This window comes from Antechinus flavipes, chromosome 3 (assembly GCF_016432865.1).
Source record: "Antechinus flavipes isolate AdamAnt ecotype Samford, QLD, Australia chromosome 3, AdamAnt_v2, whole genome shotgun sequence".
NCBI lineage: Eukaryota > Metazoa > Chordata > Mammalia > Dasyuromorphia > Dasyuridae > Antechinus > Antechinus flavipes.
In genome coordinates this window covers 435,463,296-436,616,728 of record NC_067400.1, presented here as the reverse complement: position 1 = coordinate 436,616,728, position 1,153,433 = coordinate 435,463,296, and the positions used below count along the sequence as shown (strand labels likewise).

Here is a 1,153,433-nt window from a genome sequence, read left to right as displayed (position 1 = left end):
TCAGACACTGACTATATGCCCCTGGTCAAGTCACTTAACCCTGTTTGCTTCAGTTCTTCATTTGTATAATGAACTGAAAAAGAAACTGGCAAACCATTTCAGAATCTGCCAAGAAAACCTCAAATGGGGTCACAAAGAGTTAAACATGACCAAAATAACTGAACAATAACAACTTAATCAAGTGAAAACATTTTTAAAAAATTTTAATTTATTAGTTTTGACATTTACTTTTATAAGATTTTGATTTCCATGTTTTCTCCCTCCTTTCCTCCCCAAAGCAGTAACCAATCCAAGTCATATATATACAATCATAGTAAACATATTTGTATATTAGTCATGTTGTTAAAGAAGAATCAGAGCAAAAGGGGAAAACAATGAGAAAAACAACAACAAAAATGAAAATAGTAAGCTTCAGCCTGAATCAGACTTCATAGTTCTTTCTCTGGTTATGGATAGCATTTTCCATCATGAGTCTCTAAGAATTGTCTTAGATCATTTCATTGCTGAGAAGAGCAAAATCTATCAAAGCTGTTTTACTATCCATGCAATGTGGCTGTTACTGTGTACAATACTTTCTTGGTTTTGCTCACTTCATTTAGCATTAGTTCCAGGTGGAAATAATAAATTGATCACTGATTTTACACCATCTTTAAAAATAGTTATTGGAACTAGAGTAACAGTTATGAGAGGATGGGTTTGGACTAGTTGAACAAACTTGCATGTGCTTTAGAAGATCTTCGATGTGGTTACATGGCTTTACAAGAAACCCAATAAAGAAACTACAAAATATACCTGAGGAACTTTTTAAGCATTCCAAAAATGAGAGAAAAAACTTCCATCAAACAGAGTTTATGACTTACCTGTTTGCCACATGTATTTTATAAACATAAACCCATTTTCTCCTGAACTCTGTATGTGCTTTCTAAAGAGTATGAGATTCAAAGGGTAAGGGAGATGTTTTATACCAATTGTTCTTTATCAATTTTGATTTAATAAGTACCCCTTTTTCTAAAAATTATTTAAGACTGATTCACTAGAATGATTCTTAACTAATAATTTTTTTGGGGGGGGAGTTAATCTGGGATGGGCCAGATACAGATTAGTCTCTTAGTAGTTTAGATTTCATAAAGAATACACTCATCATTTAACAATTAACAAAAAGACTTATTTATCCATAGCAGAAGGCAGATATTCAATAAATATAGATGCTGAGGACCTCTCCAGTTGCTTCCTTGCCTGAGTGACCCAATGCAATTCACTGGCCAAGTTTCTGAGTGCCTCTGGGAGCACTTCATAAGTGCCTTGTACTCAGGCAACCAGGAAATTAGATCAACCCCCTGAAATCCAACTCATTTTCTTTTACCCCCAAAACTTCTCCCTTTCCAAAAGTCTTTATTTCTGTCAAAGGTATCAGTATCCTTCCATTCTTCCTGCCTTAAAAAGCAGGTATCATTTACAACTTCTCACTCTCATCTCTCATCTCCAAACTGTTGCCAAGGAAATTTTACTTTGATAGCACTGCTTTTAAATATCACCCTTCTCTCCTTTGATACTGTCATGACCCTAGCATAGAACTACCTCATCTCATGTGTGGACTATTGTAATAGTCTCTTGCCACTCCAGTCGTCAAAGTGATCCTTCAAAAGTGCATGTCTGGCCATGTCATTCACTTGCTCAGCATTTTCAGGTGGCTTCCTGTCACCTCTAGGATCAAATATAAAATTCTCTATTTGGTATTCAAAACCCTTCATAATCTGTGCCCCCACTCTCACACTCCTACACAACTTTCTAGTTTTCTCATGCCTTAAAATTTCCCCATAATTCAGTGACATTGACCTCCTAGCTGTTCCTCCAACAAGACACTCCATCTCCTAACTCCAGACATTTTTCCTGGTGGCACCCTATGATTGGAATGCTCTCCTTACTAATCTCAGCCTCCTGGCTATCCTGGCTTCTTTCAAGTCCCAGCTAAAATCCCACTGTCTATAAGAAGCCTTTCATAATTTCCTTTAATTCTAATATATTCTCTCTATTGAATGTTTTTAATTTATATAGTTTGTTTGTACAAAGCTACTTGTATGTCTACCCCATTCAATTATGAGCTTCCAGAGAGTAGAGACTGTGTTTGTTGTTATTTTTTGTTTTGTTTTGATCTTTCTTTGTATTCCCAGTGCTTAGCATAGTGCCTGGTATATAGTAGATATCTCATTATGCTTATTGAATGATTGACATTTAGTTTCCTAAACTAATCAAAACTCTAGGAATACTTCACTACCTTTTAAGGAAAACTTAGCTTATTTGCAAGGTGAAATGGGGGTAGAAGAAGAAGGGATCAGGATACTGCTATTACCACAAGGATGCGCACACTGAGGTGATGTGTAGGGGAGCTGTTAGCACTAGAGAATCTCACCCAGACTCCTTTGAGATTCTTAAAATCCCTGAAGGAATATATAGCCTTGTTCTGGTACCCAAGACTCAGAGTTTATCAGGATAACAGATTATAAACTGTTCCAGAGCAGGAAGTATATACATTTAGCAGATTTTCTACAGTGCTCTCTCCAGAACAACAAGCATATAGACAAATATTCTTTTTTTTTAATTGATGGTTTTACTGAATTCTAGAATTCTTTTTGGACTTAACCTTTAAAACCATGAATGCCCAATGTTTATATGAGGAAGTTATGATTGAGATTTTTTCTGGCTTTAAACTAGTGGATGAGGATATAGCAAAAGACTTCAGGTAGTACAGACAATGTAAGTTACTAATCAGTATTTCTGTAGAGGTATGGGGCCAGAGCTGTACTGGAGCCTGCCCATGAAAAAGGATCAATTGTTAAATGTTCAGTGTGAGCATGTACAGATTGGGAATCAGCAAATGCTATAAATCAGGGCTGGATTTATTATGTTTTAATTTCTAGACTTAAGAAGTGATAGAGAAAATGTTAACAATTCAGATTAAAATTTCAAATATATCATATGTACTTTTTTTCTCTGTAGACCCAATTAAACATTTGCTTATATGCTCTGATATGTGTTATTGGAGAATTGACAGTATTAGGATAGGGATAACAGAGCACTGGATTAGATATCAGGGGATCTGAGTTCTAATCCCCTGCCATCACTTAACAAGCTGTATGATCTTTAAATTCTTTAATTTCCCTATAGCTAAATTTCTTTATCTGCACATTCTTGTTGGTAATCCCCACAAACCCAAATAAAGGGTTTTGGTAACAAGTGGAGATTTATTAGATGAAGTATAGGCATCCATCAAGATTTACCTGTTGATAAATTTTTGTTTTTACCATTTGTATTCTTTCATTTTCCTTTGAAAAGTAATGAGAGTCCTAAGAGACCTTACAGACTTTCTAGACCAACTCCTTCAAATTACAGATGAGGAAATGGAGACACAGAGAAGTTGAATATCACAGTCACTGTAATACCATTGGATCTTAGTACAGAATTAAAGGTTATGACTGAAAAGTAGTTGAATTTTAACTTATACAGTGAAGAAAGGAATAAGAAAAAGGCAGCAGAAAGGGAAGTGGGTAATAGATGGTATTCTAAGCATAAAGCATATAGGTCTAAGTCTGAGGGAAGACTCCAGACTCAAGTATCTAGAGAAAGGGGTTATTGAACTAGTGATAGCAACCTTGAATTGTATCTAGTTATCCACATAGACATATGTTCATGTGGGTATACATTATGATGTATGTATTTTATTATATGTGCATATCATATTGTCTTGGCAAATGAACTAAACCAGATTGAAGCTATTGACAGGTCTTAAATCCTTCAGTGATTTAGGGGAATGTCTACCCTAAACATTTTAAGAGCTAGATAAATGGGTGAATATGAACAATTTGTTTCAACAGCCATGAAGGAAGCAAATGTTGCCAAGCATTTAGATCTTGATTGGTCCATGATGAGTTAAGGTCATCCAGTGCATCCAGGGTCATTGCTAGTCATCCTAACTTTTCTCTTGCCACTGGACTAAGATGACTCTGTAAGAAGGAGTGAGTCTGAAACTTTGTGCAACTCTGCCTTACTTAAATCCAATTTATGCACATCAAGATATCACTCCATGATATCACTAGTGCTCTTCAAAATGGAGGACAAACAACAATATATGTATGTGTACAATATAATCTTTCCTCAAAGAAGTTCAAAGTCTAGATATTTTCCAAAGAAGTACCCACATCATGGGGAGAAAAGGCACTCATGACTCATATTAAAGGAAACTGAAGCACAGAAAACTCATTTAACCTGCTTGAGGCCAGGGGGAGCCCTGGAAATGGAACTAAGGTTACACAGCTCACAGGCCAATACTCTCTCCATTTTCTAGGATTTAGTCTATTCAGTCTTTCTAGGTACCATATAGCGATTTCTAAATATTCCTAAAGCTATTAAGTATTAACATTCTATATACATACCCCAACTACTCCAAACTTCTGTTGTATAAGAAATGTATAGAAGGGTAAAAACCTAGAATATTCAGGTAATAATGGCAACAATTTAGGGATAATAAGGGGGGTGACATTGACTGACTTTCTCTTTGAAATCCATCTCATTTAAACTTTTAATGTCTCTTGAATTCCAAGTAACAAAATGTGTTTCCTATTATGCAGTTCAAATAAGAACAGATGGGGGGGGGGAAGTTATGTTGGAGAAGGCTTTAGAGGGCTACTGTACAGGGAAACATGACTACTCAATGTGTCATAAACCACCTTGCAGCTGCCACCAACTCTTCCTCCCTATTTGCCAGCTATGTAACCACCACCTAGTACCCAAAAGGAATCCACAGGCTACAGAAATGGAGCAAAGTTAGAGAGCATTCATTTGAATAAAAAGCACATCAACCATGTGACCAATGAAAGAGAAATCCAAAGGCACTGATAGTTACATGAGGTAGTGTCATATGGAGGAAGAAAACTAGCTTTACAGTCAGAGGAACCCCATGTCTTCTTAATGCTTACAATCTTTGTGATCTTGGGTAAGCTTGTGGGATCCTCAGTTTCCTCATCTACAAAATTAAAAAGGGGGTTGGACTAAATGATTCTAAATCTAAATCTATGATCCTAGGATTCACTAATTGACTGAACAACTGCACTATCCTGGAAAAATGCTCACTGCTGTTTATAAGGCTGATAACATCTTCTTTAACTACAGTATACATTTATCACAAAAACTTATAGAACATCTCTGAGTCACTAGTCTGCATTTCTCAAAGTCACCAGCCCCAACCTTCTTCTAGGAGTTTTTATTCTAAAAAGGACACATTGGTGAACATATATTAGATGAGTCAACAAGTATTTACTGAGTGCTCACAGGGTACTTAACATTCAAGTGTTGAGATGTATTGTAAGATACATCAGAGTGTTTGGAAAACATGCTGCTGCTTCTGTAAGTCTTCTGTGCTGAGGTTAAGAGGAGACAAATTGCTGGGCCTGGAGTTAGAAGGACTCATTTTCCTGAGACTCATTAGTTGTGTGACCCTGGAGAAGTCACTTAACTCTGCTTCAGTTTCTTCATCTGGAAAATGAGCTGGAGAAGGATATTGAAAACCACTCCAGTATCTCTGCCAAGAAACCTCAGATTCAGACAACTGAAATGGCTGAACCATTTATTATTATGAAACCAACATTATTATGAAAATAGTTTTAAACTTTCAGGTGGTCATCTGAATTAGGTCAATATCCAAGATCCTCTTGGATAATTATAACAGTATTAATTATAAGTAGTTAATCTATTATATGCTTTATATGACTTTAAAATATATAATCTCAATTGATCCTTATAACAATCCTGTGAGGTAGGTGCTATGATTAACCCATTTATAGGTAAGGAAACAATTTCAGAGAGGTTAAGTGACTAGGCCAAGATCATGTGGCTACTAAGTTTCTGAGGCACTTCAAATTCAAATCTTCCAGGGTGCAACATTAATATTCTATTTATCTAGCAGACCCACCACCTCACAAATCAGTTAATTATATTTTGAGAAAATCCAAATAATTAAGTGTGATGACCACATATTTAAAATCAGCCAGAGTCAGGAATTCAAGTTAAGGGGAAAAATCTTCAATCTTTGTTCTCAGGAGAGAGAATTCTCAGTAGAGGTGAAAAAGGATTGCGATAGCAATATGGGCAGCTGCGACAGGAAGCCAGCTAGCAGAGGGGGATTGGAGGTGAAGGGCCATGGCGATTGCAATGCGAGCAGCTGTGTCAAGCCACCAGCCAGCAGTCTCTCTTTCCGCTTCCTTTCCACTCCCATGCCTCCACCCACCAAAATCATCATTTCCTATACAACACATCAGGACTTGCACAAAGAGTGGGCGGGACCATTCTTTCTCCAAGCTTATATATTAATAGAGTATTGTCCAATTACTATTTAGCCTCACCTGCTTGGGACCTCAGTGCATCAACTTGAGCCTCAGCCCATTACAGTTAAGTAAAAAAAAATGTCATATATTCAGCTGAAATCTTCCTTTATGTAATGAGGTAATGCAGTGGATAGAAGTCTGTAGTGAGAGACATGAAGTCAACTTCAGCCTTAGATACTCATTAACTATGTGACTTTGAGCAAACCATCTTACTTTGTTTGTCTCAGTATTTTCAACTATGAAATGGGGATAACAGCACCTACCTCCAACAGTTGTTATTAGGATAAAATGAGATAATATTTGTACAACACTTAGCAAAGTGCCTGTCGAGTAATAGGCACTTAACTAATGCTTGTTCTTTTCCACCCTCATTCTTTCTAGTTTTGCCTTCTGGAACCAACCAGAACACATCTGGCCTCACTTCAATATGACAATCCTTCAGATATTTGAGGACAGTTATTGCCCGCTTATCTTCTCTTTTTTCTGGTTACACTTACATAGTTGCTTCAACTGAACAGGCTACATAATAATGCCAATGCTGAAAAGGGTATTGCTTAGGGCTGCAGGGAGTCTGATACAGTAATGCTTACTTTGTATGACACAGTATCCAGCTCTACTACTTGTATCTTAAAGGATTTATACCATGATCATTTTTATTTTGAATGGATCCCACATTCCCTGATATTAAAAAGAAGCAACAGCTGCTGTGACAGATTACAAATTACAATGTTGTCCTCCTTCATTTCTGATGTTTCTATCCCCCCTCCCTGTATGCATCGAGGTCAGTTGAGGTTGGATTAGTTTACTCATTTCATAGTTTTTTTAAGGGATCCTTAATTTTGTTTTACCAAGGGACCTAAGGAAATGTTTTTGGAGCAGTGAAAGAAATGCTGCAGAAAAGATTTGTAGTGAACCAATGCAATGGGGAAAATAACCCCTGACTATACATGCCATGACTACAATAATATAAATGAAAACAATGCTAAAAGGCAGTTGAACTCATGATAAATGGAATAACCCTTCTTAATCCCAGAAAATACACTTCCTATTTTTCACTAGAGAAATGGTGGAAACAGGAGAGGAACACTGCAGATACTGTCAGCTATGATGCTGTCAGAAGTGGTTCCTTTGCTGATTTTACCCAATTTGCTATCTTTCAAGAAAGGGTTCAGTAAGGAAGAGGTTACACAAGAAAATGACTGTATCAAAAAAAAAAAACAAAAAACCAAAGTCATCAACAAAATTTCAAATATAGCCAATATATCATGATTCTCAAGACAAATTAATAAGAGAAGTAACTGAAAATGTAAAACATAACGAAAAATAAGAGGGCACCCAAGTCTCCTTGGATATAGAACAAAATTATTAGAGTTAACTCAAATGAAAACAAATTGGCAAAAACTATTTAGAGCAGGCAGGGTATTGTCCTCCTCATATGTCTCTTCTCCTTGCCTGACTTTTTATGACCACATTGACATAAAACCTCTTCCAAAAAGTACCAGGACTTCCAAAAAGTATGTAAGCTATAAATATCTTATAAAATTCCATTTGAATAGGAACCAAATCTAAGGGTCCAGTGTTCTTTAGAAGATTCTAGGATCTGACAAAGTTAAATGTCTTAAACTCATTTTCTGTAAGGAAATAAAGTGATCTGTTCTAGAGAGAAGCAGTAGGAGAGTGTCCCTAAGCAAAACAGCTATAGTTCATCCATCCATCCATCCATCAATTCATAAACATTTATTATTATTATTGTATTTGGGATACAAATAGAGACAAAGGACAGTTGTTGCCTTCAAGAAACTTATGATCTAATGCGGGAGACAATATACAAACAAATGCACCTTGTGTAGAGATGCAAAGTTATCTCTACGCAAGATAATTAAAAAATAACAGAGGGGAGGTGCTGGAATTAAGAAGGATTAGGGGAAGCTTCCAGTAGAGTAGGTACTAACTTAAAGGAAGCCAGGGAGATCAGTAATCAGAGCCCAGAAGGCAAACAGAATATTAGTTTATATTTACATAATGCATTACAATTTACAAAGTATTTTCCTCATAATTCTGTGAGGTTGGTTGTATAAGCATAATCATCCCCATTTTACTGATGAGGAAAATGATACTCAGGAAGGGGAAGTCATGCAGCTATAAGTGGTGAAGTCACAAACTCTTGATCTTGAGTCCTTGATCCTTTGCTCTTCTACATCATCCTGAACCTAGATCTCAATAGCAAAACAAAACCATTTCTTTTCAAAGGAAGCCCTCTCAGCTTCCGCATGGTCTACGCTATGGAAATGATGCCTCAAAGGCTCTATGTCTAGAAGAATGGAAGAATAATACTTTGAAGTCTGTTAAACCAAAGGAACTTTGGGAGTATAGACAAACACAATCTGGTTGCATTACACAGGCATTATTCATAGTAATGAATCACTTTCCTTGGCTTGCAGACAATAGAGCTAAATACGTGATATCAGTGACCTGAGTGAAGTTCCTAGCTCTATATAGGCCTACTCTTAATACCTGATTAAAAAAAAATACACCTGTGCTGGGGGTGAGGTAGGGAGGGAGTAGGAAAGTTGTCTGGGTAAGAAGTGGTAAAGAATGGCTTTGCACAAGCAAATAGATAAACTTTGCAAATGGATTTGATACCAAATACAGCAATTAAAAGGACTGGGCTGCACAGCATGCAAAGAGTTGGTAGAAGAAAGATTCCTTCAAGGCAAGCAGTTCCTGGGTGATAATTGCCAAATCTAGTCAGATTACCTTAATAAGGTACTTCTCATTCTATTTCTCCTACTATAACTATTAGCCAACTCAAATGACCTTCTTAACATGGTTACCATCTACATAGCACTTTACAATTTACAAATTGCTTTAAGCCTTTATTTAATTGATTTGGTATTCATGATAATCCTGAAAGAAAGGAAACTGAGACTGAGAGGTTAGGTGGTTTGGCCAGGGTCACATAGCTAGCAAATGTCAGAGGCAGTATTTAGATTCAGACCCTCTTAACTCCAAGTCCAGAATCCTATCCACTGAGTCACCAGGCTGCCTCACTTGGCACAATGCTGAGAGCTATGTGAAATAACCACAATAAAGGCACTGGATCCTTTGGGAGTTTGCAATGGGAAACAAGGATAGGAAAATAAATAGATTGATGGATCAATCATTCAAACTATGTAATTACATGCATCTATATATGTGTATTATATATATATGAATATAAAAACATATATCAAGCTATATAGATCAATGTATATATAGAGAGATATATAGACATTTGGATTTATATGCATGTATTTATATATATAAATGTATATAATATATATTATGTATATATAGACATATACAAGCATATATGAGTATGTGTGTATATACATATTTTATATATATATATATATGTATATATAAATATGTAAAGACTCTATTGGCATATCCAACAGCAACAATTCTACCTTTCCCATCAGTGGAACTAAACAGTATTATAGAGTTTGCAGGCAGAGCTGGAACACCCTTCAGGCATACCTGTTATATATATGTAGTCCAGACATAAAAACATTGAAGGCATATTATATATACTATTTACGGAATCAAACTAGATGATTTCCAAAGTCTTCTCCAGCACAGATTCTTTTAACTCTTTTAGTATAAGATACCTACTGTCCAAAAGGTTGGAGTACCCTCTCTTATTAATAGGTTCTAATTATGGGCTCACACAGAGAAGGTTCATGATTTAGAGTAAGTCTAGAATTAGGCTTTTATGCTTTGTAACTCATTTTACCCCTTTCCCACCATTCCAAGAGAAATCTCTTAAAGTTTAGATTTGGCTTCCTTACCCCCAGTGGCGTTAATAATGATCTTTTAAGAAAGATCTTCATTGTACAAAGTAAATCAGGTAAAGGACAGCTCTTTATTTCTTTACCACAAAGCTGATGTTTAAAACACAAAAAACTCATAAGTATACATTTATAAACATAATAGCAAGAAAAATGCAAATACAATTATCCATCATTCTAACTATACTCCATTTGAAAGTTGAGATTTAAAATATAAAAATGTGTACCACTTTGTGGCACTGCTGAAAAAGTACTACATCTACTACATTATTAGTGGAATTGTGAACTGATTCAACCATTCTGGAAAGCAATTTAAAACTATGTCCAAAGGACTATCAAACTTTGCATACCCTTTGATCTAGCAGTGTCTCTACTGGGTCTCTATCCCAAAGATTTCATTAAAAAAGGAGAAGGACCAACACATGCAAAAAATGTTTGTAGCAGTCCTTTTTGAAGTGACAAGGAACTGGAAATTGAGTAGATACTCATCAATTGGGGAATGGCTGAATAAGTTATGATATATGAATGTAGTTGAATTGTTCTATAAGAAACAATCAGCAGGATGATTTCAGAAAGGCCTGGAGAGATTTACATGAACTTATGCTAACAGAAGTCAGTAGAACCAAGAGAACATTGCACTAAGATTATGTAATGATCAATTCTGATGGATTTGGCTCTTTTCAGCAATGAAGTGATTCAGGCCAATTCCAATAGACTTGTGATAGACTTGAGAGAACCATCTGTATCCAAAAAGAGGACAATAAGGAATTAATATGAATCATAACATAGTATTTTCACCTTTTATTGTTGCTGTTATTTGCTTGCCTTTTAAATTCTTTTTTCATTCTTCATCTTTTGATCTGATTTTTCATGTGCAGCATAAATGTGGAAATACGTTCAGAAGAATTGTACATGTTTAATTTATATTGGATTATTTGCTGTCTGGTGGTAGGAGAGAGGGAGAAAAATTTGGACCAAAAGGTTTTGCAAGAGTGAATACTGGAAACTACCTTTGCATATATTTTGAAAATAAGATGCTTTTTGAAAAAATACTATTGTGCTATAAGAAATGATGTGGTCAATAATCTTACAATAACATGGAAAGACTTGTATGAACTAAGGAAGAGTGAAATAAGCCGAACCAAGAGAACATTGTGTATAGTAATAGCAATGTTGTTTTAAGAATGACAGAGTGAATAAATTATTTTCATTATTATAAATACCCAAATTAATTTATAAGGACATATGAATTTACGAAGGACATATGAACACTATCACCATCCAGAGAAAGAATTAATAGAAATATGTATAAAATCATTTTACATACATACATACATTTATACATACATATATGTATAGTTATCCTTTTTTGTCTAATGGTGGCCATCTCTAGGGCAAGGTGGGGAGAGGGTAGAAAAAAAAGGGAAAAAATAATTCTACATGATAATTTATTCTATATTTGAAAGGAATAGCAAATTGTGCATAGTAGATTTTCAGTTTCATGTACAATCATCATCTTTTTATTGTACTATGGTATGGAAATGCTTGTTTTATTCCATAAATATGCATTAGCATAATAAAAAAGAAAAAGTAAGAAATTATTGCCAAGAGAATTTCCTATTGGACAACCAAGACCTTGACCCAGGAGTTCCTAACCTTTTAAAGTGAAGGCTAGTCATATCCTTTTCAGGATTGAGGTGCTTAAGAAAGATATAAAGTGACTGAGTGAGACAGAGACTTGGAAATTCAGCCTTAAGTTTGCCTATAAGGTTTCTATGGGTGTCAGTAGATTCCGTTTCCAGGTGCAACTTTGCCCTAACCAATCATGTGACTTTGGGCAACATATTCTATCTCTGAACTTTTCTTTTCTCATCTGAAAAAATGAAGATGGACTATGGGCCATGAATATCTACAGGATTATGAATTTTATTGCAAGGGATATGAGAAACCATACATAGGAACTTAGCTAAGCTTTGGAGTTGGAGTCAGGAATTTTTAGGTTCAAATTCTACCTGTGAGATTTATCAGGCTTCGGTCTCTGAGATAGTTGCTTACATTTTCTAATCTTTATTCTCCTTCTTTGTAAAATGAAAATAACAGTATATGTGGAACCTGCCTCTGGGTTGAAGGGAGGTTCAAATGAGATAAAGTATGTAAAACGCTTTGCAAATTTTGCACAGCTATATAAATGTCAGCTACTATTATGCACACCAAAAATTATTATATATTTTACAAATAACCAAAAGCTATTTAGAGTGCATCTATATGATGAACTCAGAGTGCAGATTGAAGCATATTGTTTTTCATTTTATTTTTCTCACTTTTTTTTTTTTGCAACATAGGTGAAATGTAAATATGTCTAGCATGACTTCACATGTATAATGGATATCATTTTGCCTGCCTTCTCAATGGGTGGGAGAGGGTCTGGAGGAAGGGAGAGAATTTGGAACCAAACATTTTTTTCCTAAAAGAATTTTTAAAAAATAACAAACTGAAAAAAAATTAAGAGTACAGCTACTATTACATGGGGTCGAGGGGTTAAACTTAAAAAAAAATTTTAAGTAATTCTTGTATTGGAAAAGTTTGGGAGTCACTAAATTAGATAATGTCCAATGTCCATCTCAAATCTAGTTTTTGATGATCTTAAAAACAAGGAGAACAAAAAGATTTCACCTCCACGGGATTGAGATATTTGACGTAATAAATCTTTGACAATCAGCAAAGTGCAGTGACTAGAGAGCTGACCTTTAAGTAAAAAAAAAAAAAAAAAAATCTAAAAAAACCTGGGTTCTAGTCTTAATTCTGACCCATGTTGGCTGCGTGATCTTAGGTATAGTGTTCCCAGGACCTGGTCTTTTAAGCAATATATTATAGAGGACCTCATCTTAGTTATCACAGGTAGTGACTTAACAGGAGAATCTTACATTAGTGGAATCACACATCTGGTATGGAAAGTAAGACCTTGAGAAAGAAAAGAAAATCAGGAAAGGTAATGGGAGACAGCCTACAATCAGTTCAGTGAACTGTCTGAACTAAGGAAAGGGTAGAGAAGAAGGCCTAGGATAATTGGCAGTCATCCACTTGGCAGGCTGAAAGTCAAGAGAGCCAAAGTTGAAAACTGCCTCTGACATTTGCTAGCTGTGTAGCTCTGGGCAAGTCCTCTCTCAGCCATAATTTCCTAATCTGCAAAATGGTGTAGTTGTGACTTGGTTTAGCTATTCAGTAATGACTCTGTGCTCAAAAAGTTACTAAATTGTGTATATCCATTGATCTTAAAATACTATTACTAAGTATATATCTTAAAGAAATCAAAGAGAGAGCAAAGGATCTCTACATATGTACAAAAATATTTCTAGCAGATCTTTTTGTGGTATGAAAAAGAACTAGAAGCTAAGGGTGGTCATCAGTTTGAGAATGGCTGAATTAACTATAGCTTATGAATATAATTGAATACTATTGTGTTATAAGAAATACTGAAAAGGGCAATTTCAGAGAAACCTGGAAATATATTCATTAACTAATATGAAGTGAAATAAATAGAACTAAGAAAACAATTTATATAATAACAATACTATAAAAACAATCAATTTTGAAAAACTTAATCTCTTCAATGCAATGACAGATAATAATTCCAAAGAATCCATGATATGCTCCCTATTTCCTGAAAGAGAGGTTATGAACTCAGTATGTCTACTGAGATGTATTTTTTGGACATGGCCAGTGTGAGTATTGGTTTTGCTTGACTAATGCATATTTGTTACTATGACATTTTGTGGTGTTTTCTTCTTTCGTATAATATAATGGTTCTCTGTGAGAGCAAGTTTTTTGAGAAGGTTTCTGAAGGCAGCCTTAGTTTCAGTTCAGAGTAATAATCACCTCAAATACAACCAGCTGATAAAATTCAAAAGTTTATTTTCTCCTTCCAAGTCTCGTCTCTTTCTTTGGGCCTGGTTAGCTTTCTTAGAGGCCTCTCTCCCTCCTTGGTTCCAAGAGCTCTTGCATCTTGTCTCTTGCCTCTGTCAGCTTCTGCCTCTAGCTCAACTCTGACTCCTGGCAATCTTCCAAACTGATTGACTGACTAACTGACTGAAGCTCTAAGAGCTTCTTATATATGATCTCTTAAAGGTGTGAACCCAAAGGTTGACTCCTCCTCTGAGAGAGTGGGATTATGGGAGGTGTGAATTTGGATATCTCATAGTGAACCCTGAAATCTCCCAAAGGTGTGAACTAATGTGTGAGCCAATGTGTGAACTCTCAAAGGGTTAACTTAAGCATTGTTTCTATCAATACTAGTGACTTAACACCTTGTAAGGATTTGCTCTAATGTGTGAACCAATAAGCATTGTTTCAATTCCATTGAGTTAACACTAGGATTCTAACAACATTTACCCACAATGGCTAGGGAAAGAGAAGAGAAAGAGAAAATAGATTTTTTAAAACTGAAAAATAATAAAATTAAATTTTTTAAAGAAATAAGGTGAACGTTTTCAGGGAAACGTGGAAGACATATACAAATTGATGCTGAGTGAAAAGTACCAGAAGAACAATTCATATAACAACAAAAAGAATGTTCTAAAAAACAAACAACTTTGAAAGATTTAAGTATTCTAATCAATGCAATGACCTCCAAGGATTTCAGGACACCCTATCTCCTGACAAAGAGAGGATGAACTCAAGATACAGAATAAAACATAGATGTGGCCAATATAGAAATTTATTTTGCTTGACTAATACATATTTGTAAAAATGATTTTTTTTTCTTTCCAAGAGATGATAAGTGGAGTGGGGAAGGAGAGAGACAGAGATGAAGAGAGAATGAGAGGAGATAAAGAGGAAAAAGGTTTGTTAATTGAAAAAAATTAAAAAGAAAAAAGAAATTGATATCTTTAGCAGAATAAGACCCAAGACCAGCATATGTTTGATGTCATAGCTTCTATATCTTTTTGAGGAGTAGTAGTCAGTATTACAGGGTCTGTGCCATTGAGCTTTTCAAGCAATGATAAGGCCAAATTAAACATGTGAAAAAGAATATTCTCATCTGTCTGGGATATCTGAGCTTTGTGAGTACATAGTTGCTTTTGATGAAGAAGCCAGGGGGGATTGACGTCCATGAAATACAAACTATCTTTGCCATCCCACATAAATAGAAGAATAGCATTCTTCTTAAAAAACAAAAAAACAAAAACAAAAAAACCCCAACAGCATGGGGCTGTTTCTTTTTTTTTTCATCATGGGACTCATTTACCCAGCAGATTTTTGAAATCTAAAGTTTTTAGGGTCTGGTCAAGGTCATTGTGGAAAATGGGACTGATGGAACTTGAATAAAGACACATAACTCTCCTCTCTTCCCTTCTACACAAAGAAAGCAATAAGGAATTATCAGATCATAAATAATATTCATTATGTCAGCTTCTTGGTCAGAGCTTTGACACTCTCCCACCCTACACCCCACCCCACACACATGATATTTTTTTAGCTTTACAATTTTTTCCCTTTACATCTTGGAAATTTGGTTGAGCCCTACAATTTGCCCCTGCCTGACAAGCACTGGGGAGTGGGTGTAGTAGAAATTTGATATCCACTGAGTCAACTCCGCTTTTCAAAAACACAATATGTTATTAAACAAAATCCTTTTCTTAATGCTGAACAACAGAACTGCTGGGGTTTGGGTGGCTTTTTTTTTTGTTTAGGGTTTTTTTTTTTTTTTTTGTTTTGTTTTATTTTTTAAAGAAAATAGTGCATGTGATTAGTCCACTTCACAGGCTTAATCACCTGCCAAGGGTTATTGTGGGTTGGCTTTCTTCTCCCCCCCCCCCCTCCTTCAAATACCAATTTTTGAGTCACATAATGGCAACATTTTGCTTTAAAAATGCTAACTTCTCTTCTGTTGGTACTTCTGCTGTTATTCAAAAACAGCCAAATGGATGTTATTGAAATTGGGTCCAAAAAAAGGTTAAAATTGCTCCCCAGCTGGGCCTGAGACCCTGTGTGCCAAATTTCAGCCTAAAGAAAATTCTTATATTTGAGTCACAGTGAGCAGCTGAAAATATGAGGTTTGGGGTGGAAATGCTAACAGACTCTTAACTATCATTTTGCAAACCATGTGATTAGAGCACAATGCAACCCTCCTCTGGAGCAACTATCTGGCAAAAGATACAGAAACAAGCCGTCTCTGCCCTCAAGTTCTGCATTTACAAGCTTCTGCTATATTAGCTGCCTGCAGGGGTAAACCTGGCAACACATTTTCCATTTTTGCTGAGCTCAAAGGGAGGGTGTCACATCAGTGAAGTTCTATGAAAGGGAGGGGGAGGATGAGATTCATTGCTTTATAAAGCTCTGTGGAACACCAGGTTATGGTCACCCTTGCTTGTTCAGAGAAATGTTATTTCCAACACAGGCTCAATTCCATCCAGATGAATTGTTTGCCACTTCTAATCCTATTGGCTTGGTCACCCTTATTTTCATTCCAAGTTGGCAAAAAAGGGGGGATGCTTTCCTTGGCCACATTTATCAGACATTCAAAAAATGGACTAGATCTCTCCTTGGTAACATTTGTGGCAACAAAAATGTTTGGGCTCCAGGCATTTAGTTCATATACCAGTTGTCCAGATGCCAAACACAGGTAGAAGCTGGCCAGCCTCCTTTATCCATGACTTGTGTGGCTCAAGAGGGCATTAGCAGCATTTCTTGGGCACTGCCAAAAGTGGCTATTCTCAGAATGAGCTATTTGTGTGAGTCATTGCAGACAGCCCTGCCTGGAGGAGGAGGATAGTGTAATGGAAAAGAATACAGGTCCAGGAGGCAGAAGATCTAGGGGCTAGTTCTGGCCTGACCACTTATTTTCACTGTGATTTGGAGCTTGTCAAGCCAAGCAGCTAAAGCATGGTGGCTAGAATACTGGGTCTGGAGTCAAAGAACCAGAATTCAAATGCTAGATCTTTTACTTGTGTTTTTCAGTCCAATTCAACTCTTCTGGCCCCATTTAGGATTTTCTTAGTTAAGATACTTATTGCTTTGCCATTTCTTTCCCAAGCTGACTTTACAGTTGAGGAAACTGAGATAAACAGAATTAAATTACTTGTTCAGGGTCAACAGACAGTAAGGTCTCTGAAGTCACAGGACCAAGGGTTCAAATCCTAACTCTTCTAATTAGTATTTGCATTGCTTCATTTTCAGTTTTCTCTTCTGTAAAATAAAAAAAAAAGTTGGACTAAAAAAGTAAATCAGATTGGTATAGAAACCCTGCAGGTTACAAATTGACTTAGAAAACCATTAGTTAACATGATCTAGGTAATATTTGTATTTGTTTTGTTAAACATTTCACAAGTACATTATAATCTGGTTCAGTTCCACAAATGACCATTAGGTTGCAAGATTGACACCTCTATTACATGATCTAAGACCCTCATGTCTCCAAATCTCTCATAGTATCATAGTTAGGTCATTCTACATATTTTTACAATTTACTCCTGTGCTTCCAAGTTAAAAAAAAAAAAAGTACCCAAACCTGACCCATCATAATTAGAGAATAATTTATTTTATTCCTGAAATCATTTCTAGTTCTATTATGATCCTAAATCAGTTTCTTCATTTATAAAGTGGGGAAAAATAATATCTCCCATTCTTATTTAATAGGGTTTTGAGGATCCAATGTAATAGTATGTAAAAGATTTTTTAAAAATGAAAAGTTCCATATAATGTATGGTACTATTTCCAAGACTCAAAATTATAATTTGAGAGACAAGAAATTCATTTGAGATATTATTATAATAATGTCAGAATACTCCTAGCAAATGATATGACCAGATTTAAAGGAGAAGACATCACACTGGAATTATATGACCATCAGAGAATCAATTATATATAATCACTAGAGAATCAATTGATCAGTAACTATTTATTGATAACCTGCTACTATGTGTTCAGTGCTATAGAAGATAATTTGTAGACCCTATTTTCATGGAACTAATAGTCTAATTTGAGAGGGAATATTTAATATTTAATAAACATTTAATAATATAAAACAACATATGATCAAGTCATACATGTTTTAAAAGTTGTAGCTCTGAAAAGGAATCAGTCAAGGCTAGAACATTCTGGGAAAGTTTTTTGGAAGAGATAGATCTTGAGTTGGTCCTGAAAGACCAGCTGGATATGAATAAGTCTTGGAGAGAAGAAAAGGTATTTCAGATTCTTGTAAATAATAAGCAAAGTCTCAGGGGTGGGAATGAGCATGGCATGTAGATGGAACAGTGAAACCAAGCAGATCAGAGAAGAATATCAAAATGAATTTTAAAAATCATTAAATTTAAATTTGGAAAGGCCCTTAGACATCATCTGATCAACCATCTCAGTTTTACAAATGAGGAAATTAAATTGAGGAAGTTTAATGAGCTTACCTAAGATTGCAAAGGTGGTAAATAACATCACCAGCATCAGACCTAGATGCTCTGCCTCTAAATAGGATGGTATTCTACACAGAACAGTGTTTGCACAAGGGAATGAGTGACATCTGAAAAACTAAATCACCCAAAGAAGAGCAATTAGACCTCTTAATGCAGTGGTATAGGAAACTCCCTTTATCTGTGGAAGACAGCTTTTCAGCAATTTATCGTTTAAGAGAGTATAGGTAATTTGCCCAGAGTCACTTTGTTGACACTTATCAGGAGCAGGATTTGAACTCAGGTATTCCTGTCTCTGAAGTGAAATTCTCTATCCCTTAAGTCATTCTGCTGTTCAAACTCAAAGAAAATAGAAAAAAAAATTAAAATGAAGAGGTCAATCAGACAGATTACATATTCTATTTGGTGGTATGAAGCACTTTGTCAGATGCTATAGAGGAAGGAAGGGTTGTTAACTTGAGATCCCTGAACTGTTTTAGAAAAAAAAAGAATGATGAACTATTTCAATATAATTGATTCCTTTTATAATTTTATGTACTTAGTTTTATACATTTACAAACAATATTTTGAGAAGGGGTCTCTAGACTTTACCTGTCCAAAGAGATTCATGCCACAAAAAAGTTAAAAACTTCTGATTTGGAGAGATACAAAAGAAATAATGGGTATGGTCTCTTGTCTTGGAATGTTGTTCTACAGTAGTAGAGTGGGTCCTAGTTCTTAGAGCTAACCATTGGCAGAGTAAATGGCTCAGCCACAGTTACATAATGTGAACATATCCATATATGCCTATGTTGCCATGCAATAGACTTCCACTTCCACTAAGGGATAGAGATACCAAAAGGAGTAAGTGAGAAGGGGACCCTAAAGCTTTGCCAGAATTGGCGTGAGAATGTCTTGCTCCTTCTGCATATGTGATTGGTCCTCTAGACTAATTGTCTTCTGGTCAGTATATCTAGATTTAAAACATCAAAGTGCTGAAAAGCCTAGATCAACTATGGTGGTTTCCTTGCTTGAGAGTCTACTTTGTTAATAAAAATATAAAAGACTTCTTAGAAAAGGATGGGGATAGAGGAGATTTGATTGTGGCACTGAAAACTTTGATCAACTGCTATTCATATTAAGGGCCAATTAATGGTAAAAGCCTCTACCAGATAAAATTTAGCACTTAAGTAACTTTCTATATGTAAGACCTGTGCTAGTCTTTTTCCTCAAGAAACTTATATATTACATTAGTCTGTGAACTCCTTGAATGCAAAAATTGTTTTTTTTCTTAATTTTTTCCCCATGCTAGATATATAGTAGACACTTAATCAATGTTTATTGACTGGCTGACATTCTACTGGGGAGGCTTATTATATGTAAATAGATCAATGTGTACATGAGAATGGAGAAAGAAAAAAAAAAAAACATTAGCAGATAAGAATATAGGAAAAGGTTTCCCCATAGAAGGTGGCACCAGAACTGGACCCTGAAGGAAGCTTCTAAAAGGTGGGAATACAGGGTAGCTCATCTTGAGAGCACTTAGGACACATTAAGCAAGATGAAAGATAAGATGCCAGACTCAGGGAATGAAGATGGCCAGTTTGGTTGAATTTCAAGGGTGAATGAAGGGGAGTGATATGAAATAGAGCCTGTAAAGGTATGCTGGTTGTTGTTGGTGGTTCTTTGTTCTGGAAGAACAAAAAACAAAAAAACAAAAAAATTCCTATACCAGGAATTGATATCTTGAGTTGCAAATGAATTAGGTTTAACTGGAGCAGAGCTGTGTGGTCATGAGGCTCATTGTCTTCTCCAGACTTGGGAGTCCAGTGGCCCAGCAAAGAATGCTGGGGCCAAAGAATCAAGGGAGGGCTTTAAAAGTTAAACTGATGATGGGACAACTAGATGTTGTAGCAGATAGAACAACAGCTCTGAAATTAGGAGTACCTGAGTTCAAATCTGACCTCAGACACTTAATACTTACCAATTATGTGACTCTTGGCAAGTCACTTAACCCTAATTGCCTCATACCCCCTCCCTTCCAAAAAACTTAAAAGTCAAGCTGAAGAGTCTGTGTTTTTCCCAAAAGATAAAGGAGAGCCATGGAGATTCCAGTTTGAGAGAGTGATATACTCATACTCAGGCCTGTGTTTAGGGAAATTATTTTGAATTTAAAAGAATTATTGATTTTAAGAACATTTTTAGGCAGCTACATATATGGAGGATCAGTTAGAGAGGAGAGAAGCTAAAAGCTGAGCCTCTCCTTAGGAGTGTTTCATTAGTTTAGCTGAGAGGTGATAAGGGCCTGAACCATACTGTGTGAGTAGAAAGAAGGGGAATGAAAAGAAATTATGATTTGCTGTGTAACTAGAATTGATTAGACTGAATTCATTCCCTAGAGAGAACAAAATAAAAGGATTCTTTTGGTGTATTTCATTGAATAAGATCAGTCAGAACACTGAGTATGTTTTACATTTCAGGGTGACATGGCCTTTAGCCAGATAGTTTGGTTATACTTACCTCAATCCAAACAGAAAGTGAGCAAGCCCTGACTCCAAGTGTCTCTACTTCTCAGGCAAATGATTCATAGCAGAAAGGAAAACAAAGAAACTTGTTTCGGAGAAGAAAAAGAAGAAGAAGAAGAAGAGGAGGAGGAGGAGGAGGAAAAGAGGAGGAGGAAGAGAAGGGGAAGAAGGAGGGGAAGGGGGAGGAGGAAGATGAGGAAGAAGAAAACCCCAAGCAAATAAAACCCCATTAAAGTAAAATTAAATACTGACTAAGAAATGGTGCAATATAAAAAATGGAAATGTGGCTCTTTGTTGCTCATTGCTTGCCCTCCTAAATTTTGGGAAAGGGGCCCCATAGTACTTTTCCCCTACCTCTACCATCTATTTAATTTTATTGTTTAATCTACTCTAAAGGGAAGTAAGAAGGAAATAATCAATTATTGGGTACCTACTCTGTGTCAGGAACTGTGCTAAGCATTTTACTAATTTTATTTCATTTGATCCTCACACCATTTCTGGGAGAAGATGCCATCATTATCCCTTCTTTACACTTGAGAAAACTGCTATTTGATAGTTGAGAAAACTGAAGCAGACAGAAGTAAAGTGGCTCCCTCATGGTCTTCTGTCATGTCAGATTCTTCCTGGTCCCATTTGGAGTTTTCTTGGCCAAGATATTGGAGGGGTTTACCATTTTCTTCTTGAGTTCATTTTACAGATGAGGAAACTAAGGCACACAGGGTTAAATGACTTGCACAGAATCACACAACTAGTAATAATCTGAGGCTGAATGTCTTTCTGACTCCAGGCTCAGCTTATATTTCTATGACTATATCAGCTAGCTGCCCCAACAGTAGATCTGCATGTATATGTTTACTCTTGAACAACACACTCTAGCCAAATCTTCTATCTCATTTTTCTCCCTAACCTCTGAGTCAAAGGTTTTTCTTTTTATTTTATATTAGAAGACAGGATTTTCTTTTATATTAGAAGACAGGATTTTTTTTTCCTAAATGAAGTTGTGTCCTGCTTTGTGGTATAATTGATACTCTGACATTGACTAGTTGTGTGACCATGAGTAAATAATTTTTGTCTGGGAGCCTCAGCTTCCTCATCTATAAAATAGGAATAATAATAACACTTACCCTACCTATTTTGCAACTTATTCCAGGAAAGTACTCTATGATCCTTAAAATGTCACAAAAACATGAGCTATTATTATTAGAATTTTCTCAGTCTGAAGATAGTTTGTCTAGAAGGTGAACTATTACCTTGTCCTTAAACTAAAAAGACTTCATGTTAAATAATGTAATACACAACTTGATCTTCTAAATTCTCAAGGACACTTTCTGATTAGGGGTGGCATCATAGATGGCCATAATGAATGGAACATGGGACAAAGTCAGGAAGACCTTCATTGATATATTGTTTCAAGTTCTTAATCAGTACATGATCCTGGACAAAGCACTTTTTTAGCCTCAGTTTCTTCCTCTATAAAGTGGAAATCATAATAAATCCTAATACTGTTAATTTTTTTAGAATGCCCCATATTTGCATAACAGCATATATTGTGTCAGCAAAAGATCAGAAATAAAGTAGATTTAAACAAATTGTAGGAATGAATGTATGGAATATTCACTATGCTGTAAGAAATGATAAATGTCATGAATATGTGGAAAGATTTACATGAAATGATATAGGGTAAAGTAAGTAGAGTAAAGAAAACAATATACACAATAATTACAACCAACAAAATGGAAAGGTAACAATCATGAAAGATTAAAAAACGAATGTTACAAAATTATAAAGAACAAGTTTAACCTCAAAGAAGAGATATGAGAAAATACCTTCTATGATCTCTGGAGAAGTTTGAAGTCCATAGGTATAGGAGATTGCATGTCACATCTTGGCAATTTATTTTACCCTTTTCTTCCTCTTTACTTTTCTTAAAAAATATTTGTTATAAAGAATGGTCCTCTAGTCAAGGGATAGGAGAGATATACAGAAGGAAATTTAGTAAATGTAAAAACAAAATATATGAATAATTTTTTATTCTTAATTTCATGTAAAATAATTTTTTAAAAAATTTCAAAAATTATTTTCAAAAGACATACAAAGATAGCTTTCAACATTCACCCTTGCAAAATCTTGTGTCCCAATTTTTCTCCTTCCCTTCCCTCCATCCCTCTCCCCTAGACAACAAGTAATCCAATATAAGTCAAACATATATAATTCTTCTAAACATATTTCCATATTTATCATGCTGTACAAAAAAAATTGGATCAAAAATGAAAAAAGTGAGAAAGAAAAAAAAAACAGAAAGAACAACAAAAAGGTCAAAAATACTATGTTGTGATTCAGATTCTGACCCTATAGTCCTCTTTCCGGATGCAGATGGCTCTCTCCATCTCCATCACTTCATTGCTGAAAAGAGCCAAGTCCATCTCAGTTGACCATCACTATGTGTTCTTATTGCTGTGTACAATGAATTATCTCCTGGTTTTACTTACTTCATTTAGCATCAGTTTATGTAAGTCACTCCAACCCTTTCTGAAATCATCCTGCTGATTGTTTCTTATAGAATTATAATATTCCATTACATCCATATTCCATAATTTATTCAGCCATTTCCTAAGTGATGGGCATCCACTCAGTTTCCAATTCCTTGTCACTACAAAAAGGGCTGCTACAAACATTTTTTGCATCTGTGGGTCCTTTTCCCTTTTTAATACTCTCTTTGGGATACAAGCCCAGTAGAAACACTGCTGGATCAAAAAGTATGCACAGTTTAATAGTCCTTTGGGCATAGTTCCAAATTGCTGTCCACAATGGTTGGATCAGTTCACAACTCCAATAACAATGTATTAATGTTCCAATTTTCCCACTTTCCATCAACATTTATCATTATCTTTTCTGTCAATATGAGAGGTATATAGTGATATCTCAGAGTTGTCTTAAAATTTGTATTTTTTTTTTTAGTTTCAAATTCTCTCTCTCCCTTTCTTCTTCTCTTCCCTTCACTCTCACTGAAAAGGCAAGGGAATTGTTACAAATTATACATGTGTAGTAAGGCAAAACTTATTCCCATATTAGTCAAAATAAGCAATTTTTTTTTTAAAAAGCTATATATTTTTTAAAAAACCATCTATCTCATAGGACTATTTGGGGATCAGACATATAAAGGGTTTTGCAAACTTTAAAGTGTTATATAAATGCCAAGTATTGTTAGCATGTAAATGTTATTGCTATTACTTTAGTTGTTTCTAGAAGCAAAACCCCTTTTGTGAAAGCCCTGGGCAAAGCAGGTAGGAAGGTAAGAAGTGGGGCATGGAAGGCCAAAACCTTTTAGAGTTAGAGAAGTTTTACCTCTAGCTCCTTGTCTCAGTGGAATTTCAGGAGTAAGAGCCCTGATAGAATGAGAGATGCCTTCTCCTATTGCTTCTTCCCTTCAGTTTCTTTCCTTTCCCCATATCAGAAAAGTAGTATGAAAGAGAAGCTCCACCTCAGGCCACGTGGAGCCAAATATATAGGCAATGAAAGAGGCAGAAGGAAGGGAGTTAAAAAAATATCTTTTATATGCCAGACACTCTGCTAACCCCTTTACAAATATTATCTCATTTGATCTTCACAAAAACCCTGGAAGATAAGTGTTATTATTATTCCCATTTTAACAGTTGTAAAACTGAGATAGAAACGAACTGGTCAATAGTCACAAAGCTAGTAAGTGGTCTGAGGATAGATTTGAACTCATATTTTCTTGCACCTAAGCTCAGAGATTTATCCTCTGCACCAAATAATTACCTCCAAGAAAAGGACAATGAGTCTTTCCATACTGAAAATGGAAGATCTGTGATTATATGCAGATATGAAATCACCTATATATGTAAATATGTGCATATTTATATATATATATATGTATACATGCACATATGTATGTTTACATACACCCACAGTGTTGTGAGATTCTAGCTGATCCATGAGCTAGTCTTTTTAGTAGGTAGCAACTTAAAGAAGCTCTGGACTAACTATCACTTGTGATTCCATCATTATAGGTTCATTCCTTTGGATCTTAATGCCTTTCCTTCTCCCAAGAGTCAAATACAAATAATCTTAGAAGGAATAATACTTTAGAAGTTAACACCCAAGTTGCATTATTTTACTAATTCTAGCTAAATTGAGAGGTGATCCTCAAACTTGTTTTTTTTTTTTTTTTTTTTTCCCTTGAGGGAGAAGGGTTAGAGCTTGCCTGGAAGGAAGAGAAAAGGACAGATTCAGGTGTCCAAAAAAGTCCTCAAAAAAAATTCCAAATTCTGTCTACTTCCAGTTTTGTAGAGGCAAATATAACTTCCCTCGGTTTCAGTTTCTTCATCGGCAAGAGGAGGTGATTAGACTAGACAATCTTTGGACTGCATTCTAGCTGTGTAGCTATGATCTTCTAATCCTTATATAACAATGCAGAGGATACTCACTCATATCCTCATAATAAGACTGGAAATTCAAATCTATGCCAATTTTCCCATCTCCCAGAAGCAAGTTTCTAGCATTACTCACATGACTATCTTCATCTTAGATGAATTATGCTAACTCCATTACATTAAAATATGTTTAAAGCTGAATAAAAAATAAAGACTGAGACATGAGACAATGTACCTTGGCATATTTTTCTGTTAGGTAGCACAGTGGATAAAACATTGGGCCTGAGGTCAGGGAGACAAGTTCAAATCCAGCTCCAAAAACTAGGTATTGGTTGTAGGATGTTAAATAACTTACTTAACCTCTGCTTGCCTCAATTCCCCAACTACACAATAGGAATAATAATAGCCCCTAGCTTATAGTATCATTGTGGGGATCAAATGAGCTAATAGTACCCGGCACATAGTAAACACTTAATAAATATTTATTTCCTTTATTCTTTCCTATATCTATATATCTTTTCACCTGAAAGACTACAATATTACACAATTATGAAAACTCAGAGTTAGAAGGGTCTCAGAGGTGAACTGATTCAATTTATACCTGAGTAGGAATTCCCTTTCATAATATAATTAATAAATGTTAATTTAGCTTCCATTGGAATACTTCCAATATAGGATTCCATCAGTCAAAAACATTTATTAAGCATCTACTATGTAACAGGTACTGTACTAAGCACTGGGAATTCACAAAGAGCAAAAAATAGTTCCTACCTTCAGGGAATGCAAGAGGCAACAAAAAATGTAAAATGTACCATCAAGTTACATATGGAATAAAAAGGAAATAATGAAAAGAGGGAAGGTAAAAGAATTAAGAAGGAGTTGGAAAAAGCTTCCTATAGATCATATTTTAGTTAGGACTTGACAGAATCAAGGGAATCCATGAGACAGAGGAGAGGAAAGAATTCCAGACGTGGTGAACAGTCAGAAAAAAACATACAAACTTGGAGTCAAAAGATGGGGAATCTTATTCACAGAACAGCAAGTCTGAATCAAGGAAGAGAATAAAGTATAAGAAAACTGGAAAGATATGGGAAGGAGTGGGGATGAGAAGAGAAAGCTTTGAATGTCAAATAGCATTTTGTATTTGAATCTGGAGGTAATAGAGAGCCACAGGAGTTTATGAGAAGAGGGGCTTATATGTTAAGGACCAGAGTTTTAGGAAAGTCATTGTAGTAGCTGAATGGAGGATATACCTGAATAGGTCTAGATTTGAAGCCAGCAGACTCACCAACAGACTATTGCAACAGTACAAGCATGAGGTTATAAGGGTCTGTGTCAAATGGTAGCAGTATTGGAGGAGAGACAGGGAAGTATTTGAGAAATGTTGAAAAGGCAAAAGAATAGACATTGATAACAGATTATTTATAGAGGGAGTGAGAAATAATTAAGAGTGAAGGATGACATTCAGGTTTTGAGTCTGGGGAACTAGGAGGATAGTGGTATCCTTGACAATAATAAGACATTTTTTCAATTCTTCAGCTCCTGAAAAGAATTTTCATGTGAACATCTCTTACTACTTCCCATACATCATCTTTTCTCCAAACTAAGCTTCCATAATTCCTCCAAGAAATGCTGATATGAAATAGTATCATTTCTTACCTCAATAGTCTAGTTGCTTTTGTCTGGACACATTGCAGCTTAAATGATTTAAAGTGCAACTCATTTTATATATATTGAAACCAAGGATGCTAATTTCAAATACAACTGTAGTGGATTCTACTAATTAATTAAATTGAATTTTTTTCTTATACTTAAAGTCAGGGGCTCTTGAATATAGCATGCAAATTTATGCAGCATATGCAAATCATCCATGTTCTCAGATTAGTTGAACAAAATCTGGTAGCCTTGAGATAAAAACCTCTGCCAGTATCATTTCTCCTAATTGTTGCTTGACAGGTTTTTTTTTTTTTTTCTTCACAAGCTTATACCACAGAACTCACACTTTCAGGTCTGGCAATATTTGGAAAAAATGAAGGAAAGCTAATAATAAATGGAAGTTCCTTAAAGATGAGAGACCTTGTGTTGTATTTCTTTCATATCACCTGCTAGCTCCTAGCACAGGGCTTAGCTAATAAAGTTCACTATTTTAGCCAATCAGTCAGTGCTATTAGATCTAGCAGTAATAGAAACCTTAAGATATCATTCTAGTCTAGACTTTCTTTACCTTTTGTCATGGATCTTTCTGACAGTCTAATGAAACCTATGGACTCTTTTTCAGAATAGCACTTTTAAATTTATAAAAAATATAAATATAAAAATAAATTTCTAATAAAATATATAGGATTGTAAAAGGAACCATTAATATTGAAATATAGTTATCAAAATATTTTTAAAACTTCACAGATACTAGCTTAAAAACCACTGATCTAGCCTATCTTACCTATTTCACAGATGAGTAAACTGAGACCACAGGAGGTTAAGTCACTTGTTTAAGATCATAAATGAGATAAACTGAGTGAAGACCTCTCATAAGAATGTGCCCTTGACCCTAATCATAACTTGAGACTTTGCAAAAACAAGTTGAGCTGTAGCTAAAAGCTACAAATGTTTGATTATCTTAAATAAACAAACATTTCCTTCCTGTTCTCCCCACACACACCTTTTCATTATCATTAAGCATCTAATATAGTAAAGACTGTATTTTTTACTAGTATTCTTTGTTTCTGGGGTCCATATTAGTGTCTGGGTAAATTAGAACTCTTCAGCCAATGGGATAAAAGGTCAGAAGGGTAGGGGACTTCTGCATTAGGGTTTATATAATCTTGTGCTTTATACTCCTCTATTGACACCTTATCCATCGGGAGTTGCCCTTTCTTGCCAGATTGTAATAAATCCTTTTTTTGTTGTTTTTTACCTCAAGAGTCTCTGATTTTAATTTGAGTAAGAGTCTCTGTCCCACACAATAAATATATTTACTATCACAGTTACAATTTGAATCTAAGGTCTTCAATTACAAATCCATTGTTCTTTCTGCTGTACCATCTTTTATTCCCTCTTAAATAGCTTCCTCTCCCCTTTTTCCCCTCCCCCCCACAAGTTACACGTAAGGACAACTTTAAACACTCATTTATTTATTTTTGTTTGTTTGTTTTCAACATTTACTTTTATAAGATTTTGATTTCCATTTTTTCTCCCTCTCCTTTCTCCAAGATGGCAAGCAATTTGATATGTTATATATAACAGTCATTTTAAAGAAAAATTTTGAGTTTGAAATATTCTCCCTTCCTTCCTCAATCCTTCCCTCCCCTTCCTTTTTTTTTACTAAAATGATAGGCAATTTGGTATAAATAATATATCATATTGCCTCCTTTAAAAAAAAAAAAAGAAAGTAAGAACTTCTGATCTTATTGATTTGGGTACGCACAGCAGTGGTGCAGATTGCAACCTGTCCATGCCTTCCCATATGGTGAAACTCTTGCCATGTTCTCTCAAAAACATTTCATGGAGGGGAGTGCTTCACTCAACATGCTGGTTGCCATCCTTTAACTACTATGACATTGTATGGATAGCATTAGAGCAAACAGGCTATCTGGAGATATTTCTTGACTTTGCTAAATGACCAACTTTCTTCTTTTCTGGTCATAATTTTTTTCCTAATGATTATAATTCTTCTCCTGCATAATTCCTCATTGGTAATATCTTATAGCCTACCCATAATGTACCTCTTCATTGCCCTTTGGGTGACACACAATTTTAATCCTTCAGTGACTGCGATACTCCATGACTCTCAACTATACAACATCACTGAATGAATATTAATGTTAAAAAGATGCTAATTGTTTCCCGGACAGCCAACTCTCCTCCTCCTATTCAATTCAGCTCCACCTAGCTCATTGTTCTTTCACAGTATCTAACCAATAAGTAAGTGGCCAAAAGATATGAGGAAAGGGTTTTCAAAAGAAAAATTGCAAACTATTATCAACCATATGTAAAAATTCTCTCAATCACTAATAACAAGAGAAATTAAAAGAATCTTGAAATTTCACTACACATCCATTAAATTTGGCAAAGATGATAAGACATGCAATTGCTTCTCAGCCTTTTGGCTTAAATCAAGTGATAAGAAGTGGAAATAATATTGGAATGGTTATGGGAAGATAGACATACTAATGAACTGTTAATAATACCATGAATTGGCTCAACTGTTCTTGGAAACAATTGGAATGACTGAAACAAGTCAATGAACTGTCCCTATCCTTAGATCTAGAGATCCCACTACTGAGCTTATGTCCCAGGAAAGTCAAAGATAGAAAGGCCTATCAAAATATTCATAGCAGCACTTAAAAATTATTGATAGTGTTTCTGCATCACTTACAATTCACAATGCATCTTTCCTCCTCCTCAGATTCAGAGAGCTATCCTTTATAACAAAGAATAAGAGAAAAATAAGCAGTTCAGTAAAACAACCTAGATAGCAAGGCCCGTAGTATATGAAATATATACTTTATAGTCAGAGCCCCTCATCTCTGCAAGAGAGGAAAGGAGGCATATTATCATGTGATAAGATTGATCATTAAAGTTATTCAGCATAAGATGGCAAAAGGTAGGAATATTTGGTGTTAGTGACAATGTGGGAAGAGACGCATATTAGTGCACATACTAGTACATATCCCAAAAAGAACATTGTTAAGAAAAAAATCTCCTTTTTACTGTTGTTGTTTGCTTGGTTTTTTTTTTTTTAAAGAAAAATCAATTATTTTACCCCATTACTAGCTTCAGTTAAGAGATCTGAATGTGTGACCAGTGCTAATAATTCAGTGTTAGAGTGGTTCAGACTGAGCATTGTGTTATATTCTTGTGGAGGTTGAACAGTAGCTTAGAACCCATTCTTCCTGTTCATATTTGGCTTAAAGGTATTACCATAGGTAGTTACTTGTTACCACATTTTGCTCAGTTGTTTCATTCATGTCCAATTCTTCATGACCCAATTTGTGGTTTTATTGGTAAAGATACTGACTAAAGTGGTTTGCCATTTCCTTCTCCACTTCATTTTACAGATGACCAGTTGAAGCAAACAGGATTCACTCTGCATCAATTCATATGGATCTTTCCATGTGTCTCTATATTTATCATCTAAGTCATTCCTTATAGCCTAATAATATTTCATTATATTCGTGTACCACCATTTGTTTAGCCATTCCCCAATTGATGGGCAATGGCTCCCTCCCCTTGGTTCTCTGCTACCATAGAGAAAAATGTTGCTATAAATATTTTGGTGCATATGGAGATTTTTTCATCCTTGTGTTTTTTCCCCCTTTGATCTGATTTTCCTTGTGTAGCATGATGAATATGGAAATGTGTTTGGAAGAATTGAACATGTTTAACCTATCAGATTACTTGCTATATAAGGGAGGAAGAAGGGGAAGAAAGGGAAAAAAAATTGGAACACAAGCTTTTGGAAAGGTGAATGTTGAAAACTATCTTTTCATGTATTTGGAAAAATAAAACACTATTAAAAATAAAATAAAATGGAAAAAATTAAATTTTAAGTTTATATTAAAAACACTGATTTCAATCTATTAGTTCAGATTTGCTTTTCTTTTCAATCTACCATATTGATTCATATGCACTTATTCACCTTAAAGATATAATTATAATAGTTTCACATGTATAATCTATATCAGATTGCTTGCCCTCTTGGGAAGAAGGATGTAAGAAAGGAAAGAGAAAAAAAATGAAGTTGAATATTGAAAACTATCTTGATATGTAAATGGAAAAATAAAATACTATATACAAAAATTAAAACTTAAAATCTTATAAAGATGAATGTTAAAAATTATCTTTACATGTAAATGGAAAAAAGACTATTTCCAAAAAATATATAAATTTAAGAGGGGAGGGGAAGATAATGTCATCTGCATAATATTCTCTCTATATACTGCTGTTGTTTGCCTGACTTTCCTCAATTATAAAATTCCAAATCTCTCTATTTCTTGTTCCACAATTTATGAATCTAATTCTGTTACTTAGGTGACATTGTATGTAAACAGATTTTTTCCCCTGTCTACTTAATGGGTGTGATCAGAAAGCATTTTCTTACAAAAGACAAGGTGAGAACTTTTAGTGTATAAGCTAAGAGTCACCACACTTAAAATAGCTGACAAAAGTTAGCCATATTGCTTAGTCCAGCAAAGATGATCTGGTTTTTTTGATTATTTATCTATAATAATAACAACAATATCTAACATTTATTTATTTGTTTATTTATTATAGCTTTTTAATTACAAGATATATGCATGGGTAATTTTTCAGCATTGACAGTTGCAAATCCTTTTGTTCCAATTTTTCCCCTCCTTCCCCCCTTCCCCCTATGGCAGGTAGACCAATACATGTTAAATATGTTAAAATATAAATTAAATACAATATAAGTATATATGTACATACAGTTATTTTGCCGTACAAAAAGAATCGGACTTTGAAATAGTGTACAATTAGCCTGTGAAGGAAATAAAAAATGCAGGTGGACAAAAATAGAGGGATTGGGAAATCTATGTAGTGGTTCACATTCATTTCCCTGAGTTCTTTTTCTGGTTGTAGCTGGTTCAATTCATTACTGTTCAATTGGAATTGATTTGTTTTATCTCATTGTTGAAGAGGGCCATGTTCACCAGAATTGATCATCATATAGTATTGTTGTTGAAGTATATGATGATCTCCTGGTCCTGCTCATTTCACTCAACATCAGTTCATGTAAGTTTCTCCAGGCCTTTCTGAAATCATCCTGCTAGTCATTTCTCATAGAACAATAATATTCCATAACATTCATATACCATGATTTATTCGGCCATTCTCCAATTGATGGGCATCCACTCAATTTCCAGTTTCTGGCCATTACAAAGAGGCCTGTCACAAACATTTGTGCACATACAGATCCCTTCCCTTCTTTAAAATCTCTTTGGGCCCAGTAGAAACACTGCTGGATCAAAGAGTATGCACAGTTTGATAACTTTTTGAGCACAGTTCTAAACCGCTCTCCAGAATGGCTGCACAATACGTAACATTTAATAACTCCTATCATATGTCAGGCACTATGCTAACCATATTACAAATACTATCACCCTTGATCCTCAGGACAAACCTGGGTGTTGAGTTTTGTCATTACACTAGTTTTATAATTGAGCAAAGTCAGGCAAACAAGATCTCACAACTAGAAAATATCTAAGGGGGGGATTTGAACTGAGGTCTTTTTACCTTCAAACCCAGTGCTTGATCCATTATGCCACCTAACTGCTTCAGCCAATATTGATTTTCTAGGCAACTATATCTTAGTGGGGTAGAACTTCCTTAAAACTTCCATTGATCCTTACAATGATCTTGTCTTTTCCATCCACAACCCAAATTGAGTACTTTGGAACAACATTATCATCCTCATCTTCATCGTCAACAAGAACAAAGCCCTAGAAACAGCAGCAACAATCAAAAGCACTATGTGAAGCCCATAAGACCCATTTTGATTTTTATGTAAATTAAGTTAAACATGAACATAAATCAAATGAAAGAAAGCCCTTCATAAGGCTAATTCACATTCTTGTTTTTTTTTTTTTTGTTTTTTTTTTTTAATGTATGTTGGCTGTCAACAAAAACTCCTAGTTTTCCCCTTATATTCTAGCTAGAAAAAGGCCTTGCTATAATCTTTTATAAAGGACAGCCACAGCCCCATTCCCAATATGCTATTCAATCCTTTGGCTTTTTGAGAACTGTCATCCTATAACCCCAGGTAGCAAATAATTAAACATTCAGAGCTTTTTGTTTTTCTCTTCAATTAATTATATTGGAAATTTAGGTACATTACTTAAGGCTTCTCTGCTAGTCGCTAGTTAGTGCTGTCACCTCTAATACCACCCATTACAAATAAGCTTTTGACAGAAAGTATAGGTCTATGGTTGGCACACAGGGATATTTCAAAAATCACCTAATGGAAAGGGTTCAGTGCCTGTGAAAACCGAGATACTGAAGGCTCTCTTCACTCTCCACTTCAAAAGGATAACTAACAGATCAGTCTGGATTTATTTTGTATTATAACTCTTCTTTTTTCCCCCTCAATGTAACCTACCCACTGTCTATTCATTATAAAGAATAAAGAGCTTTTCAAGTATGATTTCAAGTATAAGTTGTGAAACCCAGAAGGGAACAGAGCTATTTTTAATAGGGTTTCAATTCTGCGATGTTGGATCAAGCTAGTCTGACAGCAGCAGAGATCTTCAAGAGAGAATGAAGTCTTTTCTCCATGGAGGGGGGATTCATATTGGAAGGTCCTAATGAGTAAGAGGTTCACCTAAAGGCTAGACAGCAATAGTGCCTCCTACAAAGGTAGAAAGGCAAAAGTATGTATGTTCTGGATTATAGGATTTTAGATCATAAGACCATAGATTTAGAACTAGAAAGGACCTTCAAGATCACCCAATCCAACTTTCTATTTATAGCCTATGCTTGTTGAAGTAGGAAGAGATTGGCTAAAGAGACATTCTAGTTAATCCTTTTACTTTGGCTCCCACCCTCATGTGCATAGAAGCCACTCTATTTCCTAATTTCGATTTTTTCTTTCAGATGGGACTCTCTAGTTATGAACTTCAGTTCGGTTTGATGATGTGGAAGGATTTATTTCAACTTTGAATGAAAAAGATGTCATTTGAATACACTGCTTCAAGTACCTTGTTATCTCCCCACCTCCCATCCAGGATCATCTAAGTTCATTTAACTTTTTTTCTTTGCTTTTCCTCTTCCCTTTTATTAACTACCTCCAGCAAAGACACAAGTAAAATTAAAGAAGTGGAAAGTCAAATTTTTTCACTGTTGCTTTCAGCTTCTCTACTAGAAGTGTGAGTAATTAGGAGTAACAGGATTGAAAGTATTAGTTAAAATATCAGTTTGGGGCATTATCAAAAGAATTAATTTTTTCTGTGATGTTCTTGTTCCTCATTACTACGGATGATTGGCAATATTACAGAGAGGATTTTGTTGTTGTTATTTCCAAAATCAACAATATAGAAAACTATGGCCCAGAATTATGTAGATTTATAACTGGTTGAGACCTGGCATTATGTTGTCCTCAGAGTTGTGTTCCACAGGGCAGATCCTAGGCCTGATTCTCCAGCATTTTATCAATGATTTACCAGATAGACTAGAAAACAAGCTCATTAAGTTAGCAGATGATAACACATTATTAGCAGATGACACCTATCATCAGCTATGATGGCCAGAATCCAAAAGGACAGGATTAGAATTCCAAATGGCCTGGCAAGATGGAGAAGGGGTGGAAGCAAATTGAAGCTCCATAAGGACTGGTACAGATTCGTTCATTTACTTACTAAGGAACAAGAATTGATTGCATAGCCAAAGGGTAATGACTGACTATTTGGGAACAGAGCTGGAAAAGAGTGAAGGGTCATAGTGAATCACAAGCTGAAAATAAACCACAAAATCAGTGCTATATCTCTTTGAAAGGTTAGTATGATGTTAGATTCTATTGACAAGAAAGAATAAATCATATAGCAATCATTCTATAACATATAACATTGGTTAAAATATTACTTTGCTATAGTACTGAACTGTAGACAGAATCAAAAAGATACAAGGAAACAAAGAAAAATCATAAAAGGTAAAGGAAATGTTTAGGGAATTGGGATAAATTAACTTGAAGATACAAATCAATTTCAAATTACCTTTTTAAAAATTATGTTGAAGTTTTTGTGAGGTCAGTATTTTATTTTTTAAAATGTTTTTTCTGGTAACTGTTTTTTTTTAAGTACAGTTATTTGTAGATAATAAATATTAATGAGCCCTGACATAAAAATTAAAAGAAAAAAATAAATAAAATCAATTGTCACATCTCTCTATCCTCAGGAACTAACCCTGGACATTATGGCTATTCAGAGGTTACTTTCCTGTTACCATTGTTTTCATTTACAATGCTATAGTCACTATGCATAATATTTTCCTGGTTCTGCTTACTTTACTGAATTTGTTCAGGTAAATTGTTCCATTTTTCTCTGAATATTTCATATTCCTGCTTTCTTACAGGACAATTATATTCCATTACAGTCATTTACTATAATTCATTCAGCCATTCTCCAAGTGAAAGGCACCGGTTTTATTTCTTGTTTTTAGATGCCATAGAAGTTCTGCTGTGAATAAATGGAATTTTGCTTTCTGTTTATGACTTATTTGGGATACACATACATATACACACATGAATACTGGAAATTGTGATTGTGATAATCAGTATTTTAAACACTAGTCAATATATGGCATAGATTGTACCACGTGATACTTAATATGTACTTATCCTTTTTTTTCTCTCCTCTTTTGTAACTCCTTTTCTCTTGGTCACCTTTACTCCCCTTTCCTTCTCTGCAACCTTCTTTCTCTTCTTTTCTTCCTTCATTTCTCCTTTTATCCCTTCCTCCTTTCCTTTTCTCCTTTTCTTCCCTCCCTCTTTCCTTGCTTCTCTCCCTACCTTCCTCCCTTCCCTTCTTCCTTTATGTTCATCTCTTTCTTTCCTCCCTTCTTCCTTCCCTTCTTTGCTTCTCTTCCTACTTTTCTTCTCTCCTTCCTTTCATTCCTTCCCTTCCTTCTTTCTGAAAAATCAGATTGATTCTAGATCATTTTAATTGATCCTATTTAAAATTGATCAGTTTTTTTTTCTCCTGTAACTGCCCAGATCATGATTCTTTGTCTCTGAACTGAATTCAGAAATTCAGTGCCTTGTAATGAGTGGTTTAGAAATTTGGCTTTCTTGTTAATCAATGTTCTATTCTTGGATCAAGGAAATCTATTACCCTTGAAGAATGCAAATGGACACCAGGGAGTCTAGTCTAGTATCTTTAGACTGTCAAGCTATCCTTCAAAGATATCTGGTTTGTTATCCAAACAAGTCTGGTCCACTATCTCTAAGCTTGCAGGTAGACTCAAACAAAGAACATTTCTTAGTCATAAGAGTGAAGGAGTGAGTTGTTGCTAGCCCCACATCAATCATACTGTCTTTCATGCCTCAATTCTATAACCAATCATTTTCATTTCACTATTTATGATATCAAACTTTTAAAAACTAATTATAACTTGATCACTACCTATGAAATCCTATTTATATATTCCTAAGATCCTATTTATTGATAAACGTACTTTACTAATAAATTGTGCTTTGAACATTGTGCCTCAGTTTACCTTATTTTCACCATAACCTTTTTTCCTTTCCTTCCCTCCCTTTTTTTCCTTTCTTTCTTCCATCTCTTTCCTTTCATTAGTAGAAATCAAGATTTAAAATCATCTTAATAGACTGTATTGCTTGGCTATAAATAATGAAAGTTAATGTAAAATATAAATATATAATTATATATAATTAGTATATTATTATAATATAATTTATTATAGTTAATATAAAATATAAATATAATATAAATAATGAAAGTTAGAGAAAAGGACTGGATCTGTGATTTCATTAGTAAAGAGAACTCTCTAATGAGGAAACTCCCTTTACCAATTCAGGTCATCACTTTCTTTGTAACATAACTTAGAGTGTTGCCTAAGCCACTGAGAGGTTAAGAGCTTTGGTGAGGGTCACAACATTTGCATGAATCAAAGACAAGAACCAGGTCTTCCTGATAAATGGAATGGAGAAGACATGAGCCATCTCCGAAAAATGACCCTTGCCAAAGTTTGGGGCTACAGTAAACCCCCCAACTTGCTTGTACCTTGCTTAATCTCATAGAAACTATGACAATAACTGACTTGCCCAATGCCATGCAGCTAATAAGAGTCTAAGGTCATATTTAAACTCAGGAAAATGAGTTTTCCTGTTTCTAAGCCCAGTGTTATCCATTATGCCACCTAGCTAACCATTTAGTTGTTAGTACTTATTCTAAGAAAAACTGACAAACTATGTGGTGGGAGTAGTATACTAAAGTTAGTCTAGTTTTTCGTTAAGAATTATTAAAACCATTTTGAAGACATTGATTCAGGATACTAAAGACTTAGGCTGTAGATCACTTGTTGATGCCTGAATACAAAACATTCACAAAGAACTCCAGGAGCTCTTTGATGTTTAGGGGATCCCAATGGGCATCTCAGACCAGGGGACTTTACTAAATTAAATTAATCCAGGATCTCCTCAATGTATATCCTTGTTGAATATTCATTTGTGGTGACTAAGTAAACCTTTTGTTAACTGTCGAATGATCTAAGTTTATTTCATTTCATTGCAACATTAATCCTAAATTGTAAATATATAGCCTGGGTTATATATATCCCAGCATAGTGTCAAAGGGGAAAGGATGGAGAAAGATATGGAAACCCCATAATTTGAAAAATTAAATGTACTTGGTGAGAAACAGTTAAAAAAAAGAGAGATGGAGACATCATAGCTGCTTTCAAGTGTTTAAAGGGCTATCTAGTAGAAGCAGAAATAGACTTATTCTGTGTTATAAAAAACAAAGCTAGGGTCAGTGGGTAGAAATTATAGGAAGCTGTTTTGGCAAAATATAAAGAAGAACTTTCTAACAATTGGACCTATCCAAAATGGAAACATAATGAATAATGAAATCATTAATTCCCTGCCACTAGAAATAAGTCAGGGATGTTGTCAAAAGAGTGCATTCAGTGGGAAGCCAGGCAAAATGGAAAGAAATTCCAGTCATAAGATTCTAAGGTTCTGAGATGAACTGAATTGGTTTGATCTCAAAGAAATTGTTTCTGTGCATACTATCTAAGAACAAGTCATAAGGGTAGGAATCACTGAGAAGACTAGTAAATGCAATAACTCATCAGGAACTAGAAAGTGTTTTAGAGAATAAGTGTTTAAATCATTGGTTGTGTTGAATAATTATCATTAGTAATAATAGTTATAGCTAACATTTTTGTAGTACTTGTCATGTGCCAGGCAGTGTGCTAAGTACTTTATAATTACCTCATTTAATTATCTCAGCAACCCTGGGAGATAGATGCTATTATTATCCCCATTTTGTAGATGAGGAAACTGAGGCAAAAAGAGATTTGCCCAGAATCACATAGCTATTAAGTATCTGAAGCCAGATGTGTTCTTGACTGATTAGCCCTCTATTCACTGAGCCACCTTTATTGTTGTTTATTCATTTTTTCAATTGAATCAGAATCCTTTTGGGGTTTTCTTGATAAAAACACTTGGAGATAGCAGGATAGCTTGAGCTTATTTTACAGAAGAGGAAACTGAAACAACCAGGGTTAAGAAACTTGCCCAGGACCATACATAAGTGTCTGAGGATAGATTTTAACTCAAGTCTTCCTGACTCCCCACACACCACTGCACCACCTAACTGTCCACCAAGCCTTTTTCAAATTTCTTGTTGCCATCTGTAGTAACATGCTCAAGATGTGAATGGAGCAAAGAAATGTTTAAAATTGACTTGGGCCTTTTTAGTTTTTGTCTTTTTGATTATAGAAATGTAAATTATTTTTATTTTTATTAAAGTTTTTTATTTTTAAATCATGTGTATAGATAATTTTCAATGTTCATCCTTGAAAAACTGTGTTCCAAAATTTTTCCCTCCCTTCGTCTCCCTCTCCTAGATGCCAAGTAATACTATTTCCTCAATTATCATGCTGCACAAGAAAAATCAGATCAAAAAGGGAAAAAATAAGAAAGAAAACAAAATGCAAGCCAATAATAACAACAACAAAAGTGAAAATACTATGTTGTGATCTATTCAGTCCCCACAGACTTCTCTCTGGGTGCAGAGGGCTGTCTTTAGCACAAGATCATTGGAACTGGCCTGAATCACTTCATTATTGAAAAGAGCCATGTCTGTCAGAATTAGTCATCGTATAATCTTGCTGTTTCTGTGTACAATGTTCTCCAGCCTCTACTCACTTCACTTAGCATCAGTTCATGTTAGTCTCTCCAGGCATCTCTGAAATCAACTTGCTGATCATTTCTTATAGAACAGATATTCCCCAACTGATGGGCATCCACTTATTTTCCAATTTCTTGCCACTGCAAAAAGGGCTTCTACAAACATTGTTGCGTATATGGGAACTTTTTTCTTTTTATGATCTCTTTGGGATACCGGGACTCTGACTTTTATGAAGACAAAAGTTATGACCAGATAGCTAGTTGCAAAAGATTCCTCTCAATCATGTAGTTTGTCTATAATTATAAAATGTCAAGATTGCCTCCACAGTATCTCCAAGACACTTCCCTTACATGTCATCATGATTAATCTGGAAAAGATGAGACCTCCTCATAGAGATTATATCACTCAAGTACCCCTGTGAAATCTGAAAAAATGTATGCTAGAACTAGCTTGAACTGACTCATGAGAACTAGGAGAGCTAATTGTTAAATTTTCAATGTGACCATTGATATCTCAGAAATCACCATATGCTACAAATCACAGCTTGATTGTTTTGTTTATTGTTTAGATTTGAGAAAGTGATGGATAAAATGTTAAAAATGTAAATTAAATTTAAAGGTGTGCTATACATTTTTTTTTATAAAGAAAGATGTTAAACAATTACCAGAATGTTGTTTATCAGCCTCAACCCCTTCATCATTGAAAATTCTTCTAAAGTATGATTTCTTTATATACTATATACTAATATTTCTTTATATACACTTGAGCGAGTGTGGACTATAGCAGTAGTACTATCTGCTCTGATCAAGAAGCATTTCAATAATTGATACTTCAATATTATTCTATTAATGAATTCTAAGATTATATTTACTTTCTCAGCAATTATGTCATTTTGGTAATTAATATTGAGCTTGTGACTCATGAAAATAATCAGGTTTTGTTTTGGTTTTTTAATCAAAATGTAGTTTACAAAATTCTTATTTTCTTTAACATTTTTTACCTGATTACTTTCTTAATATGTTTTATAATTTTTTGTCACTCTTTTAAATCTTTGATCATTTGTCCCTGTTTTCATCTTTCAGACATAGTCTATTTAAATGTGAAGATCATAAATCTCCATGTATAAAACTTTCATCTACATACATTTATTTATATGTCTTTCCCATTTCTTTGGTGGAGAGGGTTTGGTATTGTGTAGTCAGAATTAGTCAGTTACTCATCATCTCCAGGATATAATACAAAAATCCTCTTTTTGTGTTCAGGATCCCTTATAATCTAGTCCTTCCTATCTTTCCTATCTTCTTACTACTTACTCCACCTCCCTCCACCCTCCATGGTCTTTTTTATCCAATAACACACTGCCCCCCTTGGTGTTTCATGAGCAAGATACTCCAGCTCTTGTCTCCAGACATTTTTCTCAAACTGTCCTCCACGTCTAGAATGTTTTCTTTCCTTATCTCTGCCTATGCTTCCCTGGCTTCTGTTAGACTCCATCTAAAAATCCCATTTTCTACAAGTAGACTTTCCAACTGAAATTAATTCTAGTGCCTTCTCTTTCTTAATTATTTTCTTTTTATCTTGGACATTCTATTTGTACATATCTTTTGCTTTTCTCTACCCTATTAGAGTATAAGCTCTTTAAAAGTAGGGACTATATTTTGTCTTTTTTTTTTTTTAATTCTTAGAGTTTAGCATAGCACCTAGTACATAGTAGGCACTTATAAATGTTTATGATTGAATGATTGCCTGAATTACATTTCTTAGAGCCTTCTACTTACTTTCAGTTTAGGAAAACTAAAGGTTTCAGTAGAACCTTTAAGAGTTTACAAGCATGGGATCCTACTTTGTTTTCTCTGAATTTTTGAAATTTGTTTTCCTAAAGTCTAGAGTACATACCTAATGCCTACTGTTTACAATTATCCCTCCCACATTGCAACTTTCCTCATTGCTTTTTCAATATATCATGGGTCAGCATAAGAAATTAAATGGAAATTTTGGAGAGTTTTGCAGAAGCTGCAGATGATACATAAAAACCAGAACATAACACAGAAAAAAATTTAGAAACTCAGAAATGGTTAAAATTTATGTGTAGTATCATATATCAACCCAAATTTTACAATAAGGTACTGTAATCATCCTATAAAAGAAAAGAAAAAAAAAATCAGACTTTTTTCTGCTACAAAAGGAGGAACAAAAAATTTTATGGGATTTTTTTTTCTAAATTCAGGGGCCACTGCATCCCTAACTTTTGTTATATGGAAAAAAAAACCAACTATTTTCTTCTCTCTGTTATTATAACTAAATATCATAAGATGACAAGAGACATTCTCTTAAGGTTTCTTTTTTTATATTAGTAATCAAATCTTCCTTGTTAAAATCAAGTCTAAAGTAGTAGTTTCTTTTGTTGTTGCTGTTGTTTTAGACATTATTTCTTGTTCAAATAAATCCTTTCCCACCTCTCCCACCTATTAAATCTTTTGTAAAAAAAAAATTCCTTATAAAATATGTGAAATTAATACATCACATCCTAAGTTATATGTATGGATCAATTAATCACCCTACATAAATAATTACAGACATGAATAATTAAAAATATATTCATTATTCAAGGTGGGGCTGTGTCAACATTGTAAAAATAATAAAACAATCTAAATTAATTTATAAATTTAATGTCATTTATAATCAATTAAATGTCATTATGATGACATTTATAATGTCATTTTAAATTTATATATAAATGTATATTTATGATAATGTCAATTCATAATAATTATCAAAGAATTATTAAGTTATAGAATTAAACAGAAAACCAAAATTCATCTGTAAGAACAAAAATTCAAGGATATGCAGGGGTCCTCAAACTTTTTAAATAGGGGCCAGTTCACTATCCCTCAGACTGTTGGAGGGCCGGACTATAGTAAAAACAAAACCTTTGTTTTGTGGGCCTTTAAATAAAGAAACTTCATAGCCCTGGGTGAGGGGGATAAACGTCCTTAGCTGCCGCATCTAGCAGTCAGGCCATAGTTTGAGAATCCCTGAAAAGGGAATTTTTAAAAACTAGGAAAAGTGAAACATTACCAGATCTCAAACTTTATTCCAAAGTGAATGTGAAAGTGGAAGACCAGTAGGAACCTAGTCCTTGGAACATGCACATTATACTTTGTCAGATATCAGTGTACTAGGAAGTTTGATGAATTATTTCCAGAAAAGCATTTTAGAGACCTCTTCCCCCAATTCAGAACAAGTACTTGAAGAGTATTTCCTGTGCTTTTCTTCTAATCTTTGTTGTACTGGATTTGTTTGAGCAAAATCATTTTAATTTAATGTAATTAAAAATTTCCATTTTACTTTCTGTGATGCTTTCTATCTCTCTTTTTTTTTTTTGTTGTTGTTGTTGTAAAATCTTTGTTTATCCAAAGATCTGACAGATAAGATTTTTCCATGCTATCCTAATTTTCTTATTTATCCCTCTCCACTTAAAAATCATGTACCTATTTGGACCTTATCTTGGTAAATGGTGTAATATGTTAGTCTGTTCTTAATTTCTGCCAAACTATTTTCTAGTTCTCCCAGGAATTTTTGTCAAATATTAAGTTCTTGTCCCCAAAGCTTGGATCTTTGTGTTTATCAAACATTAGATTACTATGATAATTTGCTATAGTGCATTATGTACCTAATCTATTCCACCTATATACCACTCTATTTCTTAGCCAATGGTAGATTGTTTTTAATTATGAACACTTTAAAATAGAATTTAAAATCTGCTACTACTAGGCCATTTTCCTTCACATATTTTTTAATTGATTTCCTTGATATTCCTGACCAGTTGTTATTCCATATGAATTTTGTCATTTTTTTTCAAGGTCTATAGAATAATTTATTTGGTAATTTGATTGGTATGATACAGAAGAAGTAAATTAATTTAGGTAGAATTGTCATTTTTATTATATTGATTTAGCTTACCCAAGAACAATGAATTATTGTTCAATAATTAATAATAATAATTGTCTCCAATTATTTCAATCTATCTGTGTGAAAAATGTTTTGCAACTATGTTCATATAATTTATGGGTTTGTTTTAGTAGATAGACTCACAAGTATTTTATATTGTCTACAGTTATTTTAAATAGAATTTCTCTTTCTATCTCTTACTGCTGGACTTTGTTGGTAGTATATCAAAATACTGATGATTTAATGTGAATTTGTTTTTTATCTTGCAAACTTGCTAAAGTTGTTGATTTCAAATAGTTTTTTTTTTATTGATTCTCTAGAATTATCTAAGTATACCATTCTATCATCTACAAAAAGTGGTAATGTTGTTTATTCATGATCTCTTTTAATTCTTTAAATTTTGTTTCTTCTCTTATTGATCTAATATATTTCTAATAAAATATTGAATAACAGTGGTGATAAAGGATATCCTTGCTTCTTCCCTGAGCTTATTGGAAAGGCTACTAGCTTAAGCCCATTATAGACAATGCTTGCTGATTATTTTGGATAGATAATACTTATTATTTTAAGGAAAAGACCATTTATTCCTGTGCTTTTCACTATTTTAATAGAAATGTGTGTTGCATTTTGTCAAAAGTTTTTTTGAAGGATATGTTGATATAATCATATGATTTTGTTGTTTTTGTTATTAATATGGTCAATTATGCTTTTCTAATGGGCCTGGTTTCCTGGAATAAGTACTACTTGGTCATCATATATAATGCATGCAATATATTGCTGTAATCTCCTTGCTATTTTATTTAAGATTTTTTGCTTCAATATTCTTTAGGGAATGCAGTCTACAATTCTCTTTGTCTTTGTTATTGTTGGTTTAGGTTATCAGCATTATATTTCTGTCATAAAAATTTTTTTGCGTATTTTCCCTAATAGTTCATGAAGCATTAGAATTGAGTTCTTTAATGTTTAGCAGCATTCACTAGTGAATCCACTTGTTTCTGGATATTTTTTTTTCCTTAGGGAGTCCATTTATAGCTTTTAAATTTCTTTTTTTAAAAATAGGGTTATCTAAGTATTTTATTTCTTTTGTTCATCTAAGCAATTTACATTTTAAAAAATATCCACCGATTTCACTTAAATTGTCAAATTTGTTAACATGTAATTGGGCAAAAAAAAAAAAAACTAATAATTGCTTTAATTTCTTCTTCATTAATGGCAAATTCACACTTTTCAGTTTTGATACTGGGAATTTGGTGTTCCTCTTTCTTTCAAAAAAGGCAAATTAATCAATTATTTATCTATTTTATTGCGTGATTTTTCTTCCATTAAACCAGTACCTACTTTGAGCTATTAGTGTAATAGTTTTCTTGCTTTTGATTTTATTAATCTTTGCTTTGATTGTCAGGATTTTCAATTTGAGAATTAATTGGGGATTTTGAATTTGTTCTTTTCTTTGTTTTGTTTTTTTTAATTGCATACTCAATTTATTGATCTGCTCTTTCTCTATTTTATTGATAGAAACACTTAAATATATAAATGTTCCCCCAAGTCCTGCTTTGGTTGTATCTTATAAATTTTGATCTGTCTCCTAGTTTTCATTCTCTTTAATGAAATTATTGTTTGCTCTAATGATTTATTCTTTGACCCACTCATTTTTTTAGGATTAGATTATTTAGTTTCCAATTAATTTTCAATTTGTTTCTATGGCCCTTTGTTGAATATAATTTTTATTGCAATATGATCTGAAAATGATGCATTTAATATTTTTGCTTTTTGCATTTGGTTGTGAGAGTTTTGTATCCTAATACATTAGTAATTCTTGTTTAGGTACCATTTACCAATGAGAAAAAGGTATATCTCCTTTTGTCCCGTCAGTTTTCTCTAGAGATCTATCATATCTAACTTCCCTAAAATTCTATTTACCTCCTTAACTTCTTTTTTGCTTATCTTTTGTTGTTGTTGAATTTATCTGGTCCTGAGAGAAAAAAATTGAGAGTCCCCACTAATGTAGTTTTACTATTTCTTCCCTTAATTCACTGAACTTTTTCTCTAAACATTTGGATGTTATACCATTTGATCCATATGTTTAATATTAATATTACTTCCATTGTCTATGGTACCTTTGACAAAATATTTTCTTTGCTTATCTTTTAAAATTATATCTATTTTTGATTTTTGTTTTGTCTGAAATCATAATTGCTATTCCTGTCTTTTTTATTTCAGCTGAAGCAGGACAAATTCTACTCCAGTCCTTTATTTTAACTCTGTTTCAAATGTGTCTCTTATAAAAACTTTTTTTTTTTTTTGGCTGAGGCAATTGGGGTTAAGTAACTTGCCAAGGGTCACACAGTTAGGAAATTTTAAGTGTCAGAGGCCAAATTGGAACTTAGATCTTCCTGACTTAAGGGTCAGTGTTTTATCCACTGTGCCATCTAGCTGCCCCATAAAAACATATTGTTGGTTTCTAATCCATTCAGTTCTTTATTTCCATTTTATGGATGAGTTGATCCCATTCACATTTATAGTTATGATTAATGAATATATATTTCCCTTCATCCTAGTTGTTCTTCTTTTTCTCTTTTTTTACCCTTCTATTTCTCAAAAGTCTCTTTTGTTTCTAATCCTGCCTTCCCCAATATGCCCTCCTTTTTGTTATCCATCCTTATAATATTCCACTCCCCCTTACTTCCCTGAAGGACAATATAGATTTCTATTCCAAACTGAGCATGTATGTTATTCCCTCACTGAGCCAATTTCGATGAGAGTAAATTTCAAGTAGTACTTGCCACCCCTGCCCATCTTCCCCTTCTCTGTAAAAACTTTCATTTCATGCCTTTTTTACATGAACTAATTTAGTCTACTCTATCTTCCTCTCCTTCCTTCTCCCAATATACCCCTCTTTCTTACCCCTTAATTTTATTTATTTTTAAATCATCCCATTATAAATTCACATTTATGCCACCAGCCTATTTATATTCCTTCACCTTCCCTGAAAAATTATAAAATTCTTAAGAATTACAAGTATTATTATTATTATTTTTTTTTTTTTTGCTGAGGCAATTGGGGTTAAATGATTTTCAGAGGGTCACATGGATAGGAAGCATTAAGTGTCTGAGACCAGATTTGAACTCAGGTCCTCCTGTCTTCAGGACTGGTACTCTATCCACCAAGTCACCTAGCTATCCCAAGTATTATTTTTCTTTGTAGGAATATAAAACTGTTTAACTTTATTGAGTCTCTTATTCTTTCTTTTTATGGTTTATTTTTTTTTATTCTTTTTGCATCATATTTAAAAGTAACATTTTCTACTCAATTCTAATATTTTCATCAGAAATTTTTGGAAGTCCTCTATTTCATTGAACATTCAATTTCTCCCTTGTAGGGTTATAAGCAGTTTTGCTGGGTAGGTCATTTTTGCTTATAATCTTAGATTCTTTGCCCTCTGGAATATCACAGTTTCTTCTATTTTTAAAAATTCTTTTAAATTTATTTTATTATTTATTGATGTCTCATGAAGTCATTAGTTTCTAGTAACCCAATTCTAATTTTTAGGGAATTGTTTTGTTCAGTGAGTCTTTTTTCTTCCTTTTCCATTTGGTCACTTCTGTTTCTTCAGTATTTTTTGTGTCTTCTTTTACAAGCTATTGACTCTATTTTCACACTTCTCTTGCATTATTCTCATTTCTTTTCCCAATTTTCCTCTACCTTTTAAATTTGATTTTTAAAATCTTTTTTGAACTCTTCCAGGAATACTTTTTGGGCCCGTGAATGATTCACAGTTTTATTTGAAACTTTGGATGGAGCAGTTTTGTCTTCTTTTGTGCTTGTGTCTTAATCTTTACTGTCACCACAATAAGTTTCTAGGATAAGGTTTTTTGTTTTCTTCTCTTGACTATAACTTTATGTTGAAGTTGAATTTATGTTATTGGACTTATTATTAAAATTGGACTATGTTAAAATTGTTCTCAGGCTGGATTGGTCAGTGTCCCAATCTTCAGGTTTTTCAAGGTGATATTTTTCAGAGTTAGAGCTGAGTATCTATGTTTTCAGTTTTTCCAAGATAGTATGATATAAAGGAAGATGTACTTACTGCTCTCCTGGCCTATGCTCTGGTTTTCTAGGAACCCCAACCAATTTTTTTTTTTTTACCCTGGAATTGTGATTCTGCATCCCTGGGGTTGCAATCGTTAGTAAGCTACTGTTCCTCTTAGATCTGGAACTGTGACCTGGGACCATGTATAAGAAATGTGACAGAATCCTGCATCCACTGTCAGCAAAAGGTCCTTTGTAATCTCCTTCTGACCAGTTGTCTGACCCCCTTACTAGCTATGTATTAAGAATTCCCAAAGCTGTTCCAATTTCTGCTAACTGACTCTCAGGCTTTTTACTACCATCTGTATTAGGGAAAATCTGCATTTAGAAGTTTTTACTATCTCTAGATCCAATACCATTCTGCTGAAACAGAACTTTCTTGTTGACTGCCTAAGTTGTTCTAGATTAGAAAATCATTTTATCCCAACCTGTTGTTACTTTCCACTATTCTATAATTTAATTTGCATTGTTATTTTAAAAGTTGTTTCTAGAGGAATTTAGGAGAACTCAGGCTAGTCCCGGACTTTATTCTGCCATTTTGGCTATGCTTCCGCATCATCTCTTTAACAAATAGCTTTTATAAATGCTAATAGATGTTAATTGGTTCATTTACATGGAAGAGAAATTAAGTGGTCAATTGAATGCATGTTATTGGTAAGATATTAACAGGCAATCAATATGTGGGTTATATATTCACTGGAGACTTGGAGTAACAGAATAAAACTCATTCCCAAACCCCTTGGGCTTACCTTTAGACTCTAAGAGTAGAATAATAGCCTTGCTCTGGGCAGCTGATTTGCAATGTGTATTGTAGGAGTGAGTTCAGAGCCTAGATGCCTACATAGCAATCAACAAAACTATTTAATATTAATTAAAAAACCAACATTTTATCAATGAATGAAGTGGAAAAAATACAGTGGAATAGAATACAGGACTTAGTGGATTTGGGTTTGAAATGTCTACTCTAATACTTACTAACTTTATGACTTTTGGAAAGGTCATCTCTGAGCCTTGGTTCTTCATCTATAAAATGAGACCATTAGACCTATATGATCTCTAACATCTATTGCAATAATAAATCTGTTGTACTATGAAATGAAGCTATCTCAGAAGCCCAATATTTGAAATTACTGGGTTGAGAACTCCCTATTCAACAAACAGTTCTGAGAAAACTGGAAAGCAGTTTGGCAAAAATTAGGTTTGGATCAATATCCCATAAATTATAGTAAGCTTCAAATGGACGTAACAATAACATTAAAAAATCACATCATAAAAAAAAAAAAACAGAAGAGAAAGGGAAGATTGGGTTGGAACAATTATGGCTAGAGTGAGAATTCTTTTTAAAAATTTAAAACATATTGTTAATTGATGTCTTTTATTTTCATATTGAGGAAATATAATTGTCCTCTGATTTTTGTGGAGGGTGGACCACCTGGCTTGGGGAAATTCCTAAAAATGATCCTCACCCACCTGAATCTCCCTTGGGAAAGCAATCTGGCTCCCATAAGAATCTCCCACTCCCATTTGGTCTGATAACCACTTTGGTCTGAGAAACAATCACTGCCCTTTACTGATTGAAAATTAGCCTTTAATTGCTCCCTGTTCCTCGGCCATAGAAACTTACTATAATCAAAGGCTGTACCCCAAACCTTTGCGAATTCCCTATCAGGATTTGGCCCACTAGGAAATTGTTTCTCAGTATAAACTCATCTTTACCAAAAACCTACCTTTGCTAAATTTCTTTTGGAACTAGCCCTCTGGCAAGTTGTTTCTCAGTATAATAAACTTTTTTTCCCCAAAAATCTTGCCTGCAGATTGGAACTGCGAATTCTTTTGCAAAAACTTGTAACACCTATCTGGGGATTCCATTGCTGTCAGGGTATCTCTCACTTCTCATTTCTCACCTCAACATTTGGTGTTCCATATGGGGTTTCCTGAAATTTTGGCTGAGGTAAACCTTCTCTTGCCGCTATTGTCTATTCTATAGCTGAGACAATCAAATACCTGGGAAGATTTGGGCTGTCAGAAGTTCTATGCTCAGCAGACTTCCTTGACTAGGAATGCCTGGACTAGGAATTCCTATGACTTTTACCAGAAGTACCCTGAACCAAGGAAACTTCTGTCACCTGTCTCCCTCTCTAAGGATGCCTGAGAGGATGGAGTGCTATAGAATCTGGAAAAATCTAAGACTTGTGGGAAAAAAATGGGATAATCCACCTCTATCTCTATTCCTAAGGATTATCCCTTAGGAGTCAGATCCTGAGACCAGATCTTGAGACTGCCCAGCCCCCACTCTTCATTCCCTCTAATACAAGGAGTGGGACCCTTTTTTTTCTCCTCCTCAGGATCCTGATTCAGCTACCCCTTATAATCTCTGCCCCCCCTGAGAGAAGCAACAGACTCTCAGGGAGAGATACTTAGGGTAGAGGTGCCTTTTTCAATGCCAAATATCTCCCAAACCAAGGAAAAACCTAGCCATTACTTTGAGGACCCCACCAAATTTGTTGAGGGGTCTAAGGCCAATGCCCTCCAAACTGATTTTTCTGGGGAGATGTTAATATTAAACAATCTGCCCCAGATATATGGAGGAAGCTGCAGAATCCAGCTTTGGACCCTCAAACTTCTCGGGCTCAGCTATCAAAAACAACTTTTGGAGTCTCTAATAATAGAGACAGAATTACAGCAGAAGAAAAAGACTGCAGAGTTAAAGTGAGAAATGGAGAACAGCCCCACATTTTAGCTGCTGTCATATCTGGGAACCACAGGAGTTCATGCCCCAGGTGTAAGGGATGGGGCCATTGGCCTCGAAACTGTCCTCGGAGGAAACTCCTCTATTCTTGCTCCAAGTGCAACCAGGATGGGCACCGGAGGAGAGACTGCCTACAAGGGACAAGCTCCTCTCCCCCCCAATGCCCTGCTCTCCAGCAGGATTTGGGGGTTTGGTCAAGCTCCCCCTCACTCCACCAGGACAGCTGATCTCTGTGTATCTTTGGATGTGGCAGGTAAGACCATTTTTTTTTTTTTTTTTTTGCTAGGGGGACTTTCTGTCTCTCCATAGAATAATGAGGATTAAAGGGAAATTTAAGAATTGTTTTGAAACTTTCCCTCTGCCATGCCAGTTTAGTAACCTGTTATTTAAACACTCATTTCTTATTATTTCCTCCTATCCTGTTCCCTTATTGGGGTACAATTTAATGGTGAAATTGGGGACTTGATTTTCTCTTTTCAGACCTCCAGGTGATCTTTTTTGTGCTACTTTCAAAGTCCTCCCATATTCCCCCTGAAGTCTGGGAGAAAATAGATTCCTCTGTCTGGGACCAAGGAATCCCTGTATGAGCAACTTACGCCATCCCAGCCTTAGTCAGGATTGAGAAATTTCTTAAACACATACTTTTAGCACTGGCTAAAGATTTAAGAGATTTGGAGCTGCTTAACAGCAATCATATCTTGATCTGCAGCCCCACCCAAGAGCCTTCCCTAGATGCAGGCATAAAAACTCTTCATTTTCTGGCCTCTAGAAGCTACAGAGTCTCTTTATCTAAAGCTCACATTGCCTGCCAGTCTGTCAAATCTTTGGGCCATAACCTAACCCCCATTCAAGGCTTGATCAGGCAAAGACTTTAAAACCTTAAAAGCCAAACTAACCAGGCCCTAGGGGTCTTAACTCAGGCCCTTGGACCTGATCCCAGCCCAGCTGCCTACTTCTCAAAGAAACTATTCTCAGTTTCCCTAGGATGGTCCTTGTGCCTTTGAACAGTGGCCACTACAGCCCTTCTAATTGAAGAAGCCTCACAACTCACCTCAGGATAGCAATTGGAGATTTTTACCCCCCACCCCCCAATCTGGTTAAGAGCATTTTAGAAGCCAAAAGGCATCAGTGGCTTGCTAGTGGGAGGCTTACTAGATATCAGGCTTTCCTACTAGACACCCCCACACACACCTAATTCTCTGGGTGTGTCCCACTCTTAATCCTACCATCTGCTCCTGGACAACACTTAGGAGATATCATTCATAATTGTGAAGAAGCTTTAGATTCTGTCTACTCCAGCAACCTGACTTGAGGGACATTCCTCTTGACAACCCAGATGGTGAATGGTTTACAGATGGGTCGAATTTTCTTGAAAATAGGGAAAGAAAGGCAGGTTATTCTGTGGTGACCCTCAATAGCACCCTGGAAGCTAAATTACTGCCCCTTGGGACTTCTGCCTAGAAATCTGAACTCATTGCCCTAACCAGAGTTTTGGAACTGGGGAGAGTGAATGAGAGTGAAATACAGTAGACTCCAAATATGCTTTTCATATTTTGCATGCTCATAGGACTATATGGAAAGAAAGTGGACTTTTGACAGCAAAGAATTCTCCTATTAAATATGCAAGAGAAATTCTACAGTTATTGCAAGGTATCCACAAACCCAGAGAAATTTCAGCCATATTTCGTAAAAGACATCAGAAGGGAGATTCACTTCAGGCCAAGGGGAATAGGTTTGCAGATTCTGCTACTAGAGCTGCTGCCCATTCACTCCTGATTAAGGCACCTTTAATCCCCCAGCTCCCTAATTCTTATGCCCCTTCATATAGTTCACAGAAACAAGCCCTTGCAGAAGAAAGGGGACCCACCTTTTCTTCTTCAAACTGGTTTCAAACACCCTCAAGTCAACTTTTAATCCCAGAGGCAAGTCAGTGGAAATTTATTTTTGCTCTTTACTAAGCTACCCACTTGGGAATAAATGCTCTTCAATTCCTTGTGAAACACATTTTTACTGGTCACAAGTTGAGAGAAATGATCAGAGAGGTCTGCCAGAACTGCCCAGTTTGTGCCCAAGTAAATCCTGAAGGAGCTGTTAAACCTTCCTCTCCTGAAGTCCGTTCACAGACGGGGCACATACCCAGGGGAAGATAGACTTTACACATATTCCCCTTTGCAGAGGTTTCAAGTTGCTTTTGGTCTTTGTTGACACCTTTACTAATTGGGTAGAAGTTTTTCCCTGCAGGTCTGAGAAAGCTCAGGGGGTATCAAAGTGCTTGCTAAAAGAGATCATACCTTGCTTTGGCCTACCTAGTTCCTTGCAGAGCAACAATGGCCAGGCTTTTACTTTTTAGATATCTCAGAATATTCCTGTGAATTTATAAAGGACCAGATGCTACTCTTCTGCAGGACCCCTGAAAACACTCTGGAGAAAGAAAAGTGAAATTGTCTATGTCCTTCTTTCCCTCACTCTAGTCTTCTTTCTTACTTTTTCTCATTCCAAGGATGAGAACTTTGCTCCTAGCATTTTCTCTCCAGCTTTTCTTGGATGTCATTCTGTGGCCCTTACTAGTAAGGTGTTACCTCCTTCTTAGCCTTTCGGCTAGGGAGCTCCGCGGGCAGTGGGGACATTCAGGATTGTTGGGTGGGCCATCAGCATCCTCAAGACAGCCCACAGATGGGACTTGATGCTTTATTTGCAAAGGCCTCATCCCCAAATGTCTGTATTTCCACCCCAGATACCACCCCATTTTTTAACCTGCTTGTGAGATTTGTTTCCTCCAGGCTCCAAGCTACAAACTTCCAACTACTTGCTTAGTCGGAAGATCCTGGGACAATCAACATCCCCTAGATGTTGCTGCTGCCACCTTCAGATCTTGCATTTTCCCTCCTTTCCTGAACTCCTATTGAACATAGGGACCAAATTTTTCCTCCTCCCTCCCTTCTTCTCCTCTCTCCTAGATAACAAGTAATCCAATATATATTGAATCTGTGCAATTTTTCTATATATGTTTCCACATTTATCATGTTGCACAAGAAAAATCAAATCAAAAAGGAAAAAAATATAAGAAAAAAAAAGCAAGCAAACAACAACAACCACAAAAATGAAAATACTATGCTGTGATCCACATTCAGTCTCCATAGTTTTCTCTCTGGATTTGAATGCTCTTTCCATCACAAATCTATTGGAATTGCCTTGAATTACTTCATTGTTGAAAATATCCAAGTCCATCACAGTTGATCGTCACATAATTCTGTTGTTGCTGCGTACAATGTTCTCTTAATTTTACTCATTTCAGTTAGCATCAGTTCATGTAAGTCTTTCCAGGCTTTTCTGAAATCAGTTTGTTCATCATTTCTTATAGGACAATAATATTCCATTACATTCATATATCAGAAATTATTCAGTCATTTCAGTTTCCAATAAGGAGCTTACATTCTAATGGAAGATACTTCACACAGAAAAGGAGGGGTAATCTGAGAAACATTTGAGAAAGTTAGAGGAATAGTGAATGGGACTACAAGGAATTAGATCCACACTCTCTAAGAACAATGGCAAAGTTAGTTTCCATAGATCCTTTTTTATATATTTCTTTCTGGGATTTATTCCTCTCATCACTATCTACTGTTACCAGGTCACAATCTCTCCCTTAGGTCATAAATCTTAGCTTTCTTATAAATCAGATTTCATGTGATTTGCAAATAGAATAGCCCCTCTACCTTTGTGATTTAGGGTCAAATGTCATTTCAGAAAATTCTGTATCAAGAATATATACTTTGGAATTATGAAGCCAGATTGAGCATAAAGAAGAGACATTGTTGATTTGCTGTGCTTCATGACAACTTGGGATATATCCTTTTTAACAATGCATTTCTTTTTGAAGTTTCTTTTGTAATAATTATTTAATCATATGTGTGTTTAGAAATCATTTAATATTAGATTTCACTCCAGTGCCAGAAGCTACTAGTGATTATTATTTTAGATTCTTTACCACTTTGTAAAAAACCTATTAAGATTCCAGATTTTAGCACAGTCCCTCTTTTTGACCTCCTATCTCCCTTTACTCAATCCAGGGTTGTGCTGGAGGTAGAGAGGTTGATACTGTTTCATGCTTTATACTTAAGCTTTATTATCATGCTGGTATCTTAGAGATTGGAACCTATTGGGTCAGGTTTGTATTGTTTGGAAGCTTCAGCTTGGAGCCTGAGTCTGAGATTCCTTGAGAAGATCACAGCTCCACTCTAGTTCCAGAGCAAATACTAACACTCCTTTTCATCTACACAACTCCTACTCCCATCACTGGAAGATATGCTCAAATGTTGTATGTCTGTTAGATTTTGTATGTTCATATAAACAGTGAAAAGTCACTATGTATCCTAAGTAGCATCAAACACAATGCTGAATATATAGTATGGCTTTATTTAGAAAGTGCTTGATCTGGTTGTTTTTTTTTTTTTTTATTTTTCAGTTTTCTTACAGCTTGGAACATGGAACTTTGTAGTGTGGGAAGTTTTTTTCTGAAGTACAGAGCACTTTTATATTCTAGGATGTGTTTATTTTCAGATGAAGTTGTCCTCTTTGACTTTCCCCCATGTCCTTTTTGCACCATTAAAGTCACTTGTGTGGTTTCAAAGAGATGGCCTGGTTCCTCCGGAGTCCTGAATTTGACTATAGAAGGTGCTCTTGTGATTGGGAAACTCATTCTGGGACCTTAATAAAAAGTTGTTGAGTGAATGAGCATTGTTTCACATTTTCATCCAAATTCCAGGATAGCCCAAATGTCTCATTCCATCTGAAATTTCTCTGACGACTTTGATAAAATTTATGTGATGTGTATTCCAGAGAAACCAATTACAAAAATTTCAGTGATAAAATGAAAAACTTGATTTCTCCAAAAAGTTATGGGAGGTAGGAGAATGATGAGAAATAATAAAAGTATAGGAAACCTATCACAGCTGTGAATTGGTCACCACTGTTATGAATCATAATATTAAAAAAAATTTTCATTCCTTTTTAAAAATTAGCAGGAAAATAATTTTACTCTTTGCCCTCTTTTTCTTGAAAAAAGAAAATTAAAATCCTTATAATAAATATGAATAATCACGTGAAACAGATTTTTATATTGGCTATCTTCAAAAAATTTGTCTCATTCTATATTCTGAGGTCATCACTTTGCATTCAGTAGGAAGAAGCAATGTTTCATGTTAGATTTTCTGGCAGGATAGTTAGTCAATACAGTTTCTTTCAAAATTATTTGTCTTTACAATGTTGTTATTACAGTAATTGTTCTGGTTCTTCATCAGTTCATCAAGCAAGTCAGCTTATTTTATATGAAATATTTCTTGTCACCATTTCTTATAAAATAATAATATTCCATTACATGTTATCATTTGATCAGCTAATCCTGAAGATATCCTGAAACCAGTTTTAATTCCAAGAGCCAATTAAATATTCTATATGAGGTGAGAATTTAAAACTCAGAAAAAGGTTACTACAAATTAAAGCCTGGTATATCATTATTAATTGTCTAGACTTAAGAAAGTGTTAATAATATGAAGATTAAATTTTAAAGTGAGGGCATATTTCCATCACACCTAGAGCCAAGTTGTAATATTTTTACTAGCACATCCCTGGTTATTCCCTGATTATTAGCACTCTCTTAATTTTCAAGAAACCCCAAATGGGCTCACAAAGAGTAGGACTTGACTAAACTGAGTCAACAACAGCTTAATTTCCATCTTTTTGACACCATAAGAAGCACTGCAATAAATATTTTTCTAGTACTTCTAATATCTCTTTCTATGTTATCTTTGAGGTATAAACCTCAAAGGCACATCTAATCATTCTCCTTCTGCTCCTCTTCCTCCTTCTTCTATTTTCCTTTTTCTCTTTCATTCTCATTTTCTCTCTCTGTCTCTCTCTTTCTCTCTCTCTCTCTCTCTCTCTCTCTCTCTCTCTCTCTCTTCCCCCCCTTTCCCAAATGCTGATGACTGGGTTGTGACTCAGCAAAGGATAGGGAACAACTTTTGGTGTTTAATTAAAGATTTGAGGTTTAATAAAAACTTAGCTATCCAAACTCCTAAAGGAATTTCTTGGTTTGGATAATCATATCAAATGACTAGCTGTGTAGTGCAGTGGATGGAATGCTAGACCTAGAGACAAAATTAAAATTCCAATTCTGCCTCAGTCACTTACTTGACCCTGGGCAAGTCACTTAATGGCCATTTGCTTATTTCATCATATGTAAAATGAGAATAATAGTAACACCTACCTTGCAGGGTTATTGTGAGGATCAAATGAGATATTTTATTTTATTTATTTTTTTAATTATAGCTTTTTATTTACAAATTATATACATGGGTAATTTTACAGCTTTGACAATTGCCAAACCTTTTGTTTCAATCTTTTCCCTCCTTCCTCCCATCCCCTCCCCCAGATGGCAGGTTGACCAATACATGTTAAATATGTTAAAGTATAAATTAAATACAATATAAGTATACATGTCCAAACAGTTATTTTGCTGTACAAAAAAAATCGGACTTTGAAATAGTGTACAATTAGCCTGTGAAGGAAATCAAAAATGCAGGCAGACAAAAATAGAGGGATTGGGAATTCTATATAGTGTTTCATAGTCATCTCCCAGAGTTCTTTTGCTGGGTGTTGCTGGTTCAATTCATTACTGCTCTGTTGGAACTGATTTGGTTCATCTCATTGCTAGAGATGGCCACGTCCATCACAATGGATCATCATATAGTATTGTTGTTGAAGTATATAATGATCTTCTGGTCCTACTCATTTCACTCAGAATCAGTTCATGTAAGTCTCAAATGAGATATTTTATAAAGTGCTCAGAATTGAGACATAATAAGTACACACAGCTAGTAAGTTTTAAGTGTCTGAAGTTGGATTTGAACTCTGGTTCTTCTGACTTGAGGGCCTATACTACTATCTACTATATCTATCTAACTGTCCCGGCTGTTTTTTCTTTAAAAGAACCCAACAATACAGAAATAGGACATTCTTTGTTATCTTGTTAAAATCACTTTACATCCTTCTTAAAAAAAAAAAAAACTAAATAAAACATTTTACCTTTCTGGTATGATCATCTTCATTATTTGATAATTGACTTTTCATGATTCTGAGACAATTATATGTTGCCGATTTAGTGGTATGTATGATGGAAATATGAATTTTGGCTTCTTACCTTAACATAGAGGGCACTTCATATAAGGAGACCTTACTTTGTAGATAGAAAAGAGACTGAGACAGAAGTCAACTGATGCTACAGAAGAGGAATGAAAACAGAAATAAAGTGAAGAGACAATGAGCTGAGACTGCCTGTCTCCTGCTTTTAGAGAGCTGAACTTAATCAAACACAGTAAAGTTGCTGAACTGAGAGCTAAAAGAACTTAGATTCTACACCATCTCCTTTCACTCTCAACTCACCTTCACCCCTCACCACTGAGTTGACAGAAATAAAACAGGTTGTTTTTGTTTGTTTGTTTTTGCTGCTGAGAGATGACTGAAGGAAGACAAATTGTATTTGTTGCTGAGAGCTGACTGGAAGAAAACTTCTCAACAAAGATGTTGAGGAAAGAAAAGACAGGACAAACTTGCCTTTTACTGACTGACACCTAGGGCACAAGAGAAAGAAATTCCTCAGAATATAACCAAATGAATAATACATATGTATTTGTATATATATAGTGTATATCTATATGTATCTGTAGATACATATAAGTGTGTGTGTGTGTGTGTGTGTGTGTGTGTGTGTGTGTATGTGAAAGAGACATAGAGGGTGGGATGTTCCTGTGTGAGTTATCCCTAGTACCAAGAAGATGACATATAGCTAACATGGCTGGAATTTACTCTCTGAGTGCAGGTTGCTGTCAATAAAGCAGAAAAGAAAATGAAAACAGACAAGTGCCAGTTTCCATGTCCACAGCTGCTTTGCACTCAGAGAGTATAAGAAGAAAAAAAGAAACAGTCTTTGTCTTTAAGAAAATTACATTCCAAGGGGGTAGTCAATATATGTATAGATAAAGGTATGCAAGACATATACAAAGTAGCTACAAGGAAACCTTAGAGATAAAGATGCAAGCAGTTGAAGTAATTGGGAAATGTTCCCTGCAGAAGATTTCACTTGAACAGAGTCTCAAAGGAAGCCAGAGATTATGAGACAGAAGTGAGGAGAAAGAATGCTTCAAGCATGTGAACGGTAAAAAGTAGTTCATTGTGGCTAGGGCACAGAGTATAGGGGGAGTAATATGTAAGGAAATGATAAATATGGAAAGGCATCAAGTTATGAAGTGGCTGACATGTCAAACAGAGGAATTTATATTGGATCCTAGAGATCCACTAGTGTTTATTGAATAGGGCATCACTGGTGTTTATTAAACAGGACATGACATGGTCAGACTTATGCTTTTGGAAAATCACTTTGACAGTGGTGTGGTATGGAGATTAGAGCAGAGCTGTCAAATATATAACTCAACATTCCCAGCGCTCAGCACCAGATTAAAATCTAATTTTAATAAAACAAAAATTAAAAACACATTAAAATATAGATAGCCTTACATTTTTAAACTGAGTTAATATGAGCTATGCAGGTATCTTTACGCATGAATTAGTGGCCCATTTTCTATATGAGTCTGATGCTACTGGATTAAAATGAAGAGAGACTTGAAGAAAAAAAGACCCATTAAGAGGCTATTGTAATGGTCAAGGTGAAAGAGAATGAAACCTTTAACCAGAATAATGGTGATGTGAGGGAAGAGGAAGGGATATATAGAAGTAATGAAACCTCTAAATTGGATATGTGGGATGATTGTGAGAAATCAAGGATGACATGGAAGCCATGAACAGAATGACTAAAAGGATAATGGTGCTCTGGACTTCAGTAGGGGAGTTTGAAAAAAAAAAAAGGTGTGGCTTTTAAGGGAAAATATCAGTTTTGTTTTGTTTTGTACATTATGAGTTTGAGATGTCTATGAAACATAGAGATCAAAATGTCCAAAAGTAAGTTTGTGATGAAGGACTAGAGCCTGAAGAAAGGAAATACATATCTGGGAGTCATCGCCTGCACAGAGTTGATAATTGGAGCCATTGGAGCTGATGAAATCACTAAATGAAGGTGTATAAAAAGTAAAAAAAAAAAAAAAAAAAAAAGAGTAAATTTCAGTCTATGACCTTCTCTGGGCTATAAAACAAGGACTTTAGACTAGATGACTCCTTAAGTTTCATTTAACTCTAATTCTGTGAGTTTTTCTATTCCAGGAACGTCCTTTGGGAGGAAGCAGATGACAGGGCTCCATTTCTCTTGGACATTACTTCTTTCTATCTCCATAGAAAGAGTGCCACCTATTGAAACACCAATACCACTGCTGGCAGAATGCTGGGGATTCCCAGGAGACCCTTCTTTCTGTGTAGGCTCACTTGTCTCACCCACTTCCAGATGGACTAGAGGGAGTGGGTGGAATCTTCAGGCTGTTCCACTCTCACAAACTACAAGACATCTGTTCCCTGGTGAATTTTAGTGAGTGGTGGTGTCAGAAAAGTACTATTCAGGGTGAACTGGAATACCTGGATCAGAAACAGTAGGTTTTTCCATGGACCTAAGAACCAAAGATCCAGTTAGGCCATGACCTTGCCTTTAGTCAGGCTGAGCAATTCTATTTAAAAAGAAACTGTCTTTCATCTTAAAACTACTCAGAACGGTGATATTGCCAATTTTAAGAAATTCTGAAATTTTTTCTCTATACAAAAAATTTAATTTATGTAAATCTTATAGTATATTACCAAAATTTTAATCTGTACAACAGATAACTTAGTATTATGAGAATCAATAATAATCTCATCCTATGGGATAATAATATAGTACTATCTTTTAATAAGATCTACTTGATATTTTCTGTAACTAAAATCTTCAGAATTTAAAACTGGCTCACCTTATACCAAATCTTGCTGGATTTCAAATTCTTTCTTACTAAGATTCCAGTTTCTTCATATCAAATATGGACAGATAGAGTCACAGGGGGTACAAGAACTGACCCTCATTTATCTGAAATAGCAATAGAGATGGGAAGAGCTAACTTATCATCTGAATTTACTAGGATTTTTTACTTCTGTTTAGTAGCATAATTTCCGTGTCTCAACAAATCTTCCTCCTTAGGAATCTTGACTCGTATCTGATAAGGTGTCTTTCTAGGGATATTTTAAATTTCTAAGGTCTATTTCAATCTAATTCTGAATTACCCCTTTATAGCTGCACCTGGACCATTTTCTCTATTGGATTTTTGTGTACACTTTCCCATTTCTCTTATTAGACATCCAAAGAAAAGCTCTTCATAGCTAAGTCTTTGGTCTGGTGATTTATTGGTAATATTCTTGAAATTGCCTTATTAAAAGGAAATCACTTGAACAGGGGGTGGTTGAAGTAAGGTCTAAGCTTCTGTTGCCATGGTAGCCACCAACAACTACTGGGAACCCATTGCATTAAAGTGAAAGGTAAACAATTCTTGGTAGTAGGAAAAGATTAAATGTAGGAGACCAAAAAATTCTGGATTGATAAAAGACATTTTTATCCTGAAATCACATTTATTTCTCCAAATTATGAGTTTACAATAGTTTAATCAGGTAAAGCAACATGTTTTGTGGAAAGACCAGGAATCAGGATACCTGATTCTTCGCTTGCCTATTAGCTGACTAACCTTTGGCAAGATATTTTAGCTCTATGCGAACTCAGTTTCCTTATCTATAAATTGAGGGGGATAGACTAGATGATTATTCATGTATCTTCTAATTTTGATAATCTATAATTTTTTATTCTAACTATGCAAAATTATCTCTTTTTCTTTCTAGAATCTATGAAGCATTCTTGGTCTATATGTTTAGGCTGTTCCAAGAACAGATCACAGTCTGGATATTCATCTTGTCATGTTTCATCTTTGCTTGAAACATACTGGGTGGAGCCCAGACTTTGAGGAACTAATGAAATATAATCATACTTCTTCCACTGACCTTTCATTCACTCAATGTAAATAATATATATTAAGTGGCTACTCTTCTTCAGGTATTTTGTAAGGAGTGAAATGCGTTGCTTATGGTAGGTTCTTAGGATTAGATTGAGGATAAGAAAATTAAAAACAAAATGATTCCCATTTTAAGTAGTTCATAATTTATTAGGTATTTACATTGGTTTTTGTTTTTTATTTTCTTGTTTTTATAATAGCTATTCAGATAAGCAATTATAAAGTAAGAAATAAAGGGCAAGGGAGAGATCAAATAAAATGCTTTAGTTGAATTTGAGGAAGAGGAGAACTACAAAGGGGTGGGGACAGGATGGGGATATTAAGAAGGCTTTTAAAGAAAAAACAATTAAACTGAGTCTAAAAGTAAAAGTGATTTAGAAAGGTAATGACATCGAATAGAAACATTTTCAGCAAAGGAGATAGCTTGGATATAATATATGGAGATAGAAAATGGAATTCTGAGAAGAGCAAGTAATGCTATTTGACTGTACCGTTGAGTACATAGAAAGAACAGTGTGAAACAAGATTGGAAAGAGAGATTGGAACCAGATTATGGAGGACCTTAATTGGTTAGATTTTGAATTTTATCCCATAGGCAATGAGGAAACTTTAAAGGTTTCTGAACAGGATGGTTACATAGCTAAACTATGAAAGACTTTAAAAGATTATCTTGACAGTTATATTAAGGATGGATTAGAGAGGGGAGAAACTAGAGGGAGGGTGATTAATGAGGCAGCTGTTACAAGAGACCAGTCAGGCAAGTGGTGATGAAAGCTCGAAATAGGGTAGTAGCTGTATGATAGAGAGAGAGGGACACATGAAAGAGATGTTGCACTGACAGGATCTATTGTTTAGATATGGTCAGTGAGGGAGGAGAAATCAGAGATGACTCTCAGACATCTTAACAGGATGATTGTAAAGATGGTAGTGCCCTCAACAGAATTAGGATAGTTTGGAAAAGTAAATTTGAGATGGAATATCATGAATTCAGGATTTTCCTATGACTTACTCTTCCATCCCACCTTAGCCATATACAAAGATGGTCATAATCTCGCTTTGTTATCATTCACAAATATATCACCTTCATTATTCAAAAATCTGAACTTCCTTTATTTGATCACAATCTGCTAATTTTCTATTTTTCTATTCAAAATCTCCCTCTTTCTTTACCTCATGGTCTCCAATGTTCATCCCTTAAGTTTCTCCTAGGCCATTACTCTTTTTTTTAATAATGATTTTTTTTAATTTTTAAAATACACGCAAAGATATTTTTCAACATTTACCTTTTCAAAACCCTGTGTTGCAAATTTTTCTTCCTTCTTTCCCCTTCACTCTCCCTAGACAGCAAATAATCCAATATAAGTTAAATATGTACAGTTCTTCTATACATATTTCCACATTTATCATGCTGCACAAGAAAAATCAGATCAAAAAGGGAAAAAATGAGAAAGAAAAGCAAACAAGCAAACAACAATGAAAAAAGGTGAAAATACTATGTTGTGATCCATATTCAGTCTCCATAGTCTCTTTCTGAATGCAGATAACTCTCTCCATCACAAGACTATTGGGATTGGCTTGAATCACTTCATTGTTGAAAAGAGTCACTCTCAGAGTTGATCATCACATTTAGGTTGCGTACAAAGTTCCCTTGGCTATATTCACTTCACTTAGAATCAGTTCATGTAAATTGTTCCAGTCCTCAATGAAATCATCCTGCTGATTGTTTCTTAGAGAACAATAATATTCCATTACATTCATATACCATAACTTATTCAGCCATTTCCCAACTGATGGGCATCCACTCAGTTTCCAGTTTCTTGCCTGTGGTGTTTTTCTTCTTTAAAATAATAATGGTTCTCTCTGGGAGCAGATTTCTTGAGGAGGTTTTCTGGAGGTAGCCTTAGTTTCAGTTAAAACTAACAATCACCCAAATGCAGCCAGGTGCTAAAAGTTCAAATCTCTTATTGTGTCCTTCAATATAGCCTGGTTAGTTTTCTTAGAGGCCTCTCATTCTCCTTGGTTCTAAGAGCTCTTGTAGCTTTGTCCTTTGCTTCTGCCTCTGCTTTCTTCAGCTTCCAGCCAGCACAAAGGTTGAAGATGGAATGTATCTGACTCCTCTAGCTCAACTCCAAATGTCTCCAACCAGCTCCAAGGTGAAAGTTGGAAATGAATCTCTCTTGCCTCTCAGAGAGGGCTTGTGGGCTTTCTCCCAGAGTGCTCTGTGTCTGTCCCAGAGTGCTCCTCTCCAACCCCTGGCAATGTTCCGAAGTAACTAACTAATCCGAAGCTAAGAGCCTCTTTATTTATGATCTCCCAAAGGTTAACTCCTCCTTCTGGAGACAGGGTTTAAGGGAGGTGTGAATTCAGATATCTCATACTAAACCCTGAAATCTCCCAAATGTGTGAACTCCAATGAGTATTTGAATACATTAGTGAGCTAGAGGATTTGCTAAGTACCATGCTAAATTAGCACTTTGTAAGGATTCCAACACTTGCCATTACAAAAAAAGGCTGCTACAAACATTTTTGCCAATGTAGGTCCTTTTCCCTTTTTTATGATCTCATTGGGCTACAGACCCACTAAAGACACTGTTGGATCAAAGGGTATGTACAGTTTGATAGCCTTTTGGGCACAGTTCCCAATTGCTCTCCAGAATTGTTGGATCAGTTCACAATTCAACCAACAAAGTATTAGTGTCCCAGTTTTCTCACATCCCTGCCAACTTTTATCATTATCTTTTTCTGTCATCTTAGCCAATCTGAGAGATGAGTAATAGTACCTACCTCAGAGTTGTCTTAATTTGTATTTCTCAAATCAATAGTGATTTAGAATATTTTTTCATATAACTAGAAATAGGCCATCACTCTTGCATTAGCCACACTCTCTTCCTTTCCCCAGCTTGACCCCTTGGTGAGTCAATTCAATTCTACAATGTTCTCTTCTTTTGAGTCCTTTGATCTTTATTGAATCATTGATTGTGCCCTCCCCGTAATGTCTGGACTAGCTCTCTGAAGATTCTTGGTACTGGCCTGAACCCTTGATCTTAGAAGAGGAGTGAAGATGGGGGACCCACATGGAAGGTCAAACATGGAGTCCATTTATTCCAAATTGTCTCAGCCTTATACACACCCTAATAACCTTACATAACTATAGCACGCTATGCATGAAGGACCACATAAACAACTTGCTATTGTGTGTAGACGTCTCTTTGTCACTTGGTATAACTCTACTTTAATTACAACACAGGTTGTCACTGCCCCTTGACTTCTCAGGAAGGTCGGAAGCCCTTGAGGGATGTAAGGAGCCAAACCAGACACTGTCAGCAGAGTCCTTTTACTGGACCAAAGGTCTTATACTTCGCCTAAGGTTCACTACTATCTGTGACTCTCTACATTAACAAACCTCAAACTTAGGTTATTTCACCAAAGGCTGTCTTGCTTCTATTCACATGTTGATGAATGAAGTTGGAGAAAATGAATGAAGGTAGTGAAAATCTCAAAACTGTTCTGAGTTCACTAAAAATTTCTGTTACATAATTTCAATTGGCCTTCACTTCTGTTAGGCATTCTACTTCTCTCTAATCAATTCATTACACTATTCTCTAAAGCAGTGTTTCTAACACTTCCTATCCCTCCTCAAATATCCCAAATCTCTTCCTCCTACTCCTCCCCTCTCAGCTGAGAATTTTATATTTTCTGAGAAAAAAAAAATTGAGACTATTATTCAAGAGCATCTTCTTTTCTTTTCCTTTCCCTTCTCATATTTTATCACTCAGATGCCTTTTACAACTATCTCTTTTACTCCTGTACATGAAGACATGGCCTTACTCTTTGCCAAGGTAATCCCTTTTACTTGCATAAGCGATGTTTCTATCTTATCTTCTCCAGCAGATTGCTCTCTTTTATCACCCCTATATTTTCATTTATTTTAAATTTCTTCCTGTCTACAGGTTACTTCCTTACTGCTTACAGACATGCTCTTGTCTCCCCCATTCTCTAAAAACCCTCCCTTCTCTTATCTTTTCTCCTAGTGTTTCTGCCATTCCTTCTACATATCTTTTCCTTTTCTTTTCCTCTTTCTCATCCTACTTCTTTATAAGGTTAGATAAATTTCTATTCCCAACTGAATAATTAAATTTTTCCCTCTTAGAGCCAAAGCTGATGAGATAAAGCTTCAGACAATGCTCATCCCCCTCCATTCTTTCCCTTCATTGTAATAGATCTTTTGTACCTTTTCATGTGAACTAATTGTCCCATCATATCTCCCCTTTTCTCTTTTTCCAGTACAAACCTTTTTCCATTCCTTAATTTTTTTTTCTTTGATGTTATCACAGCAGAGTACATTCACAACCACACCCTTAGTCGATATGATGTCCCCTCTGTCTGCCCAATGACAGTTCTCAAGAGTTACAGATATATTTTCCCATCTAGGGATGTAAACAGTTTAACCTGTAAATAATATGTATTTTCCCCCTGTTCACTTTTCTATGCTTCTCTTGAGTCCTGTGATTGTAGATCAAATTTTCTGTTTAGTTCTGTTTTTTTTTCAATAGAAATGATTGAAAATCTCTTACTTCACTGAACCTCCACTGCCTGACCTGAGAGATGCTGCTGAATCTCATCAGGTAGTTAAATCTTGATTGTAACTCCAGGTCCTTTGCCTTCCAGAATATGGTATTCCAGGTCTTCTGATCCTTTATTTTAGAAGCTACCAGATCCTGGGTAATCCTAACAATTACTCCTTGATATTTGAATTGTTTTAGTCTAGCAGCATAGCAGTAAATTTTTTCTTGAGGTTGTAATTTTGGAATTTCACTACAATATTCCATGGGGTTTTCCTTGTGGGATCTCTTTCCACAGGTGATCCATGGATTCTTTCAATGAATATTTCTCCCTCTCTTTCTAGAATATTGGGACAGTTTCCCTTAATGACCTCTTATGGAATGCTATCCAGGCTCCTTTTTTTGGTCATGGCCTTCAGGTAGGCCAATAATTTTTCTTTTTTAAATAACTTTTTATTGAAAGAACATATGCCTGGGTAATTTTTTACAACATTATCCCTTGCACTCACTTCTGTTCTGACTTTTCCCTTCCCTCTCTCTACCCCCTCCCCTAGATGGCAAGCAGTCTTATACATGTTAAATATGTTACAGTATATCCTAGATACAATATATGTGTGCAGAACCGAATAGTTCTCTTGTTGCACAGGGAGAATTGGATTCAGAAGGTAGAAGTAACCCAGGAAGAAAAACAAAAATGCAAACAGTTTACATTCATTTTCCAGTGTTCCTTCTCTGGGTGTAGCTGCTTCTGTTCATCATTGATCATTTGGAAATGAGTTAGATCTTCTCTTTGTCGAAGATATCCACTTCCATTGGAATACATCCTCATACAATATTGTTGTTGAAGAATATAATAATCTGGTTCTGCTCATTTCACTTAGCATCAGTTCATATAAGTCTCTCCAAGCTTCTCTGTATTCATCCTGTTGGTCATTTCTTACAGAACAATAACATTCATATACCACAATTTACTCAATCATTCTCCAATTGATGTGCATTCATTCATTTTTCAGTTTCTAGACACTACAAAAAGGCTGTCACAAACATTTTGGCACATACAGATCCCTTTCCCTTCTTTAGTATCTCTTTGGGATATAAGTCCAGTAGTAGCACTGCTGGATCAAAGGGTATGCACAGTTTGATAACTTTTGGGGCATAATTCCAAATTGCTCTCCAGAATGGTTGGATTCATTCACAACTCCACCAGCAATGCATCAGTGTCCCAGTGTTTTCTCATCTCCTCCAACATTCATCATTATTTTTTCCTGTCATCTTAGTCAATTTGACAGGTGTGTAGTGGTATCTCAGAGTTGTCTTAATTTGCATTTCTCTGATCAACAGTGATTTGGAACACTTTCATATTAGTGGAAATAGTTTCAATTTCATCATCTGAAAATTGTCTGTTCATATCCTTTGACCATTTATCAATTGGAGAATGGTTTGATTTCTTATAAACTAGAGTCAATTCTCTATATATTTTGGAAATGAGGCCTTTATCAGAACCTTTAACTGTAAAAATGTTTTCCCAGTTTGTTGCTTCCCTTCTAATTTTGTTTGCATTAGTTTATGTTTATACAAAGGCTTTTTAATTTGATGTAGTCAAAATTTTCTATTTTGTGATCAATAATGATCTCTAGTTCTTTTTTGGTCACAAATTCCTTTTTCCTCCATAAGTCTGAGAGATAAACTATCCTGTGTTCCTCTAATTTATTTATGTTCTCGTTCTACATGCCTAAATCATGGACCCATTTTGATCTTATCTTGGTATATGGTGTTAAGTGTGGGTCAATTAGGCCAATAATTTTTAAATGGTCTCTTCTGGATTTGTTTTCCATTTTGTCAATGTAGTAATTCACATTTTGTTCAATTTTTTTTGGTTTATTTGATTAATTCTTGCTATCTCACAAAGTCATTAGCTTTTATTTGCCCTGTTATAGTTTTTAATGTGATTTTTTTGGTATTTTTTGTATCTCTTTTTCCATTTGATTTATTCAATTGTTTAAAGTATTGTTTTCTTCAGAAAATTTTTTCTTTCCTTTTCTAAGCTGTTGATTCTCTCATGCATGCTTTTCATTTCCTTTCTCATTTTTTTCTTCTACCTGTCTTATTTGCCTTTTAAAGTTTTTTTATGAGCACTTCCAAGAAGCCTCTTTAGGCTTGAAACCAATTTATCTCATTCTTTGAGATTTCTTCTGAGGACATTCTGTTCTTATCTGAGTTTGTGTTTTGATCTGCTCTGTCACCATAGTAGCTTTCTATGGTCAAGGTTCTTTTCAGTTTGTTACTCATGTTCTTTTCTTTTCTTTTGGTATCTCCCCCTCCCCCTTTTTTAAAAAAAATATTTTTAAGGTGGAGCTCTTGGCCTGGAGTAAAAGGTGTTGCTGTCCCAAGCTTCTTGTACAGCTCTGAGCCTTGGCTTTGAGCACAGGGACCTCTTGTGTTTGTAGGTAGTACCATTGCTTGTTCTTTTCAGGAAACAGGCTGGTTTCCCAGTTTTTGTCTTCTGAGCTGGGATTGGAAGCTGCCCCACTGACCTGCTCCTCTACTGAACTAGGAATGAGGGTCTTAGTTACTATTGTGTTGTGATTTAAGACCCTCTCACAGGCCTTCCCACAATCTATCTGAGTTGGGCTGAACACCTTTGTCACCCCAGTGAGACTGACATTTCTTGAAGTTTTTCAGTCTGTATTGAGCTGGACAGTGGTTTCATTCCATCAGACTGTGTTTAGAGACTTTATTTCATGTGATTTTTGAGGGAAACTGGGAGAATTAGAGCAGCTTCCTGACTTTATTCCACTATTTTTACTCCATTCCCAGAAGTTTAAAAATTGATTCTTCCTTCTAGATTATTATCCCTTATTTCTTCTACCTTTTATGCATAAATACCTGGAGAAAGACATTTATAATAGGTCCTTCCACTTTCTCTCCTCTCAATCTCTGTAATTCTCTATAGTTCAATTTCTGATCTCATTATTCAACCAAAATTTTGTCTCTGAATTCGCAAATGATCTTCTAATAGCCAAATTTAATTTTCTCAATCCTTATCGTTCTTGACCTTTCTGCTGTATTTGACACTGTTGGTCACTCTTTTTTCCTTCATAATCTTTCTTCTTCCTAGGATTTTGAACACTACTTTCTCCTAGTTCTTTCATATATGAATTGCTACCAAAGGCTGTTGATTTCACTTTGGAAACATTTCTCAAATATGCCTCCATCTCTTCTCTGATATTCTACCAACTTAGTGTAGGCCCTATTTCCTCATGTGTAGACTATTATCTCATTGGTTTGCTTGCCCCAGATCTCTCTTTAGTCCAAACCATTTTTCCAGTAAGCTATCAAAATGGCTTTCCTGTTTTTATTAAAGCTTTTTTATTTTTATAACATATGCATGGATAATTTTCAACATTCACCATTGCAAAACCATGTGTTCCAATTTTTTTCCCTTCCTTTATCGCCCTCCCCTCCCCTAGATGGCAAGTAATCCAATATGTTAAATGTGCAATTCTTATACATATTGCCACAATTATGCTGCACAAGAAAAATCAGATGAAAAAGCAAAAAATGAGAAAGAAAACAAACTGCAAGGAAACAACAATAAAAAGGTAAAAATACTATGTTGTTATCCATATTCAGTCCCCACAGTCCTCTCTCTGAGTGCAGCTATCTCTCTTCATTACAAGACCATTGGAACTGCCCTGAATCACCTTGCTGTTGAAAAGAGCCACATCCATCAGAATTGATCTCATATAATTTTACTATTGCTATGTACAATGTTCTCCTGTTTCCAGTCACTTCACTTAGCATCCGTTCATGAAAGTATCTCTCAAATCATCCTGCTGAACATTTCTTCTGAAATAATAATATTCCATAACATTCATATACCATAACTTATTCAATCATCCTTCAACTGATGGGCATCCACTCCGTTTCCAGTTTCTTGCCACTACAAAAAGGCTTGCAACAAACACAAAATGATTTTCCTAAAGAGTAGGTCTAACTATGCAACTTCCTTACTCAAATGCCAATAGCTTTTTATTAACTCCATGATCAAATACAAAATACTCTTTGGCCTTCAATACGTACACATGCCCTACCTTTCTAGTTTTGATATATATATTATACTCATTTCAATTTCAATTATTTCAATTCAGTAGCACTGACTTTCTTAGTGTTCATGAATAAAATACCAAAACTTGAAGATGATCAAATAAAAACAATTATTAGGAGCAATTTTCCCAGTAACGTTCCAATATTCTAAATTAAACAGATGATTCTACATAGAATTTAAATTCCTTGAAGATAGGAACCATTTTATTATTTTTGTTTTGTATCTCCAAAATCAAGTACAGGCCTAGAGTATAAGTAAATTTAATAAATGTCTGATGAATTGGATTGGAATAAATCAAACAGAATAGGTAGAACAAGTAACACCTCAATTTCACAAATGAAGAAACTGAGGCTTAGAGAAGTTAAATCTTTGCTCAACTCACAAAACTAGTAAGTTTAAGAGCCCCAATTTGGTCTGAGATGTTCTTACTCCAGGGTTAAATTTCTTGTCACTACACTATGTCAAGTTACGATGGGAGCCAAGGAACAACAAAACAAAGTGTATGTAATTGCTAGTTACAATTATATATAATTGCCAGTCCTCTGTTATGACTGTTGTTTGCTTGTTCAGCCTAAAATAAATACCCAGTACTTAAGTTTAAGTTTATTTTAATTTGCTTTCCTGCCAAACAGACAATAAGTACACAGAATGTGATCCTTGGTCAAATAGGCTTTTACATTAAGTAGAATTTTGAATCCAGTCATCTTTTTTTAATATTACTCCAAAACTATTAAAGATGAAACAATCCAGTTACAAATCATAGCACATTTGTTAGTATTGACCCTTGAGATAAAGTGAAGTCATTTCACAACTTAAATTTTGTATTTAAGAGAGTAGATGTTCTCCCTCTCTTGTTTTAACTAAGGCCACAAAATCTTCCTTATAACTGTTGAACTATCCATTGAAACTTATTTACTTCCACAAAAATCTGAATCTTCCTTCAAATCTAGAACTATTTTTATTCAGAGGATTTAAGTGAGAGAGAAGGAAAATTGATAGCTGTACACAGGAAGAGAATCTAAACATCTGGTTGTTGTTGTTGTTTTGTGTGTGTGTGTGTGTGTGTGTGTGTGTGTGTGTATGTAAATTAAATTCAAGGTAAACCACTAGCAGTATGAGAGTAAAGATAGTCTCTGGTAGAATGTGGCCCTTTATTAATTCTTTGAGTAAAACTGAAGATACTACCAAGTAGAGGTAAGGAAAGAATGTATTCTAATCATAAAAGCCAGTGAGTGAAATGGCAAATGTAATGTTTTATATATAAGGTGGTATAGTGGGTAGCATTCTGGGCCTGGAGTCAGGAAGATGAATTTTCTTGAATTCAAATCTGGCTTGAGGCACTTACTAGCTTGTGTGATCCTAAATTTGTTTGCCTTAATTTCTTCATTTTTAAAATGAACTAGAGAAGGAAATGGCTAACTATTCCAGTTATCTTTTTTTTTTTTTTTTGCTGAGGCAATTGAGGTTAAATGACTTGCCCAGGGTCACACAGCTAGGAAGTGTTGAGTGTCTGAGGCTACATTTGAACTCAAGTTCTCCAGACTTCAGGGCTGGTGCTCTATCCACTACATCAAAGAGCTGCCCCATTTCAGTTATCTTTGACAAAAATAAAATGAAATCATGAAGAGTCAGACATGACTGAACTTAACAACAATAACAATGTTATATACAGGAAACAGAAAGTAATTAGTTCAGCTGGAATGTAGAGTACATTAAGGGGAATATTGTATAAAAGCCTGGAAAGATGACCTTTTTGTGAGTAAAGGGCTTTAAATGACAAAACAGAAGCAGTTCATTGTTTACCTTAGAGTCAGAAGGCAGTCACTAGAGATTCTTAGACAGAGAAGTGATGTGATCAGAAATATGCTTTAGGAATATCATTATGGCTGCTGTGTGGAGAATGGATTGGAATCATAAAGACCAGTTACAAAGCTATTACAATATCTTATGGAAAGACATGAATTTAAAAGGTATAAGTGTAAATAGAGAGAAGGGAATACTTATAAGAGATGTTATATAGGTAGACTCAACAAGATCTGTCGACTAATTGGTATTGGAGATATGAGAGTAAAGAGTCTAAGATGATACTGAAGTTGCAAATTTGGGAAACCAAAAAGTTTGGTGGCACTTTTGACTAAAGTAAGGCCGTTCAGAAGAGGAGTGAAGGAGATGAAGAATAATGAGTTCCAGTAAAGTAAGAGGGGAAATGCTGTTAGCAATAACAACAATTTAATTGAATCGACCCTACATGCTAGAGGCCTTCTTCAAGTTCTCTTGAAATTTCAAGAATATTAATGAAGTTACAAGATGTCTATTGGTTATCTCTTGCTATCACTATGTGATTAAACCTATCTTTTTCCTCTCACACATTTATTTGATGATATATTTTACTCTTATTCACCTTCAAATGCTTTTGTTTGTAATAATTGGCACCTTGCTCATATCCATCATGCACCTGTGTTATTCTTTGGTTGATCATAAATTTCAATTTTTCAGAGAATGCATTGTTGTATAACTCAGTCATTCAACATCATCTGAAGACTATTGACATTTAAAAGATGAGTCTGTTTTAGGGAGAAGCTTGGGGTCATCAAAAGCACTTTTCATGCTGCCAAAATCAAGCCATTGTGCACTCTTTCTTCTGTTCAACTCTAGGTTTAATTTACTTTGCATTTGCAACATTTATCTAGTATATGTATGCATATACATACACAAGAATGTGTATGTATGTATATGAACATATCCACAGATGGAAGTGCTCTTTCAGTTTTTCATCAAATTGCATATTATTATTTGAGCAAAAAATGATCTGATCTTCATTCAGTAGTTCTTAGTTTTTCTTGCATGGATTGTTAGACCAAACTGTTCTGATTCATGTTGGCTTTGATTTAGAGTACTCTTCAATGTTCTGTAGATTAATGTAATAAAAACAACACCATCTATTTTTTAAAAAAGTATCTGGGGACCTCATTATCTATAGGAAATGCCTATTTAACTTGGACTTGGCTTTTTACCTTTTCTATGACAATGCTAAATATGTTTGGCAAGCTTATTTCTCCCTGTTTTATGCCTCACTAGTATTTGTGACAAGATCATCAAGTAAGGTTACCCCTTTTGCATCTTTCAAAGATTTTATATAATTTTTGACATGAATGAAAGATGTCTTGTAGGGAAGTCTTTGATGTGATATTTTATACTATCAAATAAAAAAACTTTTAAATGTAATAAAAAAAGTAAGCACAATGAGATATTATATTCTTTTTATCTTATTAACTAATTAGTGATGGTAAACTTCATCTATTGTGGAATATCACTTATGAAATTTTCACTACAAATTTCTAAGATCTTTATCAAAGATGCTCTCAATATATGTATAGATGATTTTCATTAAATAATTATATGTAGTTGGAAAAGTAGTGTAAAATGTTCTCTTGGTCAATTTTTTTTTAAAATAATGAGACCAAAGATTTTTTTTCTCACATCCTTTTTATCTTTTCCTCCTTCAGATACCTTGAGAACCAATCTCTCAACACCTTCAAAATTGTGTCTCCTTTTGCATGGACTTCTTCTGTAATCACTTGGTTTAATTTAGCTAATTTACCTGGATTTGTTTTTGATCTGCTTTCACTTCTTTTATAAGCACATCTGATATCATGATGTTTGGTTCTAAATGTGATCATTCTAATCTTCTTGATGGTAAAAAGTATTTGCTTAAAAATGTTTAAGATATTTTCCTAATTTTTTGCACCTCTTCCAGTTTATTTATTCTTTCTTTTGGGAAGGAGGGAGGGAGGCTATCAACGTAAAATGATCATATAGCTAATGCATGCTAAATGTCTGAGACCACATTTAAACTCAGATCCTCTTGACTCCAGAGCCAGTGCTCTATCCACTGTGCCATCTAGCTGTCCCACAGTTCATTCTTAAATACATCCTTAGGAAAGCTTGTGAAGCCTGTGGAACCCTTCTTAGAATGTACTTTTGCTGCTCAAATTCAGAAGCATAAGGGAATCAGCTCATGCAGGCTTGAGGAAATGAATTGTTAAATTTTCAAGTGAGTATAAATCAGAAATCAACAAATTTCACAAATCAGGGCTAATTCTTATTTTGTGAACAGCTTAAGAAAATTATGTAGGGTGGAGGTGCAGTGGGGGAGGGAAGGTAGCAGGAAAGACCAAGAAGATTAAAATAAAATAAGAGGGGAGATAAATACAGTAATTATAATTATGAATATGAATGGGATGAACTCACCCATAAAGTGGAAGCAGAATGGGTTAGATACCAAAATATAATGTTATTTATAAAAGACATACTTGAAATCGAAAGACACATACATATAGAGTTAAAATAAGAAGTTGAAGTAAAATCTATCATGTTTCAGCTAAAGTTAAAAAAAAAAAAGGAGGGATAGCAGTAATAATCTCTCTGATTTTTTTTTTTTTTGCTTAAAAGAAGTACCAGAGAAAATGAAGTAACATAAATCTTTCTGCAGCAAGTTTCTCTGATAAAGATCTCATTTCTAAAATGTATAGAGAACTGAACTGAAATTTACAAAATAAGACTTATTCCCAATTGATAGATGGTCAAAGATTACGAACTGATAGTTTTCAAAAGAAGAAACCAAAACTATAGTCATATGAAAAAAAATACTCTAAACAACTATTGACTAGAGAAACACAAATTAAAATAACTCAGAGATACTATCTTATACCTATCAGAAATAATAGTTGATATCTGAAAAGGATCAAAGAAAAAGGAAAAGGATATATACAAATGCATATATATATATATATATATATATATAATATTTATAGTATCATTCTTTCTGAATGCAAAGAATTTGAAAATGCAAGGATGCCCATCAATTGAGGAATGGCTGAACAAATTGTGACTTATGATTATGATGGAAAACTATTATGTTATAAGGAAAGAGACAAGGGAGATAGTTTCAGAAAAACTTGGGAATACCTATATTATATGATTAATGCAAAGTGAAGTGAGTAGAATCAAGAAATCATTGTTCACAATAAGAGCACTATTGTAATAGTGATCAATTGTGAAAGTTTTAAATACTTTGATCAATACAAAGATTCAAGACAATTCAGAAAGATTCATAATTTTAAAAGAAGCATTAAAAATTTAAACATGAAAGAGAAATCATAAGGGACTCAATAAAGTTAAACTGTTTATGCCTATATAAAGGAAAATGATAAGTGTAACTTCTAAGAACTTTATCATTATTAGTCCAGTTAGAAGAAACTCACATAGAGAGAGGGCATGGAAGTGAATTAATTATATTTTATGCTGTTCTCCAGAGAGAGAACAGATGAACTCTGAGTGCAAAGTGAAGTATTATTTTCACACTTATTTTTTTCTTTTATGTGTGTGATATGGCTAATATGGAAATATGTTTTACATTATTTCATATGCATAGTTGATATCATATTGCTCGCCTTCTCACTGGATAGAAAGAAGCTGGAGAAAGGGAGAGAATTTGGAACTCAAAAAATTTTTTTAAAGAATGTTTAAAATAAATAATTTTAAAATAAAGTTAGAGAAAATATTAACAATATAGATTAAAATTAAAAATATGTGCATTTGTAATTTTTTCCCAGTCAAGTTCACAGACTTCTGATATTTATGCACAGGTCCATGTAGCCCAAGTTAAGAACCCCTGCTCTAGATCCTATTTCCTGCTTTTGCCATATAGTATACAACTTGATTTCTATTAGGCCCTATTTGCTGCTTATCTAAATACTACTATTTCTATGCTGTACTAGCTTTCCTCTTTCTCTATGTCATTATGAGCCCAACAAAGATTTCCGTTACTCTACCATCTTTGACTAGTGTTTTCAACCAATCAATTAATGGTCTATGGGAACCTGATCTAATGGGAAATAGAACACTTGTTATCCTTCAGTGAATGCTCTGGGAAAAAGCACTCTGGAAAATATTATTCTTCCATACCTCATCAATACACAATTGTTGGCATTTTCAAAAATGTCTGAATTTTTTTGGCTATAACTTGACTTTATTCATGTCTAAGGGAATTTAGTGATTGGTGGGAGACCACATAGAGACAGGAAAGCCTTGGGACTTCCCATTTCTGCTGCCTGATGAGTAAGGAGTTATTCTAGGGAGTGATTTTCAGGACCTCAGTCCTGCAAAAAAATCTTATGGCAAGGAAAAGAGTTACTCACAAGTCCTTTAGGGGACCTAGGACTTTTAAGGGAAATTTAGCAGAGAGAGGAATCATAGCATTCATAATACACATGTTATATACAAAATGTAATCCTTGTCATTGTAGGGTCAAGCATGGAGGTGTGGACTTCTAAATTTTTAGCATCTGACTTTATTCTAAGATCAAATAAAATTTTCCATGCCTCTGTTGTGGCTTCAGAAAGCTTCTCCAAGTTTATCAAGTACTTTGACTATTCCTGTGCCTGGTAGAGCTGACGCGGTAGAATGAGCAATCTTTCAGTTAGAAGCAAGTTCTTTCCTTATTTCCGAAATTTTTTTATTGCTGTATTGATCATTGCCCACTCTGTGCTGAGAAGCCTTGACTTGTTAAGTTGGGATGGTTGTTGTAAAAGGGTGTTTTGTGGACAAACGCTAGTTTTAATTTCATAGCAATGTGACATATCTTTGATTGTTTAATTGCATACTAATGCAATATGATCAATCCTATTAATATCATAACTGCAATTGAATATGTTACAAGCTTTCAATTCAAGCAACATCATTTATGTCAATTGTAGTAGAATGAGAACATGATAAATCAGATGTATCTTAGTATCACAGTAGCTGCACGTAGCATATCGTGGATAGATCATGCTCCTGACTTAATTTCCCAACTTTGCTATCTCTTGGAGTATCTTTACCCTTTACTATCCACTCCCAACGCCCATTTTCAGCTCCTGTTTGTGTGGTGTCTTCCCTTAACAGAACGCACACTCCTTGAAGGCAGGGTCTGACTTTCCTTTTGCTTCTATATGTTCCAAGAACAGTGTCTGACGAATAGTTAAATTAACTGTTAAATGTTCATTGCCTTCCCTTGCTTGGAACAAGAAACTGGGAGCTCTCCTGTTGGTTCCTTGATATAGTTAACATATTTTTAGGGGGATTTCTTAAACTCTTGCTCTTTAAAATTCCTTCTCTGTGTAATTGGATAATGCATAGCTATTAACATGTGAAATCAAGTAAGGAAATATTCTAGAAAAGTTATTGCAAATAATTTTCTTTTGGGGGGGATTACATCTGTGATTTTGTTGGCATAGAAAACTTGCAGTCATTTCCTTCATGAAGGAGCTTCCTATTAAAGTCAAGCAAATCCTGCTAGCATCATGCTATAAGAAACCTGACATTGCTGGTCTTGACAAGAAACCTGGCATTGCTGGTCTTGATTTTCATACTTGTAAACTTTTATAAAGACAGCAGTAGCTAGGAAAAAGGAATTGTGGTATAAAATAGAATACAAATACAATACTAAATTGTTACATTTTATTTTGTTTAAATTTACTTTACACACATATGCAAATATATAGAGAATAGTGCGATAGTAATAGTATCTGTGAGAAAGATGGATAATTAAAAAAACAGAAAGATGTACATCTCATTTAACCTTTTCCAGAGAGATTTTAAGATAAAATTTGCATGCATAATTAGGTTATCTGATTAATTATTTTGTGTGCTTGAAAGAGTTTTATCTTCTTAACTGCTGTCTAAGAGGGTCATATAATCCAACAAGGCCAGGAGGCACCATTCTAGGGTTTCCAAAACTAATGAGAGGGGGGGAATATTAATCATGCTTTGTAAAAACTTATTTGATAAAATTATATATGTCTTCTTGAATAAATATATGTATATATAATGTGTATGTATATATATGTAGAAATTTTAACATCAAACATGTTCATAGAAATCAACATGTTTAAAAATGTAGTTGCCAACAAGCCTTCAAACGTCTATAAAAATCTAAAATGATTTTAAAACATCTCTGTAACTAAATGTTGAGGCAACTAGGAGGCAACAATGGATAGAGAGCTGGGCCTGGAGTCAGGAAGACTAATTTTTCTGATTTCAAATCTGACTTACTAGCTGTATATAGTCACTTAACCTTGTTTGCCTAAGTTTCCTCATTTGAAAAATGAGTTAGTGAAGAAAATGGCAAACCACTCCAGTATCTTTGCCAAGAAAACTCCAGATGAGGTCACAAAGAATTAGACACAACTGAAATGACTGAACAATTGTTTTGGGATTTTGGGGTTTTTTTGTTTGTTTGTTTGTTTGTTTGTTTTGCTAAGGCAATTGGGGTTATATGACTTGCCCAGGGTCTTACAGCTAGGAAGTATTAAGTGTCTGAGGCCAGATTTGAACTCAGGTTCTCCTGACTTCAGGGCTGATGCTCTATCCACTACACCACCTAGCTGTCTCCAAATGTTGGCTATTGTTTTAGAAGATTAGAGATCCATATGAACCACAGTAAATTGGGCTTGGGTCATAGCTTGATGTAATGGGAAAATATGAATGTAAGATTTTCTTATTTTCAAACTATAAGCCTGAGTTCAAATCTAAGTTTTTCCATTTACTCTCCATATGATCTTGAGTGAAGTTACTCATTCTCTCTGAACCTCAGTTTCTTCACTCATAAAATGATGGAGTTGAATTAGAGGTTCCTTCAAGTTCTGAAAATATAATCTTATGGGCGTTCTTGTTTGTTTATTTAGTATTTTATTTTCCCCCAATTACATGTAAAAACAAATTTTAATATAATTTTTAAAAATTGAGTTCCAGATTTTTACCCTTCTTCCATTACATCCCCTTCCCCATTGAGAATGCAAGCACTTCAATTTGGTTATACATGTGTAATCATGCAAAACATCACCCTGTTATGGGCAATGTTATGTTCTGTACTTGAAACAAGGATTCTTACAAGGTGTTAAGTCAGTGGAATTGATAATACAATGGTTATCTAGTTTAGCATGGTGAATAATAGTTCTCTAGTACAGTGTGATTGATTTAATCTTACAACAAATAATGGTTCCCTAGTTATATAATGATTGGTTATACTCAGTATACTGTAAATGATCTAATTATAATAGAGCTTATAAACTGGGACAAACTCAGCCAGGGCAGACTCAGAGCAGTTTCATTCCATTGTCCACCCTTGTGATGGCTGGAGGCTGAAGCACAAGCCTTTGGACTCAGAGAGATTCACTCCAATTCACACCACTGTGGTGACCTGTCCTCCTGCTTTCCCCACTGAGACCAAGGCCAGTCTGAAGGGCCTCCAGAAAGCCAGCTGAGCCCCAGGCAAGGAGACAATAAAGAATTTGGACTTTAACACCTGTCTATTCTTGTGGTGATTATCTACTGAAATGAAGGCTGCTCCAAAGACCTCCAAAAAACCAACCAGAACATTACATTTCCCTAATAGTCATATTATAAAAAATAAGTAAAAAAACCTCAAGAAAAACAAGAAAATCAAAAAAAGTGTGTTTTAATCTGCATTAAGACATTATCAGGGGATCCAAGATGGTGGAGTAAAGTCAGGATGCTGCTCCAACTCTCCCAGTTTTCCTCAAAAACTACATAAAACAAAGCCTCTGAATAGAATCTGATGGAATGAAACCACTCTTCAGCTCAAGATAGACTGACATGTCAGTTTCACTGGGGTGAAAAGGGTGTTCAGCCCAACTCAGATAGTTTGTGGGAAAACCTGTAAGAGAGTCTTAATCACAGCAAATCAGTAACTAAGACCTTCAGTCCTGGCTCAGTAGAGAGCAGTTCCATGGGACAGCTTCCAATCTCAGTTCAAAAGCAAACTCTGGGAAACCAAACTACTTCCTGAAAAGAATAAGCAAAGCTACCCTACAAACACAAGGGACCCCTGTGCTCAAAGCCAAAACTCAGAGATGCACAGGAAGCTTGGAACCATACCATTTTTATCTCAGGAGCAGAACTCAATCTTTTTTTTTTTTTTTTAAGATTTTTATTTATTTTTTATTTTTGCCTTTATTTTTTTTATTTTTTAAAATAACTTTTTATTGACAGAATCCATGCCAGGGTAATTTTTTACAACATTATCTCTTGCACTCACTTCTGTTCTGATTTTCCTCTCCCTTCTTCCACCCCCTCCCCCATATGGCAAACAGTCCTATATATATTAAATATGTCACCGTATAGATACAATATATGTGTGCAGAACTGAACAGTTCTCTTGGTGCACAGGGAGAATTGGATTCAGAAGGTAGAAATAACTTGGGAAGAAAAACAAAAATGCAAACAGTTTACATTCATTTCCCAGTGTTCTTTCTTTGGGTGTAGCTGCTTCTGTCCATCATTGATCAATTGAAACTGAGTTAGATCTTCTCTTTGTCGAGGAAATCCATTTCCATCAGAACACATCCTCATACAGTATCGTTGTTGAAGTATATAATGATCTCCTGGTTCTACTTATTTCACTTAGCATCAGTTTATGTAAGTCTCTCCAAGCTCCTCTGTATTCATCCTGTTGGTCATTCCTTACAGAGCAATAATATTCCATAACATTCATATACCACAATTTACCCAGCCATTCTCCAATTGATGGGCATCCATTCATTTTCCAGTTTCTAGCCACTACAAACAGGGCTGCCACAAACATTTTGGCACATACATATCCCTTTTCCTTCTTTAGTATCTCTTTGGGGTAGAAGCCCAGTAGTAGCACTGCTGGATCAAAGGGTATGCACAGTTTGATAACTTTTGGGGTATAATTCCAGATTGCTCTCCAGAATGGTTAGATTCGTTCACAACTCCACCAACAATGCACCAGTGTCCCAGTTTTCCCTCATCCCCTCCAACATTCATCATTATTTTTTCTTGTCATCTTAGAACTCAACCTTAAAAGTAAAAAAAAAAAAAGAGGAAATATCAAAAGAAAAGGAAAGAAAATGAGTAAAAAACAAAAGCTCCTTGGCCATAAAAAACTACTATGGTGACAGAGCAGACCAAAACACAAACTCAGATAAGGACATAATTTCCACAGAAGAAATCTCAAAGAGTGATATGAATTGGTTTCAAGCCCAAAAAGGTTTCTTGGAAATGTTCATAAAAACTTCAAAAAGCAAATAAAAGAGGTAGAAGAAAAAATGAGAAAAGAAATGAGAGGTATGCATGAGAGAGTCAACAGTTTGGAAAAGGAAGGAAATTTTTTTTTTACTTTCAATTTTATTGATCTCTCCTTTTGACAATAGCTCCTTAAACAATAGAATAAACCAAATGGAAAAAGAGATACAAAAGACAATTTAAGACAATCACACATTAAAAACTAGAACAGGACAAATGGAAGTTAATGACTTTGTGAGACAGCAAGAATCAGTCAAACTAAAAAGAATGAAAAAATGGAAGAAAATGTGAAATATCTCATTGGCAAAATAGCTGATCTGAAAAATAGATGTAGAAAAGACAATTTAAAAATTACTACCTTACCTGAAAGCTATGACCAAAAAAAAAAAAAAAAAAAAAAAAAAAAAAAAGAACCTGGATAGCATTCTATAAGAGGTCAACTTATTTGGGACTCATGGGAAACTGCCCTAATGTTCTAGAAAGAGAGGGGGATATATTCACTGAAAAAATTCATGGATCAACCTCTGAAAAGAGATATAACAAGGGTAACCTCAAGGAACAGTGTTGTGAAACTCTAAAACTAAAATCTCAAGGAAAAAAATACTGCTATCTGCTAGACAAAAACAATTCAAATATTAAGGAGCAACTGTCAGGATTATCTAGGATCTGGCACCTTTTACAATAAAGGATCAGAAGACCTGGAATATCATATTCTGGAAGGCAAAGAACCTGTAATAAAAACAAGAATTAATTACCCAGAGAGACTGAACATCATCTTTCAGGGGAAGAGATGGAGCTTCAATGAAGTAAGACTTTCAATCATTTCTATTGGAAAAAAAAAAAACTCAGAACTAAACAGAAAATTTAATCTACAAACACAGGACTTAAGAGAACCATAAAAAAGTAAACAGGGGTAAATGTATAAAGATAAAGTTGTTTATATCGCTAGATAGGAAAACAATATCTATAACTCTTGAGAATTGTATCTGCCATTGGGGTAGACAGGGGCTTCATATGGACTCAAGTTGTGGTTGTGAATGATCTCTGATGTGATGACATCAAAGAAAAAGTCATTAAGAGGATGGAAAAAGTCTCTACTGGAAAAAAAAGAGGAAAGGGGAGAAATAATGGGACAATTACTTACCAAGAAAAGGTGCAAAAAACTTATTACAAAACAGGGAAAGAATGGAGCATTGTCTGAAGCTTGATCTCATCAGTTTTGACTTTAAGAGGGAATAATATAATCATTGCATTGGGTATAAAAATTTATCTTAAAGTGGGGAAGAGGTGATAAAAGATAAAGTTGTGGGTGGGGTGGGTAAAAAACACTAGTAAGAAAAGAGAGGAGGGGTGATAGGAGATAAGGTAGTGGATGGGGTAGGTAAAAAAAACACAAGACTATGAATAGGGTGGAAAAAGAGAACAAAAATAAATATAGAGGAGAAAAGAGGATGGAGGGAAATACAGAATCATAACTGTAATCATAACTGTTAATGTGAATGGGATGAATTCTCCTATAAAAGAAAAGCAAATAGCAGAATGGATTAAAAATATGTTGCTTACAAGAAACACATTTGACACAGACACATACAAAGCAAAGGTAAAAGACAAATATAATCTATTATGCTTCAGCTGATGTAAAAAAAATAGGGGTAGCAATTCTGATTTTAGATAAATCAAAAATAAAAACAGACCTTATTAGTAGTGTGAGGGATATAGAAGACCCTTACCCAAAATGACTACTCAGAGATCACTCAGTAGAAAGCAGAAAGGTTGTTTATTAAAGCCTCCAGAGGATGAGCCATCCCATCATAAAATAAGAAAGAGAAAGCTTGTGGTGGAAGGGCTAAAGAAGTAGTAAAGATACACAGCTTTTATACAAGAGATTACATCACAAGTAAGAGAGCATTGAGAAGTGGGGAGAGGCATCTAATTGTTGTTGCTATCTGGAGAGATTGGAATGGAAGGTTTCTGTTTCCCCAAAATTGCCTGATTTTTAGGAAACAGAAAATCAGGACTTCAGGTTTCAGATATAGCTGGCCAAGGCTCAAATACATATGGGCCTGCACATATTAAACAGGTCATAGGGGAAACACAGAAATAATGAAAATAAAATACAGAAAAAGAATCCACATATTCCTGTAAGTTCTTTGTGATGACTGCGCTAGCACCCAGGACACCCCAGAATCAGCCAGAGTCAGCCTAAGCAAAAGTCCTTAGTCTTTATACTTGGTCTTTAGGGCTAGAAGTGAACAGGATAGAAGCAGAATCTCCACAACCGTCTTCTTCCTCATCTACCTAAAGTGACCCTGGCTTGTCTTACTCCACCCCCTAGTCCCTCCTACAATTCTCTGTATACAACAATCATTGAGCCAGCACAGGATAGTGGGAAGGACCATTTTCCAAGCATATGCCCATATAGTATTGTCCAATCAGTAATTAGCCCTAAGTGCTTGAACCAACCTCAGTGCAACAACTCAAGGGTTTCAGAACTCTACAATTCTTTACCTTATCTATCTATTCCACACAAAAGTGAGAAGGAGTGAAAGTACATCTTGATAAAGAGTACCATTAATATGTAATAGTAATGATGCTAAAAGTATATGCAACAAGAGGTAGAGCAGGCAAATTTCTAGAGAAGATTTTAAGCCAGTTTTAGGAAGAAATAGACAACAAAACTATTCAACCTTGCTCTTTCAAATAGATAAATCTGACCACAAAAGAAACAAGAAAGAAACTAGGGAGGTTAATAGGATCCTAGAAAACCTACCTATAATAGACCTCTGAAGAAAACTGAATAGGAACAGAAAGGAAAACACCTTTTTCTCAACCGTACATGGCACATACACAAAAACTCATCATGTATTAGAGTATAAAAACCTCACAATCATATACAAAAAGTCAGAAATAATAAATACATCCTTTTCAGACCACAAAACAATAAAAATTATATTCAATAAAGGAACAGGGAAAGATAGACTAAAAACAATTAGAAATTAAATAATCAAATTCTAAAGAATGAGTGTGTCAAACAACAAATCACAGAAACAATTTATAATTTCATCCAAGAAAACAACAATAATGAGACAACATACCAAACCTAGGAGGGGCAGACAAAGCAGTTCTTAGGGAAAATTTTATAACTCTAAATAACTACATAAATAAAATAAGAAAGTGGAGATGAATGAATTAGGCAAACAACTAAAAAAAAAACTAGAAAAAGAACAAAAACCCCTAATTAAATACCAAATTAGAAATTTGAAACTTAAAGGAGAGATTAATAAAATAGAAATTAAGAAAACTATTGAACTAATAAAACTAAGAATTGGTTTTATGAAAAAACTAACAAAATAGATAAACCTTTGGTTAATTTGATCAGGAAAAGGAAAGAGAAAAACCAAATCACCAGCATCAAAAATTAAAGGAGTGATTTTCCACCAATTAAAAATAAAACATTAATTAGGAGCTATTTTGTCCAACTCTGTGGCACCAACTCTGATAATCTAACTGAAATGGATGAATATTTACAAAAATACAAATTGCCTAGGTTAACGAAAGAGGAAATAAAGTACTTAAATAGTCCCATTTTAGAACAAGAAATTGAACAAGTCATTAATGAACTCCCTAAAGAAAAATCTCCAGGGCCAGATGGATTCACAAATGAATTCTATTAAATATTTAAAGAACAGTTGATTCCAATACTATGTAGACTATTTGGAAAAATAGGTAAAGAAGGAATACTGCCAAATTCCTTCTATGATACAAATATGGCAGTGATACCTAAACCAGGAAGGGCTAAAACAGAGAAAGCAAATTACAAACCAATTTCCGTAATGAATATTGATGCAAAAAAATTTAAATAAAATATTAGCAAAGAGATTACAGCAATTTATCAGCAGGATAATTCACTATGATTAAGTGGGATTTATACTAGGAATGCAGGGCTGGTTCAATATCAGAAAAACAATTGCCATAATAGACTATAATAATAACAAAATCAACAGAAATCATATGATAATTTCAATAGATGCAGAAAAAGCTTTTGACAAAAGACAGCACTATACTTGCTAAAACACTAGGAAGCATGGAAATAAAGGGAGCTTTCCTTGAAATAATAAACAGTATCTACCTAAAATCTATAGCAAGCATTATTTGTAATGGAGAGAAGTTGGATACATTCCCAACAAGATCAGGGGTGAAACAAGGATACCCATTATCACCACTACTACTCAGCATTGTATTACAAATGTTGATTTTAGCAATAAGAAAAGAAGAAATTAAAGAAATTAGAATACATAATGAGAAAATAAAACTATCACTCTTTGCAGATGATATGATGATATACTTGGAGAATGCTGTAAAATCATCCAAAAACCTACTAGAAACAATTCACAGCTTTAGCAAAATTTTAGGATATAAAATAAACACACCCAGATCATCAACAAAGCCCATCAACAAGAGATAGAGAAATTCCATTAAAATTACTGTAGACAAAATAAAATACCTGGGGCTTTACCTGACTACACAAACCCAAGAACTATATGAACATAATTACAAGACACTTCTCACACAAAATCAGATCTAAATAATTGTAAAGATAACAATTGTTCGTGGGTAGATTGAGCTAATATAAAAAAATGACAATTCTACCTATATTGATTACTTTTTCAGTTCCATACCAATCAAAATGCTAAAACATTATTTTATAGAACTTGAAAAAAAATAACAAAATTCATCCTGAAGACAAAAGGTCAAGAATATCAAGGGAATTAATTAAAAAATACAAAGGATGGTGATTTAGCAGTACTGAATGCAAAACTATATTATAAAGTAGTTTTTAAGAGAACCATTTGGTACTGGCTAAGTGATAGAGTGGTGGATTAGTGGAACAGAATATATATAGCAATCTAGTCTTTGATAAACCCCCAAGCTCCAACTTCTGGAATAACAGCTCACTATCTGACAAAAATTTCTGAGAATACTGGAAAATAACATGTCAGAAACTTGGCATAGACCTATCTCACACTCCATAGCAAAATAAGGTCTAAATGGAAACATGATTTGGGCATAAAAGATGGTACTACAAACAAATTAGAAAAAATTAGAGATAATTTGCCTCTCATATTTTTGGAGAATGGAGAAATTTATAACCAAAGAAGAAATAGAGAACATCATGAAAGGCAATATGGACAACTTTGATTTCATTAAATTAAAAAGGTTTTGCACCAACAAAACCAATAGAAACATGATTAAAGGGAAATAGAAAGCTGGGGAAAATATTTACAACCAATGTTTCTGATAAAGTTCTCATTTCTAAAACATAAAAAGAATGATGTCAAATGTATAAGAATACAAGTCATTCCCCAATTGATAAATGGTCAAAGAATATGAATAAATAATTTTCTGATGACAAAATTAAAGCCATTTATAGCTTTATTAAAATTGCTCTAAATCACTATTGTTTAGAGAGATGCAAATTAAAGCAACTCTAAGGTACCATCTCAGACCTCTTAGATTGGCTAAGACAACAGGAAAAAATAATGATAAATGTTGGAGGGGATGTGGGGAAAACTGGGACACTAATTCATTGTTGGTGGAGCTGTGAAATGATTCAACCATTTTGGAAAGCAATCTGGAACTATGCCTAAAAGGCTATAAAATCTTTGACTTAGCAATGTCAATTCTGAGTCTATATCCCAAGAAAATCTTTTTTTAAAATAACTTTTTATTGACAGAACCCATGCCAGAGTAATTTTTATCCCTTGCACTCACTTCTGTTCTGATTTTCCCCTTCCCTTTCTTCACCCTCCTCCCCCAGATGGCAAGCAGTCCTATATGTGTTAAATATGTCACAGTATAGATACAATATATGTGTGCAGAAGTGAACGGTTCTCTTGTTGCACAGGGAGAATTGGATTCAGAAGGTAGAAATAACTTGGGAAGAAAAACAAAAATGCAAACAGTATACATTCATTTCCCAGTGTTCTTTCTTTGAGTGTAGCTGCTTCTGTCCATCAATGATCAATTGAAACTGAGTTAGATCTTGTCTTTGTCGAAGAAATCCACTTCCATCAGAATACATCCTCATACAGTATTGTTGTTGAAGTATATATAATGATCTCCTGGTTCTGCTCATTTCACTTAGCATCAATTCATGTAAGTCTCTCCAAGCTTCTCTGTATTCATCCTGTTGGTCATTTCTTACAGAATAATAATATTCCATAACATTCATATTCATATATCACAATTTATGCAACTATTCTCCAATTGATGGGCATTCATTCATTTTCCAGTTTCTAGCCACTACAAACAGGGCTGCCACAAACATTTTGGCACATACAGATCCCTTTTCCTTCTTTAGTACCTCTTTGGGGTAGAAGCCCAGTAATAGCACTGCTGGATCAAAGGATATGCACAGTTTGATAACTTTTTGGGTGTAATTCCAGATTGTTCTCCAGAATGGTTGGATTCGTTCACAACTCCACCAACAATGCACCAGTGTCCCAGTTTTCCCTCATCCCCTCCAACATTCATCATTATTTTTTTCCTGTCATCTTAGCCAATCTGACAGGTGTGTAGTGGTATCTCAGAGTTGTCTTAATTTGCATTTCTCTGATCAATAATGATTTGGAACACTCTTTCATATGAGTGGAGATAGTTTCAATTTCATCATCTGAAAATATCCTTTGACCATTTATCAATTGGAGAATGGCTTGATTTCTTATAAATTAGAGTCAATTCTCTATGTATTTTGGAAATGAGGCCTTTATCAGAACCTTTAACTGTGAAGATCTTTTCCCTTCTAATCTTATTTGCATTAGTTTTGCTTGTACAAAGGCTTTTTAATTTGATGTAATCAAATTTTCTATTTTGTGATCAATAATGGTCTCTAATTCATCTTTGGTCACAAATCCAAAAAAATCTTAAAGAGGGAAAAGGATCCACGTGTGCAAAATGTTTGTAGCAGCTCTTTTTGTGATAGCACAAAATTGGAAAAGGAGTGGATGCCCATCAATTGGGGAATGGCTGAACAAGTTGGGCTACAAGAAAATAATGAAATATTGCCATTCTATTAAAAAATGATGAACAAGCTGATTATAGAAAGGTCTGGAAAGATTTACATGGACTGATGCTGAGCAGAACAAGCAGAACCAGAAATACATTGTACACAATAACAGCAAGAAAGTGTGATGATCAAGTATGAAAGATTGGTTTTCAAATAGTCCAATAGACTTTGGACAAAAAAAATCCATAGCATCTAGAAAAAGAACTAAGGAGACTGGATGTAAACCAACACATTATTTGTTATGTTTACTCCTTTTTTTCTATTTTTAAAATTCCTCCTATGGTTTTCCTCTTTTGCTCTTATTTTTCTCTTCCAATATAATTCATAAAGCAATGTATATTAAAAATAAATATACTTACTACAATAAAAAGAACATTATTAGTTTTTTCTGGGTATGGATAGCATTTTTATTATCTTATGAATAGCATAAGTCTTTAAAATTTGTCTTGGATCATTGTATTGTGAAAATAGTTATGTCATTCACAGCTGATCATTTTATAATGTCAGTGTTATTTTGTACATAGTATATTTCACTTTGCATCAGTTCATGTAAGTCTTTCCAGGTTTTTTTGAGAGCATCCTGCATATTATTTCTTATGTTTTTTTTTTAATTAAAACTTTTTTCTTTTCTTTTTAAAAAATATTATTAAAGATTTTTATTTTCAAAATATATTCATAGATAATTTTCAACATTTAACCTTGAAAAACCTTGGGTTCCAAATATTTTCCTTCCCTTCCACCCACCTCTCCCCTAGACAACAAGAAATCTAATATATATTAAACGTGCAATTGTTCTATACATATTTGCATAATTTTCATGCTGCATAAGAAAAATCAGATGAAAAAGGGAAAAATGAGAAAACAAAATGCAAGCAAACAACAACAAACAGTGAAAATACTATGTTGTGAACCACACTTAGTCCCCGTAGTCCTCTCTCTGAGTGCAGATGGCTCTCTTCATCAGAAGAAACTAGCCTGAATCACCTTGCTGTTGAAAAGTGCCAAGTCCATCAAAATTGATCATCATATAATTTTGCTGTTGCTGTGTACAATGTTCTCCTGATTGTACTCATCTTACTCAGCTAATTTCATGTAAATCTCTCCAGGCCTCTCCGAAATCAGCATGCTGATTGTTTCTTATAGAATAATAATATTCCATAATATTCATATACCATAATTTATTTAGCCACTCTCCAATTGATGGGCATCCACTCAATTTCCAGTTCTTTGCCACTGCAAAAAGTACTGCTACAAACATTTTCTGCACATGTGAATCCTTTCCCCTTTTTTATAATCTCTTTGGGATATAGGTCCAGTAGAGACTCTGCTGGATCAAAGAGTATGCACAGTTTGAAAGTCCTTTCAACATAGTTCCAAATAGTTCTCCAGAATGGTCTGTTCATTTTTTCTTTTGTTTTTGTTTGATTCTTGAAGTCTTATTGAGTCATTCACTTCCATTTGTTGAATTCTAATTTTTAGTGTATTATTTTCTTCAGTTATTTTTAGCCCTTTTTGCAATTGGTCAATTAAATTTTTTTATACATTGCATTCTTTTCCCATTTTTTCCCATTCTTTCATGCAATGATCTCATTTCATTTCCCCATTTTTCTTCTCTCTTTTAAGATCCTTCATGCAATCTTTACAGAAAGCTTTGTGAAATGGGAACCAGCTCATGTATCTCTTTGGGGCTTTATCTGGGGTTGCTTTGCCTTTAGGAGCCTCAGAATTTGAGGTTTGTTCTTCTATGTCTCCATAGAAGCTGTCTATGATGAGAGTGCTTTTTTTGTTTTTTATTCATTTTTTTAAGGGTTGAGGTCTGTTCAATGCAAAAGAGCAACAACTGCTTTAATTTGCCCTGGGGCAGTTATGTTGATTTGATTTCCAGTGCATCTAGGTCCTTGTTCTTCCAGGGCTCAGTTGTTTAGAATTTGTCTTTTACAAAACACAAATCTACCAAACCAACTGATTGCAACTAGGACAGAGTGGACTAAGAGGCTCACAGAAGATTCCCAGGTACATGGAGCCTCCAACACTCTGACTCTCACTCCAGCTTCTTGCCCCATCTCCCTATGCTGCAGTCTGGGTTTGGCAGAATGTCCCCCTGCCGGATTGAAACAGATCTGTTCTGAAGTTCTTCCAAGGTATCTTCTTCTAGCAATGTGTTGTTCTCCCAATATTTGTGGATTCTGTGGCTTCAAAAGCAGTTTAGAGGTTTAATCTGCTGTTGGTTTGAAAGAAGGTTAGAGGAGGTTACAGAGTTGTGTCTGCTCTCCGCCATCTTGGCTCCACCTCTGCTCATTATCTCTTAATAGTATTCCATCATAATCACATCCCACAGTTTTTTCAGCCATTCCTCAATTAAGAGTATCCCCTCATACCCCTTCAATTTCCAATTCTTTGCTTTGAGATATGAGCTGCTATAAATATTTTGGGGCATGTAGCTCCCTTTTTTGTTGTTTTGTTTTTAATCTTTTTTGGGATACAGCTTTAGTAATGGAATTGCTAAGTCATAGGGTAGTCATGATTCCATACCTCTTTGGGCATAGTTCCAAATTGTTCTCTAGAATGGTTGAAATAGTTCACAACTCTACCAACAATGCAGTAATGTCTCATTTCCCCCATGTGCCCTCCAACATTTGTTATTTTCCTTTTCTGTCTTATTAGAAAATCTAATAGGCATGTGGTAGTACTTCAGAATTGTTTCAATTTGCATTTCTCCAACCAATAGTGAGTTCCCACACTTCTTCATATGATTACAACTATGATTACTTCATCTGAAAATTGCTAATATCTTTTGATCATTTATCAATGGGGGAATGGCTCTTATTTTTATAAATTTAATTCTGTTCTCTAGGTTTGAGAAATGAGCTCTTAATCAGAAAAATTTGCTTTAATTTTTTTTCACACTTGCTCTTGCTAGCTGTGTTTTATTTATTATGTTTATTCTATTTTCTTTTCTTTTATCCTGTCCCCCCAAAAGTGTTTTGCTTCTGGTGGACCCATTCTCCAGTCTGCCCTCTCTTCTATTACTACCTTCCTTCCCCTCCTATTTTTCTGTAGAGTAAGATAGATTTCTATACTTGATTGAGAATTCTTTCAGTCTCTCTCTGAGGAGAGTAAGGTTCACTCACTCCCCTTAGTTCCATCCTTTTCCCTTCCAGAATAAAAGCATTTTCTTGCCTCTTTTATGTATAATAATTTATTCCATTCTACCTCTTCTTTTCTCTTTCTCCCAGTACATTCCTCTTTCACCTCTTAATTTTGTTTTATTTTTAGGTATTATCCCTTCACTTTAACTAACACCTGTGCGCTCTCTCTCTCTCTCTCTCTCTCTCTCTCTCTCTCTCTATATATATATATATATATATATATATATACATATGAGTTACAAGTATCATCTTCCCATGTATTAATGTAACTAGTTTAACTTTATTCAGCAAAATATTTACCTTTTTTTTTTGGCTTCTCTAGAGTTTTGTATTTGAAAATCAATTTTTCCATTCAGTGATGGTCTTTTCATTAAGAATGCTTGAAAATCCTTTATTTCATTGAATATCCATTTCCTCCCTGAAGGATCATGCTCAGTTTTTCTGGGTATATGATTCTTCCCCCACCCCCAAAGAAATTGATGTTAAATAACTCATCCAGGATCACACAGCTAATAGTCTTAAATTTCTGAGGCTAGATTTAAACTTGGGTCCTCCTGACTCCAAGGCCCATCTAGCTGTCCTGGGCAGAAGATTCTTCATTGTAACCCTAGTTCCTTTACTCTCTAGAATATTATATTCTCATATTTTCCCTTCTTGGTCCCACCTGAAGCTAAGTACCATAGCAAGTAGTCCTGGGCTTCAGATTGATGTCTTACCCATATGCTGCTATTCCCTGTCATTTTCATGATATGGTTTCTAGCTCCAACTCTGGAGATGTGAATGAAATCAACACTACTGTCTTGAAAAAAAACATATCAATCATTTTTTCCATATTTTTTTCTGATCAAAATACTCTCCAGCTACCACAACCAAATTTATGTTGTCTTCTTTATTTTTATTTTTATTGAAAGTTGTAATTTATTTTTTCCCATTCATTAAGAAGGCAAGAAAAGTATGTATTGTTGTATAAAATATTTCCACATTAGCCAAGTGGAACCAAAGGAAATAAGAGAGAAAAAAGAAGAAAAAGAAAGGAAGGATGAAGGAGGGAGGAAGGGAGAAAGAGAAGAAGAGAAGGAGGGAGGGAAGAAGAAAGGAAGATAGTAAGAGAGAAAGGGTGAGAGGAAGGGAGAATGGAAAGGAAAGAAAAGGAGGGATCTTTCAGTCTTGTCTCTGATTCAATCATTTTTCTGTTTGGAGGTAAATAGCATATTTCACTATTAGTCCTTCAGAATCATGTTAGTTTATAGAGTCGGTTGGAGTGATTAAGTCTTTTAAAGTTTGTCATTTAAAAAATATTGTTGTTATTGTATAAATTGCTCTCCTGGTTCTGTTTATTTCATCTTGCACCAGTTAATATAATTCTTCTCAGGTTTTTTATGAAACCATATGCTTCATTTTTTTAAATTAAAAAATTTAATTTTCAGTTCCAAATTCTCTTTCTCCTACTTCCTCTCCCACACGTTGAAAAGGCAAGAAATACAATACTCACTATACATATGAAGTCATGTAGAACATGTTTCCATCTTTACGCATGTTGTGGGGGGAAAGTAAGAAAAATAAAGTGAAACAATATTCTTCAGTCCTTTAAAAGTGGAAAGCATTTTTTTAAAATCAAAGTCCTTTGGAATTTCTTGAATCATATTGTTCAGAGTAGCGATGTCTTTCAAAATTGATATCTTTTTAATATTGATCTTATTGTTTACATTTTCCTGATTCTGCTCACTTCACTTTGTACCAATTTGTATAAATGTTCTCTGGTTTTCTGAAAAATCTCCTTCATCATTTCCTATAGGGCAGTATTAACCCATCACATTCATATACCACAACTTGGTTAGCCATTCCCCAATTAATTGGAACCTTTTCAGTTTACAGTTTTTGTTGCAATAAAAATAGCCATTCCATGAATTTACCTCTGGACTCTTTTTCTTTTTATTTGACCTATTTGGGGTATAGAGCAAGTATGCACAATTTTATAGATTTGTGGAATAGTTACAAATTGCTTTCCAAAATGATTAGACTACTTCATACCTCTACCAATAATGCATTAAAGTGCCTGTTTTCACATCTCCTCTCCAGACAATTTTCTTTTTCTCAATTTGGTGTTTTCTTTTATTAAAAATGTAAACTCCTTGAGGACCTTGATTTTTCTATTTGTATCCTTAGGGCTTAGCAAGAGCATAATAAATCCTTTTCTAGTCATTCATTTATCAAGTCATTAAGTGTTTCTGGATCCTGCAAATAATTATAGAATTCCTGAAGGTTCCACAAAAAGATCCAGCCAAGTTTGAGAATGGAGCTAATCAATTTCTTAGATACTTAAAGCTATATATTAACTACTGGCCATTGTTCAGAAATGATTGTAGTGTATGGATTGTATTAGTTGATTTCACAGAGATTTGCAGTTGGAAAGAACCTTGCTGACTCTCTAGATAGACCCATATCCAAGAAAGAATCCCCAGTATATCACTCTCAGTAAGTACTTATTATCTAGTCACTGCTTGAAAAGGAGAAGGAACATAAAACTTTTCAAAGTTGCACATTCCATTACAGGAAAGCTCTAGTTGTAGGGAAGTTTTTCCTGAAATTGTCTACATTTGCTTCTTTGTACCTTCTACCCATTGGTACTGATTCTATTCTTTGTAGCCAAGCAGAACAAGTCTAGTCTCTCTTCCACATGTTGTTCGGGCATTCATTCATGTCTAACTCTTCATGACCCCACGAACAATAGAGCACCAGGCTCTTCTATCCTTCACTATCTCTCAAAGTTTGTCCAAATTCATGTTCATTGTTTCCATGATACCATCTATTAAGCTCATCCTCTGCCCCCACCCTTTTTGTCACCTATTTTCTCCAACATCAGGGTCTTTTGCAATGAGTCCTGTTTTCTCATTATGTGACCAAAGTATTTAAGCTTCAGCACTTGATCTTCCATTGAATAGTCTCAATTAATTTCATTAAGTACTGACTGATTTGATTTCCTTGATGTCCAAGGGACTCTCAAAAGTCTTTTCCAGCATCACAATTTGAAAGCACTAATTTTGTGGTGCTTAGCTTTTCTTATAGCCCAACTGTTACACCTATGGATTATAATAGGAAAAACTATAGTTTAGATTCCATAGACCTTTGTCATCAAGATCACGTCTCTCTTTTTTAGTAAGCTATTCATATTTGCGTAGCTTTTTGTTCAAGAAGCAAGCATCTTTTAATTTCATAGCTACAGTCACCTTCTGCAGTGATCTTTGAGAACACAAATATAAAATCTGACACTTTTCATTTTTTCTCCCTCTATTTGCCAGTAAGTGATAGAATCAATTGCCAAGCTCTTAAGGTTTTTAAAGTTCTGCTTCACTCTTCTTTCATCTTCATCAAGAAGTTTCTTAATTATTCTGCCCATCAGAGTAGTATCATCTGCACATCTGAGATTGTTATATTTGTCATAGCAATCTTAATTCCAGATTTTGATCAGTTCAGCCTAGTTTTTTGCATAATGTATTTTGCATATATAGGTTAAATAGATGAGGTGACAATATTCGGCCTTGCCATGCTCTTTTCCCAATCTTAAACCAATCAATTTTCCATGTTTGATTCTAACTGTTTCTTCTTGTTCCACAAATAGAGTTCCTTAGGAGTCTAGTATTTGGTATTTCTACCTCTTTGAGGACTTTAAACATTATTATGATCCACACAGTTAAAGGTGTAGTCAATGAAAAACACATAGATGTTCTTCTGGAACGCTCTCATTTTCTCCACAATACAGTAAATGTTGGTCTCTAGTTTCTTTGCCTCTTAAAAAATCAGCTTGCTCTTTTTGTAATGCTCAGTCCACATATTGCTGAAACCTAGCTTACAGAATCTCAAGCACTTAAGCTTGTTAGCTTATAAAATTGGTGCAATTGTATGGTAACTGAAACATTCCTGGGTATTTTTCTCTTTAGGATTGGGAGGTAAACAGATCCTTTTCAATCCAGTGACCACTGTGAGTGCTGGTATAGAGTGCAACATTTAAATAGCATCATCTCTTAGAATTTTAAATAGCTCAGCTGGAATTCCATATCCTCCATTACCCTTAGTGTTAGCAATGCTTCCTAAAATCTATGTGACTTCATTCTCTGAGATGTTAATATCTTTCTTGTATAGTTGTTTTGTGCATTTCTGCCACGTCATCTTTTTTTTCCACTTCCATTAAGTCCCTACCATTTTTGTATTTTGTCATGCTCATTTTTGCATGAAATATTCCCTTGATAGAACTAATTTTCTTGAAGAGACCTCTTGTCTTGATCATCCTATCATTTTCCTCTATTTCTTTGCATTGCTAATTTAAGAAAACCTTTTTATCTGTTCTTGTTATTTTCTGGAATTCAACATTCATGTAGGTACATTTTTTCCTTTTTCCTTTACCTTTAATTTTCCTCCTTTCCTTGGCTATTTGTAAAGCCTTATCAAATTACCATTTTGTTTTCTTGCTCTTTTTTTTTTCCTTCAGAATGTTTTTTGTTGCTGCCTCCTATACAATACTATGAATCTCTTTCCATAGTTCTTCAGGAACTCTACCGGATCTACTTCCTTATATCTATTTATCATCTCTACTTCATAATGATAAAGAAAGTCATTTAGATCATACTGATATAGTCTGATTTTTCTTTCTGCTTTCTTCAACTTCAATCTGAATTTTGCAATAAGAAGCTCCATGATTGGAGCCACATTCAGCTCCCAATCTAGTTTTAAAAACTGTATAGAGTTTCTCCACCTTTGGTTTCAAAGTATACTCTGTAAACATATATTTCATATACCCTATGTTAGCATACATATTTTGCTTTATGGGTATCTTTTTTGTTATTGTGGTTCATATTGACATTGTTTGATTTGTGATATCATTAAAGGAGTGTATTAAAAGCTACTAAAACTGATTTTAGTTTCACCTTCTTTTACTGCCAGCATTTGACAGGCAATCAAGGGTTGAATATATTAGAATCAGAATATTGAACCTAAAGCCTTGGCTTTTATTTTTTTCCCATGAGGTCTTCTTCATGAATATAACAAATCCTAGAACACTGCTCAATAAACACCAAATGGTTAATAATGGAGCCTCAGAGTTCACTTACTGCTGCTGGGGTTGTGATTAGGGTTCTAGGGATTGCTTGGGGTTGTTGTTACTTTTTGGACATCCTGAATGAGAGATAAGTGTAATTCTAGACCATAAAAATTGTCAATCCTTCACTTAGCAAGGAGATAGATTGTGCCTTTCTTCAGGGAGGACTATAGCTAGATAGAAATCCCTTTTTAGGTCTGTGTAAAGGTGTTTCCTGTCATTATCCCGATCTGACTTCAAATTCTTGAGGATATAGGGAAACCATTTCTTTCAATGGGTCTTCCAACAGGACAAGTTTGAGCTTTTGGTTAAATAAAATAGGGCATGGGAAAGTCTCAAAGCCGTGCATACCAATATTAGACAAAGCATGAATAGTCTAGCCTGAGAGTCCATCAATGGATTAGTATCTATTGGCAGATTTCCAAATTGGCAGCAGTTGCTAAGGCCTTTAGGATCCTCTTCTCCAAGGCTTGTAGGATATCCAATGGAGAAGTGAGTGCACTGTATAGTAATAACAATAATAGCTAGTATTTACATAGTACCTACTGTTCCAACCACTAAGTGTTTTACAAATATCTCATTTGACCCTCACAATGGGCCTGGAAGGTGGGTACTATTATTATTCCTCTTTTTCAATTGAAGAAACAGAGGCAAATAGAGGTTATGTGATTGCCCAAATTTGCACAGCTAATGTGTCTGAAGTTATATTTGAGTTCAGGTCTTCCTGACTCTAGTCCCATTGCTCAATCTACTGTACTATCTAGTATCTCTTCTTTCCCTTGCTACTCTCTTAATTTTGGGGACTTTTTTTATTAGCAACATCTCCTGTTGCCAACTCTACCCAAGTTCTGAGGAAATAAAAAATAGCTTCTCAGAACCCAAAAGGTTGGGAGTTCTAAGAGACTTTTTTCTTCTTTCCTAGATTTATTCCTCTGATTCAGTAGCCTCCCACACACACACAAAAAAAAGGTTTTCTAATTCTGTCCAAACCACTAGAAAAAGTTACAATTAGGCCCAGACAAGAAGACCCTTAAATGTTGCTTTGTTTGGTGGTTAATCTGGGACTGTGAATTTGGCAATGTGGTTTAGTCTGGGATTCATTGGACTGGGACGCTGAGACTCTGGAGCAAATTAAAGCTCAAATCATTCCTAGCCTCTGGGGAAACTCCATGTGGATCATGTACAGATGGCAGACCCACTCTCCTACTTCATTGAGAAGGCTGAGCCTGTTTGATATGAAACCTTCTGTTCCCCACTTTCATATCTCAAAACTTCCTTGTATCTTCAATCTTTTTCCTCCTTATTTTTGATTATAGAAGAGCTATGCCTACTACTTCCTAAAGTTATCCCCTTTATTTTTATCTATTTTTTCATTCCTTTTTTTCTTCCTCTAAGTAATCTTGTTCCAAAAGTCATCTCTCCTCACTAATCTTTTCTTCCCTATTGATTCATCTGTCCACAAACATTTGAAAAATTTTCCAATTCCTCCCTAAAAGTAAATTTTAATGTTTATCCTTCCATCTTACCTAGTTACTTTATGATCTTTCTCCTTCCATTTATTTCTGAACTTCTTTTAAAATTGTTCACACATATTCAAAGAAACTTGAGAAGATTTGTATGAACTGTTGCAAAGAGAAATGCGTGGAACCAGGAGAACAATCTATATGGTAACACTGTTGTAAGTGTAATGGAAGCTTAATGACAGCATTGTCCCAGGATCATATACAAGTAATGCTTATGGATGCTTGATAAGTATGTTGAGTGCTTTACCTACTGTTGCTTTGCATTGTGTTGTGTCAATGCTTTCTTTTTAGATGAAGGAGTATTAGAGATTGCTCTGATCTTGTAAAATTTGAAAGGTTGAAAGTGTGTGTTATAAGAGTTACAGGAATTAGAATCCATATCAAAGATTATCAATGTCCAAGCCCAAAAAAGGAAAAATCTGAAGGATTCTGCCCAGTAATGAAGTAGGCCCAGCAATGAAATGTCCATTTTACTGTGTCAAATTTAAAAGTGAACTTGGGGGAGGGATAATGCTTTATAGCAACCACTATGAATCTACTGGACTGTGATGGGTTCCCAGGGACTAAAGTAGTCTGGGGAAAATATGCCCCCTTTTTTGGGGCAATTTTGGGGGGCATTTTCTGTTCTTGTTATATCTCCTCAGTAAGTGTCTCTTTATAAAAGCCAGTTAATATTAATTGGTTTACAATATTAACATAATAATAATAACAGGGTGCTTATCATTTAGTAAGTTAATAATACAAAGCAGATAGTAACTGTAACTGATGGTTGATTTTGGGGAGAACACACTGGAATTGGGGCTTTAGCCAATACTGCTCCTGGGGACCACTAGAATCCTGTGAAGAAGATATAACTGACTCTCTTGGGAAATAACTAATCATTGAAAGTGGGATTTGGATTTTCAAAGCTTATAAGTCTACAGAAAAAAAAGTAACTCCAAGAGCCTATTGAATGCTAATCAATATAATAAATAACTGATTTCAGAGGACTAATGCTAAAGCAAGCTACCTTTCTCACAACAGATAATGGACTTAAGGTTCAGAATAAGACATAAACTTTTGGACTCAGCTAAAATGGAAATTTGTTTTGCTTAATTATGCCTATTTATTAGAAGGAGGTTTATTGGGGGGGGGAGAGGAAGGACAGGATGCTGTATATGCAGAATTAACAAAAAGAAAAAAAGAGGGTCATTGACACATTTCTTTAAAATTCACAAAAGAAAACTGAAGGAAAAGTAGAAGGAAACATAGCTTTAAAAGTTAGGCATTGAATTATCCTGGATCCTTCTGGGAAAGGCAAACTCTCAAATTGCTGAGCCCTCCCTGCCAAGACTAAGCAACTCCTGGGCATATGGCTCAATAGGGCAGTGGGGCCCGTAGTGAAATGGGCTCCCCACATGCAGCCCAGCTTTTGCAAGCTGTAAGTTATAAATTCACTGTTTCATATATAATATTTTTCTCTGTTGTCCAATGTAAATGAACATTTTTTGGTGTTTGTTATTTTTAAAATTAAAAAACAAACAAAAATTTGTCAACATTCAATTCTTCACTATATATTCTCTCAATTCTTTAAAACTTTCTGCTCAAAAATTTTGTCTTTAGTCATTAATGATCTCCTAATTATCAAAATTAATGATCTATTTTAAAAAATTAAATTTAACAAACACCAGTAGTGAAAAAGTACTTATTATGTTTACTGTGTTCCACAAAGGGACAGATAGTTGACATAGTAGATAGAGCACTCAGCTTCAAGTCAAAAGCCTCATCTACCTGAGTCCAAAACCAGTCTCAGACATTTACTAGCTGTATGATCCTGGACAAGGGACTTAACCCTTTTTGCCTTAGATGCCTCATCAGTAAAATGAGCTGGAGAAGGAAATGGCAAACAGAGTCAGTATCTTTGCTAAGAAAACCCTAAATAGTGTCAGGAAGAGTCAAAAACTATCGATTGAACAACAAAAATGTTCTAGCCACTGTGCTAAGTTCTGTTCATGCCAAGAAAGAGAAAAACAGTTTGTACCCCCAAGGAACTCACCATCTAATGGGATTCCCATTGATGGCCTTTTTTCCCATCATTATTCTTCTTGACTTGTCTGGAATTTTTGATATTTATTAATTCTCTCCCCTGCAGAGATTCTTAATCTTGGGTCCACAGATAGATTTCAAAGAAGTGGCGAGCTTCAATGGGAAATGTTATAAATTTATTTTCACTATTCCTTCAATTGTGAATTTTTAAATGTTATTCTGAAAAGGGTTCATAGGCTTCATTGGATTGACAACAGCACCCATTACTTGAAAAGGGTTCAGAAATTCTCTCTATTTACCCTCTCTTCTTCCTGTAACATTTGAAACATCATACTTTCTGATTTCTTTAACTGTTTTGTTTTTTTGTTGGATCCTAGTCCTTTTTCCAAACTCTCTATTATGGATGTCACCACCTACCATAATAATCTCTGCACATAGTAGATAATAAATGCTTTTCAATTGATTGAATTAAAATTGACATCTGCTGTGGGGTCATGTAATACCAATAACTCACATTTACAAAGAACTTTAAGTTTTGCAAATCACTTCATAATTTACATTATATTCTTCCAATTACTCTGTGAAGTAGGTAGTGGTGTTGATTATATTTTTCAAATAAGGAAATTGAGGCTTAGAGACATTAAATAATTTTCCCAAGAATACCAAAATAATATTAATGGTAGGACTTGGACCTGGATCTTCCAGTTTTAAGTCAAGTTCTGTAACTATTATAAAAGAGTTAGCTGATTCTTGGTTTAAAGTACTAAATTTCAAAATACTCCATGGACATAAAATCTACCTACTTTTTCAAAGTCATCATGGTGGAGTAGAGGAGAATAGAGCAGGAAAAATGAAAATTAATCATAGAAATCTGAGACAGGACAAATGTATTAGAAAAAGTAGAAATGCCAATAAATATGAAGATAAGGAAATAGGTCTAAAAATAATAAAATGGAAAATGTGCAGCACTAAAGATAATCTTTCAATTGTTGCAAATAGCAGAAACCTCTGAAACTAGTAGAAAAGGAAAGGTCTTAGCCAAGCTCTGGATTTGCTAAATAGAAGCATGGATTGAGCAGATCCTGATTTACACATTTAGTGGAAATGAGACTCTGGCCTTTGAACCCATTTTTATTTGTTACCTTGTTCTTTCCTTCTTGAAACATGGTGTGAGCATCTGAGCCAATGCAGATGAGGTCAGTGAAGACCAGGGTAGCCTGAAAGAAATGCACAAAGGTGGGGGAGGGGCACCTCTTGGCTGATTTAAAATTCATAGGTGATTTAAAATATGGACCTTTGGAAATGTTCTAGACAGTGGTTTAGATATCTACTGTAAATCACCCAGTATCTCTGAAGAAAAATCACAACCCAAGTGCCCCTTGGCATTGGTGCTTATTTATTTTTACAGGATTCAGCGGGCGTTCTGAGTTCGGGGTGCTATTGATGTGTTGCTATTGCCTGGGAGGAAAAAAATAGAACCATTTTAATGTTGTTTTGTTTACATTTCTAGCTTTTGTTCTAGGCAGTTAAGAAACAGCCTGTTATTAACTGGTGATATTGTTGTGACATCAGAGGTGACTTTGTTCCTTGAGATTTAGTTCATGTGATGTTTTCTTTTTTCCCCATTACAATTTTATACTTCTAAAAACCCACTCAAATGTCTCATCCATTTCATCCACTGCGCGTATATTTGGCTACTTGAAGGTAGAGGTCACTATCTTTCTGCTAATCCCCTATACATATATAAAATATATATATTGTCTTAATATATATGAAATTATATTAAGACAATATCTTAGGACAAAACAATAGGACAAAATATTAAACATTTACAAAACTCCCAACTGATAACTAGAAGAAGCTTTCTGAGATTCATCTTGGTCAATGGCAAATATGCCTAAGTGATAATAAGATGCAGTTCTATAGCTCCTGGATGGGAGGGGACTATCTTTTCATAAAGATCCTGTTATTTACCTAGTCTCTAGATAACTCCTCCATCTAGGCATTAACTTTATTCACAGCTCCTCTTTTCTTTTTTCTTTCTTTCCTTTCTTTTTCCTCTCCTTTTTTCATTTCTCCTTTCCTATAGTCTCCTCTTTCCCTTCCCTTTCCTTTTTTCCCTTTGTGATTTTGATTTAGCCTTTCAGTTTTGTTTTCCCACCACCTCAGAAATGAATATTATTTCCCATTCTGCTATTTGGACTTCTTTTTCTATTCCCTCCCAGATACCTTGGCCTCTTAAAATTGCCCTTCCTTCTCCCTCTTCTGCTTTCAAGTCCCCTTTATATGTTGTCTTCCCCCATTAGAATATAAGCCCCTTGAAGCAAAGATGGTCTTGGTTACTTGAACACCAATGGCCACATTTTAACTAATTGTAACTTGAAATAGTGCAAATTCAAATTCATGTGATCACTCAAGGGATTCATTATCCACATTAATCAGAAAAGAACTACATTTATCTCCACCACTTAGCAAAATACCCAGCAAATAGTAAAATCATAATATATACTAATCTATCTGTTTATTGATCTCTCCATCCACTATCTAATCTATCCATATATTATCCATTTGCCTACATATTTATCTATTTATTAACTTCCCTATCTCACTATCTATCTAGTTTCTATATCACCATTCATTATATATCTCTCCATTAATCTGTTATTTTTGTTTCTTTCTCCATCCATTATTTATCTTTTCATCTATCATCTCCCTATCTAGCTACTTCCCATCTATCTCTACATTTATTATCTATTTTATTCAATATTTTGTCACAAACTCAAGGTCTATCCTCATTAACATTTCAGTGTGATTTTTCTGCAGTTCAGATTCACCTGCTTCTAAAGCTTCTTCTTACATTGATGGAAAAACAGATGGAAATCACATAGGAAGAGAAACATAGAAGGACTGAAATCTTTGCCTGTGAAAGAGCTGTACACATAGATGTTACAAATCTCCTGAAATGTTAAAGCATATTGTCCCAGAGGAGTCCCTGATCATTTTGATGACATTTGGAGTCAATTTAATGAGATGATAGAAACTGGGGCCTTAGTTGGGGGAAATTCTAGAGGCATCTTCCCACAGAGTATGGGCAAGCCCACTGATACCTAACTGAAAGGATAAAGAGAATTTTTGCTGATTTCTAATTGATTGAATATATCCTTGCGGGAGAAGTTGTTCTTTTCTTTATTTTACAAAAATTATTTACCACCAGGAGAACAATTTCTTCAATATTAATATTGTAAAGCAGAAACTTTAAAAGACTTAGGAACTGTGATTTGTGTAATGAGCAATCTTGAGCATACCTGTTTCCAGATAGAGAGGGAATGAACTTAGAGTGCAAACTCAGAGAGAGAGAGAGAGAGAGAGAGAGAGAGAGAGAAAAGAAAGTAAGAAGTATTTATTAAGCACTTACAACATATATAAGGGACTTTGCCAATTGCTTTACAAATATTTCCTTTTTATCCTCACAGTAACTTTGGGAGATAGGTTGTTATCTATCATACCATTTTAGAGTGGAAGAAATTGCAACAGGAAGATGGTAAATGATTTGACCAGGATCACACAACTAATTGCCCAAGACTGGATTTGAACTCAGATCTTTCTGATTCAGAATTCTATTACACCATATTGCTGCATTTAAAATGAAGGTTGAGAAAAAGCATTTAGACTTGGCTGTTAAGAGATCATTGGTAACTTAGGAGAGAAAGTTTCAGTTTAATGATTAGAATGGATGTTCCCATGGATTCAGTTATCATCTCTATGCAGATATTTCTCAAATCTATTTTTGCAGTCTAACCTTTCTGCTCCAGTCTTATTCTCTTTGTACACCTGTGTTCCATTTATATGATAACTGGAGCCATCTTGAACAGGATAAACTCCAATAGCTTCTTATTACTTCTGGAATCAAACATAATATTCTATTTGACATTCGAAGTCTTAAAAAACCTCTCTCCATCCCCTCAATATTTTTTAATTTTATGCTACTGCTTCCATCTGCATCTCAAAGGTTATGGCTATTTTCAGTTGCTGTCCCTCATTACTGGAATTCTGTGCTTCCCCATCTTTACTTCCTGGCTCTCCTGGCTTCCTTTAACTCCCAGATAACATTCCATCACTAGAAGATGTCTTTTCCAAGCTTTCTTAATGCTAGTTTTTTTCCCAATTCTTGATTATTTTGACTAACCTGGCTTCATAGACACTTTGTAGCTTCCATGTCATCCGAGAAAACTTCTCTGACGCCTTTCTGCCTGAAGGATAGTTTTGGTTTGATTTTAAGTGACACATTTCAGCTGGATCTGTTATTAATACTTAACTTTTTCCCTCTCTTTTACATCCTTGGTCCCTTCCCACAACACAAGTATATATTTGATACAACCTTGAAGTCTTATGTCATTAGTATTCCTTTTAATAAAATGTTGCCATTTGTTGCCAAATGTTGCCTTTTAATAAAGTGTTGCTATTGAAACAAATGAAAATGATGAATTCCAAGGCACTGGATTCACATATCAGCTAAATAACTAGAAATTAAAAGACAAACAGAAAAAAAAATTTTCTCAATGTCTTTTGAAAACCAGTGAAAACTCTTCAGAATGACAAGAAAAGATATTTCAATTTCATCTTTGGAGGCTTATTTTGACAATTAGAAAACTATTATTTAAGAAATTAATTACACTGTAACAGCCAATCAACAAGCCTTTATTAAGTTATGTCTGTATGCACTGACTATACTACACACTAGAGATATTAACAAAACAAGTTAAAAACAAACCCCCTGATTTTGAAGAGCTCAAATTCTCTTGGAGGAAGTAACATGCAAAAAATTGCACATACAAGATATATGAGGTAAATTAGATTGCAGGGATTCCTCCAGAGGTAAGGCAGTAGCAATGGCAAACACTAGTAAAGGCCTTTTTTATAGAAAGTGGGATTTGAGCTGAATTTTGAAGGATTCCAGGAAAGACAGAAATGTGTATATGAGATGGGAATTAAAGGATATGTCCCTTTAACTCTAATAGAAGCATTTTGTGGCTCCAGATATCATATAAATGGAACATAGTATAATACAGAAAATGAGCTGAATGCTCAAGGTGTGTAGTACATTACGAGAGAATATTCCTACTAGCTCTTCTCCTTGGATCCTGGCTTTGCTATTTGCTATCTATAAATGACCTTAAACAACTTTTCTCATTCTATTGGGTCTCTTTCTGTTATCTGGGAGAGGAGGTTGAGGTTGTCCTAGAATGGAAGTTCTTAACCTGAGGTCCACAAATTTTTTAAAAATATATTTTAATAGAACTATTTCCTTTGTAATCTCCTATATTTTACTTTGTGAATTTAAAAACATTGTTTTGAGAAGGGGTTTATAGGCTTCTCCAGATTGTAAAAGAATTCCATGACACATACAAAATGGTTAAGAAGCCTTGGACTAGATAATTTCTAGGGTCCTTTTCAAAGTAAATCCTATGTTAACTGGCCCTACCTACCCTCCTCCTTCATCTTTCTCTGGATTTATTGCAGCACTGACAACAAATCTGATCCAGCTTCTTTGAAAGGGGAATTGCTTGTTCAGCTTATTAAGAGTGAGTCAACAGAAGGGCATTTACTTGTTTAATTTTGCTGTCTAAGCTGAGAAACACCCAAATGGTACTCATAAGTAATATGGTATATTCTGGAAGTTAGATGATACATTTGTCTTGGCTCCTTAATGGTATTTATCCCCTAAATACACAGCTGGCCAAGTCTTCATCTGGCCAAATTTTGTTCCAGTACAATTAAAGCAAAAGAAGTAGTGTGGATAGAAGTGTGAAGTGGATAGAAGGTCATCCTTGGAGTCAAAGACCTTGATGGATGTCCAGTCTCTGATACATCCTAGTTGAATGTACATGGCACAATGCTTGGCACATAGTAGTGCTTAATAAATGCTCTATGTTCCCAAGTGTAAACAGTTTGTTACTTCAAGGTCTCAGGCAATTCTCAAAGACTTAAAATTGAAGATGAATTGCTTTTTTGTTGAGTTGTTTTTCATTCATGTCTGACTCTTTGTGGCCCCATTTAGGATTTTCTTGGCAAAGACACTGGAGTGATTTGCCATTTCTCTCTCTAGATCATTTTATAGTTTGAGGAACTGAGGCCAACAGGGCTGAGTGACTTGCCTAGAGTCACACAGCTAATAAGTGTGTGAAGCTGGATTTGAACTCATATCTTCCTGACTCTAGGCCCAGCACTCAATCCACTTCATCCAGTTGAATTGCTAATCAGCAGTAATGAAGGGAATTTCTTTCCTAGGAGTTTTTTATGTCTTTGAAGTCATTGGTCTAAAATGAAAAATAATTCATACGTATTTTAGTTTCCTGAAAAGATAAATGACCTTTTCAAAGTACTCAAATTTTTTACCCAGAAGTTCAACACAATAATTTTTAGTCCAGATATTATAAAATTCAAGCTTAAAATTATTTGCTATCATTGCTGTCTTTCACCATGTATTAGTTTTTGCTTGTATGAATAGGATCTAAAATTAGAATTTCTGAGAACTTTATTTTTAAAATTTTCATTTTTTAATTAATGAAACTCTGTCTTCTCTTCTTCTCTTCCTTACCCAACATTGAAAAAGAAAGAAAAGCAAAACTAATAAATATATATAATCAAAACAAATTCCTGCCTTGGTTATGCCATATACATATACATATACATACACATATACTGTGCCCACACATACATATATGTTCTTCAATCTTTTAAAGTTGTCTTTACAGTACAGTTGTTACTGTATAAATTGTTCTTTTGGTCTGCTCATTTCATTCATTATTGGTTTATTAAGTCTTCCCAGGTTTCTCTGAAGCAATCTCCTTTATCACTATAGTATAATCATATTCCATCATATTCACATATTAGATTTTTTTTCAGCCATTCCTTCATCAGTGGTCACCTCCTTCATTTTTAGTCCTTTGCCATCACAAAAGAGCTGCTTTAACTATTTTCCTCTTTTTTTTTATCTCTTTGACATATTGATATCTCTCACTAGGTGAGAGTGTCTATATGGATTAATAACTTGTGAAGGATAGCTCTAAATTACATTCCAGAATGGCTAGACCAGTTCCCAACTCCACTAGTAATGTAGTAATGTACCTGTACCTGTTTTCCCACAGTCTCTCTAGAACTGCCATTGTTTGTTTGTTTTTTGCCAATTCTGTCAATCTGATTATTGTTGCTCATCCTTTATTTTTGAAGAAGGTTAATGATATCATGAGGTGATGTCTTAATTTGTGTGATGTGGATTTAAATGAGGGTGAGTTGCATCAAGTCATTGGTCTCACTCTTTATTCAAGTCTTTGAAGTCCACTGGCAAGATAAAAGTCAAGGTGACTTGCAATGGCCATAACCTTGCCATCTTTGATGTTTTACCAAACTCTAAGCATTTCACAGCATCTGCTTTAGTCTCTTTCATGGCCCTTGTATTCATTGTTTTCATCTATCCATTTTACTAGGGGAAATCTTCACGTGCTAGGGATAGACATTTTCCCAACTCACCAATGGGTTTGAGGCTTGTTTTTTACCCTCAACCTAGATTAACTCATCTATAGAGACATGAGGTGTGGCTGCTAAGCATGATACATTTCTTGGAGCCACAGGTAAGAGCTTTCTTCCCTAGGAGTTTTCTATGTCTTTGAAGTCATAGGTCGGAACCAAAAAATTCATTCATCAAAAAAATTCATCAAAGATGAATGAGCAGTGCTGTCCTCACATCAGTGGTGTTATTCCTATCTGAACACCCTATATGTCACTACCAATCTGACAAAAATCTTAGAATTGCTTTAATCTGTATTTCTCTATTTCCCCCCAATAACTCAATTTTATTTTATTTCTCTTCTGAGTTCTTTCCTATCCTTTCTCATCCCTCATTCACTGAGGAGATAAATAAAATCTCTTAAAAATATGTATTCTTGAGAAACAAATTCTCTTATTAATTATTTCCAAAAATAAGTGGTGCAGTAAATAGAGGACCTGAGTTCAAAGCCCAGTGTTTTATCCACTATATCAGCTAGCTGGTCCATGAATATTGTACTTAACTCTAAAATGTGTCTGATGTTGAAATCACTGGCTTCTGTAAGCTTGAAATCATGGGATATCTAACACTTATAGTTTTGTAGCTTTAAATATAGCACTTAATGCTCCCACTCTTTTCCCTTATTGTCTTGATCTCTTCTAAAAGCATGAAGTTGGAGTATTTATTTCATTTTTCAACAAGCATATATTAAACACTCATACTCTGCCAGTTGCTATGCTGAAATGAAGATACAAAGAAAAGCAAAAACAGTCTCTGTCCTCAAAAAGCTCACATTCTAACGGAAGGGATAATGTCAACTACTGTGTAAATATTAAGGGAAGGCAATTCCAGATAAAAGGCACTTAAAGTGGGGATTGGTTAGAGTAAGGCCTCTTAAAGAAACTGGGATTTGAACTAAGCCTTGAAGGAGAACAGGAAAGTTGTGAGGAAGATATAAGGAAGGAAAGCAAAAATCCTGGAATCAGGACATCGAGGCACAAAAGATTGCAGAAGGGGTTTACATACAAGGAAGTATCTGAAAACCAGCATAGCCAAAGCATTAAATATGTGACTATAAAATACAAGAAAACTGAAATTTTAGGAAGGGGCCAGTTTGGAAGGAATTTTAAAAGCCCCAAACAGAAGATTAGATGGTATCTGCATATGAAATAAAAATGCAACTCTGTCCCAATTTTTAAGTTACAAAACTTAAAAAAAAAAAAATTTCTATTAGATATTGAGCACATGTAGCATTTATAGCTTTGTTTTTAAATGTCACTATTAATAGTACACTTTTGTCACCTTTAACATTTGAGGGAGGGAATTCAGAAATGAATCTTATGCAGATTTCTCAAGTCCACAGTAAACAGAGCCAAATCATAATGATTTTTCCAGTTGAGGAGTAGCCAGGACACTCATTTTCTAAGTGTGGTTGAGCTGAGTTAGAGAATGTATGCAGATGAAATAGGGCTTTTAAGGATGTAATCTTCATGGATGAGACTTCTCTTGTCTTAGCAAGAATTGGCACCATGCTGACTTTCAAGTCAAGGTCAAAGCTCTTTCTGAAGGTCTATTTTTAGATATTCCATTTCTCAACAGGACACTCCTAGTTGGAGTGAGTGCAATGAGGACTGTACTATCTCATGACAGGTGTGGGTGGGCATGTGACAGCTCTGTAATTCACAAGTGGTTCTCATGTTCTGCATTTTACCCTCCTTCTCCCTACCCCCACAGTGTGGGGTGGGGGTGGGAGGGGATTTAGAATTACAGCAAATTTGAGTATCCATTTGCCGATTATCTGCTTTTCACTTTGTATGTGGTGAAGTGATAATCTAGGTCCAGATATATATTGTGGCCCTTTTGTTCCTGTCTCTCTCACTGTCTCACTGACATGCAATTAGGGGATGCAAATAAACTTTTGCATTAACCTAAGCCAAGTGTAATTTGAGTTACTGATTTTTTGGATTATTTAAACTATAAGGGTCTGTCATTTCATTGTGGATAATCAAGAGTGAATAAAACTGGAAGTTGAACGCTTTTATAAAAGTCGGGGATTTTTTTTTTTTTTTTCTGTTGTAGGCAATTGATTTGCAAACAAATAAACAAAAAATTTAGGATCCTTATAAACACAAAGCAACTTTATTCATCCCTGGATTGTTTGTAAATGTATATGTATCTGTGAATTCCAGTATCTATTTTAAAATAAAATAATAATAAACAAATTAAAATAATAAATTAAGAACAGCAAATATAAAACTCTAAAGAATAAATTTTTAAATACTTCAGTTCTGTGTTTTAGCTAAGTAATAAAAATGACAAGTGAAAGTGGATAGAAGAGAAGAAGTGGTAAAGTAGAGCTACAGAGAGGAAATCTTAATGTTTGCAAATGATTTGATAGGTAAATATAGATCTAATTTACTAATAGGGAGTTTTTTTTTTTTTTAATGTTTCTGTCAGGCAAGCAATATATCACATATGCTAAGAAGTCCATTAACTGTGTTGTTTTTTAAAATCATTTTTATTTGTCATAAGGAGAGGTCATTTTGGTGGACTACGAATTTGAAAATGACTAATATAAAAATTTTAAATCAAATAAAAAATACAGCCATAAATTAAAAAAAAAACACTAAATAACTACTTTAAATTTTTTTAAAAGTCAAAATTAAATGTATTTATTCTTAAGATTTTCCCTTCTCTTCATTTTCAATTAAGAAATGAAAAGGCATATATAATTTTATTATAAATATCTATATGTTTATATATATGTATATATGTGAATTTATGTGTGTGTGTTTCATTAAGTAACATCCCCATCTTGTGGCCTTTCAGAATATTTCCACTAAAGATATTTGAAGCCATGTTGCATTTTCACAATTATAGGCATAAATAAGATCCTTTTTTAAACTTTACTCATGGGTAGATACAATTAACCTAAGTACCATATTTGTCCCAAAAGTTGGAATTTTCAAACTCAGTCTCAGGAAATATGCTACTCATTTTATTCATCTATTTATGATCTCTAAGATCCTTTCCCTCTTCCCCCTCAAAAAAACCCCTCTATTGTCTATGATTGTTGATATTCTCAACCTGACCTTTACAAATTATCTGCTTTGTTATCATCAAAGATAATTACTCCCTTGTTAGCAATATGTGTGAGTATGTAAACAGATATAAATAGAGATATATAGAGATATTTTTATTGGTTCTCCCAATATCTCCAGAAGCTGAATTCCTTCTCTTTATTTCTGCTTTTGAATTTTAAGTGATGGCCAAGAGAAGGCATCTGTGTTTGCAGTGGGTGAGACTGTCCTTGGGTTAGACTGTGAAATCAGTCAAATTTGTGGTTTGTATATTCCTTCTTAATGCTGACTTGTTTTCCTCTCCAATGGCACCATCTTAAACTAGGCACCCAAATACCTTTCTGTTCTCTTTTCTCCTGTCAAATTCCATTTTCAAAAATGGATCTGAAACTGAGTTTGAAGCAGGAGAAAGAATGCTAAATTGGAAATTAAAAGATCTGACTTTTAGTCCTCATGCTAACATAGTTCAGGCTGACACTGAACCTTGGGGAAATGATTTTGCATCTTTTTTTTTTTTTTAATGTTTGGTTCTCAGTTTTCTTCTTTGTTAAATGAAAGGATTGGGGGAAGGTCAATAACAGAAAATTTTCATACCTAACAAAATACTTTAGAAGTATGAAACTGGAAGCAAAGAGTGACCATTGATTGGAGGATGGTGGAAGAGATGGTGTTAAATGAAAGAAATACAATATTATTGTTTTATAATAAATGGCAATTATGAGAAATTCAGAGAAATACAAGAACACTTATATGAAGATATATAGAGCAAAAAAGTAAACCCAGAAGAACAATCTACAGAATTATTACAATCATGTGAATGAAAACAACACTGAAAGTCAGGCAAACTTAAATGAACTTTATTTCAGAAAAGCCATCTCTTCTCAGTAGAGAAAAGAGGGATGGTTTATACCAAATATTACTTTATTTATTAAACTTAATTGTTTTTTATTGTTGCACGGGTTAAGGGAATATAACAGATATAAAATCAATTAAAATTGATGACACCATTATAAAATTTGATGATATAAAGAAGTCAACTAAAATCGAGAAAAAATAAAAGGAAGGGGTTAGACTAGAGGATTTCTAAGTTCGCTTCTACCTAGTTATGGTGGGAAGAATATTAGATTTAGAATCTGAGGACCTGGTCAGAGAGACCTAGAGAGACTTACATGAACAATGCTAAGTAAAGTGAGCAGAGCTAGGAGAATATTGTACATGGCAATAACAAGATTATACAATGATCAGTTCTGATGGACATAATGAAGAGGGGACCCCGAAACTCTGAAAATCCTTAAAGGAGAAAATCTCCTTCAACTCTGCCTCAGTGAAGGGATTCCATTCAAAGCACCCAGTTTCATCTTTGTTATCTGGGTGGGGTCAGCTCAGTCCTGAAACCCATTAAATTCAATTCAAATTCCAGCTAGAAGCTGAAACCCATCGAGGAGCCAACTTGGGACTCCACCCATGAGCCTCCTTCAGCTTGTAGCCAAAGCCCCCATTATAAAAGAGCCAAATTAAAACCCTCTCTTTGCAGAGGTTCAAAACATGCCAGCCCTATGTTTGGCACACCAAGGGTCTCTGCCCACTGGAATACTGTTTCCAGTGCCATCTTCTCTTTACCCTCACCTATTTCCTTAACCAGACTTTAACCTTATTTCCAATCCCCATAATAAATCTCTTTTTATCAATCTAGGTTTTGGGTCTGTAAATTCCTTTACAGATAACCTATGCTTGCACTGAATCCCAAGGAGTTACAGGAGAGACAAATCCCTCCATTTGACTCCCTGAACCCCAAACCTGCCACTAGACCTCATTTAACAACCTGATCACCAGAAACCCTAATTTCATTTGGGTACCCCAAATCTAAACTTCATCAATAACTTTTTGTACAATGAAATGATTAAGGTCAGTTCTAATGGTCTTATGATGAAAAGAACCATCTGCACCCAGAGAGAACACTGAGGACTGAGAGTGGATTACAACATAGCACTTTACATTTTTGTTGTGGTTTGCTTGAATTTTATTTTCTTTCTCATTTTTTAATCTGATTTTTCTTGTGTAGCAAGATAATTGTACAAATATGTATGCCTACTTTGGATTTAACCTATATTTTACCATATTTAACATATATTGGATTACATGTCATCTAAGGAGAGGGAGTGAGGGAAAGGGAGGAAAAATTGGAACACAAGATTTTTCAAGAGTCAATGTTAAAAAAATTATCCTTGCATGTTTTGAAAATAAAAAAAAAATTCAAAAAAAAGTATTAAAAAAATCTGAGGACCTTGGTTAAATCTTGGTTCGGGAGAAGAGATGAGGAAATGTACCTCATTTCTCTCCTCTGAAAGATATGACACTGATGTGTATAGAATGCTGCATACTGTTAGATGCATTGAGTCTGCATCGTTTTATTTCTTTGTTACAAGGGAATATTGTCTGTGTGAGAGTCAAGGATGGAGAATATATCTAGTGATTCATAAAATATAAAAATAAATGGTATCAATAAAGTTTTTTTTTTCTTTAAAAGGGTCTAACTTTGAGTCCTGGATCTATTATGGCAGAACAATGATAATTCTTTGAGCTTAATTTTCCTTACATGTAAATTTGGGATAATAATACTTGTACTAGATATAATACCTCATACTTTGCAAACTGAAGAATCATTTTAAATTACTGGTAATATTTAATGTGTTACCTCGTCCAGAAGATATATGTATTACAACAGCAGCCCAAGCCTTCATGGCAATGCCGTGCACATAGTAAGCAATCAAATAAATATTGATTTGATTGAAGCAATTTCAGCCATCAGATGGATTAGGGATTGTTTTGATCAGTGGAGATTTCTTGACACTGTTGACATTATTCCACTTGGTAAGTAACAATTATATGTTTTTTTGAAAAAAAAATGTATTTTATTGATTTCTCCTCACACCTGTCATTTTTCAATCATCTTTTCCCTTACCAATAGGATCATCCCTTTTAACAAAACAGTATAATTAAGCAAATTGAGCGAACACATTTATCATGGGTTACAATTTATGCTTCATTCCACTATTTATTACCTACCAGCTCTCTTAGAAAGGAGAAAGAGATATGTTTTACCTCTAATTTTCTGGTAAAATCAAGTTAGGTCACTATATTGACTAATATCCAGGGAGATGCGTATATATCTCCCCCTCTCACCCCTACCATGTATAATTCTTAAAGTACAGAGAACTCTTACCCAAAGTTTTTAATGACTCCATATTGCCTCTTAAAGAAAATGTAGATTCCTTAGGTTGACATTTAAGGTCTTCACCCTCAATCTGAGGTCTTACCATCTTTTTCATTTTGCCTTTCCAGCCTTATTTCATGTTACTCCTGTCCATGTAAACTAATTTCTATTTAAACTGGATTAAGAGCTGTTCCCATAATTGTTATTGTCATTCAGTCCTTTCACTCCTGTCTGACTCTTTTAGACTTCATTTGGGATTTTCTTAGCAAAGATACTGAAGTATTTGTCACTGCCTTTTCTAGCTTATTTTACAGATGAGGAAACTGAGGCAAACAGTTAAAAGACTTGTCTAGGACCACATAGCAGCTAGTCTGAGATCAGATTTGAACTCAGGAAGATGTCTTCTTGATTCCAGGCCTGTTACTCTATCTACTAAACTACCTAGCTGCTTCCCAGAATACCACATTTCTTTTCCCACCTTCATGCAAAAAAGAGACTTTATTTTGGAGGAACCTGGATGGCAGTGGTAATGGTCTAGTCCCTTCACCATTGAAATCCTTTCCTTCTACCTTAGGCTTCCCAAATGAGCATATCAAGACCCAAATACCACCTAATTGTCATCAGCCAACAGTATTCTCTCCTTAGTGGGGCTGATTTTATTTTAGATCCTGGTCATAACTAACCTCCTTGACCAAGGATCAGAGAAAGAGGAGATCACGTGGGCTTTGTTTCATCCCCTGTATGAATTCCCCTGTATGACCAACTCTTTGGCAGTCCTTTCTAAGTGTGACACATCTTGGTGGTGTTCCTTCTACTGCTGAGCTGGGTGGTTGTGAATACATGCTGAATAAGCCTGCTTCTCTTACCATATTTCTGTCTCGACAGGTCTTGCTGATTCCTAAAGCAGCCTTGTGGGATTTACCCTGGCATTATGCCAGGCAGTTTCCTTTTTTCCCCAACCTCATAAGCAGAGCCATTAGGGACCAGATACATCCACATAAGCTATCCCCATGCCTAGATTAGGCTCTTATCATTTCTGCCTCTTGGAAACCTTGTCGTCTATTAGCACCCAGGTCAGATGCCAACTTTGCTGTAGACCTTCCATTTTCAAATTTCTCTCCTCAAGTTTTATTTCTATTGATAAATTTTTGAGAGAGCAGATAAATCCAGATTCCCAGACAAATCATCCACAAAAGTCATGTACCCCAAATAGTTAAACAAAACAACATGATTATGACTGATCAACTTGTAACACTTTTATAGTTTCTTGTTTGTTAAAAAGAAGGAAGGGAGACAGCTAAGTGGTTCAGTGGATAGAGCACTGGCCTTGGAGTCAGTCTTCAGACACTGAAACCTTGCTATCTGCATGACCATACCCAAGTCATTTAATCTCTATCGCCTCACAAAAATAAAATAGAAATAAAAAGAAGGAAGGGCATGTGCCAATGTTGTCTCCTTCATACAACTTAAGATGTTAACTGTTTGCTGTTCAGTAATCATCTTCTTTTGTATCATTGTAATTACTGAATATCTTGCTCTGTGGGGTAAGTTTTCTCCATTCCACATCACTTCATACAAGTCTTCTCATGTTTCTTTCAATTCTTCACCTCTGTCTTTCCTTATGAATCAGCAATATTCCATGACATTTACTTAATACTTTTTGTCCAATTATTTCCCAATTATTGGGCACATAGTTTGCTTTAATTTTTTTCTCTTTAAAGAGGCTGCCATAAATACTTTGTATAAAAGGGTCTATTCGTGTTATTATTAAGTTTATTGGAGTTATAATAGTGTGATCAAAGGATCAAAAAGTATTCCTGAAGAGGTATGGAAGTTATAACTTTGCTTCATAAAAGCTGAAATATGCGTGGAGAAAAAAAAGATGATGATGATTTCATGTATTAAAAACAAAATCCCACTAGACTGCTGCTTGTTCTGATTTCTAGATTCTCTCTCCCAAAAGCCTCCAAAAATGCCTCCAAAAACATAGTCCCAGAAATACAAGTTCAAGATAGATCAACAAGTAGCAAACTATAGAAGATTATTTGACTGAGTCCCTTATCTCCATGGCAGCACTGTTTAGAAAAGCAACACTTTGAAATTGTATCCCTAAAAAAGCACACATATCCTATAAACAGGAGAGCCTTTTAAATTGAGAGAATAACACCATAGATATATGTGTTTTACTAAACCTAATAGAGAGAAACCCTTAAGGCAAAAGCCAAACTTAGAAAATGAAGTAGGGTCTGTCCAATTCACTAACTCTTTTGATGTAAGAAGGAAGAAAACAGAATAAGCATTTATAAAATGACTACTATATTACCTGTACTGTGCTTAACATTTTACAAATATCATCTCATTTGATCCTCACAATAACACTGCTTTTATCTTCCTCATTTTTATCCCCATTTATTATCCCCATTCTACAGTTGAGGAAATTGAAGCAAAACAGAGATTAGGTTACTTGCCAGGGTCACATAGCTAGAAAATGACTAAGGTCACACACAGGAAGAAAAGCATTCCTTGCAGAAGAGGGGAACTTAAGTCTATAGTAAGAGCTTTGGTCCCTAACCCTGCTTCTCCTGGTACCCTGTTCATCAAGGTTACCATTGTATCACTTTTTAATAGGAAACAGCCCCCAAATGATGCTTGTGGGTACTATCACGTCTCTATGCGTTTCTTACACATGGATGTTCTCTCCATATGAGGTTACACTTTCAATATTATGCTTACATGCCCTTTTCTTGGAACTGTAGGAGTATTTGGAATATTGGATAAAAGAAGTATATTTAGAGGGTTTCACAAATAATTCTTTTGAATAGATAACAGAAAGTGTGAATCTGGGGTAGCTTTCATGGGGCTCATCTTTGAGGGAGATAGGCTATACAATACTGCCTGTTTTTATGAAGCCACTCAAATGTTACTAGAGAATTTTGTCCTATTTCTCTTTAAAATAATTTTATCCCTTCTCTTATATTTTATTTATCTGTAAAAGCATGCTATCAACATGTCCTTCCCTCATCTTCCCCCACTCTCAACAAAATAAGACTCCTTTTTGCTTCTGTTACCTTAGTATCTTACATATAGCAGATACTTACCGAGTATCAAATGGTATTCAAAGTAAAGGTATTGGGTCAGAGTAGGAATTGGCTGCCAAATTAAAAATGCTGAGGACAGAGGAAAGGAAGAGTATGAGCAAATTCCTCAAGACTTCAGGCAGCAGTTAGAAGGCACAGAATGAAGAAAAGCTGAGTCAGCTTATGCCTGTAGTTCAAGTTATATTTCTAACCTTTCCCAGTCTACTTTTAGCACAGTAAGAGTTTCTCAATATACATCCTTGATTACTTCCACCTTCAGCTAGATTTGTCCATAGGACTTGAAACCTTAATGTAATGCCAAGTATTTTATTTTATTTTAGATTTTTTGATGCCTTTTATTTTTCACACTGTAGTTATTCCCTCCACTACCAACCCTACTGTAATCATCCCCTTGTAACAACAATCAACAACCAAGTAAAAGCAGTCAGCACAGCAACCACATTTGCCGGCATATTTAGCTTTTCACACCTGTAAACCCCAACCTGGCTACCAAGAGGAGGGAAGTATGTTTAATCATCTGTTTTCTCTGGAATCAAGTATATCAAGTATCCTTTAAGTGCCAATTAGTAGAAGCAACAGTTCCTGAAAATTATTATTAGAATACTTCTGATTCTTAATATGACCTCCAGGAAATCCAGGAGCTTCTGGTGAACACATGAATTTAAAGCTTGAAAGCAATGGTCTATTTTGGGAGAAAGTTTCAGTTAATTAAATCTGACTTCCTTAAACATTTCACAGGGGATTAATGAGGTATTATTCCTCTTCAAATTTTTCCTGCCTTATACTATTCCCCACAACCAGCAATAAACAAGAAGGCTTATCTCCTTAGATGTCTGATATTCCATTGGCATTCTTCCTTTCTATGGCATGTGGCTGTCTATTGTCATGAGTTTAATAGAACATTAAGTAAGCTGGAACTGGAGGAAGGTATCTGTATTGTTTATATCTTTCTGTGCTTATAGCATACCCCATAAAATGAGAGAGGGTAAAAAAAGTATGGAATAAGTAAGCAGAAAGTTGTTCTCACAATGTTTAAACTGGTAAGTCAAGAATCTGAAGCAATAAAAGATATTGGAGAAGAAGCCAGAAAAAACCAGAAGCACAATCCTTAGTTTAAAGCAGATGGTCTAAATCAAATCTCTGTGTCATGGATTCTTTTGGCAGTCTGATGAATGGACCCCTTCTCAGAATGTTTTTAAATAACTAAAAGAAATGCTAAATTTCATTTAGAAGCTAGTAAAAATAAAAATACAAATTTTCCAAGTGTATAAATTCCATAAAATTCATGCACAAACCTCTGGAGTTCTGAGGACCTCAAGTTAAGAAATCCTATTTTGGAACAGGAGTTTCCAAAATTTTTGAATTATACATCTCTGTCAATAAAATAGTTTGAGTATTTACCTCCAATTTATGAATATTTGTAAAATAAATTTTATATATGCTGACATGCTGTTTGTGTTATAAAATATATAAAATAGAAATACAAAAAGATGAGATAAAAATGAAAAAGTAGTTGAGTCTAGAATCCATTATGACACAGTGGAATTTATTGATTTGAGAAATGATATGCAGACATCGGCTTTGGGGAAAATTTTTGGCAACCTTGTGGACTGAGAAAGGGAGATACTTGAGGCAAGGAAATAACTAAGAGGCCCAAGAAATAAATAACAAGGGCTTGAAATGAGGGGGTGACTATGATGGTGGAGAGAAAAGAAAGGATATCAAGATATTTTGTAAAGATAGAAAAAATTTGACAACTAATTGGATTTATATGGTGAAAGGGAGTAAGAGTCAAAAATACGGTTTACAAATCTGAGTGAATTTAACAAAAACATGGAAGTTCATAAAAGATTTTTGAGGAAAGATAAAGAGTTCTGTTTTGAACTTGTTGAGTTTGAGGTGCCTATGGGACATCAAATTTGACATGTCTAATAGTGAGGTAGTGATTATATAGCTTTGATAGCTATTTGTCATTTTCTCAATTTTTTTCAACATTTGGCATCCATAATAAAAAGTTGTATCATTCTCTTTATACATTCTAATATTGTAGTAGTTCTTTTGGCTGCAATATCATACAATTGTTCTTAGAAGCCTCTGAAACCCATAGTCTTTTTTCATACAAACTGTCTAGATAAACTTCTTGCACTTTATAATGTTTTTTTTAAACCAAATACAAACAGCTCCTCTGCTTGATTTTGACTCCGTCATCAACTTCGTCATAGAATAAACTCATCACAAGAAAACTCATCATTACAGAAATTTCTTCTAGCACTTCATCAGTACTTTCCATGACTTCTGCTTTTCTGATCAGAGTGCTGGAGCTAGAACAAAAAAATCTTTACCACAGCCTCTCTTTATAGAAGGCTCAAAATCTCAGCCATCTTTTCATTTGCTACTAGCTGTTCTGCTGGTTTAGAATTTCAATTCTATCATCTTCATCATGCTCCTGAATGGAGTACCCTCTAGTAATCCTCTCTACTCCATCTTTTCAGCTTTCTTTTATGTATTGTCTTCTCCCTTTAGAGCATAAGTTCCTTAAGGGTAGGGATGCAAAGCATTGTATCCTCAGTGCTTATTATAGTGTCTGGTATGTAGCAGTCATCTGATGAATTATTACTGCTCTATACACCAGATTAGATCACTATTAAAATTCATTTTAAATTCAGCCAGACCTCCTAACCTGGTGAAATCTTTGAAAAACTTCTCCATCATCCAATGTTTTTCTCATTTTTGCATCATTTACAAATTTGATAAGCATACAATATCTGTAATTCAAACATATCAAAGCATATATTACAACACTTTTTTTAAAGTTCCTATAAATAATTTGTATTTCAAATACTCACAACAAGCAAGAGCCACCAGGAATCATCAGTCCTGCTGAGTTTCTCTCGGTATGATCTCTGGTACATCAGCTCCACTCAAAGGCTATAACAGTTTGAAGGTCATAGATTTTGCATTTCCACCTAAGAAAAAAAGGAACCCCCTGGATTTAATCCAGGTTTATCCCACAAAAGGCTACACTTCCTTCTTGAGAAAGGAACTATCTGTTGGACAAAAACTAATAAAGATATTTTACTTAATCTCTTCCCCTTCCGACCTTATTTACCTAAATATATTCAGGAGACAAAAATCAACCAAATGAATGATGGAGGATGGATGAAGGTTAGGAAGGGGCTGCATTAAGACTATTTGACTATTTCCTATACTTTGTATCTTGGCTTCCCTAATTTTCTTAAAATCCAGCTAAAAGTCTGTCTTCTAGCTTCCTTTCTGCCTTTCCTATTCCCCCTTGATGCTGTGCCTTCCTTTTTGATTATCTCCAATTTATCCTTTATATATCTTATATGTTCATAGTTATTTTTTTCATCATCTCTTTCATTATACTGGGAACTTCTTGGAAGCAGAAGCTATCTTTTTTTTTTTAACTTTCATTTACAAAACTTTAAGTTCCAAGTTATTTCCCTCTATCCAACTCCTCCCTTACTCATTGAGGAGGCAAGCAATATGATACTCATTATACATGTGAAGTCATGCAAAACACATTTCTATATTAACCATGTTGCCAAAAAAGCAAGAAAAATAAAGGGAAAAATAATATGTTTTATTCTGCATTCAAAAGTTCATCTCTCTCTCTCTCTCTCTCTCTCTCTCTCTCTCTCTGAAGGAAGATAGAATTTTTCATCATGAGTCTTTTTGGAATTGTCTTGAATCATTATATTGATCAGAATAGTTAAGTCTCTCATAGTTATTTATTACTGCAATATTCCAGTTACTGCTATAAATATTTTTGTACAAATAGGTCTTTTTCCCTTTTTTGCTTCTTTTGGGATATACATGGAGCAGTAGTATTGCTGGATAAAAGGGTATGCACAGTTTTATAGCTTTGGGGGTATAATTACAAATTATTTTCCAGAATTATTAGACCAGGTCACAACTCTACAAACAATGTATTAGTGTATCTATTTTTCTATTTCCTCTCCAGCATCTGTCATTTTCCTTTTCTTCCCTATTAGCTAATTAGGCATGTGTGACGTAGTAGATCAGCTTAAATTTGCATTTTTCTAGTTATTAGTGATTTAGAAAATTTTCTTCATATTATTGATAGCATTAATTTTTTTTCTAAAAACTGCTCTGTATACTTGGACACTGATGCATTTTTGTTGGAGTTGTGAACAGATCCAACCATTCTGGAGAGCAATTTGGAACTATGCTCAAAAAGTTGTCAAACTGTTCATATATCTGTATCCAGCAGTGTTACAAGTGGGCTTATATCCCAAAGAGATCTTAAAGAAGGGAAAGAGATCTGTATATGCAAAAATGTTTGTGGTAGCTCTTTTTGTAGTGGCTAGAAACTAGAAATTGAATGGATGCCCAAATGGCTGTATAAAATGTGATATATGGATGTTATGGAATATTATTGTTCTGTATGAAATGACCAGCAGGATGAATACAGAGAGTGTTGGAGAGACTTATATGAACTGATGCTAAGTGAAACAAGCAGAACCAGGAGATCATTATACACTTCAACAACAATACTATATGAGGATCAGTTCTGATGGAAATGGCTATCTTCAACAATGAGCAGATCCAAATCAGTTCCAATTGATCAATGATGGACAGAACCAGCTACACCCGGTGAAAGATCACTGGAAAATGAGTGTGGACCACAAGATAACATTTATACTCTTTCTGTTATTGTTTGCTTGCATTTTTGTTTTTTCTTCCCAGGTTATTTTTACCTTCTTTCTAAATCCAGTTTTTCTCATATAGCAAGACAACTGTATAAATACATATCATATATTGTATTTAACATATACTTTAACATATTTAATATGTATGGGACTACCTGCCATCTATGGGAAGGGGTGGGGAGAAAAAGGGGAAAAGTTGGAACAGAAGTTTTTGCAAGAATACCTGTGCATATTTTGTCAATAAAAATCTATAATAAAAAAAAACCTGTCCTGTTTATATCCATTGAACATTGAACAATTGGGAATGGTTCTTAGTTGTATAAATTTGGTTCAGTTCCCTATATATTTGAGAAATGAGGTTTTTATCAGAGAAACTTGCTATAAATTTATTTTCCCAGTTTCCTAGAAGAAATAATCTTTTGCTTTCTTTGCATATCCAGCATTTAGCACAACAATTGACATACTATTATTGTTCAGTCGTATCTGATTCTTCATGATCTTATGAACCATAGCACAATAAGCCATTCTGTTCTCCAGTATCTCCCAGTCTGTCCAAGCTTATATTCATTGCCTCCACGATACTATCCATTTCATCCTGTCATCTTTTTTTTTAACCTTTAATCTGTTCTACTGTCAGAATATTTTCCAATGAGTTCTATCTTCTCATTATGTGACCAAAGTATTTAAATTTCAGCTTTAGTATTTGTCCTTCCAATGATATTTGGAATGATTGAAATATAGTAGGTGCTTAAAAATACTTGCTGATCGATCAGTTGTCTTTCTTTTCCTATATACTTTGGCCTTAATGACATTCCCCTTTAGGGACAACGTTAGTTGTTCCCTCTCTTTCTAAACTTAATTTCATTCTTTTGGTATCAGTGCTTTTATGGAAGTATTTCTCTTTTATTTTTTTCTATGCTAAATTGCAGGATTTTCAGCTAGAAGTAGGAGGTTACTTATTGTTAGAGAAAGAAGTCATGCTGCTCTTTACTTCCTTTTTTTTTTCTCTGCATGCTCTATGTTTTACTCTTAACCAGAAAATGTCTTTAATTATGTGTTCTTGGCTCTAGGGTTACTTATATAGTATGATATGAGGGTGCTCGATCAAAACTATTTCTGGGCTGGGTCTTTTAATTGGCCAAAATTCTCATACCCATTTTTTTTTGCATTAGGCTGCATGCCTAGGGCAGAGGTGGGGGCACTAGAAATCCTGGGAGAAGAAGGTTGCCAAAGAGGAAGAAAGAGATTATGAAAGAAAAAAAATTTGGGTTTGGGGGCAAATATTTCAGGCAGGATTACTTAGCCATTGCAGCATAGAGCTTCAGCAGAGAGAAGGTCCCTGTTTTAAGTTTCTCTTCCATCTTTGATCCCTGAAATTGAGAGTATTTAGAATATTGGAAAAAGAGGTAGCAAACCGATGAATTAGAGGGCAAGGAAAGTGCTAAAGAGAAGAAAAACAGTAGTCACTTGGTAAATGGCATATTGGATGCTTCTAAAGAAGTATATTGGTATGGGAAGGGATTTTCTTTCTTAAATCCTAAATTTAGCAAATCATATAAAAATTAGTGTTTTCATATACATTATGAAAAGGAGAGACAGAAAACTGAATCAGAGAGATTTTTCTCTCTTTTGGGTAATTCAGACTTCAGACCTACACAGAAAGGTCAAAGGGTAATTTAGGAGAGAGAAAATGGATTTGTTTGAGAGAGACATGCTTTCTAAAAGCCCTCTGAATACAGAGAGAGAGAGAGAGAGAGAGAGAGAGAGAGAGAGAGAGAGAGAGAGAGAGAGAGAGAGAGACAGGGAGACAGAGAGACAGAGAGAGAGAGAGTCCATTTTGTCTTAATAGTAGCTTCACTAGGCTGGACTCATACCCACAATGGTCTGGAATAGGAAACCCAACTGAAGGATAGGAATGATTGCAAACTGGACGGGCAGAAGAAAAACTGTCCCACTCCCAGTCAGGAGCATAACTTTAGTGGGTGCAGCATGCCATCTGGAAGCTCCAGAGCTGCCAGGGCTGTCTTTATCAAAGATTTGGGGATTGCTCTTAAGCAAAGATCTCAGGATTGTGTGACGCGACCAGGTGGAGGTGTGAGTAGTGGGAAGCTCTGTATAATTGAACTATAGTGACAAAATATATCACTGCAGATTGTCTGTGAGCAACTCCGGCTCAGACAATAGAAGCTAAGTCACTGACCTTCCTTTATCTTCCCTCCAATTCAACTATTGCTCTTCCCCTTTTGTGACTTTTCCCCTGCACCATTGTTCAGAATACCAGCTCTGGCAGGGCAGGGATCTTGTCAAATAGGATCCTTGTCAGTCCCAGCCCCCAATCCTGCTGCAAATACAGATGGAGAAGGAGGATTTTTGCTCTTTATTCTTCTGGTTACCCCTTGTGTTAATGGGGAAAATACCTTGAAGTAGCAGTAACAGCAATAGCTTTGAAAATGAAGTACATTATGCTGTATCCATATGTAGGAAGTTTTTATATATCGTGTTTGTATGAAAGCCAAGCCCAGGAGGTTGTATTATATTGTTTATGTAGGAAAATCAGACAGGAGCTCCCCTCGGGATCACATTATGTAGCCACTGACTGCTCTTAATAGTCACAACTGCTGCATTTTCTTCTCTGCAGCCTACAACAGGAGGGCTGCTGCAGTGTTCCCGGACTGGCTGGCAAGCAGCTAAGAAATGAGCCGCTTAACAATAACTACCCACCCACTGCTAAGTCATGTTCTACCTCTAACACAGTGTTTCCATTTAGGAGAATGTGCTGTGCACTTGGCTGCAGCATTTATTTTTTGCTTGACAAGTTGCATTCCATGTCTAATGAAGCCTAGGGCTGAACTGGCCTGATCTCAGAAAACACTATTTATTAGGGATGTGAGGATGAGGGAGGATCTGGTTCTATAGGCTTAGAGAGGAGGGGGGCTATAGAACTGGGAGAAATGGATGAAATCAATTAAGCAATTTAAGCAAGAAAGCCCGGTGAGTGGATGGTTGCTTTCTGAGATCAACCACATCAGAAGGTGGTATCAGTAGTTACTGGGGTAACGACAGACTCCTTAAAACGAGGCTTGATACCTTATTAAATGGGAGGGCAGTAAATTCTGGTTATGGGTTTCCAAGAATCCAAGTTAAAAGCCACCCACCTTCCTTAACATTTTTCAATAACACTCCTAGTCTTATTAAAAGCACAGTTAATCTGTGCAGCTTTATGGTAGAAAAGAAATGTGCTCTTGATAATAAATGATTCTCTTTAGCAGCAGGGCTATATTTCATTAGGGTCGTGGTTAGCAAATTGGTGGCTCCTGATCCAACTCAGCATAAAACTCTTTTTAAGTGTTGAACGCACAGGCCATGGTTCTTATGCAATTTGCAAATGATTAATACAAATCTTCTCTATTTTTCTAAAAAGTACATCACAGAACAAACTGACCCACCAAAACCAAAAAACAACTACAAAAATCGACCCATCCCTAAACTTCTTATTTTCAATGAAAGATCAGAACTCAAGTAATTCCACTGAAGTCACTTATTTTGAGATTAGTGCATATATTTAAAAAGTAACCTTTTTGAAAGATTGTGGATTAGAATATTTGCCAGTGTCTAGCTAACCAAAATTTATAGGAATCTTACCTGCCATTTTGATCCAGTAATCCATGCTTTAAAGTAGGGAAGGCCTAAGAGGCTGCTATATATGTATGTATGTGACACATATAGTATGTATACTTATACTATGAGTGATCAGCTGATCTAATCCCTTCCTTTTATAAGACAAGACATGAAAAAGGAGAGGCGATTTGCTCAAGAATACAAGCTTAGTTAGGAAGGTCAAGCCTAGGGACCAAAAGCTCTTTCCTAATTCTTAGTCCTCTCCTCTTTTTTCTATGCCATATTGTCCATTTCTGCTTTTTCAGTATCCTCTCCCAGCCCTTTTCTCTTGCTAGTGTACCTATGTCTTGGCTGTGAGTCTCAAATAATTCATTTTTAAGGAGGGCTTGAAAATTGAAATGATTAGACAAATAACTCTGAGGGACATAAGAAGTAGATTGAGTTGCTAATAGTACATAGATCTTGGATAGACAGTAGAGATGGATGATGAACTGGGGCTAGAGTTTTAAAAAAAGGAGGATGGATTGGGTGTTTGTGGGAAGTTGAAAAAGTTGTTAACTGCAGACTTCTGATAAAAGTAAAGGTCTAAATTTTCAGTAAAAATATTTTATTAGTAGGGGCAGCTAGGTGGCACAGTGGATAGAGCAGGAGGATCTGAGTTCAAATCCAGCCTCAAACACTTATCATTCCCTAGTTGTGTGACACTGATCAAATCACTTAACCCCAATTGCATCAGCAAAAAAAAAAATTATTAGTGTTGTTGCATGGCAATGAGTTGGGCAAAAAACTGTCTATACAAGGAAAACTGAGGCTCAAAAGATACATGGAATATGAGTAGATTGAAGCATATAATCAACGAAGAACCCCACAGAAGAGTAAGGATGTCATTAAAGAATGCTATGAAAGGAAGAGAAAATAGGGTCATCATTTGGCAAAAGCAAGGAATGATATGTAGACAAGAAGAATACTTCTCTGACACCTTCTAAAAACCAAAAGAAATAATCAAATACTTGGTCTTCCTGTAGTGAACTTTCAGGAGACTATGGAGCAGAGTCCTACAAAATCATAGTAAATATCCAATAATTTATATAATGCTTACTATATGCCAGACACTGTGCTGTGGTTTACAAATGTTATCTTACTTGATCTTCTCAACAACCCTAATTATTATCTTCATTTTACAGTTGAGTAAACTGAGGCAAATAGAGTTTAGGTGATATGCCCAGCATCACAGAGCTAGTATGTGTCTGAAGCCACACTCGAATTCAAGTCTTCCTGACTTTAAGTCTGGTACTTTCTACACTGTGGCTCCTAGCTGCCCGAGGATAGGCAGGTGTGGATGGGTTGGGTTCTGAATTGCTGGTGGGAGCTCCCATATGGTTGAAATCAAAGGTTCATTTGTGTATTTGAGTAAGAAGCAGCATGGAACACTGGACAGAAAACTGGTTTGGGGTCAAAATTCTCCCTCTGACCCATATTAACTGTGTGACTCTAAGCAAGACAATTTCCCAGTGGTCCAGGCCATTTTTTAAGACTATGGGTTACAAAACAGTTGTTAATCTGCTTTGGCACAGGGAATTCTCTAAAGAAGAGTTCGCTTCACAGATGAAATCCCAGTCTAGCCCATCCACTCTACAAATAAAAAAATAAGCTAAGTGTTGTAGTTGCCAGTAGCCAATGATCTCTTAACCATGGATACGAATATGTCTTTTCTAATTAGTTTCCTTGACTTGTCTTATGGGCAGCCAGATGGTTCAATAGATAGAGCAGCAGGCCTGGAGTCAAGAAGACTCATCTATTTGCCTTAGTTACCTCATCTGTAAAATGAGCTGGGTACTAAGAGCTATAGCATTTTTGCCAAGAAAACTCTAAATGGGATCATGTAGAGTTGAACACAACTGAAGAACAACAATAGCAAAAATGCTAATTCACTCCCTGTACAACTTTCTTTAAGTGCAGTTCTGACCATATCCAGTAGCTTTTCTTTGCCTCTAGGATAACTTGATCCCAAATTATCTTATCAATTTTAATATAATTATTTCCTATGTTGAGACAAACAGCTTCTTTCTGTTTCTCACATTTGGTACCCCACTACTCATTTCTTTACATTGGATCATTTCCCAAGCCTGAAATGCACTTATTCTGCTTTGAACAATCCTTATATTATCAATTCAAATATTACCTTTATGAAGCATTTCCTGTAGTGCCCTCCATTGAAGTTAATTGATTTTATTATATTCCATAAAATATATATTCCATATAAATGTATTCTAAATGTTTGTGTATGTGAATAGTACCCCCCCCCCTTTGAAAGAATATAAACTCCTTGAGATCAGGTCTTGTTTTATTTTTGTTTTTATGTCTCCAGCACATGTTATCCAGCAAGTGCTTAATAAGTGCTGATTGATTCTTTGTCATCTGCCCTTGAGGAGCTTACATTCTACTGACATGATAACAAAAATTATCCAAAAAATATCGTTGCTTTAAGTTTGGGAAGAAGACATTTCCAAGCCATGGAGTTTCACTTACCAAATATTTCAAAATCTATAGTATGCATTGAAAACCTTGCAGAAAAGGTTGCTCTTAAAGACTTATGTAAATGATAATAATTCAGTTGTATAAACATCACTCCCAATAAATAAGACTTCTCCAAAGATACCTGCCTTTCTTATCCATTATCATATCCAAATTTATCTCATCTTCCAAAATTTTTTTCCTTTTAAAATTAAGAAGTAGACATGAGAGAGTTTCAATAAGTGGGTATTGCAATTGTCTTCTCCTCTCCCATTCTGCCAATGGAACCCAAGTTGTTAATGCTTTCAGGACACACGTAGAAGAATCTTCATTTTGCTCTTAGAACTTTGAATTTAGAACTAAATGCAGGGCTTTAGATAAATGAGTGGATATACTTTGTGGCTATTCATTATGGGCAATCTATTCAGCTTTTTAGTATTCAGTATGTTAATAAGCCATTATATTATGGCAGTGAGTCCATAACTAATCTACCACAATAAATAACAGTAATGGTAGCAGTCCCAATGTATTTTAAGCATTTAACGTGCTGCTTGGGAAACCTGACATCTTAAATAAACTTTATTCTTAAGGTATTTAAAAAAACATAAAGGCATTAATGAAATATAGAGCACAATAGGAGTTGACACAGCAGTTCCCAACTCCCTGGTTCCTAGAGCTTAAATCTTTATCGTGGAAGATGTAGGTCCTCTATGGTTTTAAGTGAGTTATAAAACTTTTATAGAATGCTCTCTAACTTTGCTTTAAAATAGTCTCTGTGTTCTTTTTTTAAACAGCAAAGGTGACCTACAAACATCTTGGGAATAATAGAATAACCTAATTCACCTTATGACTATACCTTGCTGATCATCATAGAAGATCTGTCTGAGGCTGCACATAAGAAAGGCTTTACTGAGAAAAAAACTTCAGGGCCATAATTATTGGCATTTTGCTTGGACAGCCCAAACCCCAAATTCAAGGAAACTGGGGAAGTTTATTGTAGGAATTTACAATCTAAATTAAGAATGGATCTGCAAGCTAACTTTAGTTTTACCAATTACAGGTTACTGATACCTGATTTAAGTCATTAGTATGAGGCAATATTTCTTTAACTCTTAATGGTTCAAATGGTCCCTGTGAACAGATAGATTCATAACTCCTTAAAGTAGCTAGGTTTCCATTTTTGAAAAAAAAATTTTGGAGCCAGAAAAAAAATTTCAATGCCAAATGCTGTCTTATTTATAAGCTCTTTCAAATACTGATATGTGATAGCACATTCTGTCCTCTATCTATCTACCCTCAGTTTATCTATTCATTTATTCATTTATCTATCTTTTTGTCCATCTATTTTAATTAAACATGTATTCCTTAATGAAGTCCAAGAGCTTCATTTATTAAATCATTGTGAAAACAGATGAAATTCATAAGAACTATATTTTGTCTCCATATTATTTAGACATTATGATCTAATTTTTATTACTGGGTTAAAGAAGAAAGGAAGCAGGAAAATATATTTCTTCGTTACTCTTTTGCTTCAGTAAGGTGATGGAGAAAGTCAGATTGTAGCATTGTCAGCAAAAAAAGGATTAATAAATACTTCCTTATACCTGACATTGTGTCAAGTTTTAAATAAAATATTTTTACGAAGTTTTCAAACCTTTTCACATTCCCAGAAAATTATATATGTTAATATAGAAACAATTGTTTGCCATTAAGCAGAAACAATAATAATCTTATTGAGACGCACTTAATATTCTCTGTTTCAGACTTTGTAAAGAACAGAGACTGTGTAAAGTGATTCTCAATCCAGTAAGTTTGAGAATAAAGACTTTCATATCTTTATTCCTTTGTACCTCTCTCCTCCAAATTCTCAAACCACCACTTCTTGTTTCATTCCATGAAAAGCTTACAGCTTATTTCTAACACAGTCACCTCCAATTAGACATAGTGTAATGTATGATGCAATGCTTCCCACAAAATGAAATTAAATAGGGGTACAGAGAAGAACAAATTAATATGTAGAAGAAAGTCCTTATCTTGTATATATACATATGTAAATATATATGTATTTATTACATATGCACAATATATTTGTGATCATATATGACATGCTTAGCAAATATTTATTGAATTTTTATATATTTCTATACATGAAATATAGTCAAATAATTTTTTGTGGATTTAAAGGAGAGTTGCCTAATAACTACACATTTTGCATTTTCAGAGTTCAGTTTGTATATATAAATATAAATACATGCATATATGTACATATGTGTATATATAAAATTGTAAAATGTTTAAGGTTATATATATGTACATATATATACTACAATAAACATGTGTTTGGATATATATATATATATATATATATATATATAGTGAGCCAATAAAATTAAGCATTTACTATGAACTAAGTGCTAAGTGCTGAAGATACAAAAGAGGCAAAAGATAGACAGTCCCTGTCCTCAAGGAGCTCACAATCTAATAGGAGGGATAACAAGCAAACAAATAATTACAAACCTGTTATATATAGGATAAATAGGAAATAATGGACTGAGGGAAGCACTGAATTAAGAGAGGCTGGGCAAGGTTTCCTGCAGAAGATTTTAGTGGAGACCTAAAGGAAGCCAAGAAAGTGAGTAGACAGAGATGAGTGAGAGCATTTCAGGTAGAGAGAACAGCCAGAGAAAATGCCTGGAGCCAAGAGATGAAGTAATGTTCATGGAACAGGAAAGAGGCCAGTGTCACTAGACTGAAATGTATGTTTTAGGAAGTAAGGTAAAAAAAAGATTGGAAAAGAGGGGGTTAGGTTATGAGAGGCTTTGAATATTAGAAGATATTGTATTTAATCTTGAAACAACTGGTAATTATTGGAGCTCACTGAAGGGGAAAGGGGAGGCAGTGATATTGTCAGACCTGTGCCTTAGGAAAATAATCTTGGTAGCTGATTGGAGGATGGATTGGAATGGAGAGAGACCTGAGTCGGGCAGACTTCTGACATTTAAACAATTTGAGAGATATAATTTCTGGGTAATTAATAATTTTATTAATAATGCTAGTATTTTATTAATAAAAGGACTAGGAGAATTCTTGAATGTCAAAGGCCAATCATGATGGTGAGCTCACAATTTATATGTCTTCAGAAGAGTGGGTGTTCCTAAGAGAGGCAATCAACTCCAATTGGTTAATAAATAGTGAATGAGAATGAATATTATAATGAAAGGTTGATCTGTTCTAATGAGGGGCTAAGGGATATAGCTCTGATTATCATTTACTTCTAAATTGTCCAGCCTTGATCAATCTTATCTATGTAAAGCACAATGGGCCTCTCCACCTAGATTAAATTCCGTATAAGATTGGATGGGATCTGAACAAGACTGAGGAGAAAGTTAATTCAATTTCATTACCAATAATGTCCTTCAGAGATGGAACAACCTACTGACTTCTGAAAAAATCTTGGCCTAATTCAATAATTGATTATTAATATGAGGGAGAAACAATCATTTTTCTTAGACTATTGCTGGTAGTCCAAGTGGAAGGTGATGAGGCCTGCACCAGAATGGTAGCAGTGTCAGAGCAGAGAAGGAGGCATATTAGAGAGATTTTAAAAAGATGAAATTCACATAGCACACACACACACACACACACACACACACACACACACATATATCTTTTTTTTTTTTTTTTTTTTTTTTTTTTTTTTTGGCCAAGGTACCTTGGAAATATATTGGATGGGGTGAGGTGGGGTTAAGAAATAATGAAAAGTCCAAGATGACAAATAGGTTGTGAGCCTGAGGGACTGGAAGGATGGTTTTGCCTTCTATAGTAATGGAAAGGTAGGGCAGAGGAAAGTTTTAGAGGGAGAAGTAATGAGTTTAGATTTGGAAATACTGAATTTATTAAGTCTACTGGACATCCAGTTTGTGATGTTTAAAAGGCTACATATATATATATATATGTGTGTGTGTGTATATATATATACATATATATATATATGTATATATATGTCACATATATAAGTACTATACACACACACATAGATATAGATATAGATATAGATATAGACACATATACATTTGAGATGGAATGTTAGCAGAAAACTAGATACACATTAAATCCATAGAAGCTGATGAAGACACCAAATGAAAGAGTATAGAGGGAGAAGGCCCAAGAGAATCCTGAAGAACAAAGGGAGATCAGAATGAGAATCCAGAAAAGGAGTCAGAGAAAAGGTCACATAAGTAGAAGGAGAACCAGGAGAGAATGATGTCCCAAAAACTAGAGAGAAAAGATTATCAAAGATGACAGGGTGATCAACAGTGTCACAGGTCATAGAGACATCAAGGAGAATGAGGATTGAGAAAAAAGCCACTGAATTTGTCAATTAAGAGCTCATTGGTAAATTTAGAGACAGCAATTTCAGTAAAATGATAAGATCAGAAACTGGATTGTAAGGAATTAAGAAGTGAGTGAAAGGAAAGAAAGGAGAAACATTTGTGGCAGAGGGCCTTTTAAAGGAGTTTACACATAAAGAACAGAAGAGGTATAACACTTTAACTGGAATTGAAGGAACAAGTGAGAGTTTTTTGAGGATGGGGGAGACATGAGTGTGTTTGTAAACCATAGATAATGAGCAGAGATAATGACACAACAGAAAGTAAGCATAAATATATTATATATATGTTATATATATATGTATTTATGCATAGGTACATACATATACATGTGTGCACATGATGGATCTGACCCTAGACACATGCTTGCTTAAGAGATTGTGAGTTTACAACCTGCAGTCCAGTGCAAGTGGGATAGGGCATCCCCATGGATCCTCTGGAGTGCAAAAAGTCATCCTTATATCTCTCTGCCTGCACGAAGAAGAAGGCCATAGAAAGAATTGGCCCTTTGGCAGATGCATGGAATTCTGGCTCAGAAAGCAATTAAGTGAAATTTCAGAGGTAACAGGAAAGAAACAGGGTGTCTCTATGATTATTCTGAAGTAGGTATCTGGATAAAGGGAACAGTCTCTCCTTCACTTATTCTTCAGGTGGTACTCTGCATTACTTTGAGTAAATCCATTGTCCTATATTTGGCTGAATCTCATTTGTTAGATGAGGATGAACACATTTTTTTTTTAATCCAAGAAAGTGTTTATATTGTTGGCAAAGGTCTCTGAGAGAAAAAACAGTTTGTTCTATCAGCGCATTCCTATTAGCTAGCTGCCTCAATGGACAGAGGACTGGGTCAGGAGGAACTGAATTAAATCTGGTTTCAGACATTCACTAATTTGTGATCAGAGCTCTGTGAAGGTAGACAAATCATTTAATTTCAGTCTGCCTCAGTTTCTTCAACTGTAAAGAAGAGAATAATAATATCCCCTACCTTCCAGGGCTATTGTGAGAATCAAATGAGATATTTGTAAAGAACTGAGCACAGTACTCAATTCTTCCTTCCTTCCTTCCTTCCTTCCTTCCTTCCTTCCTTCCTTCCTTCCTTCCTTCCTGTCTTTCATCCCTTCCTCCTTGCCTCAGACACAGGATGTGAAAGGAATGAAAACACATCCTTTCTCTCCCCTAACTTCTTCCTTCAAGACCAATAAGCTCCAATTTACTAGTCTAATGACAATTTTTTTTTTTTTGCTCATAGCTGCCAAAAACCAGGTCATTTGCAAGGTCTACTCACTGCAGTTACCATAGAGACATGAAGAAAAGCCTGGATGAACATGCAAACCCTAGACATGATCTATTAAATTCCCTTCAAGAGGCATTCATTGAGTGCCTGTTATGGAGAATACAGAAAGACCTCCACTCTTGAGCAACTTACACTCTCGTATTTTCTTCTAACGTGGCTTGCTCTTATGTAGTGGAAAGACTCCAACTAGCTCTGTGACCTTGGGCACAGTCTTTTACCCTTGATTTCCTTTTGTATAAAAAGTATACAATAATGCTACCCCTGGCTACTTCACAGAATGGTGCTGGAAAGCAAATGAGATATGTACTGTCTTTGAAAGTGCTCTGAAAGCTATATGGAGCTATTAAAATGAAAATGATTATTAATACTCATTCAGTGTATTCTCAATCTCAGAAATCTTCACTGTCTAATGTACTCCAAGGCTCTGTCCTTAGCTTTGTCATCTTATCTCTATATACTCTCTCACATGGTGGCCATATCAATTCTGAAGGGTGTAATTATATATATATATATATATATATATATCTCACATCTAAATAACTAATGCCAGTTTTTCTTCTGAACTTCGGGCCTGGATCATCTCTGGGGACCTGAATGTGTCTCATGCTTGGCAGACTGGATGTCTTTTAGGCCTCCCCAACTCAATAAGTCCATAATATTGTGTTTCTGTCTAAATTCATACCAATTATGAACTTCCCTGTTTTTTTTAAATCTTATTTATGTTATTCTGAACTTAAGAAATAAAAGAAGAATTTCCATATCAAAATAGAATAAAACATGATTGCACATGAAACTGAAAATCTATTATGTACAACTTGCTATTCTTTTTTAAAGATATAATGAAGTTATCATGTAGCTTACTTTTTTTCCCTTTTTTCTTCTTCTCTCCCCTCATCCTAGAGGTGGCTACTATTAGCTATAAAAATAGTATTGTTAATCTTTCATTCTTGAAGAGGATTATGACATCAGGGAGGTGATGCCATGACATGAAAATGAATTGGATTTAATTGAGGGAGGGCTGTGCAAGGTCACCTACCTCACTTTTCCCTCCAGATTCATTTGGGTCCAATGGCCAAGATATGTAGATGTGTGTGTGTGTGTGTGTGTGTGTGTGTGTGTGGAGAGAGAGAGAGAGAGAGAGAGGGAAAGAGAGAGAGAGAATGTGTGTGTTTTCCTTCATAGGTCTTTTGTCATTAAGTTGGGTATTTATAATAATCAAAAAGACTTAATTGCTCAGAGTTGTTCTTAAAAAAAAATTGCTGTTACTATATACATTGTTCTCTTGGTTCTACTCATTTCAGTTTTCATTACTAATGAGGTAAACTAGTGTAAAATATCCTGTTTCTGATGATGGCAATAGTATCCTCCCAATCACTCAAGTTCATAAACCAATTGATATGTCCAAAGAGTTATCAATATGTACATACTCTTTGATCCAGCAGTGTCACTACTGGGTCTGTATCCCAAAGACATCATAAAAAGGGAAAAGGATCTCCATGTGAAAAAATGTTTGTGGCAGCCTTTTTAGTAAGTATCAAGGAACTGGAAACTGAGTCGATACCCATTAGTTAAAGAATGGCTGAATAACTTTATGGTTTATGACTGTTATGAAATATTATTGTTCCATAAGAAATTATCAGCATACAAACCCTAGACTTGATCTATTAAATTCCCTTCAAGAGTCATTCATTGAGTGCCTGCTGTGGAGAATACAGAAAGACCTCCTCTCTTGAGCAACTTACACTCTCGTATTTTCTTCTAACATGGCTTGCTCTTATGTAGTGGTCTTGTGATGAAGAGAGCCATTTACACCCAGAGAGAAGTCTACAGGGACTGAGTGAGGATTTTTCTTGTGTAGCATGATAATTGTGGAAATATGTATAGAACTGTACATGTTTAACATACATTGATTACTTGCTGTCTAGGGGAGGGAGTTGGGGGAGCGAGGGAGAAAAAAATGGAACACAAGATTTTCAAGAATAAATGTTGAAAATTATCTATGCATATGTTCTGAAAATAAAAAGGTTTAAAAAAATAATTGACACATCTTGTCATTTGTAACTTCACAATATCTATACATCTTTTCTCTATTTATTCAGCTACCACCTTAATACAGGCCCTTATGATCTCTCACCTAGACTATTACAATAGTAGTATTCCAATTAATCTCCTTGCCTCAGATTTCTCCAATTCAAATCCATCAGCTGCAAAGTGGCTGAAGGAATTTTCCCAAAGCACAGATTTACCCATGTCAATCCTCTACTCTATGCACTCTAGTAATTCCTAATTATCAACTAAAAACATTTAAAGCCTTTAATAACTTGGCCCTAACGTATTTCTTCAATCTCTTTATACATTATTCCTTTTCACACACTATGTTCCACTCAAACTGGCCTTCTTAATATTCCTCATACATAGCACTTCATCTCACAATCCTGTACTTTTGAACTGGCTATCCCTCACAGCTGGGATATACTTCCCTTTCATAGAATTGTTAGTGCCTTCACTAAACTGTCAAAATGATCTCCCTAGAGTATAGGTCAGACTCCATTCAATAAACTCTAATGGCTTTCTATTACTTTTAGAATTAAATATAAAATCTTCTGTTTAGGTTTTAAAGCCCTTCCTAGTCTGACCCCTTCCTAACTTTCCATTCTTCTTAGACCCGACTCTCATCCATGTATTCTGCAATCTACTGATAGTTTTTCTTGCTATTTCTTGCACACAGACTCCATCTCTCAACTCTGGGCATTTTTACTAGCTAATACTCATACCTGAAATTCTCTTCCTCCTCATCTCTGCCTCCTGGCTTTCCTGAAGTTCAAGTATAATCCTACCTTTCTCACTGCCTTTTAATGGCAATGCCTTCTCTTTCTGATTATCTTCAATTTATTACGTGTGTGTGTGTGTGTGTGTGTGTGTGTGTATCTTGCTTGTACATAGACATCTGCATGTTGTCTTCTTCTCATTAGACTATGAGTACCTTGAGATCTGAAACTTGGGAGTCTGTATTTGTATCCTTCACATTTGGCATAGTGCTTGCCAGTTGCTAAAAAAGAAAATGCTTGTTGATTTGACTTAGACATTTAAATGCCAAATCAAAAAAATATATATTTGATCCTCAAAGGAATCAATCAGGAGTTATAGGGCTTATTGAGCAGGGGCTGACATATTCAGAATGCCACCTTAAGAAAATCACTTCAGTGACTTTGAGGATGATAAATTGGAGTAAAGAGAGACTTGAGATAGAGGAAATAAATAGGAACTAATTATAACAGATAAAGTAAAAAGTAATTAAGATCCTACTTAGGTAAAAGCTATTTGAGCAATAAGAAAGGAATACTTGCAAGAGATGTTGTGGAGATAGAAACTATAAGATTTGGCATTGTATGGGATAAGTAAGAATAAGGAATTGCAATAACACAGAGTTTGTAACTCGGGGTGACTCAAAGGATGCTGATATCTTCAATAATAATAGGAAAATTCAGAATAGGGCTGGATGTGGGGGAAAGGAAACAAATTCTATTTCAGACATATTGACTTTAATATGCTTATGAGAAACTAATTTGAAATGTTCAATTAACAATCCAGTTCTAACAGGAGAGAAGCATATTGGATGTATAAATTTGAGAACTGAACTAGTAGTTGAACCCACTGGAGATGATGTCTGCCAATGGAAAGAGTAAAAAGAAGGTTAATAATAGAGACTTGGTGTCTATGCACAGTTGTTACTGTTATTTAGTCATTTCAGTTACAACTGTTTTTTTGTGACCCATTTGGAGTTTTCTTGGCAAAGATACTGGAGGGGTTTGTCCTTTCCTTCTTCAAAATTGATGAGGAACTGAGTCAAATTGTGGTTAAGTGACTTGCCTAGGGTCACACAAATAATAAATGTCTGAAACTATATTTGAACTCAAATCTTTCTAATTTCAGGCCAGGGGCTCAAGTCTACCCCACAGTAGTGGCTATAATGTGGATAATGAATGAGGAAAAGAGACTGAGAATAGATAGGAAAAAAACAGGGGAGCACTATTACAAAAATACAGAGAGGAGAAATTATTCAAGAGGAGAAAGTATTTAAGATTATCAGATGCTTCAGAGAAGTCAGGAGGAATGAGAACTGAGATGAGTAGAGATGGCCATTAAGCAATCATAGCTAACTTTGGAGATAGAAGTTTCAGTTGAAAAGCTGACAATCTAATTGAAATGAATGAATATTTACAAAAATATAAATTGCCCAGATTAACAGAAGATGAAATAAATTTCTTAAATAACCCCATTTTAGAAAAAGAATTTATAACAAGTTATCAAACTTCCTAAGGAAAAAAATCTCCTGAATCAGATAGATTTACAAGTGAATTCTGCCAAATATTTAAAGAATAATTAATTTCAATACTATGTAAACTATTTGGAAAAATAGGCAAAAAATGAGTCCTGCCAAATTCCTTCTATGACACAAATATGGTACTGATGGCTAAATCAGGAAGAATGATAACAGAGAAAGAAAATTACAGGCCAATTTCTGTAATGAATATTGATGCAAAAATTTCAAATAAAATATTAACAAAGAGATTACAACAACTTATCAGCAAGTTAATACACACAAATTAGATTTATACCAGGGATGCAGGACTAGTTTATGATAAGGAAAACTATTGGCATAATTGATCATATCAATAACAAAACTAACAGAAATCATATGATAATCTCAATAGATGTGGGAAAAGTTTTTTTTTTTTTTTTTTTTTTTTACAAAATATAGCACCCAATGCTAGAGAGCATAGGAACAAATGTAATTTTCTTTAAAATGATAAGCATCATTAATCTAAAACCATCAGCAAGCATTATTTGTAATGGGAAGAAGCTAGATGCCTTACTAATAAGATCAGGGGTGAAATAAAGATGCCCATTATCACACAATATTGTACTAGTAATGTTGGCTTTACCAATAACAAAAGAAAAAGAAATCAAAAGAATTAAAGTAGACAATAAAGAGATAAAACTATCATTCTCGTCAGATGATATGGTATACTTAGAGAATTCTACAGAATCATCTAAAACTCTACTTGAAACAACAGTTTTAGCAAAATTGCAGGATATAAAATAAATCCAAATCATCGTCATTTCTATATATTACTAATGAAGCTCAGTAGCAAGAAATAGAAAGAGAAATTTCATTTAAAATAACTGTAGACAAAATAAAATATTTGGTGTCTACTTGCCAAGACAAACCCAGGAATTATATGAACACAATTATAAAATACTTTTCATACAAATAAAATCAGATCTAAACAAATGAAAAAATATCAATTACTAATGAGTTAATATAATAAAGATGAAAATCTACCTAAATTAGTCCATTTAATCATTTCTATTTCTTTTTTTTTTATAATTTTTTATTGATAGAACGCATGCCAGGGTAATTTTTTACAGCATTATCCCTTGCATTCATTTCTGTTCCGATTTTTCCCCTCCCTCCCTCCACCCCTTCCCCCAAATGGCAAGAGTCCTTTACATGTTGAATGGGTTGCAGTATAACCTAGATACAATATATGTGTGCAGAACCAAACAGTTTTCTTGTTGCACAGGGAGAATTGAATTCAGAAGGTATAAATAACCCGGGAGGAAAAACATAAATGCAAGCAGTTTATATTCATTTCCAGTGTTCTTTCTCTGGGTGTAGCTGCTTCTGTCCATCTTTGATCAATTAAGGCTCTCTTTATCGAACAGATCCACTTCCATCAGAATACATCCTCAAACAGTATCGTTATTGAGGTATATAATGATCTCCTGGTTCTGCTCATTTCACTCAGCATCAGTTCATGTAAGTCTTGCCAGTCCTCTCTGAATTCATCCTGCTGGTCATTCCTTACAGAACAATAATATTCCATAACGTTCATATACCACAATTTACTCAACCATTCTCCAATTGATGGACATCCTTTCATTTTCCAGCTTCTAGCCACTACAAACAGGGCTGCCACAAACATTTTGGCACATACAGGTCCCTTTCCTTTCTTTAGTATCTCTTTGGGGTATAAGCCCAGTAGAAACACTGCTGGATCAAAGGGTATGCACAGCTTGATAACTTTTTGAGCATAGTTCCAAACTGCTCTCCAGAATGGCTGGATGTGTTCACAATTCCACCAACAATGTATCAGTGTCCCTGTTTTCCCACATCCCCTCCAACATTCCCCATTATCTTTCCCTGTCATTCTAGCCAATCTGACAGGTATGTAGTGGTATCTCAGAGTTGTCTTAATTTGCATTTCTCTGATTAATAATGATTTGGAGCATATTTTCATATGTCTATAAATAGTTTCAATTTCTTCATCTGAGAATTGTCTGTTCATATCCTTTGACCATTTATCAATTGGAGAATGGTTTGATTTCTTATAGATTAGGGTCAGTTCTCTATATATTTTGGAAATGAGGCCTTTATCAGAACCTTTGATTGTAAAAATGTTTTCCAAGTTTATCGTTTCCCTTCTAATCTTGTTTGCATTTGTTTTGTTTGTTACAAAAACTTTTCAATTTGATATAATCAAAATTTTCTATGTTGTGGTCAATAGTGATCTCTAGTTCTTCTTTGGTTATAAATTCCTCCCTCTTCCACAGGTCTGAGAGGTAAACTATCCTATGCTCTTCCAATTTATTTATAATCTCATTCTTTATGCCTAGGTCATGAACCCATTTTGACCTTATCTTGGTGTACGGTGTTAAGTGTGGGTCAATGCCTAGTTTCTGCCATACTGATTTCCAATTTTCCCAGCAATTTTTGTCAAATAATGCATTCTTATCCCAGAAACTGGTGTCTTTGGGTTTGTCAAACACTATATTATTAAAGTTATTGGCTGTTTTGTCCTTTGAACCTAACTTATTCCATTGATCAACTAGTCTATTTCTTAGCCAATACCAGATGGTTTTAGTGACTGCTGCTTTATAATATAATCATTTCTATTTCAATAAAAATGCCAAAAAATTATAGAGCTAGAAAAATGATAATAAAACTAATCTGGAAGAACAAAAGATAAAGAATATCAAAAGAATTAATGAAAAAAAATTACTAAGGACAGTAGTCTAGCCGTACCAAACTTAAAACTCTATTATAAAGTAGCAGTCATAAAAACTATATAATACCTGCTAAGAAATAGAGTGCTGGATCAGTGGAATAATTTGGATACATATGGCACAATAATCAGTGGCCTTAGTAATCTAGTGTTTGATAAACTCCAAAACTCCAACTTGTGGAATTCACTATTCCACAAAAATTGCTGGGAAAATGAGAAAATGATGTGTCAGAAACTTGGCATACATCTCATACCCCATGCCAAAATAGATACATGATTTAGACATAAAAGGATGATCCTATAAGCAAATTAGGAGAGCAAGGGATAGTTTATGTATAGATTTTTGGAGAGGGGAAGAATATATGACCAGAGAACTAGAGAATATTATGAAGTACAAAATGGACAAAAAAAGATTTTGTGAAACAAAACCAATGTAACCAAGATTAGAAAGGAAGGTGGTTAAAAAAAAATTACAGTGTTTCTGATAAAGGCCTCATTTCTAAAATATATAAAAAACTGTCAAATTTGTAAGAATAAATTATTTCACAATTGACAAATGGTCAAAGGATATGAATAGATGATTTTCATATGAAGAAATTAAAGCCATCTATAGTCATATGAAAAATGCTTCAAATCACTATTGATTAGAGAAATGCAAATTAAAACACTTCTGAGGTAGCACCTCATACCTTTCAAATTGGCTAAGATGACATGAAAAGATAATGATAAATATTAAAGGGAATGTAGGAAAACTGGAACACTAATTGTTGGTGGAGTTGTGAAATGATCCAACCTTTCTGGAAAGCAATTTGGAACTATACCCAAAAGGCTATAAAACTGTATATACCTTTTGAACCAGCAGTGCTATTACTACATCTGTATCCCAGTGAAATCATAAAAAGGGAAAAGAACCCATATATGCAAAAATGTTTGTGACACCTCTTTTTGTGATGGCAAAGAATTGGAATGGGTAAATGCCTATCAATTAGGTAATGGCTGACTAAGTTATAGTACATGAAAGAAATGGAATATTATTGTTCTATTAAAAAAAAGATGAATAAGCTGACTGTAGAAAGGCCTGGAAAGATTTACATGAACTGATGCTGAACAAAACAAGCAGAACCAGGAATACAGTGTTCATAATAACAGCAAGAATGTATGGTGATCAACTGTAAAAGATTGGGTTCTTCTCAGCAGATCAGTGATCCAAGGTAATCCCAATAAACTTTGGCTGGAAAATGCCATCTGCATCCAGAGAGAGATCTATGGAGACTGAATTTAAATCAACACATACTATGTTCACTCTTTTTTCTTTTGCTTTTGCTTTTTTTTTTTTGGTGATCTTTCCTTTTGTTCTGTTTTTTCCTCTCCCAATGGGATTCCTAAGGAAATATGAGGAAAAAAGAATAGACACGTATAACCAAAAAGAAAAAAAAAAGTGTTTTTACATGTAACTTGGGGAAAATTAAAAAAAAAAAAGTTTCAGTTGAGTGATGATGTGAGAAACCAGATTCCAGAGAAGATAAAAGAGAATGAAAAAAAGCAATGAAGACACTGGATATAAATAGCTTTTTTCTGAACAAAGAAAAAGATATACAGTTTGGTAATTAACAAAGATTATGAGGTCTGGGTGGGGGGACAAGTAGATAAACAGCACAGAAAGAACAAGTAAGTGGAGAGATTTAAGATTAGAGAGAGGGGGTGATGCAGAAAACAAACAAGAAAAAAAGAGGTGAAATTGTAATCAATGTATATATAGGAGAGTTGACCTTGTTGAAGAGAAAGGTCATATTCTCATAGAAAGTAGAGCAGAAGAGACGTTAGCTGTGGGTGGTGTCAAGGGCATGAATAAGGAGGAGTAGAGAAATAGTATTTATTTGACAGTATGAGCCATAGACTTCAGATGAAGGGATTTGGACAGGGAATGTTTTGGGAAGCTTGAGATGAGAAGAGATCATTTAGAGAGTGGGATAGAGACTCACTTGGGGATGAATAAAAAGATCATCTTCATGGTGTCCCAGTTGTGATTGTATATAATACAAATGTGTGAGGACCTAGTTAGCATCATTGTATAACTTTTAACATATGAGACAGTGGATAATGTGGATGAGTGATCCAGGCTTGACAAGGTGTGATCATTGACAGACCAAGGAAGAAAGAGATTTGAAAGCAGAGAATAGTGTGGTGTTAAGAAACAAGAAAAGTCCAGAGCAAGGGTACTGATGAGGCAAAGTAATGAGCAAGGTAGGAGGGATTTCAGATCATGGCAAAGAAAAAGAACAGGTTTAGGAGGAGTAAAGTACAGGAGGTGGTGAAATGATAGAAGATTATGATCCATTTTCAGAATTTTTAGGGAAATAAAACACTTATGTGTAATGGCAAGATCAAAGGTATACCCATTCCTGTGTGTGTCTAAGATGGAATGGAAAAATAGATCAAGGGAACTGAGAAAATTAAAGTAGAATTTTAGTGTTTGGAGGAAGCATCAAGTTGTATGTTAAAGTTCCCTAGTATAAAAGACAGAATTTGGAATAGAAAAGAAAATTGCAATTCAAGCATTGAGCTTAAGAAAGACAGGACAGAGGGAGTAAAGGAAAGAGACGAAAACAGAAACAGAGGAAGAGAGAGACAGAGACACAGAGAGAGTGTCAGAGAAAGAGAGAAACAGAGACAGACAGAGACAGAGACAGATAGACAGAGACAAAGAGAGAAAGGGTGGTTAATCTATAACAATTATGAAAATCTGGATTTGGACATAGGGGTTAGGAAATGATGTTGTTTGAAGAAAGCCTCAGTGGAGAATATTTTGTCTTCCCTTCTGGGACCATTGAGTTTATGGGGATAGGGAAGAGTTATGAGAGAAAGTACAACTAATACTAGAAAAGAATGTCAGAGATGAATGTAATGTCATTTAGGGGAGCCAGTTCTCGGTAAGAACCAGAGGATGGAAGGAAGAGATCTAAAATGAAAGCAAATTTGTTAATTACAGAGTGGGCTTTTCAGAGGGCATGGCAAAAAAAAGTAGGTAGAAATAGAATGATATTTTGGAGGGGAGAGGGTTAGGGTAATTGGGGTTAAGAGAGCAGATAGTAGGGAATAGATAGATTTGTTCTTTGATAGTCTGGGATTTGGTATCAGAGGGATGGGGTAACAAAGAGGAACTGAGTTTGCTATACATTAGGATATGAGTATAGGCAGATATCAGTGGATAAATCCTCCCCAGAAGGCAAGTGAGTAGAATGTTCTCGGCCTGGCTTCAACTGATAGTTTTGTCTAGAGGTCTCCATTCTTTTGGGAAAAAAATGTAATTCTAAATTTAACTAACATAAAACAAAATGAGCTTTTCCAGATACAAAATAGAATACAAAAAGAGGATTCTACATAAGATTGTGACACTATTGCGTACAGATTGCTTTTCCTTTCAAATACATAATAAATTCAACACATAACTATGAAACCTGTCCTGCATGTCTGTTTCCTTCTGGCCTTTCTTTTGTTCTCTTCTGTGCATTTTTTGAAAGAAAAATACTCTTTTTAAATTTATTTTGTTTTTCTTTGTTTAGAGGGGTGGTGGTGAGAAATAGAAATAATCCTATTACTATCTTTCCTCTCCTTCATGTCTTTTATCTCTCCCTAGATTAAAAAAATAAAGAAAAACAAAGGAACAAATATACAAAGCAGAATGAAGTAAAACAAATTTTCACATTTATCATATCCGAAATTATGTCTCATTCTGACCCTTGAGTCCATTTTGCCAGGAGATGAGAGGCATGCTTCATCTCTGCTCTCTGGAACCTTGGTTGAACATTTCCTTCTCAGACTTCTTAAGTTTTTCCTCACAATATCAAAATCATTATATCTATTGTTCTGCTTCTTCTCACTTCACTTTGCATTAGTTCCTATGTCTTCCCAAATTTCTCTGAACTCAACCTTTTCATTATTTCATATAGAACAATACATTCCATTAAAATCATATACTATAATTTGTTCATCCATTCCTTAAATAATAAGTACAACCTTAGTTTCCAATTTTTAGCTACTCTAAAAAAGAGCTGCTATAAATATTTTTGTCCTTAAGGATAGTTTTTCTTTCATTTCTTTGATATGAAACCTAGGTCAATGACTGACTTAGACAGTATAGTCCCAAATTGCTTTCCAGAATGGCTAGATCAATTCACAGCTAAGCCAACAGTGCATCAGTGTGCCTATTTTCCTTGTCGCCCCTCTAATAATTTTCATTTTCCCTTTTTATCATTGCCAATCTGATGGATGTGAAGTAGAATTCAATGAGTGTGAAGTAGATCTCCTGTGATTTTGATATTTGCTGTAGATCTGACGACAAGGGTGGTAGTGGGGCAAGACAGAGCAGCAGAAAAAGGGAATTAGCAAAGTCCCTAAGCAAGTTTTCATAGTTTCAAGGTGGCACAATGACTCAGTATACTGTATTCACCAATAAGAGGAAAAATAGTAACCCTGAAGTCAGAAAATCTCTCCAAGGTTTCTAAAGAAATTTCTTGGCTAAACTGGAAATATTGGCAAGTTTGCATTTAGCCTAAGGGCTTTACTGTGTGCAAGGTCAACATTGTCAAATATAGCTTGAAATATTGATTCATTAAGACTGGTTATAGTACCTCTAATAAAAGAGTTATTATCGTGGGAAAGATATTGAGATGTACAGATGATTTGGGTGCTGGTTCAGATTTGAGAGAACTTCAGTCATTTTCCTTTTACATGTTGACTCCATTTTCCCAACTATACTATGCCCCACTAATGAAATCATTACAATAGTTAAAATTATTTTTAGCTTTTTGATTCAAACTGCTCTCTCCTTAGATAATGGATTCTCACTTTTAATGGAACTATCTAATCAATATATGCACATGTTGTGAAGATAAAGGGAGGATAAAGAGAGGAAACATCCATGAAGTAATTCTCTTTCTCTTATATATCATGGTAATTTATGAAATAATTAATAAACACATACTATATAATTGATTACAGAATATAACTGTCTAACTTATCTACTTGTGTCCACAATGCTTTGCATATAATAAACATTCAATAAACGCCTTATTCATTCACTTATAATATTGCACTTATATTAATTTATAGATAAAATGTATCACAAAAGCTTAAAACTTAAGACTACACTAAGATTCTGAGTGTGTATATAAACACATACACATACACATTTCCAATGACACCTGAATACAATCACCACATTTAGGTGGGCACAGGAATTTTCTTTCTTTCCCAGTGATTAATAATCTAATTAAATTTTTTTTTGATGTGCCTTTTTTACTATCTTAGGCTTCCAAAGATTGGAGGAAGGAATGCAGTTAACTACTACTTTAGATGTTATTCTGAGTAATAAATAAGAAAGCTGATTCCTAAAGAATAAATGAAAGAAAACTTGGGAGGGAATGCCATTTTAGAATAAATGATAAATCAAAGGATCATAGTTATAGAAGGCTAGTTGATCCAAACCCTTCATTTTACAGATGAGCAAATTGTATGCAAGGGAAGTTATGTGACTTATTTAAGAATCTAAGTAGCAACTAACAGAGGTGAGATTTGAACCCATGACCTTAAGAACCCAGAATCAGTGATCTTCCTATCGTGTCATGCTACCTTCTAGATACAGAAGGTAAAGCCATGAATATCATAATCAATGGTCACTCTAGATTTGAGGAGAGGTGATTTCAAAGAATTCAGAGAAATTAAAGATAGGATTGCATGACCTAAAATTCTATAAGGAAAATTGAGCCAAGAGGGATTGGATGCTCTCAAGTATAAAATTCCTGATGACACAAACATATATGATTTTGCTGAGGAAGATGAAGGAGAAATCATTCAAAGTGAACAATACGGCCACACAGGGAATTCATTGTATAAGTCAGGTTTTTAAAAGTCACATAGAGAAGATGAAAGTATGGGCAGGTGACTGAGGATGAATACTAAAGAGTGAAATATTTCTTTAGAGATTGTATGAGGAATGTTAAAACTTAGAATGAACTGAAGCTGTCAGAGAATGCTAAAGACAGCAAAAACTGAGATTCCATCTATGTTTCAGGGTAGAGGAAGATACAGGGATGAATAGGATCCTGCCAGAGTGAGGGGATAATAATTAAAAATGATTGGGGAAAAAAAAAACACAACCGCTACTCAATCCTATTTTTCCTAAGGGGGATGAGCTTCGGTCTAGGAATCAGGAAGATTAGTTAATAGGGAACTGAAACTCAAGAAAAGTGAGATATTGTCAGGCAAACATTGTGCTGCTCACAATATATTCAAAACACCAGACCTGAATGAACTACATTCCAGGCTACTGAAAGAATTTGTGGATATAACTGCTGAGCTGTTGATAGTAATCTTTGGAAAATTGTTTTGAGAGAAGAGGTGCTAAAGATCTTGAAATGTACAAATATCAAATTGATTTCCAAACAGGAAAGAAGGCAAATTTTTAAAACTATAACATGGAGAGCTTGACTTTGACAAGATTCTAATTAGTTATTGAGGAGCTATTTTGTGCACTTAAAAAGGCTCCAAATTCAATATTTTTGTGGTTGATTTATGATGGCATATTTACATGATAATTGTTCATGAACTAATAATATGAGACCAACAAAATAAGTTGAGAACAATAACAACCATATTTCTCTTTTTGACAAAGTTGGATTGATAGATCAAGGAGGGAATGTCAAAATTATAATAATAACATCTTATATATAGATAGCACTTTACAGTTGAAAAAATGCTTTGCTCTTCCATTCTCACTCCCATTTCTGGGCCAAGTACTGAGAGGATGACTAACCACTTCTTTTCTTGAAGTTGTAGGATTAACCATCAGAAGTTTGGGTTTCTAGCATTGTAGCTCCTGAACTCTGCTTTGATGTGCTTCTAATAATCAATCATATGCTGGAAATCTGTCAGCTTTTGGAAGAGATTTACTGAGAACCAAGAATAGCAAGAATATTAAGTAGAAAATCACTTCTCCCATATCCCGACACATTCCTCTTGAACTCACAATGTCTCTGGGGAAAGTGGTCTTAAGCTTAAAGTATAAAGATACATATATAGAGACCACAAAAAGCAAGGGATAAATCAAGACTCCTGGCTTTGGAAATCAGTTTTTTCCCTTTGTAGAATCCTAATGAAAGACAGCTATCCCTTTGGAATAGCTCTTGACTGACTCTGAGGACTTTAGTCTTTCTAGAATACATAGCTGACACACTTCTTTCTGTCATCTGGGTCAGACATGATTCCTGAAGCAAATTTCTGAATATTAGGTGCTTTTCTTTTTACTTTTAGCTGTGAACATGTCTTCTGTCAATTCTTTCATATCTCAGTTGTGTAAGATCAGGGAAGAGCAAATACAACAGAAGAAGAGTTACCATTTGTTCAGACACATGGTGTTTGGGTGGCAAACAAATTTCTTCTCTTCTCTTGCTTTAGAAAGAGATCACTTCCATATGCAAGATCAATTCTAGCTCAGCACTTCGTGAAACATTGGTTCTTCCAATTCAGTTAGAAGATTTTTAGTCATTATATCATATCAACTTCTTAATCATTTGTGGATGGAAATAAGCTCCTCAAAATTCTACAGTGGATTGGAATCAATCAGGAAATAAATACAATTATACATGCACTGTGGAATCTGAGGAATCTCAGCATGCTCTGAATCTGAGCATGCTCTGAAAGTCCTTGTTAGTTAGTCTATCCATTATGCTCACAATCCTGTAAAGTAGGTGATGAGAAAATTAAATTGAAATTCAGAGAATTTTAAGATTCCAAAGCACTTTAAAAGTATTTTATTCGATCCTTACAAACACTCAGCACAAATTGGTGTTTTACAGCTGGGGAAACTGAGTCAGACAGAAACTACAAGACTTGCTCATAGTTACATTGAGTATCTGAGGCCAGATTTGGACTAGATTTTCTTGACTCCAGGCTCTTTTTACTGTACTCACTTACAGACTCTGTCATATTAATGTAGCTAGTACATAACCTAGCTTATATGCAAATTCGTAATTCCTAACTTCAACTGTTCTTCCACAAAGACACATCACACTAGGATTTTAGCAAAGCTTTTGACAAATTTTTCATCTATTTATGATATACTTGGGGACAAGAAGCAGTTGTATAGGATGGACAATTGAACATCTGAACCCAAAGAAGTGTGCTTAATAAATTAATATCAGTCTAAGTAGATTTCTAATGGAATGCCACAAGGTTCTGCTTTTCTCTGGGTTCAATATTTCAATCAGTGATTTGTATAATGGCATTTATGGCAAGCTTCTCAAATTTGCTGATGACATTGAAGTAGAGAAAAATTGTTAACATAGTAAATTACAGAATTGGAATTCAAAAAGGACTCTGTAGGGAAAATGAAGGATTCAATTTCATTGGATGAAATTCAACAGAGCTAATATGAAGATTTACATTTGGGATAAAGTAAATCAAATGAGCAAGTTAATGTGGAAAACACATAGGGAAACACATTTACCAGATTACACACACACAAAAATCTTCTTGAATTTTTATTGAATTGTAGGCTTAATGAGCCTTAAAAAGCCAAAGTATGCTTGACATGTCTTAACTGAAGAATGTTGATGTTTAGTGATTATAACTCTTTATGAACCCATGAAACATAGTATCCATGGGGTTTTCTTTTCAAAGATACTAGTTTGCCATTTCCTTCTCCAGTGGATTAAGACAAATAGAGATTAAGTGACTTGCCCATGCAACTAGTAACTAAGGCCAAAATTGCACTGAGGTCTTCCTGTTTCTAGAGCCTAGAGCTCTATCCACTGAGCCATCTAGCTGCCTGTAATTTAAGACTGAATATTCAGAAATAAGAAATGTATAGTCCTCTACTATGATTATATAACATCTGGAATGTTGTGTTCTGGCTCTGGGAATGTGCAATGAGACGATCAGTTTAGTTTTGGCCAAATTGAATTTGAACTGTTGACAGGACATTCAGTTAGAGATGTGCAACAGGCAAATAAAAATACAGTATTGGATTCAGGGAAGGAGTGAAGGCTGAAGATGTAGATTTAGTAGTCGTCAGAATCAAAGTGGCAATTGAAGTCATGGTAACTGGTAATGATATCAAATGGGAGAATAAAAAACAGAGTCTTTGAGATGGTAGGAGGAAGAGGAGAAACAAAAGGAAAAAGAACACATTTGAGTGGTAGAGGGGCAATCAGGAATAGTACAATGTCATGGCAATAAAAGAAGAGAGTACAAAGGAGAGTTTAGTCAACAATGATAAATGCTGTAGACTGAGAAGTAATGGAGAAAAAGAGCTGTAAAAAAAGGGTTATTAGATTTGGTAATAATGAGCATAACTTTGGGATTTCAAAGAATGTGAGTCTGAAATATAAGATGAAAGGGATTGGAAAATCAGTGAGTAGTGAAGAAGTGAAGGTCAAAAATGTACTATACCTTTTCTAAAAGTTTAGTTACAAAAAAATTTTATGAATTCATTTTTCAAGTTTCAAATTCTTTCCTTCCTTCTCATTCCTCCCCCATCCATTGAAAAAGGAAGCAATATTATATCTATTAGAAAGATCAAGTCATACAAAACATATTTCCATATTGTTGTTTATCCTTTGATTTGAAAAGGACTGCTGGCATCAAGGCATAATGTCTTAATTTGTTTGTGAATTGGATTTAAGTGAGGCAGAGCTGCACAAAGTTGTCAGCCTTATTCTTTCTTCCAGAGGCAGACAAAAGTCAAAACAACTGGCAATAGCCTAGGATGTAGTGAATGATCTTGTTATCTTCGATTTCTGATTAAATAAGCTCTAAGAATTTCACAATGCCTGCTTCAGCCACTACTACTGGCTACTGGAACAAATGGCTTTCATTTGCCCATTTCACCAGGGGAAGTCTTCACAAGCTCAGGGAAGACATCCCTAACTCTCCACGAATGGGTTTAAGACCTTTTGTTTACCCTCAATCTGATTTACCCTGTCTACTGAGTAGTTTTAATTGGGTATGGTTGCTTCATATACTACAGCTTCTTGGACCCACAAATGAGAGCTGAGTGACAGATGGACACTAATAGTGGGTGAGCAGCCTTGAAAAGTCCCTCATGCTAAAGGTGCTAGTTTTGAACACCTTGACTCCATATTAACCATGGTTTAGATGTCAATTAGAGAACAGGATTGATAGTCTGAAATGATGGCATGATTGAGGGAAGACTTTTTAAGGGAAAATAAGGAAGTAAGCATATTTGTAGATCAAGGATTTAGTAGAGGGAGAAAAATGAGAAAGAAAGGATGATTGAAAGAATAAGATCCTAGAAAACCCTGACCTTGGCAAAGAGAATATCTCCCTTGTCCTTTGAGAATAGAAGGAAAAAAGAAAGGAGAAGCCCACCACAACTAACTTGAGGTATGGAGGAAAGGATTGAATGAACTTAGCTGAACTCAGTGAAAAGTACTGTTTTTAGTCAAAAGACATAAGTTTGAATGCAATTTCTGTTATTTAATACCTGTGCAGCCTTGACCAAATAATTTAATCTCTTTGGACTTCAGTTAAGGGATTGGACCAGATAACCTCTAAAGTCCCTTCTAACTCTCAATATTATGATCATATGATGTTTAGTACCTCAAAAGCCAAGATTACACACTGAGTGAGCAACTGGTATCAGCAGGAGACTCTGAAATCCCTTTAACACACTTCATCTCTCTGGGCTTCGGTTTCTTCTTTGTGAAAAAGAAAGAGTTAGACTAGAGAGCCTCTAAGGTCCCTTCCAGCTACAAATCTCTGATCCTATGAAATCACCAATCTGATCTCCCCCAAGTGGGTTTGCCTGTGCCCTCATTTCCCAAATTCCTTACAAAATGCCTGTAAGTCCTAGTTAGTGACAATTATCCTTTCAGGAATGGAAGTATAGAAGTGTGAAGGATGTGGGAGAAACCCGTTAACTTTATCCACTCCGTCAATATTATAAATTCTTTGTTGTCATTCATGGTTAAGCAGCAAATTCCGTGGAAAAACAAAAATAAATCAAAGTTAGAGTCGCACTTCCTGTAGAGGTCACAAGGTGGCAGTCTCTGGCATGGATTTACAGAGTTTTGAAGCCGACAGCTCTAGTTGCTTTTCAACCTTAAATACTATACGCCATTAATTTTTTTTTTTTTAAAGGCATACCAATCCTCAGAGAAACCGTTTTAATCCAGGAGAGCCCTCAAAACCAGATCTTCACTCCAATATTTGTGCTATGTTCATGGGTTTCGGGGAGATTTCTGCGAGGTTAGAAGGGTTAGGGTGTGGAGTGCTAGTAAGGGGAATCCCAAAATAAGATTTTTAGCCATTCTGTGAAAATGCTGAAACCCTGCAAAATGGAAAGGGATGGGGGAGGGGGGAGGGATGGATTTCATTATAACCAAGTTCCAATTTTTCAAAAGCCTTCCCAAACAGCTGGCTTTTTGGAGCACCAGCAGGTGCGATTTGGTCATTAAAGAAAAAAGAGAAAAAATTTCATTGGATGAAATTTCTTTTTATCAGCCTGTATTCAGAGAGAGAAACTGTATGGGAGAAGAGAAAGAAAACCACCTTCTTGCAAGGTTGCCACACGAGGTGTCTGGAAAGCAAAAGGACAGCGGGACTCATGTAGATAGGGCCTGGGCTCCAAGGAGCTCATGGCTATTATAGTGGTTGCCCTAATGATGTGCAGAGAAGGGAGACCAGCTGGATCCCCCTCTGCTTCACTGCAGAGCCCAAATGAAGAGGTACTCTCAGCAGATTAAGCAGGGTTACACTTTCAGAGCAACCTGAACCACGACTTCAAATCAGTTAGTTCCATCCATAGATGAGATCAGCCAGATCTCAAGGAGCAACAGGTGAGCCCCTCTTGAAACAAAGACTCAGGACTCACCTTGGCTTTAAAAGGCAGAATCACAAAGGATGCTGCAAATATGGGTGGCAGCCACAAGCAAAGGACCAGGTAGAGCCGTGGCTAGAATTTCTGGTCAAGAAACAATCTCTCAGTCACATTGTCAGGCAGGCTTATAAGTACAAACTTTTACAAAGCAATTTGTTTCCTCTTTACTTTTTCAGCCTTATTCATCATTCCCCTTCATACTCAATATGGTTCAACCAATCTGGCCTCCTCACACTTCTGAGGATACAAGCATTCCATTTCCCACCACCATGTGCCTTTTTGCACTGGCCACCTCACTTTCTTTTCTTAGAATCCCCTATTTCTTTCAAAACTCAGCCCAAGTCCCTTCTATATGAATTCTTTCCTGTCTCTCCCTTCCCATTCCCAGCCCCCAATGAAATTGCCTGATCCTCAATATTTTTCTGTCTCGACTATATATATATATATAGTTTCCCCCCAATAAAATGTAAACTCTTTGAAGGCTTTTTAATTTTTGTCTTTGTATCTTTAAGCATCTAGCAAGATACCTAGTACCTAATGGAGATCCAGTAAAGAAGTCACATAACAAGTTTGTTGATAGACTGAAATATTATCCAGCAGTAGCATGTCCTAATTCAGCCTATTCTTGATAGAGAGAAAGGTAAACTTTCCCCAGAATACTCCTGAACCACCTTCTTTCAGTTGCAAAGTAAGCATACCACTTGGCAAAGACCTCTTTGCAATTACTACATTAGTTACAGCAGCAGTCAAGAACTTTACCACCCAAGAGTTCAGTGCTCTGCAAGTGCTCCAATGGGCCAGCTGTCTTGAAAAGATTTGGCTGCACAGAATATAAAATCTGGCAGTACATTTAAAAGGCAGTTAGTTGGTTTTTATGACACTTTAAAAAATTATGTTCCTCACACAGTGTAATAAATATCTCATTCTTAGGGTACGTGTCCTACTGAGCCTGAACAATTCTATCAAGCAGTGCAAATCTAGATCTATCAGTAACAGGAATAAGTTTTAAGAGAGTTTTTGTATTTGAAGGGTTTGTGCTAGTGGGCATTTGGGTTTTAACAAGAGGTCCTATTTGAGCAAATTTTCTTACAGTATTTTGTTCTCATCTTCTTTTTCTTTAACTTATTCTATCATAGCTGGCTAAGCAGATGTCTGCATTGTATTTGTTAGATTATAGCTTCCAAGTTGTCAGGAATTGAGTCATTTTAAAAATGATTTTATCCTTAGCACTCCAGCTGCCATTTGCTCATGGTCAATCTCTGGTTTCAGCAGTATAGGGAAATTTTCTTTGTGTAAACTCCCATTATCAATGTGCATCAACCAGTTATCTGCAATTTAGAATCATAGGATCATTTGTTTAGAATTGGAAGGGATCTCATAGATCATTTAGCCCAAACTCCTCATTTCATGAATGAACAAATCAAGGCATGGAGAATTTCAGTTGACTTATTCAAGGCTGCAGAAATGATAAGTCCAGTGGCAACATTCAAACCAAGGTCCTCCGACTCCATATCCATTGCTTATTCCCAGTGTAATTCTGACTCCCCTTAAAGTCTTAGAGAATTTATTAGGTCAATGAGAAATCAAATGACTACATTGTAGTCACACAACTAGTAATAGATCAAAGTCAGGACTTGAATTCGGGTTTTGTTCCCTCCAAGATTGGTCCCCTATCCACTTGAATATGCTGTTTTCTTTTCAGGTAGGCAAACTATGAATATCATTAGAAATATCAAGTTTGCTCAAGGCTAGAGGATCACCAGAGTGCATCATTAACTTAGCATACAAGATGACCCCAGTGCATGTCAACTAAGACACACCGTAAGTTGGACTATTGAGACAAATGGCACAGCTCCACAACAGAAGCAGCAATGTACTGACCTAACTGTGGATTCTCTTTGTGACATTTAAATCTCTGAACAGTTTATAGGGAGAAGTGTGTCTTCAAAACAATGCATTCATTAAACACAAAAAAAAGGCATAAAAAAATCAACTTATGTCTTTTTTTGGTAAAATCTGAATAAATAGTAAAGACTTTTAGGACTGCACAATTATATACTGTCATTCTTTTATGAAAATTAATTTTATTGTTAATAATAGATAATAATGCTTTAAAGTTTGCAAAAAAGCTAAACATACGTGATCACATTTAATAACAATAAAATAGTTAGCATTTATGTAGCACCTATTATGTGCCAGGCACAAATATTATCTCATTTGGTATTCACAACAATCCTTTTAGGTAGGTTCTATTATTATTCCGTTTTACACATGAGATGAGAAAACAGACTGGCAGCAGTTAGGTAACTTGGTCAAGATCCCAAAGCTAATAGGTAGCAGATGAATTGTATTTTGGCATTTTTGACTTCTCCTTGAGTGTTCTTATTTGCTATGAGAAGCTGCAATGATTACTGGCCACTTAAAGGAATTGTTTTGTTTGTTGATTTTTCTTTATAGTACTGGAGATGAAATGGCACCAATTCAGATTCTCTCATTCAGTCATGACTTTGTAAATTTGCAAGATATGTCAGAATGATATCCAAAGTAAAACTAAGCTCCTGGTCTTGTTAGCACTCACTACTCTAACAAATCAATTAACTAGTCACAGTCCTACTTCCACTCAATTCTTAGTGCTCTATCCTTACCCTGTTGTTGTTCAGTGATTTTCCAGTCATGCCCAACTCTGTGATCGCATTTGGGATTTTCTAATCAAAGCTGGTTTGCCATTTTTTCTCCAGCTTATTTTACAGATGAGGAACTGAGGCAAACAGGGCTAAATGACTTGCTCAGAGTCAAACAGATAAGGTCACATTTGAACTCAGGAAGAGTTTTTCTGATTATAGGCATGGCATGCTATCCACTGTACCAAACAGAAGTCCTTTACCCTACTCTGCCCTAAACATTCCTTCTCTCCTAAATTTGAAGTCTTGAAAATAAATTCTTTTTGCATTAAACCATGTATCTTTTTAACTTAAAATATTCTAGAGATTAGAAAATAAGACTTTCCCTTAAGATGCTTAGAGGAGGGGTTAATATTAAACATAAATCTCATTTCAAAGCTAAGCACATCTTATCTGACCTCGAGAGATTCTGACTTCTAACTAGATTGCTTTAAAAAAAAAAAAAAGAATCAGTAATATTAATGTTCCCCTGGAAGGGGATGCTGTGCTGAATATTATTCAAATTCCCTGAATATTAAGGTATTTTAATATCACTTTAGATAATCAAATGCATTGCCACTGTCTCCAACTTCTGTACATTTAGGCTTGTAGAATCCTGTAATCTCCAAGAGAAAATGTGTCCCAAGTATCCAGAGTATACTGTTTCCATAAGGTCTGAAATCGCAAAGTCAGCACTGTGTCTACTCTAGGCCTTTGGCAGGGGTTATCAGCTGGAAAAATAAGTGCAATATCCCATAAGACTTCTTTTTTGTACTGGAAATCTTCCAGATTTCCAAATGAATGAATGCAAAAGCATGAATTAAGTTCTTATTCTATTCAGTACTTAGCCCTGTGCTAAGTGCTGGGTCTACACTTTGAAAAATTGAGAGTTTACATTCACATGGAACTCATGTCCTAACTGGGGGATGCAATGCATATATATATATTCAGACAGAGCAGATAGAAAAGGACATTAAGTCTCTAAGATAAGGTTTTCTCTCAAAGCATTAAAGGTTGAGAGCAAGGCAAAGATTGGAAATTATGAAAATTCACAAAGCCCCCAAAGTACTTTTGCTCTTAAAAGACTCGCAGAGTTATAACAAATAATCCAGGCTAGTTAATTCTGTGGGTGTCCTTTATATACCCTGAAAAATGCTGTGTTATGCAGAGGGTGCAGTAGCACCCTAAGATCTTTCCCCCCAACTTGTACTGAACTCTCTTCAAATACTTATTTTATTTCTACCAATTAGAATGTGAACTCTTTAGAGCAGAGATAGTCAGACTTTCTAGTCGTGTGACTTTGGGCATGTCACTTAAACTTTAACTTGTTTCCTCAGCTGTAAAAATAGGAGTTAAATGCAATGATCTCAAATGCACCTTCCAGCTTTAAATCTATGATCCTGTGATTATAATCTGGCTTTCTTTCTTAAAATATTTAAATCGAATTAATTTGGTATTTTGTTTTTCTTTACTTTACTTTACTTTACTTACAAGTAAAAACAATTTTAGCATTGTTAAAACTTTTAGTTTCAAATTCTCTCCCTTCTTTTCTCTCCATGCTTCCTCATTGAGAAGGCAAGCAATTCAATGCAAATCAATCTGCATTTATAGTCATGCAAAACATTTCCATAACAGTCATGTTGCTAAAGAAAACATGGGGTAAAAAACAAAAACAAAACAAAACAAAACAAAAAACTTCTCAAGAGAAATAAAGTTTAAAGTATGCTTCAATCTATATTCAGACACTATCAGTTTTTTTTTCTTCTGGTTATAGATAGCATTTTCCATCATAAGTTCTTCAGAGTTCCTGTGGATCATTGTACTGTTAAGCTAAGTCATTTACCATTGATCAATTTAACATATTGCTGTTTTTGCATCAACTCATGGAAGTCTTTTTCTGAGAGCATCCTACTTATCATTTTTTCTTTTTTTTCCCCAAGAAAACCCCAATTTGGGTCTTTAAAAAAATTTAATATTTCATTTTCTCAGTTACATGTAAAAACAACTTTTTTTTTTAACATTTGCTTTTTAAAACTTTGAATTCCAGATTCTCTCCCTTTCTTCCTTCCCAATTCGCCCTCCCCATTGAGAAGGCAAATGTGAAGTTATGCAAAATATTTCCCTAAAAATCACCTTTCAAAAGAAAACATAGATCCCCCCCACAAACAAAAAAACTCAGGAAAAAATAAAAGTTTTTTAAAAGTATGCTTAAATATATATTTAGACACAATCATTTCTTTCTCTGGATATAGATGCTATTTTTCATCATAAGTCCTTCAGAATAGTCTTGGATTACTATATTCCTGAGAGCAGCAGTCATTCACATCTGAGCAACCCATAACATTGCTGTTGCTTTGTACACAGTGCATTTTATTTTGCTTGAGCTCCTGGAGGACTTTCCAGATTTTTCTGAGAGCATTATTAAGCTGACTTTCTATTTACATTTCTAGTGCTTAACATAGAGCTTGGCACATAGGTAGGCACTTAATAAATCCTTTCTCAATCCATTTTGTCCTAATGATAAAAATAATTGACATTTGTATAGGTTTTTTTGGGTTTACAAAGTACTTTACATTATCCCATTTGATTCCTACAACAGCTTTGTGAGGATAAATACTATGATTTTGTTGTTGTTGTTGTTGTTGTTAGACCTGTAATTTCAAGTATTTATGTTTGTTCCTGCTATGTTCCAGGCATTATGCTTAGTGTTGTTGTTGTTGTTGTTGTTGTTGTTGCTGTTGTTGTTGTTTTTTAAAAATATTATTTAATGTTATCCTCACAACAATCATTTGAATCAGTGCTTTTATCATCCATATTTTGCAGTTAGAGAAAATGAGGCAAACAGAGCATAGGTAGCATTCCCAGGATCACTAGTAAATGTCTGAGGCTAGATTTGAACTAAGGTTTTCCTGATTCCAGTATCAGCTTATCCTTTGTGCCATTTGTTTTTTAATATTGTAGGGAATTCCTAATTGATTTAATTCTATCAAAGCAGAGAGGTAATTGTCCTAAAATTTTAGTCTTAGAGAGTCTTCTGGGAGTCAAGCGACTAGTTCAGAGTTATACAGTCAATAAATATCAAAGATAAGAAATCTATCTAGAGCTTTTGGACTTTGATACTTTCTCTCTTTCCCAAACTCCCTCTCCTATTATAAATAATATTATTTGCTCTTTTACATATGAGGAAGCTGAGGCTCAGGCAGGTTAAGAGATTGCCTTCAGTCATACCATTAATAAGTACTGGAACAAGAATTGAATCTAGATCTTTCCTGAGTCCATATTCAGAATCATTTTTATAAACCAGTTCCAGGACAGCACCAAGAATATTAATCAGTAAATTAAAAGTCAACAGCTTGATTGGTGTGACAAGAGCTAAAAAAAAGGGAGCCTATTTTTCTGTGTTATACCAGAAAACAGAATTGGTTTCAAATGATGGAAAAGTATAAGAATACAAATTTAGGTTTCATATTGGAAATAATTGTCTAAAAATTGTCTAAATAATGGCATGGGCTGCCTTTGGAGGAAATAAGCTCTCAGTCACCAGAAAAACTTTCTGAGGAGAGTTTTCTTCAAAGGTCATGATTGCCTAATTAGTATTCAAGTAGGGTCTAGTTGATCATCTGTCAAGGATGTTGTAAAGAAAATTCCTTTAAAGGGTGGAATGGTGGCCTGAATTCTAAGGGTTTTAATAAAGAATGCATGGCCATTTGCCAGGAATATTGTTCAAGAGATTCATGCATTGGGAGGGATGGGAAGAAGGACTACATGTTCTACATGATCCTTCCATTGCTAATGAGTCTCTTAAGTACAAAACACCAGGTTAGGAAGTGAGATCAGACCTGTGGTTTTATCAGTTTAGGGGCAGCCCATAAAAAGTTTCTTTTATCTAATGCAGATAATTAGCCTGTCTGAAGCTTAAAGTCTTTTTTTTTTTTAAAGATATTTTATTTGGTTTTAAGTTTTTAAAAAATATTTTATTTTTTCCCAATTATCTGAAAAAAATAAATTTTTAACATTTGTTTTTAAATTTTTAAGTTCCAAATTCTTCCCTTCCTTCCCAGCCCCCTCATTGAGAAGGCAATCAATTATTTATTTATATTATAGACACATATAGTCATGTAAAATATGTAAAAAATCTTTTAAAATTTTGATTCTTTTTTATTATTAAAGCTTTTTATTTTCAAGACATATGCATAGATAATTTTCAACATTCAGCCTTGCAAAACTTTGTGTTCCAAACTTTTTTCTCCCTCCCTTCCCTTCATCCCTTCCCCTAGATGACAAGTAATCCAATATATGTTAAACATGTGCAATTTTTCTACACACATTTCCACAAATATCTCGTTGCACAAGAAAAATCAGATCAAAAAGAAAAAAATGAGAGAGAAAACAAAATGCAAGCAAACAATAATAAATAGAGTAAAAATGCTATGTTGTGATCCACATTCAGTTCCCACAGTTCTCTCTCTGTATACATTTAGCTCTCTTCATCACAAGACCATTGAAAATGGTCTGAATCATCTTCTTGTTGAAAAGAATTCCGTCCATCAGACTTGATCATTGTATAATCTTGCTGTTGCCATGTACAATGATCTCCTGGTTCTGCTCACTTCACTTAGCATCAGTTCATGTAGGTCTCTCCAGGCTTCTCTGAAATCATTCTGCTGATTGTGAAACTTAAAGTCTGATAGAGTTGTCTGGGGGATAGGAGATAAAAAAGTTAAATGACTTGTTCAAAGTCACAAAGGCAGAATAGGTCAGAGGCAACACTTCAATCCAGATCTTTCCAACTTTCTAACAACCTTTATGCATTATAGTACATTGTCTCTCTTAGATGTACACATGTATCTTAGATGTACATGTGTATGTATTCATATGTATGCACACAAATACAATGTACATGTATTCATGTACACACATGTTGTGTTGTACTTTATGTGCATTCTTTCTTTACAGATTTCTCTTTTTTTACAATCCATAATTTACTTCAAAATTCTACTCAGATATCACCTGCTACATGCATTATTTCCTAATCCCCTGAGTTGCTAATGACTCCCTACTTTTATTATTCTATTTTGTCTGTATGCATGTTTACATGTTGTCTTCCTGGAAAGAATATAAGCTACTTGAGTAGAGGTTATTGATTCATATTTGTCTTTGTATATCCAAGCACAGTGGCAGATCCAAAATTGTCCCATATTTTGGAATGTAGATGAAGAACATGGTTAACAGAAAAACTGCATGAGATACTCAAACTCTTCACAAATGATCAACATGAATTTCCTGTATATAAATAATTCTTTTAATGAGGGAAACTATTTTTCTAGAAGGCAGTTGTCATAATATTTAACATCTATTTAGTTAAGGACTGAAAATATGTTATATATATTTTATCATTGATTATTGTATCATTCTGTGAGGTAAAGTGCTATTTTAATGCCCATTTTGAAGATGAGAAAGCTAAAATGTTCCCAGAATTCCCGAGCTAGTAAATTTTTGAGGCATGATTTGAACTGAGGTCTTCCTGACTCTTTTTTTCCCTTCTATTAGCCCCTCCCCCTTTTCTTTCCTCTTTCCCATCCTATAGGGTGAGAGAGTTTCCTCTATCAAGCTAAATATGTCTGATAGTCTCTCTTTGAACCAAATCTGATGAGATTAAAGTTCACACAATGCTCATCTCCCTCCCTTCTTTCCTTTAATTGTAATAGGTCTCTTTTGTTTCTTCATGGGATGCAATTTACCCCATTTTACTTCCCCTTTCCTCTTCCTCCAATACAATGTCTTCCTGACTTTATATGCAGTACTCTATTACATCATCTAGCTGCCTCAACATTATCTTTTTATGTATATCTGAAAACTGCTCACATGAAACCATTAACTAGAAACTTTTTCTCTTGCCCTGAAACTGATTCTGGTACTGAAAAAACTATAAAGGAGTCTAAAATATGCTATATATAACAAGTCATCTCTTTTTTTTTCTCATTAGAATGCCAGATAATTTTGGTCAGGATTCCATATTGAATTTAAATAGAGATATAAACAGCTATTTTGGAGACCAAAACATATAGCATAAAATGTGGTGTTACAGACTTTGGATACTAACCTATTGTGAGACAAAGATGTAGGGATCCAAGGTCACCATCTGGGATGAAATATTCTTTCTAATTAATCTATGATGTTGAAGGAGTGAAAAAACTATCAGAGGTAAACACTGTGAACTTTAAAGTTGTACTTTTGTAATAGGGGTTTGAGAACTGGCGTCCTGGGGTTTGTAATTCAGATGGCTACATACTCTCTTTAACCTCAGAAAGTGATTTGACTTATCAGGATCTTTAAGTCACAAGGCAGACATGAGCCATGCTTTCAAAGTTTAAAGGGACACATATCTGTCAGAGGTCAGAGGGAGAAGAAGGATAAGGGACATGTAGCAGCAACCGCTTCAGTAGCAGTTAGGGAGACAAGGTCTTCAGTCCTGTTGGGAACTTAATGAGCCAAGCTAGAAAAAACTGGCACCATAGAATCACCAGAAAGAAACAGGAACTGAAGGGGAGATGAACTGTGACTAAGTTCATGATGAACTAAGAAGGGAAAGATGGAGTTGGATCATTAGGCCCTGGAGAAACACCTCAGAGCAAAGGACTCACTCTAAAACTCTTAGTTGTGCTAACATCTTCAAAGACTAAGGAGAGAATGGGTTTCCAAAAGATCTACTTTCTCCCAAATTTCCCTTCCTGAAGTCTATCCAACTTACAGGCATTATAATTTATTTCTTTTACTAAATATTTCTTTTATTATGTTTTTGTCGCAAATATATGGAGGCGAGGAATTACTAGAAATATGCAAAAACTAAATTAAGGCAGAGAGTCAAATTGTCTCAATGTTAAGAATTTTCCTAACATTCTGGGGGCTCTGAGCTACTGTGATTTAGACTTTTCATTTCATATAAACTTAAATAGCAAGGAAAGAGGCAACATTCATTTGAAGACTATCATATTGCTTCTAAGCTAAAAGCAAGATAAATATTAGAATAGAATGTGGCTGATTAAGTCTAGAAAAAGGAAAGGCAAGAAAAAGAAGACAGTAACTGAAGAAAAGGTTTCACCTTAAACCACACCTCAGAAAGGCCTCAAAATTACTTATCTCTGCTCCTTTTCAGAAGAGGAAGGAGGCAGAAATAATCAAGTACAGCTGACCATTTCTATCCTCTACAGAGATACCTATTGGTGCTACACTATCTTTTAAATCATAATTGAAACATTTTTGCCTGAAAATTTGAGTGCCTGAGGAAAAGCCCTAGTCACCCTTTTCTAATTAGGGCTCTGGTTTTATGGGATCATTTCAGAAGTAGAGTTTTTGTGTGGTCACAAAATGATTCAAAGCACTCTTGGCTTCATTAAAACTTCTGCTACAACTATCATAATTAATTGCAAATGTGCCAATTAATTACAAAATATGCACTGATATAAAATAAACAACTTCACTATAAATGCATTGCATTTACCTCAGTTAAGTTTAATGAATTTGTGCACAGGGATCTTACATTAGCTATCAGCATCATGCCTTGTCACTCCCAAGCAAATAGTTGGAGTGAAAGGATGATATTAGATTGCTAAGGATGCCCTGAAGTAGATAGATAGAGGGAGATGATTAGTCTGGTTTCTCATCACTCAATGTGTAACTCTTTGTTCAACAGAGGAGTCAATCTTGCTGAATGATTATTAATGGAGTGACATCTTTAGATTTGCTTCAACTGTCACCCATCTAGACAAATCTGAGGATTTATGAGAGAAACAAAAATGTATTCTGGGAGCTTTTCTGTCTGCAACTATTCGTCACTCATTTTTACTATGAGAATTAGTCTTTGTTGGGAATTGTGGAGATAGATCGAAGTGGGTCCCTGATGCTAAAACAGAGGTCTTAACGTGTATGTCATATGAGATCCAGCATATACTTGGATCAATGCAACATTGACCTGTTTATCAACTGAGAAAGCATTCTTCCCAAGATGGTATGTCAACAGAAGAGCCATTAAAAGCATCTTCTCTAGAGCCATCTTTTTGGCTTCACTTCCTGAGAACTCAATAGAGTATGAAGTAAAGAAAGGAGTAATTTTTCTTTAGCTACTGCAATTCCCACTTGTATAACACAGACAGTCTCAGAAAAAAGTATCCCCTTGATTTTCTAGCTAAAAGATTGCATTAGCCAAAAGGGAAGAAAGTCATATATGCAGTACACAGAGAACAATGGTATAATGTACTGCTTTTATTTTCTTTCAGTTATTTAGTATTTTATAGCATCTGAGTTCCCATAATTGTATGCTGCAGTGATTTCCAAGGTAGTTATTGCAGTAATAAACTTTAGTCATGTTGAAGGCCTTCTTAACTCTCACAGTTTGTTGTAGTTCCATATGACCTATCAAACTTCTCTGGTCCTCAATTTCCTTATTTATAGAAAGAGGTCTCTGGACTAGATAACCCTTTTTAAAAATTTAATATGTTATTAAAAACAATATTTAACATCAGTATAATACACTAAACATATTTCGTAACTTACCTTGAAATTAATTAATTTATATCCATGAAGTATCAACAATATTCAGTCAATTCTTCAAAGACTATATCAGGATTCTTTGTCTTTTTATTCATTCATATATTGCCTTATATGATCATTGAAGGATTGTGTGAAAATAAAGGATAGAAATAATTTCGGCCTATTCAAGTCTTGCCCCTGAGACATTGTTTACATAATCCTGGCTGGACAAGTTTTTAAACTTTCAGGTCCTGAATCCTTATCCTCTGCCCCTACCCCTTAACCCCTGAAATTTCTTAATTTCAAGTACAGTTGTCCACCTGCATTAGTGCAAAGAATTTCCTTATTGGGAGCATTTAATATCAATAAAATTACAGTCTAGTAAAAAAAAATCTTTTGAATTTCATTTGTTTCCTTGAATTTTGCAATCAAAATGGGATTATAGCATTTATTACTTTAACGTATAATAATTGATCTTCTTTCTTCCCCAATTTCTGCTCTCATTTCATAGAATTTCAATATACAGATTGATTCTTCCTCAAATACCATGACCACTCAATTCCTCCACCTATTCTCTTTTCATGAGCTACTCTTCAACCTCACCTCAGTTACATACAAAGATGCTCATGCTCTTGATGTTATCATCATCTACAGTTGTGCTACCTGCAATTCTGAAATTTTCTTAACTGTTATAATCTACTGACTTTTCATCTCTCGTCTTTTCCTTAGATAACCTCAGTTTCCATTCTCAAAGTAACCTTTAATTCCTTGATTCCTCCATTCTCTTTTACCTCCCCTGCATTAATCTCTCAATTTCTCTCCATCTTGACTCCTTGATGAAGTAATTCAACTCCATTCTTTCCTCCTCCCTTGAATTGTTAGCCTCCTTATATTGTGGATTACACTCAGCTGAGCCCTAGACTTGGATCATTCCCATCATTCATCACTTTAATTCCTACATATATGCTACTCAATGTAGATGGTGAAAATTGTGCAAATTTTCTGACTGGGATAACTAAAAATTCATATTATATAAACTGAACTAGGCTCTCACTGTTTTTAGGCAATCCTACTATATCTCCCTAATCAAATCATTCTACTCTCCACAGTGGCTCTTCCAAATTTTTCCATCCCTCCTCAAACCTTCCATGATACCCCCTCTCCCCACTTGCTTCCTATTTTACAGAAAAAAATTAAACCATTTGCCATAAATTCATTCTTCCTTTTTTTCTCATTTATCACTCAAGTGTCTTCTGATACTTTTTCCCTTAACCTCTATTTCATATGCTTTAGTGGCCTTACTCTTTACCAAGGCTGACCCCCTCTACTTGTTCAAGTGATCCCATTCCATCCTGTCTCCTTCAATAAATGGTCCCCTCTGTCATCTCCTTTGACTTCATTTCAATCTTTCCCTCTCTACTGGTTCATTCTTTACTGTCTACAAATATACATATGGCTTCCCTATTCTGAAAAGAACCTCACTTCATCCTTCTTATCCCCACTATCATCCTATGTCCCATCTGCTTTTTATGGCTAAACTCCTAAAATGCTGTCTGTCTTTCTACTTTCCTCTGCTTTCCTCTCTTTTTGCTACTTTTCTCTTCTTTCCTCTCTTTCCCACCCCTCCCCCCCCAACTTCTTGTAATCTGGCTTCTGACCTCGTCCTCTCTCCAAAATTACCAATGATCTTCTAGTTATCAAATCCAGTGGTATTTTCTCAATTCTTTTTCCTCCTTGACCTCTCTGCAGTTTCTAACACTATTAATCATTCTCTTCTTGATGCTCTCTTGTTTCCTGGTTTTTGGTACACTACTTTCTCCTGGTTCTCTTTTTACTTAGCTGACCACTTCTTTATCTCCTTTGCTGGATTCTCCTGCAGATCACACCTCTAATTAAAGGCAAACCTCAGTATTCTATCCAGGGCCCTTTTCTCTTATTCCTGTAGGCAACTTCACTTGGTGATCTCATCAATTCCAAGGATTTGATTATCATCTTTATGTTAATGATTCTCAAATCTACTTTTACTGTCCCAGTCTTTCTGCTGACTTCCAGTCTTACATCTCTATCCCTAAGACATCTCAAATTGAACATATAAAAGACACCTTAAACTCAGTATACCTAAAACAGAACTCATCTTTTCCCTCAAACCTCCGCCCCTCCACTTCCTCTCTTTCCTACCATCTTCCCTATAAACCATCTTCCAGTCCTTCAACCTGGTTTCTTCCCTATATCTCACCCCATTCCTTGTCCCCTCATCCCCCATATCCAAACTATTGCCAAGGTCTGTCAATTTCACCTTGACAATATCTGGATGCCCCCTTTTCTCCTCTGAAATTGCCACCACTCTAGGGCTGAGACTCATTACCTCACTCCTTGATTATTATAATTGCTTTCTGGCAGATCTGCTTGCCTTAAGTCTCTCCTCACTCCAATACATCCTCTATTTAGTCACCAAAAGGATTTTCCTAAAGGACTGCCTATTGCCTCCAGGAACAAATGCCTAATCTTATGCTTGGCACTCAACACCTTTCCCTCATACTTTTTCAGTCTTCTTATACCTTGCTCCCCATATCATATTTTTTGATCCAATGCCAATGGTCTCCTGGCTATTCTATACACAAAATACTGCATCCCTCAATTCTCAGAATTTTCTCCATTTCCCATACCTGGAATGTTCTCCTTCCTCTGCTTCAACTTCTATCTTTCCTGGCTTCCTTTAAGCCATAACTAAAATCCATCCTTCCCTAACTCTATTTAATTCCAGAATCATTTCCTACTTATTCTGTATATAACTTGTTGTAGGTATACATATATACATACACACACACACACACACACACACATATATGATCACATGTTGTCTTTTCCATTAGATTGTAGGTTCCTTAAGGGCAGGGACTATCTCTTGACTTTTTTTTTTTTTTATATTCCCAACAGTTAATATGGTTCCTGGAACACAGAGGGCACTTAATAAAAATTTACTGAATAAATGAATGATTTAAATAGTCTCCCCATTTTTGAACACTTAGGTGGCTTGTAGTTTGTTATTGTTACATAAAATGCTGTTATAGAAAGCTTGGAATAGGAAGTTCTTGTTTTTAATAATACTTTATGAATATTTTCTAAAAGATAGACTTATTGGGTCAAAGTATTGGATTTTTTCCCCCTTCACCTCCATTCCAGATTATTCTCTTCAAAGATTCTATAGTTTGCAATTCCACCAGCAATGAATATATGCCAATTTGTCCACAATTATTAAGAAGCATTAATTATATACTTACTGTTTACTGTGCTATGTGTTTGGAACACAAAGGCCAAAATGAAAGACTCTGCCCTCAAAGAGCTAATTGTTTTTAAGTCAACCAACTATCGATTTCATTATCTTTAATTATCTTTGCCAATTTGATGAGTGTGAAATAGTGACTCAAAGTTGTCTTAATTCTGATCTCACTGGTTGTTAGGGAGATTGAATATTTTTTCCAAGTGATAATTAACAAATTGTGCTGCTTCTTTTTTGAAAATTCTCTGTTCATCTAACTGGATAACCTTTCACAATCTTATTAATGATTCTCTGGTCTAAGTAGTACATTTTATTGTTGCCAGTGCCCTCCTCCTGCCAAAGTCCTCTTGGGAATTAAACCATCAGGCCAAAGATATTTTAGAATGGCTTGTAGGCCCAAACCTTAAAATAAAAGGTTAAAGGAACTAAATGAGTCCTGGTCAAGGGCCTAGGCATTTGTTATTTTTCTTAAGTAGTGTTTTTGAGGTTGGCATTTCCTGCTTAAATGAAGGTGTTGGGTTTCTGTGGTTTGGGTCTGAAGTCTATATTCCTGCAGCAAGGAACTGTAGTTGGGCTCCTGGGGACTGTCTTAGAACTACAATTGAAACAGCTCTTTAGGATTGCCTGTGAGGATGACTGGCTTCCTGTGGCTTCTCATCAAGTTTACTGGCCCAGAGACAATCTCTCAGCGTCTGAGAGAGCTGCTTCGGTTATCTAGAGGGAGAGACCACTCCTCTGAATGAAAGCTATATTCAAGACTGTCTCAAATGGAAGAGATTGGCAGAAAAGGAAATAAATACTGAACTCTGAATCCATAACCTCTGTTGCTAGGGATAGCTTATCAAGGAGACATTGCTTCTGTTCACAGCAGGGCAAGAAGCAGGGAGCCAAGCATACAAACAATCAGCCATAACCCAGCCAGCCCTCCTCCTGTTTTCTGGAGAGGATGCAAAGTGAGCAGGGAAGCCAGAGGCCATAGAGAAATAGCAGACCGTCTCAACATCTTGCCTCTTCTCTGGGCAGTACACTATTACTAATCCACTGTCCTTGGGCTAATTGGTCCTCTGGTGAGGCTTTTGTCTATGGAAGAGGTTGTGAGGACTGCCAAGAAAGATCATTTACTCTATAACATCCCTAATTCTACTGGTTGATTTCTATACCTGAAATTTAAAAAAAAAAAAATGATTCCAGGAAAGTCCCATATACATGGCAGCATTTATTATTATTATTTTTTTTGTGGAAGAAAAAAATAAAAGGGGGATCAACTATGAAATAGCTGGGAGAAATGTGGTATATTATCTATCAATATATCATCTTGTACTGAGCATAAAAATGTAAAAATGAGGAATTCAAAGAACTGGGAGGATATATAGGAACTAATAAAGAAAGCAGAACAACGAGTTAACAGAGATACTGACTGCAATAAAGTAAAACATAAATTAATGTGAGACTTAATGGAAAATAATGCTAAAGCACCAGAATTCAGTTTCATGTAATGATTAGTCTTCATTTCAGAAAATTTTTGATGAAATATATTTTCTACTCTTGACTGAGAGGCAATGGATTATGGATGTAGAATGTTTCATGCATTGTTTATATTGTTGATTGTTTTGCTTAACTCTTTCTCAAGGGAAGGGTTTATTGGAAAATGATAATAGTGTTTTAAAAAAACAATCCAAAAAGTCAATAAAATATAGTTTTTTTAAAAAAATTATTCCTCTGAACTGGTCACCTACTTCTTCCTGAGGTATTCCTGTATAATTATTCCTTGAAGGAATAACACAGGTTACAAACACCTTAGTGTGTCATAGGTTTATAAGACAGAGCTGGAAACATCTATCAGATTAACTAGTCTGACAGCTTTCTTTTTCCCCCCACTTTTCAATTATGTTTATTTAGAAGTAAGAAAATTTAAGACAAAAAAGCAAAGTAGAAGGGCATTATATTGACTAGATATATTGCTATACCCATAACTATAGCTTGACAATTTTCTGTCTCCCAAAAGTGGAGAGTCACAAGACTAATGGCTTCCTAACCTGGGATAGAAAAGTGAGTGAAAGGATGCCAGAGAACAAACAATTAGGACATAAAAGAAGACCAAAGATAAACTTTGATCACTTGACAATTTTGTTTTGTGTTGGTTCTGGTTTTTATTGTCATTTTTCACTGATGTCTGACTTTCTGTGACCCCATTTAGAGTTTTCTTGGTGAAAATACTTAAATAGTTTGCCATTTCTTTCTCCAGTTCATTTTATAGATGAGAAAATTGAAGCAAACAGAGTTAAATGACTTGCCTAGTGTCATACAGCTTGTAACTTCTCAGGCCCTATTTGAATTTATGAAGAGGAGTCTTCCTGACTCCCAGCCTTGTGTTCTGTCTACTGCACAACCTAGTTGCCCCTGGGTCTAGTACCCTGACTCTAGTTGCTTGGATCTCATTTTGGACTCCAAACAACTTTTCTACACTGTGTTTTCACACTATGAGATGAGTGAGGATATTCAAGTCAAACTTGTTTTCCCTTTCTGTGAAAAACAAAATAGTTTTAAGGAACTGATGCTCATTTGTTCTTTTGAAGCCTTTGTTAGCTTCTTCAGATTTAATTTAAGAAGTCAGAAAATTCATCTGCATTTGATTACCTAATAATGGAAAGCCTGATCTTTGGTTTGGGCAGTTTCACTATTGTTGGTACAAAGAGTATATAGTTATATAGGGAGGAAACCTCTCCAATCCATTTCCAACCTAATCTTGACAAAACAATCCCTGTGTCCATAGCATGAACTATAAGGGTTAATTGGAAGGGAAAACTTAAGAAACTTAAAGGCTTTTCCAGGGAAAAGGAAATTCTCCAGCAGGTACCAGTAAATTCTAAGACATGAGCATGGGACCTGACTGTCAATCAGGTGTCACTTGAGCAAATCTCAACTGAGCATTAAAGAATCCCATAGGGCAGGGACTTCATGTTTCATGAAAGATGACAGAAATAACTTGAGTATTTTTATATTCTCTACAATTTTCAATTAAGTAATAGTAAAAATGAGCACCACTGTGGAATATTGCTTGCAAAAAGAGATCTCTCTTCTTATATTTCCATTGATAATGAATGTCTTTGATGTGTATAGAGATGATTCGCAAAATGTTACATGGGTGGAAAATTATGCATATGGGTTGAGAGTTAAGATGACACTTCCTAAGTCATCTTTTCCATCATTAAAAAGTTCTAAGATTTTTCCCATGACTTTGGCTTCTGTCCCTCCTTCAGATATCTTATTAATTGATCCTTCAAAATTCTCACAATTATGTTGCTTCCAACACTAATCTCTAAGGTATAGTTTTGCTACTTATCCCATTCTTGTTCCCTTTGCCATTGTTACCACCTCTCTGAAAACAAGCATGGAACATAATAATAATGTCAAAGTGTGGAGGTTCTACCACCATCTTTGATGAAGAAGAAAGTTTGTTATAACAATATTTACATCCCCCCCCCATTTTTCTTAAATAGTACACAAAAACTCTAATAAATTTACCCCAACCCTATTCTCCAAGAGAACTTTCTGTCCTTGACTTCCAATGTTGATATCTATCATCAGATGATCTAGCATACTGAGGGGAAAATGAGAAATCCAATATTCTCTGAACTTTATGAAGCTTTTCCTTACTTCCTTTGGCTAACTGTCTTAATTTAGCTAAAAAGGTTGGAATGAGAGACTTTACAAAAGAATTTATATTTTATACTAGCCTTGCCTTTGACTATCACCTCTTCCCATTTTTTAAGTCAAGTGTTTGTTAAGGAAAATTTTAGTCCAATTTAGTATATTTTTTCTGTGGCAATTGACTTAAATAGTTTAAAAGTATAATTACATCATTAGATTTTTTAGCTCCCTTAGGGGAGGGATTGCCTTTTGTTTCATTTTATATCCCCAGTGTCTAGTAGAGTGACTAGCACATTGTAGGCACTTAATAAATGTTTATGGAATTTAATTGAAATATCTTCATCAAATGATTAAAATCAATGTCCATGGTACTTCTAAGATCCATTATTCATTTTTTCATTGTCAATGACTTGTTTATAAACAGGTCAGACTGAATTGTTAATTAAAAGGTTAAATTGTCTTCATTATCCTTCTTTCTTCTAGCTTTGTAATAATTTTGATCTTTGTTTTAGTAAATTGATGACCTGACTACACACAGAAATGATTCAGCAATGACTCCTACATCACTAATGAATCATGTCTTCTCTATTAAAGTTTAATCAATTTCGTGTTTCTTAATACTATTTGATGCTTACTATGTCTATTGTCGACCAGTGTTTTTCTTGAAGAAAGTATTAATAATGGAGAGCTGTGGATTCTATGTATACCATAAGTCTTGGGTCTCTCACCCCTTTCTGTTTTATGTTTTCAAAAATATTTCTCATCATTCTCATTTGACATTGAAGTCAGTAAGTATCAGAGTGCATATTGATTTAACTTGGATGGCCTAATTTGAGTTCTTCATGGAACTTTTCTCTTGTTTTGTCCTCTGTAACTAATGTGGATGAAGAAGATGTAATTATTCACATGGAATATTTTTTGTTTTCTTTTTTATCTTATAATATCTTTTTTGTTTTTACATCATTGTCATTTCTGGATATAAACAGTCCTCCTTATGACAGAATTGAACCTTCTCTTGAAAACAAAAAAGATTTAAGCAAGAAAAAACAGTAGAATGACTATTTGATATTGTATCCAAGTTTCTGTCTTCAAAGTCACCAACCTTTCTCCTGAGAGGAAAGAAGCATTTTTCATTATCTGTTTTCTAGGACCAAGATTTAACCATGTTCTATTACTTAACAAAAAACAGAAATTGCATTTAACTCTAACAAAAAACAATACTAATGACATCTATTATATTTAACAAGAGTTTTATTGCTATTTAATGTCATTTTTATTTTCACAATTATGGTAAGTATCCACTTCATTCTTTGGATTTTGCTTTCTTTATTTGGTACCACTTTATATATCTTTCAAAACTTTTTTGAATTCTTTATATTTGTCATTCTTCAAGATGATGACTGGACAATTGTTTTATTGGTATAGAGGACTTCAGGGTACAAAGACTGCCCCTAGCATTCAGGGCTGTACTTTTTATGCAATTCATCATCTTGGACTTAGAACATTACAGTTAAAAGGTTCATATAGCCAATATGTGTTAGAGGAAGAATTGAAGCTAGGTTTTCCTGTCCCTAGGCCAACTCTCTATCCATCATAACATGTGGATAAATAATAATACCTTGTGGTAAAATAAATTTTCATTATATTTAATACTTCAGTGATGCTATGATATCTTTAATGTAGCTATTTTTTCTAATCTGTCCCTGTTCTCTTTAGCTATGCAACTCTTCCATAAATCCAGGGGGTAAAGAGGTGGCAGGAAGTGTCTGTTCATTGTCCTGGGATGATTTTTATAGATTTCTGGATATTGCATAAGTAATAATAGAGAACATGGACTGTCCATTGTTTATCTCCTATTCTCATTCAAGAAGTAGCTAACCAATTCTTCTAGTCACATATATCTAATGGCATCCTTTATACTACTTTTCTTATGTAATTCTTCATTGCTAATATGTTACAGTCTATTCACATTTACACTTTCCCCCATGGCCATTTTTGTTTTCTTTTTTATCTTATAATATCTTTTTTGTTTTTACATCATTGTCATTTCTGGATATAAACAGTCCTCCTTATGACAGAATTGAACCTTCTCTTGAAAACAAAAAAGATTTAAGCAAGAAAAAACAGTAGAATGACTATTTGATATTGTATCCAAGTTTCTGTCTTCAAAGTCACCAACCTTTCTCCTGAGAGGAAAGAAGCATTTTTCATTATCTGTTTTCTAGGACCAAGATTTAACCATGTTCTATTACTTAACAAAAAACAGAAATTGCATTTAACTCTAACAAAAAACAATACTAATGACATCTATTATATTTAACAAGAGTTTTATTGCTATTTAATGTCATTTTTATTTTCACAATTATGGTAAGTATCCACTTCATTCTTTGGATTTTGCTTTCTTTATTTGGTACCACTTTATATATCTTTCAAAACTTTTTTGAATTCTTTATATTTGTCATTCTTCAAGATGATGACTGGACAATTGTTTTATTGGTATAGAGGACTTCAGGGTACAAAGACTGCCCCTAGCATTCAGGGCTGTACTTTTTATGCAATTCATCATCTTGGACTTAGAACATTACAGTTAAAAGGTTCATATAGCCAATATGTGTTAGAGGAAGAATTGAAGCTAGGTTTTCCTGTCCCTAGGCCAACTCTCTATCCATCATAACATGTGGATAAATAATAATACCTTGTGGTAAAATAAATTTTCATTATATTTAATACTTCAGTGATGCTATGATATCTTTAATGTAGCTATTTTTTCTAATCTGTCCCTGTTCTCTTTAGCTATGCAACTCTTCCATAAATCCAGGGGGTAAAGAGGTGGCAGGAAGTGTCTGTTCATTGTCCTGGGATGATTTTTATAGATTTCTGGATATTGCATAAGTAATAATAGAGAACATGGACTGTCCATTGTTTATCTCCTATTCTCATTCAAGAAGTAGCTAACCAATTCTTCTAGTCACATATATCTAATGGCATCCTTTATACTACTTTTCTTATGTAATTCTTCATTGCTAATATGTTACAGTCTATTCACATTTACACTTTCCCCCATGGCCATTTTAGTTATCTGCAATTTTTAATCTTTAAAGATTGTGACATTCCATGACTTGCTGCCATACTGTCACTGGGAGGACACTGGTATTAAAAAGATGGGCTTTTGTTTTAGAAGGAAGTTTGAAGTCATTGAAGGAATAGTACAATTTCCCCAAAGACAGTGTAGTTAGTTCTTTCTTGTTTAATTATGGACCCAACTAACTGATCGTCTGGTGATTTGGTGATGAACCTTTTCTATTGGTGGTCCACAGAACTATACATCATGATCTAGAAAATTATTATTGGAAAGAAAGTAGAGAAATCTCCTTAATTTTCTACTGTGTAGATGATTAAATCAAATTCCTTGGCATTATTATTGAATTATTAAGAAGCTCTGAAGTGTTTCAGGAATTATCACAATCAGCATAATATCATTCACAAGTACTGTGGAGGATGGAGCACTGATGGGACTACATCACTGGAGAGAATCCTTTTTCAGTTTGTACCTTGCACTGTATATTCTCCATAAGATTAGGAAATACTGGCATATACCTTCTTGTTTTATAATAATAATAAGAGGATGGTTGAGCAAAATTATCTCTTTTGCTGAATATTTCTAGGAATCTTTTATGATTTTGACCTCAACAAAGTGACCTTTTGTAAAATCTTATGAAAAACATTGTAATTCAATATAATCATATGTCTTATGATGCTTCTTGTTGACTTTAAGTACATGATTAAAACTAGTATTACTTTCTCTAACTCTTCAAGGAGTACCTGAGAGTCAGCTTTCCATTTTGTTGCTACTTCCTTCTTTCTTCTGATTTTCTTAATGAGAATTTCATAATTGATATAATTCATTTCTGCTAGTAGTTTATCTATTTGTTAGCTATTATTGGATAAAGGTCTCATATTATGTATAGACCATCAAAAGACTGTGATTTTCTGGGTCCCATTGCTGATTAGCATGGAACTTTGGACCTACTTTGGGCCCATTTTCTCTTCCTTGTGAAGCCTGATAGTCTATCACTTCTAAGGGTTACTATATTGATGCAGACCAATCTGATCTTCATTTGGAACTTTTGTACTCCAGTGATCTACAAGTGAAGCCTACCAAGAGAAGGGATTACAGGCATGCCTAATAAATAAGAACTCTGAAGAGAAATAGGAATTGAGGATGCTATTAGAAAATTGTATAATAGAGAAAGAAGATGAATTGGTCACACAAAGTACAAAGATCATAGAATCATAGATCTATATCTGGAAGAGACCTTGAAAGTCTTCTAGTTCATGTTCTTCATTTTATAGATAAAAGGTAAATAGTTTGAGACAATATTATCCTCTCCACGACAGTAGAAATCAAGGAAGGCTGGAAGCAGACAAATGAGTCTGCTGTGACAAACTTACAACAGAACACAGATAAGAGTTGCATTAGCGATCAGGACTGATTTGATCTACAATACTGGAATGAACTTTCAAATTAATAAGATGAGCAATCTATTTGAGTATTTGAAAGCTGTATTTCATAGAGGTAAATTGTCAATAGTCCCATTCACTGTGATTAGTAATAGGAAGATGTATGCTGGTAAATATTTTATAATCGGCTCTACAGAAAAAAAGAAAATATACATACAACAAACTTTTAAGTTTAATGTAGATTATTAACATGTCCTCCATCACTTGCTTTAGTCTTAATAATCAACACAACAATAAATCAAGCCCCAGTTTGTATTGTTATTTAGTAAAGAAGTAAATTTTCATGTTGAAAATTTAACAATTAGCTCTCAGGAGCCAGTTCAAGCTGGCTTTAGCACATGCGTGGGTATAGGCCTTAATACTTGCTTGTTGTGACCTTCCCAGATTCCTAAATTGATTAGATTTAGGAGGTTAGGTCAGGAAAGAATACAGGACATAAAATTATAGAACATGGATTGAGTCCCAGATTAGTCACTTGCTACCTTTGTGATCTTGGATATGTTAAGCTCTCTAGGGCTCATGTGTAGAATTTTAAGAGAAGGAAATAAGAAAAATCTTACATCGCTTTCAGATCTAAATCTATAATTCTATTATGATAGTATTTAAAGTTGGAAAGCTTAGAGATCATTATCTTTTATTTAAGGAATTTTAATTTAATTTATTTATTTATAATGAGGAATGAGGAGGAATAATGAGGAAATTGGGGGGACTTAATATCAGAGTGGCTATGTCAGTAGCTTATATATAGGTCAAAATGAGAAATTCCATTATTCCCTATAGGTAACTAACAGCTGGAAACTGTTGGGAATCAAGGAAGGTCTTGTGTAGGAGATAGCACTTGGGTTGAGTTTTGAAAAAAAAAAAAAAAACAGGAATTCTGTCCTTAGTAATTTTGGCTAGATTATAACCTTTAAATGCCCAGCATAATGGTTTATAATTAATCCTAGAAGCAATAATAAGCCAATGGAGCTTTCTGAGCAGAATACAGATGTGGAAGATTTAGGCATTTAGGCAATGTGGCCAATGGATAGGAGAAGGGAGACATTTGAGGTAGCAGCCCAATTGGTAGGCTATTACAAATTCCATAAGAGGTGATGAAGAATTGAATTAAGGTGATGATGGTGTCATTGGGGAGGTGAAAAATGCAAGATATGTAGAGATAGGGTTGATCAAAATTAGCAACTGCTTAGATATTGTGGGGTGAAGAAAAGTTTTTAAAAATTGAGGATAATTTAGAGAACATGAACATGGGTGACTAGAAGGATGGTGATGCCCTTGAAATAGAAAGAAAAATTCCAAAGAAACCCTAGTATTTGTGGATGTATATGGGTGGCTACCGGATATTGTGATTTCTTTAGTTAGTCTAATGTGGAGGTATCATTGTTATCCTGTTTGCACTTTTCTTATTCCTCCAGGATAATGCTATGCTTCCTTAAGTTTTCCTTAATTTTATCTTGTATCAATCAATCATTAAACATTTATTAAGTACCTACTATGTGCTAGGCACTATTCTAAATGCCAAGATACAAAAAGAGGCAAAATATAGTCCCTACCTAAAAAGAACAAATAGTAAATCTAATGGTAAAGATAGTATGCAAACAAATATATATATATAAAGCAAGCTATATACAGGATAAATAAGAGATAATTCAAAGAGAGAAGGCAATAGAATTAAGTGAATTGGAAAAAGCTTTCTTTAGATGGTACGTTTTCAAACCACCAGGGAGTTTTAAAATTGGGCAGAAAGGCTAGTAACAATGAACACCAATTAATGAAAAGCATTTACTAGCCTGGGTCATTTTTTTTTTTTGTAAAAACCTCCCATGAGACCCCAAACTACACCAAAGAGATCAGAAGAGACATTTTCTGTATGACCTTGAGCAAAACACCTAAACCCTGTGGGTATATTTGCTCATATATAAATGTTTTATATTTAACATATTATAATCCTATAATATAAAATATTATAATTATAAGTGTAAACAAAATAGATCTAAATATGTAGAATATACATATGCATATATATAATAAAATATATATAAAATAAAAGGCTGATGATCTCTCTCAGGTCCCTTTCAGCTTCAAATCCTATCATCTCTGTGAACCTATAAGAAGCCAGTCTCTGACACCAAAGAGTTTGTAATCTACCTGAAAAAAATGGAATATTAATATAAAAAGGTAAATTAAAAGATGGTGATATTTGGGAGGTGCCATAATGGTGTAGAGAGTAAAAAAAATATTCCTATGGCTTCAGAAGAGGAAGTGAACATGGACTGAGGAGGGTCAGAGAAGATATCAATGAGATATAAGTCTTTGGGGGAAAGGTAGTTTAATACAGAGGAGAAGGAAGTGTGCCAGGCGAGGGGAGCAGATGTGAGCAAGGGTTCAAGGGTTGTCAAATAGACCATTATTTCTGAGATCACTACTTCAAATCACTGGTTCTGGCAGGAAACAGAGGTTAGAAATGGGGTATCTTAAAATCTTATGATCAAATTTGCCTCTGGCTCCTCTCACAGATTTTCTCAATCCATATGTTACATGGGTTGGGAGCATATGTTCTCATTGATCATTATTTTGTGCTTATTACATGGAATTAGTGAAAAAGGGGACTGTAAGCACACCACTTGTTATCTTGAAATACAATACATACCCTTAGAGAGGTATGGATTCAAGTACAATGAATTTCATTTGTAAAATGGGGCACAGAGGCATAAAACACAGGGCCCAAGACATTTATACAAATATTCAGGATGTGGACATCAATTAGGAGACTGCATAGCTAACTATACAAATACATCCAAATTGCAAGTGAAAATGTTTTTACTGCACATTTTATTTTTGTGCTAAAGCCTGTCAGACAGTTTCACAACCATCACACAGGGATGTTTATGTTATTGTTGTTAAAACCACAACACAATAAGGAAAACAAACCCACAAAATGAAGAGGAGATTATAGGTGTTAGCAATAAGCATGATGGTGGAGAAGCTCAGTTGAGAATGGGCACAAGAGATGAACAACTGAGTCTCTATCCAGAGCCATTAAGAAGGAAGACATGCTTTAACCAGTTTTTTTATTGTCCTCATTGGTGAGACTGGCGCAGCCTTGTGAGAGGTATTTTAAGATATATGAGACAGTGATGAAATGTGGGGAAGTTTGGCCATAAGAAGTTTGTCAAAGTTCTGCTCACATAATCTGGGTGCCTCCTTTTCTGTTTTCTTCATTATTGTGGCAAATACTTACTGTTTTACTTCCTTAGCCCCCAGAAAATACAGCAACCCAGGAAATCATTTGGTATATCCATTTCATTGAGGTCATATGTGGCCCATGATTGGATCTCTATGGCACAGGAAATAGAACATAGAGTAATATTCTGTAAGGGACCTCAGTGAATGATAACATATCCTACAGATTTAGTTCCAGAACCACACATCTGATCCATCATAACAGCTCAATTCCCTATTACTAAGGAAGATTACCTAGTGGCAGGTATCTAAATGATAAAAGTAACAACAGAGAGGCTTTTGTTCACTCCATGAAGGCCATTTAATGCAAACCTTAGAATCCTAAACTAGAAGAACTCAAGGTGACTTTCATCTACAAACGCTGTGGCTGTAGTTGACCACAATTTTGTTCCTAACAGATAGTACAATCACTGCCAATCCTCTGACACATACCATTTTGTAAAATAACATCAGTATACAAATCCATTTGATATGAATCCTATACTGTGATGCTAAGAGGCAGAGATCCAACTTTAAAAGAGCTTTGTAGAGTAAGGATTCTTAATCTAGGACCTATAAGCTTGTTTTAAAAAAAATACTTTAAATCTTATTTTAGTATAAAAAATATTCTTAACTATATTTCAGCACACTACTTCGCATTTATACAGCACCTACTATATATAGGTACTATGATAACAACTTAACAAATATTACTTCATTTGATGCTCTTAATAATCCTGGAAAGTTGGTGCTATTATGATCCCTGTTTTATAGTTGAGGAAACTGAAGAAAACAGAAGTTAAATAAATTGCCTAAAGTCACACAGTTAGTAAGTATCTATGGTGAGATTTGAACTCAGATCTTCCTGACTCCAGGTCCAATACTTTATGGTGGATATGGTGGATATACTGTGCCACCTAGCTATTTGTTAATAATTGTTTTCCTTTGTAATTGAATGTATTTTATTTTATTCATTTGAAAAATTATTATGAGAAGCAGCCAAATTGTGCAGTGGATAGAGCACTGGCTCTGAAATTAGGAGAACTCAAATTCAGCCTCAGATACTTAACACTTACTAGCTGTGTAACCTTAAGCAAGTCACGTAATCCCAATTGCCTCACCAAAAACAAACACATAAATTTAAAAAATGAAAAAATAAAACATTATTATGAGAAAGGGTTCATAGTCTTCACCAGACTGGTGAAGAATCAGCATCAAAGTAATGATGTGGAAAGGGAACAAGGAGGGCTCTGGAGAACATTGAAGAGAAAGAAAAAAAAAAAAACAAACAAACATAACTGTACATGAACACAATGCATCTGTCACTACTCTCTTAGAAAACTGGGCTCCCTCACACAAAATAGATTAAGAACACTGGTTTTAAAATTTAAGTTCCTGTATTCTCCAGAGCTCAATGCTGAGGAGCAAGTCAAGTTCTACTTTTTCTAGAAAGCCTGCTTTTACTATTTCAGCTTACAATGAATTTCCAATTTGCCACTGTTATTTGTCATTGTGTAGATTAGCTTTGATTTGTGATTAATTTAGATGTAATTTCTGGTAAGTCTTGAAATCAGGAAGAACTGAGTTCAAATCCAAAGTCAGATTTATATTAGCTGTGTGATTCTCGACCAGTCATTTAACCTCAGTTTCCTTTTCTGTAAAATAGTAATTAAAATAATAGTTTCTGTCACCAAGGGTTATTATATGCATAAAATGAGATATTTATAAATTGTTTTGCAAACCAAGTTCTATATTAAATGCAATGATGATGACGTCTTTTCAGACAGAATGTTATTTTTTCTCATCATCTGTCTCCACCTAGATTGCATGCTTCTTGAGGACAGGTACTTTGCATTACCTTTTTTTTAATTGTATTTGTAGAACCCAGAGAAACATCCAGAAAACACTTACTGAATCCTTGACAGAAAAACTTTTAGACTTGAAGAGCCTTCCAAACAGATCAATAATGGCTTCATCCAAGAAAATGTTCAAAGCTAAAAATAGAATCAAAAGACCCTAGAGTTCAGACCTTTCCTACTAGAAGATTGAGCAGGCCTGCGGGGCGCTTCCTTCATTTCATGTTGGAAAAAGATCTTTAAATAGAAAATCTTTGAAAATAATCATGCTCTGTAAAAATAGTTATTTTCCTGAAAAGTTACTTGGATGTTAAAAAATATTGAAATTGTCTTTTAGCACCAATTTTACATGAAGAATCTAAAATTAAATTTAGATAGCAAACTCTTAAAAGACCAAAAATGATGTCAGTGATTTACTCCTTTGGGTACAGGCATTGTAGTGCAGAATTACAGGCAAATGGAAACTGAGTATCCATATATGTTTGTTGATACTTATTATGTCTAAGTAGGGTCTAATACTAGATGGTATACTTTGTGGCTGTATGAGTCCAGGATTTTTAGAACAGCATTTCAGAGCTCAGAGTCAGAAAGAAGTCAGATTGGCCCAGGAAGAAAAAAAAATGACACTGAAAGAATCTAAGAACTTTTATAGTCAATCAAAGCACAGCTAGGAATCCTGGCACCTGAGGCAAATTCCATTGAATGGGAGAGGGCAGAAGGATGTGTATCTGAGTTTCCCATCCCCCAAAGTCAGGAAAGCCTCGTTGTTATTGGGAGGGAGGGAGAAAGAAGATTTTTCTTTCCCACTTCTCTAGACCTTCGCTAGTAGATCTTAGTCTTAGTCTTTCTCAATGACTGAAGTACCACTCTCTTCATGTCAGTGTCTAGAGCAAAATCTCGTCATTTCACCCTAGTCCAAGCTTTGAACCAAAATCATGATTTCAAAGACCAAGACTTTATTTTCCTAATGAGCACATTATTAAATAAATCATTACTGATAAATGTGGGATAAGGCTGACAAAAGTGGTTACTGAATTTAATGAATCTTCCAGATGGGTAGTGATAGATGCACTCTGCTCATATACAGTTAGTCTTTTGTTTTTTGTTTTTACTTTTTTTTTTCTCTTCAGTGTTCCGTGGAATCCCATTTGTTCCTCTTCCACATCATCTCTTTGGATCTGTAATGTGAATTTATGTATAAGTGGTGGGCAAGAAACTTTTCCAGATCTTGTTTATCAAATCACAAGAGCTTGTAGAAATAGAACTCAGAAAGGCACATGACTCCCAAATCAGTCAGCTAGAGATTGTGACACTGATGCTATGAATATAAATGTTTATGGAAAGGAAAATTAAGATAAGACCTGTTACTTCTAAGTACCTGACATGTCAGTTCTGCATCCCCATAGGCACAAGATAAATATTCATTGAATGAATGAAAGAATAGGTGGAAAGTTGAATAAGAGTCAGAATTTCACATTTCTAAAAGTGTTACTCTTCACATTGACAATTACCAGAATGACAGTTTAATAGAGCCAAGATCTTCTCTTTGTTCTCCTAAAGAAAATGATATGGGCTGACTAACCAAACCTTATATTGGATAAGGGAATTCTTCTGTCACCAAGATTATTGATTCCTTGACTAATCCATATTGATTCTAATCTCATTGCCAAAAAGGTTCAAAAATCTGGAAAATATGTATGAAAGAATCCTGCATGTCAGATAGAAAAAATTTGACTCCAAGAAAATATTGCCCATTATGAAAAATCAGATCCTCAATTGTGCTGAAGGTAAAAGAAATGATGACAGGTTTGTGAATCATTAAAAAGAAATAATTTAATTTAATAAATCTATTTCCCCTTGGCTAGAAAAAGGTTTTTCACTTGCTCCTCAACTGCCTTTATAGTGATTGGATTATTCAGGGATGACCTAAAATTTAAAATTACTATTGCCATTGGCAGTCCCCAGAACCATCTTGTTTTTAGATCCCCAGGGTTAAGGAGTGACAGAAACATATTTTCCCATTACTTGTGTCAATAATTCTGGTCCTTTGTATTCTTTTCAGTTAGTCTTTTTTCATCTTCCAAATTTCACATTAGCTCTAGCACATCTGAAGACTGACAAGTATGTTTCTGAGGCTAAAATAGTAGGTTCATTTGTTAAAGATTTTGCATCTTTAAAATATGTTGATAAGTTAAAAAATAGTTCATTTCAAAGAGTCAAAATAGACAATCTTATCTTGATTTCATCAATAATGAGAAGAACCAAAATGATACTATAAAGAATGTATTTTCTAACATCTTGGTAATGTTTTCAGCTCTAGGGCAGATACTCAAGATATGAATTCCATACTATGAAGCAATGATAGACAGACAACTTTTTTTTTTTTTTTGTGGTAGGTGGTGCAGTGGATAGAACATTGGGTCTGAAGTCAGGACTATTCAACTTTTTGAGTTCAAATCTGACCTCTAACACATACACTATTTGTGTGACTCTGGACAAATCACTTAACTCTATATGCCTCAGTTCTTCATCTGTAAAAAGAGCTGAAGGAATTAGCAAACCATTATCTTTGCCAAAAAAATCCCCAATAAGGTCTCAAAGTTGGACATGACTGAACAGCAAAATTTTTTTTGTCCAACTCAGCTATTCATATCTTTGTAGTGCTATCAAAAGAAAAAGATTTTCCTTTCTTTTCTGTATTTTTTTTAAGCTCAGAGAAAGAAAAAAATCTGAACCATCCAATATCAGTGAATTGGAACACCCAGCTAGTGGTTAATGTACATTTGCAAAACCACATAGAGAGAGAACCTTTCCCTCTGTCTTTTTTCCAAACTCCCCAAAGATGCTGCTGTCAAGTAAAATCATGAAAAACTCTACTGGGGATGGAACAGTTTCTGAAAAAGAAGGTGAGAGAGGAAAATGTACATAAATACTCTATTCCCTGGCCAGATCTAATTTCATCACTGAGGACCTGCTCCCTAAAACCAATTTTGTGCATAACCACACTACAGATTCAACTGTAGCATCCTTTTATGTTTTTTCTCCCAAAGGAAATTTTACCAATCCTTCCTTAAAGAACTCTCTTCCCCACAAAGAGCAGCAGGACTCTGCTAGCTGCCCTGCAGGATCCAAAGCTTTTTTGGCTGGCTGCACTGTAGTGTTCTCTGTTCCCCATTAAATCAATTATCTTGGTAATCTTAATAATTAAGGTCAGGCTATGTGAGCTGTCAGGACCCAATGCAGCAAAAATATTTGGGTGTGTGGTTTCATTTGCAGTCACTGCAGACATCCAAAGCTCAGCTGTTGCAGGCCTGGCATCTTTGCCAACTGGAGTTCAAAGTTGAGGGCAGTTTAACAATGAGCAACCCCAAAGCCTGGGTTGTTAATGGTCTAGCCATGTAAGTAACAGAAAAGTCATTGAACTAGAAATCAGGAGGTTTGGATTCTGGTCCTGGTTTTGCCACTAATGGCCTGAGTGACTTTGGGAAATTTAGTAAATATCTTTGAGCATCTATTTCTTATAAAATAAGGGGATTACCAAGGAAGATCATTAAAATGGGGAAAGCACCCCATATTCAAAAATATTTATGGCATTTCTTTTAATGGAAGCAAAGAATTGGAAATTGAGGGGTGCCCATCAATTAGGGAATGGCTGAAGAAGTTGTGGTATATAAAGGTTGATGGAATTATTATGCTACAAGAATTGAAGAGTAGGTGGATTTCAGAAAAAACTTGGAAAGATTTAGATGAACTGAATGTGAAGTGAAGTGAGCAGAACCAGGAGAACAGTGATCACAGTAACATTGAGTTAGGCAATAGTAAGTGATGTTTGACTATGACAGCCTTAGCTTTTCTCAGCAATACAAAGATCCAAAATATATCCAAAAGACATGGGATAGAAAATGCCATCCATATCCAGAGAAAGAACTATGGAGTTTGAATGCAGATTGAAGTATACTATTTTCACTTTTTAATTTGTTTTTTGTTCTTTCTTTCTTGTGATTTTTCTCTTTTGTTCTGATTAGTCTTTCACAACATGATGAGTATGGTATTATGCTTAACATGATTGTACATGTATATAGCCTGTATCAGATTGCTTCCTATCTTGGGGAGGAGGGAGAAATGGGAAGAAGGGACAAAAATTTAAAACTGAAAATCTTACAAAAATGAATGTTGAAAGTTATCTTTACATGTAATTGGGAAAAAACAAAATACTGTTTAAAAAAAGAAATGAGAGAATTAGATTAAACAATATCTAAGCCCTCCCTGGTCTATGACCACTAGTGAGATTTTGTATATGATCTCTTTCTTGATCAAGTTAGAAGTAGCAAGAACAAATACTGGACTGGGAGTCAGAAAGCCTAAGTGTATGTCCTGGTTACAATATGTATTGCCTAAGTGACATGACTGCTTCATTAGTAAAAAGGAAATAATAACCTTCCAAAAATATACTATATACCTCAGTGATTATTTTGAGGAAATTGCTTTTATAAACCTTAAATTATATATAAAAGAATGAACAAATAAGCATTTATTAAGTGTTGACTATTGCCAAGTGGGCAGATAAGTGGCACAGTAGATAGAGCACTGAGTTTGAGGTCAGAAAGACTCATCTTCAGGAGTTCCAATCTGGCCTCAGATACTTATTATTATTATTATACTGTGTGATCATGGGCAAGTGACTTAATCTTTGTGCCTCAGTTCCTCATCTGTAAATTGGTCTAAAGAAGAGTGTCTAAAGACACTCCAGTGTCTTTGCCCAAAAAACTCCAAATGGGATCACAAAGAATTGTACACAAATGAAACGACTGAACAACAAATGTGCTAAGCAGTGTACCAAGCCTTGAAGACACAAAAAAACAAATCAGTTCTTTCTGTCAAATACCTTACATTTTAATAACAATATACACACACGTAGATATATAAATATGTATATATGTATGTATTGGTAAAACATGATACCAGACACATATCTAAAACATAGATATGGGAGTGATTGAGAATATTTTGGTGTCAGAAATAATAGGATTTTGAGTGGAACTACAAGGCAATATGGGACAGTGCCTGTACCATGCTAATGTTGATTTGATTATTATTCCTAGAGCACTTAGAGTTACTGAGGTAATCCCTAGGGTTTGGTTGTGGGATGGAGGGGAGTATACTGAAGAAAATGTCCATTGACATGTATACAGGTAGAGAGTGATTGTGATTGTCCTCATTGTAGGAAGTTGTTTTCTGACTTATTTCTCCTTAGCCACAGGCTTCCTGTCCCTTCTCTTTCTCTTCTCTCCCTCACTCCCAAAAGAAATACCTAGATTCCTGGATATTGACCTTAGGTCTCATGCCTCCTAGTTTGAAACCTTGAATGTCTGAAGTTAGACAGCTACAACAGCCTCCATGCTGTCTCGTTTGTTAGCTACTTTCCCAAAGCAGAGATCATGGGTCTCCAGTCTACTTCTCTGGATCCAAAGGAACATTAGAAGTTGCACCTGAGTTGAAATGATCTTTGACAGCCACAGGGATGGAGACCATTATAAACAGACTAATAGATGAATAGGATCAAATTCTCAGATGTCTTTGTCAATTCAGTGGAATTTTCAGTTCCAATTCCACTAGCTTCATGCCTTTATTTAACAATGATTTTATACAAAGGCTCACTGAGGAAAGATAATTGGATTTCTAACTCAGAATGTGTGCAAAACTCTCCTAAGGTCATAATGGGCACATAATGGGAAGGATATATACTTCCTAATCAATGGTAAAATGCTAATTTCTGGAGAAATATATGCGTATTTTGAAAAGAAATGTGTCCAAGTTAGGTTCCCTTAATAAAAAATGGATACCATATATGTGTTCATTGTCATAGATTTAAACTTGTAAACTGAGATTTAAAACAACAATAACAAAAACATAGTAGCATAGTTGTAACTACTGAAGTGCAGTTGGGGTTTTGTCCTGGGTGTTGACATGGAGGCAGGGCATATTTTCTCCCAGAGTACTGATATATGGTCCCCATGTCTTGTACCTTGTGGTCCCAAGACACCTTCAGGGAGTGGAGAAGAATAGAACAAAGAACTGAAGGGGAGAAGAGGAAAGAACTATTGACAAAAATAATACATACAAAGAACTATGAAGGAGAGGGACCTAGCCTCTTCCCATGTTGAAGCACCACTCAGGAGAGTACTGTGAGTTGAAGGGATTGCACAGAAGGGATTTCTGGGCTCATTGGGGGATAGATCCCAGTTATCTATGGAATCAGTTATGTCTTGTATCTTTTACTGTGCACCTTAACCAATCTGTTTTGAAACTTTATGATTTTGACTGCTTAGAATTAGTCAGATTCCAGATTTAGTTTTGAAGGAAACTCTCAGAAGCAACAGTGCTAATTCTACCTTAACTAAGAGAGAGATGGAAATCAAGAAAAGGATACAGAAATTAAAGGCCTGTAATATTAAATTGAATTCAAAAGCAGTAGTTGTCAGTGAATAGATATAAGCCTCTCCACAGTGAGGCTCATAACAGATACTGAAAAGAGTTATCCTCTGGAGATGAGTCATGGCTGGTCAGAGAAGCAGTGAAACCCTTCTTTTAGTTGCTTTTAATCTCCATTTTCTAGATGTTTGTTTCATCAGCCTGAATATTGTTCTGACAATTGTTAAAATAAGATCTAAATAACTTAGGTTCCCTCTTCCCCAACTTTCTTTCCTTTTAGCCTCCTTGTTTTCCCGTTACACCAAGTTAAATTATTAGGATGCACACTGCCGTTGGAATATGTCCTCATTCTAGATCAATGTATAGTGATTTGGACTTAATAGGGATTGTAGGAGGGCTTGATCAAAGTCTGTTATGGCTTAGAAAGTGCTGGATATGGACATCATGAAGTTCCATTTGGGTAGGGCAATATACTAGAGAAGAGAGAGATCCTTAAAATATATCTGGACCTTTTCTGTCAGAAGTGAACCTATATCAAAACGATTGTAGCCACAGTATCTTTCTTTCTTAGGGGAAAATGGGCTCTATTTTTTTCCATTCCATTTCTACTCCAATACTATCTTTGCAAGAAATTACCCTGATTTCTCTGAAACTATGCTTGCAGAGGATAATATCTAAAGTGTCCTACCAAACTGGAATGGCTTCATTTATAGATCCAATAATGGATTCTCTGCTCAAAGATAAACCTTATTAAGTTCAGAGACAGACTATAGAATGATGATTTTTTTTATTCACAGACACTCTTGATGGCCTTCCACCATGTCACAGTGGGATTGTTATCTATACTGATAGAAGAACAATGAAATCACAGATGCTCAAGAGAAATAAAAATCCTTATTTTTCTGGAAGCAATAATAATTTATTTAGACTTCACTGTCTGCAGTGAAGATTATTCCTAAAATGTTGTGTGTAGACAGAGGCAATATGGTAATATAGAGAAAAGAGTATTATTCTTGAACTCAGATTATATCTTAGTGTATTCAGTTATCTCCCAGCAATTGAACAAGTTGCTTAACCTAAGCTTCTGTATCCTTATCTATACAATGGAATAATTAGAAGGTTGCAGGATCCATGGGGAAGATTATAGGATTTAGGTGAAAGAATGGGGAGAGAAACAAGAATTTGATAAATACCAGTTGATTTTGTGTCAGACAGTGTAGTAAACAATTTACAAATTTACCTCACAATTCCAGGAAGTAGGTATTATTATTATCCCTACTTTACAATTGAGAAAACTGAGATAGACAGAGGTAGATGACTTTAGTATAAGAGAACAAGGCTGAATTTGAAACTCAAGTCTTCCTGACTCGAGACTCAGAATTCTATCTACAATGCCACTTAATTGCTCTTGCCTCTTATTAGCTAATAAGACTTTGTAAAATGATTAAATTACTTTATAGATTATCTTTATTTTTAAAAATCTGCCTTTTCATTTATCCAGTTTGCTTAAAGCAAGCATTTTTGTTGTTGTTTGTTGTAGTAGTTGTTGCTGCTGCTGTTTGTCATGTTCAATAGCTCTTTGTACACTTCTCAGCACTACTGAAACTGACTGGCTTCTCCTTATGTATAAAGATCCAAGATCTAGCATTGTTTGAAGTTAGATTCAGCAGGAAAAGCAAGGAAGCAAATTCCTGAGCTTTTAGGAGACAAGGTTTTAACTCTTTTGGAGGCCAATTAAATCCCTGCTTCTATAGATCAATTTTAAGTTCTCCCTAATATTGCAACTGATAGAGATTTGTTACATCCTTTGTCACCTACAACCACAAAGCTGGTTATTAAAACTATATATCCTGGGTGTCTGAAAAGGTCATGATCTTAGAAATCAGTTAATCCAACCTCCTTACATGATAGTTAAAGATGATTGTTCACAGATGTCATAAAAATGGTCACACTGTTAGTGAGAGGTAGCAGCAAAAAGTAAAAGTAGGAACTAAGGTTTTCTGAATCATGGAATCATGGGATTGTCAGAGCAGGGACAGAAAGGATCTAGTCCAATGCCTTCATTTTTATTCTTGGGGAAATTGAGGCCTAGAAAAAGGAAAATATTTTAAATCATTCGGTGGCAGAGCAAGGTCGCCAGAACACATCTTTTGACATACATGTTTTTCATGCCAGAAGGGACACAATGAGACATAACACTGCCATTTGCAAACATGAGAAAGAAAAAAATCAACCCCCAGTTTTCTTCACCAATCCTCACAGCCTATACGGTCCTCTTTGATCCTTCAGGAAAGAAAGTACATGATGCTTGTCATATACTACTAAGAGAGCAAACTTGGCAGAAGTCTGGATTTAAGCAAGAGGCCTTCTGACAAGAATCTAGGATCCCAATCTGTGATGTTCTTAGTTTGGTTTTCTGGAGATCTTGGAGCAGTTTTCCTTTCAGCAGAGTAATCACCACAAGTACACACAGGTGTTAAAATCCAAAAGCCTTTATTGTCTCCTTCCAAGTCCTATCTCCTTCACTTGGAGCTCAGCTAGTTTTCTCAGAAGCCTTTTGGAGTCTTGGTTTCAGTGGAGAGAATGCAGGAGGACAAGCTATCAAGGTGGGGTGAGATGAAGTGAATCTGAGTCCAAGGGTTTGTGCTTAAGCCTCCAGCCACTACAATGGTGGATGATGGAATGAATCTCGCTCTCCTTGGCTCCTAGAGCTTGAGCTCCCACCCTCAGTCCTTTGTCTTCTCTGTCCTCAGTGAATCTGGCTGATGTCCTAGTTTATATGCTCTACAATGAGTATAAACCAATCATTATATCACTAGGAAAACATTATTTGTTGTAAGATTAAATCATCATGCTGAACTTGGAGAACTATTAATCACCATGCTAAACTAGATAACCATTGTCTCATCAATTCCACTGACTTAACATCTTGTTAAAATCCTTGTTTAAGAGTTCTGGCCCATAACACCAATTCTGCACTTATATGTGGCTATTTGGTAAAGGGGTATGTGGATTTTTTAAACTAGAACTCCATTCAAATTCAAATGGAGCTACTTGATTATGCCTTAAACCCAAATCACTCTGGCCCTTATTGATTGGCTAACACTTGGTCATTGGTTGGGCCTTGCTTGACTCAGAGTGAATATAAATAGCAATTGTTTCAGTTTTGGTTAAAAACCCAAAGGATCTTCCCCTCCTGTATTAAGCCTTTTTTAAAAAAAAAAAAAAAAAAAAAAAAAACTAGGTAAGAGAGGCCATTTTCTGCCTCATTTCTTGCCTATTTTTAATCATTGGTTGGGCATTGCCTCAGTCAAACTGAGACATTAGCTTAAAAAGGCCAAGGTTTCCCATTACTTTCAGGGCCATCTGCAATTGTCCTCAACTATATCAGGCCACTGGACCCAAGTGGCTCCAGAGATGGAAGTGAGGCAAGTCACTTTACATATCCCTCCTTCACATAAATTCAATGTACTTGCAATTTAAGACATAACTCTTCTTTGGCTAGGGTTGTGGTACTTCTCGGAAGAGAAGTTATTTATGAATCTACTGACAAACAACAAACTGGATTTTACTATAGCCATGGAGCTGGGTTTTGTTCAAAGGCAGCTAGTTGTAATGGTAGTCCCAGCTATAGACCTGGAAATACTAGAGTTCAAATCTGCTTCAGATAGATGTTTACTAACTGTATGATCCTGGGCAAATCCCTTAACCTCTGATGGCCCGAGTTTATCTTTAAAATAGTGATAATAACAGCAACTACATTATAGAGTTGTGAAGATCAAGTAAAATAACATATAAAATGTTTTATAAATCCTAAAGTGTTATACAAACATTAGCTATTGAAGAAACCATAAGATTCTCCAAATATTAGAGTGAGACATGTTCATTGCTTGCCTCAAACATGGTGCAAAGAGTTCTACACAAAAGGGAGACAGCAGTTCCAAAGAAACTAGGAAACTCTGAGAAAATGCATCCAAGCAAAAGAAATTCCCATGATAGAAATCTTGTTTGCAAAATTGTTTTTCTGCATGGCCTCTACATCTGAGTTTAAGCAACATTGTGAAACACCCAGGATCCAAAAGGGCAGTCAATAGTGGTTAGATTATTTCTAGATTATTCCTAACATACTACAGGGCTGAGAGCCCAAAGGCTGACTTAGTACTTTGGAGTGATGTTTAGACCATCCTCCTGTCTTCAGACTAGGCTGGAAATGTTCCCTCTTGTTAAAAAAAAAAAAAAAAAAAAAAAAGCAATCAAAACTGAATCAGCAGTCAGAAAAAAAAAAGAGGAAAAAAATTATGAGTAATATTAAATCCTACTTTTGTTGATAATTTTGCTTCAGGGCTATTCTCTAAAATAATTATTTAAGAGAAAAGGATCTTAAAAAGCTTGATAATTCATTAACCAATGTTTCTTGAGAACCCACTATGTGCTCATCCCTGACAGATGATTCTGAAGATATTGAAGAATTATATTTAAAATATGATTCCTGCCCTCAAGTAGATTCCAGTCTAGTTGCTTATGAAACAACAGAGTAGAATTTTATTTATTTGTTTGCTTATTTTATAGAGCTGAAGATAGGAATAGCCAGGATTTATGATTTCATGACAGAAGAACTCCCCATGTAGAAATTCTCTCCACTGGCACAAATCGGCAACTCATGTGTAAGTTAAAATCTTAGAGTTTCCTGAAGCCCTGAAAATCTAAGTGACTTTTTCATGGTCATACACTGTATATATCAAAGGTAGGACTTGAATCCAAATCTTTATGGCTCAGCTATCCCCATTCACTACCAAAGCTTCCTTTCAAAGTACAGAATATGAACCAGTTTGCAAACATAAGTAGAGAAGATTTTGTAAATATAATGAGGGCAGTAAAGGATGGGGTTAGGTAGGAAAGATTTCTTGAAGAAGTTAAGTCTTTACTGAATGAACAGAGGAAATAGCTTTGATAATTCTAGATGGGGAGCATAGCAATATTGAAGGGAGAGAGGTACAGTATAGCTAAAGAGTATTTAACTTGAATCTCTATTCAGTTGGTAGGTACAGTGGGAGAAGAGATTCAATAAATAAGAATTACCAAGAAACCTGGACCCATTTTTCAAAAGAATTGACTTTATTATCATAAAAGCAACCAAGTAGCATCAGAAAACACTCCTTGGTCCGAGGATATTGCCTGATAATTATAAGACAAATGTTGTCTCCTCCCAAAGGAGGTAACCCTTCAATCACTGGTTGGAACTAACAAGGCTCTGCTGGGCCCCTGATTTCTTAAAACCCTCATCATGATTCAAACTTCCTACTTTTTGTTGAGTGGATAGCAGAATCCTGTTTTCTGTCCATACAATCAGCTCTTCCCCAAGAAACTAAAAAAGGCCCTGTTAGGACCCATTCCATTCCCCACTGTTTTTTTTTTGTTTGTTTGTTTGTTTGTTTTTGGAAAACAGGGAATAGGGATGTAAGCCCTGATCATCTTTAACTGACTCGAGCTGGTTAGGTATGAAGAAGGGAAAAAAAAACTAAGTTATACTCCTTGGGCTGCTTGAAATGTGGCTGCTACTTCATTAAGGGAAATAGAAAGGGAGTTAGCAATAAAGGAAACAAAACATGGAGTTGAAGGGCAAGTGGGGCCAAAAGTGCTTAATCCAGGAACATTAATAATCTAAATGTCTCTAAAAAGAAGCATAAATTCTCCACTGGTTCACAGGAATATGATAGCAGAGTGGTATCTGGATCAGGATCTTCTGAAGAAACTCTGGTCTAACGTGTTCAAGTGAACTGCCCTTCTCATTTGACTGCATCGAAGTAAAATGAATAACTTTAAAAGGATCTTTTCATTTGGGGAGTAAATGGGAATGCCCTTGGTCCTTTTGCCAGTCTTATGTATATGTGTATTCATAATGTATAGGTGATTGATGGAGGTAGGTGACTTTTTAACTAAGCCCAGGTGAGATAGAATAAACATATTCTTAGAGGGAAGTTCTCATTTGTTTGAATTGGGCAGTGTCCTGAGAGATCTGAATAGTGTCAATGTCAAGGAAGATATCTGTTATTAGAAAGGGTCTCCCATAAGAAGTCCTTAACAATTCCCTGGTTTTTGTTTTGTTTTGTTTTGTTTTAAACGCGATTATTTCCCTCCCACAGCTAGTCAGTAAGCTTCCACATGCTAGCAGGGGTCCTCAAACTTTTTAAATAGGGAGCCAGTTCACTGTCCCTCAGACTGTTGGAGAGCCAGACTAGAGTAAAAACAAAAACTTTGTTTTGTGGGCCTTTAAATAAAGAAATTTCATAGCTCTGGGTGAAGGGGATAAACATGCTCAGTGCTGCATCTGGCCCGCAGGTTGTAGTTTGAGGACCCCTGTTAAGGAGTGCAAATAACACTATAGCAGGTGTTGAATCTTATGGAATGTCGTAGAGGCAAACTTTCAAATGGAGAAGACGTCTATAATCAGAACAGGCATTTAAGTCTCTCATCAGTCTCCTGGCTCAGCCCTTTGATGAACTGGCTCATTTAATTACCCCTACTACTACGTCTCTTCTCCCTTTCCTTCCCCATGGGTTACCAAAGGAATTTTGGAAGGCTCCTACTCACAAAAAGTTTTCGAACACTGATGGTTCTTCTTGCCCATGTTGGGTGCCACCCATATGCTAAATTTTGAAGAAAAGTTCCCCTGCACCCTAGAAAACCTAGACAAAAATCTCAACAATAAATAAAAATACCTTTTTAAAAAAAGGAGCAGAAGAGAACTTTTCTTCCTGTGCTCTCAAATACAGAATGCGGCTTGATGCCAGCATCTTGACTTTCCTGGAGGCTGAAACCTAATTCCAAATCCATAGCCCCTCACCTACCTTTCATTCTAGTGACCTGTAATCGAAGGTGGGTAGTTCCTGACTGAAACAGGTCAAGTCAAGGAAACACTAAAAGGAGACATGCCCCTATAATTGTCCAAAGCATTATACCATAAAACTTAAGCTTCCTTAGCAGCTAGAGGAATCTGCCCTTTAGGTAAGTAAAATGAGTTAAGAAGGGAAAGGAGGAGGGGAATGCAAAAGAAACTTGAACCCATTTTAGGACCTTGGAGCAGAAGAAAGGGAAAGAGTAGGATCATCCAGAATATGGGGGGGAGGGGAGGGAAGGAGAAGGGATCCAGATGGGAGTTATAGGGAAAGGCTTTATCAGGGTATATTTAACAGTGGCCAAGAACATCTTATAATTCTTGTGCAAATCAGGATCTTGAGAAAGAGGCATGAAGACCTAGGTGACCTCTGTCCATGTTCCCTCACAGTGGCAAAATAAATCTAATTGTAGGACAGTATTCTAATTTATATACTCACATTCAGGTCATTGTTCCTGATTTTCTAAATTGTATTGGGGCCAGGTGGTATTACAAAAGAAAAGCATATGCTTCCTCCTCTGATCCTGCCCTGTGAATTTGTTCCAATTCTTAAGACAATCCAGTGGGGAGTCGGGGGATGGAGGCTCCCTGTCCTACTTATGAGGTTTTGGCATCCCAAAGGCCTGGTAGGAGATGAAAGTTGAATTCCAACCATGGTGTCCCCCAGGATATAGGAAGGGTGACTGCACAGAGTATACTGCACACGGTTCAACTTCCCAACGGGTACTGCCCATCATTCCTGAGGCAAGTCAAAGAGAGACAAGGAAGGAAAGGAGATGGAAACAAGGAAGAAGGGTAAGGAGAAGCCAAATTCAAAGCCATTCCCAGACAAAGGAGTCCTCGGGAAGGAGAGGGGAGACTCAGGGACATACCCTCAAATTCTTCCTCTTAAGTTTCAGCACCAAAATGCAGGAGAGCAGGTTTGATAAGTAAGAATTATCAAGAGATCAGGACTCATTTCTCAAAGAAATTGAGTTTATTAACAACCAAGAAGCATCAGGAAACTCTCCTTGGTCTGAGAAGATTGCCTGATATTTATAAGACAAAGGTTGTCCCCTCCCAAAGGAGGTAATCCTTCAATCATTGGTTGGAACTAACAAGGCTCTGCTAAGGACTCAGCATGATGCAAACTTGCTACACCTGGCTGAGTGGGCAACAGCATTCTGCTTTTCTGCCCTCTACAATCAGCTATCCCCACAGAAATCAACAAAGACCCTGCTGGGTCCCATACCCATGGGTATAGTAGGGAGTAGGAAATATAGTTAGACAACGGGGCTCCCTCAAAATGAGGTAGAGGAATTTGGATTTTACATGGTAGAAAACAGTGAAAGTTTTTGAGTATGGGAATGTCACGATGGAAGTTTTGTGTTTAAGGAAAATTAATCTGGCAATTGAACATATGATGGATTGCATGAGAGATAGATTTAAATCAAGGCTGTTGCAGGAGTCCAGGAGAGAAGTAATGGAGGCCTGGACAAGGAGAGTGGCAGTGGAGAAGAATTTTAGAGAAATAGGGAAGATTAAAAGTCATTTCATGGGCAAAATCAATAGGGTTGTGCTTTTAGGCACTCTTAGAACATATATTGCTTGGACAATGACAGTCCTAAAAGATCTCGGGATTTTGAAATTATATTTTAATTTTAATTTTTGTTTTGTTTTATTTTGAAATTTTAGACACAATATGTTTTTGTCTTATTTGTAAATGTTATTGAATAATGAGCTAATGAACAGGTGCAAACCTTTTTAAGGAATCCCTTAAGCCTTCTTCTCAAACCTCTAGCTTTCCTTTCTATTCTCCCACTTTTGTCATCTTCTGTCCCTCTTAGTAGAGGTGTTGGTGAATGTGGAGGAGAAAATGACAGATCCAGAGATTAACAACATGGTTAGAGTGTTTGGTAGAACTATAACAATATTACAATATTCATTTTTCCTTGATTTCAGCAAATTAGGAGATGGAGCATTCAACACTGCAATAGACATGTACTTTTGCTAGATTATGTTATCACTTATATGGAGGATGGGCTGGGGGAAGGGAAACTAGAATCAAATATGCTAGAGTCCAAGTGAGAGGTGAACTAGGATGATGGTCATATGAGCAACCAAAGAGTCAAGACTTGGTGAGTTGACAGAGACCCTGCCTCAGAGTCTGGAAGACCAGCTCTAAATACCACTTTGGACTGTGTAACCCTAGACAAATCACGTAACCTCTCAGTGTTGTCTATATAGTTACTTAGAAAAACACAAATTTTAAAAAATACTAATTAACATTATTTGTTTTATTGTATTTTTATTTGTTTTGTTAAATATTTTCCAATTGTTTTTAAATCAAATTCCATCCCCACTTTAGAGTAGATGAAGAAAATGAAACTAATCAATTTAAGTGACTTGCCCAGAATAACCCAACTAGTATTGGGGGGTTACACTGGAGCTCGTCTTCCTGACACCAACTTTAGTGCTCTACCCACTGAGCTACCTCGCTGCCAATCAGAAGCACTTTAGCTATGTTACCTTACTTAGAGCAGGATTCTTAAAATCTTTTCACTCTTGACCCCTTTTGGCCCAAGAAATTTGTAAATAATATATAGGTATATATAGGCATATAAATCAAATATTTATTGATAATAAATTGTAAAGAGATTTATTTTAAATCAATTTTCTGGCATACAAGTAATTTTACCATTTATTAAAGATGAAAGCAAATTTGATAATGGGATAGATGTGCTTATTTATTGTTACATAAAGATTTAAATCTTAGCAAAATATTTGATACCTTTTACTGTTGCATCCCCCACATTCTGATCCTATATGATCGTGATCCCATATGGGGTCACTACCCACAAGTTTAAGAAGCTTTCCTTTAGAGCACTGAAGTCAGAAAGATCAGAATTTAAATTTGACTTCAGACATTTATTAGCTGTATGATTCTGGGCAAGTCACTAAATTCCTACCTGCATAAAACTGAAGAACATGGCAAACTATTCCAGTATTTTTGCCAAGAAAACCTCATGGAAAAACTGTCCACAATAAGTTGACTGAACATCATTGTGTGAGGTAGGGGCTTTATCATCCCTGTTTTATATACATAAGGAAACTGAAACCCAGAAGAGTTACGACTTGTCTAGAATCACATAGTTAGTAAGCATCGGAGGCAGGACTTATACCCAAGTCTTCCTAACCTTAAGTCCTATACTTTATCCACTGTACCATCTTGGTTGCCTTATCCCCTTCTTACCAGAACTTTTTTTTTTTTTTTTTTTTTGGCTAGGCAATTGGATTAAGTGACTTGTCCAAGGTCACATAGCTAGTAAGTATTAAATGTCTGAAGCTGGATTTAAACTTAGGTTCTCCTAACTTTAGGATTGGTTAAGATGCACTGCACCATCTAGCTGACTCACCCAGGATTGACATTTTACTAGAAAGAACGTTTTTTTCCCCTTATCATTGAGAAGATGGGAGTGGCCGAAGTACTGAAACACATAGAGTATCTTCCCTAATCAAGAGTGAAAAATTTTTCCTTCTTCCCTTTCATAGTTAATTTGCTTCTTTGGCATCTTTGGGTTGGAAAACTGGCTTCTCTCAATCCTCAGCATCATAACTGTGCTTGGTCATGGCCCCCCAAAGTCAAAGGCAGAATTTTGCAGGAGATAAATCTATTAGCTGGTATACTTGAGGAGAGGGACTCAATCTGTTGTCTTTATATCCCTTCTACCTCAACCTCTTGAATAATGCTCTATTCATAGTTGGTATGGAAGTCATCTCATCCAGCTCACAAGGGAATAGAAATTCCCCCCCCAAAAAAAAATCTCATATGCCATCTTAACCCTTTCCACCCTTTTCCCATCAATAGAAACCTCTTTAAGCAAAAAAAAAAAAAAAATGGACACATCATTATGTCTGACAAGTTGGTCTCTTTCTCCATCTATATTATTGTACTATCTCTAGATCAAACATTAGGAATCATGCTTTGCCATTGATCCACTTAAGTGATTAACCATTGATCAAAGTTCTGATATCTTTCAATGCTTTGGTTGACCTTAATATAGAATAAACAGAGCCTTTCACCATTCTGGTCGACTTCTTTTGGACATTCTCTAGTTACCAATACTTTTTCTATACTGTGGTTCCCAGAACTGAACATTATACTCCAAATGTGTTCTGAACACACAACAGTAAATCAGGACCATCACTTTCTTTTTCCTGGCCACCAGATCTCTTTTATCATGATTCAAAACCATATTAATTTTTTTCTGCAATAACTCATTGTTGGCTCATATTGGCAATAGATGACAATAGAAATATCCTCCTTTCCCTCCCACTGGAAATTTAGATTCTGACTCTGAGTCCCAGATCTCTTGCCAGGGCCCAGGTTTTCATACTAGATGGCTCCTTACCATGAAGCTTAGCTCATGTTAGCCTCTGAATCCCATTTTCTAACAGCCCTCTATGTACTGTCTTCTGTCTCTAAAATGTAAGCTCTTTGAAGATAGGGACTGTCTTACATGCTTATATTTGTATCACTAGCACACAGTTCTGTGTTTGGCACATAGTAAGTGTTTAATAATTGAGAATTCTCTCTTAGTTCCCCTCCTGCCACTGTCTCTCTCTGTCTTTGTCTCTCTTTCTGTCTCTGTCTCTGCCTCCATGTATCTCTGTCTCTCTCTGTCTCTCTGTCTCTTTTGCATCTCTCTGTGTGTGTCTGTCTGTCTGTCTCTCTCTCTTTCTCTCCCTCTCTCAGTTGGTGGTTGTCACCCTCTCCTATCTCCTTTTAGAACAGTGAATTCTTCACTTATGCAAGTCTAGTACTGATTATGGCTCCATCTGGCAAGTTCCCATTTTCCTGTGAAAGACAAATTAGGAGGAGTTACAAACCTTCTGTTTTCTATACAGGATTTCTTCAGCTAAAGGGAATGTTTTTGCTGCTTCCCTTCCTTTTAGGTGGCAATGAATGAACAAGTTTTTTCTCCACTGGGAATAAGAAGGGAGGAAAAATCATACCCAGGGAGTTCAATCTTGAATATAATCTTCTAGACCCAGTGTTGCTTGGTATTATTTTAAACTGCTGTTCTGCATTTACGATTGGAATCTATTTCACAATTTTATTCTACAGAGCAAAGGAGAATGTCAGCTTTCATTTTGAATTTTAGAGTCAATTTGTTACATCATCTGGGGAAGAAAAGCTAGTAAATGTTTTGCATTAGATACTTTATCCTCATACTTTAGCAGTCAATAATATTTGTTTAAGACAAGTTCTGTTGTCTGTTTTCACTTGGAAGATTCTCAGAACTATGACTTTTCTGTTATTTAATATATTTTGATGAAATGACCAAAATACAATTTGGAATAAGTATTCCCCTGACTCTATGCTTATTTCTTCTCTGTAGTGATTTAGCTTTTCTTTCTAACAGACTAAGTTTCCTCCCTCCTCCATAAGGAACTACATGATACCCAGCAAGTAGAGATTAGAATAGGTTTATGTTTAGTTCAATATAGAAATATGCCAAGATAATGAGGCCCCCTCTACTTGCCCTCTCTCCTCACTTTTTTTTTAAACCCAGAGGGCTTTTAACTGAGTGCATTCGAAAGTAATAAATTAGAAACTACATTGGCCTTAGATTTTCTATGAACACATTACTCATGAGGCCCATCCACTAGAGACAGGTAACATATTAGCCTATTCATTACTCTTCTTCAAGAAAAGGATTTAGTGATGATAAGAGAAGTAAGTAACTGCTATGAAAAAATGGAGGGGGAAAGAAGAAGATGAGGAGATGGAGAAGAGAGAGGTTTTTCAGAGAAGAATGTGTAAATACCTTTGGTTCCAGTTTTTTTTTCCTAAATGTGTGATTCAGTATAGGGTTTTCACTTACTGCTAATTAACTTATTCTTTTTCTCTAACAAGGTAAGAGGGAAAAGATATTCAGTTTCTGATTAGAAAAATTCTGTTCTCATCAGGAGACCACTGAATGAGGAGGCTCCAGCATTTATTGGGTAGATGAGGAGGAATGGAATTTCATCACTAAAAGAATCTGAGAAGAAAATGAGTTTGTGCTTGCTGCCTGCCATCAAATGTGAATATCTAATCTGAAACAGAGTGGCACCAGGAAGCTGGCAGTATTCTAGAAGGTCATTGAGAGAGAATCTGAGAAAAATAATGCAGTAAAGATAGCCCTCTTTTTATGGCAAACCCAGTCTATGAGGCCTTATTGTAATAGAATTTATAAAATCAGGGGGTAATTTCATATATTTTATGCTCAATTCACCTTAATGGAATTTTGATTTTCTATACATATAAGGAAAATTATGAATAGATTACCAAGAGGAAGATGGAAAGAAATGAAATTTGACAGTGTCCGGAAAGAGAGAAAAATAGGGAGAGTGGCAGAAGGAGAAAGAAAACAAGTCAAAGAGAGACAGAGAAAAATAGAGATAGATACACACACACACACACACACACACACACACACACACACACACACACACACACCAAATCAAATCTGGTAATATAACCTAGTGCCTGGAAGTATAATAAACCTCCAACAGCCTGTCACCTAAGTCTCTTTTCCAGCAACATGTATAGGCCTGGCTCACCGGTACTTCTAGACCTTGTAGGTATTTTAGTCTAGTTCTTTTAGAGAAGAACTAAGTAGTTTCCTTCATTTTTCTTCTACTTTCAAATAACAAACAACAATACTTTCAAATAACATAACAAACAACTTCCAAACACCCTTTAATAGAAGTTTATTATGAAGTAATACATAATAATATATAATGTTGGAGTGGGATGGGGGAGAGGATTTATAATGGGGGAAATTGCACATTCTTTTGTTTAACCATGGTCCAAAGTACCAAATACAGAACATTCAACTTACTCTGATTGGATTCTCCCTTCTGCACAGTCTTGGCCAGAGAGAACTGGCACATGTCTTTGATTGCTTCATATTTACCTTTTGCTGTCTCCTTTCTCTTGAGGTAACTGCCATTTCCCTTCCCCACTAACCTCTACTCTGCCCCTATACCTCCATTGCCTACTTTTCTCTAATTTTCACAAGGTTTTGCTCTCAAATAGAAAACATGTGATAAAGAAACCCTAATTTGAGAATGTTACTTGACAAAAAAAAAATTAAAGCAATGCTTCCTACTATGGGATATTTACATTTCTAACAAGGTTAATAATGTTAACAGTGATCTCAAGCTAGTCCAGGCAGCTGGACTCTGTTAAACATGAATCTATGCAAGAGATCATGATAAAGTAGTGGGAAAAAAAACTTTGGATTTGTGCCTTAAGGACCTAAGTTTGAAACCCATTTCTGTGTGACCTTGGGCAAATCCCTAGCACTGTATTTTGATTTAAATGAGGGTTAAGGGTTTTGAGAAAAGGGTTCTTCTCTCTCAGGCTTCTAGTAGGACAGAAGACATAATAGATGTCTAACTTCAATTGAGCAAGGAAAGAAGAAAGGTGAGAGGAAATAGAAAAAGTTAATTAACATGTGTTTATTAAGCACTTCCTATGCACAAAGTATGAATGACATGATTAAAAGTATGGATTTCTACTTAATGCCTTCTAAAGAAAAAGCTGCCATTTGTGTTATAGCTTTTAATCAATCAAACAAATTAGCATTTGAAGTGCCTACTATGTGCCAGACACTGTGCTAAGTTCTGAAGATACTAAGAGAGCAAAAAAAATTCCTGCCACCAAGGAGCTTAACAGTCTAATGGGGGAGAAAGCAAGCAAATAAATATCTAGTAACAAGCTATATATAGGATGTATAGAAGATAATTAACAGAAGGAAGTAAATGGTGGGACTGTTATTAGTTTTATATCAAAGGCAATATGGATTTTTAAAAAAAGAAGGAAAGATGAACAGTGGTGATTTATGATTTCCTGATGAGAGATACCAACATGGGGACATATCAACCTGATATTAACAATAAATGCTATCTTTCTATGACATGAAATCTGGGATAGGAAAAAAAAATCACGAGTTTCCCCAAGCTTGATTATTATTTTCTAATTCTAATGGTTCATGTGGATATGTCATACTACTGAAAAGAATCTAGAAAATATTTCTAGGGATTATAAAGTCTTGATCAAGAGAATAAAGACTTTAGGGCAATAGGTGATATTTTTCTTCACTGCTACCACTTAAAAGTAAAAGACAGATTTGGGAAGGGGATATCTCCTGAAGAAATTGATGTCTGTAGAACAAGACTTGGATTTCTAGAGTACAGCTTAAAATATAGGTGTTAAATTAAGCCTTTGGTCTGGCCATCTATTAGAGTTAGTAAAAATTTATTTACCAAGATAACTTTCAAATGTTATCGAGAGAGTTTTAAACTGAGTGTCTAAACATAACCTGAGGCTAGAGATGAATGCTAAGAATAACAAATAGTATTTTTTGTTATAACCTTTACATCAGAAACTTCCTATTGGCTAAACTTTGTAGAACTTTCTCTGACTCATTGTCCCTACTTGTGTTGAATGTTGGAATGTCCATCAGTATCTAGCGCTCTCTCAAGAATAAGCTCCTCTAAAAAATATTCTGGTTCACAAAATTAGACACAGGATTTTTAAACTTACTAATTACTTGGATACAAAAGGGACTTATAACCAAGATCTTAGAGAATCAAAAGGTAACTATCCCCAGCAGGTAGATAGCCTTGTTCCACAGATAGAAATACAGTTGCAGTGATAAAGTATTGGCTGGGGTAGGCACTTAACAAATGGTAAAGCTAGGATTTGCTCCTCACCTTTTAACCTCTCTTCCCTGTACCTCTTCTCAGATCCTTTGAGATGGTAGCTATTCATTGAAGGCTTTGTTTACTCTGTTCCATGTCTCTACTCTATATACATCAGATTCAGTAACCATTTTTTTTCCTGTAACTCAGCTCCTTTTCTGAGTTCTTCATTTTTACAACTCTCCAGAAAATGATGTTTGTCACCTTGCACAGGGGCCAACTGTCTAGCAGTTGGCCAATGTGGAGGAATCACTTGGCTCAATGTCAGACTTAACACACTCTGAAGCAAGAATGTTTTATACCCTTTGAAATCTTCTTTTTGAGCACTTGAGTCTCACAGCTCCCACACTCTCTCAGGGTGCTATGGAAACATTTCCCTCTTATATAACTCTGAGTAAATTTTTACTCCTTAAGATATTATTCTCATTTATTTAGGTTCAGTTACTCTTATTATTTCTACTTACACAACTACATGGCCAGTGGATAGAGCATCTGGCTTGGAGTCAAGAAGACCTGAATTTAAATCTTACTTTTGACTTTAACTAGTTGAGTGATCTTTGGCAAGTCTTTTAATCTCTCAGCTTCAGTTTCCCTATCTGTAAAATTGGAGTATCTTCCAGGGTTATTGTGAGAGTCAAATGAAATAATATATCTAAAATGCTTTGCAAACTTTAATGCACTACATACATAGCTCTTGTCATTGTTATCTCCTTTTCTCTAGTTATCTAAAGTATGTTTTTCTCTTTAGGTCAACACTTCCTAATACTGAAACTTGAAGTTTGGAAAGTCACTACCACATTCTCTCTGTTTAGCATTCTGTTGGCATCCCAATCTTTCCCTGAAGCAAAATGCCTGGATTATTCAAATTATCCCAAAATTGCACCAATGATAATCTCCAAAGAAAAATAAAAGAGGGGTGGGTGATGGGGAGAGTGGAGGAGAGTGGCCTTTTCTATGCAGTTGCCCACACCAGGCAGAAGAAACTGGTATTGAGGAAGAGAAAAAAGTTTGTCTTCCTTACTATGTATATACACTGGGTAAAAGAAGGTCAAAGAGGGAGAGGGCTCTATACAGGATAAATCATATGATATTTGCAAATGAAAAAGCAGAGAAACCCTATTTATTTTGTTTCTGGTTTGCTTTTTTTTTTTAACTGGAAAGGAAAATATTCTTTGGGCTAGATAGAATAGAACAAAATTTACTAACAAGGAATTGAAACTTAAGATAAGTGAGGAAATAATAAGAAAACGAAAATGAAATGCCAATGTATTGAAAAACTGGCACATGTGATTGTAGGATGACTGCCAATGATCTTTGAAAGGTTACAGAGGACTGGACTGAAAAGATCATGTCTTGATTTTCAAAAGAGAACTGTGAACTCTAGGCTAGTGAGTTTGTTTTCAATTCCCAGCAAAATTGTAGAGAAGTTTCATTTTCTCTGAATGACGGTGGCTTCATGCAGAACAGGTCATACCAGATTAACCACATTCCCCTTTTGTGTAGTGCTACTAGATTGACTGATCAAGTTAATGTTATAAATTTATTTTCACAAAGAATCTGATAGTTGTTTAGCCTCTCTGGTGTGAGTTAGATGAGAGGGTGGTTAGGTAAATTCTAAACTAGATGAGGAACTGGACTTACAATGTGGTATTGATGTCTGCTTTGGGAGAGCTTTTTAATGAAGTACCCCCAATGTTTTGTCCTCCATCTTATAGGATTTAATGTTTTTATTGATGATTTGAATGATGACATGGGTAGTGTACTTTCAAATCACTAGGTAGCTTAAAGCTAGGAGGGGAAGTGTATATGCTATATGACAGAGTCAGAAAGCTAAAAAAAAAAAAATCACCATAGGCTATGAAATGATAGGCTGAATTTAATAAGATGAAATTTATTAGTAGTGATAAATGTAAAGTCTTACACTTTGCCCACAAAATAGCTTCAAGATATAAGATAATAGTTTTTAAATGATCTGTGATATCTGTGATGGATAAACTATAATTTTTTTTGCAACTTGACAGGGCAACGTGACAACCAAAAAAAGTTAACATGATCATAGGATGCATTTTTTTTAAAGACATCATTTTTGGATCAAGAAAGGTGGCAGCCCCCTGTCCTTGGTCCTAGTCAGACAGAACATATTTATAATAATCTGGTCAATTCTGAACTCAACATTTCAAGAAGAATCCTGAAAAACAACTACATGTTCAGAAGAGGGTATCACGGTAATGAGGTCTCAAAACCATACTATATGATGAGAAGATGAAGAAACTGGGAATCATTAGACTTAGTAGGAAATGATAACTATATCCAAGTATTTGAAGGGCTATTCTTCCCCTCCTCTTCCTTCCTGTTCCCCTTCTATCCCTTACACTCCTCCTCTTTCTCCTCTTCTTCCTTTTCCTCCTACTTCCTTTTCTGATATTAGTGGTGCCAGATTCAAAACAAATCAGTATGAATTTATTAAGTACTTATTATGTATTGGGCTTTGTGTTAAGTGTTAAGCAAAAGATAATTCCTGCTCTTGACAATTTCACATATAACAGAGAGGGGAGGCAAACAACTTTGTACAAAAAAGAGATAGGATAAATTGGAGATCATTAAGACTGGAAAGGGCTTTTTTTTTTTTTAAAGTTGGAACTTTAGCAGACTTGAAGGAAACCAGAAGGCCTAGGAGATGAAGATGAAGAAGAAAGTTTCACGCTTAGAGAACAACCAGTGAAAATGCTTAGAGTTGGGAGAGGCAGTGCTGTGTGTAGGAAGCAGTAAGGAGACTAGTGTCACTGGAGTGGGAAAGTTCACAGAGTGGAAGAGGGAATAGGAAAACTCAAAAGCTAGGAAAGTATCTGATATGAAGGACTTCAAAAGCCAAACAGAAAATGGTGTTTATGAGGGTAATGATGATGTAATGGGTGATCAGAGAGACAATATGTCATATATATTGGACTTAGAGTTAGGAAGATTAGAATTCAAAGCCTTTTTTTAGACATTTACTCGATCTTTGACTCTTTTATCTCCTTTTACTCAATTGTAAAATGGGATAATAAGATCACCTACCTTACAGGACTGTTTTGAGGATCAAAGGAGTTAATATAAGTAAAACAATTCAGAAACCTTAAAACACTGTATAAATGATAGCTCTTATCATGATGATGATAAATTAACTCATATTCAAATAGCACCTTAAGATTTATTAGGCATTTCCTTCAAAACAACCTGGTGATCTAGGTATAGCTACTTTTATTAGCTCCATTGTGCTGCAGAAGAAAATGCCTTCTAAAGACATTAAGTGGCTTGGCGAAGGTCACATAGTAAGTGGAAGATGGCAAATGAGCAACAAGTCTGCAAATTAACCTCTCTCTAAAAAATAGATTTGGAAAGGTTCAAACTTAAATATAGGACACATCTCGATAAAAGTAATTATCATATAGTACATATTTGACCTTCTGCAGGGATGTTAGTATGTTAATAACCAATAATATGAGGCTAGAGAGAGGTCACAGTTTCCCCAGAGCTCTCCCAGAGTATTTTACCACAAGGCAATTGAACTCATTACCATTTCAGGATTGAAAGCAAAGGGATTTATCTCTGTAAGTCAAATATTAAGAATTGAATATAGATTTAGATGATAGGGCAAGTACCATCTAAACCCAATGGGGAAATAGATAGTGAAGAAAATAATGGAGCACATTCTCTGAAGAAGGTGCTTTGTTTATGAGCTTTGAATATGATGGGACAGTAAAACCATCTGTCACAAGCATTTTTCCCATTTTACTGTGCCTCAGAGCATATACTAACAGCTGTGGAAAGTAAAGATGCTTGAAATTTGGAGGAATAACACAAGGAAACAACATGGGTTTGGAGAATGATTAATAAGGATTGACTTGTTTGGTTTTTTTTTTTTTTTAATAGAAAAATCAGTGCAATGTGTGGGTAAAAGGAAAAGGGAGAAGGGAAAAGCTACAAGCCTTTCTGAAAAGCAGCAACCAGCTTTGTGCTGGGAATGACATCTCTTGGTTCCTCTGGAGTGCTGTGAGCCCTAATAGTGCAAGAAGTTCAGGTTTCTGTAGAATAAAAAATAATGCCATAGCTCAGAGGGATAATTTCACTCTGGGAATTCAAGGTTTGGCATGAGTTGGTGGGGGGCAGCTTAAGAAAGCATGAGATTGAAAGCTGGATGGGACCTTGAAGGCCATTGAGTCTAATCCTCCCCTTTTGTAAAGGAAGAAAAATCACTCCTACCTCTGGGTATGCACAGGTTCACATGGTTGGAAAACACAGGAGGTCAGCTTGGCACTCAGCTCTTCCTGACTCCAGGCCCAGCACTACATCCAGCAGAACCACAAAACTGCCTCTAGGCATTAACCAAAGGTATGAACAATGATTTAAACATAGTCATAAATCAGTCACAAGTTGGAGGTATTATGAAATGATCATGTTATTGGTATAATATTCTATTCACTATTATGAAGCCATTTCCCTTCTTCCTTCCTTCTCTCTCTCTCCTCCTCCCTCCCTCCTTTTTTGCCTTTCTCTCTCTCTATCTCTCTGGATGTGTGAGTGTATGAGAGAGACACACATAGAGAGACAGACAAATAGAGACAGAAAGAGAGAAAGAGAGAGAAGAAGAAGGAGGAGGAGGAGGAGGAGGAGGAGAAGGAAGAGAGAGAGAGAAGGGGGGGAGGGAGGGAGGAAGGGGGAGAAGTAAGGGAATTCTCACACATTTTATATCAAAGATCAGTCTGAGAATTCATAAAAAGAAGTTATGAAAAGCTGGATGATAGAGCCAGCTATGGAATCAGGCATAATTGGATGCAATCCTATCTCATACACATACATGGGCAAGTCACAAAACCCATCAGCACCATTTCCTTGTCTAATAAACGGGGATAAGAACAGCATCTATCTCACAGGGGCAAATGAAAGAATATAAATATGCTTGACAAACGACAAAATGTTATATAAATGCTAATTGCTATGGTGGCTACTATTAGCTGCTTTTGGTAGAAAGAGTTCTACATTGGGAGTTCCTCATATAAATGAAGTCACAGGTCCAGATTTTTTTTAAATCACATTTATATAGTACCTTATAGCATATGAATCAATCACACAATCTGTAAGCATTTGAGGGAATATAGGAGATTAGGACAAGTGGCTAATTGTGGGAAGTGAGTCAACTACACTAAATCCATCTTGTTACTCAATTTGGAGCTATTTTATTTTTTTTCTATTCAATTTATTGGCTTATATAGATAAATATAGATAGATGGATGGATGGATAGATAGTTATTCATGTATATACTATATATATACATATATATAGTTATCATATCATATCTACTCTTTATATATATATTTTGGCTAAGTAAAAGAGGCCATCCTCTGCCTCATTTCTTAACTAGCCTTAATAATTGATTGAGCATTGCCTCGGTAAAACTGAGACATGTTACAGACATTAGCTTAAAAAAGCCAAGGTCTCTTTTTGTATCTGGGCCATCTCTAGTCATCCTGATCTCTATCTTGCCACTGATTCCAGAGGAGAAAGTGAGACTGTTGACTTTCCACAACTCTTGTCTCGATTAAATGCAATTCACGTGCATGTCATAGCATCATTTCTCTGATATTATGGTCCTCTTTGAGAATGAAGAGCAAATAACAACATAATCCATCAATAAATATTAATTTAAAAATATGAAGCATTGTCAACTTGGTGCCAGTTCTCTAGGAATTTGCATTATAACATAACATTATACACATCCTTTACATGTTAGGGGTCCTAGCATTTTAGAAATGTCTAATGATGACAAGGAAGGAGAAGAAGAAGATGATGATGATAATGATGATGATGATAAAACTATCATGTCTATAGAATCCATATGCCAAGTACTGTGCTAAGCTACTTGATTAACTGTCTTTCAGGGACAAAAAGCTCTCCAGCAATGGTAAAATGTGATAGCCTATAAACACTAAGAAAGAAATCCTCAATTGTCCTCCCTTTTTTATTGGGGCAATACTAAATAAATCTACACAGAAGAACTATACAGAAATACAATAATGATTTCAAAATTGTTTCTTCTATATGGATATAATGTCTAGAATATGTACAGATATTTTAAGATAATAATATATTTGACTTTTTTGAGGCAATTGGCATTAATTGATTTGCCCTTGTTCACACAACTAATAAGTGTCTGAGATCAGATTTAATTCAAGTTCTCTTGATGCTAGGGCCTGTACTCTATCTACTGTATTACCTAGCTGCTCCTTAATGATGTGCTTGAAAGGAATAGTATTCTTGTAGGTAAAGATGCAAAGAAAGGAGATTTCTATCCACTCTTATATAACCAATAAAGTATATGCTTCTTAAGGGCAAGGACTACTTCAGTTGTGTCTCTGTATCCTTACAGTGCCTTGCACATAGTAAGCCTTTGTAAATGTAGGTTGAGTTCAGTAAAAAATGAACTGAACAAATAGAACAAGGCCTCAGCATGAAGGTAGAATATTAAGAGAGGAGTAAAGGATATTATTAGCATCAGTGGAATAAGGGTGGGAGTCAGAGGACTTAAGTTTCTACCTTGCTTTTCTCTTACTACCTGTGTGAACTTGGGAAAGTCCCTTAACCAACATGGATCTCAGTTTCATCTATAAAGCAATTTCCCTTCTTTTAAGATTCCTAAAAAGAGGCATCAAGAGTTCCATTGCACATTGAAAGTATCTAGCCCAATTAGAGTGAATGTAGTTAAGAAGATTAATGAGATAATATAAATAGACTAGACACTCAGAAGGCCTTTTGTTGGTTAACTTTAAGAACTGTGGGTTTTTTAGGTCACTAAAGAAGCTATCAATAATTGGTGCTAGAAGTCAATGTTCCATTTCTCCTACATGACACCTGTCTAGAAGGCCAATAACTTAAGGGTCTAGTGAGACCATCAATCATTACCTAAAGACTGAGTCTAATGAGAAAGCTTTGCTCCTCTGGGAACTTTTGCCAGGCCACTAGATTTATGGTGTTTTGTGTCTGTATATAAACATCCATGGCCTAGCCCTGCTCATCCTCACAGACAACTTCACTTTTGAAGGCAATTACCATGACAATTTCAATGTCACAGCTATCTGTATCAGTTATTAAAGATTGATCTATTCTTTTATCCATTTGTTCATTCATTCAAAGAGTATTTTCTAATTGTTATAGCCACACATTTAGAAAAATTGTTCCATATAAAATACAATTTTAGCTAGTGTGTTGGACTTAAGTGAAGATGGGCTGTGCAAAGTCTCCAACCTCATTTTCTCCTTCAGAATCATCTGAGTCCAGTAGCAAGATATTAGGAGCCTCTTGAAAATAGCAAAGTAGGCAGTTTATTTTTGCCCCTTTCCTATCACTTCCTCTTATTCTGTCTTTCAGGGGACATGGTATCATCATGCTTTGTAGCATTCAAATAAACCTTCCCTAATTATCCCATGCTCTTGTAATCTGTGTGTCAAAAGGCTCTCATGTCATTAAGGATCCAACTATACTTTGAGGAATTTTCTAACCTGCTAGACTTGTAACCCCTATCTAGAAAACCAGGGAAAATGTACCCATCATTAAAACTGACTCTCCTCTTAAAACCACGGAAGTTCTTATTGGAAGACAGAAGAAAACAAAACAGAACCCCAAATAAAATCCTTGGAAAAGAAATTTTCTTCTGATATGTTTCCAGTCATTGAGTCCTGAACACACACACACACACACACACACACACAGACACACATATTTTTTTTCTTTTCTTTTATATCTCCCTGTTGTCTCCAAAAGCAGGCCTCGTGGGAAGCTCCCTCTTATTTGAGTACATTGTTGAGGATTTGCCATTATGGCAGTTAGGGAGAACCTCAACAGTTTTCCTTGTCTAACAGGAAAGAAGGTTCTCCCTGAATCACATTTTCAATGCACAATATCAGATTAAAGATTAACTAAGTTTTTAAAACTTTCACTGAGGCTATTACCATCACCACAATTCTTAAATCCTGGCAAAACTTGCCTAGAAGGCACAACATTTTTTGAGGTCAGAATTCTTCCTTGAATTAACAAAACACCCAATTTTCTTTCTAATTCTCTGAAGCAATCTGATGGGATTTTTCAAATCTATCAAATTTATGAATAAAAGTTTCTAGTTACCATCTCCATTTAGAGAGTGGGGAAACAGAGCTTTTCAGATGTCCTCAGGGATGAATTCCTTCAGTCAATATCCTTCATTCTGAAAGGGGAAAAGACAATAATTAACAAGACTTTATTAAAATCATTCAGCACTGTGAATCTAAGATTCAAAGGGAGAGAGAAACTTTTGACCTTCTGCTAAAAATTTTTCCGTAGAAATATACTTCATTTTCCAACAAGCCTGTTCTTTGTGTCAGGTATTTTATTTTTATAGCTTATTATTTTCAAAACATATGCATAGTTTTCAACATTCATCCTTGCATAACCTTGTATTCCAAATTTTTTTTCCCTCCCTTCCTCCCACTTCTTCCCTTAGATGGCAAGTATTCCAATATATGTTAACCATGTGCATTTTTCCTATACATATTTCCACAATTATCATGCTGCACAAGAAAAATTAGATCAAAAAGGAAAAGAATGAGAAAGAAAACAAAATTCAAGCAAACAACAACAGAAAAAAGTAAAAATACTATATTGTGATCCACACTCAGCTCCCACAGTGCTCTCCCTGAGTGCAGATGGCTCTTTTCATCACAAGCCCATTGGAACTGGCCTGAATCATCTGAAGGCAATAATATTTCAAGCCCAGTTTTACTCCAAAATGTATTTCCATTGCCATCTCTCAATCTAAATTCCCATTCCCTTAGTTTATGATCTCAGATTTTCAAACAGAACAATCAGATTGATTAAAATATTTTATATTGAAACTTGAATGATTAATATATAGCTCTTGAAGGGAATATACATGTTAAAAAATAAAAATTTCTCTATCCCCTTTCTTATTTTAAGAAGCCTAGGAAGTTCTTATACTTAAGAACTTCAGAAAAGATAAAGTAGCTCTGGAGTGCAGTACAAAGAATTGGACCTAGAATTAGGAAGACATATACAAATTATGTTTCAGACACAGTCATTTAAATTCTGAGCTTTAGTTTACTTATCTGTAAAATGAAGGTAAAAGACTAAATATAAATATGTGTACAAAATATGGAAAGCACTTTGCAAATGTCAAAGAGCTAAACAAAAGCTAGCTATTGTTATTATCGGTATTATAACATGGGTTAAACACTTGACAAGTCTCTGGAAGGTCACTAAAACCCTACCAAAAATCAATCAAATGGCTTTTTTTTTTTTTTTTTTTTTTTTTTTTTTGCTTTGTTCAGGTAAGAAACTATAGTTCTAAGAAGTCAGGATCTGCATGTGACATAAATTCAAGACCAAATTAAGACAACTTTGGAACTGTCAAAAATATCTTAAAGTCAAGATGATAGACATACACAGAGCCCAAGGATTAGAGAGGGTTACCATTTATCTCTTCCCTACAGGTTCTCTGAAAGCCTTTGGTTTGGTCATTAACAATGTGTTCTTTTCTCAGTAAATCTTAATCTCATCAAAAAGACCCTTAGTAATGAAGGCCAAGAATTTATGAACTACTCAGTAGAATGATTCAATTGCTTAAAGATAATATCAGAGTAGCTAGAGATATTATCTCTGACTCAAGGTGAATGTCTGCCAAATGCTACTGATCACAAAGAAGACCAAATGAGGATGTAGGATGAATCAGTACAAATTGGACCAATTAGGAAAACCCTGTAAAATCTATTTTCAATCAACAGCTTTGCTTAACAGCTATTAATTATGTTAATTTCACTAATGTAGTATGAGATATTCCATGCCTAGAACATTTACCTATCATGCAACTATCAAAAAGAAGACCTATGATTCAATATGTGCAATGAGGGTGATCTGGCTGACTCTTCCAGAGCCAGACCAGATACCTATCTCCATCAGGGATCTGGGAACACTCCAAGAATTTTGTACAATGTTGCTTCTCTAAATGCCATTGAGTTGAAACTCCAATTTTATTCCCCTCACTATTCTAATATTCCAGTTATAATATAGTATATATATAACTAAAATTCCAGTTCTATTTATGATATTAAGTTTTTAGAAAATAGTTCACTGATGGTGAGTGAAGTGAGCAGAACTAGGAAAACATTGTACACAATAACAGCAACATTGTTCAGTGATCAACTTTGATAGACTTAGCTTTTCTCGACGATAAAATGATCCAAAAGACTCATGATGGAAAAATGCCATCCACATCTAGAGAAAGAACCAAGGAGACTGAATGCATATCAAAGCATACTATTTTCACTCTTTTTGAAATTTGTTTTTTTTTTCCTTTCTTGTGGCTTTTCCCTTTTGTTCTGATTCTTCTTTCACAATATAACAAATATGGAAATATGTTTAATGTGACTGTTTATGTGTAGCCGATATTAGATTGCTTGCTATATTGGGGAAGAGGGGAAGGGAGAGAGGGAGAAAAATTTAGAACTCAAAATCTTACAAAAATGAATGTTAAAAACTATCTTTACATGTGATTGAAAAAATAAAATACTATTAAGTACAAAAAAGTAAAATAAAAAAAGTTCTCATATACGTTAATAATTAGTTAACTTCAGTGTAAAGAGGCAAACATGAGGTAATGCAAATGAGCCTAGTTTTAAAAAGTTGGCTTTTCTTCTTAAATCATGCATATGATTTTAGGCAAATCAATTAATCTTTCTGAGCCACAACTTTCTTATTTGTAGAATAAAGATGTTGGATTAGATAAGTGTTAAGTTCCTTTCCAATTTCATATTTATGGAAATTTCTTATTTCTATTAAATATTTCTGGGAATGTCTTTGTATATCATGACTACCACTTCTGAAAACATAAAAAAGAAATAAGCATATTTTATAGATGATTTTTTTCTACAAAAAACCACATCTTCAAAATTATACAGCTAATGGAGAGGCCTTGATAATATAAGATTCTGATGTGGATATGGTTTATTAATTTTAGGAAAACTTTGACTTGACAGAGAAAACAATGTATCCTTAAAAACTATCCCCATAAAAGTTATATGCATGTCATAATTATACAAGTTTCCATAACAGAAGCTATTGTGAAGATAAATGTTCAATTTGTCACTAAGTATTTATATCGGACATAATTGGATTTTTAAAATAAGAGTTTTTTTTTATTTTTCAAAAAACATGCAAAGATAATTTTCAACATTCATCCTTGCAAAACTTTGTGTTCCAAAATTTTTTCCTTCCCTTCCCATCTCCTCCCTTACCTATACTGCAAGTAATCCAATATAGGTTAATGTGCAATTCTTCTAAACATATTTCCATATTTATCATGTTGCACAAGAAAAATCAAATCAAAAGGGGGAGGTGAGAAAGAAAAAAACAAGCAAGCAAAAACAACAACAGGTGAAAATACTATGTTGTGATCCGCATTCAGTCTCCACACTCGTCTGTCTGGATGCAAATGACTCTCTGCATTGGAATTGGCCTGAATCATCTCATTGCAGAAGAGCCAAGTCCATCACAATTGATCATCACATAATCTTGTTGCTATTGTGTACAATGTTCTCTTGATTCTACTCAGTTTCATTTAGCATCAGTTCATGTAAATGTCTAAGTCTTTCTGAAATCAGCCTACTGATCATTTCTTATAGAACAGTAATATTTCATTACATTCATATACCATAACTTATTTAGCCATTCCCCAATTGATGGGCACCTACTGTTTTCTTGCCACTACAAAAATGATTGCTACAAATATTTTTGCATACTTTTCCCTTTTTTATTATCTCTTTGGAATAAAGACCTATAGAGACACTGCTGAATTAAAGTGTATACACAATTTGATAACCCTTTTGGCATAGTTCCAAATTGCTCTTCAGGATGGCTGGGTCTGTTTACAATTCCACCAACAATATATTAATATCCCAGTCTTTCTACATCTCCTCCAGTGTTTATCATTATCTTTTCCTGTTATTTTAACCAATCTGAGAGATGTGAAGTTGTACCTCAGAGTTGTCTTAATTTGCATTTTTCTGATCACTAGTGAGTTAGGGCATTTTTTCATATGTCTAGAAATAATGTTAATTTTTCCTCTGAAAATTTTCTGTTTATATCCTTTGACTATCATTAATTGGCTTTTACAAAGGAATAATTATTTTTAAGATATAGCAATAACAAAGGTATAAGCCTTTCCCTCGTCTCAGCATTTTGGGAGACACCCTCCCTAATCCTATTTAAGTCTCTGGGATGAGTGGGCTCAAATTTAGCTAAATCCCACCAATTTCATTTCCAAATGTTCATTGATCCTAAATGAGTCTTTCTATCAGCTGCTACTGAGCTATGTTCCAAAGGTAACTGCTAAAGATCACATTTGTTCCTCAGGGTACTGATGTGAAACCATAACTCTGAGGTCCTGGGTTGCTCACTCTCCTAACCTTTTTTTAAAAATAAATTTTTATTAAAATATTTTGTTTCTTATACTACTATAATAATGCCAAATGTCTCATCATGCCCTCTTCTAGAGAGATATCTTATATAACAAATGGTACTTCTTTAGAGAGAAAAAAAATCTGTATAATTAATAGAGATCAATACATTGAAAAAGTCTGAAAACATATACAATTTTGTGTAACACCTGTGGCCCTCCCACAAAGAGGTGGAATTGTCCTCATATCTCTTTATCTGATTCCTGATTTTAACTTTATAATTTTGTTACATTTACTTTTGATTTTTATGTGTGTAATGATTCTTTCTATTTACAATGCCTTATTTACTATGTATATTGTTTTCTTGATTCTGCTTACTTTACTTACTTCACTCACCATCAGTTCAAGTATATCTTTCAAAGTGTCTCTGTATTTATCACAACTTATTTCTTATAACCCAATAATATTCCATTACATTAATAATGCCACAATTTGGTTAGCCATTTTCAAAGTAATGGGTCTCCTGACCTTTCAAAACCCACAAGCTTAGACTTTCCAATCTCTTCACCTAAAATAGAAAAGAGCAAACACAGAAGCAAAAGGCAAAGGAGTACATTTACCTCGGAGAGAAGGAGACCCAACATCTCTCTGCTGAAAGCATTATCTCTTATTAGGTGCCATCAGCGAAGGAGTCAGAACAATAGAGATTAGTTAGAGACAATAAGGTTACCTCTGTGGTTGCTGGGGCCTTTTGAAGATAGTCCCAGTTAAAACTATCTAGAAATTCAAAAAGACTTCACCTAAACATGAGTAGCAGACTGAAAACAGTTGCTAAATGTCTACATATGCTCAAGTCTCTCTAGGACATTTTCATGATCATAAGTCTACCAGAAGAGGCTCTACAGTCTATTCTGTGTAATGAATAATATTAATCATTCTGTGCTTTGTTTTAGATCCCTTGTTGCATTTGAAATCTTCAAAAATGATCAATTATTAAAAATTTTGCCTAATTTTACTTCTGTTTATGATCACAGAGTTTTTTGAGTTTCTGTTGTGAACTAAGATATTTTCTATCTTTCTTTTTTTACTTTGCATTGTCTATTTCATAATGAAATTATTTGTCAACAAACATTTTAGAAAACAAAGATTGCATGATCTTTTATCATACAATGAATTTTTTTTAGTTTTTTTTAAAAGTATGTTAAATTTAGCAAGATTGGGGGAAATGACAATTATGTCCTCTTTTTGTTTTCTCAGGATATTTTCCTTAAACATTTTTCACATTAGCATCTTTAAGGTGTAACTAATTTCAAATTATGCTTCTTTCTTTCTCTGTTTAAAGTATATACCACATAAGATTCCTAAAGTCAACTAGAAATGAGCTAATGATTCATTTTTCTAGGAAAGACATTCTAAATAAAATTATGTTTGGATCTTGCCAATGGACAAAATAATTTACAATTTAGATATGGCTTAACATTTAGCTACTTAATGAAAATAGGATAAATTTCCTGTTCTGGTAAAATGATAGGAATCTGCTGTTCTTCAGTAATTTTTTCTATGTCTGATCTTCATGACCCCATTTTGGATTTTCTTGGCAAAGATAATAGAATGTTTTGACATTTCTTTCTCCAACTCATTTTATAGATGAGGAAATGGAGGCAAATGGTTAAGTAACTTGCCCAGGGTCACAGAATGTCTGAATCCAGATTTGAACATAGAAGGTAAGTCTACCTCATGTCAAGACTAGCATTCTATCCACTCTACTGACCTCATTTACAAAAACCTAGTGCCCCAAATACTATAAGGATTAAGAGGAAGAAGGAAATCAATGCAATTATTTTTGAAATGGTAATTAAAGTTTTTGGAGTGCTCATTTTATTCTAAGAGATTTTGAACAAAATTTTAAATTACAATTTATTTTGTGACAGAACAGTTAAACAATCTTAGGGAATAAAATCTTCATGAATTTTCAATTTAATTCCATGAGCACTGACACAAAACACTGTGTGAAGTGCTCTGGGTATTATCTCTGGCTGTCCTCCATGCCTGGAATGCTCTCCCCCCTCAATTCTAACTACTGATCTCCCTGGCTTCCCAACTAAAATCCTAACTAAAATTTCACCAGAGGTTGGGGAAGCTTTCCCCAGTTCTTATTAATTTCAGTGCCTTTCTTCTTTGCATTATTATCTATTTATCCTTTATATTGCTCATGCTTATACATTTGTTTAAATGTTGTCTTCCTCATTAGATTGTAAACTCCTAGAGAGCAGGGACAATCTTTTGCTTTTTTTTTGTATCCTCAGTGCTTAGCTTGCTGCCTGGCATATGGAAAATGCTTAATAAATACTAATTGATTGATAAGGTTCTTAATCTCATGAAACTTGCTATCAACCTATGGAGTCTAGTGGGTGGGATTTGGGAAAGGTGTAGCATACCCAGAAAATAAGTACATATATCATATGATCAAATATTGATAATACATAACAATCCATGATAAAAGCATTAGAAAAGTTCAACAAAGTACCATTAAAGCTTCTAGTTATCTTCTTCTCACAGGAATAATTTCATTTCTTCCTATAGCATATTACTGATTTCTCTACTGCAATATATGCAAATAATCCAAATGCAGTCAACATACACAGTTCCAATCCAAAGCAAACCTTTTACAAAATGTTCACCTTACTAAAGGGGATTTTGAAAAACTGCCAGTTCTATTTTTACAGGACTATGATGAAAGTGGTTTATGTATGGGCCTGATGGGTGGGGCTTGTTAAATATGCCATTTTCTGTAGGAAACAGTTTTTCTGTCTTCATCCAAACAAACCATCCTGAGTTCTGTGAGCAGCTTTCCTATTTATGTTTCTGTCACTCAGAAAAATCATCAACACTGAATGCAAATATGCCACTGAGCTTTCTGGAGATGATTGTCATTTTTAGATTAATGAAGTGGGACTTTTTATATTTTTCAAAGTACTAAGATAGTCAAAGGCTCTTTTTCTCATTATAGCGATCACAGTGAAACAGACATAGTGAGTAATTGTTATTATGTGCAGACTCCTTCCCTGATGTTCAATCAGGTGAGCCAGCAGAGTAGACTGAAAAAAGGAGCTAGGCTTCTCAGCCAAGAGCTTCAAGGTGAGGAAATGTGGTGCAGATGAAAGATGATCCCATCCAGAATCAGACGACCTGAATTCAAATTCTAGCACTTTTCTTTACCTATATGACTTTGAATAATAGCTAACAATCATATGCTGCTTACATTGTGCCAGGCACTGCATCAAGTACTTTACCACTATTATTTCATTTGATCCTCACAGCAACTTTCTGTAGGCGTTTGATTTTTACAAATGAAGAAAACAAGACCTGGAAAGGATAAGTGATTTGTTTAAGATCACATGGGCAAAGAGAAAATTAGAACCCAAGTTTCTTGACATACTATTTAGTTTATTATATTCATTTATATTTCCATTCTATGATAATTCAATATTTCAAATCCATCCACTAGCATAGGCCATTAGAGATTAGTGGACTAGTTTTATGAGTGAGTTGTGAAATTTATGACCCTGTGGCTAATCTGGTGATATGATTAGCCTCTCTACACTAGGGATATTCTTCCATCCTCTTGTTTGTGGAGCAAGGGGTATTAGAAGAAAGACTTTGAATGGTAGACACATTGTCACAATACCCATACTGGACACCTTTCTAGGATGTCAGAATTTAAGCTCTGATGTCACAACTAGTGAGCACCCAAGGCTACCTCCACACCATGATGATACATGAGAGGGAATTTGACTGTGGGTTGTTCTGTGATAACTTTTTAGATGACTATTTATAACTCAATATGTTGTACTCCTAAAAAAAAGTATTAAAAATAATATATTTAAGTTGCCATAGGAACTTAGATTTAGAAAGGGAAGAGACCTCAGAGAACAAAGTTTAACCCCTTTATTTTATAATGAGCAAATTGAGGCCTGGGGAGGTTAAGCAAACTTGCTTATTGTCATACAGATAGCAAACATCAAGGGCAGCATTTGAACCCAGGTCCTCTGACTCTAGAAGTATCCTTTTTACTCCTGCTTTTTATTCACTCTACATATCCAATCTTCTGCCAATCTTATTGTTTTTACCTTCACAATATCACCCTAGGATTCTTATAAGGATAAAATGAGATATTTACAAGATGTTGTGGAAACTTAAAAGTATTACATACTATTAATATTAATTTCTACTATAAATCCCATTCTTTCCATTCATATATTCTAGAGCAGGCTTTTACTAACTGTCTGGACTATTGTAATAGTGCTCTGGTTTATCTCCTTGACCCAAGTCTTTCCTCACTTCAGTATAACTTTCACTTAGTTGTCATAATAATTTTCCAAAACTGCAAGTCTGACCATGCCATTCCCCTACTCAGTAAATTCCAATGGCTCCCTATTACCTATAGCATCAACCATAAAATGCTTTGTTTGATTTTTAAAATCCTTCATAACTATTCCCTTTTTATTCTTCCAGTCTTCTTTATTCTCTTCTACAAACCCTACAATTCAGGAAAATTGATCTCCTTGTTCTTCCTCACATGTGACCCTGATGATCCTGTCCATTTTTATTGGCAATTCTGTAGCTAGAATATTCAATCCCTTTACTTCTGTCTTCTAGCATCCCTGGTATCCTTTAAAACTCATTTCAAATCCCACCTTTTGCAGCTAGCCTTTCCTGGTTTTTCCTCTCCCTACTCAATGCCTTCTCTTTGAAATTACCTTCCACTTCCACTCTAAATATCTGGTACATATAGCGCTATTCACATGTTCTCTCTTTCATTACAATCTCCTTGCGGGTAGAGACCCTGTTTCTGCCTTTCAGTGTATTTCCAATGTTTAGTATAGTGCAGGTAAAGAATAAGTACTTAATAAATATTTGTTGATTGACAAAATGGTCATCAAGCATTTTAAAATCAGCTTAGCTAAGGGTCCATAGATTTCAGGAACAATAGTATATCCTTGGAGAAACATACCATACCGGAGACATGGGTTTGTAAATTTCAATAATAAATAAACTATTGCTATGTTCCTGCTCCTTTGAAGATCTGTTTGGGAAAAATGTTAAGAATCAGGTGGTATCTTAGATCTTATTAACACTCCTGACTGATAACTCATAGGGCTGGAAATTAACTTAGAGGTCTCGACCTATTCCAACTCTCCCCCTTTCCCCCAATATTTTATGGAGAATGAAACTGAGTCTTATAGAGGTATAAAACAAATTTCCCAACATGATACAAATGATCTAATTTCTAGGTCAATTGTTTTTTGCTGTGTGAGACTTTAAATTTTCTTCCTTTTTAAAACAAGGTTTTTTTTTGTTTTGTTTTGTTTTTGGTTTTCCTTTAATATTTCTCTTTACCTCATGCATTTATTAGTTTCCATATAATGCAATGTAATTTTTAGGGAATTTGTTAACTAGGGCAAGATTTTGTACCTTTCATGCCAAGCCATTCTATTTTCAATTCTTCCATAGTTTTCATTTCTTTTATAATTTTTGCTCTAGCATTTTCATTTTATTTAAAAATATTTTCAACTATTTTTAAAAGTCTTGATCCATCTCTTCCAGGAATTCTAATGGAATCTGTGGCCAATTTGTTTTTCTTTGAAGGTTTTCCTGTAGTTGTTTTAGAACCATTCTCTTCTTTTAAGCTTGACCCTTGAGCCTCTCTATTACCATAATAGCTTTTTTATGGTGGGAGAATTTTTTAGGTTGATTTGTTGTTTGTTTGTTTTTTTTGCTCAGTCTTCAAACCTACTTTTTGACTTTGGGCTTTATGTTAGGACCATGCTCTTCCTTTTCCCAAGAGGGAATGTCTAAATTAATCCTATTATTACTGATTGGGGATCTTGAATGTTTTATTATTCCAGAATCACAGAAATAGCTTGGGCTGGGGCCTATAAATTTTTAGTGCTACAAAAGTGGTCTTATGGGGGCAAAATTTGATTTCTGCTCCCCTAATTTTAGCTCTACAAGTTTCTGCCCTAGACAATGGACTTAGCCACCATAAGCCAACTGGAAAGCTCTATTGATTTGATTATAGGATTATAGGCTTTTGTCTGGCCTGGGATTCTTGCCCTAGTTATTCCACTACAGGTTTCAGACTGGGTTAGAAGATAAAACTGAGACTCTCTCTGATCCTGGAGTCCAAGCCACACAGATGTTGCTTGCTTCTGAACATGAGTATATAGCCTCTGTCTTGCAACTGTTCCTTATCCAGAGGTGCCAGAGTAGATATTGGGGCCATTCTCCTTCTGCCCTAACTATGCAAACCAAAGTAGTTAATGAGCACAGTAGCTTCTGGTTGACTCCTGTCGCTGAACATAACCCAAGTTAGACCCCTCTCGGCTAGATTGGTACCTCTTCTTACCTCAATTACCAGCTTCATCTCATCAAAAGGTATCCCCAGTGTCCACAGACCTCTCTGTACCAAACTGGGCTGGAAATATAGTCCACTGTGATTTTTTTTTTTACTTAGGTGTCTTCTTTATTTTAAATTTAAATACAAAATAGGAAAAGAAAAAAATGTCATATGCATAGCAGAATATAAGAGAGAATTCAAAATATAAAGCAATAAATCTATATAATAAATACTACATATTATATTCAGAGCTATCTTAGCTTTCTTGTAGATTTTCATTTTTTCTCTGCTTGTTTTCTTTTTACTTTATTCTTTTTTTCTCCTTCTTTCCCTCCTTCTCCAAGAAGACATAAAAATACATACATATATGCACAAACATATATTCATACACGTAAATATACATATATGTATTCATTCATCTGCATCTATGTAAGATCATACGGTATTTGTTTGACCTAGTGATTTTTTCCCTTGTATTTCATAATCATAATTTGGTCTGGTGCATTTTCTAAATCTATGTGAATGAGTTGGTATTGGAGGGGTAAGGAGCTTGCTATTTTTCTGCCATCTACCTTTTCCCTTAATGGCCCTTAAATTAGTCTCCCGTACTCCTGTCTCTTCCTTTTCTCCTCCCTACATAGCTTCCAAAGTGATTTTCCTAAAGCTCAGACCTGATTCTCACATTCTCCTATTCAATAAACTCTATTAGCTTTGTATTGATTTTAGAAGAAAATATTATTTTATCTTTATCTTATATTTTTACTTTTCTCTTTTATATAAGTTTTATAATGTGAACAATTATTTATATCATAGTACATTTATATAATTTACAAATAAGTAAATGGATATATATTGGGGGTACATGTAGAGGGTCACAGTCAGTGGGGGATCTCTGGGTGATGTATAAAACCCTTCAGCATGCAACAATGTCTGGTTCAGCTCCCTATCTCCCCTAAAGGCTTTCGGCCTTCCTGAGAAGTCAAGGGGCAGTGACAACCTGTGTTGAGATTGAGGCAGAACGATACCAGGTGGCAAACTATATATAATACCAAGTTGTTTATGTAGTTCAAGGTGCACAGTGTTGTTTTTGTTACATTATAAAAAGGGGAAAGCCCTTGAAATAAATGGACTCCATTTTTCCATCATCCTCAGGAGTCCTGCCTCATCACTTCTCCACTAGGAAGGTATATTTTAATCACCCCAGGGTTGGGGACTCTAGAAAGCAGGACACAACATGTACATACTAATTTTTTTTAGCTAATGAGTTGTGTGATCATAATAGTTTCGAGAACATTACTCAAGCAAATTAAGAAAGGGAAGATAGCTGATAATTTGTAGCACTTTTTCTGCACATTCAAGTAATATTTGATGGTCTATATTTTTAAGCTAGGTTTTTAGAAGACAATGTTTTATACCATTTAAAAACCCTTTCACTAGTTCAATTGTTCATTGTGGGATAGAGGTTATCCTAGGCCTTGTAAGGCTATAATAGTGGAACCCAAGCTGGTACATGTTCTACAAAGCTGGAAGGCCTTCCAAGCTAACGTCTGCTACCAGACAACCAGAGGCTCATCAGGTAGTACTCATTATTAAGTGCTTAATATGTGCCAGAAACTTTGCTAAGTACTAGAGGCACAGAGAAAGGAAAAAAAAAAAAAAACCAGTCCCAGCTCTTATGGAACTCACATTGTAATAGAAAAACGACATACATAAAGTTGTACATATAAGTACACATACAGTGCAAGTGCAAGGTAATTGTAAAGGGAAAGCAATATAATTAGTCGATTGGTAACTAGGTGATGAATTCTTTAGCCAAGGCAACCTATTGAGACTTTGATTGAAAAACATTTTAAAATCTTTTCAAATTAAATTGAATATTTTAAAAGTCACTCAATAATTGCCTATTTCTAAGTACAGCATTATCCTTTGTAACATTTTAAACAACATCAGTTAGACATAACTTATGAGGAAAGTCAAGGATGGATTCCTTTTTATTTATTAAATTATGCAAGATAGTGAAAACTGTAATTATGTGTGAAATGCAATTCCCCTCATGAATTTTCAGTTGTTAACATTTTATTGAAAGGGAAAACTTCTAACATCGCAATAGCCACTGGGGGAATGAATGGGTAAGGAACTTTAGTTAAAGTTTATACACCAACTCAATTTTATTAGGTCTTGGCAGTCAGTCTTATCTAGTACCTACTATGTGCCAGGCACTACACTAAGTCCTGGAATACAAAGAAAGGCAAAAGACAAGTCTCAAGAAACTCACAGTCTAATGAAGGAGATAGCATGTAAATAATTATGAACAAAAACAAGATAAACTGCAGAAAAGAAATAGGAAGAAGGTACTAGAAGTAAGGGGGATAAGTAAAGGCTTTCTGAAGAAGGTAGGATTTAGGTTGTATTTGAAAGAAGCCAGGAAATTCAAGAGGGAGAGATGAGAAGAGAAAGTGTTCGAGGTATTGGGGACAACTAGTGAAAATGCTTAGTCTGGAGATTAGTGTCATATGTAAGAAAGAGCATGGACACCAATGTCAATGGATCCCAGAGTACATAGGAGGAGTAAGGTGTAAGAGTGATAAGGTTTGGCACAGTCAGAGACTTGTGGGAACCCCTTCTGGTTGGCGCAGGTCCAATGTGAAAGAATTCACGAAGCCGAAAAGTTAGACTAGCAAAAAGAAGCTTATTGACACTGAGAAGTCAGCTTTTGCTAGGAGGCTGACTTCCTCAGTAGCAAGGTCCTAAAAGAGAAGTAAAGGTCTAGCAGAGAAATCCTGGCAGAGAGAGAGATAAATCGGGGTTAACACTGAGAAAAGGGTTCCTTGCAGGCAGCTATGCCAAGGAAAGGTCCCTTGGCATGGCATGGTCCTGCTTCTGGGCCTCTGCAAAGAAATGAGCCCCAAGTTGCTCTTTTTTAATAAGGAATCTGAAACTGAGATTTCAATTGAACAAGATTCCTTCAATGTTGTCATTGCCCCCAGGCCTAGATGAGACCACATGCTGAAAGTGGTCTTGAATCAATTTTCAGCTCAGTAGAGGTCTATAGAAATCTATATCTCCAGCTAAATGGGGCCATGTAAGTTTGAACTAAGTAGGGAGTGGTCCTGGACCAATATTAATGGAACTACTTAACTGCCCCAAGGGTGGGTCTCTGTCAGGAGCGTTTCAGGGTTCACCCCAAAGGTCAAGAAGGACAGTTTCAGGGTTCCCCCATCAAGAAGATTGGGAAAGCAGGAAAGAGCTAGGGGCTTTGAAGAAGATTTCATGTTTGCTCTTGCAGGTTAACAGGGAGTCACTGGAATTTAATGAATAGGGATGTAATATGACTTCAATGGCTTTTTGAAGATCATTCAGATAGATGAGTGGAGGATGGGCTGGAGGAGGGAGAGACTTGAAGAAACAGCCTGTTGTAATAGTCCAAGCGTGAGGTGATGAGAACCTGGACCAGAGTGGTGACAGGCAGTCGAGAGAAGGAGATTTTTAAAAAGAGAGGTTACTTAAGTAGAATTGACATGGCTTGACAACAGATTGAATATGAGGTGAAAAGGGAAAGACACACACACACAGAGAAAGAAGAGTTAAGAATATTGCTTAGGTGGTAATCATGGGTAACTAGGAAAATCGTCCTTGACTGTAATATGAACATTAAAAAGGGCAAGATTTGTTGGTAAACTAATAATAATAATAGAGTTCAGTTTTAGACACATTGAGTTTAAGATGTTTATAGATGTCCATCCTGTTTGAGATGTCAAGCAGGCAGTTAGAAATGGGAGACTGCAAGTCAGCCAAGAATTCAGGGCTAGGTATGTACATTTGAGAATCATCAGCATAGAGACAATAGTTGAATCAAAGAACTGATGAGATAACCAAGTGCAAGAATATAGAGTCCCAGGGCTGAACCTTCCCTGCCTCTTTGTTCCCATTGCCTCCTCATGGTTAATGGACATGATCTGGGTGAAGATCCAGCCAAAGAAAAAAAGTTAGACATGTACAAGAAATCTTAGAGAAGTGGGAGTATCAAGAAGAGGGTGATCAATAGTGCCAAACTCTTTTTTTTTCTTCTTTTTTTTAAAAAATAGCTTTTTATTTATAAGATATATGCATGGGCAATTTTACAGCATTGACAACTGCAAAACCTTTTGTTCCAATTTTGCCCCTCCTTCCCCACTCCCCTCCCCCCCCCATGACAACTTGACCAATACATGTTAAGTATGTTAAAGCATATATGTCTTAACAGTTATTTTGCTGTATAAAAAGATTCAGACTTCGAAATAGTGTACAATTAGCCTGTGAAGGAAATCAAACATGCAGGCGGACAAAAATATAGGGATTGGGAATTCTTTGTAGTGGTTCATAGTCATCTCCCAGAGTTCTTTCGCTGGGTGTAGCTGGGTTCAGTTCCTTGCTGCTCTATTGGGACTGATTTGGTTCATCTCATTGCTGGAGATGGCCACGTCCATCAGAATTGATCATCATATAGTATTGTTGTTGAAGTATATCATGATCTTCTGGTCCTGCTCATTTCACTCAGCATCAGTTCTTGTCAGTCTCTCCAGGCCTTTAGTGCCAAACTCTTAAAAGAGATCAAGAGGGATTAAGATTGAAAAGAGGTCAATAAATACCTTGAAAAAGGTATTTTCAATTAAATTATGAGGTCGAAGGGCAGTCTGCAGAGAGTTAAGAGAGAATGGGGGGAAGAAAGTATAGAATAAAGAATAAAAGAATAAAAATCAGATTTCCTATATTTTGAAAAATGATCCCAGTTCTCTTGACACATGATGGATAATTAAAATCTCTATGTAGGAAGACGTGTTCTTTTTGCATGAGATGTTACTCAGAATTGACAGAACTTAACAACAGATTGAATTTGAGGGATAGGTTGAAAGAAGGGCGGTATTTGGTGGAAGAGGCAAGATCTTGGCCACTATTGTGGCAGCTAGGGTCTAGGAGTCATTTCCCTGGGGTAAATATTTGCTAAGAGGAGCATGCAGAGGGGATGAAGGAGAAAGGTTTAGGAAAAAACAAGGGCTTCAACAAGATAGCTAGAAAACTGCTCTGTAGGAATGAAGCTAGTCAGACTGGAAGGAATCCATAACAAACAGAACAGGATGTGGAAGCTATCACAGTTAAATTTGCATGCTGAGGGTCCTGTTGTCTGCAAGTTTAATCAGTTCAGCAGGAGCTCCACTTGGGCCTCTGCTAGGCCTTTGCTAAGCCTCTGCACCTGTGCTTCAGGTGGGGCCCAGACAGTCCTATTGCAGAAAGAAATGGAAATTAAGGCAAATTGAAAGAAAAGCTTACCACGTGTTTAAAATGTCCAGGAGCACATACTTCCTGCTGAGGAGCAAGCCCTTCTAAAACTACAATAAAGAATTCTGGATTAATGAGACTCCTTCAACTAAATGACTTTCTCAGTTCTTGCCCTCTACATATTTTTTTTTCCTTTGCTTTGAAAAACACATCAAAAATGAAATGGAAAGTCTAGGTGAGGTTTTCACAGTATCCAGGCATTTGAAAGTATTGAAATTCCTAAGGTAAAGCATTAACAGATGTGTGAATGGAGCCCTATTTGCCCATCTAGAATCTCCTTACTTATATTGTGAGGATTTAATGTTTAACTTAATAGATTACATTTTAAGGTGTTAGGAGACTACCATAAAACAAACTGTGTATTCCTTATGACCCAATGACCCCCAAATGAAAATTGGTCAGTTCTGAAGCTTCTGTGTACTGAAATTCACTATCTAGTGACACATTAATTTTGGTTTCTCTGTCTGAGCAGTAGTAACAATTTGTAGAGATCTCTGAAAAGGTGTTCTTAAATCTAGGTCAGCAAGGTACTTATAGCTAAGCAAACACTTAGTGCTTCGTATGGTGATGTAATGGTTGTGAGAGCTCAGTGTGTTGAAGTGATGTAATCATACTCAGGTATTCACGGGAGTCTCAGAGACAGAAGGCTCTCTCAGCCACAACTCTCAGCCACAGACATAGAGAAGACTACAGACTCCATCTCTGACCAGCCACATGGTAGCTTTCCTGCCTCCTTCACTTCTCCACTAAAGACCAAGGCTCATCCTGGGACCCTGCAGAAAGCTAGCTCAGACATTACACAATCACTTTGGTTTTCTGAGAGATTTTGATCTTCCAGGTTCAAAGGAAAATTGCCCAAATTTCCTTCCGGGAGGTACTCTCTAGGCTCATACAGAGATAAGACAGATTTAACCATGTGATTCCTGTGCAACAATTTTTCACTGCTGTATAAAAAGATTCAGACTTCGAAATAGTGTACAATTAGCCTGTGAAGGAAATCAAACATGCAGGCGGACAAAAATATAGGGATTGGGAATTCTTTTTAGTGGTTCATAGTCATCTCCCAGAGTTCTTTCGCTGGGTGTAGCTGGTTCAGTTCCTTGCTGCTCTATTGGGACTGATTTGGTTCATCTCATTGCTGGAGATGGCCACGTCCATCAGAATTGATCATCATATAGTATTGTTGTTGAAGTATATCATGATCTTCTGGTCCTGCTCATTTCACTCAGCATCAGTTCTTGTCAGTCTCTCCAGGCCTTTAGTGCCAAACTCTTAAAAGAGATCAAGAGGGATTAAGATTGAAAAGAGGTCAATAAATACCTTGAAAAAGGTATTTTCAATTAAATTATGAGGTCGAAGGGCAGTCTGCAGAGAGTTAAGAGAGAATGGGGGGAAGAAAGTATAGAATAAAGAATAAAAGAATAAAAATCAGATTTCCTATATTTTGAAAAATGATCCCAGTTCTCTTGACACATGATGGATAATTAAAATCTCTATGTAGGAAGACGTGTTCTTTTTGCATGAGATGTTACTCAGAATTGACAGAACTTAGCAACAGATTGAATTTGAGGGATAGGTTGAAAGAAGGGCGGTATTTGGTGGAAGAGGCAAGATCTTGGCCACTATTGTGGCAGCTAGGGTCTAGGAGTCATTTCCCTGGGGTAAATATTTGCTAAGAGGAGCATGCAGAGGGGATGAAGGAGAAAGGTTTAGGAAAAAACAAGGGCTTCAACAAGATAGCTAGAAAACTGCTCTGTAGGAATGAAGCTAGTCAGACTGGAAGGAATCCATAACAAACAGAACAGGATGTGGAAGCTATCACAGTTAAATTTGCATGCTGAGGGTCCTGTTGTCTGCAAGTTTAATCAGTTCAGCAGGAGCTCCACTTGGGCCTCTGCTAGGCCTTTGCTAAGCCTCTGCACCTGTGCTTCGGGTGGGGCCCAGACAGTCCTATTGCGGAAAGAAATGGAAATTAAGGCAAATTGAAAGAAAAGCTTACCACGTGTTTAAAATGTCCAGGAGCACATACTTCCTGCTGAGGAGCTAGCCCTTCTAAAACTACAATAAGGAATTCTGGATTAATGAGACTCCTTCAGCTAAATGACTTTCTCAGTTCTTGCCCTCTACATATTTTTTTTTCCTTTGCTTTGAAAAACACATCAAAAATGAAATGGAAAGTCTAGGTGAGGTTTTCACAGTATCCAGGCATTTGAAAGTATTGAAATTCCTAAGGTAAAGCATTAACAGATGTGTGAATGGAGCCCTATTTGCCCATCTAGAATCTCCTTACTTATATTGTGAGGATTTAATGTTTAACTTAATAGATTACATTTTAAGGTGTTAGGAGACTACCATAAAACAAACTGTGTATTCCTTATGACCCAATGACCCCCAAATGAAAATTAGTCAGTTCTGAAGCTTCTGTGTACTGAAATTCACTATTTAGTGACACATTAATTTTGGTTTCTCTGTCTGAGCAGTAGTAACAATTTGTAGAGATCTCTGAAAAGGTGTTCTTAAATCTAGGTCAGCAAGGTACTTATAGCTAAGCAAACACTTAGTGCTTCGTATGGTGATGTAATGGTTGTGAGAGCTCAGTGTGTTGAAGTGATGTAATCATGCTCAGGTATTTACTGGAGTCTCAGGGACAGAAGGCTCTCTCAGCCACAGCTCTCAGCCACAGACATAGAGAAGACTACAGACTCCATCTCTGACCAGCCACATGGTAGTTCTCCTGCCTCCTTCACTTCTCCACCTAAAGACCAAGGCTCATCCTGGGACCCTCCAGAGAGCTAGCTCAGACATTACACAATCACTTTGGTTTTCTGAGAGATTTTGATCTTCCAGGTTCAAAGGAAAATTGCCCAAATTTCCTTCCGGGAGGTACTCTCTAGGCTCATACAGAGATAAGACAGATTTAACCATGTGATTCCTGTGCAACAATTTTTCACTGTTGTTTTAAAGGATACTTAGTGTGACTTGATCCAATTCCCCCACAATAAGTATGTGCATAAATCTAAAGTATGTGCAGAATATAAAACAAGCCTTCTATATGGGTTAAATAGCAAGTAGAAGAGGACCTAGATGATCAAGTTGCCTCTGGTAAAATGCTTGCTTTCCTGTCTTGCCCATTCCATGGAAAGTTACAGGAGAGGAGAAGGAAAAGAAAAGAGAGTTGCAGACTCTGTAAATGTAGATATTTCCTTTTTACTCTTTCCTATGCTTGGAATACCCTCCCTTCTTCAATCTTTGTCTATTGAATTTCTATCTGCCCCATGAAGTCCATAAAAAGTCTTCATAAAAATCCTTTTCTGATCTTTTCTCAGGCCTTATTCTCAGGACTTCACTTTGCGTGCACTTCTCTGATGTAGTTAGCATATATTCTTGCTTCTTTCTACTTTCTGCTTATGTGATTTCACTCTGCTATACCAGCAGTCTCCAAAGTAGATACCATGGCATGAGTACAAAGACACTGTGGGAGGAGTTTCAAATCTCACCCTTCCTGTTATAATAGGGGTTTTGTGTCTGCCTAGATTACCTAAAATGATGTTGTCTACATAGAAGATGCTGGGTGACCTTCTTCTGAGAGATAACAGAGTTGGCACATTTTTAAACAGTCTGAATTGACCCACCACATGCTTGGGAATAGTCCTTTTCCATTGCCTACATAACTGGAGTTATCAGTGCTTTAAAAACTGCTTTATTGAGCATCAGGACTCTTTCATCCTCAGATGTGAATGCAGGAAAAGCCCTGAAAGCGCTCATTTAAGCAGTTTTAAATACACAAACTGTATTTGCCAAAACCATGGTAAGCCACTGCAGAATGATATGCATTTCTCTAGTTCCCTAGTCTTATATGTGACTAATGTCATTTTAGATGATCTAGGTGTGAGCCAAACCCACATTGCATATAAATAGTCATTTGTAGGGCTTGTCTTCAATATAACCATATCTGCTTTTTACCATTATCTTTCAATATTCCCCCAATTTTCTCTGCCTATTGCTTCTAACCCACTTCTCTCTGCAGTGGCCAGTTATGAACACTTTGTAAAGAGCTTCATAAAGCTCTTAGCATAGTATGCCTAGTACATTGCAGGCGTTTTATAAATGCTTATTCCTTTCTTCTTAACTCCTGCTTAGGCAAAATAATACAATCTCCCACAGATTCCTACATTGAGGAGAGGGAAAATCAATAGGATCATCAATATAGAAAAAGAAGGAACCTTTTAATCTAGTCCTCTAGTTTTATAGCTCAGGAAATGTAGGCCCTAGAGATAAATGATTCATATAAAGTCATAAAGATAAAAATGAGGAGATCTAGGATTCATATTTAAGTTTGAATTTTAGGTTCTATAGCTGTAATTGTCTGCTGTACTTCAATGCTTTTCAACTTATGGGATAATTAATGCTCCTAGAACTGTATCTTGCAGCCACTTGATATGTCTCGTTCTATTTTGTTACTGCACCTACTACCTAGTTCTAACTTTAGTTCTCCTACTTACTGTTAATAGGTAGGAGAAGAAAGTAGAATTCTGAAAACCTAACGAGAAGAGAGCATTAAGAAGAAAAGGATGCTCAATAGTGTCAAGAGAGGTTGAGGAGATGAGGATTGAGAAAAGGTCTTGGATTTAGCCTTTAAGAAATCAATGTAACTTTGGAGAAAGTAGTTTTGGTAGAATGATTAGGTTGAAAGCTGTATTGTAAGGGGTTAAAAAGAAAGGAAAGAAAGTGGAAGCACCTATTATAGATGGTCTTTTCAAAGAGATTAGTCACAAAGGAGAAAAGAGATACAGGCTTATAGAATCAAGTGAGGACTTTTTGAGAATGGGGACACATGGACATGTTTTGTGGGCAATAGGGAAAAAGCCAGGATACAGGGGAAAACTGAAGATAAGCAACAGATTGGGGATGACTGATAGATAGGGATGGAATAGATTTGCTTGTGCAAGTAGCACAGCTCAAAGAGCTATAAGTTCCAAATTAGTGAATATATGTAACATGCTTTGCAAACCTAAGAGGGAATATAAAATGCTACCTTTTATTATTCTTCTTTTAACTAACAATATACTGCTCATTATTAAAATCAATGATACAGTTATAACTTCTTTCATTCTAATGTATTTTATTTTTTAAAAATTGAGAACATTACTTAAAGATAGCATCTATGACTTTTATAGCACTAGCTGCAGTAGAGGCCAACAAAGATGATCAATAAAACTTAGAGATAATTTGGATTAGTTACTTTGTGAGGAATCCACCTATATGGAAAATATCTGACCTCGTGTCTTGGGTAGTAGAGAAGCCTGCAAATAATCATTCACTTAGCTGACTCTAAAAGCTGAAACTCTGAGTTAATGCACTGAGGTTGGACAACCGAGCACTTAAGGCTAACTACTGATTGGACAATACTCTATTAGCATATACTTGGAAAATGGTCCTTCCCACTATTCTGTGCTGGTTTAATCTTTTTGGTGAATACAGAGAATTGTGGGAAGGATTAGGGGGTGAAGTAAGACAAGCCAGGGTCACTTTGGCAGTAGAGGAAAAGAAGGAAGGTCCTGTGTCCATCCTGTTCACTTCTATCCCTAAAGACCAAGAATAAAGACCAAGGACTTTTGCTTATCCTGACTCCGGCTGATTCTAAGGTATCCAGGGTGCTAACTTGGTCTTCACAGCTGACAAATTCGGTTAGGGCAGATTGTCTTTAATTTGTTTTTGTATTCCCACCATCCGATAGAGTTTCTGGCACATGGAACATACTTTAAATGCTTATTAGATAACATTCTCCATTTTGATTCTATTTGACAAAGACTGTCTTTAAAAAGTTAACCATATTCAATGAACATTTGTTAAATTCAGAAGCTATTCTATTAGTTTAGATAGGAGGTAAGAGAGTCTGAATTAGGATTTTGACAGTGGAAATGGAAGGGTAAGGATTGATTGAAAAAATGTGAATGAAAAATCAACAGAATTTGGCAACTGATTAGACACATTATAATTGGGTATCTGGTAGAGTGGTGATACTATTACCACAACTAGGGGAATCAGATGCAAGAACTGACTTCTACCTATGAATTACTTTATTGCATTTAAGTCAATAATAATTACCAACCTTAGCATCCTTCCCTTTCTATGAACTCTTGCCTCTATCAAAAGTCAGGTTCACTTGCCTTCATCATGTCAGATAATAAGAGTATTGATGCAATGTTCATATCACTGTTGCTGTGAAAAAACTAAAGAATCTTTAGAGAAGATCAATGTGAATGATTAGAGGAAAATGCTACCATTGTTCATATTCCACACAGCAATGGATTTGCAATCTCATCATTGCAGGACGTCTATTGCTACAGATCTCATGAATCAAAGAATCAATAATATTGTTAGTTCTGGGTTTTTTTTTTTTTTTGAATTATATATTTATTTTATTTTTAATTTATGAAATAAAACAAACATTTCCATAATACCGTATAATAAGAAAGATGATTGCCCATGAAACTGCAAATCTATTTTGTACAGCTTGCTATTCCTTTTAAATATATAAAAAAGTCATTGCGTAAATTTCTTTTTTTTCCGTTCTCCCCCGTCCCCATTATATAGATTACAGATTTAGAACTGAAAGGAACCTTCAGGTTATTAAATCCATTTACTTGAGATGAAACAGAGAGAGTATATGTCTTCACTAAAGTCTTTTTCTACCTGGTAAAAGTGGAATCACCAGGATTTGAACTTAGGTTTTCTGAATCCAAAACTTTCTATTACTATTGTTCCGATAAGGCCATTAGGAAAAGATAGAAAGATGCAAAGTATTATTTAGGCTAAAGAAAAGAAAGAAGAAGATGATCTTACAATTTGTTTTCTAATATAGGAAGGTAATCACAAGAAAGGGGATAAAATGGGTATAGAAGAAATTAGACTAAAAACCTATAAAATTAGGATATAACTATTATGGAATGTAGAGCAAAAGGTATTTGAAGAAGCTCCAAATTCCATGTATATTTGTCTATCCTACTGACCAGCTCTATTGGGATTGGTCAAGGAAATACTTGGAACAATAGGTCATTGGTCCCTGTTTTGTTGTCTCTACTCCTACCCCTTCACCACTCCAAATGATCAGCCATCAGGGCTGAGAAGTAGCCAGTGCTGAGAATCAGTCTTAAGATTATTTTCCTGGTTTACAACTTGTCATTCACTGTCTGGCCTAAAGAGCCTAAGAAGAAGAATCTGAAATAAAGAGGGGCTATTGCTGGAGCAGAATAATATCCTAAGTTTTCTTCACCCTTCATGTACAGGAACTTTCTAAAAGTAGAAGTGGAAGCATCAGGATTTGAATTCAAGTCTTCTATCTCCAAAGAGACCATTTTTCTTTTTTTTTTTTTTCTTTTTTTTTCTTTTTTTCTTTTTTTTTTTTTAAGTTTTTTAATTTAATAATTACATTATATTGACACTCGTTTCTGTTCCGATTTTTTTCCCCCTCCCTCCCTCCACCCCCTCCCCTAGATGGCAAGCAGTCCTTTATATATTGGATATGTTGCAGTATATCCTAGATACAATATATGTTTGCAGAACCGAACAGTTCTCTTGTTGCGTAGGGAGAATTGGATTCAGAAGGTATAAATAATCCGGGAAGAAAAACAGAAATGCAGATAGTTCACATTCGTTTCCCAGTGTTCTTTCTTTGGGTGTAGCTGCTTTTGTCCGTCATTTATCAATTGAAACTCAGGTCTCTTTGTCAAAGAAATCCACTTCCATCAAAATATGTCCTCATACAATATCGTTGTCGAAGTGTATAATGATCTCCTGGTTCTGCTCATTTCACTTAGCATCAGTTCATGAAGGTCTCTCCAAGCCTCTCTGTATTCATCCTGCTGGTCATTTCTTACAGAACAATAATATTCCATAACATTCATATACCACAATTTACCCAGCCATTCTCCAATTGATGGGCATCCATTCATTTTCCAGTTTCTAGCCACTACAAACAGGGCTGCTACAAACATTTTGGCACATACAGGTCCCTTTCCCTTCTTTAGTATTTCTTTGGGATATAAGCCCAATAGAAACACTGCTGGATCAAAGGATATGCACATTTTGATAATTTTTTGGGCATAATTCCAGATTGCTCTCCAGAATGGTTGGATTCGTTCACAACTCCACCAACAATGCATTAGTGTCCCAGTTTTCCCGCATCCCCTCCAACATTCATCATTATTTTTTCCTGTCATCTTAGCCAATCTGACAGGTGTGTAGTGGTATCTCAGAGTTGTCTTAATTTGCATTTCTCTGATCAATAATGATTTGGAACACTCTTTCATATGAGTGGTAATAGTTTCAATCTCATCCTCTGAAAATTGTCTGTTCATATCCTTTGACCATTTATCAATTGGAGGAGACCATTTTTCTATGATATCAAATGAGATAGAAAAATGAAAAATATTATTTAATCTGAAAAAGAAGAGAAAAAAGTATCTTACAACAAGGATGTTTCCATCAAAACTGTCTTTGAAACTTAATTACCTGAGGGGAGTAAGACCATTTTCTTTATATATATATATATGTATATATATATATATATATATATATATATATATATATATATATATACCTTTTTTATTTTTCAAAATACATGCAAAGATAGTTTTCAACATTCATCCTTGCAAAACTTTATGTTCCAAATTTTTCTCCCTCCTCCTCCCTCCCTTAGACACCAAGTAATTTAATATAGGTTAAACATGTACAATTCTTCTAAACATATTTTCACATTTATTATGCTGCACAAGAAAAATCAGATCAAAATGTGAAAATTGAGAAAGGAAAAAACATGCAGCAAACAACAACAAAAAGGCGAAAATACTATGTTGTAATCCACCTTTAGGCCCATAGTCCTCCCTCTGGATGCTCTCTATCTCTTTCTCTATTTATGATCTCTATCACAAGTCTGTTGGAATTGGCCTGAATCACTTTATTGTTGAAAAGAGCCAAGTCCATCACAGTTGATCATCACATAGCCTTGTTGCAATATACAATGCTCTCTTGGTTCTACTCACTTCACTTAGCATTGATTCATGTACATCTCTCCAGGCTTTTCTGAAATCTGCTGATCATTTCTTATAGAACAACAATATTCCATAACATACACATACCATACTTATTCAGTCCTTCCCTAATAGATGGGCATCCATTCAGTTTCCAGTTCCTTGCCACTACAAAAAGATGCTCCAAAAATTTTTGCACATATGGTTCCAGTAAGACCATTTTCATAGCTTCCTAGTCATTTGGGTATAAAACATCCAGGACACAAAGGGCTGCAGTTCCTCCTTCATGCCTCTGACATCAGACTAGCTCATGACCAATAACAACACAGGTGCACTGTGCTATATCCTAGATGAATATCCTTTTTTTTTTTTTTCTATTCTGAATTTTCTCTTGCTATAGATAAGTAAATCTTTAATTAATTGTTAAATGGACTACAGCTTTGTCATTTTGTTCAGTTTTTGGATTTAAATTAATAGAGGATTGATTTGAGTTGTGCTTAGCCCATGACAAGAGTGTTGAGTCTGGAAGTGGAAAAAGGAAGAAAAAAACAAGAACACTTATGAGGAATTAGAGGAAAACTGGAAGAACAGGTTTATCTGGGACAAGATGCTGGGGTATGGGAAAGAGCACTGTTTATGGAAGATGTTGAAAAATTTCTTGGAATGTCCAAGTTTCTAACCATACTCTTCTTACAGATTAATATAATCAAAAATAGGTTTGAAGTTGTTTCCTGAGAGAGAGAGAGAGAGAGAGAGAGAGAGAGAGAGAGAGAGAGAAATGGAGAGAGAGAATATTTACACACACACACACACACACACCTCATTATCTAAATGACACAGCTTGCAGATAGCATAAAATTCAGATGACCCTTCTCCAAAAAAGGCAGAAATTTCTGCCTTGAGAAGAGCAAGAGAAGAGGCTTGATTGGGCACTTGTTTCCTCTCTCACCTATCTCTAAAAGGGATGTCAGGGTAGAATTATATCTATCTGCTTACTCAGATACTCATAGTCTAAAATAGGACTTCTTAAACTTTTTCTACTCATGACCCCTTTTCACCTGAAAATTTTTTACTTAACCCCAGGTTCATAGGTATATAATATATATAAATCAAACACTTACTGATAACAATACTTTTCAAATCTCACATTCAGTTATATGACCCCATATGGAGTAGTGACCCACAGTTTAAGAAGCTTTAGTCTGGTTCAAAAGGAAGGTGGTTTTTCCTGGTTATTCTTAAAGAAAAAATTATATTCACCAACTTAGCTCCTTCCCATGAAATGCTCATTTCACAAAAGACCATCACAAATAGCAAGAATTGTGTAAATTCATCTAAAAAGCAAACAGAAATCTTCTTTCTATGTTATGCAGGTCAGAATATAACAAAGAACATATGAGTGTCAATGTGCTTTAGCAAGGAGGGAGATGAAATCTCAGCTCAAATCAAGAGAAGACCTAATTTTACCCAAAGAGATCCATTCTAGCAGTCTCTAGGGAGGTCAGCTGTAAAGAAAGGACATGTTGAGAAGTAATAGGCTTCACCTACTAATCTGCAGCTTCTTTCTCCACAGAAACTTCATGTGTCTCCTCTCCCAGAAGTTCTAACTCCAGTTCACTAAGTTTCCCATGGCAGATGGACCTCAGTAGTGTCCCCAGCATTTATCAGTTACCTCCCTCTGCATATGTATCAACTCAAAAAGTGCTGAGGCTTGGTTAAAGCCAGGTTATAGAAGAAGAAAAAGATTTGTGATATGACGACTCAATACTTTTCTTGATTTCACATATACTTGGAATGATACTTCCCCAAAGAGGTGGAAGGGAATTTGAAGACCACTTATCAAATCTTTTCTGTTTTCCAAATGAAATTAAGTCCCACAGAAATTAAGATTTGCCTAAAATCCCAGAAGTAGGAAAGTGGTAGAAGCAGAATTCAAACTCAGATCATCTGAACTAGACATCTAGCACTCTTTCCCCTTATGGGTAGAAAGGGGAGCAGAGTATTTTTAAGGTGGAGAGGGGCCCAAAGGGAGGTAAGCAGCATACATAGGATTTAATTTCTTCTCTCAAGCATGCATGGCTGAAAGACAAAATTAAGCTGGATATAAAACCCTATATGAGAGAGGTCATATTATAACGTTTTTATCACCCAGGAAGAACTAAGGTTAAGTATCTTGCCCGAGGCTAAACAGTGAGGAAGCTGGGATTTGGATTCCCTGACTCAGAAAACCAATCCTTTGCCCATGCTGAGTCACAGCATTCTGCTTAGCCTGCAAGACAGAAAATTGCTCAGTGATTGTAGGAGAGCTAAGATCTTTCACTCCCCAAAGTATATGATTGAATGTTTTTCTCTTTTCTCCTTTCCTCATGAAAAGCATTGACTAGTCAAGTATGGCAGAACTCTTTAAAAAAAAAAAAAAAGGCAAAATGATTTTCCCTTTCTCTCCCCCCTACTTAATAAAAAATAGAGCAGAGCCAAGGCTTAGGGAAATTGGAAAACCATGGAGCATAAATTGTTTGCCCAGAAGGCCCTAATTAGCTCTCTATTTTCATAGAATCTATAAACAGATTCTACAATTCAGTGGGGTTGATGAGGACTTTCCTCAATGTCCAGGGGAGCTGCTTCATGGGGCATATAAATCTCAGAGTTCCATGATATTTTTGCAGATCAAAAATGTTGGTTAGCAAAATCCAAAATTTGCACTAAAAACAGGCATTTTAATAAGTCAAATTAATTCACTGGATTAATTAATTACATGACATTTATCTAATTAGCTAACACTTTCACCTGTCAGAACCAGAAGTAAATGCCAAATTAGAGTCCCTGTACCCTTGACATGACTCCCTAACTATAAATTTAAAAGTTCCTTCAAGCAAAAGATGAAGAGGGTGACCAAGAAAACCAGAGATGCTGAATGCTCAGCACTGTTGTGGATTGCTGGAAAAGAACACTGGGCAGGCCAAAGTGGGCTAAGTTATAAGGCAAAAGGCTTTATTTATTGTTGTCATAACCTACAAACTGGTATAAGGCAGGGGACAGACTGTACCCAGTTCTCCCATTACTTTACAGTCACCAATGCAGACATAAATGACATGTTTTCTCAAGCTAGGAGTGTGGAAAAAATTCCCAACATTTAGCTCTATAGAGTGGAATGAACTTTCTTGAGAGGGAATGGGCTCCCTCTCACTGGAGGTCTTAAAGCAAAGGTTGAATGACTTGTTTTGAAGAAATTGGCTAATCAATCAATATCTGTTAGGCAGTTCCTATGTAGCAAATATTGTGCTAAGCTCAAATAAAAAGAGGCAAAAGAGAGTCACTGCCCTAAAGGAGTTTACAATCTAATGGAATGAAATATAGAAGGAATTATTATTCAAATGAGAACTGAGGTACTACAGGTTTTGCTTTTTTCTGCATCCCCAGTACTTAGCACTTCACAAATGCCTGTTTATCAATTGGCAGACTTAGGTCACCCTGTGTGAAATTGTGAGAGTCTGATTCTGAGTTAGAAATTTCCACAGATCTTCTCCAAAGGAAACTACACAACTCTAAAAAGTGATTTGGGCGTAGAAATGTCAAAATTTGCTTTTATTGTTGTTATTCAATCATTTCAGTTATAGGCTAGATCACTTCCTCTGTCCCCAGTATGAAATTTCATAAGTAACAAGATTCCCAGTGAAGAAACTCAATCTTCCAGTGTAGATAGACAACTGCGTTTGAAACTTATGGTCACTGAAAATTCATAAATGAACAAATGAAAACATTTATCATGCCTTATGTGCCAAACACTGTGCAAAGTGTTGGGGACACAAACAGGTAAAAAACAGTCCCTCATCTTAAGGATCTTGTGTCCTAAATCGGATGGGGAAGGCAAGAGAGAGAAGACTTAAAATAGAGTTCAGATGTGAGGTGTATGGGACAGGCTAGGAGTTCTAAGGATTAGAAATGAGATGGACTTGACACCATCTAATTCAACTTCCCTCCCACTTCAATTTTACAGATGAGAATACTAAGACAGGGACAGATTAAATGATTCACACAAAGCTACACAGTTAGTAAGAACTTAATACAGTGCCTGGAACATAGTAGGTGCTTAATAAGTTGTATTGATTGCTTTAAATTCTAGTTTTCAGACTCCCAGGTCACTATATTAGAAGTATCATACATACAGCCTGCAGGCCACTTATGGCTCATGACATTACATTGTAACTGGGAAATATTTAACAAAATAAATTTAAAATGCAATAAAATATAGATAATGTTAATAAGTGGGTTTATAAGTCAATATGCAGCCTGAAGGGATCCTTTTGGTTTACTAGCTCCATTTTTATTTAAGTTTGACATTTCCACCATGCTGCCAATTGCTGCCAAATGCCATGCTGCTGGATCCTTTCCCTGAACTCTCTCCATTTCAACTTTCAAATTCTGTTGATGCATCCCCAAGGGAGAGATGAACTGGTGGCTGGGTTTTATAGAGAGGAAAGTTGATGTGGAGGTTCAGAAGGAAAAAAAAAACTGTCAGCCATAGCAGCACTATGGAGAATGGCTATAGATGTCAACACATGCTATAGTATTAGAAATATATATATATATATATATATATATATATATATATATATATATGTATGTATACATATACACACACACACACACACATATATAACTACTTTTGCACATTTTTTGGGGGAAATCTATGCATATTACTAAATTCTAAATATTTTACATATTGTATTCACATATATGTGTGCATTTATGTGTGTTTATGTGTGTGTGTGTGGGGGGGGGGTGTTTATATAACCTTTTACAGGGACACTGTATTTTCTAAATATATCAGATTGATATTTCAACAATTCTACCTGGATATATCTCCAAACAGTCAATTCATTATGACACAGACTCAGTATGACAGTCTAGAAGCAGTGGTTCTCAAACTTTTATTTTCAGTATCTTTATCCTATTAAAAATTATTGAGGATCTCTCCAAAGTGTTTTTGTTTATCTGGATTATATTTATAGACATTTACCATATTGGAAATAAAAACTATTTTTGAATTTATAGACCCTCTAAAAGGGTTTCAGAAATCCCCAGGATTTTCTAGACCATACTTTGAGAACCACTGGTCTAGATAGTGAGGCCTTAAGAAATTAATGCTGTTTAAATAGTGGCCATCTGCATGAGAAGTTCTACTAGCAAAGTCCAAGGGATGTTATGCTTAAGTATGAACTTTGGATGTAATCCTGACTTGTGATTAGAAAGTATGAAAATAGAAGTTGAGTTGTGGGGGTGGGGAAGTGGTTTGGAGAAGAGGGTGATTGTTTGGGGACTGAAAGTTCTCACGTGTACAGGATACTTTTGCAGGAAAACCCAATGGGGTTGTTATGGAAACCAACTGAGGACCTGCATCCATTACCGGTTCTCTAAGCAAATAAGTCCATGTGCCCCATGAAACTCATTCTGGGATGAATGCCAGATGTGGGAATGTGGACAAACAGTGAACAGGCTTCCAACCTGACAGTTGGGGGATAGGATGACACACCTTCTGAGGGAGCCAATCTGCTGGGTGAAATGTTTCGGTGATGTCCGAACTATAGTATATAAAAAAAGGTCATCAGAGAAGGGGGAATATTTAAATTTATTGGGCTGATGAAAAGGCCCAAAGAAAAGTTCTACTGCTGATCTTTGAAGAAAAACATCAGGCAAGAGGCATCATTCTAACCACAGCAAAGGCACCTGAAAAATTCTGTTTAGATCCACAAATTAAGAGCGGACATTGCTATTTTTTTTTCTTGTTTTGATTTCAAACTCAAGACTGATTATCTCCTAGTTGAAAAACATGACATCTATTTTAGCTGACTCCAGTGAATCTATGAGGACTGACAGGAATACTTATGTTGGGTGAGTAATTTTGACATTTTTGGATTTGTTCTGATTAGATGAGCACTCTTTAGGTGTTATATTAAATTCAATTCTGAATATTGGCCTGTGCTACTATTTAAACTCTTTAACTTTAAAGCTTAGGCAGTGGAAATAACATTTATAACATGAAAGGAAAAAAAGAAATGCAACTGTCTTACCAATAACATTTTTATTTAAATCAGATCTCTGCACACTGATTTATCTAAGAAATTGGGGCAATATAAATCATGGAAACATTGTTAAGGCTTTAACCAACTCCCCTAAGTGAAGAAATTCAAAGTCAAGCCTGAAGTGCACTCCAGAGAGTTCATTCTTCAACTCAGGAGACAATTGGCTGAACCTGGGACATAATTAAAGGTGCCTCCCAGTGCCCCAGGGAGGTCTGACTGTTTCCAGCAGCCTATTATGGAACAACCTCACCAGCTTTGTGATTGACTTTGCAAAAATTTTGCTTCAAAAATTTCATGTCACACAACTGTAGGGTAAGCATAAATCTATGGAAACTGTCGGCATATTTAGCTTAGGTGTTATCCCCAAGTTCACAGAATGCTATGGATCATTAATCTTCATCAAGCTTTAGGCATTTGTAAAAGTACTCGTTGATTCACTGTGGTGTGTATGGAATTTCCTTCATCTTACTTCAGTCATTCCAGTATTTCAACAAAAAGAATCATTTGCCCATCCTTAGCAGAGGTGGACCCCCGAGGTGTTCATTCCAGCAGAAGAGAGAGAGAGAGAGAGAGAGAGAGAGAGAGAGAGAGAGAGAGAGAGAGAGAGAGAGAAATGGAGAGAGAGAGAGAAATGGAGAGAGATGGAGAGGCAGAGACAGACAATGACAGAAGCAAAGAGATACAGAGAGACAGAGACAGAGACAGACAGAGAGAGACAGTCAGAGACAGAGACAGTCACAGAGAGAGAGGGAGGGAGAGAAGAAAAGAGAGGGAGCGAGGGAGGGAAAGAGGGAGAGAGGGATAGGGAGGAATGGAAAAAGAGGGAAGGAAGAAAGAAGAGAAAGGAAGGGAGGGAAGAAGGAAGTAGAGAGGGAGGTCGAGAGAGGGGGAGAGAGAGGGAAGAAGGGAGGAAGGGATGGAGGAAGAGAGAAAGGGAGGGAGGGAGGGAGAGAATGAAAAAATGATGAAAACAAAGAGGCCATGAAAAGAAAAGACTTATCCATTGACTACTTCCCTGTTGGGCCTTTTCTTTGGCTGTATTTTCTAAAGTCTGGCCATGCTGTGTAGTTTATGAAACTTTGGGGAGAGGTTTGCATTTATTCTTTTCTGTATGGTGAGCTGTAGAGAGACGCAGGAAAGGGAAAATCCAAAATGTACAAAAGTGTCCATAAAACAAAGAAATCTAACAAAGTAAGCACTAGTCATTTTTCATATTTATTCACTTATTCACTTATTTATTTGTTTATTTGCTTACTTAAAATTTTTAATCATTATATGTTGTGATAATGAACTGGTATTCTTTTAAAATTCCCTGCCCCTCTGCTCACTTTCCCCTCATTTTTCTCTTTTAACAAAGAAAAGTAGTTAAAACCAATCAACCTCAATCATGTTATGTATACAACATTCCATATCCATAGTACCCCCCCATCTCTCCAAAGAAATAAAGGTGTTATATTTCTCCTCAAGGGACAAGATTAGTCATATCATACTTAGCTTCATCTTACTGCTTTTTCAGTTAAATTATTGTAGTCATTATGTACATTGCTTACCTTGTTCTGTTTACTCTGCATGGGTTCATTTACATTTTTTGGGATGTAAAATTAAAAAAAATTTTTTTTTTTGCTTCTCCAAGCCTTCCTTTATATATTTTTTCCAGCCTTCTCTTATAACAAAAAAAAAAAAAAGTAGTTAGGTAAAACCAACCAACATAACTGATTATGAATGCAACATTCCATAGCCATAGTTCCTTACTTCTCTAATGAAAGAGGACTCACACTACTCAATTTTTTCTCCAGGGCCAAGATTCATCATAATTATATCACACTTAGTTTCATCTCATTGCTTTTTCAGTTAAATTATTGTACTTGTTATATACATAATTTTCTGATTCTGTTTACTTCACTTTGCATGAATTCTTTTAAGTCTTTCTTTGTTTCTCCATATTCCTCCTATTCATTATTTTTTTCTTTAACTGTATTTTATTTTTTCAAATACATGCAAAGATAGTTTTCAATATTCACCTTTGCAATAGCTGTGTGACCCTGGAAAAGTCACTTAACTACTTCTGGTTGCCTCAGTTTCTTCATTTCTAAAAGAGGGATATTAATAACATCTACCTCCAAGGGTTGTTAGCACCATGTCTAGTGTATTGTAAGTGCCATATAAATGTTGGTTATTATAAGGATGATGATGATATAGTATCGCTCATACTCCCTGTGTGGTTGTGTTATGTAGGCAGTTATCTCATTCTTAGCTCAAGTCCTCATCCTTATTTAAAAAGAAATAGACATAAATAACAAAGAAGGGAATCCATAGCAAAACATTCTCTGAACCCACACAAAAGAAATTACTTACAGGAAGATTATATACTAATTCTTCTTTTTAAATCCCTTTGGTTCCTCAATATGGCAGGAAAGGGATGCAGTCACTTCAGAAGGCCACAGTGGTAAATATTTCTAGTACACAGTCATCTGCCTCTGGGCATTTCTTTCTGGGAAGTCTCCTGCAGTATACTGGAGAGTAGCCAAATGCTTTCACCTTGGCTCTAGAGGTTGTGATCCATCTGTGACTCTGTAGTTAAGGGATATCCTAGCTTCAGAGTTCCATATGGTCTCTCCACCCTAATTTCAGCCCCATAAAATGATTCCTTAGCTCTATTTACTCCCATGTTCACTTGATTCTTATTCTATACTCATGTCATCCTCTTTTTAAACATCCTGCCTTGTGGCACACTCCCCACCAATTAGAGTCCTTGCTTGCCCAAAGACCTCAAGGAAATGTAGTCCTGAAAACCTCTTCTGTTGAACAATATCTCTTGCTGAAGTCTTAGTGACATACCCATTAAAGGGAGGAGAGAAAACACATTTATTAGGCAGCCACTATGTGCCAGGCACTGTGCTTAGTGCTTTACAAATATCTTATTTGATCATCACTACAACCCTTTGCAAGAAGTACTAAAAGAAATGCAAAAAATCTGTTATTATAATTTAAATAGCTTATTAAAGATATACATACATATATGTGTGTATATATGTGTGTATAATACAGTTTGCTGTCAGGCCCATAACCTAAGTCTTTTCAACTGACATAGTATAATAATACAGAGCTGACATTTGTATCACACTTTGAAATTTTCCAGGTTTTTATATATTTTATCTGATTTGATATCATAAGAATTTTATAAGGTCATTAATGTTGTGTTGTTATTCCCATTTGATGTGAGAAAACTGAGGTCTTAAAAATTTAAGTGCCTCATCCAGGGTTATATAGTTAATAACCGGCAAAAACCAAGATTTTGATCCCAGTCCTTTGAATCTAAACAAGACCATAGTAATTCTTAGATTTTATTTAAAGTCTACAGAAAAATTTCAGCTCAAGAAAGCAGTCATTGGGAATGAGAGAAATTAGTATAACAGGAGCAGATGGAAGAAACATATACATTTATATGAGTTTGGGAAAAAAAGTACTTTGAAGAAATTACTTTTTGCCCCTTAGGAAAGGCGAATAGCCCCCCTGAGGAGATGATGCTTGAATATCTGAAGGCTCTGTTCTGATACACTAGTACACTCTGTAAAATGATGTTCTTCTCTACCTAGGGATGGCTAATTAACCAAGTGCTAGTCTATTATACTACCTGGCTAGATTTTATTCTACTTCAGTCCCTGAAGGTAAAGCCAGAACCAAAAGATAGATTGAAAAGAGGAATTTCTGAAAGTCTGAAAGGAAGACTCTTGGGAAAGATGTCCTCAGATGGGTTCAAGTCTAGAAAAAATAAGAATGATTTTCTGAAACTATGTTAGCCAGACCAAATTTTAATTTAAATTTAAGTTGGATCAGAAATCTGTAACCTGGAATCTGCTTCTTTCTAGGATTTTGTGTGTTATTGGTTTTCTGTTAGTTTGATATCTTAGTAAAAATTCCTTTTGAAAAATCATAATCCTGCACCAAAGAAAGGGGAATTTTTTTTTATACTAAAATAAGAATAGAAAGGGAGGAGCCCTAATGACTAGCCAAGACAAACACAATTCACTAAAAGAATCCCAGATAGATGAGGAGTTTAGTCAGATAAGGAATGGGAATCCAGGGTAGAATCACCTACAGTTATGAACCTTTGTTCTCTCCTTTCTGATATAAGGCTTTACAGAGATCAACAGTAGATCCCGTAGTTTTTTATTTAGCAAATAATGGAGTACTTGTTTTTTTTTGCTCTTCTTTTCCCATTTGAATAAATGTGGAAATAAAGAAAATGCATGGTGATGGGGGAGGCTCTTTACTTAAAGGAAGAGAAGTTAAAGAAGAAGGGCCTGTGGGGAGAGTCCAAACAATGGTAATCAGGACAGAAAAGAAGGATTTAGAAGGGAGTTTTATTTTTTTCCCTCAATTTTGAAATAGAAGATGACATCAAAAGATTGAGTGACTCTCAAAATTCACTGGCTTGATCTGAGAAATACAGCATTAGGTGGCTATAATGCAGATCAAGAAGAAATAGTGGAAAAGAAAGAAATAAAACACTCTTGCTTCTTTGTCTGCTCTTTTCTCTCTGCCTTCTACACCTACTTAGGGACTAGGAGCAGTAGCCAGGATGGGACTTATGAGAAAGGGCCTGAATTAGGAAGTTAGTTAAAATATTTTCAACTATAAGAAATTCTGGGGAAATATATGCATAATAGAGGTTAATGGTTCTTCATTCCGAGAATTTTCCCTTAGGTTTTCTGCTTGAGGATTGTAAGCCATAGTAATGAAAGAAACACAAAAAGTGTATTGGAGCACTTTGGGTTAACCCATGGATAGCAGTTGACTTTCTTCCTTTGTCATCCAAGAAAATTCTCCACAGGAACGAAGGGCAGATCCTAAATATTAGGAGATTTGCCTCTGGAGGATATTTGATTTGAACTTCAGTTATAAATGGGATAGGGAGCAGATTTCCCTTGTTGTATGTTAGGAAAAGTATATGAAGTCAACTTGATTATTCAGAAGCTGATTTTTTAATAATTCCTCTGTAATGATTCAAAATGAATGCTAATAAAGGAGAATCATAGATCTGGAGCTGGAAGGGACCTTATCCTTTCATTTTACAGGGGCATTGAGGTGGCACCAGAGTTAGAATAATAGATCTGGACTCAAGAAGACTTGAATTCAAATCTGACATCAGACATTTATTAGCTGTATAGCCCTAGGCAAGTCACTTAACTCCTACCTACCTGTTTTCTCAAATGTAAAATGAAGATAATGATTGCACCTACCTCCTATGTTTTGTTGGTAGTATCACAAGATAATATTTATAAAGTGTCACAATGTCCAAAATATAATTGAAGCTTAATCAGTATTTATTCCTTTCCCTATAAATGAGATCATCTCCCTCTACCAGGAGATACTAAGTATTTTTTTCTTAGCTTTCCTGTTTGAGAGCTGTATGCCAAAGTAATGAGAAAAATCCACAATATATATATTAGAGTCCTTTGGATCAACTCATGGATAGCTGTTGACCTTCCTCCTTTGTCATCCAAGAAAATTTTCTATAGAAGTCAAAGGTGGATCCTAAATATTAGGAGATTTGCCTCTGGAGGATAATATTTGATTTGAACTTCAGTTATAAATAGGACAGTGAACAGATTTCCCTTGTTGTATATTGAGAAAAGTATATGATTTGATTATTCAAAAGCTGACTCTTCTAAATGTGCATTATCTACTCTTCTTTCTTTTTTGTTTTTTTGGGTTTTTTTTTTTTTGACATCTCTTTATCTTGTGATTTCATTTTTGGATTTCCCTCTAGGAACTCTTCCCCCAGAGAATAAGCAGGGAAAATCTGGGAAAGTATAGCAGTCAGTTTTGCTTCCTGCAGGCTGCTATGAAATTATTGACTCAGGTGAGGTTTGTGTTTATTTAGGTGTGAATAGTTGGTAAAAATCAGGTAGCATCTGTGATGAGTCAGAACTGAAACTGTGATTTACAGAAAGGATGGGGCAAGTTTAACTCAAGAGGTAGAAATAACACTATGTGCAATAAGTCATTAAAAGGCAAGGTGAAATAGAAAGGAAGTAATGGTTTGGGTTACAGCTGAGATGAAAGCAGATAGAGAAGGTAGAGAGATTTGAAGGCTATGTTCTGAAGTCAACATTTGATCTGGAAAAAGATATTGAAGTACTAGGGAAAGGTGAGTTATATGGTAAAATCAAGAATTAACTATTATATTAAATTTTTTTACATTTGGAGATATTAGGATAGTATCCCTTATTTCTTGACTCATATTATTTTGTATTTAGTCATTTGGTCATTCAGTATATAATCTCCTCTACTTCTGTTTATCTCTCTATCTCTCATCTTTCTCTGTATCCTTTACCTTTCTCTTTTCTGCATCTTTGTCTCTGTCTTGTGGCTCTCTTTGTCTCTCCATCTGCCTGTCTCTGCCTCTCTCTGTCTCTGCCTCTCCATCTCTCTGTCTCTGTTTCTCTATATCTTCCTTCTTAACCCCTCTTTTTCTCTCTCTTCTCTCTGTCTGACTCACACACACAAACACACACACACACACACACACACACACACACACACATCTATCTAGAGCTTCTGATGTCTATTAGAAAGATGCTCCTAGGACAAAAGATTTGCTGCTTTTCATTTTTCTGCTTCTTATCTGGCCCTTGGTATTTTTTTTATTATTATTATTTCTATTCTTTATTCCTTCTCTTGTTTTTTTTTCCTTTTATAGTTCCAATTGTTTATGACAAATAGACTTTCTGACTTTGTTTTTTCTCTATGTATCCTGTTACTAATTACTCAATAAACATTCATTAAGCATCTACAGTGTCAGGCATTGTGCTGAACACTGAGGACTCAAAAACAAAAACAAAAATAGGACTTGTCTTCAAGGAGCTTAGAGCCAGTCCCAAGAGACAAGAATATATGTAAGTATATTCACATTATAAACAAGAAGATTTTATAGGGAGACACTACTAGTTTTGGGAGACTCAGCAAAGGCCTCATGAAGAATCTTTTCTTACCCTTCCAAACCAGTTTTCCTTTTTACTTCTAAGATTATCCTTATTCATCTGTTTCAGCTTAGTTATGATCCTTTACTGCTATAATACTTTGGGGCCTACAGCTAGTCAAAGAATAAAGAATAGTTCCTTCAATCATGACAGTCATTGACAAAATGATTGAAAAAGCACCCCCCCCTTTTTTTGAAAAGATTCCACATCAGCTGCAACTTTTAAGATTTCTTGTGTTGGGGAAGGAGGGGGTCCAGACCTCAGGAATTCCAACAAATAACCTGATCCCAACTCAATGTTTATGAGAGATAAGAATTGAGAACATGCATATAAACCATATTGGGAAACCAACATGATCATATTTCATGATATATTTCAATATATTCTTTCTCTTTTGTTTGGGAATTATCCCCTGACCTTTTCCTGCATTAATCCTCCTTTTCCTTCCCCAGAAATAAGTTTGTCCATGTTAAAAACCCTCACCTGGATTCTATGGATGAAGACATTCTTTACCATTTGGATTTAGGAACAAAGACACATAACTTTCCAGCCATGTTTGGGGATGTAAAGGTAAATAATACATCTAGAACACTGGGAAATACTGACTTGCTGCTCCACATTTTAACGTATATTATCTGAGTGTCACATTGAGTACTAAAAGAATAAGTCAGAATCCTTACAGAAGCTGAAGCCAATTTCATTTTCTGAAGCTATTCCAAATTTATCCAGTAATAAAACAATCCTTTTCCATCTCCAATGAGACATGAAAACTCCCAAGGTAATTTAAATACAAGTATATACGTACTGGTTATTCTTACCCAGAAACATAGGAAATAGTACTAAACCTCAATAGTGCTCAGAGTTTGGAAATTGACAAAAGCATTGAGGGTCTAGTAGATCATTATTTCATATCTAAAATTATGTGTATCTGAATTCCCATAATGCTCAAATCATTAAACCCTATGTTATCTAACTAGCAGAGAAAAATAAAACTTAATTTTACTTTTTAAAAAATACAATGACTCAGATGACATTATTCAGATTTGTTGCTTTTCCAAGAAATTTGCCATCCAGCAATGCAAACACCCATCTTTATTATGTTACAAGCAATTGTCTTGAGACCTGGGCCTTTGGTGGAGAGAAGCAGACATAGTCTGGGGGCAAGACCACTGAAACTACACAGTGATTCAGGGATATAACAGAAGGAAAGTAGGGGAAAACCACAACATACCTTTTGCTGAAACAAAAACTGTTGGGCTCATTCAAAATCAGCCCTGAGCTCTCCCATCTTCCTTCCATTATCACCAAGGCAACATGGCAAAGATAGGCTGGCTCATTGACAACTGTGTCCTTTCCTCCTCCCCCACTTTTAAACATGCCCTTCAAGCTGTATGTTACCCTTTTATGATATCTGTTTCGTAGACTATTTTCTATAAAATGTAATTCACTTCTCACCTGTTCTCCTTGCTGCTTAAGCTAAGTTCTGTTGATCTGGGCTGTTCTTGATGATGCTTCTCACTAGATTTCCCCTGAATGAAGATATCCCTGGAGCATGAAACTGATTTTCCCTAGGCATTGCATCCTTCTATGGATGGCCCTGGTGGGGAAGAATTATAAGCAGGAACATAAACTAAACATTCAATTAAATGAATGGATAATGCAATATAGTTGTGTAGTGCTTATTTTCAGTCTTTTCATTTCATCAATATCTTCATTGTTCCTCAAAATATCCTTATGAGATGGTCAGATATCATAATCTTGAACAGAGTTGGGAATTGAGGCTCACAGAGGCTACCCAACACTTATTCAAGAAGACAAGGCTATTGAAGGATAGAACCAGAAGCAGAATGCCCACCTCTTATCACAACCTAGCACCCTAACTCTCATTTTGTTAAACTATGTGGCCGATGGCACTAGAACACAGATGTTATTACTGGATGTTGAGGGTCCAAACTTTGGATGTTGTCTAGATTTAATAGCTAAAAATAGCTCAAGCTCTTTTTCAGGGGCATGGCAAAATAAGAAGATTATTACATTTGGACTCAGAGAATCTAGACCTGAATCTTGCTTATGTGATCTCAGGCAATACAGTTCCCCTTCATGGAGCTCATTTTCTTTGTCTATAAAACGAGGGAAAGATAATTTCTAAAACTGGTTCCAATTCAGAACACATGGTTCTTTGCTTGAGAAAGATCTTTTCAGTGTACCATTTGTTTCATCTGTAATAATTCTGCTATAGAGCTCTTGAAAGTTTGCAAAGAATTTTTTTTCACAACCACCCTATGGAGTAGGTACTACAAGGATTATTATTACATCAATTTTGAAAAGAAAACATCCTCTGAAAGGTTACTTGCTTCGTTTGTGGTTTTATAGATCATAAGGATCTGAGAGGGAATTAGAACTCGAGGTTTCCTGATTGTAAGGAATAAGGAAATCAACAATCTTTCTGTTATACCATGCTGTCACACATTATTGGGCCTGGGCTAAACCCTAAGTGCCACATCATCAACATCTAAGAGTTTGATTTCAACATTCCCTCTATTTACCCTGATACAGGAAGGAGGCTTTAGGAGACCACTAGGAGGCAAATAGAGGACTGGGCCTAGAATAAAAAACACTCAAGCTTAATCCACCCTTAAACACTTACCAGCTATGTGACCTCAACAAGTGACTTAACCTCCCTGAGCCTTGGTCTCTTTAATCACCATCTACCCCCAACCCTCCAGGATTGTTGTGAGGGAAAAAGTGTGATAACATTTGTAAAGCATTTTGTAAATCTTATAATCCTACATAAGCTATTATTACTATTATTATTATTATTACTGCTACATAATGCCACATGAGTAGCTATATATATGTAGTAAATGCTACATAAGTGGCTATTACTATTATTGTTATTGCTATTGACCTTACTGCTTCCATTCACCAAAGCTTGAATTCTCACCTGTGTGCTTCATTATATGGACTTCCCAGTGACTAAGGCATTTTTTTTAACCTGCGTCAATTCCATGTAATCAAAGAACTTTCTATTATAATTCATATAATATAGTGTATACATATAGTTTATAATATAAAAAGGTGAACTGAAGTAATGGAATCAGGAAGACCTGGATTCAAGTCTCACCTCTGGCATCTACTGAATGTCTGTGGATGAGTTACTTAAACTTTCAATGCCATAGGCAAACTCAGAATCTAAGCTGGAGAATGACACTGATCAGCCCTAGTAGCGGGCTTTTCCTTACCAATAGTTCCCAAATCTGTTCTATGATACCAATGAAATCACAGGTCTGGTCAAAAAGCATTAAACTGAATTGTTATATTGCACTAGAGAAGCAAAGGAGATTTCCAAAATAGAGCTACCTGAAGCTTTGGGAGCAGAAGCTATAGGCAGATGAAAGGAGAAAATGAAAGAATCTTTTAAGCATTAACTGGAACCTATAGGTAGAGCCATAATTAGAGCAGAGTGGCTTTATTAAAATAAAATGACATTAAATGATATTAAAATAAAAAGTTTCTTGAGAGTAGGGATTATTTCATTTTTTGTTTTGTTTTTTTATACATAGTGTTTACCATAGTCCCTGGTTCATAATAGTCTCTTAATAAATGGTTATCTATTGATATAATAGATTCAACAGGTTCTACCAACAAGCATTAAAAAAAAAAAAACTTGTCTAAGTAGATGGTCTTTGTTTCAAATAGCAAAAGGGATTTCAGTTAGGTTATAGATACTAATCAAAGAACAGCCTTTCACAATATCAAACCAATGTTGGCCTTTTTAGCTCCATCTATATAAAATGTCATCCTTGTTAATAATATTATCTACAAAACCAAAGCAAAGCTCTTTGAGTGTCTGTCTGTGAACTCATAGAAAGTTTTGCCTTTAAAATGCTGAGGAGACCACTACCATAAGCATAATTTTGTAATCTTCCCAGATGTCTTTAGGCAGCTTCATAGACTTATAAGGTAAAAAGATGAATTTCTGACTCATGTGCTACTTTGCAACTCTGATAAATCTGTGATCTTGTCCTTCACATAATAAAAATAGCAACTCATCAATGCTTACCATTCTTTGTTCCCTTTGTCTCTGTTTTCCTATAAATTCTCCCCAGGAAGTCTATGGCACATGGCATAGAGGAGAAGTTCCTTTAGATCTCTTGACATTTCCTTGATGCCAATGGAACACATGGTTAATGGTTTGTAAGTTACAGAAAGCTTGGTGAGAGAGCCACAAAAGCCAAATTGTCCCAAGACATTGAACATAAAGCTGGAAGATTAATAAATATATGAAAAAGCATACTTACAATTTAGGATGATGCAATAAGACCCATGAGGCCTGTAAAATAAGAAACTTAATTTTAGGTATTTCTTTCTTTTTTGAAAAATAAATACTGAGGATAAGATATAGTTATCTTATAGTAAAAGCTAAGTCAACTTTATCAGTAACTATTCTTGTTTCCTCTGCACATTCTTGTTTCCTCTATAGATTCATTTCATGAATCCCCCTCATTACTATCTTTCTGGAGTGAACAAGGACAAATGAAAAAAGTCATTTGAGGCTTTGACTGATTAGTGACCATCAAGGTCAATGTTGGTGGTCTCCAGCCATGCTCAACTTCCCACTTACGCAGTCAATTGAAAATCAGATCTATAGTTGAAATGCTAGTGCCTCTGATTTAGGACTTTGGTTTTAAGGATTGTCAGTACAAAGTCTTATCTAAGCTTTTTCTGTCTGACCATATCATCTTTATGGCTCCAGCAACATCCAGTAATGCCTGTTGATTGCAGCAATAGCTACAGTTCAAAGGAGAAATCAAACCACAAGCTATTCTAACATCTGTTTGGGCTTCATGATCAATAGAAATCATAGTAATTTATATTCACTGGTATTAGACAATGAGTTTATTTAGAAATTATCACACTTTGCAAAAAATACCCTGCATACACTTAGATGTCAAGCCAACTCTTGGCTTTTCATGATAACAGAGGAGGAAATTGAATAGATAATCCACAGATAACCCAAAACCTCAACTTAGCTCATGGTTTCACTTCTTTTTCTACCCAGCCTTTAAATCTAAATTGAGTTACAGCTGATTACTAACTACTACTCCATTGATAAATAAACCAAAGAGATACAAAAATGGCTCCATGGAAATCAGCAAAAGAGAGTAGTAGTAGCAGTAAGAGCAATAGCAGCAGCAATAACTCTAGTAGTAGTAGTAGTAGTAGTAGTAGTAGTAGTAGTAGTAATAGTAGTAGTAGTAGTAATAATAGTAGTAGAAGTAGTAGTAGTAGTAGTAATAGTAGATAGGAGCACATCATGCAACTAGACTCTCCAAAGTCTAAGGAAATAATGTTAAAACCTCCAACACTGACTAGCATTTAAGAAGTTTCCCCAATGGATGAGTCCCTATCTTAGATACTAGAAAAGCAAGAGAAAAATGAACAATTGATCCTACTCATAAGGAGCTTGTGTTTCATTAGGGGATAAGATAGATAAACAAGTAAATAAATGTAAAACAATTTGAAGCTGAGATCAAGAATAACAAAGTAAACTGGGAAAGTTCCTTAAGGACAAGAGTTCTAAAACTTGTGGAAACCTCAGAATAATTTTTTAAAATTTATAACATAAAATATGTAGGACTACAAATAAAATAGATTTTATTGAAATATATTTATCCACTTTTAAAATCCAAGATCTTTTTTTAAAAGGTATATATGAAGTGAGCTTTAAAAGAAAATAGGGGTTCTAAGAAACTGAGGAAAACATTGTGTAGATTTGGGGGATGGAGAAAAGGTATAGAAATGAGAGATAGAATTCTGAATTCAAGGAAAAATAATTAAACCAATTTCATTGTCACCTAAAATACATGAAAGTGAATAAAGAAATTAAGTCAGGAAATGTAGACTTGAAGCTAGATTATGAAAAGTTTTAGCAATGTGGAGAATTCATATCTTATCCGAGAAGTTAGAGAGAGGTGACATGGTCAGATCTGTCTTTATGAAAAACATTTTGACAACTGTGTGGAAGATAGGTTAGAGAAAAAAGAAAAATTAGGAGACAATTTCAATAGTGTTAAGAGTTGATGAGAGCCTAATTAAAGATAATAGTCATTTGAGTGGAGAGAAGAAGATGATGTAAGAAGATGATGTTAGGGTAGAATTTTTAGGAGTTGGAGGTAAGATAATGAAGAATCAAAGATTATTGGAGGTTGCAAATCTAGGTGATCAAAATAATAATAGTAGTAACTAACATTTATAGAATATGTCAATGTTTATAAACATTGTTGTATACAACGTTGTATATTTTATGAATAATATACAATGTATATAATATACATATATGTGTGTTATATTAACCTCATGACAACTCTGTGAGGTAGATGACATTATTTTTCCCATTTTACAAATAAGAAAAATGAGGCTGAGGGAAGTTGTGTCTTGCCAGGCTCACATAACTTAAAAGTATTTGAGACAAGATTTGCACATGGGTCTTCCAGCCTAGGTGCAATGCTCTGTATTACCACTGTATTATCTATCTGCCAGTTAAGTGTAAAGGGAGAGTGTGTTTGGGGAGAAGACAATAAATTTTGAATCTGTTGAGTTTGAGCCACTTAAAGGATATCTACATGGAGATATCTAATAGAGAATCAGTGATGAAGTAAAGGAGTTCAAGCCTGGATATATAAATTTGGGAATCATATGTATAGAGGTATTTATTGAAACCATAGGAGTTAATGAGACCACCAAGATAAAAAGCTTAGAGGGAAAAAAAAAAAGAGGGCCTAGAATAGAACTTTCAGTGACAATCATGGTTAGGAGTTAGGAATCAGATGATAACCTAGGAGTAATATTTGTCATGAGTCAATGATAGCAATAAAAATGATAATAATATTAATGTTAACTTGAAGCTGTTATCTGATTTGTTGTCCAATAAGGATACTGTGCAAGAATGAAAAACGTCTTCCTCTTCCAAGGAAAAGGAAGTATCAGGAAATTCTTTCTCTCTAGAAGATCTAGTCCCTGGAACTCTCAAACTCAGGTACTCCTGAAGTTGGAGTTACCCATGAAGCAATTCTCAAAGCTGGTGCTGCTATGAATCATACTGTCTAAGAAGATTAAAATACCCATTTTCTACACAGGAAGTTGGCACTCGGGAAGCATCTTTGAATTCATTTTTCAGGCTGCGTGTAAGCACGTTTCCCATGGCCATATGCTGTTACAAGTTGTTAGTGATGCCTCTGGTTGGCAGAGAGGAAGAATCCCTGTTCCTTCCTCTCGCTGCGATACTCTGGAATAGGTCTGAGGGAAAAGATGAAGAAAATTCCTCAAGAGCTGAATTCTAGCAGAGTGGGACAAGTCCTGGAGGGCCTTTGTAGGCTATACGTTATATGGCTGATCATTCACTATTTGATCACTAGGGATTCCCTGTACTCCATCAGTTGTTTTCATACTTATAATCTCATCAGGTTTATGGGGGGACTTCTCCATGTTGATTAACAATGCTTTACACTGGACTATATTGTAAGATTTAGTCTGACAATACATAATAATAGACCTTTACTAGCTATATGATCCTGGGGAAACCACTTAATCCCTTTTGCCTCAGTTTCCTCATCTGTAAAATGATAGAAAAGATACTCCAGTAACTTTGCTAAGAAAACCCCAAATGGGGTCATGAAGAATCACATATGACTGAAAAGTGACTGAACAAAAACAGTAAAACACTTTATATAGATGACTTATTTGATCCTCTCAAACACTGGGTGAAGTCAGTACTGTAAGAAATGTCTATTTACATTTTACAGAAGAGAAAGTACAGGCACAGAGAAATACAGTGACACACTCATAGTCACACAGCTCCTAAGATTTGAACATCTATTTCCTGACTCTAAGGCAAGCATACATTCAACTCAACCACATTGTCACTCTCTGCCTAACAACATCTATGATATAGGCTCACACTAGCACAAGGCACATTAAAGAGCTGAATGAAGCATTAGAGGCAAATTGAACTTTAGTTATAACATCAATTACTACAATAACTTTTGGATGGTTTTCTTTCCAGTTTGTCTGCGTTGGAGGGAGCCCCAACAGAATGAAGGCTTTTGCACAGTTTATCCACAAAGAGCTTGGATTTGAGGGGAGTGAGGAAGACATACAGGACATTTGTGCTGGGACAGACAGATACTGTATGTACAAAACAGGTCCAGTACTCTCCATCAGTGTAAGTACCAAATCATTGTATCCAAATACCTCATGAAAGCTATTGAAATTATTATAGCAGGATAGAAAAATCTGATTATTTATGAAAGAAAGGATGAATAAACCAATGAAAAACATTTATTAAGCATGTATTATGTTCTTGTGCCTGAACGTTATAAATACTAGGCTAAGTCTCAAGCATACAAAGAGAAAAATTGAGAAGGAACCCATCCTCAAGGAGCTCACACTCAAACTGGAAGAGACAACATATATAAGGTTCAGCATCAGTGGCAGGAAGATCTAAAAGACAATGGGTGTGATGCAGATGGCAAGGCCCAGGGAGCAGTGTCTGAGGACAGCAGAGAAGATGAAAAGACTCAAAAAATCTTAGGATATATCACAATGGATTAGTGATCCTCCATGTTACTAGAACTGTCATTGTTCATTCCCCACTCATATAAACAGTGTCCATTCTGTGGTTGGAGAGGGGGCAAGGGTCTGGACCACCATAACTGGGAAACAGGAAATGGACCAAAGGCTCTGAATATTAGTAATAGATGGTATTTATATAGTACTTTATAAATATCATCTCTTTTTATTTTCACAACCGCCTTGTGGAGTGAAGCTATTATTAGTCCCATTTTACAATTGAGGAAATTGAGACAGTCAAATGTTTAAGTGACTTATCCAGGATCACACAATTAGTAGATATCTAAGACTAAATTTGAAGCTCAGGCTTCCTGACTCCAGATCTGGTTTTCTATTTACTATACCATTTAGTTGTCTCAACTAGAGCAGGAATTTTAGGTCTACCTACAGGAATGGGTAAGCAGGATAGGATTTGGTTTCCAGTCAGGAGTGGGGATTGCTTAAAGATAGACATGTTTTTGTCTTTGTCTTTTACATTCTGAACACTTCCTCCAGGAGTGCATCAACTAGAGATCACACATTAAGAGAAACAACAGATGTACAAATGTTTGTAAATGGTCTAACACTTGTGTGATTCTTAGCACCCTCTGCCCCCTTATTCCAGCACTCTAGCACTGTCCCTGTGGAACTGGAGAAAGGCCAGACAGGAGTCTGTGCCATTGTGTATTTGTATCTCTTTCATGGAATGAGAAATTCCATGTAGCACTCTGTTCTACCCTGATAAAGGGAGTTACCCAAACCAGTGCATTCACTGAGCTGTTCAAGGATGTGTGACCTTCTGATACAATCCCACAAAATTGCCAGGTACAAATTCATTATTAGAAAGAAAGGGCAGGACATATTGTTCAGTATTGCTTCAGGGCAGTTTGCGTGTTATTACATAAACTTTTCACATTAGAAATAGCAGAAAGAAAAAAACATTTAAAAAATTTAAAATATATATATGTATGTATATATATACATATATATATATATATATGTATATATAGCAAAAAGAACATCTTCTTTCTTTTTCACTGGTAACTATTAACTGTCCCTGTTATATATACATCTCCTTTCAACAACTCTCTCTTTTCAACACCTTTTCTTATCTCAGTGAATGTAGAACTCTTACTATGCTAAGGAAATTTGCAGTTATTCCAAAATGCAATGGTTTAAAACTTTAATAAGCCCTACTGAAAATCTGCTAATGCATTTTCATGGGATTCCTATAAATTACTTTCCTGCATTTAGAATACGTTAACAGCAGTAGACATGTAGTTCCCTAAGATAAATGAACAGAATTACAATTTTTATGAACTATACACAAAAAATCATCCCCTCTCCCTTGTCCCACACACATTATTTTTGCTATTGTCCACAGGGAAGCAAAATGTCATAAGGATGTATAAGAATATGTCCTTAGCTTGACCTTACAAACCTTGTTCTCTACCTATAGGGCAAGGTTGTAATGTAGTATCAGAGAACATCTAGCATCAATAGACCATACAGGCATTAGAGGAAAAATGGCTTGAGGTGTGTCCAGAGGACCAGAGAAGGCTCATTGCAACTGAGTTGTGGCAATTCTCCTGTCTAGTAGTTGTTACAAATAGCTCCCCTGCCAGGACATAATGACTATCACTGAAAATTACTCATAACTCTATTCCCTAAGTAGCAGCCTATATGGATAGCTGTAACTGATTTGACAAATTCTAGGTACAGTGATTCCTGGAGAGAATAGCAGAGTAGGGAATGATAACAAAGGAGAAGATGAGGAGGAAGAAAAGACAGGTGAGTTCCTCGCTTTGGAAGTGCATGGATGCTGCCCACTTTGGGTTCAAAGAAAGACTTGAGGTAGACTTGTATTTCTATAGACCTTGTTTTCTAAAACACTACCTTGCTTTCTGATGTACAACACTTTGCTCTTTGTTCAGGAAGTCTGAGTATGTGAGGATAGCAAAATATAACATTAATAAAATATATTTAAAACTACAAGAAGCAAGGAGCAAAACTTCATCATGAAATAAAAACAGCCAAAATTTAGTGTCCCTTGAGAGAAGAGTAGCCAAAACATATGTTCAGCTTTGCGGTCAGCAATTTGAACCTTGGTTTCACCAGTTCATAAATAAGGGAATTCACATTCCCTCAGGACTAGGTGTCCTTCTTTGAAAATGTTTTCTTTCTAGTTGTCTCCAGCAGTGATAATGGGAAATCTATAATAACAATGAATAAGCTCAGTTGTAACCATGTTATCACTGCCAGAACCAAATTACCAAATTTTTATTGACTAGCCAACATGATTAGGACATTGGGCAGGGCATTGGGGTTTAAAGAGGCATGAGACCATAAGTCCTGCTCTCCAAGGGTTAAAGTCTCTGTCTCTCTGTCTTTCTGTCTCTCTCTGTCTCTCTCTCTCTCTTTTCTCTCTTTCTCTTCTCTCTCTCTTCTCTCTCTTTCTCTCTCTCTCTCGCTCTCTCTCTCTCTCTCTCTCTCTCTCTCTCTCTCTCTCTCTCTTTCTCTCTCAAATTCTGATTAGGGAAGCAGGCTATATCAAATGTGATAAAAGAAAGGTGAATAGATTAGCTCACCAGAACAGACCAGAAATAGATTATTTCATAGTTTATGTTCTCTCGTGCTATAAAGATAAGAGTATGTTCATTCATTCATTCATTCATTTATTTGGAGATCCTGTTGAAAACAAATCATCTTGTTCTCTATTGAGTTTCCAATGGAACTCATACTGAAAAGCACTAACAGAGGCCTCCTATCTTACCAGGACAAACCAGCCCTCATACCTTCTTTCCCACTATGTTTTCTTGTACAAAACTCTGCCTATGATTGGAACATAAGAAAGGTTTTACTTAAAAAGGTCCACTAAATTCTCTGCACAATGTACAATTCAGCAGTCAGTTTATCTTAGAGTCACGTCCAGTTCTTAGACTTACTTCTAGCAATGACTGGACAAATTTCCTGTAAATGGTAGCTGATATTTATTTATTTAAGGCTTTAAGGTTTGCAGAGTGGTTTACAAGTATCATCTCCTTTGATCTCCTTGACTCACTCTGTGGTGTAGGTAAATTCAGTGATTGTGATCCGCATTTTGTAGATGAGGAAACTAAGATTTAGAGAAGGAAAATGACTTGCCCATGATCACTAGGTAATGTATCAGGAATGGGATTTGAAACCAAATTTGTCCTGATTCTAAGTGCATCATCGTTGCCATTATACTTCCTCCACAGAACAAGTCTGACTAGAGGGGGCTGTTTGAATGTTTGAATAGAGGAGTGCTGTTTAACTCTCTAGCCTATATACTCTCTCTCTTTTTTTAATAATAGCTTTTTATTTTCAAAATACATGCAAAGATAGTTTTCAACATTCACCCTTGCAAAACCCTGTGTTTCAGATTTTTCTCCTCTCTTTCCCCATCCTTCTCCCCTAAACATCAAATAATTAAATGTAGGTTAAACATGTACAATTCTTCTAAACATGTTTCTACATTTATCATACTACACAAGAAAAATCAGATCAAAAAGAAAAAAAATGAAAAAGAAAAAAATCAAACAAACAACAACAAAAAAGGTGAAAATACTATGTTGTGGTCCACTTCAGATCCCACAGTCCTCTTTCTAGATGTAGCTGGCATTCTCTATCATAAGTTTATTAGAATTTAGCCTATATATTCTTGGACTCTAATCACAGGAAAATATTACCAGGACTTCTTTTGACTTCATCATTCTATTGAAACTTCCCTTTCCAAAGTTCCCAATGATCTCTTACTTGCCAAATCCAATGACCATTTCTCAGTTTGCATTCTTGATCTCTATGCAGTCCTCTAACCCTGTTGTCGCTATCTCTTCCTTTATACATTCTTAGATTTGAGGGGACAGCTTTCTTTCTTGTTTCTCCTTCCTCTATGATCTCACCTTTTCAGTTTCCTTTGCTGGCTCCTCAGTCATATGATGCCTTTTAACTATGAAGTTTTCACATAGTTCTGCCCTAGCCTCTTCATTTTCCCCTCTTTACTTCTCTTCTTTCCTCTTCCCTCCTCTCCCCTCTTCTCTTTTCTCCCTTTGCACCACTTCACTTGGTGAAATAATCAACTCCCATGGACTTAATTTCTCTGGACTAATGATTTTCAAATCTATCCATCCTATCCAAACCTTTCTGCCAGTCTCCAATCTTATATCTCCTTTTAGAAAGCTCAAATTGAATGTTTAGTAGGCATATTAAACTCAAAACATCTAGAATTTAAGTAATTACTTTTCTCTTTAAACCCTCCTCACCTCCTACCTTCTCTTTTACTGTAGAGGGCAACACCATATTCCAAGTTCTTTAGGCTCACAGGTGTCATTCTCAATTCCTTACTGTCTTTTACCCTTTATATTCAATCTGCCACCCAATCAATCCTATCAATTTCATCTTTTCAGCATCTCTCAAGTATTACCTTTTCTCTTCTCTGACACTGCTGCCGCTGGTGCAGGCCCTCATTACTTCATACCTAGAATAGTCCCATAACCTGCTGGTGAGTCAGTATGCCTCAGGTCTTTCCCTATTCTATTTGATCCTCCATTCAGCCACCAAAATGATTTTTTCTAAAAGAAATGATTAACCACATGACTCCATTATTCATTAAAACTTCAATGTTCTTCATTGCCTCCAGATTCAAATAGAAAATCTCCTGTTTAACATTCAAAGTCCTTCATAAGCTAATCTATTTCCAGTCTTTTTTAAAAATCGCTCTTCCCACTTATTCTTTCCTTCAGTCATACTTACCTCCATGGTGTTCCATGAATCAGATACTCCATCTATAATGTCCATTCATTTTCTCTGACTGTCCCTCATGCCTGGAATGGTCTTCTTCTCATCATTGCTTACTGACCACTTTGACTTCCATTCACTCCCAAATCCCATGTTACATAAAAAGCTTTTCCCAACCTTTCTTAATTCTAGTGCCTTCTCTCTTTTATTTGTTTTCTATTTATTCTGTATGTACCTTGTTTGCACATATTTGTTTGCTCATTGATTCCCTTTTTATATTGTACTCTCCTTGAGAGTAGAGACTATCTTTTGCCTCTTTTAAAATCCCAAGTCCTTGGTAGTCTATGGCATATAGTGTGGGCACATGATAAATATTTATTGACTGATTAAATTTTCAAAACTCTACACCAGTCCCATACTCTGTCTTATAATTCATAACAATATTCTCTTGCTCATTATTCCAGTATATATTCCAAAGTGCAAATTGTGTTTGCAACCAATTTATCAGTGTATTTTCTTTATTATGCAGATTTTACTTTTACTTTTTCCAATACTATGCATTTATGTTCCCTTCCTCTTACTTCCACCCATTTTGAAAACAAATTTAAGAAAAATAAAACCCTTATAATAAATATACATAATCAAGCCAAATAAATTCCTACATTAACCTGTACAGAAATGCATGTTTCATCTTTCTTCTTCAGTCTATTATATCTCCATCAAAAAATAAGCAGCATGCTTCAGAATTTATCTTCTGGAATTGTTGCTGGTCATTGCACTGATCAGAGGTCTTAAGTCTTTATAATGTTGTTATTATTGTATAAATGGGTCTTCTGGTTTTGCTCACTTAACTCTGCAGCAGTTCATACAAGTCTTCCCAGGTTTCTCTGAATCTTTCCCTTTCATTATTTTCCATGATGTAATAGTATTTCATTATATTCATATATTTGTTCAGTCACTCCCAACTATTGGTACTCCCTTTGTTTTCAGTCCCCACACCATAAAAGAGCTGTTAAAATATATTTGTGTGTGAATCTTTTTCCTTTTTCCTTGGTCTCTTAGGCATCTATCTATACACATATAAATATATACATCTATGCATACACAAACATATATACAAACACTTATAATTATGTTTATATCTATGTACAGGATTCATGGCGCTATTATTCAAACAATATCACAGTTTAGTGACTATTGATGTATAATTCCGAACTACTTTCCAAAATGGCTATACTAATTTGCAGACCAATCAACATATCATTAATGTATTTGTTTCCCCTAAGCTCCTCTAAGATTTGCCATTTTCCTTTTTTGTCATCTTTCCCAAAGATGACACTGAAATCTCAGCATTACTTTAATTGGTTTTTCTCTGTCAGTGATTTAGAGCATTCTTTTCAGATATTTATTCCTAGGTTCTGAGTCCATTCTCACCCAACCTCCCACTGCCTTTTCTCACTCATCATACCTATTAAAGGCCTTATCTTAAAAAGGCTAAGGTTTCCCACTGCATCCAGGGACATTTCCAGTCATCCTGATCTATATCTGGTGGACTCAGATGGCTCTGGAGAGGAAAGTGAGGCAGGTGACCTTGTCCAGTCCTCCCTCACTTAAATTCAATTCATTTACTTATCATGGCATCATCTTCCCAATATCATGGTCCTCTTTGAGAAGGAAGGACAAACAACAACATGTACAATAAGAACAACAAAAGGAACTGAAAATTCTGCTGAGCACAATAGAGAAAGTTGAGTGATGTGGCAGTCACAAAACATGCATATTTTCTCAAAATCAAACTAAAGATGAAAAATGGTCTTTTGAAAAGTTTCCTCATAAGGTACATGGTGAGGAGTAAAGGAATTATGACCCCTTGACAATCTTAGAGATTCCATAATGTCTTTTTTTTTAATGTCTAGGAGGACAATTAAATGGAATAGAAATCCTCCTTTCAGATCCTCCCAGATGGGCCCATACATCAGGCGATCATGGGGAGATGAGTTGGAAAAGACTTAAATCTTTCCCAGTCTTGTCAAGTCCTTAATGATTATATAAATTCATCTATGCACTGTTAACTTATAAAGAAGGAATAAAATATGTCTTGTGAATCTGAAAATTTCAAAGAAATATGATGACTTTTTTTTTCATCTTGACAGCATGGCATGGGCATTCCTTCCATTTCAATAATGTTGCACGAGCTCATCAAACTCCTTCACCATGCAAAATGTTGTGATGTGACAATAATCCGCATTGGTACATCTGGGGGCATAGGTAAGATGCTAAGTTATCTATGATGAAAGCAGAATGAATAAAAAAGTTGATATAATGGCTTGTCATACCAAACTACCAAAAATAAAGCACATTAACCTAGAAGCCTAAAGAAAATAGGAGAGTTTAACAATACAACAATCTAGGCAGAATCTTTGATGATACGTAACAGAGTCTACCTCTTCTTACTAGTCAGTCAGTCAATAAGCAATTATTAAGTACCTTTTATGTATCAGACATTAGGCAAAGCACTGAGGTTACCAAAAAAAAAAAAAAAAAAAAAAAAAAAAGGCTAAAGAAAGTCTCTGACTTTAAGGAGCTCACACTCTAAATGAGAAGATAACATGTAAATGATATGTACAAACAAATATATGCAGGAAATATCATTCAAGGAAGCCACTAGCATTAAGGGGAATCAGCAAAAGTTTCATATAAAAGGTGAAATTTTAGCCAAGCCTTGAAAGAAGCCAGGGAATTCAGGAGACAGAGAAGAGGTAAGAAAATTTTCCAGTCACAAGAGATAGCTAGTGGAAATGCATGCAACCAGGAGATAATTATTATGCAAGGAATCATTATGTTAGTGTCACTAGATCATGGAGAAGGAAAAGGAGACTTTAAAGGCAGAAGGAGATCAGGTTATGAGAATCTTTAAAAGCAAGCAGTAGGTTTTATATTTGATCTTGGAAGCTGTTCAGTCATTTTTCAGTCATGCCCAACTTTTCATGACCCCATTTGGCATTTTCTTGGCAAAGATACTGGAGAGGTTTGCCATTTCCTTCTGTAGTTCATTTTACAGATGAGGAAACTGAGGCAAACACAGTTAAGTAACTTGCTCAGTGTCACACAGTCTGAAGCCAAATTTGAACTCAGGAGATAAATCTTCTTGGTTTTAAGCCCAGTGATGTCTAAACTTGTCACTTACCTGCCCAATCTTAGAAGTAATAGAGAGCAATTGGAGTTTATTGAAAAGTGGAGTGACATGATAAGACCTGCACCTTAAGAAGTTCACTCTGTTAGTTGAGTGAAAACTAAATTGAATTGGGCAGAGACCAATAACTAGAGATCCTTTTGTTTGCATTGGGAAGTTGTTTTGGGGGAGCTCAGTAAACAGGGCTATGTGCTCTCTTAGCCTCATATTACTACATGGGAAGAATTAGGCTCACAACAGCTTTTTGTTTATTTCTTTTGTTTTGCTAAGGATAGGAAACAGCTTTGATTTTATTGATGTAGGGCTCTTCACTTACACAGGATTGGCAACTAACCCATGGCAACTTGTATTCTAGTTTTCTGAAGTCTCTGAGAGCTTGGAACCCTCTCACCGTCAGGTAGTTAGCATATGTCAGAAGCAGAACTTGACTCTGAGTTTTTCAGCCTTCTATCCACTGTCATATTGCCGGTCAATTTAATTATATATCACTTTTTAACAATAAAGAAATCTGCATATATTATGTTTTATTCTTCCTAATAAACTTGTGAGGTTGATGGGAGTAGTAAAAGAATGGGTGATATTCTTGGACCCATATATTTGTTTTGGGTGCTATAGAAAACAGGAACAAGATGGAGTTTGACAACCAGCTAGCCACAAAAAGCATAATACAGAGGCAGGAAGTGGGACAATAGAATAATAAAACATCATTTGGATGTTGGACAAGGTGGACAGATTGGAAGGGTGACACTGGAAGCATCTAGTCAAAACAGAATAACCATGAAAAGAGGACTTGACTTGAAGATGGGATGACATGGATGTGAATCCTACTTCTGATACTTCAAAGGAACATGGCCATCAACAATTCATTTAATCTCTTAGAACATGGATTTTTTTAATATGCCAAGTAGGGATAATAATAATTATAATAACTTGTGAGCAGGGATGAATTTTGACCTTTTTCTTATCCCCAGCAATTTGCATGGTGCTTAGCCCACACTAGACTGATTACTGACCGACCCCGTGCTTGACATACAATTTCTTTAATCTAATATTCTCTTAGACCATAATAAATAAGGTAGAGTCTTCAGAAATTAAGATGATTCTTCCACTCACATCTGGAGTACTGAGTTCAATTCTGAAGCCCCATTTTAGGATGGACATAAGACAATATGACAAATACCCAGAAATGGAGAAAAGATTATCCTGGAGAAGAAAATATAGCAAGGATGTGTTAGCTGTCTTCAAGTACAAAAGGCTCTCTTGCGGGAAAGGAATTAGATGAACTGTGAAAAATAGGCTCTCAGGCTTGCTTTGTTGAAATCCATATCTTCTACATTTCCTTTTCACATTACAGGGATTGAACCTGGATCTGTTGTTATAACGGACACAGCTGTAGATTCCTTTTTTAAGCCCCAGTTTGAGCAGATCATCCTGGACACTGTGGTAACTCGAAGTACAGAGCTGGACAAGGAATTGGCAGAAGAATTACTTAATTGTAGTGAAGAAATTCGAGAGTTCCCAACACTCATTGGGCATACAATGTGTACCTATGATTTCTATGAAGGTAAGGACAATTTATCAACAGTTGACTCTATGCAAAAAAATGTCAGCATCTCTGTTATTTAAGCCTACAAATTATGTAAAAATGCCCACTTCAGGGAATTAATAAATGAGGATTAAAAGTAAATTGAAACAGCCTTTTCTAGTTACTAAAACATAAGACCACAAGAACATAATAACCAGTGGAGAAACCTACATAATGAATTTACATTCAGGGTTGGGTTTAATCCTCCAAGAACGAATTGAATATTAAAATGCAATTAAGGAAGTTAACAAAATTGTGTCTCTTTTGATGTCATTAATTTAAATCAGCAGTTCAGGAGAAAGAAAAACATAATCATTCATTGCTTTTGCTGCTCACCTGAACCTAAAAGGATAATCAGAGAACAGAAGGAACCAGTGGGAATTGGAAAACATAAAGAAAGACACATGGGAGCCCCAAAGGGATGGGACTGCCTCAAAATGTGTCCACCTTAATATTATGCAGATGGCTAAGGTGGGGGTGGGGAACCCTGGGAAAGACTCAGGGATTGTAAAAGGTAGTCTAGCTCGGGCATGATCTGAGCTGTACTTCTTTACTTGTATCACCCCAGGATGTAAGCAATATCTGTGGGGCATTGGCTCATTCAAGAAAAAAGAGGAAAGGGGGAAAGATACAAGAAAATTAAGAATGAGGAAAAAGGAAAAGCAAATGAGGAAATAGAAGTGGGAGAGAGAAGATGTAAAAAGAGAAAAGTTTGAAAATGAAATTGTTCAAGTTCCCCTATTACAGAGCCTCCTTCCTTGTTTTCTTCCCTACTGGCTCCTCTATTCTTTCCCTCTATCTCTAGCTTTCTTTTTGTCTTTGCCTCTCTCTGTCTCTGTCTCTCTTTCTGTGGCTTTATCTTCCTGTCTCACAAGTGTCTCTAGCTCTCTGTGTCTATATATCTTTCAGTCTCTTACATATATTTGCATCTGAATACACACACACACACACACACACACACACATAGACACACACACACAAATATATTGATATACTGTCTTCCACTAACTAATGTATTCTTATGGCTTGAATTTCCTCATTCATACCATCTATGCTTACAGTGTTTATATCTCATTGGGACAGCGACTCCCCATTATTCACTTTAGCTTCAGACATTCATTTTCCTCTCCTTATGGGACAATTTTGCTTGTCATATGTAATTAACACTTCCAACTCAATATATCTCTAAATGATCTTGTTATCTTCTTCCCCAAATTCATCTTTTCTCTGAACTTTTTTCTCTCTGGTAATGGAGCTACTATTCTACTTATCAGGGATAAAAACCTTTATCATTTTCTATTTTCTCATACCACTCCCCCCCATACCATTATTTACCATCACCTATTATATTTCTATAATATAATAAAATTTAGATAATTTCTATTATCTAAATAGAATTTCTTTCTATAATTCTATAATTGTTACATTGATTCTCTCCTTTCCATTTTCCTCTCACCATCCTAAGTCAGGACTTATTATTTCTCACTTCAGTAATTGAACTAGCCTCTTAATTGCTCTCACCATCTCTAGCCTCCCCCCTCTAATTTAATTATAAACTAACTTCAGATTAATATTCCACATGCTTCTAGATCAAAAGTTTCCATTGCCTCCTCATCATGTACTGAATAAAATGCAAACTACTTACAAAATACAAACTGATCCCACTAATTAACTACTTGTCATTAATAATAATATCTGTCATTTATATGATGCTTTAAGATTTTAAAAGTTTTGAATATGATTGCATAGGGCAGCAAGGTGAAGCAAGTGATAGAGTGCCAACCCAGGAGTCAGGAAGAACTGAGTTCAACTCCAGCCTCAAAATTTTACTGTGTGATCCTGAGCGAGTCATTTAATCTCTTAATCAACTAGAGAAAAAAATGGCAAAACACTTCAGTATCTCTGCCAAGAAATGAACATGTAAATGAAGAATAGAGCAGAACCATGCTATGGTCTGCAGGGTCACAAAGAGTTGGACATAGCAACAATCTGATGCCTTCCCCATTTTACAAATTAAGGAACATATTTTAAGGGACTTACCTACAGTCATTCTGGTCATTCCGCTAGTAAGTGATGAAAATAGGACCAGAATGAGATCCAATGTGTTTTTCCCCATTAAAATACAAAAGCCTACCTTTTCCTTCTCTGTTAGTGAATAGTTAATAACGATAGATGTGTCATTCAGCTTGTTCACCTTCAATATCACCTCCTCCATAAAATTTTACTTGAGCCTGCCCCCTTGAAGTGCATCCTCCCTCTTTTGATCCTCATGCCATTTGGGGGCACCTCCTCTCTGCTACTTTCATGAACAGGACTTGAGAGGCAGCATGGTATAGTGATAGCAAGTACATTTATATCAGGAAACTGGTTTCAGTTCTGCTTCTGGCACCTACTGGATGTGTGACCCTGGAAAAATTAATCTAACATTAGTTTGTAATTCAGTTGAAGACAAAGAGGCTAGAGGTGGTGAGAGCAACTAAGAGGCTATTTTACCTTTCAGAGTCTCAGAAAACTGTCAAAAAATATAACAATTTCTGATTTACATTAGTAAAATGAGTTTCTTCATAATTCTATCAATGAAATTGCAGGTCCAGACCAATAAAGAAGAAAGAATTTAGTTTCTCTTCTTCCTTTTCCCTTCCTCTGACCTCATTAAACATAGTTGTTTATTTTTTTAATGAGTGACCTTGCTTTCTTAATTTTCTTTCTTCTCAGCATTTAGCATAATAGATGTGTAATAAATGTTTGTTAAATTAAATTTAATTTGTTAAACTGAGAATACAGATGAATCTAGTGATTTAAGTGACCTGTAGAACCAAGTTCAGATTATAGGTAATTATGAACCATTCTAAACACATCTGTGAACTCCACAAGACTATCAGTCAAAGGTTCTCCCTTCTCTTTAAGGACAAGGACGTCTAGATGGAGCATTGTGCTCTTTTTCCAATGAGAGAAAGCTTGATTATTTACAAAGAGCTTATAAAGCTGGCATCAGGAACATCGAAATGGAGTCAACTGTATTTGCAGCCATGTGTGGACTTTGTGATCTAAAAGGTAACATTTTCCTGAGAATTAGCAATCAACTTCTGCTTTCTTAAATTTGCAAGCAGAGCTGGGAAGAGATGTGATTGAGGAGATATGAAATCCCATACTTACTCTTCAATTAATAAACAAACATTTATTAAATATCTACTGTATGCAAAACATTGTTTTGCACTTTGGGGATACAAAGACAAAAGACATTACATGACTTCAAGGATCATCTATCCTGTCATCCTTGCAATCCGTTTTCTATCTCCATCACTCTACTAAAGTAAATTTTTAAAGGTAATTAGTGACTTATTGCTAAATAAGAGTCAAAGTGGAACAGTAGAAAGAGCATGGAATGTAGAGTCAGAGGACCTTGGTTCAAATCTTAGCTCTCCTACTTATTATCTAAATGACTTTTCTGTCTCTATCTTTCTCTGTCTCTGTCTCTATCCCTATCTCTGTGTGTGTGCCTCTCCCCCCCCTCTCTCTTTCTCTCTCTCTCTCTCGCTCTCGCTCTCGCTCTCGCTCTCGCTCTGTCGCTCTCTCTCTCTCTCTCTCTCTCTCTCTCTCTGTCTCTCTGTCTCTCTCTCTTCCTTCTACCTTTCACTCTGTTCTTGTTTTCCTTCTTCTTTATCTTTGTGTCTCTCTAGCTTTCTCCTCTTTGCAATCTTCTCTGTGACCTTCTCCCCCTTTCCTGTTACCTTAAAAATAACCTTATTTTTATACCATGATTCTGTCTTTAATTCTCTTCCATTTTCTCTGTTCTCTCAATTATGCTCATAGTTTCAATTACTACCTCCACATAGCCGACTCCAAAATCCATATCTTTTCCTCCTAATCTTTCTTCAGGACTCCAAGATTATATGTTCAATTTGCTGCTAGATGCCTTTCCCTGAATTTGCTAATGGTATTTCAATCATAATACACCTAAAACTGAATCCATATTCTGGTTAAAACATATCTAATATCCCAGCTTTCTGTGTCTGTTGATGGCTCCACAATTCTCTTAGTCAACTTACCACATAACCTTTTAGTCATTTTTGACTCTTAGTCTCCTTCACTCCATGTATCCAACCTGTTGCCAGTTCTTCTTGATTTTACCTCTATAATATTTCTTCTATCCATCCCTTTCTTTTTATGTATATGGCCATTATTCTAATTCAGGCTTGTATCTCTTCTTATCTGAAAGTATTTAATAGATTACTTCATGTTCTTTCTACCTTCAGTCTATCTTTTCTCTAATATGTCTTCAATCACCGGTGGCATTGTTAACCACCATTCTAGTCCTGTTCAATAAGAAGGAGCTGAATATGAGAAAGTTCAACTTGGCAATTATACAATCCCTCCTCCTTGTTGAGGAGGAATATGAGCAAGTACTATTTTCTCAATGGTTTTTAGAAGAGATAATTGTTTATGCTCTAGTTCTGCCTTTCTCTGAATTACCATGTTCTCTTGTTTAAGGAGTATATTTAATGTAGATTTATTCAATAAAAGTAAGTCTTACCCTCCATCTTTTCCCAAATCCTTCTTCTGTTTAACTGAACCCTAGTCATGCAAACTGGGCATAATGGAACTAGATCCCATAAGAACAAATACGCATGTTTGGTCATTATAACAGTATCCCAAATTTCCTCTCAATTACATATCCTTCACATCACTATTCAATTACCTTCCTAACAGCTCCCAATCATGTCACTACTGGGTAGGTGTGGGGGAAGGTTTTCATTGGCTCCCTATTACTAATGGATAAAGTTTAAGTTCACCAAATCTTGATATTCAATGCCTTTCATAATATGGCTCCTACTTTTATGCTATTTTTTCCCTAATGCTTTATATTCCAAGCAAATGGGTTGTTCCTTTTCCCTTTAGACCATTTTCTCTTTGTCTTATTTCCATACCTTTGTCCATGCTGCCACTCATGCCCAGAATGGGCTTTGTCAATCTTCTTTGAATTCTCTCTTTTGATTTAAGGGCCTACCTTAACAGGGACTACCTGTTCCATGATGCCCGCCCTGAGCTTTGTAGGTGAAAAAAAATTATTTCTCTACATAAATTTTATTATTTATTTCTCATTTCATTTTGCTTGGATTTAGTTATTTGTATACATTTCTTTTCTCTCATTAGGTTGTGTACTCTTTTAAGAAAAAAATTGAAACTATATCTACAGTGCTTAGTCCAACTCCTTGCATACAGTAGGCACTTCATAAATGTTTATGGAATTGAATTAAATGCCAAGCTGCCTCCCATCATCTTAAATATCTTTTCAAAAACAATCACAAGTTCTCCAATGAAAAGTTGATTACACAGCAAATTTATACACTATATTAGGCCAACTTGGAAAGGTCTAGATAAAAAGTTTGCACAGCAAAAAAAAAAAAAAAAAAAAGTTTCTTTTGGTAAGAATGATTATCACACAGCTGGAAAATGATAACCACGCAGCAGGATGTTAAAGCAAAAAATTTCAAAACCTTACACTATCTGTATTTACCACAGTCACTGTCTCTTTTTGAAATTCACTGCCATGAAATAAATTATCAATACAAAATATAAATTATCAAGCACCTACTGGGTGTATGATTCTGTACTAACTGAAAAAAAAAAGAAATGGTGTTTTTATCTGATAATTTGATTCATAAGATTTTTCTCCCTTCTATTGCCCTCTGTTAGAAGGACTTTTTTTTCTTTGCTACAAGGCAGATTTAGAGACTAAATTAAAAATCTACTAGTAGGATTAGAATATAACTTCCAGGCATAAAAAATTTACAGCTAAAAAGCATTTGTAGCAAAGCTTCTTAATCTATTTCTAAGCATCAGTAAGGGATGTTACTTAAGGAAAGCAATGATATAGTAAAAAGCAGTTGGGATTTGAAATCAGAAGGTCTAGGTATACTTCTTGGACAAGTCTCTTCATCTCTGTGATTCTCCATTTTCTCATCTGCAATGAGGTTAGATTAGATCGGAACTTCTTGAACTTCTTGTGGGTCATGTCTCCCTTTGGTGGTCTAGTGGAGTGCGGAGCCTTTCTTAGAATTGTATTTTTAAATGAATCAAATAAAATATCTAAGATTGCAAAGAAAATCAATTATATTGAAATAAATGTCATCTAAATTTTTGGTATGTTTATAGACCCTAGATTAATTACTATACCCTGGACTAGATAATCTCTAATTTATTGACCAAATCTCTAGTTTACCTTCCAGATGTCATGGTCCTTTTTGAGAACAAAGGATAAACAACAATAGCTCCTGGAGACTTCCAGCCTTCATCATAACACAATCCATTGGGTTTACCTCAATTTAAAAACAAACATTCATTAAGCCCTAACATCAGCACTGAGTCTGGGGTCAAGAAGTCCTAAGTACAAGTTCTGCATCAGACATTTCCTACCTGTGTGACCTTGGGCAAGTTACTAGTCCTGTTTGCCTCAGTTTCCTCATTTTTAAAATGAGTTAGAGAAGGAAAGGGTAAACCATTCCAATATCTTTGCCAAGAAAACTCCATTGGGGTCACAAAAAATAGGACACAACTCAAGTGATTTAACAGTAATAACAAAAACAATATAAAATGCATTGTGTTCGTAGCTAGAGATATGAAGATAAAAATTAACAGTACTTACCCTCAATAATCTAATAGGATATAAATATGTATAAGTAACATATATTTAATGTATACACACATAGATGCATATATATATATATATATACACGTGTGTATGCCTTTGTGTGTATGTGTGTGTGTATAACATACACACAAAGAAGTATGGACAATGTGGTATGGATAGGGCACCAGGCTTGCAGGCAGAAAGACCTAGCTGGATTGAAATATCACCTCATGTACTTCCTATCTTCTAACTCTGAGCAAATAATAACCTCTGGGGGCCTCAGCTTCCAGAGCTATAAAATATGGGGTGTGGATTCTACGGTCGCTAAGATCCTTAGAACTCTAAGTCAGTGTCTGGCATATAGAAGGTTCTTAATATATGATAACTGACAGAGATGACTAACTACAAGTTAGCATGAAACAAGAATAAAGGAGAATACAGAGAAAGTGTATAAGGAAATATAAGCAGAGATCACTTTTACTAACTGTTTGAATTGAGAAAACTGTAGGCACCTGATGGTCCTCAAGGATGAGATAGGTTTCAATAGACAGCAAAGTGGAGGGTTTGTATATATAAGGCATATCAGATAATAGCACGTCTCCATGATGGTAGAAGGAGGAAAGAGGAGATCAGGGAATATCTGGTAATCCAGTTTCACTGCAACGTAGAGCATGTGAAGGGAAGAATTATGAATTTTGTTGCTGAGTCATTTTTAGTTGCATCTGATTCTTCATTAGTTAGATTCCCCATTGTGGGGAAGGGTTCTTTAGTGAGGCTGATGAGGCAAATAAGTTAAATGACTTGTCCATTGTCAGACAACCAATGTCTGAGGTCAGATTTGAACTCATGAAGATGAGTCTTCTTGGTTCCAAGCTCAGTGATCTATGCATCACTGCCCCACCTAACTGCCCCAAGAAAGACGAAAGAAATCTGCAAAAGTTAGGTTTTTAAGTAGATTGTGAATGATCTTTAATGTGAGACTAAAAGTTAATACTTGTTATGGGCCAGAACTTGAAGCAAGGTACTAAGTCAGTGGAATTGATAGAGACAATAGTTATCTAACTTAGCATGGTTCAGTATGATTGATTTAATCATACAAGGAGATGTTATGGCCAGAACTTGAAACAAGGTACTAAGTGGAATTGAGGAGACAATGCTTAAATCCTACAACAATTAATGGTTTCCTAGTAATATAATGATTGGTTTGTACTCAGTGTGGGATATATAAGGAGGAGGTCTCAGAGCCAGAAAGACAAGCACACTAGAAGCTCTTGGAGCCTCAGCCAGGATTCAGTCAGGGAGATTCCTGAAGCCAGAGAAGGCAGGTGGGAGCTCAAGCTCTCAGAACCAAGGCCAGACTGAAAGCTGCCCAGCCCCAGGTAGGAGATAATAAAGGATCTGGACTATAAGAAAGCTAACTGGGCCACAGGAAAGGAGACAAGACTTGGAAAGAGACAATAAAGGATTTGAACTTTAACAATTGGCTGCATTTGAGGTGATTACTCTGAACTGAAACGGAGGCTGCTCCCAGAGACCCCAAGAAAACCCCAACAGAGAACATTACATTTTTAGAGAGAATATTACAAATACTCTATATTCTTTTTTATTTTTTTAGTAAGGCATTTGGGGTTAAATGACTTGCCCAGGATTATACAACGAGGAAGTGTTAAGTGTCTGAGGTCAGATTTAAACTCAAGTCCTTCTAAATCCAGGGCTGGTGCTCTATCCACTATGCATCTAATTGTCCCTAATACTCCATATTCTTGACAAGTAGGAAACTAGGGAACATTTTGCATAAAGAAAATATACAGTGAAATCTGTTCATTAGCAGGGCAGGATTATTTTGGCAGCTATGTGAAGAAATTTGAATTGGAGAGAGAAGGAACCTATCAGGGAATTAGTACCCTAAGTAAGGTCAAGGTTAATAGGACTTGAACTAGAATACTGAGTGGAGAAGAGAAATCAATCCATCCCATACTAGATAATGATGATGAATGGAGAATTAAAAGGACTTGGCAATTGCTTGGTTGGAGGATGAAGGAAAGGGAAAAGGCAAAGATAGACCAGATCTTTCAAGCTAGTTGACTAAAAAAAAGTTGAGAATTTGTTGGTGGGGAAATAATTATTTTGGTTTTAGGCATGTTGAGTTTAATAAGTTGGAAAGACACTCAGGTAGGTTCAATGACAAGAAGTCATTTATATTGTGCTTGTCCATTTATTTGCAAATACTTTTAACCTATGTTTGAGCCTCTCAAGAACCTTGCAAGTTAGGTATCACAGGTGGTGTCATCCTCATTTTATGGTTAAGAAAACAGATTCAGAAAGAAATGGGTTTAGTCTCTTTATTTTGAGAAGCTATATGGCATAGTAAAAAAGGGAGTAGACTCAAAATAGGGAGATCTGGTATTCAGTATTATTGATTTCAAATATTATAGGCAAATCCTTTCATTTTTCAGACTCCATTTTCTCCTCTGCTAAATGAGGCTAATGCCTATCATCAGAAGCAATATGGCTTGCTGGAGAGAGAGCTGGCTTTAGAGGCAGGAAGGTCTAGGCTCAAATTCTGTCTAATACTAGCAGTGGGACCCCAAAAAAGGTCACTTAAACTTTAAGTGCTACAGACAAATCTCTAAAATTCAGAGATGTCAAAAGGTGCCAGTTTATTTTTTTTAAAAACACTTTCAATTTTATTGATGTTTTAAAATTTTTATAGTTTTTCCATTTTACAGGGTTTCATTTACATTTCACATTTACATTTTACAGTTTTATATTTGCCACATACTCCCATGTTGTGAGAAATAAGAAACTCCCCTGTGATTATCATAGGACTATCTGTTCCCTTTACCTTTATACAATGGACAATAGAGGCATCCTTGAACTCCTGGGTCATAATCTCTTCTTGCCATATAATCTGGAAAAATTTCAGTCAGCTTTTGTATGAGTGAAAGACAGCCTCCCCACCTTGAGTATGACAATACTAATAATACAGCAATTTTATCTGAAAATTCATGCAATATTTCAATCTGTAACAACCCTTCTCGCTATGTTAAAAAAAAATAGAATTTTTTTCTCCCTTCCTCTCATTTCCAGCTTTCATCCCATTGGGGGAAGGAAAAAGCAAAGAAAAAAGAACAAATTTCTTGTAACAACTATGTACTGTCAAGCAAAACAAATTCTACCAGTGACTGTACACGAATACATACATACATACATATATATATATATATATATATATATATATATTTCATTCTATAGTCTCTTGTAAAAGACAACATGTTTCAACATCAAGTCTCTGAAATTATCTGTGGTCATGTTTTTGATCTTAGTTCTTACAAATTTCAAAGTTTGTTTTCACAGTGTTGCCATAAAAATTCTTCTCCCAGTTCTATTAATTTTATTTTTCATTAGTTCCAATCTACTTTGGTAAAGAGAGGTTCTTTACCAATAATTTCCTAAATGAATGGAATCACAGATTTGGTTCCCCAAAACATGATTTAGAAACCTTAAGATACAGTAGAAATGTTATTAGGGTTATTATTATTATTATTATTATTATTATTATTACAGTCTTTTTCTTGGAAATTTCATTTATACTCATGGTTTTAATGACCTCTATGAAAATAACTCCCAAATAGCCCCAATCATGTCCCTAAATTTTAGTATCACACTCATAACTGTGTTGGATATTTCCAATGGAATGTCTTGCCAGCATCTCAAACCCCACATGCCCAGAATTTCAATCATCATTTCCCTTCCCCCCCCCAAAGAAAACCATCTCTGTGTTGATTAATGCTGCCATCATCATCATCATTTCCCCAGGCAAGTAGGAGAAGAAGAACTTGGAAACTCACTAAAGGATGCTACAACTGAAAGCTAAACATTCACAATTCTATATGCATAGTATATAATGCTTATTAGTTGTCTATATAATACACACACACATATCTCTGTGTGTGCTATGTGTGTGTGTGATCTGCATGTTATTTAAAAAAAAACATATTTTTTAAAATAACATGCGCAGAAAATAGTAGAATTCTGATTATAGATGCTAATTCTTTTGCTCTGGGAGCTTCTGATAAGAGAGTTCAATTCTCACTTAGTTTTTTGAAAACATTATATTTTGCCACTCTCTTTCTACTGCACAACAACCCACTGAGCTTAATGTGCGACTAAGATTAAGTTTTGCTGAAATTCTATTTTCTGTCTTTCCTTGTTTCTAGCCCACACAATCGCTTTACTATAGAACCTTTTATAGGGGCAGGGTAGAATTAAATATTATTTCCTTTGACAGATACTAGTAACACAAGGATTGTATTCAATATTTTTAATATTACCTTATTAAGTCCAATAAAAGGTGCGAGGAATGCTTTTCATTCTATCCTCTTGCTGGCTGGAGTAAAGAAGAATACCTCACTGGGGATGGAGAAATGTATTGTGAGAGATGGTAAATATTCCAAAAGATACCAAGAAAGCAAGTTTCCAGGTCCTGCTGGGCCATTTGTTTCTAGTTTTTAAAAATCATCTTACGGAGTATAACACAACCAATGATGGCACTTCTCTGTGACCCTGTAACCTTGTGTATCAGAGCCAAGACTATGAAGCTAATTTGACATTCAGCTTCACAACCCCACCAAATTCTGGGGTAACATCTTCTTGCAGCCTTGCCTCTTCCCCCTCCATATCTCTTTTCCTTTCTGAGACACTCTAAAATTATCAAAGCAGGCAGACTTTCAAACAGAGTGAGAACTAGTAGGGGACAGTTGTGGCTTGTCCACAGAGATGGGATTCTACCCCGTGATGCAATGATCTTAGATCTCTTCTTATAGTTTCTTCATTTTTAGTAACTCACTGACATCTAATTTTCTTTTTAACAATCTATTTGTTATGAACTTAACAATCATGAATGTTTCAATATACAAGAAGAGAAGATGACACATGTCTTGACCCCCTCTTAGAGGCAGGCTGGCCCTTTCCTCACACTTCCTGAAGCACAGGGCCAGTTGGCATACTACCTGCTTACTACTGCCATATTTAGACTTACCATCTGCCACAAGGACCTCTAGTCCTTGAAAGTTCACTCTATCTGGCCCAATCATTCTTGTTGTCATCTGGAGACCTCCAGGACACTCTCCCTTCTCCCCAATAAATTCAGTACCTGGCTCACAATCTCCTTTTTCACTCCAAGTCTTGCACCCCTCAAATACCCTACCCCAAATGTCTGCAGTGTCTGCAGATCCCACGACCTTTGTTTACCTCAACCATCCTCTCCCATCCCAACTACCAACAGAATTTGTCCAAGGTCTTGGGTTACAGTTAGTCATGGCCCTGTACTTGAAGTGGTTATAGCATGACGCTTTCATATCTCCCCTCTTAAAAATAAAAACAAGAACCAAGAAAAAAAAATCAATCCTCTTCAATTGCCTAAAATCTCTTTATCTAGTTTCATACTCTTGACTAAAATTTATTTGCTCTAAAAGGTAATCTAATGGACTTCCCAGAATAAAAGACCAAAATAAAATAACTTTTCCTGTTTTGAGGCAGTTGGTGGCTAGAAAAACACTCAATCTAAAGTCAGGAAATCTGAGTTAAAATCTAGCCTCAGATACTAGCTGTGTGATCTTAGGAGAGTCACTCAAACTCTTGTCTGTCTCAATTTCCTCAACTATAAAGTGGGAATAGTAACAATACCTACCTTTCAGGATTTCTGTGAGGATCAAATGAGATACTTGTAAAGTGCTAAGCAGTGCCTGGCACTATATAAATGCTTCCCCAGCACAACAGATCTAAACAATAGTAATAGGAAAAAGGAATGGGAAAGTAGAGAAGCAATGTGGTACAGTGGATAGGGAGCTAGTTTTGGATTCAGGAAGATCTGAATTCAAATTCTGCTTCAGACACATGCTGGTTGTGTGACTGGTCAAGTCACACAGTGTCTCAGGAAATGCCCCAAACTTTCCAAGCTGAGGAATAGTTACCTCGTTACATAGTAGAGGGTGTTCCTCACACCAATGAAATTACAGACCCAAGTCCAAAAAGGTCTGTGATGATGTAGAAAGCCTCAAGGCTGAAAATACCAAATCCAATCTAACAAGCATTTATTATTTATTTCCCAATTAAAAACCACAGTGCTAGGTTTGGAAATTCAAAGACAATTTTTAAAAAGAGAGTTCCTGCCCTCAAGTTTATATTGTTCCTTGGGGATATAATATTTGTAGAGATAAGTGTATATGGAAGAATTAAGAGAAAAGGGTGTTCACTAACATCTATGGAAAACCAAACCGTCCACAAAGACATTTTGGTGCTGTATTATAGAGTACCCAATGAAGAATCAGTTAATCAATAGGTATGCATTAAGCACCTACTATGTGACAGAAACTGTTTTAAGTGCTGGGATTACAAATTTTCTTGAAGGAGCTCTCAATCTAATGGAGATGACAACACAAACAGCTATGTCCAAAATTTTGTCATTGTTCAGTCATATCTGATTCTCTATAATCTCATTTTTAATTGCCATTTTCTTCTCTAGCTCATTTTACAATGAGAAAACTGAGGCAGAGTTAAGTGACTTGCCCAGGATCACACTGCTAGTAAATGTCTGAGGCTCAGAGCTTCCTGACTCCAGGTCTGGATTTCTGTCCACCTGCTTTACCTAGTTGCCCTTCATTCAAGATACAAACAGGAAATTTGCATATAATAGTAGAAGGGAGGCATTATTGAAGTGGGTAGAGGTATGAAGATTTCAATTGAGTATTGATGGTAATTAAATAAATCAGGAGGTTAGAGGGAAAGCATTTTAAACATGGGAGACAGTCAAAGAAAAGATTTGGGATTAGGAGAGAAAATGTCATTTTTATTATGAATCCAACATGAGTCAGATGATTAACTCTGTGGAATCTCGGCATGTTTGCCAACTTTACATATATGCATGTGTTTCTGGAACAGGACGACCTCTCTGAATCCCATACTACACTAATTTCAGGTCAGTGGATTGGCTTACTCTCTCAGTAATATTTTGATAGCTGCCTTAAAGTAACAAAGCTGTCAGGCTTAATTTTAAAAAAAATTTTTTCTGTGTGATTAGTCCATTTTAATTGCTCTTGGAAATTATAACCTTATGTGACAAGATTATTATACATTGCTCATTAATGGGGGTCTCCAAAGCCAGAAAAATACCGTTGAGATGGCTATGAACTGTCCTTTTTAGACTTTTTAGTCTTGTCCTTGAAATAAACAGAAAAGACATCCGGGAAATCCTGATTCTGCCCTTGCTTTGTGGTATGACAAGGTCATGGAGTGAATATATTTTTATCTACCTGACAAGAGGAAAGGATTAGAAAGGAGACTGTCAACATTTCCTGTTTCCTAATGGGCACCTGTGGGCCTCCCAGACTTGGTGATCATTAACCTGAGAATGTCTTGCTTCTGCCCATGCTTTATTGGCCAACTTCACAACTGAGTGAGCTTGAAACAAATAGAACCCTAAATGGTAAAATATTTGTCTCCAGTCTGGTTGAAGATTTTCGTTACTTGTTATTTTGACTAGCAATGGCCCAGGGAGGGGGCTTCCCAATAAGAAGTCTATGTGAGGAGTATTGAGAGGATGGCAATGCATTGAATGGCCTGGAATTCTTCTCCTCCAGAGATATAACTAAGTTTGGCTTGGTTTTGTACTTAGGAAAAATAGTTTGGGTGGAGGAACAGCAGCACATACATAGGACTGACTAACTATAGGTACAATTACACAAGGAGAGAGAGTACCTCAAACCACCTTGAATGCATCCATCTCTTTAGCTCTCAGAAGCAAAGCAGGACTACAGTTGGTTTGGTGCTGTAGACTTGATGAGCTGCCATGGTATAATGGAGAGAGTATTGATCTTGGAGTAAGGAAGAACTAGACTTGAATTCTGAGTCAGATATTTATTAGCTATGTGACTCTGGGAAGTCACTTAATTTCTGTGAGCTTCAGTTTCTATATCTACAGATAGGAGTTGATGATTTAGAAGGTCTTTCCCTGGTGAAAGTTGATGATACTATAATCTCTTCCAACTGATCCCCTTTTTTGTTTTCTCCCAAGTCCTCTCTTATTCCTGACCCTGGCAAGGTATGGGCACAGCAGTCTCTGTGGACCCTACAGGGTTAGCTTAGCTGCCCATTCCTTATTATGACTATACTACTTCCCAAATCTAAGCTGGGTGTTTTAAGAAGAAAATTAGAAAATCAAATCTTTCTTTCCTTTATATAACTTCAGAAAGTAGTGGTTGGCTAGTCTAGTTATCTATTGTTTTTTTGTTGGACTTTTTCTTTTTAGCAATAATGTATAAATAATTGTATTATCACTAAATTGTCAGTCCTCAAAAGATAGTCATCATCCAATTTCTCCTTGTAACTATTAAATGAAATCAGTAATGGTCCTAATGTTGAGAATATAAGGCTTTGTACTTACACCAAGGTATCGACCCTCTCACCTTGGATTCTTCCTTAAACAGAAAAACCAAATACTTTGCCTCCCTCATGGATGCTTCAGATATATGAGAGTACATTTTGCTTTGCTTTTCCTCGTTTTAATCAAGTATTATATAAAAGGAGACAGGGCAACAGTTATATTACACTTATTATAGGTTGTTTTGAGACTCCCTTATGTAAGATACTATGAAAATAAAAAATATGTTCTACACTGCTTGACTTTTCTGCATCAATGCAAGAAAAACAACTCCATATGTATGGCCTAGTATAAGAGATGCAAATCATCTTAATATACAAAGGGTGACATGTTAATAACAATTCTTGTGTTTTGTTTTCCATTTTCTAGCTGCTGTTGTCTGTGTTACCCTTCTCAACAGACTGGAATGTGACCAGATCAGTTCACCCCATGAAGTCCTACTAGAATATCAGCAACGGCCCCAGCAACTGATCTCAATTCTTATCAAAAAGCGCCTTGGACAACATAACCCAAAGTAATTTGCAGCCAGCCAAACTATCCCTCTTCACTTCCAATTACATGCAAATTCCATTTTTTTTTTTTCGAAGCAAGCTTAAATATGGCAGCCCCAGTGAAACCAATGACTTGTTCAATTGTGATTTTTATTGTGGTACAAAGCCCCAAATCAAGCTCACACTGAAATACCTCAGCCATTTTGTAGATATGATTACCAGTCAATCTATTTCTGAAATCCATCCAGACCTTCATGTTAGAACACTGTCAGACCATCTTAAGATTTGGACAAGTTTCAGCAGTTGAGCATACACGTTCAAAATATTTACCTCCCAAATGTCAGTTTAATATGGATGTACATGGAAAAATCATCCTAGGGAAATGGGTCACACTTCACTTTGTTTCCATCTGCACGATTTCAGCAAATTAGAGAGTGGGAATTCAAAACCTAGGTAGTTATTTTTATATGAATGATTTTATTTCAAAAGAAAGGTAGTATGGGTTTCATATTTATTTCTGAGAAAAAAGACAGTAATCAGATGGGGTGAGTTGAGGGCAGTATTTAAGTTTGTTTATAAAGCTAAACTATTTTTTAGCATTAGTAGTTTGTAGGATTTATATTTTTAATTCATAGAAAAATGACCAACTTCGCAGAAGAATTTTTGGAATTGGTGTTAAAATTTTGTAGAATATTATAGCAGATTTTCTCAGCACTTACATGATACCTTGGTAGTGGCTTGGCCCTCAGGGAAGTACTACCATATCTCTTTTAGGCTGTTCAGTGCTCTGGAATAATTGCCTAAGCCTTTGGCTCTTTTCCAAGGCTGACAAATGCAAGAAGGGGACAAGGTGATTGGGAGGAGGGGAGGAGGTTTGGTGGTTGGGTTATAATACAAGGTAATGTGTGAGGTTTTGTACATAAATGATCTGTACATATGTTTATATATTTTAGGCCAAATAAAGCTTTAATTATGTTTTCATATACTTACTGATACTTTTGGTGTCAATCATGTTCACACCAGAAAATAAAAGTGATTGAAGGAAAAACACTTATCAGCTGTCAGAAAGTCTTAAGGCAGCTTTTTGGTGCAGTGTAATGCAGAAGACTTGGGTTTGAGTTGTGCCTTTGACCTTTACCAAATGTGTGATTCTGAGCAAAGTGCTAAACTCTTCTGAATCTGTTTATCTGTAAGACAGAGATAATGCTTGTGAAAATACTTAATAGCTTTGTTTTGAGGAAAGTACATTATAGGTTTTAAGGTAGAGATTTTATTTTGAGAGAGCCTTCCTACTCTAACACAATACCAAAAAAAGAACCCTGCTTCTGGCATCTTGGAAGTGAGTTTAGTCGTCAGCAATGTTTCACTTCCCCAGCAATTGTCTCTTTTATGACTCTCAAGGATTCTTTCTCCCACTCTATTGGATGCTTGGGATATCACCACATAAGAAAATAGGCAAGGGGGCAGCTGAGGACTTTCCTTGGTACTTCCTCTTGGGGGAAGGCTAGTGAGTAAGGGATAAAGAGATGACTTACAACTCTATTAAATATATAGTTTATGGAATGGAATATGTGCAGAACAGTCTTTGGAGTAGCAATTCAACCTTTGCTTCTTCCTGTAAGTCAGTCTCCTGTTCAGATATCCCTCACAGAGATCTAGTTTCAAAGTTTACCTTCTCACTACACAATTCTCTAAGCTGACGTTTCCATCTGTACAGAAAATAACCAGGAACTCTTGTGCTCTGGGACAAGTGCCACCAACACACGGTATTTTTCAGAGGGCCAAGCTCACTATACATATACTTAAATTATACCAAAGTTTTGAGCAGATTTTGAGAAAAATCTGTTATACAGCTCTTTTTTATGGTGGCAAAGAATTGGAAATTGAGGAGATATCCATCAATTGAGGAAGGATTGAACAAGTGGTATATAGTTGTGTTGGAATACTACTGTACTATAAGAATTGACAAGCCACCTGATGTCAGAAAAACCTGGAGAGCCTTACATGAACTGATACAAAGTGAATTAAGTAGATCCAGGAGAACATTGTACACAGCAACAGCAATATTGTATGAAAATGGTTGGTCAATGACTTTAAAAACAATTCCAAAGGTCTCATTATGAAAATACTATTCATCTCTGGAAAAAGAACAGGTAAAGTATGGCATACTATTTTTTACTTTATTTTTTCACAATATGATTAATGTAGAAATAATGTGCATGATTGCACATGTATATTTTACAGCAAAGTGGTTAAATCTCAAGGAGAACAGAGAAGAGGGAGGGAGGGAAGGAGGGAGGGAAAAAATTTGGAACTCAATTTTAAAAATAATGAATGTTAAAATTTTTTATTTTAATAGCATTCTATTTTTTCAAATATATGCAAAGATAGTTTTTAATATTCACCTTTGCAAAATCTTGTGTTCCAAATTTTTCTCCCTTCCCCTCAGAAACAAGCAATCCAATAGGTTAAACATGCAATTCTTCTAAACATATTTCCATATGTCATACTGCACAAGAAAAATTAGATCAAAAGGGGAAAAAATATGAGAAAGACAAAAAGCCAAGCAAACAACCCCTCAACAAGAAAAAAAATGAAAATACTATGCTTTGAACCATATTCAGTCTCCATAGTTCTCTCCCTAGATGCAGAAGGCATTTTACATCCCAAGTCCATTGGAAGTGCTTTAAAACACCATTGTTGAAAAGAGCCAAGACCATCACAGTTAATCATCTTATTGTTACTGTGAACAAAGTTCTCTTGGTTTTGCTCACTTCACTGAACATCAATTCTTGTAAGCCTTTTTAGGCTTTTCTTGAATCAGCCTGTTCATCATTTCATATAGAACAATACTATTCTATTATATTCATATATCATAACTTATTTAATTATTCCCCAATTGATAGGCATGTACTCAATTTCCAGTTTCTTGCCCGTACAAAAAGGATTGCTATAAATATAGAATTGTTTTTATGTGTAATTGTGGAAAAAAAACAACAAAATATCATTCAAAGGAAAAAAAAAGGAAAATCTGCTACATTATTTTACAAAAAGTATAACTTTAATACCAATTTCAAATTTGGTTCCTACTAATTTTTTCATCACATAAATGAAATAAAAACACAAATCCAACCTACTTTATTTTATTAAAAGTTAAAAAAACTATTAGTGTTTTTTGTTTTTACAGAGCCTTTCTTAAGAGTCTATTTGTAGTGCTCTGCACTAACTTCACTATTATTAACTAACTATTCACTAACTTCAGAAAGAGGCCGAAGGAATCTTTTCATACTTCTTCTTTGAGACTTAGTTTGATCATCTTAATTTCAGAACATTTGATTTCAATTTGTTTGTTTTTCATTTACATTTCTGTAGCCATTATACATTCTGTGTTCTGTACTTTGCATCACTTCATATAAGTTTTTTGATGCTTATATGTTTGTATCATATTTGTTTTGTTTTTTTGTTTTGTTTTGTTTTTTAGAAATACAATGTTCTTATGCCCAAAAGACTATCAAAATGCACATACCCTTTGATCCAGCAGAGTTTCTCCTGGGCTTCTATCCCAAAGAGATCTTACAGGAAGGAAAGGGAATCACTCATGCAAAAATGATCGGAGATGGAGGGTTGGATTTTCAGTCAAAAGATCTGATTTTAAATTTGGCCTTTTTGTAGTGACAAGAAACTGGAAATTGAGTGGATGCCCATCAGGTGGAGAATGGCTGAATAAGTTATGGTATATGAATGTTATGGAATATTATTGTTCTATAAGAAACAATCAGCAGCATGATTTCATAGAGGTCTGGAGAGACTTACATGAATTGATGCTAAGTGAAATGAGCAGAACCAGGAGATCATTGTACAAGTAAACAACAAGATTATACTATGATCAATTCTGATGGTTGGGGCTCTTTTCAACAATGAGATGCTCCAGGCCATTTCCAAAGATCTTGTGATGAAGAGAGCCATCAACATCCAGAAAGAGGACTGTGGAAACTGAGTGTGAATCACAACATTGCATTTTCACTCTTTTTGTCATTGTTTGCATCTTATTGCCTTTCTTATTTTTTTCTTTTTCATTTGATTTTTCTTGTGCAAGAGAATTTTATCAGTAGGTATGCATATATTGGATTTAACATATATATTTTACCATGTTTAACATGTATTGGATTACCTGCCATTTAGGGGAGGGGGTGGGAGGAAAGGGGAGAAAATTGGAACACAAGGTTTTGCAAGGGTTAATTTGAAAGATTATCCATGCATATGTTTTGAAAATTAAAACGCTTTAATAAAAAAATTACTCCTGAAAAAAAAGGAATATAATATTCTGTTACATTATGTAAAACAAACTGGTTAGCCATTTCCTTGTTGATAAGTATCTATTTTATTTCTAGTTCTTTACTAATACAAAAGATGTTGCTATAAATATTTTGATAAATAGGGGGTCATTCTTTTTTATTATTGAACTCATTGGATCCAGTGCTGGACAGTAGCACATCCCTCCTAATTATTCTTGCCAACTAGGCACAAATATAGTCTAAATTTGGGACCCGGAGGCAGAGTCCTGCTCTCCCTGACCTACTTATGGCTCTATTATAACCACAAGACTCAGGTAGGTCAGGGCTACTGTTGTTATGACAAAAAGCAGCATCTCCCACCACCTCAGGCTCACTGCTGCCCTGGCATTTGAAGGATTGTGCATGTAAGGAATGGAAGTCTGCAAAGACCTACATCTCCACCTTGGCCTCATTTCTCCTCAACCTGTTTTTGTCCCCACCACCATAGCTAGTCTCTGCCTTTCAGGTTCAACTCAAGTACTGCCATTTCTATGAAGTCTTTTCTGTTTTTCTCTTCATCACCCAATCAAATTATTTGTGCTTTTTCCAACTTCAAATATTCCTGAGCACTTTGATCTAATTTGTCAGGTTCATTCCCTATATGTCTCATATATATTGGTGGGGTTTTGTTTTGTTTTGTTTTGTTTTGTTTTGTTTTGTTTTTGCTGAGGCAATTGGGGTTAAGTGACTTGCCCAGGGTCACTCAATTAGGAAGTGCTAAATGTCTGAGATCAGATTTGACCCCAGGCCCTCCTGGCTTCAGGGCTTGTTCTCTATCCACTGTGCCACCTAGCTGCCCCCTGTATTTGTGTTTTTAATATTCAAGAGAGTACAATTACCTTGAAGGCAGACTTTTTTTTCTTTTGTTTTTGAATTCAAAGCATCTAGGATGGTGCCTATTGAGTTGGATTGTGTCTCTTTGCCCACACAGAAATTTTAAATGTGGATTTTCAAATATTCCTGAATATTTCAATTCCTGAATTTAATAACATATATGAAATCATTTATGATATAGAATATGTGAGGACCCATAGATAGAGGATTGGATTTGCAGTCAAAAGACCTGATTTTAAATCTGTCCTCATATACATAGCAGCTAAGTCATCATGGACAAGTCACTTAACCTCTGTTCATTTCTTCAACTGTAAAATGGAAATAATAAAAATACCTACCTCCCAGATTTTTTGTGAGGATCAAATGAAATAATATTTGTAAAATACTTAGCATGGCATTTGACACATAATAGGTACTTAATAATTACTTATTTCAATCTTTCCTGAGATTGGGAGATAGGATGGGCTCAAATCAGTTCCCATCACATTCTAGTACTTTTTGTGAAGCTTTTAATTTCATTTTACTATTTTTATGCCAAAAGAAACTTCTCCATAATTATCTGAATAGGATTTTAGAACTTTCTCCAATCCTTTCCTCTCCTCCCTCTCTTCTCTTTTCTTCTCTCCTCTATTGTGGTTAGATTTGGTAGAGGCATGAAGGGGAAAAGAAGAAAAACTTTTTCCAACTTCAAATATTCCTGAGCACTTTTATCTAATTTGCCAGGTTCATTCTCTATATGTCTCATATATATTGGTGGGTTTTATTGTTTTTTTTCTTTTTTTTTTCTTTTTTTTTTTTTTTTTTGCTGAGGCAATTGGGGTTAAGTGACTTGCCCAGGGTCACACAGTTAGGAAGTGCTAAGAATTCTAGGATGGCCTGCCCCTAATTAAGGCAACATGGATATATTATCTTCTCCAAATAAAATTCTAAAAATGGTGAAATTTTCTCACAGATTCCTTTCAATTATCAATTAATTTTCCTCTTCAGAGCACTCCCTTATGTAAGTTATCATTAAAGTGCCCCCAAGAACTTTGTTCTCTTCTAATTCAGTAGTTTTTACTATACTTACTTACCTCAAGGATCCCTGACTTCACTGGTGTGACTATTCCCCTCACTAACATCAATAGTAACATCTTCATGGTTTAGCAGAACAGTTGCTGCAGTAAAAAAAAAAAAAAATGTCATTCAGTGGTCTACAACCATGAAGTCAAATAAAGTCTCATGTCTCTTGAATGCAGGCTAAATCACATTAAAATTGAATTGGGAAATATTTTTATGTTTCATTTTATTTAATATTTTCCCAGTTAGATTCAAAACAAACAATTATTTTTACATTTGCTTTTTACATTTTTGAGTTCTAGGTTCTCTCCCTTATCCCCACCCACAATTGACAAATCACTTGTGAAATCATGTAGACTATTTCCATAAAAGTCAACTTGTGGAGAAAGGTCTCCCTCCCTAATGAAAATTAAAATCTTCAAAACAAATGAAGTTTTAAAAAGAAAGAAAGAGAGAATGCTTCAATCTGTATTCAGACACAATCAGTTCCTTCTCTGGGTATAAAAAGGATTTTTCATCATAAGACCTTTAGAATAGTTGTGGATGATTGTACTACTAGAGAATATCAGTCATCCACAGCTAGTCATCCCAGAACATTGCTATTACTTTGTATACAGTACATTTCACTTTGCTTGAGTTCATGAAGGACTTTTCAGTTACTTTTTTCCTGAGAGCATCTTGCTCATTATTTAGGGAAATATTTTTAAAAAATAAATAGAAATGAAATAAAATATAGATAAAATTAATATATGGTTTTCTTCTATGTCAGTGCATGATCACAGGGATCCTTAAGTACAATTTCTAATTCATTTTCATTCTCTTGAACTACAATCTCTCAATACTGAGTCAGGCAAGGATTCTGGTGACAAAGAGCTTGTTTCTAAGTCCATACTCACAGCCTTCTTAGAATATTTCCTTTGAATTTAACAATCATCAGTAAATATTTCAGTATTCAGAAAAAAACTAAAAAGATTATACAGGAAACTATGATATTATTTAAGCTTTTTAAAGTATATATTAAGTTTGATGTAGGCAAATTGCTTGCTTTCTCAGTGGGTAAGAAGAAAGGAGGGAGAGATTTTAGAATTCAAAATTTGGAGACAAAAGAATATTTAAAAATGTTTTTACATGTAATTGGGGAAAACAAAATATTAATTTTTTAAAAATATTTTGACATAGGGATAATAAAAATTAAAAACCCAAGCACCTTTGTAGGATCTGCAGGAGCCTTTGATATGCTCACAAAATGAGAAACAAGTCACCCCCGTGTCAAATTGAAGCTCTAGAAAAAGACTTTATTATTCCTCCATTATAGTCATTCTGAACCAATACTTTGATATGTCTTCACCATACACTCTATTTTTTGACTTAAAAACATCTTACCAAAGATAATCCCAATAACTCCCAGCTCTCGTAACTGTCTTTTTCAGAGTCAAATTATCTATCTGCACCTTCTATGGATTATAGGTACAAAGTTATATTATTATTATAATACATAACTCATTCTTTCCTAATCAACATTTCTTTCCTTCTCTATCTTTCTCAGTCTCTCCCTTCTCCTCCCTCTCCACCCCTCGTCTCTTGCTCTGAATTGTATCTCCCTGTTTCACCCAGACTGGAAGTGCTAGAGGATATTAATAGTACTAGTCCATTCTTTGATTGGCAAAAGAATTTTGACTTGTTCTATTTTCCAAAAGTCACAGTTTTGCCTCTCTTTAAATAATATTGTGCTCTTCCTCTTCCCCTTCCCAAGGACTCACCAAATTAATGCTGAATTTGAGGTAGAGATCTATATCTAGAATTCTCACCTTCTTCATCTTGATTATTGACTTCCTTGGTTTCTTTTAAATCTCAGCCTAAATTTTACCTCTTATTGGAAGCCTTTCCCAACCCCTCTTAACTGTTGTGCTTTTTATCTTTTAATTATTTCCTGGCTATACTGTATGTAGCTTATTGTCTCCCCATAAGAAACAAAGAAAACATGGACACTCATGAATATAATTTCTTCTATTATTATATATACTTTCTTGAAATAGAAAATTATTGTCATATATTTTGAATTTTCCCTGATGGTCTGCTAGGTACACAACAATGTTCTGTTTTGTTTTGTTTTTATTTTCCTTTTCTATCTTTTTTTTCTATTTTTTTTATATTTAGTGTAATAAATAAATTTGAAAAAAAATTTTTTTCAAATTAAAAAAAAAAAGATGGGTTCTCACCTGATGGCACTTTAGGATCTGCTTTATCATAAACCAGATAAGCATTTGTTCCACCTTAAAAACATCCAGCTCATGGAACAGCAAGGAAGCCAGTGGCACTGTATTGAAGACTACAATCATCCACAACTATTCTAAAGGTCTTATGATGAAAAATCCTTTCTATACCCAGAGAAGGAACTGATTGTGTCTGAACACAGATTGAAGCATTCTCTCTTTCTCTCTTTTTTAAAATAAAGTAAAAAAAAAAGATAAAGTAAAAAACTGGAAGAGTAATGGTGGTTAGTGCTTCCTTAAAGAGGAATACTCAGGCAGCTATTTATTGACATGATAAAAACTATTTCCCCGTGGGTGTATTATCTAAGAGGCAAAAAGAACCTCATAAAGATTTTCTATAAGGATCACTATTACCAGCTATGTGTTCTGGAGCCAGGTTGGATTGGTTTATGAGAGTTGATTATTAAATTTTCAAAACATTTACACTTTGGAAATCTACTAACACTATAAATCTGAGCTTGATTGGTTGTTTTGTTGACTATCCTTAAAGTGCCAGAGAAAATGTTAATTTAAATTAAACTTAAAATTATGTTGGTTGTTAAACATTTACCAACACACCCCACATTACTACCCACTTCGATGGATTCATCTGCACATAAATGATACTTCAGAAGGAATCTAGGAAGCATTACCAAAGACCACACAGTCTTGGATGAAAAAACTAAAGACCATAGAGATACAAATGTTTTCATCACTGCTATTTATACAAGTAAGGGATTCAAAAGAAAAAAATAAATTTTGGAAAGGAAGAGTTGGTTAGAGATGTAATGACATCTGGATTTCTGGTTTAAAATGTTGAAGTGGTAAGATTCTGGACAGGGATGACGTGCCTCTACCTAGAGTCTTATAAATCCAAACAAAAGAACTTTAACCTGAAAAAAAGAAGGAAACATGAAATTATAGATTTTTATTAAGTAGATATCACAGCCATAACTCTAGTGTAGGAAGAAGAAAAGCCATTTGAGACATTCAGAAGATATAGGAGATGAAATGCAAAAAAGGAACAAATCGTAAAACTCATGACCTGAAATAGATACTGTAATAGTCTGTTGGTAGTATCCGATTGGCTAGAATGACAGGGAAAGGTAATGCGGAATGTTGGAGGGGATGTGGGAAAACAGGGACACTAATACATTGTTGGTGGAATTGTGAACACATCCAGCCATTCTGGAGAGCAATTTGGAACTATGCTCAAAAAGTTATCCAACTGTGCATACCCTTTGATCCAGCAGTGTTTCTACTGGGCTTCTACCCAAAAGAAATACTAAAGAAGGGAAAGGGACCTGTATGTGCCAAAATGTTTGTGGTAGCCCTGTTTGTAGTGGCTAAAAGCTGGAAAATGAATGGATGCCCATCAATTGGAGAATGGTTGAGTAAATTGTGGTATATGAATATTATGGAATATTATTGTTCTGTAAGAAATGACCAGCAGGATGAATACAGAGAGGACTGGCGAGACTTACATGAACTGATGCTAAGTGAAATGAGCAGAACCAGGAGATCATCAACCTCAACCATGATACTATTTGAGGATGTATTCTGATGGAAGTGGATATCTTCGACAAAGAGATCTAACTCAGTTTCAATTGCTCAAGGATGGACAGAAGCAGCTACACCCAAAGAAAGAATACTGGGAAATGAATGTAAATTGTTTGCATTTTTGTTTTTCTTTCTGGGTTACTTTTACCTTCTGAATTCAATTCTTCCTGTGCAACAAGAGAACTGTTCGGTTTTGCACACATATATTGTATCTAGGATATACTGTAACCTATTTAACATGTATTGGACTGCTTGCCATCTGGGGGAGGGGGTGAAGGGAAGGAGGGGAAAAGTCGGAACAGAAGTGAGTGCAAAGGATAATGTTGTAAAAAAATTACCCAGGCATGGGTTCTGTCAATAAAAAGTTATAATAATAATAAAAAGAAAAAAGAAAAAAAGATAGTCTGTTGGTGGGTCTGCCTGTCTATATTCTCTCCCATCCCAATATATTTTCCATTCATCCATTAAAGTGATTTCCTAAAACACAAATGTGTTCAGGTCACACACACCCACTCAATAAACTCCAGTGGTTTCCTATTGCCTCAAGGAGCAAACAAAAAATGCTCTCTTTGGCACTGAAAGTTCTTCATAGCCTAGTCCCCTCTGACCTTTATTGTGATCATATACTTTACTCCCAACATGTACTCTTCAATACAATAATTCCCAACTGAAATCCTACCTCTGACAGAAAACTTCCAAACTTCTCCTAAGTTCAGTGCTTTCCTTCTATTATTTTCTATTTATCCCAAATATAACTTGCTCTGTTTGTATGTGGGGGGGGGGCGAGAAGGGGGGGATATATCTGTTTGCATTCCCCACCATTAGATTGTAAAATCCTTAAGACCACTATCTTTTGCCTCTTTTTTATCCCCAGTGCTTAGCACAGTGCCTCAGGCATAGTAGGTGCTTTATAAATATTTATTGAATTGAACTGTAATGACAGTGTATGTTATTTTCCTCCCCTTTGCTTACCACTGACCTGTTCCTGATGAAGACATTTTCTTTGTGACCAATGGTTCTTCTTCTACTATCTTTTTAATAATGCAGATTGTCCCATTGGTCTTAGTTAGATTTAAGCTTTACTATTAATCTGCTCTAAGACTTGTGGTTGTATAATTTTTCCAGGAATATTATGTTATCTTCCCTTAAAAAAAAAAATTAGGATGACATTTGTCTTTCTCCAGTCCTGCAACACCCTTCCTGTTCTCTATGACCTTTAAAGATCCCTGTCAGTGATTATCACATTTGCCAAATCCTTCAATACCCTAGGATGCATTTCATCAGCTTACTTGAATTCACCAAGGGCAGTTTGGTGCTTCCTCACTATTTCCTTTGTTATCTATCTTGGGAATCAGCTCCTTGTTAGCCATTTTTGTCCTTTGATGTCCTTTGCAACCCCAATGCCATTCTTGGCAGAGAAAAAGAAAAAAAAAAAAAAAACAAGTAGCTTTATCTTTTCTCTGCTTCAATTATCATCACTTTACTTATTTCTAAGAGAGGTACTATTCCTTATTTGGTCCCCCTCTTTCCCTCATTAGAGTTTATTTAAAACAACACCATGTTTCTTGTCTTTAGCTTTGTATAAACTGACAGCCTCAGTTTATTTCTAACATTGTTGTAAGACCATGATATGCTTTGTATGTATCCCCTGTAAATAACTCTCGTTTCTGCATTGTGTGTAACTAACTCTTAAAAACTGAGGTGTCCTACTGAGATCACTGTGCCTCCAAATCAGTTTCTTTAGTCCACTTTTCCTTCTTTATTTTTGTGTCTTCAAAATTCCCCCCTCATGTACTCTCCTTCCCTTCAACTCCCAAAGCATGTAGACTTCCCTAATGTTTTCATCCATGGAATCCTACCTATTCTTCCTCTGAACTCTGAATTTTTTATCTGTAAATCTAGGGTGCAAATCTAACTATTCTTTGCTTTCCTTCTAAAAGGAAGTCATCATTATACCCCAAGATTCCCATAACTTCTGCACCAAATAACTAGTTTTTCATTATTTGTAAAACTCAGATCCAATATAGAATTTACCCTTGTTGATTCATCTACCTTTTGAAAGTAATTATTAAATCAACAAGCTATCCTCACTTTGCTTGAAGAATTTTGTAGACTTGGTGTTCTTGTTATATAGCTATATCTCCTTAAAGGTGGAAACTGTATTTTTTTGCTTTTCTTTGTATCTGTCCGGCACATAGCAAGAGCTTAATAAAATCTGTTAATTGACTGTTGATTGAGAACCAAAAAATATAGCAGGAATTCAGAGAAAAAGAAAGAAGAAAACCTCTGCCCTTTCCCCTGAAATTATTTTTTCTTTCTTGTATTTAATAAGTAATTATTGTATTGGGACCAAGGTTTTCCCCTTATCCTATTTTCTTATTCAGAAATCAACCAGTTTGGGAAATCTTGAGTAAAGACTTATCCAAGTTAAGATGTTGTCAAAGACAGTAAAGGAAATGTTAAGTTTGGGCTAAGGGAAGAATTCCTGTTTGTTGCATTTATTCACGCAGACAGGTCTGAAAAAATGTGGGTTCTCCCCTTTACCAGCTTAGTGATATAGAAATTGATAAATCTCTTTGACAAAGACTTAGTTGATCCAATTATGTACGCCTGAGACCCTCATTTAATATAGCCCATTTCCCATTACAACATTCACTTTCCCATTGCTTTATTTATTTATTTAAAACACATTACAAAATAAGAAAAAGCAAAATAGAAGAAGACAGAAAAGTGAGGAGGAACCCTGTTATGTTCCAGTAGAACATCAGGGAAGATTCAAAATATGTAACAATAAATTTATATTTCCAAGAAAGCCTAGACAATAATAGAATATATTATATTCATGGCTGTCCTTTTCTTTGCTTCCTTGTAGATTATTCATTTGTTCTCTGCTGTGCACTTTTTACTTTTTCCCCCTTTCATCCCTCTCACTCCCCTAGCAGACTACAGTTAAGCACATATATATATGTACACATACACATACATATATATACCTACATACATATATACACATATATTCGATATATATATGTATATGTATACATATATATACATACATACATATATATATATATGCATTTACACAGGCATAGACATGTACCTAAAATGAATTTGATATGGTTGATATTTAATGTAGATTTCTCTCTTGATTGAAAGTTTGACTTTGTCTGAGGTAAATGATAACTAGCCCTGCTTTTTTTCTTAATTCTACTCCTGATCATTGTTATTATGTTTGCAGAAATTTTTTTATTTCATATCCCTGCTGTCTTCCATTTTAGTTCTACTCTTAACTTGCCTTGCTATTACTTAACCTTCCACAGCTCATGAATCTGTCTCTTATCTTCTCCATTCTTTTCCTCCCCATTTATGTCATTCCCATTAATTTATATAAATTATCCCACTCCTGTTAGTCCAAACATCTTTTTGTACCCCTCTTTATCCTTTGCTGCCCTTTCCTTTTCTCCCTTCTTTATCTCTTCCCCATTAATCTGAACACCCTGCTACACTACTATAAATCTATATACCCTTATCCTATATCCTCCCCACTTTATTTCTTTATAGATTTTGGAAGGTGCTATATCCTTACTACTACTACTACTACTACACACACACACACATTTATATATATTTATATATATACAGAGAGAGAGAGAGAGAGAGAGAGAGAGAGAGAGAGAGAGAGAAAGTATTATTTCCTATTCAACCCATTCCCAATGTGAGCAGATTTTCAGAACTACTAGCCTTCTTCTCCTCCTCTAATGTCTTTGCGTCAGTTCTTCCTCTACACCTCTTTCATATAACATAATTGCATTTTTATATTTCCATATACAAAACAAAGTTTTTCTTTATTGAATCCCTTGAAATTAGCCTTTTATGTTATTTTTAACTAATCAGCATTGATTGTGACCCTCAGGGATATGTAGTCTTCCAAGAGCATGTAAACTATGAGCCCACTGCTATGAGGGATATTTGGCATACAAGAGACACGTGTGTTCTTGTATTAATAAGCATGCTAACCTTAATTAATAAAATGAGAAAATTATATAGAAATTGTGTGTTTCAATCTTTTTAAATGTGATATTGCCTTTCAAACTAAGGCTGAGTGGTAGATAAAGATTTGATAAGGGTGGAAGTCTGTTAGAGGCATCTCCATATTTAAAACAAAAAAAAATATTATATTTATATTTGGGAAATCTTTGGAAGTAACATTCATAGAATCAAGTATGTAGAGCTGGAAGGGACTGTAGAACCCATCAAGCTAAAACCCATTACAGATCAGGAGTCTGAATCCAGAAAAATTATATTAACTTGCTAAGGGTCTTACAGCTAGTCAGTGTTGGAGGAAGAATTCAAACTCACATGTTTCTGACTCTAAGTCTCCTACTTTAACCATTCTGGCTCCTAGGATTTGTTCTCATTCCGTGAGTGAACTTCTCTATAACAATATAAACACCATGCTTGCAAGTAGAAAGTTGGCCTCAATATATAGGAAAGAAATGAACATCAAAGTGTCCCAAGATTTCCGAATGAGGCAGATGGACTAAAAATATGAGGGATTTTTGTGTTTTCATTGTCTCAAAAACAAGGGGTACATTTTGAGGACTTGTCTGGGTTGATTTGTTAAAGTATGTATCTTATACATTTGCTTAGTTAAAAGTGGATCTAGGGCAGACTGTGGGCTTACTGGGTAGTGTATTATTATCTCTTGTAGTGATGAGAATAAGCTACAGAAATGATTTTTCAGTTGAAATAGACTGCTGACACTGGAATGAATGCAAACTGACATCAGGTCCTTTTGCTTTGAGGAATGCTGAGACAAAGAGGCCATTGAAAGGTGCCTGCAGATTGCTGTGAAGCCTCTAAGTAGGTATATAATGCTGGGTAAGAATTTCAGAAGCAATGGACAATCCAAATGCTATAGTAGATGAGTATATTTGCACAGTGATACTTTCTAAATTTCCTAGAGAGATGGGATTAGAAGAGGAATATAGAAATATACACACATATATACATAAATACAAGAGTGTATATATGTGTGTGTAGAAAGAAATCAGAGAAATCTCTCCCTCAGCATTTGCTTAACCACTTGCTACCATAGATGGAGAGCTGTGGTGGATATGACAAAATTATTAAAGTGAGAGAGTAGTTTCCTGTAGCCTTGAACATGAACAAAAGGCCTTGGGCACACACAAAAATTAAAAAAAAAAACATATTCTGGTGAATTCCCAATTGAAATTTGTTACTGCTCTCTGGAGATCACAGAATCATTGATTTAGAGCAGGAAGGGACCTTAGACATTATCTTATCCAAATCCATCATTTTATAGACAAGGAATTCAGTTCCTTCATCAATGTCACACAAGTAATAAAAAGCAAAGCTAAGATTCTAACCCAGGTTCTCTGATTTAAAAACTAGCATTCTTTCCCTAATACCGATGAAGTACAAACCACTGCAATGAATCCTAGACACTCCATTGCTCTGGATAAATTCTTATTATGAAGTATTAAAGGAAAAAGTGATTTTTACATGGACAGTCAAGATAATTAACCTAATGTCTCAAAAAACATTTTAATCTACATGCCATCTATGTATCATTTAGCTCCCCATTCTCTTCATAGAGACAGAGATGGATAAAGATACATCTAAATCTATATTGAGAGTACACACACACACACACACACACACACACACACACACACACACACACAATTCACTTTCTGCTGCTGGTTCCATAGCTCCAGGTTCTATTGAAAGATGCATATATAAAGGACAAACTCCTAGTTTCTTTATAGCTACTTTACAGAATTTTAGAGGAAGAATGAGTATCAATGAACATCTAATCTAACTATAAGCATGCCTTATGCAGGTTTTCCAGCACAGCAAAGCACTGCTATTGACTTTTTCAAAGGCGATGGAAATGTTCTCCCAAGATGTACTATTAAATCTGGCCTGTGCTCTCTGCATTCTTGAGTCCAACCTATATCTCATCTACACTGTACCTAACATAATTATTCAGCCATTTTTGAAAATCTACAATATGAGGAAGCCCTTCTACTTCTGGAGATTTCTAAAGCTGTTCTAATGAAAAGTAGAAGATAAATTTAAACCCCAGTTAGTATGTGTGAAATAGATGCTTTATTAAGTACTTATTATGTGTTCCAGGCAATGGGGATGTAAACACAAGCAACAAAACATCCCTGACCTCAAAGAGCCTATATTCTAATAGAGGAAGACAATATATAAAAAGTCAGCTGTGAAAACATCAAAGCTATATATACAGGAATATGAAGAACTGCTCTAAATTACTTTCAGTTGGAGAAAGCAAATTAAAACAGCTCTAAGATGCTATCCCACACCTATCAGGATGACTAATATGACAAATAAGGAAAGCAATAAATATTAGAGAGGATGTGGGAAAATCATCCTGGAGAGCAATTTACAATTACGCTCAAAGGGTAATCAAACTGTTTCTTTGATCTAGCAATACCATTCTTAGGTCTGTGTCACAAAAGGGTAAAGGACCTCTATATGTGCAAAAATATCAATAGCAACCTTTCTCAAAGTGGCAAAGAATTGGAGATCAATGCCGTTGAATTGTGGAATGACTGAATAAACTGTGATATGTGAATGTAATTGAATGCTATTATATAATGAGAAATGATGAACAGCAAGAAAACTTGATTTGTATGAACTGATACAAAGTAAAATGAACAGAATCAGGAAAACATTATATATAGTATCATCAGCAACATTGTATGATGATCAACTATGAATGATTCAGCTCTTCTCAGCAACACAATAATCCAATACAAGTACAAAGGAATCAGGGAGGAAAATGCTATCCATATCCAGATAAAGAACTGATGGCCTGTGAATGCAGCAAAGCATGTATTTTTTTTTCCACTTACCTTATTCCTTCTTGCATTTTTCTCCCTTTTGATCTGCTTTCTCTTTCACAACTGTGACCAATAAGGAAATGTCTTTTTACATGATAGAACATGCATAAACTATATTTATCATCTTTAGAAGAGGGGAGGGGAGAGAGGGAGACAGGGAAAAAATCTGGAACTCAAAATCTTGCAAAAATGAATGCTAAAGTTTTTATTGACATGTAATTGGGTGAAAAATACAATTTAATAAAAATAGTAAAAGTCAACTGAATAGTGGAAGGGTATACCAGAATGATGAGGGGCAAAGGAGAAGGAGGAAGGGGAGAAGGAAGAGAATGAAAGTTGAGCCAATGAACTGGTAGATTGTGGCCAAATGTCATCTGGCAAAGCAATAATGGAGGCTTTTAAGATAGCAAGAAAATTGTCAAAGAGGAAGAAAGATGTTACAAGAACAATACTTGAGAGAGTGGTAGAAAGACAAAAAAAAAAAAAAAGTAAGTTGAATGAAAAGATCCTCTAAGGGGTTAAGTGTGATGAGCAGAAAACCTCTCTGTAATAATGCATGAATCCTTGAGGGAATAACTATTGTGAGATATGGACGATTCTGAAGAACTTCATATAGAATAGCTGACTATAACTTATGAGGAAAATAGAAAAGTTTTAAGCTATGTGAAAATTCTAGAAAAAGTACATTAGAAAATAGGGACTATGGTTTGCAAAGTGACCTTATAGGGCATGAACTATGTTAGACTTAATCAATGGCTTAGGGAAACAGATGAGACTTTACAATGACTTTGATTGAAAAAAAATGAAGTTAGGCTGTTCTAATTTGATAAAAACTGAAGAGGAAGAAAAACAATATAGTCATTACACAGAGCTATCAGAAGAAATGAAAATTAAGCACACAGATCCCTGTACTACTAGCCCAAGTAGAATTTGTCCTTAAGGATTTTTGTCCATTCTAGAATGCGATCTAGTTTCCTGCTTTGATGGTAAATGAAGAGGATTGAATTCAGGGGTTAAGGTTCATTTATTAGAATTAAACCAAAGGAACTTGATAGGCAGGATTGACTCATCTTTTGTTCTCTGTATTTGCTAGATGGGTCCTTGAGTGCAACCAAGAACAACAATGACAATTATTCTGTGAAGAACTTACCTGTCTACTGAAGAGGCTTCAAAAAGTGTCATAGGCAAAGGCCAGAGTATAAGACAACAGCAGTCCTAGACAAGACTTTTCCTAGACTCATGATTCTAAAATGTGTAGGATCATGGGCTGAAGGTTGGGCATAAAGACTGAGACTACATATTTAATTATTCTTGTTAATAGATCTCAGGTCAAAATTATGTTTGGCTATGAATGAATCTTAGTCATTGATCTTTATAGTTAATGACTATATCTTATAGCCTTTGTGAAAAGACTATATGACACCCCAAATCAGGGATCTATCAAAGTGTATTTGGAATTTACAAGGGAGACCACAGGCATCTACAAAGAGGTGTATACATCTTTGTGTGCCCAAATGCCAGCTAGATTCATAGAATTTCTGTTTTCATCAGGAAAATGTTTGCCCCTTAAAGTGATGGTAGAGTAACATAGAGAGAACAAGCAAGAGCCTTGGACCTGAAATGCCTAACCACTAATGTGCTGATCACAGGACAGAGGGTAGATCTGAGAAGACACATATAAATGGTTGGAAGTCCAACATCTTAAAATTGGTCCTTAACTGCTCAGCAACACAGATATATCCTAAGCAATTTGATTTTGAATGTTCTCCAGTGCTCAGCTAAAGCTAAAAAGAGCAGCTAAAAAACAGAGTGCTAGGTGTAAAGGGTTTGTGGAGGAAGATTAGAAGTGGGGCATAGTGTCAATGACTTCCCTGCCCATATCCATCAATCAGTTAACATAAAAAGATTGATATTGTGTGTTTTACATATATAGATACATAGATATATACATATTTCCTTCTTATGCTGTCTTGAAAGTCAAATCTGTAGCAAAATATAATGGATGGGGAAAAGTGTAGTTCAACAAACTAACCAATAAACCAATTTGACAACATATTTAGTGCTCCTCACCCATACTTCATCACCTCTGCAAAGAAGAAATGAACTGAATTCTTATATTTTTATTTAGGTCCAAGCATGATCACTGTAATTTTACTATTCAATTATGATTTCTGTTGTTCTTTCCATTTACATTGTGGCAATCAATTCATCAATCAAAAATATTTTTAAACTCAGAATATTAATTTCCCCATCTTCAAAATGTTGATAATCTGTTTTACCTACTTTACAAAAAATGTTATTGTGAGATATAGCCAGTATTGTTTCTGAAAGGCTTTGTCTTCACAGCATCCGTTCTTAGAAGAAAACTGACCCATAGCTAATGGAGAGGTACCAGATGCTTCGACAGGACACAGGATCAATGAGAAAGACACACACATATAATTTACCTTCCAGGAACTATTTCCCAGACAGTCATCAATCCACAAAAAATAAGGGAAAGATTTAGAGAATTCTGAGAGGATTTAGATAAAATGACAGAGACTAAAATGAGCAGGACCAGGAGAATAAAATGATGACATTGTGAAGGGAAATAACTTTGAAAAATTTATGATCAATATAATGACTACCTACCATTTCAGGAAAGCAATTGTTCCCACCTCTAATCAGAAAAAGATTAGAAATGTAGAATGAGACATACATTTTTCAAACACTCTCACACATGTGCACACATGCATGCACACACAGAGATACATACACAGAGAGATGCCCCAAGATTTGCTTGATACTTTACTTATTAAAGGAAAAAAAAATTAGTCATCCATTAATTTGTGCTTTGAAATATTGGAGGAAAACCAAATCAATAGACCTATAACCATGCAAGGGTCCTCAAACTTTTTAAATAGGGGGCCAGTTCACTGTTCCTCAGACTGTTGGAGGGCTGGACTATAGTAAAAACAAAAACTTTGTTTTGTGGGCCTTTAAATAAAGAAACTTCATAGCCCTGGGTGAGGGAGATAACAGTCCTCAGCTGCCGCATCTGGCCCGCGGGCCGTAGTTTGAGGACCACTGCGTCCATAATAATGAAAGAAAAATAAAGGCCTACTGGTTAACTGTGATTTGAGAACAAGAAAATGTTAAGATGAAGAGAATACAAAACAACACTTTGAACGAGTAACTGTTGGTCAGAAGTATAATTTCCTAGAACTGCATATCTTCCCAAAGAGTTCTTTGGTGAAGATTCCTCTACTTGTGTTATTTTCAGCTTACTGAGAAAATCTTGGTACCCTCAACCAAATCTGGAAATATTGCAAGAGGACCAATTTGAGGGAAGAGAGAACTAGTTTCACTTTAAACATTTTGAATTTGAGATGTCTAGAGAACAACCAGGAAAAGATGTACAGCAGGTAGTTAATTTTGTATGACTCAAGATCAGGAATGAATGAATGAATAACCTTCTTTATATCACAGAACTTAATACAATACTTAACACAGAGTAGGCATTTGATAAATGCTTTTGGAATGCTTTTTTGGAAACAAAATCCATATACCAAGTAATTGTGGGATGTGAACAGTATGAGGACTGATTGAATTAGGAAAGATCTCATGAAAGAAATATAATTGAACAAAGCTGGAAAGGACCTGGAAATTCCAAGAGGCAGAAGTGAAGAAGGAAGCTAGTGTTGGCTGGGGGGATGGTTTGTGCAAAGTTATAGAGATTAGAGATGGAATGCCGAGTATGGGGGACATCAGTTAGATAGACTTGATTAAATGAAATAGTGTTGTCTGAAGGAAAGAAATTTGTATTTAACCTAAAAAGAGAGGTTGTAGCCAGATTTCAAATTCGTAACGTCTGGACAAGGGAGATTGTAATTTATCATGGAGACAAGAGGGAGCCACTGAAACTTTCTGAGTAGGGAGTGATATAGTTCATTATAAATGTAATTCAGTAATGTTCAATCTATGGTCAAACTAAATTTACTTGTCTTTCCTGGTTTTCATTCTGATGTAGTGCCATAGAGTTAATTTCAGTCATTTATTCATACTTGGTGTTTACTAAGTGTACATAAATGAATGATTTCAGTAATTTATCTCAGTCATTTTGAATATTAGCCCCTCCTCCCAAGGTGTTAGGGAATTTACACCAACTTAATGAGCACATGATCAATGTTATCATAAAGGCCATTAATAAAAAATGTGTCATAATACTTTATTCACCCCCCCTACCAATCAGTCTGGAAATGCTAAGGTCTAGACCACAATACTTAGCTTATTGATGAGAATGTCACATATGACAAATCAAGACCTGACTGAAAACCAAAGAGATTCCATCTATTGCTTTTCTTATCTACGTGTCCTGTCACTGTAGCCAAGAAGGAAATTAAATGGGTCTGGCACATTTTGTTCTTCACAATACCCCATATTACATACTATGTGGATTTTCATTCTCTTCCACAGGTCTATACCATAAGCTAAATGTTTGATGATTTGATACAGTATCTTCATAACAACAGAGTTAAGACACTGAGTCTTTCACTACTTTACAGGTGGCCACTGTATTTTTCCTTTTTTATCCTCAGAGACTTTATTTGTTCTACATAGGTTTTAATGAACAACCACCAAACACTTTTGCCATGATTCCCTGGGTAGCTGAACATGTGCAGCATCACACCCACATTTGTCTCCATCCAGCTGAGCTATGTTCTTGTCAGCCATTTTTTTCCATTGTATGCTTTTCCATCCTCTGAAAGCAGGTGTCACTCACTCTGATTATAGTTGAACTTCCCAGCAAAAAAATAAGAGCATAGCAATTTTCCTCAGAGGAAGAAAAAGGAGATAAATTAAGTTATTTTTCACTGTTATCCTAAACCTGAATTTAAATTTTATTTTTTCACAAGTAGAAAGTGGCTTAAAAATTCATCAGGCAACCTAGAGGCCAACATGATACTTTTTGTATAGGACTGCTCTGGCATTATTCTTCCAAAAGGTAGTAATTTAGCAGTGTGTGTGTGTGGTTTTTTTTCTAAAATAACTTAGAAAAGTGTGTTATTCCCTACAGTAGCTTAATCATTAACAGCATGAAGCCCTGTGGGTATTCTAGAGTTAGCAGAAACCATCTGTGCTATTGGATTTGGCCCCACCTCCTATTCAAAAATATAAACAGATCTTTTCTGTATTGTGAATTCTTATTGTTTCCATATCACATTATAGTTGCAACCCCAATCAAGACTTCTTGCCAGTCATCTTTTCTTGGAACACAATAATTATGAAGAACAGTTTGGCATTGTGTATTTATCACTTGAGGTAAAAAGAAAATACAACTGACTCCCATTTTGCCACAGGTGAGTAATCAACCCTGAGTATTGTCCATTATTGGCACCTGTTCTCTTACTTTCCACTCCATCCCCTCAGCCCTCTTCCCAATCACCAGACTCTCAAGGGTTTCATTCATTACAGAACTGGTTCTACAGCTGGTCATTTTAAAAATCACAATGCACTTGTCCCATTATAAAGAAACAAGGTAAAAGCACAACACAGAATAGGGGCAAAGAAAGAGTGCCATATTTATTGCTGATGGTGACACATATGACTTGGAAATTATTGACAGAATCAAAGTTATTACCTCTAGGCAGTCTAACAGTGCAACTGCTTAGTTGTCCTTTGCTACTATGGAAATAACTTGGCCATGTCCCTTCACTATTATCATTCAACTCAACCCCCTCCATACCTCCTCTCAAGCCCACACAAATGATGGGGAGTGGGGTATCACTCATTTCTTTGATTAGTCACACTGCTAGAGCTTCATGAATACAAATAATTAAGAATTCATATCTTATACAAAGACCTTGAGGTAAAGATTGACTAGAGTAGGACTCAGTAAGCCCAAAAGGATCATTTTATTTTTAGTCTAAGTAGTTGTGTTACCTGTGAAATGCAATGTCTTTAACTAAATATTCCTTTTTTCTAATTTTGGAACAAAAGATTTATCTGAAGTTTATGTGAAAGCAATTTCCACCCACCAAAGGCTTTTCTTTGTTTGAAGGATAACTAAAGGTCAGACATGAAAGACCCCAAAATAAATTGTGTCATTTAAAGGGTCATAAGATGTGAGATGGCAGCTAAAGGCTAAAAACTCTATCTTGCATACATTGGAAAGAACATTATGGGGTTACAATCACAGAGTTTAAAAAAATCTTGCTATTTAAATACCAGAAAACTTATTCTTTTTTATTAAATGAAATTCTTTTTTTTTTTGCAAGGTTTGTGGATCAGCCATTGCCTGCAAACATCTATTTTTTAAAAGCAGATGATATCAGAGACAGAAAAGCACTGAATAAAAATGGCTAAGATATCAATATCCTTCAGAAAGAAAGATTTATTCCATAGTTATTAGATAGAATAGAAGAATACCAATGAAATAGAATATTGCTATAAGATCAATGCTTGCTATTTGGAAAACAAATCTTCCTGTATCAGTTTACTACTGCCTTTCAATAACTGCTTTGGCATCACTATAACAGTAAAAGAGTAAAGAGGTTTCAGACCTAGTCTTAATATCGATCAAATAGCCTATGCTAAACTATAGGCACAAATAGAGACATCACCCAAGGGGGAAAGGAGTTAGGATAAAAAGGAAGCAATAAAAATGGAATGAATAAGACATTCAGGAGAAAAGTTGATGCCTGGAGGAAAAGAAGAGAGGTGAAAAAATTACAAAATCTGAGTTGGATGGCCCCTCAGAGGCTATCTGGTCAATTCCCTACTTCAGCAAGAATCTCCTATATAATATACCTGACAGGTAATCAGCTGACTTCTGTTTGAGACAAGAAACCCACCACCAGCTCAAATCAAACCATGAAACTTTAGAATGAATAAAACATTTATTAAATACTTAGTGCAGGCAAAACACTGTTAATAGGGATAAAATAGAAAAGCAAGATAGACTTGTTCTCATGGAGCTCACATTCTAATGGAGGAAATGTGTATGAAGGTTTTGAAGTAAGAGGGACAAATAGTATGATCCTTAGGGTACACAGGAAAAACAGATATAAAGGCTTCTTTAATTTCATTTCCACTGATAAAATATCATTTTCTGGTCTTCAACTATTTGATGCCCATCAGTGGAGCATGGCTGAATAAAGTATGGTATGTAATGGAATAGTATTGTCCTATAAGAAAGGATCGGCAGGATGATTTCAGAAAGGCCTGGAGTGATTTACATGAATTGATGCTAAGTGAAGTGAGTAGAACCAAGAGAACACAGCAGCAAGATTATATGATGATCAATTCTGATGGATGTGGCTCTTTTCAACAATGAGCTGATTCAAGCCAATTCCTATAAACTTGTAATGGAGAGAGACATCTGTATCCTGAAAGAGGATTGTAGGAACTGAATATGGATCAGCATAGTATTTTCACCTTTTGTCAATATATAGTTATGTACCATGTAATATTGAACAAGTCTATCATCAAGACTTCTAAGTGAAGATGGAGAGCTGGAAATCTACTTGAGCAAACTTTCATTGGCTTCCCTTTGCCCACAGAAAACATCAAAACTTTTTAGTGTAGTACTCAAGATCACGCCATGAAACTCAAAACTCATATTTTTCTATTAACATATACTATTATTTTCTTACTTAAACCCTATTCTTCAGATAAATGTCTCTACTCCTTCTCTCTTGTCTACTAATAATAATACTATATATTTATATTGTTCTTATTATATGCCTAGCACTATACTGAGCACTTCATAATCATCTCATTTGGTCCTCCCAACAACTTTGAGAGATAAATATTATTATCCCCATTTTATACATAAGAAAACTGAAGTTAAGTGACTTGCCTAGGGTCACATAGCTGGGAAGTATCTAAGGTCAAATTTGAATTTCTGACTTCAGATCCACTGTACTCCCAGCCAATCATTGTACTTTTCTAACTTTATATATTTGCTCAGCCTACTGTCCTATCTGGAATGGGCTCTTTTTTCACCTTTATCTAATCTAATAAGTTCCTACTAAATTTTCACCTTTTTTCACAAAGGCTTTTTGGATTATCCCATGCCACAAAAATCACTCTATCTTCTAAATTTCTGTAAATAGTTCATGTCTACACCATCATTTGGCTTTTAAATTCACAACTTAATGTATAGAATTATGTGTGTTTGTCATATCTATCCAACTGGGTTATCAATTCTTGGGAATAAGGGGTTGACATCTTTAATAGTGTGTTACATATCATAGTTTCTCAATAAATATTGATTGATTTTTCTCTTTAATGAGCTTATTATAAACTTTGTTATTACCTATTAAAATCAAGAAGGCCAATTAAACAGGTTGAAATGGCCAATATAAACTATTCTTTATCTAGATACATTTGTTGGCAGAAAGTTGTTTTTTTTTTATTATTATTATCTAGATTTTGGATATATAGTAAATTGGGTCCTAAACTATCTGGATGCATAATATTGTAATGTTCTTTACCAAACTCCAGTAGTGTCTAATTATCCCATCTAATGTGCCTACCAGACAGAAAATATTAGATAACCTCCCTATAACAAATTGAATTTACCTTTTATTTCAGTAATAATCAAGCATTTTGCTTTTAAAAATAGGACCCTGATAAAAATTTCAAAGTCACATTCAAATGAACATTTATAAGAGAGACTAATAAAATGATTGTTGATAGAAAACATTTATAAATATTAGAAGATCTGAATATATATGGTGCTAAATAATATAGACACATCTGTGTAAACTATGAAAAACAAAAGGAAAATAATCAATTCTACTACCATTTCATCACAAATATATTCATGAATGTATTAAAATGAGTTTTCTACCCTATAGGCAGGGTCTAGAATCAGATCACTTAAATATAAATCTATAGAGGACTGTGTGTCTAAACAAATCAGGCTTATATAAAATGGAAAGTAAAGTTCACAATAAAGGACAAAATAATAATAAAGGAGCTCTTAGGTATAGATAGAGGAATTTAAATGGTATTCGTAGAGTTATTAAACCATTAAAAGAGAAACACAGTTGACAAATTTCCAGAGTAATTTATGTGTAAAATACAGAATTATATCAAAGGAGTGCTCTTGCTTGGGTATTATGGGACTTATTCCTAGAAAAACCAGGAAGACAAAAGAATTAGAATGGAACTTCCTCAGAATTTTGTCACTTGGCCCAATTGATTTGTTTAGCATAAACAATCATATTTCATGGAAAGCCAAGTTGAAATCTGAATGGCCATCAACCACAATAATATTTATATTCTATACTACCCATATTTATAGTATTCTGATTTAGAGGGAATGCACATGCCTGTTTCAACTGGAAGTGTTGCATTATTTTAGTCTTTGCAGTTCTCTAAAAAGAAAAAAAGGTGTCATGTAAAGGAGTATTATTAATCATCATCACTTTAAGTGGATGCTTCTCAGTCTTATCCAGAAGCTTTAAATTAATCTGAATTCATGTTTTCATTTTTACCTCGAAGCTTTCAGCTCCATCTTCCCCATGCCCTCCACCCCCATTCCATTGTTTGGACTTTGTTAAATTTTTTTTCTTGAGGTTTCAAAGAGCCATTAGCTTCCAGTTGACCAATTTTAATTTTTAAAGAATTCTTTTCATCATCACTGTCATTCTGCATCTTTTGTTTTTACCTATTTGCCCATTTCTGCTTTTTAAGGAGTTATTTTTTCCAGTTTTCTTCTTCTTTCCCCTTTTCCATTTGACCATTTTTGTTTTGTTTGTGTTGCAGAATTGGGTAATAAGTATCAAAAATGTCTAAGACAACCTTGTATTTTGCTTGCATGTTCTAGCATGCGCTAGCATGGAGTCCTTTGTAAGATCTTTCTGACTGGATCTCCAATCTTTTCATTGTTTCTGGTTGGGGAGACTCCTGGTACTGCTGCTGCTGTTGGTGGTTCCAAAGCCTACCACTGGTATCTACACTCTACTGTACTCAGGCACAATAGCCCAAATCCTGGGCTGGAAAAATGTCTCACTCCAACTTTTTGTTTGTTATGCCACTTTAAAATTTAATTGGATCGCATCAGCCCCGAAGTCAGGAAGACACTTTCTGACTATGTGATCCTGGGCAAGTCACTCAAGTCCAATTGCCTCAGCAAAAATGATAATAATAATAATAATATGTATTATTTTAAAGTTATTTGGAGAAAGATGTTGGGAGAGGTTGATTAGAATCTCCCTATACTCTTCCATCTTGGTTCTGCCTCCTATTAGCTCCCATTGGTAGTAGTCATGATTATGTGAATAGTAGGGTTGCCACCACCCACACACCTAGGATATCACTTGACAACAATGCTTTGTTATTCCACCAAGAGAAATATAGTTGTTTCCTGGAAATGAAGTAAAAGAATTGTAATGTTTTTATTTTATACATTTCTCTATAGATTCATTGACAAAGAAGATATGTAATTTAGAAATTTCAGGGTTCAAAACATTGTTAACTTTTTATTATTTCATCTATTTTAACAACATACTTTTCTATGCTAAAATAAAGAATCCTGTGGTTGAAATGCTATTTCTAGTTTCTAATTTATTCTTAAAGAATAATTTGCAAAATGAAATTGTTTCAGTGATTGGTTTGCAGTAAACATGATGCACCAAATTGGTTTCTAAATTTAGAGAAAGGTTGAGTCTCCTCCTATAATAATCAAGGGATAATAGAAGTATTAATGATAATGAAGCTTGCATAATTAAAAAGTCAAATTCTGAAATAACAAATGGAAATAAAGGCTAGCTGACAGCAGCTACATATTATCTAATTCTTCCCAGTGGCTATTTTATTTTACAAAGTTATTTTGTATTCATCATGTAAAATATAAATCTCAAAATGTAACTTTTTAAATGATACTATATATACATATAAATATACAAATATATCTTTCATAAATTCTACTCTTAAAGAATCTGATAACAAAATTTTATTTTTTAAAGATATGGGAACAATTCAATATGTTATTGAGAATCATATAAGAATTTCTTTAGTAGATGAAATCACCCCAACATATTAATAATTAAATATAAATCATACTGAATAGATAGTTAACACAATTCTTTTGGGAATAGTTTACATATTAAAGATGACAGAACTGTATCAAAAGAAGGCTCTTGCTTATATATCATGGGACTTATGCCTGAAGTCTACATCTGAAAGACAGTAGATACCATGTCTCTTCTTGGAAGTTTATAAGGACTAATTTTTGGCAAGATCTCTTTTGCATAAAGTGTTCTGTGAAGTCCAGCTTCTCGAAGAGCTAACTCAATACGAAGTCTGGGGTCAGAAATTATCTGGAGAAAGAAAACGAAATCTAATTAAATAAAAATACCAGCAACATTCAATATCATTGTTTCCAAAGTTATATACTTTTTCTTTACAGAAGACAAAATATTTGTACATAAATGTGTTATTGTAATTCATAATAAAATTGTTTACAATTTTTAAAAGTAAAATAATAACGCCGTATAATTCAAATTTTTAAAAAGCTAGCATTTAAATAGTATTTTAGGATTTGCAAAGCATTTTATATATGTTAACTCATTAGATCTATATAAACTATATGTAAAAAATTTACTGTTAATTGTTTAAAATGTCAAAGAGATGGGGTAATACCTTCTTGGCTTCAGTTTATCGTTATGTTTAAATTTATTGAATAAAATTATACAGTATTTTACATGCAAAGGTAAAAATAAATTGCCAAACTCCAATTTCCTTCTACCCATATTAAAGTAGCTACTAATATTTATTTAATAGATTTTCACATAAAGATTTGGCAATATGTAAATTATGTTTAAATAAATAACTACTATTAGAAAGGAAATAAGTCAATATAACTTGACCAGGATATCACTGAGTTTCTATTTTAAGCAGACTCAGAAGTGACTCATCAATCTGATTCTAAGTAGGACAGATAGATAAGTAGTTCAATTTTGTTCTTTTATTTACAGCTGATTGGACCCTATTCATCTTCCATTCAGTCTATGAATGTTAAGTGCCAAGAGATACAATGATAAGAAGTTGACTATATATATTTTAGCAAATAAGGACTTTCATGTGGCCTTGAAGTCCTTCCAGATGATGAAAAAGGAGTTATAAACTTAAAGGAAAAGAACACAAAAATTATCAGTTCAATATGAAATATCCAAATCTCTAATTAATCATTTGTCTAGAAAAAATACAGAAAATATAGTACAATATCTTTGATTTTTCACTGAAAGTTTCAACATTCAGAAACTTATTGAATAGTTATTTAATATTCAATTCATTAAGTACAAAACAATGTGTTAATGATGGAAGTAGATAAAGACTGTACAAGGACTCATGGTCTCTATCAGCAAGGAACTTAAACTTTAGTAGGAAAAAAATACATGCACCCATGAATAAAATAAAATAAAGTATGTTATAACTATAAGAGGTTCCCCAGGTGTTTCTATTTATAGAAGACATTTGATGATTGCATCAAGAGTTAGAGCATCAAAAAGCTTTTTGTATAACCTCTATAATCATTCAGAAGAATTTGGCTTATATCTATCTAGAAAAAACTAAGTGAATAAAAAATGATGACTAAGATTTCTCTGTATGTATATAAAACAATGTATAATATATAAATGTGTCCACACATACATGTTTGTGTGTATACATACACACACACACACACACACTTATATATATATGAATACACACATACATACATGAAACAAACTGCAAATGGAAATTGAACTGGGCCCAGAATTTAATGGGTAAAGGAGATGGGATTGGATTGTTTTAGTAAAATAACAAAGTTCTTTTAATGACCTTAAAATTCTCCCTGAAACAAAGAACCAGCCTCTAAATTAGCAATCTTCATTTGATTTTGTTATACAGCTGCAAGTTACATAGTCTCTAGAGAAATAAAAATGTGTTTTGTCCAGAAGGTAATAAGAATATGGTAGATAGAGGCAAACTACAACATATGATACAAGAGATTATGAAAGAGATACAAGGATTATGAAGAGATTATAAAAGATGTCACAGAGGAAATGTTTGAACAAAAAAGAAAGGCTGATCATATGGTAAACCAAGAGATAACAAGTAGATATCCCTTGGGCTTTATTAATATCTTCATAATGTCAAGCAAAAGTTTTAGGAGCCCCAACCATTTATCTTGGTTGGCTTCCCTATGACAAACTCATTGGAAAACATGGACAAGTGAGTAGACGGATACGAAAGTGTTTTAACATTTATTGTTAGAGGTAATGTCCTTATCTATGAAATTACAGATCATTTGAGTAAAAACAAATGGGAGGCACAGAGGATAAAGCACTGGACTTGGAGTCAGGAAGGCCTAAATTCAAATCCTGCTTCAGACACTTATTAGTTCTATGACTCTGGGCAAGTTATTTAGCTTCTATTTGTCTCAGTTTTTTCACCTATAAAATAGAGATAATAATTCTCACCTCCTCAGGAGTGTTGTGAGTATTGTATGCTTTGTAAACCTAAAAGCATGTTATAAAATTAACTATTATTATTACTGAAAATTGCATAGGGTTTAGATTAGGAGACAAATTGGAAGGATTAAATTAGGGTAGTTTGAAAAGGAAGTAGAGCTGTCATGGAAGCTTGAATCTTGAGATAGCATGCATAACTAGACAAATGGCATGACATTAACAGAAACCAGAAAGTCAAAGAGAAGTGGTTTAAGAAAGAAAGGTTTTTAAAAATATGTTCTACTTCTCTAAAAAGAACACTAATAGAGTTTTCCTCTTTTTTTCTTTAAGGAATTGTAAAGATTTATGGCAGTTGAAATGCCGTTGTTGAAAAAAAGATTAAGACAGGCTTTGAAATAGTCATGTACATCAAAAATCTTTCAAAAAATATTATCCATTCATAAGAGCAAGATACATATACATTTTTTTTTGTGGTTTACAGAATCACAGAAATTGAAAGGTGGAAAGATCTTCAGCAACTACCTAATCCAACCCATAAAAGAAAGAAATGATCACTTTAACTTACTTGACAAATGTCCAACAAAACAGAAGCTGTTGTTTGGAGGGAAGATTGAAGGACAGAATTATGAATAATGGGCAGAAGATGCAAAGAGGTCAATTTAGACTCAGGATCACAAACTCTTATAACTTTGAAATAATATATACTATTGAGGTAATAGACATTAACTACAAAGATAATTCAAATCACAGCGCACAAATGCTAGAAGATAATTGATAGTCCAGTTTCTTAAACTGTGGTTTACAACCCCATAGGGAATATCATAATTGAATATAGGGGTCACAAAATTATGATTTATTATCTCTAAATGTTTGATTTATATACTGATACATCCAGGATCATGTAAACATTTTCTCAGGCAAAAAGGGGTTGAGTGGAAAAGTTTAAGAAGCTCTGATTTATAGCTTAAGATCTTTACTCTGTCATCATCAGAGACGAAACAGGATTCCTGAAAAATAAAATAAGTTCATTTTCAAAGAGAGTTGAATCTAAGTCTAATATGTGCTTTATTGAGATAAACATAAGATAGAGATGATGAGTATAAAGAAGGTTGAAGTGGGAGACAAAATTATTTGAAGTGAGAAGGAGTTAAGGTGAGAAAAGAAAACTGCAATCCAGATACTGAACTTATAAGAAAAGAGGGAGAACTAAGTGAAGTCCACACTCAACAACAACAAGAATCTGGACTGGAAGAATGAACTTTAATGGATTAAATGTAGTTGTTGAGTGATAGAAGAATAGAAAGGATCTCTGGCAATAGGGAATAAGAAATATGCCAACTTCTGCTGGCTCTTTGTGTTAGAATATATGGAAAAAGGAAAAATTGGGGTTGGATGCCAAGACATGAGTTACTTTCAAGAGAAAGCTGCATTTCAATGAGTATCAGAAAGATGGAAGGAATGTGAAAGGTAGACAACTGGTATCATAGATTTAGAACTAGAAGCGAAAGTGGGAGTCATCTAGTTCAACCTCCTCATTTATACATAGATAAATCAGACTTAAAGGAGAGAAATTATTTTCCTCAGGCCAAACAACTAGTAATTAGGTGAGCCAGGGGTGAGTTCTATAGCGTCAAACAATCAGTCAACAAATACTGATAAAGCTCTTATTATATAACAAGAATTATATTAGTACTAAAAATCAGGGATACAAAAAAAAAAAAAAAAAGCAAAAACCAAAAACAATCCTTGCCTTAAGGAGTATACATTTTAAAGAAGAAGATAATCTGCAAATAATTAGGAATATATGTGGTATATACAAAGCAGATAAGGGTGGCCTGAAAGGCAATACTAATCTGTATTAGCTGCCTAGGGATGGGAAGACTAGGAAAGACCTCCTGCAAAAATTGGAATTTAAATTGAGTCTTGAAGGAAACCAGGAGATATAAGAGGAAGAGATGTGAGAGAAGAGCATTCCAGGAATCAGAGACAGTAAGTTCAAAGGCACAGAGATTGGAGATAAAGTTTCAAGTTGAAGAAATTACAAGCATGTAGAAAGCCAGAACTCTGGAGAAGTATACTTGAAATAAGGTGTTAACTCAGTGGAATTGACGAGATAATGGTTCTCTAATTCACATATATACTTAGTATTTAGTATGGTTATGTAATGGTTTTCTAGTTCACACATACTCAGTATACTGTAATGATGTAATTATAGCAGGGTATTTAAACTGGGAACAAAGTCAGACTCAAGGGGAGACTGGTTGAGACTGGCAGACTGTCAGACTGCTGGAGGAGACTGGGTCAGACTATGACAGACATAGACTGTGTAAGAGACAATAAAACTTTGGACTCTATCCTTATCCATTCTAGTGGTGTCTATCCTGCTGAGACCAAGGTCCTTTTGGAGGACCTCCAGAAAGCTGGCTCGGACATTACACAAGTAGGCAAGTGCAGTTAGATATGGAGGAAAGTAAGGTATAAGAAGGTTAGAAAGGCAGGAAGAATGTGCTTGAAATGGAAGTAGAGAAATATAAGGAACTTGTAGTGCTAGAGTTGTTGTGAGGTGGAGGAATGAATGAGGGGTAGTGGAACACCCTGCATTTTGCCTTCAAAAATTCAAAAATTGCCTTCAAAATTGATCTCCTTAGTTGATCCACGATGACCAGCCCCTCTACCAACAAATGCCCCAAACACAATGTTCAGAAGTGAGAAAATGGAACTCTCTACACTACTGGAGGGCAGGGAAAGTGGTTGGGGATAGGGATAGGAAGGACATGGACATCAGGTTACTGCGTGAGCAGGAAGGAATTAGGAAGTAAAGAGTCAAGAGACAGAACTGTTGGGGCTTGAGGAAGGTGGACATCTTGCTTCCTTTCAACAAAAAAAGTAGTTTGAACAGACTCCCAACTATTCCAGGTTATTTTGACCCTGCTTATAATCATAAGCAACATAGTTATCTACCCTGATTGTTGTAATTTTCTCAAATCACAATTCACCAAGTATAGCAATGACCTGGGGTTCTGTATATGTATTCAATTTGAAGAGTGGCTTTTGAAGAACAAATTCTTCTTCAGTTCCGATTCCCATTTTGGCTTTTGAAGCCAATGTATCTGCCATCATTCTAACAGGATCAACTTCGGCCACAATGGAAACCTAACAGAACAGAAAATGATGCTAATTAGAATATGCAATAGAGCTAAATAATGCAGAAGCAAATTATTTTTAATAAATTTTTGCTAAAGCCTGAACAGTTGCTTAATATGACAAAAATTCAAAGCAAAGGATAAAATGAATAATAAAACCACAAAACCTATTTTAGACATCTACAAAGCAGAATAATTTTATGTTAAAAATCTCAAGCCTGCAACTAATAACAGTATCATGAAGTTATATACTTATACTTTAAAATATATATACTATATACTTAAAAATTTAACTTGGCTCTCTAAAACAGGATCATGAAACCATATACTTAAAAATTTAACTTGGCTCTCTTTCTGATGCCAGGTTATTGGAAAATAGATAAAGAAATATCAACCAAGAGAAGTGCCAAGAGTAATTGAACTTAATCATTATGTCCCTGCAAATATCTAACAACCACCACAAAGTTTCATTTCAACATTGATATTCTGCATATTTGGCAAAATGTGACTATGAAAACCAGCTGACACAGCTCTCTCATGAGCACAATCTCATTTAGATCAATTCAGAGCAAAGAAAGTTTGGGTAAACTGAAGGATAACATTAAATCCCATTATACCAGATCATTAGATAGTTTTCAGAGTGTACAAATCAAAGCTACTGTGTCCTTCCCTCATCAGAGAGAGAAAAACAGACAGACAGAGGCAGAGGAGAGATAGAGAGACAGAGAGAGAAAGAGATGGAGAGATAGAGAGAGAAAAGGAGGGAGAAAGAGAAAGAAAAGGAGGGGGAAAGAGAGAGGAGGGAGAAGAAGGGAGGGAAGGAGAGAGCTAGAGAGGAGACCAGATGTTTCTGGGAATCTTTCTAACTCTCTACTAAGAACCTATGACTAGAAGATCTTCTTAAGGATCATAAACCTAGAGCCAGAAGAAACCAAGAAACCAAAGAGATAATTCAGTCCAATGCCCTCACTTTAAAAATGAGGAAAACTGAGGCTGAGCCAGTTAAGATTACTTGCCCAAGGTCACACAGGCAAGAATCAGAGACAGGATATTGTAATGGGCTGAGGCTTGAGTTGATGCACTGAGGTCCCAAACACGTGAGGCTAAATAGTAATTGGACCACACTCTATTAATATATATACTTGGAGAAAGAATGATCCCGCCCACTCTTTGTGCAAGTCCTGATGTGTTGTATAGCAAATGACGTTTTTGGTGGGTGGAGGCAGGGGAGTGGAAAGGGAAGCCGAAGGAGAGACTGCTGGCTGGCGTCTTTACACAGCTGCTTACATTGCCATTGTGACGGCTCTTCATCTCCAATCCCCCTCTGCTATCTGGCTTCCTGTCGCAGTTGCCCATATTGCTATCACAATCTTTCTTGCCCATATTGCTATCTCAATCCTTTTTCACCTCTTCACTTCAATAAAGATTGAAGATTTTTCCCTTAACCTGAATTCCTGACTCGGGCTGATTTTAAATACGCCGTCATCACAGGATATGAACCTAATTACTCTGATTCCAGAAATAGTGCTCTACCTCTACCACACTGTCCCTATGTTTTAGCTAGCTCTAAATCCCATGCTTCTAGAATAAGATAGTTCAAACCTATACCCATATGAAAAAAATGGCACCTTTGTGGACTTTTATAGAAGGGCTCTTTATCAGCAAAAACAAAATAAAAAACCCCAAACTATAGCATAATGAAATAGAGACCACCTAAATTATGAATGTGCTTTTGAATTATTGCTTCTGAATTTATTTCATTAGTTAGGATAAATCTCTGCATACAACAATGCTCAATAAACATTTTAATGGAATTTAAAAGTTCTAATAGTATAACTATAAATACTTATGATTAATCTGACACAACAATATTCCTTGCTCTTTTTTAATGAGCTCACAGAAGACAAAATTATAGTTAACAGTCTTTTAAGATTTTGATATGAAAAACAAGTTTTAGAAACCCAGAATTGATTTTTAGGCTATATATAATTATTGAAATAGAAATGTTTTCCCCTTAGAGGGCAAAAAAGCATAATCAGTTAAACTAAAACTAAATAGTTAAATCTTCTTACCTCAAGAAAAAGGACTAATAAGAAGATGACTTCTTGAAGATTTATTCAGATTTTAGTTTTCAAAAATTCATAAATGAATCAGAATAAGATGTATAAACTCCTTGAGAGAAGGTAGGGATAGTTTTTTGCTTTGTACTTATATTCTAAGCCTTTAGTGTACATTTCTTTATATAAATGTAGGTCTTTAATAGATACTTGTTAAATTGAACACTATTTTATAACTTTCCTCAAAGCTCTTAACTTTTTTTTCTTTTCTTTATATTTGAAAGTCTTTCTCTTGATTATTTGGAGAACTTTATTGTCTTTTTTTTTTTTTTTAATTAAGTCATTGAATCCAACTACCATGGCTTGGAATTTGCAACTTTGAGTTGTTTTTCCCCCCTGGTGACAATCTATGAATTTTTTCTATTTCTAAGTTCAGAAGTTCTGCACAGTTTTTATTATTATTATTATTATTATTTCTTGCAGTATAGTGTTTAGGTGTTTTTGCTTTATTTTGTTTTATTTTTTCTTGTTTTGATCTTCTGGAAGACCTGTGATGCTTTGGTTGTTTTTTTATAACCTGTCTTCAAGATAATATGTTTTGCTTGGATAATGACCATATTTTTAAAATACTATTATTTTTGCTTCATTCTTCTAGATCACCCTTCACTTCTGTATATTTGCAGCTCTAATCTATTTTTCTCTCTTTTGTGTTTTTGGTAAGACTTGCCACTGCAGCACACTCAAGTCTTTCTCTTTTGTGACTTATGCTGTGCAGGACATAAATTTTGTTCTCATAATTCTCATTTCTCTTTTAACTCAGGAATAGTGTGTTGTGCTTCTGTGTTCTACTCAAATTCAACAAGGTTCTCTGTATCATCAAGAATTGCACCATTTTCCTTTGTTTTGCAGCATTTATTCAGAGATACATGAATTCTATTAATAGAGTGAAGCCATATTTTCTTCAGTTGTTCATGTCTTCCCTATTGATTCATCTGCTTATGTTCGGTCTTTGTGGGTTTCTTCCCCTTCTGAAGTTTTGGATAAGTTAAGTCTTCCTCCCCCTTATTTTCCCCTATTGCTCACTTCCTGACTCCCTCCTCTTTGCTGGTAGTTTCTCTGAGGGCTATATCTCAGCCTATGTCCACTATATATAATTCATTTTTTATCAGTCTGAGTCTCATCAGTCAACATTTTGGGAAGCAGAAATGGTCTCAGTTGAACATGGGGTTCTTTCCCTCAGGTTTAATGAAGTGCCTCATATCCAATATCCTGCCCTACTACCCTGTCCCACTTTTTTGTTTCTCAGTCCTCTCATCTGGCACTGGAACTCATGAGTTGATTTTGGTAGTTTGGATCTTCAAGACTCAGGGAAAGGGCTTTGAGAAGGAATTGAATTCTATGTCAGGACCAAACACATGTCTTGACACTTGCCCTCAGATTTCATTGTTTTCCCATAGACATCTTTTGCAGCACAGAAAGCTGCTGCTACAGTACTAAATGATTGTTTCACTCCAATCAAATTTCTGCAACCTAGATCTAGGATCATCACCACACCAAAAAGAGAAAATGGGGGACTAGGGTATGGAGTTGTGTTGTTTTTTCTTTAATTCATTAAAATGTTTCTTTTTATTTCTCAATAGTATTTTATTTTTCCAATCACATGTAAAGAAAATTTTCAAAGTTATTTTTGTAAGATTTTGAATCCTAACTTTTTTCTCCCTTATCTCCTCCTTCCCCAAGATATAAGTTATATGCATGTACAATCATATTAAACATATTTCCATATTATTCATGTTGTGAAAGAAAAATCAGAACAAAAGAGGGGAATCATGAAAAAGAAAAAGCAAACAAACAAACAAATAGGTTTCAATTCAGATTCAGGTTCCATAGTTCTTTCTCTGGATATGGATGGCAGTTTCTATCCTAAGTTTAATTGTACTGCTGAGAAGAGCTACATCTATCATAGTTGACTATCATATAATCTTCTTGTTACTGGGTAAAATATTCTCCTGGTTCTATTTACTTCACTCAACATCAATTCATGTAAGTCTTTCTAGGCTTTTCTGAAATCAGCCTGTTTATCATTTCTTATAGAACAATAATATTCCATTACATTCACATAGAATAACTTATTCAGCCATTCCCCAATTGATAGGTATCCACTCAATTTCCAATTTCTTGCCACCACAAAAAATTTGGGACATATGAGTCATTTTCCATCTATTATGATCTCTTTGGGATTTAGATTCAGTAGTGACACAGCTGGATCAAAGGGTATGCATAATTTTACAGCCCTTTGGGCATAATTCCAAATTGCACTCCAGAATGGCTGGATCAGTTCATTGGAATTGGTTTTTGTTATGACCATATGTGTTGGGTCCTTGGGTTGGCTAATTCAATATTGCTGTTGGAATCATAGTAGGCATTGATAAAGAGGTGTTGAATAAGATCAGGGTGGACATCATATCATGTATTTTTAAAAATTTTTCTTTTGGATTCTGATTGTCCTAAATCCTGGAGACAGATGATCCTTTATTTGAGATAAAATATTTTCTGTATTGAAAAGGTTAGAAGATCACGGGGTCAGAGAAAAATTCTAGTCTTCCATTTTGCTGGTTATATAAGCTGAAATCCAGTCCTTCACTTTTTACTGTTGTTATTTACCCTTAATACCTATAACAAATGAATTATTGCTCCAGGTATTAAGTTACACAATGCTAAATTCTACACAAATATGACATTATAAGCTCTGTGGAAGTGAGGATTTCTCAAAGCAAAGGTGAAGTCAGACTAATAGCTTCTTTGTACTTGTTTTAATCTCTGGGCTAGTATGACAAAATTTTATTCCTCTCAATTTTTACCAAGGTATTAACAAACTAGAGGTAACATGGAGACAATGAGGTCTTAAGGGAGCTTTCTAAAGTTGTGAATGAAGTTTAAATATGCTCAGGAACTGGCATATCAAACAACATAAATGTGGTCTCAATGAACAATGGACAGAGTATTAGAAAATGAAGGTTGGAATCCAAGCTCTGCTGTTCACTGAGTGATCTTCAGCAAGTTACTTCTCACTTCCCCTGTCTGCTGTCCAATTTTCACATTTGTCAAATGAAAGAGATGATCTATATGAACTAGGTATTAGGTTCTACTATGTGTCCAAATTCTTCAAAAGGAAGATGTCCTGAAATTAACTTTAGTAATGATCACAATAGTATTTAGAAACATCCTTGATTGCATATTAAAATACTCAAATTAAATAAAACTACCTGTTTTCTAAGGGCTTCTAGCCTCTTCTCTCTTTCTTCTTGTTCCTTTGTTTCCTTAATGGCCATTTCTTTTTTCTCCATCCAGCGCTTTTCCAGTAATTCCTGTCTAAATTTGACCCTTTAAGTAATAATACAAAAAAGATATTTGCAAGATGTCATTATAAGTCTGACAAATATACAGAATCGAACATGAGGGCAGAAGCTGTTTCAGGCACCATCTTATTACAGTATATGTTATTCTAAATCATTTTCCCCCAGCTGGTCTGTCATAGAAGGGATCTTAAATGGTTGCCTAGTTTATCATCCATCCTCATAAAATTCTCTATTACTCACTTTTAATCACACTTCTTTCAGTCAATACTGAAATCTAAAATATCCCTGAAAGAAAACCCTGTGACTTATTTTAAAATATTTCATAGACTTACAGGTTATTGGAGATGGACATGATCTTAGAGATCAATACTTCCAGTATTCCAGTGTTGAGCCATTCATTATGATAACCAAACTTTTCACCTTGACAATTTGAAACGTTAAAAAGACAATACTGCTGATTGCTACAGATAACACTTTTAGACAGGAGAGTAAACAAAATAAGATACTCTAATATTGCATTGAAAATGTTATTACTGTCAGAATATATTTATGAAATATATTTTTAAAAATATTTTGGACACATTTTCATTCATTTCTGCTCTAGAGTGACCTGTTTTCTTAGCTGCAACTTTATAGAAATGCTCTTTGACATCTGTAGATGGCAGCAAAAAACATGATTCTCCCCTCAACATTCTTTCCACTTGAGCTATTCCATTCCCTTTTAAATTCACAACTATTAAAACAGGGCAGAAAATTATCTAAATATCTAACCACATCCATTCAGTGTTGGGGTGGAGAGTTCCTCTCATAAAACAACCACATTATTCTTTTTAAGCCACACTGAATATTAAAGATACAAATACTTCTTTTGGAAATGGCAGGTGCCAGACTCTTTGAATAGCAAACACTATGCTACCAAAACCTCTATTTTCTAAATTACATCAATTATTAATGATGTACTCTGTGTAACTTTTGTGGGGCACCTGTTATGCCAAGGGAATACACCTACTTTTTTTTCATTGATGCATCTCACTCCAGCCCCTTGCCTTTCAGGAGAAGCAATAGAGGAAAGACCAAAGAACAAGAGAGTCTGAAGAAGTGAATTCAAACCCTAGCTTTGTCCCTTATTATATGTGTGACACTGATGAATCATTTAACTTTTTTATCTCTAAAAGAAGGGTATTGGATTAGATGGTCCCTAAAATCCCTTCCCACTCTAAATATATCCCAAGCCTTTAACAGAGCTGCAGCCAAGGAAAAGGTGCTTCTATTGACATAGCCAGGACATGAGTTTTTAAAAAATGTTTTCAAACCAAGGCCTATATTCTCCCATCTCTCACCTACCCTTGTCATAGATAGATGTTTCTTATGCCATAATAAGATCCTATTAATTTTAACAGTGTAGGATAATTGAGTATCTATGATGGTTCAATTAGAAGATAATCTGAAATTTCACAATGATCATATCCTAATTTTCACAATCATCATAAAGTTTCACTTTCTTTGGCATATATAGAAGTATGTACTCTTGTAGCTACAGTAAGGCTTCAGGTTACTCTACTGCTAAAAATAAAAAGAGCTGACTTGTGTTTTGAAGAAAGGGACTAGAGTTAGTTAGTGGCATTCCAGTCTAGGTCACAGGAAAGGATGGATCATTGGCTATAGATATCTTCTCTCCAGTAATTACCAAGATTAACAAGTTTCCCTAAAGATCATCTTGGCAATTCAGTGAAGCAGAAGGCCTAGCCTAAATGTCTTCATTTTTAAGGACAACATTATTGAAACTGATTTTCAAGAAATCTCTTTCTTTGTATCTCTCTGTGTGTCTTTCTGTCTCTCGGCGCCTCTCTCTGTCTCTTCTGTCTGTCTGTCTGACATACACACACATACACACACACACACACACACACATTCACATCTGCTTTCTTTGTTACTTCCCCTGAATTGAAAAACCTCAAGGGCAAAAATAAAATAAAATAAGGTATTCATACATTCAAGGAAAAACAATATTACCAAATGTGTCATCTGGGGAAATTTCCACAAAAACATTTCGTCATTTGAGCCAGTCACCTTTTCTTCCAGTTAAGTCATGGTTATGAAGCAAAGCATCAACAAATGGTTCAGCTCACAGACTGCTAAATGCTGGATGGTGAATTCCCAAATAGGAATCCTGGGTTCTTCTCACAACCTGTGTTTTTCTCATTGTATCTACAGTGATTGAAAGTACTAAAAGTACTGCAAACTTTCAAGTCTTCCTGGGGAAGGAGAAGCGTCATACTGTTCAAAAGCAGCAGCTGTTGTAGAATCAGGTGCAGCATTAACTATGATCTGAAGGGGATTTGACTTAAGCCTTGGGGCCAGAACATAGTTGCCCTGACTTGAAGCTACAATGTAGAAAGGGAGACTTTATCTATCATTTAGAGGCCCATTTCCTGCGTGCCTGACCCTCAAAGGGATCAGCATTCAAATGCAAATGGTTTTGTTAAACACCTTGAAGTATAGTAACAAACTCCTTTGCTTCAGAAAGTATTGGACAAAAGGAATCTCCTCCTACCTTATTCTTTTGAAGCCAAAGCTTACTACAACCTCAAAAGAGGACACATTAAAGATTCTGCAAAGCAATAGACAGGAATAGTGTCTACACAAGCTTTTTCTTTTTCTTTTCTTTTTTTAAAATTGGTTTTATGGGGAATGAACTAGAACTTGAAGAAACATGCAGGAGTCTTACTGATTGTAACTTAAATAATGGATATCCTCATTCCTATATTTCATATTTATACACATTTTCCACTAAAGCAGGGAAAGGCTGTATTACAAACACACAGAGAGATGGTAATTTTTGCTGAACTGCTTTTTCTCCCTTTTCTTTCTTTTTTATTTTTTTTGTTATAAGAGAAGGCTCCTGGGGGGAAAAAGAAGGGAATCTATATTCAGAAGTGAAAATGATGTGAAAACAAAGAATATCAATAAATTCTTTCTAAAAAAATACAGAAGAAAAATAAATACTATCAAAAGCTCTCAGCCTGAGGTAGCCTTTTATTAAAAGAGGTATGAACCACTTTCCTAGGAAGGATTTGTGCAGCTCTAAGGAGTGAATTGTTTTTTATTCTTCCATAAAGAAAAGTTTGCTCTCTGACAAAAAGTAAACTGCCCCAACCCAGACTCTTGGGGCTCCAAAGTAAAAAGACATAGAAATAAACTCAAGAATAAGGATTTTAACTCAGAAGTTCTAGAGCTGAAAGATGATGGCAAGGAGGGTTGGAATTAGGCTTAAGGAGGCTGAAAGAACATTACAAATACCATAGTTAATCTATTCCCAAAATAGTAATAAATAAAATACTTGGTCTAATGGTCTTTCTGTATCTTTTCTCTGATATCCTTTAAGTTTAAAATGTTAACTAAATAACAGACATGGATTTTGATGTGGCTAAAAATACAGCAAGGACTATAACAAGCGCTTGTTACTTTAAGCTTGTTATTACTTGGAGGATGCTCCTATGAGAAAAGGCTTCAATAAGTGAAGGATTTTTTGATGAACCACTTCTTTACTAAACTCAATTCTCTAGAATCCCTTGCCCTCTTATCTAATTGCCAATCATGCTTTGCCAAACCTCAATCCTGGATTACTCCTACCATTTACTCTCTACATTTTTATTCCTATGCTGCTGAATAGACCTGGAAAAATAATGAAGCCACATTGCTTGGGTCCATTACAATTTTCTATAATCTCAACTTAACCTCACTGCAGCAAAGCAATCTTTACACTTCCCTAATTGATTTACTATCCCAAGCCTATCAGACAATTCTCACTAGATACTCTCATTTATATTTGTCTGCCCTCACATGTCACTCTCTTAGCAGTAAATATTGCCTCATGCTATACAGAAAAAAAAAAAATGAAGTCATTCATTGAGACCTCATTCCATCTTCACTCACATATTGTCTCCCATGATCTTCTTAACATCAGTCTTACATGAAGAGGAGGACTTCCTCTTTGCTGAGGCCAGTTCCTCTACAACTAGGTAGCTCACTTGGGTAGTGTCAGGCTTAAAGTCAGGAAGACTCATCTTCCTGCATTCAAATCTGGCTTTAGAAACTTGTTTGCCTCGGTTTCCTCTTCTGTAATATGAGCTGGAGAGGCTAATGATAAACCACTCCAGTATCACTGACAAGAAAATGTTGACATACAGGAACCATCTGACGTGGCTGCTGGAGATCCAATCCAGACCTGCAGAATAGATCTCTTTGTGTGAGAGGATGATACAAGAAGACTGAGAGGCAATTGCTGTTCTCTGACCTCCCCACTGAGAGGCCATTGTATTGTCTGACCTCTTTCCTCTTCCCTCTGCCTCCAATTTATTTCATTCCCAGTCCACAACACCTGTGTTGTAGCACGTGTTGATCTTGTGAGATATCATGGAGGCAAACTTTCAAATGGAGAAGAGGACTATAGTCAGAACAGGCATTTAAGACTCATCTATCTCCTTCTTCGGCCCTTTGATGTGTCAGCCCATTTAATTATCCTGTCTAAAAATAGTCTTACTGGGACTCTTGTTCCTTTCCTTCCCTGCCAGTTACCAAAAGAACTCTGGAAGGATCCTACTCACGAACAACTTCCTTTTATAGGAACCCTTTCCCAATCTCCCTTGATTCTGGCACTTTTCTTTTGTTGATTATTTCCAGTTTATCCTATGTGTAGCTTGTTTTCACCTAATTATATTCATGTTGTCTTCCCCTTTTAAACTAGGAGGTTTTCAAGAACAGAACTCAGAAACCTTTGGAAATATCAGTTTTTGCTACAAAAGAGGCACCCACAGCAATTTTTCATCAAGGAGACAGTGTGATAGAGTAGGTGAACCTTCCAGCACAACCAGAACAAAGACTTATTTATTACCCAGCACTTGTGGCTAGAATTTTATTAAAGGCCATTAAACGAGGAGTACAATTATCTGGGATAAGACCTGAGAAGCTATATACCTTTTATACCAATGCACAAATTAATGTATGCTGTGAAACCATTCCAGAGTAGCAAATTTTATTGGCTACAGCTCCAAATTTTACACATGCATCTCTATTAAAGATAACCTGGCTATTACATAATTGGCAATGGATTCTTGAAGAAAAGGTTTCTAAAGTTCCTCTTAAAGGACCAACTATCTTTACAGATGCATCCAAATATAACATTTGTGTTGTATACTCTGGTGACTTAAATATAAAGAAAGTACTCGGAACTCTTTTTCAGTCTACTCAGCAGAATGAATTTTATGCAATCATGCTAGCTCTTATTTATTATCCAGGAGATGTAAATATAATATCTGATTTGGCCTATTTAGTAGGTGTGGTACAAAGAATTGCCATAGCTCAAATAAAATTTGTAGCTTCTAATATATATCAACTCTTTAAGGAATTTCAAGAGCAAGTGAGAAAACATCCAGGTAAAATTTATATCTTGTATATCCACTCTCAGAGTGGACTTCCAGGTCCTACTTTTTATGGAAATTCAAAGGCAGATCACCTTCTAACCGTGTTAACCAATACTCCTTTATTTCAGGCAGCCCAAGAATCTCATTCTAAATATCATCAGGCTGCTCAAGCTTTATGTTTACAATTTGGAATAACAAGAGAGGAAACTAGGAGCATAGTAAAAACCTGTACAGTTTGTCTTCCTTTCCACACTCCTACTTCCTCCAGGGAAGAACCCTCGTGGTTTGAGACCCAGTGAAATTTGCAATGGATGTGACCCACTACAAATCTTTTGGGTTGTCTGTCTTTTATCTATTTTTTACCTAAGACACCTTTTCAGGATTTACTTTACCAGCAGCAAAAGAGACAGTCCCAGTGGTCACTGAATTCCTTATACAAGCTTTTGCAATTATGGGCGTGCCACAAGCAATAAAAATAGACAATGGATCTTCATACACTCCTAAATATTTTGCATATTTTTGTGCACAATATCAGATTTTACACACCACTGGCATACCTTTTAATCCTCAAGGACAGGCAATAGTAGAGAGGAGAAAGAAAGACATCAAGACATTCCTTCAAAAACAAAAGAAAGGGGGAGCTAAGTAACTCTAGAGAACTTTTAAACTTAGCCCTTTTCACTATTAATTTTCTGATTTTTGATAAAGATGCACTGGCTCTGGCAGACAGGTTTTATAATGCACTGGAAGGGCAGTGTCCAGTGAGAGCAGATCCACTATCTTTAGATAATCACCAGGTGATGTGGAGAGATCCAAAAAGTAGTTAATGAAAGGGACCAGATAGTTTAACATGAAGTAATGGACAATCGATTGATTTTGTACTATCTCTTGGCTGCTGAAGGAGGTGTGCTTGTGATTGCTATTTATATACCCTCCTTCTAGGACTTCTGGAAATCTTTTACAATATCATGTTGATTCATATTGTTTGTTATATCACTACTTGCATGTATAATTCATGTTTGTTACACCACACTGAGCCTGCACCAGCTCTGGGGGTGGGATGGTGGTGTAAGGTCTGGAAAGGTCAGGCAAGCACAGTTGAGATGGAATAGGTGTCCTCGAATGTGATTGGAGTTGAATACTTAGGGACTTCCTTCGTGGATGGGACCTTCAGCCATGGCAGGAATCCCAAAATCTCACTCTGAGATCTCGTCAAGTTCAGGATGTAATCTTCATCATTGATTGGCTTGTGCTCTGTGACCTCATAGACCCCATATAAGCTGGAGGAGGAAAGAATCCACCCTTTTTTTTAACGCTCTTTTTCCACCTGGAGCTTGGCTTGGAGAGAGGTACTAAAAGTGCAGGAGGTCATAGAGTGAGGTGTAAACCATGTGAATAAAGTCAAAGTTTGTTTGCCATAAACTCTTGGGTGCTCTGTTGTACTCAACTGCATCTGTATGAGATAGCAGCTGGAGGACTCTGGAGACCACAAAATAGAGGTAAGATTTGATATTATATTTACCAGAGATTTCTCTGGACAGGCCTGGGAATTAGGATCGGTTAGTGAATATTGAGTAAAAGGATCTCAATAGGAGTGAGCCATCACTACTAGCTTGTGTTATATTACTATGTGCTTGTATAATATCTCCCATGCTGATGGAATTATGTATTTCTGTTTCAAGTTCAGCCCAGAGGAAACCCACTAACAATATCTGGTTTGATTCCCCATTTCCCTTTTGGTGTTTTTATCTCCCTTCCTGAGCAGTCAGAGAGGACATGACTACCTGTGTTCTAAAACAAAAGAAAGCAGGAGATATAGAGGGCTGGAACTCTGAAAAGGTATACTTAAGACTCAGTATAGTTGATGAAATAATAATTCTCTAGCTATTGATGTATTCACTCTAGTCAAGTACATATACTTAAGATAATACTCTCCTGTAATGGCTCTCCTGACAAGTTGGTGCATGCACAAGTGTGGTTGGGCATGCTCTGTGTGAGGTAGTGACGTGAATGTACTGGAGTAGTTAAGGGAGTCACTGACACAGAGGACCTTCTCTCTCAGCCATGCTCTCTCAGCAGCAGCTCTAAGCCACAAAGAAGACATCAGGCTCCAGACTCCATCTTAGATCAGCCATGTGGTGGCTCTCCTGCCTCCTTCACTTCTCCACCTAAAGACCAAGGTATCAGGCTGATCCTGAGGTCCTCCAGAGAGCTAGCCTGGACATTACAAGAAAACTCCAATATAAAGAGTCATATATGACTGAAAATGACTGAACATCATTCTCACTCTCTGATCTTTATTTTGTCTTCAACTCCTTCCCTGTTGCTTACAAGAACATCCATGTCTCCTTCATAGTTAAAATAAACAAACTTTTTTTGTTTGACTTAAATTGACTTGATTTGACTTGACTATATGACACCTCACTTTCTCAACCAGACTTCTTCATAAAACTAAATGGATTTTTCTAAAGCACAGGTCTCACTATGTCACCTCTTTGCTTAATAACCTCCAGTGAATGTTTGTCATCTCCAGTTTAAAATAAAAAAAAAAAATTGTTTTACCTTTAAAGCCCTTCACTAGATGGCTCCTTCTTACTTTTCTAGTCTTCTCACACTTTTTTTTCCTTCATGCGTTTTGTGGTCCAGCCTCACTGGTCTCCTAGCTATTCCTCACACATGGCAATCCATCTTTTGATTCCATGCCATTGCATTGGTTGTCTGTCATGCCTGGAATGCTCTCCATCTCACTTTCTCTTAGATTCTTTGGTTTCCTTCCAGACTCATTTCAAATTCTACTTTCTACAGATGGCCTTCCTTGGTTCATCCCAAACTGGTGCCTTCCCTCTGAGATTATCTTTTATTCTGAATATATCTTTTATATACAGAGTTATTTATTGATTTCCCCACTCCCCAATAAAATGTGAATACTTTGAGGACAGGGATAGGGTTTTTGCCCTTCTAGTGTGCCTAGAACAAAGTAGGAACTTAATAATGTTGTTCTTTTAACTGATTGTCAAGAGAGAAGTAAGTCCATGGGAAATGTCTAAGATTCTGTGCCTACTTTGTTGATCAGTAAAGGACCTGTGATGCTAAACACTTAACTCCTCAATGACATAGGCCATCTGGATAAATAATATTATGATTTCTGGGGTAACAATACATACAAGCAAGAGGAGCATGCAAGTCCAGAATTAATCTCAGAGCTGAAAAAATCTTCTAGTATAATTCATTTTTATACATGAAGAAATTGAGATCCAGAGAAGTTATTTACCTAAGGTTAGGTAATAGCTAGTAAGTTAGCTTATAGCTAGTAAGGACTAGAATGTGAAACTTCACATTTGGTAGGTTCTTTATTTATTGGGGTGGGGTAAATCATTTATGAACTATATGGAAATTCATTTGTAACTTCGGGGATCATCATATAGATTTGTGAAAAGAAATGTTATTTACAATTACAGTATGATTGGAAGCATTATTTAGATAAGATCATTGTATGAATTTGAGTGTATGTAAAAACTATCTGACATTTTTAAGATCATAAAGAGAATTGTAAATCTTATTAGGCACTTTGAAATTTGCAGAACTTTGTCAGCACAGATATTCTTGTTACCAACATAAATCCACATATTGAAATCTCTCTACAATTTGTTAGATTTTCTTTGCTGTTAGAAAAAAAACTCATCACCTGATAGCTGCTCAGTAATAATTATAATCAGACAGGTTGATGACTATCATACAAGTAGTTATCAGACTTGAATTTGAGTTTTAGTGCCATGGTGGTCCTTACCTGACCTTAAATTTTATTGGCATGATCTTTGAGAGGCTGGGGTACCTTGCATGTCATGATGAAGCATCAGAGCAGTACTGGGATTATTCTCACAGTAATACTTTTGTGGTCTTAAGACATTTCTGATAGATTTTTTAAAACTTGTTTTTATATAATACTTTTTCCCCACAAAGAGGTTGCATCATAACTTTTATTAACTGTACAGGAAAGGAGTCATGTTGAGAATTTGCCCTCAATATTGATAGAATGCTTAAATTCATCCACTTTGTATTACAAACTCAGAAAAATGCTTTTAAAAGCTAAAAGCTGAAAATTGAGCTTAGTTGATTAATTCTATGCTACTTTTTTTTTAAAAGGGCACATACAATTTCTGATAAGCATAATTTCACTTAAAATGTTTTCAGATTCATAAATATTCAAAACAAAATAAAAATACCACATTACTGGAAATGGGACTTTATAAAGCCATACTTCTAATATGTGCAACCGCATTTTCAGTCAATGATGAATGATGCTCTTTACTTTATAAAATAGCTGCATTTCACCACTTGGATTTAACTATATTTAGCCTCTGCTAATGATAACAACAAATGACAAATGAAACATTTTCGTCTGTTCTCATTATTAAGAAGATACACATCAAATATAGAATGCCTCTGTCTCTGCTTGTGGTAGGGATGGCATAGTAACTGTGACAACAAAAGAAGCCACAATCCTTTCCCTCAAAAAGATTTAACTGAATAAGAATAAATAAAACTTGGCTCCTACGATACTGTCAGAAAAACCCCTTTATACTCCCTTTCTTCCTTCCCAGGCCTCTTACAACTTTTGTGCAAATCAAACATCAAAGGGGTCACAGATTTAAACAGTGATTCAGCAGCCCACGGCAATGAAGTCAAGTCTGATTTTCTATTAACATAGAAAATGATTAGAAAAGAGCTTTCACCATCACCCTACAATTTAGCATTCTTTTCTCCTGAGGTAAAACCAGCAGAGTAGAACAAGACTTTCTCAAGCACCTCAGGGAACACCACTGTTTTAAAAGTAAACCTGCTACTTAAAAAGCAAAAATACATGAAAAAAAAATCCTCAAAAAGTGCAAATTTCCTATTTTGAGACTTTTAAATACATATATATGTAAAAATGAAATACTTTGTTTTTTCTTTTATATTATATACACATTATATTATATACACAATCATACTGTACATAAAGGGGACACATATATATTTCTTGCATATAGATGTATTTATATATACAAGTACCTATATATAACTATATATGTTTAGGTACATATATAATATAATATATATATATATGCACATACATATACAATTTAAAAAAAATGTTCTGTTTTTGACACATAGTCATAATCTACTATAAAGAGCTTATTTAAGGCTCCTTCCTAGAGGGTTTAGTACTTCCCTAGTTGTTGTTTCCCTTTCAAGTTTCAACTTTTTTTTTTTCTTTGAGGCTGTTTTTCTTAAATTGGGCCTCCCACCAACTTTCTTCTCTGACTATGGACTGAAGGGTGGAGTTCTGGAATGGAAGCTTCTTTTCATCTTCAAAGACAGACGCCCCCATGAATCAATGCATCTATCACATTCCCAGATAGTGAGTAGAACTTTTCTTCCTTACTTTTGCTACTACATCTAAGAAAAGAGAGAGAGAATACAGACCCTCTCCATCACTAACTTGACAAATTCTATTGCCTGACGTTCCATTTTGAGGAGGAGAGATACCAAAACTAATATCCTCTAAAAACAGCAAAATCAGGCTGAAAGACAGACATGTGGCCTATACACAGTGGTCCAATGACAGACTGATAAGAAGTAACACAAGTGAATCAGGCATCCTTTTGACTAACCTGTTAGGTAGTCCACATTACCAGAATAGATATTAAAAAGTTGGCAAGATTCCTTAACATCATTTTAAAAACAGGCCCCAATCTTCTCACCCAAAGATGAATGTGGACAGAAATGAAACTGAAAGCTTGTACTTTCCTTTCCAATTTCCCTACAAGGATAAGAAGACCTTCTTTCCTGTATGAGGAAAAGGAGGGGAAAATCCTGAGGTAGATAGTTTGCAAATTATAAATAGTTACAAATACACTTATATTTATCTATAAAAGTTTATATAATTACACAGTGTTTTCACATATTTTGCTTATTATTATTCCTAAGGTTCAAGAAACTAAAACTAAGAAAAGTCATTGCCCAGTATTATATAGTGATGGGTAATGCTCATTTTCAAATGTATGTCTTATTTATACTAACTCTAATTCTCAATATACCCCTGGTTTTAATATTTGCATTGTGGCTGGTTAGTTCTTATTTTAATGCTCTAAGAAGATCAAAGTATATTTTATAGAAGAGACAAAGAATCTGTTAGAACTTTTCAAGGAGGTAAAGTAAAAATCTAAAGGTATCAAAAGATCAGGGAATAAATCTTGTATTAAAAGGTACATCTTCATTATCAGAATTGCAATGATTTGTCTTTGTTAACTGGTTTCCCTTTGTATCACATTGTTTTAAAAAGGGGTGCAGCGTGGATTGCTAAGAAAACTAGTAGTATTAAAAAAGTAAATTTTTAATTTTCATAGTATTTTTTCTAAAAAGAATATAGCATTTATCAGAAGATAGATAGATATGCATTTCCCTGCATTTAAAGAAAAAGACATAATTACTTAAACAAAGTGGATAAGGATCATCTCCATGCTAATAAATTTCACACAGAATATTGACATGAGAATCAGTACTCAAGAGGTATCTAAAAAAGAATAGGCTGACTGTCTTATTCAACCCAAACCAGTGTATTTATTCTTATGTCAGTGCACAAATATCAGAGGTATCATTTAATCCAAGTATAAGAGGATATTTTTTTTTCTACAAACAAGCCCATTTCTCCCTTATCCTGAAAAAAACAGAAAATGAAAAAAAAATTGCTATTAGCCAATGTTTCTTCAGTCCTTTGTGATTAAATACTTTGAAAGGGTGTTTACTCTTCACTCTCTGAAGTTACCTATTAGTGATCTCTTCATTGCTAAATCCAATAGTCTTTTCTCAATCTTCATTCTCCTCAATCTCTCTGCAATTTTTGATAGTGTCATTCACTCTCTTCTTGATACTCTCTTTTTCTGGACACTAGCAGTTTTCAGGACACCACTCTCTCCTGGTTTTCCTCCTAACCATTTAACAACCCCTCCTCTCTTTCTTTACTCTATACCCATCAAGAACAGAAATTCTAATTATGAAAGGATTTTAGGGTGTCTTCTTTTCTTCTGTAATACATCATTTGAGGATCTTAAGTCCCTGGTAATGTAATTAACACCTCTATGCTAATGATTCTCAAATGAACCTTTCATAACCCACTCTCTTTGTTGCCTTTCATTCTCACATCTCTAAATGCTCTGTAGACATTTCAAAATGAAGATTCAGTAGAAACATATACAACATATACAAAACCAAACTCATTATTTTTTCCCCTAAATCTTCTCCATATCCTACCTTCCCTATTACTGAAAAGGGCAATACCATTATCCTAGTCCCCCAGGCTCACAACCTAGGAATCATTCTTGATTCTTCACTATTGTTCAATTGCCATATCCAGTCTGTTGCCAACAGCGTTTAAACATTTCTCAAACACTACATCTCTCCTTTGATATAGCCACCACTCTGGGTTCTCATCACTTCACACCAGTACTTTTCAATAATCTGCTGATATACCTCTCAAGTCTACCCCAAGACTCTCCCCATTCCTATCCATCTTTATTTAGTGATTCCTAAAATTCAGGTCCAATCACATTATCCCCACCCCCCTACTAACTAACTCCAGTGGCTCCCTATTGCTTTCAGAATCAAATAAGAAAATGGTCTGTTAGGCGTTCAAAGTCACAAACAGAAACTCGGCTCTTTGTAGATCAGCAAGCATTTTTATAAATGGCCTGATTTCTAAGCATGGGCTGTTGTGCACATTAAAAAATTCTGAGTTTTTTATAACACAAAACTGAATACTTCAATTACATGCAAGTGTTGGATCCATTACAAGCCAGGGTGGATTGGAGAGCTGCAATATCCTAGCATATCCATCAGAAAGATTAACCAGTAGCAAATGCTCCAAGAGATAAAAACAAAATAACATTCCTCTGTGGAAGCTGTCAGCCCACACAGACCTTGAAGATACTAATGATAATCCTCCACCCTAAATGGGGGTTGCTCAGATTTGGAAGGGCTATACAGAATAAAGAGCCAAAATATTTTGACAAAATGAAAAATGTAATTGTTTAAACTCATTAGACTCATACTTGACATTTTTTTTCCTTTAATCAATTACAAATGGAGAACTATTCAAAGAAATAGTCATATACGTACATATGGCATATACTATAGGTCATGCTTATAGATGAAAATATAATGTTCTGTTTGTATTTAATTCCTTTCCTTTCTTTTCCTTCCCCCTCTGGTCCCCTCCTTTCTACTCTTTTGGCCATCCATCCTTCTTTCCTGTTGTACCTACACCAACACTTCCCTCCCCTCCAGCCTGAATCTTCCTTCCTCTATCAGGTTAGAAGTACAGGTGGTCCAAAACTGACCATATGGGAGTTTTGATTTGCTCTGCTTCTGACCTAAGCCATTTCAATTCTCCTTTAGGCAACCTGGTGGCTACAAATTAGAACATATTCTAAAAGAAAAGGATTACAATTTTAAACCAGAAAAAAATTAAAGAAAAAAAGTAGAGATCATGAGGAAATTTATGAAGATTTAGAAGAGTCCATTTTTCTCTTATAAATACCTTCAGAGAGATTGAGGAGAATAAATAAATGCACCCAAAAGAATAATGATAATATAAACAAATACAATTAGCTATCAAGCTCCTCTGTTCTGTCAAGGGTTGCACAGAAAGATTGCCAGAATCCTGGTAAATAGAAAGAAAAATACAAAATATCCTAGAGCTGGTCTAGCACCAAGCCAGGAAGGGACAACCTAGGGGGTCTCATCTCCAAGAGATAAGGCCAGGCCAATGTCCAACAAGGAAGAGGAAACCCAGGGTCCTCTGTTTCATAATAGAAGATGGGGCTAGATCAAGAAGCCCACATTTGACCCAGAAAATACAGGCAATACTGGCCTAATCCAGTATTTAGGGGTCCTGGCCCAACCAATATCCAAGAGAAAGAGTCAAACAATTGTGCCAAAAGGTAGGGCCTATTTTTTGCCATCAAATTCTGAATTAGGTGGTCTCTGGCCCAGGGAGGAATAGAAGAGCACTGTTTAACTCAAGCATAAGTCCTGAATCTAGCAACTGAAGCTGGAGATACGAATAAACACTGAATACAATTGAAAACAACATTGAATGCAAAGAAAACATAGGTTGGATTGTGAGAAGCCTAGAAGATAAGCCCCAACATAACAGATCCAAGTAATAACTTAAAGAAAAGAATATCCTGATGCCTAGAATAATTAGGGAAGAAAAAATGATAAGAAGAATCAATGCCTTAAATTATACAGTAGTAAATCTTACCAAAGAATTAAACTGCCTTAATGTTGGAATGGACAAAACAGAAAACAATTCTATTTCAATAAATCATTAATGAAAATAGCCCAGATTTCTTGGAACTAGACTGTAATATGAAAATAGGAAGAATTTAGCTTTGGTGGAAGCAGTTCTAGTATCAGCTCAAGAAATATATTACAATGAAATGAGGCATTTAAACATCATGAAGCAGATAACAAAAAAAGGTCTATTTTGCCCTAACACAGCAAAGAAGTTAAGTTCTATAGACACAGACCCCCTCATCTTCATATGGAAATGTATCTGATCATCAGAAAAGATGCAATGAAGGATTCAATGATTCAAATGGTCTTCAGAAATCACTCAAGTCTAAAAGGCCCTGACTGCCTTTAGCTGGAAATTTCTATGCTTTTAGTTGACTGGAAAGCTACATAGAAAAAGTTCAGTCTGGGGTTAGCTTTATCCTTTTAAGAAAAGCTAAACTCTATTGAGTGTGGGATGGAGGAGGAGCTACAGTGTCTCCCCTGTTGTGGTTGATAAAAAAGAAGTTGCATCAGAAAAATGCTGGAGAATGTTAGTCTTATCACAACCTCCTTAAAGAAATCCCAAATGATAACTGTGAAAACACAACAAAATTCTACAATTTTCAGGTCAAAATAAAAATACTTTAGGTAGTACACATTGAAGTAGGCCAAGAAAAGTACCAAGGAATCATAGTCAAGAACATAAAAGACTCGGCAGTTAACATCATAAACAAGAAAAACATATCATATTCTAAATAGACAAAATATAGAGATTTCTCTCTGAGAAAATTGATACTTCAGGAGTAAAAATGATCCTTTAATGAAATAAAGAATTTACAAATATTTCTGATGAAAAGTCCAGAACTAAGGAGAAAAATTAAGTCAATGAATCAAAGAATCATAATAGCTGTAGCTTGCTTCTCCTGGATCTTTAAAGGGCTACTTTCTTTCATATTTTCTTGCCTAGCATACAGTAAATATCAACAAAGCCTGGCTAGTTTGAAATTTATGGGTCATTATTGTCCAAGTTTTGACCTCTCCCTAAAAAACTGCCTTTTCTCTAGCCTACTGTCTGCATGGCCCCAGGTATATCTAGGTTATGTCAAAGCACCAGAACACTAGAAAAGAGTTAGGTTGCCAGTTACTCTAGCATAAATTCTTGTTGAGCCATCCCTTTTAAGGAGTTGTAGAGCAAAACCTACCATCAAGCATTAGTGACAATATAGGATTTGTGAAAGATCTAATCTGATCTGTGGGTGTTGCATCATCAAAAATCTCTTTAATATTTATGTTTAATTACATTAGGTAAAATATTCTATTTTGTAAGGTTAAAAAAAAAGGAGAGAGAGAAATGCTTTTGAGAAAAATATAGGACAACACTTCATTAATAATGACTATAAAATAGTTTAGGTGTTTGCAACTTTAAGATCTAAACCAAAGCACCAACCAGGTTATACTAAGTAAATATTTACAAAGTTTTTTGGGGAAAATAAGCAGCCTCCTGAATTTTGAAGTTGCAAATCTAAGCTTTGTAACTGAAGATGATGTTATAATATATACCTTGAAACATATGTAATAGTGCCTGTCCTTCATTCAAGAGAACCAAAATTTTATCATTATGTTACAGTCAAGTTGCAGTGTGACCAATTGTGACTGATAAAACTAATGTGAGCTCAGAAAGTTCTAGCAGAGATTGAACACAAACAATCTATGTGAACATTCAGGGTTGATTCTTTAAATTTTCCCATCTCATATTTATTTTGGGCTACTTCATTCTGCTTTGTTTATAGAGCACAGTGCATTCCTTGATGCAGGTATGCCTTGATATATAGCTCTTTCCTAACATATCCTATCACAATCAAGTGCAAAGTTTTTAAGAGAAACTTTAAGGATAACTTAGTGTCACTTTTTCTGACCACCATGTGAGTGCTTTCCTTGTGTGAATTCTTCAAAGATGGTTAAACTACAACTATGTTTGACAGTCAAGCAATGTCCATTGAGTTGTGCTCTCTGAAGAAGAGTTTGAATGCTTGGCAGTTTAGTTCCAGAAAGGACCTCAGTGGGTGGTACCTTATCTTGCCAGGTGATCTTCAAAATCTACAGAATCTGCCAAAATGTGATAAAGTTTCCTGAAATAGTGTTGGTAGTCTGTCCAAGACTCACCCATATACAACAAGGAGGTCAGCACAATGACTCAGTATATATTCAGTTTGGTAGGCAATTAATACCTCTTTTCTCCCATACTTTCCCTCAGAACTTCCTGAAAACTGAGTTAGCTCTAGAAGTTATATCAGTAGTAAGTCCTTTCTTTTTAGTTCATGAGGAATTCCCACACCTTCTTAGGTAGGAGGCATTCTAAGAAGGATGTAGAGAAGATGCAGAAACTTTAAGGAGATGAGACAGGCTAAGCTGCAGATAGGAACTTTAGAGAAGCCTGACTATCAGTGAAGTGCTTACAGAGAAATAAGTTCACGAGATAGAGAAAGCAGAGAATATTCATCTTATGTAGTCATATACTATCTTCTCTCTTTACTAATACCCACCCCATTCTTGCACACTCAATCTAATCCTTTACTATCCTCTCCAATAGCTTGCTCTTTTACTGAGCCCTTTTCACTCTCTAATCTTAAATCTCTTCTTCAGTCATCATCCCTTTTCCCCCTTCTTTCTAAACAAACTTCTTCTACCTTAAAAAATTCTTCACTTGGTTCTATCTTATCTTTTAAATTATTGTCTATATTTTCCCCTAGCCTTAACCCTATCCTGACCCCTAACTATGGATGTTATATCAAAGACTACATCCTGTGTGTTTTCATTTTTCTCTCTGTATTTCTTCATGTAGAAAACCCATAACATTTCATGGATTCAATTATCACATTTATGCAGATGAATTTTAGATTTATACATCCAGCCTTGGTCTTTTTCCTAAACAATAATAAATATTGTTATTGTATTATTGTATCATCAACTACCTGTTGCATATTTCCAAATGCATGTTAACATAAGTATCGAAAATTCAACATGCCCCAAAGGAACACATTACCATCCTTCTTAAACACTACTCCAAACTACCCATTCCTTTTAAGGACAAAATATTTTTCCATTCACCAGTATTCATAGCTCAGAGTCATGCTTGACCTTTCCATTTTCTCCTCTTATATTAGTATTGATTCTACCTTCAGCACATCTCTTACATTTAGCCTGTATTTTCTACTCACAGCCATTATCAGAATTCAATCCATCATCATTTGCTACCTAAACTATTGATAGTCTTCTAATTAGACTTTTAGTTTCCAATCTTTCTTCTTTTGTAGTTATCATCTTAAATATAAATCTTACTGTCACTCTCCAGCCCAAGAGCCATTAGTAGCTCCCTATCGCTCCTGTAGTAAAATAAAAATTACTAAGCTTGGTATTTCAAGCCCTTCAAGATCACTTACCCTTTTAGACTTATATAACATTATTCCCTTTCATGAATATACTAGGCAAATTGGCCTACTAGCCTTTTCTTAGACTTGTTAGTCCATCTCTCAAATGCCCCCCTTATCTGATGACATATTCCTTCATCATCATCTCTTAGAAGCCCAAACTTCTTTTAAAGGCTAGTTCAGAGGCCACTCTTTATGGGACATAATTCTTGATTCTGTCAGTTGTTAGTGATTTCTCCTTCTTCCTCAAATTATTATACATATGCTTGTTATTATACATATACTTGCCTCTTCAAAAGAAGGTAAATTCTGAAGGTGATGATAGTTTTTTTTTTTTTTGGGGGGGGGGTTGTTTTTTTTTTTTTTGCTTTGTACCTCCCAACTGGTAGGCAAATTCATATTGGATTGTATTGGATCCATTCTTGTCAGTTCAGCATTTCATTGTCTAGCTTAATATAGAGTCCTGATATACCAAGTCAATAGCAAAGACATTAGCAATTTGTATTGGATTTATGTGAATTGGCTATAGTTAACTGAGAGAAAAGGTGTGAATTTCTTAGTAATTAACACACATCAAAAACCTTAAATGCAGGTCTCACTAATGATGGGCCAAACCAAGTTTTTGCAAATGAGTGGCAAGGATGTTAGTCTTTATATAGCCAATCCTCTTTGCAGTCATAGCATCTCCAGTTCTGAAACCAAAAGCTACAAGAACAGAAAACTTATATTAGGGATAACAGGACAAATTGCTGCTCATTCCATAGAAAGAAGAGGTTTTTAAAAGGCATGCCCTAAAATCTCTTGCCCTGAACTAAGCCCTATATCTATGTGGAATCATTTTGTGATTCAAGAGAGTAAAAACAATCTCAAATATATCAGCAGATGAAGAGATGCAGTAACTTTAAAAGTAATAGTGTTGTATAAACAAGTCAATGAAGAGACACGGTAGCTAAAAGGAACAAAAATATATGAAACCAAAAAGCAGTCTTAAATTAGTTAGTTGGACTGGACAACAAGATATGCATTCATGTTTTCAGCTAAACTTTCAAACATGGATAGCAATATTATTTAGCTCACCCCAATGAAGGGCTAACATTAGACAAATCTTCTAAGAGAAAGTATCTGAAAGCAATCTCAAGAAGAATCTACTAACATAATAATAATATAACACAGAAGGAGATTAAAAATCTGTTTCAGAAAAAGAACTTTATACTTCTGGGTTAGAATCTGGAACAAAGACTAAATGAACCTTAAGACATTTCTTCTAGTCATATATAAACAGGTGTAAATTTGCATAGTAGCTTGAGTAGGCTTTAAAAGATAGATACACATGATATTACCAAGAACTGTGCTGGTGTAATGATTCACAAACTACATCATTTGACACATTTTATATGAGAACTTACTTGAGAGAGATTTAATGATGGCTATAATGATGTCTAGCATTACCATTAGAGCAGCTAGTTGCCACAGTAGATAGTATGTGGGTCTGGAGTTGGGAAGACCTGAGTTTAAATCTCACCTTAGATACATAGAAACTATGTAATCCTGGGCAAGCCACTTATGCCTGCATTTCCTCATCTGCAAAATGAGCTGGAGAAGGAAATAACAAAGCACTCCAGTGTCTTTGCCAAGAAAACTCCAAAAGGGGTCACAAAGTGTTGGACACAATTGAATGACAACAGATATTTCATTAATGTATGTGTCAGAGTACATCTTAAACCTATATTTCCTGAAGTAGACTAATCAAAAACTTACAAAGGATATAATGATCACTTTGTAGATGTACCATTAAGAGACAGATATTTGAGCATCAAAGCACCTTAAATATCATGAATGACTTTTAGTAGAAAATACATCAACTTTTGTACAATGTTAAGAAAAGATACAAAAAATAGACAGAAAAGGAAAACATTGTTTTATTATTTAGGGGAAGTCTATAACTATCAACTCACTTGTTGTTGACAAGCACCCCCCAAAAACCCAAGCAGATAAGAAAAGCCAATTTAACCTTAGAACTATAGCTAGCTTAAGTTCCTTCTTCTGTAAGGGTCATCTCATTTTCTCATACTTCACATGCCTAGTTCTTATACATAGGAATTGTATTCCTTTAGAAAACATACAAGTTTGTGTTTTCCAGTGCAGTGAGTATAAAAATTAAGAATAAGAACTACTGTAAGAACACTGCTTTCTAGAGAAAAAAGTACTAGAGTTCTGTTTGCTTCGGAGGTCATTTCATTAAAATCCTCAAAAAATGAAAACTCTTCTCCTCTTACTTGCCTAAAGTATGTCAGCACAGGTACAGAATTAAATGAAAATATTCCCATTTCTCTAAGTTAGCCATTTTTTAGCACCATGCAAATATTTAAGGTCTTGCCCAAGAGGCTAAGAAGTGTCCCAGTGTTTCATTAGCAAGCTAATACACCCAAACCTTCCATGGCTAGAGGAATATCCTATTTGTTTGTAGAGAAATAGCTGCAGGATTCTAATGAAAACAAAGTCCCAAGAAATTGCAATAAATCCCTTTATATCACCTTTAATTTTACTCCTGCTGTATGAGTAATTAGAATTTTTTAAAAGCTTATGTTTTAAAAATCACCAAGGGCTTAAGTGGAAGAAATAGGCTATTTGTTTGGAGAACCATGAGAGACAAATAGCATCAGATAAGCAAACGGTGTCCTCCAACCTCAATTATTCTTTAAAAAAAGATTCATAAAACTAACAGAAGTGAAGAATATACCAGATCTAGATAAGCTTGACTTCAGAAATATATCTGACACGGAACATTTAGTAACTACTAATATAAATGTCTTAATATAAAGGGAAAGAAACGACCTGACCACTGTAGGGGGAATATGGTTTATGTTAATTTACTTTAATAAGACTTTTTATGATAATAGACATATTAAATCAAGGAAGAAATGTAGCAAAATATGAAAGGAACATGATCTGCTTAGAGCCTCCATAGAACTTGAGGCTGATATAAAGTAACCACCAGAAAGATGATGAAGAGCAGATAGAGGCAACTGAAGCAATGCTGTGCTGTTGTTATTGGCCCCCATTCCTGCATCATCATTATTAATTGATGCTGGGTTGGCTGAGTTCAATTCACCTGGCTGTAGAACAAGTTCCTGGCCTTGGAGAACTTTTGGGGACTGGATGAATGCCAAGGAAATTATATGAAAATTCAGGAAAATGTATAAGCATTGTAAAATTATTACATTGTACAGAATGATATCCAATTTTAATGAGGACTGCTCCTGAGTATCTGGAAGCAGTCAGATTGGTATACAAAGCTTTCATAGACCAGATAGATTAAAAGAGTGTTTGAAAGGAGAGAAGTTTTGGTTTGGGAAGGGATAAAGGGGAAGAGTATTTATTATGTCTACTATGTGTCAGACACTTGCTTTGCACTTTACAAATGCCTCATTTGATTTTCACAACAATCCTGGGAGGGAGGTATTATTATTATTCCCATTTTACAGTTGAGGAAAGTGAGGAAGGCAGAGATTAAGTCACTTGGTCAGGATCATATAGCTAGAGCCCTGTTTGTAGTGGCTAGAAACTGGAAAATGAATGGATGCCCATCAATTGGAGAATGGCTGGGTAAATTGTGGTATATGAATGTTATGGAATATTATTGCTCTGAAAGGAATGACCAGCAGGATGAATACAGAGAGGCTTGGAGAGACCTACATGGACTGATGCTAAGTGAGATGAGCAGAACCAGGAGATCATTATACACTTCAACAACGATATTGTATGAGGATGTATTCTGATGGAAGTGGATTTCTCTGACAAAGAGACTTAACTGAGTTTCATTGGATAAATGATGGACAGAAACAGCTACACCCAAAGAAGGAATACTGGGAAATGAATGTGAACTATTTGATTTTTTATTTTCTTCCCGAGTTATTTTTACCTTCTGAATTCAACTCTCCCTGTGCAGTGGGAGAACTGTTCAGTTCTGCAAATATGTATTGTATCTAGGATATACTGCTACATATTTAACATATATAGGACTGCTTGCCATCTTGGGGGGGGGGGGAGGAGGGAGGGAGGGGAAAAAACGAAACATAAGTGATTGCAAGGGATAATGTTGTGTAAAAATTATCCTGGCATGGATTCTGTCAATACAAAGTTATTATTAAATAAAAAATTTAAAAAAAAAAGGATCATATAGCTAGTATATGAAGTTGGAATTGAAATCAGGCCTTCTTGACTCCAGGTCCAGAAGCTCTACCCATTGAGCCACCTTTCTATCTCTAAAGTAACAAAGAAGACATCTCAGGAAGGTTATATGTACCATCAGAGTAATTCTAAGGTGACAGTAGGAAAGAAGCCTATGCAAAGGAAATCAGTAAGATTAATCACTCTTTCCTCTATCAAAAGTAAAACAAGTGATCAATTGATGGTAAAGTGGCAAGGAGGCCTTTCTTAATGAGTCCTCAAGGGTATAAGAACAACAAAGTTATGTTGAGTAAAGGCTATAAGGCAAATATGTGAACAATACAAAACACTCATTTCCCTTAATATTTTGTAGGTAGTTAGGCAATATAATAAGTTGAAATGAATTTCCTTACTGATGAGATCAGAGAAACTGGAGTTTGGCTAACTGCTATATACTAAACATTAGATTGTTTAATTTGAACAAATGCTTTTCTTGGCATACCTAAATAGAGGGTTTGCACTTCAACCTGAAATACTCCTGATAACCGGCTATATCAATTCAAAAAATATATTTTAATTAATTTCTTGGAAGATGTTATCTCTTACTTTGGAAGCATTTTGATCGGATGTCCTAATGAAGCATGTTAGGGAAAAGGAATATATAGAATTAGATACTAGGAAAAGAGACTGAAGCCTGACTAATACAGACTAATCTCAGACACAAAATTAGGAGACACCTTTCGTATTTTTGTTTAGTGAGCATACATTTTGCTAGTTTTCAAGAAATTTTATCTGCCCTCTGGATTTTCTAGAAACAATAAACTTAAAAGGAAAGCAAAGACACCAAAACAATAAGGGATTTTTAAATGCCTTGAGGCTATCTCATTTTTTATAGCAGTAAACTTGAAAACTATTTCAAGTCTTTTCATTCTAAAATAAAAGATAACCTAAAAAGAGAAGACAAAATGTTTATAAATCTTTAATTTTATTTCACAGATACAAACATATATTTTAACCAATTAAATTTCTGAGAGATCCCAGTATGATTAAAAATGAACATATTTTCTAGTTGTCAGAAGGAAATGCTTCAGAGAGCTTTCCTGAGTAGAACTCCTTAAATGATGGCCAAAGATATTCTACATTTTCCAAGAGTACTATTGAAAACTTTATAGAATTCATTTCTCATTTTTAGAATGCTTTTTTAAAGTGCTTTCTATTCTACTTCCCATTTTATATGCACACTTTGGATCTATAATTATTTGCAGGCACAAATTTTCACAGAATACCTGCACATATAGGTCATAGATCAAATATTTAGAATTTGCAGGAGACTTTAGGGAAAATTCTCTCATTTTAAAGAATCAACTGAGACCCAAAAAGATTAAGTGACCTACCAAATATCCCAGCCTACTCCTGTTTGTTTTATTCTAGTGAAGAATGTGAGTTTCCATTTTATTCTTTTCAGCTAACATCAAGAATAAACTAAGCTTGACATTTTCTGGGACAGCCAGCTGATGATCAAATTGTTAAGCTGATTGATATAAATATTATCTGAAGACAGAATATCAGATTTTTCCAGTGAGAAGTGAAGCAAGAGGGGTGATTTCCTTACAACACTAAAAAATTTAGTGGGAAATGAGGAAGATCTGAGAAATAAATAAGAACAGGGGAAATAAAATCTTTTTTGATTATCAATCCTATGAATTCAATTCCAATTCAGTATTTATTGAATATATTCCATGAACAAGGGCTTGGTGCTAGATGTTTAGTGATACAACAAGAGATACAACATAGGCCTTTGATCTCAAGCATCTTACAATCTAAAGGAATTCTGAGAATAAGTTAGACAAGATGGCCACTGAAGTTCCTTCCAATTCTCAAATTCTGTGATACATGTGATTTTGTGATTCTGGTTAGGACAAATAACTATGATATATGGAAGAGTATTACAGAATAAAAGGCAAAATCCTTGGAAGACTCTGCATCAAATTTGGCTTTTAAAGGTAAAAGGAAGAAACAGCAACAGGAGGAGAAGGGTGATGGTAGGGCAAGAGTTCTTTTTATTTTTAGAGCATGGTGTGAGAAAATGAAGAGCAAGAAGACATGGCAGATTGAGAATGTGGGATGAAGTCTAGTCTACCTGTAGCATAGAGTATATGAAGGGTAATAGTATGAATCAAAGCTGTATAATAAAATTAGAGCAACATTGTGAATAGCTTTCAATGTTAGGACCAAGAATTTCTGGTTTATTTGGTAAACAGAGAGGAAACATTGAAGGATTTGAATAGAAGAATGACATCAATCAACCAATAATCATTTATTAAATGCCTATTATATGGCAGGCACTATGCTAAGCATTGGTCACAATTATAACAGAGCATTAGGAAGACAACTTGAGTAGCTATGATGTATGTATTACTTCATAAGGGATAGAAATTGGAGATAGAAATGTCAGCCAGGAGGCTATTATAAATGACTAGGCAAGAAGAAATGTAAATATTACATTTTACAAAAACTATTATTTCTCACAGCAGGCATGCATTTGCAAATGCTTTATATACATTATTTCATTGAATCTATTTGACATGGGACAGTTTTAGTGAGAGTAAAAATACTCAGAGAAAGTGGGAAAGTAGAAATGATGACTTGGTAATTATATTGGAAACATGGAACGATAGGAAAGGAAGATTCCTGTATTATTTCCATAGTCAGAAGCTTGGGTTATTGGAAAGATGATAGTAATAATAAATATAATAAAAATAAATAAAATATAATCAATGCATTATATTTTAATATAACAAATATAGTATTTAATAATAAAGAATAATATAAAGAATAAGATATAATAAATAAAAATAAAGAAATTGGAGAGGTTAGCAAGTTTGCTAGAAAAATGAAAAGGTCATTTATAGATATATTGATATTGAGGCACTGATGGGACATACAGGTAAAATGTTCTAGAAATTCTAAAATATAGATCCGGAGCTCTGTGTTGAGGTAAAGATTTGAGGTACACTTATGGGATAGAAATGTTTGAGATAACTTAGAAACAAATAAAATCACCATTAAAAGAGCTTAGAAAGAAAAGAATATCTAAAATTCTTTAGAACAATGCAGCATGCCCACATTTCAAGGATAAAAGGAGGATGAATGTCTCTACTCCTTCTAATCTGTCATTTAAACTCACCATTTGCCTGAAATATTTGTTTTTGAGATAACTAATGAACCACTTGCTAATAAATTCAATTGCTTTTTTTTTTTTTTAAGTTCTCACCCTTCTTGACCTTTCTAAAGCTTTTTACAGTGAATTAACTTCTCCTCATGGATATTCTCTCCTCCTTTCACTTTAAAGACATGCTGTCTCCTGGTTCCAGGACTCTACTACACAATTATCCTTACAATTATATCCAATTACTCTTCCTACTTTAATCTTGTTAAGTAATATTTCCAATTCTTTACTTAGTATTTTGAGTCCTGAGATGGTAGAATTTCAATGCAGTGGTATTGCACTGTTGCTGCCAACTGAAATAAATTTTTAAGGAAATATTGGCAGATCTGTCCCATTATATGCCTAAGTGTTTCTTTCTTCTGTTCAGCTAAAAATGCTCTAGGGGAAATATGAATTTATTGGACTTCACACAAAACTCTCTGAAGGTTTTCTTCCCCTTCAATGCTTTTGCTTCAATGCTATGGCTCATAATCTCTTGTCATCCTCCATATTTTGTGAATAATCTCATTCCCCAAACTGGTATTGCCCTTGGATGCCATTCCTTTCTTCTTGACAAGGAGATTAAATATTTGCTTTTTCAGAGTTATTGTAGTATACTTGGTTAGGTGATTGTTTTGAATTGATAAGGGGAGAAAGAACTTTAGAGAACATTCAAGTATTTCTGATGAAAAGATTAGGAGCTGAATGAAATGTTTGAAATGCAAATTTGGGAGCCTAAAAAGATAAATTCTTTTGAGAATGGGCTATATAATGAAATGTTTTTATTCTAATAAGGAAAAAAGAAATAAATGTCTCTTCTAAAACCTAATGTCTTCAAGAGAAATGGAAGAAATTGAGTAAAACAAAGTACCTGGAAGTAATGTTGTTCTGTTTTAGTGATCTCCAGCAGGAGTCACCTAACTATATTTTTAAAGCTGGTAAATAGTTTAGGCTTTGTGGCAAAGAGTCAAAATCAAGAACATTTTGAAGTTAACTACATAATTTTTTTTTTAACAAAGAAAACACATTTCTACAAATTTTGTATTAATGAAATAAAATTTCTTGGGGGGCTTCTGGAGGCAGCCTTCCTTTCAGTTCAAATCAATAATCACCTCAAATGCAGCCAGCTGTTAAAAGTTCAGATCCTTTATTGTCTCCTTCAAAATGGCCCAGTTAACTTTCTTAGAAGGCCTATCTCTCTCTTTCATTCTGAGAGCTCTTGCCACTAGTCCTTTTCTCTTCCAGCTTCAGACTCTCTTCTTCTGAATGTCTCCAGCTAGCACAAAGGTCAAAGTTGGAATGAATTGACACCATCTCTGAGAGAGTGGGCTTGTGGGCTTCTAACTTGTAAATCTCTTGAAGTCTCTAGTTGGCTTGTGGGAGCTCCTCCTTATAGATCATCTCTTAAAGGTGTGAACTCTAATGTGTGAACTGTCTTAAGGATGTGAATTAAGTACATAAGCATTGTTTCTATCAATTCCAATGACTTAGCATCTTGTAAGAATCATAACAGACAAGTAACATGTCACTTAATTGGAGTTCATAATTAGTGTTTCTTATCATCAAAATTGAATGCAATGCTCCTTTCTTAATTGTGATAATGAGGTTTTATGTATATCATCTTTGAAAATGTCTTTCTATATAGGTAGATACTACCAAATACTGATATCAATTTATGAGCATTAGATTTTAATTGAGAATAAAGTCTAATAATCTTAAATAAATGTATATTCTCTAGATACATTCATTTAGCTGCTGCATGATTTCATCAGCTTATCATTGGTCAATGTCTTTTTTCTTGCTGGGATTAAAAATGAGCCACTCAGAAACTTATTTGAGTAGTAACATTAATTTTTTTATATTTTGTCAAAAAAATTTGCTATGATAAGATATTCCCTTTTGAGTTGTGAATATTATGATCAGTGCTTAGACTAGTAATATCAATGATTATTATATTCTTTAGCACAGCTATAAAACCATTCAAAGTCCATTTTTCTTGTTTTGACATAATGAGCATGCACTGGTAATTAAAAAAATAAAATGTTACATTACAGCAATATCCATAACATATGAAAAATATTGAGCAATTATAACTTACCTAACAGCAAGTGTGAGTTAAGGGAAGAAATATATATAGTCTCTATTATAACTATTCACTTCTACCATTGTTATGATAAAGCAGTCATTTTGTTGTTAGTGTTCAGTTTCTGCCTCTTCATGACCCTATTTGGAGTTTTGTTGGTGAAGATACCAGAGTGGTTTGCTATTTCCTTCTTCAGCTTATTTTTTAGATGGAGAAACTGAGGTAAACAGGGTGAAGTGATTTTCTTAGATTCACCCACCTAATAAGTGTCTGAGATTAGATTTTAAACTGAGGAAAATGAGGATTCCTGACTCCAGGTTTGGCACTATTCTACAGCTGCTCAAAGCATCAATGTACAGACAATATATAAAAGAATTTTAAAAAACTGTTTTTCAATAAAACTCTATTTATGAACACTGAAATGTGAAATTGATATAATTTTCATTTGTCAAAAAATATTATTCTTCTTTTGATTTTTTTCAATCAAAAATGTAATAATAGTTTTAACTCATAGATCATACAAAAACTGGATGGGGGTTGGGTGTTTTGGGCCTATCAACCACAGTTTGCTAATCCCTGGTCTTAAGAGAATTAAAAAAAAAAAAAAGACTAGATTAGGGAATAAACAAAGAGGAAGGGGAGAAAATTTATGTAATAAGGGTGCACAAGATGAGGTACACATTGATCGATGGAGAGGAACTTTTGTTTTAAATAACCTAATATTTATATTCCTGTTGAAAACTCTATCTCATTAGCAGTGTGAACTTGAACAAATCACTTAAAACTTTCTTGGCCTTAGTTTCCTCCTAGGTAAAATAATGGAATTGGAATAGAAAGCCTTATGGTACTAGATATAGTTCTTATATTCTATGATAAGGTAACAATGTCTTTTTTATCAAAATTTTAGCTTTTTTTTCATTTTGAAGGCAGTATTTTGCTTTAGTCCTGTTATGATGAAATTCCTTACTTCATTTTATTCACAATATTGTTGACAATCTGGCATGTCTTGATTTTTTGTTTTGTTTTGGCCCTTCACCACTGAGAAAAGTATAAAGAAGTGAGGAAAGCGTTGACCTTTCAGCTCTCCTTATATAAATCATTTTACCACTGTTTCATCGAGTGCCAACAGACAAACACAGTAAAAGTGTGATATGATTGATGTACATTCATATAATGCCCAATACATATAATACATGAAGGTGAATGTGCACCAAAATAATCTTGCAATATTATGGAGGATAGAGATAACATGTCATAGTTCTTTCTGACATTTTACTACCTGTATAATCTTAGCCAAAACACTTAACTTTCCTGGACTTCAGTTTCCTCACCTCTAAGTTAAGTTAGTTAGTCCCTTAAAGGACCTTTTCAATTATAAACCTACTTTCTTATGAAATAAAGTAAAAGGAAAATACTATGTAGATTATTATATATTTTAGATGGACAATCTATATGTAATGGGCTGAGGCTTGAGTTGATGCACTGAAGTCCCAAGCATGTGAGGCTAAATAGTAATTGGACCATATTCTATTAATATATATGCTTGGAGAAAGAATGGCCCCCGCCCACTCTTTGTGCAAGTCCTGATGTGTTGTATAGGAAATGATTCTTTTGGTGGGTGGAGGCAGGGGAGTGGAAAGGGAAGCAGAAGGAGAGACTGCTGGCTGGCGTCTTGTCACGGCTGTTCACATTGCTATCGCGACCACCCCTTCATCTCCGATCCCCCTCTGCTAGCTGGCTTCCTGTCTGCCCATATTGCTATTGAAATCCTTCTTCACCTTTTCACTTCAATGAAGATTTTTCCTTTAACCTGAATTCCTGACTCGGGCTGATTTTAAATACGTGGTCATCACACCTCTACACCTGGTTTATCAAATTGTTTGCAAAATTATGATTTATATAGTAAATGTTTGATTTGTATACCTATTTTAAATACCTATATATCCAAGGTTGCATAAAAATTTCTCCAGTCATGATTGGAAAAAATTTTGAAGCTCTGAAATAATAAATATTGGATAGATGCAGCAAATAGACAATGAACTGGGCCCAAAATTGGCATAGGAATAATATTTTGCAAATTGTATTTATAGTGAGCACAAGCTAACATTCATATTCTTCCACTAAAGCTATAGAGCCATGTGATAAAATACTGCAGTCTTTAGAGAATTAAAGTTAAAGAGTTCATCCAAAGGTTGAATGCCAAGCATGAACAATATAATGAAGAATGGCACAGAGTAAGTGACATAGAGAATGTCACCAGAGAGATGTATGACTAGAAAAAGAAGTAAATCAGTGATTTTAGAACAATCAGGGATATCAGATGGACAGGCTGAGTTTTGCTCTAATAAACACAAAATGCACAGTGTTAGAAGCTCTCCAAAAAACAGGGTAGATCTATGGACAATCACATAAAATGAGTCACCATAGATATATTGTGGTGTATACCACTGAAGAGTTAACGCACATTAATAAGTTCATAAAGTAATAGAATTAGAAAAATTTCAGAGTAATAACTCCAAGCTTTTCTCTGAAACAAAGGTTCATTTTTTTTTTAACATTCTCCCAGTATAAACACTATAGAATTATATTCACATAGGCACCAATATTATAACAACATCTTTAGGAATTTTTTCCTTTTTTTTTTTTTTTTTTTGCTTAACACTTTCCTTTGTTATAGAAATATGATTTTCATCATTCTGAATATTTATGTTTTATATATATATATATGTGTGTGTGTACATATACATGTGCCTCATAAATTCACTAAATGCTTTTATCTTGAAGATATATGCTACTGACAATTATTTTCCCTCTCTTTGAGATGTTGGGTTGTCACTAAAGATATATATACACACACACATACACACACAAACACAAGATATTGTGGTGCTAAATGACTATTGCCCATTGAATACTTTTTTGACTGTCTCTTTTACTTTTCTCTGATGAAAACTATGTATAGAAAGGACCTTGATAAAGAAATGGTCAAGGGCCAAGCTATTAGCTTTGTAGGAGATACTTGTTTGAGAATTAGAACATTCCTATGAAATTAATCATAAGGAAGTAAATGACTAGATGTGATGCTCACAAGTCAGTGAGTATAGTTTTCTATGCTGCTTTACTTATCCATTCTTTAATGCCCCCATAACAGCTCCTGAGTATTAGTGATTGCTCATGTTCCTTCTTCGTTTAAAATAATTATTTTGTGGCACAGTTGCTTGTTAGCACCATATATCTATATTGAATGAAGCCAAGAATACAAAATTTGTGAAAGCCTTCAGAAAAAAAAAATCCGCTTCTGTTAAACAAATTATATATTCAGATAACTATATTTGCAGTGCCTCAGTAAATATGTAGAACATATGTTTTGCTTTTTAAAAATTTTTGTGTATTTATTTATACCAAATATTAAATATTTTAAATATTAAATATCCAAATACATAGTGCTTTGTTTTAATGGATAAACATGTTTGATGTATAATACTCATAATTTAATAGTAAAATTCATTGAAATGTGATACTGAAGTACAGCTTTTTTAAAATATTAATGTAACATATTAATTTAATAATTATTTGAATTTTCTTTGAAATTTTTCAAAATTCATTATATCAGAAATGTGGTTTATTTTTTAGACTACAATAATAGGAATAATAATCCTATGTCATGTCAATAATAAAATAAAACAATACATAAAATAAAAATCATTTTTTATGAAACAGGACTATTTTGGAATCACAAAGAAAATTCAGGAAGTAATTGAAAAATTTTAGCCTTATATCTGATGCTCTGAATATACTGGAATGAAAACTTCTGAATGGATAGAAGAAATGTCACACAACAATAAAAATCAGTACTATATAATAAAAAGCTCTATTATAAGTCTCCTAGCTCTATCCTAACACATCATAATAGAATATATTTAAAATTAGCATAACAACCAACCCTTTCTCCACATTTTTATGTCTTTTTTTTTTTTTTTTTTTTTTTACCTTTCTTGGTCTTTAATTGCTTGTTCAGCCAATATTTTCCTTACTTGTTCCAGGCGCTGAAGATCTCTTTTTTCTATTTCTTGCCACTTTTGCTCTTTTTTAGCCCAGTACTCTTTGATCTAGGATATAAAAGTTATATGACATTTAATACTAATAGATATGTAAAGACAGAATAATATGGAGAAAAGCTGAGATAGTATTATCCATAGAGTCATACAGACAGAATTTAGCTCAAATGGCAATTTGTCTTTTTATATTTCATATCTTCATCTAGAACCCAGTTGCAATTGGAAAATGAATTAAAACATGAGAGTATAGAAATCCAGACCAAAAAATTCTGAAGTAGAATGTAGCTCATGGTGGGACCTCAGGTTTTAATCTCTGGTTAACAAAATTGATTTTCAGGGAACCACAGTAATAGAATAGCATTGTCTTTAAGGTTTAATACCTATTCATTGCCCAAGAACATTTTTATCCTATTACAGCAATGTAGTTTTATTTTAAATATAGCATTAAAAACTCTTATTACTTTAAAAGCATGATTTTATTTATGCTAATGGATAGCAGGATGTTAAAAGCTTCATGATTTAGGGGAAGTGGCAAGAGGTAGATGGGAGGAAGGAAGAAAAGGAATAATGAACAAGTTGAGGTATCTAATGGCTATCTGTTCTGTAGTATAATAAAGGCCACATCTGACAAGTTCAGAAGAAAGTAATGAATTCAATAGGCATGTTTTGCCTTCCTCTTCACAAGACTGCATGTCATATCAGGAGTCAGAGCTAAAAGGAACTTTAGAGATAATCCAAAACAACCTTCTTCATTTTGAAGATGAGTAAACTAAGGCCTAGAAAGGTTAAATGATTTTCATAAAGTCACACAGATAGTGAGTAGGGATATGAACCCAGGAGATTTGATTCCAAATCCAGGATTACTTATCTCTACAACTTAGCCTAATTTACCACTGGGCCAGAATGTATAAGCAATAAGTACTGTTCTGTTTGGATGCTCCAATTTCCAGTGCGTATGATGCTATCTGTACAAGGCTAGGAAAATGTGGATTACTGGTAAGTTTATAGCAAAGTTAGACTTGAGGGAAGGAAGAATTGAGTTTGAATATACCTCAAACAGTATTAGTTGTCTGATCCTGGACAAGTCAATTAAACTCTCCTAGTCCCATGTTTCTCATCAAATAGAAATAATAATAGCACCTGCATTTTGGGTTTGCTATTGTGAGGATCAAATGAGATCAAATACATAAACTACTTTGTTAACAGTTAAATAATTTAAGTATTTATTATTATTGTTATCCTTGTCATTAATTTTTTAATTGTTGCTTTTCAGTTGTTTCTGCCTCTTCATGACCCTATTTAATATTTTCTTGGTGAAGACACTAGAGTGGTTTGCCATTTTCTTCTCCAGCTTATTTTACAGATGGGAAAACTAAGGCAATCAGGGTGAAGTGACTTTCTTAGGATCACACATCTAGTAAGTGTCTGAGATTAGATTTGAACTGAGGAAGATGAGGCTTTCTGACTCCAATCGAGGCACTCCAACCTAGATGTCAGGTAGCTATTAATTAAAACTACTCCCTTAAGGAAATAAATGCCTATTTTGCCACAGGTCAAGCTGATAACCTAAAACAATGAGAGATAAGAGTGTTAGAACTGCTACTCTTGTTCTCTCATATTGTCAGCAGTGGGCTCATTTCAGTGCCCAGTTGTTTTGTGTCAGCTAAGATGGAGTTCCTTCTCTCACCACACCTGCCAGTGTATAGGGAGAATATGAATAGTCTCCATTACTTATTACACTGCTCTTCCCTCCTATCTCTAAGGTCTCATCACAAAAACAGTAGCTATTGAGTTCTGGGAAATGAGAAAAAAACACTTTGAGTACCAGAACCATGGTTAGTCTTTCAGTAACACTTTTTGAACACTTGCTAATTAGGTGTATATAGTGGGTACAAAATCACAGAATTTGAAGACCAGAGAGGTCACCTATTTCAAGCTTTTACCTGGACAGCATTCTTCATTATGCTATTACAAAGGAAGAGTTATATATCCTTTGTTGATGGAAAACGTCTAATGGAGGGAGAGACATGGAAGGAAATATCACCAGACCTTTCCAGGCAGCCCATTCCACTTTTTGTCAGTTTCATTATTAGGAAATTATTTTTTATATTAAGCTGAAATATGTGTCTCAATTTCCACCTAAGTTCTGCCCTCTGAGAATAAATAGGATCAATCAAATGCCTCTTCTATGTGATGTCACTACCTAATCTTTGTTGTTTTTTTTAAAACCTGGTCTCTCAAAATCTAAAGTGAACATTGGACAATATGCCCAATTTGTTTCTCCTCCTTTATGACTGACAGTCCTACTTCCCATCATTTCTACTTTAGTAACTCATCCTTCCTTATTGTGCAGAATTGAATACAGAATGGCATTTTACTTTCTGTTAACCCCCAACTTTTGAAAAATGAAGACTTTATCAGCTATTTTTTGCCAGAGAAGTCCAAGTAATTGTATCACTAAAGTCCCCTTTTACCACTATCTCATGCCTTTATGCAAGTTCATGATATATCCCAAATTTCTCATGTGTTTTCTTCCTGGTTATGTGTTCTGTCGTGTTTTCCCATGACAATATTACTTTTCTTTGTCTTCTGTGGATCCTTATCCAAATATATTCCATCCTGTACCTCCTTACTCTTCTGTTTATGGAGTTTCTCACTTAAGTATATTGTCTTAACATGCAATGGTAGTATTTTTTTTGTTCCTATATAAATCATCAGAAATGTTCAGATTGTCATTTTTTGTCAAGAATTTAGATGCCCTCCAATAGATCTCAGCATGTGTCACAGGGGAAGATAGTGGTCCTATTGTTCATATTGAATTAACAAATAATTAACTAGGTACCCCTGAGTAGGGAATTATCAACCAGCACTATTCTTTTCATCTTCCACCGATCACTGCAGAATTACCTCTCAGCTGGTGGAAATATGTCTCCATATCTCCACTCTCTATAGAACTTTTCCTGGAAATACAAGAAACTGCTTCTTTCTGACCTAGCCCAGCTTCTCTTTCATCAGTGAAAGCCTCCTATCTATTATATGGCACTAAACATTTACTGGGCCTTCAAATTTCTGGGTGTCACATTTTCTTCCCTCCAACTCTTGACAAAGGCAATAATTCCTCTCTGTAGTATTCTGGTTGGTTTTCTGGAGGTCTTTGGACCAACCAAACGAATTTCAACTGAGTAATCACCACAAGAATAGCCAGGAATAAAGTCCAAATTCTTTATTGTCTCCCTGCCTGGTGCTCAGCTACCTTTCTGGAGGTCCTTCAGACCAGCCTTGGTCTCAGTGGGGGAAGCAGGAGGACAGGCCAGCCACCATGGTGGTGGGAGATGGAGTGAATGCCTCTCCTTGCCTACAAGACCTTGAGCTCTAGCCTCCAGTCCTCTTTCTTCTCTGAGTCTGTCTCCCATTCCTCTCTAATTCTGACTCTGACCTCTTAAATACTTTATTACAATTAAATCCATTCATCATACTGAGGATAAGCCAATCATTGTATCACTGGAGAACCATTGTTGTTAGATTAATTCAATCATACTGAACTAGAGAACTATTAATCACCATACTAAACTAGATAACCATTATCTTATCAATTCCACTGAGTTAACACCTTGTAAGAATCCTTGTTTCAAGTACAGAGTTCTGGCCCATTATATCTCTTTGCCTCTCTTTCCCCCTCTTTGATTCTTTGTAGAAGAAGCTCTTTCTCCTCTTTCAGAGAAAACTTCATTTTCTCTACTAACTTGGAATATTCAGTAGGAATATATTCAGACAGACTTTTTACTTTCACCTCTAGAGAAATTAATTTGCATTTTAGATATGTGTAGCTGCTACATGATATTGGCAAAATCCAAAAGTAGCATTCTCTCTTAAGCTCACTTAAGAGCACCACTTACAGCTCCTTTAAGATCCAAATTAAAATCAAAACTGGTAGCAAGACTTTAACTAGCGCCACAGGAAATTTATCTAGATGCAAATTTTAAATTCATTGCTTTTTAGATTTTAACTATGTAATATTATTTTAATAGTTTTTCAATAAGGATTTAGGAAGTTAATGGGAATAGTAGAGAGATTCGATTGCATTTCTGTTGATGGCCAAATAAGTTTTTTGGAGGAAGCATATGGTTGGGGGGGAGGGGACAGGACATAGAAACATACTCTTAATATCCCCTCTATTGCTTATTAGATAGAAGATATTGCTCTTATTTCACAGTTCCATATTTCATTCATTTTGGCAAAGTTGTGCCAATAAAAATGTAAATAACCTGCAGAAATTTTTCTCCTTATAAATTCATAAACCAAACTACTCCTTACTCTACTACAGTTTTTCAAAGAGTCTAAAAACATTTTATATATTAACTTACTTTTATAATCTTCCAAACAATTTGTTTCTTATTAAAAAAGGACTTGCAAGCATCATTTTCTCTGCTATTAAATTACATCAAGTCTAATAAAAAAAACTGAACTATAGCTACACAACTGTTAAATTATATTTTTTTCATTGCTACTTCATGCTCAGAACTACTATAAAATAGCATGAAGTAGAAATTGCTTTTCCCACATGAAAAAGCACAAGGTTAAGGTTAAGACACTATAATGAGGGAAGAGTTTGGACTATGATTCAAACTATTTATGTTATGCTTAACTTATGAAAGAACTTCAATTTGTATGAGTCATTGAATTCATCACTAGAGAATTAGTGAATTACTTTGACTTTGTAACATAACATAATGTCAGTTGTTAAGTCCCTAAATATTTATTAAGTACCAATTATAGATCAGGCATTGTGTTAAGTGCTAGAGATAGAGAAAGACAAAAGATAGTCCCTTGTTTCAGAGGACTCACAATCTAAAAAGGGAAACAATATAAAAACAATTATGTTCAAACAAGCTCTAGACAGGATAAACTGGTGATAATTGGGAAGTACTAGTAATAAAATAAATCAGAATAACCTTGTAGAAGATAGAATTTTTGCTGGAACCTGAAGGAAGGCAGAGGAATTCAGATGTAGAAATAGCATGCATATATATATTACAAACATGAGAGACAGTCAGTGACAAAGTCCAGAGCCTAAAGATGGAGTATCTTGTGTGAAGAACATCAACAAAGTCAGTATCATTGGATTGCAGAATACAGAGGAGGAGAAGAGGCAGTAAGGTATAAAAGACCAAAAAGTAAGGAATGGGGCAGGTTGTGAAGGGCTTTGAAAGCAAGAGGATTTCATGTTTGACCCTGAAGATAATAGGGAACCAATGAAGTTTGTTAAATAGAAGGGTTACATGGTCCAATATGCATTTTAGGAAGAATGATTAATGAATGGTTAAGTAGAGATGGACCACAGTGGGAAAAACTTAAGATAGGGGGACCATTCAGTAAGTTATTGTAGGCCAGGCATTGGACAATGAGGTTTTACTCTAATATGGTGGCAGTGTCAAAAGAAAGAAAGAGAAGCACACAAGAAATATTAAGAAGATAAAATTAACAGGTCTTAGCAACAGATTGGATATGGGCAGGGAAGATTGAGAGTGAGGAATCATAGATGACACCTAAATTGTGAGGATGGGTTACTGAGTACCTTTGGGAATGATAGAGAAATTAGGAAAAGAAGAGCATTTGCAGGAGGGTGAATGAGCTATTTTGGACATCTGAGGTTAAGATATCTATGGTTAATGAAATTTGAGATGTCTAACATATGGAAGAAGATGTGAGTATGAGGTTTAAAAGAGAATTCAGAGTTGGAGGAGAGGTGGAAATCATCAGCATGGAGATGATCACTGAAACAAAGGAGGCTGATGAGATCATTAAGTAAAATAGAATAGAGGGGGGCGGGGGGAAAGAGAGTACAGGACAGAACCCAGAAGGACAACCACTTTTCACAAGGAAAACCTGGAAAAAGATATAGCAAAGGAGACTGAGAAGGAGTGATCACAAAGGTAGAAGGTAAAATGGGAGAGAACAGTATCATTAAAAATCTAGTGAGAAGAGATTATCAAAACTAAGAGAATGTCAAAGATTTCAGAAAGCTCAAGAAGGAAGGAGATTGAGGGGAAAAGCATTGAATTTGATAATTATGAGATGACTGATAACTTTGGAGAGAGCAGTTTAATGATGAGATCAAAAGGTAAACTGAAAGGAGTTAAAAAGAGTGAAAGAAGAGGGGGTAGAAGTAGAAAAATTAGATGGCCTTCTCAAATAGTCACAAAAGGTAGAAAAGATGTATGATGATAACTAGTAAGGATGAAGGGATTAAGTGAAGGATTTTTTTGAGGATTGTAGAGTCATGAATATGTTTTTGTAGATAATAGAGAAGCAGGCAAGAATAGACTGAAGATAAGTAATGATGAATGATAATAGTGCAGCAGTCTGCAGGAGGAAATGGGAAGGAATGGGATCCCTTGGGCATTTAATTGTATTTCGGCAACAAAACATAAGCCACATATATTTTTTGAATCCAATAATAGCATATATATATATATATATATATATATATATATATATATATATATATATATAATTAAAACATATTCCTACTCTATCCCTTCCCTCAAAAAAAAAAAAAAAAAAAAGAACAACTTTAAGACATTTTGTTAGTATTCAGAATCCTCCTCTGATTCCTCATCATTGTGTAGTAATAGTTTTGGTTTGTGAAGTCTGATTCAGTGAAATACAAACTCTAAAGATTCCAAGAGTGGATGTTATACTTGTCATTCAAAGATTGTCTTAGTTCATGTTGGAAAGGTCTGTCATCAGAGGGTAACATTGGCTGTGATTTTTTTTTGGAGGGCAATAATAATTTATTAAATCATCTGCTGCTATAGGAAAAATGTTTATGATCTGCTTCATTGAAAGAACCAGTGAGGCTTGAGATAATGAAGAATTTGGAAATCACTTTCCTATTCTATTTCTACCTGTCACATTTGTAAATATGTATTATAAAAAAGTTTTATTGAAATGAAATTTTAAAAAATTTTTAAAGAAATGAAATTTTATTTCATCCTGGAAGAGTTCAAATGACATCAGATTATGTCAAACATCTGGTGAGAAGGCAAATGCCTCACAGAATAATAACATTTTACAATATATTTATATGGCATTTCCCACATTTCAAAACATTTTCACATACTATGATCCCACTGAATCTTCGAAATAACTCTATGAGATAAAAAGAACAGATATCATTATATCCATTTTAAAAATAGACATACTTATGATCAGGAAAGCTGAATAGCCTGCCCCTCATCAAACCTTATTGTGTCCTTATCCTGCCAATAAGGAGAATTAAGAACTGACCCTGGGAAAGTAACTTAAATAAGATTGCCTCCAAAAAAAAATCAAAACTCAGAATAAAACTGATTGTGCATTGCCTACTATCTGCCTTTTAATTAATAATGTCAATGTAACAGATAAAGTGTGGTATGAATTAGTTAAGTCAAGGATTGACTAATGTCTTGTAATTAATTTCAATGTTAGTAACTTATCACTTTATTGCATCTTTTATTTCACAGTTTTCATTGTACATAATCTCCTGATTCTAATTTTGGTGTTCTTTCACTAACATCATGCTATCTTGCCTTCTAGTAACCCAACTAATGAATAATCAGTCTAAAGATCACTAGAGATTGAGAATTAAGTAAAAATTGTTTGCCATATCTAATTTTCTTCTGAAACTTAATAAGAAAATTTCTTCATATGCTTAGGGTCTCAGATAGTGACAATCTCATTCAAATGAAGTCAACAGAATTGTGTGATCTATAGTGATAAACATATGGAGCTCTTCTTTAATTTAGCTTTTTTGTCCATTACAAGCTATAATTTAACATTTCCTTTAACTAATAGGGAGCACTGAATCTCAGTTTCTTGATGCACTGAAGTGGATGAATCTTGTATAGCTTATTAATTCTTTTTTTATTATAGCTTTTTATTTACAAGTTATATGCATGGGTAATTTTACAGCATTGACAATTGCCAAACCTTTTGTTCCAATTTTTCCTCTCCTTCCCCTCATCCCCTCCCCCCTATGGCAGGTTGACCAATACATGTTGAGTATGTTAAATTATAAATTATAGCTTATTAATTCTTAAATAACCTAAGTTTTAAGAGATGGTATCAAGATGTTGAAGTTATATTCTCAACTATTTGACAAAGAATTTCCCTTCTAACCTGAACATGTTTATTCTGTTAGGTCTTTCCAAAAGACTAGTCACTTTTGGGGAAGTTAGGTGGCTCAGTGGATAGAGCACCAGCCCTGAAATCAGGAACACCTGAGTTCAAATTTGACCTCAGACACTTCTTAGTTGTGTGACACTGGGCAAGTTACTTAACCCCAACTGTCTCAGCAAAAAAAAAAAAGAAAAAAGAAAAAAAAAGTGAATGTTAAAAAGACTGATCATTTTATATAGCCATTTTATCGTTCCATATTTTCTGTATTGAGATATCAGATAACAAATATAAAATGATGAGGCAAGAAGCCATTTTCCTTTGTTTTATGTCTAGGTCTGTTATCAGTTGTTCTCTAGTGTCTCACTTTTCTCATTTTCTTAAGAGTTCAGTGTGCAACTAATACACTACACTTTTATGCAAATTAAGCAAGAAAACATAACAAAGAGGAACATGCTTGTTGTCATATTTGCTTTCCTTGTATTAAGGGAAAATATTTTAAGTTCAGATATTTACATTGAGACCATCATTTTATCTACCTGAAAATACTTCCCCACTTATATCCATCTTTACAAATTCTACTCAAGCCTCAAGACAAGATTCCCATGGTTCCCTATAAAATTCTTCTCTTATATTCCTAGACTAAAGTGATCTTTGCCTCTTCTAGATGCCTGGAGCAATAACAGGATGTCCTAGATCTTGTATGTACATATATATATATATACATATATATATGTGTGTGTGTGTGTGTATGTAAAGGTTTCCTGACCATGGACCTGATATTCAGGTGTTTTTTTAAAATAGAAATTACAGAGGCAGTTAGGCAGTGCATTGGATAGAACCCTAGCCCTGGTGTTGGGAAAGCTGAATTCAAATGTGGCCTCACACTTATACTAGCTATGTGATCCTACATGAGTAACTTAATCCTGAATACCTAAAAAAAAAAGAGAGAGACTAGGACAATCACCATATTTAATTGTATAAATTTCCTTAATTTATATAATTATAAATTAAATATTATGTTATATAGCACGACTTCCCACTATATATATAGTATAAATCAATTAAGTCAGGAACACAATAACCAATGACATAAAACTCATCTTTATTTATAGATCAGAAAGTCTGTTTTATTTGTAAAACAAATATTCCCAACTCAGTCTTAGACAGCTTCTTTACCATATCCCAAATCCTCTGATTGTTTCTCTATTGAATTTTGAGGTACATCTCAAAAAGGCAGAAAAACCATGAGGTCAAGTGGCCAAGTTTAGGAAGGAACCAATGCCGAGGACTGACCTGATTGACACAGTTTAGTAGTGGCTTGATTTGATATCCAAGTGAAAGAGTGACTTGTCCATTGAATACACCACATATGGAAGTGAACTTAATAAGATGAATGTTTTATGGCAACTGCTTTAAGCTTGAGTTCTCTCTCCTTAGGGAAGAGGAGGTAAAGAAAGTACTGAATTCCAGGAGTGAGAGACAGTCTGTTCAAAAGACGAGAAATTAAGATGGAATGGCAAATTCAAGAAACAGAAAGGAGTTTGGTTTTATGGAAAAGAATTTATGCAAATAAAAATGGGATCAAGATGGTAGAAATTTTTAAATGATAAGCAATTGTTTGAATTTTATCCTGAAGGCATGAGGGAGTCACTAAAAACAATCAATAAGAACCAAAAATTAATTTGTAATCACCTGAATCCTAAACTAGCAATTCCTTCATCTAAAGCCAAAATAGGTAAGAGTTGGGGAAAGTGGTAATATTGGTGCAAAAGACAATCTGCCCTGCCTGCCAAGGTATGATGGCATCAGACACAAAACAGGATGATGGATGATCATGAAATATGGGGAAAGTAGTCTCTCCATCTCTGCAGAGAAGTAATGTAGTACCTTATACATTAGTACATAAAATAAATCTCTATTATATTATCTCCATTTAACCTGTTCTGGTTACAGGTCTGACAATCACCAATACCATTGTTTGCCTGCTGAACATGAATGCAGTGAATGAATTGGTTCAATTCATATCTGTGACATTTAATGTTTTAATTTTGTCTGACATATTTGGTTTTGTTATGAAATGTTCTGGCTCCTTTCAGAAGGCAGGCTGTAAATGGCTGAATCATGTTGGATCATTAACACAGAAAAAGGTCAGAGAGAGAATTAAGGGCAAATGTTAGGTGCCTCCAGTATAAAAAGCAGCTCAAAAGGAAAAATCCAAAGCTCAGGAAAATTAAGAAACTAGAACAGCAGCAAAACTGTGGGCTAAATGCTATTTAGAAGCTGGTAGTTCCATTAGAAAGGGAAAGGATAGTTCAAGAGAACTCAGGAGCTTAAAACACTGTTGCTTCTCATAAACAGCAAGAAAGTGTTAATGTGGTATTTAATGCCTGTAATCAAACTACTTAAAAATAGCTTTTTTTAAAAAACCCAACAACAAGCTGGAACAAATAGGACCAAAATTGTGAAAATATCCTGGCATCACCTGAAGATAGAATAGGATAAATAAAACAAATTGTTAGAAATTAGGTTTTATCATAGTTAAGCTGTACAGTTAAGAGTGTACTCTACTAATATTATTAATTCGTTCCATACAAACATGACTCTATGAGATTAATAATGCTGCAGAGGGAAGTTAGTTCCATAGCAACAATGCTATAAATGGAAGGTTCTTTCTAGAGCAGCCAAAATTCAGGCTATAAATGCTCACAATCAGTCTTTACAGAGATCTGACACTATAATAAGGCTGGATTGGGCCAGGTGGCACTGGGTAGGGGGGCTGCATCGCTGAGAGACCAGAGGTGTGAATGGCAAATTAACTCATCTAAGTGCTCTGTGAGGTATGCATCTGGTGTCGAAAAATGGAAGAAAAATGAAAATGAGGACAACTGTCTAAATAAGCAGCAAACAATCCAGTAACATCCCAGAAAGGGAATGGAAGAGACATGGAGTAACCCATTCTTAGGAACCCCCCAACTTCTAAATTTAAGATATAAGTAGAGATGAGGACCATTGGATGTATTTGAACATTGTTTCTTTAACAAATATTGGGTTGCTGCATTTTGCTGCTTATACCACTATCTCTTTCCAACAATCCTCCCACCTAAAAACCTTTTTAAAAAATTAAGAGAAACAGTCAAAGCAAAGAGTTCTTAAATCTATACTTCTCCTATCCTGGTTATGACAGATAATTGTAAGTTGGCTTTACAACAACTTTCCTAATCAGTCATCAAACTCTAGTTAATAACAAATGCACTTCAGTCATTTCTATTGCTAGTTATTAACACAGGAAAACTATTGAAGTTTTATTAGCTATTTCTTGGCATATTTATGTTAGAAAGAGAAAGCTTTCCAACCATATTAAGCAACTTAATTAAAAAATACAACATAACTCAGAGCAATATTTTAATCTTCAAAAAAAAAAAAAAACAGTTTGAGGCTCAGTATATTTTGGAATGATCCAGACACTACTATATATATACATATATATATGCCATTCATTGTCATGTATCTTCTATAATGACTTAACCAATACAAGACTTTGAGAGGATTCTCATTTTATGTTTCATTTATGTGTTATGTTTTAAAGTTAAGTAAGAAAATGAATGGTTGATTATAGGAAAAAATTCTTGCCTTTATTTTTACTAGAATGAAATTTTGAAATAATTCTGATGAGGAACAAGAGAGAGAGTTCTTTTAAAAAAGAGAGAGAGACCAAAGTAGTTTCATGGGGAGAATTCATTAACTAACTTTGATTTTTTTTTTTTAATGTAAAAGAGATGAATAAAAAAGAATGGTTTGGTCCTGTAAAAACAGTCTCCATTACGTTAAAACTCAGAATGAGCTAAGACCACTGCCACGGCCATAGCCCCAAATTTGTTATTTATTTCCATTTTTAGGGAGTAGTAGTGATTTGAACTCACTAATGGCAACTAGTTGATCTCACTATCATACTTACTTGGACATCAACTTCCTATTATCCATTTTATTCTGTCCTCAGTTCAAAAAAATCATTCTACTTGGCAGAGAAAACTAAAGCAAAAGAGTAGTTGCCTTTCCCCTGCACATGCCCTTATTGATTAAAATCATCCCATATCTACCAAGCAATGGTTCCATTCTTTCTTTGTTTTACTTTTATCTTTGATCCTAAAAAAAAAAAAAAAATCACCACCAAATTTTTTATCTTGATCTTTCCTTGACAATCTCAGCTCATTAAACAATATCTCTCTTTAAAAAAAAAACAATTAAATAGACCTTTTTTTTTTCATTTAAATATAATTGTAAATATCAATACTCTAATCTTTCCGTATAAACTTGTACAAATATATAGGGCTTCATTCTGGGCCTTCTTTTCTTCTACCTCTCTATTACTTCAATTGGTGACTCATCAGCTTCCAGGGATTTAATTATCATCTCTGTGTTGATGTTCTTCAAATCTGTTGATCCAGTCCTAGCTCCCATCTCCAAATGCTTTTCAGACATCTTGAGCTGGATAACCAGAAGACATTTTAAATTCAACATGTACAAAATAAAACTCATTATCTTTTCCCATTAATCATTTCTCTAATCCCAATTTGCCTGTTACTGGTGAGGGTGCCACCATCCTCTCAAAACCTAAGACACAAAACCTAAGTGAGATCCCGTGCCTAAAAGTCACCTTCGATAGGATTCTTTTCTAAATCTACTTCATTTTAATATCTTCCCTCTGTTCCTTGTTTATAGTTTTTTTGATCCTGTTTATTTGCTTGTTATCTTCTCCCCATTAGATTGGGATCTCTTTGAAGATAGAGACTGTCTTAATTTTTTTTTTTTTTGTATCCCCTTACAGGGCTTAGCATGACAGCACATAAGAGCATTTAATAAATGTTTTTGACTATGTTCATGTAAATATATACAAATCTCTTTGATAAACATACACAAAAGCTTAGTAGCTTAAAACTATACTAACTTTTGAGCCATTTATTCTAGGCATATAATTTCTTTTAAAAATATTTGGGATTTAGTGGATTTATAGTTCATTGTGATTCAATAGCATGATAAGAAAGCAAAGAAAACTAATGTTATCAGATTGCATTGAGAGATTTATTGTCCAGGAGAAGGGTAATTATAGTGTTGCTGAACTCTACCCTAATCAAACATAGAGTATTTTATATGTGGAAAAATAGGAATAATGGCTAGAAGTTATAAAAAGACAACTTTATCCTAACAATTATGAATATCCAAAAAAAAAAAAAGGAATAGACTTCCTAGGAATGAGATCCCCTTCAATAAAGTTTTTCAAGCAAAGACTAGACAACTACTTATCAAAGATGTTGAAGATGGGATTCTTATTTAAATCTATGAAATTTCTTCAGTTCAAACTCTGATATTCTATGATTCTGAGGTTTTAAGGAAAAACTATGTACAATAAAAATTTATTTTTTCAAAGCTTTATTCCAGAAAGAAAGAGAAAATGAAGACTAGGACCATTGCTTGGGAATGAATAAGATAATAAGTGATAAGGGAAAGGCTCAACTTCTGTTTTTTTTTTTTTTCCTAATTTTTTCTACCAAGGAGACTCATCTTTGGATTGTAAAGGATTGGGGTGGGGGGTGAACTACTAACGTGGAGTTGATATCTAAGATAAACAAGGAGATAGTAAAAGAGCACTTAGCTACCCTTTCTAAGTTCAAGTCACCAGACTAAGATGAGGTATATAACCCAGAGTAATGAAATAAGTGACACTGTGAGTAATCTTTTGAAAGATAATAGAGAGCAGGAAAAATCCAGAACTGGATATGGTCAAATTTAAGAAAGAAAGAAAAGAAGGAAGGAAGGAAGGAAGGAAGGAAGGAAGGAAGGAAGGAAGGAAGGAAGGAAGGAAGAGAATAAAGTCTACAAAATATAGGTCAGTAATTTGGATATTTGGTAATATAATTTTTAAAATAAACATTTATTTAGCATGTACTATGTACATATGGATATAAAGATAAAAACTAAACAATCTTTGCCTTTGATGGTTTTAAGGAGATTATAACATGACCACAGATAAAAACAGTACAAACAAAATTTGAGGAGGGACAGAGGACAGTGGATATAGCGCTATACTTGAAATCAGGAAGACCTGGGTTAAAATTCTACCTCATATACTAAATAGTATGTGTGTGTGTGTATATATAGGATGGAAGAGCATATTCTAGGCACAGAAAATAGCAAATATATAATATATATATAAAGGATGGAAGAGCATATTCTAGGCACAGAAAATAGCAAATATATAAAGTGGGAAATCATGGGATATGTTCGAGGAACGATGAGTAGATTGATAAGAATGGAACATAAGGCACAAAATTATGAGAAATTATATATTCAGATTTGCATTTTAAGGAACAAATTTGACAGTGGTGTGATGCAAGGATTGTAATGGGACAAGCCTAGAGGTTAATCAGGTAATCATAATGGTGAGAAGTAATGAAGCCTATAATTAGGATAGAAGCAGTAGGAATAGATAGGAGGATAGATTCAAAAAGCTATTTGGGAAAAAGAATTGAAAGGACTTGATGAATTAACCAATGAATGAAAAATAATTTATTAAATGACTATTGGGTATCAAGTTGAAGTCTAGAAGCCAAGAACAGGACCAGCAAAAGAGTAGAAAGAAAAAAGTAGATATTAATTTTACAGTTAAACAATTATAAAATAAAGATACTAATGCAATAAAAGTATGCACAAAACAAGGAATCATAAGTCACAGCAGAAATTAGTAAAAAAGGAAGCAAAAGGATAACTGAATGAATATCTAAAACAAAGAACTGACCTTTAAAATGACCAATATAAGTGACATATACCTGGTGTTCTATATACTTAGTCAAATCTAGTAGTCTTTCACATTTAAGTAGAGCTTTGGGGTTATTTCAGGCTTAGAAGGCCACATTGATAGTTGGATATTCCAAAGAGGCCCTAGGTGCTAAGGGAAATCACAATATGAAACAACAGCAGAGGCATCATCCTCTGTACCAAAGTATCAAAGCCAGAAAAAAAGACCACAGTAGGGTAGCCAATTACAATGATCATACTTTTAAAGAAATTATTGATAGTTACATCCAGTAGAAAGAATAAAAGGGGACAGGAAAGCATATGAATGGCAGCAGAGTAGATACCCAGAAGTAGTAGGTGGATCATTGGACAGCTTGATAATTTCTGAAGCACAGGCAAGGGTTCAATTAGATAGAGTGGACTAATACATTTACACCTACTTCATTAAGAATACTCAGTCCCAGGGCAGAAGATCCAAAGTTATAGATAAGAGGCAGATTAGATATAGAGAAAGGTGAAGATTTTTAATGGAACACTATTCTAAAGTTCATTAGGTTGACTTAAATTAGATCATAGATCATTTATATATAGCTGGAAGGTACCAGAGAGACTTTCTAGTCTAATCCCCTCATTATACAGATGAGGGAATTGAGAATTACTAGACTGAACAGTCCCACAGATAGTAAGCTTCAAAGAAGGATGTAATCCAAAGAAGTGAGTTAGTTCTCTTTCTATTGTACCATCCCATCTCCTTTCCTCAGTGAAGAAGCAGTTGTTAATGTTTAAGAAATTTCCTTCCTATTCACTTTTAATTTTCTTTAATTTTCATAATAGCTTTAAATATAATTTAAGGCTAAGCCATTCTCAGTGCCTTTAAGTTTCTTCATGCTTATAAATTCTGAGGTTACATAGTCTATTAAGTTCTGTCATACATTCTCAGAAAAGAAGCTAGGAAGTACTTCTTTCAAGGGTAATCATATCTCAGATCAATAGACAATGGTCAAATTCAGGAAGATTAGATAAATCAAGAGATAAAGGCCTGGGTCACAATGTCAAGTCAAGTCAAAGTTATTCTCCAAAAAAAATGAAAAGCAATGTAACTTTGTTCTAGTTGCTTCTTATATGATATCAAACCATTAGAGAAGAGCAGGATGATACTGAACCAAGTCTTTTTCTAACTTAGGACTGGGGTGGGCTGGAGTCAGCTCAAAATAGCTAGAGAGAGCCAACTGAAAAAATTGCATTGTGAGCATTTACACCTTCAAATCAGCAAATGCTTTAAAAAAAAAATCAAAGCATGATTTATTTATTTTCAGATTAAAGAAGTAATGAAGAAAATGTTAATAATGCAGATTAAACTTTAAAATGTGTCCTGTATGCACTTTTTTTTTGAGAGTCATTTGTTAAATCAAAATACTCCTGCTTAGGCACAATGACTTTTGCCAAAATTTCTCATGAAAGCAAATAAATTAAGCAGAAACAAGAGGAAATTTTTCCTCTGAAAGTATCATACCTTAATAATGATAACCCAAGGGAAGTGAAAGGGATTGTTATTGTTTGTCCTTTTTTCTCCAAGAATACCATGACAACAGGGAAGTGATGACTTAACTTGCAAGTGAGTGGGATTTAAGGCTGTGCCTCACTTTCTCCTCTGGAGAAAACTGGGTCCAATGATCAGATATAGATCAGGATGACTGGAGATAGCCCTGGATACAGTAAAAGATCTTGGACTTTTTAAGCTAAGATCTTTAATAGGTGTCAGATTAACTGATGCAATGCTTAATCAGTGATTAAGTTCAGATAAGAAATAAGACAGTACCTCTTTTATCTAGTCAAATATTGACCTATAACCCCATTGTTGGTCAATCAATGAAAGTGGTATGACTTTGTATTATTTTAATTTCCTGTTGTTGTTAATCAGCCTTTTTTTTTCAGGCATGTCTGAGTTTTTATTTCGAGTTTTCTTGGCAAAGATAATGGACTGGATTGCCATTTCTTTCTACAATTCATTTAAAGATGAGGAAACTAAGGCAAACAAAGTTAAGTGACTTGCTCAGGGTCACAGAACTAGAAAGTATCTGAGGATGGATTTAAAGAAGTGTTAAAAATAAAGAGTAAAATAAAAAAAATCCATAGATCAAGCTTTCAGTAGAAGAAATAATCAAATGAACAAATTAATATTCCATAAGTTTGTACAGGATCCTTCAAGTCAGTAAAATAAAGTGAGTCTTGAATATTTTCTGGAATATTTCAAAACAGAATAAACCAAGATGAACTAAGAGACATAGGAAGCACTAAGTTTTGTTTTTGCTCTTTATTACTTAACTCTATCAATGGTCTGGCTGAGTCAAGTTCTTTAGAAGAAAAGGACAAATAATATTTTTTAGAGGTAAAACTAATAAATCAAAGTTCATTGTGTTGTTACCAATTTTTTTGGTGGAATGTTTTATAGATTTCTATCTTCAAAATAGTAGTTGAAAGATAACCTAAACTACCTGCCATTTAGGAGAGAGGGGGTGGGGAGAAGGAGGGGAAAATTTGGAACAGAAGATTTTGCAAGGGTCAGTGTTGAAAAAATTAACCTGTAATGGGCTGAAACTGAATTGATGCACTGAGATCCAAGCACTTAAGGCTAATTACCAAATGGACAATACTCTATTAGCATATGCTTGGAGAAAGAATGGCCCTGCCCACTAGTCTGTGCAGGTTTGATCTGTTGGCATATAGAGAGATTGAGGCAGGATTTAGAGGGTGGAGTAGGACAAGCGAGGTGGCTCCAAGCAGGAGAAGAAAGAGGAAATTCTTGTGTCCAGGAGCTCTCCTCTCCCTTTCATAAAGAATAAAAATCAAGGATTTTTGCTTATCCTGACTCTGGCTAACTCTGTCATCACAATTACCCATGCATATATTTTGTAAATAAAAAAGATATAATAATAAAAAATTAAATTAATTTTTTTTAAAAAGAAAGAAAGATAACCTAACACAAAAAGTATATGTTGCTGACTTAGTAAAAGTCATGAACATATAATTTGCAGTAGTAGGGAAAAATTTTAAAAGAGGCACCATGCCTCTATTGCCAGAATTTTTTGGAACTATCCTATATTTTGAAGTGATACAAGTGTTATATTTCAAGAGCCACTCTCACCTTTTAGAGAAGTAGGCTGTAGACCAGTTTCAAAAAAGAAAAATCCATGAGTATTTTTTAGACATAAAATGCTTCAGATAGCTTTTTATTTTCTGTCTAAAGCTTAACTTTTTTCAAAACTCATTCAGTTCTTCATATTATTTTTGAGAGAAAAAACTTGATTAATTATGAAAGGTTATTAGTGAAATTAATAACTATTATAGCTATGAGTTCTTTCCCCCAGAGCTCAAGATAATTCAAACAAGAAGCAGAGTGTAAATGAAAGGTAGTTAAGAATTTTGAGGAGAGGGGCATCGAAATGGTGCAGTAGATAGAGCATTGGTCCTGAAGTCAGATGTACCTGGCCTCAGACACTTAACATTTTCTAGGTGCATCACCTACACAAGTCACTTAATCCCAAATACCTCAAGAAAAAAAGAGAATTTTAAGAGTAGAAATAGGGGAATGGCACAAGTAGGGTTGGACTAAATGTCCTTTAAGTCTCTACCAGTCCCTCAGTCAATAGCATTTATTTAACATTGTCTTTGTGCCAGGCACTGTATTGAGCACTGGGAATACAAAGAAAGGCAAAAACCCAATATCAAATTAAGAAGCATAATCTAGTAGTTTTCAAAATTCTTATTTGTAATTTCAAATTCTTCACATACGTATGAATCTTTTCCCTTTTAAACCTCTGGGATATGGAATTAGTAGTACTATTGCTGGATCAAAGGGTATGCATAGTTTGATAGCTTTTTGAGCAATAGTTCCACTCCAGAATGGTATATAAATGCACCTATTTAAAAATCTATATATATTTTATTTTTCCCAATTACATGTAAAGATAATTTTAACATTGATTTTTTTAAAATTTGAGTTCTATATTTCTTTCCTCCTTGAGTTCCATATTTCTTTCCACCATCTCTTACCTCCTCTTCCTTCCCTAAGACAGTAAGCAATTTAACATAGATTTTATATAAATATATATATATATGCAATCATGTAAAACATATCTCCATATTAACAATCTTATAAAAAAGAAATATACCAAAAGGAAATAAAAAAAAAAAACTATGAAAAAATAAAGAAAGCAAAAAAGAGTATGCTTTGTCCTGCATTTTAAGTCCATTGGGTCTTTCTCTGCAGGTGATTAGCATTTTTTCATCATGAACTCATTGGAATTGTTTCTGAGACCAGCTAAGTCATTCAAGAGTTAATTATTGTACAATAATATTGTTAATGTGTATTATGTTTATTTTTCCATATTCCCTTTCTGTGTCATTTTCTGTTATCTCTTTTCTGTTATCTTATCAAAACTGATAGATGTAAACTCATGTATGTCTCAAAGTTGCTTTAATTTCCATCCTCTAATTATTTAGATCTCTTTATGTCTAATGATTTAGAGGGGTTTTTTATATGACTTTTGATAACTGATTTCTTTTTCTGAAAATTGCCTGTTCATATCCTTTGATCATTTATCAATTAGGAAATAGTCAAAATGTATTTGACTCAATTCTCTATATATCCTAGGAATGAGGTCTTTATCAGAGAAACTTTCTGTTAAAAAATGTTTCCAGTTTCCTGCTTTCCTTCTAGTTTTAGCTGCATTGGTTGTGCTTGTGCAAAACTTTTTTGATTTAATATAACCAAAATTATTCATTCTACCTTCTGTAATCCTTTTTATGTTTGTCATGAAGACTTCCTTAGATCTGACAATTATATTTTTCCATATTCTCCTAATTTGTTTATATCACTCTTTGTGCCTAAATCACACATCCATTTTGAGTTTGTCTTGGTATAATGATGTGAGATATTGATCTATGCCTAGTTTCTGCCAGAGTGCTTTCCAATTTTCTCAGCAGTTTTTGTCAAATAATGAGCATTTGTCTTTGGGCTTATCAAACTCTAGATTATTATGGTCATTTAATTCTGTATATCATATACCTAATCTATTCTAATGATCAATCACTCTATATCTTATCCTACACCAGACTGTTTTGATAATTACTACTTTGTAACATAGTTTAAGATCTGATAGTGCTAGGTCACCTCCTTTTGCTTTTTTTTTTTTTCCAATGATTCCCTTGATATTCTAGACCTTTTGGCCTTCCAGATTAATTTTGTTATTTTTTTTTCTATATTTTTTGTTAGTTTTCATAAGTATGGCACTGATTAAATTAATTTTGATAATAATTGTCATTTTTTATTATATTACCTTAGTTTAATTAAGAGCAATTAATATTTCTCCAACTGTGTAGATCTATACAATCTAGTATTTATTAAGCACCAATTATGTACCAAGGACTATGTTAAGTACGGGATACAAAGAAGGGCATAAAGTACTATGCCTATAAAATTCCACATTCTGGATCAATGTTTTATTTAAACTTATTTCTAGTTAAAATATAAGAGAATAATCTCAATAACCAGAATTAAGACTTGCGTCTTCAATTTGCTTTTACTATTTGTTAAATAATGTCCAATGTACAGATGACAAATGATAAAAAGAATCATGATAAAAATCTTCCAACTCAAGAAATAACATTGTCCTATGCTCAGTGGCAAGACAAAAAACATTCATTAAACATTTGCTGTGTGCCAGGTACTATGCTAAGCACTGCAGATACAAATGAAAGGCTGCCCCCCCCCCCAAAAAAAAAGGTAATCTCTTCACTCCGAGAGATTACAGTGTAGTGGGAAATGAAACACATAAAAAGGAGCTGAAGAGAGATATTCATGAGAAGAAATGGACTAGAGGATAATTTAGCAAAGTCTAGAGAGTTAGAAACAAATTGGCAGAGAAATGAAGCATGATGCATGTAGGCCCATTCCCAAAAATGAAAAGTACAGAAAGAAATTACTAATAGGAGACAGGCTCAGTTTGCAAAAGGATTTTCCAGAGTTAGAAAGCCCCACAACCTGAGGGAAGTTCTAGAGGAAAACTGATTTGGTGGCAAAGTCCAGAGAGTGGTAGTTCCCAAAATAGGGTGCACATAAAGGGTATACAAGATGATTCATAAAGACATAGAAAAAAATAATAATGAAACAATTTCTATTTAATTCATACTTAAAAAAAAAAGAAATTAGACCACAAATATTTAATAAACAATAGTTATATCATGTATAATACATGAGGTCATCTGATAAAAGATAGGGAATTACAAGTATAGAAAGGTTAACAGTAGCAACTTCACTCATTTATTTGTTTGGGGCCTATGAGAAATAAATTAGACAGAGAGACAGAGAAACAAAGACAGAGACATTCACTAGGAAAAACTGAAAAAGTGTGATATTATATGCTAGGCACTGGAGATACAAATAAAAGCAATATAGAAAGACCCTGGCCTCAAGGAGAGCATTCTAATAAAGGTAGGGGGAAACAAGACATAAAAAGTAATTGGGAAAGTTAGAGGGTGTGAGTTAGAGGTGGAAAGCATCTAGTTTGGAAAATTCCCAGTAAGTAGCAGTAGCACTAGACAAGATAAGAGCTTCCCTATCTGAGGCCATAGTTCCTGGGGCAAAGTCCAAGGAAATGGAGTATGGATGGGGGAATGAGAATAATGAATTAGGAATGAATAAAAAATCATTCAAGTGTTTATCATATGCAAAGCATTATGCCATGTATTAAAAATATGAATAGAAAAGTAAAGACAATTTAAAATTTTAATAGCTTAATGCTACATTAAAATTTTGGGAACTCCATTTAGAAGATTTCAACTTCAAGTAAGGTGAGAAGATCCCATGTTCTTTAGGTTGCAGAAGCAAAGCAAATAATAACCATCTACTTTAAAATTGTTTCTTTTCATAAGCTGTATTTCTGATGTTAAATGTGATGGATGTTCCTAGCAAGAATTTATTTTCTAATTCTTTAGTAGTAAGGCTACTGAGAAGGCAGATGCTATAGCACCTGATGAGATGGCTTATTAATCCTCATAAAATTGACAAGTGGTTTTAACTTATGCAAAGAAAAATTGATATGTTATATCAATCAGAAATGATATGTTATGTCGATCAGAATTGATATAACACTAATAATGTAACAAGAAAATGGAGCTGACACTCCAACTAGTAAAACAAACTCTTCATTAGCCAATTACAAAGTAAAAACAATGACAATCTAATCAAATCTGACAGGAGATAGTCAAAACAATTGAAATGCTAATCAATATGGTTTCTTAAGGCTTTGCCCTATGCTCTCTCACCATTAAGAAATGATTAAGTTTTAATTAGCACCAGTGGATCATTTATGCCTTTTCCTAGTCCCTACCTTTCCCTAGGAAATCCATTTTCCTGACTCCCAAGTATTGGCACTTGACTTTTAATGCCAAAATTAAAATCATTGTAAAATATTGCTAATTTCATCTTTCACTCATCCTCTTTAATCTTGTTTTTATGCTTAATAATAATAATTCAATTATTAATTTAATAATATTTATACTCTACTACACATATTAGTTTTAACATTATACACATGCATATATATGCTGAAGGTATGCTCATTTTTAAAAACTGATGAAGTACACAATTAAAGATAAATAGATGACATTTCAACAGATTTTCTCTTAGTAATCCTGCCAACTATCATGGGTTCAATTTTCATTTCTAGGCAGACAACTTCCAGATCTATATATCCATATCTATTCTCTCTCCTAAGTATCACTTCCACATCAAAAATTGCCTATTGATATTTTCAACTAGATGCACAATAGGTACCTCAAATTCAAAATAGAACTCATTACTCCTAACCCCACAAATCCATCTCTTTTCTCTTCTCTTCTCTTCTTGTCTCTTCTTTTATCTCCTCTTCTTCCTTCTTCCTCTCACTCATTGTCCCTTTCCTCTCCCCCTCTTCCTCTCTTTTCTTCCCTATTCTTTCTTCCTTCCTCCCTCCTTCCTCTCTCTTTCTCTCTATCATCAAGGCAAGCATTATCTTTCTCTCAATTTTCATGGATCCATAACTCTCGCTATTCATATCCAATCAGTTGCTAGGTTTTTTTTTTTTTTATTCTGTTTCTATAACATCTTTCATGTCCATTCTCCCTACTATCACAACCAAGATTCTAGTTGAGAGCAAGCCTGAAAAGAACTTTTTGGAACTTGATTTGCAAGGCACTGTGAGGGATAAAAATAATTTCCTTACATGGCCCCATATAAGTTTTTGGTAACCTTTTTTTAAAAGTAGGTTTGCCAGCATAATTTGAATGGGATCTGAGGAATACATGTCAGGAATGGTATCCAGAGGCAAGACAGAAGTTGAAATAAATTTTAGATAATTAGTCATATAAGAATTTGGATAAAGAATCTAAGGGACAGCAAGGGGAAAAACATAATTCAAAGAAAAGATAAAAATAACAAGCTTGGATCTGCACCACCACCACCACTCTACATCACACACACACACACACACACACACACAGTATCCAATGATAGCCCCTGTTGCTACATGCTAAAAGTATGTTCCCCTCCAAAAAACCCTCTCTTAATAAAACAAAGTAGCAAGCCCCTTCCCTTTACTAATAGAACTTAACAGCAGCTGAAGACCCAAGGAAGGGTTTCAGTTGCAACAGCAGCTAATGGGGAGAAGAGTGCAATGACATTTCCAGAAGATAATCACAGTTCTGCAATGTTAGGCATATTCCTTGTTCTGGCTACATGTATTCCCCAGTCATATGTGTTACCTATAAATATCTGTTTCTCCACTGATGGCATGGTAATCTGTGTGGTGCTCCAATGTATGCTTTCTTGCTATTTAATTTGATATGTTGTTTAATTAAATATGTTTTCTTTTCAATCAATGTGTTCTTTGGTTGATCCTTATTTAAACACATACATTATATATGTATATATATATGTGTATTTATATATACATATATATGTATATATGTATGTATGTATGGGGCCTTTTAAGCAATAATTTTTGAGTGAATTGCTAATCTTTAGTATACCTTGAACCTGGATTATACTTCTAAGGGTTTAACTGTAAGCTAAGAGACTATTTGCATTGTTGATATTTCTAAACAAGTAACACTATAGACTTAAATCAATGGAAACTCAGAATTTTGGAGATGGTCCTGGAAAGAAGGCACAGTTGTCTAAGTAGTCTATACCTTTCCCATACTACTTAACTCCTCTAAATGTTATAAGATGCCCCCTCAAGTTTTTTTCTTTGACATTATGATACTGTAAAATAAGATTATCTTTTCCTCATTTAATTAAGTGTTTGTATACTCTGTGGTAAAATTTGTCCATCTTCTTGGACAAATTATTAATTTTGAGGTAGGTCTTGTTATTCAACCCCATATTACAATTGAGGAAATTGAGACTGGCAGAATTTAAGTGACTTACTAGGGGTAGATTTTAATTCAGGACTCCCTAATCTGGACCCAGAGCTTTATCCATGGTATATATACCTAAATTCTGAGAAGCAGATACTATTGATATGCCTAATTTTTTATAGTTAAGTGAGACCAAAAAAAAAAAAAAAAGATTAAAAAAATTTCACAGCATCAACCAGCTAGTAAGAGTCTAAAGCTATATTTGAACTCAGGTCTTCCTGACTCCAAATTCAGCTATATACATCAATAAATTTTTTTCTCATATCAATCAATAAGCATTTATTAATCTAGGAGGGCAGATACTACAAGTATTATGATCTTTGTTTTACAGATGAAAGAGCTAAGGCTCTGAAAGGTAGCATGACTTGCCCATTATCACAGAGAGATTAAGTGTCAGAGGTAGGATTCAAACCTAAAATCCATTGTTCTTTTCCACTCCAGTCCAGAATCTCTGGGATCAGAAGAACACATAAACAATACCCAAGAAAGATTCCCCCAAAGTCCCCAAAAAGCAGAGCCCCGCAAGCACTTATTATGTGCCTAATATGTGGTGTATTCTTGGTATACTGCATGTGGTGCTGAGGAGTCACCCCCAAAGATAAAACAATTCCTAACCTTGTGGAGCTCACATTCTTACAGAACATACAACATGTTCACAGAAAAATACAACATATGTACAAAATGAAATGATAAGGAGATACTAACAACTAGGAAAATTAAAAGCTCCTTAAAGTAGGTAACATAAGCTACATCTTAAAGACAGCAAAAATTCCAAGGAGCAGAGGTAAGAAGGGAGAACATTCCAAAAATGGAAGATAAAACCAGAGCATACAAGGAAATATAGCATCTAATCAGCTTGGAAAATCAGGGTAGAGACAGATCATGAACAGCATTCAAAATGGGGATAACTCTTCTCCCAAAATCCAATAATATTAATGAATTAATCAGACAGTTTTTAGAGAGGAAGATTTACTAAAGTACTAGTACTGTTAAGTAGTGTTTTTTTTTTTCTTTAATCTCCCCCTTCATCAAAGTTTGTGACTCTCCCATCAGTCCATAGAGAGTCCAAGGGAAAGTACACTCAAATTGAAAAAGCACACAAAGCAAAGGGATATATTCTTTTTCTCTTCCCCCCACTTTTCCTCCTGGGATAATCATAAAGCTCCCTTAGGCACAATGAGGCTTTTCTTCTGGATTCTTTTTTTTCCCTGAGGCAATTGGTGTTAAATGATTTGCCCACAGTCATGTAGGTGGGTTCTTTATAAAGTCAGAAAGCTGTTTTTCCACAGTATATCAAGATTGTTCTAAATTTCCAATATAAGCATTTCATCAGCTGTCCCAAGAACTCTGCTAGGATTAGGACACCAATGGAAAGTCTGAGTCTTCTGATCCCTGAAAGTCAATAGGTCATTTTATGATCAAAACTGGGGTAATAAGGAGCTAAGGCCAAGATCAAAACCAAGACCGAGTCCAAAACTAAAATCAAGATCAAGACCAAAGTCAGTGTTCTTCTTGCTCCTCCCTTTTCTTACCTAAAACACTGCTTCTCAAAGATTTAAGTGGAAGGCTTCTACTCCAACGTATTAGACACTTGAATATCTGGATTCTCAACTTGTCTATTTTATTTAAATAAACACACACACACACACACACACACACACACGCACACACACACACAGAGCCAAGTTTCCTTAATCAATCTCAACACAATTCCTATACAAAATCACTCCAGTTGATCTAATAGCTCTTGAGGACATTGAAATTGATTAAGGATTTTTTTGCATTTAATCTAAAGTCCATGATTAATATATTGATTTAAGAAGTGTTCTCACATGGTTAGATTAGCAATCATTTTATCATTCACTTTAAGTAAAATGGGGTAATTGATTGATTCAATAAATTTGCACCTTAACACCAGATAAAGAGGTTATATTCCATATTCTAGGCAATGGGGAGACATTGAAGCTTCTTGAGTAGGGGAGTGATGAATGATCTAGTCAGACCTGTGTTTTAGGAAGATCAGTTCTGCAGCTTTTTTGAAGAATAGATTAGATGGAGAAAGACTGGTAGCAGGAAGATGAATTAGGAATCTGTTGCAATTGTAAACTTTAGAAGAGATGACAGCTTCAATTAGGATAGTTGTGGTATGAATACAGAGAGGTAAATGTGAGAAATATTAAGGAAACAAAACTCATACTGCTCAGCCTTGCCCACAGATCTCATCTGACCCCTTCCTTGCTTTATCATATTTTAGCTCTCAGAATTTCATAGAAATCATGGCCAATTTTCCAAGAATAAACCAATGATTTTAGCTTTTGGTCTGCTTTTTTCAAGAATCTAAGCTATTATAGTGGCAATCAGAAGTGATAAAACAATAATCTCATCTCACAGTAACTTCATGGAATGGAGGCAGTTTCTTAGGAATGACTCCCATACATGCCCCCCAACACTCTTTTCTACTCCTCTTCTCCCTACCATGTTTCTTTCTCTCTCCAATACACTGCTAAGAAAGAAAAACAGAGAAGAAAAAAAGGTAAAGAGGGATAGAGGAGAAAGGGTGGTAGTTATTAAGAAGGACAAATTAATTTGTGAGCAATTAAGCAGAAGATAGAATACCTGTATAGTATTGGAGGGGGATAAAAAGTAAAGAAGAAAAACAACCTGCACCTAGGTATCATTTCAATATAACAATCCTAAAAATCTAAGACTTCTCTTTGCCACACAAGATTAGGGTGATAAACAGCCACTTGAACTAAACACTAAAACTAATACTTTTGAAAGCATTTATGTATTAGTACAATGTGATGGGGTGGTGAGAATGTCTCAGGGGGAACATGGATACCTGCTCATGACTTGAAAGGGTAAGCAGCAGAAAATGTTATCATTAACAATAGTACAATATTAGTTCATCTACTCTGTGAGATGTTAGGGTTCAGGAAGGGGCAGCTGTTCAAATTCTTTGCAGATTCTGAGTCATCTAAAGCTGTGGAAAAACATCATGTGATACACCTATCTAAATTAGAACACCTAGACTATGTGTGTACAAGGGATTCTCAATGAAAACATCTCTAGTTTAAAAACCAACAAGAAGATGGCTCTGGGCTAAGAATAATGTGAATTAGGAGAATGAGGAAAGAACATGCTAAACTCAAGACATGCTGATTTGATCAACCAAAATAAAAATTGAGAGCAGAGAAAAATACCCAAATAAAACTCAAATTAGATTCTGTAGGAAACAACAGGTATAACACAGAAAGAATAACAGTGAAGAATATCCTCAAGAGAATATTCCACAGCTCATTCAAAGGAGAGAATAATGACATAAGGATTAGGAATAATACATATAATCTCATAATTACATATCAGCAAATAGAGCAACATACAAAAATGAATCCAACATATTAATACAAATTTCATTAAACAAAAATATACAGCACTGCACTAGATACTAGATAGAGAAAATAAGGCACAATTTCTTTTTTGTGGATAAAAAGCTAGTCATCCCCATCAACAGCTGACCAAATTCTACTCAGAAAATAGGTAAGTCAACCTAGCTGAAGCAGCAGGGCACCCTGAGAGAGAAAGAGAATGTGACAAGTTCCATGAAAGTTAGACCAACAACAACCACATATATTACTACCTGCCCACAAATTCCTAGGGTCTTAAGAATAGTACAGACCACAGATTTTGTTTGTAGTTTGGGCCTCACAGGCATCATTGATAAAAGAAATTCCCCGGAAAAAGAGCCAAGAAAAAATATATACTATGTTTTAAAAATGTAAATGAAAAGACCATTATAAAAAAGATGAATTCTGAGTATTTGTTATGATCAGTATAGATAATACATGTGCCCCACCTTTGGGAGGGATTGGGGTTCAGACTATTGTTTATAGAACCAGTTTGCTCATTATGTGCAAGCTTTAATTTGTTGTTGTTGGTATTATTGTTGTTGTAACAAGGGAGGGAACTGAGTGGAAAATAAACTGCAATCTACTGATGCTTGCCATATATCTCTCCATTGTCTTTTGGCACTTGCATTGTTTAGTCTTTGAAGACTGGCATTTCAAAAACTACCAACATACATTACAAGGGGAATTTAAAATGTGGGACTATATGTCAGGAAGAAGTTTTAAGGAAAAAAAAAAATAGGCTGGAGCATATCTAATAGGGAAGTTACCAGGATGGTGAGGAGACTGGAGAAAAACAATCAGTGGAAGGAAGAATATTGTAGAGGCCTGTAGAAGAAAAGACTTAGATGAAATGAGAGCTATAATTGAAGGGATTTCCAATGAAGGAAGAATTGAACTTGTACTGTTTGATCCTTGATAGCAGAAATAGGAATAATAGATTAAAGTTGCAAAGAATGAAATTTAGGCTTGATATGTGAAAAAAAAAATCTTAAAAATTCAAATTATCCCAAAATGTAATGGACTTCCTAAAGAAGTAGAATTTTCTCTTACTGTAGGTTTTTTCCCCTCAATAATTATTATTATTAAGAAGCAGCTAGATGGCATAGTGGATATAGAGGACTAGCCCTGAAGTCAGGAATACCTGAGTTCAAATCTGGCCTCAGATACTTAACACTTTCTAGGTATGTGACCCTGGACAAGTCACTTAATCCCAATTGCCTCACAAACCCACCACCACACCACCATGATTATTGTTGGATTTGCATTAGAAAGTATTCTTGGTCAGATAAAGTTGAATTGGATGGTCTCTCATATTCATTTTGGATCTTAGATGCTATAAGAAAAGACACTCAGAAATTTCCCACATGAAATCCAATCTCCTCTTTTTCTATCCGGAATGATCAACCTCTAGTTCTAACCTCTAAAAATCATGACCTTCTAAAAGCGAGAGGATTCCCTCAGTTTTGAATCTTTGCTTTAAAGCTGAATTGCTTTGATTAACTAGTGCAAATTCATCTATTTTACTACATCTTGCTAGCTTCACATATCACGTAGCCATCCACAAAGAAATTGGAATTTGCCTTAGATTTTGCCAACCTTTTATAAGGTTTCATTTAAAATCCATGTAATTTCCTACAGCAAAACATTCTTCCTAGGGCAAAATACCATTTGTTTATATAATATATGCTGTTATACTCTACTAGAATATAAGATCCTAGAAGCAAGGATTATCTCATTTTTGTATTTTTAACCACATTGTTTAGCATAGTGTCTGGCACATAGTAGGTAGTCATTTTTTTTTTTCATTCATCTGCACTGCTACTTCTAAATGTTAGTACAATTCTTCAGTGGGTTGGCCTTCAAAATGTATGCAGTCTAAACAATAGCCACTTTTCATCCATTTTTTCCTGTATGGATTGCTAGGTTGATATCTTTTATGTAATAATGGATTTCATTAAATAGTTTTCTCTAATGTTCATGCCCTAATGCAACTGGCACAATATCAAATGTGAACAAAAGCTTCTAGAGGGTTGATAAACCATTCATCCAGATTGAGTATATAGTTCCCACAATGGCCATACTCAATAGGCTATTCATGAGATTGCTAACATTAAGATTCCCAAGCTCCCAACAAAATGGAATAAGCCATCATCTCTCACCAGTAAAAATAAACTGTGGGTTAACAGGAAATTTCTGACTGTGCCTATAATTAGCAGAGAGCCAGTTGTGTATCATTTGGGTGTCATATAACAATAAAGTAAATCACATGATTTTTTTGATTTCACAGTGCATATAAAATTTATGTTTATATCATACTATACTCTATAAAGTATGCAGTAATTGTATTTAAAAATATAAAGTATTTTAAAATTAAAGCATGTACATTTTTTAAACTTAATTGCTTAAAAATGCTAACCATCATTGAGCCTTCAGCAAGTCATTATCTTTTTTGTTTGTGGATGGTCTTGCCCCAATGTTGATGGCTGCTGATTGATCAGGAGAATGATTACTGAAGTGATTGTTACAATTTCTTAAAACAAGACAACAATGAAGTTTGCTTTACCAACTAACTCTTCCTTTCACTTCAAAAATTAAAAAAGCATTGTAAGGTTATTAACTGAACTAATTTTAATATTGCTATACCTTGGGAGTGGGGAGGCCTGAGTAGGAGGAGAAAGAGAGGAATGGCTGAGAAGGTATTGCAGTCAGAACACACACATTTATCAATTTTTTGCAGTCCTATATAGAAACAATTGTGGCATCCCAAAATAATTACAATAGTAACATCAAAGACAACAGGTCACTATAATAGATATAATCACAATGAAAAAAATTTGAAATATTGTGAAAATTATCAAAATGTGACACAAAGACACAATGGGAGCACATATTATTGGGAAAAAATGGAACCAATAGATTTCTTTGATAGAGGGTTACCACAAACTTTTGTTAAAAATGCAATATCTGTAAAGAGCAATAAAATGAGCTACGTCTCTCTCTTTCTCTCTCTGTGTGTGTGTGTGTGTGTGTGTGTCTGTGTGTGTGTTTATATAACTGCACTGTGTTTATACATACATGTAATTGTATTGGTAGCTGTTTGTTAATTCAGATTACTCTTTTTCTCATGCTAATGCACTGGAGAATTGATAGTTTCCCCCTTCCCTCCCTCCCCCTCAGCTTCTTTGCAAGAAATCTCTTGATTTTAAAAATCATGTGAGAAGATCACCACAATGCCTATACCATAACAGTAGGACAAGTAAAAAAGAAATCCTAGGTCTATAATACTCTGCACTGGAAATCTGAGATGACATGTCAAAATTAATTTTATGACAATCCATCTTTGTATAATGCTTTCCTAGACATTAATAAGCATAGTCATTTAATAGAGATAAAGCTGTGGTTGCATTCAACGAGGAATTTTGTTATGATTGTAGCATACATATGAGAGATGATTTGTTTGAGAATTTTTATGACTAAGGTAGAAGCTGAGTTTACCTTGCCATAGCAATTAGGTGAGAACAGTTTAGTCAAAAGATTGTGGTTTGGGTGACCCTGGTTTCTTCTCTCTCTCTCTCTCTCCCTCTCTCTCTCTCTTTTTTTTTAATATTCTTTTTAATTATAGCTTTTTATTTACAAGTTATATGCATGGATAATTTTACAGCATTGACAATTGCCAAATCTTTTGTTCCAATTTTTCCCCTCCTTCCCCTCATACTCTCCCCCCAATGGCAGATTGACCAATATATGTTAAATATGTTAAAGTATAAATTAAATACAATATAAGTATACATGTCCTAACAGTTATTTTGCTGTAAAAAAAGAATCAGAGTTTGAAATAGTGTACTATTAGCCTGTGAAGGAAATCAAAAATGCAGGCAGACAAAAATATAGGGATTGGGAATTCTATGTAATGGTTCATAGTCATCTCCCAGAGTTCTTTCCCTGGGTGTAGCTGGTTCAATTCATTACTGCTTTATTGGAACTGATTTGGTTCATCTCATTGCTGGAGATGGCCACGTCCATCAGAATTGATCATCATATAGTATTGCTATTGAAGTATATAATGATCTCTTGGTCTTGCTCATTTCACTCATCATCAGTTCATGTAAGTCTCTCCAGGCCTTTCTGAAATCATCCTGTTGGTCATTTCTTACCGAACAATAATATTCCATAATATTCATATACCACAATTTATTCAGCCATTCTCCAATTGATGGACATCCACTCAGTTTCCAGTTTCTGGCCACTACAAAGAGGGCTGCCACAAACATTCACATACATACAGGTCCCTTTCCCTTCTTTAAGATTTCTTTGGGATATAGGCCCAGTAGTAACACTGCTGGATCAAAGGGTATGCACAGTTTGATAACTTTTTGAAAATAGCTCCAAATTGCTCTCCAGAATGACTGGATGTATTCACAATTCCACCAACAATGTATTAGTGCCCTGTTTTCCCACATCCTCTCCAACATTCCGCATTATTTTCCCTGTCATTCTAGCCAATCTGATAGATGTATAGTGGTATCTCAGAGTTGTCTTAATTTGCATTTCTCTGATTAATAATGACTTGGAGCATTTTTTCATATGGCTAGAAATAGTTTCAATATCTTCATCTGAGAATTGTCTGTTCATATCCTTTGACCATTTATCAATTGGAGAATGGCTTGATTTCTTATAAATTAGAGTCAATTCTCTATATATTTTGGAAATGAGGCCTTTATCAGAACCTTTGACTGTAAAAATGTTTTCCCAGTTTATTGCTTCCCTTCTAATCTTGTCTGCATTAGTTTTGTTTGTACAAAAACTTTTCAGTTTAATATAATCAAAATTTTCTATTTTGTGATCAATAATGATCTCTAGTTCTTCTTTGTGACCCTGACTTCTTAAAAACTATTCTAGTGAAGCATAAATTCTGGCATCCTCTGCCATTCTATAAAAGCTTCAGATATTATCCTGGCAACAGAGTATGCCTATTTTTCACAGATAAGACAAGTTAAATATGGAGAATTTCATTGTCAGTATTGGCTAGGAACTTGATGATGAAATTTTTGGTCATGGCAATACATAAAGCAATTTAATTTTGCAGCAAGATTGTAATTTTACACTATAAAAAGACCATGCATACAAGATTCATTCCATTCTGAAGAGAAAGAGGCAAATAAGACAAAAAGCCAATTAACATAAGAAGTTTTTTCTATGTGTTTTTGCAATTTGAAATAAATTCATTTCTGTGATTTTAGATGTGGATATGCTTTCTTTAAAAACCATCATGATGGAAAGAGTGCTGCCTTGGTTTCATAAAATCATGACTTCCAATACAGCTTCTGAAAATATTATGTAACTATGGTCAAGAGTTAAGTAGTTTAGTGAAGAAAGAGCTGGGCCTAAAGTCAATAAGACTAGAGACCAAAATAGTTCTCAGACACTTACTATATGTGTGACCTTGGACAAGCAGCTTAACTCTACTTCCTCAGTTTCCTCATCTGTTAAATGAGGATAATAATACATCTACCTCTTAGAGCTTAGCACAATGCCTAGCACCTAATAAGTACAATACTAACTATCATTATCATCATCATCATGATCATTAACACCAATATTATCACCATCATTATTATATTTAATATCTTATGGCCTTAGGCAATGAGTTCATTTCTAAGTCTATGAGTTATAATTACATTTTTGCATAAATGAAAATTTTCTATACTTTGAATTCATCATATTGCTCCAAATTTTTAAAAAACGCTTTAGCTGTCCATCTTACCTTTAGGCATGATATAGTTCTCAAGTATATCTCACTTAAACTATTTTTTAAATTTGAATTTAGTTCATTTGTTATGATGACTTCAACTCCTGGCTTTTTAAACTTTAGTAAATTTTCATCCAAACTGTCATTTTATATCTATGAGACTTTCTGTCTTAAGTTTCTTAATAGTTGTCTTAATAGACAACATATTATTAAGTATTGCATTTTAGTCTATTCTGAAATTCTTTTGTATTTTATAGGGGGATTAAATCAATTTATATTCAAAGTTATAACTGATATATTTGTATTTCCTTCTCATATATTATTCTGTACTCTAATTTTCAGTAAGAAGAATTGGCTACATTAATTCATTATTAGTCTAAGCTTAATTTTTATATATTTATAGACACTTCTAAACAAAACCACACCTTACCTCAACAAATTACTAACTATACTTCCTAAATTTCTTCTATTACCTCTTTAAATTTTTCAATGGCTTCAAGTGATCCATGTAACCCACTCAGTTTTAAACTATTAGTATGTGTAGATTATTCATTCTCCTTTCTTGCTTCTCTCTTTTTCTCATGTATACATACTTTATGATGCCCATAATCAATAATTTTTCTTGTTTTCTTTCTATACATATATGTATATGTACATATTTATATCTATAGTTATACATGTTCTCTTCCCCACTGCTCACCAAAATCCATTTGCAATCTTTAGTTCCCAATCAAAATAAATTTTCTGCTTTATGAGGGTCCTAAGGTTTTGGTTGATTAAACTAAAGCTATTGTACTGATATTTCCCTATGGTGGTTCTAATAGGAGATCAATTTATGATCCTAATATTTCCTTTATTTGGTGCCTTTTCCAATGAACTATAAATCATAACAATCATGCTGTTGTTTTGCTAACCTTGTGTAACACTTACACTAAATCTTTGTTTAGTCTTTTAAAATTCTGAAGTTCACTTAGTCTTCATTGAAGTTCATGCTTGATTTGCATAGTAACATTCATATTTAATTTGCATATAGAAGATCTTGGTCAAGAGTAGCCTCATTTATTTGTAGAATCTCTGCTTCTGGTTTGATTTGCATATCAAAGGCTTTAGAAAAACTTGCTTTCTCTAAGAGGAATTTGACCTATCTTATTTATTTTAATGAAGAAAACAGTTTCTATTCAAAGTATTTATTTCCCCAGTGCTGTGCAATCATTTCAGAAAACAGGCTGTAGATATTCTACAGAGTTCTGTACACATACACATTCTTTGAAATAACATTAGTACATCTGATAATACCAACCAAGTATGTCCTTCCTCAGAATAGGTTCTTGAGATATCTGGTATATGTAATAAATTTTTGGTAACTCTCAGCTATCTTATTGGAGACTGAGAAGAAATATTCAATTTTTTTTTTTGAGATTTGAGCTTTGTTCTTGGTCAGATATATAACAGCTAACAATGTCATATCTAGGTTAAATCATCATAAAAATAATACATCAATTGTGCATATCATTTCCTATCTATAGAAAATGCTTCATGAACCATTAAAATATTTGCTGACACAATTTAAAAAATAAACAAGTTAATACAATACTATATTTTTAATAGAGAAAAAGTGACCTGCTAAGGAAAGACATACATAATTCTGTGTCCATTGAAATCTAGAGAGGGATCATTTGGACAATGACTAGAAATGACTATTCAGAAAATGCATGTTATTGATCACATGATTACTTAAAAAATACTACACATTCTGAATTAATCAGATATATACAATTATTCCTCCATCAAGTCCTAATACCTCATAATGGCATGGAAATGACCCTGGTTCTTTGAAAGGTTTGCTACTGGAGTATAGACTCTCATAGATCTTACCAAATTAGAAAGACTGAAAGTGAGGCCAAAATTAGGTATTATATTTATTTTCCAAGATTATAACAAGTTATAACTAAGAGTTAAAAGACCTACTCTTAAGAAGGGTTTGGGTAGATGATATGCAGAGTTCCTTTTAATTCTAACAGTTGCCATTTCTATAATCACATAAAAGAGGCATTTTCCCTAAAGTATACTCATCATCACTTTCTAAGTATGTTAGTAGGTTCAATTTTTTTAAAGCCTTTGTTTAGCAGAGTACATTTTTTTATTCTGTTTTTTCACTTCATAATATTTTGATTTTTTCAATTAAATGTAAAGATACCTTTTAACATTCATTTTTGTAGAATTTTGACTTCCAATTTTTTTCTCCCTTTCTCCCTTGCCTTCTCCCTCCCCAAGATAGCAAACAATCCAATATAGACTGTACATATATGATCATGTTAAAAAAATTTGTATATTAATCACATTGTGAAAGAAAACTCAGATCAAAAGGAAAAAACACAAGAAAAGAAAAAACTAAAAACAAATTTTAGGAAATGAAAATAGCATGCTTTAACATTCATTCATTTTTCATAGTACTTTCTCTGAATGCAGATGGCATTCTCCATTACAAGTCTTTTGGAATTATCTTGAATCACCATATTGCTGAGAAGAGCTAAGTCTATCATAGTTTGTTATGGGCCAGAACTTGAAACAAGGTGCTAAGTGGAATGGAGGAGACAATGGTTAAATCTAGTTTAGCATTGATTTAATCCTACAATAAATAATGGTTTCCTAGTGATATAATGATTGGTGTGTACTCAGTGTGGGGCATATAAGGAGAAGCTCTCAGGGCCAGAAAGGGCAAATGTACTAGAAGCTCTCGGAGGCTGAGACAGATTCATTCCATCTTCAATCTTTGTTGTGATTGGAGGCTGAAGCAGAAGCCCTTGGAAGTCAGGGAGATTCAGAAGCCAGAGAAGGCAGGCTCAAGCTCAAGCTCTCAGAATCAAGGCCAGACTGAAAAGCTCTCCAGAAAGCTGCCTTATATCTAGACTACGTCTATGTGTACTCCTTCTTATTGCCTAAGAGAGATTAAATTGTCAGGAGTTACCAGTATCATCTTCCCATGCTGGGATGTAAAAAGTTTATAATTTTATTAAATAACATGTTTGGGGAAGAGATTCTGTTTGCCTTTTTATGCTTCTCTTGAGTCTTATATTTGAAGATCCAATTTTCTGTTTACTTCTGGCTTTTCATTAGGAAAGTTTGAAAGTCTTCTATTTCACTGAATATCCATCTTTTCTCTGAAACATTATGTTCAGTTTTGCTGGGTAATTAATTAGTGGTTGTAATCCAAGCTTAGTCTTTTTTTTTTCATTTTAATTATTATTTATTTAAAGTAAAAAATGTAGAAATGCAATTTGAATTATACTATCCCTTAATCCTGTTTTCTAATGTAGCATAAGAAATGTCCTGGATTGTAGAATAATTCTGCCAGTAGATGACCATTTATGAGTGAACCTGTTTTCAGTTCCAAGTCTTTTGCTCATTTTAAAAACAATTTACAAATGTTTAGTTTTTGTACCTAATCTCTGTTAATTAAAATGTTTATAAAGTTTATTTCTACCAAAGAGATGCAATTCATTAAGATAAAGTATTGCAGAATAAACTTTGTTTTGTAACATTTGTACTTGCTTTTTTTCACTGGGAGTAGAAGTAGGTAGTACATTGTTGCAGTATCTTTTTTTGATGGAGAAACTTGTTGGAATCTCATCTTGAAAAAAAAATAATTCTATGACCCCCCAAAATAACTACAATCCTCAAAAAGAAGTATATTCTTCCTATTTTGTAAATGTGGGAAGTCCCTGGTTGTAGAACAGTGCATGTACTTTCAGGAATTGGGGGAATATGTTAATTGATTTTGCTGATTTATTTTTTTCCCCTCTCTTTTTTTCTTTAAATTTTTTTTTTTTTAATATAGGATGTCTCTCTGGGAGGCATACAGGGAGAAATTTTCTCCCTTCTTTCCCCCTTATCCCCCTTCCCAGTATTAAACTTGTGAGCACCATTTGCTTCTCACAGCCCTCCCTTTTTAGTATCCCCCCCCTTTACCTTAGAGTTCCTCCCTCTATCTTACCCCTTTCCCTCCCAGTTTCCGTGTTCCCTTCCACTTAGCCAAGCTTAGTCTTGTTAGTATAAGACTAACTCTCAAATGGATACTACTCTTCCTGTTAACCTTTTTAATATTACTAGAAATTGTTTATAAGAATACTAAATCAATCAAAACTCACTCCAGCAATTAAGTAAATTCTTTCACAGCACTAGCAAATTACATACTTTTTTTTTCTCCTCTTCCCTCTGTAATATTTCCTTCTCCTTCCGAAGTTTATCCTCCTTCTTTTCTTTTTCTCTTCTTCTAATAATAATGTTGTATTCTAGTTTTGCTTCTTCCTCTTGATGTGCTCGCCACTGAAGAACCTAAAAAAATCAGAAGCCCATTTTAAACAATTACTTAAAGTTCAGAGGTCAAAATACAATGAAGTTTGGAGTTACTTTCCAAAGTAACACATATATGTTACTTAACATACATGTTAGTCAAAATTGCATATTAATATGAACTTTGTCAATTTGATTTACAAAATCTAGGCATGAATTTTCCACAAAAGTTAAGTAACTTTGCTTTCAACGTGGGTACACTCTCTCCACTAATGCAGATTATAATTCTTGAAGAAAATTCCTGTGGCTGAAACCATCATTATCTCATAGCAATCTGGTGATGGACTTCTCTTATGTTAGCCAGGTTGGTCCTCAAAAAATAGATATTACCAATTTCATGCAGGAAAACTTATTATCTTGGCAGGAAATTAACAACTTTTGTACTTTATTGATATTACTTTCAAGAATGTAGATTCATCAATACCACAATAAGCATAAGTGTAAGACTTTAGTTAAGGATATATATTGGCATGCATATGTACATTGAGTATATTCCAAATGGTAAAAGGAGGTAACTGAATAAACTTAAATGTTTTATATTTGTTTTAATCATGATTATGTGTTATTAATGAAATTTTATATGAAAGATAAATGATAGTATGTCTGCCACATTATTTTATTTAAGTGTTCCCCCAAAGATTTAGGCTCTTCAAATTTTTACAAATAATTTATTTTTCCAATATGGCAGAGTAAAGGCAGGGACTCACCTTAGCTCTCCCAAATTTCCCTCCCAATAATGTTAAAATAATTCCTCAAAGCAAATTCTTAGAATGGTAGAAGTAAAAAGGGATGGAGTGAAACAATTTTCTAGCCCAAGATAACACAGTTCTCAAGAAAGGTCTGAATGAAAGTAGAATACTGTCTAGCACAGATCATACCCAGGGAAACTATCAGCAGGCTTGGAAGTTCCTAAATCATTGGTAATGGCAATGACTTCCAGAGATCTCAGCCCACATAGCAAGAGGGTTGAAAAACTAAACAAAAGGAGATTACATGAGATCCTTTTCTGGCACTAGATACAAAGACTCTGTTTCATTGCTCAGACATGCTACTGAATCAAAATCTAAGGGTCCAGGTCTGAGTCCAGGGGTCCAGATCTGGATCCAGGGCAAAGAAGAAAACAAGCAGGAGCCAGAACCATGGTCACAGTTTCAGGACAGAAAAAAAGTACTTATGGTCACGTACAGACCAGAGCATAAGCCAGGAGAGAATTAATCACATTTTTCTTTATCATACATATTGAAAGAACTGAAATTCACAACTCCTAAAACTAGCACTGAACACAACAGCAAAAATAAACAGATAGATAGATAAGCAAATAAATAGATAGATAAATAAATAAATGGATGAGTAGATAGATGGATAGATAGATAGATTTTAAAAACGAATAAATAAGAAAAATGAAGCCCTGAAGCTTAGAATAGTTCTTCCTCTACTTTGGGAGCAGATTCCAACTTTAACATAAAATTAAAAGTCAAGAAATACACTGGGCAAAAATGAGCAAACATAAAAAGAACCCAATCATAGAAAGTTACTCTGGTGACAAAGAAGATCAAAACACACACTCAGAAGAAGACAACAAAGTCAAAACAACTATATGCAAAGCTTCAAAGAAAAGTATGAATTGATCTCATGTCCTAGAAAAAATCAAAAGGGATTTTTAAAAAAATCAAATAAGAGAGCAGAGAAAAAATGAGGAAAAGAAATGAAAGTGATGCAAGAAAGATTCAACAACTTGAAAAAGGAGACACAAAAAATACTGAAGAAAATAACACTAAAAAACAGCATAGGCCAAATATTAAAAGAGATACAAAAACCTACTGAAGAGAAAAATCCTTGAAAAAGCAGACTTAGCCTAGTGGAATAAGAGGTACAAAAATCTACTGAAGAAAACAACTTTTTAAAAAATAGAATTGGCCAACTGGAAAGGAAGTACAAAAGATCACCGAGGAAAATAATTCCTTCAGAATTGAAATTGGGCAAGTAGAAGCTAATGACTTTGTGAGACATCAAGAAACAATTTTTAAAAAGCAAAAGAAAGAAAAATTAGAAGAAAATGAAGTATTTCATCAGAAAAACAACTGAGCCAGAAAATAAATGATGAAGAAGAGATAATTTAAGAATTATTGGATTACCAGAAAACCATGATCAAAAGTCTAGAAATAATATTTTCTGAGAGAACTCTGGGATAATGGTGGGGTAGGTGAGAAAACTCCAAGCTCTCCAGATTCTCCTCACAAACAAGATAAAATAGTTTCTTAGAGTAAATATAAAACAGAAAAACAATCAAGAATTGGTTCAGAACAATTGTCTTCTGCAATAATCACAGAAGTTCCAATGAAAGATACAAGGACAGAGCTTTGATTTCTTTGAAATATAAACAAATTCAAACTAGTTCTACTTGAAAAAGCAAGCAATAAACCATGAGGATAACTGGGTTGGGTGGTGGACTCAGCCTCAGAAAGAGGAATTTTCATCTCCTGAACAGTTGTGTAGAATACAGGAAGATTGAGGGAACTTCTGTTAATAAGAAGCTCCAGGCCCAGCTGTGCTGCCAAGAGGAGGACCTGGTTGAGAAGGAAGAATATACCTATTGAGTATATTGAAGCAAAAAAAGGTTTCTCCTATAACAAAGAATAATATCAAATGGTAACCTGCCCCCCAAAAAATTATAGAAAAACTTTAAAAATAAAAAGAGAGAGATTGAGGAAAAACTAAAAAAAAAAAAAAAAAAAGAAGAAGAAGAAGAAAAAGAAGAAGGAAGAGAAGAAGGAGGACAAAGAGTAAGACAAGAAGGAGGGGGAGAATTTGAAAAAAACAAGATTGTGAAAAAAAATCCAATAAGTAAAAAAGGAGATCCAGAATCTTAAAAATCTGAAAAAAAAATGACTCCTTGAAATCTAGAATTGGGCAAGGAGATGCCAAGTTATAAAACTTATAACAAGACCAAGAAATACTAAAATAAAATATAAAGAATGAAAAAAATGAGTGAATATGTGCCATCTTACAAGAAAAGCAACTGATCTGTAGAACAGATCAAGGAAAAAAAAACACCTAAGATTAGTTGAACTACCTGAAAGCTACAATAAAGAAATCTTTATACAATAAAACAAGAAAAATTTCCTGAAATATTACAACAAAAGGAGAAAGTAGAAATAGAAAAAACCTACCAATCACTACCTGAAAGAGATCCTACAAGAAAAACCTGTAGGAACAGAAGACCAAAGCCAAATTCTGAAACTTCAAAGTTAAAGAAAAAATATTTTAAGCAACAAGAAAAAAAAATTTCAAATATGGCAGAGCCATAATTAGAATCACACAAGACCTGGCAGCAGCTACATTAAAAGACCACAGGTATTGGAACATTATAAATCAAAGAACAAAAGAACAAGGGTTGGAGCCAAAAATATCATATCCTGTAAAGTCAAGCATAATCCTATCTGATTATAGGTTATCTATGTATATTAATGTCTACATATGTGTGTATGTATATATAGGGGAGGGAAAGGAGGGGGAAGAATAAAGTAAAAATTTCACAGGGTAGAACAAAAGAAAACTGACAAGGAAGCAAAGAAAAGATAGAAAGCTCAGAACACAACATGTAATATTTATTATACAGACTTTCTTGAAATGGAAATTTATTATTTTATGTTCTAAATTCTTTCATGTTCAGCTGTGTACATTGCAATTTTTTTTGTGTGTTTTGTATCTTAGTTTTAAATAAATAAAAAGATTTTAAAAGCAATGCTACTTCAAGAAATTATCAAGGAAAACTGCCCTGATATCCTATAACTACAGAATAAAACAGAAATTGAAAAAAATACTCTAATCACCTCCTGAAAGAGATCACAAAATGAAAACTCCTAGGAATATCACAGCCAAATTCCTTTTTTTTTCTTTTTAAATAACTTTTTAATGACAGAACCCATGCCAGGATAATTTTTTATAACATTATCCCTTGCACTCACTTCTGTTCCCATTTTTCCCCTCCCCCAGATGGCAAGCAGTCCTATACATGTTAAATAGGTTACAGAATATCCTAGATACAATATATGTGTGCAGTTCTCTTGTTGCACAGGAAGAATTGGATTCAGAAGGTATAAATAACCCAGGAAGAAAAACAAAAATGCAAGCAGTTTACATTCATTTCCCAGTGTTCTTTCTTTGGGTGTAGCTGCTTCTGTTCATCCTTGATCAATTGAAACTGAATTAGATCTCTTTGTTGAAGAAATCCACTTCCATCAGAATATATCCTCATACAGTATCGTTGTTGAGGTATATAATGATCTCTTGGTTCTGTTCATTTCACTTAGCATCAGTTCATGTAAGTCTTGCCAATCCTTTCTGTATTCATCCTGCTGGTCATTTCTTACAGAACAATAATATTCCATAACATTCATATACCACAATTTACTCAATCATTCTCCAATTGATGGGCATTTCATTTTCCATCACAGCCAAATTCCAAAGCTCCTAGGTTGAAAATATATTGGAAGCACCCAAAAAGGAACAATACCTTTGTCATGGATAACAGTCAGGTAGGATTTATCATGTTTTAATTTAAAGGATGAGAGAGCTTAGAATATGATATCTCAAAAAATAAAGGAATTAGAATTATAACCAAGAATCACCTACCCAGAAAAAGTAAGCACAATCTTTCAGGAAGGGAATGGTTATGTAGTGGAACAGAGGACTGTGAGTTAACTATTATTGGATGACATCCAGAAAATAAAATTAAGGGGAGAAAAGAGATGTGCTGAGGGGAAGAAAAAAGGAGGTAGAATTGAATAAATTATATCATAAAAGAGGCACAAAAGAATTTTAACAGTGAAGAAGATAATGGAACTGTTAAACAAGCTTGAATCTTATTCTCATCAGAATTGTCTCAATGAGAGTAAATATACACACTCAGTTGGGTATAGAAATCTTTCTTACCTAATAGTGAAGTAGGAAGGGAGTGATAGATAAGGATAAGATAGATAAGTGATAGAAAGGATAGCAGTTTGGAAAGGACTGTTGTCAAAGCACAACACTTTTGAGGAAGGACAGGGGAAAGGTGGGGATAGGGGCAGACAGAGAAATAGAGACAAAAACAGACAGAGAGACAGACACAGACACAGACAGAGGAGACAGAGAAAGAGGGACAGAGAGAGAAATAGAAAAGGATAAATGAAGGAAAATAGCATAGAAGGAAATAAGCAGTAACCATAACTGTGAATGTAAATAGGATGAACACACTCATAAAATGGAAGTAAATAGCAGAGTAGATTAAAAATCAAAATCATACAATTTATTCTTTAAGAAAAAAACATTTGAAGAAGACACACACCGAGTAATTCTATTATACTTCAACTGAAGTAAAAAAAGAAAAAAGCAGAGTTAGCAATCATGATGATTTCAGACAAATCAAAAACCAAAAAAAATTAATTAAAAGGGATAATCAGAGAAACTAAATGCTAAAAGCTATCATAAATAATGGAGGAATAGAATAATATATATGCTTCAAATAGCATAATATCCAAATGCATAAAGGAAAAGTTAAATGATATACAGGAGGGAATATATAATAAAATCATATTAAAGACCTCAATTTGCCTCATTCAGAACTATATAAATCTAACAAAGAAGGTAAAGAAATGAATAGGATTTTAGGAAAGTTAACTATGATAGACGTCTGGAGAACACTGGATGCAAATAAGAAGGAATGTAATTTTTTCAGTGGTACAATAGAACCTATGCAAAAATTGACTGCATTGAGGCATTAAAAAACCTCACAACCAAACACAGAAAATCAGAAATGTTAAATACATCTTTTTCACAACATAATTTAATACAAATTATATTCAATAAAGAGCTGTGAAAACATAGATTCCAAATCATTTGGAAAATAATCTAATTCTAAAGAATAAATGGATCAAACAATAAATCATGAAGTAAATACTCCATTAAAGAGAATGACCATAATGAAATAATATGCCAAAATTTGTGTGATATTGACAAAGCAACACTTAGGAGAAAATTTTTATCTCTAAATGCTTCTATCAATAAGATAGAAAAAGAGCATATTAATGAATTAAGCATGCAACTAAAGAAAAGTAGAATAAAATCATTTCCCAATTGATAAATGGTCAAAGAATATGAATAGGCAATTTTCACACAAAGAAATCAAAGCTTGTCTATTATATTTTGGAAAAGTTCTAAATCACTATTGATTACAGAAATGCAAATTAAAACAACTCTGAAGTACCATCTGACATCTTTGATTTATATATATTTATGTGTGTATATGTGTGTTGATTAATATGACAGAAAAGATAAAGAACAATTATTGAAGAGGTTGTGGGAAAATTGATACATTTATGCATTGTTGGTGAAATTGTGATCTATTCATTTTGGAGAACAATTTAAAACTATGCCCCAAAGGCTTTAAATTGGTTTTAATATCCTTTGATTCAGCAATACCACTGTTGGGTCTGTATAAAAAAAAGAGATTTTTAAAAAGATTAAAGGAAATATTTGTACAAGAAATGTTTATAGCAGCTCTTTTGGTGATGCCAAAGAATTGGAAATTTGGGGGTGACCCTCAATTGGAAAATAGCTGAATAAGTTGTGGTATATGACTGGAATGGAAACCTGTCATGCTATAAGAAATGGCAAACCAGCTGATTTCAGAAAACCCTGAAAAGACTTACATGAATTGTTGCAAAGTGGAGTGAACAAAACTAGGAGAAAGTACAGTACAAAGTAACAGTAATACTAAACAGTGATTAGCTGTGAATGACTTAGCTACTCTCAACAATTCAGTGTAGGACTCATGATGGAAAATGCTATCCAATTCCAGAGAGAGAAACTGATGGAATATATGTAGATTAAAGCATATCATTTTCCATTTTCTTTTTCATGTTTTTTTTTTCCTTTTGGTGTTTATTTCACAACATGACTAATATGGAAATATATTTTGCATGACTGCACATGTATAAGCTATATTAATTTTTTTTGCTTTCTCAGAGAGGGCAAAAGGTATACAAGAAGGGACAGAATTTGGAACTGAAATCTTTTTTTTAAAAAGGATATTGAAAATGTTTTATATGTATTTGGGGAAAATAAATTGTTAATTATAATATAAAATAATTCATTTTTAAAGGAAAAAGTTATCATCCGAGGAAAACATAATCAGGGGAAGGATTGTTTTGTTTTTATCTCCATATCTCCATATAGTAGGCACTTAACAAATGTTTGTTAAATGATTAATTGAATGGATGATTAAGGAAACCTCTTCTCTCCTAACTGTGAAGATGCTCGTCTCCTTTGTTTGAAAAGAAAATATATAAGAAACCAGATCTTCTTTCTAGGTACTATTCTCTTTCTCAGAAAATTTCCTGAATATATAGGCTATATCTATTCCCTTGACTTCATACACATTTTGTTCCTTTCTTAAAGTCTTAAAATCTAATTTGTATTTCCACCACTTTACTAGGACCATTCTCTCAGATATTACCAATGATAAATTCCAATGATCATTTCTAATTCTTCATGCTCCTTGACCTTTTTGTCATTTTATATTACTGACTATAGCCTCCTGTCTAAAATTCTTTCATTTCTTTGTTTTGGTGATAGTGAGTTTCTTTGGTTTTTCCACTTTTCTAACTGATCTTTCTCTTTTTCATTTGCTGGTTCCTCTTCCTAATAATCACTATATTCAAGTATTTTCTGTCTGTCTTTGGCCCTCTGTCTTTTTGTTGCAACTCTCACTTCTTTGGCAAAGCTTTGTTTTAATCATAACTATGGCTTATTATTGAAACTTTACATAAAAGTCATACAGTTTATATGATAAATTGTTTTATTTGAGTATTCCACTCAATATTGCTTCAACGATCAAATCCATGTGGATAGTCCCAAATTCCCATTCCTCTCACATTTTTAAATGTCTATATGATACATTCAGTTAGAAATCCCACTGATTCTTTAAAATTGTTCAGATATTGGTTTGAAAAGATTGACTGGATTCTGAAGGTCTGTAATTTCCAATACTAAATTATTTTCTCATTAAGAACTCACTCTCTTTTCCAGCTATCCCATTTCCCAATTCAGTAGAACTATTTTTTCTCTTATTCTCAACTTTAAATCAACACTGGAGTTAGTTTTGACCACTGCATATACTAATCTTCCCTAATTGTCTACATATAATCCACAATAAATGCTAATTATCCACAAGCTCCTTATCTGGCACTTGAAAACATGCCAAGGGCTCCCTCATTCTTCCTCCAAAACAAAATAAAACAAAACAAAAAACTTCACTTAAACCTCCATCTCCTCAACTCATTTTCCTTTTCCCCCTTGTATTACCAAATTCCTAAGAAAGGATCAACTACATTTGTTGCCTTTATGTTCTCTTATCCAACATAATTTTCAAGTAGTGCAATCATTCTGTCCCACCACTTGACAAAAATTGTTCTTTTCAAAATAACCAATGACTTTTTAGAGTATTACAACCAACAATCTTTTCTCAGTCCTTGTTCTCCTTGACTTACATTAGATTTTGATACTGCCAAACACTCTATTCCTGGAAACTCTTTCCTTTCTTGGTTTCCATGACACTTATTGCTTTGTTTTTCTGCTCCTCATTAATATTTATTTCTGAATCTTTTTTGGTCATTGTCCTTCAACTTGATAAGTATAGATAATGCACAATTCTTAACTTAGGACTTTTCTTTTTTCTCTTTTGTCTCTCTCTACATCCACCTTCTTGATGATTTCATCAGCTCCATAGGTCCTATTATCATCTTATGGAGTATAATTCCGAGAGAGAGAGAGAGAGAAGAGAGAGAGAGAGAGAGACAGAGAGAGAGAGAGAGAGACAGAGACAGAGAGAGAGAGAGAGAGAAGAGAGAGAGAGAGAGAGAGAGAGAGAGAGAGAGAGAGAGAGAGAGAGAGAAAGAGAACCCTTAATTCTTTCTTCTAAACTCCAACCCAATATTACTATCTACTGGACAGCACAACTGGTATTTCAAATTTATCATGTCTAAAACATTATTCATATTTTTCGCTAAACCTATACCTTATCCTCACTTCCCTATTTGTATTGAGGACATCACAATTCTTCCAGTCATCAAGGATTACAACTCCAAGGTCATATTTATTTTTCCTTCTTACATACTCTTCCCACCACCACCATAGCAAATCAGTTGTTAAATCTTATTGATTCTACCTTTTCTATATCACTCACATAGTTACTGCCCTGGTGCAAGCTTTCATACTTCTTGGTCTCTGAATTCCTCTAGCCTCTTCTGACAACTACCCTATTGCTATGTTCAAAACACAGACCTGAACATGTCATTCCCCTATCCAAAAATGTCAATGATTCCCAACTACCTCTAGAATCAAATGCAAATTTATTAGTGTGATATTTAGAGGCTTTGCACCCCATGCGCATTTCTAATTATTCCTAGTTTCATGAACTCTGTTCCATTCAGACTAGATTATTAGCTATTTCTTGGTACATAATATTCCATCTACTTTGCCTTTGCAAAGATGATCTCTCATATTGGGAGTATACTGCCTCTTTATCTGCACATATCTTTTATCAGAATACAACTCAGGTATATCTTCTGATATAAGGGTTTCCTGATTTCTCTTCAATTGTTAATTTTCTTTTCCATTTTGAAATTACATTGTATTAAGTTAGCAGATATTTTGTATTTATTTAGCTTTGTATTTTTATCACACAAACACTTAGTAGAATACCTTTATTCTTTCTTCCTTTCTTAGAGTAAACCTGTCTCTGACAATATGTTTTATATCACTGGGCTAGAAGAATGGATAAGTATGTGTAAAGACAAAAGGAAAGAGGGAGGGAGAGAGGGAAGGTGAGAAGGAAGAAGAGACAGAAGGAAAGAAGGAAACAGAAAAGAAGGAAAGGAAGGGAGAAAGAAAAGAGGGATAGAGGAAAGGACGGAAAGAATAAAGAGAGAAGAGAGAGGAAAGAGGGAAGAGGGAAGGGGGAGTAAGGAAGAAAAAGAAGGAAGGAAAGAAAGCAGAAGGAAACAAGTATTTATTAAGCACTTAGTATATGGCAGGCTCTATGTTAAGCACTAAAAATTCAAATATAAGCAAAAAGAAAGATCGCCTCCACTCTCAAAGAGCTTGCATTCTAATGGGGGAGGGCAATACACAAAACGGAGCTGAAAGGAAGGTGTGGGGTCAGAAGTGAGTTGGGGGTGAAGGTATCATGCCAAGGGAACATGATTTCAAGGTTCAGAAAGTTGGAAACAGTGTCAGGAAGAGAACTAAGGGATTACTCAGAGTAATCTGAGTCCAGAGTATATATATATATATATGGAGTTGATAAGGGACTGAAGGCAGACTAAACTGGCCCCTTCACAAAATGGAGGCTTCAGGAGGAATTTGCCACTGGGGGATGAAAGGGGAAGTGAGGGTGGGTCTTGCAAAGGGATAATTCATGAAGAAACAAGCACATAGATAATTGGATGATCAAAGGCTAAGAGGCCCTAGATTCTAAGAAAAATTCTGGATTAGAAGGTTGATCTTAGTACCAGGGAGAAAAGGACTAGAAAATTGTTGAGAGGCAATTAAGTCCAAGTCCTACAAGTAGTGCTGGCAGCATAGTATATGCCATGGCCTGAACATTAGGGCAGTAATCCCTGATTATCTGGCTAAACGGTATTATTAGTTAGGAATATGGTATGAAGGAATCCTAGGGAAAGACAACTGATTTTAAGTCCTTAGAATGCAGCAAAAATGACACAGAGTTTAATTTACATGCCCAAGATTACACAGCTAGGGTATGAATTCAGTTTTTTTCTGATCCCAGGACTAGCACATTATTCACTGTACTATCCCAAGCTATTTCTGAAAAACAGAGATCCAGGCATTTTAAGACATGCCCAAGAGTAGTTTCAAAGAAGGCATTTAATATGCAATTTTCTAGCTCTAGAGGTAGCCACTGAACCACTCATATGCAAAACAACTTCTCAAGCTACAATTCTCTACCTACCAACTCACTCACTCTCTCCTTCTTTGCTACACGTAAGCCTGAAATCATTCTCATGACAAAATCACTTATTCTGCCATTCTACAAAATTCTCCCACAAGCCAATTGTGGAATTGTCTCTTACCAACAGTTGCTTTCTTTAAAAGTATCATCTTTCAGGTTCACTACTTGCAATGAAGCTACAGTAGTGCTCCCAAATCCTAAGTAACTGCATTTCCTGAGAACTCTGAGGTCATACAAGTGTTGCTCTCTTCCCTTGACCTCAACACTTCCAGTTCTGAAAGTTATCTGTAGACTTTCTCTTTCCCAAGCAACTGATATTTGTGAAATCTCAAGCTAGGAAGTTTTCCACATTATTTTTACATACGTGTAGAACTATGCCAGCAGCTTCTTGGATGCAATTTTAATACATCTATGTGAATTTTAGCATCTATTTTCACTGAATGCTTCAAGAAAAGAAGATATTTCTGACAGCAGAATTCAAATGACAGCTATGACTATCACGTCAACACCAAAAAAAATATGCAATATGTAATGATGTATTTATTTTCATGTTATCTATTACTAACATATTATAAAATCTGTAATAATGCATTTTGGCCTTTGACCACAAGCAAAAAAATCCTAACCTGACCTTAGGTCTTTGATTGCTTCTTCTTCTTAATTCTCATTATTCACTCTGTTATCAGTCCTATAGATTCAAATGGTATTTTATCTTTGCCCTTGTTTTTCCAGTCATAGTCTCTCCTTAATTTGGGTCTTATCTTCCAATCTTGGATTATGACAGTTGTCTTCTAGTTAGACTATTTTCTTCCAATATCTTCTCTTCCAATCCATTCTCCACATAATAGCTTGTTTTTCATCATTTTATTTTCCTGATTAAAAACAAACAATAGATTCTTCTTGCTCCATGGAACTGAAGTCAAATTCTTATGCCTAATTTTCAGGGCTCTCCATAATAAGAACCCATTCTCTCTATCTAGGCTTTTTTGTATATGAAGCAATTGGGATTAAGTGACTTGCCCAGGGGCATACATCTAGGAAATATTAAAAGTCTGAGGATAAATTTGAACTCAAGTTCTCCTGACAAGATTGCTGCTCTATCCACTGTACAATCTTTGGGAATGTTTTATTATTTTTAATGGATTTTATTTTTTTTACTTTTTTCCTATCTGGTTTTACATCTTTTAATACTCTGATTTGAAAACTGCTCAAGTCCTATCAGTCTATTCAGCATACCTCACATAGACCAAGTTCATTCCCAATTCTATTCATTCATTTTCTACTTATTCATACTAATTATATTCTTCCATTCTGTATACTAAAATTATACCCATCCTTTAAGGCCTAGCTCAAAGCCCACCTCCCACCTGAAGATGTCTCAATGTTAATTCTCATTGATCTTTTTTCTTTGAAATAGTATTTCATTACAGTACAAATGAGCAACTTTTAAATTTTATCTATATGTGGATTTGCCTATTTAATTAGATTGCAAATTTTTTGAGAACCAGGGCCATGTCAACTTTTATTTTGTATTTCTTATGGTATAAATCATACATGAGTACATGGTGGATGCTCAAAATTATTTATTGCTTGATTCATCTAAATTGTTACTTTTAGAAATGCTAGTAAAAAGGTATAAATGTATACATTCATAGAGAGGAAACTTAGTGACTAGAGTATAGGATCTAATATCTGGAAGATTTTATTGTAGATGACCCTAGGGAAATCACTTATTTAAATAACTATTTTAACCTATAACCTCCCAAGGAAATTCCCTAGAAATTTTCTGCTACATTATAGATAGGTTTTGCTCTCCTCACTCCAGCAGTTATTTCAAATCTAAATTTTTCATATATTTACCCAAGATATATGTGTGTTTCTAAATAACTTCCTAATAAATTATTTTTTTTAAATTTGAGACACAGAGGAAAATGTTAATTAATACTACTAATTAGCTAATAATACTAATTAACAAAAAAGGTGAATCTGGCAGACTAAAAACAAAATAAGTGAAATTAGCTTTTTGTATGTTGAGCTAATATATTTTAAATGAACAAAAAATATTGTTTGTGCTTGGAGCCCTCCTACTCACCTTTATAATCAAAAAAACTTACTTCTATGAATAAAATTGTTTATTCATAGAGTATAGTGGAGAACAAAAAATGGATAAAGTACAAGCTCTTGTTATTTATGGCAGACCTGAGAGTTTAAAAGAACACAACTTTCCCAAAACAAAACCTCATTCCAAAAACAGCTTCTTCTGTTTCTTTTTCAATTTATCTTTGACTCTTTCCCCTCTTTAGATAGGAAGAGAATAATCAAACATTACCAATTTAAGTAAAGTTTTTTTGGGACATTAGTAAAGGACAGGCAGTTTGAATAACTCTATCTCTAAATAACATTGCTTGAGGAAGCAATAATCCTAAACCGTTTCCTTCTTTAATGCAAAAAGTAAGAGAGTGGCAGAATTTCTAGGTCATTTTGTCTCAAGAATTAAGCAATGATACCTCTATTAACTAAAAAAAAAAAATGACCAGATTATATTTCCTTAAAATGTGTTTATGTATAATAACTTCGGGGGGAAGGGGGGAAGGGAGGGAATGATCCATAATGCAACTATTATCTTTATAAATTTTTTATAATTATTTATAAAATAAATATTTTATTTTATAAAATAAAGTAAATGTATCATTAAAGATGAATTTCAATAAAGATGAACTCAACACCTAGATTAAATAAACTGGAAAACACAGAAACATTTGTAAGTTTAGCAGCACCTCTAATGCTATTATTCTTTGTGTGGAAGATAATGGAGAAAAATAGCATCTGGAAGAGATGTAATGACATGTAATGGAAGTACTTTGCAGAGAATTTAAAACATGCGTAGACATTCTGTAACTGGTTCTAGTTAGCTAGGTACATAGGGAATATGAGGATCTTTGGCTGTAAAGACTTTCAAAACAAACTAATAACAAGAGTCTCTGTCATTTTTCTCTTTGGCAACATTCACTTTGGCTAGTCTACTCTTCCTTTAACTCATTTAATGACTCTCTTCTTTCCTTTGAGGCAATATGGCCCCATGTAAAAGGGCCATGGTCTTGGCCTCTGTATTTGTTCTTTTCTATATCAAATAAAGAGATCTGAGAGTAGACATCCTGGTGTTCTTATATCTGTGTGTCCTGACAATCTTGTTTCCCAAGTCCCAAGTCCAGCATCTTGGTGTGCCAGAATCACAGTGACTGAATTTTGTCCTTAGTCCTGTATTGCTGTACACAGGAACAAAGAGTGACTTTTAAAAAGCTTTTTATTTTCAAAATATATACAGAGATAGTTTTCAACATTCACTCTTATAAAACCTTGTGTTCCATATTTTTTTTCTCTCTCTTCCCCTCTCTCCCTCCCCTAGATGGCAAGTAATCCAAGATAGGTTAAAAGTGCAATTCCTCTATACATATTTCCACAATTATCATGCTGCACAAGAAAAATCAAATCAAAAAGCAAAAATATGAAAGAGAAAACAAAATATAAACAAGCAACAAAAAAGATGAAAATATTATGTTGTGATCCACATTCAGTCCCCATAGTCCTCTCTCTGGGTGCAGATGGCTCTCTCCATCACAAGACTATTAGAACTGGCCTGAATTACCTCATTGTTGAAAAGTTATGTCCATCAGAATTGATCTTGATGATCTTGTTCTTGCTGTGTACAATGTTCTCTTGGTTCTACTCCCCTTACTTAGTTCATGTAACTCTCCCCAAGCCTTTCTGAAATCATCTTGCTGATTGTTTCTTATAAAACAATAATATTCCATAACATTCTTGTATCATAATTTATTCAGACATTCCCCAATTGAAGAACATCCACTCAGTTTCCAGTTGCCACTACAAAAAGGGCTGCTACAAACATTTTTGCACATGGGTCCTTTTCCTTTTTTTGTGATCTTTTTGGGATACAGGTCCAAAAGAGACACTGTGACTCAAAGGGTACGCACAGTTTGATAGTCCTTTGGGTATAGTTCAAGAGCAACTTTAGGACATAGCAAGTGGTTGTTAAGATCTCATTCAATAGTGATACTATCTTTAGATGTGAATTTGGTGGGACAGATATTATATAGGAATTGAGCTAAATTTACAAGATTATTTATAATATTAATATAAAATTTTCAACCTTTAAAATATTTAGTTGCCAAATATTAATTGTTAAGTCTTACTATTGCAGAAATATATCCCATCCAACTACACTGTAATAACTTGACAATTAGAAGTGAGTTCAGCCATGACTAGAATCAAAGTAATATGGATCTTCTCTGTTGGTTGTATACTGTACAATACATAAGTGAGGATTCTAGTGGAAAGAAGTACTATTTTTCGGATGGCTCCCACAGAGGAAGCTAAGGATTTTTGACTTGGTCTCATGTGGAGAGAATGACAAACTGATTATGGTATTTTATAGCTGCCTAAGAATAAGAAAACTGACAGGTGGGCAAAGAAATCAATTTAAGTGGTATAGTCTAGACTACATAATATTTCTAAAAAAAACTATAAATAGAAGGAACAATGTCTTTAAAATTATTTGGCTATTTAATTATTAAAGGGGATATGTTCATTATGAAGTTACAAACTAGATTACAAGGATGTTTGCTTAATGATAATAATAAAGCAACATAATATGTCAGTCATTAACACATTATAAGAAATATTATAAAGACATTATTCACCATGTTCATTAATTCAATTAGCATTTATTAAGTTTCAACTATGTATTAGACCCTGTTCTAAGCCCTCAGAATATCAAAACAAAAAAAAATTTTTTAAGGTCCCATTCTCTGAGATGATATATCTCAACTCCCACTGATACAATGGACCCCAAGAACATGGCTATTACATCCCTTCAGGTTTCTAGAGTTAACCCTGATGAATTTGAGGGCTCCATGTTTGTCTAGTACTGTGGATTTCACATGTCCCTACCAGTGTGCTTCCCTCTATGCTTATCAGTTGATATCATTTACTTACATCAACTCAACTTTTAGAAAATAGTTTACTAAGATGGTATACTAAGAACATTTGAAGAGGGAAGTATTTTTTCAGATATGAGGCAAATGTAGCAGCAAGAAATGAAATATTGTAACCTGGGAACAACACAAAATTCAGTTAGAAAAAAATATAAGTTATGTGAAAAAAGAAATGCACACAAAGCCTAAAAAATGGGCTGAAGGGAGATTGTGAAGGTCTTTAAATGGCAATCAGAGAAATCTGTATTTTATCTTGGAGTCAAGAAGAAATAAATAAAGGTTTTTGAGCAAGGATGTGACAGATATATATAGAAATATCAATTTTAAATCTGTGTCAAGAATAAATAGGATAGAAGAGATATCTTAAAGATAAGGATAATTAGGAGCCTATTGAAATAATGATAAGGGAATGACTTAGAATTGATATATATTCATAAAGAGAAAAGGATAGATGTGAATACTACTGTGGAAATGGAAATACTAAAAAGTGATTACTATAAATATACTTTTTCAGAATTTGGTTAAAATATTTAGAAGTTATTTGAGGAATTAGTTCAAGAATTTGGCATAAGAACCCATGATTAGAGGACAAAGTTGGAAAATATGTTTAGTTAATGAAGTAAACAATTAAGCAGTCAATCAACTTTTATTGAGAGTACTATATCAGATACTGGGCTAATCATTGGGATTAGCAATATAAGCAAAAAGAAGTCAGGTCTTGCCCTCATGAAGTTTACTTTCTAACTGGAGAGGAAAATGCACAAAAGGGAACTAATAGCTCCAAGGTTGTTGCAGCATGATAGCAACATGCAGAACAATCCAAAGCATTGCTTTGAAAAGGAATGAAGAATGGTTAGCTTGACCCTTTCCTCAAAATGGAGATTCTGGAAGGAATTTGCCAATGAGAAAAGGAGACAGAGAAATAGAAGATGAGAAATCACATGAACTGAGAAAATTTCCAAAGTAATAAGCTATCTGACAAAGGAAAAAGAATCACAAGCAAAGTTAGTAGAGAAATAGATGTTAGCGAGTTTATTAAGAGAAGCGGGAAAGTTAGAAGAAATGTCTGCTCCCAATATAACCTAAGACAAAAGGGCTTTCTACAAAATTTAAAAACATATACCCTGATATATAACAAACTGTCTCTTTTTTTCCCTGTTATTAAGAAAGAAAAATAACCCAAAAAAAGTGAAGGATTGAAAAGTTCAAAAGTAAAAATAGTACACAGTTGACATTAACCCAAAATTTCATTACAATGTAATAGCTAAATTATTGTGGAAAAAAACAAAGTTTAATTCTTTTAATTATTATTATGTGATTTTGAGATTGTTACATAATCTCTGCAAGACTTACTTTCCTTATTTGTTAAAGTAAAGACCACATTAGGTCATTTCAAGCTCCAAAATACTAGAATACATTTTTTCACAAAACATATTCATAAAATGTATTCGCTTCATAAATATAATTTAGCTTATGGAACACATACTTTCATTTTTCCTAGAAGTAAAAGAAAATTAATTCTATTGAAAAATTTTTGTGTTTTATTTGGTATTTTAAATAACATTATTTCACCTGCAGGGAAGAACCAGATATCTAGTTACATCTGAAATGACTTTATGAAAGATTGTTTATGTTAAGGCCAGCAAGATAACACAATATGATAAAATGCCAGGCTTAGAGACAGGAAGATTTATGTTCCTGAATTCAAATCTGGCTTCAGATATTTACTAATTATGTGACCCTGGGCAAGTCGCTTAACCCTCTTTATCTCCATTCCTCATCTATAAAATGAGCTTGAGAAGGAAAGGACAAACTACTGCAGAATCTTTGCCAAGAAAATCCCAAATGGGGTCACAAAATATTGGATATAATTGAACTGGACAAAAACAAGAAGTTTATGTACATGCCCTTTGATCCAGCAGTGTTACTACTGGGCTTCCATCCCAAAGAGATCTTAAAGAAGAGAAAGGGACCTGTATGTACAAAAATCTTGTGGCAGCTCTTTTTGTAGTTTGTAGAAACTGGAAATTGAGTGGATGCCCATCAATTGGAGAATGGCTGAATAAGTTGTGGTATATGAATATTATGGAATATTATTGTTCTGTAAGAAATAATCACCAGGATGATTTCAGAAAGGCCTGGAGATACTTACATGAACTGATGCTGAGTGAAATGAGCAGGACCAAGAGATCATTATATACTTCAACAACAATACTATATGATGATCAATTCTGATGGATGTGGCTCTCTTCAACAATGAAATGAACCAAATCAGGTCCATTTGTTCAATAATGAAGAGAACCAACTACACCCAGTGAAAGAACTATGGGAAATGAGTATGAACCACAACACATCATTTCCACTCTCTCTGTTTTTGTCTGCTTGCATTTTTGATTTCCTTCTCAAGTTATTTTTACCTTATGTCTAAGTCTGGTTTTTCTTGTGCAGCAAAATAACTGTATGGATATGTAAACATATATTGTATTTAACATATACTTTAACATATTTAACATGTATGGGTCTACCTGCCATCTAGGAAGGAGGTGGAGGAAAGGAGGGGAAAAGTTGGAACAAAAGGTTTTTGCAAGGGTCAATGCTGAAAATTTACCCATATATATATCTTGTAAATAAAAAGCTATAATAAAATATTTAAAAATAGTCATGGGAAAAAGGATACCCTATCTTGTAATAAATCCATTTTAATAGAAAAAATAAGAAGTTTATATTAAATAATAAAGGCATTGAATTGATAAGTATATATAAAAGGCTATCTGTTACAAGTTATATCTTACATGTTGATCAGTATTATTTCCTTTTTTCACCACTGGTTATGACTCCATAAGCTTTAATCATTAGATTTATATTAGTCACAATTACATAATGCAAAAAAACAATCATCCATAAGTGATTTTTCATTCTTTCCTTTGATTTTCCTATGAGCCAATACCTAATTATTTGCATATGCAAAGGGTAAGGGTTTTGCCTTTTATTTCTCTGCTGTCCATACTCAATGAGTACTTGGAAAAGATCAACTAGCTTTTTAATAAATGTAATATTTTAACATATACAACAAATTATTAAGTATGGTGGCCTAATTTTAATTACTTTGTGCATGTTTCTACTGGTAAATATAATCTTTTTGCATTTTAGAATAACTATGTAGGAGTTACTGAATAAAAACTTAGCAGTCATAGTAGCTCTCTATAAAAAGCCAAACAAATACCTCTAGATCCTGCATTTGAAATTATCTTTTATATTCCCTTTTAAAGCAATTTATTTTACAGGCCTCTAGCAGAGACAATGTAAAATAGAACATAGTTTACAGGGAAATTTTGGAAAGGTCTCTGAAATCAATTAGAAGCTCACTTATTCCTCATAATATGTTAGCCATGGGCTAATAGCAAATAAAAAAAAGGACTAAACAAGAGATAAAATTGCTATTGGGCATGGTATTTGCCCATGGCCAAATTTTCCTACAATACCACAGTGCTTTCAGTATTTGGTTGCTCTCTATTCCAGGTTAAAAATGGATCCCTTGATATGTTTCTCTGATAGATGTCTCAAAGAAACAGAAGCTGCTTTGCCTTGGTATCTTGGAAATAGCATTTAAAAATGGGACTCTGCAACACATCATAGAATCATAAGAGTAAAAAGGATTTTGGAAGCCACTGAGTACAACCTCATTCCACTTAATAGATGAGGAAACCAAGGCACAGAGAGGTTAGGTGACTTGCCCATGGTCATAGCCATGTGTGACACAAGATTTGAATTCAGACCCTCTTGATTACAAATTCAGTCTTCCATCAATTACCCTTCATTCTTAGGGGAACAAACAGTGGAGAAGACACTACCTTACTGAGGAATAATACTAAATCATATGGAATAACACTAGGACATGCTAGACTATATAACCTTACATGAAATAAAAGCTTTTTCTGGCCCTCAATCACGGTTAGTTTCCTTTCTGGTCTCAGATATTTATTAATTATGTAACCCTGGGCAAGTTACTTAACCCTCTTTACCTCAATTCCTCATCTATAAAATGAACTCAAGAAAAAAAGGACAAACCACAGGAGAATCTTTGCCAAGAAAATCCCAAATGGGTCTGATAGATGTCACAAAAAACAGAAGCTGCTCTGCTTTAGTGTCTTGGAAATAGCATTTAAAAATGGGACTCTGCAACACAACAATCATAGAATCACAAGACAAAAAGGATCTTGGAAGCCACTGAGTACAACTTCACTTCACTTAATAGATGAGGAAACCAAGGCAAAGAGAGGTTAGGTGACTGTGGTTACTTATAAAATAGCATTAACCAAATCCGGGGCTTATTTTGCACAAAATTGGGAGATAGATTGGTGATTCAGTACACAATTAGTATTCCAGTTTAGATAGATGCAAAGTGTATAAATGTGGAGTTATATGAAATAAGGCTAGAAAAACAGATCAGAACAAGAATTCCCAGACTCTAGAATAATGCCAAAGTTCATCAAAATGAATTTGTTGAAGATAAAGACATATAAACTTCATAACAGGACAATTGGGTAGATTCAGAACTGATTGAATAATTAGGCCCAAAAGATATTGATAGGGAAATGTCATCTTGGAGTGACATCTCAACTGGAATGATGAAAGATATCCTCGTCTCTGTATTGTTAAATATTTTTGGCAATGATTTTAGCAAAAGAATACTATGAATACCAAGTTTACAAATATCATAAAATGGGATTTAAAAAATCAAGACAAAAAATGAGTTAGAACAAAAGTTTAGGTCTAATGAAAAAATTTACTACAGATAAATGTTGTCTTACTCTTAGGTTCAAAGAAATCAATTTCATAAATACACACATGGGTTAGGCAAAACTATATTCCAATTTATGTGAAAAAGATGAGAATTTTAGTGGACTGAAAGTCTAAAATAACTCATCAGTGTGACATGGGAATTTAAAAAATACAATTATAGCTTGTTTAGAAATACATGTCAAAAAGTAGGGGAATATTAGCCTTACTCTGTTCTTTCCTGCTAAGAGTTCTAGAGACCATGATATATAAGGTTTGATTGAAGAAATTGATGATGTTTAATTTGGAGAAGAAAAGATTTTAAAGGGACTTGATAGCTGTTTTCAAGTAAAAAATGTTTTCTGTAAAATCTACGTATTATATACATACACATATGTATACGTGTTGGTATTGTATATAAATATATTATACTTATTTATTTATTATATACATATATATATATATCTGGCCTCAGACACTTAATATTTCCTATCTAGGTGATCCTGGGTAAGTCACTTAATTCCAATTGCCTCAGGGGGAAAAAAAATAAGTCAGTGCTTTAATTTACTGGTAACTGTCTGAGTGCCAAAGAAAGTCAATGTTTGTGAAATTCAGAAGTATATGGGATAAGTAAGGAACTAGGGATCTTACAGAATTTTAGCTATATTGGTATGAGTCTTACAGGAAGCCTTTCCAAATTCCCCTTAATTCCAATGTCTTCCTTCTGTTACTTATTTCTATTTATCTTATATGTAGTTTGTATGTGCATGTTTCTTTGTATGCTGTCACCCCCATTAGATCATAATCCTTGAGGGAAGGGACTATTTTTTGAGCATAATAAGATGAAATGTGGTAGAGATTAATGTAAAATTTCATTGCTGTTCCCCCAAAACAACTTTATAACCATACTTTGTGGAAGGTTTAATTAGTAGTTTGAAAAAGGATCCATGGGTCTTAGTGAAAAGTAGGGTTCATACAAATTAGCAGTGTGATATGGCAATTAAAAAAGTTAATGTGATCTTGAACAGCATTGAGAGGCAAATTTTTCAGGAATGAGGAAGGGATAGTCCCTTTGCACTTTGTTCTAATTTGATCACATTTACAACACTGTGTTTAATTATGAGTACCCACAGTTTAAGGTCTTTGACTATGTAGAGAACATTTAGAGAAAACAAGGATACATAAAGAATGATTGGGGGGAGGAGGGGAAAGGGACATAATTATCCCAGAGAAAAGGAGACTCGAGACAACAAGACAGCTGTCTTCGAGTACTTAAAAGGCTGTCAGGTGGAAGAGGGATAATAATTGCTGTTTGATTCCAAAGCTAGAGCAATGAATGAAAGTTATAAAGAAACAAATTTGATTTGATGGCAGAAAAAATATTGTCAACAATCAATGTGGTTGTTAAGTTGTTTCAATTATGGACAATTCTTTATAACCCCAGGGATCTCTCTGTGTCCATTAGGTTTTCTTGACAAAGATAGTGCAGTGATTTGCCATTTCCTTTTTCAGTAGAAAACAGAATGACTTTCTTAAGATCACACAATTAGGAAGTTTATGAAGCTACATTTGAACTTAGATCTTCCTGACTCCAAGTTCAATACTCTGTCCATTGTGTCACTTAGTTGCTGCCAACAATTAGTGCTGTTTAAAACAGGAAAAGACCACATTAAAAGGTAATAGCCTTCTTCTCATTGGAGGTCTTCAAACTGGATGAGCATTTGTCAGATATGTTATCATAGAAAATTTCTTTTATGGTATGGATTGAATAAGGTGGATGTGGACATCTATTTCAACTCCAAAATTCTGTGTTTCTATAGTTGTGGGCTGCATTGTTAGAGGGAATGCCCACATCAAGGAATTCACAGAATCATTGGAATCCTGAAGTAAATAAGTAAATACATAGTGGTAAATATATAGAGAGAAGTTCAGGGCTTTATATATATATATGTGTGTATATATATATATATATATATATAAGTTCAGGGCTTTATATATATATATATATATATATATATATATATATATGTATGTATATATATATATATGTATATATATATATATATATATATATATATACACTATGCATTCATCATACTCCATTTTGTATTGTAGCTTTCAGTTTTTCTTCCTAAGTATATTTTAAGATCCTAAGATTAGAATTTGGTTTTTAGTCATCTTTGTATCTTCTCAGTTCAGTTTTGTTTGATGTCTTATGTACAGTAAGTGATCTTAAAACACATGCTTAATGAAACAAAGCAGAGAGAGTATTTGATATTTATCTTCAATCATTTTTATTTCATTTTTCTACTTCTAGACTCTTGACAATATTCTCCCTTTCTCTTTTCTTATGTTTTTCTTTCTCTTTCTAGTCTCTTCCTCTCTGCCTCTCCCTTCTTTTCTCCTTCTGCAATCAAAACAAAAAAATATATATAGTGGAAAGCCAGTTACAGTTCTGGGCTAGAAGGTAGTAGAACTATTCTTTTTTATTCTGTCCTCAAACCTAAAGTCATTATAAATGAAAATGAAAAATTCTACCTCTCTTTTTAAAATATATTCAATAAAAGGACAAATTCATGGGGAAGTGTCAAATTAAATTAAATTAAATACTGCTTATACATGGTAAAAAAAAATTCCCTATAAATGTGCTAATTATTTAGGTTGTATTCCAAGTCAGTTAGATTAAAGAAATTTAAGAGTATTAGAAAATAATATACTCCAACTTTAAAAGTTTCTAAATTGCATCAAATCTAAAACATCACAACTGATCCTTGTCACTTGGCAAAAAACTTATCAACACAATGATCCATCATGATTTCAGAGGATTTATGATAAAATATGCTATCAATCTCCTGATAGAAAGGTGATGGACTGACTTAGGGTACAGATTGAGATATTTATTTTTTTTTAACAAAATTAATGAAGGAATCTGTTTTACACAATTATACATATTTGTTACAAGAAATTTGTTGAGCCAGAGAATTAGAAAAGAGAAAGAAGGTTGATTTTCATTAATTGAATAAAAAAACATTTTTTTTAAAGAGAGAGATTAGGCTGAATGCAGCTCAGATTAGAAGGAGGAAAGTAATTAAAGAAAAAAATCTTGGCAGCAAATTTCCAAAATTTACAAAGAACTGATTTAAATTTACAAGATTAAGAGAGGTTTCCCCAATTGATAATCAAAGGATATGAACAGAAATCAAGTGATTTGCATACGATGGTATACAGTGGTTACTGAGGAATTATATAATGGAAAGAATGTTGATTTGGGAGTATTAAAACCTGGTTTCAAATCCTAGCAAGTTGTTTGACCTCTTTGGTCCTCAGTTTCCTTATCTATGAAGTGAAGAGTATTGGACTAGATGTCTGTAACATATCTCCCAGCTCTAAATGTATGATCTTATGTCTGTAGACCTCAGTCTCATCAGTTCTAGAAACAGATGACTGGATTAGTCTCTAACATTGCTTCTAGCTCTGAGTCTATAATCTTAAGTATCAGAGCCTAGATCTGATATCTTTCTAAGTTCAGCTCTCTATCTACCACTAAGCAATTCTATTTTATATTCCCATGATAAGACATATTTCCCATATAGATTCTCACAGTTGGACTATAAATTCCTCAAGAGCACAATGATTTCAGTTTCTTTTATAAACCTTTTAAGACTTATATCTCCTCTTAGAAGGAGGGGAAGCCTAGCCTACTGTACCCTCCTTCATCCTTATCTCCTGGACTTTACTGTCTGCACATCTTTCATGGCTTGGGGAAAATTAAAATGAGTTCTTCCTCTTAAAAAAAAAGACTAGGGACTAGGGTAATCCATAAACCTTTTTGCCTGGAAATCTTCAGGAACATTGACAAGTTAGATTATTTCTACATTTTTCATATTTTAATATAAATAATATTTTATTTTTTCCAATTACATGTAAGGATGGTTTTCAACATTTATTTTATATAATTTTGGATTCTAAAAATTTTACCCTCCTTTACCCCCTTCCAAATCCCCAGGAGAGCAAGCAATCTGATATAGAGTATATGTGTGCAATCATATTAAACCTATTTCCTTATTAGTCATGTTTTGAAATAAAAAAAAAGAAAAACTACCCAAAAACCCTGAAAATAGTATATTTCAATATGCATTCAAACCCCATCAGTTCTTTCTCTAATATGGAAAGCATTTTCCATCAGGCTCTTTTGGGATTTTCTTGGATCATTGTATTGCTGAAAAAAGTTAAGTCTGTCATAGTTAATCACCATATGACATTGCTGTTATTGTGTACAGTGTTCTCCTAGTTTTGCTCACTTTACTCAGCATCAATTCATATAAGTCTTTCCATATTTTTATGAAATCTGCCTGCTCATCATTTCTTATAGCACAATAGCATTCTATTACGTTCCTATACCACATCTTATTCAGCCATTCCCTAATTGATGAACAACCCTTCAATTTCCAATTCTTTGTCACTACAAAATGAGCTGCTATAAAATTTTTGTACATGTGGATTCCTTTTCCTTTTATTTTTCAGTAATATAGAAGATGAGTGTGGACATTAAAGAAACCTTTGATTTATGGGACAAAATTGAAAAGCAAATTATTTTAATATAAATAATGTAATCCTAGTGTGCCATATGGCAATAACAACAAAAAGTCACTCCAGATTCTACTCTGTTCTAGTAAAATAGTTATACTAAATTTAAATTAAAATCACATAACACTATTGGGTCAGAATTGATTAGAAAAGGGTACAATATTCTACGTGAATGTATTAGTACTTCGATAACTAGCTCTGTGTACTACACAATAGTTCATATTATGCTTGTATGCTCATATTAATTGTAAATGAAACAGAACATATGAAAAACATTGCTTTTTTATTTAAATGAATGCAATTCTAAAAATCCAATAGAAGGGAGAATTTCTGGCTAAGATGGCCAAGTGAATGGGAACAGAATAATAAAATTCCCAAACATTTATCTCAAAAGAGATAAAAACAAAAATAATATCAAACCAAATAATGATTAGGAAATAAAAATCTACTGAGTATCTTTATTAAGACCAGATTAATAAAAAGACACATGGTAAGGGGGAGCTCAGGTAGAGGAGACAGGTAACAAATACAATCTTTGGAGGCCTTCCAGCTCTGAGTACCTCAAATAGTTTTAGCTAGAAAGCCCCAGGGCATATAAGAATATCCCCAGGTGCTCTAAATACAGGATCTAGTAAAATATAATTGCTTCAAAATGGAGGCCCCAGGGTAGCCAAGCACCTAGGTAGTTTATACCTGGAGAGAAGCCAGCAAAATTCCAATAAAGAAAGGTGTTATCACTTCACATGACTTAGGACCTCTTAAAGTTTGTAACCACTTAAACTGCTCTAGTCAGTCTTGAAAAGCTTAAAGTTCTGTATTCTGAAATTACTGATAAACTTGAGACTATGTACAACCATAGGGCAGGCCAACCATAGTATCTCAGACAATACAAATTAAAAACAAATATGTTTACAATTCCATCCAAGCATATAGAAGGAATTAGAAACTGGCACAGGCCAAAAGTCCCAGTGCACAGGAAGCAAAGAGGTAACTATTAATAAACAAAAGACTACAACTATAACAGAGAAATTTTACACATCTGAAGAGGTCCATGACACAAGCCTAGGGAACAGGATGAAGACACAATAACTATTGATGAGCCTTAGACAAAGGTATGGCTTGTCTATATGGTTTATTAACTTTCCAGGGAAGATCTCAAGCAAGAAACAAATACAGATATTATAAATGAAATGAGGGAACTAGAACAAAGAATATAGTAAGAGAGCAAATAGTTTAATGAAGGATTTGTAAAATCTTACTCAAGGAATGGCCTCCCTGAAAACTAGAAATACACAAATAACTGGTATTTCCATGAAGATGAATGGAATGAATTCACCTATAAAATAAAAAAAGATAGCAAAATAGATTAGAGACTAGAATTATTATTATGTGTTGAGAAGAAACATACTTAAGATAGGAAGATTCACACAGAGTTTAAACAAGGGGCCAGAAGAGAATTTTATATTGCAGATAAGCTAAAAAAGAAGGAATAAAAATCATGATATCAAGCAAAATCAAAGAAAATAATCATGATTAAGGGATAATTGGAAGTTATCTTTATATTAAAAGGAACTCATAGAAAATGAATTAATTTCAATTATTTAATTACATATACTGAATGACATTGCATGTGAAAGAAGAAAAATTTGTTTTGCAGTGATAGAGGGGGAAAGTTAATGACCAAATAAGGGAAAGAATAATAAGAGATAAAGGAGATTTTTGATTCCATAAAATTTAAAGATTTTTGCAGAAACAAAATCAATACAATTAAAATCTGAATGTAATCAATTAACTGAGGAAAAAATGTTTGCAGAAGTTTCTCTGATAAAAGCCTAATATCCATAATATTCAAGGACATAATTCAAATATATAAGAACAAAAGCTATTACTCAAGAGAAAAATTATCCAAGAGCATGAAAAGGTAATTTTTAAAGGAAGAAATACAAGTGATCAACAGATAAATGAAAAATGGTCCAAATATCTAATAATTATAGAAATGAAAATTAAAACAATTCTGAGTTTCTACCTCATAACTCTCAAACTGGAAAAGATGGCTGCTGTTAGGAGGGGCTTCAAGAAAACAAGCACAGTGAGGCACTATTGGTGAATTTGGCTCATTCATTTTTAAAAACAATTTAAAACGATGCCCTAAAGTTACTAACTGAGCATAACTTTTGATCCAGTGATACTGCTTCTAGACTTGTACCTCAAAAGAATGAAAGAAAGAGGGAAAAGATCCATCTGTATAAAAATGAAACAGCTCTTTTCATTGTAGTAAAATACTGGAGACAATGAGGACACCCATCAACTGTGAAATGCTATATAAATTGTGGCATGTGAATTTAATGGAATAGAGAATCTCATACCACATGTTTGTTACATGTAAACAAAATTTTGACACTAATTTTTCTGTCTTAATAAGTAGCTCTGCCACCAATATTTTAAGAACTTTAGAATTTAGGTATTAATAACTAAGGTTCTTTCCAAAAAAACTTTTGTTGTTATTTTATACTGCATATAGGCCTATCAGGACCAAATTAAACTCAGATATCTAGAATTTTATTTGGAGGAAAAGGTCATAAATTGATAAAATTGATAACAAATAATCTCTGAAGGTCTGAGAAGCAATACTATATCTGAAAATCATAAGAAATTGCAAAAGTAATAATTTTGGAGTAATTTGAAAAGGCTTTTATGACCTGATGCAAAGTAAAATGAGAAAAACAAGGAAAAACAATTTATACAGTAACAGAAACATTAGAAATAAAAATAATTTAGAAAAGTTTAAAAGTTTCAATCTTTGCAATGACCAATTATTATTGCAGAGGACTAATAAAGAAGTATATTATTCACCTCCCAATTGATTGACTCAAGGTGCAAAATGAGACATACAGTTTTGAATTGACTAAGGATTGTGTAGTTTACTCTCTGTTACAAGAATTTGGGAGGTTTTAATTGGGGAAGATAATAGAGAGAGGAGATGAGTTTAAAATAAATAGGCAAAAACGTTATTATTAAAAAACCAGTAATAGTCCTTCAAAGTTCAAATTCTCTAAACTGCTAAAAGGTAATACCCCCACAATACCTAACATGAAATTATCTTAAATGTACTTATTGATGTAAAAATGGTTTCTCCTGCTTTGTACCCTTTAATCCTGGGAGCTGGATTTACTATCCTTTAACTTACACTCTTACATCTAAATCAATCTCCAAGACAAATTTTAGTTCTAGTCAGGGAAGATATAAAGAACACTATATCAGAATCTTGGAGATTTAGCATCAAGTTAGTCTTTCTACTAATTCTATGACACTAGAGCAATCTTTACCTTTACATGTTAATTTCATAGTGGCAGAGATTTCTGCCCTTGAATCTTAATATCTAAAAGTACCTGAAACCTGCTGCTAGAATTATCAAACTCTGTATTCTTTCCCTATTTGGATAAATATCATTAATTTGAGCCTCGTGGTACTAAGATCTCACCTATTTTTTTTTAACCCCTTTACTCTCTTTACCTTCAACTCTTCTTACAGGATTCACAAGTCCTAAAAAAAAAAAAAAAAAAAAAAAAAAAGGAGACTCTTGCTTCTGCTTCCTTCTTTAATTGGCTGGCCTTTACCCAACACTTCAGGTATGTGTTGAATTCTAATTTTGGCCTTCAATCTGATTCACTTTAGTCCTTGAGACCTAGTTAATATTAATGTATAAAATACTCACTATATTAGGGAAACATTTCAAAGATCATAAAATAATATATAAGAGAAGATCCAGGGGAAAAGTAGTAAATAATTTCTCTTCCCCCTACTATACCTATAATTCCTATAAGCTTCTAAGTTTTATACACTTAAGTAAACTTCTGATAGCTCCCCTTATTTTCAGAACTGAAGCCCTATATCCCAACCATTAACGTTTTAATTTTATCTCTCAAGATAGTGCACCTAGGATTTCTCATGAATTTTTTGAAAGCTTTCCACACCGTGTGTATTTTTTTTTTAAACTTTCCACTTATGTATATTGTCATTTGGGACAAAGCTTATTTTCCCTTCTTCTTAGTTTTTAATTATTTCTTGGTTTCTCAAGAAATTTCAAATTTATATTTTTATATCCTCTCTCTTGATGTTGTTTTTGATTTTCAGGAATATTGTTTCTCAGATACTTAAAGATTATTCAGTTATTAATTGTATTGACCTTTATAACCTTTCTCTTTTCAAATAAAATCCTAAAGATCTGAACTTAACTTGGTCCTGATAAGCTTATATACAGCATAAAACAACAATAGTAGAAATTTTTTTTCAAAAAAACCTTAGTTATAAATACCTAAATTTTAAAACTCTTGACAAATTATAAGGACTATTTATTTGTTTTTATAGACTTTCATTTTTCATTTAATATTTTTTTTCAATTAGATGTAAAGATAGTTTTTAACATTCATGTTTGTAAGATTTTGAATTCCAAATTTTTTCCCTTTTCCCCTCCAGATAGCATGCAATCTGATATGGGTTATACACATACAAATATGTTAAACATATTTCCATATTAGTCACATTGTGAAAGAAAAATCAGAACAAAGGGGAAAAAAACACAAGAAAAAAAAAGTTAAAATAGTATACTTCAATCCACATTCAGTCTCCATAGTTCTTTTTGTAAATGTGGATGACAATTTCCATCACAAATCTCTTGGAATTGTCCTGGATCATTATATTGCTGAGAAAAGCTAAGTCCATCATAGTTGATTATCACACATAGTTGATTTATATATATATAATGTTCTCCTGGTTCTGCTCATTTCACTCAACATCAATTCATGTCTTTCCTGGTTCTTCTGAAATCTGCCTGCTCATCATTTTTTATAGCACAATAGTATTCTATTACACACATATACCACAATTTATTCAGCCTTTCCCCAATTGATGCACAACCCCTCAATTCCCAATTCCTTGCCACCACAAAAAGAACTGCTAAAATATTTTATACATGTAAGTCTTTTCCCAGAAGGGCTATTTATTAAGACAGAAAAATTATAGCCCTCAATAAATTTTGTTTATATACAACCTAAGCCCCAGGTTGATTTTTATCCTCCTTGATGGAGATCAGTTGGTGAGAGAAGAGAGATGTAATCTCTGGAAGCTCTGTGGATTTTCCTAGCTTCCAGTGTCTAGACAAAAGCTGCATATGATTTCAAACTCTCTTCAAGCCCAGGAAGGAGGAAAGACTCTAAGAATAAGCTAGCACAAGAGGAGCTAGCAATCTCTACCACGTCCATATTCCCAGTTTGCTATACTACCAAATTTAGGGAATTCCACTTTGGGTGAGATGTAGGAATTGCTCTATCTCTTGGTTCAACTGAGTACCTCACTCCCAATGGGAGATCTCCTAAACTCTGGATTGTGTGGTACATATTCTCCAGTATGCTTTCTCTGATTTATGTTTTGCTACCAACATGGATAAATGTTTTTCTTTGTTGTTTGCTATGTATGTTTCCCTGTGGAACTGATATTTGGAAGGGGAAAAAAATCAAACCTTGGATATGTGTTTTGTGGCTCTCCTTGCTTACTAAGAAATAGCAATGCGAAATTTACTTTAAACTTGGAAATCCTATCCCCTAAAATAACCATATTTAAGGGAGCAGCTACAATTTTCCTCTCTCTGAAAAGAGCAAAATGGCAGCTTTTGCCTTCCACTTCCTACTTCCTTTCTTGGCAGAATTAAAGTCTCTCTTAAAAAAAGGGTAGAGGAAGCAGATGTGTCTGTGTACCTGTGAACTGCACCCAACCTTCTTATATACAAATTACATAAAATCAAATAATAAAAAAGTTGAAATTATTTGTCTTTCAAATGTGTCAGTTTTCTTTTCACTTCCACTTCTACTATCATAACCTCAAAGCTGTGTAACAGAAAGGTTGATATAATCCACCACATGAAAAAAAGTTGGGGAAACTGCTTCTAGAAAAGCAATGATAGCATGTAATGGAAGTGTATTGTAGAAATTTACATTCTATACATTAACATTCTATAACTGGTTATATGTTTGTTAGCTTTATAATAAAGAGAAGTTTTATGAATATCATATAACCAGAATTGGAGTACATTCTAAAAGCCCCAGGTATTTAGAGTCAGTCCTGTTGGTAAAAGTCCTGCCTACCTGAATTCTAGTGAGAGATGAAACCTTTGGAAATTGTAGATGCCTGTGACCTTATGAGCTCTAACAGGTCAAATAAGTAAGCTATCAGGAAGTCTAGAAGCAGAGGCCATGATAGTATTATTGGCACGCAACCAATTCAGTAATCAAACCTCTGAGAAATGAGACCCATTCTAGCTCAAGTTGAGACATGGATTCGTCCAGCAGCTATGTTACACTTGCAAGCAAATTTTGTGAAGTGAATGCTAAGTAGAAAATGAATTAAGTCTGAGCCTATTCTCCTAAGGACTGTGGTGGTATAGGGAAAATGTGGCTCCATATATTGGGGATAAGAGTTGAAGAACATTTATAACTTCTGTTCTTGTATATCTTTTAAATATATATACTCCTTTCTTAAAAAAAAAAAAAACAAAAAAAACACTTATGTTAAATGGCTAAATGGAACTAAATGCTTACAACTTGTAGTTAACTTATTCCTTCCCTTTTCACTTTTCCCTTCTCACTTTTCAATGAGATGGGAGAAGTTTCACCATAGATTGAATATGTCTTAAGATTTTTCACTTAAAGCCAATTCTGAAGGCAGTAAGATACCCACTATATTCATCCCCCTCCATTCTTTCTCTCAGATATAATAGGTTTCCTATGCCTCTTCATGAGATGTACTACCCCCACTTTACCCTTTTTCTGGTACAATGTCCTTTCCACATCAATTTCTAGAACAAGGTATACATGTATTCTTTATACATCTATATAGTCAAAATATAGTTCCCAAGATTAATCTTTACCTTTTTAGATTTCTCTTGAGTTCTATATTTGTAGATCAAACTTTTTGTTAAGTTCTGGTTTTTTCATCAGAAATAGATGAAATTCGCTTACTTCGTTGAATGTCCATCTTCTTCCCTGGAAAAAGATGCTCATTCTCGCTGGGTAAGTTATTTTTGGTTGCATACCAAGTTCCTTAGCCTTTCGGAATATCATATTCCAGGCCCTTCGATCTTTTAATGTGGAACCAATGGAATAGGTTCAGGATGATTGCATTATAAAAAGTCTGCAAAGAGTCATATAAAATACATAGGACAAGGATACACACACAATGCAAAGCATAAGCATTGAAAATCCATCACTGAGGGGACAACTTATTCCATTAATGTCATATGGACATTAATGTCTTCTAATAATGATTGTACTGCTCTTTAACCTGCACCCTGCTGGTCACATATGGCATTCAGTTTTCCAAGTGTGCAGTCTCTTGCCTAAATGTATGTATGGAACATAGTCTCTATAAGATATTGTTTCCTGTTGGTCTAATGAGGACATTGTTTAACAGTGCACTATTTTTACCTTTAGTTGGAGCCCTTAGCTAAAATGTTCTCTCATCCCCACAAAAGGAAGTATACTCCACCATAACTCATTTAATTTACAGCCCAAAGTCCCAAGCTTCAACTCTTTTAAGGTAAGCTGGTCCTTCAGACACATAGTAGAAGACTAAGGAAAAAATCTCAAGCTGCTTCATTCATTCTCAAATATTCATTTGTGATGAGATTTTCCTCTTCAGGAGAAGAGTCTTTTCTTTGAGGCAAAGCTTTTTTAACACACAGAGCAACCTACTCTCAAAGTTGTACAAGTTGTATTGTCATTTCCTGTATCCGATTTAGCATAAGAAAGTAGTTACCAACCTTTATCTGATTTATCATTAGAAAGTCCTTATAACAAGAAAATGTTGCTAATTGGGGAGATGAGGAAAGGAGGGAAATATTTAGAATGATTGTCATACAAAAGTAAAAAATATCTCTAATATTTTAAAAAGAAGGAAAATTAATGTCCTTAGAAAATGAAAGTCCTTATAATTCCCACTTAATATCTAATTGTTAAATGGTGGTCCTTCAAAAACATTTTAAGTGCATTCTAGGATTATCAGTTTCTAACCTCAAACAGTTATTCATACAACATTTTTTCTTATTTAAAAAATTATTTTAAACATTCTTTTCTTTTAAAAATTTTGAACTCCAAATGTTCTCCCTCCTTGTTACCTCTTCCCCATCCACTAAGAAGGCAAGCAACGTAATGTTAATTATACATATGAAATAATATAAAACATTTTCATATTAGCTCTATTTCAAAAAAGCAAAAAAATAGATAAAAATATACTTAACTTTGAATTCAGAGTTCATTGTTCCCTCTCTGGAAAAGGATATTATTTTCTCATAATGAATTCTTCAAAATTGTCTTGGATCATTGTAGTAACAAGAATAGCCACCTCTTTCACAATTAATTGTCAATATAATGTTCTATTACTATATACTATGATCTAGTTTTTTCTCTTTTCACTTTATATCAATTAATATGTCTCACAATGTTTTTTCTGAAACCAATCCCACAGCACAATAGTATTCAATCACAAGCATGTTCACATATGATATTCTACCACAAACTTGTTCAATCTTTCCCTAATTGATGAGAATACCTTCAATTTTCAATTTTTGCCAACATAAAGGGAGTTGTTATAAATAATTTGGGAACTACAGGTCCTTTCCTTTTTCTTTGATCTCTTTGGGGCCCAGACCTAGTAGTGATATTGCTAAATCAATAATCCTTTTGGTTTAGTTCCAAATTGTTCAGTAAAGTTATTGAACTAGTTCACTACTTCACCAATACTTCATTAGTAAACTTGTTTTTTTCCTCATCTCCTCCTGCATTTATCATTTCTGATAAAAATTGTTTTGACTTGCATTTCTTGAATTAATTGAAATTTAAAAGCATTTTTATGTAACCATAGAAAACTGACTTCATCTTCTGAAAACTGCTTGTTTATATCCTTATATCAATTGGAGAATAGTTTTTATTTTCCTAAACTTGACTTAGTTCTATATTGAGCACATATTTGAGAAATAAGGCCTTTAACAGAGCAACCACTATAAAAAATTTATATTACTTCATTGTCTATGGTACCTTAGAGCAAAATGTAGTTTCCCTTTCTCTTTTAATTAGGTCTGTTTTTGCTTTTGCATTGTTGGGGATCATGTTGCTACCCCTCCCTTTTTTTAGTTTAGCTGAGCATATTCTATTTATTTCTAGTCCTTTATTTTAACTCTGTGTGTTATTCTATTTCAAGTGTCTCTTGTAAATAACATATTGTTGGATTCTGGTTTCCAGTATTTTCTACTATTTGCTTCCTTTTATGGGTGAGTTCATCCCATTCATATTCATATCTCAATCATAGCTAACTGCATTTTTTCTTTCCATCCCATTTTCTTCTGTTTTATTCCCTCTATTTTTATCTTGTTCCTTCCCAAAAATCTATTTTGATTCTAACCATTGCCTCATTTAATCTATCCTCCCTTTTATTATTTTCCTCTTTCTATTATCCCTTTTCCCTCCTATTTTGCTATTGGATAAATTTTATATACACAACTGATTGTGTGTATATATTCTTTCTTTTTTGAACTAATTCCAATGATGTAATATTCTTCTCTAAAATATAATGTTCTCTGGAAGCAAGTTTCTTGGGGGGCTTCTGGGAGTAGCCTTCATTTCAGTTCAGCGTAATCACCCCAAATGCAGCCAGGGGTTATTGTGCCCTTCAAAATAGCCCAGTTAGCTTTCTTAGAGGACTATCTCTCTCCTTGGTTCTGAGAGTTCTTGCCACTAGTCCTTTGTCTCTGCCAGCTTCAGCCTCTCCTCCTCCAAATCTCCAGCCAGTACAAAGGTAGAATTTGGAATGAATCTGACTCCGCCTCCGAGAATGGGCTTGTGGGCTTCTGTGTCTGGCCCTGAGAGCTTCTTGCTTATATGCTGTGCACTGAATATACTCCAATCATTACATCACTAGGAAACCATTATTTGTTGCTAAATCAATGCTAAATTAAATTTAACCATTGTCTCCTCAATTCCACGTAGTACCTTGTTTCAGGTTCTGGCCCATAACATCTCCCAGTATGATCAGATCAATCATACTGAACCATGCTAAATTAGATAATTATGTCTCTATCAATTCCACTGTCTTAGTACCTTGTAAGAATCATAACACAATGAAACTGAGATTCAAGCACCTCTCCATTTCTTCCCCACTGCAAAAGCTCTTCCTTGCATGCCTCTTTTTTTAATGAGAAAAATTTCTCTAGTCTACCTCTCTATTTCCCTTTCTCCCAGCACATACCTCTTTTCCACTCCTTAATTTTTTGTAAAGATCATTCTAACACAATTGACTCAAAATCACTCCCCTTTTCTGTTAATTTCTTCAAATTGCCCTAATTATGATAAAGCTCTTGAGAATTATTATCTACCCAAATAAAAATATAAATAGTTTAACCAATATTAAGTTCCTTAAGATTTCTCTTTCATGTTTACCTTGTCATGCTTTTCCTAAGTCTCGTGTTTGAATATCAGATTTTCTATTCAGCTCTGATCTTTTAATTAGGAATGTTTGAAAGTCCTTTATTTTATCAAATATCCATTCTTTTTCCTGAAGGATTACACTCAGTTTTGCTCAGAAAATTATTCTTGGTTGTAATCCTGGCTCCTTTGCCTTCTGAAATATTCCAAGGCTTTTTTTTTTTTTTTTTTTTTTTTTTTTTGATTTAGGCATATTTAGAGATGCTGACAGCAATGGAAGCAATTAGGGTTAAAGTTTGAGACAATTAAAATAAAAATCTGAAGCAGTGTTAATTTTGATTTAGCATTATGGTTTGGGTTCCTTAGGGATTAGAGCTAAAGTTCATCATTTAGATTAGGGTTAGGGTTACAGATAGCTTTGAAATTATATAGAGTGATTGGCATAGTGGGAGGCATCAAGGGGGAATGTTATAACTGAGGTGTTCTTTTCTCAATCTCCTCAACTGACTTCTGGCTCTGTCAGTCTTCCCAACTGGACTTATTCACTGACTCAGGCTCTAAGACCTTCTTATATGTGATCTCTTAAAGGTGTGAACCCAAAGGTTGACTCCTCCTCTGAGAGAGTGGGATTGTAGGAGGTGTAAACTTGTGAATCTCATACTGAATCCTGAAATCTCCCAAACTTGTGAACTAATGTATGAGCTAATGTGTGAACTCTCAAATGTGTAAACATAAGCATTGTTTCTATCAATTCCAGTGACTTAACACCTTGTAAGGATTCTAACATCTCCCGCTTTCTTTTGATTTAGAACATAGGTGGTCATGACCTCCCTGACTTTTCAAGGAGGTGAGAACCCCAAGAAAGAAGGTGATCATGCCTTCCCTGACTGCTCAAAAAAGAAGTGAAAACACCATAAAAAGAAAGTGGTCACACTCTCCCTGACTTCTCAGGAAGGGAGATGAAAACACCAAAGGAAATGCGAAATCAAATCGGATTAGCGGGTTTCTAAAGGGGATTACTTAAAACAAGTATACATATATCCATCAATATAAGAGGTATTATACATAATTACATAAATTACATAAGCACATAGCAATATAACACAGGCTAGTAGTGATTTATACATGTCTATAAGTTTTAGAAATAGTCCAAAAGGAATCCATTGTCCATTAGTTCATATGCCAGGAATCCAATAATTCCTGCAAGCTTTGAAGTACTGCAATAGTCTCATCAACAATTTTTTATCTCAAGGAATCCAATGATTCCTGCTGGTTTTCAAGAACTTAAACAGTCTCATCTTGTGTTAGGGAATCCAATGATTCCTGAAGATTTTAAAGTTCTTTTAACAGTTCTCATTGTCAGCCATGCTCTTTCAGTATCAGATTTTTCTTAAATATTTTCCTTTGTTTTGAAGTTTTTCTCTCTTTCTCTCTCCAAGTGCTCATTGCCACCCATATGTTTCCTTCTCTGAGTATAAAAATACAAGCAAACCCTCTCTCCCAGGCAGTTAACCTATCTAATTCCCTTCTATTTATCACTTTTGGGATTTCTCATCATCATCTGGCAATTACACTGGAACTGTTTGCACTGGATACTGCCCTGTTGGATTAAAAGGCCTGTATACTCCCCAACTGTAATCTCTTTCTGCTATCTGACTACTTTTAGGCTGATTGATCACATCAGAGTCCTGACCTTCTAAAGACTCTCTGGGTGTAACTTCAGCTGCCATCATGTCCCACCTATCTTTTGATTGATATCTTGGAGCTGGACCCCACCTCTCATTCTCTGGGTCAATCTACAGTCTGAGGCCTAGTGGAAGCATTGGTTGCATTTTGGACATGGGGTTTTAGGTCTTCTTTCAGTCTGTCCTCTCATTCTATCTCCATATTTATATTGGGCTCTCAGATGTCCAACTTTTCCACACTGAAAACATCTACGATTTTCTCTAGAAGTCCCTTGCCAAGAGGGACCCTGTATTCCCATGTTCTTCGTAGTTTGGGTATAATAAGCATTTGTGCCCACTGTGGCACAGCGTCTTATGATCTCCTCTAAAGAAGTATCTTTGTCTAGTCCCCATATAATTCTTTTGCAAACCTCATTGGCATTTTCCTTAGCCAGATGTCTGGTCATTATTTCTGTGGCTGCATTAATTCCAGTGGTTCTTGTTACAGCTGTTTCCAAACATCCCACAAAATCTGCAAAGGGTTCAATGGGACCTTGCTCTATTTTTGTAAAGGCTTTACCTCCATCTTTCTGTCCGGGGAGAGAACCCCAAGCTTTTATTGAAGCCTTAGAAATTTGCTCATATACTGTTATGGGATAATAAATCTGTTCTGAATTCTCTCCATACTGACCTTCACCAGCTAGTTGATCAAAAGTGATTTGTACATTAACTCCTGTTTGCCTATTTCATTGGGCTTGAATCCTACATAATTCATGAAACTCCAAAAACCACAACAAATGTTGTCCAGGTTCTAAACATGTCCTTGCTGTGGATTTCCAATCACTCAGGGTTAAGATTTCATGAAACAAATTATCTAGTAATAGCTTAACATAAGATGATGTAGCCCCATACAGAGTTCAACCCTTTTTCAAATCCTTAATTTTTTCCAAATTAAAAGGAGTGTATCTTCTCCCTTTTTGACCTGAAGAGTCAAGCTTTTCAATCACAGTGTATGCATTTATAAAATCAGATACATCTTGTCCTTCATTTTTTGCCTTAATGCCTTTTCTAATCTTGTCACAGGCTCCTTAATAGGTGGTTCTGATTGCATTACTGCCTCTCCCCCTCCTCCTTCTTCCTCTATCCCTGAAGGGTTAATTGAGGGGAGAGGCTCATGAGATAAGAATGATCTAATTTTTCCTGCTTATTTGATTCTTCATCCTTTTCACCTAGTTTAGTTGGTACCTCCCCCTCCTGCTCTTTCTTCTTTTTCCTTATTCTAACACTTAAATAATTTCCTAAAGCCAATTGTATTAAATTATATGTACAAAGTGTATCTTTGGAAATTGAGTCGGGTCCATTTTTATTGTAGAATTGACAAAGATCCTCTCCCACTAATTTCCACTCCTCTGATCCAATTCTTTTTCCATAGAGAAACAAGGACATATGTACTTTACAGTTTCTAAAAGTTCAGTGATCTGCTCCCAAATTATAATCAAACCTTGACTTTTCAAAACCTTGACAATGCTCTCTAAACATTTTCTTTGAAGAGAAACAGAAGGCTGTTTACTAAACATCTGTCCCTTCTTAGCTGAAATGCTACTTTAACTTTTTTAACAAAATTTCTTTGTTGTACTCACCCTAATTTCTGGGTTGAGGAGACTTCCACTGGATCAGGATCAGAGGCTTTTCCAATGAGATTAGGGTCCTGTCAGTCCCTGTTTGGGTGCCAAAATGTGGTATTCTTTTCTCAATCTCCTCAACTGACTTCTGGCTCTGTCAGTCTTCCCAACTGAACTTATTCACTGACTCAGGCTCTAAGAGCTTCTTATATGTGATCTCTTAAAGGTGTGAACCCAAAGGTTGACTCCTCCTCTGAGAGAGTGGGATTGTGGGAGGTGTAAACTTGTGAATCTCATACTGAATCCTGAACTCTCCCAAACTTGTGAACTAATGTGTGAGCTAATGTGCGAACTCTCAAAGGTGTAAACACAAGCATTGTTTCTATCAATTCCAGTGACTTAACACCTTGTAAGGATTCTAACATATAACCAACCACAAATAAGCAGTATTTACTCCTTTAATGTAGTAATTGCTAATTCTCGTGCTAACTCTGGATCCACAAGATTTTAATTAATTCTTTTTGGCTACTTGTAGCTTTTTTCCCCTTTGATCTCTGGGATTTGGATATAATATTTCTGAGACTTTTTATTTCATCTGTTTCAGGGGTTGATTGGTAAATTCTTTCCATTTCTATTTTACTGCCTGGATCTAAAATATTGGAGCATTTTTTCTTTTATAATTCTTGAAATATGATTTCTAGGTTCTTTCTGTGACCATGGCTTTCAAATAGTTCAACAGTTTTAAAATTATTTCTGCTCACTTTATTTTCCAAATTAGTTGCTTTTCCAAAGAGCTATTTCATATTTTATTCTATTTTTTCATTCTTTTGACTTTGTTTGAATTTCTTGAGTCATTAGTTTCCACTTGCCCAATTCCAATTTTTAAAGATTTTTTTCAATGAGTTTTTATCTCTTTTCCCATTTGATCAATTCTACTTTTTAAGTTCTTTTCTCTGTTTTTAAGGTATTCTTTTCTCCACTATTTTTATGCCTCTTTTGCCAACCTCAATTCTCTCTTCATAATTTTCTTGCATCACTTTCATTTCTTTTCCCAACTTTTCCTCTACTATTCTTATCTCTTCCTTTAACTTTTCCAGAAATTCCTGTTGGTTTTAGGTCTGATTAGCATTTCTTTTCAAGACTTTGCTTATAGTTATTTTGACATTATTTTCTTCTTTTGAGCTTATGTCTTGGCCTTCCCTGCCACCATAGTGGTTTTTTTCACAGTCACATTTTTTGTTTGCTTATTTCTCCAGCCTATTTCTTGTCTTTGAGCTTTATTGGACAGTTGGACTGTGCTCTCCCTGGGATCAGGAGACTCTTTCTCAAGCTTCAGATTTTTCAAGCTGCTGTTCTAGTTCTAGGGGGTCTACAAGTTTATGGTATTTCTGAGGTATAGCAATCCTGGGAGAAGTATGGTCATTGCAGCATTGGTCTTTACCTAGGAAGGACCCCTGTTTGTTCACTCTTACTGACACTGGAAATAAGACTAGGTTCTACAGGTACAAGTGCTATCATTCCTCTTAGCTACTAGAAATGTGACAAGGGCCCCTGTTCTCTTGTAACTAACCACCAGTTCTGTTCTCCTCTGTAGAACTATTCCCCAGAACTGAATATGAGCAATAGAGTTGCCAATCAGCTCCAGCTGTACTAAGTTGCAACAAAGTTTCCCCTAAAATCTCTTTATTCCCATGTCTGATCCTCTTGCCATCCTGAGTCTGAGAGCTTCCAAAGCTGTTGGTTGTTCCCACACATTCCAGCAAAGCTTCATCCTATTGTCAAAGAAGTCTCCTGTCAACCTCCCAAGTTTTTTTCACTGGAAAAGTGTCTCACCCTGACCCTTTGTTGACTTTACTACTCCAAAACTTGATTTGAGGCCTTATTTTAAAGTTGTTGGAGGAGAATGTTGAAAGAGTTCAGCTGAGTTGCTGCCTCTAATGTGCCATCTTGGGCTTCATGCCCCACCTCCTTCTTGCAAATCTCTGTTTTTTCCTCACTCCAATTATATGTGTATATGTGTGAAATTAATTTTCTTAATGAATGGGCCAGATCATATTATTTCACTACTCAAAAACTTTCAACAGTGCTCCATTATCTAGAGCCAAACATATTAAACTTAGTATTCAAAGTTCTCCAGGAACCAGTTCCCACCAACCTTTCTATTTCATCTCTTCCGGTCTTTTTTGTGTGCCTTTTCACGAATCAAATTTTACATCTTCCTATTATCTGAATAAGCCATGCACTTTTCCACCTTCATGCTTTTGCTCATATAGTAGTCCTATATAGAATTACTTTGACTCTCCCCAAATCTTCTTTCCCTGTTAAATTTTCACCCATTCTTCAAGGCTAGCTCAAATTTTACTCCTTCCATTAAGGCTTCTCTGATCACCATTCCTATCCCTAGTAAGGGATATTTCTCTCTTCCCCCTTTTTTTATACTTCATCTATAGTGCTTGTCATATTCTCCCTTACCACATTTGTGTACCTACCTTATTTTTATTCTCCTAGTGTCTCTCCCAGTTACATTTGTAATTGACTCTTCAGTTAAATTCCAAAGCTCACAACTCCAAAATTTACTTTCCTTGTTGATATAATTTTGAGTTTTCTGATCTAACTACAGGACAGCATATCAGATTAAGATATTTTCCTGACTGATACAAGTGAAAAAATTTCAGGTTAGTATTTTGAGGGGTTATGATGTTATAGGAGAATCATGGGAAAAATTATGCCATTTGTAAATAAATATTAGTAAAACATTTAAAGCTATTTAAATTTACTTTAGCACAACCAGATGATATAGTTGTTGGGTTTTTTTTTATCTCAAAGCAAAGTAGTAAAATTTTCCTCTGAGTTCTTACTTTAATGAACAAAATCTCAAGAGCTCAGTAACTGCTAGAACACTTTTTATGAGAATAAAACCATTTCGGAGTCATTGAAACTAAAACTACTGCTGAGGAAGAGAATTAAGAAAAGCAATTGTAGTGAATGATAAAAATGATTACAGTTTATGAATTTCGTAATTTATAGGTTTCTAACAGGAGGTCTTTGGTGAGGTTTTTTATCTACAGCTAAGCTCTTTCTGGATATAGCACAGAATAAACACAGATGATATAAAGATCTTGGCAGTTAGTAGCTTTAATCTCACTACACAAAAAGGTCATTACTTCTTGTCTACAAAGAAGATCCAACAACTGAAATCAAATGGAGATCATAAGAAGATTAACTTGGCAAAATCATAAATGAAAGTGACTTTCATTACCAGCACTGCAGCCCATTTCAATTGCAATGAAATTTAGCAATAAATATCTCAAAACTAGATATAGGGCATGCTGATCAATATATATTGCCTCCCCGTAAACAAAGTCAAATACATGTAGGTAAGGGAACAGAGAGAGAGAGAGAGACAGACAGAGACAAAGAGAAACAGAGAGAAACAGAAAATGAATGAAAGAAGAAAGGCATAAGAGAGAAAGAAAACAGATATCATCAAAGTAGAAGGAAAGGAAATGGAGAGGAAAATGCAAAATTAAGAGCCTTTCTGTCAATGCACAAGGGCTTCATACAGATTATCCCCATTAATGCTAATGGAAGTTACACACATAAATTCCCTGAGCATTCACAAGAGAATAAATCCCATAGTCTTGAACTTTTTCCAAACAGAGACTAGGATGGAAGCTGAGTATTATCTAGGCATTATAATATTCTCATGGTGATAGAAAAACTAATTTTTTCCCATAAAATTTTAGTAAAAGCTCTAAAATAACTGTTTTAACCAGATAAACATGAGAACAATAACCATTGTTTGGAATTCAATTGAATTTTTAAAGTTCAAATTTAGTTATTTTTACTTCTAAACGAAAACTCCAATAACACTTGGCAACAAATGTATATATTTTTCCACCAGTCCAAAATGTTCTAATTACTAATTCTGATTATGTCTCTCTGAGGAATTACTATAACCTTTCACATAAAATATTACACCATTCAACCAAGGAGAAAGTACTAATTCCTAATTCATAAAAAAATATTAAACAGAAAATTTAAAGCCCAGTAGTGTGAACCAAATTACCATCAATGCTAGGAAGGAGACTTAGAGATCTGCATTTTGTCTTTCCAGATTATTCTCTCTTCTAAATTTCTCACTTATACTTAATTATACCTAACATGAAAATAATGGAAGTTACAAAGAGCTGATATAATTGACTGATAATAATATCCACTATTATATGCAAAGGCTCTAGGTTTCTTATTATTAGGATGACATTTTCTATTTATAGGGAGTAAACTACATCATGAATATGGTTAGGTTTTTAGAATGTGACTGTTCTTCTAAATTATAGAGGGCTGTGTATAGGGGTAGAAAGGGTAATATAAATCTGAACAATATTACAAACTGTAGTTAAATAGCAAATTCTTTAGAATTAATGAACCAATTGGACATATTTATAATTGACTAAAAGCACATTTTAAAATGAAAATAATTCCATATCAGTCAAGATTAAAGATTTTTCTATTGTCTCTTTTTTTCTGCTTATAACCATGAATTCACTGTAAGAAAAGTATTATACTAGATTCATATTTTAAAAAGGCATATCATTTAGAAGAAAACATGCTTTCCTTTTACAGATCTGCGAGAACTGAAATTAGAGTGATGAAAAAATTGCTTTTTTTCATAAATTTGTGAGTCCATCACTGGACAATAATCATTCAGAAGTGTCATAGCCTTCAAAGGGGGCAAATCAATCAGAAAACTTATTAGGAAACTGTATGAAGAGAATTCCCTAGTCTCAAAATGACCTCTATCCTTCCCTTCCTTAATATTACACTATATGTTAATGTCCAATCAAGGAAGCAAGTAAGGCATTAGATCAGTAAAGTATGCAAATAGTCAGTTCAGTAACAAACAAACTTAGCTAATATGAGTATAATTTTGGTTTTGAGGGGAAAATATACCAATATGGGGATACTATATGATGATATCATGACATATATGGGTCATACTAATGTTGTATATTATGTAATTTTACTGTTGAACTTTTTATTTTAAATTCAATTGGTTTTCCTTACAAACATATGCCATCATAAAGCATACATATTTAAATTTATATTTAATGACTATCAGAATCTACCAGAATGACTAAATACAATTTAACTTGTATGAAGTATGAACACCTCCAGGCTAGCTCCATTGAAACAAGCAGAGAGCTCTGGGGCTAAATTACAGAAACCTTCATCTCCTAAACAGTGTGGAAAGTCAGGGGAGATGGAGGGGGAAGAGAGAAGAGTCTAAGAAGACTGAGAATCTCAACTAATCAAAAATATCAGGCAGGTGTGCTACTGAGACACTGTCCTGGGTGAGAAAGTACCAGGACTCCAGGTGAGTGCAGAAGCAGTGGGGCAGGGATACTCTTGGGTGTGGGCCCTTGCAAGATGGTGGAGATTTGAGGTTGAGGTTCCAAGTCAGAAAAGAAAAATAAGTGAAGCCAAAGGCACCATCCTGCCTATCCCAAAATGAAAAATAATTACATTAATAAGTTCTCGATTTTTTTTAAAAAAGGAAATGATAAAGAAAAAAGAACCCAAACAAAAAAACTTACTATGGAAACCAAGGAAGAACAAGATTCATTTTTCAGAGAAGGACATTAAAGTAAAAAAAAAAAAAAAAAAAAAAAGCCTCTTCTACTCCAAAGAATAATGTTAAATGGCTACTTGCCCAGAAACAATTTATAGAAATATCCAAAAAAGAATTTAAAAAACAAATGAGAGCAATGGGGAGGTGGATAAGATGTTATGGGCCAGAACTCTGAACTTGAAACAAAGGATTCTTACAAGGTACTAAGTCCATGGAATTGATAGAGACAATAGTTATCTAATTTAGCATGGTGCTTAACAATTCTCTAATTCAGTACATGTACTTAGTACTTATTATAGTTCTACAAGATTCACACCTTTGATAAGAGAGCATATAAGCTCAGACAAACTCAGCCAGAATCAGAACTAGGGAAGACCAGTAAATGGTGGCAGGCTCTCCTCCCTCGCTTCTCCACTGAAATCAAGATCCGGAAGGCCTCCAGAAAAATTAGCAGAGCCCCAAGTGAGGGAGACAAGACTTTGAAGGAGACAATAAAGGATTTGGACTTTAACCCCTGGCTACTCGTGTGGTGATTACTGAACTGAAAAGAAGGCTGCTCCCAGAGACCCCAAGAAAACCTCAACAGAGATTACATTTTAGAGAGAATATTACAAAACAAAAATTTTATTCTTTTAAAGTCAGTCAATTAGAAAAAGGAGATCCAGAATCTTAAAGAAGAAAATGATTCATTGAAAATTTGAATTGGGCAAGGGGAAATCAGTGAAGCTATAAGAGATCAAGGATGAAAAAATAGAAGAGAAGGTAAAACATAAGAAAAAACAGATCTGAAGAACAGTTAAGGAAGAGAAGACACAATAATTGGACTACCTGTAAGCAGTGACCAAGAAAAGAATCTTGACACAAAAATCTGTGTCGAAGTTCTTTTCCTGGTCACAGCTTTCAAAAATAATCAAAGAAAAATGTCTTGAAATGATAGAACAAGAAGGGAAAGTAGAAATTAAAAAAACCCCACTGATTATCATCTCAAGGAAAACACATGGAAACATTATTGCTAAATTTTGAAAACCTGAGATCAAAGAAAAAAGATTACAAGAAAAAAATTCAAATGTGCTAAAGCTACAATTTATCAGCAATTACAATAAAAGACCACAGGTCCTGGAATATTATAAATATACAATCAAAAGAAGTAGGATTGAGATCAAAAATATCATATACAGTAAAACTAAGTATAATACTGAAGAAAAAAAGGATATTCAATGAACTCTTAGATTTTTCAGGATTTTATTTCAAACAAAGCTTAATTTAATTAAAAGATGTTTGCTCCTTGCAAGGAAACCTATGGCATATCTGAACAGCATACTATACAGTAGAGGGATCACCTTGCTGCCAAAAGATAATATAGTCAAAACTATACTTTTTCCAGTAGCAAAGTATTGCTGTGAGAATTGTATTATGAGGAAAGCTGAATGCCAAAAAATCAATACTTTTGTATGGTGGAGAAGACTTTTAGAAGACTTTTGACAGTTCCTTGAATAGCAAGGAAGTCAATACTTAAAAGAAATTAAGTCTGTCCATTCACTGGAAGGTCAAATACAAAAGCTAATACATAATTACTTTGGCCACATAATAAGAAGATGGAACTCATTGGAAAAGACCTTGATATTGGAAAAGATTGAAGGTAAAAGAAAAGAAGGGTGACAGAAGATGAAATGGATAAATAGTGGGAAACAATGAATGTGAACTTGGACAGACTTTGAGACATGGGAAAAGATAGAAGGAACTGAAATGCTATATTCCTGAAGTTACAAAAAAGTCAGACATGACTGAATGAATAATAACAGTATCCAGTTAAGGAGAACATTGATCAACTAGAGAAATCAATGACTTAATTATGAAAGATAACATTACAAGAATTTATTTGAAAAGAAGGATCATATTTTATTTAAAACAATCTCCCTTGTTTTAGAACACTTCACAGTGTTCTACACAATGCAGCAACTTAATAATTTGCCAAATAAATGAATGAAGAATAGACAAATTTTAAAAAGAGTTGAATGAATTTGGAAAGATCACCCTAGAAAACAGAAAGAAGTAAAGGACTATCATATAGAAGAAGAAACAGTTTTTGTGTATCTTCACAAGCCAAGACTAAGGAACAAGAGTAGAAGTTATTGACATCAAAATTTTAGGCTCAAATGCTGGGACCCCAACCTTTTGCTGAAGTTTCTGTCTTAGGGAGAAAGAAAACCTCAACAAAGACATTTCATACAAGCATGCTCCATATGTGGATACTCTTGCATCACAAGTGGACTCTCTTTATTAGGAATGGTGAACCTGGTTCTTTGGCTGACTTTGACCTGACATTGGCATTTTGAAGTTCCCACAACTCCAGTTAGGTATAACTGAATAGAAATACAGACACAATTTTTAGGTGTCTGTTGCATCTGATTACACTCCTCAGAAGGAATAGGAAAATATTCACAAGAGAATAAAGGAGCCCATTCTCTACAAAATTGTAGTTGTTTCCAATTATAACTAGGGTTTGGCACTTACAATCTGGCTTCAACCTATCTTTCTGAACTTATTTGGTATTTCTCTCTCACACACACTCTACATTCCAGACAAAAAGGCCTTCTTCCTCTTCTCTACACACGACTTTCTGGAGACAGTAAGACCAATATATCTTGTTCTGGGCAATGTGCTTCTGTGAATGCATCCTAAGATAGCATTCACTTTTTTTTGACTGTCATGTTACCATTGGCTCATGTTGAACTTATTTGCAAGATATTTTCATGTAATCTATGATTTAGCCAAATTGTTTCCATTCTATACTTGTGTAGTTATTTTTTTATCCCCAAGTGCAAAACTATATTTCAATTTATTAAATTTCTTGTTGGATTTGGCCCATTTTTCAAATCTGTTGGAATCTTTTTTGATCTTGTCATTCAGTCTGTTAGGTATCCTTCCCTGAGTTCAAGTTCTTTATTACTTGGTTTCCTTGTTTACAAAATGAGTTAATAACATCCTGATACACCAGAGGAGTGTTTTATTGGCCAAAAAAAAAAAAAAAGCATAGCATTTTAAAGGAGTAATTTTAGGCTTAAAGATAATATATGATTGGAGAAACCAAAAGACATTTTACAAATGTGAGATAAAATGATTATTAATTTGCATAGCATAATTCAAAATGTTTCTATTCCCATGTATCATTTTGAAAGAAGGAGAAATTCTATATACTTTGGTTTTTTTCCTTATGCGATCATTATTCAATACTAGTCCTTTTTGCCAACAGATGAGGAAATTCATGGGAACAAAGGAGTATAGTAATTTTTTGGCTTTTTGGAGTCTCTTTCTTAAATTCCTGTCAGTCCAGTTTTATAATCAAAGAACATTCTTTTGAGACTTAAGATGACAGCTAAAAGCCAGTTGGTATGTTTATTGTAAAAGGTTGTTGATGGATAAAATTTAAATTGAAAAAATTTCCAGGGGAATTATATTATTTTGGAAGTGTAAGTATTAACAAGATTTGGGTTCTTTTTTTGGGGGGGGGTTGAGTTTTTGTTTTGATTTTTAAGGTGAAATATTAGTTGAGCTTTTCCTTCCCTCTGTTATCCCCTTGAAAAACATATTCAACATTGGCATATTTGTCCTTCAATTGCACACACTTCTGCCAAAAAAATTTTTCTGCTGTAAATTCTGTTCAACATAAGTTTCAAAACTAATATACTTTCATATATTTACATAAGACTTTCCTTTTTATAAAAGAAAATGCTTAATTTGGAAAATATTATATCAATTAAAATTTTTAAATGTAAAATACTGATATATTGTATATATACATATACATATGTAGTAGCAAAATATCTATATTAGAAATGAAGCATTTTAATGGACTAGATGGGAAAGAATAGATGGAAATTACTAGCTTTGCATTGTAAATTATCTCATTATATATCTGAGAATAGAATGTCAAACTGAATAAGCTAAATCTTTCCCAGAGACACAAAATGATATTTCCATCATTACTGGAAAGTACATTCTTTTAACCAATTCAAATAAATTAGTGAATTAAGTAGAAATCACCATGGTCAGGAGGAACTTTGGGAATATATCTCACAAGCAGATTAACTATCATCATTTAAAATTGTACATTAGAAATATGATTGAGAAATTGTGTGAACTTTAAAATACTGGACAAATACTATACTACATATTCATTGATGGGAATGTTCTCTCCAGCATTTCAGGTCACATCTGTCCTATGTGCTCTTGTTGGTGATCTCCCAAAGTAAGCTCCTACCCAAAGTGCTCACGGCCTTGTTTGCTTTCTCTATTTGTAATTATACCAGTCAAGCACACTGGTTGGCCATGAGTTATCCTTGCTCTCATCACATCCCATTTTCCTTTTTGATTATAATGTCTTTGATTAGACATATTATACTTCTCTTTTTTCATAGTTTTTTTTTTTATTATTAGCTGCAACCTGCACACATATACCATGCAACTCATTACTGTCATGTTTATTTTAAATTATTCAGAAATGATAATATTCTGTGACTTATAAACATGCAATAAACCAGTAGAATATGGGTATTTAAAAAGATGGGCTTTTGTTTTCTGGTAGAAATTTGGGATCATCAAAGAGTTATGAAGTTTTCCAAAGTCAATACAAACCCATTGTTTTCCTTCCATTTAGTTGTGGACCCAATTCTTTTTTTTTTTTTTCATTTTTAGTATGTGACCAGGATCTATATATACATATACATAATGTACATGTACATGTATATATATTGATTATACTGCTTAATTATCAGGTTTTATACATTTAGGGAGTACTTATATATTGCTTTTTCATTTGTGTATGAATTCAAAGTCCCTAAGGAATCGCCACAAAGAGAAACAGAATTTGATACTGAGCGGTGAGAATGCCCCAGTTTTCCTCTAGGAAAGAGAAAAATGCTGTCTCAAAATAGGCTAGAGGGTGATATAAGAGGATTGGGCCACTCTTTTGAGGTCTAAATTTACTCATCACTATATGGAGAATGGTCAATCAGTGGCTAGCTACTGTTAGGTTCAGATCGGTTCATCATTATCCAGATATCTGTGGTTTAGCAACAGTTTCGGGATTAAGATTGCTGGGCTTCCATAAGGTACACTGTAGCAAGTATCTGTGAAAGCTACTGCTGCTAAGTTCTGAGACTCCCTCAGATCATGACTGAGACTACCAGAGACCAGCACTAGAGAGGCTGAAATCTTGAAGCCAATATTAGAACCAGAGCAAAAAGAAAGAGAACTCCAAATTTGAAGGCCAAGAAGAATACTATCAGCTGGTAAACATGAAAGGGAAATTTAATTTTTCCCCACTATTTCCCCCCCCCATGCTCCCTCCCCTCCTTTCCTCCTCCTCCCCATTTCCCCCCCTCCCCCCGCCATTTTCCTTCATCTTATGCTATGTCATGGAATTTAAATTAAAAGGTTACAGATATGAGCGTTTAAGAATTTCTTCTTACCATCCCTGAAGAGCTGAGAGAGTAAGAGCATTTATTTTCATTTTTACTAAGCTCAATAAATTATGACCATCATATGTTGAATATCTGAGTCCTGTGAATACAAGGATTTGTCACAAGAGGACAACTTAGATATGGGGATAGTAACTTTGGAGCATGAGAATTAAAATATTTTAAGTAATATCCTATTTTATCTTATGGGTACCTTCAAAATGGCCAAAAGTGGGGGGACAGTCAAAGCACTTGAAAGCTGAGCTGAATACCCTCTGGTGGCAAATGAAGCTGCTGCAACATTGGGAAAGCTTTATAAGAAAGGAACTGATGTAGCTATTGGGCTTCTGGCCCAAAGAGCACACACATACCTCCTTACTGAATATGCAGATATTGCACTCCCTCACAGAATAATTAATACAGTAATCAGTGGTCTTTTGTAGGATTTAGCTAGACAAAATGGGTGTTGATTTGGATTACTTGTAGATAGAATTTGGCCAAAAGTGTTACAGGTCTCACAAACAGGTAATGAAAGCCACACCAAATAAGCCATAATGTTACAGATTACCATATCATACTACAGATTACTTGATGCACATATTTTGGCATAAATATTGAGATGAACTGGCCAGTATAACCAAAAGAAAATTCTATTAAAGTACTATGAAATTAAGAGTAAATTTAAAATGTTTGCTGAGTCCATTTTTTTTCACACAATTCATATAATATATTCTTAGAAAATGCAACATTTAAAAATTATATTTCATGCAAAAAAAGTTCCTTTGAGAGTCTGGATGATGATGATGACTACTATATATCTCTGATTCAGACATAACTAATGTTGAGTTTATTCCCACCACAAATTTAAAAACTAGCTAACATTCTATAAATAAAACAAGGTATCAAAGAATAAGTTAAAACATTAGCATAATATTCTGAGATTTTCTTCCTATTTCATTGTGGGAGTATGAAACAATTGTTAGTGTTTTGTTTTGTTTTTAATTTCAATTTTGGTTTGATTTCTTTCTTCACCTTCATCATCATCTGCTCCTTCTCCTTTGCTACTCCTCATCTTCCTCCTCCTCTTCCTCTTCCTCTTTCTGTTTCTCCTTCTCCTCTTTCTCTTCCTCCTCCTCCTCTTCCTCCTTTTTTTTTTCTTCGTCTTCTGGCAGAGGAACTCTAGTAACCAATTGCTTACTTAGGAATCAGTATTATGTTAAGTTATACATTGTTTTTTTCCTACAGAAACTAAAAAACCTACAATTTAAGTAAATATTGAAAGTTATCCCTTGTACAGATTAGCAACTTGATCATAAATTATGTCTTGGAAAGTGGTTTGGGTACCAAAAGTTTAAGTATGTATCAGAGGCAAGATTGGAACTCAATTCTTCATTGTTTCAAAGTTGTTTCCCCACAAATAGTGAGTGCTCTCTAATATTCATTAGTATTTAAATACTACTAAAAAGTAATGTATGCCATTTTAAAATACTTGCATGCAATACATATCTTTTCAATTGCTGGTTTCTGTACAAGTAAAGACAAAGGCATAGTAATCAAAGATGACGTTTTAATAGCACTTTGAAATTTAAATACTTGATTCTCCTATAAATGTTTCGGGAATCAAGAGATTCTCTCTCTCTCTCTCTCTCTCTCTCTCTCTCTCTCTCTCTCTCTCTCTTTTTCTCTCTCTCTCACTCTTGCTCTCTCTCTCTCTCTCTCACTCTTGCTCTCTCTCTCTCTCTCTCTCACTCTTGCTCTCTCTTTCTCTCTCTGTCACATACACACACACACACAGACACACACACACACACACACACACACATATTGTTCAACATGTTTTCCCCCATTTGTCTCAAACTGAGAATCAAAATCTCTATAAATGACTCATAACTGGTAAAAAAATATATGAAATATGAATAATATAAAATTTGGTATTAGTCATCATAAGCCCTAAAATTTTTTTCCCAGATTAAGTCCATAATAAAAGAACTATTATAGTCATTTATGAATTTCTTATTATATTTAAGAACTGTAATAGATGCTAAAAATGATAAAGCTTTTATAGCCAAAGGATATATAGGGAATTGATTGAAATAAATAGTAATGTGAGGCATGCTTCCAATGAGTAAATCTTCTAAGGATAAAGAGATATTTTTCAAAAGAAGAAAAGCAAGCTGTCAATGGCCATATGAAAAAATGCTCTAAATCACTGATAAGAGAAATATAATTTAAAACAATTCTGAGGTTCCATTTTCTACCCATCAGATTGACAAAGATAACCAAAAAATAAAATAAAATAAAGTGATAGTTGTTGAAGGGACTATCTTTGAATTAGCTCAGCTACTCTGAAATATAATTTGGAAATATAACCAAAAATATCACTAAACTATGTGTATTTACCCTTTAATCTACCAACACCACTACTGGAAATATTCCACAAAAAGATAAAAGAAAATAGGGAAAAGACCCATACATACGAAATAAATTTTTAGAAGCCCTTTGTGTTATATATAGCAAAGACAAAAGTCCTACTCTCAAAAAGCTCAATCTAATGAAACTGAAAACATGCAAAACACACACACACACACACACACACACACACCCTTTGCTAATTAATTGCTGATGGACCTGTGAATTGGTTCAACATTTCTAGAAGATAATTTGGAATATCTTTTGATCCAGAGATCCTACTATTGGATTTACAGTCAAAGGAGCATAATGACACTAAGACCCATATGTACCAAAAAACAAAGCAATCCACATACCTTCACTGTAATAATAAAAATTGAAAGAAAATGTATGCCTTACGATTTGGTAGTTACTGAACAAACTAGAACATATGAATGTGATGGAAAATGATTATGCCATAATAGATGATAAATAATTCAAATAAACTTGGTTAGCTCTCTTAGTCTTTTGATTATATGATATAATATGGAATATATATCATATTGTTAGCACAGCTGTTAGAAACAGGAAAATTTCCAAAGTGTGGATGCTTTGAAAAATGACACTAAGCCTTTTTTCAGCCTCTATGGTTGAATGGAACAGACAAGATTACCTGTAACCAGATTTTTCTACAGTGATAGTGAAGTAAATCATACCAAAACTGCTATAACAATGAAAAGTTCAGAGATTTCCTCTAGAATGATATCAAAGAAAGAGGAGCATGCAATATTACCTGTGGCCAATCATCCAGGAATTATATTTATTTATTTTTCAACAATATGTTTTATGATTTAGACTCTTAGAACACATTTCAAAAATGTATAATATGAGGAATTCATGATAAGAATGAGTACTTCCTATATTTCAGCTGGAGATCTTGGTCTTCCAAAGTCAAGAACATTTATCTGCTTATTTTTATATACCTTTCTATGAGTGCCTCCAAATTACATTACAGTCTGGAGGCATCATGACTGACTTCAGTGGATTCCTGAATTTTAATAATTAACACTGAGTGAATTTCAATAATTGGTTAACATCTATATCTTCACATCTTCCTTGCTATTTGCTCTTAGTAGTTGGTTTCAAACAAAAAATATGGTTATTCAATCAGTTGGAGAATGGCTGAATAAGCTATTGTCTATGAATGTTATGGAACATTATTGTTCTATAAGAAATGATCAACAGGATGATTTCAGAGAGGCCTGGAGAGACCTATATGGAATGATGTTAAGTGAAATGAGCAAAATCAAAAGAGCATTATTCACAGCAACAGCAATATTTACAATGATAAATTCTGATGGACATGGTTCTTGTCAACAATGAGATGATTCAGGCCAGTTCCATTGATCTTGTGATGGAGAAAGCCATCTGTATCCAAAGAGAGATCAGTGGGAATTGAATGTGGACCACAACAAAGAATTTTCACTCTTTTTGTTGTTGTTTTCTTGCGTTTTGTTTTCTTGTTTTTTTTCCTTTTTGATCTCATTTTTCTTGTGTAACATGATAATTGTGGAAATATGTATAGAAGAACTGTACATGTTTAACATGGATTGGATTACTTACCAGCTAGGGAATGAGGTGGGTGGAAGGGAGGGAAAAAATGTGGAACACAAGGTTTTGCAAAGGTGAATGTGTAAATTTATTCATGCATATATTTGAAAATAAAAAGCTTTAATTAAACAAATGGTTATTCAAAGAACTACTTAGAAGATATCTTTTATAAAATATCCTACCTTTTCTTTCAGATCAGCACAGAGTTCCAGTTGCTTTTTTCTGTCATGGGCCAAAATGGTCTCCATTTCATAAGCAGTATGTGCTTCTCCAACAGTTGTTATAGCTTTTTGTATAAAGTCTTTCTTATCCTTAGCCCAATTTAATAAGAAAATTCTTCTCTGATCCTTGGTTAAACAATATTGGTTCCAATATTTCTCATGTGTAACCTAAAAAGGAAGTTGCTAAATATTAACATTTTGTAATTATGAAAAAAAAGTTACACTTGACAAGTCATTTTTGCTCAAATTATGTTGATAGGAAAAGCCAAGGGAAATATAAAGCTTTTCTTAAGAGTAGAAAGCAATTGTTGCCTAAAAATCAAATTTTTTTATACCCCAAATTCTGATGGGGAAGACAAATGCCAAAACTTTTTTCTCTGTTACAATGAGTTGTTGATGGAGGAAAATTGGAGAGGGAAATGGATAATACTGGAAAATGACTGTAGTGTTTATACAAAACGAACCAATGAAAAAGTAAAGAAACAAATCACAGCTTTATGTGAGGACAAATAATAATGTTTTCTTAAATTTAGTCAGTTTGTATAATATGTTAGAATTATAAGCACTTATCAGAGTTTTCCAAATAAAAGAAGGAGACTTAAAACAATCATTCACAACATTTTCAATAAGCAAGATAATCCCAGTTGTACAGCTCTTTGTCTGAACATTTTAGATAAGAACTGATTTTGCCTCAAAATATATTTTAAAAACCAAAGAATTCTTTGCTTCTTTTGCCAGACTAGGCTGGGCCTCTTGATTTTTAGATATTTATCTAACCATGTGAGCAAGGTATAAAAATTGATGAGCAAACAGAAAAGAGAAAAGAGGCCTTAAAACAAATATTTCATTTCTTGGTGACTAAGTATACAATGAGCAGATTGTAGCTTCACTTTAAAAAAAAAAGCATTCTGATATGAATTTATATTTTTAATTCTGAATATTAAAATCCAACTGTTCTGTTAACTTGTTAGTCTTAATCCACAAAATCTCAAATAGGATTATTTAGCACCTGCCAAACATTTTGAAAGGAAGCAGACATGATTCTGAAAAGAATGATAAAATACCTAAAACTTAAATAGAATACATAGTTAATATTAGATAAATAGAAAAGTCAGAAAAAACTAACTAGTAAATATGAATTAATCTGTTATGGGAGGAAAATGTCACATACAAACCACCAGATACAAAAGTTAGAAAAACAAAATTTTTCTAAAAGAATAAGCATTTAATATTAATAAAGCTCTTATTAGCCTATGATATCTGTAAATCCAAACATTTAATATATAATCTTTTCATTCAAAACATTTATGAAGTAATCATCACACCTAATGTAGAACTAGAGGAAGGATAAAAACAAATTACACATAGTCCCTGCATTCAAGGAATTTACAGTCTTCTAAAGTTAAATGATGAGGGGAGGGGAAGAGAAGAAAGGGAGAAAGGGAGGGTTTTGGGGAGGAACAGAGTCAGAGACAGAGACAAAGAGAATTCAAGACAAAGATGTAGTAGTAAGATAAAACGGATGAGATAATTTAAATAACATCAATGTATTTGATCATTTTTACTTCAGACTTCTGAATAGAAAGCCCAATAAAGTTGAATAACTTCTTCAGAAGCTTAGCTTAAAAGTTCAAAGATTAAAAAAAATGTAAAGTATGCATTTATTTACTAATATTAAGTATAAAAAGCTATTAAACAAAGGCTAAAGATAAAAGAGAATTTCTCTATAAACCTGCAACACAACAGAAGCCTATTCTGCCAATGAAATTAGACGCTTTGAATTTATCATTGCTTTTTGTCTAGCTTATGTAGAAAAATGCATACTTCTATACAAACAAATTTCCTTATAAAGGTGTTAATGATTCATCAAGAGGAATGATAATAATGATTAGATAAAACTGTACAATGGTGGCCATATTTCAAATGTTTACCTTCTTTAGACTCTATGAGTTAAATTATTTCCAAAAGGTTACTTTCAACAAGACTTTTGTGTTGAATATATGATTTTTTCTAATAAACAAACTTCTTAGTACTCAAAATAGCACTCACCAGATCATGCCTAGATTTGTGAGGTAAATATCTCTGTAACATATCCAAATATAAAGCTCTTCTTCCCTGAATATCTTTTGGATATTGATCTACAATTATCTGGTAAATCCATTGATCTTCTTCATTCAACTCAAAGTTCCTAAAGATAATGAAAACGTCAAAGCACATTATTTTAACAAGACTAGATTAAACAGTGCTGAGGACAATGTAGTTAGCAGTTTTGAGAATTTTCATGCAATTTTTAATGTATAATAAATAAAACCTAATTAAGCATAATTAACTAAATTTAATTTTGTGATGTAGCAAAAATTAAATTCTAATAAAAATGGAGGTGCTTCAGCCTCAACTTTGATCGTAACCTGAGTTTTGACCACTAATTTAAAGAAAATGTATTGAACCTACAATAAATAATTACAATCTAACAAATCTGAGAAGTTAAAAGGAAATGGGCAATTACCTACCAAAAAAAAAAAAAAGACTCCAACAAAACAGGAATACAGATCTTTAAAAACTCATTCTCAGAATGCAGGAAAATAAGCACTTTTAATTCACCACTAATAGAATTGTGAATTGATCTAGTACTCTGGATAGGAAGATGGAACTATACTCAGAAAATTACTGAATTATGTACATCCTCTGGTACAGTAATACTGCTAAACATGCCTATCCCTCACAGAAATAAAATAAAGAGAAAAAAATCATATATATATAAATATTTCTACCAATTTTTTTGAAGAGCCAAAGAAGAGGTAATTAAAGCAATATTCCTCAATTGGGAGAATAGCTGAATGAATTGTTTTATGAGAATACAATGGAATGTCATTGTATACCATAAGGAATGATGAAAAGGATTGATCCAGGGAAACCTGAGAAGACATGTATGGATTACTGAAAAGTGAACTAAGCAGAATAAGGAGAACAAATTATACAACAATAATAACAATATTTTAAAGACAAACAACTTTGAAAGACTTAAAAATTCTGATCAATACAATGACCCACCATAATTCCAATGTCCATAGCCTGAGAGAGATGAAGAACAGAACATAAATTTTTAAATGGCCAATGTGGAACTATAATTTGTTTTTTTGCATAATTCTGACAAGATTTTTTTTTCCAGTGGGAGAGAAAGGAAATCAGAAAAGCAAATAAATCCTTAATTTCAAAAGTAAAAATTAAATTAGGAAAAATGGCAAAAAAAAATAATAATAATGGGAACAACTAATTGGAATGACTGTAATAAAGATACAAAATAAATTCACAAATATTGTCACCATTTCACATAGCAATAATAAAATCCATTAACAAATAAAAGAAAAAAATCATCAAAATAACTGCTAAATGAATAAAATAAATGGAGCCAATCTAAATACTCAAAGCATATAGATGTAATTAAACATTTTTTTACCAAAATAAAGATAATTAATTGGAATGATATCCATCACTCTTGTTTGGGTCATGTCAAATAATAAATAAATATAAATTGGGGTTAAGTGACTTGCCCATGGTCACACAGCTAGGGAGTATTAAGTTTCTGAGATCAGATTTGAACTCAGTTACTCCTGACTTCAGGGTTGGTGCTCTATCCACTGTGCCACTGAGCTGTCCCAATTATGATATTTTTAAAATAATTTTATAGTTTTATTGTTTTACCAATGAAACTGTCAAGAGATACTTTGTGGAACAATATAAAATGATAGTAAAATTCATTTATATAAATAAAAGGGCAATTATCTTCAGAGAAATAATGGGAAAAAAGTAGTACTGAAAGAGGAATGGCATTCTTAGACTTCAAAAAATAATGAATAATCATGAAAACATTTTGGCACTTGTTAAAAAAACAGAAACACGAATGTGTAGAACAAACCAGATAAGAAAGAATCAGAAACAAATTAATTTAATATCCAATGCTTGACAAGTCAAAGAATATAATTTACTTGAGGAAGGGTCCCTTATTCAACAAAAAATTCTGGAAATAGTAGAAAGAAGTTTGGCAAAGAAGTCAATATCAGCATTTTATAACAAATACCACCAGGGATATACCAGAGCTTGATGGAACTGGTTCCTGAAAGCTGATTGTTAAATTTTCATTATAAGCATTTGTACCTCAGAATTTGACAAATGCAGCAAATCAGGATTTATTATTTTATTAATTGATTAGACTCAAGAAAATTATGGAGAAAATGTCACTAATGATTTAAAAGTAAGTTATCTACACAAATTTTTTCCAGAGCCAATTGTTAAACATCATATATAGCACAATAAGTTCCAAAAGGATATACAGTTTAAATATAAAAGCTCACATGGATGGGGGAAAAAATAGAAAAAATGAATGGATGCAACAAGAGAACTATTTGGTTCTGCACACATATATTGTATCTAGGATATACTGTAACCTATTTAACATGTAAAGGACTGCTTGCCATTTGGGTGAGGGGGTAGAGGGAAGGAGGGGAAAAATCAGAACAGAAGTGAGTGCAAGGGATAATGCTCTAAAAAATTACCCTGGCATGGGTTCTGTCAATAAAAAGTTATTAAATTTTTAAAAAATGAATGGAAGTATCTTTCTCAACTATTGCTAAAGGGTACAATTCTTGACCAAATACGGGACAGAGTGTGTACTAAAAGAAAAGAAATAAACAATTTTGATCACATGAATGTAAATTTTGAATGATGAAAATCAAGGTAAGTAAGAAGGGAAATTGTTAACTGGAAAAAATTTGTATCTATTATCTTTGATATGAGGATATGAAAGATATATATATAAAGAAATAACATAAATATTTAAGAACATGAGCCAATCTCCAATATATGAGATAGGAACACACAGTTCTCAAAAGAACCCTAACATAGTAATACTCATATGTTTTTTTCCAAATAACTTCTAATACGAGAAATGTACATAAAAGCAAATCTGAAGTTTTATCTCATACCAAACAAATTTACAAAGGTGATTTTAAAAAACAGTCAACAATGCAGGTACATGAATATCCTTTTCTAACCATTCTGGAAAACAATTTCAAATTAATGCAAGAAAAGTCACTAAATATATATATCTTTTAACCCACTGATAAGTTTATATCCCAAGGAGGTCAAAAACAGAAAGGAAAGGCTCCATATCAACCAAAATAATCATAGGAGAATTTTTTTTTTGTGGTACCAAAGAATTGGAATGCTATGGAAAGAAGTATTGAGAAAACTGCAAAGCAGTTTGGGAAAGAAGACAGTTTTATCATCTTACATTATAGGCATGGGGTAGGGTCAACTGATACTGCCTTTTAAACTCATCAAATGAGGACAGCTAGGTGGTACAGTGGATAGAGCACCAGCCTGAAGCCAAGAGGACCTGAGTTCAAATTTGGCCTCAGACACTTAACACTTCCTAGCTGTGTGATCCTGGACAAGTCACTTAACCCCAATTGCCTCAGCAGCAAAAAAAAAAAAAAAAAAAAAAAAAAAAGAATGGCACTAACCTCATCAAAGGCAATATCCACTGAATAGGGAATAACTAATTGTAATATAAGAACATAATGAAATACTATTATGCAATATTAAATGAAGAAGAGAAGGGATTCAGAAAACATGGGTCAACTCATATGAATGGAAATGGAGTAAAGCAAGAAAAATCAAGTAAACAAAATGTACAATGACTGTTAAAATATAAAATGAAAATTAAAGACATTGTGAAATTTATAAAACCTAATCTTTTTGCTAGAGAAAAGATTAAGAAATTCACCACTATCATTTCATAAGAAAGGTAGGGAATTATGGTATGGAAGATTGCATACATTGGTAGTTGCATCTGTTAATTCAGTTAATCCTTATCTATTTGTCATAAAGTAAGTCTCAGAAAGGGGAAATGATTTGAAGCAACTATGATTTTTTTAAGTCCTCAGTAAAACTTTCTAAAATTAATTTGAGAAGAGGGGAGAAGGAGAAAAATTTGAATACAAAGTTTTGTAAAGATGAATGTTGAAAAGTATATTTGTATATATTTGGAAATATAAAATACTATTGAAAAAAGAAATGGTTATTTTAAAAGTCAGATTTATTTTATAAAATGATATAATAGTTCATATAAAATATTATGAATAAAATATCAACATAATGATATGTTTAACATAAATATGTTAAATATAAGATAATATAATTGTAATATTCTCTCTAAAATGTAATGTTTTCTTGTTGGGTTTTCTTGGGACTCTGGGGGCAGCCTTCATTTCAGTTCAGTAATCACCACAAGTACAGCCAGGTGTTAAAATCCAAATCTTTTATTATCTCTTTCAAAGTCTTGTCTCCTTTTTTGGGGCCTGGTTAGCTTTCTTAGAGGCCTATCTCTCTCCTTGGTTCCGAGAGCTTAAGCTCCTATCAGTCCTTTGCCTTCTCTCCAAATGTTTCTGAATCTCCCTGGATGAATCTTCTAGCTTATGTGCTCCACACTGAGTACACACCTATCATTATATCACTAGGAAACTATTATTTGTTAGAGGATTAAATCAATGCTAAACTAGATTTAACCATTGTCTCCTCAGTTCCACTTAGTACCTTGTTTCAGGTTCTGGCCCATAACATTTCCTTGTAGGAGTAAATCAATTATACTGAACCATGCTAAATTAGATAACTATTGTCTCTATCAATTCCACTGACTTAGTACCTTGTAAAAATCCTTTGTTTCAAGTTCAGAGTTCTGGCCCATAACATATAATAAAATAAATAAAAATAAAAAATATATAAATAAAAATGATAATATCTATTCTAATTGAAAACTTTTTAAAGTCATGAAATTTTAGAGCTGGTGCCCTTTACCACCAAAATCACACGTAAGCCCAAAATCCCTGAGAGTAGCAATGTCTCCCAGACCACTCATCCAGCCCCTAGAGTCCATTATGTACAAAGCAATTTCTGTGGAAATGAGACCTGGAAAGTGCTTTTGCTTGTTTGATATTTTTAGTATTATTATTACTAGACTAATATATATGCATAGTGTTATAGTTTGTCTAGACTTCAGCAAAGCAGCTGACAAGAACTTAATATTTGATTCAACTCCTGAAGAAAATAGAGAAAGATATGTTATAAAAGCAAACAGAATTACATGAATTTGGAAATGCCTGAATTCTAAACTCAGACTGACCATTTGGAGTGCCACAGTTTAAGAGTAATATTGAATCTGGAAAATATGGAAAGCAAACAGAAGAAAGCAACTAGAATGTATAAAAAAAAAAAAAAAAAAGCCTTGATTCCATGCCACAGAATTGGTTGAAGGAATGAGGGGATGTTTAACCTAAAAAAAGGAATACATGGGGGGATGTAACAATTGTCTTCAAAAATTCAAAAAACTATCACATAGAATACAGATGAAATCTTTTTTTAAAAAAATTTTATTATTGCTTCTCTAATCACAGGTAAAAATCTCTTTTGACTTTTTTTGAGTTCCAAATTGTCTCCCTCATTTCCCTCCATACCTCATTGACAAGCCAAGCAATCTGATATAGGTTATACATGTGCAGTCATGAAAATATATTTCCATGTTAGTAAGGTTTTGAAAGAAACTTTTTTTGGTTTAACCATTGTCTCCTCAATTCCACTTAGCACCTTGTTTCAAGTTCTGGCCCATAACATTTCCTTTTAGGAAAAAAACCCCTAAAAAAGAAAAAAAAACCCTAAGATAAATAAAGGGAAAAAAAAGTATGCTTTCATCTATATTCAAACTATCAGTTTTCTCCCTGAAACATTTTGTTTTTTAAAAAAATGTATTTGTTTTTAATATATGTAATAAAATAAGCATTTCCATAACAGTAGAAAAAGATGATTGCACATGAAAATGCAAGTTTATTGTATACAATTTACATTCCTTTTAAATATATAATAGTTACATGTAGATTTTTTTCCTTTTTTTTCCCCTCCCTTCACCCTGTAGATGACTGCCACACACACACACACACACACACACACACACACACACACACACAGATCATTCTGAACATACTTCTTTTTATTAATTCTTTCTCTGGAGACACATTTAAAGTCATGAAATTTTAGAGCTGGGGGTTCTTTTAGGATAATCCTTCAAATTTTATGGATTGGAGGAAGAGAAAATGAGGTCTTAAGTACTTAACTGATGTAAAGAGGCAAATTTCATTTCATTATTATCACTGAGTACTCTCACAACCTCCCTTTACACCAGTGGAGACAGAATAGCCCTTTACCACCAAAATCTTCCTTTATTTCTCCTTTGTAGTTATTTTGGGTATTTATATTTAGAGATTTGTATTATATATTGGCATAGTCAAAATGAAATTCACTCAAAGTTGTTCTGAAAATAATATTGCTATTACTGAATACAATGTTTTCATGATTCTGCTTATATCACTCTTCATTATTTTGTGCAAGTCTATTCATGTTTTTTCTAAAATCAAGGAGCTCATCATTTCTACAGCACAGTATTATTCCATCACAATCATAGACCACAACTTGTTCAGCCATTCCCCAATTAATAGGCATTCACACACTTTGCATTTCTTTGCCATCACAAAGAGAGCTGTTATAAACATTTTAGAACATAGAGATTTTTTTCTTTTCCCTAATCATCTTTGGAAACAGAACCAAGTAGTGGTATTTCTGGGTCAAAAGCATAGGCAGTCTGATAACTCTTTGGGCAAAATTTCAGATTGCTCCCCAAAATGGCTGGATCATTTCACAGTACCATTAACAAAGAATTAGTGTCTCAGTTTTTCCACATCCCCGCCTACATTTGTCACTTTCTTCTTCAATTGTTTTAGCCAATCTGATAGGTATAAAATGATATTTGATGTTTGTTTTAATTTGTATTTCTCTAATCAATAATGATTCAGAACTTTTTTTTCATATGAATATAAATTGTTTTTATTTCTTCATCTGGTAACTGCTAGTTTATATCTCTTGACCATTTATTTATCTATTGGAAAATGACTTGTATTCTAATAGGCTTGAGAAGAGCTGAGATCTTTATAAGAAAAATCATCTACAAAAAAGTTTTTCCCAATTTTCTGCTTTTCTTCTGATTTTGGTTTTATTTACACAAAAACCTTTTGATTTAATGTAGACATTACTCATTTTATGCTCACTCTAATCTTTCTTTTTTTATTATTCTTAAGGTGTTCATCTATCCATAAGTCTGATAAGTAGTATATTCCATATCCTCCAAATGTTTTTATATCACTCTTTATATCTAGGTCATTATCCATGTGATCTTATACTGGTAAATGACACAAAATATTGCTCTACTCCCAGTTTCTCCCTTAATCTACTTTCTATTTCTTATCCAATACCAAATAATTTTGAAAATTACTGCCTTATAATAGTTTAAATTCTGTTACTGCTAACCCTCCTTTTTTATACTTTTTTTCATTAGTTCCTTTGATATTTTTTACTTTGTTATTGCAAATCAATTCTGTTATTATTATTTCTAATTCAGTAAAAAAATTTTGGTAATTTAATTGAGATAGAATCTAATATATAAATTAGCTTAAGTAAAACTATATTTTTATTATATTGGCTCTGCCTTACCATGAATAATGTTTCTCCAATCTAATTTTGTTTGTATTAAAAATGTTTTTATAATTTTTATAGTTTCTAAATTTGTTTTGGCAGCAGTACCTTGAAGTAGTTTATATTACTGAGTTTATTAAATTGAATATTTCTTACTATCCCTTCACAAAGTTACATTTGTGATAAGTATCTCTTTTTTACTTCCTTTACTGCTACAGCTACTATTTACAATAAAATATTAAATAATATTGGTAACAGTGGACATCTTTGTTTCACACCTGATTTTATTGTAAAAGCTTTACACCATTTAACCCCACAACGAGCTTAATCCCATTATAAATAATGCTTGCTGATGATTTTAGAGAAATGATTTTTATCAATTTTAAGGAACATCCATTTATACCATACTTATTAATATAATCATATGATTTTTAAAACTTTTATTATTGATATAATCAATAGTTTGAATAATTTTTCCTATGTCAAACCATTCTTGTATTCCTGGTATGAATCCCACTCGGTCACAATGTATAATCTTTGTTATATTTTGTCATAATCTTCTAGCTAGTATTTTTCCTAGGATTTTTACATCCATATTCATTAATAAAATTGGTCTATATTTTTCTTTGTATTCTTCTTTGTTTAGATATCAATATCATATTCATTTTATAAAAGTAATTTGATAGGATTCATTTTTAACTATTATTATAAATAATTTACTTAATATTAGAATCAATTTGTCTTCAAATATTTGATAGAATTCCCTTATAAATTTATCTGAATTCTGGTGCTTTTTTCTTAGGAACCTCATTCATGACCTATTTTTCTTCATAAATCTCTCATAATTGTATTGGCTCTTGTATTGCTGAGAATAGCAAAATCATTTACAATTTATCACCATGAAATATTCTTAATACTGTACACAGTGTTCTCATAGTTCTATTTATTTCACATCTATTTATATAAGTCTTTTCAAGCTTTTCTAAGGATATGCTGCTTATCATTTCTTATAATACAAGAGCATTCCATCAGAATACAACAACTTGTTCAATTATTCCCCAGTTGATGGGGAATCCCCTTAATTTCTAATTCTTTGCCACCACTAAGAGGGCAGGTATAAATATTTTTGTACTTAGAGGTCCTTTTCTGTTTTTATTTTTTATCTCTTTTTTTTGGAATATGCATTTAGGAGTGGTATTGTTTGGTCAGTGGCTATAAATGGTTTTAAAATCCTTTGGATATAATGTTAAATTGTTCAACAGAATGATTGAATCAGAATACAACTTCACCAACAGTGCTTTAGAGTATCAATTTTCCTATTCCACCTCTAACATTTGCCACTTTCCTTTTCTGTCATATTAGCCAATCTGATAGGTATGTGGTAGTATCTCACAGATGCTTTAATTTGCATTTCTCTAATCAATAGTGACTTAGTATTTTTTCATAAGATTGTAGGTAGCTTTGATTACTTCATTTGAATACTTCCTGTTCATATCCTTTTACCATTTATCAATTGAGAAATAACTTTTTTTTTTTTACAAATTTGACTCAGTTCTCAACATAGATGAGAAATGATGTCCTTATCAGAGAAGCTTGCTAAAACAAATTTCCACAGTTATGATTATGATGTATTTTTCTTGAACCTATTTTGTCTGTTTATACTACTTGCTCTCTCTTTTCTTTCACCCTGGGTATTCTCAAAAATATTTTGCTTCTGATTGTTACCTTATCTAATGTTCTTTCACTTCTCTCCCCCCTGCCTCATCTTATCCTTTTCCCCTCCTGCCTTCCTGTAGGTTAGAACAAATTTCTATATTTCACTAAATATAAATATTATTCCCTCTTTGAGCCAATTCCAATGAGCATAATGTTGACATATTCTTGTCCAATGTAAAACTCTTGTATCTCCTTTATGTTAGATAATTTGCCTCATTCTACTCACTGTCTCCTTCTTTCTCACCTCTTTTTTTTTTAAATAATCACCCGATCATGTTAAATTCATACCTTCTACTCCTTCTAACTGCCCTAATAATTAAAAAGATTGTAGGAGTTGTGAGTTCCATTTTCCTGTGTAACAGTTTAACCTTATTAAAGAAAGCCTTAATGATTTCTCTTTCCTATTTACTTTCTTATGCTTCTCTTGAATCTTATATTTGAAAGTCAAGTTTTCTATTTAGCTCTAGTATTTTCATTAGGAAAGCTTGAAAGTCCTCTATTTCAATGACTATCCATTTTCCCCTTGAAGGATTGTGCTAATTTCCTCAATAGATGATTTTTGGTTGCAATCCCACCTCTTTTGTCAAGCCCTCTGATCTTTTAATGTAAAAATTGCTAAATTTTGCATTATCCTGATTCTAGAATATTTGATTTCTTTCTGGCTATTTACAATATCTTCTCCTTGACCTGGGGATTTATCTATTTGGGGGTTTTCATTTGAGGATCTCTTTCAGTAAGTGATTGGAGAATTCTTTCAATTTCTATTTTATTTACTAGTGCTAGATATCAGAGCAGTTTTCCTTGATAATTTCTTAAAAGATTATGTCTAGACTTTTATCATAGCTTTTAGGTAGTCCAAGAATTCTTAAATTATCTTTCCTGGATCTATTTTCCAGGTCAATTGTTTTTCTAATGAAATAATTCACATTTTCTTCTATCTTTTCATTCTTTTGATTTTGATTATTTCTTGATATCTCATAAAGTCATTAGCATCCACTTCCTCAACTTTGTTTTTTAAGGAATTATTTTCTTCAGTGAACTTTCATACTTCCTTTTCCATTTGACTACTTCTACTTTTGGGGAAATTCTCTTCCTCAGTGAATTTTTGTACCACTTTTTCCATTTAGCCAATTTTTCTTTTTAAGGCATTATTCTCTTCATTTATATTTTTGTTCCTCTTTTATCATTTGGCCTATTCTGTTTTTTAAGGTATTATTTTCTTCAATAATTTTTTGCCTCTTTAATTAATCTGGTTTTTTCCCCATGAAATCAATTCATGTTTTCCTTTGAGGCTTTGAATATAGCAGTTTTAACTTTGTTTTTTCTTCTGAGTTTGTGTTTTGATCTTCCTTGTCACCATGGTAACTTTCTAAAGTCAAGATCTTTTTTCTATTGTTTGTCATTTTCCAGTTTTTTTGGCTTTTAACCCTCTGCTACAGTGGAGTTGTTCTTCAGGAGTAGAGAGAGAACTGTCTCAAACTTCAGGTTTTTTGTACAAATGTTTTCAGAGATAATCCTGGGAATTTATAAGTTTTCAGTTCTTCCAAGGTGGTATGATCTAGGAACAGGTGTGTTTACTATATTCCTGATCTGTGTTTTACTCTCTGGGTGACCATAAGTATTCTTTTCTGCCATGAAATCATGGCTAGGGTCCCACTTCCCCTTAAAGTTCTGGTGTGCAAATGCTCCTCCCCACCCTTGACTGAAATCCAGATGCAAGTACAGACAATACAACAGAGTGCTGCCTTTAGTGCCAACACAGGATCTCCTATAAGCTCCTTATTTCCAGTTGTCTGCTCCCTCCCTTACTATCTATGGGCTAAGGAGTCTGGAAATCATCACCGCTGTCACTGATTGAGTCACCTCCAAGGCCTACTGCTGATTTGTTGGGGTTGGATCTACACTAGACTATACTCCACTCTTACCCCTGTGTAAGAGATCTTTCCTGCTGACCTTCTAAGTTGTCTTGGGCTAGAAAATTATTTCATCCTGTCTTATGGTGGGTTTTGCTATTCCAAAATTTGTTTTAGGATATTATTTAAAATTGTTTGGAAACATTTTATGGAGAGTTCAGGGGAGTATCTGTCTTTCCTTAATCATCTTGGCTCCATATGAGATGAAACATTTTTCTTAGCTTCACAATATAGAATCAGGAGCAACAGATATAAGCTACAGAGGTGTAAATTTTGGTTTAATATCAGGGAAAACCTATTAATAATTAGTTGTGCACAAACAGAATGGGCTACCCTGAAAGGTATTGGGTTCTTCCTTGTGGGAGATCTTCAAGCACAGGCTGGATGACCAATTGTTGGTTGTGTTAAAGTATGAATTTATTTTGCATATGGAAATAAACTGTATGATGTGGAAAATATAAAAAAAATGTTCTCACACATGTACAGTGCTTTAAGATCTACAATGTGCTCCCTTCAAAATGACCATATAAAATACATAGTACAAGTACAAATACTATCCCCATTTACCAATGAGGGAACTTAGAAATGTCCAGGGTGCCTTTCCATTCTAAAATCCTGTTACTCTGTAATTCTCAATATTACACAGTTTAGCAATAACTTGCCAAAGAAGGAACTGGAAACTAAGTGGATCGCTATCAGTTAGAGAATAGCTAAATAAGTTATTGTATATGAATGTTATGGAATATTATTGTTCTATAAGAAATGATCAGCAGGATGATTTCAAAGAGGTAGAGAAACTTAACATGAACTGATGCTAAGTGAAATGAGCAGAACCAGGAGAACATTATACATGGCAAAAGCAAGATAGACATGGCTCTTGTCAGCAATGAGATGATTCAATCCAGTTCCATTGCTCTTGTGATGAAGAAAGCTATCTGTACCCACAGAGAGGACAGTGGAAACTGAATGTGGGCCACAACAAAAAAATGTTCACTTTTTTTTGTTGTTGTTTCTTTGGATTTTGTTTTCTTTCTCATTTTTTTTCCTTTTTGATCTGATTTTTCTTGTGCAGCATGGCAATTTTAGAAATGGGTATAGAAAAACTGCCATGTTTAACATGTATTGGATTACTTGCCAGCTAGGGGAGGGAAAAAATGGGAAGAGAAGGAAGGGAGGTGAAAATTATAACATAAAGTTTTATAAGTGTGATTGTTGACAATTATTCATGTATATATTTTGAAAATAAAAAACTTTAATTTAAAAAAAATAACTTGCCAAAAAGCATGGAAATATCAGTCAGCATTACAACCCACATCTTCTGAATTCCAGGTCAGTGTACTTGCTACACTCCAGTGCCATGTTCTGCTTTGTTTGCATCCCAATTTTAACAAAAATAACTGCAAATTTAGTTAATTGGGACAAGAAAATTTAAATGCAAAAAAAGAAGTGGCTCTTTATGTTTGGTTCAAGATGGAAATATGTTATTACTTCTTTGTCTATAAAAAAAAATTTGAATGTATCAAGGACCTTTGGTTATTACCCTTCTATTATCCTCAAAAAGATTTTTATAATTGAAGACAAATTAATACATTCATTGATACTAATGGGAATTTTGCTGTCCTCCTACAAGGTGCCCTAGTTTCTAAGAAGCATATCATTTTCGTGATAAGTATAAGAATTTTTTTTGTCCCATAGGAAAAAGGAATGCTTTTCCCTGAACTATAACTGTGGGGTCCTATATTCTATGGACCAGCAATTGAAGAAGAAAAAGAAAGGCTGAAAATTTTTCTTAATGAAGGAAAAAAGATTCTATTACATGGCATGATAAGTATTAGTATTTCTGCCTTATTCCCAAATGCCCAAATACTCCATTGTAGAGGAAGGGTGTATGACAAGTTACCACTTATTGAATGAACAAAATCTTTTGACTTCTATATGAATCAGCTTTGTATCTATAGACAAACAAAAAATAAATAAATATACAGTCTTCAGAGAGGTAGTTAAATATGATAAAAGTCAAATATGAGCCCCTGTAAGTTTGAAATCATCCTCAATTCTTCCTGGGAAAAAATATTTAAGATTTTATCAACATGCTATCAAAGAGTCTGTCCTCATCTGTGTTAATGTGGATGCATTTTGATGGGAGTCATCCCATCTCTCCATATCAAAATATTCTTCTTCCCCATATAAAATAGACAAAGAAGGATAGAACTAAAGTCCATATCTTCATTAAAGCTTTACAACTGTTTCTATACTCACATCAGTTTAGAGACAGTTTGAATTCACACACTATTTGATTACAAACTGTGAAGAAAAAAAAAAAAAAAGATGGTATATATTAGGCTGAGAACAACAAGTTTCTTCTTTTTAAATTACACCATTCAACTACAAGCATGTTTGCCCATAAATTTTCAAGAATAGCTTAAATCCTTTGGTAAATAGAGAACAACTTTGATATTTACTTCTAAATGCTTTGACAATCTGCCTTATTAAATTGAGGTGTAAGATTAGTGCTTTCCCCAAAGAGAAAGTGCAAGTGACAAATGTCTATAAAATGCTTTTAAAATCAGAGAACATTAAGCACCACATATTGCTATAAATAAATATAACAGCAGGAATAAGAGAACTTTATGGCACTCAAGGAATTTTTATATATTACTTGCATGTATTAATTATATTCCATTTTAGTGACAACATTAAAACAATTTAAACCTATGAAATAGCATAATGTTCATTCAACTGCACATTTCAAAACAAATGTACTACAAATGCTGATCAAATCCACTTTTGTCTCCCTTGTTGACTTTAGAAGTCCCATTTCCCAACAACTCTTTCCAATGACACAATTATGCAAATTCTAAGTCATTTTTCCATTATATGGAGAATAAAAACAAAAAGTATATTTAAAGATAATGATGCATAAATATACAAGATATTATTACTTTTGGAGTATTTATAGCTTTAAATTGTCTCCAAATCAGCATTACTAAGTCTGTAAGCAAGCATTCATCCCCATCAGTACTAATGGGACATTATATCTCAGTTTAATTCAACAAATCCATGTTGAGTTCATACAACGTATAAAGTACTGTGGACAGGGACAGGTGGGAACACAACAATAAATAAGTCATGGTCTTGGTCTTGAAGGAATTTACATTTTAATGGTAAAATAAGACAAGTATGCAAATAACTATATTGCAAGGCACTGGTAGAGTGTGATACAACAAAGGTATTGGAGGTCAGAGAAAAAGATCTTACATTCAGATCCAGGAAAGGAGAACAAAAAGGAAGAGACAGATAAGAGAAGAGAATAATGTCAAGAAAACCTATATAGGAGAATATGCATACGAAGGGAAAGTGATAAAGTCAAAGCATGCAACATCAAAAGGATAAGAATTAAGAAAAAGTCATTACTGGGCAGCTAGGTGGTGCAGTGGATAGAGCATTAGTCCTGAAGTCAGGAGGATCTGAGTTCAAATCTGTCCTCAGATACTTAACACTTCCTAGCTTTGTGACCCTGGGCAAGTCACTTACCCCAATTGCCTCAGGGGAAAAAAAAGAAAAGAAAAGGGAAAAAATCATTAGGTCTGACAATAAAGAGATGGCTCGTATTTCAGAGAGGACAACTCAATGACATCAGAATTCATATCACAAATGTTTACAAGCATGTGAGAGGAGGAAGGTGAATGCAATTAGGAGGGACAGCTTTTTCAATCAGTTTAGCTGTGAAGGGAGAAAGAAAAATAGGAAATGCATATCAGGGATGGGCATATCAATGAGGATTGTTAAAGAATGAGAAACATGAGTGTATTTGTAAGCAGCAAAAAAAGAGCCAGTAGATAGGGAGAAACTGAATATTAGATGATAATTGGAAGAATCTGCTGGAGAAGACAGGAAGCAATTAGATCCAAGGTACATGTAGAGTGATTGGCCTCAGCAAAGAAAAGAACAACTTCAGTCAAGATAAAAAATACAGAGGGCAAAGGTGTCTGAGAAAGTTGAATTGAGAAGGAAGAGAGCTTCTGTGAAAGCAATTTTTTTTCAGTGAAGTGTGAAGTCAAGTATTGAGCTGGAGAATGAGGAGGGAAGCCATGAGAAAAAAAAAAAAAAAGGTTTGGAACAACAACTGTGGAGAGTGAGATATCTAAACAATTTGTTGTTCAGTTGTTTTTGTCACGTCCAATTCTTCATGACCCTATTTGGGATTTTCTTGGTAAGATACTGGAGTGGTTTGCCATTTCCTCTTCCACCTAATCAATTAGAGGGATATAAAAGACCTGTCTTGCTGCAGTGAGTTCTAGTTAAAATCATATAACATAAATTTGTCATAGAGCCAGTTAGCACAGTTTTGTGATTTTCTCCAATTCTATCAAGGAAGGGAAAGGGAAAGGTAGAAAATTACCCATGTCCATTATCAATCAAGAAAGATACCATATATAGTGGCTTAAATGTACACGGAATAGAAAGGGAGACATACAGTTTACAAGAGATCAAATCCAAGAAAGACATCATTCTTAGCCCATGGCCTCAGATATCTGTAAACATATCCAAAAAATATGGATAACAAGAGAGCTAAATTTGATGTAGTAATATAAAATTTTAATGAGTTAATACTGATATAGGACTTAAGAGCTGTTCTTGGCAAAGAGTACTATACAAAGTAGTTCTGTTTGTAGTAGACTCAATTAGCAGGTTTTTTTTTTTTATTATGTAAATGCCTATTCTCTAGTGAGTCACTATTCTCAAGGTAGAAAAATCTAGGATATAGTTCAAAATGGATATACCTTATTCAAAAGCAATAGAAAAAGTAAAAAATTATAAGGCTAGATAAAAATATTAATGATGTTAAAATATGTTCATGTGAGGAAAGAAAGGTTTCATAGGTGAAACCATGGTGAAGAGCATTTGGATGAAAGTTCAACAGAGTCAGAGTACCAATATTGTCATATATGATGGGATATTCTCTCTCCTTTTTCATGAAATGCTGAAACACCCATCTAGGGAATTTAGTTTCCCAGACTGTTGTATTACCATAGTTAAGGCAATCATGATTTGTCCAGATTTTCTTGATTAATATCTTTAAGATTCTTATGATGGGAACCCAGGTTAGTATCTTCAAGGCAGTCTCAACATCTCAATATACATTCTTGTTCCCACCTTTATTTCCCTCCTCCTCTGAGGAATCCCCAGGTTATATTTACCCTGTAAAAGATGTATTTATAATAAAGATCTTTGTGAACTCCTTTTCAGGGCTAAGCCTACTATGAAGTGCTTTCTCCCTCCTCATCGTATCTTCCCTTTAATGGTGTCTTTTCCCTTACTATAGCTAGCTCTTATTAGTTTGCTAATTTCTTTATGGATTTGACCGGCTTACTTACATCTCATGCTATATTCCTTTAATGATTTTTTCCTAAATCTATGCTCTCCCAAATCCATTTCATATTTATCACTTTGGTACTTATTTTGCCTTGTCATTTTTTCTATGACATCTTCTCTTGAATAAAGTTACCTTTTGACTGAGTAAAATATCCTTGTGAATTTGTCACATATTTTGTACCCTGTATTTTGAACTAGGAATTGCTCCTCTGACCTCATCAATATATATTAATACCTATATAACAATTACAAACTACCTAGACAAAAAAAAAAAAAAAAAAAAGGAAATTAATGAGGAGGCCAGAAAATAAGTCTAGAAAAGAGGCAAGATACTGTAGTGATGGGAGACTTCAATTATCCAAACATTTGTTTTAATTCTTTCTCTATACCAAAACCAAAATAATTAATAAAGTCCTGATTTGCCTCAATAACAGTTTTAAAGTAGGTAGAAGAACAAAAAAGAAAAATTCTATTCTAAAGTCTCACCATTAAAGAGGAAACAGTTACTGAGGTGGAAGTGATAAGAACCTTGAAAAAAGTAAACATTCCAACTGGGAGTTTGTAAGAATAGGGAAAAAGAGATCTGGGGACAATGTGCCATGGACATTAAATTAGAAGAGACTATGTAGTGTTCTGATTGGTTTTCTGGAGGTCTTGGGACCAGCCTGTGTTTTAGCCAATTAATCACCAGAGAATAGCCAGGTATTAAAGTCCAAATTCTTTATTATCTCCTTCATAGTTTAGTTTCCTTGCCTGGGGCCCAGGCTAGCTTTCTTGAGGTTCTCTGGAATGTATCTTGATTTCTGTGGGGGAGGCAGTAGGACCACCATGATGGTCTCTGTCTTGAAGTCTGTCTCAGTCCGAGAGTTGTGCTCCAGCCTCCAGTCATCTCCAAGTCTGTCTTCGTGCACTTTCCGAGTCTGTCTTTGGCTCAGACGGGCCTTGGTCTCAGTGGAGAAATGAAGGAGGACAGGCCAACCACCATGATGGTGTGAGATGGAATCAATGAATTTGGCTAAGTTTGTCCGAACTTATATGCTCTATTATAATTACATTATCATAGGCGTGAATCTTGTAGAATAGGTGTCAATCTTGCAGAACTATATTAAGTACTAAGTACATGTACTGAACCTATGAATTAACATGCTAAACTAGATAACCATTGTCTTATTGATTTCACTGAGTCAGCACCTTGTAAGAATCCTTGTTTTAGTAGAGAGTTCTGGTCCATAACAAGAATAGATTTTAAAGAATTCAGCAAAAATACAAACAACTCGTGAACTAAAATTCAACAAGAGAAGTAAGGCCAGGATGAATAGGAAGCTATCAAGAATCAAATTCTAGAGACAGAGAGAAACAATTCTGCTGAGGAAGAAAAATGGATAGTTGTTTAAGAGATCAAAAATGGATCATGAAAATTCGCAAGTGACTTAGATTTCTGAAGGGGAAAAAAAAAGCAAGAAGATGGAAATAAGGACAGATTGTACTTTAGAGATCAAAGGGCTATAGACTTTAAGTCTATTTTAAAAAATACATTCAAATATATTTTATTGTTAGCCACTATTTTTTATAGATATTTAATATATTTTAAATTACAGCAAGGTGAATTTTTTAAATGGCTTTAAACACCAGTTCCATAGAAAACTTAATTGTTCCTTTGTTCTAATGAAAAAAATAGGATCACCTATAAATAACAAGAGGAAAGGAGTAAAAGCCAGGATCAGAGATAGCAAGGTGGCTACATATTCATTTATATCTTGGTAGTGATGAGATAAGCAATATGTATTACTATTACTAGTTGTTGAAGAGAAGATAAAAGGAAAGGTGAAAAGGCTATGTACTGCTTGGGGTGAGGGGAGGGGTGGATCATAAGTAGTTAAAACAGTGGAATTTTAATTACTGGATAGCGGCAAGTCTCTTTTAAGAATGCTTACCAAAGAATTTTATAAAAAACTTCAGGGCTTGGACCTGTGCTGTCTCTGGTTGTCACTTTTTAGTTTTGGCCAGCTAGGAGTATGAAGTCATCAGTCTGGGGCAGAGGCCTCCCCCAGAACAGCTGCATATTCTTAAATCTTCCAATGGTCCAATTCAATGTCTCATATTTTGTCAGTTGCCCAACCCAGTATAAAAGCCCATACAGTTGTCCTTCACACTCCATCAAAACATTCCTAAAGAGCATAAAGTTAAACCCATTTATGATTAAGATACCATCTAATACTAGATAAATATGTTCTTTGACTATGATTATAGAACTGGCATTTGAGATTTAAATAACTGTAAAAGTTCTCCAGAGATATCTATATACCCATTGTAGGGTTATTTTCTCCTTTTTGTCTTTCCCTAGTACCTCCTCCTTAAAATAACTAAATCTATGAAAATGTCTAATTGCTTCAGAGTTTTTATATTCCCTCGTTTGACAATCATCAAATTCTGTAAAAATTCCAACTACTATAGATTTTTTGTATTTCCTAAAGATATATTAAATTATATTTGCTATATTGGAATATTAAAGGAAAATCACAGATTTTTGTAAGCTTTCTCACACATTTTTAAAAATTTTAACTTTTTACAACTGAAGACACTTAATATCATGTATAAGATTCGCAAAACATTTTACATATATTATCTCACTTAATCCCCATTATAATCTTATAATGTAGATGCTATTATTATGCCCAGTTTACAAATGAAGAAATTGAGGCTGAGAGAGTTAAGTGACTTTTCAGGCCACACAAATCCTCTGAAAGAGGATTTGAATTCTGATATTCTGGGCTCCAAAAGTCCAGCACTGTAGTCCCTATACCATACTGCCTGACATTATGTAATGGCATCAATATTCTGTTGAAAAAACTTCTTATTTGCACAGTATGGCTGTAAAAGAGCAGTGAAGTCAGAAGTCTTCCCCTAATAAGCTGGGTGACTGAAGACTGCAAATTTCTTGAGCTTCATTCGGTTTCTTCATTTGAAAAATGAGAGAGACTATTAATTTGTTTTAACTTGCCTCATGAGATCATTCTGAATATTAAATAAAATAATCTCAGAATCAGAGTTTTGGGTGTTAGAGGCCATTTCAGAACTGGAAGGGACCAAGAGGTCATCTCATCAAATTCATACTCTGAACAAGAACCTTGTCTACCACATACTTGCTAAATTACTATCCAGCCTTTGATTGAAGACCTCCAGGGAGGGGGAAATCCACTCACTCTCTCCCAAGGAAACTCAATTTTGAAATAATTTTAATGGTTAGGAAGTTTTCCATATATCAGATCTATATTTGTCTACTTGCAGATATAATAAATCCAGATTTAGAGGAACTTTTTGTTCAAGTCTTAGATATATAACATCGAACTGGATCTTCTTCTTGCCATAGTCACAATATCATTGAATTGTGCTTGTTCTCATTTTTTACTAAGATTTATAAACTAATAAAAGATGGTTTTATTACTCAAGTTTTATTTTTTTTAATTTATATTGCATCTTTCTTCCAAACATTTCTTTTTAAAAAAATGGCTTGAGGAAAAAGTATTGGAAGAAAGAGAGATACTGATTCCTTATTTAATAAACAGATGTAACAAGTAAATCCTTATGAAGTACTGAAACAATAATTTTGATTTGATATAAGCAATAAACATAAACAGAAGGAAATAGAGCTCAAATTCCCAAGTGTATGTAAATTGCTATACTAGTAATACTGCATCCTAAGTTTGCTTATTATTTCTGTAAGATGTTTTTACAGATGAATTGTGACAGATGAATCTAAGCACATTAGCTCTAGGTTTCTAGTTCAAAAAACTATTATTAATTGCAACATTTAACACCTCTTGATGCAATTGTTTCAGCTGTATAGAAATTTAATAGCACAATAGCACACCAGTCAACATTTTTAAGACTGAAAGAATCTGGCACCTGAGAACATTATAGGGTAGGAGAGGTCAGTTATTCATGAGAGGTTATTGTTGTTGGGGGGGAGGGGTTATTCTTCAGTGAGTATTAAATAAGATTAAGTTTGACTAAATCAGATTGGAGGAAACAAACACAGCTGCCTGATGGGTTTAGTGTATAGGACAATTGGCACATGTCAGATCTTTTTACTAAATAATACAGATAGGATTTGTTAGCAAAATAATAAAAGATTTGTAGCTAAGCAAAGACTAGAGTAAATGTTGAGGGAATACATTTTCCATGAGGAAGGTTGTCAAATCTTGACATGTGAAGAATTATAATACCTGTTTTAAATATCAAATCAGTTGTGCAAAGACAGGTTTCTCAAAGTCTTCATAACTTATAGTTGTACTCCAATGTTTTGAAGGATAACTTGCCATTAATATAAAAGATTTATGTTTAATATTAATAACAAAGATAACATATTATTTGCCAAACAGAACATGAAATGGATATGTTTGGTTAAAGTTCTCAAACTAATTTAAACCACTAGTGAAAAAAAAATCTTTCTTCTAGTTATGTATTTATAATTTTTTAATGAGTACTTGTAACAGGACTATGGTGACATTACTATGCTTTATGTTAAAGGCTCCAGTGATTGTCAATTAAATTATTCTTCATACCATTCCAAAGAAGTAGTTTTATTTTCCCTGTTTTTATAGACTAGGAAACAAGTTACAAAAACATCTTTACAAGATTATATTTTTCAAGCATATTGTGTATTAGAAAAGTTTTTTGTTTTTGTTTCTTGCAATGTTGCATGCTATTTCTTTATTTGGTGATTAGCAAATTGATAGTTGATGTTAAATGGATATAGGTTTAAACTTAGTTAACTAAGGGGAAATTTTCTAACAATTATAGCAATTCAAAATTGGAGGGGAAAATGATTATGTGAAGGTGAGTAAAAGGTCTTTGCTGTCTTTCTATTTATATATTAATATGTTAGTATTCCTATCTAAAAAGTTGTGAGATCAGTCAACACATCTCTTTGGTATAAAATAATTAAGGAATGTTATTTTAAACACTAGCTTTTAAAACTGACTTGCATTTATCTAACCAGCATATACTCAATCCTTGTTCCTCTAAAGAGTGATAAGATGTCTGTCAATTATTTTATTTTAATTATCTTCTCTTAACACATCATTTTAAACATTATACTTTGAAACAGACAGTTTGTGTTTTGAATTAGATTTTGATAAAAAACAAAAGTCCTTAATGGTAGCAATGAGGAACAAGTGCATTCTAGGCATAGGCATAAGCATAGAAGGAGATGTCATTGAGTTTAATTCAATTCAAATATTTATTAAGTTCCTACCATGGGCCAGGCACTATGTTAAGCAATGAGAATTCAAAAAGAGACAAAAGGTAATCCCTACCTTCAAAGATTCTCAATCTAACAAAGAGACACCATGCAAACAAATATAATTTCATGATATAATTTCATCACCCTTCCAGATCATGAAAGTTAGGAGTGTATTTCAACTTTCTCCCCACCCTATCTGAAAAGTCTGCATAAAATTCTTGGCCCTTCCCTTCATACCAGAGGAATCTGAATTATTATGGTATTAAAAGACATGATAGGTTGATATTAAATAATATATATACTATCCACATATCTTACGCATTTCTGCATTGCTAAACTTTTTCGGTCATCTGCAGGCTTTTGTATGTCATCTGCAGCTTTCACAAAACCCCCAAAGTTCCCATTTAATTTCTTACACTGACCCACATATATCTAAATTTTGATAGGGAAAGTTGCAATGTAAAAGGGATAACTATTTATAAAACGCAAAAGCTACGTGCATAGGCATGGAGGTAATACAGTGGATGGAGGGACAAGTCTGGAGTAAGGAAGGCCTGAGTTCATTTCTGGCCTCAGGTACTTACTAGCTGTGTGAACTTGGGCAAGCCACTTACCCTTGTTTGTCTGTTATCAAATCTATAAAATGAGCTGGAGAAGGAAATGGCAAACCACTATAATTTCTTTGCCAGGAAAACCCCAAATGGGGCCATGAAGAATCAGACATGCTTGAATGACAACAACAACAAAGTTATATACAGGATTGTAGAGGACAGCAGATAGTGGGGGAACTCTGAGAAAGGTATACTTGAAGCAAGGATACTTATAGCAGGGTGTTTACTCAATGTGACTGATGAAATAATGGTTCTCTAGTTCACATACACTTAGTGATATAATGATGTAATCACTCTAGTTTGATATAATGATATAATCACTCTAGTTGGCATGTACTTAGTGTGATGTAATCAGACTGAGGTATTTAAGAGCTGAGAAGAATGGAGAAGAAAGCTCAAGCTTGAGCTCAATCTCAGACTCAGATTCAGACTCAGACACAGACACAGAGGAGACACAGAAGATGGAGACAAAAACAGAGATCATCCTGGTGGCTCTCCTGCCTTCATCACTCCTCCACTTAAGATCAAAGCTTGTCCAGAGATCCTTCAGAGAACTAGTCCAAACATGACACAATAAATATAGAAAATAATCTACAGAGGAAAGGCACTAGAATGAAGATGGAGGAAGGGCTTCTGGCATTTAATTGGATCTTAAAGAAAGGCAGGGAGACCAAGAGTTTAGGCCAAGAGAATGTTACCTGGAACTGAGGTGAAGTGTCTAGTTCATGGAACAATCAGCAAGACATTGTTACTGGATTGAAAAGTACAGAGTAAGGAGAATGTGTAAGAATACTGGAAAGAGAACAAGTCATAAACGGCTTTAAATGCCAAAGAAAGCATTTGTATTTGCTCCTGGAAGCAATAAGCAGCCACTGGAATTTATTGAGGTGGGGAAGGAAGAAGAGAGAGGAAGATGGACATAAGAAAATTAATTTAGTGGCTGGAGAATGGATTGGAGTAGGAAGAGACTGGAGGCAAGCAGACCTACCAGTAGCCTCTTGCAATAAAGTAGATGTAAAAAGAAAATCTGTAAGTAGACATTTTTAGATGGAAAGTAAGCTGCTGGGGGAGAGAAGATAATGTGAAATCAGATGAGAAAGGATAGATTAGAGTAAGGTTGTAAAATAAGTGAAATGCCAAGCTCAGAAATTTATATTTTATTTTAAAGACAATTTTGTTGTTCCAATGTTTCAGTTATATCTGACTCTTCATGGCAAAGAGACTCAAGTGGTTTGCCATTTCCTTCTACAATTCATTTTACAGATGAAGAAATTGAGGCAAACAGAGTTAAGTGATTGGCCCAAGGTCACACAATTAGTAAGTATCTTGAGGCTGGATTTGAACTCAGGAATATGAGTCTTGCGGACTCCAAACTAAGTCCTTTGTCCACTGCACCACCTAGCTGACCCTAAGAAATAAAAGGAAAACACTATTAAGTTTTTCAGTAGGATGACATAGTTAAGCCTATCCCTTAGGAAGAATATTTTGACAACTGGGCAGAGGATGAATTAGGAAAGAAAAGACAGGAACCAAAGATAACAACAGGGATTCTGTGGCAGTAGTGCAGACAAAAGATCCCAAGGCCCTTAATTAAATTGGTTACTATGTAAGAAGAGAGTAGAAGGAAATAGATTAAAGATAGGAAGTGAAGAGAAAATTCACAGGACTTGGCAATTTATGGGATATGAAGGACAAAAGACAGGAAGAAACCAAAGATTACTCCTAGATTATGAACTGAAGTAACTAGAAGAGTAGTGGCACTACTCACAAAAATAAGAGCATTTGGAGGAGAGGTAAGTTTAGGAAAGAAGAAAATGAATTCCATTTTAGACTTGTTGAGGTTAAATTGCAAATGGGACCTCTAGTAGGACACATCCAGCAGACAACTGGAAATGTGGACCTAGAATTCATGAGAGAGAATACTGCTAGATAAATATCAGAATTATAAATGAATCTACAAAAGCATGTATCATTGAGGGAGATAATTAGAAAGAAAATGACCCAGGACAGAAACTTGGGGGAATAACGTTAGGCTTAAGGGATGGAGAATCGATGATTAACCTCAACAGTAACTAATAAGGAGTAGTCAGATAAGAGAATCAAGACAAAGAATTGCCATTAAAGTCAAGGGATGATTAGTTTAAATGTCCAAGATTGATGAAAGTTTGCAAAGACTGAAAACTTAGTACTGAAAAAAGGTCATCAGATTTAGTGATTGAAATCATTGGCAACCCCTAAGAAAGCTGTTTTGCTCAAGTAAGGCTACAAAAATCTAGATTTTAAGGGATTATGTAGGTCTCAATTCTAAGAGTTTAGCAGTGAAAGCAAGAGATAAAGGATCATAATATAAGGAGATCAAAGGAACAAGAGTAGTTGTTGCTTTTTTAAGGCCAGGTGAGACCTGAGGTTTTTATAGATAGAAGAAAAAAAAAAGATCAGGATAGATTGTCCATATATCTATGCTTATACCTTACATGTATGAGGAGTGGAGGGAAGGGAATGATCACTGGGGCAAGTTCCTTAATAAATTAAAAGAAAATGGGACCAAAGACACAAATAAATGGATTAGCCTTGTCAAGAATTGCCTACTTAATTTTTAGAGACTAAAGTAGGGGTTAAAGATGCAAAGACTATTTGATGTTTGGGTAATGAAACTCTTTATAAATGAGACCCTTTTCCCAATGGAAGAGAAAGGCATTTGCTGAGGTGTTGGGTTAGGAATAATGCTCATATTCCTCATATATGAGGAATTCATACTCAATACTTACGGGATGGGCTAAGCCCTCCAGCCCCACATAGTAGGGAGGGTATCATCGGAATTGTACCAGCAGTAAGAGAGAGCAGGAACATGGAGAGGAGAAAGGGAAGACTTCTATTCTTCCAGCTATTTCCTGGTAGGGCATAAGGCTCCTCAGCACTTTCTTCCTTACTACCTGCTTCATTAAATTCCAATCTATGAGTTTCTAATTTTTTTCTGTTTCACTGATCATCATTCCAATATTGCTGCTACTGTGTACAATGATTTTTTGATTTTGATTATTTCACAGCATCAGTTCATGTCTTCCAATGCTTTTCTGAAACTATCACTCTCACCAATTCTTTTCAATTAAAAAAAAATTTCTCTTGCTTCTTCAGTTTCCTTGAATTGGCATCCCATATCAATTGTTTTCACTGCTCAACTTCTGTAAAGAGTAGTCAATATAGTCCCTTGTAATCCACTCTACTGTAATAGCTTTCTGTCAATGATCTCTTAATTACAAAAATGTGATGAGCTTTTCTCAGTCCTAGTCTACATGACTTTCAGCAATTTTTGACATTTTAACTATTTATCTCCTTCCTTGAACTCCATGGCACTTCTCTTTCCAAGTTCTACACTTAGATCCATTTTCAGCATAATGATTTTAAATGTATAACAAAGTACAAAGGAAACCAGTTCTTTTTAAAACCCAAATTTACAAGTCCAAAGTTAAGAACACTTCTCTACATTTTTTGGTATTGTATGTGTATTAATAAAACATTGAGGCTATTCATCTATTATCCTTTATTTCTTCTATTGATCAGTTCACCTCCCTTTCAAGTTATTTTATGCTTTCTCCTATGTACAAAATATTGTTCGTTATATTATGGTATATCTGATTTTACTGTTATAAAAAAAAACTAGAAAAGGAAAGGGGATTGTAACAGAAAAAAAGAGGGAAAGTAGAGGTAAAATGAGGGAAATTACATCTCAGGAAGAGACAAAGAAAATATATTATAATTGAGGGAAAGAAAAGAGAGTGACGAATATTGTATGAATCATATTGGCCCAAAGAAAGAACATTAGAGATATTTGGTTTCACCGAGAAACATCTCTCATCTTATAGAAAAGTGTGAGGGGAAGGGGGAAAAGAAATGGGGTAGGTTAAATAGAAGAGAAAAGAAAAATATCAGGGGAAAGGTAAGAAAGGGGGAGGGTCTCTAAAGAGGGAGGACTGCTTGAGGCAAGTAGTACTCATAAGTAAATACTGGTGAGAAGGGAAAGGAGAAAAGGAAAGAGAAAAGTATAATTTGGGGCTAATAAGATGGCAAGAAATACAGAATTAGTATTTTTTTTAACTCTACTGCTTTTTTTTTTATCATAACGTTTTATTGACAGAACATATGCCTGGGTAATTTTTTAAAACATTATCCCTTGCACTCAGTTCTGTTCCATCTTTTCCCTTCCCTTCCTCCACTCCCTCCCCTAGATGGCAAGCTGTCTTATACATGTTAAATATGTTATAGTATATCCTAGATATAATATATGTGTGCAGAACTGAACAGTTCTCTTATTGCACAGGGAGAATTGGATTCAGAAGGTAAAAATAACCTGGGAAGAAAATCAAAAATGCAAACAGTTTATACTCATTTTCCAGTGTTTCTTCTCTGGGTGTAGCTGTTTCTGTTCATCATTGATCAATTGGAACTGAGTTAGATCTTCTCTTTGACAAAGATATTCATTTCCATCAGAATACATCCTCATAGAGTATTGTTGAAGTATATAATTATCTTCTGGGTCTGCTCATTTCATTTAGCATCAGTTCATGTAAGTCTCTCCACGCCTCTTTGTATTCATTCTGCTAGTCATTTTTTACAGAACAATAATATTCCATAACATTCATATACCACAATTTAACCAACCATTCTCCAATTGATGGGCATCTATTCATTTTCCAGTTTCTAGACACTACAAACAGGGCTGCCACAAACATTTTGGCACATACAGATCCCTTTCCCTTCTTTAGTATTTCTTTAGTATACAAGCCCAGTAGTAGCACTGCTGGATCAAAGGGTATGCACAGTTTGATAACTTTTTGGGCATAATTTCAGATTGCTCTCTAGAATGGTTGGATTCATTCACAATTCCACCAACAATGCATCAGTGTCCCAGTTTTCCCACATCCTCTCCAACAGAATTAGTAGTTTTAACTGAAATTGTGAATGGGGCGAACTCTCCCATAAAAAGTAAGCCAATAGCAGACTGGATTAAAAGTCAGAATCCTAAAATGTGTTGTTTACAAAAAACACATTTAAAGAAGAGCAATATATACAGAGTAAAGCTAAAAGACTGGAGCAGAATCTATTATACTTCAGGTGAAGTTAAAAAAAGCAGGAGTAGCCATCCTGATCTCAGATCAAGCAAAAGCAAAAAATTGATATAATTAAAAGAGATAAGGAAGGGCATGCTAAAAGGCAGCATAATGAAGCAATATCAATATTAAACATATATACACCAAGTGGTATAGCATCTAAATTCCTAAAGGAGAAGTTAAGAGTTGCAAGAAGAAATAGACAGCAAAACGATAATAATGGGAGATCTCAACCTTGCTCTCTCAGAACAAGATAAACCATAAAATAAATAAGAAAGATGTTAAAGAGGTAAATGGAATACTAGAAAAACTAGATATGATAAGTCTTTGGAGGAAATTGAATGGAGACAAAAGTACACTTTCTTCTCAGTAGTTCATGGAACCTATACAAAAATTGACCATATATTAGGACATAAAGACCTCAAAATAAAATGCAGAAAGGCAGAAATAATAAATGCACCCCCAATAAGATCAGGGGTGAAACAAGATTGCTCACTATCACCTGTTATGGGCCAGAACTCTATATTTAAAAGTAGGATTCTTACAAGTGTTAAGTCAGTGGAATTGATAATACATGGTTATCTAGTTTAGCATGGTAACTAATAGTTCTCTAAGTTCAGTATGATTGATATAATCTTACAACAAATAATGATTTCCAAGTGATATAATGATTGCTTTATACTCAGTGTAGAGTATATAAACTGGAACAAACTCAATCAGGGACTCAGAGACAGATTCATTCCATCATCCACCTTTGTGGTGGCTGGAGGTTAAAGCACAAGCTCTTGAATTCAACCAGATTCATTCACTCCATCTCACACCACTGTGGTGGCAGGCCTGTTATACTTAGCTTCTTCACTGAAATCAAGATTCCAAAAGGCCTTTAAGAAAGCTAGCCCAGTCCCCAGGCAAGGAGACAATAAAGAATTTGGACTTTAACACCTGACTACTCTTGTGATGATTACTCAACTGAAAGGAAGGCTACTCCAACATCTCCAGAAAACCAAACCAACATATTATAATCACTATTGCTATTCTACTTTGTATTAGAAATGCTATCTTTGGCAATAAAGAAGAAAGAGATTAAAGAAATTAGAGTAGGTAATGAGGAAACCAAATTATCACTCTTTGTAGATGATATGATGTATACTTAGAGAACCCCAGAGAGTCAATTAAAAAACTATTAGAAATAATCCATAACTTTAGCAAAGTTGCAGGGTACAAAATAAATCCACATAAATCATTAGCATTCTTATACATCACTAACAAAATCCAAAATGCAAGAGATACAAAGAGAAATTCCATTTAAAATAACTGTTGATAATATAAAATATTTGGGAATTTATCTGCCAAGGGAAAGTCAGGAACTATATAAGCAAAACTACAAAACACTTTCCACACAAATAAATTCAGCAATTGGAAAAATATCAAATGCTTGTGGATAGGTCCAGGAAATATAATAAAGATGACAATACTCCTTTATCAGATCCTTTGGATGTACAAACAAAACTAATGTAGACAAGATTAGAAGGGAAGCAATAAATTGGGAAAACACTTTTACATCCAAAGAATCTGATAAAGACCTCATTTCTAAAATATATAGAGAATTGACTCAAATTTATAATGGTTCAAGCCATTCTTCAATTGATAAATGGTCAAAGGATATGAACAGACAATTTTCAGATGAAGAAACTGAAACTATTTGTAGCTACATGAAAAGGTGCTCCAAATCACTATTGATCAGAGAAATGCAAATTAAGACAACTCTTGAAATATCACTACCCACCTGTCAGATTGGCTAAGATGACAGGAAAAGATAATGCTTAATGTTGGAGGGGATATGGGAAAACTGGGACAGTTCCACTGATTTGGAACTATGCTCAAAAAGTCATCAAATTGTGCATACCTTTTAATCCAGCAGTGTTTCTACTGGGATTATATCCCAAAGAGATCTTAAAAGAGGGAAAGGGACCCACATGTGCAAAAATATTTGTGGCAGCCTTCTTTGTAGTAGCAAGAAACTGGAAACTGAGTGGATGCCTATCAACTGGAGAATGTCTGAATAAATTATGGTATATAAATGCTATGGAACACTATTGTTCTGTAAGAAATGACCAGCAAGAGAGGAAACTCTATTTCAGAGAGGCTTGGAGAGACCTACATGAACTGACGCTAAATGAAATGAGCAGAACCAGGAGATGCACTGACGGCAACAAAAAGACTATACAACAATCAATTCTGATGGACATGGCTCTCTTCAACATTTAGATGATTTAAACCAGTTCCACTTGTGCAGTGATGAAGAGAGCCATCTACACCCAGAGAGAGAACCATGGGAACAGAGTGTAGAACACAACATAGCATTCTCACTCCCTCTGTTGTTATTTGTTTGCATTTTGTCTTCTTTCTCAGTTTTTCTTTTTCTTCCTTCTTAATCTGATTTTTCTTGTGCAACAAGATAACTGTACAAATATGTATACATATATTGGATCTAACATGTATTTTAACATATTTAACATGTATTGGACTACCTGTCAGCTAGGGGAGGAGATGTGGGAAGGAGGGGAAAATTTGGAACAAAAGCTTATGTAAGGAAAAATTACCCATGCATATGTTTTATAAATAAAAAGCTTTAATTAAAAAAAAAAAAGACTGAATCTGATCCTCATAAGCCTAGAGTTTCAGTAATGCATCACATTACAATAATATTTAATTTACAATTATATAGCATTGTTAGAAAGTTATTAGTGATATATATGTGTGTGTATAAATACACATATATGTGTGTATGAGACTAATAATATTATGATTTACAACAACATGACATTGCTAGACTATTATTCATATGTACATTTGTATATTCAGGGTATCCACAAAATTTCAATTTATTCTGTTAATAGTTTAAAATTTTAAGCTCTATATTTGTATATATATATATATGTTAGATGGTTATTAATGTTATATGCATACATACTAGGTGTCCCAAAATCTTAGTGCAGTATAAATTGCCGATACTCAGCTCTTTTAGATTAGAAAAGAACCAGGCTTTTGTGAAATAAAGATTACAGATATTTTCATCCTTATATCTGTGTATGAAAAAAATTGTATCTCAGAAAGATTAAGCTTAACTTGTCTATAATCATATAAATAGTAAAGATCTGAGGCAAGATTTGAACTTAGGTTTTTCTAATTCAAAATCAGGATTCGAGTGCAGTTTAAATTTAGTCCAATTTAAGCTGAAACTGAAGCCTCATAAGTTGAGTAACATGGTCAAGGCCACACATATAAATATATATGCAGAGGTATATGTATATTTGTATCTATGTTTACATTTTGTATATGTGATACAAAGTCATTTGGTAATTGAACATCATGAAATAATTAGTGTTTTATACACATGCATATATGTAGATATATACATAATGTATTATAATACTATTACAAGTGGAGTTTGTATCAGGAACCAACTTGTAATCATTTAAAGTACATCATAATTTCTTCAACAGAATCTGGCCCACTTTCTTTCTCCTGAACGATTCTGCATTCAGCTCACTATTCCTCTGCAGTACCTACTCAAAATCTATGTTCCGGTGGCCTAAATCACCTGTAAATGGGATCAAGCAGAAGATGTTGTCTCTGTGGAATCCCATTATGACACATGCTGACACTGAAACTGGTATCTTCTTTATAGTCATTATTTTGCTTATGACAGAATGAGATAATATACCTAAAGAACTTTGAAAACCATAAAGTGCTATAAAATGCTTGTTGCTTTTTTCTTCTTTTTTCTTCTTCAGAAATGTTCATAACCACAAGAGTTGCTGAGTAATGTAGTCTAGCATCTTGTACTTGCTATGATCCCATGATAACAGAAGTGTCTATTGTTATTATCAGGAAGAATCTCTTACTAATCTTTTTTCTCTTTTTCTGGGTGACTCCTCTGAACTCCTGAGTATAGATGGTCTCCATTGCCTCTTTCAATCCCTTTTCTTCTGAAGAATTAAAAATAAAAGTAACCATTTAACCAAGCTGGTAAAATTCCTTCCTTTACCTCTGGATGCCTTTTCTCTGATATCTGGATTGTACTTCAGTCAATTGTGTTTTATTTATGCTAGGAGCAGGAGAAGGAAGAATTCTCAACTGTAATTTTACTAGTACAGGGAAATTCCAGTGAGAAAATTCTCTCTCCGTGTGTAGACTCATTTACTCAATAACTTACAGTTTAGAGAGTTCCTGGGGCATGCACTGCTAAATGATTTTCCCAGGGTTACAAAGTCACTATGTGTAGGTAGAACTTGAACTTAGATCTCCTTGCTCTTTGATCAGTTTTCTGTCCATTATTCAACACTGCCCACTCATTTGTGGCACTTACTTACCCATATGTTGACAAATTAAAGCCACACTCCTTTCTGATGATAATATGATATAGTGGAACTTCAATTGGGCTTTATATCAAGGAAACCCAAATTCAAATTCTGCCTTGCTAATTGTATGACCCTGAACAAGTCACCACCTCTCTGCATCCCAGTTTCTTCACACATAAATCTATTTTGATAATATTTTTAGTATACACTTCTCCAAAGCCAGGTATATACAAAGCCTGAAAGGGTCAGATAACTATTCTCTGAGTAAACTCACTTTGAGAAGCTGCTAACATTAACATTATATAGTCTGACACATACCCATCAAACATAAAAGAGAAATTCAATCACATCTAAGGGTAAAAATTCAAAAGTAAAAGCCAAAAAAGTATGTGTTAGAAAAGAAAAGAACTATTAGAATCCAATTCTTTCTGTTGTTATGAAGGCTCAGAATGAGAAAATAAAGCAAGCCATCAGGATTTGTTTTCTTTTGTTTTTAAAGACCCTAAGCAATGCAAGAAAAAATGTATTAATTTAAAGACAAATGTTTCTATCTTTATTAACTTTTACATATCAGTGCAATAATGTGATTGATAAGAAAAAAAAAAAACCTAGGCCTTCCAAGACTAGTATTGAGACTCAATTTTTTCAATTTCAAAAAATTTCTGATCATGTATCCATCTACATGTCATTTAGAATTGGCCTTTCTTTCTGCTTCTAGATCTATAACTCCACTGAAATGTTCTTATCTAGCATAAAATTTCCTTTAAGAAGGAGTACAAGGACAAATGGCCCTCACCTACTTTTCTAGCACCATCTGTCATTATGCCCTAATAATACCTTCTATTTGTTTAGTTCTTTACAGTTGACAAAACACTTTTTCATTCAATTTCACCACAACCTTGTGAGACAGAGTAAATATCAACCACATTTTACAAATGAGGAAATTAAAATTCACAGCAACATTCAATTTAGTGAATTAGCTAAACCATAATCTGAACCCAAGTCTTTAAATTTCTAGATCACAGGAGCCTTACACTTCTCTGACTTTGTCATAAAATCAAGACATTCTTTTAATCAGATAAATCACATTCACCCTCTGTGTCTGTTCCCACCATGACCCAAACACTTCCCTACTTTCTCTTTTATAAGGAACCTTCCAGAAAAATCTAATTGTTAGCTAATCCAATTGTGAGGCAGCTAAAAGGGGCAATGGATAGAACACCAGGTTTGGAATAAGAAAGATTCATCATCCTAAGTTCAAATCTGGCCTCAGACACTTACTAGTTATTCAGTCTTGAGCAAGTCATTTTACCCAGTTTGCCTCATTCTCCTCATCTGTAACATGAGCTAGAGAAGGAAATGGCAAACCACTCTAGTATCTTTGCCAAGAAAATCCCAAACAGGATCATTAAAAGTCATATATGATTGAATAGTGATCATATTTCTATCATCTCACCAATATATACAATTTATATGATAGTATATTTCTTTTAATTCTGTGATACTTTTTAACTTTAACTTAATTATTCCTTATAATATTTTTGAGTAAGTAAAGCATATAGGAATGAAAATGTGCTGTTTTTATATTGGATTATTTGCTGTCTAGGGTAGGAAATGGGGGGAAAGGAAGGAGAAAAATGTGGAATACAAGGTTTTACAAAGGTAAGTGCTGAAAACTATCATTGTATATATTTCAAAAATAAAAGGCTATTATTTTTAAAAAGAAAAAAAGAAAATGTGGTGTTTTGAATTTTTAAGGTTCATATCAAACAAGGCATACATAACTAACTTTACTAATTCAACTTTATTTAAAACAAAGAATCTTTTTTTCCTCAAAAATATTCTAAATCTTTTCCTCAGAAACAAGGCTATGCTTCCTTGCCCCCTTACTACTTAATAGTATTTTAGGGTTTTTTTAAAAATTATATGTAAAGAAAGTTTATGACATATTTTTATAAGATTTTGAGTTCCAATTTCTTCCCTCCGCCAACTCAACATAGCAAGTGATCTAATATAAGTTTTACATATGTATGGTCATATTAAATATATTTTCACAGTCATGTTGTGAAAGAACAATCAGAACAAAAGGGGAAAACTATGAGAAAAAAACAACAACAACAAAAGTGAAAATAATACGTTTTAATCAGCATTCAGGCTCCATTGTTCTTTTTCTGATTATGGATAGCATTTTCCACCATGAGTCTTTTGGAATTGCCTTAGATCATTGTATTGCTTAGAAGAGCTAAATCATCAAAGCTGCTCACACTATTTGCTGTTACTGTGTATAATGTTCTCCTGGTTCTGCTCACTTCACTCAGCATTAGTTCATGTAAATTTTCCAAGTTTTTTTGAAAAATGTTTGTTCATCATTTCTTATATCACAATAGCATTCCATTACACTTACATAACCCAACTTGTTCAGCAATTGATGGGTATCCCCTCAATTACTAATTCTTTGTCACTTCAAAAAGAATTGCTACAAATATTTTTGTACATGTAGGGTTTTTTTTTTCTCTTTTTTATGGTCTTTTTGGGATATAGACCTAGTAGTACTGCTGAATCAAAGAGAATGAAATAGTAAAGATAGGCTTGTAAATAGGCAGAAAAAAAATTTATCAATTGCTTACTCTGAGGGTCAGGCATTTCATGGAAAAATGAAGGAACAAATGCAAGTCAGTTCTTGCCTTCAAGGATCTTACATTCTAATAGCTGAAGCAAATACCCAAAGTATATAGGAATTAGTGGCCAACAGGTGCTAAAGCAAGCCACAGCAGGGATCCTTCAGGCACCTGAGTTCCTCAGAGGTAGGGCCATGAGGAGCCCCTAGAAGGGTAGACATATCTGTGGGCATATTCACATGTTAAGCAAGAACAAGTTGTACTCCTATTTATACCTAACAATGTACTAATTATATGTGAATTCCTGAAAGCTAGTTACCTCAGTGAAATCTACAGCAATATAAAGCCTTCTAAATTGAAAAAAAAAAAACATGAAAAACAGATTTCCAAGATTATGAAATGTTATTAGATGAGTGGGTATGGTTATTCCACCTATAGTTATTTTGAATAGTAATTGTCCTAACAATAAATTGGATTTCAAAGCAAGCAAGAGGAGGATATCAGGCTAGATCCCATTTGGGAAACTATTCAGTGCTCTTAACAATCCCAAAGTATTTGCTATCACAAAAAGCTCTTTTCTGGCATATTCTCTGGATGAAACTCTATGACATAGAATCATGGAATAATAGCATGATCTTGGAACAGCCAAAATCACATACAAAAGAAAGGATTATGCAAAGATAAGTTACAGAATGCTATCAATAATAATGCTTGAAAAGTAGTATAAATGGCATTACAAAAGATACATAGGACTGCAAAAAAAAAAAAAAAAGTGAATCAGTCATCTAGTAAGAAAAAGGAGTAACTTATATAGGACAAGCTGAGTGATATGTTCATATATCCAAAAAATTAAAATAACCAGACAAGGGCCTCCAGCATGGAAGCATTTTGGAAATACATAAATAAAAGTAGTATAGGTTGAGAAAGCATAAATACCTTTGTGTGTTCTAGTGGAGAAAATATTCTCAAAGATGAAATAATGAATCTACAAAAATATTCCTAATTACTCAATGGTAGACAATTTTTTAAAAAAGGCTTTTTTAATCCAATTTCTTCATTTAACCTATTGGAAAACAGAAGTCCAAAGATCAAGTGAATTGTCTAATTAGTGGTATCAGAGACAGAATGAGAATACAGATCTATAAACTCCTAATCCAGTACTTTTTATCCCATGCCTTTCTTGGACAGAGAAAAGGAAGAAATCACAGAGGTTTTGGACACCTGAAAGATCTCCACCAAAGGGAAAAGGGCTTATAAAGAAACTGGAAACAGATGAAAAGCTTCAGTTGTCCCTAGAGTTGGGTCTTTTACATTCAAATAGGTTGACAAAGAGAAACTCTTAAAGATGTATTTAAAGATGCGTATTGAATTTTTTTTTTATCATGAATTCTCAAATACTGACAATTTGCTTTGCATAATTTATGAAGTTTGGAAAGTTTTTTTTTTTTTTTAATATAAAATAGCTAACTTCATGTGAAAGAGCTTCTTTTCTTGGGGATTTGTTAATTGAATTATTATCACAGCAGGATCGTTCTAGTACACAAAGCCTTCTATTTTCTCTTCATTGTAAACATATACTATCACTTTCCTTACTTTTCAAAGAAACTTTCTTTTGGAAATTGCTTAAAGTCACCATGAAGAAGTAAATACTGTGTTCTTTCTTCACCCCTTTCAATGACTCTAATAACATAATTAATTCATTGCACCAAACAGTTGGTAAGCAAGACACTGTGCTCAGTATGGGATGCATTGTTTTTTGACTGTTTCAATCACATCCAATTCCTAGAAACCCTATTTGGCAAACAAACTGGAATAGCTTCGCATTTCCCCATTCAGCTCATTTTACATATAAAAAAAATGAAGCAATCAAAATTAAGTGATTTGCCCAAGATCACATAACTAATAATTAGATGAGGCCACATTTGAACTCAGTTCTTCCTGACTTCAGGATCAGAACCCTATATACTGCACCATCTATCCGCTCTATGAGGCATACAGATTCACAAAAACAAAACAAAACAAAGTCCTTGCCCACAAAGAGACACTAGAGAGGTACAACTTAGATACAGATAAGTGTAGTACAAGCAAAAATGAGGAGAGTTTACTAACACTTGGTAGTGGAATTAGGGAATCTTCAAAAAAGATATGATACCTGAGGTGAACCTTGAAAGAAAACAAAGATTCTAAGATTAGGTGGATCAAGAAGACTGTCCCAAGCATGGGGAACAGTAAGTGCAAATGCATTCATATAATAAATGAAGTGTTAAATTCAGAGAACAGATCATAACCCATTCATGAAGATAATATGAAAAAGATTGGACAAGGAAAAGTACCAATGACACTTCATGGCAGGCTAAAGAATTTGAACTTTATTCTATGGCACAGGGAAGACACTGAAGTTTTTTGAGGAAGGTAGTAACATTATTAGACAAATGTTTTAGGAATATTATTTCGGTAGTTACATAGAGGATGAATTAGTAACAAGAAAGACTAGAAGCAGAGAGAATCAAGTAGCTTTTAATCTTTAATTTTTTTCATTTTAATTTTCAATTTAAAATTCTCTCCCTTCCTCTACATTTTCCCTTACCATTGAGAAGGTAAACAGTATGATACTATTATATATGTCATTTTTAAACATTGTTCCACATTAACCATGTTGTAGGAGAGGAGAAGGAAATAAGAAAAATAAAGTGAAAAAATACACTTCAGTCTTCATTCAGAGTTCATCAGTTCTTTTTTGGGAAGGGAACAACATTTTTCATCTTGAGTCCTTTGGAATAAGTGTGAATCACTATATAGATCAGATTAACTAAGTCAGTTGATCATCATTAAAATATGGCTATTAACTGTTGTGTACAATGTTCTAATTCTGCTCACTTCACTTTGCATCAACTCATATAAGTTTTCCCTGGTTTTTCTAACATCATTCCCCTTGACATTTATTATAGTACAATAGTATTCCATAACAATCATATATCATAATTTAACCACTCCCCAATCGATCGGCATCCCTTCAATTTCTATTTCTTTGCCATCACAAAAAGAACTGCTATAAATGTTTTTTGTTGTTGTTGTTGTTGTTGTTGTTTTAATCCATAGGTTCTTTGTTATTGCTCTCTTTGGAATACAGAACTATTAACAGTATCACTGGGTTACAAGATATGCACAAAGTATCCTTTGGGCAAAGTTCCAAATTATTCTCCAGAACAGTTAGACCTGCCCATAGATCTACTAACAGTGCATTAATGAACCCATTTTCCCACATCTGATCCTGCATTTGTCTTTTTCCTTTTCTGTCATCTTAGACAATTTGACAGGTATAAGATGGTGCCTCAGATTTGGTTTAATTTGCATTTCTCTAATCAATAATAATTTAAATCATTTTTCATATGGTTATTGATAGCTTTGAGTTCAGAAAACTGCTTGTTCATGTCCTTTGACCATTTATCAATGAGAAATGGCTCTTATTTTTTTTTATAAATTTTATTCAATTTCCTATATATTTGAAAAAATGAGACTTTTATCAAAGAAACATAGTGGGAAATATTTTCCCCAATTTCCCACTTTTCTTCTAATTTTGGCCACATTAGTTTCATTTAAACAAGTTTTTTTTTATTTTTATGTAATCAAAATTACCCATTTTATTTTTTGTGATTGCATCTCTTGTTTGATCACAAGCACTTTCCTTATCCATAGATCTGATTGACATATTTTTCCCATTTGCTTATGATATCACCTTTTACAGCTAAATCATAGACCCATTGTGTTTATCTTGGTATAGGGATACAAGACATTAGTCTACATCCAGTTTCTATCAGATTGTTTTCCAGTTTTCCCAAAGATTTTTGTCAAAAGAGAGTTCTCATTCTAATAGTTTGGCTTTACCTAACACTGGTTACTGTGTTCATTTCCTTCTGTATTTTACATAACTAATTTATACCATTGATCAACCACTCTATTTCTTATTCAGTTTCACTTTGTAGTATAATTTGAGATCTGATACTACTAAGCTACCTTCCTTCACTTTTTTTTCATTAATTCCCTTAATATTACTGACTTTTTCTTTTTTTCAGTGAATTATTATTTTTTCTAGCTCTATAAAACAGTTCTTAAGTAGTTTGATTAGTATGAAATTGAATAAGGAAATTAATTTAGATAGCATTATCATTTTTATTAAATTGTCTTGGCCTACCCAAAAGCAATTAATATTTCTTCAATTATTTAGATCTGTCTTCTTGTGTGTAAAGAGTGATTTGTAATTGTGTTTCTATATCACTGTCTTCTTCTGAATTTGTGCTTTGAGCTTCCCTGTCATCATAGCAGCCTTTTATGGTCAAATTCTTTATTTTTCTTTGTTCATTTTTCTAGCCTATTTTTTGACTTCAGACTTTATGATAGAGTTGGGGTGTGCTCTTCTTTCTGAGGACTGAGGTAACTGTCCTGAACCTAGGATTTTTATATCCTGCCATTTTTTACAATGAAGTCTAAGGACCTGTAAGTTGTTGATGTTTCCAAGATGATGTGATCAATGCTCTCCTGGTCTATGTTTTGATCCTTGTCCAGGTATGGCACCTAATCAATCATAACCACAACTCCTCTCCCCCCTGGAACTATAATCTGTAACTATGTAGGCTTCTGTTTTCCTACCACTGCAAGAGTTCTTCTCTGCCCTAGAATTCTGATCAAGAATTGGATAATAGACAATGGAATTGCCAAGTGGCACCTGGTCTTGCATTCAGTGCTAACAGAAGGATTCCCCATTAATTATTTCTGATCAAGTATTCAATTCCTTTACAGATTCTAAACACTGAACACTTCTGGCTAATACTGCTACCACCTCTAATGTCCATAGTCCCTGCCATTCGTCTGTACTATGGTAAACTCCAGCCCTAATATCCAAAGACCTCTTTTTCTGTCTTCCTAACATGTCCTGGGCAGGAAAAAAAATATTCACTGTACCTTTTTGTTGATTATGTTGCTTAGAATTCAATTTGTTGCACTTTTAAAAATTTTTACAGGAGAATTTTGGTAAAGCTCAGCACAAATGCTCACTTTACCATCTTGACTCTGCTCTATCAATCAAGTAGCTTTAATGGTTATCTAGGGAAGAGATGCTAGGCTCTGAACTAGAATTATGGCTGCTGTGTGAGTGGAATAAAGGAGAGAGATATGAGAAATTTGTAGAGATAGAATAGATAAGAGTTAGCAAATGGCTCAATATGTAAATGAATAGAGGAATACTAGGATGTAAAACTGAGTTTGATGGTACCTTCAATAAAAAGAAAGTTTTGATGAAGGTAAGCTTAGTAGAGTAGATAATTAATATTGTATTAGAAATGTTGGGCTTGAGGTATCTATGGATATTCTGAAGGAAATACTTCACAGATCATTATTAAAATAAACTGCAGTTCAAAGAGAATGGGGCTGGATGGTGAACACTTGGAAATTAAGGTAATATTTGAACCTATAAAAGCTGATGAGATCACCACAAGAGAGTCTGAAAATAGAGAAGAGAATTGGATGATCTATTGGTTTTGATCCGATGTGGCATTTCTTTTATGTTTTAGAATAAAGTTGTTGGAATTCTAAATAGCACAGAAAATAATCCAATTCACAGATGAAAAAAAATCATTTAGCTAATGGCAATTTGTAGAAATATGTCATTTCTAGATATGAACTGAAAGACTACACATCTTTTGGAATATTTCAGGTATGAAAACTCTAATAGAAAATTTTTGTTTGCTCCAATTATATTCATCCCTAGAATATAAAGAAATAAAACAATATTTGTTTTCATTGTAAATTAGAACTGAGATAGGTTGCATAAAGCAAATTACGTGATCTTATTTTTCTCAATGTTTACATGTAATTCTGCTTACTAATTTCCTTTGAAAAAGAACAAATGTTTGGCCTGATATTTATAGTTACTGTAAATTAATCTTTGAAAAGTATTTCTAGTCTAAGAGCTTAAGTGGATAGGGTATATTTTGGACAATTTTTAATATAGAAAATATTTAATCTATTACTTCAGATAAATTATTTTAAAAAGACAACCCTTTTAATTACTCAATTAAATCCAATATAAAATCAGGTTGTAAACAACTGCAAAACTCAATAGTATAAAAATTTTCTTTTAAAAAAGAAAATAAGATGACCACTGATTACCTGTGTATGGCTTTTAAATGTTGTTCAATCTCTTCAAGTTTCTTCCAATATTCCTCTGTAAATTTTAAAAACTCCTTAAGAATTGAAGATTTCAAATCAGGATAAGGACAATTCAAAGTTTGTAGCTCTAAAGGCAGTTCATGAAACTGGTCAATTTTTTCTTCTGAACGATGAATTAATGCCTGCAAAGGAACTCATTTATCATTCATTTAATACAGATGAGTTAATTTGTTTTCTGTTAATCTCATTCATAATTGAAGTGTTATCTCCAATGTACTTACTTTTATTCCAGAATCTGCAAGTTCCTGTTCCAAAAGCATTTGTTCATGAGTAAGTCTTCTAAAAATAGTCTTCAATTGTTTCTTTACTAATTCAACCTATTTGATATTTAGTACAATTTTAGCACAAAGTAAATTATTACAGTTTTACTAGTAGTAAGATGAAACAACTATAACTATAAACAAATTTACAAAAAAAGAGAGCTGCCCTCAGAGCTAGAACAACCTGTTTTCAAGCCTTGCCTCCCTGAGCAAACTATTTAAATCCTTGGAGAGTTCTGACAAACTTCTAAGACTTGTAACTAATAACTAAGACTATAAACTAGAGATAGTTTTCTTATGCTGAACTTCTTTACATTTATGAAATCATAGATATAGATGAAATATATACATATATTCTTTAAATATATGTACATATATGTAAGATATACATACATAAATAGGCATGTGCAATACATACTCATCTTTTGCATATATATCTATGCATATAGATCTATGTATATATGTATATTGATATCTATGTATCTATGTATATATGTATATTGATATACATACATACATTGTCACAAACAGTGGCATTAGAAACCATTGCTATGAAACATGAGATTTATAAGAGAAGAAAGGGGCAGCTAGGTGGCATATTGGATAGGGACAGACCTAAAGTCAGAAAGAGTCCTCTTCATGAATTCAAATTTGATATCATACTCTTAATAGTTGTGTGACCCTGTGCAAGTCACTTAACCCCATTTGCCTCAGTTTCTTCATTTGTAAAATGAGCTGGAAAAGGAAATGGCAAACCACTCCAGTATCTTTACCAAGAAAACCCCAAAAGAGTTGGTCACAACTGAAAGACAACTGAACAACAAAAAAGAAGAAACAGAAAGGAGATTGCAGACAGGAAAAAGGAGCACCTTAAAAGATCCTTAAAGATATTTTTGGACAAGGAAACCAGAAGTGGAACTTATATTCATGTACAATGTTTATGAAAGCTCCCAGTATAACTCACGTGTACTCCAATAGAATTAGGGAGAGAGTTAATCCACTCTTAAGTATTCACTAATTCTAGCCAATTATTCTCATCCTCATTTTCTGCCTGGATTTCTAGTTATAACCCTGGGTTCGGATTCGAATAAATGGAATATTTGTGCAGCCATGCATTTCTGTTTTGGTTTATGTTCTGTTGTATTCAACTACAACAGAAATAAGGATGAAGGGATTTCCAGGAGTCCTGTAGTACAGATAGCTATCTAATACATGCTCTGGAATCCAAGAACAACTACCTAATTTTAAAATTTCTAGAAATTCCACAATTTCCTAAAGATGCCTGAATGTCTCTACCTTGAATGTCAGGACAAAAGATATAAATATCTGTATGCCAACGTTTTTCAAATGTAATAAGTATAAGTCTGACCTCTTCTCTCATCTTCTGTGTATCAAATGCATTTTCTGATGAGGATGGGTTTGAAGTATCAAACAGCAACTCAGATTTACATTTCAAATCTTCTTTCAACTGGAAGATAGGTTCTAATACATTCTGTAGATATTTGTTCCATTCTTCTGATAATGCAAGTTCTAAAACAGAAAGACAAAATTTCCTCACTGAAATTCACAATGATATTTTGTCAAGCTTCTTTTCAGAAAGAACAAGCCTAAATTCAGGGTTTTGTTTTGTTTTTGTTTTTTTTTAATAATTGTTATAAGAAAAACAAACAGAAATTTATATATTTTTTCAATGAATACATGAAGTTGATGGGAGTGTGAAACTGTGTTCCCTTTTGATCCATAAAATTAACTCTCTAAAATTGTGTACCCTTTGATTTGTAAAGAAGGGAGACTTGAGTCTCAGATCCTCTTGGGAAGCATATTTCCCTAGACAAGTTAAGTGGTGTCATTTGACTAGGCTATTTCTAAGGCAAATCACCTCCATTGATAGCTGGATCTCCATTCAAATTCAGGCTGAAAAAGCCTTCAAAGTAATTTCAATTGGGATGTCCTGGTCTGATCAGTTCAAACTGTCCCCAGCTTCTCCTCCCTCTGCTCTTCCCCCCCAAGATCTACTCAAAAAATAGGGTTTTGTTTACTCATTTCTCTCATTTCTTTACAGAAAGTCAAAAGTAGCATGCTCTGTCTCTTTGGTATAGCTACAAGAACCCTGCCCACTGAGAAGGCATTCTCTTCTCACTGTCAGCCTCCATTTCCCTAATAGGACTTTGCAACCAAAGAAGTCAGTTTTTAAACAAAGCTGACTTCTCATCCAACAATAAACTTCCATTTTTGCTTCCTAAAACTCTGCGGGTTCATGAATTCTTTCACAAAGAGCCTGTGCCTCTGACCAAAAGGGGATTCCCACAACTCTCTGACTGCCACTAGAAGCTGGTCAAAGTGACCATGAGTAGGCAAACGGAGCTCTTCCTAAAAATAGTATAAAATAATTCTCACCAAAATCCTTGAGGTTGAAAAGACATTCATTTTCAGTGCTCTGTTCATCAAAAAAGCTTTTAATTTCAGATTCTGTTTTATATCTGAAATAAGTGGGGAAAAAGTCCATTTTTAAAATATGACCAGATAGAATTTGTTTAAGTCCCTGTTACTAATGCAAATGCATAATATGCTTTGATTTATTCTATAATATTTACACATATGACTTCTAGTTATAATGAATAGCAATATATGGCTAATTTTAAAGACCTTTTAAAATGTTTGTCTGTGTGAAGTAATCAGTGTTAAATGACTTGTCTAAAGTCACACAGCTACTAAGTGTCAGGTGTCTGAAGCCAGATTTAAACTCTGCCCCTTTTGACTCCTGGGCCAGTGCTTTATCCACTACACTATCCAGTATCCTGATTTTAAAGGCCTTTTGAGTTGATGCTAATTTTTAAAAAGCAAAATATTCACTATTTACATTCAATAGTTTGTAGAAAAAAATTAACCAGCTTTGAAAATGGAAATCCTAGAATAGAAAAGCTTATCTTCTTATCTTAAAGCATCAGTGTTAAACAAAAAAAAAAAATGTACAAATATCACATTTGAAAATACTGAATCTCTAATTCAATATACATAAAAAGGATTCTTAGCAGAAGACATTTTAGGCTAAATTAGTTTTATTCAGAAGCTATTATCCTTTTTTTGTTGTTGTTGTTACAGACCCCCTTGGTAATCTGGTGAAGCCTATGGATCCTCTTGTCAAAATATTTTTTTTAAACTCGAAACTGAAGGAAATGCTAAATTCCAGTTTGAGGTTAATGAAAATAAAAATATTTTTGTCCCAAACAAATTCATAGACTCTTTGAAAACTATTCACAGACTGATTAGGGATCCATGCAATACAGTCCTTGGCCCAATCTGACCCCTTAGGACTAGAAGGCAGTAGAAAAAGAAGCAAAGATTATAGTTGAGAGAATACTAAGAAGAGTGAGAAGGAGAGAGGGAAAGAAGGGTAGAAACAGAGAGTAACAGAGAGAGAGAGAGAGAGAGAGAGAGAGAGAGAGAGAGAGAGAAGGAGGGAGACAGAGAGACAGCAGAGAGAAAGTACATAAAAACAAATAGCAAGGGTAAGAAGCTTCTTTATATAGAGTTTTCTGCTTCTAACAATCTTCCCTTTTTCCTTTTCAATCTATCCACTAATCTTGTTAAATCTTTTTTTTAATAACTCTCTCCCCTGATACTCTCCTTCTGTGGCTACCAATTCCAATTTATCATATTCTGGTGGTGCTTTTGTCATCCCTATGACCTTGATCACCTCCTAGGCTCATTTGATTTGATTCTAGATTCAAAGTCGATTATAGATGAGGAAAAAGATACCATTCACTTAAATCATTTTTCTACCATAACTGGTTTTTCAGTTTTAATTATAATGTTGCCAAACAAATAAGTGGGTTTATTAAGGTTTACATTTGTTTTGATAAAGAATAAAAGTCCACAAAAGTACTTTTAGACTAATGCTTTCTTATTCTATGAAGCAATGTATTATGCTTGGGTTCTATTTATATACTCTATTCGAGTAGAGTTCAAGTCCTTACATGATTCATTTACTCTCTAAGAGTCTCAATTTTCACATTGCTGAGTTGAAAAGTACCTCTCTTCTCTATTTCACAATGTTGTTTAGAAATAGCAAATAGGATGATACATAAATGCATTTAGTAATCCATAACAGATCATACAGATGTCAAATTGTCATCTGAGCACTATGTCAAAAAACAATAAAATTTACTTTATAAACACATACAACTCTTCAATACTAGGATAATGATGGTTATGATGATAATGATGGTGGTGGTGGTGGTGGTGGTGGTGATGGTGGTGATAATAGTAGTGGTGATGTGGTAAAGTCTGAGATAAAAATCTCTGCTATATAATAAAAAAAAATGTTGTTTGTCCTGTTTTTGAAGAAGACCAATGCTTCCATGTCCTCATCTAGACAATGGGGATAATAACAGCTACTTCCCAAAGTTATTGTGAAGATAAGAGAAAATAAATTTTATGTTAAATTTTAAAGTGCTATATAAATGCTATTTTATCATCATAATTATCATTATTAAGAATAATATTATGGCAAGAATAATATTCTTATTCCTCTAATAATAATATTGTCACAGTTTTAAAATTTGATAAGCCATATTACAACAATGAGGTCAGCACAACTGCTCTGGAGAGTTTCAGTTTGTTAGTCAGTCTCATACCTCTCCTTTCCCACCCTTTCCTTCAGAGTCTCTCAAACACTGGCAATGCATGTGTCAATCTCATTATAAATGTGGACATCCCTGTAAAGCACAGTGCCAAGGTAAGTGAACATATCCACAGTATTCAAAACTTTATCATCTGCTGTAACTAGATGGTTCTACATATGGATAATGCAGTGTTGACTGATGGAGAACCTTTGTTTCCTTGTATTATTTGTTAGACCAAAATAAGCATAAGCAGCGGAGAATCGATCTATGTTACATTTCAGCTTCAGAGGCTACATTGAGTGTAGAACCATCTGCAAACAAAAAATTGTGCATCAACACTTCCTCTACTATTAGTTTTGGATTGTAGCCTTTTTAAGTTGAAGAATTTACCAACAATATGAAAGCTGATTCTGATTCCATCTTTGTCCTCACTGAAGGTGTTTGACAACATGGCCGAAAACATTATGCTAAAAAAAAAATGGAGGCAAGCACACAGCCTTGTTTCACTCCATAGGTGACTGGGAAAGTCCAAGAGCATTGTCCATGAAGGACTCACAAAGGGTATGTGTTCACAAGGTGGTCAGAAAAAGCAATACAAAGACACTTTCAAGGTCTCTCTTAAGAACTTTAGAACTGATATACGACATGAGAGACACTGGCATAGGACCACCCAGCTTGGTATGCCCTTATCAGATATACATGAGATGTACAGTTAGATAATGCATCCCAAATGTTCATAGAGACTATTTGTATCTGACCTTTGGTGTAGGATTCCTATTTTATATTAATCTGATCAGTCACAACTTGATACACTACCACTCAACTCTAACATAATGATGTCATTTTGGGGCCTCTTTGGGAATGAAATACAGCAACCATCCAACCAACCTAGGCCATCTGTACAGATAGCTAGACCACATCTGGATAAATGTGTCCTGTTATGAGTATCATAATTTAAGGAAGACACCTTAACCTGGGAAGGATCCAGAGAAGGACAACCAAATTAGTGAAGAGTCATGGATTCATATCATATGACAACAAGTCAAAGGTAATTGAATTGTTGAGCCTAGAGGAGAGTTATATGCAATAACTATCTTTATGTGTTTGAAGAGCTTTTATGTAAAGAACAGATTAGATTTGTCATGTTTGATTACAGAGGACAGAACAAAGCTGAGGAGGAAAGTTACAAAGAGGAAAACTTGATGTAAAATATCATACTAATTTAAATCATCCCAAAATATATTGGGCTGCCTTAGAGGACGTATGCCTCTCATTTGAGATTATCTAGAAGAGACTCATTTACAACGCACACAGGAGAATAAATTAATTACAAAGCAAAGAATACCTAAAGGACCCATAATCCAGTCCATGGATAGTTAAGAAAAGTTTTACCCTAGCAAGATCTACTTTCTCTAAACAGTTGGGGGTCACAGCGGGATTGGAGGTACCCCTAAAGAAAATTCTTCTTTAGTTATAAATCATACTGATTAACTCCTGGGATCCCTTAGCTCTTAAATTCCACAATTCCATTAATACTAAATTATTTTCCCATATTGGAGCAGGGCAAAGTATTTTCAACCCAGTCATGGCTCCCCCAAATCCATGACTCCCCCAAATCTTAGAGAAAATAAGTCTACATAAGAAGAATTTTTTTCTTAACTATGGTTTTGAGAATGGGTTCTTTCTGTACTCTTTACTATGTTGTAAATTTATTCACTATAAGTCTTGAGAGTTTCTCTTGAAATAGGAAAATGAATAATCCCCAAGGCAGAAGCCAAAATAATTCATATCATATATTTCTAAAGATGACTTCTGGGTGGGGGCAAACACAAATCAGAGAGATTATTCACTATTGAGAAAAGTCCAAGATACAAATTGGAGCCTGTGTGAGTGTAAAGCTTCAGTAATGGCTCCAAAGTTATACTCTCATATCACTCATTTGAATCAAGCATTGTCTGAGCTCTTACTATTCTGTTTGGGGCAGAGAGTACCCAGGCACAGGATGACCTAGGAGCTCAAAGAATGTACTACTGTGCGTGCCAGTAGGATTCCAGTAACACTGGCTTGTCTGAAATGCAGCTCCTCTTCTCTTTGTCACTCTAGGGGGAGTGGTGGAATTAGTGCACAGCTTAGGGAAGGAACTCTGGAGATTTCAAACATTCATTGCTAGCTTCTTAGAGTGACAAATCCCCAGGGGCAAGTCATATCACTTGCTTCTCCAAATTCTGGCAGCTCGGTGGCCATTTTTCCTGCTGTGTTCCAAGAGAAGAGCAGTGATACTGTAGTGCTTTGGGGACAGTGCTGCTTGATATTTAGAATGCAACACTCCACATTTGCAATCAAGTAAATGGCTTTTGGCTGGGAAAACACCAGCATTATGAAATAAAGTTAGTATTGTAATAAGACCTGGGTTTCTACGTCATCTACTACATATGGTAAGGCTCTTTTCAGGAATCTAAAAAACATTTGGGCCTAGGAGGAGGAAGTCTTGATAGAGATATTATAAAGGGGGGGTTGAGTAATAAATTACAATACTACCTCTGACAACCTTCAGAAACTGAAGAATAGGCCCTTATAATTGGATGACAGGCTAAAATATCAAAGCAGCATGTGACCATAAGGACAGTGTGGTATCAATACATAGACCATACAACTAGAGGTAACAAGTACTTCAGTACTGGTATCATAGGGCAAGCCTGGCTAATTCTTTCAACATAAAACAGTGGTTAACTACTCTAGGGCTTCTTGAACCTTTTCTACTCACAACCCCTTTTTGCCCAAGAAATTGTTACATGACCTCAGGTATATAGTTATATAAAATAGGTATATGCAACCCAGGATATATAGTACATAAAATAGATCAATAAAAATGATATAATCAAATATTTACTGATAATCATAATTTCATAACCCCCCACATTCAGTTATGCAATCCCCATAGGGGATTATGACCTTGATGAAAGATGCTTTGAACTAGTCCACCAGTAATCTGGGACTGGGAAAGAGTGTGGAAAGGCAGAAGAGGAAATGGATAGCAGAGGTCAGATAGAAATCTAAACCCTTAGGGCATGGCCAGTCCAGGTCACTGTTTTTCATATGGGAGCCTCCAGATGATGGACTGGCCTTATTTTGCTGGCTATACTTTCCCTATCTCAATGGGAGATTTGAGCAATGAACTAGCTCCAAAGTAGATTTTATTCTTGTGTGGCATTCCCTTTGATCTATATGCTTCCTTCCCTTCCCCTCCCCCTCATGCCAAGTTATATAAAGCAGCAAGGTTCTGTCTCCAGTGAGTGTGTCACAGGAATTGGCTTGACATATCTACAAGAGAAGGTACGTTATAGTAATGGTCTGAGTCAGACCAAAGCTGGAGTAGAATTGCAGTACTGCTCATTGCTGGGCCCCGTGCTGAGTCCATTCACCCTGCTAGTGATGAACTAAGCAAAGCCAGAATCAACCAAAAGTCTCTGCCAGCAACAGGCTAGTCACGATTAGAAAAAATACTGTTCTTCATGAGTTTCAGTTCACAATGGATCCTATGTTCCATGCCCTGCACTGAAAGATGCCCTAGGTTCCTGGCTCCTGAGTCTTCAGCAAACCCTGGCCTCCTAGAAATGTGAATAAAGCACAAAGTGGGAAACTACATGGTATTATTTGCATTCCTTTCCCTGCCATCAGGGATGTGGGTATGGGAGGGGTCTTAGAAAGATGATCTGTGTGTTTCCCTATACCTCCTGAGTTCCAAGCACATTGTCTAAGGACTTCAGAAGTCAGGGAGAGGTTACAGGTGCACCACTGAGTAGGGGATGTTTTATTATGCGGTTTTTTAATTTCTCATTGTTTTGTTGATTCTAGGCCAAAAGGAAAGTACATGCTGTATCCAAGTATGCCCATCTTTCACTGTGGAGAGTGGACTTCATTATGCCAAACCACATGACTAGGGATCAGTGGAAAACTGCCTGCAGTAAGGAGGGAGGGCTTGTCAAAGGGAGGTACTCACTGTGGATTCCTAGTTGGCAACTCCCAGTCATAGCTACTCTCCTAGACAGCAAGTTGAGGTCCTGAATAAAAAAGTGGAATCTAGGGTAGAAGGTTGTCTTCTTTGAGACAGACAGACAGAGACAGAGGGAGACAGAGGGAAAGAGGGGAGAGAGAGAGAGAGGGAGAGAGAGAAAGAGAGAGAGAGAGAGAGACAGAGAGAGAGAGAGAGAAGAGAGAGAGAGAGAGAGAGAGAGAGAGAGAGAGAAGAGACAAAGAGAGCTCAGCATTTTCCAAAAGTTCTGCACAATGAGATCAAATGTAAACTGCCAGGATGTACATGGGACAAGCCCAACTCCTGATTCTTCCATTCCAACAGGTTCAGGATATTTCCTAACAATGTCACCCAGTAGTTGAATATATAGTAATAGAAAGCTAAATTCCAAGTTTACTTGGGAAGAGATGCCAGTTCCTAAAAGAGATTCAGTGGGTGGGAAAGAAAAAGTCAATAATTATTCTGAATTCAAGAAAGTCCATTTCTGAAAGTGAAGATCAAATGTGAGGAGACATCCTCCACTGGGCAGAAAAAGGAGATTAAAAACTGGGCTGGCCCTCAGTAGAATCCAGCTCTCTGTGGGAAGGACAACAGAAAAAAAGCAAGAACAAGTAGCAGTTACAGTGCTGGATCTCAAAACACTTAGGAAGGCTGTGAATACCTTTCTCTATTAGAAGTTTATTGATTATTCTCTGGCTAAGATTCATCCAGCCATCATCAAGACAGAAAGCAAGGCAAGGGAACATGAACCTTGGAGAGGGACAATGCCAGATGTTGGATACCAAGAAAACCCAAAACTATATATCCCATGTTTCCCTGAGCTTACATGGGAGTATAAGAAAGTTGTTTACAGGTCTGATGTTTGCTATTTTGAAGTTGGGCACTAGCCTGGGAGCTGTGTAGAGAAAACTGACTTTTACATTTAAGTTCTTGGGTTGGTAGAATAAAATTCAGTAACTGTCCAAAAGTCAGTATGTAGCATGGAAGGAGAATGGATCTTGGAAAGAGAATGAGTAGAGAATGAATAAGGAAACTATAATTTTATAAAATGTGTACAAGAGAGAAAGTGACTGGGACAATACTTGCTAAGGCAAGTATACAGCTGTCATTCCATTGATATGTTTTGGGAGAAAGGTTAACATAAGGGTGATGCAATAAACTATGTTTGAGATTGCCCCTACCTAGTAAGCAGCAGGAAATGATGGGTGATTAAAGACTTAATCAGATTTGACTTTGCACCATTGATTTATATTGCACGTTTTCAGAGCTTTTCCTAATCTTTTTGGGAATAGTCAAAGGCAAGATGGGGTGGGGTCAGATAAGAGACAGGAATAAATATGGGGTGTCTTAAGGTGCAAAGTACATATAACTTAGTAACAGTAGTGTAGCACTACTCTCATCTCAGAATCTATGCTAACCTGATTCCCTGGAATTATGCCGCTTCAATGCTATCTGACCCTAAATTCTGCCCAGTCCTGATTCAATTACTTTAACTTGTGCTTACTTATTTTTCCTTAAAGCAATGCTAGCCATCTTAACCCAGTCTCCTATCTGCCCCCATGGCCTCACCTTTAACCACACCCGCTTTAACTTGGTGAATTTCAGATTTGAAGGAAAGGTTCTTTCCATAGGGTCTGTTCCACAGGCTTTCTACCTCCATTCCATTATCTAACACAAGGTTTTGCCCTGGTAGCATTGAATAAATGCTTCATCTTGTTCTGATTAATTTCCCTCCCCCCACCCCCACACCCAGTTTTTGTTCTTATTCTCTCATCTCATTCCTGGCTACTTTTTAATTTCAACAAACATTTATTGAAATTAGGCCAAGTTTTACAATAACATTGATAAATATCTGTACTCTTTTTCTTTTTAATTCTAGTAATAAGCTTAAACACATTTTGACTATCATTTGATCATTTCCTCACTTCCATTTAATTATCTATGTGTCACCCTAAACTTAAAGTGTTGTTGTCTATAATGATATGTTCATGTAATTTCCATCAAGTACAAGAACAATTTAATATACATATTGAGAGAGGTAGAAGAATATAAAAGTTAAAAATTCCTCCCAAGTGTCCTCTTTTATATTTGAGTTTGCATCATTGAACATTGTAATTAAAGTTGCCAAATGACTTTCCTTTTTATCATGTTTCAGGTTAAACAGAACTTCATAAAAATTTCCCCTATGGGTTCAAACTTTTCATTTGCATAATAAAACTTCTTTTTGGAGAGGGAAGAACAGAAATGAGTTTGATTAAAAGATTTTTTTTCCATGAAGAACTATACAGGAAAAAGTCTAAATATATAGAGATATGCATATATATAGAAATATAGACTTAGATATATGTATTATTTTTAAATAAGCTTAAAATAATAAACAACATACTGAAATTTGAACTGGATATTCCACATTTAGAAACTACTTGGCAGAGTAAGAATCTTTCCCAACAGGTTGTTAAATTTTAAATTCAAAGTAAATTGACATATTCAGAAATTTGAATTTAGATATGCACAATAAAAATGCTCATTAAAAGAAAAGTTGTACTTTTTCAAAAATATTTGTGCCACATTAATGAAGTGCATGTTTAATAAAAATTTAATATCTGAAAAAGCATTGATATGAGTTTTAAGGGGGAAAACATTCATAATGCTTTCCATTATTTGTTTCTCTCTGGTAAATAATTTACATTTTTCAATGTAATGATCAAATTCAAATAATTTAATGGGTTAATTCTTAAACCTACTTGGATATAGATGGGAAGAAATGGACAACAAAAATGAAAGGGTTGACTCAAATATTATAAATAGTGAAAGGATGATTTTTTAAAAATAATGGTAAAATCATGTTTACCTTTATTGGATCTCAGCTAAGCTGAAGAAATGATGGAGCTAGAAACTTTAGGTACTCATTTATATTGCAATTTAAAATTTTAATTGTAACAGGCTAAATAAAACAAAGTTTTGGAATATTGGCATATACACTTAATGTTAATCAAGAATTAAATGATAAAATCATTCTCTCATTTTGTGGGATTTTGTCACCTCTTACCTGATTTCATGGAGTCTTTTGTGCTCTTGCCACCATACTTTCTTATGTTGTTTTATTAGCCTTTGATCTTTAGATATTTTTGAAGTCTGCTCTGTTTTCTGGATCTAATTTCAAAGGAATAAAAGAAAATGAGAGTCCAACTTTTTTTTTCTAATGTGTCTTTTACAAAGGAATGTTTTTAAATTTGACTTTTAAGAATATGATAGCAACAGTTCAGAATGTTATGTGTAACTCAAGTTTGTTCTCCCTATATTTGCTCTAGAGTAAGCGGTTTTCCTTTGAAAATAAGTAGAAAATGGCTCCCTCATTCTTAAATCATGTCAGTGTACTTCTCAATCTGAGGACAACTTAAGTGGGTTCTATATTGATTAAAATGGGAAATATATAGTCTTAAATCCTTTCCAATGTAAGAAATGATGCTTTTATACAACTTGAAGAAAAGTTAAAATATTGCTATTCCCCCACACACTTCTCAAACACATGAAGATGAAAATATCCTCAAGCATTTGAAAAAATATCCTAATCATTTTGCATGAGACCTTTGGGTCAGGAGCCAGGAAACTAATTCTCTGAGTATGTAATGATAGTTGTATCTTAGTTTCCTTATCTATAAAATGAGCTGGTAAAATTAGATCATCTTTAAGGTCTTTCCCAGCATTAAAAATATATAAATTCATCAAAAATGTATTTCTAGAACTTCAACAAAATTATAAAAAATGAAAATTTGGAAAAGATGTGAAAGAAATCTCTTTCCTGCATCCCTTATTTTTAAGAGGCCATATAATCATTGCTCTGTCAAGTATCAATTGCATTAATATAATTCTATATTGATACTTTTTCATTTTATAAAACAAATCAGAATTTGATGTAATAAGTACATTTGTTCACTTAAGACAAACTAGTTGCACAGTAGATAGAGTGCCTGGCCTGAAGTCAGGAAGACTCATTCCTAAACTCAATTTCAACCTCAGACATTTACTATCTATGTACCCCTGGGCAAGTCACTTAACCTTGATTGCCATAGTTCCTCATCTATATAATGAGATAGAAAAGAAAATGACAAACTCCTCCAGTATCTTTGCCAAGAAAAGCCTAAATGAAGTCAAGAAGAGTCAGACACAATTGAAAAAGAGTTTAACAATTTCACTTAAGGAAAATTCCAAGCTCTATGCTAATTAACAGGGATATAAATAATAATAACATTATAATAAACATAAACATTACAGATTTAGCATTTGAAGAGACAGACTATCTGCATCAACTCATTCATTTTATTTATGAGGACCTGAAGTCCAGAGGTTACTGGTCAGACAATGAGAGTATCTAAGTAGTAGAACTGGTTGAACTCTGATCCTTTAATTTACAAGTTCAGTATTGTTTCTACTATGTCATAGCATCCTCTATTATATCCATGAAAAGCAGTCATCCTCTTGTATTTGAGAAACTCCAGTAAAAAGAAATCCACCACCTTTCATTTCACTGTTGCATTTACTTTGAGAAGTTGTTAGGTAATTTTTCCTCAGGTACACCTTTTCAAGTTTTCCCTTGTTACTTTCCCCTTTATTCAGAGTTGTATCCTCTGGATCAAGCAGAACAATAATTAATGTTCTATCACAGAATTTAGTAACCTGAAAATTTTCATAAATCAACTCTGAAGATATGGAAACATAAAAAAGATAGCTCCTAAGAAGGAATATTTTAATGTAGGTTCCTTTTAATCACATCCACAGATAAAACCATATATTGCCCTAACCTCAAATTTACTTCCTCTCTGTCTTAGAAATGGGTTCAGAATTTTTTTTTTTTTTTTTGCTGATGAATCCAGAAAAGATTTTATTTTAAATTCTTGCAAAAGCAAGTGTCTAAGCTATAAGCTAGTAGGTTCATCCTTGAAGCAAAAGTGTAGTCTTTTATTCCCCCTCCCAAAATGCAAGTCCCTCTTCTGTTTAGCACATAGACAATATATTGGGAGAGAATGAAGGTTTGTCTATATTCTATTGAGCTTGATTTAAAAATAGTAGTCAGTTCGGAACCTGGTATTCCAGTAGAGGGTTATCCTAATGAGATTCCAGCTAAGAATCTGAAAGGAAATTACTCGGGGGCCAGGAAGGAGAGGAAAGAACCATTGTCTTATATTTGACTTTGTGACTTTAAATGGTCAGATTTTGGTTTTCATGTGGTTGTCCTAGGAGCATTTTCAGAATAGCGATGACTGATTTTCATAGGGAGCTAAGACAAACCAGACACAGTGAGGAAAGGCAGTTACAGGATTGTAAAGAGCCCAATAGACAGCAATACCGATCTTAATGGAAGCTTCATTAAGGACTTCACATAAATGAGAAAAGGACTTCCATTATCCAAGAAATTGCAATTACTTTTGGTTTGAGACTATTTTACCCTGGATTCTGGATGCAATTTTTTTTTGTTGTTTTTTGGGTTTTTTTTTAGATGATGAAATTTTTTTTTCCTTTTCTTTTTTTTTTTAATTTTATTTTATTTAATAATAACTTTGTATTGATTTGTATGGATTCTCCATGCCAGGATAATTTTTTTACAACATTATCCCTTGCACTCGCTTATGTTTCGTTTTTTCCCCTCCCTCCCTCCACCCCCCCCCCCCAAGATGGCAAGCAGTCCTATATATGTTAAATATGTTGCAGTATATACTGCAACATATCCTAGATACAATACATATTTGCAGAACCGAACAGTTCTCCCGCTGCACAGGGAGAATTGGATTCAGAAGGTAAAAATAACTCGGGAAGAAAATCAAAAATGCAAATAGTTCACATTCATTTCCCAGTTTCCTTCTTTGGGTGTAGCTGTTTCTGTCCATCATTTATCCATTGAAACTCAGTTAAGTCTCTTTGTCATAGAAATCCACTTCCATCAGAATACATCCTCATACAATATCGTTGTCGAAGTATATAATGATCTCCTGGTTCTGCTCATCTCACTTAGCATCAGTCCATGTAGGTCTCTCCAAGCCTCTCTGTATTCATCCTGCTGGTCATTCCTTACAGAGCAATAATATTCCATAACATTCATATACCACAATTTACCAGCCATTCTCCAATTGATGGGCATCCACTCATTTTCCAGTTTCTAGCCAGTACAAACAGGGCTGCTACAAACATTTTGGCACATACAGGTCCCTTTCCGTTTTTTAGTATCTCTTTGGGGTATAAGCCCAATAGAAACACTGCTGGATCAAAGGGTATGCACAGTTTGATAACTTTTGGGGCATAATTCCAGATTGCTCTCCAGAATGGCTGGATTCATTCACAACTCCACCAACAATGCATCAGTGTCCCCATTTTCCCGCATCCCCTCCAACATTCATCATTATTTTTTCCTGTCATCTTAGCCAATCTGACAGGTGTGTAGTGGTATCTCAGAGTTGTCTTAATTTGCATTTCTCTGATCAATAGTGATTTGGAACACTCTTTCATGTGAGTGGTAATAGTTTCAATTTCTTCATCTGAAAATTGTCTGTTCATATCCTTTGACCATTTATCAATTGGAGAATGGCTTGATTTTTTATAAATTTGAGTCAGTTCTCTATATATTTTGGAAATGAGGCCTTTATCAGAACCTTTAATTGTAAAGATGTTTTCCCAGTTTGTTGCTTCCCTACTAATCTTGTTTGCATTCGTTCTGTTTGTACAAAGGCTTTTTAATTTGATATAATCAAAACTTTCTATTTTGTGATTGGTAATGGTCTCTAGTTCATCTTTGGTCACAAATTTCTTTCTCCTCCACAAGTCTGAGAGAGAAACTATTCTATGTTCCTCTAATTTATTTATAATCTCGTTCTTTATGCCTAGGTCATGGACCAGAAATGGGTTCAGAATTAAGAAATATCACAACAAAATAGTTAACAGTCCATTTCAAGAAAAAGCACAAAAAAAACTTTTCATTTGTAATTTCTCATTATTACTTTATAAAATTTTTCTGCCATTTTCAACCCCTAAGCATAGCATTTTGAAGTATATTGTAAAGCAATTAGTGAAAGTACCTGACACATAGCAGACTTAGTACCTTTCACCTGTTCCCTTCCCCTCCTCTTCAATATCAAAAGATTTGAAGCAGCAGTCTACACTTGATGTCACCACTTACTCAACACAAAACATGCTTTCAAACCCTTGCATTCTGACTTCCTCATCACCATCACTATGCTGAAGCTGCTGCCTCAAGAACTGCTCCCTATTAGCAAATCCAATGTCCTTTTTCAAACCTCCTCTTGTCCATATTTTTTCAGCACAAGGCACTACTTCCCACTCCTTCCTGCTAGATATTTTCTTATCCCTCAACTTTCACTTTAGTATTTTTCTGTTTTCTTCATTGGCCCCTCTTCCTAATCATTCTTCAAACTTCTATTTTCAATCTTTTCTGGTCTCTCTTGTGAAAATCTCATTCAATTTCCATAAAGTTAACTAACTCCTACATGCAAATGCTCCCTAAATTCTTACCTCCCTACTTCTTAGACTTCGTCCCCAAGGTTCTGTCCTTGTTGCTCTTCCCTATAAATACTACTTCCCCTAACAATTTCAATTACTAATATGGCTTCAGCCACAATGCCACTACCTAGCATGGTACTCTTTATAAAGAGATAGTGTTTGTTTAATCTAGTTGTCATCATTACAACTGAGAATAACTGAGGCATTTTTTCCTTCAAAAATTTTCATTTAGATGGTAGTGTAGTAAGAAAAAGGCCAATAATTTTAAAAATATTTTTAAATGACTTTAGGGACTTAGAAAAAAAGCTTTTTGTAGCTTCAAATATTTAATATGAATTACTAGATAAGAACAAAATAGAACTAAGCCCTAACATACCATTACATTATCTATCTAGGAATGATTACTAGATCGTGCTTACTCACTTTTAAAAGGAATTGGTGCTAGGAGAAAAAAAAGCCATTTTGTAACAAAATCAAGCTATTTTGTAATTCTCTAAAAATTGTAACAAAGAAGAATGAGTCAAGTTTCTGAGAAGCACATTATATTAAGTTTTTAACTTCAAAGTTTAACTGCATTGCCAGGTGTGACTTTTAACAAACTTTATGTGTTTTTCATCAGTATCTATATAGGCATATGTCAGTTGGAAAAAAAAGGCTGATAATAATAACTACTGCCTAGATTACAGCTCAGAGAAATTTCATTTATGTATTTTCTGCTCAATTCTCTAAACAACCTTATGTGGTAGAAACTAGTTATGAAATTTAGCAAAGAAATATATTTTCATTAGAACATAACAGGAAACATTCCAAAGACAAACTCTCTACTTTACTACCTGAAAAGCATTAAAAATAAAATTATATTGAATTTCTAAAAATCCATACTCCTCTAGCCTATTTTAATAGATACTATATACTGGTGGAAAGAGTATTAGATTTGGAGTTGGAAGACTAGGATTCAAATCATAAATCCAACATTGCCTAAGTGGCAGCCTGGGTGACCCTGGGTAATTCATTTAATCACTATCTGTCTCAGTTTTCTCAATTGTAAAATGGGGATAATAGCACTTATTTCTCAGGGTTGTCATGAGGACCAAATGAGATAATATTTGTAAAGTACTTAATTGAGTGCCTAACACATGGTAGGGTGCTACTATTAGTAGCTACATTAATAAATGTTTGTATTTGCTTCCTTCTTTCCTGTTGTGTGGCCATAGGCAAATCAGTCAATCTCTCAGAACATCTTTCCTAATCTGCATCACAGGAATGATAATTTCATCAAAATGCTGTGTAAATGTGAACTGTTATTGTAGCACTTGCTACAATAGAATTTAAGTCTCCATCTATCTGTGAATGGTCTACAATCATCAGAGCTTGCCTAAAATAAATAAATAGAATATTCAAGTTGTTTTGATGTTTTAACAAATATAAAAATGACTCTAGACTTGTAAAAGTGATGATTACATTTCAATGCTATAAAAGCAATACTGCTGTCTATGGGGAAAGGATAAGGTCAGTTAAGTAGATTGTAAAAGTCAAAATAAGTCTCCAATTTTTCATTAGTTGCTTCTATTGTCTATAGCTAAATATTTTGCTTTTTTGCCAACTGCTGGGTTTTTTCTGTTCTCACTCTCAGGCAAAAATTGTAGGGGAAAAATATAATTTGTAACTTAATTAGGTTCATATATTTAGAACCTGAGAGACCCAGAGACCAGAATCCAACCATGTCATTTTACAGATTAGGAAACTAATGCACATGGCTATTAAGTGATTTGTCCATGGTATATACTAGTAAAGGTTTGAGGCAGAATTTGAACTCAGGTCTTCAGGTATTGAAGTCATGTGCTCTGTTCACTATCTAAAAGACTTGTGTCTTTATTAAGAATAAGCTTCCAAGACAGCTAGGTGATACAGTGGTTAGAGCACCAGCCCAGACGTCAAGAGGATCTGAGTTCAAATGTGATCTGAGACACTTACTACTTCCTGGCTGTGTTATCCTAGGCAAGTCACTTAACCCAATTGCTTCAGCAAAAATAATAATAATAATGATATGTTCTAATAATAATCTTCTAATTGATGCCAAGTCATTATTACTAATAAAGCTGTTCCAAGAAATTACTACCAATTTTAAGATAGCAAGTTATTTCTGCTAAATTTTAGTAAACTTACAAATTTTAAATATAATCAAAAGTTGAAAAAGCTAGTTATACTATATACAAATTTCTATATGTAAATACATTTACCAAAAACTATTCAATCTTCATGAAACTACAAGATAGTTTACACTCCTTGTGAATTTTGTAAAAAAGACAAAATATTAGGCAATAGTGAGCTAATCTCAAAGCCAGAAAAATCTAGATTTGAGTTCTGTATCTGATATATATGCTGTAACCTTGTACAAGTCATTTAACCTCTAAATCCTCATGGCAATCCTCTAAAACTATGAATGACAAAGAAAGTGCCAATCTGCATTGGTAGAAATAGTTTCCTTGTGTAGAGGTTCCCTAAACCATTGCAATCACATGTCCAATTCCTCTCTTAAATGATTTTATATCATCATGAACATCTAGGCAGAACATGTGCATCCACTTTGACTGCCAATATGAAGACTCTGCATTGCTCTCCTAGATAAATACAATCTTTAAAGCAGAAAAGGGACCACAAATACCAAGAGCCATTACTATCAGAAGTGGCTTAAAATATTAGCATATGATTAAGGAGCTGCTTGAACCAAAGTAAGAAATTCATTATCTATTTTTTAAAGTACTTCATAAGGAGGATTATGGGAAGATGACAGAGTAGTTCAGAAAATTCCAAGCTCTCCAGATTTTCCCCACAAACAAAACAAAATTGTACCTCAGGATGAACACAGACAGGTTAAAAAATAAAAACAAAATAAGACTCAGGACAGAACAGGGGTCCTCTTGGGAAAATCCAAGAAGCCCGCAAGAAAGACCTCGGGATTGAGCATTAACAATGTGAAATATAAATATCTCCAGGCTAGCTCTACTGAAATAGCAGGTGGGGAGCTTGTGGCTATCTAAATTCAGAGATAGCTTCAGCCCAGATAATAAGAACTTTCACCTTTTGTATAGTCTGGGGAATTGGGAGTCTGAGCTCAAAAAGATTTGAGAAAACCTCTCTTGCTAAGGAATGCCAGGCCCAAGTGTGTTGCAGAGAGATGGTCCTGGGCAAGAAAGAACCAGCACACCTGATGAGTGCAGAAACAATGGGATAGGGATGCTGCTGGCTGCAGGCACTTGCAGGAGGTTGGAGCTTTTAGTTTGGGGTTCCAGATCAGAAGGGAGAGCTAAAGGGAAGCCAGAAGCACCATTCTCTCCCCATCTCAGGATTAGAGGTGCTTACACTAATAGTTCTCATTCAAAAAAACAAAAACAAAAACATAAAACCAGAAACTTACTATAGGAAGAGGGAAAGCCAGGATTCAATGTCAGAGGAAGACAGTGAAGTAAAAAAAAAGAAAAAAAAAAAAAAGCCACACCTACCCCAAAGAGTAATGTTAAGTGGTTACTGCCCAGAAAAAAATTTATAGAAGAACTCAAAAAAAAAAAAAATCAAATAACAGTGATTGAGGAGAAATTTTCAAAAATAAAAAATAAAAAACATCCATGAAAAACAAGGATATTATGAAAGTCAGAAAACTAGGAAAGGATATTCAGAGTCTTAAAGAAGAAAATAATTCTTTGAAAATTAGAATTGAAAAAAAGAAATCCAGTAAATCTGTGAGACCAAGAAATACAGAACAAAATAATAAAGAATGAAAAGATAGAAGAGAATGTGAAACATTTTATACAAAAAACAACAGCTCTGAAGAACAGATCAAAAAGAGAAAACATCAGAATAATTGGACCACCTGAAAACTGTGACCAAAAAATAATAATAATAATAATAACCTTGACACAATAATACAAGGGATAAAAAAAAATTATCCTGTTTACAAGAAACAAAACAAAAAGCAATTAAAAATACTGGGACTGCAATTAGAATTATACAGTATTTATTAGCAATTACAAGAAAAGACTGTACTGAAATATTATATATCAACAATCAAAAGAACTAGGCCTATAGCCAAAAATAACATATTTAGAAAAATTAATCATAATATTAAACCAAAAAATTGGACATTCAATGAACTCTCTAATACTCAAGTGTTTGCCTCAACCTGAACTCAATAGGAAATTTAATATATATTTCACATTTTCAATTTTTTTATTTTTTAAATTTTGTTTGATTCTTGAAGTTTTATTGAATAATTTACTTTCATTTGTTCAATTCTAATTTTTAGTGAATTATGTTCTTCAGTTAGCTTTTTTACCTCTTTTTGCATTTAGCCAATCGAATTTTTAAATGAGGTATTTTGTTTATTGGATTTTTTTTTTCATTTCACAAATTCTGTTTTTCAGTGGATTACTTTTTCAAATCTATTTTTTTGTAAGGAGTTATATCCTTTTCCCATTTCATCAAATCTACTTTGTAATGAGTTATTTGATTTTTTTCATTTTTTGTTAAATCTATTTTATAAGGAGTTATGTGATTTTTCCATTTCATTAAATCTATTTTTAAGAAGCTTTCTTCAGATAATTTCTATGTTTCCCTTTCCAAACTTGCTTGGAAAATTCTCATTTCCTTTCCCCATTTTTCTTCTAACCCTCTTTTGAGATCCTTTTTGAATTCTTCCAAGAGAACCTTGTGAGATGGGGACCAACTCATATCATATTATCCTTTGGGACTTCATTTGGAGACAATTTGCCTTTAATATCCTCAGGATTTGAGGTCTGTTCTCTGTCTCTATAAAAACTTTCTATGGTCAGAGTTCTTTTTGCTTTTTTGCTCATTTTTTTAAAGGTTGAGGTCTGCTCTTAGGACAAAGAGGAGATTGTCCTAAGCTTCCTCTACAGGCAACAGTGACTTTACACTGCCCTGGACCAGTACTGCTGCCTTTCTTCTGGTGCTGGGGTGATCCCCATTATTTGGGGGATCAGAAGCTCACTATTTGTGGTGTTTTCTTCTTTTTTATAATATATGATGGTTCTCTGTGAGCAGGTTTCTTGGGGAAGTTTTCTGGAGGCAGCCTTAGTTTCAGTTCAGAATAAATAATAATTACTGCAAATGCAGCCAGCTGATAAAATCCAAATGTTTATTTTCTCCTTCCAAGTCGTATCTCTTTCCTTGAGCTCAGTTAGCTTTCTTAAAGGCCTCTCTCCCTCCTTGGTTCCAAGAGCTCGTGCAGCTTGTCTTTTGTTGCCTTCAGCTTCCTCTGAATCTTGATTCTGCTCCTCCAAATCCTTCGTTCTGCCCAACTGCAGTCTCTACCTTGTCAATCTTCTGAACTCACTCTCATTCTGTCAATCTTCCGAAGTGACTTCTGGCCCTAGCTCAACTCCAACTCGTGGCTTCTTCTGAACTGGATGTGACTGACTCACTGAAGCTCTTTTTATGCCCAGTGTAAAAGGTTGACTCCTCCTCCAAGAGTGGGATTATGGGAGGTGTGAATTCACAAAGTTACAAAGTTAACTTTGTATATCTCCCGTACTTGTGAATTCCAATGTGTGAGCTCTAATGTGTGACCTCTAATATGTAAACTCTTAAAGGTGCAAATCCAAGCACACAAGCATTGCTTCCATCAATTCCACTTAGTACCTTGTTTCAAGTTCTGGCCCATAACATCTCCTTGTAGGATTAGATCAATCATACTGAACCATGCTAAGTTAGATAATTATTGTCTCTATCAATTCTAATGACTTAATACTTTGTAAGGATTCCAACAACTATTTGCTTTTTGCATTTCCTTGGATGTCTAACAGCTAATCTGCTGATCCACTAGCTTCCAATCAGGACAGAATACCTAATGCTCTTCTGAGCTAAGAGCCTCCAGGTAGATTCCCCAATGGGCAGATGCCACCCTGTTTTAGGTCCCTGCACTGTGCCTATGCTCAACCATCTCCCTGTGCCCAATTGGAACAGACCTTTTCTGAAGTTCTTCCAAAAATCTTCTGTTAGAAATTTGTTACACTCTAAATATTTGTGGATTCTGTTTAAAACCAGTTCTGAGGCTTGATCTGGTGTTGATCTGAGGGATGCCAGGAAGAGCTCAGATAAAGACCTTTCTGCCCTCTGCGATCTTGGATCTGCTCCCCAAAATTTAACAAATAATAACCAATATTAAAGACTAATTTCAAATGACTCAACAAGGACAAGCTGTTTATGTTTTATACATGGAAATAAAAACCATATGTCTAAGATTGACATTAGTAATTGAATAGTTCAAAAGAAAGATAAGGGCAGAGTTAAGAATAATCTAACTCTAAAAAGCAAAATTGTCTAGGAAAAGATAAAAATACTAATTATGCTATATGAATGAGGTATAAAGGAAGAACTGATACAGAGGCATTAGATGGGGGGAGGGGGAGAGAGAGAGCTGGAATTTCTCACATTGGGAATGGGTTAAATGGGGAACAATACATACATATACCATAAATATATCATAGTATATCACCCTCAAAAATCTATAAAGAAATAAGAAAGGAAAGAATAGGATAAAGTGGGATATAGGTATGTAGATTTATGGCAATGGGACAAAGTGTTTAGATTAGTGAGAAATGGATAAAGAGGGAGGGAAAGGGTAACATAGGATAAGGTGGGTTATAGAAGAATGTTTAGATTAGTGAGAGTGTGATAAGGTATGTGGAAATAAGGGAAATGAGATACATAGGGAAGGATTCAAAGATGGGGGATAGCGGAGAATAAGTAATAGCAAGACAAGTCAAGGAGTAGAACTAAAGTAGAAGAGTTAGCAGAAAACAAGAGTTATATACAAACACAATAACAAGGATCAGAAATAGACTTTATTAGAAAAAAAGTAGAACTAGTAATCACTGATCTTAAAACTTAATAAAGATTCAATTAAGAGAGAAATATACATTATATGCCAGTCATATAAATATTGTCTTAGATGCATGTTTATATATGGTTAAATGCATTATATATATGTGAGTGTATATGTATATGTATAGATATACATACATGTGTAGATGTGAATATATATGTATATATGTATGTGTATGTGTGTTTAAGTATAGCCTGCTTGGGGTTAGTGGGGGAGGGAGGGAATAAAAAGGGCAAAAAAGGAATAAAATAAAAATTACACAGCAGAGAACAAAAGAATGACCTATAAGGAAGCAGAGAAAAGATGAATACTCACAAATATAATGTCTTCTATTATTATATATACCTTCATGGATGGCAGGAAATACAGAATTAGTAATTTTAACTGTAAATGCGAATGGGATGAACTCTCCCATAAAGAGGAGGTGGATAGCAGACTGGATCAAAAGTCAGAACCCTACAATATGTTGTTTACAGGAAACACATTTAAAACAGAGAGATACATACAGAGTAAAGGTAAAAGGCTGGAGCAGAATCTATTATGCTTCAGGTGAAGTCAAAAAAGCAGGGGTAGCCATCCTTATCTCAGATCAAGCAAAAGCAAAAATTGATCTAATAAAAAGAGATAAGGAAGGAAACTATATCTTGCTAAAGGGTACTATAGACAATGAAGCAATATCATTATTAAACATATTTGTACCAAGTGGTATAGCATCTAACTTCCTAAAGAAGTTAAGAGAGTTGCGAGAAGAAATAGACAGCAAAACTATAATAGTGGGAGATCTCAATCTTGTACTCTCAGATTTAGATAAATCAAATCACAAAACAAATAAGAAAGAAATTAAAGAGGTAAATAGAATATTAGAAAAATTAGGTATGATAGATCTCTGGAGAAAACTGAATGGTGACATAAAGGAGTATACTTTCTTCTCAGCGATTCATGGAACCTACACAAAAATTGACCATATATCAGGACATAAAGACCTTAAAATTAAATGCAGGAAGGCAGAAATAGTAAATGCTTTCTTTTCAAATCACAATGCAATAAAAACTACATTCAACAAAAAGTTAGATGTAAATAGACCAAAAAGTAATTAGAAACTAAATAATCTCATCTTAAAGAATGATTGGGTGAAACAGCAAATTATAGACACAATTAATAATTTCACTCAAGATAATGGCAATGGTGAGACATCATACCAAAATTTATGGGATGCAGCCAAAGTGGTAAGAAGGAGAAATTTTATATCCTTAGAGGCTTACTTGAATAAAATAGAGAAAGAGAAGATCAATGAATTGGGCCTACAACTTAAAAAGCTAGAAAAAGACCAAATTAAAAACCCCCAATTAATTACTAAACTTGAAGTTCTAAAATTAAAAGGAGAAATTAATAATATAGAAAGTAAAAAAGCTATTGATCTAATAAATAAAACTAAGAGTTGGTTTTATGAAAAAAATCAATAAAATTGATAAACCTTTGGTAAATCTGATTAGAAAAAGGAGAGAGGAAAATCAAATTAGTAGTCTTAAAAATGAAAAGGGAGAACTTTCCACCAAGAGAAAATTAAAGAAATAATAAGAGGTTACTTTGCCCAACTTTATGCCAATAAATTTGAAAACCTAAGTGAAATGGATGACTACCTCCAAAAATATAGACTTCCCAGATTATCAGAGGAGGAAGTAAATTGCTTAAATAGTTCCATTTCAGAAAAAGAAATAGAACAAGCTATTAATCAACTCCCTAAAAAACAATCTCTGGGACCAGATGGATTTACATGTGAATTCTACCAAACATTCAAAGAACAATTAGCCCCAATGCTTTATAAACCATTTGAAAAAATAGGGAATGAAGGAGTCCTACCAAATTCCTTTTATGACACAGACATACCTAAACCAGGTAGGTTGAAAATAGAGAAAGAAAATTATAGACCAATCTCCCTAATGAATATTGATGCTTAAATCTTAAATAAGATATTAGCAAAAAGACTACAGAAAATTATCCCCAGGATAATACACCACGATCAAGTAGGATTTATACCAGGAATGCAGGGCTGGTTCAATATTAGGAAAACTATCAGTATAATTGGTCATATTAATAATCAAATTAACAAAAACCATATGATCATCTCAATAGATGCAGAAAAAGCATTTGATAAAATCCAACATCCATTCCTATTAAAAACCCTTGTGAGTATAGGAATAAATGGATTTTTCCTTAAAATAATCAGTAGTATTTATTTAAAACCAGCAGTAAGCATCATATGTAACGGGGACAAACTGCAACCATTCCCAATAAGATCAGGAGTGAAACAAGGTTGCCCACTATCACCATTACTATTTAATATTGTATTAGAAATGCTAGCTTTGGCAATAAGAGTTGAGAAAGAGATGAAAGGAATTAGAGTAGGCAATGAGGAAACCAAATTATCACTCTGCTCATGATATGATGGTGTACTTAGAGAACCCCAGAGATTCTAATAAAAAGTTATTAGAAACAATCCACACCTTTTAGCAAAGTTGCAGGATACAAAATAAACGCACATAAGTCATCAGCATTCTTATATATCACTAACAAAACCCAACAGTTAGAATTACAAAGAGAAATTTCATTTAAAGTAACTACTAATTGTATAAAATATTTAGGAATCTATCTGCCAAGGGAAAATCAGAAACTTTATGAGCAAAACTACAAAACACTTTCCACACAAATTAAGTGTGATCTAACCAACTGGAAAAATATTAAATGCTCTTGGATTGGGTGAGCAAATATGAGATGGCAATACTACCTAAACTAATCTATTTATTTAGCGCTATACCAATCAGACTCCCAAAAAATGATTTTGATGACCTAGAAAAAATAACAACAAAGTTCATATGGAAAAACAAAAGGTCAAGAATTTCAAGGGAATTAATGAAAAAAAAAATCAAATCAAGGTGGCCTAGCTATACCAGATCTAAAATTATATTATAAAGCAGCAGTTACTAAAACCATCTGATATTGGCTAAGAAATAGACTAGTTGATCAATGGAATAGGTTAGATTCAAAGGACAAAACAGCCAATAACTTTAATAATATAGTGTTTGACAAACCCAAAGACCCCAGTTTTGGGGATAAGAATGCATTATTTGACAAAAATTGCTGGGAAAATTGGAAATTAGTATGGCAGAAACTAGGCATTGACCCACTCTTAACACTGTACACCAAGATAAGGTCAAAATGGGTTCATGACCTAGGCATAAAGAATGAGATTATAAATAAATTGGAAGAGCATAAGATAATTTACCTCTCAGACCTGTGGAAGAGGAAGGAATTTATGACCAAAGAAGAACTAGAGGTCATTATTAATCACAAAATAGAAAATTTTGATTATATCAAATTGAAAAGTTTTTGTACAAACAAAACTAATGCAGACAAGATTAGAAGGGAAACAATAAACTGGGAAAACATTTTTATAGTCAAAGATTCTGATAAAGGCCTCATTTCCAAAATATATAGAGAATTGATCTAATTTATAAGAAATCAAGCCATTCTCCAATTGATAAATGGTCAAAGGATATGAACAGACAATTCTCAGACAAAGAAATTAAAACTATTTATAGACATATGAAAATATGCTCCAAATCATTATTAATCAGAGAAATGCAAATTAAGACAACTCTGAGATACCACTACACACCTGTCAAATTGGCTAGAAAGACAGGGAAAGATAATGCAGAATGTTGGAGGGGATGTGGGAAAACAGGGACATTAATACATTGTTGGTGGAATTGTGAACACATCCAGCCATTCTGGAGAGCAATTTGGAACTATGCTCAAAAAGTTATCAAACTGTGCATACCCTGTGATCCAGCAGTGTTTCTACTGGGCTTATACCCCAAAGAGATACTAAAGAAGGGAAAAGGACCTGCATGTGCCAAAATGTTTGTGGCAGCCCTGTTTGTAATGGCTAGAAGCTGGAAAATGAATGGATGCCCATCAATTGGAGAATGGTTGCGTAAATTGTGGTATATGAACATTATGGTATATTATCGTTCTGTAAGAAATGACCAGCAGGATGAATACAGAGAGGACTGGTGAGACTTAATGAACTAATGCTAAGTGAAATGAGCAGAACCAGGAGATCATTATATACCTCAACAACGATACTGTATGAAGATGTATTCTGATGGAAGTGGATCTCTTCGATAAAGAGAGCTAATTCAGTTTCAATTGATCAAGGATGGACAGAAGCAGCTACACCCAAAGAAAGAACACTGGGAAATGAATATAAACTACTTGCATTTTTCTTTTTCTTCCCGGGTTATTTATACTTTCTGAATCCAATTCTCCCTGTGCAACAAGAGAACTGTTCAGTTCTGCACACATATATTGTATCTAGGATATACTGTAACCTATTTAACATGTAAAGGACTGCTTGCTATCTGGGGGAGGGGGTGGAGGGAGAGAGGGGAAAAATAGGAACAGAAGTGAGTGCAAGGGATAATATTGTAAAAAATTACCCTGGCATAGGTTCTGTCAATAAGACGTTATTAAAAAAAAAATTAATTCAACTTGCAAAAAAAAAAGTATATATATATATATATATATACCTTCTTGAAATGGAAATTTATTATTACATATTTTGAATCTTCCTTGATGTTTTGCTGGATACATGACAATGTCTTTTTTTTTTTAATTTTCCTTTTTCTGTCTTTTTTTTTTGTCTTTTCTTATTTTGCATTTAGTTTTAAATAAATAAAAACTCAAAATTTTCAACTCTGTAAAAAAAAATAAAGTACTTCATTAAAAAAAATAATGGATGTATATAAAACCTTACTAATTGTGTGGCCCTTTTCAAGTGACTTAATCTTGTTTGCCTTAGTTTTCTCATCTATTAAATAAGCCAGAGAAGGAAATAGCACATCACTCCAGTATCTTTGCCAAGAAAACCTCTTCACATAGAGTCAGACACAACTGAAAAATGGCTGAACAATAACTGACAAAAATCCAAATGAAAAGCAAATGTAAATAGATAGAATTGCAAAGCTGAAAAAAATCCAAGGCAATGTCTATAGATATCTACTCTACATACTTTCAATTTTTAATTTCAAATTTTGTCCCTATTTTCCATGTTAATTCATTGATGAAATGGGAAAAAAAGTGTTATTTACCTTTTTTGTTTGCATTTCAAGTGATTTATTCCCTGTTTAGGGAGGTACCTAATTATAAAAGTATTTCTTCTTATCATCTTCCCTCTTTCTCCTTTTCCTTCTACTAATAGACATTTATCTAGGACTTTACAATTTATAAATGCTTTATAAAGATGCTCTCATTTGACCCTAGGACATAACATTCTATTGTAACCAGTTTTCCATTTCCCAAATTAGGAATTTAGCTATGAAGCTTTCATCCTGAATCATTATAATTTCATCAGAATTATAATTAAGTATTATAAGAATAATAAGAATAAGTATTACAAATTAAATGGTCATACAATTATAGGTAAAGTATGGAGCAAATTCTCAAAGTGATTTATAAGTTACTAAAAAACTGATTCACTTCATCTCAGATCTTTTATAAAAAATGACATTATCAAAATTTGAACTGTTAAATATTTATTGAATACTATGAGCTTCATTGAACATAAAGAAGCTAATTGCTCTTCTCTTCGAGCAATGTTTATTTATAATATGAATGCCCAAAATACCCTGTCCAATTTTACAGAAACTAAATTGATATTCACATGGGATTTTTTCAGGACTTTGGCTTCAAATAACTATATAACATAAGGCTCTCATCCTTATACTGTTAGCAACCATTGCGAACACCTGCAAGTGCTAGTTAGCCAGGATTTGGGACCAGATTAGTCAGTTAGTCATCAAGCATTTATTAAGTGTCTATCATGTTATCAGGCACTCTACTAAGTACCAGGTATACAAAGAAAGGATTAGTGGCAAAGTGCTAAAACTAGAAGTCAATTTAAGCAGGATTGCATGAAAACATATACAATACAAAGGCAAAAGGTCTTAATCTGAGTGATCATAATTGAAAGAAAGGACCTACTGTGAATCCAAGATCAACATCCAAGGTTTTAAGACAAATTATAAGGGAATGGCAAAATACAAATATCAGAAAAGGTAAGGCAGGGTCTGCATCTGGAAATTCAAACTGAGAAGGAAGAACACAGAGGAAAGAAGTAAATATATAGACAAAAGTCAGAAGGTAGAGATCCTTAGACTAGCAGGGTAAAAAGAATATAGGAGTATGCAGACAATAATGGGGCTCAAGCAAAGGTCAACATTCATACCAGACTGAACAAATGCTCTAAACTCGAAACAAAATAAATTACTCTCTTCTTTCTCCCTGCCTTACTTCCCAACCTTCCAGCCCCAAACAGTTTCAGTATTCTCATTTCTGTTCTTGCTCATGCTTTTCTCTAAGCCTGCAATATTCTCCCTCCTCCTACCTTTTACCCACTGATTTCCTACTTATACTTCAAAACCAATTCTGATGTCATTTTATCCACAATGTGTTCCATAGTACTCCCCACTTAACAACTTTCTGCCTCAAACCCTACATAGGAATTTGTTTTGCATCTCTGTAATGTGTTTCTCAAATGATATTGTTATATTTGTGTGTTTTTGTCTTATTATCCTGCTAGGCCCAAAAGAGCAGGCCCTAATTAAATATTTGTTGGTCATTTATACAATTGTAGAAAAACCAGAGCATTTGTAGCTGGCAGAAATACTAACAAAGGCAGGGATGTATAACAAAGATCAATGACCCCAACCTGATCCCTTTTAGTTTAATTCCTGAGTTGATCTTCATGACAACTAGAAGCTTGAGGAAGTTAAATATAATCCCTTCACCATCTTTCCCATTAGTGACCTTGAAGTTTCACTAAGTGGAGTCTATAAAATAATCTGAAGCGATTCTTGGTCAATGATTCAGTGATATGATATGAATGAAAAAGAATTTTATAACATAATTCAGATAAGGGGTTAAATTCAGGCACTCTAAAGCAGCAACAAAGAAAAGACATTCCAAAGGCAGACTTAAACATGCCTGAGAGCTTCATTAGAACAGATAGGTTACTTAAAGGAAAGAGGTCTGGGTCTGGAGTCTGGAGAATTGGAATTCAAATTTGGCCTCAGATACTAGCTAGAAACTAGTGCTATGCTAGGAAATTGAATTCACTTCCATTTGAATTGTTTTAGGAAAATTCTGAAGATCACCTAACAGGATAAGATATCAGACACTGATGTCTTGAACTAAACAATCAAGCATTCCAATTCTACTGCAGAAAGCACAACTCTATTGGGCTGTTTTTTCTGTGCAATTGCCAAATGTACGCTTGCCAAAAAAGATTACTTTATGGAGAACTCACACAGAGGAAGAGCTCACAAGGTGGTCAGCAAAAGTGATACAAGGACACTAACAAGGTCTCTCTTAAGGACTTTACAATGATTTATGACATGGGAGACCCTGGCATAGGACCACCCAGCATGGTTTGCTCTCATCAGAAAAGGTTCTGCACTCTATGAATATAGCAGAATTGAATTAGCTCAGAAGAAAAGTGCAAAGAAATGTGCAGTTAGTCCATCCCAAATGTTCAGAGGGACTATTTGTGTGTAACTTGTGGCAGAACATTCCAAGCTTGTATTGCTCTGATTGTTATGCCCTGAATTGTCATGCCTGAATTGCTATGCTGAGTAAAATTATTATGGCCACCCCCCTTCGTTGCCATTAGAACTGGGAGAATTGAGTCAGGAAAATCCTTGGCATACCACTGAGTCATAAAATCTAGGTGTATTATTTCCATCCTTGCTAAGATAATTCCCACTTCGGTTTAGTATTAGTCCTCACCTCGCTGTCTCCTGCACTTTACCTTTATTCTGTCAGGATTAAGTTATGATTCTTTCCTGTAACTCCCTTATCTGCCTTTGTTTCCCCTATAAGATTATATAGTCAGGTTATGTATTCTGTTTGCAAACCCTGTTTAGCTAAAACCCTATAAAAATTCCCTGCCTCAGTTTCTCAGAGCTGAATGATTTTTGAACATGAATTCCATTCAGTCAACTAGCCTAAAAAAACTCTCCATATTAAAAGATTAAAAACCAATTTCTGTTTTGGCTCAGTTTCTCTGGCATTACATGATCAACTCTCAGAGTAAGAAAAAGCAGCAAAAAGGGGTTTATTATAATCTCACTAGAAAGGGCATCTTCCATCTGACAAAGTGTTTGCCAGCAAAGAAGAGCAGAATATAAATTGGGAAACAAGATTAAATAGGTCTCTGAACACAGAAGCCCCCAAAGTCCCCACCCCACCCCACCCCCAGGCTGGCCTTTTCTCCCATTGTTTGGGGGAGTCTAGGCTTTCCTTATAATCATGGAACTCTAACCCAGAAATAAAAGAATACAAGTAATAAATTCTTAAGAGAATTCAACTCCATCATATCACCCTTAAAAGAACTACTTAAATGCTAGTTAAGGCATAGTGGGAAAGAGGAGGGGACAACACCTGCAACGTTTTAGCTATAGCTCTATTTGTTATTATAAAATCTTAAATCACAATTAAAGTATAGTTTAAGAATATATTCCCATGAGAGTGTCTTCACTCTATTAATTCCACACATAGTGATGTCATTTTGGTCACTAACTAGCTGTGTGATCCTGAATAAGTTACTTAAATATGTTGGTTTAAGCTTCCTCTTAGGTAAAATGAACTGGAGAAGGAAAAATACTACAGTATCTTTGAAAAAAACAACATACATAAAACCTCGAATTGGGTTACAAGAGTCAAATACAACTAACTGGCTACACATCAACAAAAAGGGCTTCACTAGCTTATTGAAATGGTGAGATTGACTGGCTGGCCTGTTTCTTTTATTTGGGGGTCCCAGAAGTTTATATAGGTGTAAAAGTCATTTGAACTGAGCACAGCAGTAGTACAAACAATTCTCAACAGCACACTCTGTTAAAAAAAAAAAAAAGTTCATTCATCTGTTGTATGGATAAGGCCCTTAATAAATGTATCTTGCATTCAATTGTACAGGTATCCATTTCATACTTAGCTTTTCTAAGTGAAATTTACAATCATGGAATCCTTTTTAAGAAGGCTAATCCACAATGTGAACTATTATCCATTTGTGGATAGCTACAAGCTGGTCAGCAACTTATTTGTCCTTGAAATTTTATTCAGATTTAAACTTTCAAAGTCATTAAAATATCAGCTCTGTATAATTGAAATCAAGTTCAGTGTATGTTCAGGAAAAAAAAAATCACAATTATTTGTAGTTTTAAAACTAGTAAACAGTTTCTTTGGACTTTTATGACAAAAAAAGATATTTCTATGTGGAGAAGTTTAAATATTATGATTATTACATTAAATTGTTCCAAGAAAAAAAAAAGTGCCTTACCTTTAACTGTATAGCATCAGACATTAACTTTTTTGCTTCAGTAAGCGCATATAATTGCTCATAGTCTACTGGTTTGTATTTGGACCAACTCAATCCATTTTTCAGGCGAATTTTAAGGCTGTCTATTTTTCACCCAAAACATAAAAGTCATTTTTAATTGTTAAGAAATAACATTACATTATTGGAAAATAATTTAAATCTACTCTTGTATGTTGACTACAAGCCATATTTTTTAGAAAGAAATGCTTGCTGGGAAACTACTTCATAATACCCCTACACAAACAATCTAATTAAATATTTAAAACTAATATTTGAGGAAATACAATATTACCATTACATTTCTTGCATGAAATTACTTATAATCAACACCAAAAGTGCAATTATAGAATCCTTCAATTTGAATCAGGTTTTTAATTCATTTTTGTTAATATCCTTTGGTTTTTTATTATCCAATTTAACAACATATCTCTTTCAAAAAAAAAAAAAAGTAAAAATTCATATCTCTTCCTTCTCTCTTAAGTTAGGTTTTAGAGAATGTTGACAAGTTATAGTCACAATGTAAAAAGGTATATTCACAGTTAATCCATGCTTTATTGTTGTGAAGCTTGTCAGGACATAATTATAAATAATATTTGAGGATTAAAGTAAATAATTAAGTACTTTAATTTACAAAATCACAAGAATATTTTCCCCAATTTGATAATGTTATTTATGTCTTTTTAAATAACAAAATCATTTTTCAACATATTCTACTCCTATTCAATCCTCTCTCATGACAAAGAAAATTTAGAGCAAAATACAACAAATGAAATACAGCATTTAAAATATTCCACATCTGTATATCTCCTCTTTTCATATATGAGAAAAAGAGACAGATTTCCTCTTTTTTTTTCCCTTTTGGAATGAGATAAGTCATCTAAGGAATGCTTTGTAAAAAGAAAAGCTCCAGCTATTTCAACTGAACTTAACATAAATTGTCCAATATGAAAATTAATCTCATGGTGATTTTTAAAAAAAACTTTGTAATATCATGGATCAATAATTACAAACATGTTAATAATGTTAATTAAACCAAAATAAATTGCTAGATACTTCTACAGTCAGACACTAATGAATTTCTTAACTCTTTTTGCATCTAACAAAATAAATACAGTCTTTCATTTTTTAATGTTTTTAATTGCATTAAATAAAAGGCATAGGACTATAAAAGAAATCAATTATATTGAAATAGTTATCCAAATATTTTTCTAAAACAATTAAGTCAGGAACCTTAGGCATTAAGAACACTTGCCAAAAAGCATGATTAGTTAAATAATGTAGAAAAAAATGTTCTAGGGCTTTAATAATCTTAATAATAATATAAGTACTCAAAACTTTCCTTCATTTTATATGGATTTTAAAAGCTAGCATAGTGTTTAGGATATAACAGTCATTTAATAAACGCTTGGTATTTGACTGATTTTGTACTACTTAAATAAATGAAGGGGGGAATAAAAGGAGTGATTATATAAGTATAAGATGATCTAGGGACTAAAGGATAAATATGAACATTTTTACAAATATTAAAAAGAGTATGGCATATGCTCTCCAAGAAAAGTTCCCAGCAAATGAGATTTTTAAGTATTATATATCTGATTATTAATGTTTTATTCTCATATATTATCAATACTATATAAACTTCCATAGAATCATTAAACTGTACTATATGGCATACCAATATCATTGGTTCTCCGGGTTATAATGAACGGGAGGTCTCCTCTATTCATGTTTCATCTGGTGAGAAAAAAAAAAATTGACAGCTGAAAATTTGCAATGTTATCTTAAAACTTACCAAAATGTTTTGATTTTTTTGAACATTTTCTACTGGAATTTTGAAAAGTAAAATGATTTGGACTAGCTGCTCTGACTTTTGATAGATCATTATTTAAATTAGCTATTCTTCATTCCCAAAACTCCCTTCAGTTTTGTATCTGTGCCCCTCCTACTCCTAGTCTCTCCTCTCCTCTTTGCTCATAAATGACTTCCTCTATTTTATTGCTGCCATGATTGAGAAATATTTTGTTGTCAAGTCCTATATGTATTGCCTTGAGCTTTTTGAAGAAAAGGCATCATGCATATTGAAAAATAAAGTCACTGATTAAGTAAAGCTCTACTTGTTTTTCATATTTGACTAATTTGCACTAATTATTGCACTAATGTCCTCTGAATGAGGCACACTTCACCTCCAGACCAAATACACCTAGTTCCTGGGCTCTTTAAGAAATAGCACTGATTTTATCGATTTGTTTTTATTCTCCTTGTTGGACTGCTATAGAAAACTCTTAAACATTTAGAATCATAAACCCATAAACTGTTAGTTCTGAAAGGGATCTTGGAGATCATTTAGTTCAAATCTTTGTTTTGTACATTAGGGAACTGAGACTAAAAGATGTGAAGGGATTGTCTGTGGTCACATGGCTAGGTAGTTGGGAGGGAGGGGGGATTGGGAAGGAGGTGGACATCATGTTAGGAGTCTGCCTGCATAGCTATTCTTGGCAATATCATAATTCTCTAGTGACAGTTCCCTTCCAGCTATCTGGGACAAGAGCCATAATTCAGTTCCAGACAGAAAGATAGTGGGCTGCAACAAGTCATGATGACTGGATTGAGGAGGCAGGTATTTGTTGATAGGGCTGGTCTCCCTTGATTCAAAACTGACTTATCCCATTAATACAGGCCTGTAAAACTTGGAAGCACCGGCATTAGTAGACTGCCTTCAAGCCCCAGGGAAAAGGAATTAGAATAGATATGGATTCTAGTATTTGACCTAGCTGGAAAGGAAAGCATAGGCAGGGCTCAAACACAGGAATTTCTAGGAGGTTTGCTCAAGATGGCTTACTTCCTTTCTCATCTTCTGGTAGTCAAAATGGTAATTATTAACTTGGGTTTTTCATTCCTTTCTTGTTATTATATCAGAGGTCCTGTTGAAAGCAGACAGGTATGTATTGGCAACCCTCTTATCTTCCTTAAGAAATAATTCTGTATCTATCTGGCTGGGATTGTTGTTAAAGGTTGTGTTTTTATTATATAGTTTTTTGTTTTGTAAATCTTGTATGTTTGTACTGAATTGTACTGAACTCATCTCCCTTAAATTCATATTTTTGATGCTCATGAAAAGTCTCAAGTTAGTTTGTTTAAAATAGTTTCAAAATCCGAGACCTATTGTCTATTGACAAAGAAGATTTATGCATGGTTCTTAAGATTCAGGATCCCCATTCTCAGCTTTATGCTGACTACCTCACCACCCTCTACCTCTGTAAGAGGTAAAGCAGAGCCCAACTCCATTGTGACACTTTAACCCACTAACCTCTTCCCAAGAGTCAGGGACCATCTTTTCTGCCACTACTCCTCAAAATACTAAATTCTTGCCATTTTCATTGGTACTTTATCTACCAGATCTTAACTATCTTCTGGCCTTTCTATTTTCCATGAAACTGAACTGTCCTATATTTATTTTCTCCTCATAATAGAATATGAGTTCCTTGAGAGCAAAAACAATGTCACTTTTATATCTTTGGTGCTTAATAAATGCTTTATCTCTCTTTTTTCATGAAAAATTTTTTTGTGAAGAAACATGAAGAATACTTTATTCCCCAAAGTCCATGTGTTCCAATGTCCATAGCAAATAACTGGAAGGAAAGTGGGTCATTTCTTTAACAACTTTAAGAACCCCCGCTTCCTGATCACTGATCCCATTCTTTTCTTCTTATTATTATTACTCTACCTGGTGGTATACATAACAGGAATTTTCAAAGAAAGAAGGAAGTAATAGTTGCCATGACTGATTGATTCTTCAGTTCCTTTCTATTCATGAGTCAAGGTAAGATATCAGATCACTCCATTTCAGATAAAAATCTGTGAACCTAATGTGGGCACTGCCTCTTTGTCAGCAGATCTCTCTGCCTGACTATTAGAATCAGCCAAGCAGACTCACATGTAAGACAAAAGTTGAACCAGACTAATCTGGAACTAATTCTTACACACAGCTACTATCCTCAACTACTGGACATAGTCAGCATTGCTTCAACTAATGGACATAGTCAGCATGGCTTCATGAAGATCATGTCAAAATAATCTAATTTACTTTTTTAAAAAAATGCTTTTGTTTTTATATCATACTCATTTCCCCTCCCCACCCATCCAACGTGATTTATCTTGTAACAAAGATTTGAAAAAAAAAAATCAGAAAATCAACCCCATCAGACTTAGGAGCCAAGACAATATCAGTTTTCAAATCTAACCTCAGACTCCTACTATGTGACACTGGGCAAATCACTTAATATATCTGTGTCTCATTTCTACATTTGTAAAATGGGAATAATAATAATGGGACTTATCTCATAGGGTAGTTGTGAAAATCAAATGACTTAAAACAGATAAAGTGTTTTGTAAACTTTAAAGTGTTATGCAAATGCCAGCTATTATTATTATTATTACTTTTAATATTCCACATCCATAATCCCTAATCTATTTATTGAAAGGAGGGAGGCACATTTTCTCTCTTTTTTTTTTAATTATAGCTTTTTATTTACAAGATATATGCATGGGTAAATTTTCAGCATTGACAATTGCAAAATCTTTTGTTCCAATTTCCCCCCTCTTTCCTCCCACCCCCTCTCCAAGATGGCAGGTAGACCAATACATTTTAAATATGTTAAAGTATCTGTTAAATACAATATATGTATACATGTCCATAAGTTGTTTGCTGCACAAGAAGAATCAGACTTTGAAATAATGTAAAATTAACCTGTGAAGGAAATCAAAAATGCAGGTGGTCAAAAATAGAGGGATTGGGAATTCTATGTAGTGGTTCACATTCATTTCTCAGAGTTCTTTCACTGGGTGTAGCTGCTTCTTTTCATTACTGCACTATTGGAACTGATTTGGTTCATCTCATTATTGAAAAGGACCACTTCCATCAGAATTGATCATCATATAGTATTGTTGTTGAAGTATATAATGATCTCTTGATCCTGCTCATTTCACTCAGTATCAGTTCATGTAAGTCTCTCCAGGCCTTTCTGAAATCATCCTGCTGGTCATTTCTTACAGAACAATAATATTCCATAACATTCATATACCACAATTTATTCAGCCATTCTCCAATTGAGAGGCATCCACTCAGTTTTCAGTTTCTGGACACTACAAAGAGGGCTGCCACAAACATTCTTGCACATACAGGTCCCTTTCCCTTCTATAAGATCTCTTTGGGAGATAAACCCAGTAGTAACACTACTGGATCAAAGGGTATGTACAGTTTGCTAACTTTTTGAGCATAGTTCCAAATCACTCTTCAGAACGGCTGGATGTGTTCACAATTCCACCAACAATGTATCAGTGTCCCACATCCCCTTCAACATTCAACATTATCTTTCCCTGTCATTCTAGCCAATTTGACAGGTGTGTAGTAGTATCTCAGAGTTGTCTTAATTTGCATTTTTTCTGATTAATAATGACTTGGAGCATCTTTTCATATGGCTAGAAATAGTTTCCATTTCTTTGAGAATTGTCTGTTCATATCCTTTGACCATTTATCAGTTGGACAATGGCTTGATTTCTTTAAATTAGAGTTAATTCTCTCTGTGTTTTGGAAATGAGGCTTTTATCAGAAACTTTGACTGTAAAAATGTTTTCCCAGTTTATTGCTTCCCTTCTAATCTTGTCTGCATTGGTTTTGTTTGTACAAAAACTTTTCAATTTGATATAATCAAAATTTTCTATTTTGTAACTAATAATGATCTCTAGTTCTTCTTTGGTTATAAATTCCTTCCTCCTCCATAGGTCTGAGAGGTAAACTATCCTATTTTCCTCTAATTTATTTATAATCTCATTCTTTATGCCTAGATCATGAACCCATTTTGATCTTACCTTGGTGTACGGTGTTAAGTGTGGGTCAATGCCTAATTTCTGCCGTACTAATTTCTAATTTTCCCAGCAGTTTTTGTCAAACAGTGAATTCTTATCCCAAAAGTTGGCATCTTTGGGTTTGTCAAATACTAGATTATTAAAGTTATTGACTATTTTGCCCTTTGAACCTAACCTATTCCACTAATCAACTAGTCTATTTCTTAGCCAATGCCAAATGGTTTTAGTAACCACTGCTTTATAATAAAATTTAGATTTGAAAACTGATATTGTCTTGGCTCCTAAGTCTGATGGAATTGATTTTCTGATATTTTTCTTTCAAAAATTTGATTTTTTTTCATTAGTTCCCTTGAAATTCTTGACCTTTGGTTTTTCCACATGAACTTTGTTATTTTTTCTAGGTCATTAAAATAGTTTTGGGGAGTCTGATTGGTATAGCACAAAATGAATAGATTAGTTTAGGTAGTATTGTCATCTTTATTATATTTGCTTGCCCTATCCAAGAGAAGTTAATATTTTTCCAGTTGGTTAGATCTGACTTTGTGTGGAAAGTGTTTTGTAGTTTTGCTCCTATAGTTTCTGATTTTCCCTTGGCAGATACATTCCCAAATATTTTATACTATTGGTAGATACTTTAATTGGAATTTCTCTTTACAACTCTAACTGTTGGATTTTATTAGTGATATATAAGAATGCTAATGACTTATGTGGGTTTATTTTGTATCCTGCAACTTTGCTAAAGGTGTGGATTATTTTTTTAAAATGTTTTTTAAATAACTTTTTATTGACAGAACCCATGCCAGGGTAATTTTTTACAAAATTATCCCTTGCACTCACTTCTGTTCTGATTTTTCCCCTCACTCCCTCCATCCCCTCCCCCAGATGGCCAGCAGTCCTTTACATGTTGAATAGGTTACAGTATATCCTAGATACAATATATGTATGCAGAACTGAACAGTTTTCTTGTTGCACAGGGAGAATTGTATTCAGAAAGTATAAATAACCTGGGAAGAAAAACAAAAATGCAAGCAGTTTATATTCATTTCCCAGTGTTCTTTCTTTGGGTGTAGCTGCTTCTGTCCATCCTTGATCAATTGAAACTTAATTAGCTCTCTTTATCAAAGAGATCAGGTGTGGATTATTTCTAATACCTTTTTAGTAGATAATTTGGTTTCCTCATTACCTATTCTAATTCCTTTAAACTTATTGCTGAAGCTAGCATTTCTAATACAATATTGAATAGTAATGGTGATAATGGGCAATCTTGTTTCACTCCTGATCTTATTGGGAATGGTTCTAGTTTATCCCCATTACATATGATGTTTTCTGATGGTTTTAAATGGATGCTATTGATTATTTTATGGAAAAGTCCATTTATTCCTATACTCTCAAGTGTTTTTAATAGGAATGGATGTTGGATTTTATCAAACACCTTTTCTGCATCTATTGAGATAATCATATGGTTTTTGTTAATTTGGTTATTGATATAGTCAGCTATACTAATAGTTTTCCTAATACTGAACCATCCCTGCATTCCTGGTATAAATTCTACTTGGTCATGATGTATTATCCTGGGGATGATTTTCTGTAGTCTTTTTGCTAATATATTATTTAAGATTTTAGCATCAATATTCATTACGGAGACTGGTCTATAATTTTCTTTCTCTATTTTCAACCTACCTGGCTTAGGTATTAGTACCATTTCTTTGTAATAAAAGGAATTTGGTAGGACTCCTTCATTCCCTATTTTTCAAATAGTTTATATAGCATTGGAGTTAATTGTTCTTTAAATGTTTGGTGGAATTCACATGTAAATCCATCTGGTCCAGGGGATTTTTTTCTTAGGGAGTTGATTAATAGTTTGTTCTATTTCTTTTTCTGAAGTTAGACTATTTAAGTAATTTACTTCCTCCTTTGTTATTCTAGGTATCCTATATTTTTTAAGGTAATCATCCATTTCACTTAGGTTATGAAATTTATTGGCATAAAGTTGGGCAAAGTAACTCTTTATTGCTCTAATTTCCTCTTTATTGGTGGAAAGTTCTCCCTTTTCATTTTTAAGACTAACAATTTGATTTTCCTCTTTCCTTTTTGTAATCAGATATACCAAAGGTTTATCTATTTTATCAGTTTTTTTCAAAAACCCAACTCTTAGTTTTATTAATTCAGTAGTCTTTTTTTTTTACTTTAAATATTATTAATTTCTCTTTTTAATTTTAGAATTTCAAGTTTAGTATTTGATTGGGGGTTTTTAATTTGGTCTTTTTCTAGCTTTTTAAGTTACAAGTCCAATTCATTGATCTTCTATTTCTCTATTTTATTCAAGTAAGCCTCTAAAAATATAAAATTTCCCCTTATTACTGCTTTGGCTGCATTCCACAAATTTTGGTATGATGTCTCATCGTTGTCATTTTCTTGGGTGAAATTATTAATTGTATCTATGATTTGCTGTTTCACCCAATCATTCTTTAGGATGAGATTTAGTTTACAATTACTTTTTGGTCTATTTACCCCTAGCTTTTTATTGAATGTAGTTTTTATTGCATTGTGATCTGAAAAGAATGGATTTACTATTTGTGCCTTCCTGTATTTAATTTTGAGGTCTTTATGTCCTAATATATGGTCAGTTTTTGTACAAATTCCATGAACTACTGAGAAGAAAGTATACTCCTTTCTACCTCCATTCAGTTTTCTCCAAAAATCTATCATACCTAATTTTTCTAATATTCTATTTACCTCTTTAATTTCTTTTTTATTTATTTTGGGAGCACATTTTCTCATCTTTTCTCTGGAGCCAGATTAGGTCAATATAATATACATTATATTGCAATCAGCTTTGTTTAATCATTATTTCCATTTATATTGGTATAATGATGTGTTTTTTTCTTTTCCTGGATCTGTTTAGTTCAGTCTGAATCAATTAGCTGCCTTCCCATAGTTTTCTGAATAGTTCCATATTCATCATTTCTTAGGGCACAGAATCTCCTGTATTCATGCAATAATGTGTTTTGTCATTTTCCAACCAAAATTTATTTCCAGTTCTTTACTACTACAAACATAATAAATGCAATTGTTTTTAAAAGAGGATTAGACTAATCAAGATCATGGAGTAATCCATATAGTTTACAAAGATTTCAACAGGAAATTTAATAACTTTTATTATTCATTTGGCAATATAGGTTAAGTTACAACCTAGCAACACTACATCAGATTGCCTCAGCAAACTCTAGTAATTAGATAGAGTGTGGTCAAATTAAAAATAGTGGATACCACTCTTTTAAGCAGGTTGTGTTGATAAGTCCATAATCCTGCCTCTGGGATATTTATTACTATTAAATACAACTAGAGAAATTGCCCCTATACTATGATGCAGGTGATTAACTGACAGAGGCATGAGCTTGCTGAGCCAGGTGTATGGCTGATGATACTGCTTGTGTGGTGTCAGTGCTAGAGATATTGATGGAAATAGCCAGATTTCCAAGGCAAAGTGGAGAGACCTTTTTTGGGTCTTTGTTAGGTAACATATATAAAGCACTTTACAAGTCTTAGAGCACTATATAAATGTTAGTGGTTATTGTTACTACTATTATTACATTTATCACTTCCATATCATGGGAGGTAGAGGGAAGTCCAGGGGTGGGAAAGTTATGGTGTCACAACCCTATGATGTAGAAAATTCCAATAAATTTTTTTGGTCTCCCCTTCATAACAGTCAAAAAGTTTGAATTTTGTCTTTTTCCTTTATGGGGATGTTTACAGAACCTAATTGTAAAATCTGGGTTAAGTATTTAGACACAGGCTTTATCTTGTCTTTTGGGCTTTGCATATCATCTATAGCTTCTGCACAACTTCCCCAAAATTCCCATTTAATTTCTTATGCTGACTCAAAGTATCAAAACCATGACGGGGCAAGTTGTGATGTGGAAGGGATAACTATATTATTATTATTAGTGCAAAAACCAAGGTGGCTTCCCAGGGTCATTGAAGGGGAATAGCCAATCTCTTCCTGCTCTCCCAGTTCCAGCATTCCAGTATTTGTTTCTATGAATTAAGAAAGATGAAATAGTATTTCAGTAGATGATTCAGAGCAAAGTAGGTCTGCATGCAGACTTTTACCAGGGGAGATCACAAGCCTGCAGTTAATCCAATTACTAATGGACTAAAATTAAAACCTAGCAAGAGTTGGAGTTTTGAGAAAAAGCAATTATAATATTGTTTAGCACTTTAAAGAATCTTCTGTTACTTGGTATAGTGATTCCAGAGCTCTGCTTTAGAGTCCCGAAGAGATGGATTGAAATCCCTCCTCTTAGGTTGGGTATGTGATCCTGGGCAAGTCATTTAACTTTTTATTATTAAGCCCTAAAGCTCCAAGTTGCAGAGTAGGCGAGCAGTTAGAACTGAGTTCAAATCTCAGCCTCAGATACTTACTAGCTGTGTGACTCCAGACATGTCATTTAATGTCTGTTTTCCTTAACAATAAAATAAGTATAATATAGCAACTACAAGCTTTGGCTATATCTACTGACCTACCAGTCCTATAAATTCTGTCTAGTGACTTAGGATGGAAAAAAATTGTCTAACATACTTTATGCAACTAAACTTGCCCAATTCACCAATATAACATGTTAGTAACATGATGATATAGTTCCTACAGATTCTTAGTTCAGGGAGTGACTTAGTCTTAGACCCTCAACAATGTGGAGACACCATCTTATATCCAATTAACCCTGTGGGTGACAACCCACCATCTTCTGCCTTCCCCTTAGCAGAATTTAGTAACAGTTTTAGGGACTGTATCATTTATGAATTACTCCATTCATCTTCTCAGAATCTGAAGACAGAAGAAGGCTTAGACTGGTAAAGTATGATCTCTACTAGGCCATGATCCATGTCTTCTCTAAATTTTGTGTCTCCTTAGGCATTCAGCACAGTATTCCACACATAGTAATCATTTAAAAGTTGGTCTGGACAGCTAGCTGGTTTTGAGACCCAGTTCTACTATTTATTGGGAGTGTGATCTTGAGCACAGCATTTAACCAGAGGTCTCTTCTTTGGTAAAATGGAGATAATGATCATTGTATTTTCTACCTCAAAGGTTCCCTATAACAAATAAATGAGAATTTAGCAAAACACATTGTAATTTCTTTTAAAAACAAAACAAAACAAAACAAAACTGGACCTGTAATTTCATCAGTGCAGGGAACTTCTCATAAAAAATTCCTTCTTATAAATTCAGATCATCGCCTACTCTGCAACTTGGAGCTTTAGGGCTTAATAATAAAAAGTTAAATGACTTCCCCAGGATCACATACCCAATCTATCTAAGAGGAGGGATTTCAATCCATCTCTTCGGGACTCTAAAGCAGAGCTCTGGAATCACTATACCAAGCTGTTTCTCTTAGTAACAGAAGATTCTTTAAAGTGCTAAACAATATTATAATTGTTTTTTCTCAAAACTCCAACTCTTGCTAGGTTTTAATTTTAGTCCATCAGTAATTGGATTAACTGCAGGCTTGTGATCTCCCCTGGTAAAAGTCTGCATGCAGACCTACTTTGCTCTGAATCATCTACTGAAATACTATTTCATCTTTCTTAATTCATAGAAGCAAATACTGGAATGCTGGACCTGGAAGAGCAGGAAGAGATTGGCTATTCCCCTTCAATGACCCTGGGAAGCCACCTTGGTTTTTGTGCTAATAATAATAATATAGTTATCCCTTCCACATCACAACTTGCCCCATCATGGTTTTGATACTTTGGGTCAGCATAAGAAATTAAATGGGAATTTTGGGGAAGTTGTGCAGAAGCTATAGATGATATGCAAAGCCCAAAAGACAAGATAAAGCCTGTGTCTAAATACTTAACCCAGATTTTACAATTAGGTTCTGTAAATATCCCCATAAAGGAAAAAGACAAAATTCAAACTTCTTGACTGTTATGAAGGGGAGACCAAAAAAATTTATTGGAATTTTCTACATCATGGCGGTGTGACACCATAACTTTCCCACCCCTGGACTTCCCTCTACCTCCCATGATGTGGAAGTGATAAATGTAATAATAGTAGTAACAATAACCACTAACATTTATATAGTGCTCTAAGACTTGTAAAGTGCTTTATATATGTTACCTAACAAAGCCCCCAAAAAGGTCTATTTTTTTCATAGCTGCTATTTTTAATTTTCATAGCTGCTAGATGGCTCAAGATAAAGTATAAGGCCTGAGATAAGGAAGAAGATCCTGGCAAGTCACTTAACCTCTTTTGCCTTAGTTTCCTCATCTATAAAATAGGGATAATAGTAGCTCTTACTTCTTAGGGTTATTGTAAGGAACAAATGAGCCAATAAATGTAAAGTGCTCAGCACAGTGCCTAACATATTAAGTGCTCTGTAAATGCTATATACATTATCATCTTTATTAAGGGCAGAGCCTAAAGTAGAATTCAGATTTCTTTACGCCTGTCCCCCCAGTCTACTGCCTCACCACACTTTTATATTCATTATTGAAAAATTTGGTAACATTACTTTGGCTTGTAGTTCAAATAATTTGGTTCCTAAATCTAAATATATACTACATGAATAGAAATTTTAAAATATTAAATATTTTAGATCTCTTTTAGAAGTTATTCCATGTTCATACTCTAAAACATTTCAAAATCATTTATGAATTTTATTATGTTGGGCATTTTAAATCAATTCAATTATTTTTAAGTATTCATGTTTTTACATATACATTATATATATAGTTAGATATGTTTTCTTAGTCACTTTAAGGAAAATATTTGATATGTTTGATGTTTTTAAAGTGCTAAAAGATTGGGAAAACATTTTAATGTAAAATTAATGATTACAGAGCTGCTATAGAGTTTAAAACATTTAAAAATATTTGATCTCACACAATCACTCTAGGGCACTTCTCTAGAGATGAGAAAAATAGGAGAAATCTATTTATATGGTTAGAAATTCTTCATACACTTCTTAGTTTCATACTATTCATCCTCTCTGAAGATAAAATCAGAGAATCTCTCTTACTAAAATGAAGAAGAGCTTCTTCTCTGAATCTCTGAACTTAAAATTCACAATACATTAACTTAGAAAAACTAAGTTACTTAACTAGAAGTTTACAGTTTAAAAAACCATCACCTTAAGGGAACATAGATTATAATGACAGAATCAATGGCTCTAAAGAAGAGGTCTGAGTAGATGACCTTTAAGATCTCTTCCAATTCTAAAGTTGTAATTTATATTATTGAGTCCTCTTAAGGATGCTTTGATAAAGACATATTTTGAAACTTGAATAAATCTGTGATCTCACTGAAATGGAAAGTCGTACCCATGGTACAGATTATAATCAATCCACATTTTTTCTTCCTGAAGTATAAGATCTTGTCTATGTCCTTTTGAAATACTCTACTGGGAGTCTAGCTTTACTACCCACACAGGAAAAAAACATTAATAAAGAATGACTTATCTAGACTCTTGATATGTTGGCTGCTGATCCATCAGTACATACATATGGAACAGACACTACTAATGAACAATGAACTGAAAAGAAAAAAAGAGAGTAACATAAATTAAGTAGATTTGGGAATCCCACAATAATGATTTGCAAGAAGAAATGTTTTCTGGATGAGCTATTAAATTAGAGCTTTTGCCATATGAAAAAAATCATATGATATTAGTTCAAATATACTGATCTAAATTTCATGTAGGTAGTGCATTTTGCTGTCACAAAATTCCCTTCCAGCTATAACTAGGAAGGATGCATTTTACTTCATACTCTAAAATTCTATGGATTTTATTTACTAAATATATTTTCCTTAGAAATAGGAAAAGGAGAATTGAGGAACATGTTAGCAATCAGTTAAGATAATTTTAAAAATAATTCACATTTATGTGGTGCTTTACTGTTCACAAAATATTTTTCTTACTGATCTCTTTAATTTTCAGGATTTCCAATTTGTTGTTTGCTTGGGAATTTTTAATATATTCTTTTTTAAATTTGTTTAGGTTTTGTTTTGTTCAGTTTAGTTGCATGCTCCGTTTTTTCTTTATTTTAGTGATGTAAGCAATTAGAGATGTTTTCCCCCATGTAGATATATAGATATATATATATAATATAGCTTTGGCCATATCTCATAAATTTTAGTATGTTGTTGCATTGTTGACATTTTCTTTAGTGAAGTTATTGCTTTTATGATTTGTTCTTTGACTCACTTATTTTTTAGGATTAGATTATTTAATTTCCAATTAATTTTTAAACCTTCTTTCCATTATTGAATGTAATTTTACTGCATTATGATATGAAAAGAATGTGTCTACTATTTCTGCTTTTCTGTATTTGGTTGTATTTATCTCATAATGGATGTTCAATGTTCAATGTTTGTGTAAATGCCATTTACTGATGAGAAAAAGTATATTTCTTTCTATTTCCATTCAGTTTTCTCTAGAGTTATTGTAGTTTGTATTTCCAGAACTTTATTCACTTTCTTAACTTATTTTGTAGTTACATTTATCTAGTTCTGAAAAAAGAAAGTTGGGATTCCCTACTCAAATAGTTTTATTATCTAGTTCATCTTGTAACTCATAACTTTTTCAAAAATTTAAGACACATTACTTGGTGCGTATATGTTTAGTATTGATATGACTTCATTGTCTGTGATACCTTTCAACAAGATATAATCTCCATCATTCTTTTAATTAGATCTATTTTGCTTTTGCTTTATCTGAGAACATGTTTTCTATGATTGCTTTGTTTTAGCAAAAGCTTAATAGATTCTGCTCCAGCCCCTTGCCTATACCTGGTATGTGTTTCATGTAAACAATATATTGTAGGATTCTAGGTTTTAATTCATTCTGCCCTCTACTTTCAATTTATGGGTGAGTTCATCTCATTTACATTTATAGTTTTGATAAACAATTGTGTATTTCCCTCCATGCTATTTCTCCTTGTTTATCCCCTCCCTTTATCCTCACTCTTTCCATCTTCACAAGTGTTTTATTTCTGATTACTACCTTCCTCAATTTTTTATCAGTCCCCCTTCCCCCTTCTATTATCCCTGTCCCTTTTTTCTTCCTTATAGGGTAAGATAAAGTTCTGTATCTAACTGAGTGTATATGTCATTCCTACTCTAAACCTATTTTGATGAAAGTACAAGCTTTATTATCATCTACCTGCAGAGGGCTGCAGATAGTGGGGGGACTCTGGGTAAGGTATAAGATCCTTTAGCCCAGAGGAAACCTGCTAACAAACCTGGTTTGGCTCTTCATTTCTCTTTTTTGCCCACCTTCCTTTCTTCCTTGAGAAGTCAGGGAGGGTGTGACCACCTGTATTCTACTTGAAGCAAGGTTACTTACAGGGTGCTTATAGTGGGCACCTACTCAGTGTGATTAATGAGATAATGGTTCTCTAGTTCACACATACTTAGTGTGCTGTAATGGTGTAATATTGAGGTATTTAAGGGCTGAGAGGACTGGAAATGAGAGACTCCATCTTAGACCATCCATAGTAGTGGCTCTCCTGTCTCCTTCACTCTTCCACTAAGATCAAGGCTGGTCCCAAGATCCTCCAGAGAGCTAGTCTGGACAGTATATTTTGCTGCCCAAACAGGAACCTCCAGAAGGATATTACACTTACCCATCTCTGCCTCCATTATAATAGATCTTATATGCTTTTTTTGGTGTGGGATAATTTACCTCATTCAATCTTCCCCCTTCCTTATTCCAGTGCAATTTTTTTCTTGTACCTTTTATTTTGTTTTTGGGAGTATCAACTCATCTAAGTCACTCTATATCCATATCTTCAGTCTACATATATTTCTTGTAATTAATTGTGTTTGTAGTAATAGACTTCTTAAGAGTTACAAATAATATTTTGCATGTATAAATATAAAGTTTAATATTATTTGTAATATTCTCTTTAAAATGTAATGTTCTCTGTAAAGGACTGCTAGCTATCTGGGGAAGGGGGTGGAAGGAGGGAGGGGGAAAAATCAGAACAGAAGTGAGTACAAGGGATAATGTTGTAAAAAATTACCCTGGCATGGGTTCTGTCAATAAAAAGTTATTTAATCCAAATCCACTAGGAAAAAAAAAAAGTAATGTTCTCTGTTGAGGTTTTTTTGGGGTCTCTGGAGGCAGCCTTTGTTTCAATTCAGTAATCACCACAAGTACAGCCAGAGGTTAAAGTCCAAATCCTTTATCGTCTCCTATCTCCTTCACTTGGGGCTCGGCTAGTTTCTGGAGGCCTATCTCTCTCCTTGGTTCCAAGAGCTTGAGCTCCCACCTGCCTTCTCTGGCTTCTGAATCTCCTTGACTGTCTCTGAATCCAAAGGTTTGTGTTTCAGCCTCCAGCCACCACAAAGGTGGATGATGAAATGAATCTGTCTCAGTCTCCAAGAGCTTCTAGTGTACTTGTCCTTCTTGGCCTGAGAGCTTCTAGCTTATATGCCCCACACTGATATACACCAATCATTATATTACTAGAAAATCATTATTTGTTATTGGATTAAATCAATGCTAAACCAGCTTTAACCATTGTCTCCTCAATTCCACTTAGTTCCTTGTTTCAAGTTCTGGCCCATTAAATCTCCTTGTAGGATTAAATCAATCATACTGAACCATGCTAAATTAGATACCTATTGTCTCTATCAATTCTACTGACTTAGTCCTTGTAAGAGTCCTTTGTTTCAAGTTCAGAGTTCTGGCCCATAACAATTACTGAATTTCTTATGTTTTCTCTTTGTTGGGGTTTTGGTTTATTTGGAGTTTGTTTTATTTTGTTTACCTTTTTATATTTTCATTGAATATTGTATTTGGAGGTCAAAAGTTTTAGTCAGCCCTGGTCTTTTAATTAGGAATGTTTAATAGTCCTCTATTTTGTTGAATATCCATTTTTCCCCTGAAAGATTATATTCAATTTTGCTAAATATCTGATTCTTGGTTGTAATCTTAAATCCTTTGCTTTCTGGCATATCATTTTCTAAGGTCTCCAGTTCTTTCATATGGAAATTTCCAAATCCTATATAAATCTGACTGTAGCTTCATGATATTTAAATTGTTTCTTTTTGGCTGCTAGCAGTACTTAATCTGGTAGCTCTGGAATTTAGGATAATATTCCTAGGGATTTTACTTTAGTATCTCAGGTTGTAATCAGTGAATTCTTTCAATTTCTATTTTGCCCTCTGGTTCTAATAAATCAGGACAGTTTTCTTTGAGAATTTCTTGAAAAATGTTGTCAAGACTTTTTTTTTTGTATCATGACTTTCAGGTAGTCCAATAATTCTTACATTATCTCTCCAGGATCTATTTTCTAGGTCAGTTGTTTTTACAATGAGAAATGACACGTTTTCATTTTTTTTTTACTGTTTTGGTTTAGTTTTATTGTGTCTTGCTGTCTCATAGAGTCCTTAGCTTCCACTTACTCAATTCTAATTTTTTAAGGAATTATTTTCTTCTGTGGGCTTTTGTACTTCCTTTTCCATTTGGTCAACTTTTGTTTTTTTAAGGAGTTATTTTCCTCCGTAAAATTCTTTATATCTTTTCTCATGATATTGACTCTGTTCATGGTTCTCTAGCATTAATCTCTTCTTCTCTCTCATTTTTTCTTCTTCTTCTCTAATTTACTTTTTTAAATCCCTTCTAAGTTTTTTGCACTGGGGCTAAGGGCTTAGCTGCTTGCTTTCACTGGAGGGCAGGCTTCCCTTCTAACTTGTACTGAGAGTGGGGCCTGTTGGCTTCCCTTCCATGTGAGGTTTAAATTAAGGGTTGAGAAAGGAGAATACTCTGAGAAGGAAAAAGGGAGAGGGAGAATAGGGTAAGTTATCTCATATAAAAGAAGCTCAAAAGAGCTTTTGAGCTTTTACAATGGAGGGGAATATGATGGAAGTGAGAGGGAGTTTATGAACTCCCTTCTCATTCTCATTAGAATTGACTTAAAGAGGACATAACATAAACAATCATATGGGTATAGAAATTTATTTTGCTCTACGGGAAAAGAGGAGGGGAAGGGCTGATAGAAGGGAGGAAAGATTGGGGAAGATAAAATTCAGAAGCAAAATACCTTTGAGAATGAATAAAGTGAAAGGAGAGAGAAAGTAGGATAAACAGGAGGGAAGTAGGAGAGAAATAAATACATAGTAATAAAATTTGAAAAAAAAATTACAGTAACTTTCTCTCATTTCTCAAATATAGAGAGAACTGAGTCAAATTTATAAAAAGAGCCTTTCCTCAACTGATAAATGATCAAAGGATAAGAACAGGAAGTTTTTAAATGAAATAATCAAACCTATATATAGTCATATAAAAAGTTCTCTAAATCACTACTGATCAGAAAAATGCAAAACAAAACAACTCTGAAAGACTTCTTTCCACATATCAGATTGTCTAATATAAAAGAAAAGGGAAATGACAAATGTTGGAGGAGATGTAGGGAAACTGAGATATTAATGTACTATTGGTAAAGTTGTTCAATCTTCCTGTAGAACAATTTGGCATTATAACCAAAGAACTATAAACTATGTATACCCTTTAACTAACCAATGCTGCTACTAATAGGTCTATATCTCAAAGAGATTTTTTTTAAAGAGAAAAGAACTTACACATACAAAAATATTTATAGCAGTTCTTTTAGTGGTAGCAAAGAATTATAAATTGAAATTCCCCATTTCAATTGGGGAATGGCTAAACAAATTGTATATAATTGTGATTGTGTACTATTGTTCTGTAAGAAATGATAAACTGGATGCTCTCATAAATTCTGGAAAGACTTGCATGAACTAATGAAAAGTGAAATGAGAAAAACCAGAAGAACAATATACACAATAATTTCAATTACTGGGGAATGATCAACTGTGAATGACTTAACTATTCTCAGGAATACAATGACCCAAGACAATTCTGACGGACTTACAATGAAAAACACTATGTCTATCCAGAAAAAGAACTAATGGGAGTCTGAAGGCATATTTGAAGCTTATTTTTTCTTTATCTTTCTTGTGTTTTTTTGTATTTCTTTAACAACATATTGGACATGTCAATATATTTTGTGTGACTGCCCATAAACAACCTCTATCAAATTGCTTGCTTTCTTAATGAAGCAGAGAGGGTAGAAAGAGAATTTGGAGCTCCAAAACAATAAAAAACAAATGTTAAAATTTGGTTTTATATGTAATTAGGAAAAATAAAATATTAAAAAAGAAATAAAACTTTACTTGGTAATTTTAAAATGTTGTGAAGATAAATTTTTAAAAGGTAATGAAAATATCAAGGCAAAATTTGTCCTAAAAGAACTTAGAACTCAAAACAAAATTTTCAGGTAACACTTTACCAAATCAAATGAAAAAATATATATAAAGTACTCTATAAATCTTAAAGAGCTATGTATATTGGCTGTAAAATAATTAGTAAAGTTAGAATTACTGCACCATTACTAAGAGAAATCTATATAATTTCTATAACATTCTACCAATTAAATTTATCTATAGGATAGTATCTTGCATATAATCATATTTTTAAAATGTTTACTACTTTTTCATGACACAAAGATAGAGACACTTAATCACCCTTGAAAATAAAAATTATGCAAACAAAATTTTACTTGCCTTAGTTTGTTCATCTAGCCAAGTAAGACTGAAGCAGTTGAAAATTAGAGACTAAAACAAGACAAAGGATTTAGGGGATCTAAAGAAAACATTGGCAAATTACATTACTCAGATAAAAAGCAATGAGCGATGGTTGAAGACAGATCACTAGGACACATGTAAAATGATAAGATATAAGAAAACAAACCTTACTTTAAAAGTGAAGGCTGAGGTCATAGAAAAATAAATACTTTTACATACTTACCAAAACCAAATCTCAGAAATTATAGACATTTGAATTGTTTCTATTGCTATAATACAGATTAGATATCTACATAGTAAAAGAAAAATGTAGGAAAGGTTAAAAAAAACTGATTAGCTGCTCATTAATTACTTGAAAAAGTCTTCTTGATTAAGCACTAATAAAAATTAAATTAAAATGAAAATTATAATAGCTTATATGTAATCATTTAGGAGAAAACAATTACATGTATAATTAACATTCCCTTAATTTTGAAACTTGGATTCTTCTTCTAATTTGTACTTTCATTTAGTTTCTTATGTCACAAGCTGCTATTTGAATTAGTGGATCTTATCTCCCAGTTGCCACCACCATTACTATCTTTTGCTGATTCATATTTACTTTTTTATCATTAAATTCATGGATTATAGCTTCCTATTTACAAAATGACATCTCTGGAAAGATTTTTTTGAAGCAACTGATGGAATCAGCAAGTGGACTGAGAATGATGGCATAGACATATCCATGATTCATTTCAAGAAAGGATGAAAATGAGCAGTGACACAGGCATTGGATATGAAGATTAAAGAGTAGTACAAGTAAATAAGAAGATAATTGTATATACACAAATAGTATCTTTGCAAGAAATTGTGACAATATATCAAGGTCAAATTTCATCATAAGATGATTTCTGGTTAGTAACATTTCGTGACAGATGGCATATATCAAAGGTGACAGCAAGTTAAGTAACTGTTTATACAGTTTACTCAATTATTCATACCAATAGAAGGGACTATAGCCATAGAGAACAAAACCCATTTATTATTTTTCTAACTGGGTTTAAACTATCAGTCTGGATCATAGGTGGCAGCTCATCCTGACTAAGTCAGAATTATGATTGCACTTCTTTTGGTAGAATTTTTTAACACTCAAAATTAACCTACCTGAAAGGGGCTGAAAATCCAGAATTCCTGAACTGAGATTGGATGTGTAGCCTCACTATGTAATGAGGAATAGTTTTGGCATTAGGTATAGATAGTGTATTTCCAAAGTAATCTGGGAGTTTATAATGTAATCTCAAGCATTATCATGAGACTCCAACATAAAAGAAATATTAACTAAGAATTAACTCCACCATATCATGACCTTTTAGTAAATAATATATACTATGTTGTCTTAAATATGCTCAGAGGGTCAAAAAGATCAAGTATAGCATAAAACAAAAAGGAGATCTAACATGAGTCCAAGTTGAAGAATGATTCCTGAAGGCTGAGGTCCTCCCCAGGACCCTGTTTGCAGATGGTATGGTTCTGAAATATTGCACTGGAACAAGCCCTAGAACAGCTTCTTAGAAGAGACCTATAATAACTCAAAAAAGTCTGACAACCGATTACACAAGAAAGATCAAATGAGAATGTCTGTTGCTCAGATTATGATATGTAATTGCAGGAATGACATATAGAGTTTGTAAGTATGCCTGGGTATATGGCATGCTAAGGGACGGTTGGTGTTTTTAGTATGAAGGCTTGCTGAGCCCTTTTTCAGAGCTGCTCATCTACCTTTGATGTCTACCTGTCACCCAACTCTCACTTGTGACGCCAAGATGTTGTAGCATTTGTGGCAGTTGCACCCTGAAAAAACTATCTTTGCAGACAGGATAAATCAAGTAGAGGATAAATCAACAATCCTCAAACCCATTAGTGAGTTAAGGGGATGTACCCTAATCAAGTACATCTGGAACAGACAGTGCAAATAAACAAGTTGGGTCCAAACAGAAAGAGAAGATTGAGCTACATTGTTTACAGGAAATTTCAAAGTTTCTTTAATGATGTCTAGCTTCTCCCTGAAACAAAGATCTATCTTTTTAATACCAACATTTGGCTGATGCTGGGTGGCTTTGAGACACAAAGAACAAGAGTTCTCAAAGAATTGAAATATTGAAAATTTGAATTCAATCTGAATTTTTAAAAATAACACTTAGTAGAGATGCCTTATGGTAAGTTTAAGCAGGTGGCAAAAATATAACCAATGAAGAATTTCCAAAGAAGAAAATAAAATCAGGAACATGCATGATAAAATGAGAAAAGATACCAGCTACATGATGAAAATGAGAAAGGAAAGAGCGATCCCCTATTCATTAGGTAGCCCTCCTTACTGAATTCACATGAGGACATGAGCAAGAGTGTCATGAATTGAGAAGGTAATGACAAGCTGTGAGCTACACCAATGAAGCTAACTTGCAAATCAATGAAAGCAGAGAATCATGAAAGTGTCTGAGGATCTGAGATTATATAAACAATATGTTTATCATTTCCTCCTCAAATATACTATAAATTCCTTGTGAATAGTGGTTGCAAAATTTATTTCTTTTGAAACCTGTAAGTATTAAATAATGGTGCTATGTACAAAATAGTTATTTTCAAGTTGCCAATCAGGACTGACTTGTTAAAGCAGCAGCACAATTTCACAGGTATGAGTATGGAAGTGAGGAGCAATAATAACGGCCTCCTTAATTTTGGTGATGGGTAGGATGGGGTTTATAAATTGATTATATATATACATATGTGCATGTGTGAATGTATATATTTACATACACACATATAAAGAAATAAGTATACATACATAAATACATACACTCATATACATACATATACTAGTGAACCAATGAGTGAGCCACTTCTTTTTCTCCCTAGGTCATTAAAACAACAGTCTCTTTTTCCTACAAAATATTGTGGTTTAAATACCATAAATTAGTACCTTACATAGAAAATGTAATTATGCTGATCAATCAAAAGTTATAATCTCCCTTATAAATTAATAGAGTAGTACTGTGATTTATCAACTAGTTTCTTGTGAATTTAAGTCATGCAAGTAAATTCTCCAGAACCTATCATTCTTAATTAAATGAAGTGATAAAATCAAGTTTCTGAATTTCAAAAGCTGTGGATCAGAACTAAGACTTATGGTAAGAATATCAAATTGCAACAATTCTAATACCTAATCTAAAATGTCTTTGTCACTCAGTTTCCTTTTTATTACAACTCTAGAGGAATATTCTTTCACAAAGTGAACTGATCATGATAAATGGTCTCAAACATGTTGCTACTTTTCTTGATTACAACTTATATTTTCAAATTAAAAATCAAAAGTTTGATGCTATTAGCAAAAATATAGAGTTGAATGACAACGAAAAAAAATTTTTAATCTTTTATTATCAATTCAGAGACAGACTGATGCAAGATGAAATTTGAAGCCCAAAGACACCTTTGATGCATCACTGGTTGAAGGAATTACAAAAAACCTTGGATACAAACAGGAGATACTATTGACACCAATCTTAAATGGTAACATATGAAATTTGCATTTAGCCATATTTCTATTTTTAAAATCTAATAAGGCTTCATTTGACATTTCATCACAATTTAAACAAAAATAGATAGATATGTGAAGTCTGAAGACTTGGAACAAATAACAGCAAAATTAAACCTATCTCTTTAAATTGTCTCTTTAAGATAAGTCAGGCCTCGTGGCTTCCTACAGAAGATCCCAGGTGTACATAAGTCTTAGCCATCATAGAAGCATTTTGGCATAGAGGGCAGGAACTCGGGAGTATACAAGGTGTTAACTCAATGGAATTGATGAGATAACAGTTCTCTAATTCACATATATACTTAGTACTTAGTATGATAATATAATGGTTCACTAGTTCACACATATTCAGTATGCTGTAATGATGTAATTGTAATAGGGTATTTAAACTGGGGACAAAGTCAGACTCAGAAGGAGACTGGTTGAGATTGACAGACTGGCAGACTTCTGGAGGAGACTGGGTCAGACTGAGACTAGGTTAGACTATGACACAGACTGTGAAGGAGACAATAAAGACTTTGGACTCTATTCTTGTCCATCCTCAGCAAGATAGTGAGAGCAAGGCCCTCCCAGAGGCCCTCCAGAAAGCTAGCCCAGATATTATATTTTGGAGTCAGATTGCAGGATGATTCTCTCTGGTCTTCTCCTCAGCAGAATTAGTGATATGGCCCAGTAACTGGGACTACATAGGCTGCTGTTACAAAAGCAACAAACCCCAGGCCCTCCCACACCCCAAGAGAGCTAGGGACATGGGTTTGGAAGAGTCAAAGAGAATGACCAAGACTGGAGCTAGAAGAACAAAGAAAGCTGGGTAACGTCCCAGCTGAAGTAGATGAAGGAAAAGATATCAATCTCCACGTCTCTATATATCATCAAAAAGATTCACACTAAACAATCTGAGAAATAAAAAGAGGATAGTTCAAACAAAGAATGGCATAAGAAAGGAGACTGTGAAGACTTCAAAATACTGTAAAGGAGCACCGGATGAAAATATCCAACCTGAGTTTGTGTTTGATTATGATGGTAAAAGAGATAGGGGGAAGGACTACTACTCAGAAGAACATATGAAGATTATGGCTAAATATACACTAAAAGTTCAGAAGATAACAGGAAGAATTAATGAAACAAATGAATTCACCAAAACATATGGGGAGAACCAAATTCTCAGAGAGAAAGAGACCATAGCAGTATTTGAGAAGACATTTCTAAATAATTGAGAAATTTATATCCAATTCTGCCTATTAGGATCCAAAAACAACAGTAATCGAGATAACTTTTATGCCATTGCAGAAAGAATCCTGATTAAATACAGGAGACAATTATGATACACTGGAGATACAATTTCAATTGCATAAATAGTTGTCTGCCTGGCAGGCTTATATCTAAAGTACATATCCAAAATGATCCAACAAAACTGGAGTTGCTATATAAATTATTTTAAATCAAAAAGGAATATTTCCAAAAACAACAGAAAAAAAAAAAAATCCTAGAGATGTGTGGAGGTCAAGAATACCTGGATGCACTCCTTTTCCCCTCTCCCTCCAGTTACTATAGAAGTTCAAATAAAAGATTATGTGAAATATTCAAGACATGGAACAAGTATGAGGTATGAGGAGGATGTCAAGACCAACAATTTTACACATATTTGGGGTTCCTATTAGAAAGAAGATAGATGGAAATACAAGTGCTATCACTTCTTTATCCAGCTCTCCTACTATACTGAAAAAGCTGGTTAGGAAATTGCTCATTGTGGCTGAATATGTTCCTGATAATACCAAAAAAGAATAGCAAATGAGCAGACCAAAAACTCTGATGCAACTTGACTAAGAGAAATCAAAAAAGAGAAAAAGAAGAAACATAGGAGTTTAGATAGTGTGGGTGAAGAAAAATGAAATTAAAAAAACTAAGAAAGTCATTAAATGCTGAATAGACCTGTCTCCTCCATGACAAGGATATCATGTAGCAAATGAGAGATAAAGGCCCTAAAATAGCATCCATAAAGCCTAAGGACCTGCAGAACAGGAAATGGAGGCACTATAAGATGAAATAACAGAGGCCACATGATCCCATGACTTCTCTTCTTTTACAGCAATAAGATGACTTGAAGGAGACTCTTTCAATAAATTTCTGGAACTCTTTTTGTTTAAAAAAAATAGAAGTGAGTGCTGCATAAAGGATAACAGGATATAAATAGTAGTTCCTACGTTTGGAAGAGAAAAATTTGTGAAAAATTCATGGTTACATGAAATAGTGTAATACAGTTCAAAGGGCATCAAATTTTGAGTCAGTTAATATGGATTAAAATTCCAGCTCTTCTACTTGGTTGTAGGACCTTGGATAAATCACTTAACCCTAGGATAAATGAGGATGTTGGATTAAATGACCTTTCGAGACTTTTCCAGTTCTAAATATGTGATCCTAAGTTCAAAAAAAAAAAATCTTGTTTCTATTGCTTTGTCTTTAAAGAAAAAATTTCCTTGTTTTTAAAATTATGGGATAGAAACATGAAATGTAATTGAATAAAGTTATAACATGTATATGCTGGTATTAACTATTATTGCTAGCTAAAGAGGAAGAGACAGAATGGAGAGTAAGAGCAAATAAAAAAGGAAGGGGAAAGAAAAGGGTGGAAGAAAGGGAATAGCAAGAAAAGACAAGGATAAGCACAGACATATTAAGACAAAGGTGAGAAAACAGGCAGAGCACAATGTACATCACTGTATAGTGGAATATAGTGAGAGAAAGGAGAGGAGATTGAGTAGGTTTAGGTTCTTAATATCAATTACAGTAAAACCCTGAACCACAACCTATAGTTCATTTGTGCTACTGACCTATGAATAATTAATCACACATTATACCCACGAATAGCCATTGTTAAGACTTCAAGCACGCTGATAGAAAACTTGTACCCCGTGGTAAATTTAGGGAAGAAAATATTCATGTCACATAAGCTAGACTGGCACTGATGGATTACAATTTGCAATAGTGGAGCCTATATCCCCATCAATGAGATCACAAATTAATTGGAGTATTTGATGCCAACTACACTGGAACTCCTGATTGCCACTACAACCCATCCACTAGGCTGTGGCAAGACAACTTCACAGGGAACTCAATTTGAAGGAAGAAAATGCTTAGGAAGGGTAAAATCCAGGTGGTCTATTCCTTGTCTTACCTTTCCTCAAAAGAACTAAATCATGTTGAAGATCCCTTCCAATTAAGAAACTTGGGCTTCTATTCTACCAGCTGTAATGATGAAAAACTGAGCAGAACAAGAAGTGGGCTAAGATAAGAGAGGTGACTGAAGTGGCTGGCCTAAGGTGAAAAAAAAAAAAAAAAACCTCTAACTATTGACATAATTTTAGGCATTCCATTCTGAGCAACCAAGTAGTTGCCATGAACTAGGCCTACTACTATGCTGAAATCTTGTTTAATGAAAACTACTGTGAAACAAACTGTAGTGTTTCATGAATCTGGGGGATCAAATGCAGAGGGAAAGGAACAATCTGAAAAACAGGAAAAGCTTAGGTCTCCAACCCAAGTCTTTCAAAAATTTTGCCAGTTTGCAAAACTTTTATTATCAAAGATCCTTATACTTATAAAAACTATAAAATCTTAAACTGCTGTGAAAAAAGTATGAGTTGGAGGCAGAGAATCTAGATTTGATTCTGATTAAGATGCTTACTAGCTTGAGTAGGCTTGGGCAAATTACATTGTTTCCTTTTCTGTAAATCCTTCTACATTCAACTATCATATTTTTTTCTCCTTCCCAAACTTAAAACTTAGCTTAAATGCTCTAAATTTGTTTAGAGTCATTATTTAGAGGAATTTGAAGCAGTTTGGGGGAGAGCTCTAGCAAATTCCTGCCTTTAGTCTGCCATCTTAGCTCCACCTCAGAAAATTCCTTGGAAAAAAAAAAATGGACAATTGGCTGGGACTTAAAAATCTTTTTTGTTGAAGAATATAAGTTTCTTGACTGCAGGGACTATTTAACTTTGTTTTTGCATTGTTACTACAGTGTCTGGCACAGAGTCAGTGCTTAATAAAGATTTGTTAAAATGGCTAGAATTCCCATCATTGGAATATTTTCATCATAACAGTTGGCATGGAGGGTGGGGGAGAATAGGACCTGGATCTCTGATTTAATTAGTAAAGCAAACTTCCAGATGAGGAAAGTCCTATTAATACAAATCAACACCCACTGTAACTTAGTTATAAAGAGTTGCCTAGAAGTTTGACCAGTTTGTCCTACAGCATAGACAAGTTCAGTGTTTAAGTTGTCCAAGGTCACACAGCCAGGATTAGCCAGAGATAAGATTTGAATTAAGATCTTCCTGAAGGCCAGTTCTCTATCTACTACTCATTATAACTATCATATTATAATTATTGTATCATAATAGATTTGATCTGCATACTCTTTTTCAATATGTACTTTTGAGAAAGCATAAATAATTTTACAATAGAAGAGTTCAGTTTCACCTTTATACCTAATTGATTATGATGATAAGAGTTAACATTTATATAGTAGTTACTAAGAACCAGGAACTTTGCCAAGTACTTTACAAATATTACATATATTCTACCTTAGGATCATAGGATCACGTATTTAGAGCTGGAAGTATTCTTAATAGTCACATCACCCCAACCTTCTCATTTTACATAAGAGAAAATTGAGATACAGGTAGATTGTATCTCATAGCTATTAAATGACAAATGGGTTTTTGACCCAAGCTATATTATTCCAAATCTAGCATTCTCCCACACACCAAACTATTTCTATCTCTAGATTAGGCATTAATTTTGTTGACTACTGAGTTTTTTTCTTATAAAAAAAGCAGCAGGTTGGCTGATACAATCAATATAAATTTCTTTATCCATAATTTATGCATTTCTATACCATAATTGAGTAAAGGTTTTTATGAGATAAGGGCAATAAGAAACTATCTCCTATCTTCAACAGAAAACAAAGGAGAGAGTTACCTCTCTTTTCTGGTATTATAGCACAGGATGTCTTGCCCCATAAGAGTTCAAAGAAAATATCTGACAGTTCACAGCTTCCCCCTTTGATTTTAGAAGTATTATGAAAACATATGACTATTGGTTCTCTTGTCAAGAGGATCTTAGCTCAAATCTAGCTTCAGAAACTTATTAGCTTTGTGATCTTGAAGTAGTCACTATATTCTAATTATCTCCCAAAAAATGCTATGGCTCTGAAATTGAGAAGTTGGATCAATGTCGTCTTCTTATATATTATATTTGTAGTATTAACAATATTAATAACATTTATGTTGTCATTTCTGGTTCCACATATGTCATTATATATTATACAATTTATCTTTATATGAATTCTCACATGATAATATTAATAACTGACTTCTAGGAAGCTGAATAGCACAATGGATAGAGCACTGAGCCTGCAGTTAGGAAGACCTAATTCAAATGCATCCTCAAATACCTACTAGCTATTTGTCTATATTTGAATTTCTGTCTGCTTCATTTTCTTCATCTGTAAAATGGAGTTAAAAATGGTATTTCCATAGCACAGTCGTTCATCTATTTATTTACTTTCTGGGTTCATTTATTTCAAAGAATTTTTTCATTAATTCAACAAATATTTATAAAGGCTAGATTTAGGTTTAATGTGACGTTTAAGTAAGACAAAGACTATACAATTCAGGAAGGAGAAGGCCTATATAGAAATATATAATATATAGTAATAAATAATGGTGAATTAGAGAGGCACATAAAAGTGTTACATGAAATCAGAAGCAGAGAAGGTGCTAATGATGGGGGGATCATAGATTTCATGAAGGAAGTAGCATTGAGAAGGGCTTTATAACAGCTGAGTAGCAAAGAGATGAAAGGTCATTTCACGCATAGTGAGCAAATTATCAAAGTAGAAAAACTATATTTTTGAGGAATAGAAAGAATTGTACAATTTGGCTGGAGCCTAGGATGACTGGAAGAGAGAAAAATAAAATAAGGTTTAAACTTACCTAACAGTAGAGTGGCCCTAAAAAGTAGATTTCCTTGAATACCAGGTCAAGTAATTAGAACTTCACTTAATCAGCAATAAATAGCCATTGTAGTTTTTGGAAAAGAAAAAGTGATAGGAACAGTTCATTGCATAAAAAAAGATTATTCCAACAAAAAATAAAGTAAAATAATATAAATTCTTAATGTCAATGCCTTTCCCCTATTAATTATTTCTTATTTCTTCTCTTTGTAGCTTACTTTGTATAGATGTATTTGCATGTTATCACTTTCATTGGATTATTAGTTCCTTGAGGATAGGAACCATTTCCTATCTTTCTTCCCCCACCCCTCCACCATTTTTCATATCCCAAGTGCTTAGCACAGTGTCTGATACACAAGAGGTGCTTCATAAATGATTATTGATTGATAATTAAGTACTTTGCAAACCTTTAAGCCTTACATAAGTGCTATTGTTGCTATTAAAATTTAGACGGACTTTCAGATGACTTTAGATGGCTATCTAAAGATTTTACAAAATGCTTTAGATACATTATCTCATTTTATCTTCATAATCAGCCTATTAAGTAATAATGTTATTACCATTTTGCAGATGAAGAAATGAATTCAGTAAGGGATAATAACTTGCTCAAATTTCCCAACCTAGACAGTGGTAGAGACTGATCTTGTCAAATCTTCTGACATCACAGTTAGTGCTAGCATCTTTATGCCTTAATGAAATGTCTTTCATTAAAAAAGATACTATTTCTTAAATGTCTAACATACAGAATCGTTTTAGTGTTTTAATGAAAGATCTGGAACTTTCTATAGACTATATCTACCATTTAAACAACTCTTTATTAACATAAAATCTATTTTTAATATAACACATTAAGAATTCTTCTGTATATATTCATTTTCTCACAACAGTGTTTTCAGTCTCTTTGCTTTAGCAACTTGAAAAGTAATGAATGGAGAATAAAAGATCCTTTTCATGAAGTCTATTTTAGTTAAAATAGTTATGCCCTCTCTGAATTATTTACCATTGGTACAACCTAGAACAAAGAAAATTAGTGAATTAAGGTGAAGTGTTATAATTAATGCAATTCTACTAAAGAACATTCAGGAGTTAAAATAAAATACATGGCCCAATCATACATAAACTTATATTCCAGTCCTACCTCCCAAGGGCTGTATCAACAATCTTTCAATAGTATCTGTCAATATATATTCTCACTAACTTCAAAAGTTTATCTTTAATTCAAAATAAAGTTTAGGCTATAAATAAAAGAATGCCATTTTAAAATGAACATTATATTCCTGGTATTGTTCCTGAGGATCCTGTTTTGATTAGAATATATAGTCTACCAACCAATCTTCTTTTTCTATATCCTTCCATCTGTAAGTTATATAACTGTAATTTTCAGAGTATGGTCCAGAGAATCCTGGGGGTCTCTGAAACTCTTTCAGAGGGTTGAAAATTCAAAATTAATGTTTATTTCTATGTCTAGAAATAAAACCCACATGAAAACATTTTAACAGATCCTCAATAATTTTAATAGCATAAAAATCAGAACAAAAGTTTGAGAACCATTGTTATTTATCTCCTGAAATGTATTCCCAAGGCAAATTTCCCAGCATTTAAAAATTCACCACTGTAATTCCATTGTAGTATTAAGTAAAAACAGTCATTCCCTAAGCTGAATCTTCTATGTCATTTGGGAAGTAATTTCTCATTTTAGATACTGAAAGAATTATTTTAAAGTATTGTTTCAAGATTTATCATGGAATATCTTACTTAAATAGGAATGGAGTGATATATTGATCTTGCAACAAAGACCTACTTATCAGTTACTGATTAAGATGATTGCCTCAGAAAATAGAAAGCAATTGCTTTCTAATATTGCTTGAGAATCTGTTGTAAATATTTAAATGATTTTATACAAATATTTTATTTAAGCTTAACACACATGCTTCAAACATCTAAGTTACATACACCTAGGTTTAGACTTATTCATGTGATAATTTGCAGCAAATGAAATTTTGGGGGAATGTTATTTATTGCCACAATACTAGTTATTGCCATTTTCACCTGACAATTCAGTACATAACATTAGTATGCTAAAAGAATAGTTTAAATTTATCATAGAATTATCAACATCATGTCAATTAAGAATCATTATTCATGGAAAGTTACCTGTATCACTATTCCTATAGCACTTTAGGTACATTTCATGAACAGGAACATTAAAGAAAAGTTTGAATAAACTGTGCTGACATTTTTAATTTTTAATACCACGGTCTGGAGTTTCATTTTATGCTACTGGTCTACAAAGGCTACTGTATCTTCTTTCCCTTTTGAGAACTGGTATGTAATATCATTAGCCTTTTTAAATTTTTTTGGTTAAATATGCACAATCCTTTTTTTTTTTAATTTAAGCTTTTTTCCCCAAAAAACATATGCATAGATAATTTTCATCATTCACCCTTGCAAAATCTTGTGTTCCAAAAATTTTCTCTGTCTCCTACCCCACTGCCCTAGATCGCAAAAATTTTATATATATATCATATATATATATGTATATATATATATATAATTTCCACAATTATGTTGTACAAAAAAAAAATCAAACCAAAAAGAAAAAAATGAGAAAGAAAACAAAATGCAAGCAAACAACAATAAAGAAAGTGAAAATACAATTTTGTGATGCACACTCAGTTCCTACAGTCCTTTCTCTGGGTGCAGATGGCTCTCTTCATGACAAAACTATTGGAAATGACCTGAAGTATCATTAACTTTTGAAAAGGCAAGTAATTTCAAATCAAATTAGCACCAAAGAATTATTCTTTAAGGTACTTAATTCTACTTCTTATATATAATTATCATTAGAAGAATTTCCCCACTAGGAGTCCATAACTTCTATGGTTTTTTAAATAGTAAAATAACCTAATCCCAAAGAAAGATCTTTTAGAAATACTAATATATTACTTCATGGTAGCTGTTTATCATATAAATCTGCTCACTGTACATTGAGGAAAGATGCTTAGGCTTGTAGAATTCTAGAAGCAGGGTTGTACTCAGCATCACATTTAGGCCTACAACAACTATTAATGTTGAATAGTAATATTAAATACGTTAATTGAGCATCTTAGGCAAAAGTCACTCTATGTAAACTGGGAAATAAATAGAAAATATGAAGGAATAAGTCATGGAAGCTGACTTGCAAAAATGAGATGTAAGTGGGAGCATAGGTCTGAAAAAATGAGATACGAGTGTTTGCAGAGGTGTATCCTTCTCAATTCAATTATAGAATTTTTACAAATTCTTCCATAAAACCTGGCCCCTCCCTTGCAACCACTTTCTCCACAGACATAGGAAGTAATGATTTCAGATACACATATAAGCACTTTACAGCTTCCTGGACCTGAGTCATATTTGTTGATATTGCCTCACCCCAGGATGAAACTGTTTACAATGCAAAGAATGCTTTTCTTTTTTGTTTTGCTTTTCTATAAAGCATATCATAATTGCTGTACTGCCTCTCAAATATCCAAATTAAGGATTTTTTTGTGGGAAAGATATTATAGTTTCTTTTTTTCTTAAAAAGAGAGTCTCTAAAGTAAATGTTTATATTAATGTTCACATTATATTTATATAACATAGAATTGTCCCCCCAGACGGAAAGAAAGTAGAAATTATTACATGGCTTTCTCTAATCTTTAGTTGTAATATGAGAGAAAGGAAGGGAATGATTTAGAATAGTTAACCTAAAGCCATTGCCAGCTTTGTACAAGTGGTCACATTGTTTCCTGCAAAAAAGGGCCACAGCCAAAGATTTGGACAGCTGTGAGATGGAGAAATAGATATTCGTAATAGTGTGTCTCTTTGAGCCCTTCTTTTTGGCATTTGCAATAGACAATGCATTAAATAACAAGTGTCTGACTATTCTTTGAACTAAGAAAAAAATAACAGATGCACTGCCCTTTAAAAATGAAAATAATAAAACTGACACACTAGTAGGAAGTACACCATTTATACTGAATTACTTTTCAAATAGTGGTGATAGATTTGCCCTAACTCATAATCTCTCACTTGTACCACCTTATATCCAGCAAAATACCTTGATAGATGGGTAGCTGCGGTTAAACAAGTTAGTTATGGGGAAGAACAAAGGTGCCACCCTTGGCCTTGTAGGCATTATATTTTAATAGTGACTTCTTCAGTGCTTCAATGGGGTTAGCATAGGACACTCCCTTGTAGAAGAGAGAATTGTAGAATATTGTGGAATGCAGATCATACCACGCTGGGCTCTTTTCTTTGTCCATTCCAGTATGAGAATGGTGTTTATATTTGAATGATTTCCAAAAAACCTATTTGAGCTGAAAAAGTAGAATATATAGAGGGGAAGAATAGGCAATGAGGTTAAAATGGTATAATAATTTCAGATTGGGGGGGTTTGTATAATAGATTTAAAAACTCAGACTTTGGCAGTCAAGAAGACAATAAAGTGTTTTAAATACAGCACTGATTAACCAGATTGTGCACAATAGAAATGAGTCTAGAACCAGTAAATATATTTAATCCTGTTAACCAGTTTATTATGGAACAGTGAGTGGGTAGAGCAACAGCCTTGAAGTCAGGAGGACCTGAGTTCAAATCCCGCTTCTATACTTAATACTTACCAGCTGTGGAAACTCACCTTCCTTCCTTCCTCCCTCCCTTACCCTTTTCCTTTCTTTCTTTCTTCCTATCTCTCTTCCTTCCTTCTTCCCTCCCTTCCTCTCTTCCTTCCTTCCTTCCTTCCCCTCCTTCTGCTCCCTCTCTGATTTCTCTCTCTGTTCACATAGAGAATCAATACCTTTATCTGTGGGAACTCTGTTCAAAATAATATAAAATTTGATTGCTGAACCCTCACAAGATATCTTAGGGTTTGTAGTCTTAGATTTCTTTTTTAAGGACCATGTCTCAAGGCTAAATTACTCTGATTCTCTTTAACTAGCTAGTCCTAGTCCAAATCTACCTGGATCATAGTTTGGGTTCTGATGGCTCTGTGTAAATGTAAATAACAATTATTTCTGTTTTGGCTAGAAACTTCAAGAATCTTCTCAGATTGAGTTTTTTTAATTAGGTTAAAAAAAAAATTCTCTGTCTCATTTCTTATCTAGCCTTAATCATTGAATGAGTTTTGCCTCACACACACTGAGACCTGGGAAAGATTTTAGCTTAAACAGGCCAAGGTCTCCCCACTACATCCAGGACTACCTGCAGTTGTCCAGATCTTTTAGCTTGCCACTGGATCAAGATAGCTTAGGAGGAGAGAAAGAGAGTAGTAGGCTGCACAGCCCTGCCTCACTTAGATCCATTTCATTTGCAAGTCATGGCATCACTACCAGAGGTCATGGTCTCCTTCAAGTACAAAAGACACACTACAACAGCAAATGTCTACTACCAAGCACTATACTAAGCCTAATGCCTTTCTTCTGTTGATTATCTCCAATTAATCCAGCATATTTCATGATGGTATAACATTATTTGAATTCTTTCTCCCCCAGTAGGTTTAGAGCTCCTACAGATGGTTGACTCTCTTTTGCCTTTCTTTACATCCCAAGTGCTTAGCATAATTACTGTCACATAGAAAGTACTTAATAAAAGTTTATTGAGTGACTGATTAAAGTTCTTAAGTCTTTTAAAGTTGTTTTTCTTTACAATGCTAATCAACAGAGAAGGCTTTAGTATTAAGGGGAAACTTTAATTAAAGGACCACCTTCTCTTCCTGAATAGTCTTTTTCAGTGTTAGTGCCTGTTTTCTTTTTGCTCTCTTATAATCTGAATGGTTTATTCCTCATTTTCTTTGCTTCACTTTTGATCCCTTTTTGCCCAAGAAATGTTTATGATACCCCCATTATATAAGTATATAAAATAATATTCAAATCAAACATTTATTGATAACAAATCATAATTTTATGACCCCCCACATGCAGTTTAACAATCTCATATTGAATTGAAAGTTATAATTTATTGCACAAACAAAACCAATTTAATTAGAAGGGAAGCAGAAAGCTAGGGGAAAAAATTTACATCCTATGTTCCTGATAAAAGTCTCATTTCTAGAATATAGAGAACTCAAATTCACAAAAATACATGTCATTCCCTAATTGATAAATGGCCAAAGGACATGAACAGATGATTTTCAGATGAAGAAATTAAAACCATTTCTAATCATATGAAAAAATGCTCTATATCACTATCAATTAGAAAAATGCAAATTAAGACAACTCTGAGGTATCACTTCACACCTTTTGATTGGCTAAGATGACAGCAAAGATAATGATAAAAAAGATGGGGGAAACTGGGATACTAATGTACTGTTAGTGGAGTTGTGAAATGATCCAACCATTCTGGACAACAATTTGGAACTATGCCAAAAGGATCAGAAAACTGTGCTTATCATTTGTTCCACAGTCTCTCCATTGGGTCTGTATCCCAAAGAGATTATAAAAGAGGCAAAAGAACCCCCATGTGCCAAAAAAAATATTTGTAGCAGTCCCTTTTGTAGTGGCAAGGAAATATAAATTGAGTGGATGTCCATCTGTTGGAGAATGACTAAATAAGTTTTGGTATATGAATGTAATGGAATATTATTATTCTATAAGAAACAATGAGCAGACAAATTTCAGAAAAGCCTGGATTTATGTGAATCAATGCTCAGTGAAGTGAGCAAAACCAAGAGAACATTACATACATGATGTGATGATCAGTTGTGAACTCTTGACTCTTTTCAACAATGAGGTGATTCAAGGCAATTCCAATAGATTTGTGATGTGAAGTACCATTTGCACCCACAGAAAGAATTATGAAAACTGAATGTGGAACAAAGCTTAATGTTCTCACTTTTTTTGTTGTTCTTTGTTTCATGGAGTTTTTTTTCCCTCATTTTCCCCCTTTTGATCTGATTTTTTTTTTTTGTACAGCAGGAAGAATATAGAAATATGTTAAGAAGAATTGTACATGTTTAACCTCTATCAGATTACTATCTTGGGGAGGGAGAAGAAGGGAGAGAAGGAGAAAAACATAAGATTTTGCAAAGATGAATGTTGAAAATGATCTTTACATGTGTTTGAAAAAATAAAATATTATTTTTTAAAAAAAGAAACCTTCACTTTAAGAAGCTTTGATCTATATCCTGACAACCTGTCTCCTGACTTATATTATCACAGCACCAATTCCTGGATATTTTAAACTGGTTAACTCATAGAAATCTCAAATCACCATGTCAAAAACTAGAATCTGTTATTTCTCCTCTTCCCACATTGATACCTCTTCCAAACAGTTATTTCTGTTGAGGGCAGCTCCGCTTTTTAAAATAGCATTTATTTCCTCTTCCTCTCATCTCCTTCTCCTACTTGGGGAAAAAGAAAACAAGATCCTTGTAATAAACATATGTAGTGAAGCTAAACAAAATCGCACAATGACCATGTCTGAAAATACAGATTTTATTCTGCATTGAGTCTATTAAGGTAGCAGCTTGCTTCTTTATTGATCTCCCAGAATTATTGTTGGTTATTAAATTGATATTTGAAAGTTATTTGGAGGATAACCACTATCCTTCCATTTATCCAGATTCACAATTCCAGAATAAATTTCAACTCTTTTTCATTTCATATCCAAATCAGTTTCCATAACATCTCTTACATTAGTTCACATCTTTCCATTTGTACAACTACCATCTTTTTCCCCTTGGACTACTGCAATGCATTATATTCTATTCAGTTTCCTAGCCTCAAATCTCTTTCCCCTCTAATTCATTTTTCACACAGTTTCCACAGGGATAGGTCTAACCAGATTGCTGCCTGGTTCTACAAACTCCAGTGGCACTTTCTTACCTCTGATCAAATATAAACTCCTTTTTTTGGCATTTAAAGCCTTTCATATCTGACTTCAACTATATTGCCAGGTATATTGAACATTACTATTCTCCATGGAACTTTGGTCCACATAAACTGTCCTTCTTATAGATCCTCAAATATAACATGTAACAAGCAGCTACTGGCAAAAAACCCCAAAAAAAAAAAACAAAACTCTTCAAATGAAAAAATAGGATGAGTATAAGTATTTATTTAGATTTCCAGCTTTCCTAAGTGCCAAAGATCTTTGACCTTTGTTGTATACTGGGTTGTATATCCAGAGTAGTCTGGAGTGGAGGTGGGGGAGAGAGTAAAGAAAGGAAAAAAAAGAAAAAAGGAAAGAAAAAAATAGTATTTTAGAAGTATTTTTCCGGATACAATGAGCAATGCTAGAAGATCGAAAGTTGCTGTTTCCCAAGGTCTTTATTGAATTTTCCTCTGCCAATGGAAAAATAAGCTTATCACCACATAAAATAATATTTCTTTTCACTATCATGTTGTGATTCTTACTGTCCCAATCCTTCCTTAGTTAGAATCCAGGCTCTCCAATAGTTTCACAATTCTCTCTGTCTTCTTTTTCCATGATTTTGTAAAGCAATCTTTCATACCTTAAATGCACTTCAACTTCATCTCCTCCTTTTGAATGTCTAGTTTCCTTCAAAATTAAACTCCCATGCCACCATACATATGAGGACTTTCCTGACACCCCTAGAAGTTAGTCCTGTTGTATATATACTCATATATATTCTGAGTATATTCATACATATATAACTTTCCCAATAAAATGGTAACTTCTGCAAAGCAGAAGGTATTTCATTTTTATCCTTTGATCTTCAGTACCTAGCACCGTTCTTGACACCTAATATTTGCTGAATGACTAACTAGAGTTGGGTAATATTAGAGGTAAAAATATGTATAAGCCCTGTTGCAATAATTGCCCAGATAAAACATATTAAAGCAGAAGGAATTAGAAAGGAGAGAGTGACAAGAGATGCATTTTGAATATAGGTTTAGTAAGTGTAACAAATGATTGGATATAGGAAGTAAGAAATAAGAAAAAATCTTAAGACTTAAACATAAGTTTTGGGCAAGAACAACTAGGAAAATGGTGATACCATTAATAGAATGAAGCACAAGTTTTGGGGGGAAATCACAATTTAATTTTGGATATATTGAACACAAGGTACCACAGAAATATAAAGTTGGAGATAGCCAGAAGTCTATTAGAAAATAAGTGGACATTAGGAGAAATGTCAGTGCTTGAGAAACACATTTGGAATTCATGTGCATAAAGTTCAAAGTTTTAGCCAGAGATCTGAAACTTAAATAAAATTGGGGCAACTAAATCAGACATAAAGATCACCTGCAGATCATATATTGAATTCTTAAATTGTGGGTTGTGCCCTCATATGGGATTGTATAACTGAATGTGGAGGTTGTAAAATTTTGATTTATAATCAGTAAATATTTGATTTGTATGTTTTATATACCTACATTCCTGGGGTTGTGTAAAAATTTCTTGGATGTAAAGTAGTCATCAGAGAAAGAAGTTATAAAAGTTTCGACTAAAGAGAACCACATATAAGTATTATCTATGTTTAACTAAGTGGCATAGTGAAAGGAACATTGGGCATGGAGTCAAAAATATTCATCATCTTGAGTTTAAATTTGACCTCAAACATTTACTAGCTGTGTGACTTTGGGCAAGTCACTTAACTCTGTTTGTCTTACTTTTTTCATCTAAAAAACAAGATCGAGAAGGAAATAGCAAACCACTTCAATATCTTTGCCAGGATAACTCCAAATGGCTACAAAGGATCTACAGTGACTAAATATCAAAAACAATGTATTTTTATTTATTCTGTTAAACATTTCTGAAATTACATCATAATCTAGTTCAGAGTCTCTAGTTGCAGGCTGTATATTTGACATCTCTGATTTAAGCCAAAAGAACAGATGAGATTGATGAGAAAGTGAATGTAGAGATGGAAGACTGAAAACAGAACCTGGGGCGCAATAGCACTATAAAGGATAAGGAAAAGAATGAGGTGTCAGTAAAGAAGTAAAAAGGGAAAGTTGGAGAGTAAAATGACAATTCAGCACAATGAATTATGGAAGCCAAGGGAAGAGAAAGAATAAAAAAGAATCTTCAAACAGTACAAGATGATTAAGAAAGATAAGAACTGAAGAAAGGCCATTGAATGTGACAATTAGACAATAATTAGAGGTAGGAGAGAACAATTTTAATAAAGTATTGGGAAGGAGAAATCATTATGAAGAGTTTTTGAATAACGAAAACATTACGTGTAAACTATCATTTCCATTTGTTAACAAGTATCGATTCAGGTTTGACAGTGAAGAGAAGAGATGGTAGCTAGAAGAGAGAGGGAGGTCCAGGAAAGGCATTGTAGGTAAAGGAATATCTGGATACGTATATGAGCATACATTTTCTCTTTCTTGAGATGGGAAAGATTCAGTGGAAAATAAATTGAATGTATGAGTGGGGTAAAGGGAAATTTGTTAACAATAAAGTGGGAATCACAACAGGACAGATATTGATGGGTAGGTCTACAATCCAGAGAAATGATATGAGGAGTAGAGATTGCAGGGCACAGTGATTTTCCTTCAGCAGATGTAGTTTGAATCACTAGGCTAAATATCTTTAAGTTCAGACATTAGTTCTCTCTCCCCTGACATCATTACAAAGGAAGGAATTCTCCCATAGAAGAAGAATCAATTGATCAGATTTAGATCGTCTAAAGTCTTTTGATGACTGAACATAATGCCAGGGAAAGAGATGGGGGACATCAATGACCACTGGTCCACTTAGTGAAGCCAGATAAGAGAAGGAGGAGAAAAAAACAGCATCTACTACTTTCAGAATATCCACATGTTGGTATCTCTGACTTTGACTGCAAAGTTTGACAGTTTACCCTGAAGCAAGAACTCTTCAGGAATCACAGCTTGAGTAGTTAATTAGCTAATTAGTATTTGTTAGTCAAATTGAATTGTTCTCTCCCAAACTCAGAGACTGGAACAGATTGTCTCAGTCTTACTGATTCCCAAGTTATAAGGAATAAAAACTGTGAATATGAAATAAGGCAATTCCCTTGCTTCCTCTTTGTCCACCTGATTACTTAGTCAATCAAGACAATGTGAAAGCTAGAAATGAAGGTAACTCAAGTCCTTAAAAACTTGATCTTCTATACTTATACCATATTTATAATTGCATGAGATGATATGTCCCCAAACTTCAGTGCCATCCAAAAGCTATTGGAGGCTTTATTTAAAAGAAAACAGTTGATTATGACCAACTCTCCATCATAAAATTGAATTAGTATCAAAGAAAAATTGCATGGTGAAAATTACACACACACACACACACACACACACACACACACACGAAAAATGGTCACAAATTATCTTGTTCAGAAGAACGTAAAAGAAAATATATCCATCAATGTGGGAAAAGTGTTAGATTAGCAGTACTAATGCTTTTTAGCCCTTAAAAATGCTTTTGAAATAATATGACTTTGAGGTCCCCTGATTTGGAGGGAAGGGCTTCTATTCTATAATAAGTCAGTAATACTAAATCTTTTGGCCTTGGAGTCTGCCACAGGGATTTCACACACTCCCAATCCCACTTCCCAGACAACAATCTGTCTGATCTCAATTCATTGCTGATTGATAATCTGGTCAGTGAGAACCAAATTCCAGAGACTACTCCCTGGCCCTACCTATGGGCCATAGAATTAGCAGGTCAACCATGGAAAACTGGATAAATGTGTCTCTTTGCTTCTGTCTCTTTGCTAAATTCTCTTGGAATTTGGTCTGCTTGTAATGGCATTATAATTATAATAAAACTTTGCCTCTTGACCAGAAAATGGGTTGAAGCCTGAAAAACCTCATGACACAGTTTTGTGACCCCAAACTTTTCAATCCTCTTTCCTAACACCAAAACTTTCATTTTTCTACCCCCAAAATAGTGGAGAGCCAGGAAATTTTTAAAAGCAATTTATTTACCTTAAAAACTGATAAAATGAGAATATATTATTTTGCACTTTATGATTGTTGGAGAACTGGTCCTAAAGTCAGAAAGACCTGAATTTAAATCTCATTTGTGACACACATTGGATACATGATGCTGGTAAGTGACTTAACCTCTCAGTCTTCCAGATAATACTTTCTCATCCCATAGTAATTCTTATCCACAGACCAAAGAAAAGGGTCAGAAGAGAGAAGGAAAAAGGATTTGCATAGAAGATGGAGAAGAAAGAGCAGAAGGTAAATGATCAAAGAAGAGGAGAAAAAGACAAAGGAAAAATAGCACTTTTAAAGTGAAGGTAGTTGTTAAGATAAGGTTAAAAAATAAATCAGTAAAACAAGATGAGTGATTAATGAGAGGAAAGGAGAGGAAGTCTGAAATGACTTGTAAAGATTAGGAATTTCTAGTAGTATACTAAATAAGCCATTAAGATGTTAACAAGTTGTCAAAAAGGTGAAAGAGCTGGCAATTGTAGAATTAAATCACCAACTCACAGGTTTGCCACAGCAGGAGTATAGCACTAGACAGTAAGAAAGACAAGGACCTGAGATCTCTCAGGAAATAGAGAATGCGAGACAATTAAATGTGCAAAGTGTGTTTTTCTGCTGTGACCAAAGGACTGCTAGCTATGTTTAAATTTAGCTGTCTCTACTAAGATAGAGAAAGCAAAGGGGGGAGGGGGGGGGGGCTTGAGGAATGGCTGCCTATTCTCCAGTATTCAGGGACAATGAAATGGAAGGAGGACAGGGAGGAGGAGAAAGAGGAGAAATTCAGTATGAAAACCAGAAAAAGGAACTATAGAGACAGAGATGAATCCTGCTTTCTGTCATGTAAAAAGAAGTAACAAAACTAGTAAACATCAAAAAAATAAAGAAACAGGAGGAGGTAGAGAAAGGAAAAAACAAGGAGATGAAAGAGAAGAAGGAGGAGGAGGAAAAGGAGGAGGAGGAAAAGAAGGAGGAGGAAAAAGAGAAAGAGCAACAAATACTTAAAACTTAAGAAAAAAAATTGACACTTCTTTAAGAGCAGGAAACTGTTCTGAATATGAAGCCTATGACCTCCTCCACACATAACTGATGAGATGCTCTCCATTTTAAAGATGAAATAAATAATGGTTAGTAAGTGATTCCTTAATGAGGGATACAGAGATGGTAATCTGTTGGCTTGAAAACATATCTTTTGCCTCTTCAATGCATGTTTACAACAAAACATTACAGAGAACCTCAGAAGAATTATGAAAACAGATTACTACTCTCAGGGATGTAATCTTAAGAAACATTATTGAGTATTGCTAAAGATTACAAAATTCTGCATAACAAAGTGAGTACTTTGAGGACACATTATTTTCTTCATTATCCCCTACTGAAGATAAAGAATTCAGAAGAGAAAAGTGAAGCTGGGGAAAACATGGTTAAGAATAAATCAGTCAATAAAGTAAGATTGAGTCTGGCAAAAAAAAAGGTCCTATAGATATCAAAAATTCACAGCAGTACTGTTTGTGTAACAAAGAACTAGAAACAGAGCAGAAACATCAATTGGAATGTGGATAAACAAAATGTATTATATGGAGGTAATGGAATATTATAATGTGTAATAAATGACAAATATGGAAAAATTCAGAGAAACATGAAGACACTATATGAACTGATTCAAAATGAAATAAGTACAACCAGAAAAATATTGTGCACAATGATTAGACTAATGTAAATGGAAAGACAACCAAAAAAAAAATAATGAGAACACTATATATTAATAGTGAACAGACTTAACTCTGGAGGAAAATCAAAGAATGTATCTCCTTCAATTCCTTGAAAAGACTGGATTCTGTGATTAGGAAATATTGTATGTATATTCTAAACAATATGAATAGTTGACTGTTTTGCTGATTTTTTTTCTTTTCAAAACATTTGTTACAAGATATAACTTGTTGAATAAGGGAAAAGATATATTCAGAAGTAATGAAATAAAAACAAAAGATTATTTTACATGTACCTGGGGAAAAATAAAATATTAAAGAAAAAATTTTAAAAGAAAAGAAAACTAGTCATGGTGATCATATATAGGTTGTTGTCAATAGCTCATAACAACTCTGAGATTATCCATTATCCAACAGAAAAGAAATCCACAGCTTTAATTTCATTTGTACACAGGAAAGTTCAGACATTATATGTAAACAAACTTACATACCCAAATACTGCACATGTTAAGTCATTTCAGACTGTCAACCCCATCTGGGGTTTTCTTGGTAATGATACTGGAATGGCTTGCCATGTCCCGTTCCAGCTCATTTTAAAGACAAGGCAACTGAAGCAATCAGGATCACAGAGCTAGGAAGCATCTGTGGTCAAATTTGAACTCAGGTTTTCCTGACTCCAGACCTAGCATTCTACCCATTGCCCCATCTAGTTGTCCAATATTGTATTTAGGAAAGATTAAAAGACCTTCAATGTACTTTAGACAAAGCAATGAATATCATTGAGAATATATGCTTTCGTGCAAGAAGGTTTATGGCAGCCCTTTTGTCGTGGCCAGAAACTGGAAACTGAGTGGATGCCCATTAACTGGAGAATGGCTGAATAAATTGTGGTATATGAATATTATGGAATATTATTGTTCAGTAAGAAATGACCAGCAGGATTATTTCAGAAAGGCCTGGAGAGACCTACATGAACTGATACTGAGTGAAATGAGCAGGACCAAGAGATCATTATATATTTCAACAACAATACTATATGATGATCAATTCTGATGGACGTGGTTTTCTTCAACAATATGAACCAAATCAGTTCCAAAAAAGCAGTAATGAATAGAACTAGCTACACCAGTGAAAGAACTCCGGGAAATGAGTGTGAACCACTACATAGAATTCCCAATCCCTCTATTTTTGTCCGCCTGCATTTTTTATTTCCTTCACAGGTTAATTGTACATTATTTTAAAGTCCAATTCTTGTGCAGCAAAATAACTGTATGGACATGTATACATATATTGTATTTAACATATACTTTAACATATTTAACATGTATTGGTCAACCTGCCATCTCGGGGAAGGGGTGGGAGGAAGGAGGGGGAAAATTGGAACAAAAGGTTTTGCAATTGTCAATACTGAAAAATTATCCATGCATATGGGTAAATAAAAAGCTATAATAAAAAAATAAATTAAAAAAAAGAGAATATATGCTTTCTTTTTATATCATTACTACAGTATGATCAGAGAATTCAGCTGAAACAATACAACTCAGTGTCAGGGTGAGATTTTCATGACTGTTTCAAAACTAAAAGTAAAAAGGCAGAAAGTGAGAGTATGACTGTTAGATGATAAGAAGTAGGATTGTTTCTAGAGTTTTGTTAGGGACAAGCAAAGTAGATAAGCCATCTAGGGCACACCACAAAGAAGGAAAGTTAACAAGAAACTTTTAAAATATGATTTTATATAAATATGCATATATTTGATTTGAGAAATCTCATAGCACATTTTTTTTAATTTTGTGAAAAGGCAAGCTATATATTATGTCACAAATCATATCATATAGAAATGAGATTTCAAATGTAGGTGGGCATTATTTTCATATCTTGCCTAGGAAACACATATTGCTTGACCCAAGCCAATTTCACATGAGCAGAAGTTGAAAGCCATGTAGGAAAGGATGTTTTGGACAAAACCATTCTCTATTACAGAAAAAATATCAATTGGTCATTAAAAGAATGATTTTTAACATAAAGAACCTGAGAATTTTTAGCTTTAGTGCTAAATTTCCAATTTCCTCCCAGCTTCTATGTTCCTACACAGGAATCACATGCATCTCTCCTCAGAGGAAAAAATGCAGAAAAAGCTCCAGGCATCTTAGGAACCATGTCTATTCCATTCCTATCCTCTAAAAGATATCATCAGGTACTTCATCAAAAATTCTCTCTCTCTCTCTCTCTCTCTCTCTCTCTCTCTCTCTCTCTCTCTCTCTCTCTCTCTCTCTTTCTCTCTCTCTCTCTCTCTTTCTCCTTCCCCCCCCACCACAATCCCCACACTTAGCAATTTTCTACTCTAATCTCTACTCCTGACCAATAGAGGAAAAGTCTTTAAATCACTAAAATATAAACTTTCATTAATATGATTTCAAGTAAATATTATGTTCTATTCAAACACAAAACATTCAAAACACTGAAAACAAATATAGTATTCCTTTTCAAAAAAAAAAAAATATATATATATATAAAAGCAACATGCAATTAACCATAATCACCTATTTGAAAAGGCCAAATCTAAATGAAACTGTGATGACATGAAAAAGTTTGATGCTCCTCCTATTTCAATGACCACAAACTTTCCTTCTTTGCATTTTTTTTGGGGCAGCTAGGAGACACAACAGGATAATACTGGATTCTGCTAGATGTCCTTAGATTACTTTCTGAATATCTAGGGTCTGTCTCTATAGTGCTTTCGCCATGCCTCCCTAGGAAGTTTCCCATGCTCCAAAATAACTCATAAAATTCATCAATAATTTTTTTTCAAAAAGAAGAGAATGTTATATTACTATGTATATATAACTGGAGTGAATTCCCTCCCCCTATCCCCCTGGAATGCTAATCTGTCAGGATTGACAATAGAAAGTAGATCTCTAAGACTTAGACTATATTGTTTCTACACATTTAGGTACTATATTTTATAATCAAACCCAGAAAAATAAAATTAAAAAATTGATTAAGCAGGAAAAAGAATAAAGTTTGGTAAAAGGCTTGGTCTTTTAAACTGAAGTCACCTATAATGCTACCAACTGAAAATGAATCAGTGGTTCAGAGTTTAGTTTTATTGTCTATTAAACAAACTAATGTCTACAAGACCCATTTTTGCTGAGTCAATGCATGAATTTCAAAGTTAGTTAGAAAAACGTGTCCATCAGTTTCAAGCATTTTGAAATCAAACAAAATGGCTCAAAAGGAGATAATTTTTCATAATATAAATGTAAGAAACCAACAATTCCTATAAAATCTACAGGATTTGAACATATATGTGTATGTTCAAATCCTACATAGTTACATGTGAATATTTAATTTTTTAAATTTGTCTTCATATACACATGCATTCCAGTTTTTGAAAATGACAATTATTAAAAATACTTGTAAATAAATCTTATTCAATGAAAGGATACATTTAAAATACATTTAAATAATCCTTTAGTTATTATTTTAGAGCTCCAACAGGAATCAAAGAACAAATCTGTTCATTAATCTGATGGAAAGTAACTTCTCTATAAAAAACAATGAACCTCTATCCCTATTGCCCCCAAACTAAATAATTAAATTGACATTTTGTACAAAACAAATAAAGCCTCAAAAACAAAACATTGCCACAGGATGTGTGGATCCTGCTATAAAACAGAATCTTTGTTTTGCTTAGGCATTTATTTTTAAATAACAAAAATGCTTATTTATTTGGCAGCTGGCAGTTGGCAGTGTTAAATTAATGTGCCCTAAAGAAATCCAGACAACTCTGAAAGGTAAGCCAGAGCACACTTCTGAAGCTTCTGTTTCAGGCTTCTACTTAACTAAATTGAATAACCTCTGGCAGAAGTTTGACTTTATATGAAAGCAAACATAGAAGTAAAGCTCTCTGAGGTCTTACTGTGAAAACAAATAATGAATATCAATATAGTCTGTTGATGTGAATCCTGATTACTATAAGATCACAGATGTAGAACTGGAAGAAACCTTGGAAATCATCCACACTTTAATTTTAAAGACGAAGAAACTAGAACACAGAGAGATGAACTGATCTGTCCAAGATCATACTGTTTAAAAAAAAAAAAACTATATTAAAATCAAGCGTAATACAACCAAAATAGATCCCTTAATGATTGCATTGATCTCTATAGATGGTGACACTCTTTAGATGATTCAATTTGCAGACAATATTGTGTCTGCAGGCAATATTTGCATCAAGTCCCAGAACATTACAGGGCTTCCTCATTGAGACTGATGACTATTCAAAAAAATTTCTCTAACAATCCAAAAGGAAAAATTTAACGGATGGACTACTTTTTGTTCAGACTATGACATGTAGTTAAATCAATAGTTGTTGAATTAGAAACATTAATATATGGGCTTGATAATGATATTGAAGATGGACCATGAGTCAGACCCAGAAATAGGGAGAAGAGAGCTTGATTGAATTTTGGCATTGTTTTTAACAGTCCAAAGGTAGTTCCTAATAGAAAAGATCCAACATTTCAACACAAATGTTTCCAATGGTAATGTTGGATCATCATGAATCTTAGAACATCACAATCTTTTAGGAATCATATTTCAGTTAATTCTAAGGGCAATGCATAGAAACATGGTAGACTTAAGTAGGTTGTAGCTTAGGTCTGAAAAAGTCCTAAACCAAAGAAGTATAGTAAGGGATGTCAGGAAAGGGATAACTGGAGATTAAAGTGGATATGCATGAGGTATAAGAAATTTGTAGACTGACTATCACAATAGTAACCACAAAATTAAAAAAAAAAAAAGACTTGGATGCCTTAAGGATTCCAGAATATTAAGTAGATTCCTTGTGAAGGATTCATAGCATGAGAAAAAAACTATAGATTTCATTCTGCTTCAAAGGAAGGAATATCCACATTTTTGAGCTTATAAATCCATTGAATTATTCTTCTAAATCCAAACTGTACTCTTTTTACCTAAGTCTTGCTCACTGTTACTTTTCAATACACACATATATGTGTGTGTGTGTGTGTGCGTGTGTGTGTGTGTGTGTATGCATGTACATGGGCATATATATATATATTTATATTTGATTCTCAAAAAACATAATTGAAGAGTGGTCTATATCCAGAACAATATTACACTACTTATAATACTTTATCACACTTAAAAAAAAACTCTCTTGGAATGAAAAAGAAAGCGAGAGAGAAGATCAAAATAAATTTTCTAAAACAGGATCAAATAATACAAAGAGTATTCTTGATTTCAAACTTTGGTTGTCATCTAAAATTTTAAAAGGGTGAAACTGCTTTTAAAAAATCTTTCAAATAAATGTTTTAGAATCATGCAGATTTTTTAACTGAAAATTAAGTTAGTAAATATACTCAATTTAAATGTTTATTAAAAATTGATAAATGCTTCAAAAAAAGTTTAGACATAAAGGTGCCACATTTGTGAACCACCCATTCCTGCAAAAGAGTAAAGTAGGGTATATTTTCTCATATTGCTCTTTTCAAGTCATACTTGTTCTTCATAGCTTTTCAACATTCACTTTTTATAGTAATTGTTTTTTCCATTTACATTATTGTAGTCATTGTTTGTATTGTTTTCTTTTTTTCTTATCCTTACTTGCTTTTTTTTTTTTTTTTTTTTGCTTACTTCATTCTTCATCAGTCTATGTATATCTTTGTGGTTGTTCACAGTTCTTTGTGGTTATCATAATTATCTTTTCTTATGGCACAGTAATATTTCATTACTATAACATTGTTTGTTTAGCCATATCCCATTTATCATAGATTTTCCCCAGTGTTTTGCTATCACCAAACAAAATGTTGCTAGAAGTATGTTGGTATATATAAGCACTTGTTTCTTATCATGGCCTAGTCTAGTCTAGCAATATATAGGCCAAAGAATATGTACACTTAGTCATTTAATTCCCATAATTCCAAATGGATTTTCAAAATGGTTGTACTAATTTACAATTCTACCAATAATGCAATGATTTGGAGTATTTTTTCATGTGATTATTATTAGTTTATAATTCTTTTGAGAACTATTTGCTCATATTCTTTGAACACAACTACTGGGGAATGGTTTTTTACTCATAAACATATTGTTTACATGTTTTGCATGCCAAATTCATTGGAAAAAATTTGATATACCTTTTTTTCTGTTTCAATTGTTTCTCTACTTAGCCTAGGTACATTAATTTGTGGAGAAGCTTTTGAATTTCAGGTAATCAAAGTTATTAATTTTGTTTTTTATAATTGTATTTATCACTTGTTTTGGGTTAAAAATATATCTGATCTCTAGTTATAAAGATTTATGATTAGCTTTTTTCTAATTTTTTTATTCTTTAATGTTTAACATTCAGGTCACATTATCTATTTAGAATGGATTATGGAACATGATATAAAGTGTGAATCTAAGCCTATTTTCCATGTTTTCCATTATTTCCAGTTCCATTGTTTCTAATTGATCAAGCTTTTTAGAAATTAAAGGGTTCTGAAAGACAATTTAGTTTAAACTTATCATTCTTCAGGGGATGAAATTCAGAATCACTGATAAAGTGAATTGTCTAGAGTGACAGAGGATGTTAGTAGAGTATAGTCTAAAATCCAAGTTTCCTGAACTCTATGTCCTTTTTAGAACACCAATGCTTTAGTATGTGGTAGCAAAAGATTCATTATGAACAATCTTGAAATTAAAGGTATTTGTTTCAAATTTTTTAAATCTATCATCCTGGATTTCTAGTAGTGGATATATAATTGATGCAATAAAAATTGCAAATAAGGAAAGTTGAGATTATTGAAAGAAATACAACAACTGCAAGTTTTAAAGTATTTCATGAGATGTAGCTTGAAATTTGATCAATTATAGAAAGTATAAGTATTCAATGAATATCTTGTTACAATAAAAATTCAGAACTTAAAATTTTGTAGTCTTGCTTTGCTACTTCCTATCTGTGTGATCTTGAGTAAGTCATTTAATCTCCCTGGGTCTATCAAATAAGAAGATTGGCCTGAATTACCTCTAATATTCTTTCAGTTCTAAATCTGGGATCCAGTGAGATATCATCTTAAATTCTAAAACTAAAGAAAAATGGTTAAATGATTATAATCCTAAGCTATTTTACTGACATCAGATATTTTAAGTCTTAATGATGATCTTCTTAATAAAAATGACATTTTTGTATTTATATTGATACTACTAATATCAAATTCATAATTGATATTATATTGAATAATGTCATACAACACTGGTTTGGCAAGAGATTATATAATATTTATAGGAAGGTTAAAGTTAAAATCTGAGAAAGATGCATAAATGTATATGACATTCAAATATTATAATAGTGAAGAACCCTCAGCAATTACCACGATGAACTAGCTAATAATTCTTTTTTTTTAATTATCAAAGCTTTTTATTTTCTAAGACATATGCGCAGATAATTTTTCAACATTGATCCTTGCATAGCCTTGTGTTCCAAATGTTCCTTTCCTGCCACCTATCCCCTCCCCTACATGGCAATTAATCCAATATATGTTATACCTGTTAAAATATATGTTAAATCCAATATATGTAAACATATTCGTACAATTATGTTGCTGCACAAGAAAGACCAGATCAAAAAGGAAAGAAAATGAATAAGAAAAGAAAATGTAAACAAACAACAAAAAAAGTGAGAATGTTATATTATGATCCACACTCAGTTCCCACAGTGCTCTCTCTGGCGGTAGATGGCTCTCTTCATCCTTAGATCATTGAAACTGGCTTCAATCATCTCATTGTTGGAAGTCATGTCCATCAGAATTGATTATTGTATAATCTTGTTCTTGCTGTGTACAATGATCTCCTGGTTCTGTTCATTTCATTTAGTATCAGTTAATATAAGTCTCTCCAGGCCTCTCTGAAATCATCCTGCTGATCATTTCTTATGGAACAATAATATTCTATGACATTCATATACTATAACTTATTCAGCCATTCTCCAACTGATGGGCATCCACTCAATTTTCAATATCTAGCCACTACAAAAAGGGATGCAACAAATATTTTTGCACATTTGGGTCCCTTTCCCTCCTTTAAGATCTCTTTGGGATATAAGCCCAGTAGAAAGACTCCAGCTAATAATTAGAATTCTTAATGCTAATAATCCTTATACTAATGATAATAGTAATAATTTGCCATTAACAACCTATTGCTTTAGGCCTTATCATGATATGCTGATGACTTGAAATCTATATCCATCATAAATTACACATTCTGGCAAGTTCTATGAAATTAGAAATGTTTCAAGTATGGACCTGGCCACAGACTCTATGTCTGTTATCTGAGAAGCAGCCCACGTAAATTCAAAATTACTCATCCTTAGAAAATTTTGCAATAGCTGAGGATGTTTTTTTTCTCACTTCAGCAACTCTTGAAGATCATTTGCTAAGATATAAAGAGTTGCAATTAGTCTTGAGGAAGGAAGCACCCATGCTGATTCAATCAAGACTCTCTGAAGTAATGTTGGTAATTTTTTTTTGTAATATTAAAGAATGTGTTAAAGTACTACCAACATTACTAGTACTTTAACACATTCTTTAATATTACAAAAATCTGTGCTTTTGTTGGTCCAGAACTCCCCACACTGATACAGACAGTATCACTTCTGTAAATCCCCAGATTATCTTTGACAGTTTACCCAACCTGGTAATGAACAGCTTTGAATTTCATTAGGCCAGGCCTCAGATAATAGAAATACAGTTCATCTTTAGGCCTTTACTCACTTTCTGACTTGATTAGACATGTAAGAGCTTATCCCCTATAGGCATAGCATTTTAGAACACAGAGTCACCACAATATCACAATAAGGCACTGGAAACAAATTTTTAGTAGAATAGTAGTAGCTTGCATTTGGGTAGAACTTTGTTCTTCAGAAAACATTTTCCCTAAAACAACTCTGTGAGATAGATGGTACAAGATGAGATATGAAACTAAAAGAGATTAAGTGATTTTTCTAGATTCATACAGTAAAGCCACAACTGGAAATCAGCTCTTCTGTCTCAAAGTACTTCGCTCTTTCCACTGTAATACGATACCTTTTTAAAATATAATCCAGAAAGAATGTATAAATGGTATGTGAAATAACTCAATGGATAACCTAATCATTATTCACATTCAAATAAGGCGGTGAGAAAAGATTGTGGAATGAAGCAAGATTTATCACAGAATATATTGTTTTTTCTTTACTTTCAAAGAGATTCAATGACATTATGAGGTAATAGCTTATGCACAAATTGGATTAATGTGAGACAGAGCTGTTATGAAGTCATCAGCCTCACTCTTTCTCCCATTGAAGTCCAAGAGCAAGAAAAAGTCAAGATGATTGAGGATGGCCCTAGATGCAATGGATGACCTTGATATCTCTAATGCCTGACTAACCTCTAAGCAATCCACAGCTTCTTTGGTCATTTGCCTTTTGGCTCTCTGGTCATTTATTTTTGGGGTTTAATAAGGAAGTAAAAATCCAATCCTGAGATCCAAACCCAAAAAATTAATGGATACTGTTCTGGGGCAGATCTGATGTAGGTCTATCTGGTGATTCAGAATTAAAATTGAAATTAAATGAGGCTATTACAAAAAGAAATTTACTTAATATCATGGGAAAGAAGTTCAACAAAAACAAACAAATAAACTAAACTATTGATTCAAATGAATACAACTTCTTATTCATGTAGATACAACTAATCAAATGTTAACTTGCAAGACAACAGGGAAATTATCAAGCCTAAAGAACTCCATAAATAATAACAAAATAAGAAACTGGGCTCTTTATTACAAAACTTAGACAACTGAAAAGGTATCTCAAAAGTTTGAGGCATAGTTCTCCAGAATCAGTTAAAACATTAGGGTATTTCATTGTCTTTTTAGGAAAAAAGTAGTGTAGTTCCTATCATGAGTACATTTATGAATGAGTGAATATATTTAAAGGATATTTAGATGTCATATGACAGAATAGTACAATTCTTTGAGCAATCACCTTAACAGATAAACTTTGATCTAAGTGATAGCTAAGTAATAAAAGTTATACAAATGAGTTTTCATAATTTGAATATCTTAAAATGGCCTAGAAGAGTTCATGGTTTAAAGGATATGTGTGTATATGTATGTGTAAAGTGAGTTATGGTAGATCTTTATAACAGAAAATGTTTGTGTTTAGGAGTTCTTAATAGAGGGCCCACAGATCCTCAAGGGGCCTGTGGGTATATTTCAGGAGTTTTATGAATTTGGATGAGAAAATAAATTACATCTATATTTTCAACAATCTCTAACAGAAATTTAGCATTAATTAATTACTTAAAAACACTGTTCTGAGAAAGGTTTATAGATTTCACAAGAATGTCAAAGGACCTCATGAAACAAAAAATGTTGAGAATATTTGATCTAGGGAAAGGCTTCAAGTACAGACCTGATGAAGGGAAGGGAAGAAAATACCTTCACTGCCAAACCATGGCACAACCATTTTCTATTCCTAATGTTCCTAGACTCAGTAGAGAAGGGCTGGAGTCCTCTGGAATAATAAGGGGTTGCAACTTATGGTCTTGGTGGTACTAATGCTAATCAGATTGTCTTTGCCTCCCTTGTTCAATAGCAACTGCTCCTCTGTCTTCTAGCCCCTCTTGTCTGACTTCATCTGTTCTGTGGACATAGAAAATCCCCATCCTTTCCACTTTTCCTCCCTAAACCATCTATCTATCATTTCTTAGGATGAAGTTTTAAAGATCTGAGAGTACTTCTGTTTCCATTCTCATACCCCCTTCCCAAAATGGGCTTCATTGAGAAAACAAAAGTCCTAAGCAAGGAGTCAATAAATACGTAAAAGTCATGCTAGAAATTAAAGAATCCAGATGTCTAAGCAGGCATGGGTATCAGCAAAGATTTTGTATGTAATCTGTCAAAATCCCCTCTAAAAGATATTAAGTAGTGACCAAGCCTTTCCCTAGAGACTTCACAACTTCAAGCAGCATTCTCCTTTTAGAAAATTCTGAATTAGTAAGCTTTTCCTTATATTTACTAGTCCGTCTTTACATGATTTTCAACTGTTTGTCTTAATTGTATCCTCTAAGAACAATAAAAAACAGTCTACTTCCTCTCTACACAATTCTTGTGATATTTAAAGAAAATCATCATTAAGTCTTCTCTAGGTTTTACATCTCCAAATTTTTCAAGCAATGTATAATTTTTGTGAGTCTTCATTGCTTTTATTTCCCTATCCTTTTTTCTTTCCAATACATGTCTTTTCTAAGATCCAACTTCAAAAAACTAAATCTAATACTCTAGATATGACCTAAGCAAAGCAGAGTAAAATGTGACTGTCTCTCTTGGCCACACTACATTTTTGTTAATACATCCCTAAAGTCACATTAACTTTGAGGTATTCAATGTTCCACAATTTAATTATATTATTCATCAACAATCAAGAGCATTTCTTTAACAACCCATTGATACTGAATTTGTTGTTTTAAAATTTGTTTGGTTTGGATTTTTTGTTTTTTGTTTTTTGGCCAACTAGATAAATCATAGGTGTGATTTGCTATAGGCTGTTGTCCCTCCCGAAAGAGAAGATGGTCTCCTGTTTGAACCCATTACAACCCAAAATCCTTTTTTTTTTTTTTGCATGCATCAATCAGTCAATCAACAGTTAGTCAATCCTCACTATGTGTCAGATACTGTGCTAAGTCCTTGAAATATAAGGAAAAGCAAAAATATAGTACCTGCCTTTCATGAACTATTCTTTAGTCAGGCTTTCTGCATCTTGGACTTGTGCAGCTGATTTGTAATTATTGTTGTAAACTTAATAACAGCATCAACAAATAAAAACAAATAAACAAATGAAGAATAAAGATTCCTAAACAAAGTCACATGATCAAAATTATTTGAATTTTTAAAATATATAAACTTTCACAAAATAACAGCAATAATATAACTATTTCCCATTTCTAGTTTATGTCCTAATCAATTCTATTGTTTAATTATAGTAAATTTATATTATAATTTTCCTTTTATCTCTTTCCACATGGTTCCATGTTTCTTGATATTACATACATACATTAATACATAAAAATGAAAATATTTTGCCTAGCAAAACAATAAAGCACAATAAAAAGAAAGGAAACTGATTCGCAACAATGTTTTAATGAAAAGCAATTATTAAGCAGTTACCATAGGCAAATAAGTATGCTATATAAACAGGGGTGGAAATGGCATTTCCCTTTTCTTAAGAGTTCACATTCTAATTGAGAGAAACAACAAACAGGAACTTACAACTCTAAAAAAGAAAGAAACGCAGTGGTCTTCAAGATACACGGCAAAATGATGATAATACATCTTGTAAAGTGCCATTTCCATTGCTTAAAACAACAACAACAACAACAAATTATCCGTTTTTGAGTCTATAGATGCTATTGTTCTTGCTTCCTTGGCAGTCACCACTTCTGTGGATCCTAAGAAGAAAATTCTCACCACCAACAGAACTGTAGCATCTCCAGAGGCACTATCCAGATTAAATCTCTACAAGGGATATTACCTTGGATAATTATTATTAAGACTAGACTAGAAATAGCATTTGAGGGAAAGAGTAGTGGGGGAAAGGGATGAACTGGTATTTTTAGAACTCAGGTTTGCCTTTCTGTTTGGTGACTGGTCAGTGACTGGTTGTGATATTGCTCAGAGGACTTAGGTGCCCTTGTCCACAAGGACTGGCCCTTTTATTGATGTGGGTGAGAGATGGATTGCATAGGAAGCAGGGCAAATAAAGAGGAAAGAGTAAATAATCTCAGACAGTCCTGTCTAGGACAGTAAAATGATTGGCACATATGGACACCATTGCACAGAAACAGGTGTAAACAAGTTATATTCAGTCACTAAAAGAGTGCCCTCATTAATAAGAACACAGTCATTAAGTCAATAAAATGATTAAGGTTTTTTTCCCCCCCTGGAATAGTAAATCATTTTCACACCTCTTTCTGTGCAATTCTTATCCATATGTGCCCATCTTACTGTCCTATACAGGACTGTCTTTGAGATTACTTACTATGTCCTCTCAATTTACCATGTTTCTCATGGGACCCATTTACCACATCAACAAGGGGGCCAATATCTGTGGACAAGGGGATCAACATCCTCACCATCAGAAATATTAATAATAAGGCCAGCAAGTTATTAATAAAATAATAATCATTTAGCTATTTCTCAGATCAAAGACCCATTCAGTTTTAAAATAACATTAAAAATTAAACAAAAAAAATATGATCTATGAACTATCTAGGCCTAGATAGAGAAATAAAGCATGGAATGTTAAAATAATTCTTGGAATAAAGATTAAAATTATGGAAACAATAACAAGTTATATTAAATATGTTAGAATAAATATGAAATATTGTCATTAATGAAGTTTAGCAGTTTTAGGTACAAATTAGACTACCAAATTAGAGAGAAAAGGAGGTTGATGTATGTTTGCAGTTTAAAAATTTTTACAAAAATGCATCAATGTCCTCAAATTAAAAATAAAGAGATCTCAAAATTAAAGAAAAATTGAAAGGAATAGATTTAATACAATTACTATCAAGATGGAAATTTGGTTATTTTATAGATTTAATATGAAAACTTTGACTTTTTACTAAGCAAAGACTTAGTTTTTAAGTTTTTTTTAATTTAATTTTAAGAGGTGGAAAGAGAAGAAAACTCAAGATTCCAAAACAGGATAGAAGAATGAAACATAATGAAAAAAGGACTTTAAAAAACCCAGAGATCACTAGAGTATTGTTAACTATTTGCCAACAAAATGAGAAATAAAAAGGAATGAATGTTTACAAAAATATAAAATTACAAAACAGCAATTAGATAACCCAAATAAAACATTGTGAAAAGAAATTGAGCACTCCACTAATAACTTGCTATGTAAAAAGGTACTGAAACCAGCCAGATTCATACATGAATTCTAATACTTAAATAACAAATAATCTATATACCATATGTGATTTTAAAAGTACAGAAAAATTTCACTCTATTCATCTATATATGAGTATATATTTGTGTGTATGTGTACACAAATAGTCCCAATTTTCAAATCAGGCAAGAATAAGTCAGGAAAAATATACAATATAATTAATCAATATGAAAATAGCAACATTTGTGATTTTGTTAAGTGTGGGGAATACCCAACACCAACAGAGACTACAAACCATTTATCTACTTAATAGATAAATGATTTAGGCACACAGGAACACATGGCTTTTACTGATTTATTCAGGGCCAAACATATTGTTTGAGGTAGGTTTTAAACTTTTGTCTTTTTAAACTCCCTACCAGTAAAATGCCATTATACCATACTGCCTTTTATAATTGGTGAATATCAGTATAAATTGTGTAATAAAATACTGGAAAACTTGCAATGTATATTTAATATACATTATAATAAGGTAGAAATTAAACCAGGAATGATTTAATATTATGAAAGTAATTAGAATTACAAATCCATATGATAATAAGCCTAGTGGTTCTAATAATAAAAACTGTATCATAATTCCAACAGACACAGACAAAATCTTGAATAAAATATGATGCATATTTATCTTTAAAATATTATAGTCTGAAATGAATGGAAATATACTAAACATGCTATTAAAAAAACCACAAAGCAATGATATGAATGTAAGAGCTAGTATTATATGAAACAAAGAAACATTAGAAACTTTCCTACTAAGAAGATACAAAATACATAAATTTGATTCTCTTAATATAAAAATATTTTATACAATAAAAAGAATTTACCTAAAATAAGATGAAAGAAAAATGAAGAAAAATCTTTGTAATAACATTTCTGATAAAAATCTGACATCCAGAGAAAAAGAGAAAACTGAGATAACATCAGACCATCATTATTTGGTTTTTAAAATAAGGAAAACTCTAGATATTGTTGTTTTGGCATGTTCAAGTATATGCACACATATTTTTTAAAATAGTATTTTTTCCAATTACATGTAAAACATCTTTAACATGTTTTTAAAATTTTGGGGCTTTAAATTCTCTCTTTCTCTCTTTTTGTGTGTGTGTGTGTGTGTGTGTACACATGCATGTGTTTGCACCTACATCTTTCTCTTCTATCCACACTCCTCTCCCTAAGACAGGGAACAATCATATTATATAGGTTATATGATATAGGTTATATATGATACACTCCTAAAACTAAAACTTTACTGGGATGCATAAATTTATCTACTCCTTTGTCAAAGGAAATGAACTGATAACTTTGAGAGAAATCAAATGAATAATAACCAGAGAAATACAAAACAAAACAATTTTGAGTTACTAACACTGATAAAATTAATAAACCTTCCATTCAACATTTGTGTGACTGTATATAAACAGTCATGGTATTATACTACTGGTATAATTGTGAATTGGTTTCAACCTTTTGAAAAAGCAATGTGGATTCATGTAATAGGACCTACAAAAATGTTGTATTACTACTAAGGTAATTCCTGAAGGAGATAATGATAGGGGTTAAATAGCCCTCGGTGCTGTGGAACATTTTTCTAATACTTGTTAGTGGAGAGGCTGAGATTATTGGATCACTTGAGTGCAAAAATTCTGAACTTCAGTGGGCTAAGGGATCAGATATCTGTTGTAAGTCTAGCAATGATATAGTGAGGGCCCAGGAGCTGGAGAACCACTAGATTGCCTTAAAAGAAGGAAAGATCTGGCCTAGGATGTTAAACAAAGTAGGTTAAAGCTTCTATGTTGATCAGTAGTAGGATAGGACCTAAGAGAAGTCAATGCATTTTTAGTTCAGGTGAAACTCAAAACTAAAAAAGAATGAAACACTCCCAGATTCAAAAAACAAACAAACAAAAATTCTGAGAATCAATAGTTACAGTAGCAAAAACCTAAAAACAAGCTATAAAGTACCCCAATTGAAGAATGTAAGAACTTATTATGGTACATGAATGAACAGAATATTGTACTTTAATGATGAATATGAAACAAAGGAATACACTAGAAACTTAATAATTTGAGATATAGAGCATTGTTAATTCACTGATTTTATTCAAAATTCTATTCAATAAATTATTGATCTCCTTCTATGGGTACAATAGAACCAAGGTAACAAAATAATAACTAAATGCTATCAAATTGCTTGAGAAAAATAAAACAAGTATCAGGCCTCCTAAAAGTAATAACACTATCAGAAAAAACTCACATATTACCAAAATGGGAAGGGGAAAAAATGATTCGGCTCTTTTTTTTTTTTTCTCTTCAGGAATTGGATGAGTCGAGGTAATTCTAAGGGATTCTAAGACTTTTGCCTCAACATTATTGCTTTAAATCTATTCCAGGTGGATAAGTGACTGAATCATATTCAACTGATAACTGTTCTGTGGCTTATTAAAAATAAAATGTACTTATGCTACCAACACTAAGATTTGGCTCTTTTGTTATATATCTTAGAAGGCAGCTTAATGGTTGAATGTAAACAAAAATAAAAAAGAAACACACTGAAGAATCAGAGGTTTTATGCCCCTTGGAGGTAAATATAAAAATAACATCATTAGAAAAGTAAAAGGAGATTTACAATGTTTCTATAACACTTCTATACAAACTGGATCAGTATGCTTCTAGAATTATGAGTTCAGCAACTTAATAAAAGCACTAATATTTCTTGAATTATCATTTTAAAAGATATTAAATATTTACTCCATTAATAATTATTACCTTTCCAAATAAAATTATAAGTTCCCAAACCCAAAATTGAAATACTTGATAAATATTGCTAAATAATATATATCATTGCATTATAAATCCTGAGATGCTATATTAGAGAATATGCTATAATTTTTTTCCTAAACTTGACATTTGCAATGAAAAAAAATTCATTTTAGGATTATATGTACAATGACAGCTTACATATGAGACAGTGAACTCACAATAGAATTTACTTATATGAAACATATGAAATGAATGAGAAAATTATAAATATGTCAAATCATTTATTTTTCAGCAATATTGTTTTGTATATTTTCTTCTTTCCATTTTAACCTTCTTTAAAGAAGAAATCAAGTACCAGTTACTCTATTCATAATTATCCTAGATGTCTATTGACTTGGTACTAAATATCATTGAAATTTTGTGTATTTCTGAATGAATTCCAATTCAAGTATATTTGTAAAATCTTAATATGTGTTTTCTTTATAGAATGTCAAGTAGAATGGAATTTTTAGTCACAATAAGAAATTTCTCCCCATTTGAAAATCAAAGCTTTAAATGTAAAGAGAACATGTTTTGTACTCAAATTGGCCTTCATTTATAAAACTGGAATTGTATTATCAGCAATAACCATATAAAGATCATTTATCCTTTTACAGAGAATGACTAGATTTTTTAAAAAGGATTTGCTCTGCTAGACTTAAGGGAATAAGAAGAAAAACAAGATGTGTCTGAAACAAAGATTTGTTATTTAAGATAATAAAGAAAATAATAAAGCTAAAATCGATTTTGTGGTTTGAAAGGGCTAAGCACAAATAGTTTCTCTCAGATTATTAGCAGAGAAATGTTTTAGTCAATTAACATTCTTTACTGAGAACATTTTTTCCCTAAGTTGTGTTTCTTAAATGGAATATTACATAAAAAAAACTACGTAAAAGAAACACATTTTTTCTTTAATGTCTTATGATAAAAGTAAGACCTGCCAATCTTTTGCCATTACCAAACAGTGATAGAAAGCACAAAAAAGGGTCAATTAAAACACACACACACACACACACACACACACATAATTATTACTAATCTGTGAAGAAAAAGTTTTTGTAGGCAGCCATTTAATCCCTCTCAAATTGTCAGAAAAAAAAACAGCAATAAACAAGTTTAAGTCACAAATCAATCTACTGGACTCACACTTCTTTTGAATATGATGTTAGAAATATAGAGAAAGTGATTCTAGATGGCATCTGGTTCCAATGAGATCTACTTGCTACTTTATTCTTCTGATGTTCAATTTTCCATTTTGTAAGACTATTTTCCAGTAAAGTATTATTCTGATGCCTCATGATGATGTTGAGATAATCTCAGAATTTTACAGGTTATACCAATAGGTTTTATGCTCTACCAAAATGGAAAAGCTTTAATTACAGACCAGCAATGAAATAAATGCCTTTCTTTCAGTAGAGTACAAACCTACCTAAGTTCAGGTAGGGCAATCACCAGAAAGAAGATGTGGGATTTTTTTCAGTCATAACTACTCATGAACTCTTAAAGCAAGAGTTCATATCTTAGGGTCAATGAACTTTTTTTTCATAGCTTTATTTCAATGTAGTTGATTCCCTTTGTAATCCCTTTGTAAGGCCAAAAAGGCCTATGCAACAACAACAAAAAAAAATAAGAATCCCTATATTAAAGTGGAGAGAGGACTCTGAATATCCAAAAGAATGGTGATACTGAAAAAATTATAAACCTGAAGAAATAGGACAATAATTTGAAGTGCAATAATGAGGAGAGATGGATCAGAAGCAGTGACTTCATTATAGCTAGAAAGTAAGTAGCATAGGACCTTTACTCACCTGACCACACCTGAATCTCCTGGCTGGATTTTCATTCTGGTTCTATCTACTAACCATGTGTAATAGACCACTTCTCTTCTCTTTCTGTGCTATTTCAGTCTCTCCTTTTTCATTTGCTCCCATCAACTTTCATGTCTCTATCATCCCTTTCTTAATGATTCTTTTTTTTTTTTGAGGCAATTGGAGTTAACTGATTTGCCCAGGATCACACAACTAGGACGTGTCAAAAATCTGAGGCCAAATTTGAACTCAGGTCCTCCTGACTTCAGGGCTGATACTCTATCCACTGCACCATTTAGCTGCCTCTATCTTAATGATTCTTAAATCTATTTATTACCTCTCTCCTGACCTTCCGTCTCTTATCTCCAAATGCTAATTAGACATTTTGAACAGGATGTCTCATAAACATCTTTAAAAGAAAAAAAAATCAAAAACTGAACCAATTATTCTAACCGCCCCCCCCCATTTCCCCAATTGGGAGGCTATCTCCCAATGATTGAAATGCTTTCTCTCTTCTTATTACTATCTCTTGGTCTCCCTGGTTTTAAGTCCCAGCTATCCTATTTTTTAAAAAATATGTGTGTATGTATGTGCATGTGTGTGTATATGCATGTGTGTGCATGTACATGTGTGTGATTTGTACATAGCTTGTATATTGTCTCTCATTAGAATGCGACTTCCTTAAGAAGTGGGGTTGCTATTTGCCTTTATTTTTATCCCAATGTCTAGCACAGTACCTGGCACATATTGTTGACTTAATAACTTTCACTCATAAAGAAAAAGCTTCCAAAGTTGACAACAGTACATTTTTATGGGGATGATGAAATCAAAGAATGCAGAAGAAAATAAAACAAAGGAGGTAAAGGCGAATTTTATAAGTCAAAAAAAAAGAAAGAAAGAAAGAAAGAAAGAAAGAAAGAAAGAAAGAAAGAAAGAAAGAAAGGAATAATCGTGAGAAAGAGAAGAAGTATGATCAGATGTGGCTGTATGAAGCAAGAAAAAAAGAACAGAATGAAACTAAGATTGGCTGTTTGGATTTTTGTTAAATCTTCTTACATTCTAATGAAAATAATGCTGAAATTCCAAACATAATTTGTTAGTTTGTAAGACAGAAAAGGGGTGCTCAAAGATATACTGTTACTCAGATTTCCAGAACACCCCAAAAATGATAGGGTACACAAGTGGCCAAAAATCACCTTAGATGAGAAATTATAGTATACCTGCACTCATGGAGAGAATACTAATATTAATGAAACCACAGAGTCAATGTATTAAATTGTAAATATCTGTAATATAAAGTACTATAATTTATCACTCTTCTAAAGAAACTATTTATCTGAGATTTTAAATCATGCTAGAAATTAAATCTATCTATCTATCTATCTATATATGACCTATATATTCATATATATGTGTATATACATATGTCTTGAAAACTAGGTATTATATACAGGTTGAAAATTAAGCATATTTATATGTATGCATGTGGCTTAATTTTCAGCATGTTTTAAAGTATATACATATATGCATATATTCATGTAGAGTTTCTTTCTATATATATATGTATATATTTATATATATGCATATGTTTGTTTAATTTTCAGCATATTTTAAAGTTCCTACTAACTTCAAAGAAAGAGGAAAGGGATGTTTAGTAAGATGATTCATATATTTGGTTAATTCAATGTAGACTCATATATTGTTTAACGTGGAAAAGATCTTAAAAATGAACAAGCTCAACTCCCTTATTGTTTTTTAGGTCATAGCATAATAGTGTTAGTACTGTAAGAAACTTTAGAGGTCATCCAAAGCAGAGGTACAAACCATGTGGCCCTCTGACAAATGAGCCTGAACCAGATTGAAATACAATTGGGAAATACTGAACAAAATAAACAGAAATACTACAAAACTTTGGAGTCATCCCTTATGACAAACCTTTTAAAAAGAGAGAAAAATAAAATTTCACAAAACCAGTTAACAAACACATTCAGTTTTAAAATTTTATCTGTTTATGTTGGTACTATTATAGAGTACAACAAATGTGAAGAATCATAATTAAGATGACCTCTAAAACTTATCTAGACTAGTTTAGAATATTCTCTCAAAGATCATTTTTAGTGACTAGAGGAAGCATAGAACAAAGAGGGGACCTATTTTAGGTTCAGTAGAAATGTAATCTTGACAATGGGGGTATTTCCTTCAATCAGGACTAACTCTTATGGTATATAATTCTTGTCCATGCTTTCTAATATATCATTCCAAGAAGATTTACTCATTGTGTTAGAGGCCTTCCTTTAGAATGTATCTCCATACCAATATAAAACCAGGACTGTCCATTTGTTTATCCCTTGCTCTCATTAAATTGTCATTCCAACTCCTTTTTCTAATCATTCATTATGCTGAATATCTACCATTTCTTATAAGCAGGTCATCATTATAAATGTACAACAGTTTATTTGTACTAACTGTGAATCTTGGTTGAGTCATATACAGTTATACTTTTTGAGAGATGATGGAATTCCAAGGTTTGTAAGCACCAAACATGATGGGGAAGACACTGCCCTTAATGGCTAGGTGTTAATTTCTATAATGTGGTAAAGTAGAAAGATCACATCAAAGAAAGAAACATCACATCAACAAAATACAAAAGTAAATTATTCCTTATAAGGGATATAGAATAAGAATTTTAACTGGACTGCTTCTAATAGAGCTATACTATCCTGTAACCATATCGTCCTACAGTCTCTAGTAATTCTAATACTTCAAGTCATAGTAAATTATTCTCCTCCAACTGTAGCAGAATCAGAACTCTAAAAGGGTGTATTTGGATCTTTTGTAATACAATCCTAAGGGGTGCTTGTAGTTAAGGACCTACTTGGTGGAAGATGGTGGTTCTCTAAGCACAAACTTGATGTAATGCAATGATGTGGTCAATCTAGTTGGTGTATACTTAGGGTAATGTGGTGATGTGATGTTCTACAGCTGTGCATGCCTAGTGTGGTGGCGTAATATAGTAGTGCTGGGGTATTTAAGGGAGTCCCAGAGAGAGAGAGCTCTCTCGGCCACTAAGATCTCAGCCACAGAGAAGACTTCAGGCTCCAGATTCCAGAGTCCAGACTCCATCTTTTACCAGCCACGTGGTGGCTGCTCTCCTGCCTTCTTCACTTCACTCCCCCCACCAAGCCCAAGGCCTCGGGGATCAGCCCGAGGCCCACCAGGGAGCTAGCCTGAATATTACATATTGGTGCCCAACATGGACTAAGGATCTGCACAAAGCTCGACTGACAAGACCTCATAAGTTCAATAAAGAAGTCCCCGTGACCCGGAAATAGGTGACTATAAACATAGATAAGCAGGAAACTTGTTAAGGACTAGACAAGTAACTTTTGTTTCTTAGCTGAAATGGAGCAAATACCAAGAAAAGACTCTTCTCCACCCCAAGGGAAATGTGAAGAAAACATAGCTTAATGAAGAGCCAAGATTTGTTGATAACTCGGGTTCAGATCCTTGGACTTTTAGAAATATTAGAGTGCACATTTCCTTGGTTCTCAAAGGAAAAAGGATTAGAACCAGACAAGTGAAAACTAGTGGGAGAGCAACTATTTGAATATTATGAAAATAAAGGTCCAATTCAATTCCTGAAAAAACATTCTATATATACAATATAATACAATTGGCTCTAAGGAATTAAATAAATTTTAGAATAAGGAAAAAAAAGAAAGAACAGGAAGGAGAGAATACTGATAAAGCAGCTGAAAGGTATGAGAATTAGATCTTGAGTACCATAAGCACATCCAGACAAGGAAGTGTGAGGAGAAAGAGGAAGAGAGGGATGGGATTGACAACATAGCTGGAGGGCATAAACAGTCAGACCAAGTTGAGTACCATGCCTCCCCACCCCTCACCTCCATTATAACCAAGTGAGCACCCTTAGTACATTCCTCATCTCTTGACCATCCTCCCATCAATTTCACCTTCCTATATGGACAGAGGAGAAGGAGGAGTGGGAAGGGCAGTGATACCCTGCCACCCCCTATGACTGATTTGTAAGGGGGAAACAATCTGTACAGATTTGTAAGTTAATTATAACTGATTTGAGAATACAAACAATCTTGTGATTGAAGAGCTTAACTCTTCAGATCAAGAAAAAGGAAGATATCTCCTTTTAATCTAGAAATTATCAAAGATCTGAAAAAAGCTTGCACTCTTTATGGGTCTACATCATCTTATGTTAAGATGTTATTAGAGAATTTGGCTTTTGAAGTTTTAACCTCTAATGATTGGAAATCTATAGCAAGGACATGTTTAGAATCTGGACAAAACTTGTGGCTTTCTGAGTATAGTGAACTCTGTAGAATACGAGCCCAATGAAATAGGCAACCTAGAGTTAATATACTGATCACCTATGACTAATTAACAGGGGTAGGTCTTTATGCAGACACTTTAGCACAGATTAATTATCCCATAGCAGCATATGAGCAAATTGCTGCTGCTGCTATCAAACCATAGGACTCCCTCCCAGGAAGGCAAGATAGAGGGGAAATCGTCACAAAAATAGCACAAGGTTCAAATGAACCCTTTGCTGATTTTGTGGGACATCTGCAGAGAGCTGTCATACGAACTATTGGTGAAAATGTAGCAAAAGAAATTATGATAAGGTAACTTGCTAAAGAAAATGCTAATGAGGTTTGTAGAAAAATTATACTAGGACTACACAAGGATGCTCCTATAGATGAGATCATAAGACACTGTGTCACAGTGGGCACAAATACCTCTTATACCTAAGCTATGATGCAGAATTCCTAAGATCTGACTATGGGAAGACAGGGTCCCTTTTGGCAAGGAACTCTCAAAGAGACCCGTCAATGCTTTTGATGTGGTAAAGTAGGACATTTGAAACCTCAAATGTTGTCATAAAGATAGAGTGAGAAAACAGGGTGGAGAACAAGATGTTCTCCCCATGTTCAAAATGCAACAGAGGCTTCCATTGGGCATCAGAATGTAGATTGATTCAGGGAAATGGAATGTGGAGCCCAGCCCCAGGGCCCTAGGCAAAAAACACTTGGGGCATGATAGCAGTCAATATTACACCCAGAGAATCTTTAAAAGATCAGTACTCCAACATGACCACTCAATCAGCTGAGAAGCAATCGGATGGGAGAAAGGATTACATAATCAATCAGCCAGGAAGCAACCTGATGGGAGGAAGGGATTATAATTGGGGAGAATAGAGTTGTATGCAGCTGGGACTACTGAGATACTCTCTGGAGATCCCTGTTCCTTTCTGACCTATAGATCCCTTGCCTCCACACACAGTAGGTTTGACCATTCCACCTCCTGAGAGTGCTTACAAAAGTGTCCATTCATACACTGATTTGGGAAACCAGAGAATGTATAGATAATATCCCATTCACTAATACAGGTAGATAATATGTGATTTATCAACCAGCAGAAGTAGTAGCATCAGGTTTACTGATAGAGACTCCTAATAGACAATCTGGTGATATTTGCCCAGATTTTGACTCCAAGCAACAAAATCCAGGAATATTCTGGACAGCAGCTGTTACAGCTGACTGACCTATGCTCAATATCTATGTAAATGGTATACCATTGGAAGTGTTGGTAGACACAGGTGCAGATCTTACAGTCATTAGAGGCAACAGCTGGCCCAGTCATTGGCCAAAGATTAAGGCAGACACCTATATATCTGGCATAGAAGGATCAATAGCAGCTGAAGTTACTACCACCCCTTTGAGATGGACATTTGATGGTGAAACAGGAGTTTTTACTCCTTTTGTAGTTGAAAAGATCTCCATCAATCTGTGGGGAAGAGACATCTTACAACAATTAGGATTACAAATTACTACTTCAGCTTTTTAGGCAGGGCTGCTGTTGAAGGCCTGCCTGCATTCTCACCTGTTCCCATTCAATGGAAAACAGATCCACAGGTGTGGGTAGAAAGTGGTCTTTAGCAAGTGATAAAATTCGGGCCTTATTAGATATAGTACAGGAGCAACTTGACCAAGGACACTTACAACCTTCTCTAAGTCCTTGGAATTCCCCAGTTTTTGTTGTAAAAAAGAAATCTAGAAAATGGAGGAAATTGATTTAAGAAAAGTAAATAAACAGATGTAAGCAGATGGAAACTGTTGGAATCCTTACTAACTGCTAAGTAATTAGAGTTGATCTAATCTTACAAGAAATTGTTTTGGCCAGAACCTGAAACAAGGTACTAAGTAGAACTAATTAAGACAAGGCTTGTGTTCACACCTTTACTCACTGGAGTCCACAAGTATGCTAGCTTCACAAAGTACACTTTCTACACCTCCCTTAAAGCTCATTGGGCCAGAGAGCACTATGGGAGAAAACCCATAATCCCATTCTCTCAGAAGAGGCAGATAAAAAGCCAGCGATGAGGGATCTATGGCAGAATACATTTTTTCCTCTTGGCTGGCTGATCGCGCTGGACTCGAGAAGAACGACTCTGGTGTAGAGAACACTTTGACGGACTTCAGTGGAGCTACGCCAGAAGCCCTCTCTCCGCGGCAAGTTGGTGGCTGGGCTCCCCAGAAGGAGATAAGAGAGACCTTCCATCTCTGTCTTGGTTGGAGGCAGAAGAAAGCAGAGGCAGAGGCTGAAGGACAGAACCTTTGGAGTTGGAGACATCCGAAGGGCTCCAAGCCTCTAAACCGGCTTTGCTTTGAGAAGAACAAACTCCAACATTTGAACTCTAACATTTGGCGCCCAATGTGGGGCCCAAGAACCCTACTTTCACTGAAGAAGTCTCCAGTGACCAGGAACTGAGTGAGTACAACCTTTTTTGGCTGAAATGGGACAGATCCTAGGTAAAGATTCTCCATCCCCCACCCCAACCCCCCCAACCCCAGCCCCACCCAGGAGTGGTGCTATAGAAAGCCTGCTTAAGCTGATAGAAGATCAAGGGCTACTTGTAACTTGGGGACAGGCAGCTAGACTTCTGGCTACATTAAAACGCACCTCCCCTTGGTTCTTAGAGGAAGAGCAAATCTCTCTAAAAAACTGGGCATTGGTTGGTCAACAGATCTCTGCATATAACAATGAAAACGGTCCTCGTTCAGTTTCCATTGTAGTGTTCTATTTATACAATACAATACAGATGGCCTTAAAATACCGGGATAGCCAAAGGGGGAAGCCTGAGATAAAGGAGGAAGACAAAGAACAGATTAATGGCCATATCCCCACAGGGCAGGGAGACTTAAGTGAGGCTCAAGGGTGGGGTGAATCTGAGGCAGCCTCAGCCCCACCTGAGGAGCAGGTAATTGACTCTCCTTCATCAATTCCACCCTCCAGGATAGAGGGAGGAGGGGTAGTGGGGGGGGCAGTGACATCACCAGCACCTCCCCCCCAGCATCTAGCACCTTCCCCCCAGCATCCAGCACCTCCCCCCCCAGCATCCAGCACCTCCCCCCCAGCATCCAGCTGCTCCTATGAGTAGATTGCAAAAGGGACTAATTAAGGCCAGAGAAGAAGGGAAAAATGTATCAGAATTTCAACACAACATTTTTCCTGTAATTCAACAGTTTAATTCTTCAGGTCAAGAAAGTAGAAGATACTCACCTTTTGATATAGAAATCCTCAAAGACCTGAAAAAAGCTTGCACTCTTTATGGGGCTACATCAGCTTATGTTAAGATGCTATTACAAAATTTGTCTTTTGAAATCTTGACCCCTAATGACTGGAAATCGATAGCAAAAATATGCCTAGAACCTGGACAGAACTACTTGTGGCTTTCTGAATATAGTGAGCTCTGTAGGATACAAGCCCAACAAAATATTCAAAGTGGAGTTCATACTGCAATCACCTGTGACCTACTAACAGGTACAGGTCCTTATGCAGATGTCGCAGCACAAATTAGTTATTCTGTAGCAGCATATCAGCAAATTGCTGATAATGCTATCAAAGCGTGGGCTTCTCTTCACAATAAAGACGACAAGGGGGGGGGGCCTTCACAAAAATAACACAAGGGCCAAATGAACCCTTCGCTGACTTTGTGGGACGTTTGCAGACAGCTATCATAAGAACAAATGGAGGAAATGCAATAACAGACATTTTGATAAGGCAACTTGCTAAGGAAAATGCTAATGAGGTTTGCAGAAGAATTATACTAGGACTGCGCAAGGATGCTCCTTTAGAGGAGCTCATAAGACGCTGTGCCACAGTGGGCACAGGTGCCTTTTATAGCCAGGCTATGATGCAGACTTCTCAAAATCCAAACATGAGAAGACAGAATCCCTCTTGGCAAGGGACTTCCAGAGAGACTCGTAGATGCTTTCAGTGTGGAAAAGTAGGACATCTGAAAGCTCAATGTTGGTATAGAGATAGAATGGGAAGACAAGGTGGAGAACAAGACCCCAAACCCCATGTCCAAAATGCAACAGAGGCTTCCATTGGGCCTCAGAATGCAGACAGATTCAGGGAAACGGGATGAGGGGCCCAGCCCCAGGGCCCAAGGCAAAAAACACTTGGGGCATGATGGCAGCCAATGGTGCACCCAGAGAGTGCCTAGAAGTCCAGTACCCAGACATGACCAATCAGCCAGAAATCCATATGATGGGAGAAGGGGATTACACAGTCAACCAGCCAGGAAGCAACCTGATGGCAGAAGGGAATTACAATTGGGGAGAATAGAGCTGTATGCAGCTGGAACAACTGAGATACCCCCTGGAGAGGTGAAATCTGTTCCTCTCCAACCTATGGATCCCCTACCTCCAGGCACAGTAGGCTTGACCATTTTACCTCCTTGTATGTACAAAACAGTGTCTATCCACACACTGATGTGGGAAACTGGGGAATGTGTAGATAATATCCCAGTCACTAATACAGGTAGACAATGTGTGACTTATCACCCAGGAGACGTAGTAGCATCAGGTTTACTCATACAGAATCCTAATAAGCAGCCTCGTGATAGTCACCCAGGTTCTGACTCCAGACCACAAAAACCAGAAATATACTGGACAGCAGCAGTAACGGCTGACCGACCTATGCTCACTATCTATATAAATGGCCTACCATTGGAAGGATTGGTAGACACAGGTGCGGATCGTACAGTTATTAGAGCTGCCAGTTGGCCCAGTCACTGGCCAAAGATTAAAGCAGATACCTATATGTCTGGAGTAGGAGGATCAATAGCAGCTGAAGTTAGTGCTGCCCCTATGAGATGGACTTTTGAAGGCAAAACAGGAGTTTTTACTCCTTTTATAGTTGAAAAAATCCCCATCAATCTGTGGGGAAGAGACGTTTTACAACAATTGGGGTTAAAAATGAGTACTTCGGTTTTTTAAGCAGGGCTGCTGTTGAAGGCCTGCCAACACTTTCACCTGTTTCTATCCAATGGAAAACTGATACACCAGTGTGGATAGAACAGTGGCCCTTAAGTAGCGATAAAATTCAGGCCTTATTAGATATAGTACAGGAGCAGCTTGAACAAGGGCATTTACAACCTTCTCTAAGTCCTTGGAATTCACCAGTGTTCGTTGTAAAAAAGAAATCGGGAAAATGGAGGATGCTCACTGATTTAAGAAAAGTGAATGAACAGATGGAAACTATGGGAACTCTTCAGCCTGGACTTCCATCTCCTACTCAGCTTCCTAGAGAATGGCCTCTTTGGGTTATAGACATCAAGGATTGTTTCTATTCCATTCCTCTGGATAAGGAGGATATGAAGAGATTTGCCTTTTCGGTGCCCAGTGTCAATTTAGCCGAGCCTTATAAAAGATATGAATGGACGGTTTTGCCACAGGGAATGAAGAACAGCCCCACTATGTGTCAAATGTATGTTGCTGCTGCTCTTGCTCCAATAAGAAAAGCATTTCCAAAAGTTATGCTATTACATTATATGGATGATATATTGGGATGTGCACCTGAGGAACAAATGCTGGAAGCATGTCTACAAAAAACCATAGAAACACTAAGATACTACAAACTTCATATCGCTACAGAAAAAATTCAAAGGCATGCTCCTTTTCAATATTTAGGATATGAAATATATCCTAAGGCACTTACACTACAAAAACTGTCTTTAAGAACAGAGAGGTTGAACACCTTAAATGATTTCCAAAAATTAATAGGAGATATCCAATGGATGCGTCCAGTATTAGGTTTAACTACCAATCAATTGCAACCCCTATATGACATTTTAAGGGGAGACACTGCTTTAAATTCACCACGCCGGCTTACAAAAGAAGCTCAAGAGACCTTGAGAGAAGTTGAACTGGCTTTATCCAATGTAGTTGAGAGAGTAACTCAAAAACCCTTGGAAATATCAGTTTTTGCTACGAAAGAAGCACCCACAGCAGTCCTTCATCAAGGAGACAGTGTGATAGAGTGGGTGAACCTCCCAGCACAACCAGAACAAAGCCTTACGCCTTACCCAGTGCTTGTGGCTAGGATTCTATTAAAGGCCATTAAGCGAGCAGTACAATTATCTGGGACAAGACCTGACAAGATATATACCTTCTATACAAATGCACAAATTAATGTATGCTGTGAAACCATCCCAGAGTGGCAGATTTTATTGGCCATGGCTCCAAATTTTGCACATGGATCTCCATTAAAGATAACCAGACTACTGCATAATTGGCAATGGATTTTTGAGGAGAAGGTTTCTAAGGTTCCTCTTGAAGGACCAACCATTTTTACAGATGCAGCCAAACAAAATATTTGTGCTGTATACTCTCATGATCTAACCGTAAAAAGAGTAGTCAGAACTCCTTTTCAGTCCACTCAGCAGAACAAATTATATGCGATCATGCTAGCTCTCACTTATTACCCAGGCGACATAAATATAATATCTGATTCAGCCTATTCAGTAGGTGTGGTACAAAGAATTGCCACAGCCCAAATAAAATTTGCAGCTTCTAATATATATCAGCTCTTTAAGGAACTTCAAGAGCAAGTGAGAAAGCATCCAGGAAAGATTTATATCCTGCATGTCCACTCACATAGTGGACTTCCAGGTCCTATTTTTGATGGAAATTCAAAGGCAGATAGCCTTTTAACTATGTTGGCCAGTACGCCTTTATTTCAGGAGGCCCAGGAATCCCATTCTAAATACCATCAGGCTGCTCGAGCTTTGCGTTTACAGTTTGGGATTACAAAAGAAGAAGCTAGAGCATAGTAAAAAGCTGTACAGCTTGCCTTCCCTTCCACGCTCCTACACTGCCTCCAGGGAAGAACCCTCGTGGTTTGAGACCCAATGAAATCTGGCAAATGGATGTGACCCATTATAAATCTTTTGGTCGTCTGTCTTTTATCCACATTGTGGTAGACACCTTTTCAGGATTCACTTTTGCCATACCAGCAGCAAAAGAGACAGCCCGAGTGGTCACTGAATTCCTCATTCAAGCATTCGCAATTATGGATGTGCCACAAGAAATAAAAACAGATAATGGGCCGGCATATACCTCCAAACATTTTGAACACTTTTGTGCACAGTATAAGATTCTACACACTACTGGCATACCCTTCAATCCTCAAGGTCAAGCAATAGTAGAAAGAAGAAACAGAGACATTAAGACACTCCTCCAAAAACAAAAGAAAGGGGGAGCCACGGGTAACCCTAGAGAACTTCTAAATTTAGTTCTCTATACCATTAATTTTTTAATCTTTGATAAAGATGCACTGGCTCCAGCAGACAGGTTTTATAACCCACCAGAAGAGCAGTGTCCAGTGCGAGCAGCTCCACTATCTTTAGATAATCGCCAGGTGATGTGGAGAGACCCAGAAAGTGGTGAATGGAAGGGACCAGATAGGCTAACTGCTTAGGGGAGAGGATTTGCTTGCATCTCTACAGGTGGAGAAGGAATCAGATGGGTGCCTACGAGCCGCATTCGCCTTGTCCATCGCAGAAAGATGGAGCAGACCCTTGAAACAAAGGAGAAGACCCAAGAAATATCGGGTGGTTCTGTTGCTGATTGTGCTCACGAGAATTATTAGATTCCTGGCACATGAACTAATGGACAATGGAATCCTATTGGACTGTTTCTAGGACTTATAGACATGTGTAAATTTTCAGATTGATTCTTGTTATTTGTTACATTACTACTAGCCTGTGTTATATTGCTATGTGCTCATGTAAATTATGTATAATGCCTCCCATATTAATGGATTTATATATACCATGTATATCTGTTACAAAGTTCTGGCCCATATTGATGGATTTATGTGTACCCCCTCAGAAACCCCCTATGTTTTAAAACAAAAGAAAGGGGGAGGGAAACTATGGGATTTCTTCAGCCTGGACTTACCTCTCCTACTCAGTTGCCTAGAGAATGGCCTCTTTGGGGTGTAGACATTAAGGATTCTTATTCCCTCTATTCTATCCCTCTAGATAAGGAGGATGTGAAAAGATTTGCCTTTTCAGTGCCCAGTGTTAACTTAGCTGAGCCTTATAAAAGATATGAATGGACAGTTTTGCCACAGAGAATGAAAAATAGCCCTACTATGTGTCAAATGTATGTTGCTGCTGCTTTTACTCCAGTAAGAAAAGCATTTCCAAAAGTTATGTTATTACATTAAATAGATGATATTTTGGGGTGTGTACCTGAAGAGCAAATGTTAGAAGCATGTCTACAAAAGACCATAGAAACACTAAGGAACTACAAATTGCATATAGTTCCAGAAAAAATTCAAAGACATACTCCTTTTCAATATTTAGGATATGAAGTATACCCTAAGGTACTCACAGTACAAAAACTTTAAGAAGAGAGAAGTTAAATACCTTAAATGACTTTCAGAAATTGATAGGAGAAAACAAATGGATACGTCCAGTGTTAGGCTTAACTACCTATCAATTACAACCATTATATGACATTTTAAGGGGAGACAGAGCTTTAAACTTACCATGCCAGCTTGCAAAAGAAGCTGAAGAGGCTTTGAGATAAGTTGAACTGGCTTTATCCAATGTATTTGAAAGAGTTACTCAGAAACCCTTGGAAATATCAGTTTTTTGCTACAAAAGAGGCAATCACAGCAGTCCTTCATCAAGGAGACAGTGTGATCAAATGGTTGAACCTTAAAACACAACCACAACAAAGCCTTACTCCTTACCCAGTGCTTGTGGCTAGAATTTTATTAAAAGCCATTAAGCAAGTAGTACAATTATCTGGGATAAGATCTGACAAGATATACACCTTTTACATCAATGTACAAATTAATGTATGCTGTGAAACCATCCCAGAGTGACAAATCTTATTAGTCATGGCTCCAAATCTTACACACAGGTCTCCATTAAAGATAACCCGACTATCACATAATTGGCAATGGATTCTTGAAGAAAAAGTTTCTAAGGTTCCTCTTAAAGGACCAACTATCTTTACAGATGCATCCAAACACAACATTTTCACTGTATACTCTCATGACTTAACTATAAAGAGAGTAGTCAGAACTCCTTTTCAGTCCACTCAGCAGAATGAATTGTATGCAATCATTCTAGCTCTTACTTATTATCCAGGAGATATAAATATCAGCCTATTCAGTAGGTGTGGTACAAAGAATTGCCACAGCCCAAATAAAATTTGTAGCTTCCAATATATATCAGCTCTTTAAGGAACTTCAAGAGCAAGTGAAAAAGCATCCAGGTAAGATGTATATCTTGCATGTCCACTTGCATAGTGAAGTTTCAGGTCCTATTTTTGCCTGCTAACTATGTTGGCCAGTAGTCCTTTATTTCAGGCAGCCTACGAATCTCATTCTAAATATCATCAGACTGCTTGAGCTTTATGTTTGCAATTTGGGATAACAAAAGAGGAAGCTAGGAGTATAGTAAAAACCTGTACAGCTTGCCTTTCTTTCCACAATCTCCTAAGCTCCCTCCAGGGAAGAACCCTCGTGGTTTGAGACCCAATGAAATTTAGCAATGGATGTGACCCACTACAAATCTTATATATAAATAAATTTATTTATAAATCTTTTGGTCATCTGTCTTTTATCCATGTTGTGATAAGACACCTTTTCAGGATTCACTTTTGCAATACCGGCAGCAAAAGAGACAGCCCCAGTGGTCACTGAATTCCTTATACAAGCATTTGCAGTTATGGATGTGCCACAAGCAATAAAAACAGACAATGGACCTGCATATACCTCCAAACGTTTTGCACACTTTTGTGCACAGTATAAGATTTTACACACTACTGGCATACCCTTTAATCCTCAAGGACAAGTAATAGTAGAGAAGAGAACAGAGACATCAAGACACTCCTCCAAAAACAAGAGAAAGGGGGAGCCACAGGTAGAGGCTTTTAAATTTAGCTGTTTACACTACTAACTTTTTGATTTTTGATAAAGACACACTCACTCTGGCAGACAGGTTTTATAACCCACCGGAAGGGCAGTGCCCAGTATGAGTAACTCCACTATCTTTAGATAATCGCCAGATGATTATCTAAAGAGATTCAGAAAGTAGTGAATGGAAGGGACCAGATAGGTTAACTGCTTGGGGGAGAGGGTTTGCTTGTATCTCTACAGGTAGAGAAGGAATCAGATGGATGCCAATGTGCTGTATTCACCTTGTCCATCAGAGATAGACAGAGGTCCTTGAAGTGAAGGAGAAGACCCAAGAAACATCAAGTGGTTCCATCGCTGATTCTGCCCAGTGAAGGAACATGGCAGTTATGGCAATTGACTCATGAACATCAAAAAATTTTGAGACTGTTGCAGGACTTGAAAACCCTCAGGAATCATTGGATCCCCTGAGATATAAGACTGTTGCAGGACTTCAAAATTTGCAGGGATCATTGGATTCCTTGACACGTGAAGCAATGGACAATAGATTGGTTTTGGACTATCTCTTAGCTGCTGAAGTAGGTGTATGTGTGACTGCTGTTTACATACCCTCCTTCTAGGACTTCTGGAAATCTTTTACAAAACCATGTTGATTCATATTGTTTGTTGTATCACTACTTGCATGTATAATTCATGTTTGTTACACTACACTGAGCCTGCACCAGCTGTGGGGAGAGTCATCACTACTAGCCTGTGTTATATTACTAGGTGCTTGTGTAATACCTCCCATGCGGATGAAATTATGTATACCTGTTTCAAATACCCTTCAGCCCAAAGGAAACCAGCTAATATCTATTTTGAGTCCCCATTTCTTTTTGGTGTTTTCACCTCTCTCCCTGAGAAGTCAGGAAGGGCATGAAAACCTCCTTTTTTGGGGTTCTTATTTCCCTTCCTGAGAAGTCAGGAAGGGTATAATCATCTGTGTTTCAAAACAAAAGAAAGAGGGAGACTTTAGGCTCCAGACTCCATCTTTGACCAGCCACATGGTAGCTGCTCTCCTGCCTCCTTCACTTCACTCCCCCACTAAGCCCAAGGCCTTGGGCTGATCCTAAGACCCATCAGAGAGTTAGCCCGAATATTACATCCAAAAGGGACAGTTTCTATTTTACTGCTTATGTTAATTGAGGGCCCTCAAGCAACCAGTCTTTCTCCAAATCATTTTCCATTTCAAATGTCATCTTATATCTAACAACCTTGGAGATACCTAGAAAGTATCTGTCCCCTTTCAATGATTTCTACCCCCTTCTCCCTTTCCCCAGAGCTTAGGGTAATTTTTGTTTATCTCTTCTTCCTCAGGTATCAGTCTAAGTCAAAGGACATCCATGTGCCTTTAATCTATATCCCAACCAAGGTTTTGGGGGGGTTCTGGGTTTAACCTTACCCTGGAACTGCATCAAAGCTTGAGGAAGTCATGAATTTTCTCTTTGTCTTTATTAGAGCAAAGGTACCTGTTCAGTATCCTTGGACTTTTTGCTTTTCTCTACCCCTGTGCTGGATCATATCCTACTAAAATAAGTCAGATTCTCTATCTTCCTAGCTCATTGAATGAGATTAAACAGTTTCTATCTGAACTCTAGCTGAAAGCACAAGGGAATTCCCTTTTTCTCAAGGTTCTGGAGATTTCCTAGCCCCAGACTGTAGGAAATAAATGGCATTTCCCCCAATACCTTGAAGAATTTCACTTTTACCAGATGCACTTCCTCTATCATTATCATCCCAGCACAGAACTGTTACTATTGATTGTTTTAATATAGAAATTCCACAACAAATTATTGAAAGGATAAAATTTCCTCAGGAACATAAGTTCAAACATCAATGGACAAGATGAAAGACCAAAAACCAAACTGAATTGGATAACAAATGTATTAATGGAATGTTGAAAGGCAGATTTTAATTCCATTTATATACACACACACACACAGAAAGACTCAGAAAAAAAGACAAAATCTCAAAATGGGAAATTGAAAATGACATTCAAGAACCAAAAACTGTGATGGAACTCACAAATAACAGAATAACTGAAATCCAAAAATGAGCAATGATAGGAAAAAATTAAACTGAAGCATAAACTCAGGTAATAAAAGAACCTAAAAAGGAACTAATGGATAGGCAGGACAAAATAACAAATTTTTAATACAAAGTAAGTATAAACATTAGATTAACTAGCATTCTACATGGCAAGTATAACCCCCAACCTCCAAATCTAGACACTGTATTCAAGGACCTAATAAGAAAGAAAGAAAAATCTTTCCAGAATAGACAAAATCAGGTAACATTCTGGAAGTAGAATGAACATACAACAATCACAAGATGAAGAATAATAAAGTATGAGTTCAGAAAACTTGTAAATTTTATAGAATTACTAGATCAAGAAAAAAAAATCCAGCATATCATAAAAACAACAAATTGCTATTAAAAAATACCAATTGGAAAATCATCATTTAAAAAAAAAAACAGTACTTAAAAAAAGAAAAACAATAAATCTGAGCAAAAATGAACCTCCAAAAATCTTTAATACATAGGCTTAAACATCCAAATCATAAAAGTGTGAAGATATATTCAAGAAAAATTTGAATTAATTTAAAAAAAAAACATTGTATATAATAAAGATTTGTCATTTTATATGCAATCCTCTTTTTCTTATGTACTTCATATATGAAAATGTTCATTTTATATGTTGTTTGTAAATTCCAAAATTTTTTAAAACTTAATAAGATCTAGGAGAATTGATCAGCAAAAAATCACAACTATAGAGATTCCTATATGTAGTAGAGCAATTTAAAAATGATTGATAATTTCTAAACAACAAAGAAAATAAACTTTTAACCCTTTTACTACATATGATTAAGATTCAAAGTGTTTTACATATGCAAATATTTGTGTATGTGGACCTGTAATTTTAATTCACATTATCTACTTTTAATAAGCAACACTGACATATAATAGCAATGCATTTATAACACAGACTGACTCACATGTGATTTCATTGGTTTAGGTAATCTCCAGAGGAAACTCCCTCAATCACTGCAGATTGACAACTGTCTTGTTTGGAGCACTGAAATGTTAAGTGATTTGTTCAGTCACACAATGTGTAGAAGGAAGGACATGAACCTTGGTCTTCCAGACTCTAGGGCTAGCACTTTATTTACTATTCCAGTGTATTTATAATAAATATAAATTGTATTTATAACAAATATTTATTTATTTATAATAATTTTAAAATAATTTATTGTATTTATAATAAATATAAATTACTGATATTGACATAATGGAAAAGTGGTCATTTAAACAGACCAGTCTCAAAGGAAGAAATAACAAAAAGAATATAGTTTCTCATATAATTTTCATAATTTTTTTTCAAAATGATAAAGAAAAAAATAACCTCTATGTCATATACGTTATTGATAAATATTAAACATAGATGAAACTCTAGACAATAACTCTTATGAGGCAGATATGGTTTGGCTTTAAAACCTGGTAAAGTGGGCTTATACCCCAAAGAGATACTAAAGAAGGGAAAGGGATCTGTATGTGCCAAAGTATTTGTGACAGCCCTGTTTGTAGTGGCTAGAAGCTGAAAAATGAATGGATGCCCATTAACTGGAGAATGGTTGAGTAAATTGTGGTATATGAATGTTATGGAATATTATTGTTCTGTAAGAAATGACCAGCAGGATGAATACAGAGAGGACTGGCGAGACTTACATGAATTGATGCTAAGTGAAATGAGCAGAACCAGGAGATCATTATATACCTCAACAATGATACTGTTTGAGGATGTATTCTGATGCAAGTGGATCTCTTCGATAAAGAGAGCTAATTCAGTTTCAATTGATCAAGGATGGACAGAAGCAGTTACACCCAAAGAAAGAACACTGGAAAATGAATATAAACTGCTTGCATTTTTGTTTTTCTTCCCAGGTTATTAATACCTTCTGAATCCAACTCTTCCTGTGCAACAAGAGCACTGTTCGGTTCTGCACACATATATTGTATCTAGGATATACTGTAATCTATTGAACATGTAAAGGACATGTTTGCCATCTGCTTGCCATCTGGGGGAGGGGATGGAGGGAGGGAGGGGAAAAATCGGAACAGAAGTGAGTGCAAGGGATAATGTTGTAAAAAATTACCCTGGCATGGGTTCTGTCAATAAAAAGTTATTTAAAAAAAACCTGGTAAATATATGATACAAAAGCAAAAATTATATACCCATTTTCCTGATGAATCAATGATTTTTTATCCAACATAATATAAAAGTGTCTCAACTCATGAAACAATTTAATATGCAATGGTGAAATATTATAAGCACTTCTGCTAAAAACACAATAAGGATTTCCATTTACACTACTTTTATTCAACATAGTATTAGAAATGTTAATAATTGCATTAAGACAGAAAAAAGATATTAGAAGAATTAAAACTGGATTAGTTAATCAATATATCACTTTTGCAGATGGCATGATAGCATATAGTTTCTGCTCTGCTAACCCTGTTCCCTCCCCCCCCCCCCCAAAAAAAAAAAAAAAACAGGGACAAGAAATGATTTCACTAAGATTGTAGGATATAAGAATAACCAAGAAAAAAAATCATGTGAACTCATATAAAAGTTAGAAAAATATCATTTTAAAAAGAATTATTATTTATAGTAACCATAAAAACCATCAAATATTTGGGAATTTTTATATCTAGAATTATACACAATTCATATAAAGATAACAAAACCATTATTAATTAAAAGGAGGCCTAAGTAATATGTAGATACATTCAAAGTTCATGAATACATCAATTCAAAATGCTTAAAAAAAAAGTAGACAGTTCTCAGATTAGATTATATATTTATTGTAATACCCATCAATATCAAAGGACTTATTTAGAGAACTAATGGGTGATAATAAAACATATATGAAAAAAACAGACAAGAATATCAAGAAGCACATTGGATAAAAGGCTGATAAAGTTGGGGTGGATTTGTACTCCAAGAGTAGAGAACTTTATGAAACAATTTTCATCACAACTGTTTGGTAATTGGCAAAGAAGGAGAAGGAGAAAGAGTAAGAGGAGGAGAAGGAAAAAAAGAATAACAGCTTGATGCCACAAAATAAAACAATACATATAAAAGATCAGCATTTGATAAATTATATAAAATGAAAATGAGAAGAGATTCATTATTTTATAACTGTACCTGAGAAAGTTGATTAATAGGAAATAGCTTATACTCACATCTCATACCGTAAACTTCAGTGAATTCCAGATGGATGATCAATCAATCAACATAGGTATTTGTTTTAGGTGATGGAATGTGGGGAGAGAGAAAATGGAGAACAGGATACAACATATTCACCAAAAAAGTGTGTGTGTGTGTGTGTGTGTGTGTAAGTATAAATACATATATATTTGTGTATGCACACATACATACTGACAGAGACAGAGAGACAGAAAGAGAAAATGGGGAAGTAATCAATTTTCATTCACCATGAAAAGATTACAGCCATTGTTTAGAGCAGAGGTTCTTAACTTTTTTGCCTGTAAAAACTTTTTTGGCAGTCTTGTGAAGTTCGTGACCCTCTTCTCAGAATAACATTTTTAAAGACAAAAAATATATAGAAATACTCCCACTTATATAGAAATACAGTCATCAAAATAACTTTTTTAAGTTGATAGACTTCAGGTTAAGAACTCCTGCTTTAGAGGTAACTGAGGAGTCTCTGCATGGAATAAAGGTTTGTCCAGTGGCATCAACCTGAAAGAACATAGGCAACTTCTAATAACTAAAAATTAGTTGCCTTTCTCTGTGATCTACAAAAGTAAGTTGGTGAATTTCTTTCAAGCTCTTTAGGATTTTTTCTGACTCTTTCCTTTGTGTCATCAGCTGAGAGTAGGGCAAGGCATCCAGTGTTGGGAAGGGGCAAAAAGTGGGGGGAAGAAAATTCTCACTCTGTCACCCTTTTAGCAGTTTATAACTTGCAACAGATACATTGGCAGTGATAGACAACTTACATACATACATATTTGCATACATTTGAGAGATCTTGAGAATGGGTTTTTCCAGCTTAGATGTAGAAACCAGGATACTCAAAGGTTTCTAAAAAGGGCAAATATATATGCACACTCAGCCTAAAAAGGGATTTGAGAGTTAAAAGTGTGAGTAATACCAAGTTTGAGAACTCTGGAGTGCCAGATCTTGGCACTGGACCTAGAAAAAGACCATTTCTTAAACCAGAGTAATCCTTAAAGAGAGAAGGATATTGTACCTATTTCTTGTACATACAGCATCCTATCTGGAGGTTGTAAAGCAATATCATTTTAGAAACAATTGTGTTTCAACCTGTGGTAGAGAGATTTCTCTGAAATATTAGGGTACTGAGTTGATAATTCAATTCCCTTCTGGGGAGAAGTTGATGGATTACTTGAGAACTCTGTATTTTTCCTGTCTGTTCACATGCTAAGGATCCTTTGCATCTTCTCCATTTTCCATGAAGTGAAATAAAGGGTTACTCATAGTCAACACTCATATTGTACCTTATTTTTGTATGGAAACTAGGAACTTTTATTTTCAAAACATATCTGGGAAAATCAAGACATAGTCTATGCCAAGCATAGACTAGATTTTTTTTTCCTGGTACAACTCCAGGTAGAATCAAGGGGTCAAACAGAGAAAATAGCCCTTTGGATTGTGTTTCCACTTTGACCTTGGACTAGACTTCTCAGTGAAAGCCCAGAGTCTTTTAGGGGCCCTGGATAATGATTTATCCATACAAAATAGATGCAAAATGATTTGGAGGAGTTGCTTAGAAGCTTGGATAAACAGGAAAAAGGCTTTTGGAGGTGACACTTGAGCTCATATTTGGAGACAGAGTTTCCAAGGTGTAAAAACAAGATGTCCTCTATGCCTGGAGGACATTCTAACCTGTGCAAAAGTATGGTAGTAAAATAGGCAAAATGTGTGTGTAGAGAGAAGTAAATAGGTGAGTTTGGCTAGAAAATAAAGTATGAGATGAGAAATAATATGTGACTGATGTGAAAAGTTAAGAATCAGATTGTGAAGTGTTTTAACTACTGGGGATGACCAATTTTATCTTAGAGGCAATAGGGAATAACTGAAGTTTAGCAGGGAAATGGATCAGTTCTTAGATTTATCATTTTGGCAGTTATATGAAAAGAGGAGAGGGAAGCCATTGAAAGTCCAGGGAAGAGGTAATGAGTTAAACTGATGGGCTTATTTTGGTTTGTGTATGTTTCATTTTATTTTTCCAAATATATGTAATGATAGTTTTTATATTTACCTTTGCAAAACCATGTGTTCCAAATTTTTCTCTCTCTTTCCTCTCCCAAACAGCAAGCAATCTGATATAGATTAAACAAGTAAATTCTTCTAAACATATTAAGCAAATGGACTTGTGATGGATGAGTATGAGAGATGCTGAGGAAATAAAATTGATAAGACTTGGTATATTATTATAAATATGAAGGTGATATTAAAGAATCCTCCTAGGTTGGGGGGCCTAGTTGATTAGACTCTTGAGAGAAAATTAGAAAGGGAGTATTTACAGGAAAAGATAATGAATTATATTTTGTCCAGGTTGAGTTTTAGATGCCTAAGGAGCTCCCAAGTAGAGATGTACAGTAGGCAATTGGACATGTGGAATGGGAGACTAGGAAAAAGATAAAATTGGATAATGTAATTTGAGAGTCATCAGCAGTGAGATGATAGTTGAGTTGATGGAAGCTGAGGATGTTATCTATAGAGACAATTGAAGCTCTAGGGTACGCCTTTACATAGTGGATGATGGGAAAGAAGAGGGACATGAACAATAATCCTGCAAAAGAGACTGAGGGACAATGTCATGAAACTTTAGGGGAGATTATTTGGGTGGTTAGCAGTGTCAAATCCAGGAAAAAAAAAATCAAGAATAAAGTACTGATCTAACAATCAAGAGATCACTGCTCAAATTGGAGGTAGTAGTTTGAGTTAAAGATCTTGAATGGAAGCCAAAATGCAAGGTATTGAATGAGTAGAATGTGAACAAGGGGCAATGAGTAAACCAGGTTTTTCTAGGTTATTTGATTATAAAACAAAGAAGACATATAAGAACATGTTGACAGGGAAAGGGGAAGTGAAGGCTTTTTTTTTTTTTTTTTTTTTTTTTAAGAATGGGAGAGATCTGGGAATGGTGTCAGGTAGCTGAGGAATCAGGATAAAGAGAGGTTGAAATTTGGGGGGAGGGAGAAGAATTAAAGGGGCAAATTCCAAGAGAAAGAATTTTGGAGTCTGCAAAATCAAATAGAGCCAAATAGAAGAATTAGGCTGGGTAAGGAAAAGGATCATCACATATTCTGAGAATGGGAAATTGGCCTGAGCTGATTTGAAATGGCCATGAATAGGAAAGAGAACTCACAATAAATAATCTCAATTTTTTCAGTTAAATTTTTTTTTTCAGTAAAGTATGAGAAGTCTTCTGAGAGGGACAAGGAAGAGAGTGATATATATAGTATTTTTTTTTTTAAAGAGAGGGGTAGCGAGGTAGTGCAGTGGATAGAATACCAGGCCTGAAGTCAAGAGGACCTGAGCTCAAATCTGGCCTCAAGACATTTAACACTTCTTAGCTATGTGAACCTGGCAAGTCACTTAACCCCAACTGCCTCAACAAAATAAAAAATAAAAATAAAAAAAGAAGAGATTTGGAACAGCCACTGTGGAGAATACTATGTGAGACACAAAGAAGAGATATAAAAAGTAAGAAAACTGAATAATGTATTTTTCAATTATGATGGCAAACTGACTTTGTTTCTATATAATGAATAGAATAAATTCTGGACAAGCTGGATGTGTTTGATTACACTAAAGTAAAACATTTCTGTAGGAAAAATGTTTACAGCAAATATCAGGGATTAAAAATTTGACATCTAAAAATACAGATATATGAGAATGGTTAAGCATTTAAACAGTCAATTCCCAGTTTCTGCTGAATAAATAATCAGGGAATGTGAAAAGATAATTTGCAAAACAGGAAACAAATTATTAATAATTTCTTGAAAATTAATTTTCATTAATAATTAAAGGATTGCAAATTATAATAACTCTGAGGTATTATCTCACATCCATCAAATTGGGAAAAAAATTAAAAACAATAAAACTCAATGATGGCAGAAATATGAAAAACAGATACATACTTTCATTGCTAGTAGAATTACAAATTTAGAATTTGGGGGATGGAAAAATTAATCTAATAGTCTATAGTAAAAGCTATAAAAATGGTCACTTTTTTATTCTATAATTTCCTTTTTTTTTTTTTTTTGGCTGAGGCAATTGAGGCTAAGTGACTTGTCCAGAGTCACACAGCTAGGAAGTGTTAAGTGTCTGAAACCAGAAATTTGAACTCAGGTCCTCCTGACTTCAGGACTGGTGCTCTATCCACTGCACCATCTAGCTGCCCCTATTACCTAATTTCTAGAGAGAACTAAGTCTCATGGTAGATACCAGTGTTGAACTTAAGTGTCAGGAAGAATTAAATTCAAATCCTGCCTCAAATACTTAACTAATTGTAGTTAATTGGAAGTCACTTAACTGCAGTCTGCCTTAGTGTCATTGTTTTTAAAATGGGGATAATAATAGCACCTACCTCCCAGGATTATTGTGAGGATAAAATGAAATAATATCTGTAAAATGGCTTATTATCATCATCTTCTTCATCATTATTATCTTCAATGGGCAATATATCCTGAAAATGTTGTCTAGCTGAAAAAAGAGCTTTCAATTTAAAGGTTTTTATGGCACCATCTTTAATAACCACAAAATATTTAAAAGCAATTGAAATGCCCAACAATAGCATAATGATTAAACATATATATTATAGTATACTTGATAAAATTCCTTGATTTAATTAAAATATAACATATGAGTAATATAAAGAAATCTAGAAAGACTTTTATAAAATATAATCCAAAAAGAGTTATTAAAAAAAAGAATTAGAATTAATCAATCAACAAGAATGTAAGTACCTACTCTATGCTGGACAACAGGGTTATAAAGGTAAAAAAGAAAGAAAAAAAGGAGGAGAGAAAAAAAGAGAGAGGAATAGGGATGGAAGAAAGGGAGGGAGGAAGGAAGAAAAAAAAAGAATCCCTTCTTTTGAAGAGCTTACATTCTATGGGGCAAACAATCAGTACGGATGGAAAGAAGGAAGGAAGAATCTCTTCCTTTGAAGAGCTTACATTCTATGGGGGAAACAAATCTGTACAGATTTGTAAATATACAATATATACAAGGTAATTTCAAGAAGACTGTAGATTGATTATCAACATGGATAATCAGAAAAGACTTCATGTAGGAGATGGTGATTGAATTAAGTTTTGAAGGAAACTAGGAATCTCAAAGATGAAGGAGAAGAAAGAGTACATTCCAAACATGGAGAAAGAAGAGAAATGAGAAATGGAATAGTTTGGCAAACAGTGAGTAGGACAGTTTGAGACTGTAAAATGTATTGTGAAATAAATCTCAAAGTTAGGCTAAAGCCAACTTTACTGTGAAGGGCTTTGAAATGCAAAAAAGTTCATTCTAGAGGAAAAAGAAGCAGCAACCTTGGAATCATATTGTGACCATATAAGGAAGTGAAAGTGACTGAAAATTTTTGACATTTTCCATATTTAAATTTATTTAAATATAAATAGTTGAAAAGTAACTATTTGTATTGGTAGTTAATATTCAATATAGCATTAAATATAGCATTAAAAATAAAATTGCAGACCATTTTTATGTCAGAAAGAAACTTAAGATAACATGTTAAAACATTGCAATTTCTTAAATGCAATGAAGTTTGCTCTCCTCCTATTATTCAACTCTGGGCCCAACCCAGTGTACAGCTGCACTGCTTACATGATATATCGACTCAGTTAGCTGTTTGTTGTTCCAACAGAATATCAGTCTGGACAGTCAGTCAGTATTTTTTATCCATTTATTTTTTTTTCCTCTAGGAATTGTTCAGTTGATCTCTATCTCTTTTGAATAATCATGGATCTTACTGAGGAAGCTTTGTTACATTCTAAAGTTAGAGGTAATTGGCACAATCTTTCCACACCAAGATTATCTGAAATACTTTAGAGTCTGTGGAAAATTCTTCTTTCTTGGGATCCTGTACAGAACATTATCCACAGAGAGAAAAACATCTCTGGCAAAAATAAGTTTTCCTGTATCTACTTTGATAGACTTTAATAATGAGTGTCACTTGATTACATTTTGCTGAATCAGCCACTTGTTTGGAATCCATTTAATACAGTATTATCTTATGTTTTCTTGTAATCTCTTAGTCAACTAATTTTAAAGATATGGACTGTGGAAGAAAATAAAAGAGTGTTTTTTTTAATATATTTTCATGAAACATTCTTCATATTGTACATATATATGTCACATTCATAAAGATTTTATGAGGAATGTAAGCAAATCAGCTTGTTTTCTCTATTATCTTTTTTCCTTTTTTTTTTTTTTTTTTTTGGTGATAATGACATTATTTTACACATTATTTTGGTATTCTTCTTTCCTAGAGATGGATATTTAAAATGAACTCAATACTTCCAACATTGTGCTGCCTCCACTATGTGTATCATCAAGATATATATTAGGGGCTCTGACAATTCAACAAAAGACATTCCTACTTCCTTGAATAATAATCTGGGACTCAGATATTGGGAACTAAATGTGATGGTTTCACTTGTACTTCAGAAGAAAATGAGAAAAGGAAAAAGGCAAAAATTACTAAGGGAAAGTAGCAGAAGGACAACGAATGGATTATATTTTGCAGGAAATAATTCATCTCTTTACATTTTGGCTTTTCTATTTTTTTGGGGGGGGGCATTGCAAGCTTTTTTGATTTTGTCAAGTTAAAACAATTGTAGTCTCTTGTTTTAGCAAAAGTTGCATACCAAAGAATAATGCTCTAATACAAATGCATCCTTACTATGGGAGAAAGAAATGGCAAACCACTCCAGTATCTTTACTAAGAAAATTCCAAATGGGGTCATGAAGAATCAGACAAAATTAAAATTACTGACTATACTATACCATATAATTGTACTCTTGAAAAGCATAATAAGAATTATGTTGTAATCCAAACTATTACTATTTCTCTGTTAGTTTTTAAATGGGGCTGAAGCTTGTGTTCTGTGGGTTTAACAGAGAACCTTTTTTTTTAAACTATAGTTTATAGTGAAAATAAATGTAGGCTAAACTATAACATATTACAGAATTAAATTTGTTATATTTTATAAAGTTTAAATTATTACAGACATAGCATATGCAATATAAAATTCTAGTGAATCTCCTCACTTGAGAAAATATAATTCTAAAGTGAAAATAATTTGTTTATGTTTCTTCCCTTTCCTATCCAACCCCAAAAACTGCAGAAAATCAATTTGTTACTGTTGTATCTGTATTAATAAAAAAAAATTCTTGCATTCCACAAAGTATTACAATCGTCTTACTTAGCACTTACTTATTGATGTATTACCTTTCATGTGAGTTTACTTAAAAAGTTTGAATTTTATTTATTCTAATATCCTTCAACAACATTGTCAGCATCAGTTTCCAAAGCAGGCTAACCAAATCTCCATGAGAGCAAGGCAAGAAAGCAATACCTACTGACTTGTTGCTGCCTATCCAACAATGGAAAAGTACAAGTGACTCCATAAACAACTATGTAAATACTCATTTGCCATCTGGGATTGTCTAACTCTGAAAAAAGATTTCAACTAGCTTTGGATTTCATCACACAAATTATGGAGACTGAAAACATAGTTATCCTATTAATGAACTAATGTATAATATTTGTGATTATACCTAGAGATACGAATGTATAATGCTTCCACAAAAGAAAAACAAAAGATTTTTAAAAACTTAACATAAAAGCACATTATCTAATTTAAAATTTATAACAGAAGCATGAAACCTTCCTCTCCCAATGGAATATTTGTAACCCCAAAAGAACAATTATTTTTATCACAAAATTGTCTTTAAAACAGCAGGTTCTTTAATAAAAAATATAAGCTAGAAATTAATGAGTTTTTAAAAGACATTTGAAAACTGATGACTACATTTCATTTGAATAATATAATTAATAGAATAATTATTTCCTGTCAAATTCATTAGTTGTGTTTGCTTTAAATGGGTCTATTTTCCTTGCTTAAAAGTGGAAAAATATTTATTTCCATTTTACAGTTTGGAAAACAGGGTCAGAGTGAATGTCATAAAGCAAAGCCATATGAAACAGGATTAAAATCCAATAAGGACTCCCTACTTCAATTACTGAAATCAGGTTCACTCTTAAATTTAGAGAATATCAAACTCCCTAAAAATGTTAACCAGAATTTGATTTCATTCTCTTTCCCCCTGATTCTGATACAAATTTTAAAAGGCATGCGGCATTAGCTTTGCACACTGTATGTTTCCCCAGAAGTCAACCACTTAATATAGAGAATGTCTGTTAAACTTTTGTTTTGTTGCTATATATATGTATATATATATACACAGCTAGAAGCTTAATAAATGTCATTCGATACTAATGTAGAGGTGAAAAGTTGTGGGCTGGGTTAAAATGTGTTTTAATTCCAGCCCTCATTTTACTTATTGTAAAATATAACTCATCATACTTTACTTTTTCCTTACTATTTTTATTTTCCTTTAAAGGAAAAGTACTCTTTAAAATTACTTCCCAGCAGGGGCCAGAATTTTAAACACTGACTTTGAAGTGAGATCTTCAAGGGGTGGAGATAAATATGCAGAAAAGGAATTCCAGAGTACTACAGGATACAGGGATGTTTGCATACTGGGGAAGAGGGAAGGATGAGAAAACAAGACTCACCGGCAGAAGCTGATGCTGCACAAAGGTCAGAGGGCGTAGTTTCAGGGGCCCTCTCCCCAAACCAAGAAGTGCATGCAATACCCTTTTCTGAGGTCACCTTCAGGGACAGGTAAATTAAAAGGGGCTGGGGGTGGGGTAGGGTTATCTTCGATACCACTGACAAGCACTGTTAAGAGAGAGAAAAGAAATCAAGCGGAGGAGAGGAAGGGAAGGCCCATTCACGTCTAAGATACAGAATGAGGGAATCCCCCCAGACTCAAAAGCTCCCGCCCCTCTTCCTACCCGGGTGATCTTGGACAAATCACTGAGACCTTCCGGGGTCTCAGTTTTCTCAATAGTAAAATGAAGGGGTTGGACTAGGTAGCCTTGAGCTCCCTTTGGAAGCTAGACCTGGGATCCTCGGACACTTCGTAACCTGTCTCTCCTGCCCCCCCCCCAGAAGCCGGACACCTTAGTTCTCCCCACCCTCCCCACCTTCTCTAGCCGCTCTTGCTCTTAACAGCATCGGTCTCTATGGCGACCTGAAACCCCGAATCCCATTGGCCCGTTCAACATGAGGGCTGGGCCAATAAGGTGGGACAGCCTTTTCCTACCGTCCAATGGAAGCTGGCGCGGAGCAGGCCGGGGGACGGCAGCGTGCTGACGTTCCCGGGAGCCCGGGGCTGGCTGGCTGGCTGGTTGACTGACTGGGGCGGTGGGGGCTGCTCGGCGGAGCTCGGCAGCACCCAGGCACCGGGTTTGACTCCGTGCTGTCGCCGAGGAAGGTGGCACCATGGGCACCGGGTAGAGGGTGAAGTTGGCCGCCGCCGCCTCCCGGGGGTGGGGTGGGAGAAGTGTTCCAGGGGAGGGGGCGGGCGGGCGGGAGGGGGTTCGGCGGGGGTTGGGGGACAGGGGAGGAGGAGGGAAGCTCTCTTGGCCCTGGCACTTTTTTTGGGGGGGTGCCGCAGCCGTGACCACTCCGCGCGGATGTCCCCGATTCCCGGAGCGACGGCAGCCGCTTCCTAACCTATAAAGTAAGTGTATAGAGGGCGGGGAGGACGAAGAACCATATTCCCCAATTCCCCACTCCCTTAGTTCTTCACTTCCCGGCTCCTCGTACTGTTCCCTTCGCTCTCCCACCCAACCTCCTGATCTGGGCGAGGGTGGGGGAGGGTGTGGGAAGGGGAGCCTCCCGTTACAACCACCCCCACCCACCTACTCCTCTCCTTTCCTGCCCCGCCTCGTGTTCCTGTCTGCACTCGCCTTCTCCCTTCCCCCCTCCTCCCCCCCCACCCCGGGCACTGAAGTTTCAACCTCCATTTGCATTTCCCTGGATTCTTTTCCACCCTTTCTACTTACCTCTTTCCCCTCCTCGATTATATATACACTCTCCAGTGTTTCCTTGATTCTGTGACTTTCTGCTTCTGCCTTTCCTCACTAAGCACCCCACCTCCCGACTAATCCTTCCTTGCAAATCTGTCCTTGTTTCTTCCCTTCTCCCATCCCTTCTGGCTTTCTGCCCCGTACTTTGGCTTCTTTTCCCCCTTATCCATTCTCTATTGCATTCTGTCCTCACCTTCGTTTCTCGTCCCCTTCCCCCATTCCTTCTTTCCTACTAAAACCTCCGGCTCATCTAATTTGCCCTAAATTCTCCATCTCCTACGAGCCCTTAAGCCTCTATACTGCTCCTCTCCCCTGTCTCTCCCACCAGTCTTGACTGAATCATGTAGAATTGGAAGGGTCTTCCTCTTTACTTTGCGCTTATATCCTCTCTTTAGATACCTTTTCTCCACCCTCCTCCCCAATTGCTGCGTGGAAGTCTTTCCAGCACCGTTCACCCCTTCTAGACCATCTTCCTCACACCCTTATTCCGTGTGTGTGTGTGTGTGTGTGTGTGTGTGTGTGTGTGTGTGTGTGTGTGTGTGTGAGAGAGAGAGAGAGAGAGAGAGAGAGAGAGAGAGATTAGCTAGCCTCTCTTTCCCTTCTGGTCCGCACCCCCTGCATGCACTCTCCGATTCGCTCTTCCACCAGTCTCCTCTGCACCTCTTCTCTCCCACAACGTGTTACACGCAGGAGTTGAAATAACGTTTCCCCAGCCGTTGGTTGGGCAGCTGTCTCGGCAAAGCTTTTTGCCACTCTCGCCGCCTTTGCCCGGGCGGGGAGGGGGATTTGGCTTGGATTTAGCTGCGATTTAGCTGCGTGTTGGCGGAGTGCGACAAGCACCCGAGTGCGGGTACTGGAGCTGAGGTTGTGGTTGCTGGGGCTGATGAATAGGCAGGTGTGTGTGTGTGCCTGGAGGAGACGCGCGCAGTTTGTTCCCCAGGCGGAAGATTGTGGAGGAATGTGAGGAATGCTTCGAGGGCAGAGTACGCACACCCTGCTGCCGCCGCCGCTCCCTGCTCAGCCCTCTCCATTTGCCAGAGGTCACTGGAGCATCTTCTCGGGAGCTGGTGAGGCTCTTACTTCTCTCCGCCTCCTTCCCTCTCTCCTTGCGGCAGAGCGGGCATTGGGGAAGTGTGACAAGCAGATCTGCCTGCCGTCAGCCTAGCAGGCAGTATTCGTGCTCAGGCTCTATTTTGCGGCATTTTCCTCCAGGAGGATGAATTTGGGGGGGGGGGGAAAGATTCCTTCTTAACAAGGTCATCGATCGTTAAATCTTTCTTTTCAAGTTTGGTTTGTAGTGTTCATGAGGGTCTGATTTTTTCACATGCCACTGGGTTCTCAGAGAAGCTGCAGAAACAGGAACCATAAGGTGGATGTTTTTAGGATGGTGGTGTTGCAACCAATGAGTTTAACCGTTTAAAAAATGTCTGTTAATGCTTGTGAAGGGAGACATAATTTGAGGAAGATTTGTGGACCTCAGATGTCATAAGAATTTATTTATTTATTTATTTGTTTTGGTTATGCTGTACTGTTTTAGAATTCCATATAATGCATAATGAATAGAAACAGAGAGGCAGTGTTTGACCAGAGATGGGACAGATAGAACTGTCTGGTACAGTTAAATTAGGGGCTTGTCAATTACCTTTTGAAACAGCAGAAAAATACAATGAGACAACATTCATCAGCATGTCTATTCCGAGATTTACATTTTTTTAGAAAGATCATGTTTCTGGTTTTGTAATTATCTTAGTCCTTTTAGGAGAAGGGGAAGAGGATAAGAGAATAACTTTTAAGCATGATGGCTCAATTGAATAAAATGAAAAATTATTGGTATGTATTTTTAAGTTAAAAGTTGAATTTTTTCTTGACATGAAAAAAACAAGTTGAAGAATGCCTTCGAAATTTATATATATATATATGCGAAAGAACAGTTTTTCCTTTGCAATATTTTTCATTCCCTTTCAATTGGTTGTGTGATTTGTCTTTTTGGTGATGCCTTTAGTTACAAGGTCATGGGTAATTTTGTACAAGTATATTAAACAAAATTTATGGAAGCCTTCCTTTCTGGTCTAGAGAAACCTTAAATGGAAGCCAGTCTGATTATTGTAGGGAGTGGGGAGGAGAATAACCAAAAGTAAGAATGATTCTGTATGTTGCATTGAGACCTACCTGTGTACTTTATATGGGACACATTCTGCTTTTGAGAATGTTTACTCTGAACTCCTCTGTAATTGAAAATTTTGGACCAGATTCAGAAAAAAATGATGAATTTATTTGCTAAATTAAGCTATTTTTCTGTGATCACATGGCTTGGATTAAGAACCATTAAGAGTATAACATGAGAGCATTTGTATGAAAACTGGACAAGGCAAAATGGAAAACAAAAACTTAGAGCAAATAACACCTGATTCTTAAAGCTATCTTATATGCATGTTTACAATCAATAAATATCCTAAATTAAAGTTCTTCTCAATACAAACATTGTAAAGGACATAGGTTTTTGTAATTGTAGCAGCAAACTTATGTAACATTGTTAAAAAACCCATGGCAGTACAAGTTAAAGTATATTCTTATTTGATTTGAAATCCAGACTAGAGAGTAGAAAACACATTGTTTCTTTGCTGCATTAGGAGATTGAAATTACTGTGTACTGACTCTATACACAGTCGATGGTTTTAACTATTTTAAAGACTTTTCAGTTATCAGTCATGCATTTTAAAGTTTTGATTCTGTTTATAGAAATGGCTCGTTCTATTTGATTCACAAGAATCAAAGGTTCTTCACCTTTTTTGTGTCATGGATTCCTTTGGCTGTCTTGGTTAAGGCCTATTCTGAGAATAATGTTTTTAAATGCATAAAATAAACACATAGGATTACATAGGAAGACAATTATATAGCTATAAAGATGTAATTTTGCTTTTTTTTTAATCCAAGTTTTGGGACCACTTGAAATCTGTCCATGATGTGTTCCTACTTTGCATTATTTAATTCTGCAACACTGGGAAAGGGTCTATGACCTTATGGCTAGAGATGGTAGAAAATAATATAACTTGTGAGTTAATTCAGAATACAAAATGCTTTTTCACTGTTATAGAAACTATACATTGTGGTTTCATAGGTCATGTTACAAAATTCCAAACTGCAGAAACTGCCATATAATCTCATTACATCCATATTTTCTTTTTAAAAGGTGATGAAGATTTTGGTGCTACGTTTTGATTTAAGAGAAAATTTAAACAATAATATAATTAGTACTTGTATTTCATTTGAAATATGCCAGTTATTTGATAAAAATGTTAACATATTTTGGGAATTTGGCAAAATCTAAGTTATGTGTTAACAATCTGTAAGTAATATCCCTGTTCCTCAGCTTGCATATTTCTAATGTAGAATTAATACCTCTCTCCTTCCTCTTAGAAATGAATGAAGGGTTTATTCCAGGTTTCCTCGAGTGCATAAATTACTCCTGGGAATTGTAAGGTACTTTTAGAAGTTGCTTTAATTCGTTCAGGCTACTAGGGTATAGTTATTACTTCATTGTACTAAATGGTACCCTAGTGGCCTTTCTGCCAATATTGAAACGCTACTCATCGAAACTCAGTTGTAATGAACTAGAAATATATAGAAAATGAATAAAGGCATGATTTTTAGGAGCTGTTTTAGGGTTAACCGTGAGGTAGCAGCAGAAGAAGAAAGAAACAATACGTTCAGGACAAGCTGAATTACAGTTTCATAAGATAGGATATGGTCTTTATTGCTAAAAAGTAATAGCCACAGTAGACGATTTTCACAGTGTTCTTTCTGACTTGGATTTTTCTCCTTCTGGATCCTTTTGGAACAAAATGCAATCTCTTGAGTTCCCTTGTTTTCTGAAACAAGCAGAACATGCTCTTAAGGCTTTATAAAAAGTTTTGCTACTAGAAAGATGGGAAAGCTGAGTTTAAAAGTTCTCCCTATATACTTTTTTCCTTCTTATCCCTTCCCACCATTGAAATGAAGGATTAGCAAATTGACATATAACAAGCTGTCATATATCAAATCTTATATTTGTTAAACAAGACCTATCACTTCCTCTATATTTTGGAGAGAAGAAAAAGAGGTTTATACTATGAATGGTCAGTTATTTCATCTTAATAACTGAGCAGATCATGAAGATTCTTAGAGTAAAAATTGAAGACATGTGATAGAGACTACCAGCTTCTTTCTACCTTTCCCAATAGGGCATTGAGGCAAGGAAAGAAATGGGAATTTTCTTTCTAAAAATGGAGAAGAAGAAAAGAAAGGGGATATTGTTTTGATGATTGCTGGGTAGAGCTTTCTCTGTTAGAAATGCATGAGAGTTGTATAATATTTATATTATTTTTGAGCTGTCTTGAAAGAATGTCACAAAACTCCTCTCCCTTGAAATATATTGGTTTAGCAACAATAAAGTTGTAATAAATTTCGGTAGCAGAAGAATAGAGTTGTGCTAAGTCTTAAATTGTAAAAATTGGAAGCTTGATATTTGTGATACTCTCAAACCAATTAAACCTAGAAATATTGCAACACATTCCCTGTGAATCAGTGAAATTTATTTGTTTAATTTTGATGGATACTTATCAATATACATCAGTGATCATTTTATTTGTCTTAAGTTGACAGAAGATTTATTAAGCACCTGTTCTGTATCAGGTTCTGCGTCAAGCAGGTAAGAACTGGATAGGTTTAGTGGGAGAAACCATAACATTTAAAGTATGAATGAACAAAATGATTTTTGCATAGTGTACCGGAGTAAGTCCATTTTAGGGAGGAGAGAGTAAATGTAAGCTGAATTACCATTAACTTGGGGGGAGGTAGAGTGTCTAAGAGCTTCCAAGGTGCAATCCTGCTGTGAAGTCAGTGACACAAAGGACACAGCATTTTTTTTTTTTTGTAATAAATTTTTATTGATAGAACGCATGCCAGGGTAATTTTTTACAGCATTATCCCTTGCATTCACTTCTGTTCCGATTTTTCCCCTCCCTCCCTCCACCCCTTCCCCCAGATGGCAAGCAGTCCTTTACATGTTGAATGGGTTACAGTATATCCTAGATACAATATATGTGTGCAGAACTGAACAGTTTTCTTGTTGCACAGGGAGAATTGAATTCAGAAGTTATAAATAACCCGGGAAGAAAAACAAAAATACAAGCAGTTTATATTCATTTCCCAGTGTTCTTTCTCTGGGTGTAGCTGCTTCTGTCCATCTTTGATCAATTAAAGCTCTCTATCGAAGAGATCCACTTCCATCAGAATACGTCCTCAAACAGTATCGGTGTTGAGGTATATAATGATCTCCTGGTTCTGCTCATTTCACTTAGCATCAGTTCATGTAAGTCTCGCCAGTCCTCTCTGTATTCATCCTGCTGAGGACACAGCATTTCTAAGAGTGGTAATTGCTAGCTGATTGTATAGTAAAAAGTACATTGGACTATATATAAGTGGGAGACCCAGTCTGGGTTCTGTAAATTCACTAGCTGTGGTTTACACACAAGCAGTGTCTTCCCTCTTCTTTTCTTCTTTTCTTCTAAAATATACACACGTAGATCCTCAAGTTACAAAGTTACAAGTAATACTTTTATGACTTCTACTTTGAGGCTTCCCTTGATGTCAATTTTAATTTTTATTTATATAAAAGTGTTACATATGGCTCTCCAAATTTGATTCTATACACTGTGATATGTCCTTCCACCATGTAACCCCATATGAATGATCCTTCAACCTCAAGAGATTTAGAACAGCAATTGTGATGGAGGGGGTTGTTTCACATGCAGACTGCCATAAATATTATTTTATAATATAATAATAATACAACACTGCAAGCAATTAAAGGATAGTTCTAAGAATGTTAGCTTGCTTTCTATGGATAGAATCAAAATATGGAATCTCATAAGTAGAGTCAGGGTATTTTGAGAAAGAAAGTAACCAAAATTCAGATGAATTAAGAGCTTCTTGGTTTCCCCAAGTGATTATCAATAAAGAATAAAGTCATCTAACAACAAATAAAGGAATTTGCCTCTGGAGAGCCTTGAAGTATGTAGCACTTGAAGTCTTTAAAACTACTTACCAGAGTATATTTGTTCAATGCCAGAAAGAGTAGGATATGTGAGTAAATATACATTAATAAATCTGATAATTTCAAAAAGTAGAAATTAAAATAATTATAAAATATAAACTTATCTTTTATTATACACCCAATTTTTTGCATTGACATTTTGCATAATGCCTTTGTAAAATATGGTTGACTGTCAGTTTAGGAAAAAGTGATAGAAAACTATAAATGTTTTATGGACCAATTGATTCCTTTAGGCATTTGTAGATATTTACTAAGCTATTCTTAAGTATAGTATTGTGTTTTGGGTGTGTGTGTGTGTGTGTGTGTGTGTGTGTATGTGTGTATGTATGTGTGTATGTATATGTGAGAGAGAGAGATCTCAAGCATACCCTGAACGGAAGCAATTTAAAATATTTATCTAAATCTTTTTTGAACCTATTTAATATTTAAGCCTTAATACTACTTCTGATTCCATATTTTATATTCTGCGTAGTAAGGAATTTCAGTAAAGAAATATAAGAATTTTCTGAGTCAAGCAAGGGATATCTCTGAGGTCCTGGATTTTCTAAGACTATACACACTAGTAGATAGGCTTGCTTAGGTTTTGCCAGCAGGTAATGCATGTTTTTGTATATATTATGATTTTTATATAAGCATTACTCATTTCCATTTTAGACTTTGTATTTCCAGAATGAAGAATCCTAATTTTTTTAAACATATTTTAATGTTAGCATATCAAGATAAATTTAGTAATTCACCATAGGTAGACTATGCACAATGAATTATGTTTCTAGTAATAGTGATGGATTTAAAATGATTTATCTACTGTATTATTTACAATAGTTTTATCTATAATCATACTTAAGGAAGAGTAGAAAGCTCAAAGCATTGAGTTATTGGGAATTATGAGAAAGAAGATTGGGGTGAATAAGCAAATTACAGCTATTAAAAAAAAATCTTAATGATCAAGCTGAGGAGTTTAATTTAGAAGTATGTGAGTGTAGCTTGAGTGTTGGCAGTATCTTGACTTTAAATAGCTTATATAGTATTGGAATTAATTGTTTTTTTAAATGTTTGGCAGAATTGTAAATCCATCTGGTCCTGGAGATTTTTTTCTCAGGAGGTCATTGATGACTTGCTCAATTTCTTTTTTCTAAAATGTGATTACTTAAGTATTTAATTTCTTCCTCTGTTAACTCAGATAATTTATATGTCTGTAAATATCCATTTCACTTAGATTTTCAGGTTTATTGACCTTCAGTTGGGTTATTCACACTCTTCATTCTTGATGCTGCTAATTTGGTTTTTTTTTTTCTTGTTTTTAAATTAAATTAACCATTTTTGGTAATTTTATTTTATTGGTTTTTTCATAAAGTCAGCTCTTAGTTTATTAGTCCAATAGTTTTCTTATTTTCAGTTTTACTAATCTTTATTTTGATTTTCAGAATTTCCAATTTGGGGATTTAATTGGGGATTTTAAATTTGTTGTTCTAGCTTTTTTAGTTGCAGGCCCATTTTATTCATCTCTTCTTTCTCCATGTTATTCATGTAAGCATTTAGAAGTGTAAAATTTCTCTTAAGAACTGCTTTGGTTGTACGCTATAAATTTTCGCATATTGTCTTATTATCATTCTCTTGGATGAAATTATTTATTGCTTCTGTGATTTGCTGTTTGACTCATACATTTTTTAGGATTCAATTGTTTAGTTTCCTATTAAATTTTAGATTATATTTCCATAGTCCTTTATTATATGTAATTTTACTGCATCATGGTCTGAAAAGAATGCATTTAATATTTCTGCCTTCTGCTTTTGATAGTGAGGTTTTTATGCCCTAACACATGGTCAGTTTTTGTGTAGGTGTCTTGTACTGCTGAGAAAAAAAGTGTATATATATTTCTTTCCAGATCCATTCAGTTTTCTCCAGAGGTTCATCATATCTAATCTTTCCAAAATTCTCTTCACCTCCTTAACTATTTTTTCTTGTTTATTTTGTAGTTTAATTTATCTGATTCTTAGCGGGGTGCAGGTAGGGGGTTGAGATTCCTATAGTATAGTATTGCTTTTTTTTTCCTGTAACTCATTTAGTTTCTTCTCCAAGAATTTGGATACTGTTATTGGTGGAGTTGTGAACTGATCTAGAGATTCTAGAGAGCAATTTGCAACTGTGCTCAAAGGGCTGTAAAATCATGCATACCCTTTGATCCAGCAGTGTCCTACAGACCCAGTAGTGATCACAAAAGAGGAGAAAGACCTACATATGCAAAAATGTTTCTGGCATCTCTTTTTGTGGAAACAAGGAATTGGACATTGAGTGGCTGTCTATTATTTGGGGAATGATTGAATAAGTTATGATATATGAATATAATGGAATATTACTGTTCCAAAAGAAACGATGAGCAGGCTGATTTCAGAAAGGTGATGAACTGAGTGAAATGAATGGAACCGGGAAAACATTGTACATAATAACAACAAGTTTATGTGATGATCAACTATGATAGACTTGCCTCTCTCCAGCAATACTGTGATCCAAGATTGACTTGTGATGAAAAATGACATTTCACATCGGGAGAAAGAACTATGGAGGCTTAATGTGAAGCAAAGCATACTATTTTGAACTTTGTTTTTTTCTTTATCCTGGCTTTTCCCTTTTATTCTGATTTTTCTTTCATAATGTGACTAATATGGAAATATATTTAAAATGATTGTACATGTATAACCTATATCAGACTGCTATCTTGGGGAGAGGGTAGGTAAGGAAGGAGGGGAAAAAATTTGGAATTCAAAAAATTTTTCGAAAATGGATGTTGATATAAAGGACTGCTTGCCATCTAGGGGAGGGGGCGGAGGGAGGGAGGGAGGGAAAAAAAAATCGGAACAGAAACGAGTGTCAATATAAAGTAATTATTAAATAAAAATTAAATTTAAAAAAAGAAAAGAAAAGAAAATGGATGTTGAAAACTGTCTTTTTGTGTAATTGGAAAAATAAAATACTGTTGGAAAAAAAAGAATTTGGATGCTATACCACTTGATTCATGTGTTTAATATTGATATTACTTCATTGTTTGAAGTACCTTTTAGCAAGATGTTTTCTTCCTTATCTCTTAATTAAATCCATTTTTTTTCCTGTGCTTTATCTGAGATCGGGATTGCTATCCTTACTTTTTAAAAATTTCAGCTGAAGCATAAGATATTTTTACCTTTACTCTGTAAATCTCTTTGCTTCATGTGTTTCTTGTAAATATATTCTAGTATTGTACTTTTTAATTCACTATGATATCCACTTCTGTTTTATGGGAGAGTTCATCGCATTCTCAGTTATGATTACCAACTATACATTTCCCTCCATCCTATTTTCTTCCTGTTTGTTAAGTGACTTTACCCAGGGTCACACAGCCAGGATTGTGTTATGTGTTTGAGTCCAAATTTGAACTCAGATCCTAATGACTTCAGAGCTGGTGGTGGATCTACTACGCTACTTAGCTGCACCTTAAATTTCTTAAGATGGAAAAATGTTTTGCTTCATTATTTGTCTCTTCAGAATTTGTTTAGAGGCATGTTTTTGAGGGAAGATGAGGAGAGCTCAGGCAACCATCTTTGTTTTTGTCTTGACTTTAAACTCAAGCAAATATTAAAAGAGTTTGCACTATCATTCATGGAACTATGAATTAGTTCAACTATTTTGGAAAGCATTTGGAATTACAAAAATAAAATAAAATTACTAACATATCCAAATACCTCTGGCTTGAAGATTCCATTATTAAACTTATGTCCCAAGAGAAGGCCATTATTAAACTTGTCCCAAGAGAATGCCATTGAAAGGAAGAAAAACCTGTGTATGTGGGTGTCACACACACATACACATTTCAAAATATTTATAGCATTTTTTTTTGTCATAGTAAAGAAATGGAAATAAAATAGATGCCGGTTAATTAGGGAATGGGTAAACAAATTGTGGCACATAAATAAATGCAATGGAGTATTACTGTCATGTAAGAAATAATAAATTTGATGAATACTGATAAGCACAGAAAGGTCTACATGACATGATATAGAATAGAGTGAACAGAGCCAAGAATACAATATGCACAGTGACTATAGCAATATACAGTTCTCCTTTCTACATCATGGGTGTTATGTACATGGCACCCCCCACCATCTGGAAAATCAAATGTGTGTAAAAATTTTTTGGCCTTTTCTACCAGAGAAGAAGTCTGATTTTTTTCTTTTTCCTTTTTGTGGTATTTATAGTACCTTATAATAAAATTTGAGGTAAGTATTTCTGAGTTTCTAAACTTATTCTATGTTTTCTATGAGCCTTTATTTGTCATCTGCTGCTTCCATAAAATTCCCTCCCTAATTCCATTTGCAGTAATATCTTATACTGATATATCAAAATCCAGGATTGGGATGGGGTAATTGTAAATGGAAAGAATAACCATAATTAAAATCAAAATAGAGTGTTGCAAAATTATAAAGACCAAGAAGGTTTTGAAAGAAATGCTATTAGAACACATCCTTTAGCTAAGGTAGAAGATCAACAGGTATTACATGTTGAACAAAAATTTGGACTTTTTGCGTGTTTTGATGAGATGCCTCAAAGTATTTCTGGTATTGATTTTTTTTTAAATACTGCTTATATTTAATTGGGTCTCTGGGAATTAGAGGAGGGATATTGGGGAAAATTGGGGTTAGAAAAAATATCATTAAAAACTTTTTTTAAAAGACTATTCACTTAGGATTTTTTTTTAAAATGAAAGTCTCAGGGCAGCGAGGTTGTGCAGTGAATAGAACATCAGCCCTGAAGTCAGGAGGATCTTAGTTCAAATCTAGTTTACACTTCCTAGTTTTGTAACCTTGGGCAAGTCACTTAACCTCAATTGCCTCAGGAAAAAAAGAGTCCCTGAAGTCAAGAAGTTTACATTTTACTGGGGAAATACAAAATGTACACAAATATATTACAAAGCAAATTGAGAAGGTAGACAGTGCTAACTTGTGGAAGAGTCGATAATGGAGAAAGTAGCAATTGAGCTGATATTATCAGGATAGAATTATAAGAGAGTAAATTCAATACTTAGAGGATAGTTCATAGAATAAGTGAGCATTAATTGCCTACTATGTATCAGGTACTATAAATACAATTTCCTTGAGAAATACTTTTCTCTTTTTTAAACTATCTTAATGCTTATATTCTGGAAGAGTGCATAACATGTACATAGATAAATCAATATAAAGTATATAAAAGGTAATTGTTGGAGATGGAGTTGGGGTGGTAGAATGGGGGAGATCAGGAAGGATGCTATTGTTAGATTGTATCAATAGGGTTATATTTGAAAGAAGCACAGTGAAGAATGCATTATAGACAAAGTAACAAACACTACAAAGATAAAGATTTGAAAAATAAAATGTCACATGTGAGAATAGATCACTTTTGAGCATAAATGGCAGAAAGGAGAGAATTATGTAAGAAGCCTACAAAGGCATATTGGAGCCATATTGTAAAGGACTTTAAATGGCTGTCATATGACTTTATGTTTTATTATAGAGTCAAGAAAAAGTCACTGGAGTTTTTTGAGTGAAGCACTATACTTAGGCTTTAGGAAGATTATTATGTAGCAGCTGTGGGGAGGATAGATTAAAGTATGAGGTAGGGGCACCGATTAGGGTTCTATTACATTAGTCTACGTGAAAGATGATGGGGGTTGAGATAGTTGTGGTGTTGTGGTAGAGGGAAGAGAGTAATTATAAAATATGTTTTGTAGTGGAACGGACTAAGCTTGTCAGATGATTGGAGATGAGGGGTAAGGAAAAATGAAAAGACAAGAGTGACTCTGAGGTTGTAAACACATGCACAAAGATGGAATGTTGTTTATCAAGGTCAGGGAACAGCAAGTTGTCCATTTATTTGGTCATAGAGTTCATAATCAGTAGTCAATAAACATTTAAGTACCTTTTTGTGTGTGTGCCAGGCATTGCAAGTACTGAAGATACAAATATGAAAAAGAAAGACTTCAAAAAGTTTACAAATGAAAGGGGGGGGAGTGGACTGTCATGGGGGAGGTATTTGAGGGGAAGGTGGAGAAGGCAAAGAATTTCAAGGTGTCAGAATGAGTGTAGCTGAATGTAAAATGAGATATCTTAGCAGATGTCAATTCTGTTCATCTTAAATGGAGGATTTTATGACTATACTCTCCAGTTAGAGGAGTAGAGGGTACTGAGCAGTTGTGAGAGGAATTGCTATGAAATTAGGCAGGACAAAGATAGGTAGAAGCCAGATTACAGAGTTCCTCAAGTGCTAAATTCAAGTTTGTCTTAATGTCGAGGCAGTAGGCAACCACTAAAGTGGTTTCTTTATGAGATGATTTAAGAGAAAATTTTAGGAAAGTTTTTTTTTCAGTTATTTGTTTTTTTTAACATCATTCTCTTTAATTTTTGAGTTCCAAATTTCCTCCCCCACCCACTGAGAAGACAGACAATGTGATGTTGTGTACGATGGCAACCTCTTCCTCAAAATGACTACTCAAGAGATTTCTCAAAGTGAAGATCAGAAGCTTTATTAGGATCTCGGGAGAAGCAGGCAGTCCACTCATTGAGTTCTCAGAGAGAGGAAGCCACTTTTACAAAGGCTGAGATGATTTAAATAGTCAAAAACCATAGGAACCCATGACTCTCTCCCTTTATCTGGTTAATTTTCACTGTCTGCTCTAGTGGAAGTAGCAAAAGTTTGCTAAATTCTAGTCAAGCCAGTATAGTTGACTTATTGCAGATGTGTTTGCCCAAGTTTATTGTGGTCAGTTTGTTACGATGTTTGCAAATGCTCCCTTGAGCTGATATGAGCACTCTGTTGTAATCTTTGTACAAAGAAATTCATTTTTCCCAAACTAATCAGACCTTCATAAACTAAAATTTAGGTTATAGGTTCAGTCTACCTTAGGTAATGATTTTATGAGAAACCACATAATCCCTCACATTATTTAGAGGTAAGTAATCAATTAAACCAGGGGGTTAAAGGTTTCTAAAATAACTAAGGAGACTTGATAATTTACCTCAGGCTTTCTCAATAAACAAATAGAGGCTTCTCCAGTATCTTCAAGCCATTAAATAATTAGTCAGGTTCTTCTCTAAGCAGTTGAGTAAAGGTCAAAGGGGTTATCTTTTAAATGTTTTCTGCTGGAGGAGTAAGTCTTTGCTCTTCTTCTCAGAGCCTTAATGATTAACAGATCTTTCATGCTGAGTCTTGAATTACCCGAAGTTATTATTCTGAGAAGTCCTCAGTTTCCCCTTTCACTAAATGTGAATATACATTGTGAAATTATACATATGAAATCATGGGAAACATTTTCATGTTAGCCACATCTCCCTTCCTCAAAAAAAATAAAAAAGGAAGAAAGAAAAATCTACTTCAGTTTAGCAAAAACTCCACCAATTCTTTCTCTGGAGATGGATAGCATTTTTTCGTCATGAGTCCTTTGAAATTGTCTTGGATCATTATATTGATAAGAAGAATCAAGTCTTTCACAGTTGATCATCCTTATAATATTGCTATTATTGTGGACAGTGATCTTCCACTTCTCACTTCACTTTGTGTCAGTTCATATAGGCTTCCCATGTTTTTCTGAATCCTCTTCCCCCTACCTTTTCTCATAGCACAACAGCACTCCATCACAGTCATAAGCAATAACTTGTTCAGCCATTTTCCAATTGATAATCATCCTCTCAATTTCCATTCTCTGACATATAAAAGGACTTTTATAAATATATTTATACTGATAAGTCCTTTTTCTTTTTCTCTAATTTCTTTTGAATACAGACCTAATAATGATATTGCTTAGTCAGAGAGAATGCATGGTTTTATAGCCAGTTGGGCCTCTTTTCAAATTGTTCAACCAGTTTACAACTCTACTAATAGTTTATTAGTACTGTACTGTACTGGCAGACAGTAACTTTCCCTTATCCCTTCCAGTATTTGCCATTTCTGATAGGTGTGAGGTGGTATGTCAGAGGTGTTTTATTTTACATTTCTTAAATTTGTAGTGAGCATTTTTTCATATGATTAAATAGCTTTGATTTCTTCTGAAAACTGCCTGTTAATATCCTTTGATCATTTATCATTTGGGGCATGTGTCTTTTATGCATTTAACTCAGATCTATACTCAACATATATTTGAAAAATAAGACCTTTATCAGAGAAATTGGTTGTAAAGGTTTTGATATTACTTCATTATCTGTGAAATCTTCTAGCAAAATGTAGTTACCCCAGTTATCCTCTTTAGGTCTGTTTTTGCTTTTGCTTTGTCTGAGGTCATGATTGTTACTACTTAACTTTTTCAAAGTATACCTGAAGCATATTAGATTCTGCTCCAGCCCTTCACTTTTTTTCAGTACTATTATATTTTTCCAAACACATGTAAAGATAGTTTTCAATATTTATTTTTGTAAGACTTTGTGTTCCAAACTTTTCTCCCCTCCTTTATCTCCCCTGACCCCAGACAGCAAATAATCAATATGGATTAAACATATGCAGTTCTTTTAAACATATTTCCAGATTTGTCATATTATATAAGAAAAACCAGATCAAAAGAGAAAAACCCATGAGAAAGAAAAAGCAAACAACAACAACAAAAAGGTAAAAATATTATGCTTTTATTCACATTCAGTCTCTATAGTTCTCTCTCTGGATATAGATGGCATTTTCCGTTCCAAGTCTATTGGAATTGCCTTGAATCATTGCATTTTTGAAAAGAGCCAAGTCCATCATAGTTTATCATCTTATTGTGTACATTGTTTTCTTGGTTCTGCTTACTTCACTCAGCCTTAGTTCATATAAGTCTTCCCAGGCTTTTTCTTTCCCTTTTATTTCATTCAGTGTAAGTTTCTCTTTGTGTTTTGAATGTCTCTTGTAAACATCGGATTGTTGGGTTCTAATCCGTTTTTCTATCTACTTCTATTTTTTGTGTGAGGTCATCCCATTCACCTTCGCAATTGCTATCCATCTGTTTACCTCTGTCCCATTATCTTCTGTTATATCTTCTCTATTTTTAAGACTGTCCTCCCTCATAAGTCTTATTTTGGGAGAAAATCTTTATTTTGTTTCTCACTACTATCTCTTTTTATCTATGCTCCCTTTTATCATTCTCTCCTGCTTCTCTTTCTCTAACCCCTTTCCTCTTCTATTTCCCTGCGTAAGTTATATTTCTGTACATATCTGAGTGTGTGTGTGTGTGTGTGTGTGTGTGTGTGTGTGTGAATTCTTCCCTCTTTGAACCAATTCCAGTGAGAGTGAGATTCAATCATTGCCCACCATCCACACACTCCATTTTCTCTTTCATTGTAAAAACTCTTCTACTTGACTTTTTTGTGAAAAAAATTTCACTGTTCCACCTTTTCCTCCCCCCTTTTTGCTGTGCAATGCTTGAAAGTCCTCTATTTCATTAAATTTCCATTTGTTTTGGGAAGTGATTATATCTTAAGCTATCAAGAAAATTTACATTGGTAATTTCTTGAAATATGACATATAAGCTCTTTCATAATTTTATCTTTGTTTTCAAGTCCAGTGATGTTTAAGTGATATCCCCAGGATCTGTTTTCCAGGTCAATCTCTCTCTCTCTCTCTCTCTCTCAACCAATGAAATATTCACATTTTCATCATATTTTTTCATTTTGACTTTTTAAAAAATTGTTTCTTGGTATATTATGGAATCATTGGCTTCCACTTGTCCAATTCTAATTTTTAAAATATTTTTTTCAGTGAGCTTTTGTACTTCTTTTTTCATTTGGCCAATTCTGTTTTTGAAGAATTCTTTTTGCAAATTTTCGCACCTCCTTTTTCATTTGGTTTATTTTCTTCAGTGAATTTTTATGCTTCTTTTGCCATCAGATCCATTCTGTTTTTTAAGATGTTAATTTTTTCCCTTGTTTTTTGTACCTCTGCTAGAAACATGCTTGACACTAAAATTCAGGTATCAAGGAAAATTTATTAAAGAATAGTGTTAAGAAATTGTCTTAGCTTGGAGGGGATGTGGAAAAACGGAGTCACTGACATTGTTGGTGGAACTGTGAACATATCCAACTATTCTGGAGAGCAATTTGGAACTATGCTTTAAAAATTATCAAACTGTATATACCCTTTGACCTAGCAGTGTTACTACTTGGGCTTATATCCCAAAGAGATCTTAAAGGAGGGAAAAGGACTCACATGTACAAAAATGTTTGTAGCAACCCTTTTTGTAGTATCTAGAAACTGGAAACTGAATGGATGCCTGTCAGTTGGAGAATTGCTGAATAAATTGTGGTATATGAATGTTGTGGAATATTATTTTTTCTGTAAGAAACGACTAGCAGGATGACTTCAGAAAGGCCTGGAGGACTTACATGAACTGATGTTAAGTGAAATGAGCAGAACAGAAGATCATTATACATGTCAACAACGAGACTATACGAGGATAAATTCTAATGGACATGCCTCTCTTCAGCAATTAGACAATTCAAACCAGTTGAAGAAAGCTGTCTACACTCAGAGAGAGCACAGTGGGAACTGAGTGTGGCCCATAACATAGTATTCTCACTCTTCTTTGTTGTTTATTTGTTTGCATTTTGTTTTTTTTAAGTTATTTCTTCCTTCTTGACTTGATTTTTTTCTTGTGCATCAAGATAACTGTATAAATATGTATGCATGTATTGGATTTAACATATATTTTAGCATATTTAATGTATTGGACTACCTACCATCTAGGGTAGGGGATGGAGGGAAGGAGAGAAAAATTTGGAATGGGTTTTGCAAGGGTGTGTGTTGAAAAATTACCCATGCATATGTTTTGAAAAATAAAAAGCTTTAATGAAAAATTAAAAAGAAATTGTCTTAGCTTTTCTGGCCAGTAGCAGAAAGAGGGACCACTGAACAGAGAAGGCTTTATACTTGTTAGCTCAGCACAATCCCCATCCTTCAGAGAATGGATTGTTTCATTTAATATATGCCCACTGTACGTTTCCCTCTAAATTTGTATAAGCACATCCCCCCTCCTCTCTTATCATACATTCCAAGTTCAAAAATGGTAGAAAACTTAATATTCAATTACTTTATTAAGCAGCTGCAGTAGGGAGTTGGTCAGTCAGTTTGAGCTGGATGGGATATTATCTTAAGCCACAAAATTTCTTTCTGATTGGCACTGCCTTCCTACCTTCCCAATTCCTAGTTTGCTCAAGGTTTCTGAAAAATTACACTTAATTATTTTGTGGAAATTTAACCTTCCTTCATTTCTCATATTCTGAAAACTCATTGATCAAAGGTACTTAGTATTTTACATTATCTTAAAGTTTACAACATTACCTAAATTTTTAGTATTTCTCACAATTTTTTAACTGCTTTTCCTAAATTTTCTTCTGTTAGTTTTATCTCTTTTCTTACTCTTCCAGCAATTCTTATTGAATTTGAATTAATTTAGCTTTTTTCTTTGAGGTTTTGTAGCTGTTGCTGTTTTTGTTTTAGTTTTTGTCTTGACTTTCCCTGATACCACAATAGGTTTGTTTGTTTGCTTGCTTGCTTGCTTGCAGAGGCATTTGGGATTAAGTGACTTGCCCAGGATCACACAGCTAGAAAGTGTTAAGTGTCTGAGGTCGGATTTGAACTCCAGTCCTCCTGACTGCAGGGCTGGTACTTTACTGTACCACTTAGTTGCATCCACAACATATGTTTTTTTAATGATCAAATTGTATTTTTGTTGTTTGCTCATTTTTACAATTTTAATTCTTTACTTAAAACTTTATGTTAAAATTGGGCTCTGCTCAGTTGGGGTTGGGGAGTCATTATTCCAAACTTCAGATTTTTTCTTGCTTTTTTCAGAACTGGTTCTGAGAGTGTGCAAGGTTTTGGTTCTTCCCAGGGTGATGTGATGTGGAGTGAGGTGGTCATTGCTCTCCTGAATTATGCTCAGGTCTTTATCCAGAAAGGGCTCTTGATCCCCTGTAGCCAGAAATACTTGCAGTCCTCTCGGCTTTGAAATTGGGATGCAGAATTACTTTATGATCAGTGGAGTTGCCCATCATTGCCAGCAGCATCCAATGCCAACCAAAAAAAAAAAAGGTTCATTGCTATCTCTTTGTGACCCCTTACTGTCTGCTATTGCTTCTACTTTTTCTTGGTGGCATCAGACAGGTTTTCATCCTGGTGTTGTTGAAAACTTCTTCTGCAGCCTTCCTAATTTTTTTTTTACAAGAAAAATGTTACATTTGACCTTTTCTTGACTACCACTTCAAAATTTGATTTGAGGCATTATTTTAAAGTTGTTTGGAAGGGAATGTTGAGAGAGTTCTTCTAGTTCTAAGTCCATTATCTGGGCTTTATCTTGTACAAATTCTGAGAGGCAGTTTTTAGTAATTATTCTGTGCCTTATCTATACAATTAAGGGATTGGTCCAGATCCCAGCTTCTTAAAACTATGGGTTCACAATCCCATATATGGGGTTTCATAATTGAATCTAAAGATTTTGAAAATATGATTTATTATCAATGTTTATTTGCATACCTATTATATATACTTGGGGTCATGTAAAAATTTCTCAGCATCATGAGGAGAAAAAAATTTAAGAAGCCCAGGGTTAGATAATTCCTAAGGTTTCTTTTAACCTTTAAAATCTCTGATTGTATCTATTAAACTTTACTTAATTGTTCAATATTTTAAATATGTTAGTTCATTTAAGTTTAGACCTTTTGTTTCCTAAATATCTTGGTGCATAAGTTCAGGAGAGCATAAAACTTGATTCCAATTTTTTCCTCAGTAAGAATCACCTCTGATGGTTAAATTTTATATGTGTATAGCTAGCAAAGGATAAATTACCCCTTTATAAAGCAGTCTTTTCCATTTTTCCACTGCTGAAATTTATATCTTCCTTTTGAAGTTGCTGAAACCAGGCTTTCTGTAACTTAAATCCCATTGTTCCTAATTCTGTCCCTTAGTCCTAAGAAGAATCTAAAACCTCTTCCACATGATTGCCTTTCAAATATCTGAAAGCTGGCTTTCATGTAAGCCTTACTTACTGCTTGTCTTTTTCCTTCACCATTTCTTGTGAGATAATTTAGAGAGTTCCCTTACCTCCTTGAACTCATTCTGAATGTTTGACACTTAAAATATGACATTCACAAGTGAATATAGTATTCCATATGAAGTCTGTCCAATGCAAAGTATAGTAGAGTTATTATTCATTATTTTGGACACTATGCATGAGCTTACATTAATAGTACATTAGCCTTTTTGACAGCCTGTTCATTCTCCTGAGCTTGCACTCAACTGAAATCCTTAACTTTTTCAAATGAATGGCTTTTGACCAAGAATTTCCTATTTGAAAAGTTCACTTTTTTGGAAACCAAGTTCAGCATTTGTATTTTTAAATTTTATTTTTATACTTTGGGGCTGTTTCCAACTATTAAAATTCAGATTTTTCCATCTAACATGATAACTGCTCTTTTCTAGTTTTGTATCATGTGTGGATTTTTTAAGTGTGTCTCATAAATTCGTATAAGTTACTAATAACATTTTGAGGTCTAGTAGTTTTTTTGGTTTGTTTGTTTTGGTAAAACTAGAGGTTATGGAGTGTAAACAAGAGACTTGGAGAAAGATCTAGGGTTCCATTCTCTCTGATACATACTGACTTATACCTATTGGTAACTTATTGAAACTTTAAATATCCTAGAGTGCACTCCTAGACTTTGTTATATAGAAAGTATATTGATCCATCATGCTGAGGGGAATTCTACACTAGGATTGACTTATTATCTGTGAAATCACAGGTTCAGACCAAAAAGATGAAAAAGCATTCTTAACTTTATATCACTATGCAAAACTGTTGCCTGATTCCTTCTTTAGTGCTATTAAACTTTTTTGTACTCTGAAGTGATGAAGATAAAGAGTAAGTTCATTTTAATTTTATTTAGCTGTGTAAATTCATAATATTCATACTAAAACAGTCACACTTAGTAAATGGTAAGTGACAAAATTATTTTTGTACTTTAGCATTCTTATGTAAATTGTAAATCTTTTTGTACTCCATAATTTTGGTAGTCTTTTATTTTTGAAATGACCAGTTATAGGATCAAACTTTAAAAGGTATTGAGTTCTTAAAAATTGAATTTTCTTTTTAAAAACATATAATGACAAGTAAGATTTGGATGAATTTTAAATAATAGAATTTTTCCCAAAACAGGCATTTGTGGTGATTAGCATTGGACTGATAGGCTAAAATGATTTTGACTTTTTTGTCTTTTATTAGCATTATAATTTAAACTCACTTCCCTTTTTTTTTTTTTTTTGTCAAAGCCTAATCATTCACTTTAAGTTAATTCTTACAGTTCAGATTTTCTGCCTGTTATGATGAAAACTTCCATCAGGTATTTTTTTTTCCTTTTACTAAGTTCATAGAGTTATTATATTTTCACTACATTACTTTCCTTTTTATAACCTTCTTTGGAGAAGTAATTGGTAGTTAAAAGAATGAATTATTATTAATGATGGGTTTTTCAAATATTTAATTTTGCACATATAATTGAATGATATAACTTATTACAAATTCTGTCATATCATTATAGATTGTACAGAGGATCAGAGTTCAGGACTTTTTTTTTCTGCCACTGCCTAATAAGTTAACAAGCATTTATTAAACATCTAGTATGTACTAGATGGTATTCTAAGCATTGAAAATACATAGGACTATACACATGTAAATTTAAGTTATATTTAAGGTAATTTGCCAAGTGACTAAGAAGAAGAATAGGGGAATAGTATATGGGGGAGCAGGAAAAGCCTTATGTAATAAATGACTTTTGGACTTTAAAGGAATCTAGAAATTCTGAAAAGCAGGGTTGAGGAGAAATTTATTATGAGCATGAGGGGCAATATGCACAAAGGTACTGGGATGAGGTTGAAATGTGGTGAGTAGTTCATTTTGGCTGAATTTATAAAACGCATGAAGAAGAAACAGTACATGTTAAAGATTTCCATTGTGAAGGGCTTTGACTGCCTAACAGGACTTTTCATTCTATAGCAAGAGGGAGCCACTGAAACTTTTTGAAAAGGAGTGTAACATGATCAGACCTGTACTGTAGGAATTTTTCTTTGTGAAGAGCAAATTGGAGACAGTAAAGGGTTGAAACAGAGATAATGATTAGGATTTTCTGATAGTTTATATGACACACAATGCAATCCTGCTTACTTCACTCTGTATTAGTTTATGTAGATCTTTTCATGTGTCTATCGTCATCATATTCATCATTTTTTACAGCACAGTAATATTTCTTAGCATTCATGTACCACAGCCTTTTTAGCCATTTATAGTTAGTGTTCATCTACTTTGTTTCTAATTAATTCTTTGCTATCACAAAAACCATTGCTACAAGTATGTATGTATATGTATAAGTATAAACCCAAAGATGGAATCTCTGGATCAAAGGGTGTGGACATTTTGGTTATTTCATTTGCATAATTCCAAATTATTTTCCAGAATGGTTGAGCTGATTAACAGTTCCATCAATGCATCAATGTACCTATTTTTCTCATACATTCCCCCCCCCAACACTGACTATGATCTTTTTTAATATTTGACACTTTGCAAATTTGCAGGACAGGAAGTGAAACCTCAGTGTTATTTTGATTTGCACTTCTTTTATTTTTAGTATTCATATTATTGGAGCATTAACTTTTTCATTTTGTTAATCATTTAAATTTTTTTTCAGAACTTTTTATTCATATACTTTGATACTTCTCTACTGAGGAATGATTTTAAAAGTTGTTTTTTTTTTTAAACGGGATGATCTCTAGGAGGACTAGGAATAAAGGAAAATTTAGTCAATGTAAAAATCATATTAATAAAAATATTTTTAAATGCTTTTTTTGTTGCTATCCTTAAAAATCTTTGTATGGTTCTCTTATTTCTGAGAGCAAATGGCTAAACTCTGTAGTTTGAAATTCAAGGACTCTTTAAGGTCAGAGTCACAACATCCAAAGTAAGCTACTTATCATCTGAATGGACCTTAAAATTTCCTGCTTGTAATTTATGTACAATCTTTTCCTTCCATCTATAAATATCTTTACCTTGCTGCTAAGCCAAACTTTACCATCCTTTAATATTGACTTCCTTGAAATCTTCTTAGGTCATTGCAACCTAGAATCATTTTTTTTTCCCTCTCTTCCATTCATTTGACAGTAATCATGGAAAGGTGACATGAAAATTGGCTTAGCTGTGGCCTCATTGTGTTCCACCTGTGGGACAGACCTAGTGTCCCGTGGCTTCATTTAGAATACCCATTTTTCTATCATAGGCTAGTGCATAAAAACTTCCTTCTGAGGCTGCCATTGTGAACTTTTCAAATCCATTCATGCCAGTTCTCTAATCACTAGTATTTATATAATGTTTTAAGGTTTGCCAAATCTTTACATATGTTATCTCATTTGATCTTCATAAAAATCATACTCCTCCCATGTATTCCCATCCTACTCTATCCTCTCTATCATGTCCTTTGGAGTCATTCTTTCTCATTCCTTCCATCTTCTTGCAGTCACAGAAATCTGGCTCTATCTCCTAGCTCCTATTGCTCTGGCTCTGTCTTTATATTAATTCCTTCTTATTCCCCAGTTTTCCTGGCTTCTTATTTATATTATTTGCATTATTTACTCTCGTTTATATTCCAGCCAAATTAGTCTATTTTCTATGTACATCCTGTTTACTACCGCTATGTGTTTGTATAGGTAGTTTTTCACATGATCTTCCTCTTGGAACCCGAAGCTGTCTTTAAGGTTCAACTCAAATTCCACTTCCTTCTAAGTAACCTATATCTCTTACTTTGTGTTTATGAAGGGTTTTTTTTTTAATTTTGTATCTGAGTATACATTATTACTAAATGTCACCTCAGTATACTTTGTTCTAAGATGAATGTTGAAAACTATTTTTGCATGTATTTAGAAAAATAAAATACTATTAAAATAAAAAAAATAGATTTGTTTTATCATTTTAATTTCTCAAGATCTTTTTGGATCCCCCCATTCAGTATCTAAGTTTTCCTTCTTAGCTTTGTGTTGTTTGTAAATCTGATAAATATATTCCCTCTACTGTTTTCTAAGAGGCCTCATGGAATTAAACACAAATCTTTGGAGCAGTACATTAGAAACGTTTTAAGCTGATATTAAGCCAGTAATAACTAATCAAACCATTAATGATTAATAGGTTAGCCATAGTTCCAAGCCTATCTAATTTTATACTACTATCATCTAACTTGCAGTTATCCATCTATTCCTCAAAAATAGAATAAAAGACTAGCAAATGGCCTTCTAAAAATCTAAATAAGCCATATCTACAGCATTGCCCTCATTTGACAGTCTTATCATTTGTTTTAAAAAATGAGATTAAGCTACTATGACCCATCTTTGATGAAGGTATTCTGGCTCTTTATGTTCATTGTTACCCTTTTTGGATTTTTAGGATCCACTCCTTAAATAATATATTCTAGAATTTTGCTCAGAATCAAAATATGACTAATGTTTAGTTTGTAGGTTCTACTTTCTTTTCTTTTTAAAAAAATTAAGATAACATTTGATCTAATCCATATTACTACTCTAATTCTTTAGTTTTTCAACACAACTGACAAGAACTTAGAAATCACATTTCCATTTCTTTACCCTTACTAGGCTATTTAGTTCATTTTAGCCTGATGACTAGAACATCAAAGGAAGATAGGTATATTTAACTATCTTCCTATTTTCCTAAATGTTTACTTCCTCTTAGCTATTTTTGATTCCTTTTTTAAATGCACTGCTCTTGAAATTGATGTTATAAAACTTTAAATTTTCTTATTTTGAAATATAGTATTTTTCCCCTTTCAAATAGTTATCAGTACAATAACTAAAATGAGCTAATTATATCTAAAAGTGGAGTAATCTTTTTAGCCATAGATGATTTTGAAGAATTATCATATAAAATATGTATTTGTTGCTCCTTGGATTGAAGATTTGATTGGATCAAAAATGGAAGAAGAAATGACAATATATATGCTATGAAAAGCACAAAACTCATGTTAGCAGGACCAGAACTCTTTAAATAATGAGTGAGATGTTGAGCTTTTACATGTGAATATTGTATTGTAATCTGAAAAATAATAGGCATTTCTGTTAATTTCTATAAAAAATAAATTTGATATTTTATTCAAATCAGAAATCTTTCCCCCCTCCCCCTTAATTTTAAAAGTTAACTTATTTAAACAGCAGCATTAATTCAGGATAAAATTGCTGCTGACAAAATCTAGGATCTGTATTTGAAATTGCCAAGTATTTTAAGAATTTTTCTGTGCCATTAACAGCTGAAGAGTAAGTTGCCATCTTGTAATAATCTTAAGAACAGTTCACAAAGTCACTAAAAACATTCCTATCCCCAAGGAACTTACAGTTTGATGCAGGGAGACAAACATACAAATAACTGTGTACATACAAAATTCATATGGGATAACTTGGAGGTCATCTTATAGGAAAACCATGAAGACGGATTAGAAAGGCTTTTTGCAAAAGGGAGAATTTTAGATGAGACTTGAAGTACTATATAGGAGATGAAGATGAAGAGAGAGGACATTCCAGGAATGGCCAATAAAAAAATCTTGAAGTGGGAAGACAAAGTGTTTTATTTGGCAAACGCAAAGAGAGAAATGTGACTAGATCACATAGTATGTGGAGGGGAGTAAAATTTAAGCAGATTATTGCAAAAGGCCAGGTTATGAAGGGCTTTGAAAAAGGACTTTCTATTCAATCCAGGAATTATATCAGGAACAACTGGAGTTCAGAGTAGCTGATGACATCGTCATACTTGTGCTTAAGGAAAATTTCTTTGTCAGTGTACAATGGAATAATAAAATATCATAGGAATGGGGAGAAACCTGAGGCTGGGAAACGAGTTTTTCTGTAGCAATTGTCTAGTCATGTAGTGCTAAGAGCTTATACCAAGTAGAATGGCAATGTCAGAGGAAAGAAAAAGGTATAAGTGAGAGTTATGACAAGCCTTAGCAACAGATTGGATATGGGAAATGAGAGAGTATGAAGAGTAGATGTTGCCTAGTTTGAGAGGCCTGAATGCCTGTGAGGATGATGTTATTCAGGACAATACTAGGGAATTTAGGAAGAGGGGAAGATTACACATTGCAAAAGTTATGCATCTGTAGAATTCGAGGGAGTATTCTGAACCAGTGAAGAAGAGAATTTTTAGAAAACAAAAGAAAGAAAAGTTATAGTTCGGTAAAAGTTATTAAAGAGTAGACTGTCACCAGGCATTGATAGATGTCACCTAAATAAAATAATTCAAATTTAAGAGAAGATGACTGATTTTTCTAGATCTTTTCATTTTCCTGGGAAGATTTGAATTTCAAAATTGTGCTTTTCCCACTAATCTCTCTCCCCTCTCTCCCTCCCCCCCTCCAATGTACTGGAAAAGAGGGTGGAAATTATATTCATATTAACTTTAGATTTTTAAGTTTATAGTAAATCTGTGATTGGGCGTAGGATAGGACATGAATAACCAGAATAAATGAAATCTCTAAAAATAACATTAAAAAATCTCATATCACTTTCTCCACCTACCTTTGCCCTCCCCCCTCCCTTTTTATGCCTTTAATTAGTATCTTGGATAGGGGATTATATAGAATTAATGGGATACAAATAGAATGAGAGGGTACATAATAACTCAGTCACTCCCTGAGTAATGAAATTGTCTGTATTTGAAGATAAGATCCTGTGTTCACAGAGTTATACCTCCCATCATGTACAAACACTGCCATGGTGATATATTATACTGTTTTTTCATCATTGTGAACCCATCTTAATTTACAAAATGTCCCAAAGTCTTAGTACAATTTCACTGTTTGCTATAAGATTTTTGGAACATCTTGTGCTTGAAAAATAGTAGATATATTAATTATTTTAAATGGCATAAATGACAGTTATTATCTATAATGACATAAATGGCATTTACTTTTTTTTTTTTAACATTTTTAACATTCCAGTTGTATAGAATTTTTAGTAAATTTAGTAAATTAGTAATTACCAACATTCTCATTTGTTTTTTAAACTTTGAATTTTATAATTCATTTACTTCAGATTAAAGATAATTTTTCTATAAATGTTATCTTAGATATTTGAAAATAACTGTCACTAGTCATTTATAATATAACAGTTTCAAATGAGAAGATAATATTTTTCTAGTATAATCTACTCATTTTGTAGATGAGGAATCTGAGGCCTAGAGTGGTTATATTCTTGTAGTTGTAGTGTGAGTTACAAAACTTGAATCATAACTCTTTCCAGAGTGATTACATATGTATTTTACCTGTTAACTAGTCATCTTCTGTTGGAACTGTCTTTGATTTATGAATTAAATAATTTATTTTGCTAGTAGTGAGTTCTCTTTTTAATTCTATCTGTATTTCCCTACTTTTAACGTCTATATTATGCCATTTGAAGTATTTCTTTTCTTTGCCTCTCCATTTCTTTATATTCTTCGTTGTATAGGAGCTCCAATATAGGATTGATCATAAAATGTATTGCAAAAATGAATGCTAGGTGCTCACACTCTAGTTTTATAATCAAGTAAACTGAGATCCACATGTAAGGTAATATGACTTGCTCAAAGTTGCAATTAATAAATAATGGAACTGACACTTGAACTTGGGTCTTTTCTGAATCAATTATTTGGTCATTCAATGGTAGTGTCTAGTTACACTAAATAATCTGTGAAATTTATTGTATATATTACACATTTTAAAAATGTAACTTTTACTTTACTTTTCAGTTAATAAGCATTAATTTTCTCTTCCTACTTCTCAAAAAAAAAAAAAAAAGAACTCTTGTAACTAATATTCATGTAACATTCCTTGATATAGGACGTTTTTACAGTATGGCCATGTTTCAATTTAAAAATAAATTTCACCATTAAAATGCATTTTATAATCTGGATGTAACCACTTTTTTCCCATGGACTTTGGCATTGGTATGAAGCCTAATGGTATTCTTGTTAATTTGATTTTTAAATAGTTTTGGATATTTAGATAGTGTTTCTTGAATGGCATTAGATCATTTATCAATGAACTAATTAAGTTAGAATTCTGTGATACTCTTTAGTGTGAGTCTCCTTGTCAATTTAGGAGATTTTCTTAGTCTAGGAATAGACCAAGTATTATTAGTAGTAGATATTAGTAATTTCCTGAAAAAGACCTAGTAGACATTTTTACCTTTGATACCTATGGTTTGAATAAAGAATTTCTTTTTGTAAATACATTGTCCTGAGCAATATTACTTCAAGTATTTTCTTGTATTTATAATTAAAACAGTAGAGAAAACAATGAATTTGAATTCTGACTTTGTCCTTTCCTAAATGAGACACTAAGCAATTCATGACTTCTATGACCTTCAGTGTCCACTAAAAGTAAAATGAAGGCATTGTTTTCAGTGATCAATAACTTTCCAATTCAGACAACCCTGGATTTGAATTCCAGGAGGAAACATAGAGAAGGGCCAGAGAAAGATCTAAAGAGATCGTTATCAGGATTTTAGTAGGTGTGCTAGAACTTGATGGCAAACTGAAATTTGTCCGAATTTTGGTAAAACATTCTGATCCAAACAGTTAAACATTTTCAAAATGTTTTTTTCTTGAAGTAGCCTCCCGAATAATGCTAAAATTTTAGTTCACTCATAGAAATTATTTGATGAAATGAATGAGATTATTTGATATTTGTAAATTCTCTACTGACATACGCATCTGAATTTGTTCAATTGTCAGTTTGACTTTTTATGAATCAACATTGACTATGTCTCTTAAAAAATAGCTAAAATTAGTCAACTAATTGTAAAATATCTCAACCACTTCAAGTTTATGGATCTGATGGGAATCCTAACTATCAAACATGGAGCCACTCATTCCTGGGTTAAATATATTTTGTAAATTCTCCACATGTTTACAATCAACTCTTAATCATCTGGACCATTGAAGGGATAAAAAGTGACATCAGTGGGTAATTAGTCCAGCTACTTTTGGACTTTGGGAAATTTAGGGGATAAAGCTATGGGATTAATCCAGTTGAACAACTGGATTTGTCTGTTCAATAATAGACAAATTGTTAGTGAGGAGCATTTCTCTTCAGTCACAACAGCTGGAAATTTTCCCCCCAATTAATAAGCATTTATTTTCTCTCCCTTCCATATTTTCTTCCTACATCAATTGGAGGAGAGACCAGGAAATAGGGGAAACCTTTTAGCAGATATAAATAGCCTGGAAAAACAAATTCCTACTTTGGTCATATCCTATCCATAACTTCTCTGTAAGAAAAATGGGTAAGCATGCTTCATCTATCCTCTTGATTTGTTTGGTCTTTGCATTTGTTGAGCAGAATTCTTGTTTAAATAATATTCTCTTGATTCTGCATATTTCACTCAGTATCAGTTCATACAACTTTCAATTTTCTCTAAAACCATTCCTTTATTAATTTTTTATGGCAATAGTATTCTGTTAAATTATATACCTAATTTGTTTAGTTCTTTTGATGCTCAGTTCTTTTCAATTGATGGACACCCACTCCTTCATTTTTCAAAGCTTAACTGCCACAAAAGGATCTGCTACAAATATTTTTGTAAATGGGACTAATTTTCTTCTGATTTCTTTGGGGTAGTATTGATTTTGATAGTCTAAAGGGTATGTGTGCAGTTTACTATGTGCGGGGGTGATGTATGTGTGTGGGGCAGGGAATAATTCCAAATTGTCCCTTAGAAGTTTAATGAATTGTACTAACCCAGAGGAGTAGTGTGTGTTTACCACAAGCATCAGTCAAGGTTCTAACTAGCATTTTTACAAAAGGTTTTTTTGAGTACAAAGAATGTTCAGTAGGATTTGTTCAAGTATTATTCTTCTAGCAACTTGATAATCAGTAATTCTTCTGGAAGGAGTAATGGGATATATTTGGTGGCAAATGTCTAGATACCTCACTGACCAATTTGGAAGCTCAGTTGCAAATTCACTTATGGAAAGAATTGATTGTCAGAGCTATCTATGCAATACATTTTCACAAAAGTAGGTTTTGTGCTTTCAGGTTAATACATTTAATAATATTTTGGGTCTTTATATTTACATAGGATGTTGTCTTGGTGAAATATTCAGGACTAAATGACAGACTATGGTTTTAAGCTTTTTAGCTTAGAGTTTAAACACTGTACTGCAGCAGTGATTTATGTCATTTTTTAATTAGTCCTGCTAAAAGATATTAACACATCTTGAGAAGTGTGGCACCAAGTGCCATGCTAATCAAATCATGTGATGATCATGTGTTTTCAGCTTATTATCAACTGCTATTCTTTGGAAATATTTGATTTCACTATTGAATAGTTTTACAAATCTTTTCACTTATGGAAAAGTTTTTGGTAGTGGAATAAACTTAAGCAGTGATGAGGTATAAACAAAACATGAATTATGTTTTATAACTACAATTCAAGTTTTTTGCTTATCAAATGCTGTAGCATGTAAAACACTTAAAATTTATTTTATATTTATTTTCAGACCTTTCTGTCTTCTTTAGAGAATTAACCCCACTCTGCAATTCATTTTTAGAGTAGGAATTTTTTTTTCCATTTCCCACTATCAAACTAGCATTCTACAGGAGGTTTCTGTTATTTCTTTTTATTTGGCTGCTAGTATAAGTTGCTTGAGTTTATGTTCTCAATCTTTACAACTCCTTATGTCCTAGTAATTAAGTATCATCTCATTTTAAAATCTAGGATCTGTTTGGTTTTTTTTTTTTTTTTTTTGGTCTTTTAGTAACTTTCCGTTTAAGCTTTCATAGTTGAAAGTTTAAGAGCATTTAAAGTATGATTGGTAATCTAGAATTTGGTAGTACCATTTGTTTAAAATATTTTCATCTTTGGGACTCAGAGTATAGGCAGTGACTCATTTTATGAATGAGTTATTTCAAAAAGTTTGTTTTTCAGTTATGCACAATTCCCAAATGTATTTTAGAGTATAGGCAATTTTATAAAATGATTTAATTCCCAGGGCATTCATTCAGTAAACTACTAATGAAAAAAAATGTTTCTTTTGTAAAATGATTTTGGAGTTAAAATTTGGGATACCAAAAATGTTTCTTTCCCTTCTCCCCCTCACTGCCACAAAGGAACAGGTATTTCCTTCTCTTTCCACTCCATTTATTGGTCCTGAAAACCAGTGCTCTGGAATCTCAGCCTCTGACCTCAGGGCTAGTGATTAGTATGGAGCCTTAGATTATCTGGTATGGCTTCTTTTATGTGCTGAAGGGTTGAGAGAATTGTATAGGGTACACAAAAGGGATTGAAGTAAAAAAATTCTTCACACCCTTTCCTTCCTGTTTCCCTTGTAAGATCCCTGTGCCTTTTGCTTATATAACCTTCCAGGGAACTTTTCTCTGACTCACTGATTACACCTTTATTCTCTTCCACAGCCATCCCCACTCCCATCTCTTAGGTCTAAAGTCTTATTTCCTTCCCTTTTCCTAATAACTTTAGTCTAGGCCCTAGGGTCTTTTTGTTTTTCTAACCCACTGTAGAGCTGGATGTCTCTTTGTTCCTGTACCCGAAACAAGCTTGTGGTCTTTTGGAGGTTTTCTAAAGGTTTTCTTGACTAGAAACAATAGGGGAATATTTGATTGTTTGAAAAAAAAAAAAGGCAAGAGGCTTTCACAACAAAAGTTATCCCTGTTATATTTTGAAGAGGAAAGAGAACTTTTAAATCTTTTCTTCTTTGCTTCAGTTTTATTCTGTCACTCAGTTATTTAGAAATTCTTTTGTCTTTAGATACAACTTTTATTAAGTACTTATGATGTGTCCAGCACTGTGCTAGAAACATAATACTCTTTGACACTCTTATTTGCCTCACATTATTGCAACAGTTACTTGGTCACTCTGCTTCAATTTTAATCCACAACTTCATCTTCTCAGCTGTCATATTGATCTTTCTAAAAGACAGGCCTTACCATATCTATTCCCTTTATTTAATAAATTTTAGTGGTTATTACCTCCAGGGTCAAATATAAAATCCTCTACTTAAAGCCCTTCCTAAGCTAGCCCTCTCTTGTCTTTCTGGTTTGCTTATACCTTGCTTTCTTCCTCATCCCAATATTCTTTAATAGTTACACTAATGTTCTTGTTATTCCTAGAACAACATACTCCATTGCCTAAATGCCTACTTTTCCACTGGTTGTCCCCCATGTCTCAAAATCTTTTTTTTTAAGTAGTATTTAATTTTTCTATATATATACACATATGTAAAGGTAGCTTTCATCTATAAAATTTTGTGTTCCAAATTTTTCTTCCTCCCTCCCTTAACATCCCCTTCCCCAAAACAGAAAGCAATCTAACACAGGTTAAAAATGTGCAATCCTTTTTTTTCTTTCCTGAGGCAATTGGGGTTAAATGATTTGCCCACAGTCACACAGCTAGGAAGTGTTAAGTGTTTGATATCAGATTTGAATTCAGGTCCTCCTGACTTCAAGTTTGGTGCTCTATCCACTGTGTACCTAGTTTCCCCCTGTGCAGTCTTTTTAAACATTTTCATATTTGTCATGTTATGCAAGGAAAATCAGACCAAAAAGGGGGAGGGGGAAAATCCATGAGAAATAAAACAAACAAAAAAGGTGAAAAAATACCATGCTTTCATCCACATTTACTCTCCATAGTTTTCTCTCAGGATGATTGGCATCAAATTCTCATTCTAATGGGATAAGAAGCACTTAACTGGGAGCTGGAAAAGGAAGTGAATATAAAAATAGAGACATTGCAGTCATGCAGATAGCTATTAGGTTGAAGGTCCAGAAGATGTTCAGTCATGGACAGAACAAATGTAGATTGAGCATGGCTAGTGTATTTGCTTCCTCAAATGAAGATTCAGCAATGAATTTATCAATCAGGAGACCTCATAGAATCCCTCTTTCCACTGTAGCTCTGCACTTTTTTCTGTTTTGTACTTTCTTTTGTTTTTTCTGTGAGGCTTTGAGAAGACTTATTAAATCAAGAGAGTGTGAATCTGAAATGTAAGATGTCAGTCTGATCCCTTTATCAGTATTTCTTTCAGTCACCTTGCATTAAAGTCATTGCAGAACCCAATATCTTTTTCTTTCATCTCCTTCCTTAATTACCACCTTTTCTCCAACATCATATTTTCCATCTCTCCATCATTGAACGGTAGGACAAAATGGGAAAAGTGAGAAAAAAATGAGTTTAAGAATGGACATTTCCAAACTGCAAGTGGATTTTCAGGAAGAAAGATGTAGAGAGGATACTGTTATCATGTTTTGAAAAATGAATTTTTGAATTCTCTTTAAATTCATTCTTTGAATTCTCATACATAGGTTATTATTTTTCCTTTGTTTTCAAAGATGACCATGGCATCAGCGAGATGAGCCATGACATTAAAGTGATTGAGTTAAAGTGAGGGAAGTATTTGTAGTCATCAGTTTCTCACCCCTGGAACCATATCGGGTCCAGGGGGCAAGATACAGATTAGGATAACTGGAGATGGCCTTGGCTGCATTGGGAGACCTTGGCCTTTTTATACTAAGGTCCTTAACAGGTCTCAGGAATGCCTGAAGTATTGACCTGATCAGTGATTAAGGCTAGGTAAGAAATAAGCAGAGAATGGCCTCTTTACCTAGTCATATATATATAAAATCTAGGAAAGGAAGATCCTTGGGTTTTCTGGCCAAAACTGAAACAGTTACTATTTACCTTCTCTCTGAGGCCCAAACAATGACCAGACTGAGGCTTGGCCTATGATCTATTATTAATGAGTCAATGAGAACAGAGTGATTTGGGTTTAAGGATTAGTCCTTAGGAAAGAAATCTAGCCCATAAACCCCAAGATACCTTACAAGGTTTCAGTGATCAGAATTTGTCGATTATTGCCATATATTTTTTAAATGGTTGAATTCTCATACATAGGGCATTTAAGATGAGAATAGAGACTGCTCTGCGAAAATCCTCAGTGAGGAAAAGTTAAGTGACATACCTAACTAGTGTGTGTCAGTGGTGGAATGGAATTTGAACCATTTTGGCCAGCTTTATATATGTTATGCTGCACTGACTCTCCATCTTATACATAGTATAACATTGTGAGGGTTGGGGCAAGTAATACTTTTGATATGGTTTCATTTTGTGACATTAATGGGTTCAATCTTTGGGTTTTTGATGCTGTGCTAACTCAGTATCCAACCTTGATTAGATGAAACTAGATCATACTGATTTCCTCACACTTGAAGTTTTCTAAGTTCGTTGAAATATGGATGCTTTGCCATGCAGTAATAATATAATTTCATGTTTCATTGCTCTCTTTTGATATATTTTTAAATTCTGTGCTTTTTAAAAATAGAGAAATCTGTCATTTTATTTTAGGTACTTTGGTGTAAAAATTATACCTCTTTGAGCACACCTTAAGAACTGTTAGAGATGATGTTTCCATGACTATTTGTATGGAGAAATCAAGCATCTATTTCAAGGAACTTTGAAACCCTACAGTGAAACATTGGTCTTGCCAAAGCATAAAAGAAAATTATCAAAAGCAAAAAAATGAAATCAGAAAATTACAGATATTTTATTTTTCCTAATTTTTTTTGAAGTTTAGTACATATAATTCATAAGTCAGGTATGTGTATTTTTCATTTTTAAAAGAATGCCATAATATATTGTTAAAGCTGTAAGTTTTCAGATTAATTATATAACTAAGTCCAGACATTTTCTATTCATCATCTTGAAAATAGTATACTTAAGAGCATGTCTCGCATTGTTGCATTTGAACTAAAAGTTCTTGAATTTTTATTTTGGATACAAAGGTAGAAAAATTTAATGAAAAAAGATTGTGTTTTCTTGCAGATTGCTGACACTTAGTTTTTCATCTTATGATTAAACTATTTGTTCCTTTACAGAGTTTCAAATCATTTATTACCCCATTGATTTTTGTAACAATGCCAGATTTTTGAGGGGGGTAGTCTTTTTTTTCTTCAAATCTTTTTATCTTAAACAGACATTTTCTTATCCAATTTTTCCAAAGTTAGGAACATCTTAACACTAATGAACCTAGTTTAGTTTAGTGCATTTTCTACTGTACATCTAGGTAATAATGTTAATAATAATCTAGGTATGAGGCAGAAGCAGGTAAGTTGACAAGTGTACTTATTGAGTCTGGAGTCAGAAGACCTGAGTTTAAGTTCAGCATGACAATGTGATAATTAGGCAAGGAAGTCCCTTAAACTCTTTAGGTCCCAGGTTTTTCATCTGTAAACTGGTAGTAGCATATGTCTCTGTAAATACATGTGTGTATATATAATAAGTGTTTTTATATGGTGAGGGAATTGAGGATTAAGTGACTTGCCCATGGTCACATAGCCAATATCAAGTGTCTGGCTAGGTCTGAACACTCATCCCCCGACTCCAGGGCTGGTGCTTTATCCAGAAAATTTTTGTGAAGATCAAATGAGATCATATAGAGAAAACCCTATATAAACATTAGTTATTATTTCATTTCATAGTAACAGGTGACTCTTTGTATAATTGACATCTTAAAAAGCGATATTGATTACAATTTCTTTATAAGTGTTCTGTTACTAATGAAACTGCTTTCTAAAGCAGTAGTCTCCAAAGTAAAATAGTCTTTGCATCCTTAGTGAAAAACAGTGGCATAATTCCAAGGAGTGCATAATCAATCAGAGGGTAATAAAATGGGTTCCTTCTCTACTTCCTGTGATAGCTGAGGGGGGGGAGTAGGGGGAGGATGTCTCCAGCACAGCCATACCATACCACCCCATTTCATTTGTCACTGCCTGGCATGACCCCACTATAGGCCAACCAGTGGCTATGTAAGCTCCTAACCTTCCTCTACTGGTTTGCTCCTTAAGGCAGATATAATAACCCATCAGCTGCACAAATATTGTTAGGAAAATCTCCTCCATATATTGGCAGCAGACCTCTATTTTGCCCTTCTCCAACTCATCTTCCACACTCTTATTCTAGGGATTTTTCCCAGAGCTCAAGTCTAATCATATTATTTCCCTGCTCAGTAAGTTCCAGTGACTTCCTGTTACTCTGCCATCAAATCCTGTTTCTTACACAGGCAGCGAGGTGCCATAGTGGGTAGAACACCTTGCCTGGAATTAGAAAGACCAGAATTCAAATTTATCCTTGGATGTTTACTAACTGTGTGATGATGGGCAAGTCACTTAACCTTTGCCTTACTTTACTCAAGATGACTTGTCTAGAAGTCATGTAGCTGTTGTTTGATTCAAGATCCCTACTCAGATCTGATTTCCAAGTTCAAAACTTTACACTTCACTACTTAGCTACCTATTTGTAATTTCATAATAAATAAATATGTATCTTGGATACATGCTCAGAATTTCTTTTCTGACAAGAAATAATGAATAAGCTTGGAGATTCCTGCTCTAGAAAAAGAGAAGTCTTTGTCATATAGCAATCATTGCTAGATTCTTTAAAAAGAAAAATGCTGAATAATTTGGACTGATAATATTTTCTATAGAAATGTATCAAAATGGAAATTTTAAAGTAGAAAATTTTGTTTATGGAACTAAATACACTGAAACATTGCATTTGAAGGAAAATGTAAAAAGTCCAGTGTTTTTTTCTCTCAGCCACAAAAAGAATCATCCTTCCTAGAAACAAAAGAACTTGAATTAGGACAACAGGATTGTCTCGGTCCCATCTGCTGATTTCATATAGAGAAGTAAAAATATATCATAATCATTTCATTTTTCGTCTTTAAGATATGGATTCTTATATTTCTTTCTTTCAGGAGGCTATGAAGAATAAATATTTGTGAAATATTTTGAATTCTAAGAATTGACCTAACAAGTTTAAGAAAAAACTATTTATCAAGAAGATAAAACTTAGATTGCTTTCTTTTTAGTTTGATTGTGAACATGAAAATAGCTTGTTTATAGGTATCTGTCTGATGGAAAGAGTGTCATCTTTGGAACACAAGTTTGAATCCTGGTTCTTTCAGTTAATACTTTACAAATTTAGATATGTCATGACTACTGAGCATCAGTTTCCTCACTTGTAAACTGAAAGGAGTCTTAACTAGATTTTAGTGCTCAATCTATAATCCCATGACATCTAAGAATGTTACAGTAATAAACTTAAATTTAAATGTAATCAAGTTATTTTAAGGTGAAGTCTTTTCTAAGCCCATCCTGTACTCTTACAGGGCAGTTGTTCTTTGAACAAGAAAAACAAGTTTGCTTTCTGTTTTAAGTACATTGAATTGTTAATGCTTAACTATAACTCTATAATGATTAATAGGTAATAAATATCCATATAGCATCTAGAATTTAGGAGCAGGAATACATAGAAACTGAAAATTCAATTTTTATTTTGGAGCCTAAAAATTATCCTGAAATTTAAATTTTAGCTCAAATTTATTTTAAATTGTAATTTAGAAGGTAAATTCCTACTTAGTGAGAAATTAATGATTTAAGAGCATATTAAACCCCCCCAAAAAAAGCCTTTTTAATTTCTGAAATCTGTTGGAATTACAGGTAATTTTTGTCAACTTGATGAACATGAAATCAGGTGGAGTAATTTTAGAAGTAATTAATCTGCAAAATGAATGATTTTTTGTTTACATTGGTAGGTTCCTAAATTTTATTCTTAAAGACATTATTGTAAAATCAAAATGAATTGCTGTAATTTTCTTATCCTTTGTTTTGATTATACATTGCGGCAAACTTTGTGGATTTCAAACACCAGTTAACTGACTTGCATTTTAATAATATTGTCAGTAATGATTTCAGTTATTTCTTTGATTACCCTGAAATACCCCAAAGGATCATTTTTGAAAAGGTTAAAAATACTGTAAAACCACCCTAATTCAGAATGAGGAGGGTCCAGTGTCTTGGAAAAACATTTTAATTGTTGAATACTTTTTAAAGGGAAAGCTTTAAAAATTTTCTATAAAGATTATGTTTATATTAAAGGCAGTAAATTTTTTTAATTAAAGCTTTTTATTTTCAAAACATGCATAGATAATTTTCAACGTCCACCCTTGCAAAACCTTGTGTTCCATATGTTTTCCTTCTCTCCCCCTCACTCCCTTAGAGGACAAATAATCCTATATATGTTAAACATGTGCAATTATTCTATACATATTTTCACAATTGTCATGATGCACAATGAAAAATCAGATCAAAAAGGGAAAAAATGAGAATGAAAATAAAATGCAAGCAGACAACAACAAAAAGAGTGAAAATGCTATGTTGTGATCCACACTCAGTCCCTACAATCCTCTCTCCAGATGGCTCACTCCATTATAAGACCATTGGAACTGGCCTGAATCATCTCACTGTTGAAACGAGCCACGTCCATCAGAATTAATCATCGTATAACCTTACTTTTGCCAGACACAATGATCTCCTAATTCTTCTCATTTTACTTAGCATCAGTTCATAGAAGTCTCAAGGCCTTTCTGAAATCATCCTGTTGATCATTTCTTATAGAATAAGAATATTCCATAGCATTAATATACTGTAACTTATTCAGTCATTCTCCAATTGATGGGCACTCAATGAAAGTAATTTGATGAAACATTATTAAAAAGTTGCATTGTATGACAATGTTCTATTTACAAAATGTTGTTAAATCTATAAGTGACTTGCTAGTTGCCAAATTTGAAATCATGAGACATTGTCAATCAACTAATATTTTAAGTGCCTGATTTGTGTCAGACTGTGTGCTAAACATTTAAGAATACAAAGAAAAGCAAAAAATCAGTCTTTGCTCTCAAGGATCCCATAAAATCCCATGAGGAGATTTCAGAGTGTTTTGTTTCTTTCCACTTTCATACTAATAAGTTGCAAATTCTTGTTTTGATTCTTTTTAATTGTGCAAAATTCAGCAATATCGAAAGTATTTTTACTGTTTTACTTAAGAATTATACATACTTTTTCAAGTGAATCCATTCTGAATTACTGGTATCTGAGCTAATGGGTCTCTTCTATTTAAAATTTATATAATACATTCAGAAGTTAGACAAGCCATAGAATTTTTAATTAGTTTGTGGTCTTCCAGATTGGTTGAAAATGGGTAGAGGTTAACATTCCTAATATTATTAAGTGATATGCTAGATAGTAATTGAGCCTGTTTGAGCAAAATCTTTATTTTTTCTTTTATTAAGTACATATTCTCTTCTCTCCCTGCCCACATAAAATAGCAAAAATTTCAAATACATCTGGAATCTACTTATTTATTAAATTTTTATGGATATCTCTCAGCCAAAGAAGTTATAAGGGTATTCCCCCACCTAATATGAGTTGGTTATTTTAAAATACTATTAAGTAAAATTCTTTTACTTAGATTCATTTACTTAAATGGGAACAGTGTTATAGTTGAGTGAATGACTAAATTCTGTCCCAGCTAATTTTTAGGACTTCATGAAGGGCCTTGTTTATTATATACTAAGAATGATATGGTGAAACTTAATCTGCTGTGTCTAAATTACTTTGAGACTTTCCCCCTACTTTTTCATTTTCCATTTTTAGACCACTTAACTATCTATAACTGTTTTCTTCTTTGCTGATTGTTTCTATAATGTTTCTTGGGGTTGTGTAAGTTAGATCTCTTAGTCTGTCAACTAACATCTCTTAGCACCTGTATATGCTTGAAACTGGTACTATGCTGGAAATTCAGAGATTAACAAAGCAGCCCTTTGGAGTTACTGATTTTATTGATTTTACGACATGTACATCATCTCCTTCCCTGGCCCGTAGAATACTAATCCCTTAAGGGTCAGAGGTATATGAGAAATATTAAGTCAAAGTAAATGGATAATACTTTAAATCATTACTTGCTTGGATTGTAAATTTCTAGGATTTTAAAATTGTGTATATTTGTTGAACTAATGTTATCCCTAATAAACATATATCCCAAAAAAATCAAAGTAAAAAGGAAAAGGAACCCCATGTATGAAAATTATATAGTAGTACTATAATTATGAATTGAAATGTCAATGATATGTTCATTTGTTTTTTATTAATAAAATATTAGCATTTATATAGATCTCTTAAGTTTTTTGCAAAGCATCTCATAACTTATTTGATGCTCATAGCAGTTCTATGAAATAGGTGCCATATTAGCTCTATTTTACAGATAAGAAAATTGAGCCTGAAAGAGGTTAAGTGATTTTCTGAGGCTAACACAGCTAGCTATTAAGAATTCAAATTCAGAACGTCTTACCCCAAATAACAACATTTCACTGGGCCATCTTATGAGACATATAATGATTTGCTGTAAGGATCTGCTCAAAGCCTTTTCCCCTGAATATAGGATCATTGCTATAAAGGGGAAGGGTAGGGTCTAGGTTTCTTGTTTTGTTTTTAAGGTGGAAGATGGGCAGGTTTGTAGGCAGCAAGAAGGGAAATAGAGAGACTGAGGATTAGAAAAAAAAATGGATGGTTGTGGCAGCAGGGTATTAGAGATGTAGAGAGATTGAATCAAGGGACACATGTTGGTTAGAAGAAGGGCCATCTTATAATCTAAGACTGAAGTAAAGAAAGAAAGAATGGAAATTTGATGTCAAGGGGTAGAGACGGGATATAGGAAAAAAGAAGAAATTCATGTCACTGATTGTCTAAATTTAAGAAATATTAATGATCTTTGTTAATGTTTTTTTCATTTCTGTTTTCTTCAACATTTCATCATTTCTTTTTTGTTAGTAAAATATGTAGATGATCCTCAATTGAGTGATAGAGAGGTATTGGTAAGGGAAATTTTTTTTGGGGGGAGGGGAGCGCGAAGATCTGGAACAGTCGTTGTAGGGAACATTACAGGACATCATTTAAGGAGAAATTAAAAGAACTACCTCCCAATTGAGATCACATAACATACATTTATAGAAGATCTGGTTAACTTCAGTTGTATGATGTCCTTCATTCCCTCTCAGTAATATGTGAATTGGAATGGAAGAGATAGATTTGGAAACTTATAAGAACAGGAACAGGAAAACACAAGGAGCTTCAAGTGAAGAGGAAAATAGTTCAGCACAATGAATTTGGCTTTATACTATTATCTTCAAATTTGTCTTTTTGCTAAATATCAGTAATTGATGTTATATATTTAATATAAGATATAATGAGAATAGCTAGTTGGATAGGGTATTGAGCCTGGAATTGGGAAACCTTAATTTTGTGAGTTCAAATCTGATCCCAGACACTTGGCTAGTTGTGTGATGCTGGGCAAGTCACCTAACTCTGTTTGCCTCAATTTCTTCATCTGTAAAATGACTGGAGAAGGAAATAGTAAACCACTCTAGTATCTTTGCCAAGAAAACCCCAAACAGAGTCACAAAAAGTTAAGATACTTTTTATATCTAATGAAATGAAATAATGAATGTCAATTGTTCATATATTCAATAATATTATTTATGTAGCACTTGCTATGTACCAGACACTTTAAAATTATCTCATTTGATCATCACAACAACCCTGTGAGATAAAATGTTGTTAATTGCAGTTTTATAGGTGAGGAAATAGAGACATACAGATGTTAAACTTAACCAGAGTGGCACAGCTAGTAAGTTCCTGAGGCCAGATTTGTACTAAATTTTTCTGACTCCAAACCTGGTGCTTTATCTACTGTGCCACCTAGCTGCTACATAAGATACTAAGGGTGGAATCTAGACTTCAAATCCAGGACAGTCCAAATCTAATTCTTTATCTCTCTAATTTTCCTTTTTATTAGTAGAATATAGGAAAAATCAGTTCTTTCTTCTCTAAGGAATTCTATTGACTTACTGAAAGGCAGCCACGTTTTAAATTGGGTTTCCAGTTTTGATGAATTTCAACTAATTCATTTACATTCCTTTCCATCATCTCCTCCCCCTAATCTTTTTATCATCAGCCACATGAATTTTCAAGACCATAATTAAGATGTAGACCTTGGTCATGAAACAAAGCATTCTGGGATTGTTGCCATGACTTTGACTTACTTAGTAATGACAGGGTTCTAACATAATCTGCTATAAATAGGTTTGCTTTCATTCAACAACAAAATGTGTAGGAGCCTGATGGTAATTGCAGTAAAACATAAATAGAAAAAATAAATACTGTTGGTAGCATTTAGTTTCTTTAAGGAAATTCTGAAAAGTAAAATTACTTTTCCAAGGACATTCAGTAAGTCCTGTGGATCTTTTAATTAGTTCTATTATTCAAAATTGTTTTTAAACTTAAAACAATGGCAATACTTGTGATCATAGAACTTCCTTCAAATAACCTAAATGCAATACAGTGGCACAGACATGCTAACCAAGACCATGTATTTTGATCATCTACAGCAGTGGTGTCAAACTTAAATAGAAATATGGACCACTAAACCGTAGGTAAGGATCCAAATGGATCATTTACACAGATAGGAGAAAATACCTATTATCAGATATCTTTCCTTTTAATCACTATTTAATGAATTGCATTTTTTTTTTTTTTTGGTCATAGATTTGCTCCAAATGGATTTTTTTTTTTTTTGCGCATATAAAATATACATCTGGGACTGGGATGTCGTGACAATTTGCAGTGCCAATATTTTGGTTGGAGTAGTTGCTTTAACTTTCTACCATTTGCTTGGATAATCTCTAGTATGCTCCTCTCTCACCTTTTGGATATATTCATGACTCTTAATGTTTACATATGTATATAAAACTTTTAAACATATCATCCAGTTGCTGATAATGAAGGCCATAATTAAAACATTGTAGAAAAATAAAGAGGCCATTCAAGCTCTTGTTTTTTGGCTGTTCTCTGCTCTGAACATCTGGTTGAGCGTCCTCAAAATAATTACAGACTTGGATCTCTTAAACGGAAATAAAGTTAGGGTCACATTTGGTATCTCTGGAGATTTTTAAAACCAGAATTTAATTTAGTGGCCTATGTATTTTTATTACTTTTTAGAAATATTCTAGTTGCAATTATGCTGCACCATTGCTTTCTAAGTATTAAGGAAAGATCAAGGAATGTAAAATAATTGCCATAGGTGACATTATAGCTTTTGTGATGTTAAATACAACATCTGTAGGTACATTAACGTCATTGCTTGTTTTGCCTTTTCCATATTTGAGGTAATATATTAGACAAGTATTTGTTTTCATCGTCTCCTGCCAACCAAAATTTCAGAACAAAATTGTCTGGCTTCTTGATGTGTACTAAATAAATTATGAGTCTGCCTTGCAAGGAAGCAATTGTTCATCAGCAATTACATAGCTATATATAATGAATGTATATATTATGTATAAATGTTTGTATGATAAAAATAAATGGTGGTTTGGTTTTTTTTTTTTGACAATTTTCAATAAAAAGATTCCACAATGAGGATGTTAGATAAAACTTTACTGAGATAAAGTCTGCTGCTTTTCAGATTGGAGGTCAAAGTAAACTACTTATACCTAGGAATTGATTATATCATATGGTATTAGAGAACAAAGGATACTTATAGAAGCTATTTCATGTACTTGTTAGGAGTTGAATTTTGCCACGGTTAACAACCTTATTCACATTAAGATAAGTGCACTTTTCTAAATGATATAACATAATGGATAAGCTATCATTGCCTATTATTAGTTTGTCTTAAGCATTGATACACTAAATAAAATTAGAAAAGAAATAGGACTTTTTTCTTTTTTATTATAGCTTTTTATGTACGAGATATATGCATGGGTAATTTTTCAGCATTGACAATTGCAAAACTTTTTGTTCCAACTTTTCCCCTCCTTCCCCCGACCCCCTCTCCCAGATGGCAGGTTGACCAATACATGTTAAATATGTTAAAGTATAAGTAAATACAATATATGTATACATGTAGGACTTTTTTTTAATGACATGGGTAGAAGAATATGCAGTAGGGTCATACCAAAGTATAACAACATTTAGCTATTGCAAGTGTCAATGCACTGCAGCCTATTGCCAAGAAGAACCATCTTTGCCTCTTAGACAATGTAACTTTTCTTTTCTTTTCTTTTTTGCTTTTTGCTGAGGCAATTGGGGTTAAGTGACTTTCCCAGGGGCACAGAGCTAAGAAGTGTTAATTGTCTGAGTCCAGATTTGAACTCAGGTCCACCTGACTTCAAAGCTGGTGCTCTATCCACTGTACCACCTAGCTGTCCCAACAATGTAACTTTTTGTGTCTTTTATTATGAACTTAGATTCAGTGAAATCCGGTTTCTGGTTACCTTTTATTCTGTCAGTTATTAAAGGAACTTCATTAATGTTTTCATTGTCTCTAGAATCAGATATGTGAATATGGTCTCTACCTCATGAATTAGAGTTGTAGCATTTATGTCATTGAGTCAACTATATGAAAGTTCACCATTGAATGAGTTGAAAGACATTTTTGTTCTAAAATCTGTTCGGGGAATGTCTAGGACATTTTATCCACAAGTTTGCAAACAAAGCTATATTACTATGATTGCCAAGTCAGGAATTTTAAACATTGAAAAATACCAGAAAATATATAAATCTGTGAAATAATATAAATTACATAAAAGGTAATTTTTTTTACTCATCATTTTTATTAATGTTTGAATTATGTTGATTCTTCAAGGAGAAAAGTCTAATATGAGCAAAGAAATAACCTAATTGAAATAAGTATAGGGTCTTTTTTGTTATCTGCAACAAAAGTGTTTAAGTATATACATCATTTCATGCATTTATAGGTTGAACCACGTTTTATTTGTATTTTTTAAAGTTTTTTTTAGAATGTTAAGAAACAATGATAGTAAAGATATAGAAAAAAAATTAACAGATTCACTGATCAGACTTTCAAAGTTTTTTTCAAAGTCTTTCAAAGTTTGTTTTTACAATGTCATTTTGTAAGTGTTCCGATTCTACTCATTTTATTCTGCAGCAGTTCATAGAAGTCATTCTAGGGTTCTCTGAAATTGTCCTCTTTATAATTTCTTATGGCACAATAGTATTCTTTTATGCTGATAAATTATAATTTGTTCAGCTCTTTTTCAATTGATAAACATCCTCTTTAGGATCTAGTTCATTGCTACTATATAAAGGATTGTAAGTATTTTTGTATTTGGAGTTTTCTTTCTTGGGGTTCTTCTTTTTCTTTGATTTCTGGGTTCTAGGCCTATTTTTGTGTCACTATATCAAAGGGTATGCACAATTTAGTAAATGTTTTGTGCTTCATTTCAGATAGCTTTCCACAGTGGCCAAAGCAGATAACAGCTGTGTCAGCAGTTACACATCCTTTCTTAGGCTTTCATTGAGAGGGAATGATTGCACTTAGTTTTTCTTTAAATAAAGCTGAATTTTTTGTCTCTACAACTTCTACCCATTCCTTGCTTCTGTTTTTGCTCTCTAGGACTTAGCTAATTTCTCACCCATGTATTCAGTCCTTCAGAAATTTGAAGACTTGTAGCATGATTTCCCTAAGTTTTTTCATCTCCAGACTTAATACATATTGTTCTTTTAACCAAATATTACTTGAATTTAAGGCTTTTTTCTGGCCTGATTGCTCTGTTAGATATTCTCTGACTTGTCATTGTTTTTTTTTGTTTGTTTGTTTCTAAACTATGACAACCAGAACTGAACACAATATTCCAGAATTTGCCTTAATATAGGGCAAAGTTCAATCTTGCCAGTTCTAGATACTATTCATTTTAATTTTTAATTGCCTACTGTTGCAAAAAAGACAAAAGACAATCCTGCCAGTGTTTCCAATAAAGGTCTCATTTCTAAAATATATAAAAAAGTTTATCAAATTTATAAAAATACAAGTTATCCCCCAATTCATAAATGGTCAAAAGATATGAACAATTTAAAGAAGACAAAATTAAAGCCATCTATAATTATATGAAAAAATGCTTTAGATCACTATTGATTAGAGAAATGTAAATTAATACAACTCTGAGGTATCATCTCACATCTCTCAGATTGGTTAAGATGACAGGGAAAGAATGATAAATGTTGGAGGGGGTGTGGGAAAACTGGGACACTAATACATTGTTTGTGGATGTGAATGTGATGGAGTTATTCTTGAGAGCAATTTCCAATTATGCCCTAAGGGCCATAAAACTGTGCATACCCTTTGACTCATCAGTTTACTGGGTCTGTATCCCAAGGAAATCACAAAGGAGGGAAAAGGACCCACATGTGCAAAAATATTTTTTGTTGTAGCAAAGAATTGGAAAATGAGTAGATGCCCATCACTTGGGGAATGGCTGAACAAGTTGTTGCATATGAAGGTAATGGAATATTATTTTTCTATAAAAAATGATGAACAAGCTAATTTTAGAAAAGTCTAGAAAGATTTACATGAACTAATGCTGAGCGGAACAAGTAGAACCAGAAATATGTTTTACACAATAACAGCAAGAATGTATGATGATCAACTATGACAGACTTGTTTCATCTCAGTGGTTCAGTGATCCAAAGCAATCTCAATAGACTTTGGATGGAAAATGCCATCTGCATCCAGAAAAAGAACTAAAGAGATTGAATGTAAATTAACACATGTTTGTTCACTTCTTTTTTCTATATTTTGTTTTGTTTTTTATCTCTCCCATGGTTTTTTCCCTTTTTGCTCTGATTTTTCTCTCATCATGATTCATAAAGCAACATATATTAAAAATAAATAAATTTACTAGGAAAACAAATGAATAAAAACAAAAAAAAATTGAGAGGTGAAAAGGGCAATGCCATCGCCTAAGTTTTCTTAGTTGTATAATAATAGAAGTAATAACAGTAGCATTTCTATTGCTCTTTACAAAGTGTTTTACATGTTATCTGACTTGAATTTTGTTCCTATTTACCTTTTAAAAATATAAACACAAATATTATACGCTCACTCGAGTGTGTGTTTATATATAAATTACCCCCTTTTTTATTCCCCCTTTCCCCCTTTCTTTCCTCTTTCCCTGTTGATTGAAATGTATTTCAAACATATCCAATTGTATATATTGATGTATTATTCCTCTGACTAGTTCAGTTTGAAGGTCACATGTTCCAGCCCACCTCTCCCCAACTGTTTCTTCCTTTTTTGTATACACTTTTACTGCATCTAAATGAGAAAGTTTCCCCCAGTCTTCCCTTTTCTTTTTGTTCTTAGTGCCTTCCTCTCTTTGCTTCCATTCTATTTTTAAGATTGCTATCTTACATATTAAAATATTAAGTTAGGTATTTTATTTTGCATCATTGTTATTGTAATAAACTGTTCTCATTCTGCTTACTTCACTGTACATCAGTTCATACAGCTCTTTCCAGGTTTCTCTGAATTTGCTATTTTCTTCATTTCTTATAACATAATATTCCTCTATATTTATATATGGTAATTAGTTTAGCCTTTCTTCAAATGATGGGTACACTTTGTTTTCAGTTCTTTTCTGTACAAAAAAAAATATTCAGCAGTCTTTCCACAGTACCATGATGACATAGAACATTAGATTTGGAAGAATACACATATGATTTATAAATTACTGATAATTCTACTGCACTAAATGTTTTATGGTCTCCTTACAATTACAAATTTCCTATACCTGTCTAGTTTAACATTAATATAATGTTAAGTGGAATGAAGAATAGTAATAGAGAAAGGTGAGGAGATTTGGAAGGATTAGTACAAGGTGGAATAACAGGAAATCTGGAGGAGTATATCCATGTTTTGGATAAATCACTTTTTTCCAAATTTATTAATTTTGTCTTTTCTGTCATGCACAAGAATAAAATGTAAAAAAAATTAGTGAGATGCTAATTTCACAAATATAGTAGCAACTTCTAACTAATATTCTTGAATACAAAGTAGTGTAATCTATCAAATTAGTTAAGAATTATTTAGTAGACAGTGGGATTTTATTATATATTTTGTGTACTTGAAAAATTAAGCCAGACTAATAGTATGTTTCTTTCACAATTCTGTTTTTAGCAGTATCATGATTTGTTTGGCATAACTGTCATAAATTTCTGTACCTTCTAACTGCCTACTATATATGCATCTCTTTAGTACAGTGATAAAAATGAGAGCAAAGAGTGTTATGGGCCAGAATTTGAAACAAGGTGCTAAGTCAGTGGAATTGATAGAAACAATAGTTATCTAATTTAGCATGGTTCTTAACAGTTTTCTAATTCAATACATGTATTTAGTACTTACTATAGTTTCACAAGATTCACACTTATGATGAGAGAGAATATAAGATGAGACAAACTCAGCTAGAAGGAGAACTAGGGAAGACCAGAGTAGCGGTGGCAGGCTGTCCTCCTTCACTTCTTCACTGCAAGGAAGATCCGGAAGGCCTCCAGAAAAACTAACCTAGCCCCAAGTGAAGGAGACAAGACTTTGAAGGAGACAATAAAGGATTTGGACTTTAACTCCTGGCTGCACTTGTGGTGGTTACTGAACTGAAACTAAAGCTGCCTCCAGAGACCCCAAGGAAACCTCAACAGAGAATATTAAATTTTAGAGAGAATATTACAAAAGAGCATTGAGTTGTTTTTGTAGTTCCTCATAAGGAACTTTGTTGATTATATGAGTCAAAGTTAATTACTGGAAATTTCAGGGTTTTTTCCCCATTCCTTTCTTTTTGCTATCTTTTTTCTTTTTTTGGCTTCAAAAATCAGCTTAGCTTTTTGGTAAAGATAATCCCCCTAAAATCACATGTTCGTCATTAGATAAATCATTCCTGATGTAATTTTGCTTGCCACAAGAAATTGTGTTTCCCTTAATTTATTTTAAAAATAATCTTATGGAAAAATCAAAGAAAATGCATGAAAAAGTATCCTCCATTTGTCTTATGAGACCACTGAGGCCTAAAGAGTTTATGAAATGCGGTGTGTCAAAGCTTAGGCATGATTTAGATCCCTCAGATTCTAGCTTAAGATTTTTATTTATTTTATCATTGCTGTTCCTGTAAAGTGAACCTGAGGGGCACATTACCTGAATGACTCCATCTTCACTATCAGTAGCTGATTAACACTTCATACAATATTGAACCATCTAGAAATATTCTTTTAAGCCTTTCTCTTCCACATTTTCATCTATACAAAATCTCTTAGGAAAAGAAAGGAAATATAATGGATTGGGGGAAAAAATCATTGGCTTGGATGTCCACACACTTTTGTGGGTTGATCTTGTATATTACATTCATTTGTAATATGGGACAGGAAATTGGATTAACTCAGAGAATTACAAATACAGAGCTATAGGAGTCCTTAGAGATCATGTAATACAACCCCTATAAAGAGAAGATAGATTTACAGCTGAAAAAATTATAGCCCATGATGTTATGGCATATCATTTGGTCTTAGAAGTATAGAAATTAAATTGCAAAGAAACTGAGGCTTGAGGAAGCATGATATAATATAAAGAATATTGAACTTGGGAGTCATGGAAGGAAAGGGGTGGGGAAGGCATTTATATAGAGCCTACTATGTGCCAGGCACTATACGAAGCACTTTGCAAATACTATATCATTTGATCCTTACAACAAGTATGGGATATAGTCACTATTGTTATCATTAACATTTTATAGTTAAGGATATTAAAGGAAACAGATTCAACCTTTGAGGCTGGATTTGAACTCATATGTTCCTGACTCCAGGTCTAGTACTTTATTCAATGGATCACCAGCTATCTCGTAGGACTGGAGTTTGAATTTTAACTTTGCCATTTAATAGCTAATAGGCAATTTCCTTAAGGCCCTCACTTTACTCATTCATAATATGAAGGAGGTTGGTTTAAATGATATCTCATTCAGGTCTGAATTTATTAAAAAGTAAGACTGATTTGTATTTTCACTAATAGTCATTGTTTCTCTCTCTTTTTTTTTACATATACTTGTTTCCTCTGCAAAATGTATATAATTATCTTTGCAAGTTACACTGTTATAATTTATTTAGCAGTAAGTTAACCTTTCTACCCTTTTAGAACATAAAATAATAAGATATATAAATTTCAGGAAATATAGTTAAATAATAAATTGCATTTTGTATTAATGTAAATGTGTATTTACATTAAATAGCAAGAAAAAGGGTATTAGTGATTTGGTGAATGAAAAGGGAAGAAATTTCCCTTGTTTCAAGGGAAATCAATTAACAATAATAATAGTCAGCATTTTTATAGTATTTACTATATGTAAGGCATTGTGCTAAATGCTTTACAAATATTACTTTATTTAATTCTCAGAACAACCTGTTAAAATAGTTACTACTGGTTCCCCCATGTTATTTCCCCATGTTACAGTTGGGGAAACTAAGCTAAAGTAAGGTTAAATGACTTGCCCTAGTTACTCAACTTGTCAGTGTCTGAGAGTGCATTTAAACAGATTTTCCTTTCTCCAGACCTATTGTATTCTGTCCATTGTTCCACTCAACTGTATCATTTATTCCAAGCAGTTAAAAGGCCTGTCCTATTTCTTCATGTGAAATATTTTACACTGTTCTGCTTTTTCTTTCCTTCCGTACCCAGTAAATTCCTCTTCCTCATCCCTTATTTTTTGTTGTTATTCCCTCATTCTCCTTATATCCATACTCTTTATGTATATTCCTTCTAGCTATATTATTAGTGATTCCATTGTTAAGCATTACAAGTATCATTTTCCCATGTAGGGGTATAAACATTGTAGCTCTTGAAAACCTATGTTTCTGTTTCTTTTTCTTTTTTAATCTGTTTATGTTTCTCTTGGGTCTTGATATTCGAGATCAAATTTTTAATTTAGTGCCTTATGCTTAATTTGGCCAGGTAATCTTGGTTATAGTCCAAGCTCCTATGCCTTCCAGAATTTCATGCTCTTATCCTTTAATATTTCAGCTAGCTGTCAAGCCTGTAGAAGTCTTGATTGTGACTCCCCAGTAGTTGAATTGTTTCTTTCTGGTTACTTGTATTTTTTTCCTTGATCTGATCTAACATTTGGATATATTTTCCGTGGAGTTTTTATTTGGAGATCTTTTCCCTGAGGTGATTGGAAGATTCTTTCAGTGCTTAATATACCCTTTGTTTCCAGGACATCAGGATAGTTTTTCTTTATAATTTCTTGAAAGATGCTACCTGGGTCCTTCTTTTGCTTTTTGACTCTCAGATTGTCCAGTGATTCTGATGTTTTTCCTGAATCTATTGAGTCCTAGTGACAACATGTGCTGAGGCTCAATGGAGTGTTTCTGTGTTTTCCTGGGTCTATACAGAAGCACATGGTGATCCCGCCTCTGAAGGATTCCAATTTGTTTGGGCCCTGCTGAAGTAGGGGGAAGTCTTGTTGTTGGAGAATGCCTGCCCTCCCTAGTGCTACACTAGGATTTGCATGTTGCAAATCTAGAATCTACTCTCTCCTTGACTCGGAACATGGGGGTCTTGGTGTTGACATTCACCCCAGTTCTACCACTCTGAAGCACTACTGGAGCTCAGAATCTCCTGCTCCTTTGAGGTGATGCTTGCTACTTCCTGATAAGCTTCCTATTCTGGACAGTGTCTGTCTTATCTGTCTTATCTGAGTGAAATGGACCCTTCCTGCCAATCCTTCAAGTTTCTTGGGCTAGGAGATGTTTCACCTGTCTTGCTGTTAATTCCACTGCTCTAAGACCTGGCTTGTGGTGCTATTTTATGGTTACTTAGAGGTGAACATAGAATAGTTACAGTGATTTAATGCTTGTTCCTCCGTCTTAGTTCATGAAAATCTATTTCAAGCAGTTAAGGAACTTTTTCTAAAGATGATGACATTTTAGAAGCTTAGTGTTAAATATGTGTGTGTGTGTGTGTGTGTGTGTGTGTGTGTGTGTGTGTGTGTATTCATTTTCAGTTTTGGTCTTTGGAAACTCAAGAAAAAACTGACTTGGTTGATCCATCGGTCTTCATCTTAAATTTGGAAAGTTGCATATCAAGTATATCAAGTTTAAGCCCATAAGTGAATTATCAGATAGGTAGAATTATGTTCATCTTAAGACTTTTTTCAGTTTTTGTGTGAAATGTTTGAGAATGTTTTCATTCTTCATTTTTACAATGGCTCTTGTTTTGAAAGAATCAAGGAAAATGCTTTTATTAAGAATTTACTGTGTGACAAATGTTAGGGATGTGGATTCAGAAGTAAGGTCCTTGCCCTCGGATCTTACATTGTAATAAAGGAAGATTGACCATGTAGAGTGGTTTTGATTTAGAGGTTAAAGAGTTATTGAGTGTAATCATAAGAGAGCTGATTGACAAAGCTTTACAACCACATCAGCAATATTTGTTTATTCTGTAGAAGTAAGGGGAGAATTATTTACCTCATTAGGGAAGATGGCAATTAGATGGCCAGTGTGGAATGTAGGCTTGATTGGGGTTGGCCATGTGACATGCTAGTCAAGTGTGTTCAAAAATCAAGAGTTGAAAGGATTAAGTTGGCCAAGTGGATTTAAGCCATTCTAGCATAGATGGCAAGATTTGGTGGTCTACAGGCCTATGATAACAGGCAGGGCAGATGGCAGTAAGCTAACTAGGGTAGGTTGTAAAGCATGATTGAATGGTTAAAACAGTTCTTGTAACTGACATATCAATTGTCACCAATTCTAAAAAGACCAATACACGACTTGCACTCCATCTTTTAAAACCTACAAAAGACAGACCCTGTTTTATAGATATAGCTTTTGTGGGAATGAGGGCAAAAAAGTTTTTCTTTATTTTTGCTTCAAAGTATGGCCATTAACATCTTAGAATGAGGCATTTTCTTTCTAAGAATTTCCCAGCGATCTACAGATGTCAGATTGTTTTTAAGTCAGAGTTTAGTATTTCTCTATAATATGAATTTCTTCTCCCTTCGTGAGGTTAAAATCTCCTTAGCTAGAAGCCAGAATATCTTGTTGACATATTCATCCATTGCACATGTCCAGCCAACTGAAGTAAGTTTTAGTTTGTAATTGGGCCCTGGCCCAGGATTTTTTTATTATTGTCTTGACAATTTACTGTTAATTGTTTTAGAACATGCTTGTTAAATTGTTCAAATGTGGTAAAACCAATTGTGAAAACTGGGAGTCAGGATTCCTCATTTGTAGCTCCATCTTGATTATGAACTGGTTGTATGACTTTGGATTTCACTTTCCTCATATGTAAAAAGAATTTGGAGCAGATGATCTGTTTTTAAAGAATGCTTCGAGAAAGAATGGCCCCGCCCACTCTTTGTGCAAGTCCTGATGTATTGTATAGGAAATGACATTTTTTGGTGGGTGGAGGCAAGGGAGTGGAAAGGGAAGCTGAAGGAGAGACTGCTGGCTGGCATCTTGTCACAGCTGCTCGCATTGCTATTGTGAGGGCCCTTCACCTCCGACCTCCCCCTGCTAGCTGGCTTCCTGTCGTAGCTGCCCATGTTGCTATCGCAATCCTTCTTAACCTCTACTGAGAATAAAGATTGAAGATTTTTCCCTTAACCTGAATTCCTGACTCTGGCTGATTTTAAATACGCGGTCATCATAATATTTCATATTTATAATGCTACACAAGAAAAAACAGATAAGGGGGGGGAGGGGGAGAATTGAGAAAGAAAAAACAAGTAAATGAGCAAGCAAGCAACAACAACCACAACAATAGAAGATGAAAATACTGTGTTGTGATCCACATTCAGGTCTCCTATCTTCTTTCTGGATATAAATGGCTCTCTCCATCACAAGTTTATTGGAATTGCCCTGAATCACCTCATTTAAAATACAAGTTCTTGAGACTTTTTCCTCCTTCAGGTTTCTTCCTTTTCTGTTTTTAAAGAATGTACAGGAGTGCCAAATCTGTCATTTAGAAAACTTATCCTTGCTTTTTGCCTAAATCTATTTGTATCCTCTAGGTAAGAATTCCTTAGCATTGTAATAAGGATTTAAGATATAACAAATGGAAGGAATTAGAAAAGCTTCTGTAGAATATGTTGCCTTTGTTGGAGATCTTTAAAGATTATCTGATTTAACATGCTTGCTATATACTCCAGATTATTCAATAAAGTTTTCAGGAAGAAAATGTTATTTAAAATCATTGATGTATCTCAACTTGTGTTGTGGATATATAGTAAGTCTATATTTTTGTAAAATGTTATCCTCATTTTCACTTTGTTTTCTTGACACTGGCTTGTACTTGAGCTTCATGGTTCATTTTTCTGCACTCTTGCCTTTTTCCACAGCCTCTCTGTTGTAAAGGGCTGAAACTCTTGAGTTAATGCACAGAGGTTGGACAACCAAGCACTTAAGGGTAACTACCGATTGGACAATAGGACAATACTCTATTAGCATATGCTTGGAAAATGGCCTGCCCCACTATTCTGTGCTGGCTTAATCTGTTGGTGTATAGAGAGATTTGGAGGAGGGATTAGAGGGTGGAGTGTAAGACAAGCCAGAGGGACTTCTGGCCAGGAGAGGAAGAAGAGAGGTGTGGAGATACCTGTGTCCATTCTTCTCACTTCAACAAAGAATAAAGACCAAGGACTTTTGCTTATCCTGACACCAGCTGATTCTAAAGTATCCAGGGTGTTAACTTGGACCTTACACTCTGTCAAGAAATTTTAATCTTTTTCAAAGCCATAAATGCACTAAAGAAGCCTACCATTTTATGATTGACACTTAATCCTTTTATAAATCAAATTTGTATTTTTTTTTGAAATGTGAATTATATGAATTTTCTAATTTTGTAAATCAGAATTTTCAAAATTGATTTTCTGAAATTTGGAACCAGATGGAAGATTCTTTTTGTTGGAATACACTTCAGAAATAAATTTTGCTAAAGAAGTTTCGAGGCAAAATTTTGTAGTAGCTTGTATTTTCACAGCCTGCTGAATTTAAATTATAAATCATTGCAGCTGGGCAAGGTTCATGTCACTTTTTAGTAGTGTTTTATTTCCAACAATTTTAGAATTGAATTAATTTTAAATTATAATCATTTTGAAATGCAGCATCCCTCCTGTAGCTATATTTGTCTAATTAAACATTTTAAAATAGTTTTCTCTTTCTAAAATCTTCAAAGACCATTGAAATTCCAATTCTTATTTTAAAAAGTTTCTCCTTTCTCAGTTTTTATTTTTACACACAATATATTATTGTTTTGAATGTTATTTCTGCTGCTTATGTTAAGGTAGTAAAAAAAAATTTTCCTTTATAAAAGAAAATAGATGTGAGTTTTAAAAAAAATCTTTACCACAAACTTTCCATTTGACAACCCTTCTTTTCTTAAATTAAAAAAAATTAATATAAACTCCTTCTTAAGCAAGTCCTCAGAAAACTATATTCACTGATTTTGGTTTAATATTTATCAAATACATTATGAAAAATAGCCCAGGGATCTTTAAAGAAGTACTGTCTGAGACCAGTGGTTTGGCTTTATTCCCAAATTACAATTTTAGTGATGGTTAAACATTACAATTCTTTAAACATTATTTTCACTACAATATAACTTCATATTACTACGGTAAGGAGAGTATTGGTCTCTTTATAGAGGAAAGAGGCTTAAAAGTTAATTTGACTAGTTACTACTAGAACTTAACCTTCTGAGCAACCCCCCCAGAGCACTTTCCCATTTTTAATGAGGCATTAGTATATACTTGTTGAATGAGAAGAAAACTATTAATTATTCATGTGCAGCTTCTCTAGGTAGATTTTCACCAGTCTTCTTTCCTTCCTTTCTACCTCTTGCTTGTATTCATTCTCTTGTTCCTATGGGATGGTTATTTCATTATTCCAATTATCAGAGACTAATATATTTAGAAATATAGAAAGAAATTTTGGAGATTATGAGAATAGTGTAATGGAAATAATACTTGATTTGGAATCAGTAATATGGGTTCAAATCCTTTCTCTTCTTCTGTTTGACCTAGGGAAAGCTACTTAACCTTTTGGGATTACTTAACCCTAGTACCCTCATTTGTGAAATAGGTAATAGCCAGTATTTAAGGTGAACTCTTAAGGACCTATAGCACTTTCAAGGTGCTTCCTCGTTTACTGAGGCCTAGAGAAATTAAAGATGAAAGGGTGATGCCAAGGTCACACAGATTATGTAAAAGCCATAGAACTGGGGTCTGACCTAGAATAGCTGGATTCTAAAACCAGAGTTCTTATTTGAAACTAAAATTAGATAACAGCTCTTTAAACACCCACCCCCACCCCAGCCCATTACTATAAGAGAAGTAAGATATCTTCTAAAAACTTAGAAACCTGTAGATTGATTTTTAAGATATCTTCTAAAAACTTAGAAACCTGTAGATTGATTTTACTCATGTTACTCTCTCTTAAAATAAGTAAATATCTGAGAATTGTTCCCATCTGTATTATTTGTTATATTGGGTAACTTTAATAAATACAGCTCTCCTGAATATTAAAGGACATCTCAGTCATTTAGAAAATAAATATGTAGAATGTAAGTTCTTTATCTCAAATGAGATTTTTTTTTTGATAGAATTAAGAGTAACACAGTACAGTGCCTGGCACTTGGTAGATGCTTCATAAATATTTATATCATTCATCTCTTCCCTTTCCTTTTTTCTTTGAGAGCAGAGTCTATAGATAGACTATCTATATCCTTTTATCCATAGCAACTTGCACTTAACATGTGCTTAGTAAGTATTGAATTTTATGGGGAAAAAATCACTTCAGGTCATGAGTTTGTTTTGTGTACATTACAGGACTGGATCCTACCTTCTAGAAATTTTAAAATCAGGTCTGAAATTAACAACAATTTAAAAAGCCTGTGTTTATATAGGTTTATGTTAATTGTACTCTAATATCACATTGTGCTAAAGAAGAAAAACAGAGTTCCTGAATGTCATACCAGTAGAATACAAATCCTAAAGAGCCTTTGAAATTAGTCCTGATGTTAATTAGTGTGTTTATTTTCCAGTGAACAAGGTGAATAGAAGGTAGGCTACTAGAGGATGGGGTTGGTGTTTTGGTTTTTTTTTGGAGGGGGGTTTTGGTCCATAGCAACTCATGAAGTCACTAAGGTATAAGATTGTGTTGTGAAACTTAAGATGTATCCAAAAAATAATGAAATATTGTCACATGTAAAGAAAAAATATATAATGTACATGTAGTGATCTTTGCTTCCTCCCTCAATGGGAGTAAGGAGTAGAAAATGGAATTTGGAAGTGATACTACCTTTGTAATTTTCTTTAGCCACATTTACTTTCAAGGATGCCTGGTGTTATTTTTATCCTACACAACAGCCTACATATTCAGCGTAGTGGGAACATTTCATGATTACAGGATCTGGAACTGAATTTAATTTAGAAATCATCTAGGACAAACTCTTTATCTTACACATGAGAAAACAGCCTTAGAAAGCTTAAGTGATTCTCAAATTCACATTGATTGTAAATGAAAGGTCTAATATTGGGGTTTTGACAAATGTCTTTACCTTTTTGGGTCTATTCCCTCAGCTATAAAAGGAATCTTTCAAACCAATTAATTTCTGAGGGCTTTCCTACCTCTAATATGTGCTGCTGAATTCAATCTAAGTCAAATCAAGTCTAAGTGGTTTTGCTATAGGAATTTTTCTGACATGTAATTAATCTTGGTTCTTTGGGATGGAAAATGTATTTAATGCTTTTTTATCTAATATTATGATAAGTAATTGTTTGCTTTTAGAGCAAAAGTAGATTTAATACTTTGATCTAATCTTATGATTGGTAATATGCTTTTAGATAGAAAAGTATTTAGTTGTTTTTTGTTTTTAATCTTATCTTATGGTTGGTAATGATTCCTTTGTGATTACATTCCTAGTACTTAACATTCCTTCTATGTTAAATTTCAGATTCAAAATAAAAATTAGCTACATATAGCTATTTCTAGTCATGGGGAGCAGGGAGAATATTACCTCAAGGATACACTGAGTCTTTTCCCTATATCCTATTGAAACATATGTTTAAGTAAAATGTTGTTTAAAAGTTATAATACATGTAACTTCATCTATTATATTTTTAAGGTGAGAGGCAACATGATATCATAAAAGAGTACTGATTCTGGAGTCAAAAGACCTGGATTCAAAGTATGACTTATATTTACCTATGTATACTTAGATAAGACTCCTAACCTCCCTGTACAATGAAGGGGTTAAATTCAATGCCCTCCAATGTGCTTCTAGCTATATATCACATACATTAATTTGGAAAATTGGAATAGAGAAAATAATGTGATTGATGGAAGAGATCTGCAAATACTTTTCAAAAATAATTGCATGCCTTTTTCTAGGTGTATTAAATTTAGAGATTATAGTTTTATATGGAACCTACTGACTCATTCATTAAAAATATTTTTGTTTAGCCTATATCTGATTGTTTGCCTTCTTAGGGAGGGTCAAAGGAGGGAAAGGAAAGGAAAAATTGGAACACGAGGTTTTGCATAGATGAATGTTGAAAATAATCTTTTCCTGCATTTAGAAAAATAAAATAATAATGTAAGAAAGGCACTAATAAAACATTTATTTATTTGGGTGCAACATAAAAGTTTTATTATAATAATGTAATAAAGGCACTAATAAAACATTTATTTATTTGGGTGCAACATAAAAGTTTTATTATACATCTTTAATATTATAACTCTCCAATGATATTTTTCTTCTTATATAATTCTTACTTGTAGCAAAGAATTATGTTTAAGCAAAACAAAATAACACCATTGTCTTGCACAATAAAAGCTTCATTTTACACCGGAAGTCCACTTTTTAAATATGAGAAGGGAGGCATGTTTCATTATCAATCTACTGAAGTCAGAGTTGCTGACCACATTATTACACTTGTTTTCCTTTATATTAATGTGGTCATTATGTAAATGTTTACTTTTCTGCAACAGGTTATATCAATTGTGCTATCTTAATTTATATTTTAAAAAGAACACAACCCTACCGATCCTGAAGCAATTTAATATTTCACAAAACCAGGAAAAATAACTTGAAGTCTAAAACTGATTGTGTTTTATATGAAGGTATAAATGATTGGCCACTCTAGGATAGTAAGATGAGTTTCTAGTTAAGGAGATGACATTGTCCAGATGTAATTTCAATACCTACTTGCAGCAGCTGTTTCCCGAACGTTACTTGACATCAATCTGGTTTAGATATCACAGTATGGCCTGTTGAGAAGACACTATGAAACTAGTGATGCTTAATACACAGCAGTATGAACTCAACCCCAGCTTGTTCTCTTGCTCTCTATTGCTCTTGGTGTCCTTAAATGACATTTTCCTTACTGGAACTTTTTTTTTTTAACCTCTATAAGTTAAGTATTTTGGAGGAACTAAAACAAATTAAAAGCCCTGAAGGGTCTTTCTTCATTGTCATCTGCTGGATCTTTTTATCAAGATTATATTTTTCTTGTTTCTAAAATTTCTTATGATTCCAAGAAATTCAAAAATGGAAGAGAATTCTTTATTTTAAATACTGTAAAGAGGGAAAGTGATATTTCATTTGTTTTATGTCCAAAGAATGTAAAAGTTCTTATTAAGAAAGTGGAAACTTCTTTTTAGGCTTGGTCTTACAATATCACAGCAAATTGAGTTTTTGGTAAGTCAGAGTTAGTTTCATTGTGTACTACATCATCAGACCTCCTATTATTTGAGAAAGTCCTGCATTATTTATGTTTTCCTTTGTTGTAGTTGATTGGCTATGTACCTACCAACAACCTTTCCCCAAGTAAATATTATCTAGTTCTTCAAAGCCAAAAACTTTTTTTAGTCTACAATCATTCAACACAGAGTCCAAATTAGGATTGATTAAAAAGTCTGGATCTTATTTTTATAGTTATAGATATAATTATATCTATGTCTATGTAGCTATATAAAACTTTACTTTGTAAAGTGCCGTCTTTTTTTAAGGTAACTGTGCTAGGAACTAAGAAAATCAAGACAAAAATAAAACAATACCCACCCTTAAGGAATTCACATTTCAGGGAAGAGATGGATACAGATATCATATAAAAGTTACATAAAAAGAAAATCTTCTTGGAGATAAAACATTTTAAATCCTAATAAGTTTATTGAACATCAAAATTTTAGTCACATTATTATCTTAATTGTATTAAGTTGCTAAAGTGTCTGTGGAAAGTCTTCTAATGTGTTATCTTGTTCATACTGCCAAACAGATCTAAATATTTATTAGCTAGACTATTCCATTATTTATAAAATGTAACAGCATACTTCATTGGTGCATTTTTGTCTCTCAGAACATATTATTCAGATGACACTCATCTTCAAAGAATCAGATTAGACTACCTTCTAACAACCAATGGCTTTTAAATAGAAGAATTTGGAAAACCACAGTGAAGGTGAATTAATTTGGTTCAGCCAATTTGTATTTTTTCTAGCTGTAAATAAAACTTAAGTGTTAGAATCAGATTTTTTTTTTTATTTCAAATATTTCCACTATCCCAGGCTACTTTAGTTTTGTGGAAATATAGACAATTCTTGAAATTTTGATGTTTAAGAACTCTGGGGCGAAAAATCTGCATTCTAAAAATACACCCATGTTATAACTTTACTGTAAAGTACTATGCTTTCTCTTTCTGCTCCTGCCCCTCAATTTGACTACTCTATTGCCTCCCATCACCTCATTAAAAACAAACAAAGCAAAAAATCCTCCAAATAAAAGCAGGGAATCATCACTTCCAACCTTGGGATTGGGCTTTACTTTAGACCTCCAACTAAGAGAAGAGACCTTTGCCCTCCTCTGTCTACCCATCCAGATATCTGAAACTAGGCAGCATGTGGCTTTTTCTCTCTTATCTGTGCCCTTCTCCTGCTCCCTTTGTCTGCCCTAATCCATGTTTTTCCATTTGGCCCAGGGGCTCTTATATGTCTGGGCCCATTTCTACCTTTTGCTTCTCTCTATTCCCTGCCCTCTACCTCATGTGTTCTTGAATCATGGGCCAGTTCCTTTCCTGTTTTCCGTCCTCTCTTCCCCAAGTCCAAGGACAGATTCATATTACATTAAAATCAGCTTATGTAGAAAGCTCTATAGAGATCTGAAGAATAGTCCACTTACATAAAGCAACTATCTAAAGTTCAATATTTGCAACTTATTCTTAACTCTTTTCTTTCTTTATCGTTTCTTGTTACAGCTCCTTTGGATTTAATAATCCAATTGCTTCCTCAATACAGATTTCTGTCCATGGTCTTCTTTCTTGGGTATAGTGTAGGTTTTTTGTTCTTGTTGATTTTTTTTTTAAATAGTATTTGATTTTTCCAAATACATGCAAAGATGGTTTTCAACATTCACCTTTGCAAAACCTTATGTTCCAGATTTTTCTCCCTTTCTCCCCTCTTCTCCTTCCCCAAGACAATTTGATATAGGTTAAACATGTGCAGTTCTTCTAAACGTTTCCATGTTTATCATGTTGCACACAAAAATCAGATCAAAAGAGGGGGGAAAACATGAGAAAGAAAAAAAAAACTTAGCAAATAGCAATGAAAAAACAAAAAATCAAAAAAAAGATATAAATCCACATTCAGTCTATATAGTGTTTCTCTGGATGTGATGGCCTTTTCCATCACAAGTCTATTGAAATTGCTTTGAATCAACCTCATTGTTGAAAAGAGCTGAATCCATCACAATCCATCATCACATAACCTTGTTGTTATTGTCTACAATGTTCTCTTGGTTCTGCTCATTTCATTCAACATAAATTCATATAAGTCTTTCCAGGTTTTCTGAAATCACCCTGTTCATCATTTCTTATAGAAGAATAATATTGGAGAAGGATTCTGGGAAGATGGTGGAGTAGGCTGATAAATTTTAAGCTCTTAATCCTCTACAAATAGAACACATTTGTTCCTCAGGGCAAACATAGATTGATGAAAAATCTAGATGATTGGGAGCAGAATAGGGATCCATTAACCAGCAGAACCCTCAAGCTATCTGACTGGCTGGAGCCTGGGAACTACAGAGACTTTCACTTCCCTGGCTGTTGAAGGGGAAGTCTGAGTCCTAAAAGACTGAGAGAATCTCAACTGATTGAGATCAACAGACCCAGCTGTGCTGCTGAGAAATAGCCCTGGGTGAAAAGGATCAGCACCTGGTGAGTGCAGAATCAGTAGGGCAGGGACATTGTTGGCTGTGAACATTTGTGAAAGGGTAGAGTTCTTGGTTTGGGTTCCTGGTCAGAGGGGAGAGCTGAAGGGAAGCTTGAAGCACCATCCCCCCAGAGGTGTTTACACTAACACTTCTTATTTTTAAAAATGGACTACCAAAGAAGAAAGAACCACATCATAGAAATCTTCTATGGGAACAGAGAAGACGGTGGTTCATCTTCAAAAGAGTTTATTGAAGTAAAAAAAAAAAAAAAAAAAAAGCTACTTCTTCAAAGAGTACCATGAAATGGCTCCCTGCCCAGAGAGAATTTATAGAATTCAAAAAAGAATTTAAAAATCAAATGAGAGACATTGAGGAAAAACTAAAACAAAATAAAATAAAAATCATTCAAGAAAAACAAGATTATGAAAAAATAGTTAACCAACTAGAAAAGGAAATACAGAGTGTCAGAAGATGAAATAATACTTTGAAAATTAGAATTGGGTAAGGAGAAGCCAGTGAATGAGAAAATAGAATGTGAAACATATAAGAAAAATAACAAATCTGGAGAAAGATCAAGAAGAGGAAATATAAGAATGATTGAATTGCCTGAAAGTTGTGACCAAGAACCTTGACACAATAATGCAGGAAATAATCCAAAAAATTTTGCCCTAGAGTGATAGAACATAAGGAGAAAGTATAAATAGAAAAAAATCTACCTATCACCACCTCAACAAGATCCTTTGTGGAAAACACACAGGAATATTATTGCCAAATTTCAAAATTCCCAGATCAGAGAGAAAATTTTGCAAAAAATAAAAATAAATAACAATCTAAGTGTGCTGAAGCTACATTTAGAACTGTACAGCACTTAGCAGCAGATGCAATAAAAGATCATATCTTCTGACAATCAAAAGAACTAGGTCTGTGGACAAAAATATCATATCCAGCAAAATTATCGCTAATATTTAACGAGGGAGAAAAATGGACATTCAAGAGATATGTAGATTTTCAAGACTTTCTCTCAACCAACTCAAACTTAATAGAAATTTTAACATATAAGAGCCAATATCAAAGATCATTTTCAAGGAACTCAACATGGACAAATGGTTTATGACTTGTTTGTTTGGTTTTTATATGGGAAATATACGCTGTGTTTCAGATTCATATCAATAATAGGATAGCTCAAAACAAAGATTGGCAGAGTTAAGTTAAAAATAATTATATTATAAAAAGGAATTGCAGAGGAAGAATACACATAGAGGCATTAGATAATGGGAGGGAGAGGACTTATAGTTCTGAAAACCTACTCGTATTGGGAATGGGTTTAATATTCAACACTACATATAGACCATGAAGGGTATAATACTCCAAAATCTATAAAAAGAAATAAGAGGGGAGGAATGGGCGGATGGGTAAGTAAAAGGCTGTGGAAAGAAGACAAGGAAGGGATCTGTGGGTATGGGGAGGTTAAGTAACAGCAAGGCAAGTTAAGGAGCAGAATTTAAAGCAAAGTCAGCAGGATAGAAAAGATATGTGTGAGTATATATGGGGTGGAGTGGATGTGTAGGTATATATGTATGTACATGTGTATACATATATTTTTTCTTAACTAACTTTCTTGGGGGCAGTGGAGAGGATGAAGAGGGGGAAAAGAATAAATAAGGTGCTAGCAGAGAACAAAATAGTTTTCAAAGAAGTAAAGAAAAAATGGATATTCAAGAATATAATTTCTTCTGAGTATATGTATTTGTGGGTGTGAATATATTTATTTTCTTGATCTGACAATTTGTTGTTATATATTTTGAATCCTCCCTAATGTTCTATTGGACACAAGATAATGTCCTCTTTTGTTTTATATTCTTGTTTGTTTTCTTAAATAAAATTTTAAAAAGAACAGTAATATTCCATTACATTCATATATCATAACTTATTTAGTCTTTTCCTAGCTGATGAGCATCCACTCAATTCCATTTCCTTGCCACTACAAAAAGGGCTGCAACAAATATGTTTTGCATGTGTGGGTCCTTTTCCTTCTTTTATGATCTCTTTAAGATAAAGAGGCACAGCTTTTTAGCCCTTTGGGTGTAGTTCCAAACTGCTCACCAGAATTACTGGATCAGTTCACAACTCCACAAATAATGTATTAGTGTCTCAGTTTTCCCACATCCCCTCCAGCATATATCATTTTTTCTTGTCATCTTAACCAATCTGAGAGGTATGAAATGGTACCTCATTTATCCTAATTTGCATTTTTTAATCATTAGTGATTTAGAGCTTTACATATGACTAGGAATGGCTTTAATTTCTTCATCTGAAAATTGTTTATGTCCTTTAACTACTTTTCAGTTGGGGAATGGCTTGTATTCTTAAAAATATGAATCAGTGTTCTATATATTTTAGAAATGAGGTCTTTGTCAGAAACACTGGCTATAAATTTTTACTAACCTTTCTGCTTCCTTTCTAATCTTGACTGCATTGCTTTTGTTTATGTAAAATCTTGTTGATATAATCAAAATTATCCATTTTGCATTTCATAATGTTCTCTAGTTCTTCTTTAGCCATAAATTCCTCCCACACACATCTGAGAGGTACACTATCCCTTAATTTGCCTATAATGTCATCTTTTTTCTAAATCAGAACCTATTTTGACCTTATCTTGATATAGGGTGTTTTTGCTATACTGTTTTCCAATTTTCCCAGGATTTTTGGCAAATATGAGCTCTTATCACAGAAGCTGGAGTCTTTAGTGGATTGCTACAGCCACTTACCATTATGCCTTGTGCACCTAACCTGTTCCATTCCTAACCTATTTCTTAGCCAGTAAGTACCAAAATGATTTTGATGACCACCAGTTTATAATATAGTCATTAAGTCACCTTCCTTTATTTTTTTTTACATTAATTATCTTGAAATTCTTGTTCATAATTATGTTCTTCCAGATGAATTTTGTTATTATTTTTTTTAACTCTTATCAAGTAATTTCCTGGCAGTTTGATTGGTATGGCACTGAATTAGTAGATTAATTTAGGTAAAACCGTCATTTTTATTATATTAACTCAGCCTACCTCATTATCACTTGATATTTTTTCTAGTTGTTTAGGTCTAATTTCATTTGTGTGAAAAAGTTTGTAATTTTGTTCATATAGTTCCTAGATGTGTCTTGACAAGTAGAATCACAAATATGTTATCTACAGCTATTTAAAATGGAATTTCTCTTATATAGGTAACATATAAAAATGCCTATGATTTGTATGCATTATTTTATTTCCTAAACTTTGCTAAGTTTATTGTTTCTTGTAGATTTTAGGTTGATTCTCTAAGACTCTGAATGTACCATTGTGTCATCTGCAAAAAGTGATAGTTTTGTTTCCCCAGTATCTACTCTTAATTACTTCATTTTTTTTTCTTCTCTATTGCTGAAGCTAACATTTCTAGTGTCATATTGAATAGCAATGGTGAGAGTGGGCAACCTTGTTTCACCCCTGATCTTTTTGAGAATGCTTTTTGCTTATGCTCATTACATATAATGCCTGCTGATGGTCTTAGAGAGATATTACTTATCATTTTAAGGAAAACTCCATTTATTCCTATGCTCTCTAGTGTTTTTAATAGGAATTAATGCTGTATAGTGCTTCTTAACAAGCTATTTTAATGGCTATCTTGATCTAATTGTCCCATAAACATCTCAAACTCAACATGTACAAAGTAGAACCCAATTTTTCCCTCAAACCTATTTTACTTTCAAACTTCTCTAATTATCTTGAGAGTATCCACCATCCTTGCTCTATCACCTTGCAAGCTCAGTAACATTCTTATTATTCAATACATATACTCACTTGGTTATCAAATTTTGTCTTTTCAATTCCAGGACATCTTTTGAAAATTATCCCTTACCTCTGCTCCAATAGCCACCAATTTAGGTCAAGAGTTAAAAAAAATAATAACAAAATTCATCTGGAATATCATCAATCATCTGTATTATTCTCAAGGACTGGTCTCCTTAGACCAAGTCTTTTTCTGCTCTACTCTGTTCACTGCCAAAGTGATTTTTCTAATTTGCAGGTCTGTCTATATCACTATTCTTTCAAAAACAAACAATCTAGTAAATAAAAACGGCAATGATTCCACATTACCCTTCAAATAAAATATAGTCAGTTTTGCATTTAAATTTCTTCACTATCTTGCCCCAAACTGCCTTTCTATCTAGCCTATTGCAACATACTCCTCTCAATGCACAGGACAGTCCGATTAAATTATCCTAATTACAATTCCTTACATATGACACTTGGCACCTATATTTTGCATCTCTACACCTGTGTTTTGTCTATTCTCCATGCCTGGAAGGCATTACTTTTTTATTTTCATAGTTCAGAATACCTCATTCAAGTCATACTTTACAGACCTTTCCTGATTACATTCTATTCCTTTCTTACCCCTAAATTCAATATTTATCTCTTTCTATATTTACCTATGCAAGGAGTTAAATTGTGAGCTCACAAAGAACAAAGACTTTTTTTTTTTAAGTAGATTTTGCTGTATTGAGTTTAGAGTCTAGAATCCTTGGCTTGTGACACTTAATGGCTCTTTGGGCAAGTCACAACTTTTGTCTACTTTAGTTTTTGTCAGATGGAAATAAAAGCATCTGCCTCCTAGGATTGTCAGTATCAAATAAGGAAATATTTGTTGAGCCTCATGCTATATGAAAGATAGATGTTGTTACTATTATTTTAATTGGAAGATTAATAATTTTAATAGCTTTCACATAAAATGGAACAACTATCTAAAATAGGAGGAATGAAAATGAAATGTGAGCTTCATACCATTTTCAGTGCCAGCAAGTGAACAAAGACATCTTTTAAAGAAGCAGATTGCTAAAAATAGTTTACTTTGAAGTTTGAGCAGACCAGTGGCATTTTTTCAGTAGGGATACATAAGTTGTTTTGGTTCCATTTCCCATTTTCCTTGACTTAATATGGTACAGTTTGCATCAATCAATAAATCTGTGAATCCCCACTTTGTTTAGAACATAGTACTAAGCACTTAAGAGATACAGAACTTCAAAATATAGTCCTTTACCTTCTGCTCTGGGAATGAGGAAGGGAATAAATTTCTAGTAATGGAAGTAAAATGAGTGAAGGTACTTTAATGAGAGAGGGCATATATTTAGAGAATAGTAATTAAATGGTGAGGAGGGTAAATGTTTAGTAGCAATTAAGATAGAATAGATAAAATGAGATGAGAAGTAGTCGAATTATTGGCAATAAGATTTGGGGAGCTGTGTTTTAAGAAGAGGTAGAAATACATATGGGATACAAATTCATTGTTGTTACTCTCCTATTTGTGAGGCACTGAGCTTAGCACTTTACAATTGTTATCTTTTTTTGATTTTCACTACAACCCTGGGAGGTGGGTGGTGGTATCTCCATTTCACACAGAAATTAAATGACTTGTTTATTTGTTTAGTTCTACACAAACTTTTGTGCTTTCACATACTTTTTTTTATATTTATATTTAAGAAAACATTTATTCTGGTAAATCTAAGTGAAGTTAGATTTGAGTTGAAAAAACATTTCTTATACATACACATATACATGAGAGACTCGAGAGAAAAGGATGGAAAAGACCTCAATATTCATTAATAAGTGAGGGTACTTTGAAGCCATAACTGAAAACCACACATAAAGAAAAGTGACTGATATTTTAAATTTGCATTTGAAATATTGATTTTTTTTTTTATTTAAATGTTATAGTATTTTCTGTGTTGGTATTAAAATAAAATTTTATATTCACCTGGGACTATATTTAATCCAGTACATGTAGTGTATAATTCTTTTAAAAATATTTTCATGCTATAATTTTATCCTTCAAACCAAACTGGAAATTAAGGGATTGTAGTATAAAAGTTGATTCAGAATAATATGTTTCCCAGTCATTAAGTTCATGGTTGCATAGTTTTATAGTCCTCATTGTACAACTCAAAATGATAGAATGACAAAAGAAATATTAAAAGAATGATTGGGTTGTGAAAAACATAGGAAACTATATCAGTTATAGGCGATATATTAGATGTTAATAATAACAAGATTTTGAATTACAGACTTGTAATTGCGAGATGTTATGGAATTAAGCTCTTAGCATGCATCAAATTCAGTATCAGGTCTTAAGATAATGTATAAATGTACTTGCCACTAAATTATTATTGCTCTAAAATTTTTTCTGAAATTAAACTGCTAATAAGTACAATTTTAATATTCAGAAACAATTTATCCTTAGCTACTCAAACTGTTCAGTATTGGTAAGATTTGTCTCAGAAATAAAGAGAATCTCAGAATTACTATATAACCTTATTTATCTTGGTCCAATGATTACTTGAACAGAAATTCCCCTCTTGATTTCCTGTGATATGTTCTTCCAGTCTTTATATGAGACCTTCCAGAGAGGAGGTTATTTAAAAGCCCTTGTCAAGTCTGCCTATCCTATGCTCATTGTTCCCTTCACCCCCATCCATCCTTCTACAAGGCAGGGCTTAATTTTTTTCTTTGTAGCTGATCTTTATTAAATGTACCTCATATCCCCTCCAAAAAAAAGATTTATAACTTTATCTGACATTAAATTGTGTTCCTCTTAACTCAAAAATTCCAAATTGCTTTTTCATACTACAATTATATTATTCAAAAGGTTTGACCTTGAGAAATTTACAAGGAGGAGTAAGAAAGAGTACTAATTGTGAGACTGTCATACCTTGGCTCATCTAGCTATTTGTAAATTGCAGATAATGGATGTTTAAGCATTACCTGCTTCATAAAGCTTTGGGGATTTTGGGGTGTTAGATGAATTAAAACATGAGATTTTAACAGTAACATTAAATTTTATTTGTATGGGTCTTTAAATATTTGAAAGTATTTTATACAAATAAATTTAGTTTGAAAGGATATTGTTAGTAGAGGTCATCAATTACAACGTTTTTTGTTTCACAGATAAGGAAAATAGGGTTCCAAAAGGTAAAAGGACTTGCCCAAAGTCAGACAGGTAAGAATATAATTGACAGTCAAATTTTATCTGATGGCTTCTTCATTATTATTTGTTCTCAAAACAATTCTTCAAGATTCATTCTATGGATATTACTATCACTCTTTTTTTTGAATACCTAAAGCTCAGAGAGGTCAAAAAATTCAAATCCCTTCAGCCATAAAGCTAGTAAATATTGGAGGTAGTATGTGTACACAGATCCCCTCAAAGTCTAAGTTCAGCACCATTTCTACTATACTGTCCTACATCCGAGTGAGAAAAAGTAGTTTTGTCAACTCCAAAACTGTATATAAATAAATGTAATCTGTTGCTATAAATACCATAATATAATGAAACAATTTTTTAAAAACATCTATTTAAGACCTGAAAATTCATTCATGTAGAGAGCTCCCAAGGGCAGCTGGGTGGTGCAAGCATAGAGTGCCAGGCCTGAAGTCAGGAATACTTACAATTTGGCCTCAGACACAATTTAGCTACCTAATCCTGTTTGCCTCAATTTCCTCATCTGTAAAATGAGCTGGAAAAGGAAATGACAAACCACACTGTAGCATCTTTACCACGAATACTCCAAATTGGAGTCAGATACAAGTGAAAAACAACTGATTAGAGAACTTTATCTAACATGCCACTTAGCAAATTACCTAACTCAAATTTTAATGTTGACATTTGACACATAAAATATATGGACTTTGGATTTAGAGTGACATTGGTATTAGATAAAAGGCTTTCATGTAGTGTCTTCTATATGCCTTCATTTTTTGTTTATAACTTTTCTACTATCCAAGTGCACTGAACTTGCCCAAAGTAAAATAATCTTATTCTTATTATTGTATCCTCTTTTGGTTTTATTTTAAGGAAGAAAGTATGTTCCAGGTAATGTCACCAGAATGATGTATAGTTCAAGAGATGCACTATTGCCTATGGTGATAGTGCCAAATTTGAAATGGATCTCTGATGGTCACATATTAGAAAAACAAATCAACAATGACTATTGTATTTTTATTTATCCTGTGAAACATTGCCTAATTACATTTCAGTCTGTTTGGACATATTTGGAAATTTTAAGGATAGCAAGTGTGACATCTCTGATTTATAATATATTAATAAAAGCCAATCTAATTCAAGAGATATTTATATTGTAGAATCAGAGGAAGGCCTCAAACATGATGGGGTGTTCTTTTATGAAGATTATAGACATATATAGATAAGAACAGATCACAGGTCAGTCAAAATATACTTTTTTTTTTTTTTTTTTTTTTGCTTTCCATAAACCACCACTCAGTTATGCTACTCATAATTGTTCTTAAGCAAATTTGGGTGCTTTTGCTTTTGGTCTCTTATCCTTTGTACATCCCATATTGTTTAAAATAGATATCTTACTGATAACATCTAAACATACAAGCTGCAGAAGCTGCTGTTTTCTTACACAAGCCACCACTTTCATAATAATTATATTTGTCATCATCTGTAATGCCTAAACAATAAGCCAATGATCTGATATTTGTGACATTGCCCAGGGACTGAAATGTCACAAAAATAAGTTGGATGTTATCCTCATTCACAATATGATTATTATCTTAATTTTGTATGACTTCAAATTCCTCATACTTTCATATTTATTTTCTCATTTTATGTTTATGTAAACCCTTTTTGGTTGGTAAAATAAGTATTTCTATTTTCAGGTAAGGAAACTTGAGTTGTAATTAGTGGCTTGTTTAAAGTCAAGGCTAGTTGAAAGCAGAGTTTGGGACTGTAATTCCAGACTCTGAGTTATTTCTTTTATACTAGAATACTTTCCATCTCCCGAAAGGCATTTGTTAAACATAATTTTGTTCTGTGTATTAAAGAGTTCAAAAAGCACAATTCTCCACACTATAGGAATCTATGATTACTTTTTTGGAAGATCCATGATGCTGTCTCTGATTAGATTGAGAATAATGTAGAAAAGGTTGGTGTATCTCCATCAGAATAAAACAATGTATTTCCTGCCACTTCCCCTTCCCTCATCTATCTTCCACCCATCCCACCTCATACCCTACTCCCCAAAAAGAGAAACTATATTTTGGAGAAGAGTATCTGGTATCTAACACAACAGGGAACCGTTTTTTTTGTTTGTTTGTTTGTTTTTTTTAACAAACAGCCTTAAAAACTGCTTTTCACTGCTCAAGCATGCAACATCTATTGATGATAAAGCAGTTCTTAAAACTTATTTTCTATGTCACTTATAACTTACCATGTTTTTTTCATTTTTCTTATGTGTTCTGACAATGATTTCATTAATCTTGATAACCTTAGAGTTAATAGAATCTAACTTTACAAAATGTTGGAAAAGCAAGTTTACTTTTATTTAAACAGCTGATTAGTTTCATACAATTTCTTAATGCCAAAACAATATAACACAACACTGAAGAGTTTCTTTTTTGAAATTGCTAATGGTTGAGCCAAAGCAATCTTTTCCCTGTTTTAATCAATAAGCATTTGTTAAACACTTACTTCTATCTCTGGCATTATGCCTAAGTCTTATTGGTAATAAAATGTCCTAAATAAATGAGTTTTTTCTCTCAAGGAGCTTTCTTTTGATGTCATACATGTTCACAGATAAGTAAATTTAATTTATTATTAAAATTAAAAGGCTTCTTTGGAAAGAGTAAAGAAAAACAACACTGGAAATTCAGAAAGGCTTCTCAAAGAGATCTTTCAAGTGATAGCAAAGGGTTTCAAGAGTAAGACTGAGAATATTAGGCTCCTATCTCTCCAAAAAAAACCTCACTTGATCCTGCCATCCTCACTTTGGCCCTTTGCAGTTAAACTCCTCAAAAAGACTTTAATAAGTGCCTCCATTTCTTTCTCATTATCTTTTAATAATGCCTTATAATCTGGTTTCCAACCTTATCATTCCAACAGAATTTCTCTTTCCAAAGTTAGAAATGTTCTCTCAATTGCCACATCTCATGATCTTTTCTCAATCTTGATTACTTTTGATGTCTCTGCAGCCTTTGACACTGTTGATCTCATTCTGCCCCTCAGTATTCTTTTTTCCTCTAGGTTTTCAGGACATTATTCTCTCCTGGTTCTACTAATCTAACCATTTCTCCCAGACCCTCGCCATCTGTCATTCTCCCTCTTCTCCCAAACCTTGCCAAGACCCAATTTCACCTTTGCCACATTTCTTGAACATGTATCCTTCTGTCTTTTGACACTGCTGTCACTCTAGTGCAGAGGTTCATCACCTCAAGACATCACTATGCCTTGTTTATTGCAATAACCTGCTTCAGGTCTCTTACTACTTCAATCCATTCAGCCGCAAAAGTGATTTTCCAAAAGCACAGGTCTGGTCATATTATCCCTGTACTTAGTAAACTCAAGTGGCTTCCTATTTCCTCCAGGTTTAAAAACAATGCTATGTTGAGTGTTCAAAAGCCTTCATAATTTAGCCTCTTCATGCTTTTTTAGTCTTTCACCTTTCTTCCTAATTTGTCGACCCAGTGAAACTGATCTTTTAGATGTCGCCAGAACAAGATACTCCATTTCTGGACTCTGGGCATAGTCTCTGTCTCCTAATATTGGAGTGTTCTCCCTCATCTCTACTTACTTGACTTACATGTTTTTTTTTTGTTTGTTTGTTTTTGTTTTTGTTTTTGTTTTTGTTTTTGTTTTTTTGCTGAGGCAATTGGGGTTAAGTGACTTGCCCTGGGTCACACAGCCAGGAAATGTTAAGTGTTTGAGACCAGATTTGAACTCAAGTCCTCCTGACTTCAGGGCTGGTGCTCCATCCACTGTGCCACATAGCTGACCCTTCATGTATTCTTAATGGGAAATTGAAAATGCAGTTCCACAGGCATGTTGGATAGAATTTGAAGTAGAGATTTAGGAGCCATCTTCTAGGACTACTACAACTATTGGTTTTCCCTTTTGCTTTTCAAATCAAGTCCAAACTATATAAAATGCCATTCGTTTTTAGGTATGAGGTTCTGAAGTTGATGGTGCTTTGCTGATGATAGATCTTGTTTACATAATTAAACCCTTCTAAAATTAGTCAGATATATTTTGTTGTAATGAAAATCATTGAAATATAGTAAATTATTGTATTTATGCTATTTACACAGTTGCTTTATATGTTCTTTTCCCAGTAGAACCTAACTGTGTTTTTGACTCTATTGTTAGCATTTAGTTAGCTTGATGCTTGACACATAGAAAGCTCTAATTGCATACTTTTGACTTATGCTATTGGTAGAATCAATCATTAATTAGAATCAAGGCCATGCCAAATAAAACTTTGTTGTAGTTGTTTTAATTTTAATAGGTAATTAATTGAGAAAGTCTCAGAAAGTCCTACTTTGTGTTTAAGCTTTATAGCTTAAAGCTACAACAAAACTTTAGCTATACTATGTATATAAATAACTTAGTTACTTTTTTATTCAGAGTCTTTATTATGCATTTAAATTTGTATCTTTTCAAATAAATCCTTGCTGACAATATTTTAAGAAACTATACATTTTGGCTTTTCCTATGCCAAATCCTGAGATTGGTGTGCGTCCTAAACTAATTTTGGTAATGCTTCTATTTCTAACAGATTTTAAAATATAACTGAGTTATATTTGCTACTTCTCAAATGTTGGAATAGATTCCATATGGTTCTAAGATTTTTTTTTTTTTTTACTTTTCAAGCACATTCTAGTTTCCTTGTATTTACTTCTTTCATTCTCTGTAAAGTTTCCAGCTTTATGAAAAATAAAACAACTTCATCTTTACTGTATAGTGACAAACATTTAGTAAATGTTTTATTATAGAGAATACAAAATTTTTTATTGGTTTTAATTTATCTTCTATCATCTTTTAAACCAGGGGTCCTCAAACTATGGCCCACAGGCCAGATACAGCAGCTGAGGACGATTATCCCCCTCACCCAGAGTTATGAAGTTTCTTTATTTAAAGGCTCACAAAACAAAAGTTTTTGTTTTTACTATAGTCCAGCCCTCCAACAGTCTGAGGGACAGTGAACTGGCCCCTATTTAAAAAGTTTGAGGACCTCTGTTTTAAACTAATTTTTTTATAACTATTTATCCTTTAATATTTGAAATATTGTTCCATTTTTGTTATTAGCCTGCCATTTAACACTTTTAAATATTTTCTTTTAACATTCAAGCATTGTTTCCTATGTTTTTAGTTACAAAATTCTAAAATTTCTAAATTCAAATTTTAAAAAAATAGTCACTCCCCAGCCTTAGTGCTGATACAGCCATGTTGATTAGTGATAAGCATATGATCCTAAAGAAATAGGCTGAATGCTTCCATTGTGTTCTCAACAGAGGATCACTAATCCGTATCTCAGTCTGAAGTCCATCCCACCTTACCAGAAGTTCCAGCTGAAGAAGTAGTTTTGAATGCCATTAGGTTAGTTTCATGTGACAAAGCAACTGATATTGATTCTCTTCCAGCTGAGATTTAAAATATGGGGGGCCTGGAAGGGGGTGAGGGGAAGTCCTCCATTGCTTATATAGAAACTGACTGGAATTTTCTGGATTATTTGATGAGGTGGTTATTCCCCAAGAGTTCGAGGATTCCTTCATTGATCATCTCTAAGTGTAAAGATAGTAGATTGTTCTGTGACAATCATGGGACTGGGGTGGGGGGAGAAGAAAAGGGAAGGGAGGAATGAAGAGAGTAGGGGGGTGTATCTTTTAGTCATTATTGGCAAGATAATATGTTTTCAGCCATGTTGTCAAATGCCTTCAATGGGGATGAGCATGGTATCAAGATCAGCTACCACATGGATGGTAAATTCTTCAACTTAAAAAGACTACAAGCCAAAACTAAAATGGAGGAGAATGTTGGTACATGGGTGTTGTTGTTGTTGTTGTTTTGGGGTGGGAGGGGGTGTTGTAAGGTGATTGTTAGTGCAGTCTCTGGAGCTGAGATGCTGAAAAATATGCTCAATTCTCTTCTGCATGTGCTAATTTTAGTTTAACAATTAACACTAAGACAACAAGTACTCCATCAGTCAGCACCACACCATTCATATATGGAACCATCAAGTACAGCAAATGAAGAAGTTTTGGGTGCTGCCAAGATAAATGAACTTATATAATTTAGATAACTTAGTATATAAGTATACTTTCTAGGATTATACACAGTAATAATGATGTTGATGTACACATTGTCAGAGCTAGCCCAGTGTTTGAGAAAGTGTGAGAGAAAAAAAGGTATTAGATGGACTAACAAACTGGAAGTCTTCAGAGCTGCTCTGCTGACCTCATTGTTGTATATCTGTGAAACTGGATAGTATACAAGCTTCCTGATATAAAACCCCACTTATAATATTATTATAATACATTATTTACACATATGCTGAATATTGCATATCAATCCATTTGGCTTTTCAAGATGAATTCTTAGGGGTTTTTTTAGTACTCATGGATTTCAGTGAAGAGATTCTGTAGTATTACATGGTTCGATAAAATTGATACTCTGCAAAGGAATAGCATCTATCTGCAGAATTTTATCATCTTTAGGAAATATCTTTTATTTGGTTTTTTTATAGGATATCTTCCAGGGCAGTGATGTACTACTTTAGTAATTAGCAGAATAGAATGCTAACATGTAATAGAAAGTAAATTCTTATATGTTGATGGATACATTTCTATTTTTACTTGGCCTTACTAATAATAAAGGTATTGAACAAAATTTTTTTTTTGGTTTTATCTGTTAAAGACTTAAAAAATTTGGGGGTATCAAATTTTTTTTTCTGCCATCTACCTCTCCATCTTTACTGGAAAAAGAAAGGAAGGAAGGAAAAGAAAGAAAGAATTCTTTATTATTGTTCTATAAGAAACAATCAGCAGGATGATTTCAGAGAAGCCTGGGGAGACTTACATGAACTGATGCTAAGTGAAATTATCAGAACCAGGAGATCATTGAACACAGGAATAACAAGATTATATGATGATCAATAATGATGAATGGGGTTCTTTCCAACAATGAGATGATTCAGATCAGTTCCAGTAGTCTTGTAATGAAAAGAACTATCAATACCTAGAGAAAGGACTGTGGGAACTGAGTGTGGACATAATATTTTTGTTCCTTCTGTTAACTGTTTGCTTGCATTTTGTTTTCTTTCTCCGTTTTTTTTTCCTTCTTGATCCAATTTTTTTTTGTGCAGCAAGTTAACTATATAAATATGTGTAAATATATTGGATTTAACATATATTTTAATATGTTTAACATATATTCCCTGCCATCTAGGGGAAGGGGAGGGGAAAGGAAGGGAAAATTTGGAATACAAAGTTTTGCAAGGATCAATGTTGAAAAATTACTCATTCATATATATTTTGCAAATAAAAAGCTTTAATTAAAAAAATCTTTTTTCATACATAGTCAAGCAAAACAAATATGTACATTGGCCAAAAAAAAGTATATTTATTTACCTCATTCTGATAATTAAGTATCTAAAGATATACAATGATTTTTGTCATATGGGATCTGCCATTATATGTATATGTGAGTGAGAAATGTATAAAATTTTTGGAGGGCCAATTTTTTTTTATAAGGTGTATATAGCTCTTGGTAAAGAGTTTACTCTGTCAATTCAAATAAACGCTTTCTTTATAGTTTATTTTTTAATTTTCAGTAGCATTTTATTTTTTCAAATATAGGTAAAGATAGTTTTGAACATTCATTTTTTGTAAAACTATGTGTTCAGAATTTTTCTTCCTCCTTTCCTTATCTCCCCCTTCCCCAGAACAGCAAATAATCTGATATAGGTTAAATATGTTCAATTCTTATAAAACATATTTCCATATTTGTCATGTTGTAAAGAATAATCAGACCAAAAGGGAAAGAAAAAACAGAAAAAGGTGAAAATACTATGCTCCAATATATAGTCAGATTCTTTGGTTTTCTCTCAGGGTGTGGTTGTCATTTTTCATCCCAGGAATTGCTTTGAGTCAAGGCCTTGATTGCCCTCTTGAGAAGAGCCAAGTTCATCTTGGTTAATTATCACAAAATCTTCTTGTTGCTGTAGACAGTGTTCTCTTGGTTCTGCTCACTTTACTCAGCATCAGTTCATGTAAATCTTTGCAGTTTTTTTCTAAAATCACTTTGCTCATCATTTCTTATAGAATAATAATATTCCATTACTTCATATACCATAACTTATTCAGTCATTCCCCAATCTGATGGGCATCCATTCATTTTACAATTCCTTGCCACTACAAAAAGGGCTGCCACAAACAGTTTTACAATGCGGCATTTGAGAAAGAGTTCAAATCAAGGTAGCAGTCCCCTATCTGTCTCCTCTCTTTTCCTCTCCCGCCCTTCCTTGATAAAAATTGAACTTGAAACCTGTTGTTAACAGACTGAAAAAGGAACTACATTTTGGAGAATATGAGAACAAAATACAATGTACAATGAAAAAAGTACTATGATAGCCCAAGGGAGACCCAAAAGGACAATCTCTGACATAATGAGTAACTTCATCTGAAACAAAGAGAACCAAAGAGGAGAAATGTCTTGACCATAAAAATTACAAAAATGGTTGAAAAAAACAAGGCAAGAGGTGAAAAATGAAGTTAGAATTATAAAGTAAAATTTTGGGGGAAAGAAAAATTAGAAAGAAAATAAATAACTGAGAAGAGAGAAAATCTTATCCAATAGACTGTGAAGGAAATCTTATTCAATACAAACTCAGAGAATCCTTGAGACAGAAAAATGATATGATAAACTCATACAAAAGAGGATAGTAGCTGATCCTGAACATTTACATGACATTAAAATGAGAACATTTTATTATGCTTTAGATAGATTTTTAAAAGGAGGTATAAGCAAGATCTCAGCCAAGGTGGCAATAAAAGTAGAGATGATTAAAAAGATATAAGCAAAGGTTTATTCCTGAATCTCAGGGACTATATCATCCTGAATATCTCAGTAACAACACTCAATAACTCAAGAAAGCCAGAGCAAGAGTTCAAAAGGACACAACATGTCTCAAGTATAGTCCATCCATTATTTGCAAAAGTAAGTATACCTGGCCCTAATAAAAAGTCCAGTGTTAAGAAATAAGCTTAGAAGAATTAGCAAAAAACAAAAGTTATTAATAGTGGCAGGGACATGTAAACACAAACCTAGAAAAAAAGAGAAAGTCATTCACAATTACTCTCATTTCCCTTACTCTCATTTCTGAACTCTCTAGTCTGACCTTTGACTTCATATTTCAAATGAAACTCCCCTCTCCAAAGTTATTAATTATCTTCTAATCGAAACTTTTAATGTATTGTATAAGAATATAGCTGTAAAATGCCTTATGGAAGTAGATCTAAATTATTAGAAAAATATTAATTTTTCATACATGGACTGAATTAATATGATAAAAATGACTATATAAGTTTGCTTTTTTTTTTTTAATGCATTGCCAATCAGATTACTGAAGTGTGATTTTCATGTAGCTAGAAAAAAATAATGAATCTGGAGGAGCTAATGGCAAAAATCTCACAAAAAATTACCAAAAAAGAAAAAAATAGAAAGGAAAGGGACTTGGCAATACCAACTTTAAAATTGTACTATAAAGCAGTAGTCATCAAAATTACAGCAACATTTTTTGTTAAAATAGATATCAATTAGGGGAATAGATTAAGTAAGAATATATGGATGGAATTCAATCTAATAGCCTAATAGCGTGTGTAAAGCCAAAGACTCCAAAAGTGGGATAAATTTGGGAATTTGAAATGTAGTTTGGCAGAAATTAGGTTTAGATCAATACTTCACACAATATGCAAAGATTGGCTCCAAATGGATCATGTGACTTATACTTGAGATCCTGAATTTGATTTTTAAAATAATTGTTAATTTTCAATATAATTAGTTTCTTTTATAATATTCTATATTTTATGCTTTCAAAAAAATCTCAAGAAAGTTTTTATATTTTTATGTTTACTAGACTGTCATAGAAGTCTATAACCAAGAAAAAGTTAAGAATCCCTTAAGGGGAAAAGTTTGCTTAAGGATCTGTGGATAAGGGAAGAACTTATATTCAAACAAGAAGTAGAAAAAATTAAGAGAAGAAAAAATAATTTCGATTATACAAAATCAAAAAGATTTTATACAAACAAAACCAATATAAAGTTAGAAAGGGGATGGGTAAAGGAGAGGAAAGTATTTTTGGTGCATTTCTTGTTTCCAAGATAAAAAAAAGTTATTCAAATAAATGAGTCATTCCCAGTAGATACATGATCAAAAGATATAAATATGGAGTTCTCATAGAAAAAAAAATCCAAATTATCATTAACCTAATTTTCAAAAATGTTTCAAATTACTAATATTAGAAAAATGTAAGTTAAAATAATCTGAGATTCTATTTCAACCCCATCAAATTAGCAGAGATTACAAGAGAGACAGTAAGTGTGGGAAAGCAAACATGCTAGTATACTGTGAATTTTTTCAGCCACTCGGGAAAGCAATTTTAAATTGTGCCTCCAAAGTTACTGAACTGTGTATTGCCCTTTGCCCCGTTTGCATAATTTCCAAAGAAACGAAAGAATAAAAAGATGCAGTTATACAAAAAAGTATTCGTAATACCTTTTTGTGATAACTAACTATAAACTTAAAGGAATTCTCATTATTTTGGGATGCGTAAAAAATATTACAGTATTGCTGTTGAGCTGTAAGAAATGATAAAAGTGATGAGTCAGAAAAACCTGGGTGACTTATATGAACTGATGCAGTGTATAGTGCAGTAAAATAACATTGTAAAGACAGATTTGAAAGATTTATAAACTCTGATCAGTGTGGTAAGCAACCATGATTCCAGAGCTGATTATTCAAAGAAATTCAAATATTCAAAGATATTCAAAGAAAGGAGTGATGGATTTAAGATGTATAATGAGACATTTGGATTGAGTGTGAAAATCTGTTTTACGTTATTATAATATTTATTAAAAGGTTTGTGTTTTTAGTTTTTTTTGATACTTCTATACATATGATATCTTTGCATTAGTTACTCATTTATGACATTATTAACATTGTGTTTTATTAGAACTGATTTAATACTGCTAGCTTGAGTATATCTATTGTCTTGTTCTGCAGTTTACATAATGTTCAGTCTGTTCATTGAGATGAGAAACGTCTTGTACATATCTTATATTTGTATTGTAATTAAATGACATTCCTTTTCCAGCCCTCCACCAAAGAAACTTTGTACAGTTTTAAGGACATGGTTGATTTTTGATAGATATAAAGAAGTTATTCAGTATTGTAATAAAAGGCTGTATTTTTCTTAACCGCATAATTCTTTGGCTTTTATACTTTAAGGAAAAGGTTATATTTATCCATTAATTTTCTTTGGCTTATTCTCAAAGCTTATTATCATTACTTTATCAGTGAAGTTTCCTTCCCAGTCCCCTTTCAAATTCCTTTTATGAAAATTTTCAAAATTCAATCTTAACAATTTTTCTTGTTTTAGTTCCTAACAATTTACTTTAGGCATTTACATTTTTTTTAATTATTGATTTATTTTTATGTACTAATATTTCTTGTTTTTTCTATCAATCGTCAGTTAAAGATGTGTATTGTTAATTTTTTTCCATTTCACATTGTTTCTCTTCATAGATCTTAACTGTCTTAAAAGCACATTTGTATTCTATTTTGTATGCTGTATTTCCCATTAGATATACTCCCTTTTCTTAATCAAAATACAAATAAAATTTGTCTGTAAACCACTCTTCCCTTCCTTTTTATTCAACACTTTGAGGTTACAGTTAAACATTTTTGTTAGCTTTTTCTGTTAAATAAATATTGATTTATGAAAATCAGACATTGAGTTAATTAGACAGTTGATTCATTGATATTATTAAAGAATAATGGATCTGAATAATGGAATGTAGCTTAATTTTCAGCTCTGAATTTTTGAAATATTATTGTACTTTTAGCAAAATTAACAGGGAATAGATGTGTTTAACAATAAGAAGCCGAGTTTTGCCTCTTTTTGTAGGTAAAAGTATGAAGTACTTAATGTAGGAAGATTTATTAGTCTACTTAATCTTGTTGGCTCTGTCACTTGTTGTAGAGGCATGTAAGACTATCTCCGTTTTCTGTTTAGCTTATTCCAGAGTTTAACACTAGAAAGGACTAAGAAGTTTTTCTCTTTTCCATTCATGCCAATTTAGTTTTTCCTACCTGTAATATGTTAAGATTGACATTTTTTGTTCCTTAGGGTGTCAAATGTAGTCATCCTGCTTTAACTTAAAAGACTAGCATCATTAGTATCAAATATGAGCCTGAAATATATTCTAATAATTCATCCTACATCTTTGTATGTCAAATCATGTTTGTCCAGAAGAAGTCAAATGCCAGTGACAATTCTAACTTCTTTTTCTTGTTTTTGTTCTTTGTATTCTAGGAACAAAGTCTTAAATGTCCTTTAGTGAACATTTAATGATAATGTACAATTTTTTTTTTTAATTCTGCTTTCCTATCGCCCATCCCATCCTATCACCCTAACCATATACTTTGCAATTTGATTATTCTGTGAGCATCTTATTTGGTTGATGCCACAGAATAGATATGTTAACTTGTCTTATATGTAATTTACTTGTTGGACATTGCTAACCTTCAGTTTAAAAAATGAGAATTAGAAAATTTCTAATCATGAACTGCCTTAAATTTTACTGACAAAAATTTCTTCCTTTTTGTTGTTCATCTTGTACTATAAAATATTATACTATTTTCCACTTGCCTTTTTTAAGATATTAAAATATGTTTAAAGAATGCCTTTTTTTTATCTTTAGTAATTCCCCTTTAGTATTAACATGTTTCTTATTTATATACATATTAAATAAATGAATTTTTCTTGATTAATAGGTAAGGTATAGTTTTTGGTTATCAGAATTTCTTTTGTTTGCCCTTTTTTTAATGTTAATTTTTTAAAAAATATTTTGTGTTTAAGCCCATAAAATGTTTGAGAAACAGTCCTTGATTTCTAAATTAAAGTGATGCTTCAGCACTAGTAGCTAAGAGTGTTTGTTAACTCATTGACTGCTTGGTTGCAGGAGGAATGCCAGCTCCTGAGCAGACCCCCTTGGTGGAAGAGGGGCTGCAACAGACCAGTCAGGAAACCTCCACAGACCCAGGCATGGAACCAGAAACCACAGCCACTACTATTCTTGCCTCTGTGAAGGAGCAGGTACTTTACCATCCTCTTTTATTAATTATTTTTTAAAAGATTAATTTTTTTTAGTAATTTAAAAGTTAATCTCTGGATGTGCTTTAAATTTTTTTCCTTGACCCATTCACATTTTCTGATTATAAGGTATTTACATCCCTGAATACATTGGGATGACTGAAATGTAGACCTCCTCAAGGTTCAAGTCAGAATTTGACCATGCAGGATACTTATACATCTGCAAGTAAGGAAACACACATATTTATATATATGGTAATTGGTGTCTTTGTTTGCTATGCATTGCATATTGTTTGCATGCACTAAAATATTTGTATAGCAGACCTGAAATGCTGGTTTTTCATATCAGTGCTCTGGCAATTTTGTGACTTTAAGACTTTTAAAGATTTTTTTTTTCACATTGCCTAGACATCCAGGGCTATCCACTCACTTGTAGACAAAGGCTGTATTTGTTGTGTTTGTGTGAATCAAAGCATATTCATTTTGTGAGCTGATGTTTTATAGTTTGTAAAACCTGTGCAAGTTTGCTTTAATGTCATGTTTTATGTTGACTTTGAAAGAATTAATGCTATTTCTCTTATGCAAAAGTATTTTGCTATTATAAGATACTATGTGTTTTGATTTGAGAAATTGAATTTTCCAAATTTAGTACCTTGATATTTTGCAGCAGAATTAGGAAAGTATAAATTTTAAATTTTCCTAATCTTGTTCCAAATACAAAAATCTTAGGGAGATTCTAATGGATATTTGACGGGCAAATCTATTAAGAATTAAATCCCTAAACTTGAAAGCCACAATGAGTAATTTTTGATAAACTGCTAGTTTTTTCCTTTCTTAAACTGATAAAGACCCTAAAAACTGTATCTTATATGTTTTTCTTAGCAAACTAATATCTAGAGTTGAACAGATGATAGTTGAAAAATGATAATTTGAGGTTAATTATTTTAGTGCATGTTAAACTAAGTTCTGTGCCTTTAATGAATGTTTCACTATTCCATCTCAGATCTGATAATGATATTGTACTTATCTTTCTTGAAGTTAAATGATTCCACAATTTAAAAAAATTTAGCATACAGTTAGACTGTCTTCTTTCCTTAAAATTAGAGGCCAAACTATTCTGAGATCTAAGGTTTAGAGAAAATATGAGAAAATTGCAGAGATTTCTTTATTTGCTTCAGCAAATAGTTAATTTAATAACTACCATGGCAGAGATATTTAATATGTATGTAATTTGTACTTATTGGCTGTTGATATAAAGATATTTTAACACAGATCCTTTAAGTCATTTATAGAATAATCTGGAAAAGAAAAAGTTAACTATACAAATAATGGTAAAAAATAAAAGGATAACTACAGAAGATGGTAATATAAATCCTAAGAAGAAACTCATGAAAAGTTAGCTTTGACAAGCTGAGGATCATTTTTTCTTGTAGTAGCATCATCAAGGAGTTGATAGCTGATTTGGGCTTTGTTCCTTTCAGATTGCAGATAGGGTCCTAGAGAATGCATTCCAGGCAGGGGGAGGAATTAAAATGGACTGGTTTGGTTCCCATATAAGGTCTGAGATGATTCTGGAAAGGTAGTTTTGAGCCTTAAAAAACTTTTAAGCTTAAGTTCTAGAATTTATATTTTTTGGAAGACTATGAGAATCCATTAAGAGCTTTTGGGTAAATAAGTATCATAATCAGAGTAGTACATTAGGATTACTATTTGGAGAAGCTTTGTGGAAAATGGATTAGAAAGGTGATAAAACTAAAGTCAAGACCAATTAGGAGATCATGGTAATAATAGAGGCAGTCATCAGTCAGCAAGTATTTATTATCTGTATATGTTAGGCCCCCATGCTTATTGCTGAGGATATAAAAAAAGGAATCTAATAATTTCCGTTTTCACTTTGCTTGTATCCTAATGGAGGAAAAAAATAAGTGCATGTGAAAATATCTCCTGCCTGAATATAAAGTTAATAAATACAAAAATATATGAAGAAGTTAAATATAAAGTAAATTGGAAGGAGAGTACTTGTGGTTGGGAGAATCAGAAAAGGCAGAAACTGGAGCTGAGCTTCATTGTGAAAGCAGTAGACTCTGAGGTGGAGATTAGGAAGTAGTTCCATTTTACAAGACTGAAGATGATGTGTCACATGCAAGGAACTAGAAGAAGGCTAACTCAACTGGATTTCATATTATAGGAGTAAAAAGAATATCTAATGAGGCTGGAAAGTTTAGTTGGACTCAAAAGTTACAATAAATGTTGTTGAAGTTGTAGAAGTAGGAAGATAATGGCAAGTGATTGGACATGTGAAATTAGAGAGAATGAGAAATTTAGAATAATTAGGAGATTACAAACCAGAGAGGCTGGAAAGTTCACGGTAGCTTCAGCATCAATATGACAGTTTTGAAGAAGGATAATTTAGAGGGAAAGATACTAAATTTACTAAAAATTCTAAATTTAAGATGCCTCTGGGACACACAATTTGAAATGTCTAAAGGGCAAGTGTGTTAAGATCCTCTAATATAGGTAGGGAACATTTTATGGATTTTGAGAAGGAATAGTTCAAAAAAGAGGAAAACCCAAGAAAAAGTAAGTATCACAAAAAGCAAGGAGTGAGGATCTAGGAAGAGAGGAAGGTCAGCAATGTCAGGTTAAAAAAGAATAGGATCAGAAAAGACCAAGGTATTTGGCAAGTTAGTAAATTTTTTAAGACCCCAATTTCATTTTGTGATGAGATAAGAAACCAGATTACAAAGGAGAGAGGGGAAGGGGAATAGACACATCAGTGTTGATAAATATTTTTAGGAACCTGGCTGACAAAGTATGCAATAAGGTAATTGCTGGAGGTGCAGGGGATAGAGTTAAAGTAGAGTTTTGTTTTGGTTTAATAAGATGAAGAGATTTGGGCATGCTAAGTAAGCGTATTAAGGAAAGAACCAATTAATAGTAATAGGTCAAAGATTCTAGAAAGAAGGGATAATTGAGGATGTAATCTTCTGGATAACAACAGAAGTGGTGTGATCACATACTTATATAGAGAAGTTGACCTTTGTAGGAAAAGAACCAAGTTGTTGTCAGAGACTGAAGTTAAAAGAATAGTATGATTTACAGAAAGTAACAAAAGGGAGAAGAAAGACCTTATGTAAAAGGGTCTCCTTTTTTCCAGTGAAATTAAGTTGCAAGATCTTCAAGAGAGAGGAAGGATGAAGCTCAGTAGAGATTCTATGGAAAGGGACTTAGAAAATTCATTAGGGAGAAATAAAAGGACTGCCTTTCTATGGAAAGGGCCAGGTTAATGTTGGGTGACATGAATTTGTAATGCATCTAATCAATATAGTTATAAGATTTCCTCTAACTTCAGTAAACAATTTATGAGTAGTCATGTCATAGGCATCCTATCCTGGCTCAAGCAAGTTCCTTGTAAAAGTTTAGTATTGGAATGAAATAAGACACTTACTGGTCATAAGCTAGCATAAAGAAGTTTAGTTGCAAAAGAAAAGATATTCAACAAGGATACTTGCGAAGACTGAGTTAGCACCTTGGATACCTTAGAATCAGCCAGAGTCAGGGTAAGCAAAAGTCCTTGGTCTTTATTCTTGGTCTTTAGGGGTAGAAGTGAATTGGATGGACGCAAGATCCTCTGAAAGTGGAAAGTGACTCTGGCTTGTCTTACTCCACCCCCTAATCCTTCTCACAATTCTCTGTATACAGCAAAAAATTAAACTAGCACAGAATGGTGGGAAGGGCCATTTTCTAAGCATATGCTAATAGAGTATTGGCCAATCGGTAATTAGCGACTAAATTTGCTGACCTCAGTGCTTCAACTCAGAGTTTCAGCCCTTTAGAGATACTGCAGCACTTAACTCATATTGACCTCTGTTGGTTTCTATTCAGAAAAAAATCATTTTCGGACATAGTGTGATGATTTGCATGGTCTTAAGACATCCTCTATCAAACTGAAGGTTCCCATCACCTTGCAATGGCATTTTATGACTTTAGGTGATCACAAAGCTATATTGATGAATAATCGATGGTCTCTGGGCCAATCAGGTCTTGCAAATAGCTTTTTTTTGCCTTTTAGTGAACAAACAATCCTAATATGATGGGAAATTGGGAGACCTTGGCAAAAAAAAAAAATTATCCTATTTATTCTGATATCTTTGTGGTAAGATCCTAAAGATCTTTTAGAAATGAATTAAAGGTTTTTGTTAATCCTACTCTTGTGGTTGCAATGAACTTTGCAGAGACAATGAAAAGAGAAAAAAATATTAAAAAGATAACAAAAGAGAAAACAGAATTTTAAAGACTACTCAGACGAATGACTAAAATATGGAGGAAAATGAAGATCACAAATTTTTACAATTCCAAAAGACTGGTGATAAAATTTGCTACTCATATCGTAACAGAGAGGTGAACTTAGAATAAAGAATGAGGCATACTTTTTTTTTTGACATGGTGAATATTGGAATTTATTTTGCCTCTGTATATTTATTATTACTAAGGTTTATTTTTCTTCTTTTTTTCAATGTTGGGGGTGAGGGTGAATAAAAGGAAAGGGGGAAAAAAGAAATGGGATAAAGAGGGAAAATTGTTAATTAAAATTAATTTAATTATTTAAAATCCTAGTTTTTGCATCCCTTCTACAGAAAGACAAAATCCCATATCACAATGATGCCAAATTGACATGAGATGATCATTGATGAATAAGAGAAACACCAGAACATCAGGTTCATAGCACAGCACACTTCAGACACTGTCAAAGATTCTCTTTTTTGGATCAGGATCAATTGTAGTAAAATAGCTAAACAGTCATAAGCCTCTTATCCATTGCCTGTTCCAGAATATGAAAAAATGACAGCAACATTTATATAGCACTTACTATGTGCCAAACACTGGTAAATGTGTTACAATGATAATCTCATTTGATAATGATGTTCTCCATTAGGTATTCCTTACTTCATCTGCCCAAATCTTTAAGCCTCAATAAAAAGATGAAACCCTTTAGAGACTTTTGCAGAGAACCTGCCACTTGCACCCATAGGGACTGGATAAGAACTATTCCTTGTATCACCCAGACGCTAAGGAGTATTCATCAGCTTGGGGATTCCCTATTTTTTTTTTTTAAGTGAACACACATTTATCTTCCCTATTATATTAGAAAGGACAGCACCTCCCAACAATGCTTGGTCCCTCAAATTCTTTCTGGGAAGGAGTTGCAGAAACTATTCCAGAGGAAAAGCAGCCTGCCAGTTAAGGGAGATAGGAGTTAGAATTAAAGTTATTTTCTCAAAATATTGAGAAAAGGGATATTGATCTAGAGAATCAAGGGTCCAGACCCTGGTGAAGGAATAAGAAAGAGCTAATGAAAGTCAGGTGGAACAATATTCAAAAACATACCATTCTTTATGGACAAGTCTTCTTGAAAACTGGATCCAAAGAATTGCTGATCTGGAGAACCCTGACTCTTTGTAAAACGGTGCCATTGATTCATCATAGACATGAGTTCTGGGAGGTTCTAATGTTACAGTTCTAGATTGCCAGGGGCAAAATTCTTGCCTTTAAATGGAGGGAAAATACCAATTGGCCAGCTGGGAAGGGTTAAGAGTCATTTGGATAATAAGGAATTCTATATGGCTGCAATTACAGAGATCACTCCCAGCACCATAGAGGATCACAACTCCTATATCCACCTTGACAATGAGCCTCCTCTGCCATTTTTATAATTGTTCCAACTTGGTTGTTTAATTGAACAAAGCATATGATGGATGCTAGCGTACCCCACAAATAAAATGGTGTACAATGGGAGACATCAACAAAGTGTCTCCATTCTTCCTAGTCTTAGAGGAAAAATCCCCTGATTATCTGATCCTGTGTTCTTCAAACCCCAGACCACATAGCCGGATCCATGTTCACCATTCAAAAGTCAATGTAAAGTACTTCTGAAACTTATTTGTGGATTTGGACTTCAACAACCACTAATCTGGTAATAGAGGATTATCCTAGGGCATGGGGTCTTGAGAAATTCTCCCAGTGGACTGAGCTGCAGGCTACAATGCTGCCATGAAAAAGCCTTGAAAGAAGGAATGAAAAAATGAGCCAGGCCCTTATAGATAGACCACCACTGGGTTAGTAGAGCAAGCAGAGGTTCAGAGCTTGAAATGAAGACCTCACCCTTTGCCGTAATCACAGCTTCTTTGGAAAGTCCCAGGTGAGCATTTCTTTTTAATGATAAAGCCCTTTTGTTCTGTGCCTTGCTCATCAATTGATCTAACGTGATCTTTTCATTAACTAGTTCCCAATAACAGGTGAATAGTTGCTTTTCAGAAGTGGTATGGTGCTTAACCATCTGAAGAGCTTGCAGCTTCAGAAGCCTGACAGCTGCTTATTCTTTCTACCCCTGTGTGCTTGCCAAAAGCTTAACATAATCAGGTTTTTATGTGTAGAGGTCTCCAGAAATTTAAGCCTTGCAGAGACATAAAGGTACAATTAGAGAGACTGTTGTAATACCTATTACATTATATTTTTATATTATTTATGACTGTATCCTGCATGGATCCTACCAGAGCAGAAGAGAAAAAAAAAATTTGCAACTGACTTAGTAAATAGGGGGCACTGTGATATGTGGTTAGGGAATGTAGAATCTCCAGAACTACAAAATATGAGTAAGTCCCATTTTAGATTCCCCCAAGTAGAAGAGTAATATGAGGAAATATAATACTAGGAGGTTACAGTTAGGGGAATGTCAGAGTTTCTAATTAGAGAAGTGAACAGTTTGGGGTAATGGAAAAATCTAGTGGAAGAACCATCCTTATGTGTGTACGTCACAATAGCTTAAAAGCAGGAGAAAAAGATTCAGTAGCTGGAGATAGCTCAAAACAGCCTGCAAGAAATTTCCAATGTGTGCATTTATACCTTAAAAAGTGGAAAATCCTACAGATCATAGCTTGGTTTATTATTTTGTTGGTTTCTGGAATTAAGAAAGTGATGAAGAAAATGTTAATAATGCAGACTAAACTTAAAAGGGTGTTGTAACATACTTTTTCTTTTTCTGGTGAACTGCTTGTTAAACATGACCTTTGCTCATGACTGTTAAGGAAGTTGAGGAAATATAAGGTTAGGGAATTTGAGGAGACAAGAAAATGGTGAGTTTGATGCTGAAATTGAGAAGAATTATTTTAGGAGTGGTTATTCTGTAGTTATAAAAAATACTGATTTGAGTGGATTTCAAAGTGGGAAAGGTTCTTGAATTTAAGGGGCTTAGTAAATGTTGATTTATGTTGACTTGACTTTACTTGAAGACAACTTCATTGGACTGAAGGATTCAAGTAAAAGAAGTCAGTGAAAGGGAACTGATGGCCAAGTACAGATCACTTTGGGGAGTGAAAGAGAAGAGAGAAAAAAATAATAGCTTTAAAGAACTGCTGTTACACGTGGGATATTATGGATGGGTGAGATCTGAGTATACTTAGTGTCAGGAAATGAGAATTTAGTAGAGAAGAACCTTACATTTTCACAGAGATTAAAAGGCTTATTATCCTTTCAAAAAAAGTCTCTTTTATCAATTAGAAGTCACTGTTAATTGATAGTGCTTTAAGGATGGTAGTATGGGCCAAATGTATTTATAACTTTGTATAAAACTATTATATAAAGAATGTTGGTACTTTTTTTAGAACTATAGATAGCTTGTCCTTCAGTTTCTGTCAATTTTCTTCTTTGGGCCATCTAATTTCAAACGGGGGGACTTCCTTTCAGTATCTTATGCACCATTGCATAGATGACATTGGAACACATAACCAGTGAAAATATTCATACAAGCCTTATTTATCTTGGGTACTATTGCCTTCAGGGTGACAAGTAATCCTTAGTAAACTCTTTCTTAATTCAGAGTAACATAGCAAACTTGTAAGAATTCCCAAAGTAGAATTATAGCTCGTTATCATATCAACACACCACTAGCAGTATGAGGCTAAAAAATTAGTCTGCTGGACCTTTTAAAATTTATATATCTTATATAGAAAATTAAAATTAAAATCTATAGAAAATAGAAAATTAAAATAAGAATGATATTAATTGATTTCTTAGTATTTTTAGCAGTTATATTCTAAATATGTTTTTGATAAAATAGCAACTTTGATTCCTATTATTAAACATATCTAAGACAAGAATAGATATTTTTGTGCTCTTGCTAGATTTAATTAATCTATGGATGTCTTTATCATTTATTTATACCACAAAAGAATATATCTGAAGCTTTACTTCTACCTTGAGGAATGTGAGAATATTATGGCCATATTCTTAGATACATCCTGAAGTTACATATTAAGGAATTCATCCAAAACCCTGAAGTATGATCATTCAACTTAAGAAACTAGACTCATTCTAAATAAATCAGTGTCTCTTCCATATGGGCCTCATGGAACCAAACTATCTAACTCTCAGTGGAGTGAATGTATTCCTTGAAATTGTTCTTTATGATATTATAAGTAGGATAATATATATTGTGTATATGTATACATATACATACAATACACACACACACACACACACATATACAAATAACTAGAAATAAATGACCCAAATTCTGAAAAATATTTTATTTCAAGTTATTATTCGTAGTGTAATCTTGAGTTTTAGGTTATAATAGCACAAAAATGTTAATAGCCAGTGTATTAAAGCCTCTATATTCTAAGCTCATTTTGTAATTATTTAAACTGATGTTCTGAACTTTAAAAGAGTTATAAATGTATTTCAATAGAATTGGTTTCTTTTGTAATTCTATGTATTTTATTTACATTTCAAGTATTTTGAAGAGTCCATAGGCTTTACCAGACTGTCCTGGAATTGGGATTTGGGTCCATGACACAAAATAGATTAAAAGCTCTTGCTTTAGACAAAAATTTTTCTTTGTATCATATCAGTCATTTTTGGATGCAAATAATAAGTCCCCCCCAAAAAAAAATTAATTTCTTGGACCTTGTACAGAAAATATAGCTCCATAATACTTATACCCATGAAAATCAGTACACACTCATCCATTTTATTTTACTACTTTTAAATATAATTAGAGAGCTAGAAAGGGAACTCTGATCTATTACTTTCATTTACCGAGACTAAATGTGAAGGAGAGTAGGAAATTCTATATAATTGATCCAAATTATGCCAGGAAACACATTTGTAGGATTATTTATTTTGTTATAGATTTATTTAACTGCTGTATATTTGTTGCTTACACTTAATTTTTTTTTAAAGAAATACCTATTTATTAATTATTTGGTATCACACAAAAAAAAGCACATATATTAATGCCTTGGTCTTTATCTCAGACCAAAATGTCATACATAGAAAGAAAAAGATTGTTTTGTTAGGTTTTTTAAAACTGCTCCCTTGAAATTTGCTAACTTTTCTGAAAGTGCCTTCAGTTTATTGTGAACAGCTATAGGATAATCCTGGGAGTTTCCTATATTAGAAATCTGGTCATAGTCCATTTTCTATTGAGACAATAGAATCCAAAATTTAGAAGTAACTAAAAGAATGGATAACAGGAGAGTAATATAGGTCTTGCTGGGTTCTTGTTTCTTTTTAAAAAATTGAATCACTTGGGTAAAACTAGAAAATAAAACTTAAGAAGTAGAGTTTTCCCCATATTTGCATCTTTTGTCTAAAACCACATCCTACTATATTGAAATTATTTCACTGGATTTTGTATGACTAAACCATGAGTAATATGAGTTATAAACATATATTTTGTTAGCATAATTTGTGGACTCTTAAAGATAAAAAGGATATTAGAAATGATCTAACAGATGAGGAATTTGTGGCCTGAAAGGTTAGAATCTAGTTTGTGGCAGAAGAAAGACTAGAAGATAGTTTTCTTGACAGATGTGTGGCTGAAGCTCAGAAGCCACAGTTAACACAGTTTGAAGGTCATTGCCTCAGAGTGCATGGGTTGGTCAGCCAAAAACTAGTTTATTTACTTAACTTTGTTTATTTTTGATAATGTAGGAACTATCCAAAATTATATATTTTCTGTCATTTTAGAGTGTGAAAAATTTGTTAGTGTTAAAGAAGAATGCAAATATCTTTTTTTGAATGTTTTCTGATTCTTAGAAAATATTACAATTGAGCTTTCAAAAAATAATTATAAATTCCTGATACTTGGATATTCCATAATTAAATTAAGAATTAGAAAATCTGAACTTTTAAGAGACATAACATTAGGAAATTAGAATCTAAATGAAATCTTTTAGTACTTAACTTTGTGTTCAAGTATTTTAACTAGTGAATTATACTCCCTTCCTGTGTGGCGAAATGCCCAGAGTAGAACAGATTCCAGTATAATTATTTACTTTATTCCTCTGAAACTGAAACAGCTCAGCTAACTGCTGTGCACCTGCCCCTGCAAAATCCCTTTTGTTCAGTCACTAAGTTTATTTACAGTAAAATAATTCTGGTTGCCACACCTCAACTGGATAAAAAACATGGAAGAAAAAGGAAGTTTTTGTACTACAAATAAAGAAACTAAGCTACTAGCATAGCCAAGGCAAATATAGTTGTCACTGAAAATTAAATATAATATATAGGTTTTAAATATTTAAAATGATGTCAGAGTTGTGTCCTTTTTTTGAATATCCTGTTTTAAGTTGTAATTGTTTGATATTATCATAGCTATCAAAATAGGTAAACTTTAGTTTTAGTGTTTTTCATTCATGGATAACAAATTTTTATACACTTATGAGCTATTAAAGATCATTTAACCCAATCTTTCCTTAGTATACCTAGGATGGGTAGGCAAACTGCTCACGATCATGCAGATAGTTAGTTGCACAGTTAAAACAAAAACAAGATTTCTTGTCTCCCATACAAGGAGTCTTTCTAATAAAATATGAAAAATCTTTATTAATAGCATTTGAAAGGTTTGAAATGAAGTATGTTCCAGATTGGCATACAATTTTATGTTCTGCTTCATAAATGCAGACTGTTACTTGTGTAAGTTTGGAACTTCGAGGGTTTTTTTTTTTTTTTCCCATTAGAGAAAGATTATAGAATCATAGGGTTTACCAAGTTTTCCATAAGCTGATGAACTGTCCCCCTTGTGGTTGAGGAGTGCAAGAATCCACAGTTAAGCTCCCTGAACTGGTCCATTCAGTTAATAGATTGACTGATTAACCAGCTATAAATATAAAGATCCATGTGCACTAGTGTGCCAGTTTTGCATATATCTTGTGAGTAGTCTGAACCTAGCACCATGTCAAGAGTTTTTGTAATATGTTTCAAATTCTGCCTGTTTCACAGATATTTTTTGATTAGTGCATTGTTTTACATGGTTGATCTTGGAGCTCTGATTTACTGTTTACCTGATTATATGCCATATTTCAAAGCATATTATTGTTTCAGTTTTTAGTAGGTCTAAGACTCTATAATTGAGCCTTTTGTACACAAAAATACTGTCTACAGATACATATTTTTAAAAATTAATAATTCCTTGGCCTTTTAAAATATTTCAGAGGAGAATTCCAAATACTTGTGTGCTCTCACTTTGTCTCTCACTCTTTCTTTCTGTCTCCCCTTATCTTTTTCCCTCCCTCTCTAAATTATTTGGAAAGCACTAGCACTATGCTCAGGTATCTAGGAAACATGACATGACTTTACCTTTAATGCAGTAGTTCTCAGTCTTTATTTAGTCATGGGTAACCTGTCTTTTGTTTTCATAGAAAACATATTGGTCTTCCTTATACTTTCTTTAAAATATTACATTAAGTAATGGGGACAGAAAGGAGTACACCTTCTTTTCAGCAGTTCATGGAACCTATACAAAAATTGACCATATATTAGGACATAAAAACCTCAAACTCAAATGCAGTAAGGCAGAAATAGTGAATGCATCCTTTTCAGACCATGATGCGTTGAAAATTACATTCAATAAAAAGCCAGGGGAAAGTAGACCAAAAAATAATTGGAAACTAAATAATCTCATACTAAAGAATGATTGGGTGAAACAGCAAATTATAGACATAATTAATAACTTCATCCAAGAAAACGATAATAATGAGACATCATACCAAAATGTATGGGATGCAGCCAAAGCGGTAATAAGGGGAAATCTCATATCTCTAGAGGCCTATTTGTATAAAATAGAGAAAGAGAAGGTCAATGAATTGGGCTTGCAACTAAAAATGCTAGAAAAGGAACAAATTAAAAACCCCCAGTCAAACACTAAACTTGAAATTCTAAAACTAAAAGGAGAGATCAATAAAATTGAAAGTAAAAAAACTATTGAATTAATTAATAAAACTAAGAGTTGGTTCTATGAAAAAACCAACAAAATAGACAAACCCTTAGTAAATCTGATTAAAAAAAGGAAAGAGGAAAATCAAATTGTTAGTCTTAAAAATGAAAAGGGAGAACTCACCACTAACGAAGAGGAAATTAGAGCAATAATTAGGAGTTACTTAAAATATTACATTAAAATAATTTTCTTAGTTTGTATTTTATTCAAATTAATTTGAGAATATTTCTTACAACTTTTTAAAAAAGAACACGAAGCTGGTCTTAGATACACAACAAAATTGCATAACACATGGATATTAATAAAATCGCATAATTTTCAATAATAGTAAAATAAGTTGGCTTTGTGACAGTTTATCAGAACATAATATTGCTTCTTACAATTCTTCAAATATAGAGATCAGTATTTTTCAACTAATAGATTTAACAGAAAACTATAATGATGTGGTAGAAAGTAAATATGCTCTGGAGTAGGTTTCTGGATTCAATCCCACATTTGATGACTACAACTATGTCACATTAAATAAACCACTTAACTTATTTTAGACTTAGTTTCTACATCTGGAAGTAAGAGAATTAGATGAGGTGGCTTCTGAAGCTTCTTCCAGATCTAGAGTAATGAACCAACAAAATTTCCTATATTTTGTTTAGTTACTCAAAGTCGGACACCCAAAATCAAAACATAATAAAAACATAAGGTTTAAGCACTTATTTCCATGCACTATCACAAGATAAGGTTATTTAATAACTTTATTCAGATAGAATAAGACCAGGTATATATTTTGCCATGGCAAATGGATTTCTTATCCATTTTCTTATCTACATTTACAACTATCTAGGTTTTTTTTTTAATAATAAGATATTATTTCTTTTGATCTATCAAGTGATTAATAAGAATATATTTACATGTTTATAGTTCATTTGCAGAGGATGGAATTTTAAGATTTGGAAACATTAAGCATTCTAAATTACCCAGAACCATTTCTTTTTGAACAACTTTTAAAAATAAAGATCATCAATCCTGTAACAATTAGAAAAACTAAATGTAGTTCCCTACTCATTTCTTTATGCAAATGATTGTTGTGTCCAAATCATGAGAGTTTACATTTTGAACTCTTACTTGTTGGACCCACATTTTATTCTGACATCATTTGAGCTGTCAATGCAAAATCCAATACAATTCTCCTAGATAATATCATTTTCATTAAAATATTCATTTTTATATTTAAAAAATTTCACTCAGTCATACATTGTTAACAGTAGGTTTGCAAAGCAATAGATCTTTTAATATTATATACAATGAGACTTCAATATCTCTGTGGGAAGGGATAAGTAGGTATGTGGGTGGGTAGGAAAATAAATCTGTTTTTTATTCATTTGGAATTCAAAATAGGAAGAACTTGGTTTCAAAATTAATTGATCTCAATTTATTTTTAAGTATTCAAAGTTTCTTGGAATGTAATTTTCTAAGCAGCATTTTAACTATGATTGCTTTAGGTAGCATTGGTTATTTTGAATAAGGCTTTTTTGTTTACCTCTTATAATTTTGTTTAGTAATCTATCTCCTGGATTTAAGCTTTTTTGTGTTTTTATATTTCTTCTACTTAATTTACTCTATTTTTTTTTTATTAGTTTTGGCTACTTCAGAGGATTTTCTCTTTAAATCAGTTGTGAATTTATCCATCAAAACATATATTCTTTCTTTTTTTTAAAAAAAGCAATAAAATTTTAAGATAATTCACTATCAATAAAATTGTGGGTATTTTCAAATTATAATAATTCTTTGAGGTGTTTTTTTTTTTTCCAATTAATTATTACATTATATTTACCAAAATGTGTCATGGTAATTTTAGCTTCCACATAAAGATATTTTAGCTTTAAATTCACATACAACAGTCTGATGATACAATTCTTCTGTCTTGATACTATGACAAATGTTGACCTCATTTGCATATAGTATTTTGCATTGTCAATTGGAACAAATAGTATATATTAGTCTCACTTTTTTTCTTTACTTCAATTTGACCAATTTTAAAATTTTGACCATTGTTCCTCCTTTTCACTTCTTAGCACTTTATACTTATCACTTTGGTAATAAGATATGTATCTCCATACTCAAAAAGCTCTCTTTCAATTGGTGTGGATTTAAAAAAAAAAAAAAAAAAAAAAAACTTGTGACAGGATATTGCTCTGACCAAGGCTTCAAAAGATGCATGAAAATTCACTAAGTCAATGGAGGGCATTCTGGGCCACATACTAAATATCATCCAAAACAGTTTCCTAAATATCTGCCAAACAATAACCTCCATTCATTCTAAATTGTTTTTACATGAGAAATAATGCACTGAATTTTTACAGATTGACTCTCCTCTTAAAACAACTAATTGCAGATCTCTATCCATATATCTAAGGGCAACTAGGTGGTACAGTGGTTAGAGTACCAGGTTTGAAATCAGGAGTTTAAATGTGGTTTTAGTTACTTAGCCCTGTTTGCCTCAGTTTCTTATCTGAAAAATGACTTAGAAAAAGAAAGGCAAACCACTCCAGAATATTAGCCAATTAAAACTCAAAAAGTAAGTGTGAATTATCAGACATGACTGAAATGATTGAACGACAAAATCCACAAGTTCATAATCAGATATAATATGTTTTAAAACAAAATAAAACTTTTGAAAAGTAGGTAAAATAAATTTTATTAAAAACAATCCCCAAAAAGTACCTTTCCTATTTATGAGAGGAGGAAGCTTGGTATAATGGACAGAACCCTGGCTTTGGGTTAAGAGACCTGAACTCATATCCTGCCTCTTGGCACATATTATCTATATCATTGGCAAGTCACTTAATTGCTCTGGATCTAAGTATCTTCATCTGTAAAATGGCAAGTATGACGGAAAGTGAATGAACTGCTGGAGCACTTTGAATTTCTTTCTGACTCTAAATATATAACAGCATATCCCTGAAAATATATGTAGTATCAGATTTTTACAAACTTGATATCTTTAGTTTTGTAAGGTAAATTTTGGGGGTTTGTTTATTTTAGAAATACTTTGGTAACTGGTGCAAAGGAAAAACTATGTCTCTTCCTGCTCTTACTGCTATATTTTTTTATTTTGTTTTACAAGTTCATCTTTTTGTATATTGGTTTTTCTCAGTCTAGTTAATACATATTGAGGTGTTCCAGTCTCCATTGTATATTAAGATAAATTGAAATCACAGAAACCAAGAATATTATTCTACAATATGGAAGGAAAACTGGATTTATGAGATAAATGTAAAAACATGTTTAAGAACAAGGAAATTCTCAATTTCATCAGCTTTGGATTGAAATCCCATATTTACATTTTAAAATAATAAGCTCTTTTTTTCATTCATTGCTTATATTTAAGACTAAACCTCTATTTCTTTTTGATTTTTAAGTTGAATGACAACTGATTTACAATCTATGCTCAAGGAAATTGAATGTTGAATCATTGTTTCCCAATTGCACATGCAAATTCATGCTGTTACATTTAAAATGAATGGCTGCTGAATTATTGAGATGAAAATAAATTCTCCATTGAATGTTCTGTTCATTGTTAGATTTTCTTGGTAGGATTATTTGAGAAAGAGAAGATATTACAGAAAATCACTCCCTTTTATCTCTTACTCCAAATGTTATTTTATAGGTAATATGGAGGCTACTAGATTCCTTGAATTGGAAGATACCAGAGAGATGACCTAGTTATCTTTATTTCCCATATAATAATCTTCCTCAACATTTCCGTCTTCTTGCTTCTGTTGAAATACTTCTCTCATACTTCTGTGGATAGATAATTGTAAAATGGAAAATTAGAAGTTGGAAAAGTAGAAGCTGAATGATAATCAATGAGACAAATCAACTGATACATACTAAAAAAGTATTGAGCAATGAATTAATGTTATTCTTAAGGGACATCTCTACTGACATGCCATAGAGATGCTTCCATAGTTTTGTCAAAGGTTCATGGTATTATAGATTTAGTGTTTAGAAGAGCCACAGAAGTGATCTAATTCACAACTTCATAAACTGGGGTTTCAACCCCTTATGAGGAGGCAATGTAACTTGAGTGGGGTGGTTCATGAAAATTTTGGCAACAGGAAAAAGTTTGTGAATGCAGTGACCAAAAATTAATTCAAAATCAAATGAATAATGAATTTGAGTTGTTTTTGACAGTGCTTGCCCGTGTTGGCACTGCACCTTTAGTTCTAGACACACAACATGCACTATGCATATATGAACATAGCCATAAACACCTTGGCTCAGATTCAAGACAGAGTTGCATAAAAATTTCTTGAGCAAAAATAGAGGTCATAAGTGGAAAAAGTTTAAGAAGCCCTGCTCCTAGTCCAACCCCGAAATTTTATAGATTAATCTCCTAGAGTTTTAATCACTTTCCCTGTGTTACCTAGATAGGAGTGTCAGGCATGAAACGTGAACCCAGGTTCTTTATCTCCTAAGCCAGGGCTCTTTACATGCTATCACTTTATTTCAAATAATCCTTGTCAATAATAATGAATTCTCATATTTGTATGTGAAATAAATCTTGGAAGGAAAACTGACCTTTGATAAAGAATCAGTATCAAAAAGATCTCGAAATTTGAACAGTGGAATGAAATATTTCAAGGTGAAATTTAAAAGGGTAAATGAGAAATTTTAGCTTTAGATTAAGAAAATCCAATTGTATACCAGCTAATGGAGGATATCTGAGGTTGACAGCAGTTCTTGGTGATGATTGTTAACTGTTTTTTAAATCTCAGGGTCAAACAAGTCAGGATGATTGCAACTTAGTGTGATGTGGCTGCTAAAAGAAATTAAATTCTTATACTGCAATATTTGAAAAAGTCTCTAGAATGAAGGGAAGTGATAATCCCTCTAAATCAGTTAAAATCCATTTGAATAACTGACCTAACAAGGTCACTTTTTAAGAAAAAAAATTAGCAATGCCATAAATGCATTGGGGAAAAAAAGCAGACTACCGTGGACTCCTCAGCTCTAGAAAAGTAGAGGATATTCTTTGATGATAAATTTGTTCTGTAAACTTAGTAACATTTAGTTTTAATGCTTGTGTATTTCTTGTTCTTTCTAATTATATTGTTTTAATCATTGTGTGTATGGTTTTCTAGGCACCGCTTACTTTGCATCAATTCATATAAGTCTTTGCATTCATCGTGTTCATTGTTTCTCAAAGCACAGTAATAGTCCATATATTAATGTAGTATAATTTAGCTATACCCTAATTGATAGGCATCTACTTTGTTCTCAGTTCTTTGCTACCAAAAAAAGTATTTCTATAAATATATACCAATATATTTATAACAGTACTTTATGGTAGCAAAAAACTAGATGAGCCTTTCAGTGTTCTGTCCTGCATGAAGTATTCAGGAAAAAAAGATAACAGTCAAATAGAAGATGAAACATGGAAATTAACTTTTTTTAAACTAAAACGAACCTTGTTGGAATAATTTTAAAGCCACAAGCACTCCAGCTCCTGTGACTGACAATAGATTGAATGTACTCTTAAATGATGTCTCATTCTTTAACTTTATATTTGTAAATTTGTGACTTTTTTTATTAGGTTTTAAGTACTTCGAGGCATATTTTAGTGAATGTTAAGTTGAAAAAATACTTACTGATCTATAAAACATTAGATTTAACTATTTCTATGATTAGGTGTGCCTAAACTATATTTGTGTTATTTAACCTGAATTCACCAAAACTGAATGTATTTGTTCTGACTATATTTGTTTGACCTCCCCCCCCCAAAAAAAAAAAAAACTTTAAAATAGTCTTCCTATGCTCCTATTGAGTTGTCCTTAAATTGTATGTTTAAATTGCCTGATAGTAACGTGAAGGCTTTTTCCCTCCCTCATCCTTTGTTCTGAAAAATAATTTCCATCGGAGATTATAAAGCAATATTATTATATTACCATTCCTTGATTTTATTGGCTATCATCTGCACTGGCCAGGATGAATTATGGTTAAATTAAAAACCTTAAGAAAACTGTTAGCATCAAATTGTTTTAGTGTGTCAGAGCACATCACCATTTTTCAGATCTAGAATTGACACTAATAATCATGTAGTTCAGCCATTAGCAAGTAGAATGTTACAGAATATGACTAGCTACTCTTTTTTAACTTAAATTAATGATTGTGTTTACCTGCATTTTGACTGATCTCATAACCTGAAAAGACAAAATATCCCTCTTTACCCTTGCCTACCTAATTGCCCAAAGTTTGTTGTCCTATTTTGGCCTCTTTTCCTAAGTCATTGTTTCCATTTGTGACCTGCACCCTAATCTCCATTTCTCTGGAGTTAGCAGCTGCTATGTTTTCCCCTTGATTTTAACTCCTCTACCTAATTTAAGAATCAGTCATCCTGCCTTCCAAGATGACCATTAGTTAACTGCTTAAATTTGTTGTGTTAGCATTCTAATGGGTGAAGATGTTTAGAGATCTTCAGATTCGTGCACATTATAAGAGGCACCTTCTACATACAACAGATATTTCAAATCTGGTCTTTCTGTTATATCATTTTAAATCTATATGGATTAATTAAAATGATAATATAGAAAAGAATACAAATAAATTTATTGTAAAACTTCCTTTACATTTTATTTTGTATAGTGTGTGCACGACGTATTTTATATGTTACAAATGTGTGTACACACATGTAAACAGGTACATATATATATACATACATGCACATACACACACATATGAATTTGGCTCATCAAAAAAAATTTTTTTTTTAGATTATTGCAACTACCACTATCATCCCCTAACTTTTTTCCCATTAAGCAATTGCTAGTCTTTTGTTCTTACCATTTCATTTTATATGTAATTGTCAAAATATAAATACTGTGTCACATAATTTAGCCATATAATGTAAGTAACCTAAAAATGCTGCTTTTTAAAGACTGAAACTCCCCTTAAGTAAATTTGTCTTTGTCTTGAGCATTTCACATATAGACCTTCAATTGGACCTTGCTTCCTCTTATTTTATGAATAATTCTAGTAAACCTATTAATATGATTTCCCAAAATAACAACCAAAAATTAGGAAATAGATGGACTGCTGTGGATAGCAGTGAGAATTGTCATCTTGCCATCAGTGAAGAGATTAAAAAAAAAAAATCAAAACTCAGACTCAGTACACAAATATGGAAAAGTGTGATAGCCTTGCAGAGTTTAATATAGAAGCTCGGTGTATCTCAAATCTTGAAACCCAATGTTTTTCAAACCTTAAATTCTGTCACAGCAAATTATTAATAATTCACAATGATAGCTATGACTGGTCAAGGAAAGATTATCTTTTTATATCTCAATAGAATGTAATATCTTGAAAAAATATTTTCTTATTTTTGAATCCCCTGGTGCTTTATGCATTCTGGCTGATTGTTGATTATACTATTTGGGCAGGCTTATTTGAATAAAGATTTTCTTCAGTTATGATTTTTAAAGAATGTTTGCAAAAGGTAAACTTTCAGCTATCCAGAAAACTTTACTGCCTAGAAACATTCTTTCTATGAAAGTTCTGGATAGGTGAGTTTTTGATAGTGCTTTAATTTTTAATTAATTAATTCACTTGATTACCTGCAAACCCTGATAAAGCAAAAAGGAACATCCACTACAGTGTATTTTACTGCTAAATTGCTTGTTGCTCTTTCTTTCTTCCACAGCATTAAGTTTATTTTTCATCCACATCTACTGGAACCCTTCTGTTCCCAACCCCTACCTCAGTTTGGTGAGTTGAGACAATACCCTTTTCCATCAGAGCTTGCTCTAAGACTCCTCAATATATAAAAAGGAATTTAACATTCTTTGGCTTAAGATAATGCAGTTTGATTACACTTTGAGACCCTGCCTATCTCTGAGAAGCCATTTCTTCCTTTGATGATACTGGCTTACATCTTCTTCTGATCCTCAAGGAAGTGGGAAAGACAGAATAGGAAGAAATATTTCAAAGTAATATAGTCTATATTCCCTGTATCAACACTGGCAAATGAGCATTTGACTCTTAAGATTCTGTGTTGTTTTTCCTCCAGCATACTACTTTAAGAAATCAAAAGAAGCAAATTTCCTAGTTACCTTATACGATGGAGATTCCTTTTATTTTTAGATTGGCATGCATGTTGTAGTATTAGTAATAGTACATATCTCAAATTAGAAATTCATTCCCAAGACCAGTTTTATATGGTCAAGAAACATTTTTTCCCCTTTAATTATTAAACTCTAAATGCCTTATATACTGCTGTATTATAGCTTGTGGATTTTCAACAAATAGTTAATAACTTTCTGAAATAAGAGTTTTTGGAGAGGTTTGTAAATTTGCTTTATATTTCTGGTAGATATTCCCTGCTCTTTGTAGTTGAGTACATGCAGTTATCCTTTAAACAAAGACCACTTTACTTTCTAGCCAAATTCATAGCATTGATTTATTTCAGCTGAATATGCACCTTATTGGCAACAAAATATTACTACCAGAAAACTAAACAACTTTCTTAAGGCAACTTAAGAGCTTTCTTAAGAAATACTTTTGTTTTACTTCAAAATCATCAACTTCTTCCATAATCCCCTTCTTCACCTTCTGCTGAAATGAGAAATACTTTTAACCATTTCTAGGAGAGAAAGCACATTACATATATATTTATGCCTTCAGTGATGCCTTTTGCATAATAAATGCTTGATAATTCTTTGTATTAATTCAGAACAAAAAGAACTCCAGGTAATAGAACCCAGACTTTATGTCTTAAGAGGTCAGTAGTCTAGTTCCCTTTCTAATGAATGTATTCATTATAGAAACACAGATTACATTTGTCCTCTATAACCAATTATAAAAATCAAAGAAATTACTTGGTAAAGGGTATACAGACACTATGCTTCATAGTTTTTCTTCCCATTTTTAGAAGTTTGTTCTCTTTACATAGATAACATTTTTAATATTTTGGTTAAATTTATTTTCAAATTGTTAATCATTTAAATGTCAACAAATAAGAATGTATAACCACCCATTACCTAGGAAGTATTTGACAGTGATATTTTCTCTTTCTAAATATCTTTTTTAATATCTAGATTTTCCCTAATTAGGTTGCTATAGGATAGTGCTTTAGTAATACACAAATTAATTTTTTTTTGTACAAATGTAAATTTTTTTTAAATATTAAGGACTAAGATTCTTTTTTTTTTAATTTTTATTTAATAATTACTTTATATTGACACTCGTTTCTGTTCCGATTTTTTTTTCCCTCCCTCCCTCCACCCCCTCCCCTAGATGGCAAGCAGTCCTTTATATGTTGGATATGTTGCAGTATATCCTAGATACAATATATGTTTGCAGAACCGAACAGTTCTCTTGTTGCATAGGGAGAATTGGATTCAGAAGGTATAAATAACCCGGGAAGAAAAACAAAAATGCAGATAGTTCACATTCGTTTCCCAGTGTTCTTTCTTTGGGTGTAGCTGCTTTTGTCCGTCATTTATCAATTGAAACTCAGGTCTCTTTGTCAAAGAAATCCACTTCCATCAAAATATGTCCTCATACAATATCGTTGTTGAAGTGTGTAATGATCTCCTGGTTCTGCTCATTTCACTTAGCATCAGTTCATGTAAGTCTCTCCAAGCCGCTCTGTATTCATCCTGCTGGTCATTTCTTACAGAACAATAATATTCCATAACATTCATATACCACAATTTATCCAGCCATTCTCCAATTGATGGGCATCCATTCATTTTCCAGCTTCTAGCCACTACAAACAGGGCTGCTACAAACATTTTGGCACATATAGGTCCCTTTCCCTTCTTTAGTATTTCTTTGGGATATAAGCCCAATAGAAACACTGCTGGATCAAAGGGTATGCACAATTTGATAATTTTTTGGGCAAGGACTAATATTCAATGAATACTTTATATAAGAAAACTTCAGTGGTTGTTTTTGAAACATATGTATCTTAACTCACTTGGAGAGAAAGGTCAAGCAAAGGTCCTTTATCTAAATAGAATGATATTCTCTCCTTGGATTTTCCTAGTTAACCTAAAATTGAAATTATCTCATAAATGTTGTTAATTGAAAAGTAGGTAGATAGTTATGCTACCTCAGAATTGACCTTGGATCTGAAGTAGCAGAGTATAGGGCACAACATGACACATTTATTTTTATTTTTACTTTTAAGGCCACAAAAATTGGCTTTAAAAGCTAATTTCAACAGTTTTCTTTTTAAAAGAATTTTGTTCATAGCTTTTGTTTTTTACTACCTTCTCCACATAAAATCATCCTTGCAAAATGAAAAAAGAAAGAGGAGGAGGCTAGGGAATGCACTTCAACAAAAGTAATCACCTCATCAACCAAGTCTGATGGTATAGAAATCTTCCACAGCTGTAGTCTGAGACCTCTGCAAAGTGGGAAGGAGATCCTTTTTTTCTTCTTTGAAGTTTAACATAATCATTTTTATTACGAAACATTCCTTTTCAGTTTTTATTATTTTGGTGAGAGAGGGAGTTCTTTGCATTTACATTGCTATCAACTATGCACATTGTTTTCATGGCTTTTTTTCTATCAGTTCATGCAAGTCTTTTCCATGCTTCTCTATATTTTTCATTCTCATTTCTTACAGTATTCTTACAGAATAGTAATATTCCATTATATTCAGTTACCATAATTTCCTTAGTCTTTCTCCATTTGATTAACTTCTGCTTTATGTCTAGTTCTTTACTACTAAATATTACATAAAAATATTGTTTTAAATATTGTGATTTATGTGGATGTCCTTTATATTTCTTTGGCGTTTATACCTAGCAGTGGGATTTTGCAATTAAAGAATATGGATGTTTTGCTCACGTTGTTTCTTTAATTCCATACTGCTTTCCTTAATTATTGGACTAATTCACAACTTCACTATCAGGATGTCAGTGTCTTTATCTTTCTTCCAATCTTTTAGTATTTACTATTGCTACCTTTTACTATCCATTTTCTATTAATTTCCATTACGACAGTTCTCAAAAATCTAAACCAAAAGAATTTTTGTAGTTTTCAGAAGGTAGATAAATATCCTTACTTAAATGTATGTTGATGAAGTACCATGGAAAGCATAATTAAAATTTGGTCTCTGTCTTAAAATTCTAAATTTCTTAGTCAAAAATACTTCATTAAAATAAAGGTGATTTGTAAGAAGGTTTCTGCATAAAACTTTAGAGGATAATTTTTTTAGAACTTTTCAATGAGCATAACTCCAAAGTCAAAAAAATACTACCAATTTTTTAAAAAATTAATTTTAAATTGTTTTATACTTTACAAAATAGTAACAAAACTTGCTATATGTGCCCAGTGTGGATAATTAATGTTGCTATGAGAACCCAGATGTTTCCATTTCTTCACTTTGATCTATATTTGGAAAGGTGGTTGCCATGCTACACTAGAGTTTGGTGTGTGAATGAGATATTGTAAATTTTAGTTAGATTATAACAAGTTTAATCATGAATTTCACTTTGTAAATTAAACTAGAAACCTATAATTCTGCCTGTCCCATCCCACCCCATGGGTGGAATATTTTTATTCCATATACTTTTTTTACCTTAAAAATACCAGATAGGTCAAATTTTCCTACATTTTGTTCTTTAGCTTCTCACTTACCATCTGATTTTATACTTCATAAGAGATTATACTTTTAACAAGTTCAATTCAACAAAAAATTGTAAAAATTATAACTGTAATCTTCAGTGTGCCAAAGCATGTGATGGCTTCTGGGTATACAAAGATTTGACGAGATAAAGTAGCTCTTGCTCTTAGAACCTTAATTCAGTGGAAAACAGCAAATTTTAGGGGATGAAGACTTGGCTAATAAAAACTGATACAGTGATGACCAGTATGATATAAAAGGACAAGAGATAGAAATTACTAAATGAACTTAATGTTCTTTTATTCTGTAGTACATCAAAGTTCTTCATAGTGATGATAGCAAATATAAAAGTGTTATGTTCAGTAATTTTCATCAAAAATGCTTTTAATGAAAAAAAAATTGGGGGTAAATTTAAGTTATAAAGTCAGCTGCTTAGAATACTTTGTCTCCTGGAGGCATTAGAAAACATAAGGATTTACTGTAATAGGTGGTAGAAGAGAATAAAATTGGTATAAATTCTTCGTAAATTTATTCACAAAGTTCTAATTTTATGATTGGACATGTTTGAAGTACAAGAGAAGTTGTAGCTGTTAAGTATCTTTGTTGGGAGAAGCAATGAGTGTACAGTTGAAGATAGAAGAGCTAATCCATGCAACTGCATTCTAGTCTTTGCTCAATTAGTCAATAAGCATATGTTAAGTGCTTGCTATATGCCTGGGGTTAAGTGACTTGCCCAGGTCACAGCTAATAAGTGTTAAGTATCTGAGGCCAGATTGGAACTCAGGTTCAAGGAGTTTATATTTATCAGGAGAGACATGTAAATAAGTAAATTACACAATGAATATATGCATGTGAACTTGAAAGAGTGGAGAAAAAATATGAAAATGTGAAACATCTCATTGGAAAAACAATTGACTTGTAAAACAGATCCAAGAGATATAATTTAAGAATTCTTGGGCTACATGAAAGATAAGATTGAAAAAAGAGACTAGACATTGTCATTCAAGAAATTATCAAGGAAAACTGCCCTAGTATTCTAACAGAGAGTTAAAATGAAAATGGGAAGAATCCACCAATCACCTTTTGAAAGATTTCCCAATATGAAAACTCACAGGAATATTATGGCCAGATTCCAGAGCTCCCAAGCTCAAGAAGAAAATATTACAAGTAGCCAGAAAAACAATTTAAATGTCCTGCAGTCACACTCAGAATAACACAAGATTTAGCAGTTTCGACATCAAAGTATGTGGATGTTTTGAAATATGATAGTCTGGAAGGTAAAAGAGCTAAGACTACACCAAGAATCACCTACCCAGCAAAATAATATAATCCTTCAGGGGAGGAGATTTTATATATATATATATATATATATATATATATATATATATAATTGAAATGGACATTCAATGAAAGAGCGGACTTTTAATGAAAAGACCAGAGCTGAACAGAAAATTTGACTTTCAGATACAATATTCAAAAGAAGCATAAAAAAGTTAACAAGAAAGAGAAATCATAAGGGTTTTTAATAAAGTTAAATATTTACATTCCTATATGGGAAAATAATACTTGCAACTCCTAAAACTTTCTCATTTTAGGGCAGTTAAGAGTATACATAGAAGGATTGGGATGGGTTAAATATGATTATGCCTAAAGTACATTCAATTAGAAATGCTTAATGGGTAGTTGTCTAATTGATTTGGCCATGTTCACTCCTCAAGAAAGTCTAGTAGCACCCAATTACCTTTAGGATAAAAAATAAATTCCTCTGATTTTTAAAATCCTTTACAATCTGACTCCAGTTGTTTTCTTCCCCACTTCCCAACCTTACCCCCACTGTATACCGTTAGAAAGTACCTCCTTGATAATAGAAACTTTTTCATTTATATCTTGCACCCTTGCACATAGTACATACCTGCCAAATACCTGCCAAACTTTTTAACCACTGAATGGATGAGTAGTATAGATGGGAAATTAGGGCTTTATGTATAGTTCTGTAAATCATCTGCATAGAAATGATAAGTGTAGTCCCATTGAAGCTGAGGACATTTCTCACAGAAGATGCAGAGAAAAGGACTCAGGTCATAGCCCTGAGCTACACCACACAAAACTGGTTATCTCTTACCAGAAGACTTTAGATGAATCCAGCAAAAGAGGATCATGTTGTTGCTGTTGCTGCTGTTGTTGTTTCTCCCTAAGTCTGCTACTTATAAACTCTGACTCAGGATAGACAGTTTTTCTGGGCCTCAGTTTCCTTGTCAGCAAAATTAAGGTGTTAGAATACATGATTTGTAAAGTGCTTTCTAATTCTAAATCTCTTTAGTTCCTTCCTATGCTGTTTAGTAGTCACAACCAAATACAAAGCTATCTTATTACCACGTTTAGTTTCTTTTCTCTTTCAAGAAATAACTGGGTTTAATTCCACCTCTTGACACCAACTTTTTGAGCTTGTTATTTAGTCCCTCTAAAGATGTTTCTTGATCTGTCAAATGGAAATAATAAAACCTATAGAGCCCATCTCATATTGGGAGTCTTCATTTATATTGATATGAAGTGTTTTTATAAAAACTTAGACATTTTCAAAGCACCTTATTAATATCAGCTGTTATTATTCTGGTGGAGATGGGCCATGACAATTATTGACCTGTGTGTGACTAAGGATCTAATTTGCTTCAGTAGTTTTACAATGTAGTCTATTGGGTTTTACTAAACTCCCATGATAGCAAAATTATTAGGTGATACCTAATTACATTGGATTTGTTTTTATGGGAAATGAGAACAGGAAGCGTATATGTAATATTCTCTTTAAAACATAGTGTTTTCTGGGAGCAGGTTTCTTGGGGGGCTTCTGGAGACGGCCTTATTTCAGTTCAGTAATCATCCCAAATGCAGCCAGGTGTTAAAAGTCCAAATCCTTTATTGTCTCTTTCAAAGTCTTGTCTCCTTCACTTAGGGCTTGGCTAGTACATCTTCCTCTTTCCTTGGTTCTGAGAGCTAAAGCTCCTGCCTGCCTTTTCTAGCTTCTGAATCTCCCCAACTGAATCCTGGCTGAGGCTCCGAGAACTTCTAGTGCGCTTGCCTTTTGGGCCTGAGAGCTTCACCAATCATTATATCACTGTGAAACCATTATTTGTTGTAGGATTAAATCAATGCTAAAGTAGATTTAATCATTGTCTCCTCAGTTCCACTTAGTACCATGTTTCAAGTTCTGGCCCGTAACATCTTCTTGTAGGATTAAATCCATCATACTGAACCATGCTAAATTAGATAATTATTGTCTCTATCAATTCCACTGACTTAGCTCCTTGTAATAATCCTTTGTTTCAAGTTCAGAGTTCTGGCGCATAACACATATACTTGATGACTGAGCCAAAGATGGGATTGTAGATGTTTTAGAATCTATTGACTGATTAGCATAGTGACTGGGCACTAGTATTCAAATGTAGACTTCAGCTAGTAGTATCTGTGTGTAATGCTGTGAAGTTACATGGCTGTGATATAAATGCTGTTATGGAATAATCTAAAGTTGGTACCGCATAATTTAAACATATCAGTGATAGAAGTTTGTGCTTTGAATTTAGAGAGGCTCTATTAGATAACAAGAAAGCATGATTAATCAGGACTTGGGTTTAAAAAGCTTTTTAGCACCTAAGAGGTTCTGAAGGAAATTAACTCATTTTATAAATAAACAAACAAATAAACAAATAAATAAATAAAAAACTTATAGACATTAGTTTGCCATTTGGAATCAGTAGATGGAATCAGTAACATTTTTTACTTGTGTAAAAAAAAATTTAACGTGTTATTTGCACTCTTATTAAATTTCAAAAGCCATTTAAAATTGATAAGGGATAAAAATTTCTCTATTTCCAACTTATGAATGAATAGGAAGTGATTAGGTTGACATCTCTAGCCAGTATTTTAATTTCTTCATGCCGATAAATTGAAATGGTTCGTTAATTTATCAAAATATTTATATTTTACTTTAAAAGATATTAGTGAAAAACACCCTTTAAAATTAAAAATATTTAGTATGACCTTTGGCATTACATAAGACATTTACATAAAATATATTACATAAAACAATTTAATATTATTTTAAATAAAGCAATTTTAATTGTTCTTTTTTTTTTTTTTTTTAGAGATGACTGATAGGTTAAATACCCCCATATATCTGCTCTTACCATCCTGAATTGAAGATAGTTTCAGTGGTTTGGCAAACTATCAACTTCCCTGATCTTTAATAAAGAAAATAACTAGTCTTCTTTTGCTTTTCTCAGTGACTGTAAAAGTTAATCTCAAAAGGAACAGTAGCAAAATAAATTGCTATTTTTAAACTGATCCTATAAACCTTTTGAAAAACAAGACTTTGATTATCATGCATGTCATAATGATATTTATCAAATGGCTTTTAAATGAGCAATGGATGTCTTTAAGTGATTTTTAATTTTAAAACCACATGTATATTAATAAGATATGTACATAGCAGGAAGCCATGTCACGTAGAAATTAAATTCAAGAAAAAAGACGATTATGATAGTGGTTTAAATAATATTTTAAACAATACTATTTCAATAAAATCTTTTGAAATTTAGATTTCTTTGTACTAAAAACTCATTTTCTTTGAGTCTGAGTCTGTTGATGTGTACAGTACCAAACTTGAGTTTGGATTAATATAATCTCTCACAAAAAAATAAAATTTTATTCCATTCTCAAGGAGAGTATTTTTTCTTGAATCATTATGAAAAATAGATTTACTAAGCATGGAAATCAATTCAATAATGCCTCTCAAGGTAAAAACTTTATATTTGTTTCAGAATCTGTTATCGTTCATTCTGTATTATAAAGAGAAAGCATTTTATTTGAAGTAAAACATGTAGCTTTATAAAAATGCATAATTGTTTGGTGATATTTTCTGTAGTTTTTTCCTAAAAAATATTTGATAATTTTTAAATTATCCATAATAAATGGAGCAAAGAAAATGTATTTCTATCTCCACAGCTGTTATTTTGGCCTACATAGTTTACAATTCTGGTGGGGCAACTGAAGAGCTGTTCATTTAATTAAAGTTGAACACTAACAAATCACTTGTAAAATATGTTGGTATAAATATGGTGTGAATTGGACTTTTCAGGATTAATGAGAAATTTCTGGATTTAAATAAATCTTTCACTGATTTATTTCAGTAAATAACAATGTTGATGATCCTAGTTAAGGATACTACAGCCTAAGGGAAGCATGGAGAAGATAATTTTGAGTAATTTTTCTAGAATATTTAGGTTTATATTTGAGTATTTATTGCTCAAGAATTGTCATTTGTTATAGGCATGCTTTGTGGGTAAATTTCCACTATGTTGACTTGGTGCTTGAATTCTAATGTTGTGGTTGGTCCAAAAAATTGACTTCCTGTATTCATGGATGACTGAGAATGTAGGTTGATAGGTTTCATTGCATTTCAAACATTCCTGTTACTAGCATGATATTATTTACATAGTTCAAAGCACTTTTTTTTGTATGTTAAATCAGTCATTCAGTAAACATTTTTAAGTGCTTATTATGGGCCAGACACTATGCTAAGTGTTGGGGATACATAAGAGGCCAAAAAAAAAAAAAAAAGCCACATCAGGCCTGCCCTATATGAACTCATGATTTAATCAAGAAGAGAACAAAGAAAATAAGTATGTACAGACAAGCCATTTACTGGATAAGTGGAAAATATGAGAAAGGTCCTATATTAAGCAGGATTGGGAAGGCTTCATTTACGATGGGATTTTAGTTGGAACTTAAGAGAAAGCCAGGAAAGCCAGTGGTGATGAGGAAGAACATTTTAGGCATGAGGGACAACCAGAAAAATCTTAGAACCAAAAGAAGCAATGTCTTGATCATGCAACTGCAGTGCCATTGCTTTACAGAGTTTGTGGCAAAGATTAAGGTATAAGAAGATTGATATAGGAAGGAAATGTAGGATGGATTAGCTTGTCAAGAGATGCCTTGACTACCAAGCGGAAAAGGAGATCCTGTTTGCTTGACTCCCTGCTTTAGCAAAATCACTTTGGTGGCTGAATGGATTAGAGTAAGAAGAGACTGGAGGCTTGCAGAGCCGCCTGTTACAGTAATCCAGGTAGAAGGTGATAAAATCCTCTACCAGGTAGGTGATTATGTCAGAAATTTGTCTTTGAAGGATGTTGCAGGGATAAAATCAATAGCTCTTGGCTACAGATTGGATGGAGGGGGAGGAGGAAGAGATCGAGAGTAGTCTAGGAGTCATCCTAGAGTATACTTCAGAGGCTGGAAGGAAGGTGTTGCTACACTAGTAAGGAAGGGAGATGATGGGGAGAGTTGGGGGATGGAAGTAGGTTATAAGTTCTGTTTTGGACATACTAAATTTAAGATGTCTTCTGGAGTTTAGAGATTAGCAGAGAGATTTGAGGAGGATTGCTAGATTTAAGAATTGTCAGCACAGACGTGTGTTATGAGCCAGAACTTGAAACAAGGCACTAAGTAGAATTGAGGAGACAATGGTTAAATCTAGTTTAGCATTGACTTAATCCTACAACAAATAATGCTTTCCTAGTGATATAATGATTGGTGTGTACTCAGTGTGGAGCATATAAGCAGGGACTGAGAGCCACAGAAGAGAAGCTTTCAGATGACAGAGAAGACAATTGCATTAGAAGCTCTCGGAGCCAAGGAGACAGAAATTCATTTTACCTTCAATCAGGCTCCTGGTGGCTGGCCTGGCCTCCTGCACTTCCCCCACTGAGACCAAGGCCAATCTGAAAACTCTCCAGAAAGCTGCCCAGCCCCAGGAAGGAGAAAATCAAGAATCTGAACTATAAGAAAGCTAACCGGGGCCCCAGGAAAGGAGACAAGACTTTAAAAGAGAAAATAAAGGATTTGGACTTTAACCCTAGGCTATTCTTGTGGTGATTACTCTCCTGAAATGAAGGCTGCTTCCAGAGACCCCAAGAAAACCGAAACAAGAGAATACTACACACATGGTAATTAAATCTTTTTTTTTTTTAATTTTAATATCTTTTTATTGATAGAACGCATGCCAGGGTAATTTTTTACAGTATTATCCCTTGCACTCACTTCTATTCTGATTTTTCCCCTCCCTCCCTCCACCCTCTCCCCCAGATGGCAAGCAGTCCTTTACATGTTGAATAGGTTACAGTATATCCTGGATACAATATATTTGTGCAGAACCAGACAGTTTTCTTGTTGTACAGGGAGAATTGAATTCAGAAGGTATAAATAATCTGGGAAGAAAAACAAAAATGCAAGCAGTTTATATTCATTTCCCAGTGTTCTTTCTCTGGGTGTAGCTGCTTCTGTCCATCTTTGATCAATTAAGGCTCTCTTTATCGAAGAGATCCACTTCCATCAGAATACATCCTCAAACAGTATCGTTGTTGAGGTATATAATAATCTCCTGGTTCTGCTCATTTTACTTAGCATCAGTTCATGTAAGTCTCGCCAGTCCTCTCTGTATTCATCCTGCTGGTCATTCCTTACAGAACAATAATATTCCATAACATTCATATACCACAATTTACTCAACCATTCTCCAATTGATGGACATCCTTTCATTTTCCAGCTTCTAGCCACTACAAACAGGGCTGCCACAAACATTTTGGCACATACAGGTCCCTTTCCTTTCTTTAGTATCTCTTTGGGGTATAAGCCCAGTAGAAACACTGCTGGATCAAAGGCTATGCACAGTTTGATAAGTTTTTGAGCATAGTTCCAAATTGCTCTCCAGAATGGCTGGATGTGTTCACAATTCCACCAACAATGTATCAGTGTCCCTGTTTTCCCACATCCCCTCCAACATTCCCCATTATCTTTCCCTGTCATTCTAGCCAATCTGACAGGTGTGTAGTGGTATCTCAGAGTTGTCTTAATTTGCATTTCTCTGATTAATAATGATTTGGAGCATATTTTCATATGTCTATAAATAGTTTCAATTTCTTCGTCTGAGAATTCAGACATGGTAATTAAATCTTGGGAGTTGATAGGATCACCATATTAAACCATTTGATCCCCACTACAATGCAGTGAATTAAATTCTACTTAATTCTATTCTATTTTTATCCCCATTTTTACATACAAGAAATTGAAATGGGTTGTCCAGAATTGCACAAATATAAGCCTCTAAGGCTGGATCTGAAGTTGTCTTCCTGACTCCAATTCCTGAATTATATACTGTACCACCTAGCTATGTGAAAATAACAATTTAAGTGGTGTTTCATTTAAACAAAGATTATATTACTACAAAAATCTAAATAGATTTATATTGACTTTCTTATCATTGCTTATTAATATAGCCTTATTTTATTTATGCTTAAGAAGAAAGCACTCTTTAAATCCTCCAAAAATCTTACCCGAGAGTTAAAAGCCCTTTTAAAGCATATTTCTTTCCAGTTGTAACTTTGAAGTGTTCCAAATTGATTCATATATACACTACTCATTGAGTGCTTACTCTGTGCCCATCTGAAGTAATTATCTGTGACCTGTCCTATAGAGCATAAAGTTCCCTATTCTGCACATAACAGGTACTTAATAAATGTTTATGGTTTTGGTTATCTTAATTAACACATGACTGAAATAGAAAGGAATGGCAGACTTTTACCTTTATGGTCTTAACCCTAATGTTAAGACCTAAGTTAGAAGCTTATTATTGGTTTCCAAAGGACAATAGAAGAGTTTCAGAGGAGATGAGTACTTCTGCTCTGGATAGATAGTATTGATAGGAGGAGAGGAAGGGATGGAACAAGAGAGAAAGAAAGGAAAGGAAAGAGGGAAGCAGAGGGGAGAAGGGAGGCTTGGGGAGAGGGAGAGATGAAGGGACAGTTTGGTATAGCTAATTGCTGGCTTTTGAATCAGGAATACCTTTGCTTTCTGATGGTAGGACTGCAAGTTGCTTAATGCCTTGGTACCCTAGGGAGTTCTCTAAGAATATAAGTTACTGATAATAAATAGTGATCTACAGCTATTGTAGGGAAAAGGGAGAAGGGAATATGTTTCCACATTAGGAATTCCCTACATCCACAAATCTAGATGGGGGAAGAGAAATAGAACAGTGATTCATTGCTAGCCCTTATGTATAGGAAATAGAAACAAGTCTGGTGATGAATTAGGAATGTTCCTGTGATTTCTTTGATATTTAAAATCATAAACCTTGATTGGCCTCTCTGCTCATTTCAAGTTCAAAAGTCTCTCCCAAATAAGTAATTATGTGGTAAGTTTTAGAGTTCATAACTAGAAGGAAGAAGGAGAGAAGGAAGAAGACTAGAAGGTAGTCTAATAGTAGAAAAGACTTCCCCCCCAATAGTATGTAAGACATACTATATGCATGTGTTTTATTTAAGATTATTCTGTACAGCCAGCCTAGCCTCAGAAAGATTTGAGGCAAGGGACTGCTATGGCCTTCTTAGTTTGCAGCCAAAATAGATTAGTCTTGTGGCTCTCCTAAGATAGCTTCTCACTTTTCTCTCTTTTGAATAGGAAAAGCCCCACCTCTGTACTTGGGGATAATTCCCTTGGTTTTGGAGGTTGTGGATTGACTGTTGATGAGCAAATTTATAGTTTTATCTGTACCTCTACTCTTTTGGGTTCTTTGATCATGGTTAATTGGTTGACAAGGATGAATTTAATGTGATTGGGTGGTGTGTGTGTGTGTGTGTGTGTGTGTGTGTGTGTGTGTGTGTGTAATGTCTCCAAACAAAGGGATATAGCATCTTGCTATAATCATAGGTGTTATGATGCCTCTTGAGTCCTGATGGATATTTATTTGTGAAATTGTAACTGGGGAGACAACCTAGGCTGGTTTTTTAAGAGTGAGAGCAATAGCAAGAAGCAATTAAAACGATTCAGGTATCTTGGATACTAACTAATTATCATGGGCATGAATTTATTCCCTAGTAGTCTGTCTTTAAATAGCCTAGCCAGTGCTAGGGGGGATGGTCTTGGTTTGTTCTTTCAAGAGATAGCTCAAATAGCCCTTTGATAGCAATTCCTATAGCTTTTCCTTGGGGATTATATATAAAATTGTCAACGCTGTTTCTTTTAGGGGAGGAGAGCCAATAAACTTTGAGTAAATTCACAAACATGCCAACATGGAGGGAAGCTTCAGTTATTTATAGTTACAAATAAATGCATATGTGCCTATCAACATTATTTAGCAAACAATTCCAATTCATTTACTTTCCTGAAGGAAGGATAGTATGTAAAATTATGAAAAATCCTAGAAGCATAATATTCTTATACAAATCATAAATATTATAAATCATACACCTTCAAATGAGTTATGGTAGTCATAGTTTAATGAACCCATCAAAAGGTGAGGAGGATGGTGGGCTGTTATGATGCTGCTTCTCTTATTCATTCTCATTGACACTGTCTAGTTCTGTAGATAGTCAAGATATCAGCACACTGATATTTGGGGGAAAGAATAAAGAAGACAAAGAAGACAGTACACTTCTGCCATTTATGATTTTTTTTTAAAAATCACACTGAAAATAATTAGCTTTCCAAATTGTGTTGTTGTTGAATGTAACATAATATATACAACTTATTGAATTGTATAAAGTATATGTTCAGTAAATATGTTGTAGTCTAATAGTAGAAAAGACTTCCCCCCAATAGTATTTTATTTTTCCAAATACATGTAAAGATAGTTTTCAACATTCATTTTTGTATTCCAAATTTGTGTTACAATTTTTTTGTCCTTTCTCTTAACCTTCTCCCTCTAGACAACAAACAAACAATAAGGGTAATTCACATACAATACTTTTAAAACATATTTCCATATTTGTCATGTTGTGCGAAAAAAAGTAGACCAAAAGAGAAAAAAACATGAGAAAGAAAAAACAAGTGAATAAAACAATCCACATTTCAGTCTCCAAAAAGACTTTTCTGTATAGGGAACACAATGTGTTTTACTGACATGGGATACTCTACTTTTAGTTGCAGCTATCTAATCTCATTTATCTAAAAATATAGGCTACAATACTATGTCTATTGGTTGGGAAATAGGCTCCCAGTAGTCCTTGAGAGTTAAAAATGACAGCACACCTTTTTTTTTTCCATTTTCTAAAGTTTAGAAGTTTAGAAGTTTAGCAAGTTTTAGATAATGACCTCTTCTTATTCTGTTGAATTGAGATGATTTTAATACTATTATCTTTTCATTTTCATTTCTCTTCTTTAGTTGAAATGTACCAATAAGGAAAATGCAATGTATCCTGTCCTGGACTTAGATAAGTTTACATATTAAAATGAGCTTCTCCCTAAAACAGTGGCCAGTTAGCATCAATATTCTAATCAATATTCTGTCTGAGTCATAGAACTCTACTTGGTCAAGGAAATGAAGTTAAGAATTACCAAAAAACAATTGATAGGTAGTAGAGGATCTAACCTGGCTGCCAGGTTAATAATAAAATAGGCTAGCCATGTCATGAATACTGTGTGTAACTGAGAACTTACATGCTTCATTGGTATCCAAGCAATGTTGAATGTGTGGGAATCCTCGAGCACAATGGGTAGACTCCCTGGGGCAAAATCATGAATCAGAATGGCAAAAGATGACAGTAGTACTTGATAGGAGAGAATACGTACATCATTGAGATCACAAATCTATTAGTACTATATGTTAGTATGGGGAAGATTTCAGGTTTTAATTATGTGGTAACTTTTTAAAACTGTATTGGTGAGAATTCTGCATTTGGGTTGGACTTTGGGGTGGTGTGTGTGTGCGTGCGTGTGTGTGTGTATAAAATTTTCCATAGTTCTAGTAAAATACTGAATTTCTTGGCCATTATCTAAACCTTGCTAAACTTCTTTCTTAATCATTTATGCTGTTTGCAATTTTACACTATCTTCTAAGCTCAACTTTACTTTCCTTTTTTTTTTTTCACTTAATAGTATTTTATTTTTTCCAATTACATATAAAGATAATTTTCAACATTCACTTTTGTAATATGTTAAGTTTCAAGTATTTTTCTCCTTCCCTTCCTTTCTTTCCATCCTCCCCAAGGCAACAAGCAATGTGATATAGGCTCTATATGTACAGTCTTTTAAAACATATTTCCATATTAGTTGTGTTGTAAAAGAAAAATCAAAACAAGGGGAAAATCACTAGAAAGGAAAAACAAAACAAAAAAAAAAAACGTGAAAATAATATGCTTCCATCTGCATTTAATTGTTTCTCTGATGCACACTTTCCATCACAAGTCTATTAGAATTACCTTTGAGCATTGTATTACTAAGAAAGAGCCAAATCTGTCCTAGTTGATTATCATACAATATTGCTGTCACACTATGTACAGTGTTCTCCTGATTCTGCTCACTTCACTCAGCCTCGTTTCATGTAAATCTTTCCAGACTTTTCTGAAGTCAGCCTGTTCATCATTATTATTTTATCTTGGTTAAAATGATTTTGTATTTTCAGAATTTCTTTTTATTTTCTTGATTTGAATACTAAATAAGAGGAGCATTTCCATATACATAGTGCAACAGAAAAAGAATTGTGCATGAAACTGAGATCTCTACTATGTCCCTATCTGGCTTTGTTTGTTCTTAGTGATTTTTCTATAATTGTCCAGTGACCTTTTTTTTCTTTTTTGGCTACTTTATCCCTAATCCCTCTCTTCTTCCCTGCCCCACATTGGGAAGAAAAGTTAAAAACAAACCCTATAAAACAAACATGTAATCAAGCAAAGTATATTGTCTATGTCTATATATATATCTCCTTATTTGGTATCTTGGGTCTATTACTCCTCTCAGGAAATGAGTAACCTTTTTCACCATCATTCCTTTTTAATGTGGTTTGTCATTATATTAATCAGAGTCCTTAAGTCTTTTATTCACATTAATTTCATTATTACATGAATTTTTGTCCTTTCTCTGAATGAATGTAAAGAAAAACAAATTATATTTTTCAGTTTATTGAAGAGCATTAGAAGGAGACATTATTATATCTCTAATCTTCACTCTCCTCTCATCAGGTTTTCAGTTCACTTCTTTCCACTTTTCAGCAAGAATGTATGTGTTCAGGGAAATGTTAACTGATTCTAAAATTAAAGCAAAATGTGGAGAAGTAAGTTTTCTGCAGAAATATCACAGAGTATAATGTAAAGCCAAATGAAAAAGATGGTCAAATTCATTTTATTGCATGTGTTATTAACTTGAAAACTGATATATGAAAATAATTCAATTTAATTGTTCTGCATCCTTTGATTACAAAATTCCTAAAATTCTTTATTGTGTTCCAGAATCACTATTTAGAACCCTTTGTTTTCCCAGGATAGAATGTAGATTTTGATAAAGAATGCTGTCGTGTATGAAGATCCATGCTACTTACTCATCCTCATTTGAATCTGTGCTTGGTGGAATTTTTTCCAGTGGTGTTTGGTGGTTTTTATAAGCTATATATACCTGATCTTCTTACTTTCAACCCTTATGATCAATTACATGCATTTGCAGTCTGTCACCATGGAACTAGGTTTTTCTGTTTAAATGTAGATATAGCTAATCTTGATGCAAATGAAATCCACTCCCTCTAGAACCTACAACTGAATTAAATAGCCCACAAAAGCAATAATCTAAAGTAAAAGTGAGAAATATTTTAAGAACTTATAATTTAATTCAGTAGGGCATGGTACTTCAAAATAAAATTTAGGGGTGGCTTATTCAAAATCTGTTATAATCTTGAGTAGGAAATTTCACAAAAAGAATAAATAATCTAAATATCTAATAGTTTTTAAAAGATAATAGCTTCATTGTTACAGTTCATGGTATTACCACACTTTGTAACACAAAAATGGGGAAAGTATTTAAAAGCTCTTACTTTACTTAGGAAAAGTAGGATGGGATATCACATATACAATGTGGAAATGTACTTGTAAATAATAAATTCCTATATGGTAGTTTATTTGGTTTTTAAATTTCTTTAATATACTAATGCCTGTAGCAGTTTAACAGTCTTACATGTTGTAATCAAAAGTGTGAATAGGCAATCAAATACTTGTGTGAAATTATGTTCCCAGAAGAATTCATGGCAAGCTTGTTGCTATGGTGAAGTCATCTGGGACTTGTTGAGCCTCTCTCTTGATCAAATATATTGACTATAATGAGTTCAAAACAATAATCCATATAGTAAAAATAAAAATGGAGAGAACTTCATAGATAAACCAAATTCTTTTTTGCCTTCTACTTTCACTTCGCTATGTTAATCCAATTTCATGCATTAAAAACAACAAATGATATACTTCCCAAATCTCAGACATGAACTCTATCTTAATTCTCATAATGCTTTGAGTCCATGTGTACATAACAAATGATTGAGTGATTGAGTACAGTTTCTGAAAAGTTTCCATTGTTTCTAGCCACTGAGAGTGGTGATCAAAAGCTATTAAGACTTAAGAAATTTACGTGTGATACATTTAAGTAAGAAATTATCATGCCTTGGTAAATTACTGAACCATGTGCATATTTAAATGGCAGCTTACTAAATAGAACCTTCCAGGAAAAGACGATGAAATTTTCAAGCAGTTAGTCGTTTAGGCACTAAAAAGCTGTAGTTCACTATTTTATTATTAAGGGATTATGATCACTGTTTTTCTTTCTTTGTTCACTGTGCTAATAATATCCTAAATAGATTTAATGCCCTTGGTATCTGCAATGAATGTAGACCTAGAATGAAAGAGAGAACCATAAGAAATATTACACTGAATTTTGTTCATGTGAATTAGGTAGGATGATATAACAAAGAAACAGTTGAAGCCGTTTCTGGACATTATCATCTTTTATATATGTGTATACAGAACTACTGGGAATCGATTTAGATTTTCAGTGAAAATGTTGTTGTGCTTGAAATAATTCTTATTGGTTTTGTAGTTTTCTAGAATAGTCACTACTTTGTGAATACATGACACATATATCCTATTAAGAAAATGGTTGATCAGGTACTTCACCTACATCTCTACACAGCTACAATAAAATAGTAATATTATTATTTTATTTAAAAATCCTTTGTCAGATGAGCTGTAATTTCAAAATCCACTGTTCCTTCCACAAATGTAGATTATGAAAGTCTAATTAAAATACACCAAATTTTAAAGATTAGCGGGTGTACTTTTTCTTTTTTCTTTCTTTCTTTCTTTCTTTCTTTCTTTCTTTCTTTCTTTCTTTCTTTCTTTCTTTCTTTTTTTTGGCTGAAGCAATTGGGGTTGTGACTTGCCAAGGGTCACACAGCTAAGAAGTGTTAAGTGTCTGAGGCTGGATTTGAACTCGGGTCTTTTTGACTTCAAGGCTGGTGCTCTATCCACTGAACCACTTAGCTGCCCCCTATACTTTTCAATTAAAATTGGAATTATCACATATTTCTCTTCTTTTGTTTTTCTTTTTTTTTTTAAATTTTTATTTAATAATTACTTTATATTGACACTCGTTTCTGTTCCAATTTTTTTCCCTCCCTCCCTCCACCCCCTCCCCTAGATGGCAAGCAGTCCTTTATATGTTGGATATGTTGCAGTATGTCCTAGATACAATATATGTTTGCAGAACCGAACAGTTCTCTTGTTGCATAGGGAGAATTGGATTCAGAAGGTATAAATAACCTGGGAAGAAAAACAAAAATGCAGATAGTTCACATTCGTTTCCCAGTGTTCTTTCTTTGGGTGACATATTTCTCTTCTTATCACCAATCATTACTTTTCTAAACCTTTGCAGCCTTAGATCATTCCCACCATCAATTGCCTTCGTTTCTATTTCTATTCTCTTGCTAACTAAAGAAGCTGGGGAAACTATGATACAATCCATTACAGATTTATGTTCTATATTCTCAACTGACTCTCATTGTAGCTGGGAAGTCCTTTTTTCACTTCCCGTAACTAGGAATACCCTCTTCTATCATATTCCTCATCTCACATCTCCAGATACTGTCTGCCATTATCTCTGCCATCTTCCTTTTCTCACATGGAGAAGTAACTCTTCTCTTTGCCAATGTAAACTACTTTAAGTACACAAGTGATTTCCATTCCTTCCCGTTTTCTCCAACAAATTGCTTCTATAATCTCTAATCTCCTCCTATATTCAGAAATCTTTCTCTTTCTACTCCTTAGTTTCCTACTGCAAACAAAACATGTGCAAGTCTCCCTCATCTTCAGAAAAAACTCACTTGATCCATTCATCCCAGATAGTAATCCTATCATCTCTCTCCTCTTTGTTGTATATATTCTCTATGAGAAGGCTGTTTACAAAGATTTTTTCCTCTCACTTAATTTTTTTGAAACACCCTAGCTTCTGACCTCATCATTCAACTGAAACTGTTCTCGCCGAAGTCATTAATGATATTTTAACTGCCAAATTGAATAGATTTTTCTCTATGCTCATTCTTCTTGATTTCTCTGCATCTTTTGAGTCTTTTGATCCTTTTTTCCTTATTATACTCTCTCTTTTCCCTAGTTTTACTGAAATTTATCCTTGTCTTCTTATCTGTTTCAAGTTTCCCCAAAGCTGTCTTGGTCTTTATTTTCTTTTCTATATACTATATTTCATTTGGCGATCTCATCAGCTCCTGAATTCAGTTATCTTCTCTATGCTGATGAATCTCAAATCTGCTTGTCCAGCCCTTACCTTTCTGCTGATTTCCCGTCTCAAATTCCAATACTAATAGATGAATGTAACTGATTGTCTTATGAACATCTTGACATTGCTCCAAACTGAATTCATTCTCTTCTCTCCACCCCCACCCCTCCCTTCTTCTTAACTTCCCAATCACTATTGAGAGTATCACCCAGTCACTAGGTCGCAGTCACCTAGGCTTATAACATAGGCATCATCCTTAAACTCCTCACTTTGTCTTACCTTTCCCATCCTATCCTTTGTTCATCCTTTCTATCTTTTAAACGTCTCCCACTTAGTGCACTCTTCTTTCCTCTGATGTTGCAACCATCCTAATGTAAGCCCTCACACTTGGGCTATGAGAATAGCCTTCTGATTGATTGACCTGCCTTCAAATCTCTTCACACATCAATCCATCCTCCAGTTAGCTGGTATTACTTATACCTCCCTCCATTAAATAAATTCCTTTGATTCTTTATTACATGTAGTATTAAATATAAAATGTTTTGATTTTTAAAGCCCTTTTTATCCTGGCTCCTTCCTAGCTTGCTTGACTTTTTCCTCATTTCCTCAACATACTTTGGGACCAAAAAACACCAGTATCTTTTGTCTCAAACACAACACTCCCTCTCCCTACGCCAAGTATTTTCATTGATTTTTCACACCTGAGAAGATTCTCCTTCTTTATTTTTTGCCTCCTTGCTTCTCACATTTCAGTTCCTAGCTAAAATTTCATCTTTATGCAAATCCTTTACTTGTGTCAATGCTAGAGTCCTTTTAGATTATTTCCAATTTGTCCTGTATATATCTTAATTTGTATATAGTTATTTGCAGGCTACACATTAGACTGTGAGCTCCTTAAGAGATTTTTTTTTTTTTAAACTTCTTCTCTTTGCTTTTCTTTGTTGGTGCTGGGCCCATGATGAATTTTTTTAAAAATTCAAATTGACCCTGGGAATTCTTGGGGGACCAGATTTATGAATGCTTTCTAATAGCAATAGCACTGTTGATTTTGAGCATGAAAATTGGGGAGGATCAATAAGGAAGAAGTATAATGTGACTAGAGTTTGTCCAAGGTATATACACCATAAGGCCTTGCCATTCAGAGTATATTGGACCCCATAGAAGAAGTTCTAAAATTAGGTAGAAATAAATGGGAGAAAGGGCTGGAAAATTAGGATTTCCTAATTTCTAGTTCCAGTTCCTTTGCACTAATCAAATCTGTCATTTACTTCTCCGAAGATAGTTTCTTTGGGTAAGCGAACTTCAAGCCATACAGGACAGTTACATATTCTCTTAACATTTCCTTCCTTTGTAATTTAGTTACCTTTTAATTATTCTGAGTTCTGTACATATATTTCCTTTTTAAAATACCTAGGAATATTAATTTAAGTCTTAATCCTCTAAACGTAGGTGGCTTATAATGTCTTATCTGTGCTAGCACATCCCCAACCTCACCACCAGCTCCAGCAAAGGAAGATCTCTGAATCAGCAGCAGCACTGACAGTTTTTAGACCTCTCAGCCCAGAAACACCAAAGGTAACTTAGTAACTTAGTAGGTTGGCAGGAAAGGTTTGTCGGTAGAGTCAAAGGGCTTTGGGAAACCAGCAAACCAAGCGTGAGCATGGACAATAGTGGCAGTGGCAACTTCTGGAGGCTTCAGCTCACAGGAAGCTTCTTCATTGATATTGAAGAAGGACTCTGTTGCTTTAGCACACTAGATCATATAGCTACAGTGGAATAGGGACATTCCTAAAAAGTTCCAGGGTGGAAAAGAGTGCTTACAGTCAGATCCCTAGAAGGCTCTCTGAAAACAGCAATACAAAACTCTTGAAGCTTGGGACAATGCACCCTCCACCCAAAAAAACAGAGTCCTACTTTAACAAAGAGTTAAAAGCTAAGTAGTAGACTAGAAAAATGTGCAGAGTAAACAGAAAAAAGTTTTTGCCCATAAAAGTTACTAAGGTGACAAAGACAATCAAAACACATACTCCAAAGATAACAAAAAATGTTCCTACATCCAAAGTTTCCAAGAAAAATAAGAATTGGCCTCAGGCTATGGAAGAGCTCAAAAGGGATTTTGAAAATCAAGTAAAAGAGCTATTAGAAGAAAAATTAGGAAGAGAATTGAGTGGTATGCAAAAGGAAATACAAAAAGCTAATGAGAAGAATGCTTTAGAAAGTGGAATTGGCCAAATGGGAAAGGAAGTGCAAAAATTCAATGAGGAAAATAATTCCTTAAAAGTTAGAATTGAGCAAATAGAAGCTAATGACTTTATGAGTAATCAAGATACAATAAAGCAAAAAAAAAAAAAAAAAAGAAGAAGAAGAAGAAGAAATTTGAAATATCTCATTGGAAAACCAATTGACCTAGAAAATAGATCTAAGAGAGAGGATTTTAAAATTATTAGTCTACCTGAAATTCATGATTAAAAAAGAGCCTAGACATCATCTTTCAAGAAATTATCAAGGAAAATTATCCTGATATTCTAGAACCAGAGGGTAAAATAGAAATCAAAAGACTATACCAATCACCTCCTGAAAGAGAGCACCAAATGAAAACTTCCAGCAATATTATAGCCAAATTCTAGAAGTCCCAGGTCATCATCCAGAAAAACAAACAAACACACACACAAAAAAAAAAAAACCAATTCAAATATAGTGGAACCACAATCAGGATAATGCAAGATTTAACAATCCTACAATAAAGGGCTTTCAATGTGCTATTCTCAAGTGCAATGGAGCTAGGATTACAACCAAAAGTCACCTACCCAGCTAAACTGAATATAGTCCTTCAGAGGAAAAGATGAAAATTCACTGAAATAAAGGATTTTCAAGCATATGTGATAAAAAAAAAAAACAGAACTGAGTAGGAAATTTGATTTTCAAATACAAGGTTCAGGAGAAGCATAAGGAGGTAATCAGGAAAGGGATATCATAAGGGAATTAAGGTAAATCTGTTTACATTCCTATAAGGGAGAATGGTACTTGTAACTCATTAGAACTTTCTCATTATTATGGCAGTCAGAAGGAGTATATGTAGACAAGGGAACACAAATGTGAGCTAAATATGAAGGGATAATATCTTGAAAATGATGAAATTAAGGGGTGACAGAAGAATGTACTGGGAGAAAGGGAAAGAGAAAAGTAGAATGGTGTAAGTTATCTACTATATAAAAAAAGGCAAGAAAAAGCTTTTACAATGAAGGGAGAGAACAGAGTTAGCTAGTGAACCTTACTCACATAATAATTGGCTTAAAGTGGAAATAACATACTCACTGGGTATAGAAATCGTAAGAAGGGGAATGGAATATAGGAAACCAGTGAGAGTGATAAAAGAAAGGACATATGGGGGAGAGTGTTCAGTAGCAAAACACTTTTGAGGACAGGGTGAAAGGAGAGAGAGAATGAAACAAATGGGAGGAGAAATACAGTTAGCTAATAGTAAATTGCAAAAGTAATTTTATAGTAAATTTCTCTGTTAAGGCCTTGTTTCTTAAACATAGAGAGAACTGAGTCAAATTTATGAAAAAGTAGTAGTAGTAGTAGTAAAAATGATAGCCATTCCCCAATTGATAAATGATCTAAAGTATAATCTATTCCCAAAGTGCTATAAATTCATACATATCCTACCAATAGTACTACTAGGTATGAATATTAAAAGATATTTTTTAAAAAGAAAAGGAAAAGGGCCTTTATGTACAGAACTATTTGTAGCATCTCTCTTCTCAGGACAAAACTTGAAAATTGAGGGGATGCCCATCAATTGAAGAATGGCTAGATAAATTGTGGTGTGTGATTGGCATGGAATATTATTGTTCTATGGAAATGATGAGTAGGATGCTCCCAGAAAAACCTGAAAAAGTCTTCATAAACTCAAGCATCATGAAACTGTACACAAAGTATTAGCAATATTCTGGGACGACCAGCTGTGAGTGACTTTGTGATTCTCAGCAGTACAATGATGCATGATTTCTCTGAAGGACTTATGCAAAATTCTCTCTATCCCCAGGGAAAAAATTGATTGTGTCTGTATATAGATTGAAGAATTCTCTCTCTCTCTTTCTCTCTGTCTCTGTCTCTCTCAATTTTCTTTGAGAGTGTGGGTTTTGGGGTTTTTTAAATTATTTTTAGCGTGGGAAATCTGTCTTTTCTTTCATAACAATATGACTTTTATGGAAGTGTTTTGCATAAATTTACATGTGGTTTTTTATTGAGGGCTGGGGGTGGGAATAAGAAAGAGAATCTGTGTAATGGAGATGGTGGGAAAAGTGATAGGATAAGAGGACAAGACATTTAAGTGTATTGGTTGAACATCTAGTGTCAATATTGAGGAGGAAAATGAAGATAGAATTTTGAAGATGGTCTGGCATTCCGCTGAACAATTGAAATATTGAAAAGATAAGAGGTTTTGGCTAGAACAGTTTTCAGAGTTCACAAATATATGTGATGGTAAAAATCAAGTGTATAATGTTTTAAATTTACATTATATATAATTATATATATATATTACACATGCACATACACATATGTACATATATATGTGTGTATATATATATATGAAGAGAGTAAAAATGTACCTTATGTTAATTGTGTGTTTTTTAATATTGTGTATTCTGTTTTAGAACTGAATTTCCTCATATCTGCCTTTTAGAATTCTTAGTTTTCTTAAAGACTTAATTCAAATACTACCTTCTACTGAAGGCCTTCCTTGGTCCTCTCAGTTGCTAGAATCTGTTCTCCAAGGCTTCATTCTCTACTCTGTATCTCATTTTAAGGGAGGGGAAAGGAATAAGCATTTATATGATACTTACTATATTGCAGGTGCTGTAATAAACACTTTAGAAAGAAGAGCTCCTTCGTTCTACCCAATTTACTTGTTGTCTCTCCCATTATTAGAATATAAACTCTATGAGAGTATACATGTGTTATAGTTGATTTAGTGGTTTCCAATTCTCCTTGATTCCATTTGGGGTTTTCTTGGCAAAAATACCAAAGTGGTTTGCCATTTACTTCTTTAGCTCATTTTACTGATGAAGAAACTAAGACAAATAGATGAAATGACTTGTTCAGGGTCATATAGCTAGTAAGTATTCAAGATCAGATTTGAACTCAGAACTTTCTGATTATAGGCCCAACATTCTATCCACTGTGTCACCTACTTGTTTTTACAAAGATGATCTCATTTCTACCTAATTTACATATTATCTCCCCCATTAGGGTATAATCTTCTTGAGATCAAGGACTTTTTCTGATTTGTTAGGGTTATGGGCAAAGGAGAGAATTAGTATAAGCTAGATTTTGCACAGTACCTAGTACATATACAGTTATGTATATTAAATATATCAGTATATACTGACTTAATTTGTAGTAAAAATAATTTATAGTAATGCTTCACTATACTATAAACTTGTTATTTTATTTAATTCATAGGTGTTTTTTTGTTTTTCATAGACATTGCAGGCTTATTTCTCCTACAAAATCAAATTATCAGAATTGCTATCCTGGTGTAGAGAATAGAAGGAAGTTAGATGGTTCAAGTTCTATCTTTGAGACAGATTGGCTTTTTTTTTTAAGTTTGCAAATCGCTTTACATATATTGACTAATTTCATCTTTTTTGATTGTTTTTAAAAGCTTTTTATTTTTCCCAATACATGCAGATAGTTTTCAATATTCAACTTTTCAAAACCTTATATTCCAAATTTTTCTCCTTCTCTCCCTTCAGCCCTCTCCCATAGATAGCAAGCAATTCAATATAGGTTAAACCTGTACATTTTTTCTAAATATTTCCTCATTTGTCATGCTGCAAAAGAAAAATCAGATCAAAAGGTGAAAAAAAAAACCACCAAGGGGGAAAAAAAACAAGCAAACCAACAACAAAAAAGATGAACATACTATGCTTTGATCTATATTCAGTCTTCATTGCTCTCTCTCTCTGGATACAGATGGCTCTCTCCATCACAAGTCTATTGAAATTGACTTGAATCACCTCATTGTTGAAAAGAGCCAAGTTCATCACAGTTGATCATCACATTATTTTGTTGTTGCTGTGTACAGCATTCTCTTGATTCTGCTCACATCAGCATGATTTCATGTCTCTCCAGGCTTTTCTAAAATCAACCTGCTGATCTGGAATTATGCCCAAAAAGTTATCAAACTGTGCATACCCTTTGATCCAGCAGTGTTACTTCTGGGCTTATATCCCAAAGAGATACTAAAGAAAGGAAAGGAATCTGTATGTGCCAAAATGTTTGTGGCAGCCCTGTTGGTAGTGGCTAGAAATTGTAAATTGAATGGATGCCCATCAATTGGAGAATGGTTGGGTAAATTGTGGTATATGAATGTTATGGAATATTATTGTTCTGTAAGAAATGACCAGCAGAATGAATACAAAGAGGCTTGGAGAGACTTACATGAATTGATGTTAAGTGAAATGAGCAGAACCAGGAGATCATTATACACTTCAACAATGATATTGTATGAGGATGTATTCTGATGGAAGTGGATTTCTTCGACAAAGAGAAGGTCTAAATCAGTTTCAACTGATCAATGATGGACAGAAGCAGCTACACCCAAAGAAAGAATACTGGGAAACAAATGTGAACTATTTGCATTTTTGTTTTTCTTCCCGGATTATTTTTACCTTCTGAATCCAACTCTCCCTGTGCAACAGGAAAGCTGTTCAGTTCTGCAAACATATATTGTATCTAGGATATACTGCAACATATCTAACATATATAGGATTGCTTGCCATCTAGGGGAGGTGGTGGAGGGAGGGAGGGGAAAAATCGGGACAGAAGCGAGTGCAAAGGATAATGTTGCTTAAAAAAAAATTTACCCTGGCATGGATTCTTTCAATATAAAGTTATTATAAAATAAAATATATAATAAAAAAAGAAAGAAAGAAAGAAAGAATAAAATGAAATAAAATCAACCTGCTGATTATTTCTTATAGAACAATAATATTCCATTACCTTCGCATGCCATAACTTATTCAGCCATTCCCCATCTGATGACATTCACTTAGTTTCCAGTTCCTTGCCACTACAAAAAAGGTTTCCTACAACCATTTTTGCATATGTGGGTTCTTTTCACTTTTTCACTATCTTTGGCAGATAGACCCTGCTGGATCAAAGTGTTTGCACAGATTGATACCCCTTTAAGTATAGTTCCAAACTGCTCTCCAAAATGGTTGGATCAGTTTACAACTCCACTAACAATGTTCCAGTTTTCTCACATCCTCTCCAACATTTATCATTATCTTTTCCTGTCATCTTAGCTTGTCTGACAGGTGTGAAGTGGTATATCAAAGTTCAGAGTAGCTATCTCATCATAAGCAAATCACTTAATTTTCATTGATTAGGCAACAAATATACATTGCAGAACAGGAGCCATGGGCAAAGAAAAGTCACTGTGACATTGCAGTGATATTTTTTAAAAATAGTAATCATTAATAATTAAGAAAGGAGGAAAAATGATATTCTTCCTATTTTGTAAGCACCAAATGGTGATTCTTTTGACATTCATGGAAGTTATAGTTCTTTTTTTTTTTTTTTTTTGACAAGAGCTTCAGCAAGAGGGGTGATTTGAAGAAATAAAAAAAAATTGTTTTTTTCAAAGACTATTAGATTTTATAGGTTTTTAAAAAGTTAAATACCAATAATTTGTCTTTAATTTCTACATTAGAATTTTTTATTTTATGTAAAATATATAGTGCTATGTTAGTTATGACTTTAGAAGCTACTTTTATTATTGTGTTGATAAAACTGGTTAGAATTATATGATATTGATGAGGAGTTATTTTTAATTACTTGTCAGTCAATTGAACATTTTCACATTTTCACATTTTGTATTTATTATACACACAGACACACACACACACACACACATAAATACATATATACATATTGTATTTAGGCTTAAGGTAGCATTTGATTTTACCCTTAAATTTTGTGATTACACTAATATAATAGTTTTAAACTTTTTCATATTTCACTTTCAGAAGTTTTTTGATGCTTATAAAGAAAATTTTCAGATATTTTCTTTTACAGGTTTAATATATTTAAGGGATTTTTTTCTTTTTGCTCTATTTCTTCTTTAGCAATTAATGGCACAAAATTTATTAAAACAACAGCCCATTAGAATGCATCTTTTGTTGTATTTATTTCTTAATTAAAGGATTCTGTAACATTTTGGAAGAAATATGTACAATACAATTTATTGGAAGAATTGATTTATTTTCCAACAAGAATTTTCAAATAAGAGCTTCATTACATATATTAAAAAGCTGTTCTTTGGGCATTCCATTTGATAATTAATTAAACTTGTTCTTTAACTGAATACTTCTAACTCTGAACTTGACTTTACTAAAGATTTTGGTCTTAATGTAGCTGTGTTGCTACATTGCTAAAATGTGTTGCATTTTAAGAGAGTAAAATTTGTACATATTATCAGCTTCTTGCCCAGATATATTTTCTTATGACAAGAAAGATCCTTTGTACAAATTAACAACTTATTAGAACTTTTTCATGACATTGAAGAGATCATTGTGCTATTATATGACATTTAATATTCAGTAACTTCTAAAGAATTTAAACAAAGTTAATGCCCATCTAACTGAAAGTATCTTTTCTCTGGCAACAATTGTCTTTCCAGTAGGATTTGGCCTTACTTTAAAATAATGTCAAATTATGTTGCTCTTTTATCATTACATTTTATTTGTAGTGTAGAGTTGAACTCTTCCCACCATTCTATTTTCTCCAGTAGGAAAAAAATACTACCTAATCTTTTGTTAGAAGCTGAAAAAAATTCAATTTCTAGTCTAGCGCCATTAGGCATTGAAAAATAGTCCAAAAGCAGATTTAAAACCTCTGGCAATCCAGAAGTGCTAAAGGAGTGGGTGGTTTGGGTTTTTTTACCTTTTTAAACTTTTTAAACTTCCAAGTATATAAATATAGATATGGTAGAGTAACATAAAAATTCTCTATATTGATCTGAAGAGCTAACTTTTCAATGCTTCTCTTGAGGGGCCCAGTGGATAGAGCACTGACCTTGAAGTCAAAAGGACTTGACTTCAAATTTGACATCAGACACTAACCACATGTTAGCTATGTGACCTTGAACAAGTCACTGAACCCCAATTGCCTCATCAAAACAATTAATAATAATAATTCTCTTGAAATTCTTATTCTGAAGCAGTAGAATTGACCAATAGGAACTTCGTTTTTCTACTGAACCATTGAGATAAAAGAATACACCAAAAGAGATGTAACATAAAATTCTAATTTATTACTTATTATTAAGATGATAATATAATTTATTTTACACACCTTTAAAAATAAAAAGATACTATTTAAGATAAATGATCATATTTTCAGTCATGGGTGATTATCAGATGTAGATTGGTGAAATAGATTATGAAAGTGAGAAGAAGAAAAAAGATACTCAAAGAATAAACAGATATCAAAACATGTGCAAAGATTTTGATCTCTGTTTCATCTATCTTTAAGCCATACTGTAGTTTTTTAACTATAGATATTTATAGTGCATTAATATGGCTAGAAGTTGTGTCCTAGATTCAACATAAATTTAAAAGCTATGAAATCCTAGAGTTAGAAAGAATCATTGTGACAACCTTAGCTAACTCTCTTACAACTAGAAAGGGAATTGTCTAGAGCTATATAAACTTCCTTTTTTTGTTGCTCTAATGCTTCATTCCTCTGATGAAGGTTACATCTAATTTACTGCTATCAGTGGTAGGCTAGTTGCATATTACTCTGGTTCTTCCAAAGGAGTCCTAGAGTACTAAACAGTGGGAAAAAGATACATAAAAATATGATAACACTACAGGTAAAAATGGAAAATTCTTATTTTCTCAGTGAAAGAAAAAAAAGAAAACATTTCTTACTTTTCCACTTGCAACTTAGCATCATTTGGATGGCCAGGGCTGACTCCTAAAATGGTTTTAATTACTCTGTAATATATTTTGTCCTTTTGCCAATATTTGTATAAAGAGCAGGCTGAAAACGATAAGATCAGTTGTAGTCATTTAAGATAATCATTTTTGGATTTAATCTTATTTCCAGTTGTAGATACCTCAGTGCTTACTCTAACTCAAATAGTAATAAGTATTCATTATTATCTTCTGCTCAGCAATTAATTAACCCTTAAGCAGCTAACAAGATAATATGCAACATTGTTCTTGATAATACTAAATTATAAATGGTACATTCATGTATTACTAATTTGGAAGTATCATTATTTACTTAAAACTTAAAATTATTTAATTACTTAAACTTAAAATTAATTAATATAATTAACTTATAAATAATATAAAATAGGCTACATTTTAAAGTAAATCTTACTTATAAAAATTGCATCTCACCTTCAATCTGATCATTAGTAAATTTTCCGATAAATTCAGTTCAATTTATTAAATATTTTTGGATCATATATTTTGTGCAAGCCATCTTGTTAAGCATTGTAAGGATTTACAATGGAATGAGTTTAAATTTCAGCTACAGTTATCATTGATAATGTGTGGTCTGACATTAAGTATTTTTTTGCAGTTTAGATGATCTTTATGATTCCTTCCAAATCTAAATAGTAAGTTATTTGCTGAAACATTATTCACCTTCAAAGGACTCCAGGTATAGCATAAAATTTCAATTTAGCAATAACTATCTCTCCTTCCCTACCATCCCTCCAACAAGCTAATACTAGTAATTTATGCAATAAAAGCCAACTTGTAGATTGTGTTTTCAAATCAGCATCTATTCTATCCATTTTCTTTCATCCTACACTGCTTGCTAGAAATAATTGGTCTTCAACATAATGATGCTAAGGTATTCTAAAGGGGGAAAAAATGATTGCATTTTGTATATATCATACTTATCAAAGCAAGTGCAGCCAGCCAGTTTACACTTTTCCTTGCTCTACTTAATAGCTCAAGAAAGCAACAATGTGTAGTCAGAATACATCTTGTACTCCATTTAGCAATTCTGAGAAATTTATTTTATTTAATGCAAAATAACTGGCAAATATTTTTTGTGGCTTTATAATTAATATGAAAACCCTCTTACGGCATGTTAACAAAGATTATATAGCTTTTTGTATAGCAAATTATGAATTAGGAATTTTTAATCATGCTTATTTGTGGCATTGCTTTGGTCTGATATTAGTGTACTTGTAGATTTACATAAATAGAGCAAGAAGGATATGAAGGAAGAAGAGGTCTTTTAAAAATATTACCATTAATTAATATTCTTTTTTTAGAGGAAGGGCATACCATAATTTATAGTGATCAGGTTTATGTTATGATTTATCAGAATTCTTGGGCCAAAATATAGAGGAACTATTTACATATTAGGACAACAACATAAGCAATTAGTTTTTTAAAGACTAAAATTTTACATAGAATAAAATCTGACTTTTCTCCAAAGTTTTCAAAGTTCATCTTATATAACCTTATCTGTATAACAAAAAAATATATTTCCATTTGTATTATGTCATATATTTTGTGTATATGTGTCCATATAAAACAATGTGAGAAAGTCCTTAGATTGATCTTTATTCTTTAATATCTTTAACTAGTGATGCTCTCTCTGGATTATAATTTTTAAAAACATCTTTAAAAATTCTTCTTTGCCAGGTCTCATATAATCAGCCCTTTTCCATGAAATTTATTCTATCTCATCTTCTTCAAGGGATTGCTCTTTCTATTATATCCACTCTTACTAATTTTCTTCCTTTGTGTTACTTCCCATTTCTCTCCTTTTCTCTAAAAACATTCACTTGATTCATTCATCCCTACTAGCCATGACCCCATTCTCTCCTCCCTTTTATAAGTCTGACTTCATCTGTAATAGAGGTTGCTTCTTCTTTTCCTCTCAACTTTCCAGCAACTGGCTTTTGACTTCATTCAATTGAAACTGCTCTCTCCAACATCACTATAATCACTTCACTGCCAAATGCAGTGTCCTTTTTTCAGTCTTTTTTTTTTTTTTGATCTCTGCAGCCTGCAATCCTGTTGATCATTTTCTTTTGTTTGTTTATTTTCTTTATTTAAAACTTAAATATAAATTAGAAAAAGGAAAAAAAATTATCATGTGCACAGCATAATAAAGATAATTCAAACTATAAAATTTCAAGAAAGTCTATATAATAAATACATGTTTTTAGCACTGTCCATCTTTCCTTTTTATGAAGATTTTCTTTTGTTTTCTGCTATGCACTTTTTATTCTTCCCCTCTCCTATTCCCAAGAAGGCTATGATTAAACACAAATATATTTATATATACATACACAGATATATATATGTGCATATAGACACATAGTTATCTGTAATCATACACATATATACATCTATCTAAGACCATGCTATGCTTTTTTATTTCTGTTTCTCTGAAGATGGGTAATATTTTCCTTCATAAGTCCCAAGTATTTCCAAATTTTCTAAATCAACAATTCATTTCCTGCACCACAGCAATATTCCAACCTTATACTTGGCTCTTTTCAACAATGAGGTGATAATTCCAATAGACCTTTGATGGGATAAGCTATTCACATCCAGAGAGAGAATTATGGAGACTGAATTTGGATCATAGCATAGTATTTTTTTTGTTTGTTACTTTTTGTTGTTTGTTTTTCTCAATTTTTTTTTCTTTCTTTTGATCTGATTTGACTGGCATGATGTAGCATGATGAATATGGAAATATGTTTAGAGGAATTGCACATGTTTAACCTATAGTGGATTGCTTGATGTCTGTGGGAGGGTGCGAGAAGGGGGAGGGAAAAAAGTTACAACACAGTTTTCCAAAGGTGAATGTTGAAAACTGTTTTGCAATTTGGTAGAAATAAAAAGCTATTAAAATAAAAAATAAAAGAGAACAGAATAATGGTTTTTAATATTCCAATCTTATACTGTCCAGTTAGTGTAAATAATATAAAACATATCATTAATATGGCTGACAGTGTATGTTATCTGTTTTAGCTTTGACTTTGTGTAAGATCATGATTATTACCCCTAGGTTGTTTTTTTTTTTAACCTAATAAATCTACTTCTGAGCTTTATTATTATGTTTGTGTATATCTCTTATTCTCAATTTCTTTTGGTTTCTCTTTTACTTCAGCCTGCCATCTTGCCCTCCTATTACTTAATCTAGCCACAACCACCAGGAATCCTTCTCTTATCCTCTATTCCCGCCCTTTATTTTTGCCCTCTTGTTTCTATCTGAATTTAGAAGGCTTTTATAGACTGAAATATAAATTTTGTTCCCTCTTTATCCCATTCATGTTAATCTATGCACTGTTCTATACCCCCTATCTTATTCCCTCATTCTTTTATTACTTTATAAATTTTTAAAGAGTTTTATTCCCTATAAATATATATCTTTTTCTATTTTTAACTTAGATCTGATGTGAGTAGGGTTCTCTGTAATTCCCACCCCCTTACCTTCTTCCTTCTCCCATCCTCTTAACTACGTATTTCTTTCTGAATTTAGAAGACTTTTATACCCTTGTTCATATATATATGTGTATATTTTTTTCTTCCCTCTTTGATTCATTGTGATAGTCATGTTTCAGAAGTAGCAGCCATCCTCCCCCATCTTCTAATTTGTTGTCAGTTCTTCTCTTGCACCTCACTGGAGTAATATAATCATTCTTTTTTTTTCTTTTTCCTACCCAGTATTGCTTTTTAAGATTGCCCCATCTTTATTCCAAACTATGAAATTTACTAATGACAGTCTTGGATATAAGGTTTATGTTTCTATGCATAAAACATAGTTTACCTTATATTTCTCTTAGTATTATATGTCAAATTTTTTGTTAAGTTCAGATCTTTTCCTGAAAGTCTGGCAATTCATTGAATACCCAGGAGTTTCTTGTTGTTTGTTCAGAATTATGCTTAATTTGCTGGGTATGATATTTCCAGCTGCAATCCCAGTTCTTTTGCTTTTTATACATATACATATATGTGTGTGTGTGTGTGTGTGTGTGTGTGTGTGTGTGTGTGTGTGTGTGTGCGCGCGTACGGTCTTTCAGAATGGCAGTGCTAGGTCTTGTGTAATTCTAATTGTGGTTCTGCCACATTTAAATTGTTTTTTTTTTTTTCTTGTGAGTGGTGATATTTTCTCCTTAAGATGGGGGTTTTGGAATTTTGCAATGATATTTCTGTAGGTTTTCCTTGTAGGATTTCTTTCAGGTAGTGATTGGTGGAGTTTTTTCTATTTCTACTTATCCCTTTTGTTCTAACACTTCAGGACAATTTTCTTTATTTTTTGTATTACAGTAGCAAGATTATTTTTTTGATCATAGCTTTCAGATAGTCTGTTTTTTTCTTATGTTTTCTCTTCAAGATCTATTCTCCTGGTCAGTTGTTTTTCTTAAGAGGTGTTTGTCTAATATTAAGCCAACAACCTGCATGATCCATGTAAATCCCATCTAGTCATAGTGGTGACTAAAGTTTGTTTTTTTTAATGTTGCTGTAGCCTCTTTTCTAATATTTCATTTGGAGTTTTTCCAACTCTATTCATTGGGGTTATTTTTCTATAGTTTTTTTTTTTTAATCTTATATATCATTCCATGGTTTAGCAAGACTATATTTTAATCATCAAAGACTATAGTAGAAACACTTCTTTTTTTATTACTGCAAACAATTTATGTATATTGGAATTAATTGTTCTCTGACTGATAAAGGCTGCTTGTAAATCTGTTTTAGATTTGGGGACTCATGATTAGATAATTTCATTTTCTAAAATAAAGTTTTTTAAAATAAAGTCTTTAAAAAAAAACAATCTGGATAGCTTTTATTTTTATAAATATTCATCCACATAGTTTTATGTTGTTAGTTTCGTTGGCATTTAGTTCATTTTTTCCTCTTTTAAATTAAATTAATAGTTTATCTTACTTCGTCCTTTCTCCCAAAAAACAACTTCAAGTTTTATTTTTGAGTTTTGAGTACCAATAAAAAGAGGTCTTCAACATTTCTGATTTTATTGTTTTTAAGGTTATACTTTAAGGTTATACATGGGCAACTTTTTTTTTTAAAAGTGACATACACAGTAGAGAATTTTTCTTCTTTCTGTTCTTATTCAGTAATTGCCAAGACCTCTACATTATATTTCTAAAATCCTATTCAGGTCCTTAATGTTTTTCTTTTTTAATAGATTTGCCTAAACCTGAAATTTAACTAAGTTTGTTTTTCCTTTTGCCTTTTCTGCAATTAGAAATTACTATCCCTGTTTTTCCTTAGTTCATCTGAATAGAATAAATAGATTTTGTTTCATTCCTTTATTTAACTCTGTGTGATATGTTTTATGTATTTTTTGGTAATATATTGTTGTAGCCTACTTTCTAATCCATTCTTTTGCCCTCTTGGTAGGTGAGTTTATCCCAATCACATTCACTACTGTGATCATTAATTATGTATTAATTATATATTTCTCTTCATTCTATTTTAATAATTTTTCCTCTTCCCCTTCCTTTCTTGTCAGAGTAGTGCCATATGAGAGTTTATTTTATTTATATTTTATACTTTGTTAAATCCATTTTTCCCCTGTTCTTTTCTTTATTCCCTAGACACTAATCACAGGTTCTTATTCTTTTTAAAAATTCCGTTATTTTTACTTTTCATGGTTGAAATTTGTTTTCTCATTCTTTCTCAAGTCTGTCTTTTTTTATACATTATTCTCATCTCTGTGAGCTTTCTCCCAATTTTCTATTGAGTTTATTTCTACACCATATTTGTGTTTACACACACAAATAACATAGACTTGCAAATAAAAATATATATTGTACCCTTAATTGACAAGTTAAGGTAAAAGTTGGGAAAGTCCCACTGTACTTGTTGTTCTTTTTTTGTTTATATATTCTTCTGTTTACATTATCATATTGTGTGAGAAAATGTTTATTCTCTTTACCTTTCTTTTCTGGCATATTTTTCATTGCCTTTTCTTTTAAGATCATGAAAATAAAAGCATAAACAGGCTCCTTTGCTTTTTTAACTCTATTGACTCTACTTTGAGAGGACATTGTTTTTTCTCTTGTTATTACTATGTAGACCAGCTTTCAAGTTACTTGTTACCAAGAATCTTTTACATTCTTATACATTGAGAACACCCAAAAATAATTTGATGTTTATATTTGTAATTATTTAATGTGTTACAAATTTTAAATATCAGTTCATTTAAAATAATAAAATAATAGCAATGTCATTTAACATTTTTATGAAAACATCTTTAAATTAACTTTAAAATAACTTGTAAAATTTAATATGAAGAGTAGTTTGCAAATCTCTTTGTCTGGATTAATAGAATATATACTTTATTGATTTCTTCATTGAATCCATTGTGTTATCTGAATGTGTTGTGTTGATCTTTTGTTTTGTTTTGAAGTATCTGAAAAAAAATCTCTATTGATATGTAGTTGGAAAAGAGGAGTATTTTAATAGCAAAATAATTTCTTAGTATTATTATGAAAATATTTTTAACCTTGGGTCTCTCAGACCACACTTGGAGAATTGCTAAGATAATACTTTGTTCTTTGTAGTCCTTTCCAGTTGTTCAAGCTATTTACTTTTTTTTATGCTTCTCATGACTCGTGTGTTATCATTTCATGTTTTCCTCAGTTTTAGGCTTCTCACCAAGAGTACTCAGGAAATCTTCTGTTTCATTAAAAATTCATTTTCCACACTTAGAATTATATTCAGTTTTTCTGAGTTAGATAATCTTGGTTCTAAAATTATAATTTTGTCTCGCAGAGAATTATATCACATGCTTTCCCTTCCTTTATCAGTGGATGACCACACAGTTATATGTAGTGCTGATTCTTTTGGTACTTGAACTCTTTCTCTTTTACTACTTCCATCCTTTTTTCTTTCCCCTATAGTTCTGGATTTTTGCTATTAACATTCCCGAATCTTTGTTTTATAATTTCTTTCAGAAATAGCAGGTGAGTTGTATTTTTATTTTTTATATATTTTTTTAATATTTTTACTTTACTTTCTTGTTTTAGGAGGGCAGAGCAATTTTAATTATGATTTGTTGTCTACCCAATATTATTTTAGGGAACTGGTTTTTACATAGTCCAGTGACTATTATCTCTCCTTGTTCTGTTTTCTAGATTAGTTGTGGGGTTTTTTTATGAGGTACTTTATAATAATTGTTCTCATGGAGTCATTAAATTCTACTTTCAGTGAGTCTTTTACTTAGAGAAAGTTTGTACTTCTGGTAATTTTCTTTCCAAATATTTCCTCTAGCTCCTTCCTTTTTTGTGTGTGTGTTTTGAATTCTTCCCTCTGGATATTTCAGTTATAAAATCATTTTAATTAGCCTTATTTCTTCCAGTAATTCTGGTTTACTTTGTGTCAAGTTGTATTTTCCTTTGAGTCTTGTGTTATTGATATTCTAGTGTTATTCTCTTCTACATTTATATATTGGGTATCCCTAGCTCTATAACATCTCATTATCAAGGGTAACTTTTTTTTTCCTCCTCAGAATTCTTTTAGCCTTACTTCCAAAAAATTTTGGAATTTTTTGTTAGTACCAGTCTTGGCACACTTCTCAGGAGAATTTTGAGACTTGTTCAGTCCTGACTTGTAATCTTGGTGTACTTCTTATTGCCTTCTCCACATACTAAGTACTATTTTCTTAAAGGACTTCAGGGTCAGCTCAGAACAGAGACCTGCAAATTCTCAACATGCCCTAAGCAGATGACTGCTCTCCTGGTCTGGGTTTTGCGAGCTCTAGAACTTCATTTGGTTTCAGGTAACACAGCTGTAAGCTTGTTCCAAATTGTAACTTTAACGTACAGCTACTGGACTCATCCTGTGGACTAACTGGGAGGCTTTTTAGGTCCAAGTAGTAGAACTGCAAGTTCACATCCTTGTTCTGAACTCCCTAAATAATAACTCAGCTGAAGTCCTCAAATTGGGTGAGTGCTGAATTAGTAACCACATTTCTTGCATCACATGTACACAACTTACCTGTATTTCTATTTATTGCCCAATACTTGGAATTAGACATGGACCTTTCTATCCAATTTTAGGACCAGGTTTAATCCAAGCTGAATCCATATAGCCAGAGGCCTTTATAACTGCTTACTGGCATCTATACCATTCACTACTCGGCTTACAATTCATATTTTTATTCCTATTAGATCTTTGGACACAGCTTCTTGAATAATATATAGGTTCAAATCAACATACTGGAAGCTTTTGTGTAGACTTTCCTGGGTAGATCCCTTCTCCAAACCTATACATACTACCTAACTTCCTATACTAACTTGTATTAGAAAAATAACCCAGTGTGGTTCTTTCTCGGATTTCTCAAGTCACTATTTATTGTAAGGCTCTTCATGATCTTTTTGGAATAGTTATAGGAGAAAGTTTGATTGTGCTGCTTTTATCTTATTTCTTTTTTGCTGATCTCTAAAATTGTTTCTATAGTTAATATTCATTTCTCTACTATCTTGAGTCACTGTGCCATTGGAGACTATAAGATTAAACTAGTTTCTATGTTCATTTGCATTAATAGACAAAATCGCCTTACATGTCATAGAATTTTATTGAAGATATTTATTGTAGTTTAAGGAATATGAAATATATATGATGTGATATTCAGGAGTTATAAAGCATAGTATTAACAATAAAAATGTATAAAGAAATGTGAAATGATGACTCCTAAAACATAATTTTTTTTTTTTTGGTATAATGGAAATTGAGGGGAGCAAAGAGGGTAGCCAATTTATTTAGCTTTTTTAAAAAAATTAAAATACAACATCATGGCTTAACTATTTATTTCTCTTGGCATAGTGTTGCACATGACTGCATTTATGACAAGGGGAAAATTTTGCTACTTATGTGGTAGAGAAAAACAAGGCAGCCCAGAGACTAGAAAGATGACATTTTTTCCATTATATCTTTAAAAGGTTAAAGGATGTATAAGACATAATGAGATTCTTGTCAATTTTTGAATGTACAACTACAATTGAAATGTGTTTTTAATGTAGTCCTGCATTTGCACATCTTACTATAGTCTGTTACTTGTACTCTGTTTTGGTTTTTGGATGTCTGATACATTTTGAAATAAACTTTAAATAAATTTGTAATGTGTTAATAAGTAGCTGTAGTAGAATTCAAGTTGAATTTTTTTTAAAAAGAATAATTAATTATGAGTGCATCCTTGTTTACAATATATTTCTACCTATACGATGCTTACTTTGCCTGGATCCTTAAAGTTTGAAGAGTGGGGATAGCTAGGTGGCGGCGCAGTGGATATCAGGAGGACCTAAGTTCAAATTTGGTCTCAGACACTGAACACTTCCTAGCTGTGTGACCCTGGGCAAGTCACTTAACCCCAACTGTCTCAAAAAAAAAAAGTTTGAAGAGTAAAAAATGTTTTTTCTGTATTTCACACAAATAAACTAAATTTTATGTACAATTAATTAGGATCATAAAGCTTTGTTATTTTACTTTTTATGGCATAATATTCATTCATAATTTTTAGTATTTAATCCTAGAAACCTCATGTGTGTTTATTTTTTTTTTTAATTATAGGAACTTCAGTTTCAACGACTCACCAGAGAGCTGGAAGTGGAGAGACAAATTGTTGCCAGTCAGCTAGAAAGATGTAGGCTTGGAGCAGAATCACCAAGCATTGCCAGCACAAGGTAGGGACTTTGACAGCTTTATCCACATGTGTCCTGAAGTTATTTTATTATTTTAGCATAAACATAAAAAATGTTAGCATCATTATTATTAACTTGCATTACTGATCAGGTGCAATTAGTATCTGATCAGTAATGCTCATTTCTATCTTAGAAGGTTTCTTTTATTTAATATTCTTGAAAAACTTAAATATTATATGGTCCACTCAAATTAAGCAGTAAAACTTATTATAGTATCTTCACAGGCTTGCTTGATTTCTCATGTGTAGGTACAATAAATTATTTTTTTCTTGTGATTGTTTAGTAATTGGAAGATTATCTTATTGGGGATATTTGTCCATAGGTGCTTCTTTTAAAAAGATAAGCCTTATTTGACATCAGTTTTGAGAATTCAATAAACATTAAGAATACTTTATTAAACATATACCTCCTAATTTTTTCAAGTTTGTGAACAAACTTATTCATATGTTAGTTCTTCCACAAAGGAGCACCTTATGATATTCTCTCCCTCCTCTATCTCAGTTAATAATGATTTTTTTTTTCTCCAATTTCTCTTTGTCAGGCCTTTAGCTTTGTTTATTCTGTCCTTTGTAATATAGCAGTTTCTATGTGTCTTTCCTACATTTAAAGGATTAATTTCTTAAGAACAGGCTCTATGTCTCTAATTTATCTTTGTATATCCAGCACCTAATATTACATCATTTCTATTTTGTATATATTTTGTATTTATTTTATATAGCTTATTTTACCTCATTAAAGCATAAGCTTCTTGAGACAATAAATTGATTTTTTTTTCCTTTTTATTCTTACTTCCTAATAGAGTATATGGCACACTAGTTGCTCAATAAATGATTATTGAGTTGAGTTGAATTGAATTGAGGGCCTTGATTATCTGAAAAATCAGTAGTACATGCCTTATTTTAGTAAGAAAGTAATATTTAGTTCTTGATGATGAGTATAAACAACATAAGCTCTTTGAGGGCCTACCAAAGATAGAAAAACTACGATTGTAGGCCTCAAAACAAACTCTTCCCCAAAAAGTTAGCATCAGACGATGAATTTCTCTGGTCACAACAATTCATGAAATCATTCTAGAAGTATTATGCCCCAATAGGATTAATTATAGTTATAAATCATTAAACTTTTGAAATTTAAGATACTGTTATTAAAACTATATTAATATATTTAAGCTTATCTAAAATTTCAACCCTATGTAAAATCCCAAATGTCTTTATGATTACATGATATTAAAAAGTAAATAGTAGAGGGGCAGCTAGGTGGCACAGTGAATAGAGCACCCTTAAGTTAAGAGAATCTGAGTTCAAATCTGGGCTCAGATACAATACTTCCTAGCTGTGTGACTCTGGGCAAGTCACTTAACCCCAATTGCCTGAGCAAAAAATAATAATAATAATAATAAATAATAGATAGATGAAGTAATTTCTGTTAAAACTCAAGAGTCAACTTCTGGTTTTTATTATGTTGTAACATTTTGCCCTTATGTATGGAAAATAGGCAGGGAAGGTGAATTAGAATCCAATTAATAAATAATCACTAATGTTCTTTCTAACTCTTAGCAACGATCTAATCCAATATGTACCTAAGCAAGAATTCCTTCTACAACATAACTGGATACAGTGAGGGAGACATCATTACCTCCAAATTCACCTTTGGATATCTTTGGAAAACGAAATACATCTAATCTTTTTTTTCCATAACTCTTCAAAAAAACCTAGACAGCATTCCTACCTTCCACCCAAGTTTTCTTTTCTCCAAGCTATATCTCTTCCATACCTTCATTGATTCTTATATGATTTGAACTCAAAAGCCCTTCACCATCCTTTGGCTGATATAGGGCATATAATGTAAAATATATATTATGAACATTTCATTCCTATGAAAATTAATTCTTTCCCATAAGTTAATTCATTTTTCTATGACCGGTCCCTCAAAACTTGTGAGTTTTTAATGAGTATGACCTAGTTACCAGTTTTATTTTCATAAATAATCCTAGATTATCATGTTCTAGTTAAATATCAAAAGTAAAGTTGTCAAAGCTATTCATTCGATTGTACGCAATTATCTAAACATTTAGCTACAGATATATATTTTTTAAGTTTTGGATATTTTCCTTTAAATTTATTTAAATTTAGATTTTATTTAAAAAAATAGAATAAGAAAGACAGAAAAACAGAAAAGTAATACAAAACAAAACATTGTCATGTACCCAGCAGAACATCAAGGAGGATTCAAAATATATAATAATAAATTACCAGTTCAAGAAAGGATATATAATAATAGAAGAAATTATATTCATGATTGTCCATCTTTTCTTTACTTTCTTGTAGATTGTTCTTTTGTTCTCCACTGCACACCTTTTTTACTCTGTTCTTCCCCTGCATCTCATTTGTATAACATAATTATTTTTACCTTAACTCTGCTCCAGTCTTTCTTCTGAGCTAACCTATTGCTTATGTCAATCTTAAACATATATATTTCCATGTAATAAACATGGACAAATTGTCCATGTTAAGTTCCTTGAAATTGGTCTTTGATATTGGCTCTTATATGTTAAATTTTCTATTGAGTTCAAGTTTGATCAATAGAAAGTCCTGAAAACCTGCAAGTTTGTTGAATGTCCTTTTTTTTTTTCCTCATTTGATATTATAGATAATTTTACTGGATTTGATATTTTTGGCCACAGGCCTAGTTCTTTTGGTAGCCAGTACATATTATTCCAGTACCTGTGGTCTTTTATTGTGGCTATTTATAAGTCCTGTACAATTCTAACTGTAGCTCTAGCATATTTGAATTGTTTTATTCTTTTTCTTAAAAAATTTTCTCTTTCATCTGGGTTTCTAGAAAGGATCTCTTTAAAGTGGTGATGAACAGAATTTTTCCTATTCTACTTAAAAAGCTGACTGCTTCTCTAAGGACAATTTTTCTGCTTTATGGTTTCAGTACAAATATATTTTAGCGTAAGACTAGAGAATACTATGATCATGAAGTCAGGGAATTTTTTTGTTTGTATATCTTAGAGAAATCCACTTCAATTCTATCATTCCTCCATCAATTGTCAGCCTCAGAACTAAAATATGAACATTTATATGCTTGTACTTCCACAAAAAATTAATTCTTGTAAAAATATTCTATTATCCTCACCCAAGAAGTTCCCTTTAAATTAAAGAAATTATACCAAATAAATGGAGTTACTAAGTAGAAGGCTTAATTATTGTGCTTTATGTGAGTATTGATATGGATCCTATTTCAGCTGTTCAGCTGAAACTGTTATTTTTACATTGAATATACATATATTATTGCACATATACAGTGCCCATTTCTTTCACTCAAATTGATACATCTTTGTAAAGATATATGTTTCAAGGAGCTTTGTGGATACTTCAGTAGCAGTATAGATAGCAACATAGATGTTGGTTACTTAGAAAAATCATTTTTTGTTGCTTTTGTTGTTGTTGTTTGATAAAACAGTTAGTTCTGCTGTAACATATGTTTTGAAAATGGGAATTTGTTTCCAACATGATTGATATAATAGGGAACATTTTGAGCATAACCTGAATTTTGAGTTTGCTCTTACATTTCTTCTCAAGAAACAGAATGCAGAACTCTAAACTCCAATTCACAATAACTCAAAAGCTGCAGCCCTTCAAATGCCTGCCTCCACAAACAAAAGTCAGGCATTTGTCATATTAAGGTATATGTTTGTTATAAATCTCCTTTAGTAGTAGAAGGTTTACTACTACTTCTTCCTGTTCTATCCCCCTCACAAGATTCCTGGAGTTGTACTCTGTCCAGTATGGCCTGGGCTTTAGAAGGAACCACTACTTATTGTAGTATTTATATATTTCTTAACTGTTTAATATGTATAAAACTGTACTACCATTTTTATTAGGTTCCTGTCTTATTTTAATGTGTCAATGACAAAATTCTTGAGTATTGTGCTACTAAATCCCTTTTTCCCATAATCTCTGTTGTTGTTATTACATGATTTTGCATAGTACAATGGTAACGCATATGTCACATTATTGCAGAACTGACTATATTTTAATAAGCATCCAGAAAATTTTACTTCATAACTTTCTTTTCTTGAAATATTTATCTTTTGACCTTCCTTCAGAAAAATATGAGTCAAGGTGAAAGTACTAAGTATAAATACTATAACTTTTTTTTTCTGAGAACTTCATAGAATTCTATATGCATTTCATTTTATCATAACATCTCAGCATAACTAACTTCATTTAGTTTGAAGTATAGAAAAAGCAATAAACTTGAAAAATCAGAGGGATTCACTTATCTTCATTTTTCTCAATTAAAAGTGGAGAAAATAATATTTATCATTTTCCTGACCACATTATTATAATTTAAAAATCTTACAGCATTGTATATTTGTAAAATTTTATTTCATAGTTGTGAAGAACCAGATCTATAAAATGCTAAACAACCCTGAACAGTAAGAATAAATAATAGGTTTCATATCTGTCTAATCTGGAATTAGTCTTTACTATTTAGAAACAATTCAATAAAAAATTAAATTCTCTACGTGTGGAAAGTTCGCCTAGTTTCCAGGGATACAAAAATAATAAAATGATAGTCATTTAGCTCAAGGAACATATAATTTCATCAGAGGATAAGTTATTAACTTAAATATAATTCAAGTTAGAGAAAGGCACATAAAGTGGTCAAATATCCAGTTATTGGTGAAGCAAGAATCTTTTCAAGCTGTGGTATTCTATAAAGCTTTTGACATGGTAGCACCTGTACTGAATCTTAAAAGAGGGTACTGTTTTTGACCAGCGGAAATATCAATTGTTATGATGCCAGAAAATTACATAGGGAAGAGTTAAATATAAACACAAAGGTGTATCTATCTAAATCTGTTTCAGTAGGAGACAGACCTGTGGGTGTTCTTCATGAAGAACTCGCCATTAATTCATATGGTAAATATTCAGCAATCCCTATTTTCCCAGTTTGGATGCAAACTTCTTTGCATCTATTATTTATTGCCCATTCCCATTCCTTCCTTCTTTCTTCTTACCTTCCTTCAGCTTGCTCCTTTTCTTCCTTTCTTACCTCCTCATCTTTTATGCATACACGTATTTGTGTGTATATGTAGAGAGATATGTACACACTCCTCAGTCCTGATGGGATGGGAATGGATAGAAGCAAAAACATGTTACAATTTATACTAAAATTTAATTGATTATTTTAATTAAAGGATATTTGTAGCTCAAAAGTCAGCAAAAACTTGAAATACTTTGGCACATATAAAGATATAACAGATAATGGCAACAATATTTTAGAAAAGCAACTTGTTTTTAAAATCTTTCAGTAAAGAATGATCAGAAATTATGAATGGTTTCATACACCTCATAATACACAGAGAAACAATAGTGGTGGGTATAACTGGTTTGAGGAAAACAGCCCAAGACATAGATGAGCAAAGATATAATGAAGGAATTTCTCTGTGAAGTACTCCAAATTGAAGAAAAATAAATACTTTCAGAGATTTTTCAGTCTTTCATCATTAAGGACAGTAGAACTACCACACTCATCTTAGCATTGCTCTTGCATGTGTTTCTATAGGGCAGGAATAAATAGCACCAAATAAAGCAAAGACATGAAAAACATCCAGGTTAGACCTTTTATATATAGATGAAGTGACAAGATTGAGTTCTGGAGGTAACAGTTGTGAGGCATTGGAAGACTGATTCACAGGTTATATGAAGGGGAAAATACCAAAGGTTTTCACACTGTACAATTTGCCTTTTGCCTATGATCGATAGCAAGTGTGTAGCCTGAGTGATATGTGGTCCAGCTCTCATTCCAGTACCATCTTCTCCTGATTGGCAACTAAGCACATCTAGTTGGCTCTGGATTTACCAAAATGTACTGTGACTTTCTTCTTAACATGTTGCCATGATCTTTCTAATTCCTGTTGGTTATTCCACTCTTACTCTTTGGCCAAGCTTTTCTGATTTGTTCATCATATCTAGCTATACTCAGTCTTGTCATCCTATCCAAGCCATCTTTTTTCCATGTTGCCATGTATATATTGTCTTCTCTCCCTATACTTTTCTAACCTTTTCCCTAGAAACATTAGTCATGCAAATACCAACATTCCTGGAAAGAGCATGTCATTCAACTGTCCTGTGCCTCTGTTTAATAGAATGGTGGCTTCTCAAACTACCACTGTCATATATTCATATATATATTCATATATATTCATATATACATACACACACATACATATATACACATTTTTTTTATGTATGTATGTTTTGGCTTTCCTAATGAGAATAAACTCTTTGAGAGCAGAGATAATCTTGTTTTTTCAATTTGTGCCCCCAGTGCTTAAGACAATACCTAGCAAATAGTGATTCATTTATTCACCCACTCATCCTATAATTTATTGAAGAATTAGAGAATGTAAGATCCCACTATGCTTATTTTTTTCTTGTGAAAAGCATTTGATTTTATAGAACAAAATGCTATCTTCAAATGTTTTTCTTCATCAGGATGTATCTTAGAAATGTTTGGCATAGCAATCCACATAGGAAAAACCAAGTGTTTAAAAAAGTTTATTGCTCTGTTTATGACATAGTTGAATGGGGAAGCTATAATCTATGGCACTTAAATATTTATTGAGAGTAGGAGACAGAAGGAAAGAGAGCAGAATAAAAAATAACAAGTTGGGCTTGAAATTAAATAGGAGGAAGAAAGTAGATTGGAGGGATTGGAGCTTTCCCTAGGAAGAGTCCCATCTTTTAAACAATATTATATGTTTCTGGGACATGGAACTTACACATGAAGAATTGAAAATACATATTACACAGTGTTGGACAAATAACTTAGCATCGTTTTATTTTGTGATAGCAATAGTCATACCTATGCACTTCTACTGGAACCCGTTTAATTCAAGAATGCTAGATTTCACAGGACTGAGATGCTTTGCCTACCTTTACTTCTGTCAGCTAAATACTAAATTTTTTTTTTGACACACATAGTAGATTCTAATTATTAGTGGATTCTATATTGTGAATGTGTCTACTTATTAAAATTTATTGGTAATGCTTAATTAAGCACACACCCACACAAACATGTGCAGAGTAGAAAAAAATAAGTTACTTGACAAGCACATTTTCAGTTGAGACAGAACAGGATGAAAGTGTCTTCTTATTTCAACTCTCATACTATAAACAAGTGTACTTTTCACAATCTATTTATTACCAAAATTGTTGTACTGTTGGCGATTTCATTGTTTAAAATAGCCCCCAAGCACAGTGCTATCTAGAGTTCCTAAACACACCAAAAAATGATGTGCCTTATAGAAACAATTATTTATTATAGAAAAAAAGCTTTATTCAGGTGCGAGTGATAGTACTGTTGGCTATGAATTCAGTGTTAATGAATTAATGATATGGTAAATCCAGGAAGAAGAAATTTGCCATCTATATGTGTCGATGTCTGGAAAGTGTTAACGTAAATGTAACTCACAGGAATGGAGCAATGGTTTAGTATTAGTTAATTTAGTGCTTGTGACACCTTTATAAAGCATAACTACCATGAGTGATGTATAGTACACTAGAGATACAGAGACTGGAAAGGAATAGGCCCTGACTTCAAGGACTTTACATTCTTATCAGGAAAAAGGACATTTGTATAAATATATGTATGTATATACATACATACATACACATTATATATAATATATGCATAATATTTTGTATAAAGATAAATATATATAATCATTATTGTACATTATTTATGTGTACTTCATCCCCATATGCTTCTGTCACTAGGTTAACCCAAAATGTTTGACCTTTACTAGATGAGTATATGTATGTGTAGTGTTTATGGCTATTTGTGTAAGCAAAAGAAATCTAAGTTATTGAATGAGAAGACTTAATAGGTGGAACCATTTTAGGTAAGAAGTGAGCATTGAATGAAACTAATACTTATAAGAAGTGGAAATGAGGACAAAGTACCTTCCAGATATGCAGAATACACTGTGCAAAAATATTGAGATAATATATAGTGGATAAAGGACAATAAGATTAGACCTTATGGTGGGTGAAAGAGGATAGTTTTTCATAAACTTAGAATAACAGGCAGGAGTCAAGTTATGAAAGACTAAATACCAGAGAGAAGTTTGTAGTTGATCCAGATATACTAGAAATATTGTAGTTGAATGAACAGAGGAATGACATGTTTAGACTCTTGCTTCAAGAAAATCATTGTGGCAGCTATATGGAGGATGAATTAGATATATTTTAGGCTGGGAGACAAATTGGAGACCATTTTAGTGGTATGGGAATCATGTCAAAGGGCCATTATTCATATAGAAAGAAGGGAACACATGAGAAATGGTTTTGTGATAAAATGAACAAAACTTGGCAATTGGGATAAAAAAGTCAAAGATGATTGAGGTAGTGACCCTATATTGGGAAATTAGTAAGAAAGGTAGACTGTGGTAAAATCAATGAGTTATATTTTGAATCTGTTGACTATGAAATTCAAGTTGGAAATATTACAGTAGAAGTTGACACTATCAGTCTGGAACCCAAAAGACTATGTAGCACTGGATATATATAGTAGATAGGAAGATTTCTGCACAAGGATAATTAAGTCCATGGGAACTAATGCTGTCTCTCAGAGAGAAAAGAGGACTCAAGATGGAATGTTGGGGGGAGGAGGGAGGTAGACACTCCCAATTCAGGGTCACAAAAAGTATGAAATAATCAGAAGTGTGACTAGATGCTGAAGTCATTGAGAAGTCAAAGTGGAGTTGGGAAATTATCAATAGATTTTCAAGTAGATTTAAAAATAGTAAAATAAATGAATTGTATTCCTATATTCCATGTGTATAGATACCATTTTCCCAGAGAAACAGTATTATCAAGCATGTTTGTGTTCAAAGCCCACAATAACTTATTTAGGAAATAATGCAAAATGGTTTTTCTTGGAGATATATAATTTATATAGATAGATAGATAGATAGATAGATAGATAGATAGATATCAACAGATGGGGATCTCAAAATTAACATTTTTTCAACAGTAAATGTTTGATTTGTGTATCTACTTTATATAACTTCAGAGGGGAAGGGAGATTCATATTGTTGTATAAAACTAGAAAGTTAGAGTAACATATAATCTTGGAAGGCCTCAAACATTACTGGTTATTGTGAGGAACTGCTGAAGAATATTAAACAAGAGAGTGATATGAGCATGATAATGCTGTAAGGTTAATCTGTTTACACTGCTTCAAATAGTGAGAAATTGAGTATTTAGGAAGCTGTGGCATTTATCTTGAAAAATATGTAGATTCTTTTGACAGCAAAAGCTTTCCTAAATTCAGTATGCAAACTAATCCAGACTATATGCCATAATATTTTAAAGTTCAGGAACTTCCTAAAGAATATTTCATTAAATTTAAGTTCTAAACTCCAAAGTTAATCTAATTTTAATGTTATTCCTATATTTGGATTTGGATTTGGAACATTAGCATTCCTAAGCAGTTTGATTTTAGAAAATATGCTAATGATGGTGTGGAATATATATATATATATATATATATGTATTTATTTTGATAGGAACATAATTGTGCATTGTCAACTATGCTTTTTTTTAAAAAGTAGAATAAAATGACAAAAAATAGATTTAAAAACATCTGAAATTTCATGTGGAGAGAGTTTTTATTCTCACCAGGTGGAGTTGTAAAAATTGTATAATCCTCCCCTTAGAAGCCCATGGCAGGAAAGCAAATCTATTATTATTGATATTTTACTAAATATTCATTTTTCTTTGCAAGCCTCTTCACTATCACTTGAAGATACTAAGAGTTTTTCACTTTCTCACTTTAATCCGATCAAACTAATTTAAAAGATTATTAGCATTGGGTGGATTCCACTCTATTCATTTCAGATTGACCAACCCTGCTTTTCTTTGAAGATGTTAGAATAAAGGTGATAATGCAAAAATAGTATTAAAACTCAGAGAATTCTTGAAAATGTTCCAAGTAATTCAAATATTAAAAATAATTTAGAGTCAAAGCACTGTAGAACTTTCTGGAATTTTTAGGAATTTTTTTTTACACACCCATTTGTTCAGTACCTTGGTGGGAAAGTGGAGACAAGATTTCAGATTTCCCTCGCTGTGGCATACTTTCGTATAGTACCAGGTGTTCCGTGAGCATGATTATTTATGATAAGAAAGAATCTTAAGAGATAATATATTCCAATTTTATTAATGATAAAACTGAGACCCAAAGAAGTTCAGGCTTGGTCACAGTCACAGGGATAAGTAAAGAGGATTATAAACTTGGATTTTTGTGCACTAGGTTATGCTACTATTTTTGTCTTACTACCATGAGGAAAAGATAAAGTAGCTTTATCCATAATCATTATTTATATATTTCGTAGCTAGCATGGTTTTAGATCAGCAGTTTTTTTAGCTTTCATCCAAAGTAGAAATCATTCATTGATAATTTCCTAGATAAGCTGATGTAAATGCATAATATCCATCTTGATAATTTTAACGTCCTGTTGATCTTGTTTTATAGTTAATATACAAAATTTATTTTAATATAATCATTTTTATGTTTAGTTCTACATTTAAGGTAAAAGTTTACTTTTCTATCAGATATAATAAATAGCTATTTTTTTTAAAATAGGTTTTTAATGCTTTCTTAGGCTTTTTTAGTAGTCTTTAAGGATATTTATTTGCATTTTTATGTTGCAGATTTATCATTAAAATATAATTGATAGCTTAATCTTTTGTTTTCCAGAAACATATCATATTGTTCTGCTTAACAGCTTTTTTCAAAAAGTATCAGATCATTTTATGGTTTGTTTCAAATATAATTTTTCAGTTCAAATACTAATTATTACAAAAGTTAAAATGTACAGTCAAGTACTAAGTTACGAAATTAAATGATTAACTTATCAAAATAAGTGAACTTCTTTAATCTTTCAGAAATGCATATCAAATTTTTGATTTTTAAATCTAAATGAAACTGTGATAAAGTAAATGTTTCCCTTTTTCCTTTCTTTTCCTTCAGCTCAACTGAAAAGTCGTTTCCTTGGAGATCAGCAGGTAAAATCTTTTATGCGAAAAAAAAATTTTTCTTACACTTTATACCAAAAAGCAATTTAGTTCATTGTGCTCGCTTATAATTTACTGCTTTTTTAAAAGTAAATTGAACATGTACTTTAATAGTAAAAATATTGAGCTTTTTTAAGTTTCTTGCAGAAGATGGATCTTGTCCATACCTAAAGACATATTTAAAACTAATAAATGGAGAAATGTTTATAAAAGCACTTTCATATCTAGGTAAGAAATAAATTCTGAAACCAAAATTGTAGAAAATTCAAAAGATTCAAAAATTCAAGATAGATTACTTCTCACCTTGAATTAGAGTTTAGAAAGAACTAGGTTTGATTCCCATTTGCTAACTCTTATAATTATGTGATCCTGAGCATGTCCCAGCCTCATTTTTCTATTTTTTCCCTCAGAAAACATATTATTAGTTTTTGTTTTCATATTACCTCAACTTACAAATGTGTGTTCTCCATCCCCAAACCAGATACCCATCTTCTGTTAGCAGTAAATTTTAAAAGAAGAAAAATATTTAGCAAAATTTTCTATCACATATATCAGCCAAATCAGACAGTATATTTAATGTTCCTCATCTAGAGTCCGCTTCCTCTGCAATTTATGTCAATTATTATAGACTTTTACATTAGCATAATTCTCCATCTCATCCCTATTCAAAATTGTTACATTTTTTTATGAGCTTAATTAAGATATTTAAGCATAGACATCTCTCTATATAAAGAACAGAAAAAACAAGAAAATATGAATCTCTTGAGATGTAGCTTTTTAAAGTATATATTATTTTAATATGATAATATCAATACTACTATCGTCTATATCTTTGACTCCTTCCATTGGCACTCTTCTACTCCTCCCCCATCACTCCTCTCCTCCATGCATTGATTGTCTGAAGATGTATGACTCAGTTTCTTTTTTCTTTTCCAAAAAACTGATTTCTTTAGTTAAATAGGAGTATAAATGTAATAATTAAAGCTATCTTGGTCACTTGAATTTAATCTTTCTTTCTTCAGACATTTTAATTCAGGAATATACTTGAGTTTCATGAGATGACACATAAAACTAAATTCCTTTTTTTAAGCTATGGTGAAGCTTTAATGATAAGACAGTATTGTCTGTTATTGCCTAATGGTGATTAGCAAATTAGTAGATGATGTCTACATTTATCTCTCGTTTTCTAACTTAATATGATCTTTTATTTGATGGGTATTCATCTTAACTATATCATCTTAAAAAAAAGATCATTGTTAGCTCAAATTCTGTAATCAGAGTCTATTAATGTCTCAGCATGATATTTTTTAAGCTTGGCAAAGTTTTAATTATTCACCATTTCCCAGAAATTTAGTTATAATGTAGTGGAAGTAGCTTAAGCCTTTACTCAACAACAGCATTAGGAATAAGATGGAAGTACAAAGAAAGTACTAATTTGCTCTTCTACTCAATTCTTCATTTTCTTTGTAATTCTGTTAAATTAACTTCTCTTAAACAAAGGATATTAGTGCTGAACCATAGTTTTTCTTAACCTTTAGATGGTGCTATAAATCCTTGATCTATATGTGTGAAGAAATACAAGTTGTAAATATTAATAGTCTGTTTTAATAAAATTACCTTTTAGAGTAAAGTGTATCCTGAGTTTATCACCATGAAAATATTCATTTGATAAACACAGTAGAATGTGACAAATAATATTTGTATAAGAATTAAAATCAAATTTACAATGATACTTTATTAGTCTATAAAAATTGATTTTTAAAATTGTTTTGTTTTTTAATGATTTGTAGAAAAGAAATTAAAACAGTATAAATAGATATCTTTCAAAATGTAAATAACTAGGCAGTTTATTAATAACCTTCAAATAAGATATCTATAAATAATATCTATAAAATACTTAGAATATCTCAATATATAATAGGTATAATAATAAATACTTGTTTTACCTCCATGCACAGGTATGGCCCTCTCCCTAACCCCATTTCACTTCATTTTTTGGAAGCTTAGAGAGCTCCAAATAACAAATCAGAGTGGAAAAAAAAGATTAGTTGTATTATCCCTGGCAGGTTTATGATCACCTGGCTTTTACTTGAAAATGGGTATAAGTATAAAGTATAAAATAAATATAAGGATAAAATAAAAATTATTTCTGTCTGCCTTGACAAGTGTAGTTTATAATTGTCTTCCTTTCCCAAAGATGGCAAGTGCTATAAGTCTGAACTGTCTGTTAGTTGGGAGTACAGTTTTCAGTAATAGAATATTTGAACATTTCTCAATAGTCACATTGTTAAATATAAGAAGTATTTAAAGACTAAACATTTCTGTATATGTCTTTGGAAACCATGTTACAAGGCAGTGTATGTGGAAATCTCCTTACTGATTTCCCTGGGCTCAAGTTTCCATGGTGATTTTGCAAGCAGTATAGCTGTTTCTCTTCATTTTATACTGTATAAACAGAAAGATAGATTTAAAAGTATTGTTATAATTTCAGATTATTTAATGAGATTTTGGCTGTCTCTTATAGCATTTTCACTCACATTTCTATATTTTTGAGTAATACTTTCAAAAAGAATCATAATGTTCATTTATGTCACATCTATTCTGCCTTTTACCATGTGCTATAGGGTATAATAGAACACAAATTTTTTTGTAAATCTTTATGTTTATTTCTCTTAAGAGAAGCCTACAACTTTTTCTATTTAATCTACTTCTTTGAATATGGCTGGAGCTTACAAGAAACTCAAGAATGCTGAAATAAGTTTTATCTTAATTGAACAGAGATTTCATTGAACTTAAGAGTTTAATAGTACCAAATTCATATTCTTGCTCAAACATTTTTCTGATAGATGAGTTGACAATTGAAACATCGCAAAATAATCTGGTTAGAACTATACATTCAAATGTACCCTCAAATATTTTAAAATAGTGTATTATTTCTCAGTATACACTATCAGAAACCAGTTTTTCTTCTTGCTTATAAAAATGTATTTCATGTATTACATTCCTGTAATGAACTTTTGATATGACAATCAGTCATATAATTTTGAACCCTTTAAGGATGGAACAAATGATAGACTTAATAGTCTCTGGAGAAACACCAACTCTCTTTAAAAGATAGTCATCCCAAAATGACGTGCAAAATTAATCAGTTATACTTTGCCACATTTTCACTTAACAGAAATTAGGAAATGGGATATTCTCTTTTGACAAGGAAATATTGTTAGTTTACTTCTCTTTCTCTTCTCTCTTTCTCCTTCCCTCCCTCCTTCTAATACCCATCATCTGACTCCTTCACCTGCTCCCCTTTCTCCAAATGCTTGTGTATACATTCATATAGGCAAGATTCAAGAATTGAACACAATGTTATACTATACTGAACATAATTGTCTTTAATTCAGAAGGCAGTTAAAGGATTTTACTATTATCATTGGGAATATCAGTTATTATTATACTGGATTTTGAATATAATAGATAAAGGAAATTCATTTGAATCTGTACAAACATTGAAATTTCTTGAAAGTTGCTTCTCTGCTGTTCCCAAATTCTCATTTCCATAAAGAAAAAAATGTACTTAAAATTTAGTCTTTCTGTTATTTTTGAGTCCTGGATAAAAGAACAATTACTATATTTGTATTAGATACTTGTCATAGATGTTGTTTTCCATATCTACATTTTACTTACATTTTAAAAAGGTAAAAAGTAGAAAAAGTATGCATTTTTCCCCCCCATTCTGTGTGTATATGTGTGTGAGGGTGTTGTTTTCATGGTTTTCTAGCATATATATATCTCCTTTTCACATATGTATGGATATATACATATTAATATGTAAATGTTTGTGATAATAAAGAAAATATGGCAGCATGCATAGAACAGTAATAGCATCTAGTTTCCATAGTAATTTTTTTTCAGATTCTGATACAATACGCCACCTGGTGTTCTAAAAAGATGTATCTGTTTAAAATGAGAGAAAAAGTATGCATGTATAACTATCATCCATCTAAATTTTAAATTATATTTAAAACTTCATCAGTTTTTCTTTCTAAAAAAAGCATCCCTTTTTTTTGCCATGAGAAGTTAGGTGCTACTATGATGATATTAAGTTAGCATTCTTAAATTTTGTTATTTCATTACTGCTCTTTCCAACAGCATTATTTTCAAATTAAGAGTAAAATGAAACAAACCTTACCCACATATCTAATTTTGTGCTATCTTCTATGCACTTATGCTCTGATGCAAGCCAGCTCCAATTCCCTGGGAAACTCTTTGTCAGATACTTGGCATTTATTCAAGCCGAAGTCCTTCAGAAAATCATTTAGGAATTACAGTATAAGAATGATTCAAGAATGAAAATACAAATGAGAAAACATGCTTAAAAAAAAATGGAATTTTTCTATTTTTCTAGTTCTCTCAGCCTGGCAGAAATTGAGATCCAGGCAACACTACAGAAATTGTACAAAAATTATGATCTTCTGTGAAATTCTATATTTTAGGATTCAGAAGTTACTATCAGTTCTACGACTTATTAAATGTTAATAAGTAGGTGAAGAACCACTCAAAAATGATATAAGAAATTTTAACAAGACATCCTGGAAGCTAGTAGACAGAAGTTCAGAATGGAGTCCCCCAAAACAGCTCGAGATTTAGAATACAAGGCTTATTATCATCTTAGTAGGTATGAAAATCAAATTTCCTGCCTGCAGAACATTAAGTTGATAGGACTGGTAATGGTAATTATATCAAAAATCTTTATTTTGCTAAAAATAGCAGAACATTTTTTTGAGGGTTCACAGGTACCATACTGCCTCCTATACTTTAGAATAGTCCTGATACTTAGTTCTGAAGTAATAAAAAAAAAAAAAATAGGAAAGATAGGCAGAAAGAATCACAATATCTAAGAACTTTAAAGAGATATCAATAGCCATGTAGTCTAACCCATAATTTAAAATATCAGTTGCCATAGCAGAAAATAGTACTTATTAGACACAAAAGTCATAAATCTGAATCCAAGAAAGAGTATTTTTTATGCCTTTAGTGCTTTGTATAAAGAAAAAAGACCACTTAATATTTTGGTCATATGGATTATTATTATAAAGGACTATCAGTACTTTTAATATTTAACACCATAGAATAAACACAAAAACTTAAGCAAGTGCTTGAATTTTTTTGATCCTCAGTTGAAATAGTTTCTAAAATCCTTGACAGTTTTAAGTTCATTGACTCATAAGAGCACTTAATAAATGTTTATTGATTCATTTTTCAGCACATGAGAGTGGATATAACATAGAGTATAAAAAGACAAGTCCTTGACTTAAAGATTATCTTTTAGTATAGTATTATGAGCTGTATATAATTTTGCTTTAAAGTTGATGGACATGAAGAATCTTTAAAAAAAAAAAAGTTTATTAAAGTAGCCATTAGATACACTAATTCCTGAAGAAATTAGGTTTTAATTTTTCAGTAAAAGAACAGAGTTGTTTAGAAGATGTCAAGTAATTTTTTTTTCCTTGAGGCAATTGGGATTAAGTGACTTGCTCAAGGTCACACAGCTAGGACGTGTTAAATGTCTGGGGGCAGATTTCAGCTGTGGTCTACCTGCCTTCAGAGCTAATGTTCTATCCATTGCACCACCTAGCTACCCTAATGGCAAGTTATTATTGTATCATTAGCTAACTTTTGGCAATTAGTGGGCAAGTACATGAAATTTGGCAAAATATTTTAGAACCCTCATAACTATAAATGATTGTTTAATTCTATTTTTTTAGAGAAATATATACAAGTTTAAGCAAATTATGTATAATAAACTATTAATGATAGCTTATTAATATAGAGATTAGAGTGTGCCACTGGTAAATAATTTAAACATTTCAATATATTAGTACATCATTAAATTAAACCAACTAAACTTGCTTTTTTACAGAGGTGCCAAATACGGGAGTAAGCAAACCTCGAACTTCTGATTCTGTCCATCCCACCACTTATCTCATAAGGACAGAAGCTGAACAAGGCACTCTTTATTCACCAGAGCAAACATCTCTCCATGAAAGTGAGGGTCTGTTGTATATCTTCTAAATATTCTTGGAGGGGGAAAGAGTTAATTCTAATTGATTTAATTTTTTAAATTTGCACATCAGAAATATGTAATGAAGATTTTTCTATACTGGTTTAAATCCTACAGGATCACTGGGTAACTCAAGAAGTTCAACACAAATGAATTCTTATTCTGACAGTGGATACCAGGAACCAGGTAGTTTTCACAACAGCCAAAACTTGGGCAAGGCAGATAATAGACAACAGCATTCATTCTTAGGCTCAAGTAATAACCATCTGGTGAGAAATTCAAGAGCTGAAGGACAGACTTTAGTTCAGGTAAATTTAATCTGTCAAGATTATTTTTTTTAATTCACTTACATTTGAAGGCATTCTGTGGTCAATTATGAAAATGGGTTTAGCAGATATTACATAAGTATCTTCGTCTATGTAGGATTTTGAAGTTATATAACTGACTTGTACCCTTAAACTTTTTTTAAAAAAATGATTGATTGTATTATGTTTTATCGTTCAATATATTAAGCATCACAAACGGGGAAATTGTTAACTTACAAATGTAGATAGTAATAGTATCCTCAAAAATCAAGTAATTTCTTTGGTCCAGAATAAATTAGAAAATGTCCAGAAATCCTAGAAGTGACAAAAAACAAAGAAAAATTGACTGTTACATGGTAACTGTAAATGCCTATAAGCGCAGTACAGATATACTCCTAGGGCACACTGTATAATATGGGAGTACTTACCATTCTGGAATAGAATTTGCCCCATATAAAATTACATACTAAAACTTTTCAAGTATAAAATTATACGTACATATATATATACACACATACACACACACACACACACACATATATATATATATATAGTAAATTTATGTTACAGTCCAACGAATACATCTTTTGCAGCAAAAAATAATATTGGTCATTTAGGCCTGCTTGTTTTTTTAATTAGCTCATCTGCCCATCCTTTGGGGCCTATTTATTTTGTTCCAATTTCCAGCAGTCACTGTAACTAAGAAAAGAAGCATAACTACACAATCAAAATAACTAGTGACAACTGGCTTGTCAATTGTTTCATTTCCTACTTGGCACCAAATGAAAACTATATTAGTAATACTCCATTACTTTCTAGCTCTTGGATCTTGACAAATCCTAATTGAATTACAAATTTTTATTTAAAAAATAAATAAGATAAGAGGTAGTATCTAAATTATCACTACTTTCTACATTATTATATTGATTGTGAAAATTATTGTGTATCTTTCTCCAAAGTCATACTAAAAGTCATTATTAATATTAAATGATCTTTTCCTTGTAACTACAGAAGTGAAAGGTTTCTATTATCAGAGAGGATTTCATAATCAAAACACCACTTTAAAAATGAGGGGTAGATTTTGGGACCAGTATAGAAGATTGTGAGTCTAGATGACATATTAAATAGAGATTTCCCTGTCAACAGTCCTCATTTTCTTTACATGTGCTACCCTACATCCTACCTGACTTCTGCTTTATCCTTCTTCCACTGAGTTCGACGCAGTATACTGCACAATAGATGGTCCTGCAAGCTATGTTAGGTAGATTTATAATAGAATTAACAGTGAAAGCTTGACTAGGAACTTAAAACAGCCTAACATTCCTCACAGCAGAAACAACAAACACTAGTTAAGGACCTACTGTGTGAAAGCACTATGCTAAGGGGAGATCAATGTTTCAAAATAAAAGGTGGTCCCAACCCTTATGAAGCTTACTTATTTGTTGTTGTTTATTTCTAGTTTCCTTCTTTTCTGTCTTCTCAAAATAAACAGAGCTCAAGTATCAGGGGAAAGGGACATTGAGAAAAATCGATGAAATCATTATATAGACATATTGAAATGAAAAACATATTTGAGATAGGGACATTAAGCAACAGCAGTACTTTGCATTAGGATGTATTTAAAAGATACTTTATGAATAAATGGATAATTGAAATCAGTATAAACGTTCAGATTTAAGGAATCTATTTTTAATCTGGAATAACCAAGTCACAGGTATGAATTTTTAAATTTAGCATTAGGTGTTCTCATAGAATGTTTTTATTTTACCTTAATATATATCCGAATCAAATTTTGAGTCACAGGTTATTTTTATGCAACTACATTAGGGAGAAAAGAAGAATGTATGTATTAAAATCCTGTACTGAGAAGTTATTTATTAGTTCTTCAGAAAAAAAAAAAAAGTTCTGTGTTAATAAAAATATTCAAAGTCAGAAGGAGGGGAAACATTTTAAAGACAACAGAAAAAGGAATATTAAAAGTCATTATATGATCTATGCTTATTGATAGATTCTAGTGTTTTTGGAATGGGACTAGGTGAAGATTAAACAAAAAAAATTGCAATGGATATAATTTAATTTCTAATATTAGGTCATGAGGAAAAAAAACTCACTTTATTTCATAAAGTGGCTTTTTATCTGTATTTTGTTACTCAGTATTTTTAATCTTTAACTTTAAACATCAAAAACTGGGGGGAAAGTAATTCTTTTTTTTTTTTTTTTAATCAGCCTTCTGTAAATATTACCAATCGAACCATGAGGAGAGTTAGTTCTGTTCCTTCCAGAGCACAATCTCCTTCTTATGTTATCAGTACGGGCATTTCTCCTTCAAGGGGGTCACTGAGAACTTCATTGGGTAGTGGATATGGCTCTCCATCAGTGACTGACTCCCGACCACTGAATTCAAATGTATATTCATCTACTACATTACCTGCCCAGAGAGCAGCTTCTCCATATGCCACACAAAGGCCTGCTTCTCCCACTGCTGTACGGCGGGTTGGTTCAGTCACATCAAGACAAACAACTAATCCCAATGGAACAGCTTCTCAATATCAAACAGCCGTCAGAGTGAGTTCACCTTTAACCCTGACTGATGCACAGACCAGGGTAGCTTCTCCATCCCATGCCCAAGTAGGCTCATCTTCCCCCAAACGCTCTGGAATGACTGCAGTTCCACAGCATCTGGGATCAACACTACAAAGAACTATTCATGATATCGAACAATTTGGACAACAACAATATGATATTTATGAGAGGATGGTTCCACCGCGTCCAGACAGTCTCACAGGTTAGTAAAAAGGTAAAATTAAAAATTAAAGCCTAGAAAATAAATCTAATGTGATAAACTGTTGCTTTAAAAAAATGATAATAATAAAATTAGCACTCATGTTTTCATTTTAATATTTATAATATTGCTGATGCATAAAACTATGTAATATATTTATATCAATGGCAATCTTCACTTGTAATGAATTCTTAATTTTTCCTCACATGTTAACATTACATTGTATATATATTGCATTTTAAAAGAACACCATTGGGTCCAAATGCTTGTAATTTTTTAAATGAGGAATTTATTGCCAGCTAAAGATATATAGATATATATAGATATATAGATATAGATATAGATATAGATATACATACATACACACATATACATATACATACATACTTTTGTCTATGTACATTTACACATATGTATAATTTTTTAATTGGGAGTATATCATTTCAGTTTGTTATATTTGAAAATCTAGACAACTATAAGGAGACCTTTATCAAACTCTTTTGATTATAGACAAGTTATCCATGAGGAAATACTATATAAGCTATCTTTTGATGAATTTAATCCAGCACTTTTGTTGCACTTACTGAAATTAAAATTTTTGCTTCAGTAATCTCTGGGACAGCCTCCTGTCTCTGTTCTTTTTAAAATCGAATGGAATTATAATAGGGGAAATCTTAACTTTTTTCATGAAATCATGGAAGTTTTAAAAGCGTGTGTTTCATGTTAGTATACAAACATTTGTTGAACACTCAGTATGTACAAAGCATTATATTAGATAATGGGAATACAAAAAATTTTAATTCATAATTCCTGCTGTTTTGTGCTTAAGTATCAAATAAATTTGGGAACTACATAAAATAAAATTATTTAGGAAGAATATTCTATACAAGAAAAAGATGGGAGCAGAAATGAGAGTATATATAGTGTGCCAGCATTTATTGTGCTATCGACTAGACACTGTAAATAGAGACATAAGAAAAAAAGAAAGATAATTCCTATGCCCTAGTAACTTAAATTTGAATGGGGAAAGACAGTACTTAAATGGAGGTAAAAAGTATGGGGTGAAGGAGGCAAAGATACCCATTCATTGGTATAGTGACAAAATCCAATGAGTCACTAGAGTTGAAATAAGAACCTTTGTTGTTCAACTTAGATCACTCCAAAAAATGGAGTCTGGGTGTTCCAGGGTGAGAAGACTACAAAGGAGGATAGAAGTCCTAGCATGAGAAGATAGCTGAGTGATAAAGTCCAAAGAAGAATCATGCTCAGAAGATAATAAATAACTCCATTTTTGGGGAGTTAAGAAGCTGTTGGTATAGAGACGGATAAAATCTTTGAGGTAGATTAGAACCAGATTGTGAGAGATCTTGAATCTACATGGGGAATTGTCAAAGAATTTTGAGCAAAGGAGTGACATTGAAATCAGTATTTTAGAAATATTGAATATCTAATCTTAGTAAAGTGTAGGAGGGATTAAAGACATACTTTTAGAGTTATCAAGATACGAGATGATAAACTATGCTAGTATGATGAAAGACAAATTTAAAAAACCAAAAAATTTCTCTGTGGTCATCTAAAATTATTACCCTTAGAGATATAGAATTGTCCCTGTATTTCTGAAATCTTGTGAAATGTGAATCCATAGGAAGGGTTTTCTTTGAATATTTTAGTTGAAATCAAGGACTTTGGTCAATCATTTTCATTTTCTGGTCTGACATAGGTTTTTGATATTCAATAAATAGACTTTGAAATTTAGTGTCCACAACAAGAGATTTCACATTATCTAAATTTTAGTATTCATACTTCTATAAAAGTCTTTAATAGTGCAAACAAGTCTTTTTATCTCTTTGAAGATTTAATTTTTTAAAGCAAATAAATCTTAAGCAAAAAATGTGCATATTTGCCATGCCCCAAAATTTCTCTCTCATTGTGTTCTTTGGGTCCTTCACTCTTCTCTCAGCAGATGGATATCAAGATTTTGAATACTTGTGGCATTTTTCATCTTTCCCTGAACTCTGGGTATTGGTATCTGTAAATTCCTATATCAAAGAGTATGCATTTTGTTGGCTTTCCAAATATAATTTCAGATTGCTTTCTGAATTAATTTATAGCTCCACCCAGACTCCACCATTGTGCTAATCTTCCTACAGCCCCTAAAACAATTCCATTTTCCTTTTTTGTCATTATGTCCATCTTTGTAAAGTGAAATTTGAGAATTGTTTTAATTTGCCTTAAAAATATTAATGATTTGTAGCTATCCATATGACTTTTGATTGATTTCGTCTTTTGAGAACTGCTAGTTATCATTTGTCCATATTGAGGAATTTTGTCGTTCTTATATATTTGAGTCCATTCCTTTCATATCATGGGGTATCAAAACCTTTATCAGAAAATTTATCTTTTACACTTATTCTGTCCATTTTGTATCCCTTGTTTGGTCATGCTAAAAAGTATTTTCTTTCTCATTCATCTTTGTTTCAGATGTGACTTGTTTCTTTATGTAGTGTATCTATTTGTGGATTGTTGTCATATTTAGTTTTGTTTTCGTTAAGCCTAAAACAAGGGCTTTTAGCCTTTTTTTTTTTTTTTATCATGGATACTTTTAGAAATTTGGTGACATCTGTGGACCCTTCTCAGAAAAACATTTTTAAATGCTTAAAATAAAATATAATGGATTACAGAGGAAAACAATTATATTAAAATAGTCATCATAGTTTTTAAGAAAGTTCACAGACTCCCCCCCTTGTCTAAATCTAAATTCTATAAGACTTTTTTCCTATTTTAATATATTTTAGAATTTTTCTCCCATTCATTATGTCACCCAATTAAATCTAAATACCTTTTATTATATTATATATGTGTGTTTGCGTGTATGTGTATATATGTATGTATGTGCGTATATGTCTGTTTCTCCTTTAGAAAATATGTGTGATCAAGCACATTTTCTCTTTGATTGTAGCCAAAATTACATTCCTTAATCGATATTTTGAATCCATTACCTTTCTGTTCAAAGGTAGTGTGACATGTTTCATCTTCAGTTCTTTGGAATCATTGTCACTGAATTAATCAGTCATAAATTGTTTAGGATAAAGTTATTTAATCTTCAATTAATATTTAATCCTTTCTTCAAAAACCCTTTATAAATATAATTTGTATTATATCATAGTAAAGTATGTATTGCATTCATTAGTGAAGATTTTACGTTTACTAGAATTTCTATTCAGGTCCTTTACTCCTTTATTGTTCTGGTTTTCATTAGATTTGTTTAGTGTTATTATCTCTTTCTTCTTGTAAGTTTTTTCTTTCAGTTTTTACATGCTAGGCCAATCAGTACATATATGTTAGGTATTGATAATAACTTTGTAATACATGTAAGCATAATGTAGGTTTCTGATTTATCTCATTTAATCAGATCAATTTTTGCTGTTGCTTATCTGAAATCATGATTGTTAACTTTGGTTTTTTTAACTATATTTGAGTCTTCTTCTAACTAATATTTTGTTGAACTCTGCTTTGTAATTTATTCTGCTATCCTACTCTATCTTATAGGTGAGTTCATTCCTTTTATATTTATTTTTATGGTTTATAATCAATTACATAATTCCATCAAGCCTATTCTTTTATTTTCCCTCTCTTTTCGCATTTTCTCTCACCTTTATGAAGGAAAAGAGCATGTTGAAACAGGATTGTGCTCAACACTAGTGATTTATATTTTATTTCAATCTGTTTTCATTCCACTGCTGCCCTTTTCTTTTTGTCAGTTCCCTCTTTATAGGGTCTTCATTTGCATTTTGTTCCTGTTACATACCACTATGCAAAGAAGATTCATTTTATTTAAGATTAATCCCTCCCTAAATCTACCCTTCTCCTTGATGTCCCTCTTCCCTCTCTCATTTCTCTATATCCACTTGATTCTTTATTGAATTTAATATATTTCTATATCTATACTAAATGTTACTAGAAAGAAGAAGAAACATGTGCAAGATATTGACAGTTTTTATCCAGTGGGCCACAATGAGTAAAAAAAAATTTTTAATTCTCTACCTCTTATCCTAACCCATGTAAAACTTTCCTCTACTGATTATATAAATCTGATTATCTGGTAAATAGGATACAAAATCAGACATTGTTTTTATTTGTTTTTAAAACAATTTTTAAAAATTACATATTAGTTCTTTTGTATAAGGAAGGAAGGAAAAGCATGTTTGGTCTGTATTTAGTCAATATCAATTCTTTTTCTGGAGTTGGAGAGTGTACATCATTAGTCCTTTGGGATTACTTTGGATCATTTATTACTGAGAATAGCAAAGCCATTAAATTTTTCATCATACAATACTGTTATTATTCTGTACAATGTTCGCCTAGATCTGTTCACTTTACTTTGCATCAGGTTAAATAAGTCTTACAGCATTTCTGAAATCATTCTGCTTGTCATTTCATATAGCATAATAATATTCCCTTACAATCATATATCACAATTTGATATATAATATCCCCACTTGATGGGCAATAAGTTTGGTATAAATTACAAGGTATTTGGTATATGGTATCCCTATTTGATGGGCATTCTTTTGATTTCCAATTCTTAGCTACCACACATATATTAGCTACCACTCTAAATATTTTATATAAATAAGTCCTTTCCCCCTTTTTAAAATGTCTTTAAGATATAGATCTAGGATATGCATGGTTTTATAGCCTTTTGGACATAGTTCCAAATTACTCTTCTCAAATGGTTAGATCAGTTAACAATTCCACCAACAGTACATTAGAGTCACACATCCCTTTCAACATTTAACATTTTCAATTTTTGTAATGTTGATCATTCTGATACATGTAAAGTGCTACTTCAAAGTTTTAATCTGCATTTCTCTGATCAATAGTGATTCAGAGCATTTTTTCCATATAACTATAGATAGCTTTGATTTCTTTATCAGACATTGTTTCAGAAGAAATATAATCCAACCTAAATATTTTCTTCTCTAGACAATTTATTTCTCCACTGATAAAGCCAGATTTTCCCAGAATTCCCAGAGTTAGAGTAAGCCAGGGTTCTGAGTTATATACATGCTGATTTGTTCTGAATATGATTTTTTAAACTTTGCAATTTACCTTTTTGCTTATTTGCCATAATTGGAGTTAAGACCACTTAACCACTAAAGACCACTAAAAATGTACTAATCATTTGATTTGCTGCAATTCTCTTAAGTTCATCAATAAAGCTAAAGCAATATTTGGTAAAGAGATTCAGTCACTGAGGTTTCTAAAGTTTAAATAGAATCTAAATTATGGAATAACATATTAAATTGCTTTCCCCCTAGAACCCCATGTTGATGTACTGAAATATATTAACGTCTGTATTAAAAAAAGAAATTTAAAAGAACTCATGATGAAAAATAGATTATATTATTTTAATAGGTCTTACATGTAATACTATTAAATAAATTAAAGGGAATAATAATGGTAAATGATCAACAGAGTATTTATGAAACTTGTATGATATTGTTGAATTCTGAATGTTTTTTATTTGGTTTTCATATTTTTGAAGATGAGGAATGAATCATTTAACTGATAAATGTACATAAGTTTTATCCATTAAAAATAAAATACTTTTCCAACTCCTTTTATAGAAAATAATAGCATTTTTCTTTCCTTTAAAATTGTACTGTTTTGGGAAAAATTAGGAATCATGTGTGTGTTTTTAATTCAACAAGATATACATGACTTTTAATTCAGTTCTAACAGTTTTATACCCAAAGTTATTTTTTTAAAAAGTTTAATCTCCAAATATTTTTAGTAGCAAGTGATAGGAAACAAATTACACACAATTGGAAAACAAATAAAGTGTCAAATACAGACATAATTAAATGTAATTATCCTTCCCATATCATAGGAATTAGGGGTACCACACTCCCCATGATCTATAAAATCTGAGTAAAATTTTCCTGGTCCTTCATAGCAGAGATGAAGTCTAAATTATGATGACATTAAAAGATAAAATATACCAATATTATGCAATACTACATAATACTATACATATATTTTATGCATTTCTGATTTTCTAAACTTTTTCAGTTTCTCTGTAATACTTCATGTGTTGTCTGTAGCTTCCACAAAAACTCTCCCCAAATTTCTTATGCTGATCTGTGATATATGGAAACTGCAGTGGGGAAAGTCAATATATGGAAAAGATAACTATTACTTTTCAATAATTAAAAACAAATGAAGAATTTAAGGATCATGAAAAAGCAGCAAAAGACCTTATACAAACTTAAGCAAAGTGAAGTAAGCAGAAGCAAATTGATATTTAATCACTTAGCATAATTCTAAGTTGAATTCCAAAATAATTGCACCAGACTTCTAATGAATTAGATGACAATGCAAAAGATTAAAAAATGAAGAGGAATACAAGTAAACTCTCTTTTTGAGAACCAAACCACATCAAAAGATGTCTAGAAATCTGTAAGACATTGGTATAGCACTTATACCAGGAAAGCTAGCACAAACTCTTAACAATTAGCTAACTGATTCTCAAAGAGGGTATTCTTGGAGGAGGTTAGGTTACAAGTCAAAAGAGAGCTTTGGTATTCTTGGACCTTAATCCAAATAGATATCCCTGTCTTTTAGTGTAGAAACAAGAAATGGAACCACCCACCATAGGTCATTAAACAAAGAATTAGGATCTGCCCATGTATTCCTCAGAGCACAAAATATAAAGCCCCCTCAGAGCCTGGGTTTTTGATTGTGGGATTAAGCAGTTCTCTGACCAGTATGTTCCTACAGCATGATGCTTGGACCTTTCAGAGAAACCATAAGAACAAAATAAACTCCTAATTGGGGTTTATATGAAGAAAAGGACTCAAAGACTTGCTGAAACTCAAGACAAAGAATAGACCTAGTTCTAACCATTTCATTCAGATGAGATAATGGCAATGCGATCAAGTCCAAACAAATCCTACCTAACTTATCTAAAAGTACTAGAGAGTATTGATATAACAAAAAAAATTTTAATCTAAGAATTAAGACTGAAAATGAGTTTTAAACAGAATGGAGAAGGACTTTGGGTTAAGAGAAGCCTGGAAGACTTGGTCACAATAACTAGACTGGAAAAAATGAATCATGAGATTTTCAAATGATAGTAGAGCTAAAGAAGAAAGATAGACTATTTTATCAAGTAGTGCATTCCTTTGAGGGAGAAAATAGGAGAAATAGCAATTGGTGATTCCATGAGATTAAAAGATTATTACTTAAAATGTTTAAAGATATTTTAAATTGTTAGAAAAATTACTATTAAAAATAGATGAACTAGAAAATTAGTAGAAAAGAAATCATAAAAAACTTTTCAGACTACCTGAAATCCATAAACCTCCATCCTCCCCCCCAAAAAAAAAATCACAACAAAAACTGGTCTCTCTCACACACACACACACACACACACACACACACACACCTCTGCATATATCTATTAAAACCCAGTGGTAATATGAAAATAATAAAGAATCCACTGATCATCTCTTGAAAAAATAAAATCTAAAAACTCCAGAATATTAGAGCTAAAATCAATAGCTTATAAATCAAAGGGAAAATAGTGCAAGCAACTAGTATGAAAGAGTCCAAATACAGAATCACTGTCTCAAATCGAGCATCCCAAGATTGATACTGAATAAAACTTTGAAAAGAAAAGAGAAGACTCAAAAGAAATCTAATAAGGTAAATATTGTCTAGTAATTGGAAGAAACCAAACCATGATTAAATGCTTATGTCCCAACAAGAGGAGAAAATAACTAATTGTCCATGGGGGATCCTAATCTATTTTAGGCTCATCTTGGGAGTTAAAGACAAATTAGACACTGGATTTTCTTAGTTTTAGGACTAGAAAGAAAAGTAAAGGACTAAGAATAGGGAACAAATGAATAAGGGTAAAGAATTTACTCTCTTAATTGCAAACACTATGGTGGGGAAGAGTGAGAGCCTCGTGAAATTTATCTAAAAAGGATAAAAAAATTATAGGAGATTAAAATCATTAAAAAAAAAAAAAACAGCAGAGATTGGCAACAGGACTTGATGAAAAGAGAGTTAAGGAATAGGTACACACCACTTCTAATATAGATAGTAGTGATGATTAGTTTTCTTTCTATATTTCCTTTTTATAAAGAGTTGTGGGGTAAAGAAAGAAAGCAAGAAAAAATATTTAAGAGGTTAGGAGGAAAATAAAGTAGGAGATAGCAAAACAAATTAACAAGCAGATACAAATAAGGTGAGCGGGAGAGTAGTTGCAAAGCCCATTTGAAACAAGCTTTCATACTAAGAAAGTTCTTCCCTTTAAGCACTTTAACTTCTTTCAGAAGAATCTTTAAAAGTAGAGATAACAATCATGTTTTCAGACAAGAACCATAATATAGTCATGATTAAAAGAATAAGCCAGAAAATTACTAGAGTGCTATAAAAAGTGAAACAGTACTCTATATAGATACCTCAAATGGCTTACTATTTAAGTTAGCATGTAATGTCATAAACAAATGGAGAAAAGCAGAAATACTAAATATATCTTTGGCCAGAATAAAATAAAAATTATCAATAAATATCTTTAAAGAAATGATTCAAATTTAACTGGAGAATAAATACTTTGGTGGCACAAAGACAACAGACAATTTTATTAAGGAATATGACACAGAACATAACTAACTTTTTAGTGTGCAAAGTAGTCAACTTAGAGACAGTTTTTTTATATGAATATTTTTAGCAACAAAAAAAGAAAATGAATCTGGCATGCAATTTAAAATTTTAGAAAACTAACAAATACTAAAACCTTAAACCAAACAAACCAAACTAAGAATATAAAATACCCAGATTAACCAGAAAATTTGACATTTTAAATACTTTTCAAACAAGGGAATGAAAGAAGATACAAATGAGCTGTCAAAGGAAAAATCTTTGATCCAGTATTCAAAGAAAACTTAACTTTAATATCATAAAATGTATTTGCAAAAATTAGGAAAGAAAGGATACTACCAGAATTGCATAAGAATAATCTTGTTTTTAATATCTAAACTAAGAAAAGATAAAGAAGAGTTAGAAAATTACAGAATACTATCTCTAATAACTACTGACACAAAATTTGACTTTTTAAAATCAGTTATCACTGGGGAAGCTAGGCAGCACAGTGGATAAAGTGGTGGATCTGAACTCAGGAAGACTAATCTTCCTGTGTTCAGATCCAGCCTCAGACATTTATTAGCTGTGTGAACTTGTGCAAATCACTTAACCTTAATTTGTTTCATGGCAAGTCTCTTTATTATCTTTGCCAAGAAAATCCCCAAAAGGATCACAAAAAATCAGACATGACAAACAATTTGAATAACGATTATTATCACTAAACAACATCCTATTTAACTTTAATGCAATTATGACAGTGAAAAATATTTTTCTCTGATTAATAATTGTCCATTATCACCGTTTAAAAAGTGTTTTATGTAACTTCTTATTTTTTCCATCCAATTTAAAAGTTATGTTCAGTGTTTCTACTGAATCATAAAATGTTATTCTACCCAGCAAGTATGAATGACAGTAATACTAAAATTTCTTTGGGATTGATTAATAACTGCAGAACAGATAAAATATAAGAATATTTCTAATAACACTGCAATCCTATCAATAGCTTATGTAGCCCCTTCTGTAGTTCCTGGCACACAGTAGGTCCTTAATAAATGTTTATCACTTTCATTCTATTAATAGATGGATACATAGGAAAGAAATATGAATGAGCAAAAAAGGTAAAAGAGACAGTTGATATATTGAATAACATAAAATAAAGTGCTCATTGTCTAGAAAAGTAATCAGGATGTACAAGTTTTTTTAAAGTATGTCATGTGAAAATTAGTGGGAAGAATGAGAGATATTAATTTGAAAGGAAAATACATTTTAACTATTTGCAAGTATTTGAAAGATTGTCTTTGGGAAGAAAGAACAAACTGGTTCCATATAGTGCCAGATAGCATCTTCAGGAATTGGGTAGAAGATATGGAGAGATCTGTTTTGGCACAGTATAATGAAGAACTTTCTAATACTTTGAACTTTACAAAAATGGAATAGTCTATCTTATGTGTAGTAAGTTGCTCGTTTCAAAATATTGAAACAGAAGCTGAATGATCACCTATCCTTAATAAAGTAGAGGGAATTCTGCATTGAGTAAGAAGTTGACTTGTTTTGTTAGGTTCCTTAATAATGTAATAATATTCACTGTGTATTTTAAGCAGTATATGTTCCTTGAAAGTAGAGACTTCTTTATTTTTTATTTTTTTTTATCTTTAATACCCAGTCCAATGCACTATTTCAAGTACTAACACCATATCAAAACAAACAGTATTTTTATGATCAGGAAGTAAGAGTATTGTTATATAGCTCTCTTTAGACTACAGATTTTAATGAATTTAATAAAATTCTTTAATATGCAATAAGAGTAAATTTTTTTAAAAAACATGCTGTTGAGAATGAAAAATGAAAATAATCTCATCCTATTTTTCTAATCATTAAAAACACCTTGCTGAATATTTGTGAATTAGCTAATGAAAACACCAAAACAAAATGTACTCTTTTTTTTTTTTTTGATTAAGGAATTGGTTGCTTTGAAAAACATAATTTAATTCTAAGAAACAAAGTTACCCTAAAAATAGTAAATTAAATCAAATTTTTGAAAGTTTGTTTTTCCTCCTTAAGAAAATGAGATTAGAGGGGCAACTAGGTGGCACAGTGGATAGAGCACCAGCCCTGCAGTCAGGAGGATCTGAGTTCAAATGTGGCCTCAGATACTTAATACTTCCTAGCTATGTGACCCTGGGCAAGTCAGTTAACCCCAGTTGCCTCAGCCAAAAAAAAAAAAAAAAAAAAAGAAAATGAGATTAGAAATTTCAATTTCGAAAAATGGGTTAGAATCTAGTTTTATTATCCATTCCAGATAGGAATATAATATTAATCATTCCTGTAACAGTTTTCCTTTCACAGAATTGTAAGGCTCTCAGAAGCCAAGTTCTCTAAAGATCCCCTCTACAATATACTCAGTCATTTACCTTTTGTGTGAATGCTTTTAATGAAAGAAACACACTAATTCCTGACTTATTCCTTTATATTTTTAGGCAACTCTTTTTGTTAGGAAGTATCAAGCTTCAATCTTTCTCATTGCCACTCCTGTCCTTCATTTTTAAATGTGCCCTTTTCACTAGATTGCCAAGAATACGTGTATTTCAGAAATATTAATGAGTTCCTTTGTATATTTATTTGAGTTTAATGGTATTTCATTAGAAAATTAGTTATTATGGTTAGTGTTTTGATGAGGTTTTTTTGTTATGTGTTCATTTGATCTTTCCTGTATCTTTATGAAATTTTCTTGCTTATAGGCTTGAGAAGTTCTTATGCTAGTCAGCATAGCCAACTTGGGCAAGAATTGCGTTCTGCTGTGTCTCCTGACTTGCATATCACCCCTATATATGAAGGGAGAACTTACTATAGTCCAATATATCGTAGTCCAAATCATGGAACTGTTGAGCTCCAGGGGTCCCAGACAGCATTATATCGCACTGGATCAGGTAGGTATTAAATTTTTTACTCATACAGTTATTCTGTTTCCCAACAGAAGATTTATACTGTTGAGACTGTGTTCACTTTCAGAAAAAAATAAGTTTGCTGTCAGAATGATTGGTGAATAAGCAGTAATGATAAATTAATAAATAAAACTACTTAACTACTTATTCACAGGTAATATTTTCACAGGTAGTATTTTTTGCTTTGATTAAATCTAATCAATGAACATGTAGATTATACTTTTTTAGAAAACTAGATTTATATTTTAGAAAGATAGCAACTTGGAAAAGAAAATTATTCAAGTTCAAATTTTCTTAAGTTTTTTTAATCTTAAAGCAAATACTCAGAGAAAAGTTCACACACACCCTCTTGATTTATTAAATCCTTCTTTTTTATAAAGCATTTGATTTACATTGAATCCTAAAACTCACTGGACTCTGAATACTGGTAACCTAATAATAACATAAAACAAAAATGAATATTAGACTACCAGCTGAAATCTGTGGTAGTAATAGTAACAATAATCTGAAAAACCATGACTGAGTCAAATGGCTTAAACAATTTGAATTATTGTCCAGTTCAACTGTAAAATAAAATTTATAATTTGGACAAAATCTTTGTTTCTTATCATTAAAATTAAAATGTGTTTTTGAAAGCAACCAACCCCTTATCAAAGTACTTAAAGCATACTTTTTTTCTTTCCATTGGTGTTTTCATTAGTTACTTCACAAATATTCAGTTCAGGTAGTTATAATAGTTAGATTTGATGAGATTATACTATTTTCATTCTTAGCCTATTTGGCGGTTTGGTTTTTTTTTCATTTACTTATTTCTTTTGTAAACCACAAAATTTTATTAAATACATTAAAATCTGTATCCTAAGGAGTTATATGATACTCCTCATAAAAATAGTTTTGTTTTGATAGTGTTGATACCTGATCACATTTTTAACTGCCTTTAAGTGTTAATTATTTAGTTAATTTTGTTTTAATAAGATATTATTTTTCCAATTACAGGCAAAGATGGTTTTTAGCATTCATTTATTTATTTATCTATTTATTTATTTTGATTGTGGCTTTTTATTGACAAAACATATGCGTGGGTAATTTTTCAACATTGACCCTTGCAAAAACTTCTGTTCCAACTTTTCCCCTCCTTTTCCACCTCCCCTAGATGGCAGGTAGTCCCACACATGTTAAATATGTTAAATACAATATATGTATACATATCTATACAGTTGTCTTGCTACACAAGAAAAATCAGATTTAGAAAGAAGGTAAAAATAACCTGGGAAGGAAAACAAAAATGTAAACAAACAATAACAGAAAGAGTATAAATGTTATGTTGTGGTCCACACTCATTTCCCAGTGTTCTTTCGCTGGGTGTAGTTGGATGTGTTCGTTACTGATCAATTGTAACTGCTTTGGATCCTCTCATTGTTAAAGAGAGTCATGTCCATCAGAATTGATCCTTATATAGTATTTTCGTTGAAGTATATAATGATCTCCTGGTTCTGCTCATTTCACTTTCCATCAGTTCATGTAAGTCTCTCCAAGCCTCTCTGTATTCATCCTGCTGGTCATTTTTTACAGAACAATAATATTCTACAACATTCATATACCACAATTTACTTAGCCATTCTCCAATTGATGGGGATTCATTCAATTTCCATTTTCTAGGCACTATGAATAGGGCTGCCACAAACATTTTTGCACATACAGGCCCCTTTCCTTTCTTTAATATTTCTTTGGGAAATAAGCCCAGTAGTAACACTGCTGGATCAAAGGGTATGCACAGTTTGACAACTTTTTGAGCATAGCTCAAATTGCTCTCCAGAATGGTTGGATTCATTCATAACTCTACCAACAATGGCATTCATTTTTTTTAAGAGTTTGAGTTTCAATTGTTTTTCCTCTTGCTTAACTCTTACCTCCCCAAAAGTAGCAAACAATCTGAAATAGGTTATATATATCAATCAATTTTTAGCATATTTCCATGAGTCTTGTTAAGAAAGAAAAATCAGAACAAAAATGAAAAACACAAGAAAAAGGGGGAAAAATAACTACAAAGGTGAAAATAGTATCTTTTGATCTGCATTCAGTCTCCATAGTACTTTCTCTGGTCTTTTGGAATTGTCTTGGATCACTATGTTGCTGAGAAGAGCTTAGTGTATCATAATTGATCATCACATAATCTTGCTGTTGCTGTATACAATGTTTTCCTGATTCTGCTCCTTTCACTCAGCATCAGTTCATAAGTCTTTCTAGACTTTTCTGAAAAAAAGCCTATGCATCATTTCTTATAGAACAATAATGTTCCATTACATTCATATTCCACATACATTCATATTCCATTCATCCTTAACTTATTCAGCCATTCCCCAATTGATGAGCAGCTCCTTTATTCCCAGTTCCTTGCTACCACAAAAAGAGTTGTTACAGACATTTTTGCACATGTCCTTTTCCCTCTTTTATGATCTACAAACCCAATAATGACACTGCTGGATCAAAAGGTATGAACAGTTTTATACCTTTTGGACATAGTTCCAAATTGAGTTCCAAATTGCTCTCTGGAATGGCTGGATCAATTCAAAATTCTACGAACAATGCATCAGTGTTTTATTTGGCTATATCCCCTCAAACAATTATCACTTTCTTTTCCATAATCTTAGTCTATCTGATTAAGTATTTTTTTAAATGGCTAATTGTATAAGATTTTACTCATACAAAATAATTGTAACTATTATACTATATAAAGCATAGAAGTTGCTTTCAGATTATAAAGAAAATATATATATTTTCATTTAAATATATTATCAATTCATATATAGATTTTGAAAATATTGACTTTGTACTAGGTGTTGGAAATCTGCAAAGATCATCCAGCCAGCGAAGCACTCTCACATACCAAAGAAACAATTATGCTCTGAACACAACAGCTACCTATGCTGAACCTTACCGGCCAATGCAGTATCGAATGCAAGAGTGCAATTATAACAGACTTCAGCATGCAGCACCAACTGATGATGGAACAACCAGATCACCATCCATAGATAGCATTCAAAAAGACCCTAGGCAAGTATCAATGACAATTATCAATAATTATATAAAATTTTTAAAAATTATTAAAAGTTCTTAAAATTAAATTTTGTTTAAATACCAATCCTGTAATATCAACAGTTTTATTTCACATATGATGATCACTGAAATTGATTCTAAATATGAGTTTCTTTTTATTATTACTTTAATCAAAGTATAAAAAATGCATGTTATTGTTTGGCATGGTTAGGGCATTGATCAGTGAAGTACTTAGGTAGTCAGAAAGCATTGATAGGAAAATATTCCCCAACTTGATTTATAGGCTACCACTAAACTTGACCTATTAAATATTAAGCATGATGATTTATTAGTATTTTAAAAGCGAGTTCTAAATTTTACCATATTGGTGTATATATACTTATTAATCAATTTCTTTTAAAACTTAAATTTTATGAAATTTTTATGAAAATTTATAAATTTTTATGAAAATTCCATTTAATATAATTTTGTAATAAAGTTATCTTAAAAGATTGGTTTTGTTTTGTTTTGCTAGTCAGTAGGGATTAAATGACTTGCCTTCACACAGCTAGTAAGCATTAAGTGTCTATATCCATATTAGAAATCAGATCCTCCAGATTCGAGAACCAGTGTTCTGTCTACTGTATCATCTAGCTGTCCTTACCTTGAAAGATTAAAAAAAGATTTTCCTTTTAATTTTTTAGCAAGATTTTTTTCGATATTTGCATTTAATATACCAACCATTCAGAAATGTACATAATCATTTCTTAATTGAAACATGTTAGTTTCTTTAAGTAATGTGCATTTAAAATTTAGGAATAATTGGTAAAACTACTCCCTTCCGAGGCAATTGGGGTGAAGTGACTTGCCCAGGGTCACACAACTAGGAAGTATTAAGTGTCTGCCACTAGATTTGAACTGATTTCTGGGATGGCGCTCTAACCACTGTGCCGCCTAGCTGCCCCCCTTTTTATTTCTTAAAAACAAAAAATTACTACTAAATTTTATTTCTTTCTGATCATCTGGATTTTGGTAAGATTCCAGTCCTTGTATCTTCTCCCTCTTCAGTATAAAGTTATTTTATTAAATATAAAGTATATTTCAGTATAATCAGTATAAAGTTATTTTGTTAAATAACTGAGAACTGTTTGAAATGTATTGGTCATAGATTCCCCAATACTATTTCTATTTGCAGTAAAATCATTTATTTACTTTTTTTCATCGATGTCCATTTGTCAAAAGTTGCTTATTCATAGTCACAGGGAAGGTACTCAAATAATCTTTATTTTCTGATGTTTTACCAAATGATGACAATGACCAATTTATTACAAACTATGATTGTAAGTTAATGTTTTTTTTAAAGTACAATTCAGATATTCTTGGACCACCCTTCCCTCCTTTCCACACTCAGTTAGATTCTTTACCTGATATAATAATCAAATGTTGCTTAGTAGAATATTACTAAGTTTGGGTGGCATTGCTTGCAATTTTATCTTGACTGAATTTACAAAAATAAATAAAATGACAGTATTTATTATAGTTGAGAAAAGCAATAAAGTATCCGATCTTTTCTATTTCATATATGTCCCCAAAGTCTCCATTTTTGACCTCTGAATTTATTCACTGTAAACAGAACTTCAAGTATGGTAATGTAGTTCAGTTATTCATAATATGATAATTTCATAGTCTAATGCTTAAAACTATTATGGCTAGCTTTGATGATGTGAAACTTTTTCTTATAATGAACTTCCTAACAGGAATAAATTATTATCTTAGGATAATAATAGTAGCAACTATACTCATAGAAATTGAAGTCAAGGTGAAATCAAAGTTCAGAATTTGAATTTCAGAAAAGCATGGAATACAAAGTTTTAAAACATTCAGCAAAGTCCTAGTTTCTTTACTGAAAATCAAGCTGTGCTTTTAAAGCTTAAAACTACACTAAGACTTTGGAGACATTCTGTACTTTTAATTGTATTTCCATTCACTTGTAATCTTCACATGTGGAGAAAGTAAATTATATAACACTAATTTATATCAAGTCAGATTATTATACTTCATTATAATTTGGATTGTTTTAATATTGTATACCAAACATGACAATTTAGCCTTCATTGGATTGATATCACCTCATCCTTTGTGATTCTTATTCATGTTTTTCCATTAATCTATCACAGATCACCCAAAGTTCTAAATGATATTTACTTAGTTCTTTTCATATTTTATAAATATAAGCATAATTGCTTATTAATGTAAATTGAGGCATAAAATAATTCAGGGAAGCTCAAGTCTGACTTATTTGTCCACCACCTTCTTAATTTCCTTGCCATCTTTGCCCTAACTCATCCCTCTCCATTTCTGGAGCTTTGATGAAATTGACTCTTAATTTTCTTTGAATGGTGTGTATCGATATATTCCCCCAATGCTGTCTCTTTAACTTTGTCAGAGAAAATATCTCTTTTCATAATCTCTACCTCCCCAACCCTGTTCCTGTTAAAACCCTTTGAGAACACAGGTTGTCTTTTCTTTTCCTTTCTTCTTTTTAAGTTAGTATCTTTGTGTTTGGCACATAAGAAGTGCCTAATAAATGCTCTTTTATTATTCATTCATGAATATAATATATGGAATCATTTCTCTCAGGACTAATTTTAGCATTAGAATTCTAAACATAGACCATTGAGAAAGTTGTTCACTATTCACATCATAGGAACAAGCCTTAAAGGTTCATGAGGTCTTAATAGGAGGACACAATGAAGCAGCTACCTCCAAAATGAAATTTAAGGTTATGATTTTCTACACTTGATGTATGAGTTGGCCCCAATTTTTAATAAAAATATTTTAAAACTTAAAAGGGCAACTAATATACCATTCTATAGGTATCTGTTAATGTTCCAAGGACATATAAGTAGTACTCTTGTTGTATTTTGGTTTATGTAGTCTAATTTAAGTCATTGAATATATGTGGCTACATCTAGCAAGAAGTAATCAGATATAATTTTGCTGTTTTACTCTAATTTTTTTTTAATTCTTCCATATTTCCAATATAAGTACTTTTTCTCCACTTCTGCCCATCACATCTTGATACTCTGAAAGATCTTTTTTAAAATCCCTGTAGTTAAACACTAATTCTTATTTTTATTTCTAATATAAAATATATCACATAAACTTGTCAGTCAAGCATTAAGTGACTATTGTGCTTTGCTAAACATTGGTTTAGCAAAGAAAGGTAAAGAACAATCTCAGCTTACAAGGGTGTTTTCATTTACATTTTCTTTTCATACATAAGAATAGCTCGTGTCAGTAAACATAATACTTATCAAATAAATTATGAAACTGGATCATTTAAATGAATTTCTTGCTAAATTTTCTTCATTGCCAATGAGGAGGAAACAAGATCCTTCATTGTCCCTCCAAACCTCAAGTTTGCAAAAAGAAATTAAAACTGTTCTGTGAAATTGATGAAGAATTCTTTCACACATGGGTAGGAAAAGTCCTCATTCAGACACTCAAAAGACCATGAAGCTAACCTAGGATTGCATCCTCTCTACAGATTTAGCTATATTTTCTAGTGGTAACCAGATAAAATAAGAGTTGAATACTTATTGAATTTTTCTTTAATGGGCACTACTGAACAAATCTAAAATATTTAATTTCCTCTCAATTTAAGTGACGTTGGTTTTATTATTTTGAAACTGTCTAATCACTATGACTACAAGGGATATGAAAAAATAGGGGGGAAGTGGAGGAAAAAAAGAAATATTGCAATTTGTGAAATCTGTGTTTTATGAATACAAGTCCATTTCTGTTTATTCAGACATCTAGCTAATGAATATTTATACTCTTCATATATGTTGATCTCCTTGCAAAAATGATCCAATTTGGAGTTATTTTAGATTTTTAAATGTTCGGATTAATGAATGGAATTTGATCAACCACAGGAAAACCTGGTTTAATAAAATAAGCTAAAAGACTCTTCTTTCCTTTTAAACTTAAATATTTTTTTACTATTTTAAATATAGTTCTTTTTTTCTTTTTTCTTTTTTTGTCTTTTTTGGTCTTTTTGTTGTTGTGGCAATTGGGGTTAAGTGCTTCCCCGGGGTTACACAGGCAGGAAGTGTTGAGTGTCTGAGGTCAGATTTGAACTCAGGTCCTCTTGACTTCAGGACTGATGCTATATCCACCACACCAACTATTTGTCCCATAATTCTTTTTTCTTACTAATAATACATAGATTCTTGGTGAGTTTGTTTAAACAAGTAATTTTTTTTTTCTTATCCCTCTATTTAAGTTCAGCCAACTTAGATTGTTAGATCTATTTTCAAATGAGCCATTTTTCACATAATGTAACAGATTTATATTTAACAAGCACTCAGACCTTTTCAAAATTAGGCCCATAAAATTAGCACAGATTTTCTGATAACCTGCTATTCTTTCATTTTTCACCTCCCTTTTAAGTTCCCTCAATTCACTAATAAAGAACCCACACTTATTCTGTATCAAGCACAGCCAACAGTTGTTATATAGATATAAATTCATTAAAATTAAAACTATAGTCTTGTCTAGTTCTATGAAAAAAATAAAAGCTACTCTTAAAAAATAGCATTTTATTTTAATGAAACCAGTGGGAAGAAGTTTTATATATTATGTTTTTCTTTTGTCCAACTATATCTCATTAGTTTTATATATATATATATATTTTTGGTCTGAGCCTTTGAATAATTTTATCACTTGGTTTAAACTTTACAAAGATTTTTGGTATTTTAATAATTTTTTGATTATGGTGCAAAGGATCTCTTACTTGGCAATAGAAACAATGATTTCATTGTGCCAGAAGCACAAATTTGAAAAGTTTTTGGGATCTTGTTTTTTTCTCATACAGAGAATTTGCTTGGCGTGATCCTGAATTGCCTGAAGTCATTCACATGCTACAGCATCAGTTTCCATCAGTTCAAGCAAATGCAGCGGCCTACTTGCAACATCTGTGCTTTGGAGATAACAAAGTGAAAACTGAGGTACAAGATCTCTGAATGAAAACAAAGGAAAGATCTTCAATTTAGAGGTCTCATAGTCAGGGTATCATTTTATTCAATTAAGTAGTCATTTTACTAAACTTTTATTATTTTGGAATCCTACTACATATTTAAGTAATTCTCATAAAAGTTAGAATGATGATCTTGGAGTAATTATTATTTGTTTTTATAATTAGCTTGTTTTAAGGCATAGAAAGGCTAATCAATTTAACCTCATTAAGAAAAATATTTTCTGGTACAGAGCTTTAGAACAAAAACATTGTTATTCCTTAAACTTAATAAAAGGAAATGAATATATATATATATATATAAAAACTATATTTGATATGATCAGCCTTTATGTTAGCACATAGTGAAGTGAAGCTATAAGAAGTTTTAATCATGAATTTCTATAAACTTTAAGTTTTATCAGAATTTATTTTTTTCTGAAGCAATACTAAACTATTGATTATTGAGAGCTACACATACTTATCCATCACAGATGTCCCTTAATCTTTGATTTGACAATTAAATTATTGTTTTTACAAGTTTAAGCTATAAAATACTATATGGATGGATACCAAAGAAAGAACACAGAAATTATACTCAGCCTCTTTGGAATATGCGCTGTACTTGACAATTTCTGTTTTCTATTTCTTTGCTCATCATTCCCTGGACTGAGAAACAGCTATCTCTGTCACAGTCCACTTTTTGGACCACAAACTGTTACCTGTTCTTCTCACATGACCTTTTCCATACTGCCTTATACCAACTATCACCTGCAGGTTTGGGTTGAAGGGCAAACTGGATAGTCTAGATTTTTACAGAATATTGTAGCTTGAAGGAAGAACTGTGGTAGAGATGCAGAATAGTTCATCCAAACTTTGGATCTTAAATGTGAAAAATCTTATAGTATTTTTACTTGATGTGTCTTATGGTCTGAATTCTTATATCTTGGAGATTATAACAGAATTGTGGTCTATGCTAATCTACTATCACTTCCTGCTTGTTAAGCAAACATAATTATTTATAAGATTCTGGAGTGTTGCCTCCTTCTTGTGCCTTGTTATGACATGGAGATTGCTCTATGTCCTCAGTGGCCATGCCAGGGAACTAAAAGCTCAGACAGCTCCTAACTATCTGGGAAAATGTGTCAAACTAGCCTACCTACATTTGGAGAGGCATACTACTAGGTTGACTTAGGTTGCTGAATTATTCAATCTTTGCAATTCTCAAAAACTATTTGAATCATTGATTGGTGGAGGAAAATTTACATTGGTGAAATTGCAAGCCAATAAAGTATGTACAAAGTATTGTTAAAGTACATAGAATTTCCATTGAATCATTAAAAGTCAAAGCTATAAAGAAGTTTACAGATCATCCAGTGCCTTCATTTACAGAGAGGGAAAATAAGATATTAAAGCTTTTCTTAGGTTACACTACAGTTACAAATAGGTTTATTCATAGTTTCTTAATGTCTTATGTAGTACATATTTCACTCTGCCATTCCTACCTCTGGTCATTAACTACCTGTTGCCCAGCAAGGAAAACCTACCTTCTAGAGGTATGTTAAACACCATCAGTTAAACAAAATTCTAGGTCCCACAAACACAGATAACAAGGTTTCAGCAAAACTAGATAGATCTTTGGTTATTTTTATTTGTCCTTCAGAAAACCATTTTTGTAAGTTAATTTGAGTATAAACCATATGGCTGTTTTCCTCATTTCTGATTCATTTGCAATCTCTGATGAAGAATAAGGATTACATATGCCCCTCAAAATTAGGTATAATTAGTTGAGTTCTTGTGATCTGCACAGCTACCTGAATTCAGATTTTATTTTGATTCATTGTCTTCTGACTACAGTTTGATTGTCTTAATGTAATCTCAAAACTTTTATATCAGCTTCCAACTTGCCCTCCAAAATGCATAAGTTTAACTGAAAGGCATATTTCTTAGTGTAAATTACCTACGAAATTAAAACTAGTTTGACTCCATATTCATATAGGGATAGAACATTCAACAACATAGCTAATCAACCCAGGCTGTGTGCAAGATACCGTGAAAGATTAAAAAGAAAATCAAAAAAAAAAAAAAGAATGAAATCATTTCATAACAAAGAAGAAATTTTTGAAAATCAGAAACTACTATGTCCATTTACATGTCAGCAAAACATACAAATCAAATGCACTTGATAAATGAAAAACGAACTAAAATAAAATAAGAAATTAAGGTTTTAAAAAATCCAGTTTTTTTTTTTAAAAGAAGAAATCAAGTAAGCCATAAATGAAATGTTTTTTTAAAAAAGCCATTCTCTAGTATAATCAAAGACATATGTTTGCAATGGAGCCACACTTAGAAATTTTCTCACTACATTATTTGACATAGTTTTTTAAAATGCTAACCACAGTAATAAGATAAGGACACAAAAAATTAATATTGCCAAAGTAGAGATAAAATTCTCTTTCTTGTTAGGTGATGTGACATGTACTTACTAAACCTCAGAAAAGTCAGTGATAAAATTGACAATGAATAGTTTCAGCTAAAGAGCAGAATTCTACATTTAATCTACAGAAATGATTAGCGTTTCTATGTAGCATGAAGAAAAACGAGGTAGAAATTATAAGAGGAATTCTATCTAAAATAAATAAAAAATACATTGAAATCTCTGGGTTAGCTTACCAAGAGAGAGACGCACGCATGCACATACATCCACACACACGCATGCACGCACACACATGCTCTCGCACACACACGCAAATATATAGTCTATAGAAGTAATTCACAGAATGTCAAGTGTTTTTTGTTTTGTTTTTTTTCCAGCATGTTTAATTGAGCTAAATTTTCTTGTCTATTCTTTGTGATATGTCTTTAAGATAAAGTAGAAGGAAAGATAAATGAAGAAATGTGGGTGATAATATAAAAATAATATTTTATTTAAAAACAAAAATAATTTTATGCAGTCAACATTGACTAAATATTACAATCTTCTGATGTCCTTTAAAGTTTGTTTACTTAAGAATTTTGCTCCCTACTCCTGGTTAGTATGTGGTATTGTACTTAATAAATGTTAGCTTTGCCAAGCCTCTCTCTAGTATAGGGCTTTATTACTCCAAAATTGAAGTATTGAATTAAAGTATTGGCTGGGCTTCTTGCCTCTATTACCTCATTTTTCTAATGAGGTCTCTGAAATTGAAGGACCAATGATACTTAGCATTTATGTGATGCTGAGTGATTCACTTGTCCTTTGAGATGTCCGCCCTACTGTTGTCACTCTATTTGAAACTTCATTGGTTTTCATTTATCTAACATATAAATCCTATAGTTTAAAATTTTCCACATTCTATCATTGCCCTACTTTCCAGCCCTACTTCATATACTTTCATCAGTGTGCCTGCCAGCTCCTGACATAGCTTTTATTTGCCTTTCCCATGTATTCCCTATGTCTAATTGACTTCTCCCATATCTATCAAAAATATATCCAAATCTGTGAGACTTGGCTCAGATATTATATTCTCCATGAAATCTTCTCTGATTTGCGAGCACTTTGCATATTATTCAATTATGTTCCATTCCTTTTTTCAGTTAAATGCTTATATGTTGCATTGGACAGGTAGGTGAGATAATGGTTAAAGTGTTGGACCTGAGGTCAGGAAAAGTAATCTTCCTCAGTTCAAATCCAGCTTCAGATACTAGCGGCGTGTCCTTGGACAAGACATTTAGTCCCAATTACTTCCATTTTTTCATCTGTAAAAACGAATTGGAAAAGGAGACAGTAGTCTTTGTCAAAAAAAAAAAAAAAAAATCCTAAAAGGAATCACAAAAAGTTGGACACAATAATAACAAATGTCACATTGCTCTGTTAGTTTTTAAACTTCTTGAAAACCCTAGAACATACTAAATATAATCTTAGGATTTGATCATTCTGTACTTGATAATGATGATAATAATAAATGTGAAATTTTAGGGCACTTAAAGATTTAAATTATTGGAATTTACTGTCACACATTAGCAGTAATGTTGAATTGTGTGTTTTCACTGTTTTTCTAGGTATGTAGATTAGGAGGAATCAAATATCTGGTTGACCTTTTGGACCACAGAGTTTTGGAAGTTCAGAAGAATGCTTGTGGTGCACTACGCAACCTTGTTTATGGAAAATCAACAGATGAAAATAAAATAGCCATGAAAAATGTTGGTGGGATACCTGCCCTATTGCGATTGTTAAGAAAATCTATTGATGCAGAAATAAGGGAACTTGTAACTGGTAGGTACAGAATATTTTTTTTCCTTTTTTCTCAAAGATGCTGTTTCCCAATAATGGAAATTTGAAAACTTACTATAATTAACCTAGCTTTTGGGCATTGTCAGAGAATTTAATAACTAATCAAATAATCAGTATGAGTCTACAGTAAAACCGACTTAACATATAACTATGCAGAATATGGTGCAATCTCTCTGATGATAAGAGATCTAGGTGACAACACAGTAGGTAAAATGCTGGAACCTGAAACGAGGAAGAGCTAAGAACAAATCTGGCCCCCAAACTTTGTAATTGGATGACATTGGGATTACATTATCTGTAAAGTGGGGATATAACAACACTCAGAATTGTTGCAAGGATAAAATGACATATTTGTCAAGTGCTTTGCAAATCTTTTAGCACTATATAAGTCTTAATTATTATTATTGATATTTAACTATTATGTCAATATACATGGAAGTGTTGGTTAATAGTAACTTTTGGTTTATAGAATATCAGGTAAACTATAATTTATCATATTTATATTGTACACAGGACATGAATAATATTTTGAGAATTTCAATAATCAGTAAACATTTATTAAATAAGTAAGTCCTGAGGATATGAAAAGAGATAAAAGACAATTCCCTGCCCTTGAGGAACTCATAATCTATTTGATCAGAATGTTTTCTTTTGGAGAAGTAGGAAAATAAAAGTGTGATTTCATTAACATAAATAGCTTCCAGAGGGGAAAACTCCTACCTATGGTCAATGAGTATTTTTCTGCAATTTTTAATCTTTGTAAGTTGGTTGAAACACTGAGAGGAAGCTAATAGCCAGGTCACTCAAACAGATGATATGCCAGAGGCAAAATTGAACCCTGATCTTCTCCCAACTAAGGGCTGTAATAGAGTCTTACAGCAAAACTATCTGATTAATTAAAGGACTTTTTGGAAGGCAAGGGTATGACAGATGTTTTTCATGTTCTTTCCTCATTTAAAGGGGGGGGGGGAGGAAATAAGGGGGGAGAGAGATGTATTCTTTGTTTCTGCTTTGTTTTGCCTGATTAGGAAGTTAGAAATAAGTGATCTAATGAAGCATTCTTTCCTAGATTACTTCAGAGATCAATATAGCATACTTTTTGCCCATTGACTTGAAAAGGACCCTAATTTTGAAGAATAGGGACTGTGAATACCTAACTCCTATACCTATTTTATTTGGGAACATAGTTAAAATTGTTAATGGCATCTAACGGATAAGTCTAATGTATTTGATGGTATGTGAACATTTATTATCATTAAGCCCAAACTATAGTTTTATTTTACAGGTTTTGTTTGTTTGTTTAATATTCAATGGCTTTGTTTAGCAAAATGAATTCTAATATCTGATATTTCTATATTAAAGTACCATTCACCTATTCTTATGCTCCCTACCTTTTAAGGTGATATTGGGCTTCATAAAGGTTATATTGGACATTTCAGGAACCACAAGTGAAAGCCCATTTAATGAAATACCATTCTTTTATCGTGTCATCATTGTTGATATCCATTAATTTTATGGAAATTGAATTCTTAAGAAATTTAGCTCCAATTTTGAGTTAATATTTATTTTTGTCCAAAGATAATTTTATTTAACTTTTTATGTCTATGAAGTATAATGGATCATTGAATACAGTTAACAATCTTTACTTTTTTAAAGACAGACATTGTTATTTGTTTTATTTCTAAGACTGGAATCTAGTTACAATATGTGGTTTTGTTTGTTTTGAAACATTTTAATAAGATCATAATGCATTATTTTGGACCCAAAATTTTGATTTTTTTCAATTGTCATTTTATATTTTTTATTACAATCAATAAAATACCAGAAATCACCCTTTTCTCTTCGCAGGACCTACTTATTAAATAGAGCTGATTCCCAATTTCTCTTATAATGAATTATCCAATGGAAAAAAGTGCTTGGATTTTGTTTTTCTTGTTGTTTTAGTTGTTTGGGAGTTTAACTAAGTTTGTAACAGGATAATGGGGATTTATAAAAGAAGGAAGGAAAGGATAATTTCTATAGCTAGCATGTCATCAGGTACTTTGTTACTAAGGATTATTTATTATGTTAAATTTGCCTCATTGAGATTAGTAGAACATTATTAGAATATAACTTTGTTATACAAAAACTTCTTGGTAATGGTATTTTTTTGTCATGCAATTCTAACCCATATATACATTCCCTACTATGAAAATGTAATGTTTTGTAAAATCAAAATTCATATTTCTGATTTATTTAACAGAGCCATAGAAAAGCATGTTTCTTGTCCACCATTAGTTTATTGAAGACAGAGACTTAAAAAGCTATGTTGGTCTAGGAAAATAATACTTACCAACTCCTGTTTAAGTGTTTCATGACTTTAAATGACTAAACCTGGACTAGTCTTCCATGCATAGCTCTGGTCCATAAGACTTGTATTCAAAGTTTTTTCAGCCCTGTAAAAAGCTTCTATATGCTTTCATTCCCTTGGCACAGCTTCCAGAAGTCAAGGTCACCTTTACACTATGCTGAGTAATTAGCAAATTAATGAGGAAATGGATAGCACTTACTAAGAATCTCTTGGGATTGGAGGATGCTAATAGTTTTTAGACTGTCAAGTTTTAATTTACCTTTTGATACTCTAAATATGAAATCCTTTATTTCCCAAATATTATCAAGTGCACATATTGCTGGAGGAGTTGAATCTTTCAAATCCAGATACCCTTACCATAAGCAAAACCGGAAGAAGGAAGTTGTAGCTAAATGTAAAGTTGATTCACAGGTTAAGCAATTGGTTGAATTATTTTGGTGGTTGTTGTATTCCCAAAAGTTTCAAGAATTTTTATCATGGGATGTTTCTTCATCACATGTAACAAGAAATGTTTATATTTGGAAAAAGGACCATTGTGAAAGTAATTGTGGCTATATACCAACATCACTTGCATAGCATGACATAGAGAAATACTGTAAAGAACTTAAGATCTTCCAAAGCACTTCAACATATGCCCTGGTACTTAGCTATTTCAATGCAAGGTATGGGAATCATTGGGAAAAGGGAGAAAAAAGTGAAAAAGTAATGAGAAAAGTAATAAACATAGTTTATCCAGAAGACTCATTAAGAGTATAAACATCACTGTGTAGCTGAGGTTGAATGGAGTAGGTCATGAAGATATGGATATATAAATGGATGTAGATATATAGTGTGAGAAAAAGAGAAATAATTTAGTGAAAGACATATGGAAGAATTCACTCTTCCCACAAGTACTTCAACAGTGAAAAATAAAAGGGGGATGAGATCAAATAATCAAGAAATCTAAAAAAAAAGAAATATCAGCATACTTTCATATCTAGCCTAGCATTGCACAAAAAGCTGCCCAAAATTCAGGAGTACTAGGTAAGGGATCTTATCTATAAAGTCAGCACTGACTCAGATAAAAAGCCAAAAATCTATTAGAGTAATACAAAGTGGGGAAAGAGATTGTAGAAGAATACAATATTGCTCTGACCCAAAGGGGAACATAATAAGGAGAAAAGAATCAGAGTTCTGACTAGAAATCTTTTAGTTTATCAGTGCTCTTAAATATATTAAAGGGTGTTGAGACTCCTTGTTAAGCACAAGGAATTTAATGTCAAGATGATTAAACAGTAGTTGCTCAGAAGTGATTTAGCCTGCCTCAGCAGTAGGTCCCAAATCAAAAATTTATGCTGAGGACATTGGCAGCAACTACTATTTAGAAAGAAAATCTTGGAATATGATCATCAAAAATTTCAGCAACAGAAACTTACAATCAACAAAAACTTAACCTGAAGAGTTTAGAATAATTCTAGATGGGGAGGAAATATACCTGTAATAACAGAAAGAAGACTTTGCATCACTGCCATTGAAAAAATCAGAGCTCTGAATTATAAATATAGGCATCAAGAGAAATCTAGAAGGGTAAATATATATTTGAGTAATCAAAGAATCCAAATTATGCCAATCTTTTTACCTTTTCATAGAGGAAAAAGAAACAAGTATGGCTTCAGAATTATGTAACACCAGGAATTCATACAGTGAGTTGGTTCTGTCTCAATAATCTTTGTTTTTTCTTTTCCTTTTATTTTTTTTAAATTATCCTTTAATGCGGACGCTGCTAGATCCTGAGTAATCCTTATTGTGGCTCCTCTATATTTGAATTGATTTTTTCTAGCAGCTTGTAGTTTTTCCTTGGTCTGATAATTCTGGAATTTAGCCATAGTATTTCTTGGAGTTTTGATTTTAGGATCCCTTTCAGTAGGTGATCGATGAATTCTTTCAATTTCTATTTTACCCTCTCTTTCTATGACTTCTGGGCAATTCTCTTTGATAATTTCCTGGAAAATAGTGTCCAGGCTCTTTTTTTCATCATATTTTTCTGGGAGTCCAATAATTCTCAGATTGTCTCTCCTGGATCTATTTTCCAGGTCTGTTGTTTTCCCAAGAAGGTATTTCACATTTTTTCCCATTGTTTCATTTTTTTGCTTTTGCTTGATTGATTCTTGGTGTCTCCTCGAGTCATTCAATTCCATTTGTTCAATTCTGATTTTTAATGAATTATTTTCTTCAATCACTTTTTAAATATCTTTTTTTCTAATTTTCTAATTGAGTTTTTGAGTTGTTTTGTTCTATGGAATTTTTTTCCATTTTGCCAATTTTATTTTTTAGAGAGCTATTTTCTGTTTCCAATTCACTAATTCTGTTTTCTTTGGAGTTGTTTACCTTTTCCACATCACTAATTCTGTTTTTCAGGGATTTGATTTCTTTATCCACTCTGTCTTTAAAAGAGTGGGATGACTTCTCCAGATTCTCTTGCCAAGCCTCCCTCTCCTTTTCCCATTTTTCTCCTAGCTCTCTTTTGAGTGCCTTTTTAATTTCTTCTATGAGAGTCTTGTGTGTTGAGGACCAGATGATCTCCTCCTTTGGGGATTCACCTGGAGACAGTTTGTTTTTAGTCTCCTCAGGGTTTGAAGTCTGTTCTCTATCCACATAGAAGCTCTCTATTGTGTGAGCTCACTTTAATTTTTTGCTCATTTTGTCAAAGAAAAATCAAAGAAAACAAACTAACAAGGAAAAAAAACAAATGCAGTCTGCTTTTTGGTGGGGGAGGGGCTGGGTGGTATTACCGAGCTTCCTCTACAGACTGCAGGGGGCAGCAGCAAGGCACTAGCAGGACAGCGGTGGCTGAGACTCTGAGAGTGGGCTGAGTCACTCCGGTGGGTGTGGCCAGGTCCTGAGAGACCCCAGCTTTTTGGGATTATAGTCTTCACCCTCTGTGTTTATAGCTTCTCTGCTTGTCTACTGGCTTGCTGCCAGGGCAAAGTAGCCTCACTGTGGTTCTCCCGGCAAAAATGCCTGAGATCACACCCCTTCCCACTCAGGTCTGCTCAGTGAGAGCTGCCTGCCAAGTGCTCTCACTGCTTGCTGAGCTCTCGCTTCTGCCAAGCTCTTGCTGCCTGCCTTCAGTCTGTGCCTGATCTAGCTGCCCATCCCCACCCTCCACCCTTCCTATCCCCCTCCCCACCCCCACCCCCTGGGGAGCAAAAACAGACCTTTTCCAGCAAATTTCAAGGATATCTTCTGTTGGTAATTATTTGTGGGTTTTTTCAGTCAAGCACTAATTCCGAGGCTTGTCATGAAATAAAGTATTCTGAGAGAAAACGCGGCGCTTACACAGATGTGTGCCTCCTCTTCCATCTTGGCCGGAAGCCCCTCAATAGTCTTAAAGGAAGAAAAGAGAGAAAGTGTATTATTATAGGAAAGAAATGAGAAACTTTGTGTGCCACATAAGTGGATTTGCTTATCCATTCTGTTAACCTCTTCCATTTCATGAACAGGTTTATCTCATTCATGTTCACAAGTCTTTTTTTCCTTCCATTCTTTTCTCTTAAACTATTTTTATTATTATTTTATATTTACTTTGGAGGGGTTTAAGAAGTGATCAGTGGTCCAAGATGATGGGCTTTCCTTTGCCTCAGGAATCTTTCTGTAAGTCACTATTTCCCTTTTCCAGGATTAGGTTTTGATCTGTGCTTGTTTTGTCATCATAAATTGTAAATTTTTCCTCTCCTGGTATTGGCCTTAGTTGAAACCTCTTCCTTTGGGTAAAGAAAGAGAGAAGAAGGGAAACTTTCTTTAATCCTCAATAAAATCCAAACTTGTCCTCCAAAGACGTGTACTGCACAGAAGTTTCACACCTACTCATCATAATTCTTTAAAAAAGTAATAATCAGAAAGCACTTGATGGTGAACATTGTCACCATATATATATATGGTTGTATAGCTTCTGAAAACTGAAAAAACACATGGGCTATGCAAACTTTATTAGCTTCTTAGCTATGGGTAAAATATGTTGGCAAAAATGAATGGATCAGTATTTCCTCTAAATATATATTGTTGACGACAACCTCATGTGGTAAGTGAAAAGCATACTTCAGAATCAGGAAATCTTGAAAAACTTGGATTCAAGATCTGCCACTCATAAAAACTAAGTGACTATAGTCAAATCACTTAGTTTTTCAGGGCCACCAGGTACTCTTAATTGCAGAGCAGAAATCAATTTGGCTGGTAAAGGCAGTTTTTTCAATGTGAGCTCTCTTATTACCAATAATATAATAATTCTAACCCAAAAAATATGCACATACATACTGTAGTTTCTTTTATTTTTGATGTTTTATAACAGGAAATGAATACTTGTAAGAGAGTCATAAAGTCACTAGCATGCTAAATTTGGATGTAAAGTCAAGTTCTCCCTCTTAACATATATTAACCTATGTAGTTCTTTGAATCTTCATTGTCTTTTTTCTTAAAAAAAAACAAATGATCTTATCTATTTCAAGGTTATTATGGAGCTAGATGAGATAAAATATATAAATTACTTTATATGCTTTTAAAACTATAACATACATATATAATGCAGTTATTACTATTTTAATATCAGGAGGAAGAATCAAAATCAAAAATAATACAGATAAAAAACTCCAATCTGACCTATATAAACAATTTATTCATTCCCTCAAAATGAAAAATGATTGGAAAAACATCAACACAGGATTATAATAATTTCATACAGATTAACTAACATAAATCAATTGTCATTAAAAAAAAAAAAAGACCAAGAGATTCTAAAAACCAGCTTAGTAAATTTAATCACCAAGCCAAGAGCAATACATTTAGAATTTCATCTTGTAAAGTGAATGTTGTACACAATAATAGCAGTATTGTTCAATGAAGAACTAAATGACTTAGCTATTCTCAGCAATACAATGATCAAGATGATCCCAAAGGACTAATGATGAAGCATATTATCTGCCTCTAGAGAAAGAATTGCCTATTGTTTGAATATAGATTGAAGCATGCTATTTTTCACTTTCATTCTTTTTCTTTTGAGTCTTCTTGTGCAAAATGACTATTATGGAAAGGTTTTACATGATGATACATATGTAACCTATGTCTAAATGTTTATCATCTTGAGGAGGGAGGAATAAATGTTTTAATGTTTAAGAGTTGTAACTGATTGCGTGGGGCAAGGGGGATGCAGAATTTTACTTTAGATGTGGCAGGGAGACATTTATGGAAAAATTAGACCCAACTAAGCAGTCATCTCAGAGTCATTAAGGATGAAATTTTTAAAAGGGCAGCAAGTCTATAGGGAGATAAATATTGGTTCTTCAGCATTGTGACAGCAGAGCCCCATCTCATTTTATAGAAAAAAGTAGAAATGGTACTAAAAGCAAAAAAAGAAGGAATTTAAATAGACCAAGTATATACAGAGGAGGTTCATCCTGGAGGTGATATAATTATCATAAAAGGAAATTGAGAGAACATAACTATTGACTTGTGCCTAAAACCCATCAAAAAAAATTTGCAAGAATAATTTACACAATTTAGGAGCATCCATAAGGAGACTTATAGGGAAAAATCAAGGCTTTTGCAAGTGATAATCTATAGGAAGACATCTTGACCATCACAGTTAACTCTAAGCTATAGGGAACACAGATTGCATTATACTTAATAATTATTGACTAAAAATAGCATTAATTCAGTAATGCAAAATGCTTGTGGCTCTTTTGCATATTTCAAAATTATTCAAGTTGTCTTGAAAAATAAAACGGAAAACTTTGTTTGACACATGTCAAACATGATAGATAAAGGTATGTACATTTGCCAGAAGTGTTTGGTAGTGTTGTGGAAGTGATTAGAGATTATTTCAAGGTGAGATGATAAAGTGCTCCAGATGTTCCCATTTACATGTGACATGCTGATTGTATCAAGCCTTAGAACATTTCAAGGCTTCCTTAATGAGCTTCCTAATCAATTTAAAGATTTTGGCCGAATTATCCACAGAGGGAAAACTATATGAATAATGGCTGATGTCCAAATTATGATGAAAATGAATAACCATTAGTTTGGTCCATTGTACATGTATATATGTGAATCTGATTATTCAGAATGTCTCAGAACTCTTAATATAATAAGACTTTTGGAACACTCTTGGAGCATGAAATGCATTTTAGACTTTACTCCTACTACTCTCAACCAGACTCCTGGAATCTTCCCAGATTTCGGTTATCATAAACTTTAATAGCTTATATGCTATTTATTAACTTAAAACAAAAGTATCTATGTTGTGTAGTGGATATGGATTGAGTGCTAGACTTAGAATCGAGTAATTTTGAGTTCTGATCTGACCTCAGATATTGGCTTAGACAAGTCACTGCCTCAGTTTCCTCATCTGTAAAATCAGAGTTATAGTAGCACCTGCCTTGCAAGACTTCTGTGAGAGTCTAGTGAGATCAGTTGTAAAGCACTTAGCAGAGGAACCAGCTAGTGGGCCCTTAATATATAACTCCCTAAAATTGCAGTGAGAGTATTCATACATATTTATAGTCATTGAATTGGGTCAAGAACTGAGCAAGAATAAAAAAAAAACTTTAACCCTTGAAACAAAGACTTTTTTTCTGATGTTTTTATTGGGGTTAAAGGCAGCAAATCATGGAACACATGGCAATGGATAGGGAAATGTTGGCTATGGGCATTTTAAGAAATTACAAAGATGAAGCAGATTAATGAATGTCACCAAAAGAAAATATGAGCAAAATAGAATATAGGTTGGTCACATGATGAAAGTTATGGGTAATTTTGAACCTTTTAGTAAGTTGTGTTACTATGAAGTTGGTATCAGCTGAATAAAACAACTTGGGAAAACCCTGTTCCCATGTTTTATTTTCATCAAAGATATCCTTTTATATATGCAAAAAACATTCTTATATGAAGTTGGAACATATGAGCCTATGAATTAATTTTCTTTCACTTTTCTTTTTGGAGGAGCAATGCTATCCAGGCATTTTCCCTATTCTTTTGGACCATCTCCCTCATATATCTTAGAAAACAGTCTCTTATTACTTTTAATGTTTCATTACCTTCTTCAGTGACTTCCTAAGTATAATATACAATCCAGCCAGTTTTCCTGGTTTTATCTTAAGTGACATTTGACATATATAGTGGATTTACTGTCATTGTAATTATGAATGTAAATTATTGTAGAATTATGATGTTGTGTTTTAATTTCCATTTGTCTGTTTTTTTGCCAACTATCTCTGAATATTTGGGGGACAGTGTGTTTGTTGAGTTTCCGTCTAACCTTATCTGTAGACCTCTACTGCTTTTCATCTTTTTATGAGGCAATTTTCATTTTTCATATATCTTGTTTTTAATGATTATAAATTATTATAAATTTAACCTAGTGTTACCCTTGGCTTACACTTAGCAAAAAAAATCAAGGATTTTCTAGCTAAAGTGATTTCAAGACCTTTTTTTTGCCCTCTTCGTTATGTTAACTCTTCTATCTAAACTGTTCTGTCTAAACTTTTGCAGTTAATGTTGATAAGTCATAGCTGCCTTTTCTGTTTTTTAGTGTAGGTGTCTTGTTTGAATATGTTAAGGTAAAGCTGTTAGAATTGTATGCAACTGACCCATTTTCTCATTCTTTTATGACATAGATTTTGGCTTTTGCTTTAACTAGTTTGAAGACTACTAAAAGAGATTTTGTTATACCATAGTGTATAGTTAGTGCATTTGTAATTGGTAAAGCCGAGTGCTTTTGCAGTAAGGAGATCATTACCAGCTAGGATAATTAAGGTGTGTTGAGCTTTAATGGATGACTAAGAATTCAGCAAGTGATAAGGGGGAAGGTAGTACTTCTACCTTTTTAAGTCCAATAGTCTTACTCCTACATCCAAAAAAAAAAAAAAATCATACTGTTTTCTAATGCTATAATTTTATTAAAACGTGATCCATTTTTGATCTTTATGATCTACAGGTAAAATTGAATTGTGCTGATTGTTGTAAATGTTGAAATATACCAACTCCATAAAGCAAAGGATGCTTCTATTTTTAAATCTAGAAAATACTATGCTTTATATGAAATTAAGATTTGCATATCATTTTTTAAGACCCATATCTCTTGTGTCAAGGGAAAATTGTATAAATAAATATAAATTGTATAAACAAATAAATAAATAAAACAAATAAATCTTTGCTAGTTGCAAGACATGATTTTTTAAAAGATAAAAGGCTATTTTTACCTTCTCTTGGTTGTATCCTGATTTATTAGTATAAAATAATATACAAATACAGTATAAATAAAATATAGTATAAGTATTTCTTTTCACAAAAGAAAGGATTCTGATTTCCTTTCTTTTTAAAAGATAAAAGGCTATTTTTACCTTCTCTTGGTTGTATCCTGATTTATTAGTATAAAATAATATACAAATACAGTATAAATAAAATATAGTATAAGTATTTCTTTCCACAGAAGAAAGGATTCTGATTTCCTTTCTGTTTAATTAATAGTCTTTTCATCTTCCCTGAGAGAAGTAGAAACAGAATTTTCTCTCCACTCCTTAAAATCACCCAGACAGCTCCTAAACAGCTTTTCTTTTACAAAGGATTCAAAAGTTCCTTCTTTCAAGGCATCTAATAGACTGACTGAGTATTATGTTAAGTTCTATTTATTTACCTTGTGGTGTAATATATTTGATCATTTTGAAACACAATAATCTGGGCTCTATTGAAGACTTTGAGTAATCTGAAAGACCTTAGAATGAAATCATAATGACTAATTTATTTCACAGAAGCCACTATTGCTTTTACTGATAAATCTGTGAAATCTCACTACAGCTTAAAAGAGAGTGGTCAACATGTTTTATAAAAAATCATGTCATTCCTATATGCTCAGTAAACAATTAGGACTTAGTTAACCTACTAAATGTCAAAGTGTGAATTAGACATTACTGATAGCATTTATTTAATACTTGTTAATTTTTAAACTAGAAAGACCTCTAAAAGATGTTGTTTGGTTTATTTAATGCAATTTTTTTTAAGGAGTACTCTGGAACTTGTCCTCATGTGATGCAGTAAAAATGACAATCATTCGAGATGCGCTGTCTACTTTAACAAACACTGTGATAGTTCCACATTCTGGATGGAATAGTTCTTCCTTTGATGAAGATCATAAAATTAAATTTCAGACTTCACTAGTTCTACGTAATACTACAGGTTGTTTAAGGTAATTTCTTAGTTACTTGCTGATCATTTAACTTTATAATTGTAATCTATACATTATAGGTTTATCTCTCAGATAGATTTGCTTAATTGTATTAAGGCTTTTTGGGTCACTGAATCTTTCTATTACAGAATTCAGACTGATATGTTTATTTTCACATTAGAAAATTGTCAACTTGTGACAGAAATTCTACTCTAAATAATTATTTTTTGAAGGATTGGTATTTTTTTATACTGCTTTGAGTCTCAAATTAATTTCAAAATTCCAAAGTTTTCCATATAAATCATATTCATTATTGTGTTAACTAAATATGATTTTTAATATATCTACAACCAGAAGCAAAGAGATTGTATTCAGTTATGAACAAAGGGCTGATCTTAAAGTGAAGAATACTAGGTTCAAGTTTAGTCTTTGGCACAATACCAACTTTGTAACTATGGCCAATCCATTTAAACTCTTAATACTTTAAGTTACAAGTGAATAAATAAAAGAAGTCTCTATAACAAGACTTCATAAAACTCAAAGGTAGCATGGTATATTGGAAAGATTAATAGATAGGAAATTAGGAGAGACATGTTCAAATCCTCTTATTAACTGTTTAAATTAAAGTTAGAGATACATAATTTATTTTAATTCCTTTTGATCTCTCTTAACAAATGCAAGTATTTTAGGAAAAATTATTTTTTGTGAAAAACATATCTAAATAGTATTTTTCAAGGTTACATTAAATATCTAAAGTTATTAATATTTTTTTAAAAATAAAGATTTCCTTCTATGTATATAATTAGGTGTTCTGTTAATATTAATACCGTTAATTGATGCTAACATAATCTTACCATAACAACCTTCAGCCAAGAAAAAATTTGGAAAGAAAATCTTTAAAGTCATTTGCCCTTTTGAGGTATGAGTTAAACTCACAGGTTTAAAGAGAAAGGACTACTTTACTTAAGCTAACTTTTATTTTCCTATAACAAGTGACATGAATACACAGGATACAGTAGAGAACATGGAGTGAATAAAATGTAGGCAAATTAGAAAAACTAGATAATATTTTAGATCTTCCTTAGTCAGGTCTTTACAATGTCGTTCCATTATTTAGTTTGAAGTGCAGCCATTTCCCAATTATTATCCATGAGATAAAAAACTGTTGTGTCCTCCTTATTGAGTCTTGTAAAGTTTTGATGATTCTCAGTCAGACTTACCAAATTTCCAGACATATGTCTTCACATAAGTTTTGTTATCCACCAAGAAACTCCTCTGTTTATATAGCTCACTGTACAATCCAATTACATTGTATAATTGTGTAGCTCAAGTAAAATCCAACTGCATTTTTATCAGTACACAGATAGTACACTTCAGATCTGTGAATGGCATACAAAGAATCTTGATAGTCTAAAGAGCTAATGGGATGAAATTGATTAAAAAGAAAGATGAATTCCTATTGTTGAGTTCAAAAACGCAGTTGCACAGGAGGCAAGTAGATTGCATGTGAAAAAGATACTTGTTCCAAGAAACTGCAGACTTACTGTGAATGAAATGACAGTGTGATCTGGAAGCAAAAAAAAAAATAAAAAACTAATTCTATCTTATTCTGCAGTAATAAAATTTAGTATCAATAATCAGGAAAGTAATAGTCCTGTTGATTAAAAAGGACAAAATCCAAAGTATCAGATTGAGTTCTAGGTATCACATGTTTAAAAAATATATTGGTAAACTAGAACTTATTCTAAGAGGGGAACTAGGATAGCAATGCCACAGAAGTATTAGTTTAAGTAATCTTAAGCTGAAAAAAAGTGAAGTCTTGTGGCAATATGATACTCTTCAAATATTTGAAGGTTTGCAATGTAGGAGAATTAGTCTGATTCTACTTGGTCTCAAAGGTCAATACTACAAATGGTGGGTTGAAATTGAAGGGAGTAAAAAAGATTGGGAGGGTTATAGATTTTGGCTGAGCCGAAGGAAACTTCCCAATAAATAGAGATGTCAACTTCCCAATAAATAGAGACGTCAAAAAACAAAAACATGGATTTCTGTCACTAAAGGTTGTTTTGCAGATAAAATTCATGATAAACTCTGGAGGCCTTTTCCTTCTTAAATATTCCATGATTCTGCTTTTTACCCCAAGTAACAATGCCCTACTCTTAAGTACAGATCATTGTTTTCATGCTTATCTCAGATTTCTCTCTACAAAAGAAGAGACATCCTTTGAATGGCAGTTGGGAAATGAGTAGAATGTTGAAAGGAAGTAACTCCCTAAGCAAAGCCTTGAAGTTGACTATATAGTTCTTATAACTAATTTAGTCTGAGAAGCATTGAAACAAAAAAAACTCAATTATTAAGCTAGCAGGTGTAGATACGAGACAGTTTTACCTGAATTTTCTTAAAAGAGTTGTCCAGCTTGACAACCATGCAGATTAGGGGTAGAAAACATCCAGCCTGTGCATCATATAAGGCCCGCCAAATCATTTGCTAAAGCAACCATAGGTGATGAGCTAAAAAGCTTACACAGCAACCTACCATGGCTTGAGATCTATAATTTGATAATTTTGTATGGGCCAAAGCATAATGTTATAAATAGCCAAATGACCCTTGGCAGAAAAAAAAGGTTCCTTTGCCCTCTAATCTAAAAGGAATTAAAGTCACTGTTAGCTTCCTAGAATTTTACAACCATGTAGTTTATTTAAAGAAAAACCTCAAAGTAAGTTTGGAGTTCTTGTTATTTGATTGCAAAAATTGCTCTCCCTCTCTCCCTCTCCTTCTTTCCCTCTTTTTGATAGTGATTATAAGTGAAAATCTTATGTAGTCAGTTCTTTTTCAAAATAAATTTTTTTTCTTTATTTTGTTAAACATTTCCTAATTTACCTGTAAAAAAAAAATTTTAACATTCATTTTTAAAATTTCTGAGTTCCAAATTCTCTCCCTCACAAACATTATGTGAATAAGTAAGTTATAAATTTTGGAAGTCTCACTATATCTTCATATTTTAGGAATCTCAGCTCTGCAGGAGAAGAAGCACGGAAACAAATGAGGTCTTGTGAAGGCCTTGTGGATTCCTTGTTATATGTGATCCATGCATGTGTGAACACTTCTGATTATGACAGCAAGGTATGGAAGAAGTGGAGTCAAGTCACATCATGAGTATTAAGGGGCCTTGTTTCAGTACACATGGAACTATGAAGAAATAGAAAGACTCAAATGACAGCCTAGCCATGGGTCTTCATCTGACTTTTTTTCTGAAACTTAGCAAAATGACAATCTTTGTAAAAGCAGCTACTGCCATCTTTATTTTTCTACCTACTCCCAGATTAAATCAACATTTGATATTCTATTCTATGATGGGGCTCCCTTATTCCTCTGCTCTTTTCTCTATCCATTGTTAGTGTTTTGACTTTAGAAGGGACTATCACTGTTATGGAAGGAGTAGTGCTTGGCAAAGTGAGGAAAATGGAGAGGTAAAAGGAAGGGGGGGAAATATAGAAATATTATCTATATGCAGCAGCAAGTTCATGCTTGGAATAAAAACAAGGGAGGAAATAATTGCTTGTTGGTAATACAAGAGAGAACTCAAAGATTAAAGAACTAGGCCAGAGAGAGAACCTGGAATGAATGTCTATCAGTGAGAAGGGATGGTAACAGTTGCTTCTGTGATGAAGAATTACTTTTGTGATTGAGGTAGAAAAAAGGTAGAATGAGGTTCCATTTGTCATTTAGTGTCTGAATCTTTTACTTTTTGCCTTGCCACCGTAATTGATCTGCTTGGTCAGTTTCCCTTCATTCATTTTACAAACTCTTAGAAATATACATGTGGATTTAAGGATATCAGTATCAGTTGGTATCAGTTCTATTATGATATGTTGTATATCTTGCAAAATTTCTACAACACAATGACTTTTAGAATACCTTATAAACATGTCACTTTGCTAAATCATTTTTCCATTCTCTTTAAAAATTATTTTGTAAGTTTAGGTATTCATATATGTCATGTTCATGTAAAAAATCTGTCATGCTCATACAAAAAAGCTTTTTCAGTTAATATCTATCTGATGTGAAAGTTGCTTGTTCTGTTTGGTGGCATTAACTCTAAAATGTGTTAAATTTCAGACTGTGGAAAACTGTGTGTGCACCTTGAGGAACCTGTCATATCGGTTAGAATTAGAAGTACCTCAAGCACGATTGCTGGGAATAAATGAATTGGATGACTTATTAGGAAAAGAATCTCCTAGCAAAGATTCAGAACCAAGTTGTTGGGGGAAAAAGAAGAAGAAAAAAAAGAGGACTCCACAAGAGGATCAAGTAAGCATTCAATTTGATATGAATTTCATTTGGGGGGGAGCAAAAAATACTGTTTTTTTCTGAGGAGAAAATGATAGTTGTTATAGTACTTATATTGTTATCTCAGAGATGGATATTTATCAAATATCTATCAAATTTTAACACAGGTGATTACTCCTACTTAACATATTGACCTTGTAAAAAAAAATTTTTTTAACATATTCACATTTTTTCTCTTTCAGTGGGATGGAGTTGGCCCCATACCTGGATTTTCTAAATCTCCTAAAGGGGTCGAAATGTTATGGCATCCATCAGTAGTAAAGCCATACCTGACCCTTCTAGCAGAAAGCTCCAACCCAGCTACTTTAGAAGGCTCTGCAGGATCACTCCAGAATCTCTCTGCAGGCAACTGGAAGGTATGACATAGATTCTAAGTGATTTTTAAGAGATTTCAGTCAACCAGAAAAAAATCAGCAAGCAAATATTTTCAAACATCTGCCATGTTCCCAGCACTCTGCCAAAAAATAAGGTCAGAATATCATATATTTAGAGTTGCAGTGAATCTTAAAAGTCATCAAATCAATCCCCTTCATTCTCCATATGAGGAAACTGAAGCCCAGAAAATTTAAGGGGCAAACTGGGTTCTAAATTTGGTCCTGATTCCAAATCCATTGCTCTTTCCGGTGTATAACAATGTCTCCTTGAAAGAAAATATAACCTGTGAAAAAATTAATGATCTGATGATGAGAACAAAATGTACATGCATAAAACCACAGAAGAACAACACAATAGGTTAAGTGTTTGATTGTCAGTCACCTAGTATTTATTGAGCATCTACTATGGGTCAGGTGGAGAAAGGCTCAAGACAGTCCCTGTTTTCAAGGAGCTCATAGTTTAATTGGGGAAACAACATCCAAACAGCTATCTAAAAACAACATATATACAGATATGTTGGAAATAATCTCAGGTGAAAAATTAAAGTAGAAGAAAAAAGGCTTCTTGTAGAAAGTAGGACTAAGTTATGAGGTGGACATGAGGAAGGAGAGAATTCAGGCATGGAGGACAACCATTGAAACTACTTAAGAATTGGAGTAGCATGTACAAGGAATCAACCAAAAAATCAGTGTTTATCACAGGATCATTCAGTACATGGAGGGGATTAAGGTGTAAGAAAACTTGGAGGATAGGAAGGAGTCAGAATATTGTATGCTTGGAGCTAATAGGGAATCATTGATTTGGAGGAGGCAGACTTGCATTTTAGAAAACTCACTTTGATAATTTGAGTGGTGGTGGAGAGCTGAGGCAGGAAGACCAACCAGAAGATTGTTGCAGTAGTTGAGGTGTGAGAGATGATTGATTGATACAATTGACTGTGTCCTGTCCTATGAGCCACGGAGTTAATGCAAGGAATCCATGTCAGTATAATAAATAAGTTTATTTTGAGTTCCCTTTCCTGATTCCATCCTCAAATGAATTAAGAATCTTTCAGGAAGAGCAAAGGTGTCAAATGCTCAGAATGCCCACAGCGCTCCAGAATGCAACCTGACTGGCTTAAAATATAATTGGAAAATATTTAACAATAAGTACAGATACAATAAAGCAGATAATAGTACATTTTTAAATTAAGTTATCATGCCCCCTGAAGAAGTCCCTGTTTCTATTTGAATTTAATACTACTCTCATAGTCTTTTCTTTAGGAAGTCCTGGATCTGGTTTGTTTCAGTGAGGCAGCTATTGTATTTGGCAGCTATGGACAGTTATGGTCAAGTGTTGGAGCTAATGTGGTAACTGTCTTTCATTGTTAATGAAAGTATCAGTGAAATCCAGTCTTTTCCAGGATGTTTCACCTCCAACTTCTACTAAATTTTTGAAGTGTATGAAGTAAATAAAATAAAATTCATTTATGTTTAAATGAACGCCTTTGAAAATGATAATAGTGGTGATAATTAAAATTTATGTAATTTGATTTGTATCTACAGTTTAATCTGTAGAATTATATAGCAATTGAAAATTAGATTTCAAACTGATTTAAAATGTAAACATGTTTTAAAGATTTTTAAGTTATTTTACATAGTAAATTAAAAGATTGTATGCACTCCCTATTTGATAATCGTGATCATAGATGGTATTAAATCAAAGATTATTGAAGGATACTAGAAGATTGATAGGCCTCAGGAAACTCATCTAGAAACAAAAGGTATTTGTACTATCATTATATATTTCACAGAGTTCAGTTTGATAAGCATTTTAGTCCATTAATGTTACAATGTGTTCAGAATTCATACATTGAATTTTTAAAACTTTTTAAGTTTGGCAAGATTTTTATAGGAGCATAGGACTTCGGTAGACCTTAGAAATCATACTCTCTTTACTTTGCAGAAGAGAAAACTGAGCTTCATTTGAGTGACATTTCATTCCTACATTCACAAAGGCCATAAAAAGAGCAAGACCACAGTTCACACTCAAGTCATCCTGACTCCCAGGGCAGCAATCTGTCTGTTCATTATCTTGCCTCCCCTACCTGTGCCTTGGAGTCAGATAATAAAATTTTTCATTCCCATTTTTTAATATTAAACCAAGATAATTCAGCTCTCGTGAAAGAAAGCAATTAATTAAAATGAACAATTAACCATAGTGCACGAGAATCATTACAGATATTTTGTTAACTATGTCTGTTAGCTAATCTATACAGAATTTGAAAGTCTTTTTTTTTAAAGTGGACTAATAACCAGAGGTCTTCTTCTGTTATGTTACATGGTTTTTATTCTTATGTTCACTTCCAGATGATTTGACATACAAAAGAATCAGTCTGCAAAAGGGTCATAAGATTGCTTAAGAGGTTCTAGCTTTAATAATAAAATGAAAGGTACTAGACTTTTTTTTTTTTAATTGCTAAATAACACCGATTGGAAAGCATTATATACAACGTATGATTAATAAAAAATATATATTTATGAATGAATGAAAAGGTATTAAGCACTTATGTACTGTCCTAAATACCAAGGATGCAAATTTTAAAACCACAATCCATTACTTCAGGGAACTGACATTTGTATAGAGCGATATTGTACTTATGGAAATCATGACAAAGGAAGGTCACTTTAGGTTCTCAGGGATGATGAGTGTGACCAAAAGAGTTCCAGATATTCACATAGCCCTCTCAAGAATAGTAGCAGAATTGATTTGATCCTGGTTAGGGAATTGGAGATTGTGGGAATAAGGAAGTTTATTCCACAGCCTGGATGATCTGATGACTATGGAGGAGTGAGCAAAATGAAACAGGGTTGAGGCCTACTTTAAATAATGTTCTCATTTTAGTAAAGACAACCTCCTAGCCTAGGGTTTTTGTCTTCTGTGGCCTCACAACTTTGGGTTTCACCATTCATTATCTCTTTTAGTCATTAGAAATATAGGTAAAGTCACAGAGAATACACAAGATCCTAAAAATATCGTCTTCTTTAAATGTGCACTTATTGTCTGTTTCTTAGGCACATTGCCTAAGCACAAAGACACATCATGATGTGTCTCCTTAGTCATGTTTAGAGTTCTCTAATAAAAATAAATGATAATCTAGATTAGTCTATCATTAAATACATTCTTTAGCATCTTTTTTTAATCCCCCATAAAAATATTTAAGAAATCACCATTTGAAATTTCTGGACTCGTAGGCAATAAATTTTTTTAGTCATTCTATCTTGAAGCCAGCGAAACTATGAGACCAAGAAATAGCAATAGAATTTAAAGAAAGAAAAAATAGAATAGCAGATCTGGAGAACAAATCAAAAAGAAAAAATATGAGAATAATTGGACTACCTGAAAGCTGTGAGCAAAAAAAGAGTCTGAACCCAATAATGCAAGAAATAATCCAAGAAAATTGTCCTGAAGTGATAGAACATGAGGGAAAAGTAGAAACAGGAAAAAATTCACCAGCATTATCTGATTGATATCCTTTGTGGGAAACACACAGGAATATTATTGGCAAATTTTGAAACTCCCAGATCAAGGAGAAATTTTTGCAAGAAAAAGAAAAACAATTCAAACATGTTGAAGCTACAGTTAGAATTGTGAAGTATTTAGCAGCAACCACAATAAAAGATTGCAGGTCCTAGAATCATATGTACTGACAATCAAAAAATTAGGTCTGCAGCCAAAAATATCATATCCAGCAAAATTATCTATAATATTAAGTGAAAAAAAATTCATTCAACAAACTTGAAGATTTTCAGGACTTTTTTAACTCTAATTTAATAGAAAATTTAACATATAAGAGCTTGGTATCAAAGATTAATTCTAGAGAAATTGACATGGACAGATTGTTAATTATTTATTTTTTTAACATAGAAATGCATACCATATGTTTAAGATTGACATCAGCAATAGAGCAGCTCAAAAGAAAGATTGGGGCAGAGTTGAGTACAATCTGACTGTTAAAAAGAAAACTGCCTAGGAAAAGGTAAAATAATAATTATGTTATACAAATGAGGTGCAGAGGAAGAATAGATACAAAGACATTAGAAGTGGAAGGAGGCTCATGGTTCTTAAAACCTATTCACAACAGAAATGGGGTAAATGGGCAACACTACATATATACCATGAAGGGTATAGCACGCTCCAGAAATCTATAAAGAAAAGGGATGGACGGAGGGGGAAGCAAAGGATGGGAGAAGTCAAGGAAGGGATTCATAGGTGGGGGAAGGTTAAGTAATTGTGCAAAGTAAATTATGGAGCAGAATTAAAGCAGAAAAGTTAGCAGAAATAGGAAATAAGAGAATATAAGTATGAGTCTTTGGGTGTAAATGGATGTGTGTGTCTGTGTAGAAGGGGGTGTGTGTGTGTGTGTGTGTGTGTGTGTGTGTGTGTGTGTAAATATATCTGCTTAACTATAACCTGCTGGTGGGGGAGGGATAATGAATAGGAAAAAAGAATAAAGTTTATAAAAAAAAAAAAGCACAGCAGAGACCAAAAGAAAAATCCACAAAGAAGCAAAGAAAAGATGGACACTTATGAATATAATTTCTTATATTATTGTATATTCTTTCTTGATCTGGTAATTTATTGCTATATATTTCAAATCCTTCCTGATGTTCTGCTGGACACATGACATGTTTTGTTTTCCTTTTCTGTCTTTTTCCTATTCTGTTTTTTTAATTAAATAATTTTTTTTAAAAAACTTATTCTACCTTTTTAAAACTACTGTTTTTATTCTTTTGTACCCTTACATATTTATTTTAAACATAGGAGGACTTTTAAGGCACTGTAACATAATTAAAAGTAAAGTATCTATTTTGTGCTACTTAAAGGATTTATTTTATTTAATAGTTTGCTGCATATATTCGAGCTGCTGTCCGAAAAGAAAAAGGTCTTCCGATCCTTGTAGAACTTCTGAGAATGGACAATGATAGAGTTGTGTCTTCTGTGGCAACTGCTTTGAGGAATATGGCATTAGATGTTCGTAACAAAGAGCTTATAGGTATGCTATGAAATCATTCTTGAATTCACATGAAATACACAAGGAAAATGTAATTTTTTTCTTTTGAGAAAACCTGAGCCACAATCATTTGCCTTTACCCAGATTTTTACTCTTTTACCTTTTTACCAGATTTACCCTTTATCCAGATTACCATCTTGGGTAATCACTTTTTTTTTTTCAGAATGGCAAAGATATATATATATATATATATATATATATATATATATATATATTTTTTTTTTTTTTTTTTTTAAATCTTATTTTAAATTTTCAAGCTTTTTTCCCCTAATTCTCCCACACTTGGCATAAGCAGATAGAGCAGGGAAATAGAATAAGAAAACCAAAAACTTTATAACAAATAAGCGTACTCAAGCAAAATAAATTTCCATGTTGTTAGAGCGTAAGTTGTTTCCTTACTTTTGCTCACTTCATTGTACATAAATTTAAGCAAGTGTTTCACAGTTTCTCTTTAACTATCTCTGAACAATTATATTCTATTATGTTAGTATACCACTGTAATTTGTTTAGTTTTTAGTTCTTTATTAATCAAAAAAGAGCTACTGTATAAATATTTTCTTGCATAGGGACCTTTTCTTTTTTCTTTGATCTGTTTGAGGCATAAGCCTAACAATCCTTTAGCTCAGAATATAAGCACATTTTATTGGCTTTTTGACCATGGTTCCAAATTGCTAGACCAGTTCACCACTCCAACAGCAGTGCTTCTGTGTCGTTTTCCCAGGACTATTCCAATCTTTCTCATTTTTTTCTTTTTATCAGTTTTGCCCATCTAATAGATGTAACAACCCTCTGAGGTGCTTTAATTTCCTAGTATTAGTGATTTGGTGAAGAATTTCTTATTATAGATAAATGTTCTTTGATCTTTTATCAGTTGGGGACTCCCCATAAAAATTTTCTAGGATTTTTTTACCTTAAAATTCACCTTAGATTTGCAATTCTCTTTACCACTATGTACTTTAGCCATGATGCCATTGTGATCAGGTTCTAAGTAGAATTGTTTATAAAGTTAAGAATTATAAATTAATAATCATTCAGAAAGTGTTGCTATTTTTATAATGTCTAAATTAATATGTTGAGCCAGATCTTTCTATATAGAGATAAAGCTTCCTACACACCCTCACTGCTACAGATTCTAGCATGTACCGAGTTGCAGTGTGAGAATTATCATATAACCAGCTTCTGGCCTCCTTTAAAAGGAATTTCTTGTGTCTTTAAGGTATACTTATAAAAATGACAAAGCAAGTCTGTATGTACTGAAATTGTTTACCTAAGAGATTGCCCATAGACACATTTGAATCCATTTCAGTGTGACTCTTTTGACACATATAGTTCAGGCCATGTCATTTCATCCTCCATGTTCCTACCTCAGCAGATTGTAGAGGGAATCGTTAGTTCTATAAGTTTATGGTAGCCCATGGGCTATTGAATCAGGCAAAAAGTAACATCATAATATTCTTACAAGCAATAATTACTTGCTCAATATTTGCTGAGAATCAACAGTATATTAGGCATCTTCTAAAACATAAAATTAGATGTTATACCTTAACACCTGGATTCACTTATTTTTGGGTACTGCCCTGCCCTCCACTCATTCTAGCATTAGGCATGGCATAAAAGATGGAGAAGGGGAGAATGCAGCAGTGTTTAGTTCATAGTTATACATTGTAACTACAATTGCTTGACACCAAGGTGCAATGATATAATACAAAATAAGTCCCATGAATCACTGTAAATACACAGGAAACAACCAAGTTATGTCGAAAAACCACTGTATAATGCATAGTGTGAAATTCAGCTGCAATTTCTCATTTTGCTTTCCCTATCTCATCACAGAATTCATCTCCTGATCATCTTTTTAATAAACTGAATTTCTCTGCTTTTTCTATTAATGTTTTCTTTGAGTTTTTCCTCTGACATATATCAAATTATACATATATACAATTAATGCCTCTTTGAATGTCTTTCCCATCTGTTGCTCACCAATGATATGTAAACAGATGTTTAATAAAAACTCCATTTAAAAGCCATTCAATTATTAGTTCAGAAGAAAATAACAAAATATTTACTTGAGCTTTCTTTAATTTCCTTTTTTCTGTAATGCAATTATTCCTGTTTGTCAGCTAGTAATTGAAAACTAAAAAAGTTGAGATGTAATCTGTTGGAAGGCAGAGAAGTGAATAGAATATCCATAAGAAAGCTCTCCTCTGTTCCTATTCCACTCCCTTCCCCCAAGCTTTCCAAAATAAAAAGCTTTATTACTATTACTACTGTCTCCTGTGAGGGAAGACAGCCATAATTTTAATTAAATATTTTCAGTTTTGTTTTGGAACTTTCTTTGTTAAAATTACTATTAACATGGGTTCACAGACCCATTTGTTCCTATATAAAATTATTTATACAAATGTAATGAAATTAACTTATTTCCCAACTAGAACAAATTAATCAGTTCAGTTTTCATTATGTATTTACAAAATACCAACTACATGCCAGAACAGTGAGATGGTCCTTGTCCTCAGTGTGCTTTTATTCTTTTAAAAGTAGTGTACTTGACCCATATTTGAAGAATAGATTTTTGAAAGCTTCCTGAAAGACTCATGACAGTCTTATTTTTTCAAATCTAAAAATTCCAGTAAGAATCAGATTTCCTGATTTCAGCTTTTTCCAGCTGATTTATAATAGTTCAACTAAAGGAAATTTCACTATCATTCCCTAGTCTGTTCACTTCTTTGTTTATCCCTTCAATAACATAGGGCTATAAACATCCTAAATGATTCTTAAATGTAGAATTTAATGAAATACTGAAGATCACAATAACTATTTAGAATAATTATCATTTTCCATTTAGCTATGAAATTTGCCTTTGTCTTTTTTACTTTTGGAATTTATCTCGTGATATATATCATACAACAGAATTTTGCAGTAGCTAGTACATTTTGTAAATGAATTTAATTTTTGTAATTTGGCAGGTAAATATGCTATGCGAGACCTGGTAAATCGTCTGCCAGGAGGCAATGGTCCAAGCATCTTGTCTGATGAGACCATGGCAGCAATCTGCTGTGCTCTGCATGAGGTCACCAGTAAAAACATGGAGAATGCCAAAGCCCTGGCTGACACTGGAGGGATCGAGAAACTAGTGAACATAACCAAAGGGAGAGGGGACAGGCAAGTGTTCTGTCATAAGGAGCCACCACTGTGAGGATTCTGTTCCTCTCATCACTTTATGAGAAAGGATCTTCATAAAAAATGAATTTTCTACTGAAAAGGATTTATTTCTCCTTTCCTTATAAATTGATAAGTTTAGTTTCCCATAGCTGCAATCCATTTTGTTAGGGGAGCAGTTATCTGGCTTTATTCCTTTTTTTGTTTTGTTTTGTTTTTTTATAATACCTGCCACTCTCTTGTCGGTGCCACCATTTCTAAAGTGCTAGGTACCGGTATAATAGCATACTGTAGAGTCATTGTTTGAATCTCTTAGGATAATAAGCATGAGCTTAACATTGGATATTAAGACCAATCTAGATTAGAACATATCTTCTGTTCACTTACTCCTTTTTCCAAGATCAGCAGTTAACTGTAATAAGGAATACTATATTTTGCCTCAGAATTCCACTTTCAGCTGCATAGTACAGCATTAAAATAGGTATATTAGAAAATCAGTAGCACAAGGAATATTTGGGAAAATGCTGTGGCAAGGATCAAGGCTATAACATTGCTTTAGCCTATGTGATCTTAACCCACTGTAGAATGAACTCACAGTCGAATTCCCCAAAGAAATGGTAGATTGAGAAGACTTGGCATATTCTATACCATAATGATAAATGAGCCCCTCAAAAGAGTGGGATAACTGCCATCTGAGATAGGTAGCATCCTAAAACTTACTAACTATCCTTAAATAAGCCTACTCTGCTTAACGTTACCTACATCAAAACTGCCTAGCAGCATTAGTACAAACCCTACTCTGGAACACATATAACAAAATGAATATCCCCTTTGGTAGAAAATACAGACTTTAGTGTTTAGACAAATCAGAAAATGGAAGTTTAAAGTGACACGAATAACTACAAGGGATATCTTTCTATCTTCTCACTATCTCCTTCTCAAGGGTACCCTTGAGATTCTAAACCAAGAGTAGTCAAGTGCAAAGTGTTCCTGTGGTTCAACTAAGTCTGAAGAATTGGGCCAAGAGAAAGGGCAAACTTAGCAATATGAAGACTCCAAAGGAGTCTCCATCGCAAGATCCACCATGAACACAGGTGAATATATAGAAGCAGATCATAGTCATCATTGGCTAAGTGAGAAACCTCGGAAATGCTAAGGCAAAGGATAAAATAAATTATGACAAGAATTGAGTAGATTATTCCCATTATAAATATCGAAGTATATTTTTAAAAATTCTTAAGCTTTTAAAGTCCAAATTTTGAAGTTGCAGAAATTCTCCACTATATATATATATATATATATATCAATCATTATATATAAAATAACATGATTGATATGGAACTAAGTGGTCTCTTGGCCTCTGATCCTAAAACAATAAAATTCTTGTTTGATGAAGTGCTTATAGAAGTTTCAATAGAGATTTTCCAAATAGAAATTTGAATGTAGTAAAGGACATGGATTATACTAGATGGCCTCTGAGGTCCCTTTCCAACTCTAAAATTTGCTTATTCTCCCACAAAACTAAGGGGTTATATTGAAGCCAAATTTTGTATGTTAAAATCCGTTCTCAAAAAAAAAATGCATCCTTGAATTTGATTTTTTGAGTGCTCAGTTTATGATTTCTTCTAGATTCCCAAATAGCTATTGCCTGTATTGTCAGTTTTCTTAAATATCACTCCTTCATATGCCTTTTTTCCATCACTAGAAGGCTGACTATAACACTTAGTGAAACATTCATTAAGTGCTAAGAAATGATGACCTAGTTCCTTTTGTCTTCAGAGGTCAGGTTGATTGACTATTGTTCCTTAGATACCCAGGATGTAGGAGTAGGTAATTAATGGCAAAGGAAATATTAAAACCTAGAAAAGTTGTGTGGCTGATACCTAAGGGAACACTTACTTTACATTGATTATTCCATGTGATGCAGACTTCTTGCTGTGAAAAGCTAGTCACCTTATATGTTCACTTCTAAGTTTCCCCCCCTCCCAAAGCTTGAGTGTGACCAATTCCCAAACATTAGATTACAATGAGCATTTTTCTAAACAGCTTTTGTGAGCTGGAGTTCTTTAAAGGGTGACCTCCTGTCCACTTGTACATGAACTGAATCCTGTCAGGTGGAGTCTGATATTTTGCTATTTGGACTGTTTCAGAGAAGGACCTGAATTCATTACCCTAACTCTCTCTTATGTAGATCATCTCTGAAAGTAGTGAAAGCAGCAGCCCAGGTATTGAACACATTATGGCAATATCGAGACCTGCGGAGCATTTATAAAAAGGTGCAGTACAAGGATAACTCTGACACAATTATTATTTGAGAACACATTCCTAATATTTTATAATAAAATGTCATGATTGAATTTGAAAGGCTTTTTTATTTTCTCTTTTAACACCACAGGATGGGTGGAATCAAAATCATTTTATTACACCAGTATCAACATTAGAGCGCGAGAGATTCAAATCACATCCTTCCCTCTCAACTACCAACCAACAGATGTCACCTATCATTCAATCAGGTCAGTAGGGAAACGGGCTCTTAGGAATATATTGGTTTCTATCCCTCTTGCCATTTTTATCTTGACTAGAGAAGATTATATCTGCCTACTTCAGAACCTACCATTCCCAATCCTTCACTAATCTTCATTTGTCTCTTATCCTTTAAAGCAGCATTTCTTAATCTAGGATCCACAAATTTGGTAATAGTTAGGTTTTTTTTTTTTTTTTTGGGGGGGGGGGAGTTATGGGGATAAAATATTTTATTGTGTATGTATGGGTTAAAGGAGTTAGTCTTTATAAAAGTAAAATATGACAGCAAATATGACAAGAGGAAGAAACTAGGCCTTCAGCTATTCTTTCCAGCTGAAGGAAAGTACAATAATTAACCTGTAGAGAGAAACAATGTTTTTTCCTAGTTGTTTATACCTTTTTGTTGCAAGGCAGAATGATTATAACTTTTCCAAAGCCTTAAATTACTACCATAAGAGATTTTAAATATTATATTTTAATATAATTAGTGATCCTATTTATTCGATTTTTATGCCTGTTAAAACATTCTTCTGGAAAATGTTTCATATGCTTTATCAGCCTACCAACACACAAAGTTAAGAAGCCTTGTTTTTTACTGAGTTGAGTTTTCTATCTGCTATATTTCAGATTGTAATCACCTGATAACTGATCCTTTGCTTTTCTTAATGTTTAAACCTTTGTAATAAAAATAGGCTCCACTCTTCTACCTGAAGGAACAATAAACATGGTTGTTGTACTTCAAGCCAAGAATGCTACATCTTGTCAGGGTCACATGTCACAGGGACAAATAGATGCCTAATAATTTTAGCAATGTGAGTTGGGAACTCTTTCTTTTATTCCTTATTGGTAGGACTTTTAATCTCAGAGAGAAAAGCAAACCCATCTTGGCACTAGCAGAAAAAGCATGGAAAATGACTTATGAAACCAACAAATGAGTTTGATAAATATAATTTTTAACTTTAAAAAAGGTGACAGTGATGAATTTCTTGTGCTTTATTGGCTTTAAAATACTTTAGTCTAAATTAGATACCTTCCATTGTACTCTATCCATAGCAGCATAGCTTATTTCTGATGTGTATAAATGTGACTAAAAAGGAATATAAGCTTAGTAGTTCTTGTCACATAATCTAACGTCTCTCTTTACTTCAAGAAATCTTTTGATATAGGTAATTTCAAATAAATAATAAATAATTTGACATAAATAATGTCCAGACTTACATGAGCCTTAGTTTTGTTTTGTTTTTTTTAATTATGCTTAACTCCTTAAATAAATCCCTGCCTGTTTTACACCTTCCTGTGCTCTGAAATTTAGCCTGCAGCAAGTTGGCTTTCTCAAAAGCTTCAACCTTCTTTAGGGAGTGAGGATGCTAGAAGTAGCATCAGGGGAGCTGTTAGGTGAGATGCCTAGAGGTATTTCTGTTTGTACAGGCACCTAGTAAAACATGTATGCAGATAATTCTAATACTTCACAAAAATACTAAAACAAGATATGTTTTGGTTTCTGTATTTATCATTCTTTGGTAATTTAATATTAAAGCAGTTTTTTACTTTCATTTCTTAATCTACCTTTTGGGACTGATGATAGATTAGCAGGTACTTTCCCTGTGCTTGATACCTTCTTATGGTATTCTTATTTTCAATAAGAATCTGAATGCAGATCCATCCCATGTGATTTGAAATTTTGCTTCTAATTATGTTCATTTTCCTCTGGTAAAACAAATATTTATGTTAGTTTTATCCATACAAATGCTATACATTGCAAAATTAGCATTGCCAAGGATTAGGGTGCATCACTATCAATGATTATTCTTGGCCATGTTAGCAAATACTTCATTAGAGTTTAATTATGATGAAAGCAAGATGAGTTTTAAAATGAAGGGGAAAAAAGTTTTTAAAAGTTTCCCATTCAAAATTGAATTATTTCCTTTAACTCTTCAGAAAAAATAAAAAGTGCATAGGAGATAACTTTTTCCTATCATTAACTATTTTAATCACTATTATAGTAGGCTTCACAGTCTTTTTAAAAAGCTGATCTTCCCATTTTCATTAGAGTTTCACAGTAAGCTCAGACTATTAGATTTCCAGAACTTAGAATTGATGGCAACTTAAATTATTCTGAAATCCCAATGCTTCTCACATGGGGTAGTTTGGAATAATTAGAAAGTAAGCATACTATCTCTTTCTTTTATGCAGAAATTCAATAGATATATGTTTCAGTGGCTTGTTGATTTTTTTTTTTTGTAAGTAATTGAAATGAGAAAAAATAGCAAATATAACTCTTGAATGACTGATATATTCTTATTTACCTAATTTTGAAAGCCTAATCCAATTCATTGGTGCACATTTGAAAATTATCCATTTCTTCAGATCACATTTAAAACAGGGAAGCTCATATTTTAAGATAATATAAAAATAATAAAGGTAGTGTTACTAGCTGTACTAGCAGACTTTCTGCCCAAGCTCCAAGATAATTCCATTTAGAACTAGCTATATTTTGCTTCTTGTCTTGTTAAATGCTTGACTACTCTTACATTCCACAGCAGCTTTCAGATCTGACTTTATTAGCAAACTACTGGGGTATTTCTAATCACTGACCTTTATTTTTCATGGGAGGGTTTTACTGAGATACTAACAATCTTCTTCCTTTCCTTTTCCTCCCTCCTTTTTTTCCTTTCTTCAGTTGGCAGCACATCTTCATCACCAGCACTGTTAGGAATTAGAGAACCTCGCTCTGAGTATGATAGGACACAGCCATCTATGCAGTATTACAATAGCCAAGGTGATGTCATACATAAAGGCATATATGCTGGTAAGATACCAGTTAGGTGTATGATGCGGTACTTTGCAATGCTATTTGTTTCCAAACACATCCTCTGTGTGGGAAGCTATAATATGAATTATTTGAAAAGTCTTGCACTCCTATATTGAGATATTCCCCCAATAGCAACCTAGAAATAATCAATTCAATATTCCATTTGCATCTGCTACTCCCTACTTTCCTGACTATTACCTGGTGCTTTTGTGATTTTCAGTAAAATGTACTAATTTAGTAAACTTCAGGACCATCACTGACTGCAAAAGGTTTTTGTGTAAGTAAAAACAGGCATATGCTCTCTGGTACAATTACTTATGTTTCTACTCTTTTCCCCATTTCTACGCTCACTTTATTTCTTTTTTACTTTGTGTATCAAAACTCTACTTTCTTTATGACATTGCTTTAGATATATCTTAGAGTGGTAAAGTTCCAACATTCATGAATAAGAAAGAGAAAGATGTGTCTTTGTAGAGAAAAGATTCAGAAAGTAGTAAAATGTATCTCCCATGAGATTAACATGTTTAAATGAATAAAATATTGTTGTGTTAAATTAATGCTTTCATATCTTATATAGAAAGTTTTGCCCAGGATTTATTTAAGAACATGGTCTTGAATAGTTATAAGGATTTCATATTTTCTACACTTTTGACTGTCTTGTAAATTATAATAACTTAGAGATTTCAAATAAAGCAGAGTGAGCCACAGAAGGAAGTGGGGAAAGGGACACTTCATGTTCAAAAAGCCTATTTGTTAAAAAAAAAGAAATAAATAAAAGCTAGTGGCAGCTTAACTACTGCTGGGGGAGCAATCTTACTGGTCTGTTGTCTTTTAAATTGTGATTTCATACAATCGTTTACTAATCATGTATTGTTACTATGGCAATTAATAGCTACATAGCATTGCAGTTGCTATATTTCAAACATAAAGCTTTTTCCAAGAAAATGCACGTTAAAAACCTGTATTTGTTATTTGAGATTTGCTGCAGTTTTGTTCTAAAGATCCTTTCCAGCTTGCAAACCCTTCTAATTTTTCTATTTGTATCTTCTTTTACTTGCATCAATAAACTAATTTGTTCCAGGTATGTTTTATTTTTCCTCATTTTGTTTTAAATCTATATTTTAACATTAAAAATAGAGTAAAATTGCTAATTACAGTATCAGAACTCTTCTCATGGACCCTTATGGGAACAAATTTGTCTGTTTCTTGTGACTGAAAGCAGGCGTTTGGACTTGCAGCAAGAGTATCATGTGTATGTTTGTCTTACAAATTAACCCCTTCGAACTCATATTAATCCTGTCTCTTAACTAGAGTGTTAACACAAACTGCTATTTTGGAGGCATTCAGTTTGGCATATTATATTTCTCTTCTTTTCCTTAATAATTTAACTTAGAAACCTTAGAAAGACAAATGTTGCTCCTATTTCTAGCTTGAAATATCCTTCTCTGGTCTAAGAGACAGAATCCAAGAACTTGGCAAAAGAGATCTTTCATGTGAAGCTGCTTATTTTTACAAAGATTGAATCACCTCAACCAACGTTATTCACCCTGCTCAGCAGTTAAGGAGAAAATGTTCTGATAAATTCTGCATTGCCACAGCTTGCATTAACAGTTTTGTCACAAAAGTATATATGAGGCATATGTTTGCTGTAATCATTAGGCCTTGATGGTTCATAAGAAGTGAAGTTAAGTCTCTGATTCCAAGCTGCTGACCTTTATAAGCCTGAAAGGGTTACAGAGAAGAGCAGGTCTTACCTAGGCTTAAACTCAGGACATCATTGGCCATAGTATAGTCAAACTGCAGAGGCTAATGGATCTAAGTGATGAAGCACTAGTTTTAACTCCATAAAATATTTTCTTACAGGCTCCAGCAAACCTTCACCAATTTACATCAGTTCCTATTCCTCACCAGCAAGAGAACAAAATAGACGGCTACAGGTGAATTTGCAATCTCATTTTAAAAGAATGCTGATAGCAGGGATCAACAACACATAATAAAATCTTTATGCTAAACTAACATCATTGAGTAGAATCCCTTTCACTCGATATCAGCTGCTTGAGCAAATTTCTTTTCTGAAGCATTCTCAGATCCTTGAGTCTGAGAATTAATGCTGTTAACAATACCACACAGATGATGGAAATCCCCCATCCATTGCTTTCATAATCCATTCTGAAAAGTGTCTAAGCATACTGGAGATCATTTATCCTGTGATAGCCTTTCCCTGCCTATTTTTGGTCTAAGCTTGAAAATCTTTTCCTTTCTCCTCCTCTGTGTGGGAAAGAGTTAGGGGCCACATCCTTCTCTAACTTCACTGTTCACTTCTGGGAAAGCACTCTCCTCCTTTGCAGTGGACTGTCTACAGCTTTCCTGGCTAATGGTTTTATAGGACATACTTAAGCCCTGGCTGCTCTGGGTTAGTTATTGAAGCCAAGATTTGAGTTAGTCCCTGCTGTCTGCCTGAAGTTGGAATTAAAGGGTATTCATAAACTCAGCTCTCTCCTTTAATGATGTGTTGTTTTTCCTTCTGTCTCTGAAGCTATAATTTTATAAACAACTTGAGATTTTTCTTGAGTTAGTGAAGAATTATTCTATAATTCATCAAATTATAATTTCTTAAAAATTAATTTGAATTTACCTGAAGAAGTCATTCAATTCATCTTGTTATGCTCCAGTACAATTTAAGCAAAAACTAATACCACCATCATTCCTCAAAAAAAAAAAAAGTGAAAATTCCACACTCTCTCATTTCACAACTTTTACCACCAAAGAAGGTTTTTATATCTATCCTGAACCAATCATACTATAGTTTCTTGATGGGGAGGGAGGGAAGGGAAAGGGGGAATGTTTGGGTTTTTTTTTTTTAAAGGATTATAAGAATCATATCCCTAACAAGTTAAAAAGGAAGAGTTTAGACATAATCTTCTCTGTAATATTCGAAATTTAATCCTATATTGTGGTATTGACATCACTATTTGTTGTAATTTGTTAAATGTTGCAAAGTTATAAGAAATTGACACAGTGATGAGAGAATGGAATAACTGGGCCATAAAGCCTAATTTTGTTTTTTAATTATGTTTGAAGTACCAGAATGTAGCATGATATGCACTGTCATTGTTATCTCCTTTCTCCTAACCAGGTATAGTCTTTACATTTTAAATATGTGTGTTAGTATCATGTGTTTGCCTTTCTATCCATATTTACTTCCAAATTATTTTTCCCTTAACTAACGATTGCCTCTGCTTCTATAATTCTTACTCAAAGCAGAATTTTAAAAGCATTTATATCCACTGTTCACCAAAATGAGCAAGATTGAGAATTGCCTCTTTTAGAATTGTGGGAATCAAAATAACACCACAAAATAAAAAATGTCTTTTGAGACTAAGATATTGTCTAAGATACATCCCTTCCCCTCCATCACCACCCTGACCAAAAAGAAAAAGTCAAAAAATAATTTCCAAATGATCTTGTTGTACTTTCAAAGCACATGACTGGCAAAATCCTGGCTGATCAAAATAAATGTGCAAAAACTTAACCTTCTTTATCATTCTGTAGGCTTCCAGGTAAAGTACCTGGTATCTGGACTTCTCATAACCCTGATTCTATTCCTACATGATGTCATCAAGTGACAGCTCAATGTATTCACCTGTACATTTAAAGCTGGTTGGGATTTAGGGTTTACAAAAAGTAAAAAAAAAGTCCTCTAATCAATGTACTGAATTCTCTATGTCTTGTTTTATCAACATAAGTCCATAAATTACTGTCCTAGACATTTAAAAGGGTAACACACATGTTTTTCCTTAAATTCACATTTCAAAAGATTACTTTTATTTATTTTTTTCATTTTGTCAACAGCATCCACAGCTGTATTATAGTCAAGATGACACCAACAGAAAGAACTTTGATGCATACAGATTGTATTTGCAGTCTCCTCATAGCTATGAAGACCCTTATTTTGACGATCGAGTTCACTTTCCAGCTTCTACTGATTATACAACACAATATGGACTGAAATCAACGACGAATTATGTAGACTTTTATTCCACTAGAAGACCTTCTTATAGAGCAGAACAGTACCCAGGATCACCAGACTCTTGGGTGTAGCATCAAGAAGCTCAGTAGAGAAACTTTTTTTCTTCCTAATCTTGTTTCAGTTGAGGAGGAGAGAGACGTTTTCTAATTTGATGGTAAAACATGCAAGTGAAATGGAAGGAACAAGGGAAGAGGCATTTTTTTTTATTTCTTTGAGGAATTATCGGGAAAGTGAGGAAAGCATTGGAAGAGAACTTTATACCTCTGCTTAGGAATTAGATCTAATTACTTGTAGTTCCTGTAGTGTGGTGAAGGTGTGGGCAATGTGATGAAAGGTTTGAGAAATGGGTAAAGTGAGTTGGGAGAATGTGTAGATCAAATCAAATTACAGATGATTTTTATGTGAATAAAGTCATGTTCTGATAGTTTGTACAGAAAAAAATAAAATGGATGCCCTTGTTTTATTGCTATTACTAAATGTCAAGATTGTATGCTATTATGTCTTGTAAATTTCTTTTGTTGGTGTAAATATGAAAATGCCACATTGGTTAAAAGTGCCATCATTTGTAATGCAGTGTGTCATTTTAAAAGAGATTTGAAAAGCTAACAATTTAAAAAAAAATGGGAGACCCAAGAAACTTATCAATTTTAAAAATACCAATTTTTTTTGGTTTTTAAAATGAATAGTGTAATTTGGAAGCACAAAGTCCAGTCCAGTATAGCAATGCTGTCCCATTCCCTGCCTTTTTCATAGGACACTTCACTGCCATTTTCTATGCACATGGAAGAAAAATAAATGTGAAAGTTTCATCCATGGAAAAGTGTTCCCTGCTCATTTTTATTTTCTGTATGTAATACGGAGAAACAAATTTAATAAATGTGAAATCTAATTGCATGTTGTAAGCAGCTTAAGTATATTAAACCATTTTTACTTTTTTCCTAATTTTATCCACTTAAACGTTTTCATGCCTGATGGACTACATCAAAGAATGCCTCACTACAGTTTCTAGTTTAAGGCTTTTTTTCCTGAAAAAAAATATTATGAATTTCATGTACTTTGAAGGCTTATCGTGTTTTAATTTGACCATTTGTGTCATAGGCAAACTATCTTCTCACTCCACCCCCACTCTGAGAAATTAGATCTAGCGGTGTGGCTTCCATCAGCTGGTGTAGATTCTGCTTAGCTACCATTTGTATCAGTGTAATAGTCAACATGAGAACAGTATTTATGAATTTCCCTTGATATACTAATAAATCTAAAGCCCTAGAACTCCAGGTCATCTTAAGAAGGGATTTCATCTAATGAACCTTTGTTGGAATTCTTCAAGAAAAGGTTGAATAGAAGAATGACATGAAGTAGGGAGTCTTATCCCCAAAGACTCAGAACAATGTCTTCCATTACATGAAGCCATATACAATTCACTGCTTCCTTTCTTTCTATCAGTGATGGAGAAAAAATAGTACCAATCCTAAACTATGTAGCAAGATTCTTTGTTACCTTGAGAGTTCTTCCACCAAATTCAATCAAGCCCAATATTAAAAATTTATACCCCAGAAACTCAGCAAGAAAATCATAGGGGTATATTGTTTCAGCACAGATTAATAAGGCATGTACATTAATAAGGTGTGAGCATATTTTGTGACTATGCCTATAAAGAAACCCAAAGGGAAAATACTTATCTGAGGTTTTATTTTATTTTATTTTTTTTTTTTTATTTTTTTTTTGCTGAGGCAATTGGGGTTAAGTGACTTGCTCAGAGTCACACAGCTAGGAGGTGTTAAGTGTCTAAAGCTAGATTTGAACTTGGTTCCTCCTGACTTCAGGGCTGGTCCTCTATCCACTACGCCAACTAGCTGTCCCTGATGCTTTGTCTCTTAAAAAAAAATGAAAATTTGAACTTACTGAGATTTAATTTAATTAATGGGGGAGGGGATCAGAAAGAACAGAGCAGTCATTCCTGAGGTTATAAACTTTGGGAATTTTGCATCAAAGAAATGAAAAGAATTGAAAATATTAATTCATGAGAAAGGAGGTGCCAGTACCCAAATACTTTTGAAAAATGTAAATGTAATCCTATTTTCCAGACTTTTGTGAGCATCTTTTTATAAATATTATCTCCATAGAATTCAAAAAGACCCTTCCAGAAGCTAACCATAAGTATTTCTGCTTTGTAAGGTTTCTGCTTAATCACTGAACAGCCTTTGATTTTAATCAAGTGAAAAATTCTTGTCTCTGGATGGAAGCTGAATTTCCTTACTTGGGAAAACCAGAAAAAAAAAAAAAAACATATCTATCTAGTTATAGTTGTTTAAATCATATGGTTTTAGTTACCCCTCCTCATGGGCTTTATTCCAGGTAGTCACGTGGACCCAATTTCTTCACTAAGAAAAGCTAACACTTGAAAAACTACCTGTTTCAGGTGGTATAGAGTCCTTGTCACAGTCACAGTCCTGACAAAGTCTCCTGATGCCCCAATTTCATTAGCATGATGAACAGAGAGAAATAATAAAAAATATATATATATAAAATCTTAAATTGAACTTTAACCTACAATTTTAGCAAATTCAGCTCATTATTAAGCATTTTTATATGTAAGGTATTATTTTAGGTGCTTGAGAATATAAACATGAAAAGTAGTCCTGTACTCCTCTACCCCTGACAAATTTAATAAAAGTTAATAGGACCTCTGATAAGTATTATATAGAAGAGCTATCACTTTTAGCCAGAGGAATCTGGTATGATGGGAAGGCGACATCTGACCTGGACTTTTAAGAGGCAGAAAGGTCACAACAGGCAGAATTGTGGAGCAAGTCAGTATCCCTCAATGGATTGGTTATGCAAATTAGAGGTCAGAAGGTATTGAACAAGATCAGGGAATAGTTCTGTTTTGCTAAAATAAAGAGTACATTGGTTAGATAAGTTGGAGCTTTAAATGAGAGACTGAGGCGTCTTTATCAATAGGAAAAGATTTAGGCTCAACTGCACGAAGTAGAAGTGGAATACTTTGTATCTCAGCTAATTTTTGTACTTGAAAGTTAATTGTGGGTTTTATAAGCAAGAAAGTAGTTATGCATGTTAATTAGCCCAGTAATCCAAAATAATAACCTAGAAATTTCATTTTAATCAAGTGTTTTTCCTTAGAGATCATACCTATTGTTAAGAAATGAGCAGAATTAGAGAACTGAATTTTACCATCCATTCCTTCTCACCTATTTCAGACAGAATTAATAAATAGGCCTAAAATCTGGCTAGCTACTGAGCAGGGAAAGGATGATCTACTTGAGACTTTGCCTTTTTAACCTGAACTTGGCACATAATGGGCTCTTAACAGATGAATACTAAGTTGAATTGATATGGCTTACTTAAGGAGAAAAAATGGGGGTTGGGGAAGGGAAAGAGACTGCAAAACTGACTGGATAATGCAAAAACTGGAAAATCAACTCGAATAAATGAGTCAACTGCGTTTCTGAAATATAAAAATAAATTAATTTTGTTAATTAAAGGTGGCTATTATTCTTTCCCTACAGCAAACAGTGACATGGAGAATTCAGCTTTTGAAGAAAAATGTGAGCTAGAACTCATGTAGACAAACTGTTCAGCTACTTAGCCAGAGTTTCCCTTCTATATAAGCTGTACAACTTATCACTCTGAACAGAGAATCATTTGAAAGCTGTTCAAGAACTGAAGCAAAATCATAACTTTTCCTCATTAGATTAACACTCAGTTTGTGAACAAGTATTACTTCACTAGTTTTGGTTTATAAGAAGATTTTTCAGAGTTATCAGAATGATAAGAGTCCCTTTGTTGGCAATTTTAAAGATATCAGATATGTTCCCTTTTGCTCAGTTGTTATTCATGTCAGACATCTCCTTAAAGTGTTCCTTCTTAAAGTAATCAGTAATGAGACTTTAAAGCCCACAGGCTACTAAACTCAGCCAGGAATAAATTCTTAACAGTATTGTATTGCTTTAAAAGCTGGATTTTACTGAGTCTGTTGTATTAGGACCCTTGGTGGGAATAACCGGAAATAAGGGCATAAATTTATTATTTCAGTTTATTAAAATGATTCATTACAAAAATAAGCAACTCCTTCATGGATTAACAATAGCCAAAATCTTGTGGAATAACTATTCTCCTTAATTTGACCATGATGAAACTTGAGCCCATAAATGATTGGGTACATGGGGGGGCTAATGGAATAGATTTCCTTTTAGGATAAAAGGGTTTAATGAAATTTAATAGCAAAATAAAGGGATTCAGAGCTATTTTCATACAAGATAGATAGGTGCTACAATAAATGGAGTGCTGAACTTGGAATTAAAAAAACCTATGTTCAAATCTTGCATCAGACAATCAGTAACTTGTGACTTTTCAGCCTCAGTTTTTTCATATGGTTAAATGGAAAAATGAGATATTTGTAAAATGCTTTGCAAAACTTAAAACACTATTAATGCTGGATGGTAAACTGAAAAATTTGTATATCATTTTGATACATAGCTTTCTTATTTTAGAGTAGAAAAATAGCACTAGCAATGAAATTTTCCTAAAGAAATCCTATTTACAATTATAGAAGATCAGGATTCTACAGAACAGTTTGTAAAATAGAGTTATAGAGGAACACACTTTATTAATTTTACCTCTTTTGATCAAGGCTGTAATCAGTTATCCAGGCTCTGTTAAAAAAAAAAAAAATCCAGTCAGCCATTACCCCTTTAAAAAGAAAAATCATAAAATACTCAACATGTGAAAAACAATTATTAAGAAAGACAAACATGAATTAGAACAAAAAAAGTCCATTTTATTCCACTTTTTTTAAAAAATTTAATACAGAAATTTCAGATTTTACAAAGGAAGTAAATTGGAGGTGATTATTACCATTATACTCATAGCAGATTTTCTTTGTACTGTGGTATCTAGGAGTATATTTGAAATTTCACTTGATTTACAAAAGTTCAGCTCATATGCTTTTAAAGAAATGTATCTTGTATTACATGAGATATGATCTAAGCAAGGATCTAAAAGGAGCTTAAAGATTTAGAGCTAGAAATGACCTTATGTCACTGGTCCAATTCTTTCATTTTGCATCTGAAAAAAAAAAAAAAAAAAAAAAGAAATGACAATCCAGAAGAGAGGTTAAATAAATTGTACATGATCACACATGGAGTTATTTCACAAGGCAAGATCCTTTGATTCTAAATGCAGTGCTTCTCACTGTATCACAAATGGCCAGTATCCTTGGTAATATTTGCTTCACAATTTGAGAAACATGTACAAAAATAAGCTTTAAAATAGTCCCTGGAAGTCTAATTTAGAATATGTGGCTAGATAAGTTTGTACCACCATTCGTTTGATCCAATGGCCCAGCTAGAAATGTAGGTAAGCATGGCAGCCAAGCCAAGGCCCTCAGGAACAAGTGCCTCAGTGGCATTCTTTGGGCAAAACTCTAAAGAAAAGTTAGCTGAGAAGACAGGTCAGAAAAATCCAAGACTGAGAAGTTAATGGATTTTTAAATGCTTCCTGGTTGTAGAGAAGGCTTTGTATTAAATGACAAACTTTGCTGCGGGTCAAGAAAATAACTGCTGGAGCTCGAATGAAATACTGCAGTTTCTTCATTAGCTTGCAACTGTGCCTCCATGGGAGAAACAAAAGACTCCTGTGATGACTGTCGTTTCATATGCCCAATTTCTGCCTACTTTGCAAGGTTGCTGCTGTTTGCCAGCCTGAAAGAGACAGTTTGTTTTCCTTTCTAGGAGATGATGCAGCCATTAAGAAGCTGCCTGTAGAGAACAACTTTACAAAGTTAGTGCTTTTGGGTTCCTACTTTATTAAAACATTTCTATCAAACTGTCCCTGTTTAAAACTGTTCCTTTGCCAATACTACCACCATAGTCGCCTATGTGATTGCCTAATAATAGGTTTGGTTTTATTCCTTGGTGTGATTGTTCACAACATTCCAATAGATTTATCATCCAAGAACGTTGCAAATCGTGGCTCTGTTCTTAACCTGGATTTTTGGTGGGGGGATTTTTGTCTTTACTCCCTTTTATCTCATTAGCTATATTGGAAGCAGCAGATCTGTTCTTGAGGAGGCCTTTTGAGCCTATTCTGTTTGCCTCTTCCAACTTAAAATCATTCACAAGGTTCTATTATAAGTTTTTGCAGCAGCCATCATTTAATTATTAAAACTCCATCCTATGGTTAGAAAAATTCTGATAATGGCTTAATGTTTTTTCTTCCTCTATTGATTGCATACAGATCGCCACGATCATCTATGTGTTACCTCATAAAGAAGAAAATTAAATGTACATTGTCCCTATTGAAAGCTATAATCCTGTGAGATTTTAATAGAGAAAGGGTCAATTCTTCCTTTAGAAATAGGTTATAAAAGTTATCCACTCATTGAAAGGCAATGCCTCAGAAGATTACATTTCCTCTCTAGCAAATAAGAGCCATGCTTTCAGCTTTAAAAGCTTTGACATCCTGCCATCATGAGAGGACAATTTTAACAAAGTGAAAATTATTCCCTCTGGACTCTATAGAGTCCTGAGGACCCTACGTCACAATCCAAGTCATTTGGGTTTGGAGTCTTCATTTCCATCAGAAGGTCATTACCATGAGAGAAAAGGGAGCAACACAAATGTGCATTTACAATATCATAAGGGGAAAAAAGGCAAGTGCCAAAATAGTCTCTCTGTAAGGAACCTGACAAGTCTGATAAAAATGCTTATTCAGCCAAACCTAGAAGCAATTCTATAGCTGAGCTTTGTGGACAGCAGCTATTGCTAGTTAATAGTTAAAATGCACCATCTTGCTCTTTGAATATAATCAGGCTTTCTTTGTCTACCTCTAAAAATTCCCACAATCTCCCAACATCTGTGGACCATTGACAACAAGTCAGCTACAGCTAGAAGGTAAACCAGTTGCCTGGAATTCAGTTGCATTGTTGTGTAGCACTACTTTCTCAGTAATCTACTGGCCCTAATGCTAGCACCCTCTTGGTTCTAATTCAATATTGGGATGACATAAGGTATTCACAAGACATTGAAAAAAAAAAAAAGGAGATTTACTTTTCCCACAACTTTACCTAAGTAAAGGATATACAACAAAAATACAGTAATAATGAGCTCTTGTATAAGGGATCCCTTTTATCTTCATTTGGAAATATGCCTGGTCAGCAGAGCAGAGAAATGTAACTTATGGGCTTCAGAAATCCTTCAAGTCCAAAGAACCTAGATTCCACATCCCTGAAACTTTTTAGGCTTGTGGATGCAGAAAAAACACATGAGGAAAGTTGAGGCCAATAATATAGGCCAATCAGACACTAGGACCAACTGGCTTTGTCTTTTTAAGTAAAGTCTCCCCATATAATGGGTGAGAAGAAAACAGCTGTATCATAGAAATCCTTGGCCCATTACACATCTAAAACCAAGACATGTGATAGCATTGATTCATAGTCTGTGTTTTCTTATATCTACATATCTATTAAATCAGTTTGTGTGCTCTCAATACATTCTGTTATTAGATTAAATTTTTAAAATAGTTTTCAGAAGTGGAGGCAAGATGGCAGGGACTCACCTGAGCTCTCCCCAAACTCTTCCAAATACCTTTGAATAATAATGCTATTTTAAAAATTCCTGAAGCAGCAAAAAAACCCAAAATATGGAATGAAATAATTTTCCAGCCAAAAACAACTTAGAATGTTGGCAAGAAAGGTCTGTCACACTTGGGTGAGAATGGAGCCCACTGCAGCACAGGCCAACCCATGTCTAAAAAGCACAGTTCCCGGCAAGCCAGGATAAGGTCTTTGGAGGCACTGAATCAGTAGTGTCTACTTCTGGAGCTCTCAACAATAAGAAGGTTGAACAGTAGGAGATTATAGGAGTCTGTTTGCTGGCAATGAGGGCAGGATTCTATTACTTTGCCCATACTAAGATCTGGGGCACAGTCCTGAGTGATAGTCCCAGAATAAGGAGGAGTGATAGCACACCAAATCTTGCAGCAACAGTGGATCACAGACTCTCTTCACAACAGCAAGACAGAAAAAAAAGTACTTCTGGTCACTCATAGACCAGAGCACAGTCCAGTAGAGTATTAAACACACTTCTCTCTCCTCAGATCATACCACCTTGAAAGAACTGAAAACTTAACAAAGTTAACAAAGTAAAAGTTCCAGCATCCAAAGCCTCCAGAAAAATATGCATTGGTCTTAAGCCATGAAAGAGCTCAAAAAGATTTTGAAAATCAAGTAAGAGAAATAGAGGGGAAAATGGGAAGAGAAATGAGTGATACAAGAGAAATATGAAAAAAGTAGTCAAAGCTTGGTAAAGGAGACACCAAAAACAGTGTAGAAAATATCTTAGAAACAAACTAGGTCAAATGGTAAAGGAGAGACAAAAATCTAAGGAAGAGAAGACTGCCTGTAAAGCAGAATTAGTCAAATGGGAAAAGGCATATAAAAATTCACTGAAGAAAAAACTCCTTAAAAATAGAATTGAGCACTATATGATGATCAATTCTGATGGACCTGGCTATCTTCAGCAATGAGATGAACTAAATCAGTTCCAATGGAGCAGTAATGAACTGAATCAGCTACATCCAGCAAAAGAACCCTGGGAGGTGACAAGAACCATTACATTGAATTCCCAATCCCTATATTTTTGCCTGTCTGCATTTTTTATTTCCTTCACAGGCTAATTGTACAATATTTCAGAGTCCGATTCTTTTTGTACAGCAAAATAACGATTTGGACATGTATACTTATTTTGTATTTAATTTATGCTTTAATATATTTAACATGTATTGGTCTTCCTGCCATCTAGAGGAGGTTATGGAGGGAAGAAGGGGAAAAATTGGAACAAAATTTTTGGCAATTGTCAATGCTGTAAAATTACCCATTGTATATAACTTATAAATAAAAAGCTATTAAAAATGTTTAAAAAATAAAAAAATTATATAATAAAAAAATTTAAATAGAATTGAACAAATAGAAAGGAATGACTTTATAAAATATCAGGAAAACAATAAAACAAAACTGAAAGAATGAAAAAAAATAGAAGACAATGTGAAATATCTCATAGGATAAAAACTGATCTGGAAATAGATCCAAGAAAGATAATTTTAAAATTATTGGACTACCTAAAAGTCATGATCAAAAAAAGAACCTAGACTTCATCTTTCGAGAAATTATCAAGGAAAACTGCCCTAGTATTCTAAAACTAGAGGTAAAATAGAAATTGAGTCTACCAATAACTTCCTGAAAGAGAACTCAAATTGAAAATTCCCAAGAATATTATAGCCAAATTGTAGAACTCGCAGGTCGAGAGAATATTAGAAGCAGGAAAAAACTCTCAATTCAGGTATCATGGAACCACAGTCAGGATGACACAAGGTTTAGCAGCCTCTACATTAAAGAATCAAAGGGTTTGGAATATATTCCAGATGGCAAAGGAGTTAAGATTACCACCAAGAATCACCTATCCACCTTCATGAGGGAAATGGATATTCCATGAAAACAGAACACTTTCAAGTATTACTGATGAAAAGATCAGACCTGAATAAAAAATTTGACTTTCAAATACAAGAGGCAAGAGAAGCATAAAAAGATAAACAGAAAAGAGAAACCATAAGGGACTCAATAAGCTTAAACTGTTTACATGTCTACATGGTGCAACTCATAAAAACTTTCTTGTTATTAAGACAGTTAGTATATATAGACAGGACACAAGTATGAGTTAAATATGAAGGGATGCTCTCTTAAAAATAAAAATGAGTAAAAAAGAAGAATGCACTGGGAGAAAGGGAAAGGGAGGAGTAAAATGAGGTAAATTATCTCACATAAAAGAAGCAAGAAAAAGCTTTTACAGTGGAGGAAAAATGGGGGAAAGGAAAAAACTGATTGAATCTTCTTACTCTCATCAGAAATGATTTAAAGAGGTAATGACATACATTCTATTAGATATAGAAATCTGTCTGACCTTACAGGAAATGAGGGAAAGGGGATAAGAGAAAGAGGTAGGAGGTGTTTACAGAAGGGATGATGTCTGAATACAGATTGAAATATAATTTTTAAAAATTCTTTATCTTTCTTGAGGATTTTTTATCTGTTTTCTTTCATGACATGATTAATATAGAAATATAGTTTGCATGACTACACATGTATAATCTATATTGAATTCCTTGTATTCTCAATGAAGTGAATGAGGGGAAGGAGGAAGAGAGAGAATTTGGAACTCAAAGTTTTAAAAACAAATATTGCAAATTGTTCTAGGTTATTCGGGGGAATAAAATATCAAAAATAAATAAAATAATCTTCAATCTGTTCTTTATATATTTATTGGGTTGGAGAATTGTTGGGAAGTTCTATTTCACTTCTGTCTTACAGCATCCCCCTTTGGGGGCACTTCTCTATTCAATGATGCTCCCCTAAAATAGGTATAAAAGAACAGTTAGTCTTGGCTTGGTCAGAGAGAAGCCCTTTGACATTATATGGGAATCACTAGCACTGTCTTCAGAGGTAATGGGCTGGACAGCAATATAGTTGAAACTATTGAGTTATTACCCTCCTGATGTTGCTGGTAATTAGATTCTTGGACATAGAGGCCAAACCTAGAGCCATGTTAAATTATCTCTTGCTTATGGAATTAAGCATAATAGTGATATTCTATGGCTACACTAAATTAAAGTTATAAATTACCTATGGGCTTGATTCCCATTTGGGAATGGAGATCAGAGTTGTGCTTCCATTATATATTACTGAGTATATTTTCATCATTTTAAAAAATTATGTTCTTTGAAAAGAAAACTTTTTTTTAATGGGAGAAAAAAATTCACAGATGTCTTAAATTTGTGCCAATAGAGTAAATCTGTTGGGAGGTGGGTAGCAGAACATATGATACATTATAACACCCAATCTAAGTGATATGTGGAGGTAGCTGTACACTCTACTAATTCAGATAATTGACACTTGGTAGCTACTATATATACTTTATTCACAAAAAGGTGAGGCTTAAAATATACAAAGAAACTTTGAGGAGAAATGACTTTTGCATTTGCAAAGTGGGCATTCCATAGGTTCGCTAGCCTTTTCTTCCCTCTTGATCATCCAGCCCACTACCACTAATGGGGACAACCCAATGCTGACTGGCCTCATTTTTCTTCCCTTATTTTCTATCCATTTTCATTTGAAAATGAGGAAAGAAACACTTGTGGTCTCCTTTTCAAAAGAGAATCCATTATTTCCCTCCAAAATGCTCACTTGATTGCTTTTTCTATTGAGGATAACAACACCCTTTCAATGATCCTGGTTTGCAACCTTGTGACCATTCTCAATATTCTACTATTCCTTACCATTTTCTCCCTCTCTCCTCCTATCTAATATGTTGCCATATCTTGCTAATTGTATCTTACCGTCATCTTGCAAATCCATGTCCTTCACTCATGTAGTTGATACCCTATTTCATTATGTCTTACCTATAATTCCATAAGAACCTCCCAATTGATCCCTCTATCTCAAGTCTTTCCCTTATTTAATTCATTATCAGCACAGCTGCCAAAATATTACTAAAACATGAATATGACAATCACCTGTAAAATAAAATGCAAAGTTCTCTGGCATTGAAAGCCCTTAAGCACCTGGCTTTAGCCTACTGTGAATGCTTATTACACATTACTTTCCCTCACACACTCTACAAGCCAGTCAAATTAGACTTAATTGTTCTTCCCTTAGAAGCAGCAATATAGTAGGCTTCCTATGTTTATTTCCCTCCTTCTTCCTTTCCCCTTTCCCTAATCTCTGATCACCATGCCATTGAGGAGGAAGGTATTGGTAGAAGAAACCAAGTTACTAAAACAACTTTTACTAAACTAAGCACTATTTATCCAACTTGTAGGCTACCACAGACCATCACTCCTTCCCTCCTCATCTTTTCCTCGTACATTGTTCAGTCATATATGAGAGAGACAGAGCGAGACAGAGACAGAGAGAGGCAGAAGCAGAGAGAGAGAGACAGAGAGAGAGAGAGAGAGAGAGAGAGAGAGAGAGAGAGAGAGAGAGAGAGAGAGAGAGAGAGAGAGAAGAGAGACTGAGGCAGAGAGAGGGACAGAGACAGAGACAGACAGAGAGAGGGAGAGAGGAGAGAGATAGAAGATTGAAGCAAAAGAGAGAATTGATGTGTCAAACGTGCTTTCTTGTCTTCCTTTGAAGTTGTTCAGTGTTGCCCTGAAATTCAGTAAAGATTAATACTGCCTTTCTTCCCTAACCTCCATTCACTCACTCCCTGCCCACCATCCTCCAGAAAGCAGATTGGGCCCTTAGGAATATCACACATGCACACATCCGCATACACACATACATGCACAAATGTTGTTAGCCCAGGGGCTACTAAAAGCTTTCAGCAGTTGGCATCCCTAGATGCATGGACTAATGAGTTCATATATGCCCAGCCAGGAATATGTATAAAATTTGCTCTCTGGCCTTCTAGAACTACTCTCCCTGACAACTCTCTGAAGACTTTCTGCCCTGTGAGTGGGCCACAGAAGAGAGATAGTTGTGGGAAGCAGAGAAAGAATAGAGGTATCAAAAGAGCTGAATTAAGTCCCCTAGGCAATCTACAACAAGCCCCAGATAGCAAAAAAATGAAGTTTGCTCAGTTTCTTCAGAGGTACCTTCTCCTTAGTTCTAAGTTAGATTAATGATGGCATATGTTCAAGAGATTCAACTTCCCTTTATGAGGCCATTCACTGATCTAACTCAAGGATGAGTCAATGTGGAATGATTAATAACCATATTCATGAATGGTCCTTGGTACTTGAAAGAGAAAATATGTTGTAAAGAGTACTTTAATTTTTATTAGAGTTGGATTCAAAATAGGTTCCAACAGCTAGGTAACTACATAATCCAGTAGGTAGAGAGCCAAACCTTTGTCAGAAAGACCTGAGTTCAAGTTCAGTTTCAGATACTTATTACCTGTTTGATTTTGAACAAATCATTTAAACTTTGTCTACCTCAGTTTCCTTATCTATAAAATGGGGGAAATAATAGCACCTACCTCCCAGAGTTGTTATAAAGATAAAAATCAGGTATTTGTAAAGTGCTTTGGAAACCTTAAAGCAATACATAAATGCTATTATTATTATTATCCAATAATTACTAGCTGAATGACCACCATGAGGCAAGTTAATTTTTTTCAACCTACCATTATTTAATCCCTAAACTAGGAAGGCAGCATGGTAGTGACTAAAGAGATGCCCTCACAATTAACAAGATCTGAATGCCAGACTTGCCTCTGACATATACTGACTGTGTAATACTAGGCAATCTTCCTATGACCCAGCAATTTTCTAAGAGAATAAGTTACAAAGACAATGCCAACTGATCAAATGATGCTGTGGAGGGAGTTTCCTTACTAGGATCCATATATATGTGTATGTATATATAATATGCATAGATATTATATATATATACATACATATATGTGTATATTCACATATATACAGAGAGTAGATAGATAGATAGCAGGTAAGTAGGTAAGTAGATAGATTTAAAAGTGTTATTTCAACCTTAGACTTGAAGGCTAATTCAAGTCTTCCTTCTTCTTCAGAACAATATTCTAGGCCATTACAACATAGGTTTAATGTAAAAACTACCCATTTACATTACATACCTGACTAGTGCATATGCATCATTTCATTGCCAGAGCCTCCAAAAATTTCACTCTGAGGCCAAAAAGAAAGATGAGATCAGCGTTAGAATCTTTTCTTTCTCAGCTACCCAAAGAAACATTCAGTATGGCGCAGTCAGAGGATCCAATTTATCTCCCAGTGATCTTGTTTGTGATTATTCACTCCCTCCTCCCATGCTGATTTATATTCATCTTATGCTTCTTTTACACAAGCAGGAATACAATCAAATAAATTGTGAAGGATTTATGAGAATAAGGCAAGATTGAGCATTCTAGAATGTCAGGAGGTCTATAATTGGGCCTGAGCTTGGCTCAGGTAAGAAAAGAAGGACAAAATTCGATAAGAGGCCCAAGTGCTTTGTCAAGCTAAAGGACCTGACTTCTAATGAACAGGTGTTTCTATGCCCTTAAACAAATAGGAAATCACATACAGCCTGAAGTTACCTCAAGGAAGACTCAGTTTGAGTCTTGAGCTCTCTGACTCAAACAGGTTTTCTTTGTTTGTCTTTTGTTTGTTTTATTGAAGTTTTTTATTTTCAAAACATATGGATGGGTAATTTTTCAACATTGACCCTTGCATAGCTTTGTGTTCTAAATTTTCCCTTCCTTCACTTCCAGCACGTTCTCTAGATGGCAAGCAATTCAACATTACATGTTAAAATATATGTTAAATCCAATATATGTAAATATATTTTTACAATTATCTTACTGCACAAGAAAAATCAGATCAAAAAGGAAAGAAAACAAATAAGAAAACAAAATGCAAATGAACAACAACAAAAAGAATAAGAATGTTATGTTGTGATCCACACTCAGTTCTCACAGTCCTCTCTCTGGATGTAGATGGCTCTTTTCATCACAAGATCATTGAAACTGGTCCCAATCATCTCATTTCAACCAGGTCTTAAGGATAGTTTCTTTGCCTTTCAGATAAAGATATAAAATGATCTACATTGGAGGGGAGGACCCTGAAAAATATTAATCCTACAATAACCCCAATTTATACTTTTGTGCAGATGGATATTTTGGTTCAGGAGAGGTACTTCATTACCCCCTGTCTATAAGCAAATTCAAGCACTAAATCTCCTCAAGCTACCATTCCATCTCTCTTTTCTCTTACACTGACTAGCTTGTTGAAAAAAGTATTTTCCTGCCCTTACTTGCTCATCATCCCACTCTCTTCTTAACTCTTCTCAATCTGACTCACATTCTCACTAGGCTAATAAGTGCTCTTTCACTTGTCTCCTGTGTTCTACCAATTTCAAATCCTGTGGCCTTTTCTTAGTCTTTATTCTTCTGGATTGTATAGTATGTAATTCCCCTTCTTCCAGATAATCTCTTCTAGTTTTGCTACTCTCTCTTTGTCTCTGTCTCTGTCTCTGTCTGTCTCTGTGTCTTCTTTCTCTCTCTCTCTCTCTCTCTCTCTCTCTCTCTCTCCTCTCTCTCTCTCTCTCTCTCTCTCTCTCTCTCTCTCTCTCTCCTCTTCTATTTCCCATCTCTTCAGTATAGCCATTCCTCTCCCAGATACTAACCTCTATTCTCAAGAGTATTAATATCCTCTTACTTATGGATCTTCCATTTGAAAGCCTTTAACAATCAGCATTATTGCTAATGATTCCTGATCTGAATCTCCAGCTTTGACCTCTCGATCAAGGGTTCCAGACTCAAATTTGCAGCATCTCCTGGATAATACACCTGAATATCCAATAAGTATCTTCAACCTCAACATATTTAAAACAGAGATCATTATTTCTTTTCCAAAACCTACCTCTCTTTCTAACTTTCCTATTTATGTTTATGGCCCAGTCATCCCCCCAGCCACTCAAATTCACAAGCCCTAAATTCTTGTTCCTCCTATTCATGCCTTTGGCTTCCAAATATATCAATCCCTCAGGCATGGGCATTGTTAACAACTTGAGCTGTGACATAAATATTTTTATCCCCAGCACTATCCTGATGCCTTACAATAAGATAGAAACTAAACTTATGATGAGAGAACTGGAAAAAGAAACTCATCTAACATAGGTGCATTTTGTCTGTAACTTATGATCTTAAAGAGTTGCATAGAACTCTAAGTTAAGTAACCTGTCCAAAGTCACACAGTCAGGATGTGATGGAACTGGAACCCAAATCTTCTTAGGTTGTCGTGGTTTTCATACTTACTATCTATATACTATATATGCCTTCCCCTTATTTAATTTTATTTTTAATAGCATTTTATTTTTCCAAATATAAGCAAAGATAATTTTCAACATTCACCTTCACAAAAAATTGTGTTCCAAATTTTTCTTCCTCTCCTTCCCCATTTCCTCTCCCTAATATAGCAAGCAATCTGATATAAGTTAAACATGTGCAATTCTTTTAAACATATTTCCATATTGGTCATATTGTGAAAAAAATCACATGAAAAGGGAAAAAATGAGAAATGGGGAAAAAAGACAAGCAAACAAACAAACAACAACAAAAGTGAAAATATACTTTTACCCACATTTAGTTCTTATTGTTCTCTCTGGATGAGGATGACACTTTTCTTCAAGAGTCTATGGTAATTCCTATACACCTGTCAGATTGGCTAGAATGACAGGGAAAGATAATGTGGAATGTTGGAGGGGATGTGGGAAAACAGGGACACTGGAACATTGTTGGTGGAATTGTGAACACATCCAGCCATTCTGGAGAGCAATTTGGAGCTATGCTCAAAAAGTTACCAAACTGTACATACCCTTTGATCCAGCAGTGTTTCTACTGGGCTTATACCCCAAAGAGATACTAAAGAAGGGAAAGGGACCTGTATGTGCCAAAATGTTTGTAGCAGCCCTGTTTGTAGTGGCTAGAAACTGAAAAATGAATGGATGCCCATCAATTGGAGAATGGTTGGGTAAATTGTGGTATATGAATGTTATAGAATATTATTGTTCTGTAAGGAATGACCAGCAGGATGAATACAGAGAGGACTGGCGAGACTTACATGAACTGATGCTAAGTGAAACGAGCAGAACCAGGAGATCGTTATATACCTCAACAATGATACTGTTTGAGGATGTATTCTGATGGAAGTGGATCTCTTCGATGAAGAGAGCTTTAATTGATCAAAGATGGACAGAAGCAGCTACACCCAAAGAAAGAACACTGGGAAATGAATATAAACTGCTTGCATTTTTGTTTTTCTTTTCAGGTTATTTATACCTTCTGAATCCAATTCTCCCTGTGCAACAAGAAAACTGTTCGGTTCTGCCCACATATATTGTACCTAGGATATACTGTAACCTATTCAACATGTAAAGGACTGCTTGCCATCTAGGGGAGGGGATGGAGGGAGGGAGGAGAAAAATCGGAACAGAAGTGAATGCAAGGGATAATGCTGTAAAAAAAATTACCCTGGCATGGGTTCTATTAATAAAAAGTTATTTTTTAAAAAGAGTCTATGGTAATTCAATAAGATCAGGGGTGAAACAAGGTTCAATATTGCATTAGAAATGCTAGCTTTGGCAATAAGAGAAGAAAAAGAGACTAGAGGAATTAGAGTAGGTAATAAGGAAACCAAATTATCACTCTTTGCAGATGATTTGATGGTATACTTAGAGAACCCTAGAGAATCAACTAAAAAACTATTAGAAATTGTAGAGGGCTGGAACTCTGGAGAAATATGCTTGAAACAAGGTGTTAACTCAGTGGAATTAATGAGATAATAGTTCTCTAGTTCACATATATACTTAGTACTTTGTATAGTGATGTAATGGTTTTCTTAAGTTCACACATAATCAGTCTGCTGTAATGAGATAATTACAATAAGGTATATAAGGACTAAGAAGGACTGGAAGACAGACATTCTATCTTTAATCATCCTTGTGGTGGCTTTCCTGCCTCCTGCACTATGGGGAGACTGGCAGACTGGCAGATTGCTGGAAAAGACTGGGTTAGACAGTCAGACTGTGATTTAGACTGCTGGTGGAGACTGTGAGCCAAACTGACTGAGACAGTGGAGCAAACTGGTTCAGATTGGGAGACTGAAGGAGACAATAAAGGCTCCTGACTATTGTCATGGTGATTATTCTGCTGAGACCAAAGCTAGTCCCAAGGGATAGAAAGCTATCCCAGACATTACAAGAAATAATCCACAACTTTAGCAAAGTTTTAGGATACAAAATAAATCCACATAAATCATCAGCATTTTTATACATCAATAACACAATCCAACAAAAAGAGATACAAAGAGAAATTTCATTTAAAATAATTGTCGAAAGTATAAAATATTTGGGAATCTATCAGCCAAAGGAAACTCAGGAACTATATGAGCAAAACTACAAAACACTTTCCACACAAATAAGGTCAGATCTAAACAAATGGGAAACTATTCAATATAATCAAGATGGCAATATTACTTAAACTAATCTATTTATTTAGTACTATACTAATCCAACTTGCAAGAAACTATTTTATTGACCTAGAAAAAATAACAACAAAATTCATCTGGAAGAACAAAAGATCAAGAATTTCAAGGGAATTAATGAAAAAAAAAAAAAAGGCAAATGAAGGTGCTAGCTATGCCAGATCTAAAACTATATTATAAAGGAATGCTCATCAAAACCATTTGGTATTGGCTAAGAAATAGAATAATTGATCAGTGGAATAGTTTTTTTTTAATTTAAATTTTATTTTAGTTAATAATAACTTTGTATTGACAGAATCCATGCCAGGGTAATTTTTTACAACATTATCCCTTGCACTCGTTTATGTTTCGTTTTTTCCCCTCCCTCCCTCCCCCCCCAAGATGGCAAGCAGTCCTATATATGTTAAATATGTTGCAGTATATCCTAGATACAATACATATTTGCAGAACCGAACAGTTCTCCTGTTGCACAGGGAGAATTGGATTCAGAAGGTAAAAATAACTCGGGAAGAAAATCAAAAATGCAAATAGTTCACATTTGTTTCCCAGTGTTCCTTCTTTGGGTGTAGCTGTTTCTGTCCATCATTTATCCATTGAAACTCAGTTAGGTCTCTTTGTCATAGAAATCCACTTCCATCAGAATACATCCTCATACAATATCGTTGTCGAAGTGTATAATGATCTCCTGGTTCTGCTCATCTCACTTAGCATCAGTCCATGTAGGTCTCTCCAAGCCTCTCTGTATTCATCCTGCTGGTCATTCCTTACAGAGCAATAATATTCCATAACATTCATATACCACAATTTACCCAGCCATTCTCCAATTGATGGGCATCCATTCATTTTCCAGTTTCTAGCCACTACAAACAGGGCTGCTACAAACATTTTGGCACATACAGGTCCCTTTCCTTTCTTTATTATCTCTTTGGAGTATAAGCCCAATAGAAATACTGCTGGATCAAAGGGTATGCACAGTTTGATAACTTTTGGGGCATAATTCCAGATTGCTCTCCAGAATGGTTGGATTTGTTCACAACTCCACCAACAATGCATCAGTGTCCCCGTTTTCCCGCATCCCCTCCAACATTCATCATTATTTTTTCCTGTCATCTTAGCCAATCTGACAGGTGTGTAGTGATATCTCAGAGTTGTCTTAATTTGCATTTCTCTGATCAATAGTGATTTGGAACACTCTTTCATGTGAGTGGTAATAGTTTCAATTTCATCCTCTGAAAATTGTCTGTTCATATCCTTTGACCATTTATCAATTGGAGAATGGCTTGATTTTTTATAAATTTGAGTCAGTTCTCTATATATTTTGGAAATGAGGCCTTTATCAGAACCTTTAACTGTAAAGATGTTTTCCCAGTTTGTTGCTTCCCTACTAATCTTGTTTGCATTCGTTCTGTTTGTACAAAGGCTTTTTAATTTGATATAATCAAAATTTTCTATTTTGTGATCAGTAATGGTCTCTAATCTTTGGTCACAAATTTCTTTCTCCTCCACAAGTCTGAGAGATAAACTATCCTATGTTCCTCTAATTGATTTATAATCTCATTCTTTATGCCTAGGTCATGGACCCATTTTGATCTTATCTTGGTATATGGTGTTAAGTGTGGGTCCTTGCCTAATTTCTGCCATACTAATTTCCAGTTATCCCAGCAGTTTTTATCAAATAATGAAATCTTATCCCAAAAGTTAGAATCTTTGGGTTTGTCAAACACTAGATTGCTATAGTTGACTATTCTGTCTTGTGAACCTAACCTTTTCCACTGATCCACTAATCTATTTCTTAGCCAATACCAAATGGTTTTGGTGACTGCTGCTTTATAATATAATTTTAGATCAGGTACAGCTAGACCACCTTCATTTGATTTTTTTTCATTAATTCCCTTGAGATTCTCGACTTTTTATTGTTCCATATGAATTTTGTTATTTTTTCTAAATCATTAAAATATTTTCTTGGAAGTCTGATTGGTATAGCACTAAATAAATAGATTAGTTTAGGGAGTATTGTCATCTTTATTATATTCGCTCGGCCTATCCAAGAGCACTTAATATTTTTCCAATTATTGAAGTCTGACTTTATTTTGTGTGGAAACTTTTTTGTAATTTTGCTCAAATAATTCCTGACTTTCCTTTGGTAGGTAGATTCCCAAATATTTTATGCTATCAACAGTTATTTTGAATGGAATTTCTGTTTGTATCTCTTGCTCTTGGATTTTGTTGGTGGTGTATAAAAATGCTGAGGATTTATGGGGATTTATTTTGTATCCTGCTACTTTGCTAAAATTATGAATTATTTCTAATAGCTTTTTAGTAGAATCTCTGGGGTTCTCTAGGTATACCATCATATCATCTGCAAAGAGTGATAGTTTGGTTTCCTCATTTCCTACTCTAATTCCTTTAATCTCTTTCTCGACTCTTATTGCAGAGGCTAGTATTTCTAATACAATATTGAATAATAATGGTGATAGTGGGCAACCTTGCTTCACTCCAGATCTTACTGGGAAAGGTTCCAGTTTTTCCCCATTGCATATGATGCTTACTGAAGGTTTTAAATATATGCTCCTGACTATTTTAAGGAAAAGTCCTTTTATTCCTATGCTCTCAAGTGTTTTTATTAGGAATGGCTGTTGGATTTTATCAAATGCTTTTTCTGCATCTACTGAGATGATCATATTGTTTTTGTTTGGTTGGTTATTGATATAGTCAATTATGTTAATAGTTTTCCTAATATTGAACCAGCCCTGCATTCCTGGTATAAATCCTACTTGGTCATAGTGTATTATCCTGGGGATGATTTTCTGTAGTCTTTTTGCTAATATTTTATTTAAGATTTTAGCATCAATATTCATTAGGGAGATTGGTCTATAATTTTCTTTCTGTTTTCAGCCTACCTGGTTTAGGTATCAGTACCATGTCTGTGTCATAAAAGGAGTTTGGTAGGACTCCTTCAATCCCTACTTTTTCAAATAGTTTATTTAGCATTGGAGTTAATTGATCTTTAAATGTTTGATAGAATTCAGATGTAAATCCATCTGGTCCTGGGGATTTTTTCTTAGGGAGTTGATTGATAGTTTGTTCTATTTCTTTTTCTGAGATGGGAGTGTTTAGGATATTTACTTCTTCCTCTGTTAGTTTAGGCAAGCTATATTTTTGGAGGTATTCTTCTATTTCATTTAAGTTGTCGAATTTATTGGCGTAAAGTTGGGCAAAGTAGCTCCTAATTATTGCTCTAATTTCCTCTTCGTTAGTGGTGAGTTCTCCCTTTTCATTTTTAAGACTAACAATTTGATTTTCCTCTTTCCTTTTTTTAATCAGATTTACTAAGGGTTTGTCTATTTTGTTGGTTTTTTCATAGAACCAACTCTTAGTTTTATTAATTAATTCAATAGTTTTTTTACTTTCAATTTTATTGATCTCTCCTTTTATTTTTAGAATTTCAAGTTTAGTGTTTGACTGGGGGTTTTTAATTTGTTCCTTTTCTAGCATTTTTAGTTACAAGCCCAATTCATTGACCTTCTCTTTCTCTATTTTATACAAATAGGCCTCTAGAGATATGAGATTTCCCCTTATTACCGCGTTGGCTGCATCCCATACATTTTGGTATGATGTCTCATTATTATCGTTTTCTTGGATGAAGTTATTAATTATGTCTATGATTTGCTGTTTCACCCAATCATTCTTTAGTATGAGATTATTTAGTTTCCAATTATTTTTTGGTCTACTTTCCCCTGGCTTTTTATTGAATGTAATTTTCAACACATCGTGGTCTGAAAAGGATGCATTCACTATTTCTGCCTTACTGCATTTGAGTTTGAGGTTTTTATGTCCTGATATATGGTCAATTTTTGTATAAGTTCCATGAACTGCTGAAAAGAAGGTGTACTCCTTTCTGTCCCCATTACATTTTCTCCAGAGATCTATCATATCTAATTTTTCTAGTATTCTATTTATCTCTTTGACTTCTTTCTTATTTATTTTGTGGTTTGATTTATCTAATTCTGAGAGTGCAAGGTTGAGATCTCCCACTATTATAGTTTTACTGTCTATTTCTTCTTGCAGCTCTCTTAATTTCTCTTTTAAGAATTTAGATGCTACACCACTTGGTGCATATATGTTTAATATAGATACTGCTTCATTATTCATTCTACCCTTTAGCAAGATATAGTGCCCTTCCTTATCTCTTTTGATTAGATCAATTTTTGCTTTAGCTTGATTTGAGATCAGGATGGCTACCCCCACTTTTTTGACTTCACCTGAAGCATAGTAGATTTTGCTCCAACCTTTTACCTTTAACCTGCTTCAGGTGTGTTTCCTGTAAACAACATATTGTAGGATTCTGGCTTTTAATCCATTCTGCTAACCACTTCCTCTTTATGGAGGAGTTTACCCCGTTCACATTTATGGTTAAAATGACCAATTCTGTATTACTTGCCATCTTGTTAACCCCGGTTTATGCTTTTCTCCCTTCTTACCCCCTTCCCCCCCCTTCCCAGTATTAAGCTTGTGAGCACCACTTGCTTCTCACAGCCCTCCCTTTTTTAGTATCCCTCCCCCGCCCTTAGAGTTCCTCCCCCTATTTTACCCCTTTCCCTCCCAGTTACCGTATTCCCTTTCACTTAGCTTATTCCTTCCCTTTTCACTTTTCCCTTCTCACTTTTCAATGAGGTGGGAAAGTTTCACCATAGATTGAATATGTCTAAATTTTTTCTCTTAAAGCCAATTCTGAATGCAGTAAAATACTCACTATATTCATCCCTCTCCATTCTTTCTCTCAGATATAATAGGTTTTCTTTGCCTCTTCATGAAATGTAGTACCCCCCACTTTCCCCTTTTTCTGGTACAATGACCTTTCCACATCTAGTTTCTTGAACAAGGTATATCTGTATTCTTTATACATCTTTATAGCCGAAATATAGTTCTCAAGATTAATCTTTACCTTTTTAGATTTCTCTTGAGTTCTGTACTTGTACATCAAATTTTTTGTTAAGTTCTGGCTTTTTCATCAAAAATAGGTGAAATTCGCTTACTTTGTTGAATGTCCATCTTCTTCCCTGGAAAAAGATGCTCATTCTCGCTGGGTAAGTTATTTTTGGTTGCATCCCAAGTTCCTTAGCCTTTCGGAATATCATATTCCAGGCCCTTCGATCCTTTAATGTGGATGCTGCCAGCTGCTGGGTGATCCTTATTGTGGCTCCTCGATACTCGAATTGGGTTTTTCTAGCCACTTGCAGTATTTTTTCCTTCGCCTGAGGGTTCTGGCATTTGGCCACTATATTTCTTGGTGTTTTGATTTTAGGATCCCTTTCAGTGGGTGATCAATGAATTCTTTCAATGTCTATTTTACCCTCTGTTTCTATGACTTCTGGGCAGTTCTCTTTGATAATTTCCTGGAAAATAATGTCCAAGCTCTTTTTTTCATCATACTTTTCTGGGAGTCCGATGATTCTCAAGTTGTCTCTCCTGGATCTGTTTTCCAGGTCTGTTGTCTTCCCCAGAAGGTATTTCACATTCTGTTCCATTGTTTGATTTTTTTGGATTTGCTTGACTGATTCTTCTTGTTTCCTCGAGTCATTCAATTCCATTTGTTTGACCCTGATTTTCAGTGAAGTATTTTCTTCACTCACTTTTTTAAGATCTTTTTCTAATAGTCCAATTGAGTTCTTTTGTTCTGTGGAATTTTTTTCCATTTCGCCAATTTTGTTTTCCAGTTCACCAATCCTATTTTTCAAGGATTTGATTTCTTTATCCACTCTCTCTTTAACTGACTTCTCCAGGCTCTTTTGCTAAGCCTCCCTCTCCTTTTGCAAAGCCTCACTCTCCTTTTCCCAAGCTTCCCTCTCCTTTTGCCAAGCCTCCCTCTCCTTTTCCCATTTTTCTTCTAGCTCCCTTGTGAGAGCCTTTTTAATTACTTCTATGAGGTTCCTCTGTGCTGAGGAACAGATGATCTCCTCCTTTGGGGATTCACCTGGGGACTGTTTGTTTTTAGTCTCCTCAGGATTTGGAGTCTGCTCTTTATCTGTATAGAAGCTGTCAAGGGTTAAAGTCTTTTTCAGTTTCTTGCTCATTCTGTCTAATAATCAAAGACAAACTAGCCAAGAAACAGAAGAAAAAACCCTTGAATGGAGGCTGCTTTCTTTGGGGGAGGGGCTGGGTGGTGTTAGCGAGCTTCTTCTACAGACTGCAGGGTAGCCGTGAGGCACTAGCAGGACTGTGCTGCGCCTGCGCTCTGAGATCCGAGAGCGTGCTGAGACACTGTGGGGGAGGGGTGGCCAGGTCCCAAGAGACTCCAGCTGTTTGGGGTTGTATTCTTCACCCCCGGTGTTTTTAGCTTCTCTGCTGGGCTGCTGACTTGCTGCGGGAGCAAAGTATCCAATCTTATAGCAAAGCTCCCCCCACAGAGACGGCTGTGATCACGCCCTACCCCCTCTCCGCTCTGCTCGGCTCTGAGCCGCCTTTCATGCTCTCGCTGTCGATGCTGCCCGCAGTCTGCTTCCGATCTAATAACCGTCCCCGCCCTCGCGCAAAAACAGACCTTTCTTGACGAGTCTCAAGGATGGTTTCTCTTGGTAACTAATTGTATGTTTTTTTTTTCAGTCGAGCATTAATTCAGAGGCATGAAATGAAATGGATAGTGAGAAAAAAACGGGGAGGTTACACAGTTGTGTGCCTCCTCTCCGCCATCTTGGCCAGAAGTCAATCAGTGGAATAGGTTAGGTTCATAATGTTATGCCACAGTTTCCCTTGTCTCAGTTTCCTTAACTGTTCTGTCTCAATCTCTTTAATTGTAAATCCCCCTCTGACCCAGTAAGACTGAGGATTATTTGCTCTAAGGTTATAAATTAACAAGACAAACAAGAGAGGAGACCTCCTGACTCTTTTGTGTCCTCAAGAATTTACAATATCCCTCTAAAATATTCCAAGATACCTCACTGATATCTTTACTTCTTTGTATTCAAACATCCTGTTTCTGGGTTCTTAGAATTTGTGGCTTCCCCCATCTTGATAGAGGTTTTCCCTCACTTCTTACCCCTTCCTTTGTTTAGAGAAAAGGTATTTAAGAAGTTGGGGTTCCTCTATTCACTGCTGGAGGCTGGCGGCTGTATGCTGGACGCTGGATTCTTTGGAATGACAGTCTCCTCCAACCCTGGGACCAACATGGATTCCTTGGTCCCAGTATACTTATCTCTGTCTGACTGGATAATTTGAGATGAGAGTCCTGTCCAGTCGATCTTACTCTCCCATTAATAAAATATTAAAAACTCTCTAATCTCTCTCCTGCCTCAGTTTCTCTGGCATTACAATAAAACAAAATAGTCAATGACTATAGTAACCTAGTGTTTGACAAACCCAAAGACCCCAGTTTTAGGGATAAGAATTCACTATTTGACAAAAACTGCTGGGAAAATTAGAAACTAGTATGGCAGAAATATTGCAGATATTATAAATAAATTAGAAGAACATAGGCTAGTATACCTCTCAGATCCATGGACGAAGAAGAAATTTGTGACCAAGAAGAAATGGAGATCATTATTGATCCCCAAATAGATAATTTTGATTATATTAAGTTAAAAAAGTTTTTGTGCAAACAAAATTAATGCAGACAAGATTAGAAGGGAAGCAATAAACTGGGAAAACATTTTTTTTTACATTCCAAGGTTCTGATAAAGGCTTCATTTCTAAAATATATAGAGAATTGACTCAAATTTATAAGAATTCAAGCCATTTTCCAATTGATAAATGGTCAAAGGATATGAACAGACAATTTTCAGATGAAGAAATTGAAACTATTTCTAATCACATGAAAGAGTGTTCCAAATCACTATTGATCAAAAAAATGCAAATTAAGACAATTCTGAGATATCACTACATATCTCTCACCTTAGCTAAGATGACAGGAAAAGATAATGATGAATGTTGGAGGGGACATGGGAAAATGGATCCTGATACATTGTTGGTAGAATTGTTAATGGATCTAACCAATCTGGAGAGTAATTTGGAACTATGCCTAAAGGGCTATCAAACTGTGCATACCCTTTGACCCAGCAGTATTTCTACTGGGCTTGTAACCCAAAGAGATCTTAAAGGAGGGAAAGGGACCCGTATGTGCAAAAATATTTGTTGCATCCCTTTTTGTAGTGGCAAGAAACTGGAAATTGAATGGATGCCCATCAGTTGGAGAATGACTGAATAAATTATGGTATGTGAAGGTTATGGAATATTATTGTTCTGCAAGAAACGACCAGCAGGGTGATTTCAGAGAGGCTTGGAGAGACTTACATGAACTGATGCTAAGTGAAATGAGCAGAACCAGGAGATCATTATATATGGTTACAAGAAGATTATATGATGATCAATTCTGATGGATGTGGCTGTTTTCAACAATGAGATGATTCAAACTAGTTCCAATTATTCAGTGATGAAGAGAACCATTTACACCCAGAGAGAGGACTATGGGAACTGAGTATGATTCACAACATAGCATTTTTTGCCATTTATTTTTATTGTTGTTTGCTTGCATTTTATTTTGCTTCTCTTTTTTTTTACTAGTTTGATTTGATTTTTCTTGTGTGGCATGATAATTGTATAAATATGTATGTATGTATATACTGGATTTAACATATATTTCTATGATTGGACTACTTGCCATATAGGGGAGGGGCATGGAAGAAGGAGGGGTGGAACACAAGGTTTTTCAAGGGCTCATGTTGAAGAATTGTCCCCACATATGTTTTTAAAAATAAAAAGCTTTAACAAAAAAAATAATTACAAAGCCTTTAAAGACAATCTGAAACCATCAATTTATGTCTTGTTATTTTAAATATGAGTTGCTTAATGCAGTAAGCAGAAAAGGGATTCAGTATTGATAGAAATGGATTGTATCAGTTTTGACATTTTTGCTTTAAATTAAACCAAAATATAAAAAGGAAATTGAAACTAAAGGAAGACTGATTCAAAGGTTCTACATAAAGATATCAATGAAATAAGTGGCAAAATATATCTAAGTATGGAAATATCACATCATGGCACAAGTTAATTTTGTTGTATATTTTAAAGGAAGAACAATTTCCAAATAGTAGATTTGAAGTCTCATGTCCAATAAACTTTTTTATTATTAAAAAAAAAAAAGTCTATTGCAATTGCCTTGATCCACCTCATTGTTCCAAAGAACCAAGTTATGGTACCTTTCTTATATATGTTAGAAGCATTTATGCATTATACATAATAGACATTTAATGTTGGTTGACTTAAATACATTAGAAATAAAAAGCACAATATTGTGATTCTCAACCCTAACAACAGAGTAAGTAGACAAAACTCAAAAAATAAGGTCAATTTTCATTTTTTTCTTTCTCTGTCTAGATAGATAAATAGATTAATATGTAAAAGCACTTAAAGAATCTCAAAGAAACTCTAGCTCATTTCACAGATGAGGAAATTGAAGCAAACAGAATTAAATGTCTTACCCAGGTACAAAACTAAGAAATGTTTAAAGCCAGATTTGAAGTCAGGAAAATAAATCTTCCTGACTCCAGGCCTAGAACTCTATCTATTGCATCTTTTAGCTACCCCCACTAGAGCAACTTTTCTTGCTAAAATAATTGACAGATTTGGATCCTTTCCCATCTTATACTTTTTCCTTCTTCCTCAAGGGCCTCCTGGGAAGATGCTAACAGAACCTACTAAAACACAGTCCTAAGAACAAAACAGATGAGAAATAAGAAGGCTGTATGAATATTGAGAAAGCCCCGTCTGTTGCAAAATTTCTTGAAACTTCTGTTCTTCAGAGAGCTAAATTCAAGCAAACTCTGACGATGGAAACAAAAGAAATGAGGATGCTTCTTTATAGACATTCTTCAATTTGTCCCCAGGCTCATTTACATCCCCAGAATGACACAGAGTAAACTATGCTGGAGACTAATCAATCTCCAGAATATAGGTCTTTTCTGTCATGCTCCTAGCGAAACTCTGGCCTTGGCTGCCAGGTGCCTAGAAGCTCAAAAGAGGAGAGTCTTGTTTTCCAAGTGTATGCTCTATAGGAAAACATGTTGACAGAAGACAAACCACAGGGTTCCTGAACAAGAAGCACGTACAGAATGTTAACTCCCCAAGCCCTGAGCCACAGGAGCCTAAATCATTTGTTTTCACTATCTATTGATTGCTCTCTCATACCTCCCAAAATCATTCCATATGGGATGAAGAAAAGGTAGCTTGTCTGCCCTTGTTAAAATAAATGACATCTTGGAAGGAGATACTTGTTTGTCTATTTTGTTTTTAAATAATCCACATCAGGTGAACTGCTCCTCTCAATATCTAGTGGGAAAGAAAATACAGGTACCATCACACTGACATTTCATGTCTAAAATCACTATTGAGACTCAGGCCCCAGCTGAAAAGGCTGAGATAATTGCTTGACTAGTTGCTTAAATAATCACATCCCCTATTGGGGACAATTGGAGTAAATTATCATAGATAAGGATTCATGATAATTGAAGAAGTATAGCCTCAGTTTTTGGAGAACAGATTTTAAAATGTTAAGCAAAATAACAGACAGAAAGATATGGCTTAGCTGCAAACAAAAATATATTCCATTGGGGGAAAAAAAAAAGCAGGAAGGAGAAAATGTCTAAAGATGCTGATATGAATATCAAAGAAACTCATCAATTGACTCAAATTTTTAAAAGACATGCAGAAGATGGAAGCAAGATTGGCAGTTGTTGAAGACAAATACAAAAGTGTAGTATGGTCCCTTTCAAATGAAGTCAGGAGAGCTAAATCTCAAGAAGACACTGAAGATTCTGACAAATTCTAAGGGCAAGAAAGTTCTTAGAGGTGGGGGGGGGGGGAAGAGAGAAGAGTAAGAGCAAGAGCAAGAACAAAGAATAATAGCTGATATTTGTGTAGTGTTTTATGGTTTGCAAAGTGCTTTGCATACATTATCACATTTGATCCTTACAATAACCTCCAGAGGTAAGTCAGCTAGAATTTAAGTGCCTATTTAAATACTAGGCACTGTGCTAAAAGCTAGAGATACAAAGAGAGGGAAAAGATACTCCCTACCTCAATGAGTTTGCAGTCTAATGGGGAAGACAATGTGCAAACTGGTACAAAAAAAGCTATGCACAGAATAAATTGAAGAAAAGTAAACTCTAATAACCAGAGAAGGAAGACTAACATTACAGGAGGTGGGGAAAAGTTTCTGGTAGAAGGAAGGATTTTAGTTGGGATGCAAAGGAAGCCAAAATGAAGAGATGAGCAGCAAAGGCATTCCGGGCATGAGGACAGGCAATGAAGATGCCTAGAGCTTGGCAATGGAGAATATGATCTGAGGAAAAAGCAAAGAAGCAAGTGTCAAAACTAGTAGAAAACATGGGCTAGGTTGTGAAGGGCTTTGCACATTAAAGAGATAAATTAATATTTGAACCTAAAGGCCAAAGGAAATCACTGAAGTTTTGAGTAGGTGTTTCAACATGGTCAGATCTGCATCTAAGAATACTAATTTTGAAGGGGGAGGTAAACTGTGTTCCTTTTAAAATTATCACTCTGAAACTGTGTTCCCTTTTGATCTGTGATCCCTTTTGGAGTCTACCCCCAAGGTAAAATATCTTTCAGGGATGCCAGACCCTTTGATTCAATTAGAAATCTTGTTCAAAACGCCCTTCTTTGAAGTGTCGTTAATTCCAATTGGTGATCTGGGGACTTTGGCTTTCTGAAGTCTGAAGCCTCAAGACTCCTTTTAAAGGGCAGTTTCCCAACTCACTCTTTGCAGAAGGTCCAAAACAGCTTGCTCTGCTTCTAGGATCCTGCCCACTGAGAAGGCATTCTTTTCTCAGTGCCAGCCTCCATTTCTCTAATAGGGCTTTGCTGCTAAAGAAGTCAGTTTCTTAGCAAAATGGGCTTCCTTTCCAACAATAAACTTTCATTTTTGCCAATTAATATTTCAGGTTTCATGAATTCTTTCATGAAGAATCTGTGCTGATCAAAAGGGGATTTTAACAACTCTCTGACTGCCACTAACCTCATCAATTTGAGGACTAAACAGAGAACAAATTGGATTGTAGAGAGACTTGAGCAGGGAGACCCATGAGCAGGCTGCTGCAAAAGACCAGGGGTGAGATGCTGAGGGCCTGTACTAGATGCAATATCAGAGGAGAGAAGGGGCTTATGTGAGAAATATTATTATGCATTGGAAGAACTTTGGTCAGGAAAGGGTCCTTACTCATATAATGGCTTCAAACTTTGTGATCACAGGACCCCTCTAGACTCCTAAAAACTATTGAGAACCACAATGTGGATTATATCTATGGATACTTATCCCAAGGCAAGAAGAACTAATACATTAGAGCTTGCAGCCACAGGGATCACAATACCAGGGCAAAAAAAAGTGCTTGTGTTGCTCACAGACTAAGACACAGGAAAGAAAAATAGTAAATATGCCTTTCATTAGATCATAGCACCTCGGAAGAATTGAAAACTTATAGATCCCCCAGAACTAGCATTGAAAACAGTTATACAAAAAACCTAAGTTTCAAATAGTACCCACTTCATCCTGGGAGCAAAGCCTAACTTTAATGTAAGTTAAAAGTCAAGAAATAAGCTGGAAGATAACCAAATAACAACAAAAAACCTGACCATAGAAAGTTACTACAGGGACAGAACAAATCGAAACAAAAATTTAGAAGAAGAGCTCTATTCAAAGCCTCAAAGAAAAATGTGAATTGGTTTCAGGCCAAAAAAGAATTCCTGAAAGAGCTTAAAAAGAATTTCAAAAATCAAATAAGAAAAGTAGAAGGGGAAGTGGGAATAGAAATGAGAGTGATAAAAGAAAATCCTGGGGCAGGGATGGGGAGGGAGAAGTTAACAGCTTGGTAAAAGAGGCACACATAAAATTTCAGAAGAAAATAACATCCTAAAAAATAGAATAGGCTAGTCATTATTCAGTTGTTTTCCAGTGGCATCCAATTCTTTATGACTCCATTTGGAGTTTTCTTGGCATGGTCCTGGAAGGGTTTGCCATTTCCTTCTCCAGCTCCTTTTACAGGGCATATAGAGGGCAAATAGAGATAAGTGACTTGGCCAAGGTCACATGGCTAGTATGTGCCTAAAGCCAGATTTGAACTCATGAAGAGAAGTCTTCCTGATTTCAAGCTCAATGTTCCATCCACTGTGCCACCTAACAGATGCTACATAGTGTGTGGCTCAGAGATTTGAATGACCAACATATAATTAAAAAAAAAAAAAAAAAACTGGAGATATCTCTAGGAGCAAAACGAAGATTTAATATATGTTCTTGTGAGAAGCGGGTATCCCTCCAATCAAGCAGGCAATCGAAGGGAAGAGGCACTTTTTTTCTGGAGACAGATCAGTAGTTTCCTAAGCAAAAACCCCTCCCACCACTGACCCTCATCCTCATTATTTGAGTCTTACATTCTAAATGCAGGAACTACCCAGGAAATTGAACTTTAGCCAATAAGTATATAGCTGCCCATATTTGATTGAGATAGGAAAGAAATGATGTCATGGAAGAATAGCAGGAAGGGGAAATAGGTATGTCCTTAGGTCAATGCCCAAGGACTACCTTCAGGCCTACTCCAACTCTGGGATAGATGAAGCCTTACTCGATTTTTACAACTGTTTTTTAAAGATCTCACTCCATCTTATTCAATGGTAAAAGAGGTACAAAAATTCACTGAAGAACTCTTTAAAAAGCAGAATTGGTCATATGGGAAAATCTTTGCAAGAATTCACTAATGGAAATGAAAGCACAAAAACTCACTGAAGAAAATAATTACTTAAAAATTATAATTGGGTAAGTAGAAGCTCCAAGAGATATTAAGAATCAATAAAACAAACAAATTAAAAATAGAAGAAAATGTGAAATATCTCAATGGTAGAACAACTAATCTGGAAAATAGATCCAGAAGAGATAAGTTAAGAATTATTGGACTACCTGAAAGCTATGATAAGAAAAAAGAGCTTAGATATCATCTTTCAAGAAATTATTTTTAAAAATTGTCCTGAGAGTCTAGAATCAGAAGATAAAATGGAAATTTAAAGAATCCACCAATTACCTCCTGAAAGAGATCCTAAAATGAAAACTCTAGGAATATTGTAGCCAAATTCCAGAGCTCCAGAAGGACTGGTCAAGGAGAAAATATTGCAAGCAATTGTTGGTGGAGAAGATGAAGTGATCCAACCATTCTGGAGAGCTATTTGGAACTATTCCCAAAGGGTTATAAAACTGTGCATACTCTTTTATCCAGCAGTCTCACTTCTGGCATCCCAAAGAGATCATAAAAAAAAAGGGAAAGTATCTATATGTGCCAAAATTTCAGAAAAGCCTGGAAAGACTACATGAACTGATGCTGAGTGAAGAGAGAGCAGAAGAACCAGGAGAATAGCGTACACAGTAAAAAGAAGATTCTGGGATGATCAACTGTGAAGGACTTGAATCTTCTCAACATTGCAGTGATTCAAGTCAATTCCAATAGACTTGGGATGGAAAATACCATGCACATCCAGAGGGAGAACTATGGAGACTGAATGTGGATCAAAACTTTTTTTACTTTGTGTTTGTTTGCTTGCTTGCCTATTTTTTCTTTCTCACAGTTTTATTGTTTTTTTTTTTCCCATTTTGGTCTGATTTTTCTTGCACAACATGACAACTATGGAAATGTGTTTAAAAGGATTTCATACTATGAAAAAAAAACCTAAAATGGAGAAAATTTTAAAACACTTATCTATTCATTTTAAAATTATACTTGTAAATCCATTCTATGTTAACAGAAATAAAATTTTATGAAAAATGATTATATTTTCTAAAACAAAAAGATTTAATGAGAAGAGTGACATAATTTTTACATTTTTTAATTTTAGTATTTTATTTTTTAATTACATGCAAAAATAGTTTTCAACATTCATTTTTTTAAGTTTAAGTTTCAAATTTTCTTCTCCCTCTCTCCCTTTCCTCCCCTTTCTCCATGACAGTAAGCAATTTGATATAGTTTATGCATGTACAATCAATTTTTAAACACATTTCCAAATCAGTCATGTTGGGAAAGAACAATTAGAACAAAAGGGGAAAACCAAGTAAGGAAAAAGCAAATTTTTTTAAAAGGTGAAAATAGAATGCTTTGATCCACATTCAGTCTGCATAGTTCTCTCTCTGGATATATATGGCATTTTCCATCCAGTCTTTTGGAATTGTCTTGGACCACTGTTTTGCATTTCTGAAATCAGCCTGTTCATCATTTCTTATAAAACAATAGTATTTCTTTATATTCATATGCCATAACTTTTTAAACATATTTTTTTGTAAATCTATTATCTGACTTAATAGAAAAGAGCTAGGTTCTCATATCTACTTCTATATTCAACCTGTTGTTTGGATTGAAGAATATGAAGAAAAATACAATCACACACAGATTTTTAGTTGGAGGGGAATAGTTTGAGAGATAAATATTATCTTAGTATTATTATGAAAACTGTTTCAACCTTGTAGGCTTTCTAAGGAGATCTCAGAGATACTCAAGGATCTAAGGAGAGTGGGAGATATGATGCAATGCAGAGAAAAAGGAGCAGAGAGTAAAATTATGACACCCAGAAAATATTATGTGACTCCCAGAAAAGGATGAAGACACAGCATTAAGCAGAGAACAATGAGATGACATCATTATAGAGAACTGAAAACTCTTCGGTATCAGAGATATGAGTTTCTTCAGTTCCACATTCATCCTGGCCATATGTATTCCTATTCTCTCTGTCCACACGTGTATATGGTATATGTAATTTTCCCATGTGTTTCTTATGTTCTCTCCCTATATGTCTATTTTTGTCATGTGTGTTCTTGGAATGTGTGCCCTCTTATATTGATAGTATAGTAACTTAGGGGAGAGTGTACTCCATATATCCAGAAGGAAGCTTTTCTTTTTTACTTAATTTGCTATGCTATTTAATTAAATATATTTTGCTTTATATTTATCTGTTCCCTGGCCCTATAAAAGTACATACCTTGAAAGGGGTTTCTGGGCTATAGTTTTGTACAAGTGCTGAATTATAAAATGTCTGGAATCTTCTGGGGGCCTATATGAGGGGAGACTACTTTCCTTTTTTTATTATAATAACTTTTTATTGACAGAACCTGGGCCAGGGTAATTTTTTTTTACAACATTATCCCTTGCATTCACTTCTGTTCCAATTTTTCCCCTCTCTCCCTCCCTCTCCTCCCCCAAATGGCAAACAGTCCTATATATGTTAAATATACCGCAGTATTTCCACCCTTAAGCTCATATCTTTTCCCACTTGTCCTTGCTGACCCCTTGCTAGTAAACAGTGGTGCCCCACAGGATTTTCAGGAACTCTATGTGCATCTTCAGAGCCTAAACCAGTGCTGGCAAAGCCAAGGTTGGAAGGACTCAGAGGAATAGGGGTGGTAAGTGAATCAGGAGGAAGCCTTGAACTTCTATTTCATAGAATCCTCTGTTATTTTGAAATTGTTTATTTTCCATAATGAAATCTGGGGTGTGATGGGAAGTGGGAATCCTTGTACCGGATGGTCATTGATCATTACCCTGGACCCTAGTTTCCTGATGAGGGAACACCCACAGCCAGTATGTGAGAAGGGGAAGTGGGTGTAGGTCCAGGAATCAGAATTGTTGGGAAGAACTGTTCCTGGTAAATAGAGGTTGTGTGTGTATAAATGTGTATATGTGTGTGTTGGAGGTCATAAAATAACATGAAAACAGCACATCCATCAGATATCACGGAAGCTGCTTGTTACTTTCCAGGGAGTCAGAAAAAGGAAATAACCACTTTCCTTGAGTGCTGCTGCCCAGAAAACACCTTTCAGATTAAAAAAAAACTTTATTGCCACTTTGCTCTGTTATTGTTCTGCTGTTTCCCTTTTTCTGATGTTGGCCAAATAGGTGGAGAATCCTCTGGGGAGCTGGAGGTTGGAAAGGGAAGGCAAGAGATTAAGTAGTTGAGATCCCTGTTTTGTTATTGTTTGTCCTTTGTTCTCAGAAATGATCAAGACATAAGGGAGATGATGCCATGACATGCAAGTGAATTGGATGTAAGTGAAGGAGACTGTTCAAAGTTACCAGCCTCATTTTCTCCTCTGGATCTAATGGCCAAATAAAGATAAGGATCACTGGAGATAGCTCTGGATGCAGTGAGAGACCTTGGCCTTTTTTTAAATTAAGGTCTTTACTAGGTCTATTTTACTGAGCCAACGTCCATTCAGTGATTAAGATGAGATATAAAATGAGACAAAAAAATGGCTTTTTTTTTAAGCCTGCTTTTTTCCCATAAATTGAAAGGAATAAACCCAGATAACAATAACAACAAAATAACAACAAAATCCCACCATCTTCAAAGCCTGGCTCTGCCTGAAATTCCCATATTAGCCACTCTTTTTAATTAAGGCATTCAAACTCCCTCATGTTTTGAGGGAGGGAAAAAACATTAAATCATACTTAGTAAAAAAAAAAAAAAAAAGTGAATTTCATCAGAATGACTTTTTACTACCTAGAAAAATAGTAAGGATATAATGAAGAATTATAAAACTTGAAACCCAGAATGACTTAAATTCAAATCCCAGATATGACATTTACTAACTATGGGACCCCTCTTTTCTGAGCCTACATTTACTCAAATTGAGTTTGTACTATCTACCTCACAGAATAGTTATGAGTAAAGCTCTTTGTAAAGTGCTACATGTAAATCTGAATTGTCTCTGTCACAGAATTTTTTTTAACCTTTTTGGTGTATAGTGAACCCCTCTGGCAGTAAGATGAATGCTATGAGACTTCTTTCTCAGAATCATGTTTCTAAAAGTGCAAAATAAAGGATATGACATTACAAAGAAAACCAATTGAAATTCAGTTATAAAACGATTAAGAAAAACAAATAAAGAAATAGGACAATAAAATGTGATTGAGGGGGAGAAGGGCATAGAAAAAGAAACTCATTGCAGGTAAGCAGGATATATAGAGAAAAAGGCCCTGAGAGCCTGGAGGAAGTGCAAAAGAAAGGGGAAAAAGGACTCAAACACAAATGTCAACTTGACAATTTTGCCCTGGGCTGGCCCCAGCAGGAATTCTGCATTCTCTTTCCCTTAAAGCTTTTGACAGCTCCCTACTACAACTCTGTCCAGTCTGAGTGCTTAAAAATGTGTCTGATTGACCCCAATATGACCTTCAGGCTGCTAACAATCTAAACCAAGCTAGGCCAGGTTTCAAAAGGCTTTTCTAGCTCCTTTGTGTGTGTGTTTTGGGGGCGGGGTTCCTAAGAAGGAGGGATGCTCTGAGAAGAGGTAGAAATAGTCAGGATAGTAACAGCCTCCTTCCCAGCACCTTTGGACCTAATCTTATGCAGTCCTTGAAGCAATACAACTTCCCAAAGATGCTAGACAAGCATTCTAATGGATATTTCAAAGCAGCAGTAGAGGAAATAAGGAGAAAAAATTATTTGTCCCAGTGCTATTCCTATCAATAAATAAAATAAATGCATGTTGGGCTGATATTGTCCATCAGACACGGTCTGCCCAGAACAGAAATGCATCTTGACTTTATAAGAGAGCTTTTTGAATACACACTACTCCAGTCTCTTCTGACCATGTTTTATTTCCACTCTAACTACAACCTAGGAATAAATAAATGCCATTTCCAGGGTTCCTCGGGCCGAATGACCAATCTGCTGAGTCCTCTAGTCCATTATCCCACTAGCTCACATTTGGCCATCCTCCAGAGGCCTCATCTCTCATCCTTAGGGACTTACCCTGCTGGACATTGGTATGAGGAGTCAGTCTGTTACTAGGGGACAGCACTGGGGGAGGGGTCTGGGCCATACAAACCAAGTAAAAAGAAGAATCCCTTCCCTGTAAGTTTTTTGGTCTTAAAAGGAGAGGCTTTCTGCACTGAAGTTAGAATAAAATGACTGCAGTTGGAATGACTCTCCCACTTACTAGCTGGATACCTGAGCATAAGTAAGTCTCAGGGTCAACCTGACCTGACCTAAGGGGTCAACCTCAACACCTGGCCTAGAATGAATGGATCTGACCCACTCAGGACCACTGAAGCAAACAAAGTAGGTGAAGCAGTGATGCATTTGAGTTCAGCACCGAATGCTGAGATTAATGTAAACACCAAATGATGGAGCTTCATCGGGTGAGGAATTCACAATGGCCGTTCTCTTTGCTAAAAGGTAAGTTTATTTAGGAGAAGATGTTGCAGATAAAAGGAAGAGATAAAATTGGAATGGTAAATATGGAATAGAGTTGGGAGAACATATAACAATTAACAATGGAAAAGACAAGTTTCCTAGTGGAACTCACAATTAACCAGGAGAAAGGGAATACACTGTAAGGTGGGAGTATGCCCTTAACTGACAGGCTAAGTCCATAGAAGAATTTAGCACCCTAAAAGAGTTAGTTAGCTATAAGAAGGTGAAAGATCCCATGAGAAATAGGGAAGGGGGGAGGAGAAAGACACCACCAAGCAAAATGCCATGGGGGGGAGGGGCTTAACTAAAGGGGTTCAGCAAAGATGGTGTGGGTCATGGAACAGATTTATGGGATAAATTTAACTTCAGGAATTTGATATAACTTGGATTTCTGACTGGACACAGCAAAGTGAGGCTAAGGCACAACCTCCACAAAGGTTGGGACTGTAAGGTTAAACTGATCCCCATCAGTGCCTTTCCCTGCTTGCCTCAGGGAGTGATTTTTATCAGTACTTCAGGCTCTCTTTGCCAGCCCTGCTTAGTAACCCAGGAATTCATCAACAAGACATAGAGGGGTAGAAGTATGTGGCTATTCTGAGAAAGGGCCTGGGAACCAGACCTTGGTCATAGGTGAGGTTACCGAATTAAAAATTAAAACAAAAAACAGACACATCAGCAAGAAGCACTAATGGGTTTCTATAAAAATTGCTTTTTTTTTTCAAAATCTAAGAAGCAAAGGTCTGACAAGGAATAACTCCACTCTCTTTTAACTGATGTTTTCAATAACTTCATCCTTTATTTCCATCACATAGAAATGTAAAGAAAAGCTTTCAGCCAAAATCAGGGATCATTTAAAGTCATCAGATTGTACATACAACCTCATTTAGAAAGAATAAAGTTTAAGCAAGCTGCAACTTTCAGTAACAGCCTAGCTCTCAGCTTGTTGTTTCCTAGTTCAGTTTACTGGGTAGTGGGACTACCTCTACTGAGCAGCCTGGGTAGAATCACAAGGAAGCTAGGGAGAGTGACCCAGGTTACTGACACTGAAGGTTGCCTTCTCCAGGTGCAGCAAAGTGCAGGGTGAGCATGAGCCAACACTCAATTGCAATATAGGATTCCTTCTGCCATGACTCTTTAGCCCAAAGGGAGATGGGAAGCACAGGGGCTGACTACAAGACTCACTCAGGGTCCTACCACTTTCAGATCTTTGCCTTATGCTCTAAATATCATAAAAATCAAGATCCTCCCAGAAACTAATGAATGAGAATTAAAAGAGATAGATTTGGATAAGACACCTGGCTTTGCATGCAACACCTACAAATAAGGTGACCATTTACAAGTCCCTTAAAATTAATGAATAAACCTCATTTTCCTGAGCCTCAGTTTGAGTACCAAATTTGATAGAATGATACAAGTCAAGTCATCTTCCTTGACCTCAGTTCCTCATTTGTAAAAATCTGTAGGGTTGTATTAGGTGACCTCTGAAGCATCTTCCAGCTCTATATGTCACTTACTAGCTATGTAACATTGAACAAGTCCGGGTCTGAGTTTCTTCATCTATAAAATGGAAAGAATAATTTTAATAACTACCTCACAAAGTACAACAGAAAAGCATTTGTAAAACTTTAAAATTCAAAACAAATGTTAGCAATTTATTATTTTTTTCTTCCCTGACATCTCAAGCTTTAGGCTTTATGTGGGGAAGAGATGGCCATACGTAAAATAACAGAGAATAGTTGTTTCTTTACTTCTCCAATCCATTCCCCAAGAGAGGCAAAGCTCTTATCAAAAATAATAATAATAATAAACAAATAAAGATTGATAATAGAAAAATAAAACAAATAAAGCTCTAGCCTCTGACACATTCCTTTGCCAAATATTCAAAAGACAGGGGATAAAGTTTAGTTATAGCCTTAAGTGGGCCTAATTTTAAAAGAATCACAATGGCCCAACTAAGTGAATTTGGAAAGCTAAAAAGTCTTACCATTCCTAGTCTACTGCCCGGTTTTTAAGCAAATAAATTCAAAGTGATTACTACAAGGTACATTGGAAAGGACCAGTTGGGCATTTCCACAACCACCAGTTGGATGAAGTCACTCAACCACCAATCCATTTACCTAAGCAATACCCAGCCTTTAATTTCAACTGGTCCAAAGCTGAATGTTCTTCAAGAGAAAGAAAAATTCCTTAGCTGAAGATTGTAAAGAGAGAGACAGCAGAGTACAATGGAAAGCACTGACTTTCTAGTCAGAAAACTTTGTTTGGAATCCCTCTTCTCTTATTTACTATCTTTATGACTCTGAGTATCTTTGTGACTTTGAACCTCAATCTCAATATAAAATTAAAGAATTGAATTTACTGACTTCAAAGTTTCCCTTCAGTTCACAATCTATGACTTCTGATCCTTTGACCTCTCCAAACTTGTGTTTCCTCATCTGTAAAATGAGAAAGATAGCCAAAATGACCCCTAAGGTCCCTTCCAGCTTCCAATGTATGCTCCCACAATAATGTGACTCTAATCCCACTGAGCAAGCCCTTTGATGGTTGTCATGGTAATGGTCACAGCAAATAGAACAATGATCGAAGAAGAAAAATATTTGTATCCCTTTTACTTGTCACTGAATTTGTCCCTTTACTTTAAGTGCCTTAGTGAGCTAGAAGAATTAATCAATCAAGAAACATTTATTAAATATTTACTATATACCAGATACCGAGGGATACAGAATGAAATAATTCCCACTGGCAAGGACTTTCCACTCTAAGGGAGGAGAGCAAGTGCATTAGATGTATAAAATAAATATTTTTTAAAGATGCAAATAAATTCAAAGTGATTACTCCAAGGTACATTGGAAAGGAGGGCACTAGCAGTTAGGGAATCAGGAAAGACTTTATGTAAAAGGTGGTTTTGGAGCTAAAACTTGAAGGAAAAGTGTTGGAGATGAGAAAGGAGTGTGCTCTAGGCATGGGGAACAGCTATTACAAGAGCATGGAGCCCAGAAATGGAATGTGCTTTATAAAGAGAAGATAAGAAGTTCAGTTTGCTATATTAAAGAAGTGAAGAAAGACTTTTAAGTCCCAGATTAAGGTTTATAGTTTGAAGGGAAGTCAAAAAAGGGAATGGGGAGAGCCTCCCCAACCCCTTTGGAAAGGACACATGTATTAGGTTGCTAAGCATAAGCTAGACAAGAATTAACCTCTCAAGCCATTAAGTACTGAGCACTCTCTAAGGTAAAGGAAAATACTCCAACTGAGAGATAAATCAAGGCAACTCCTCTCCCAGTGACTTGGGAAAGAAGATGAGACTAGATTTATGAAGGACCCTTGGTTTCCTGACAGCAGTATAATTACTGCTCCCAGAGTCATTAATCAGCAATTTGCTGATGACTTTGGGAGTCTGTACATTTCTAACTCTCTCCATTCTAAAATGACATAAAGTTAGGAACAATTATATGAATGCTACATAGTTGAGCATTTGGCTTAAGAGAAAGGAAAAGGAAGCCTTCCCAAACAAAGCAAATATCCACCATTTTTATTCATCTCCAGGCCCCGAGGTATTTTTTTTCACAATTTCAACAACTAGATGAATCTCATGCTACATGTATATATGTGTATGTGTATTTTAAAATGGACCCTTCTGTAGGAGTAGCCTACAACTACCAAGTATCTATAGTTGTAGTGCTCATATTCTCCTCAATGAACTGAAAGTACTCCCTTGGTTCCCAGCTAGAAGATCCTTTCCCTTAAGATCTGGGTATTACACCAAGATGGCAGGAGTAGGTCTTCAACCTGTGACCAACTCCCAATGGGAGAGAGAATAACTGATTTGATTCAAGTATTTGTAGAGTAAAAGCCTTTATTGCCCAACAAATAATATGGTGGAAGCTGATGGGTAGATGAAACAGTTGATCTAGGTACCAAGGCCAACCTTCTGCATAGTAGGTGGGTGGGTGGAATCATACAATAAGCATGATTTAAAGGGCATCTGCCTAAGACTGTATTCTTCACTTATCTTTAACAGGGGCTGAAAATCAAGGCAACTAAATGGCTCAGTAGGTAGAGTACTGGACCTGAAGTCAGGAAGATCAAAGTTCACATCAGACCTTAGACCCTAACTATGAAACTCTGTGCAAGTCTCAGCCTCAGGTTCCTAGACTGTAAAAATGGGGATAATAATAGTAGAGTTATTGTGAGAATCAAATTTGAGAAAAATTATAAAGCATTTAGCACAAGGCCTTATTGCTCACAGAACAGCAGAGTTTGAAGGGGCTCTTGGAACTTATCTAACAGACAGTCATATCTGACTTTTCACCACCCCATTTGGAGTCTTTTGAAAAAGATGCTGTAATGATTTGCCATTCCCTTCTCCAGCTCATTTTACAAATGAGGAAACTGAGGCAAACAGGGGTAAGTGACTTGCCCAGAGTCACACAACTAGTAAGTGTCTGAGACTGGAACATTATATACAGTAGTAAACAATATTAACAATGTAGTTGGGTTAAAGCTATTACATTTCTTGTCTTAGAAATCCAGATGTAGACAAATGCCTGAGGCAGGTACTGCTATCCATAAAACAGGTTTTTTTCACTATCAGGTTTCATTCAAATGAAAGTCCAAGTTTATTTAGAAAGTAAAAGTAATATTTTTTGTGTTCTTGATCTGTGACTTCATTAGTGTGGGATGGGGAGGGATCAGAGAAGGAGATAAGCATTTATATAGAGTCTACTCTGTGCCAGGTACTAGGCTCAGCTTTATAAATATCTCATTTTATCCTTAAACAACCCCAAGAGCTAGATGGCTCTTATGATCCCTAATTCACAGTTGAAGAAACAGAGGCCGAGAGGTTAAACAAGCTAGTTTTTTTTGTTTTTTTTTTTGAGGCTGGATTTGAACTCCTGACTCTAGACCCAGCACTTCTCTCCATTGCTACATCTAACTATAAGGAACTCTAGGTAAAGAAACTACTTCTTCCATTGCAGATATGTGACTATTCTGCTCCCTTAGAGTCTTACAGAGTTTCCTGAGTGCAATGAGATGTTAAGTAATTTTTCCAAAGTCACATAGCCAATACATAGCAACATTTCTGTATCCAAAGCTGCCTCACACTGTAATACTAACAATTTAAAAAGTTAAACTGAATAAACATATGAAATCAAATTTTTTTTCTACCTGTCTCCCATATGATCCTTCTCCCTTTCTCTTTCCCTTTTCCTCTTTCTTTCTACTTATTCCATTAGGATACTTAAAAACAATTTCCCAGATTGTCAAGAATAATCAGTACTACTGTCCAACTGTCCAAGTCCTTCAGTTAAACCATAATATTTACAAATCCTTTTGCAGAATTATAGGTAACAATTATCCATCACCTTTTTAGAAATAAATTTAATTTAAAATGTTTTCTCTTCTTGACTAGATTGAACTCTGAGAAGTTCTGATTTCTCTCCCAACACATATTTCTTCTCCAAAGCATCACCTGTGTGTCTTCTTCCTTCACAGACTTTTTAATCTACTGTTGTTGGTTTTTTTTTCATTTTACCATTTCAACAGCTAAATTTCTCCATTCTGACTTCATGGTCCCACATCTCAATGGCTGTAAATTTCTCCACACCAGTTTCAAGACTTCAAGCTCAGTATTTTCTAATTAATCCAAAATGCAACTGAGGGTGAGGGGAAGAAGTTATTACCAAGAGAAGAACTTATTACCAAGTTCATATCACTTCCCTTGCCTTCATTGTCCTTACTAATTAAGTCTGTTCAAGACTCTATCCAGGGGTCCCCAAACTTTTAAAATAGGGGGCCAATTCACTGTCCCTCAGACCGTTGGAGGGCCAGACTATAGTAAAAACAAAAACTTTGTTTTGTGGGCCTTTAAATAAAGAAACTTCATAGCCCTGGGTGAGGGGGATAAACTTCCTCAGCTGCAGCATCTGGCCCATGGGCAGTAGTTTGAGGACCCCTGCCCAAGTCTATACTATATCATCTTCCCCACTCTTCCCTACAGCTCCTATCTCCTTTTCTCTCATTTTAGCTAAATCAGTATTCAACTGTCCCTCCATTCCTAATTCTGGGCCCTCTACTACTCTATTCCCTCACTAGGACTGATAGAACATAAGCTTCTTAAGAGCAGATAATGCTTTAAGTTTTTCCCTTTGTGTTTCCAGGTCCTAGTACAGTGCAACATATTTTGGGAGGATCGGACCATTATTTCTTTTTTTAAACTAAAAAAATGTTTTGTTCTGCTTTTGACAAACACTATAAAACATCAGTATTTCCATATATAAAGAAAAGTAGAAAAAGGTTAATATATGAAATCTCTAACCCATTATATCCTGTTTTCATTTTTTTAAAAATGTAACTTAATATGTTAGATTCAAAATTGTCCCACTTGAGATCTATGATTTTATTGATATAGGAGACCCTGTGCTAAGGAAATTTCCTCTACCAATGTTGGTGGGCACCTGCTTTGAAATCTAATTGTCTTGTAGAGTTGCCTAGGGAATTGAAAAGTCCACGCCACTTGTCTATGTCAGAAATTAGACTGGGACCCACATTTTCTTGACTGAAGACAGAGCTGTGTCCTTAAGCCATCGTGATTCTCACCTAGCATCTAGCAGATGCTCAATATTTATTGAGTTGAACTGAATACCTTCTCATTGGACGTATTCTCCAGGAGTAAAGAATGTGCCTTTGCTATCTTATAGCTTCACTCCCATTTAGGGTCATACAATCCTCTTAGAAGAGTCAGGATATATCTTCACTATGTTAAGTGAAGAAATGGGGAAAAAAAAAAAGCAAAAGGAGGCTCTTTGGATCAGAGTGTGTTTTCTTCCTCTATGGCTAGTCCAGCTTTCTGTATCCTTCCTCTTATCTCCCTACCTTGCAAAATGCAAGTCGAATTAGCCAGTTCCAGCTTCCAAGGTGGAGAAGGACCAACTCTCTATTAATAATAGATACTGTTGCAACCCATAGCTCAGTATCTTTTTTCAAATAGATGTGTTTAAGTAGTTTCTGGTTTCTTTTTGCTGTGTACATAAAAATACTCCAACAATCTCTTGGTGTGTGGGTACAGACTTCTGAAATAGTTTGGCTTAGAGCAGTGGGGGCACATTTAAATAGAAATGGGGCCACAAATCCACATAGGAAGATCTCTGAGCTGCAAATTAACTTAGTTTTGTGATTTTATCAATGTCTTATTGTATTTTAGTTTATTTTGTTAAGTATGTTCCAAGTACATTTTAAATTACTGGGTAATAGTGTGTCCCATGGACATGTGTTTGACACTTCTTGTGTGGAGGCTAAAGAGTTGGAAAAGTGTTCAATCTTTTTTTTTTTTTTTTCCTGAGGCAATTGGGATTAAATGACTTGCCCAGCTAGGAAGCTTTGTGTTTAAGGTCGGTTTGAACTTGGGTCCTCCTGACTTTAGGGCTGGTGTTCTATCCACTGTGTCACCTAGCTGCCCCAGTGTTCACTCTTTTACTCATGTCTAACTCTTCATGATCCCTTGACCATATCACACCAATGCTATCCATTGGCAAAGATTCCAGAGTGGTCTGCCATTTCTTTCTCCAGGGGATTAAGGCAAACATGGTTAAGTGGCTTTCCAGGGATCACAGAGCCAGTAAGTGTCTGAGGCCATATTTGAACTCAGTTCTTCTGACTCCAAATCTAGCACCTAGCTGCCTCTGAAGGTATGAAAACTTCTGTTCAAATCCTGCTTCAGACATATTCAAGTTATCTTGGCCCAGGCAAGCCAATTAACCCTCAATTTCCTTATCTGGAAAATGAGAGGTTTAGACCATTTGGTCCATAAGGTCCCTTCTGTCTCTCAATCTACAATTCTAAACTCAAAAATCATTTGAGTTTGACTTGAAAGCTCAACTCAAGAACTACCTCCTACATGAATCTTTCTTGATTCCTCACCCACAATTCTTCCCAGCTCTGCCCCTCCTCCTTTTATCATAATTTACTTTAAATACCACATTGCCTTATTTTGGATGTATTTAGGTATATATGTTGCCTCCCCGTGAGAATGTAAGCTTCTTGAAGTCAAGAACTGTTTCATTTTTATTTCTGTATCTCAGGAACCCAGAACAGTGCCCAGCACACAGTCACCATTTTATAAATGCTTATTGGTGTATTGATTTGAGTTTTCTAAGGCATTCCTTGAAGAAAATAAAATATCCCCACCAAAACAATTAGTCTCTTCTAGAACTCATCTGTGATACTGAGAGACTGAAATGCCCCTTTCTGAATTAGAAAGGTGGCTCTTCCCTTCTAATTTTTTTAATAATTAATTTTTTATAATTGTTTATATGTATATATTTATATGAAGATTTTATATATATATGCAATGTGTTTGCATATATATAATTCCATATACATGTTTATATATACATAGATAAGAAAATTCTAACTTTGGAGGTTATATTTCTACATATATATAAATATGCATTTATGTCTATATATGTTTATTTATATAATTAATTTATAATGAATTTTTATGATTGGAGAAACTAAAGCTCCCCCCCCCCCAAATGCTGTTTAAAATGATGTTTTGGCTTTACTGGGAATAAAGTTGATCTTTCCCCCATTCTGGGGATCCGACTTTCTCTTGACAGGAGATCAATGAGATTGCAATGAAAATTAGCAATAAATCCCTTATCCAGAACCTGAAAAGAAATCCTCTAACTGAAGATTTGGAAGAGTTTCAGATAGCATCTCACTCACCCTCCTTCAGTTCATGAATCCAGTGGAGCCAAAATATAATCAAGCTGTTTCTTATGAAAGGGTCAGAGCTGCGAAGCAGAAAGATGCCTGGACTCTGTGATCTTGCACGATTTTATGTTCTCTCTCTCGAACAATTTTCCTTCTGGTAAAATGGAAAACAAGGGAGGGGGCTGGTTTAAATGATCCATAAAGCCTTCATGGATAGCACAGGGAGACAGTGAAGGGAACACTAAACTCAAATCAGATGACCTGAACAAGTCATTCACCTCAGTGCATCTAGGAGGTGCAGAGGATAAAGTGTTAGACTTGAATCAGGAAAAGCTGAGTTAAAATTTAGCCTTAAACACTTACTAATTGTATGATCTTGGGCAAGTCATCTAACTTCTGCCTGCCTCAAGTGTAAAATGAGGATCATAACATTTATATCTCAGGGCTGTTGTGAGGAAAGAATGAGATGCTATTTATAAAGTTCTTAGCATGGTACCCAGCACATAGTAGTTACTTAATAATGCTTGTTCCCTTCCCCTGCTTTCTTCTAGACCTAAGTCCTGTAATTTTTATTTTCATTTTGACCCATGAATTTATTCGTGTGAGGAAACTGTGCCATGCAAATTGTAATTCTAGAAAACTGACTATGGCACTGAGAGATCATGGTGTTTGCCTAATATTGCCAATAGGGGTCAAGTCTTGTTGTATCCAAAGTCTATCTATAATCTGCTGAGCCTAATTACTTCTCAAACCAATAAATTTTTAATGGAGCTAGAAACTTTAAAAATTAGTCTTTGAGATTGAATCGTGTGTGTGTGTGTGTGTGTGTGTGTGTGTGTGTGTGTGTGTGTGTGTGTGAAAGAGAAAGAAGAGAGAGAGCAGCAAAGACAGAGAGACAGAGACAAACAGAAACAGAGATAGAGAGACAGAAACAGAGAGAAAGAGAAGGAAGGTGGGAGGGAGGAAAAGGAAGAGGGAAAAGAAGAGAGAGAGGGAAAAGGAGAAGGAGGAGAGGGAGAGGGGGAGGGAAAGGAAAAAGGAGGAGTGAGGGGGATGGAAAGTAAGAGGGAGAGGGGAGAGAGAGCAAGGAGAGGAAAGAAGAGAGAGGGGAGAGAGAGCAAGGGAGAGGAAAGAAGAGAGAGGGAGGGAGAGGAAAGAAGAGAGAGAGAGAGGGAGAGGAAAGAAGAGAGAGAGGGAGGGAGAGGAAAGAAGAGAGAGAGGGAGCGGGAGAGAAAGAAAACATGTATTCAGGGAGTTGAGTAGGACACCCTTGATGAAAAATTGATTTTCTTCTAGCCCAGCTGAAGTAATCACAAAATAAATGACAAGATACAGAGACAAGGTGTTATGGTTTTAAATGAAATGTAAAGGAAGGTTTATACTTTTTGTTACCTTTCTATTGGAAATAAATGTTTTTTGAAACAAACTCAATGGAACTGGAGCATAGCTTTCCATTGGTTGTTGAAGACTGGTCACCTTCCTAAGGGATCTTTAAAAAAAAAAAAAAATCTTGACAGTCTTGAATCAATCAGAACAGGATGATCAGTGATGTGCTGGTAAATATTTAACAACCAGCTCCCTGGAGGGGGAAGGAATACCCAAAACACACTCTCATATTTAATTAACTTTTTTATTTTTATTTTCTCCATCACTTTCTTAAGCCTGCAAATCAACAACAATATAAAATAAATCAAGCCCTGGTTTCAAGTTTTTGCTGATTTGGAGGCAGGTAGATAGTTCAGTGATTAGAGTATTTGGCAGAAGTCAAGAAGACATCTTCCCGAGTTTATGTCTGACCCCAGACACTAAGTTATGTGACCCTAGGTAAGTCATGTTTTATCTCTATCTCTGTTCCCTCACCTGTAAAATGAGCTGGAGAAAGAATGACAAACCATTTCAGTATTTTTGTGAAGAAAACTCCAAAATGGGGTCACAAATAGACTCAACTAAATAATGACTGAACAACAAGCTGATTTCCAAGGTACAAATGTTCATGGAGAATTTAAAAATTGGATCCAAGTTAGCTGGCTCCAGCATACTCTTGATTGTGGTGCTTGGCTGTAGAGAAAGGAGAGACCTATGGAGAAAAATTCTAACTTTGGGGAGTTAGGAAGAGCGAGCTTTTAAGGAGGTTGGGGGAGCTTTGCCTTTCCCTTTTTTATCTCTACCAGAAGGCAGTGGTGTTGGGTGGATCAGCAGAAATACTGATTGCTCAGTCAAACCATATGTCTTCCCAGAAGGAGCTGGAATGTCTTTTGAGGCAGGAAGCAGCTCTGAGGAGTGTGTGACCTCTGGCAACACCAGGGCGGGGGTGGGGGGGTGGGGGGGAAGTAGCTTTGGTCAGTCAAAATACAGTTGGGGAGCATTATGAGAATAACTGGACAGGAGAAGGGTCATCCGTCCTACAGTGCCTGAAGGTTGCCTGTCTTGGCCACAAAAGTTCCCTGATATATAATTTTCTCCCAATGTTCTCGTCACATGTATCCACTCTTCCCATTGACCCCATATGTATTTGTGGGAGAGTATGCCCCAGGTTATGTGAAGAATGTTTTGTAGCTACTATTCTTCCCAGACCGCATCAGTAAATGCCTTTGTTTTGAGATACTTGGTTTTGAAATGATAATTGGCTGGTTATTTAAAAGGCAGTTTATTTACCAGGAAGAGCTTGGGAACTCTTGTTTTAGAAATGCAGACTCACAGAGAGCCATAAACCCCTGGTACTAGTCAACTTCTATGGATCCAGCCTGCATCCTAATCCAGTCAGGGGGATAACCCCAAAGTGAAGGCTACAAGTTAATCAGATAAGCTCCTCTCTCCTGAGCAGGATAAATCAGGACCCATTAAAAGAATGGGTTGCCAAGTCTTGTCAATTCTATCTCTATGACATCTCAGGCATTTGTTATCCTCTAGTCATATAATCGGGCTCTGGTTCAAGCCCTAGTCACCTCTCTCCTGGCTTCCTATAAAAACCACCTAATTGGTCTCCTTGCTTCTAGTTTCTCCCCTCTTCAATCTATCCTCCACAACTACTTCATTAAAGTTGGCCTGTGCTTCTGTATTCTAAAACCATCTGGGGATAATATAAAAGTTTTTTGGCCTGGCATTTAATCTGGCTCCAGCCTGGCTTTCCAGCCTTAATTTATACTACTTAACTTTGCATACTCTTGTGTTCCAGTCAGATAGGCTTATTTGCTGTTCCTCAGTATTCTACTTCCAATCTCTATGTATTTTTACAGGCTACCTACTATGTCTAGAAACACTCTCTTTCTTTCTGCCTTTCAAAAAAATCTTTTTTTTTTTTTTTATGGGTCCTTTTCCCTTTTTTTAATGACCTCTTTGGGATACAGGTTCAGTAGAGACACTGCTGGATCAAAGGATATGCATACTTTGATAGCCCTTTGAGCATAGTTCCATATTGCTCTCCAGAATGGTTGGATCAGTTGACAATTCCACGAACAATGCATCAGTGTCCCAGTTTTCCCACATGCCCTCCAACATTCATCATAATCTTTTCCTGTCATTTTAGCCAATCTGAGAGGTATGCAGTGGTACCTCAGAGTTATCTTAATTTGCATTTCTTTGATCAATAAAAATTTAGAGCATCATTCTAATTTTTTTCTTCTGAAAACTGTCTGTTCATATCTTTTGACCATTTATCAACTGGAGGATGGCTTGAACTCTTATAAATTTGAAACTCTTCTTTCTTCAAAACTCAGGTCACTTGTGTTTTGTCAGGTGCCACCTCTTCCATGAAGTCTTCCTTAATTTCCAAAGATCCTAATTATCTCATCTTCCAATTATCTTGTTTATATACTCATTTTTAAATGTGTCTAACTCTTTCTTGGAGTGGTTTGCCATTTCCTTCTCCAGTCCATTTTACAGTTGAGGAAACTAAGGCAAATAAGGTTATCAAGCAGTCACACAGCTTGTATTTTAGGCCAAATTTGAACTGGTCTGGGTTGGATCTCCAGCAGCCACTGTCAGGTGGCTCCCGTGAATTCCAACAGCTCCTGTGTATTTCAACAACATTCTACTCTGAAAAAGTTAGAGCTACACCAGGTAGGTGGCAAAATGAATAGAACACTGGATTTGGAATTCTTCCTCGGTTCAAATTTGGCTTCAAATACAAGCTGTGTCCAAGAAAGAGTTAGACACATCTTAAAATGACTATATAAACAAGATAATTGGAAGATGAGATAATTAGGACCTTTGGAAATTATCTGAACTGAGAGGCAGTTGCTATTCTCTGACCTCTCTCCTCTTCCCTCTGCCTCCGGTTTATCTCATTCCCAATCCACAACATCTGTGTCAGCAAAGGCTGCCTTTAAACTCCTTCACATGTTATGATCCACAGCTGTGGAGGCTCTCAGGGAATTGACCTAACCCTTAACAATTCACCGTTTTTTTGTTTTTTTGCTGTTATTTCCCCTCCCCACAGTATGGTCCACACACTGAGAAATGCAAGCAGCACTATCACTTCTGGATGGTTGTAGCAGATATTGATCTTATCATGGAGACAAACTTTCAAACGGAGAAGAGGATTGTAGTCAGAACAGGCATTTAAGTCTCTCATTAGTCTCCGGGCTCAGCCCTCTGATGTGTTGGCCCATTTAATTACCCCAACTAAAAAAGTCTTACCAGGGCTCTTCTTCCTTTCCTTCCCTGCAGGTTACTGAAGGAACTCTGGAAGGATCCTTCTCACAAACAGCTCTGGTTCTTCTTGTAATTCTTATGCTTCTTATGCCCCACATTCACGTGTCATATGTTGAATGAAATACACGGGAGCCACCTGACAGTGGCTGCCGGAGATCCAACCCAGACCTGCAGAATGAATCTCCTCTTGTGAGAGGATGATACAAGGAGACTGAGAGGCAGTTGCTGTTCTCTGATCTCTCTGACTGAAAGGCCATTGCATTGTCTGATCTCTCTCCTCTTCCCTGTCTCCAATTTATCTCATTCCCAGTCAGCAACACCTGTATCAGCAAAGGCTGCCTTCCAGCTACTTCAGATGCTATGATTCACAGCTGTGGAGGCTCTCGGAGAACTGACCTGTCCCTTAACAGAATGTAAGCTCCTTATGGACAGAAACTATTGCTTTTTTTCTTTTTAACTTTTTATTCCTAAAGTTTAGCACAGTACCTAGTACACAGTAGACATTAATAAATGTTTGTTGATTTGCTGAATTCTTTGTCTTGTCCTGCCCAGTTAAGGATGAATGAGAGTTCTATCTACCTTTGCTCTCTTTTACTGTTCTTCATCTACCTTCTCTTATACCTTGAAAAAAAAAAGAACATCTGTAAGTAAGGGTGGGATTTACTGGCTAGATTTCTTTCTTAAGGATCAGACCTTAAACCAAAACCAATCTAATTCTAATTGGTTACCTACAGGTCCTAGGCTAGACCCCATTTGGTCAGTATTTGGTTCCTGATTGATTCATCCTGATTGGATGTAAACATAAATTATTTCTGCTTTGTCCACAAATCCCCCTCCCAGATTTATTTATTTGTTCATTTATTTAGATTTTTTTTTTTTTTGATTAGATGAAAGAGGAGATTCTTTGTCTCAATTGCTATCTCTAGTCTTAATCACTGAATGGTTTTGGCCTCAGTGAAACTAAGACCTATTGAAGAAAACTAAGTTTAAGAAAACCAAGGTCTCCCATTTCACCCAGGCCCATCTCCAGTCATCCTGATCTATATCTGGCCACTGGACCCAGATGGCTCTGGAGGGGAAAGTGAGGCAGATGACCTAGCACAGCCCTCCCTCACTTAAATCCACTTCACTTTCATGTCACAGCATCACTTCCCTGATGTCATGGTGCTCTTTGAGAATGAAGTGGCAAACAACAGCCTTGCCAGGCTCCCCAGGATTTTTGAGTCCTCATTCTGGGCCACAAACAATAGTTTCTTTGTATTAAGTCTCCAAGGCATGATGGTCAAGAAAGTCCATGTTAGTCAGGCCAGATTGCTGGGAGCCTGATTCTGTTTTCTGAAGCAAGTTAAGCATTTCAGACAATAAATAGACAAAATCTAGATCATTCACACAGCTGGAACCAGAGCTCTGAAAGGAGTTCTTTGTCAGGGAAGAGCACAGTCTGGCTGCAAGGTCAGAGGGTGGGATGGCGGGTGAACTAGACACATGGAAGGATGACTGCTCCAGGCTTTTAGGTAGGATGGATAGAAGTGGTTGGGAGACTGTGTCTGTCCAAACTGAGTGAATTGTGGGGCTCTGAATGAGTTGCCCTGTAATGAATGGAAAGTGCAAACAAGATTGTCCATGGAGGGGAGAGGCAAATTTTCAGTAACAATGCAGGATCAAGAGTCAATTGACCTCAAGCTACCCTTCGTTTTCTACATTATTTTGGATTAGAAATAGACTCACAAAGTGGAGGGGAGGGGAGTTGCCAAAGAAAAACTAATCTCAGAAAAATGAGTGGGCCCTTTGAAAAGAAACTTATTCTATTAATTAGGCATGTGATTTTTTTGATTCCATCTGTGTCTAAAAATCTATGATCTTAGCTAAGACTGCACATGAGGATAAGGAAAAAAAAATTTATAGAGAGAGAATGGAAAAACCAAATAATAGTTAGCATTTTTAATAACAGCTAACACTTATATAATGCTTTATAGTTTGCTTAGTGATTTTACAAATATCTCAATTTCTTCTTATAATGACCTCTGGGAAGTAGGTGCTACTATTACCTCCATTTTACAGATGAAGGAGGCAAGAGTTAAGTGACTTGCTCAAAGTCACATAGGAGATTTCTGAAGCAGGATTTGAATTCAGGTCTAGCATTCCCTATACTACACTTAGCTGCCTCACTATCAAAATTTTACCAAATACCCTTGTTTCAAGTCTCCTGTTTCTTAAAGCTGAAGACTATGTCCCAGTTATTGGGGAAAAGTGGCTGATAAGGTTATGTTTGGAAAGGGAGGCAAAAGAGATGGACACTCATAACCTGGGATAAGGAAGGTAGTGGGAAAGAGTGAAACAGGGTCGGCTTCCATTACTCACTGGTTCCATGGATGGCAGATGTATGGATGACAATACCACTAATGGCAGGATTGGCAGGGAATATTTGTTGTAGGAAACATTATCAAAAGGACGCTAGATACAACTGAACAATGAACTCTATACTATATTAACTATAGTGTTGGTACTAATAGACAAAATACCAATGGAAACACTCACAAAAAGAGACTGCAAGGAGATATATTGATTTTACTTCAACCCTACTCTCTTGGATTCTAGTCTGGCTCTAGCTCAGATTCTAGGAAATAAAACTGCACACATAATCTGCTCTATCCAGAACTTTTAACTAATTAGATGGGCAGGTTTGAGGTATATAATTTGGAAGGGAAACAAACATTTAGTGTACCACTCTACATGAGCAGACCCCCAAACACATTTAACAACACCACTCAAGAGCATAGATTGTCTTCCTAACCCACATGCAGACCAGTAGGCTGAATCCCTAGAGGACCACTCACTATTGCGCCCCTCAGGTTCTAGGGGACCCTTGTTAATATGACATAATAACCTATAATATAATAATAATAACCTATATAATAGGTTAATAGCTTGTCAATGCTATACCTCATAAGACCCTATTGATGCGTTTCGTTAATTATCAACTAATATTAATGAGTCAGCTAGACTTAATTAGCTTAGTATATTTACTAAAGTAATGTTCTGGCAGGGCCTATTTAGGCCAAAGCCCTAGGAGTAGCTAAAGACTGATAATGGAATGAAATAATCTATACTCAACAGTTTACCAAAAAAAAATTCATTTAGCCATAACAGGAGAAGGACATTTAACCAGAATATATGTTGAGGATACTATGAGTTAATTCAGTTAAAAACAAAACCAAAAATTCTTCTATTTCTGAGTTTCCCATGGTGGTTTGCCAGCTAAACTTCATGTCTGTTTATACTCAGATGACCAGGAACCAATGTCAACAACTAGAGCATTCAGTCCTCTGAACGAATTAAATCTTGAGGATAAGTTTTAAGGAAAATAATAGCTTAATTTGAATGGATTATGGGAGTGGTGATGGTTAGGGTATTGCTCTCAATATACCACAAGCTGTGGTAAGGGTTCTTCAGGTCTTATAAAATATTACTAGTCAATGCTAATATCAAGGATATTAAAGCTTGATGTAGGCAATACTGAAGGAGAAAAAGAAAAACTAAGAGAAATGGCAAAAAGAAAGCAAGCCAATATAAAAGCTTCCTGGAGGAGTGCCTGATATGAAAAAAAAAAGAAAAGAAAAAGAAAAGAAAAGGAAAGGAAAAGCTCAAAAATCCAAGGTGTAGGCCTTCTTCTCCCTCATCATTTCTGAAGGATTGAGTCCCACAGCTAATGTGGTCCATGTAGTAGATGATATCAAATCTTTGCAATTTTCAGATGAACATAAGAAGAACAGCACTGGGAAATGAGGGGCTACAGGAAAATTAATGACATTTCAACATAGTTACTATTCCTCATTATAGATCAGAGAACATTGCCCCATACCGCCATCCAGTTATGCTTCTCTGATCCTCTGCTCAAGATCAACCTCTACCTGAAATCTTCATGGGGAATTTGGGAGTACTAAATCTTCCCCTGATTAGAGGCTTCTGACAACCTGCTCCACTTCTCCCTATGAACAAGACCCCTATGAACAATTCCACTGGTTGAACCTCTAAACCCTATCTGGAGGGGGGGGAAGGGGAAGGGGAGTTGTGCAATCATTGGGTAATGTACTGGTGACAATAAGGAAGGGCCAATAAGTTCTGGATCACAATAAACATAGATCTAAAGTTGGCTTCCCAACTGGGGCTAAACAAGCTGTGATATATGATTATAATGGAATATTATTGTGCTATAAGAAAAAACAAGCAGGATGATTTCAGAAAAACCTGGACAAACTTTTTTAAACTTTTCAATAGTACTTTAGTTTTCCAATTACATGTAAAAATAGTTTTTAACATTCATTTTTGTTCCCAATTTTTTCTCTCTTCCTCCTATAACTCCCTCCTCCCCAAAACAACAAGCAATCTGACATAGGTTATATGTATACAATCATTTTAAACTTATTTCCATTAGTCATATTGTGAAAGAAAAATCAGAACATAAGGGAAAATTCATTTTTAAAAAGTGAAAAAAAAAACTTTAAGGTGAAAATAGTATGTTTCTACTCTTTGATCCAGCAGTGTCACTACTGTATCTGTATCCCAAAGAGATGATAAAAAGAGGGAAAAGGATCCACATATCCAAAAATGTTTGTAGCACCTCTTTTTGAGGTGACAAGAAATTGGAAATTGAGTGGATGCCTATCAATTGGTGAATGGCTAAATAAATTATGATATATGAATATAATGAAATATTATTGTTCTTTAAGAAATGACGAGCAGGTTGATTTTGGAAAAGCACGGAAGGACTTATATGAACTGATGCTGAGTGAATTAAGACAATTCCAAAGGATTAGTGATGAAGTATATTATTTACTTTTAGAGAAAGTACTGATATTGTTTGAATATAGACTGAAGCAAACAATTTTTCACTTTCATTTTTTCATTCTTTTTCTTTTATTGAGTCTTCTTGTACAAAATTACTAATATGGAAATGTTTTACATGATTGTGCATGTATAATCTATATGTAATTGCTTCCCATTTCAGGATGAGGGGAGGGAAGGAAGGGATAGAATTTGGGACTCAAAATTTTTTAAATGTTTAAAAATTGGTTAATATGTAATTGGGGGGAAAATATATATGCATATATATCATGCACACACACACATATATATGTATGTATAAACACATATATATATATTTTTTTAATATAAGTTGACTTCCCTTTGCCATTGACTGATCATGCCAGTGCCCAGTCTGCTGGGGACCAGATCTTTGCTCACTCTTCTGTCTCTGGGCAGCCACTACCAGAAAGAGGCTAACTTTACTGCCAGCCACTAGCTTCCACTTGACCCATTGTTGCTGCACATCTTCATAGCTATTGGTGTTTGCCCCATTGCCTACTCTACCAGAGACAACTATTTCCCCATTTTTCCCTGAGCTTGAGGGTAGTCAAGGGTTCTGCCATTCCATTCTGTGCCAGGACAAGATGATTGATACTACTGGGATCAGACCTTTTCCTGCCCTATTTTGAGCTAAACATTGCCTCCCAATTTCCGCCTGACCTGGGACTTATTCTAACCTCCTATGCCTGGCTAAGCATCCCTCCTCTATGCCCAGGACTGTTTTCCCCATCCCGATTCCTCAGGTTAGGGCAGGTTTCATCATCGGCTTGCGCTGCCACTGCTCTGTCCCAGCCTCCCCTGGGGAGAGTGTGCTGGGGCAGGAGCACCAATGCTGCTACTACAGGGGGAGCCAACCCCGTCCCCACTATGTAGTGACAACTCCTGGAAGTTCCTTCTTCCTTTTGCAGAGCCCTCATGAAATTATTCTTAGGCATGGGATAGCTTTATGTGTTTGTTTGGTTTTTTTTGGTAGGATTTTGACTTTATTTCCTTATTTATATTCAATTATCTTTAGATCCTAGGGCAGACACAAACATCAACCACTGCTGTTCTGTATAATTGAGCTAGGATTCCAAGAAGAAATAGAAATATTCTCACCCTCTGAGGTTCAAGGTCAATTTGTGTCAAGGTGGAAGAAGAAAAGACACATGAGGTTTTGAAGGGCATGATTGGAACTTATTCCAGAAACTCAAGTTTCCAATTCCCATTACCAACTGGCTGCAGAATTGGCTTGGTTTGTTATACCAAACTCACAGGATGTTGACTATATACATAGGTTTGATGTTCTGATTGATTAAAAAAAAAAAAAAAAAAAAAAAGATGTGTAGACTTTGTTCACACCTGGCTCATATTTCTTATTAACTGACTGAAGCCTTCTCACCTGATAAATATACCCATACCTTGTTAATTATTTTAAGTAAAATGTACTAATCATTGATGAAACTGAATCCCATCCTTACAGCAAGACAAGAGTTGGTGAAATTTCTTTGGTACAAGAAATTGCTTTTATGGACTTATTGGTTATTCTGGCCATTTCCCTCTTTTCTTTTCCCCAACATCTTCCCTTCAAGAAGCCCAATTTAAATAGCTTGAGTAGCCTCACATTTTATGAATCATGAGCATAAATAAAACATGGCTATCACCCAGTGTATTAGAAACTGACTGATTCAGCTCTCTAGCTAAAAGAATTCTCTGTTAGGGAGCTTGTTCACTAAACTACAATGCATAATCATTGATGTTGGTAATAATCATCCTTGAAGGTCCTGCAAAGTCCTTGAAGTGACTTCTGAGTCATCAAAGAAAGATTAAATTATGTTCAGTATAGTTTCAGTGTTACTGTCCAGGCCCAGTGTAATTAAGAGGTAATCAGCCAAGGTCTGGCTATTAAGGCCAAGGTGAGAAGCAAATAACAGAAAGGAATGAAGTACTTTCATGGGAAGGTTATCAGGGCAATCCAAAAGGCTGAAAGCCTAAAGCAAGTTCCAGGTGAGGAAATTCAAATGAACAATCATTTATTTAGCACCTACTATGTGCAAAGGAACTCTAGGTTCCTAGGACATAAACATAAAGAATGATATAGTCCTTGTTCCCAGTGAGTTTACACTCTTCTGGGATGAGGATGGGGATGGCAGATGCAAAATGTATAAAAGTAACTAAATACAAAAGAATATCAAGTAATTTTGAGGGTCAGAGTCCTAATTCCTGGAGAAATCAGAAAAGATTTCATGGAAGAAATATCACTTAAGCTGTGGATTGAAGAAGTTAGTAGAGTACTTATGGAAAGCTAAGGAACTCATCTCAATTTCTTTTTCTTTGATTCTTTGCTGAAGTTCCTCCTTCCCTGTAATGTCACAACCAGCTCACACTTACCATATGTTGTTTCATTGCTTGTGTGTGATACTCATGTTCAGTTCTCTGGAGACAGATGTGTCTATGTCTTCCAGTCATACAACAGCCAGTGGTAGGATGTTAAGAATGGGCTTCTGAGTCTGGGAAAGTTAAAGGAGTTTTGCAATTTCCCCAAAGCAATCCAGTCTCTCTTTTCTTCCCAATTCAAATCCCAAATTATTGTCCATCTGTATGCTCTGTCTCATAAGCATTTTATATACTCTATAGTATTTAGGTCTTTGGAATTCTGGGGGGTGGGGGGGGGAATGGACAAGATATGCAAACATGGAAATTCAATTAACCAGAACATTTGATTAATAACAATAACCACTATCACTTCTTTAGCACTTAAAGGTTTGCCAAACTTATTTGATCCTCACAACAACCCTGGAAGGAAAGTGCCATTATTGTCCCCATTTTACAGATGGGAAAACTAAGGTAGGCAGAGTTCAAATTACTTGCCCAGGCTCACACAACCAGTTAAGTATCTGGGTTCAAATTTAAATTCATGTCTTTCTGAATACAGGCCCAGAACTGTGTCCATAGTCTATTTAGCGGCCTCAACATCCCATTCATTGACAATTAAGACTATCTAATCTTCTAATTCTATTTTATTTCATTTCATTAATGTCTTGTGATCATATCACTGTAATTTCTGGATATTGTCATCCCTCACTCTCCAAATTGACCCCTCTCTTGTAACAAAGATAATTATTTAAACCGCAGTGTATTAAAAACTGACCGATTCAGCTCTCTAGCCAAAAGAATTCTTTGTTAGCAAGCTTGTTCACTAAACTACAATGCATAACCATTGATGTTGTAATAATCATCCTTGAAGGTTCTGCAAAGTCTTTTTCTAAAGTATCTTACCATATGGGTAACATTTTGCTTTGCTCATCCCATATCTCCTAGCCAAGAGAAGTAAGTAAAGTTTCATTCTCTGTTCTCTTGTGCTATTATTTAATCCCTTTATTTTATGGAGGAAGAAACTGAGTCCCAGAGAGGTTAAGTGAAAATAAAGAAAATGGTAGCCATAGCACAATTTCAATGATACGTCTACAATGATACTATTTTAAAAGTATCATCCTTTTCACCATTTCCCCAGTATACTAATTTCAGGTTGATTTACAAGGAAATTAGCTTTCAAAGGAGGTCTGAATACTTTTCCAGTATTTCAAAGGCTTCATGGAAATGAAAGCTTACTGTCTCATTTCCATCTTTCATCAGAGATTTGATATATCTCCACATTTAACCTTCAGAAGGAAGTAATCTAATGCAAACAAACTCTCTGTTTCTCTCTGTTTCTTGCTGTCTCTGTCTGTCTGTCTCTCTCTGTCTCTTTCTCTCTCTCACTCTGTCTGTCTCCCTTCCTGTCTCTCTTTCTCTCTGTCTCTGTCTGTTTCTCTGTGTATGTGTCTTTTTTTCCTCTCTCTCCCCTTGAAGGCATATGAAAAGGTATATGTAGAGCAAAACATTTGGAAAATGAAAGAGGAGGGTAAATAGGTTTCTAAGATGCTTTGGAAGAAATATATTCTTTATGTAAAATAGCCAGATTTCAGGGAGTCATTAAGCCAAGCAAAGAAAATCATTGAAATTCCCTACATGGAAAGAAAGGCCATTATAATTAAGGGCATGAAGCTTTCACAGAAATCACTTTGCATACAGTCTGTCTGAGTTTCATCATTACTACTTTCCAAGTTTTATGAATAAAAGAACATATTTAATTCAGTAGTGACAGAGCCAGGGAAAGGTACAATGGTCCCCACTGCAGTTTTACAGGGATCTTTTTTCAAAGTCTTTTTGACCATGTAACAGAATAAGAGTGAAAAAGTCATAAGGTCATAAAAAGGAAGAGGAGTATCCCCAGGGACTTGTGCTTATTACTGTATTATTTAACATTTTTATCAATGAATTGAATAAAAGCATAAAGGACATGTTTGACAAATTTACAAATGATACAAAGCTGAGAAGAACAGTTAACACAATTGTAATGCTGGAGAAACTGAGGCAGGAGAGAGATTAGAGAGTTTTTAATATTTTATTAATGGGAGAGTAAAATTGACTGGACAGGACTCTCGTCTCAAATTATCCAGTGCTGAATGGGAGAATCTCAAACCTTTAAGTACCTTTTGGAGACAAAGAAGAGGAAAAGGCAGGAAAGCTTCTGTCAGGATAGAGGAGGCCATAAATCCTAAAAACCCAGAGACAGGATGTCTGAATACACAGAAATAAAGATATCAGTGAGGTATCTTGGAATATTTTAGAGGGATATTGTAAATTCTTTAGGACAGAAAAGAGTCAGGAGGTCTACTCTCTTGTTTGTCTTGCTAATTTATAAACTTAGAGCAAATGGTCCTCAGTCTTAGTGGCCTAGAGGGGGGTTTACAATTTAGGGGATTGAGACAGAACAGTTAAGGAAACTGAGACAAGGGAAACTAGTACAGGGAAACTGAGTCAGGACAGTTAAAGAGAACTGTGGCATAACACAATGTGTGATAAAGTCAAGGTTCAGGAAGAGCCTGATTTTAATGAGTTAAAATTTAATAGGGATAGAGTCTTCCTTTGGGCACCAAAAAAATCAACTTTTCAAGTAAAAGACAGGACACAAATGGCTAGCCAAAAGACTGTGTAGTCATAAATTGAGTTGATGTCTAATCCATCATCTGAAAAATGTTCATTTGAAAAATATCTTAAGATTTTAGTGAAGCCAACAACAAAAAATCAACAAGCATTCAAGTATTTATTATGTGGCAGGTATTTTTAAAAGCACTGCAAATAACAATACAAGGAAAAGGAAAGACAGTTCCTGCCCTCCTGGAGTTTCTATTCTTATAGAAAAGACAACACACTATAAGCTGAAAAACAGAATATTACTCATAGGGGTCATGTCCGAGAAAGTCATGAGAAACAAGAATACAGTCTAGAGAGGAAGAAAGATATATCTGACCTGGGCATCCTCCTTAAAATGAAAATTCTAGAAGGAATCGGTTAATCAGAAGAAGAGGCTACAGGGACAGAAGAAGTAGGATAAACTTTCAAGTTAAGGGGATTTCTATAGAGGAAATCTGCAGAGTGAGGAGTGCAGCCTGGAAAGGAATAAAAAGTGAAATATAAATCAACAGAGTGATATGGCCCCCAAAATAGTTAATATAATTCAAGCTTCTTTAACAGAGCCACCATGTTAAAATCTAGGCAAGTTAAAAATCCCACACTATTCTGTCCTGATCCAACTACACATCAAAAATGACTTTTTTTTCCAAGCATTCCATTTTAGGAAGGGGATCAACAAATTTGACAGCTTCCAAAAAGGGTAGCTACAATGGGGAAGAGCCTTAAATTCATGTCAAATAAAGATTAGTTGAAGAAGCTGGGGTTATTCACACTGGAAATAAAACTATGCAGAGGGAAGATAAAAGTTATTTGCAAATTTAGAAAAGGTTGTCATATGAAAGAGGAGTTAAAATTCTCTGCTGGACCCTAGGGAAGAACTATGGTTGGAAGTTGCAAAAAAAAAAAAAAAAAAAAATTAGGACTAATAATAATAAGAACTAACCAAAAGCAGAACTGACTGCTTCTGGAAGAAGTAAATGTCTCTTTAATGTAAGACTCCAAGCAAAATCTGGCTGACCACTTGTTTGTGGAGGGTCATCTGGCTCAAGTACAGGTCTACATCCAGAATTTCAAGTCAACTAGAACTTTGCACTGAAGATGAGAAAAGATTCTAATTGACTGCAGAGCTAGAAGAACTGGTGCTTCACAGACTATGCAAAAACAAATTACATTCTGAGATCTAGTAGGGCATTGGGGGTGAAGCTGCCAGACCCATTCATCAACCTAGCCTTCATGATACTGGAGTACATGACAGCTATGGACTCTGTCAGACAGACAGGACTAAGTCTGTGAGACTTAGACAAGTGTGAGTTGGGATTGGACTGCTACTTTTGTCTTTCCTTCCTTGGGTCTGTGACCTCAAGATGGATGTATCCAGATGGCAATATTGAAAACACTGAAAGGACCAAAGGTTCTTCTGGAAGGCCTGAGAGGGTGCAGTTACACTGTCTTTGGATTATAATAGCTGGTAGCAGGAGAAGCATTTGCATTAGAAACACTGAAACCAAATAGTTCAGAAAGAGGGAAAAGGCAGATTCAGGGATTTTGGCTGCTTGTACTATAGAAAAGTGGCCCCTCTGGATACAAGGAAGAAAGAGACTGGGAGCTCAGATGAGTAGCCCATGCAGTGCAAATAATACACCCAATGGAAACTTTGTGAAAGCAAAAAGAAAAAGAACCCAAATGGTCCCTGAAACACCAGGAGTTGTGTATTACCAAATGCATTTTCTGCGTATTTGACTCATTACCATTGTACTCTAAGTCTGAGCCCATTCTTCTCACGGACAGCATGTGTATTTGTATGTGAGCATACCCTAGACTTTTGGAATGTTTTGCACTAATTAGTCTTGCTATCTGTAAATGTCTTTACTAAAAATCTAGTCTATTCTCTGATTATTAAAAAGCACACTGGTAAGGGCTCAGGAAATCAGTAATCAGAGCAATTACCCATAAGGTTACTCCTAGAACTCCATCAACCACATGGATATCCAATCCAAGTTAGGGAAGTAGCCCAGAAGGGGCATTCAATAAGTAATAAGGAGAATACAAAGAAATAGAAAACATAACTTCTGCTCTTAAAGAGCATATAATAAAGAATCTATATTCTCAATGATTAGGCTAGATTGTATAAACCTAAAAAAGATAACTAGTGATACAAGACAATTTAGGATAAAGGTCTAAATTCAGGGAAGGGAAAGATGACTTTAGGTTGCAAATTCAGGAAAAGTAGAAATTAAATGAAATTTAGATAAAAAAGACAAAATGTCAAGAAGCAAAGGAAATAAATAATAACAGTTGCTATTTATATAGTACTTATCCTCATAAGAATCCTTGGAAGTAGACATTATTGGTCCAGTTTTGTAGATAGGGAAACTGAAGCACAGAAAGATTTTGACTTATTCATAGATGATAGCTATTAAATGTCAAACTTGGGATGCAAAGTCAAATTTCACCTTTCAAGGTCTACTATTCACTCTACTTATACCACACTATCTTTTTCAAGTGCAGACTATTTGAGACTGAATTTGATCAGTTGATTGAGCTAGAATAGTAGTTTCCTGAGAAGAATAAACCAGGAAAATTTAAATTGAATGAGAGTATGATTTAAAAGATCTCATATATTATCCATATTTTAGGATCATAGATTGTGAATTGGAAAGGACCTTGAAAGTCATCTAATCCTCTCACTTATTATACAAATAATGGAACTAAGACTGAGAAAGAAGATTAAGTGATTTGCCTAAAATCATGTAAGTAGTAAGAATTGGAGGTGAGATTTGTACCTAAGTCTTCTGATTCCAGATTTGGGTTTTTTTTCCCCTAAACTCTAAGTGTTCTTGTTCTGTTTTCTAGTTATGTGAGTAGCTATACAGGTTAAGGAATTGTGTCCTTGACAAATAAAAGGAGGACACTGACAGCCTTCACTTTCTTCACAAAAATGCATACATCTAACTTTAACCTCAAAGATGGTCCTTCCTTTGCTTCTGATGCTGCCTCCATCATCTGCCAATCTTTGGTGTTTACTGAGAATTCACATTCACTGTACAATATTATTAACCTAAGCAAAACATAGGTAGAAAAGAAAATTTTCTGCTGAGCTGCACAAAATGCATGGTCCATCCCAGTATGATGATGATGATAATGATGATGACTAAGCAAAATCTTGCTAAATGGTCTCTCTCTTTCTCTCAGATCCCCACCCATCTCCAGTTCACCTCCCAGCCCACCCTCAGCTACCCTAGAATATTTTTAAAGCATAGTTCTGATCATGTCACTTGCACTCAAGAAGCTCCCAAAGTTCCCTCTGGCCTACAAAATAAAATGCAAATTCCTTTGTTGGACATTTTAAAGCCTTTCACAATCTGGCTCCAGCCTACCTTCCCAGGGATGATACGTAACAACTCTCTTTAATTCACTCTATATTGCAGACAAACTGGCTGTTCTCAATACACTACTGTCTCCTCTCTCCATTCTACCCTGTGCCAAAACTATATTCCCTCCTCCTCTCTGCCTTTTAGAATCCCTTTAATTTCCTTCAAGGATCAACTCAAATTCTACTTCCTAGAGGAGGCCAGTGCTGATCTGCCCAGCTGTTAATCCCCTGACCCACAAAACTGCTCTGTATTTACTTGGCACACATTTTCTATTTACTGATCTGCATTCATATTATCTCCCCTTCATGGGCTGGAGTGGGGGGAGGGAGGGGTTCTCTCTCTCTCTCCCAATAGAATGGAAATTCCTTGACCTCAAAAACTGTGCTGCTTTTCTTTTTTGTATCCCTAGCACATCGCAAATGTCTAGAATATAGTAGTTGATTAATAAATGCTTATTGGGTGAATAAATGAATGAATAATGATGATTTATCTGTTCCCTGGGATGATGAGCTCTATACCACTGCTTTTCTTCCTAAGCATGAGAAACAGCAGAGTTTGATAGAAAGAACTCTCTATTTGACCTAAAAGATCTCTTATAATTCTCAATCTGGGAACCTATGAAACAGCATCAAGCAAGATCTGGTTTTGAATCTTGCTTCTGAAATACGTTAGAATAGAAAAAGCATTGGAACTAAAACAGGGGAACTAGTTTGACCATCACTTGACCATCACTGACTTTTGGACACCTAACCTCTCTGAGGGGTCTCATCAGAGAGCTGTAAAATAAGGAGACTAGAGCATAGGACCTCTAAATGCTCTTCCAACTCTAGGTTTGTATTCCCCAACTTGCTGACTGTGCAAACATAATCAAGCCATTTAACCTTGCCTCGGTTTAGTCACCTAAAATAAGGATTAATTGTAGCATTTGTATCACACAGGGTTGTGAAGATCAAATGAGATGCTGAATACCTTCAAAAATCAATATCTAGGACTGAATGAAGAAGTAACTGTATTTTGAACTGAAATCAAAGTTTCCTCATAAAGGGCCACATCCCCAGAAGCCAATAATTATGAAATAAACTGAATTAGGAAGACTTGTAACTTTACTTTGCTTGTGAGTTGTTATCAGAGAGAAACTGGCTTGCTGACAATCTTATTTTTATGTTAGGCATGTGTTGCACACGTGGGATTGAAAATGTAGCAATTGGTTGGTGTTCCTGGTACTGAATGCCATTTCTGCTGTGACTGTGGGAAGCCCCCACGGTCCTCCTGGAAATTTCAGGGCTGATTTGCAAGCAAAGTCCTTCGTGAATTTTAACACTTTCTCAATGAGCTCTCATCTCAGCCACATGTTTGTTCTCAAGATGACATGAGAACATACAACAAAGATTATTTGTTTTTTAAGGTGAGGGAAACTTGGCTACCTCTTCCCCCCTGGGAGTTGAAATATTATGTAAAGGGAGATGCTTAGCACAGCATGGCTTAAAAAATACATATGTTCACTGAAGCAGCATGCCAGTTTGGATCTGAGGGGGAGGGAGGGAAGCACCTCATCCAAAATTGAAGCTGAGGCTAAGCGAGCAGAATGTGAGCTTTTTCCAACAACAAAGCAAAGAAGAGGTCTGTTTTTCATCTCTACAGAGATTTTAAAGGAGAAAAAAGCAACCCTCCCTTCCCCCCACCCCACCCCCTCAAGTTATGGACTGGCTATGACAGCAATTTGGTGCTCTCTCAAACAGAGAGCCTTTGAGAGGGGGAAGACACAGCAGAGGGAGCAGGGATAGCAAGTCAAATACAATCCTCTGGATGTTCAATCTATATTTTTAAGTCAGTCAGTCAACAGCCCTGATTGACCATCTGCTGTGTGAAGGCAGTCAGAGCCCTGAACTCAGTGCTGTGAAAAGAGATGAAAGAGAGAAAAGAGTGAGACCCTGCCTTTTGGTGGTGCTTAGAAAAAAAGAAAAAAAAAAATGAGAATACAAACACATGAAGCGTATAAATAAGCACACAATGATTTGCAGCTATGCAGAGCCACATATATGTGGGTGAAAAGATGACAGAAACTGAGGGCTACTGGAATAAATGGAATGATAATGGCCAATGAGTCTTCCACAGAAGAAATAGGTTATGGAGAAGATTTTAAGAGGAAGATGATGGGCATGTGATGGTAAGAACAAACATGAGAGGAAGAACAAACAAAAGGCTTAGGGACAAAAACGGGCCTCCTTTCCAATCAGCAACACTTCAAGTAATCAATCCCCTGGAGCAATGCAAATGTTTATCTGGAGTTTCCAGGTCACTGACTTGATAATTCACTGACGCATTTATGCTTTTTTCTTTCTTTCTTTCTTTCTTTCTTTCTTTCTTTCTTTCTTTCTTTCTTTCTTTCTTTCTTTCTTTCTTTCTTTCTTTCTTTCTTCTCTCTTTCTCTCTCTCTCTCTCTCCCTCCCTCCCTCCCTTCTTCCCTCCCTTTCTTCCTCCTTCTTTCTCTCCTTCTCTCTCTCTCTCTCTCTCCTCTCTCCCTATCCTTCCCTCCTTCCCTCCCTCTCTTTCTCCTTCTCTCTCTCCTTCTCTCTCTCTCTCTCTCTCTCCTCTCTCTCTCTCTCTCTCTCTCTCTCTCTCTCTCTCCCTCTCCTCTCCCTCTCCTTCCCTCCCTCTCTCCTTCCCTCCCTCCCTTTCTCCTTCTCTCTCTCTCCTTCTCTCTCTCTCTCTCTCTCTTTCTCTCTCTCTCTCTCTCTCTCTCTCTCTCTGCTCTGATTAGGAAACATGCTTTGACCTCACCCCTTAGGCAACTTGGTGCCCACTCCCCACCACATTGGAATCATATAGTATAAATGCCCAATTGATTTAGCCCTGGAGAGCTCCAAAGAGCCACCAGCCTCAGTCATCTCTGTAGTAAGGATTACTGGCATGGGTCATCACTCCCAGCACATGTCTCCTTTTTAAAAAGGCATTTGTCAGCTATCCCAGGTATAAGGCCCTGGGCCAACCCCCCACAAGACCTCTACACAGCTCCCCCCCAAGCCTCCTCCCTTCTGAGTCAGACAAGGCCCCACACACACTGTTTTCCCAGCATCTCTTGCTCTGGAGTAATATCCACTTTTGTCTGTCCTTTTTGGCAACAGCAATTTGGCTCATGAAACAGAAATGTCTTTAATCAGACCAGAAAGATGAGGCCATATGTTCAACCCTCCTATTTATCTGCTCTTCTGTTCTCTTTCTCTCTCTCCTTCTCTACAGAACACATGAGCCATTCCTCTTTTCATTATCTTCTCAGAAGAGTTTTTTTGCTCAACGTTCTCTGCATTGTTATGATTCTTATTGCTGAATATTTTACTGCTTTCATACCATTCCCCTCAGCACTGCGCAAATATTATATAGAAAGCCCTACCCTGCAGCTCACAACCTAAATGAAGATTAGAATCTGAGCAAGAAAAAAGCCACTGAGAACAGATTTTTCCTGCACTCCTTGACAAAGACAGACTGGCAATTTCACAGTGATTAAAGCCCCTACTCACCCCAACTGGCTTTACTAACAGTCTTTTCCAGACCACAAGTACAGACTTTAACTGATTAGAGAAAACTGATGATTTTTTTTTTGTTTCCTATATGAAATTAAAAAAAAAAATCAGAAGGCCTCTGCTTTCCTATTTTTAGCTTGATTCAATTTATTTTTTATTTCTTTGGTTTAAAAAAATTTTTTTCAAGACCAAATATTTTGTATTAGTCTATCCCTCCCAAAGCTCCATTAAGGAAAAAAAATTAATCCTTTAATACACAATTCAAATAAAAATGAATGACCACATTAACCATTCCAAAAATGTTGGCCACTTTCTGCTTTTAAATTCATCGTTTCTCTGTTACTTTTTCTTTTGGATTCATGGTTTATCATTGTATTGATCAGAGGTCTAAAGTCTTTCAAAGGTGTTTTTTTCTATAATATTATCATTATGTAAATTATTCCAGCTCTACTCACTTAACTTTGTATCAGTTCACAAAGATCATCTCAATTTTCTTTGAAATTGTGCATTTCGCCATTTTTTATGGCACAATAACATTCCATTACATTCATATATCATAATCTATTTAGATACTTCTCAATAGGACATTATCTTGGCTTTCCTGCTATTTAGAATTAGGATCTCATTCTCTACATTACCCACCTCCTTTTTCATGATTGCTAGTGATCCAAAAGAGTAGAGTTACACTAGTCCATTAGAGATGGAAGAACTGGGTAGAAATTTTTCAGAGGGTTACTTCCTGGACATTTCCATCCATGAATTTGATTCTATTCCTAATCTGCAAGACTACTTCATCTGATTCTTCTTTCCTTTCTTCTTTCCTTTTTCCTTTCTTCCTTCCTTCCTTCCTTCCTTCCTTCCTTCCTTCCTTCCTTCCTTCCTTCCTTCCTTCCTTCCTTCCTTCCTTCCCTTCCCTCCCTCCATCCCTCTCTCCATCCCTCTCTCCCTCTGTCCCTCCATCTCTCCCTCCCAGGCTAGTGCTTAACCTACTGCAGCAGCTCTGTCTCCAAGCCCTATTGGTATCCCTTTGGTTCAGGAGCACCAAACGATCAGTTCACAAATAATTGGGCTCACAACAAAATTTCAAATGATGTGGTTCCCCAAGGGGGAAAAAAGTCTTTATTGTGCTTTCTAAACTGTGTACCCTTCTGGTTTTCTCAAATAACTATGGCTTTAGATAGTTGTATCTCCCTCACAGGTTCCCTAAGGAATCTTTTGCACTTTGAATGGTGAATATCAGTACTACTGGCCAATCAGACAGTGGTTTCTGGGTAGAATCAGATTATCATTCTTTCCTGTTTAAAGACTTTTTATAGACAGAATTTTGGCCACCCACGAAATTTTGGCATAGTAAAAATTAGACTAGGACTCAGAAAATTTTCACCCAAAATCTCCACTGACTAAATGTATGACTCTGGGCCAAGTTTTTCACTCTCTTTAGTCTAGTTCATTTCTCTGTGAAAAGAAAGAGTTGGAGCCAAATGATCACCAAAGTCCCTTTCACCACTCATATTCTATGATTCTATATTTCTCATTTATAACATTGTTTTTAGAGAACAATATGCTCTATAGTGTTGTTTTTACTGTCATTTTCTGAAAAGCAATTAAGTATATTTTAAAAGATTACCAATTTTGAGGCTAGCAGCATAAAAAAGATAGGAATGTCAAAGAAAGAAATTAGAATGGAGGTCATCAGCCCCACCTGGTCCTTTCAATCTTCCTCTAAAGTAATTTTCATGGAACTAGTTAAATTATTTGTTGTTCAGTCAAGTCTGTCTCTTCACGATCCCCCTTTCTTGGGGTTTTCTTGGCAAAGGTACTGGAATGGTTTGCTATTTCCTTCTCCAGCTCATTTTACAAATAAGGAAATTGAAGCAAACATTTGTCCAGGGTTACACAGTTAGTAAGTACCTGAGACTGGATTTGAATTCAAGAAAAGAGACTTCTTGACTCCAGGTCCAGTGCTTTACCACCAGAGCCACCTAACTACCCAAATATATTAAAATGATGATGGGGAAAAAACAAACAAATCTAGTCATTTCAGATCCATACAGCTTTGTAGTATTATTAAGAGGACATCCTGGGATATTTTGAAGATACAGAATAAAAACCAGTTTATGATAAAGGTCAAAAGGAATTTTCTAAATTCAAGTTCTCAACTCAAGAAGGCCAGAATCTAGGCATTTGAGCTCATAGCGAATGTACCATTCCAAAGAAAGACTTTAAAATGTCTTTGGCATCCCTACTTACCTAGTACTAGGGAGTTCAGTATTTTGACCACAAAAGCTGAAGAAGGCCCAAGGACTAACAAGCTAGAAAGCTGGGACCCCCCCGAGTGGTAACCAGAGGCATATAGCACTTGAAAATCCCAGCAGCAAGTACCACTATTGGAGAGAAAAGGCACAGCTTGATATCTTAACTCAGTGAGAAGACAGCTTTCTGACACCATCATTAGCAGATCTCCAAAACTGCATGTTATCCCAGATATCTGAATGTTCTTGCCTTGTATGTATGTTTCTTACTTCCCATTTTGCCTGTTCCCTGGTCACCAAGATACTCTGGATCTATCTCCTTTCCCATGAATGATGAAGTAACCCATGGGATTTTATACCCCTGTAGGGATGAAAGGAATATTTCTTATCATTTATATTGATATCTTGCTTACTAAATATCCTTTTAATTTGAATTAGTGCAGCCTCTCATTGTCAGTAAAAGTGGCACATTAGTAGTGACTTTTTACTTAGCACAGTGCCTGGCACATAGTAGGTGCTTAATAAATATTTACTGATTAACTGGTTGAATTGGATTCTATGCTTTTAAATGGATGATTACCAGTATCCACAACTTGATTCAAATTTGAAGAACTGCGCAAGGGAGCCCTAGTGAGGAATACATGGTAGCATATACCAACTACTATGGATTCAATCACCTTCTTTATGCACCTAATTAACAAATCTGTCTATACAGCCTATCTACCCAGTCTCACTCCAGAACTCCAGTCCTCTTAGCTAATCAGCTGCCTCTTAAATAATTTAAATTGATAGGCATCTGAACATGTCTAAAACACAACTTATTATTCTTAAAAAAAAAAAAAAAAAAAAAAGGCCTCTTCCAAACATCCTTATTTCAGTTTTCTAGTCATCCAGTTTTACAATCTTGACGGTAATAATAACAATAGCTAATTTTCATATAGCACTACTATGAAACAGGTACTGTACTAAATACTTTACAATTATGATCTTCTTTGAACTCATAACAACTTTTGAGAGGCTAAGTGCTCCTATTATCCTCATTTTACACATGATGAAACTAAGGCAAACAGATATGAAATGATTTGCCAGATTAACTCAAGTTTTCCTGATGTTCTATGTACAGTGATCCATATGATTCACAATTCCATATGGGATCTTGTAACTGTGGGGGTTGTGAAATTATTATTTATTATCAATAAATGTTTGGTTTGTATATGTTTTGGGTTGTATCTTATATACTTATACCTCTCTCCCCCACACACACCTTTTCATTAGTATTTAAGTACCTAATATGGTTAAAAAAAAAAAAAAGTGTGTTATTGACTAGTATTCTTTGTCTCTGGGGTAGATTTCCATGTTAGGATGTAAGTCTGGACTCCCCTAGCTAATGAGAGAAAAGAAGGAGGTGGGGGCTTTTGAGTTAGGTCTATATAGTCTTATGTTTTGCAATTTGTACTTTATACTTCTCTCTGTTGGGAGTCACCCTATCTTGCAAGATGGTAATAAATATTTTTTAGCTTTTTACTTTGAGAGTCTCTGATTTTAATTTGGGCAAGGCTCATTGTCCCATACAGTTTGGGGGACTCATTCTAGGATCTTTTCCATACCAAATCCTTGGGCAGGTGTCCTCTGCAGAGTTCTCTGTGGTCCTTGGACTTGACTCTAGAATTCCTGCTTTGATCAGGTAAATTTTTAAAGAGAGACACAAGGAGAAAACAAAAACAGAAGTGGGCTAGCAAAGATAGATGATTAATTCAGCTCAGGAGATAAGCCAGTGAAGAAAAGTTTGGAACCAGTCAGATAAGTTATATACAACCCAGATGGGGCAAAAAACTGGGAGGGAGAGAGAAACTCTAAACAATTAGAATCTGTGAGAGTATTTTCCCTTTGGTAAGAACTGGTGAGCTACCTGGGTGAATGGGATTGGGATTGGGAGACTTTAAATGGTTAAAATCTGTAAGGGTGTTCCTATTTCCCTTTGGCAAGATTGGATAAGTCCTCCATTAAAAAAGACAACCATGGGAAAGGAGCAATAAAATAGGTTAAAAACCTATTTAGTGTCCTGGAAGATAACCCTTTAGGAAGAATTGGGATGAAGTATTAAAATTTACATGGAGGGACAAAAAGAAAATGATTAAATACTGTTGTTTGGGAGGGAGGCAACTTCCTCCTTTTTGGAGGAAAGGGAAATATCCCTTTATAAAACAAAGGATAAGTTTTCAAGGAATTATATACTGGCAGTGTCCTCATCATTTTTAGCACTTAGAAGCAAGTATTGCTGGCTCAGACAACACTTTTGGAGTTTGCAGTTCCAGAATGACTGAGACAATAGTCTGGAGGCTGAGAACACCAGGGTTAAAGGATCTGTGGAGAAACCTCAAAAATGGATTGTAAAGGACAAATTACAACCTGTAAAATTTACTGCACCAGGGCAATTAGGAATGTTTTGGTGGGAGGGGAGATTACTTGTGCTTAGAAGAATTTTAACAATATTGGTGTTGTATCTGTCATTCCTCAATTGGAGGAAATTGAATTAACATTTTTATGAAGAAACTATGAATGTTAATTCTGATAGAATTCTTTAATGTGAAATCAGGGCAGTCCCACCTATTTTTATATTTTATATTCTATGTGAGTTTTGTTTTTGTTTTTATTTTGCTGAGGCAATTGGAGTTTAGTGACTTGCCCAGGATCACACAGTTAGGAAATATTAAATGTCTGAGACCAGATTTGAACTCAGGTCCTCCTGACTTCAGGGATGGTGTTCTTTATCCACCATGCTACCTAGCTGCTCCTCTATGTGAGTTTTAATTGGTTGGATTGAATCATATTAAAGCTGTTCCCATTGTTTAGGGGGATTCTGGGAACAGTGATCTATGCCTTTGTTCCTTTGAACATAGTTCATACCTGAACATGTTTTGATATATATTGGTTATTGAGCATTTTAAAGTAAAATGATTTATGTAATATTGAATTTAAATCCTTCTACTTAGATATGAAAGATAAGTAGAGAATTTTCTAAGATGAATTTCTTGCTGTTATCAATGCAAGATTATAGTCAATACTTATTTAGGATATGTGATCCTCCAGAGCTAAATTCACCTGAAACTTTGATTAATGAGACTTGCTATTTGAGATAAGATCTCTTGGAACTATAGCTGATATTATTTGAAATTTTGAATTCAGATATGATTTTCTGATGGATCATCAAGCCAGTAATTCACTGTTTGAAAGGGATATGCCACAAGCTGCTCAGAGGAATGTGATCCTGGATTGTTACAAGTGGAGGCCAGTATCTAATCAAGAGTTGGGAGGACAACCTTAGCCTTCACTTAAGGTGGGATCCTTCTGAAGGTGTTTCCTGGTGATGTTTCGTTGAATAAGAACCCACCTGATTATTCCTGAGTCTGGTTTTAAGGTGGAATTGTTATTGCATACAATTGCCTAAAGTCAAACTGAGATAAGGATGCTTTATCTTGTCATGTACGTGTTCTCAGGCTAAGGCCTAAAGAACCAGTTTTTGATTATAATCATGTCCCTGTTAGTCCTCTTATATAAATTTGTATCCATCAGGGCAAGTGGTCAGTAGAGCCATAAGTACAACTCAAGTATGTAATATCTGCAGTTTTCAATCTGCAAATATGTGATCATTATATCCTAAATAAGTAAGTATTTGGCCTAGTTGCCAAAACTATCTATCTATTGCTCGCTGCATATGTCTGTCTGTTTCTTTTTTATCATTTCTGTTGTTACTGACTTTCATGATAAGCATCTTTATTTGTGAAGGATTACCTACTCTAATTACAAGGGATGCAAATGGTTTGGGTAATAGATGGCCCCAGATTGGAATTGAAGGTACAGAATCCCAATTTATATATTGAATTGGCTCATTAGACTTCAGGCTCTGGTCATAATAAGGCACTGGATTTGCTAACAGACTAGGCCCAGAGGGATTGGAGACCGAGGATGAGATGGTTGAGGAAATGTATCAAGAAGGGTGTGAGAGGTTTTCAAAGGTTAATAAATAAGAGGAAGGACTGAATGGGATTCACTGAGCAAAGACCTCTCATAAGAATATGGCCTCAGCCTATGTTCTAATTGTGACTTGAGACTTTGCAATAACCAACTGAGCTATAGCTAAAAGCTTCAGGTGTTCAATTTACATCCCTCTCTGTCTCCCCCTGACTTTTTCATTAGCATTTTTTACCTAATACAGTAAAGAGTATGTTATTGATTAATATTCTTTATCTCTGGGGCAGATTTCTATGTTAGGATGTAAGCCTGGACTCCCCTAGCCAATGGGAGAAAAGGTTGGAAGTAGGTGGGGGCTTCCTGTTAGGGTCTACAATCTTGTTTTGCAGTTTGTGCTTTATACTCCTTCTGTTGGGAGTTGCCCTTTCTGGAAAAATCATAATAAATTCTTTTTTTGCTTTTTTATCTTGAAAATCTCTGATTTTAATTTGAGTAAGAGTTGTTGTTTCTCCCTTTCCTTCCCCAATATATATATATATATAATTTGTTTGTATATTGTCTTCCCATTTAGAATGCAAGGTCCTTGAGAGCAAGGACAATTTCTAAGTTTGCTTTGTCTCCCCAGCACTTAGCCTGGCCTTTGTTAAGAGTTTTCTGAATACTTTTTAACTGAGTGATTCCAGCTCTGTGTCCTAGAAACCAGCCTAATGCTAATAGGGTAGGAGATCTGGTTTACTGCCCTGGCTCAGTTGCTAATGGGAAAGTCACACGGTATCTAAGAATCTTCCTCTACAATATGAAGTCCAATCATCTTCTCTTTAGCTTTAAATCTCTTCTAGCTTTAAAATTGTATGGTTTTAGGATTCTACTGCAATCCCAGTCACCAAATCCATTGATATAGGACTCCCTCCTTATTGGTAGAGATCAAGGCCACACCCCTATGTGGGGAAGGGGTGCTAGACCCTCTTACCCAAATTCTTACCCAAATTAACCAATCAGAGACATCTTCAGATACAAAGAATCTAAACCAAAATTCTTTTCCAGTGCCATCCTCTCTTTACCCTCACCTATTTCCCTGACCAGCCTTTCCAATCCACATAATAAACCTCTTTTATCAATCTAGGTTTTCGGGTCTGTAAATTCTTTTACAGGGAACTTCTGTGCCACCAGAAGGGGGTTCCCCAAAACTCCCTATCCTTGTGCTGAATCCCAAGGGGGTGCAGGGGAGCCAAACCTTCCCTGAACCCCAAACCTGCCACTAGACCTCATTTAACTCCCTGTCTCCCAGAAACCCTAATTTCATTTGGGTTCCCCAAATCTAAACCTCATCAGCCTGAAATAGACTGGAGACATTGATATCTACCAATGAGAAGAAAATGCCATTTTGTCATTTGGAACTGGGGTTTCATTCCATTAGGCCCATTGTCTGAGACATGGTCCCATAAGAAACAGTTACCAAAGAAATAGGAGGGGTGGTCTATGCCATGGAAGAAGTATTTATCTAAGGGAAAGACAGAGTGCCAAAAAGAGCAAGAAAGCACCAATTATGAGGAATATAAACATTTAGGTTGCAGTGACCAATCTGCATTATTAGAGGGTGTTTCCTTTTGGAGAGTTAGTTCTGACTGCCAATGAGATCATAATTCTGGGCCTAAATGAGGTAATATGGACTGAAGGTCTGTGTTTGAATCATGCTGAACATGTTTAACCTCTCAGACTGAGTTTCCTCAATTGTAAATCAGAGTTAATACTAGCACCCACCTCCTAGGGCTGTTGTGATTATCAAATGAGATTAAATATGTTTAAAGCCCTTTGCAAAACTTCAATGGCTATATAAATATTGGTTTATTTGTTTTCTTTTTTAAAGAATATACACATCACTCATAGCAGCTGTATATAGACCTATCTGCTGATAAGCTTCTGAATAGTTCAGGAAGTGCTGTGAGGTCATCATAAAAACAAGAAAACAGTTTTATTCTCTTTATAGTTATACTGGTGCTTTTCCTCAAAGAATGTCACCCTTAGGGAGGCCCTGGGAAGCAGGTTAAAGAGAAGCAGGTCAAAGAGAAACAAAAGAAAGGATGTCAACATCTTCTCTGGAGGTCCTTTAAAAATACAATAGAATCGATTTACATCAGTGAACCTTAATTGTGGGCCTGAAGTCAGGAGACTGAGCAGATTTTTTGAAGTCTTCTCTAGGCCTGTCTGTGCTTGTCTGATAAGACTGACTCAGCATGTTCCTTCACAGGTGTTTAACCCCTCATCATCATCAACCAACATTCACAAGAAATGAAGGGAAGGGCAATCATTCCAGAGTCCCATATGTTTCAAATAATAGAAATTGTGAAGCTAGGCCACCCAGCAGGGTTATCACCCCCCACCCAGGGGGAAGGGAAAGAGATGTCATCTGCCGCTCTGAAGTCCTTTAAAGGTTTCTTTGATCCTCTGTGCCTTAGAGGCCAAAGATTTTGCTTCTTCGATTAAACCTGTTGCTGGTGCTGAGAGAAATTTCCCAGAGGCCACTTACCAAGTCAGTACCTTTGGCATCCATGTCTCTCTAGTTAAAACCTCTTTCCCAGGAAAAAAAGCAGCTGCTTTCTCATTTTCCTAAAGGCTGATTTCAGGAATGAGTCAGCTGGGAAATACCTCAGCACAGATGTGCTTACTTTTTTGTCCTGAACTTGGCAAATGGCAACCAATAAGTATTGTGTTGGCAGGCTACAGCTGGAGACTGATGCTTGTCTGTCTCCAAGTGGTTTCCTTGCAGATTCTCTTTCGGGAAACCTCTCTCTGGCACTCTCTCTAAACACAAAACCATTTGTAAGAAATGGGAAGGGTTCTAAGAGTTGCAGGTGGAATTATTCTCTATGACTTAAAGGATGCTGAACCTGTGTGACTGAGGAGTTGCCAATTCAATCATCCAATCAATCCCTCCAGGCTGGCGGAGCGAAATTTCCCCCAGAGAATTCTGGTAGATAGGATTCATGGAGCACTGCAAAAGAGCAATTTGTGTGTGTGTGTGTTTGCCTACATATATACATACATATATATTCAATTTAATAAATACTCATCAAGTGCCTATGTGCTAGGCCCTGTGCTAAGTATAGGTGTGTACACACACATGCACATATTGGTATATATACTGTATGCACAAAAATTAAACACCCTTTTGCACTGTCCCATGAATTCTATATACCAAAATTCTTTGGGGAAAACTTGAACAGGCTAGTCTAGAAAATATTGATTAATTAGCAGCTTCTCTCTGCTTCTTTTCTTCCCTCCCTCTTTCCCCCTCCCTTTCTTCCTCTATATATCTACACATATATAGATATAAATATAGACAGCATATGTAAGTACCTATGTGTATTTAATTATTTGTATATTGTCTCTTCTGTTAGAACGTGAGCTCCTTGAGAACAAGGACCATGTTTTTTTGTCTCTGGTACTTAACACTATGTCTGGAACATAGTTAAATGGTTAAATAAATGTCAAATGTGTGTTATCTAAATTAGCTGAACTGGAAGTTGTTCAATCATGGTTAACTCTTAGTGACCCATTTATGGTTTTTTTGGACAAAGTTACGGGAGCAGTTTGTTATTTCCCTCTCCAATTCTTTTTACAGAGGAGGAAAATGAGGCAAAAAGGATTAAATGACTTATCTAGGGTCACATAGTAAGTGATAAAGTCCTAGGTCACTAGGTAGGACAGAGAAACCCTGAAGTACTGATAAAATTATTCCTTGAGGCAAGCAGAAAAGGCTATTGATGAGAATCAGCTCAGCCTTATAAGCCCATTCCCTATAAAGGTCTTGAGTAACCCCCCAATCTTATCTAGTCAGAAAGCCAAATCATGTCAAACTCCCAGGTTAAATTTTCCTTTTAAATCTGCCCATGGCTCATGCAATCTTTGCAAAGCACCATGGCAAGCTAATCCAGAAGCATTGGGTAGTGTCTTTCCCTTATCTCAGCTCTCCTCCATATCTTGGAGTCTAATTAGATGTTCTCCCAAATTTATTTCATATTAACCATTCCTACTGTCGATGGCATCTTTTCATTTTGTCTGTAATATCTTCTCAGAAATAAACCTACCTTTTTGCCAAAGAGAAAAGCCATGGTGAATTCTTCATATGCCCAAACACCAATATTTGGTGCCAAACCACAATATTTTGTGTTAATTGTTCTCCTCACTCTCATCATTTGGTACAGAACCTTAAACACAGCATTTGCACATCAGTAAGTGTCTGAAGCCAGATTTGAACTCAGTAAAATAAGTCTTCCTGAAGTCAGACCCAGCACTCTGAGCTGGAAGAATAGGGTTCAAATCTCAACTTTGCCATTTAGCTATTTTTGTAACTTAAGAAAATCACAACTTTTATGGGCCTCATTTTCTTTGTGCATAAAATAAGAGAGGTGGCAAGAAATTTCTAAGGGTTTTAAATCTTTGATCCTGTGATTGATGAATATTCTAACTTCCCTGCTCTGTGACTTGGAGTAAGGCATTTCCCTTCATATTCTTAGTGACCTAGCTTGATACTTTAACAAGAAGATTGAGGCTACCTGATATGAATTCCCTCAACTTCCCTCCTCACCACCATTACCTTCTATCTTCCTTCCCTTCAAGCTCAGAAGAAATATACCTGTCACTTACTAAGACTACTCTGCCTGCTTGGATTCCTAACTTTCTCCAGGACTTCTGTTAGTCATTTTCTCTCTCTCATTCTTCTTCAATTTCTCCTATACAAAAGCTCCTCTCTTCATTAACTGTTATAAACAAGTTCAGACCACCCTCTGTTTTCCCTAAAAATCTTTCCTTTATATTTATATACATCCAGTTACCATCTCTCTAATTATTCTCTCTCCACTCCTTTGCTATTAAACATCTTGGAAAAAAGTCATCTGTTCAATGTCTTCATTTCTTCATCCCCCACTTTTCCCTAAGCTTTTTGTAATCTGACTTTTGTTTTTCTCCTTCTCCACCCCATTTGACATCTATTAAAATTTCTCTTTTACTAGACTGCCAAAGGGATCCTAAGTACACACAAAAATATGAAGAATACTGAAAACTTAGTCATGCTCTTTTCAGGATACACTTTCATTTTCAGCTTCAGAGATACCATCCCTTTCCTGGTTCTCTGCCTTCCTCTCTGTCTACTCTTTCTGTATGTCTTTAATTATCTTTCTATCCTTTTTTCACTCTACAGCCTTGGAAATTTCATCTATTCCCACAGATTTAACCACCATCTTTTTGTAGATTATTTCCAAATCTTTCCTTTTGAGCTTCAGCTGTACATCTCCAAATACTTGCAGTACAACTACACAGGGGAGTCCCAATGGCATCTCAAACCTAACACATCCCAAGCAAAATTCATTCTTCCCCCATACACATCTTTCTCCTCAACTTCACTATTTCTGTATCTGTGGTATTGTCATTCACCCATATTTGTCATCTTATTCCCTTGTTCATAAAAGTTGTGTACTATCTTTGGCATTTCAGACTTTGTTGCTATTATTTTGGCTAGACAAAATACAAGTTATTGAAGAGCTGCTGATTTGTATGACTGGAAAAGGTTTCCATACAGAGACAGCTCCCACTCCCTTTCAAAGGTTGAATCATAGGTCTTCCTTCCATCTATTTTCCATCCCAAATAAAAATAGACTATAAGCTATAGGAGAACAGATGACCTTTTTAATTTGATAAAATGAAAGGACTTGGAGTTGATACCTTAGTTTAAAGATCTGTGTGACTCTAGGCAATCAAGTAATTTAACATCTCATAACTTTAATTTTCTCATCCATAAAATGGGGATAATAATACCTGTGATATGTATCTCATAGATTTTTTTGAAGACCAAATAAGACAAATTTGCAAAGCTGAAAACACCATATAAATGTTGGCTATCATAATCATCATAATCATTATCATCATCTCCTTCCTTGACTAGTACACAGTAGATATTGAATAAATATTTCTTGTTGTAATGTCGATGTTGGGATGCAAACTGTTCCAACCAACAAGCCCTTACAAATGAGATGGAGACTTTAATAGGAGTTGTGACCAGTCTGATTTAGCCTACTTTAATGGAAGTACATGTTTTAGATCTAAATATGAGTAATTTCTGGAAGTACACAGAAGACTGGAGTTGAGGCTCAGAAAATACAACCTGATCTATAATTGAACCAGCATTGAACCAGGGGTCTGCCATAATATTTATATATTATATTCTTTCCCATACATATACTACTCTAAATAATATGTATATATTATATGTATGTATATGCTACCTTATAGATTATGTGTATAAAATATACAATATAATGTGTGCATATTATATATAATTTTTCTATATATTATATTATGTGTTATATGATATGTGTATATTGTCTATAATATAATATGTACAAATTATATTGCAAGATATAATATATACATATTATATTTTGTCCACATATTCCATCATCAATTCTGGAAGCATGATTAAAAAAAAAAAAAACACTGGCTTTGATTCTCCAATTGATAAATGGTCAAAGAATATGAACAGACAATTTTCAGATGAAAAAATTGAAATTATTTCTAGCCATATGAAAAGATGCTCCAAGTCATTATTAATCAGAGAAATGCAAATTAAGACAACTCTGAGATACCACTACACACCTGTCAGATTGGCTGGAATGACAGGGAAAGATAATGTGGAATGTTGGAGGGGATGTGGGAAAACAGGGACACTGATACATTGTTGGTGGAATTGTGAACACATCCAGCCATTCTGGAGAGCAATTTGGAACTATGCTCAAAAAGTTATCAAACTGTATATATCCTTTGATCCAGCAGTATTACTACTGGGCTTATACTTCAAAGAGATCATAAAGAAGGGAAAGGGACTTATATGTGTAAAAATGTTTGTGGCAGCCCTGTTTGTAGTGGCTAGAAGCTGGAAAATGAATGGATGCCCATCAATTGGAGAATGGCTGGGTAAATTGTGGTATATGAATGTCATGGAATATTATTGTTCTGTAAGAAATGACCAGCAGGATGATTTCAGAAAAGCCTGGAGAGACTTACATGAAATGATGCTGAGTGAAATGAGCAGAACCAGATCTGCTCAATAACAATATATGATGATCAATTCTGATGGATGTGCTCTCTAAAATGAGATGAATCAAATCAGTTCCATTTGTTCAGTAATGAATAGAACAACCTACACCCAGGGAAAGAACTCTGGGAAATAAGTGTGAACCACTACATAGCATTTCCAATCCCTCTATTTTTGTCCACCTGCATTTTTTGATTTCCTTCACAGGTTGATTGTACACTATTTCAAAGTCCGATTCTTCTTGTGCAGCAGAATAACTGTATGAACATGTATACATATATATTCTATTTAACATATACTTTAACATATTTAAAATGTATTAGTCTACCTGCCATTTGGGGGAGGGGGTGGGAGGAAGGAGGGGGAAAATTGGAACAAAAGGTTTTGCAATTGTCAATGCTGTAAAATTACCCATGCATATAACTTGTAAATAAAAAGCTTAAAAAAAAAAAAAAAAAAAAAAAAAAAACACTGTCTTTGGAGTTAAAAGAACCAGTATCCAAATTCTAACTCTGTCACTTACAGCCTATGTGACCATAGACAAGTCACTTCACCTCCTGGGTCTCAATTCTCTCTGTCTCTCTTTCTCTCTTCTCCTCTCTTCTCCTCTCCTCTCCTCTCCTCTCCTCTCTTCTCTTCCTCTCTTCTCTTCTCCTCTTCTCTCCTCTCCTCTCCTCTTTCTCTCTCATCTCTCTGTCTCTCTGTCTCTGACTCTATCTCTTTCTCTTTTCAACAATATTTTATTTTTCCAAATCTATGTAAAGATAGTTTTAAACATTCATTTTTGTAAAACTTTTGTGTTCCAAATTCCTCTCTCTCTTCTTTACCTCCCCCGCAAGATAGTTAGTGATCTAATATAGATTAAACATGTGCAATTCTTCTAAACATATTTTCATACTTGTCATTCATCAGACTACAAGACTACAGACTACAAGAAAGAAAAAAAAACAAGCAAACAAACAACAACAAAAAAGGTGAAAACACTAAGCTTCAATCCATCCCGAGTCTATTGGAATTGCCTTGAATCACCTCACTGTTGAAAAGAGTTAAGTCCTTCACAGTTGATCATCACATAATCTTGTTTCTGTGTACAATGTTGTCTTGGTTGTGCTCACTTTACTCAGCATCAGTTCATGTAAACATTTTCAGGCTTTTCTGAAATCAGCCTGCTCATCATTTCGTATAAAACAATAATACTACATTACTTTCATATACAATAACTTATCCATCCCTTCCCCAAATGAGGGGCATCCCTTCAATTATCAGTACCTTGTCACTATATAAAGGGCTGCTATAAACATTTTTGCATATGTGGATCCTTTTCCCTCTTTAATGATCTCTTTGGCATACAGACCCAGTAGAAACACTGCTGAATCAAAGAGTATGCAATTTAATAACCCTTTAAGAATAGTTCCAAATTACTCCCTAGAAGGGTTGGATCAGCTCACAACTCTGCCAACAATGCATTAGAATTCCAGAAGTCTCAATTTTCTCAAATGCAAAATGTGAGTTGGACAGGGGGAGATGAACTAAATAGATGGCCTCTGGGATACATTCCAGCTCTAAATCTTGTATCTCATAAATAGGATTATCAGCTGCCTTGAACCTCACTTCACAACAATCCATCACTGAGATTATTGAACAAATCTTCCAGGATTCTAGATCATAGGGAGAGTTTGTGGGGCTAGTGAGTTGTCATTGCTCTCCCTCGACCTGCTTATGGCCCTGCTAGCTCAGTCTGGAAAAATGCAAGATCACTTTGTTCCCTAAAACTCCAAACTAATAGTAGATTGTCCTCTGGGGTGACCCAACCCTGCTCACCATTCATGAGTCATCACAATATTTGTGTGTGTTGGAGGGGAGGTGTGGGTGTATGGGTGTGGTTTCAGAAAGTCAGGACTAAAAGTACATTTAAGAGCCAAATTTTATCACTCTATTTCTACCTAAGGTGTGTGGCCTCTGTCCACAAAAAATAGACTTTGGGTCAAATGACTCATAGCTAACTAGTGAAATAGCAGGCCACTTATTTTTAACATTCTAGAAAATTATCACTTGAAGGCAAATACTCTTACCTATGTTTTTAGTTTTATTTCACATAAATGTAGTAGCCTAGAAGAACTTTTGTTGTATGTATATATATTTTCTTTTTTTTCTGGCCTCATCCTTCACTTTCAGACTGGCTATTTCCCAGTCATAATTCTTTCTTTTCTATAGTCCATTCTTCCATTCTCTCCTCTCTTTTCTCTAGAATCACACCCTAATACTATATCTGGAACCTTCAATTCCCAGAGAGAGAGAGAGAAGAAAAAAGAGAAAGAAAGAAAGAAAGAAAGAAAGAAAGAAAGAAAGAAAGAAAGAAAGAAAGAAAGAAAGAAAGAAAGAAAGAAAGAAAGAAAGAAAGAAAGAAAGAAAGAAAGAAAGAAAGAAAGAAAGAAAGAAAGATTATTTACCCCTATGGAATGGAAAGTCCTTGGGGAAAAAAGCCTTGTTCTAATTTTTGTCTTTGTAAATCTAGTGCCTTGTACTTAGTGGGAGCTTGATAGATGTTTGTTAAATTAAATTAAATTGAATTTGACTCCAAGTTTTTGACAAGTTTGGCTGCAAGTTTGGCATGTCTACTTCAGCAAAGAAATTAGTTTTGCTTGATCATGAAGTTTTGCTTTATTTTTTCTTTTTTTCAAGTGAGGAGCAAGGAAGGGGAAAAATAACTAGAAAAATAAATATGGTATAATTAAAGGAAGCTTTCTTTCCTTTCTTCCTTCCTTCCTTCCTTCCTTCCTTCCTTCCTTCCTTCCTTCCTTCCTTCCTTCCTTCCTTTCTTCCTTCCTTCCTTCTTCTTCTTGTATAATATAACTAATATGGAAATATGTTTTACATAATTGTGGATGTATAACATATCAGATTGCATATCAAAGAGAGAGGAAGGAAGAAAGGGGGAAAGAATAGAATTAGGATCTCAAATAGCAAAAAATGTTTTAAATTGTTTTTATATGTAATTGGGGGAAATATTTTTTAAAACTAAAAATGCACATAGTACTTTATTTTTTATTTAATTTTGTTTTCTCGATTAATAAAAATCAATATTATCTCTTCTCTTCACTGGAAAAATAAAAACAAAAACAAAATTCTTATAAAAATATATACACAGTCAAGCAAAACACATTCTCAAATTGAACATATCAAAAAAATATGGTGCTGGAGTTGTAGATCTTCAATTTTGTCAGAAACTGAGAAGTATGTTTCATCATGAGTTCTTTGGAATTCTGGTTAGTCATTGAATTGATCAGAATTCTTAAGTCTTGAAAGACCTTCTGTTTTTACAATGCTGCTATTGTATGAACAGTTTTCTTCATTTTGTTCACTTCATCAGTTCATAGAAATCTTCCCTGGTTGTTCTGAATCTACCTCTTTCATAGTATTCCATTTCATTCATATGCCATAATTTATTCCCTTAGTGTAGAGTTGATGGATAATACTGTTCAATTTCTTCCCAACGAGAGAGACCAAATTCTCCAGTTGATGAGAACTCTTAGTTTTCAATTCTTTGCCAAATTCCCGCTATTAAGGAATGAACAAAAAAAAATGCTGCTGCAAATATTTTTGTATATACAGGTTCTTTTCCTCTTTCTTTGACTCTTTGGGGTCTAGATTTACTAGTGATATCACTGCATCAAAGGCCATGCACACTTTAGTAACTTTGGGGGTATAATTCAAAATTATTCCAAGAATGCAAAAAAAATCCATTTCCAACAGTCTATCCAACATTTTGTTATTTTACCTTTTTTGTCAACTTTATCAATGTGATGGATGTGAGATAAAAACTCAAAGGTGCTTTAATTTTGCATTTTTCCAATTATTAGTGATTTGGAGCATTTTCATATGGCAATAAATCACTTGGATTTCTTCCCTAGAAAATTGTCCATTAATGTCATTTAACAATTTGTCGATTGGGAATTTTTAGCATTTCAAGCACAAAACACTTTTTTCATCACATGAACGTAGTAGTACAAGTATAGTAATACCTGTTTTACAAATGAGGAAACTGTTTACTTAAGGAGGTAAAATGATTTGGCCAGAATCACACAGGTTAAAAAGTCTCTGTATTCAGATTCCAACCTAAATTTCTCCTAATTCAAGGTTAGATGTGATTGCTTTTTCTACTATATTAGGTTCTTTAAAAGATGACTGTTCTGATGATGAGAATTAGCCACATTAATTGTTTAGAGTTGATGCATGATGCCATTCAATCTCTCTCTGGCAGCATAGACAATAGCACTGCTGGAAATACAAATCAAAATTATTAGGACCCTGCCACTAAAAAGAGGAGTGATAGAATGGTTCTCTAGAGCACTGGTTCTCAAACTTTTATTCTCACGATATTTATATTATTAAAAATTATTGAAGATCTGTCTAAGGAGTTTTTGTTTATGTGGGTTATAGTTATAGATATTTACCATATTAGAAATAAAAACTAATTTTAAATTTGTACAACCTGTGAAAGGATTTCAGAGAACCCCACAATTCTCTGTACCACACTTTGAGAACCATTGCTAAGGATTGAATCATATCACTATTTCCCAAAGTGTGGAGATCTGAGTCTGTGCAAGGATCATCTAGTCTGACTCATATCTGACTAAGAGTCACTTCTACAATAGCACTAAGTAGTCTTTGAGGCTCTTTTTGAAAGCTCAGGAAGTACAGAGTTCTTCAATTATTTCAGTCATGTCTAGCTCTTTACAACATCATTTGGGGTTTTCTTAACAAAGATACTAGAGTGGTTTGCCATTTCCTTCTCCAGCTTAATTTACAGAAGAGAAAACTGAAGTAAAACAGGGTTAAATGACTTGCCCAAATGCCTGAGGCTGGAGTTGAACTCAGGTCCTCCCCACTCCAGGCTCAGAACTCAATACACTGCACACCTAACTTCCCTCCTTTGGTAGATCTTTAATAGTGAGGAATCTTCTCCTGATATAAAGCCTAAATCTGTCTCTGTTCAACTTCCACCACTGTGCACTTGTACATTTGCCCTCTGGCATTCAACACAAGTCTCATCCATTTTTGGCATGTGATAGCCCATCGAATTCTTGAAAACAGCCATCATGTTGCTCTCCTGAGTTTTTCCTTTTCCAGTTCAACATCTCCAGATTCTTCAGTTGATTCTCAGATAAGATGTTCCCCAGTTTTCCCACACTCTCTTTTTATGGCATTTCTATTTATTTATAGCCTTTCAGCAATGTGACACTTTTTCTCCTATGAAGCAAGGGGGAAAGGTATGCCCCAGCACCTGAATGAAGACTAGTTAGAAGACCAGGCCAAAGCTATCCAAAATGTGTTCTTTGGTGTTTGGGAAGGTCAGAATGGAACTTGGTTTGGACCAAAGATGGAGTTGTGTTTGCATTAGGGACCTGAGATGGAAACCAGCTGAATGCTAGTGACCAAATAGGGTCATCAAGGACTGGGAGAGCTCTAAGACATCTTCAAAGCTGAACAGTCATGTTTTGCAATTTCTGCACTATTAGGTACTTTTATTTTTAAAAATCCTTACATATGGATTATGTTCCCTATAACTAAGTTGAAAATGTGTAATGCTGATGATTTACCTCTAAGGATGTAAATTGCACATAAAGGATAGGCTAAATTCCACAGTCACAAAGAGAGATTCCCAAAACAGCAGCAGTAAAGTCAAGGGTTGCTCCTCTTTATTCTGTTTTATTTCCCATCTATTTATATATCCTTTCATCATTCCATCATAATCACTGTATCAATATATACTATAGGCATATAATTAAAGTTTTCCTATATACAGTGATACCTCAAATTGGTGCTCTCTTTGTTCTATGCTATGTAATACCTTATAATAAAGACCTTTGAATACTGGAGAATTACTAAATTCTTTTGGTAAGGTCCAGACTGTTTCAAGTTAACAAAATTCTTTTCTAGTATTCCTAAAAAGTTTCTAGTGCAAAACCATAAGGAACCCTAAAATTGGAAAGTACTGCCCATACCTGTTCAAAACAGGAAAAAGCACATCTTAGCATGGTTTCTAATGAGCATGTCTCTAGATGAGATTTCATTTCTTAAAACCTTGGGAAGCCATTAAGCAGAATATCTTTGGATTCTAATCTTCAATACTGGTGCCATGAGGGATATGACACAGCCCTTCTCCCACTGACTCAGGGTGATGGAGAGATTAATTGAGATGTAACTATCATTCTCCTGGAGGCATGAAAGACGAAAATAATTTGATATGTGTGCAGGAAAAAAAAGTTTTTACTTGATTCAATTCCTTATTATTCACCTTGCTGTTATTTTTAATTAATTTGTCTTTTGGCATGATCTGATATATGTGCAATTAGGTAGTACATTGGGCCAAAGTTAAAAAGACTTGAATTCAAATTTGCCCTCAGACACTTATTAGCTATTTGACCCTGACCAAGGCACTTAATTTCTGTTTACCTTAGTTTCTTTATCTATAAAATGGGAATAATAGTCCCTACTCCCAAAGTTGTGAAAATCAAATTAAATAATAATTGTAATATATTTAATATTATTAATAATATTTATATTATTAACATATTTAGCACAAAGTAAGCACAATATAAATGTTAGCTATTGGTGGAAGCTCAGAGCTGTGAAAGTGAATAGATGATCACTTTGAATTGAGATGAGGTGGAGAGGAGAGCACTATTTCCAAACAAAGAGCTATTGTCCTATTACTAATTATTCTTAGGAAAGTGAATCAACAGTCTCCCTATCAGTCACATTTCAATTTTAGAAGCAGGCTGTTGTGGAAATTTATTACAGCATAGAAATGGTTAAGATTCACCAAGGTTTAAAATCTACTTCATCATCTGTTTCTAATAATTTCTATCTTATGCATTTGTAAGTACTTGACAAGCAACTGTCATTAGAAGCTCACAAATTTTAGGCTTAACACAACAGAGAGACTTTCCCAAATTGTTTTCCAAAAGGGTGGAATTGCTCAACAGTGGAAGACAATGAGGTTGTCAGTGTTTATTTTTAAGGCTGGAATTTCTATTGCACAAGCAACTTAGATTTTATAGGCTGAGACAATGAAAAATGTTTTTCCTGAAAAAAAGCAGTCCCCTTTGGCCTTAGATGAGTGATATAGAGAACCACTCATTGAGGCCTCTATAGCCAACAAATCCATAAGTCCCTCACATATTAAATTGCCCCTGGGCACAGGAACCTAGCAGCAAACTTATTTTATGTTTATTTCAAGCTTCATTCTGCAGGATGGGCTAACCTTTGGTTTTATGAGTTTATTTTAACTAAAACACTTTCTCATAGGATCATAGATCTAGACCAGGAGGAGACCTTAAAGGTGATCTAGTCTAATGGCCTTGTTTTACACGAAGGCAATAGGCAATGAGCATTTTTAAGGGCTTACTACATGTCAGGTACAGCACTAAGAGATAGGCTACAAATACCAGCAAAAAGGAAGACAGTTTCTATCCTCAAGGAGCTTACTTTCTAATGGGGAAAGACTGTCAACACACAAAAAGGATCTGGAAAGTTAAGAAGAGAGGAGAAGGGGGAATGAAGGCACTCTCATAAAAGCACAGGTAGGAGGGAAATGAAGTTTGGCCAGCCTGAGATTCCTCCAAGAGGAAGCATCTAATGAGAACAGGATGCCAGGATGGTGGAGGAATGTGCCAGGATGAAGAAGAGTCAGGTGCTGACCCCAGGAGGTTGTGGCTTGCCCAAAGTCACAAGACGACAAGTGTCCCTAAAGGATTTGGGTTTCTAAGAGGAGTTGGTTGTCCTTTAGAGGCAGTTCTAAATCTGAGCATATTCATATCCTCCTAAATAAAAACGAAAGGAAAGTACAGGAGTTTGTAATTGCTTTTCCTTTACTTAGATGTCAGGGGGCAAAGAGTAACCAGCAAAGCTTGTTTTCCAGGAAGTCTCTATGGAATCAGATAATCTTGCTAGTCTTGGACTAAAGGCACACTTAGGGATCCTTTGAGAAGACTCCTTGGGACCTCTGACTCCCAAGAAGAAATTGAATATATTAGTGAGTGCGCAGCTTTACCTATTACAGCTATTACCTTTACAAACTCCACTAAATTTTCATTCAGAAGCTTCACCAAGTCTTGGAGGTCACCTTAGGCTCTCATAAAACTGTCAGTGAAACACAACCTCTGAGAAGTCCTAATCCAGGTTTGAAAGGTCAGTTCTGAATCTGATGAAAGGGTGTATATCTGTTTCTAGGGACCAGTTTAGCTCAGTTTGAGTTTGAGATCCCTCACCAAAAGACTGGCCACTAAGTGATGATTTTTAATTACAATTTTTCGTCACAGTGGCTCACGGAGGGGTGGAGGAATAGTGGTCCAGGTCATTGAAGAGTTTTACCCACATTGATGAAACACAGCTCCTCTAAACTCTTTAAAGCCTTAATTGTCAGTAAACACAGTAGGGATGATTAGCTGACAATCTGCAGAGAGTAAAATAGATGCCTTGAAAGAAAATACCTAAGGGAGGGAATAGGGATTCTTGATAGAAGTGGGAGGGTCTAAAGACACATGACATTTCCCAGTATTGCCTGGGGCTGTCCTTAGCCCTGTCAATCCAAACCATCAGAGCCTGTCAGTTATTAATCTCTTATATAGAGAGGGGGCAGAGTCTATTTAATAACTGAGATGTAAATCAGCAGATCTGTCTCTACTCAAAAAAAGGGGGGTGGGAAAGAGAAATGAAGGCTCCACATGGTTTTAGATGCTCTAACGACTACCTCCATTAAACATAATTGCCAAGAGTAGCAATTTTTGCAGGTTGTTGACTCTCGATGTGAATGGTTGCCTTCTGCCAGGGTGAAGATAAAAGTTCTGAAATGGCAACATTGTTTAAGTTTATGCCCCTGTTAAGTGTGATAGCGGCAGTGAAACAGATGCTAATCCCATATGTTTCAATGTGGCATTACTAAGTGGACACTCTGCCCCTCCCCAGGAACAAGGCTGTTTGGCTTCCAAGGGATAATTCATCCCTACTCCCCTATCAAAAGATACAGCTCAAAGAAGCAGGAAAAGATACGATTGTGTCTCTCACTGTGACCTTTCTGCTAAGAAATCTCTCAGTTGATCTGTTCCCAATATTTTTAGGAGATATTTGCAGGGGGAATGACCTTCATTATTAGAACAAATGGCCAAATGGTACAGTTGGGGCCCAGAGAAGTGAACAAGCAACAGCCATCAGCAAAATATTCTTAGATTTGTTCTAGAAGTGCAGAAAGCAAGGAAATTCAAGCAGAGATGTAAACAGTTCTTCACTCATTGCCCAAAATTTAATAAGGGTTGATGGCATGAGATCAAGTTCACTAGCTATAAAGCCTAGGTCCTGGACCCAGAACTAAAAAGGATTTCAGAAGAACGTTAATCTTCATTTTATAGATCAGAAAGCTGAGACTCATAGGGGTTAAGTGACTTACCTGGATTCCACAGATGATAACTGAACATTGATTCTTTACTATCCATGTGACCTTCAATCTAGGTCACATGGATAGTAAATGTCTCTGGACCTCAGTTCTCTCATCTAAAATAAAAGTTTTGGACTAGATAATGATTCCCAATCTAGGGGCTGCTGGTATCACAAACGGTCTGAGATTCTTTGTGTGTACTAAACTTTGCCATTTTGATCTTTAGCTCCAAAAAATATCTGCTGCATAACCACAACTACTGTCATGGTGGGTTGAGTAGGGAAGGGGAATCTCTGAAATTTTTTGGCATTAAGAAATGTACCACATGGCTTCTTTCAACAATGAAGTGATTCTAATAGATTTATGTTTGAGAGAGCTATCTGCATCCAGAAAGTGGAAACTGAATATGGATCACAACATAGTATTTTCACCATTTTTTGTCGTTGTTGTTTGCTTGCTTTTTTCCTTCCCTTTTTTATCTGATTTTTCTTGGGCAACATGATAAATGTGGAAATAAGTGTACAAGAAATGCATGTGTTTAACATATATTGGATTACTTGCTGTCTGGGGAAGGGAATGGGAAGAAGGGAGGGAGAAAAAATTGGAGCACAAGATTTTGCAGGGGTGAATGTTGAAAATTATCTTTGCATTTATTTTGAAAATAAAACACTATTATAAAACTGAAAAAAAAAAAAAAAAAAGAAATGTCCCAATGTTGAAAAGGTTTAGGAAGCACTAAACTAAATAGTCTAGGTTCCTTCTAGTTTCCAATCCAATGTCCCAATAAAATTTAGACAGGTAACTTGCAGTGTGACCTGTACTTAAAGTAATACCTACTACACCCAGATCCAGGCTAAATGATGGCCCTAAAATGCCACTTGGTGTTTTTTGTTGGGCTATTCCCAGAGATCAAAGAATTTTATACTTTTTCTGGCAGTAAATGACCTTTCCTTAAGGGAGCCATGGATTTTGATTGTAATAATAGTTTAATTGTTTCAGCTGTATTTGACTCTTCATGATCTTATTTGGGTTTTCCTGGCAAAGATACGGGAGTAGTTTGCCATTTCTTTCTGCAGCTCATTTAAGAGATGAGGAAACCTAGGAAAACATGGTTAAGTGACTTGTTCAGGGTCACACAGCTAGTGTATGAGGCTGCATTTGAACTCAGTTCTTTCTGACTTCAGATCTGGTGGGCTGTACCACCTACTAGAAGTTTCTCACTCATTTTAAAGTGGCGGAGTTCCATCTGCAGATGGTCCCAGAGGGTATGAAATAAGACAGATAAATTTCCCACACAATTCAACAGATGATTTATCTGTGTCCACCCAAAATATAAAGATATTCTCAAGCAGAATTTAATTACTATCATGTCAAGTATACTCGTTTTTGTTTTTCTATTCACTATTAATTTTGCCACACATTGACCTAAACCTACCCTACCTCAAACAGCAGAATCCCAGAAAAAAAGGAAATGATGAGGAGGGAAAATAGACCCAATGGAGGGACAAAGCAAATAACAAGAACCACTTGAAATTAAAGCCATAGCTAAGACACAGTAAGTCCCTGTCACTAAGGGGCTTTTTCCAGGGTGCTAAAATATTGAGCAAATTGATAACACTTGTACTTCTTCCACACTTCAAAGCAACTTAACTTAATACCCTTATTTGGAGTATTACTCACACAGGGCAAGCTCACTTGGTGGTCAGAAAAAGCAATCCAAAGACACTCTCAAGGTGTCTCTTAAGAAGTTTAGAATTGATTGCATGACATGGGAGACACTGACACCAGACCACCCAGCATGATGTGCCCTTACCAGAGAAGGTACTGTGATCTCTGAACAAAACAGAATTGAAGTAGCTCAGAAGAAACGAGAAATGTGCAAATTTAGACAATTCACTGCAAATGTTCACAAGAACTTTCTGTTCCTGATCTGTGGTAGAGCATTCTGAATCATATTGCTGATCAGTCACAGTTGGACACTCTGTAATTGGACTCTAATGTAGTGATGTCATTTTGGTCCTCTTCAGAAATGAAGAACAGCAACTAGGAGAACTCCATCCCAGACCTATCCTGCCAGTGCTCCCTACTGGCATTGACCCAGAGTCTTAATCTTCCCCCATGGGGCCTTGTGTCCTGAAGTCCCCAAATGAGCTTGTTTTAAAATGTTGATCTGAGAATGCCTTTCAACTTTCTGTGATTTGTCCCCAGGATGGATATCTTGCTGTCTACAAAAATTGCTAGTTACAGTTCTACTTGAATTTTCTTCAGAGCCTTTTAAGAGGTCCTACACTAAATTTACTCTAAATATTCTGCTTTACAACAGCTGTACTATCAAGGGCTGAACTGAAGAACTTGGTGTGTTCATCTTCAGAATGTTTCTTTCTCTCAAAAGTTCCAGCTCTAGCTAGAACTATCTTTGGGGGACCCTGTGAACTCAAGAAGGTAATCTAAATTAGAGATCACTAAGTCCACACTGTCATTTCACAAGTATCATTTTGCCTCACTCCTAATTCAGAAACATATATCTTCCTATTGCCCATTTGATCAAACACTCAAAATTGTGTTTCAAAAGCTCCTTCCAATTACTCCCTTTCATCTAATTACTTTTATTTCTTCCCCTAGACCATCCTCCCAACTACTTGCCTTCCCATTTACCATTATTCCATTTTCAATGCTCCCTCTGCTTAGCTCTGGCTTTGGTGAGTCTGTCCTTCTTTTAAAACTCTACTAAAAATGCATTGTAGAGAAATGACATCCAATTTAAGAACTGTGTTCTAAAAGAGGAACATGGCTATAATTTAAGCTCCTGGGAAAGGCAGGAAATGTTTTGTTTTTTGTTTTGTTTTTAGACTTTACCTTCTATGTAACACATGCTTTTGCACATAGTAAGAATTTATAAACTCATGTCAATTTTTGTTGAACTGAATAAGTGGGAGAGAGTGAACCTTTTAGTTCATTTGGAGCCCCGTGGGAATAATTACATTATCAAACAATGAGGAAGTGATCAAATCTCTTATAATTCTCCCTCCACTTGATGTTTCTCTCAGGGGGTTAGAGAGAGAGAAAACAGAGTTTTTAGAAGCAAGAGTTACAGGATAGAGAGGGGCATGGTAGAATAAGTTTTCAGAGATCAAAGAATCCCTGTCCTGGAGTCAGGAAAACTGACCCAAGATCAAATACAATCTCAATTATGTACGAGTTCTGTGATCCTAGGCAAGTCATCTATTTTCTATCTGCCTCAATTTCCTTGACTGTAAGTAGAAATCATAATAGCACTTACCTGCTGGAGGTTGTTGAGGAAATCACTTTTTGTTGTTGTTGTTTTTATTAAAGCTTTTTATTTTCAAAACATATGCATGCAATTATTCAACATAGACCCCTGAAAAACCTTGTGTTCCAAATTTTTCCCTCCTTCCCTCCACCCTTTCCCCTAGATGGCAAGTAATCCAATATATGTTAAATATGTTAAAAAATATATATGTTAAATCCAATACAAATATACATATTTATACAATTATCTTGTTGCACAAGAAAAATCAGATGAAAAAGGGAAAAAATGGGAAAGAAAACAAAATGCAACAAACAACATCAAAAAGAGTGAAAATGCTATGTTGTGATCCCCACTCAGTTCCCACAGTCCTCTCTCTGGCTCTCTTCTTCACAAGATCATTGGAACTGAACTCAATCATCTCATTGTTAGAAAGAGTCACAGCCATCAGAATTGATCATTGTATAATTGTAATGTCCTGGCTAGCAGAGGTCTTCCAGAAGGGCCTTGGTGTCAGCAGAATAATCACCACCAGAATAGTCAGGCATAAAGTCCAAAGTTTTTATTGTTTTCTTCATCTCCCAGTCTGAACCAGTGTCCCTCATAGTACAGGAGGTAGGAGAGCCACCATGAGGATAGTCAAAGATAGAATGTCTGTGGCTGACTTTGTCCACAGTTTAAATACCCTATTATATCAACTGAAGAACTATTCCATCACCATGCTAAGTACTAAGTATATGTAAACTAGATAACCATTGTCTCATCAATTCCACTGAGTTAACACCTTGTTTCAAGTATACTTCTCCAAAGTTCGGCCCTCTACATATAATCTTGATGCCATGTATAATAATCTCCTGGTTCTGCTCATTTCACTTAGCATCAGTTCATGTAAGTCACTCCAGATCTTTCTAAAATCATCCTGCTGATTGTAGGAAATTACTTAACATAATATTTGTAAAGCACCTAACACATGTGCCTTGCACATAATAGGTGCTTTAAAAATGTCTCTTTCCTTCCTTCAAAGGATAATAAATGCAGAACTAAAAGAGATTTTAGAGACCATTTAATCCAATTCATCTTTTGATAGAGGAAACAGAATGAAACCCAGGGAGTTTGACTTGCCCAGAGTAATAATAATTCCTGGGGGTTTTATACCTAGCTTCTCTGACTCCAGAATTGTCATTCTTCTCTTAGAGAAAAGCAGATGATATTTGTAAGATAAAAGAGAGGGGCAATAAGGAATTCCTACTTTTACCCCCTTTAAAACTAGTTCCTCTGTGTTTGTTTTTCTTCCTTCTTCTGTTTTTCTCTTTGCCCTTTTCTCTTTTTTTTGTTCAAAATTCTATAATTCAAGTTCTAAATTCTATAATGCCTTCATTTTTGCTATCTCTCTGCATAGAGATACATTATCACTCTCTCTTATCTTTGTTAATATTACTGTATTGACTTTTTATGTTATTAGGCAATCTGAGTTAATGAAATTCTCAACTATCTGAATAAATTTGGTTGTCACTGATCAGGAGAGCAGGAAGGTCACAAGGACTGGAACTAACCAAAGACTGATCAAATCCACTCAGTAGTATGAATGAATAAAGGCAAAAGGCCAAAGATTTGCCCTCAGGTGCACAGGAGGCCAGAGTGGATAGAGCACCCAAGTGCTAAGAGTGAATATGACAGGAAATAGCTGTCTGTGTATGAGAGGGAGTCAGAAAGTGAGACTAAAACATGGATCTTTTTCATATCATGGATCCCTCTGGCAATCTGGTGAAGCTTGTGTTCTCTTTTTCTGAATAATGTTTTAAATGCATTAAATAAAATCCTTAAGATTACAAAGGAAACTGATTATATTGAAATATAGTTATCAATTTCTTCTTTAGGCTTATAGTCCCCAGTTTGAAAACTCCTACCATAAAGAGCCAGGAAAAATAATTGGGAGGGAGATGTCATATGTTCCCATGACAGGTCAGGGGGTATGGATGATGTAGTAGGAAGAATTCAGGTCTTGGGATCAGAGGACATGGACTTAAATTCTGCCTGGTCCTTCTGCTTAGCGACTATGACCTTGGACAAATCACTTAGACCCCAATTTCCTCAATTTTAAAATGTTAGAGGTTAAATTAAAAGATCTCTAAGCTCCTCTCCAGCTCTAATTCTTATAATTCACGCTTCCCTGCTTCAGGTATCAATGAAGTTATTTTTAAATTAATTTATTTAAAACTAAATACAAAGTAAGAAAAAAATAGAAAAAAAGACAGAAGAAGAAAAACAAAACAAAATATTGCCCTGTACCTAACAGAACATCAGAGAGGATTCAAAATATGTAACAATAAATTTCCATTTCAAGAAAGCATGTATAATAGAAGATATTATATTCGTGACTGTCATCTTTGCTTTCTTGTAGGTTATTCTTTTGTTCTCTGCTGCACACCTTTTACTTTATTCTTTTTTTTTTATCCTTCCCCAACCTTCCCCAAACAGGCTACAGTTAAACACCAATCTCTCTCTCTCTTTCTCTCTCTCTCTCTCTCTCTCTCTCTCTCTCTCTCTCTCTCTCTCTCTCTCTCTCTCTCTCTCCCTCTTTCTCTCTCTCTCTCTCTCTCTCTCTCTCTCTCTCTCTCAATATAAATATATGTTCACACTCGCACACATACCCATATGCATACATATATCTATATATAAACTACATACATACATATATATGCACTATTGCATCTAAAACAATATTAATAAGGTTGAGATATGTCCATTTCTCTCTTGATTGAATCTTTAAGTTTGATTTTGAGATCAATGATTACTTTTTTTCTAATACATTCTATTCCTAATCCTCTCCAATGGAGTTATAAGTTCAATACATAGCTTTTTCTTCTCATGGTTAGTCATTACCAGAACCTTTTCCTCCCTTCCCACTAGTTACTGCTTAAATGCTTAGTTTTACATCTTGTTTATTCATTCATTTTTATACCAACTTTATGAAGTATTTGCCTTGCAGCATTGTTCTGAAGATGAAATGCGATATTACATGTAAATATTTGTAAATTTGTGCTTTATAAAGTGCTTAAGGCACACGGCTCGGCACACAGTAAGTACCATGTCCATGCTAATTCCCTTTCCCTGCCCCCTTTTGTGTTTTAACCTTTTCTTCTGTTAGAGGAAATAAATATCTGTCCCACGTTCTATATCTTTCAACAAATCTTTATAGAAGACAAATGACTTTTGGGAGACCCTCAAACATATATCTAATTGAACTTTGGGTAAGAAAATTTCCCTTGAATTCCAGGTTAGGAGCATAATGATCTAGAAAGTATAAGAAAAGGCATGAATTCTCACTTTGCGGTCAAACTTCTCTCTAGTATTGAGCCCAATCCACAAGAATAAAGAGCCAGGGTCCCACTATGCAAAAGGAACTTCCTCTTAACTGCAAGATACATAATTACTTGTCCTATCTTCCCAATTTAGTAATTATATATTAACAAATTACAATATGTGAAATGCTGAACTAGGCACTGGAGACAGAAAAACTAATGTGTACCAATCCTTGCTCTCAATGAGTTTACAATCTAATGGGGAAAGCAATATGCAAACAAATAAGCATGCTATATGCAGAATATCTAGGAAATAATTAAAAGGAGGAAAGTACTGTAATTAGAGGAGTTAGAGAAGGTTTCCTGTAGAAAGTGAGTAACTGGAATTCAATAGCACCTAGAACAACTTTCCACCTCTACTGGGTGGTAATTGTGACTCTAGTTGAGTGACTGATTTACATGAGAATAGTAAGGAGACTGGTCTGTAAAGGTGAAACAATTCATCCCTGAGCTTGTAAAGGACAGAAAAAACTGCTGGGGTGGGTGGGGCTGGAGGAGCTGTGGCTGATTCAGTTTGCTTCGACAACAATTTGCTTTATTGCTGTTCATTATCAGGACTTGTCTTTGTGTGAGTTCTCATGTGTGGACATTAATTGTTTATATAAATAAGGATTTCACTTGCATAGCCAAAGTAAAGCTGTAAAGCATATTATTTCTCTAGCCTTTGACCCTCCCATCATGATGAATGTCCTAAATCTTTGTCTCCTATTCATTTTGGGGACATGCTGAGAAATAGTCATTTAAAAGGGGGAAAGCAGTATGGCTGGAGCCCATAATAGGGGCTTAGCTGAGATTAACGCGTGCTAGTTCCTGACTGCTGAGAGAGAGAAACCTCTTCTGCCTTTGTGTTGGGGAAACTGAATCAGACAGACCTAATGCCACAGCTGACACCAGTCACACAGTGAACAATGGTCTCAGAAAAATGTGGCACTTTCATCTGAGGGCCTCAAAGCACCATAAAAAAGTGTCTATATGTAGGCAGAAAAGCAGATTATCCAGAGACTTCCTATCACTGGCCAAAAATGTGACAAAGCCAGAATTTTTTCTTCTCATTATCATCATCATCATCATCATTATAACAAATCTTTGACTCATCTTTTCAATTTTAGACTTAGAGTTGACATCAATCACATCCAATCTCTACTCAGATCACCAATCTGATATATGATATTTCCAACAAACGAGGGCTCATTACCTTTTAAGACATATTTTTTCCACTTTTGGGGAGCTTCAATTATTAGGAAGTTTTTCTCAAATAGAAATCTACCTCTTTGTAGCTTTCTCCTACTGGTCTGAATTCTGTTCTCCAGCACCAGTTTTAAGTCTGATCCCTTTTCCAAAAAAAATTCAGATTTTTTTTACCTCATATTCAAAAGCTTGCGGGGGGAGGGTGAATAGGTTGAAAAGTTTCTTTAAGAAAACCAGCCAGCTACAAAGTTTACCTCAAAGAAAGGTTTGCTGGTGACATTTGTCCTCATCTTGTGTGTATTTATTATGGTCTGGGCACCACCTAGAGGTAACTGTCTTAAATGTGGACAGCAGTTAAGAAGAGATCTAGCTCTCACTGGCCCTGTTTTATTTTTCAAGTCAAGCCAGATGCCTCTGAAAAGACTTATTTGCAGAGTAGAAACTCATTTTAGTTTCTGCAATGTTCAAAGTGGAAGTAAACCTTCCAGTAATCCCAAAGAATCCACCAGACCAATCACCGTGATGTGGGCAGCCAGTCTTCAAGCCCCTGCCTCAAATCTGCAGCTTTTTCCAATTGCAGCTTTCTAATCCAGATCAAAGAAAAAAGAACTTTTCTTCCTCCCCCTCCTTCTTGGCCCCCCTTAATGGCTTAACAACATCCCTCAGAAAGATGAGAAGTGGAGATGAAACCGACAGCTTATGGGTTATATCTATACCATCTCTGCTGGGAAGAAAGTTTCCAGCTCTCTGTATTACACTTTGGCTAGATCTGCACTGTATATGCAAGCACAAATAGTAAAGGGCCGTGAGAGGTGGTTCATCCAGACCTCTACTGCCTGTACCCTTGTCTCTGCTATATAACATTGTATAAAGTGAATGTACTCTAGATGTGGAGTCAGACAGACCTAATCTTACAAGGTGAACTACAGTTATTCATTGGATTCATGCATGCCAGAAAAACTAGCTTTTGTAGTCTTTAAATAGAAGACAAAAAGGAATAGTGTCACTAACTCTCTGAGATTCACTTTATTCATCAGCAAATGAGATTAATATTTGTACCACTGTGATAGTTTGGATGTGTTTATGTTGGGTAAGGAGGAACTGAATGGCTTAAATGCAGTAACAATAGTTAAGGAGACAAAGTTGAGACCTGATGAAGAGAGCTTGTATTCAGGACAAAACCAATAGTAGTGTGTCCATGCAAAGGACTCCTGGACTCTATATTTTTGTAATTATTTATCCATTTTCACTTAGATTATCAGATTTGTTGGCATACAATTGGGGAAAAATTCCTAATTATTGCTTTAATTTCCTCTTTGTTGGGGGTAAGTTCAGCCTTTTAATTTTTGATACTGATAATTTGGTTTTCTTCTTTCCTTTGTCTAATCAAATTAGCAAAAGATTTTCTCTATTTTGTTAATTTAAAAGAAAAATGAAGGCTTAGTTTTGTTTATTAGTTCAATTAGTTTTCTTGTTTCCAATCTTATTAATTTCTCCTTTGATTTTCAAAATTTCTAATTTGGCATTTAATTTTTGGCAATTTAATATTTCTAGCTTTTTTGATAGCATTGATTCTTTTCCCATTTGTCCTTGGGTCTTGCTCACAGTTATGTTTACTAACCTAGTTCCAAGAGGGACTGGATGGCACGAGTCATAATGAAGTCTTGGGACAGACAGCATTTAGAGGGAATGGAGAGGTTGAAATAGAAAGAAGCCTCTTTATCATGTCATGTTTATTTTTCATCCAAATAAACTCTTGAAAACATTTCACATGTAGAAATTCAGCTCAGAGGCAAACTGAAAGGAGCAGCCTAATTAATGAAGGTCATTCTGCCTGGTAATAACTACTAATAACAGGTGTATTCATTATGTTTCTTCCTGGAGGTTTGAAGCCCAGAGGCTGACAACGGCAGTTAGAAGTCACTCTGACCTCAGATATTTATAGTGTAACCCTCAGAAAGTCATTTAACTGCTGCCTGCCTCGGTTTCTTCATTTGTTCATGGACATAATCATATCACCTTTCCTCTAGAACTGTTGTGAAAATAACATGAGATATCTGTAAGGGCTGCACTGGAAACCTTTTCAATATGCAAGGACTTGTTAGTTTATGGACTATAAGAACCCAGGTTTGTGGATAGAGCACCAGCCCTGAAGTCAGGAGGACTGAGGTCAAATCTGATCTCAGACACTTAACACTTCCTGGTTGAGTGACCCTGGGCAAGTCACTTAACCCCAATTGCCTCAGCAAAAAACAAAAACAAAAACAAAAACCCAGGCTCATCTTCATGCCAGGAGGAGACACAAACTCTAGGAGAACAATCATAAAAGAGCTCATACTCAAGTATCAATTTGAGATTTATAAAGCACTTTTCTCCTAAAAACCCTCTGAGGTAAGTAGGAAACAACTCAGCTATGAAGTAATATGAAACCTCAGGCCTTTGATCCAATCTCAGAGGTATACATTCATATCCCAGACAGCTAGGTGGCCCAGTGGATAAAATGCTGAATCTAAAGTCAGGAAGATCCGAATTAAAATTCAGCCTCAGACACTCACCAGCTCTGTGACCCTGGACAAGTCATTTAACCCTGTTTGCCTCAGTTTCCTCATCTGTAAAATGAGCTGGAGAAGGAAATGGCAAACCACTCCAGTGTCTTTGCCAAGAAAACCCCAAGTTGGATCATGAAGAGATGGGCATTGACTGAAAAAATGGCTGAGCAACCACAACACATTCATATCCACGTTAGAGAGTCTAACCACAATCCGAAAGTGAAATACGTATCATTTTAGAATTATTCATGGTAGAGTATTATTCACAGCTCTTTACCCTTCTTATTAAAGTAAATGATAGAGAACTGACTGCATACTTTGCCACCATCCTCTCTGCAAGCAAGTCATTCTAGAGCCTCATTATGAATGGTTCTTTGTTAAAGTAAAAAAATCTGTTTCAAAAGGAAAGGGCAGTAAAAAGCCACATCTCTAAGAGTTCTTTTGAAACAACAACAAAAAAGAATGAGGAAGAATCTGAAATAGTAAAAAGTTTTCCCAGAAGATTTGTAAACTCATTTTCAAAAAGGGGAGTGGAGAGAAAAAACTTAACTCCCAAGCCAGGCATTCACAGGAAGTTCAACACAGAACTTTCCCAAGAGATCTTGGGAGAGAGATGATTGAGTCTCATCCAAAGGGAGAGGAATATAGGGGTGGGATAAGATAATTAGAAAATGCAGTCTAGGAAATATCTAGCATGATCTGTGATCTGAAAAAAAGAAGTAAAACTACTATCTGAGGAAATAGATGTGTTCAACAGAAGGATTATCCAGCTGGTTAAAATGATTGCCAGCCCAGCAAAAGGGCAAAGCTTAGTTGTTACGAGTTTCCTCTCTATTCACTCAACAATTACAATTTTTCTAGTGACTGCTCAAAGTCCCTAGATGCTCCAGGAAGTAAGTGTTGGTTATTGTTGTAGTTCAAAGGGGAAAATGATGATAAAGAACAACAAAATAAAAACTTAGAGGTGAAGATAGGAAGGACCCCAAGACACAGAAAGAGATCAGTGCAAGCAAGCAGTCCTGTTGGCCAACAGAGCTCTGTGTGATCAGACCATATGTCCATCTTTCCATCTTCAGATAGATGGTTCTAAAGGAATGGGAAAACTCTGCTCCAACACTTATATGTGTTAAACCCCATTTTAATGGCCTTAAAGTCAGTGTCTCAAGTGCTTGTTTATCAATGAGATTTAACATAACAAGCATTGGATGTATTGACAGGAAACTTGAGTTTAAATCCTGACTCTTGGACAAGTTCCTTAGTTTTTTGAGCCTCACTTTACTTATTTGTAAAATGGAGGTTCTATTTCTTGTTAAACCCATCTCAGAAAATTGAGGTGATTCAAAAGACAAAGTTGAGACCTAATGAACAGAGCTTGTAGGACAAAACCAATAGTAGTGTGTCCATACAAAGGACTCCTGGCCTTGGATCCTTGCTCACAGTCATGTTTACTAATCTAGTTCCAATTAGAGTGGAAATTTGGATTCAAATCCCATATCTGAAGCTTGCAGCTTGCATAACCATGGATATGATAGTTTGCTTCCCTGGGCCGTTAATTCCCACATTTAGGGAAGTAAATTTTACTACATGACCTTGAGGTTCCTTTGAACTCTATGTAGATCAAGTTTCTTTTTTGCATAATGGATTCTTTTGGCAATCTGATGAATCCTATGGACATTCCTTTTCAGAATATTTTTATATAATTAAAAGAAACATAAATTTCAGTTAATGATTAAGTTGAAAGTAAAGATGTCATTTTTCTCCCCACCCAAATTCATAAATTCCCTGAAAGTTAAGAATTCTTGCTCAGGAGGGAATTGATCAGATCATGGGGTATGCATTCCCAGCCCTACATCTCTATTCAAATGTTAGACTAGATTCTACGTACAATAGAAATAAGGTTTTTAGTTTTTTATCTCTACCAAGCTCATTTCACTCAACACTGCTTGCTATGAAAATGCCCTGGCTAAAGCTCCAAGGCCACCCTATCTCAGGATCTACTAGACTAGAGAACTGAGTCACTTCAAGTTTTCTTAGATTAGACTTTTACATAATCTTAGTTCTAGTAAAGACACTTGATTTCTTGATTCTTTCACCTAAATTCATGGGAAAGCTCTATGGACTTCCAAGTAATATATCTTGGTGTTTCAGTTTATCATGTTTGCTAGTAGGAAGGGAGGAAACAGATCACTTTTGCCTTTTACTCCCCTTTTCATTTTTGCCTGCATGAAGCAGTTTATATTTAGGGACTGAGCAGACATTAGAAAATTTATGCCAGCAGAATCCCTCCTTATTCAGCAGGAACTATTGGGATCCTGAAAATAATTTTGGTGTCAAGTCTCTCTGTCACTGGTCATTCCCGTCGTGGAGACTAGGGATTCTTATTGTGGGCACTGAATTTCTTGGGAATAGTATCTCTCATAATGATTAGCAGGTTGAAATTATACTTTCTGAAGCCTTTTATTTATTACCATCTGCGTTCTACACCCATTAAGGCCTGTTGAGGTAGAAAACTAGGAAGTCAGGGTAGGAAAGGCCTTCTCATGGGACCAGAATAGTGACTTCACTGGTATTTTCTTGCTATTTCCTAGATGGCTTTAGCCACCATTATAAACACAGAAGTCCAGATGTTGATTCCTTAGAGGCAAGAGAATGTTGCTTTTATTGGCATATATCCCTACTTGGAGCTTACTGTTTATCTATTTGAGATATCATTTTCCAATCATACAGAATTCTTTACACTTTTTCTTGTGTGCATGAAACATTAAGTTCTTTATCCCTATAAATCACAAGTTATTAAAAAAAATTTTTTTAAAAGGTTCCATGCTAAAGCAATTACTGCAAGAGGAGAAGGAAGAGAGAAGTTAAAATAGTAGCAGAAAGGTCATTGAGAGTATGGATACAATAAGCTGAATGGACCCAGGATGGAAAGTATAAGCCTATAGCCCAACCAACTCTGGACTTTGACTTCAATTCAAATTGCAGGATTTTCATAAACAATTGACTTCTCTTATTTCCACTTTTGCTTCCATTCAGTTAGAAGACCTAGAATTTCTGGAGTTAACTTGGATGCAGGAATTCAGCAGCTAACTATGCTAATAGACCTAGACAAGTTGAAAGATGTTTAATTGGGACAGAAATGAATAAAGAGAAAAAGAAAATCCCATCCACATTCTCAAAGAGTTCATTTTCAGACCCTGCCCTTTCTGTGTTGTCTTGAAATCAAGATAATTGAACCTGAGTCACAGATTGAATAGAGAAAACAAAGATGAAGGGTTATTATCCTAAACCTAATCCTGAATGGGTCATGGCCTGAAGACCTCAGGAAGGATTGGATTTATACCTGGTCTTTTCTCTGGTTGCCATTATCTTCCTTAACTTGGCTCACCATGGGCAATATTCATTACTCCTATTCTCAGTCTCTTCTTGGCATCTTCTTCATCACCAAGATGTTTCATTTTCTTGTTCTGTCCAAGGCAGGACGGCGTGTATAGAAGCCAACATAAAAAGCTGCTTTTACTGCTGCTATTTTTCAGGAGCCAGTGATAATAATAATCCTTTCTTTGTATTCTCTCCATACAGATTCTTGCACCAGAAGGATGTGGCTTCCTGGAAAAAGTCCTTGTTCTTCGCTTGCTCTCTCATACTGAGTTATGGCTTTGAAAATGTACTCCTTTCCCACCTTAGTCATGCCTATTTCAGAAGAAAGAGGGGAGGCTTAAAGGTGGGGAATTCCAATGGAGATGATAAATAAGCATTACTGTGCTACCCTAATTTCTAGGTTTCTTTTCAATTGTTGTTATTCAGTGGTTTCAATCATATTGGATTCTTTGTGATCCCATTTTACATTTTCTGAGCAAAGATACTGGAGGGATTTGCCATTTTCTTCTCCAGCCTATTTTACAAATGAGAAAACTGAAGCAAACAAGGTTAAATGACTTGCCCAGAGTCACATAGATAGTGTCTGAGTCTGGATTTGAACTCAGGTTTCCCTGACTCTGGGTCTCTATCCAGTGCACCAACTAGCTATCCAAGGTTAAAACTTTCTGATTGACTTCCCTAATTTGTCCATAAAATTCCCTTCTTCATTCTATGCTAGCTAATGATATAATACAGACTTTGGGGGTTGGGCTTTGTTTCTTTGCTTTTTTTTTTTTTTTTTTTTTTGGTCACTAAAAGGAAATTCAGGCTTATTCTTCTCCCTCCTTAGTTAAAATCTATGAAATAATCTCTTTATCCACTGAGATAAGCTAGGTGGAGCAATGGGTAGAGTATAGGACTGGGAATTAGAGTGACCTGAGTTTGAATCTAGCCCTCAGCTGCTAACTGTGTGACCCTAAGCAAATCACTTAATTCCATTTGCCTTCCTCATCTGGAGAAAGAAATGGCAGACCACTCCAGTATCTTTGTCAAGAAAACCCCAAAAGGGATTGTGAAGAATCAGATATGACTAATTGACTGAATAACAATAACAAATCCTTTCCATGCTATCAGAAGGTAGTTCTGTTTTAGGAAAAAAAAAAAAAAAACATAAGTGAGGACTCTATATATTCAGCTGGAAAGGACCTTAGAGATTATTTAATACAACCACCCCTGTTCTATTGAGTTGGGGAAATAATTCACTTGGGCTCACATAGACAGGAGGTAGCAAAGCCAGGTTCTTTGACTCTTTTCACTATACTACCTGTGGTTCATTATAACAAATTCAAGGCTGGGTGGCTGATGAGGAAGATCATACAGTGACTATCCTATAAAGTAATGTGGCCCTGCAGGTATTGCCAGGCAACTGGCTGAACCCCTCATCCAAGTCAAGATGATGTTTGGGATTGAGATCACTGTCTACTGGAAAAGACTGAATTAATCTTGACACCAGCTGGGGGAAAATCAATCCAGACATAGAAGTGGTTGACATGGGAACAAAATGTGTATTCTTTTCTATTGGGCTGCAAATCCCCACCAGTCTTCATATTGATCTCAACCTTTTTTAATGCTGTCACTTATACTGAAAAGGTACTGTTGTTTTAGCAGGCGAGGATTTGCCTAATGCCCAATTTTGCACACTATTATAATCCCCTTAAGCAGATTGAGAATCGGGAGTATTCAGCAACTGTCAGAACAGTAAGTGTGGCTGATTCTGGGTTGTTAATAACGTGAGACACATTGTCCCAAGAGGGATGATTCAATAGAACACATCTTTCCTTTTTGCCTATGAACAGGATAAGAGGCAACCATTGGCATGGTATAATGGGTAGGGAGCTGCAATCGGAAAGATGTGCTCAAATTCTACTTGTGACAAATATTGACCATGTGAGCCTTAACAAGTCATTTAACCTCTTGGGATCTCAAGCACATCTCTCAGGCTTAAAATGGCAGAACAGCTACTTATCTGCATTGAGAGAAGGAGTTTCCACACTGGAATGTCCCAATATCAAGGACATCCTAAATCTGGCAGTCCTACTGGCAAATGCTCCAGGACCAATACCATGTAATGCCTAGAAATCTAAACTGCTAACTAGGTATACTTAACCACTACTAGACTACTTAACCATTTTTGTGTCATGAACCCCTTTGGCAGCCTGTGGATCTTTTATCAAAATGATCCTGGTTTTATTTTGTTTTTGGTTTTTTTTTTTTTTTTTTCAAATTCATAATTGAAGAAAATGCTAAATTTCAGCTGAAGCGTAATATAAATTAAAATATAATTTTTCCCCCGTTCAAGTTCACAGACCTCTTGAAATATATCCCAGGTTGAGAATCTTGACCTGGAATATGTTTTGTCTTGGGTTTTTAGAGAGATCACTGTACTACATTATAAGCTGTTTAGGAAGGGAGGGAACCCACACAAAATAAGCAGAGGAGGCTCTCCCAAAGCCAACATTCCACAAGGCTAATGTTGCAGAAAACATCTTGGTTTCATCCTATTGCCTGAGAATTTCAAGTAATTGCTCCTTGTTTCTGGGAGAAACTGGCATGTGAGAAATCTGCAGCTGGGTCCTATCATTGGACACTGCAGTCTACTGCAGTCTAAGCAGGATTGGATTGGTTTTTGGAGTGTGGGTTTTTTTTCTTGTTTTTTTTTTTTCTTTTTGAAATCGTCTGCCCTCTAGTGATCATAAATGAGCATTGTGAGTTTCTGGAAACAGGGATGAGCAAATCAAGTGTTTCCAAGGACTAGGGAAAGACTCTCGTCGTTGCTTGTGTTACATTCTGAAAAGCCTCCTGCTTTGGAGTTTTGTTTAAAAATACCATTTGTGAGATATCAAAAGAGACAACTCTTAAGAAGTTTAATTCGATTAACATTACAGAGAGCTTTCTCAATACAGATTTTGATGAGACAAAACCAAAAAGGACCCAGTAGCTGTTTGCAAGGAGCTTATAGATTTCTGGGGACAAGGATAGGTAGGAGTAGAGATATGACATGTGAACAAATAAATGTAATATGTAGTGGGGAGAAATAGGAGTCCAGGAAAGAATCGGATGAAATGATCTGGGAATACTTGAGAAAGAACAGAAAACTTTCAGCTGGAGAAATGGAGAGGCAGCAAACCTTACAGTGAACTCTGGCCAAATTTGGCATGAAGTGGGTATTGAAGCAGCAAATCCAGCAAGGTTTGAATTGGTTCCAAAAGCCTGATTAAACTCGGTTGATCGGAGTTTGTAGGCCTGAATTTTGCAAAGACATAAAACACTAAGAAGCAGATTTCAGATAGAAAATGCTATTCCAGAAATGTGAAAATTTACCGACTTCTGTGAATAATCAACAACTCTCTTAAAATCATAAAGTAAGTGGCTAAAGATTTATTTGATTAGTTATTTCACTTTCCTGAAGATAACTGAGGCAGAAGAGATGGAAAGAGAAAGACAGAGAAAGAGAAAGGAAGCTTAAGGATTTCACTAAGTTTGAACAGGCCAGAAACATATTTGACTCTGCCACAGTGTATCTTGGATTTTGTTGCCTTTTTTTTTTTTTTAATACAAATGACCCCAGAGAATGATCCACCTGTGTTACCTTACATTTTAGGGAGTCCAAGTCACTTACCTTCTGGGGGGCCAAGATCCCTTTCAATTATAATGTTCTATAATGATAACTCATGTTTGTGTAAGGGGAATCAGTTTAATCACCCTACCCATTTAATGGTTTTGTTTGTTTGTTTGTTTTTTACCCATTTAATATTGTTTGTTGTAGGAGGGTCACTAAGTGAACCAGTGAATAGAGCACCAGGCCTGGAGGCAAGAAGACCTGAGTTCAAGTCTAGCTCTAAATATTCCCAAAGCTGTATAACCCTGTTTAGCTCAGTTCCCTCATTTATAATTGCCTTGGGTTTTTTTCTAAGTGCTTTCTTTCTTCTCCCCCTTTTTCTTTTTTAATTATTATATAATTTACTTTTTTATTATACATGTAAATTCGGTTTTTTACATATTTCCTTATGAATCGCGTTGGGTTAGAAAAATCAGAACAAAAGGAAAAATCCACAAGAGAAAAATAAAACAAAAGAAAAAGGGAAAAAGTGAATAGCATATATTGATTTACATTCAGTCTCCATAGTTCTCTCTCTGGATGCAGATGGCATTTTCCATCCAAGTTTATTGGAATTACCTTGGACTGCTGAGAAGAACCAAAGCTGTCATAGTTGATTATCCCATAATCTTGCTGTTACTGTGAGCATTGTATTCCTGGTTTTGCTTGTTTTACTCAGCATCAGTTCATTTAAATCTTTCTAGGCCTTTCTAAAATCAGTTTGCTCATCATTTTTTTAAGAACAACATTGCATCACTTTCATGTGCCATAACTTATTCAGCCATCTCCCAAATTTTCTACTCATTTTCCAATTCTCTAAGTGCTTACTTATTTCATTTGATCTTCACCACAACTCCAAGAGGCAGATATTATTATTACCTGGATATTATAGATGAAGAAGTTGAATGACATACCCAGGGTCACAGAGCTGTCAAGTATTTGGATTGAATACTTATCTTCCTTACTATAAACCCAATCTACTGCAGCATCTCCTGCTTCCAAAGTAAGTGCCAAAGTGCTAAACCATGCTGTTTGAACCAGGGGAGGATACCTCTCTGAATCAATCAATCATATACTTTAGACTAAGTGCAAAAAAAGTCTTCAGTCAACCAGAGGGACATTTCACAGGAAGTCTTGGTGCCTTTCCTTACAGCTGAAACCTCCTGTCTGGTTGTCTCTTCCAATTAGAATGTGAATTCTTTGAGAGCAGAGACTGATTTAATTTTCTATTTATATCTCCAGGGCTTAACAGAGTGCTTCCCACAGAGTAAGTAACTAATGAATGCTTTCTTATTCATTCATTCAATCATTCATTCCTTCATTAATAAGAACTTCCTATGTAAAGGTACAGCTTCAGTTGAGGTAAGAAACTGGAGATAAGAGTATAAAATGAAATAGAAAAAATGTATAACTCAATGGGTGGCAGAAGACACAGGAATAATTACAATGCAAGGAAGAATGTGATAAACACAAAGAAGTCTAAACAAAGTAGTATAAGGAATTTGAGAAGGGAGAGAAAGCTTTCAGTGTGTGTGTGTGTGTGTGTGTGTGTGTGTGTGTGTGTGTGGTGAGGAGAGAGACAGAGAGACAGACACAGTGAAACAAAGAGGAGAGACACAGAGAGAGAAGAGACACACAGAGAGACAGAAATAGAGAGAAAAAGAAGAGACAGAGAAAGAGGACAGAAAAAAAGACAAAGAGAAGAGTGAGAAAGAGACAGGAAAGGAAAAGAGAGGGAGGAAAAGAGGGAGAAAAAAATGGAGAGATAGACAGAGGCCAATTGCAGAGAAATCTACAATATGTTCATATCATTATGACTCCACTTGTGTTCATTCCTCTTCCCCCTCCATCCTTATCCATATATTCTTCATTATGCCTTTCCACTCTGGTTCAGGGGTTCCCAATTGAAGGTAAGCACATATAGACCCATCTTCAAGCTATCTAACTGTTTATTATTATGAGGTGAATAATAGTTGAGAAGAGCTTAGAGTCAAATTCTTCTCTGGGATCTACTATCCTTTTATTAATATATGATTATTGGTAACTGAGAGTGAGTGTTAGAACAACTCCAAAACTTACAAGGAAAGAATAAAATCATTCAGTAGAAACTTGACATTCAAATGATTACAAATTTTTACAATAGCAAAATGCTCATTTTTATAGTAGCAATACATAGAATAATTTTCCTCCAAAGAATTCAATGGACCTCATCATCAGTTATACTTTTTTTTACATTGTTAGCAGTATGTGAATAGGAGCAGAGAAGGTCGATGAAAAAATATTTCAGATTTTGGGGTTGGGAAAAAAAACAAGAGATGAGGGGCAAGAGGGCAAAGAATTCAAGGATAGGGGACAGACTATGTAAAGTTGAATTGGTTAACAATAGGATTGAAATTTCAAAGGAAGGAAGTGAGCCATTGCTGAGTAATGGACTGATCCAGCAGCGAAGGATAAAGAGCTTAGAAAATGGAACAAAGATTGTGAATGAGTTTAGGAAGAATAAAGAGAGAAATGACAAAAGGATATAAGATTGGGATCAGAGAAGAATTTCAGAATTATGGGTAATGGTGGAAAAAGTAAAATTGTTATGGGTGATGGTGAAATCAACATTGGGACCACCATCTTCATATATGTATGAAATAGAATGAAGCCACAGATCATGAGAATTGAAGTAAATGATCTGAGAGGCCAGGAAGTTTTAAGGAGAAAGAAAACATCCCCAAGTATAAAGGCAAGGGGTGTGGTACAGTGGAAGTCTATGAACCAGTTGGCAAACCCTGAGAAAGGAGGGAAAAATGTCTTGGAGGCGTGTAAGAAGAGGGAAGAAAGGTGAGAGGAGGAAATCAAGCACTAAAAGAAGTTTTTTCAGATGCAAGGACATTGCTCTTTTTGGAGAAAGTCCAGAGTAAATCAGCAGTTTTAACCCCCTTTTTAGCCAGATCCCTAGACATAATCATAGCTACACCAGCTGTCACAGGAAAAAAAAAAAAAACCCTTCAGGTTAAAAATCCTTTCCCCCCACTCACACCATTCCCCCTCAAAGGGAAATCTCCCTAGGCTTACAATATTTTGGTTGGGGGTGAGAAAATTCCTTTCATCTCTCCACCAGTGCCTGACAGGTAGTTTCAGGAGCAGGCAAATTACCTCAAGAAGGCCCTTAGCAACACTGAAAGGACTGAAATATAGCCAGAATGTCCTGAATTCCTGCTGATATGCCCAGCTCACTAACCTCCTTACATAAATAAATGACTTAGAACCAAATTAGTATTTCTGCTTTCACATTACCTTGCCTCAACTTTAATACTGCCATCTCTCAAAAATATGTGTCAATTTAGAGGCTCAACAATAAATCAGCTTTCTGAAATTTTCCCTCTCCTTGGTGTGACACTACTACCCTGCCTGGGTGGCCATTATTGATATTTAGGGCCTTGCATTCTAGCTAAATTCTTTGGGACTTCTAGCTAGAGCTATTTTCTTAGGTAATTCTCACCTACTTTTCCCAGCTGAGCTGTGCTCACTCAATTAAATAATGTGCTAGAGATTACCTCTCATCAGCACCTCTGCATTTAACTCAAGCTGAAAATATATTGACTGAAAAAAATGATTATTTTTCTTTCTTCCCTGATGCTTCAATACACTTTCATGGATATGTGATGTCATCAGTTTGAACACTATTGCCTTAGCAGTAGATCCAAGCCATCAGCACCCTTTCATTTTGTTTAGTCCTTGTCCATATATTTCCACAAATCTTCCAGAACGGACCCACACAATGCAGTGACCACCACTGATTCTTTTTCATTTGGGAGCCTGCTAAGACAACATTATAGGTAAATAACTAAAGTATTGTCCTAATAGCTCCTCACTCTTCAGTATATGATTGGTCCACCTCCTGTCTTGGTTCTACTTAATACTGACATGTCTTTTGTGACATTTCTTACATGCAAGTCATTATTAGTAATAGGATGCTTATACCTTTCATTCACTTTTAGACCAACTGTATTTGTGAGTTTTCTGAGATAACATTTCATGATTCATAGTCACATTTCATACCAGAGGAATTTTAGCATTAAAAAATGAAATAGTACATTGAAAGTGCTTTGCAATTTCCCAAATGTGATCCAGGTTACTTTCCCTGTCCCAATTCTGGATCTATCTGTAATACCCAGTCAAGATACTTAAACAGATACCTTGAATTGCCAATTCAGTTGAGTTTCCTGATTCCATGACCTAATCTAGGCCATATGTGTTCTGCAATTGCTTTGGCCAGTTTCTTTTAAATGATCATAGAATTTCTTAATAAGACCCCAGTATTCCAGGAGCCAGTATAATCAAAACAATTATCAACAAACAGAAGCATCTACAGAAACTTCTCCCATATAAGATAATGCTTCCTCCAATTCCAAAGGAATTCTGAAAAATGCTGTCCTTCAGAGAAAGAACTGATGGAATCTGAATGCAGATAAAAGCATGCTATTTTTTACTTTTTTTTTTTCAGAGAGTTTTCCTTCACAACATGGCTAATATGGAAATATGTTTGCATGACTGTACATGTATCCAATAATCTCAATGATGAAGGAAAAGAAGATGGGAAGGAGAGACTTTGGAACTAAAAAATTTAAGAAATAAATGTTAAAATTTGTTTTTACATATATTGGATTACTTGCTATCCAGAGGAGAAGGTAGAAGAAAGGGAGGTAGAAAGATTTGGAACATAGGATTTTGTGGGAATGAATGTTGCATATTTTTGCATATATTTTGGAAATAAAAAGCTATTCTTTAAAAATTTGGTTTTAGATGTAATTGGGGGAAAATAAAATGTTAAGAGATAATGTCTCTCCTATCTGGACTTTTTGGAAGACATCCTTCATGACACTGGTGAATAACTTTGATAAAGCTATTTAGTCCTCCCTTGATGCTAATATTTACTTTATTATTAGACAAAGTTATGGATTTTTGCATGATCTTAACAGATGTAAGAGAGCCTTTGTTTGAAAAGAGCCTTTATGTCTGCATCTGCCTTGAGTCAAAGACTTTTTCAAAATCAAAGGATAACATAGCATAAAGTACCAGAAATAATGTTTATATAGACAATTTAAAATTGTGATTCTTAGTGCCCACTTCTCTCAGCTGGTGATACAGTGGGACCTAGGTGGTGACATCCTGGGCCTGGAGTCAGGAAGACTGGAGTTCAAATATATCCCAGTTACTTAGTATCAAGTCATTCAGCCTTTGGCTGTGTTTCTTCAAATGTAAACTGAGGATAATAATAACACTTTATTGTGTTATTGTGAAGCTCAAATGAGATGAGATTTGAAAAAGTATTTACCACAGTTCCTAGAACATTGATAGTTGCTATATAAATGCTTATTCTCATCCTTTCTCCATTTCTATCATTCTACAATTATCATTGTAGGAGCAGAATGGAGCAAACAATAGTGAGTTCTTTTCTATTTTGCCTTGTTTCATAACTCACTATATCAAAAAAATTGTTACCAAGTAAAACGCCTCATGAAGAGCTTCTCTATGTGTAGGTAGGGCTGGGCCATGGAAAGCAGACAAACTCTTGCTGAGGCCATGTTTGAAGCCTCCTCAGTTTCCTGTTACCATTTTCAAGAATTTAGGATCACAATGACAAAATATTGAGTAGGGCTTTGTGGATATTTTGTCTACGGTAGGCTCTTGATAAAAATTTGTTGACTTGAAGATGTGGCCAGTTATAGAAAATTATCTATGAAAAAATAATTATTGATTTCTAATGCTATCAAAATCAGCTCAATGCATGCATAAATGATCTCATAAAGATATTATAGAGATAAAAAACACACTTGACTTATTAGTTGCTGATATCATTTCAGTTCCTTTTTCGGGTAATGGTAATGCTATTTTCCATCCCTTCTTGAATTTGGCAACTGGTTCAAATTCTTCTACTCTTTGTCTTTATACTTGGGGATATCAAGATATATGTTTATTTCTCCTTTAATTCTTTCAGATCATCTGCTTCAATTCTCTTGATATGTAATTTCACTCTATCTCACACACATAGAAGGATGGTGATTCCTTCATTTCCTTTTTTTTTTTTTTTTGAGATTTTCTTTTGATACACCAAAAATCAGGCTCTTAGAATCTTTAATATTACGCATAGCATAGATTTTTTTCTATTGTATTTGGCTAGGTTCAGCCATTCTTCATAACTTCATTTTCTTAGCATCAAGTTTTCCACTTCCTCACAAAAGTACATTGGATGCTAACTTTGGGTAGGTTGGTTCCAAACACACTGGTTCTATTATCATTGATAAAATAGTGTGTATCACTAGAGGAATGGCAGTCAACGAATTCCATTTCACATATATTCATTGTACTTTTAGTTCCACTTGCTAAAAATCTTGAAATGAACTGATTTATACATCTTTCATATCAAGCTGTCTGCAAACTTGTTTTTCTTTTCTATTACTTTTAACTCTTTTGCAAGGTAGTATTGCTAATCATTGTTCCACTCTGTAACATTTTACAAATGTACTTGTACACTAAGCCTGTGTGTCCCTTAACTGATATGTTTCCTCTCCCTGCAAAACCAAGTGTTTCCAGATTACTATGATTTATGATTTTTTTTGGTATCCTATTGTGGGGTCTTTGTTTCTCTACAAAATTTATTCATTCAATTCCTTCATTCAAATGAGATAAAATGTGTAAAGTGTTTAATTTAATGTCTAGCACATGGAAGACACATAAAAATGCTTCTCTTCCCTACTCTCCCTCAAAGAGCATTTACTAAGTGGCAACAACTAGAAGCTAGAAATAAAGGTAGGGGACATCCTCTGCCCTCTAGTAGTTTACAATCTCCAAGTAGAAAAAAATTAGATACATAGATGAGCAAATAGAAAACACAAACAGAATAAATAAAGTATAATTTGGAGTTGAGAAAGAACACTAAAAGATGGGAGAATTGAGACAAGCTTCATTTGGAGATGGAACCTTGAGCTGAACATTGAAGGGAACCAGAAATTCCAAGAGGTGAAGGTGAAAAGGAAGAACAGTGCTAGGAATGAGGGACAGACATTCAGACATATGAGAGGTAATATGCCACATATGAGAAACATTGAGCAAGCAACAATTTGACAACTTATCAGATATAAGGACTAAAGTATATAGAAGAATTAAGGATGACTAAAAAAATTGCAAACAAGGTGATTGAAAGAATGGTGCCATAAAAAAATAGGGAGTCCTTTCTATGCCTCTCTGAAGGGAGCTTGTAAACTGTCCTCCCATTTAGCTGCAATTTATTTTCTGGTTTTATTTATAGGGAGAATGTCAATGTGATTATGATTCAGTTTCCTAGCACCTTGGTCACTGGACAAAGATTGTACATTTAAAATACCAACAGTTAAATTCATGTTTATAGGAAGTTTAGAAACTGTGACTCTTAACACCCTCTGCCTTCCTTTTGACCACTTTCCTACCATCAGTGTGAAAATAAAAGGAACTCACACAGGAACCAACTATGTATTTTTATCTATTATTTCATGGGTTGCTGTAGCCAAAAAATGAATCTCCTAGCAGTCCAACTTCTACCTATAAGCCTCTTCCTTCTTAGCTGAGCAGGTCCTCAGATAAAAAGATCCAATCAGAGCTAAGATATTCACTGTGCCAGGAGAACTTTTGGGGACTGTCAGTTTTCCGCCACAGAAGCTAGGAGCTGATTCCCTCCCCTTAGGAATTGCCTCTCCCTGGAAGATCTTCTACACGTGCTAATAAAATTTCACAGCTCTTGTGCTAGACAAAAGCAGGAGTGGGGTCAGCAAGCAACAGAACTCAGAGATCTCAAAGCCCTTTCCCTGACAACATGAGAAATTCTAAACTAAATAGAATCTAACTGCCGGCATTAAACCCCATTTCATCCCTGCTTTAAAAAAAAAAAAAAAACTATTCATATTTACAGTTTTCTGCTTTTCTTTTAAATAGATTATGGTCATACTAATAAATATGTATATATAGACCTACACATATACATATTTATTAGTATGACCATAATCTATTTAAAAGAAAAGCAGAAAACTGTAAATTCATGTATGTGTGTGTGCATGTGTAAGTATATCATAATAAGACCTAGAGTCCCAAAGGTTTTGTGCTAACATGCTTGGCTGGGTTTCAAAATTCCTATAGATGCCTGTTAACTAAGGCAGAGCAAGTTTACCACTATCTGGAGCAGAAGGCAGCCCTCTGAATGTGTTAGTTGTCCCTCCCTTTTGATCTCGTAGGGTCATGTAAGAGTTTGCCTAGAGAATGCTTAGGAGGAGCCAGCTACCTTGTTCTGACATGTAGGAGAAGCTGACTTCAAAGACACTAGTGAAGCAAAACTAGGTATTATCTTACTTTGCGTTCATGGTGAACTTTGCCCAAATGAACCCAAAACTGCTTCCCTACCTATCAGTCTAAGGCAAAAGTAAGTACAAATATGGATTAAAATGACATCCAGTTTGTTCCTCTATATATTAGAAAGGCACATGCATGCTCTAAGCTGACTTGTTCCCCAGGTGAGAGGTGCATTCCTTGACAATTTAAATTATCATCCCCATTAGTCCACTGAAAAGCTGGTGGGAAAGTCAATACTGAGAAACTTATCCTAACTCAAAAGAGATCAAAAAATAATGGAGTCAATAAAACAGAGGTAAAGGATTATGGCTTAAAGAATCATTAATTAAAATTAATTGGACCCAAAACTCAATATGGAATGATAATTTGTCTTGCAAGGGAGCAAGCTGAATGCCAAGGGAAAAGATATACTTCTCTTTTATCCCTCTGACTGTCTCAGTTTCTTCAACTGCAAAATGGAGATATTAATAACACCTTCCACCCAAAGTTGTTGTGGTTTTAAAAAAGATTATAACTGTAAAACCCTTAGCAAAATTTAAAGTGTTATATAAATGTTAGCTCTTATTTGCTAGCATACTTAAAAGAGACTGAAGGCAACAGGAAGTGGGGTGGTTTTTTTTTGTTTGTTTTCTTGCTGAGGCAATTGGGGTTAAGTGACTTGTCCAGGGTCACACAGCTAGGAAGTGTTAAGTGTCAGGATCAGATTTGAACTCAGGTCCTCCTGATTTAAGGGCTGATGCTCTATCCATTGCCCCACCAAGCTGCTCCGGCACAGGAAGTTATTAAAGAAAAAGATGGTTTCTTTTTAATTGATATAAAGGAAATATACATCCATTAGAAATTTCCAAGAGCCACAGGTACTGGGAAGTCTAAATTTCCTGGAAATCAGAGATCAGCATCTTAGTGTTTGCTTCAAATGAGAGGAATATTCATTGAAATCCTGTTGGTTTTGGATGAAGCTGCTAATTTCAAGTGTGAGTTTAGTCTAGGTTAATATTTGCCATCTAAGATGCCCTAACAGAACTCCCTATCACCTCCACCTGCGTAACTACACTCCCCAGCTCTCTCCTATTTGTAGTGATGTTCAATGAGAGTTAACATCACTGCCCTATGCTGACATTGTCCTCAGTCATCAAGGACCCTGGACACTAGGGGGCCCTGATCAGCTGGTCTTTCCCTATCCTGCAGATGGCAAACTCCTGCCTCTTTATTCCCTTAATATCGGTGACAGAGTGCTGAGGTGAAAAAACTATATTTGATTCCTCTTCCCCTCATTCTCATTCCTATTGATTTCAACCCTGCATGGTCCCTAAGGTCTTCTGCCCTCCCACTTCATTGTGCTCTTTGGGTCCCCTGCTCTATTATTAACAAAATCCTTTTCATCTTCATCTTTGGGCACTCATGAAAACGCATCTCTTCCAAGAAAACACTGAATTCTTCTCTAGTTTGCATGATTCGGATCACATGGACCAGGAGAAGACATCCTACTCTTTGTTCCCCATTATTAATTCCATATTCTTACTCTATTTCTCCCTTCCAGCTTTCAGTCTCTAATAATTTACTTCTATAATGCATGGCCAGGATACAGGGTCCAGACATTCTGTTTACAAGGCATCAGGGATAATAATAATAATGACCCTGAGCCATTGCCCTGGTTGCTTATGATTAGGTGCCATCATCATCATCAATAATCAACATTTATTGAGGTTGTTACATTCCGCCAATAGGCATTACAGACTTGAGTACAAACACTATTGTGTGGTTCACTAGTATGCTGCTGTACTTGATGGGTGATCTAGATAGGAGGGAGATGAGATGCTTAAAACTGTTGACAGGTATAAAGACAATATCATGGAACAACAAAGTTGAAGGAGCAACCAGGAATGAATTATTAGGGAAGCCAAAAGAGATGCCAGAGAGTAGTCTTAGGAATTATCTGGGTCAAAGTAGAGGGTACTCACAGACATGTGTAACATGTAATTGGCAAATTGGCAAAAATGCCAAAGGATGAAAATAGTGTTGGAGGTGATATAGATAGGCAGGCAGGTGGAGTTGTGAACTGGTCCTTTATGGAAAATAATTTAGAATTATTTATTAAATAGCTCATTCTGTTTGATCCAGAAATCCCACTGCCAAATACATGCCCCAAAGAAATTAAAGGCAAAAATAAAGATCCCACATCTACCAAAATATTCATAGCAGCAGGTTTTAGGGTACAAAGAACTGGAAACAAAATAAATACCCATTGATTAGAGAACACTTGAATAAAATGCACTTTATGAATGCAATAAAATATTGTTGTACTGTAAGAAAAAGTGAATGAGAAATATGGAAGAATTGTGAATTGATACAGCATGAAGTAAGCAGTAGCAGGGGGAAAAGCATATGCAATGAATATAATAATTTATATTTTTAAGATTGCTAAAACAAAACGCAATTCTAAATAAGTGTACTGACCAACCTTGTCCTAGAACAAGAAATGAGAAAACACTTGAGGGATCATAAGTATGGAATGCCATATCTTTTGTCAGAAACAATCACTATATTGGATGGTTTTGCTTAACTTTAGGATTATATGAGAGCAGGAAGAAGCTTTTAGTGTCAGCCTGTGGACCTATATGCCCCACAATACACTTGAGTATAGACTGAATTAAATTAAAATATAATTGGGAAATATTTAACAAAATAAATACAAAAATGTACAAAAAATAAATAAAATAAATAAAAACAACACAATATAAAAGATATTGTTAAGTGGTTTTCTAAGTCAATATATAGCTTGCAGTGATGTTTACATATGTGTAGTATCTCTTGTTTCAATATAAGTTTTATACCATTGATCTAGTCTAAATCACTCAGTTTACAGGTGAAGATATTGGAATTCAGAAATTAAGTGAAAGAACTGTGTGTTTTGTTTTGTTTTGTTTTTGTTACAAGGGAGGTTTCTTTGGGAAATTATGGGGTAAGATAGAGAAGGAACAGAGAAAGAGTGCATAACCAGAAATATTTGTGATATAAGAATAAAAAACACAAATACAATATATATTTTAATGTATTAGAGACCAGCACAAATCATAATCAGGCAACAATAAAGCAAATCAAAGGTTAAGTAGTTATAGGGAGGAAAGCAAGTCACCATAAAATAGCCAATACTTCTGTGGGGATTCCTTCTAATGGTAAGCAAGAAGTGTCAGTCGTTTTATTTTAAATTTTAATCATTCATTAATTATTTGTTTGTTTTATATGTATTTGTCTCTGAAAAAGTCTGCAAGTTTCTCTTAGAATAACAGAAAGAATGCCAGATTTCGATTCACAGCTCTTCAAATCCCAGCTCTAACATCTTGACTAAGTCACTTAATGTGTGCATCAGTTTCCCAAACTATCAAATGACCCAATGCAGTTAAATGAATGATCTCTAAGATTCCTATCAGCTTGTACTCTATGATCATGTGATCTTATGAAAATTTTCCAGAATATGGGAACCAAGCATGGTCTATTTATAGGACATTGTGTTAAGTACTGGGGATCTGAAGAGGCATAGAGTACTCTGTGTACCTGTCTTAGGCTACACCCATATCCTAGCCTATATGTGTATGTGTGTGTATACACAATGCATGCATGTGCATGAATACACTTTGTGCATGTGTGTGCATGAGCATGGCTGCTTGTATGCATGCATATGTGTATTGTCCATGCATATGTGTGTTTATGCATTGTATCTATGTATGTGTATATGTGTATTGTGTGTATTATATTCATGAACATTTAATGCATTTTGTGCCTGTGTGTGTGTGCATGTATAAATGCATGTCTGCATACATATTGAATAGGACGCATGTATGATGTATGTATGCATTGTATACGTGTACTATATATGCTTTTGAAAAAATGCACTGTGTTCATATTTATATGTATGCATGTGTATGTGTGTGTGTATATATATATATACATATATATATATTTTTTTTTTTTGCACATACATATACATTTAAGGAGACAAACAATACAAGGTAACTTTTACTGAATGTTACAAGGAAGATTGAAACTAAATATTAGAGGAGAACCATAAAGTCAGAATCTTTCTCCTACCTTTTTACTGTTCCTTCCTCCAAATACACACACACATGCACACATACACATGCATGCACATACACACATATACACACACAGTGGTACATCTTTAGTCTCAGCAAATTGCATGAGGTCTTTGTTAAGGGAGGGATTGTTGGTGAGGAAGGAATAAACATTTTTGCCTTCCAAATAGTGCTTTACACATTATAAGTTCTTAACAAATACTGGTTGATTGATTAATTCCAAAGTTGGGGAAAGCACTGAGAGCTGCATGTTTGCTAGGAATATGCTGAAAACAACAACAGAGCTGTTTTCTTGCATCTTCATTAAGCATTTCCTGAAGTATAAGCTTTCATTGCCTCACCTTTCTTTTTCTAATAATGGATCTGGTTTCTAGTTTTAGCTCTGGTACTAACAAGCTGAGCATTTTACTTTTCCACCTCAGTTTACTCATTTGTAAGATGAGCAGCTTTGGATTGGGCAAATTGTAAGGTCCTGTGTCTATAGAATTCTCAGACCCAGTGACTCCATCTCCTTTTCCACGTATTTCTTTAAAATTGTTTCTTCTGTGAAACTTTCCCAGAAGTCCTTGTGATTTTTTTTTTTTTTTACTCTAAACATTTTTTAACCTAAAAGTTACTTTGGAATCGTGCTTTTATTTTCAAAATGCTTCCAAGTATAGAATCTCACTCAATCTTCAGCACAATACGGTGAGGTAGGCAGGACAAGTTTTATGATCCTTACTTTACAAATAAAGAAACAAAGGCTCAGAGAGATTAATTATTGTGTCACTAAACAAGGTCATGAAACTAATCCTTGTGATAGTAAATATCCAAAAAACCCTAAAGATAGTAAATCTTTAAACTTCAAGTCCAGCATTCTTTTCACTAAATTGCTAGAACTATCCCCAACCTATTTTCTTCTGGATTTACTAACCTGTTTTTTTTTCCCCCAGAAATTGATTTTTTTTTTCAAATTCAGACATTTTTCTCCTTCTCCCCACTGAAAAGAAAAAAAAGAAAATCCTTGTGACAGATATGCATTGTTATTGTTTGGTCATTTTCAATCATGTCCAACTCTTCATGACCCCATTTGGGATTCCATGGCAAAGATATTGGAATGGTTTGCCATTTCTTTCACCAGCTCATTTTTTATATATGAGGAAATTGAGACAAGCAAGATTTAGTGTCTCGTTCAGGGTCACTCAGATAGTAAGTGTCTGAAGCCAGATTTGAACTCATGAAAATGAGTTTTTTTGACTTCAGGCCTGGAACTCTATGCATTGTTCCATCTAGCTGCCTAACATATATGAATAGTCAAGCAAAAAAAAAAAAAAATTCCCTGAATTTTCCATAGACAGAAGTAATGTGCTTCATTCTGCGATGAGTAGCATTTTTGTTCATCAGTCCTCTGAAATCATGGTTAATCGTTGTGTTGATCAAAGTTTTAAAATTTTTCAGAATAGTTGTAATCACACTGGGTTGTTATAAATAGTTCTGCTGTTTCTCCTCACTTCACTCTGCAATTTACACAAGTTTTCCCTGGTTTCTTTGAAACCATTTCTCTTATAATTGCTTATAGCATGATAATATTCTATCATATTCATATAACATAATTTTATCTGTTCAGCTATTCCCCAATTGATATGCCCTCTCTTAATTTCCTGCCACCAGAAAAGAACTTCTGAAAACATTTTTGTAAATATGAGTCCTTTTTCTCTTTCTTTGATCTCTTTGGGGCATTGAGGTCTAGTATCTCTACATATCTAGATATCCCTGGCAATAGAGTGGTGTATAGCAAATAGAGAATTGGATTTGAAATCAGGAAGACTCATCTTCATGACTTAGACACTAACTATGTGACCCTGGATAGGTCACTTAATCCTTTTTGCCTCAGATCCTCATCTGTAAAATGAGCTGCAGAAAGAAATGGCAAACCACACCTATATCTCAGCCAAAGAAACCCCAAATGGGGTCACAAAGAGTCAGACACACGTGAATAAGTGACATCCCTTGATTAAAAGATTTTCATAGTTTTTACCTGTCCTTTTCTTCATAATTAAATTCTTGCCTGCATTTTTCTACTTTAGAAATGCATCACTAGACACAGTCCTTAGTCAATAAGAATTTTTAATCATGTTATGTGATATTATGCTGTGTCCTGAGCAGGCTATGGCAAGGTTGCCATATTCTTATTCTCTGAAGAGATAGCCTTTCCCTACAATTGCTTACTGTACTGGAGTAGCCTGTGAGAGAGCTTCAGATGCCACAGCCTTGTTGCGACAGGTGGCAACCTTTGTTATAAGACAGAATTACTATGAAGGAAGCAAACTTCTGGCTGAGGCAACAAGTGGAGTCACTGGCCCTTACTGTAGATGGAACATGCATGATTATGATTTTGGGTGGCCCCAAATGCAACATGACATCAGCCAGCAAGTCCAATTATGTGTGCATTTAGCCCAAGAACCGAGCCAAGTGGTCAGCAGACTTGGAATAACTTATGCCAATTTTCCTCTGGCCTTGCATGGTAACATTAGATGGAGTCTTCCCTGATATAATCCCACCTTGGCAGTGCGAAACACCTTCAAAATTCTTCAAGTCCTTCACAGGGCTGGGCCTCCTCAGGCAGTTGAAGTTTTAAGGACATTTTTCAGCTCTGCTAAAATCTTTGATCAGCTTATCTCACCTTTGGATGGCACTGGTCATGGAACTTCAAAGGAAAGATTCCTCTTTTCATGGTATATCAGAATAAAGGGACAAATGATGAAAAGAGAGAGGGGCTCTCTCCCCATTCTCACTGAAGCTTTGAACAAGATTCTGACCTTTCAATGATTACCATCAGAATGCCCGGACTGCCATACTGTCTACCATGAAATCTTGTTAAAGTTGCTCAATCTGCGCATCTACCCTTCTAGAAGAACTTGAGAGGCATGTGACAGGGGACCTGGTTTCAAAGCTATTTAACTTTTTGAACTTTAGCTCCTACCTCTAAAATGAGGGAGTTGGACATGAAAGCTTCTGAGGTCTCTTCTATCCTAGAGCTATGATTTTTTTTGATCAATGCTTTCCAGTCATGATTTGTTCCTGTCGTTTACTTTGTTCATGTTCCCTGGCTACATCTATTCCCTATGTGTGTTCCTTTTTATGCATTCTTCTCACTGATGATATGCATATTGGAGAGACGACCTCAGGTTTATGCAGAAATGGTTTTATTAAACACTTTAAAATAAAAAATATTTTATTGCAATTTTTCTTACTATAAATATGTCATTATGTACCTTTTCTTTTAACTAACTGTATCCTCTTGATGACTGGTTGAAGTAAACACATTGGTGGAGTTTTGTGATTTATGGTTTTTAGTGACCTTGTTTAGAGTCAGTCAGTCAATAAGCTTTTATCAAATGGGATGTGTGGGGTGTTCCAGGATGACTAGCACCTGGTCATGGAGTAAGGGCTTGAGGAACCTTTTTCAGAGCTGCTCCTCTACCTTTGGTGTACACTTTTCACTCAACTCTCACTTTTGGCTTCAAGAAGCTGTTCACATTGTCATAAGCCATCTTAGCAGACAGGTTAAACCAGGTGGAAGGTAATTGATAGCTCATAAACTCATCAGTGAGTTAGGGAGTGTCTAATTCAAGTATATGAAGACTTTCCCTGGTAGAATGAATGGATAAGAGCCATGTGTTTCAATGACTACTCTGAAATGGTTTCTGTGGAACACTTAGAACTTGGTCAAACACCAAGGTCATCCATCCACTACATCTGAAGCACTGCAAATAATCTTGACTTTTGTCTTGCCAGGAGATTTCAATAATTCCGGAAAAGAGAGTGAGATGGACAACTTTGTACAGCACTTAAATCCAATTCACTCAAAAGTCAAGATATCATCCTTGTGAAATCATTGATGCTCTTCAGAAATGGATGAACAATAACAACTTTTATTAAGTACCAAGGACCAGGCATTGTCCTAAGTTCTTGGGACACAAATAAAAGCCAGAAGAAAAAGAATCCCTGTCCTCAAGGAGTTGATAATTTAATGGAGGGAAGATAATTCTGAAAAGAGAAGTTTAAAAAAGAACAATAACTTGTGGACATGGTAGAGAAAGAAGTCCAAAGATTTAGGAGAAGATTGTAGAAAGAAAGGAAGGAGTGAGCATGGTTGACTTGGGAGCCCTTTCTTAAAATATAGGCCTTGCGGGGAGGGGGAGGAGGAAATAGAGAGAAAGAGAGAGAGAGAGAGAGAGAGAGGAGAGAGAGAGAGAGAGAGAGAGAGAGGCCTTGGCAGGAAGTGACCAGCCATAAGGGGATGAAGGGGCAAAGGGACCTTCCCACCATGAGAAGGCTATTGGAGCATGGTGGAGAAAGAAGTTCCAGTCAGTAATAACATTCAGAAAAAAATGATGGTGACACGATAGGATTTAATAACTGATGAAAAGGATAGAGCTGCTGCCGCCATATATTAAGTGGACCAGCAATAACAAAAAAAAGGGGGATGACACTATTTTTTCCCTGGTAATGTTCAGGCTAGCTTTCTGAAGGACCTCTGGACCAGCCTTGATCTTAGTGCAGGAGTGCAGGAGGCAAAAGAGCCAGCAGGAGGACGGCCAAAAATAGAATGTCCCTTTTCCAGTCCTTCTTAGCCCTTATATACTCTATTACAATTACATCATAACAACATACCATGTATGTGTGAACTAGAGAACCTTTACATCTCCATACTAAGTATATTTGTGAACTAGAGAACCATCATCTCATCAATTCCACTGAGTTAACACCTTGTTTCAAGCATTCTTCTCCAGAGTTCCGGCCCTCTACACTCCCCCCCCCCCCATGGTATTTTATTTTTTTCCAATTACATGTGAAGATATTTTTCAATATTCATTTTTATTGCATAGTTGGGCATAGTTCCAAATTTCTCTCCAAAATGGCTGAATCAGTTCACAACTCCCCCAACAATGCATAAGTGTTCCAATTTCCCCACATCTTCAACATTTATCATTTTTTTTCTGTCATAATAATCAGTCTGAGAGGTGTGAAGTGGTATCTTATGGTTGTTTTAATTTGCATTTCTTTAATCAATAATGATTTAGAGCATTTTTTTATGTGACTGAACATGGCTTTAATTTCTACATCTGAAAATTGCATGTTCATATCCTTTGACAATTTATCAACTTTGGAATGACTTGTAAAGTTATAAATTTGACTCAGTTGTCTAATGAGGCTCTTATCAGGAACACTGACTATAAAAATTGGTGTCCATCTTTCTGCTTTCCTTCTAACTTTGGTTGCATTGACATTTTTTTTGGTGCAAAACTTTCAAATTTAATGTAGTCAAAATTATCCATTTTGCATTTCATAATGTTCTGTATCTCTTGTTTGATCATAAATTCTTCCCTTTTCTAAAGATCTGCTAGGTAAACTATCCCTAGCTTTCCTAATTTGCTTATGCTATCAGCCTTTATGTCTAAATCAAAAGCATACTGTTTTCTCTTTACTTTTCATTGTTTTTTCCTTTTGCAAACCGAATTTTTCTGCAGTTTCTTTTTTTTTTTTTACAACATTACTAATATGGAAATCAATTTTATATGATTACACATATATCACCTATATCAAATTGCTTACTGTCAGGAGAAAGTGATGAGGGAGGGAATGAGGGAGGAAATTTGGAACTCAAAATTTTATTTAAAATTAATGTTAAATGAACAAAAATGAACAAAACCTTCAGAAGAAAGTATTATCTGTAATTATAGCTACTAGTTATCAATAACTACAAAACTTAAAGGTTTTCAATGCACTTTATAAATATCTTATTTTGTTTTTACAGCAACTTTGGGAGGCAGGTGATGTTATTAGCCCCATTTTACAGATGAAGAAATTGAGGCAGGCAAGGGTTAAGTGACTCGTTTAATGTCACATAGCCAGGAAGTGTTAAAGGCTAGTTTTTGGATTCCATTCTTCCTAACTCCAAGCCCAGCATTCTGTCCATGGTGTGACCTAGCTCTCTCCAGAATACCTTGATTTAAATGCAAAGATCTTATTTAGTAAAGGGACAAGTTAATTTATTACCTTGGATTCTCACATTAGTGGGAGATCAAAGTTTTGAAAGGCTGCTACCCAGAACAGGTAAATCATAAAGCTAGAAGAAAGAGGGAGGAAAAAAGAGAAAATGTGATGTATGACATATGATGTATTCAGGGAGAGCAGGCACAAAAAAGGAATCACATTGGATAGTCAGTCAGCCAAGAAAGAGCAACCTCAATTCTAGGTGGGGTTTTAGGAGAGGATGTGGAAACCAGGAAAGGAGACTGCTTCAAACTGAGGTGTAGAGGAAGAGGTCGGGTTGATCTTACTCGCCTCACAAATTTCCCTCAGGCTATTCCTGTTCAATGCTAATGTAGAACAAAATCTGTTAAGAAGAGAAAACATCATCTTTTATACTGTCCTATTCTAAATCTTATTGTAGGAAGGAACATTAGCCAGGTTAAGAAGTAACACTAAAAAAGTCATAGATGTGAGCAAAAAAGCAGTAATTTGGAAAGCTCTAAAAATGTTAACAACCATTTATTAAATGGTTTTTATGTACCAGGCACTAAATACTAAAAGGAAAGAGACCCTCCAAAACCGGTTTTAGCACTGGCTCTCTCTGTCTCTCTCTGTCTCTCTCTGTCTCTCTCTCTCTCTCTCTCTTTCTGTCTCTCTGTATCTCTGTGTGTGTGTGTGTGTGTGTGTAGGTAGATAGATAGGCAAACAGGAAAGGGAGAGGGAGAAAAAGAGAAAGAGGGAGAGGAAAAGAGAGTAGGAGGAGAGAGAGGAGAGGGAGAGAGAGTTAGGTAGGAGGAGACAGAGATATACAGGAAACAGAGAGAGAGATAAGTAGATAGGCAGGCAGATAGATAGGCAAATAGGGAGGGTGGGAAGGTGAAAGAGGTAGGTAAGTAGGTAGAGAAAGAGAGAGACAGAGACAGAGACAGAGACAGAGAGAGAAAGAGAGAGAGTGAGTGAGAGACAGACAGACAAACATAATTATCAAGGTATATACGATATATAGGGGCAGCTAAGTAGCACAGAGGATAGAGCACTGGGTCTGGAGTCCAGAAGACTCATTTCCACATGTTAAAATCTGGCCTTGGACCTTTACTATATGGAGTGAACTAGTCACGTACCCCTGTTTGCCTCAGTTCTTCATCTGTAAAATGAGCCGGAAAAGGAAATGGCAAATCACTTCAGTATTTGCCAAGAAAATCCCTAATGGGGTCACTCGAGCCAACTCACAGAGTCATAGCTAAAAACAATCAAACACTAGAAAAATTATACAGACAATGTGAAGATAAACTGAAAGAGAAGGCATTAGGAGCTTGAGCCAAGTCCTAAAAACATTCAGGAAAACTAAGAGGTAAAGTTCTGGAAAAAGAGCATTCAGGACATGGAGTAGGGAGTTTAGCCAGTACAAAGGTACAGAGATAGGAAACGGAAGATTGTGTTCAAGGAGCTACAAATAAACTAACATTGCTGAAATGTAGAAGCTTTGAAGGTGATGAAGGTGTGAAGAAGTTTAGAAAGAAAGTGGGAAAGTTATGAAGAGTTTTAAGTGTCAAACCAAGAGATTTATATTTAATCTAGGAGGTAAGAGGAAGTCATTGGAATTCCTTGAGCAGGGAGATGACATAGTCCGACCTTTATAAAAATCAGGTAAATGGAGGATAGATTGGACTGGAAGAAACTCAATTGTCTATGTATAACCTATATCCAATTGCTTGCTATCTTGGGGAGGAAGGAAATAAGGGAAGGAGGGAAAAAAAAATTAGAACTCAAAATCTTACAAGAATGAATATTGAAGGGGCAGCTAGGTGGTGCAGTGGATAGAGCACTAGCCCTGAAGTCAGGAGGGCCGGAGTTCTAATATGGCCTCAGACACTTAACACTTCCTAACTGTGTGACCCTGGGCAAGTCACTTAAATCTACTTGACATCAAGTCTACTTGATTCTCTCCTTGCTTTTGTTTCTGTTTTGCCTCCTTCACTCTTGCTGATTCCCTAATTTCTTACTGTCTGCAGGAGCCTGCGATTTCTTTGATTCATTCATTCATTCATTTTAGTTTTGATCAATCTCACCCAATTGCAGAGATCACTCACAGTCCAAATCCACTGTGTTTGTCTGGAAGTTCTGCTCGCCTCCATTTTTAGCCTTGTTCAATTTACCCTTTCTTAGGAAACCTGGTAGCCTTTTGGTCAGAAGAGCTGGCCATTTTAGTGTCAATATTAGTGCATACATGTAACAAGCTTAATTCTACTGCAACACAAAACTGCCAAGCTCAGGGGATCCATCACCCTCAGCCTCCATCACCCTCAGCCTTAGCCTCCCTGGCAATAAGTACCTCTAGGCACTTGCCTCTCCCTGGAAGTTCTGAATTACTTTGGCCAACTGCCCAGGACTTTCTTTGCTTCTTGGATTCCAGTCTATCCACCTGACTCATCGCTTCTCTTGATCCTGCTGCCATACATCTTATCTCTAATCTAATTTCTCCTTCACCTACTACCCAACTGACAATAGGAAGTATCTCCAATCTTCAACCACCTAACAAAGAATAAGTTAAAAGCAAAAGGAAGAATGTTTAAAATAATACAGAGAAAAAGAATACTCTGTGTTTTTTATTTATGGCCTTAAATGTTCAAAATACTTTTGCACACATTCTATAAACTTTAGGTCAAATTTGCTAGAGAGGACCCATGGAAGGTGACACTAATTATTGCAGCCGTTGTCTTTCTACTCTGGAAACCAAATTCTATAGTCAGTGCTGCCCACAGTAAAAATTAAAAGGTTAATGACAATCTTAACTATGTTCTCACACTCTGTTGTAATTTTCCAATTCATCTCATTTACCAAAGAACTTTTAATCTTTTTGCTTTACTTCAGATCTATGATTAACCTCCCTTTGGTATTCTGTTGTATTGTTCATACAAATCACTAAATTTCAGAGTTGGATCTCAAGAGCTACTTGGGTTGAAACTTAATACTTCTAAGGGAAATAAATAATCTATAACCAATGTTAATAAGCATGAAGTGTGAAATTGTTTTAGAGAATGAATGCTAGTGGGATAAGTATGTTGAATGGTATGAGTTTCTTCATATTAGACATGGAGAAGGCAAAGGCAAAATCTTCATCTTGATATCCAGCTGAAGTCAGGGAATCATTTAACACTCACATTACTTCTGGATAAATTTAACTTTTAACGGGTGGGAACCCAGAGCACAACATTCCAGAGTGAGGACATGAAAGGCAAGATCTTATAAACCCATGCTTATAAAACGGTAACATTATGGGAAATTTTATAGTCAACTAATTGCTATGTGTCTTTTTCATCTGAAACTTGCATGTAGCTGGGGATTCAATAATATGATAATTTTGGAAAAGTACAAAATGCAGGTTTCTTCTTGTGGCACTTCCATCTCTTTCTACCCAGGTTAAAAGCTGTCAACTCCTCAAAGGGAACCATTAGCTTACAAAGAATTCTTTCTCCTGGGAAGAAAGTGAACAAAGGCAAACTAAATATGCATGAATTATATTCCTTATAAATAAATATTCATTCTAAGTACATTTATTAAGAACTTACTATACAATTCAATCCTACAAGCATTTTCAAGGACCTACTGTGTATGAGGTTAATGTGTTGAAGAATGTTTAATTGTTTTTAAAAAAACATAATTCCTTTCTTCTTATCCCACAAAACTCTAATGAACTTCATGGTTTCTAATGCAACTCCATTATTTTTAAATGAAGCTCCTCTGAATTAAGATATTGTCTGAGGTTGTATATTTGCTTTCCAAGGGACAACTAGGTGGTATAGTGGATAGAGCAGTGGGCTTGGAATAAAGAAGACTCCTTTTCATAAATTCAGATCTTATCTCAGAGACTTACTAACTTGGGAATCCTGCGTAAGCAAGTTTCTTGACCTTGTTTATCTCAGTTTCTTCATCTGTAAAACGAGCTGGAAAAGGAAATGGCAAATCATTCTAGTGACTTTACCAAGAAAACCCAAACTGGGTCACAAAAAGTCAATCACAACTGAAATGATCAAACAACAACAAAAATCTATTTCCTGTAATTTTAAATTCAAGTGGCCAAGCAGCTGGCTAGTTGTATGTGCACATTCTTTATCTTTTAGCCTTCTTCCAAAGAGAAAAAAAAAAGTATGTCTAATTTAATATTAAAGCTTTCTTAGACTGAGGGCTATCAGCTTTATCAGCAGTAATCATGTTTTTCCTATGTGACATCTGCACATCCTAGGAGTAGAGGATTCAGGGGTCCTCAAACTACGGCCTGCGAGCCAGATGCAGCAGCTGAGGATGTTTATCTCCCTTCACCCAGAGCTATGAAGTTTCTTTATTTAAAGGCCCACAAAACAAAGTTTTTGTTTTTACTATAGTCCGGCCCTCCAACAGTCTGAGGGACAGTGAACTGGCCTCCTATATAAAAAGTTTGAGGACCCCTGGTAGAGAGACAGAGAGATAGACCCAGAGACAGAGACAAAGAGATAGAGAGGGGAGACAAAGAAACATAGATAATGATAAATAGATAATAGAAGACAGATACATAGATAGTAAATGATAGATATATAAATGATTGACAGGTAGATGATAGCTTGATTGATTGAAAGTTAGATAGATAATTGATTGACAGGTAGATAGATGATAAATAGATGGATAGATGTAGAGCAGTCAGAAGACTCTCTTTATTAGGAAATACCAGGATTGAGTAGATAGAAAGACAATCTTAGAATCAGGATGACCTAGTTCCCCACTGTCTCTAACATATATATTGGCTACATAACCTTCAACAAGTTACATAATCTTTTAATGCCCTAGATAACTCTCTAAGACGACACATTGCAAAACAAATGTCAACCTGCATTGGTAGCAGAAATTTCCTCACTGGGAGTTCCCTACAGCAATTCAATCACAGGTCATGGTTAAAAAGGAGGAAGAAAAAGGTTTAGTGGCAAGAACAGTGTGGTCTAGAAATAAGAACTGTGTTTGAGTCTCAGCTTTGACATTTTCTAGCTATGCAGCAGGGAATAAATCATGTAACCTGTCTGAGGTTTCTGTTTACTCATTTATTAAAATGAGAACATTTGTACCTCCTACCTGACAAGATTGTTGAGTAGAAATCACTGTGGGACAGGACTCCAGTATCACTGCAATAGACTAAATCCTGCTGCTGATATGCATTAATAATGTGTTCTCTTTTTTTGTGGGAGGAGGAGGCAATCAGAAATTAAGTGACTTTCCCAAAGTCACACAGACAGTAAATGTCTGAGGACAAAGTTGAACTCAAGTCCTCCTGACTCCAGAGCTAGTAGTAGTGTCTTCTGGTCCATTCTTAATTTTTTTTTCTCAATAGTATTTTATTTTTCCAAATACATATAAAGATAATTTTCAATATTCATTTTTGTAAGACTTTTTGTTCCTAATTTTTCTTCCTCTCTCTTTTATCTTTCCCCTCCCTAAAACAGCAAGCAATCTGATAGAGATTAAATAAATGTAAAGCTTTTAAACTTATTTCCACGTTTGTCATGTTGTGCAAGAAAAATCAGACCACAAGGGGAAAAAAACACGAGAAAGAAAAAAAAAAAACAAAGAAAAAACATTCAGTCCCCATAATCCTCTCTCTGGATGTAGATGGTATTTTCCATCCTAAGTTTTTTGGAATTGCCTTGAATCACATCATTGCTGGGAAGAGCCAAGTCCATCATAGTTGAGCATCACATAATCTTGTTTCTGTGTACAATGTTCTTTTGGTTCTATTCACTTCATTCAGCATCAGTTCATGTAAATCTTTCTAAGCTTTTCTGAAATCATACTGCTTAGCTTAATGGTTTGTTCTTAAGCAAATATCCTAACTTCCCTAGGCTTAAGTTTATAGGATCATAAGTCCAGATCTAGGAGGTATCTCAGAGACTATCTAGTCTATACTTGAGGAAGCTAAGGCCCAGGTTAAGTGGACTTGCCCAAAGACATACCTATAATAAAGATTAGAAGTAGGTTTTGAATCCATATTTCCTCTGACTTAAGTTCTCTTCTAATTCTATATCTATGATCCTATGAAGCATTTAAAATGTTAGAAAAAAATGAGTTTTAATTTCCCAAATGTTTTAACCTCTCATCCTTAAGTGATTAACTTCATAATATGCTCAATCTAGCTTTCCTTTCTGTTTATCAACTGCAGTGCCTCAAATCTCAGCTCTATCTTGCATTTCTTTACATCTCTGTCCTTTCCTTAGCTATCAAAGAAATTCCATTTCAGCTCCAGATCCCTCTTCTTTTGTGAATACAGAGATACGTTGAGGTCCAACAGTAAATACATTGAGAAGACTAACGTTGTCCATCCCCTACCCAGAGACAAAGGTATTAGAAAATTATGAAAGAAGAAAATTTTTGGAATCACAATAGGAAAGGAAATAGAAAAAGAACACCACTGTAGTAGAAAGAGCACCAAACCAGACAATTAGGGCCGCTGAATTCTAGGCCTGATTCTACCCTCACTTGGTGGGTCTTCCTCCTCCTCTGTAAAATGGGAATCATAATATCCTACTTATCTCACAGGCATCTTGTAAGTATAATATAAAACATCTTTTTCACTTATTCTCTCACCTCCATTTCTGCTCCTATCAGCCTAGATCACTTCTTACCTCAGTCACTGAAATACCTGCAGTGGTTTTGCATTGCTCACAGAATGAAATTTAAACCCCTAGCTTAGAATTCAAGATCCTTCACAATCTATCTCCAGATTGCTTTTATAACTTTGTTTCACATTATTCCTTTCCATACTAGGCTCCAACCAAACCCAAATACCAATCATCCCTCTTCTTATCCTGCCCTCTCAGCTCTGTGAACACATATGCAAGATAGACTTCATACCTGGTTTTGAGAAGGCTCAAAACCTGAGAGATGTGCTGCTGCCTACAGGTACATAATGTAGGTCTCTCATTTGGAATAGGTACTTCCAATCTCCAGCTACTCCCATCCTTTTATTCCATCAAGATCCAGATTTTCACAAACACTATTTTATTTGATCCTCACAACTACCCTGGGAGAGAGGTGCTATTATTATTATCCCCATTTTACAGATGAGAAAACTTGAGATAGAGCTTCGATAACTTGCCCATCATCTAGAGCAAGTATGTGTCTGAGATTGAATTTAAATTCCTCGTTTTCTGACTCCAGGTCCAGCACTCTATCCACAGTATCCATTTGTTGTTCAGTCATTTTTCAGCTATCCTATTTGTGAGAGCAGTTTGCCATTTTCTTCTCCACTCATTTTACTGATGAGGAAACTAAGGCAAACAGGGTTAAGAGTTTTGCCCAGGGTTGCTCAATTAATAAGTGTCTAAGGCCAGATTTCAACTCAGGAAGATGAGTCTTTTTGATTCTAAGCCCACTGCAGCATCTAGTTGCATTCACTAGCTGCATATAATGAAAAAACCAAGACCCAGAGGAACTAAATGACTTGCTCAGGTGATAACTGAATAGCCTGGTGACAGCATGAGGCTGATGAGTCAAGAGAAAGGTGTTCATGTCAGCCAGAAATAGTTTGAATTCAGATAATCTTTTCTGCTACCTACACTTCAGCTTCCCAGATCCCTTCACCTCCGTACTCTAGCCAACTATCCAGAAATCTTTATCTCCAAATGTTGGCTCATGAATATTGACTCCTTGCAGCCTTTCTGATAATGATTTGGTCTAGCTTTAGACTTACATTTTTCTCTGTCATCTTCAGCTCCACCTTACTATGCTTCCCAGCTAGGATTATCCTTTCCCTCCGCCTTAATTACTGGTTGGTCCTGCCTAAAATGTGGTTAGACATTTCCCAATTACCATTTTCCCTAATCCACCCTTCCATGATCCCCTCCTTTCTTGAATCTCTGAGATCTTTCTCAAGGACATAATTGCAAATGACATCAAGGGCTTTGGAAAAGTTGCTGATGTGTAATATATGCTTGTTGAATGAATATTGAATCAATCACCAGGTAGTACTATGTTCCAGGTGTTGTGCTAGATTGTAGGAATATAAACATAAAATTGGAAAGAGGACCTTACATTCTATTAGGATATTCAACACACAACAATTAAAAGAAGTCAGGTGGTACAAGATATAGAGACTGAGCCAAGAAGACCAGAATTCAAATCCAGCCTCAAACATTTACTGGCTGAGTGACCCTGGGCAAGTCACTTAATCCTGTCTGATTCAGTTTTCTTATATATAAAATGGGGAAAATCATAGCATCTAATTCTTATAGCAGTCCCAGATACTATATAAATGTTAGTTATTATTATTATACTTTTCCACTTGCTTTCCTGATTCTTTCTTGGATTCTTGAAGTAAATACCTCTCTTATTAGTGTCCCTGAGTAGTTTCTGTTTATTCCACTCAGCTACCAGTGATTTTCTTAAAGTACATATCAGAGAACAAAATAAAACCTAGAAAAAAGAAAAGAAAAGCTGGATGGATTTGAAAACAATATGTAATATTTATTATAAAGATTTCCTTGAAATGGAAATTTATTGTTTTATATTACATCTTCTCATATTCTATTGTATACATGGAAATATCCTTTTTTTAATCATTTTGTTTCAAAAGTTTAAGTTTCAAATGAATAAAAACTTTACAAAACATAAAATAAAGTATGTATCTAATCATGTCACTCCTCTAACCAAATAAACTATAGTATGTCCCTATTACTTCCAGGATCAAATATAAAATCCTCTGAATAGATTTTAAAACCCTTCACAACCTAGCCTCTTCCTACCTTCCTAGCTTTCTTATGAGTTCTGGGCACTTGTCAGTTGTTCTTAGAACTTTCCTTTACCTAGAATGCTCTCTCATTGTATATCTATGCCTCCTGACTTCCCTGGTCTCCTTCAAAACTAAGTTAGAAACCTCCTGCATAAAATCTTTTCTTTCCTCTTTTTTCTGGAACTTTTAAATTTTTCTTTAAAAAATATTTTTCTTTTTAATTTATTGAATAAAACAAGCATTTCTATAATATAGCAATTTTATAATAGCTTTTTTATTTTCAAAATGCATACAAAAATAGTTTTCAACATTCACCTTTGCAAAACCTTGTGCTCCAATTTTTTCTCCCTCCCTTCCCACCACCTTCTATCCTTAGACAGCAAGTAATTGAATATAGGTTAAATGTGCAATTCTTCTATACATATTTTCACATTTATCATACTAAACAAGAAAAAACAGATCAAAAAGAAAAAAAGAGAAAGAAAAGACAAGAAAGCAAAAAACAAGAAAAAACAAAAAAGATGAAAATACTATGTTGTGATCCACATTCAGTCTGGATGCAGATGGCTCTTTCCACCACAAATCTATTGGAATTGGCCTGAATCACCTCATAGTTGAAAAGAACAACATCCATCATAATGACATATAAATATATTTTTAAAGATGATTGCACATGAAACTGCAAATCTATTTTGTACAACTTGCTATCCCTTAAAATATATAACAATGCTATCAGGTAAATAAATTTACTTACTTTTCCTTCCTGTAGAGGGCCAGAACTCTGGAGAAGTATATTTGAAACAAGGTGTTAACTTAGTGGAATTGAGGAAGTATTAGTTCTCTAGTTCACATATATCTAGTATGATATAATAATATAATCACTTTAGTTTGATATAATGATATGATTGGTTTATACTCAGTATATTGCAATGAGGTCATTATAATACAGTATTTAAGGACTGAGAGAACTGGGGACAAAGTCAGACTCAGACTGAGACTGGTTGAGACTGGCAGACTGGCAGACTGCTGGAGGAGACTGGATCAGACTGAGACTGGGTCAGACTATGACAGACACAGACTGTGAAGGAGACAATAAAGATTTTGGACTCTATTCTTGACTATCCTCATGGTGACTGTCCTGCTGGGACCAAAGCCCTTCCAGAGGACTTCCAGAAAGCTAGCCCAAACATTACACTTTCCTCCCCTCACCTGTACTTATAGATGGCCATCATTAGACACAAATACACATAGTGGTGATTAGAAAGTTTCAAGAAACGTAATTTATAGGCAATTTAATTATTTTATTAATAAGACTGGCATGTTATCTATAAAAGGATGGTCATTTGGCTGTCCATCATGGTAAGACTGGACTCAGGGCAAAGGAAGTGGAAGAGAAGTGACAATCAACGCTGATTGATTAACACAATAGGAGTTGAGATATATAAAATGAGGGGCTGAGAGTAACACTATGTCATCCTTGCAAAGATAAACTAATCATTTTATCCACAATATCCTCAGCCTTGGGCAATCTGTTCAAAGAATGTGTGCCTCATCCAAGCCTGAGTAGGATACAATAGCAGAGTGGAATCCTACTCCAATTTCATTATCAGCAATGTCCTTCAAGAAACTGAACTTTTTTGAATAGGGAATCAGAATTTTAAAATCAGGACTTTAGAGAAAGAAGGGAGTTCTGAATCTCCCCAAATCATTGGTTATTAAAAATCATTTGTTTCATTTCCTCATATGATTTTTCTCAATTAATGAATGAATGAGAAGCATGGTTTACTCAATGAGTCATTAACTGATATGACTTTCTCAATGGTTTCTAACTATGGAACTTATGAGGGATGACAATGTAAAGGGAAAAGGGAAAGATGGACAGGGGCTTTGACAAAATCAGAAAGGGGTAATCCCCTTTGATAAATAGAACATATAGATAAAAACTACAACAGTAAAACAAAATTGTCCATTTAGAGCTCAGAATTCTCATTTCATATAGCTGTGTGGTTCTCAATACACCATGTATACAGCTGTCTGGTCTGAACGTGGTCTCAGAGCAGTTTCTGACTGTCTTCTTAGACTCAGGTCATTTGTAAAGATCTCTCTTCTCTGCTAAAAAAAAGATCCTATGATATTGGTCTGAATACAGATTTAAATTTATTTTGCTAATAATGAGGTCAGATAATGAAAATTAGTTCAGATCTTATGAATTTAGAAAATCAAATTTAGAACCTTTTAGATCATGAAATTTACAATTTTAAGTTGGCCAGTTGTTATGTGGAAATTTTACATACACACACACACACACACACACACACGTAAAACTCAGATACAAACAAAAAATTAGAACCCAATATTTATACGTGGCCTTGTTCATTCCCCCATTAATAGGACAAGATTTTACTAAGAAATTAATGTAGAACGGTTTTTATAAAATGGACTCTAATACAAAAATGAATTCATTTAAAGTTGTCAGATTAACTTCAATTGTAGGAGATGCTGGGATGAAATATATATTCAATTTGAAAACAGTGAATTTCAAGTAAATTGTTTATAATAAAAATATTTTCAAATTCTAGCCATGTTCAAATGAATAACTTCTAAAAAATGAAGTTTCTAAAAAAGGATTTACAAGATAGACCATAAGTCATTTTTCTTCTGAGATAGGCAATTATACCTATAATACTTTCTTTAACACAGATGTGAGACAGTTATGATATTCCCTAAATAATAGTAACATATCTTGGTTTTACAAGTCTTTGTATCATTTGCTTAATTTATAGTGACTGAAATGTAGTTCAGCATTAAACCAAGAGAAAAAGATCTAATATTGTGTTTATTCTTATCATTTGGCATGATTATAGAAATCCACCATAAAAGAATAATAGGGTGATAACTATACAGTAAGGGAATAATGCTTCCCTAACTTCATGCCAATTCCAGGCAAAAGTTATATAGGTAGCTAAGTGCATTGAGCCAGACTTAAAGGCAACCGGTCATTCTTCTAATCTTTTTTTCCATACAACTCCATCTTCAATTCATGTAATGTAATTCATGTAACAAATGCATGTAAGCCCCATAGAGTTGCTGGCTTCCTCAATTCATTGGCTTAATTGCATTCCTCATTCTGGAGTCAGACTCAGAAAATATTAGTTAACAATCTCATAAGATCTTAAATGCCAAGTACCAAAAATCATAGTTTTGAGTGAATTTAGTTTTCAAGGATCTCATTCCCTAGATTATAAGTATTGACTAAAATCTCATATTGGTAACAGTAAGAGATTCATTATAGAAAATGATTTTGTCTTGATAAAACTAGTACTCGTACTAAGTAGATGCTTTTTCATCCCTAAATTCAACTTTACACAAATTATTTTGCTTTAAAATGGTTAAAAGCAGACAACAAGACTTGGAATGGGATGTATAAATATATAATGCCAAATTGCATACAGAGAACAGATTAAATGAAATTTTGTCTAAAGTAAGACATGTTCAGTTATTAACCATGTTCATATGGACATAATACTACTAATAGAATTCCTTAAAAATAATGGGAACATCTTTAAGGTCACTCTTAAGTAGTTTGCATATTTGTTCTAAATCCCAGATTAAATAACCACAGATTAAAATAAGTATAAGTAAAATCAGGTTTCCTATTAAGGTGACACAAAATAGCTCATAAGTTACTATTCTTCACTAACATAATTGATTTACTGAAACCTATTAGGGGATACTTCAGTAAAACTATATACCTAGGTTATTTATAATGGCATAGGCCTTGAAAACCAGTTTTGATGCCATCATAACCATGTCCCTGCTTATATCTCTCATAGCAAACTTCTATTATCAGGTAGACAAATAGTACAAGTTTGTTATTGCTATACTAGATGTTAGTTATTAGTTTAGTTATTAGATTAATACTAAGGAATCTGAATTACTATAATAAGTTTCGAGTATGAAATATCTTGCTGTTTTTATCTAATTTTATCTTCATTCCATGGCCTAAGCAAGAGTTAAAATTAGTGCTTCTATTTGTCATAGGCAGTTTCTGAAATATCCTATTCTTTCAGAACAATATAAAATATAAAGAGACAATGATAACATTGATATGAGTCTATTAAATTGTGAGGTTAAAATCAGAAACCTCTTTTGTTCATGTTTTAAGGAATAAGATTTTAGTACAATCAGTTATGTTAGTGAAGAATAGTAACTTATGAGCTATTTTGTGTCACAGAATTGATAAGAATTTGTGACTAGAAGGTTTCAAGAATTCTTGTAGGTTTGCAAAGGAGATTTTCAAGGTCTTTTCTTTGTGTAATTACCATTTTTCTTTTTAAAATACTTTTGTAAAATGCCTTATTAAAACAATAACTCCAAAAAATTAACAACCTCATAATTTTCATGTGAGTCAAATAATTTTAGGTGAAACTTCCTCTTAAGTAGAGGCAGAACTTCCAAGTTTTTAAATTATATTTATCAGAATATTACCAACACACGGTCAGCAAGGCAGATAGAATAACTTAACAGCTTCCTAATCTATTTATTCTTTTTTTTTTCTTTTTGACATTATAGTTCTAAATCGAACGACATCTAGATTATAAAAGAAATTAACTGATATTTTACCAGATTACATAGCATAAGAAAATTTAGAAATCTAAAAATACCATAAGCAATATTATATATTTCAAATTAGAAACAAAATCAATTACCAATTCAAACCAATCAATTACCATCTAGAAGTGTCCTCATTCATTGACTGATTCAATGACTAATAAAGATTAATTCCAAATTATCTTACACAGAAGACTATTACCATTGTTACTGTATACTAATCAATCCAAAAACCCATACAAATTTATTAAATACATCTGATTAAATAGATAATTTAAAATAGTTAACATTCATATAGTATTTGCCTTATGCCAAAATTTTACAATCATGTGATCCTCACAATAATCCTGGCAGATGAGTACTATTCTTATCCCCTTATAGAATGGCAAATTGAAGTAAATAGACAAAAGGTAACTTTCTTGGTACCATATAGCTAATAAATCACATCAATTCAAATTTATACCATTTTAATCTCTACAGCCCATGAGTCTTAACATTCCAAAAGAAAAAGATTATTATTATCCACAATTTGATATATTTCTTTTTTCCCCCTAAAAGTTAAGTGTGGTGTTAAGTCCCAGCTTATATAACCTTCTTTAAAGAGCTAGAATCCCCTGCCTCTCTTTTAGCTTTGAGACTTATCAGATAAAGAACTGCCCTAAGCATTCCAGCCCTGGATTCCCATCTTCCCAGACATTTCAAACTGCATATAAAAGAAATACACATAAACTTTTACCTAGAGAGAGCTAAAACTTATTAATTTCCAGATCAACAGAACACAATTTTCACCAGCTGTTACTTACAAAGTGATTGCTTTTAAGGCTATCATATAAAAATCTTGATCAATGTGTCTTAAAAGAATAGTTTTAAACACTGTCGATTGGACTGGACCAACCTCTAAGCCTTGAATGGCCAGAGCCAAACAGAGAATACTAGAGACAGGAGAGCTAGGAATCAAACAAGTTTAATTTCCTTCAAACTGAGGGAAATAGCTTGCAAGCAAAAGGCATCTAGACACATGTTCTGGAGCCCTGCCCCTGATGGGGGGAGAGGGGAGAAGGCTCACATTAGTGTGGCCAAATCTTGATTTACATAGTTGTGGTTAGACAAAAAATCAAATAGTATAATGTAGCAATAGTAGTAGGGCAACAGTGAAGCAAGATTGTCTAGTGACAAAAAGTCCATAATTAGCAGGGCTTCTTGTCTGGGCTAAAACCAATTCAAACTAGTTCATACCAGTCTAAACCACTTCAGACAAATTTAAACTGGTTCAAACCAATCTGGCTCAAATCAGTACTAATTCGTCTAACCTGGTCTAAACTGATCTGAACTGTTTTTAGCCAGTTTGAACCAGTTTAGATTGGTCTGTTTCCCTAAGAACATCAAAATTTGGATGATCAATAACAACAACAATAACATTTCACATTTCTGTAGAGTTTTGAGGTTTTTTTATAGCCCTTTCCTCACCACAACCATGTGACGATCCTGTGAGGCAGAAGTACAAGTTTTGTTTTGTTTTGTTTTTACTGCCATTTCATTCTATCTTCAGTCAGGCCACTGGTGGCAGGCTCTCCTTCTGCATTTCTCCACTGAGACCAAGGCCGGTCTAAAAGTCTCTCCAGAAAGCTGCCCAGCCCCAGGAAGGATATAATAAAGGATTTGAACACCTGGCTGTTCTTGTGGTGATTACTGAACTGAAAAGAAGGCTGCTTCCAGAAGCACCCAAGAAACCTGAACCAGAGAACATTACATTATAATCTTGTTGCTGTGTACAATGATCTCCTGGTTCTGCTCTCCAGGCCTCTCTAAAATCATTTATAGGCTTTGATTATTGTGTCTAGTGTATCTAATCTATTCCATTAAACCCAGGACAGAGCTATGAAATCTCAAACCTATTGGCTGAGGATCAGAGGAATTTATGGAGAATTTGAAGGAAACAATGGCTATGGCCAGACCTTCAGGGGTAACACACTCTTAATGTATATATATACAGAGAGAGACAGAGACAGAGACAGAGAGACAGAGAGAGAGAGATAAATATAGGTAGACGTAGATATAGATATAAAATCACAATGGATCCATGACCATACTTTGAAATTCTTGTTCTTGTCCTCCCATAAATTCACAGCAGAAGATCCACCCAGTAAACTGGGAACCTTTTTCAAGCTATCTTGACATTTCATGAAAAACAATGGCACACAAATCTGTTCTTTTTCTTTTTCCCTTTCACTAAATTGTTAATTTTTTTTTAAACTTCCAGAAAGATATTTCTTTGATGACATCTTTTATGATTCCTCATCTAGTCATACTTATCACATGCTTTACTTTTACCTTTTGTTCAGGAGCATGCTGGTAAATGTTTAACAATCAGATCTCAGTCGGGGGTATAGTAATGTTCCCATCACATACTTTTAAATTTAAACTGCATTATTAACATTTTTCTATCACTTTTTGAAGTCTAGACAAACAACAAAAGAATAATGCAAGTCCTGATTTGTAGACTTTGCCTATCTCCTAAGGTGTAAATGCTCACAATATTACTTTAATAATCAGTTATTTCAAGAGCTGGGTCCAACACACTCTTGTTATTGGGTGAGCTTCAATTTCTTCAGGGAATGCAGTATTCCCTTGCTCATTGTCATACATATCAGGGTTGCAATAGGTAGCAGGGATCAAGTTAATGAGATTTCTGGTCTGGGACTAGAATAGAGCAGCTTTTTGGAAAACCTAGAATCACAGCCCAAGCCAGACTGAAATTGTCAAACTTTGAAATTGTAAAATCAGATAGTGGAAGAGGAGTTGGGGAAAGGTTATCCAGAACTAAAGAGCTAAAGCTGGATTATAGGCCCAGGGAAGAAGGTCCTGGGTCTAGTTCTACTTGCATAGGGAAAAGAGGGCATGTCAGACTGTTAAAAAATAAAAATATCAAAAACCTATATTAGCAGGCAGAGAACCCTGGCTAATATATGGTCTATCAATTATGTGGGTGAAACAAGTATGATTTTTGTTACTGGATAGGATGATTTCTGTCCTAAGAGGAATATTCTTTGTCTTTACAGTTCTATCATACCAAGAATTTTCTTTGTTCCTTCAAGCCATGTTTGAGAGTGTTTTTCATTTCTTCCAGTTAAACATCTTGTTAAAAATTGCATGTTTGGTCTAGGGGAAATACAATTGCCAGTTCAGAAAAGATTGAATCTAATGGGCTAGGAGTGGTCCTCCCACTTTTCATGTTACATTTACACAAGCCCAAAAATAAATAAATAAATGAATGAATGAGCAAACAAATAAAAAACAAAAAAAACAAAAACTGGAGAGAGCCAGCATGTAAAAAATAGGGAAGAATTTCAATGCAAGAATAGAATTGTATATAAATTCTGTGTGGTCTATATCATATTAGAGTAAAGTTAGTTTTGCTTGATTTTTTTCTTTCTCTTTATTACACATGTCAAACCTATACATAAGTGAACTAAGGAAGACATCAAATGAATCCTTCTTTATAGACAATCTCAAATCTTCTCATAAGGGCATTCATTTCAAGTGAAAAAGTTTTCCATAATATTATTGTCTCTTGTAATGTCCAAGCTAGCTCTCTGGAGGGCCTTAGGATCAGTCAGAGTCAGGATCAGTCAAATCCCTTGGTCATTACAAGGAGAAGTGAAGGGGGCAGGTAAGCTGCCATGTAGCTCGTCAAAGATGGATCCTGGCCTCTGGAGCCTGAAGTCTTCCCTGCAGATCAAGCTGCAGCAGAGAGACTCTGACCCTCTCCCTTAGTCCTCCCTACCATTACCTCACCACAACACATTCAGCAGGCTCCAATCATAAGGAAAGCTATCACACCACCATATCATCTAAGTATATGTTTGTTTGTTTTTTTAATAGCTTTTTATTGACAAAACTTTTGCATGGGTAATTTTTCAACACTGACCTTTGCAAAAACTTCTGTTTCAACTTTTCCCCTCCTTCCCTTCACCCCCTCCCCTAGATGACAGGTAGTCCCATACATATTAAATATGTTAAAGTATATGTTAATACAATATATGTTAAATATATGTTTATAGAGCCATTATCTCACATTGAGTGTACTTAGCCTTAAGTATTCTGCTGTCTTAGATTCAAGTACACCTTTTTAGAGTTCCAGCCCTCTACAATCTCTGTTGCAATTCTAAGGCATTTCATCCTTCTTCCTCTGTGTGCTACAGGAACAGCACCCATCCACATCAAATGAATAGCCCAAATGTTCACTATTTCACATCCACCAATTCAAAGACCATTTGGAAAAAAAAAGAATTTATTTTTATTTCAGTGAAAACAGTGGAAGAAAAATATCATGAAGATCTCACAAATTCATATGCACACAGATACACATACATATACACACTTGGATAGACATACACTCACATGCATAAACATATGCAATGCATGCATATATATGTTCACTTACATGAAGGCACATGCACATTACTAATGAGAGCTAGCTTTTTCAAACTCACAAATTGCTTTACATATATTATTTATTTGATCCTTCCAAAGACTCTATGAGTTAGGAATGACAAAGCTTATTTTCCTCATTATACTGATGAAGAAATGCAGTCTTGATAAAGGGAAGATGGTCACCAAGGCTATCTTGACTAGACTATCTTGATTCACTTTACAGAATAGGAAAAACTTTTTTGAACGGTCATACTCAAACAGACAAAATTGGTTTGTGTACTTTAATGCAAAATTATTCAGCAAACATATGTTCCACCATGAAAAAGAAAAGCAAATGAAAGGAATAGCAAAAGGAATCCCCCTTTTCCATAGTTTTCTCCCCAATCCCTTTGAGTCTTTTTAGTATTGACTTACTTGAGAACTTTCAATTGTTTTGGCACTTTATGCACGTACAATCATGTTAAACATATGTCCACATTAATCAAATTGTAAAAGAAGAAACAGAACAAAAGGGAAAAAACATGAAAAAAACCCAACAATGAAAATGAAAATAATATGCTTCAATCTGGATTCAGACTTCAAAGTTCTTTCTCTTTCTCAAAGTTCTTTTTCCATCATAAGTCTTTTGGAATTGTCTTGGATGATGGTATTGCTGAGAAGAGCTAAATATATCATAATCATTGCACAATGTTGTTGTTACTTTATACAATGTTCTCTTGGTTCTATGCACTTCACGTAACTTCAGTTCATGTAAATTTTTCCAGGTTTAAGAAAGGCAATCCTAAAATATTTATAGCAGCTCTCTCTATAGTGACAAAGAACTAGAAAATGAGGGAATGCCTGTCAATTGGAGAATGGCTAAACAAGTTGAAAAACATGATTGTGATGGAATATCTATGTTCTATAAAAAATGATGAACTTGTTGATTTAGGGAAAAAAACTTGGAAAGACTCACATGAAATAATGAAGAGTAAAATAAGCAAAACCAAGAGAACATTGCATACAATAATAGCAATATTATTCAAAGAGCAGCTGTGAGCAACTAAGTTATTCTGACTAAAATAAGTATTCAAATCAACTACAAAGCACCTGTGAAGGAATAAGCTATTCACCTCCAGAGAAATAACTGATAAATAAAAGTATGCATAGGTTGGTTTTACATATATGTGTATGTCAAATGGTGGCCTTTTCTACTGTGGGGTGAGGAGGAAGAAAAGGAAGGAGACAGTTTGGAATTTTTAATTTAACAAAAAAAAATTTATTTAATTTTTTTAAATGTAGCAATGGAAAAATAAAGAAATGCAAAAATAGTCCTTGCCCTCTAGAAGCTAACAATATAACGTTTTAAGGTCCAACTATCTATTATGTCTGTATAGGAAGCTTCCAAATCTACATCTCTACCCCTCATCTCTCTCCTGAGCTTCAGACCCACATATCCCACTGTTACCTTAAAGAGTATCTCCACCTGCATGTCATATAGGTATCTCAAATTCAAGACATCCAAAATAGAATTCTTTCTCCCTTAATCTTCCCCTCATTCTCTCAATTTCTCAATTTGTATTGATTGACCCCACATGTTTCTGGTCACCCAAATCAATAATCTTTGAGACCTCCTTAACTCTCTATTCTCATACATATTCCAAACTCAGTCAGTTATCAAGTCTTACTGATTCTCACTCAACATCTCCCAAATCTATCTCCTTTTCTTTTCTCATAAGCCATTTTCTCAAAACCTTTTGCCTATACTTTTCAAATAGTATATCAAAAAGAGAACCTTAATTGATCAAAGATGGGCAGAAGCAGCTACACCCAGAGAAAGAACACTGGAAATGAATATAAACTGCTTGCATTTATGTTTTTCCTCCCGGGTTATTTATACCTTCTGAATTCAATTCTCCTTGTACAACAAGAAAACTGTTTGGTTCTGCACACATATATTGTATCTAGGATATACTGCAACCCATTCAACATGTAAAGGACTCTTGCCATCTGGGGGAAGGGGTGGAGGGAGGGAGGGGAAAAATCGGAACAGAAATGAATGCAAGGGATAATGCTGTAAAAAATTACCCTGGCATGCGTTCTATCAATAAAAAATTATTTTAAAAAAATAGTATATCAATTAGTCTCCATCCATCTAGTTTCTCCTTTTATAATTCATTTTCCTCATAAGCAGCCAAACTAAGATTGAAAGCACAGATTTAGAAATATCATGTCACTCCTCTCTTTAAGAAGTCTGTGTCTCCCTATTTGTTCTAAGATGAAATACAAACTCCTCTGCTTGGAATTTATGGTCCTTTACAGAATTCAGAAAGAATCTTCCATGAAGGATTTTTTTGGCTCTTTCTTGAAAGTGAGGTGATAAGCAAGAGCAGCTTTGAACAAGGACTGATTTCTGATGGCAAAACTCCAATAGAACAAGATTTCTGTACTGCTTGTTCTCAAAATTCTCAAGATTCCACTGAATGGTTGGCTCAGATGTTTAAGATGTCCAGGTGGAATGGATTAATGATACCAAGTATCTTTTTCAAAGTCTTGCTTCAAAGGATGAAAAATGTCTCCTCAGGAAAGTAGTATCACCTGAAATTTGGTGGCTGAGAACCTGCTATTCCATCTATCCCTAGCTCCTGGAGCCAGAAATCACCAAATAGTGGAAGGATGGGGGGATCAGAAAAGAATGCTAGGTAAAATGAGTGGGAAGACAAGTTTTCCTCAGAGTATTAATATTCTGTGTGTATGGCTAAAGCACTTTAGTTTTCTGACCCCTACAGCCCTAACAGAATAAATGTGGTGATGTACAGCAATTGATTCTGCTCATATGTGTTCTGCATTGTGTTTTTTTTCCTAATGACACTTTTGAAAGTGACAAAAGGAAGTTCATTTGCTAGGAATTCCTCTCTTAGGCATTTAAAGGCCTTTACAGCCTAGCTCCAAACTACCTTTTTTAGTCTTATCATCCATTACTCCTCTTCACTTGCTCTGTGTATAGTTCAGGCAAATTCACCTTCTTGCTGTTCCTTATGGAAGCTCTTCCCCCTCCTATATTGCCTTTGAATACATAATGCTACCCATCTCATGCCTCATAGAATTCCTAGTTGCTTCATAGCTCAGATTAAATGCTACCTTCCACATAAAGTCTTTTTTTGAAAAATATATGTAAATTAGATTTACCCACTATACATCACTCTCACCTTATTGGAATTGAAATCCATTACAGGATTATTTAGTCTTAACTCCACAAAGACTGCTGTAAAAGACCAAAAGGAGAAAAGGATGATATTTATTTATAGTTCCTATATTGTAAACATTTAATCTATATACTGTTATTAACTTCTAACAAATATTAAGAGATTTACATAGACAATTAAGGAAATGATGTCCTGTATTTTCATTCATATTCAGCAATGGTATGTTATGACAGAACATCTGTTCCTTTTAATTACCCTAGCAATGAGTTTTCTTCAGCTAAATATTTTAACTTTGAAAAGAACTAAATATACTGAAGTGCTATACAAGTATATCTACTTAAAACCAACACATCTGACTTTTATCTGTCTTTGCAGAAAATAATCTTTCCTTGTCTATAAACTTGCTGTCTCTTCTGTTAGAATATAAGCTCTGGGAGGGCAAGAATGGTTTTCTTTTTTCTTTCTTTCCTTCCTTCTTTCTTTTTTCTTCCTCCCTCCCTCCTTCCTTCCTTCCTTGCTTTCTTCCTTCCTTTCCTTGCTTCCTTCCTTCCTTTTCTTTCTTTCTTTCTCTTTCTCTCTTTTTTTCTTTCTCTTTTTCTTTCTCTTTCTCTCTTTCTCTCCTTTACCTCTTTCTCTCCTTCTTTCTCTCTCTCTCTCTCTCTCTTTCTCTTTCTTTCTTTCTCTCTTTCTCTCTTTCTCTCTCTCTCTCTCTCTTTCTCTTTCTTTCTTTCTTTCTTTCTTTCTTTCTTTCTTTCTTTCTTTCATTCTTTCTTTCTCATCCCTAGCACTCAGCACTATGCTGGCACATAGGAGGTACTAAATCAATGCCTGTTATCTGGTGATTGATAAAGGAATCACATAAGCTACCCCAAACCTCATTCACCACTGAACTAACACAGGGTGAAGGAATAAAAGCAGAAGGGTATACACAACAATAAAGAAAGTAAATACTCCTATGCCCAGAAGAACACATAGCTTTCTCCCATTCTAAAGCAAAAAGAAAAAAGTGTACTGTTCTCTACAAATAAACCAACAACATCTAGCAAAGTTGCAGGTGAACCACACAAAACTCACGGTTTGCACAAGAAAACTGGAAGAAATGTTATTTTGGAAAGTGGAATTTTTTTTAAAGAAGGATAAATACCCTTTTGAGAAAAGAAGGCTTTTTTTCTATTCACTGACCCCAAGTATAACTGCACTCCTGCCAGAGATCCCTGACTTTATAGGCAAAGGCACACAAGCCTTATTGACATGGCTATTTACCAGTTAAATGGGATATGGCAAAGGAAATTGCTGTTCCTCTAAAGTATTTCCTGCTGCTTTAAAAACACATAACGAAAACATTTAAATGGAGCCCAGTATATGGATGTGAGCTTTCAAAATTGAAGACATTTCCTCATGTTTTCATCCTCTCTGGGTCCTCTCCTCATCAAAATACTTTTCATGCAGCCCTATTCCCCAGGCTCCTTTCTTAGCTAGCCTGTCTCTTCTGCCATATTTTGACACTTTCATTCCCTACCTGCTTTTATAACTTTTTCCTTCTACTCTCCACAGATCACACACTAAGATTTCTTTACTTGTCTCTGCTTTTATGAAGAACATGTCAACTACAAAGGAGAGCACTTTAAAATTATTATTCATATTTGTCTCTTTGTTTTCCAGTCATATTGAATGAGATATTTTTGGGAGGAGGAATGGTGTTGAACTTAGCAGATATGATCCTTTCTGCCTGAAGGAATAGGGGAAGTTTGAAAGGACTATTAACTCTTTGCTGATGGCCCTTGATACTACCTCACTAAATAACAAAACTCTTACATTTACAATGTTAAAAAGACAACCTAGAAATTTCCCACTGCTAGTTCTGACTATTCTACCATTATTACCACTCAATTCCATTTAAAATGCATTTATTAAGTACCTATTATGTGTAAAGTACTATGCCAGAGTCACTGACATAAACTACAACCAATGCTCTGGGCTTAAACACTCCAGACTCAATTTTGGGGATTTCTCAATAATTCTCTTTTTGGCTTGTGATCCCAATCAAGGTTTCTGCTTTCCAGAAGAAAGAAAGTATTCAATGAGCAACCATTTGAAGTCATTTCCTCCCAAACATAAGATATAAAGTTGCAAAATTACATAGTTCCTGCCCTGAAGGAATTTATAATAATTGATGTACATAAGTGATAAGAAGAGCCAAAGAGAGAGTCAAAAAGAGAGAATATATACAGCAACAGGAAAGAGCAGAACAAAATAGGAAAGTAGCTAATAATCCCAACTGCCTAGATTATAAAACTCAAAGATTTTTATGGGAGAGGGTACTAGATTATTTCTAAGGTCTTTTCCAAACCTCAATGTGCTTATCCATTTTATAGACAAGGGAAATTAGTCTCAAGTTAAGTAACTCACTTATGATTACTGAGCTAATAATATCAGGGTCAGGAGTCTAGTTCCTTGGTAACAGGTCTCCCCCTCCTCTGAAGTGCACTGCCTCTTGGAGAGGGAAAGTTAAAGATAATTCTAACATTTCAAGGCTAAATGACTGGGAATATGGTGCCATCACTAGCAACATGTAAAGAACAATATGGAAGTTAGGAGAAGAGGTGATATTTGAATAGGAAGACGATGTGTTCTAGGTAAGTTGAACACCCATATTGTGCAAAATACATAATTGGCTGCTAGTGAGACTAGAGACACCCAAGGAGTTAGAGTAAGGACATAAAAAGATACCTCCTGACTCCTTTCTTAGCAAAAATACTACAATGTTTGCCACTTCCTTTTCTAACTCATTTTCCAGAAAAGAAACTGAGATAAACAGGGGATAATTTAACTTGTCCTGGATCACATAGCTAGTAAGTGTCTGAAGATGAATTGAAAACTTGGCTAGAAGCTGAGGACAGCTCTTGATGGGGGCTGGGAGCAATTTGAGCTGGAATCAGAATAGAAAATCTTGGAAATGAATGAGTGTCTCTGGGCTAATTTCCAACTCAATAGGGTTAGGAGTGGTCCTAGATTCAACTAGCCACTTAGATAACAGAATGAAACCACTTTATCTTGATTCCCTGAGGCGAGTCTCTCAGAGGAAAGCTTCTCTGAGGGAGTTCCCAAGCTTTTCCCCCAAAGTCCAAGAGAGAGAGTGAGAGAGAGTTTTGGGGCTTCCCTGGTCACCTTGAAGCCAACCTAATAATGACATTCTATAAATGCAAGGAGACTGGTTTTCAGACTACTGACATGCTCAGCTTGGTAGGACCTGGCACTGAGTTAGAAAATACAAGGTTAGCAATGTCCTATGATGAAGAATGAAGACCTTAGAAATAATGATGGAAGCAACATGGTCCAGTAATTTGGAATCAGAGAGCAAAATTTAGATCCCAGCTCTACTTCTTACTAACTGAGTGACCATGTGGCAAGTCATTTAGACTTAGTTTCCTAATCTGTAAAATGAGAGTATTGGATTATGTCATCTTGAAGTTCCCTTCTAACTCTAAATCTATGCTCCTACAAATAGAACATGAGGAGAGAAAGTAACAGGTACTTCTTCAATAATTTCAGCTGTGTCCACTCATCATGACCCCATTGGAAATTTTTTTTCACAGAGATAGTGGAGTGATTTGCCATTTTCTTTTCCAGATCACTTTACAATTTTTTTGTAAAAATTTGTAAAAATTTACAATTTTGAGGAAATTGAGACAAACAGGGGTAAAGTGACTTGGCCATGGTCACAGAGCTAATAAGTGTTGGAGGCTATATTTTAATTCAGGAGGGTGAGTCTTCTTGATTCTAGACCCAGCACTTTATCCACTGTACCAGCTAGCTACCCAAAAGGCACTAAATTTAAATTATTGACACACAAAACCAAAGGTGATTGGTAGTCTGGTAGCAAGCTTTGAAGCTTGTTGCTATTCTACTTTGGGGACTTTGATGCCATCCATAATTTTTACACACATACAGAATCACAGACCATAGAAAGATTATATGAAGCAGTTTTCTCCAAAGTTAGAGATAAGGACTGAACCAGTGATTTCATTGGTGTAGGGAATTCTCTGGGAAAGAAATTATAAACCAATAAAGATAGAGGAGGGAATTTCTTTAATTTAATCTTAAAGAGTTACTATAGGAAGAAGTTAAGTGACTTTTCAGAGTAATAAAGCCTGTATAAGTTTAGATTATCTTCGAGGACAAAGGATCAACAACAATAACAACCTGAATGTTAGAGGTTTCTAGAGAACATACATCTTCTTGGCTCCAAGGTCAGCTGCCTCTATAATACCACACCACTCACTACTAAATCCAATGGATTGTTAAGAATCTCAGTCCTCCCTGACTTCTCTGTAAGTTTTATCATTATAAAACACCCTTTCTCTTCCTTTATGGTTTCTGTAACACCCCTTCTATTAGCTTTCCTCCAAAATATCTCAACAATTCTTTTTTTATAAAGCTTTTTATTTTCAAAATACATGCATAGTTTTCAACATTCACCCTTACAAAATCTTGTGTTCCAAATTTTTCTCCCTCCCTTTGCCCCATCCCCTCCCCTAAATGCCCATTAATACAGTATATGTTAAACATATACAATTCTTCTATACATATTTCCACAATTATGCTGTAAAAGAAAAAAAAGTGAAATAGAAAACAAAACACAAACAAACAACAACCAAAAAAGTGAAAATACTATGTTGTGATCCATGTTCAGTCACCACAGTCCTCTCTTTGGCTGCAGATGGCTCTCTCCATCACAAGACCATTGGAACTAGTTTCAATCACCTCTCTTCAACAATCCTTTTCTAGTCTCTTTTTCTGACTCAACACACATCTCTCACCTCTTAACCAGGGAGTCTTTCCTGAAGCTCTATCCAGAATCCTGTTATCTTCTCTATTTTCTCTTAATGGTTTCATTCATTCAATAACTAATTCTACTCAAATGGCTCCTAATCCCTAATCTTTACCCTGAATTCACATCTCATTGTCAACTGCCTGCTAGATATGAAGTCAAAATGTCCAAAGTAGAATTCATTATCTTTCCCTTTAACCTGCTTCTCCTCTTTATTTCCCTACTTTGTCAGTAATATCACCATCCTTCTGGTCATCCAGGTTCATGACCTTGGTCCAGTCATCCATGACTCATCCTTGGAGCCCTTACCCTCCTTTTTCAAACAGTTGCTAAGTCTTATTATTTCTATCTCTATAGCATCTCTCATATTCATGCACCCAGACTCCATCACTTTTTGCCTGAACTATCACAACAACCTTTTTCACTGTTCTCTGCTTCCACTTGTCTCTCATCAATTTATTTTTCCACACTGATGTCAAAATCATTTTCCTAAAGCACAGGCCAGATCATAGGAATCTCAAAGATCTCCAGTGGTTCTCTATTGCTTCTGGATAAAATAAAACCATTCAACTTGACTTTTAAAGCCCTCTCCAATTTGACTTCAGCCTATTTTCTAAATTTAATTCAAATTACTCCTCTTCAGACACTCATTCCAACCAAACTGGCCAACTACTCTGCTAGTGAATGGATCTACCTCACCTCATCTGCATAACTTCTAAAAGCTATTCCCCACAGAATTCCCTTTCTGTTCATCTCTACCTCTTATAAGAATTCCTATTCTTATCTTCTCCAAAGTTCAGTTCATTGCTACCTCTTCTCTGAAGCCTTTCCTGACTGCCCCAGATGCTAAGGTTTCTTCCTTCCTCCAACCACCTTGTATTGACTTATCAGTGGCCCAACTCTATCCCTCAATAGAATATAAATTCCTCAACGGGTACATACTGTTCTCATTCCTAGTTCCCTAGCCCAGGGGTCTTGTACATATCAGATGCATAATTAATATTTGTTAAAGTGAATTTAAATAACCACAGGTCACTACTAATTGATATTAGATAGATGTGATTTTATTTCTATACCCCATGAAGATACTTTAAATAATTATCTGCCTTTTGAGAAATCACTTACTTAGATAATATCACCTGCTAGATCTGTTTATAGCATACCTTTAAAATTGAAGATAGGTATTTTTAATCTCCTACAGGTGCTTACCAAAAAAAAAAAAAAAATAGTTGGATGTACTCAAGCTGCAATTGCTCACTCTCTTGCTAGCTCTCCCCTGCATTGAGAACCTAATGCCTAGATAAATGTCAATGTCAGATTTTCATTTATTTTTCCATTTCCAAAACATATCAGTTGTCCTGGTGGTAGACTTGCATATACTTAATACACACACACACAAATCAGAGGAAAAAGCACAAGATGCTGCCTTTCAAGCCAGACCTTTCTTCATTTCCCCTAATTATACAATTTTAGGATGGAAATCAACCAATTAACATTTACAAATCACCTACTTTGTGCCAAGCATTATTTAGCAAAATTAATTTCTGATCTAGGATTTACAATCTAACAAGGAAAGATAATACTCATAAGGATTGGTGTATACCTAAAAATGAATACCTAATATAACTTACTTGACAAGTGAACTTAAGTAAGATATTTATTATTCCAACCACTATATTAAGAATTGGGTACATAAATAAAAATTTTTTAAAAAGATAGTTTCTGCTCTCAATGAACTCATACTCAAATTGACAGAAACAAAAAATAAAAGGTTAGCTGCAGGGTGGATAACAAGTCCAATGTAGTTGTTGAGACTCTGTATGAAGACCCTCATGAAAGGTGACTGTACTACCTCTGTTGTTTAGTAGTTTTCAATCATGCCAACTATAAAATGAGGATAATAATAGCACCTACCTCCCAGGGTTTTTGTGTGGAGTTGATGAGGTTAGTGGCAGTCAGAGAGCTGTTAAAAGCCCCTTATTGTCGGCTTCTTTTGCCCAAAGATCTCCAGTGGTTCTCTATTGCTTCTGGGATAAAATAAAATCATTTTTCATGAAAGAATTCGTGAAAACCAGAATTATTAATTGGCAAAAATGAAAGTTTATCGTTGGATAGGAAGCCAGTTTTGCTAAGAGACTGACTTCTATAGTGGCAAAGACCTTTGAAGGAAATGGAGTCTGGCACTGAGAAAAGAATGCCTTCTCAGTGGGCAGAGGGTCTTTGCTGGCAGCTTTGCCAAGGATTAAGAGAGGTTCCTTGGCATGGCATGTTCCTACTTTGGGCCTCTGCAAGGAGTGAGTTTAGAAACTGCCCTTTAAAAGGAGTCTTGAGGCTTTAGGAAGCCAAAGTTCCCAGGCCTAGATGTTTATCAGTATCCAGCCCAGCTCTTCTATTGGAATTAACAATACTTCAAAGGGGTACTTTTTGACCAGGATTTCTAATTGAATCAAAGGCTCTGGCATCCCCGAAAGATAACTTATCTGGGGGGATATGCCTTCCCCAGGAGGGGCTGAGACTCCAAAAGGGATCACAGATCAACAGGGAACACAGTTTCAGAGTGATAATCTTAAAGGAAACAGCTTCAATAAACAGTTTCCCTCCTTCAGATTCAGTGAAATATTATTTGTAAAGCACTTAAACAGTGCCTGGTACACAGGTAGCTCCATATCTTTGTGAGTATCTTATTTATTTACTTTCTCATTGTCTTTCCAAAATGGTAGTGCACAGAAATAGACCTATTACTCTACACATGGTCTGACCAGGACACAATGCCACAAAACTATCAATTCCTTATTCCTGGCTGTTGTGCCTCTCTTACTGTAGTCCAGGAAACATTACTTTTTTTGGCTGCCATAGCATCCTATTGAATAATATTGAGACCAATATCCACTAAAAACCTCAAATATTTTTCAAACTAATAACCATGTGCCTTCTCTCTTTGTTGCAACTAGGTGGCTCAGGGGATAGAATAACTAGTCTGGAGTCAGGAAGATTAATAGGGAAGCACTGGAGGTTATATAACTAGGTTCTAGTCCATTAATATCTTAGATCAGCATACTATTATGAAATGTGTTAGCTAATCCTTCCAACTTTGTATAATACACAGTATTGATGAGCTTACAATCTATGGTTTTAAACTTGAATAAAGAATAATAATAAGTAGACAAAGCATTAATGAAAATATTAAATAACACAAGATTGGACCCACATTCCTGTGAAAGGAAAGGCAAAAATGATGGGCTATCTATAGAAATCTCTTCCATTCAACTATTTCAATAGTTTACCATTTTACCCTTAATAACATGATTATCATAATAAGACTTATTTATAATGTCCCTTTTTATGTGTGGCTAAACTAGGATTGGTTAATGGGATTTAAGGATTACAAGAATGTTGGAGAAATGCAGGAAATGAGATTATTCACAGTTGCATCTCTTCCAGCAAACCCTTTTATTTGAGTCACCAGGAGGTTTTTATATAACTATGGTGACCCAAATATATTGAGCTGTGATTGATTTTCAATTTATCTGAACATACTCAGCTTTTTAAGAGGCTACTGATGTTACCTTTTCAGAAATGCAGTTCCTGAATCTCCTAGATGTTAAATCTGATTGAGTTTGTTAAATAGACTAGTAAATTGTTTTCACCCTTGTGTTATCTTCCTTGAAGTTTGGAGTATTTCAAGGAAGCCTCCTAGTCATCACGAGGGTTATTCATTTGTAATCTAGAATGTCTGTGTAGTCTTAATTAGATTTTAAATACTTCGGGGATTACAATACTTTTAGAAAGCAGTTTTTTCAATGAAGATGGCAGCTTGATGCACTCACCCTTTTCCCATTTGAAATAACGATTTCTGAAACAGTTTTTAAAACAAAATTTTAAAACAAAACAAACTTGTAAAAAATATTTGATGCTTTCTGATCTATTAATGATATTAATTGAAGTTTCACAAAATATAAATGTTAAATTTAGAAAAATATTGAAGAAGACATGAGAGACTATCAGTTTAAAAGTTACAATCCTTTCTAACAATTTTGGAGAAATTTTCATTAGAATATTGAAATTGAAAGTTAAATTTCAAGGACCTGAGAAGTGGAGAAAAAGGAAGAGAGAATGGCAAGGAAGGACAGCAAAAAGAAGACTGAATTTAAAGTCAAAAGATTGAAGTTAAAAATCCTTCTGTATACTTATTACACATGTGACTTGAAAGGAAGTTACTTAATCTAATTGGATCTAAGTTTTCTCACCTATAAAATGAGGGGGTTGGGTAAGATATCCCTTAAGATTCCTTTTTCCTTAATTATATCATCATATATACATATGTCATTATATATAAATACATTATTTATATATATATTACATATATATATATCTCTCAAATAATTATATCAATTAATCTGTAATTTCTGCCCTTACTGTGCTTTCATTTCTGATAGGTTAAAGCAAATGGACATCATAAACATTTGATTACAATAATGACCGAAGTTTTCAAATGGGAAAAATCAGGTCAGATTATATTGGTAGTTGAGTGAACAAGTCATTCTGAAACATATAACCACCTACAAATTGCTTTGAATCCTAAAGCAGTCTCAGGCACTCCCTCAAATACATACATCAATTTGCTGCACACACACAAAAAAATAGTTAAAAATTATTTTAACTAAATAGATAATTTTTGAATATTAATCTTTTCCTTGTAATTAACCTGAAGGTCTATTCACCCCATATGTCAAACCTCCACCAAAATATGAAAGTATTAATTTATTGTTTTCATTATAGAAATTATGTGCATTTTCCATCCTGGACCAGTTTTCCTGGAAAAATCCAACTTCAATGTCATCCTTAACTCCTCTTCCAATTGACATTGTGTAAAGCTGGGGAAGAATTTATCCCAGATTTTTGGATTCATGGAAACAAGGGAACATTTCATAGATACTACTGCTCTTATAATGCCATCTCAGTAAATATCTTTGCCTTGAGCAACTTAAGTTTACTGATTGATTGCTACAAGTACAAAACTTATGATAGTTTTTATAGCATAGACTCATAGAGTACCTTCAACTGGAATAGTAATTATCCCCCTGCAAGTTAAAGATGAAAGGATAATTCCAAAGGAGGCACTACCTTTTTTCCCCTGCTAACTCCTAAGAAAGGAATGTGGTCCCAAAACATGAAGGACAATGACCTTATCTTCTCCATCTGTCTGTATTCATGCTTGAATTCATTTGCATGCCAATCCAGAAATATTTTGCAGAGCAAAATGTATTTTGTGACCTCAACCTGGAGGACTGTGGACAGTGATCCTGCAAGATCAAAGAGTCCCTTGAAGGACATCATAAGATTCTCAAAGGAGTCAAAAGACGTTACAAGAAATTTCTAACCCTGAGTCAGATAATTTTCTGGAATAATATATTTTGATTCAACACCAAATATAGGATATAAAAAGAATAGACTTAATCTTTACTGGGAGGTACTTTACCTAGTTTTTGATCAGCTGCCCTTAGTTAAATGTGATGATTCATAGCCTGGATTAAGAAACTGTCAGCCTGCCTTTATGAGGGAAATTTTCTAGTCATTATGTTAGCAGATAGGCCTTACGATGGCACAGGAGATAGAGTTTAGAAACTGGTAACAGAGAAAAGATTTTTTTCATGAAAAAATTGGGAACACCCCAAAGAGAAGGCATTGTGGTGTTAAAAATTTCACAACCTACAATAAAAGAAACTACAATAAAAATAAAAGTAAAGATCTGAGCCAATAGCACTTTATTAAAGGGTCCATTGCCCCTCCAACGAAATGGACCTCAGATCTTCAGATACCCACTTCCCCATGGCCTTAGTTTTATAGTGGAGCAGACCAAAAATACAGAGCACTACTGGTAAAAAGGCTTTGCTCTTCACCCTCCAGGAGCATCTACACAGAATCCCATTGGTTGACAAACAGGTTAATGAGCAGACTTTGATAGACCTCTCTCAACCTTTCAGGAGGTCCTAAAGAGCACAGTCATGGACTGGTAGAAAGTCAGGCTTCAGGCTAGCAAACATTTTAGTCAATAGAAAGATGATAAGGGATGAGAGAGCAACAAAAATAGCTGGAGAATTATCCACATAATTGAGTTACCTCCACCTTACTGGGTTTGGTTAGCAGTGTTAACAAAGAAAAACAAGAGTGGAAGTTCTCTAGTTAGCTTCCTGTAATTAAGCAAGTGAACTTATAATCTACAGTTCATAGTTCTGTAGACAAATAAACAACTTATAATCAGTAACTCATGAAATCATATCAAATTAATATGGTTTGAAATAAAACAGTCATCCAATTAATTATCTATCACAACATGATGCCTAGTAGAAATGAAATATCCAGGACAAATATAATTCATCCACAAGCAATGGTCATCATCATCCTTGCAAAAATGCTCTGACTATATGTGAGCCTTGGCCATAAGTGGCCTCTATATGTATGCGGTCTCCATACATGTGCCTTCATCACATATATTCCTTATGCTTGTGCTCTCCATGCACTTCTCTGGCACTATGTAACCCCTAGGTGTATACACTTTCCAAAGAGTATTGTGATAACCTAAAGGAAAAAAATGCCCATTTGATGAATTGTTAGATTATTATGCTGTTTGATTGAATGTCTTCTGTTTGAACTAAAAAAGTTCTCTGATGGCTGGAAAAGATAAATGCATTGATGAGGGTTCATAAGTGATGGTTTTGAGTTGTTGCTGACCTACAGTGGACCTTAACATTATGGCTACTTTTTTAGGAGAAAGAGTAACCTAAAGGATCCCACTTAAAAATTTTTTTTCTTAGCTTCTTTATGGTGGTAAATTGGGCCATCTTTCATCTCAATTTATACCCCATCCTTTGTCACTGAATGGGTATTGTCTCAGACAAACTAAGACTTGAGAGAGATCTAATTTTGAAAGGCCGAGGTCATCCACTACATCCTGGGCCATCTTCGTGAATTTTGTCTTTCCAGCTGGAAAGATACTGGAATGGTTTGCCATTTTCTTCTCCACTGGATTAAGACAAAGAAGGATGAAGTGATTGCCCAGGTTCACACAGCTAGTAAGTCTGAGGTGGATTTGAATTCAGGTCTTCCAACCTCTAGGTCAAATACTCTATCCACTGAAATACCTAAGTGCCTCCAACTATCTAAATAGATATTTACTAAATAATAAGTATCCAAAGGAGGTTTTGAACTCAAATCTTCAAGACTCCCAACTCTAATGCATCATCACTCGTGTTAGAACAAATCCTGACTTGTAACACAGTCAGACTTTTTTTATAATAGCTTTTTGTTTTTCCAATTAATGCAAAGATAGTTTTCAACATTCACCTTGATAAAACCTTGTTTCAAATTTTTCTCCCTCCTTCCTGTCCTCCAGAAAGCAAGCAAACCAATATAGGTTAAATGTGCAATTCTGCTAAACATAGTTCCATATTCATCATGTTGCACAAGAAAAATAAGATCAAAGGGGGGGGGGGTAGGAAGGGGAGAGATACACAAAAGAAAGAAACCAAGCAAACAACAAAAAAGTGAAAATACTATGCTTTGATCCACATTCAGTCTCCATAGTTCCATAGTGTGGCTCCATCACAACTGTCTATTGGAATTACCTTGAATCAATGTTGAAAAGAGCCACATCCATCACAGTTGAACATCATATAATCCTGTTGCTATGTTTATTGTTCTCTTAGTTCTACTCACTTCACTTAGCATCGGTTCATGTAAGTCTTTCTAGACTTTTCTGCTTATCACTTCTTATAGAACAATAATATTCCACAACATTCACATACCATAATTTATTCAGCCATTCTCCAAACTGATGGGCATCTGTTAGAATCCTAGTGTTAACTCAATGGAATTCATACACTGCTTATTGGTTCACACATTAGAGCAAATCCTTACAAGGTGTTAAGTCACTAGTATTGATAGAAACAATGCTTAAGTTAACACCTTTGAGAATTCACACATTGGAGTTCACAAGTACAGGAGATACACAAAACTTTGTAACTTTGTGAATTCACACCTCCCATAATCCTACTCTCAGAGGAGGAGTCAACCTTTGGGTTCACACTTTTAAGAGATCATATATAAGAAGCTCTTAGAGCTTCAGTCAGTCAGTCAGTGGAGGAGATTGAGTCAAAGTTGAGCTAGAAGCAGAAGCTGGAAGAGCCAAAAGACAAGCAGCAAGAGCTCTTGGAACCAAGGAGGGAGAGAGGCCTCTAAGAAAGCTACCCGGGCCCAAGGAAAGAGACAAGACTTGGAAGGAGAAAATAAACGTTTGGATTTTATCCATTTGAAGTGATTATTGATTTGAACTGAAACTAAGGCTGCCTCCAAAGAACCTCCCCAAGAAACCTGCTCCCAGAGAGAACCATTATATATTTTAGAAAAAAAGAACATTACAGCCATCCACTCAATTTCTAGTTCCTTGCTACTACAAAAAGGGCTGCTACAAACATTTTTGCACATGTGGGTCCTTTTCCCTTTTTTATGAACTCTTTGGGATATAGACTCAGTAGAAACACTGCTAGATCAAAGGTATACACAGTTTTATAGCTTTTTGGGCATAGTTCCAAATTGTAGAGTCAAACTTTTTGTCATTTAAAATATAATTTTTAAAATGTTAAAGCATAGTCTTCATTGCCTTTCCTCTAAGTACTGTGCGGTAGGCATCCATCTACTTTGTATACTCCTCTCCCCGTCCTGGTCTAAACCAGGGCTTCTTAAATTTCTTCCACTCACTATGCTTCTTTTAGCCAAGAAATTTTTATGCAAGCTTGGGTATATAGGCATATAAATTAGGCATACAATCAAACATCTATTGATGATAAGTCATAATTTTACAATCCCTGCATTCAGTTGTGAGACTCCATATGGGGTTAGTACCATCAGTTTAAGAAGCTTTGCTCAAGACCACCAAGTTGTTCCTCTTCCCAGATGTATCAGGATGTTGGACATTCTGACTTTGGATACTTAAAAACTCTTCGCCACAGCTGTTCTGAGAAAGTTACTGTTCTTAAGCCCACTTGTAAACAGCCTGTCATATAGGTTTCTAAAAATAAAGCTTTTCTTATGTTGACTAGAAAAATTTTGAGCTTCTGAAAAGTCATAAGGGACTAAAAAGACACTTAATCAAATGTGGATTATTCTGATATTTAGAACCCATTTCTCTCCCTTCACCACTCCTCCTCCCTGGTGATAAAGTAAGATAGGTAAGTTTTCCCTTCATAGAAAGGGAGAGAGACTGATGCAGAAACTGATGTTTTCAAACTTCTCTGGAATCTTGTCATGTGTGCTTTCATAAAAGCTCAAGCTATTATTATTTTCTCATTAAGATCACTTGCCTTTTAACTGTAACACCCACAGTAAAACTTTTAAAGTTCCAAGGTAAGAAAAACTTCACTCTTCTTTGCTTGTTCTGCCAAACAAGCAATTACCAAACACTATGTAGCCAGTAGTGGGCCAAATGCTGGGAACACAAAGGAAAAGCAAAAGAAAAAACAAAACCAAGTTCATATCTCCAAGGAGTTTTCATTCTAGGGAAGCTATATATTTAATTAGACATATACAGAGTAAGTGTAAGATAACTTTGGAGGGGAAAGCTCAAACAACTGGGGAACCAGCAAAGATCTCCTGTAAAAAGCAATATTAAATCTATCCTAAAGGAAACCAGGAATTGAATTCCAAGCTTTAGCAAATACTACAATCTGATCCTGGATACAAAAGTGGTCTGCTACTTGGAAAGTCCTTTTTCACAGCATCAAGCAATCACTAACACAGTACAGGTGTCCGTGACTGGGAGACTGGAAATAATATCTTCAAATTATCCAAAGGGTGTATGTGTGTGTGTGTGTGTGTGTGTGTGTGTGTGTGTGTGTACAGGTACAGGAAAAAAATCATTCTGAAGCTAAGCAGTAAAAACAGTTATGATAGTCCTTGAGGGGACAGAAATGACTGTGGATGCACCTAGGGAAGAAGGAAGGTGCTGTAAGACTTTGAAAACATAGAGAGGAAGCCAGTAAAACACATGAGATATTGAAAGCAATGAAGCATCCCACTAAAACAGGGGCAGGACATTCTAGACAGGGGCTTCTTACAGAAACACACTTCTTCACCCCTGGCTAGAGGCACTAGTCTCCTGGTTGGCTTCCCCTGCCAATGACTACTAATGAGTTTTTTCCCATGCCTTGAGATACAGTAACATCCTCTCAACTGAGCAACTTTTTATCTTAAGGACTATTGGGACTGCTTCACCAGTGATTTGAGAACTTGAGGAAATCCAAGCATCAGTCAGTCAGGCAATCTCTTATCCTAAAATAGAGCTGCATTTAGAAAAGCTATCTGGTTTTATTCAACATAGAATTGATTTTATTGGGCGTTTAGCATCATAAAACATTATTTGGAATGCTTTGGTCCTTCCATGAGCCACTCTCCCATGGCAGATCACTAGACTAAATGCCTCTTAAATACAATGTTAAAAGCCCTGTTAATAGTATAACAAGCTAGTTGTCTTTCATCCAGAAGCATCAAGCAGTGATTTCCCAGACTGAATAAACTAAACTCCAGTTTTTCTTTGAAGGCGTCAGCACATCTCACAAGGTGAAAGGCAACATGGGATTTTAGGCAGCCAGAGAAGTAATATGCCACTGTGGATAGAGATTGCTCTTAAGAGTCAGAAAAACTTGGGTTAAAGTGTACTTCTGACAAATAGTTATGTGATCATAGGCAAGTCACTCAATTTCTCAATATCATTAGACAATTCTCTAAGCATATATGTTATGGTTATATTTGCACCTTTTTGTTGTTGTTTGCTTGCTTTTTTTCTTTCTCATTTTCTTCCTTTTTTGATCTGATTTTTCTTGTGCAACATGATAAATGTGGAAATACGTAGAGAAGAATTGCACATATTTAACATATATTAGATGGCTTGCTATCTAGGGAAGGGGTATGGGAGGAAGGAAGGAAGAAAAACTTGGAATACAAGGGTTTGCAAGGATGAATGTTAAAAACTATTTTTTGCATGTATTTTGAAAATAAAAGCTATTTTATACACACACACATACACACATATGTTATGTTGGAATTTGGCCTTTAACTCCTGTTACTTATAGAAAACTATTCACAAGAGACCAAGACAAGATCAGGTTGCTTGATGACTCCCTGACTTCCTACAAGACAGCTCAAAGGTTTGTTTCTATAAGAGGTTTTCCCCATTTCCCCAGATACTTAAGTCTGCCTTTCTAAGGTTACTTACCTTCTGTTCTCTCTCTGTCTCTGTCTCTGTCTCTGTCTCTGTCTCTGTCTCTTTTCCCCCCTCCTTTTCTCCCCCCCTTCTCATTGTGTGTGTGTACATATTCATGTGTGTGTGTTTATATTTATGTATACATGTGTATATATATCAATATACGCAAACATATAACTTATAGACTAGGGATGCAAATGCAAAGAGTAAAAGAACCACAATGGTAGTTGTTGGGGCACTGAAGAAGAGAGTGATAGGACTCTCCCACTTGAAGTTACTGAGAAACTAATAAGCTAAAACTAAAAGTTTGAAGGAAATTTGACTTAATTCAATTCAATAAATATTTAAGTACCTTCTATATATATTTAGCTAGGTGTTGGGGTCCTAGTCATGGACTAAAAGTGTAGGATAAGGTATATATATTTTAGACATAGCCAAAATGTTGGTTTTCCTCAATTATAGTTTGTGACAAGAGAGAGCTTCCAATGGGGGACTGGAATTGGTAATAGAAAGAAAAGAAGAAAAGATAAAAGTGCTTCAATGAAATTTTTTTAATATAAAGAAGAAAGCAGAAGGAAGTTCAAAAGAAAAGATAAGTAGGTCGGTTTTGTTGCTAGTGTGTTAAATTTAATATACATATAGCCCATATATGGGAGGGGAGGTGGGATATCATTGTAACTTCCACTCACATTAGTTGCTAAATCCTCAGAGTTTAGTTACATCTCCCCTTAGGATTTTAGAAGTAACCTTAAGAGGTTAAGGAATTTTTCTCTAATATTTTTGCTCTCTAGGTAAATTTGATATAATTCCCCCACCAATATTTATCTCTAGGTTTTCAATAGTGTCCAATCAGAAATTATTGCTCTTATATGATTTCACCAGTTATCTCATCAATATCATTGGTAACCAATTAACATCAATTAGCTTTTACAAAGGGATACAGCAAGAAACAAAGTATCAAAAAATCATCCTTAGGGCAGTGGGCATATTAGGGCACCCTTTCCTCTCTTTCCTTCTGTCCCTGGGAAGAATGGACTCAAATTTAAAGTGTTGTCTATAAAACATCCTTCCCAAATCAAGACACTATCTTTTACCACCTTGATCCTTGGAAAGAGAGAGTTCAAAAGCAAAGCAAAAAACAAAAAACAAAAAACAAAACAAACCAAAAATTCCAAAGCTTTCCTTCTACTAAGTTTATTTCTAGTTGTGACAGAGCAGATACATGTCTCTCTACCTTGCAGGATTAGTCTCAGCAACTGATGTCTAAACACTAAATGGATAGATCATGGAGATTATTCTCAGAACTGGCTTTTCTTGCAGCAATTATTAGCTCAGATTGGTATAAGAACTCCTGAAGGCTCAGTCAAGTTTTTTTTGGTTGTTTTTTTGTTTTTTGTTTTTTGCTGATGCAATTGGGGTTAAGTGACTTGCCCAAGGTCACACAGCCAGGCAGTGTTAAGTGTCTGAGACTGGATTTGAACTCATGTCTTCCTGACTTCAGGGCTGGTGCTCTATCCACTGCACCACCTAGCTGCCCCAACTTTTTTAAAATAATATTTTATTTTTCCAAATACATACAAAGATAGTTTTCAACATTTGCTTTTGCAAAACCTTGTGTTCCAATTTTTTATCCCTCTTTCTTCCTCTCCTCCCACCTGAGACAGCAAGCAATCTGATACAGGTTAAACGTGTAATTCTTCTAAACATACTTCCATATTCATCATGCTGCACAAGAAAAATTAGATCAAAAGGAAAACATAAACATGATAAAGGAAAAAAACAACAACCAAAAGAAAGGTGAAAATACTATGCTTTTATCCACAGTCTCCATACTTCTCTCTTTGGATGCTGATGGCACTTTCTATCACAAATTTATTGGAATTGCCTTGAGTTATCTCATTATTGAAAAGAACCAATTCTATCACATTTGGTGGTTCTACTCATTTCACTTTAGCATAAGTTGAAGTTTCTCTAGGGCTTTCTGAAATCTTCCTGCTCATTTCTTATAGAACAATAATATTCCATTACATTCATATACTATAACTTGTTCAGCTATTTCCCAATTGATGAGCATCCACTCAGTTTCTAGTTCCTTGCTACTACAAAAAGGGCAGCTACAAACATAACTCCACCAACAATGCATCAGTGTCCTAGTTTTCCCATATTACCTTCAACATCTATCATTATCTTTTTCTGTTATCTTAGTCAGCCTGAGAGAGTATGAGAAGTGTCAATAGTGAATTAGAACATTTTTTCATATGATTAGAGAGAGCTTTAATTTCTTCATCTAAAAATTGTTCATTTGACCATTTATCAATTGGGGAGTGAGTGTTCAGCCAACTTTGTAAAGATTATAAGGTCATAACCTAGTCTATTTCTAACATTTCTGTAATGATCTTTCACCTAAGAGTAGGAAAGTTACACACAGAGACAAAACAAGACTATCATGAATTCTCAGCTGCCTAGATGGGGAAATAAGATTGCCAGAAGCAGCATCTACTATCTCTCTCTCTCTCTCTTTACCCAAAGGCTTACAACATTTCTTCCTCACCCATCATCAGGGAAAAGAAAGGTTAAATTTCTCTGTAGCCTTTTGTATGCATATTCAGTTCTTATTCAGCATCCAATGAAAATGCCTTCTATGCTATGAAGAAAGCAGAAAGGAAACAATCACAGAATATATGAATATCCTGAAATGGAACTATTATCTGCCACTCCCCATTTCCAAAAACAAGTTGACCCAGACTCTGCGGTTGGTATAGATTGTATAAGAACTCCTGAAGACTCAGTCAAGAATACAGTACAAAAGCTGGAAGGTATAAAGACCTGATTAATTTCCTACTCTCCTTATATATACTTTTTAAAAGGCACATAATAAGTTCACCATTTTATAGATAATCCTCTTTTTTTCTTCTTCTTTGCATATTGAAAAGCTCCTGTTTGTTGATGCATGCTAAATTCATTATAAAAAAGGGGGAAAAAATTGTCTTGTTCTTAAAGAGGAAAAGATGGCTCTCAAGAAAATAGTCAAAGAACAAAAGGACATTAGTCCCTTTTCCCAAGGCTCTTTTGTTTCCATAATTAAAGAGGGATGTATTCCTCTTTGTACAAGCCTTTTGCTTCTCTTCCATATTCCTGCTGCCAGTCTTTTCATTATTTCACTGTCCCTCAGAGGGAAGGCAGGGAAATGAAAGGTAATGGAAGTCCAATCAGTCCATATTCTTCCTTGTTAGTGCTTTGATTAAAGTGTTCAGTGAAAGGGAAAGTTGAAGTTATTGTGTAAAATTGAAGAGTCTGAGTTTACTCACACTCTCATTTAACTCTCAAGGCTCCCTGCTCCTCTATCCCTCTATTCCATCACATACCCTCGCTTTTTTCCCATTATAATTACAAATAATAAATAATTAAATATAGATTGATCACCTTAAAGAGGCGTTGTCTTCATTACAATTCTTTTTTCCTAAGTGCAAAAATAAATTATCCCTTTCAAAGAGATAATCAACAAATATTTATTAGTCTCCTATTCTGCAGTGGTTGGCACTGGAGTATAAATACAAAGATATTTTCAGTATAACAAGGAATTACCAATGAGAATGCAAGCCTTGTGAGCATGCATTGGCTTGATGCAAACCCCTACATTGACTTTGGTTAAGCTTTGATATTCTATAACTCTTTCCAATCTGTGTACTACCTGATAAGGAAAAGCTTTTCCACTGACTCCTAAATCAGAACTGAGCATGCAAAAGATCCTAAACTTTTCTGTTCTCTTTCCTGCCTGGTTTCATTTGAATAAGAAGACTATAACTGCTGTAATCTCCTAGTGGAGGCAATATTTTTGTTTGTTTGTTTTTTATTTTTATTTTTAAATACATATCTTCCCCCTCCTTCCATCCATTTTCCTATTGAAAAGATAAGAAATTGTATACACATTATATATATGAAATCATACTAAACGTATTTCTTTATTAGCCATGTTGCAAACAAAAATAGAAAGAAAAGAAAAAGAAAGTGAAAAATGTTTCAAACTGCACTTGGAGTTCATTAGTTCTCTTTCTGGAGGAACATCATAAGTCCTTTGGAATTGTCATAGATCATTATAATGATCAGAGTCACAGTTGATCATCATTACAACATTGCTATTTTTATGGGCAATGATCTCTCAGATCTTCTCACTTCACTTTGCATCAATTCATATAAGTCTTCCCAGGTTTTTCTGAAACTATTCCTTTCATCATTTCTTACAGCACAATAATATTCCATCACAATCATATCCTACAACATGTTCTCCAATTGATGATCATGCCCTTAATTTTTAGCTCTTTGCCACCCATATGGAAGCAACTTGCTAGATTAAGAGGCAAATATTGGACAAGTGTCTTTTCCCAAAAACAGTATGGATGGAGCAAAGTTTCTTAAACTGTGCATCATGATGCCATATGGGGTCACATAACTGAATATGGGGATCATGAAATTATTATTCGTTTTCAGTAAATATTTGATTTGTATGCCTATTTTGTACACCTATCCACCCTTTAAACATCTATGTGTATGAAAATTTCTCAGACAAAAAAGAGTCGTGAGTAGAACAAGTTTAAGAACCCCTGGCAGAGAGGATAGAAGATCAATCATTGAATCAAGAAGGCCTAGATTCAGCCTTGCTCCTGACAAATATTATTTGTATGATCCTGGGCAAGTCACTTAGCCATGCAGTACCACAGACCAATCTTCAATATTATATATTAGAAATATAGAGAAATAGATTCCAAAATCAATATCAGTGCAATGAAAAACCATGATTCCAGATGATCAGTGATAAAACAAGCTACGCACTAGCTGATGGAGAAGTGATAAGTACAAAATACAGAATGAGATATAATTCTTTGTCATGACCAAGGGGGGAATTGTCCTTTTTGACTAAACATATTTGTTTTGAGGGTTTTATTTTTGTTGTGATTATCATTCATTTGGGAGAAAGGGAGAGCAGAGAGAGGAACAAGAAGAGGAAGAAAAAATAAATGCTGAATCACAAGGTCAGACCTCCTTCCACAAAAAAAAGAAACTCTTCCCTACAAACCCATCTCTGTCCCTACCTATAAAATCACTGATGCCACCTTGACAACAACCGAAGAGTCTTTAGATATTCTTTCTCTCAAGAAGTCTGGAACTCCATCTATTCTTCCTTTCCCCTTCCCTTGAGCAGAATGCTCTCTTGTCTGCTAGACTTCTACTCTCCCTGCTTTTCTAAAGAGCTGGCAATAAATATTTGCAAGCCTGAAGGAAATCTGTAAGGCCCCACCTTCCCCTGAGAATACCGGGTGGCCAAACCCTGTTGCTGCTCTGCAATGCCCTTAAAGGGCCCTTTACACTGTTTGTATAAAAGGAGGAGAAAGTGCTACCCTGGCACTCAGCAGAAGCAATAGGACCAACTGGAGCAGCAGCTGCAGCCCATACTATGGCAAATGAAGTAAAAGTCATCCTCTTGCCCCTGAAAGGGGGCCATCCTCCTGCAGGTAGGTTGACCTCTGTCCTAAAAGCAGCTCACAGACTGTTGCTGCTGCGCTGGGTTTCTTCATTCACTCATTTCAAATCTAGAACTTCACCCACAGAAACAGAGACTTCTGAACCTTTCAGAGAATTTTTTTTTTTTTTTTATTTCATGCCCTTTGATTTCTTCTGGTGGCTTCAGGCTTCTTGGCAACTACATGAAACTAGTATCAGGTGGTTCTTTTTTAAAGCTAAATCCTGGTTATTTTTCAAAGGAAATTTGGTGGCAAGTCATGGGAATATAGAATATGAGTTAGTTTGAACCTTTCCTTCCCTGCTGACCCTCTCTGAGTGTATGTTAAGAGCATCTCCAACTGGCCAAAGGGGTTTGTTGCCATGGAAATCTTCCTCCCTGGATTTAGACTTTAGGGCTCCATAGGCTCATAGATCAAGCACTGGAAGAGAGCTAAGAAGCTGTCTGGTCCAATCCCTTCATTTCTGAGTTGAAGAAACTGAGGCTCAGGAAAATAATAAGAACTTACCCAAGATCGCACAAATATCAAAGGTAGAATTTGAACCTCTGTCAGTCAAACAGCATTTATTAAGCATTTAACCTTATGCCATGTGGGAGACACCAAGGAAGGTAAAAATCCATCCCTTATCTTCAAGGAGCTTACATTCTATTAGAGGAGATGAGGTGCAAATACCTGTGCTTCCATGTGAGGTACTAGGCTCTCTGGTCCAAACAAGTGCCCTTTTTCCTGAATCATATCTCCCTATGGCACCTGTATGGACAGTCATTATCTTAGGGAGCTGGACTAGACCAATGTCAGAAGCTTCCTTCCGGTTCTAAATCCTGGGGGCTTGTGATTTGTATATATCAGAAGCAGCTCTACCCTAAAAGTGGCACATGTGTTTCTCCTCCTCTTCAGCCTCTGGGTGGGCCAAGTTAGGAACGGTATAGAAAGCTGTGAAAATGTCTTTTGATGAGCATGCAAGCACGAGGGGGCCAACTTGAAAAGATAGCTCCCTAGGTATTTTGCAAAGCATCCTCATTTTTTTTTCCACATCTGCTATTTATAACAACCTGCTGAAAGCATGAAAATCAGTTCTATTGTAACTCATCTGCATGTGCATATGGATGGGCAACAGCCAAGAAGCCTATTTTTAGAGAGGCCTCTTTCCTCGTGGTGCTGGCATTCTTATTTTCTTCTAAAAGGAATTCTGAAAAGCTCAACCTCTCCGTGCTTTGTTGTAGCATCTAAGGCCTTCCTTCTTTGATGCAATCCTCTATAAATTGATCATCAAATGGCACCGGATAGAAAGTATGACCACAATAAAGACGAAGGAGCAAAATGACTAAGGTTCAGGGGCTTGCCACTGGTCACCCAAATAGCAGAATCCAGAGCTGAGACTTTTGCTTCTGAGATCTACCAGAATATCAGTACAACTGTGTGGCACAGTGAATAGGGTGCTAGGCCTGAAGTCAGAAAGACCAGAGCTCAAATCTGATCTCAGATACTTAGTGGCTGTGTGACCTGAGCCAGTCATTTAACCCTGTTTGCCTCGGTTTCCTCTTCTGTTAAATGAGCTGGAGAAGGAATGGCAAACCTTTCCAGTGTCTTTGCCAAGAAAACCCCAACTGAGTCAGACATAACTGAAACGATTACAAAAAGAACATAAACTCCTTGTTTTTGGTCCTTTTCATCCCCATTCCTAGCACAGAGTAAGTACTTAATAAATGTTTTTAAAATGAATTGAATTTTAAAGTCCCATTTCCAACCAAAAAGTGTTAATAGTTGTAAAGTTATTTAAATATGTATAATAATCAACATATCTTTATATTAGAAGATGATGCTGCTAATTTAGTGATGGACTATGTAGACTACTTTCATTTGTGCAACCATCTCCTTAAAAACCAAGAGGCCTTTAATAATAAAAGTATTCTTAAAATAGAAAGTCTAATATTAAAATTATAATATATCTATTAGAAGCATTGTAATGCAATGAAACATTCATAAGATCTAAGGTCAGATCCTAGCTCTGCCATTTCCTAATTTGGGACTCTTATTTAGCCTTTCTAGTCTCAGTTTCTTTATCTGTAAAATGAATGACTTGGATTAGTTAGTTTCTAAGGTTCCTCCTACCTCCAAATTTATGATTTTACAAACACAACAAAATGAAGATTTGATGAAAATCCTTATATTTTCCCAAGGGCAATAATATAAGCACATTGAATACAGATAAACTTGTAGTCAAAAAGCTTTAGGTTCATATCCTATATATACTAGGTGCGTGATCTGAGGCAACTTCTTGGAGTCTCAGTTTGCCCATCCATATAATGGAGTGAAAAATATCACTAACATATACTTCATAAGATTGAAACACTCCAGAAAAGCCAACTCTTGTTATTCTGTTTTTCAGGAAAGTCACCATCCTTTAGCTTGGCAGTTATTTTGATTATAATAAATCTGTACTCTGTCATTTACCATGTATTACCCTTTGCAGACCTTAGTTTCCTCATTTATAAAAGAAGTCTGTTGGACTTTCTAGTACTAATCTTATGAGATTGTGATGTTTGTGTCTAAGTTTGAAGGTTTTTATTGTGGGATGATATTTTCTAGAAGTAACAGGTGGGATCAGATAATAGCTGTAATAACAATAAGCACTTTAAAGCATGCAAAGAGCTTTAAGGGAAAGCTTTTGTAAAGTACCTTCTATGTGCCATGGGCTAAATTACACATACAATATACAGATATATATATATATATATATTTGCACAGACATATATAAATAATCTCATTTGATTCTTATAACAACCCTGAGAGGTAGGTAGCATTATTCTCCCCTTTTACAGATGAGGAAACTGAAGTTTTAAGTGATTCACCTAGTATCACCTGGCTAGGAGGTGTCTGACTGGATTTGACCTCACATTTTCCTAACTTCAAGTCCAGCATTCTATCCACTGGGTCACCTAACAACCTATCAGAGGCCATGAAAGTTCTTGGAATTCTTGACTTGATCAGTGAGAGTTAAATGATGAAATCTTCAAAATAATGACTTAAAATGAAGGCTTTATAAACTCACTACTACACTCAAACTAAGACTTCAATTATACTGGGTACCAAGGTCTGAATGTTAGTTTCTACTACATTAAAACAGAAAGGGAAAAAAAGAAACTCAATAACCTGAAAGATACCCACAAATGCACAATGGAAAATAAACTCTGCAGGGAAGACAGCCTGACTGTAACTCTCTTCTCCTGATAGATGCTAAGGGCTGGGGGGTTTCACTTTTACATAGACATAAATATCTTATATTGCACTACAGCTAACCACAGTTAAATTTATGTTATAAAACAGGAACACATTAAATGTGAATACATTAGGGGGCCCAGGCTGTATTCAGTAAAGCTTAGCTTTGAATTTCCTGTCTCTGTTGCTTTTAGTTTCAAAAGAACCACATTACTTCAACAACATCAAAAGCAACAAAAATTATACTTAGAAAGCATCCTGGGGAGGCCAAGTACAGGATAAAGGGTAAAGAAGAATAGAGTCAGTGAATAGTTACATAGCTAAGTAACTGTTTGGTTTAGTATTGAATAAGGGACCTACTGAGGGTTATTCCACTAAACTCCTAAACAAACTGAGAGTCCTGTATATCATTAGAAGATCTTTTGGTAGGATGGAAAGATAAAGATTCTGAAGGCCTTTCTCTGTCATTTAGTACTTTCTATAATAACCTTGAACTATCAATCAATTCACCAGCATTTATTAAGTGCCTACTGCATCCCGGCATTGGGGATACAAGTGATAATAGCAATAGCTATATTATCTCATCTGATCCTCACAAAAAACCTTTGAGGTAGGCAGAATTGTTTATTTCCCCATTTTACAGATTAGGAAATTAATGTGAAAAAAAGGATAAGAGACTTGCCCAGGATCACACAGCTACTAAGTATCTGAGACAAGAGTCAAACTTAGGACTTCTAGAGTCCAAGTCCAGCACTCTATCCTCAATATCTTCAAGAAGCTTAAATTCTATTGGACAGTTCATTGTAAGAGTAAGTGTAATAGAAAGAGTCCTGGAATTGGAATCAGAAGTTGTCATTCAGTCATTTCAGTTATATCTGACTTTAAGATATTGGTTTGCCATTTTCTTCTCCAGCTCATTTGACAGATGGGGAAAACTGAGGCAAACTAAGGTTACACAGCTAGTAAGTATCAGAAGACCTAAGTGCAAATGCTGGTATTATTTCTATGTTACAGATGGATAGATTGAGATTGAGACATGGGTGACTGAATTAAATGGAATTGCAGCTCTCCTATCTGAATTGTTACGGTTCTTTTATAAAAAGCTGCTAAAAATGCCATTCGCACTCTTCCAGCACTATTAAGAAAACCTTTAGGAACCTAATGAACTAAATTCACTCAATCATAGTTTAGGATTGGGCAGGGACTATTTACATTGCAGTTGGAACTCAGGTGTCCTAAATCTTCATTCAATGCCCAGTGTTTTCTTCCTTTTCTAACATCTGTCTGCTTTAAAGAGATATTTTTAGGACAAATATGCATTTTTGAAAATTTTGGAAGATAAATGATATTATAAAAACAAAATTATTATTGTGTCTAAGACTTCCCTGCTATTAATTATGAATCTCTGTGAAGAAAGGGAAGACAGGAAACATGAATTTATTAAAGCAATTGCTATGTGCCAGGCTCTGTGCTAAGCACTTTATAAATATTAGCTCATTTGATCTTTGAAACAATCAAGGAAGTAAGTGTTATTGTTACCCTCATTTACAGATTAGAAAATTTAGGCAGAGATTAATTGACTTGTCTAGGGTCACACAGTAAATACTTAATGTTGGATTTGAACTCAGGCTTTTTAACTCCAGACCCAGTGTTCTATCCTATGACAGAAAGATTTTAGCATCAGTCAAAGCAAGGAAGTTTTTCATGGTTTTTCTGCTTTCTAATAATCACAGCTCATTATCTATATGCAGCACGTCCAAGATACATATATAGATGAATTAATATGGCAAACTTTCCTTCAAACTGCATATTATATAAGTAATATATATTCTTCATCCATTCTGTTTTTTCAATGTAGATAGTTAAATGAAATGCATGTGAAATACTAAAAATTTCACATAAGAGTCTACAGTATTCCATGGCTTGTCCAATTATTGTGGTTTTACCTTCAAACAAGAACATTTAAAGAATCTTAGGAAATAAATAGGGAAACTTTTTTTGTTTACCTATCTCCTACAACATTGAAGAAAACATCTTTACCACATGATACTTCACTTAATATGTTTACAGATTATTAAAGGTTTCTCTGAAATGATATCTATCAATGCCATTAAATTCAACAAGTATTTATTAAATCCTGGAACCTTGCTTGATTTTATCTTATCTGAAAATAGTTTTCAATGTTGCCATTAATTGTATTGAAGCAAATGTTTTCTTCAAGTCAATAAACGATAAACACAACAGAATCTTGTGTTCTCAATTCTTCAGTTAGTTTGTTAACTTTTAAAACTTGGTGGCTTATTATAGAAAATTGCCTGTAACTACTTGCCTAGTCCATTCTTATGTTATCTTCAAAGATTGTCTATGGATACATAGAGCATTCTCATGAGACTTTCATAGAAATGACTTTCCTTCGATTGCTTTTTACTATTTGGGGAACAATATTGTTCATCCTTTGCCCCACTTTGTTAAGAGACAGAAGAAGATGTGAGAGAATGAGAAATAAGAAAACAAGGGAAATTCTTTACTAGGACAATACAGTATTAACACAAGAAGATACATTAGATGAATTTTAGTTCAACTTTCCATTGTCTACAAGCTTTCTGATAGAGAACTATTTAAATTAGCAGAGAACCAGAGATGTGCTGGAGCTGGCTTTACTAAGCTTACAAGAAACCATTATTAAAATTTTGATGTGTTTACACTTTGGGCAACTAGTTGGTACAGAGGATAAAGCACTAAGCTTGGAATTCAAATTTGGCCTCAACAACTATGTGACCATGGACAAGTCACTTAACCCTATTTGCCTCAGTTTCCTCATTTGGAAAAGATCTCCAGAAACCAAAAACCAAACCAAAAAAACCTCAAATGGAGTCATGAAGAGTTGGATATAACTAAAAATACTCAGCAACAACATCTCAGAAATCAGTAAATCTGCTTCAAATCAAGGCTTAATTTGGTGTTTTGTTGATTGTCTGGATTTAAGAAAGTGTCACAGTGCAGATTAAATTTAAAAGTATGAATTCACCTGCCGCCTTCCCTTGTTAAATATTTATCAACACACAACCCTGCATTGCTCTATAAATATTGCCTAAGGTCAGCAGAATTGTAATAGAAAGCTCAGAAAATGAAATTGTCACCAGACTGAAGGCCTAGTAACTAGAAATTAATTATAATAATAGCTAATATTTATATTGTACTTTAAGATTTACAAAATGCTTTACATCCTTTATCTCATTTGAGCCTTACATCATGAAAAAAAATTTTTGATTCTTAGAAAATTCTTCTAAATTTTGAATCATGTTATAGCCTTAATACTTCTATCCATTGGTGCTAGTTCTGACTTCTAAAATTATAGAGAATATCTAGGGACTCTTCTGGAAAGTTATCATGGAATCATGGAAATAAATGGTAGATTTTGAGTCATTGCGCTGGAATCTCATAGTAATTACATGATTATGTAAAAATCCATTTTCTGAAACATAAAATATGGTTAATTAGAATCCCATTCCATGATTCTCCTTTTACAGATTGCCTCCTCTAGCCCTCTCAATATAGAGTGGTTTAGAATTGTCATGTCATGTGTTGTTTTAATATATTAGATTTTATTCTTTTTCTTTTTATGCTTATGAATAAAGAATTGTCAACAGCTAAACTATAGTTGTGTGATGATTGAAAATTTCTGAGACTCAGAGTTTCTGGGTGAATTATAACCAATTGTATTAACTATATCTAGAAAGCAGTAGACAAAATTGGCTCATTGTTTCCTGCAGCGAACAAAGAGCACAAGCTTGTCAAACCTTCAACATTGATAGTCTTTTGAAAAGGAAGTCCACCTGATGGTGGAAATTAACTGATTGGTTAACAAGTAATGAGAGAATGAATATTCTAGACTTATTCCAGTAAGGGTTTAGAGATACATCACACTGAGTACCCAGTCTTAATTAAAGAGATTAATACCCAGTTTTGGTTAGAAACATCAATATTCATATCACCCATTTGACAAAAAAGGAGAATCCACAGTTTTCCAAATTTGTCTGAGTAAAATACAATGACCAAGAAAACACCTTCACCTAAATTTGTAATTTCTTAACTGTATTTGATTAGAATCTTTGCCTTCCTAGCTGCGTAACTCTTTGCCCAAAATTTTCTACACTGGTTGATTTCTGGATCAGGAAGTAGAAAAAGAGGGAAATTTTAATGCTAATTCAATAATTAGTTATTAATACAAGAAAGAAATAATCATTTCTCTCACTTGTGTAGTCAACTTTTATGCCATGCTTATAATTAATTCCACTGAAACATTGAAGCAGAAAGGAGAAAAGGAAAAGTTTTCTTAATTAGTGGTGGCTGAGTCAAGAATCTAATTGCATAAATGTTTACAGGTCACACCACTAAACTGAAGAAATAAATCCTGATATCCATTAAAAGAACAGTTAGGGTATAGGCTCCTTTTGGAGTTTAGTGAAGCACTTGAGAGTCAAGGAAGAGCTAGGAACTGGAATTATCAAAGTTTTTGTTATTGAAAAAGATCAAGAATCAGCCTCCCTTCCCACTTCCCAGCTCTTGGAGAATCACAGCTTCATTTTCCACAAGTGGTTCTCCCCTCCATGATGTCTCCAGAGGTGAGTTTGGAAGCCAGTTAGCTTGTCTGAGGGCCATTCCTATAAGTATTGGGCCCAAGTCCTTGGGACGTTTCCACAAGGATGCAAGATTGGGGTCAAGGTTGTAGTGATGGCTTGACTCACCTGGTTAATGCCACTTTTTGTCTCTCCCTCAAAGTGCCTTGCTACTTTAGTTAGACTTGGCTGCCCTATTTCTAAATTCTTTTAAGAAAAAAATTTCATTCTAGATTTTAAAACTGCATCAGAAGATATAATTTTACTCATACTTGACTTTTATTGTTGTCCTTTGAGTTTTTCTTTAATCTAAATGTCTTAAAAAAATGAACATCTAATCGGAATCTAATGTAGAAAAAGCTCCCTTTTTTTTCTTGTCTGAGTGAACCTAGGAGAATTACAACATAAACATATAGGCATATAGGTCAAAAATTCCTTGGTTTTTTCAGAAGTGCTTTCAACTGTAGAATAGGTTTTCTTCATTTTTTAAATTCTCTTTTAAATACTTGTAGGAAACTACAGATATTACACAAGAAGAATTAATGAGTTCAAACAAATTTACATACATCCAGGGTTTTGTTTTTTTTTCAACTGACCACTTTTGGATTCATAGTTTTCCTGAGCATAAAAGAGGAAAAAAAGAATTTGATTTGACATGTTCATTGAAATAGGTTATTCTTTCTCAAAAGTTGATTTCATCTGACACTGTTCAACACTTGAATTGTTGTTGTTAGGTCATCTGTAGCCCAATTAGTGCTAATTGGTTTTGCGAATGTCAAGATTATTAATGCAATGTGATTCACTTAGAACATTTATATTTGAGGTTTGATAGGTCTGTATCAAAATGAGAAATGCTGCTTATGTTTATAGGCACCTATGCTGAAGGAAACCCATGTTACCATGAGGCTTTGGGTACATCCCACTTTAGTTGGCCTTCAGAAATCTTGGCTAAAAAGTTGCCAACTAAAAAATGATGATATCACAACATAATTCTCAAATGCTACCATGCAAAAACATGGTTAAGAAACATTTATTTTTAAATAGAAACTCTGAGTGAATGAAGCTTGTCTCTTTTGCTTATTATCTGTGTAAGCTTGCTAAAGTCAAACTTAATCTCTCTAGGCTTCATTCCTTCAACTGTTGTTTATCTGTAAAATGGAATTGGTCTAGATCAAAGCTTTTTCAACTATGGGTCACAACCCCTTATGGCAGGGGTGGGAAACCTTTTTCTGCCAAGAGCCATTTGTATATTTATAACATCATGCACAAGTCATACAAAATTATCAACTTATGGAACTCAAGCAGTAGGAGTTGCTGTACCTGGCTTTCAGCTCATCATCACCTGTAATTGCTTAGCAAATGATTTTGCAGGGCTGATGGCCCACAGACATTCCCCACTCCTGATATACAGGGTCGTGTAACTGAATGAGGGGGTCAAGAAGTTATGATTTATTATCAGTAAATGTTTTATTTATAAACCTATTTTATATAACTGTATACCTGGAGTTGTGTAAAACTTTTTTGGGCAGAAAGGGGTCATGAATGTGAAAAGTTTAAAAAGCCTTAGTCTGGATCATAGGTGAAATTTAGTCTAATTGCTGCATACAATAGCAACAACACTCAATGAAAGCTGAACCAGATTAAAATGTAATTGAGAAATGTTTCAACACAATAAATAAAAATACAACAAAATATAGCTAATGCAAATTTGAAGCTAAGTCAATATGTGACCCTCCAAAAAAACCATTTCTATTTAAGTTTGATACCACTGACCTAGCTAGACTCCTTTCTTCCAGTCTTACCTTAGCAATCATCATGGAGGGAAGAAATATCTATGGTCTTCTAAAGAAAGGAAGTAAACAAGCTATTACATGAGCCTCCTGTGTGCCAGGTCCTGTGCTAAGTACTTTATAAATATTATATCATTTGATCCTTACAACAACCTTAAGAGTAAGATGCTATTGTTCTCCCCATTTTATAGTTGAGAAAACATAAGTGCATGAGGGTGAAAGGCCTTACCCATATAGCTAGTAAGAGACTCTATTGTGAATTCTATTATCCTGACTCCAGGTTCAATATTCTATCTACTGAGCCACCAAGTTATCTTATGCTTAATTAGGATTCTACTCCCCAAACATAGGACCATAAATTTAAAAGTTAGAAAAGACCTCAGATGCCAGTTTCTCCAATCCTTGGACTTACCTAAAATCGCAAAGGATTTGAATCCTGATTTCTTAGTAAGGAGTCTTTCCATTTTACTGGGATGCCTTGCAGCAAAACCTGACGTTTCTCTTTTTTTTTTCTTCTTCTGACCACATTTCAGAACAAGTAGGATATAGAGACTTTTTTTTAATGAAAGGGTTTTTTTGTGCTGCAACTTTTACTTTACTACTTTAAGTATAGATATAATTAAATAATCTTTAAAAATAATCTATAATTTTTAAGCATCCTGATTTAATTTTATATCATTTATTATATAATTTATGTAATTCTTAAGCATATATCATTCTAAAATTGCAATCACTAACACACAAGCCTGTCAGTAAGAAAGCCAATCCCCCTGCAGCTCTTCTGGGAAGCTCTCACATCTCTGTTTCTTTTCTTTATAGTCAAAGCTGGAGGAAGGCGAGTTTCCAAAAAACAAGAAAATGCAGTTGTGGAGAGAAATGCCAAAAAAGGAGGACCAGAGAAGACCAGGTAAGGTTTGTTTGTCAGGATGCTAACATGCCCACCACCAGCAGCAATTCTAGATTGTACAGAGGGACATCAGGCCTCTCCTTTTGTACTGGATCAGGGAGGGAAATAGCCTCCTCAGAACAAAGAGAAGAGAGTTGGCTAATAAGGAGCCAGAGATACAACTGGTACGGAATTTAGGAAACCTTTGATATGTGATGACAGCAGGACTGGAAGGAGAAGGAAAAGGGAATAAGCACCTACTATGTTCCGTGCACTGTGCTAATTGCTTTGTAAATATTTGATTCTCCCAATAACCCTATGAGATGGGTACTATTATTTGTGGCTATTTTACAGTTGATAAAACTAAGAAAGAGTAAATTTCTAAGACTGGATTTGAATTCGAGTCTTTGAGACTCCAGGCCCAAAGGTAAGTAGGACTGTCTAGGAGCTAGAAAGTGAAAATGAGATTTAAAGATGAGGTCACCTTCAAGTAGTGTCTCCCTTCCAAAACTTTGCTATCAGGCACTTTAAAGGCTGACATTGACACAATGCTTCAGTATTTGCAGTTACTTATGGTGCTCTCTACAACTCTTTGACCTAGGTAATCCAAGTTTCATTCATTTTGCAAAGCCCCAGAAAGACTGAATCACTTGCTCAAATGTCTAAGGGAATAAGAACTGGAATTAAAACCCCAACTCCCAATCCACCTCTTCTCCATTGCCTGGATCCAAAGCTAATGCAGTTCCTTCCATACTATTTTCAGATCACCTCTTAAAATATTGTCCTAAGCTTGACCTGTTTTTGAAAAATGCTTTTGGGAACAAGACTCCCAAATTTAAAATGAAGACTTTTTTGGTTTTAAATTCACCACTCAATTATTTAGAAACTAATGGTCACTATATTTGGCATACCCGGAAGGCTCTGAATTTGTTTTCCCCTTGCTGATTCTGTCACATCCTTGATATACTACACTATGCTGAGAGCTAAGCAAAGGGAAATTGTTAATTCTGTACACAAACATCCAGAATAATTCTAAACACCATTTGAGGAAAAGGGGTTAGGGAAGGAATAGTGTATTCAGCAGATAATGATACATAGACCTTGTTACTCTAAGAAGACATCATTATAGAAACTATTCAAGAAAGGTTTTATTAAATTTATGGATGATAGGTTTGTAATGGAGCATTAAAAGAAAGTCAAGGGTATTTAGGGTGCATCCTTAAATCTTTTTAGGTCAGCTTCATGGAAGTTTACCACCGTCAGAGACAAAATATAGGATAGAATGGAACATTGAGCATGGCTTTTCTTGTTTTGTTTGGAAAAAGAAGATTATTTAAACCTACTCCTTCTAAAATTATTGTTTACCTCCCAACCTCTGTTCTATTTTATCTTGAAGAGGAGGAAATATGCTAAAGATTGTTTTCCACATTCTTAAAATAAAGTACCTGTTTGCCTCATTAGCAATAGCTATTTAATAAGAGATAATAAAAGAAAAATAACAATGATATAGGGAAAACAAGTAATTAAATTAAAACCTGTTTCAGCTGAAATCACTGGTGCAAATATAGGACAAGTTAATTATGATAAGCTATTTATTTGACCAGGCCTGGAGTCTGAAAATTAAAAGTCCATGTCTTAGAGCATCTAAACATTAAAAAAAAAAAAAAAAAAAAAAAGACTCTTTGAGATCAACTAAGTTTAACAACCTCATTTGGGAATTAAGAAAGCTAAAATACAGAGTTCAAATGGCTTACCCAAATGGTAATTAGAAGAACTAGGATTTGAATGCAGACCATCTGGTTTCAGAGCCACTGTTCTTTCCATGATATTTAAACTTATGTAAGATACTTAGAGTACCTCATCTAGTGTATTTAACTAATGTAAGATGGCTAAGGGAATCCATTCTAACATGGATTGACTGATGGATCCTAGGTGGTATCTCCATGATAATACCAGGCTACATGCTAGAAACTACTTCTGAGTCATCATTGTCAGTCAGTGATGGACTCCCAAAAAGGCACGCAAGCACAGGTTTCAAACTGTGGTTTACAAGCTGAAACTAGTCTATCATCCTAGCTAGAGTGATGTACATACTGTTCTTCAAAACCTTGCCACAGACTGAGGATGAGTGGGACATATTAGAAGTTTCTCTCAATGGAAACCGAGGAAGGATCAGTGTTAGGAAGACCACTTCTTTATCAGAGACTAGAGCAAAGAAGGGGAGAATGATGAATAAACAAGGGCCGTGAGATGTAGAGTAAGTATAAACTAGGAGATCAGCAGAAGGGAAAAGGAACGTTGATATAAGAAGTCTAAAGACAAGAGAAGGTTTGGAACAGGTAAAGTCAACCACAAAATCCAATTGAGAGTGGATACAATAAAACAATGAGCTTTAATTTAGAAAAACAAAGACTTGCATGAAGTAATAAAAAGCGAAATGAGCAGAACCAAGAGAGTGTTGTATACTGTGACAGCAATATAGTTCAAAGAATAACTATAAATGATTAAGTAATTTTGAGGGTTATATTCAAATCAACTACAAAGAATCTATGAAGGAAGATGCTATTCACTTTCAGAGAAAGAACTGGCCAATAGAAATATGCATAATATGATCTTACATATATACGTATGTGTGTATGTGTAATATATGTATGTGTATATTTACATATGAGGAATATGTGTGTGTAACATATAAATGTGTATATATATACATTTGTGCTTAATTGTAGCCTTCTCTGAGGGGAGAGGAATAAAACAAAAATTATACAGCAGAGAACAAAAGAAAATCTATAAGAAAACACAGAAAAACTGGGTTGCTTTGTAAAATTTATAACATAAGTTTTTGTGAAATGGAAATTTCTTGTTTCATGTTGAATCCTCTCATGTTCTGCTGTGTATACATAGAACTTTTTTCTTTTTTTTCACTTTGTATTTGTTTAAAATGAATAAAAAATTCATTAAAAATAAAAACGAAATTAATAAAAATTTTAAAAAGAGTAGATTAGATAAATTTGTAGTGGATTCAACATGGTCTTATGGTTTAACAGCATTCATTAGTACATACATAGGAGCACAAACAGTAGATTGTGAGGATGAAGTAAGATTGGGGTTTGGAAACATGTCAACAATAACATGTAAGCAGGAATTTCAAGGATGACTGATAATATGTGACTGAGTTGGTCAAACATAGATCAAGACTTGGAAAGGAGGGAAATAAGGCCAGAATAGGGGTAATGGAGTAGGAGAATTTGAAGGCTGGAGGGATTTCTAGTCAAGATGAAAATAGAGAATAATTTTAAGGCATGTGAGAAGAATGGAGAGAATAAGAGATAACAGATGGTGGTCAGAGAAGAATTGAAGAGTTCTCAGTCATGGAGGCAGAGCAGTTATAGATAATTATCAAATCAAGCATATAATCATCTCTGTGTGTAGATGAATTGGAATTAAGATGGACTCAAAAAAGTTGAGGAGGTTGGCCAAAATGTTTGAAAGGAAATCATTGTACATATTAAGATTCCCATTTATGAAAGCAAGAGTTGGAGTGGGAAGGAAAACTGGCACCCAGGGTTAGAGTTCTTTGAGATAAGAAAGAGATTTAGAAGTCAGTAGATAACTGTGATACACGGAGTTGGACTGGGTGAAAGTTCCATAAAAATGAGATCGATAAATGGGGATGAGAAGGAAGGAGTCTGCTCCTCTTCTTGACCCAGAAGAAATGAGAGAAAGAGCACCAGTTTTGAAGAGGGTAGCCAGTAATTAGCCCAGTAATATAGAAAGAGTATAAAGTGAAAAGATATAGGACAAAGGGAAGGCTCTTAAAAATGGATGTGGATTTTTGAAGGTCGCAATAAAATGGGCGGGCAGAGGGAGGGTTCTCTGGAAGGACTAGGGATGATAGGACAGGGAGTGATGGAAGTCAGAAGATATTGATTATGAATGATGGAGATTAAAGGCAGTCAAAACATTGTCTGTTTGCTTGGGGAAATGATATGTTGCTAGAGGTTCTCCATGTCTAGACATCTCTTACAATACTGAGAATCTAGGGGATTAACAAAATCAACAATTCACTGTCACAGTAAAAATCCACAAAACTAGTAACAGGCCTGGTAAAGAAATATGAGCTGGGAAAAAAACTTGCCTCTATCTGCTACATTCAGTGAACTAAAACCCCCTAGAGACTAGCCAAAGCTACTGATCCCTCATATGGGCCACTGCTCTAGGACTCTCCAGCCCACTTTTCTCATCTTCCTAAATCCCAGGCAATTAAAAAAAACTGCAAAGTATCCACAACCACATAAAAAAAAAAAAATGCTGCAAATTACCAATGATTAAGAGAAATGCAAATTAAAACCACTCTGAGGTTTTACCTGATGAAAATGAGTAAAAATAACCCCAAAATGGTAACAGTCAATGTAGAAAGGGTTTGGAGAAGATGGAACACTAATACATTGTTATGAAATGGTGCAACCATTTTGGAAAGCAATTTGGAATTAAGCAAATAAATTGATTAAAACATCTATACCTTTTGAACCAGAGACTCCCTTACTGGTTTATACCCTAAGGAAGTTATTGATAAGAAAAGTTTCCTTTTATTCCAAAATATTTCTAACTACTTTTTATAACTAGGAGTTGGAAATAAAGTAAATATTGAGTGGAAATGACTAAACAAATTGTGGTGCATAAATACAGTGGAGTAATACTGTGTTTTGAGAAATAATGCACGTGATAAATACAAAGAAGCATGGAAAGATCTACATGAAGAAAGCAAATGTAGAATGAAGGAAGCAAAACCAAGAAAATATTATGTACAGTGACTACAATGATTTAAATGGAAACAACATCACACCAAAGTTTTTTTAAAAGTATATATAACAAAATTATGAAGAACAAATGTAAATAAAAGCCTTGTTTCTCAAATATATAGAGAAGCAAGTTAAATTTATAAGATTACAAGTCATTTCCCAATTGACATATGGTCAAAGGATATGAACAGGCGCTTTTTAGATGAAGAAATATGACTATTTCTAATCATATAAAAAAATGCTATAAATCACTATTGATTAAATATTAAAACATAATCTGAGGTACAACCTCACACCTATCAGAGTGACCAATATGACAGAAAAGGAAAATGATAAATATTGGAAAGGATATGGGAAAATTGGGACACTGTTGGGGAATTTGTGAATTGTTCCAACCATTCTGGAGAGCAATTTGGAACTATGCCCTAAAGGCTATAAAACCAATGCATACTAGGGGCAGCTAGATGGAGCAGTAGATAGAGCACAGGCCCTGAAGTCAGAAGGATCTGAGTTCAAATCCAATCTCCCGGCACCTAGCTGTGTGATCCTGGGCAAGTCACTCAGTCTCAATTGCCTCACAATAAACAAAATCAAAAATAAATGCATACCTTTGATCCAGCAATGCCACTAGTAAGTGTATTCCAAAGAGATGTTTTTAGACAGAAGAGGAGGGGCAAGAAAGATCCCATATAAACAAAGATATTTATAGAAGCTCTTTTTGTGGTGACAAAGAATTGGAAATTGAGAGGATGTCCAAATGGCTGAATAAATTATGATATGTGATTGTGATGGAATATTGTTGTGTTATACGAAATGACAAAGAGGATTCTTTCAGAAAAAGATGAAAAGACTTATTTGAACTAACGCAAACTAAAGTGAGTAGAACCAGGAGAACATTGTACACAGTAATACTGCATGATAATCATGACTTAGCTATTCTTAGCAATACCACATTCTAAAACTTTTCCAAAGGACTCAGGATGAAATAATACTATTTACTTCCAGAGAAAGAATTTATAGAATTTAAATGCAGATTGAAGCATACTATTTTTCACTTCATTTTTTTTTTTTTGGTGTGTGTGTATGTTTACAACATTATTAATATGGAAATATACTTTACATAATTGCATATGTATAATCTATATCAAATTACTTATCTGGAGGGGAAAAGGGAAAGAAAATTTGAAACAAAAAAATTTTTAGATAAATGTCAAAAATTATTTTTATATGCAATTGAGGGGAATTAAAGAAATTTTTAAAAAGAACAAATGAGACACAAATGCAGAAATATGATAATGAAGAAGGGACCCTGAAACTCTAAAAATCCTTGAAGGAGAAAATCTCCTTCAACTCTGCCTCAGTGAGGGACCCAGCTCGCAGGAAAGTAAACAAGACAGTTTCATTCTGTTATCTAGCAAAAGGAATTCCAATCCTATTGAACTGAAGAAACTCATTGAATTCCAGTTCAAGCTGAAATCCGGCGAGTAGATGAGCCAATTTGGGACTCCACCCATGAGTTCCCTTCAACTTGTAGCCAAAGCTCCTATTATAAAAGAGCCAAACTAAAATCCTTTCTTTGCAGAGGTTCCAAACATGCCATGCTAGGCTATGCCATGGAAACCTCTGCCCTCTGGAATAATATTCTTTTCCAGTGTTATCCTTTCTTTATCCTCAGCTATCCCCCTAACCTGATTTAATGCCTCTCTCTCGGGATTGCTAACCTTACTTCCCAATCCCTATAATAAACCTCTTTTATCAATCTAGGTTTTCAGGTAAATTCCTTTACAGAGAACTTCTGTGCCGCCAGAAGGGAGTCCCCAAAACTCCCTACCCTTGTGCTGAATCCCAAGGGGATGCAGAGGAGCCAAACCTCTCCATTTGGTTACCTGAGCCCCGAACCTGCCACTATCATTTAACTCCCTGATCACCTGCAACCCTAATCTCATTTTGGTTCCCTAAATCTAGACTTATCATTTGGTTCCCTTCTAAAGCTCCAAAACCTAAACCTCATCAAGAAGACACTCCTAACCTACTCCTTTGTATAGGTGAAAGATCCACAGGTGTTACATAAGCACAAGTTTTTAGACTTTTCTCAATGTGTCAATCAATTGTGTTGACTTTTTTTTTTTTTTGACTCTCTAAAAAAAACACACACACATACCCCCCTTCCCCCCAAAAAAATGACCACAAGAAAACCAACCTCCCATTTGTAATATGGAATGGCTCTTAGGGAGGGAAGCACAAAGGGATACCTGGGATAATACAGGAACATGAGACACAGAAAGCATACATTAATTTTTAAAAACAAAATAATAAATCCCAGGCAACTGAATCAGAAAGAGAAATCAAAACCCTTTTCAGCCTAACCAGATATGGTTTGGATAAACTCTGAAGTCCTTTTGACACCCTGCAGTGCAAACTCATTGTTCTTGTCTAGTCCCGCTGGAAAATTGCTTGGGTATCCTTCCATTCTAGTGACCCAAATGCAACATAAACACTTCCTTATTTTTCTTCATTGGCTCTCCTGTTGACACTGGCTTTGTTTCTGGCACCTCCCTTATTTGTCCTCAAGCTTATCTTGCTGGCACCTCTTTCAGAATCACTAGAAGCTTTGATTCCAGTGGATGTTGTTTCTTTCCCAAGAGCTGAGGCTGCTCTGATAATTGAAGAGATTTTAACTAATCCAAAAGAAGGAAATGTTTCTCTCTTTGAAATCTATGTAGAAAATATAAACAGTACTTACATGTACCTAAATAATCATTTTATATGTTTACCCTCCCCACCCATGTCATATGGAATGGTTCTTGGGGAGCCTCCCCCTCCAATTGGCTAATTATAAAATTGAATCACACACTTTAGATTTGGAAAAAATTGTAGAGTTAACTTAGTCTATCCCACCCTCATTTTTACACCTAGAGAGTTTAAATGACTTGCCCAAGATCACACATGCAGTAAACTTCAAAAGTAAGATCTGAACCGAATTAGATTCTCTCCCTCTGAGCTAATATTCTTTCTACTATAGTACTCTCTATTAGGGCAGCCAAATGGTGCAGGGGATGGAATGTCTAGAATTAGAAAGACTCATCTTCATGAGTCCAAAATCCACCTCAGATACTTAGTAGCTGTGTGATTTTAGGCAAGTGACTTAATCTTATGTGCCTTAGTTTTTTCATCTGTAAAATGAGTTAGGGAAGGAAACGTCCATTCCAGTATCTTTGCCAAGAAAACTACAAATGGGATCATGAAGGTGTGTGGGGCGGGTGCTAGACCCCCTTTCCCAAACTAACTAATCAGAGACGTTTTCAGGTACAAAGAGAAAGCATTTATTTAATCCCTGCAGGGAGAGGCCCAGACACACCTGGGAAGCATGACAGCTCCCAACATGTCCTGCCAAGCAGGAAGTAGTAAAGCTAATTAAACAGCAAAGACCCAAGTCTTTCCATTGGATGGCCTAAAAAGGAAGCAATTATTATTGACCAATGCTCACCAATGTTGTCTGCTTCCTGTGGGTAATGTCACTTCCTAAAGCTGACCCTAGTACTCGCAGGGGTCCTCAAACTACTGCCCTGGGCCAGATACAGCAGCTGAGGACGATTATTCCCCTCACCCAGGGCTATGAAGTTTCTTTATTTAAAGGCCCACAAAACAAAGTTTTTGTTTTTACTATAGTCCGGCCCTCCAACAGTCTGAGGGACAGTGAACTGGTCCCTATTTAAAAAGTTTGAGGACCCCTGCGGCTGGGACCTCTAGGCCTAGAGATCATGTGATTTCCTGTAACCAGGAGCCCAAGGCCTGGTCTTCCAACTCTGCAGACCTCTGGAAATAGGGATCATGTGACTTAGATCTTCATCTCATAGACTTTTTAAGAAAACTTCACCTGGTCTCACTCAAAGAGTCAGACACCATTGAAAAACAACATGATGACCAGAATTGCCCTTTATAAACTCACAATTATACACTTTGTCTTTCTTTTGTTGTCTGGTTATAGTTAATATATGAATATACTATTCCCATATTACTTGGAAAAATACGTTATTTCACCAAGATTTAAAAAATGTAATGTTTATCTTTCCTCAATTTTTTCTTTGGTTTTATATATATATATATTTGCTTTATTTGGTTTATAGTCAGTTTCATTTTCTGAATCCAGATTTTCTTTTATAATTTTGTTAAGACCTTATTATGGCCCCCAAATAAAAATGTATTATTGTATTAGTTTACTTTTTATATTTTTAAATCTTAAGATATACATTTTAAATATTTAATATATATTTTTTAAAGTATGTTTTCCTTTTTCTAAATTTTGTAAGATGTATATGTGTGTGTGTGTGTGTGTGTATATATATATATATATATATTTATTTATTTATGATTTTTTTCTTTGGGATACCAGGTTGAATCTAGGTAGCTAGGTTGCACAGTACATAAAGTGCTAGAATTGGAGTCAGGAAGGCCTGAGATTTAATTTAGCCTCAGAAAATTATTAAATGTGTGACTCTGGGTAAGTTGCTTAATCCTTCTGTCTCTCAATTTCCTTACCTGTAAAATGGTAATACCCACATTCCAGGACTGTTATGAGGATTAAATGAGATAATCGCATGTAAAGTACTTTGCAAATTTTAAAGCACTAAAAATTCTAACTATTATTATTGTCTTTTATAAGATAAACCCTGGAAGTGTTCTGGCAAATGTCTCTGCAAAAACAAACAAATAAATAAATAAATGAAATGTAGACATGACACCCTCTTAAATCTAATATGCCTTATTAACGTTTTCTCCATCACTTTCTTAAGTCTAGACAATCAATAAAACGATAAATCAAGCTCTGATTTGTAGTGTTTGTTACTTTACAAAATGTAAACGCTCATAGTGGAAATTCAACATTCAATTCAGTTGCAGCTGACTCCCATAGACTCCTGCATAGGCCCAGAAATCTCTCTCAGTGCCTAGGGAACTCCATGCAGTCTGAATCCTCCCCTGTTCTCAGTTTACAAAATATTTCTTTCTCTAGACCTCAGAAAAATAGAGGCACAATATTAATACTGATTTGTGCTACAGGAATATTGAAATGAGGGAGAAAATGGTAACTGAAATAACTTTACCAGCTAAACTACAGGAATAATGATTATTAAGAAACAGGAATTGGTTTGGAAATCTGAGAGAGTGGCATGTCAGTAGCTCAGCACTTACAGACCTACCTTCACTTCTGGAATGAATGTATTTAATCACTCCAATGCAGCATTTTCGTGGGTGAACAACTCTCATTACATTTTCTAGGAAAATTGCCTTTTAAAAAAAATGGAGAGTGCTTCAGAGTAAATAAATAACTAAATGTAATAAATCGTTGTCTTTAATCCTGTGACTAAGCTAACAAATATGAGCCCTCCAGATGCCAAATGCATGGTCTCCCTCAGGAAATTGTACTGTCAGGTTATACTCGGATGTGATATGACAAACTGCCCTACAACCCAAAATTCTGCTTACAAAGCCTGGCTGGCTACCTGGCCACCAAATGACAGGATTCTTACCCTTGTAGGCATGAAACAAAAAAGAAAGGAAATGAGTATTTATATATCACCTACTATGTGTCAGGTACTATGCTAAGAGCTTTACAAATATCTCATTTTATCTTCACAACAAAGTAGGTAATATTATTATCCCCACTTTACAGTTGAGGAAACTGAGGCAGATATGAAGTGACTTTCCTAGAATCAAATAGCTAATGAATGTCTGAGTCAGAATTTGAACTCGATTCCTCCTGATTCCAGTGTTCTCTTCCATATCACTTAGTCATGCAAAGCAGAATGTTGTATCAGGCATAGACAAAGTAGAAAATGAAGTCCACTATCATGTGTGAACATTTTAGAGAGGAAAGGAAGAAGACAAAAATCTCACATGACATTTCTTTTTTTTGTCTTTCAGTACTCTTGCCAATGTTGCTAAAATGCAAAATATGATTATATTGAATGATACTCTAGAGAAGGTAAGTATGGGGAAGGAATATACACAGAGGGACAAAAACATTTACCTCAGAGCTCTAACCAGGATAGGGCAATTGGAACTTTTCTCCAGATTACTAAAAATTAGAGGGAGCCTGCAGAATGTATAATCCTAAAGAAAAAAAAAAAAATGTACACCCCTTCAGCATCTGGAAACAAATGTGTTTAGCATCTACTTAGTAAGACTTAAGTTAAATTGAACACCACTCTGTGATCCTCATACTGTCTCTTAGTTGCACCTCAGGTGAGCTCCAGCTTGGCCCTGAATGTGTTCCTTTTTTCACCCATTGGCACTTGTGTGTGTCTTAAAGTCTCTCCTCTTCCTCCCCAAAATTTGTGTTAAAACAAAGAAAGAAAACAGTTGCTTTGGGGTATGTTCTGCCCTATTTGCTCCAGGCACCAAAATTGATAGCCACATCTCTGGCTCACCTAACAAAGGAAATCAGCTCTTGGAAAAAAAAAAAAAAGTCATTTTCCATTAATGACCATGAAACACAGAACAGTTTGGCTAAGAGAGGTCACTTTTCAAGGTCAAATTCCTAAAATGGGTGTTTAATAAATCCCTTTGAAAATAGAACGGGAAGCAAAAGTAAACCATGTAGCAGACCTCACAAAACTGTCCCTCTAAGATCTACATTCATTCCTAAGAATATTAGGCTTTTTTTAAAAAAAGAAAGAAAAAGTGGGGTTCTTTGTCCATAGAAATAAAGAAATTTCCCCCTGATTTTCTTGTTGATTCAAATTATTTTCCAAATTCACTGCAGAAAGGAAAATCGGAGTTGAGGATAGAGGATGAGATGAGATCTGGGAATTTAGACTTGGGGAAAGTGACCCAACTCAGGTCAATTCAGGGCTTGTATAATGGTCTTATTCTAATATCCTGTAGTTCTTCCAAAGACCTTCACAGATTCTTACCTGACAACATAAATCTTATATGAACAGCTAAGTTGCACAGTGAATAGAGAACTTGGGCTTGGAATCAATCAAGACTTGAGTTTGAAGAGAGGACCCTGGAACTCTGAAAATCCTTGAAGGAGAAAATCTCCTTTAACTCTGTCTCAATAAGGGTCAATAAGGGACCCTGCCTCAAGGGGGCATTTTCAGAGTTCAAGTTCAAATGCAGTCACAGACACTCTCTTGCTGTGTGATTCTGGACAAATTATTTAACTTATTTGCCTCAGTTTCCTCAAATGCAAAATGGTGCTAATAATAGTATCTTTCTCCCAGGATTGTTGTGAGGATAAATGAGCTAATAATTGTGAAGCATTTAGCAGAAATTCTTGGCACATAGTAAATTCTACATAAATATTAGCTAGTATTAATGTTTTTAAATGTTGGTAATAAGTATTCCTTACCACCCTCCTACTAAGTGTAGAGTGGAAATTACAGAGGCACTAAAGTAAGAAGCTTGATTGTTGAATCATATCCATCTCTTTGTGATCTTTTGGGGGGTTTCTCTTGGGAAAGACACTGGAATGGATTCATTCTCCAGCTTATTTTATACATGAGGAAAATAGGAGTAAGTGATTTGCCTATGGTTACAGTTATGGTTACACAACTAATAAGTTTCTCAGGATGGATTTGAACTCAGGTCTTTCTAGTTCCAGGGCCAGTGATCTATCCATTGCACCACTTAGCTATCCTAAATATAAGAACACCTGGCTTCAAATCCTGGCTTTTTCACTTACTTTAATGTCTCTATGATCTCTCTAGACTCATAATGAAAGAGTTGGGTTAACGGGCTTCTGGGGTCCTTTTTGTACTAAATCTCCCATCCTAAATAACTATCATAGATATTAATGAGCTACTTCTGTTCTCTCATTTATAGTGAAGTCAACAAGCACTTATTAGGCACTTACTGTGGACCAAGGGGAGAAGGACTGAGGAAGACTTCTCAAGTTTATAACAGGAAGTCCTACAGTAACTGTGCTCTCCTTCCTTGTTTAAGGGCATTATGGTCTCCATGAATCAATGACAAAAGACCTAAATAGGCAGTCTGCAAGACATTACTGTCAAATTGAATGTAATGAGTCTCCACTGCTCCATCTCCCTGCTCCCCTCTAAAACATCATCTATTTATTGGCTATAATTTCTGGGTCTGTTCAACTGTTTTGTTCTGGGTTTTGTTGGGGGGTTTTTTCTCCTGTAGCAATAAAATGAAAATGTGCTAACACCATCTGGAATATTAAAAGGAGAAAAACATAGGCTTTGGATACAAAGAACAGCCTTCCAATTTTGACAACTCATTTAGATCCCTCAAATAGAACCATAGAATTTCTAAGCTGTATGAATCCTCAGAGGTCATCTGTTGTAACCCCAACGTGATCAAGGATCTCTTTTGTAACATGGGGAAGAATGATGATTGGTTATCAAGTACCTGCTCCTTTGTTGACACAGGAAGAGCTCCCTCTCTATGTAACCCATTCAATTTTTTGACAACTCTAAAAGTATATCCCTATATCAGATAGAAATCTGCCTCTCAGCAATTTCCACCCATTGTTCCTATTCCTGCTCTCTGGACCAAAACAAGTCAACTCCCTCTTCTGCACCACAGCCCTTCAAATATTTTAAGATAGCAACATTCTTATTTGCCATGTCAAACATTCCTTTTTCTTTTCCCAGTAGTACAGAGTTTCAGTGGTCCAGGCCAAATAATATAGCCTTTATTTCTTCTTCCAGTCATTCATTCTTTTCTCTGTCCACTGATTGTCTTTTTAGCAAAATGCAGTGGGTTCAGTGTTGGACAGTCAGGAAGAGATTCAACTCCTTGCCTCTAAAACTAACTAGCTGTATAAACAAGAAAAAGCCATTTAATCTTTCTAAGTCTTGGTTTCTTCTTCTGTAAAACAGGGATAATAATCTTATAACCCTCACAGTATTATTTACAAAACTCAAAGTAGATAATTTATATGAAGCAGTTGCTTTATTAAGAATAAAGTGTTTATTAAGCACTTACTACTCAGTGTTAGGGATACAAATATAAGAAGAAAGTTTCTACTCTCAAGGAGTTTACATTTCTAATGGGGGAAGACAACACGTAAAAGTCTTTTATCAGAATATTTGTGCAGTTATTTCCAGTTGCATCTCAATTTTCCTGACTCCATTCGAGGTTTGCTTGGCAAAGATACTAGAGTGATTTGTCATTTCCTTCTTCAGCTCATTTTTCAAATGAGGAAACTGAGACAAACAGGGTTAAGTGACTTGCCCAGGGTTACATAGTTAGTCAGTGATTGAGATCAAATTTGAACTCAGGAAGCTTCTTCTTCAGGTCCTCTCTGGTCCTCTCTCCACTGCACCACCTAGCTGCCCTTATCAGCTTCCAAAACTATTACCAGCCTTTCCACACTGAACGTCATTAAATCTACTTGAAGAAAGGCAATCCAGAACAGTGAGATATATTTCTGATCATCAATAAATTATTCCTCTTCCATTGGTTTACTTTCTTCCAGCCCTAGTCCTCCTGCCCAAAATCATTTGCATGTTTACTTGAGAAGCTAAATCTAAGACATCATTTTCTTTCTTAAGCTTTAGACACCATCAGTATTTTTTTTTATACTTCATATACCATCAGTATTCAGACACCATCAGTTCTTTCTCTAAATATGGAGAGCATTTTTCATCATGAGAGTTGCCTTGAATTATTGTATTGTTAGGAGTAGCTAAGTCTTTCATAGCTGATCATCTTACAGTATTGCTGTTACTTTATCCATAGTATATTTCACTTTGCATCAGCTCATGGAAGTCTTTCCAGGTTTGTTTGTTTGTTTTTTTGTTTGTTTTTTTGTTTTTTTTTGAGAGAATCCTGCTAATCATTTCTTATAGCACAATAGTATTCTATCATAATCCCATACCACAATTTGTTCAGACATTCCCCATCTGAAGGGCATCATTTTCAAGTTTTGTCCATACAGCCCCAGGATTCTAAGTCTTTCTAGAAGTTCCTGAAAAGAAGGAATGAGCATAATAATAAGCAGGTTTAATCCATACTTCTCTACTATACTAGCCCCAATCCAAAATTCAATTAAGATTTTAAATTTGTAAGGAATGACATGAAAAACTTTGAAAAACACTTCTGCCAAGAGGTTGGATGTGGGTTGGAATTACATCAGCATTTAAGAAAGTATTCAGGGGCAGCTAATTGGTGCAGTGGATAGAATACCAGTCTTGAAGTCAGGAGGACCTGAGTTCAAATCTGGTCTCAGACACTTTTAACATTTCCTAGCTGTGTGACCCTGGGCAAGTCATTTAATCCCAACTGCCTTCAGGGGAAAAAAATTTCTGAGATAGTTGATATACTCCATTATTGTATCAATTATGTTGTTTCACAAAGCACTTTTACACCATGATCCTGTCAATCAATACAAGTATGTTTATCCCCATTTTGTAGATAAAAAAACTGAGTCTCAGATTAAGTAACTTGTTCTTCCATGATCACCCAATTAGTATGTGGCAGAGTCTAGAGTCCAGCCTATGGCCTTTGATTTGTGCAGTGTTCTGTCCCATACTGTATATTCTTACATAGCTTATTTCACCTTCTAACAGATATTATCAGTACATCCCTAAAGGATGAGGATAAAATGGATTTATACCATCAATCCTTGTAGTGGGGAACAGCTAGCTCCATGAAATGAGGAATTCAGGCCTAATTCATGTCTGTAGCCCTTAGACTGTATGATCTTATCTCCCAGCCTTTAGAGTTAGTGATATCCTCATACCTAGGTCACTAAGTGGTGCAGTGTGTAGGGTGCTAGGTTTTGAGTTAGGAAGGCTTGTTTTTGTGAGTTCAGATCCTTATTAGCTGTGTTACCCTGTTTGCCTTAGTTCCTCATCTATAAAACGAGCTGGAAAAGGAAATGGCAAATAACTCCAGTACCTTTGCCAAGAAAACCCCAAATGGCTCATGAATAGTTGAACACAACTGAAAAATGACTGAACAACAATAATGATATATCTCTTTAGAAAGTGTATATGGCTGGGTTAGAAATCAAATCCATCTCCCATATATATTTGTTGTTTGCTAGTAGCACATCGAGACTATTCCTGGAATTAAGAAAACGAGTTCAAATCCATGCTTAAACACTTAGCAGCTTGTGTGATGCTGAGTAAGACATTCAGCTTCTGCCTCAGTTTCCTCACTGGTAAAAATGGGGAACATAGAATCTTCCTCACGGGGTTGTTGTGAGAATTAAATGAAATAATAACTGTAAAGTGCTTTACAATCGTTAAAACATTATAGAAATGCTTCCTATTGTTATTATTATTTTGCCTTAAAGAAGTCATCTAAATTCTTTTTTTAATTTCATAAAAATAGCTTTTTATTTTTCAAAATATATGCAAAGATATTTTTCAACATTTACCTTTGCAAAACCTTGTGTTCCAAATGTTTCTCCCTCCTTCCCCATCTCCTTCATCTCCTGGACAGCAAATAATCCAATATAAATTAAACATGTGCAGTTTTTTCAACATATTTCCACATTTATCATGCTACACAAGAAAAATCAGATCAAAGAGGGGAACATTAGAAAGAAAAAAAAAAAAACAAGCAAGCAAATAATAACAAAAATGATGAAAATACTATGTTGTGATCCATGTTCAGTCTCCATTGTCCTCTTTCTAGAAAAGGAAAAAAAAAAAAAAAACATCAATTGCCAATTCTTGGTCTTCATTTATTTAAGAAAATAAAAACATAAATCAATTTTTAAGCACAATAATGCCTGATTTATTAACTCAATGGCTTGTTTGTGAAGCTAAGCATGATGGAAAGAATATTGATTCTGGAATCAGAAGTCATGGGTTCAAATTTCACCTTGATGCTTCAATACTTCTGTGACATTAAGCAAATCCTTTAATCTCCATGAACTTCAATTTTTACCTCTATAAAATGAAGGAAATATAAAAATTTTTTCTATATCAATGACCTTAAATAATTTACTTGAAAAGTAAATGCGTTATATTATTGGTATTATATTGCTTGTCTTCTCAATGGATAGAGGAAAGTATTCAAAACTCAACATTTTTTAAAAAGGATATTAAAAATAAATGATTTTTTAAAAAAAGAGATAGTGTGTTAGATAAATTCTAGGCATTATTTATACATAGGAATGTGGGTAGAATCGAGGATAAGGTTGTGCCCATTTTCCAAATTACCAGACAGGTCAGTGAGTCCTTTGTGAAATGGAATTGGCAGAAAGCTCTCTAGAGAAAGCTTTCTGTTGTTTTATAGATGAGGGTCCTGTCATGGGAGTATCTTTGAGTTTCACTAACTTTGTCTGGATGTTTTGTTGTAAGCACTTTGCTTAACCGTGTGTGGAAATTGAAGTGCCAACAGAAGACTTTGAAGTTAAACACCCTGTAAAGATGAATGAGAAGCAATAGCTGTCTGGTACTATCATCCAAATTTGGGCTCTAAAGGGGAGAACTAAGCTGGTCTTCATGCCTCAAAAGTGGCTTTCACAACCAAAAACAAGAAGACTTTTACTCTTCCTAGTTTTCTCTTTGTAATAGTCTAGTTATAACCAGAAAAGTTGCATGGCAGAATAGATGGAGGCCTGACCTCAAAGGCAGGAAAACCTGAATTCAAATGCTGCTCCTGAACAAGTAGCTTCTTGGTGCTCTAGGCAATTAAGATGATTAATTAAAATCAGGTTTTGGAGAGACATCTCTGAAGGACTTACCTTCCTGGGAATTCTCTACATGGATAAATCCATAGGTGTCAATCTCAGTCCCCCCAAAACAGGACCAAACTGGTTCATTTAACAACTCATATTTTTTCTAATATTTTGACACTTACAAAGGGCTTTTCTCTCCCAAAACTCTGTGAGTTGGAGGATTTTGTTTTGTTTCTTTCTGGGCCTAGATTTCTTTGTTGGAGGATGCTCTCTGTACCACTACAGATTCTGCAACTGGTTTGCAGCTTGGTCTAAGAGTTGTCCTGGTTTATCCAAACAATGTGAGACTTGAACCCTGTCTTCCTAACCCTGAGACTGCCTCTTAGAGTTTGTAACCATGAATCTTAAAGAATTCTATTAAGACTATTAAGTCCCAAAAAGAAAAAAAATTAAAAAATTTTTTTCCTATTGATTTGCTTTGAAATTTCAAGATCATTGCCTTCTGTCATAGAGGCTGATGGTATACATTTAGTTCTGTCCATGAACTCCTTTTTCACATGGAATCAAAAGTATATCTCTGCTTTATTTATTTATTTTTGTTGTTTTGTGTTTGTTTTGGGGGTTTTTTTTGGTTTTTTGTTTCCCTATATCTCTGCTTTATAAATTTAGCCACCAAAAATCAAGACTGTCTTACCCGAAGATCAAGTGTGGAAGGAAAAGAAACTCAATTGCCAATGATTCTATTATTTTGCAAGGGATGATAATGAATAATTGAGAGCTCTCACAAGATTAGATGCCAAATACCCACCAAAAACCGCATTCTGCCTATACACATGCCTTGTCTTTTTCTGTGAATTATGTTTTGTATATTCTCTGTACTTATTGTTAGGTCAGCCTTTAATGAATAGATTTTCCCTGGCCCCTGATCGATTCTACCAACACATTTATAGGTCATTTCAATTTGTGTTCTTTAAAAAAAATTAATTTTTTAAACTTTTATTTTTTAAATTATCAACTATTTTTTTTCTCCTTCCATTCTCCATCTCTACTGGAAAAAATGGGAAGAAAAAGACCCTTGTAATAAATGTGCATGATCAAATAAAATAAATTCTCTTTTTGGCGAAGGCTAAAACATCATGTCTCATCCTTCATCTTGAGTCCATCATCTCTGGGTGACTAAGTCAGTAGCATATTTCACCATTTCTTCTCTAGAATTATGGCTGATCATTATACTGACCAAGGTTCTTAAGTTTTTCAAAGTAATTTTTTTTTCAATCCTGAGCTCCTTCTTGGACTTTACCAAGCAATTCCAAAATGGAGTTGAGATAGAAAATAGTACAAGGAACACTAAAGCTTGCTGTGCACCTTCCAGTGGAGATCTGGCATTAAAAATCCCATATGTGAACTAAAACTTCAGTTTCACAAACCTGCTCAGGATTATTAAGCTGTTTTCCTAAATGAAGCTATTTCCATTTCCTTCTGAATCCTGATGATTCTTTTTTCTTTTCCCCATCAGGTTGTTTGTCTTGACAGAGGCATAGGGAAGTTGACTCAGCCTCTTAGTTTAATAACTAGATAAGGGGTTGAATAGTGTTATGATAACATTTCCTTAACTACTTAACAATACCTACCAGTTTACAGGTTTCCCACATAATACTGAGGCTTCATAAATGGAAAATAATTATTATAATGATATTGAGCAATGCATGCTTCCAATTTATGTTTTTTTTTTTCCCTTCTATCTTTGTTTTTTCGATTCTCAGCTTTTACCTCCTTTCCCCTCCTCCAATTCCACAATTAAATATGATATTACCTGTGATCCTTTTCCCTTTCCAGTTCTTGCATGTTGTACCAACTCCCCTCTGGCTAGCTGCCCAGATTTCAGTTACATAAGTGTGGTTTGGGGTTTGTTTGTTTTAAAAATAATTTTATTAACCTTAAGTTGGACCTTGGCTGTCTGGTGATAGGGAACCAGCCTCAGAGTCAGGAAGACTTTGGATCAAGTCTGGGCCTTGGCTGTGTGATCCTGACCAAGTTATTTACCTTCTCAGGAAATTCTCTAAAGCTATTACTTATTATGGAATAAATAATCTACCTTGGAAAAAGTTTTCATAACTTTATCTCCTGAAACTGGCGAAGTCACAGGATATCAAGCTTCTGGTGAATAACCTGTCAAATTATTCCCTGTTTATTACTCATTAAACCTAATATAAAGGTTTTTTTTTTAATTTTATAGAAAATATGTTTTGCTTATATTTATTTTATTTAAAAACAATAAGAAAAACAGAAAAGAAATACAAAAACAAAATAAAAGAGAACATTGTCATGTGCCTAGCAGAATTTAAAATATATAACAAATTACCAGATCAAGAAAGTATATGTGTGTGTGTGTGTGTGTGTGTGTGTGTGTACTGTGTGTGTGTATTAGTAGAAATTATATTCATGAATATTCATTTTTTTTTACTTCCTTCTCTGATGCACACCTTATTTACTTTATTCTTTTTTTCCCCTTTTGGCCTCCCCATCACCCTCAAGCAAGCTATGAATCTAATATGAAGTTAATCCAAAAGGGTTTTCTGAAAGCAGAATTTGCTCAGCCACTGAATGGACCCAAGTAGGTGACTTCTCAAGTTCAATCCAAGTCTCTGGTATTACGTTACTCTTCTGATAATAATTGATCCCAACTGGAATAATGAAAATGCTGGTGTTCATTTTTTTTTCCCTTAAGGAGGTCAAGAGGACCTAGAAATTCAGTCTTTTCCTCAATTGCATTAAAACAATTCTGCCGACATTCAGCTAGGACTCCTCCTTTGGGCTTCATTTGTTAAGAATGGGAGGAAACTAATTTTTTTTCCTGAGTGAAGTTCCCAGGATAGAGAATTCTCAGTGCCAAGAACCAAAAACAAAAACCAGTAGATAGGTTACCCATATGTTTGTAGTGATTTTGAATGGCCCAAAAATGAGACAACTTCTCATGCTTTGGTTCCAAAGTAGTTTAATATTGAGAGTCAAAAAGAATACTTTTTCTCCTCTCCCCTCTTTGATTTAGAATTCTACAATGAATATTACTAGAAAAATTCCCTAAGATTTAGAGAATGCCTTACTTTCTGGGAGATGAGGGTGCCCTTAGGCACCATCAATATTTTATTTATGGTGCTTGGGATCTTGAAACTGAAAGGATACTGGAGAGCTGAACATTGACCCAAGTTTTCTAGGCTGTAAGAAGTGACTAAGTAACCTTGAAGGTTTTTTTTTTCCAAATCCAGTAATTATAGATCAAGTCAGGATCATCTCAACAGACAAATACAATCCCTTCTTTTTACAACGGTGGAAACAGGAAGTCATCCAAGTTAAGTGACTTGTTCATAGTGATGTAGGAAGCAAGCATCCAAAGATAGGATTTGAATCCAAGTCCTTTGATTCCAGTCTGGTGCTCTTTCCATCATATCAAATTGTCTCCCTCTTTTTTTTTTTTTAAACAAGGAAATTGAGGTTAAGTGAGTTGCTCAGGGTCACACACCTACTAAGTGTTAAGTATCTCAGGCCCGATCCAAATTCAGATCCTCCTGATTCAGGGCCCAGTGTTCTATCTACTTGCCATCTAGCTGCCCCATCAAATTGCCTCTTGATAAATAGTTTATATAACCACTTAATTCTAGAAAAAAAAATTTCTAAACTTGAAATGTTTTGAAATCATACTCCAGGATCCACTGAGGGTTCTTGGGACCTTTGCAAAAGGTCCAGAAGGTCAAAATCACTTTTATAATAATACTAAGATATTTTCATTTCCAACAAGATAAGTATCAATAGATAAAACCCCACAAAAATAAGAAAAAATTTAAGGGTATTCTCCATAATTTTTAAAAATATTAAGGGAACCAAAGACCAAAAAGTTGGAGAACTGCTGATCTAAATTATTTGACATTATTCGTGGTATTTTAAAAGATGGAAATTTTGTAATATACCTTAGTTGATCCATTGTTGAATTTCCTACCAACAAATTGTTCTTTGCCTTAATACTACTCATGCTCATTTCCTCTACTTCATTCTTTATTCAAGATGGCCATCGACCTTCTTATAGTTATTTTCTCTGTGCTTAAATTATTAAATCATCCCTTGACATTCTCTTTGTTAACTAAATAATCTAGAATGTCTTAACCTTTCTTCAAAGATCCTAACCATTCTGGTTTTTCTTCTTAAAATACTTTTCTGTTTTCACATCCCTTTTCAAAAAGATTCACAGTCACAAAATTACTACAGTCATGTTCATTAATGGAGCAACTGACTAATTTCTAGCATGACTGGTCATCCATGTCTTTAAGAAAATTTGCACAGGGTGGAGGTCATAAGGAAGACTCAGGCTTATACATATTCTGGTGCTTATAAGGGGAAGCTACTGAAAATGCAGCCAAGCTCAACAGTGCTGGTTCATGTGACCTGATGACTTTCTACTTGTTTTGACATTTTTATAGTCAAAAAAGTTTCCCCCAAAGACCAAGGCAGAGAAAAGCTCAGTTTGGATCATTCTTTCATTTCATTTTTCTTTTTGTTCCTACCTTGTAGATCAGCCACAAATTTCCAGCTGCAGTTCAAGTGGCTCATCAAAAGCCAAGACCTGGCCTGGAAAAAACTGTCCCATCAAAAAGAATCTATATTATTCAACAACCTCGAAAATGCTGAGTTGTGAAGTAAAATATTTATGTCTTTCTATCAGCGTGGAGCATTTGTGCTCAAAGCTCACAGGTATCACACCTAAAAAAAAAAAAAAAGAAGAAGAAACTTTCCCAGATTTAAGCATGCAAGTTTGGTAGAAAAAGTGTTTTTTGGAATTTCCCTTTTGACTTTAGACAACAAAGTATTTGTGAATGTAAATCCAATTCTTTTTTTGACTATGTCATAGTTTTGTACTCTAATAAAACATTTTCCATTGTTATAATATGTAATTATATCATTTTTGCAACAATTAAAAAACTTTATTATGTCCAATTTCATCTTCTTTTTTACAGATTAAAGGACTACACAGAAATTGAGAGAAAGAAATTAAAAAGCAGAGTAGGTTATTCTTTCCAAAGTATAAAATATTCCACAAATATACAAAGTATTATTGTTATGGAAGGCATCCTTGATTGCTTAAGTTAATGAGATGGATCTTTCCAGTTTCCCAAACAAATATGCCATTCAACTTTTCTCCAGGAAAGACTAAAGAGTGAGGTTAACAGATTTTTTTTTCTTCACCTTCAAACCATACAAGGACTTAGGAAAGAATTATAGTGGCATCAGGCCATTTGCTCAGGATCTATAGAAAATTTATTACTCTGGCATTATAGGTTCCATGATGCTGGAGCTTGCTGTAGAATATGGGTTAGCAGCTTACATTATCCATGCCAAAGATGGTGTAAAGTCTTATTTGAATTGGAACAGAGAACATAATTCTTCTCCCTTCAGTTGCTACCAGTTTTGAGTCTACATAGATGCCATGTAAATATAGAGTTAGTGGCCAGAGATTAAGAGCAATGCAGTGAATTGGAAAGAGCAGTGATTTGAAATTAGAAGACCTGGGTTCATAATCTAAGTCTTCCAGCTACTATATGATGTTGAGCAAATCACAATCTCTCTGCGTCTCAGTTTCTTCATCTATAAAATGAGAAGTTTGGGCCAGATACCATTTAGGATCCGTTCCAACTCAAATACTATGGTCATCTACAGTCAGGTCACAATCAGATGTCTAACGTGCCCTCTCATTCAGGAGAGAGTGGAAAACCATGACAAAGTACTCATTTTCATCCCTTACATACTCTACACATTCAAAATACAGAGATAGAAAGCCTAGTACTATAAAGAGAGAAGACATGATTCTTGGAAGCCCAAGGACTTGGCCAAGAGTAAATTGCAATGAGCCTCCATCTTCTCTCGTCTATATTGCACATATTCATGAGTGTATTCTCAAATAATGTTCTTCAGGAAGAGAACAAATCTAGACAATAGGGAAGCTGGAATGAGTGTTTTTTAAATACATTGTAAAGCATATGAAATTTGGCTTTCCTTGACAAGTCAGGACTGGTTCCAACACAAGTTGATGGTGTACTGCAGAGGGAATCTAGAAGATTTGGGTTCAAAGTCTGCTTTGGATACCTACTATCTATCTTGTCATTCAGTCATTTTTCAGTCATGTCTGACACTTCATGACTCCATTTGGGGTTTTCTTGGCAAAGATACTGAAGTGGTTTGCCATTTCCTTCTCCAGCTTACATTCCAGAAACTGAGGCAAACAGGGTTAAGTGACTTTCCCAGGGTCACACAGCTAGTAAGGGTCTGAGGCCAGATTTGAAGTCAGGGAGATAAACCTTCCCAACTCCAGACCCAGCACTCGATCCACCATACTACCTACCTGATTATTGCTTCTCAAGCATAGTTCTGGGAATCTTCTTGGAGGATAAAAATCCTTGATGTATGCGACTTTTAAAATCCAAGAGTCCATCTCAGTTAGAAAAAGTATAGCAAAAAAGTGGGGAGATGGGAAAAGGCACCTCTTTTGTCAGAATCCTGAAAATATCAGTGGAGTCAGTATATAATGAGAGTGACCATTAGCATCAGTCAAGAACCAGAAGGAAAAGCTAGAGAGAGGGAGAGTTTGATGTGGAAACATTGAGACAGTCAAAGTTAATATAGACACCAATAATTATCCATTAAACAGCTATTTTAGAAACACAGGTAACCATATGGCATAGTAAGTCAAGTCAAATCAATAAGCATTTATTAAGCACCTACTATGTCAGGCACTGTACTAAACTCTGGAGATACAAAGAAAGGCAAAAAACAGTCCCTGTTTTTTAGGGATTTCACAATCTAGTGGGAGAGACAACATTCAAACAATTACATCAAACAAGTTATATACAGAATAAATTGGAGATAATCAACAAAGGGAAGGCACTAGTTTTAAAGAGATCAAAAACGTGGGGTTTTAACTATGATTTGAAGGAAAGCAAGAACAGCAAGAGGTAAAGAAAAAGCACATTGCATAAATGGGGACCAGCCAGTGCAGATGTATTATGAAGTAATACTGTGCTCTGACAAATGTAAACTAGTTTTCTCTAGGTTCACACAAAGACAAATCATTCATTCATACACACACACACACACACACACACACACACACACACACATACACACACACACATACACATACAGGGACAATTATATTTTAGAATGGATAGAATACAGGACTGAAAGTCAGAAAGACTCATCTTTCTGAGTTCAAACCCAGCAGAAACTTACTAGCTGTGTACTCCTGGGCAAGTCACTAAACTCTATGTCTGGAGCTGAAGAAAGAAATGACAACCACATCAGTATGTTTGCCAACAAAACCCCAAATGAGATCACAAAGATTTGAACACAACTGAACAACAAATTTTTATCAAAACAAACAAAAAAAAAAACCTCTGCATAAATAGTATTCTCCTTTTAAGACTTCCTTTCTTCTTGTTGTTGTTACAGCTAATAGGTGTCTGAGGCCACATTTGAACTCAGATCTTCTTGACTCTAGACCTAGTGCTCTATCCACTGCATTAGCTAGGGCTAGAATCAAGACTAATGCTGAAGAAATGCATCTAGGCACCTCCATGAAATAATAAAGAACAAAATGAGCAAAGGCAAGAGAATATTCTATACAATAACAGTAGCATTGTTTTAAGACCAACTTTAAGCAACCAAGTAATTCTGACGATTATAAATACCCAAACTAATCTCAAAGATCCTATGAAAGAAGATGCTGTTTGAATCCAGAAAAGAATATTGCTGTGGTGTGGGAAATGATGAGTTGGTTAATTTAGAAAAACATGGAAAGACTTGGACTTATGAAGGAAGATGCTATCCATCTTCAGAAAACCAGAAGATAGGAGGAAATAAACATAGTAAGATCTTATACATATATAAATGAGTATATGTATGCATGTTTATAGGTATCTATGTATGTGTATATTGTATATACATATATACATGCTCAATTGCAGGCTTCTCTAGGGTGGGGGTGGGGAGGAGGGGAAAAAAGTTAAAAGTGCACAATAGAGAACAAAAGAAAACCAACAAGGAAATAAAAAAAACCTGGACACATTTGAAAACAATGTGGGTTATATTGAAATAAAAATCTATTATTTTATATTGAATTTCTTATGGTCTACTGTGTACATGGCATGGTTTTTTTTCCTTTTCTCTTTTTGTATTTAAGTGTAAATTTTTTTAAATTTTTTTTTAAAAACCTATTAATGCTGAAGAAAAGCAGGGAAATTGTCACAATCGGTTACATTGGACTGTCCTTGTGACAAAGTATGGGCTGGCATTCCTGTAGATGTCCAAGGAGAAGAAAGGGTTGTTATCAATGCTCAAAGTTCTAATTAGGCTGGCTGACTTTTGCCCATTAGACAATCCATTGGGTGAGATAAGACCTAGATGAGCTTTAAGGACGAGGGTCTTTATTTTTGTTTGTTTCATTTTTAAAAGGCTGGAAATCTTTATTCATCTTAGCAAACTGACATTGCTTGAGCCCAAACCCAAGGGTGAACCCGTTAAAGACATGCCTAAGTGAAGGGCCAGGTCAATTCGCCAAGAGCCTTCACAGCTGAGAATCATAATACTTGAAGGAGTTGCAAAGCAGCCTTTACAAATGCAGATGTTCCTTGTGGATTGGGAATGAAGTAAATTGGAGGCAGAGGGAAGAGGAGAGAGATCAGACAAAGCAACTGCCTCTCAGTCTCCTTGTATCCTCCTCCTCCTCTTCCTTCTCCTCTTCTCACAGAAGAGATCCATTCTACAGGTCTGAGTTAGACCTCCAGCAGCCACTGGCAGGTGGTTCCTGTATCACAACATGAACCCTTTAGGGAAATGAAGAATGGCAAAGGGGGGAGACCAGGTGAAAGGGAGGGCATTGCCAACTCATACTGGCAGAGCCAAGAGATTTTAATCACTGCAATGCTTTCCATAACTTTTGGTCTCTGTTGCTTTCTATCACTGTGTTAATGAGTATGTATATACTCTTGTTTCCCTAACTTTAGAATCTTGTTTTCCCCTTCCTTATATTCTAGAGCATTATTCAGTTGGAGAATCCAAGGGGAAAGCATTAATTCCTTAAAGCAAAGACTCTGCTGCTCTCCCTGCAGAAGCAAGTTCTAAGACTTTTGCCTTGGTTCAATGCAGTCTAAAGATTGGGTATAAAAAACTCCTTAGGATATTTTGTTTGTTTCCATTCACCTATACCAGTTCATTATTTCACCTTGCATCCCTAAACCATGGAGAAAATTCCCTGTTTCCAAAATTGTGTTTCTGGGGAGATGGTGCATCCTACTTCTCATAAATAATTGGTTTTGCCACCTGAGAAGAGATAAAAAAGGTGAGCTCCTTGGACCCATTCTCACTATCTCACCTAGCCAGTCACTGGCCTAGAATCCCTAGAAATCTCTAATGTGAGGGGTATAAAGAGGGGAAACTTGCAAGCCATCTTGGGGAATGGGTTCTGAGATTCTACACACCACTGTCCTTGTACTCCATCCTACCCTCCTCTATCTGTGGTACTAACTATGTTACTAACACCAGTTGGAATTTAGGGCTATCTTCCTCTCATCTTCCCATTCCTACCCCACTAGTTAATCTGCGTGCAGCCAATGAAAATCAATCTCTAGTCCTGAATTTCTCCTAAAAAACTTCAGGGTCACTGTCCCTCTTCTTTCCCACCTAGCAGCATGGAAAACTACCCATTTTTCCATTTCCACAGCCCTTTTCCTTTATTAGCTTATCTAACACCTTGTGTTTCCAGATACCTGGTGGAAATTCAGGTCAAAATACAGATCTAAAGAATGTCTATCTAGTCTCCACCCCTCCAAAACATCTATTAGCTACAAAGAATATCCTTCAACAAATCTCTTAACTTCTCAATTTCCATTCCTGTGACCTATTTCTTTCTCCCCTACCTGCACCAGTTAATTTATCACAAATCATTCATTTAAAGAACAATTGCCACTAAATGTAGAAAGTAATATAAACTTCACTCCCATTTTATTTTTTGCCAAACACAACAAAAAAGAGGAAATGATAGATATTGGAGACTGTAGGAGAAGAAATACACTCATGCACTGTTGATGGAGCTGTGAATTGATCGAATCATCATGGAATGCAATTTGGAACTATGCCCAAAGTCACTAAATTATGCATACTTTTCCCCTTTAGTAGTGACAATACCATCACTAGGCATATACCACCCAAAGAGATTAGAGATAGAAAGAAAGGATTCATACATAGAAAATTATTCAAAGTATATAAATCATGATGCTGTTTCAGTGAAGAACTGAAAACAAAGTAGATATGTATTCATTCAGGAATGAGAGAACAAATTTTGATATATGAATAAAACAGAATATTATTGTACCATAAGAAATATCAAAAGTAATAGATTCAGAGAAGATGTCTGGTTTAAATTCCAAAAATTCACACATATATAAAAGAGTAGACACATTATCCAAAATCTGTACATCAAGCCTTTATAGCTTGGCAGAAGTTGCCAGTTTCTAACCCAGAACATAGCTTGAAAGAACCAGTTATCAGCCCCATACCATGGTGAAACTTTTTATTAAGATTTTTTATGGAAGATATTATGTTTTATCCAAATAGAACAAGAGTGATAGTGTTGGGACAGCATTTCAACTCCCATTTTGGGGAAGTTCAGAAAGCTGCCAGTATGGCATTGAGAATCTGTTTATAAGAGCATTCTGTTTGGAAACATATGCTGCCCCAGGTTCAAAGCACACTTTGTGAGAGAATACACTGCAATTCACAACTCAAAAACCCTCACCATGTTTCTTTTACTAGATTACCAAGAGAACACATTAGTTTAGAATAAATATATTAGCTACACAGCAAAGTAGATAGAAAAGGTAATTCTCTTCATATACATAAAAGTATATTTCTCCACAGATTCCTCTAGCAAACCACCTCCCCTGCAGAATATTTCACAGTTCCTATGCTTTCCTACTGACTTTTCACAACAGAAGGACCAAAATGCTTTATTGGGGTTTACATAGGATAGTCTTCCTGCCTCCCCAACACCATGAGAATAGCACAATCCTTATGGCAAGTCGTAAAAAAAACTTGTGGCTGCAATTAGAGTGCATTGAAAATCTTAATACTACAACTTTGAAGTTTTGAAGTGGACAATATGGCTTCTTCAGATGAGAATCACAAATGAAGAGAAAAGTTTCCATTTGATCCTTTTCCCAAAGCTGCCAATATAGTCCCAAACACAACTGAAAGGAATTGATTATTGTCTTGAAGACCAAAATGTCATCACTATGTTAGAGTCTAATTGCAGTATGTCCAGCTGTGGCTGATCAGACCAATATGAGCTTGGAATACTCTGCCACAGTCAGACACAAATAGTCCTTATGAACATTTGGGATGGCTTCTCTAATTTTGCTCATCTCGTATTTCTTTTAAGTTAATTCAATTCTGCTTTGCTCATACAGAGCAGTACCAAAAGACTCCTAGAGAAGGAACTCAGCATCCCATCTGTGTGGTACGGCAAATCCAATTTACAAATACTCAGAGATATCTCAAGTGAAGAATAGAAGTGTTTGTTCTTAGAATCTTGCAAGAAGCGAACCTCTCTAAACTGGGATTCAACCAGTCTAGAGAGGTTAATTTCCACAGAGATTGAAATGAGTTATATAGTAGTGACCACAAGAATAATGCTTGGAAGTAACATGAACTTGTTAAATTTTGACCTGAATTTTATGATGGTCAGTTTTGCAACTGCTTACAACTATTTACCCTATTTCATTTCCCCAGATAAACTGACTCAATCTACCTTAGTTAATGATTTTATAAGAAACAATATAATCCCCCACAAAGAGATTTGTTTAAAAGTAAGTATTTCATTAAACTAGAATAACCAAGGAAATTTACTTTACCTCAGGCTTCCTCAACAAATAGAGATTAGCCAGTGATAGACCTCTTAGAACAGTGGTTCCCAAACTTTTGTTTTTAATATCTTTATCCTATTAAAAATTATTGAGGATCTCTCCAAAGCATTTTTGTTTATCTGGATTATATTTATAAACATTTACCATATTGGAAATAAAAACTATTTTTTAATTTGTAGACCTTCTAAAAAGGTTTCAGAGATACTCTGAGAACCACTGTCTTAGAATATCTCCAGGTCTCTGAATACTTAGATTCTTCTCTAAGCAGTTCTCTAAGCAGAACAGATATTTCTACTAGAAGAGCAAGTCTTTTGTTCTCCTTCCCAGAGCCTTAATGATTAACAGACCCTTGAAACTGGGTCTGGAATTATCAAGTGAGAGATCCTTAGTTTCCCCATTACACTCACATCTTCTATCCTTCACAAGTCTGTTGCTCATTCCACTCATGACAGAAAGGATTAGCTACTCATATCCTCCAGGCCTCTATCAATATTTCCCATGTTCAAACCTCTCGTTGCTGTGGGCTCCTTACATGATCCTCTGGGATATGATATTTAGAACCCTCTCTAAATGAGCTTAGCTTTCTGGGCCCCAAAATATTGTGGGGATAATATTACTAAGAAAAAAAAAAGCATGGAGTTTGTTCCTATTAAGAAATTGTCATTGATTAAAGAAATGCAAATTAAGACTGCTCTGAGGTACCACCTCACACCTCTCAGATTGGCTAAAATGACAGGAAAAGATAATGACGAATGTTAGAGGGGATGTGGGAAAACTGGGACACTGATACAACCATGGAGTTGGGAACTCAACCATTCCAGAGAGCAATTTGGAACTATGCTCAAAAAGTTATCAAACTGTGCATACCCTTTGATCCAGCAGTGTTACTAACTGGATCTGTAGGAAGTCATAAAGAAGGGAAATAAATACACATGTGCAAAAATATTTGTAGTAGTTCTTTTTGTAGTGGAAAAGAACCGAGAACTGAGTGGATGTCCATCAGTTGGAGAATGGCTGAATAAGTTACAGTACATGAATGTTATGGAATAGTATTTTTCTATAAGAAATGATAAGCACAAAGATTTCAGAAAGGTTTAGAGAGATTTATATGAATTGATGCTAAGTAAAATGAGTAGAACCAAGAGAGCATTTTATGCAGCAACAACAAGATTATGTGATGATCAACTGTGATGGACTTGGCTCTTTTCAACAATAAAGTGATTCAGGACAATTCCAATAGACTTGTGATGGAGAGAGCTATCTGTATCTAGAAAGAAAACTATAGGGACTGAATATGAATCACAACATAATATTTTCACCTTTTTGTTGTTGTTGTTTGCTTGTTTGTTTTTTCTCTTTTTTTTTTTCCTTTTTGTTCTGATTTTTCTTATGCAGCATGATAAATATGGACATATGTTTAGAAGGATTGCACATGTTTAACCTTTATTGGATTACTTGCTAGGGGAGGGGAGAGATAGGAAGGGAAAGAAAAAAATATGGAAGCCTTGGCTTTGCAAAGGTGAATGTTGAAAACTATGTTTATGTATTTTGAAAAATAAAAAGCTAGTATAAAAAAAAGAAATTATCCTTATATTTATTAAAAAAAAAAACATTGGCTAGGAATCATATGAAATTAAAAAAAAGAGAAGCTGTGACATATAAAATGGAAGAAATATTCTTTTTTTTAACACTCTGATAATATCTAGAATTAATTTCTCAAATCTCAGAAATTTAGCAAAGGCCTAAGGAGAATTAGAAAATTCTTGTTAAAATGAGAACAAATTAAAAATGTGAGAGGAATGATCAAGGGAAGGAAAATCCTGCTTTCAAGATGTCAGTGTAAATGGGACATGTTAAAGAAGATTCTATAAAGAAAGCTCTCCAGGGAAGGATCAAAGCCAAACATTTTAAGCAGGAAAATAAATGTTCCCAGCTGCAAAAGCAACTAATAGAGAGGGCAGGTATAACAGAAGTGAAGAAATTTGAACAGAAATGAAAGAAAAAAATGAGAATTTTTAAGAATAAGTTTGTATAGACTGAATCAAGGTAACAGAATAAGGAAAAGGTTAAGGAAGAATAAAAGCTCAATTTAGGTATACATATTAGAATATGCATGGAGAAGATGAAGTTGATTAAAGTACTGACAAAAACTTTGTTTCTTAGAAAACTATCTAAAGAGTGGTAGCGTTGCATAATGGTTAAAGAGTTGACTTCAGAGAGGAAGATCTCACCTCTGTCTGACATCTGATTGTGTGACCTTAGGCAGACTACTTAATTTTTCATTGTTCTAGGCAACTCTTTAAAATTTGAATTATAGATAAGATAGAAAGGGGCAATAAGAATACTATTATAACATACCAACCAGAGGATGAAGAAACACATAATTTAGTGGATGAGACCACATATATAAAAAGAAAACTGAGTGACCACAATGTTGAAATAGGAATTTCAATATATGTTGAGGTCCTGAATAACTTGGGGTGATAGCAAGCTTCAGTTCGTAAAAATGTCTTATGCATGTTTCCATCACATGGTTTTGGATTTAGAGCTCGAAGGAATTATTTAGTTTCATCTTTTCAATTTACAGTTGAGGAAACTGAAGTCTTGGGATGTTAAATGTCTTGCCCTAGGTTACACAAATAGGAAATAGTGAACCTTGTCAGTTTCTCCCTCGAGCTGCCTTGGTATAAATGAGATAACCAGGCAATTCTCATGGGAGAAACTTCCTTGGACCTGGTAAGTACAAAAATGCAAATGAAATGCATCCATCTGATATATTGAGGATCCAGAAATAGAAGCAGCTCCCCCAAAATGAAACACTATCTTGCCTGAGGCATGTTGCCAGTGAAATGAGAGGTTGTCTTAACTATGGGAAAGCAAGATTAGCCCCCTGAAATTCACTCCCTACTCCACTCCTCTCCTCTCTCTTCTCTATGCAAGCTGTTTAGTCAGTGGCCAGAAGGTTGCAGCCATACGATTAGGAACAGGAGATGTTCTTATTAGAACATTCATTCCCCCATTGACATTCTCTAGTGGTCCCAAATTCCTCTTTTTTAGAGATTATTCTGATTTCAAGATGACTTTGAAAAAAAATTTTTTTTGGAAAAAAAAAAAAAAGCCATCCCAGTTTGGGGTTAAAAATATGCTCATTGTACTGATGATCCACCACAGATCATGGAAAACGCAACCAAATCTCGGTGGCTCAGAAACTGTTCCCTAACACTGCATGGAAGCGGTTGGTTTTTAGAAATGAACAGCTTGATTCAATTTCAGCCTGATTTGAGCAGATGAAGAACCTCCCCTGGGCAATGATTCAAATGCCACAAACATTGAGCAAATGGAAGACCTTTTATCCAAATCTACACAATAGTAAATGAAATGAGATGGAAGCACACTTATTGAAACACACAGCTGAAGGGGGAGAAGAATTCTGTGAAGCAAATTTTCAGGTCCGTGTGTCAAATGAGTTCCATGATTAATAAATGTTATAATGGTGAGAGTACACTGTGTGACTGCTGTTCCTATTCCAGAATCAGTCCTAGGCAGGAGGTGATCTTTTGGATGTCCTGCATACCATTCAACAACTCAGAATGCTTTTTTCATAATAAACACACTCCCCGTGACTCTCAGAACACCTCGTTGTCATTTCTCCTTGGATCATCCTTGAATTCTACTTTTTGTGAATGGTGTTAACATTCTCGTCTATTAAATGATTTGGTATTTCCACAAATTAAATTGTGGCTCCACCCACATCCTACTTGTTCTTCCTTTTGTCTCTTTATACATCTGTGCTTCTGTGAATCGGCTTACAAAGACATAACTATAGACAGAATAGACAGAGTAGAAATGAATCAGAGCAAGTTGTTATCTGGATGTACATCCAGCCTGTACTTTTCCATACTCCTTACCTTACCTTATTTTTGCTAATCCTAACTCTACCTTCCAATCAAAGATCTCCATTCACCAAATCAACATCCAAACGGCATAAAAGCCAAAAGCCCCCTATTCTCCTACATAGAAGAAAGCCTCACTAGGGCTTTTCATTCTTAACCAAACTTTCAGGGTAGACTAACATCAATGAATGCAATAAAGAAATTCTGAGCATTACTTCTAATCTATATGGTTTGAAAAATTGTAAAGGCAGGATAGTGTCCAACATGATTTTATTTTGGGGGAGTTGCTTCTGTTTCTGGATCCTCAGGATTACCAGATATATGCATTTCTTTTTTTTTTTTTTTTTTTATTGCTAGAACCCATGCCAGGGTAATTTTTTACAGCATTATCCCTTGCACTCACTTCTGTTATGATTTTTCCCCTCCCCTCCTTCTACTCCCTCCCCCATATGGCAAGCAGTCCTTTACATGTTAAATAGATTACAGTCAGATATATGCATTTCATTTTCATTTTTGTATTTACCAGGCCCAAGGAAGCTTCTCCCATTGGAATTGCCTGACTATCTTATTCATATCAAGACAGCTGGAGGAAGAAACTGATAAAATCCACTGCTTACCTACTATAAACCTAAGGCAAGACATTTAATATTTCAAGTTCTCAATTTCCTCATCTGTAAATTGAAGAAACCAAACTAAATAATTCGTTCTAGTTCTAAATCCAAAAGCCATACAATGGAAGCATGCATAAGTCATTCTAAAAGTTGAAGCCTACTATCACCCCAAGTTATTTGGAATCTTAACACAGGTGAGTATGACCAAGATGTATGAAATGCCTTGTACTTTTTAGAGGAATCCAATCACAAGGGATTTTTAAAAAGGACCTGTTTTAAGGTGGAGAATGAGGAAGCAACCTGCTTGGAAGAGCTAATGCTCTTTCTCCCTCTAGCTGCTTTGCTGTGAATATGATAACTAGAAATTTTAATGGGAGAAACTCTCTTCCTTATTAAGATTACCCTGACTTTTCATCCTTGTTTCTATAGAGGAATTTTTTGCTCAGAAATGAGAGCCTTTTCTCAGAGGGCTGGGTAATAAACTTAAGAGTTATTACTGCCCTTCTGTCATCATTTTAGGGAAGCTTTTGCTTATTCAGATAAAGAGGTGGGCATAGCAGCTGCCTTTCCTGATTCATTTCACAAAAATGGAAATGGAAGTGGGAAGAGCAGAATTACACCTGAAGCTATTACTTAGTAGTCTGGGTTCAAATTAAAAACAATTTTCATTTATATTTCATACTTGACTAAAAAGTTACAGTTCTCCAGGTTTTTAAAGATGAAGTTCAGAAGGCATATTTGCTTTCTAAAATAGTTTTAGTGGGTTTGAAATACAAAAAAAGGTGACTTCAATGACTTTTTATTTCTCCTAAAAAAACTAATGACACAGACGGTTGGTATTTAGCTTTTCATTACTTGTTCTTAAAATAATAAATTGGGGGGGAGGTAGAATTTCTTTTTTTTCTTTACCCCAGAACTTTTAAAGAAGGTAAAATGTATAGCTGCACCTTTAGTTCCCTCCATCTTTTCACCCATCATTCGCTTCTCAACCCCTTGTAACATGATATCTATTGAGCCACCATGAACATGCATAAATACATGGGCTAGGCATGATGACATATTTTGGTGGTAGAGAGCATTCCTACATTTTCCCTTTTTCTGCAAATTTTCTCCTCCCTAGACTTTCATGACACTCATATATTGTATGTCCTTATCTATTATAAGACTTTTTGTGGTCTCAGCTACAAGATTCTCATCCATATACCACTCCTTATATGTGAATATATGCCATGACTCTCTTCTTGGCTTCCTTCTCTTTTCACTCTATATGCTTTCTTCAGTGAATTCATTTGCTCTCATAGAGTCAACTATCACTACTCTTCAGATGACTCCCTGTATATATATCCAGCCCTCTTCTCTTTCCTGATCTTCAGGCCTGAACTTCCAGCTGCCTATAGGATCTCTCTCTACTTGGATGTCCATAGTCATTTCCAAATCCATATATCCAAATTGAGTTAATTATCTTGCTCCATAAACCCTCCCTTCTCTTAACATCTCTCTATATATTTTTTGAGAGTACCACCATTCTCCTACTGATCCAAGTTTACAACCTAAAAGTCATCTTCAACTTCCCTCTCACTCTCCTCATATATCCAATAAGTTGCCAAGACTTGTTTACTCCATTTATTGACACTCCATCTTTTGCATCTACTCCCTCCTCTCTATTCACATTGTAATAGCCACTCTTATCCAGGACATGATCATCTCTTACTTGAATAATTGGAATAACCTACTAATTGTTCTCCTTTATCCAGTCTCTTCTTCCCAGAATCTATCATTGACACAGCAACCAAATAGATAATTCTAAAGTACTGATCTAGCCAACTCACTCTTCTACTCAAGAAGTAAGCGTCAATGATTTCCCATTGCCTTTAGGATAAAGCATAAACTTTTCTAATATTTAAAATCTTTCAAAATCAGATTGTTTTACAAGTTCTTCTCACTCATTTTTTATTCTATCCAAAATGGCATATTGTCCCCTGTACACCCCATAACATTTCATGTCTTGCCACTTGCTTTTTGCATAGACAGAATCTACATATAGACAGTTTTCCCTCCTTTGCCCTACCTTTTGGAGTTTTGTGTTTTATTTTGTTTTGTTTTTTAGATCAACTGTCAGTTCCTATATCTTATAGGCCATTTCAAATTTATCTGCTCTTAATGTCTCTCCCCCAATATTGTATATTTATATGAATGAATGAATAAAATGTTTTTTAAGCACTTGCTATACATAATGCTGTTTTATTAAATACATTAAAAATAGGTATTTACTTAGGATTAACATTAAAAAATAAGACAGTCCCTGCTCTCAAGGAGTTCAAATCCTAATGAGGGAGTCAGCAAATATGGAAGATTTCAACTTCAAGTTAGATGGGAAAGTCTCATTTAGGGCACAACAACAAAACAAATGGTAACGCCTCTTCTTTCATATCATTTCCCCTGAGGAAAAATATCTATCTGTTTCCAACATTGAACCATTTGATACACCAATGACTTTAGTGACAGAACTTTTTTTTTCAGTAGTTTTGGCTGTAGTATTTCAAGAACTTTGGCCAAGCTATGTCTCTACATGGTTGCATCTTCCCAGAATGAGGATTGAGGGCATTAGAAGAGAAAAGTTCCTATTCCCAAAGCTCTTGGGCTCCCAGTCTTGGCTGTCCTCATTTGTATCTGAAGGAAGATCAAGGTGGTCTGGCACACATTACTTCCTAGTCTCCTTTAGGGTACATTGCTGCTTCAGATAGGTTGATTCACCTGCTCTGTATGTGAAGGCAACTGGTATTTGGTGGGCATGGCTGGTCCCTTTTCTATTAGAATTGTTTCCCCCAATGGGCTGGAAGCAGGAATGATATCTGGGGGGTACTGCACCTCCCAGACTTACATTACTTATCATATATATTTTGAATATATTCTGAATTCAGTTGTCTGTAGCCATGTCATATTCCCCTGTAGAATATGAGCACCCTTGAGGGATTGTCCTATCTTTGTACATGGCACAAAATAGGCCCTAAATAAATGACATTTAATTGATTGAAGAGTTCTTAAATGTCTAAAGCATTATAAAATTTTAAGGAATTATTAACCAAAGGATTAAAATGCCTCGAAGTCTTCAAAATTAAAGCCTTGCGGTTAGGGGCAATGAGGCACTGCTCTCTCTTTGAGATGTGCCACAGAGCCTGTACACCACATCAGCTGGTAGGGTGGCCCAGAAGGCAAAAAGGGGAATAGGGAGGCAGGAAGTTGTGTCTGGCAGGAGTTAAAGGAACTAATAGGTTTCTTGAGATGGTAAAGGGCATGTCCTCTTGCTAGATCTCCTCCTGGGATGCAGCACTAACTCCAGAAGCCTCTAGTCTGGGGCTCTGTTTACACAGTTCTGAGTGGGCTGGGCAGGACAATCCCAGAGGAGAGGCAGCACAAATAGACATCCCTCAGCAGAACTCGCTCTCTTGCACTCCTGCACTCTTGCTTCCTGCTACCCCCACTGAGAGGATGACTGAATAAAGACAGAATGTTTGCACCTCGTGGTAGGTCTGTCTCTATGTGATCCAGGTGGGAGTCAGAAGGCAGATGAGCTGGCCTAGTCACAGGCACCGAAGGGAGGGCAGATAGATCAGGCTGTGTGCCGGGACAAGTGGCGCCTTGTACAGGGGCCACTTGGCTAGGACCTCACCGTGTAGCAGGTCTACAAGGTGAGAAGGGAGACAGAACTCTGCTCTAGTGAGTGGAATGTTCGGTATGGGACAAACTATAGTGAGGGTCACAGACCAGGAGGTGCTAGAGAAAGAAGCTTATAGAATACTAAAACAAGCCGGATTGGAAATTGATTTAAAAACAACCCAAGCATTTTTGATCACTATACAACTTTGCTGTCTGAGGGTACAATATGATGGATGGATTTAGATAAGTGAGAGGTAGTAGGGAATCAGATGGCTTCTTATGATAAGGAAACACTGAGAGCCATCCCAGAATGACATCACTTCATTTATCAAGTGATTAGAAGCATTGTAGGAGATTCAAGCTGAAATCTTAAAAGTAGATAATGGAGTGCAAAGGGAGAGTCATAAAACAAATGAGGGCCATAAACCAGCACTCACTGGACCAGCCATGCCCATAAAATGGAGCAGGCAGAAGTTAGCTGTGGGAAAGAATCAGGAAGTAAACAAGAAGATGAAAGAAGTGGATGTGATGAAACAGGAAGAGGTAGTGCAGAAGAAGCCGGAAGTGGATATGATGAAACAGGAGAAGGTCGGGATAAGATGAGAAAGTAAACAGAGGAACATATGACCTTGAGAAAAAAAGATAGTGATAAGATGAGGGAGGAGAAAGCAAACAGAGGGAAGGATGCCTCTGTCTCCAAGGCATGGCCTTCTTCCCATCCCCCGCCTTTCTTGAGGAGATACGTTTTTCAAATGCTCCCTCTGTGTTCCCTTGTGGAGGCTTTGGAGATTCCCAGATAAGTTTAGGACAAATAATACAGAAAGCAGTGGAGGAAGGAAATGTGGAAGCAAAAACTTGGCTAGATGTTTGCCCCATGATTGAAGGCCCACAGGGAAGGAGAGGGAAATTTAAGAAACTGAAAGAGGCAGTAAATACTTATGGGATTGACTCTGTATGTTAAGGAGTTGGTGACTCTCTTAGCCTCTAGCAATATACTAAAGCTGAATGATTGGAAGATTATTGTTAAAGTTTGCCTTAAACCTGGGGAGTCTCTGCAGTGGATGACTCTGTTTGCAGACTTGGCAAAAAACTTTGTGAGGGATATTCAGAGCCAAACCCTCAAGATATTTTCAAAAAATAGTAGGAACTGGAAGATATGAAAGAAGTGAGGATAAAATGCAATATGATGCAGCAGTATATGCAGCTGTGTCCTAGTGTGCCCAATGAGCATTTAGCAAAATTCAGGCTTTTGGAAAGCAAAAGCTCTCAATGACTAAAATTAAACAGGGCCCAGGTGAACCTTTTCCTGATTTTGTGGCCCACCTACAGGCAGTTGTTGAGAGGTCCATGGGCAAAGGGGAAGCCCAAGCCTTATGTGAAATTGTGCAATAACAGTTGAAGGCCAAACATATAGAACCAACATCCAGCCCATGGAATAGCCCTGTATTTATTATCAAGAAAAATCCGGGAAATTCAGAATGCTAGTTGATCTTAGAACCATTAATGCTATTATTGAACCTATGGGAGACCTACAGCCTGACGTGCCATCTCCTAACCTAGTACCCACCAGCTGGCCAGTTACATTAATAGACCTACAAGATAGTTTCTTCTCCATCCCTCTGGCCCCAGAGGATAAGAAAAAATTTACTTTTACTATTCCCTCTATAAACAATGCAGGATCTGATCTGTGCTATCAATGGAAAGTTCTGTCCAAGGGATGTTGTAGCCCCACCTTGTGTCAAACACACAAAGCGCAAATGCTAGAACTGCATTATATGGATGATATACTGTTATCAATGAGCAGTGGGAAAGATCTCTCTGCCCTGCTTAAAGAGACCATGAGCATTCTTGCTCAACATGGACTGGTGGTAGCTCCAGAAGAGATTCAACATAGCTATCCCATCCTTTACCTGGGGTTCCGCATGGAGACTTCTGCAGTTACTAATCAGATACCAACTTACAATTAGACAAGGTGAATACTCTGAACTTATTTCAGAAATTAGTTGGACAAATTCAATGGTTAAGGGCTCGTGCCCCTATTCCTATTTCTATGCAGCCTTTATAGGATATCTTGAAAGGAGAGTCTGATCTTAACTCCTCTCATAAATGGACCTCCTCCATGAAGGATGTGATTTATCACATCATTGCTCTCGCTTCTAAATCTGGGAACAGCAAGATGGGACCCCATGTGTCCCATAAAGGTCTCTTTAGTAGACCAAAAAAGTCCTTTTACACTATTATATCAAGATAATAAAATTTTGAAATATGTGTACATGACAAGAACGCAAAGAGTATTACCAAATCATAAAGAAATGCTGTGAGAACTTGAGCTTGTTGTCTAATAGGGAAAAGATCCTTACTATATTTACCCTTTGAACCAGGAGCTAGAGAAGTCATGATGCAAACATACCGGCCATGGGCGTATTGTGCTCAATGTGCTACATTAAGCCAGCATTGTACATGCTTGCTCCTCATAAGATAACAGTTGATGAGCCTGTACAAGGCACAAATGTCTTTATTGACACCACTAAGAACCACAAGGTCTCAATTTCTCATGAGTGCTCAAAAGAGATTCTGGTATTAGAGACTCCTTATGAATCCATCCAGAAAAATGAGCTTTTCACTGTCCTCCAGGCCTGTAGGAGATACCCAGAGCCAAATAACATCATATCAGATAACTTATATGCTGTCTAAGTGCTCAGAGGCCTTGAAGATGCTGTTCTACAGCCTCAGAATTCTTCAATTGCTGACCTTCTTGCTGAATTGCAGTGATTTCACAGATTAGGAAATATCCCATTTACATCCTGCATATATACTCTCACCAATGCTGTGCAGGAGGCATATTTGCAGGCAATGAGATGGCAGACCGTGCTTTACAATGCTTACGTCTCACAGTCCTCACACCCCCTGAACATGTCCATGATTTTCTCCACTTATCTGCTAATTCTCTACTTCGCCTTTACGGTCTCACCCAGGAACAAGCCCGACAGATAGGGAAGCAATGTGTTCAGTGTGTTCAGTTTTTCCCTCCTCCACTTAGTAAAGGAGTTAATCCCTGGGGCTTGTTTCCCAATTATTTGTGGCAAATGGACGTGTCCATCCACATCAGTACTGATACCTTTTCTAAATTCCTTTGAGCCACGGTGGCCTCTCTGAGAACACTCCTTCATCATTAAGCATCTGTATAGTTGCTTTTCCTCTCACAGAGTCCCTAATACTATAAAGACCAACAATGGTCCAGTTTATACTTCTAAGCAGATGGCCATCTTCCTCACCACATTTGCCATTAAACATATTATAGGGATTCCCTATAACTCACAGGGCCAGGCCCTAGTGGAACAGGCCCATCATATTTTGCAGGCCACCATTATTAAACAGAAAGGGGGAAGAAGTAGATGGGATCCCACACAGGTGGATGTGCATAAGACCTTATATACTTACAATTTTTTGTGCTTTGATGGGGATACCGGCCTCTCTTCAGGAATGACACATTTGGCACAATCTTATAGACAGAACAGAAAACTAGGCCCCATGAAAACTGTACTTCAAGCACCAGAGAACATCCAAAAGGTCCTTTGGAAGGATGAGGACATTGGCAAGGTACATCCTTAGTACCTTGGAGAGGGCTGGGATATTTATGTCTTGCAGCTCCTGATGGGGAAGGCCGTTAAAGTACAGAGAGAAAAACAAGGAAAGTTGCCCCTATTAAAACAGGGGCCGAAGAAGAAGAGGAGGAGATGACTCAAGAAATGCCCAAAACAGCACCATAGCAGAGAGATGACTACCTTTGCCCGACTAGCTTAGTGATTGGATCCAACATACTTCCTTTCCCATCCCCTTTTATTGTATCCCAGGGGCTTTATGTAGCCATTTTGTATTGTTGCTTCTTTTGCTTTTGCCTGCTTTGCTAGGATGCTTTATACATGTGCTTTAAAATTCCAGAGTTGCTTACGGAAGAGCTTCTCATTCGGCAACATGAGAACACTTGGTCTTATTAATAAAAGAGGGGGAGATGTAAGGGGCAATGAAGCCCTACTCTCTCTTTGAGATGGGCAACGGAGCCTGGAAGCCACATCAGCTGGTAGGGCGGCCCAGGGGGTAAAAAGGGACTTGGGGAGGCAGGAGGGTGTGTCTGACAGGAGTTAAAGGAACTAATAGGTTTCCTGAGACAGCGAGGAGCCCGTCCTTTTGCTAGCTCTCCTCCTGGGATGCAGTACTAACTCCAGAAGCTTCCTGCTGGGGCAGTTCTGAGCAGGCTGGGCAGGGCAATCCTAGAAGAGAGGCAGCATAACTAGACAGCCCTGAGCAGAACTCCCTCTCTTGCTCTTGCTTCCTGCTATCCCCACTGAGAGGATGACTGAATAAAGACAGAATGTTTACCCCTCCTGGTCAGTCTGTCACTATGTGATCCGGGTGGGAGCCTGAAGGCAGGTGAGCTGGCTGAGTCCTGGCCACCAACGGGTGGGCAGATAGATCAGGCTGTAGGCCGGGACACCTTGCTATTTTCTTGCCTGTAGGGAGCTCAATATACTTGGAATGAAACTTGGAGGTTTTTTTGTTTGCACAAATGGAGTTCTGTAACAAACAACTAGTGGCAGGGTAGTATAGTGAAAAGAATACTGATTTGGGAGCCAGAAGATTTGGTTTCAAACCTCAGCTCCTCCACTTGTTCCTTATATGAACTTTGGCAAGTCACTTAAATCAGTTTCCTCATATGTGAAAAGTAGTTTTGAACCTCTCAGGTCCCCCCAGATCTAAATCTGTTATCTTATATATTAGAATAAATATATTAAATGACCTTTTTCATCAATAGCAGTAATTCCTTTATTCCTTGATAGATGATATTCATGAATTGCCATTGACAAACAAGAAAAGAAAAGTCATTTTTTGGCCCATCTTTTGGTGATGAGCCTTTCTAAACTTAGTCATCAAGCAAAATATATATACACATGCATATGCACAGGTACACATACCCACACCCACACACGAGGCTAGTACTCAGTGTCTTTATATGTTGTTAGTATAACTTTTATAAACCCAGTCATCTACATGTCATGTAGATGGAAGACTCGACACACTAATAGGATTGATAAGAGAAGAAATTTGGAGTTGAAAAGGATCTTACAATTATTTAGTCATAGAATCATAGACTTAGAAGGCAAGGGGCCTTCAAGCAAGTCTAGTCCAACCAGTTTACAGAAAAGGAAACTCAGATTCAGAGAAGTTAAGTGACTTAGCTATAGCTACCAGATAATAAATATCAAAGGCAAGATTTGAGTCCAGTCCCTCATGCCTCCAAGTTTATTACACTATCTAGCATACTAAGCTGTCTCTCCACCCAAACTCCAAATATAGTACATGCGAATGTGATACAAGACCCAACATATGCTAAATACTGCACGTTAATCATATTTCATTATGTTTCTGAAATGTCCTAAAATTTAAGACCACAGCATTAAATATGTTTTTATTGTCTATTATGCTTCTAGATTTTCTAATAAATTCACCTACCTGTCTTTTCACTCTCTTATTTCACAGCAAACACAATGACAAATGGTGCCTTTGAAAAGTTTATTTTTAAACAGGTGGAGGTGGTTGTAAACTTCCAATTGGAACATTTTTGTTTGTTTTTGGTTGGTTCTTCAGATGAAAATTCAGGAGATTTTTTTTTTTTTTGGTACCAGTTGTCTAGTTTTTTAAGTCCCCAATAGAAAATAATAAGCAGGAACAAAATTTTTAAATCTTATTTATATTATTCTGAGTCAAATGGAGTGTCCATGAAAGAAAGAAATCAGACCATACCAGGAAAGCCAGATGTACTCCTTGAGCTATCTAGTCAATCACAAGTGAATGATTTTTTTTTCCCTTCTACAGTAGTCTGTGGAAGACATACAACAAAATATCTATGTTGATTGCTAGTGAATCTGTGCACAGTGAGTTCTCTTTTTTATGACTTTCAGCACCTGGCCCAAAGTTCTGTCAAACAAGCCGAAAATCAACTAGTGCAGCTTGAGAATGGTAACTAAATATTTGTGCATGGTCTGAGAGAAGGGTGAAAGATCAGACTGGCTGCTGCAGAATGTCTCTGGACTCATCACCACAATCAATGTTGGAAACAATAATGTGGTTATTACATTTTTCCAGATGTTGGCTGGCTTGAAATTCCCCCAAGAACAGTTTCAAGATTTACACTCTAGACTGTGAATTCTTTGAGAATGGGAATTTTTTTTTTTTTAATTTTCTTTGAATTCCCGGGGATTAAAATAGTACCTGGCACAGAGTAGGTGTGTAATATCTGTGAGAGAGAAAGAGAGAGAGAGAGAGAGAGAAAGGGAAGGAGGGAAGGAGGGAGGGAGAGAAGAAGGGGGAGAGGGAGAGAGAGAGAGAGAGAGAGAGAGAAAGAAAGATTAGCATGATTACCTCTGCCATAATGATGTCCAAATTCATGGTGAACCATTTGTTAAAAATGAAAGAAAAAAATCTGTTTCAGAACAGTATTATTTCATAACCTCTTCCTACAGCCCCCACCCCTTAACATATTTGAATCAGGAAGTGGCATATAGATAACCCAGTGGATAATGTTCTAGACTTGTACCTGAGGAAATCTGAATTCAAATCCTTACTCAACTACTTAATAATGGTCTGATGCTATGCAAGTCATTTAATCTCTTTCAGACTCCACAACTGTAAAATGCGGACTAACAACCCCATTTTGCAGGGTTGTTGTGAGGATCAAAGGACATAAAATAAATAAAAGTTTTGTAAATTAGTAAAAAAAAGCTTTTTAATTGCTTAGCTATTATTAAAACAGTATAGGCACAAGACCCAAAGGGGTCTCTGTCTTTCACATACCAAAATATGGACCCTATTTTTGGTTCCTATTGACGACAAGATTTGACTGTAGGCAAGAAATCTCAGATCACTCCTAAAAGCATCCAAAATAATAAAATCACTCATAAAATCCATCACTGCCTTCAAAATATATCTCAATCACTATCTTCCTTCTCTATAGTTTTTCCCAATCTTCCTTGCTGCTCAAGTCTTCTCTAATTGTCTTGTATTAACAAGTTTGTATTTATTTGTCCTTCTATCAAGGAATAAAGGGATTACTGCTATTGATGAAATTATTATTGTGTCATTTTATATATATATATATATAAATATGTATATATAAACACACATATTGACACATAATAAGTACATTAATGTTGTCTCCACCAATAGATTTAATATCTTTGAGGACAAGGTCTGTTTCATTTTTTTCTTTGTCTCCAGCTCCTAGAACAACACTGGCCCTTAGGAAATGTTTAATAAATGCTCATTTGTTGATTGATTTAGCATAGATAAATAAGAACTGTATAGAGCAGAACCTGGACCAGAATACATTCCCATTTAAATCCCAGGACTAAATAGAGTAGAAATACAGAGCTTATGACACCTTTCAAAAACAATTAAAAACTTTTTTCTCACTGTATTTCAGAAGCAATGTTTAAAAATTTTTCCCTGTCCAAAGATAAGTGAGAGTTTTTCATATGTGAGCATTTTCCCTTTTCTTTTGCATTAAAATTGCATCTCTCTTTTGTGACTCCAATTTAGGATTAAGTAACAATTTTCTAACGTTTGGTTTTCTCAGCTTTGTAAAGCAGAGACAATAAGATCATGATAGCACAGAGTTAGAGCAAGAAGTGATCTTAGAGGCCATCTAGTCCAATTCCTTCATTTTACAAATGGGGAAACTGAGGCTTGGATTTGAATCCAGATTCTCCAACTTCAAGACCAGAAAAAGGATTGTGTGCTCAAGAGTCTAGAATTCATCACAATGGCCCACAAGGAATTATTATTGATGAAATGCTTTCATATAAGACAAATGTGAATAAAACATTTTTATAGGGATTTTTAAAAAAATGTATGAGTGTTAATATTGACACAAGGCCAGAAGCACCAAAAACTGAACCTTTGTTTCTTATTTCTGGAATGTTTAAGGGCAGGTGAGGAGAGAGAAACAAATGTGAGGAAACGGTAGTGCAAGAAGGTAAGAGTTTTCAAATGAGGCAGCCAAAATAAACAATGAATCATTTCAAATGAGACAAATGGGATCTTTTTTCCCCTCCTGCTTTGCTAATTAGGAATCAGGAGCCTAAAGCTCATGGGACTGGTAGTATAGGTTTACACCGTGGGGCATCTAGGAAATATTTCAGAGAGGGCCCTCTTGCCTTCTGTTAAGTGTAAATTCAATAGGCCACCAGCAGAGAAGGGTTTCTTCTTTGGTGGGCCTTCTGCAACGCAAGCTGCTTTGTCAGTATTGATGCCTCTGCAGACAAATTTGCTAGAAGTTTAATAGCTTCCTGTACTGCAGAGCCAAAGGCACCCCAGCTCCCTTTCCTGGACTCCTGCCTGACGTTGTTCCTACCACAGCCAGTTTCTAGATTCTCCCATCACCTCTTGGCCCCCACCTACTAAAAGTCCATCCTTTAAAGTACAGTTTGTTAAGGATAGTTAAGGAGTCCCCTGAACTTCTCTCTTTGAGTTGCCATAAATCTTTCTCTGAAGCCTCTCTACAAGAAAAAACCTTAACCCTCTTTGAACCTACAACACATTTTGTATTTTTCTTGCCTCTTCTATTAGGAATAGGGACCAGATGGGTGATTTCATTGATTTAGTGAATGAGGATGAGGAAATTCCTCTATGGCAGGTTAGTACCTTCTCTGTATTGTTATTTGTCCTTAGTTCTCTAAGATGACCCATGATACCAGGGAGGAAATGCCATGACATGCAAGTGAACCAGATTTAAGTGAGGGAGGTTGTGCAAGGTCACTTTCCATTCCAGAGCCGCCTGGGTGCAGTGGCCAGATATAGATTGGGAGGACTGGAGATGATCCTGGAGACAATGGAAGACCGTGGCCTTTTTAAGCTAAGGTATTCAGTCAGTCTCAGTTTGACTGAGGTTACATCCATTCAGTAATTAAGGCTAATTAGAAATTGAATAAAAGAATGGCTTCTTTCACCTAGTCAAAAAAAAATCTAAATAAATAAATCTAGGAGGGGGAGACCTCAGGGGTTTTGGGCAAAACAGAAATGACTGCTATTTATATTATCTCTGAGTCAATCAATGTTGGATAGTTGCTCAAAGCAGAGTCATTAAGGAGTTTGCTATGACTTGAACTTAGATCTTCCTGGTTTTGAGGGCATGACCTATCTACTAGATCATGTGGTCTCTCATGCAATGTAGTACAATGAAAAGAGTACTGGTCTTACAGTCAAAAGACCAGGTTTAAATCTTGTATATGTTACTGCTCTGCATAAATTTGGGCAAGTCAGTTATCCCTCTAGATCTCATAAAAAGAAGGTTTGGACTTCATGGCCCATGAGGTCACTTTCAACTCTAGACCCCATGTGTTATTTTGTGTTATAGTTATGTGTCTCATATTTTCTCTCTTGGATTATAGAATCAAAAATCTATAATCTCAAAGAGAGAAGGACCACATTTTAGCTAAATGTCATATTTCTCCCAGGCCTTAACACCATGCATAGAAGACAGGAAGTATTTAATATATATATATGTTGAATGAATATTTAATAAATGAACTTCTTAACACAATAGATATTCAATATAAATGGGAGCAGGTGAAGGTTTCTCAGAAATTGTAGGACTTTAGACCTAAGTTTTCTTAAGAAGTCACGTGAGCCCTAGCTGTAGGGCAGAAAAGGTCTAAACTTCAGGAAGTTATGTGACCCACAGGAAGTAGACAGCATTGCTGACCATTGGTCAATGATTACTTCCTTTTCAGTCTATCCAATGAACCCAAGTCTTTTGCTATTTAATTCATTCCCTGTTTCTGGCCTGGGGCCACACACCAGGCTGGGTTGCTCAGTTGATATGTTTGGACCTCTCCTTGCAAGGACTGAATAAATGCTTCCTGTGTGTATCTGAGGAAGCCTCTGAGGGGCCAGTTTGGGTGAAGGGGTCTAGCATCCATCCCACAGAGTTTGGGGGGGGGGGTTTGTCCAGAATTTGTGACATCGCAGAGAGATGGCTGGCTTCTGGTGCAAGGGAGGTACCAGGTTGGGTTTTCTCCAACCAACCTTGAGATTAGACTTTCAGCCTCTGTCTCTGTGAAGGATGGGCTTGAAGACAGGTGTTCAGGTTGAAACAGAAGAAGTATCCAAAGAAACCCGAGGGAGAGACAATTGTGTACACATAATCCAGAGTTAAGGGCACTACCTGTGCCCTTGGGCTGTCCTTAGGCTGAAGGGGACCTTGGGATCACCAAGGCTTGGTGATTCAAGGTAAGGGATGCCACCTAGTAAGCCAGAAGGAAGTCTTGATAAACAGCAGGGTGTGTTCTGGATGACTGCGGGTGGGGACAACCCCTCAGGGCTTGGGGATCCAAGCCAAGACAGAATCGTAAACCATGATATTGGAGCGACTCTCCCCAGAAGGGAAAGAGGAAGGAGCACTCCAAACCAAATCTTTGCAGCAAAAATCTAAAATACACAGAGTGCACTTGATGAGATATTGCTGTTTTGTGTGGGGAAGGAATGCATCTCTTCCATGTAATTTGTGTGTGTGTGTGTGTGTGTCTCTGTGCAGAATGTTTGTGTTATGTCTCTTCTGTGAGCTAGATTTTGTTACCTGGGAAAATTTTAAATGCAGTCAGAAAAAAGAAAAAGTTTTGTGCTGTAGTTAGAACACTGGGAAAGATTTCTTAACATCCTTGACTCCCACCTTAGAAGGAAAAAAAAGCCTGACTTTTTCCTGTGGACCCCAGTTTTGGGAAAGTTGGGGGCTACAGAAATAAAATTAACTAATTTTTGAGAGTAATGATTGGAGAGTTTGGTCATTTCAAGATTGCAAAAGTGCTTAGTATAAAACAAATGCTATATGAGTATTAACACGAATTTAATTGCTTCATATTTGACAAGTTTATATGAGTTTTTAGATATGACCAACATACAATGCCATTATTGAGATAAATGATTTTGTGTGTGTGTATGTGTGTGTAAAGCAATCTGGAAGCAAATTCAACTAAATTAAGCCTCTACAAGGAGGATAGTGGATAGAAAAAAGAGAAAGGGAGAGAAAGAAAATATGTTCAATCAGTTCAGTAAAATTTGTTATTTGAGCTATGATAGTAAAAGCAATTGTATGTAAATTGTTGTCTCTTTGTAATGACTGTGTTAACAGAAGATTTAACAGTTTGGGAATTTTAGGGAAAACAGAAAAGCAGTTGACTACTTTTAAAACTCAGCAAACAGCCTAGTCCCCAAGCCTTTTATGATTCACAGATAAAAGAGAAAAAGATTTGTGTGGATTGGCAAAAGCAATCAAAAGGTAATGGTTTTTTCCTAAAAATGTAGAACTAAGATTTAGCTTGTAACTAAATGTTTGTATCTGGAAAGAAAAAGAAAAAAATCAAACCTTATCTGGATCAGATTTGCATTTTAAAAGCCTGGAGACCTGAGAGTATGCAGCTCTGAATTTAAAAAAAAAATGTCAATCAAAGAAAGTAAATAGACAAGAAGTGAAGAGAAGTCCTTTTCTGGAATTCCTCTTAAATTGTAAGTTTGTTAGGCTTCTTTAAACTATTTTGTGAGTAAAATTATTATCCCTGAGGAATAATTTGTTTGAGTTACATAGGTCCCAATGAAGGACAAGTTTACTGATAATCTACAACTTTTTTAAGTAGAAACAACTTCTAATGATTGGCTTTTACATTAGGTATGTTGATGAAAGGTGGGGTCAGGTCTTAGGGGTCTTCATCAGCCCCTGGAACCCATTCTCAGACTTCTTACTTCTCAACTTGGTATCTTGGGGTGACCCACCAGCCTAGAGCAATGGCTACCATAGTCTTTCTAACTGAGGAAGCCTCTAAGCTCACCCTAGGTCAATCATTGGAGATTCTAACTCCCCACCAGAATAAGAGCATTTTTGCCTATACTAGAGCTTTAGAATTGAGGAAAGGAATGAGAGAGAACATCCAGACTGACTCCAAATATTCCTTTCATGTTTTGCATGCTCATGGGGCTATAAGTAAAGAAAGAGCATTTATTTATTTTGACAACCAAACATTCCCCCAGTAAGTATGCAGGGAAACAATTACTGCAAGCTGTCCATGAGGTTTCTGTTGCGTTTTATAGAGGACAACAGAAGAGGGAGTCAGGGCCAAGGGAAACAGGCTTGCAGATTCAGATTTTGCTGCTGCCTGTTTGTCCCTGACCATGGCATCTTTAATTCTCCAACTCCTAAATCCTACACTCCCTCATATATCTCCCAGGCAAGTAAATTCCCAAAGGGCCATTAAACCCCGATCCTGAAGCCTCTCTGGAGGAGGGGTACATACTTAGGGGAGGATTGGCAGATGGATTTTTTCATATATGCCCCTGGCAGGGGCTTCAAACTACTTATGATTTTTTGTTAACACTTGTACTAATTGGGTAACAGCCTTCCCTTGTAAGACTGAAAAGGCTCTAGAGTTTTTGCTAAAGAAGATCATACTCACTTAAGATCACAATGTTCCACTCATTGCCCCATCTCCTTTAAGAAAACAAAAGCAGGAATTTGGGGGAAATGTTCTTTGGTATTTATTTTAGGAAAATTTGTCAGGATGAGAGAAATTTATGATAGCCTCATCTCCCCCCCAATCTTCCTCTGGGAGGAGTTCCTGGTTACTGTCTCTAGTAACTCCATACTAACTCCACTTTTGTCTGTTTGTTTGTTTTTGGTCATATTTTGTCCTTGCATTTTTAATCTCCTTGTGAGAGTTGTTTCTTCCATACTCCAAGCCATGAAATTCCAACTATTGGGTCAATCTGAAATCACCTGAGACCTGCTTCTGACATTCAGCACTGGATGCTGCCGCCACTGCCTACAAATCACTTGGTCTGGACCCCACTGGGCAGGGCCAGCTCTACGTCCCTCATCAGTCTGAAGCGGCTCCAGAAGATGAGACCTTCGCCCCTTTGTCCCAAAGGAATCTGGGTCTGGACTGCTTGAGGTGGGAATGATGGGATAATGGCTCTGAGGCCCCCGGGGCCTCCACGATGCTGTAGTTCTATGGCTACCAGATGCCAATTTGTTGGTCAGTGATGACAGGGTTTCCAAGACAGATGGTGGGAATTGGTAGAACCGGGGTCTCTGATTCCTGCTCATTCCTTTAAGCATCCTTATCCTATCACCCATTTGCTTATGCACTTGATCATTAGAATAATTCATGATTTTTTTAGCTAAAATGGCTCCTGAAAGCTTCCACTGATGAATGGGTATTGGTTCTAAATGGTACAGAGCAGGTTAAACTGATACTGAAGAGAAGGACAATTCTGAAAGCCTAGATAACAAGGATGTCCTAGGGGAAGAAATGTATCAGGACTGGTGTGAGAAATCTTCAGAGTATGAAATAAAGAGGAGGGACAGAATGGGACCAGAGGAAGATTTCTCAGAGGCTGTAGGACTCAAGCTTCAGGAAATCACACAAGCCCTCTCCTCAGAGGGCTGTAGGGCAGAAAATTCAGGCCCTAGGCCTAAGCTTCAGAAAGTTACATGTGCCACAGGAAGCAGTCAGCCTTGCTGACCATTGATCAATGGCTACTTCCTTTTCAATCCGTCCAAAGTCTTTTACTATTTAATTCATTCCCTGTTTTTGGCCCAGGGCCACATACCAGGCTGGGCTGCTCAGTGGGTGTGTTTGGACCTCTCTTTGCAAGGACCGAATAAATGCTTCCTGTTTGTATCTAAAGACACCTCTGAGGGTCAGTCTATGGGAGGGGGCCTAGCACCTGTCCCACACAAATATATATTTGTTGAATGAGTATTGAATGAATGAACTTCTCGTCTATTAGAACAATTGATGGTGACATCCCCTGAGATGAATAAGAAATTTTCTGGGAAGCCATATTACCTTCTGTGGGTTGAAGGAGAAGGTTGATTTAAAGAAGGATAAAACATAGAAATGTCAAACACAGGGTTCACTAAAGGCACTGGGCACATTCAGCTCATGACATCCAGAATGAAATTAATTACAATGTAATTGGGAAATGTTTAACAGAATAAACAAAATGCAATAAAATATAGATAACATATTTTAAAACTAAGTCAATATGCAGCTGCAGGGATCCTTATGGAAAGATGAATAACCTCTGTTCTTGTTTCAATCATGTCTTATTATTGTCACTCCATTTCAGGTTTTCTCAGCAAAGATACTGGAGTAGTTTGCCATTTGCTTCTCTACTTCATTTTACAGATGAAGAACTGAGGCAAACAGGGTTTAGTGACTACACAGAGTCACACAGCTACTGAGTATCTGAAGCCAGATTTGAACTCATGTCTTCCTGACTCCAATTTGAGCTTGTCACCACTGGGAAGTGGATCTCCAGGGGTAACCCTGCTGGTGACCAGTCTGCATCTAGTGAGCTCTGGTTTCAGGACACCCTTCAGCACTCACTGCACAGTCTTGCCTTCAGAATATTGCTGTAATTATCTCATCTTGTCCCCAAAAAGGAAAGTGGCACCAGGTCCATGGGCAGACGTAGAGATTGACGACTTACTCTTTGAAAATTTTATCATTAGCAGACTTTCTATATTAATCTCCTGCCCTGTCTTGGGTTCATCAATCACAGAACAAGATTTGGCTGTAAATTATGGCCACTTGAGACACTGGCAAGAGATAGATTTACAATGGAGTTTTTAGTGCTATTCTTATTCCCTTGGAGGATGGGGCATTTTTTAGTTTTACCTTAAGTTCTCCCCATTCCCTAAGCTTCTGTCATTCACGCTAGTTTACTGCTTTCTCAAACCAAACTTTTTTAATTAAAAGCAAAAATTACTATAAGCTGTAAGCTAATATAGAAGTTTAAAAATGTAAGGGGCATTTTAGAACTATGAAGTACCTATGGAGTCTAGTAAATTTTATCAGTTAATAAACACATATTTAGCAAATCACAGAACGAATATGACAAGAGTAAGGAAGAATCAGTACAGTGAGCTCCCCACCAAAACTCCTCCAAATAGATCTAGGAAATACACCAGTTTGAATGCTGGTTATTAAGTCCAAGGAAAAGTCACAGTCAATCATTTCTCCAGACCAGACCAAGGTAAAGAAATATACAAAGAGGTCTGTGGACACTGGGGACTAGGTATCATGTGCAGAAAACTCAGGCAGCTAAGAAGAAGCTGTGCATGTGGGAACGAGGAGGTCCCTGACTCGTGCTGTATACCCCTAGACCCATATCATGGTACATTAAGGAAGGGATATATGCTTGAAGGTTGTATTCTGTTCTGGCATGAAAGCGCAAAATGGCCCAGGCAGAGTACTGAGAAGGAATAAATTCAAAAGCAAGAAGCAGCTAGGTGACTCTGACCATCAGAGCAGAACAGGGTCTCTTAGTTCCAGCTTGTAACCCAATCTGAAGCCTGCAGAGGAATAACCAGGACAGGAATCCCAAACCAAATTGGAACCTGCTGTTTTATAACTCTGAATTAGCAGAACTTCCAGCTAGCTGATAGGAGCTTAATCCAATAGTATTCTACTATTGCTCAGACTCAAATCCAAGTCAGGAACTTGCAGAGTATCAATCAGGCTTTTTCCTTAATCAGATCAATTAGGAAGAACTGAAAGCTTGCAGATCCCCAGTAGGAATTGTTTCTTATATCCCAGAATAACTGGGTATTTTTGCCTCAAGAAAACAACAGGTCAAACTCAGGCCTTCCTTCAGGAAATATCCCATGTTTAGCCTTTAAATCACATTTGGAGTTAGAAGGTATATTGAAGAGTAATCAAAAAAAAAAAAAAAAAAAAAAAAGAATCTCACCGTGAAAGCTATTATAGTGCTTGAGATGCTCAAGATACAAATCCAGAAGAAGAGAATGAAAAATAGTTGGGAATGAAACTTATTTTCTCTCAGCTACTATAATGCATTGTTTCATATTTGATTTGTAAAATTCTTATGTTATTATTTAATATGTGCCATTTTATTTTTGCTAAGTGATATGTCCTATTTTTGTTGTAATTATTTCTCAATCACATTGCAGAATCAGCAGTTACTGTCACACTTTTTTCAGCATATTCACAAATGTTATAGCCTATTTTTCCTTAAAAAACAAAATACAGTGTAGATCTTTTGAAATATTGGGCTTTTACTTCTTTGGAATAAGTGTGTACAGCAATAAGGTTTCCAATTCTAATACTTAGTTTGTGTACAAATGTAATTATGTTCATTGTATATACATTATACAATTAGCAAATGCAATATAAGTATATAAAATAACTTGTTTAAATGCAAATATTTATATCTCAATTCTTTTCTATGATATTAAATAAATGTGATGTTCTTTTTTTAAGTACTAGAAGGAAAAATGGGAAAAGAAATGAGAGTTTATGTTTTGTATGATTTTACATCCATAACTGATATATTGCTTGCATTCTCAATGAGTGAGGGAGAGGAAGGAGAGAAAGAAACTTTGGAACTCAAATTTTTTCTTTAAAAAATGAAGGTTAGAAATGCCCCAAAAGCTATACCCTTTGACTCAGTAAAAACACTGCTAAGTATATATTCCAAAGACATCCCAAAAAAGAGGAAAGGAACCTATTTGTACAAAAATATTTATAGCAACTCTTTTTTTTGTGGTAGCTAAGAATTGTAAATCAAATTGGGGAATGTCTAAATAAGCTGTGGTATGCAATTTTAATAGAATATTATTGAGCCATAAGAAATGACAAATAGAATGATTTCAGAAGAACCTGGAAATATTTACATGAACTAATGCATAGCAAAGAGAACAGAACTAGGACACCATAGTACACAGTAACAGCAATATTGTTTGATCAAGAATTGTGAATGACTTAGCTATTCTCAGCAATAAAAAGACTAATGATAAAGCATACTATCCACTTCCCAAGAAAGAACCGCTAGTGTTTAAATACAGACTGAAACATGCTATCTTTCACTTTCTTTAATTTTTTTCTTTTATTTGAATCTTTATACAAAATTACTAATATGAAAATGTTTTATATAAATCTACATTATAACCTATATCTGATTATTATCTCAGGAAAAGGAAGGAAAGAAAGGGGAAAATCTATGTTTTAAGAATTTTAAATGAATGTTAGAAAAGAAATAAGAACTATGGAAGAAAGAATTGGAAAAGGAATTAATACATGCATTTCCAAACTTTGCCCAAGCAACAAATTTCATGAAAATTCAAATGAACCAAATATGAGACATGAGAACTTCATAAGATGACAAGAATATTTTAAAAACAAAGTAAAGAGATTGAAAAAAATAGGGGGAAAAATGTATACTATGTTGTAGAAAAAAACAACCAACCCAGAAAACATATCAAGAAGAAAAACTTAAGAATCATTGTGCCATCTGAATACTATGACCCAAAAAAAGGGGTTGGGAATGGAAAGGAAAAGAACAAGCATTTATATAGTGCCTACTATGTGCCAGACACTGTACCACTTTGACAAATATCATCTCATTGAACTCTCACAAAAATCCTTTGAGTGAAGTAATGTTAGTATTTCCATTCTACAGTTGAAGAGACTGAGGCAGAGTTTAAGTGATTTGTCCCATGCTGCCCAGCTAAAAACAATAGTAATTTTATATACTTATATTGCATGTGTTCATTGTATAATGTATATACAATGAACATAATTACATTTGTACACAAACTAGTCTATCCAAGACTAAATCTGAATTCATCTTTCTGACTCTAAGTCCAGTGCTCTGTCTATTGTGCCATCTATCAGTCTCATAGAAATGAACAAATTGTAATTTGTTTCATTTAAAATTTATTTATATTCAATAAAACTTATAAAATAAAGAAATTTAATATGAAATCTTGTAAAAAATAGTAAGCATATGAGGTCTTGCTAGACTTCTTTTAATTCTTATGGAATGTCCTGCATACAATATTCATAATGATTTAACAAATAGATTTTACAACTATATTATTTTCATAATAATAATTGAATTTTATATTTTGTAATTATGTAGTATAAATTTTAATTTGGAGTTTTTGGGGACAATAGTTACCAATATAGTTGTGATAACATATAATAAATCTAAAATAATATCATGAGTTAGACATTAAATTACCCTGGGAGGTTAAAATTATGAAAGAGACTTGGGGGTGGGGGGTGGAATTGGTAACCACTGACCTACCATCCTAGTCTTTGAGAATCCAGAGTCCTCTTCATTCTATAATAAGGCATCTTAAATAGGAATATTACAATGAGAAATAATAAATATCTTGTAATAAATTTCATCTTCATGAATAGAAAGAGGACAAGAAAGAAAAGGAGGAATGGTAACAAGAAAAAATGAAGTACCCATTCACAACAATTAGAAAGCTGGGATCCAAGTAATCTAAAAAAGATTACTTGTCCAGAAAGACACCATAGCCCTTTTGGTGAAGCTTAACAGAAACACGTAAGTATTTTTCCATTTTCTGCTGTTTCCTAAGCCCCTCAGGCATCTCTCAAACAAGGCACAAATGTCTACGAGAGTCATTTTGTTAATCTTCATACTGTACTACCAGATTGGGTACTAAATTTAGTTGCAAATGGTGTAGCTTCTTGTTAACAGAAATAGTATTACCATTCCTGTTACTTACATAAATTCAGGTGTCAATCTTAGATATCATTATATCATTTCTGCCATCCTGCTCAGTGCTTTATAATGGTTGACATATGCAAGAAGTTTTCATTGTAATATCTGCATCTGGGCCACTTTTATCTCTAGTTCCAAATCACAATACAAACCAGACATGGGGAATGACATGATAGTTGAGAGTATATTTGCCATTCCATGTAAACTGTACACTTATCTTACATCTAGATGTGGAAGAGTAATCTGTTCTCTGGCCTAGTTTTTGTACAAAGACTTTTCAGTAATGGGTTTAAATCTGTCCTCAAGGCAACAGGTAAAGAAATTCGTTCAACAAAAAAAAGTGGAGGGAGCAAATCAACCGTTCATTTTACTTTACTTACTTCAAACAAACAAACCCAGACAAACATATTCAAGAGAAAGGTTTTCAGGGATCACAACCACTGTAATCTCCAGAATACCTAATGGCTAATCGTTTTTGTCCTGTGGTTTGAGTGGTGTCTGACTTTTCATGGTCTCATTTGAGGGTCTGTGACTTCAAAGAGTGGTTTGCCATTTATTTCTCCAGCTCATTTTACAGATGAGGAAACTGAGGCAAAGAGGATGAAGTGATTTGCCTAGGGTCATATGGCTAATAAGGGTCTGTGACCAAATTTGAACTCAGGAATCTTTCTGACTTCAGACCCAACACTCTATCCACTGTGCCACTTGTCCCATAGTTATAATAATTAAAATTTATATATTGCTACTCTATGCCACAATATTATGCTAAGAGTTTTACAAATATTATCTCATTGGATCCTCACAACAAGTCTGGAAAATAGGAGCAATTATTATCTTTATTTTACAGATAGGAAGATCACACTTTAAGGAAACTTGGACAAGTAGAGGTTAAGTGTCCAGTACCACACAGAAAGTATTTGAGGCCAAATTTGAACACAGGACCTCCTGATTTTAAACCCAGCACTCTACGTTCTACCTTACTGCAAAAGGTTAAAGGAAGTAACTCTGGGTGAGAAAAAGATATCTGAAGTCCAAGGGAAAGAATACTTAGACAATGGTTAGAGAAGGATCTTTCCCACCCAGGAAAGCATGGAAATGTGTTTTCAAGGAGTCTCTAGGCAAGGCTGAGGAAAAGTAATAACACTGACTCTGGAATTAGAGAACCTGAATTCAAATTCCACCTTTCAAATTATCTGTGTGATTTTGAATTCAAATTACCTGTATGATTTTGGACAATTCATTTAACCAGTCAGGGCCTCAATTTTCTCATCTATAAAATGAGAAGACTGACCAATAGTACTTAGAAGTCCATTCCATTTCTAGGTCCACAAGCTATGATTCCTTGTGGGGCCTACCTCAGATTCAGATCCCATACACAAAGCTAGACTGCGAAGCAAATCTTATAAGTAAAAAACATCAAGAAGCCTTTAAACTTCTAATTTAACAAATATGGATTAACCATCTACTGTACTGCATACTGGAAGAAGCATGTAGACAGAAAAGAAGTTTGTAGTCAAATAGGGGCCTAGGAGTAGTCCTGTTGTGTCTTCATGATCTTAGGAAAAGAATGGAAAGAGAAGGAAAGGGAGATATACTGAGGAGGGAGGGGAGAGGAAGGAAAATTAGGGGAAATTATCACATAAATCAGAGTACACAATTCAACATCTATACAAACAAGGAAGTTGTGGAGGGAGGCTGCTATTTGAACCTCTCATCAGAACTGTGCAACGGAAGAAAAAAACATAGAAAGAGAGAGAAGCAGAGACAGACAGAGAGAGATAGAGACAGAGAGAACTGGATATGCTTCATTCAACAGGAAAAGAGGAGGGAAAAAAGAGAAGGGAGATGAAGAATTAGAGGAAGCTTAAAGTAGAGATTAGTCCTAAGCAAAACAAATTCTTAGAATATCAAGAAATAATTATAGATCTTTTTGAGGTGACAAAGAATGAAAATTTGAGAGGTCTTTCTAAATCGGGATATAGATGAATAAGTGATATTATGGAATTATGGAATAGTCTGCCAATATTCCAGAGGTTTCATGATGAAACATGCTATCTACTCCTGATAAGAGAATTGAAGACAAATGCAGAATGAGACAAATATTTTATAGGATATGGTCAAAGTGAAAACTTGTTTTGATATATTTACTATATATATTTGCAATTGGTTTTATTTTTCTTGTGTTAGCTATGGAGAGGGACAGAGAGGGGAAGAAGGTGGGTATTGGCCAATTAAAACAAATTTTTTGTTCAAAAAAGAAGGAAACTTAGGAACTTTGAGTAAAGCAATGACCAACCACAATTTCTAAGGACTCATGATAAAATATGCCACTCAACTCCTGACAGAGCGGTGATGGACTCAGGACAGATTAGACATAGTCAAAACAGTCAAATGTGAAAATGTGTTTTGCTTGACTACACATGATTGTAACAAGCATTTTTGTTTTTCTTGCTTTCTTAAATGGAGAGTGGGAGGAAGAGGAAGTAATAAAAACCTGATCTTTGAAAAAAAAGGTTTAAATAATGTTTAAAAATAAAGTATGGCTAAAGAGCTCTCCAAGTGAAAAGGAGGAGAGAAAACCTTATGGACCATAGGAAATGTCCAGAACATAATGTATGGCTCCAGGAATTGTCAGGACATATTCTAGGAATAGAGAATAGTATGATTTGACTAAAGTATAAAATGCATTAAAGGAAACAATGTAAGATAAGTCTATAGAGAACTTTCCAAATTAAATTCACTTTAACCAAAAACCTTATTGTATTTAGCTAGAGCAGTAGACAGAATGCCAGGTCTGAATCCAGATTCATCTTTATGAGTTCAAATCTGTCTTTAGATACTTACTAGCTATGTAATCTTGGATACGTAAATCCTGTTTATCTCACTTTCCTCATCTGTAAAATGAGCTGAAGAAGGAAATGGCAAACCACTCCAGTATCTTTCCCATGTAAGCCCCAAATGGGGTCACAAAGATTCAGAGATGACTAAAACAACTGAACAACAGAAAGAGTGCTAATCAGACAGGATTGAACCAAAAAAATCTGAAAACAAGAATTCAAATAAAGAGGGGAGGTGAAACAAGCTGAATGCCCTATACATTCATACATAGGATCAGGATTCAGTACTAAGACTTTTGCAAACTATAGTATTCTATAAATACTACTTGTATTTGTTATTTTAACTGTAAAGGAATCCAGTAGTCTCTGAACTACTCTCCTAGAAGACTGTATGTGTTCTAGGAGATAACAATGTTACCTCTGCATGGATTCTGCTTAAATTGACATGCTTTCAATGTACTAGTTTAAGAAATTGTAAAAGAGGAGTCTCACAGAGGAACAAGATGTAGACTGCAGATCAGTATCAAAAATAAAGAAAAAGAAGAGAAGGGGACATAAGTCTAAAAATGATGCTTAAAGTGTGGTTTTCTGGGAGTCCCAAGATCCTTTCAAGGGATCCATGAAGTAAAAATTATTCTCATAACATTGCTAAGACATTTAATTTCTAAAATGAGATCAAAATCAATAGCTAAAACCCACATAAACAAAAGCTCTTTATTAATTTCACTAATTTTTTTAACCATTTATTTTTTGTCAATTACATATAAAAGATTTAATATTTGAGGTTTTTAAATTTTCTTCTCTTCCTCCCTCCTTAAGGCAACAATGTGATATAGACATCCTCATTTATTTTAATAGTATAAAGAGTTGAATAGTATATTTCATTATAACTCTGTGGAAATTGTGGTTGGTCATTGTTTTGATCAGAGTTCTTAAGTTTCCTTCTTTTGAAAATGAGTATAAAGAGACTAAAAAGTTTGAGAACTGCTATCCTTAATAATTCCAGTATTAGTGTTCTCTAGCAAAAGCAGCAAGATCAGGAAGCTCTTCCTTCAACTGACTGTAGACTATGCTGAGTGTTAGCATTCTATATAGAAATTGGAGCAATAAGCTTAGCCTTTTCCAATTTCCTGCAAGTAGCCACAAAACCCTTTACAAAGCCCCAGGTTTTGTCAAAGAGAAGCACTGCCCTCAATATTCATCTAGCCGATAAGTTTCTAAGTTCTTTTCTATCACTTATTCCTCAACTGCTTATATCCCTTTCCTTGGTTCCCTAACCCTGTTAAGTAGAAAATATGAGATATGAGACTGAGTAGACTCAGTCTCTAGGCCTTAGAACATAAGTTCTCAATCTGAATTGTTTTTTTGTTGGTGATGTTGGAGGGTCAGGGATATTTTGGGAATTTTTTTGTTGTTGTTTTGGTAACACAATAGCAATGTAATTTATTTTCTTTGTGCTTCTATGTATTTTATTTTATGTCTATAAAAACATTATTTTGAGAAGAGTTCCAACACACATATACACACACATACACACTCTCAATTTTGGGAAATGGGGTGATAAGAGTACTTGCTATATGACTACATTACTTATCATTTACCTTGCATTCTCCTTTCTGAGGACGTCATAGTCCTAGGATCATAAATTTAGAGGTAGAAAGGGATCTTAAAGGTCAAATGATTTACCTAGTCACACAAGACCTTAATGGCAAAGTCAAGATTTGAATCCAGATCCTCCGAATCTAAATCCAGTTCTCTTTTCTTTAGACTTACAACATATTTTATTCTGACTTGGTCAAGGAGTTTTGATAAAAATGGAGATTTTTGAGCTGTCACTTCAGAGAGACAATTTGTCACTTGAATCATGGCTTTTGGAGTTGCCTATGGGGCTAGGTGTTTTAATTTAGAATGGAGATCCTTAATTTTTTATCCTTTGGGCAGTCTGATGAAACCTATGGAGTTCAGAATCATGTTTTTTTAAATGTTGTCAAATAAAACATACAGGATTTCAAGGGAAAACCAATTCTTTTGAAATACAATTATCTTTTTTGTTTTTTTTACAAAACAAATTCACAAATCCCAGGTTAAGAATGCCAGCTCCCCAATTTGGAACTATGAACAAAGGAATATAACTGTGTATACTTTTTGATCCAACACACTATTAGGTCTGTATCTCAAAGAAATTATAAAAAGGGGAAAGGACCCACATGTATAGATATTTATAGCATATTATTTTGTAGTGACAAAGAATTGGAAATTGAGAGGATGCCCATCAGTTGAGGAATGGCTGAACAAGATGTTTGTGAATGTAATGGAATACTATTGTTCTATAAGAAATAATGAATAGGCAGATTTCAGAAAAACCTGGACTTACATGAACTAATGCTAAGTGAAGTGAGTAGAACCAGGAAAAGACCATACACATAAAAGCAATAGTGTATAATAACTTGCTATAATAGACCTAGCTCTTTTCAATAATACAATGATCCAAAAGACACATGATGGAAAATGTTATCCACATACAGAGAAAGAACTATGGAGTATGAATGCAGATGAAGCATACTATTTTCATTTTTGTTATTTTTTTTTCTCATGGTTTTTCCCTTTTCTGATTCTTTTTCTTTCACAACATGACTAATGTGGAAATTTGTTTAGTATGATTGTACATTTATAACCTATATCAGACTGCTGACTTAGGGATAAGAGAGGAAGAAAAATTTGGAACTCAAAATCTCGTAAAAGAAAATGTTAAAAACTATCTTTACATGTAATTGGAGAAAAAATAAAATACTATTAAGAAGAAGGGGGGATATGAATGTTATGGAATATTATTGTTCTGTAAGAAATGACCAGCAGGATGAATACAGAGAGGACTGGCGAGACTTACATGAACTGATGCTAAGTGAAATGAGCAGAACCAGGAGATCATTATACACTTCGACAACGATATTGTATGAGGATATATTTTAATGGAAGAGGATTTCTTTGACAAAGAGACCTAACTGAGTTTCAATTGATAAATGACGGACAGAAGCAGCTACACCCAAAGAAAGAACACTGGGAAACGAATGTGAACTATCTGCATTTTTGTTTTTCTTCCCGGGTTATTTATACCTTCTGAATCCAATTCTCCCTGTACAACAAGAGAATGGTTCGGTTCCGCAAACATATATTGTATCTAGGATATACTGCAACATATCTAACATATATAAAACTGCTTGCCATCTAGGGGAGGGGGTGGAGAGAGGGAGGGGAAAAATCGGAACAGAAACAAATGCAAGGGATAATGTTGTAAAAAAAATTACCCTGGCATGGATTCTGTCAATATAAAGTAATTATTAAATAAAAATTAAAAAAAAAAAAGAGGAAGGGGGAAAAGAGCATCTGCTCTCATTCCTAATAGTGAAAGCCTAAACAATGAAACTAATTAAACTAAAGAACTTCTGCATGGTGTTTATATGAAACAGAGTAAAAGGAAAGAGAAAAGAAACAGCCTCTGTCTTCTTTCACAGTAGAAATTTCATAGGAGGAAAAATATCCTTTTCTTCCAGAATATGAAGAGGGGTGGCAATTGTAAAGAACTAGTGAACCATATGCAAGGACTTTCCAGTGGGTTAGTAGCACCACACCATTTTGCTTCTCTTTTAATGAAGTCAAATATCTTGGTCCCATTTTCTTCATTCACACAACTGACTAGTTCAGGACCTTGTTACCTTTCTTCTAGACTATGGCAATAGCCTTCTAACTGGTTTCCCTGCCTCAAATCTTTCCTCACTCCAATCCATCCTCTGCTCAGCTGCCAAGGTGATTTTTCTAAAGTATAGAAAGATAACCATCTCTCTCTCTCTCTTTCTCTCTCTCTCTCTCTCTCTCTCGCTCTCTCTCTCTCTCTCTCTCTCTCACACACACACACACACACACACACACACACACACACACACACGAGCAAACATAAACTCTACAAACAACAAAACTTTTTCTTCCCTCTATACATTCTGTGTTGCAGCATGCTAGCCTACTAGCTATTTCTCTCTTCCTCTTTCTGTTTTTGTACTGTCTCCCATGACTGGAAAACTCTGACCCCTTACCCACACTTTTTCATTTCCCTAGTTGCCAGCTTCCTTTTAAGGTCCATCTTCTATAGGATGTCTTTTCCAGGACTCCATATTGCAATTGCCTTCCATTTAGTCTCTCTTTCTCTGTATTTATTTGTATACATACACATATATACCCATATATACGCTATAAACACACACACACACACACACACACACACACACACACACATATATTTATCTTATAGGTTATTTACATGTTATTGCCCCAATTAAATATAATTAAATATGGTAAGGTGGGATATAAACTCAAACTGTGATGGTTCAAAGAACCACTACTCTTTCTGCCATTCCTTGCTAGTTAATATAACAATTCAGACAGGGAAATCACAATACCCATCCTTGTAGTTTCGAAGCTAGTAGGCTTCATGCTCCACATTTAATATCTACTCAGTTACCTGCCCATCTGCTGACAGGTAAACAGTATAAATACATTCTCTACCCTCCCTGTCTTCTATTTATTTATGTTGTACTTATTTTGCATTTATTCTCTAAAAAATAATATTTTCTAAATCATTCTCTAAATAATCCTATTCCCTAACACCTTTATGCCTCTAAGAAGCAAGGGCAAGGAGGGCCAAGAGCTAAGACTAGTTGTGGTTCAACCTCAGAACAATAAACTTCTATCCATGACAGACTCTACTCCCTGTTTATTTTCGCTTGGCTTTCCTGGTACCTTTGTTTTATCCTAATGCCTGACTAGATTATCAGCTCCTGATTTGAACACAGCTGCCTCCTATTCAGGAACATGAGGAGATAAGATGACATATCCCACAGAGAACTTTCAGCAAGAAGATCAGGCTAACAAATCCACAGTGACCTAATTAAAAAGCCAGCATCCACTCCCAGCTTACTATGCACAAGAAACTGCTACTAGTTCTTAAAGACTTACCTTTGATTCTTTGATCAGAATAATTTCTGCTTTTGTTTATTTCCTGTGTGATATTAGAACATTCCAGTTATCAGTGCCTAGTTTTCTAACATAGTAGTATCAGAATATGAACTGCTCACCTCCCTTGTCCTGTGTCCCTTTCCATAGCAGGAGGTATGCTAGAACATCAGGAAAACTCCTCATGTCTTCTCAGGCTATCTGAGAATTAATTGTCATCGTATTCAGAGTATGCCTTCTTTCTATGATTAGAGGCCCAGATTCTTTGCCTTAGATTTGATATGGAATTTCAAATCAGATTATGAATTGATCTCCATTGTAACCTTCAGGAAAATTACTCCTGTTTTCACTACATTCCATCTGTTTGCAAAGGTATAGTATATAACACATTAAGAATAACATTAGAAATAGATTAAAGCAAATTAATATGCATAAACAATCGATCACAATCCCAAATCACACAATTCTCCCCAGATCAGACATCAAGACAACAATATGTCCCAGAACCCTGAAGTTCTTTCCTGGAGAACTATATCAGCTATACAGAAAAACTACATTTTGCAGTGGTATCAAATCCTAATAATCTCAGTTCTGCTCCCAAACATCCCCAGTCAATAGCATCTCCTTCAGTTCTGCCTCTGTACCTTTGATACTGAACATATGTGAGGAGATTTTCCCCCATGGGGCATGAAGTGTTTCAGCATCAAGATAATTAGGAAGGTAAGATAATAGGAAGCCATTTTTCTCTCCTTCCATTCTTCTATTCAGCTGAGTCTTTTTGTTTTAAACTCCTCTAGCTTTCCTGCCATACTGTACTCAGACTGGTACAGACTGGCCACTCATAACTGCTTTGGTACTATTGACTCTTATTTTGTCCCTACATTTAGATTCCACTGTTATTTTGATAAACAATTCCCTATGAACTAGGAACAAACTCATTCTCTTTGGGACTTTTGGACTTCATTTTGACCGATCCATCATGGCAAACAAACCCAAGCACCTACTCCACCCCTAACTCACTTTCAGTTGACTAATCCCCATCTGAAAGTCCCATGCCCTGAAACACTGGAAGAGAGTACCCTAGAGAGTTCTTGGTTGTTCCACAACACAACCTCCTCTTGGTCCCACTGCAGTCTAGAATGAACAGAACAGGATCTTCTAGTTCTTGGTTTCCTCTCTGTCCGCATGAAACAACTACTCTTGTAACTATATAAATTAAACAATCAATAAGCATTTATTTTAGGTGCATAGTATATACCAGGTGCTATACCAGACACTGAGGATAAAAATACAAAAATGAAATAATTTCTTCCTTCTAGGGGCCTACATTCTGCCAGAGAAACAACTTATACATATATGAGCATATTGAAAATAAAGATCAAGTAATTTTAAGAGAATGGCACCAGCAGCTGGGGGAATCAGGAAAGGCCCTTTGTAGGAGTTAGCACTTAAATTGAGCTTTGAGAAAGACTAGAGTTCCTAAGAGGTAGATGTGATATAATTCCTAGGGATGGCATTTGGCCTTTGAAAAAGCAAGGAGGCAAGAAATTGTCATATGTGAAGAAGAGCAAGAACACTAGTTAGTTTGGCTTAATTGTGGGATGTGTAAAGAAGAGTAAGAAGAATTCTGAACAATAAGTTTAAACCAGATTGTAAGGGCCTTAAATGCCAAAGAAATGAGTCTGTAGCCACTGGAATTTCTTGAGCGAAGGAGAAACATGGCTAGACCTGTACTTTAGGAATGTAATTTTGGCAACTTTCAGAAGAATGATTTGAAAAAGGAGAAACTGAAGGAAGGGAGACCAATTAGGAGGCTATTATAATAATGTAGGTAAGAGATGATGAAGGCCTGGACTAAGATGGTGGTCTAAGGGGTGGATAAAGGCAGGAAATCTCATGAGACAGAATGGCCAAGTCTTTGCATCTGTTGGAATGGGAAAGGGGTGAGGGCAAATAAGGAAAAAAAAAAGTTCCAAATATGCAAAAATATTTTAGCGACATTGTTTCTAAAAACAAACAAATAAAAAAGAAGTAAAACACGTGCCAAATGACTGGAGAATGATTAAACAAATTGTGATATGTAAATTAATGAAATATTACTATACTATATAGAATAGTGAATATGAAGAACTCAGAGAAAGATGAGAAATATATGAAGTAATGTAAGATGAAGAAAGCAAAGCCAAAGCTCTATACTTGATGACTACAGTAATGTCAATGAAGTCAACATGGAAATGAAACAAAACTGATCAGTTAGGAATAGAGATAAAGGATAGTGCCTGGACCTAGGATTTCACTGGCACAGGGATGTTGTGCACACATGAGAATCCCTCCACTCCCTATTCAGGTCAACACTTCTTAGGAGTCCTCAAGAGTTGCCTAGATCACTGAGAAATTCAGCAATGTCCCAATGTTCATACAGAAAGTATTTGTCAGTCAGGACTTAAATACAGGCATTCATGGCTTTGCAGCCAGCTCTCTATTCACTATACTATGCTATTTTACAATCTAAGAGTTGTGTCTTTCATTTCTGTTAACTATTAACAAACTATCTGGTTGGGAAGCATCAATAACTTTAAAACAAAATATATGAATTTTTAAAATTGTGTCAGGTGTAAAAATCTCCAAAGTGAGCTGAGGATAGTGACAATGTTGTGAGGGTTGTTGTTTTGTTTGTTAGTTTTTTTAACTTTTTTTAGAGCAAGAGAAGCAAAGAAGAAATAAAGACAATTGGTTGGAGTGACTTAAGTTATGATAATAGACAAGAAGACCAAAATTCTCAATTCCTATGTTGCTTTTTTTTCACTTTCAAAAAGGATAAATCTTCCTGCTGAATGAATAGAATAAAAATAGTTAGTAAGAAATAAAAATCTGAAATAGGCAAAGAAATGGTCAGGTGGTATCTAATTGTCCTTGATGAGTTCAAGTCATTAGTTCCAGAGAAAAATCATTTGACTATAAAGAGAATAGACAGATGTGGTTGCTAATCTTTGAAAGGTCTTGGGGACTGGAAGAAGGGTCACAGGAAGAGCAAATGTCCCAATTAAAAGGGAGAAGAGCAAAAGTAACATCTGCAAACTACAGACCAGTGAACTTGACTTTTCTGGATATATTCCAAAAGATGTTATAAGGGACTGGTTTATAAGCATTTAAAAAGGAAAAGAGGGATCTTTTAAGATTAGCAGGATATCCTAGAATTACATTTTTGATAGGTTAACTAGATTAGAGAGGCAACATCCCACAGTAAATAAAGAGCTGGTTTCAGCTGTCAGGAAGAACTAGATTCAAGTCCCACCCTTGGTGTATATTGGTTTGTGAAACTGGGAAAATCAAATAGCTTCTCAGCATCCTAGTCAACTCTCTCATTTGTTAAGTAGGGGCCTGTTTGCATTGGTTGAATGAGTTTCCTCTCTGGGTTATTCCCCCATACTAATCAAATTAAAGGTCTTGTATTTAAAAAATAAAAAACACTCAGAAACAAACAGGCTGGTAGTTCAAGGGAATGCAGTAGACTTAGTAACAGAGGCAATTAGTCCTGTCTATCCATGATACTAGTCTTGAGGGGTACCAACTGCATTGACTCACACCCCCAGAGAGCAATGTGAACAGCTGGTCAGCGGGGAGTGTTCAGAAAGTGAGAACAAGAAAGACAGCTGTGTCTTTTTACTCTCCAGTTCCTTCTGTCAACCCAAGAAACTTTTCTCTGAGTTGCTAGATTACCCAAATGTTAGCAGTGACTCTATACAAAATCAGATGCAAACAAAAGATTAGTTTGATTTAATGCAGTAATGTTCAAATCTTCACAAAGAAATTATTCTTATTGACTAATAATAAAAGCCACAAGCTTTGAGTTTCGGAGGGGCTCCTATGAGATGCATAAGAGCCCTGAAGCAAACAAAGTGGGAAAAGAAAGACACTTTGTTTTCTCTGGAATGTGACTAGGTAGCTATATCTGCTGTTGGCAAAACATGTAACAGTTATGATTAATGAAAATTGTAATTTTGTGTCTTGGGGGCCTTTTGGAGAGAAGTTTGAAACAGAGATGATAATGAAAGGATATTGTTCTTCAGATTCTTATTAAGGGAAAAATTCCAAGTTGGGTGTTTTTTAAATATGTATAATTTAATGGAAACCTGTTTCAATTAACTTGTGTTTGAGGCTTCTATCAATTAGAATATTAGTTAAATTAGCATTTAAGAAAAGGCTCTATACCAGGACCAAATGTCCTTAGTAGGATTGCTTGAACCAATAATCAGAAGAGTTGAATTGTAATCCCATCTCTGTCATAGATCTAGATTTGTGATTTTAGACAAATAACTTCTCCTCTTTGGTTCTTTGTTACCACATCTGTGAAATAAGAAGATTAGACTTATGATCCCTTGCCCTAATTACAAGAATATATGCTTCTTCCCCAAGTAAGATATTAGTAGAATGGAGACAAGAACGACTTTTGAATCACAGCATTAGAAGACTCTTCCTATGGTCACAGGACCATGGTTAATACATAGAGAGTACATGGAGGCCTCCTATTCTAGGATTTGAACCCACAAGCTCTTAGTACAAATCTGTAGTCTCTGAGAATAGCCATACCAACCTGGCCCTGAATAACTTCATCACTGGAATGACTTCCTCTCCTAATCTGAGTTAAGGAAGCTAATTCTCCAGGCCCTACCAATTTGGAAGATATAGAATAGTGGGTTCTTTATCAGGAAAAGGAAATAAGACTGCTCCCTAAACCCAAACCCAAATAGGGAGGTCCCAAGAGAGACACATTGACTCATATAAACAGGTGATGAGGGAGGATTCTTAATATTGCAGAATCTTTGGTTTATAGCAGTATTCATTTTAAGGCTTGAAAAACCTCTCACAGAGATAACTTGGCCTATGTGAGTAAAGATAAGGAACAATGTCATCAGTGGCTTGTAGAAAGACAACCTTTTGCAAGGGAAAGATAAATAAAAGAAAACCAAAGATGTTTGGTTTGCTAGTAAATATGTACAATAAAAGAAATTTTGATAGGGGGCACTAGGTGGCTTAGTGGTCTGGAGTCAGACCTGATTTCAAATCCTACCTCAGACATTAGCTGTGTTACATTGCACAAGTCATTTAATAACTCTTCCTTACAGATGAGTTTCCTCATCTAAAAAATTGTAATAATAATAGCACCTGCCTCCCAGAATTATTGTGAGGATAAAATGGGATAATACAAATAAAGTACTAAACAGTACCTGACACGTAATAGAGGATATAAAACTGAGTTTTTGTTATTATATTAATATATTTCCAAAATGGGAAGGAGGGGAAGGCTGGGAGTAAAGGTTAATATTTAGCTTTCCTCAACTGGTAAAATGAGAATAATTGTACCAACCTCTCACAAGGTTGTTGTGAGGATTCGATATGATATTAATTTGTTAAGTGCATAGTGCCTAGCCTATAGTAGGTGCTATATAACCGCTAGCTATTATTATTAACTAAAATTCCTCTGCATGGTTGATAAAAGTAAACACATTGAGGGAAAAATAAGTTTTCGTTAAGTGCTAATCCCCAGAGTGCCTAGGGAGCCTGGAGATAGGGTATCCTGAATGCTTTAATCAAATCATCATTCCTAAGTCATTTCTGCAGCTAATCTTTATAGGTTATTTCTTTAAAGAGGAGGAAATCATTGCCTAATGAAAATTCTTTTATACATGACTACACTTCCCCCACACCCTTATGTGCATTTGTGCTTTCTCTGTCCCACTATGTTTTGATGACTTACTTCCTCCTGTGACCTTGTGTAAGGAGGAACATGTTTTCTGTTCAGTCTGCATTGGCTGTCAACAACTAATCACTTGCACAGAGGAGAAAGAGTATGTTAGTGATGAATCATTGATTTTATCATTTTATAATTTCAGGTCATCTAGTTCTTTCCTCTTTCCTGAGGTAAGAGCATACTTAAGCCAGAATGATCTACAGAAAGATTTAGATTATTCCTTAAAGAATCCAAACGAAGTATAGTGTAGGATCCCTTTCCTAAAGCATGCTAGTGGGTTAAAAAAAAGTGATTTTTTTAAAAAAGGAAATAACCTTTGTACCTTTTGATTCTGAAATCATAATGGTAGACATAAATTCACAAAGAAAGAAAGAAAAAGAAGGAAAGAAAGGAAGAAAGGAAGAAAGAAAGAGAAAGAAAGAAAGAAAGAAAGAAAGAAAGAAAGAAAGAAAGAAAGAAAGAAAGAAAGAAAGGAGGTGGGAGGGAGGAAGGAGGGAGGGAGGGAGGGAGGAAGGAAATAAGGAAGGAAAGAAGGAAGGAAGGAAGGAAAGAAGGAAGGAAGGAAGGAAGGAAGGAAGGAAGGAAGGAAGGAAGGAAGACCTCATAGACAACAAATTATTTATAATAACATTTCTTGTGATAACAAGGAACTGGAAACAAAACAGATGCCCATCAATTGGGATAATCACTAAACAAATTGTAGTATAATGAATGGAGTTGGATACTACTGTACCATAGGAAATGATGAATATGAAGAATTACAAGAAGCATGAGACAGTTTATATAAACTGGTGCAATGAATAATAAGCAGAATCAGAAATATAATATTCATGACCACCGCAATTTAAATGGAAATACCAAATATTCTTCCCTTCCCCCTGTTCCCAGTTGTGTAACTTACTGTTCTAGGTGGAGCCTGACTTGGGCCAATTTCCTAGTAGTTTAGGTTTGACATGGGAACAACATAAGTAGGATATTCAGCAATTAATAAAAGGAGATTTATTTAACTACAGCAAGAGAATGACATTCAACAAGCATATACAGGTTCTTTGCCTACATTGACATTTCTCCCCCAAAACAAACAACAGAAAATGCCCGGAACTTCTTTGTGACTGTTTTGTAGTCAGGCGACCTGGGAATGATAGCAACAGTCCCCCAAGCCAAACAAATGCAATAACTTTTAAGGAAAAACTAGTCTACTTTGCCTGAGAAGGGGCTTAAGATACTGCCTCCCCCTTCTCTAGACACAGCAGACTTGATCTTGAGAGGAGACGAAAAAACTCACCTCCTTCATTCCACTGCATAGGTGAGAATATTGCATATATTGAGAGACTTGGGGAGGGTCGCTAGGTTTAGAAATAATATTTGCATAGTTCACATTGTTTTACACTCTTTTGTTGCAAATTAAACTTATCCCCCGCCTTGTTCTCTATTTAAGTATGGAGGACTAACACTTTTGTCTATCTTTCCTTTATTTGAAAGGCCCAGAGTGAATCTGGCAGGCCCACAAACTCCGTTTTCCCATGTGAAATCCCTAATGGGCGTTGCTGGTTAATGACCTGGGATGGGGAGGGGAGCGCTAAACTCTGCATGTTCTCCCCACGCGGCTTTGATGTGCCCGAGATGTCAGTACAATTACAAAAACTTACACTTATTGTGGACCACAAGAGGGCGCCGTAGACCGACAAATTGGAATCCCTTGAGCCAGATGCCCAAGGAGACAGTTAACAACTATACTGACAAGTACTGTTTCCAGGAATGTTAAGGGAAGCAAAGAGGGCATTGTGGACAATTTAGGCCCCAAATTCTATTGCTGTTATTAATATCAAAGAATAGGAACGTCCAAATAACTGCTTCATTTTCCACTTCACTATATATAAACACTTAATTAAGGAAGCATATGTTTTACTTCCTGGGAGATAGTTAAAGATCAAAGATTATGTTTGTTTACTTGTTGAATTGGAAGATCCGCCTGGTCTTACTCATGCCTGACTGACTGAGTCACTCTGAGTGACTATTTGCCTTGACCAGTTTGCTCTATACATTTTTCTTTGAGCTTTAATGCATACAAAATGTTTGAACAACTTCTTTGACACTTTAACCATTCAGGTAATATTTAATTTGAATATAAAGATAAATATAAGATTTTAATTTAATTCAAAGTTAACATAAAGTTAAAGATATTTTAATGAAATTAAATTTATCTTTTAAAAATGCTTTATTGATGCACTTCATATTTTTAACTTTTTAGTAATGCCATCAGTATTCTCTCTTACTGGAAAACAAAAAGAGTTAAGTAAACTAAGAGTTCTAGTTCAGGTTCCAGAGTACGTGAGATTTGGAATTACTTCTCAATAGAACAGAAGGACATATATTTCAACAATCAGTCATCAGCAATCAACGTTGTTCATCACATCTGACTTCTGCTGTCTCATGATGTTGTCCTTGTTTACATAATTATAATTATTTTATATGTCATCCTCCTGGATCTACTTTCTTCAACTTATTTCAGTTCATAAACATTATCTCTTGTTTCTACAAATCCTTCATCATTGTCATTTCTTACAATGCAATAATTTTTCCATTATACTGGAAGATCAGAATTGTCATTCTGCAATCAATAGGCATATAATTTTTTCTAGCCAATTATTTTGTCAATAAGCATTTATTAAACTCCATGTACTGTGCTGGGGGAAAAAAAAGAAAGACCCCAAGAATTCACACTCTATTGTATGAGATAACAAGTAAACACCTATATTCAAACAAGTTATATACCAGATAAATAGGAAATATTCAAGAGAAGAGAGGCTATAGAATTAAGAGTTTGGGAAAGGCTTCCTTTGGAGGTGGAAGTTCATCTGGGATTTGAAAGAAGCCAAAGAAACCAAGAAACAGAAATGAGGATGAAGCGCATTCTAGACATTGGAACAACCTAAGGAAATGCTCACAGTGGAGAGATAGAGTTTTTTTTCAAAGAACAGAAAGGAGGCCAGTGCCATTCAGTTGAAGGGTTCTTTCATATGTGGAAATATCAGGTGTAAAAAGACCAGAAAGATGGTGGGAGTGGGATACTAGATTATGATTGGCTTTGAACACCAAACAGAGAATTTTATATTTGATGCTAAAAGTAAGAGAGAGGCACTGAAGTTTGCTGACTAGGAGTGAAACAGAGTCACTTTGTGACTAAGTAAAGGATGGAATGGAGTAGGGAGAAACTTGAGCCAGACAAATAAACCAGCAAACAATTGCAATAGTTCAGGCATACGATATCAGAGGAGAGAAGGGACAAGTTCAAGGGTAGTTGCAAAGATGAGATCTAAAAAAAATCTTTCACAACAGATTGGTTATGGTGGGGTGAGGTGAGAGAAAGTAAAGAATCAAAGGTGATACCCACCTTATAAACCTTGAAGATGAAAGAAATGGTACCATTTACAGTAATAAGAAAGTTTTGAGGGAGGATCATGGGGTAGGATAGTAAGATTATGAGTTTAATTTTGGATATGTTGAATTTAAGATATCTAGAGGACATCCAGATGGAACCTAATAGGTGACTGGAGATCAGTTTCCTACTGTCTCACAAAGTTCTACAGTTAATATTGTGATATACATTGAACTTTTATTTCTGTCACTGACCTTTTTGAACTATAAGCCCAATAGTAGGATCATTGCATCAAAGGATGCAATAATTTTCCTTGAATAGTTGAAAATTGTTTTCTGAAGCAGTTTAACCAATTCTCAACTATAGCAATGATACACTACTTGTATCCCATTCAATACTAATTATTTCTATATTTTATCATCTTTGTTCATTTAATGAACATGATAGCCCATATTTGTTTTAACTTGTATTTCTCTTATAATTAATCATTTAGAGCATTGTCATAGTTTTTTTATATTTTGCAGCTCTTGATTTGAAATTTTCTTATCTATTAATCTGATCACTTCTCAATTTTTATCAATTCCCTACATGTTCTCATATCAAAATTTTATCAGAAATACTAGAAACATAGCTTTCTCTAATCTACAGGGGTTGGGGTTTTTTTGAGTCTTACTACATAGATCTTGTTCATGAACAAATTTTTCATTTTTTAATAATCAAAATTACCTATTCTGTCTTCTTTAATATCCTCAATTCTTTTTCTGGTTATGAATGTATTATCTAATAATGATTGCAAAAGATGCAATCTTCCAATTATCCAATTTTTAAAATGCTATATTTTTTTTTAGTTCAGGTTGTTTACTCTTTTGGAACTTATTGTAGGTAATGTTATAACTCATTTTTCTGTCAGATTGCTTTCTAGTTTTCCCAGAAGATAAATTAAAATCTAATTTTTACAAATCCATTTATTTAGATGAAGAATAAAAATTACCACTTTTTCTATATTTTATTAAACCTGCTCCAAGAATTTTGAGTAAATTACTACAATGTTAATCATCTTTTAAAAATGACTAAACAACCATTGAATTCAACTCAAAAAAATTAGGTGCCTAGAATGAGACCTTGGAGATCATTCTGTTCAACACCTACATTTTATATGTAAGAAAAATAATGCTAAGAGAGAAAAAATAACTTATTAAGGGTCACAATGGTGCTGATTAGCAGAACTGGGATTTGAATCCATGTTCTCTCACTCTTGATTCAGTGTTCACTGACACCAAGCTGATTCCTTCTGTATTCAGTGCATAGTACATGCAAAGATCTGTGCCAAAGTGCTAAAAATATTGATGACATAAATGAAAAAAAAAAAAACAAAATTCTCAAAATAACTGAAATCTTTTTACTCTGTTAAAGACATCCAGTCACTTTGGCTCCCTGAATTCCTTTTGCTAAGACCTCTAACAGTCTTATATTTCCCTCATGCAAGTCAATACCCAGCAATAATGATAACTTTCTGTATCCTGAGCCAAGCCTCACTCCCACTATGTAACTTCCTGTTTCTCTGTTTGTGAGCTCCTTGAAAACAGAATCTGTTTTTTGCTTTTCTTGTTATCCTATTAGCACAGTGCCTAGCACACATTAGGCAATTAATAAATGTTCGTTGACTTTACTGCCACCCTGGATAGCTCCTCTTGACCCCTCCCAGGTTCGTAATTAGGCCAATGGCTCTAACAAATAGAAAATCCTGACTTTTTCAGAGCTCCCAAAACATCACAAAGGGTATAGAAGACTTCCTTTGCCCCAAAGAGATTGATTCCAAAAGGCAATGTTTGAGATCCATGCAAGCAACAACAATAATGGCTTGATTCACTCTTATGGCCAAAAACAAAAAACAAAAAAAGTGCCCATAGACTTAAACCATGAATACATCTATAAAATCTGAAGTAAAACCCAAAATAGTTGATCACATTAAAAGGACCAATAAAGAATTTTAATCCACTGTACAAACTATTCAAAGTCAAAATATCACTTCCCAGACATTATAAAGGGGGTCTTGTATGCCTCCTTACTTGAACATAACTCTCATTGACTTGAAAGTGGCATTTTCAAACTGGCTGCAAGAATGATTGGTTCCCTAAACAAAGCAGACTGGGTCTGTTCTCAAAGAATAGCCTCTCTTACTTCATTGTCTCAGGACAATTTGATACTGGATTCATTCATTAAAGTGTGACTCTCATTTGAAAAATTTCTCAATGAGACCTTTTTCAAAAAAAGTATTTTAACCCAGTGCTGTCCTTATTTATTGTAAGGTCTTTTTCATCCTAAAATCTTGTTTTTGGTTAGCTCAGCATAATTAGTTAAATCTGTTCCTTGGGAACTGAAAATTTTCATGCCAGTTCTCAAGACCAAAATTATTTCCCCCCACCCCCTCCAAACTTCTTTAAAAACCTTGTTTGTGCTCTCTCTCTCTCTCTCTCTCTCTCTCTCTCTCTCTCTCTCTCTCTCTCTCTCTGTGTGTGTGTGTGTGTGTGTGTGTGTGTGTGTGTGTGTGTGGTTGTGGAAGAGGAAAGCATCAAATTTTCAAAATTAAGAATTTTCCAATGACATCACAGATTCACTGAAATATTGAAGCATTTTCCCAGCACTAAGACAGTTTTGTTTTTTGGTGGTTGTTTTTTGCTGTTGTTGCCAGTTAAAAAGATTTATTTTGAACCCTTAGGGTTGGAGGAGAAGGACACTCTTTTGACAGAGAACTGGTGTTCTCAGCATGCCTGAAGAAATTTCATTAGTTTTAACAAAACTCAAAGTGCTTGGAAAAAGGGCAGCAGAAACGAGCAAATCATTTCATTCTCTCTGCTAGGAGATGAAACTCATCCAGGACCATCTTTCTCCTTACTTCCCTATTCTATTGCTGTGTACTTCCTGACACTGGAGGTCAGAATTCCTATAAATTCCTAAATCCTGCCTTTCTCTTGAAGCCAGAGGTTAGAGGTAGGCAGGGGGGAAATGGACAAATCACATTCTCATAAACTCAAACAAAGCAGATGTTCACGGTTTACATTGAGGGCCTATGAATTTCCATCATGATGGTTCCTGCTTCTCTTTAAATAAACAATTTGGAAAGAAAAATATTATGGTCTCTATTCATAGCATTTCATTCTGGAAATAGCTTTTTCAGCAAGAAAGGTGAAATGTTTGTATGTGTATGTGTAAGCATCAGTCTGTCTTTAGAGTTTACACTTACTTCATTGGGATAAATCAGCCCATTAGTTACCACGATAGGAATGTCCCAGTATTAGACTAAAAATAAAGGAGTCCAATGAATATTCAAGAGGCAGTCAATTAAATTTGTGGTCAACAAAGAGGCAATGTTGTCAACATTGAAGTTTCATGTCACTGACTTTAGTTTTCATCTCATTATTAGAACTTTATGCATACAGTTTCATAATAATAGGTATTTAAGATAATTATAGCCAGTTAAGAGATGGATAGATTGGCAAGGAGAAAATAAAATAAAGGAATTTTTTTTAATTTATCAAAAAGACCCTCTCTACCATAAATTTCTTTTATGGGCAAGAAGTAAATGATCAGACTCGACAATATGCCATTTATGAAGCTAAATACCTTTTCTCTTTTTTAGTCCCCCTATGACACTTACTACTCTTCACTTGAATAAATTGGTTGAGAGTGCAAAGTGACCAAAAGAAAAACTTAATTAAAAATGAAAATCATAAATTTGTTGGTAAGACTGAAGGCATATGGGAAAGACCATCATTTAAGCAAATATGATCAGAAATAAAGACAGTTGGTATGTGAAAGACATTTCAGATGTTAAGTCAGTACAAAAAAAAACTACAAAGAACGTTTACTAGACTTAGATAAGAATGTTAGTTCTTAGTTAAGAATGTCATAACCAGAATTGACATTTTGGGAAGGGAACTACAGTCCCTCAGAGTATTCCTCCAGAGATTTTCCAGGCAGGAAGCAACCAAGTATGATACACTGCTTTCTATTTCTTTCTGTGGTATTTACTTCACATCTGACTAAAGGAAACAGGACTTCCTTTTTCTTTTGTCCTTACATTTTTCTGTCCTTCTCATTTCACCATGAAGAGTAAAATGAGCTGGGGAAAGGTACAAATAATTCAAAAGGGCCCCTCTTTAGAAAATAGTACTGTAGTAAAAATAACTACTGATAAGGATAAAAAGGATTCACCCTTTACAAGGTGCAAAGATAGTCTAAGATGACTTATGCCTGAAATAGTGTTCTTCCCCCCTTTTTCCTTTTAGAACCCCCAGATGCATTTAAAGTTCAGCTCAGCTATCGCCTCCAATGTGACATCTTTCTTGATTTTTTAAATTCCCTTTCTGTTAGAGAGCCTTTCCCACTCTAAATTATCTAGTATTTATTTTGTATAGGTTTTTGTATTTGGAGACAGCTGAGAATACTTGGCCTCAGTTCAGTAAGACCTACAAACAAATCCCAATTCTGATACATGATCACTGTGGAATTTTGGGCCAGTCTCTTCATTGCTCAATGTCACAAGCAAATCACTAGCGCCATGTTGCATAGTGGGTGCAGAGCTACTGTTTCTTCACCTGAGTGGGTTTCCCTATATCAGTGAAATTATAGGTCCAATAATTCCCCCTCTCCTCACTCCACCAAAAAAAAATTTAACATATATTTGTGGGTATATATGTGTATGTATATGTGTGTATGTGTACTTATATATATATATATATTTTTTTTTCTTTCTATAGAATGCAAGTTCTTCAAGAGTAGGAACTGTTTACCTTTTGTCTTTTTATACCCAATGCCTGACCCCATAAAATATACTTAATAAATGCTTGTTGACTGTTGATCTGATTGATATTGATGGAAATGAGTCAATAGGATATAAGAAATCTCATGTTCTTATTTTCTACTTCCTAGTCTCTTTTGAGGTATTTTTCCTGATTTTCCATTTAGGTCCTTTTTTTTTCTTCCTAGAATCTATGCTAGTGAAAAAAAATAAAACAAAACAAAAAAACCTACATCCATGCCACAGCTTTTCACTCTGCCAAAAGGTTCCCTGGGGCATCAGAAGCACCGGCCCAAGGCAGCATTTAATCAGCCTTGCAAATGCCTTGACAGTGGTTAGGCCCACCAATCAGCTACAATCAACTGACCCTGGAATATGGAGCACAGGGTCAGAGCAACCTGAAAGTAGTCTTGCAAATGATCCCACTGAAACTGCTTTAAAAAAGCTTATTGCACAGCCTAAATACCATAAGATTTCACAACTAAAGTTTTCATGCAGGAGCCCCATCTTAGGGATACAAGGAAAGAAAATATTTCCTTTGCATCAGTATCTAATACTCTAACCCAGATGGATACAAACTCATGCCCAGTTCCAGATGAAAAAATTGGATCCCAGAAAAGAGCCTTCTTTAGGCTTATTTTGGATACCTCTACTCTGAGTTATTCAAATCAAAGAGACTGCTTTAGTCTTTATTTTATTTTTCAATTAATGAACATTTATTTTCTCTTTCCCACCCCATTCTCAATTTAAAGGAAAAAGAAAAAGAAAAAGAAAATCCTTGTAACAGAATGTGAACCCAAATCAAAAAATTTCTGCATTGGCCATATCTAAAATTGCATGTCTCCTGCATTTGGAACTTTGCACTTCTCTATGAGCAAGTTTCCATCATTGGTCCTCTGGAACTATGTTTGGTCATCTTATTTATCAAAGATCTCAAGACTTTCCTTTTTTTATCTTTACAATGTTGTTGTTGTAATAAATTGTTCTTTTAGTTCAACTTATTTCACTATGCAGCATATTTCATAGAAGTTTTCACAAGTTTCTCTGAACCCATCCCTTTATTATTTCTTATAGGACAATAGTTTTCCATTACATTAACGTACCATGATTTGTTCAGTCATTCCCCAATTGATGAGATCCTTAAAATTAAAAATCCATGAGACCTATATGAAATTCAAAGTTGGGTGAAAACTTGGTGCAGTGGGAAATGTTAGATCTGGAGCCTAGAATCAAATCCTAGTTTAACTTCTTACTTAGGGGACTTAGGGCAAGTCACAATTTCTCTAGGCCTGCTTCCTTATCTGAAAAATTAGAGCTGACCTCGTCAGTCCCTCTCAGCTCTAAGACTATGATCCTATGATCCTGCTTAACAAATATCGTTTGAAGGAAGATAAGGCACCTTAAAAGATCAGTATACCAAAGCTATCCAATCTACTCCAAGTCTCTGTTCTTCCTACATGTATATGTATCCTTTTCCCCAACTGTTTTATATCTACCTATATATATTTACACACATATATGCATAACTTAGAAAGTGAAATTCATATACTTTTAAATAGCAATTTTTTTTAAAAAAGACAATTTAAAGAACTGAAAGTCAATATATCTAAACAAGACACTGGATATGCATACTGCTTATCCCTGCTTGACAGGGGGTTGAATATCCCATGAGAAAGGAGATATCTAAATAATTCATTTACATTTAAATATTTATCAAGACATGTTTCCTTTGACAATTAATGGCAATGTGATAAAAACTTACATAAATAAAATAAGTTAAAAGCCATGAAATTCTCTCAGTAAGAAAAGGTCCCTGCAAAAAAGTTTCTATAAGGACTAACAAAATTATAGATACTCTTTGAACTAAGGATACTACTGCTCAGCATATGGCCCCAAAGAAGCCAAAGACAAATGGATAGATCCCAATATACAAAAAATATTTAGAGCAGTACTTTCTGTGATAATCTAATACTGCTCAGTGGAGAACTGGATTTGGAACCAGGAAATCTCATCTTCATGAATTCAAATCTGGCCTCAAACACTTACTAGCCGTCATTTAACCCTATTTGCCTCTATTTCTCCATCTGTGAAATGAACTGGGGAAGGAAATGATGAACCATCCCAGCAACATTACCCAGAAATTTTTAAATGGGATCAAAGAGAGTTGGGCACAACTGAAGTAACTGAATAACAGCAAAGTATAGGGAGGATTCTGGGAAGATGGTAGAGTAGATCAAAACATTTCAAGCTCTTCAGATTTTTCCCATAAACAGAATAAACTTGTTCCTCATGACAAGCATAGACCAGTAAAAAACAAACAGGCTTGGGTCAGAACAAGGGTCCTTCTGGGACAGCCTGAAAAGACTCCAGGATGGGTTTTAACTAGTGTGAAGTATAAACACCTCCATTCTATTTCTGCAGAAACAGCAAGTGGGGAGCTCTGGGGCTAAATGAGGTCAGAAGTAGCCTCAGTCCCATCCACAGGAACTTTCACCTCCATGATAGACAGAGGAGTCAGGGGAATGAGTCTGGAAAGACTGATAGAACCTCTCCTAGTAAGGAATGCCAGGTGTAAGGAAAAGCTGTGCTTCTGAGATTGATAGATTGAGGAAAAACTAAAAAAAAAGAAGAAAAGAAGCATCCAAGAAAAACAATTAGATTATGAAAAAAAGAGCTAACCAATAGAAAGGGAGCTACAGAGTCTTAATGAAGAAAATAATTCTTTGAAAATTAAAATTGGTCCAATTGACTTATCATGGAAAATGCCCTCCCCATAAAGAGAGAAAACTATGGAAACTGAATGTGGATCAAAGCATAATATTTTCACTATTTGTTGTTGTTGTTTGCTTGTTGTTTTTTCTTTCTCATGTTTTTGTTTTTGTTTTTCACTTTGGATCTGATTTTTCTTGTGCAGCATGAGAAATATGGAAATATATTTACAAAAATTACATATGTTTAACCTCTTTTGGATTGCTTGCTCTCTTGGGGAAGAGATGGGGAGGGAAGAGAGAAAAGGAAAAAAATTTAGAACATTAGGTTTTGCAAAAGTGAATGTTGAAAACTATCCTTGCATCTTGCATGTATTTGGAAAATAAAATACTATAATAAAAAAAGAAAATTAGAATTGGGCAAGGGAAAGCCAATGAAGCTATAAGAAACCAAGAAATAACAAAACATAACATAAAAAAAAAGAAGAGAATGTGAAATATCTTATCAAACTTATTGAACTACTTAAAAGTTGTAATAAAAAATTTTTAAAGAAATAATCAAAGAAAACTATTCTGGAGTGATAGAACATGAGGGGAAAATAAAGCTACCAATCACTACCTCAAAAAGATCCTAAATGGAAAACCCATAGAAATATTATTGCCAAATCTTGAAACCCCCAAAGAAAAAAGAATATCACTAGTTACAATAAAAGATCACAGATCCTAGAATAATATATATCAGCAATTAAAAGAACTAGTCCTAGAGAGATTTACATGAATTGATGCTAAGTGAAGTAAATAGAATCAAGAGAACAATGTACATAGCAACACCAAGATTATATGATGATCAACTGTGATGGACTTGGCTTTTTTCAACAATAAGATGATTCAGGCCAATTCCAATAGACTTGTAATGGAAAGAGTCATCTGCATCCAAAGAGAGGACTATGAAGACTGAATGTGGATCACAACACAGTATTTTTACTTGTTGTTTGCTTGCTTGTTTTTTTCTTTCTCATTTTCCTCCCTTTTGATTTGATTTTTCTTGTATAGCATAGTAAATGTGGAAATATGTTTAGAAGAATGGCACATGTTTAGACTATACTGGATTACTTGCTACCTAGGGGAGAAGAGGAAAGAGAGAAGTGAAGAGGGAGAAAAATTTGGAACACAAGATTTTGTGAGGGTGAATATTGAAAACTATCTTTGCATGTATTTTGAAAAAGAAAAAGCTGTTAGCATTATTTAAAAGTCTATAAAATTTAAAATCTAAAAAAAGTCTAGGCCTGCAGCCAAAACTATTATTATCTGTCAAAACAAACTATAATATTGAACAAAAAATGGATATTCAACAACATTGTAGATTTCCAGAACTTTGTCTTTTGTGTATGTGTGCTGGTATATTTTTTTTGACTAAAGCTATTTATTTTCAAAATATATGCATTGATAATTTTCAACATTCATTTTTGCAAAACCTTGCATTCCAAATATTTTTTCCTTCCCTTCTCCCCTTTCCCTTCCCAAAAGGGAAAAAAATGAGAAAGAAAACAAAATGCAAGCAAACAACAATGAAAAGGTTAAAATACTATGTTGCCATCCGTACTCAGTTTCCACAGTCTCTCCTGGTGCAGATGGCTCTCTTCATCACAAGACCATTGGAACTGACCTGAATCACTCATCGTTGAAAAGAGCCACATCTGTCAGAATTGCTTAGTCTTGTTGTCACTCTGTATAACGTTCTGGTTCTACTCACTCCACTTAGTATCAGTTCAGATAAGTCTCCAGGCCTCTCTGAAATCATCCTGCTGATTATTTCCTATAGAACAATAATGTTCTGTAACATTCATATACCATAACTTATTCAGCCATTCTCCAACTGATGGGCAGCTAGCCACTCAATTTCCAGTTTCTTCCCAATATAAAAAGGACTGCTACAAACATTATTGCACACATAGGTCCTTTTCCTTTTTTATGATCTCTTTGATCTACAGGCCCAATACAGATACTGCTGGACATGCACAGTTTGATAGCCCTTTGGAAAAAGTTCCAAATTGTTCTCCAGAATGGTTGGATCAGTTCACAACTCCACCAATAATGTATTAGTGTCCCAATTTTCCTACGTCCCCTTCAACATTCACTATTATCTTTTCCTGTTATTTTACACAATCTGAGAGGGTGTAGTAATATCTCAGTATTGCAGGATCTTGTCTCGGCCAAACCCAAATCTTATAGAAAATTTAACATGTAAGAGCTAACATCAAAGATTAATTTCAAGGAACTCAACATGGACAGATTATTTATATTTTTTACATGGAAATATATGTCTAAGATTGACATCAGTAATTGGGTAGCTGAAAAAAAAAAAAGACTAGGTCAGAGTTAAGAATGATCTGACTCTAAATTAGGAAAAGATAAAAATACTAATTATATTATACAAATGAGGTGCAGCAGAAAAATAGACACAAAGATAATAGAGTGGAGAGGAAGGCTTGTACTACTGAAAAACCTACTTCCATTGGGAATGAATTAAATAGGGAACACTATATATATATACCATAAAGTGTATAGAACCCTCCAAAATCTATAAAGAAATAATGGGGGAGGGAATAGGATAAGTTGAGAAATAGGTGTGTAGATTTATGGTAATAGGACAAAGGATGTAGATTAATGGGCAAGGGATGAAGAATAAGATGCAGTATAGAAAGGTGTGTAGTGTTATGGCAGTGGGACAACGTGTATAGGTTAATGGGAAAGAAATAAGGTATGTGAATTCACGGAAATGAGATAGAGATTAAAAAGGCTGGTAGCAAAAAATAAATAAGGGATTCATGAGTGGGGGAAGTTAAGCAAGGCAAGTTAAGGAGTAGAAAGAAAGAAGAGTTAGCAGGGATAGGAAATAAGAGATATGCACAAATGCTGCAACAAGGATCAGGAGTAGAAGTTATTCGAATTTTTAAAAACAGAACTAATAATCATTGACTTCAGACAAAGTCAAACTTAAAGATTTAATCAACATAGAAATCTATATTATTTGTCAAATGTTAATATTGGTTTAGATGCATGCTTTCTATGTGTAAATATGTGTATTTGTATATGTGTATATGTATTTATAAATATGTGTAAATGCATCTGTATATGTGTGTGTGTTGTGTATGTACATGTATTTATAAATATATCCATGCTTAATTATAGCCAGCCTGAGGGAAGTGAGGGGATAAAAGGGACATAAATGAATAAAGTAAAATCCACAGAAGAGAGCAAAAGAATAACCTTCAAGAAAGCAAAGAAAAAACAGGTAGTCATTAATATAATCTATTCTATTATCATATATGCTTTATTGGAAAGGAAATTTACTGTTACACAATTTGAATCCTCCCTGTTATACTGCTAGTCACATGACAATATTTTGTTTTGGTTTGTTTTGTTTTTTATTCTCCTTTTATGTCCATCTTTTTCTATTTTGTATTTAGTTTTAAATAATTATTATTTTAAACAACAACAACAAAGTACTAGGAACAAAATAGGTAACCATTAATTGGGGGAAAGCTAAATAAATTATGATATATTATTATACTTTAAGAAACAATAAAAACAGAAGAATCCAGATAAACTTGAGAAGACTTGTATATACTCTTCTGGAGCAAAGTAAGTAGAACCAAGAGTCAATCCATCAATGAGCTATGTCAAGCACCATACTTTCCCAAATTATACAATAAACATAACTATGTAAAGGAAAATAACATTGAGATACATCATAACTCTGACGAATGCATTATGACTGAAAGTGAATTGGTGGTGAAGCATACCTTCTTTCTTTTAACAGAGAAGGACTGTACTTTTAAATACAGAATGAGGCCTGGGCTGTCACAGTCAATGTGATTTGCTTTGCTTAACCGTATTTTTTTTCCTTACAAGTGAGGGGTTATATTGACTGGTGAAGGAAGGAGTAGAGGAAGGTAAATCAGTAGGAAATGATAGGGAGCTTATAACACTGTTGGAATAGCTATGAATTGGAACTATTCTTAACAAAAACAACCAAAATTTAACTGTGCACAAAAGTCAGCAAATTATTCATACTCTTTGACCCAGTGATAACACTAATAGATTTATACTGTCAAAGATATTTAAGAAGTAAAAGATCCCTATGGATGAAAACATTTAGGGCAGCTCTTTTTGTAGTAGAAAAGTACTATAAACTAAAGCAATGCTCATGGCTGAATAAATCATGATAGAATAATGGAATATTATTTATTGATCTATAAATGATGAAAAAGACAGTTTCACAATAACATGGGAAGACTTAAATGAATTGATGCAGTATAAAGTGAACAGACTAGGAAAATAATTCATATGTTAATAAAAACATTGTAAATACAAGTAATTGTGAAAAACTTAACAACTTTGATCAAATCTGAGGAACCAATAATTAATTATGCTACCTTCTAACAGAGAGATGATAGGTACAAGATGCAGAATGAGATATACTTTTTGGATGTTGTCAGCAGAGAAGCTTATACTTACAGGAGTTTTGTTTTCCTTTTTTTTAGCTTTTTCTAGCTGGTAAAGGAAGATGAGAGGGAGAAAAAATGCTTATTAATTTGAAAAAAATAAAATAAATAAAAGTTACCTTTAAAAGAATATTGCTGTATTATATGAAATGTTGAGAGGTATAGTTTCAGAGAAATCTTGGAAAACTTACATGTACCCATGGAGAATGAAATGAGCAGAAGCAGGAGAACAATTTATACAATGACAACAGAGAAAAAACATTGAAACACTTAAGAACTCTGATCAATGCAATTATAACCATGATTCCAAAAGATAACAAATGAAGTATGTTATTAGCTTTCTGACAGGGAAATACAGAATGAGAAATAAATTTTCAAGAAAGATCAATGTAGAAATTTATTTTGTCTTCCTTCTTTTCTTCCTTCCTTCCTTCCTCCTTCCCTCCCTCCCTTTCTTCTTCTCTTCTTCTCTCTCTCTTTCTTTCTTCCTTCCTTCCTTTCTCTCTTTTTTTTTTTTTTTTTTTTAAGTGGGGTAAGGTGAGCTGGGAGGGAGAGAAGCATTAGCAACAGAGTTTACAAAAGAAAAGAGAAAGGAGGTCATTGAACTATTTTAAGGTCTAAACAAGTAGGATAGCTTTAAAAATTACATTTTAAATGCAAATGAAGATGGCCTAGCTATAGCAGACCTAAAACTATATTGTAAAGCAGCAATCATCAAAACCATTTGGTATTAAGAAATAAAGTAGTGGATCAGTGAATTAGGTTAGATTTATAAGACATAATAGTTAATGACTATACTAATCTAGTGTTTGATAAACCAAAAGATTCCAACTTCTGGGACAAGAATTCAATATTTTACAAAAATTGCTGGGGAAATTGGAAAATAGTATGGCAGAAACGAGGCATTGACCAATACTTAACACCCTATACCAAATGGGTTCATGATTTAGACAAAAAGGGTGATATTATAAGCAAATTAGGAAAACAAGGGATCTCTGGAAAAGGAAGGAATTAATGGTCAAAGAAGAAGTAGAGAATATTATGAAATATAAAATGAATAATTTTGATTATGTTCAATTTAAAAGTTTTTGTACAAACAAAACCAATGCAGCCAAGATTAGAAGGGTAAACAGAAAACACAGGAAGAGAAATTTTACATTCAAGAACTCTGATAAAAGCCTCATTTCTAAACTACATAGAGAATTGACTCAATTGATAAATAGTCAAAGAATATGAAAAATTTTCAGACAAAGAAATTAAAGCTATTTCCATCATATGGAAAAAATGCTTTAAATCACTGTTGATTAGAGAAATACAAATTAAGACAACTCTGAGATACCAATACATACCTCTCAGATTGGCTAAAATGATAGGAAAAGATGATGATAAATGTTGGAGGGGATGTGGGAAAACTGGGACGCTAATATGTTATTGATGAAGATGTGAACGATCCAATCCTTCTGGAGAGCAATTTGAAATTATATCCAAAGGATTATCAAATTGTATACCCTTTAATCCAGTAAAGTCTCTATTGGGTCTGTGTCCCATAGAGATCATAAAGGGAAAAGGACCCCCAGTATAAAAATGTTTGAAACAGTCCTTTTTGTAGTAGTAAGGAACTGGAAACTGAGTGGATACTCATCATTTGGGGAATGGTTGAACAAATTATGGTAACTGAATGAAATGAAATAGTACTGTTCTATAAGAAATGATCAGCAGGCTGATTTCAGAAAGGCCTGGAGAGAATTATATGAACTGATGCTAACTGAAGTGTTTAGAACAAAGAGAACATTGCACACAGAAACAAGATTATGTGATGACCAGCTGTGAGAGACTTGGTACTTTGTAACAATGAGGTAATTCAGGTAAATTCCAATAGACTTTTGATGGAGAGAGCCATCTGCATCTAGGAAGAGTACTATGGGAGTTGAATGTGGATCACAACATAGTATTTTCACCTTTTTTGTTATTTGCTTTTTTTTCCTTTCTCTTTTTTCCTTTTTGATCTGATTTTTCTTGTGTGGTATGATAAATGTGGAAATATATTTAGAAGAATTACACATGTTTTACCTATATTGAATGCCTTGATGTCTAGAGAGGAGGTAGGGGGAAAGGAGAGGAAAAAATTTGGAATACAAGATTTTTCAAAGGTGAATGGTGAAAACTATCTTTGCATTTATTTTGAAAATTTAAAAAAACCTATTGTTAAAAATTTTTAATTACATTTTGAATTTATTATACTCTTTAAAGGAAAATAAATTTTACATAATAGAAAATCCTTGGACACTATTTTCCCATTCTATTTTGCATATGAAAATTTTTATTTTATTAGATATTTTTAAAGTTTAGTTTTTTAAATGAAATTATAGTAAAAGGAGGAAAAAACTTCAATAAAACATTTATTTTTGTAATGACCAGTCTTGGACTTCAGAAGAAATGAGGAAACAAGTCCCTTCTTTAGAAAGACAGGTGCTGCATATGCCTTCAAATGTGGTCACTATTTTTCTTTATAATATAGATGGGCTTATGGTATGTGTATGTATGTATATGGGAGAGTATCATTCACAAACAACTGGTACAAAAGAAAAAGGCATCAATAAAACATTTAAAAAAATAATAATAAAGGCAGATCAGTCAGGTGGCACAGTGGATAGAGCGCCAGACCTGTAATCAGAAAAACTCAGCTTCATGAATTCAAAGCTGACTTCAGACACTTACTAGCTATGTGACCCTGCACAAGTCACTTAGACTACTTTGTCTCAGTTTCTTCATTTGTAAAATGATCTGGAGAAGGAAATAACAAACCACTCCAGTATCTTTGCCAAGAAAATCCAAATGGAGTCACAAAGAGTTGGACATGACTGAAATTACTTAACAATCACAACAAAAATGCATGTTTTCTGGGAGAAGGCAACAGGAAAAAAAGAATTTAATTGACTAAATTGCACATAGAAATTCCTAACTTTGACAAAAATAGTTTTTTTTAATTAAATAATGTTAATTCCTTAAAGCCTATATCTACCTATACATAATTTATTATTGTTTTAATTGACTTCAGTTAAACCATTGATTGATAAACAAGAATAGGGTCTATATTACTTCAGATCCCTGACACCTGGCACAGAATCTTCTTCGTAAAGTAGTAAATTATCCATTGATATTAACTGAATGCTGACAAACTTTCCAACATCCAGTTGGAATAGTTTTCTGAGAGATGGGTATTTAAGGGGAGGCAGAAAAATACTCCATTGCCTTTTTACAGAGAGATTTATCAAATGATATTTGAGTTGCCAAAGTTTAGGCAATATCACTAATAAAAAACACTTCTAATTCTAGCCAAAGGAAGAATGCAAAATGGAAATTAGTTTGTGTTTGTTTATTTGTTTAGCAAAAAGCAAAATATAATTAAACCAATTTTATAGAATTATTACACTGTAAGTTATGCTCTAAGAAAATCCTACAAGATCATAAATTATCAAACCAAATAAAATGGGAAAGACTTACATGGGGAAGATGGCATAGGATCATTTGACTTGTTTTAGTCCTAATCTCTCATGTTGTATATAAGAAAACTGATGGTTATAGTGATTAAATTTGTGCAACATTACATAAGCAGTAAGTAGTCATACTGGAGTTCAAACCTATATCTTGATTTTAAACCTGATATTTTTTCACTGTATTACACTTCATAGAAAGACTAGATGTGAATAAAGAAACTTTAAAATAATGTGTTGGCGAACAGATGCTAAGTGAAATGAGCAGAACCAGGAGATCATTATATGCAGCAACAACCAGATTGTACGGTGACCAATTCTGATGGACATGGCTCTTTTCAACAATGAGATGATTCTGGCCAGTTCCAATGGTCTTGTGATGAAGAGAGCCATCTGTACCTAGAGAAAGGACTGTGGGAGTAGAGTGTGGATCACAACTTAGTATTTTCACTCTTCTTGTTGTTTGCTTGCATTTTGGGTTTTTTTTTTCATGTTTTTCATTTTTGATCTGATTTTTCTTATTCAGCATGGTATTTATGGAAATATGTAAAGAAGAATTGCCCATGTTTAACATATATTGGATTACTTGCTGTCTGAGGTGGGAGTAGGAGACAAGGAGGAAATTTAGAATACAAGATTTTGTAAGGATGAATGTTAAAAATTATCCATGTATGTATTTCAAAAATAAAAAACTTTAATTTAAAAAAAAATCAAAAAATAATGCATTGGGAATCATTGCCAATTGGCAATCAATAAAAAATTAAGCTAAAGTGTATGAAATTTTCTCCTCTTTTATAGGAGAGTGACAGCTTATAAGCATAGAAAAATAAGATATTTCCAATATGTTGATTTATTTATGTTTTCAATGTTTTTTTTAATTTTTTAATTATGTTTCTTCAGTATAAGGAAAGTTCAAGAGGTAACAGGGATCTTTTAGAATCTTTTGGAGTTGTTTAAAATTTCATTATAAGTCAACCAAAAGCTTTGATTCATTTTTAAGAAAACTTTAGTTTACATTTCCCTTTTCAGGAAATCATCTATTGTGATACAAAGCAAAGTATACTTTAACCTGACCTTATTTATTAACAGCTATATCTGTGAAGAATAAGGCAGAATGATTAATCAGTTTTATTATTTGATTGAACAAATTTATTTTCTCAGTTCTGGGTGAATTATCTGTCTCTGAATTATCTGTCTCTGAAAATTTTCCCCAAATTGACTTATAAACATTAGTTGGATAGGGAAAAGGAAATAAAAAGGAAAGGATGTGTGGGAAAGACTATTTCTAAGAAAATAGTACTATTTGGATAGAGTCTCCTAGAGATTTACAAACAAGATTAAGACAGATATGCTATCAGACTCTGAAAGGAGTGTCCATCCAGAAAAAAAACTCCACTTTGACAAAAGACTAACACACCCAAAATATGCAGAAGGCTTGGTTTTAACTGAAGTTGAGAACTAGAGATGAGTCATGAGTTCATCTTGGTAACAAGTCAGAAACAATCAACCAAGAAGCCTAGAGATGGGGTAAATACTGCACAAATTAAGGTATAGTTTGTCCAGATTTGTGATTTCATTGGCAGAGTATTCTAGTGTGGAATATCCTTTCACCTGTACAAAGGGACAACTCCTCTGTAACTTAGAATCTTAGAGAGTTACCAAGAGTTACAAAATTAGTACAAGGCAGAGTTGTTCTTATTTAGTTGTGCCCAATTCTTTGACCTCATGAATTTTGGCAAGGACAATGGAGTTGTTTGCCACTTCCTTCTCCAGCTCATTTTACAGACAAGGAAGTGAGGCAAATAGGGGTTAAGTGACTTGTCCAGGGTCACACAGCTAAGTGTTGAGACCAGATTTGATCTCATATTTCCCTAATTCCACACCCTAGCAAGGCAGAAGCAGAATTTGAATCTGCTAAGACAAACTGCACTTTACTTAAATAAATGGGTTTTAAATATCTCATAATACTATTGCTGAAGTTTGTCCTAAAAATAAATTTTGTTTTAATAAATAATTAGAAATTAGAGGTAACAGACTATTGATAGTCTAGCTTCAAAATAATAAATGTGAATCTTGTGTTGTTTTTATGGATTTTTTTTCTTCAACCCAAAAAGTACTTTGTAAACTATGAATAACTTTCAATTTTTTCTTTTTCTCCTCCACAAATAAGCCCCTCACTAAATGAACACTGGAAAATGGAGTGGGGAAGATTCTGGAAAGAACATTTTATTTTGTGAGACACAGAAAATCAGAAGAGGTAATAGAGAGTAAGGGAGAGTCTTCCTTTAAAGTTAGAGAAACTTGGGTTCAGTGGTAATAATAATACCTAGCATTTATATAACACTGCAAAGCTCTCTATATATGTTATCATATTTGATCCCCACAAGAATCCTGGGAGATTATTATTATCTTTAATTTATAGACAATGGAAATAAGATTGAGGGGTCCAATATATCTACCCAATGATTATTTGCTGTCCTTAGAGATAAGAGCAACAATATGACATCACTATATTTGTATCACTCAAGACACTACTTTTCCAACAAATACTGTGCCATCATGACTCCACCCTCTCTTCCTTCAGGTCTTGGTGACCTGGACCACTTGACTATAAGTTCCACAGAAGGTATTGTCTTGCATTGGGAGTTTCCTTCCTCAGAAGTTTACTATACATGAAATCACAGGCCCAGTCCCTATTCTAGTGGAAAATCAGAATTATTGGTTGAACATATCTTGCTTCTGTCTCTGAGTAGAACAGATGATGTCAATTATGCTGTCCAGTTCAAGGCACAGTAATAGAGTCTGAAAGTACCACACTAGAATCAGAGAAGTCAGTATTACTAACTCAAGGGGCACTGAGAGTACCTAAGAACATTTAAGAATTTAAGAAAGAACAGGGGGAAATGCCAGAAAGTAAAATGAGCTTCATTCCAGTAGAAAAATGGAATAGGATTGAAAAAAATCAAATGTGTATGGTCAAGAAAGTGCATGTACTAAGGTTACAAAAATAGATTCATCTGCTATCTAGGCCACCAAAGATCAGCTTCTCACATGGAATCTAAAAACAATTTTTTTTTGGTTTAAGGAAATGCAATTTGCTTTTGGTTTTGTTCTCATTTCTTTTCTTCCTGAAGACTTGGGTCCCTGCAAAGTCGAAATAGTTGCGTGAGGAAGAAAGCAGGTTTTAGGTTACTCTTTCAGTTCAGTAGGAAGCATTATTATCTGGAACAACAGCAGCTGACAGCCTAGGTCAGGAAACAACAGGTCTTCAGGGAGGTAGCTATACCTGGATAAATACCAAGTCTATTTTGACTTGATTCATCCAGGATTTTATTTTGAAAAGAGAGATCTTGTGGACTGTTGGGAACTGTCACATTCAGCACAAGCAAAAAAGATGGATTGTTCTATGGACCAGCAGGGTGGAGGGAAGCTTATTAAGTCAGAGACAGCTTGCTCCTGAGCCTGTGAACTAATGGGTGGCAATATAATATTAACACAGTGTCTTTCTAGAAGGAGCCCAGCTTGTAGGAATATTATCATGCAGACAGAAAATAGTAATTGAGCCCAATTCTCCAAACTGCAGATGGGAGAACAAGTTTATAGAGGCCTACACGCAGCAGGTGTATTTCTGAAAAGCATCTAAATCAATTTTTTATAAATCAAATCACATTAAAAATTCAGGAAGGGGGCTATTTAAAGTAAACCTGTGGTGAATCTTTTTGTAAAGTGAAGAATCTTTTTGAAAAGCAGATAATCACTCCTTAATTTATCTGCTTTATAAGTTTGGGTTTTTGTAATATTTTTAAAGTAAGCTACTCCTAATTTGTTTTCTTTTCTTGTTCTAATCCTTCACTGAAGTTTTCTATAATTCCCCTTAGGTGGCTGACCTGTCAGCTTTTCAGGTCATAAATATACTTGATATATTTTTTTTTATTACATGGGCAGGTTGCTACTAGAAATATACCATGGTATTGTCCACTTTAAGGACTTCCTTTAAGGAACAACAATCCATCTTCAAAGATTTATTAAGCACCTATTATGGACCAACCACTGCTCTAGACTATGGGAATACAAGTACAAAGAATGAAACAATCCTTATTTGCAATGATCTTAGGCTCTAATGATGGAAGATAAGAAAATGCACAAATATATACAACATAAATATAAAGTATATACCTATGTTACATACATAGGCACATATAAATATATACATATGTATGTATACATTTATGTGCATGTGCATATGTATGTATATATACATATATGTGTATAATTAGTGCCATCTAAATTTTGTCAAATTCCCTTCCTAAGTAGAAGAAACATTTCTATTAAGCATAGTCCTTTCTACATATACAATGAGTTCATCATTTTATTTGAAATATTGACTGGTACCTGTCACTGTTAGAAAAGACAGGAAGGTTAAGTGTAAGCAAGTTTCTGAAAATCCATTCTGATGCCTTTTATCCAAAGGAAGGCAATAAATAACTCTAAAAAGTTAAGAGGGACATAAGAAAACAAACCCATAAACTCTAAGAGCCCCAAGCCAAGTGTAAACAGAATTGTAATAACTTAGTCAAGTGACCTCCATGTCACTTCCTACCATTTCCTCCCTGTGTCTTCTGCTCTGGGCAATTCCCATTAGAACCTTGGACTTCCTCCTTGGGTCCCTTCATTCTCATAGATGAGCTTTTGTCTTATCTTTCCTGGGCTCAGGCCTCTGCTTCTAAGTAAACACAAGAATCTGGAAGGGTAGTGGTGCCTTTGACAGAAACAGGGATGTTTGAAAGAGGGGAGGGCTTAGGGGGAAAGATAATAAATTTAGTTTTAGATATGTTGAGTTTAAGATATCACTAGGCTATCCAGTTTGAAATATCTAAGATGGCATATTGGCTATATGCTACTAAAACTCAAGAGGCACATATGGTCTGAATGTGTTGATCTGGGTGTCTTCTGCATAATCATGATTGTTAAATGTATAAAAGCTGATGAAATTACTGAGAGAGAGACAGAGATAGAGAAAACAACAGAACAGCAAGAGTTCTTAACTCTTTTTTTGGATCATGGACTCCTCTCATAATATGGAGAAGTCTATGAACCCCTTCTCAGAATAATATTTTTAAATAATTAAAGAAAATACTAAGTTTCCATTGGAGATTTATGAAAATAAAGATGTAAATTTTTTCTATCCAAATTATGACTCCCTGAAATCTATCTACAGATCCCCTTGTTCCATAGACCCCAAGTTAAGAATCTCTAGTATTGAATGAAAGGAGAAAAAGACCTACAACAGAAACTTGAGGAATATCTATAATTATGACATAACATGGGTAATGAGTCAGCAAAGAAAACTAAAAAAGAACAGTCAAATAAATAGGAGGCAAACCAGGAAAGAATGGCACCACAAAAACCCACAGAGAAAGAAGTATAAAAAGAAAGAGTCCCTAAGGTGTTAAATGAAGTAGTAAAGTCAAGAGGGTTAGGATTGAGAAAGCACCATCTGATTTGATAAATAAGAGATTATTGGGAACTTTGGAAAATGCAGTAAAGATCAAATTGCTCCCCTGAAAGAGTATTTTTGAAATTAAATTAAAATAGATTTGCAACATTTGCAAAGCCAAAGCTAAAGTCAATGGGCTAAACTCATTTACAGATTAATGTCCTGTTTTTTCTCTAATAAGATGCATTATATAATGGTAATGGGCAGCCAACTCAAGTGACATATTAGAGTGCTGGGCCTAGAGTCAGAAAGATGTGAGTTCAAATCTGAAATCAGATATTGGCTATGTGATGCTGGGCAACTCACTTAACCCTGTTTATTTCAGTTTTCTCATCTGTAAAATAAGCTGGAGAAGAAAATGAAAAACTACTTTAGTACTTTTGCCAAGAAAACCCCAAATGGAGTCACAACTGAACAACAAACATAACAGTAGAACTAGCACCAAATTTGTAGTCAGAAGATAAATTCAAATCCCATCTTATCTATTTATACCTTTGTGCTCATTGTCATGAGCAAGACTCCTTTGGGTTTTAGTTTCCTTAACTTTGAAATGAGGGAGCTACTGACCTTAGTCCTCCTCTGTTATCCTTTCCCCTTCTAAAATGGATGCTCCTTTGGGGGCAGAGACTGGCTATGAAATGAGGGGTGGAGATTCATGTCCTTTAACTTCTATAACATCCAATTATTGGGGAATCAGGGGAGGAACTTGTCTTCAAAATAGGAAATAAAATGCTACCTTTGGATTTTCAAGGGTATGTCTATCCACCTAGGCACCTATTCTTGCAAGAATATAAAACAATTTTTTTCCTGCATTCAAAAATAAAATGAGGGAACTAGTCCAGTGATGTCGAATTCAAATAAAAAGGATCCTTTGATATCACATATAGACTTAGAAAACCACAGATTAACATCATCTATGTATATTGCATTTTTAAAATTTTGTTATACATTTTCCAATTACATTATAATCTAATTCTAGCTGCAATCTGGAGTTTTGCAGCTGCCTTTGGCCCAGGGATTCTGAGTTTGACACCTCTGGGCTAGACTATTTGACTCCTCCTCTAACTCTAAGTTCCTACAACCTAATTTTGATTATTCTAGCATCATGATGTTCCATGATTTATTGCCAAATATAAACACTAGAACTTTTATGACAAAAAATTGGATTTTGTATTATAACATTTTGGGATCATTCAAAATTCTGCTCAGTTTCCCAAAAGTGATTTAGTTTACTTAATTCTGGGCCATGGTTTTCTATATGAAGATGGGTGAAAGTGACCATCCTAGCCAACTACATTGGGCAATATATGGCTTTTATTTACTTTGCTTTTCTGTAATAGAGACTAAAGGATTCTGGATTTGAAATCAAAGAGCTTGAAAATGGTCTGTTGTTTATCATCTGTATTAACTTGGGCAGGTCACCTTTTTTGAGCTCCATTTCCTCATTAATGAGAGGATTGGGTTTGATAGTTTCTGAATTCCCTATGACTAATCAAAAATGATTAAATCAATTTCTTTTTTAAATTCTCTTGAATTTCTTTAAGAAGACTTTGTAGTGTTCCAATGTAATTAGTACATTGTTATCTGTAGATAGGAAATTTCTACAATCTTGGCATTAATAGGGAATTTTTCTTTGGATTCCAAACTGTATGTCTTCATAATACTGAAGAACATCTTAGATGAGTATATCTTCCTTGTTTTATAAATTCTTTCTGTCAGTTTTCGGTCAATTGATGAACAAACTTATCTCCACAGCCAGATCTGTCATAAGGTTGTAGTTTATGTATGCAGCAAACTTTGAGTAAAGTCTCCAGATCTCTATTTTGTCTTACTATGTTACATAAAGTTTACAAATTAATCAACAACACAAGATATTACATCTTCTACTCCTCTCTATTAGTTATGTGATATGGTCTTCTTTAGAAAACCATGGAGGAAACAATTTGGATCTATTAATTTATTGTTATTATCATTATTATTTGGGGGAGGCAATAGGGTTAAGTGATTTGCCCAGGGTCACACGGCTAGTAAGTGTTAAGTGTCTGAAACCATATTTGAATTCAGCTTCTCCTGACTTGAGTGCTCTATCCACTGCACCATTTAGCTGTCCCCTGGATCTATTAATTTTTAAATTAATAAAGGCAAATAGATGCTTCTGATATTTTGTTTGGGGTCAAAAGTTCTAGATATGCCACAGAGGGCATATTAATATTAATTATTATTAATAAATAAATAATTATATAAATAATATTATTAATTATTATTATTATTAATAAAATATTAATATTTAAGATTAAATCAAATCTGAAAAGACTGAAAATTTTGACTTTAACTTGAGCAATTCACATGTTCTCTCTAATACTCAAATATTTATCCATAGAGGAATGGGATGGCTGGATCATGGTATTCTAAAGACCTAGAAATAAATGGTACCTCAGGTGTCATCTATTCAAACCCTTTCATTTTACATATAAGGAAACTGAGGTCTAGGGAGGTTAAATGACTTACCCAATATTATAGAAATAGTAACTGTTAGAGACAGGATTTGAATGCAAACTCTTTAACTTCAGAGCCACGGCTGATTTCACTGAGCTACGTTACCTCCTGAGTTGTCTTTAAGAGCATTTACAACCAAAAAAAATTTAAAGACCTTAACGCATTGTGAAGTTTGATTTATAGTCTTTAAAAAGCCCTAAGAATAAATTTGCAGTGGACTAAATTGATTTATTATAACATTTCAGACCCTGGAATATGACATCAGGCATGTAAGTAAGCTTCTGTGCCTTCATTTGGATAAATCCCACCAATCTCTTTCACAGGAAAGTCCCAACATTCATGCACAAGAAGAAAACTACTTACAGATATAGTGGGGTCACATGGACTAGGAAAAAGAAACAGAGACACTGGGATTCAAATGGGATTTACACAAGTTTTGAGAGTAAGTAGGGCTCAATATAAGAAAAGGTTGTTTGACAGGCGTTTTCCTAATAGCAAGGAGTTTGGGTGTAAGACTGAATTTTCTGTAGACTTAAACATTGTCCTATATATTTAATAGCTTAAAACTTCACTAAGACTTTTGGAACACATTTATTTGATTTTTTTTTATTCTAGGTACTTACTTAAGAGTTGAGGGGAGAAAAATCAGATGCTGATTTTTCTCAAAGTTATCCTGGATGAGGGACTATGAAGATTTTGAGAGATTCCCTCCCTTCTCTTGTTCCCCATTCCAAATATTATTTAGATTCATTATATCATGATCCAGTACTCAAATGACACATAAGTTATACATATTTTACTTTTTAAAATTTAAAATTGCAGGTAGGAAAATTAAAATCTGAAAAAGCTGGCTATTTCTTTCTCAAGTTGTCATCAAGGAAACCTTCAATGAATAGACCACTCTCATAACGATTCTTTAGATAAGAGGACATAGACATATATTCCAGTAATTTTTTTAGTTAATTTGAATTTATCTTTTTTTAATTAAAGCTTTCTATTTACAAAACATATGCATGGGTAATTTTTCAACACTGAGTCTTACAAAATCTTGTGTTCCAAATTTTCCCCTCCTTCCTCCCATCCTTCCCCTAGATGTATTCCAGTAATTGATGTTTTTCTATTCACCTTTATTTGCCACATGAGGTCTGAGATATCTTTATCCTGAGTGATGTCAAAAACATATCATTTCATCTATGGATCACGTCTATATATAGTTGATCAAGTACAGTTCTTCCTCATAATTTTATCTTTTTTTTTTTTTTTAGGTGCTATTGCCACTCCTTTACATAATATATCAGATACTGAAATGTCAAAATCCAAACATGAGATCTCTTTCTATAGTGATAAAAATAATCATTATAAAACATTAGCCAAACTGTTATGCTTAACAATTACTTGTTTCTAGTTTCATCTGCAAAATACTCCTTAGGCAATTGGATTTAGTTGAATCCTTGCAAAATACTCTGCAAGTTTATTTTCTTCCAGTTTTGAAAAGTGTTATGGCTTATATTCTTTTGTCATTTCTTCATGATGTTTTGCAAATGAATTTCACTTTAAATTGGCTTTGGCCTTGGTTTCCACGTCTTTCTGGTGGCAACAAGATTAAATATTTGTTGGATGAGACAATTTGAAGAATTTTTAGCATACAAATTATATCAAATATCTTGCTTTAACTTAACCTCCTTAAGAAAAAGTAACAAAGGCAATGTCTTTACTTTCATATATCTCCCATTTTTCATTGACAGCTTGTTTAAAAAGACTGAAACTGTTATAATCAAATAGATTATCTTTTCATCTCAGTTTTTTCTTCTAATTTGGTACAGACTTTGGACTTTGACCTTTGCTCTAACTAGTCACTGATCCTAGAGCACATAGACAACAAATTTTAAACATCTCTAACCAATTATTTCCTATTGATTTAGCTCCAATTAGCTTTTATTTTATGACATCTTTTGCTCTCCTTTCACATTCAGTAACTATAAGACAGTTAGTATTTTTATCTACTTCACCAGCTTATTTGTCAAAAGAGAGAAAGAGAGAGAGAAATCATTGCTTGTTGCTAACAATGGAGTAATGACCCTCTTCATGCTTCACAAGATCATGGATTTCTAGAGAAAAGAAACTGAAAAGGTGACTAATTCCAACTCTCTTATTTTACAAATGAGAAAACTAAGGCCCAAAGAAATTAAGTTACTTGTTTAGGGTTAAAAAACAACAGAACGAAACTGGTTCCTTCATTGTGAAGACACAGTCACTAGCCCAGACTCAGTCTTTCTAGTTTGGTAAAACTTGCAAAGCTTATAGTACAATTCAAAAACTTAGGGTCACCTCCAAATATTATCATGATATATTAGAATAGAATTTTTATACATATTTTAAGAAGCATATCAAAAAATAAGTCAATGAAATAATTCCTAACATGTATATAAAAATTGACAGTTTACTTCTTACCTTACCATAAAATTAGATAGCAAAAATATTATGGTTCCTATCTTATAAGTGAGGAAACAAAGGCAAAGATTATTTAAATGATTTGTTCACAATCATTCAGCTTGTAAGTGAGAGAATGAAGACTCAGATCAAACTTTATGATTCCATGGTCATTCTGTCTACTCATGTCCACTAATAATTTTCCTTTCTTCTAGACATGGACATTGACCAGGAAAAAAAAGAATAAAATAAGATATCCCCTTTTATCCAGAGATGTTCTCATCTATAATTAGCAAATAAAACTAGGAATTAATTTTTTAAAACTAATTTAAGACAGTTATGTTATTCATGTCCAATTCTTTGTGACTCCATTTGAAATTTCTTGACAGAGATACTAGAGTGGTTTATCATTTCCTTCTCTAGCTCATTTTACAGATGAAAAAACTGAGACAAACAGTTTTAAGTGACTTGGCCAGGGTCACCCATCTAGTAAGTATCTGAGGCTAGATATGAACTCAGGTCTTTCCGACTCCAGGTCAGGTGCTTTATCCACTGAACATAATAATAAATAGACTGCCTTATAGACAAGCTGTTAGCTATTTTCATTTTATCTTATTATTTATTATCATATAAGATGAATTGGACAAAGTTAATTGCATAAAATTAAAAGGTTTTGAGCATACAAAATCAATGAAGTTAGAATTAGAAAGAAAACAGTTTGCCAAGGACAATCTTTGTAGCATATTTCTTCACTACCTGTTTGATATTGAAGACATATAAAGAATTGATATAAATACATAATTAAAGTAATTCCTCAATGGAAAAATCGTTAAAGGGTATAACTAAATAGACAGCTCAGAGAAGAAGAAAAACAAGCGATCAACAACCATATGCAAAACTGTTTCAAATAATTCATAGTAAGAGATATTACAATTAAAGCAATTCTGAGATTGCACCTCATGCTCATTAGATTGGTAAATATAATAAAGAAATAAATAAAATGATTGGTAGTGGCAATAAATAAATGAAGTGGCAATGGACTGTTAGTGGAGCTATAAAATGGAAGGCAATTTGGAGTTCTACCCCCAAACTCATTAAACTATGTGCTCTTTCTAGCAATACCACTCTTAGACACATACCCTAAAGAGATCAAAGACAAGGAAAAAATTAATATGAACCATATGTGTATCAGCACATTTTCTTGTGGAAAAAAACTGGAAACAAAGTAGATGCCTATCAATCAAAAACTGAACAAATTACAGTATAAGAATATCATATAATATTATTACATTATAAGAAATCATAATGGATTTAGAGAAATTTGGAAAGACATATTTTCTTCCTCTGGATTAAAAGCTAGTTCAGATACTGATTTCCCTAAAGATGTCACTTGTGGACTTGGAATTTCTTAAGGTACTTAGATAATAGAGAGATGTAAGCAAGCTAAGAATACTATTATGTATATTTGGATCTGGTGAATGACTGAACATAAAGAATAGTTATTAATGGATTGATGTCATATTTTCCATCCTTAGGCTATTACCATTTAAGATTTTTATCAATAACTCAAATGAAGCTGGAGAAGATATGGTTGTCTAATTTATAGATGACATGAAGCTAAAATATTAATACAATGTTAAATAAAATATCCAGAAAGATCTCAGCATTCTATTACTCAAATAAGAGGAAATTAATAGATATAATTACTGAAGTGAAAGGAAACTTATATATATGTTAAGTGTATAGTTACACATTTAGTTTCAAAAAATAGTTTTTTTTCCTGAGGTATTTGGGGTTAAGTGACTTGCCCAGAGTCACATAGCTAGAAAGTGTTAAGTGTCTGAGGTCAGTTTTGAACTCAGGTGCTCCTGACTTCAGGGCTGGTGCTCTATCCACTACACCACCTAGTCCCTCAAAAAATAATTTCACAAATATATAAGATGATGGAAATGTGGCTAGATAACATTTCTTATGAAAAAAGATTTAATGTTATTAGCAAGCCAAGATGTCAATATGAGTCAATAGTATGACATGCAGTCAAAATGATTGATGCTATTATAGTCTATATTAAGGGAACAGTATTCAGAACAAGTAAGATATCAGTTCTGCTGTATTTAACATATAGTTCTAGGTACCACATTATAGAATGGACAAAGATAAGCTGTGTTATATTCATTGATTTAAACTAGCACGATGAGAGGATTGAAAGCTGTCATATACCCATTGCTTGAAGATGAGGATATTTAACTCAGAGAAAAGTACATTTTGGTGAAGATGGAGAAGGGCTGTGGAGGATATGACTGAAGAGAAATTACATGAACTCTATGTAGTTTCAGAGGACAGGACTAGTAGCAAAGAGTGAAAACTGCAGAGACCGATTTAGGCTTGCTTAATGTAGAAAATAGTGAGAGCTAACCAAAAATGAATTGGACTGACTCAAAAGGTATTGGATCCATGCCCTTATTCAGTCTTCAGGCAAAGACCGGATGACCATTCCTCAGCAGTATTGTAAAGGGCATTTTTCCAATTTTGAAAGGTCCTTTCCAATTCTGTCATTCTGTAAGCTGAGTGTTTCTCCCAATCACTGATTCCAAAGAGCTGGACTGCTTTGGCCTCCCACAATTCTATTTTTTGGTAATCGAGTGATTTGTTGTCTGGCCTTATTAAATGGTTCACCTGAGTCCTGGGGTCACAATATAAGATTCTACTAGGATGAAATGAAATAATGTTTATATAATATTTGGAAACATTAACAGTGTTAATATACTTAGAGGAAGTAACTTAAAAACTATTATGATGCTTTGTGAATTCAATTTTATTATTATCATTCAAAGTTTTCTCATCAAGGGAAAATATAAAGAAAGAAACATGCTCACTTTTCTAACATTCAAATCTTTATATATGTGTGTGTGTGTGTGTGTGTATATATATATATACACACACACACACACACATATATGTATGTATATATATATAAAGCTTTTTATTTTCAAAACATAGGCATAGATAGTTTTCAACATTCACCCTTGCAAAACTTTGTGTTCCAAATTTTTTTCTCCTTTTCTTCCTCTCTAAACACCAAGTAATCTAACACTCAATTTTATGAAAATTTGGTTTAACTCAATCTGTGGAATTAAAAGCTGCTAATTGGGTAGTGTACCTAGAAAAATTAAAGGGAGATTCCATAATAAACTAGTCTTCCTTTTCTCTTATTTCCCCTACAATTCCTTATCTCCAAAAGAAAATAGTTTTTAAAAGTTGTGGTACATTAAAGTGATGGAATAAAACAAAGCAATTAAAATGAACATGTGTGAGAAGCACAAAGAAATATGGAAAGATGTGTGTGAAATAATGTAAAATGAAGAAAGTAGAAATAGAAGAATTGGTCATGTATTAACTCTAATTATATAGTGTTAGCCATCAAGCAGGGCTATATGGCAGGTTATATAACTGAGCAGGTAAGCCCTATACTTTGGTAGCCTCTTTTCCTAGCCCATACTTTCCTTTCCCCAGTGGGTGTCCCAGAAATGTGATTTTCTCTTAGTTCACACCTCTGTTCTGCTCTTCATTCTAGCTTTTCCATTTTCCCACACATATAGGCATGAATGGTTCAAGTCACATTGTTCCTTCCTCTATTATGCAGGAATTCATGAATCATTACTAAAGTCAAAAACCTTAAAATTGTTTCTCCTAGCTCAGTCCCAAGTCAGAAGGTTGGGGGAAAAAATATCTTTCTGTCATGCTGAAAACAAAACAGAGAAGCTTGGTTTTCTATCTCATTTCTGTAGGACAAGACTTTCACCAGCATCACAAAAATCTCTTTCTCTTAGCCCACTACTAAACTTGATCCTAAACTTCTACTGACTTTCACACATAGCCACTCCAACCTTCCTTCTCACAAGCTGGTGTGTCAGGCACAAAACTTCTGTGAAATTCTTTCTTTTGGGCTAAGGAAAAAACAACATTGTTCAGTCCTACAATTCCCAGAATTCACATAACTGTGCTTCAGAGTCTTTCCTTGGCTGTAGGATATTTAGTTAGTTAAGTTAAATATGTTAGTTACACGAGGAAAAGTAAATGAAAATGAATGGGCAAAGAACCCTGAAACAGAATTAGAAAATGAAACTGAAAAGGTATTGTGATACTCCATGCATTGAAATTACTTTTAGTGTAAATAGTTTTAAAGCATATATACTTAATTTTCTATTTTTTTCTATGTTTTTTCTATATTTATTTTCTATGTTAAGATGCTAGCAAAACATTTAATTTTTTGTATAATTCATATCTTTGTATCATTTCAGGAGAAGGGGAAGAAAAATCCAAGAAAAGGCACATGGAGAAGTAAGTGGAAAGTTCATCACATTATAACATAAATAAATGGTGAAACAATAAAACTCTTCCAACTATCATTCACTTGTTAAGGGATTAAGAACTGGGAGAAATAACTTCAAGAAAGGAAGATTTTTCTATAGTTTATCTTAAAAATCTAACATGTATAAGTCATTATTTTAGTATAAAATAGTAGGGGAGTGAAAGACAGTGGCACAAGTTTAACATAGAACAAAAGAAGTTGTTGGATCTTTGCTTTTCTCTTTTAAATTTCATAATATAGTGGTACTTTTGTTACATCTATGTTAATGGTTATATACATCATCAACCAAGTGATAGCTTTTTATTTAATTCCTCCCAGGAAAGGAACATCTTTTATTATGAAAATATATTTACCCAGCAAAGGAACTCTCAGAATTTCTTCCTTTTTTCCTTTAGGTGAATTAGGCAAATCAGGTTTTCTTTAAACCCAATCAGCACTTTAACCCCCACTCAGGCAGAAAGCACATGATGCAAAAACTATACTAATCAAGAATATTTTCATATTTCCTGAAAAGAGATAACCTACAATTTTTGATGCCTTTTGATTTCATCATATTCATTTCCTAATATGACTGTTCCATCTTCCCTATTCAGTAAGCTTTCCTTTACAGCAAAAATTTAAAAAGCAAATAACAGTTCAACAAATTCATACACATTGACTGTGTCTTATGGTATATGTAACAGTCTTTCCCTAAGCCTATTACAACAAAAGGAAGAAGTTGCATTTTATTTTATTTTCTCAAAGTGAATCTTTAAGGTCATTTTACTATAGAATGTTTTGTTTTATTATGTGTTCTATTTACATTGTTATAAACATTGTGTATATTGTTTGCTTGGTTCTACTTTCTTCACTTTGCATCAATGTGATGTCTTCTTTTGTCTCTCTGAATTCCTCCTATTAATTGGACTTTTTAAAAAAAGTCTGTCAGGGGTCTGGTATATGTACAGAGTGCTTCAGACAGTGTTTCTCCACATGGAAAAATTGAGGATCCTGATTCTGGAAGTGTTGTGATGATGTGAAAAGAAAATTTCCTGAAGAAACCTATCTGGCACCTGAAGATATTATGTAACTAGTTCCTCTCTGCTAACTATAATTGTAGAGAATTCTTTTTTTCAGTTGTCTGAGTAACGAGGTCAAGAGACATGAATCAAACTGTGATGGATTAGGCTTTTTTCAACAATGAGATGATTTCAATAGACTTATGATGGAAAGAGACATACACATTCAGAGAAAGAACTATGGAGATTAAATATAGATCAAAGCATAGTATTTTCAATTCTTGTTCTTGTTGTTTGTTTATTTGTTTGTTTTCTATCTTATGATTTTTTTCCCTTTTGATTTGTTTTTTTTTTTTTTTTTTTTGCACAATACAACAAATATGGAAATATGTTGAGGAGAATTGCATGTTTAACCTATATTGGATTGCTTGATGGATTGGGAAGAAAGGAGGGGGGAAGGGGGGAAGAAAAATTTGGTTGCTTTTTAAAAAATTATCAAATATTCCACCAAGGTTTAATTATTTTTTCTCTTTTTTTAATAAAGCTTTTTATTTTCAAAACATATTCATAGATAGCTTTCAACATTCACCCTCATTCTGATTTTTTTCTCCTTCCCCTCCCCCCACCTCCTCTCCTTTGATGGCAAGTATTCCAATATATATTAATATATATTAATTTATTTAATTTAATATATATTAAACATGTACAATTCTTCTATACATATTTGGGGGGAAATTTTGGAACACAAGGTTTTGCAAAGGTTAATGTTGAAAGCTATCTTTGCACCTATTTTGAAAAAAATAAAAAGCTATTTTAAAAAGAGACTTGGATCAGTATGAACCTGGTCTCTGATTTATTTATCTCAACTTGCAGTCTTGGGGGATTTCCATGTTTCCTTATGTAATAACATCCAGTAAGAGACAATGATGGAAGAGCAGAATGTCCTTGAGGCCTTGTCCTCTCAGAGGCCAGATAATCTTATGAAAGGAACTTGGTTCATGGTGTCTCCATTTGTTCTTTTACAATTTATTTATTTTTTATTTTCATTTATTTATTTGTTGCTGAGACAATTGGGGTTAAGTGACTTGCCCAGGGTCACACAGCTAGGAAATGTTAAGTGTCTGAGACCAGATTTAAACTCAGGTCCCTCCTGACTACAAGTCTGGTGCTCTATCATTGTGCCACATAGCTGTCCCTCTTTTACAATTTATATGGAGTGGAGTCTCTGATCTTATAAGCTTCTCAAAATTAATAGGGTGCTCTGATAACCCAGCTTTCAAGAATCTAAATTTTGCAGACAAGTCAATATCAGTGCCCAGACCCAAACCATAGGAAGCTGAGATAATGATTCATATAGCAGTCATGTTTATACTAGATGTAATATTGTTGAGATCAGTGTTATAAAAAAATTGTGCTAAACTACTCTGTCAAGATAATAATCTAAAACAAATCTGAAAGGCTCGAGATTTAAAAAATGCTATCTAACTCCAGAGAAAGAATTGATATTCTCTGAGTACAAATTCAGGTATAATTTTTTCTTTGTTTTCCTTGCTGTTTTATAATAGTTAACAGAAATGTTTTATATGATTTTGCACATATAATTGATATTATGTTGTTTGCCTTATCAATGGGTGAGAGTAGCTAGAAGCAAGAAGAGACTTTAGAACTGAAAGAATTTTTTAAAGAATGCTAAAAATTAAAAAATATTTAAATTTGAAAGAGAAAAAAAAAAAGAACTGAACTAAGATCAGGTCCCTGAGTTGTTGGAAAGGAATGGGGGAGAAGTTTTCTTTTGCTATGTCTTTGAAGTAAAATGCTCCTTTGGAAAAAAAAAAAACCAAAAACTAATGGATGTTAAATGGTTAAATGGAACTGGGGTGCTACTCATTATTCACTAACCATAAAGGAAGAACAGCTAATGGGAGCTTGAGCAGATGGAAGCACAAAACAGAAAATCCTCAAATCCAGACGTATACCATAGAGATCCCTGAAGCAAAGATGTAGTTAGATTGATCAACTTAATAAGGAGAAAACAGAATAATAAACAAAAGTAAAAAGACATAATTGAACAAATAGCTGGAAAAATACAGCTAAAAGAAGCATCTTCTAAATGGATCTGCTAGTGAGTATACATATTTCTCAGCATCATAATGAATTTTTACAAAACTTGACCATGTATTACAACACAAAGATTTTGCAAACAAATATAGAAAGGTAGAAATAGTGAATACCCTTTACAAATCATCATATAATAAAAATATCAATTAATCAGAGATCAACAACAAAAGACCCAGACTCATAACGAGATTTAACAATAATATCCAAAATAATAAGTGTATCAAAGAAGAAATTATAAAAACAATAATTATGTGAAAGGATATAATAATGATGAGATAACATATCAAAATTTCTGGAATTCATGCAAAGCAATCTTTAGGGAAAAAATTATATCTCTAAAAATATGTTGATAAAACAGAAAAAGAAATGACAAATGAATTTGTTACTTTAAAAAAAATAGAAAGACAACAAATAAATAAATCTAAAATAAGCACAAAAGAGAACATATAAAAATTACAGGAGAAGTAAACAAAATAGAAACAAAAAACTATAGAAATTATGTATAAAAATAAAAACTTTTTCTTTGAAAAGACTAGTAAATTAATAACCTTTTAGCCAATGTGATTAAAAAGAGGAGGGCAGAAAATCAATAAAATCAAGCAATAAAATAGAAGAAAAAGATAAGATTAAATCACAAAAATGTCTGAGAAATAGGGATTACCGTTATTTCTATTTTACAGATAAGAAAACTAGGGCAGACAAAGGTTGAATGGTTTATCTTGAGCTCTTCCAAATCTTTTTTATCTCTCCTCAAATCTCCTATGACTTCCCTCCTTCCATTCTCTGAACTGAAAACCTAACATCATATTTTACAGGAAAAAAAAAAGAACCATTTACCATGAACTCTTCTTTCTTCTTCCTAATTGTCTATCACTCAGGTGCCTTCTGCCCTATCTCCTCCTTCACCCCTGTCTCACATAATGAAATGGCTTTACTCTTTAGTAAGGCTAACCTCTTTACTTATTCAAGTGATCATAATCCAGTTTGTCTTCTCCAACAAATCAACTGCGTAAACATCCCCATCACTTAAATTTCAGTCTCTCCAGTCTTCATTCATTTCTATCTAAAAAACTTGCTATGTCTTTCTTATCCTGTAAAACCCTCACTTGATCCTCCCATTCCCACTAACTCTCATATAGCATCTCTTCTGCTCTTTGAAGCTAAACTCAAAATGGTTGTCTACAATAGGTGTCTCCATTTTTTCTTCTAATCTCTTTTTGGGGTAATTAGGTGGCTAGGTGGATAGAATGCTAAGCCTGGACCAAGAACACTCATCTTCCTAAGTTCAAATCTGGCCTCAAACACAAACACTAGTCATGTGACCCTATTAGTCTCGGTTTCTTCATCTATAAAATGAACTGAAGAAGGAAATGACCCCCAAAGTCCCAAAGAATCAGACATAACTGAATAATAAATTCCTTTCTTAACCCTTTACTATTCAGCTTCTGACCTTATTCAACCAAAACTGCTCTCTAAAGTTAATAATGTCTCTCAGTTGCCAAATCTACTGGTCTTTTCTTTGTTTTCATTCTCCTTAACCTCTCTATAATCTTTTACACTATTGATCACTCTCTCCTGCTTGATACTCTCTTTTATCTAGGTTTTTGGGATATTACTCTCTCCTGGTTCTCTTCCTAATGATCTGACTACTCCTTCTCTCTCATTTTTGCTGAATCCTCTTCCAGGTCAAACCTTCCTACCAAAAATGGACCCTGGGGTTCTGTCCTGGACCCTCTTCTTTTCTTTCTCTTTTCTACTTCCCTTAGTGATCTCATCATCTCCCCTGGATCTAATTATCATCTCTATACTGGTGACTCTTAAATCTACCTAGTCTACCCCAAACTCTCCAATCTCATATTTTCAACTGCCTTTCAGATATCTTTGACTAATTGTCTTGTAGATATCTTGCACTCAACATGTTCAAAATGGAACTCATCATCTTTCCCCTTAAACCTTCTCCCCACCCCTACCTTCCCTATTACTATAGAAGGTTCCTTCAGGCTTACAAACTACAAGTCATCCTGACCTCTTTATTTTCTCTAGCTTCCTATATCCAATTTGTTGTCAAATCCTGTCAATTCCACCTTTGCATTATCTCCCAAATATGCCCCCAAACTGTCTTCTGACACTGTCATCTCTCAACTGCAAATCATTACTTCAAGCCTAGATCACTGCAATAGCCTGCTGCTGGATAAGCCTGCCTTAAGTATCTCTCCACTCCAATCCATTTTCCATTCAGCCACTTATGTAATATTCCTAATATCTGACCATGTCACTGTCTTACTGAACAAATTCTAATGGTTCCCTGTCACCTCTGGAATCATATACAAAACACTTCTTAATCCTGAATCCTGAAGAACTTTCCAGTGTCCTTACAGCTTACTCCTGGATAGGTACTCTTCTCCTCAGTAACACCGATTTCCTGGCTATTCCACAAACAAGACACTTCATTTCTTCTCTCTGGGCAGTCTTTCTGGATGTCCCCTATATTTGAGAATATTCTTCTTTGCTCTGCCTATTAGCCTCTCTGAGGTTCATTAAATCCCAACTAAAATATCTTCTTTTACTAGAAATCTTTCCTAAACCCTCTTCTTGCTTCTGTGAATTATTTCCTGTTTGTTTGTATATTGTCTTCCCCATTGGATTAAAAGCTCCTTGAGGATAGGGACTGTCTTTTGCCTCTTTTTGTATCCCCAGTGCCTGAAACATACTAGGTACTTAATAAGTGTTGATTGATTGATTGATTAGATGTCACTATGTTGTAAGAAATGATAAACATAGAGAAGCATGGAAAAATCTCTATGAACTCACGCAGAATTACATAAGTATAGACAAAAAAACAATACATACAAGGGCTATAACTAAGTAAATGGAAAGAATAACTACCACCATTATACACACACACACTAAAAGCTGATGCAATGAAACTATACAGATCAAGCATGGTTCTAAAAAAAAGATATTAGAACACATTTCTACCCCATCCCTTTGCAAAGGCGAGAGGTCAACAAGTATTATATACTCATATAGTTTCAGATTTTTTTGAATGTATTGATCAATTGATCAGTTATACTGATTTCATTTCCTCTTTTTTAATCTGTAAAAGCTATTTTTTACATGGAATGACTCTCTGGGAAGGGAAGGAGGAGAAAGTATATAGGAAGAAATCATGATGATGTAAAAAAAAAAAAGATCTCAAAGAAAACTTATTTTATAAAATATCAGTTGAATAGAATAGATATGTCTTTGCTTGTGAGGTCTGCTGTAGCTTCTTGAGGGAACTGTTTCCTTATTTTTAAATATTTCCCAGTCCTGGTAAACTCTTAATAACTATTTTTAAATGCTTTAAGTTGAATTGTTTGTTATGCCACAATTCTCTTTTCTGTGGTTTCCCTAATTATCCTGACTCAGTCCTGCCTCAGTTTCCCTGCTTCTCAGTTCTGCAAAACCTCCCCTCCCTGTTTATCAGAATACTTGATAGAATACCAGAATGCCTCTCCCCATCCCAAGCTATTAGAATATCAGATACTGTCTTATCAAGATGCCTCTCCCCATATCCAGGATGCTTCCCCCTGATTATGTTATGTCATCTCATCTCTGGAGGCTCACCCCACCCTGTCAGAGTCCTTGCTCTCAGTAACCTGACTCCACCCCTGCCTCAGTCTACCCTCTGTGTCTGAGCCACATGTATATATGTCTTTGAGAACTCTCCTTGTTTGCTAGATTCTTGGAGACGATAGTCTCATTCAGCCCTGGGGGCCCAAATATGGATCCAATGGATCTCTCCATTAAAAATTATTAAAAACTCTGTAATCTCTATCTTGCTCGGTTTCTGTGGCATTACATATTGAGTCTTCATTACTCATTACATTTCTAACTGCTAGTTTTAAGAAGGGTAGTTTTGGAGATATATATACATATATATACATATATATATATATATATGTATATATATATAGAGAGAGAGAGAGACAGAGACAGAGAGACAGAGACAGAGACAGAGAGATAGAGAGAAGAGACAGAGAGAGACAGAGAGAGGTAGAAAGACAGAGACTGAGACATAGAGAAACAGAGAGGTGGGGGTAGAGATGTATGAGTATATATATTCACATGTATATGTATATGTATATATGTTGTGTATATACACATACATACATAAGTGTAGATAAATAGAGATAAGAGACAGGGAGTTTATCGCTTTTTCCTCTAAGCTATGTGATTTCTGTTTAAATGTGTCTCATTTTGAACCTGTTAAAAGGAGCTATTTGTGGATTAGGTGTCAGTGAAATCCTCAAATTGTACTTGAGGCTCTAATTCTTTTTATTTTATAACTACAGTATTGTACATGATCCCAATTCTGAATAACATTTGTGGATTCTCCATTTTACAAATGTGCACGTGTGTGTATGTGTGTGTGTGTGTGTGTGTGTATGTGTGTGTAGCACTCAACTACATAGTATAATTTAAAGGGCATTAACTGGTTAAAATACATTTCAGTAAACAACTGCAAACCCTTGACTTTATAATTTTGAAGGAATGCCTTTTCAAATATGTGGGTTGTAATTCAACCACATCAGACAAGACCTTAACTGGAGATTTTTTGATACAAAGATGATTTGTAAAGCATTTACTCATAGTCAAGTACTCCGGAAATGATAGAGAACTTCAGAATACACAACACCAACTCACTGGGAAAGCTTTTGTAATTCACTCAATGTGAAGGTCACTGTCTACTTGGAGGCCAACACTTCATTTAAATAAAATGTAAGAAGGAAAATAACAAATCCGTAGGAAAACAGTACATGAACTTCTATTTAGGACATTGCCAGTCCTCCTGCTTTTGAAATTGTCCTAAAAACTGGGTCATATTAACTGAGCTATTAAATGCCAATGTGCATAATTACAATGCTTTTTTATTTTTTAAATGTGTCCTTGATGAGGATAAGTTTGGTCTTAATTAATGAGACACTGCAATCTTCACCAATGGTTCTAATGAGGGCTAGTGATTCAACAAATAGTAAGTACCTGCTAAATGCAAGGCAGTGTGTGGTAGGAACTAAGAATAAAAAGATTAAGAAATGAGAGTCTTTACTGTCAGGGATCTTACAGTCTTACATAAGGGAGTCACATATACATACAAATACATTATGTTACAAGGAAGAATGTAACAAGGGTAAAGAAGAGATCTAGACAAAGACCTATGAGAAAATTCAATTTTATTTTACTTTCAGTTCTGAATTCTCTCCCTCTCTGCTTCCTCTCTCACTCACTGAAAAGACAAGGAAAAAAAACTTTCAAATATGTATTTGCCTGAAAAATAAATTCATAGCATAAGCCACATCTGAAAAAGAAAGACATAAGAGATAAAAAGAAAAAGAAAGGAAGGGGAAGGGAAAGGAAGGAAGGAAGGAAAGGGAAAGCAAAAAAGGAAGGGGAAGGAAAGGGAAAAGAAGGGAAAAGGGAAGGAGAAAAGGGAAGAGGAAAGGGAAGGGAAGGGAAGAGAATAGAAAAGAAGGGAAAAGGAAAGGGAAGGGAAAAGGAAGGGAAAAGAAGAGAAAGGAAGGCAGGGGAGGGAGGAGAGGAAAGGGAAAAGGGAAAAGGAAAGGGAAGAGAAATATGCTTCGACCTGCACTCTGAGGTGGATAGCATGTTTTCATTATAAGTGCTTTGAAATTGTGGTTGGTCATTTTGTTAATCAGTATCTGAGTCTTTCAAAGTTGATTATCTTTACAATATTGCTGTTATTGAATAGATTATTCTATTCTGTCACTTTGCTTTGCATTAGTTCATACAAGTTGTTCCAGATTTTTTTTTTGAAATCATCCCCATCATTATTTCTTATATTATTATTATTTCTTATATTAGGAAGGAGACTTCCTTTGTTCATTTTCCTATAACAAGGGTTAAGGATCTCTTTATGAAATTTTAGCTTCAGGACCCCCAATTTAAATTTGTATCATTTAGGCCACTATTAAAGAAGGCTTTGACACATATCTAGAGTCATCTTCTCTATGGACCTGGACTGAATCGAGCTCTAAATTTGACTTTTTAATAGTCCATTCCAGAGGGACTTGCCAAATTTCTCTTCAGCTTCTTAACACCTCTGTCCTATTACCCAATCTCTATGACATCCCTATGCCTCAGGCAACTTGACCAAACCAGTCTGGCCAGCTTGGTGAGTGTGGACTTCCTAGGAAAGGTTGTTTACTTAATGACCTCTCTAGGCCATTGCTAGATCTAGTGTCTGTACAGCTTAAGGCAGCAGGTAACAAATACCTCTATCCTGCAGTAATTATTCTCATTATTTCTCCTCTCTAAGTACTGAGCACACAACTCAGTTAGGTTTTCTTGTGTTTAGTTTCTTATGATAGTATTGCATTTATATAGATGTTTTCCATGTACCATATATACAGAGTGACTATTAGACTTGGTCATGAGGCAAAATAAATATCTAGTTTCCATGGACAGAGATACTATTAGAGGAGGAAAGATAAAGTAAAAAAGATCTCAAACAAGAAGAAGAAATTTAATAGGACAAAGTAAGCACAACTTTTATGTTTTATATTTTTCTCCTTTCATCTCACAACCAACTTGATTCTGATTCAAGGGGGGCAATTAACCTTTTGGCACACTTTATCACCATACATCCAGCCCTAGAGGTACCTCTCAACTCTTTTCTTTACTGGGTGTTTGAAACAGAAACCCAGGACATTAGACATCTGGCTTCTAAGTCTCTGAATGTGTATGACCGATAAATCAATTCTCCAAAAACTTGCCCTACCACCTTTGGTTAACTCTTTCCTAACATATTCAAAGAATGTTGTGTGTATGGTTTTTAAAGGGGACAGTCAAGATCTGTTCTGTCATGCCTATGAAAAGATTGGTGTCCTGGTCTTGACTTTTTTATGATCTCATCTGCATTTTGATGGACAAATAAGGGTAAGATAAAAAGATAAAATCCAATTGAGTCATTTCTAAAACTCCTTTGCTTTTGTGGATTTACTTGGTCCTTTGATGCCCCCCCTTTTGGTTTTATGTTGGAATGTTTCAATCATGTCCTAAATTAAGGTTTTTTAACAATGTGCACATGTTTAAAGTCAGCTGTCATCTGGATACTACTAGAGATACTAAACTCATAAACCCCAAAGGTCAATCTGTCTTACATCTTCTTTTCCTTCTTTTAATATAGAAGGTTCAGAGTTCAGGTTGTCTTTCCTTTCTGTTTTCTCTACTTATTCAAAAGGTAATTTAAATTTTTGTGGTTTTAAGAAGCTTTGGCCTTTTCTCCTCTAGAACATTCCATCTAAAATTGGTCTAAAGTCTCAGGCTCATCCACTGATTATTTTAAAAGTCCTTTGAATCTTTGATCTTTATGTTGATTCCCATAAATAACCTTAAAGGAAACTTAGAAACAAATCATCTTAAGTTTTGGAGTAAATGTTTTCAAAGTTACTGGGTTTTTTTCTTCTTAGTTTTCAGAAAACTAGAAGTATCATTTTCTACAAATCAGAAGTAGGTTATGTTCTATCAATAACTTCCACTTTAGTTTGATATAGCAGTCTTAAAGATAAATTATTTGCCAAAAATGAGAAATAGTGCAAAGACTCTTTTACACAGCTTAAAGGATCATCCTTCTTTGCTAGAAATTACATCCCTCCTAGAAGTAGGTCAATGGGACATACTCTTCCAGAAACCACAAGATATTAACATTTTCATATATCCTTGAACAAATACTATAGTTACAATCAAGAATATGACCTCCCCTGTCAGGATGAATATATACAGAATAATTATTTAGGGAAAAAAGAGAGAAGTTTTTGATGGCTTTTATGGAGGTGTTATTAAAAATGGGGATACTTACAAAGGATTAAGGCTAAGAATCATGTAAGATTGAGAACTATTTTTAAAAAGGAGGATAGGCCTAAATAAAGGAACTTGTGAAGGATCAGATGAGAAGTAGCACTAGTGAGATGCTTCCACTTAACCCTACCTGTTATCTGTCTGACTCACTTCCCAAACACAGAATCTAAGTTTGAAGAGACCTCAGAGGTCACCTAGTGCAAAACATATCTGATTAACTATCCCCTTTAAAGTATACTCAACAAATAGTCATACAGCTTCTGTTGGAAGACTTCCAGTGAGGAGGAACCCATTACCTCCCAACATAGCCAATTTCACTTTGAGATAGTTCTAATTCCTGGTAAATCTTTCATTACATCTAGACTAAATAAATCTACCTCTATGAAATTTATTCCCATTGTTCCTAATTCTCTGCCAAGCAGAACAAATCTAATTTCTATTTCCCATAGAATAATTTTTCAAATAACTTTGGGACATCATATAGTAGGATTATCACCTTTTTTTTTTTTTTTTTTTTTTGTCCAGAACAGTATACTTCTAAAGTCAAGTGAAATATTATAGTGAGGTTTTATTTTGTTATCTTTTTGGATGCTATCCCACACAAATGAGTTATTTTGAGCTTTTGTTGTTGTTGTTCAATTATTTCAGTCGTGTCTGATACATTTGGGATTTTCTTGGCAAAAATACTAGAGTGATTTGCCATTTCCTTCTCCAGTACATTTACATAGGAGGAAATTGAGACAGACCAAGGTTAAGTGACTTGCCTGAGGTCACACAGTTAATACGTGTTTAAGGCTAGATTTTAACATAGGAAGATAAGTCTTCCTGCCTCCAGACCTAGTCCTCTCGCCACTGTATCACCTACAAGAGGTTTAGAGTCTACTAAACCTTCAAGATCTTTTTTTAGATTATAGGATTATAGATCTAGAGTTGGAAAGGTCCTCAGGGACCATCTGATTTAACTCCTTTATTATAGAGATGAGGAACTTGAAGGTTAGAGCGGTGAAGAGACTTCACCTGAAGGGACAGGTGGTAGGTGGCAGTGCCAGGATTCAAAATCAAGTCTTATGCCTCTGAAGACAGCAGTCTCTCTAAGAGACTAGAAGATTCAGTTGAATGACTCTTTTACCAAATCTCCTGCATTTTGTACCCATAATATTAATTTCTTGAACTCAAATTTAAGATTTTACATTTATTTCTATTAAGTTTTATCTTCTTAGATTTAGCCTATAATTCTAGCCTGTCTTGCTCTTTATGGGCTTGTCATTCAATCCTTCTCAGCACCCTTTCCAGCATACTGGCATATGCAAACTTGATAAGCAATGCCACTTATGGCTTCATCCAAGTCAATGATAAAAATGTGGAGAGAACTACAGAGATTGAATATAGATTGCAACATAGTATTTTCACCTTTTTTATTGTTTATTTGCTTGGTTTTTTTTCTTTCTCATGATTTTTTTTCCCTTTCCATCTGATTTTTTGCACATGACAAATATGGAAATATGTTTAAAAGAATTGCATATATTTAATCTATACCATATTGCTTGTTGTCTTGGGGAGGAAGAAGTAAGGGAGGGAGAGAGGGAGAAAAATTAGGAACACAAAGTTTTACAAAAATGAATGTTGGAAACTATCTTTACATGTATTTGGGAAAAAATAAAATACTGCTAAAATGTTGCATGATGTGTAAATAAATAAAAATATAAATGTAATTAAAATTTGCATAATAAAATTCTCCTGCTGACCTCTTTTCAAGTTGACATCAAGCTATTCATACTTTTTCATTCCAGTCTGAATCTATCTCACTTACCTATTTCATAGTCCACAGTTCTATCTCTTCAATAAGAACAGCTTGAGAAGTTTTGTCAAGTATTTTGGTAAAATCTCCTTACTTATCTTACATTCCAATCCAAAGATCATTCTTCTGGGCAGAGAAAATAAAAGCAAATTAGGATTGAGCAGTTCTCCCTTCTCTCTGCCACCCATTATCACCATCCCATTTGCCCTCCACCCATGCAGGACTTCTGTCCCTTCTCTGATTTTCCCCAGTGTGACCTATTGACATCCTTCAAGACACAGCTCAGATCCTACCTTCTCCAGAAGGCACTTGCTGTTCTATCTCATTTTTAGGTTTTTTTCTCCAAGGATATGCTAGAGCCAGCTTGAATAGGTTCCTGAGAACTAATGATTAAGTTTTAAATTGAATATTTGTATCTCAGAAACATAAAAGCTACATCTTGATTTATTGTTTTGATTATCTAGACTTAAGTAAGTGTTGGAGGAAATATTAACAATGCAGATTAAATTTTAAATATGTCATAGGTACTTTTTTTTCTGGATAGCCAGTTACTAAACATTTACCAGTATACTTCCTTTGGAAATTACCTTTATTTACCCTGTATATATCTCATATATAAAAAGTTCTTTCATGATGGCTCCCTTATAAGTATGAATAGTAGTTGCTGCCCCCAGAGAAACCAATAGGCCAGTGTGTGCAATTCTATCTCTTCCTCTTCCTCCTATCCCTTTCCAATCCATCATCCTTTTCTCCCTCTGATCACATAGGGGTTCATACCCTTATATGTGAGTGCTCTGTCCAAAGGAATGTAAATTTTGATCATTTATACTTCATAAGGTATTCCCTCTTTATTCTAAAATGGGTTGGGTATTTTGGGTTTTTTTTTTTTTTTAATAAACTAGGACAATTAATTCTTTTGTCTCATGTAGTTTTCATTTATGATGTTTAGAAATATAGCTCTGAAAAACCAGGCTTTGTTAAAGCCCATTGTGATTCAAATAGAGTTATGCTTTTAAACAAATCATTCTGGCTTTCATTGATTGGCCAAGAATAGGTCGCAGACCAAGCCTCCCTTGCTCATTGTTGGGCATTAATGGTTCAGAGTGAGTGTTAATTATTTCTTTCTGGTCAGAAATTCTGAGGATTTTCCCCTCCCAGACTGAATCTTTTATGAAGACAATCTAAGCCATTATTTATTTGCCTCAGTTCTTACCTAGTCTTTAATTACTGAAGGAGGGTCACCTCAGTTAAACTGAGACCTGGGAAAGACCTTATCTTTTAAAAGGCCTAGGTATTTCACTGCATCCTAGACCATCTCCAGTCATTCTGATCTATATCTTACCACTGGACTCTGATGACTGGAGGAGAGTGAGCCTGATGACTGCATAGCTCTGTCTCACTTAAATCTAATTTGCTTGCAAGAGAAGACATCATCCTCCTGATGTCATTGGTCCTCTTTAAGAACAAAGGACAAAGCAGGAGGCCCTAAGTCCAAATCTAACTTCAGACACTATACACTTACTAGCTATTTGACTTTATTTTTGTATATAGTATTTTATTTCCCCAAATACATGGAAGCATAGTTTTCAACATTCACCTTTACCAAACTTTGTGTTCCAAATTTTTCTCCTTTCCTCCCTTCTCCCTCCCCAAGACAGAAAGCAATCCAAAATAGGTTAAACATATACAATTCTTCTAAACATGTTTCATGCTGCCCAAGAAAAATAAGATCAAAAGAGGAAAAAACACCATGCAAACAACAACAAAAAAAGGTGAAAATACAATGTTTTGATCTACATTCAGTCTCCATATTCTCTCTCTGGATGCTGATGGCATTTTCCATCACAAATCTTTTGGAATTTTGGCTTTCTTTTTATCCCCTGAATTTGGCACAATGTCTGGCACATAGTAGGTACTTACTAAGCAATGGCTGATTAATAGTGATGCTGACCAGTTAGGTTGCTCAGTTGTTCCAGCACTGGAACTGAAGTCAGGAAGTGAGTGTAATAGCTCTGTGATTCTGGGCTTGTACCTAACTTCTATTTGCCTAATCTACCAGAGAAGGAAATGGAAAACTACTCCAATATCTTTGCCAAGAAACAGAGTTGGCTACAACTAAATGAATGAACAACACAGATGATATTTAAAACACCTTTAAGCTTTATGACTACCAGTAGGTTACAGATACTTTTCCAGAATCTACAAAAAATATATCTAACACCTGTGAAATGAAGCTTGAAAAAAATGTTAGAAATCTCACCATTAATCCCAAACCTCTGGGGAAAAATTGTCTCTTCAATGGAAATCTATTGTACCATGCTCTTGGAATCCTTATAAAGTGTTAGGTCATTAGAATTGATAGAGACAATAATTATCTAATTTAGCATGGTTCAGTATGATTGATCTGATCCTACAGGGAGATGTTATGGGCCAAAACTTGAAACAAAGTATTAAGTGGAATTGATGGAAGCAATGCTTGTGTGCTTGGGTTTGCACCTTTAAGAGTTTACACATTAGAGCTCACACCTTTAAGAATTCACACATTAGCTCACACATTGGAGTTCACAAGTACTTGGAGATACACAAAGTTAACTTTGTAACTTTGTGAATTCATACCATCATAATCCCACTCTCAAAAAAGGAGTCAACCTTTTATACCGAACATAAAAAGAGCGTCAGTCAGTCAGACAGTCAGTTCAGAAGATTGCCAAGAGTCAGAGTTGAGCTAGAAGCAGAAGCTGGCAGAGGCAAAAGATTAGCAAGGAGAGCTCTCGGAACCAAAGAAAGCTCAAGTGAGTTCAGTTAAGGAGATTGACAAGCTAGAGACTGCAGTCGAAGCTGCAAGAGCTCTTGGAACCAAGGAGGGAGAGAGGCCTCTAAGAAAGCTAACCAGGACCAAGGAAAGATATAAGACTTGGAAGGAGAAAATAAACATTTGGATTTTATCAGCTGGCTGCATTTGAAGTGATTACTAATCTGAACTGAAACTAAGGCTGCCTCCAAAAAACGTCCCCGAGAAACCTGCCCACAGAGAACCATCATATTATAAAAAAGAAGAGAACACCACATTTAGCCCCACGTTGGGTGCTATCTAAAAAGACAAATTCCCTTTTCATTGGTCTATTTCTTTTCATTACTAGTGGTCTTGAGCTATATCTTGCCACTGGATTCTGATGACTGGAGGAGATAATGAGACTGATGACTCTGGACAGTTCTACCTCACTTAAATTTAGTTCACTTGCAATCAAGTGATGTCATTGGTCCTCTTTGAGACAGAAGGACAAATAACACTCTGTGGGTAGAAGTAGCTGCCTCATGGGGACCCAATCAGCCATTTCCAGTTGGGCAGTGCTATTTCCTCTTCTTCTTCGTCCTCCTCCTCTTCCTTTCTCTGTCCATATGGACAATCATGCTGTTACATAAGAGTACATATGGGTACTCTTTCCAAAGGTATATAAATCTTAATTGCTTGTACTTCACTTCTTTTCAAGGGTAGCTAAGTAGTGCAATAAATAGAATACCTAGTCTGAAGTCTAAAAGACTCATCTTACTGAGTTCAATTCCTACCTCAGATACTTTCTAGTTCTGTCACCCCGGACAATTAACTTTATACTGTTTGTCTCAGTTTCCTTATCTGTAAAATGAATTGGAGAAGAAAATGGCAAACCACTCCAGTATCCTTGCCAAGAAAACTCTTAAATGGAGTTAGGAAGAGTTAGATATGACTAAATAACAAAAATTCTTTTTCAATCTGTCCTAGATCTTTTTTATTGCCTTTTTTGGCTCCTGAATTCCATATTAATTTCTTGTTTACAGTGTGGGCTTTTTATGAGAATTGTTTTCTTTTAGAAATAAAGCATCCCACACTTAAACATCTTAAGTGAAGTTTATAGCTCTATAATCATAACAATATCAAGTTATCCTGCTATTGTCCTTTTCTCTGAATAAAATCCAAAAACTTTTATAAATTTTACTATCAAGAATATCTCTATATAACTTTTATTCTCCTCTAAGTGAGCTTCATAATTACATTGTGTCAATTTAAATTGTTTTTAATATCTTTACATTCTTTTTTCCATTTCCTGACTTTGATGAATCCTAACTGATTGTTTCTTGCAAATCACAGAATCACATTTCCCTGTATGTTGATTCAATTTTTTACTTTTTTGGGGAATACAGTTAATTTTTTAATCTCATACTTTTCTATTGCAAAATTATGTTTCATGTTCTAATCATGTTGTTAGATTAAGTTTTCTTCCCTCCCTCCTACCCCCCACTCTGAATTTGTCTTTTTCACAAATCAGTATAGTTTTCTTGGACAGTTTAAATCCATTGAGTGAGTTCGTCATTGGATGACCAGAAGTGAAACTTATAGATTTATAAGCTATTTCTCCATTTGTCATATCAAACATTTTCCATTTTTGTTTCTTTCTTGAAAACTTCCAACTACACTGTCTTTTCTAATCAGGTGACTTTGCTTCTAATTTACCAAAATAATTCATTCTGCCACACCATTTAGAGAAGTCCACCCTGGTCAGGCAAATCAAACTCGTCTTATAAAAATGATATTTTTTCCTCAAAAGTATTTCATTTATGTCCAAAGGACTAATAAACTGTGCATATCCTTTGATCCAGCAGTGTCTACTGAGTCTGTATGCCAAAGAGATCATAAAAGTGGGGAAAGGACCCACATGTGCAAAAAATGTTTGTAGTAGGCAAGGAACTAGAAACTGAGTGGATACCCATCATTTGGGGAATGGTTGGATAAGTTACATAGTATATGAATGTAATGGAATATTATTATTCTATAAAAAAATGGTGAATGGGCTGATTCCAGAAAAGCCTAGGCAGACTTATATGAACTGATACTCAGTGAAGTAAGTAGAACCAAGGGAGCTTTGTACACAGTAACAAGATTACATGATGATCAATGGTGATAGACTGAGCTCTTTTCAGTAATAAGGTGATTCAAGGCACTTTCAATAGACTTGTGATGGAAAGTGCCATCTGCATCCAGAGAGAGAACTGTGGAGACTAAATATAGATCAAAGCATAGTATTTTCCACCTTTTGTTATTATTATTATTTGTTTGCTTGATTTTTTTTCTTTCTTATGTTTTTCTGTTATGGGCCAGAACTTGAAACAAGGTGATAACTCACTGGAATTGATAGAAACAATGCTTGAAGTTTACACCTTTGAGAGTTCACACATTAACTCACACATTAGAGTTCACAAGTTCTGGAGATTCACAAGTTCTGGAGATTCACAAGTCAGAAACTCACAATCCCACTCTCTCAGAGGAGGAGCCAACCTTTGGGTTCACACCTTTAAGAGATCATATATAAGGAGCTCCTGGAGTCAGTTGCAGAGATTGAGAGTCAAAATTCAGTTGGGAGATTCAGAACCAAGATTCAGAAAGAGCTGGAGGCTGAAGCTGGCAGACAAGCTACAAGAGCTCTTAGAACCAAGGAGGGAGATAGGCCTCTAAGAAAACTAACTGGGCTATTTTGGAAGAGACAGGAAAAGATTAGATTTTAACTCCTGGCTGCATTTGAGGTGATTCTTGATCTGAACTGAAACTAAGGCTGCCCCCAGAAGCCTCCCCAAGAAACCTGCTCCCAGAGAATCACCATATATTAGAAAAAGAAGAGAACACCACATTTTTCCCCCTTTGATGTGATTTTTCTTGAGCAGCATGACAAATATAGAAAAAAATTGGAATACAAAGTTTTACACAGGTGAATGTTGAAAATTATCTTTACATGTATTTGGAAAAATAAAATACTATTTCTAAAAAGTATTTAGTTTGCCCTTCTCCTTAAGGTATACCTCTCTTCAAGATTTTTTTCAAAAAAATAAAAAATAAGCCTATTTCAAGTTAAAAAGAAGGAAACAAGTTTAAAGTATATCTATTGAGGTGAAAATTGTAAGCAGGAGATAAGTCTGGAAGATGAAAATTGCAAAATAGCTTTAGAGATTTCTTTTTTCTGCTCTGATTTTTTAGTGGTTGGAGAGGGAAAATTTTAATTAGCATTATGAACAAACAAGAAACACAAAATAGATACTTTAGCTGGAAAATCATTCATTTATACAAGCAAAAACCTATTAAATTGTGCATACCCAATGAGCCAGAAATACCATTGCCAGGGTTATGCTCCAAAGAGATCAAATCAACAAGGAATGATCCATATGCACAAAAATCTTTATAGCAGCTTTTTTTTTTTTTTTTTTTTTTTTTTGCAGTAACAAAGAATTGTAAACTGAGGGGATGTTCATTAACTGGAAAATGACTAAAGAAGTAATAATATATGAATATGATAGAATATTATTGTGCTGTAAGAAATAAAGGAGATGGTTTCAGAAAAATTCAGAAAGACTTAAATGAATTGTTACAAAATGAAATGAGAAGAAATGTTACACAGTAGCAATAATATTCTTTGTAACTCTGATTAACATAATGACTCATAACAGCATTAAAGGACTCATAAAAGAAAAATGCTATCCACAGAAAGCTAGCAGAAAAATTTTTATATCCAATATTTCTGATAAAGGCCTGATTTCTGAAATATGTAAAGAACTGATTCAAATTTATAAGAATACAAGTCATTCCCCAATTGATAAATGGTCAAAGAATATGAACAATTTTTAAATGAAGAAAGTAACTTCTAGTCCTACACACCTCTCAGATTGGCTAAAATGAGAGGAAATGATAATGAGAAATGTTAAAGGGAATGCTGGAAAACTGGGACATTTATATATTATGAGTGAAGCTATGAACTGATCCAACCATTCCAAAGAGCAATTTGGAATTGTGCCCAAAGGACTATAAAACTATGCATATCCAGCAATGTCTCTACTGGAGCTGTATTGCAAAGAGACCATAAAAAAGGAAAAAGGCCCCACATGTACAAAAATACTAGTAGCAGCTCTTTTTGTAGAGGCAAGGAAATAGAAGTTGAATGTATATTAATCAGTTGGGGAATGATTGAATAAGTTATGGTATATGAATATAATGGAATATTATTTTTCTATAAAAAATGAGTAGGCTGATTTCAGAAAAGTCTAGAAAGACTTATATGAACTGATGCTAAATAAAATAATAGAACCAAGAGAACATTGTACACAGTAACAACAAGATTACATGATAATCAACTGTGATGGACTTGTCTCTTACCAACAATGGGGTAATTTAAGGCAATCAAATAGACTTGTATGGAAAGTGCCATTTGTACCCAGAGAGAGAACTATGGAGACTAAACTGTTAATAGTTTACAATCCTTTTTTAGAGAATATGGAGACTATGAAAATCAAAGCATAGTATTTTTACCTTTTTATTGTCTGCTTGCTTTTTTTTCTTTCTCATTTTCTTTCCCTTTTGATCTGATTTTTCTTGACAAATATAGAAATATGTTTAAAAGACTCGCATGTTTAACCTATATTGTATTGCTTGCTATCTAGGTGGGGTGGGAAGGGGGAAAGAAGGGAAAAAAAATTTGAACACAAGGTTTTGCAAAGATGAATGTTGAAAACTATATTTCCATGTGTTTGGAAAAATAAAAAGCTATATTTTTTTTAAATGCTGTACATCTCCAGAATACAGATTGAAACATATATATAATTTTTTTCTTTCTTTTTCTTGTTTTCTTGTTGCTGTTGTTGGAACATGGCTAATACAGAAATTTATTTAGTATGATTCATATTTGTGATGCATTTGGTATTTCTTTCTGTCCTTATGGGTGAGAGGTAAGGAGAGAATCTGAAACTGAAAATAAAATTGAATGGAAAATTACAAGTTTCTTTTTTATAGTGGAGCAAATATGGGATCCTTTCAGACACAGAGGGATCTCTACTTTTAGATGTATCATTTTCCATCTTGGATATCCTTCTGACCTTCAGGTTGAACACATGTAGTTATTTCTTTCTTTTCTTTTTTTCTTAAAGGCAATTAGGGTTAAGTGACAAATGTCAAATGCCTAAGATCTGGATTTGAACTCCGGTCCTCCTGACTCCAAGGCCCATACTCTATCCACTGAACCAACTAGAGGCTCAAGCCATACCTCTTTGTAATAGGGAATCTGGCCTCCAAAAAATTCACTGATCAAGAGGGAACTTGATTGGACCCTCACTCAACCAAGGACTTAGCTTTAAACCTCACAGACCAGCAGAAAACTAGCCCAAGGCTCATAATGAATAGTTTTGCATTTTACTTCATGTATTATGGTTCTGCTATAGCTATTTCAACAACTTTTCAGCTCTACTTTCTGAGTCTTTGGTTTTGGTGAGGCAATTGAGGTTAAGTAATTTGCCCAGAGTCACACACTAGTAAGTATGAAGCCGAATTTGAATTCGTCCTCCTAACTCTGTCTGCTGCTCTATCCACTGTACCACTTAGCTGCTCTGTTCCAGCTGTTTTCTGGGATGAGCTTACACCCACCATGAATCTTTTATATCACTAATCACAAAGCAACCCCACCCCCAGCAAATATCACAAAAAAAACCCAAAAAAATTCCATCAACCTTATCACTGCTGTTAAGTTGTTTCATCTCTGTAACACTATCTGAGGTTTTCTTGGCAAAGATGCTTCAATGGTTTGCCATTTCCTTCTCCAACTCATTTTACAGATGAGGGAACTGAGGCCAACAGGATTACATGACTCACCCAGGATCATATAACTAGTAACTGTCTGAGGCTGGATTTAAAACTTAGATCTTCTTGATTCTAACCCAGGTGCTCTATTCACTATGATGCCTAGCTGCCCCACCAATCTTTATCACTTTATGACAATTGGGAGACCTCTGTCAGAAAACCATGGAGTTGGTAGAATTTTCACAAGAACTAGGAGCAGGAACACAATCACAAGGGCACTGGTCTCAGGGTTAGTCTGCTATCCTAAGCTATGGAGAAGGATAAGAAAAATCTGTCACCAGGTCAGAGGCTTGTGACTGTTTCGCTTGCTTTTAGTCTGTCCTTTATCCTTTTTTAAGAAGTCTTATACAGCTTTTCCCCTCCATAGAGCTCCATAGTGATGCAAAGAGTAGGCTATAGGGAAGACTTCACATATATAGAATTATCTTCAACTGTATGAGGCAAACAGAAATTAAACTCAAGTATTTCTTTTTTTGTTGTTTTAATTTCTTTTAAAAATCGCAAATAATTGTACCAATTCACAATTCCATCAAAAATGCAGTCATTTATCTATTTTTCTACATCTCCAACATTGACTAATCTTCTGTCAGTTTTGCTATTTTTTAGTGTGCAAGGTGAAATCTTTGATTTGAATTTCTCTTGTTTTTAGTGATTTGATGCTATCTTTCAAATAGCTGTTAAGAGTTTACAATCCTTTTTAAGAGAATTGTTTATCATATCTTTTAATCATCTATAAGGGAATACTTTGTGTCTTAAAGAATTAATTATTGACTTTATCTTTATATCTCTATCACTTGTTTGATAAGGAATTCATTTCCTAGCTGTTGATAGGTCTATTTTTTAAAAATCCACAAAAAAGTTATAATGCTAGGTCAGTTAGATGAAAAGTTATTTGACTCACCAAAGTTCTCTAGCAGTCTTATTGCAATCAGAAAGGGATTTCACATAGTTTCTTGGTAGGGACATGGTGGTCACAAACCAATAAGATACTGAAAAGGTTCAGTTTAATATTTCCACTACAAGTCAATAATATGTTTAATGCCAATCATTCAAATGGTATAGTGATTTCTTTTTTTAAAAAAATAGTTAATTGATTTAAAATTTTTTTTTAGTTTTTTTATCTTCAAAATATATGCATAGAAAGTTTTCAACATTCACCCATTCAAAACCTTGTGTTCCAAATTTTTTCTCCCACTCTCTCCCTTAGACAGATTAATCTTTTTATAACACTACTTTGTTTTATAATGCTCCTTATTTTTCTACTCAAAAGTTTCTATAACTCTCAGTAGCTACAGAATAAAGTTCAAATCTAGACATCTGAGAATATGCTGTTGCTATTATTCAGTCATTTTAGTCATGTTCAACTCTCCGTAACTCCATTTGGGGGTTTTCTTGGCAAAGATACTGGAGTGGTTTACCAGTTACTTCTCCAGCTCATTTTACAGATGAGAAAACCAAGGCATAAATGACTTGATCAGGATCACACAGTGTGTCCAAGTGTCTTAAGTTTCCGAGGCTGGATTTGAACTCACATAGATGAGTCTTCCTGATTTCAAGCCCAGCCCTCTATCTTTTATGATTCAACAATTTCAGGTCTTTCTCTTCTTATTTGTGTTAGTTTGAGGAAGTCATTTACCCTTTTGGGACTTTATTTTGTTCTAGACAATCCCCAAATTGATGATCTTATAATCTTATGAATTCTCACTCTTCATTGATCAGTCCTTTGTGATACCTGAATTGTAGTTTTTTTTATTCAGTATTCTTGCAGCTATTCAGGATCGCAATCCCTGAATCATCTTCAACTCTTCATTCTTTCTAACCTCATCCATATCCAATTAGTTGCCAAGTATTGATTTTACTTCCACAATATCTTTTAAATTTATCTCCTTCTCTCCTTTCCCATGGCCATGATCCTAGATTAGGCTTTTGTCTCCTCTTATCTGGGCTGTTGCAATAACTCTTTAAAAAAAAAATTGAATTCAATAATATTTTATTTTTTCCAATTACATGAAAAGATAGTTTTAAACATTCATTTTTGTAAGATTTTGAGTTCCGAATGTTTTTTCCCTCCCTTCCTTACCTCCCTGTCCCAAGATAGCAAGCAATTTGATATAGGTAATACATATACAATCTTTTTTTTTTTTTTTTTTTTTCCCTGAGGCAATTGGGATAAAGCCCAGCCAGGGTCACACAGCTAGGAAATGTTTGTGTCTGAGATCAAATTTGAATTCAGGTCCTCCTGACTTCAGGGCTGGTGCTCTATCCACTATGCCACTTATCTGCCCCCATATAGAATCATTTAATAGATTTTCCTTATTAGCCATTTTGTAAAAGAACAATCAGGACAAAAGGGAAAAACCACAAGAAAGAAAAACAAGTAAAAAAAAAAAAGGTGAAAATTGTATGCTTCTATAAAAAAAATGCTATAAATCACTATTGATTAGAGAAATGCACATTAAAACAACTCTGAGGTACCACTATATACCTCTCAGATTGGCTAAAATGGCAGGAAAAGTCAATGATAAATGTTAGAGGGGACGTGGGAAAACTGGGACACTAAATACATTGATGGTAGAACTGTGAGTTGATCCAGCTACTCTTGAGTGCAGTTTGGAACTATGTCCAAAGGACTATCAAACTGGGCATAACTTTTGATCCAGTAGTGTATCTTTATGGGTCTGTATCCCAAAAAGAGAAAAGAACCCACATGAGCAAAAATGTTGTAGCATCCCTTTTTGTAGTAGCAAAGAACTGGAAACTGAATAGATGCCTATCAGTTGGATAATGGCTGAATAACTTATGGTATATGAATGTTATGAAATATTATTGTTCTATAAGAAATGATCAACAGAATGATTTCAGAGAGGCCTGGGGAGACTTACATGAACTGATGCTAAGTGAGGTAAGCAGAACCAGGGGATCATTATACATAGCAACAACAAGATTATATGATGATCGATTCATGGCTCTTTTCAACAATAACATGATACAAGCCAGTTCCAATGGTCTTGTGATGAAGAGAACCATTGAACAACCAGAGAGAGGACTGTGGGAACTGTAAATGTAAATGTAAATAACAGCATAGTATTTTCACCTTTTTTGAATTGTTATTTGCTTGCTTTTTTTTTTCTTTCTCATTTTTGATTTGATTTTTCTTGTGCAGCATGATAAATGTGGAAATATGTTTAGAAGAATTGAGCATGTTTAATCTATATCGGATTACTTGCTGTTTAGGGAAGAGGAAAGATGGGGAGAGAGGAAGAAAAATTTGAAACACAAAGTTTTGCCAGGATGAATGTTGAAAATTATCTTTGCATGTATTTTGGGTTTTTCTGGGGGTTTTCTTCTAATTCTGGAGCTTTTAATTAATTGCTTTTCATAATGGCTGAATCAGTTCACAACTATACTAACAATGTAATAGTGTCCCCTTTTCCCACATCCCCTCCAACATTTACCATTATCTTTTTCTGTCATCTTAGCCAATCTAAGAGATGTGTAGTTTGCATGTATTTTGAAAATAAAAATTATTTTTAAAAAAGAAAGTAGTATGCTTTGATCCACATTCAGTCTCCATAGTTCTCTATCTGGATGTGAATGGCATTTTCCATCTCAACTGTATTAAAATTGCCTTGGATCAATGTATTCCTGAGAAAAGTCAATCTATCATAGTTATTTATCTATCATAGTTAATTACCATAAAATCTTGCTGTTATTGTATATAAGATTCTCCTGGTTCTGCTGTCTTTACTTAGCATCAATTCACATATGTCTTTCCAGGCTTTTCTGACATCATCCTGCTCATCATTTCTTATAGAACAATAATAGTACATTACTTTCATAGACCATTACTTATTCAACCATTCCCCAACTGATGGGCATCCACTCAATGTGGCCCTTGTTTGAATCCATAGAGCAAAACTCTAATATTAGGATTTCCATGTGAAAAATTGGTCTTTCTGGCAGACAGTGAAAGGAGCTAGGGTGCTGATTAAGTTGAAAAAAGTTGTCACCAAGGATAAAATTAACAATAGATTAGGCTAAGGACTCTTATCTGTTACAGAGCCTTGGGGAAGCTTGCAAAAGGGTAATTCTGATATAGCATCTGGAAAAGAGAAATATTCTCCTACTCACACAGAAGAAAAAAATACTATAATTTTTTTAAAAAAAACTTTATTTTTCTCCATTTTTTATCTGTTTTCTTTTGTAACATGGCTAATAGGAAAATAGATTCTGCATATATAATCTTTATCAAATTACTTTCCTTTTCAAGGAAAGAGGAAGGGAGGGAAATAATTTGGAACTGAAAATTTTTTTTAATGAATGTTAAAATTTTTTCTTCATGTAATTGAGAAATATTTAATGGAATAAGTATACACACATGTTTTAAATAAAATATTGGGGCAAATAGATGGTACAGTAGATAGAGCAGTATCAGTGCTCTAGTCAGGATAACCTGAGCTCAAATCTAACTTCAGACACTTAACATTTACTAGCTATTTGACCCTGCACAAGTCACTTAATCCCAATTGATTCACCAAAAAAAAGAAAAAAAGAATATTTGATTTAGGATCAGCAGACCAGGGTTTGAATCTGAATTTGCCTCTTACTATCTACTACATATGTGAATTTGAGTAAGTCTGTTTTAAACTCTTAGGTCTCAATTCTTTATCTGTAAAACATGTAATTGGACTGGATCTCTAATGCTCTCTCCAACTCTAAACCTATAATTAGGTGATTAAGTTAGACAGTTAATTCAATCATTAAGAATTTATTGTGTTTGCTGTATACACCAGGAATTGTGTTAAATGTAGCTAAATTCTTATCTTCTATAGAAAGTCTTTTTTGATATCCCTTATTACTAATGCCTTCTCTATCTTGATTACCACCAGTCTATTCTGCCAATGTCTTGTTTGTACATAGCTGTTTTCATGTTTGTCTCCTCTGCTAGATTGTGAATTCCTTGAAAATGGGAGCTGTCTTTTGCCTTTCTTTTTATCCCCAAAACTTAGCACAATGCTTGGCACATAGCCATCATTTTATAAAGTCCAGCAAACCCCAATATTCTTGCCAAGAAAGCCCCAAATGGAATCATAACAAACTGAAAGAATTAACAATTACGACAAATAAATATTGATGAAGTCCTGGGTCACTAAATGGGGCTGGCAGAGTAAGCCTGAAATACTGATAAGATTATTCTCTAAGGCAAGCAGAGAAGGGTACTGATGAGGATCAGCTCAGCCTTACAATACCACTCCCTGTGGAGGTCTTGGATAACCCCCACTTTACAGTATTCAATCAGATGTCAAACCCCAAAATTAAATTTCCCCTATAAATCTGTCCATAGCTCATGCCATCTTTGCTGAATCCCTTTTGGTTTTGTCTGCCAGTATTCTGCCTCATGATGTTTTTCCTCTTACCTCCTTCCCATGCTTCATAGCATCTTTTGCTTTACCTCGTCCCTCTCTCCCATGCCTCATGCTGTCTTTCTCCTTCTTTTAGCTAACTGATTCTTTTAGGGTGCTAAACTCCTCTATGAATTTAGCCTGCCAGTCAATGGCATACTCTTATCTCATAGTGTATTCCCTTTCTCCTGCTTAATTGTGAGTTCCACTGGGAAACTTGTCTTTTCCATTGTTAATTGTTAAAATCCCCTTCCTTGCCAACTATATACTCTCCCAAAATCTATTTCATATTTACCACTCCAGGTGGTTATTTTACCTCTTCATTTTCTCTGTAACCTCTTCTCAAAAATAAAAATACTTGGCAGAGAGAAAGGCCATTGTGAATCCATCACTTGTAAATTCATCACATGTGAATTGCTACCAAATCCTATCACATTGACTGACTGATTCAGAAGTGAAACAGTTTCTGTCCTTGAGAAGTGAACATTTTAATGAGGGATACAACATGCATAAATGGGCATGTATAGATAATATGTATAAAGTGAATACAAAGTAATTATGGAAAGATAGCAAAGTGTCAGGGATACAGTGAGGTCGAGTAAAAGGATGGGGGGGGGGAATCAGGAAAAGATTAATGTAGAAGACAGCACTAAAGTTTTTTTTTTCTTTTTATAAATTAATTTTTTCAATTAACAGTCATTTAGTTTCTTTCCTTTCAACCTCCCAAGTGAAAAACCAAACCAAATGCTGTAATAAATATGTATAATCAAATAAAATAAACTCTCCCATTGGCCATAAAGTTACATCTCATTCTGCATATTAATTCTATCACCTTTCTATTGGGATGTGGGTAATATTCTTCATCATTGAGCCTTTGGAATTTATGCTGAGTCTTGAAGGAAAGGAAGGATTTCCAAGAGGAAAAGGGAAGGAATGCTTGCTTCTCTGATTATAAGACGCTACTTCTACCAAATCTTTCTGTCTTCAGTCTCTCCCCTGTTCCAATGTATCTATTGTATAAGAAGTATTCTTTGGATACTATCCAAAAGGCCACCTTCCATCCTGTGTGATTTAACAAATAAAATGTAGGAAAGTGGGTCTTAACCCACTCTCTATGATAGTTAATTATGTGGGATTTATAGCATTTTTTTTTTTTTTTTACTAATTTTTTCACTGGAGTCAAGGTTCTTCTCAACTTAGTCCCAACTTACGTTTCCAGTCTCTTATCTCTTACAATTCTTTTTTATCAACTTTTTTTGCTTCAATTGAACTTACCAAATTGTTGTTGCCTAAATCAATTCAATGTCCCTACCCTCCAAATCAGGTAATTTCTTCCACTTGGGAAATGGCTAAAGAGTACCTGGGAGTAGTGTCAGGAGCTCCATATGGGTAGGAATTTTACTGTGGTGTGCTTTCTAGTATAACAACCACCTGTAATGAATTGTAATCAAAAAGAGGCAAACAGCTATATGAGGCTGCTATGGCATGAAGATCTCATTCTTTCCTCAGGTTCTATTTTACCTTGATCCTACAAAAGATAGAAGACAAAAGGGTAATTTCTCCTTTTATGTCTAGGGGCTTGAATCAATGATATTTGGCCACTCCCAGACTCAAGTAGTGAAAATCATTCATGAAATGGCAATTTTAAAAAATTCAAATAGTGATGAAAATATAGTTTTTGTGATTTACTCCTATTTGAGCTGTTATCTTTATTCATCAGCATCAGATAACCTTAAAGACTTGGAGCCTGCTGTATAATACATGAAATAAAGCAAGCAATGAGAAAAGTCTGAGCTGAATGTACAGCCGCAGAATCACTGGGAACCAGCCAGAGTTCTCAGGTTGTAAAGTAAAATCTCCAGACCAATCGGACACTGGCCTCAGGCCATGGCAGTGATTAATGCCAGAGTTGTTAAAAGTGCAATGGTGGGAATTGTTGGCCAGATCCTTTTTTAAGAGGCTGGTTTTCCTTCAAAACAACTTAACTTGAAACACATAATTTTCAATTGTTTAGGACATAAAAATAAAGAGAAGGATTTCTTTTTTTTAATTAGAAACTTAAGCAACTTACAGGGGAAAAAAGAGAATATAAAAAATATTTAAAAGTCTAAGCTACTTATCATTTCAGATTCTTTTTTCTAGTCTTTTAAAATGAAATGTCTTAGGTTTTATCACTATTCATAAATGGGTGTAACTTGGTGCTGCTCTTTTCTTTCAACATTATCTCCTATAAAAATGGACTAACACAGTTCACATGCATGTCCATTTTAATAGCTGTACAATTTTCCATCATATGGATAATAGTTTGCTCTGGCATTGCCTATTGTTAAGCATTGGAGTTGTTTCCAAATTTTTTTACTTTTATTATAAATAGCATTTCTATTAACATCTTTGTACAAATTACTTTTTTTTCCCCATTTCTCTTTTAGGGTGTTTCCTTGCTCTGTATTTCCCCAAAGTGGAATTATTATGTCAAAGACTATGTAAACAGTTTTGTAGTTCTTGAAACATGTTGCCAGACTGCTCTCCCATAAGAATGAACCAATTTATAGGGCCACCAGCATTGTATGGATGTGTACCTATTTCCCTATATCCCTACTAACAACTAGTTGTTTAATTTTAATTTATATTTGCTAGTTTAATAGGCTACAATGGTATCTTAAGATTGTTTTAATTTTTTTTTTTTTTAACAGTTAGCAAGCTATGGATTTTTTCATGAGATGTTTGATACTGACTCTATTTCCTCATGAAAGGTAGAGGGTGAGGAGTATAGCATAGGGAAATGAGTAGAATGACTGCTTTTGAGTAGAGAAAACTTGGACTGAATTCTGCCTTTGAAACCATTGGCCTTTCAGTGCCTTAGAGGCAATTCCCTCAAAGTCTTAGGTGAAGACAAATTGTCCTGAATTAGTTTTCTACACAGTTAAAAATCAAACTTCTCTTCCTATAAAATTAACATTAAAGATCAGCAAAAAGAAATTCCTCATATATAAATCATCTCTTACAATCACTCGAATCTGGGTACTGAATAAAATATTTGGATGTACTCTTTATTTTGGATATTAGGATTTGGGATTTTTTGTTTGTCTTGTTTTATTTTTACCAATTATATTTTTCACAATTATTTTCCACAGGTTGTTGATTTTCTTTTTGTATTTATTTTGTTGCATTTTACTGTGCTAAAGGCTTTTTGACTTTTTATATATTCAAACCCATTTGTCTTGCCTCTTAAAAGTATTTTCTAATTCTATAGTCAAGAATTTATCTCCCCTCTCCAGTTACCATAAATATGCAATTCTATTCTTTTTAGATTGTTTTCTCTCACCCCAGAACAGAAATCTTCTTAATTTGTAGGTAAGACTACCTCATTCCCCTTTTCCAAACTTTCAAACTAAGGGGTTCCTTACTCCATACTAAATAAAATGCAATCTCAATCTAGTATTCAAAGCCTTTAGTATGGATCAAACTTATTTTTCCACCCTGATCACATACTAGTTCCCTTCCCATACTGTACATTCCAGTCAAATTAGATTACTTAGTGTTTCCTGATCTTACTCTGCTCTTTCCCCTTCTCTGTAATCTTTCACATTCCTATGGTGGATTATTCTCATATCTCTATCTAAAACCTTCACTTTCTTTAAGACCCAATACAGATGCTACTTCTATGATTTTCTGATTCCCCAAGAGTAAATGATACCTTCTTTCTCAAATCTCTTATACCATTTTTTTTTTGGACTCCCTTCTTAACAAATTCTTTCTATTTATCTGGATGAATATCATGGTCTTCCATTTAAATATTGTTCTCTAATTTAGGATTAGATAGTATCAAGATTCTTTCTGATTTATCATGCAAATAAACTTAAGCAATTTAAGTAGCAGAGTGAGAAAGACCTGAGCTCAAATCTGGCCTTTGACACTTAACAGCTGTGTAAACTTGGATAAGTCACAACCTCTGCCTCAGTTTTCTCAGTATTAAATGGGGATAATAATAGCAACTACTCATGGTTGATATGAGGATTAAATGAGATAATACTTGCAAAAATGTCTTGCACAACATAAAGGCTACATAAAGGTCATTATTATTATCAAATGGACTCAGATTTATTGCTCTTCACCTACTTAGCTTAAATTTCTGGCTTTTCTCTTAACAGCAAAGCTTCTTTGTTTTGGGGCTATATATTTTGGACAGTAGAAAACTTCTCTTACTGTAAAATAAACACTAAATTAAGAAGAATAAAGATGAGAAGATGCAGTGTGGAATTAAAATGTCTTTAACTTGACCCATTTAGATAAGTTATTTTGACTGAAAAATAGGAAATGAATAATGGGACAAATATTGAAACAGACTTTCAATACTTCTTATGAGAGTTTGATCAATGTAAGAGCAATCCTCATAATGAAAAGATCAAAGTAGCTTAAAAACTACTCTAATTATCAAACATTTGATCTCTTTGCTATGTGCAGAGATAGAACATTTAGAACACGAGCTCATTTGCAAAACCTGACTGAGAAGAATGATAAGAGGTAATCAAATGTTGCCTTATGATGCTTTAAATAATTGTGGAGCAACCGAAAGCAATTTAGAAAGTTTAGCGTTTAATCCAATTCAGATATAGAATTCTAAAGATAAAATGGAAGGAAAACAAAAGAAAAAATGGAAAAGGTCTATCAGCATGTCTATAATGAATATTTTCTTCATTAATGACAGAAGAGCTCTCTCATTTGTGTTCTAAGATCTTAGTCTCCAGCAAGTTTTATGACAAAGTTGAAATGAAATAATAAAAATGAAAATAGGAAGTACAGATGAGAAAACATTAAGTAAGATTGATCAAAATAGCCTCTGAGGTTCCATCCATTTTGAAATCTATGATCTTTAGTGTGCACTGAATGGTAGAGATTGACATACTTTTGAGGGATCACTGAGGGATCAATTCTCAAGATATCTGAAATGGGAAATAACAAATTAGTAGGGGAAAAAATCATTGACTGTATTATGACCCAAAAAAAAATCATAATCAATTGAGGGGACATCAGTAACTATCAATCTATATGACACTCAATTTTAGAGATCATAGCTGGCTGAGCAGAGGAAAGGAAGCTGGAACTATAGTTAGAAAGACTTAGATCTGATCCTGAACATTTACTAGCTTGTACAATCCTGGGCAAGTCATCTAATCTCTGCCTCAATATCCTCAATTGTTGAGAGAGAGAGAGAGAGAGAGAGAGAGAGAGAGAGAGAGAGAGAGAGAGAGAGAGAGAGAGAGAGAGAGAATAATACTTTTAGAATTGTTATGAGATTCAAATTAGGATTTGTAAAAAGCATTTAGCACAGTTCTCTGCACATAGTAAATGCTATATGAAAATATATATTCTTTTCCTTTTCCCCTATAAATTGGTTAAAATGCATGCTTGATGAAAATATGCCACAGACTTTTTCTCTATCAAACTCTTGAGCTGGAGCCAAAACAATATTTTAAAATGTTATTGTTTTGTGCAAAAATGTTTGTGGCAGCCCTTTTTATAGTGGCAAGAAACTAGAAACTGAGTGGATGCCCATCCATTGGAGAATGGCTGAGTAAGTTATGGTATATGAATGCTATGGAACATTATTGTTTTGTAAGAAATGATCAGCAGGATGATTTCATAGAGGTCTGAAGATATTTACATGAACTAATGCTAAGTGAAATGAGCAGAACCAGGAGATCATTATATATAGCAACAAAAAGATTATATGATGATTAATTCTGATGGATGTGGCTCTCTTCAACAATGAGATGATTCAAACCAGTTCAGTTCCAATTGTTCAGTGGTGAAGAGAGTCATCTACATCTAGAGAGAGGACTGGGAACTGAGGGCAGTTCACAACATGGCATTTTCACTCTTTTTGCTGTTATTTGCTTGCATTTTATTTTACTTCATTTTTTCTCTTGTGCAGTACGATAATTGAATAAATTAGTATGCATATGTTGGATTTAACACATATTTCTACCATGTTTAATATGTATTGGACTACTTGTCATCTAGAGGAGGGCATGGAGAAGGGGGTGGGAAGTGGAACACAGGGTTTTGCAAGAGCTAGTGTTGAAGAAAAGTTAGTGTTTACTTTTTGCAAGCCCTCCATGGAAAGTGTCTGTTAAAAGGCTGTTGGTTTCCAGCCCATGTGGAGACAGAGAGTTGTTTCCCAGTTTCCATTTGTCTGCTTGGTTGTCAGGGGGTGGGAGAGGACCAAGATGTCACCTAAGATGGTGAGGGAAGTCCCAAGAGTAGTTGGGCAGGGACTTGAGGGACCATCTTTCACCCTAAAAGCCTGGTTCTTAGGTCATTTCAGGATTGGTTCTGGACTGAACGGCTTTGTGGAAGTCACCTGACATATGTGTCATTTTAGAAAAAGGATCTTTCTTTGGCTTTCTTTCTTTCTTTTCTTTTTTTTCCTGAGGCAATTGGGGTTAAGTGACTTGCCCAGGGTTACACAGTTAGGAAGTGTTAAGTGTCTGAGGTCAAATTTGAACTCAGGTCCTCCTGACTTCAGGGCTGGTGTTCTATCCACTGTGCCACCTAGCTGCCCTGGCTTTCATATTTTAATAAAAAAAATTTTTTTAAGGAAAAAAAAAAGAAAATATGAGCTAGAAAAGGTAGTCTGTCAAAGAAGACATTCTATAACAAACCATATTTTCATGCCGGTGTTAACTATACAGGTGTCTGAACAACCAAACAAATATAAGATACACTGTGTTTATTATTTATTGTCTATAAAAGAAATATTTATTTAGTAAGGTCAGACAATAAGCACTTATTAAGTGTCTACTACGTGCCAGTCACTGTGCTAAATAAGCACTTGACTATATAAAGAAAGGCAAAAAACAGCTCTATAACCTAATGCAGAAGACAAGATGCAAATAACTATGTACAAGCAAGATATCTGCAAAATAATCAACAAAGGGAAAGCAGTATTATTAAGAGGGATTAGGAAAGTTTTTTTTAGAAAGTGGGGTTTTAATTAGGACCTGAAGGAAGTCAGAGAAACTTTAGAGGCCAAGAGGAGAGGATATCACATGAATTCCACACATATGTATATAACAAAAAATATGGCAATGTTGTTTAATAATCCTTTGGTTATTAATATCAAACAATGTTTTAAACTGGGACATATATATGCTTTCTAAAGGTATTTAATACCATTATGGAGAGTATCTAATCTAGAATCCAAATGGAAGACAAAAAACCTTATCAATAATAAATTCTTGTATCTACTTCTTTTCTTTTTTTTAGATGACTTTCAATGATTGCACCAATCCCTGCCATGATATAGGACAAAGGTTCTATGAACCTGTTTTTTTTTTTTAATTTTGATTACTATAATTCAGCATAATTATTTTATAATTGTATATATTTTATTTTATACATTTAAAAACACTATTCTGAGAAGGTGTTTATAAGCGTCACCATATATTGCCAAAGGGATCCACAACATACAGGTTAAGAACCTGTGTTTGAGCCTCCTAAATGAGACTCATTCTATTCAAAATCCTCTCAGTGAAAAAAGAAAAAAAAAAAACAACCAGAGCAATAAAGAAGGCCTATTGTTCGGTTAATAAAATGCAGTTGTATAGTATGGTCAGATCTATCTTGGATAGACACTGAAGATGTACCCAGAATTTAGGCAGCTAGGGATGCCACGATGCTCTGGGGCTGGAATCTGGAATTCCTGAATTCAAATCCAGCCTCAGATACTTGCTAACTGTGTGATCCTGAGCAAATAACTTAACATCTGTTTGCTTCAGTTTCTTCATCGGTAAAATAGGAGTAATAACATCACTTATCTCACAGGGCTGTTGTGAGAATCAAAAGAGAAACATTGCCTTTGTAAAGTGGTTAGTTGGCATATAGGATAGAGGCATATAAATACCTATTCTCTCCCTTCTTCAGAATTGAACAGAAGGATTAAACTATATAGAGAAACTAATAGCACTTTCAGCATCTCTAAACTTTTCCCTGAAATAAAAATATGTCTTCTGAACACCAATCTTTGTTTAGAGATGGTTGGGAAGTATGTACCACTACAGTCTTCAAAGAATCCCAATAGGTATATTTTTAAAATTCAAATTTATTTATTTATTAATTTATGGAATAAAATAAGTATTTCCATAACACAATAAAATTTTTTTAAAAAGATGATTGCACATGAAACCACAAATTTACTGCGTGTAACTTACTATTCCTTTTAAATATACAACAGTTATCATGTAAATTTCCTTCCTGTCCTCCTGTCCTACCTTAGAGATGGCTACCATTCTGGATGCAGATATCATCTTTCTTCATATGTTCTTTATAGTTAATTTGGGTATTTATAACAATCAAAATTACTTATCTCTTAAAATCATTCTTAAAGCAATATATTGCTATTACTGAATATAATATTCTTCTGGTTCTGCTCATTTCTTTCTTCATTATTTCATGCAAGTCTTTCCATGTTTTTCTAATATCAACAAGCTCATCATTTCTTATAAAATACTAGTATTCTATCATGAGAATACCACTTTCATTCACTCCCTAACTGATGGGCATCCCCGCAATTTCCATTTCTTTGCCAACACATATTTTTGATTGGCAGAGTCTGATCAGGTATGAGGGGCATAACTTGGATTCAGTATATTACCAGTTATGTGTGCAAAAAATGGAGCATCATTCAAAAAGTAAATGACAGCAATTGATAGTAGCTGGTTATGTGAATTGATATCCATTTCATTCAAAGGGTGCATAACTGCAATTGCTAGTAACTAGTTACATGAATTGGCATCTACTCAAGGTTAAAAGGTCTAGAGAAAGGTTAACAACATATTGAGGCAACCTAATGTAGAGATTTTAGGGTAGAACATGTACTAGGGTCGCAAGGATGAGAAAGCATGAGTGGATTGGGATCTGTACAACAAGAATATATTAAAGTATTAGATTGTAAATTCCTAGAAGATAAGGATTGTATATGTATACCCAATACATAAAAGAGTGAATTGAACATACCAGATTCTTAATAAATATTTATTCAATTTTATTTTCTTTTAGTTCCCCCCTCCCATTTTTTGGATATTACTCTGACTACTCTGAATATTGTTACTATTTATGGTATCACATATGGGCCCATATTAATTCTTCCCAATGATTATTTCAACATCCTTTATTAAATAGAAATTTCTTTCTTCTTTATGTTATTTCTAATTTGTCATAAGCTTTTAAAATAATTTGAATTTATTTCTAGAATTTCTATTCTATTCCATTTAGTAATTTTTCTAATTTGCAATCTAGTACCATGTGGATTCGATAACTGTTACTAAAGATTTGATTTTTTTAGGTTGTGATCCTATTTATATCACTCAGAATAATTGTACTTTGGTTAAAAGGAAAGGAAGATCAGACAGATCTTGTCATTGGGTAATTGGTTCTCAGAAGCTTCTGTACACATTTCCATCTTTTCTTTGGAGAGAGTCAGGTTGTGTACCCTTACTTTACTTAGATAGGATTTATTACAATTAGTTCCTGTTCTGTTCTTTTCCTGTCCCATTTTTCTAATGATTCTAATGAACCTCACAATTAGGTCTCTGTGTCATCTATGTTCAGTAAAAAAAAAAAAAAAAAAAAAAAAAAAAATTAAATGCTATTAACTTGGCATTTGAGCTCAGGACATTTAAAAATTGATTTATGTTCCTTTCTTTTTACCCATGCCAATAAGATCCAGGAACATGAGGGTAACTTGGTCTATGCCTGAAGATGAAAGAGAACATCAAATATAGCAGGTATTTTTCATATTTTTTCCATTTGAAGAGCAAATAACAGCTTCCTTTTTAACCTTTAGAAGCAAGGATATGTAGTTTTTTGCTTTTTGTTGTTTTTTTTTTTCCTCCTTATATGCAGGTTCTAGTTCTGTGTCCAAGTTCTAGGCCTTTAACTTTCCTAGAGACTCCAGTAAAGGGAGAAAGAAGTAAAAAAGAAAGATAGGGCTTCTGGAGGACAGCATCTAATTTAGACCTCCAGTGTATTGTTGTCTTATTTCAGATCCCTGACATCTTGTTTTAACCCATTCCTATTGTAATTCTATCTGTAATCACCTTCTCTTCAGGTGGTCTTTTCAAAGACATTGAAAGTCTTGAATAGTGAGGGTAATACATTAGCAAAAGGAAGCTTAACTAGAGCTTTGAAATCACTGAGAGATAAAAGGCCTTTAGCTACAGCTCACTAGGTAGCCAAATCAATCTTTACTAAGTGGCTAGTTTTGAGAGCTGGTGCTGGTGTTGGAGGGAAGTGGTAATTCCTTTAATGAACTTCTATTATTTGAATTTTTCTAGATAATTTACCTCTATCACAATTTTCTCTTAAGTTATATAGAGTTCCACTAAAAGTAACAGAAATTTTGTGTGACGGTTTATCTGAGACAATAGGAATAGAACTTTAGAGCTAAATTGTTTCTGCCTTTAACCTCAAATTCTACTAATTTTCTAACAGAGAATAAAGTCATGTTGTGAAGTTTTTCTGAAAAAACAAAACAAACCATGAATTCTAGTTTATCAATCATTTTAAATGGGCCATTCCAAACATCTTCATCATAATCAGTATTACTAATGCCCTTAACTTGTGTCTCCCTGTCAGGTTAGCAGTAGGAATATGATTATGTTTTGATTATAGCCCTTCAAAATCATCACACAAAATGAAACAATTCCTCTTCTCAGATTTTTACCCCAGAAAAAATTTCTGATTTATTAAATCTTGTTTGGCACTTTAGTTATACTTTCTCAAAACCATTGTCATTATCATTATTATCATCACAGCTACTATTTATACAATGTCTATTATGTGTCAGGCATTGTGCACTCAATCTTCACAACAGCCCTGAGAAGTAATTGCTATTATTTATCTCTATTTTATAGTTGAGGAAACTGAGGGTAAGTGATTTGTCCAACATCACAGAGCAAAGTAAATGTATAAAGTAAAATTTGAATTTAGGCCTTTCTGACTCCAGGCCCAGAGCTCTATCCATTGCACCATCATCCAGCTGTGCTACTTTTCACTTAGAGTGAAATGGAAGTAAACTGATATTTCTTCCTAGGAAGGGAAAACTATTTCAAGATTCACTTTACAATTTTACTTTGCTTTTGGTGATAGATGTGTTCCTTGAGAATTGAGTGTTAGTAAACTTTAAGAAAATATTTTGTTAATTTTTTTATCTTGTTGTGAATCTTCTTTTTGTAGATTTCTACCTAATTTAGATCTCCTAGAAATCTGAATTTTCATGTATTAGGCTTGCTTAAAGAAGGTGAAATTGTATTAGCAAAAATTTCTCTTTTCCCTTTAGCAGATACTTTACCATTAAATGGATGGGGGGCGGGGGGATGGAATTCATAAAATAAATGGTTATTAGCTTGAATTAGATGAAAAGATTAGATTAAATTTCATTCCTCACCAGGATTGAGATAACTTTTTGACTTCTTATCAGGATGACAGGTGGTAGCCAAGAGTTTAAAAAATGCCCTCCATCTCACTTTTATCCCCCATCTCTCCCCACATCAGAGTAAGTAGCAGCTATTCACACTTCTTTTAAATACGGAAGCTTAATAACTGCCCAGCTTCTCTTCCCTCCTTCCTCCTAGAGTCACAGATATTCACACATTTTTAAAGTACTCTTCCTTTTACTTTCAGCAAATAGGGCCATTCAAGTCTACAAATCTGTTTTTACTACCACTGTTGACCAAAAGCAGTGCTAGGTAAACAACAGAGAGAAATAAAGGGAAAAATCACAGTTCTTTTTTAGGAAAGCAGAAAACACCAAGCAAAGAGGGAAAATATTTGAGGAATCTAAGAGTCATCTCTGAGATCCCATTCATTCTTTATATTATCATTGTCCTTCATTCTTACTAAAGCTTATTACTACCTGATTACTACCATGTTTTAATTTTCTAGCCATAGGAAATTAAATATATTTCTTCTCCATAGATCATTCAGGCAGCTATAGTTTGGAAAATCAACCATAACATTTCGTTTTGGCTATTTTAAAAAATATATATGTATATGTGTATAAGTGTATACATATACATACACACATATATACATACATGTATATAGGGACTAACTACTGTTAATTATTGTAAGCTTTAGTATTTCACCAGGGAACATGCACTCACTACACCAATGTTTCACTTTCTTTCTCTAACTTGTTTTTTCCTTATCTAGTTAAATAATTCAATGCCTAACTCATTGTAGAAGAGCTTCTACAATACTGGATAGTCGTGTATGAAATCCATTTAGAGATTTTATGTCCCATTTGCCTGCCAACTACTTCAGTTTAACTGAGTAGGCTTAGCTGTAGTTGTTGTAATCAATAAATCAACATTTATTAAACCACACCTGGACAGTGTTTGAGGAGTTGATAAAGTGAGATAGTTTTTGCTCTCAAGGGGTTTACATTTTATCAAGCGAAAATTCTTACTTAGGGTCAGGGGGCTTAAAAAAATATTGTCAACTATATTTCGATCTAATTTTTTTCCTTTACAATTTTATGTATTTTATTTTGTGCATTTAAAAACATTATTCTCAGAATATGTCCATAAACTTCATCAGATTGTCAAGATGGTCCATGATACCAAAAAAATTATGAACCCTATATGAGTGAAACTCTTCACAAATAAACAAATACAAGATATATACAAATATGTTCAAAGTGATGGGGAAGGAGGTAGAGTAATACATACAAAGATGAAACAAGATACAATGTTTGGCTTTAGACGATATGAGTTGGAACCTTTATGTGACCAAATGCCATTACGCATGTCAAAACTGTTAGTACTATGCTATTCTTATTTCTTTATTTTCTCCAGCTAAGTCTTTGTGAATTCTTTTTACTTCAGCTTCCTGAAGTCTTCTCCAAAGCTTTCCAATATGGAAGAGCCTTTGTCACTACCATGTTTTTTCAGTTTTTGTTTAAGGAGAAATACTTTCACTGTGTATATTATATAGGTTATAAACTCTGGCACTGATCCTAATTTTGATTTTTTTTAAACAAATTCAAAAACTCGGGGCCTTGGGAAGCATGTATTTACTTTCAAAGCATGGTTTCCTGCCCTAAGCAATAAATAGTAGGTAAAATGACGTAACAGTTTAATATTTATTGTTTTATTTCTCCAAGCTTT

General features: G+C 34.5%; 4 protein-coding genes and 1 pseudogene across 14 annotated transcripts; 4 read left to right on the top strand and 1 right to left on the bottom strand.

Moving 5' to 3' along the window:
* The first annotated feature begins 240,694 nt into the window (after window positions 1-240,694).
* UPP2 (uridine phosphorylase 2) lies at window positions 240,695-283,030 on the top strand. 2 transcript variants are annotated; one of them, XM_051986345.1, is made up of 7 exons: window positions 240,698-241,160; window positions 248,790-248,907; window positions 256,403-256,561; window positions 263,859-263,973; window positions 266,253-266,462; window positions 269,391-269,537; window positions 281,924-283,030. In XM_051986345.1, the coding sequence occupies exons 1-7, from the start codon at window positions 241,099-241,101 to the stop codon at window positions 282,070-282,072; spliced, it is 960 nt and encodes a 319-aa protein (XP_051842305.1). In that variant the 5' UTR covers window positions 240,698-241,098; the 3' UTR covers window positions 282,073-283,030. The 2 variants fall into 2 exon arrangements, with proteins under 2 accessions (XP_051842307.1, XP_051842305.1); XM_051986347.1 differs by lacking the exon at window positions 269,391-269,537 and having other exon boundaries at window positions 240,695-241,160.
* A 26,402-nt stretch (window positions 283,031-309,432) lies between these two features.
* Window positions 309,433-610,701, bottom strand: CCDC148 (coiled-coil domain containing 148). 2 transcript variants are annotated; one of them, XM_051986343.1, is made up of 16 exons: window positions 610,610-610,701; window positions 610,017-610,182; window positions 522,251-522,309; window positions 520,537-520,658; window positions 499,776-499,879; window positions 490,466-490,548; window positions 489,438-489,598; window positions 488,030-488,125; window positions 487,749-487,930; window positions 447,106-447,244; window positions 445,018-445,224; window positions 390,440-390,580; window positions 352,608-352,726; window positions 320,895-321,012; window positions 315,441-315,581; window positions 309,433-310,292 (listed from the first exon to the last, which is right to left on the bottom strand). In XM_051986343.1, exons 3-16 carry the CDS (start codon window positions 522,300-522,302, stop codon window positions 310,146-310,148), a joined length of 1,812 nt encoding a protein of 603 aa, XP_051842303.1. In that variant the 5' UTR covers window positions 522,303-522,309; window positions 610,017-610,182; window positions 610,610-610,701; the 3' UTR covers window positions 309,433-310,145. The 2 variants fall into 2 exon arrangements, with proteins under 2 accessions (XP_051842303.1, XP_051842304.1); XM_051986344.1 differs by lacking the exon at window positions 610,610-610,701 and adding an exon at window positions 610,299-610,473.
* Window positions 544,376-545,721, top strand: LOC127557304 (pre-mRNA-splicing factor SLU7-like; annotated as a pseudogene).
* Window positions 610,702-610,920: 219 nt separating the features above from the next.
* On the top strand, window positions 610,921-831,770 carry PKP4 (plakophilin 4). Of its 9 annotated transcripts, XM_051986339.1 has the most exons (23): window positions 692,581-692,656; window positions 692,783-692,879; window positions 712,627-712,691; window positions 752,739-752,851; window positions 763,925-763,959; window positions 769,886-770,017; window positions 770,144-770,334; window positions 772,558-773,116; window positions 784,507-784,695; window positions 787,548-787,764; window positions 792,626-792,758; window positions 796,805-797,018; window positions 808,417-808,600; window positions 811,585-811,702; window positions 812,699-812,890; window positions 813,112-813,285; window positions 818,189-818,339; window positions 821,324-821,519; window positions 823,708-823,792; window positions 823,912-824,029; window positions 826,720-826,848; window positions 828,715-828,788; window positions 830,704-831,770. In XM_051986339.1, exons 2-23 carry the CDS (start codon window positions 692,855-692,857, stop codon window positions 830,950-830,952), a joined length of 3,543 nt encoding a protein of 1,180 aa, XP_051842299.1. In that variant the 5' UTR covers window positions 692,581-692,656; window positions 692,783-692,854; the 3' UTR covers window positions 830,953-831,770. The 9 variants fall into 9 exon arrangements, with proteins under 9 accessions (XP_051842297.1, XP_051842301.1, XP_051842296.1 ...); XM_051986337.1 differs by lacking the exons at window positions 692,783-692,879; window positions 712,627-712,691 and adding an exon at window positions 610,921-611,029 and having other exon boundaries at window positions 692,523-692,656; XM_051986336.1 differs by lacking the exons at window positions 692,783-692,879; window positions 712,627-712,691 and adding an exon at window positions 612,377-612,445 and having other exon boundaries at window positions 692,523-692,656; window positions 826,720-826,818.
* A 167,607-nt stretch (window positions 831,771-999,377) lies between these two features.
* On the top strand, window positions 999,378-1,032,363 carry DAPL1 (death associated protein like 1). Its single transcript, XM_051986333.1, has 4 exons — window positions 999,378-999,495; window positions 1,009,952-1,010,039; window positions 1,020,743-1,020,803; window positions 1,031,991-1,032,363. The coding sequence occupies exons 1-4, from the start codon at window positions 999,438-999,440 to the stop codon at window positions 1,032,105-1,032,107; spliced, it is 324 nt and encodes a 107-aa protein (XP_051842293.1). The 5' UTR covers window positions 999,378-999,437; the 3' UTR covers window positions 1,032,108-1,032,363.
* The last annotated feature ends 121,070 nt before the right edge of the window (window positions 1,032,364-1,153,433 follow it).

Coding starts and splice junctions, on each gene's coding strand:
- UPP2 (XM_051986345.1), top strand. CDS start 241,099: ATGACATCTATTTTAGCTGACTCCAGTGAATCTATGAGGACTGACAGG. Junction 263,974..266,252: donor TGGTACATCTGGGGGCATAG/GTAAGATGCTAA, acceptor TTCACATTACAG/GGATTGAACCTGGATCTGTT. Junction 269,538..281,923: donor TGGACTTTGTGATCTAAAAG/GTAACATTTTCC, acceptor TCCATTTTCTAG/CTGCTGTTGTCTGTGTTACC.
- CCDC148 (XM_051986343.1), bottom strand. CDS start 522,302: ATGAATAGAGGAGACCTCCCGTTCATTATAACCCGGAGAACCAATGAT. Junction 489,599..490,465: donor TTTCAACCTCAAGGATTTTG/GTGAGAATTATT, acceptor TTTCTGTTTTAG/AACTTGCATTATCAGAAGAA. Junction 352,727..390,439: donor GGGAAGAGGAGAAAAAAAAA/GTATGTAATTTG, acceptor TTTATATCCTAG/ATCAAAGAGTACTGGGCTAA.
- PKP4 (XM_051986337.1), top strand. CDS start 692,528: ATGCCAGCTCCTGAGCAGACCCCCTTGGTGGAAGAGGGGCTGCAACAG. Junction 763,960..769,885: donor GTTTCCTTGGAGATCAGCAG/GTAAAATCTTTT, acceptor GCTTTTTTACAG/AGGTGCCAAATACGGGAGTA. Junction 811,703..812,698: donor CTTCTGATTATGACAGCAAG/GTATGGAAGAAG, acceptor GTTAAATTTCAG/ACTGTGGAAAACTGTGTGTG.
- DAPL1 (XM_051986333.1), top strand. CDS start 999,438: ATGGCAAATGAAGTAAAAGTCATCCTCTTGCCCCTGAAAGGGGGCCAT. Junction 999,496..1,009,951: donor AGGGGGCCATCCTCCTGCAG/GTAGGTTGACCT, acceptor TTTTCTTTATAG/TCAAAGCTGGAGGAAGGCGA. Junction 1,010,040..1,020,742: donor GGAGGACCAGAGAAGACCAG/GTAAGGTTTGTT, acceptor TTTGTCTTTCAG/TACTCTTGCCAATGTTGCTA.